The 1,147,400-nt window shown below is 43.7% G+C and overlaps 5 protein-coding genes, 1 long non-coding RNA gene, 1 other non-coding gene and 4 pseudogenes across 20 annotated transcripts; 8 read left to right on the top strand and 3 right to left on the bottom strand.

The window, feature by feature from the left end:
- The first annotated feature begins 102,185 nt into the window (after nt 1-102,185).
- LOC112321529 (arylamine N-acetyltransferase 1) lies at nt 102,186-111,870 on the top strand. Of its 2 annotated transcripts, XM_053916743.1 has the most exons (3): nt 102,186-102,248; nt 104,701-105,361; nt 109,891-111,870. In XM_053916743.1, exons 2-3 carry the CDS (start codon nt 104,707-104,709, stop codon nt 110,004-110,006), a joined length of 771 nt encoding a protein of 256 aa, XP_053772718.1. In that variant the 5' UTR covers nt 102,186-102,248; nt 104,701-104,706; the 3' UTR covers nt 110,007-111,870. The 2 variants fall into 2 exon arrangements, with proteins under 2 accessions (XP_053772718.1, XP_024434730.2); XM_024578962.3 differs by lacking the exon at nt 109,891-111,870 and having other exon boundaries at nt 104,701-109,819.
- Nucleotides 111,871-115,212: 3,342 nt separating this feature from the next.
- On the top strand, nt 115,213-125,019 carry LOC112321515 (arylamine N-acetyltransferase 1). The gene is made up of 2 exons (XM_024578940.3): nt 115,213-115,294; nt 122,879-125,019. Exon 2 carries the CDS (start codon nt 122,885-122,887, stop codon nt 123,755-123,757), a length of 873 nt encoding a protein of 290 aa, XP_024434708.2. The 5' UTR covers nt 115,213-115,294; nt 122,879-122,884; the 3' UTR covers nt 123,758-125,019.
- Nucleotides 125,020-172,447: 47,428 nt separating this feature from the next.
- LOC112321506 (elongation factor 1-alpha 1 pseudogene) lies at nt 172,448-173,873 on the bottom strand (annotated as a pseudogene).
- A 28,242-nt stretch (nt 173,874-202,115) lies between these two features.
- On the bottom strand, nt 202,116-737,213 carry PSD3 (pleckstrin and Sec7 domain containing 3). Of its 5 annotated transcripts, XM_053916638.1 has the most exons (17): nt 737,176-737,204; nt 648,670-649,557; nt 527,820-527,928; nt 483,975-485,058; nt 480,860-481,255; nt 424,173-424,376; nt 424,005-424,085; nt 422,159-422,271; nt 419,115-419,173; nt 402,895-402,984; nt 303,060-303,103; nt 287,505-287,698; nt 257,629-257,699; nt 240,647-240,804; nt 238,036-238,180; nt 226,852-226,995; nt 202,116-207,051 (listed from the first exon to the last, which is right to left on the bottom strand). In XM_053916638.1, the coding sequence occupies exons 2-17, from the start codon at nt 649,432-649,434 to the stop codon at nt 206,836-206,838; spliced, it is 3,873 nt and encodes a 1,290-aa protein (XP_053772613.1). In that variant the 5' UTR covers nt 649,435-649,557; nt 737,176-737,204; the 3' UTR covers nt 202,116-206,835. The 5 variants fall into 5 exon arrangements, with proteins under 5 accessions (XP_053772613.1, XP_053772614.1, XP_053772616.1 ...); XM_053916639.2 differs by lacking the exons at nt 648,670-649,557; nt 737,176-737,204 and adding an exon at nt 589,138-589,563; XM_053916641.2 differs by lacking the exons at nt 480,860-481,255; nt 483,975-485,058; nt 527,820-527,928; nt 648,670-649,557; nt 737,176-737,204 and adding an exon at nt 470,667-470,942.
- On the top strand, nt 390,424-390,554 carry LOC112321575 (small nucleolar RNA SNORA42/SNORA80 family). Its single transcript, XR_002976546.2, has one exon. It is a non-coding gene; the product is annotated as a small nucleolar RNA SNORA42/SNORA80 family (small nucleolar RNA).
- Nucleotides 562,739-563,502, top strand: LOC139440500 (amidophosphoribosyltransferase pseudogene; annotated as a pseudogene).
- On the top strand, nt 620,733-628,977 carry LOC123478547 (uncharacterized). Its single transcript, XR_006653765.2, has 3 exons — nt 620,733-620,849; nt 625,528-625,657; nt 626,024-628,977. It is a non-coding gene; the product is annotated as an uncharacterized lncRNA (long non-coding RNA).
- Nucleotides 737,214-785,098: 47,885 nt separating the features above from the next.
- SH2D4A (SH2 domain containing 4A) lies at nt 785,099-834,926 on the top strand. Of its 2 annotated transcripts, none has more exons than XM_053916517.2 (10): nt 785,099-785,283; nt 790,034-790,403; nt 800,233-800,389; nt 801,805-801,964; nt 816,404-816,484; nt 819,700-819,811; nt 821,522-821,723; nt 824,277-824,407; nt 832,226-832,446; nt 832,917-834,926. In XM_053916517.2, the coding sequence occupies exons 2-10, from the start codon at nt 790,223-790,225 to the stop codon at nt 833,007-833,009; spliced, it is 1,338 nt and encodes a 445-aa protein (XP_053772492.1). In that variant the 5' UTR covers nt 785,099-785,283; nt 790,034-790,222; the 3' UTR covers nt 833,010-834,926. The 2 variants fall into 2 exon arrangements, with proteins under 2 accessions (XP_053772492.1, XP_053772493.1); XM_053916518.2 differs by lacking the exon at nt 785,099-785,283 and adding an exon at nt 785,772-785,852.
- A 5,954-nt stretch (nt 834,927-840,880) lies between these two features.
- CSGALNACT1 (chondroitin sulfate N-acetylgalactosaminyltransferase 1) lies at nt 840,881-1,145,965 on the bottom strand. 8 transcript variants are annotated; one of them, XM_053916678.2, is made up of 10 exons: nt 1,145,718-1,145,965; nt 1,136,672-1,136,761; nt 1,001,500-1,001,594; nt 919,746-920,674; nt 879,505-879,721; nt 870,753-870,854; nt 855,161-855,339; nt 854,154-854,248; nt 845,432-845,513; nt 840,881-842,827 (listed from the first exon to the last, which is right to left on the bottom strand). In XM_053916678.2, the coding sequence occupies exons 4-10, from the start codon at nt 920,377-920,379 to the stop codon at nt 842,538-842,540; spliced, it is 1,599 nt and encodes a 532-aa protein (XP_053772653.1). In that variant the 5' UTR covers nt 920,380-920,674; nt 1,001,500-1,001,594; nt 1,136,672-1,136,761; nt 1,145,718-1,145,965; the 3' UTR covers nt 840,881-842,537. The 8 variants fall into 8 exon arrangements, with proteins under 8 accessions (XP_053772653.1, XP_053772652.1, XP_024434692.1 ...); XM_053916677.2 differs by lacking the exon at nt 1,136,672-1,136,761; XM_024578924.3 differs by lacking the exons at nt 1,136,672-1,136,761; nt 1,145,718-1,145,965 and adding an exon at nt 1,087,951-1,088,073.
- LOC112321540 (large ribosomal subunit protein uL18-like) lies at nt 956,244-957,118 on the top strand (annotated as a pseudogene).
- On the top strand, nt 1,060,866-1,061,021 carry LOC112321392 (small ribosomal subunit protein uS14-like; annotated as a pseudogene).
- Nucleotides 1,145,966-1,147,400: the final 1,435 nt, after the last annotated feature.

The following is a 1,147,400-nucleotide window of genomic DNA, read 5'->3' as shown; positions in this document are numbered from 1 at the left end:
ATATTCCAATTGGGAAGACAGAGTTTAGATAATACCAGGAAGGTCTTAAAGCTTCAGATCTATCATCTTGGTGAGCACGGTCAGGCAGGGAATGCCCCGAGTAGTTGGCAGTTTACACTGGACACCTCCAGAATAAGTCCAAGTTCCGGAGTTTCCTTGTAGCCCTGATGCCAGCAAGTAGGACAGGTAAGATATTTTGCGTGGTGTTCTTTCCTGGAGGCTCTAGAAGAGAATCCATTCTCTCTTGCAGCTTCTAGAAGCTACTTGCCCTGTCTTGACTTATGGCTCCCTTCCTCCATCTTTGAGCTAGCCCATAGCATCTCTTTGGGCATCCTTCTATGGTCACATCTCTTTTGCTGACTCTGTTTCCCTCTTTCACGTAGGACCCTTGTGATGACATTGGGCCACCCGGATAATCTAGGATGACCCCCCTATTTTAAAGTCAGCTAATTAACAACCTTAAATCTCCTTTGCTATGAACTACCGTTTTCACAGGGTCCAGCAACTGGGACCTGGACATCTTTGGGAGCCATTCTACCTACCATGCCTGGGTTTGCAAACGGGGTTTTGATCGCTCTGCCTGAGCGACCCTGGTTTGGTTTCTTACGCAATAAAACTGCCGTAGGGTCTCACTGGTCTAGGCCCTCACCGTGTGCACAGATGGGTGCAGTAGAGGTTGCTCATAGTTGAGCCTCCTAGCCCATCCTTGACACACCAAAAACTCAGGTCGCTACACACTGATTTTATGTTGTGTTCTCAGTACAAGATGACCCCTAGAGGTCCAGGTACTTAAGGCTTTGGCAAATGAGATACCTTAAGTAGCCTTTCCCAGCCCACCTTACTCATTGCCTTTGCTTTCCTGACCTATGATGCTTACTCTTTCCTCTAGAAGTCCTGCCCTCACTAAGCCTGGCACAATTCTCTCCACATGCCAGGACTACTCTTCCTAAACTGCTTTTCATTTTATGAGATGGGGGGGGATGACCAAATTAGCCCTCATTTATTTTTGAGTCAGTGCAGGAATGCTACTTTTTTCCCTTACAAATTCCCCAGACTGGACACTACATTCAATCCTAAAACTGAAAATACTGTTGGAAGAAAATGATGTTACAACACTTTGATTCTGATCAGTTAGTGGCTAGCTTAGGTGGTTTGAGTATAATGTTAATTAACTTTTGATTCTAACACCAGCCAGTCTCTTTAACAAATGCCACAGACCCCAAGGAGCCTTAGGTGAAATATATGGGAAACTTACTAAGTTCTTAGTTGATTTGTTTAAATTCAAGAATTACAGGTCAAGTGGACAAAAACATAACTTGAATCATGAAGAGTCATGGCTCCTCAGTCAGTGCCCAGTCTTGAAGTTTGCAGACCCAGAGCCCCTTGACCGAGGACCCCAGGACACTGCCAAAAAAGCCTGCACTGTTAACCCTTTCCCAGCCTTCCACAAAGGGAACTATGGCCGTTTACCTGAGTGACTGCTTTGGGGAAAAGGAAATAATCAGGCCCATTAGGAATCCCTGGCTTCTTGCTCTGAACTGGCACTGGCTATGGGAGACCTCGAGCATCCTGTGGCCCTCCAGTCAGAGTAGGGTCCGGAGGTCAAGTAATTAATAGTTTCAGCTTAGGTCCCTATCACAGTGGGTTCCGTGGGCCCCCAAACCATTCAGTGGTAATTCCCCCAGTTATGAGAGGTGTAATTAGACATTCTCGGGAACTGGTGACATCCCCTCATTGGTTCCCTGACCTGTGGGGTGAGGACCATTGTGGGAAAGGCTGGCTGGAAGCCACTAGAATTGCCTGTACGTTGGAAAATAGTAAATCAAAAACAATCAGGTGGTGAGAGTTATGGGAAGATGGAGGAGGAAACAGGAATCTGTCCCCCAACCTAGACAACAATTTCGTTGGCAGAATCCATTGTGACTGGTACTCTGGAGTCTGTTGAAGGCTTGCAACTTCTAGGAGAAGGCTTGGACAAGAAGTTGTTAGTTTTTCAGCTCCACACAGTGGCGGCTACCCATCCACCACCCCCAGCCATGTAAGCATCTTAACACAACTTGTGGGAGCTTGGGTGGCTAAAAAGGACCCTGTCTTCTAAATATTGGGGATCTGTGTTGGGATTGCTGATTGCTGCTTTTGGTCACAGGGATACAAAGGCAAGCGGCCATTTTTATTGCCCCTCCCCATCCCCCCACTCCCGTTGTTGCAAGCCTCCTCCCACCCCCCAGCTTAAATGACTTTCTGGACAGTTAATGACCAATGGAAATTATCAAGGCTAAGGGACAGAATTAAAAAGTGACTGAAAGTAAGGGAGCTGAACCTAAGGGAACTGTGGGACACAAAAAGTGGACCACAGTTAGGCTTTGTGGGAGTCCCAGAAAGAGGGGCAGAGAGCATATCTGAAGAAACAGTCACTGAACACATTCCAGATTTGCTCCATGTTCTATGTGGTAGGAGGTGTATGGAAAACAAATAGCACAATGCCTCATCCAGTGGGGGAGGCAGAGGCTTTCTAACTCACATCCAGCGAAACTGACCAAGCATGGCCCGAGGACCATTCATGAGTCCACCTGACAGGAGGGAGCCGGGCCTTTGCTGAAGGGAGTGGGGCCCTTCCTCTTACTCCAGGCAGAACGGGCTCTGCAGAACAACCATCTGAAGTCCACACAGCTAGCCTCGTTGAGGCAGGTGGGAACTGACAGGATCTGCTCACTCCCTGGTGCCTGGTACCTTGTGGACAATAAATAGTTGAATACACGAGTGTATGAGCTTTTCACACACGTGCAAATGTGTGAACCAGGAACTTGACACTAGCCGGGTGAATTACTGCACAGACAATGTATTGTGACAGTGTAAAGTCGAACCTCTTCTGAACAGTCGTGTTTGTTCCTGTGAAGGGTGGCAGAAGGCACTGTGCTTCAAGCAGGCTGCCCCAAGAGTGAGGGTCACCTGCTCTCACCGGCAGAATAAAGCAGGAGCGGTGAGCATAGAAACCAGCCAGGCCTTGCGTACTGTTTGTAGCTGCCGGATACTGGAGCTGCAGGAGCCCCCGATTTCTCTCCTGCCCAATGTTCTGTATGAGGTCAGGAGCCAGGCTCCCTCTCTGAGCAAGGACTTCCACCACCTGGCTGTCACCAAAACTGAGGTAAGGCACTGACAAAGCTGAAGACATGCTTTTTTGGATGTTACGGCTTTAGTGCTTGACAAGCACACACTTCCTTTCATGCTGGAAATAACAAGCACAGCGGTTGGGAGCTTGGGCTATGAAGTCAGACAAACCTACGTGTGAACCCGCCTCCTTTGCTTAGTGTGCGTGGGGTGGTGGTGAAGGTGAACTTGGGCAAGCTATTATGCTCCTATGCCAAACGGGGTAGGCTTCTAGGACCTACCTAGGTGTGTTTGGTACCGCCTAAGACAGCATAAAGCACTCAGAACACTTAGTAGAGTGCCTGATACACTGAACACACTTAATAAATGCTAGATATTGCAAGAACTTGGGCCACTGGTAGGGCAAATAAATACTGGAAGTTCGGGTTTTTAGTGGCTACTTCTTGGCAATGACACAGGGTCTTCGGGAATTTCATACTGTCGAACATCTGAGTTATGAATAGCCCACTTGTAACCATCTAGGAAATATCCATGGTGGACTCCCACCCTGTGGTTGGAGCTCCAGTGGGCAAGAAGTCCTATTTGATTTCCCAGGCACCCTTCCTGCCGCCACCACAGAGGAGAGGCCTCAGCTCCTGGTTACAACAGTGTAGGTACCACTTCCTCACCCAGATGTTCACAGTGTCACCTACTGGTAGTTTTCAAACCTGGCTACACATCAGAATCACCTACAAAGTTTAAAAACTGGTTCCTGGGCCCCACCCCAGACCAGTGAAATCTTTCTGGGTACCAGGCACAGGCCTAGAAGAGTTTTCTGGAGTCTCACATGCTTCCAAACACAGCTGAGGTTGAGAACCATGGTCATAGACCATATTGTGGGAAGAGAAACCCCCATGTGGGAAGGAGACCTGCTTCAAGTAAGGGGCACCTCACCTCTCTTCGCCTCAGCTGTTTGTCTTTGAAAAGAGTATGACACTTACTTCATGGGGCCGTTAGAAAAAAGGTGATTAAGAGAAGGTGGCTGTGCACATTGTAACCACACTGAGTCACTGATGATGGGAGCAGCAACGTCCTATCACACTGTATTTTTAGTCATAAAACTCAGCATTTAAGTGAGTGGAGAAGAGGCCACCTGAGTTCAGTTTTTTAGTTATGACCTCTCCACACTTGGGAAGGAGACGGGTTGAAACAAGGCCAGACAGTCATGTGGGTGCCAAATGCGGTTAATAGGTTGCTTCCCTTCAAGCTAATAGTCTTTAAATATTTGCTCATCGTTCTCTCAGAAGAGGCTCAGGGCCAGCTGGAGGAGGACACGGGCTCTCTGCTGTCCTAAGCGATTCAGCTCTAGTCTCACAACAAACTCAGAAGGCAGAGTTTGTTTGGCGACCATCCACTGGTCCTGCAAAAAGCCCACGGGGAACCTCACCCCCACCAAGCATTTCTACCAAATATTTCCTTCTACCACAGGGCGTTGTCTCCCCGAGAGTTTTAGTGAATAGGATTTTTACCATCTTGGTGCATCTCAAGTACAGCCAGTCCTTATTTTTATCCTGCTTTGCAAAGTGGAGGTCTGGTGATCTCCTTGGGGGCTAATTAGAGGTTGCTTGGTCAAAAAATTTGTGTTTGTCCCCAGTGGGAAACTCTACTGCCCATGTCTCACTTGTGGAGCTTCTCGTCATTTGTGAAGCCCTGTTCCTTCGCTGCAAGAGAAGCACAGAGGTGGGAACGGGCCTGCCTGGGGCTCCCAGCTGGGTGGGAAGATGGCAGCCTCCCCCCTCCTCACCCCCACTCCAAACGGAGTGTGGAATTCACACTGGACAGACTACGTATCCATCCAATTGATCTAATTAGAAAGTTTTTGTTTTTAAGGAGTCTAAATTTTCCTATATTATTGCTTTGAATGGTAAGCTGGAGGAAGGAAGGCATTTAAGGCTTGGGAGTAAATAAACAAATGGCAGAAAAAGCAGTGATTAGGAACAAGGCCTGGGGAAGACCTCCTTCTCTTACAGGTCTGCTGGTATTTGGCACCGAATGGTTTGTCACTAACACGTACCTGAGGTGATAACACCTGCTTCGTAAGTGGAATTTGAGAACACACCAGGAATAAGACTTGAAAGATGGAAAATAGTTAAGAGTGTGGGCTTGAGGGCAAAGTATGATTTCCAGGAAGCTAAAAGCAGAGGGGATACCTTTCCGAGTTAATCAGCTTGTGAGTGCAGAATGCACGCATGAGCCAGTTCGAAGAAGAACCTGGGGGCAGCGGTTTATGTAGTTGGTGAAGGCGGGCTGAGACACCTGCTGAGCTGCAGGAGGCTGGTTAATGGGGACTGCAGCCGTGCGCGCATAACAACATTTCAGTCAACGACGGACCACACACACAATCGTGGCCCCGCAAGATCTTCATGGAGCTGAAAAATTCCTGTCACCTAGTGACACCGTAGTTGTGGTAACCTCACAGCACAGCACATTACTCCTGCTTGTCATGCTGGTGTAACCAAGCGCACGGCACTGCCAGATGCGGAAGAGTGTAGCGGTACAATTACGTGCAGGACATGATACTTGATGATGATGATAAACGGCTGTGGTACTGGTTTATGTATCTACTATACTATGTCTCCTGTCCCTATTTTAGAGTGCACTGTTTCTACTTATTAAACAGACAAATTGGCTGCGAAGCACTGCGCCACGTCACACAGGCAGCAGCCTCACGCATCTTGTATAGGCTGCGGCTCTGGGTCGCAGCATTTTCTCTTGTGCGTGATTTAATCTCCTGTTGTTTTTTGAATTTAGGGTAGCCTAGGTGTCAGTGTTTATAGAGTCCACAGTAGTGTACAGCAATGTCCTAAGCCTTTAAATTCACTCTCCACTCACTCACTCACTGCCCCAGGGCAGACTTCAGTCCTGCAGGCTCCATTAGTGGAAAGTACCCTATATGGGTGTACTATTTCTTTTTTATTTTCTAACCATGTTTTCACTGTACCTTTTCTATAGGCAGCTGTGTTTAGATACGCAAATACCGTTTGTTACAACTGCCTACGGTACTCAGTCCAGCAACACGCTGCACAGGTCTGCAGCCTAGGAGCACCGTCTAGCCCAGGTGTGCGGTAAGCTAGACCGTTTGGGTTTGTGTAAGAGCACTGGACGATGTTGTCACAGAGAGGAAAGCACCGAACAATGTGTTTCTCAAAACGCATCCCCATTGTTAAAGACTATGACAGTATTTCCAAAGTACATTTTATAAAACCTATAGGGTAAAATTTTGTTATTTCTTCCTGATAAGGTATGCATATTCTTTGAGATAGTCAAAACCAGATTTTTGTAAAGTTTATTTCCCAGTTGCAGCCATTCTTCATCCAATTAAATATCTTTTATTTCTATCTCCTGTTAGTTAAAAAATACTTACATTCATATGCTAGTTGCCAGACAGAATAGTTTTTTAGCAGTATATGTTTTACTGTTATATTAAATACATATAAAATGTTTGATAATGATATACAACAAAATTAAAGGGCTTGTTTATGAGTTTTAAAATAGTCTAATTATTCCCCAAAGCCCCAAAGCTAGAGTGTGATGGGCTCATGCACACACGCATTTACTGAAGAAACAGAATTCCCATCGTCCCCTTCTTTTGCTTCACCAATAACTCGTAGTTTCAGCTACACGTTATATTACATTGTTTTAAATTAAGTAATAAGAGACAGAGTATGAGCTCCGTCTAACTTTAATCATGCCTTTAGTAATCTCTTGCACTTAGTGATCTCTTACAAGATGTATTCCTAATTTTTTAAATAAGTCCTCATTTGAGATATAAATTTCACATTTATTTGAACTAAAAAATGAAGTTCTCCTTTTCTGAGAAAATAAGCCTGATTTATCTGATTGATTTGATAATAAAGATGACTAATTGGCAAAGCTTACATAGTTATTATTTTCCACAAATTGGATTAATTTTATCTGCACTCCAAGAATTAGTAATCTCTATAAAAATATCGCACTGGTAAAAGTGTACTGACATTACTGCATTGCTTTTTAATTTCCCATGCCTTTTTGATTACATCAGATTACGCTCTTTGCCTCCAAGAATGAAATAGCAGTGGGTATCAAGTATCTGTAATTAGCAGTCACTTGATACGTCTTAGAAAAGCCTTTTCTGCCTACTTCCAAGAAACTGAGAACTAAGTGACTCTTGTGATTGAATAGCAAATCCTTTTAAAACTCAGATGGTTTCTAACTCCATAACATTGAAAAATTATTAGGTGGTAAACCATTAGAAGTAATTTTTGATTGCAGATAACTGAACATTTGGCACATAACTTGAAAACATATTTAACAAATTAAGTGGTATTACATAAAAAACTCCTCTGCTTGCTCCCTTCTATTTCAACAAGGTTTCTCTGCAATTAGATCATTACGAAGGAAAAACTGGAATAGAGTTGTCGAACATTGTCTTATTCTATTAGTAAAAAGTATTTATCCAATTCATCCATCAATATATGAACCAACTGGGAAAAAAGTCTCCATTTATCTGAGATGAATTTTCTTTTTAACACTTTATTATCAAAAAATTTAAACATAGACTAAAATAGAGAGTGTAGTAAAATGTATCCTCACCAGCTTCAACAGTTATCAATATCCTGCTGTCCCTAATTTAAGGAAGGGTGTTTCTAACCTATATTATACTTTTATGATTATGTCTTAGTCAGTTTGGGCTGCTATAGCAAACTGCCATAGACTGGGTGACTTATAAACTACAGAAATTTATGTCTCATAGTTCTTGAGGCTAAGGAGTCCAAGGTCAAGGAGCCGGCAGATTTGGGGACAGGTGAGAGCCTGTTTTCTGGTTCACAGAAGGCCTTCTTTTCTGTATTTTCACAAGGTGGAAGGGGCGGGAACTCTCTGGGATCTCTTTCCTAAGGGCACGAATCCTATCCATGAGGGCTGCACCCTCATGACCCAAGCGCCTTCCAAAGGCCCGACCTAACACCTTCACATTGGGGGTCAGGTTTCAACATAGGAATTTGGGGGTGTGCAGGCACAAACGTTCAGACCACAGCAGTTCATATATCAACTATTATAATATTGGAATAGATATGCTTAATACGTAGGACCTTATGGTAGGAAATCTTGACTAATAATGCATATTTTTGTCACAGGGAATTACATCCTCAATGGTATAAAATGATGTGAAATTAAAAATGAAAATTCTTTTAGAAAATATAGGAGCAGAAGTTTTGAGGATCACCTGTTGAGGAAACAAGAGTTGTCTAAAGTGTAAACTTTACCAGTTTCACCCCGGACGAGTCTTCCCCAGTTCCTCAGCCTTGTTTCGCGCTTTTCTGGTGCGTGCAAACCCCGCGCGTTGTTCATCAGCCTGTCTTGCAGGGGCAGGAGAAAGAGAGTCTGACATAGCTTATAAAGTATCCCTGGGGTATCTGGTAACCGCAGACTGTGACTCAGTGGGTGCAGGCTAGGGCCCGAGCAGCTTTACTCGTGGGTTAATCCCGGTGAAAAGATGCCATTGCAGGTGACCGATACACCTCCGTCCGACAGGCGCTTCCCAGGCTGGAGCTCGAGTCAGCACTCGCGGGCTGGGCAAAGGAGATGGCCCAGATCCTGTCTTTAACACGTTTACACAATAGGTACTTTGTTCATCACGGATTTTTTACATTAATTTAGATTTTTTAAAAAATTGCACTGAAGTAGTATTTGTATCAACTACTGAGGGTTTTGTTTTGTTTTGTTTGTGAATGCCTCCTTCCCCTCACCTGATTCTGGGCTTGTTTAGAGAGCTATGTCTCAAACCGCCCCCTGGTGGACAGCACCTATGCCAGTCTGTGTGTGTGCTTGTTTCTTTGGGTAGGTTATCCGGAAGTCGTGGATGGTTTCTCTCCCTCTGAAAGGAGAAACAACCCTCCCAAGAATGGCGAGGAAACCCCACGGGGATTCCTGTAAAACAAGCGGCTGCATGGTAAGTGTCAGGCTGCCGCTGGGGGGCGCTGTGATGCCGTGCCCCGCCTCCCAAACCTCCCCCAACCCTGGCCCTGCCCCTCCTTCCCACTTTAAAGAAGCCCTTTTGTTCCCGGCACTAGAGGCCTGGCTGGGGCCCTGAGGGAGCCCAGGGGCTGCTCCAGCTCAGCTGAACTCCTACAGGCAGGGGTACGAGGTTTGCAGCAGCTCAGTGCAGAGCTGAAGTGCAGCCCACCGAGCCCCTGTCTGGTGGCTGCCCAGAGGTCTTCCACAGGCCACATGGTCGCAGCTCTTGTTCTGTTCAGGAAGTGTCACCTGAGTGGAACCAATAGAGGGTACATTGATTATTTACTCAGTAGGCATTTTTACGTACCTACTATGTGTCAGGAACAGCTTTCAGCACTGGGGTAGGAAATGAATGAAACAGGTTCCTGTGATGCGCAGAAGCCGAGAGGAGCGGCACCAGAAAAACCAGTGCTATTGTTACCGGCCAGGCGCGGGCCAGGCAGGTCTGCCTCAGGCGCTCCTGTGGTGTGTGGGTTCTGGACTTCGTGCAGGAAAGATTTCACAACATGAGTCCCGGTGATTTGGAGAATACATTTATTGAGGCTGGGGACTGAGACAAAGGAAGGCCTTAGGGTAGATGAAGTAGCAGGAGAGAGCCTAGACCAGTGGTGTCACACTCATTTTCACCAGGGCTGCATCAGCCTGGCAGTTGCCTTCAAAGGGCTGAATGTAATTTTAGGACTGTTTACATGTAATCTCCTTAACTAGGGGCAAGGAGCTGTACATTCGGCCCTTTGAAGGCAACCGTGAGGCTGGTGTGGCCCCTGGTGAGAATGAGTTTGACACCACTGGCCCAGGTGGTGCTCTGCTTTGGCTCCCTAGGAAAGTTACAGGAAAGGAGTGAGCCAAGGCGAGGCTGCTGTTAGGTCACTGAAGTCAGAGAAAAAGGGGGCCCTGCAGACAGGATTGGGGGTGAGCCCAGGCAGAGCTGCCACTGCCCACTGCTCCCCTGGCTACAAGTCCCCTTGGGACCCTTAGAGTTTAGAAGGAAGCCAAAGGTTGATGCCTGGGAAGGGGCATGGGCGAGCTCTAGAGTGAGCCCACCCTGAGTCTTCCATCTGAGGGCTTTTTATCCATTTTCTGCAGGTGAGAATCTTAGGGGAGGGTTTCAGCAGAATATTCATCAGCTTTCCAAATGCATTTTTAGTATGCTGATGTGTCAAAATGAGTGCATGGGGGTTGGGGATATTCTTTGGTCTGCTATACTGTTTTATTTTGGGTGTGTCTGGCTTTTAATGAGGTTTTTGTCATTTGTTCCCCTGATTTCATCTGTCCTTGGGTTTAGCTGGCACAAAAGGCATTACCTGGGTCTCTGTTCTCTATTTTCCAGACCAGGGAGATTTAAGCCATGCATTCTCGGTTAGGGAGGAGAGGTATGAACCATCATTCTCAAGTGTCCTCAGCGGAGATAAGGTCTTGCAGCTCACCAGCTGTCTGTGTGTTGCTCAAACTGTTTGGCCTTGTTTAATTTTCTTGTCTCAGTTTCCCCATCCACTTGCCCAGGAATTTTCTTAGCTTCTTACCATCCTGTCACACTGTGAGGGGCGATGGGACACTGAACTGAGTCTATAGTGAATAGTGAGTTTCCCAGGAGGCCCTGGGCACTGGGTGCAGTGAGAAGACTGGTCCAGAGCCTCCTGCTCACACCCTCAGGTACACATGAGGCTGCGGAGCCTGTTGGGGTCAGCAAGTCAGGAGGGGGCCCAAGATGCTGCACCTCGAATAAGCTCCTGTGTGAGGAGACAAGGGAGGGGCATCTCAGTAGCTGTGAGGATGGCCAGACCCCTAGGGCACAAAGAGGTGGAGGTGGAGGCAGCCCCCACATGTTAGGGGCAGAAAGAGTGGGGAGGGAGCACCCAGGAAACATCGAACGTTCCCGAGGCACAGATCATCCCAGAGTCTCCAGGTTCACAGCAGTGCCATCCCTAAACTGGCCCCTCCTGGTCCCTCCCATACTGGTCCCTCACATCCTCTGCTGGAGAGAGTCACTCCACAGTTGCTCACCAGGTGTCAATGAACTGAGGTCCTGGCCAGCACACTGGCCTGTGCATCTCTCCGACAGAGGCACAGCCTTGCAAACATGTACAGTGTCAAGCATGTGGAGTTTTGCTAATCCAAGATAAACATCCACAGGAAGAGAAGTCATAGAACAAACTTGTAAGTTCTTACACATTTCTTCAAGGGTAGCTATCTCTCTCAATAGCCTAGGCTCTCTGGGTCTGTGAACTTACTCTAGTCTAGAAACTGGTTGAAGGGCCGTATCTTTCTGGTTGCTCAAGTCAGACCCACATTGGCGTGATCTGAAATAGGTTTTAGCTATGCACACCAGGCCGAAATCGAGTGGGTTGATCTTCCACTTCAGCCCAGGCCCTCCATAATCACTTGCCCGCAGAGATATCTGGGCCCAGAGTCACTCTGATGTTACAACCACCTTCCTAGCTTTGACTCTAGACTCCCGAATCTTCCCTTTAATTTCGGGGAGCCTGTATTAGTTTCCTACTGCTGTTGTAACAAATCACCACAAATTTAGTGGCTCAAAAGAACAGAAATTTCTTCTCTTCCGGTTCTGGCAGCCAGAAGTCTGAAATCAGTGCTGGGGCTGCACTCACTCTGGAGGCTGTGGGGGAGAATCTGTTCCCTGCCCCCTCCAGCTTCTGGTGGCTGCTGGCATTCCTTGGCTTGTGACAGCGTGTCCCTCATCTTAAGTCCACATCTTCCAACCTCGCTTCTGCTCCATCTTCAGGTCAGCTTCTCTGCGTGTGTCTGTGTGAAATCTTTCCCTGCTTCTCTCTGTAAGGACACAGGATTGAATTTCAGCCTCCCCTCGACACATCTGCAAAGTTCCTTTTTCTTTTCTTCCATCTCAAATAACTTTCACAGGTTCCAGAGATGAGGGTGTGGATGGATATCTCATGGAGGCTGTTTTCTAGTCTATGGAGCCCCTTCTAACTGTAGTCAATTATATCTTTTCAGAGACAGTGGTGTTTTCCCACCAGAGCGCTTTCAAAGTTTTCGAGAAGAGAGTATTATTGGGCCCTTGCGGGGCATAGTTAGGAGGAAGAGGGTGGGTGACACACAATCAGTTCATTCCAGCATCACTGTCCCCAGGAATCTCTGAATTCTGATGGGAATTTTGGCATCTCAACTTCACTGGACCACCCCTGAGTTAGGCTGCTATTTAACCATTTGAGTAAACAACTGGTTCTCTCTCTGATGTTTAAACCAACACACTATGCATACATTCAGCCCAACCCAGTATATTATTTTCTTCTTCAGACGCCTACATTTGTTCCCCTCATTTTTGCTGACATGACCTTGGTGTGGAGGCTGCCTCCTCCCAGTATGGACGTTATTGGGTATCTCAGGTCGGGAAACAGTGGGGGAGTGGGGGGGAGCATGGGAACATCAGCCTCCTTGGGGAGGGAATGGCATGGGAGGATCATGGTGTCTCAGTATTTGTGAGTCTGCAGTATTCAGAGTCCGAAGCCTCCTAAATGCCTTCCTTTTGATGCACACAGACCCATTCTTTTCAGATTATTGAACCAGCCTTCACGTAGATATTTTGCAGCTATTTCAACCCTGTTACTATAAAACATAAATTATTTTAGCACCTGCATAGCAAGTCCGAAGTCTTACATTTTTTTTTAAGACTTTAATTACTTACTTTTAGAGAGAGAGGAAGGGAGGGAGAAAGAGAGGGAGAGAAACATGCGAGAGATACATTGCATGCCCCCTACTGGGGACCTGGCCCACAACCCAGGCATGTGTCCTGACTGGAACCAAACTGGTGATCGATCGGTTCACAGGCTGCGCACAGTCCACTGAACCACACCAGCCAGGGCCCAAGTCTTAGGTTTTCAGAATTTTAACATTTTGTTTGCCATTTGCATTCAAGGTTAGTGCTGTTAGAAATTGCCACTCTACCCAACAATCTTGACTTCCTCTTGCCTTTTACACTGTTCTGTGGCAGTGGCAACGGAGTTCTCCCAAACCTGACCCAGAGTGAGCGGTTTATTGCAGGTGGCCACAGGTAAGTAGCCATTTCCCCATAGACTATGGCTACGAGATTCTCATTCCTGGGGATTACTGGAATTTTTATTCAGGGCAGTGTAACTTATTTTCCCACATTTCCTTGTGTTCCTGTCGCTTCTAACCCCTCCCTGCTTACCAGTTTTCCTTTGGAGTTCTTGGTTTTAAGCAACAGAAACCAATCCTAGCTGACTTAAGCAGAAAAAGGAGATTATTGGAAGGATATTAAGCAGCTCGGGAAGTCAACTCAAGAATGAGATGAGGCTCAGAATTGACAGAGAGAGGGTACGTGCAGAAAGCACACCTTAGGCTCCTCGTGAAGTCACTGTTGTCACCATGCCGGCTGCCATTATCACTACCACCACGTGCTGCTGTCAAAAATGGCCCTGAATCATCATCACCTTACCTCTGCGTCAGGGCCATGGGCGGGAGCTCCTCATTGGCTGAGCTCTGGCCTCCTGTTGCTAGAGGCAAGGGATCCCAATGTTTATTCCCAAATTTTATATCTTCAGATAGATCAGTACACTTGGTGAGAAGGTGATTGACAAAATAAAAACAACTGTATTTTCTGTCCACACCTTGTTTCAGTGTGGATAACTGACAGCCTAGTGTGTAAACATTTTACCTTGTAAAATTTGTTCTTTTGAGGATCTGATGAAAGCTAATATAGGCCATTCCATATAAAACTGTATGAAGTACTTATTTGTAATGTGGTGGTACTGATTTAGGGAACCCGTGGATGACCAGAGGAACAATGTCACCATAGCCCCCAGTGTGGATTTCAGGTTCAGGATTCCTGATGGAGAGGCTCTGGTTCTGCCATTTATGACTTGGAGACTTGAGGAAGACCGTGACCTTTTACGTGAGAGGAGGTTTGAGCCCTGTGAAGTCAGGGATGGGCTGCTTCGCTTACACTGTATGCTCGAGGCCTAGTGTAGTACCAGTCCCGCAGGGGCATTCAGTGAAAACTGGGTGGATGAATGCACGGATGTCCAAAGGTGATAAGAACTGTCTCTTCAAAGAGCGGTTGTCAGGCAAAATGTAAAGAACTTCATAAACGTGAGATTCTATTATTTTACTTAAGCTAGGATTTCTTAATGATGACCATCTTTTCAGTGGAAATATGGCTTCATTATAAAGATATGTATACTTTTCATGAAGAAGTACAGAAACTTAAAATCAAGTGGCTTTTTGGGGGAGTGGGTGGGATTGAGTTGGCCTATCATAACGTGTAAAATCACTAGTCTCTCTCTCTCTGTCTCTGTCCTTCTCTCTCTCTCTTGCACGTGCATGCTGATATTTAGAGCAGATGCCCAAAGTGTTTGGGAAACAAGTATTCAATTACTCTTTGAATCTGCATCAGGGAAAATTTGATTTCTTGGTTGCATTTTTTAAGAAGATTTTATTTATTTACTTGTAGAGAAAGGGGAAAGAAGGGAGAAAGAGAGGGAGAGAAACATCAATGTGTGGTTGCCACTTACACACCCCCTACTGGGGACCTGGCCCACAACCCAGGCATGTGCCCTGACTAGGAATCAAACCAGCAACCCTTTAGTTCACAGGCCAGCACTCAATCCACTGAGCCACACCAGCCAGGACGGAAAATTTGATTTCTTAGTTCACATGCCTGCCAACACAATCCTTCAGATCTTCTCTTTTCTTAATTTGGATGACACTGGGGAGCTATCAAAAACACGCAGAAAATTCCAAAAGGTAAGGCTTTAAAATATTTTTTTACTAGTAAATATTGCACAAACTGGGCAATAATAAAACATTTTTTACTCATGACCTAAGAAACTGATTGAGTTACTGCTCAAGAGGAAAAAAGCACAGTAGAGAAAACCACAAAGTGGTCATTGGTAAAACACAGGACTGATGAGGGACATAGGAGAGGCACTTGTAGCAAGAGGAAATCTGTCATGCTGCATTTCAAGGTAAATGGTGTTAAAAAGGACGCATATTAAAGAGAATGTTAAAAATACTCATGCATATGCAAGTATATGCTAATGTAGTTTCTACTCACTATCAGGTGGCATCTACACCAAAATACGTAACTAAAAATATTCAGCTGGTTACAAATTCTAGACAGAAACGATTTATTTGAAAGGTAAGTACTGGCTTAAAGATCAGTTCTCTTATTTAGGAACCAGAAAGTTGCAGTATGAGGTACTGTCTTTTCACTCATTCAAGCATTCAGTCAACAAATAGTTGCTGAGTCCCACTGGTTGCTGGGTAAAACATAGCACACAGCCCAGTCCTTGCCTTCAGGGAGTTATGTTCAGTGGGTGGGCCAGGGAGATAAATCTGAAGTCCCCATAAGAATAAAGAAGTGCAGCTGTTATGGGGTGCTCAGTTCAAACTGGGGACGAAGGAGGGTCTTTCTGAGGACATGACATAGAAACCAAGAACTTCACTAAAAATGATTATTATAAAGATAATGAAAACACAGTGAAAATCACTAAATCACAGCTGAACTATCACCTGTTGAAGGTCGAACCTGAGGTCAGCTTTCTCTTTTTTTAATAAGATGGCGATTTGGAAGTAAAACCTGTTGTCAGAGTCATCTATTTACCAACGTGTAAAATGAAATAGACAAAGATACAACTTAAGAGGGGCACGGTGGGGGTGTTAGTGGGAAAGCAAGCACAGGACAGCCTCTGGGGTCTGGAATAGTCTGTTTCTTTTTTCTGTTGTTAGTTACATGGGTGTGTTCACTTGTGAAAATTCATCAGGTTAAACATCTATCATGTATTCACTTTTCCTGTTATATCTTAATACAATTTACTTTCAAAAGCTATAAGAAATAAGATTTTTGTCAACTGACGGTCGTTGGCGCCAATTCAATGCCAACAGGAATCCCCAATTTGGGGCACAGTGAAGAAGAAAAGTGAAAGCGGCATGGCTCTGGAACAGCTCAACTGCGATACAGCAAGGCTGTGAAAACAGCACCGCCGGGAGGCGGCCCTGCGGGGGCGGCCCTGGGGCCGGGCCCATCTCGAGGGAAACAGCTCAGCTGTGCTTCTGCTCCTCACCGGTCTGCTCTGCTCCGTTCTCCTCTGAGCCAGTCTACCTTGACCGCCGCGGGTCTGCTCTGCTCGGTGCCAGTCTGCTCTGGCCTGCACCGGGCTGCTTCACTTGGTTCTGGGGAAGCGCTGCTCAACTGGGTAACCATAGTAACCCGGAAAAGGAAAGTGCATTCTCAGTGCCAGAAGGGAGCTGGCTTATATGGACCAGAGTCCCTGCCGCTGGTCCCTGATTGGCCTGTCCTTATGCAAATGATGACTTCCAAATCTTCTCAGTTTGATTGGCCCAAAAGGCAACGTCCTCCCTAAAGAGCAGTTCAGCGGAAAGGCCCCGTGCAGAAATGACTGTTAGGATCTGTTTTTAAAAACTTTAGCCCAGTTTGCTATCAGGAGCCCTGTTCTCTCTGTTCACAGGTTTTTGATATCCAAAATACAAAAATTAAGTAATGTGTTGTTAATTGCTGGTGCTTAGTAGAGGCACATTTCAAGTCTATTTTAGAGGCATTTAATGATCTGCCTACTTAGAAATAACGTGCAGAAGTAAAGGTCTGCGTCTGTTCTTACTGCTAAGAGGAATGCGGAATGCAGTGGGCACAGTTTGCCTCCAGTCCAGTGTCCACACCGCGGGTCATCTCCCGCCGCCACCAGGCTTCCCTGGGCTTGATCTGACCCTCGCTGAGCAGCCGTCCTCGTGCCTCCTCAGGCCCCGGTCCTCGACAGTATGGACAGCTACCACCCAGCGATAGTGAGCCCAGCGTCTCTGCCCCGGCCGGCCATCTCCACCTCCACAGACGGAAAAGATTTTTCTTCCTCTCCCAATCAGAAAAGAACTCGGTGTCTGGCGACCGCACTGCTCGGAGTAGCGCTGCCCTCGACCAGAACAACCACCCCCCCTTGCTGCTGTCCGTGGTGCTGAAAGCGGGCTCTCTCCGTTGCCCCCACCCGTGACTACAATGGATCGCACCACTCTTAGCTCCGCCCCTTGCGTCGCCATCCCACCGTTGTCCCACTCTCCCATCCGACCACTGCGCCTCTTCCTCCGCCCGCCCCTGCCTGGCTCAGACAGTCCACTTCTGCTGCGTCTAGACCGCACCACCCCGTCCTGGCCACGCCCCACCTGCCGAGGCCCTCCTCCTCCATCCAAGTCTGCCAGCCCGGCTCCGCCCACCCAGCCTCCGCGCTTTGGGATCTTACGCTCCCTCTCGCGAGGTCTGCCTGCGCCGCTCCACAACCCGAGGACGACCCCGGGGTGCGCCAACCGTGGATACCTTCCGCAGAACTGGGTGACGTGCTCCCCAGTTTCTCCCTTCCTCATGGGCCCCTGTGCGGCAGCCGCCACCCCGTGGCCGCCGGTCCCCTCCTCTGAGTATATCCGGTACCCGCCTCACATCCGCGGCCGCCTCCCTCCCCAGTCTAAATTTCGAGAGAAGTAGGACACCATCGCCCCCACTCTCCTGCCCTCATTCACGCCGTGCTCGCCTCTCCCTCATGATTCAGTCACCGCTCTTCCCCTGGTCCGTGCTGCTCCGAGACCTGCGCACCTCTCCCCGTGCGCCCCAGGTTTGCCAGCGCGGCTCCCCACCTCGCAATCTTCCATGTCGCCCCCTTTTCACCGCGCCGGAGACGCGCCAGGTCAGGGCATTTGCGGCGAGGCTGGGACCTGTAGAGTCAGGGGACCCGGCCTCCCGGGGTGGGCCGCGGACCAGCCCCTCCGACCCAGCGCCCTCGTGTGCGGTCCCCGGGAAGCGGAGGCCAGGGTAGCTGAATGTCGAGAGTGCCCGCACTCTTCTGCAGCCCGGATTTTGGAGGGTTTGGGGAGGACGGAGGATCGAAGGCCTCTCCCTTTAGCGGGTCAGGGGTCAGTGGGAAATTCGGAACTGCGAGATGTTTTGCACTCAGCGGGGCTGAATCTGATTCCCACGGAGAAGAGCTGGCGGGCCTTTGACTAAACATTGCTGAGAATTGCATACACGTGCTTATTAATAAACTTTACAAACTACTCTTGTCCAGACATATCTGAAAATTTCAACAGAGAATAGCAGTTGTATTTAAGAAAAAAAAGAATTCAAGGGATTGACAGGAATCACAAGTAGATACATGGCTTTCCTACGTGGAGTAAAATAAATGCATTGGAGTGGAGGGCGTGAACGGCTGACCCTGAAGGTCCATTTCGGCTGTCCTTAGGAGCTCGGTTGTGGACGTTGGCTACCGTCTGGATGGTGGTTCAGGCTGGAGAACAGTAACTAACAGCTCAGAACCACGACCTTCACAAAACGGGACTTAGGGTTTTCAAATGTAATTTTCACTGAACTTCTGGGCGTCTCTCAATTAATGGAACAGCAACCAAGCAAGGTTCACATTTGTTTATTTTTCGTTAACAAACATACAGTCAGTAACACTTTTGATTAGAATAATTTGTATATCGAAGTTCTTCATTTTTAAATGCTACGTTTTAAAATATTTTCTCATATTTTTCTTTATGCATGTTCGCTATACTTTTCATTCATAGCACCCTTCCCCAAGAATGTCAAGTATGAGTAAGAAAGGGAACTAGAGGATGGAGTAACTGAGGCTGTTAGGAGATGATGGCAGATACTGGAAGTAAATCTAAGCTTAACTCAATCCAGTACTTCATCCTTGAGCCACTAAATACCTGTGAACACAGTGGAAATGGGACATACTAATGGACCAAAAGGTTCAAAAAGAAGCCCCCAAACTGAGTCCTCTAAATCCCCACAAAGGGGCCAGGAGCAGTTTTCAGGCTATAATAAAAGCTAAAGAAATCCTGCTAGAAACACACCGATGGTAGAGCTGCACTCACTAGACCTACCGTTTGCTTGTCACCTCAAAATTAACTCAGAAACTTTTGCCGATCAGAGCTCTGATGGCTTTATCTGTGATAAAAAGAGGGGCATTGTGGTTGGCAGATAGAATCTTTTCATATCCAGTGGGAGTGGGAGGTAGGGCAGAGTGGGCTTATGGTGAAAAATGAGGAAACCATTCATTTGAAAAGTTTGAATGTTTCGGCAGTCTTTAACTAGAGTATATATTTGGACTACCTTAAACATAGCTTCTCAGTCTATTTGCAGGTCTTCCTGCTTTACTAAATATTATTCAGGTTAAACAATCATCTGACTTAATATTGAATATTAGCTCTGTAGTGATATTTTTAGATAAGTGTAATAAAAAGGATTCTAAATCTCACACCTCAGATCTATTCTTCTGAAGCAGTCTTGCTCCAAGGGAATTCTTTTATTACTCAACCAAAAAAAAAGCCCAAAACCCACCAGAATTATCAAATGGAGAAAAGAGATCTTGTGCTCAGCTTCTCCGTAGGCCCAGTCACACACAATGACTTAATGATGTTTCTCGTGTTCACGTTTCGCCCCAGCACTAGGGAGCCGTGGCTTATGCTACGAAGCCCTCTTGATCCAACCAAACACCCTCCCAGCCAAGGTGGCTCCATCGGAGATGCCCTAGAACCCTGGGCACAGCTCCGCACCTCCATTTGTTAGTTACTATTTACATTGTATTCAGTGCTCAAAGGCTGTGCCCTGCAACCGCAAACTGTACCCTCACCTAAGCAGGAACTATGTCTTCATTCAACTTTGTGTGCCCAGCCTGGGCCTGCACCTGGTACTTGCAGGCATTCACATGTTTATTGGATATATATTGTCAATCCAGCCAGGAAAATACCCAAATGCTTTTTTCCCCAACTAACAGATACCATTGTCATTTTTTTAAAGAAGCAACTGAAGCTTACTAGTGGGGGAAAAATACAGATGTTCCAGTTCTGTTGTGCTGACTGCATAATAGTGTGGGCCTCTGGAATGGAGCAGATTGAATTTCAGCTGCTAAGTGGATGAATTCAATATTAAACTACAGGTTAGGATTTGAGACGGTACTTTTTGGAAGCAGACACACCTGAATCTCAATCCTGACCCTGCCTCTTACTCTTACATAGAGACTATAACCTTGGACAAGTCACTTTATTTCTCTGAGACTATGCCTCATCTGAAGTAGAAGTAATAATAGCTAACTCATAGGGATATTGGGTACACTAAATTAAATGAAATATTACATGTAAATAACAGCACAGCGATGGGACTTTAACTTGTATTTTCCTTTTAAAAAAAACATTGCTCACTTTAATCACAGTCATATAGCACACAGCTTGAAAATCAAACAGCACTAAAATACACATACACCAAAACCCAGCAGCCCCTCCCCCTCTCCCTACTCTGGCCAGCCTACCCAGAGGCAGTCACTGGCAACTTGCCTCATTGTGTCTCCTGGCATTCACCTCTGAATTATGTCCAGTTTATGTATATAGCTTTCTCCTGATGCGTCACATTTAGATACTACCTATTTACTTATTATGGAGATGAAATATATTCAATTCGGTGTGACCCCAAGTTCAAACAGGATCATTAAAAAATGATGTCTGATAAACTCATACTTTTGGAAGAACAGAGAAGAAACAAGTCTCCTGCTTAGGAACCAATGAAATGATCCGAATCAGCTGTAACCTGTTGCTTCTGGGGTCTCTACCCCTCAGAGTGTAAATGTGAAACAATTTTTTCTAATAACTACGCTTAGCTCTCCAGTGTGGAGTCTCCTTTCCCGCCTGGCAAATGTGGCAGACTGATTGCATTAGTGACCCCAGTTTTTCACGCTTCCCTGTACCTTTGGCCTTCGTATCCTCCCACACTGACTCTGAGCTTGGCCCCCAGGAAAAACTCAAGTAGAGGTCCAAAAAAGTGCTTGAGTGTTTCTACTTTCTTCTCTTGGCCCCTTACCACCACCACCATGAGAACAAGCTCAGGCTAGCCTGCTGGAGCATGGCACCAAGCCAAGTCATCCCAGCTGAGGCCATCTTAGTCCAGCCAGCTCCCCGACAATCTTGGGCAGATTGCAGAGGCATAAGCAAGCCCCGCAGACACCAACTGAGCCTGTCACAGGCCAGCAGAATGGATTCCGTCCATGTGTAGACGTCTGCTGACTTGAAGGCATCCACCGCATAGTCTACAATTGGTTCTTTGGAGAAGGAAGGGAGGCTTTGGGAGGGGGGGAATCATTTCTCATTACTAACTCTGCATTTCTCTGCTGAGTCTTGTTTTCATATTGGTGGGATGGAGGACCCCAATCCTTCAGGAATGGTTCCTCAGAACAGTCTCTGCAGACAGGCTTCTGGTCCCAGTGGCTACTAGATTATTCATAGAAATCCAAATAGAGGAAATGGGTTACTTAGAGTCTCTTGTCTCCAGCTTGGGGCTTTAGCTGCAATTCTTTGAAGTTCTCCATTCCCAACCATCACCTATCTGCTGTGAATGTTAGATAAATTCTGTACAATAATGCTGGAATGTTTTTTTCTCCAAAGAACTCATCTTCTTCCATACTAAATGATAACCTCCTCCACTCCCCCTGACCCGGCCGACCAGCCCTGTACGGGCAGCCTGACGAGGCTGGGGCATTTTTTATTTTATTTTTTAAAGAGAGGGAGAGAAACACGATGTGTGAGAGAACACTCACACAGCTGCCTCCTGCACGTGCCCCACTGGGGACCGGGCCCACAACCCAGGCGTGTGCCCAGACCGGTGATGGAAACAGCAACCCTTCACTTCGCTTGCCCGCACTCAGTCCACTGAGCCACACCGGCCAGGGTTTGTCAATTTTTAAAGACCCCCCTGATTCCTTACTTTCTGTTTCACAAATAAAGTTTTGAGAAATGTTTTCAGAAATATGACAATTTTAGAATTCAGATTTGTCTGCTGAAATTATTCCTTAAATTAAACCTTATGATACAAAAATCAACATACAGTAAACAAAACACAAGTAGAGTAGCTTATGATTTTATATGAAGAAATAAGTATATCACACAGAAAGTCTGGCTTCTTACACAATGCCCAGCCTGTTAAAATGTTGGTTTTTACATACACACAGAACTATACCCAAAAGAAAGCAGTAGTAACAAATCTCCATTGTCAAAGCGAATGTATCAGGGAACTTTCGCTTTTCTTAAATGAACCCCCTGTGCGTGGATGCATGTGGTCCCGGGGTAAATGCTTGTCGTAGGAAGGGCTCCATTTACTCTGGAGCACAGGTCTAATGGGTGGGTGACAATGACTTACATTCAGCTGGTGAACACAACTCTCCCATTTTTCTTGGAAGGTGACAGCATGGTCACTTGGAAGAGGGAAATAAGGACAGCTCTTAGAAAACGACTCAGCATTATGAGCTGCTAGAGAATCGGGTAGTAACATGAAAATACGTGGCAGTACGATTACACATTACCTTTTGGACAGACTCTGAAGTCTAAACATTGGTATTAAATTGTTGATCTGAAAAGCAGCTTAGTCAAATGCCTTGAAGCTTTTGCTTTTGTCTTAAAGTACTGTCCATAAGGTAATGACTCACTACCAGGAGTTTGCTTTCCAGAAGCCTAAAAACATCACGGATAATCAATGAAGAAACTAAATGAAGAAATATCTTGGTCTGGCGGGCAAAGTAAATGTAAAAAAGTATTAATATTTTCTAGCCTCACTAAAGAGAAGGGGAGGCATAAAGAAGGCAGATGTGATGCCCAACAGAGAAGAGATAGGGAAGCCATTTAAAAAGAAAAAGGAAACACAGGACACACTTCCTGAGTCCAAAGAGCGGTGGGCACCTCATGTTCCCCAAGTGCGTCATTGCGTCGCACCGACATTCTCTGGGAGGAGCCGAGGCGAGAACCGGGCCCTGCACGCTGCATTAGTGGCCCAGATTCCTCGTCTGCAGAAAGCTTTGCTGTGGGTGGCCTCCCAAAAGCAGAGTTAGCATTTTTCTGCCTTGTGTATTATTACACATATATTTTCTTCTATCACAACTTTTGTAGTTCTACCTTTTTAAATATATGGGATACGTTTTAGGTTAAGATACTAAGCTTTTGTGTTTAAAAGAGCATTTCAAGTTTGTGAAAAATTCATTTCTATACAATACCTTGTGTGGTAATGATGCTGTGAAATAAAATGCGTTGGCAGACAGCCTTTTCTATGAAAAAGTAGCGATGTGTGCCTGCTGATGTCAGGACAGGTAGTGACGGAAAAAGAGGATTTCAGCCGATGGAATGTATCATGCTGTGTATTTCCAGGATGACCAAGGAAAGAGGCTCTGTTTCCTTTGGCAGTTACTGCCTCTGAATCACGGCAAGATTCTTCTTTGTGCCAATTTCAATGATGAGGTTAAAGATGCTTAAAGATCAGAGATTTAATACAATTTATGTATAATCTTTGAACAATATAAGTGTTTTTTAAGGCAAACATGGGACATATCTTTCACAAAACAAATCACTTGCCAATACCATATGAGAGCATTTCTTTCTTCACCCCAATAAATGTGGCATATCATTTCAATCAGCTCCTCCCCATGCTGATCCCAGATGCCTTCACTAGACAGTTACCTAGCTATGATGTATTAAAAATGGCAAGTCACTAGTGATCATCATTTACTTATTTCACGTGAACTCAGCTTTCAATCTCATCCCTACGAAAGACACGTGCAAATGATGCTGAAATGATTGAATAGAAATCGGCCAAGAGAGCTTACAACATCTACCAACAGTTAAAAGGAATATCATCAAGCGTCAGTATGTGAGAAAGTAGGTAAAACTCACTCACCTCACGTCCTACCCACAAGGGTATAGACATTATAGAGAACACTAGATCACATTTATCTCGTAGAACAAAATTATAAGTTAGTGACAAAATCTGTTCAATGTTTTTGAAAAATGTCATACAATGTACTTTCTGGTCAGTTGAGTTTGTTAACTTAAGTACTATTATGAATGTTGAATGTTGAACTAGTTTTGGTAAGTACTATAGACAATTTTCTGTGACTGCCAACATTTATCACAGTAGTAACAAAAGATCTAGCTGTAGTTTTAAACATAGGAGTGACATCACAGAAAATGGCAAAAGAAGGTAGCTCCAGAGGAACAGGTTAAGAACACATTTAATTACAATGTTTCTCAAAAGCTACTTGAAGTATGTATTCAAAAGTGTTATTTTAATTTTTTTAATCTTCACCTGAGAATGTATTTATTGACTTTTTTTAGGCAGAGAGGAAGGGGAAGAGAGAGGGAAAGACAGAGAGACAGAGACAGAGCCATTAGTATGAGAAAGAAACACCATTAGTTTGCCTCAGGTTCGTGCCCTGACCAGGAATCGAACCTGCAGCCTTTTAATGCGATGATGCTCCAATCAACTGACCCACCTGGCCAGGGCAAAGCAGTGTTATTTTAATGAATGGAAGTGATGCTCTGTAATACATGTAGTAATGTGTTAAGCATACATTTTATAAAGATGACTTAAAAATATGCATTTGCAAGGTGCATTCAGAACAGCGTTATTTCAGTGAATGCAAGTGGTAGCCGCTCTGCAATGCTGGTAGTGGGGCGTTACGGACACAGTTAGCACAGATGTTTCTGGCAAGCTGCCAGCAAGTGGTGTTCCGCACAGTGTTATTTCAGGACGTGGAAGAATCCCATGCTCTTCATTGCATGTAGTCACGTGTTTAGTAGCACATCTAATAAGATGTTTCTAACAATCTACGTGGAGGAAGGGTTCAGCATATAATTATTTCAGTGAGTGAAAGTGATACCCATCTGTAATGCATGTAGCGGATTTTTAAAGAACATGTAATATGCTTCTGACAATCCACTTCACAATGCATTTAACACAGTTACTTCAGAGAGTTGATGGAACAGACATCCTGTAACGCATGCAGTGAGGTGTTTAAGAACACTTTTTATAAAAATGTTTTTTTAACAGTCTGCTTGCTGTGTGTATTCAGTGCAGACATTTTCAGCGAATGGAAGCACGTAGTGAAGTGTTTAAAAAGACTTCCCATAATGATGTTTCTAACAAACTACTTAAAGGGGCATCCACAACACTATTGTTTTGGTGAATAAAGGTGATCCTCACTTTCTTCGCATGTAGTAAATTAAGAGCACACTTAATAAAGATATTCCTAACAAATTACTTGCAAGATGTGTCAAAAAAAAGAGCCCCTGTTATTTCATGAATGGCAGTGATAACTGCTGTGTAATGCATGTAGTAAAGTGTTACAGCTCAAATTTACTAAAGAGGTTTCTAATAAGCTGCTTAAAAGATGCATTCACCACATTGTTATCTTAGTGATTGGGATAGATACCCACCCCAAATGAATGTAGGGAATTGTTTAATAGCACTTCTTGCTAGATGTTTGTAATAAGCTACTTGAAAGACGCATTCAGGGAAGTGTTATTTCAATGAGTAAACAAGACACCCATCTGCAATGAGTCTACTGAAGTGGTTAAGAACCTTTTTCATATAGATGTTCCTACGCGCTGCTTGCAAGATGCACCCAGCCCCATGTTGTTTCAGCGTATGAAAGCGACACCCGCTCTCTAATGCATGGAGTGAAGTTTTCAAGAACTTATTTAATAAAGATGTTCTAACAAGCTAATTGAAAGACACATTAGGCACAGTGTTATTTCTCTGTCTGGAAGGTCGTAACACATGTAGCGATATGTGTAAGCACACATTTATGAAGACGTGTCTAACCAGGGCCTTGTAGTTGCATTTAGGAGTGTTATTTACAAAATGACAGTGATACCCAATCTGTAGCATGTGGAGTGAAGTTTTATATAACACTTGCTATAAAGATGTGTCTACCGAGCTATGTGGGGATGCGTTCAGCATGGTTTTAGTTCAATGTCTCTAAAGTATGACATGAAGTGTTTAAGAACAATTACTATTAAGTTGTTTCTAACAAGCAACTTACAAGATGTAATCAGCAAGTGTTGTGTCAGTCAATGGAAATGCCATGAAGTTTTTTTTATTAATCCTCACCTGAGGATACATATTTACTGATTTTAGAAAGAGGTAGAGAGAGGAAGAGAGAGAGAGAGACAAACACTGATGTGAGAGAGAAACATCACATCATTGATTCGTTGCCTCCCGTATGTGCCCTGACCAGGGGGTCAAACCTGTAACTTAGGTATGTGCCCTGCCCAGGAATCAAACCCTTGACCTTTTGGCATACGGGACAATGTTCCAACCAACTGAGTCATCCTGCCAGGGCGCCATGAAGTTTTTAAGAACACAATTAATAAAGATGTTTCTAAAAAGCTAGTTTCACAAATGTTGGAGAGGATGCGGAGAAAAGGGAACCCTAGTGCACTGTTGGTGGCAATGCAGACTGGTGAGGCCACTGTGGAAAACAATATGGAATTTCCTCACAAAACTAAAAATGGAACTGCCTTTTGACCCAGCAATTCCGCTGCTGGGATTATACCCTAAGAACCCTGAAACACCAATCCAAAAGAGCCTGTGCACCCCAATGTTCATAGCAGCACAATTTACAATAACCAAGTACTGGAAGCAACCTAAGTGCCCATCAGCAAACGAGTGGATCCAAAAACTATGGTATATTTACACAATGGAATTCTACGCAGCAGAGAGAAAGAAGGAGCTTATACCCTTTGCAACAGCATGGATGAAACTGGAGAGCATTATGCTAAGTGAAATAAGCCAGGCGGTGAGGGACAAGTACCATATGATCTCACCTTTAACTGGAACATAATCAATAGAAGAAAAAAGCAAACAAAATATAACCAGAGACATTGAAGTTAAGAACAATCTAACAATAGCCTGGGGGTGGGGGGACAGTGGGAAGAGGGGATTACAGGAACTACTATAAAGGACACATGGACAAAACCAAGGGGGAGGGTGGAGGTGGGGGAAGGAGGTGGGTTCAGATGGGGTGGGGTGGAGGGATGGGGAGAAAAGGCATACAACTGTAATTGAATAACAATAAAAATTAAATTAAAATAAAATAAAATAAAAAGCTAGTTTCAGAGGCCTTCAGCACAGTGCTGACTCAGTGAATCCAAGTAACAGACTCCAAGTAATCATTATTCAGTAATTCCTCTAATGAGGTGTTTAAGATCACATTTAATAAGGGTGTTAAACAAGTTGCTTGCAAGATGAATTCATTACAGTGTTATTTCAGGGAATGGAAGTGATACCCACGTTGTGATACTTGTAGTGAAGTGTTTAAAAACACGTTTAATAAAGATGTTTCTACTAAGCTACTTGATAGGTGCATTCAGCAGAGCTATTTCAGAGAATGGAAGTCATTTTTATAATGCATATAGTGAAGTGTTGGAGAACACATTTAATAAAGTTGCTTTCTAAACAAACTGCTTGCAAGTTGTGTTCAGCAGTGTTCTTTCATTGAATTGAGGAGATAAGCTTTCTGTGGTACGTGCAGTGAAGTTCCAAGAACACGTTAACTGTCCTTGAAAATAAATTCAGCACAGTGCAAATTCAGGATACATAAGTGATACCCATTCTGTCGTGCATGTAGTCAAGTGTTTAAAACACCTTTAATTAAGATGTTTCTAACAAACAAGTTGCAAGATCAAAACTATTTCAGTGAATGGAAGTGACACCCACTCTTTAATGCATGTGGTGAAGTGTTTAAGAACACTTCTTTTAAAGGTGTTTTTAAAAGCTATTTGCAGGATTGGTTCAGCACATATTATTTCAGTGAGTGAAAGTCATATCACTCTGAAATCATGCGGCGAAGTGTTTACAAACACATTTATAAAGAAGTTTATAATTAGCTACTTGCAAGACGTGTTTAGCATTACTCTGGTGAATGGATGTGATACCCACCCTGTAACGTAGGGTGAAGTTTTTCCTCCCTCGTTTCCTCAGGAACCCCAGTTAATTCTAAAGTTTGTCTTTCTGATCAAATCCAAGATCTCTTTTAGACGTTCTTCACTCCTTCAGAATCTTGGTTCCCTCTCTTCTTGTCAGTCTATTCTTTACGGCTTCCTAGCTACCAGGTCACTTACTCCTCCTCCCGCCTGGTCTCCCCCATCACAGACACTCTCTACTGTGCTCTCCATCGCGATGACTGAATTCTGCGGCTCCCCACTGTTTGATTCGCTTTAATAATTTTATTCTTCTTGGTAAAGAACTCCTTCTGCCCATCACTTTTATTAAATTTATTGAGTTCATTAAATTTCCCTTCTGAATTTTCTTGTAGCTCGCTGAATTTGTTCCTAACAGCTATTTTGAATTATCATTTGGATTTCAATTTTCTGTGCCTTTGAGTTTGCTGAAGAGTTGTCACTTCAAAAAATTATATTTTACTGATTTTTTTATAGTGTCTCAGTTAAGTGCTCTGCTTTTACATTTAGTAGCACACAACATACCTTAACTACGTTTTTTATGTCTTTGATTCTGATAATTTACCAGGCTGGCTTTTAGAAACTTTCCTTTATATTCCAGTAGGTGGCACTGTAGCTCCAGTGTGTGGTTTCTCCTCCGCCCACTGACCTCGGGCAATTTCCTAGCACACTCCCTACCTCTTGAGCTTGCTTTCACTTACGCGGCAGAGTAGCGGGCACACACAAGTAGTCAGCCTCAGAGCGGTGGGAGGCTGGGCTTAGCACTCCGGGCTTTGGGCCAAGTGGGTAGATCCGACTGTGGGCTTCTTCCAGAGGCTTGTGGGCAGACTTCCTGCTGCAGTTTTGAAGCAAACATCTGGAACCACATTCTTTAATACTTAATACTCTTATCTGCCTCCTTTCCTATCTCCTGTCTTCCCCCAGTCGTGGAGGCCCCTCCTCGGAAATTCAGTGCTGCCTGAGAGAAATAGGTTTCTCCACTTGCAACCTGAACAGGTGGAAGCTGGGTAGTCTCTCGCCACTTTCAGTTTCCACCTGTTCGTAAGTGGTCGCTGCTTTCCATCCGCTCTGAGCAGATGTTGCTGCTGCCACCACCAGCAGCTTGGTGTATTGCAGTGATTCGCTGGGGGGCGTGTAGCTCTGGCAAGTTTCCCACTCCTCCGTTTCCAAATTTCTGTCTATTGCACTCCCACGGCAAGATAGAATCTCCCCTCAGGCAAGCCGGACTTCTACAAACTCTCTCTCACCCCTGTGTATCAGCTAGGGTTGACACTCTCCAGGTCCCTCCCCCATCACAGCAAGTGGGGACGGGGTGGTGCACAACTCCCTTGGATTCTCGGCCCTTACTGGGTCTTGGTTCTTTCTTTTCTGATGCACGGATGTGCACAGTCCTCCCAGCTACTTCGGCGTAAGGTGTGACAGGAACTTTTGTTTGGTTATTGACATCTAATTAGTGGTTTTTAAAAATATTTTATTTATTTATTTTTAGAGAGAGGGGAAAGAGAGAAACATCAATCAGTTGGCTCTTGCGCGCCCTCTACTGGGGACCTGGCCCAGAACCCAGGCATGTGCCCTGACCAGGAATTGAACTGATGACCTTTCAGTTTGCCCGCCAGCGCTCACCAGCCACACCAGCCAGGGCTAATTAGTGGTTTAAAAAAAAAGAGAGAGAGAGAGAAAGAAAAAAGGAAAGACTTATGCCTCCATGATGCTGACATTACTTCTCTCTTTTTTCTTTTCTTTATTGATGTTTAGAGAGAGAGGAAGGGAGAAAGGGAGAGAGAAACACTGATTTATGTTCTACTTATTTATGCATTCATTGGGTGATTCTTGTATGTGTCCTGACTGAGGAGCGAACCCACAACTTTGTGGTATCTGGACGATGCTCTAACCAACTGAGCTACCTGGCCAGGGCTTCTTTTTTTCTAAATGTAGGCATTTGTAGCCACAAACTTAGAACTTAAATCTTAAAACTGCTTTTGCCACATCTAATAAGTTTTGATTAGTTGTGTTTCCACTTTCTTTTTGTAATGATGTTTTTGATTTTGATTTTGCTTCCTTTTTTGACCCTTTGGTTGTTCAGGAATATGTTTAATTGTCATGCATTTGTGCAATTTTCAGTTTCTGCCCTGTTATCGATGCCTAGTTTTATACAGTTGTGGTAAAAAAAAATGTGGTAAAAATTTATCAAGAAAATGTGCTTGGTAAATTGGTGAAGACTTGTTTTGTGACTCAACATGTGATCTATCATGGAAAATGATCTGTGTGTGCTTGAGAAGAATGTGTGTATATACAAGGAAATGCTGTGTATACAGGGTCTGTCAGGAAAAAGTGCAGCCATTGTTAATGTAATGAGAACGGGTTGTGCAATATCAGTGTAACCTGGCCGCCAAGGAGCGTGGACTGGAATGCGCATGTGTGAACGATGACAACTGCACTGGACTAGTCGGTGGGGGCGCTAGACGCTGTTGAGTGAGCATGTGTACTGTGTGGCCTTGCATTCAAAATGACTGAGCAAGCAGAGCGATGAATCTGCATCAAATTTTGTTTTAAGTTTCAACACTTCTCCACAGAAACATTCAGATGACTCAGAAGGCCGTAGCTGTGGGCGCTGGTGATTGGCAGCTTCATCACAGCAATGCCCCCACCTACACATCATGCCTCCTGCAGAGTTTTCTGGAGACACATCCAATCTCCCAGGTGACTCGGGCCCCCTACAGCCCAGATTTGGTGTCCTGCAACTTCTGGCTTCTCTCAAAACCAAAATCACCTTGGACAGGGAAGAGATTTCAGACCCTCAGTGAGATTCAGGAAAATATGACAGGGCAGCGGATGGCCATTGGGAGAACTGTGTGCGGTCCCAAGGTGCCCACTTTGAAGGGGACTGAGGCATCATTGTCCTGTGTATAGTGTTTCTTGTATCTTCTATCTTCTTCAATAAATGTCTCTATTTTTCATGTTACAAGGCTGGATGCCTTCTGGACAGCCTCATATATATATTGTTAGGTCTAGTTGGTCTGTAGCATTAAATAAGATGTGTGTTTCCTTATTGGTTTTCTGTTTTAATAATCTATCCTTTGCTCCAAGTGGGTATTGAAGTCCCCCACTACTTTTGTATCACTGTCTTTGTCCTTTGGGTTTTGTTAATATTTGTTTTTTATACTTAGGTGCTCCAATTTGGTAATGATACTTTGTCCTTGTAGGATTACTGGAACATAACAAACAGTAGCCACCCTCCTACATCCCTCCTACATGCGCACAAACACGCATAAAAGGAAGGTGAGCCGATTGATTGCACGCTTAAATCAGTCAGTCCCAAGTGGCATCATCTAATGCCATTTTCTGTTGCCCAAGTCAAGAACTTATGAAAACCTAGCATTTCAGCCATTGTTCCTGTCTAGTTCTAAATTATGGATGCACTGAGAGCTAAAATATCTTACTACTTGCAGGAGGACAAATGAAAATGTTTCCTTTTCCATTAATTTTTTGAGAATTTTTTAAGGGTGCCAGGTTGTGTGCTCTGGTTCTGGTTGCAGCGGTTATTTTTTCTTTGCTTGTTTGTTTCAAAATGCCAGCTCTGCCCTGCTTAGTCACATTGCCTTATGTAAGACCAAGTAGCTGTTGTGTTCTAGCTAAAACTGTTCTCCAAAAATCTCGGAGACTTAGCTGTGTAGTGTTGCGCTAATCTTCCTAGCTGAAATCCTCATCAATACCACCATTACCTTGCTTTGTGTCCTCCTGTCCAAATAGCCCAGCATCCAGGTCTGGTTCAAGGTCTTGGTGGTGTTTGGGAAGACACAGCTCTCTGAAGCCACTCGAAGTGTCACCATAGAAGTGACTCCGCCCACTTCTGAACACCTGCACCATTTATCATCTATTTTACTCATTGGAGCAGTTTCGTTTTCAGCCTTTTATCACTCCATGTCCATGTCTTATGTTTCAGCTACACGGAAATGTCTTAAGAGGAAGAAGCGCGGCTCATATTTACTTCTCCGTATGTTCCACAGGACTCGCTCACTGCAGAATCATCATCAATGCGTGCTACTCATTGTCTAATTGCATAGTGTATGAAGCTGAGCCTTGTGGGAAGTTTCTTCCCAACTCTGAGGCCCTCAAATGCCCGCCAGTGAAATGACTTGGTCAACACTACAGCTGTGGGTTTGGTTAGGGGCTTGGGAGGTGCAGCATTGCTAAAGGGGCAGTGGGTCCTTCGAGTGGAAGGGGAGAGACCCACCCAGCCAACCTTTACCAATTTCTCGATTGTGTTGCTTCCCCATTTCCCACCTATGCCCCAGGACTTAGAACGGCAAAGGCCACAATGAACTTGTTCCGGACACACCATAGATGCCTGCTTTAAACTGTAAACCTCCCCTGGTCACTCAACTCCTTGATCCAAGTGAGATTATGCACATGAAAACCACAAATTATAAAAGAACATGTGAGCAAATCCCGCATGTTCCTTTAAACATGTGGGATTAAAAACACAGTGTTTTTAATTCCTTTGGCTTGCAACCATCAGTCCATGAAGAAAGGTTCTCACCCAGTCTCCTGAAACATCTTGATTCTTAATTAAGATTTCATAGGAAATTGTGAGCTGCCGCTCAATGAATCTTATTAATATTTATAGAATCTGTCCTTTGCTTGTGACCTGGGTTTGAGGAGTAGAAGACCAGAGAAAGAAAAATATAGTGAGAACCTTGATGTTATTTAGAACCCTGAAGTCTCAAACCTAGAAGAATTGGGCAATTTTCCACATGGTGTTTTGGCTTCTGTTAACACTCAAAAAATTAAATCTGGCCAGGAAAAAAATCCCAGAGCATAAATGTAGAAACAACAAAAGCTTGAGCAGCAGAATAAAAATTAAAAACACATTACTAACTCCGGGGCTTACTGATCTGCACTTACTGGTGGTATTTCAAGGGCTCCTGTAAGTGCTTCCTGTGCTAACGCGCAGCATACCAATTAATTGTTCCGTAGCTGTCTTGCCCCAGGACTACTTGTGGTGAGGCAAGTCCTGTGGTGGAAAGTTACACGTGAGTTCAAGAGCACCGTGTGATTCTCAGCTTATTATGTTGCTCTTTTAATTACAGGGCTCATTTTATCCAAGGGTACCATTTCACAGGAAACACGCAGAGTCAGGAGGAGACTTGTCACAAGTCACAAGGAGGTTCGAAGCAGAGGAGAACTCGCACTGGATCTTCTTTTGATGCTTAGTTCCACCAGGAGTCATTGTTTCATTTCTGTTCAGCACCAATCAACAGACATTTATTAGCGCCTACCGTGTGCAAGCCAAAGAACTAGGTGCTTGGTGAGTCAAAGAAGAAAGAGATTCTCACTCACGCGTGCCCATGGTACAGCTGCGGTCCCTCCCTATCCTGAGCCTGATTTACAGGGACCGCCCCCCTCAATCTGGTCGTATTCTCTCCACCCGTCTTCCATCATTCCCCCTTTTGTCTTGCTGCTGGAAATCCAGCTCCAGCAATGCACCTCCGTCTTCTTTTAACTTTAGTTCATTCTTTGAGTCTTGTTTCCATTCTCATCTCTCTGAAACCTTCCCAGCCCGTCCCTGCCATCACTGAATTCCCAATTCCCTTACTCCACACGAGGCTCACTGGCACTTAAAACCCACTGTCTTATCGTTTTGCCCAATGTTTCCTTTATATGACACCTTATCAGCCTCAGCTGGTGCCACGAAGTGTCCACGGTATCACGGGCAATGCCAAGGGCTGACCCAAAGATGCAACACCAAAGGCAGAAAGAAGCTCAGAAAGGGCAAGTTTGATGCTCCAAGGAGTAGCAGAAATTAGTGTGCTTTTATTTTCAGCCACCCTTCTGTTGGTTTGCTCTGGACGTCTTAGTTTCTAAAATGAGGATTAAAGACATAAAAGCTGGGTTTTCTCTGATCGGCAAAGGAAGGGAGGTGTAAAGGGACGAGGGCGGCATCAGTCTTGCTTTGGTCTTACAGGGCCAGTACTTTCCATGGGAGTGCCGGTTTCTCTGCCTCACGAATGACATTACACAGTAATTTCCTAACTCATCCCGAGGAAAACAGAAGTCTTTTTCTAAAACTAACTGGTCCAATTCGAAGGAAAAGGGGCCCAAGTAATTGCTTCCCCTTTTAATGAGATTAGACTTTGAAGGGACACAGGAATACATTTTGCGTGTGGGAGAGATGTGACTTATGGTGGGCCGGAGGGTGAACTGTGGTAGGCAGCCTTCCAAGATATCCTGCCGGGATCCCTACCTCCCGAAATCCAGGCCCCTGTATAATCCTCTCCCCTTGAGTGTGGGCTGGACCTAGTGCATCGCTTCTAACGAATAGACAACAAGCAAAAACGACGGAACGCCTCTTCCAAGACTAGATTATAAAAGATTGGCCATCTTGCTCTTTCCCCTCTTCTCCTGCTGCTTGTTCGCACTGATGAAGCCAGCTGGGAGGCTGTGAGATGCTCTATGCACAGGCCTCTACGGCATGAAGTTGAGGGGTGCCTCCAGGGAAGGGTCCTCCTGAACTGAGGTCCTGGGTTCAACCACCTGAAAGGAACTCAGTGCTGACAACAGCCACGTGTCTGAGCTTGGGAGTGGGTCCTTCCCCAGCTGAGCCTGTGATGACTATGGCCATAGCCGCATCTCAGGTTGCAGACCGTGAGAGGCCCTGAAGCAGAGGACCCAGCCAAGCCACATTTGAATTCCTGATATACGGTTAGCTGTCAGTTAATACGTTGTTGTTTTAAGCTTAGTTCTGGGGTAACTGGTTATACAGCAAAAGATATCTAACACACCACGAAGGACAAGCTTTTCTTATGCACAGAAATTGAATAGCAAGACTCCATTTTTTCACAGCCTGATATTTTTACTTTAATAACCAACAATTTTTAAAGTAAAAGACATGATTTAGATATGTTTTTAGAATCTGTCCCAAACCCCTTCTGCCCTAGCAGCCAAGGACTGCACCGCCTGGAGTCCCTCACCAACGGGGCCTGCAGCTTGACTTTGAAAAGATAATCTTGGTTTCTTGTATTTTTATCACGGAAGTTTGGAATTGGTAAACAAAAATACACAGGGTCAATTGGCTGTAGAAACTAAAGTGGAGAGATTATGATGTGTGCGCTTGCATGAGAGAGAAAGGGAGAGAGGAAGTGGGAGGAGTGAGGGAGAGAGAGAGGGGCAATAAACATTGGTCGTTCTAATGTAGAGACAGTAAAATTGAAGGATAAATAGAAGAAACTAGCTGATATATACACAGAAGAATGTAACAGATGAGCAGAGAAGCACATGGTCCGTGAGAGGGAAGAGTTGGAATGGTAAACTGCCTTGGTTTCGGATGGCTATGGATGAGATGGATGAGATCAGCTGTACAGTAGTTGGTTATCCGTGGGCTCCCCTCCACATTTGTCTTCCTCTGTCTCTGTTACTTGGGATCTGAAGAACTGTGATTAGGGGAGGGTAGCTGCCCACATACACAAATTCCTATCCTCCTTTGGGACTGTACGTCTCTATTAAGATGCGCAAACATTAAATAAGTAAATTTAAATCTCTATTAAAATGAACAGCTAGTGAGATAAGCATCCAGAATTCAAACTTAAGCGAGGCCTAAAACGGCAGGGGTTTAATGTGAAGTACTCTGTTAATAAAAAGATGCTGGTTTAGGACCGAGGGATGCCTGCGTTCCGCCATCCATCCAGCTTCCCTAACAAAGTTCCAAGGAAGCTCAGTGTAAAGAATAGTCGCTGAGTGGGAACCAAAGTATCTTTCTATCGATAAATGGACAAGGGTCTGGTATTCTGGTAAGTGTTATGGCAAAAGCTGAAAATACAATAAAAATACAATTAAAAAACCCACGTAGTTTATGTTCAAGCCCCAAAGGCTATAGTTTTCTCCCCAAGAATCTAAATGATGGATTCAGCCGGAATAAAAAATGTCGGAAAGGAAGAAGAGGGAAGTTAATGACCAGATCCCCATGGCACCCTAGAATCGCTTACCCACAGAACTGCTTGGACTGGAAAAGGAAGAAATGGCCGTCTGCCCAAGAATCAGGTCTGGCCCAGGTTTGCTCGCCTTTGGGAGCAGGAAGTGAGAAATTGGGGGCAGAGTGGCCAGCATTGTGGGGGCACAAACCATCTCTCATCTCCCCTTTAACAACTAAAATCTGACATCCACGCACAAACAAAGTGCCCCTGCGGAAGTTGTAGAACCCAGCACTGAATGCCGGGGACCCGGGAGGAGTCCTGCTCACCTGTGCATCAGGTAACGGACAGACAGACCTTGATCCGGGGTGTGGAAAGGGCAGGAGCCTGGGCCCCAGCCTCAGGCCCTCTGCGCTGCAGCCTGGGAGCCCCTGGAGAGCACCGACTTGGACAACACCCACAGGCAAGAGAGCCTCTGTAGAAGCGCAGGCTTCCTGAGGAGCGAGTCCAACATTCTGCTGGAGCACAAAACAGAAAACCAAGCAGGTTTGGATGCACTGGAGAGGGTAAGAGGAACTTGGCCCCACCAACGCCGCAGACGTGCGGCTGAACCCTCAGAGGGAGGCCTCTGAGCGCCGGGCTTCCCCAGTGCTCAGATGCTGCAAAGAGGAACTCCTAGACTTGAGGTAAGGCAGAACTTAGTAGGAGCCCAGTTAGCTTGAGGGGAGACTCCAGTAGCCATTGGAGCATGCAAGTGCTGAGTTAGGAGGCTGAGGAGAGGAAGGAACTCCACCAGGGCCGCCCTCCCACCCGAGGCAACATCGCACGGGGCTGACGTGTCCAGCAGCAGTGACCTCTCTCACAGAGGAGGTGGAAGGTGGCGACCTCTCCTGTGGGGGCAGAAAGGAGCGAGTGAGTGCCCGACTACTCCAGTTGTGCAAGTCCTGGCGGGAGAAACTGTCCAGCATCACCCTGAGTAGTGAGGTGAGACCTCCAAGGCCTGGGGTGTGGGGGGAGAGAAAGTGAAGGGAACAGGTAAGAAAATCAAACGTGGTGCCTGCTGTCCGCTGCAGGCCTTTGGCAGGAAGTCTGCACACACGCCTGTGGGAGTAGTCACTAGTGGCCCTTGGCACCCTCAACACCCTAATGCTCACCTCCCACCTCCCGCACTCTGCAGCCAGCTCCAGTGCTCACTCACTCCGGGGCTCGGCTGTTGTAGGTCGAGCCATAGAAAAACCACAAGCTGGAGCCACAGCGCCACCTTCTGGAAAACAAGAGAAGTCCCCAGCTTCCAGCCTAGTGAGTTATAACAAGAGAACACACGAAAGCTTAAAAATTCTGCCACAAGAGGGCACAAAAAGAACGAAGTAAGCCTATTCAAAGTAAACCTAGGAAGCTCCAGAGAAAGCCCAGAGAAACAAGCTGCAGTATTCCAAGCCAAGAGGCTGCAAACGTGGTGCTGGCTGGATAGCTCGGATGGTTAGAGCCTTGTACCTCTACACCAAGGTTGAGGGTTTGACCCTGGTCAGGGCACATACAAGAAGCAACCAGTGGATGCATAAATAAGTGGAACAACAAATCTGTTTTTCTATCTTTTTTCATTCTCAAATCAATGAATAAATAAAAAATATATATACTGTGTATATGAATGTAGCAACAACAGAAACATTCAAACTTAAAATGCCAATGAAATATGCCATTTGCAAATGATAGCAATAATTCTCTAACAACTGGCTCAACCCATAAAACACAGAGATCTAGCTGATAATTCAAAATAGCTGTATTGAAGAAACTCAACGAGCTATAAGTAAACTCAAAAGAACAGCTCAGTGATATTAGGAAAAGATGAATAAACAAAATAAAACTCTTTACAAAAGAGATAAACCACAAAAAAGAGCCCAACAGAAACCTTGGAACTGAAGAATTTAATGTATGAGAGGAGAATACAGTGGGAGCCTCTGCAGAAGAGTATAGCAGATGGAAGAGAGAATAAATGATGTAGAGAATAGCAATTTTGAAATAACAGTAAAGAACAAAGAGAAAATAAAAATGACAAAGGAAGTCTACATAACCTATGGGAGTAAAAAAAAAAAACCCAACAAATCAGAATAATCCTTCAGCTATAAAGAAAAAATAGAGCCTTCCCGACAAACCCAAGCTGAGGGAGCCCATCATCACTAGACCTGCCTTGCATGAAATGCCGAAAGGAGTCTTCACAAATACAGAACATAAAATGAGGTGGGTGATATCAGCGTCACAGCAGCAAGAGTCTTTCTTCTTTTCTCTCCCCTTTGATCAAAGCTAGTGGGACATCCGTAACTGGACAAGAGCACCTCTGCACATTATACCAGACACCCGGGAGTTTCCTAACCATCTGTGCCTCTGAAAGTGGGTAGGAGGGCCTCGGTAGGAGCTGCAAACCCAAGGCAGTCTGTGAGCCTGACCCCCTGCCAATGGAAACCAAAAGAGGACAGGGGTAGCTATACTTACATCAGATAAAACTGACCAAGCCAAAGGGTAACAAGAGATAAAAAGGTCATTATATAATGATAAATGGGTCAGTAGATCACGAAGATATAGCAATTGTAGATATATTGGAGCACCTATATATATTAAGCAAATACTAACAGATCTAAAGGGAAAAACAGATGACACAGTAATAGTAGGGGACCTCAATATCCCACTGTCAACAGTGACTAGGTCAACCAGGCGGCAAGTCAACAAGGGAAGTTTGGATTGAACTGTACCTTGGCCCTCAGGGACTTCACGGGCATGTGTTGTCCAAGACATTGCATCCAGCAACAGCAGAATACACATTCTTCTCAAGTGTGCAGGGGACATTCTCCGGGGTAGAGCATATCATGAGGCACAGCATAAATCTAAGCAATTTAACAAGATAGAAAGTATGCCAACTATCTTTTCTGCACACAATTGAAGAGTTTCACGATTCTGTAAAACTAGAAATTGACAACAGAGGAGAGCTGGAAAACCCACGGATACATGGAGATTAAACAACGCACTTCCAAATGATCTTTGGGCCACAGAAGGGATCAAAGGCAAGTTTAAATATTGTCACAAGTTACTCAGCTCTCTGAGCTTCCTTCTCCTGCCCAAGAAGGAGCAAACAATAACATATCATGAGGGATTCTATGTGGCTCAAATGAATTAATATATGCAAACCTGGTAATTAAGCAAATTAGAAGAGTGTAATACATTTTAGTTGCTGTTAGAGTACAGCATGTGAGACATAGCTCGTGCCTTTTGATACAAAGTGACTCCAATCACTTATTAACATTCTGCTAGTATGACCAACCATAAACAATTCAGAAAAGAGTAGACAGATGAGGGTCTGACGGATGGGAGTGCCATGACCGCCACGGGCTGATGTAGGGTCGTGTCCAGGCTCTGAGGGCAGTGAGTGGCTGGGGGAACCGAGGGGGAGGGGACTCACGGTACTAGACCCAAAGGGAGTCTCAAAGGCACAATAGACCTGTTGGGAAATGATGATCCTCAGTAAGTCACCAAAAGGACTGTGAACCTTTTCTTGCAGGTGAACAGAAAAAGAGATTGCTGAGAAACTCAGAGAAATGTTTAAAAGTAAAAATAACATTTAAGAATTTTAGACAAATCTTGCCTCTAAAGAGAACCTTCTTTATAAATAACAGTTGTCCTTTTCCACAGCATCCTATACATCAAAACATCATGCACATTAAAGAGAACATCATCTTCTGGGTAAAAATATGCCCCACCCTCCACATTTCTCTTATTTGGGAGTGAGTGGGAAGGTCTGTTCTGGAAGAAAAACCAAAAAGAAAAACATATCCACTTCCCTTCCTAAACACACATATCATCCCAAACAGGCAGAAGTACAGCAGTCCCTACATTACTACATTCTCATGACTTCATAGAGGTGGTATAAGCAGGAATTAAAAAAAAAAAAAAGAAAACCCTACATCCTATTATACAAAAACATGGCATGGCTGACATCAGTTATGATAAAATTTCTAAGTGAAGGAATCAACAGCTTACTTTGATATTCCCCCTTTCAATTGCCATATCCCTTAGTTACGTGTTTCACTAGACACATCTCTAACCATGAAGGAGGGGTGTGTGTGTGTGTGTGTGTGTGTGTGTCCTTTGGGCTCGATTTTCCTTTGAGAATCACAGCCTGCAATGCCAAGGAGCGATCTTGATTTTTCACATAATGTTGGAGTGAGAAATGGCTCAGACCAGTATTTTTATTTTTTATAAGATTTCATGTATTTATTTTTAAAGAGAGGGGAAGGGAGGGAGGAAGGGAGGGAGAGAAACATCAATGTGTGGTTGCTGCTCATGTGGCCTGCACTGGGGACCTAGCCTGCAAGCCAGGCATGTGCCCTGACTGGGAATTGAACTGGCAACCCTTTGGTTCTCAGCCCGCCCTCAATCCACTGAGCTACACCAGCCAGGGCCAGACCAGTATTTTACAATAAATTGATATTGTAGGGTGTTTGCTTCTGTTTTATTTGTTTGCCATTGAGTTGGATTAGGGGTCAGGCCAGTCCCCTAAAGTCCTAATCTAATCTATGATATACTTTTAAATATCACTAGAAATATGTTAAAAATGAAGAAAACTACATTTACCAAAACTCTTCTCAGGGAAAGGAATATGTAATTGGAAGAGATAATTTGACATTCAGGAGAAGGGAGGGAGTTAGGGATGAGTCATAAAAAGCCTCAAAGGGCAACCCCCTTCCAAGACAGTGGTCTGGGTAATTCAAGGGCTTTTCATGATGCAGAGCAGGACATGGGTGGGAGGCCAGAGCCGCACTGCCGCTCCGTAGAGCAGCTGCTTAGAGCAGAGACTGAGCCACCCCCAGCTTCTCCTTTCCACCCTCCCCCCAGGTCTGCCTTCTAATAAAGAGTCAATAAACGTTTGAAGGAATTCAAAAATTATTAGCCTGCTCAGATGCCTATGTCTCAACTGTCCTAAAACATTTCCATCAATTTCAAGGGGTGTAGTAAAATGCCGCACAGGTCCAAACCATCAGGTTAAATTTACTTATTAAAACAAAAATGTGTGTTCTTTCACAGCACTTTTAGGAGAAGAGAGAAAATTATGAAATTTGACAAGCCATATGAATCCCTCGGGAAGTGGGCTGGGTAAGAATACAAGCTGACCTTTTCAACGTTAACAATAGAAAGAAATCTTCGCCTCCCACACATCTGTTTTCTAGAGCATTTGGATGTGTCTTCAATCAGCAGTGGAGAAAGCCAGCCTTTCAGGCAGGCACTCTCCAGAGAACTCAACGGTGAATTCGGGTGGAGCCAGCCCTTCCCAAAGGCTTACTCAACACTTCAGTCCATCAGAGAGGCGGCAGCAGCGTTTGCGCTCATTACTCGTTCCCGAACACCACCGTTTTCCTTTATAGTAACATATCAGGAAGCAATCCAACAAAGTCAATAGACTTCATGTAGAATTTGATTACGGGAAGTTTGTCAAAAATATCAAAAGGGTTTAAAACATCGGTGAGATAAGATGGTCGTCACTGTGAAACAATACTTAGTTATCCACTTGACCCCAGTGAGGAAGACTTTACAGGCAAATAGGGACAGTCTCGTAGTTGTTAGTAGAACTTAGCTCTTTTAGTGTTAGAACACACAATTTTAAGCAATCAAAGACCCGATGAAGACAGCATGAAGCACAGTTGGTAAGGTATCTTTGCTATCTAAGAAGATTAATTTAAAAGGTAAAGATATACTTTTTACAATCCATGGTCAAAAGCAGACCAAAGTACAAGAAAACTTTTTTAGCAGATAAGAGAAAATTAAGTTTTAGTTTTACGTTAGTACACCATTGGTATAAAAAGCTTATTTTTAAAACCCTTATAATAAATTCACTCTATCTAGCTTGATCATACTTAAAATTTCTTTCTTAAGATTCCTTTTTCTCCCGGGACCTGGGAGGCATCCCTTTGATGCTCACAGGAAGGGAGAGAGCCCTTTACCTCCCTGCTCCGTGGGAGAGGAGGAGCCTAACTTTAGTGGATGCCTTGCAACCAGCTGTGAAAGTGCCTCCTGTCCCAGAAAAGGTATGAGGAATTTGTTTTTTCTCTGGATAGAGCCAATTAGCTAACACAGATGGTCACCCCAATTACCAGGTGAACCGGAGATGGGCTGTGTGTGACCAATGGTGCCGCCAAGTCCTCTTACTTGAGAGCTAGTTATGGTTTATCTTGGAAACGAGTGTAAGAGATCATAAACAGAACATCCAATATTACAAGCGTATTTTTCTCAATCAAAACTTATATTTCCTAATCTCCAAAAGTGTTTACTTGACTCCTGGCACTCTGATAAACTGGTTCTCAGCATGATGGTAGAAGTAGTTATGTTTGATGTGCTGGTGTGAAAAAGTTGTGTAACCCTAAAGCTAAGTTTATGATCACTTAAACAAGAGCCATATGGCTTACCACTGTATGTTCCATGGAGTTGAAGAAAACACTGTAACACAGTATTAAAGCCTGGTGACACTTATCCTTACCAAACACCTCAGCCTGGGTATCACCAATTTAGTGGGATATCCTTTTCATGGCTGATATGAGCATTTTATGGACGGCTTTTAGACACAACTTGAACTGTTTTGTCTTTACTGCATTTCTGCCATTGGCAACCAGATAATCTGACACCTGCAGTTCAATGGTATTATTTCCAAAAGTATAAATACTGTGGCTCTTATTTATTGTCACCTCCTGAAGTTCACAGGAAGACACAGATAAAGAGCCTGTTTAATAGCAGGACCCAACAAGCACTGCTCCAATCTGGAATGTGTCCTTGAAGCAGTCCTGGCGGGGCTGTTCTAAGGAGGGTGAGGCAAGAATCCAGAAGGGGATTTAACCTCTGTTAACTAGAGGACTTCATCATCACCAAACCATTATTATATGAAATATTAAAGTGACTCATTTAAGAAAAAAAAGATCAAAACTATGAACAATAAAATGGCAATAAATACATATCTGTCAGCAACTGAATCTAAAAACAAACTAAGCAAACAAGAACAAAGACCAAATTATAGATATGGAGAGTGTTTTGATGGTTGCCAGATGGGAGGAGGGTGTGGGGGAGTGGGTGAGAGGTGAGGGGATTAGTAAGTACAAGTAGGTAGTTACAGAGTAGCCATGGGGATGTAAAGTACAGTATAGGCAATGGAGTAGCCAAAGAACTTATACACACAACCCATGGACATGAACAATGGTGGGGGGATAGCCTGAGGGATTGGGGGGTGCTGGGTGGAGGGGAGCAAAGGGGGAAAATTGGGACAGCTGTAATAGTGTAATCGATAAAGTATAATTAAAAAATAAAGAGTTTTATTGATAAATTGCAAGAAAAAGAATCCAGAAAAGGACTTAACCTCTGTTTCCTTCCTTTACACTGTAATTATGCCACATTTTGAGTTATGTCCAGATAGCAGCATATGCAAAAATTAATTATAAGCCTGATGTATGGGAATAACAGCTTAATTGGAGCTAAATATTTTCATGTAATTAGACTTCCACAAGGCAAACTGTGATATTTCTGGCATGACACATCATTGGCTGATGCAAGAACACGTGGCTGATCTTCCTAAATAAAGCTGACAGGTGGCTATGATCTGGCCCTAAGCTGAGGATCATTAATCTGGAGTCTATGAGTCCAAGGATTCTATGGATGATCATCAGGAACTGAATGGTTGTTATCCTACGGGGAGACCCACAACTTCATCAGACTATGAAGCAAACTGAGACACAATAAAACCTAAGAATCATTTCCTAGGCATTATGCAGAAACAGAGTACATGACTTACTCCCCACAATGATTTGAAGGTCATTGCATTAATCTAAGTTCTTCAGAGAAACTGAACCAATAGAAGATGTAGATTCAGATCTCAAGAGATTTATTTATATATTAAATGTATTTTATTGATTATGCTATTACAGTTGTCCCATTTTTTCTCCCCTTTCTCCCCCTCTGCCTTGTACCCACCTTCCCTCTGTCATTCCCCTTCACCCCCTTTAGTTCATGTCCATGGGTCATACATACAAGTTCTTTGCTTCTCCATTTCCTATACTATTCTTAACCTCCCCCGTCTACTTTGCACCTACCACTTATACTTCTTATTCCCTGTACCTTTCTCCCATTCTCTCCTTTTCCCCTCCCTCCATGTCATCTCCATGTTAGTGATTCTGTTTCTGTTCTAGTTGTTTGCTTAGTTTGTTTTAGTTTTAGTTCTTTTTTAGGTTCATTTGTTGATAGTTGTGTTTGTTGTCATTTTACTGTTCATATTTTTGATCGTCTTCTTTTTCTTAGATAAGTCCCTTTAACATTTCATATAAGAAGGGCTTGGTGATGATGACGTCTTTAACTTGACCTTATCTGGGACCTTTATCTGCCCTTCCATTCTAAATGATAGCTTTGCTGGATACAGTAATCTTAGATATAAGTCCTTGCCTTTCATGACTTTGAATACTTCTTTCCAGCCCCTTCTTGTCTGCAAGGTTTCTTTTGAGAAATCAGCTGATAGTCTTATGGGAACTCCTTTGAAGGTAACTCTCTTATTTTATCTTGCTGCTTGTAAGATTGTCTCCTTATGTTTAATCTTGGGTACTGTAATTATGACATGCCTTGGTGTGGCCCTCTTTGGGTCCAAGTTGTTTGGGATTCTCTGAGCTTCCTGTACTTCCTGGAAGTCTGTTTCCTTCACCAGATTGGGGAAGTTCTCCTTCATTATTTTTTCAAGTGAGTTTTCAGTTTCTTGCTCTTCCTCTTCTGCTTCTGGCACCCCTGTGATTTGGATGTTGGAATGTTTAAAGTTGTCCCAGAGGCCCCTAAGACTCTCCTCATTTTTTGTAATTCTTGTTTCTTCATTTTGTTCTGTCTGAATGTTTATTTCTTCCTTTTGTTCCAAATTGTTGATTTGAGTCCTGGTTTCCTACCCTTCACAGTTGGTTCCCTGTACATTTTCCTTTATTTCACTTTGTATAGCCTTCACTTCTTCCTTCATTTTGTATCCGTACTCATTTCTGTGAGCATCCTGATTACCAGTGTTTTGAACTCTGCATCTTCTCGTTGGTTGGCTATCTTCTCATTGTTTGGTTTATTTTCTGAAGTTTTGATCTGTCTTTTTATTTGGGCCATATTTCTTTGGCTCAGCACACCTGTTATGTTGTAAGGGCCGGAGCAATTCACTTCACTGCATTGTGGTATTGTATGTGGGGGAGGGGTCAGAGAGGGAACAATGCCATTTGCTTGGCTCTCACCCCACTTTTGGTCACTTCCCTGCTACCCACAAGCAAATTGCACCCTTCTGGTGTTGATTCCTGGGTGGGTGGGACTGTGTATATTCTAGGACCCCATAGTCCCCTCCAACAAACTCTGCTGTGGGGCTTGCAGTTCTTCCTGCTGCTGCAACAATGACAGGTTTTTACAATCAGAGGTTTTGAGGCTTTATTTCCCTGCTGGGACCCTGGGTTGTGTGGTCTGTCTCACTTCCCAGTTGTTTCTCTCAGTTCATCTGCACTTGCATGTGGGGCTGCCCAGTTCGCCAGCTGCCACCTTGCCCACCCCGTCCTCCAAGCACCACCTTGCTGCATGTCCTCTCTGCCCTGGCTGCCCATCTCCCCTCTTCCTACCAGTCTGGATGAATGTTTCTTTTTTAACTCCTTGGTTGTCAGACTTCCATACAGTTTGATTTTCTGGCAGCTCTGGTTGTTTTTTGTTTTTAAATTGGTTAGTATCCTTCTTTTGGCTGTGTGAAAAAGTGAAGTGTATCTACCTATTCCTCCATCTTGGCCAGGAACCCCCTCAGGAGATTTATTAAAAGGGAATTGGCTCATATGACTCCAGAGCCTGAGAAGACCCAAGATCTGTAGTTGGAAATCTGGACACCCATGAGAGCTGAGAGTATAGCTCTAGTCTGAGTCCAAAGGCCTGAGACCCAGGACAGGCAGTCCAAGTAAATTCCAGTCCAAGTCCACAGCAGAAGAGTGATGTCCAAGTTTAAAGAAGAAAGAAATTTATCTCACTCTCCTGTTTTATTTTCAAGTCTGCAATTTTCAATATTTTCAAGATTGGGTGAGACCCACTTACTTTGGGGAGAGCTTTTCTTAGCTCACCAATTCAAAAGTTAATCTCATCCCGAAACACATTCACAGACACAGCCATAACAGTATCTGGGCACCACATGATCCAGTCAAGTTGACCCATAAAATGAACCATCACAAGTCCGCCCCTTGTCAACTAGGCAGCCATACACCTCTACTGAAACCTTGCTTAATCCCAAATAATGCCAGCAACAAAGTCATAATTCCACTGGACATAGCAAAACTATCCTGTGTACAGAATAAAAAGAAATAACACCTTTCCCAGACAAGAAGGTAAAATACTTGAGTGATGTTTACTCTTCTCCTTAATATCCCATAACTTAAATACTATGATGTAAAGTTAACTATACTTAAATACTGTGGTATAATGTCAATACCTCTTATGAATGTGGTAAGGGAATATGAGGAGGAAGAAAACAAATATATTTGCCTAATATATATACACACGTGTTCATAACAAAGTAAAGAGGATTACTCATGACAAATACAGTTCCCATTGTTATAACTGGTCAGATGGTCAAATGGGTATCTATAACTACCTTCTTTCACTCTCCATTCTGCATTCCCTTTGCTGTGAGCAAGCGCCTCAGCTGATCATGGTTCTTCACCTGTGGGGCGGCCAAACCTTCATTCCTGAAGGCTCTGGGCCAATAGTGGCCCTGCTCAGATTGGGTTATTGTAGTTTTCTGTTGACCTTCACCACAGAGCGTGGTAATACGACAAGAAGCCCTAAAGAGTCTCCTGTTTTCAGACACACTTTTTCTTATCTCCAATGTGGAGCAGCAGCCCACTTTTCCTGTGGAAGTCAGGACCAATCACCCTCGCTAGCACCACTTCTTTGCCCATTGTTCTACAGGCACAAGGGGTCCAAAGTAGTTGGGATGAAGTTTTAACTGCTCATTCGCTAACTGGATTATTGTTGTATCTCTTGGTGGAAGAATTCCTCACTTTCGTCCTAAGACTTAGAGGCCACTAGAGCCAAAGATCATGGGAACAGAAAGAAAACATTTTGCGACTGGGTTGCAAATAATAATAGTGAGTGGTGCAACTCCCATTTTCACCCTTTGATTCCTGGACCCATACATCTTGGTTTTGGTAGAAAAACCCTCATATGATGAACACTGATTCAGACAGTATGCAGCCTGCTAGAGAGCCTTGGCCAGTCCTGCAAGGTACTGCTTTCAGCGGGCACTGTAACTAAGTCTTCGAAGGCCCAACCTACCATCCTATCAAACCAGCTGATCAGAATAAAAGAGAACATGGTAACACCAGTGAGTTTTCATAAATATAGGTCTACTGCCACACTTTGGTTTTTTTGCTGTGAAATTCCTCCATCAGAGACAACGCTACCATGATGGGTAGATACAGGATTTTGTAAGTTCACAGATGGTAGTTTTGACAGAAGCATTGTGTGCAGGGAAAGCAAACCCATATGCAGAGTAAGTGTCTCTTCCAGTAAGAACAAAATGCTGCCACTTCCAGGATGGCGGCTGTCCAGTGTAACCAACCCACCACCAGGTAGCTGGCTAATCACACTGGGGAATGGTGCCTTGTTGGTAACTCAAGTGTTGGTCTTTCTTGTGGACAAATTGGGCACTGAATAGTGGCCAGAGACAGGTTGGCCTTTGTAAGAGGAAGTCCATGTTGCTGAACTCATATATAATCTCCATCCCTGCCACGTCGGCTGCTTTGTTCACTCGCCCAGTGGGCAATGATGCGGGTGGCTAGGAAAAGACTGACTGGTACCCACAGAATGGGTCATCCCATCCCCTTGATTATTAAAATCCTCCCCTGCTGAAGTCACTCTTTGGTGAATATTCACACAGGACATAAATATAGTATTTACATTTTTTTGCCCTCTCAGAAAGTCCTATCTATATACTTCTCCCCAGACCTCCTTGTCACCAATTTTCCAATTATGTTTCTTCTATTTCCCTGACCATCCAGCCAAGCCATGGATCACAGCTCATGATTCTGTGCCTGATTGTACATCTGGCCATTTTTTCCTTTCAAGCAAGTGAATAACATGGTATATTGCTTGAAGTCTACTTACTGGGAGAACGTCCCTTTACCACTGTCCTTTGGGGACATCACGGGGGCAGGCAGTGGTGCTGCAGCTGTCCACTTTCGAGCTGTCATCTGACAACCAGGCACAAGTCTCCTCTTTGTCTGTCAACTGATCCTAGGGAACTTCCTATGAGGCCATTGGTGCAGTCTGGACGAGAGATTTGGGCCACTTCTTTACTTAACTTACTTGTGACTTCGGGACTAGTACAGGCCTGATCATGGATGTGTCACTTCCTCTGGACGATGGAGTACACAGCCAACTTCATGGCTTGGCAGGTCAGATAACACCCAGTTTATCACGGATAGCTCAGGTCACATAGCAACTTGGTCATTCATGATTAAACCTTCAGTCTCTCAAAAACGGAGTAGTTATCCCCAGAGGATGTCAGGGCTCTGCTCCAAAATCCTATGGGACTGTGCTGTGATTCACCCACAGGGGCTGCCAATGCTACAAACAGCACCCTACCTGCCTCTGACATTTCAAGCAGCAGTGGATCTGCTGGATCATGCGGCCCAAGTGACAGAGCAGCTGGCCCAGCAATGTGAGCCTGCTGCAGAGTCTTCTCTGGTTGTGGACACTGCTCAACGCCAGCAGCTCCTCCGATCACTCAATACGTGGGTCAGAGTAGGACACCAAAACGAGGAATGGGTTGCCTCCAAAATCCAGGGAAGCCCACTAGCTCTTGTGTCTCTTTATGGTAATATTAGGGGACAGATGCAACAGCTTAACCTGTACCTTATAAGGGATTTCTCAACATTCCCCTCTTCACTCAACCCCCAGAGATCATAGGTCCCTACATTTTTGTCAGGTTTATCTCATACTCTCTTGCATGCAAATGTCTTACCAATAAGTCTGGAAGAGTTGCTCCTTCTTGCTCACAAGTTTCAATCAGCATAATGCCATTCATTCAACGGAGCGGTGTGATATCTTGTGAATGGAAAGGATATCAAGATTCCTGAAAACTGAATTATGACGGGGAGTGGAAGGGTTGTTATATCCTAAGGTAGAATAGTGCAGGTGTATTTCTAGCCTTGCCACATTAAATAAAACTGCTTCTGGTAGTGAGGATCGAGAAAACGAGTCCTTAAAGTTCTGTTCCCCTGGATATGTATACAGTCATGCGATTATAAGGCAGAAAGATCCTCAGATCTGTAGTCAGCAAGCTGGAGACCTAAGAGAGCCAATGGTATTGTTCTAGTCCAAGTCCAAAGACTCGGGAGTCAGGAGGGTTGATGGTGTAAGTTCCAGTGTAAGACCAAGTCCAAAGGCAGGAGAAGATGATATCCCAGTTCATAGACAGTCAGACAGAGAGAAAATTATCTCTTACTCTGCCTTTTTGTTCTACACAAGCTTACATGAATGGGATGAGACCCTCCCACATTGGAAGGGACAGTCTGCTTTCCTCGGCCTACCAATTCAAATGTTTATCTCCGTCAGAAACACCCTCACAGAAACACTTAGAATAACGTTTAACCAAACACCTTGGCACCCTGTGGCCCAGTTAAGTTGGCACATAAAATTAACCATCACAGGCACCAAGAGAGTGGCCTGCTCAAGTCCTCTCCTTGACCAAGGGGCTTGGCACTGCCTGCTCCTGCCTCAGGCCTTAGAATCCCCACCACTGGAATAATTCTTTTTTGGTTAGCAATAGATGACACAATCTTGTATCTTGAAATACATATGGGATGAAGTAATTTAGTAATTTTCTAGGACTGCTATAAAAAGTATGACATACTGGGAGCTTAAACAACATACACTTACTGTCCCACAGTCCTGGAGGCCGGGGGTCATCTGAAATCAAGGTGTCAGCAGGACTGCCCCTTTCTGAGGCTCTGAAAAAGAGCCTGTTTCATGCCCTTCTCCTGGCTTCCGGCGATTGGCTGTTGGCTCACTGAAGCATCACCCTGATCTCTGCCTTTACCTTCACATGGCATTCACCCTGTGTCTGTCCCTAAACCTCCCGTTTTTATAAGGACACCAGGCACACAGAATTACCTCTTTAAAGGCCCTGTCTCCAAATAAGATCACCTTCCAAGGCACTAGGGACTAGGATGTCAGCACGTAAGTGGGGTGGGGCACAACGCGATCCATGACAGAGTCTCCGACATTTTTGAGTGTTAGAGGGTGTGTGTGGGAGTGCGTGTGTGCATGTGTGTGTGTTTCAGACCTCTCAGGGTCATAGGAATCTGGCGTAGAACAGAGGACAAATTAGTTTAAAATCCCAGCCAGAGAGTCCAGAGGGCAACTTTAAAAACTAAGGACTAAAGCAGCAACACATCCAGGAAACTTTAGACCTACTGGCCTGAAAATATCCTTGGCAACCACTGACCACTGTTGAAAGATTTTGCTTCTTTTGCCGATAGGGAAACTCAGCGCTCTTCTGCCTGGATACTACCATTGATTTTAAAGACCCATCACTCACTTTGACAAGACTGCCTGGGTGTTGCAGTGTAGATGGCCAGGGATGAACGAAGGGGGTCACTGTGATATTTCAAATGCCTCAAGGCTCAGTAGTTGCTCACCATTACTGTTTCCCCAAGGTTACACTTCAGTCCTACGATGAGAATGCAGTATGAGAAAGCCGTGCTTTTCCATGCAGTCTTCGTTCAGCAGACATCGAGTGCTGACATGTGCACTTTTCACTGGTCCCTCACTTAAGATGATGTCTGCTTGCTAGCCAGTTCTCACGTAGAAAAGGACAAATGAAAGGCTTGTAATCAAGGCAGACACGGGCAAAATCCCAAGAGACGTTATGCATATTATTTGTCCTTTTTGGACTCGGTAGTTTGAGTCCTACCAAATAATATCCTACCAAAAATAATCTTAGAAGCATACTTTTCTTTAGGAAGAAAGAGAGGGTGATCAAGAAAGATTTTTTTTCCAGAGATTAATACTTGGTGTTCTCCCAAGATCTGCAAATATTAGAACCCTGAAGGATTAAAAGTGTTCAAGTAGTTTTCATTTCGTTGCTCTAAGGTAGTAATTTCTCCCATCTGGTTTAGGATATTTTTTTATTATCATTATTTTCCAGTAAAAGATGTTTTGAGACAGTTTGCACCCTTTGAAATCGCTGAAACAACCGTTCAGGATATTTTGCTGCATTTAATATTGGCTAAGCATCTTTCTTATGAAATTCTGTTTTTCATCCTTAAAAAAAAAAGAACCTTAGATCTCTTTCCCATCTGCTTCTACAGAAGGAGGCAGAGTTTTTATGAGCATAGCCGATGATTGCAGCTCAAGTGGAAGAAATTAAGTGCTCCGAATTTCATTTGCTTTTGCAGTTACACTTTGCTTAGCAACCTGTCTTCAGTGCTGTGCTCCAAGATTCTCACATAAAGGAATCAAAGTGCAGCAATGATTTAGTGCTTCCGAGAGTCAGAGGCACTGACAACCCAGATCAGACCAGATTAACTACCCTAGCTTTGGCCAATCGTGGGCTGCTACGTTATACAAGGAAAAGAAGTGCAACGAGACTTTGCACACTTATGGAATCAAGTCAGGAGATTTTGGGTTTATAAGCCAAAGCAGTGCATTGTGATGTGAGGGTCCCTGGAATGACCCCCAGCTGAGATACCTACATCTTAATTTCCTTGTGAATACACAGGGAGAGTGTTGGCTGCTAAGTATCGGCTTGCACAGGAAAGGCTTGGAGCATCATTTATCTTGATTATTCTAGGAATTATTTCTCAATCTGTTGTACACAGACCACCTGAATTGACATCTCTTGGGGTGCTGATTAAAAGTGCAGACTTGGGGCCCCTCTACTACACTGGGTCAGAGTCTTTGGGGGTGGGGGCGTGAGTTTTAACAAAAACCTCAGTGGTTTTTACACTCACTGAAGTTTACAAGCCACTGACCCAGGGTCTCTCCTCTCATTGGCCAGGTCCTGGGAGAAGACCGGGTGCAAAAGCACTTAGTGAAGGCTGCGGAAGAGGACATTGCTGCTGTCAACCCTGGACCCTGGACACGCCAGCTCCCCCTAGAGCCAGGATGTCACCTCTACATCATAACCAGCAGCAGAGGTAGCCCCTTCCTTGCTTGTGTAGCCTGAGACTTTTCCTACCCAACCATCCTGTCTTTTCCCTGTTTTTCACAGGGGTTAGCACTGCGCCATGGTCTGAAGGCCTTCCCTGCTTTCTCCCGCTCCCTCTCCTCTTTTCTTTTCACAGACATTTCTTCCAATCTGCCTTAAAAGTGGATTTGACCACAGCACCTATAGCAGATACCACGTGACTCTAAAAAATGACAAGATTAGCAGAGATACTTAATCTGTTGATTTACGGGACCAATGCCAGAAACCGCCTACCTCCAGATGTCTTATGACATGGATGAAGTGCTGGAGTAAGTAAGGTCAGGAGATATCCATGCAGGAACATTCCATGTGATGGCAAAGTGCTTGCGGTCAAAGAAGATCAGAGAGACCAGTGCACAGGAGCCCTGGGCAAGGGAAGATTTCCTAAAGAAAGTGAAGTCGGAAAGGAGACACGCAGAACATCAGATTACTCACGGCCGTATAGCTCACAGTGAGAACTTTGAATTTCCACCTAAATACAATGCGAAGCCAATGAAAGGATCTGAGTAGGTGAGTGACATATTTGGAAATGTGGAGACTCAATTCAAGGGGAGCAAGAGTTGAAGTAAGCTGAAGTAAGGAGGTGAGACATAACCCGGATGAATGGTGACTCTGTGAGGTGATGGAAGTGTTAATTAACCTGATTATGGCGATCATTTCGAAATACGCAGGTGAATCAAATCATGTTGTACACTATAAATATACATAACACCCTTCATCAATTATACCTCACTAAAGTCAGAGGGAAAAAGTTAATGACTTCAAAATTCTAAATGTTACTGTTCATTTAATTTGATCACGTTCTTTTTTTTTTTAATTTTATGCTGGAATCATAGGGGCTGTGAAATACATAACTTGTTAGCTGCTGTACGCTATCCTGAAGTTGTACAGATGCAGAAATCTACTTTTATTCTCCATGCTGGGGTTCTGGGGGATTTGCACTCCTCTAAAGCAGCGGTTTTCAATTCTGTGCACACCAAAAATATGTATTTTTGATGGTCTGACAGAAGAAGTATAATTTTGATTCATTCACGCTGGACGGCTATTGTTGTGTTGGCTGCTGTTGTTTTTTTACTTGACAATCTCAGGGAAAGGAGGTCAGTGGCCCTGACTTAACAGTCAGGTATTGTATGTTTTAAAAATTCTTGTGGCACACCGGTTAAAAATCGCTGCTCTTGCAGCATGCAGATTTGACCTCAGCCATTATTTCTAGAAAGTGACGGATTAACTGGTGGTTTAATGTAATCTTAATTATTCCAAGGTCAGGAATTTGACATGAACCAATTAGTTTACTTTGTTTTGCTTTTTGCCATATCAAATTCTTTTTAAAAATAATTTACAAATCCAAAAGGTAATAATGTTCATTATATAAAACTGAGAGAATTCAGAGACATAGGTAGATACCAAATCATAATTCTATCCCTCTTATAGGCAGTTAATGTTAACATTGTGGGCATATGCAGTGGTGTGCTGAGAAATGTTAACAACCATGATTCCAATGGAATTCCAATATAAAATATGAGCAGTGGTTGATATTTTTGTTTATATTAATGTGTAAGATAAAAGCAAAACACCAAAACATATGTCAGAGTTGCTACTCATTCGTCAATGACACAAGCAACTTCTTTGTTGATTCAGATAATAGTTTTCAAATAGTGGAAGAATGTTCTCTACGTTTTTTGTGAGATGCATAATGTAAGAGCTATAAGCACAACACACTCCAAAGTTGAATCTGCATAATACACATATTTTCTCCATCGCTTTCTTTAATCTAGACAATCAATACACCAATAATTTTTTTAAAAGAAGACATACTCGGATCAGACAAGATCAGGATCTGGGGTGCTGGCCCAGTAGCTCAGCTGGTTAGAGCATCATCCTGATACACCAAGGTTGTGGGTTTGATCCCCAGTCAGGGCACATGGAGCAATAAACCAGTGAAAGCTTTGGTATGTGGAACAACAAATTGATGTTTTTTGCTCTCTCTTTCCTTTCCTCTCTCTCTCTCAAATCAACAAAAAATAGTTTTGTTTTGTTTTTTTAAAGATCTGGATGTAGAAACAGTAAAGTGTTAAAGGTCTGGATATAATTTGAAGGTAAAACCCACATGGTTTGCTGATGGTTTATAAGTGGGATGTGAGAGAGAGAAGTGAAAATGATTCCCTGGGTTTTTGGTGTAAGCAACTGAGTACATGGAGATACTAAGATGGGAAACATTGGAAGAGGAGCAAATTTGTGGGAGGAAAACAAAATGCTCTGCTTTTTGACATACGTAGTTGAAATTTCCAAGGCGAGGTAATCAGCAGGCTGTTGACTGTGTCTGCAGTTCATAGGAGAGTCTGGGGCTGGAGAAGGAATTTTGGGAGTAATCAGTTACAGACGGAACTGGAGGCCTTGACATTGGATGAGATCAACAGGAGGGTGATATAATCAGAAATGGGAAGAGATCCTAGAATGGAGATTGGGGAGATTAGGATAGGTCAGCAAAGGGTTCTGAGAAGAAGGTGCTACCGAGGCGGGAGGAGAACCAGGAGAGTGAGTTATCCCAGCAGCCGAGGGAGAGAATGCTTGTGAAGGAGAGAATATTCGGAGTGGGCCACCCACTCTCCCTCAGCTCTCACAAGCCAGGGAGACACAACAATAAATAGACATTGAGAAAGAACACGGAGCTACGGGCATGGCAATGGTCACAAAGATATTATGAGAGTGTAGTGAAAAATAATGCCAATAAATTTCAAAACTTCTTAATGACATGCATATATTCGGAACATATAAGTTATACAAATTAAGGCAAAAACAGAAAGCTTGACAATTCCTGTAACTATGTCATTGTAGTCATTAGTTGAAATCTTCTCTTGCATATAAAGCAAACGAAAAAGCCCAGATGGTTTAGCCTACCAGGGCTATTAAACTTTCAACTAGCAGATAATTTCAATCTTAAAAAAGTTTTCCAGTGAACAGAAGAAAGGAAATACTCCTCATTCTGTAAAGCTAGTGGCTCTTTCTTTCCAAAAATCAAATGAAGAGAGTGTAAGGGAGGGAAATTGTAAGAGGAGAGGGGACTGCCATCAGAGGATTAAAACAATGCATGAAAGCATCGTTGTCCTGGAAGACATTTAGGAAAGCCTGGGTCACTTGTACTCAGTCCCTATCACCTGCTGGGGTGGCCATCAGCGAAAAGGCAAGGGATTAATTTTGGCAAAGACTTGGAGAAAAGGGAACCCTGGTGCATTGCAACATGGAGACATAGAAGAGAAAGGCTGGTGACGGTATCATTCAGTCTGCGTCTAAAGGCCGGGAACCAGGCGCTCTAAAGTGAATGCAGGAAAAAGTGGACATACCAGCTTCGGAGGGGAGAGAGAGACTTCACCCTTCCTTTGGCTTCTGTGTTCCACTGGGGCTCTTAGCAGATTGGACTGTGTCTGCTCACTTTGATGAGGGCAAATCCCTTAACTCATTCTTCTGAATCAAATGCTAATTGATTTCTTCCAAAAACACCCTGGGAGACACACCTGGGGATCATGTTTTACCAGCTAACTGGGCACTCAGTCAAGCTGACACATTCAATTAACTACCACGTATCTGAACCATTTATTTGGTAATTAGCCATGTGCTTTCTTATGAAATTTATTTTAACACACATATAAATGGAAAGTTAGAAAATAAATCTATTGCTACCTCTTGTTGGACAGTCAACTTGCTTCTTTTTGAGTCTCCCACAATGCCTTGTATTCTGCTTGATTCTCAAGAAATGGCAGCATTGGCGATTATAAGAATTATTAAACAAGTTTAAGTTTAATGATAGAAATTGTCACAAGCGTTATTCAAAGAATGATGACTCACCAGTTCTTCAGAGGACTAGATAATATAAAAGCGTGTATCTTTATGTGTATATGTGCATATGTGTGTACATAGATGTGTATATATACTTATATGTATATGTATTATTGAACAAAGATTTGGAGTAGCAGATTACCTCCCACTAATCTACTGAATTTCATACTCATCTTATGTTCTTCCTTCGTGTTGCTTTTTAAAGAAAAATTACTTTCCATTGTGAACTGAAGAGAATCTTGGTTCTGCCTGAGCGATCTGATTGCATCAGAATTGAAGGTCCCAGTTCAGGCTGGTCGCCCAGCCCCCTTCGGCCTGACGCAGACCCGGAGTGACTGCGCACTCACAGCGAAGGTTGCCCTGTGAGGAACTTCCCACCCTCTCTCTGCAGGCTGTGGAACACAGTGGCCTTCGCTTTCTGTGCTGTTTATATTCTTTCAAACAGCTTCGTGCCTTTGGGTTTCATTTTTGTCAAGGGTAAGACATTGTTAGTTTACTGGACTCTTGCTTATTTCTTAGAAATCCTTATTCAAATCCCTATCAATGGCTGAAAGACCAACTTAAGAAAAGAAGAAGGTTTTTTTCAGCCTGCTAGTCAGGTTAAAAAATACAAGCTGCTCCCCAGTGCATTTCCTAGAGGCCCAATTTCACAGACTGAAGCTCTAATTTGGCAAAAACTGCTCAGTTTTACAAACTCTTGGACATACTTCTTATTCTGATATCAAGCTCATGCAGAGAGGCAGATATAATATGTAAATGTGACCACATATAATTTTAAAAGCCCTTAATGATCACTCTATCTACTTCTTGAAATACGCTTCTTTAATATTCATTGTAAGTCTCAACAGGTAATATCCAGACTACTTATCAACATTCTCAGTGTCCACTAATTCACCCTTCCCCGAAGTCCGAGAAAGGAATAAACAGGTGGCTTGTTCTACAATGATTCTTATGTCGTTCTAAAATGTGTGGTCTCATCACGCTGTGTCCTTTTTTCCCAAGTCGGTTGTGAGCAGCTCAATATCGAGGGTTGCATCGCTTTCCCGGAGGCCTGCTAGGGTAGAGCGGGGTCCCCACAAAGCTGCGGACTGACTAAAGAGAGCACTAAGGCAGCCTGGGCCCAAGTGCTGCTTGTGATTCAGTGAGGCAGAGGTTCAGCCTGGTGCACCCCAGATATTTTGAAGTGTTTGCTCAGATGGACCTGGGTAAGAAATATCTCTCCAGTATGAAGGCACATTTAATATGTTTCCCAAATTTCCATTTTCTCCCATGCAAGCAGAATGTTTATGAAGCCTGGGACACATGGCTTAAAATTCCCAAACCCTCCAACTTGCTTTGTGGCATCACAATCACAAAACACTCACCTACCCCGCCAGGAAGATGAGAGGGGAACTCAGAAAGTACTTTTGAGATTAAATTTTTGCCAGAGCCGTGAAGAATGTATCACACTGATGCTGTGAATTGATTTACTGTCTTACTTCGGGCTAGTGATAGAATTAAAATTTCCCAAGAACAGCATAATGAATTAGCTGTGAGCAAGGGACTTGAGCACAGTTCCTGCGAGAACTTGGCCAGGGTAGCGATTAATTTTGCTTTATTCATTTATTGTGCTTCAGTCCACAGAGTCCATTTCCCTTTTTGGTGTTTGGAAAATATGAAACATACATTGTAATCTCTTAATACTTATAGGATGGCTTCTCTCCTTTGTGAACCATAGCACGAGATCTGGCCAGTCCTGGGGAATACAGAGAAGTTGGCGAAGCTGTCTGCAGTGTGAAGTCTCCACATTTCTTCCTCCACCATGTAAAATATTAACCCCTGAAGGAAACCACAGTATTCATATGACCTCCCTTAGAAAGCTTAGTAGCAAAAAAGGACCTAGTGAGTTAATCCTCCCAGAGGGCAAGTAAACAATTAGTAGGGTAGAAAGAACATCGGCTTGAGTCAGGAGGCCGATTCTCCAAACCCAGCCACAGTATTTGTGAGCTGGGTCCTTTGGGGTGTGTTATTGAGATCCCTGAGCAAACTTGTTAAGGTTTCTGATCTGAATCAATTGAGATGACAAATTATGTTGCGGAAGAAAAACTGTCCAAATTCAACTCAAAATGACCTCTGTAGATTTTATGTATTGACCTGGAAAGATGTATTATACTATGTGAAAAAAAAAAAAAACCCAAGCTACAGAATAACATGTATAGTGTTATCAAATTTGTATAAGGAAGGAAGGAGAAAAGAAGAAAGTAAATTAGGAAAGAATGAAACTGTAACTTTCTACTTCATTTTTAGAAAATCCAAATAATATAGAATTATATCAATAGCATATGCTGTTGTTGTTGTTTTTACATTTCCAGACCAATGGTAAATAAACTATTTCTTCCAGTTATGCGTTTCACTTACATGGTGCATTACCCCATATCTGGCCTGAGCACCTTTCTATTTACATGGCCATATCTGTTCCAGAAAAACCTGTATTTTCCCGTGTGAGAGTCCAGGGCAACTTTCTGATTGAACAGTCATAGCATTTCATCCACTGCTCCCATGTCTATCCAGCTACAACATTACCATATAGCTTAAGTGAAGTTAATCTTTGTTTTGCCTGATCGATCTGCTGTGAACCACCCCATCTTGGGAATAATTTCCTGTCACCTCTCCATCAATTTCTCTCCATCAAAACTGTATTTTTATGCCTCCATATAGGTCTATTCCTTAAATATTAAATATACAAGTAAATATATTTATTAAGAAAATTCAGAAAATAGAGTAAAAAAATAAAAAATAACTTGTTACCATTTTCCACTAACGTTTTAGCATGAATCAGTCTTTCACCCATTTTTCCCATACTTTTCCGGTAGGAAACTTTGGGATGTAACTTTGCAGACTTTGTGTAAGATGTTTCAAACTTGAAATAACTCGGGAATCCCTTTGAAAATCTTGGATTCAAATACAGACCCTCTGTTCCATATCTTGGCAGAGGTCAGGAATACTGGTTAAGGTTCTTAATTTCCATAACAAAATGTTAACCTTGTCACCTGTTACCAGAGACTAAACTGAAGGAGGTGACTTTAATCAGCAGGATAATTGATCCACATGTCAGGCCCTCAGCAGACAGCAGAGCCTCCGGCACCGTTCTGCCGCTCATCCTAAAGGCCTGCTGGGGAAATCTGTTACCAAGGATACTGCTTTAAGGGACGTGCTATATCCCCCCTTCCACAAGTGTTCTATGTTCTACCCTTGTGTGAGTGAGTACAATATAAAAAAGTACATTCTTGGAGTATGTTGCATTTGAGCTGGAAAGTTAGACCTTGTTGGATCATGTTTTAATGCTATACCCTCACAGTTTAAAGCTAATCACAAGTGGCAACCTTATCAATTCCAAATCTCTAATGTGCTGGTAAACAGGGCTTGAGGCTATAGTCAGTGTCTCATCCGCCGTGCGTGATCTGGGCGAGATGGACAGGGCAAATGTAATTAAGTTCATTTTCCAGATGATAAAATCACTCAGTCCCTCAGCTGGAGGGACCAGGGTTGTGAGACCTGAATCCTTCCCAGGGCGAGGTGTCTAATGCCATGTTACTACTTCCTCTCTTTGTCTGTTTGGCACCCAGCCCTTCCCTTTATTTCAGTTAAAACCTATCTGAGGACCAATTTAATAATTTACCACAATTCTGTTGTTTTCTATAAAAATAAGAGATGGAATCTCTGTTTGAGTTTTATTGATGACCATCTCATAGAATCATTTCAGACAAATATATGCTACATATAATTTAGGTGGGTAATTTACAAATCATTCCTTTTTGCTCCTTTCCATTCTCTCACCCAGCTTTCTAAGCCACATACACTGGATTTGGTGAAGACTCCACAAACGTTGCCCTTGTTCAGGTTCTTTTTTTCTGGTTGCCCACGTAGCCTCAGCAAGGAATAGCAGGAAGAGGTTAGAACACTAGCGGACCCCTCACATAAGACATAGTGCCAGTGGCCCAGTCGCTGTTGGCCAGGCAGAGCTGGAGCAATGCAGAAGCTGTGGCACACGAATGGAGGGCCCCCACAAACCCAGAAAACAGCATTATCGTGAGGCCAGCTCTGTCTTTACATTACCTTTAGCCAGCATTCTGACCCTCAAAGCAACGATTTTCACAGTAAATAAATGTAGTCTCTTTCCTGGGTACAGCCGGGAAGCTACTGTTGTATTTGGTAAGTGCTGCTTCTCTGGATTGCCAGCAACAAACCATGATGAAAGGATGAAAGTAGAGGGGGAGGCAGCAGACCAGCGGGAAGAGGTCTTGTTTGTGGTGCAGAGTATGAACGACAGGGTGAATCAGAAGTGCATTTAAGAAATGGAGAAGCTTTCCTGAAAGTCAAGTGTTATAAACATGTATATGATTTTGCTTTTCTCCTTCACTGTCCTCCAGGATGTTGATTCTAGTTCAGAGATATAGTAGAATCAACTAAATAATGTATTAAAACCATAAACTGAATTAGTATTGAACTACATATCATTTATGGTGTCTTCATTTGTATGTAACCAAAAAAAAAAAAAATTCAACTGAAGTGGCTCAAATGATAAGGAAAATGTATTATCTTGTATAATAAGTCCAAAGATAAGCCAGTTCCAGGGTTGTTTATTTCAGTAGTTCAACAAAATCAGGAACCTATTTTTTCCCTATCTTTTTGTTTTTTTCTTCCTTGACAGGTTTGTCCTAAACTTCGCAGGTTAGGGTTATCTTCAGACGGCCCCTGTTCATGTCTACAAGACAATGTAGCAGTTCTAGACACTACAGCCAGGACGATGTCCTGCAGGAAAGCAAGGGGATCTCTCTCTCTTTTGTTTAATCTTCACTGGGGATCTGTTTATTGATTTGAGAGAGAGAGAGAAGAAGGAGGAGAGAGAGAGAGAGAGACATTGATGTGAAAGAGAAACATTGATTGGTTGCCTCCCATAGATGCCATGACAAGGGATCGAATCCGCAACCTTTTGGTTATGCGATGACACTCCCAACCAACTGAGCCGCTTGGCCAGGGCACCAGGAGATCTCTTTACATGTCTCTCTCTCTCTCTTTCTACCAGATATCTCTCATGTTTTATTGGCCAAAATTTATTTCACTTATGCCTAAGCTAGACACTGTTAAGAGGAATGAAGCCCCTATAATTAGTTTAGAGAAAATATGATTCACTGCCCTGAGACTGAGGATGTGATCAGCTTCCTCTTAAAAGCCCAATTACACAGAGTAGAGTGAATATCGAAACAAAATTAGGGTCTTGAAAGAAAGAAATAATCAGTGTAGTGACATATGGAGAGGATAAAATTTGGTTGGGCAATCAAGAGCCTCTGTTATAAAAAATGTTATTCATTGTCCTGGCTAGCGTGGCCCAGTGGATTGAGCATGGGCCTGTGAACCAAGGGGTTGCCGGTTCGATTCCAAGTCTGGGCCCATGCCTGGGTTGTGGGCCAGGTCCCCAGTAGAGGGCGTGTGACAGACAACCACACATTGATGTTTCTCTCCCTCTCTTTCTCTTTCCCTTCCCCTCTCTAAAAATAAATAAATAAAATCTTAAAAAAAGTAAAAATACTCATTCATATTACCTGTAAATGATTATGGTTTGAGACAGAGATGAGGAACTTCCAGAGCTGAGTAAAGTTTTAGTTGTCAAAGAAAATGGCAGGTCTCAGTGCACAAGGCAGAAGATGCCAGACCTCTTTCAACTCAGTGCCCTGAAAAGAAGAATCTCTCTGCGTCAAGGTTGAGAACAAATCTAATATTAGTGTTGGAAGCTCAGTCCTGTTTACCTGCTCAATCAAACCTTGAAGAGCTACAGATGCCCAAGACAGATCACACTGCCTTTGGACAAGTATTGTGGTATGTTTGAGAATATGCCTCAATTCAGCTGCAAGGACGGAAATTGACCCCCCCCACTTGCTGCACTCAGAAATCTACCTGAAATCCACTATGTTTTCACTGAGGTCACACTTGCCTTGGGATACCCCAAGCCCTTGAATGAACAAGGGAGGGCTGCAGAGGCAATCATATTCTTAGGAGACATCGAACTCCCCTCCAGCAACTTTATCTCGAGAACTCTCTGAAGGCCTGGCTACACTCTCCTTAGATTTCACATAGTCTAGGACACTTCTACACAACCTTCTTTCTTTTTCTCCCTCACATGGGGTCAGACTTGCATTGTGGTCTGACAGTTCTCTGTGTCTTCCAGCTTTCCTCCTATTCTCTCTCTCTAGCTTTTCCCCTAATAAAATCCTTGTACATTTAACCTCATCTTGGCATTTGCATGGATAAAGAACCTGAGTTAACACAAATACTACCAGTAGTTTGAGAACCAAAGGGTAAAATAAGGATTTGGTCACAGCTCACCCACTGCCAGTGAAGAAAATGCTTTTGTAGAGATAGATGAACCACAGATAATCCCTGGCACCCAACAGAGGCTAAATTGCTAAAGATTTCACTGGTGGTGATCTGGGAAAGCATTGAAGACGTGATGATCCAAGCATTTGGAATATGTGGATGGAACGATGCTTACAAAGAGAAGGGAGTTGGCTGGTGCCTTTCAGACACAAGCACGGGTGTCAAGGAAAATGAAGAATCAGGGAAATATGTTCCAAACAAAGGAACAAGATAAACCTTCAGAACTGACCCTAATAAAACAGAGTGATGTGATTTACTTGATGGGGAATTCCACATAACTCAAAGATTTTCGCCAAGGTCGAGACAACAATGCATGAACAAAATGAGAATTTCAACAATGATAAAAAAAAGTATTTTAAAAGTACCAATAAAGAAATAATGAAAATGAAAACCATAATAATTGAACTAAAAAAACCTCACTAAGGAGTTCAACATCAGAATAGAGCCAGCAGAAGAAAGGATCAATAAACTTGAAGAAAAGTAATAATAGTTTGGTTAGAGAGCAAAGAAGATAAAAGGATGAAAAATGTGAAGACCAAGGAATTTATGGGACACATTAAAATGCACTATCACAGGCATTATGAAATCTCAGAAGGAGAAGTGTTAGAGCAAAGATTAGAGAGCCTATTCAAGGAAGTAATGGCTAAAAAATAAAAAAAGAAAAAATTAATAAAACTAAGATGATTTTTTAAAAGACAAAGTTGGCAGGCCTTTAGCTAACTAACTATGAAGAAATGGAGGAGACTCAAATAAAATCAGAAATAAAAGTTCAGTACAATGGACAGTCTGGGGAAAAGGACAGTGAGAGACGCTGCGAATGACTGCACACTAACAGACTGGTAGTCTTGAAGAAATGGGTGAATTCCTGGAAACACAAGACCCGTCATGACTAAATCCTGAAGAAGTGTGAAGTCTGAAAGGCTTATATGTAGTATATAAGAGATTGAATCTTTACAGTATATAGGAGATTGAATCTTTAATCAAAAATCTCCCCCAAAAGAAAAGTCTAGGATCAGATAGCTCACTTGTGAATTCCTCCAAACACTTAGAAAAGAATCAATGTCAATCTTCCTCAAACTATTCCAAAAACTTGAATAGGAGAGTCATTTCCAAACTCATTTTATGAAGCCAGCAGTACCCTGAGGCCAAAGTCAGGCAAAGACACCACAGGGAAAGAACACAGCAGGCCAATATCCCTGATAAATATAGATGTAAAATCCCCTCACAAAATTCTAGCAAAGTAAATCCAATATCACATGAAAGGGAATGTAAACCATGACCAAGTGAGATATATCCCTGGGATCTCAGGGAGTGTTCTACAATAATAATAATAAAATCCCAAATCTTGGCACGTTAGCATGACCTGGATAGACCTGGACACTTGGCTGGGGGACATCAAGTGACAACACATACGGCATTTCTTGTTGTCCACAAACTAACACAATTGCATGAGCCAAGTAGCTGTCACGGCAAAGTGCTATATTTTGGATTGAGTCCCAGAAGGGCAAGAGGACATGTATAAGTAACGTGAGCAGAGAGCCTTGGTCTTTCTGCTACACACCACAACTGCGCTGGTGCCTCTCCTGGCTTGGAAATGGTTCTGAGCTTGTTACACCAGTCGTTCATCTCAGCACACCGGTGCAGGTGGAATTGGAGAAAGGCTGCATTAAAGGTTTGTTCAGGGGAGGCCTTGGAAGAGTGTAGAGGGGGAAACCTTTCCAAAGGGTGGACTCGGAAGTAGAGCATGCGGTCCTTTACTTAGTGTTGAAGGAGAAGTGGCCTGAAGTAAGAGCAGTCAGAGATTCCTGGACAGTGGCCTGGATGTCTGGTCAGGGGCCTGAAGAAAAAGGATGGAAAAATTAGAGACAAGAAGGTCATGGTAAAGCATGTGGATGAACATATGACAGTGAGCACGGAGTGTGAACATTTTGGTATCACATGTTAAAACCTACCAGCAAGCATCTGCTATCTACAGAAAAACCAAGTGGACGAAATTCCTTGGCCTGCTGACATTAGCCAGCTATTGTAACAAGCCATTCCATCACTGGCATTATGGGCTCACGAACGGAGTAGCTATAGTGGCAAAGAAGATGCGTGGGTCCGGTAGCATGAACTCCCACTTACCAAGCTGATCTAGTTATTGCTGCTTTTGAATGTCCAAATTTTCAGCAAAAGAAACCAACACTGAGTGACTGATATGACACTATTCCTAGATCAACTAGCCACTCGATGGCAAACTGGATTCCATCCTGGAAGACCCAGCAATTTGTCCTCAGAGGGATAAGTACCTTTCCTGCCCACAGAGCCTCAGTCTGCGCTACTGTCTTGGGGTTTAAAAAATGCCCGATCCATAGGCATGGACCCCACATGCATCATCTAACCAGAGGACTCACTTCAAAGTGATGGAGGCTTGGAAGGGGGACCATTTCCATAGGCCCACTGGCTGTAGTCCACAGCCCCATGTCCACAGGTCCACTGGCTGTATCAAATACACAACAGACAGAAGCAGCTAAACTCATTGAGTTCTGGAGCGGCCTACTAAAGGCCTAACTAAAGTCCCATCTTGGAGGAAACACTCTGGAATGATGAGATGTCATCCTTCAGCATGCAGCATAGTTTTTAAATTAGAGATTTTTGTATAGTGTTGTGTCCCTAGGAGGAAGGATGCAGGGCCTGAGAACCAAGGGGTGGAAGTGAGAGTGGCCCCACTTATTACCATCCTCAGTGACCCACTGGATATTTTGGAGCTTCCCGTCACCCCAGCTCTGAGCTCTGTTGGGTCCATGTTTGTGCTACGACCACAATTACTATGAGCAGTTTTCAAGCGGTGTCTACGGCAACCTTGTCCCTGTGAGACACAGGGCTCCACTGATGGGTGACTTGCCTCAAGGATTCCTCGGTGGCCTTGACACTTCCCTTAGAAAGCATGGGGTCTGGAGCACTTTCACCCAACCCTCCTAACCTCTGTTCTTCTCTTGGGATCAAACATGCTCCCTGGGCTCATGGCTCTCCCAGGCTTCCCCAGCTTTCTCACTCTTTCTCTCACAGGTATTTCTCCTAACGCAGTTCTTGCATATTTGATCATGTCTTGGCATCTGCATCTGAGAAGACCCAGACTGATATATGAAGGGGTTTTTATGAGAAAAACAACAACAGCGAAGGATCAGCTCTGGTTAACCTAAGCAGAAAAAAAAATTAATCTGAAGGCTAACAGGAAAGGTAAAGAGCCAGTCTCAGAAAATGGCAGGAACAAGAGAAGCTTTGCAGCCCAAATCGTGCCAACGGTAGAGTGTAGACGGAAAGCTGCTGCCTCCACAGTGGGCCCCGGAGGGCCTGCCAGCCCCAGATGCTGCACCCCAGCACCTCCTCCACCACCAGAATAACTTCTGAAGTGCTCCTCATTCTTTGTGTTTCTGACTCCTAATTGAAGTTCCAGGGCTGGTGCAATCAGGGGGCTGAACAGGTGACACTGCAGGGTCATTTCCCCAGAAAGCCGCTCCACAGTCGAGCTGAGTGTGCAGGAGGTTTATTAGGCAGTGCTTCGGGGGTCGATCCCTGTGACAAGGAAGTGGAGACACAGGGACTGAATAGAAGGGGAATTGAGCTGAGATGTGGTTCCAGCAGAAGAGTTAGCCAAACCCGTGGGGCGCTCTGGAGCTGGGGTGACCCTTCAGAACCATGCAAGCAGGGATGAGAGGGCCTGACCCTCAGATCCTTGTCCTTGGTCTTTCACTGGCTACATAGTCACCCAGAACAGGGAGCATGACCTTGACCAAGGCAGCTCTGTTCAGCTGAGAAAACCTGGAGGGAGACTGGCAGCGTTCTCAGTAGCTACGGTAATGGCTTTATTCCTGAAGGGGGTTGGAGCCTGCACCACGGCGGTCACCACAGGGAGAGTGTTCTTGCCTTAGCTGCGTGAGTCAAGGGAAAAAGTATCTGAACTTTGGATTTTGAGGAAGAGATGAGATCCTACTCCCACCAAGACTTGCACAGAGATGAATTCCCAGAACAGAAGGGCGTTCAGAGGCCAGACAGGTAAACGCAACAAAAGTCCACTGCACCCTTAGACGTGGTGGCAAGGAAGGTCTACCAGCCCGCGGGGAACGTGCCTGATTTTGAGCTAGAGTAGCGAGGTGGTAGCAACCAGGATTGCCTCGCGCCCCACCAACAGCTGTGTTCTAGCACCACCAGCAATAGCAACAGCAACAGGAATAAGGGAACAGTATCTTTCATTCGTAAGAGCTTTAGCTGCCTTTGACTTTGGTGTCAGGCCTAACGGAGATGCAACTGAAGAATTTTGAGTCATCTACCAGTTCTGTGGGGAAAATCTTGGTTTCAGCTGCAGGAGCAAGGTGGAGGTGACAAGAACTGACCTGGATTTGTGTTGCTACTTTGTGAAGTTTTAAGATTTATCAAGGGAAAGTTGATCCCCAGAGTGAATGAATATGCTTGCAAGATTCATCTTGAATCCAGTTTTAATTTGAATAAGTTGAAAAAATGACTTTGTATCGCAAGTGATTGTTTGAACTGTGGGTGTATTTTTAAATACACCATGAGACCCAATCATTGCCTGTAGAATGGAAGTCAGTCTAAGATAATCCATGTCAAACTCCACTTTACGAGAATGCATCTAAATTAAACAATGTTCATTATAAAGCAATTTAACTGTCGTAGGCTCCTGTGACGCGTGTAATATGCAGCGACCCTTCAAGTTCTACGTGTAACTCCCGGATACCGTCTTCCCTCCCGCTCCTTTCCCTTTGCCCACAGAATCCACTCTTCTTGCTGCATTTCTATTGAACTAGTTTTTTACAGTTTCCATGCTCTGCAGCCCTTCCGATGCCTTGTAGCAAGCCTGTCACTTCTGCTGGCATGAGCCTCCGTGAAAGATAGTCATACTGACATTTGCTTATTTGCTTCTCATAAATTCTGGCCTAAGATAGGTGCGTATGCACAAACTCAGAGGCTTCAGGATGGCCTTATAGGGCAACAATTACTTCAACCATCAATGTCTTTCCAGAAGCCTGGTCTTCTTCCCTCAGTAACTAAGCTGACGGTTTGTACGTGCTTTGGTATGATGGAGTCTAAAGCTTAGTTAGATTAGGTGGACATCAAAGACTTTCCTCCCGTGGAGTCTGAGACTAGATAATGAGCGGAGGGCCCTTGGGGGAGGCTAGAGACTGTTACCCCAGTAGAACAGTGTGAGAGTAAATGACACGTTATGGTCAGGACTACGGAAAAGAGGGCAGCAGAAGCTAAGGCTGGGCCCTGAGACAAGTGAGGCTTGCTTCCATGGGCTCTGGAGACCCATCCAAAGCCTGTCTCCTCCCCTAAAAACTCCCTAAGGGGATCACTGTCACCTCAGAGCACAGCCTGGCCCGTGGGAGCCAGGGGTGGGCGGTGCGATGCCTTGACTGATTCCGGTAGCAATGCTGAACCAGATGGTGGGTTTAGCCAGCACGTCACAGGGGGAGATTCCCCCTCATTTCAGGAAACATCGACATCATTTATTGACTCCTATTCATTCATTCATTCAATTCATTTAGCAAATATACCCAAAACCCGGATCTGAAAAATTTCCAGCTGGAGAGTAAATAAACTAAAATCTGTAAGTACCTACCCCTTACCTCGTGCAGAATCTTCTCTCCTTTCATCTCGGAATCCCGCCACAGGGACGGACGTTCACTAGTGTAGTGCTGTGCATGGTCTTCTGTGCTGAACGTGCACGGGAGGCCAGCTTCAACGGCAGACAACCGGAGACGAGCCGAGTAAGCCCTCTAAGGATGGGGTTCGGCATTGGAAACGATTTGCTACAAGTGTAAGTCACAATTTCCTTTATCAGCTAACCCTTTGCAAAGCCGATTTTGGTCTCCTTTAAAACCTAATTCTATTTCATTTCTCCACTGACTTCTGAAACTGGATGGGGAACGGATGCTGCACGGGGAGCCCGGCCAGCCACCTGACAACGGCACTGTACCGCCCGCACGTGTTTGGGACTTTCGGTCTTCCTTCGTCCCTGTCTTCACCAACACCTGCCGGGTCAGGGATCATGTTTGGTTCCCACGCTTTCTTCAGCAACCTGAAAGGTACAGTAACATTTTGTCGTGGAAAAGTTGGCGAGTAGTTTTTTTTCTCACTTCACATTATTTACAAACCAAAGATGTCTTGTCATACTCCCAAAGTTATTAAATCTGAAACACATGTGTCAACATGCTCCTAGAGACTCTTTAAGCCTCAGAAAAGCATGTAAACTTCATTCATTCACACTGGTATTTGAAAGCATTTGAATATACCACGCTGAACCTTATATTTGTTTTGGATTGCAAAACTTTATTTATAGATCGCTTAAGTCAATAATACAAGAATTATTTTAAAGAAAATAATTTATGCCTGAGAAACATTATTATGTGTAAGTATCCTTTATCAAATTAGACATACTCATTTACATTCAACCATGCTTATTTGTATTTATTAAAGTAGATTGGACTTTCTGAAGATAACAATCAACTTTATTATCAGACAGACTTCAAATTGTACTACCAATTTGATTGACATCCCCTCTGATTAGTCTGACTTAGTGAGGTTTAGTTCAGTATTTCAATTCTGAAAACTGTAATGATGGTCCAGAAAGATCATCATATAAACACAGATTCAAATTCTACTTATGTGAGTGCTATGAGCCAAGAATTACGTTTGACGTTTTCTCAAATTTTCACTCTGAAGACCCAAATCTTTTTAAAGCTTTTTAAACCTTTTAAAATCTTTTCAAAATTTGTTGTTGTTCAGTTACAGTTGTCCCTCCTTTCCCCCCATTGCTCACCCTACTGTGTCTCCCCAACTCCCACAGTCGGTCCCCCCATTGTCTGTGCCCATGAGTCCAAATCTATTTTTTAAGACAGAACTCTAATAATTAAACCTGACTGACAGCAAGTGGTGCCGGGGGGCTCAGGGGTGGTGGGATTGAGCAAAAAGGAAAATAGATTTGTGGATATGGACAACAGCATGGTGATTGCGAGGGTATTGGGGTCCAAGGGGACTAAAAGGCAATGTAAAGAAAATACAATAAAGATTAATTTAAAAAAGCAAGATAATTCACTGTGCCAGCCACATATTCAGGGTTACTGAAAATAACACATCTCTCTTAGAAGTAGTAGAAAGAGCCTCAGAAAAGATAAAGGACCTGGAATATTGAGCCCCAAATTCATTTAATAAAACTTGAGAAAGATCGCTGAGAGAAATACTGATAAGTAAAAAGAAATCTCTTCTTAGAATAGGGCATAAGTCCTACTGACATGGAGGCATAGGTGGACACACTGCACCTCCTTGCACGACCAAAAGAGGGACAACAACAATTTAAAAACAAAAAACAACCAGAACTGACAGAAAATCGAACTGTGTAGAAGTCCGACAACCACGGAGTTAAAGAAGACACATTCATCCAGGCCGTTAGGAGGGGCGGAGACATGCAGCTGGGCGGAGAGGACTCGAGGCAAGACGGTGGCTGGTAGACCCAGTGAGGTGGTGGAGTATGGAGTAGGGCAGGCCAGGCTGCAGCTGGCCGGCAGGGAGCAGTTGGCGGATCCCCTGAGGCGGTGGCTGGCAGACCCAGGGGGCCACATTCATGCACAGATAAACTGGGAGGAACAAAGGGGGAGCAAAACAGAATGCACAACCCAGGGCTCCAGCTCGGGGAAATAAAACCTCAAACCACTGATTGAAAACCCGTTGGGGGTTGAGGTGGCAGTGGGAGAAACTCCCAGCCTCACAGGAGAGTTCATTGGAGAGACCCACAGGGCCCTAGAACATACACAAACCCACCCACTCAGGAATCAGCACCAGAAGGGTCCACTTTGCTTGTGGGTAGTGGGGAAAGTGACTGAATGCCGGCACAGAATGGAGCAAGTGCCATTATTCCCTCTTGGACCCCTTCCCAACACACAACCGCACAGCGCAGGGACGTGGGTTGCCCCGTTCAGGTGAATACCTAAGGCTCTGCCCCTTTACCCAACAGGCACAAAAAGACAAAAAAGAAAAAAAGGCCCAAATGAAAGAACACTTCAAAGCTCCAGAAAAAATACAACTAAGTGAGGAAGAGATAGCCAACCTATCAGAAGCACTTTTCAAAACATTGGTAATCAGGAGACTCACACAATTGGTTGAATTTGGTCACAAATTAGATGAAAAAATGAAGGCTATGCCAAGAGAAACAAAGGAAAATGTATAGGGAACCAATAGTGACTTGAAGGAAACTGGGACTCAAATCAATGGTGTGGACCGGAAGGAAGAAAGAAACATCCAACCAGAAAAGAATGAAGAAACAAGAATTCGGAAAAATGAGGAGAGGCTTAGGAACCTCCAGGACATCTTGAAACGTTCCAACATCCGAATTATAGGGGTGCCAGAAGGAGAAGAGGAAGAGCAAGAGATTAAAATTTTATTTGAACAAATAATGAAGGAGAACTTACCCAATCTGGCAAAGGAAATAGACTTCTAGGAAGTCCAGGAAGCTCAGAGAGTCCCAAAGAAATTGGACCCAAGGAAGCACATGCCAAGGCACGTCATAATTACATTAGTCAAGATTAAAGATAAGGAGAGAATATTACAAGCAGCAAGAGAAAAAGACACAGGTACCTACAAATGAGTTCCTATAAGACTGTCAGCTGATTTCTCAAAAGAGACCTTACAGGCAAGAAGGGGCTAGAAAGAAGTATTCCAAGTCATGAAAGGCAAGGACCTACATTCAAGATTACTGTATCCAGCAAAGCTTTCATTTAGAATGGAAGGGCAGATAAAGTGCTTCTTCAGATAAGGTCAAGTTCAAGGAGTTCATCATCACTAAGTCTTTATTATATGAAATGTTAAAGGGATTTATCTAAGAAAAAGAAGATAAAAAATCTGAACAGTAAAATGACAGCAAACTCACAGTTATGAACAACCACACCTAAAACAAAAACAAAAGCAAACTAAGCAAACAACTAGAACAGGAACAGGACCACAGAAATGGAGATCACATGGAAGGTTATCATCAGGGGAGTGGGAGGGGGAGAGAGGGGGAAAAGGTACAGAGAATAAGTAGCATAAATGGTAGGTAGAAGATAGACAGGGGGAGGGTAAGAATAGTGTAGGAAATGTAGAAGCCAAAGAACTTACATGTATGACCCATGGACATGAACTAAAGGGGAGGAATGTGGGTGGGAGGGGGTGTGCAGGGTGGAGGGGAGTGAAGGGGGGAAAATGGGACAACTGTAATAGCATAATCAATAAAATATATTTTTAAAAAAGAATAGAGCACAAGTTACTACAGTTCATGGGTCAAATGTGGCTGCCGCCTGTTTTCGTACACACATCAAGCCACCAGTGGTTTTTTTAAAAAGTAAGATGACTAATCGTTCACGGAACATGAAAATTATATGAAATTCCAATTTCAGTGTTTGTAAACTTTTATTGGAAAGCAGCCATGCTCACTCATTTATGCAGTGTCTCTGCAGAGGTGAGCTGTTGCAAAAGGGACAATATGGATCTGAAAACCAAAGTATTTACTATGTAGCTTTTAATAGAAAAGTTTGCCTGCCCCATCGTCATAGAGCAAAATGGGAAAGAAATCTCATTACATAATCCTACCACTCCTACAACAGGCAGCTAAGGAATTTGAAACCCTGTGACTCTAACGTGACACATCCTTTATTTAAACAGTTTCTGGTCTTCCAAAATTAGCAAGCCCCCTCCACGACACTGAGGCAGGGAAATAAAGATGCACATGGTGTGCTCTGAAGTAAAATGTTACAGAAATGCCGTGACAATGTGTTTGCTGTTGTATATCATTTCTTTATTCTAAACGTAATGAGAATGCAGTGTATGTGGTCCACACCTCAAGAAAAAGGGAAAAATAAATTCTAGCTTTAAGAAGACCACTGGCAAAATTATTTGTGCATTCTGGAATTAAATACAGAAAACTCAGATGCTCCAAAATGACTCTTGCCCTCTTCATTTAAAACAATAAATAGTTACCTTATTTTCCTATGTCTTTATTTTTCTTTATGTGTTTTCCATGTTTATACCCTCCCTCCTGTAATTGCCGCAGTTTTGTTTTTTATCACCCTCCTATGACTTCCTCTGGAAAGGGAGATGGGACGCTGTTCTTACCCTATAGACGGGACGTCTACACTCTCATTTTCCTTGTTCTTTTTTAGCCTGTTTTCAGTCCCATCACCCCTTCCACATTCCACATTTAGACTTTCTGCTTTTCGGACTTTCCGTCAGCTCTCTTGTACCCTTCCCCAGTCCCGTTCCACCTCCACAATGTTCATTTCTGGTGGATTTCCTTCTCCATGACTCAGTCTAACTTCCCTTCCTTCAGCGCTGAGCCTCACCAGCACCTGCTCATCTGCTCTCTAGTTTCCGCCCTCAGATCCAGGATCCTGTCCAAATGCAAATTTTTCTCCCACACCCGAACACACCTGCCAACTGCTCGTCCTCGCTCCACGCCATCAGAACGCCTCTCCACTGTCCCTGCTCCAATTAAGCCGCCATCACTTCTGCGAGCATATGGTCCTACACTGAGCCCCGCGCCCTGTATCCGGGAAGATGCGCCCTGCCAAGGACACATGATGATCGGACCAGGAAAGCCTCGCGCACTGGCATTTCTGCTTCGTTTTATTTTGTGTGAAACCACAATACATTAGAAGGCAATTTAAAGAGATTCTTTTGCTTATTATTAGATTTCAACCTGCTCTAGAGCAGACAAAACTCGCCAAAAAAAAAAAATCAGATTAGTAATTGAGGCTGAAAGGCAAAGAAAAAAAGCAAGGAAGAGACTAGAAGAAGAAGTATATATATACGAGGTGGGGCAAAAGTAGGTTTATAGTTGTGGGTACACAAAACAGAATTTATTCTTTTATTATTATTTATTAATTATTGTATTATTTTCCATATGGACAACTGTAAACCTACTTTTGCCCACTCCTGCATATCACACATACACAAACATACCTCTGTGCTTATTAATATAAATATTTATATTTCATTTATCATATAATGTTTGGCATAGCCATCCCTTTTTTTAAAAAACAAGATTTTATTTATTTATTTTTTGAGAGAGGGGAAGGGAGGGAGAGAGGGAGAGAAACGTTGATCCGTTGGTTCAAGCTCGCACACCCCCACCCAGGGCCTGGCCCACAGCCCAGGCGTGTGCCCATGAGGCAGGAGGTAGGATAGAAATGAGGGAGTCCTGAGACGCTCCAGCTGTGGTCAGTCAGCATCCTGATTTCTAACAATCGCCTTGTGACATCTGGCAAGGACCCACACTTGTGAACCAGAGCTTCAGCTGCACCTTTGCCTCATTAACAAATTAGCATTGAGGTTTCCTTCCCAAGTGGGCAATTGAGGAGGATTGTGGGGAATCACATACACAGAAACTTAAGGAAAAACCCTATACAGCCTGTAACTGTTCAATTGAAGGGGTCCATTCTGTGGTTAGAAATGGCCCACTCCCGTATCTTGGGCTTAATAAATCTCACTTTGCTTCTTCGCTTATCTTTGTTTGTGTAGCCTGTTCAATTCTTTGTTCATGACCACCAAGAGGCTGGACCCTGTGTCCATCTCTGACACCCTGATGAGGAATTCCAACTGGTAACCTTTCAGCTTGCTGGATGATGTTGAACGCACCGAGCCATGCCAGTCAGCTCTAGCCATCCTTTCCTAATCACCCCAGTCTTACCATTCTTAGTTATAGCTACCTTCCTGGGCTTCACAGAAATTCAGCTAAGAATGTGGTTGCTCTGTACTTCGCTAGATCAATATTATTCCATGCACATGTGATTACCGCTATACACTTTTCAAGTTTCTTTCATAAAAATGTCTCATTTAATCATTACAGTTGTTAGTTACCAGCAGTCTCAGACCTGCCTCATTCAGTATTTGTGGCTCATTTGTTGTTGTCAACAGAATACACTTTAAAGTCAGAGACAGCCCTGGCTGGTGTGGCTCAGTGGATTGAGCACCGGCCTACAAACCAAAGGGTCGCTGGTTCGATTCCCAGTCAGGGCACACGCCTGGGTTGTGGGCCAGATCCCCAGTAGGGGGCCCACAAGAAGGCAACCACACATTGATGTTTCTCACCCTTTCTTTCTCCTTTCCTTGCCCTCTAAAATTAAATAAATAAAATCTTTAAAAAAAAAAGCCGGAGACAAAACTTGCACTATCTCAGGTAACTTCACTGTCCTTGGGAAGCTTGTCACCATAGGAGACCTCAGTGTGATATCTGAGCCCAACTCAAAGTTATCAGCCACGTCGAAAGGTGATAGTGGTTGAACACGATATACAAAAATTAATTCAAGATGAATCAAATACCTAAATGTAAAACCTGATACTACAAAACTGTCAGGAGAAAATGTAGAGGAAAAGCTTCATGACAGTGGATCTGAAAGTACAATATTTTTTAGATTTTATATGAAACCAAAAACACAGGTAACCAAAATAAAAATAGAAGAGTTGGACTTCATCAAGATGAAAAACTTCTGTGCATCTAACGGCACAATCAACAGAGAGAGAATGAGACTTAGGAAATGGGAGAAAATATTTGCAAATACTATAGCCAATAAGGATTAACATTCAAATATATCAAGAATTTCCACGTCTCAACAATAAAAAAAACCCCACATATAACCCAATTAAAAGGTGAACAAAGGATTCGAATGTGTATCTTTGCAGAGATTATATACAAATGGCCAAGAAACATATGAAAAGATGCTCAACACTACTAATCATTAGGGAAATAAAAATCAAAACTACAATGATATTACCATCTTATACCCGTGAGGATGACTACTATTAAAAAATAAGTGTTGGCAAAAACATGGAGAAATCGGAAGGCTTGAGCTCTGTTGGTGGGGATGTAACCTGTACATCTGCTATGGATAACAATATGGAGGTCCCTCAAAAAATTAGACATAAAATAAAATATCTAGCAATACTGGAATGTCTAGCAATTCCAGTTCTGGATGTATATTCAAAAGAATTGAAAGCAGGGTCTCAAAGGTATTTGCATGCCCATGTGTATAGCAGCAGCATTCCAGTGTCTCTCGATGGATGAGTGGGTAAACAAAACAGGGCAGATACCTAGAATGAATATTGTTCAGCTTTGAGAAGGAACGAAATTCTGACATGTGCTTGTACATGGATAACTCTGAGGACACTATGCTCAGTGAGATAAGTTGATCACACACACACACAAAACCAAACACGGTATGATTACCTTAAATGAGGTATCTGACGTAATAAAATCTGTAATAACGGAAGGTAGGATGGCAGGGACATGGTTTGGGGGTGAAGGGAATGGGGAGTTTTTGTTCAATGTGTACAGTCGTTCATTTTTGCAGGACGAAAAACTCCTGGAGATTTGTTGTGCAAGAACGTGAATATATTTAACACTACTGAGCCATATACTTCTGATGGTTAACATGGTAAATTTTAAGTTATGTGTATTTTAGCACAATTTTAAAAAGTTTGTAGAAGCTAAGACCTTGTGGTTTTATAATACATTTCACATTCCTCTTCCATGCAACCCTTCCTTACCTTAATACCCCTCATCATTTTACAGCAAACAGAGAGCAATTTCCATGAAAGGGAACACAGTGAGCTTTGGCATTTGCCTGGGGTGAGCTTATCCATGATTTCGGGAGGCCTTGGCTTGATAAGGTGTACAGTAAGCTCTAATCTTGATGGCTCAGAGCCATAACTGCAGTCCTCAAATATCAAGATTATAAAAATCCCACATGAGCACACTTAGGGAAGGTGTAGGACCCGGTTCTAATTATATCCCAGTCACAAGGAGAAACTGTGAAACATTGAGAAGTTCAGCTCAGGACGCAAGCTGGCATCTGGTGGAGTATTCCCACCCCCAAAGCACTTCACGGCAGTAGTAAAGACTCTTAGCCACAAAAGGACAATGAATGACTTCCACGTCCACTGCCAGACCTTTGCGCATGGAACTGAAGACTCACACAAGCTCCCAAATCTGTCTGATTGTGTCGCCTCCTCCCCTTATCCCCTGGTGGTCCCCACAACAACGATTTCCCCATATTACTAGCACATGAGCAGATAGCACTAAGTTCAAGGTCAACTAGTTACTTTCAGTGCCAGGACTGAAGGTCTCCAGGCTGAGGGAGGGTGGATGACACCACTCTAGAGGTCCTTACACAAATTCCTTGTAATCACGGGACCATGGAAAGTGTATGAAGTAAACCACCTGCCCCCAGGAGAAAGCCTAGTCAGACACGAGAATGGAGAACCGATTCTGTGGATAAGAGAACCATGCAGAACTGATGCTCACTTTGAGGAACCAGTTTCTGACCACAAAAGCTACAGCAGCTGCTACAGGGAAAATGCTGGAAACTGAAACCATGCATGGAGCAACCTCAGAGAGTCCCTGGAAATGTTAAACAGTGGTGCAGGTGGATTAGCAGACACAATGGTGTGGGACGACTGTTCTGGAGCCTCACGTCCAACAACTCTGCTCTGGAGTCCCTGATTGTCTTAGCATTCGGAGGACAGTTTGATGCTGGCTTTTTAAAAATTTTGATTCATGGGGGGTTTTTGTTGTTTTTTGTTTGTTTGTTTTGTTTTGCACAAAGAGTTTAATGACAACACTGAAATCAAGAAACTTGGGACAGTCTCTTGAATACATCTAAGGCCTTAAACATGTAACTTGCCCTGAGCTGCCTGTATGTACTTAGTGAGAGCCAACCTATGTACCAGGCATGTGACACACTGCTCACACGTGGTCAAGAAGGGCCATGAGAAAACCTACCCTAGGCATATGGATATGAAAAGTTCCGGACATTTGTGCTGCGTTTCAGCCAGATCTCATAGCAGGAGGGAGGTTTCCGCCCTGCCCCGGGGTCCTCATAGGGATGAAGGGAAGCTTGCAACCGGCTTGCAATGTGCCCTGGTCCTGGATGCAGGGAGATGTTTTAGGTCTTTTCCAATTTCTCCCCTTAGCTCCCTCCAGTCCTGCAGCAGAAGGAAGAGTGCAAACCCAGCTAGTTGGCCGGATGTTCACACTCCCCCACCCTTCCAGAGTCCTGCGTCTCACGTCTGGCTGTATAGTAAGACTTTCCAGGAGCTTTGAAAGTACATCAATGCAACCTGAAAGCAAGACGGTGGGAACAGAGCCATCATTTTAAATCCCTCTGAATCCCCTCACACTCCTTCAGCAAAAAAGAAAACTAGAAGGAACACCTAGGATAACCAAAAAGAGTTAAAAAATTGATGGACAACATCTTTAACAAAGTGCCAAGATACTCCAAATAACCCAAAACACGAGCAGGTAGGGTCAAAAAACTGGCAGCAACAATATCCACATATATGTAACTGCAGCAGGAAGAAAAGGCAAAGGAGATTCAGATGGCTCTTAGAGCTTGGAAAACAAGGAATTAAGAATAAATATTTACCCCCCAAAATATGGGGTCCAAATCAGAATATAAGGTTGGCAGTCAATTTAAAAAACAACAGCCACATTTGAGAGGAAGCCTAACAGGCTTGAATTATGGGATAAGCACAAGGGGACTTGAGGAGGGCTGGATGGAGTGAGTTGGGTCACAAGAATTCTCAAACACCATTGTCCAGGGGAACACCCAGTCACCTGGTGACAAGCTGATTACCTCATAGGAGGGGCAGCACTTTGTCCTCACTGAAGTAGATATTCTGAATAACAGATTTTTCTTCCCTTCCTGCAAAGTTTCTGATAATTCCACCCTCCACTGACTGCCTTAGCCACCTTTACGTTATTCTAGATAGAATTACTTCTTACCAAGAAACTCACTTTACAATAAGTGAAGTGCAGCTATTGGCTCACGCTCATAGAATTTACTGATGTTCTCTGTTGTCCTGAAGCGTGTTACCTGACGGGTTTGTAGAATGGCCCATTAAGGGCACAGCACCAACGGAGGGAAACACCTTCACGGTTGTGGTATACGCTCTAACCCCACGACCAATGCATGGCGCTACTGTCATTACCAGGGTCCACGGGCCCAAGAACCCAGAGGTGGCTTCCAGGACAGTGGCTCCTCTCACCACCCCTCTAGGATCCACTTTCCTGACTCCATGATCTCGGGCTCTGCATGACGACAGATTTAGTTCACAGGAGAAATGCCTCCCACAGGGGACACAGCGATGGCCATTGAGACTACCTGAAGCTCCAGGGTTTGAAACAGTCAGAAAACAGATGATTACAAACATGAGGGTTCTGAAAAGAAGAGCATTGGGCATTTAATTAGATCACGTATTCTATACCTGATGGAAGCTAGGGTCCTGAAGGGGGAGGGGCGTGACGGAGAGTAATGAACTGTCCCTATTCAGGGGGCAGAGTCTGGGAAGGGCTTGCCACAGGGGGCCTGGGCACCCTGGGACCCGATAGATGTAAGGAGTTGATTAGTGGCACTGTGACAAGATGGAGGAAGTTAAAACTACTGTAACTCTTGTGAGAGTTAAAAAGAATCACTTGATAAACTTCTTAGGAGGGTACCAGGTTGGAAACTTCCAAGGCGAATGCTCAGAAATGCGAACTTCTATTTAAGGAGGGTGGCTCTGGTGACAGCAGGAATCTTGTTTGCTGAATAGGTTTTCACGTTTGGGGCCAGAGGAGAGCAGTGAGGGACAGTGGAGGAGAGGCTTCTGGGGCCCCCGATGGCTCTCCTCACTCTTTCTGCAGCGGCACAGTATGGCTCTCCACTAAATAAACCTTGAGTGACTAGCACATGAACGCACTCGTCCACACACACACACACACACACACACGCACACACACATACCTTAAAGTGTCTGAAGTTACTGGTCTGGTCTGGGTGTGGACTTGTCCCCGTCTGATCCCATCTGGAGGAGAGGGACAGCGAAGGAGAAAGGCACAGACAAGAGAGCGATACTGGTCAATAAAACCAGTGACTTACAGAATCCCAGTTTTTGCATAAAGCTGTTATGGGTCAGTGGAATTTTCAGAGGAACCAAGAATCTCCCTGATCAGTAATTGTACAAAAATCCCTATGGATCTAAATTGCAGATAACGTCTCAATAAATGTATGAATGACTAAACAGTTGGAAGATTCCCATTAAAGAAACACCAATGCTAATTATGGAAAATATGTTATAAATTCAAGAAAATTATCCCATTGGTAGCAAAGAAAATTTAAATAGAGTTTTTAGAAAAGTCTCTAAATTGCACTTATGGGGACACAAAAGGATAAACAAAACATATGATAAGCAACTTACATTGTTTGGTAATTGCTCGATATAAAGAAATTATAAGTTCGCTCAACTATATGATCTTGGGCAAGCGACACAACATCTGCAGGCCTCCACTGCGTGAATGAGATGAGGAGTTGATTTCTGGCGTCAGCGTTGGCTGTGAAATCCGTGGAGCTGGGATTGATTCATCAGTCAAAGGTCAATTTTCAATTCACTATCACATTCTTTTTTCTCTTTGCTATTGTCTATGCTCTTTCCTGTTGTGGGTCATTTCAGCCAGAAATAGGAACTTTTGCTTCCTCATAATCTTCTCTTCTTTTACACGTTCAAGATGGTCCTGCAGTCTGGTCCCAGGCTTCCAGCCCAGTCTTGCTCCGGCCCCTGGGGCCCAGCTCAGCCCCCCACTCTCAGAAACCTGGCGCCAGTCTTGACTGCCCTCCTTCCCTTGTCACCCAATTAGGAAATTTTGTACATGTTTTCAAAATGGCTCTCTATAGCAACAGCCACCACCTACAAAACATAATTATTATCAAAGAAAAAATTATAAACAATTTTGGGAAAAATTTTACTGGCATTGTAAGGGAGCCAGGCTTTCAGAAAAAGTGGCTTCCTGAATAGAGAAAAGAAGCAACATTCACAGCTCAATTCTTATATGGTAGTCTACGATTCTGTTTGTGTAACAATTGTGTGAGTTCCAATAAGATTTACCTTGGGATGCAGAAATTCTAAGCCGTGACCCGTGGTATTCATTACCGAAAATGGGGGAGGAGGTTAGTCTAAAGGCAAGATGTCAGTTTTCCTTTTATCTTAATTTTTTGATTATAATGGTCTCCTGACTGGATTCCTGGCATCCATGTTGGCCCCTTCCAATCTGTGCTCCATTCTTCAAGCAGGATAAGTTGCACAAAATTGTGCATCAGGCCATATAATGATCCTAGAATGCCCTCTGCCTAGAATACTCCACCCTCCTCCCATTTCCTCTTTAACCCCATTCATTCTTCAGGTTGTAGCTTGGCCATTTGGCCCCTGGGGAGCCTTTCCCGACCACTGCCCTCCCGTTCACTCCGTACACTTAGATCCCCTCTTCCAGCTTCAATCACATCCTCTTATTTAACCCTTTTGTAGTTTATGCTTTTTTACTTCCATTTGACTTGCTTACTTCTTGTCTTCCCCAGTAAACTGTGAGTCCCGTGGGAGCAAGGATTAGGTCTATCTTACTCATCACCGTGTTCCCAGCAACTAGCACAGTCTCTACCGTCTCCAATGGAGATGCTGAGGCTGCAAGCGCTGAGTGGAGACATGATGCTTAGAACAGTCCTCACGGTCCTCCCACAGTCCCTGTTCTCTCCACCCCCAGGAAGCTCAGGCTCCTTCTGTCTCTCATCCCACAAGGGCCTTCTAGGTGCAACAGCATTAATATTTAGGTATTGATCATTCTTTCCTTGATGAAGGCTTCTCTTCCTCTGACACCCACGGAGCAATTTTCATCCTTCCTCCAGACTGCTTTCTCCCTGTGACTGGATGTCCCCATCTCCCAGTGTTGGGTTCACTGCCTTCCCAAAGAGCAGTCAGGGGCAGCTAAGCGCTGCCAAGGGAGCTTGGGCTTCAACAAACTGCATTCTCTCTTTTCACATGTTGTTGTTCCCGCTTTTCATTTTTAATAGAGTAATTTCTACTCATCAATATTTCAGAGATTTCATATACCTAGTGCCTGAAGACAGACATGAGGCAGGGGACCTTCCTACAGGGCAATTATCTGTTGCAGAGAGCGGCTTTTGTATGTGTGGCTCCACTGAAGACACCAGAAGAGTTATGAGGGCAGAGTTTGGGGGGCACTAGGAAATATGTAGCCCACTCCACTCACCCCAGTGTCAACAACCTGATTTAGATTGGCTTAAAGTCTAGGTAAAAGTTTACAAAGCCATTCCCCACAAGTATCAGGGGACCACACAGATAAAAAAAAACCTGCCTCCTTCTTATCCTTATTCCTTAATACTCCTGAAAGCTTCTTTATCAAATACATTTGACATTTACTTTTGCTCGGTATGGAATTTTTGATGTTCTGCCTGGCAAAGAAAAACCAGAGGTGGACAGTATTAAAGCAGTAAAAACGGATTTTATTCAGGACTATTGCAATAGGGGAAAAGAGATGTTGGTAAAGAGCCAAGCTCAATCCTGAATACAGCATGAGTAAAGTGGGAATTCGGAGTCAAGGAGCAGGGTGGGGGTCAGGACATAGGCAAGCTGTCAGAGGAAATGTCACGGGGAAGGGAGATCCTGGCTAAACTGGCCTAACAGCATCTCCGCTGAAGACAGGCACTGCAGCGGGGCGGCGGTGCAGGATGAAGAACCCAGGCAGATGCCCATATGGAGGATGGGAGACTCTGGCCAGACTGACTTAGCCGGGTTCTTGCTGAAACTGAATTTTACAAGGTGGTACACAGATGGGCCTAGGAGAAGCTTCAGGAGCCTGACTACAGCTTGGTCAAGCAAAGAACTTTTGTCACACTCTACCCCCTTCTGCCCATTCCAGGCAAGATCTTGGAATGCCTGTTAATGACTCACATGCTATTCCTCCATCTGGCCTCCGGAGCCGCCGCGGACAGAGTGGTGCTCCCTCCCTTGTCCTTCTTGCCCACTGTTTGTCCTTTACAGGAGATTATATTATTTTCATATGTTGTTGTTTCTATTTTTTGTTTTTTAATTTTGGAATTACTTGTGTGTGTAACTGGACTGACAGTCAGCAGTGGTCTTACTTACCTTTGTGCCCTTACCCACAACACAGGGCATGTAGCGGGTGCTTAGTGAGTGTTAACAAGTTCAATCTCACTGAACCCTTTCAGATTTGTGGACTAAGAGTTTATGGCATCCAAAATTTATTCTGGACCTGGCTTTCTGCTTCCTAATTCTGTATGATTCACCCATTGCCCTGCCTTTCCCTGAGAACCTGGAGTCTGTGGAGGGATGTATCTTCATTGTTGAAAGTGAGAGTACCAGAACATGTATATTTCCAAAATAAGTACCAGCATCTGGTAATAAAATAAAATACTTTATTTTATTATTATTTTTATGTTGCCCCAGAGGTCCCCCCTGTTTACATAGTTTATTTTTATTGTATTTATTCCATTACCATTTATGTCCCTTATACCAGTGTCCATTTTAAAGGATAGTTTTGTTTTTTTAAAGGAGTGTGCCTAGAGATGAGATCTAAAACTTGCAGCTACAGAAACTCTGTTTATGAATCATTTGAAGTGAATCTTTTCATTTGGAACAAATAACTTTTCCAAAACTGATGCCACCTTAATTCCACGACGTCTTCAGTACCGAGGAAAAGGGAAGGGGGGCTCGCCGACGTGCGTTCCATTAGCATGGGGGCTTGCGCGCAGTTAAGTGGCGGCGGCTCGGTGTCTGTGCCGTGACGTGCGTCCAAGAGAAAATCAGCTTAGGTTAATTCCAGCGTAATTCAGATCGTTTCACCCATGTCAGTGGAATCCATGTAAAAGTGTATGTTTTCAAAGGTTAAACGTCTGACATTGTTGTGAATCATTCTTTAAATTCAACTAAACATTTTAAGACTGAAAACAAAATTGTGTGCTTGTGTATTTGTGCTGATGATATTAATTTATGTTTTGGTGACACAGAGTCTTAGAGAAAATATTCTTACTAAAGTAAAAAAATCTGTGGAGCAGATTTATACTTACGATTGGTCATGGTGCACGTATATCTCATAGTTGTGTTCAGACAAGCTATGGTATTTTATTACTTGAAAGAGCAGTTATACTTCCCAATATTTACATAAATGCGCCCAGAGTTAGAATTACTGAAGTACAAAACGATGGTGTAAAACTGACGTTGAATGAAAGGAACCAAAACAGCAGCGTGGAACTATACATGTCCTCTATTGGCTCCCCACCAGCAGCTGTGTGTAGAAATGGCGGGCCTCCAAAGAGCAATTTTTTGTTTGAAACTAGTTGGAAATTTTAAGTTAAATGTAATTTAACAAGTTAAGCACCCCTGGGAAATTTACCTGTTAAAGCTTTTCATTAATTGCAATTTTTGAAAACAAAAACTACCAAAAGGAAGATATTGAAATGTATCTTTGCAAGAGAAAGAAAAATTAAACAAATTAAACAATGAGAACTAAAAGAACAAGATTTAATTTAAAAATTCTGTAATTGTAATATCATAACTTGTAGAAGAAAATTTGTTAATGAATATCCTATTTTAATTGAATAAATTTACATTCTGTACCAAAATAGAGTGTAATTGAGGCATATGGTTAGGCCTATGAGGCCATAGGCTGGAGGCCTATGGTCTCCAGCAGCTAAATTTGGCAAAACATTCAATAGAGTTCACTTAAATAAGCTTTAATAAAAATACTCAAATAAAAAACATAAATAGGGTACACATTTAAGTTTTTCTTTGTGAAATTATTTATTAAATATTACTCTGAGTAGAGACAAAATTACAAGACTTATAAAAATATTTGAACTCAAATAGTTATGCTCTTCAATTGAAAGAGAGAGAGGGAGAGAGAATACCCTGTACTTAGCAACATGTCAGCTTGACTTACGACTTTTAACATTTATATATAATAGACGATAGTATGTTCTAGCGCCCCCAACCCTGACTTCTTGCTGCAGCTCCTGCAAATGTTACAACAAATACTCTATCATCAGTCCAGACAGCAAGCTACAACAGATTTCCCGTAGGGCTGAGTTGTCTGGCCCTTAGTGGCTGCTTCACCTGAATTCCACTTTTATATTACGCCATGCTCTTATATGGAATGATAGTAGAAGGAGCTCCTTGAAGGAGAGGGTTGTAGTCACGGGGAAACATTAGGGAGGCTCCTGGTCACTCTGTTACACACTGCCCACTGAGTGCTGGTGTGTGGGAGGAGTTCTTACAGCCCACTAGCAACAGGAGCTACGTATCACCTGATTTCGTGCTGATAGGGATCTTATGGCCTCTAAGAGCCATGACACCGAGTTTTGCATTGGCTGCTGGTGGGTTAGAGCCTGACGCGTTGCCCACTTCCCCAAAATGTACCAGAGCTCGTTGTGTGATGTGTCTTGACCTGATGTCTCACTTTCTCTTCTCTTCTGGTCTCGGTTTGCTTTTGGCCTCTTCCTTCTCCACTCATTATTTCATTTTATTTCCTGTGTGTTCATATAAACCAAATCGAAACTCTCTTAGAACAAGTTATATGTATAAGTAAATAAATAAATACAACATATAATCTCAAATTTTTAGTGGCAAAAAAACATATAGTCTCATATATTCACCAAATGTTGAAAGTAGCTGTCCTGAATAGCAAGATTGTGGGAAATTTTTATTTTCTATTTTTTTTCTACATTGTCTACAGCAGTAAGGACATTAACTTTATAATTAAAAAAAATTTAAACCAGGTTAATAAGGAATTTGGACAATTCCTTAGCAGACATATAAATAAGATCAGCAGGAATGACATCGACATTGTGGCAGAATAAGACGTCCCTTCCTTTCCCCTCCTCAATGCTACAATTTGGTGCCCTACCACAGACAACGTGCCTTGTGGGAGCCATATGCCGAGGGACCCAGAAAGAATCTCACGCACCTGTGTGCCAGGTGACATGCAGACCTGGGTCCTGGTGGTGGCCTGAAACCAGCTCCAGTGCCTCTTGGCTGCAGCGCAGGAGCCCTGGCACACACTGCTGCAGGCCATCACCCGGCCTTGTGGAAGTCCCGGGGTTCAGGGAAGTTTCAGCACACTAATGGGGTGGGGGAAGAGAGAGACAGACACAGAGAGAAAGGACATCAGGCACGTCAGAGGGTAAAAAGACCACCTTGACTTACATCATCTCTCCCTCGAGAAACCGCACCCATCACACTGTGAGGAATACTGGTTGCAAACACACACTGTGAGAAAAATTACGGCACACTGAACACTTTATTGGTGTTGGAGAATTTTAAAAGTGATTTCTTTAACATTACGTAATGAACAGAACAGATGGGTGAAATCTGATTCTGGAGGTCTCCCGCAGGAAGTGCGGTAACCCGCTCCGAGCTCTTACGGAACCGGTGCCCGGTGCGGTAGCGCGTCTGTAAGCTTTGCACGCAGTGGCAGAGCCGCCCCAGAGAACACTCACTCCTTGTCTCTGTTTCTCATCTGTCTGCACAGGTTTACACAGACACCTTGAAAACAGAAATGCGAGACCAGTTTCGCAGCTGGGACCGGTGAACAGAGCCGTCCTGACAGCTCTCCTCTGCCAGACTGGACCGGCGCTGCCAGATTCTCCCCCGCCGCCCCGGGAGACGGCGAGGGCGTGGTCGCCTCTAAGGCCGGGCGCTCGGACTCCCTCCTTCGAAATGAAAAGCCTTTCCTTCCACGTGTCTAGAAACCTGTACAAATAAAATGATATTGTTAGTGTGTATGCATATCTTTTAAACTCACATTAATGGATCTCATTCTGTTTCATACTTTCTCACGCAACAATAGCTTTTGGATTCTAATCTGTGTGCCCGTGTGCGCCTATTCTGTTCCTGCTAACTCTGCGGTACAGTACTTACCCACCCACGCTCCTTGGTTGCTTCCTACTCCTGTCACCGCGGGCATTACTGTACATGAGTGTCTTCAGAACCCTCTTTGGAACTGGTGGGAATTTGTGAGGAACATATCTCAGATGCAGCGTCTGCAATCCATTAGAATTCGATACACTGCTCAGAAAGTCTGCCTCTGAAATGTATTAGAAAGGGATTCTCACCCAGGCCCGCGTGTGTGTATTTGTACACACACACACAGATATATTTGATCAGTGCCCCCACCTCACTTTCCAGAATGGTCGCCCAGCCAAGCCGCCCACGTTCATCAAAGGTAAAGGGATGATGACTCTTTCGGCCTTACCCAGCTTTTTCATATCTTGTGGGTCTTACGGGAGTGAGTATCCAACTGCTTTTGTGAGTAGCAATTCTCTGACTTCTGATGAATTAGAGCCTCTCTTTATTTGCTGTGGCTATTTGGAGTCTTTCTTCAGTAAACTGTCTGCTCATCTTCTTGCCTTTTTTTGCTAAGACTCCTGTCTTATTCTTGCTAATGTGAAGGAGTATCTCACATATTACACAAAACAGTCCCCTAACAATTTTGGATGTTGTAGTATTACCTCCTACTCCATCATTTCTCTGTCATCTTTGTCTGTGATGTCCTTAATTAAACAGGTATCCAGATATCTGTAATTCTAAAGGAGCCAAGTTCTTCAAATGTTTTGCTTTGTGTCATCAGGTGAGGACATTGTGGGTATAGATAAATCACCTTTAAGAGGATGTTGCCGAGAAGCCCGAGGGGTTCCCCCCAGATCTCCCAGCTAGTCCGGGCCAGCCTCCGTTCCCTGGGGCCCAACGAGCGAAGGGGAAGAAGGCCGGGCAGGACTGGGCGCACAGGTCACAGCAGTCTGAGCCAAGCCTCTGTAGAGACGGCCCACGTCCTTGAGGGGAGGTGGTCCCACTGTGAGCAGAGAGGTAGTTGTCTGAGAGCAGCTGAAACCCGTATCCTTGTGGTTCCTATTCTTTTATCCTGTGGTTTCATTTCCTCCATGTCTTGCTTCAGATACTTCATCGCTCCCTCCCCTTCTCTCTCCCATTTCCCACCTTCTCTGTTTTTTGTTTTGTTTTGTTTTGTTTTTAATTCCCTCCCTCAACATTATTCTGGAAGTCCTGGCTAATGCAAAGCCTGGGGAAAAGAAAAATAGTACAGAGATATAAACATCACAATTCCACTGTAATGAGAGATACACTTATATACATGCAGCTGTGGACAAAAAAGAGGGGCTCTGTAATAAATCTAACTGAAAGTAACCTCACGGGGTGATCTGATGCTAAACTCCGAGTGGGCAGGTCACAGCGGGTAGCTGCACCCCAGGCCTATAACTTCTCTAGTGAAAGTTTTAATCTTTGCCTTAAGCAAGCGCTGCCCGTTGTTTCTGTGCATCTAAGTTAACACACCTTGGAACAGCTCTTTTCAGGCCCCTCAGAAGTGAAAATACCCTCAAGAGAACACAGAAGCCCTACCTCAATTTCTCCCACCTTCATGTAATCTTCTTTATGTTCCCTCCTTAATTCTAAATGCACAAAATGAGCTGCAAACGGCCATTCCGAGAAGCATTTTCTCAGTCTGTTGAAATCTTGCTTCCAGGCACATCCTCTGTTTGGCCCAAATAAATTTCTATAAAAACCCTCTTCAGGTTTGGACGGTTGTACTTTGACAGAGTACAGTTAATTTTTATTACATATCCTCTAAAGGGAGAAATAAAGCGATTTTTATATAATAAACATCTGACAGAAAACTTTCCAAATATCCATTTTAGACGCTGTTTCCTGTCCCCAGTGTTCTGCACTCAAGGCAGCTAATAAAAATGTCCTCTGCTCTGTCATCTGCTGAGGTTCTGCCCCAGCACAACGCTCTCCTCATTTGGCCCCTCTTCCCTCTGCGTCTCCCCTGTCCTTTGGTGCGCCCACAGCTGCTGCCGCCTCCCAGGCACAAGTGGGCACTGGACTTCCATTCCTGTCACCTGGGTGCACCAGATTCCCTAGAGTGGTTGAGGCCCATGAGACTCCTTTTCACAAAGAAACTTTTGGAAAGAGCAGTTCTTTTCTCACTCTGAAATCACCAATAGGATGAAACCTTCAGGGAAGGTCTGTTTCTCACATCTATTAAAATTAATTGTTAGAACCTAATTTGGTATTTAACACTGTATTTCTTGTATTTCATTTTGTTTTACCCTCACTGGAGGACATTTTTTCATTGCCTTTAAGGGAGAGAGGAAGGGAGAAAGGAAGGGAGAGAGAAAAACATTGATGCAAGAGAGAAGTATCGATTGGTTGTTTCCCATACATGCCTGGACCAGGGATCCTATGTGCCCTGACTAGGGATCAAACCTGCAACCCAGGCATGTGCCCTGACCAGGAATCAAATCCACAACCTTTTGGTTACAGGACAACACTGCAGCGCACTGAGCCACACCAGCCAAGGCTGTATTTCTTGGTGTTTTATCAGGCACCTAGAGACATACACATGCTGGCTCTCCCACACACCAGCACACACGGCTTCTGTGTCCATTGCCAGCGTCCATTGCTTCTTGGTGAATAGTCTGAGAGCCCTATGCAGGTACTCAGCACACGACCGTAGATGCACGCAACTGTCCAAATCTGACAGAAGAGGCTCATGCATCACTTCGTTCAAAACACTGAACTCTCAGTACTCTTGCGATTTAGGGAGTAAAGAATATGAAATAATACCACCATCTCTTGAAGTCGTGTGTTTGTGTGCATATACATTCTTTTTTTTAAGAAATCCTCACCTGAGGATGTATTTATTGATGAGACACACACACACACACACAGATCAGTTGCTTTCCTAGGCACCACCCCCCGCCCCGGGAAATCAAACCTACAAACTTTTGGTGCCTGGCGTATGTACATTCTGACCCGCGTGTTCTATGTCCTCCCGACTGAAGTGTAAGGATAAGAAGTGACTACACACGTGGAAAGTTATTTTACAATACTCCCTGTGTCTTCCTTTATCTCACATAATTTTCCAAATAATGAATGCTAATGTCTTCCCCTTTAAAATATCTTTTACATAATAAGTTGAGGACATTAATTTTGAGACCCCATGCTACAACAGACATTGTGCCAGGTGTCTTAGCTTTGTATTTTTCAGGACACAAGAAAAGGACATGAAATGAAGGAAAAAATTCGAAGGGCATTGCAATATGGCTTATGTAATATTTGGGGCTGATTTTTATGATCTATAATTTTATCCAACTCAAATTGGCAAAAAATAGGTGATTCTGTTTGATTTCCTATGTAAAACTGAAAAGCACCAAATATGTGGAAAAGGGAAGAGCTATTTCAGGATCCATAAAGCTATTCACTTTATGACCAAGAGCCCTACTTAGCAGATATCCGGATAGATCTCAACCGTTGGTCAAATAAAAACAAGACTTTCATTTCACAAACCAATGAATACAAACTAGAACACAGAAGCCTCTGTCTGTCCTGGCTTTGAAAAAGTATATGAAATCATTTTTTCCTTTAAGATGATATATACTATTTCTCTGTCCCATGCATGTGCTTCTTGCATTTCTTATTATTCTTCGAATACCTCACATCCGTCATCCCCAGATGCTATGGTTTTGGTAGTGGGTCATTATGTAAAAAGGCTTTATAATTACTATTTATTTATTTATTTTAAATTTTTATTGTTATTCAATTACAGTTGTCTGCATTTATAATTACTGTTTAAATACCTGAATGATTAAATTGTTGGTTAGAGAATACAAGAAGAGACAAAATTGTTGGTAAACTAAAAAAATTACTTTTGAAAAATGGGTTTGAAAATAGTCTGGTGAGCTCTTCCTGAACTTGATCTTCTAGCTTATTAATGATGTTTGCTCTTCACCCGTTTAGCCTCACAACGATTGGCTTCCTTTAACACTCCAAGCTGCCGATCCGGACCCAAGAATTAATAAAACATGTAAAGCAAAACTAAAGGTATATTGTTCAGTTTAAAAGAAAAAGTAATCTTTTTAAAAAAGATTTTATTCCTTTTTTAGAGAGAGGGGAAGGGAGGGAGAAAGAGAGGAAGAGAAACATCAATGTGTGGTTGCTTCTCCCGCTCCCCGCAACCCCCCCACCCCGGGCCCACACTAGCCAGGAGAAAAAGTAATCTTTGATGAAGATCAATTTCATCATGAATAAAAGGGTAACATCAGCCAAAACCCCATCTGGAAGGGAACCTCAGCCTGACTGATGACAAGCCTCACAGCAGGTCAGCACTTTGCCTCCCTGAGGGTATCTGCCTTCTCCGATTACGAAGCAGTGTGTGTAGAGGCCAGGATGTGGGATGTGTTTGAGATGATGTATGTGTAAATAGAATTCCCTTTCACTCTATGGGAGAAACATCTTTCTCAATTTAAATATTAAAAAGGTAGCTACTTCCATTAGCTACTTCTTCCAAACCAGCAAGCTCCTGTCTACTCAGGTTTTAATAGCAATCTCCACATACAGGAGTTTGCCCTCGGCTCAATTCAGGGTGAATTATTATCACAGTTCTGTTAACTCCCAAGTGATCCACAGATCAGCAGTCTAAGCAAGGATAACAATTTGAATCACAAGTGCTGGCAATGTCCACACTGAGACTAAGATTATTACTACTACCAGAGATACTTATAAATACGCCTCGACTGTCTCGCTCAATAGAATGAGTTTGCTGGCCTCTGTTTGGGTGCTGCTTACTGAACCTGCTGCTTTCACCCTAGAAGTCCTACGGCGTTCAGAAAGTCCTTGTCCAAACATAAAAACATAAATCAAAGCTAGCCTGCCATACATTAAAACTTGTTATAAAGCTAAGTAACTAAGATAACATAGTGTCGGAGCAGGAAGAGAAACCTGTCAATGAAATACAAGAGAAATATATCCAAATACATGTAAGAATTCACAACAGAATAAAAAACACATTTCAGTTCAATGGGGAGAACACAGATGATGCAATAAATGCTATTGGGCAGTTGACTAGCTATTTGGGGAATGGGATGAGATGGGTCTCTAACAAGAGCCAAGATAAATTCCCAGACAGATTAAAAATTACTTGTAAAAATGAAATCACAAATGAATTTTTAAAACATATAAATGAATATGTTGATAATAATAAGATAAAGGAAACTTTTAAACATAAAGAGTTTATAAGTTTAAAATTCTGTGAAAAATGCCCTTGGTGACCTCTGGTCAAGATGGAGGCAAAGAGAAACACCCCTTATCTCCTTACACAACTACAATGAAAATTACAACTAAACTACAAAACAAGTATCACCCAGAATTGTCCAAAATTGAGGTGTTTGGAGGTCTGACAACCAAAGATTTAAAGGAGCCACGTTCATCCAGACAGGTAGGAGGGGCGGAGATGCACAGATGTGTGGAGACCTGACGGGGCGGTCCCACATCCACATGTGGTGGATAAAAATTGGAAGGGATACCTTGGGAGGCGAGGGATCCCAGCCTCAGACCAGACTACCCAGCCCAGAGTTCCAGCACCAAGAAGGTAAGTCTCCATAAGTTCTGGGTGTAAAAATCTGTGGGGGGTGGAGTGGTGGAAGAAACTGCAGGATTCTCAAGAGACTCTTCTTACAGGGCACACAACAGACTTTAGACTCACACAGATCCACCCACTGTGGGATTCAGCACCAGGGTAACAGCTGAAAAATCACCAGAGGCATACGGGGAGAAAGTGAAGTGAATGGCAACAGGGTGAGTAGTGGGAAACATCTTCTTCCTGGGGAATCTCCAGTGGCCAGGCAGTGACATTGCCTCCTCTCTGAGCCTTTCCCCACACAGAGCCACAGACCAGTGACAGGAGTTGACCCAGCCTGGTGATCACCTAAGGCTCCCCGCCATGCAACATACAATTATGCTTTCCTACAATAGGTCACGCTACTAAGACAGGGAGTCAAAGCAGTTCTACCTAATACACAGAAACAAACACAAGGAAGCTGCCAAAATGATGAGGCAAAGAAACATGGCCCAAATGAAAGAGGACATCAAAATTCTAGAAAAAGAACTAAAGAGAATGGAGAGAAGCAACCTATCAGAGACAGAGTTCAAAACACTGGTTATCAGGATGCTCCTGAAACTCACTGGGTACTTCAATGGCAGAAAAAAGACCCAGGCACAAATGAAGGTTACAATAGGTGACATAAAGAAAAATCTATAGGGAACCAACAGTGGAGGAGATGAAGCTGAGAATAAAATTGACAATTTGGAACACAAGGAAGAAAAAAACATTCAATCGGAACAACAAGAAGGAAAAAAATTCAAAACACTGAGGATAGGCTAAGGAGGCTCTGGGACATCTCTGAATATACCAACATCTGAATCATAGGGGTGCCAGAGGAGAAGAGGATGAAATTGAAAAGTTATTTGAAAAAATAATGAAAGGAAACTTCCCTAATTTGGTGAAGGAAATAGACATACAAGCCCAGGAAGCACAGAGATCCCCGAACAAGATGGACCCGAAGAGAACCACACCAACACACATCATAATTAAAATGCCAAAGGTTAAATATAGAGAGAGGATCTTAAAGTCAGTAAGAGAAAAGAAGAGTGTTACCCTCAAACAAGTTCCCATAAGACTGTCAGCTGATTTCTCAAAAGAAACTTTGCAGGCTAGAAGGGACTGGCAAGAAGTATTCAAAGTGATGAAAAGCAAGGACCTACAACCTAGATTGCTCTGTCCAGCAAAGCTTTCATTTAGAATGGAGGGCAGATAAAGTGCTTCCCAGACAAGGTAAAACTAAAGGAGTTCATCATCACCAAGCCATTATTATATGAAACTCTAAAGGGAATTTTATAAGAAAAATAAGAAAAAATAATGAACATTAAAATGGCAATAAACTCACAATGATCAATAATTGAACAAAATAACAAACTAAGCAGACAAGCAGAACAGGAACAGAATCATAGCTATAGAAATCATTTGGAAGGTTATCAGTTGGGAGGGAGAAGGGGGAAATGGGGAAAAAGTTGCAGGAATTAATAAGCAAAAACTTCTAGGTACAAAATAGACAGGGGGAAGTTAAGCACAGTATAGTAAATGGAGTAGCCAAAGAACTTACATGCATGAGCCATGGACATGAACTAAGGGGAGGATTGCTGGAGGGAACGGGGGTAGTGAGTGGAGGGGGGTCAAGGGGGAAAATTGGGACAACCATAATAGCATGATCAATAAAATATATTAAAGAAGAAGGAAAATGCCATTGTTATTTTGGCAGGGATTACACTATAGCTTGCTTGGAGTACTGTGGACATTTAGACAATGTCAATTCTTCCAATCCCTGAACACGGATTTTTTTCCTTCCATTTATATATATCATATGTATCTTCTTTCTTTCAGCAATCTTACAGTTTTTCGAGTACAGGTCTTTTACCTCCTCATTTAAATTTATTCCTAGGTATTTTTTTATGTAATTATACAGGAGATTGTTTTCTTAATTTCTCCTCCTGATAGTTCATTATTGCTCTATAAAATGCAACTGATTTCTGAATATTAACTTTGTATTCTGTAATTTTGTTCAATTCATTTATTAGTTCTAATGGTTTTTGGTGAAATCTTTAGGATTCTCTCTATATGGTATTGTGTCATCTGCAAAGGACAGTTTTTTTTCTTTCATTCCTATTTGGATGCCTTTTATTTATTTTTTCTTGTCTGGAAAAAGTGGTGAGAGTGGAATTTTTGTTTTGTTATTGATCTTAAAGGAAAGCTTTCACCTTTTTACTGTTGAGCATGATGCTAACTGTGTTTGTCATGTGTGCCTTTATTATGTTGAGGTATGTTGCCTCTGTGTCCACTTATCTGAGAATTTTTATCACAAATGGTTGCTGCATTTTGTCAAATGCTTTTTCCGCATCTATTGATATGATCACATGGCTTTCATCCTCATTTTGTTTATGTGGTAGATCATGTTTTTCATTTGTGAATATTGAACCAGCCTTGCATCCCAGCAGTAAATCCCATTTGGTCGTGGTGTGTGGTGTTTATAATGTAGCGTTGGATTTGGTTTGCTAATATTTTGTTGAGGATTTTTGCATCCATGCTTATCAGGAATATGGGTTTTTAATTATCTTTTTTTATAGTGTGTTTGTCTGATTTTGGCATTAGGGTAATGCTGGCCTCGTGAAAATGAGTTTGGGAGCTTCCCATGTCTTCAGTTTTTGAAATAGTTTGAGAAGGATAGGTGTTCGTTCTTCTTTGAATATTTAGTACAATTCACTTGTGAAGCCATCTGGTCCAGGATTTTGTTTGTTGGCATTTTTTTTGATTACTGACACAATTTCATTCCTAGTAATCGTTCTCTTCAGATTTTTCATTTCTCCTGCTTCAGTCTGGGAAGATAGCATGTCTTTTAATTATTGTAGTTATACCATTCACATTTAAGGGATTATTTATATAGTTGAATTAGTATCAATGATATTTTTAACTATTTTCTGTTTGTTTCATTTTTGAAATTATTATTTTCCTGTCTTCTCTGCCTTCTTAGTTTTATTTAATTTAATTTATTTTTAAAATATATTTTATTGATTATGCTATTACAGTTGTCCCATTTCTCCCCCTTCATTCCCCTCTGTGTGCACACCCTCTCCCACCTGCATTCTCCATCGCCTGACTTTGTTCATGTCCATGGGTCATACGTGTAAGTTCTTTGGCTTCTCCATTTCCTATACTATTCTTAACTTCCTCTGTCTATTTTGTCCCTGCCAATTATGCTTCTTATTCCCTGTATCTTTCCCCCAATTCTCTCCCCTCTTCCTCGGGGCTGATAACTCTCCAGGTGATCTCCATTTCTGTGATTCTGTTCCTGTTCTAGTTGTTTGCTTAGTTTGTTTTTGTTTTCTTTCTTTCTTTTTTCTTTAGGTTCAGTTGTTGATGGTTGTGAGATTGTTGTCATTTTACTGTTCCTAGTTTTTGATCTTCTTTTTCTTAGATTAGCCCCTTTAACATTTCATATAATAAAGGCTTGGTGATGATGAACTCCTTTAACTTGACTTTATCTGGGAAGTACTTTATCTGCCTTTCTAGTCTAAATGATAGCTTTGTTGGCTAGAGTAATCTGGGATGTAGGTCCTTGCCTTTCATGACTTCGAATACTACTTGCCAGTTTGCTTCTTGCTTGCTTGCAAAGTTTCTTTTGAGACATCAGCGGACAGTCTTATGGGAACTCCTTTGTAGGTAACTGTCTCCTTTTCTCTTGCTGCTTTTAAGATTCTCTCCTTATCTTTAATCTTGGATAACTTAATTATGATGTACCTTGATGTGTGCTTCCTTGGGTGCAACTCTTTGGGACTCGGCTTCCTGTACTTCCTGGAAGTCTATTTCCTTTGCCAGATTGGGTAAGTTCTCTTTCATTATTTTTTCAAATAAGTTTTCCATTTCTTGCTCTTCCTCTTCTCCTTCTGGCACCCTTATGGTTCAGTTGGTGGAAGGTTTAAAGATGTCCTGGAGATTCCTAAGACTCTCCTCATTTTTTTAATTATTGTTTTTTCATTCTGTTCTGGTTGAATGTTTATTTCTTCCTTCTGGCACACACCGTTGATTTGTGTCCCGGTGTCCTTCCTGTTATTGTTGGTTCCCTGTACTTTTTTCCTTTTTTTCACTTCTCATGGTCTTCACTTTTTCCTCTATTTTGAGGCCATACTCAGCCATTTCTGTGAGCATCCTGATTACCAGTGTTTTGAATTGTGAAGAGATAAGTTGGCTATCTCTTCATTGCTTAGTTGTATTTTTTCTGGAGCTTTGATCTGTTCTTTCATTTGGGCTGTTTTTTTGTCTCCATGCACCTGTTATGTAGTAAGGGGCAGAGCCTGAGTTACGCACCAGGTAGGGCAACCCACATCGCTGCGTTGTGCTGTAAGTGGCTGTGCTATATGTGGGGGAGGGGTCTGAGAGGGAACAGTGTCACTTGCTCTGCTCTCTGACAGTTTTCAGTCACTTCTCCTGCTACCCACAAGCAAATTGGGCCCTTCTGGTGCTGATTCCCAGGTGGGTAGTTTTGTGTACATTCTAGGACCCTGTGGGTCTCTCTAACAAACTCTCATGTGAGGCTGGGAGTTTCTCCCATTGCTGCCTCAACCCCCACTGATGTTTTCAGTCAGAGGTTTTGAGGCTGTAATTCCCTGTGCTGGAACCCTGGGTTGCACGGTCTATCTCGCTCCCCAGTTGTTCCTCCCAGTTTATCTGCATGCAAATGTGAGATCACCTACTTCACCAGCTGCTGCCTGGCTGGTCTGCCATCCGCCACCTTGCCACGAGTCCTCTCTACCCCAGATGCCCATGTCCACCCCTCCTACGGGTCTGGATGAATATTTCTTTAACTCCTTTGTTGTCAGACTTCCATATAGTTCATTTTTGTCAGTTCTGGTTGTTTTTTGTTTTTAAATTTGTTGTCCTTCTTTAGTTTGTGCGAGGAGGAACGGTATGTCTACCTATGCCTCCATCTTGGCCGGAAGTCCAATTATGCCTTCTTAGTTTTAACGGAACATCTTACAGGATTCCATGTCTCTCATCTCCCAGCATGTCAATTATACTTACTTTTCAAATGTTTGCACCACTTGACCAGGGGTTCGCAGCATACATTCCCAACTAATGTGTGTCCACTTCCAAACAACGCTGTGATGCAGGCACTTTATAACACAGTATTCCAGTCCTTCTTTCACATCCACCATCACACTTGTCATTCATGTCACTTATCTGTGAGCTGTAACCACACAACCCATTGTTGCTGTTGTTATTTTGAACAAACTATACCTATTAGATACATTAAAAATAAGAAAAGTAAAAGCCTTTTTAACCTTCCTTTATTTTTCCTCTTCTTTTTTTTTAATAGTGAATGGAACATTTTATTTTATTTTATTTTTAAGTTTACAACTTGATTTTTTAAAATTAAGGTATAGTGAACACATTATCTTAGTTCAGGTGTACAACATAGTGATTTCAGGTTTGTATATAATTACAAAATGATCATCACAGTAAGTCTAGTTAAACATCCATTACCTCATTTTTTCTTTTATTTTTCCCTTTCTTTATGTACTTTCGAGTTTCTGACCTATATCATCCTTCTCTCTGAAGAAGTTCTTTTAACATTTCTTGCAAGGCAGACCAACTGGTGAGAAATGAACTTGGTTTTTGTTAGTCTGCAGACATCTTTATTTTTCTTTCACCTTTGAGGGACAATTTTGTTGGAATTCTAAATTGGTGGGTTTATTCTTTCAACATTTTAAATATTTTACTCCTTGCTTGCATGGTTTCTGAAAAGAAATTTAATATATTACCTGTTGTTCCTCTATTGAAACATGTCTTTTTTCCTCTAGCTTTTTTCTAGATTTTCTCTTTGTTCTGCTTTTCTGCAGTTTTAGTATGATATTCCCAGGTGTCTGTTTCTGGATACTCGCCCTGGATCACGGTGTTCTCTGAGAATCCTAGATCTGCAGTTTAGTGTCTGTCATTAATTCTGGAAAATAAATATTCAGCCATTATTAATTTAAATATTTTTATGCTTCTCTCTCTTTTCCTTTGTGTATCCTATCACATGTATCCTATACCTTTTATAATTGTCCCTAAGTCATGAATATTCTCTATTTTGGGGTGTTATTTTTTTCTCTTTGCATTTCAGTTTCCTGTTGACATACCTTGAAGCACAGTCAATCATTCTTTAGCCACATTCAAGCTAATGAGGAGACGTCAAAACTTTCTTTATCCTGTTAGTTTTTGTATTTTTAACATTTCCTTTTGATTGTTTCTTAGAGTTTTAATCTCTATGCTTGCAACACTTCCAATAGCCATCTAGTCTTACATGTTGTCTATGTTTTCACTGGAGACCTTAGCATATTAATTCATTACAGGTCTTTTAAATTCCCACTCTGGTAACTCCAAAATCTCTGCCATATCTGAATCTTATTCTGATGCCTGATTTGTTTCTTCAGACGGTGTTTCCTCATATGTTACCATGCCTCACAGTTGCTATGTGGCAGCTAGACACGATGATTGAGGTAGGCAATGCTAACTGAGGGTGCAGGCCTTTAGTGTGAGGGCTTATGTTTATTTGGCTAGGCGTATGCTATGTTTACTGTTTGCTGTGGCTGTAGACGTCCCAGGTTTCCATTTCCTTTAGAGTCCTTGTTTTTGTCTCCCCTTTTATCTCTGGGATTGCCTAGAAATTCCTCATTGAATAGAATCTGAAACTTGTATTTTTTGGCTGAATTCTCTGTTATATACAGTAGACTTATCAATGTGGTTATACGGGATGAGGAGGAGAGAAGTGTTCTGCAGCTCCATACGATTAGTCTCCCACTGTAAGTCAGCCTGGGCTGGACACCGAAGCGTAACCTTCAAAAGCACTTCTCGACTTTTTCTCCCTTAGGTAAGTAATGAAGGGAAGCTACAGAAGATTGGAGCAGGGTATCTTCCTTACCTCACTGTAACTGGGCTCTGATGATTTTCCTTGAAGGAAAAGGGAGGACAGATTGCTCAGGACTTACTTCCAAATGATTGCATTTCCTCCTCCTATGAAAAGCACAAGGAGATTTTTCTGTGGTCTTCACAGTGAAAACCCGGTGGGTTTCAGGAGGGAACACTCAATAAAGGGGGGAAGCCTCCCTCAGACTGAGCCTCTGGAGTTAGTAACTGTCAAACTAGTCTACACGGAGTCTCCAGGAATATTTCAAATGAGGTTTTCAAGTGTTCTGAATTGCAAGCTTCAGCCATGGGCTTCTAATTGTGGGCATCAGTTGCCAGTAATTTGTGGCTCTGTATATGCACCCATCTCTCGACTTCAGCAGTTTGCTTCATGACCTTGAAACTCTGATGGGTCTTTTTTATTTCCATGAGTTGTTGATTTTCTGTGAAACGGTGAGAGTTGACTCCAAAAATTTTACCTGTTAGAACAGAAACCAGAAATCGTGGTAACCAATTTTAAAACCAATTTATTAAATAACAACAAAAATACCTGTTTTTAGTAAACGATTTTCTTTATTTCTAGAGAGAAGGGAAGGAAGGGATAGAAACGTCAATGTGTGGTTGCCTTTCGTGCACCCTGAACTGGGGACCTAACATGAAACCCAGGCATGTGCGCTGACTAGCAGTGGAACCAACAACCCTTTGGTTCACAGATGGGCACTCGATCCACTGAGCCACACCAGCCAGGGCCGAAAATATCTTGAATTAGGGGCCAGTGTCTTCCGTGGATTCCGAAATCAAAGGGGGAGATTTTACTTCAATCTTCCTATGTGAAAACAAAGGTCTCTTAAATGAATTTTTTTGCAAGGAGATAAAAATGCTCTAGCATGCTTTCAGATTTAAAATAAAAAGAGCACACATTAGAATTGTTATAATTTAATAACTAATTTGATTATTGTTTTAGAAAAAGAGTATGCTCTCGAAGTTCACAACTTCCTCATACTGGAATTGAGAGAGCTTACCTTCTTGTTATCATTATCACTCCTCCTAGTTTGCTTCTCCATCTGTGTCCCTTCTGGGGTGAGGAGAGTGCTCAGTGGCAGTTCAAGTATTCCCCAGTGTGCTGTCCGTCCACAGGAAGTGGTCAGCATTTAGCCTGAACGTTCGAAGGCACATTCTGTTGCAGACGGTGGTCCTCAAGCCCACTGACACCCCGGCTGTGTGATCTCAGCTCTTCCAGCCCTCAGAGGCCGGGAGCCATGACTCAGGCCTGACTGTCCCTTAACCTCAAGACTCAGGATCTCGGTCGGATTCCTGTGACAGTTTTTGCTGGAGATTCTCCTGGGCCTTTTTTCCTTTAGCTAAAATGATAGTAGTATTCTCAAAATCATGAATTTGTCATGGATTTTATTGCCAAGTATTAAATTTCCATGAATGAAGAGGACAATGCCTATATTTCATTGAACAATTCCATTCCCAAGATTTGTTCCAAAATGGTCCAGCCCCGAAGCTGCATTCTGGGATAATATCTTCTCCCTGCAATAATTTTGTAGCAAGATCTGCTCTGTGTCCAAGCTTTATCTCTGCTGTGCTCTGGTGATTATGACAGCGGAGTTCTTCCTCAACACCGTGCCATGTACTTCACAAAGAAGAAGTTGAGAGGGTCAATAGGCATGTGAAGAGCTTCTCAGACGCACCGGTCATCCGAGAAGTGCCAATTAAAACAACACTGAGCTGTATCGCCTCGGACACATGAGACGGGTGGACACTGCAGTTTGACACAGAAAGTGTCAACCACGATATGAGGAAAACAGGAATCTTTCTACACAAGACAACAGTCAGGCTCAGCGAAATCGAGCACACCTATGCCCCGTCGCCCAGCATGTCCCATCCGTGATGTGTATCCATGTAAAGCTCTCATGTCCATCGACAGGGCACCTGCAGGAAAGTATCACACTGGTGTCTGCAGCTACGGGAAGCTGAGCGTACCTAAGTGTCCTTCACCAGTGGTTCTGCCTAGTTAAATAGTCCCAGGTTGGTTTCCTCTAAAATCAGACCTTGCAATGAGGGTTTGCCTTTGTTTAAGTAGCTTATTTGGGAAGTGATTTTTGAAAGCCCAGCACGGGAGTGGGAAAGGCAGAGGCTGGGGTAGTTTGAGAGGTAGTGAGGAGTTCCTAGTGGAGTGGCAGGTGACCTCAGTGGACACTTGATGTGGACACCGGCCTGCAGTGTCCGTGACTTTGCAGCTGAGTTGAGATAAATTCACACGGACTACCGAAACCTGTGGAGGAAAAGGGACGGCACAGTCACTCTCTCAAGGGGAGAGTGCCTTGACCCTTGCCTTGACAGGCTTTTATTCTTTTCTGGGCACATTACATGGAGGATGGTCCTCATTTGCTATGCACAGATTCACTTTAGGTGGTTACCTTTTACAGACAACAACGGAGAGGATGTTGCCAAATACATCAAAAATGAAGGATATTTGCAAATGTAAAGGGAAAAGTGGGTGAATTGGTTACACTCATCCTTGGAAGGTTTAGCATAGATTTTAGGAAGTTACTTTAAAGATATGCAGTAAAAGTTTGCTGCCTCAGTTCAGGGTGAGGGAGTTTTAGCAAAAAGCAAGTCCCAAAGTGGCCTAGGTACAATGCAGGCCTGGTTCCCCACGGGAGAACCTATCCATGGGCGTGGGTCCTGTGTGCCAGACCTTGCTTTCCACTGGCCTTTCCGAGTGGGAGCTGGGCCCACGCCACGCAGAACGGTCTCCTATAGACACTGGGAGCTAAATCCCACTGGAGGACAGCGGGAGGCAGTGTCAGTGTGGTTCATGCCTCAAAGCAGTACCACCTGGGCTAGTAGAAGGTTCTGGTATTTGTCTTTCAACTCTGTCGTGCCACGCTGACCGGGGTCCCAGGGCGTAGCCTGCCTGAAAACAGGCTGAGAGAAAGCTTTCCCAAATTTGCACAGCAGCACACCAGAGCTATGAACTAGAACAGTTAGTGCCAAAGGGACAGTACAACTGTGCAATGAAGAGCGTTTTTAAAATATAGTGTAGAGGGAAATGCATAGGAAACAGCAAGAGTTATAGAGAAGTATCATTAATGTGAATTACAAACACAAGCAGAAACACCGCACATTCCTCCAGAATGTGTCACACTCCTTCCGTGTACGCAGAGTCAATTCAATAACGTTACCAAGGACCGCTGGGGCGTGGGGGTGAGTGCTACTGGTGATTGGGCATAAAAGGAAAACAAGACAGACCGAGGGGCCTCACAGAAACTGAAGAAGGAATGTCAAATCTGGGGAGAGTGATTTAAAACACCCATCTCTGCCTCCCTTAACTTAGGGGATCTGCTTTTCCTGGACTCTCTCAAAATTCTCACCTCCATGTTACACATAGGACAGCTGGCTGCAGGATCCTTAAGGCGAGGACTGTGTCAAATATGAGGTCATACCCGTCACAGTGTGCGACAACGGCTCCTCAGATAATATAGTCAGTCCCCCCTCTTCTCAGCTGAATAGATTTGAAGAAGGGGGTGCACAAGGATGACCTTAGGCCCCACAACTACATTTCCCAGAGATCCCTGGGTGATTGTAAGTGGACTCCTGGGGAGGGGCAGTGTGGAAAGCCAGTGAGGGCACTTCCTGAGTTGGCCTTGAGTGGGAGGAGTGAAGTCAGTCTAGTTCCTGGTGTGGCTGCTAGTTGAACTTGGTGAGTGACTCTTTCTGCTTTGAAATGGGGGCTTAATCCTACCTCAGATGTGAGTCCAGCAGGCCAGACCCTACAGTGTGTCTGAGTTGCAGGTGCAGAGGTGGTGCAGAAGGTGTGGCTGACTCCTGCTTTGAGTCCTTATGCTGTAGGGGCCGTGCAGTGTAGGGCGAGGGGAGCGGACCCCCGATGCACACCGTGTGGGTTAGAGTCACAGCCACACCACACCTGAACTGTGGGGACTTGGGCAGGCCACCCAGCATCTCTGAAAGTCAGTATATCTGTCAGTGTAACGGAGCTAATTAGAGGTTGTTTCAAAGGTGGTCGTGAGGATTACAGAGGTGTATAAAAACCAGCTGTGTACAGAATGTGTGTTTCAGGGAACTGGACTTCCTTGTTGGATGATGGAAACAGTAATGTCCACCTCTTCTGTCCCAACTGAGCGTGTCCCAAGGGCCCAGTCAGTCCTGGCAGCAGGGGGTTTGTAACCATCCCTGCTCCCTCCACATTAGCTGATAAGAATTTCTCCAAGAATCCCAAAGGGAGGCTGGGCACGTTGTCTGCAATGTTGGAGGGAATTCCTGGGGGAAGTTTCATGCCATGGAAGGAAGCTTAGGGGGAAGGGTGTCCAGGAGCCATAAATGACAAGAAGCAACCCCTTTACTGTCAGACAGAGCAAGGACACCACTCCCTGAGCAGAGCTGTGTACAATTCCAGAGGCGAGGGGGCCTGCAGGGGCAGACACACCCAGCAGCAAGGCCCGGAGGGCAGGTGCCAACCACAGCACCCTGGTGTGCTCTCTCTGAGAAATTGCTCTTTCCCTTCCCCAGGGCCTCACTTTAGCTTTCTGCTCACAAATCAGCTGGCTGTACCCTCTCTCACTTAAAAAAAAAAAAAAAGTAAACAACTTCCTATCAACAACCTAGTCATCTTGCCCAGAGACTTATTTTGTTGGCCCTTTATGGGTTTTAAAAGTCCAGAGACAACTGTAAATATACTCACGTATCACCTGCATGTCTGAGTTTGTCCGAGTTTCTGCTTTTCATGAGGACGGGAAAAACTGAAGTTTATGAAAGCAAAAGCCATCCAGAAATCCTCAGCAGCTGTAACAGCTGAATTCCATGCATAGGGCATGGTAGGCGGGCTCCTCAGGCCTTCAGGGCATGAAGTGCTGGTGAAGGGGGATCTGTGGGTGAGGCCTGGCTAACAGCCTCTTTCCCATCCAGAAAATCACTGGCTGACCCTTTGCCCCTGGGACTGAGCTGGGTTCTAGTGTCATTGTGGAGGTCACAGAGCCAAAAGGAAAGGAAAGGAAGGGAAGGGAAGGGAAATGAAAATAATAGCACACAGAAAGAAAAGCCACTCAGAAGCACTCCCTAAAATTCTATCTCCCTCACTCTGCTCTGATCCCCCGGGTTACATGTTAAGGCTTTTTTAAACTGTCTGTTGTTTCTGCCTGAATCGTCTTGCCCAGACGTATGGCGGTGGCTAACTCTCTCACAGCCTGCAGGTGATGCTGAGGGTTGCTTTGACCACTGTATTTGAAATTAAATCTCACTGTATCCAGTGAGATCTTCTTTCTTTGCTGTCGTTTTCTCCAGAGCACTCATAATGATCCGAGAAATAGAATGTTTCATTTATTTATCCAATCGACTATTTGTGCCATCCCAACATACACTGAAATATAAGGTTTCTGAGAGCAGGTGAGTATTAGATCACTTAAAAAACACATGATAGATTTTCCTGAACTTTTTATTGAAAGAATCAATAAATCAATGTGGGGATGAATTTAAGTGGGGAACTTTGAGTGGGTTTAGCTAAAGGTGAAGTTGAGTGGGTCAGGTACCCAGAATACAATGTACACTATAATTCTCCTATTTGCACTAGAACTATTTGTAAACCATGTTTTAATTTATTTGTTTATTTTTAGAGAGGCCAAGGGAAGAAGAAAGAGAGGGAAAGAAACATTAATATGTGGTTGCCTCTTGAGCGCCCCATATTGGGGACATGGCCTGCAACCTAGGCACATGCCCTGACTGGGAATTGAACCAGCAACTCTTTGGTTCACAGACTGACACTCAATCCACTGAGACACACTAGCGAGAATGTGAACCCTACTTACATTGACACCAATTTGAACTTCTTTTAATTTATTACCAACAAAACCACATATAAGCTGTTTATCATTTTGCTTATCCCTTAATCTGGATTTACAGCTTCTCATGTTTAAAACTTGGAACCAGTGATAATCCTCTTCTACAGGGTGACTGAGACTAGTAAGCGAACTTAAGCATGCGAAAGCAATCGATACAATGAAAGTAGTAAACAAAAGACTTCCGGTGCAGACATTTATCACCACTGTTTGCACTTAGATATTTAAAATACATGAATTGTAGTTAGAAATCCAAGTGCAAAGGAAACGTGATGTGCTCTTGCTTTATTTTCCTTGCCTTAGGGGACCATGGACATTGAAGCCTATTTTGAAAGAATTGGTTACAAGAACTGCAGGAACAAACTGGACCTGGAAACATTAACTGACATTCTTCAGCACCAGATCTGGGCCATTCCCTTCGAGAACCTTGACATCCACTGCGGGAAGCCCATGGAACTGGGCTTGGAGGCCATTTTTGACCAGGTGGTGAGGAGGAAGCGGGGTGGGTGGTGCCTCCAGGTCAATCACCTGCTGCACTGGGCTCTGACCACCATGGGTTTCGAGACTACGATGTTGGGAGGCTATGTGTACAACACTGAAGCCAACAAATACAGCAGCGCTATGATTCACCTTCTGCTGAAGGTCACCTTGGGTGGCAGACACTACATAGTTGATGCTGGGTTTGGACGCTCTTACCAGATGTGGCAGCCTATGGAGTTAATTTCTGGGAAGGATCAGCCTCAGGTGCCTTGCATCTTCCGTTTGACAGAAGAGAGAGGAACCTGGTACCTGGACCAAATCAGAAGAGAGCAGTACATTCCAAACCAAGAATTTTGTAATTCTGATCTCCTGGAAAAGATGAAGTATCGAAAGATCTACTCCTTTACCCTCGAGCCTCGAACAATTGAAGATTTCGAGTCTGTTAACGAGAACCTTCAGACGTCTCCAGCGTCTTTGTTCACAAGCAAGTCGTTTTGTTCTTTGCAGACCCCAGATGGGGTTCACTGTTTAGTGGGCTTCACCCTCAGCTTTAGAAAATTCAATTACAAGGACAATGTGGATTTGGTGGAGTTTAAGACGCTGAGTGAAGAAGAAATAGGAGAAGCGCTGAAAAGTATATTTAATATTTCCTTGGAGGGAAAGCTTGTGCCCAAACATGGTGATAAGTTTTTTACCATTTAGAGTCAGCAGTAGAAATGATCTTGAGTATTATTGTAATATTGTATTCAGTATTATATACTGAAACTTTTTATTATAAAATCAAATATATATAAAAGGAGAGAGAATAAAATAATTAACCTCTATGTATCACCCATTTTACCAACTATCAACTGGTAGCCTATTTCTCATATTTCCTCAGTGACCACATATGATATTAAAGAAAATTCTAGACATTAAATCATTTCAACCTTAAAAAAGTCAGCCTATGTATTTAGATAACTTTTTTTTCTCTTTCTGAGAACAACTCTTTCCATGACTTGCAGGTCAAGTTTAGAGACAAATTTATTGGTGACCAATGTATGAAGTCTGAAATCCCCTGCTATATTTAAGAGCTACTCTGTGATTTGTAGTTAGATAACATTTCCAACTAAACAGAACCACGCATTATTCAAAATTATTAATAATAAAGGTATTTTAAGGGTGGCCTATGGTTTTCTTGGAAGAAAATAGTGGTTTTTGCTAAAAAAACTTCCAACTGGTTGCATGTTGAATTCGTATGTTCACTCATGACTCAGGAAATGGACAACTGAGGAAACAGTTTGTATTACATTCAACCAGCATGTGTTCAATGTCCAATATCAATTGGTACAAAGAGCCCACGTGTACAACGTAGGGCTAGAATTCTGCAAAGAGGAGTGAGACGTGATATTGCTCCCCAGCGGTTCTCAGGACGAGGCTTCGCCCAGCAGGCAGTACCGGGTGGTTAAGCAGCAGGAGAGGGACACAGCTCACGGTTTCTTACTGGTTCTTTCTGCACCCACAGTTCTTTGGCTAGCGTGTGCCTTAATATAGAAATGCTGACCCTGAGAATTTTTCAAGTTCTAGAATTAAGTCATTTTGTCTAAAAGTTATCATCATTGTGAATTGTAAAATGCTACCTATAAAAACTTGATGAATCAAACGCATGTTAAAACACTGTGGGCTAATGCAGCGTCAGTAAGTGAGTATCTGGTTGGCAGAGTCAGGATACTAGGGGCCAGGCCTTCCTCACACCCTCTCTGTCATCTCCCTGTTCTTCCCTTTTACTTCCTCCCACACTTGTCCTAAGAGAAAGAGAACGAGCTGCAAGGTGTGAGGATCTGAGTTCAAATCCTGTGGAACTGGGTGTATTACTTGATCAATCTGAGGCTCTGATCCTTCAGAGGTACCATGGGGATAACATTTATACAATTCAATGCCAGACCTAGAGTAAATTCTCAGTAAGTATTTGTTATGTGGATGAATGAATGATGTCAGTGTTGTTTTGCTATTGAGTCAGCATTTGATGAAAGTTCTTCCGTCTTGCTTTATTTCCCCAGCTCAGATCCAGTCCTAACTCTGCCTGCTTCTGCTTTGGTTAAATACGAATACAATATCAGATGGCCCACATCTACTGTGGCTCTGTGCTTCCGAATTGGATTCTTTGGGTATCTAGCGCTCGCATTTTCTGTTTGTGAATCCCGGAAACAGGGCCATAATTTCAACTGCAGACTTGTTCTTACATTACTCTCCTTCTTCAACTTGTGGTGATCGTGGTGGTAATGAAAAAACCAAATAAAATGGTATAAGCATTGCTAAGAGAGGCACTTAAAGTAGAGTCAGGAGGCTGGTAAGGAAGTGGTGCCTATGCCGCCTGTGCACATCGTTAATTGTTTTGTGTGGTTTTCCGTTGCCCTTTGGCCCCCGGATCCGCCCCTCCCTGCTATCACCACACTGTTGTCCGTGTCCATGAGTCCTTTTCCTTTATTTCTCATCCCTCCACCCACGCCCACTCCAGAGCTGCCAGCCTGCTCTCTCTCCATGAGTCTCTCTCTATTTTGCTTGTTAGTTCAGTTTGTTCATTAGATTCCACATGTGAGTGAAATCATCTGGTATTTGTCTTTCTCTGACGGGCTTATTTCACTTGGCATAATGTGCCTCAGTTCTCAGAGCTGCTATTCAGTTGCTAACATGTTGCTGACCTCAGGTCAAGGCTGAGCCATAAACATCCTGGAACAACTGCTGTGTGGACAAAGGTGGACTTGCCTTCCTCTCTGTAGTTGGTGCCTCCCGATTTGCATATTGGAGCTGATCAGTTCCTGGTGACCTAGTCAGCAATCCTTCATCTGCCTGAAAGAACTACACTCTTTGTCTTTATAAACCCTGCCTTTGTTTATTCTTTCTGGAGTACAGTTTGGGTTGCTGCCTGAATTTGCATCTCTTGGATTGCAATCCTTTTGATCCATAAAAAAAAAAAAATCTTTTGTTTTGCAGCTTGAACCTCCAAGTTAGTTAGCAATCCATTTAAGAGAAGAGCAGTGGCTAGAATGGAGGGATGTTCATTAAAGGATGAGTTAGTTTGGATGGTGGGTACTTCATGCACTGATGGAACAGGTGGGAGGTCCTGCTCAGGGTGGAGGGCCTCAGGGGAGGTGGACAGGAGGCCTGGCCTGCCTGGAGGGAAGGATGAGGATGCATTTCAGTATCTGACAGCCCGCTATCTTCCTTGTCTTAAGAGATTGGCCTTGTTCAGCTCTACTGCTACCTGGCAGTAGGGTCTGGCCCCCTCTGGTGCGCTGGGGCAGAAAGGATAGTCTCACATCTGACCAAGATCATGTCCAGGTAAGAGGTGTTGTCAGGAGGCAGAGACCAGATTGAAAGGTGGCTCAAGGAAAGAGAGAACCAGAGGCACGGAAACATGGAAGAGACTGACAGCTGTAATGGGGAGCGGGGTGGGGGGGGAGGCCGGCGAGGGACTGCTTGGAAGAAGGTGAAGGGAATAGTCAAAGGAACACTAACGCTGACCCAGGGACAGGGACAAGGGTGTGGGGATTGCCTGAGGGAGTGTGGGGGGGGGCTGTGTGGAGGGGGGCAAAGGGAAAAATTGGAACAACAGCAAAAGTATAAACAATAAAATATAATTTAAAGTAAAAAATTAAGTTGCCTTAGAAAAGTAAACAATGTAAATATACTTAGAACTACTAAACTGTACACTTAAAATGGTTAAGATGATAAAATTTCTCATGTGCTTTTACCACAATTAATAAACAAATACAAATAAAAACGGCAATCAAGGAGAAATATGCAGCTTCGAACAAATGAGTGAAGGAAGTCTTCCTGTGCGGTGAGAGCTCTGAAACCCAGTGCAGCTGCTGTTCCTTGGATGCGTGTGCCACATGTGGGAAAGAGGCCCAGTGCGTTGGAAGACTCAGGGATATGCCATTTAGCTGCCAGGCTGAAGACCTGTGCCTCACTGTGCAATGCCCACTTTCCTCCAAGAAAATCTAAATGAGTGGTCACTGTGGACGGATGATTACTTATCCAGTTACTGCAGCTGCTTAACAAATTGCCCTGGAAAGTAGGGGTTTAAAACAGCCCTTTTGTTATGCTCAGAGATCCTGTGGGCCTGCCATTTAGGAAGGACCCCGTGGAACAGCTCTTCCCTGCTCTCCACTGCCCAGCCTCAACTGGAGCATCTGGGCAATGACAACTAGTAGTCCCTAGCTTTCTCAGCTCTTGGAGCTAAGAAGCAGAAGGCTGTTTTGGTTTTGGTTTTGTTCCTTATGTTGCTTTCTGCCATGACCAGGACAGAGAACAAAATGACCTTGCTGAGGAGTTGGGAGAGGCTGCATCTGTGGCAGGAGAGTGTTAGTGGTATCACCCAGTTGGTGCCAATGCTGAAGAAGGTGACAAGAGAGGAATCTGCCGTGTGGCTTCTCTTGGTTGATGCTGCTGAGACTGGAAGGGAGCTGTCCTGGAGGCTTTAGCAGAGAAACGGGCAGAATGGCCACACAGACAGCAGCAGGCAGGCAGCAGAAGCAGGTCCCTGCAGCAGTGGCCCAGGAGAAGCCAAGGTGACCTCTGCCACAGGGCAGCCCAGAGCTCAGGTCCTGACCACCCTGATTGTTCTGTTGTCCCTGCGTCACCCTTCTCCAGCCTGGCAGCCCCACAGGCAGGCCTTCTCTTTCCCTTGTTGTGTCTGCACCACTAAGCTATGAGGTCCTGCACGAAACCATATCCAGGTGCTTGATACATGTAGCCTGGTGGAGGAGTAGAGTTGGTATTTGACAAACAAAGCAAACCCTAATTGTCTATTAATTCTCCTTGGTGGTTTAGTCCATGAGCCAACTTGCAACTTCTGGAATCAGTCATCCTGGTCGGAGGTGAATTGCAGTCGCTATGAAGAAAGCTTATTATCCAACACTTTTTGATAGTAAAAGGATATTGTGCAGCCCAGATGGCTATAATAAAAATAATAATAATAACACCTTTGATCTGCCAAGGTTGTCATACATACTCCCGTTTCCTTTCCAGGTGATGTTCACCCTCAGCATTCCTCTTGCAGGAGGGAAGGATCCCAGCCTCTGACCAGACCATCCAGTGTGGAGGTCCAACACCAGGACGCTAGTCTCCATAAATTCTTGCTTTAAAATCTGTGAGGGTTGGAGTGGTGGAAGAAACTGCAGGATTCTCAAGAGACTCTTCTTACAGGGCACACAACAGACTTTGGACTCACACAGATCCACCCACTGTGGGATTCAGCAACAGGGTAACAGCTGAAAAGGCAAAAGAGGCATACGGGGAGAAAGTGAAGTGAATGACAACAGGGTGAGTAGTGGGAAACATCTTCTTTATGAACAAATCTCCAGTGGCCAGGCAGTGACATTGCCCCCTCTCTGAGCCTTCCCCCTCACAGAGCCACAGACCAGTGACAGGAGTTGACCTGGCCTGGTGATCACCTAAGGCTCTGCCCCATGCAACGTACAGGTGTGCTTTCCTACAATAGGTCAGGTTACTAAGACAGGAAGTCAAAGCAGTTCTACCTAATACACAGAATCAAACACAGGGAAGCTGCCAAAATGATGAGGCAAAGAAACATGGCCCAAATGAAAGAGGACATCAAAATTCTAGAAAAAGAACTAAACAGAATGGAGAGAAGCAACCTATCAGAGACAGAGTTCAAAACACTGGTTATCAGGATGCTCCTGAAACTCACTGGGTACTTCAATGGCAGAAAAAAGACCCAGGCACAAATGAAGGTTACAATAGGTGACATAAAGAAAAATCTATAGGGAACCAACAGTGGAGGAAATGAAGCTGAGAATAAAATTGACAATTTGGAACACAAGGCAGAAAAAATATTCAATTGGAACAACAAGAAGGAAAAAAATTCAAAACACTGAGGATAGGCTAAGGAGGCTCTGGGACATCTCTAAATATACCAAAATCTGAATCATAGGGGTGCAAGGGGAGAAGAGGATGAGAAAGAAATTGAAAAGTTACTTGAAAAAATAATGAAAGGAAACTTCCCTAATTTGGTGAAGGAAATAGACATACAAGCCCAGGAAGCACAGAGATCCCCAAACAAGATGGACCCGAAGAGAACCACACCAAGACACATCATGATTAAAATGCCAAAGGTTAAATATAGAGAGAGGATCTTAAAGTCAGTAAGAGAAAAGAAGAGTGTTACCCTCAAAGGAGTTCCCATAAGACTGTCAGCTAATTTCTCAAAAGAAACTTTGCAGGCTAGAAGGGACTGGTAAGAAGTATTCAAAGTGATGAAGAGCAAGGACCTACAACCTAGATTGCTCTGTCCAGCAAAGCTTTCATTTAGAATGGAGGGCAGATAAAGTGCTTCCCAGACAAGGTAAAACTAAAGGAGTTCATCATCACCAAGCCATTATTATATGAAACTCTAAAGGGAATTTTATAAGAAAAATAAGAAAAAATGATGAACATTAAAATGGCAATAAACTCACAATGATCAATAATTGAACAAAATAAACTAAGCAGACAAGCAGAACAGGAGCAGAATCATAGCTATAGAAATCATTTGGAAGGTTATCAGTTGGGAGGGAGAAGGGGGAAATGGGGAAAAAGTTGCAGGAATTAATAAGCAAAAACTTCTAGGTACAAAATAGACAGGGGGAAGTTAAGCACAGTATAGTAAATGGAGTAGCCAAAGAACTTACATGCATGAGCCATGGACATGAACTAAGGGGAGGATTGCTGGAGGGAATGGGGGTAGTGAGTGGAGGGGGGTCAAGGGGGAAAATTGGGACAACTGTAATAGCATGATCAATAAAATATATTAAAGAAGAAGGAAAATGCCATTGTTATTTTGGCAGGGATTACACTACAGCTTGCTTGGAGTACTGTGGACATTTAGACAATGTCAATTCTTCCAATCCCTGAACATGGATTTTTTTCCTTCCATTTATATATATCATATGTATCTTCTTTCTTTCAGCAATCTTACAGTTTTTCGAGTACAGGTCTTTTACCTCCTCATTTAAATTTATTCCTAGGCATTTTTTAATGTAATTATACAGGAGATTGTTTTCTTAATTTCTCTTCCTGATAGTTCATTATTGCTCTATAAAATGCAACTGATTTCTGAATATTAACTTTGTATTCTGTAATTTTGTTCAATTCATTTATTAGTTCTAATGGTTTTTGGTGAAATCTTTAGGATTCTCTCTATATGGTATTGTGTCATCTGCAAAGGACAGTTTTTTTTCTTTCATTCCTATTTGGATGCCTTTTATTTATTTTTTCTTGTCTGGAAAAAGTGGTGAGAGTGGAATTTTTGTTTTGTTATTGATCTTAAAGGAAAGCTTTCACCTTTTTACTGTTGAGCATGATGCTAACTGTGTTTGTCATGTGTGCCTTTATTATGTTGAGGTATGTTGCCTCTGTGTCCACTTATCTGAGAATTTTTATCACAAATGGTTGCTGCATTTTGTCAAATGCTTTTTCCGCATCTATTGATATGATCACATGGCTTTCATCCTCATTCTGTTTATGTGGTAGATCATGTTTTTCATTTGTGAATATTGAACCAGCCTTGCATCCCAGCAGTAAATCCCATTTGGTCGTGGTGTGTGGTGTTTATAATGTAGCGTTGGATTTGGTTTGCTAATATTTTGTTGAGGATTTTTGCATCCATGCTTATCAGGAATATGGGTTTTTAATTATCTTTTTTTACAGTGTCTTTGTCTGATTTTGGCATTAGGGTAATGCTGGCCTCGTGAAAATGAGTTTGGGAGCTTCCCGTGTCTTCAGTTTTTGAAATAGTTTGAGAAGGATAGGTGTTCTTTCTTCTTTGAATATTTAGTACAATTCACTTGTGAAGCCATCTGGTCCAGGATTTTGTTTGTTGGCATTTTTTTTGATTACTGACACAATTTCATTCCTAGTAATTGTTCTGTTCAGATTTTTCATTTCTCCTGCTTCAGTCTGGGAAGATAGCATGTCTTTTAATTATTGTAGTTATACCATTCACATTTAAGTGATTACTTACATAGTTGAATTAATATCTACAATATTTTTAATTGTTTTCTGTCTGTTGCATTGTTTTTTAAATTATTTTCTTCCTACCTTCTTAGTTTTAACGGAACATCATACAGGATTCCATGTCTCTCATCTCCCAGCATGTCAATTATACTTACTTTTCAAATGTTTGCACCACCTGACCAGGGGTTCGCAGCATACATTCCCAACTAATGTGTGTCCACTTCCAAACAACACTGTGATGCGGGCACTTTATAACACAGTATTCCAGTCCTTCCCTCACGTCCACCATCATACTTGTCATTCATGTCACTTATCTGTGAGCCGTAACCACACAACCCATCGTTGCTGTTGTTATTTTGAACAAACTATACCTATTAGATACATTAAAAATAAGAAAAGTAAAAGCCTTTTTAACCTTCCTTTATATTTCCTTTTCTTTTTTTAATAGTGAATGGAATATTTTTTTTTATTTTTAAGGTTTACAACTTGATTTTTTTATTAAGGTACAATTAACATATATTAGTTTCAGGTGTACAACATAGTGATTTCAGGTTTGTAGATAATTACAAAATGATCATCACAGTAAGTCTAGTTAAGCATCCATTACCTCATTTTGGTTTTCTTTTTTTCCCTTTATGTACTTTCGAGTTTCTGACCTATATCATCCTTCTCTCTGAAGAAGTTCTTTTAACATTTCTTGCAAGGCAGACCTACTGGTGACAAATGAACTTGGTTTTTGTTAGTCTGCAGACATGTTTATTTTTCCTTTACCTTTGAGGAATAATTTTGTTGGATACAGAATTCTAAATTGGTGGGTTTATTTTTTCAACATTTTAAATATTTCAGTCCTTGCTTCCATCAAAAGAAATTTAATATATTGCCTGTTGTTCCTCTGTTGAAACATGTCTTTTTTCCTCTTGTTTCCTTCTAGATTTTCTCTTTGTTCTGCTTTTCTGCAGTTTTAGTATGATATTCCCAGGTGTCTGTTTCAGGATACTGGCCCTGGGTCACGGTCACGGTCATGGTCACGGTGGTAACCAACTTTAAAACCAATTTATTAAATAACAACAAAAATACCTGTTTTTAGTAAACGATTTTCTTTATTTCTAGAGAGAAGGGAAGGAAGGGATAGAAACGTCAATGTGTGGTTGCCTCTCGTGCACCCTGAACTGGGGACCTGACCTGAAACCCAGGCATGTGCCCTGACTAGCAGTGGAACCAGCAACCCTTTGGTTCACAGATGGGCACTCGATCCACTGAGCCACACCGGCCAGGGCCGAAAATATCTTGAATTAGGGGCCAGTGTCTTCCATGGATTCCAAAATCAAAGGGGGAGATTTTACTTCAATCTTCCTATGTGAAAACAAAGGTCTCTTAAATGAATTTTTTTTGCAAGGAAATAGAAATGATCTAGGATGCTTCATATTTAAAACAGAAAGAGTTAGCACACATTAGAATTGTTATAATTTAATAACTAATTTGATTGTTTTTTATTAAAAGAGTGAGTCATGCAGTTCACAGCTTCCTCATACTGGAATTGAGAGAGTTTACCTTCTTGTTATCATTATCACTCCTAGTTTACTTCTCCATCTGTGTCCCTTCTGGGGTGAGGAGAGTGCTCAGTGGCAGTTCAATTATTCCCCAGTGTGCTGTCCGTCCACAGGAAGTGGTCAGCGTTTAGCCTGAACGTTCGAAGGCACATTCTGTTGCAGACGGTGGTCCTCAAGCCCACTGACACCCCGGCTGTGTGATCTCAGCTCTTCCAGCCCTCAGAGGCCGGGAGCCATGACTCAGGCCTGACTGTCCCTTAACCTCAAGACTCAGGATCTCGGTCGGATTCCTGTGACAGTTTTTGCTGGAGGTTCTCTTGGGCCTTTTTTCCTTTAGCTAAAATGATAGTAGTATTCTCAAAATCATGAATTTGTCATGGATTTTATTGCCAAGTATTAAATTTCCATGAATGAAGAGGACAATGCCCATATTTCATTGAACAATTCCGTTCCCATGCTTTGTTCCAAAATGGTCCAGCCCCGAGCTGCATTCTGGGATAATATCTTCTCCCTGCAATAATTTTGTAGCAAGATCTGCTCTGCAGTCCAAGCTTTATCTCTGCTGTGCTCTGGTGACTATGGTAGCGGAGTGCTTCCTCAACAAATAAAGGTCATACCCGTCACAGCCTGTGACAGTGGCTGCTCAGATAATATAGTCACCCCTGTTCTCAGCTGAATAGATTTGAAGAGGAGATGCACAAGGACGACCTTTGGCTCCACAACTACATTTCCCAGAGACCCCTGGGTGATTGTAAGTGGACTCCTGGGGAGGGGCAGTGTGGAAAGCCAGTGAGGGCACTTCCTGAGTTGGCCTTGAGTGGGAGGAGTGAAGTCAGTCTAGTTCCTGGTGTGGCTGCTAGTTGAACTTGGTGAGTGACTCTTTCTGCTTTGAAATGGGGGCTTAATCCTACCTCAGATGTGAGTCCAGCAGGCCAGACCCTACAGTGTGTCTGAGTTGCAGGTGCAGAGGTGGTGCAGAAGGTGTGGCTGACTCCTGCTTTGAGTCCTTATGCTGTAGGGGCCGTGCAGTGTAGGGCGAGGGGAGCGGACCCCCGATGCACACCGTGTGGGTTAGAGTCACAGCCACACCACACCTGAACTGTGGGAACTTGGGCAGGCCACCCAGCATCTCTGCAAGTCAGTGTATCTGTCAGTGTAACGGAGCTAATTAGAGGTTGTTTCAAAGGTGGTCGTGAGGATTACAGAGGTGTATAAAAACCAGCTGTGTACAGAATGTGTGTTTCAGGGAACTGGACTTCCTTGTTGGATGATGGAAACAGTAATGTCCACCTCTTCTGCCCCACCTGAGCGTGTCCCAAGGGCCCAGTCAGCCCTGGCAGCAGGGGGTTTGTAACCATCCCTGCTCCCTCCACATTAGCTGATAAGAATTTCTCCAAGAATCCCAAAGGGAGGCTGGGCACGTTGTCTGCAATGTTGGAGGGAATTCCTGGGGGAAGTTTCATGCCATGGAAGGAAGCTTAGGGGGAAGGGTGTCCAGGAGCCATAAATGACAAGAAGCAACCCCTTTACTGTCAGACAGAGCAAGGACACCACTCCCTGAGCAGAGCTGTGTACAATTCCAGAGGCGAGGGGGCCTGCAGGGGCAGACACACCCAGCAGCAAGGCCCCAAGGGAAGGTGCCAACCACAGCACCCTGGTGTGCTCTCTCTGAGAAATTGCTCTTTCCCTTCCCCAGGGCCTCACTTTAGCTTTCTGCTCACAAATCAGCTGGCTGCACCCTCTCTCACTTAAAAAAAGTAAACAACTTCCTATCAACAACCTAGTCATCTTGCCAGGAGACTTATTTTGTTGGCCCTTTATGGGTTTTAAAAGTTCAGAGACAACTGTAAATATACTCACGTATCACCTGCATGTCTGAGTTTGTCCGAGTTTCTGCTTTTCATGAGGACGGGAAAAACTGAAGTTTATGAAAGCAAAAGCCATCCAGAAATCCTCAGCAGCTGTAACAGCTGAATTCCATGCAAGGGGCATGGTAGGCGGGCTCCTCAGGCCTTCAGGGCATGAAGTGCTGTTGAAGGGGGATCTGTGGGTGAGGCCTGGCTGACAGCCTCTTTCCCATCCAGAAAATCACTGGGCTGACCCCTTTTCCCTGGGACTGTGCTGGGTTGTAGTGTCACTGCAGAGGGCACAGAGCCAAAAGAAAAGGAAAAGAAGGGAAGGGAAGGGAAAGGAAGGGAAAGGAAGGGAAGGGGAGGGGAGGGAATGGAAATGAAAATAACAGCACACAGAAAGAAAAGCCACTCAGAAGCACTCCCTAAATTCTTCTATTCAACTCAGCACTTCTATTACTAGGTGTCAGTGCAAAATGATTGGAAAACATACTGAGAAGTGTGCTCGGACACAAATGTTCACAGCAGCACAATTCACAACAGCCAAACGTAGGACAACCTAGACGCCATCAAGGAAGGAAGATTTAAATAACAATGGTGTCCACACCATGGAATATTATTCAGTCATAGAAAGGAATGAAGTATTGATGTGTGTCTCACAATCAATGAACTCTGAACACATTATGCTAAATGAAAGGAAGCCAGCCACAAAGGGCCCCATGCTACACGATTACATTTATATGACATGTCCTGCACAGATGAATCCTCAGAGACAGAAAGCAGAGTGGGGGTTCCCAGGGCTGAGGAAACAGGGGATCACTGCTTAACGGGCATGAGGGTGCAGTTCGTGCTAGTGTGGTGTTTTGGAACGAGATAGGAAAGGGGATGCACAGCATTGTGAGGGTACTAGGTGGCACTGAATCGTTCACTGCAACTTGATTCGTACCATGTGATGTGAAGTTCACATCCATTGTTGAAAAACCCTATTCAGGAATGCCAGAAACCCTGGACGGAGGGGTTGACAACTTCACCTCAGTCCAGCGTGTCCTACTGCTGCTTGTCACCTTGGGATGACAGCAGCCTTTCACTTCCTTCCCCAGGACCCTCATTTTAGTTCCTCAAGCACAACAGAGGGACTCAATTATCCTCTCAAAGGGAAGCTTATAGCTGCCAGCTCCCTGTTTTCCCAGGGACTTGCTTTGTCTGGCCTTCACCACCATGTGCTGAGCAGCTGTGTCCGTGGCCTGGCTCCTGGCCTGCGCTGTGGGCCAACCTGACCTCTGTGGGCATCATTCCAGGCGGGGTTCACAGTGGGTATTCCTCACACTAAGTCCTGTGGAACGATGGCCATTGAGCAGAGCTCACCTAACGGCTTCCTTTGCATCCAGAAAGTCAAACAGCTGGCCACTTGTCCCTGGGAAGGGGCTCGGTTGTAGTTTCAATCCAGTGGAATGCCATAACCTTCACTGGGACAGAGAAAAGAACAGGAAAGCGATTACAAAGAGAAAAAGCACCCACCAAGAAAGCCACTCATGGCCACTCCTCAAAATCCTTCTCCTCCGCAATGCCAGAAATCAGGCATTAGATGTAGAAGATTCCCTTTCAGTCCATGATTGTTTTTGTGCTGCCTGTAGCCTTGCGTGTGACGGCATCACCTCCTGAGCTGACTAGCTCTGGAGCAATTTATTTTTAATTCTTTTATTTGAGGCTCTCACCTACAATTCCATTTGGGGAAACACTAGGGGTTTCTTTATGGAAAAAAAAATTGAAACCAGTGTTGTCCATGAAAGATGTAGAGATCCTAGAGGAGTGGGAGCTGAGCAATGAATTCGGCATATCAATGTATTTTCCAAGGGTTCGCCCAAAAAGGTAATTTGAATTGGAGTACCTTGTTACTAAGGACAAAATGCAGCAGTCAGTTCAACAGTTGAATATTGACCCTTGAACAGAACACCAAGGGTCCGTCTGATGATCTACAGGAAAAAGCAAGCCTCCTTCACCCGACACTCCAGGCCCTCTGGATGTTGCCTGTGTATCTTCGTTCCACACAGCTCTCCGGAGGACCACTGATAGGTCTCACTTAAGTCAGGTTCCCAGAATCAGACGCTGAGACACAGATCCAGCTCCATGTGCGAGTGACTTATGCAGGAAGTGCCCCTGGGAGACACCCAGTTCAGCCTGGTTGTGACTTCTAACTCCAAGTGTGTCCAGACTCCAGGCTCGGCCACTGGACTTTCAAAACCTCCCATGAGTCAGTGATTGACTCAAAGCTGTCCTGGCAGGAGATGAGTTCCCTGGCTTGTCCAGCTCTCTGCAGAGGAAGGCAGTGCAGCTCTAGGAGCCCTCAAGGCGCCCTCCAAAGAGTCTAGGGTGTAGGTCCTTAAGCCTAAGCACACAGAAGCCAGGCCAGGGACACAGTAAAATGGTAAAAGACATCTGAAGGGATCTGGGTGGTACAGACAGCGTTCTCCCTGCAGTAGCCTTGGTCCCGAATCCCCACCAATGCCAGGTACCCTCTCTAGCATGCTCTGTTCCTTCCCTCTCTGTTCTTAGGGTGGAGGCCAATAGGTCTAATGGGTTTCATCTGAGTCACATTTTTCAAATGTTTTTTAAAACTTTACTTGTTATTCTCATACATTTTTTACTCTTTGTTCTATAATAAAAGGAGTCAATGTTGACCATGAGCCCTTTATTGCAGCCTCTCTCATTTTTTTTTCCATTTTGATTTACATCTTTACTGGCCAATTAGGAGGTAACACTTTATCAAGGTAGCTCATTGTTTATGCATTCCTCAAGTTCTTTCACGTTTGGGATTATCGTTATATTTAGCATGCCTTTGCGATTAAATGAAATACTAGCTGGGGGTAGTATTTGGAGATCAGACTTCCCTCTTAATTTGGTAGACATATTACAGTGGGGTTTTCTGATGCCAGTTTGATAGTTTCTCCCTTATGAAATATTTGCTTTTCTGCCAAATACCCAGGTAGTTTCCTTCCATTTTGAATTTCAGTACTTTAACCAGAATATATTCCATCATTGATTGTTGAATCACACTTTTCCAGAATCTTTCTGTTTTTTGGATTTAATTTTTGCTTCAGTTCAAGAAAATGTTTTTGTTATTTTATATACATTTTCTATTGGCTTCTTTCTAATTGTTTAATGGCTTTATCTTTTCATTGACTTTTACTGTGAGTATCACGTTTTTCTTCTACATATGTAATTTGATATTATGCTGCATCTCTATTGTCCCTCTCTGTTTATAATTAATTATGTATTAACTTTTTGTTTTCTTCTTAGTCTCCTAAGGTTTAAGATAAAATAATAAAACTGTATTATTTTATCACTTGATTTTTTGACTCTTTGTTATGAATCCATGTTAAATGTTCTTTGCTCCAAGTTCACGTGAAGAATTTCTTTCCATTGCTCAGTTTATTTTTCTTCTTCGGTTGGTTGTCTTTTTTTGTCTATCTTTTGCATATTATGTCCTTTAGTTCCCACTCTCATAGTGTATTTGCATCCTATGGTTTCATTATACGCATGCCTGTATAGCTGTGTCTCCACCTTTTCCTTGTTTCTTGAACCTAATGTGACCGGTGAGGTTTCTGGCTGGAGTGGGGCTGGACTCCTTACTCTCCCCAACAGAAGTGGAGGGAGACGAGGATAACAGGAGATACTCTGATGGCCGATCTTCCCCATATGGATGGTTCCTCCTTTCTGGGCACACCATACATGAAGAACACTGTGCCTTATTTTCATGCCTCTCCATCCCCAATTATGCTTTACACCTAAAGGAAGAACAGAGGCTACCATGGCATACTGATCTTCGCAGTGGTTGATAAATCTTTAAAAAAATATATATTTATTGATTATGCTATTACAGTTGTCCCATTTCCCCCCCACTCACTCCACTCCATCCTGCCCACCCCTTCCCTCCCACATTCCCCCCCTATAGTTCATGTCCATGGGTCATACTTATAAGTTCTTTGGCTTCTACATTTCCTACACCATTCTTACCCTCCCCCTGTCTATTTTCCACCTATCATCTATGCTACTTATTCTCTGTACCTTCCCCCCCTCCCCTCCCACTCCCCTATTGACAACTCTCCATGTGATCTCCATCTCTATGGTTCTGTTCCTGTTCTAGTTGTTTGCCTAGTTTGCTCTTGTTTTTGTTTTAGGTGTGGTCGTTAATAACTGTGAGTTTGCTGTCATTTTTACTGTTCATATTTTTTATCTTCTTTTTCTTAGGTAACTCCCTTTAACATTTCATATAATAAGGGCTTGGTGATGATGAACTTCTTTAACTTGACCTTATCTGAGAAGCACTTTATCTTCCCTTCCATTCTAAATAATAGCTTTGCTGGATAGAGTAATCTTGGATGTAGGTCCTTGCCTTTCATGACTTGGAATACTTCTTCGTAGCCCCTTCTTGCCTGTAAGGTCTCTTTGGAGAAATCAGCTAACAGTCTTATGGGAATTCTTTTGTAGGTAACTGTCTCCTTTTCTCTTGCTTCTTCTAAGATTCTCTTCCTCTGTTTGATCTTGGGTAATGTAATTATGATGTGCCTTGGTGTGTTCCTCCTTGGGTCCAGCTTCTTTGGGACTCTCTGAGCTTCCTGGACTTCCTGGAAGTCTATTTCCTTTGCCAGACTGGGGAAGTTCTCCTTCATTATTTGTTCAAATAAGTTTTCAAGTTTTGTTCTTCCTCTTCTCCTTCTGGCACCCCTATAATTTGGATGTTGGAACGTTTCAAGATGTCCTGGAGGTTCCTAAGCCTCTCCTCACTTTTCCGAATTCTTGTTTCTTCATTCTTTTCTGGTTGGATGTTTCTATCTTCCTTCTGGTCCACATCGTTGATTTGAGTCCCAATTTCCTTCGCATCACTATTGGTTCCCTGTACATTTTCCTTTGTTTCTCTTAGCATAGGCTTCATTTTTTCATCTGGTTTTTGAACAGATTCAACCAATTCTGTGAGCATCTTGATAACCAGTATTTTGAACTGTGCATCCGATAGGTTGGCTATCTCTTCGTTGCTTAGTTGTATTTTTTCTGGAGCTTTGAAGTGTTCTGTCATTTGGGCCATTTTCTTTTTTTTTTTTTGGTCTCGGTGCATCTGTTACTTAAAGGGGCGGAGCCTTAGGTGTTCCCCCGGGGCGGGGTAACACTGGTCGCTGTGCTGTGAGGCTGTACATGGGGGAGGGGCCGAGAGGGAGCAATGGCGTCCGCTTCACTCTCCACAGGATTTCAGTCTTTCATTCCGCTACCCACAATCAAACTGGGCCCCTCTGGTGCTGGTTCCCGAGTGGGTGGGCTTGTGCACACTCTAGGCCCCTGTGGGTCTCTCCAACGACCTCTCCTATGAGGCTGGGAGTCTCTCCTGCTGCCGCCCCAACCCCCACGGGCATTTTCACTCAGAGGTTTGAGGCTTTATTTCCCCGCGCTGGAGCCCTGTGTTGCACGGTCTGCTTCGCTCCCCGCTGTTTGTCCAGTTTATCTGTGCGCGAATGTGGGGCCATAGGGTCTGCTAGTGGTCGGACTGCCTGCCCCGTTCGTCCCACACTCTGCCAGTCTCGGTCCTGCCACGGCCACGCGAGTCCTCTCCGCCCCAGTGCCCGCCTCCACCCCTCCTACCAGTCTGGATGAATGTTTATTTTTATTTCCTTGGTGTCGGACTTCCTTGCTGTTCGATTTTCTGTCATTTCTGGTTGTGCGAGGAGGCGCAGTGTGTCTACCTACATCACCATCTTGGTTCTCCCAGAGAGCCGGTTGATAAATCTTGTAGCAATACTTTGGAGCACAGAACAAGGCTCACCCTTCTTTGCTGATTCCATGGCAACTGGTCATCTGGTTGCTAGCTTCTGAGGCCCATCCTGAAACTTATGAAAAGTTTCATAATCTTTTTATTGAAAGAATCAATAAATCAATGTGGGGATGAATTTAAGTGGGGAACTTTGAGTGGGTTTAGCTAAAGGTGAAGTTGAGTGGGTCAGGTACCCAGAATACAATGTACACTATAATTCTCCTATTTGCACTAGAACTATTTGTAAACCATGTTTTAATTTATTTGTTTATTTTTAGAGAGGCCAAGGGAAGAAGAAAGAGAGGGAAAGAAACATTAATATGTGGTTGCCTCTTGAGCGCCCCATATTGGGGACATGGCCTGCAACCTAGGCATATGCCCTGACTGGGAATTGAACCAGCAACTCTTTGGTTCACAGACTGACACTCAATCCACTGAGACACACTAGCGAGAATGTGAACCCTACTTACATTGACACCAATTTGAACTTCTTTTAATTTATTACCAACAAAACCACATATAAGCTGTTTATCATTTTGCTTATCCCTTAATCTGGATTTACAGCTTCTCATGTTTAAAACTTGGAACCAGTGATAATCCTCTTCTACAGGGTGACTGAGACTAGTAAGCGAACTTAAGCATGCGAAAGCAATCGATACAATGAAAGTAGTAAACAAAAGACTTCCGGTGCAGACATTTATCACCACTGTTTGCACTTAGATATTTAAAATACATGAATTGTAGTTAGAAATCCAAGTGCAAAGGAAACGTGATGTGCTCTTGCTTTATTTTCCTTGCCTTAGGGGACCATGGACATTGAAGCCTATTTTGAAAGAATTGGTTACAAGAACTGCAGGAACAAACTGGACCTGGAAACATTAACTGACATTCTTCAGCACCAGATCTGGGCCATTCCCTTCGAGAACCTTGACATCCACTGCGGGAAGCCCATGGAACTGGGCTTGGAGGCCATTTTTGACCAGGTGGTGAGGAGGAAGCGGGGTGGGTGGTGCCTCCAGGTCAATCACCTGCTGCACTGGGCTCTGACCACCATGGGTTTCGAGACTACGATGTTGGGAGGCTATGTGTACAACACTGAAGCCAACAAATACAGCAGCGCTATGATTCACCTTCTGCTGAAGGTCACCTTGGGTGGCAGACACTACATAGTTGATGCTGGATTTGGATGCTCTTACCAGATGTGGCAGCCTATGGAGTTAATTTCTGGGAAGGATCAGCCTCAGGTGCCTTGCATCTTCCGTTTGACAGAAGAGAGAGGAACCTGGTACCTGGACCAAATCAGAAGAGAGCAGTACATTCCAAACCAAGAATTTCGTAATTCTGAACTCCTGGAAAAGATGAAGTATCGAAAGATCTACTCCTTTACCCTCGAGCCTCGAACAATTGAAGATTTCGAGTCTGTTAACGAGAACCTTCAGACGTCTCCAGCGTCTTTGTTCACAAGCAAGTCGTTTTGTTCTTTGCAGACCCCAGATGGGGTTCACTGTTTAGTGGGCTTCACCCTCAGCTTTAGAAAATTCAATTACAAGGACAATGTGGATTTGGTGGAGTTTAAGACACTGAGTGAAGAAGAAATAGGAGAAGTGCTGAAAAGTATATTTAATATTTCCTTGGAGGGAAAGCTCGTGCCCAAATATGGTGATAAGTTTTTTACCATTTAGAGTCAGCAGTAGAAATGATCTTGAGTATTATTGTAATATTGTATTCAGTATTATATACTGAAACTTTTTATTATAAAAATCAAATATATATAAAAGGAGGGAGAATAAAATAATTAACCTCTATGTATCACCCATTTTACCAACTATCAACTGGTAGCCTATTTCTCATATTTCCTCAGTGACCACATATGATATTAAAGAAAATTCTAGACATTAAATCATTTCAACCTTAAAAAAATCAGCCTATGTATTTAGATAACCTTTTTTTTTTCTCTCTTTCTGAGAACAACTCTTTCCATGACTTGTAGGTCAAGTTTAGAGACAAATTTATTGGTGACCAATGTATGAAGTCTGAAATCCCCTGCTATATTTAAGAGCTACTCTGTGATTTGTAGTTAGATAACATTTCCAACTAAACAGAACCACGCATTATTCAAAATTATTAATAATAAAGGTATTTTAAGGGTGGCCTATGGTTTTCTTGGAAGAAAATAGTGGTTTTTGCTAAAAAAACTTCCAACTGGTTGCATGTTGAATTCGTATGTTTACTCATGACTCAGGAAATGGACAACTGAGGAAACAGTTTGTATTACATTCAACCAGCATGTGTTCAACGTCCAATATCAATTGGTACAAAGAGCCCACGTGTACAACGTAGGGTTAGAATTCTGCAGAGAGGAGTGAGACGTGATATTGCTCCCCAGTGGTTCTCAGGACGAGGCTTCGCCCAGCAGGCAGTACCGGGTGGTTAAGCAGCAGGAGACGGACACAGCTCACGGTTTCTTACTGGTTCTTTCTGCACCCACAGTTCTTTGGCTAGCGTGTGCCTTAATATAGAAATGCTGGCACTGAGAATTTTTCAAGTTCTAGAATTAAGTCATTTTGTCTAAAAGTTATCATCATTGTGAATTGTAAAATGCTACCTATAAAAACTTGATGAATCAAACGCATGTTAAAACACTGGGCTAATGCAGCGGCAGTCAGTGAGTATCTGGTTGGCAGAGTCAGGATACTAGGGGCCAGGCCTTCCTCACACCCTCTCTGTCATCTCCCTGTTCTTCCCTTTTACTTCCTCCCACACTTGTCCTAAGAGAAAGAGAACGAGCTGCAAGGTGTGAGGATCTGAGTTCAAATCCTGTGGAACTGGGTGCATTACTTGATCAATCTGAGGCTCTGATCCCTCAGAGGTACCATGGGGATAACATTTATACAATTCAATGCCAGACCTAGCATAAATTCTCAATAAATATTTGATATGTGGATGAATGAATGATGTCAGTGTTGTTATTGCTATTGAGTCAGCATTTGATGAAGTTCTTCCGTCTTGCTTTATTTCCCCAGCTCAGATCCAGTCCTAACTCTGCCTGCTTCTGCTTTGGTTAAATACGAATACGATATCAGATGGCCCACATCTACTGTGGCTCTGTGCTTCCGAATTGGATTCTTTGGATATCTAGCGCTCGCATTTTCTGTTTGTGAATCCCGGAAACAGGGCCATAATTTCAACTGCAGACTTGTTCTTACATTGTTCTCCCTCTTCAACTTGTGGTGATCGTGGTGGTAATGAAAAAACCAAATAAAATGGTATAAGCATTGCTACGAGAGGCACTTAAAATAGAGTCAGGAGGCTGTTAGGAAGTGGTGCCTATGCCGCCTGTGCACATCGTTAATTGTTTTGTGTGGTTTTCCGTTACCCTTTGGCCCCCAGATCCGCCCCTCACTGCTAGCTCCACACTGTTGTCCGTGTCCATGAGTCCTTTTCCTTTATTTCTCATCGCTCCACCCACGCCCACTCCAGAGCTGCCAGCCTGCTCTCTCTCTACGAGTCTCTCTCTATTTTGCTTGTTAATTCAGTTTGTTCATTAGATTCCACATGTGAGTGAAATCATCTGGTATTTGTCTTTCTCTGGGCTTATTTCACTTGGCATAATGTGCCTCAGTTCTCAGAGCTGCTATTCAGTTGCTAACATGTTGCTGATCTCAGGTCAAGGCTGAGCCATAAACATCCTGGAACAACTGCTGTGTGGACAAAGGTGGACTTGCCTTCCTCCCTGTAGTTGGTGCCTCCCGATTTGCATATTGGAGCTGATCAGTTCCTGGTGACCTAGTCAGCAATCCTTCATCTGCCTGAAAGAACTACACTCTTTGTCTTTATAAACCCTGCCTTTGTTTATTCTTTCTGGAGTACAGTTTGGGTTGCTGCCTGAATCTGCATCTCTTGGATTGCAATCCTTTTGATCCATAAAAAAAAAAAATCTTTTGTTTTACAGCCTGAACCTCCAATTTAGTTAGCAATCCATTTAAGAGAAGAGCAGTGGCTAGAATGGAGGAATGTTCATTAAAGAACGAGTTAGTTTGGATGGTGGGTACTTCATGCACTGATGGAACAGGTGGGAGGTCCTGCTCAGGGTGGAGGGCCTCAGGGGAGGTGGACAGGAGGCCTGGCCTGCCTGGAGGGAAGGATGAGGATGCATTTCAGTATCTGACAGTCCACTCTCTTTCTTGTCTTATGAGATTGGCCTTGCTCAGCTCTGCTGCTACCTGGCAGTAGGGTCTGGCCCCCTCTGGTGCGCTGGGGCAGAAAGGATAGTCTCACATCTGACCAAGATCATGTCCAGGGAAGAGGTGTTGTCAGGAGGCAGAGACCAGATTGAAAGGTGGCTCAAGGAAAGAGAGAACCAGATGCACGGAAACATGGAAGAGACTGACAGCTGTAAGGGGGAGCTGGTGACGGGGGGGCGAGGGGCTGGTTGGAAGAAGGTGAAGGGAATAGTCAAAGGAACACTAACGCTGACCCAGGGACAGGGACAAGGGTGTGGGGATTGCCTGAGGGAGTGTGTGGGGGGGGCTGTGTGGAGGGGGGCAAAGGGAAAAATTGGAACAACAGCAAAAGTATAAACAATAAAATATAATTTAAAGTAAAAAATTAAGTTGCCTTAGAAAAGTAAACAATGTAAATATACTTAGAACTACTAAACTGTACACTTAAAATGGTTAAGATGATAAAATTTCTCATGTGCTTTTACCACAATTAAGAAACAAATGCAAATAAAAAAGGCGATCAAGGAGAAAGATGCAGTTTCGCACAAATGAGTGAAGGAAGTCTTCCTGTGCGGTGAGAGCTCTGAAACCCAGTGCAGCTGCTGTTCCTTGGATGCGTGTGCCACATGTGGGAAAGAGGCCCAGTGCGTTGGAAGACTCAGGGATATGCAGTTTAGCTGCCAGGCTGAAGACCTGTGCCTCACTGTGCAATGCCCACTTTCCTCCAAGAAAATCTAAATGAGTGGCCACTATGGATGGATAATTACTTATCCAGTTACTGCAGCTGCTTAACAAATTGCCCTGGAAAGTAGGGGTTTAAAACAGCCCTTTTGTTATGCTCACAGATCCTGTGGGCCTGCCATTTAGGAAGGACCCCGTGGAACAGCTCTTCCCTGCTCTCCACTGCCCAGCCTCAACTGGAGCATCTGGGCAATGACAACTAGTAGTCCCTAGCTTTCTCAGCTCTTGGAGCTAAGAAGCAGAAGGCTGTTTTGGTTTTGGTTTTGTTCCTTATGTTGCTTTCTGCCATGACCAGGACAGAGAACAAAATGACCTTGCTGAGGAGTTGGGAGAGGTTGCATCTGTGGCAGGAGAGTGTTAGTGGTATCACCCAGTTGGTGCCAATGCTGAAGAAGGTGACAAGAGAGGAATCTGCCGTGTGGCTTCTCTTGGTTGATGCTGCTGAGACTGGAAGGGAGCTGTCCTGGAGGCTTTAGCAGAGAAATGGGCAGAAAGGCCACACAGACAGCAGCAGGCAGGCAGCAGAAGCAGGTCCCTGCAGCAGTGGCCCAGGAGAAGCCAGCGTGACCTCTGCCACAGGGCAGCCCAGAGCTCAGGTCCTGACCACCCTGATTGTTCTGTTGTCCCTGCGTCACCCTTCTCCAGCCTGGCAGCCCCACAGGCAGGCCTTCTCTTTCCCTTGTTGTGTCTGCACCACTAAGCTATGAGGTCCTGCAGGAAACCATATCCAGGTGCTTGATACATGTAGCCTGGTGGAGGAGTAGTGTTGGTAATTAGACAAACAAAGGAAACTCTAATTGTCTGTTAATTCTCCTTGGTGGTTTAGTCCAGGAGCCAACTTCCAACTTCTGGAATCAGTTATCCTGGTCAGAGGTGAATTTCAGTTTGCTCTGAAGTGTACTATCCAACACTTTTTGATAGTAAAAGGATATTGTGCAGCCCAGATGGCTATAATAAAAATAATAATAATGACACCTTTGATCTGCCGAAGTGTCATAGTCTAATACTCCCATTCCCCCCAGGCGATGTTCACCCTCAGCATTTCCTGTGCAACAGGATTCAAGATATATTAACAAATATCTTCTAAAAAATTCAGTTCTGATTTTTTCTCATCCAGGCAGTATTTTAGAAATGAATTGAATAGCTGTGGCTACTTGGCTCTTGTTATTTTCCTTCTTGACTCTCGTTCGGATCTCCACCAATCTGCTGATATCAACGTCCACCCAAAAACTCAGCTCTCTGCCAAGAACCCATTTATGTGCAGGGTAGGTCTCGCACCTTTCCGCAACTGCTGTCCTTTCATCGGCCTCACCTCTCACCTACAGGGAAGCCATTCACTCTGCCTCCATCAAAAATCAACATACATGTTTAAAATTCAAGTTGTTTGGAACTAAGGACCTGTAATACCATTAGAATCAAGATGCAGCAGGCTTTACATATTTTAATCCTCTTTGCCCTTAAACATGCTTTCGTTTTGGAATTTAGATATTCTGCTTTCTTCTATTCTTAGATAAAGGTAATCTTTGACAGATTTTTAGCCAGACAGGACTCTGAACCCCATGCCCCTTGCTTTGCTCACAGGCAGCCCTTTGCTCTTCCTTGGTTGGCATAGCCAGAAAAGGAATCATCTGGGCCCTTAACAATGGGCTGCATTTAGTTATATACACTGTCACTAATTTTCCTACAAACTTTGTAAATATGTTTCACTAATTCTATTTTACAGATGAGCGTATTGAGACTCAGAGACTAAGTATGCCCAAGGTTAAACAGTCACTGAATATCACAGTCACTTACATCAGTCAGTGTCACAAGTTAAGGCTAGGGTTGGGGTTAGGGTCAGGTTCAGGGCCTGCATTGCTAGGCTCACCTGTAGCGCGTCCCCCCTGGCTGTGCATGCTGCCGGCTGACTCCCTTCACTGGCCTGAACTGCCATGCATGTCCCGGTGGGGACACCCTGCAGCCACAGTAGTGCATGCCAACAGCCAGGGCCCCTGCAGCTGCTGGTGTGCCCACAGTTGTCCCTGGCCCTTGCTGCTGGCTCAGGCCCCACCATTTATGTATGTGTCTGTAACCAGCCCCTGCCACTACAGAGGCACCTGCAGCTAAGCGTGTGCACACTGCTGGCTCTGGCCACCACTTCTGCCTGCAAAATGGGAGGTGCCACTAAGGACTGCAACAGTCCCGGCAGCCACTTTGGAGTACTTGGCAATGCTAACCAATGTCTCCGCAGTGATTGGCACTGAGAACGCCAGCAGCTGGAGCCAACAAGACATCATAGCACACCTAGGCACGGAGCCGCCACATGCCTGTGCACATGGTGCCCTCTCCTCTAGATATGGGATTACAACGCACTGTAGCCCCAGCCCCTCCCTCCAGCAGATGAAGGTATTTCCCTATCAAAGTCAGTTCATTCATTCTGGAAGAGGTGACTGCCTCTTCAAATGCACAGGCATCTGTGCAAGCCCACAGGCATAACAGAGAACTGGGGAAACATGACGCCCCAAAGGAACACAGTAAACTTCTAGTCACTGAACTCGCAGAAATGGAGATACATGCATTGCTTGGGAAAAAAATTAGAAATAATTTTTCTGAAGATTCTCAGAGAGCTACAAGAGAATGTAAACAATTTAATGAGATCAGACAGACAATACATGAGCGAAATGAGAAGTTCAACAAAGAGATTCTAAAAAACATAAAGAACCCCAGAAATTTTGGAGGTGAAGAATACAAAACTGAACTAAAGAGTTCCATAGAGAACTTCAACAGCAGACTGAACCAACATAAGAGAGAATCAGCGAGCTCAAAGATAAGTCATTTGAAGTTATTTCCTCAGAGAAGGGGGAAAAAAAGGAACGAGGAAAGGAATGAGGGAAGCCCGTGGCTTCCATTAAAATAAAGAATGGACACCATTAGAAGAAACAATCTACACATCACTGGAGTCCCAGAAAGGAGAGAGGGAGAAAGGGATGGAAAGTTTACTTGAAGAGATAATGGTGGAGAATGTCCCAAACCTGAAAAGAAATTTGAACATCTAAGTTCATGAAGTTAATGGGTCGCCCTCTAATTTCAACCCCAAACAAGTTTCTCCAAGATGCATTATAATAAAATGGTCAAAAATCAAAAACAAAGAGAATTTTAAAAGGAGCAAGGGAGAAAAAAACTTATACGAAGGGACCCTCATAAAGCAATCAATGGATCTCTCAGCAGAAAGCTTGCAGGCCCGAAGAACACGGGATGATATATTGAAAGCACTGAAAGAAGAAACAATGCCAAAAAATAACCCTTTTGCCAAAAAGGGTTATTGCCAATATTTAACCAGAAATGTCCTAAAAAACAAAATAAAGAGAAGGAAATTAAAGTATACCTAAATGTAAATTCATGAGTTTACAATGGAAGGTGACAAAAGAGGAAGAAAGGAACAAAGGAACTACAAACAGCCAGAAAACAACAAAGTGGCAATAATAACTAGTTATCTTTCAATAATTACTTAAATGTAATGGGTTAAATTCTCCAACCAAAAGGTACAGAATGGCTGGATGGATACAAAAATCAAGACCCAACTATATGCTGCATATAAGAGACTCACTTCAGGCTCAAGGACACATATTGGATTAAAGTAAAGGGGTGGAGAAAATATTCTATACCAACAGAAATCAAAAGAGAAAGGGGTAGCTATACTTATATCAGGCAAAACAGACTTTAATCCAAATGGTAACAAGAGATAAGAAAGTCATTATATACTAATGAAGGGTTTATTTCATCAAGAGGATATAACAACTGTAAATATATATGCACCCAACATCATAGTACCTAAGTATATTAAGTAAATATTAACAGATCTGGAGGGAGAAACAGACACTATGCAAGAATAATAGGGGATTTCTCTACCCCATTTCAATAGTGGATAGGCCATCAAACAGAACATTAATAAGGGAACATTGAACTTCGACTCTACTCTAGAACAAATAGACCTAACAGGCACATGCAGAACAATCCATCAAACAGCTGCAGAAGACACACTCTTCTCCTGTGCATATGTAATAGGGTGTGCTGGACACAGAACGTACCCTATGCAGTTTTAAAAGATCGAAAGCGTATCAAGGGTCTTTTCAAACCACATAAAAAAATAGAGAAAGTTCTTGAATAAACAATGTAATTTTATACCTCAGGAAGTAGAAAAAGAATAAATTAAACCCAAAGTTAACAGAAGGAAGGAAAGAATATAGATCAGAAAAAAATGAAATAAAGAATAGAAAATATCAACAAAACTAAGAGTTGGTTTTTTGAAAAGAAACAAAATTGACAAACATTTAGCTGGACTTGCCAAAAAAAAAAAAAAAGGGTGAGGACTCTAATATATAAAATTGTAACTAAAAGAAGAGATATTATGATACATGTCACAGATTCCAGAAGGTCATAAAAGGCTACTGTGAACAATTATTCAGCAGCATATCAAGCAACCTAGAAAAAATGAGTATTTTTAGAAACAAAACCTACAAAGACTGAACCATGAAGAAATAAAAAATCGGAACAGGTCAATAACAAGTAAGGAGATTGGGTCAGTAATCCAAAGCCTTCAAAATAAGAAAACCCAGGACCAGACGGTTTTCTTGTGAATTCCACCAAAGATTTACTTGAGGAAGAGAGTAGACCTCCGAGCTTGTTTTAGAAGGCCAGCATAACCCTGAGACTGAAGCCAGAGAGGGATATTGTAAGAAGAGAAAACTATAAACCTATGTAACTGATGAATATAGATGCAAAAATTCTCAACAAAATATTAGCAAACCAAGCCCAGCACTGTATTAAAAGGATCATATACTATGATTGAGTGGGGTTTATCCCTGAGATACAAAGATGATTGAACATGTGCAAACCAATAAATGTGGTACACCACATTAAAGAATGAAAGACAAAAATCGTATCATCATCTCAATAGCTGCAGGAAAAGCAGTTGTTAAAATTCAATATTTTTCATGATACAAATGTTCAACAGATTGTGTATATAAAAATATACTGCAACATAATAAAGGCCATACATGACAAATCCACTCTAACATCATGCTCGATGGTGGAAATTTGAAAGATTATTTCTAAATTCAGGAACTAGGCAAGGGTCCCCACTCTCACGCCTCCTATTCAATGTAGTACTAGGAGTCCTAGCCAGATAAATAAAATAAGGAAAAGAAATAAAAGGCATCCAAATTGAAAAAGAAGTGAAATTGTCTGTCTGCTTTGACACGATCTTATGTAAAGAAAACCCTAAAGATTCCACCAAAAAAACTGTTAGAACTAATAAACATATTCAATAACAATAGAATACCTGAAAAATAAATTCATGAGAGCATCAAAAACAATAAAACACTTAGGAATAAATTTAACTAAGGAAATGAAAGCATTATACACTGAAAACTCTAAGACATGGATGAAAAATTAAAGAAGACATGCAGTAAATGAAAAGATAAACTATGTTCACGGATCAGAAGTAGTATTGTTAAAATGTCCAGGCTACTGAAGGCCATCTATAGATGCAATGGAATGCCTATAAAAATTCCAGTGGCATTTTACACAGAAATTTAAAAATTCTAGAATCTGTATGAAACCACCAAAGACCCTGAGGAACCAAAGCAATCCTGAGAAAGAATAACAAAGCTGAAGGCATCATACTTCCTGGTTTAAACTGTACTAAAAAGCTATAGTGATCAAAACAGTATGGTACTTGCATAAAAATAGACACATAGGCCAATGAAACAGAATCAAGAGCCCAGAAATAAAACCACACATGTAAGGTTGACTCGTGTTTGACAAAGCAGCCAAGAGTACTTAATGGGGAAAGGAGAGTCTCCTCAGTATATGGTGTTGGGAAAACTGGATATTCACACGCAAAAAAAAAAACAAAACAAAACTGGATCCCTCTCTTACACCCTTCACAAAAATTAACTCAAGATAAATTAAGACTTACACTTAAGACCTGAAGTCATAACACTACCAGGAGAAAACATGGGGGAAAGGCTCCTGGACTTCAGGGGCAGACCTGACACCAAAGGCACAAGCCACGAAAGCAAAACCAACGAGTGGGGCTACAGCTCCTGCAGAGCAGAAGAAGCAACCCACACAGTGAAAAGAACCCACAGAACAGGAGAAAATGTTCTCAAACCACATATTTGGTAAGAGGGTCAATATTCAAAGTACATAAAGAGCTCATACAACTCAACAGTGAAAGGACAATCGGATAAAAACATGGCAGGGGATCTGAACAGACATTTCTCCAAAGCAACGTCCAACAAAGATATGAAAGACGCTCAACATCACTCGCCATCAGGGAAATGCAAATCAAAAGCACAATGAGATGTCACCCCACACCTGTTAGAACAGCTCATCTAAAAACCACAAGAAACAACGAGTGTTGGTGAGGACGTGGACAAAAGAGAACCCTGTGCGCTGTTGGTGGGAATGTAAATTGGTGCAGCCACTGTGGAAAAACAGTGTGGAGGTTTCTAAAAACAAGAGGTTAAGAATTGAATTATCCTAAGTGTAGTAATTCCACTTCTGGGTATATACCCAAAGGCAATAAAACCACTCCCTCAAAGAGATATCTGTACTCTGACGTTCATTGAGCATCATTCACAATAGCTGAGACACGGAAACAACCTAAGTGCCTATCGACTGATGAAGAGATAAAGAAAGCGTGAGATGTATATATGCACAGTGGAATATTACTCAGCCATAAAAAGGAAGAATCCTAATATTTGTGATAAAATGAATGGACCTTCAGGGCATTATAAATGAGATGAGTCAGTCTGGGAAAGGCAAATACTCTCTGATCTGTTATATACGAAACCTAAAAATACTAAACTCACAGACGTGGAGAACAGACTGGTGGTCACCAGTGGCTGAAAGCGGGGGAAACGCAGAGCTCTTGGTCAAAGAGCTCGGACTTTCAGTTGTAAGTGAACAAGTTCTGAGGGTCTCATGGCGCGGTGCCTGTAGCTGGAGCACTGAATTGTCAGTCGCTGCGAGACTAAAGATAATGTTCTCGTCATAACAGCACTGTAACACCACCAACAAGATGGCAATTACATGAGGTAAAGAACGTGTTAACTAACCTTATGGTGGTGAACGTTTTGCAATATTTATGCGTTTTACATCATCATGCTGTACACCTGAAACTTACACAATATTGTGTCAAGTACATTGCAACAAAGCTGGAAGAAAGATACAAATTTGTTACTGATCTCCACCCATCACATTTCCATACTAGGAAGGGAAGGAAGAAGGCACAGAGAGACGCTCTTCCTAGATCAGTCAGACCAAAGAGGCTTCCCAGAAGCCCCGCTTTTGATCAGCTGACAGAGGAGAATGAGGGCCTGGCATTAGGTGGCGGCCATGGGGTACAACAAAGGGAAATGTGTGAGAGAGCTTATGGCCGTAAGGGCTAGTTGGATATAGGAGGTACGGGGAGCAAATTGGCAAGAACCCTGGTATTTGTAACGTATTGCTGCTTTGCAGTGGGGCCCATGAGGTAGGAAAACTGAGACAGGAGTGTGGGTGAAGAACACCTTGCCAGGAAAGGGGCTGCATTTACTGTTGAGCAGGGAGGGGAAAAAACTGAAATAAAAGCAAAGATAATCAAACCCAAGATAACCAGCCTGCAAATCACAAGCTGTAAGCAGGCAGTCCTAGCACTTTTTCATGGAGAACTGGGGAGCTCGAAAGGTGAAATGCACTGAAAAGGAGCCAGCACAGGTGGCTGTCACCGAAGCACATGGCCTGGGGCAGTGCTGTTCACATACCTTCCCAGCCCCTCTGCCCCCCTTAAAGAAACTGGCCCACCTGCAAAGTCAGCGAAGCTGACCCTGGGAGAGGTGTGACCTCTCAGTGCGGCCTCCAGCCCCTGCTGCTCTCACCCCTGCACTGCTGCCTGCAGACGGAGGGAGGAATGGGCAGGGCATTTGGTGCCTGGGGGATGGAAATTCGTTTGGGGGAGGGGCCAGTGACAACAGTCACTTTGAAAGGCACCAGTCACAAAGCAATTGTTGGCTGAATCCACACACAAACTTGTATAGGGGTTCATAGCAGTATTATTCATAATAGACAAAAAGTGGAAACAATGTGTATACCCATCAATTAGTGAATGGACAATAAATGTGTAATACTCGTAGTTGTCAATAAAAAGAAACAGTATCCTGGCTACCACGTGGATGAACTTCAACACAGGCCAAGTGAAAGAAACTAGACGCAAAACCACATATGATTTCATTTACGAGAAATGTTCGGAAAAGCTGAATCTATAGAGCTTTAAAGTAGCTTAGTGGTTACAGGTGCTCGAGGATGGGAACATGGAGCATCTCTTGGGGAGACAGAAATTTGTGGCACTAGTTGCACTGCTCTGTAGACAATTCTCTAAACTCATTGAATCGTGCACTTAAAACAAGTGGTAAGTTATATGTCTGTCTAAGCTATTTAAAATTTTGTAGTATACTTCTAAATAAGCTATTTTTCAGTTTTAAATTACGTCTGTTTTTAAACTTTCAAAAACTTCTCTGTGTACAGACGATAGCTACCTTACATGACGGTGCAGGTCATTTTTAACATCGGGCACTGGAGGGGCGCATACAGGGCTTACCCACAAACCGACTCTTACTGAGCGTTAGCTGGCCATTCAGTAGCCATCTAGTAGGGGGGCCGAGAAGGTTTTCACAGGGAAGGAAAGAGTTTCGGTGACCAACTAAAAAATTATGTAGTCAACCATGCCCTAAATATTTATTTTAAATATTATAATTATTAGATCACTAAGTCTATAATAGTGCAAGCGAACACTGAGCACAGCATGTCAGGAGAGAAATGGGGAGGCCGTGCTGGCTTGTGTCTGAAGGGTGTGACCTGACAGTCATGCCCGTGCAGGCAGGCGGGAGGAGCGGACCTCAGACGACTTGCTGGCGGAGCTGAGCAGTAAGTCAGAACTTTGAGCCCCGCCTGGGTGGCTCCGTTGGCTGGGTCACTGACCCTACACCAAGATGTTGTGGGTCTGATGCCCCGTCGGGGCAAGTGTGGGAGGCAGCTGACAGATGTTTCTCGCATCTCTCTCTCTTTCCCTCCCCTCTCCCTCCTTGGGTCAGGATTTAATAAAAAGTGTTTGAGTTTCCCCCTTCTGTCTGAACTTTGCTGGGTCTGAGCATGAGGTAGAAGAGGTCCGGTTTGGAGGAAACGACGCCACAGGGCCAACAGACAGCTAACGACGAGCAGCGGACTCCCCGTGATTGCGCGCAGACCCCAGGCCCTGTGTGCGCCTCTGAAGCTGCAGTACAGACGGAGCGCAAGCTGCGCGCCAAGTACCCTGGTGCGCTCCTTTCCCACTGGCGGGGCTCAGTGTTGAGTGAAAATGAATAACGTTTCATTGGCAGCATCCATTGCCTAGGAGGCATTAAAATGCATGCTGTTTTATGAGAGCTCATTCTAACAAACCAGCATTGAAAAGCAACCGTTAGCTCTAGCCAAAGCTGAAAAGCAACTAAGACCTTTGATCTAGCCACACCAGAGCCTCGCTGGACCTCACTGAGACTCTTTCCTGACCAGTAAACAGAGGAACTTGTTTGAACCATCAAGATAAAAAAACTTATGCAACTATTTGGTGCTATCCCCCCAGAAAGTGTTAAAATAGCCATGCCAAATTCCCTTCCTAGCCATACAATCTCCGGACTGTTCCTGTCTCCGCTGCCACTGGGTCGATTATTCACTCGTCGGAGTTCCTTTCTCTGGTAAGTAAATAAGCTCAGTGCTTGCCTGCTTTTACATTCTTTGGACTTTGTTCCACTTCACAGAAAATAAAGGGATGCTATATTCTTCTTGCACTCTGGACTCTGGGGGCTGAAATTTACCTGCCTCATTGCTTGGCTCATCAGGCCATGAGGTGCTCCCCCCACCGCCTCAGTGACCAAACACCTGTTCAAAACCCACACAAAGCTGCTCCTGGTGAAAGGAATTGCTTGCAGTCCTGATGCCAACTCTTAGCTGTTTTTTTGCCTCCCCACGATCTTCCTAAATGCTCATTGCAGCTCTCCCTTGGGTGAGTTTTATTCTTTGCTCTGAGAAATCCCCCAATCTCTACCTTTTAGCTTTGCAAGTGTGAGGCTAAGTTGTTTTCCAGAAAGGAGAGGCTCCAGGAACAGCAGATCCCTAAGCAAAACAGTTTGGGGGACGACAGTGGAAAAGTGGGAGGCCACCAAAGAGCACTGCCTCTCTCTTGGGAGAGAAGCAGAGATGGAAAGCTGATGGGTTATTCTCGGGAATAATTCGGACATCATCAGTAGCTCCAGGGCCCCGGTGACCACGTGAGGCCCGGAACGGAGGAGAGGCCACACCCTCTGCTTTCAAGAGCATTTCTCTGACAGTCTACAGTAACGTTAATTTTAAATGGTAGTGGCCTATTACATTTTCTAACTGGTGTATATTAGTTACTAACAATTCGCTAGGGCAGAATATTACAGACTGGGTAGCTTAGATAACAGAAATTTGTCTCACAAGTGGGGCTAAAACTTCTCACAGTTATGGAAGCTAAACATCTAAGATCAAAATGTCAGCAGGTGTGGTTTCTTCTGAGGCCTCTCTCCTTGGCTGGCAGATGGCTATCATCTTCCTGTGTCTGCACACGGCCTGTTGTGTTGTCTGTGTCCTAATCTCCTTCTCTTCTTTTTTTTTATTGTTGACAGTATTACAGATGTTCCCCCGCCCTCCTCCACCCTGCGCCGCCGTCCCCTCCACTTCACCCCATCGTTGTCTGTGTCCGTGGGCTATGCATATACGCATATATGTCCTTTGGCTAATCTTTTCCACCTCCTCCTACCTCCTCCCCTCTGAGATCTGTTAGTCTGTTCCATGTATCCATGCCTCTGGTCCTATTTTGTCTGTCACTTTGTTTTGTTCATTAGATTCCACATAAAAGCGAGATCATATGGTATTTGTCTTTCTCTGAGTGGTTTATTTTGCTTAGTGTAATGCTCTCCAGGTCTTTCTGTGCTGCCGCAAGTCTCCTCTTCTTGTAATGATAGTGTCATGTTGGGTTAGAGCCTACCCACACAACTTAATTTCACTTTGCCTCTTTAAAAGCCCTATTTCCACATGTAGTCACATTTTGAGATACTATTGCTCAAGACTTCAAAATATGAATTTTGAGGGGACACAATCCAGCCTATAACAGTCCGGAAGGATCCCCTTCCCTCCACTGTTTGCGGTCTTACCAGAAGCACTTTTAATGCCCACGTTTCTACCAAGAGTCTCTTCAAGACGACCTAGGCTTTTTCTAACATGCACCTCAAAACTTGTCCAGCCTCTACTTATTATCCCATTCCAAAGCCACTTCCACTTTTTTTCAGTATTGGAGGTTAGCACTTCCGTATGTGAATTTGGTGGGGGGGGACACGATTCAGATCCATAACACTTGTTACTACTGAAATATAAGAAAATGTTTGAATTTTTGAGATTTAATTCGGATTTAATTATTTTACTAATCTCACTTATTACTTCTAATGGTTCTTCAGGTATTTACAGGTATTTACAGGTGTTTCAGGTATATAACCATATCTGTAGTAGTACTTTTCTCCTTTATTCAAGTAATGATAATGGGTGCTAGGCAGCCTTCTAACTGCCTCACATACTCACTCACGGAACCCTTACAAAAACTTGACAAAGGCTTCAGGGAAGTATAGGACCCTTTGCCTGAAAAAAAAAGGTTAAAAAAAAACTATGAGGTAAGTACTATTAATATCCTCACCTGTCACAGGTGAGCAAATGGAGACACCAATAGGCTGAGTGCCTTGCCCAAGGTCCCAGTGAGTGAGGGTAGACCTGGGGCTCTGACAGAGTCACGGTGACAAACACGCCCTCTTCTCTTTCCTACCTCTGGTTTTCGCTCTTTTCTCTGTTGTCTGTAGTGGAGACTGTTTTATAGCAAGTCTGTGAGGAATTAAAGAAGATGGGAGAAACTTGGAGGATATGTTTCCTTACCACCTGCCAGTTATGAGATTATAACGCCTTCCACCTCTGGTTTAGGAATCTTATGGAAATGCTGTCTGTGGATATCATATTTCAACATTATAAAATGGAAGAACTTTCATAAAACAGATTCAGATTAATTCAAGTACAGACATATATATTTACTGGTATGAATTATTTAACTTAAACAGAGGGACCAAAGCTGAAAACACTCTGAAGTTGGAGCATAAACTGAGAGCTGGGATAACAGTACAGGCCTGTGAGGACCCTCAGGATATTCCGAATACAAAGACCGTCGGAGTGGGGCCCACAGGGCCGCCAAGGGTGGACAGTACAGGGCTCCCCACCCCCGGGCGGGCGGACTAGACTGTGGCACCGCTCACCGGCCTCTAGTTGGGCATCACGAGTTTCCCACTGTTCAGACAGGGGAATTGAGCACAGGCATGGCCAGGCGACAAAGTGGAGGGCTGGGACCTGAATCCCAACCGCTGTGGTACGCCGCAGCTCACGCTTCAGTAAAAATGCACCCAAATGAGCCAAGGAGTTCCCGCCGGTCTACTCACTGCAGGCTAGGAGCGTGTGAACACAACTGCACACAGTGCGGCATTACCTACAGGCGTGCCACAGGGTGACCAGCCAGCCCTCAGCCACACCCCTGGAGGATGGTGGTTAGCACACACCCTTGGCAAACCGTGCAGCGGTTCCCTTGTCACCCACAGGCATCCTGGCCCTTTCTGCTTTGACCTTCTCCGTGAGGGGCCCCCGTAAAGCCTCCCTGAGGCACAAATGCCTGTTGCTCGATCTTCCCCACACCTTAGCCGATCAGAGAGACTGATGGGAGCTCACAGCGGCAAGTATCTTTAAGGCAGTGGTTCTCTACCTAGGTTGGTTTTGCCCCCAATGGGACATTTGGCAGGAGTGCTGGACCTTAGCAATGGGGACACGTTCTGAGAAATGCATTATCAGGCGATTCCGTCCTTGTGCAAACATCACAGGGCGCCCCGATGCAAACCTAGGTGGCCTAGCCTGCTGCACCCCTGGACCACACAGGACGGCCTGCCGCTCCTGGGCTGCAAGCCTGTACAGCCGGTCGCTGCGCACACACCACCAGGTCACATCGAGCACAAGAGAAAACGACGCCGTCAGGAGACGCAGTAACCAGGAGATGAGGCTGCTGCAGCTGTGCTCGGTACAATAAGCTTTTTTTTTTTTTTAAATAAGTAGAAACAACACACTCTAAAATAACCATAAAAGTGGAGTATATGGAATACATAAGCCAGTAACGTGTCGTTTACTACTATTAGATGGTATTACGTTCTGTACATAATTGTGGTGCTGTCTTTCCATCTGACTGGCAGCACACAGGTCTGTGTAAACCAGCATCGCCACAAACACGTGAGTAATGCGACGCTAAAGTGTCACTGGGTGATGAGCATCTTTCAGCTTCATTAGAACCTTATGGGACCACCGTTGCTTCTGCGGTCCGTCATTAACTGAAGTGTTATGTGGCACATGACAGTCGCGCCGTAGTTGAGAAACTCCTCAAAAGGGGCTCTTGTGTGAAGTAAATGGTGGGACTTGGATGGCGTCGTTTTCTCCTGTGCTTGCTTTAACCTGGTGATATGTGACCGGCTGTACAGGCTTGCAGCCCGGGAGCGGCAGGCTGTCCCGCGTGGTCTAGGTGCACAGTAAACGAGGTGGGCGTGAGGGGAGGGCCTTAGACTCTACAGTTTTCTACTTCTGCTCAAATGGTGCTGTGCAGATGACCGTAGCTACGTACCTGGCTCTGAACTTGGCTTAAGTGATAAGACAGAAATGCTGTCTTGATTTTTATTTTCTTCTGAGTAAGTAGATTTTTAGAGAGGGCCCATCTAACTTTTTACAAAATTCAAATCCCTGGCATTGGTTGAGCTTTCCTTGCACATGCATAAGGGAAGGATGTGGGTGATTTCTAAAATATCACTGAGCCATATAATTACTACTTTTAATGTCAGCGTGTAAAAGTTATCTAACTTTGTATGGTTATTTGGTACAAAGTTAAGTGTGTAGAGTTCTAGCAATTACCCAGGTGTTGTTATTATTTTTAGAATCATTGTGGACCAAGGAGAACAAATATTCTTGTTCATGTTAATGTCAAATGTGAAACCGGCAGACTGTACGATCATAATTTCGTGGTGTTCAGATAAAGCCTGCACAGATACAGTGCTTCCCCGAGCCTGCCGTTCCTAGAAATAGCTTCCTTGTGCCCTGTGACAGACTTTGTATTCAACCATCTCATTCTTTCCCAGAATTTAAGCAATTGTTTCCAGGCAGATAAACCTCAAACCTATACTCAAGCCTCAGATGGTCCCCTAATTTCTGATACCTCATTTGTAACTGTCTACCAGATGTCCACACCTGAGTAAATGGCCAAGTGTCGTAAACTCAATGCGCCTAAAACCCACCTCTTTATTGTCCTGCCCTCAGCCACCTCCTCTTCCTAACGGAGCCCTTTTTCCCCAGTTACTCATGATCGGAACTCCTACAGGATCCTTTAAATTCTACCTCTCCCCCCTCACTTCCTCACTGAATCCATCACCAGGGACTGACATTCCACGGCTGCAGTGTTTCTGGCATCGCTTCCTGCCTTTCAGTCCTACCACCGCCCAAGTTCAGACCCTGTGTCTGACTACTCTGGACCACGGCAGGGGACTCCTCACTGACCCCTCTACCACAGCATCTTCCTGCTGCCTCCTGCCTCTTCGCAGGTCTGATCACATCCCTTCCCGGCCCCCAAGCCCTCCCTGACACCGGTGGCTAACTGCTTCACCCTGCTTCCCAGTGATGTGTCAGCTACGATATTAAAATGACCTTTACAAATTAAAGAATCTTTGAAAATGTAATTCACTGACAACATTGCTTATTTTTTATTGTTATAGTTTTGATAAAAATCCAGATAACCCTTTGGAGAAACAGACCTCCCAGAATCGATTCCCTGAGGGACTGTGGACTGCCCACAGGCTCCCTGGAAGCCAGGGGCACTGGGGATGGAGGACCAGCTTGCAGCCCTGGGCTGGGGGAAAAGTCCAGAAAAGGAGGAGGGTGACCAAGGCACAATCTGTAATCACGGCGAGGGGACATTGGTTTTCTGGTGCGGTGCCTGGGTGGTTTGGAGCCTGCTAAAGTTTAGGGGTCGCTCTTCCAGAACAGACCCTTAAACTGAGACTTTAGAAAGGAAGGAATTATTTGAAAACAGTGGAATCATGTTAGTGATAAATTACGTATAGCTTTACTAAAAGTTATAGTTGATATTTCAACCTATTACAATGAGCATGGATAGTCCTCCCTCAGGAGGAAACTGGAATAATAATGAAGTAAACCTGTGTGCCAGCTCGTCTCCTCCTGCTGACCCCGTCTCATCTAGCTCGACAGCTGGAAGCAATGAAGGGAGATGAGGGCTCAGCTGCTAGATACCACTGGAAGCTGCAAGGAGATCCATCCAGAAAAAGAAGCAAAGAAGATAGAGGTACAAGAAAGAGAGCAAGAGCAAGAAAAAAACTAATTTTTCCCCATCTCCTGTCTGCTAATCTACCAGTGTCTCCCACTGGTAAAACTAAATAGAAAACCCCTGGCAAAGAATCCGAGAACTACCTTTTGTTGATGCCCACCCCGGATTACCAAAGAGTATAAAGGCACAGTCGTGGGACTGACGGAGAACAGGTGGATATCCAGCACCCCTCCCCAAAGGGCCCCAAAGAAGCCACCCAATTCCCCCATCTTAATGCTTTCTTCCTTTCACACTACAAGACAATGGTCAGAGACACAACGCCACTGTCCCAGAAGAACTCCCTTTAGCTTCTCCTGCCCGTCACATTTGGATTGCCTATTATCCTATGTGCAATCAGAAATCATTTTACAAATCATAGAGGGCAGGATTTTTATACTATACAGCAAATGTGTATGTATTTGGTTTTTTATTTCTCACATTTATCAAGTATATAAGTACACAAAGAAGTAACTAGGGGAGTTGGGGGGAAAATTCTGACCCTGTCTCCACCCCACCAGCCCCATCCTCATATATATGAGAATATATATATATATATATATATGAGGAGATATATATATATAAATCTCAGCTGGGGGCACCACCATCGAGCAAGACAAAAGTCTGGTAATCATACTTAACTTCACCCTCATACCTTTTCAGGCATCAAATCCTGTGGGTTTTCCATCCTTAATATTTCCCAAACATGATTCTTTGCACACAAAGCTTTTGTCCTGTCTTGCTGAGATAAATGCAACAGTCCTCTCGGGCTGGAAGCCAACAGGAACCCGCGCTCTGTTGGGAAGACACGTGACGAGTGCCTTTACAGCGGGGACGGCCTTAATTACCTGTGTGTACTGAGCCCCTAAGACAGTGCCTGGCACCTAGGGTACCACTAAAGGGTGTTGTGAGTAAATGGATCTGTCCCCCCACTCGGGGCAGTAAGGTTTAGCTAAGTGTTTGAATTGCTGGAATAACTGTGTATTTTGCCAGCCTAGTATTCATTCTTCCTTTGTCCTTCCTAACAGAAATCTGACTTTGTTTTCTTATCTTCCTCACTCCCACTTCCAAGGGGCGCCTGATTCTTTTGATTTAGTCCGTTGAAGTAAGGCGTTTCCTCAGCCACTGTTACTGGTCTGGGGGTGAGCACCCGCCTGAAGTGAACCGGACTCTCCCCCAGGACCGCTTCACTTTCTGATGTGAACGAGACAGCATGTCGGTCCCTTTACTGCTGAAAGTAATTTTATAGTATCATGAGGCTGCCCAGCATTAGAATACAGCTAGTGATTTGGGCAGAATACTGCAGAAACAAAATAAATTGATGTCTACCTTTGAACTAGTGGCTCTATCCACCCTGAAGACTTTGCCATATCTACCTTTCCTGTTTTGTGATAGAAAATTTTCTCATTAAATGAATTAGAGTTTTCTATTACTTATAATCATGAGCTGCCTAAGTGGTTTATTTGTCATCCTCTAATATTTCCTAAATGTTTATTTCACCCCTAAAGGTTGTTTTTACTACTTCCAATCTGAAATATCTCTGCTGATGAAAAGTCCTGTCACAGTCAGTGCGGAGGATTCCAGTCTGTTCTGTGTCAGGAGGGGAAAGTGAGGTGGGGGGTGAAGGCTTCTGCCAGAATGGAAGGGTGGTGGCTGGGAGAGACTTGTCAGTGGATATATGCCTCGTACATAATGAAATCGAAATTCACACAAATGCAAACACACTAGTTAACATGATACATTGTTGGGAAAGTTTCTAGGGTTATTTTTAGCCCATAATTTTACCCGGGCCACTAGGAACTGTAGTTACGCACTGCTTAATGATGGAGGGTATGTCTGAGATGTGCATCATTAAGTGATTTCCTCCTGGTGCAAACATCACGGAGAGCACTCACACGAACCTAGATGGTGTAGCCTCCACACCCAGCCCACATGGCGTAGACTATCGCTCCCAGGTTACAAGCCAGCACAGGATGTTATTGTACAGAGCTGCCCCAGGTTAAATCAAGCGCAAGAGAAAATGATGCAATCAAGAAATTAATCAAACACGAGGTGTATGAGGCTGCCGCCCGAGTAACATGGCATAAGGTTCTACAGCGAACTTCTTACAAGTGGGAAGTGTGCAGTCTAGACAAGTGATAAAAGTACACAGAGCAGTACCATAGGCACTGTTACCATTATCAGGTATTACGAACTGTACGTAATTGGATCGCTATGGGTTTGCCCGGCTGCCAGCGCAGCAGGTCTGTTTACAGCGGCCCCACCCCCCACACGGGAGCATGCGTTGCCCCAGAGCATCAGCTCCATTAGGAGCTTATGGGGCTACTGTCGTATACGTGGTCTGTCATGACCAAAATGTCATTCTGCGGGGGTGACTGTGTAATGTCAGGGCAAATTCTGGAGTCGTAGAGCTGAGTGAAGTTAATGTGATGATGGGAAACCAGTTATTTGTCTCGTGAAACTAGTACCATCTTATGAGATACTAAGATGACTTGTCCATAACTAGAATTCTACCATTAATACAGGGTGGGGCAAGAGTAGCTTTAATGGTTGTTCATATGGAAAACAATATAGTAATTAATGAATAATAATACAAGAATAAACTCTGTGTTCTGTGTACTCACAACTGTAAACTTACTTTTGCCCCACTCTGTATAGGATTTAATCTCTGAGCCACACTCATCTCTGATCACAGGAAAGGGTTGAATAGCATAAGACAAATGAAAACATTTTAGCTCTTTTTCATCTGATTTCCACAGTCCAGTAATATTTTAACTTAGTTTTGTTTTTCCCCCTGACTATGACATGCTCGCCTTCCAGTACAGGGACATGGTTTTAGAAACGGGACTCACCCTGCGAGCCCGACTCAGTGTGACTGGGGAAGACCCTTCTACCCCTTGTTTTGAATACAGGCTAGACAAGGCGACAAGGACCTCCGGAGATTTTTTATATAACAACATGTCTCATGTGTATTCTATCACTTAGATCAATGAGCAGTCACATTTCATCCGTTAATACTCTTTGACATTTTCCCTGCAGAAAGTAATTACTCTAGAACTAAAAAAGGAAAAAATAGAGATACTTCTAAGCTCGAGGCGGCTGGCTGGAGCCCAGGCGTGACTCAAATCAGGGATGGTGCTGCCCCTCCTCCCGGCATGTCAGCAGGCCACCGGCACACCCCAGCCTTTGAGCGCTATTCCAGCGGCCCTGATCCCCAACAGTTTCCCAAAGGATTTTATATTATTTGCTCCCGATATTGGTGGATAGTTTGCAACAACTTACAGACAACTGTTTTCTTAGATGATTTAGCAATTCGATTTTTACCCTCAACTTTGTGAATCCTACACAGTCTTCATGAGAGACTAGTCACTGTCCTGGGGCGAGTGAGGCCCCGGGGGGCCAGATGGGTCTCACGCTCCCCTGTTAAACCCTGGGTCCCCCTTTGCTTATTCGTGTTCACTTTAGGGTCCCTTCACGGAATATTACAGGACACGACCGACATCACGAAGAGTTAACCCTCACCCTGCATTGGGGGTTTAAGCATCTACGGATGGGCACCTCCTGAGTCTAGTTGCCCGTCCCATGTGATCCGGGTTAGAACACAGCCCGCCAGCATTTTGGGCACGGCCATTTCGACGGGAAGAAAAGCCACAGAACCCACCGGTGGCTGGCAGTCCTTGAGACCTCCTTCCTTGAGACCTCACAGGCCTGGTACGTCTTTACCCAAAATGCATTTCTAGTTGTTTCCTCATTTTAGCCCTTTTGGGATCCTGCTCATCCATTTTTGTGACAAATCCAAAGCAACGAGAAAGCAAGTGATTTTCAAGTTTTATATTTTCATCTTCATCTTCCAAGATGGGCCTGCCTGGAGACGGGGTTTGGCCAAACAGGCATCCCTCCCACAGAGCTGCCCCACTGGAGACGCGGAGCGTTCCGGGGAGCGCCCTGCATGTGTTCATCTCAGGCCCAGCGTCGGGGCGAGAAGGTGCTATTAAAATGGAAATGGTGCAAGTGTGCATGCTCTGGTAACTTGTTTTATGAAATTAAAGATATTTCCAGAAGCAGTAAAGCACTGGGGATATGCAGTTATGGTTTAAATCTCAGGTAAAAAGATGCCCACTTTCAAAAAGGAAAGAAAGAACTCTGAACAAACCCCTGTATCTTAAAAGATGAATATGAATCAGCAGAGTGAGACAATCTCATTCCAGAGCGGGAGGAAAGGGCTTTTCCTTTCAGATCAGAGATGAAACATTTAAAAATAAGAATTCAAAGCTTCAACCCTCTGGCGGTGCGTTGTGACTCAGAATTGAATTTATTAGTCTGACAAATTGGCTTTTACAGACGCCTTGATTTGGAAATCAAACATACTGTTTGGCTGCTAACCTCACAGAGGCCACACATCTTGCTGAAATGCCCGAAGGCGATGTCCGCTGTGTGTGTCTATGCAGGCGACAGAGGGCACAGAAGGGCGCTGCCTCCCAGGTGAAGTCCATCACGAAACTCCAGCCTCACCAGTCAGGGTGGAATGGGACCGCCGCCTCTGCTGCTCTGCGCCAGGAACTTCCTGAGGGGACCGGCACCCCCAGTGGTCCCCTAACCGAAGGCAGGAACAGAAAGGAACATTACCTTCTCTATCTTTGAAATAAGAATAAAAATACTACCTCATTGTATTAGAGTTCCCCTCGGAAACAGAATCAAGAGTGTGTGTGTGTGTGTGTGTGTGTGTGTGTGTAGAGAGAGAGAGAGAGAGAGAAAGGGAAAGCGAGAGACAGAGAGACTGATTAGAAGGAACCAGCTCATGTGGTCACGGAGGCCAGCAAGTCCAAATCAGCAGCCCCAGAGCCGATGTTCCAGTTTGAGTCTGAAAGCAGTGGGCCCTAGAACTAGGAAGAGCAGGCGAAGCTGAGGTCAAAGGCAGTCTGCTGGAGACTTCCCTTCTGCTCAGGGGAGGCTGGTCTTTTTTTTTTCCTTCTTTTTCTTTTTTCTATTCAGACCTTAAACTGATTGGATGAGGCCCGCCCACATTATGTAAACAATCTGTTTTCTGCAATGACCATCCATTTAGATCTCAATCTCATCTGAAACGACCTCACAGAAACATCCAGAATAATGTCTGCCCAAATACTGGGGCCCCTGTGGCTCGGCCAAGTTGACAAGCTGGCACGCACAATGAGCCATGACACTCCTGCGGGCCCGCAGCAGCTCTCTCAAAGGAGCAGCGTGCTTGAAGCGCAGCTCCCAAACTCACACAGCCACCGTTTTTACTCCTTCACGTTCCAGTGACAAGGTTAGGTCACTGCAGCTCCCTCGTGCTGTCCAGACATTGCCAGACGAACCCCTTCTCCTCCATGTCCCTCCATGTGTACTCATTCACTGCGTCTTCCCGAGAAAGCTAAATATATTCCATCAAGGGACTTGAGAGAACATGGTATCTCACTTTCTGACAGATCTACCATGATGGTACTTCTGGGGTACAGGAAATTATAAAATGGGCACTAAATCCCTGTTCCCCAAATTTTTCTACCTTAATGATTATACTTTCCCATCCATTCCCTCCTTTGGAAGATCCCTCCTGTTTGCTGGACTGAGAAGGAGAAGAGAGGAGAGGGCAAGGTGCGGTGGAGAGAAGGGAGGGGAGGAGGGGAAGAACTTGAAAACAAAATAAATATATAATCAAGATAACTGTGTCAATAAAACAGGCAGATGAGACCATGAGTTTTCCCCGGCTTACCCTAAAACCCTGAACCAGGAGTCTGGGCCCTGGGTCACAGGCCTAGCAATTTGTTTTGAACAGCCAGGCAAACTGACTGGCTTGCAGTTGTTGGAAGAACAGACACGTGGACATTAGAAGAGCCAGAAAGAATTACACCCTCTGGTCACTGGGGAAACCACAGACAGCCAGTCTGGCCCTTCACACCCACAGCTTGCTCCGACGGTGAGGTGAGCTTGGCGATTCTCTGCAGGCTTCCTGAGGCCTGGGACTCTGGGGCTGCCCTCCCTCTGGGGTGATAAGGCCATCCAGCGGTCCTCATACGTTCCGTCCCCATGTGCGGACACTGAGATCCAATTGCCATCTGTGGCCACACCTCTGTATTCCTTCTCATCTGAGGAAGAATCTCTAGTCTTGATAAAACATTTTCATAAGCCATTTTCTACACAGGGCTTTCATTGCCTCAACACTAGAAGAAACCTCGAAGGCCTAGGAGTCCACACCTCCCTGCCGAGTGTAGAAAACCCTACTACAGAGTCCCACCCAGACAGATAACCATCGAACTCACCACCCCAGGCCCTCCTGGAGGCCGAGATCCAATCTGCTGGGCACCTCAAAGTGAAAAACCACGAGGGGCTCGGAGTAATCAGATCCTCCCCTTTGTGTAAATGAAACAGTGGTTAAGGACTTTAGATTTTCTATTGTTGAAAAGGGTCATGAAAACACTTTTGAAACTTTCACACCTGGTCTTACTCCGAATTAGGATAATCTACTCATTATTTGAAAGAAAGGAAATTCTAGACCCATCGAGATGTCTGAATTTTGGAAACAGTGAGAATCTAAGTGCTTCTTATTTGTATGGGTCTGAGTGGGCATTAGTAACAGAGATCTGGAGACCACTTCCTGTCATTTAAACGGGGGTATTTTGACTGAGTCACAGTAAGTCAGGTGGACACAGTCTCGGAGCCAGGATGTAGGAGACCCCCGGAGGAAGAAGCCACAGGAAACACACTGTACCACGTTCTCCACGCAGCTGAGCCCCAGCCGTTCTCCAACGGAATTTGTTTGCTAAGAACCCAGAAGAACTGGGTTAATGGGTGGGACACATAATAAAGAAATAAAGCTTATTACACAACAAAATGGAAATAAAGGCTGTTATGACCAACCACATTCAAAAGAAAACCTTCACTGTGCTTTGATCTATGGATTAAAAAAAGTAAAAAGCTTTCAACTTTAAGGTACAAATGTCCATTTTCAATGCTTTTCCCATGAGGTCAGAAACGCCATTGTCCCCATGTGATTGGCATTCCTTTCCCCATGCAAGTGTGGGGGGGGGGGGGTCCTGGCACAGCCAGCCAGCGGTGAGGCGGACTTACCTGAGAGATTCTTGGGCGGTAGGAGAGTCGCGCGCGCTCCAGGAAGCTTCAACACACGCTTCCATTCAGCTAATATGTTAAAGGCAGTATTTCAGATTTGTTTCTGTCCAGTGTAAAAATCAATTGCACAGGCACAAATGTTTCAGCTACCAACTTTGCCAAAGAACCAATTTTAACAGTGAGGGAATGAATGGGGAAATTGCTGCTTGTGGTTTAATTCTGATGGGGAAAAACAAAAGAGCTTTGGGCCGTATGGAGACACCGAAGAGAAAGGAATCACTTTTTGAGAGTCCCTTGTTGAATTAATCGCACCGAGCTCGTGGCTTATGAACAGGTGTGGCCCATGCAAGGCTCCTCACTTGAACATTGTTTCCTTCTTTTTGGCACCAGTTTTCTAATTCCAGTCTGAGTTAGAAAAACTCGGTTCAGTCCTCCTGTGGGTTTCTCCTTCACTCTCTCACTACTGTCCCACTTACACCATTCGGCCACCGGATGTGCGGGGGTTCCCCCACCAGGGAGGTTTTCTGTAACACTAGCTGCACCACCTACAATTTAACTCAGTTTGGACACTGCCTACCTGGAGACGCGTCAGATCCCACAGACTCAGGGTTCAGTCCCACAGACTGTCTGCACCACACTTTAGAGGCCAACCGCAAGTCCAGGTGGTCACCCGTGCCTTTGGCCTGTAAATCAGAGGTACTCATGACCTCCTCCCTGGTTTTGATTGATTTGATAGAGCTGCTCACAGAACTCAAAAAAAAAAAAGTGTATGGACTTCTGCCCAAGATGGAGGCACATGTAGACACACTGTGCCTCCTCACATAACCAAAAGAAGGACAACAACAAATTTAAAAAGAAAAAATAACCAGAACTGCCAGAAAATTGAACTGTATGGAAGTCTGATAACCAAGGAGATAAAGAAGAAACATTCATCCAGACTGGTAGGAGGGGTGGAGGCAGGTAGCCGGGCAGAGAGGACTCGGGGCAAGGCGGCAGCTGGTGGACCTGGGGAGGGGGCAGCTGGTGGACTGGGTGGTCCCACATTTCTGTGTGGACAAACCAGGAGGAACAACTGGGGAGCGAGACAGACCGTGCAACCAGAGTAACAGCACAGGGAAATGAAGTCTCAACCTCTGACCAAAAACACCTGTGGGGGTTGAGGCGGCAGCGGAAGAATCTCCCAGCCTCATAGGAGAGTTCGTTGGAGAGACCCACAGGGGCATAGAGTGTGCACAAGCCCACCCACCTGGGAATCAGCACCAGAAGGGCCCAATTTGCTTGTGGGTAGTGGGGGAGTGACTGAAATCCAGCAGAGAGCCGAACAAGCAGCACTGTTCCCTCTCGGACCCCTCCCCCACATACAGTGTCACAATGCAGTGATGTGGTTGCCCTGCCCTGGTGAATACCTAAGGCTCTGCCCCTTACTATGTAACAAGTGAGCCCAGACAAAAAATATGGCCCAGATGAAAGAACAGATCAAAGCTCCAGAAAAAATACAACTAAGTGATGAAGAGATAGCCAACCCATCAGATGCACAGTTCAAAACACCGGTATCAGGATGCTCACAGAACTGGTTGAGTATGGTCCCAAAATAGAGGAAAAAGTGAAGGCTATGCTAAGAGAAACAAAGGAAAATGTACAGGGAACTAATAGTGATGGGAAGGAAACCGGGACTTAAATCAACGGTGTGGACCAGAAGGAAAGAAAGAAAAGAATGAAGAAACAGGAATTCAAAAACATGAGGAGAGGCTTAGGAACCTCCAGGACATCTTTAAACGTTCCACCAACTGAACCATAGAGGTGCCAGAAGGACAAGAGGAAGAGCAAGAAATGGAAAACTTATTTGAACAAATAATGAAGGAGAACTTCCCCAATCTGGCAAAAGAAATAGACTTCCAGGAAGTCCAGGAAGCTCAAAGAGTCCCAAAGAAGTTGGACCCAAGGAAGCCCACACCAAGGCACATCATAATTACATTAGCCAAGATTAAAGATAAGGAGAAAATCTTAAAAGCAGCAAGAGAAAAGAACACAGTTACCTACAAAGGAGTTCCCATAAGACTATCAGCTGATTTCTAAAAAGAAACCTTGCAGGCAAGAAGGGGCTGGAAAGAAGTATTCCAAGTCATGAAAGGCAAGGGCCTACATTCAAGATTACTGTATCCAGCAAAGCTATCATTTAGAATGAAAGGGCACATGAAGTGCTTCCCAGGTAAGGTCAAGTTCAAGGAGTTCATCATCACTGATCCCTTACTATATGAAATGTTAAAGGGACTTATCTAAGAAAAAGAAGATGATCAAAAATATGAACAGTAAAATGACAACAAACTCACAACTATTAAAAACTGAACCAAAACCAAAACCAAACTAAAGCAATCAACTAGAACAGGAATAGAATCACAGAAATGGAGATCACACAGAGGGTTATCAGCGGGGAGGGAGGGAATGGGGGAAAAGATACAGGGAATAAGTAGCATAAATGGTAGGTACAAAATAGACAAGGGGAGGTTCAGAATAGTATAGGAAATGGAGAAGCAAAGAACTTATATGTATGACCCATGGACATGAACTAGGGGGGGTGGGATGTGGGTGGGAGGGGTTGTGCAGGGCTGAGGGGAATAAAGGGGAGAAAGAAATGGGACAACTATAATAGCATAATCAATAAAAAATATATATATTTAATAGTCTATGTATATTTACCACTTTATCATAAAAGGATACGGTAAAGGGTGCAAGTGAATGTCCAGACAGAAGAGAGGCTTAGCGCCAGGTGCACAGGAAGAGGCGCAGCGCCTCCAGGCCTGCCCCGGCTGCTCACCCAACATCGCGACGAGCTCACCAGCCCAGAGGCTCTCTGAACCCTCTGCTGTTGGGATTTGATGGGGCTTGGTCACATGGGCACACTCAGTCACGACTCCATGACAGCCCTTCTCTCTTCCCTACAGAATGGGGAGGGGCCTGAAAACGCCAGGCTTCTGATCATGGCTTGTTCTTTGCAGTGGCCAGCCCTCACCCAGGAGCCCACTCAGTCACCCCATTAAACACAGGACCCTCCTGCCATCCAGAAAATTGCAAGGGTTTCAGGAATCCTGTGTCTGGAATCGGGAGCAGAGACTTAAAAGTCCTGCAGTACATTCTTGGTAAGAACGTAAAATGCTACAGTCACTCCAGAATGTAGATTTTAGAAGTTTCTTATTAAACTAAACATGCAACTACTATCCAACCCAGTCATTGGACTCTTGGCTTTTATCCCAAGAAGTGAAACACACAAAAACCTGGATGTGAATGTTCTTAGAAGCTTTATTAATAATAAGCAAAAACTGGAAATAACCCAGATGTCCAAGGTGAAAATATGAAAGTGGACAAGAGAAGAAAGCTTGGTTAAACACTGGAGGATGGCAGCTAGTGAGTGGTGAAGGGCTAGGGGTGAGTGGTTCAAAAACGGATACGTCGTTACCATTTGTTACTATCCTGCAATACAAGAGAACCGAAGACTGATACACTCAACAACTTGATCAATCTTCAAGTGATTATGCTGCATGAAAAAAGCCAATCCCCAATGGTTACATACTGTATGATTCCATTTATACAAAGTTCTTGAAATGACAAAAGTAGAGAAAGGGCCCCTCAGGTCCCTCAGGACCCTGACTTCACCCAAAGCAGCTTCTCGGGCACTTTCCTAAGCACCCATAACCCACGTGTTGGCCTCCACAGGCCTCCTGTATTTCCTCTGTTACATCCGACATAGACAGACCGCTTGCATTGAGCACTTACTAATAACAAATGTTTGAAAAAAATTTTAAAGGAAATAAGGAGGATGCTCTGTGTAAACTTCAAGAATCCACACTAGACATCTCTTATTCTCTTTCCTCATCCTTACTTTCTCCAGTCTCCTCTCTTCCTCTTCCGACCAAAGCTCAGCCTGCTCTCTCTCAATCTCTGACCGTCTCTTCCTGGAGAGCAATCCCATCTTTGCCCCCATTCTCCCACCCCCCTGCCTGATCCCTTCAACATTTGGAGGATGTTGAAGAATATCAACTGCAGAATAATTTGACTTGCTTGCAGTTTCTACCTACAAACTTACAAACCTACACCACTCACCTTGCTCAGTAATAAGGGGCCTTCCTCATACCTGGACCTCATTCTCCTTAGAAAGCAGGCAGGGATTTATAAACATTTACATTTTTTTTCTTTCACACAAAATTTCTTTCCCTATGAGTAAATAACAATGCTTAAAATTTTTACATGTAAACCTTAGTTTTAAAACCCCATTTAAAATATGTTTCACTTCACCACATAAATAATCATATGTCTAAAATTCTCATGAACCAATGGGCAAGATCTGATGGACAGAGGCTACCTCAAGTGTCTCCGGATAACTGGGCAGCGTGACAGCAAGCGGAGCCCGCAGAGCAATGGGAATCCTGCCGCAGTGCACGTGCATTGCCGGACACTCCGGGCCTTTGTCCCTCACTGTAGCCGACCAGCTTTCTGGAAGACAAAGCTGACGAGTACAACTAGCACGTCAAAGAATTCAGGGATCGAAGACATTTATTCTCTTTCAAAGAAGACCTAGGAGGGGCAAAGCTATCATCAAACTCATTTTGCCCTGTTTGAGAGGAAGAATTGAATAAAAATTAGCGACAGCTGGATTTCGACCTAGTAAAGAAGATGGGCTCTCACAAACATTGCTGTCCAACAGTGGGGTCATCTACCTCTTCAGAGAGTGAGCATTCTGTCACTCAGTCTTTCACCGAAGATCGAAAGAATAGTTAAGGTGGTGGTGGGAGGATGAATTACTGCAGCAGGAAATTTCCACGGATCCGAAAAGATGATTTAAATATAACCTTGGCTTCACTGAACGAGGACAGGAGGAGGGGCATGAGAGCATCAGCTAGCATTATGAAGTGCTTACCATACGCCAAGTACAATGTTAGTGTCGTTGTCACTCGTGTTATTAAATTACTGCATGTTGAATGGGCTTCGCCAGTAGACGTGCCCCATGTATAAGTAATGCATTTCGCCAGGTGCTGCATTCTTCAGCTGGCGACACGGTGTGAATAAAGTCAGGGTAGCTGTGGGAACACACGAGAACTTTTTGGTCCTGTATCGCCAACACATTGCTGGTTATTTTGTGAGGTCCATGTCAGCTGAATTTTCAAAACAATGGTAGTGAGGATGTCAAAATTAAGAAGTGTAGATCTTATTTATAATTTTTAATTGTCCAGTGTTATTGACCTCTGAAATACAATTAGATAAAAAGGAACATCTTTTTTTATCATTTAGTTTCCTTTCAGATAATTTAGTGTCTTTAGTTTTGAGAAAGAGCCTATATGTTTTGAAACTTTCATGAGAGGAAAATATTTTGGGTTTACTAGAAATCTCTTTGTAAGAAAAGATTTGAAATGTGTCCCCCCCCCACCGCCTTGGACCCCTCCTGGCCTTCACCATGAGGGAGTATGCTTTGATCTGTCCAAGAAGGAAGGGGTCCTGAGGAGCAGATCTGGATTTAACTCATAGCCTCAACTCACAGCTGAGCCCAACCGCGTCAGTAAAATCCAGCTGCCCCACCGACGCACGAGCAAAGAAATAAATGCCCATCGTTGAATGTCATTAAAAATAATAATAAGGAAATGTATTTGTTAGGCACTGCTGCATTTAGGTCTTTGATCCACTTAATTTTTTGTACATGGTGAAAGGTAAGATTCCAGCTTCATTCTTTTGCCTGTGGATATTAAACTGGTTTTTGCTTGTTTGTTTTGGTTCAATGACTGCAGAAATTTATGTACCAATTTTAATGCCTTAAATAAATTATTTCATTTAAAATTTACAATAGAGACTGCCAGTCAAGATGGCGGCATAGGCAGACATGGCCCACCTCCTCGCACAACCACGTCAAAATTACAACTAAACTACAGAACAACATCACTCAGGACCATCACAAATCAAGTTGAATGAAGTCTGACAACTATGGAATTAAAGAAACCACATCCACCCAGACTGGTAGGAGGGGTGGAGAAGGGGAATGGACTGGTCCCACATCCATGTGTGGTGGATAAAGATTCAGGAGGGATATCTGTGGAGTGAGGAGTCCCAGCCCCACACCAGCCCCCATAGCCTAGGGTTCCAGTGTCAGGAAGATAAGTGCCTGTAACTTCTGACAGCAAAAAACAGTGGGGACTTAGTTGATGGAGGAAAATTCTGGAGTCTCAAGCAGTTCCTTTTAAAGAATCCACACACAGACTTACTCAGACTCACTCCCTCTAAGCTCCAGAACCAGGATAGCAGCTTAAAAAGCACCAGTGGCATACAGGGAGGGACTGAAGTGTCCAGCAACCACGTAAGAGCTAGAGGACAGCTTTCTCCCAGACAGAAAGGCAGGCAGAGGGCATTGTCCCTTTTCTGAACCCTCCCCCACAGAGCCACAGAGCTGGCAGGAGGGTGCCATATCTCAGATTTCATCAACCTGGCTGACACTGTTTGCCCCACCCAACTATGGGCCCACCCAAGCTGTTAACAGTGACTTTTCCATATGAATGGCTTGTCTTCTCTCATGCTTCACACTTCCTAGATCCTCTCAAATAAGCAACGGCCAGCCTTAGTGAGCCCCCAGCCCCTGTACCTCTTGCTAAGTGGCCCCAGGCCTGGCACTAGTAGCAGCCAGCCTAGATTCACAGCTTAGCTTGGCTTTGCTGGGGAACCTCCAAACCCAGCACAAGAAGCAGCCATATCAGACCGTTATAGCTCAAGCAGGTTGGCCCTGGGCGGAACACGGGTGGGGGCTAACCTTGGTCTGCACCACCAGGAAACCCTAGAGTCTGCACAGCCAGTCAATAGCTACAGACAATGTCAGAGTACCACCACCCTGCCCCTGCACAGCTGACCCTCCATGGAGGGCAGAGTTTTGTGGTCAGTGGTCACAGCCAGTCCTTGCAGCTGACTGGCCTGGGTAAATCCCTCCCATTGACTTTCCAACAGCAATCAAGACTCAACTACAAGGAGAGAGGACACTCAGCCCACATGAAGGCTATACCTCTAGTACCCAGCTCGAGTGATAGGGAAGGCTATGCCACTGTACCTGACAAGACACCTAGTACATTAGGCCATGCTACCAAGACAGGGAGCCATAGAGGCTTGACATGATATACAGAAACAAACACAGGGAAGCTACCAAAATGTGGAGACAAAAAGACATGGCCCACATGAAAAAACAGATTAAAACTCTAGGAAAAGAACTAAACAAAATGGAGATAAGCAATCTATCAGATGCAGAGTTCAAAACACTGGTTATAAGGATGCTCAAGGAACTTAATGAGGACCTCAACAGCATAAAATAAGTAAGATCCAGTCAGAAACAAAGGATACACTAATTGAAATAGAGAACAATTTATAGGGAAACAACAGTTGAGTGGATGAAGCTAAGAATCAAATCAATGATTTGTAACATAAGGAAGCAAAAAACAACCAATCACAACAACAAGAAGAAAAAAGAATCCAAAAAAACAAGGATAGTGTAAGCAGCCTCTGGGACAACTTCAAACATTTCAACATGCACATCATAGGGCTGCCAGGAGGAAAAGAGAAAGAGCAAGAAATTGGCAATCTATTTGAAAAAATAATTAAAGAAAATTTCTCTAATTTGGTGAAGGAAATAGGCATGCAAATCCAGGAAGTACAGAGATTCCCAAACAAGATGGATGCAAAGAGGACCGCTCCAAGACACATAATAATTAAAATGCCAAAGGTTAAAGATAAAGAGAGAATCTCTAAAGAAGCAAGAGAAAAGCACTTAGTTACCTACAGGGGAGTTCCCATAAGAGTGTCAGGTGATTTCCCAAAAGAAATTTTGCAGTCTAGGAGGGCAAGAAATAGTCAAAGTCATGGTAAGTGGGGACCTACAGCCAAGACTGTTCTACCAGCAAAGAAATCATTTAGAATTGAAGGGCAGATAAAGAGCTTCTAAGACAAGAAAAACTAAACGAGTTCATCATCACCAAACCATTATTATACAAAATGTTAGAGGGACTTATTTAAGAAAAGAAGATCAAAACTATGAACAATAAAATGGCAATAAATACATATCTATCAAAAAATGAGTCTAAAAAACAAACTAAGCAACCAAGAAGAACAGAGACAGAATCATGAATACGGAGAGCATTTTGATGGTTGCCAGATGGGGTGGGGGTACAGGAATGGGTGAAGAGGTGAGGGGATTAAGAAGTAGAGATAGGTAGTTACAGAATAGCCAGGGGGATGTAAAGTATAGTACAGGAAATGGAGTGGCCAAAGAACTTCTGTGCATGGCCATCCATGAACAATAGTGGGGGTATTGCCTGAGGCAGTGGGGGATGCTGTGTTGAGGGGGGCAGTGGGGGAAAAACTGGGACAATTGTAATAGCACTTTCAATAAAATATAATAAGAAGTAAAATTTACAATAAGACTTCAAGAGAGGGGTTAGAAGATCAATTAAGGAACTAGGTCGCAGAGATAGGTCCACTTGCACTAGATAGCAACACTGGCATTTGAACCCACGTTAGTTTAACAGCAAACGGATCCTCTTCCCTCGCCACTGTGCTGTCTCTCCAAGTCTTTATGGCTGCCATTGAAAGCTCTGCACTACTTATCAAAATCCTGCTTCCCACACCTCACCTTCGACTACTGCTACTTCCCTGCCTGGGTGTTTATTTCTGAATATTGCATATTGTTCCCTAAATATATGATGAAAATATTCATTTTTGAGAACTCTAGAGAATAGTGGCACAGCTTAAGCAGACAATATTTTTTCATTTATTTGAACCCTACCTATCCCACTTAACCATATTTAAGAAAGACCTCTGCACGAAAGCTGATTGCACTGATCTCTTTTGTCCCCAAACTTGTACAGCACTTGGGGTGAATAGTTATACAGACTGAGTTCCCGTGACAGAGAATGCTCCCCAACACCCGTTCTTTTGTTTCCATACATTTAGAAATTTTATTTTCCAGTCTTCCTTGCAGCTCTATAGAGCCATGTGCCTAAATTCCAGCCAATAAGATATATAATAAAATAGAGTGTGGGATCTGTAGTGATGTCTCCTTTTTCATTTCTGATAATCATTTGGGTCTTTGCTCCTTTTTTCTTATTTAGCTTGGTTGGAGGCTTATCAATTTTATTGAGTTTTCCAAATAACTAGAATTTGGGTTCATTGATTTTTTTCAGTTGATTCCCTATTTTTGATTTCATTGATTTATGCTGTAACTTAATTACTATTTCTTTTCCTCTGCTTACTTTGGATTTAATTTGCTCTTCTCTTTGTAGTTTCCTTAGATGGACAGTTAGAGTATTGATTTTAGATCTTTCTACTTTTCTAATATGTGCATTCACTACTATAAATTCCTACTAAGCACTGCTTTGGCTGCATTCTATAAATTTTGAAAAGTTTTAATTTCATTTGAGTTTAGTTCAAAATATTTTTATTTCTCTTGAATTTTTTTCTTTGGCCATGTATTATTCAGAAGAGTGTTGTTTAGACTCCATATATACGGGGATTTTCCAGCTACCATTCTGTGGTTGATTTTTAGTTTTAATTTTATTGCTGTCTGAGAGCTGACGTTGTGTGATTTCTATTGTTTTAAATTTGTTAACATGTGTCTTTTGGCCCAGAAAACAGTCTATCTTGAAGGAAGTTTTATGTAAACATGAGAAGAATGTATATTCTGCTGTTGGATAAATTAGTCTGTAGATGTCCATTTCAATCAGTTGATTGATGGTATTTATGAGTTTTTGTCTGCTGGATCCGTCCATTTGTGACAGAGGGGTGTTGAAGTCTCGAGATAGTGGATTAATCTATTTCTCCCTGCAGTTCTATCAGTTTTGCCTCACATGTTCTGATGCTCTGTTGTCAGGTGCATACATCCGAGGATCGTCACGATTCCTTTACCCTTTTGTGATGCCACTCTCTGTCCTGGACACTCTTCTTTCTCTGAAGACTCCTCTGCCTGAAAATAAGACAGCGACTACAGCTTCTTTATGGTTAGTTTTAGCATGGCATATATTTCTCCATCCACTTACTTTTAATCTATATGTGTCTATCTCTGTAAAGTGGGCTTCCTGCAGGCAACATATGCCTGGGCCTTGCTTTTCACACACCGACATTCTCTATCTTTTAATTATTGTATTTAGACCATTGACAGCGAAAGTGATATCGATATAGTTGGATTAGTATCGACCATTTTTGTTATTGTTTTCTATTCATTGCTCTTGTACTTTGTTTCTATTTTATATTCCACTCTTTGTTTGCCTTTTGTGGTTTTAAATGACCATTTTATGATTTTCATTGATTTCTTAGTAAATCAGCTATGCTTCTTTTTTCTATTTTTACTTTTGACTCTTTTAGTGGTTGCCCCAGAGTTTGCAACAAATATTTAGACCTAATCCAGGGCCACCTTTGGGACACTGTACCGTTTCCAAAACAGCACTGTACTGTTTCATGGGCAGTACAAGTACCAAGTAACAAAATGATCTAATCTCTCCCTCCCAACCCTTGTATAATTGCTGCCATTCATTTTATTTATACATAAATATACACAAGCATATGTAAGCATACTTAACTGAATACATTATTTCTATTATTATTTTAAACAAACTGTTATTTGTTAGATCTGTTGAGAATTAAAAAATATGCCCTGGCTGGTGTGGCTCAGTGGATTGAGTGCCGGCCTGCAAACCAAAGGGTTGCTGGTTCCATTCCCAGTCAGGGCACATGCCTGGGCTATGGGCCAGGTCCCCAGTAGGGGGCAGGTGGGAGGCAGCCACACATTGATGTTTCTTTCTATGTTTTTTTTTTTCCTTCCCTTCCCCTCTCTCTAAAAATAAATAAAATTTTAAAATCTTAAAAAAAAGAATTAAAAATAAACGTTTTTATTTTACTTTCACTTATTCCCTCTCTGATGTTCTTCCTTTCTATCTGGAGATCTGAGTTTCTGACCTATATAACTTTCCATCTTTCTAAAGAACTTCTGTTAACGTTTTTATAAGGCAAGTCTACCGACAAAAACCTTCCTCAGTTTTTGCTTGTCTGAAAAACTCTGAATTTCTCATGGCATTCAGAATTCTATGTTGGTGGTTTTTTTTTTTTTTTCCTCTCAACAACTTAAGTACTTCACTGTCTTCTTGCTGACGTGGTTTCTGACATGAGGAGAAATTGGTATAATTCTTCTATTTGCTTCTCTATAAGGAAGGTGTTTTTTATAAACCCTCAATAGAAGTTATTTTTAATATAACTCAGGGCTTAGTTAAGGGACGGAAACCACATCAAAGGTTGGAACAGGGAATTTTAACGTGAAGAGTCATTAACTAGCAACGGAGGAACTAACTGCTAAGGAGGGGTAAAAGAGGACTTCAAAGACCAGCCAGGTCACGATCTGACCTTAGCAGCTCATAGGCAGCACTTACAGATACGTGACCTCAGACGAGCAGTTTAGGTTGTTGGCAATGTCCCCCTGCCCAGAATGCCAGGGACACCCCCGAGTTACTGGCCTCGGGGGGGAGGCCGTGCGCCCTGCGGTTCAGTAAGAGTGCGTTGGAATAGACTCAGAGGCTTAGGGCTGGTGTTAGGTGATTCGCGAAGGGCTGAAGAGAGTGGGGCCGTCCTCTGGAGTAGGTGCTGTCAGGCTTTTGCTGGTTACGTGGCTCAGGATGCACGGAGGACAGATGAGGAGAGGCTGCACTTCTAATTGGCCACGCAGCAGCCAGCACTCAGATTAGCTGTGAGACATGTTCGGTGATTTTAAGGTGTCTGGACAATGTTCTTGTTTTTCTGGGCTCAGACATGGTGATGGGGGTCTTGATTTAGTCTTGACCCATCTTGGTTACAGAGTGGCCTGGTGTGCTACTGGCGTCTTGTGAAATTGTTTAGGTTCAGTAGGCGAGAGAGCACGAGAACATGTGAGAACATGGGGCAGCGCCTTTCTCTTTCTCACTGTCTGTGCCTGAGTTTGCTTGTCTGTAAGCCGGGGAATAAGCAAAGTTTCTGGCTGTTGGGTTGGGGGCTAGGGAAGATGCGAACATGGAAGGGGACCTCTCTCTGCAAGACTCAGCGTCAAACAGCTTTGGACAGGGTGGATGTGGGTCCGTGGACAGTGGCAAAGTTCCCTGGGTTGTGCTGGGCCAGAGCCGGTTCCGCAGCTGGAAAGTCAGAGGGAACCACAGGCCACAACTGAAAAGCACAGCGTGCTCGTGGATGAGTGCCACTGTGACACTGCAAATAAAATGAACAGCTGTGCCAAAGAGCAAGAAGGGTGGGGGCGCCTTCCTCCTGCCATGCGCCTGCAGCACCCTCCATAGACAAACCCAGGTGCATGGTGAAAAATGTGCACAGGGTTCAGCCCAGTAACACAAAGAAGGGACAAGAATGGTAGACTCGGGGCTGAAAGACAACACGTTGATGACTGCAGCAGCCAGACTCCATTCATTCCTCTTCTGACAATGGTGCCCCAGTTTTCCACGTCTACTTTATTTGTCCATATGCCCACACAGAGCACCGCATCTCCCTAACCATGACAATCAGGGCACAGATGGCATGTGACCCAGGCAGGGATTATCTATCTATCTATCTATCTATCTATCTATCTACTTACCTACCTACCTACCTATCCATCCCTCTATCCATCTCATTTATATGTTCATCTATATGCCCACCTAGGCTTATGCAGACTGGGAGTCATCTGTTTCTTCCAGCCGGTTGAACGAGGGACAATGTGAGTCTCTTGTTGCTGGGCGTGGCACGTACAGCCTTAAAACGCAGTCTGTGCAGCAGGAAGCGTTACTCAGGGATGCAGAGCCATCGGGTCCCTACGACCTCGTTCCAGCCTCGACGTCAGCCATCCTGAAAGCGTGCGGTTATTGAACAGATAAATTTCCACTCTTCTTTTCTTAAACCCAGTGAATTTAGGTTGTTATGTTTTCTGTTACGGGCAACAGAAACTGTCTTGGATGATACAGTTCTTCTGATTTCATTCTCATTGGGTATTTTTAAAAATCTTAGTGTATCTGGCTGTAGTTTTTCCCAACAATGATTGGGCATGACCTTTTAAATTGGTCTTTGCCATAGGTATAGTTATGTTAAGTCATTCCTAATTTCATAATACATCAATTAATTCAGAAAATACTTGAGTGACTGGTATGTACCACACGATCTGCTGGGCACTGAGAATTAACACATGCACAAGGTAGACACATTCCTTAGTTTCTCAGAGCTGACGGCCCAGTGAGGGCTATGGAGAAGCAAACAGCCAGGAACGACCCAGGATAAGCCTGACGCTGAGCGAGCAGCTCACGGGTAAGGCACCTGACCCACGCTTCGGGCTGAGGGTGGGAGAGAAGTTGCAAAAACACTTCCCAGAAAAGCTGATCACTACCCCACATTGCTTTAACCATGAGGAAGAGAAGTATTTAACAATTAGGGAGAGGAGCAGGGAACGAGCAGCAGCACAAAGGTCTGGTGAGAAAGGAGCGAGGACTCGGCCTAGAAATCGAGAGAAAAGCAACGAGGCTGGGTCTGGAGGGTGGCAGGAGTGTGGGGAGGGGTGAAGGTGAATTATCTGCGGTCTCGTGAGTAAAGTAAAGAGTGTGGACTTGATCTATGTGTGAGACGCCAGGAAGGAGAGCGGGGTGAGCAGACCCGTGGTGAAGGTCAGTCTCACTCGTGTGAGAGGAAAGGAAGCGCCCCGAGGAGGTAACGGGGATGATCCAGGTAGGAGGTCCTAGTGACCTGAAGGAGGGCCTCTCGGGCAATGGGGATGAGGTGGCATGGCCGTATCCGAGACACAGTTAGGAGGTAAACCTGACGGGATGCAGCAATGTGTAGCTTGATGCCTTCCCAAGGGACAGAGAGAATGAAGGCACCAAGGCTGGCTTGGCACCATTCACTGAGAAGGAACAGGGGAGGACGAGCAGTGAATGACTTCCGCTTGGGGCCTGTGGGATGTTGAGAGCCGTGAAGGAAGTTCTAGTAGGAAGGGGAGTATGTGACTCCTGAGGTTGAGAATGCCTTGGCTGGAAATAAAACCATGAGGCTGCAAACAGATGGTAACTTTATCAGTGAAAGAGCAGGAAGTCAAGTGTGAAATTACTACAGAATAAACAAAGAAAAGGGCCAAAGGCAATGATAAAAATGGTTAAGGGATGGCTCAATGCAGAGGAGCTTACAAAAGAGGCTGAACAAACAGGGAGCCAGGGTGTGAGTGAAGCGGGCGTGGACAACAGTATGGGCTCACACTGCAGCCCAGCGGACTTAGGAGTGAGGATCGGTAGTTAATTTAACACCAGGAAGGTCACCGGTGACTTCGGCAAGAGCAGTGTCAGCAACGAGTAGTGGGCAGGACTCTTGTTTGTAGAAACAGATTAAAATTTTTCAAGAAATTTCCGGTGAAACATGGAAAGAAATAGCTAACGGAAGGAGAGGTTTTATTTTCTTAAAGGTAAGTGAACTTGTTTACACGTTAACAGGAAGGAGCCAGTATAAAGGAAAGGTTGGATTTATAAGAGAAAAATGAGACAACCAATTGATAAAGGCCCTGAGAGACAGGGCCAGACGGGATCCAGAGCGGGCTGAGGGTTAACCTGGAACAGGAGACGGGATATGTCCTCCATCATAAGAGGGGAAAAAGAGGGTGAGTAGGGAAGGAAATGAGTCTGTGGTTTGGGGGACAGGAGATTGAGGACACCTGTGGCTTCTGTGTTCTCTGTGACAGTAGAGGCAAGCTCACCTGCTAGGAGTCAGGGGACAAGGACTTTGAGGCCTGCAGAGAAGCCCTGAAACGGTCCCTGTGGAAACCGGGCAAGGACTGATCAGGGAAACACAGTAGGGGCCACACGGAGGGCCTGGTTGAAGTGAGGACCACAATAATAAAGCGACGCAGGGCCTCACCTTAAATTGCTGAATTTTCCGCAGTGGCCCTTGCCCGCTTGGGGACACCTGTGGGGATAACATACAAAGTGTGGCTAGTGCCTTCGATTTCCTACTCCTTGGTCAATGGGACAATTTGTCTTCTTTCTAAAAACTCAATCATCCATTTTCAGTGAGATTTTAAAGCTTAACGAGCGTTAACTCTTCAGAGTTATTTGTTAGGAATTGACAAAGCTGTCCTTTGCAGAATTTTCATTTCCTGAAAACGAGGAGGACCTATGTATTAGTTTCCTTTGGCTGCTGTAACAAATGACCGCGAAGCTGGTGGCTTAAAACAACACAGGCTTATACATTTCTTCCAGTTATGGAGGTCAGAAAGCTGAAGTCACTCGGCAGGTGGGAGAGGGAGCTTGAGAGTTGGGAGACTGAGACCCAAGAAAACCACAGTGGCCTACACCCAGCAGAGAAAATCACACCCCAGCTTTCTGCTCCCCATGGCCTCCACCGCATCACCTGCGCCGTACCTGCCAAGGCTTTGCTCGCTATTATCTCAAACAGGAGTAAGAGATTCATTAACTTTAACAAAAGATTGTTATACTTCTACATCTCATTCCCTTTGACTTTCCCTTAGGAAAGAAGCAATTTTCTGGAACAAAGAAGGTCCTCAGCTAACGAGTGCCAGCACACGATGCCTGTAAACTAAATTCAAGTCTCTCCCGTGTCGCAGAGCCCAGCTCAGTTCTGGGGGAGTCAGGGGCATGATGGTGAAGCAGTGCCCACACAGAGCATTACCACAAATCCATTCTGGGCCTAAGGAGGGCTAGAAATGTAGGAACCCTGCTGTCATTCTTACAGAAGTATCTGATTTCTGTGAAATGATTTACGTAGCAGAGAGAACTGGAGAATTGCCGGAACTGGCATTCCTTCCTATGGGTTGCGTTCTTAGACTAAGGAAACGCCAACATCTTGAATTTATATCCCAAAATTTAAGTGGAATAATCAAGAAACATTATAATGGAGTAACTTTCACATCCCAACTAATAGCTTTCCAAAAACTATGAATGACACATGCTTATGACATATAAAGGTATAATCACGTATTTTCAGACATGTAATAAGTCATAGGAGCCAGGAGACTCGAGCTTGGGTTCGAGCTCGGCCCAAGCACTATACTTTATCATTTGACAAACTTCTTATCCTCCTCAGGGCCTCACTTTCTGCTTCTGTTGTATGATTTTATCCACAAGTCAAAAGGCATTAGATAAGGACAATGATTTAATAAGAGTCTGTAAATTTTTTAGCTGAGATTATCATAGAAAAGGTAGCTATCACTCAGATGCAGCCACCGAGAATCTGATTCATACATTTTATTCACATTCGTCAGTGTGAGCACTATAGTATCTGTGCAGCCCCTGCCTCCGCATATTCCTGTTTTACAAGTGCTTTTATATCGGAAGTCCCTAAGTCTCTGCTAGGTTTGCGACCGAGAGCATTTTGCGTGAGGTCACACCCTTTCAAAAATGCTTAAATGCTTGAGCCAAGCCAACATACCCATGAAAGCAAAGGCAATGCTGTATCTATAAATGGAATGTTTAGAATTTAAAAAGTTATCTTGAAGACAATGGCAAAAAAGAGTATGTAATATATTTAACCTTGAAAAATGTCTTTTAGGACTTCACCTCGAGGGCTGTGGAAACGTTAAAATTACTGTAGGATTTGCAAGTTTTGTCAAGGATGGAAAAATGGCTAAAATGAGAGGTTGGAAATATAGCCTGCAGATATTTTAGTTTAGCCCACACAGAATCCTAAAAATTCAAAAATTTTATTTGAAAAAATCGAATTTGGGCTGCTCTTGAAAACTGGGAAGGCCAGGCCCCCAGGCCCACCTCCCATGGCATTACTTTCCGCCACATGACTTCCTGCCCCGTCTGGATTTGAGTTTACTCCCTACACCGCGAGCAAATGAATAAAGACTAAAAATAAACACCAGTTTTAGGAAAGTGAGGGGTGGGGGAGGGAGAATACAGCAATTTCTCCGCTTCCACCATTTATGGCCAGCTCGTCTAAGCAGAGAGATGCCAAACTGACAGGAACAAACTGTAGCAAGGCCTCCCAGGCAGCGTGGGGAGGAAGGAAAACGGCAGAAAAGCCTCAGAGTGAGTAAGTGCAAAAGCCTGCACTTAGGAGAAGAATGAATGTTAACTAGGATCCTAACAGGAGCATCTCTGAGCTGCACACAGTGTAATTCAGGAGTGACTGTGATTCCTGTAGTGTCTCCAGCTGAATGGGCCACGTTCCTGATGGAGCTACTGATACCGTTTCCTCCCTCCGGGAAATTCTGGGCACGTGCTACGGGGGATACAAATAAGTCTGTGAGTGGCTACAATTCCCAAGTGGAAGTTAAAATAATTCCAGAAACATAGACTCTCATGTGTCTGAAAATACATGGTTTGAAATGAAACTTGCCCAAAATGCAAATTCGAAAGCAAGGATAAATTACATTTCCACGTTTTCTTTATAACTTGGACACCATTTGGCTTAGATGCTTTCATTTAATTTTATAAAGAGTTAATACATTTACATGATTCAAACACCAAAAACTATTTTAAAAAATGGTTATCTCCCTCCCACTCCTCAACACATGTCCCAGTTTTCTCCCCCTCCCCCTCAAACACACACAGTTCTTGTTTTTTCCTTTTAGAGAACCATCATGCATAGAGGGTCTGAGAGATGTATGTTTTCTCCCCTTTTAAAAATAATACCGTACCATATACGTTCTTGTACTTACTTCTTTTCACTTAGCAACACATTCCAGAAATTGTTCCTCATCAGTACATAAAGAGCCTGCTTGTTCCTCTTTATAGATGTAAAATAACCATTATATATACACAATTATATATATAATATATATATTATATATATATAATTTATTCAGCCAGTCTATCGCTCGACGTGTGGATTGCTTTCAATATCGTGCTACTATAAAGAAAACTTCAGCGCAAAGCCATCAATATATGTTTATGTATATTTCATGGGGTTCCCCAATATGGCCACTTGCTTCTTCAAAGCAGCAACAGGAAGAGAGAGGGAGGGAGAGAGAGACAGACAAGCGCTTCCGTCTTCTGAACATAATACATAATCCCATATATCCCACCACTTTTACTCTCTTCTATTGATTAGGAGCAAGTCAGAAGTCAGATCCACGTTCAAGGGGAGAGACTATGTAAAGGCATGACCTCCAAGAGGAGGGAATCATGGGAGTCCTTTTTAAAGCAGCCTACACCACTTGGCTTCTCTTTTGCTCTGTATTAATGTCAACATTCAGAGCCACGTCCTCTGAGAAAAGTCCAGCAATGTATGATATGATAACAAGTCCTTATATCTTCTTGCACTGGGGGAAGGGAGAACGGGTGTGGCTCCATCAAGACGATTTTGGCCGGGCGAGAGGGGGCGGTGGGGGAGTCAGTGTCTGCTACAGGAGAATGGGTCTGGTAGTACACGGGCCGTCTGCTGTTTCTGCCTGTCCTGTCCATTTCGTCTTCAGTTACCGGGTCCCCGATCTTTCTTTGGAAATCATCCTTCTCCATCCTCATCTCATGTCATTCAAGTGGGAAGATGTCAACCCACAGCCCAAGACTGACCAACTAGAGCTGTAGTGCTGGGGTTAGCAATGAGCATGTACCCCAAACCACGACCATCAGCTCTGGTCTGGGACTTTTGTAGGTCTTACTGAGAAAGGTGCTCTGAGTTCCCTGGGGTAGTTGAGCTCGAAAAATAAGACTCGACCCGCTGGCAGCCATCCTTCTCACAAGCTGGTGTGAGGGAGCACAGACAGCTGTTAGGCGGAGAGAGGGACAGTCCTGATGACATCATCTGAACACCTGGATGCGCCTCGTCTTATGTATTCCATAAACCAACAAATCTGTTACTACGTTGCTTGAGTTAATTTAATCTGGGTTTCTATCATTTGCAACCGAAATATAGAGGAGATGACTTTCTCCAGACAAAATGGCAATTTTACGGGACAAGGAGATTGTCTTACTGGAAATGCCCACTTCTCACCATTTTTGTTTGCTTCTTATAGCCTGGACCACTTTTTCATCCACCTTAGGGTGAAATCTAAGTGGCTGGTTCGGGCCAATGCGATCTTCTTTCTAAGAGTTATCACCACAGCTGTTGATGCCAGGTATTAGCACTTGTTTGGACCCAGCCTATAAGTTAAAAGTGATGGAAAACAAATTCCATGAGGCAGGAGAGGATGCAAAACCCAGAACTCAAAGGAAAAGAGTATTCTAACACTGTGAAGTGCTTCAGACAAGATAAATGAGGACTGAAACAAAATCACTCCATCCATGGTGAGTAAGAGGGAGTTTGGGAATTTTGACAGTGTATTTCCACTGGGGCAGCATGGGGTCTGCAGCAGGCGTCACGGCACAGACAAGCGGCACTAAGTGTACACTTCTCTTTTGCTTTGGCAAAAAAGGGAACAGAGAGGGAACAGTGGCTCAGGAGAAGCCAGATGAGGGAGAGGGGTTTTGCCTGAAGAAGGATGGGGGAGCTCGGATTTCAGAGGAGCAAGGTCCTCCATGAGGAAGAGTGGAAGGGCTCCCCGCAGACTGGTGTTCCCAACCCTGGATGCACATGGGCTCGCCCAGAGAGGCTACATGAAATACCAGTGTCCAAGCCTCGTTAATCGACGTAATCAGATCCTCCGCGGGGGTGACCCAGGCTTTGGGATGTTTTCGTGAGCATCCAGGGTTAAGAACCAGTCCTTTAGACAAATACTTTGTTCCCTGGATCAATGGGAATGGAGGAAGCTCGAGACATTTAGAAACTGGGAGATTTCAAGATGGCATCGATCTCTTCGATAAAGAAAAAGGTCATCTGTTAAGAACAAGTGGGATAACGGTCGGTTTGGGGCCAGAAAGAAAGTGCAGAAGGTTTCGAACAGCCATTAGGTTAAAAACAAGTGTCCAGGAAAACAAATGTCTCCTCAGTGCTTCTGCTACGTGCAGTGAGGTTGCATAATGGATAGCGCCCCGAATGAACTGCAGCCACCGCGGCTGGAAAACAGCTCAATAACTCACCAAGCACATGAAATTTAAAGCTGAAAGGCAAGGAAAGTAAAATGGTTAAATCAACTCTGGAGAATAAATCACACAGAGGGTGTCATTAGCTGTGAGGATTAAACAGTAGGAACATGTAATGTCTGCCCAAGTGGTCATTTAAATACAAGGCTTTCTTCTCTGCAGCTCTGTGGATGGAATTACATTTCTGTGTTACATCCTTATGAGAGGACTTTGATGATTTCTTTTTCCATTTATGAAGAGACTGGTGGGTGGGCGGATGGGTGCAGAAAATATAAGTTAAATTTGCCCAGGCTCAAAAGAAAGAAAAACATAATTCTGGAAATTCACTTTCAAAATCTTCAGTGCTTACAAAAAGAAGAAAGAGACACAGCACTTGGCTGTAGAAAGCATTTACTCTAGCAGAGGTTTAATTTATGAAATAGAACCTGATGAAAGCGTGAGACAGGGACAAAGCGCTATGAGAAACCCTCAAGACGAACAACTCACAAGACTCTGCGGGTTTCGTGTGCGTGATGGAAATTTGGCGAGGCCTTTACATGTGGGTATGCACCCAAGAACCCAGGTTAGGGAAACGTGGAGTGTGAAGGGAAGCGGGAGGGGGAGCCACCACTACAGAGTATGTCAGCGTGGCGTTAATTTAAGGGGGAGCTGGAGAGCCACGTCAAGGCCTCTGCACAAGGAGAGTCACTGAAGATGAGCAGACAAGTCACGAGACTGGCCTCGTGCCTCTGAAAGATTCCACCTGCAGGAATGCTAACTGGGAAATCATTATGATGTTTGGGTGAGACAAAGGAGAAAACGGGGAAATTTTTTCTATATATATTTCCTTTCAAGTTTTAAAATATTTTAATTGAAGTATTATAGACATAAAGAGAAGTGCACAGATCCTAAGTGACAGTGAACACAACCGCGTACCTACCACTGAGATTAGGGAAGAGCACACAGGAGTGTTTCAGAAATCCCTCCAGGCCTGCTGAGCGCCCTCCCAGGCACCACGCTCTCCCCCTTGAAGGGAACCACTACCCCGACCACACCACTTGGGTTTGAATTTCATATAAATGGAGTCACACAATATCGGTCTTATGTCATTGGCTTAGTTTCTCAATATCAGTGATGCGAAACCTAGCAATGGTTTTGTGTGTAATTGTAGTTTAATCATTTTCTGTTCCATGTAGTGTCGCATGATACAAATACAGCACAACTTTTTCTTCACTCCCTTATTGATGAGTATTTGTGTCCAGCCTTCGGCTGCGGTGACTAACTCAACCGTCCCTGTACGTGTCTTTAGAGCACAGGTACGTGCACTTTTCTGGTGCAGTTTCGGTGACACCGCTGCTCAGCTTCAGTAACTGCTCACGGTTTCCCAGGGCGGCTGTGCGGCTCCACGCTTTCCGCGCGGTGTGAGCACCTCATCCTTCCACATCCTTCTTAACCCCTGGGAGAGTCAGTCTTCAATTTTTTGCTGCCCTGGTAAGTCTATAGTGGTACTCACTGTGGTTCTAATTTCTATTCGATTTATTACTAATAAATAGAGCACTTTTCAAATACTTATTAGCTATTGGGTTATTCTCTTTTGTAAGTGTTCTGCTCACATCTCTGGCTATTTTTTCATTAGGCCGTCTCCTACATATTGACTTGGAGGAAATCTTTATATATTCTGGACATATGCCCATTGTCAGTTAAACATGTTGTAAAAATCTCCCACTTTTTGGATTTTTTTTTATTCTTTTCATGGTGAGGTTTTATGTTCTTTTTTTTTTTTTTTGATGAAAAGAGTATCTTGATTTTAAATGCTGTCCATTGTATTGACCTTTTCCTTTGTGCTAAGCAGTCTTTGGGTCTTGCTTAAGAAAGCTTTGCCTACCCCAAGGTTAAATTACAGTGTTCTAGAAACCTCCGATGCTGTAAAAATGAAATCATTAATCCGCCTGAGTAGGATTTCCTCTGGAAGAGCACCCCAAGCTGGTAGGTTTAGCTTCAGGCAAATGCTGACACAACCACACTAATGTTTTTATTTTTCTCCCAACTTCCAGCATCATTTATTTTTCCTAGAATCTAGATACAATTAACTGTAGCAAGACAGTGCTCAGTACTATTTAAGCCTCATTTTAAGTTCTTTAAACTAGCTCATCATTTGTAAACGTGAATTCACATTTCAGTAAAAATGGAAACTAGCTTTGACATTAACAAAATTTACTCAATATTGAGGTTAACTACAAAATTTTTATATGAAACACGTGAACTTAATATACCAGTGGACTTAATGTACCAGAATTTGGCCTTTATAAACCAGCTTACACATGAACAGTGACCTTATTGGTCCTGACCTATTCAGTGTTGCACCGGAGCCCCGCCCACGGTTTTCAGTACGTAAACAGATCTCTCCCCTTTGGACAAAATTAAAAAGTTCCCACCCAGGAAAGAAAGGCAAAAAACAAAACAAAACAAAACAAAAAACCCCTAACAGATTTATCCAATTCTGAATCATCAGCAAATATAACACCAGAAACAGGTTATGGGCCACTTTTAACCTAAATAATATAAAAGAAAGTTACAGTGTTGGCCGAAAGAACACACAGGTTTCTCATTAAACTTTGTTTTAATGTGTCTCAAAATTCTGTGACAGATTTTGGTCAGGTTGTTTCCATTAAAAAGTACTGATTTTAAAAACTAGTAACTTAAAAACTGCCACACACACACAAAAACCAAATGGTCACAAAACGTTCTCCTTTCCTTCTGAAGGTTTTCTGATGCATTGTAACCATTAACCAGTCCCTTACTACTAAACTTAAGTGGCCAATTGAGACAAACAGTTCTGGGACCGCTCTTCCACCACTGATTAAGGCTGGGGTGGCAGGTGTTGGGGATAATATTCATTTAGCCTTCTGAGCTTTCTGGGCAGACTCGGTGACTTTGCCAGCTCCAGCTGCCTTCTTGTCCACTGCTCTGATGACACCCACAGCAACTGTCTGTCTCATGTCACGAACAACAAAGCGGCCCAGAGAAGGACAGTCAGAGAAGCTCCCAACACACACGGGCTTGCCAGGAACCATATCGACAACGGCGGCATCACAAGATTTCAAAAACTTTGGGCCACCTTCCAGCTTTTTCCCAGAGCGATGATCAATCTTCTCCCTCAGCTCAGAAATCTGCAAGCAACATGAGCTGTGTGACAGTCCAGAACAGGTGCATGTCCAGCGCTGATGTGGCCTGGATGGCTGAGGATAGTCACCTGAGCTGTGAAGCCAGCAGCTTCCATTGGTGGGGCATTTTTGCTGTCACCAGCCACACTGCCATGACGAACATCTTTGACAGACACGTTCTTGACATTGAAGCCCACATTGTCCCCAGGAAGAGCTTCACTCAGAGCTTCATGGTGCATTTCAACAGACTTTACTTCAGTTGTAACATTGACTGGAGCACAGGTGACCACCACGCCAGGTTTGAGAACACCAGTCCCCACTCGGCCCACAGGGACAGCGCCAATGCTGCCAATTTTGTAGACACCCTGGAGAGGCAGACGCAGGGGCTGGTCAGTTGGACGAGTTGGTGGCAGGATGCAGTCCAGAGCTTCCAGCAGCGTGGTTCCACCGGCACTGCCATCTTTACGGGTGACTTTCCATCCCTTGAACCAAGGCACGTTAGCACTTGGCTCCAGCGTGTTGTCGCCATTCCAACCAGACATTGGCACAAAAGCTCCTGTGTCAGGGTTGTAGCCAATTTTCTTAATGAAGGTGCTGACTTCTTTAACAATTTCCTCGTATCTCTTCTGGCTGTAGGGCGGCTCAGTGGAATCCATTTTGTTAACACCAACAATCAGCTGTTTCACACCCAGTGTGTAACCCAGCAGGGCATGCTCACGGGTCTGCCCATTCTTGGAGATCCCTGCTTCAAACCCACCAACACCAGCAGCAACAATCAGGAGAGCACAGTCAGCCTGAGATGTCCCTGTAATCATGTTCTTAATAAAGTCTCCGTGTCCTGGGGCATCAATGATGGTCACATAATACTTGCTGGTTTCGAATTTCCACAGGGAGATATCAATGGTGACACCACGCTCACGTTCAGCTTCCAGTTTATCCAAGACCCAGGCGTACTTGAAGGAGCCCTTCCCCACCTCAGCAGCCTTCCTCTCAAATTTTTCGATGGTTCTTTCGTCGATCCCACCGCATTTGTAGATCAGATGGCCAGTAGTGGTGGACTTGCCGGAATCCACGTGTCTAATAACCACAGTGTTGATGGGAGTCTTTTCCTTTCCCATTTTGGCTTTGATTTAGCGGTAGTTTTCTCAACACCTGTGTTCTGGCGGCAAACCCGTCTGGCGAAAAAGCCCACACCAGTGTTTTGGTTGAGTGTTTAATGTTTCAAATAGTAACCAGAGCTAAGGAAAAAATTCCAACTGAATTTTGGCATAAACTCTGTGGGTCAAGAAAGAAATCACTTGTCTTAAGAAAATAGAGAAGGCAAAACAAAAACAATTGAAGAAAACCCTAAAAAAAAGTGCTGTAGGAGCACTCACCCTGACATCATGACCCACTGATTTTGAACTTGAACTAAGGAAGAGAAGACCATGAGTCTTTCATATGTGCTTTTCTTTTCTTGAGTTAATTTTGACCTATTACTTAAGTGATATGTCTCCAAGTATATATTTTTTCAAATGGCTTATTTTCTTACGCCTTGCATATTTGAGAATGTATTTTGATTGCCTTCACCTATCCACAAGACTAAGCAATCAATTCTAGATCACCATCGTTTCTATTCAAACTCTACAAATTGCCCTATTTTTTTTCAGGTGCTAAGTGTTGTAAAGATGTCTGAAGTTAGGCTGATCTTTTTTCATTTATTTGGAAACTATTTTTTTCTGCCTGACTGTTTATAGAATTTTTAAGTTTGACATTATAATGGAATGATTTTTGCTACACTGTGACCATATGTGGGACATTCTCTGTTGATTTTCAACTGGAACATAGTGTTAAATAACAAAAACTTCAACTGAATGAATTTTAAAGATCTAATTGGCTTTACTGAATGACTCACAAATTGGGCAGCATCCTATGTAGCAAGTAGAAAGGTGCTCGGAGGAACTGTACGAAATGGAAGGCTTTATAGGCAGAAGGGGGAAGGGAGCGGATTACCTCATCTCTCCTTGGGGGATAGAAAGGGGGTTATGGGGTAGATGACCTCACTGGTGGTGACCAGAAAACTCCAGACTGACCAGTTAAGACCTCATTCCTGGGAGAGGTTGTAACTGCAATTAGGTTAAGTATTAAGTCTTGGTTTCGGGATGTGGGGCTTAGCACAAGTGACTCCATGTGGGGCCTGCTGTCTCTTTTTAAACAACAATAATGGAAACTCTGGATCTATATATTTTTTCTTTTTTTCAACTGGAAATTTTTTCCAACTAAGCCTTAATTACTTTTTCTTTCCAATTAGTTTGGTCTTTTCATCCCGTATACCCCGTTCCTGGGTTGACCCTCTGTTACTCTCTTCATTTGTCATTATTGCTCTCATGGTCTTAATCATTGGGCCCTTTGGGTCTGTGCTCTCACCTGCAGGTATGTCCTTCGCATTATCTCAAATGCTTGCCAGTGTCAGCTCTGTAGTCTTCTGTCGTTACTGAGAACTTTTATTTGTTTTTCTGTTTCTTTACAGACTTAAATGCCAATCTTATATTTTGTCTCATCCTGGTGGTTTTTTTTTCATCTCAACCTGTTTCACACAGACTATATATTCCTATCTCTTATTAAGGATGTCAAACAATTTCTGGAAGTTTCTATTGACTCTTAAAAAGAGACTTCCTCAAGATGATTCCCCTTTTCCTGTCCTAACGGCCTTCTCACAAATTCCATGCAGTCTATTTCCTTCAGTGTGTCATCCTGGAAGATGGAGACTTTTCCTGGGTTTGACACTAAGAAAACTTTGTTCAATTTCCAGCGATATAGGCAAGCCATGGGCAGACCTAACCTCAAGAAAGTTTCAAGAGTTATAATAGAGTGGAACGAAAGTGTCTAACTTTATAAATCTGAAGAGTTATGATCTCAGAGCAATGACAGTTGAGGGGAGTAGTGTGTTACATAATTTCAGTACTAATACATAATGAAATTCTCCACCACAGTATAATTATAACTAACTTTTGCATAAGGTAGTGAGAGTGAAAAAAATTCTTTCAATATTTTGCTTAATTGCATCTTTCACACATCTTTGAGATAGATATTAGTATTTGAATTTGATGAATAAGGAAGCAGGCTCGAGGAAATATTATGATTTGCTTAATAGCACACAACTAGCAAGGCAGACAGGCAGGATTCCAATCCAGTTCTTGGGACTCCCCAAACCCTTGTCCTTTCTCACATGATACAGTTATTGCTTCAGGTATGAGATTTGCAAATTCTATGATTTTAATAAGAATGACTTATTTTTAAAATAGCAATTGGGTGAAAAGCCAGGTTGTTTAGGTCATAAGCACATAGTCTGGGCATCTTCTGGTGGAGCTTGCCTGAGCCAGCTCCCAGGCGCCAGCCCTGCAAACCCAGACGGCACAGACAGAGGGCGCTGTCCTGGAAATCAATCATTTCAGTGGCTCGAGGTTAAGACACTATTATTCATCCTGAAGGTTTGGGGTAATCAAACATCCCCATCTCTCACCCTCAATACAGTCGTCCAAAATAGCTAATCAAGAAAAATTGAGATAGCAAATAAATAGTTTACAATCCTGGAGACCCTGTTTGCCAGAAATGGTGAACAAGCAGGAAATGAGACTGGTATTTCCTAACAGTCCTCACAGATTCTTCCAGAACCCTTTCACTTGCTGCTTGTCTCTGTTCAATGCTTTATCTAAATGTTTCTGAACCAGGCAAAAGGCGCCCCACAGTCTAAGCAAGGCTCACCCAGTCCCCCCCACCCCCAGCCCTCTCTTCCATGGCATGTTGTTAGGCGGGTCAGACCCCCTTAGGGGGAGAAGGACGCTGGAGAATAGACTTAAGCATTACGCCCCAGGACAGTGAGGTTCTGACCCACAACAAATACATGCAGGCCTCAGTAGTGTTTCAGCTCCAGGCCCAGAAAAGCAGCAAAACCAGACAAGTGACACCAAGGCTGACCTCAGAACCAGATGCAGTGACTAATGACCCCTGCCCTGGCATCCACCAATCAGTGGAGACCACAAGCCTGAAAGACACACCTGGAAAGCTAATGGATAGTCTATTGCAGGGGTATCAAACTAATTTTTACTGGAGGCCACATCAGCCTCACGGTTGCCTTCAAAGGGCCGAACGTAATTTTAGGACTGTATAAATGTAACTACTCCTTCAATGTTAAGGAGTTGAAATTACATTCAGCCCTTTAAAGGCAACCATGAGGCTGATGTGGCCCCCGGTGAAAATGAATTTGACACCTCTGTTCTATTGGGATCCTCCCCGAGACCTCCAGACAGATGCCCTCCAGATGAAGGAGCTAGTGTGGCTCTCTCTGTGGAGCACACCCACGCCGTTCCCCACCCTCTTCTCCAGGTACGTTTTCCTTGTCTCTCTCTTCCTCCCAAGCTCCAAGGGCCCTTCTTTTGCTTCTGTAACTTGTTTTCTGAGCCCATTTCTTCTAGGCTCACTTCTTTACTTTCTGTGACTTTCTAAGTAAACTGTCTCATGTAGTGTGAGCCTTGGCTCTGAATTTTTTCTTAGCCGGAACTGAAGCGCCAAGGTTGCTGAGCCGAGGTCTGGTCTGACTCCACTGGTCTGACCTCGCTGCCAACAGAAGAACCATGATGTCTAAACAGAGGCATCTCTGGCATCTCTTCCTACAGGATATGAACCTTTCACTTCTATGTTCCTTTGTGATATTAGAATGATTAGAGGTCAGTTTCAATATACCATCAACAAATATACCAGAATATTGAACATATGCCATTACTGGTATACACAGTAAAAATTTTAAGGTGATAAAAATTTTAAATGTTTAATGCCCATAAGAATACATGTTGCCAGGTTTTATGTTACTGACTATTTTTCTTTAAATTCATATCTCTCCCCCACTGACAGGAACACACTGAACTATTTGTAGCTTCCCATGTGTTAAGAAGGTAGTAGGTGAAAATAGGATCTTTGTTCCAGGTGCTAATCTCAGCCAATTGAATTGCAAGATATAAACAGTCAGGCTCTGACGGCACAGCAGAAGTGCTGTTTCCAGGCAACACAGAGGCTGGCCACGCATCTCCACCGCAGTCAGCGGTCAGCGTTGTCATGTGGACGGCTGGGGCTGGCTGCAGCGGATGGTCGGTCGCGGGGGGTGGCTGTAGGGGGATTTAAGCATGGAGAACGGGCTGGGGTAGCCAGCAGCCAGCATTTACAATTGCTTTCAGGCCTGAGGTGATACGATCCCAGGGGCGTCACAGGTTCGTGTGTCCGCAGGACACGTGCTGGGTCTGCGGGCTTCACTAGCCCTGGGCTTTCCCCTCCCTGCTCTCAGGAGTCCCCTGATTGAAGGGGTCAGGTGCAGAGCTGAACGCACCTGAGCACTTTGCCTGGGCTTCTCCATGGGCAGAGGCAAGAACAAAGCGGCGTTTCCCTCCGTGTTTCTATAAGCATGTGGAGTGCTGAGACTGTGAGGTTCCCCCCTTTGGAACAGGCACCTGGACGCATGAAATGGGGAATGAGTGATAGAAGACTGAGGAATTTTGAAATGGAAAAATTAAGAGCTGGGTCTTATATAACAGGAAACCTAAATCAGGAGGTGTAGCAGGGCAGGTGGGGAAGTCCGTGTAGGTGGGGTCTCTTCCAGGCATTGCTATAGCACAGGCTCAGGACCACGCCAGAACGGAGCGTTCACTGTTACCATCTGACCTTAACTCTGACATTCACTGGCCATCTGCTCCAAGCTGGGCCTGGCTAACCCTCCCCACCATGAGTTCTCCATTCCTCACCTGCCCAAGGTCACCCAGTAAATAGTGGATTTGGCACAGGCGTGTCTGATTCCAGAGCAGACACTCTTATGCAGCTGACGCAGTAGCACGCCCCCTCCCGTACTGGAAGCACCCTCTCCTCAGGCATGGGTTACAAATGGACACTTTCCTGCAATTCCTGGATACATACCTTCCTCAGGGTACATATCACACGTCCTAGAGTGGGGACTGTCCTCTCAGTCACTTCTGTATCCCCACTGATGGGCAAAGTCCAGGAAGCGTTCAGTAATTGTGGATTCAACAGAGAGGAAGAATTAATGAGAATGTGGGAGGCTGCCAGAACCCAGCATAATGATAGAGAGGCAAGTATGGACTTCAGAAGAGGGAAGCAAGACTGATACAAACATGAGCAAGCAAATCAATTCAACAATTTAAAAACAGGATCTCAAACATAGAAACAAACCAAAAAAAACCCGTTATCAAAGAAGGGGCACTATGGCCCTGCTCACCCTGCATGCCCGTTTCTCAGCTGCTGGGGAGGATCGGAACTGCATAGCTCTGAAAGATGAATTGCTAATAAGACTAATTTTACATCGGTCTAGTTTCTTCCGTCTCCAATATCCAGAGAGGAGAAACATACGTGCTGATAGAGGTGAGAGCCACACTCCCTGACTGCCAGGACCTCTTCCTGTCAAAATGCGCACCTAGGCCGGGGGTCCCCAGACCCCAGGCCACGGACCAGTACCATGGCCTGTTAGGAACTGGGCTGCACAGCAGGAGCTGAGCGGTGGGATGGGGAGCTATGGAAGCTTCATCTGGGTGTACAGCTGCCCCCCATCACTCGCATTACCACCTGAGCTCCGCCTACTGTCAGATCAGCGCTGACATTAGATTCTCATAGGAGCACAGCCCCTCCTGTGAACTGCACGTGTGAGGGACCTGGGTTGCATACTCCTTATGAGAATTGAATGCCTGATGATCTCAGGTGGAGCTGAGGCAGTGATGCTAGTGCTGGGGACCGGCTGCAAATACAAGTTATCATTAGCAGAGAGGTTTGACTGCCCAGAGACCACAATAAATCAATCACTTGCAGACTCATATCAAAACCCTATCAGTAAATGGCAAGTGACAATTAAGCTGCATCTGGTGGCAGCCATCCACCCCCTTCCCCAGTCTGTGGAAAAATTGTCTCCATGACAGTGGTCCCTGGTACCAAAGAGGTTGGGGACCGCTGCCCGAGGCCATGGTCTCTCTGTTCTGATGGCTTCCCAGTACCACTCTGGAAAATACTAGCTGTCATTGGGTGAACTCTTCAATCACTCTAAGCTTCATTGCCCTCCCTTTACAATCACAGAAAATAGTATCACATCCTGGAATTGTTCGAGAGGTTAGAGAACGTTTGTGAGAGCACGCAGCACGCAATGCTGTCATGGATAACTTTCAATTAAAAACTGACATTGGAATTTTGTTTTAATATTGTCCTTTGGGTCCCGGGTCCCTTCTGTGGAATGGCCTTAGATAAAATAACTCTCTAATTAACAACTTATGGAATATAAAGAAGAAAGTAAATAATCTTTTAATGAAGGCAAGAAAGACTCACTCTATACCTAAGTTTACCAGCAGCACCATAGGACGACTTCCAGTTTACCGTGGTACCTGGCTGGCATTAAATAGCACTGACATAGGAGAGAGAAGAGGAGGGGAAAACCCATCACGGTACTAAAAACTAAGATGATGTATTTCCAGATTCTAGGGCGGAGATCTACTCCGAGTCAGCTAGAGGTTGACAAGTCTCCCAGAGCCTTTGTGCCATAAAGAGGCGGTTGGGGGGAGGGCACCGCTGGGGGAGCAGAAAGAAAACAGGGTTAACTGTCCCGCCAGCACCGGGCACTGCTTTCTGAGGTGGCCAAAACAGGGTTGCCCGCTCTGCCCCCACATCTGTCCACACCTTACTGACACAGCAGTGGGAGGAGAGGGATTGCGTAACACCACGCTTCACCCCAGGACGCTTGGTTCCGAAGAGCAGAGCCCGGAGGATGGGCGGAGAGACAGGAGGTGCGCCCGAGGAGGTGCCTGCAGGGAGCTGGGTCTTCTTCGGTCAGCTTATTAGAGAAACGGACAAAGGGGCAAAGAGGATGCCCGCCTTGGCACAGCAGAGACACCCAGGGTGAATGCCCCTGGAAAGGGGGACAGAAACTCACTTTAAAAGGCCACTGATGTAAAACTTCTTTAAATGCACATTGAATTTTATTCAAGAAGGGCAAGGTACATCAAAATGTTGAAAAACTCCCCAAACACCGCTGTGCTATCAAAGGTGGCAAAGCTGCTGAAACAGACATGTCTGGTTGGCAGGCGGTCTCACGGAGCAGCTCAGGTACTTGATCTACTAACACCAAAATCCAGAGAGTTCAAGGTGGTTCAAGGACATGAATGCATACAGCAAAACAGTACAAATTGTTTCAGAAAACAGGAAGACGGTGATTTTTGGTACATTTCGTAAAAATATAACTTGAAGACATGCATCAATCTATGAAATGAGAGTAAATAAGAAAATCATATAATAAATAAGCTGCTGGCGAGAACTGATGGCAGATGTACATGGAGCTGTTTAAATAATTACAAGAAATGTGGTTTCAAGACTGAAAAGCGGCATCGAATGCCCCTCAGAAGGGGTGATGTGCGGTGCAGGTGCAAAGCACATTGTTACCGGCGGGGGCTTCGTTCCCAGAGTCGCGGTCTGCGGTGAGGACTGCTGGGGTCCGCGTCACGACTGAGAGCAGCTCAGCGCAGCACCCGGCTGGAGTCTGGCTTCGGGCGCTCTGCAGAACTGCTCTTCGTCACGGGAAGTGGGTAAAACGGAGAGAAAGGGCCATCCCACCCCCGAACCCCCGCCCCAGCCCTATTTCCAACCAAGCCCATTTCCAGCCCCTATCAAAGCCCCGAAGGAAGGAAAATGCCAGCTCAGAGTCCAAAAGTCATTATGAATTCCCAGGAGAAGAAGAAAATCTGAGTGAGTGAGGAAGTTTAATTAGCTGTGGTTTTTTATGAGCTCTGATGCAGTTCACTGACATTCTGGGAGCAGCAGTTTAAATAACCTCTAATTACAGAGCAGGGAAACAGTAATGATGCAGAGGAAATGTCTGCACGCCATTTGGGACAGTTTCCTCCAGGACTCAGAGGGACAGGGCACTCGCTGGGGCCCGTCCAGGCTCTGGGGGATGAATTAAGGTATAAGAGCTGGTGTCCAAAGGGCGGAACTGTGGCCTGGTCATCGGGCAGGCGGGGTGGGAGACACGGTCACCTGGCTGCCTGTCAACAGGGACTTCAGGTCGCAGAGAGGGCGGTGAGCCCCACGGAGCCCCGGATTCGTGGGCAGAAGGAAAGTCAAGAGGTGACGAGATGGACAGGGTGGGTGTGACGGAGGACGCGGTGGCGGAGCAGCACTTCCAATGCTCTGGCGCTGCCTGGCTTTGAGGGGGGCAAGGCAGGCAGGACAAAGAGGCCGGGCAGGAAGCCGCTGAAATGACCTAAGTGAGAAACGCCTCTGAAGGGGGACCCGTGAGGACAGCAAAGGGGGAATTTGAGAAGAAATGCAGGAAGCAGAATCGACGGGACTTGGGATGCGGTAGGGAATGGAAGTGAAAAAAACAATTTTACACGACTCAACATTTCTCCCTCAGATGGCATATTACTCAGCAACACAACGGGACCACCGCCACCACCCACCCACGACAACACGGACAACTCTCAACTGTGTTCAGTGAAAGGCGCCGGGCTCCAGGGGCTCTGCTGTGTGTGACTCCATTCACACAGCGTCCTGGAAAAGGTGAAGTTACTGGCACTGAACACAGAGGAGTGGTTTCCAGGGCGGGGCGGGGGGTCCTGCTCTAGGCCCTGGTCGCAGAAGCAGCTACCCAGCTGAAGCTGGCATCGAGACCCACAGAGCAGGGGCCGAAAAGGTGAATGTCACTATCTGTAAGTCATGAGGAATCTGACCTAAAGATAAAAATCTGCTTCAGCAGTGGGGTGGGAAATGATCCTTTCAGGACAGAGGGGACACGGTTGTAGCCGTGGATGGGCGGGCAGAAGAGGATTTCTGTTTGGCTGTGTGGGTTAGGTGGTGACCTGCCAGGTGTGATGTTCAGCGTCCTTCCTCCAATTCCTTCCCTGAAACACCTCCATCCGTTGCCTGTACATCCTTAGAGCAATTCACCCTTAAACTACCCACGGGCATCTTTTAAAGTGCACGCCCTGGGAGCGGGAGCACGCAAAACAGGCTGATGCAGTGATTGCCACTCACAGCCACCACGTACACGGCTGGGGCCAGGGCCTCTCAGGAGAGCGGAGCTGGGATTTACAGTAGTGCCCTGAAATACTTCAAACGGAAATTGAGCACATTTCTCAGCTTCATCCATTTATGTGTTAATTTTCCCAAACATAGTTGAAAATAGGCCCCTTTCTCCCCAGGCCGTACTTACTAACCTTCTGCAGAGAGTTCTTCCGAACAGCAGTTTTGAAAATTCTGCCTTAGCTCAAAGGCGCTCCCAGCGGAGAAGCAGGTTCTGGGAGGGCAAGCAAGCCCGAGGACCAGTGCGCCCTTCCTGGTGCCCGGAGTTGCGTCTCTCTCAGAAACCCGGCGAAGGCTGCGGCCGCAGGGCGAAGGGGCACCCCGCTCTCTGCCGAGGGCTGGCTTTGGGCTCAGAGGAAGAGCATGCAGGTCCCCCCCCAATCCCAGCTCAGGCACAAATGAGGGGCCAGGTCACGTAACCGCCACTACTGATTCTGGAATTCCAGCACCAACCTCAAAATGTTACCATGAGAATCAAGTACAGTAACGAAGGAGACAGTGGCTGTTGTTTCTTTTCTTCCTTTCTTAGTGGATTTCTCCTGGGGGACCCAGGGGCAATGACATTGGACTGAGCTAGTGGATGCTGGTGGGGATAGTGCCACTCAGCCATTTGTCACCGTGAGGGCCACACACGCTGAAGTATACCTGTGTGAACTAACGACGATACACTCCAGTTACTTTTCACTTTTCGTTTCCAAAATAGTTATAGGCTCACAGCAAGTTGCAAAAATAATACAGAGAGAGAGTCCTGCATTTGCTTTACCACCCAGCTTCTTCTGGTGGTAACTAGGTAACTGAACTCCGTGGGATGGATACTGCTAACTAGACTGCAGACCTTACTCAGGTTTTATGTGCACTCATTCGTGGGTGTGTGTGTGGGGGGAGGTCTGCACACTTCATCCCATGTCCAGATTTGTGTGGTCACCACCACAGTCACACACAGAACCAGCCGAGTACCGGAGGGAACACCCTCCTGAGCGCCACCCCCCCCCCCCCCCCCGCCCCGAACAGTGCAGCCCGTGCCCCGACTGCCCTGTCGTGCGCAGAACGCAAAAACCAGGCACTTGGCTTGCTCGCCCCTTCTCGCTCCTTGGAAGCCACTTGATGAGGAACAGGGAGCGAGGAGAAAGGGTAGAGTGGGTTTGGGTGGGCCGAGGAAGGTTTGAGATATCAAATATTCATTCTACAGAACTAGCCTCTTCTTAGAAAATTAAAAAATGCCCCCACATTCCATTGTGGAAAGCAGCTCAGAGAAAGCGTGATGGGGCGGGGGGGGGGGGGATGCAGCGACTACGTCTGTGAAGAACAGAAATCACGTCGTGCGAACAGAGTCAAAGAGCCGTTTTTATGTGGATTGTTCAAGGCTTAGGGTGACTTGGAGAATGGCCTCTGCAAGGACCAGGGATGCAGCTCAGGAAAGCTTCAGTGAGTCACGGACTACGACGCGGGGGCCGTTAAACTTTATTATGTGCAGTGCAGGGAAAATTAAAATTTATAAAGAAGAGAACACAGCAAAGGACAAACAGAAGAGAAATGAAGCCGCTGTTCTGGAGGGTTGGGGACAGTGCAGGGAGGTGACTGAGCCACAGCGCTGGGTGCCCTTGCTTGCAAGGAACGTGCCCAGGGAGACAGAACGGTTCTCAGTCGTGTGGCCCCTACTGGGGAAAAGAGAGATGACAAGAAGTTATCTTTGAGTTATCCAGGCGCTAATGCGGTTGGCTGGATTGTGAATGATCTAGACCCTGCCTTTCCTCCTGGTTCTTCCTGCACTTTGGCAAATTTGTTGCCCGTGAGCACTTGATCCTGATGGTGAAAACCTTGCGCAAAGCACATCGGCAAGCGGTAGCCTCTTCGGTTGAGGCTCCAGAGAGCTGGGGGAGAGTATGTGAATTTCCAGCACCGCCAGGAATTTCTGCAGTTTCGCGAATTAATGGCCTACAGTGTAAATGTGCTATAGAACTCACACAACGGCTGGAGACCCGCAAAGTAGCCCCTTAGTCTGCGTTAGGGGCTTCTAACCACGTACGTGGAAGAAGATGCCCTGAAAAACACGGGGAATTAGAACTGTGCCAAGAGTGGAGGGAAAAGATAGATAGCATCTAATGACTGCAGAAGCCCTCCTTCCCAATGAGGTACCGCCCTCCCCAGGACCCAGGGGAAAAGATTTTATTTAAGAAAAAGAGTCCGTGGTGCGCACACAGAAATGATCACAGCTGCAGGAACAGGCATGAGGGTAGCTCAGTGTTTTAGTTCCCGTGACCGAGACCACAGCCGAAACAACCAGTAAGGAAGCACTGAGCACCTGGTGTGACCTGCACAGGTGTGCGGTTGAGTGAGTGAGACACAGTGGCCCTCAGAGAGTTTGGAATCTTGCTGGAGGCTGTAAAAAAGACAAACACCCAGGAAACCAGGAGCAGCCTACTCAGGACAGAAGGCCATTGGGAGCTACATTGTTTGGTCCAAATAGTCAGGTGCTGTGGCTCAGGATAGGGAGTGGCCTCTGAGGGCGTTGTAAGCAGTAAAAGCCTCCACTTTGACAGGTGGGCACGGTTAGAACAGGCCAAGGAAGGAGGACAAGACAACTGAATAGGACAGCAGGTAGGGGACAGGGCTCCTCTACTTCCAGACAAGAAGTCTTTGCCTAGCAAGGGGGAGGCTGATGCTTTTCCCATGGGCAAACAGAAATTAAGCACCCAAATGAGAGTCTCTCTCCAGAGCAATGTTCTTGGACATTGAAGATGGTGGTGGGTGGGAGAGGAGGGTAGAAAAGGAAACACCTTTCACCCTGGTCAGGCGGCTCAGTTGGTTAGAGCACTGTCCTGTGCACCAAAAGGTCACAGGTTTGATTCCCCATCAGGGCACACAGACCTAGGTCGTGGGTTCAATCCCTGGTCGGGGTGCATGCAGGGGGCTACCTATGATGTTTCTCTCTCACATTGATATTTCTCTCTCTCTTCCTTTCTCTAAAATCAATACAAATGTATCCTCAGGTGAGAATTAAAAAGAAAAAAAACCCACCTTTCTCTGGCTGCTGCAATAAAGGAATCTCAGCACTTCCAGTTTCTCCTGCAAAGACAACGATCCAGTCCGCCCACCCGTTTCCAGAGGAGGAGCACACCGCACGCCTGAGCAACGGCTGCCTAGTGGGAGTGACGACGATTCCTCCAAAGGAGGTCCGTCTGTCCCGTGCTAATGGTGACAGCACCTACTTCATGGGGTCATTGAGAGTGCTACAGGGAGTCATTCTCCTCTGAAAAGTGAGGGTGACCATCAGGAACTTACCACAAGCCAGGTGCAGGATGTCTGACAGGGGGAGGTCAGGGGTAAGCTTGTGTGTTTGCAGAGAGGCAGCGGACGCTACACGGACAGTTGTTTCACAGTTGCGCAGGTGCTCCGTGTGGCCCACACCACTCTCTAGGAGGGTGCGAGACTTGAGAGGGGACAGCCTGGTAGCAGCCCGTATCTCCCTGGAGTGGCCTCTGGCCTTCCACGGGCCTGCTGTCCCTGCTGCAGGATGGTGGCCCACTGTGAAGGGTTCTTAAGACTCTAGGGCTGTCTGAAGTGTGCTGGGTTCCTAGAGTTGGGGTGGGGATAGTTCTCCCCCAACCACAGCCCAGGCCTGGCTGACGGGACCCTCTACTTCCAGGAGGCTGCCCCCGACACAACAGGGCGCCTGCAGGAGAGCCAGAGCCAGGCCTCTGTGGCGGACTTGGTTCCGTGGGGCCCTTCGCAGCACCGGGCTATGGGCTCAACCCTCTCGACCCCGCCAGTCAACAAGGGGATTAAACGTGGAACCACAACGTCACACCACTACACACGCACCAGAATGGCTAAAACGACAAGCAAGAAAATACCCCGTATCAGCGAGGATGTGGAGGAAACAGAACTCCCACACGCTGCCTGTGAGAGTGTGACTGTAGTGGGCACAGCCGCCCTAGAAACCCTGTGGCAGCTGCTACTAGAACGGAACAAGCCCAGGCCGAGTGACCCAGAAATCCCACTCTGTTAGAAACGCGTGCAGACATTCACCAGAAACACGTGTAAGAACGCCCAGAGCAGCACTGTTCATAGTAATTCCGAGCTGGGGATGCCCATGCACAGAAAAGTGAGCAAGTTCCTGGTGGTGTTCACACAGAGGGATGTTAGAAGGCGCAAAGGACGAATGGGCTGCAACGACACAAACGGCACGGCCGAGTCCCATAAACGTAACACTGAGTGAAAGAAGCCCGGCGCAAAAGAGCAAATACTATATGCTTTCCCCTGGTAAGGTGACCTATTGTATTAGAACCCACTGCATTAGAAATCAGGCGAGTAATTACTTTTGGAGGTGGGGAATATGGAGGTTATATGGCTGGGTTCAGTTCATAGAAATTGATTTGTACATTTATGATCTGCTTCTTTGTACACAGGTTGTACTTCAAGGGGCACACAAACATATGCTTGAGGAATGCTTATAACTTGGAAGGAGCAAGGCATGAGGAGAGGGTAAGAAGGGGAGCTGAGGAGCCACAGGCGTGAGGAAGGGGCGCACAGCTGAGAGAGGATGGGTGGAGCACAGCTGAGATGCTCCCTTACTGCCAGGTGTGGCTCCCGCTAGGAAAGGGGACAACAGGCATTTGTGTGTGGAGACACACACTGCCCATCCCCAGCCCACACAGCCGTGACTTGTCGCTTCCATCTGGACCCTTCTCTGCCTCCCACCAACAGAGGCGGGGAGAGGGGCATCTCAGCAATTGCATGTGCAGGGGAGCGTAGGAGAATCAGCCTGATGGGCTCGCAGATGGCCTGTCTCAGAGATTCGAGGATAAGGCTGGATAGGTAGGTAAATGCCTGGTTCTAGAGGAAGTGCCAAGCCAAGCAGAGGCCTCCAGACGTAACCAGGAGGGAAATGACAGGAGGGTGCTCTCCAGAAACCTGGTCCTGGCCTAGGACTGCTAAGACGGAAGCTGTGGAATCAGACAGAATAGCTACCAGCGGCTGAGTGATCTCTCCAAGACTGTCCTCCGGCCGGGAGGTTATTAAAAGGCACCACACACACACCAGGATTCCAGGTTTTAAACAAGTTCCAAAATGAACTGGCCCATGACTTCAAGCCAGAGCACAAGAATTCCTAAGGTTGACAGCGAAATTCTGTTTAAAAAATACTATATTTTTTAAAAGAAAAAATATAGCTTTTTATAAACCACGCTGTAAAATAAGCTTTGAAATAAGCTTTTGGAAGACTTTTGCAGATTTAGAAAAGGAGGCCAGATTCCCTACAGCTCAGGCCAACAGAAATCTATGACAAGGTTTCAAGTCACACAGGTGAGCTTTATACAAAAAACCCTATAAATTATTTTTGTCTCATTTTTATATTTATTAAGAGTTGTTCCCATTGAGCACGTGCGCACACACACACACACACACGCACCAGCAGCCGAGCAGAGCAGCACCTGTCTTTATTGGCGATGACACCGGATGACAGCTCGGATGTGCCAGAGGTTCCAGGAGAAGACAGTTGGCTGTAACGGGGAAGGCAGTTGGGTTATAGAGCGAAATGGGAAAATAAATTCTTTGTGGGTATTTACCTGGACACCAGCCATATCGCTCATGCTAACCGGTGGCGTGGACTCACGTTGGAGATCTGTCCTCTGCGAGTCTCTGCGGCTCCCTCCCGGCGTCATAAAGCAGCCTCATCACACTGTGTGGGGGAGAAAAAAGAGCCTGGGGTTCCACAGTTGGGAGACATGGGCCCTAATACCCTAATGCCTGGGACCCTCCTGGTTATACCTGCTTCTTGATGTAATTCTTAAAGGCATTCCCTTTCACTCTCAACACTGCCCCAGTTTACGTCCTGGCTGGTGTGGCTCAGTGGTTGAGTGCCGGCCTACAAACCAAAGGGTCGCTGGTTTGATTCCCCGTCAGGGCACATGCTTGGTCTTTAGGCCAGGTCCCCAGTGGGGGGCTCTCAAGAGGCAACGACACATTGATGCTTCTCTTCCCCCCTCCCTTTCCCTCTCTCTATAAATAAATAAAATCTTTAAAAATAAAACTGTCCCAGTTTAGGACACAAATTAGATGATGAGGCACACTGAAAAATAACCATTCCTCTCTGTACCAAAATCCTTTCCAATATGACTGTTCAGCTTCTCTAACCTTATGCCTTGGAAGTGGCGTTCCACTTGCAACCCCAGGTCTCAGCAAACCTGGAATATTTTCACCATTTCTCTGGGAGCTGGGCCACAAGGACATGCGAGAGTGAGCAGGGCAGACCCCACCCACTGGGACCATCCCAGACCAGCCAAGCCCCAGATGACCTGGCAACTGACTGCAGATGCACGGATGAGCTCAGTCAACTCCAGGAAAAACACCCAGCTGGGCCTAGCTTAAATTTACGATGTGTAGAATTACTCGCTAAGTAAACGTTCATGGTTTTAGAGCACTAAGATCTGGGTGACTGTTATGCATCAAAAGCTGACTGACACGTGGTCACTCCAGTTCTAATCGACACTTCGGGTCTAAGCAACCCTGCGAGCTGGGATGAGTCCCCTAACTCCGAGGAACTGCAGAGTTAAGTAAATTTTGTAAAGAGGCAACTAACACTGCCTCTGTTAGTTTCTTATTGCTGCAGTAATGAATTGCTGAAAACGTAGTAGCTTAAAAGAACACATTTATTTTCTTGCAATTCTGAAAGCTAGAAGTCCCAAATCTGTTTCAATGGGCTAAAGTTAAGGTGTTGACAGGGCTAATCCCTTCCAGAGGCCCTGGGGGACAATCTGTCTCCTTGCCATTTCTAGCTTTTGAAGGCTACTTGTGTTCCTTGGCCTGCGACCCTTCCTCATATCACTCCAGACCTCCCGGTTCTGTCGACACAGCTCCTACCTCCCCTCTACCTCCTGCCTGCCTCCTATACGGGATCCCCGCGGTGGTTATACTGGATCCGTCCAGACATCCCAGTATAACTCCCAGTCTGCAGGCCCTAAGCTTAACCACACTTGCCAAGTCCCTCAGGACATACAGGTTGCACGCACAGGCTCCGGGATTAGGACTGGGATGTGCTTGGGGGCCATTGCTCAGCCTGCCCCCTGCCCAAGGACTTGGTGCATGTTAGGTGCTCCCTCTGGTACTGGGAGCAAAGAGATGCAAAGAACACTTTCTGTCCTAAAGCTGGAAAGTTGGTCTGGAATGATTTCCATGGATCCTGGGCAATAATAACTGAGGATTCTTTATTTCTGAGCTGCCACGATTGCCCCTGGCAAGTATTTGTCACGGCCTGAGGGGTGACAGAAGAATCAACACTGTTCATTAAAGGCTTGAGGGCAGCTGTGTCCCAGTGGCCCATCCTAAGCGGGCCATTTAGCCAGAATGCGGTGCTTGCTGTATAGTCGGCACCAGAGGCAGCGGTGGTTAGTAAAGGCAGCTGGAAAAACTGGGAACTGAGTGGGAGGGCACACGTTCCCTCCAGTCTGGGGGGCAGGTGGTCTATGTATAAGCTGTTCATTCAAGCCACACAGTGTGGAGCAGTCACCTGTTTGTGGTGGGGGGCCCGGGGAGGCTGGGGGCTACCCATGGGGACAGAGTGAGCAAGGGGGAGGAGAGTGCAACCTGGAGGAAGGGAGAAACACTGAGTTTGGAGAGGGGGGTCTTATAAAATACCAAATGGCACAGGGACCGCCTGCGAGCTGAGCAGGCAGAGTGAGGGCGGAGCGCGGCCGCCCTCCCGCTGGGACCCACGAGCCACCAGCCCTGTACCCGACCCCACTCCATCTGCTCCTGTGATTAATTGCTTTGAAGAAGCATTTATCCTCAGAGGGAAAGTATGGGAGATCAAAAAATCATTTCTAGAAATGGTAAAAATGACTCTTTGGCAAACCCACGTTGGATTTGGAAGGACAACAGGGCGAGTGTCTCGGCCTCCGAGAGAGTCATAACTAAAACTCAGCTCCTCGCTCCTGGGGATTCGGGTGGCCCCGGCGCCCCGTGAAAGCCCCGCCGCAGGGAAGACTGTGTGGATCAGAACAGCAACAACATAACAATAGTAATAACTACAACTGGCTGAGCACTCAATGTGTGCATGTCACAGAAATGACAGCGAGCGGCTAGCTCTGGGCTTCTGGTTTGAAGAAGGATCACCGGTACAGAGACCTCCCGGTTCCCATGGAATCATGACAGTATGTTCTAAGTTAGCAAATTCCACACATCCTACAAAACCACACACAGCCTCACATAATGTAGAATCCATAGAAACAGAACGCAGACTGGAGGTTTCCAGGGGCCGGGGGAGAGCACAAGGCGGACTAACTCCTTAGTGGGTGTCCAGATTCCTTTTAGGGTGGTGGAACTTTGGGGGACTAGGTAGAAGTGGTGGCTGCACATTTTAAATGTACTAAATGCCATTCAATTGTTCACGTTAAAAGGGTTCATTTTATGTTAAGTGAATTCCACCTCAATTTTAAACACAACTAAAAATAATATAAAAATGATCAAAGGCAGATCACACGGAAATAGTAAATATGTAACACCACACACACAGTAAAGGTAACTTAAATAGGACAGATCTGAGATAAAAATACTAGTCACTGAACTAATGTAAGTGGAATGGACTCGCTTAGTAAAAGAAAAATGATCTCAGAGTGGCTCACAAAGCAAAGCCAGCTCCGTGGGGCACACAGGTGGTCCCAAAACAGGGTGACACAGATGGTTGAAAATAAAGGTCAGGGCAAACGTTATACCAGGCACGTGTGAACCGTAAGGAAAAAGGGTTATGATTCCTACAGCAAACAGCAGATTTCAGAGGAAAATTACTAAGTGCTTTAAAGTGCTAATGTTCAGCTTCACAATGAAGATTCAATAGTTATCCATGTCAACATACCGATAAAACAGCAACCACGTCCACAGAAGAGGAACCACACTAATAACTCAGAAAAGCACACAAATAATAGGTTTTAATATGCTACTCACAGTCCAAGGCAGATCACGAGTGGAAAATATCTAGAACTTTAAAAGACCTCAAACAAAACAAAACAAGGCACAATCAACAAAGCAGAATGTATGGAGAGACACGAAACTTCCCATCCCAGAAACACTGGACACGCCTCCCCCCAAGGGGCACGTGGAACAGGCACGAAAACCATCCACGCTGCGCTGTTACACAGGGACGTCACGATGCATGAGTCAGATGAACTGTAAACAGCATTCTCCGATCAGAGTGCAGTCAAATTAGACACTCATAGAGCACACTTAACAGGCCCTTTATCCTGAAAATTAAAAATGTCTCTTCTTTTAAAAGAGGTTTTTTTATTGATTTTTAGAGAGAGAAAGAAGGGAAGAAAGAGACATTGATCCACTGTTCCAATTATTTTTTTTAAAGATTTTATTATGCTAAGTGAAGTAAGCCGGGCAGTGAAAAACAAATACCACATGATCTCACCTATAAGTGGAACCTAATCAACAAAACAAACAAAATAGCAAAATAGAACTAGAGACAGGGAAATAAAGAGTAAGCTGACAGTAACTACAGGGGAGAGGGGAGGGGAATAATGAGGGAAAGGAGGGACAGAGTCGTCAAGGAACATGTATAAAGGACACATGGACAAAGCCAAAGGGGAGATGGATTGAGCATGGGAGCTGCAGGTCGGGGCGGGTGGAGGAAGTGGTGGTGGGAAAATGGAGACAACTATACTTGAACAACAATAAAAAAACCTGTGGTGCATTTACACAATGGAACGCTACGCAGCAGAAAGAAAGAAGGAGCTGCTACCCTTTGTGACAGCATACATGGAACTGGAGAGCATGATGCTGAATGAAATAAGCCAGATGGTGAGACACAATGCCATATGATCTCACCTATATGACGAACCTACCGAACAAAACAAACAAACAAACAAGCAAAATAGAACCAGAGGTGTGGAAACAAGGAACAGACAAACAGTGACCAGAGGGGAGGGGGATAAGGGTGGGAAAAAGGGGAAGGGACTAGTCAAGGAACAAGTACGAATGACCCATGGACATGGACAACAGGGTGGGGATTGGCTGTGGGTGCGGGAGGCGGGTTGGGTGGAGTACAGCAAAGGGGGAAAATTGGGACAACTGTCACAGAAAAACAATAAATGTTTTTTAAAAGGATTTTATTTATTTATATTTTTAGAGAGGGGGAAGGGAGGAGGAAAGAGAGGGAGAGAAACATCCATCACTTGCCTCTCACGTGCGGCAACTGGGGACCTGACCCAGGCACCCGCCCTGACTGGGAATCGAACGGGCGACCTTCTGGTGTGCAGGACGACGCCCAACCCACTGAGCCACACCAGTCAGGGCTAAAACGATAATCTTAATTGCAAAATTTCTTCTAAACTATGATAAGGAAAACACTAAACATCACTAAATTTCACGATTATAATGTTGATCAGAGAAAAAATTAATAACATTATTTACTTAATAACAGTAAGTACTTGAGAATAAAAAATTAGATTTCAGTTCAAAAAGCTACTAATAAAAAGAAAGCAGGAGAACATAAGAAAAATTAAAGCAGAAATGAACAGAAAAACAAATATCAAAACACAAAATCCCTTGGAAAAAAACACAGAAATATACAAATCAGCATCTAAACTAATCAAGAAAATTTAAGAAAAGCATGAATACACAAAATAAATAATGTCAAGGGGGAAATAGCCCTCAAAATACAGGATATTAAAAACAACCATAAGGGCTTATTTTGCACAACTTCATGCAAACAATATTTTAAATGCAGATGGAATGTATCTTTTCCTAGGAAAACGCAGTTTAATAAAATTGAAACCAGCAGATTTGGAACACCACAGTAGAGCAGTCTCCATGAAAGAAACAGGCAGTTATTGAAGATTTATTTCGCAAAGAAGTCCTGAACCAGGTAGTTTGATAAGGAATTTTGCAAAGTCCAGATAATTCTAACGTTCTAAAACATATAAAAAAAACCTTCCAAATTCTTTTTTAAGAAGCAAAGATAACACCAATAAAAAAATAAACACAGAATAGAGATTCAAACCAATTTTACTTTGAACATTGATACAAACATTTTAAAAAGTTAGCAAATAGAATCTAGCAGCATATTTTAAAATAATGAATCATGACCAAGTGAATTACTTACCTAGATTTGACCTGGAAATGCAAAATGATCAATAATTAGGAAATCTGTCTACATAACACCTCATGTAAATAAAACTAAGAAGAAAAATCATATGATTGTCTCCATGAGTGTATGAAAGGCTTCAGCAAAATTTAACATTCCTTGCGGATAAACAAAACACTTAATGAAAAGGAATTTGCAGAAACTTCTTTAACATGATAGCAAATGCATACAAGGCGAGGGAAAAGTCAAGAATGCCCACTGTTTTCATTACTGTGTAATGTTGTACTTAAGATACTAGTAGAATTGCCAGATAAAAATATAAGATACCAATTAAATTTGAATCCCTCAAATATTGCATGGGACATATACTGAAAAATTACCTTACCTAAAATTCAAATTTGATGGGGCATCTTCTATTTTTACTTGTCCAATCTGGCAACCATAGGTATTAACCGGTGAAATAAGGCAAGAGAAAACAATTAGAAGCATAAAAACTGGAGAAGTATGTGGATTACATGATAACATACTTGGAAAACCCCAGAATCGATAACCCGAGAGAATCAATAAAAATAATACAGTTCAGGAAAGTAGCAGAATAGGAAATTTGGGGTATGCAATTGTCATGCACAATTCGATAGCTTTTTCTGTCACACACAAATCAATTTCTGGCTTCTGCTTGGGATGTAGACAGTTGAAAAGAGCATAGCTCCCACCGTTACAGTAAGAAAGGTCAGATCGCTCTTGACTTTTCTTGAACCCATCAGAGCCCTGAAGTTGCAGGGCAACCATGTACCTGCAATCTCGGTAAAGACGTCTGGGAGCAACGGGACCTGCACCCTTGCTGGCCCGTGTTAATGAGCTGGTCAAGGCCGAGTTCAGGGAGAGTAAGGAGCACCTGGGGGCTGCAAATACCAGCGGCATTTACACCCCAGGGCAGGCTCTGTCCATGGACCTCACAGAAAACACTGGCAAGTCCTAGAGAAAGCGGCCCTGGGACAGCAAGAGCAGCTGCTACAGGAAAAGCATGCCCCTCCAGATCCTTGTCTCCATGAGGCAAAAGGCACAAACTGCTGTGCGAAAAAGCAGCAAGCACTGTCCCGCTGGGATGCCTTGATAAAAACCTGTTCCAGCGGGCGAGCGGGGGCCGGAAGGAGGGTTCAAGGTCTGCAGCCTTGGGCAGGAAAACCCAGGTAGCACGTTTGACCCCCCAGAACACTCGCATCCAGAACACAGCATCGGCAGACTCAACCAACCAGATCAAAAAGCAGCATTTTCACATTCCCAACTGCGGTTTCCCAATGCGAATAGAAAACACCGTTTTCTGCCCCCGGTCAGTCGAATCTGCGGATGCGAAACTCGGATTGGAAGGGCTGACTATTGAAGACAATCTGAGTCCACGTGGGCCCACGCTTTCAAGCCTGTGTTGTTCAAGGGTCAACTGCCCTTGCAGGACCCCGAGCGACATCTAGGGAAGGGACGGGCCACTGACACCCAAGGACACACGTGCTGCCTACCACTCAGCGAGCACCTCCCGCACCCCCTTCCGGGGCTGCACACACGGCGTGAAGACAACAGGGGTGCGTCTGGGCTCGGGCTGCTGTGACAACAGGTACCGGGACGAGTGCTGGTAAAACCCCAGGCGTTGGCTCTCACCTTTCCGGGGGCCGGGAGGTCAGGCCGTGGCTGGGGTGCGCCGAGACCCTTCCCTCAGGCTGCGGCCTGCCGACTTCTCGTTTCAGCCTCGCAGGGTGGAAGGCTCTCGGGCCTCTGCTTACGAGGGGGCCACCCCCGAGGGCACCACGCTTGTGACTTAATCACCCCGAAGCCTCGGTCACCTGGGGGTGACATTTAGCCTACGAATTTGGGGGAGACGAGCATTCAGTCCATCGCAGGCCTGCGGAGCGGGCCGGAAGCTGAGCGCGGGCAGGCGTAGGGCAGCACAGCCCCGGGCACGCCCGCTCCGCCCGGTGCACGGCCAGCGAGCCGGCGGCGGGCTCGCCCTCCACGGCCCTGGGGGCGACCGTGGTGCGGCTGCACAGAACTGACAGCTGCGTCTCGGAGATCGAACGGGAGGGTCTGTGCCATGGAACTCGCAAGTTGTAGAGATTTAGAGATTTTAAATAATATCTATTAACGCTATTACAATTCAATCGCCCACGTGAAGATTCTCTTGTTCCTCACTGTGCACCCCTCCGCCTGCCAGCACAGGTGTGACCTGAGCTGTTGGCGGGGCTTGTCTGATGCTCCCCCACCCCCCACTCCCCCGGCCTCGATTGGACGGCTGTCCCTCCCACTGAGCGCTTGTGTTACTTCTCGTAGGTTCCAATAACCAACCCTGGTTAAACCCCCCCGGACTGCGACAGCACACTCCTCGCGGCCCTCCCCCACGATACTCTCTTAAAACCAGTCTCCCCTCCTTGTGTCTCGGGTCAACCATCCCTGCTGAGCGCACATATCGCCCATGTTCCTCCCATTTCCTCGTTCCTATTTTTTCCATCCTGGCTGCTGCTCTTGCGTGCTCTCCATTTGGCTTCCCGAGCCTCAAGGCCATGTATGCAGGCAGTGCCAGTAGTGAGGGGCAATGCCACGGACCTGCCCTGACTTGGAGACGTCACAGAGAGAGCTTGCCCGAGAAGGACAAGCTTGGCGGCCACATCGCCACGTTCACTGCACTTGCTGTGGATGAACGTTGGAGGCCTTCATTCCTGTGTGCTCGCTGTGCTGTGCAACACAAGGTCCTACCTTGACCTTGGTAATTGTTTTTCTTTATAACTGAAAGGAAAGATGGTACACGTTTACATTTCACATTGTTCCTTTGCCCCATTTCTCTGCCTGATGAGATTTTTTCCGAATCCTGATTCTGTCATTTAGTATAATCATTCTTTCTCAGCTTTAAGACATACACATTTTTAACAAATTCATCTCTTGTAGTTCTAGTCAAGTTATTACAAGGTTGAACAGAGGGGGAGGAAAGGTGAGCTCTGCACAGGACACCAGGAATGCCCTTCCAGGTGAATATGAACCCCTCAATGCAGGGGTGTCAAACTCATGTTCACTGGGGACCACATCAGCCTGGCGGTTGCCTTCAAAGGGCTGAATGTAATTTTAGGACTGTATACATGTAACTACTCCGTAACAGTTAAGTGAGTGCTCGGCGTTGCCGCCAGGTGGAGACAAGGTGGAGGGCCAGATAAACCAAGGTGGAGGGCCGGATTTGGCCCGCAGGCCTTGTGTTTGCCACCTGTGCCTTGTGAGTGCCCTTCAAGAGGTTACACATCCGCCAACGGCACTAACATCCAGGTGGTATTTCTCTATTGGCCCAGGCATATTTCATAAAAGACCATGTTAAATTCCTTTTTACAGCTCAGAGAGTGTCTGCTGCATTTTTCTAATCTGCCTAATCTTACAAAGTAGGAAATGAATGCAGTCTCCGATGAATTGTTCTTGGGACCCCAGGCTGGCTTCCAGGAATTGCTGATTCCCTTATAATTAACTCTAAAAGTATGCCCAGAGTTAATTTCGAGCCCACTGCTCTGCAGCATGCAGAGCTCACACTCTCCTCTAATAGGCCTGTCTCCAATATTTCCTACCGTATACGGGTTTTTATTTCAGTAACAGTTGAGTGACTCAGCAGTGTCATTTGGTAAGTCTCAGAGCACGGTGGAATAGAATCTACAGATAAGACTTTATTTAGAGCTACTAGTATTTTCATGATACTATCTTAATTCGCTCTGGGTCTGAGTTTCCTCTCCTGAGTGTTCATCTCTTACAAATGACCTACATAGTTCCTTAGGTTGTAATATTATTAGTGGTGCAACAAACAGAATGTGATAAGATACACAAAACTTGTGGCTCCAGAGGACAACTAGACATCGTAGATTCTTATTTTTTCTTTTCCTGGTCCTTTAAGATATTGACATGTAATTGACATATTATATTAGTTTCAGGTGTACAGTGATTCAATATTTGTATAAGGTTCATGTTTGAGGTTCACATGCCAAACAGGGGGTTTCTGTGCAAGCCAAGGGTGTCAGAGGACATCTCCGCTCTCCCCCTGCCCAAGCCCTTTATTTCTGTGAGGTTCACACATCATCATGGTCTTGATCTCTTCTGAGAGCGGCTTTATGTTTAGGAGGACGTCACTAGCGACCTCGTTTCAAATGCCCGGACCCCCAAACATAAAACGTGGTCTCCAATATTCAGAAGTTAATTGACCAGGGTGGATTTTTTTTCATGTTCCAAGTACAGAGATGTTATTTTAACCATTAAGTTCAGGTCTGATAATACAAATGTACACACAAGGCACCAGAAAGCGGAGATCAGCGTTCGCATTTTAGGGCAGTAGCGAACTCCTCTGCCCTTTGCCTTGATGAGGGGTATTAGGGTTAAAGGGGAATGCAGATGGATTCTTGAAATTCCTTCAGGAAGTGTTGTGCCTCCCCTCTCAAAGCCCCCCCCCCCCCATGAAGACAGCAGTTGTGTTAGGTCGCACCGACATTCTTATGCAAGCACAAACTTTCACAGAAGTCAGGAGGCGGGCTGGAGCCAGCCACTTGGCCTCGTCACCACCTCCCTCAGCCACCGTGGCCGAGTCTCTCACTGTGGGGCCCGTGGCTGTCTTCTTGTGGAAGTGGGGTGCGTTGGGTTTGGATTTTTTAAAGGTAGTATTCTAGGTGCTTAACCAAGCAAATAAAGACACGCCCCCAAATGATTGAAATTTGTCGGTTTTATTTCTTTCTAAAGTTTGGACATTTACATATATCATATACATACTTTAAATCCTTCACTATTTCGCATGATTTCTATCACATAAAAACCATTTCAATGCAATAAATTTTGTTGTTGTAAAACAACAAATTGTCCCCAACTTATAAAAACACAGGAACAGTTCCACTTGTGAACATTTACACAATAGGGAAATGTACTGTATACCCCACAGCGCCTGCGCTACCGGCGAGTGTCTGCATGGGTCAGGTGCTGCAACACAATGAACTGTAACCTGTATGTACAGCTCGCTTAATACAAAATAAAGCAACTGTAAAATGTAAACTTAATTTTCAAAATATTTTTAAACACTTTAACAATATCCACATAAATTACTGTTCCATTCAAAAGATGACCACCACAGATGCCCCCGTTTTCCAGGAGACGGCCTGTCTCACGTCTCGTGGGTGGTGACGAGGAACAGGGTTCGGTACCACTAGGTGACGCGAGTCTGCTGACGCCGACGGTTTGGCCACTGAGAAGGAGGAGGCTGCTACTTTGTCACTAATTACTTTCACGATTTGCAGGGACGTGTGGCACCAGGACTGCAATGAAACTGAAATGATTGGCGGAGAAAACTTTGAAGGTGAAGGAATGTTCCACACTGCCGGTTTGAGCCACAGTGAATGTAGTCCAGCGAGCAGGTCAGAAAGTGAAAAGCTTGCTTTAGATATATACACACGTGTTAGTTAAGGATACAGACTACCTCCCTTCTGCCTGTCCGACAGCCATCAAGGCTGACAGCATCAGCCTTGTTCTCCACCGTGTCGATTTCTGTTCCAGAAACGGGCTCCTACGACTTGAGGTAGAAGAGAATGCGGGGAGGCATTCAGGCCTTTACCCGACAGCTCTCCCCTGGACTGAGCAGAATGGCTAGGCAGTGAGCTTCGTGTTCCTTGACCCTCCCCGCAGAAATGGAAGGTTTTCCATTTCCAGAAATCTGGGTGAAAAGGCAAAGATACCATCTGTCCTTGCTTTGGGCTCAGTGTGCCAGCCTGTGTCTCACAAAGGCAAAAATATATGGTCTTGGCTTCCGTCCAAGAATTATCTTTATGCCATAGTCATGTGTCATCACCCCCAGTGACTCAGTCCCCCTCAGGGCTGATATCTGGCCTCAGCAGGGTCAGCGCATTAGGACAGCTGGATTCCTAAAGCCAGGGAAGCAGCCTGTGAAACCCAGGACGTGCCTGCTGCTCAGCAGGAGCCCAAGGGGAGCGGAAGGCCAGGTGAAGCTCCTCTTTGCAGAGAATGTGTGACTACCCTCCGTGGGCCCCGGGACTCAGGGACCCGGGCGAGGAGCCTCAGACCTGCGGTGCTGCCCTTCACTGAGCTTTGTGGCTGGGACTTTGGGTCTGGAGGCTGACCAAGGCAGGCTCACAGGGAAATAATCAGTAAAACTCCAAAATTCTCTCCATTAACCAACATTTTCAGTAATTGAAGTTAAGGTGCTTATTTTATAACACTATACATAGGAGGTTAGCTCTCTACCCTGCAAAGGGAAACATATTTTAGCTAGATTCCTTCTCATGGTTGCCGACGGAAAAGTGCTTAACTAACTGTTCAGCAACCTTCCGCCTGAGCTCTCTCTCGGCAGGGGGGCGCCGAGGGGAGAGTGGACACGCACATCGGTGCTCCCACAGAGAGTGCTCTGTCGCCTCTCCGTTTGCACACGATCTCCAGAGCAGGCAGCCATGCCAACCTGGAAACTGGTGCACACCAGCCTTCTGGAACGTCCTCCGGCTACTGGGGGACGCTGGAGAGTGGCTGCTTGTGAATGACAAGTGAGCCATCAATGTGGTGGTCCACCAGAAAGGATGTGACGTGTATCCCCTCGCTTATTTGTTAAAATGCAGCGCACCCCGAAGTCACACACTAGAGCTCAGACTCCTCGCCCCTGGGAAAACATGCCTACCAGGCCATCTCCACCCCTCTGTTCATCTCCTCTTGAGAGCACTCTGGCCTTGGTGTCTCCAGTTTGTGGAACTTAAACCACTCACTATGTGCACGTCCACATGGAGAGGCCTAGACGTGTGACCCTTTCCCCTTACACACCTACTGGGACCGAGCAGAGGCAGAGCACATGCACTTCTACCCCTAAGAAAGGTGACTAGCTCCCACACGCCCCCACCCCCACCCCCACCTTTAATTTGGTCTAATTACTCTTGTTCCTATAGCTTAAAAAAGTATGCTAATGGCATTAAAAATCAATGCGCATATACACTCTCTGCAGAGTGGATATTATTATCCATGCCAAATGGTTACTTGGCTTTATAACCTACATGGCTTTATACTGAAAGTCCAAACATTTCAAATAATTAAGGCCCAAAATGAAGCTTTTCTACTTTTGCTACTCCTGCTGTATATGATTCTTGAGTCAAATGGATGTTTTTGCAAAGCACTATAATTCTTAGAAGGAAACACAGTCTTGCAGAACAAAGACCCTGCTGATCAGTCACAGAGCCAGTTCACTGCACGTCAAGAACACACTGGGAAGTATGATATATTTGGAAAAATCGTTTGCGACTGTAGAGTTAATAAGAAAAGCTCAAGTGTAACTACCAACACACTACGGCGGCCTGGAGCCGAAGATCAGTCTCCCACTCCACACCTCCAGGTCTCCGCACCGGGATCAGATACAAGAACACGAGGCGGCGTGTTTCAGCAGACACACTGCCCTCAACCACTCACTCAGAATACACCAAACATGCTGGTTAATAAAGTTTTAATCTCTAGTCATCTATGCACATGCTGTCAGGTAAGCAGTAAGCTCAAACAACTAAGGCCAGTGGCTCTTCTTTGGGGAGAGGCAGGAAAAGAGACTTAAGTATAAAAATATTAAATAAAGTTTTAGCCTGGTCCTTAGCTTGTCCTAGAATTCTTCCACCTGTGACATTAGATGCTAGTTTGTGCAACTGCGAACCTAGAATGCAGTACCTGACCTCGGGAAGCCCTGATATGCTTTAGCGTGTGTACTGTTTCTTTAAAGGAAAGAAGGAAGGGTGCGGCATGAGGAGAGTGGTTTGATCTGCTATGAAATTGACACAGGCACATAAATGAGACGGCGGGTACTTACTTAGTTCTTCTGAGAGCTCCATTTTCCTGGGCTAATTACAACAATAAAGAACGTGTGCTTTAAAGCATCACATTTTGTAAAAAGCCCGACACTGCCAGTTTGACTTTATGTTTAAGTGCTCTTGATACTGAAGTTGCTAAGACTGCCTTTTGTTTGTTTGTTGATTTTTTCCCCTTTCTATAATCCCAAATTACAATGAGCTACCCCCCTTGGTAATGTACACAGCACACTGAAATAGTTTCACAAAGTTAGTTCAGAGTCATTTTTGCCCTGGTGATTCAAAGCTCAAAGATGAAATTTTCTAGCATAAAATCTTATTATTACAAAAATTTAATGAAAATATCATTTGAATTTAAGTTTAATAAAACAGTACCACTATATATATATTCTCAATAACTGCATTATATACTCAATCCTATGAGGTTTTTACTTGCTTTTCATATCACACTGGTTATTAAGGACAAAAAATAAATTTGATGTACATATACCATATACTGATATACAATCTACACATTGATACATATACATACATACAACCATAAATATCCACAAATACAACATTGGCAGGTGACAGGAAAGCATTTTCGTTGGTGTCTGACATACTATCTATAGGAATATTTTCCAAAGGCCTGAAATACTAGATACACACACGAATTACACAGGATGAGCCAAAGAGACGGAAGGAAACCTACTGTATGTACAGATAATTAACTTGCAATATTTTCTTGCTGTTGCATTCAAGTCGACAAACTGTCATGCAGATTCAAGTATTTACTGACATTCTTTCTGTGAAGACATTCTCTCTGCATGCACTGTCTTAAGCAGAAGGCTGCCCCCTCGGGCTTTGGATACTATAGGTACAACATGAGAATGGCAATGACTTTGGACTTCAGCCCTCCTTGTAAGAGAGACATTGAAAAGGAATCTGAGAGGAGAAGCACTTGTTGGGTGAATTTTGTGGTAAACTACTGATTTCTAAAGTCCTCTGGATGCCTTGATGGTGGAAGATGGCAAAAGGCTGGTGGAGAGATCGGCTGCCCTGGGGCGGACTGGTGGCTGGGCCTGCGACAGGAGACAGCCAGGAAGCTCTGGGGCACGGCTGGCCCAGAGGCTCACCTGCCTAGAAAGGTGACTGACCATCTTCCGTCAGAGGAAGTCAGATGCTCTGCGAGAAAAGCAGGTGGTATTTAAACCCAAAGCACACTACTACTCATAACTAGACTCTACTTTTAACAAGTCCTAGGATGCCACTCTGGTTCTTTGTTAACAGTGCTAATTTAACAACTGAGAAAAATTCTGTCATTTGAGACGTGAAGGGATTGCTCGCCGCTGAAAGAAGGACAGTGGCTCCCAACCAGCTGAAAACTTGACAGGGTCCCCGAGAACTAAACGACAGAGGTTTGCACCAAGAAGGCTAATGAACTCCCTGTGAATTCAGGCTTAGAAAAGCTTAACTGGTGGCTACGAGGAGAAATGGTGAAGGAATTCGAATTTCAAGACAACTCACTAAACCCAGGAAAGTCTTGGTAGTTCAACAGCAGAGAAACTTGTTTAAGGTCAGTTTTCTTCCAACTGTCTCCGATTAGGGCCAAAGGCAGAGCAGAGGTGCGGCTCCTGTCTCAGGCCCTGCCTCGTCTCAGAACATCTTCCAGGCTCCCTACCTGGCGGAGGCAGGGGCAGGCAAGGGCCAGCGGAAGACTCCATACCTCTGTGCTTAGGTGGCAAAGGGCCTCCTTCCCTGCTGGTTATCTGGGTTCTTTCCCAGCCTCAGAAATTCTGGGGTTTGGCCACAGGGGGAAATACAAACTCCAGTTGGCTTGGCCTTGGAAAGCCAGCCAACTTTCCTCTTGCAGAATTAACTTACTCATATCACTTTTAACTGGGAAACAGTCCCCACCTTCTGAGTTAAGGTAACAGTCGGAGTAGCACAGAGGGTCTCGTACAGCTGCTTCCTACCCAGGAACTACAGCGCCACCAGATGAATCTCCCACACGCTGGTTTTACTGAGATTAATTAAAATGCACAGAAGTATTGCTTGGCTTAATAAGCATTGCTAAGAGTTAATATGTTTTTTAAAAAGCACACTTCAATTAATATCTATGGGCTGGCAATAAAATAAGGACTCTGCATGCTAATTAAGTTTTGATTGCTAACCATGAATCCCTGACACCTCCCTGTTAAAGTCAACATGTGAGGTGGGGGAAGACTTAATACATGGGCCACCTATGGTCCACTGTGCAACAAGACTATCACCCAAGTATTTTGATGACTATCAAGATTTCCTAGGCTGGAAATTAATGTCAAGTGTATGTATGTGAAGAAGGATAATGCTTTATCATGTGGAGATAAGTCCCAAGGCTCCCGAAGCCAAGCAGTCGGTGAGGCATGGGTTGGGTGGGGCGTACCTGTGGGAGGAGGAGGAGGAGGAGGAGAGGGAGGGGGAGGAGGAGGGGGAGGACGAGAGCTCCCTGTACCGTGAACTGGCTGTAGGCGGGGCTTAGCTAGGAAAGGAATGTCTTCAATGTCTTCTGACTCGATACCATAGGAAAGAAATTACCGCAGAAGAAACCGTCGTTGGCTATGGGCAAGAGTTTCAAAGTGTAGTTGAACCGGGGGCCACTTCTTCCTACAGGATAAACCTGTGGCCCGCCAGGTGCGCTGACAACAGACAGTGACCCAGAGGATGCTGGGAGGAGGTGCCCACAGCCCCTAAAGACGGACAGCACTGTGCCAGGGTGATCTGCCATCCTGGCTCTCCAAAGAACCTTGCAGTTGTTTTTAAAGATAAACTGCAAACACAGAATACTGCAGCTTCAAAAGAGCTCTTCGCACCCACTACTCCCTTAGCATATCCAGAAGTTCCTGAAGCTGACATTAGTGAGTCATATAATGGGGATGAGGCTGCCGTGCCGATGCGAGCCAAGTGTTCCAGAGCTGCGGCACTCTGAACGTCAGACACGGCAGCACGGTACCGTTCTACGTTCATTAAGTACTCCAAGTAAAACACACAGAGACGTCCTATGTACACAGACACACTCACACTGTGGGCAGACACATTCACACCAGTCGGGGATGTTTGTCTTCCTTCAGTGACTGAAGCTCAGAGATGACAGGATCTGGGTACCCCCCACCTTCCCCAGCTCTGGATAAATATCAAGGCAGAAAACAAATGGGCTGATTACTCAGATCCCGGGAAGAAAGACAATTCCCTTGTGGACATCTTGAATCCAGTCAGAAGCTACAACAATGAATCAGGTCCACGCGCCATACTGGTTAATGGCCTGAGACATAAATGCAGTCACTGTCTTTAGCTAAACGAGACAGAGGACTAGAGTGAGTTTTTCAAAGGTGTGGCAAAATCCTTATTCGAGAGCAAGCAGCTACAACCTTAGAGAGGGGTTTCCTCTGTCTAGGCACCAGCAGAATACGAACATTTATAGAGGTGAAGGAAGGGAGGGTGAATAAATAACCCAGGTGAATAATTAAATGCCGGTACAGCAGAACAAGATACTGCTGGAAACCGCCGTGGTTTACCAGCCAGCCTCCTCTAATTCACTGGAACCATGCAATTCACACAGAGTCCCCGGTTCTTTGGTCATAGTACCTTTCACTAACACACTGAGTAGAACTAGAGCAAAGTTCTGTGGGAAGAAAAGAGTATTCAAAGTGATTCCACTAGTCCTGCAGGGGTGGAGATGACAGCTTTAAGGTTGCAAAGTTGCGAGGTTTCGTGACCAGAAAGTTCTAACTCACAGTGGGCTCAATTTTCACTCCTCTCCCTTCCTGTGCAAGAGAGGGTTCTTTTTATTGCCCCGCATTTCAAAGCGATGGGCACCGGAACACGCTCATGACTTGCAGGTCAATAGAACTATTTTGAGCAGATGGAAAGAAATGATTTAAAATAAAGTGTTTATTTTTAGGAGAAAGTTCAGTAGGAGCAGAGAGAAGTGGCTAGCAGAGAGACTAAGAATGAACTAAGTAACTCCATAAATGCAACCAGTAGATTCCTCAGCTTCCCAACCACCACTCATTCAGACTACATGTTACTTTCAGACTGATTTTAAAGAGTCAGTATTCCATCATTGGAAAACTGCAACTTCATTTTCCTCTTACTTTTTTTTTGCTTAAGACCCCACTATTCTTACAACCATGCCTTGGCAGGTATGACTCCCTGGGCGGCAGGGTGTCAACAGTAGAGATGATTCTGGATTCCTAGTCTAGACCCCGTGGGAGTGAGGTAACAATTTCTGCAGACCGCACACACGCCTGCCGCTGCAGCTCCCAAGAGCCGATTGCTGTCACGGTTCTTTAGAAAACAAAATGAACTTGTTGTCATCTTTCCTCAACTTTCAATGGCAAAAAGGTTCTGCTCTCTCTTCCCCTGCTTGGCTGAAATGGACTCCACGCTTGAAACAAGCCGACTGCTTCGACGGCCTCCAGTCTGCGATCTTCGCTCCCCATCTCCCTGCTGCCAGCAGGGTCGGGACTCACCAGAAAGTGCTACTGAGGTGCCCGCATGCACGGCCGCACCGCCTGTGGGCCACCTGGATTCCCAGAACTGTCATTCGGAATTGAACTTCTGTGAGTGCTCAACTCTACCTCTGTGACCGGTGAGATCTCACATATAAAGGTTTGTATCAACTCTGGCTAGAATTTACTAAGCTACAAAGTTTGTCCAGTTAAGTGTTTCACAATGGATTAAATTTTTTAACCTTAAAAAAAAGTGTAACAGTTGGTTTGAGAATACATAACAACCGAGCAGAGTGCAAACAAGAGAAAACCAAAGGAGAAGGGACACATAATTCCCTCTGAAATCATGGTCCCCTCTGCCTCACAAAAAGGTGCATTAGTTATCAAGTAGCAAAAACCATCAAAGCAAAGAAATCAAGAGCAAAGAGACAATCTGTACAGAAACTAACAAAAAATATACAATAGAAAAGGTTACTAATGCACCATTTAGTCACAGACTATTTTTTTTAAATATATTCACGGATTTACCAGAAGGATCTTGAAAAACTCTATTTTGCTCCATGACCAGCACTTTCCTGGTCACAGACGGATTCTAAGTAACTTTCTGCTTAATGCTGGGTGTTTCAGGTCGGTGATCTTTCCTCTCTGACACGTTACGCTTGACCTTGGCAGTGACTGGAGATGAATCTGGGTTCAGCGATGGACTCGAATGTGACTTCTTCAGTCCTGCGGCCTCACTTTCGTTGTTACTCAGGAGCTTCTTGCCTCCTTCTTTCAGAATGCTGACGTAAGTTTCATAGCGGGTTTGCTGGAGGGGAAGTCAGAGAGGAATGACAGTCAACGCACTGTTCACAAATGCATATGTGCAGCACACCTAGCGTGTTAGCTACCTGGAGGGTATGACTGGCTGCTGAAGACTTGACTTCACTGCCCAAGTGGGCAACAGCTCCAGGACACTGATGGGTTCATTCGTTTAGGTAAGAAATGAAGACAGAACTTCAGTTCTCATTTGTTCTGCATTCCGAAGGAATGCAGATGGAGGAATCATGCTTCCTGAATACCCAGGAATAAGAGGGTGTAGGTTGGGGGAGCTGTAACCTCTGGTTTTTGGGGATTGGATGGCTCTTAACGGCTCTGTGCTGCCTGTACTCGCTTGAAGGCCCCTCACAGGACCTAGGCGGCATTTGAACCTGGCTTGGGTATGGTTTTTACTCTCCTTCTTACTCCCTGGAACTCTACAAAGGAGGAATCAGTCTATGGTGATTTGACTCTAGAAGATCACAACACTTTCTAGAAGCTGCTCTGGGTTTCCTCCCAACCTTCAAAATACTTTCTGATGCTTTTCTCATTCTACATCTTTTTTCATCAATTATTTGTTGAGTATCCATTACATTTTAAACAGCTCCAGATTCTCTCGTCTCTGGGCATCTTTGTGTAAGAATAATTGAGAAGAACGTGGCAGAGAATTTTTTCTCTAAACTTAATTGGTGCTTTTTAAAAAGTTTATGAGTCCCTTTTTAGAACCATTACATGCACTGCAAATTACAGAACGGTCTCAGATTCTTGATTTGATGGATTCAAGTCAAACTAAGTCTTTCACTGTATTGCTTCAACACATTAAGAATTTACAGAAGTCCCAAAATGTTTTATTTCTAAACAAAAGAACACATCAGTTATAAACTGTCCCAACAAAGGCAAGCAAATTCTGTTATGACTATAAATCTTTAGGAACTTTTCTAGTCAGACCAAGACTTTTGTATATCTCACTTTTTAGTAATTATGAAGATGAAACTATTGGAAGCTATTCTTTCAAGTTATGTCATTCAAAGTGGGAAAAACCTTCTAATCATTAAGCTTGTTCTGGGTTTGGTCTATGTGGGGGCCCCAGGTGGGTGATGGAGATAACATGTATGGAATGCCCACATACTGGCTTCAGGTCACTCACACATAATCATATACAATTAGGACATTATATCCTTCTTTCACAGTAAAGGGAATAGAGGCAGAGAAAAGTCTAAAGTTAGAGTTAGCAAAAAAGTGAAGCTGGGATTTGAATTGAGGAAATGACTCCAAAATCCATGTTCTTAAGCCCTATCTCCTCTCTGGCGATGGGAGTACACCCAAGAATGTATGTGTTGGGATGACTACTGTAACAGACACTGTTGGTTTGGCCAATCAAAAGCCATTCTCAGTCCCCTTTTCTCCTATGTCCCTCCCACTACAAAGGTTGCCAAAACCCAAATACTTGCTTTCCCAGCCCCTCTGTAGCTAAGATGGGCCATGTGATATTGCAGCCAATGAGATGTAAGAAGAAGTCCATTGGAGGGCTTCAGGGAAAGTGACCGTGCTTCCTGATGAAAGGGATAGGCTTCAGAGGAGCAGCTGCTGGTGCTAAGGCTTCACCATTATTCCTTCCTCGACGTGGATATGATTCCTAAAGCTGCAGCCTGTGCCAGGGGCAGTGGGCATGAAGACAAACGAAAAATGCGCGAGGCCTGAGGAATGGAGAGATGGCAGGGGGCTGGGCTCTTGACGACACAGTGAGCTGGACCAACTCTAAGATTCCCTAAGACCTCTGAACGTGTATATTGTTAAGTATGTACAATAAATATCCTTGGGGATTAAGCCACTGTTCATCTTGTTATTAATTGCAGCTGAAAGTATTACTAACTGATACATATTCTAATTTTCACAAAGAAGTAATGAATAGAATAAAATACTCAGCTTATCTCAGAAAGCTACATAAGAATTTAATGAGGGCATTTGCTAACTAAAAAGATGACTCCAGTGTTACACACCCCTCTGCACATCAGTGAAATCAGGGGATGAACTAGACAGCGTTCAGAGGGCATACCACCATAGTTCCAAAGTCCTGGTCACTCTAGAAACACACTACTTAATCTCTCTCTAAACTGCCTTGAACTGGCAAAATTAAGTTGCAGGAGAGAATTATGCCCAATATGAACCAGATTTAGTAAAGTGACTCAGAGAGATTCAGAAAACCGTGAAGGCACACTATTTCACGAAGCTGGGGCTTTTATACAGTGAAAGGGGTATGAAGGCCAATTTTTTGAGATGATCTTGCAAGGAGACAAAAGCAGAGAAGGTGACAGGGCCCGTTTTCTCCGACCTAGTCTTTGAAGAAACTGATACTGCTGGAAGATTCACCTGGAAAGTACATGAAGAAAAACCACTTCGTCTGCTCATTCCACAGCTCCAGCTGCAAAGCTGTTGTCTCAAACAAACTGTATCAATGAGTCAGTCAACAAACAAAAGGCACAGCACAGAGGCATGGCAGGACTTGAGACATCAGACAGAAGGAAGGACAAAGCAAAGCAAAGCAAAGGGCACGAGGGGCCCAGAAGTGAGGGGTGCTCCGTCACTGCTAAGAGAAATAAGGAAAAGGAACCTGAAGTGGGTTCGTGAACTTCAGATGGCCGTGCTCTGTTTCTGAGTTACGAAGGCTACAGGGACAGGGCTCCGAAACCCAGTAATACAGCTCTGCTTTCCTCACTCCCTGAAAGCAAACCAAATGCCTCTGCAAAACATTGGAGCTAAACATACCTTTGATCTGAGAACCATTCAGTGGGCACTGGTTTCAACTATGTCCTTCCCAGATTACAGATGCATCTCAATAGGGAAATCCTCTATCCAGAGGCACCCCTCCCCCGTGCCCATGCCCCCGCCCCCATATTGCTTCTGAGTAAAGAAACAGCTCTGCATGCAGCCCCGAACAGCAATGGGAATGGACCTAATTTCAGAAGTTGCTTCTTCATTGATATCTCCTTTTTTTGTGGGTGGGAAAGACATCTTCTGGGAGTGTTTATTTTCTTCCTTTCAGGGAAGACAAGATTCTTATCTTTTTTTTTTAAAGACCAACTGTGAAATTTAAGTTTTAAGTGAAAGCTGGTGTGTAAGGACAAGTAAAGCAGCAGCAGGGAGTGTATTTGTAAATCACGTTTAAAGTATCTGATATACCAGTTCAGAGACTACCATCTTGCTAATCCTGTTCAAATGGTCAACCTCAGCCCAGATGCCGGTGTTCCATATCGTGGCAGCCGCTAGCGGCTTCCTAGCTGCTGGTGCTAATGAAACTGTGATCTTTTCGGAGAATGTCAGTGTGCTGCGCCCCAGGAGAGGGATCATGCTGCAAACCAGACACAATAACCCTTTCCCTCCTCTGCCGGTCGGCCTTGCAGCACACGGCCCAGATTCGGCCAATGACATGTAAGAAGTCGGCCAGGCTCCTTCTGTGAAAGCAGCTTTTGTGACCCTGATAAAAAGTGGAAGAACACAGGGTGTGAAACTAAGGAAGCCATGATGAGACCATAAACTGGTCAGCATGGAAACAAAAGAGCCCATGTGCCAAAGAGAGCAAACTGGAAACTTGGAAAGAGTATACAACCTGGATGGCAGCACTTGGCAGCCAGTAACCAAGAACTTCCAGGTTTCTTAGGTGAGATAAAGAATATTTATACTGTTTAAACACTTGGTCATGTTTTTTGTTATTTGCAGCCAAACACATTCTTAACCAATAAAATGGGCAACACTCACCTTGGTTTCATGCATTAAAAACAAAAATCACAATTGAGTTATACTTGCACTTCCTGCTTCATTTTATTTAGGAAAATACACTCATATAATTGATTAATAGGCTTTGGTGTGATGTACCTTTGTTGGGTTTTCTCTATTTAACAAATTATTGATGGACATTATCCAGTATAGGCTGTACTCTGGCCACAGAATAACTATTAAATCAATGGCTATATTATTACCTCCAGTGGTTTTATGTCAATTGCTGTATCTCTACAGATGCCAGAGTACAATTCTCTCAAGTGCTTCCCTTTAAGCTGGCAGCATGGAGGTCACCTAAGAGATTCTAAGAGTTAACCAAAATATTGGGAGTTCTATGCCAGTGTTTGGAGCTAGCTAATGACTATTCTAGCCTGAGAGAACAGGCTAGAGATACTTCTAAAACCCGGAAGACAAAAAATTTGACAATAAAAACTTTGCTCCTTGATTCTTTTCTTTCTCTAATATCCCACAACCATTCTGTTGGCAATTCCTGTCCCTCTATCTTCAGAATATTCTCAGAATCACACCATTTCTCACCACCTCCACCACTTCCACTTTGGACAAGCACCATCCTCTTGTGCCTGGTTTATTGCAACAGTTGCCTAACAGGTCTCCCCGCTCCAGCCTTGCCCAACCCCATGCACTCTATTAAAATGTAAATTAGAGCGTGCCATCTCTGCTCCAATCGCTCCAATGGCTTCTCACCCGTACAAATCCTTCCCAACACCACATCCTTCACATGGCCAAGAGAACCCCCCTCCAGCCGCCCCTCTTCTGCTTCTCTGGTCTAACCCTCAGTGCTCTCCAGTGCTCACTGTGTGCCAGCATGCCTCTCCCTGGCTGTCCCTGAGCACAGGGGACGCCCTCTTGCTCCTAGATCCCTTGGTGCTATTCTCTCTGCCCCATGAGCAGTTCCCTGAGGAATCCATGGGGCTCAGTCCCTCCCCTCCTGTGCCTCTTTCAGTCTTGACTCCAATGTCACCTGCTCACGGAGGCCTTCCCTGGCCAGCTACATCTAAAATCCTAACTTGTATTGCTGGTCACGGCTCTGTTTTTCTCCTTAGCACTTCTCACCATCAGCCTTATATTCACCAACCCCCCCCCCAAAACAAACCTTGTTTATTGTCCCCCTACAAATACTTGAATGCAATGGCATGAGGGTAGGGGCTTTGATTTTGTTTACTAATATATCCTCAGCATAAAAAACATAGTAAACTCAATAAGCATTTGTGGAATGTATGAATGGAAAGAAAAAATAAACATGAGAAAATAAAATTTCTCACATTTAGTAAAAATGTATTGTGAACTTTCAATATGGCAAATTCTAGAAAAATCAAATAGTGGGGATACAGAGAGATGTAGGGGTAGATGCCTGATGGGTTCCTAAGCCCATCACCTCTGGGGATGCCCTTCAGCCCTCAGTGCTCCACCCTCCGTGTTTCTCCCAAACGCCAGGGTCCGCACCCTCCCATGGCCACGTCCACGTCCACGTCCACCTGACTGCAACTGCCACGGCGCCGTGCGCACGCAGCAAACCCTGCGCAGTGCACTGAGGGCAGGCTCTGTGCTTCTCTCTTCGCAGAGAGAAGAAAGCAGCTGGTGCCACAGTTTTGAGGTTCATAAAAGACATGAACCTCATGTGTTTTCTGGGTATCTTTTAGGTAGCAGTAAATGAAGATCAAATTTTATTATCCACGTTCATCTTAAAAATAAAGAGAAACTGGACCACTGGATATGGACTGTGTTGGCTCTTCTTTCGGTGGCCGCTAGGTCTCATTCATACCTGAAGAACTGCCTCTGAATTTACCTTACAACAAACGCATCCACTAAAAAGGTCATCCTTATGTGTACTTTACACGTAAGGTGCCAGGATCACACTTACCTCGGGTAAATATTTCAATACTAGCCTAAGACTCTGAGGTCCCCGGTCGGAGAGTAGTCAGTCTCATCAGTATTAATTCAGAAGGAATCTGCTGCTGACACTAACAACTAATCAATAACGACACTGAAGCTTCACACTGTGTTCTGACAATAATAATCATAATCAGACTGAATGATTTAATTAATGTAACTTCATGCCACAGAGTAATCACTGTGCAAGAATTAACAAAGCTCCAGATGGGACTGAAAATGGGATGGGATGGGCGACAGCCGTCTGAGACGCATGTGGCAGTGGAGGGGCAGTCTTGGGGTCAGGCGGTTGGGTGCTGACATGGCCACTCACTACTTAAGTGTGGCATTAATTCGTTTTCCTAAATCGTTTTTCGGCCTTCACTATGGGTCCCTTTCAGGTGTGGCTTTTATTCAGAAAGGCAAAGAGGGTTTGAGAATGAGCGGTGCCTCAGGGACCATTTGTGCCTTTGGGCAGGTTACTAAAGGTTTTGTATTAGTCTCTGCTGATTCATTCTCAGATCAATTCTAAAAAATTCAGAGCTGTGTGCTCAGCCTCCTTCCTTAAGAATTCTCCAACAGTGTGAAGAGATTTCTAACAGAGTAACCGCGCTCTCAGGAAAGAACACTTGAGATGGGACTTCGCCCTCCGAGTCCGGCCGCCACTCTCTGCAGATAGGTAACTGCACACTGCTGTGTGGTTTTGCACTCAGCACACTTTCTCCCTGAATTTCCTTCTTAAGACTTGCTATTTCATGAAGTCTTCTGTGACCAAGAGCCAAAGACAATCCAAGTGTTTAATGACTTCTTTATCTACTAAAGTAAAGCCCTGTTTTTCCCCTCCATAACCTCCTTACATATTTTGCTATTGAAGTTGGTTTTCAATTACTTATAAAAATACTCCTCAAATATGTAGAAAAATATATTCCTGTACACTAGCAGCAATGCCTACTAGGGAGGAATAAAAATACCATGTTTAAGGCCAAGCTGCTGCTTAAATTGAACAAATTGTCTGCTTAAAAAAAAATCACAAATACTGGTATTATTTGAAAAGAAATTTAATCATATCCACATATAGATTTACAGGCATCTGACTGGGCAGTCTCTTTTCTCTTGAGCCCTGCACACCATTTCTTACTTTATTTAACAGAAGCCCCTCTCCTTTTGCCCTCTGCTGTGAATATGACGGTAACCACCTGCATGGAAATGGAGCTGCGGAGATTGTAACGGAGCACAGCCGTTTGCATTCAGACCTCACAGCGCTGACAATCAAACCCTGCGTACGTCCTCCCGACATTTTCCTGTCTCCAGACGGCAGGGTAAAAGGCCACTTAAAATGAAATGGGAAGAAAACTAATAATGTCATGTACATAGCAAAACACTTTTTGCTCCTAGATCTCTATGCTGGAAAACAAACAAAACACAACAAAAATAAAAAGCAAACCAAACAAGAAGGAGCTCTTGCAGTAACTGTCGTTCAAATAGAGGCTGCGTTTGCCTTCCAGGGGCAGGAGCTGTGCAGACCTCCTCCCGGTCAGCCACCATGCCCGCTAACTTAGGAAAGTAATCGCATTCAAACAGAGCTTTCTCCAAGTGCTGACCTGCAAGCTCTGCCAGGACTTACACTTCTAAAAAGAAAATTTTAAGGTCCCCCCCGCCACATTACTTCCCTATCAGGTTTCTGCATGCAGTGGTAACCCACTGCCTAAATACAAGCAAATACACACCACTTTTTGTTTGTATGGTTAGGGTTTGTGGCTTTCTGGGAAAACCTAAGGAAGTGTGGATTCAGTTCTTTTGTGTTGCTCTACCTTTTGGCTCTATTGCTCTGTAAATAAATTTTGTGACTTAAATTAAAAAAAAACCTTTAAAATAAAAAGCTTACTTTTTTATGCTAATATAAGCAGAAGAGGTCCAAAAGCCGTGATACAGACAGAAAGGACTGGGTTTGTAGGAAAAGTTTTGAGAGCTTCCGTGTGTCCACTGTTGCCCCTGCTCCCATGTCATCCAGTCTTTACCAAGTGACAAGCAGGCCAACTCCACTGCCCCAGAGAGAGAGGAGAGTGCAGTGAGCCCCCCGCCCCACTCCGGGCTCTGCTACTGCCCTACTCGGACCAGCCTGCGGGGGGGGGGGGGGGGGTGTCTTCCTGACTCCTGCTGAGAACTAATTTTTAAAACACTGCAATCTCAAAAAAAAAAAAAAATAAAACACTGCAATCTCTGCCCCGGCCAGTGGCTCAGTTGGAGTGAGCGTCCTCCCATGCACCAAAAGGCTGCAGGTCCAGTCCCTGGTCAGGGCACTTACCTAGGCTGTGGGTTTGATCCCCAGCTGGTTGGGGTAAGAGAGGGGACAGATCAATGTTTCTCTCACATTGATGTCTCTCTCTCTCTTTCCAATCAACAAAGACAGATCCTCAGGTGAGGATTAAAAATAAATAAATACAACTGCTATTTCTCATTCTTTTCTTTGTTTCTCTAGTTCTCAAAACCCTTTCCATAAACGCAGTCTGTATGAGTACCCAGGTTTTATCTTTTAAAAAAAGTAAACCCAAATTTTGAATTTAAAAGCCCACAAAGCTCACTTAGGAAAGGTATACGTTTTGTCTTCTAGGTGGAAAATTCAAGAAATTAATTGTCCAGTTCCAACCCACCAAAGGGGGGCTCCGGTTGCACCAGTTCCTGCCAGCCCCTCCCAGCTTGGCCTTATGGGACGGTTTCGTCTCGTCAACAGCCAAGTCTAAAATTGACTTAAAAAATCACCCAGATTGGATTAATTAATTAAAGTAACTGCTGTTCAGTAAAGTGGAAAAAATGTCCTTTGAAACAGGGACGTAAAGTTAAGTTTCTATATACCTGGATAAATAATTTGAGCTAGAGAAACACTGCTTATTTTGACAGAAGACTAAATATAGTTCTTATGGGATAAAAGTTTGTCCCTCACTAAATTTTTCCTTAGAGAACTCTTGTCTAAAATTTAGTTTATTATGACAACATTTTTACACAGGTCCTGCTCTTATTACTTTGGTGTATATTTTGTTTGTGCTTCTGACGGTACTGGAATGTCTAACATTACACAAATGTCCCTCGGAGGTATGCCCCGAACTTCCTCACCGCAGCCTGTCTGTCACAGACTCGCAGCTCCAAAACGGCCAATGGCAGGCATGAGGGGACAAGGTCAGTCTCTGCAGGCAATGTTTCAAGTAGGATGTCAGGAGGCTTTGAAGGACCTTTGCTCTAAGCAACCTTCCCCATTGATCTCCCATGACATTCCATGCCCAAGGTGTACTAACTGCTTTTGAGTAAAGCACTTTTACACCTTCCGTATTCCCAGTTCAAAAGCCCCTTTCCGTGGGAAGGCCCGTAAGCAACATCTTACCAGTCAAGTCCGATTCTGTCCCATGTGGTAGAGGACCTTCCAACCTGTGGAGTCAGAACAGCCAGCAACCAGATCTCAGCAAAGCCCTGCTCCCTCAAGGTCGCAGGTTCCATGTGGGAAGAATGAGGGGATGTGGCTACTCTCAGCTGTAAACTTCCCAGGATTCTCTAAGTAGGTGAGAGCTCCTTGGAAACAAGATGTGTGGAAGAAGACACACTACTGATTCTTGGGAGGGAATGGTAAGCATCAGGTGGGAACAGGGCACCGGAAGAAACTAGGAAAACCAGCCCTGGTGCACCTATTTCACTATTTTGTCGAAGGCCAGAGCAAGCTGGGGAAGAAAGCTGCTATGAGAGGGCACTGCACATTCTTCCCTGTGTGTGATCGGCGTGAGTCTTCTTCCGCGTATTTTGCTTCCAAGTGCGTGCCTTAAGGAGGAACACAAGCAGATGAGCTGTCCAGCGCTCCTCCAAGAGTCTCTGTGTGGCTCGAGTGGAACCAATTTCTAGCCCTCCAATGAATGCTGTGCCGAGAATTCTTACAGCAAACGCCTCTTGGCTTGCATATGATTTCTTTCAGAGAAAATATTTTTGAAAACAGTTAAACTTTCATTGTAAGTCCATTGAGTAATTTTGAACTAGATACACCTGAAGAACCTCAACAGTCTGCTCCCCACAAAAAGCCTCTTCATCTCAGATCAGGTACTTCAGCAAGCAAGTTTTTAAACCCTTACATCAAAAGCATACGGACTCCTCTGGAAAATAAGAAGAAGAAACCTAATCTAGTTTACAGAGAAATAAAGTACTCTGGGTGAAAATAAAAACAAAACAAAACAAAACCAAAAAGCCTACCCCGTTCATTGCTCTGATTCCAGAGCAGCAACGGCAAACTAACAGATGGGCAGGTCATTTACCAAAACGTGTAAGGGGGCTGGGAGGGAGGCTGTTCCCATGGCTTACAGGAGAACTTTCTTTGTGAGGAAAAAGGATTAGGTTTTCTCCTATCACCCACGTTGCTGATAGGAAAAAGCTACAAGGCTACAGGTGAGTGTACCACTCGCACCAGGTGGGTCTCCTCTCTGCTCGGAAGTAATAACTGCAGTTCTAACCAATAGCACAGCACAGGCACTGCTGACCCAGCACGGGTACCATCCGCAAACCACTGCAGAGCCTGGTTGGCGCTCAGCCTCCACCTCTTGGACTAAGTGTGGAACCTGCACATGGGCTGCTCCCAGGTGTCCCCAGCCCCGACCCACGTGGAAGCGGGTTGCACGGTGAGCACAAATGCTGCCCACCACAGCAGCTGCGAGTCTCGTGCAGCCGCACGGGCCCTGATCGGCACAGAGATGTGCCACGAGTGTGAAAAGGATGCTAAATTTTGAAGATGTAGTCAGAAAAAAAATGAATGTAAGGTATTTAATATACTAATTACATGTTGGGATGACAACATGCTGGATATGTTGTATTAAATTTATTTATTTTTCTTTTTTTAAAAAAAATCCTTACTGGAGGATGTGTTTACGGATCTTAGAGAGGAAGGGAGAGAGAGGAGAGACAGAAGGAGAGAGAGAAACATCGATGTAAGAAACATCTGTCGGTTGCCTACTGTACACACCTTGACCGGGGATTGAACCCACAACACAGGTATGTGCCCTGACCAGGGACTGAAACTTTTGGTGTACAGGATGATGCTCAAACCGACTGAGCCACTGGCCTCAGCTCTGCTGTGTTAAATTTAAATATCTTCTTATAATTAATTCCCCAAGTATTAAGGTTTTAGAAGTAGCTACTAGAAAATTTAAAATTACGTATGTGGTTTGCATTCTCTCCCTACTGGATAGTGCTGGTCTAGACCCCCTGACATCCCCAAATGGAAATATTCTTGTTCTGTTGGCATGAGAGCGAGTTACTCTAATACACTAACTGGTGTTAAAATGTCATTCTTCTCAAAAATGCATATAGAGTTGGAAGGGACCTTATAGGTTAGTTCACCCAATACAATCTCAATTTGATACCCAAGACTGAGTGAGGCCCAGCGAGGATAATTATGTGATAGACATACCAAGGATGCCTCTTAACTCCTGTTCTAGTCATTCCCCCAATTTCACTAATTTAGTACGTAAGTATTTGACCTTCATCACAGCAGACATTTCAGGCATAAGGAGGGAGTTAGGGACAGGGAGTCATTTCCAGTCACACAACTGGCTGTTTATTCTGTCTTTTCAATCATTTATTTAAAATGCAATTCAAAGGATCCAGTTGCTAAGCTTCTCCTCCTCTCAAAGCACACCATCATCTCCAGATTAAAATTCAGAGTGTCTTAGCCTTCTTTCATCGTGCCATACAAAACGCAACCCCAGACGGCAGTACGAGTGTTATGTCTCTTACTAACCGGACTTGAGAGCTTAGATAACTGCTGATCGTAGGTCTCTAGCTTTGGATCTATAATTATACCACTTAGCATCCGACTGAAATTTTTAAAAAAAACTCTCCTAAGAATTCGATTAACCTGCAATATCTTAGCTTCTCAGACCCAGACATGTAATTACCTCTGTGCTGTTTTCTGTACAGGGTGGGGGCAGGGGGGACACTGCTTTCCAGGCTAGACTCGGTTGCTAAGACCAAGACACGCTGGCAATCTTCTTTAAGGAAGTTAATAGAATTTCTCCCTTGCTTTCATCTTTGTACTATTATGATCAAGGCCACTTACAAATTAATAGCTGGATCATTTTGTTTCAGAGGTGGATTTGCCTTGTGACAGGTGGCACTGGCCCTTGCACCACCCAGGAGAGGAGAAGTGGTCCAGGGTGAAAATCACTTATCACGCGGACAAACAAAAAAATGAGCAATCTGAGGAAACAGGGCTGAGGTCACAACCAGAGCATTTGCTCAAAAAGAAATACATCAGACCACCCACCCACCCACCCAGCAGCAAACAACCCAACAGTGAAACGGAGGGTGTGCAACTAGAAATTTCTGTTGTGGGCGCTTCTAGACAGGAGCGGTCTCGAGTTTCCTTAATGACGTTGCATGGAATGTGCTCTCATTCTCCAGTGTATGCGTTTCAGAAGGAATCACGCCACTTTACATGCCACCAAAAATTAGAAATGCAGAAAAAGATCCATCATGCCTCACTAATGTCCTAGATTTTCCAGATTTAAAATATTCAGCCCCACAGACATTGGCATGTTTTGTTACAGCGGACATTTGCTGTTTCTAAAATTGCGTCTCCTAGCCATGTGGTCGGGTGGGTCCTGATTGTCTTAAGCCATAACAAGCATATGATACTCTAGGTTGCAATTCAGGAGTGACACTCAGCTGGATTCCAGCCCATGAAGCCCAGAGGACTTTCCTTTGCATCTGGGCTGAGCCATCAGGGAAGTGCCCTTTTTTTCTGCTAGACTGGAACCTGCAAATGCAAATACCAAACAGTATGTACTTGATAACTATGGAGGGACACTGATTCCAAAGCCCAAGTTCAAAGATCTAAGACAAGGAGCTTATGCAACTGGCTCAGCCCCTGCACAGGGATGGACAGGCAGATGCCTTTGGGGCCAGGCCAACAACACAATGTGAGAACCTACCCGATGAGCTATGATGCGGTGGGGAGGAGACTGCTCGCCTTCTGTAAATGCGTTCAGGTTACAGTGAAGACAAATACAGCACTGTGGTGGCAAACAAATATGTTCACATTTGGTCTGATGACCATGTCAAATCCACTGGTATTGTGCCGGCCACCAGGTTTCCACCCAGTTCTACCATGGACCTTGGGAGCCTCTGTGAACTTGACCCTCCGTGATCCCTCTTCAGTAAATGTTTTATAGCACTGCCAGCTTTTTCAAAGGTAAGGTATGTACAGTACATTGTTTTTAGACATAAGGCTATATTACACCCTTAACAGACCACAGCATAGTGTAAACATAACTTTTACATGCACTGGGAAACCAAAAGAATTGTGCGACTCGCTTTATCGCAATGTTCTCTTTATTGCGGTGGTCTGGAACTGCACCCGCGGTTTGTCCGGGGTAGTCATGTTTTTATCTCCGGCTTGTTTCTAACAGGTTTGGGCTGCTACACAGCCTCCCTTTCCGTACTCTGGTCTAAGAACTAATTACATTAGCCACTGAAAACACCTTACATGTTACACGAAAATCATCCTGGAGTAAACAGTATCTTCACTTTCTAATTGCTGTTGTTTTTAAAGCTCAAGAAACATAAAGCTGAATTTCTGTGGCCAACTACAGTGCTACCCCGGGAATCTCTGTGGCCCAGGACTTTCCCAGACTTTTTATGTCCCATACAAACCACCCATCTGTTCCACATCTGGATACACTTCCAAATGCACCAGAAGCATGGAGATCAACTCCAACATTTTTATGTGAAGTGGGAACTGAATAAAGTAGAAATACGTTAATGTAAAGAAATGAGGCTATTTCAGATACTTTGTTTTTAGAAATTGGGAAAGGATGGTGAGTTTACCTTAGACTTGTGGTGCCTAACAACTCTTTAAAAAGTTACATTAGATTCCAAGTGGACTCTTCTAAAAAAGTACCAGCCACAGCCTGGGGGGCACCGGTGCAGTCACACGCTACACAAGCCCTGTAACTCCCAGTCCGCAGAGAGAGAAGCATGCATGCAGTCAGCTGCAGCCCACGGCTGCTTTTGAATGTCTTTCTGACAGGCTCAGGCTGAGACAGACAGAAGCCTCTGGCCCTCTGCAGACTTCGTGTAGACTTAAAAAAACCCTGAACCCAGCTATTTAGCAGAATTTCTAATTACTGGCTGTCAGTCAGGGGTTGGAGAATTTCTGAGGCATAGAAAGAGCTGTGAATTGGGCCACCATGAAGAACTGTCTGTACAAAGCAATTTGGGAAATCAGCAACCAAAATGCAAAAAGTCAGGAGCAACTCCCAGCATTATTACCGACAGCTTAATGTTCTAACAAAGTGAGAGCAGTTTTCCGTACGAGAACGTGCAAACGGCAGAACCGCGCTGAAGTCCCAGGGTAGCCCCGAGTCAGTAACAGGTGAGAGAACTAATTCCTGCCTGTGGGTCTCTGTTGGCGACAAGGACACACACAGACTGAGGTTCCCCTCCTGCGATGGCCCATGAGAGGTTCTCACTGACTGGTAGACACTGCCATCGGTCCCCACCTGCCCATGGGGTTACAGGGGAGCTACTAAGTGTTCTCAGAAAATTACTTCGAGTGATGTTATCTTTTACGCGTAATAAATAACACAGCCCCACTCCTTCACTCACCAAGTATGTACTGAGACTCATTCTGTGTTCGAGAAGCTGAGGGTAAAGCAGCGAACAAGTGCACAAAACGGTCAATAGCTCCCATGCCCCCTGTTTAGGGGATGAAGCGGCCTGCTCAGGGACGGTGCTTATAAAGCGAAGTACTTGATGCCACACGAAAGATCTCACCAGCAAACACCCAGGACAAAATCTGGTGGCTGAAAGAACAGCAAAGGGGGCCCCCACAAGATACACTACTTCAATTGTACATGAGTGAAAAATAATGATGCACTTAAAAAAAACAATGACTTGTATCAAAACCTTTTTAGATTACATCTATAAAGCAGGCACCCTTCTGCCTTCCCGGGAGACACAGGCTAACACAGCCTGACAGACAATCCAGCGACCCTGACTATCAGCACAGGAGTCTGCCTTTAATGAGCGGAGAGCCCTGGAATGCAATCTTCAGGCTCACGGAGGCAAGAATTTGATGAAAGCAAGACTTGTCCCCACAGAGCTTGGGGATGAGTTCATGTTGGGAGATGAAAATGCTGGCCCTTGCTGGGCCACCTTTGCCGAGAAGGGGCCCCAGAGTAGATTCACAAGCAGGAAGTGCTTCTAGCAGTGGCAACCTATCCTTGGTCTCCCCACGTCCCCACCTCCTGGGGACAGGCCCTCAGCCTTAGAATCAAGGGCACAAAGCAAGGTGTTGAGCGCTGGATGCCGGGGACTGAGGTGTTGGGAGATTTAATTAGCACGTGTGAAACTAAAAAGGCCTGGAGCTGAGAGCCATTCTGGAAGTGTGAAGAATTATGATTGCTTTTTGAGAACTCCCATTTCCCAGGAATGAACAAGCCCAGGGAAAGGTGAGGGGCCTAGGTTTTTTTGTTTTAATTTGTTCAAGCCTTCTGTTGGTAAGTCTTCTATAGTTTGCGCTAATCAATTACGTTTACTAAAAAGAAGGTTTACCTTCATCTGCCCACATCAAGGACTTGCCTGACCGTGGAGAAAATTACTACATAGATCTGCAGTGGATCTAATGCCACATTTTATAACAGACATTTTATAACTGAGGGAGACTTTTTAAAGCTTCCATAAAATCCTGTTCAATTCACCAAGCAAGCAAAGAGCGAGATTAGAAACGAACTTGAGGTCCCTGCACTCCAAAGGCGCATAGGCGTGGGCCAGGGAGGTGATACGGAATCCACTATAAATACAAAGTGAAAGAATCTGAACATAAAGCAACTGTGTAGGACCGTTACAGAGCAAACCCAGCCAGCGAGCTATAGAGCAGGCTTTTCACAGGAGGGATTTGGGCTGCATCTTGGAAGATAAAGAGACATTCAGAAATGAAGGTGAGGGGAAGAACATTTAGGAAGAAGAAAGCAGGTAAACAGGCATAAAAGTGTGTTTGGAGTGAGTGGGCAGAAATGCCACGAACACACGTGGAGGCTGCTGTGGAAAGACCCCTGTTGTGGAAGGACAAAAGGAACCCAAACCTTCTCAGATTAAGAACGGGGACTCTGTACACAACACTGAAGAAAGAAATTAAGGAAGACACAAACAAATGGAAGCATGTACCATGCTCATGGATTGGAAGAATTAACATCATCAAAATGGCCGTACTACCCAAAGCAATTTATAGATTCAATGCAATCCCTATTAGAGTACCCATGACATATTTCACAGATATAGAACAAACATTTCAGAAATTCATATGGAACCATAAATGACCCCGAATAGCTGCAGCAATTTTGAGAAAGAAGAACAAAGCAGGAGGGATCACAATACCTGATATCAAACTGTATTACAAGGCCACTGTCATCAAAATAGCCTGGTACTGGCCTAAAAACAGGCACATAGACCAATGGAACAGAACAGGGAGCCCAGAAATAAACTCAAGCCTTTACGGTCAATTAATATTTGACAGAGGAGGCAGGAGCATAAAATGGAGCAAAAACAGCCTCTTCAACAGATGGTGTTGGGAGATCTGGACAGCTACGTGCAAAAAAATGAAACTCGATCACCAACTTACGCCATACACAAAAATAAACTCAAGATGGATAAAAGACTTAAATATAAGTCGTAACACCATAAAAGTCCTTGAGGAAAACATTGGCAGGAAAATCTCAGACATTCCACGCAGCAACATCCTCACAGACATGTCCCTTAAAGCAAGGGACATAAAGGAAAGAATAAACAAATGGGACCTCATCAAAATAAAAAGCTTCTGCAAGGCTAAAGAAAACAGCACCAAATTACAAAGAGAACCAACAGTATGGGAAAACATATTTGCTAATGATACCTCAGACAAGGGCCTGATCTCCAAAATATATAAAGAACTCACACGACTGCACTCCAGGAAGACAAACAACCCAATTAAAAAACGGGCAAAGGACTTGAACAGACACTTCTCCAAGGAAGACATACAGAGGGCCCAGAGACATATGAAAAGATGCTCAGCATCACTAGCCATCAGAGAGATGCAAATTAAAATCACAATGAGGTACCATCTCACACCAGTCAGAGTGGCCAACATAAACAAATCCACAAACAAATGTTGGAGAGGATGCAGAGAAAAGGGAACCCTAGTGCACTGTTGGTGGGAATGCAGACTGGTGAGGCCACTGTGGAAAACAGTATGGAATTTCCTCACAAAACTAACAATGGAACTGCCTTTTGACCCAGCAATTCCACTGCTGGGATTATACCCTAAGAACCCTGAAACACCAATCCAAAAGAACCTGTGCACCCCAATGTTCATAGCAGCACAATTTACAATATCCAAGTACTGGAAGCAACCGAAGTGCCCATCAGCAAACGAGCGGATCCAAAAACTATGGTATATTTACACAATGGAATTCTATGCAGCAGAGAGAAAGAAGGAGCTTATACCCTTTGCAACAGCATGGATGGAACTGGAGAGCATTATGCTAAGTGAAATAAGCCAGGTGGTGAGGGACAAATACCATATGATCTCACCTTTAACTGGAACATAATCAATAGAAGAAAAAAGGAAACAAAATATAACCAGAGACATTGAAGTTAAGAACAATCTAACAATAGCCAGGGGGGAGTGGGGAGAGGGGATTATAGGAACTACTATAAAGGACACATGGACAAAATCAAGGGGGAGGGTGGAGGTGGGGGAGGGAGGTGGGTTCAGCTGGGGTGGGGTGGAGGGATGGGGAGAAAAGGCATACAACTGTAATTGAATAACAATAAAAATTTTAAAAAATCTGTATTTTTTCAACTTGCATCTTGAGATAAGTAGCCATGTCTTTTTCAAAATGTGTGTGTATTCAAGGCTTAAACACTATGCTTGCAATGTGTAATCTGTAGAAGTATTATGACATTAGAGATAAATGGTGATAACAAATATAGGACAGTCATCCACACTGAAATACTGGAAACTCTGTAAATTACCAAACTCCGTAAATTAGTCTCTGAAAATATTTAGTGAGTATGACCTCTTCTTAAGGGTATGTGAGTGAACACTGGATTTAGATTATGTATTCTTCAATGCAAATACTAAACATGGTCCTGTATGTGACAAAGTCTGGTATTTTAGTCACAGTTTCTCTACTGACCTATTCTGTAACTTTGGTTAAGTCTTTGAAATATAATTATAGTTAATACATTTTTTCAACATCAAGTATATTAAAATTGAAGTACATAAAAAAAAAAAGAACGGGGACTCTGAAGTCCACAAACAAGTGTTGGTGAGGATGGCGGGGGGGAAGGGAGCCCTTGTGTACTGTTGGAAGGATTGTAAATTGGTGCAGCCACTACAGAAAACAGCATGGAGATTACTCAAAAAATTAAAAATAGAATTTCCATATGATCCAGCAATTCCCTCCTCGGTATTTATCTGAAGAAATGGAAAATACTAATTCAAAAAGATATATTTACAGCATTACTTACAATAGCCAAGGAATGAAAGTAACCTACGTGTCCATCAATAGACGAGTGGATAAAGAAGCTGAGATACATACAAACAGCGGAACATTACTACTCGGCCAGAGAAAAAGAATGAAATCTTGCCATCTGTGACAGCATGGATGAACCTAAGGGGCATTATGCTAAGTGACATAAGTCAGAGAAAGACAAATACTGCATGACTGCACTTATACGTGGAATCTAAAAAGCAAAATAAATAAACAAAATAAACTCACAGATACAGAGAACAGACTGATGGGAGGGAGGCTGGGGCACAGGCGGAAAAGGTGAAGGGCTTAAGAAATATAAATTGCCAGTTATAAAAATAGTCACAGGGACATAAAGTACAGCACAGGGAACACAGTCAATAATATTGTCAAAAGTATGTATGATGTCAGGTGGGTACTAGGCTTATTGGGGGTGATCACGTCATAAGTTATGCAAATGTCTCACCACTAATACAACGCTGTATGTCAACTATAATTGAAAAGTAAATTACAAACAAAAAGGACTGAGACTTTCTTGAGAAGGCAAATGCTGAAGGGAGGTGTAGGGGAAAATCAGGGGCAGTGGTGGACCAGAGGAATGCCATAATTTGGGTTGAGCTTTGGGGGGAAAAAACTATCGGAAGTATGTAGGGTAAACTGAAGAGAGACAGTTCGGAGCAGCTGCCAGGTTCAAGGGGGAGACAAACGCCCAGGGCCTGAGCTGAGGACGTGTAAAAGCAACAGCGAGGAAACAAACGACGGTGTGAGGTGCTGCAGAGGCCGAGCCAGCCCTGGCTCAGGATTCGACCGTGGGGAACTGCAAGGGCCAGAAGGATTCTAAGTTTCGAGCCTGGGGAGGAAACAGGACGATACGACGGATCCAGGAGATGAATGATGCGAAGTAAAACGGACTAGAGCTACGATGAAAAAGAAGAGCTAAAGATGGATTCAGCACACCCACGAGGAGAAAAAAAAGTGAAATGCTGAGAAGCGCCACCCACCCTGAGGGGGGAAGAGTCAGAGGACCGATCGTGCATCACCCTGACGCTGTCTAACTTGGGGGGAAATTTAGCCAAAGGTAACATTCACTACTACACAGATTGCTTTCGGTTTGTGTTTATGTTTTCCACCCTTCCAGAGTTTATGTATCCCCCCCAATCTTTTTAATAACTGGATTTGCTACAGTGTATGGATGTGCCACAATTTCCCAGTGTCCTTCCGAAGGGCATTAGAGGTAAGAGGAAGAATGCACTGGCTGCCAACAGCAGGGAAGATAGATGCTTCGTGTCATGTACTGAAGCCAGCAGCTGCCCGCCTGGGCACGTCCATCTATTTTTGGTGTTTCTTCACACTGGCCATTCCAACCAGGCAGGCTATGTGCTTTGAAGCACATACATTGACAGCTATCTTTGATGCTACTTTGATGCTTAAATGAGATCATAAACATAAGGGGCCACCGTGACCTAGACCAGGCCCGGAGCTCCCAAGTTAGAACCAGGGGCAAGGCACACTTCCCACAGTTTCAGTAACTGCAAAAAAATCACCTTGTGGAAAAATCATCAAATAACTCAGTATAGGCTTTTATTACACTTAGTCCAGCATACCTCGAACTCCAGGTAGTGATCTTTCAGTTTGTACTCATCTATCTCCTTGGCCTTCACCTTCTTGTCTGGGGGATATGAGCGATGCTCAGCCAGCTCCGTGGTAATCTGCTTCAGCTTGCTTTCGTGAGATTTCAGCTGTTCCTCCTGCAGGAAATATTAAGCCATTTAATGTCCGAACATAAATCAATAAAAATCCCTTATGATGAATGACTTTAATTCACTGAAATAGTCCAGTGTGCCTTGGCTGCCATATCCTACCAGCTTTCTCAAGCCTGGTCATACGAACCTGGCAAAATGGCAACTAAGGCCAGCCTCTGTCCCCAGCCCACTGCTTTCAGAGCCCTTTATCCGGCGTAACTGCCACGGAGTTGAGACAAAGTGTCCTACGATATCCAGTGGGCGAGGTGCCTGCTGAGCAGTTGACACCTGTCCTGAGTGCCACCCAGTTTGGCTTCTCCATTTCACGGCCACTCCACAGTGCTGCTGGTTTCTGTCCATCACAATGACTGAAGAGCCTGTCTGCGTATTTTCTCCCTTTTAAAATAAGCAATGCCACTAAAAAGTAATTCTCTGAGAGCTGTCAGATAATATTCTAAACAACGTGGCAATCTGTGCTCTTTCCCTCCGAAGTAGCGCAGGTTCTGACTCCCTCCAACTTTACTGACCCCCGGCAGTCCCTCAGTTAAAACGCAGCTACAGAGAGGCTGCTGCCTGGGTGGGGTTGCTCCGGCATCCCGCACCAATGTGGCACACTGACCCATGTCACAGAATTGCGTTCCAGGGGGCCACTCATGTCACCGTGGTAATAAGCTACCTAACAAGAGACAGTATCAAACCCTCTGGCAGTATTTTAAAAAACGAAACAAAGAGATTGGCATTCTTTTGCATTCCTAAAATTCCATACCTACTTTGCCTACTATTCCACTTTCACGTGTAATTATGCAAATCCTTGTTGGGTATAAATTTCACATGTATAAAAAGAAGTGGATGAAAACAAATGAAAGGGAACTGTTCAAACTAGGTGAACAATACATTTTGTATAATACCAATGTAAGATCAAAATATAAACAGTTTATTTTAGGTGGGTGAAATAATTAAAAAGACTACCATAAAGGAATAATTCCAGACACTAGTTAAGATTATATAACATTAATGTACATTTCAAGAAAAGGTGTTTGGGAATTATGAGTCGTGTATATCTTCAGGATTTGTTATAACGCACATCCTAAAAGCCAAACAAGGAAAACACATCCAAGTCTAAAGCCATCAAAATAGAACAGAATAATGAACATTTTTAAAAGCAGAGTACATGATTGGAAAAAGGAGCAACGGAGGTGGCAGGAATAGGCACAGGCATCAAAGAGGACAACACAGTCATTTAAAAATACCAACTGAAACAAGCGGAAACAACAACGCAGAACACCCAAAGAAGTCCCAGGGAAGTACAGGGGGAAGGGAAACTCATCCTGAGTTTCAGAGAGGGGCCCATGGCTCCACGCCTACTGTCTGTACCCTGACCACTCCGAACACAGGGACACACGCTGCAGGGGGCTTCTGTTTCCCACTTTTCACTCCCCTTCTCTTTTCTTCTCCAAGGAGACCAAAGACTATGTTATGAACTGAACTGAATGTTTGTGCCCCTCCAAAATTCATGTGTTGAAGCCTAGTGCGACTATCTTTGGAGGTGGGGCTTCTAAGGGCGTCACTAAGGTCAGATGAGGTCATAAGGGCAAGGCCCTGATGCAGCACGATTAGTGTCCTTGCAAGAAGGGACACCAAGAACACACACTCTCTCTGGGTGCAAACACCAAAGAAAGGCCCTTTGAGGACAGAAGGAAAAAGGGGGGCCAAGTGTGACCCACAGGGAGATCCCCTACCAGGCCCCAGTCCTGCTGGCAGCTTGACCTGGGACTTCTATTCTCCAGAACTGTGACAAAAACAAAACTCTGTCACTTAAGGCACCCAGTCCGTGGTACGTTGTTCTGGCAGCCAGAGCTGACGAAAAGAATGTATGAACAGCTATCTTCATTCAACGTGATATTCCTTTGTACGTTTACTGCAACATGTAAATTATTTAATAGGATTTCTGGCAAAAGATATTTGGTGACTAGATCATTTTGAAAAATAAAAGTTATTTTCTCTGTTTAATAAAATGTTTCAAGTATATTAAAAAGTCATACTGAATGATATATGAAAAAGACTAATGTATCTAGCACCCAGTTGAATAAAAATTATAAAAATCAGTTGAAACTCCCTGTATATCTACTGTTCTTATTCCTTTTTTATACTATTCCTATACCAAAGAAAGAGTAGTATGTTCTCTAGGTTTTTATATTTAACAAGCTTCTTTTATAACTTGTTTTATCATTCAACATGTTTTTAAAATTTGTTCACATGTAAGCTCTGTAGTTCCTTCCTGTTGACCACTGCGTAGTATTCCACCGTAGGACATACTACAATTTCACGGAAGGATGTTTAGGCTGTTTTCAGGTTTCTTTGCGTTATTGTAAGTGACCCTGCATCGGACATGTTGCCTAGGGACACAGGCAAGAATTTCCCTACAGTATAATCACCATGAGGTGGAATTTCTGGATTTCAGAATACGCGCACCCTTAACATGACTAAACTGTGTTCCAAGCACTGCCCCCAGTTTGTGATTCCACAGTAGGCTTGAGAGTTCCCACTGAGCTACATTCTTGCAACATTGTATATATCACACTTCCAAGTGTTTACTAATTTCATGGGTATGAAATAATTACCCATTATAACTTGAATTCACACTTTTTTGATTACAGGAAGAACATGTTTTTATGTTTACTGGGCTTCCTCTTCTTTAAACTGGCTGCTAAATATTGGACCCATTTTTCCACTGTAAAGTATATTGACTTATAGTTCATTTTAAGAAAATGAATTCTTTTTTGGTTAATGAAATGATTTGAATCCAAATACTAGCTTCTTTTCAAAACAGATTTTACATAATTTGATAAAAGAATTTACAAAATTCTCTGTATTTTTGGATTTTGCCTCTGTGTAAATATTCCAATATTCATCTTGAGCATTCATATCTCTTTCTTGTGGAATAAATCCCAATTTATACTCATGTTAAGGAGGAATTTATGCCAGGACAGACCTATGCAAAGCATATTGTATTTGTCTCTGTCCTACCCAAACCACAGTTTACTACAATTTACTCACTGCTATTAAGCTACGGTTTAGAAGCGTGACTATTTCTATGGCAGCATGAAGGGTTAGTCATTTGGGCTGTATTTTTATGAAGAAACTAGAGGCAGGAATGTTGACATTCAGTGTACAAGGCTTAACTCCTACTGCACTTCCCTCATGAGGCAAGAATCAGGAAATAATCTCAAAACAAAAGGATTTTAAAATCACTTTCCTAGTCTGTCCATTTTAACCAGTGACAGCAAAATACCACGTGGCTCTTATGGGCCTAGACTGGTATAGGCCACGCAGAGTATTCCAATGCTGAAGCTCCCCCGGTAAAGCAGGCACGCAGACTTTCCCAGCAAAAACCAACGGGAAGCATGGAGGAGAGGCAGCAGCCCCCAAGGAGGGTTGTGTCCCCAGGCTCAGGACGACTGAATTTGTAATAGACAAGGGCGGGCCCTGCTGGGTTCCTCCCTTTAGTCTTTGCTCCCACAATGCATTGGGGGATCAAATACACTGTTCTTATGAGACAATATGAACAAATGGGATTTCAGAGAAGGCAAAGAAACAGAAACACAGCTGACAGTTTAAAGAAAGGGAACAGAGACAGGAAGTGGTATGTACCCCTGGAAACTTTTAGGTTAGGAAGTGGTAACTTAAGGAGTGGCATTAAAATCATAGATGCAAGAAAAATCACCGTGGTTATATGTCAATACATGTAATTGGTAGAACCTTTGATAATATATACAGTGAAATTTTATGTAAACGGCAAAGATCAGATGACATCACCTAAGATTTCTTTTTTTCCCCCACTTATATAGTACTTAGATGAAAATCTCCTATTTTGTTTCAAAATACTGAACCCTAATTCCATTTCCATGAATAAAGGGTTTCTAACTGGTGAGGCAGTGGGGCCAGGCAAGCGGATGTTCAAAGTCTCGAAGTGAGTCGAGGTTGGGCCTTTATTCTATGCTCGGCCCCGTTGCCCATCCACCCCTGGCAAGACTCAGAAATCAGCTCTTCCGCCTTTTACACCAAGCCTAAGGCTTACTTATTAGTTCTCATGGGGGAAAGGTTGAAGGAACACACATGGGAAATAAGAGGGAATGACAATGTAGAGATGCAGATGTAAAAGGAAAGGAGTAGGGATAGCGAGGACTGGAGAGAGGCAGCAGAATGCTCCTGGGGGGCGGGGGGGGGGGCGGAGGGGGAGAAAAGCCACCCACCCACAACTCTCACTGAACACCTACTATGTGACAGGCACTGTGCTGGGAGCTGGAGAAGCCACGGCTCCTGCCATCAACACCCACCACCCCCACCCGTGCCCCAATTGTGGAGTACAGAATCCTTGGAACTCTAAGGTGGATGAGAACCTGGCCATCGTCCCTTCTCACCTACTCCTCTTACAGGTGATGGAGATCCAGCAGGTCCCGGCTTAAGGCCACACAGAGGTAAGGACAGTGGGTAGCACCCCCTTCTCCCAACTCCTAGTCAGAAACTTGCCTTGGAACAACCTTCTAAAATCCAAAGGGCTGCTGAAAACAAGCTTCGATACATTCCATTTCTTCATGTTTCAAGGCTGACCTCAGCTCTCAAAGCTTGGAAAACTCCGTCAGTGCGGATGCGCCCTCTCCCGTGGTTCTCGAACACGCAGGGTGTGCCCAGGCCCTTCCTTGGAATCCCACTCCAGACCACACACTGTCTTCCTCTCCTGCACATGAACGCCTGTACCACATGCTTATCACAAGACGGCCTCTGACTCACGTGTGACTTTTATCTCCGCTAAAGGTTACAAGCTCTTTAAAGGCTGAAAAGGGTTCTTTTCCTCAAGTCTCTTTCTCAAATCCTCCAGCATCTAGTCAGTGTTGAGCAGAGGCCATTGTCTGTAGCATAGTTTTTGGCTCCAGGTATCACCTGCCTAACATTAATTAACACACCCCTTAAGCTCTCATGAGCTGACAGTCAAGACCGCTGCCCTAGCTGTTTTTGTAAGGCCCACACAGTTCATACCCGATACAGAGGTTCCTCGGTAAACAGGGGCTGAGTAAATGAAGACTTTTTTTAAAGGGAAGAAGGTAAAGATGGGAGGGCTCACACTGTTTCCTTTGTGTTGTTTTAAAGTAGGCAGATGACTCAGAAGGTAATGACATTTCCAGGAATCTGCAAGGCAGTTTATAAGTCAGACTGCTAAGCACTGCAACCTTATCAAACCCAGGCGGCCTGGAACTCACACTAAAGAACATCTGTTCCTGAGTCGGTGTGAGGGTGGCTACTGCCGAGAGCACTGCGAGAAAGACTCTGCTCCATCATTTCATGTTTAAACCATTTTAAAGACCTTAAATGGTGTTCAGTGAGCTTCGGCACAACATCGATGTGATGTAATTAATTGTTTCATTAAGTACTTAACATATGTTAAATACAGACCTCTAAGACAAGTAGACAACATTTACCCATTCTGGAGAAGTGTAGCCATGATTTAAGGCCACGGCAGAGTCTGGGCTGCATCTTATTGGCAAAAGTGAGCCAGGTAAGGTTAGGTGACATAGTACGAAACGTGTTTTAGCCAGAACCAAGAAGGAAGGACTGGAAAGAAGCCAGACTGGAGGAAGAGGGTTGGGCAGTTACAGGAACGGTCTGCCAGTTTCCCAAAGTGGGGTGTGTGCACCCTAGACAAGATGATCCCTTGGGAAGAATTTTTAAGGTCGGCATTGAGATATAATCTCATTCCACATAGTTCACCCGTTCAAAGTGTACAATTCACTTTTTTTTAGTATATTCACAGGGTTGTGCGACCATCACCTCAATTCAGTTTTACGACATTTTACTTCCCCTAAAGAGACTCTTTGGGGATGGAATCTCACAGTGCGTTCCTTTTGTGACTGGCTTCTTTCACTTAAGCATAATGTTTTCAAGGTTCGTCCATATCACATTTTATCACCCAGTATCAGCTGATGGCCATTTCCACCTTTGGTATTATGAATAATGCTGCTATGAACACCTGTGGACGAGTTTTTGTGTGGGTGTATGTTTTCATCCTCTTGACATCTAAGTGGGAGTGAAATTGCTGGCTCACATGTTACCTCTATGTTGAATCATTTACTGAACCACCAAACTGCTTTCCCAAGTAGCTGTGTCATTTTTACATTCCAGCCAGCAGTGTACCAGAGTTCTACCTTCTCCACATCCACACCGACACATTCTCCTTCTTAAATACAAAGATTTTTAAAAATCACAGCCATCCTAATGAGAGTGCAGTGGGATCTCGTGGCCTTGACTTGCACTGTATTTCCCTTATGACTACTGATGTTTAGCGCTCGTTTGTGTTGTGTTGACAGCAGGGCATGCGGTACATGCCACATAGATGCGTATACTGGAGGATATCTGCTCAGGTATTTGCTGTTGATAAAGCAAGTGATTAAAGCAGTCAGGAGACAATGACCTAGGTAAAAGATGACGAAAGTCTGAATTAAGGGATGTGTGTAGGATATGAAAGACGTTTAAGAAGTGACAAGACTTGTGACGGAAAGGATGAAGCTGGATGGGCAGGGAAGGGAATGGTGCTGGCCGGTGAGGGGCAGCACCGCAAGAATGGCTTCCTCCTCTGAAATCCCACCAAATGTCCGCCTGCTCGAGGGGGTCACCGAGACGATGGGACCGCCGGTTGGCCCTCAAGCTCTGTAGGCAACCAGAGGCTCCTCATGCTCTGCCCTGTCCTTGGCTCAGCCTGTCTTCCACACACTGGAAACCGCCCCAAGGACACGGTCTGGGGGAGCCAGGTGTTGTGGAGGCCACATGCGGGGTGTGCGTGACCGAACCCCGTTAAGGCCTCTGTGTTAACTATTAAGACGCTGGTGGGTGGGTGCAAAGATCTGCTTACATACATCCTGTGCACACTGAGGTTTGAAGATGACTCCTGTGCGGAGCAGAAAGGGCAGTCCTGAATGGATTCTGGAGAGGGCCAAGAAATCTGGCCGGAAGTGCTCCACCAGAAGGAGAAACAAAACTTAACATTTCAAACCAGGCTCTCTACCCCCCGCAGAAGAAAACTCTGCTCTGGCAACACTGCCTTGAAAAACCACTAAGGCAGGCGACTCCTCCTACACAGCAGAGTTGTTCAGAAAGAGCCACGCCACGCTGACAATGATCAATTTTAATAATGAAGGCTAAAATGTTTTGGATAGAAGACAAGAATCAATTAAAGACAAGCTTGCAAATGACAGGGTGATGAACAGTGTGTCTTTAAAAGCACCAAACAATCTTAATTGAATGTTTAGTTTTTTCCTAACACTATTTAATTTTTTTCCTGGCAGGGTACTCGCAATGTTATACATGTAGTTTGCAAATGGAAATTATCGCAGTGGTTCTGGCATTTAGGGGAATCTTAGGCAGGCTGTGGGCGTGTGGGGAAAAAGGCAGCTGGGCGAAAGCAGGGGTTCTCCACACTGGAGGAGGGAGTGGGGGAAGGGATACTTTGACCCTACAGGGCCTTTGGCGAGGTCTGAAGACATTTTTGGTTGTCACAGCTGGGGGGATGATACTGGCATCCAGGGGTGCAGGCTGGGGCTATTGCTAAACATCCTATTATTTGTCCTACAGCAAAGAACTCTCCAGGCCAAAATGTTGGTCTAGTGCTGAGGTCAAGGATGCCTGGGCTGTAGGACGAGGACCAGTCTCCAAGGCACTGAAGCACTTGTGGGTGTCCAGACACAATCCAGGACCCATGGGACCCACGGAAAGTGCACCGTGACTCCAGCAGAAACAGCTGCTGGGAGCAGAGGGAGCCCCGACACCTGCCCCAGGCTGTGTGCAACCTAACTCCTCTTTCCCGCTTTCCGCCCTGTTCTTTATCACATGCTTGTTTTCACTTGTTTCTAAACTGTCCTTTTACTCTCAAAGATAAAACATCTTTTTCATTTTGAGTAAATAAACATGATGACCTGGGCAAAAATAAAACAAAACAGAGCTAGTGGGAGAATCTTAAAAATGTTCTAGAATGATCTCCTTGCTTTCCAGATGGAAAACTGAGGCCCACCAAGACTTGCTGATTTCTTGGTAGGGAAGGAAATCATCTTATTATTTTACAAAGAAATTAAATCCTGGAAAGGGCTTGTTTATCTTGTCTTATGTGGCACAAGAGGATACTTCTTTCTGGTTATTGCTTTCTTACTTAAAATCTTGAATTCATCATTTTGATCACATCACATATGCACTTTTTGCATTTCTCTGGATTTATGTTCAAAATAAGGAAATACATAAAAATTTTATGCAACCTATTTTTAGTTCTAATATAATATTTATTTAAATTAGGGATTCTGCCTTGATAAAGGTGCTTGCTTGCCTGGTCTCATGGTAAAAATACCCAAGTAGATGAACATATTTGTTTTCATGTACAAGCGACATGGTAATACAGCCCACACATAACAGGGCAATAGTACATAGAAATGTAGATTTTACAGTGAGGTAAGAACAAGGGAAAACTCTTACACAGCTCTATGCTTATTAATGTTCCTCCTCAACTTCAGCTTACCTTTTCCCTGAATCTTTCATAGGAGTAATTACGAGAAAGACCATTCTGTTGAAAAATAAAAACTGGGAAATCCCTAATGAAATTAATAGAACAAAACCCAACTTCTGACGGTATTTTTTGCCTCTAGTTGTTCAACTGTTTTTTCCTCCACTTACCTTATGTAACATGGTTTACTATTTATGTTAAACACCCAAAATAAAGTGGGGAACCAGCTGCGTTTGCTTCAAGCATTGCTATTTCAGTTGGGGAGATGGAGAATTCTGCCAACATATTTTCTGGTCATCAGTCCGAGGTAAAGCCTTCCTTTTTTTCTTAAAGTGAAAATTAAATGCCATTCTGTCTTGTAAAGTGAGCTGGCTTGGCCCTTTTTATTTTTGCCAGCTTTCTTGGTAGTCCATGAACGACATACGTAAGATTAGCAATGGCTCACATGGGGAGCATGCAATTCATGTTAATAATAATTATGAATTGATAAAAACCAAAGAATCTTTCCTGAAATCATGTCTCCCCTGTTCTTCCTTCTAGCCTGTTTTTTAAAAATAAACTTTTGGTGAGACTTACGCACATGCCCCTCACCCACCTCCTCGCTGCCTGTCATTTCTCCCTCAGAATGACCAGCGTGGCTCCCCCCCATCAGTCCATTCCTGCTCTCACCGAGGGTCCCAATGACCTGCCCGCCACTTCACAGGAGATGGTTTTGGTCCTAATTTTACATGACTTTTCTAACTTTTCTTGGCATAACATCCTCCCTGTTTTTTTCCTCAACTAACTTAAAAAAAAATTGTCAAGTGTCTGCTTGGATCTGCTTCTGAGCACCAGGCACTACAATATTGGGAGTCAGAAAAAGGAAAAGGACCCAGGAAAGAAGCAACAGGTGGGAAGGCAGGAGAATATGAGGTCCCAAAGGCCAGGCCAGACACCACAGTCCTCAGCTGCTCAAGGCCAAATGACAGCCCTCATTCCTCCACTTCAGCGAGCCACTGAGATGACCCATTCCAGACCCTCGCGATCTCTCAGTGCATCTCTTCCCAACTAACTTAGTTATCTGTGTTCTGCATTGTTGACACTGACTTCAAAGTTAGCCTTTCTGCTTCTAGCAGTTTCCTTCTCTAATACTTTCTCCCTATTCTAACAAGAATGATTGTTAAAGCACAAATTTAATCACATTGCTTTGCTGCTTTCCCATTATCATTCTAAGGATGCTAGGTAATTAGTGAAGCACCCAAATCCCATACAGGACAAAGACCTTTCACTGTTTGGCCTTTGCTCTCCTCTAGAGGCACATCTCTTGCCTTTTCTCAACATTGTGCTCACATCACATTTGGTAACTTTTGTGTGGTTCCTGCATCCCGGGCTTTCTCCTCTGGACCTTTTTGGTCCTCTCTTCTCTCTCCCCACTCCCACACCTAACCACGGCTCAGCCTTTAAGCTGCATAATAGCTATCACGCTGCCTCCTTCCCCTCCAAGGCCAGCAGAGATGTCCCTTTCATGCACCCCCACAGCACACTGGACTTAGCCTTCCTGTACCTCTAACCCAGCTGTGTTGTTACAATTATTCCTAATTCATATCTGCCAATCTATGTCAGCATCTGGGTTTCATTGGCCTTTCTATCTCCAGCCTAAAATAGTCTCTGAAGTACAAGAGGCACATAATATATATTTATTAAATAAATGTATCATTGGTAATTATGACATTGAATTTGTAGAGGAGCCAGTAAATATCAAGACCTGGCTGATGAGAGCCAGGTGAAACTATTTCCACGGTTGCACCAATAAGAAACTCACAGCAGACATCAAAGTAGCTTCCGAAATCCCTAACTAGTCAACAGTGACAGGGTGTTGCAGACAGGTTTAAAGTTGGCAAACCTGGGTGCAGTCGAGTTTGAAGTAGGAAAGGGACATAATGACACATGATCTTTACAAGAGCAGTCTGCCAACAGGAGAGGAGCGTGTGCGAACGCACCTGGGAGGAACTTCTGGCACCTTGTCTGGGTTAAGCTGGGAAAATCCACGTGGTGCACTTAGCTCTCCCTGAGGGGCAAGGGAGGCTCTGCCCCATTCAACTGTGAGCAGTGGATCCCTGGGAATATGTTTATGCACTTGACATCAAATACAGTCTTGGATATGGGAAAATTTCAATTAAAAAAAAACAAAATGGAAAGAATGTATAAAAAGCTTGTTTCCAAGCCAGGACATCTAACGTTAGCTAATTTGTTAAAAAATATGAGCTGCTAGTACAAACAAAAATAACAAAAAATACCAGATCTGTATGAATGAGTGAGTAGTAAGCTAATATAAATTTTAGAAGCTAATTCTAAGTGTGTGTCCTCCTAACCTTGACTCAACTGTATCAGCTTCCTGTAGGAAGTGTAAGACCCAGTTTACTTCCTTCTGGCCCATTTAAACAACATGCCCTTCCAGGGCAAGGTCTCACCCCTGAATCTGCAAATAGAAACATTTCCAAGGTCAAAGCACTATCAGAAGGACTTACCTGAGACAACTTTGTGGTAGTGGCAGGCAGAAGGGGGCGACTGAACTTCTTCTGAGACCCAATGGCTGCCGGAAACGGTGGTGCAGAAAACACAGCTGCCACGCAGTTGATCTTGTTTATCCACCCTTGCATTTCCTCCGGACTCCTGCGAGAAATGGAAGTACTGACGTCAGGGTTCTCTGTATCTAAGGGCATCACACCTTGCCCATTCCTCACTGCTGACTTCAAATGGCACTAAAGTCATTTATTCAGGCTGTGACTACCCCTTAGGGACACAGAGGGAAGAAAAAAGTGACATCACTCGATAATAAATATTAAACCCCGCTTTCCGCTTGATACTAGGCTACATAAAAATTAATTAAAGAACTAACTCATCTCCTCCAACCCCATATTTGATTTTAAAATCCAACTGAGGGATAAATTGACAGAGGGAATGAAAAAAGGTACACCCACTTTGGAAAGCAGTTTTGACAGTTTATTAAAAAGATGTCTACAGATTACCATACATCCCAGCAATGTGACTCCTAGGTAGAGACCCAAGAGAAATAAAAACATAGGCACAAAAAGATTTGTGCGTGAATGTTCACAGCAGCATTCTTTATAAGAGCCATAAGAAAAAAAAAAACACTCCAAATGTCCGTCAGCTAGTGAATGAATAAACCAAATGTGGTCCATCCACGCGCAACTACCACTCAGCGACGCAGGAGTGAGTGAAGCGCTGTGACACGGTGGGCCCCACTCGCTTTATGCTCATGAGAGCAGCCAGACACAAAAGACCACATGCTCTGTGGCTGCACTGGTATGAAATGACCAGAAAAGGCAATGCCAGGGAGACAGAAAGGAGGTTGGTGTCTGGGGTTGGGGTGGAAAATGGGGGGTGAATGCAAAATGGGTACCGGGGGACCTCTTTGGGGTGATGGAAGTGCTCCAAACCAGAACTGTGGTGATGGTTGCACAATTCTGTAAATTTGCTAAAAATCACCTAATTGAACACTTAAAACAGGTGAAATTAAATGGTATATAAAGTATGTGTGTATGTACATATACATACATACATACATATGATGTTAAAAAATCTACCTGAGAGGATGCAGACATCATCTGATGTCATTATCACACTTTAACTTACACGTCACATACTCGCAGAGTCGAGGACTGACGAACATTTCTGAATCCATGAGTGGTAGAAATAGTTGTGAACCAGAAGAGACCATCCGCCATGCATACAATCATAAACAGAAGATGGACAAAATGCCAGCCAATCTAACATCGTCCCTGTACCGATTTCTTAGAGAGAAACCGCACTAACCTGAGGCCACATGAGTATCTCGGCCTACTGAGCCTGTCTAATCTGATTTTGCCAGCTCTGTTCTTTCAGTCGACTGATTTCGGCATCAGTTCTATCTGAACTAACGACATCTCCTCAGTCATTACATCCAGAAGTGTAGACTGAAAATAAAATAATGCTGGGGAGTAGAATAACTTGAAGGAGTTTATTACTAATAGCTGTAATTACACATCTGGCTCTGGCTCCCTTTGTGGTGGTAAAACTGTCCTATTCCCACACTACAAAAATCCCGTGTAGCTCAGATTTCCTTACACCTTCCTCCCCTCTGGATGTCCACAATTTTATACCTTTGCAAGTTCAGCATCCACAACTCACCAGAGTACCTATTCTTGTTCTTATTTCGTTTTTGGATCTTACATTGTTTTGGTCAGCAAGCATGGAGATACTTGTGTTCACTATTTTGACAGCCAATTTTAACCCCAGTGCCAAATGCGGTCCGTTGGTAGTATTGTACCAAGAGTGACTCTGACGTCAAGTCCAGGATGTGAAGGGTTTGCTGTGAATAGGTGACATCGTCCACCATGAACACTGACGCTATGCATGGTCCTATGGAAATTCCTGTTCTAGAGGCTCAGTTCTGAAAATCCAGTTTCTCACTTCACGAATCCACAATTCTCCATGTGGAATGTTCTACCTCTAACCCAAGAGCTGTTGTGGACCCCTCATTAAACCTGGAATCCATCCTACTTCCTTACCCACGATATGACTTTATCTTTTCCTCCCAGTTTAATCACAAATTAGAACTCAGAAGGAGAGAAAAGAGAGAAAGACTAGAAATCCACACTTACAATTGAATAGCTTCAATGTGCCAGGCACTATGTGAGGTACTTTCTGTACTTGATCTGACTCGATTCTTGTAAGAACCCCATGAGATTCACATGATGACCTCCACTCGTGACAAGCTGGGGTTCCAAGAGGTTAAATTACACGCTGGAACAAAGAGCTGGGAAATGGGGATTTGAACCCCGGTTTATTTTACTCATTGTGTGTAAAGCCCTGGTATTTTATTCACGAGGATACAAAGTTCTAGAGATGGCAAATGGCTGAGTAAAAGTCACAGGGCTCCTTTGCAGAAACAAGAACTTGGACCCAGGGTTTCTATTTCTCACTCTAGTTTTCCTAGGCAGCTAGCTGTCTCTCTAATGTAACCAATGATTTTGACCCCAACTCAAAACATTTCCTCTGCAGACCCCGATTCTCTCTCTCGGAACACGGTGATGCTTTGCAACCGAATAAATAAGAAACCAAACCCACAAAACATACTGGGCTTGAAAAAGCAAGACCCTCCAGTCGGCAGTCTTCAGTTTGAGCACATTCGGCTTCTTCTCGTAGTCCGTGGCCTTGGACGCCAGTGCGTGGTGCACGCTCACTGCATTCTTCAAATCCTCTTCAGACAGCGACTTCTCTGGCTTATATTCATCCTGTAGGCGGACACAAAAGAAACAAAGACGAGATCGTGTTTAGATTTCACCTCTTGAAAAAACATAAAAATACAAGGAAAAGTTTTAGAACGTTCACGATGGTGTGTGAAAAATGTGAAATGAAGGGCCAGTGAAGATAGCCCCTCATTTATTTGTAAATGAATTATTGTATTTGCTACCTCACAAATGCCATGAAACATCCTGCTGCTTGAAAAGAATGCTCGGCATGAGAAAGTGCACTTTACTCAGGGGCACTTCGGAAGAAGTTGATCGTAAGGAAGGCAAATAGCTAAGGTAGGCCAAAGATGAAACACCTGTCACCCAGGTTCTGCAGCGGTTTGCAACGAAGCTAGGTACACAGTTAGGGTGCTGTGGTTTCAGGGGTAAGTAGATAAATGCAAAAGCTTCCAGACACCCATTAACAGAATTACATGAACGGCGAAAACCAGGCCCCTGTTTTCTTTGCTCTAAAGGCAGTACGCTGTCCTGCTACTTTCTTTCAAGGCTAGCATTATCAAAAGAAAAATGCACAGCAAAATGAAATGACTTTTCTCAGCTGTTTTCTGAGAGGACAACCAGTTTCATAATCAGGATAAAGCTTAGCTGTATTATCATAAATTTGAAAAAGGGGTAAAATTATGTAAAAAGGAAGGTGTCATAGATAGATGCAATTTTATCTTTGGGCATGATCTATATACACAGTTCATAGCATTTATAAAGGTTATTTTATGTGGCACCCTCTAAACATGCCTTAAAAAAATCCCAACCAGTAGAATAATAAAGATTTAAAACAAATTTGTGTCTATTATTATTACTACTACTATTATTATTTTAGCTAGTAGTTTTACTGGGTGGTGGTGATTATTATTCTATCCAGCAGGTTTCCTGGGTCCATCAGAATAAAAAGGCCTCTGAACCCACGTAAATTAGTAAACATTACAAACTGTTGTCAGAGCTGTTTTCTAGCGTGTAAAGTCCTCTCTCCCTCCTGCACATATTTCATCAGGTACGATGCTGAACTTGACCTTCTGTAAAGAGGACATGCATGTGCATGCACACACAGACACGTCCACACACATGTGCATGCACTTCACTTCCTAATTAGCAGTAAAAGGCTAAGGGAAGGCATTCCTATTACCACAGAACAGTTTTATAAGTTTTCAAAAAAACTGCAATCAGACTCTCCCATACCCCCCCCCCCACCACATCCTCTCCACAGAACAAGCAGTAATTCTAGTGTCCTCCTGCCACCACTTCAAACTGGGTCGGAAACAAGCAGCAGCTGTCTGTCCCTAACGCGCACCGTCAGGACAGGACAGCGCTAAGAGCCAAAGGCGGGATGCTCCCAAACACCCGGGAGGCACGGCCTGCACTATGAGGACTGCCCACGCGTATTATGTCAAATGATGACATTTCCATTTTAAGATGGCAACGAATCTATTTTACAAAGCCTGCAGATAAAGAACTGCTGTTGACAATAAGTTTTCTGGAGACATATGATGAGTAAAGGAGAATAAAAAGAAATCTTAAAAAATAAAATAAAACATATTTCCATGTATCTGTTTTTCTGTGATTACCTTTAATGCAGAAAACTATAATATACTTTTGTTTTGGGGTTTTGTCTTTTTCAAATGAGATTTTTCTTAGTGACTTAGCATTCCACAGATTTGCAAACCTCTACGAAACCCCTCCAGCCTTACGACTAAGCTGTAACAGAACCCTGCTGAGCTGGTCCCCACTCAACCACTTGATTCCAGACGGGAATCTGAGGAGAAATGACTTGGGCCCAAACTGTCTTCACGGAACTGGCAGGCCACTTCCATTTCCATGCGTGCGGACCTCTGACACACCTGATCTGCGGGTTTGCACACAGACCAGCCCGGAAATTTTGAATGCACCATTTTTGATGTTCTTAGTCAGTAATTTGGGCTTTTATCTTAATTCCTTCTCATTAGTTTCTTTTGGTTAATTTCTCTTGTGGTTTGAACTTAAGATGATTACTTAGTTCTTTTGCTTTTCATATTTCTTCTTTAATTAAGAAAATTTAAGGCTGTAATTTTTTTCTCTGAGTACAGGTTACATGCAGTTTGAGAATGAAGAGTACGTTTTTATTATTTTCTAGATAGGTTGTAGTTTTATTTTTTGATCTTTTCTTTGATCTTTGTGTTTCTCAAACTTAAAGTACCTGAAGTTTTAGTTATTTATCATTATGTATTTCTAATTGTATTGGCTTGTGACCAGAGAATGTGGTTTGTAAAATCTATTTTATTACCTTGAAATTTGTTAAGGTTAATTTGTGAAGGCTTTCCAGCTACATTTTTGATTTTTGTTAATGTTCCACAAACATACAAAGTAAGTTTATTCTTTGAGGGATAGTTATATTCAAGTTTATTGATTCAATTCCTCTGTTACATTAATTTTTTCTACTGCTTCATCCTCTTGAGACAAGTATTGGTGTACATAATCTCTTTCTTCCGCTATATCATATTTTATATGCATTTCTAATAGTTTTGTTTTCCATTTTAGTTGCTATGTTGTTCGTATATTTAGTTTATGACTATTATCTCCCTTATAACTACGTGCTAGTTATTATGTTAAAATGTTCTTACCTATTTGATGCTCGGTTACACAAGATAGAAACTTCAAAGGTTCCTTCCCATCAAGGCTCTCCACTGCAAGTTAAAACTTTTAAAGTGATTTCAATTCCCTCCTGCCCCGTCCCATTCATCCTAAATTTTGCTGAAATGGTTCAGAATGTTTTATTCTGGGATCTTATTAAAGTTATCTTGTATTATGAATTTTCTACCAGAAGAAACCTTATTTTGCACTTACCTTACACATTAGGTTTAACTGCGTCTGTGTTTCACTGCTCACCTACTCTCTCTCTTTTTTCTCCATCCTGCATTCCTTCCCACTCACCGGTCTGTCAGTGCTATTCTACTGTCTCCTACCTTCCAGTTTTACAAAAGTCTAAAGCCGTTTGGGTTCTAATTTCCTTTTCTTATCTTTTCTGTTAAGAATCTCATCGGGGTTTCTTTTTATCCTTAGAACGCAGGAATTTTTGCTAGGATATGCCTTAATATTCTCATCCATCCAGTCTGGAACTAAAAAATTTCCACCCCAACTCCCTCTTATATAATCATTTCTTGGGCTGCTAACTGCTGCCAGACATACCTGGTCATGCAGACAGGTGCCCACACAGATTTGTGGTCTCCAGCTATGGCTGCACCCAGTGCCAACCCACCACACTCTTGCCTGTCCACAATAATCTTCCTGTTCCATTTGACCAAATGCCCACCATTCTCGTCAACACCCCTAGTTCCCCATGACTGTGGTTAAGAACATCGGTGCCTGGAATTAGAACTGTCTAGCTTCACGTGACTGGTTCTGATATGATCCTTAAGGTTTCCGTGACCTTGGACCAGTTAATTAAACTCGTTAAGCCTTGCTTTCCCCGTGATTAAGTCATGATGATGCCTTCCTCATAGAGTTGTAGGATGAAATTAAATGAGGTTTTTCTAAACTCAGTGTTTCATAGCATACAGCAAGCACTCAAATGCTAGGTGGTATAATGTTTAGTAGTAATTTCGTAGTAGCATATGGCTTGACCTAGTATTTTATATGAGGTTAATCTTGTAAATATCAAACTTTCTGCTCACATAACCTATCAACACCTGTATTTTGTGACCACCTTTATCTTTTCTCCTCCTAAAACAGTGAAATCCTGATCAAGGCTAATCGTGCTCTCAAATCTACCTCCATCAACCTTCCCTAGGATTTTATTTAATTGGTTATAATATCTTCTATCTCTTTACATTGTTCTCTATCCAATGGCTTTCCCCCTATAGCCTGTAAATACACTCAAGGTCTCACTTATCTCTGTAACTTCACGGTCCCTCCTGAGCACTGCTTTCTCTGCCAGCTGCCAGCGCTCCCTGCGCCTCTCTGCGGGACGAGTCAGTAGTGCACACTGGCTGTCTTCATCCATTAACTGCCAGCTTACTCTTGAACCCACTGAGACCTGGAGTCCACGTCTGCACTTCACTGAAGCCGCTCTGGCACAGGTCAGCAGGGGCCCCCTAATGACAAAACTCAACAGATTTCTTTCAGTTCTCATCTCATAGCGCCCGAGGGAGTCAACAATATTCTTGAAATTCTTTTTAGCTTGTTGTTAGAAATAATCTCCAGGTGTCTGTCCTACCTCTGCTGACCATGACTTTGCTATCTCCTCTTTAGCCCATCCTTCAGATGTCAGTTCTGCCATTGGCCTTCATCCCTTCTCATTCTGTAAGTTCCCCCTGGGACGATGACAACTACTGTCAATAAACTCCCACACAGGTCATGAGTCTAACACACTGCCACGGGTGAGCGAGAAAAACAAGACCAAGTGACGACCTAGACCTTCATACTTGGAGTATACGCTCTCTGCTGATATTTTCTTTCAAAATCAAGCTTAACGGACGATATCCTCAGAATTCTCTAAAAGTGCAAAGAATTTTAAAGTGCAGCATCTGTTCTAGCCCTAAGTAAAAGCTGACTAACTTGTCGACATGGAAGAACTGTGCCATTGCTTTGGACTCTAAGGAATTTCCTGAGCTGTAAGACCCTGACAGCTCACCGTACACTGAGTGGAAAATAATGCAAGGACAGAGGAGGAAGGCAAGCGCTATTTAATTAGGATGAGACCAAAGTCTAGGAATTTTAAGTTTAACAAGCTTCTGCTTTTCTGGTTGACAATGATATTATTTTACCATTAAAAAAGGCAAAGTACTACCAAAATACATTTGGAATTCTGAATTCCCGTGTATAAATGAAACTCCAAATCCATAAAAAAATGAGCAAAACCCAGGGCAGATTGGAAAGATCAGGGTTGATAGCTGGATGAAAAGAAGTGATTTTATCCTACAGAGTTCATTCTTACATCTTTATTTTTCACTGCATATAGTAGAAGATAGTGTTTCAATGATAAAATTGGGAAGGAAGAAATAAGGGGTAAATTATTATAATCGAACCACTTCAAACCTAAGATTCTTGGCAGTGCAAACTGAATGTGAAACAGAGAGCAAGATAAGTTCAATCACAAAATCTTCTGTAAGAAAAGAAAATGCTCCATGGTATCTAATTACTATCCATTCTCTCCAACAAATGAAGGGTGAAAATGACACCTAAAACCATGTTACTCCCCTCAGTGTTCACCTCCGATCTATATCTTTTTAGCTATTATGATTCATTAGGGCATTCCATCATTCTAATAAGCACAAAGAATGTGATTTCACAAAGCTATTTTAAATTCATTGAGAGCATGAAATAAAAAGCTCCCCCCCTAAAAAGTTTGTTAGTTACATCTCCTGTGAAACTGAGTCGCTGCACACCAACACAATCACTACACATGTGCAAATAATTGTCATCAGCCTGAAAATTGTGCTCTCGGGTGAGTATCAAGTCCAATTTGGAAAGTACCCAAATCTCAACGAAATCCATCACCATCATTGAGAACATGCTGTGATTTCAGTTTTCAAAGTATTATTTACTTCTAGACTTACCAAGCAGGCAAAATTGCTATACCTAATGAAAACAATTTAAAACAAAGTTGAAATGGTCTTCATTTCCCTGAGCACACCCACTGAGAGAATAGACAGGAAAACCGAGAACACATTCTTGCTTGAAGTTATGAGGCTACTTATAAAAATGTCAGCAGTTCAAGTAAACTGGACCCTAAATTGTCTATTAATTCCTGATTTTAAAAAGGCATTAAAAGTATTTTCATAATTTTAATATTTTTAAACATTTAAAAAAAGTATTTCTGGTTAGATATCTTTCTAAGAATAATTCAGCTTCATTTTTCTTTTACTTGGGAGCAAAGAAAGTGGTAGATTTCCACAAATCTGGAAGCAGAGAGTATAGCGAATCAAAGAGAGGCACGTTTTGCCCATCACTGAACTCACCATATCCGTACCTGAAAATCATTTATTTACAGAATTTTAAAACTCAAGGGAACCTAAAAGAGCATTTCATCTAATAGGTAAGCAATTTTAGAGCCAGAAAAGTATGTCCTATATTACTGTACTGAGGACAATTAAGAGAGAACAAGAAAGTTAAAATCAAAAGATTCAAAATATTTATATTATTTTGTTCAATTAGCATGTATATGGTGCCTTTCTTCCACGTTACAGCAGCGTGGAGCTGTGGTAGGACCTTTGTCCGCACTGAAACCCTCTGCAACACCCCCCACCCCGCCGACTCACACAGAGGGGAGCCCTCCCTCACAGACACTGTGCAGCATGAGGCCCTGGGCCTGCTGTCTCAGTAAGGCCCCAGACTTCAGTGAGGCACAGGAAATTTTCTAAGATGACTCTGGTGATTTGTCTTTTCAGTGACTACTCAGCTGAACTGGAAGAGAGTTAGAGCAGATAACTATCAGCAGCCCTCAGAAAGGTTAGAGAATTCCTTGACTCAGCATCTGAAGAAAGTGAAGTCTTAAAGTGTTTAAGCAGAAAACACACCTCTGCCCCCTTCCATACTTCTGCATTTCCAACTAAGACAGCGATGAGTGTTTATGGGTGAAAGCCTACTTTGTGCCTTCCTCTCGGATGCGGTGTTCTCTAACCTCCTGTCAAAGGCGGCCCTTGTCACTGCCGGTCACCGTGAGGTTGTGTCTGTCCATCAGCCGCCCTCCCACCACTCAGTTCTGAGCCCTATGAGCCCAAACCGGTGTCTCCTTCATGCTGCCCTCTACAACTTGCACACGGCTGGTGTGGGTATAATGTCTGCTCCAAGGAAGGTGGGGAGTGAGAGCCAGAGGGAGAGGAAGCACTATTGAGGGACCTGAGCAGCAAATGGAAACAGAGGCTTGATCCCTGGACCTACCTCACACCCAGGTAACTTGGAGGAAGCCGCGAAGCTCTGCATCCTTTCCTTATGTGGGGGCAGAAAGCCCTTCAGGAATTAACCAGCTTGGTTTGCTAAGCACGAGAACTGGAGCTGTGTTTTTAAACAGGAGCCAGCACAGTCTATATGTCTTAAACCCCAGAGACAAGGGTATGTTTTCAGTGATAATGTCTTTTTATAAATTTATAGTTCCTTATAATTGTGATTACATCTAAATGTCCTTTATATAATGCTCGTACTCCTCTGTTGCACTGGGTCATCCACCTAATTAATGACTATTGAAAACTTGGATATGATCATTATTCTCCTAAGAGAACATGACTTCAAAGCCTAATCGACTTTTTCTCTCATGAATTTTCCATTGTGGTAGAGACTGACAGAGGGTCCATATGGCCTTTCCAAAGTGTGAAAGGGCACAGAGCCAGTGGTCTCACAAAAGGAAATCGAAATGCCCTGGACACACAGGAAAGCTTTTTGCTGTCGGGCAGCAGGCCAGCCATCGGCATGCTCCTGGCACCACGCTACCTGGCACATCGAGACGTCAGGCTGGGCGGCGGCGGCCGGGCTCGGGGCCTTGAACCTTTAGGATCTTCCTCCTGCCTGGCCCAGCTCACATTCCTGATGTCGCCTACACTTCAAACAGTGCAAAAACAAAACCAAATGTCTCTTCCCAATCAGACTTTTAAAAAAACTTTACAGGCAGTTAGGAAAAAAAAACCCAAAAAACAACCCTTCCCAGTAATGCAAGGTATCGAGAGATGATTTGGCCTCAAGGACAGGGTTTTCCCAGAACATTGTGACAACAACCTAAATGTTAGGTAACAAACTGATGGTTTACTGTCGAAAGACATGGTAAAGGCAAATATATTCTGGTTTGAATAGTTGTTTTTCTAGGTCCTAGAGATAAAAGACATCAGAAGAGTCTCGAGAACCTGGCCTGGAGAATAATACAATAATCAAGTAATTCCCTCCCATGCACAAAGCAGCCACCTACACCCATTATTCTGACCCATTAGACCAACCACCCGACGATTTCTTTTAAGGCAGCATCCGCTCAGCTTTGTCATTACCAGACCTGTAACAAGAATAGCATCATAAAGCTTACAATAAAATAGTTTCAAGAAAAAAGAAGAGACTAGCAGGGTCAGACACAAAGCCCGCAACAGAAATTGACGGAGAATTTCTGAAGCTAGGCGGTGGCAGGGACTTGGTGAAGCATTTGGATAGCAGATGACTCACTCTCAGTTCACAGATACAAAGTTAATATCCAATATCAGAAATGATGGATCGTCAGCACCAATAGGAATTTAATCATTTTATTATCAACTCATAGCAATTTCAAAATTTTAAAGCACATATGAACTGTGTTACATTAAAATGATAATATCAGGTGTCTCTGCCACAAACACTTACTGTTCCAATAATAACAATTATCAGTAGGGCAGAAATTTCTTATACATGAGCCTGGGCTCAGGGGACTGCAGGAAAGAAAGGACCAGGTAAGGAGAGGAGAGCATTCTTAGTTGGCTGGAAGACAGACAAAACCACTCTATGATAAATGCCCTGTTGTGCTCTACCTAAGAGAGTTCTAAAAACCAGAATCAGTTATTCGCCCAACTTTATTCCATTCACCCTATGTTTTTGCCAATCTGCACCAACGCATTTGGTTTAAATCATGCCACTAACATTCACTGCATAGGACCGGTCTCCTCATCTACACAGTGACCCAAAGGTCGTTTAGGGGCTGGCACCATGTTACTTCCCACGTAGTTCCCACAGTGACCTTTTGTAAATGGCTCTGACATTACTGTTGTGCCGCTCTGTGGAGGTGCTGTTTGCCTGAAAGTCAAAGGCAAACGTGACTAAGCAACACAAGCCAGGGGGCCAGAAAGAGCAACGAGGTGGTCGTGGGAAGAGTGTAACCTGCAGAGCGAAACAAGGGCTCGGATAATGTCAGAAACTGTCCCGGGGAAAGGAAGAAAGAAGAGGGCTTATTTCACGTTAGAGAGAAATCAATAGCAGGAAAGGAAAGAGGTTCAGAAGAAATGAGACGGACCCTGTGGATCTGTTATTTGCAAAAGTCACACAAAGCGGGGCAGCGACAAGGGGGAACGGAGGGAAGATCCAAGTGGGAACTACAGGTCAAGCCTTTGAGAGCAGTTGTCTGTATTCTCCGCCTGTGTGTCCTGAACTCCCATTCCACCCTGGCTTCCATGCCCGGCATTTCACTGTGGCTGCTTTATCAATATTGTCTTTGTTGCTGAAATCAAGGGGCATTTTCCAATTCCTATCTTAAGCTTTCCACAACATGGCAACATCCTGCCATCTCTCGGCATCTGTAGTGTCTCGTCTGTTCTTCTGTCCTCCCCGCTCTCCCTCTGGTTTCTTCCTGGCTCTGTACTCGCTGCTCAGGCTCCTTCACCATCTAGTCCTCTTCTGGCACAAATGAAGTGTCTGTGTTCCACTGGATCTCTCCTCCGTCTTCTCCTCACTCTGCAAACTCTGAGAGATACCATCTACTCCCACGGCTGACATTACCAACTATTTTTTAAAAGATTTTATTTACTTATTTTTTAGAGAGCGGGGGAGGGAGGGAGGGAGGGAGAGAAACATCAAATGTGGGAAGAGTTCCCACCCAGATGGCGGACTGAACCTGAAACCCAGGCACACGCCCCAACCAGGAACTGAACCAGCGAAGTTTTGATTTGTGGGATGATGCCCCATGAACTGAGCCACACCAGCCAGGGCTGCAATTACCAACCACTTTCTGAGGACTCCCCAGATCTGTGTTTCTAGGCTCCCTCCTCAGCTCCAGATCTGAATATTCATAATTGTTGGTTGGACAGATCCATTTACTATTACTCCACAGACACCATGACCTGAATGCTGCAAACTGAGCTCTCCTCTGAGACCCTTCCTCCCTTCCTGCTACCCCTACCATAGCCGAGCTAACCTGGTCTCTATGCCCCTGATGGAATTTGCCTCCATCCTATTCTCTATCCTGTAACCAGACTGATCTTTCCAGAATATAAATCTGATTATGTCGCAGCCCATTAAAAACATTTCGATAGCTCCACATTGCTTCAAGATGAAATCTCAGCTTCTGAACAGGCTTTCTAGGCTCTTCATAATCTGCCTGGGACGCCCTTCACCTCTGCTGAACCAGCAGCTCCCCGAACGGGCTGTGGTTTCCCCCACCTCAGCCACTACACAGACTGCTCCCTGAATCCTCCATGTGACTAACTTCTACTTGTCCTTTCAGGGTAGGTTTATATATTTTCTTCACAAATTCTTTCACGATCTTCCCTTCTTTTCCGAGGCTCAGTTACGTGTCCTCCCAAATGCGTTTCCACAGCACACTGCCCCCTTTGGAGCTCACAAACTGCACTGAAATGGGTTTTATTTGTTGATCTCTGCAGATGGAGCATAAGCTCCTCCAGGGACTGTGTCTGGCTCACAGTCACGCCTCCGGCGTAACTGTTCTGAAAATCTGGCAGAGTTCTACTCTGACCCATGCATTCACTGATTTGCTTCCTCTGAGGGCCTTTATCAGAAGAGTAGTTTGTTACAGTTCAGCTGAGAATGGATGCTTTGGGTCACTTTTAAGTGTCAATCTGGGAGCCATCAAAGGCTGGAATGGTGGCAGAACGTAAGTGTTCTAGGGAGACCTTTAAGAACAGGTGCTGGATCCTATTGTCTTCGTAGCCCCACACCTGGCACGGTCCCTAGCCGTAGTCCGCTGACTGACGTCTTTGCCAAACTGAATTCAATTAGTCTTGGGCTAGAGGAAAAGTGGGTCCTTTTCTCATTACCCCTGACCCTAATAAGAGAGAACTGGCTAAAGGGGGAAGAAAAAAGGGAGGTGACTACTTTTTCTCATAGCTACATCCGAATCCCAGGAATGTTAACAGCGGCATTCAAGGGTGCGGAGGGAAGGGTGATGTGGGGCACGCACCTCACCTAGCAGGTTCTGTGAGAGCGGCTGCCTAGCATGGAGTGCGCTGCTGTCTGAACCTACCGGGTACTTGGCTGGCAGTGGGAGCAGCGCGCAACCGACACGAAAAAGAATCGGAAATTCCTTCAGGGAAGAAAACTGCTTCTTTTGTAAAGTGGACAGTTCATGACACTGTGACACCATCTCTTTCGTTTTCACAATACACTATTTATTTGAAATGTAATTTTTCAGCATTTTCTACCACTTGCTCTCCCCCATTCATACTATAATCCAAAAGAAAAAAGCTATTTTGCCATTCTTTGAACATGTCATAGTCTCTCAAATCTGTTCCTCCTCCTGTCTCTGGCTAAGTGCTTTTCATCACCTAGCCTGCCTGCAGCCTCTGCCGTGGGTGCTGACAGGCTAGGACTCCAGCAAGGCCAATGGTTAGCCAGCAACGGGGCGTGGGAAGCCCTCTGCGGACACAACCCGCACCAACACCGAGCCCCCTGCACACGCTGGAACTGAGAGGCACTGCCAAGAAGAAGAAGTCTAAATGCCCATGACTGCTGTTTCTGGGGAGCAGCCCAGTGTCGCCGAGGTCCCTCTGAGGCACGAGTCTGCGTAGCAGCAGACAGCACTCTGTTAACTGTAACTTCTCAGTTGTATCCATCTTCCTGTATGTACTGTCTCTCTGCCTTTATGCATTTTAAATTACAAACCAGGAAGAGGCTAATTAAAAACCCAGAGTAGACATATCCTTACGAGAACCTGGCCTGCTACGATTAAGCTTTCACTGACTGACGAGCTAGTCTCCAGGATCCCTGTGAAGTTTGGGGAACAGATATTGGTTGATTATGATGATAAGATTTCAAGCACTTGATGCACTTTTTCCAACCTCTCCTTTTTCTTTTCTTTTAGAGGCATTAACGGCCATAACAATACAGACTGGACACAAAGCATGGCTGCCCTTTTCCAGACTTACTCTCATCCTAAGTAGGTATTTCTCAGCAGTGCTTACATTCCTAACTGATTCAAATGAAACAGCACCTGGACACAGAGCCCACAGCTCCAGCTTGCCCTGTCCTATGCAAAAGTATCCACTGTGTCCTATGCTTCGCTGGGTACAAGGAATTCACTCAACTTCCCTAACTCCGCATTCATCTCACTCCAGAGGTGCCATAAGTATGGACATGCGGTCTAATTTTGGAGCTCTAATCCAAACTGAGGTTAAGGCTTCAAAGTTCAATTCTCTCGCCCATATTTAGTTCTTTCTCTTCTGTATCTGGATGAATCCAACTCAATTCACTTCTCTTACCTGAGAGAGAGCACAAGGAAGTAGGAAAAGCTGGTGAGCTGGAAACAGCGTCTCTCTTTGCATCACTTCTGTCAAATGTTTGACGCAAGAGTATTCTTCTCTCTGCCCAGGCTCACCCTGGGATGGAGTGGGTGGAAATCCTGCAGCTAGGTATTCAATGGAATGGTTTTGCCAAAGACGGCCATGCCCCAAATAGAGATTTTAGAGAAAATAAAAATGTAAGCCAAAAGAATAGGACTTATGCTGGGGAAACAGCTGTGACATTTGAAATTTAATTTCAAAGGCTGTTCCCACAGAGACAAAGCGAGCTGAAAGGACTAATGTGGACCCAGCATGTACACGCACGCTGCTTTGGAGGAGGCCAAAGTGCTGCTGGTTCCACAGGGAAATAAAGACAACAGCAGCTATCTGGCCATCTAAAAGCAGGGGTATCTCCTAATATCAACAACCATCTCCACTTTTCCCATTGTTCTGTCCCTCCAAGTAATGTGTGCATTTAGCAGGATGCCACAAGTCATTCGTTGTTGTTGTAAATCTTTGGGTTTCAACTAACACCACACCTTTCCCTGCAAAGGTTATTTACCCACAAAAAGAGCCCTGGTCCAAGGAATCATGTCATGCTCTACTATTCCTTACCTAATCTATTTCAAAAGAAATTTTTAAAAAAAGGGGGTTTGTGTTAAATATGCTCCTTCCCAGTCTAGACATCTGAATCAAGTTCTGGTAGAAAAATAAGAACAAAAGGGAATTACAGAAGTATTCCTTACAAAGCTGCCTGGTAAAAATACGCAAAATGTTGAAAAAGGATGTAATATAGTGCATTCAAGGTCCTTTAAAATATTGATCTGGGTGGATTCCTAAGCAGGGTTGTTTTTTTTAAAGAGAATAATTCTTTCAATTTTATTACATATGGCATTAATATTTTAAAAATGAATCATATATACTTCCCTCCAATAGTTGTACCTCCATTCCAAAGCAGTTCGTTCTCTGAGTGGTTCAGGCTGAGGGGCCAGCTGACTCAGCGTAGCAGGAGTTACCGCTCAGGGAAGGGCTCCCGCAGACGCGCAGTGTGGGAAGGCAGTTAGGGAAGTGTGTAAAGTATGTCAGGGCACGTGTTTGGGCTCCGGAAACAAAAAGCTCAAAACTGAATGAGGCAGTTTTCTTGGTTGCGGTGAGACAGACATTGTCATAAACTGCTCTTGGGACTCAAAGACCTCGTTCGATCTTCCCAGGGGTAATCTGTGAATGTGTGTTAATACAGGCACTCCCTGTTTTATTGTTCTTTGCTTTATTGTGCTTCCAAGATACTGTGTTTTCACAAATTGAAAGCTTGTGGCAACCCTGCACAGAGCAAGTCTGTCGGTGCCGTTTTTCCACAGAATTTGCTCACTTCGTGTCTCTGAGTCACGTTTTGATAATTCTTAAAATATTTGAACTTTTTCATTATTATTGTATTAGTTGCAGTGACCTGTGTCAGTGATCTTTGATGGTACCTGGGCGAGATCCTCCACCAGCAAAAAGATTACACCTCGCTAAAGACTCAGATGATGGCTAGCATTTTTTAGCAATAAAGTATTTTTTAATTAAGGTGCTTTCTTACATAATGCCATTTTACATTTAACAGACCATAATGTAAACATAACTTTTATATGCGTTGGGAAACCAAAACCCTTGGGTGATTTGCCTTATCACAGTGCTCTGGACCAAACCGGAAGCACCCGAGGCGTGCCTACGGTGTTAAACAGCGCCTGCCCTGTCCCCATGACCCGCGACAGGCAGCACTCTGCCTTCAGGAAATAAACAGATCTGTGCACAAATACGTATACTGTTATTTGTTACTATGCAAAAGTGAAAGTGGGGATGACTAAAAATGGCAAAAGATTAGATTTGGTAAGTCTATTCAATGGAAACCATTATAAGCAATTAACACGAATGCTTTTATAAGATCTATTAAGAAAAGGGGGTAAAATAAAATCATGACTTACTATTTCACAGTCACCAACTACTGGAATGACCAAAAAACATGCTTCTACACATCTTTTAATTTAAATATATTTGTGATAATAAGTAGAGTAAAAAGAAAAAGGTGCCCAGACTGTATCACAGTCCACGTAGATTTTAAACTCTTTTCCTAAGAATGGCATCAGCAAGATGGCGGAACAGGAAGTTCTCAGTTCGGGTTCCCCCACAGAAACACCGATTTAACAACGAGATACTGGTCAAAATACCTTTACAAGAATGACAGAATGCAGTTAAGAAGCTGCAGTATGTCAGGTGAGCAAAAACCCAAGAACAGCTGCACTGAAATGCGTGAGGAACAGAGATTGGGAGAAAGGTGCCTAACCGAAGGCTCCTCTCCTGGGAAGGGGGAAGGGGAGCGGAGTGTGTCCCTCATTCTGGCTCATCAGGGGGCTGCCCAAGAGAAAGGGCGTCTGTGTTGCCTGACTCAGGACACCAGTGGGGATCTGGAATACTCTGGATCCTGGCTGCAACTAAGAACAAGGGAGAGCTGGGTGGCTTGCTGCTGCAGAACCAAAAACTTCCCAAACCTGGGGAAGGACATGGACAGCCAGATCAAGCCACATGATACTCAATGTCAGAAATCAAGGATGAAGAGAGAATTTTGAAAGCAGCAAGAGAAGAGCGACTTGTCATATACAAGGAAAACCCTTAAGACTATCATCATCGGATTTCTCAGCAGAAATCTTGCAGGTCAGGAGAGAGTAGAATGATATATTTAAAATGCTGGAAGCCCCCACCCCCTGCAAAAGAAGAATAGAATACCCAGCAAATTAGTCTTTTAAACACAAAGGAGAGACAAAGACTTTCCCAGAAAAGCAATAACTGATGGACTTTGTCACTGCTAGACCTGCCTTACAGTAAATGCAATAAAAAGAAGATGAAAGGAAAGGAAATGGAACAGCAACATGAAAATACTTGAAGTATAAGTCTCACCGGTAAAAGTAAATACAAGAACAAATACAGAATAATGAAATACTGTACCAATCACTTTTAACCCTCTATAAATGTTAAAAGAGTAAGTACCAAGAACACCTATAAACCCCCAAATCTGTTAATGAGTCTACAAAAAGAAGTAAAAGTGAAGAGTTTCTGTGCGATTGAAATTAAGTTACCAGCTTAAAATAGACTGTTAGAACCATAACATGTTTCATGTAAGCCTCATGGTAACCACAAAGAAAATCCTATAGAAAGTATACAAAAGTGAGTGAGAAAGTAATCAAAAAATGTTTCTACAAAATACCACCAAAACACAAAGGAAGACAGCAGCCGAGAAAAGAGGGTCAAAAAGCTACAACAGAGAAAACTTATAAAATGCTACTAGTAAGTCCTTCTCTATCAATAATTACTTGAAGTATAAACAGAATAAACTCTCCAATCAAAACACAGAGTATCTTCGCCAGCTGTGGTCTTCTCATATACGGCATCTGTTACAGTAAGGTGAATTCCATTTATTCCTAACTTGTTGTGATTTTTTTAAACCATGAAAGGTGTTGAATTTTCACTAAATGTTTTTCTGCATCTATGGAGACGACCATGCGATTTATAACTTTTGTTGTGTAGTGAGGTTTATTTACCATAGTAACTGATGTTCACACGTTGAACCATCCTTGCACCGCAGGAATAAACTGTGCTTGGTCAAGGTGTATGCGCTCCTTTTCATACGATGTTGAGTTTTTTTGCATCTATATTCATCAGGGGTATTGAGCTGTATTTTTCCTGTAGTATTTTTTCTCTGGTTTTGGTATCAGGGTAATGCTGGTCTCATAAGATGAGCTTGGAAGTGCTCCTCCCACCCCCTTCAATTTTTCAGAAGATTTTGAGAAGCATTAATTCTTCTATACAAGTTTTATGACTTTACTGGTGAACTGGAGATTACTGATTCTATCTCCTGAGTAGGTATAGGTCTGTCCTGATTTTTATTTATTCATGATTCAGTCTTGGCAGATTGTATGTTTTAGAAATTTATCCACTTTTTCTAGGTTGTCGGTGTAACTGTTTCTTTTAATTTCTGGGGTATCAGTTGTACCCTCCCTTCTTTCGTTTCTGATTTTGAGTCTTCTCTTTTTTTTTTCTTAGTAGCCTAGCTAAAGTTTTGTCAATTTAATTGATCTTTTCAAAAAATCAATTCCTAGTTTCACTGATGTTTTTTCTTGTTGTTTTTCTGGTCTCAATTTCATTTATTTCTGCTCTAACCTTAATGTTTCCTTCCTTCTACTAACTTAGGGCTTCGTTCCTCTTCTAGCTACTTGAGGTATAAACTTAGGTTGTTTATTTGATGTTTACTTTTTTAATTGTATGTGTTTTTCTCTATAAACTCCCCGGCTAGGACTGCTTTTGCTGTATTTTGTAAGTTTTGGCATGCCGTGTTTCTAGATTTAGGGAGGCTCTAAATGCAGGTAAATAACTCAATAAAGACATATTGTTAAATAATGATAAATAAATGATAACTAATTTATAGTATAAATATCCATTGGAGTAAGTGCTGCATAGACATTAGGAAGTTTAACTTACTAACATATATTTGAAATTTCTAATTGAATGTAAAAAGAGTTTAGATATCAATTAAACAGTCTTCTGGGTGTTTGTACAAACTGAATGTCTTTGGGGTAACTTATCTGTCATTGCATAGTTTTGATAAATAAATTAATTAACTTATTTTTACCTTTTGCAAGTAAAGAACTGTTCCCTTTAGTACAGCATAAAAGGTTTTCCATCCCCGCTTTCCTCTTGGAGCTGGAAAGGAGAAAAATAAGAGTTTTATTAGGCAAAAATGAGCATTTCAGGAGAACCTACACGAACAACACGGGGATTGTGCTGCAGCATTCTTGGTTTACCAGCTATCAGAACTAGTAACGAGAACTACGGTTTTCTCAAGTTTTCCTGTGTAGCAGGCAGTGTTCTAAAAATGTTCTCCATGAAGTAGCTCATGTAATCATCACGATAATCCTGAGAGCCAGGTCTATTCCTCCTGCTTTTTACAAACCCGAAGCACAGACAAGTAATCTCTCAGGGTCACACAGCTAGAGGAGGAAGGAGGAACCCGGACCCAGCCAGCGGGGCTCCACAGTCTGCCGCGGGGGCTTCGGGCTTCGGAACTGGGACAGCAAAGGAGGCATAGGGGAAGCACGCATTAATTCAAGAGAAGGTTTAAAACGCTCATGTACCACTGCCTTTATGGCTTTGCCATAGTTTCTAGGAGTCATAAAAGAAAGTCTCAGAATATAAAAGGACTCCGCTTGGCATTTCTGCCACTCCCCCACCAGATAACTTCGATTATTATTACTTACGTGACCACCTGTGATACCTCTGCTCAGAACCTGCTGCACTGTAACATAATTTTTTGTCTAAATTTCTCTTTCAGGAGATTGTGAGTGACCTGAGAGCAGGTAGAGACCTTCATCTTTAGAATTCACAGAACCTGGCGCAGTGCAAGGCAGACATCCGCTACCCTCTTAGAATTCCTCTAAATGAATATACTTTCAGAAGCCCTTACATCCCCTTTCTTCCTATTTTGGTGGACCAAAAAGTGCATAGAATTTCTCTATTGACTTATATAAACTTTTACAGATTGTCCTAAAGCAAAAACACAGATTAGCAAAAACAGTTTAACTATGAATTCTTAATCTTAATAAAATGAACTCTGTAAATGGAAAATGCTATTTTAGAAAAATGATTGGCATTTTTCTAAACATGTCTATCCCAATAGGTAGGGAGGGCTAGTTATACTTATTCCTCTGTCAACTCTGGGACTGCCTGCAGACTGTCTTTGAGTTGGACACCTGATTAAACTAGGAAGTTCATTATTCTTAAGATTTAAATCCTTTAAATCTCCTTTGACTGAAGACTCGAGAATTCTCAGGCTTGGAAACTGGGTGGACACCCACCCACAGAACCCGGGCGCTCCTGCCAACACCACGCTGAGCTGTCCACCTGGCAGAAGAGGACTCAAAACATCCGCTCTGCAGGTTTGCAGGGGAAATTTGAAAAAAATTGTCCCATCTGTTTCTACTACGTAAGGTTTAAAAGTGTGTATTCAAAAATAAATGGTCAGAAAAGTACGCCATAACCTTTATAAAGGAAAGAGGGACTACTATAAACAGAATCTTAGATCATATATATATGATACATATATAAAAACACATATTGACTATTTTCAATAGCTATCAAACACTGACTTGGTTCACATTAGAACAGTGCACATGGAAGTGACCTCGGGCAGCAGGTGCTGGTGCGGAGCGGGACCACGGGGTGGCGGAGGCGTCAGACTGGAGCACGGACCAGCTGGTATCTGGACCTGGCTTTAAACCTATCCTCTCAGGCACCGACCCTTAAGTGGGTAACTCCTGACCAGTCCCTCGAGCCCTCGGGACTTTAGCTGCTTCATTTTAAAGTACGGATAATCCACATAACGTAAGGCAAAGCACTGGCTCATGCTGGAAAGGAATTTAGGGAAAAACTCTTTTGTTTTCTATAGGAGAAATACAGGTCCTAGGTTTTAAAGGTTTTCCTCACGGTCCTAAAACTAGTTTAGCGGCACCTTGAGATTCCTTCAGTTGCCAGATCTACAAATCTATTTTTCTGCTTTTCAAGTAGAAATCTCTTTATGAATCCATGTACACGTTCACAAAAATTTTTAACAGCCCTTTTTGATCACCACACTAAACTTATTAGAAACAAATCCCAAAGACCTCTCCAACTGAAACGTGATCTTAAGTCACCCATGGGTCACTAATGCTAAGGCAGTGGGCTTTAAAACCCTGTGTTGCATTCTCTACTTGTCCACCTCACACAGGAGTGTGAGACTGGATCTTGTTTTTGGTCAATTAATCATTCAGTTGTTGAAACCTACATGAAGCAACCAAGTCTCCTAACGAGATAAATTAGAAGCAAGCGCTCAACAGTGTACAGCCTGTGTGCTACAAAAGCGCTGTCCTAGGTGCTTTCACATGTGATAACCCACTGAACCCACACCACGACTTTAAAAATAAGGTACTGTTACTACCTCCACTTTACACACGAGGTGGTGTGGGTGCCAACGAGTGGAATTCGGGGAAGAAGGGGACCAAGTGCACTAGGGCAGGCTGGGAAGGCTCCCTAGAGGCAGGCTCAACTGCCCTGATTTTAAACACCACACACACACACACACACACACAGAGACACTGCTCCTCTGGCTTTTGCACTGTTGGTGAGGCTCCTGGTGTGAAACGCATGGGCCAGCCACCAATGAATGAGGGGCAATGTTCCTTGTAATGGTGACTAAAGAGTAGGTAAAACTGACTTCAGAGCACGTATTAGGCGTATACAACTAAGGAAAGAGTTGTAAAGTAAGTTCCATAATGGACAGGATGGGAGGAATGAGGGAGATGATTGATTGGAATCCCAATGCGTCCTAGTCAAAGGCTTTACTTACAAAGTGGTAGGGAAGTTGGTCGGTGAATGTATTTTAACAAATCTGATTGTCTACTGTGAAAAAGTGTTACTTTAGTTTTTTAATAGTGCTAAAATAGACATTATTTTTCTATCAACTGCCATTACCTTTAGATTACACTACGTTTACTACCACCTTTACTCATTACTGCCTTCGGGGCTCAGACAGATTTTTTCCCACTACTTCTTGAAATCTATACTTAATACGTTTCTTTAAAAATTTTTTTCAATTATTTTTATTGTTCACCTTATTACAAGTATCCCCATTTTGAAAGTCTTTTGGTGATCAATCTTTTTCTACTTTTGTTTATATAAAAATGTCTTTATTTCATTAAAAATCCTAGGATGACAAGTCCTTTTCCTTATGAAGGTATCACTTTGTATCTTTTTGCTCCCATTATTGTTGGGATGTCTATCTTGAGTGTAAATGTCATGTCTAAGTTTCTAGAAACTTATATATGACATTTAGAAATAGGTTTAACTTTATCCAACTTGGTTTTCTCTAGGCCTCCTCTCTCATTTCCATATACTTGTGGTCATCATACCCTTGAACACTGTCTCTCCTCCACTGGGTCCACTACTGTAACCTCTGATACTCTGGCTTCTCAATCCGCTCCGTGCTCCCTCGTATTCTCCATCTTTTTCTCCTCCTGTGCCCAAAGCTGGGTAATTCCGTCTCCAGTGCTGCTCTTTGGGCACCCGGATCCAGAGATGCCCTGAGGGGTTTTAGCTGCCCCAGGATTAGCTTACCTCCCTAGATTTGAAAACATCTTATCATTTTCAGATGGTTTATAATGGGAGAGTTTCGAAATTCCCAGGCCATCATATTGCCAGAAATAGTCTCTAGTTCTTTTTTTTCCTTTAAAAAAAAATTACTCACAAACTTTGTAACCCAGTGAGCATTCATTCAGAGTAGGACATAGGAGGTGGAGGCTAAGGCGAGAACAAGAGAAATCAGAACAAGGAACACAGTAAGGAGATGACAATTTCCCAGATGAGAGAAAAAGCCCAAAATATGAATAGAGGTGCAAAATAAATTAAGATAAAGAAATGGAAGGTAAGGGGAAGGCACTGGGCTAGATGTGTAAACATCCACTCTATTCGAGCCAAACCATCCATTTAGTCAGGTACTGATTACTCTATTCTACATCAATGTTTCCGTTATTACTGACACTGCAGCTCTAAGAGGCAGAGTAAGCCGCTGAGGAGCCTTCCTATCTAAGGGTTCCAGAGCCACTGCACAGGGCAATTCAGTGAGGAAACGTGTTCTAAGGGTGCATCAGGAAGGACAAACATTCCAGGTGACAATCCTTTGCAATGGTCAGGCCCGGCGCTGGATCGAGGTGGATGTGGGTGCAGGGAAAGGAGAAAATGAGACAGGAGAGGAACGCAGGTCAGGTGTGTTCTCTCATCTCACTGAACTCCAGGACTTTCAAAGGTATCCCTGCTCACAGCCACGACTTCAGAATGAACGCACGGTGCCTGTGCCGGCCTCTCAGATGCTGCGGGCCCAGCTTTTCTGCAGAGTAGTGTCGCTAATAGCACTGATAATGACAGCAGAAGCAGCAGCCGCAGCTAACCCTGACTGAGCACGCACTGTTCTAAGCGCTGCTCCATAACTTGGTGCGTATTAACTAATGCCCACAACTCTCTGAGCCCACCTGTACAAACTCAATTTTACAGATGCAGAGCCCAAGGCCCCCCTAACGTGCAACACTTGGTTCCCACAGCACTGACCACTTTTACGTTGCAGGTGCTGGGGCCCAGGGTGGCTGGCCCCAAGTATCCCACAGTGGCACACTGATTACTTTGATTTAAAGATATTGGATAAGCAGCCAGTGCAAAAGGGCATGTTGACCCTTTCTTGTCTCCTTGAGTGCAGGGAATAAACCTCCCTGTGAAGGGTGCCCTCCTTGCTCCTGCAGGGCTGAGAGAGACGCCCTTATCACTGGAGCTGCGGAACCCAGGGTCAAAAAGCTTACACAAACACCGCTTGTCACTCCTTTATTAATATACCACTCCGGCTCAACCTTGGTTTAGATTCCTCACTAACGGGCACCAAAACCTAAGTATCTTTGTCCTGTCATTTCTTCAAAAATTTGTTTTTGTTTAAAAGGCTGGCTGGTTCATCATTTCTGAGGACATCATTTATAATCTCTTGTGTGCGTGTATTAAATTGTTTTTTTTCCTCCATGTAATCTGGTCTTTCATCACTTTCCTAATTAGCCCAGCCATAGGAACTCATGAAGGGTAGAGGGGGAATCCTGCCCTCCCTGATGCAGGGAAAGAAGAGGGGAGAAATTTCAAATTACTTAACAGCTGATTCAGCATGGACCCTGACCTATCAGAAAAAACACTGCCCAATCAGGACTGAAGGGATGCCCTGGCAAACTGTCTGCACAAATGAGCCAGTACTCACTCCAGGTAAAAATCAGAAACAGACAAAAAAGGCGAGCAGGTTTCTGTGATTATTATTCTATGTTACACACACATTCAGAATATATATTTTTGCAAAAGAGAAGTTGGGATTTATTCCAAAGATGAGTGATATTGGCAATACCATTAAATCTTCAATATTACACAGCAGTTCTTACTAATTTTCTCATCTCATCTTTATTATACATTTGAAGAAATCTTTTTGGAAATAAAAAGTAGAATGGATAATATTTTGGCTTCAATTATTATCACTGATCTTTGTAAAATAGTTAAATGCATAACTAGGAATAAAAACAACTGTCATCCTTCTTTTGTATAAAATATGCCTGAGTAATAAAATATTAAATAAAGAGTAATAATGGATATCTGCCAGAAATAAAGGTTTTTTTTAATCCACCAAAAGGTATAAACTTCAGGCAAAAGTTCCTATTAGCTTGCTGTACAATTTTCATTTCTTCTGAGCTGAACGGTGAACAGATTGTGTTTAAGATCTTACTGTTCCAGTTTTTTATTTTATTCAAAGGGAAGAGAATTTCTTCCTACATGAAGATCTCATCATGTTTTTGACCTTCACTCTGGGTTCTGATCATCTACTTCTCCCTTTTCTTCAAGTTTAATATCAGAAGACTTAATAGGCACAGAAAGACACAGTATGTGCGTTGTTTTTTAAATATACTAACCTTCCTGTCTGTTGGCTTGAAGAACATCCTTCCCTTAACAACATTACCATTTCCCCCCACCCGCAAAGAGTACAGAAGGCCGGGAAGCCAGGCCGTACCCACACTAATGAGAAAGAAAGCTTGAGTCATGCATGGCTGACGCCTAACAATGCAGGCCCCGAGAGCCTAGAAAACAAGGGAAAGGTGAGGATGTGATAGTTCTGTGCAAAACACCTTCAGTTTCTTCATATTAATAGACAAAGACACTTAAAATATAAGGCAATACCAAGGAGGGCATTCCAAAATAAATCCAACACCTGGCTGCACCTGGACACAAAGATGTACGTGCTCAGCTGAAGCTCTTCGACACTAGTACAATGGGGCACATCTATGTTAGATTTGTAGAAGGCACTGTTTTTTTTAAATTTTTATTTACATGCATTATTTCATTTTAGTATTCAAAACAGCTTTATGGCCAGCTATACTCCTTAATCCCATGTTAGTGATAAGCAAACGTAGATAGGGCTTGAGGTCAGGGAGTATAAGCACTGAGACTCCAATCTCGGACTGCCCAGGTCCCGCACATTCACAGCCCTTGGGTAACTCTCCATGGGAACCCCCGGACTGCTAGGTGAGTGCGGAATCATAAACACGAGCACGATGGACTAAATGTAAAGTGGTATCTGATGCAGAAAATGTAGGCAGTTATTTCATCCTGTATGTGCTGAATGGTCTGATAGGAAGAGTACCGAACACAACACATCAAGGGCGACCGAATCGGTTCCGGTAGGAGCCAGGATGATAACGCTGAATCCTGAAGGGACACTGTAATACATGATTAGCCAATCCTGGAGAGCGGAGCATGCGCACCTCTGTCTGTCTAAAGTCTCACTGAACGATCACACTGGAAAATAAAACCAAACCATTCTGATTTTTCATGGGGGGGGGTAAAAAAAAGGAGGATGGTTATGGGAAATATTTTATTTTTTAAAAGATTTTATTTATTTATTTTTAGAGAGAAAGGAAGGGAGGGAAAAAGAGAGGGAGAGAAACATCAATGTGTGGTTGCCTCTTACATGCCCCCTACTGGGGACCTGGCCCATAACCCAGGCCTGTGCCCTAGACTGGGAATTGAACTGGCCACCTTTTGGTTTGCAGGCCGGTACTCATTCCACTGAGCCACACCAGCCAGGACAATATTTTATTTTTTTTAAATGTTGGTAACTGTGGGCCAAATAAGACCTGCCAGCAATGACCTGAAAAAGACATTTTTAAAGTTGCTATATTTCCCTAGTGACAGTAACCCAAATTTGGGCAAAATTCTTAGTCTCTGTCTCACAGGGTGAGGAGATACGGTACTCTGGTAGGAAGCGAGCTCTGAAGTTCCACCTCACTGAGGCAGCTGAAGGTACAGCTCCAGCAGGCGCAGTCTGCTGTCCGGGGTGGTCTGCAAAGGAGTTAGATAAATTCCTGGATGGGAGCCCTACAAATCAGCGAGTGAAGTTAAGGGTAATCTCTGCATACTTATCCCTAACTTTCTTTCTGAAAATATCCTCAGGCACCACCATGAAGCACTATTGAATCTTAATTAATAGAGTAACTCAGATACCTTCAGATTCTGCTTGAGGTGGTGAAGTCCAAGCTGAGCCTAACAGAGGTTACCATGAGAGAGGGCCGCCCCACAGGAAGCAGCTGGCAGCACGGATTACCCCAGGTTTATAACAGAGTGGTAGGGATAAACCAGCACTAGTACCACCTTATTTTAATAAATAATATCTCTGAAACACTTAAGACAATTTACACATTTTTGAAAAATCTGTTAATCCTTGCAATCTTTCTCTTTAAGATTAGGAGCTATTACATGTAGTCAACTCTACTTCATAAAAGGAAAAACTGGGGCAGCCTTAAAGGAACCAGAAGTACAACCTATAGGTATTATTTTTCCCAGAAAAAGATTTCCTTCTTTTATGTGAAAGGAATACATCTATATTATCCATAGAGAAGAGAACATGAAACAGGAGAATTGTAGAACATCCTCCCCAAGATGTCCCCTGAGGGGTATTGTTCACTCTGGATATAGTACTAGTCCTTTAAGAAGTTCAGACTCTTACCCTAAATCAATCTTTCTAGAATCTTAAAAAGTACCCTGGACTGGGAGCCAGGAGACCTGGATTTTATTCACAAGCTGACATCCACTATTTCTCTGATTTTGGGTAAGTAACCTAACATCTCTGGTGACAGATTTATAAAATATGCTACAAGTTATCAATTATTTTACAGTATTGTTACAATGTTTGTTACATAAAGGTTATAAGGACACAGTCCCTACCCCTAGAGTTCGCCTATTGAAGCAGGCACATTAACAACCTAACTTAATACATGATAAGCTGTATACACCAAATGATAGTGTGTCACTAACCTAAGAAAAATCACAATGGATTTCAAGTGTGTAAAGAGAAATCATTCCATTACTGAGTAAAAGCTGGAAGACAGAGAAGATTTTAAATGAGGGTCTAGTTTAGTTTTCAGCAGGACTTTGAAGGGGGAAAAAAGGGTGTTCTTTTGACCTCCAGCATCTCTGCCAGATATTTGGACTGAGACATTGAATCAAAATGTGAATCCCAATTATGGAAATCTCATAACATTGCCATTTACCACCATCCTTTATCAAGGTGGCCTCTGGACAGAAGCCAACACAGTATTTTTTTACAGAGAGCACCTGGTTTGAAATTCTGCCTTTACCTGAGTGACCTTGGGCAAGTCACGTGGCCTCTCCATGCTTCACCTCCTTTCTCTGTAAAATAGAAATAAAACAGTACCTACTTCATAGGGTTATTCTGAAAGTTAGAGGAGTTAATATACATGAATCCTTCAGAAATGGTTTTTGTTTTTTAAGTTAAGGATGCTGTCTCCTAAAAGAAAATGCATCCAGTTTTCATGGTAGAACACAAAAACTTTTAAAATTTCATTCATGTATTCAGGATTTTTTCTTTGTTAAAGTCAATGTTTTGAGGAAAAAAACCTTTTGACATTACTGATGAATTTTTAACAGAAAGGAGGTACACCTTTCACCCTTAATTTAAGGGAGGGTGGATGCAACCCACTAATTAACATATTTATTGTTTCTACTTTGTCCTGGACCCTGTCTTGACATCGGATAGGTCAAAGGTGAATATAAACAATAAAAAGAAAGCATGGGAGAAGAGACAAAAGCTGGCACAGAACTTTTTATTCCTGAGTAGTAAGCTACAAAATCACAAACTTAACTAACAAACAAGTATCTTTCTCCACTTCGTTAGGAGCTGGCATCGTCGTTGGGGGCGCAGACGCACAGGAACGTAACAAAAACGTGTCATCATAAGCTAAGGATGCAGGGGAAAAGCGTGCAGGCAGAAAGAAACACAAAAATGACTCTATATAATTACCTTTTCAGGAAAAACTGAAGTCATATACTACTAATACTAGCGTCATGTAAATTTGTTTAGAATTTTGACAAATGAACTATATACCTCAGCTAGAATGTGCCCCCACAAATATCATCCCGACTTGCCCCTTCATTTCAACTCAGTCCCTCATCTGAATGTCCCCTCATCCAGCGGTCTCCTGGGTCACTCTACCCAACACGGCGCCTGCCCGCTTCCTTCACAATCTCCTCACCTGGGCTTCATTGTTTCTCTGATCATCCATACCTGTCTGAAATATTACATATAAATTCTTCACTGACCTCCCTCTACGCTAAAATGGAACCTCCAAGGATGGACTTCGTTTGGTTTGTTGCAGTGTCCAGAGAGATTAAAACATGAAAAAATCAGATATTCTAAATAGGCATGTAAATTATATGACTCAACAAAAACTAAAGAGATTTAAAAAAATATTTTCTTTGTCACTTAGGGGAAACACATTAGAAAATTCAGGCTACACAAAGAGACGAGAAAGTAGGATACAATTTTGGTACAGAATATTTCAACAAGACGTTGGGTATGGAATGAAGATCATCAGTGGAAACTCAGGCTTGTAAGGAACAAATACAGCCTGCCAAATCACTGGAGGTTTTCAGGGTGGGTAAAGAATGAGCTTCTGTGGTAAGGGAATTCCAAATTCTAGGAAACAAACATGACCTCATAATTTTTTTAAAAATAATTTTAATTTTTTATTGTTATTCAATTAAGTTGTGTGCCTTTTCTCCCCATCCCTCCACCCCACCCCAGCCAAACGCCCCTCCCTGCCCCACCTCTACCCTCCCCCTTGATTTTGTCCATTTGTCCTTTATAGTAGTTCCTGTAATCCCCTCTTCTCACTGTCCCCACCCCACTCCCCCCTGGCTATTGTTAGATTGTTCTTAACTTCAATCTCTCTGGTTATATTTTGTTTCCTTTTTTCTTCTACTGCTTATGTTCCAGTTAAAGGTGAGATCATATGGTATTTGTCCCTCACCGTCTGGCTTATTTCACTTAGCATAATGCTCTCCAGTTCCATCCATGCTGTTGCAAAGGGTATAAGCTCCTTCTTTCTCTCTGATGCATAGAATTCCATTGTGTAAATATACCATAGTTTTTGGATCCACTCGTTTGCTGATGGGCACTTCGGTTGCTTCCAGTACTTGGCTATTATAAATTGTGCTGCTATGAACATTGGGGTGCACAGGTTCTTTGGATTGGTGTTTCAGGCTTCTTAGGGTATAATCCCAGCAGTGGAATTGCTGGGTCAAAGGGCAGTTCCATTTTTAGTTTTGTGAGGAAATTCCATACTGTTTTCCACAGTGGCCTCACCAGTCTGCATTCCCACCAACAGTGCACTAGGGTTCCCTTTTCTCTGCATCCTCTCCAACATTTGTTTGTGAATTTGTTTATGTTGGCCACTCTGACTGGTGTGAGATGGTACCTCATTGTGATTTTAATTTGCATCTCTCTGATGGCTAGTGATGCTGAGCATCTTTTCATATGTCTCTGGGCCCTCTGTATGTCTTCCTTGGAGAAGTGTCTGTTCAAGTCCTTTGCCCATTTTTTAATTGGGTTGTTTGTCTTCCTGGAGTGCAGTCGTGTGAGTTCTTTATATATTTTGGAGATCAGGCCCTTGTCTGAGGTATCATTGGCAAATATGTTTTCCCATACTGTTGGTTCTCTTTGTAATTTGGTGCTGTTTTCTTTAGCCATGCAGAAGCTTTTTATTTTGATGAGGTCCCATTTGTTTATTCTTTCCTTTATGTCCCTTGCTTTAGGGGACATGTCTGTGAAGATGTTGCTGCATGGAATGTCTGAGATTTTCCTGCCAATGTTTTCCTCGAGGACTTTTATGGTGTTACGACTTATATTTAGTCTTTTATTCATCTTGAGTTTATTTTTGTGTATGGCGTTAAGTTGGTGATTGAGTTTCATTTTTTTGCACATAGCTGTCCAGATCTCCCAACACCATCTGTTGAAGAGGCTGTTTTTGCTCCATTTTATGCTCCTGCCTCCTTTGTCAAATATTAATTGACCGTAAAGACTTGAGTTTATTTCTGGGCTCTCTGTTCTGTTCCATTGGTCTATGTGCCTGTTTTTATGCCAGTACCAGGTTGTTTTGATTACAGTGGCCTTGTAATACAGTTTGATATCAGGTATTGTGATCCCTCCTGCCTTGTTCTTCTTTCTCAAAATTGCTGCAGCTATTCAGGGTCGTTTATGGTTCCATATGAATTTCTGAAATGTTTGTTCTATATCTGTGAAATATGTCATGGGTACTCTAATAGGGATTGCATTGAATCTATAAATTGCTTCGGGTAGTATGGCCATTTTGATGATGTTAATTCTTCCAGTCCATGAGCATGGTACATGCTTCCATTTGTTTGTGTCTTCCTTAATTTCTTTCTTCAGTGTTGTGTAGTTTTCTGAGTACAGGTCTTTTACCTCCTTAGTTAGGTTTATTCCTAGGTACTTTATTTTTCTTGTTGCTATATCAAATGGGACTTTTTCCTGATTTCTGTTTCTGCAGTTTCGTTGTTGGTGTACAGGAATGCCTTTCATTTCTGAGTATTGACCTTGTATCCAGCTGTTTTGCCAAATTCATTTATTAGGTCGAGTAGTTTTTTGGTGGAGTCTATAGGATTTTCCATGTACACTATCATGTCATCTGCAAACAGTGACAGTTTCAGTGCCTCCTTTCCAATTTGGATGCCTTTGATTTCTTTTTCTTGTCTGATTGCTGTGGCTAGGACTTCCAATACTATGTTGAATAGGAGTGGTGAGAGAGGGCATCCTTGTTTTGTTCCTGATCTTAGTGGGAAAGCTCTAAGTTTTTGTCCATTGAGTATGATGTTGGCTGTAGGTCTCTCATATATGGCCTTTATTATGTTGAGGAATGCTCCCTTTATTCCAACTTTGCTGAGTGTTTTTATAAAAAACGGGTGCTGTATCTTATCAAATGCTTTTTCCGCATTTATTGATATGATCATGTGATTTTTGTCTTTGCTGTTGTTTATGTGATGTATTATGTTTATTGATTTGCAAATATTGTACCATCCTTGCATCCCTGGGATGAATCCCACTTGGTCATGGTGTATGATCTTTTTAATGTATTGCTGGATGCGGTTTGCCAATATTTTGTTGAGAATGTTAGAGTCTATGTTCATCGGCGATATTGTCCTGAAGTTTTCTTTCTTCGTTGTGTCTTTATCTGGTTTTGGGATTAGGATGATGCTGGCTTCATAAAAAGAGTTTGGGAGTCTTCCATTAGTTTGGATTTTTTCGAATAGTCTGTGAAGGATAGGGGTTAGCTCTTCCTTAAATGCTTTGTAGAATTCTCCTGTGAAACCACCTGGTCCAGGGCTTTTGTATGTTGGGAGTTTTTTGATGACTGCTTCAATTTCCTCTGCTGTTATTGGTCTGTTCAGGCTTTCTGCTTTTCTTCATTCAGTTTTGGAAGATTATATTTTTCTAGAACTGTGCCCTTTTGACCTAGGTTTTCAAATTTCTTGGCATATGGTTCGTCGTAATTTCTTACAATCCTTTGTGTTTCTGTGGTATCAGGTGTAATCTCTCCTCTTTCATTTCTAATTGTGTTTATTTGGATCCTCTCTTTTTCTTGATGAGCCTACTTAAAGGCTTGTCGATTTTGTTTATCTTTTCAAAGAACCAGCTCCTGGATTCACTGATCCTTAGAATTGTGCTTTTAGTCTCTATGTCATTTAACTCTGCTCTGATCTTGGTGATTTCCTTCCTTCTGCTTGCTCTGGGCTGTCTTTGTTGTTGTTCCTCAAGTTCTTGTAGGCGTAGGGCTAAGTTGTTTGTTTGAAATGTTTCTATCTTTTTAAGGTAGGCCTGTATTGCTACGAACTTCCCTCTCAGGACTGCCTTTGCTGTGTCCCATAGGTTTTGGGTTGTTGTGAGTTCATTTTCATTTGTTTCCAGAAAGTTTTTGATTTCTTCCCTAACTCATTCTTGACCCATTCATTGTTTAATAGCATGCTATTCAGTCTCCATGATTTTGAGTGTTTTGGATTTTTTCCTTTGGGGTTGGTTTCTAGTTTCAGTCCCTTGTGGTCAGAGAAAATGCTTGATATGATTTCAATTTTCTTGAATTTGTTGAGGCTTCCTTTGTGTCCTATCATGTGGTCTATCTTTGAAAATGTTCCATGTACACTTGAAAAGAATGTGTATTTCGCTTCTTTGGGATGAAAAGCTCTATCTATATCAGTTAAGTCCATTTCATCTAGGGTATTGTTAAGTGACACAATATCCTTCTTGATATTTTGTTTGGAAGATCTGTCCATTTTTGACAGTGGGGTGTTAAAGTCCCATACTATAATTGTGTTGCTGTCAATATCTTTCTTGAAGTCCTCCAAGATTTCCTTTATGTATTTGGGCGCTCCTATGTTGGGTGCATATATATTTACAATGTTTATGTCTTCTTGGTGGATTCTTCCTTTGAGTATTATGAAGTGACCTTCTGGGTCTCTCTTTATGGCCCTTCTTTGGAAGTCTCTTTTGTCTGATATGAGTATTGCTACCCCTGCTTTTTTTTCCTGTCCGTTTGCTTGGAAAAGTTGTTCCCAGACCTTCACTTTCAGTCTGTGTAGGTCTTTTGTCCTGAGATGGGTCTCTTGTAGGCAGCATATGTGTGGGTCATGTTTTCTTATCCATTCAGCTATTCTATGTCTTTTGATTGGAGCATTTAATCCATTTACATTTAAGGTTATTATCGATAGGTAGTTATTCATTGACATTTTTTCCTACCTGTGTTCCTCTGTCTTTCTTTTTTCCTTCCTTTCCTTAAAGCAGTCCCTTTAGCATCTCTTGCAGAGCTGGTTTGGTGGAAGTGTATTCTTTTAGACTTCTTTTGTCTGGGAAACTCTTTATTTGGCCTTCTATCTTGATTGAGAGCCTTGCTGGGTAAAGTAGTCTTGGTTGCAGGCCTCTGGTTCTCATTACTTGGAATATTTTTTGCCATTCTCTTCTGGCTTGGAGCGTTTCCATTGAGAAGTCAGTTGCTAACCTTATTGGGGCTCCCTTGTATGTTACTTCTTATTTCTCCCTTGCTGCCTTTAAGATCCTTTCTTTGTCTTGGAATTTTGCCATTTTAATTATGATGTGTCTTGCAGTGGGCCTCTTTGGGTTCATCTGGTTTGGGACTCTCTGTGTTTCCTGGATTTGGGTGACTTTTTCTCTCATCAGATTAGGGAAATTTTCCATCATTACTTTTTCAAACAGGTTTTCTATCCCTTGCTCTTCTTCTTCTCCTTCTTGTATTCCTATTATACGTATATTGTTACGTTTCATGTTGTCCTGCATTTCCCTTAATCCCTCTTCATTCTTTCTGAGCCTCTTTTCCTTTTCTTGCTCTTTCTGGATGTTTTTTTCTACTTTGTCCTCCAGCTTGCTGATCCGATCCTCTGCTTCATCAAGTCTGCTTTTCATTCCTTCTACTGTGTTCTTCAATTCAGAAATTGTATTCTTCATTTCCTCTTGGCTCCTGCCGATAGTTTCTATTTCCTTTTTCATGTTAATATAGTTTACAGTGACTTCATTGTAGTTTCCCTGTAGTTTCTGGTAGTTTTCTTTGAGCTCAGTGAGCTTCCTGATAACCATTGCTTGGAACTCAGTATCTGATAGTTGACTTGCCTCTTTTTCAGTTAGCATTCTTTCTGAGGCTTCCTCCTTTCCTTTCATTTGGGGATTGTTTCTTTGTCTTCCCATTGTTTGTGAGACTCTTCTTGTTAGCCTCTGCTTCTTATATTGATCTATTCTGACTCCCTGGGTTTATGGTATGAACTTCTATGGTAGAATGCCAATGGGATTCAGTGGTGCTGTCTCCTTAATCTCCTGTGCTCACTGGTCTTGAGCTGACATTTATGGGTCTAATACAGTCTAACTGTGGTCTTTTCAGCACTCCAGGTTTTACTGTCTCACCTGTGGGAAAAAGAGAATGGGGGGGGAGAAAAAAAATGGAGAAGGGAAGGAGGGAAAAATGGAATGGAAAAGGAAAGGAAGGAAGAAGAAGGGATAAAGAAAGATCACAGGCAAGATAAGAAGGAATTTTAACAAAAATTAAAACAAAAGAATAAATAAAAGGCAGGAAGAAAGAATAAAAAAGGTAACGGATGGAAGGAATAAGGAATAAAAAAAGAAAGAAGGACAGAAAGGAAGGAGGAATTCAGGGAGAAAGGAGGAAAGAAAAAAAAAAAGTGTTCTGCTGGCTTTAAACTGGTCAGGTTAGTTCTGTTGGTCTTCCTGTCTGTGAAACGGGAGGGGGTGGTTGGAAGGATTGGTCTCACTTTTCCACCTTCCTGAACCACACTCTTTGCTGTTGTTCAGCCTGCAGTCCAGTTCCTCAGGGTCCTTCTGGTCCCCACTAGGCCTTTAGTACACCAGTTGTGGTGTCCTTGAGTTGCACCAATTAGGGGCAACTCACACTCTCCCTTCTTGCTCTTTGCTGTCTTAGATGCTAGGGGCTCTCGGTGCTGCTATGGGGTAGTTCAGCTCCCTACTGGGTCAAGTCTTTCCGGGGAATGCAGTCTCCCCTAGCCCTGCAGCTCCCCTCTGCTGGGCGTTCTGCCTTCCTCCTAGAGAGCCAGTAGGCCCTGCAGGGCTCTGTGCGCAGGGGCTAGGTAGGAGTTGTTCAGAACCGATGCCTTTAGGTGTGGTCGCTTGCAGGCAGCCAGGCTGTTGATCAGCGGATCTGCTGCTTTGGGCCTGGGTCGCGCATGGCCTGCCAGTCCAGCCGCTTTGGGCCTGTGCGTGGGGCAGCTAGCCTCTGCTCCTGTTGTGCACCCACCTGAGGTTTCAGGTGTGGGCCCCCAGTCCGCTAATCTGGGTGCGCACAACCGGGCTTCAGGTGAGTGCCGGGGCTGCTTATCCCGCGTTCACAGTCCAGGGGCTGAGGTGGGGACGGGCGCCAGAGGCCGCGGCTGCTGCAGAGAGTTCTCTAATTAGCCGCTGAGTGCCTCTATTTTCTTTTTCTTTTTGAGAAATTCTTCCTATTCAAGCCCCCCTGGTCCAAACAAGCACCTGGCTGCTCATACAGCCCAGCCTGGCTCTCTCCCAAGAATCCTGCCGCAAACCCTGTGCCCAGGCTGGGGCTTCAGCTGCCCTGGTCCACGCACAGGTCCCAGGGACCTTATTGTCCTTAAGCACTCTTCTTACGGTCAGATCTTTCAATGTCCTCTATCTTTGGTCTCTGATCTTCATATATGCTGGAATACTGTTGGCTGTTCACTCTGTTCCTCAGATCAGCTAGGTGTTTCACTGGTGCCAAGGGGAAGTGGACTCCGCTCCCACCTATCTCGCCGCCATCTTACCTCTTAATTTTTTTAAATTGAGGTATAATTGACCTCTAACATTATGTTGGTTTCAGGAGTACCAAATGATCGGATATTTGTACATACTGTGAAATAATCCCCACAATAAGTCTAGTTAACATCTGTCACCACACAGGGTTGCAATTTTATCATTTAAGGTCTACTCTTCTAGCAACTTTCAAATACGCAATTCAGAATTATTGACTCTAGTCAGTGCTCTCATAATTCTCATAAACTAAAGGAAGAAGCTGTTTTTAATAGCCTTCTTAAAAAGCTGGACATGGCAAAATGTTACTGAAATTCAGTAACTTTATTTTATCTGAAAGGTATGAAACTAAACGCCAAGAAAATCAAGCATACTAAGGTTTTTTCATAATTTCTTGAGTAATTTATAGAGCTCACTATAAAAAATTGGAGGAACATGCTACAGTAAAATGTACGGCTAGGTTATTACGTCTGTCTGAGAAGTGCAGGCAGCTGCTGAGTCAGACCAGCAGGTTTACCTAGTCGGACTCCTTCAGCTTCACCAGCACCTCTGACCAAGCCCAGCAGAGTCCAGGGCCCCGCTGAGCACGCATTTCTGCAAACAGCAACTCAAGGAAGCCATTGTAATTACAAAAACAGCCCAAGGCCCACGAGGACCTGTGAAATATGTCAAGAGAAGTAATTCCTAGGGGCATGAGGAACCATCAGACAAAACCTGCCCTCCTGAGGATGTGACAGCAGTCTGACTACTTTTCCCAAGCGTAGTGGCTTCAGAGAGACTTCCAGCCCCTCCCTCCTAGACGTGGTTCCTCACTCCACTCGGCTCAGGCACAGGTGTCAGAAGCAGCCCGCTGTGGGAGGCTGCACCTGCAGGGCCGCCGCCACGTGTTTACTGTTGCTCTTCCACGTCAGTGCTCCGGGGTCCACTGCCAACCGTGTGGCCACTGGAAGCCTTTCTATGAATTTCTAAGTGCTGCTGAAACAACAGGAAACCCCGTCTGTGGAGACCCCAGTCACCCCCAGCCCCAATTTCTTTACGGTAAGGACAATCCCAGGACCATCATTAAGCAAATTTTTAAAACAGGGGAAACACCCACCCATCCTGCCCTAAGTCATTATTATTTTTTAATTGTTATTCATGCTATAGTAGACATTTGTTACACCTTTCTGCATTTGTCATTATTTGGAAACATTTTTATATATTTTATAAATAACAAGTGTTTAACTTAAAATATTGATTTTCCCTGGTAAGTTATATTTGTCCAGTGTCAATGGCAAAAATAAATTTAAAAATAAGGAAAAAATAGCAGAACAAACACAGAAAACAATATAAAATCACCAGTCTAATCACAAAAGACAAGCATGATTAACATTTTGGTACATGACCTCCTCATCATTTTACTATGCACACATCTGCCACACAGTTGGGATATTACAGTGGTGTCTTTTAAACACTTCTACGTATATATGTGTGTATGTTTCATATGTCATTTTTAAAATGACTGTGAACAGTGATACTGTATTGCTCTACCACATTTAACTCAGTGAAACTTGCATGGGCCGTTAAGCTGTTTCCAAGGTGATGATTACCGTGAGATGATGACATTCTGTACCTAAAATAATGATCAGGTTCTTTTTTGCATGGCTGTTCTAAACACCCCAACAGGCATCAGCCTCATTAGATCCTTCCCACCTTAGGGCTTTGGATTACCTGTTCCCTGGCTGCAGTCATCTTATCCTCGATCTCTGTGTCCAAAGATTTCATGGACTCCTTCAGTGATTCAGCTCTAAGTGGCATGATGCCCGCTTTATTCCCCTGGCACACATCTACTGCTCAAAAGCTGTTTTCTTTCTTTCTTTTTTTTTTAAATATTATGGATGGAGAGCAGGATGACAGCTAGTGGGGGAGGGGGAGTGGTAGAGGGACTGAGCAAAAAGGAAAAGGACTCGTGGACCACAGGGTGGTGATTGCTGGGGGGAGGGGATATATAAGGGGACTAAATGGTCATGGACAAAAATACACCACAGATTAAATAAAAAAATGAATCAATGACCTATTTCATTTCAAAGTTCAAATTCTTAAGTCTAAACAATCCAGTGGTAATTTTTTTGTACATAAATTCTATCACCATCATTATTTCCTTTGGTAGACCAGTACTGTATTTTTAATTTCAAATTTTCATCAGATTACAGAAGGATTTGAAGCACTGCATTACATAACCAATCATACAAAGGCATCAAGATTATCTTCTTCTTTCTCCTGCGTGTTAACAAAACCGAAAATGCAAACAAAGTGAGTCAACAGTCCAAAGAGAATAATCAGATGCAGTGAAAATTGCATTTCCTTTTCAGAAAGAAGTGTGTCAAAGACTCTGAACGCAGATTTGTGTGCGTGTGCGTGTGCGTGCGTGCTAAAAGACTGTGGCTGCTACTCCCGGCCTAGGTCCTCGTCAAGCAGCGCTTCTGTGGGGAATGACGTGTGGCCCCCTGTAACCAACTCCACTCCACAGCAGGAAAGGGTGGGTTTTATAGACATGAGTCATCAAATGGAACTTAAATCCTAAAACTTATTTTTTTAGTGTAAATGTAGAATTGTGAAGAGGCACTCCCCATTGGAAACAGATGAAACGCCACCAAAATTGGCCTGTCAAGGGACAAACTGCTACTCGTGAGCTCACTGGGCTGCCTTCTGGTGCCGGTCTGACCTCGCAGCAGTGGTGCCAGTCGCCTCACCAGAGCCCCGCTGCCACAGAGCCACGGTGGGAAGGAGGAAGACCTGGCCTGGCTATGAAATAATTGCGTTGCCTCCATTCAAAGAATCCTTCTCTAGTGGGAGGAGACAACTGTCTTCTGGGGGGAAAACCCATTCCACTTCGATTAATTATAATGTCACTGTTCCCAGTGTTACACAATAGCAAAGAGTTCTGCCTGCACTGCTTTTAGAAATGCTATTTTCAGTACGTGTGTGACTCAAGGCAACATCTACTCTCTCAAATTTGACATGTGGGACCAAATTTGTAAAACTTGCACTGACAGCAAGTATGTACACCCCTCCGAAGTGAGTGAACCTCCCTAACCTTCTCAAGACGCTGCTACACAACACTACTTACATCCAGAGTATTTAAATTAGATTGAAAACATGAACCAAACATGGTCCTCACATCCTTAAAAAGCAATGAACATTTCGATATTTCAAATTAGAAACAAATCTCAGCTGGGCAAACTCACTGAAGGAACTATGCTAGAAATGCAATGCGATTAAAATATTTCAAAATTATTAAAGTGATCTGTCCACGCAATTAACTTTGATTCACTTCCTCCCAAACCCCCATTTCCATTTTCCAAAAGAAAACCCTAACATTTGAGCTGTTTCTGTGGGTAGTTTAATTTCCATCAAATCAATAAACAAGGTGCTGTATTATTAATAGATTGTAAAGTTTTCTAGTGGTTTTCTGCTGTGAAACATGAGGAGTTAGCAATAACCACTCCATTCCATCTTCCTCGTACATCGGTACGTTTTTCATTTGGTCTCTCGGCTGCCTCAGCAGAGCGCGCTGACATGCCTTTGTTTCCTTGGCCTGGCGGTCCCTCTCCACTTCCTCTCCGTAAGGGTAGCAGAGCCGCACGCCCTCCCTGCTGTCCTCCATTTCTCTCTCCAGTTTTACCTCCCCATATTTAAATCTTTCACATTTTTAAATGAAAAACAACCAAAATTCTGTTATTGTGGTGAAGTTTTAAAATATTACACTGTAGTGTGGTAACTACTAACTTGTGTTTTTCAGGTTTTTTGTTATTACTCTTGCACAGATTTCAAAAAAGATTCCTCAATTGTTTCTAAATTTCCTATGCAATCAGGCATTCTATCAAGTTTCTAAAAGTTTATTATGAAACATGGAGACATCAAAAGGTTAATCAAGAACAATAAAGTAAACATACACATACCATCACCTGAGTAAAAAATTATCAGTACCGGTTAGGGCAAAAGTAGGTTTACAGTTGTTCATGTGGGAAATACTGTAATTAATAATGAATAACATAAGAACAAACTCTGTTTTGCATACTACAGTTGTAAACCCACTTTTGCCCGCGCTGTGTAGCTGAACTGCTGGGTACTCATCGCCGACTGCATGTTCCCCCCCTGCTAGAGGTAACCACTACTCACAGTTACAGATTTCTTTATGCAAATGTATTCCTACTAAAAGCAGTTTCGCATGCTTTAGAATGTTGTCATTTGTGCAAATTCTGCTGCAAGCTGATGTTTTTCATTCAATGTTAGGTTTGTGAGATTCTTTCATGTGATTCATGGACCTCTAGCTTCCTTGCTTTTCATTGTTACATAGTTTTCTATTATATGACATATAAAATCCCTCTTATTTCTTATTAAGGGCCATTTAGGTTGTTTTATTTTGAGTTACTACAACATTGCTATGAACAGTCCCCCTCTGGTAAAACTGTAAAGAGTTTCTGTAGATACTCACCTAAGATTGGATTAACTGGGACATAAATGTAGTATTGTCAACTTCGCTGATGGTTGTCAACTGTCTTCCCAAGTGGTGACATGACAGATACACCCACAGGGCAGAAGAGTGATGATGGCTCTAAAGCCTCGCCGACATTCGCTGTTACCATTCTTCCCAATTCTGGCTAATGTGACATTTGGGATATGATATCTTGCTGTATGTTTTATTTGATTATCCTTGATTGTTGGTAAGATGGAGATACATAAATTTATGTATCTTCGTAAATTTATTGATCAGCTCAATTTCTTTTTCTGTGAATTGCGCAAATTATTGCCCTTTTTTCTATGGGATTGTCTTTTCTAACAAATATAAGATTTTTAATATTGTGGATATTAATCCTTTATTAGTAATATGCTACAAGTATCTTCTCCCAATATTTGGATTGATTTTTAACTTTTTAAAGAGGCTTTTAATATATAGTAGGCTTTACTTTTAATGTAATCATATGTATCAATACATTCTTTTTCTGATTTTGTTTTTTCTAAATCTTGAGAAATCCTTCTCTATCTAAAGGTAACCAAGATATTGTTCCACATTTTCTTCTAAAAATTTTAGATTTTGCCTCCCAAATGTTTACCTGTAATCTATGATTACATGAAACCAATTCTTCTGGTTGGACTGGTGTGGGGAACCACCCCTCCCCAAAGCACCCCCCAAATACTCCACCCACCCCATACCGCACATAGCTGCAGCACCACTTACTGAAGCATTTCTGTTGTCCCTAATTGTCTGAATTACTTCCTACGTCACATATCAAGTTATCATAAACACGGAACACCACTGTCCTACTGATGTCTTGTTATCGGGGAGAATGTCAGCGTGGTCCCAACGGCACTTTTTCTGCTCCGTTTTGAACATTTTATGTGGTACCTTAGCAAACAGTGTATGTGCTGTGGTAATTCTAGATGGTGATTACTCCCTGCACAGAGTAACTAAATGTAAGCTCCACAGAAGAGGGAGGCTGTGTTTAACACGTCTTTGTACAGTCTTTGCAGTCTTTGGTACTTGAGGAGTGCTTACTTCACATAGGAAAAAAAAATCCATTACTTGCACCTCAGCTTATAAACCATGGTAACAAAAACTAGACAAGCAGCTCATTTAGCGATACCACTAAAGTAAAAATATGGCATTATGTATGGTCTTGTCCATTTGTCTGTCTCCATCCCACATGCTCTGTCAGTCTAAATGGGGGAGGCAAGTCACAATTTCAGAAGACTCAAGGGAGGGAGGGGGGCTTGGCTGGGGTGGGGAGAAAATGCAGACAACTGTAACTGAACAACAATAAAGTAATTAAAGAATAAAATAAAATAAAATAATTTAAAAATTAAAAAAATTAAAGAGCTTAATTTAAAAACAAAACACAACAAACAAAGACAACAACAAAAGACTCAGGAGCCAGAACAGCAGCAGCGATTGTGCAAGGGGGCCGGGTGGGGCACTCCAGGGAGCCGTGGAAGCTGTGGGCAACAGGAACATGCCTAACTAGGTTCGTGCAATTCCATTCACAACACGCACTGCGGCGGCCAAGCCAAAGAACTGTTCATGCCCACCGGCCCTAATTGGAGACCCACAGTCATCTAAATACACACGCTACGTAGTGATGGACTGTCCTGACCACACAAAAAGTGCTGAATTAAGCGTCTTCTAAGCATTTATTTCCTCATGGACACTGGTTTTAACAATATGCTACAATTAATTTGCTATCATCAGACTTTAGTTTCACCAGAAGTCCTGTTATGCTATACTACAGCTTTGGATAAGACATTTAAGACTAATTTCCTCCTCAATAAACTGGGGAAGATGATGATGATGATGACGACGACGACGATGATGATGATGGTGGTGGTGGTGGTGGTGGTACCTGTTTCACAGGGTGAAGATGAAATGGGGTGGTGCACGCAGTGCTAGAATACAGCTCTACTGACTGGGCAGTCACTTAACTGTGACTGTCACTATCCCCAGTCAGAACATTACTTTCTTAGTGTTTTGTTTCCCGTCACTTTAATTTCCCCAAGTATCTTCCACCAGACTGATACAACCAAGAGCTTATATTGAATTTTGTTTTTCATTCTGCTTGAGAAAATCCAGAACACACATTTTGTTTTCTAAATTTGACTGTTCAAAGCTCTCCCCCTTAGTATCAGCTTTAATGGGTTCAGTAAACATACTTTTATGAGAGATACGACATTTGCTTTTAATCATGATTTGTCTCCTGGAGGCAGAAATTCTTAGCCAGGCATATCTTCAAAATGCTAAATGAATAAGTAAATAAAATGAAGTAAAGAAAACCTCTAAGGTTTTTAAAATGTTAATACGAGCAATTGCAGATGCCATCTAACAAGCTGAGTTTAGAGCTAATTAAAAAAATGAGAGATACTGAATCTTAAGTCAGACAACCAGTCATTTAGACACACGTTAATCAGGTTTTTAATTTCTCCATAGAGCTATGACACAAATCTTCCCCTATTAAAACCGTTTAGTAATATCTGTCATCAGAGAACCTGGTCACGCTTACCTATGTGGACAAATGCCAAAACAGCTCCACTGACAGTGAACATGACAAACCCAAGTCAATGACTATGGACTTAGCAGCATCAATACGCCCAAAAGGTATCATTATACAGACTTCTCAAACATTAGCCGAAGCCCATGTTCCATGAAAGCTCCACTGTTGTTTTATTTTTTAATGTATTGCAAATAAAAAGTGCTGAATTTCAGAGCACATTAAACATGAGTATTATAAAGCATATTTCAAATTTGCTTATAGTGACTACCTTTCAAAAGAGAAAGCAGATGCCTTCAGAAGCAGGTCAGGCACGCTGGCGGATTTCCAGGAAGCCGCAGCAAAGTAACACTGACATAAACCAGTTCAACCGTACGTGATTGAAAGTCCAAAAAACTGGGGTGGGGGAACATGGGGAAGGTTAGCTGGGAAGAAAATGTATCCCTTTCTGGTTCTTCAAATACATATCTAAAGAGTTTGTACTCAAAGACTTAGATTTCCTTATCACTTTCTGTTTTTAAAATTTTTTTCTTTCCTTTTTAAAATTACCATTTAGTCCCCATATACCATCTCATCTCCTTATATTTCCTCATTTCATAGCTCAGTAAATTTAGGTCTCTTGAGGTCTGAGGCAACAAGAAAGAAATTTCTCAACAAAAGGGATCAGTAACCAGTTTAGTTCTATTTATGCCCATAAAAGATTAACTGCGACAGAAACTACCCTCCTATCATAACTGGAAACAGGGCAATATATAAAACAAATGTTTTCAGACCTTGTACAGTGGCAATTTTGGATGTGACTCCGAAGAGAAAGGGACAAATGAGCCCCTAGATTACTGCCTGGAGGAAATGCCTAGGACCCAGTAGAGAAGAGAGTTCCTCAACAGAGTCTGAAAGGCATGCTGAATTCAAGAGCTCAAGGGGGAGTTTGGTGAGGCTGAAGTGGCTAGAATTTGTAGAGGAGATCAAAAGAGAGGAGAAACATACACAAAAAGACAGCTCGGGGGCTTGCAGAGAAATCCCCATATCTTGGCTGCAGAACTGATCTGAGTTCACCTAAAAGCAAACTATCGAGTGCGTGGGGGGGACCCACCAAAAGTAGTGGAATGACAAATTTCAAGGGCTCACATAGAGCTAGCAATAGTTTGTGTTCTTATCAGAGTAGAAAGACTCCATAATACCAGGGACTGGACGGAGTCTAAAGAAGAGTAATAATACTTTAGTAATGGAGCTAAATAATGCCAGAATAAAGGCTGCTCTCAATCTACCATGTAACAAAGAGTAAGGCAAGTCTCTAAAGGATTCCGTTGACCTACAAGTTACTTATCTGCACAGTAGAGTAAAATCCAATGTCCTTTAGAGAAATATAACTAAATCCAGCCCTGAAAAGTGTCACAATATCTGACATTCAAATAACAATTATTAAGAGTGCAAAAAAAAAAAAAAGAGGAAAGTATGACTTATAGCTAGTACAAAAATCAATGTAACATCCCAGAAATGAAAGGGAAAAGAATTCTAAGAGAAGGACCTTAAAATAGCTATTATAAGTGTGATAAAAATGCTCAAGGACATTACGAAAAATACAAACTTGAGAAGGGGAGAAGTAGAGAATATAAAAGATTCACAATTCAGTTTCAAAGGTAAAAAATACTACATATGAAATGAAAAACATTACAATAGACCTGAAGACACAGGAATAAAAATTTATTATAATAAAGTACTGAAAATACAAAAAGGAGTTAGAAAGAAACTGAACAATGCTTCAGTGAACCTTAGTGGAATATCGAGTGGTCTACCAGAGGAAACCAGAGTCTCAGAAAGAGGAATGGGTGTTAAAGAAATAATGGCTAAAAAATTCCCCAAGCTGGTGAAAAGTATAGACCGATGAATGCAAGCACAACAAACAGCAGATAAGGAAAACATTAGAAAACACATTAAGGTATCTCATAATAAATCAAATTATGAAAATCAAAGATAAAGAGAAAAATCTTGAAAGCAGCCAGAGAGGGGGAAACACACTAGGTACAGAGGAACAAAGAATGGCATCAGACTTTCTGTCTGAAACCATGCAGGGCAGGGAACAATGGAACAACGTTTTAAAATTACTGAGAGAAAAAGGAAACACTGCTAAAGAATTGAACATAAATTTCTATCATTAAGATGCAATATAAATTGTTTAAAAATCAATAAAACATGAGAACAGTTCTTACCAGCAGGAGTTTACTATAAGACATATAAGAGGAAATTGTTCGAGCAAAAAATAAAACCACCAAAAAATGATACTAAACAGAATTTTGGAACTGCAAAAAGAAATCCAGTACCCCAGGAATGGTCAGTATGTATCAAAGTAAAAAACACTTCTGTTTCAAGCAAAAGTAGTAACAATGTCCTATGAGTTTTATAACATATATATAATTAAAATGTATGACAATAGCATACATGATAGGAAAAGAGAAAGGTAAGTAACATGTTATAAGGATCTCAAACTACATGTGAAGTAGTAAAATTTGGATAGACTGTGACAAATTAAAGGTTTTATTGTACACACTACAGCAATCACGGACATTATGAAACAAAAGAGGCACAGCTAATACGTCAATGGTGAACACAGAAACACACACCATCCTAAACAAGGCAAGGAGAGAGGAAAAACTGAAAGATGAATTAAGTAGAAAACAAATAACAAGATGGTAGATCTGAAGTCAACAGCATCAGTAATGACCACAAACGTACACTGCCTAAACAATTCAATTAAAGGACAGATTGTCAGCTGAGTAAAAAGCAAGACCCATCATTATAATACTAAAAATTTTGAAGACTTCACAGATAAAAATTGAGAACTTAGAAAAAATTTTTATGTATCATGCAAAAACTAAAAAGAAAGCTAGAATCATTATATTAACATTAGACAAAGTAGACTTTGAAATAAAGAATGTGACCACAAGGATCATCTCATGGCAAAGGGGTCGTTTTATCAAGAGGACAAAACATACATATCTGGCAGGAATGCAAAATGGTACAGACAGTTTAGAAAAGAGTTTGGAGGTTTCTTATAAAGTTAACTATATACTTAACATACACACCAGCAATCTCACTCCCTTACTCCTAGGTAACTTCTAAAAACATACATACATGCAAAGACTTCTGTGTGAATGTCTAAAGCAGATGTACTTGTAAGAGCCAAACATGGAAAACACCCAAATGTCCAGCCGGTGAAGTGGGGGGTATCCAAACTATGGAATGAACGTGCCACTCAGCAATAAGAGAGACAATCTACGAATTCACACGGCACACGACAAAATGGATGAATCTGCAAAGAACACTGCTAAGTCAAAGTCTGAATTCCATTTACTAAAATTCTAGAAAGGTAAAGTATAGTGCTCGTGGACAGATAACTGCATGCCATGGGCTGGGAGGAAAGGGAGACAAAAGTTAACTGCAAAAGTACATAAAACTTTTCCAGGTAAAGAAAACATTACGTATCTTGATTGTGAGGTGGGTACACAACTGTACCTATTTCTCAAAACTCAAACTATACACTTGGTGAGTTCCAGTGTATGTAAATTATCACTAGAAATTACTCACTTTCTGCACTGGAAAAGTACATTATCTGTCCACACTGAAGTTAATGGAGAACAGATGACAGCTAGCTGGGGGGTTTAGGGGGTGGAAGGATTGGGCAAAAAGGAAAAAGGACTCATGGGCACAGAAATCAGGGTGGTGATTGCTGGAGAAGTGGGGTATAAAGGGACTAAATGGTAATGGAAAAAACATAATAAAGATTATACATTAAAAAATATGGAAAATTGGAATGAGAATACACAGGAAGAGCCTGAAGAATTAAAGACAGCTAAAACTTCGAGATTGCTTCCAATACCCTTCTCTCAAAGGCAGAGGGGAAAAAGCACCGCCCCACCCCATGATAAAGCAACTGACAGGAATGAAGCCCAGAGACAGGGGCCCAATCAGCCCCCGATGACTAGATCCCTCTGTTTTTCCATCCATGTCTGTATTCTGAGGCAGAAACAGACAGAAGCAGGGGCAGGTTAAGTCCAATGAATGGCAGGTAAAACTCTTACAGTTGCTAAAAAGACAAAAGCCCTGTGACACTTAAAACTGCCCTAATCAACCATACGTTCTCAAAGGAGTTAGCTAAAGGTTTAAAGGTGTGTGACCAGCAGGAGAAGCTCTGATCTGGTACAGGAGGTCTCTGATGGCTCAGCTGCTGAGAAACTCCCAGGCTTCATACCCACACTCACATGCCGTGCACTGCCAAGGGAACAGAGCTCCCAGCTGGGCAGTTCTCTCAAGGGACCCTTGGTGGTGGCCCAGGAAAACACGGACAAAGAAAAATTTCAGAAATAGGCTAAATCCAGGGACACACTGGAATAACTTAAACAAGGATGTCAATCCATTTCTAGGGAAGTGAGTCAATGAAATGATGCTCACTGATGAGTCTCCTGGTCTGGCAGGATGTAGTGACAGTGTCTGAATCCATGATAGCTGTTTTGCTTCCTTTTTTGCCTTTTCTTGAATTGGTATTTTAAACCACCATTATTCTGTTTTCCTTTTTTGCCTCTAGTGCTTTGCATGAAGTATGTCAGTTATTTCTGCATTTTTCCATTTAGCTCACAGAGTGAAGCTACATCCCAACCTGAGGAGGATGGACACCAACCGGCAAACTGTAGGCCTGGGGATGGGAGCCACAGCCAGACACAGCATGTGGGACAGACGTGAGTATGTTTGCGTTTGCGGTTATAAATGAAAAGATTGTACTGCATTTGGTACAAGCATTGCTTGAACTCAGCGCATGGAGGAAGGGTGTGTGTGCAGGCTGGGAACAAAGAAATGAATGTCTGCTGCTTGGTCTACCAAGAACTCTCTCTCTCTCTGAGAACTGTGTATTACTCCTTGCGGAGAAAATTCCCCTGTTGGCATTACAATCGCGTGGGTGCTGTCAGTCAAAGTATCCCATCCCCTCAGCCACACAAAACAGAGTCCTGCCCCAGAATCAGACAAAACCAGAAGTTCGGGATGAAAAAGAATCCTTCTGGTGACAAAACTGAACACATGCTCTGTAGTGCTGGCCATAATCACACACCGGCCATGTGAGAGAGTGCTGCTTCAGAGAATAAAGCTGACATGCAAAGTAATGCAGAGACAGAAATGGTTCGGGTGTCCTAGTGACAACCCTTCTCCTTCAGGTGTGTCCTTGCCCTTTTCTCCTAAGCTAGTTGGACCTATTGTCACCAGGTCCTGAGCCATGCTGTTAGAGAAAATTAAATAGCCTAGCAGGCTGGTGTGGAGATGTACTGGAAATACGGTGGGGCAATCCTGAAGAATTTGGAAATACTAAGAAACTTTCCCAGCATCATAAGTCAGTGTCAAAGCCACTCTACTACGTTTCCCTGGCTGTAACCTAACAGAATATGCTGGCACACGAAGGACAAGTGTCCAGTCACACATGGAAATGGCGGCATGTTTGTCCCAGCATGGCACACTGGTGTCTGTGGCGGGCAGGGAGGCCCTAGAGGCCGAGCCCACCGGTTTTGGCACGCACACCAGCTTAGCTTAGCCTGTTTGAGGACACCAAACTGCCGTTTCACGCTGCAAAGTGTGCTCCAGCTCTCGCGACTCCCAAACACCAGGTCTGGCAGTAGACGTTCATATCGCACACTTCCCGGAGCCGTCAGATGGGACTCCTTCGATTTCCCAGCTATGCCACGTTCGCCTACGTCACAGCTGCCCATCTTCCGCGAAGGCCGATTCTCCCGCGTGTGCTTGGATCTCTCCATTCTTTCGAGCCCTGCGTTGTCTCCTGGGTTTTATTCCAATGATCATTCTGTGTGCTATAAGTTCAACTTTCCCCTTTCCGACCAGAAAATGTAAGTGAGGCCCCTGGCATGAAGACAGGAACCTCATCCGCCCTCTTCGCTACTACACTCTTTGATGCCTGGCACTAGCAGATACTCAGAAGTGTTTGTCGAAAGCAGTAACAAGTGAATAAAAAGTTGGAAGTGAATAATCTGTAAGAAGACTTCCATTTCTGAAGTTCTGCAACTGTACGTCAAGAAGATCAGGTGGTGGATTTCTGCCTTAGGGTTAGAGGTTAAATCAAACTTTAATAATTCTTTTCTAGATCAACATAACTTTCCCTCATCTTTGACTTTACTTCATAAAAAATCACTTTAAATTTTGAGCCTAAAGATGAAATAAATGACAACAAATGATGCTTACTTTTCTTTCCATCCATATCTGCGTGAATCTTCCGACCCAGGAACCCACTTTTGTACACGGCAGCATTTGGGTCGTGGGGAATGTCCAAGAATGGGTTGGTAGTACTCCCAATGCGGCTGATGGTCTTCGGATGTGTTCCGTTAGCCTTTTCGTCAGTGCCTTCTGATGGAGACTTTTTTTTCTCTTCATCATCTCTAAAGGGAGAAAACACAAAAATTGAGCACCTACCGCAATATTCAGCGAACCAAGTTTTTTAGTGTAATAAACCACTGTGCTCCCCAATGGCCTAGCAGCCTTAATAAAAACCATGGTAACAGCAGCTACCATTCACTAAACATCTCCTATGTGCCAGGTATTAACGATCATGACAATCTTGTCAGACGACAATAGTAGCCGCCTATACTGAGATAAGGAAACAGACTCAGACTCGAAATAAGTACTGAAGTTGAGATCTAGTAATTAAAGGAAGAAATGGTGAGAATAAGATGTCCAATCTCTAAAGCCTCTGCTCTTCCCACCCACTATAGTGCCTTCACATTCACCTTCTTTCAAATGCGAGGATGTTCTTTGGTGGAGATCATGAGTTTGATGCTGATTTTTGGTATCCACATGGTCTAGCATAATGCCAAGCATACAGAACACAACAAATAATTACAGGTTCAGTCCACTGAGTAGCACTGAATTACATCTACCAAATAACCAGGGTAACCTCGAATATCAAAACCACAGGTAAAGCAACCAATGGGTTAGGATGGTTTGCCAGGCACAGTGCTTTGGCATCTAACAGCTACTATTTTCCGAACCACCACGAAAGTGGGGGGCACCCTATCAGCCATGCTTGAGATTGTAACGGGCACGAAGTACAAGGAGAAAATGGGAGTGTAGAAGGAAGTCAATAAGCTCTGATACACTGCTGGAAAACAAAGCACCATAAAAATAAGAGCATTTGTCTTAGCTCCTGTTTTAATTTTCTGAATTAACCTCTGGTTTCACTGTTTATTAAACTTTGGTTATTGAATCTTTTTGTTAAAACTGCCAAAATAACCACCAATAAAATATATTTTAAACAAACCACAAAATTAACAATCATCAAAAGTGTTTATTTGGTGATTGAGAAAAATTGCCTTTTTTCTCCACTGGTATTTGGTAAGTCTTTGTGAGATACATGAAAATACCAGTGGACTCTGAGACACCTATATGGTACTTTTGAGATAATTTTGGATGTCCAAAGATAGTACACAGGTTCCCACATGCCCAGCACCCAGTTTCCACAATGGTAACAGCTTATATAACTACAGTAAAAGTTCAAAACAAAGAAATCAACACTATGAAATGAGGAATTAAACTTGAGTTTATTCAGATTTTACAAGTTTTTTTGCTAATATTTTTTTCTGTCCCAGGATCCTCCCCATGATCCCGCGGTGCCTTGAGTTCTCACGTCTCCCCCAGTCAGTGACAGTCCCTCAGCCTCTCCTTGTCCTTCATGGCCCTGACACTGAAGCGGACTGGTCAGGTATTCTGTAGACTGTCCCCGATTTAGGTTTGTTTCATGTCTTCTCACATTTAGGTTAAGGTTATATATTTTGGGGGAAGGATGCCGTAGCTGGTGCACCTTCCGAGCGCCTCAGATTGTTTACGGCCAGGCATATTAACCTCGATCGCTTAGTAAGGTGGTATCTAGCAAGTTCCTATACTGGGAAGTTACTATTTTTCTTTGAAAATGATTTTGGGGAGATATTTTATGACCATGAAAATATCCCCTTTCTTAAAACGCTCATTTTAGCATTGATCAGTGACTCCTACCTGTGTCAATTATTGCTGCGGTGATGTAATAATGGTGATTTTATTCCCCTCATTTCTCCCACCTTACTAATTGCAACTCCGCTCTAAGTATGGACAATGGATTTTAAATTTTTCTTTGGGTTATAATAAAACAGTATTATTATTTAATTTTTGCTCAAATTTTTCCAGCTTTGGCCATTGGAAGTTATATCAAGTAGGCTGGCCACATAAGGCTACTGAGAACGTAAAATGTACATAGTCCAAATCCAGATGCGCAGTAAGTGAAAAAATACGGAGATTTCAAAAGACAGAAAATAGTTCAATTATTTTTATACTGATTACACACTGAAATGATAATATTCTGAATACAATGGGTTAAATTAAAAAATACATTATAAAACTTTTCTTGTTACTTTTTACTTTTATAACGTGCCTACTAAAACTTTTAAATTACATATGTGGCATGGATTACATTTCTCTTAAACAGGGCTGTTGTGAGAAAGGCCTGCATGTCCTATGACGTTGGAATACTAAAGGCTGGGTACAACATTGGGGCCATAATTGGAGAAATGTTCAACGTACAGATCAGTAAGGCTCTGTGACAGTAAGTGAAAATATTCAATCCTGCAAAACAAGTGTTCTTGATACTGTGAAGGTTAATGAAATGACCTTTCAGACTCTTGAGAGTAAGAATCTGTCGTGGCCAGAGATGCAGGTTGGCACCATCTGGTGATGGCTGTCTTCTGGGCTTAAATACACATGGGTGTGTGATGGCTGGGACTTCCAGGACAGAAGTGACATCAGAAATAATACTGTGAGGACCTTTTCCTTTGCTGCTAGCACTCCCCACCACCGCCTTGCACTCCCTTCTCTTTTATTCCTGCCCTTCCTCCTCCATCTCCTCAGTCCCTAGAACTTTTGCCGGTTCCATTTGAGACAGGAAGTGGCAGAGAATAGGAACTGATCACGAAATCCCTGAAGTCACATTATTGCTGCTGGCATCATTGTGGGGGGCTTTGTTTTTATAGATATCATAAATGCAAGTGCCTCCCCATAAGGGAGGCTGTTTCCATCATATGTAAAAGCAGATATAAATTAGCACAATATATTCATAAAAGTGATTCTATAAATCAACTTAACTCATTTCTATAGAAAACAGTCCCTTAACTAGGGCTTTCCCGCGTAGCCTGACCCACTGAGGCATTTTCAGAGTGATTTTACAAAAGATTTTGCTGGAGTAAAACAGAGAAGACCCAAAGGGCTCTCTGTCTTGATTGTGAAAAGAATGAGCTGTAGATGAATATCTTGTACATTTCAAAGATTCGTAGCCTACTGAGATTCCAGCCGTCGCACACCTTACAACCTACAAAAATCCCTCGAACGTTCCCCACACCAACCTGTTCTCTCGGTGATCAGGTGTATCATTCGCTGGGTAGGCCAAGCCCACTACATCGTGATGCAGTGGACTTCCATAACAACAAAAGCTCTAGTGCCGGCCGTGGGTAACTTCTCTACCTCTCTTTTTTTTCTAAAGGGCAATTATAAATCACGAATTTTCCATATTCTGCCTTACTCATGACAGGTGCTTTTGTTTTTAAACAAAAAATTAGATAAGGAATCATACAAATCCCCTGGAGTCTTGTATTTCACTGAAATTCCACAAAAATGAAAAACAACTGCTTCCTAAAATTTACAATAGTTGAATACTGTTACAGCGACCCAGCCACTAAGCAGACTATGAAACTCACCATTTGGCAAGTCTCATTAAAGTGGGGTTTCAGCTAGCAACACATGCGAAAATTAAGTTATCTTGAAGGGCCTGTTATGTGGCATTCAAAATACTGTAAAAACAAATTGGTGGGGCTTTTGTGCGTGAGGGGTGTCAGGGTGGGAAATGACAGTTAAAAAGAAACACTGTGTCGATCTGAGCTGAGATATTACCCGACCTGCAAAATCCTCACTAAGAATGTGATATTGGAGTTGGGCAATGAAGAGAAGTTCAAGTTCAGCAGGCAAACGAAGTGGAGAGGGCACTCCCAAGTGTTCACATTTTTGTGTGCATTTCCTTTTTTTATTGTAGCAAAACATTTAAAATTTATCATTTTTAATTTTTAAACAGCACAGTTCTGTGGCAATAAGTACATTCGCTTTGCTGTGAAACCAGCACTACCCACTACCAACCATCTCCAGAATTGTTCATCATCCCAAACTGAAATGCTGTACCCACTAAGTAACGACTCCTTATTCCCTCCTCCCTCAACCACTGGCAATAACTACCCCACTCTGTTTCTGTGCATTTGGCTTCTCTGGGTAGCTTGTATAAACAGAATCCTACATTACCTGACTGACTCATTTCACTTAGCACAGTGTCCTGAAGGTTCACCCATTCATCCGTTAAGGAACACTTGCGTCGCTTCCACTTTTTGGCTACTGTGACTAATGCTGCTATAAACATAGGTATACAGATCTTTCTGAGTTTTTGCTTTCAATTCTTTTGGGGATACACCCAGAACTGGAATTGCTAGAACATATGCTAATTCTTTTAAAATTTTTTTGAGGAAGCACCAAATTGTTCTCCACAGTGGCTGCACCATTTTACATTCCCACCAACAGTGCACAGGAATAACCTTTACTCCACATGCTTGCTAACACATTTTCTGGCGCTTTGCTAGTAGCCATCCTAATGGGTATAAGGTAGTAGTATCTCATTGCGGTATTGATTTACATTTCCCTAACGATCAGTGATGTTGAGCAGCTTTTCACTTACCTGTTGGCCTTTCATATATCTTCTTAGGAAAAAGGTCAGTTCAAGTCTTGCCCATCTTTAAACTGCATTACAGCCACATTCTGCTTAATAACAGGGATATGTTCTGAGGCACTGGGTACTATACACGCAGCAGTAGGTGGGGCTATGAATTAGCTTCCCTGACCTGGGGAGGCAGCAGGATGAGACCAGGGCCTACATGGCTCACTGTTTGGGGCCCCGCATCAGGTAGTAGTAGCGTGCACCGAATATCCCGGTCAGACACAGCCAGCTGTTTTGCTCGGCAGGCAGGAAAAGCCATGGGCTGCGCTCCCTGTTCAAGTGCTGCGATAATCAGGCTGTTGGATGGGTTCTGAAGCTTCCTGTGTGCTGTCTGGTAAGGTTCCCTGGTTGGGTGGGCTGAAGACTATATTCAGTAGTACGTGGGGCTATGACTCAGCTCTTCTGCCTGGATGTGGGCAGACCAGGCTCCAGGGCCAGCAGAACTCCTTGAGTAGGAAACCAAATTAGGCAGACCCGCACCCTGCCAACAGCCCTGGTCAGACTACTGAAACGTCGACGTGGTTCCACAGATGAGCAAAGCCACTGGGCGGGACCACTATTTGGGCTCTGCAGTCAAGAACTCAGACTGCCAAGTGTTGGTTATTAAAAATCCCTCCCTGCCTTCTCTGTCTCACTGAGATCCCCATGGGGCAAAACCAGAGTAGGGGCTCCCACGAAGCAACCCACAATGCTGGGGGCGTGGACATCACCTTGAGCTCTCTTCTCATTGGCGGAACTGTAGGCATAGGGGACACCTCTCAGTGTGGTGCTGCACTGGCCTGGGGGAGGGGCAATACAGCCGACAGCCATTCCTCTCACCCTTCTAATGCAGTCTGTCTTGGCCTCAGTGGTATGGGGTCGGGGTGGGGGGGTCCTTCAGCCTCACTCCGAAGTTCTAGGATTGTCCCAGCGATGTCCTGGCCATGAACAGCTGTTAGTTGTTCTCCTTGTGAGGCGGAGCAAAGCCTAAAATGACCTATGTCACCATCCTGGCAATGTCTCCTTTTTACTTTTGAAAAATAATTTTGTAGAGTATAGAATTTTAGGCTGGTGAGTTTGTTGAGTTTTTTTTTTCTCTTGATACTTTAAATATTTCATTACAATCTTTTCTTGCTTGCACGATTTCTGAAAAGTTGAATGTAATTCTCATCTTTGTTACTCTATAGGTAAGATGTTTTTCTCCTCTGGCTACTTTCAAAATTTTTTTCTTTTCTTTGATTTTTTTGCAGTTTGTATATAATCTGCCTAGGTGTAGTTTTTTTTTGTTTTACACCTGTAGTTTTTATCCTGCTCAGTGATCTGAGTTTCATGGATCTGTGGTATGATATCTAACATTAACTTGGGGGAAATTCTCAGTCATTGTTGCTTCAAAATTTTTCTTTCCCACTTCCTGATATTCTCATTATATGTATGTGGGACAACTACACCTTTTGTAGTTGTCCCACAGTTCTCTGGCATTTCATTCCAAATCCTCACACCCAGCATTTTTCTTTTTGTTTTTCCACTTTTGGAATTTCCACAGATATATTCTTTAAATTTAAAAAAATTTTCAATTACAGTTGATATTAAATACTATGTTGTATTAGTTTTAGGAGTACAGGACTGTGGTTAGACAATTGTATACTTTACAAGTGTACCCCCATCCCGATATTTCCAGTACGCACCTGGCACTGTACATACTTTATTACAATATCATTGACTATGTTGCCTACACTGTAGTTTACATCCCCTTGAGTATTTTGTAACTATCAATTTGTACTTCTTAATCTCTTCACCCCTCTCACCCTGACCTCAAGCCCCTTCCCCTCAGGCAACCACCAGTCTGTTCTCTGTATTTATGAGTGTATTTTGATTTGATTTATTCACTTATTTTTTCTTTAGATTTCACATATAAGTGAAACCATATGGTATTTGTCTTTCTCTAAGTTATTTCACTTAGTATAATCCCCTCATGGCCCATCCATGCTGTCCCAAATGGTAAGATTCCATTCTTTTTCATGGCTGAGTAATATTCCACTGTAGATATGTATCACCGTTTTTTTATCCACTTGTCTACTGATGGATACCTGGGTTGCTTCTATAGCTTGGTTATTGTAAATAATGCTGCAATAAACATAGGAGTGCATTTAGTATTCTTTCAAATTAGCGTTTTGGGTTTCTTTGGATGTTTACCCAGCTCTATTTTTAATTTTTTGAGGGCCCACCATACTGTTTTCCGCAGTGGCTGTACCAGTCTGCATTCCTACCAATGGTGTATGAGGGTTCCCTTTTCTCCACGCCCTCGCCAGTACCTGTTTGTTGGTTTACTGATGACAGTCGTTGTGACGGGTGTCAAGTGATAACTCATGTGGTTTTAATTTGCATTTCTCAGATGATTAGTGAAGTTGAGCATCTTTTCATGTGTCTATTGACACATTCTTAAGCTCAAAGATTCTCTTCTCAGATGTGTCCAGTCTACTAATGAGGCCATCAAAAGCATCCTTCACTTCTGTTACAGCGTTTTTGATCTCCCGCATTTCTTTTTAAATTCTTTCTTAGAATCTCCATTTGCCTGCTCACATTGCCCATCTGTTCTTTCATGCTGTCTACTGTATTCATTAGTGTCCTTGGCACATTAATCATAGTTGTTTTACATTTCTGGTCTGATAATTCCAAATCCCTGCTATATATGAGTCTCGTTCTGATGCTTGCTCTGTCTCTCTCCAAACCGTGTTTATTACCTTTTAGTATCCTTATACTTTTCTCTTGATAGTTAGAGACAACGTACTGAGCAGAAGGAATTGCCGTAAGTAGGCCTTCAGTAATGTGGTAATGAGGTCGGGGAAGGGAACCATTCCACAGTTCTGTGATTTGCACTCAGTCTTTAGTGAGCGTGAGCTACTGAACTGTGAACCTCACATAAACTTCTCCGTCCCCGACTCCCCCTCTCTCCCACCGTGGCATCAAGAAGAGTATCTCTCCCTTCTGCCTCACTGTGGCAAAGCCAGTGGGTCAGGCTTCTCTCTGCTTCTTTAATTCTGGTTTCTCAGACCATATTCAAGTCAGGTGGGCTGAGCTCAGCAGACTTGGCAGTCACTCAGGTCCCCATCACATTCCCCAATCGAACTTTCCTAGGGCACCTTGTACTTCGGCTACAGAGCAAATATTGGACTCCATTTGATTCAGTACTCCTCTAGCCAGAATACTAAAGATGGGAATAGGGGTATGAATCAGACACCAAACTTCACCCTGAACCTGAAAAGATGGCCATGATCATCATCCTAAGTTAATGTCTTTACGACCACCCTACAAAGGCAGATGTCGCAATCTCAACGAAAACCCAAGGCTCAGACAGGTGAGCCTCTCGTGGTAAGTGGGTAACGGGCCTTTTTTAATTCACAGAGCAGTTCACAGTGATGCTGATTCACGGGCGCAACACATCTTTATGGAATGACGGTAATGGCTGATGGACTGTGGTGATCGTTACGCAGCTCTTGAAACTGACCCAACCCTTGAAACTGTACACTGATGTGGGTAAATTTTATGGTAAGTAAATTATGCCTCAATAAACCTGTTTTTTAGAAAATAAACATAGTGGTTGAGTGTAGGAACAGAACGTTAACTTGAATATCATTACAATACTGTGATCAGGTGATTACTGGAAAACAAAGTGAATACACTTATTAAAAATGTGCTCACTTGTCATGGGGTTTTTATTATATCATGTCATATAATGCCAAAAGGCAGAATGATTTTAAAAAGAATCTGCCTTTTACACTTACCAAAAATAAAAAATAAAAAGGCACGTATATTTAAAAATTCTGATGAAAACAGGAAATACATTTTACTTTCTAAAAATACCCTATTCTGACACAGGCATCTTAACTGTAAAGAAGAAAATATGCTTTTATGAGAAGTGTTGAGCTCCATCCTTAGCCGTTTAACACCAAGAAGGGTGCTGCCGGAGGCGAGGAAGAAACAGACTAGGACCTCGGCTTTCTCAAAGAAAGGATCGGACTGTCTGTGTGTGACGGTAGCACACTTTCCAAACTAAGAAAAACTTAACTGTAGATGTTAAGATTTATTTTTAGTTGTTGGGAGTACACTGGTATCGAGCTAGACATTACACGTTTCCAAAAGATCTACTAGGGAATTTTTAATGGGCAACTAAAAATAATTTCCTCCAGTATTATTGATAGGAGGTGAAATTTTCTCACCCCTAAAAATGCACATATGTGTGTATATCACAACGTACACATACAAAATGCTCAATGAAATCCAAACTACTGCTGTCTAAAATATTCAAGGCACTACATTAGCCACATAATATGCATGCATATTATGCTTCACTTAGAAATTACATTTACTATATTTTCTTCTTGTGTCATTCTTTTACAAAAATCAAAGGCTTAACAAGCTAACATATAAAATTCGAAATCATCAGCATATTAGAGGGAAAAAACCACCTCTCTTATAGCCCAGCCTCCATAATTTATTGCACCTCAGTGATTCTAAAATTGCTCTGGGGCCGGACTGGTGTGGCTCAGTAGGTTGGGCATTGTCCTGCAGACCAAGAACTTGCAGGTTTCATTTCCCGGACAGGGCACATGCTTGCGTTGTAGGTTTGGTCCCTGATTTGGGGGCTTGCTAGAGGCAGCCAACTGATTTTTCTCTCACACACTGATGTTTTCTCTCCCTCTCTTTCTCCCTTTCTTCCCCTCTCTGTAAAAATAAACAAAATGTTTTTAAAAATTGCTTTGGGACAAGTAGGCTACTAACATTATAATCACATTCCATCTGCGCACCAACCTGTCTGCTGTGCATATTTTGAAGTTAAAGATAATGTGAAGCAAAGATACAATATCTATATATTATACCACTTTGATCCTCATCTTTGTAGATATGAAAACTGTAGTAACAATGAAGTCCTGAAAAATTCTAAGTATTCGTCGCAATCGCAGCTTTGAGGTGCCAATGACATGGAAAGCAGGCTTTTTACAAAACTTATCCTGCTAAAGCTAAGAACTGGACGGCATGTTCTTTCCAGTTACTTACATACTGAGTTCAGCATATTTGAGATGGCTGAGAAAAATAGGTACTTAGAGATTAAATGTTAAGTGTGAGGTATGATTCAGATTTTTTTTTAAACCCTCACCCAGGGCATGATTGTGATTCTTAATAAAATTATATTTCATTGAGCTATGTGAGACAATCTCCCCTAATTCTAAACCCTGACATCTTTTCCTCCTCTAACACCCAAATCCGGGAGACTGGCCCATGTTCGGTGTCACTTTTAGCTAACACACTTTTAAGTGATTTGAATTCTTTAGCTCAAAATCTCCTTCAAGTTAGTGATCATTTTTCCATAATTAGAGAATTTTTCTCTTTTTCTTTCCTAATCTAGTATTCAATGCATTTCACTCAATTTAAAAACAGAACAATAAAACTAATAATATCCTTTACACATCCATTATATATTTAGATTTACCCTGACTTAATATTCACACAGACTATCTCCTAAATCTGTCTTCTACATTTGTGAGTTCCATCTCATATTAACACTACAGTTATTTTACCAAGACCTGACATATGAGTATAGCAATGATGGTGGGAATGTTAAATATTGCTCTATTTTTTAAGTGTTTCAATGATGCACAATGCATATCTAGAAAATATTTAATAATATGAACATCTCAAGTAAATATGGAGTTTTATTAATTCCTTATAGATAAATATCTTAGTTTTATTAATTTTTTCCATGGTTAGTTCTCTTTTTACCAATAACTCCTAATGCCAACCCTGCTACCTCTTTGCCCACACACTCAGGCTTTTCTTTATATATTGAATATATTCACTATGTCTACAACCATTGTCCGACTTACTAGCAATTTCTTTTCGTCTCATTTTTTTTTTATTGTTGTTCAAGTACAGTTTTCTGCCTTTCCCCCCACCCCAGTCCAATACTCCGGCCCTCCCCCCTCCCATCCCCCCCCCCCAGTTAATTGTCCATGTGTCCTTTATAATTGTCCCTGCAGACCCTTCACCCTATTCCCCTAAACTCCCTCCTGTCTCCCCTCTGGGCACATCAGCCTGTTCTCCATTTCAGTGTCTTTGGTTCTATTTTGCTTGTTTGTTTTGTTTTGTTGATTAGGTTCCTGTTAAAGGTGAGATCATAGGGTATCTGTCTTTCACCGCCTGGCTTATTTCACTTAGCTTAATGCTCTCCAGTTCCAGTTTTCTCAGTAGTAATTACCAACCTACAGGTGGCTATCTGGAGGATTCAAATAAGAATTACTTTTGAACTTCTTAGATCAAAATACCACATGAGTATCTTGACCCAAAAGGACCTGAGGAAGAAGGTTATTGCCGATCTACATCTGCTACTAGAAACCCTGTCCCGACGAACCATCTCCTGCATTTGGAGTCACCAGGGCATCAGGGTCCTAAAGTTATGTAACAGAACAACTCACTGTAAAAATGAGTCACCATGATTCATCTTCTTCCGTGAAAATAAAATAATTTCAGCTCAAGGTAAAAAAATATTTCAAAATAAGACAGAGCAGCACCCTTTTCTTTAGGATACAAGTTCAAATATAAAAAGTTTAGATAGGGAATATCAATTTTTCTTCCTGGAGAGTTCTGATGTTGGCAAATAAAAAATCAGGGAGAATTATAGCAAAGAGGAAGATGATACAGAAAACATAAATGCAAAGCAGTAAATTACATTCATAGCTAAAGGTGGCTCATCTAAATAAATCAGTCCAAGGTAAAAGAAAAACTCTTGATTGGAACTAAAACTATCTTTTGAGATGGCCATTCTCTACAGAGCAACAATTGAAACTACATTTCAATTGACATGTATTACTACCTAAAACAAAATTAGAGTCAACACTGAGTTATGTAAAATACGCAAAGGGACTAAGTAACGAAAGTAAGTTCTAACTCGCAGGGGTGTCCAACCTGTGGGCCGCATGCAGCCTAGAATGGCTATGAATGCGGCCTAACACAAAATCGTACATTTACTTAAAACCTTTTTTTTGCTCGTCAGTTTTTGTTAGTGTTTGTGTATTTACGGTGTGGCCCAAGACAACTCTTCTTGTTGTAGTGTGGCCCAGAGATGTCAAAGGTTCTATTTTTGAAAAAAAAAATATTTCAGAGACTGCCTAGCAAAGGGACTCTGGAAACAGTTGTCAATTTCAGATCCAGACCCTTGGCTTGGACAAAGAATTAAAGTGCCACGTGAAATAATAAGCACCAGTTATTCCATTGCCTTTAACTATCATTCTCCAACAACACACACAGACTTAAACATAGGTACGCACTCTCCCTCACAGGCAGCAATATGCAAAATAATGATAACGAAGAGGGCAGAAATACTCGGGAGAGCTTCTCTACCCCCTAAAATCAGCCAGTAAATGGACAGCATTGGTTTCCTGAAAAGACCAGCCATAATGAAAGTTCGAAACAGGAAAAAAGATAAAGAAACCAAACAATGGACTGCTGTCATTTAAAACCACATTTGTTTTAAAGCTCTGGGCTTTCATAACACCTGCTCTGAAAGACAAAGATCCCCAAGTTCCGCCACCTCACCTAATGAACCAGGACAGTTTGATCAGCAAGGGCAGACAGAGAACAATTTAATTTAGGAGCAAAGGTGATAAAGATTTTAAACTGCTCCTGTGGAATGAGTTACAGGGTAATATAAAATAGCAACGATTATTCCACGGTGCTTACTCGGAGTTAAAGAGAACAGCTGTGTAGTATGAGAAGCAGAGCAAGTGCTGCTGCGACCCAGACGGTGAGGAAGTGGGGAGGAGCCTGGAAGCGCATGATTTAGAACTGTTTTTATTGAGTCTTAATTAAAGTGAGGCTGGATATATACATTTTTAATATTTTTAAAAATCAGGGAAAGAAAGATTTACTGCAATTCCTAAACACTGTTGTATAGTAACGGCAATAAATAAGAGAAGACCGTTAATTTTCGTAACAAGTAATACGGCACTCATTTCCCCTTTTCTTTGTTATATTCTCTGGAGATCCTCATGCAGCTACATTTTAAACAATTCCAACGTAAGTCAGAAGCTCCTATGTCTACTGCCACTCACCTCACCCCATTCTATCCCCATCAGAGACAAACTGCTCCTAACCTTTTATTTCATCATTTGTATTAAACTGTAAAATTTCTCAGGCCAGGGAAAATGCCTTAATGCCTCATGTACTTTTGTTCTCTCCAAATTTCCAGCACAAAGTAGTTCAACAAAGAGATGCTTTATGAATAATGAATGACTGAGCAAAGGGTCTGGGGAAGAAACGGCAGTTGTCCTGCACGAGGGGGCTGAGACCTTCTGCAAGGCGGTTTAGCTAACGGCACCCTTCACTACAATTTTTATGTGTGTGTTTTCTCCTTTGTACAGTCCACCCCTTCCCACCCACCCCACGCTGTGTCTCCTTAGGCAGAGAGCCTGTCTTTTTCCTATTTGTATCTAGGGGAGAGCTTCTCTACCCCCTAAGATCAGCCAATAAATGGACAGCATTGGTTTCCTGAAAAGACCAGCCATAATGAAAGTTCGCAACAGGAAAAAAGATAAAGAAACCAAACAATGGACTGCTGTTATTTAGTTCTAATTAAAAAACAGCACTGGGCCAGGCACAGAAGCAGCTGCTGAAGACTGGAATAGATGAATGAATGATCTTAGTTACCTAACTTGCCTGGGGGAAGAATACTAGTAATTCTACAACATTTAATGAGACTCAAAATGTAACATAAAACTCTCTTCCTTCACACTGTATCAAAAGCTGGCATAGACTTGCAGGCATGGTTATTGCCCAGCACAGACCTTGAGAATGGGGCTACAGAGACGCGAGGCAGCGTGTGCTGCCGTGGGGAGCCAGGGCACCAGGGGACAAACCCTGGCTTTGCCACTGCACTCACTGTAGCTTCTGACTTGTTAATGAAGGCTTCTTGAGTTCATTTCTTTCATATAGGAAATGAGAACACTGGGTTGAAGTAGTACTTTTCAAAACAAATTTTTAAGTACAGGTACCTTTAAAAAGAGAAATACTGCATAGAACTCCAAATACGTATTATAAAAAGACAGCAGTGGGGCTGCTTTGGTCAGCTGAAGGAGGCAGGATGGTTGTGGGAGGCAGAACTGGGTCCCAATCACTCTCCCCTTCCCCGTCTTTCCCCTCGCTCACATGGATGCCCCTGGCCACGGGTCCCTAGGGCTCCACGGAACACAGAAAACTGATGAACTAAAACCTCTGAGGTCCCTCCAGATATACTGCTCCATGATTCTCTAATTTGATTTCTTCCAAGGTTCTAAATCAACATCAAGATACCTCCCTTGCAAGTACGCATTATCCCACGAATTTTGTAGCAGCATCCTGTAGCTGAGCTGGCATTTGAACCCAAATCGGACTCTGGGATCCGGCCTTCGGCACACGATGCTCTGCTGACTTCACGAGATTGCAGCAGAAGATCCCAGCTCTCGGGTGAACTCCCACTCCCCACACACGGGCAGGGCCCAAGACCAAGCTTTCTTGTACCAAACTGCCATTGCATGTAACTCTATATAAAGCCGACTGTAACAAATTCAACAGTGTGAATAGGCTTATAATATTTCACTTTTATTAATTTTCTCTAGAGTGTATTCTGTATAGCCCAGGAAATGCTTTTACTATTTCAGCAAGATTCTAAGTATATTATTCAATATTTATGGAATTTTTCTAGGAAACTCACCTTCACTAAAAAGAGATAAGTCCAGAAATAATCACTTTGGATCTCAGACCATTAATTTATATTCATCTTAATGCGTTTCCCGTGAAATGATACATTGTCTTGCAGTGGATTTCATGTTATCTATGTATACATACAGACGCCTAAGCCGTCACATACACTTGCAGATATTACAGTCTCAACTTACTCTTTGAGTCCCTAATTTAACACAGTACCATATGACTTTACAATTAGTGGAAACAATTCAAGTGGTATCAATATTTCCTGTTCTCTCTAGCATATTACATGTGAGATGGAGTCAATTGCTAAACCACTTTTTCCCAGCGTGCATATGAAAGAATAAGATTTACTCCCTATGTTATGATTCTGTAAACGAGTCCATTGCTGATTGCTATGTTAGGCCACACAGTAGGAAAGCATTTATGAGTGCTTAATATGAGTGAAAATCAAAACAAAATTCACATGTAGTTCTAATTAAAAAACATATTTGACCCAACTTCTGACAACTTCATAAAACATTTAGTAAAGATTCTTCCTTAATAATATTTTAAAGATTAAATTCTTAACTGCTACATTGATCAGTGAAAATTTAACAAGAATGGTATTGTTGGTCTACACAGAGTTATGCATAATTAATCTGGAATAGCATCTCCCACAGTGTGTACCTTGATACGCTGTATTTTACTGTCAGGCAGGTTCAGAAACATTTCGATACACTCCTCTTTTGGAGACAGACAATACAAACTGGCATTGTACAGCCTCTAGAAGTTGGACAGTTAAAAACATTTTTGTAGCTTATTTTAATCTATCATTTCTCAGGCATATCTATCAATATCCCAGTGTATCTGGAATGATAGGAAAATAGGGTTGGAAACCTTGATCTATGATGATAGGGCAGAGAACTAAAGTGGATGGTACCAAAGTCATTTGTATTGGACTTTGGAGTGTATGAGATTTTATCAGATTTCCTTTTAAAATGCTATTTTTAAAAGGGCACACTAAAAAGAAAATTAATTGCCTACAAGCATAACAACCAGATAAAAAGGAAGAAAAAGAACATGCTGGGTACCAGGAAAGAGACACGGGATACTTAAGGTTTTGTACAAAGTAGCTGAGACACTCATGCCAAACGAGAAGTGTGCATGCACATTTAGTCCTGCTCCGGCATCGCCTCTCAGGCACACAGGGGGAGTAAGAAAGAGCAAGCCGATCATTCATTTATTAAAAGGCTGACATCCAGCATACTTACGCGGCCCATTCCAGCTTCTCATTCTTGATTGAGTTGTACAGAGCCTGAAAAGAGAGAAAATAAGATGGAATTATTCTCTTCATTCCATTCCACATTTTGCATTCAGACAATGACCAAAGCCAAAAGGCTTGAGGGATTCAGCAGGCGACTTCCAAGCCTCTGGGCTGGTCTTCCTTCACGGAGATGAGGGTACACGGGTATGGCAAGCGGGCACAGGGCAAGCAGCATTTTGTGAGAGAGCATTTTCACAAAGTAAAAAAAAAGTCTTTTATAAGTAAAACACACACTACTGTATTTTCCCACAGTTAAACATTACTATAATATTTATATCCTATTTAGGATATGATTAAAACTAGACCATATACTCTACTTTTCTTATGGCCTCATGGTTTCACTAGTTTAGATATTGGTGTACTCACCTTTTTCATTAATGAAGTAAACACAACTATTTTCACAACTTAATGAGCAAGATATATAGAAAGAAGACAAGAGACAGACCACAAAAAAAAATCTGAGAATAATTTCAGAGTTTCTGTACCAACGCCTGAAGCGGCTTTCACTGGCCTACCTTTATGACCCTGCTTTACAGTTAGTGTGACACCGGCGTGTGTGAGGTGGCGGAGGGGGGCAGAAATCCCCTGTAGAGCCTTGGTCACAGCAAGGACAGGGGCAATATAAGGCTGTCCCCGAGTCTCCCAGCTCTGGCATTACATGTAAGATACTTGCAGTCACCTTGTTCCACTATGACAATGGTCCAAGAAACTGCCACTCCACATCTCGATTTCTTAATTTTGAGTAAGGTATTAGAAAGAAACACACAAATGCATATCTAAGATATAAAATCACAACAGCAAATTACACTGAAGGAAAGGATAGCTCGGGGACATAATAACATCATAATGAAGTTGGAACATTTGTCTTCCAAGAAGGACGTGGCCCATTAGACTCAGCAAAGACTTCCTTTACTTTGAGGTGGGAAAAGGGGGGGATCAGGTGCCATCCAATCCCTTATCTCTGGCAAAGGAAATGGCAGGGTCAGGCAGTTTCCCAGGTAGCAGAGCAGAGGGAGAAATGCCTTGTGCTCTTATGTCTGCCTGCCCAAGCGAAGGAGACGGTCTGCGTGTGTCAACAAGAGACTGCACGCCAGCAGTGAATCCCCTTTTCAGCAAAAGCACTCCCCAATTTAGTTCAAATCTATGTAGGTTACAGACTGTGTATTATTTGAGGTTCAGTACATGCATCCTTAGCCAGCATCCTGACAGACTCTGGGAACTGTTCAGTGTGGCGCAGCAGTCAATTGAACTACTGGGTAATTATGGGAGCAATAAAAATTAGGACTCATTTCATCGTTATCAGGACACAGTGATGCATGTCCTCAAATACAAAAATGATAAAGCAGCAGATTAAAGTAAGGGGTAAATCAAGGCACAAAAACCATGCTGTAAACTGCATATTCTTTTTGAAGGACTCAAACTTCCTGAAGAACTGTAACCACCTGTTGCAGAGCTAATGTCTCACGAGGCAGCAGTTAGAGGAATGCAGGGAGAGTAACTCCAGACTCAGGAGACTCTAGCTGGACAAATGCCTTTTGAATGGATTCTAGGACTTGTATGAGCCATTTTGAACCCACGAGTAATAATGGGCCGAGAAACTACAACTGAAGAGAGACAGATCATTAAAGGTTCTTTATAAACTATCATATTTAATACTACCCAGAGTAATTTAACAATGTGGTAAAGATTAAAAAAATGTGTTCATAAAGGTAGTTGAAAATGATAGCTAAGTTCTAACATTTTTCTCATGCATTCAATTCTGTCTTAGAATATTTTTTTTACTCATGAGAATATTTTGCTTAAAGAGGCGGAGTTCCAAATTAGAAAATTCTTGTTACTCAATCAGCTGCATACGGTACAATAAAAATCGATTATAAATTATCCTGTAAAATTCAGCAAACTTGCCGAATTGTAAGTCAAGTCCTCTGTGTACATAAGAGGACAAATATAAAAGGTAGATATTATCCTTAACCTTTTCAATCACAAAATTACAAATAGATTTTTATGAATCATTTTAGAGCTTTATGGTGATCCATTTTCTTTCTTTTTTTCTTTTCTTAAGAAATCAAAATTTGTTTTGCAAATGCATCCAACACTCTTACATGCTCCTCACAACTTCTGATCTTTTTATCCACTTAGTTAAGAACTGAACTCCCTGGGTTCCTCTGTGTCACGGGAATCACTTCCTGTCCTGTGCGGTGTAGACCCCGTGCTCCGTCACCGCATGGCCAGTCCGGCCAGTCCAGTTAGTATCTCCTGTGGTACGTGTAGCTCTTGGATGAACCCATTCTGACTTCTCCACATTCATACACCATATTTTAGCTAAGGTTTCTTTGGTTTCAAATACAAATACCTAAGCTCTATCTTAAGGGTAAGGGGGGTCTACTAGTTTATGTAGCCAAATCATGGAGAGAAATGGATGAAGCTGGGCTCAGGGACACAGGAATTTAAAGCTCTCCCCCCTTCCTCTTAATTCACCTCCTCTTTCCACCCTGACCATCTTTATTCCTCATTTCTTTATTAAACAACAAATGTGTCCACAATGAGCAACACCCATTTACATCTTCGTCTCTCTCAACAAGAGAAAAGCAACAGTTCTTTCTCCTAGTTCCAGTCTGAAAAGAGACCAATTGGTGTGATTTAGGTCACCCGTGTTCTCCGTGGACTAATCCACATGGCTGGGAGATAAGAGTCTACGGGTGGGCCCACCCCTGGGGTACCTAAAAAAGAGACACTAGCACTGACCTAGTCACCAGTGTAATGCCCCGGAACCTCGCAGCCTTCCCTATTGTATGTGACCAATTCCACACTAATAGATGAACCAATAGTACACATTAATGCCACCGAAGATTCATTATCCCTGGAGACTCAGCAGAGCCTTTACTCAAAAGTTAAAGAGCCTTCTTTAACTTCTTGCCACCTTCCCTAAAGTGGAAGGAGTGTCCCATCTCTGCAAGGCTAAGCCTCTGGCACTGGTTCTGATACCTTCCCTTTCTGTGGTAACGTCTCCTTTCTAACTGGTTTCAAACATGTGCATCTCTCCCAATGCCACTTCCACCACTCAGTTCTCACCTTTGTTTCTCAGCCTCATTCTCTCTCTCTCTCTCTTTAATCCTTACCCAAGGACTTTTTATTTATTTTTTATTGCTTTTTTTAGGGAGGAAGGGAGGGAGAAAGAAAAAAAGAACCATCAATGTGAAAGAGAAACATCATCCTTCCTTCCTTTTTTAAAAAAAAAAAAAATCTTGGTATTTTTTCTATTACAGTTGTCCCAATTTTTCCTTTGCCCTCCTTCGCCCTGCTCCCATAGTCCATCCCCACCCCATTGTCCATGGGCCATTCATACATGTTCTTTAAATACTACTCCCTTCCCCTTCTTTCCACCATTCCTCCCACCCCCTTTCCTCTGGTAGCTGTCAGTCTCTTCACTGTTTCATGTCTCCGGTTCTGTTCTGCTCATCAGTTTATGTTGTTCATTAGATTTCTCTTATAACTGGTATCATATGGGATCTGCCCCTCACCAACTGGCTTATTTCACTTAGCATAATAGTCTCCAGTTCCACCCGTGCTGTTGCAAAGGGTAGGAATTCCTTCTTCTTTCTCTCTGCTGCATAATATTCCACTGTGTAGATGAACCACAGATGGGCACTTAGGCTGTTTCCAACACTTGACTATTGTAAATAGTGCTGCTATGAACATAGGGGTGCCTAAGTTCTTTTGAACTGGTGGTTTGGGATTCTTAGGGTATAATCCCAGGAGTGGAATCTCTGAGTCATAAGGCAGTTCCATTTTTAATTTTTTTTTTTTTTAGGAAATTTCAACTGTTTTCCACAGTGGCTGCACCTGTCTGCATTCCCACCAACAGTGTACTAGGGTTCCCTTTTCTCCACATCCTCTCCAACACTTGTTGTTTGTTGATTTATTAATGATGGCCATTCTATCAGGGGTGAGGTGGTATCTCAGTGTGGTTTTCATTTGTATCTCTCCGACAGCTAGTGATGCTGAGCATTTTTACCTAAGTCTATGGGCCCTCTGGATGTCCTCCTTGGAGAACTGTCTATTCAGATCCTCTGTCCACTTTTTTATAAATGCATCATTTTATTACTAAATTTTCAAGAACCTACTGAGTACAATTCTTAGAAAGTTATGGCTCCATTACAAGCACAGTCGACTTCAAACATCAAGTACAGTAATTGAAGTTGTAACACTAAAAGGTCACTTCTTAAATAATATTTTCTTTATTAGTTGCTCTGACCCGAAGTATACTAAAATGTTTCCCCAAAGCTAACATCGTTGAAAATCTTATCTATGACACCCGCGGAGCCCACCATCTCCTGCACCCCGGCGCTATTTTTTGATTGGATTGTTTGTTCCCTCTGGTGTTGAATCATGTGAGTTCTTTATATATTTTGGAGATTAAATCCTTCTCCAATGTATCATTGGCAAATATGTCTCCCATACAAGTTGGTTCCCTTTCCATTTTGCTGATGGTTTCTTTAGCTGTGCAAAAGCTTTGTAATTTGATGTAGCCCCACTCGTTTATTTTGTCCTTTATTTCCCTTGCCCTAGGAGATGTATCATAACAAATATTGCTGTGTGGGATATCTGAAATTTTACTGCCTATGTTCTCCTCTTGGACTTTTATGGTATCACAACTTACATTTAAGTCTTTTATCTATCTTGAGTTTATTCTGGTATATTCTTGAGTTGGTGGTCGAGTTTCATGTTTTTTGTATGTACCATTCCAATTCTCCCAACATGACTGACTGAAGAGGCTATTTTTACTCCATCGTATATTTGTAACCCCTTTGTCAAATATTAATTGAACGTAGGGACGTGGCTTTATTTCTGTTCCATTGATTTATGAGTCTGTTTTTATACCAGTACCAGGCTGTTTTTATAACAGTGGACTTGTAGTTTGATATCAAGTATTGTGATCTCTCTAACTTTGTTCTTCTTTCTCAAGATTGCTGTGGCTTTTGAGGCCTTTTTTGGTTCCATATAAATTTTTGAAGTATTTGTTCTAGATCTTCAAAATATGCCATTGGTATTTTAACAGGCATTGTGTTGAATCTATAGATTGGTTTGGGTAGTACAGACATTTTAATGATGTTAATTCTTCCAATACATGAACAGAGTATGTGCTTCCAGTTATTTGAATATTCCTCAATTTCTTTCTTCAGTGTTCCACAGTTTTCTGAGTAAAGATCTTTTACCTTCTTGGTTAAGTTTATTCCTAGGTACTTTATTTATTTACTTATTTTTGTTGCTACAGTATATGGGATTTTTTCTTAGATTTTCTTTCTGATAGTTCATTGTTGGTGTACAAAAATGCCAATGATTTCTGAATATTGGCTTTGTATCTCGCTACTTTGCCAAATTCACTTATTAGGTCGAGCAGTTTTTTGGTGGAGCCTGTAGGGTTTTCCATGTACACTATCATGTCGTCTGCAAATAATGACAGTTTTCCTTCCTCTTTTCCAATGTGGATGCCCTTTATTACTTCTTCTTGTCTGATCACTGCAGCTGTAACTCCCAGCACTATGTTGAATAAGAGGGATGAGATCAGAGTCTTGTCATGTTCCTGATCTTAAGGGGAACACTTAGTTTTTGCCCATTGAGTATGACGTTGGCAGGAGGTTTTTCATATATGGCCTTTATTATGTTGAGGTATGCTCCCTCTAGTCCCACTTTGCTCAGTGTTTTTATCATAAATGGGTGCTGGGTTTATCAAATGCTTTTTCTACATCTATTGACATGATCATGTAATTTTGGTCTTTCATTTTGTCCATGGGATGCATAACATTTATTGATTTGTGAATATGGTGCAATCCTTGCATCCCTGGAATAAGCCCCTTCATCATGGTGTACGATCTTTTTAACGTATTGTTGGGTCTGGTTTGCTAGTATTTTGTTGAGGATTTTCACATCTATGTTCATTAGAGACACTGGCCTGTAATTTTCTTTCTTTGTTGTATGTTTACCTGGTTTTAGGGTTAGGATAATACTGGGCTCGTAAAAAGAGTTTGGGAATCTTCCCTCTTCTTGAATTTTTTGGAATAGTTTGTGAAGGATTGGTGTTAGTTCTTCTTTGAATGTTTGGTAAAATTTGCCTGTCAAGCCATCTGGTTCAGGGGTTCTGTGTGTCGGTAGTTTTTGATTTCTGCTCCAATTTTGCTAGTTGTTATCAGGTTTTCTGCTTCCTCCTGGTTCAGTTTTGGAAGACTGTGTGTTTCTAGAAATTCGTCCATTTTGCCTAGGTTGTCCAATTTCTTGGCCGATAGTTATTCTTAGTAATTTCTTACAATCCTTTGTATTTCTGTGGTATCAGCTGTTACCTCTCCTCTTTCATTCCTGATTTTATTTGGGTTCTCTCTTTTTTTGTTGATGAACCTGGTGAATGATTTGTCAGTTTTGTTTATCTTTTCACAGAACTAGCTCCTATATTCATTGATCCTTCAAGTTGTTCTTTTCATCTCTATGTCATTGAATTGTGCTCTGATTTTGATTATTTCCTCCTCCTTCTTGCACTGGGCTTTGTTTGTTGCTGTTCCTCTAGTTCTTGTAGATGTAGGGTTAGGTTATTTATTTGATATTTTTCTATCTTCTTTAGGTAGGCATATATTGCTATGAACTTCCCTCATAGGTTTGGGGTTGTAGTGTGTTCATTTTCATTTGTTTCCAGATACTTTTTGATTTCTTCCTGAACTCACTGTTGGCCATTCATTGTTTAAAGATTTTATTTATTTATTTTTAGAGAGAGTGGAAGGGAAGGAGAGAGGGAGAGAAACATGTGGTTGTCTCTAGAGCATCCCCTACTGGAGGCCTGGCCTGCAACCCAGGCATGTACACTGAATGGGAATTGAACTGGCAACCCTTTGGTTCACAGGCCTGTGATCAATCCACTGAGCTACAAGAGCCAGGGCCCATTCATTATTTAATAACCTGTTATTCAGCCTCCAAGTACTTGAATGTTTTGGGGTTTTTTCCCTTAAGGTTGGGTTCTAGTTTCAAGCTATTGTGATCCGAGAAGGTGTTTGACATGATTTCAATTTTCTTGAATTTGTTAAGGCTTGTTTTGTGCCCTACCATGTGGTCTATCTTTCAGAATGATCCATGTGAGTTTGACAAGAATGTGTATTTTGCTTCCTTGGGGTGAAATGTTCTATAAACATCAATTAAATCCATTTGATCTAGGGAGCTATTCAACTCTGCAATATTTTTGTTGCTTTTTTTTGTTTGTTTGGAAGATCTACCCATTGTTGACAGTGGAGTGTTAAAATCCCCTACAATGTCTGTATTGCTATCTATCTCTTTCTCAAAGTCCTCGGATATTTTCTTTATATATTTAGGTGCACCTACACTGGGTTCATATATGTTTACAAGGGTTATATATTCCTGTTGGACTACTCCCCTAAGTATTATGCAGTGACCTTCCTTGTCTCTTATTACTACCTTTGTTTTGAAGTCTATTTTGTAAGCTGTAAGTATTGTTACCCCAGTTTTTTTTTTCATGTCTATTTGCAGGAACATTTTTTTCCATCCCTTTACTTTCAGCCTGTGTATATCTTTTCTTCTGAGGTGGGTCTCTTGTAGGCAGCATATATGTGGGTCATGTTTTCTTATCCATTCACCTACCCTATGTCTTTTGATTGGAGTGTTTAATCCATTTACGTTTAAGGTTATTATTGATAGGCATTTATTGCCATTTTCCCCCTTTGTACCTGTGTTCCTCTCTCACTCTCTCTCTTCATTTCTTTTTCTTCTTAAAACAGTCCCTTTAGCATCTCTTGCAGGGTTGGCATGGTGGAGATAAACTCTTTCAGTCTCCTTTTGTCTGGGAAGTTCTTTATTTCATCTTCCATTTAAATGAGACCCTTGCTGGATAGGGTAGTCTTGGTTGCAGGTCTTTGCTCTTCATTACCTGGAATACTTCCTGCCAATTGCTTCTGGTGTATAGTGTTTCAATTGAGAAATCAGCAGATAACCTTATTGGAGCTTCCTTGTATGTTACTAGCTGTGTCTCCGTTGCTGCCTTTAAGTTTCTTTGTCTTCAAATTTTGCCATTTTAATTGTAATTGGGACCCTCTGTGTTTCTTGGACTTGTGTGACTTTTTTCCTCACCAAGTTAGGGAAGTTTTCTGTCATTATTTTTTCAAACAGGTTTTCTATCCCTTGTTCCTTTTCTTCTCCTTTCGGTATCCCTAAGATGCAAATATTATGTTTCATCTTGCCCCCAAACTCCCTTAGGACTATTCTTGTTCTTTTTGAGTCTTTTCTCATTTTGTTGCTCTGTGTGTATTTTTCACCTTGTCTTCCAACTCACTGATTCAATTCTCTGCTTTGTCTAGCCTGCTCTTAATTTCTTCTAGTGTGTTCTTCATTTCAGATATTGAATTCTTCATTTCCATCTAGTTCTTGTTCAAGGTTTCTATGTCCTTTTTCATGCTGATGTAGGTCCCACTAAGTTCCTTATAGTTCTCACTAAGTTTCTTGAGCATCCTTATAACTATTACTTTGAACTCTATGATACGTTGCTTGCCTCAATTTGCTTAGCTCTTTTTCTGGATATTCCTCCTTTTCTTTCATTTGGGGTTGTTTCTATGTATTCACATTTTAGTTGTCTCTTTGTGTTTGTTTCTATGTATTGGATTGATTTGCTTTGACTCTGTCTTGTGAAGTGGCCTTGTGTGTCTGATCTGGATGCTCTAGGAATGAGCTCTGTGTGGGTCATATAGACTCTCCTGTTGTATTTGGGTCCTGATTATTATTGGCCCATTTGTTGGTGGGAGCTCCCCTCCATCTGGCTGGCTAAGAGGCTCAACCCCCACCACCTGTTGTATGCTGTTGCATAGGTGCTGGCAGAACAAAGCAAAACAACACAAAACATCACCAAAACAAGCAACCCCCCACCCCTGCCCACCACAGCAATATTAACAAGAGAATAAAGAATAGTAAAAGCGAAGAGAGAGATGAAATAGTAGGGAAAGGGAAAAAGAATATAAGAAGACCAAAGAAAATAAAAGTGATTAGGAGAGAAGAAAGGGGAAGAGAGATACTACTCATAATGAATTGAAAGAGGAAAATGGGGAAAAGGAACATAGTAAAGGTAACAAAAAGAGTAAATAGAGAGAAGAAGAACAGTGGAGTACTCTAAGAGAAGAGTGGAATAGGAGATAGGAAAGAAAAATTAGAGCACAAAAATAAAGGAAAAAGAAAAATAGATAAAAAGTCTAAGTAAAATGGCTATGAAAAAGAAAAAATAGCTAAGATAATTAAAAAAGAACCAAGTGGATTTGTTTCAGCACAGTTTAGATCTTGCTTTCTGTTTTCTCCCTTTGGATGCAGCTCTTATGCCTGGGTCTGGTGTGAGCCAATGTCAGGTGCTGTCCATGTCCGGCCCTCAGCTGCCTTTTCGAAACTACAGGTGATCCACAGTTTGTGGCTGATTCCTCTGGGCTTGGCTGTTCCCTGGTGGAACCAGGCTACTCTGAAAAGCTGATTTTTACCAGCACTGGGTGCAAGGGTGTGTCAGCAAATGTCCCAAGTCATCACAGGATCTACCTTTGCCAGTCTCTGCCTGCTGGCCTGCTGTCAATCTCAGCCTGGTCATAGACCAGACTATTTCTGGGTGGGATTCTGGCAAAAACAAGGGGTTGTGATTCCTGGATCTACTGCGGCAGGTGCCTTTCAGACTTCAGGGAAGAAGGTGTGTGTGTTCCCCCTTCCCTGAGCCACTAGTCTGAGTCTGTCTGGGATTATCTCCCTGTACTCAGCAGAGCGGAGCTCCTATTAGGGTTCCTGAGCCCAGATTTTGGGTCTGCCAGATGCTGGAAGGGTGTTTCTGTGACTCTACCATGAGGGGGAGTACCAGTCTGCTTCCCAGTATAGTGTATGGATTGGCTGCACCCTCCTGCCAGTCTCTGATGACCCCTGAGTCTGTTTATGGTGCTGTCTCCTCGGCAAGGGTTAAGATGCAGGATGGGAGAGAACGCAGGGGGAAAAAGGAAAAAAATAAACCAAATAGAACACCAAGACAGAGCAAAACTGACAACAGAGCAAAAAAAAGGAAAAAAAAGGATGTGCTGAGTGAACAGCTTTACAGAGGTTGTGGTGAGGGGATCTCCAGAGGGTGGGGGGAGTGGTATTTTACAGGGTAAGGGGATTGACTTTCCCCTGGGAGAGGCCAGCTCTTCTCAAGGAAGACGGTTGTTGTGCAGCCCAGGTATATCGGGACCTTGAAAATCCCAGCGCTGCTCCCCCAAGGCTCTCCCCAGTGCCTCCTGCTCCAGACTCTCCTCACCCGACTCCAGACTTCACCACCCATGCTTCACTGGGGCCCAAGGTGGGTAGCTGCACACACAAAATTTGTGCTTTGAACCTTTAAGGGAGGACACAGAAAGATGGTGGGTTGTCTCCAGCGACTTTTGTCTCTCCCCAAAGCAGAGAGCCCATTTATTGGTGGGAGCTTTCCATCTGGCTCAGGGGCTCCACCTCTACCACGACCTCCTCTGCGTTGCGAGGGCTTCTGGGTGTGCACTGAATCCCCAGTTGGGATATGTATAGGAGGCCACCTATCCACACTTGTGTCTCACACTCATGCCTCTTGCCCTCTACCCCAAATTAATAGGTTATATCTTCTATGCACCATCTTCTTTCAGGCTTCATACCATCCTGATAGGGTGGGGGAAAGAAGGGACGAGTCCAGCAGCTATACTACAACATGGGGCTGTGGCAGGGGGGTGGGAGGTGCTCACACTACTTCCCTCCAGTGAGTCAGCCTTGGGCTCCCCGCACTGAACTGCCACAACTGTGGCCCTGAGTTCCCAGGGTGGCCTCTGCCACCAGGCTCCTCAGTCAGACTCTGCCCGTTCGTGGTTCCCATGGTTCCCTGGAGTGGGGAGGCAACAGCTCCCCCTCCCCCGTAAGTTCTATAGTCTTCGGACCCTGGCTCTTGGTGGGGTGCATGGCCCTGCCCAGGGTGGAGGGCACTGAGACAAGTCTGGGCGCCCAGGTGCGGGCTCTCCGGAGGCTTCTTCCTGGGTAGGATGTTTTAAACTTCTCAAAATGGCGCCCACCCCAAATCTGCGCTGCCAGAGGCACCGGGCTGGGCAGCGGCAGCAGCAGTGGCTCCACCAGGAGAGCCCAGGCTACCCTTTCACAGGAGCCCACACACTCGCCTGCACACACACCCACTCACACATGCTCTCACTCACGCTCGGCTGGATTTTTGAGTTGATTGCTCTGTGGTTTAGCTGCAAGTCTGGTGTGGGCCTGGGAGCTAGTGATACTCTGCAGCCACCTTGGAGCCCTAAGCCAAGTTTCTGGGGTGTGTTTCTGCAATTCTTATTTCCACTTAATCTGTTCTCTTCAATTCAGGCAATCTAGATTTCATCCTCTACTAAAACTGATCACAATAAATTCATCAGCTTCTTTCAGGGCTAAATTCAAAGCTACTTTTCAGTGTTCCTGCATCTCTTCACCTTTTAGCAGCACTCAAAATACTCTCAAGTATTTTCTTCCTTATTTTCTGTGACACATAACACAGTCTTCTGAATTTTCTCCTGTCTCCTTTGGGAATTCCTTCTTATTACTCCTATCTTTCTCATTTTATCTCTTAAGTATGAGTGACCTTATGGGTTTATCTTCAGCCCACGTGAACTCTTGTGAACTTCAGATCCAGAGTCAGCTGTACTTGGGTGTTCCCAATGCGTCCCAAACTCAGTGAAGAGGAACTACAGCATGAGGACCTAGTGGAGAAAGTGTCCTTTCAATCTTGGTAAACGGCATCAGTATAAAGTATTTAATTTCTGAGTGCAGGAACACGGCATATAAAGCACAAGGTAGTTTCTGGTAACATAAAATACTCGAGTCAGAATCCTAGAATGGCTAGAAGTTTTCTAGCAGTTGTTCCATCTTGTACCTGTCTTCTAATGGCAGAACAACAACCTTTTTAGTAACAATGTTTGCCAAAGTGTTAAAACTCTCTAATTTCTGCTCAAGAAACAAAATAGAATTTCAGGGCTGAAAGGGCTTTAAGGCTCATGAAACAAATTCTTCCTTTTGTGGATAAGGAAAATGAAGCCCAGTATGTTAATTAACTTCTTTCAGGGTCCTATAGCTGGTTTTCACAAACTTTGACTCGGGAATCACATTTCTTCTAGAAATCAACCAACTAAGTTAACTAACTCCAACTAACTATATTGTTTCCTCCTAAAACCAAACTTTACAGCATTGTAAATACATGGCTTAAGGCCTGTATGAAAAGGTAAATGAGTCTTGTACCTCTTAGAATAGATTCAAATAATGCTGGTCACTGTAATAGTCTATTCTAAAAGATGAGCTTTCAACAAGAGCCACTGTTGCTAGGACACAGGCTTGAAATGCCTCTGCTGGTGCGGATGACGGGTTTGCTGCGCGGACCCTTACTCTCAGTGCACTTATGACCAGAGGTATTTGCCATATAAATGGCTGAAAGTGGAGGTGTAGTCTACATCTCAGGAAAGTAATTTATCTCTAGCTATGGGAGGGGTTATCCGAGCTAGCTCTAAGAGAACAAGGATTGCGGGTAAACACTGTCATGGAAGGCTGCCACTTCCCTGGAGCCAGAATTGGTAGTGGGGTCACATGGAGAAAGGAACTAACATCAACCTTGATGGGCCACAGCAGCCCATATAAATTACGTGCACTGAGATGATAACCAGCTGCGACAGGCTAAATAATAAATCCCCCAAAGATGGCCAGGTTCTTAAACCTGGGAACCTGTGAATGTTTCTGCATATAGCATACAGTTTGCAAATGTGATGAAGTTAATGATCTCGAGACAGGGAGAGTATCTGGGCTGATGTGGTGTCTATGTAAGAAGGAGGGCAGAGGGAGATTTAAGACAGAGAGAAGGGAATATGAAGATGAACTTGGAAACTAGAGTGATAAGACGCAGGCCGAGATATTCCGGCAACCACCAGAATGTGGAAGAGGCAGAACAGACTCTCTCCTAGATACCTTGATTTCAGACTTTTGGCCTCCAGAATTGTAAATGAACACCTTTCTGTGGTTTTAAGATGCCACATTTGTGGTAATTCTGTTACAGCAGCTGGAGAAACTAATACACCAAGGTATGAATAAAGAATGACCATACCCACAAGTTGATTTTCAGAAATATTTCCAGAGTCAGTCCTTAGGTAAAACATACTCTTTTACTATAGTGGTTTCAACTGAAGGTATGTGGACACACACCAGAATCAACCAAGAAATTTTTAAAATATTGATGACTAAGCTCCATCCAGATCTACTGAATCATATTCCCAGATGAGGAACCTATACCTGAATATTTCCAAATGCTACATGAGCCACTGATATAAACCCTTGGTTCAAAATTCCCATTTTACGAGTTTACTGATCTTTCCTCTAACTGAAATTCTTGCCACTTAACCAGGAGCTAGACAATTGAGACTAAACAGGACAGAAGGAGTCTTCAAATTCAAATGAGAAAGCACAGTAAATTGCTTAAATTACAGAGATCAAGGTATCTTGGTCTACACTTACTTTTAACTCTTTGTTCCTCACTTTTGATTGCTTCTCGAGATGATAAAATGCAATTTTATTCAAGGCTTAGCTACGCCATTGACAGCCCACGCGTGGTTCTCTGAAGTTTCCCCCATTACCATGTATTGTGTAATCATGAGTCTCTCTCTCTCTCTCAGCACATTCTGCAGTCTATGAAATTCATGCATTTTAGTTCAATCATCTGTAAACTCTAATGATTTTTGGCCTCTGTGCTCCTTGAATTTTTATGAAGAGCATAGAGGATAGCATAGCTCCCAGTTTCCCTCAGTGGAGACTCACGGTGACCGCTGACTGACGGTGAAATTTTACACAGCAAATTTATAACACCATTAGCACCCTGGCTGTCTTTTCCAAGTGCGGTGCTGTTTCATGCAGATACTCAGATCAAGCAGACTTTTAAGTATGTGCCACTCTGGAAGTGTTAGTAGAGAAAGACTGTGTTTGAAAATGATATTGATTAAAAGTTAATGGTAAAACCATATGAATTTCAAGTTGGCTAGAAAAACTCAAAATATCTTAAAGCAATGGGCCTCAACTTTTATGTTCTTCTCTATTCCTTAAAATAATATTGAAAAACTGCATTACCCCCTCATTAAAGAAGGGTTCTCTAACACCAGTATTTATAATTAACTCTTCATTTGCCCCCTCTAATCCCGCTCACCATCAAAAAAGGTTATGGGTGAGATTTACGCTTTTTTTTTTTTAAGTGACAGAAGGCAATGATTAAACAGAAGGCAATGATTAAACAGAGTTAAAAAGGATAAACAGCCTGAAGCTTTGACCACAAGGGTATTCATTCATAGGTGGATCCATTGTAGGGAGAAGGACACACTACAGATGAGCTTCTGGAAACCGATTCTCTTTAAAACATCCGCGTTCCTATGTCTGCTGGACAGTTTTCAGTGCCCACATTCCAAGAGGAACGTTGAATCCTGACATATTCACAAGCAACCTCGTAGACATCCAACCTTTTAGCTCTCCTCCAGGGTGACAGAAGCATGCTTAAGATAAAGTAACTTATTTGGAGTTTTCTCCCCCAAATATAGTCAGGTCTATTTCTTGGATGTAAACAGTGTCAAAATTGGTGTCCTGGACAAAATTAACTTAACCTTGTGTTGTGCCGCAGGTACAGACCCAGCCAGGAACGGCAGACACATCTAACCGTGAAGGGTCTGACTCCACCGAGTAGAGGCACCAGCACACATCCACAACAGGCACTACAAAATTAATTACAAAGCCCCTACCTTATGGAAAGGGACCCTGAGGTATAGTTAGCAGGTATGAAGCCTCTCGTAACAAACATTTTTGAGGACATTCTCTAAGCTAGAGTGGCAGCACGCTAGGTGCAGGTGCATCTGCCCCGCCTTCAGGGGCCTCTTACGTAAGGATAACAAAATGTGCTGCTTCGCTTACAGGAGCATTAGTCAGCTAACAGAACTGTCTTACTAAATCGTCTTCACTTACTAAACATGCAAGTGAATAAACATGCGACTGCTACTTACCCTCTGTACTAAGGCAATACTCCAAACTGTTAGTAATATGTACACGCCCATTCCCTCGTTCCCCTTGGGGGTGGGCTTGGACAATAAGCTGTCATGCATATTTACACAGAGCACAAGACTCCAAAGTGCCTTTTCTCCACCTTATGCTTGCCTTCCACTGGACTGGTTGCTGTGTGTTAGAAAAAGTTTTTAAATATGCTAGTGCAAATGACATTATTCTAAATGTAAGCCAAACTTAAAATGCTAAATAGCCACTAAGTTCCTTTCTCTTTATTGAAATGTAATTGACATATATTAGTTTCAGGTGTACAACATAATGATCCAATATTTGTACTAAGTTCCTGCTTAAGGAAAAATTTTAAGTAGAAAGGATTTTTCCCTTTAAAACTGAAAATATATCCCTCAATGTAATAAAAGCCAGATATGACAAGCACATAGTTAACATCATACTCAACAGTGAAAAGTAAAAGCTTTTCTTCTAAGATCAGGAACGAGACAACGATGCCCACTCTTGCCATTTCTTTTCAACGTAGTACTGGAAGCCCTAGCCAGAGCAATCAGCTAAGAAAAAGAAAAAAACGCATCCAAATCAAAAAGGTAAAAGTCACTATTTTCAGATGATATAAAATTACATGTAGAAAACCCTAAAGACTCCTTCAAAAAACAGAACTAATAAAAAATTCAGTAAATTTGCAGAATGAGATTACAAAATCAATAAAACTTTGTTGGGTTTCTATACACTAATAACAAACTATCAGAAAGAGAAATTAAGAAAACAATCCCATTTACAATTCTATCAAAAGGAATAAAGTAAATTTAACCAAGGAAGAGAAAGGCTTGCACGCTGAAAACTGCAAGACATTAACGAAAGAACCTGAAGACAATACAAACAAATGCAAAGCTGTTCAGTGCTAACGGGTCAGAAGCATCAGTATTGTTAGAACAGCTGCAGAACCAAAGCAATCTGCAGATTCAGTGCAATCCCCATCAAAGTTCCAATGGCATTTTTTCACACTAGTGTGACAATCGACTCTAAAATTTGCATGGAACCACAAAAACCCTGGGTAGCCAAAGTAACTCTGAGATAGAAGACAAAGCTAGAAGCATCACGCTCTCTGATTTCAAACTATAGTACAAAGTTATATTAATCAAAACAATATGTTACTCCCATAAAAAAGAGAAACAAATCAGTGGAACATAATAAAGAGCCCAGACATAAACCCATTGCATATACAGTCAAATTAATTTATGACAAAGTTATCAAGAATACACAGTGGGGAAAGAACAGTCTCTTCAATAAATGGTGCTGGGAAAACTGAACAGCCACATACAAAAGGATGACACTTGACCGATATCTTACACTACACCCCAAATAAACTCAAAACAGATTAAGGACTTTAATATAAGACCTGAAACTATAAAACTCCAAGAAGAAAACATAGGTAGTAAGTAAGCTCCTTGACATTAGTCTTGGCAATAATTTTCTAGATTTGACACCAAAAGCAAAGGCAACAAAAGCAAAAATAAATAAGTGGGACTGCATTAAACTAAAAAGTGTCTTCATAGCAAAAGAAACCATCAACAAAATAAAAAGCCAACCTACTGAGAGGGAGAAAATATTTATAAATCATATATCTGATCAGGGTTATAATCCAAAATAAATAAAGCAGTTACATAATTCAATAGAAAAAATACAAACAATCTGATTTTAAAATGGGCAGAGGAACTGAAGAGATATTTTCCTAAAGAGGATGTGAATTGACACTTTCCCAAAGACATCCAAGCGGCCAACAGGCACATGAAGATGCTTGACTGGCATCACTCAAGATGAGGAAAATGCAAATGAAAACCAGCATGAGGCAGCACCTCACGCCTGGCAGAATGGCTGTTCTCAGTAAGAGGAGAGATAAGAAATGCTGGTGAAAAGGGAATCCTTGGGCACCGCTGGTGGGAGTGTAAATTGGCGCAGCTCCTATAGAAAACAGTATGGAGGTTCCTCAAAAGATTTAAAATTGAACTACCATATATCATCATCCAGCAATTCTATTTTGGGGTATTTATATGGAGAAAATGAAAACACTAACTTGAAAATTAGGTATGTTCATTGCGGCATTATTTATTGTAGCCAAGATATGTAACTTACGATCACAGTGTACATGAGTCAATAGTCAGTAGTTCCAATTCCCCTTTGATACATCACCAAACCTTTATAATCTGTCTGTTCCTACATGGGATACTTTGCTGAATTCATATTTATTGTATTAGTCTAACATATAACAACCACGACAGATATTTTCTCATACCATGTGCTGACATGTGAAGGGACAGTATTTTTGTAACTACTAGACAATAATAAAAATGCATTTTCTATAATAATATAGTACATATTACACTATAAATATTTATATAGAATAGTATATTTTTATAGCTAGTATAAGACTATAATTCATGTTTATAACAAGAATAGTTTAACAGTTGTAACACAACAGTAACAGTATAAATATATCTCTTAAAACTATTTACTTATTCATTCATTTATTCGGTCAACAAATATTTACTGCATCTGTACCATCAGATTGTCAGGTTGTCAGCTATCGGTAGAGGGTATAGGCTCTAAAAGGCCCGCGATGACACACAAATTCATAGAACTTAGGTTTAGTAGAGGTAGGAACAGACAATAAAGGAATGAGAAAACAATCAGATAAACATCTTTGTCTGTCATTTTCTGGTGGGCTGCTGGATACCTGTTATAAGGTCATTAAAATAAGCTAACTAAAGAGTAGCTTTAAACTGGACAGTCCAGAAAGACTCACTACAAGGAAATTTGGGGACGAGTGACAAGGTATAGCCAGGTAACAATAAAGGAAAAGAGCAGTGAGCAGCCCCTTGGCCTACCTGAGCTTGGGGTGTCTGAGAAACCGAACTCGGCCAGTGTGGCTAGAGTGTGGTGGGCCTGGGGTGTGGTGTCCTCAGGGCAAAAAGGGAAGCAGGTCAGGTAGGGCTTTTTTGACCAGAAAAGGAGGGTTTATTCTGGGTGTGTTGGGCAACCACTGGAGGATTTTAAGCAGGAGAGTGACCTAATAGATGTTCTTGCAGGTGGCCCTGGCTGCTGTGTGAAGCAATGACTGGAAGACAGCAAGGGAAGCAGCAGCAAGACTGGGGGTATCTAGGTGGAGATAAGGTGATGGCAGTGGAAGATTCGGGGTATATTAGGCTATCTCCTAAACTATGGAAGAACGGTGGCCCATTTTCACAAAACTCAAGCACAAATTAAAAACTGGGTAAGAAAGTCTCAATAGCAGCACCAGAGATACATCGCTGTCTATTAGTATTTATAGTCACTTAAGCTAAAAATGAGGTAGATGTATTAGAATACATTGTTAAAAGAAAAAGTAAGGTGCAAAACAGTGTGTTTGGCACGCGCCCATGCGTGTTTGCATGTACTTACACAGACAGTTCTGAAGGGACACAGAAAAACCCACTGACCGCAACTGCTTTGGACAGGGCAACTGGGAGGATGGGGTGGGAAAGGGAATTGTCGATGCATAATCTTCTCTGTACTATTGGGATGTTAACCACACCATGCGTATATTACTTTTTCAACTAAAAATCTAGGTGATACTAGATTGTTAACTCCTTGCACACGTCATGGAGTCTTCTGCTTCCCTCTACTTCCCACAGTGTCTCATAAATTACCTTGATCACAGCATGTGTTTTAAAAATGCACTGGCTGAGAAGACGAGAACCTCAGTGACAATGACCCTCATACCACAATTATAATGACAGGCAGCAAATGCAGGAAAAAGCCAACGGACTGGAAATCAACAGACTTGTATCGAACCCGCCGCTTCCATCAGCTGTGTGACGTTAGGTCACTAACACTAACCTGTGATTCTTCCTCCGTAAAGATGGTATCACAACGCCTGCCGCACAGAATCATGAAGACGAACGTAAGCATCAATATGAAAACCTTTCTACTCCGTAGAACAAATGTAAATGAGAGGTACCCCTGTTGTCATACGCAGTCTACTCCTGTCCTCCTCAGACTTCACAGAACCTTGAATTTAAACATCCAGAATCTGTCCGCTCTACGCCCTCAGCCAATCAATACCTCATGCCAGACATATGCCAGGTGTGCGGAGAATCACCTATTTTGAATCAAACTGGCAGTTTGGCATCACGGACAAAGTGGGTCAACAACCAACGTTTATTGAGGAGTTAACACGTGCCAGGCCCTATTCCTAGGGTTGTACACGCATCACACCGTTTACTCTTCACCACAACCCACACGCATCATCCCCACTTTAGGGATGCGGAAGATGGGGTGCAGAGGTTCAAGGTTATTAAGTGGCAGATCTCAAAAAGGAATCACAGGGCGGTTTGATGGCAAAGCTTTTAAATTTTTTTCCTAGACTTTTCATTTTCCCTAAAAAAACCCTTTCACTTCTTGGGCACACAAAGCTAGCCTCTGCTATCTAATGCTCCCCCGGCAATTCAGAAGGACAGGAGCACACCGTCCCTGTATACTAAACAGAGTAAGTACACTGTGCATGCTTCAACCAGCATGGTACTCTCCCAAGGATCTCCGAATTTGGCACAAAACTCCAACCTGGACACCTGTTTTTTTTTGGTTTTTTTTTTTTTTGTTTTTTTTTTTAATAGCTCGAGTCCTATTTCAGAAGAGGCCAGGCTCAGTGTCTGGCAGTGTCAGGGGGAGGGCCAGCCTCCATACAGCTCACATTTATTGAGTGCTACCACATACTACATGCTGGACTCTGGGCTAAGCATGTGTGTGCCTTTTACATTTTAACCTCGTACAACCTGTGAAGTATGATTTTCTCCACTGATGTCAAAGCTGGGGATTAGGCAGATTGTCACCTGCCGCAGGTTGTAGGCTGCCAGATCAAATGCAGGATGCCTAGTTCCATGTGTGAAAAGAAATGGCCACAGCGACTTCATCTTGTTGGACAAATTGCGCTGAACTTGCTGACTTGCCAAAAGAAGGTATTTGTTAGAAAGAACTCTTCAAGGACTATACAAAATAGCTGTGCTTTTCAAGGACTACACTAAAAAAAAAATGTTTCTTTCACGGTAATGGAACGAGATGTTCATGAGAAACCAATGGCTTATAGAAGATAAATTTCCCTCCACTCACAACTCTTGGTAAACAACTAATGTAACCTGAATGTTCTTTTTTCCCTTTTTCTTTTGAAAGTCTCTGCACCTAATCCCCAGAGGGGACACTTTTCTGGTTGCTGTCAGAATCTATGTTCCCGAATGACAACTCAAGACCCTGAATACATGCTCTTTTTTTGCCTTGCATACCAGCCTTTTTCTCTCGGTACACAAATGTGAACCTCAGATAAATCATGAGTAACTTTTTTAAAAGCATAAGTATACCCCAAATTTTCCAAGAGACATATTTGTCCTAAACAGTATTTATTATTTCACTGGGTGCTCTATATTTTTATTTGCTAATTCTGGCAAAACCCTAGCCTGGTGGTAGGGCTGTCGGTGGCAGCCCTGCACCTCAAACACAGGGCTAGCCGACTCGAGAGCCCACATTCTCACTCACCAGGTTATACTTTCTTCTTTGTCCTTCCCACAGTGAGCTTGCTATGACAACGACAAAACCCTCCTGGGACGAAGATATGTATCCCAGGTAAAGAGGTATTTTCCGTGCAGTACAGATGGAAGGATTGCAACATATATCATGAAAGGATCCTCACCTTCACACTGATGCGGACATTGAAAACTGGTGTCCAAATGATGTAGGTGTGATTTAATGCGGCAATCCTGAGTCTGAGAGCCCGGACAAAGTTAATGTAATCAGGCCTTAGTGAATCACCACCTTCTTCCACATGCATTAAGATGAACGTCCAAAGTAGTCTGCAGCATATGTAACGATTCTCTGGCGTGTACAAGCATGGTGACTTTCAAATTCATTGCCTTCATAATCACCTCCTGATTATGCTTTTATTCTTATACCCTAATCCTCTGGAACTGTCATTTATTGATCAAAACCTGTCTGGATTTGGACAGCTGAGCCATGCTTTTGAAAGATGTAACAATAACCAATATTTTCAAAGAAGATTTGGGGTTGTACTTGCCCTAATCTGTAGTCCCTCTTGCTGGTAAACTGTACTTATTGGGATGTGACAGGTATGACACCATAATAAAGGATGCTTCACGATTTTACAACATAAGGAAAACAAATTCAAAGTGACCTTGTAAATTACATGCAGTATTTTTTAAATACCCAAGAAAAATGATCAACTATATTTAATGATTATGGAGACATGATGATAAAGTTAATGTACACTGTTAAAAATTGTTTGCTGGGCAACATGCAGAGTTCTTTTTATAAATGGCTTGTAGAAACTGATCCCTGGGGGACTTTGACATTTAGAGAGATCACCAGACACGGCATTTGTTCTCAGTCATTTCCATGCATTAGACAAAGCAATGAAGACAAACCAAACGGGAACAGATTTTATCTAAGGCAATCAATACAGCCAAATTAAATAATCTAATCCAGTGGCTACTGGGCTTTTGAAGTTCATAAAATGGAAAATTTTCAAAAGAGGTTTTAGGAACCTATACAGAATTGTCAGTTTTTCATTTTGCCAAGTGAGAAAATAAATTTAAATAAAACAAATACTATCTACTACCGCCATCATTCCACAAAAATGAGTAATAAAAACAATCTCAAAATAAAGGAATGTTTCCCAAGAAAGGACCAGTCTTACCCTCACATCTTCACTACAGCCTGAAAGCTCTCACAGCAACCAGCAGCAGAACACAGTCTAGTCCCGTAACTGCCAGCACACAGTGTTTTAGAAAAGATGTAACTTCTAAAAAGACGTCTTCTCTGTTATTTGGTATTTGCTAAACAAACTTAAGATGCACAAACCAGTCTAGTTATTCAGTTTCATATGTACCTATATATGCTATTTACCTTGCTATTCATTTCTTATTTTTTATCAAAGCAACACATACGTGTCATTTTACAATAAAAATTACTAAAAGGCTTATAATTAACATGACAGTCCCTTGATTTACCTGATTCTTGCTGCCCAGAGATAACCTCTTTCAACTCCCTTTGGGTTTTTCTATTTCACTATGAACTATTGCCTCTCAATGTGAAACTGGAAAAATAGCAGTCAGTTCTCTTAACACACTCGTGTGCACACACACATGCACACACACACACCCGACCACCCCTGCTCTCTCTTTCCTCTCCTCCACCCCCAATCCTTCCACTAAAATTATATTGCAATCACAATTTGGAGGTACATCATTTTTAAGTGCTCACATTACGATGCTCCCGAGCTGTGGGCGCATTCTGCTGCATTTGCTTTTCGTGAACTTTCTGTTTTCCCTGGGGCTGACCATCGCCTTGGTTTGCTGTTGTTTACTTCATTTTCTAAGGGTCTGTCTCTGATTCATCTCCACACTGTCCACCAGAACTGGAAATCTCTCCGTATGGCCCAGCACATCTCTTATTCTCTCAGTGGCATTGTTGGAAGCATCCTTGCAGCCCTCTATTCTCCCACTGTCTCCTGCAGAGCTGCTGTCCTAGGGCTTCCCTTCACCATCACCCTGGGGATTCCCTCTGGCTCTGACTACTCCATTTCCTGTTTCTGCGTATTATGCTTTCTCCAAGCAACTGAGGAAAGGCACCTGGGTAAGGACAGAGGGAAGAGGCTGCCTATTGTGAAAAGCATGTATGTGTCACTCAGTCCTGTTATTTTCAATGTGGGAATCTCACCAGAGCCTGGACTGAACCTGATTTGCTAAATCAAAAGTTTCTGAGGCGATCTCCCCAGAGAGGAGCTACATGAGACATGGGGAATATGGTCTCTTGGAAGTACAAAGTAAGAGAGGCCATGGGGAGGGCCCAGTTACTAATTTTAGAAGTGTTAAGGGATCTTCCTGTTTTGACCCACTGCCCTCAGAGGCAGCTGGTACCTCCAGTTCCTAGGCCCTACTTGTGCTCTGTCGGGGGAAACCAGTCCCTTCTTTCCTTGGCTTTGAGGTCTGCAGACACTCGGGTTTCAGCTTTCTCTGGGGTGCTGAAATAGCTAACAAATCTATGTGATTTCCATCTTTCAAATTTTTTTAGACATCTTGAGGGCATCCGATCTTGTTCCCTGTGTTCTTCAGTATCTATGCGTTCTACTGTTGTTTGAGTGTGTTTTCGTAGGCATGGAGATAAAAGTGTACCGTTACCTTAACCTTTGAGGGTTATGCTTTAGCAGCATATAAATATCACTTAATCATGGTCTCAGAGATCATAGCAGAGGGTTGATGAGGCATACAAAAATGCCCTAAAACCACTGCCCAATCTAACAGACGTGTTCTGGAGAGCCTTTCTCTTACCTGTTTTTTTTTTTTTTTTTTTAAGTGTTTTGAGGAAGAGAACTGTCATAAACCAGCACACTGCTGGTACTTCATCATCCCTTTAATTGACAATAAAAAGCTTTTTTTCTCTCTAAGCAATTTTCTTTGTCTTTCTGCCTATAAGGTCTAGTTAGTTAACCACATAGCTGGATGGAAATTAACCCCCCTGTCATGAGCTGCTGGGGCTCCAGGGGCTGGAGAAGGCCCTAATGTTTGCTCTAAACCCCTGGCGTGCCCCCGAGGGCTTCTCGGTTGTAGACATAAAGCCGACCCTACCAAATTGTACCTCGGAGCAAGAAGGGGATGATTATGTCTGGGTTGGATTTATAAACTCATCTGATTTACAGGCATACCTCTGAGATATTGCAGGTGCCGCTCCAGGCCACCACATGAAAGCAAGTTGTAATTTTTTTTTTTTTTTGCTAGTGGTGGGTCTTGCCTTCAGTTTCTAAAAACTCAACATCTATAAAGTGCAACAAAGTGAAGTGCAAGAAAACGAGGTGCCCCTGTAGTGGGATCATAGAAAAACCTGGCTCCTCAGATTTGAGTCTGCTGACGACAAGTACACTGACGTCCCTACCTGCCCGGGGTACTGCCTCACGTGCTAAGGTTTAACTGCAGGCTACAGCCAGCATGGTGTCAAAGGATGAGTCAGGCTGTAAAGACAGGCCTCTCAGCCAGTACTGGCTTAAAAATTTGGACATGACGCCTTCTAAGTAATCTAATCTAGAAAAACACATTCCGCTGAAATCAGATGATCTGTGCATACAAACAATACGTTAAATGTTGTACCATCAACTGTGGTAGACTAGATTTTTAAAATGTAATGAAAAGTAACCTACTTAAAGAATAAGATAATGCTTGAAAATAATAATTAAAACCAAAGCTAGAAGAGTAACTCCCATGATAAATACTGAGGAGCCACCTTACCCAGCTGTTCACGATTTCTGCACCACTACAGATGAGTAAGTAAAAAAAAATCTCCAGAAATTTCCTATTAGTCCCTAAACTGAACGCAATGCCTGCAACCCTAAACCAGGCAAGCAGACACGATCTAAAACAGATTGCAGTTGAGGAAAAGCTTCATCCTGGAAAATGCAAGACATCTGGCCGCCATGCCTATTTCCAACCAGGAGTTCCAGATGGTTAAACCTCAGGTCATCATGACGTGAACCTCCCCCGATCTGCAACAACAACAAAAGTTGTACTACTTTTTCCTCCCTTACCTGTCACGGATTTTTCTTCTTTTCTTTCCTTCATTCTGACAAGGATCTTATACTAGCTCGTCAGGAATGATGGCATGGACCAGCATTTTCTTCGCCATGTTCAAATACTGTGTGGAAGCTCAGAAACACCTGCTCGAATGTGTTCCTATAGAAAGGCATGAGTGCAGCAGAGCAAAAGCGCAGCATTGACTGATCTTGGGAGTTACCCTTGAGACGCTCAAACCACACACACCATCACCGGCATTTTAATCAAGCGGAAATGGGCAAATAGCCCGCTATAGAGCTACCTTCCAGAAGGGGCCGGATCTCTTAAGACCTCCTTGGGCTAAAGATTATACTAAAACATCAAAATGTGTTAATCTGGCAGAATCACACCTGAGGGAAAAGCATAACTTTGATAAAATATGGCAGAGATTTTAGCCTGGACACACGAGAGGGTCTCTGGGAGGAGTCAGGGCTCACTGGAGGAGGTCTTGCACTGTAAGTCATGGTGAGAACACTACAGAAAGAATCCTGCTCACACCGGAGCTCCATGGTTGTTAACAGCCCCTCCCCTTAGTTTCCTCCTCCCCATCAGCTTGCATGCCCCGGACTGCGATCCTTCCATTTTCCTAGATACTCCTTCCCGTGATGAGATATCTACTTGATCCTGTTTTTCTCATCAACAACTTCTTGGAACACAATAAATAACTCCAGTGGAAAGATAGTAGAATCAATAAAAGGAAAATAAGAGTTTTGGAGATAAAATTGTTTTTATCTTTGTATTACCAGATTTATTTTGTGAAAGATGCCTCCTCTCTGCTTGTCTCACCTGCCAGGGTTATAACCAGTACGGAGAGAAGTTCTTGATATTTTGACACCAACAGTTTTAATCTACTGCCCTTCTGAAAGGATCCATCTAATGGGTGAATGTATGAGGTTAACAGATGTTCTACTTCAATTTAAGAATAAAAATATGTAAAAAGAAATCTGTAGGAAAATTTTCACATTATGGCTAAGGATTTTCCCCATATTCTATGGAATAGACATTTTGAAGAGGCAGATATAAAAGACTCATTCAACCGGAATCTCCTTTCCAGGCTCCAGACTTAGTCTAAAGATTAAAAGGGGTCTAGCAAGGAAATGGCAACAATCTGCAAATCGCTCTTGGAAAACTTCAGGTTGTAAAAGGGTATTGTAATGATTCCTTCAAGATTCCTTTGTGTATAGATTTGATTCACAGGCGGAGGAATGATTAATATTTACCTAACCATGCTAAAGAAATAATAAGCAAAGCCTACACAGGACGGAGAGAACGGAGTTGGAGATACCTTTGAACACTACTGCAACAGGTTTGGCAGAACCATGAATTAGGCACTCCCATTTTCCTTCACCATGGTTATGGTTAACATCTCCGAGCACGGGAAGGGGCTTGTTCAAACTACATATGAAAGTCACCTTTCCTGAATCTTGCTCAGTCTTTAGGTTCCTTTCACAGAAGAAATACCCCACGAACCTCCACCAGATTGCTAAAATTAACATTGCTCAGAACCAAAAAGATACCATTTTGTCAACCCCTGCATTTTACGGATGAGTTTCAGAGAGAAGTGACCCACCTAGATGCTCACTGCCAATGAGTGAGCAAAACCCAGACCAGACCACCAGGACGCGGCACCAGGGCACAGGGAGGGCGAGGCCCATGCTGTCACCCAAAGGAGCACCCGGGGTTTCACTCTGACACTTCACTGTTGGAGGAATTGATTTCTTTGAATATAGCTTTAAACAGTTCATTTGAATCCAAATGATAATTAGAAAATTCTTAGTGTAATTTCTATTCTCATGATGTTCCTAAGAAAATGCCTCCATACTACGTTCCACCACCACAACATAAAGAAACAAAAGCACTGAGCTGAGATTTCCCCATTCCATAATGTATAGTGTAGTTTGGCAAGAGACCGGGAAGGAAAAAGGGATATTATCAACGCGAACTTTTACAGATTTATGTTTTGAACCTATAGTGGACTTACTCAAGTTTAAAATGAAGCCACACCAAAATAATTTATATTTGAGGTTTACCTAGATCCAGAGAAGTGTGAAAATGTCTCACAGAACTGAGGCTTAATCATCATCTTGTACCACACACACCAAGTTCCAGAGTATTCACCTTTTAAGAAACCGATTTCAAAATATTCCATCCATCAAAGGAAGAGAGACCAGCCGGCCCTGCTGAAGAGAGACAGCAGGGAGGTCTGCACTGCCCCCTCATGGTCAGGAGCCTCACTGGCACCTCTTCCTGTATCAGGCCCATCACTGATAAATAACTTACTGAGTAGATCCGAGTCAGACTTGACTGAGACATTTTAATAATGAATGCCTTCTCCACAAAATGCATAAACATTCTTCTAAAACATCTTGACATTTACGTCCAGCCCAATGTATCTGCTTCAGAGTTTGATGTAAACAACGCTATCTAGAAAGGAACAAAGCCACACTCTCCAGAGGTCTAAAGCATACAATTTTAAATACCTTAAAGAAAAAACGGAAAGGCCACACAACGGATGGAGTTGAAAAGAAAATAACCTATAGACTGTGTTTCAGTAGTTTAAATACTATTCAACACGAACCGCAAAGGATTAGAAAATTCCATTTTCTGAATTTAAAATGAGAACAAGGAAAGCTTTTAAGATATTTTTGCTAAAATCAAAGACAAGAGTATCAATCCTGTGAGAAGTCCTTTAACACTTGCTTCAAATGAAGAAGAAGAACAACAAAAAGGAATAAACCAGTTAAAAAGGGAGGACTACAATGAATCGATCTTTAAACAAATCATTAGTTTTTAATGAACATAAAACAGAAGTTAGAAACGCAAAAAAAAAAAAGAAAGCTTTCAAGGACTACAAAACACGTTCTAACTCCAGTTCTCTCACAATGATCAACAATTATTATACTCATTCTAGAGAAAGCCAGAGTTCGAAGGAGACAAAATTAAAACCCAGGAGCATATTGCAAGTTAAAGGGACCTTCCCCTTTCTTTGGGGAGGGAGGTGAGGGGTAATTTCTTCTAATCATTAAATTAGACATCTGATACTCAAAAAGTGTTATTTGCATGATTAGCCAGAGGAAACACCATAAATTGGTTTTAAGTGCTAAAAAGTACTACTAGATCTAAGGAAGTGAATGAGAACTCCGATTATTAACCTCTGGGGTATGATGTGTATATGTGGATAGGAAGAAGTGTTGATACGTATTTACACACATCTGTAACACAGTTCAGTTCCCTACATTCAGGGACAAGCCTGTGTGTTACTCAGTTTACTTCATTTAGGGAACAAAAACAGCTAGTGAAAGATTAAGTTCAATTTATCTCATCTCTGAAAAATTAATAATAATGGCATAATCTAATGATTTTCTATTAGCTACTTCTGGGGTTCAATTTTAAAAGACTATATAATCCTATAAAAATATCTCTTGTGAGATATTGGGAACTTTCATATACATTTGTCAATACACATTCCAGAACTTAGAGACCACATATGCTGAAAAATGTAATTAAAAAAATTGACTATAATCTCCAAAGTACTGTGTGATGACATATTAGCTACAGTTTTACCAGGGGCCTTTTACACTGTCGGCACCTTACAACGTTTGCAATATGCCCCCAAAGGCTTGGCTTTCTCTTGCACAGACATGCATCAGAAAAGAGAACCTGTTCTGTGTAACAGAGCAGAGAGTAGGGAGTCTTCGTTGTGCATGTATGTTAGACCCCAACATTAAAGCACACAAACCACCATAATTCTGGGTGAATAAACTGATATTACAGGCTTCAATTATCAGAGTGACTGGTGACAGTTGAGAACGGTCTGTCAGTCCCCCAAAGGCTCTGACTGCATACTGTGGGTATCATCCAGACTACAACAAAACCTAAAGATGCTTCTTAGCACGCTTCACAGAAGCCCATTTTAGAGACACGTTGAGAATCACTGCCTCCCTGAACTTGGTTATTTAACGATGTAATGAGCCATCCAGGTCCATCTCGGCAGGAGACATCAGCCGTCATACCACAGGACGTCTCGTCACAATTTCAGGAGAAACCAGTACATCCCCAGGCAGGTCACATTCACAGAACTGTGGAGACACGTTTCTCCCTGAAGGTACAGCTTTTAAAAAATACTAAGGACGACAGAGCTACAGCTGAAGGGATTCCAGCTGGAAAATGTGCTAATGATTGATGGGTTAGATCCCACTGTGTCATCATCTGAGGGGGTGGATAGGAAGCCACATGTTTCTTCAAGTCACGCCAAGGTATTTTGCCCCCTTCTCCCCCTCCCCCGCCATGTTTTGAGGGGAACCTATTATTAGCAAAGTCTTTTAATAATGTAAATGTCATAGAAGAGGACTGGGAGGGTTAAAAGCCTAAAGTCACTTTCGGTGGATCTGGAGATATAAGCCACAAGAAGACTGATATGACACCGAGATCCACCTCCCGAAGCTTTTTTTGTGCATTATCAAGCCTCTGAATCTCCATCATAATCATCTATATCCCAGCCACAGAGTTCTGTGATCCTATGATTCTATTATTCCATTTTTAAACCTGTGGAGTGGGAGTGTTTCTGAGTGCCCTGCTCACACAGATGGTGGTGGGAAGCATCTCAAGAATATGTTGCATGTAGTAACTGCCCATCTCACTATGTAATCACTCCCTTCGCATTTCATATGAACAGAGATGATATTATCCTACAGACGGTCTCCTAAAAACAATGGGTGGCAACACGGCATCAGCACGTCTACATGTAAGGAACACGGAAGAAGAAATTCTTCCCAGTGGCATGTGCCTGAGTGCGAGGGCTCTGAACAAGACAAGAATGTAGTATAGCAGGACCAGGTCACCACTGTGTATCAGCTCCACGTATTGGGAGGAGAGCAGGAAAGGAAAGCAAGAGGAACTAACTGAACGATAAAATCACAGGCGATGTCTCTGTATTCCCGTTCTAAAAATACACTGCACTGACAAATCATCTGTCAAGGCAGCCCTCCGAGACTGAGAGCGAGATCACTGTGCCAACCACCACTTTCCCACATCACCTCATTCCGAGCATTGCTTCGCCCTTTTCTTCTGCAAACTGGCCCTTTCCCAAACTGACCCAGGCCACAACAACCTTTCACCTGGAGTTCACATAGCATCCCTCTCCCCGAATCCCACCTGCTTCTCTTAGAGCCATTTTATACACCTTACTTTCTCAGTCCGTCACTGAACATTAGACACTGCCAAAGACTCTATCGGATTTTGTTACCCTAACATACAGTTGTCAAGACGGTTTAACGTGGTATTTCTTTACCTTGGTCTCCTTAGCAGAAAACTCTGAGGAGTTGGAAATTTTCATAGACTTTGACCGGTGGGACTGCCGCCGGATAGAATCCTCCCGGGAGTACTTCACGGAACCTGAGGTCCTCACCCGCACCTTGCTGGCACTCTGAACACTGTTCACGCCAATCATTTCGAAGGTTGACTGGGGCAGGGGTTTGGAGAAATAAAAAGGCACTTTCCAAACGCTGCAAGGCTCTAATGCTGGAGGAGCTCTGTCGGGTTCTGCCTGAGCAGCTCGGAGTGCTGTGATCTGCGTTAGCTTAACGAACACCAGCCTGCCTCCCCCAGCATCTTCAACTACCCTGTTTGCAGCCAGTCTGATTGTTCCAGGCACCGCTCACGTCACTGGCTGCGAAGAGGAAAAAAAAATGCAATCCCACCCCTGCTACTCGGTTCTCCTGTACACGCACACTCACACACTCACACACACACAAACACACACACTGCATTCGCACACTGGAACAAATGGCAATTGGCCAGGCGAGCAATTCATTAACATTCTAAACAGCAACACTGTTTCTCTGGTGATACTGTGCTATAAGCTCATTAATGTCAACAACAAAATAGAGATACCACAAATAAAAGTCTCAAGTAATCTGTTAGGCACCATGCGTGGTGGGACCAGCGATAAATTTCCAAAAGGGAAAAGAAATTACCCAGGGACATCAAAAGGCTCAGTCAATTGCAGGCTAGTAACAGATGGTAGCCACAAAGGCATCTCAATGATCATTTATTTTCCTTTCTTTCCTGTTCCAGGCCATACATTGTTTAACAGTAATCCAAATTGTATTGCTTTCTGAAGAATGAAATGTTTCATACTGCCTTAGACTACTATAGTCAGATATTTAAACAGGAATTATGTCAGTCTGTATGAGAAATCCAGAATAAAAAGGTTATGCTACCTCCCTGACATATTGAAAAGTTAGAAAGAAAATTGGTTGGTTAGCACGTGCTAACTTTAAATACAGCTTAGAGTGAGACCTATAAAACCAATGGCGATCAATAAGGAGCAAGAGGCTTTTCCAAGCGCTGTAAATGCTGTCAGTGCACAAGAACACACGCAACCTTCTGAGAAAGACTTACAAAGTGGGGATTATGAGAAGCCCAGGTAATTCCAGTTCCTGACGCAGGCAGTTGGCTCGCAGCGTTAAGACTCAGGATTGCAGTGCCTCACTCACCCAACATCCCAGGGGCGGACAGCGTCAGCCAGATAAGTCTCCAGGCAAGGGAGGTTTTAGTGATTACATAAATCACAGCATTTCAAAGTGGTCTGCAAATGCTACTCTGGGAAGAGCGTGCCAATCCCACTCCTCAAACAGGGATTACAAGTTTTGTACAGTGGTGGCAGAATGCTGGGAACTCTTCAAGGAGCCGGGCACGCGGGGCTGGCTCCCCACTGTCAGCGAGCCGGGCCCCGCGACACCCTCACACCACGGGCTTCCTCCCACCTCCTCTAGCCTTCTTCACCCTCCATCTCTTTCGAGTACTTGGTGCTTCAACTTTGCTATAAGCACAACAAAGACATGAACTAATTTTGGTAGAATTTTGTCTAAAATAACAGAGAAAAGGTTCTGGAAGATCTTGGGGAATCTCCGCTTCTGGAGGAACGCACTGAGCTGAGAGTCTATGACATTAGATTAGCTATTTTGAGGTAAATTTGCCTCTCTCAACAGGTCATTTGAAGGAAGGGAATAACTGTCCTTTAAAGTAAACTTAAAATTTCTGTAGTGACTTTATACTTTACAAAGCATGTAACAAAGACATAAAAAGTGGTGGAACTATAGAAAATCATGATAAAAGTGATCATGGAGAATATGCATAATTCTGTCTTAAGCATATGATGCTTCCATAGGCACATATCTCCATTTAACACAAGTAAGCCTGAAGCAAAACCCATGAAGGAACGAACAGCTGAGCCAAGATAAAAATTTAGAAAGGATTATGTAAAAGACACGAGAGACCCTGCCTCCGTGTGGTTATAAATACAGAGCACTGGTTTAAAAGAGACGCATCTTTCGGTTGTCAGTCACCATAATGAGGAGTTGGGCTCTGTCTCCTGACGAACTTCATTTCCTTCTCCCCACCCCAAGGAACGAAAACCATGTGCCGGCATGCACAGAAATGGAATGTGATGTACAGCTTGCTTTCCGAGGAGTTTAGCAGGAATATGCTATCTTTACCCAAATACAGCAGGTCCTCAGATAACATCGTTTCATTATGATGTTAATGAGATGCTGTAGGAATTTAACTCCTGTTTATATGAATTAGCCGGTGGTAAAACTGGTTTCGTTGTACATCATTTTGCCTCAAATGGCAGAAACTACTGACAACATTCAGGGAGGACCTACCGTAGGTTACCTTCACGCAAAGACTGCACGCAAAGCTGGCATCGTTATTCCCGCGGTGTCACTACTAATAATAAAACTTCCATCTACTTAATTAACCCTCCACTTTACGGGACTAGCATGTTTGATAACACGATGGTTTTGTGAGGTGCGCCAGGTGATGTTACGGATGACAAGTCAGCTGAGGCAGCTGTGACAGACCCCACCGTCAGGTCCTCGCTGTAAGCCATACCACAGACCACCCTGTCTCCCACACTGTGTGCTGTTCACATTGCCCGTTCCTTTTGAAACCAGGAAGGAACCTTTTGGCAAGTCAGGGAGAGAAGAGCCTCCCCCTGCTGCTCCCCTGCAGACCCTGTTGCAACCCAGTGTGCACCTGGGCGGGGTGAGCAGAACAGCTGCAGTGCCTCTGCCAGCCTCGGCCAGGCCAGACCACCGTTGAGTGTGTCCTCCAGGCACACAAAGGAGGGGCAGGGCCTGGCTTCCTCCTGCTGCCCCACACTCAATTCCCAATTCCCACGGCTCCCCAGGACGCCGTCTCCTTCAGTCAGGCCCGCCACTTCGTCCCAGGTAACAACATATTTTGCCACGTACAACGTGCCCCGGTGTGTGATGCACATCCACGTGTTTGATCCGAACTTTCAGGGGGAAAAATTATTTCATTTTAACTTACTTCAATTATTTATTTATTTATATTTAGAAATAAAACCAATTATCATATTCCAGGTTATTATTTTGCATACAGACATCATTATGTGCTTTTCAGAGTTAAACTTTTAACACATAACTGTAAATAAAAGAATTAAAAACATTTACATAGATGCGGAATTAGTACTACCCATGTAAAATCTGTGTCCTTATTTTTCCCTCAAAAATTTGGGCAACAAAGCGCACATTGTACATGGCAAAATACGGGACACTGGACGGCAGCCCCCACTCGGTCCACACAGGAAACGGGAGCTCTCGCCCTTTCTGCGCCTTTCTGACGTCGGTCCATCTGCCGTCCTCCCACCTGGGACTCCTGCTGCACCCTGACTGTCCACACAGCTGGCCTCTCAGCATTCGCAGTTCAGCTCAAATGTTACCTTTTCGAGGGACTTTCCCCAGTCACCCTTTCTAAAAGAGCCTGGACTCTGTGCCCCAGTCACCCTCCACCATTACTGCCACCTCCTGTCTTCACAGCACCCGCTGCTGTCTGAGTTCATCCGCATCGCGGAGCCTACAGCCTGGCAGCCTAGCTCTGCCTGGCAGAGAGCAGGAGCTCAAGGACTATCTGTCGGATAGACACGTTCCTTAAATACATGGTACGCTTTCCTGCCCTTCTCTATTGTCACTCGTGTCACTAATCTTTCTTTTTAAAACAGTTCAGCCTATTTTTTCTGAAAAATAAATAGTTCATACACAATGAATTTCTTTTCATACAAGACAGTATATGAGGTCTGTCTAGAAGGCATCCAGCCATGTTTCTATAAAAAATAGAAACATTTATTGAAGAAGATACAAGAAACATTGTACATAGGACAATGACACTTCAGTCCCCTTCAGAGTAGGCACCTTGGGACCTCACACAGTTCTCCCAGTCACCTTCAGCTGCCCTATCGTATTTTCTTGAATCTCATTGATGGTCTGAAATTTCTTCCCTTTCAAAGGTGATTTTAGTTTTGGGACAAGCCAGAAGTCGCAGGGTGCCAAATCTGGGGTGTAAGGTACTGAGTCACCTGGGTTATTTGACGTTTCACCAAAAAATTCTGCACCAGACATGATGCATGAGCAGGTGTGTTGTGATGAAGATGGCAATCATCAGCTGCGGCCTGAGTGATCCAAATAGTTTCTGCGGAGGAATGTTGAAGCTTAATGCAAAATGTGATGCAGATTCGTTGCTCTACTCGCTCAGTCATTCTGAATGCAACGGCCACACACATGCTCACTCAACAGCATCTACCACCCCAGCTGACTAGCACAGTGAAGTCGTCATTGTTCACACATGCGCATTCCAGTCCACTCTCCTTAGCTGCCAGGTTACATCAATGTTGCGTAAACCATTGTGTTAACAATGGGGGACTTCTTCCAGACAGGCCTCGTACAGTGAAACTTTTCTTTTCATACCAGCTTCCCAGTCCCTCTGCCCAGACACCAGCACTGTTGCCAGTTTCCCATTCATCCTTCCGGAGATAATCTGGCCATGTGTGTGTGTGTGTGAGTGAGTGTACTACTTCTTCTTATGGACTTTAGGTGAAAGCATGATATATATTCTTCATTTCTTACATCAGCACACATAAAGCTGCCTCAACTCTCCTCAATAGCTGCATAGAGCATTCCAGGGTACAGATGTAACATGTTATCAGGGTGTTACTATTGGATACCTAGTTTATAGTCCTGTTCCCATAACTAAGGGTGCAGTGAATATGCCTGTAATATATCACATCTTAAATAACATTTGGCTTTCCAATTGTTCTCAGAACAAGTCTTATTTTCCTCCTCCTCCATTTATTTCGAATCACTCACAGTCGTGGTGTTAGGTATGTATGGGGTTTGCAACCTGATTTGAGATGAAAAAATCCCTTCGAAGACATCCTGGATGGCCCTGGCCTGCCCCATCCTGCTCTGGGAGGGCTCGAGTGTAGATGTCGGCCAGCCTGTACATAGAAAGCCTGCTGGCTATAAAACAAAGGCAGGCCTCCTGGAGAGTAGCAGCTGTTTAAAAGTACAAAAATAACATTCCATAAAAACTTCAGCAGCAAATAAAGGTGACTTCCATGTCAAATAAAAATTGTGGGAGAATTTCATTATGCAGATTAATTACCTGTAAGGCATTACCTTCTGACGCTTTCTGACTGAGGACACTATCTAGTACGTAAGCCCTGAACGGCTTCTAAAAATCGTCCCAGTCAATAGGAAAACTCCCTAACCTATCAACAGGCAGAGTCCCAGAGAAATCAGCTCAACTGAATACACCCCGTGTGCCTGTGAGGCATTACAAGCTGGGGATCCATACACCACGGACAGGATGAGGGCCCTCATTTTAGGCTGCTCACATTCAGGTGGGGGTTGGAGGTAGAAAGGACAAGACATTCTATTGCCATAATTATAATAGTGAATGCCTTCAGGATATCAGTGAAGTGAGGACTTGCAGCCCCCAAATGGGAAAGCCAGGAGAATATCAATGGTATCCAGACAGATGCTGCCTTCCTCTGAGAAAATGTCATGGAACCATTAAGCAGAAAAAGCTTCTGAGGACTGGAGAGAAGCCAAGGTAATAATGAATTCTAAATACCAAGTGTCCAGAGGTACAGTTAACACCACACATAGAAGGGCTGGGGGAGGGGAGAGGCCGGAGGCGGGAGGTAGGGGGGAGGAAACCAGCTGCAGTTTATTTTCAGAACAGAATGGTGGATGTAACATTCACTTAACTTAAAAGGATCTCACGGGTCTCCCTGGGTTCTTTAGGTCACACTGGGTGGATGAAAAGGAAAGTGACAGAACTCTGATCTCAAAGTCAGAGGTCAGGTGCTTACCCACGCTTTCTGGCGATGGCTGTCACATGGCCCAGCATCTCAAGAATCTAACACTAATGTCATAAAGGCACTAATGAATGATTTTTCTTCTAGACTGTTCACTTGGACTTAATCTCATTGGTAGAGCTAGAAGGGTCCTTAGAAATAACTGCCTTCAACCTCTTCATTTTACAGACGAAGATTCCTTGAGACCCAGAAACGAGATTTCATATCTAGTAAGTGCCAGAACTGAGACTTGTGTCCAGGTTTTCTAATTTCCAATAGAAGTTGTTTTTCTCCTACGTTCTCTGCTTCTTGGAGGCCAAACAGTGCATGCCCACACATCTTTTCAGACTGCAATAAGGCTTGGAATGGTCGCCTCGAAATGGAAAATTCAATACGAAGAGACCGACTCCAGACATGAAGCGGAGGCCAGCCACTGGTACAATTAACTGCAGAAAGGAGACTGGAACAACCAGCTCTACCAATAGCTTAGGAACTAGCGTCAGGTCCAGCAAAATGTGTGACTGCTTCCTGACCTGACACGGCGGGAGGGAGGTCCGTATCCTTTCGTTTTCTGGGTGCCGTTGCTTTTCATACAGCAACACGATCGCAAGATTACTTAACCTTTTAGAGAACAATGTCTACTATAGTCACTGAGAGAACATAAAAGCAACAAATAATTTCAAATGTTAAAACTAGATAAATTAGATAAAAACTTACTCCCTGCTTCACTTTTCTTGTCCTCCTCCAGGCTTCCCTGGCTGATACTTTTCTAATCTGGGGGACTCCTTTTGAACCAGCACGTGGTGGCAGCCTGGCTTCATCCCCTGCTCACAGCCTCGGACTACCTCCTGACCCCCTGGCGGTGCAGCCACGAGAGGCCTCCTGCTGCCTCCCACACTGGCCGCTGTGTTAAGAGTCTGAACTAGAACCTGTTGCCCGTGTCCCCAGTCTACCACTTGAAGGGAGTGGACACACTTCAAGGACTACTTTCCAAAACAGGACTCAGACCAGAACCGATGCTGGGCCAGCTCTCTGGACTCTTTATCCTTTAACTGCAGTCTCAGGAGCTAATTCCCCCGTCCCGCCCCTTTGTCCACTGACCCTTTTGGTAAAGGACTGATCATGCTTATCTTTATCCATCTCAGCAAGAAACCGAAGTGACAGGCTTTGTCTAGCAGTGGGACTATGGATTTCCTTGGTTCATAAGTCATTATCTGGAATGTAAACCAAGCCCCATTTTAATGAACAATCACTGTCTTCAGTAATTGGCAGTTAGAAGTCAAAATCCTTATGACGTGTTCAACCCGGGAGGGCACGTTGCCTCACTCGAACAGCCCTCTGTCTTCCCTGTATCATCACATGCTTAAGTTCCATCTGTTCCTCAAACATACAAAGCAACAGGATGGGGAAGAAATCTTTAAATAGAACCTTCTTACATTTAAAATTAAATAACATTCTTGAGGGGGAAAAAACACACTCTGTAAGCGTGAAATAGTTCCACACTTGAAAAAACATTATTTTCCCCTCAAACACCAAAGCCAGTCATGTAAGATGCTTCGACAGGGGCCGTACATAAGCTGTGCCACGCAGAAGCACAGGAACGTAGAGGAGGGAGGCTGCATCCGTGTGTGTGTTCACAAGACCATTCTTTATAACCGACACTGTCACTTTCAGCTCCGACCTTTCCAAACGATCACAGGCAAAAACACACAGACCCTTGTCTTGAAGCTACTAGGCTTTCTGGAGGTGCAGAAGAGCCTGCCATGTGTACCTGAGACACCACAGATTCTCCTCTGTGCTGAAAGAAGGCACTCTTCTTTCCACCCCCAAATACGTACAAAATGCAAACACAGAAATGGCATCATTTCAGAGGCCCCCAAGCTGTTCTTCCAGGGAGTAAACCAATAATTACAGATGGAATGGTTAAGTGCTGAGAAAATATTCTGTTGCATAAGCCCGCCCATATAATAATCCCTTTATAACATTTCATGTCAGTTCAACAAAATTTCCTAAGTACTTCACACATGCTGGGCACCATAAATGGTCAGAGATGGCAGCCCTTGAGGAGCTCACACCAAAGACAAATTATTATCTAAGTAAGAAACTGCCAATCAAAATACATGACTCTGCTAGCAATTTTTTCCAAAAAAAAAAAAGATGACCTGTGCAGACAGCGTGTCAATTTGCTGCCTCACTTTCGTTTATCAGAAAGTCACCTGAAAGCACAAAATTTCATTTTCCATTTCTTTGCTTCGTTCACTTGGTAGTTTGGGTCCCTTCCTTATCAGTTTCCATCAGTCCTTAATAATTTCAAGTCATTTCACCAAAAAATTGCCACCACTGTTGCTACGTAAGAGTAACTGTAAGCTGTACAGTGCAAATGACTAACACCTGTTTCTGGTCACCATTGTGATTTCCCTCAATTACTCTGTTAGGCATTCAGAGCAGAATAAACAAAACCAAATGGATTGCTGCTCCCACTGAACTTATATTAAGATAGACATTAATCAAACAATCATTAATTAGTAAATAATCAAACAATCCACAGCAAATATGAAACAGGAAATCTGGCCCTGCTATGAGGAGAAGCACAAGGTCTGACCAGGGTGTGTGTGCAAGAAGGCGTCCCTGAGGAAAGTAGGCAATGGGGCTGGGGTGGTATAATTTTGATTCATTCACACCAAATGGCTATTGTGTTGGCTGTTGTCATTTTCAATCTGATAATCTAAGGGAAAAAGAGGTCAGTGACCCTGACTAAATACAAGGGGGACCCAAAAAACCCAGAATTACTTCTGGAGGGCTGGTGCCTTGTAGTACACAGGCTTCCCCCGCTAGGTGAGTGCTCCAGGAACCCATCTGTATCAGTACGCCGGCCAGCATTGTTGTGAGAGGCTGCGTTCGGCTCCAGTGAATTTTTTTTTTTTTTGAAGACTCTTTCAACACATTTCATGATGGGTGATTTATGAGTACACCTGCCCACACCATGCTGAGTGTTTGGCAGTTTTTAACCAAAAATGGCAGGACCTCCATGCCCCATCCACCCTACTCACCCAATCTTGACCTGAGCAACCTTTTTTATGTTTCCCCACATGAAAAAAGTCCTCAAAGGGAAATGTTTTGCCCATGTGGAAGAGGTAAAACGAAAAACAGCAGAAGCACTAAAAAGGCATCAAAATTGATGAGTTCCAAAACTGTGTTGAGAAGTGGAAAAAATGTCTCAATAGGTGTATTGCATCAAATGGAGAGTACTTTGAAGGTGACTGAAGTTTGAACATGTAAGAATAAATAAACAATTTTTTATAAATAAGTTTTTGGGGGGTCCCACTCGTGGTCAGGTGTTGAATGCTTTAGAAATTCTTGTGGCACACCTGTGGGAAATCACTAGTCTAAGCAATTGTAACACAATAGCAGTAGCTATATGGTTACATGAAAAGCTGCAAATTTGGTAATTTGGGGATAATTTCTGTTTCCAAAGTTATCCTTGGCTTTTATTCTCAAAAAGACAGTACACTAAACTGCCCATACTACATAGGTGTTATTTTATATTCTCAGTCAGCCAGGTCTCCCCAGAGCTCCAACGACAGAAAAGAATGACACACAGAGAGTTAGGGACAATTTAAATTCCCATAACACCAAAGCTGTGCTCCGGGACTCAGGTCACTTTCAGGGGAAATGGTGCGCCTGGGTTTGGGCTGACACCAGCTCACCCTCCAGTGAACTCCTGAAGGGTTTAAAGAAACCTTGGAGCAAATTCAGGAGTCTAGTCCACTGTGAAATAGGTAGAGGTTAGACTCTACACATCACAAGGTATCAGATGATCAACTTCCCAAACTGAGCCAGACTTGGCCAAGTTTGTAGGATACAGGGCCGTTTCCAATACACTTTCGCCCAACCTGTTGGTTACAGTACTGCTACCCCCTGAGTGAGTCCTTAGCAACACCTGTAGGATTTCTATGGAACCGGACTAGCTAGAAACGTGCAACCTTCACACAAAACAAAACAACAGACTTCGGTGTGACGCTTTGTGCCTCACCCAAATTCCAATGTGGCTATGTGCATTAACTGTGGCTTCCGCCAGGTTAACAGCCCTCAAGTGCAACGGTTATGAGCCAACCAGACATATATTCAGATTCTGGTTTCATCACTCAGTGACTGGATGTATCACTTCCAAGGAAGGCACCTAAATTCTCTAAATCTCAATGAAAAAGGGGGAAAAACATGACTCAATGGTCATTGATTTTAGGCTACTCACAAGGACTTCCTACTTTAGAGGAAACCCACACTGTGTGCCAAAGGTTGGGGGATGAACGGGGCAGCTGTAAGCTGAAAGCAAAGGGCATGTGACCTCAGCTTGGCCACTTCATGCTCCCAAGGGAGTGACACGAAGACACAGGGTCAGTGACAGAGCAGCCCTGTTGTAGTAGTGGTGGCAGCTACAAGGTCATGACCGCATCTTTCCCATGGGAAACTTGGCATTTTCCTCTGCTGTTAGCCTCCCTTGGTTAGAACCTGTTTTCCTACTTGATTCTCAACAGCCTCCCCATCCATTTTGTGAGCTACCTGGTAACTTTCCAATACGTGCCTTTTACCCTTAAGTTACTGAGGGTCAGTTTCCTTTTTTTTTTTAGTATCCAAGAATTCTGGCTATTACAAATGACATTATGGGAGATGGTGGAGAGGAAACACAGATGAAGCACTTAGCACAGCACCTGATACGTAAGTGGTACATTTGTGGGAAGTGGGTAGTATAGATGCTGAGCTCCAAAAGTCCTGTGATTTTGAGATCTGCTTATATTGCCGTCTGAGTTTTATGGAACAAACAATAAAGTAGGTGAAGCCAGAGCTTCGCTTCAGTAACAAAGATTATTATCTACGCCCAAGCCACCAAACAGCAAATCATCATCAATAAAACATCCCTGTTCCTAAAAGGTGTTTAGGGCATCCCTGTGCCCTAAACACCTATCCACCGCTACCACCCCATCCCCCAACCCATGCCAGGCAACTCGGGAGCAAGTAGTGGGAAGTAGCAGAGAAAAACATGCTACAGACCTCAAATTAACTAATGAAAAAGTAAGGTGACTTCTCCAGATGAAAGCTTCTTTCACTTCTTACCTAGATAATCAATTAAAATTATTACTTATAATAGTCAAGCTATGGAAGCAATCAAAGTGTCCATCAATAGAGAAATGGATAAAGATATGGTACATATAAGCAATGAAGTATTATTCAGCCATAGAAAAGAATGAAATCTTGCCGTTTGTGACACCATGGATGGACTCAGAGGGTATTATACTAAGTAAAATAAGTCAGACAAAAAAAGACAAATGTCATACAATTTCACTTATATGTGGAATCTAAAAAACAAAATGAACAAACAATACAGAAACAAACTCATACATAAAGAGAACAAACTGATGGCTGCCAGACAGGAGGCGGTAGGGGGATGGGTGAAAAAGGGGAAGGGATTAAGATGCACAAATTGCCAAATATAAAAAGTCACGGGGATGTAAAGTACAGCATAGGGTATACTGTCAATGATATTGTGATAACTATGTATGGTATCAGATGGGTACCAGACTTACTGAGGTGATCACTTCCTAAGTTATATGAATGTCTAATCACTGTTATACACCTGAAACTAACATACAGGGTGGGGCAAAAGTAGGTTCACAGTTGTTCTTATGGAAAGAAAATAACACCATAATTGAGATATAACAATACAAGGATAAAGTCTGTGTTTCACATACAACTGGAAACCTACTTTTGCCCCACCCTGTAATATTGTATGTCAACTATAATTCAAAATAAAAATATTTTAAAAAATTATTCTGATAAATAAAATGGTTTTCAAGATAGTGGTGCTCATTGAGGGAAGCCATAGAGGTGACCAAGTGTGTGGTAGAAATTTATAGCATCCTCCTTAAAAATAGTAACTCTTAGATATTAAAAAAATCCAGTATACATTTTTATGTAAGAGGAGCCAATAAGTGGAAACAGAATCTGAGACAAATCACATTAAGAAGGGACCGGAGCGAGGCTGCGCAATTCCCAAATCCTCTGCGGGCTGAACTAATCTACGAAGACAGAAGACCTGTAGCAGAAGGAGAAAGCTTCTTTACAAAGAACAGCAACAACAACGGGCTAATGAGGGCTAATCTTACAGTGATGGTGAGTTCACATCTTGGGCTGATCAGGTGAAGGCTGACAATCTAAATGAAATCTTAGTATCTCTCAGAGGAAGAGGAAGCTGCAGACACAACAGTCACTGACATCTGACAGGCCCCAACGAGCCCCGCAGACGGCAAAGTGCGAGCGGAGGTGGAAGAGTAACCAGTTAACAGCATCCCTCGTGCCTCCTGTCATAATATGTTAGAAGCAACTGTAGAAGATGTCAGATACTTTAGAATCAAACAATTACTTCCACGTACTTTAGGAGACCTCTGAAGTATTTCATAGAACTAGAGACAACTTCTTTCGATTCTCTCTTACGGGGCATTTTTATGTAATAATTGGTAAACACAAAATAAACATGTAATGTTTACACAAGATACAAAACATAATAAAAATAATCACCCTTCAAACCCCCAATATTTGAAATAGAATTTCAAATTCTAACCATCATCACTAAAATTTCTTGGGGTTCCATCCCATCTGTTTTGCTCTCTGACTATATAAACACTTGGGAAAATAACTTGGCATTATCTTATAAAGTTGAGTTTGTCTTCCTTATGAGCTGGAAATTCTTCCCCCAAGACTATCTTCTAGAAAAACCCTTACACATATGCTCCAGGAGATGAGTACAAAGTTGTCACTGTTTGTAAGAGGAAACAGTTCCAATAGTCAAGTTAGCTACGCTAACTTCAGACAACATGACAGCCTGTTTTCCTGTGTACGGCAAGCTTTGTACTAGGAGGAAAGGGTCATGGACATTCCTGGGTGGACACTGCTGGGCTGCCCAGATGCACCTTCAGCAAAGAGGGACTCATCCAGCTTCACCTGTCAGCCCTCTTGGAGAACTGCCCGGGGCTGAAGAAAGCTGCCTGGCCCACGTTCACAGTTCCTGGCGCGGGATCACCTGCATCTGATGATGAGCCAGTGGCTGCCTGGCTCCTTCATCCCCCAGTAGGACAGCTCTGAAGAGCCACCTCTAGGTTTCAGAGCCCCACGAGGGATGGCTGTGGTCTTTGTTGAGGCTTCGTCACAGCCCAACTTCTTTTCCTTTCTCCTCCACAGACCACCTGCCTCTGGTTAGATCTGGAGACTAATCCCTAATAAACTTCCCACAAGTTAATCTTTCAATCAGTAGGCTTCCCAGGGAACTTCACATAAGCCAGAAACTTCACTTACAGTATTATTTCACTTAATCCTTTAATCCTTATGACAAAGCCTATTAGGTAATATTATTAATCTCACTTTAGAGATGAGTTTCAGAGAAGTTGGCTATATTTATACAAGTTCTTCAGCTAAAATAAGGACTCGAATTCAGTGTTGAATCTACTAGGACCCTAAACGCTATGCTCTTTCTATTATTCTCTGTGGCCTATTTTACTAAGCAGCCCTTTGCTTAGCTTGTCTTAGTATATGTTCCTAGGAGCAAAGAGAAGTGCGTTTCTTTGAAAATATTATATAACTGAGACACTAATGATAATTTGCCCCCAGAATTATCAAGGCTTTACTATATTAAAATAATATAGTATCACAATCACTCAAGGCATGATGAGTTTTCTGGTTTGTGAATATAAGTTTAATTAAGACATTTAATATTTATTGAGCTAGTTCTAAGAAGTCTGGCTCCACCACTTTTACTCATTCCGACTAGGTGTTCAGAATCAAATCACACTATCATTAATTTGGGGGGAAGTTTGGGGCAGTACTGTTCAACAGAAATACAACGAATAAAATTCAAAATGTTCTAATAGCCTCATTACAATAAGTAAAAAGAAAGCAGGTGAAATTAAACAATAAATTTTACTTAACCCAGTGTATCTAAAACATTATCATTTCAACATATAATCAATATAAAAATCAGTAAGATATTTTGCATCCCTTTCTCTGCACTGAGTCTTCAAAATCTGCTGTGTGTCTTACCCTCAGAGAGCATTTCAGTTTGGACTAGTCACAGGGTCCAGTGGCTACCGCGTTGGGTAACACAGGTGAAGAGGGAAGGGTGGGGAATGAACGGCTCATTACGAGACTTGAGAATTTCCAGTACTTCTACTCTCCACTCCCTTTCTAGCCAGCAACAAAAGTACTTGACAGTGACAGCGCTCATCATAAAAGATGTTCTCAGATATGAAGCCTGTTTCCTCGATGATCTATTTAAACAAGAGCAGCTTACAGAACACTCTGAGGGAATATTTCTTTTATTTGTAGTTATTGAGGTCCACGATGCGCTGAAACATCATTTCTTTGCTATCGGAAGTAGATTGGGAAACATTCTGTCTTCTTTGAGTATTGGTATTATTATTTTTTTAAAGCCTTAAATTGAGTTCCGAGAAAGGAACAAGGTACCTCTCTCTTCCTTTATATTAAACTCTCCACAGGGTGTCCAAGCTCTGCCCTGGTGACCTGAACGACCTCCAGCACAAGTGCCTCAAGTTTTAGGGACCTGCATTCCTCATCTATGAAGTGTGAGTATTGGATGAGATAATCTGTACAGTTTCTTCTAGAATCAGCATTTTGTGACTGTTGAACAAACTGTCTTCTGAAAAGCATCAAAAATTCATTTCATTGTTGTATTGCTTTTGCCTGCGAGAAGGCTGCACATTATTTATCTCGTGTGTTTAACTCAGTACTGGTCCCCCAAAGATGCACACATCCTATTCCCTGGATCAGGATATTTTTGTTACTCTATGAATATGTTACCCCACTCAGCAAAAGGGACTTTTACGATGGAGATTAAGGCTCTGGAGGCCGGGGGATTACCCTGGGTTATCTCAGTGAGCACAACGGGGCCACGCGGGTTCTTCTAAGAGAGAAGCAAGAGGGTCAGAGGAAACGTGAGGACAGACGCAGAGCTTTCTACATTTGTGCTGTTTTCAGACTATGAACTGTATGGTCATTTGTTTTCATACTAACGAGAAACCAGTACCTGTATATCATACAAACACCACCCCAGATGGTATGCGCATCTTCCTTCTTTGTCAGAAGTAGGGGTACTCACTTCTGACGAATGTTCCCATTTCATTAGGAATGACAGATTTTACGTTGGTTCTTATAAAAGAGAACAATAGCAATATGTAAGTTGCTTCTAAAAAAATAGAAGGTGGAAGGGATTAAAGTACAAATTGCCAGTTATAAAAATAGTCATGGGGGTATAAAGTACAGCATAGGAATATATTTAATAATATTGTAATAACTATGTATGGTGCCAGATAGGTTCTGGAGACTTACTGGGGCGATCACTTTGCAGGGAACATAAATGTCCCATCACTACACTGCACACCTGACATTATTACAATATTGCATGTCAACTGTAACTGAAAAATAAATTTTAAAATATCACTAGCTCTCACAAGAAAATATGTAGAAATATTTAAACTTAAAATTACTATTAATGAAGACAGGATGTCTATATTATAACCAATGCATCTGAGAGCATCTGAAGACCCAAAGGAGAAACCCCACTCTAGCAGGCTCATCAGGAATGGATGGGAAGATGATCTGGTGGGACACAGACATCCTTTCCTCAGCCCAAACCCCTCTCCTCCTCCAGGGTACTGGAGAACACCCAGGGAACACACAGGGACTGTTTCTCAGCCCCCCCCCCCCAGCTGGACTCCTACCAAAGGACCGTGAATAGAAGGAATGTGCCACGTCCAGGCCAACCTCTTCGAGAACCAGTGTCCCTCCTGCTCTCTTTCCCCTTTACAAGCCGGAGACAGAAAAGTTGGGATGTCTGCGGGGTGATGAAGCCACACAATGGAAAGGGGCTGCGATGTTTCTGCACAGAAGAAAGCTACCTGCTCAGCAGGAACATCTGCCTTGGACAAGTGGATAAGCAATAAACAAACCTCGACTGTGTTTGAGACATTATACGATTTGGGAGCATTAACTAGAACAAGTTAGCCTACCCAGGCTATACCTATTTACAGTTAAGAAAGAGGAGCAACATTTGGTTCTTCAGTTTGCTTCCATGGTGACAATTCATAATATGTGATAAAAACTGCAGCTTTAAAAATTTAGTGAGTTAACTAATCTTCTATTCACTTGGCCAATTATTCTATATGGAGAAAATTTTTGCTAGGATGTTTGTAATTCCTGGTAAAGATTTCAGGTAGTGGAACAAATACTGGAAGATATATAATGATAAAAGAAAAATAAAAGGAATTCAAGTGGTATAAAAAATAAATAATATGAAGCTTTTGGATAGACATACTGAGATATAGAATGGTGTGTGATAAGACAGGAAAATGCAATATGTGAAGCTTTTAATTATTTCCATTATTTAAACCAAAGCTCATGGCCGTTCTTCCCAGTACATGGCACAGATTGCAATGAGGCCTTAAAGAAGAAAAAACCAAGCTATAGATTCTGCTCTTATTTTTTTCTTTTCTTAACTAGGCCCACTGGAAATAGTTAAATTTTAAAAATTATTTCCAAGTATAAAATTTTCACCGTAGTAGTTAATCAATAATAAAATTCCTGGAGACTTTTGATAATGTGGGGCTTTCTCACATGCAAGGGAAGTCGATGGGATCTCTCTTTAGTCAAACTCTGTATCATTTTCCTAGGCAAGAGTTATTTGAGATATAGGAACTGAAATTAAAAACCATCTTTCGGGGCTCTCATATTAATATCAAGCATAATGTACCTTTTAAAAACAAGAACAAGATAATAATGCAGCATTTCTTCCACTTCCCTTTGGATACTGACTTCTTAATTTAATCATTTAATTAGATATAATTGAAAAGGTACATAAAGTCCAAGACTTTATTATACATGCTGTTAAAAGTATGAATACTTTACAGGTTCTCATGAATGAGTTATCAAAAGGGTACGTAGTTGTATTAGTAATAGGAAATGTGATGTACTTTCTAGAGTATGGTTATTTTCCTTTGGACCAAGTTCTCAAAGACATAAGGCACCACTTACACAGTGTAAACATTGCTTAGAGTCTGTCATCTTAACCCTTTCTGCTACACTTCTAATGACCTGAAAACCATCTTCGATGAAATCAACAATTTGCTTTGGGAGCTAAGAATAAGCAGAAACATAACTTGGTCACTGGCCCGCAGAATGGAATAACAGCTTCTAGGCAGCTGTAGGGTCTATAATTGTATAATTAAACATAGTTACCTGTTTATAAATTGAACTCTGGAGAATAAAGACTTAAAGAAATGTCACTGTATACAAAATTCTTTAAAGGCACATTTCCCCACCAAAAAACAAACTAAAAACCAAATCATGCCAGTGGGCCAGCTATATAAAATAATGCAGAAAAGACAGTTTTTACTTAAGAGGAAAATGATGCCAAAAAGTTAAACAATTTTCCCAAGACACCAAAACAAGGGCAAAAACAGGGACAGAAGCCAAGGCCTCCAGACTTCAAAACCAATGGATTTTGCAAAATAACAGCCGAGACCAATCCACAGAATATTGCGCCCTCCTCTCCTGTCAGTCCTTTTTCCCTTTCCTTCTGGCTCGGTCTAAAGAAACAGCGGCAGAGAAAGGGTGCAGGACTGAGACCGAAAGTCCCTGAGCGAGGCGAAGCACTGCCTCCCTCCTGCACACAACTGGGAAGGGTCCCTTCATGGCTCCAGGCCGCTGTTTACTCTGCGGTACAGAAAGTATGATTGCTAAGGTCCTTGCAGATTTAAAGTTCTACAATTTTATAAAATAATATTAATCCTAAATACTACAAATAAAAAGGCTATTTTGGTCACAGGAAACGATATACATTTTGAATTGGTACAATTTCAGTGATAGAACAAGTTTACTTTAACTTGCTACAAATTTTAGCCCTATATATAGGAACCTATTTTACCAAGCCCCCGTGTGAAGACTGCACAACCTGAAACCCAGCACACAGACAGCCAGGGGCCTCTGGTACAGGACAGAACAGAACCACGCTGACTACCAGCAGAGCGCAGCTGACCACTGTAGGGCAGCCAGGTTAGACCAAACGTGTGCGCGCCAATGGTGCCTAAGTTACGTCCTTTACTGGAGAAAGAAAAAAAGTGGCTTCCTAATGGCGTACAACAAATAAATTCCAAAATGTCTAATAGAATATACACACATATCTGTCAAGGTGAATTTTCTTCAAATGCACTGAGTTTATTTGGTAATATTTAGCATTTTCATCTTTAAGTGATATTTACTTTTAAAATGTAGTTATTTACCCATTGTAAGAGCTTTACAATGGTATAGCCATCAGCTTTCCCGAGGGTGTAAAACAAAGCAGAAACTTATGAACAATATTTTTAAATTACTTTTCATCCTTACTGGAGGACATGCTTATTGATTTTAGAGAGAGGGGAAGTGGGCGAGATAAGGGGAGGAACATTTATGTGAGAGAGAAATATGAACAATTGCCTCTTATATGCGTCTCACACAGGGACTAAACCCACAATCTAGGTATGTGCCCTGACCTGGAATTGAACCCACGACCTTTCTGTTTACGGGACGATACTCTAGCCAACTGAGCCACACTGGCCAGGGCCTTAGGGACAGTTTTTCATCTCAATCTTTTTCAATCTGACAAAACAAATCATGAAAAAGTCTTTGGTGTGAAATACTATGTTCATAGGACCATTTACAGCCCTTGGCAAAAATTATGTGAAAGAACTACAAATAAAAGCCAAAACAAAAAAAATCAAGATCCCATTAGTTTTAGCATTTTACTTGTCAGGGCAGAATGTTCCCCCAGGAATCGCAAGGTTGACTACAGACACTCTCGAGTGATTTCACTGATGCCAGGTCTTACACTGACAACTCATCCATCTGCGGGGGAAGGCTGAAATGACCCATTTGCAACTAACAGTTCTTTCTACATGTTTAAGATCATCTGGCAACAGATGAAACTGTAACTCTAAGTGTCATATCTACACTCTCCCCAGTGGCGTCAAAACATGGCCTGATCAGTGAAATAAATTATACTGAGGCAACAGAGTGCAGTGGTGAAGACGGATGGGGAGGGGAGGCGTGCCATTGACTACAGAGGAAAACCTTGGCTGCTTGTGATCTCTAAGCTTCAGTTTTCAATTCCATTAAGTAGGGAAATGTTATGCGTGTAAGTGTATACATGTACCCTACTTATGGGTTGTTCTCAGGGTTATACATGGGAATCACTGAAAATGTCAGCTTATTTGTAAAACATCTGCACCTTAAGTGATACTCTTTACAAGAGGCACTTCATTGTTTTGCGCACTGCTAGCCGGGGCCATTTTCATGTTCTCCTAAAATGTCTTTCTGTCTCTTTTCTGGTGCTGTCTCGATTTTTGTGTTTTTGTGAGGATGGGAACGGTGAGAAATCCTAGCAGGAGAAACTCTTCTTACTTGCCAGGGTCAAGAGCTGCGTGAAGTGTCCTTTAATTTTGTGCTGCCGGCACTGCACTCAAAAGAAGGCGGTGCCCCCAGCAGGGCCTGAGCTGTTCTTTGGGTGTGTGTGGGGAGGGTTCTTTTCTCCTTGATGAATTCGTAGTCTAGGAACCATAGCAGAGATTTCTCTCGTGCATATTCTATGGCTATAAAAGACAGGGAAGCCCCCCGCCTAGCTCAGGAAGGGCTTACCCAGAGTTATGCAGAGTCATTGTCTTCTCCAAGGCACCCAAAAGTGTTTAAACAGACTCTTGGGAGGTTCAAATCAACTTTGCTTTCTTTCAATTCTTCAGTATCACAAGACCTGAACTGAGGGGATCAAGCATTTACTTTTCAAGAAACAGTTTAAAACAAACTTTAAGAATAAAAACAATGTGCCATTTTTGTTGGTGTAAATAAGCACATACAGAAAACAGACTCCCACACACAGAATTCCCTTGGAAGTGGGATTTGTAGCTAAAATATATAACAAGGAAATGACTTCCACAAAGACTGGGTGATTATAGAACAATGGATGCTATTTCTAAAAGGCTAGTTGCTAATCTTCAGTTTCTTCAAATATAAAGTGAAATAGCATGAATTTGTTTGTAACGAGAATATATAACACTAAGCCTGACAATTAGTAAGTAACCTGCCATTTGCAAAGCACAGGAATAGAAATGAATGCAGGTGAAACTCCAAGCAATCATTTTCAGAATTTGGCCTGAAGTATACTGATGAATTTCACTTTAATCAAAATGCTTTTAACCCTGAAAATACTGCAACATCATTGGTTTGTTCCTAAAATTGTGCCACTGATTTCAAAAAGCAGCTGACTCATCAAAAAGGAAACTTCCTGGCAGATAAGATCTAAAACAAAGATGCCAAAAAGATGAAAAAGCAAAAACCAAAGCAAAGCATAATGTACCAAAATGTTGCTACCCAATTGAAAACAGATATATTTTGCCTTCTCTTCAAACACAGGCTTTACTGTCACTCAAATAAAGATCAATGGCTTTATTCTGAACATTTTTCTCTTGCAAGACTAGAAATGAAGAGTGCCCCTTTATGAGAGGGCCAGAAGATGAGCTTCAACAGCGGGAACTGTGGACACTGAGGGCAAAGAAAAAGAGGAGAGTCTTTTCCCTTTCCCTCTCCTACCTCTCCCCAGCCCCCCTTTCCCTCTGGTGAGAACAACAAGAGAATCTTGATGCTTCCTCCTCTTTCTTGAGTTCCCATCTCAGTCCTGACCAGTTACTGGGAGACCTCCTATCTAGTGCTATTGCTTTCATTTCCTCTGTGTGTTTCATTCTAACTTCATACCATGTAATGTCTTTGCCCAGCTTAAGACTTAAAAACTGAAAGTTAAAAAAATATTACAGTCAAAAGGCAAGCTAGAAAAATATAAGCAACATATATGACAGATAAGGGTAAAAAGAAATCCCTAAGAATGTAATTTTTGAGATAAATTAGAAAAAGATGAAAATCTCAATTTTAAAAAAGATTGAAAAAAGTGATAAACAGGTAATTCAAAAATAAAGAAGTACTAATAGTTTCCATTTATCCTTTGACTCACTAATTCCTAAGGAAATGCTGAGCTGAAGAAATATTTTAAAAGTTTAAACAGTTGTTTAAAATGGCAAACACTAAAACCAATCCCCGTGTTTACTAATGGAGGCCTGGTTAAATAACTTACAGCAATATACTGTAATAAAATTCAGTGCAAGCATTAAAATTCCATTGAAATACATGTTGATATATCCAGTTTTAAGATATGAGTTGAAAGAGAGCGGACCACGACCACTGACATTTCTGTTCATTTACAGCTACATTGTAAAAGTTCTAAAGAACGCAACATATGTTGCTGGCATGACTCATCTTTGGGGTGGAGGTGAGTGTGTTTTGCCTGTGGATGGAACAGAATATTCATGAACGGGAAAGTGGAATATGGTTTTTGAATTATTGTACACATGGTTATTTTATGTGTGAAGAAAGGGAATATTTGTAACCAAAATTATCATAAATTGTATTACTTTTCACAAATATCTCCTATACACCCTACTCCCAAGGTTTCCCAAGGAAACCTTCCTACTTCACTGACTTGCTTTGGCCAACAGAATCTGAGCGAATGTGAGCCACGTCACATCCCAGTGGGAGCCCTGAATGCATCGTGCAGTTGCGCTCAGGCGCTCCTGTTCTTTCTGCCACAAGAACGGGCTTGTACGCGGAGGGATGGCTCCTTCAGGCTGGGTCTCCAAATGAGAAGACATTTGGGCAGGGCAGGGAAGGGCAGAGCTTGGAGATAGCCACCCCAGAACCACCAATACATGATCGGAGAGGAAAATTAATACCTGATTTAAGACTCTGAAATCTTGGGGTTATCTGTTAACATAGCAAAGCTATTTAATAAATATACAATGCAATGCTATGCTGCAAAATGTTGTTATGGATTGTTTCCTCTTGCTTACTGTATTTTCTAATTTTTGTATTGTAGCTGTCTATTACATAATCACACAATAGTTCGAAGAAAAAGGAGAGCTCAACGAACTAGAAGGACTCACTTTAACTTCATTGAATATGAAGTTGTCTAAACAATATCTACAGAAATACTAGTTGTCAGCTGTTGTCAGCCAGAGAAGAACAGCAGCGCCATCCGTGCACAGGCCAGGGGAGAAGGGGCCTTAGCTAATGGGCGTGGATACGTTTTTGGTACAATTGACAATCTCCCAGCGTGGAGATGGGTACATAAGCTGCGGTTAGGGAACTCCAAGGTTTGCAGAGGTTTGTGGTCCGCTGGCAAGCTCATCCCCACTGGAAACAGCCACATCGAGCTGCCTTAGCTCAATGACATTAAATATTCGATTCTTCTAACTTCCTTTGTCCTGAGGCCACACCAGTTAAACAATCTTCTGTGTATTATATAGTTTCTTAGTAGTTTTACCTATTGGGAAAGAATCTGCTGATAAAATGGGTTCAGATAAAATGGATTTTCATTAATAAACTGGCATTTTAGATTCCATTTTTGAGAGAGAGAGTGAACAGCAAGGAATCGTTAAAAAAAACCAACCAAACAAAAACACTTCAAAGCTCACCCTCCTGCACTGCCTCTCTTTCTAACTCAGAAAGGCATGCCAGTTATGCTGCTCTGCCCAGGGGTCCAGTGCATGAGCCTTTTCCCCTACAGAGGACTATAAGCTCCCTGACAGCTTTTCCTACACGCCCCATAGCATCAGGGGAGTAGCAGATCCTTGACAAATATTTGTGCGACTGATTTTTGACCACAATGATCTGGCAGTTTGGGGGCAGGGAGGCTTATAATTTATGGGCAGCAGCCCCACAGCAAGTGCATTTACTAGGGTCCCATGTTCCAGATGAGACAGCGAGGCCCAGACGTCTGATAACATTCCCAAGGGAAGGAGGGGTACAGCCGGGATTCGGAGCCCACAGCTGAGTCTTCTGTGTACTGCCTCCTGCTAAGTCCAGCTCATTATAATGCTGTGAGACTCAGTGGAAATGATCACACTCCTCCCCCAAAGGGTGCCCTCTGAGATCGGAACATTTCGGATGGGCCTCATGGAGGTTTGGATGAACACAGATAGACACCAGCCTGCCTCCCATGGAGGGCAGTGGCTGCCTGCAGTTTTTGTTTGGTTGAGTAGGAAGTTTGGGCTACATCTGAATTTCTAAGGACAACAGAGGACAGATGGGGCTTTGCCAGCGACAGTCTCCTTGGTTCATGGCCCAGGTAACAAACAACCTTCCTGTTGTAACAACAATTCTGTAAAGAACATTTAGGACAATCTTGGCAAAGTGCCCGCCTCACCCTGGAGGTAGGGAAAGAAACCCAGGACAGTGTCTAGCTTACAGCTTAATGTGACTCAGGTTAATCCTCAGAATTGCTTTCTTCCTCCTTTATACTGAAGGCAGTAAGAAGATAATTATAAAAATCATAGTAAGACTCCTTTTCTCTATTTGTGAAGCAGGGATGATGTAACAGCGATTCCTCCAAGTTGCACTGAAAAGCCTGAAGAGGAGACTGTGGCGGAGCATTTAGTACAAGCCCACACGGGGCGCCCACTGCCCTGGCCTCCCTTCCCACCCCCGTGAACGCTGAGCGAGCGTCAGGTGTCAGCTCCAGGCCCGGGGACTGGGAAGACAAGACATGAAGTCTCTCCACAGACGACGCTCTAACTTTCAGTCTTAGCAGTACTTGTGTGTAGAGTTGTAGATCATAGAGTTTTCTCTCCGTATCTTCCAAGGAGTTTTTACTCCAATCTTCAGGAAGAGACACCACTTTCATCATGACCCAGGGTATACAACCCACACACAGCCCTGAACTAAAGTTTCAGGAACACTTACCATTCCTGCGTGCACTACATTCGGTTCTATTCCAGTTTAATAGAAGAAATGCTAGCTACATTGGACTAGATTAAGCTGATCTAAAGAAAAAGCAATTTTAGGACACACATTTTTATTAATGTATTCATGTATGTATTTTTGGGTATTGGCCGTCTACAAATCTAACACTTTAAGGAAAAATGATATTTTGCTATTCTTTGAATTACCCTAATTCAGAGTGTTCCAGAACGTAAGTGCTCTACAAACTCTAAATTACCCAGCTTGTAAAATTAACAATTTTTACTTATTTTTTATTGTATTTCTCCATTACCATTTATCCCCCTTATGCCCCTTCCCCTGCAGTCCCCACACTGTGGTCAGCGTCCACGGGTTCAATCCCTCCTCCCCAGAGCTGTCAGCCTGCTTCTGTGAGTCTGTCCCTGTTTTGCTTGTCTGTCTTCAGTTTGTTCATTAGATTCCACATACGCATGAGATCATGTGGTACTTGCCTTTCTCTGACTGACTTATTTCACTTAGTATAATGCTCTCCAGGTCCATCCATGTTGTCACAAAGAGTAAAATTTTTTTTTATAACTGAGTAGTAGTCCATCATGTAAAATTTTAAATGACTTTCTAGAGACTAGAAACTGTCAGACTAGTCACATATGCTAAATGTAACAGACTTTTTTAACAAGGAGAATCCCCTGGAAGGATTTCCCAGGCACAGGTATGGATGCTCTGCCTCGACCACAACCTACGGCAGGCATGGCAAACACGGGCCCTGCTGCTCTGCCGCCCAGCACCAATGCCAGTTGTTAACGATACCGCTCTCCCATTGAACCCCACTGCGGTCTTCGGTTTCCATCTCCATTCTCCAGGCAGGCGCCCAAACACTGGAGTTGGCACATAAGCCCATTCAACAAATACTGACTGAGACCTAGTGTGTGCCAGGCATTGTTCTGGGTATGAATAAGCAAAGTGGAAAAATACAAACACCTACCCTCAGAAAACATGGATTCCAGTGAGGGAGGTAGTGGCACATGAGAAGGAGATACATTCACTGTTCTGGACTGTGTACGTGCTAGGAAGGACATCAGCAGGGTACTGGGCGGAGCGCATCGGCAGGGTCGGTAAGGGCTACCTGAGAAGGTAGACGCAGCACAGTGTTGGTTAGGGTGCGATGGGACAGAACAGAATCACGTTGCTAGTCTAAGACTGTGATTTGTCAGACTGTGACTGCTGGGAAGGCTGGAGAAAAAGTCCAGACTGAGTGTCCAGGCAATACTCCCCATGCTGTACTACGGAAATGAGCTGCTCCAGGAGCCACGGCCCGGCCACGAACCACCAGCCTCTAACACGATGGGTACCCCACATCCTGCCCCTGGAGACGCACATAAGCGACAGACGTCTGAACACCCACCATGGAAGCCAGAGAGTAATGAAACCCCAGCAGAAACAGCCCACATTCACCTCTCACACTTCACATCCTGTGTCTGGTGGCCAGACCTGAATCACACATTGGAATCCTAGCAGCAGGGGTGAGGGAAATGTAGTTTTTACCTTTCTAGGCACTGCACTGCCATGGGATGGACAGATGCCTGTATGAGAATGCAATATTTGAGCAGGCCCCTGGTCAACAAGGAAGAGCCAACTAAAGGAAGAACGTTCCAGTTGAGTGAAACCATAAAAAGGCCGAGAGTGGGAATGGGCTTGGGTGTCTTCACACAGCAAGTGTGGCTGAGGCTTGGGCAGGAAGAGAAAAACTGGGAAGATATGAGGTGGGAGTAGAGTAGGGGGTGTCAGGAGCCAGGTCATGTGACCCTTGTAGGCCTTGATAAGGAATCTAAATTTATTTTTCCAAGTGTGGAGGACAGGTATAGGATGAAGGACTTTAAGCAGGGGAATAACATGATCTGATTGACCTTGATACTAGACCACTCTAGTTCTATAAACTATTCTCCATGTCTGATGTAAGTCAATGGCTTAAAAACACACAGTTTTAAAATGGCTAACTAGGTCTTGCACAGAATGAGAATTTTATAAATCAGAAGGCAGGCCTACAAGGCAGCATTTCTCAATCTCTGTCTGTTGCAGAGACAGTATGTGCGTCGGCACGGTCGTCTGCACCTGCTCCAGGACCAGGAGGTGGCCCAACAGCGTCGGCCCCACCCCGGGCACACACCGCCTGCCAGACTCCAGGGAGACGTGGTTGACCAAGGACGATCTTCTTTTAAAAAAAAATGTCCAAACTTCTGAACTTAGAAAACTTGAGATTCTTTAAATGTGAAAAAAATATTAGAAAAGAAAATGGAAATTAGCCAGCAGCCCTAAAAATCAGCCTTTTTAAAAGGGGTTCATTCCAATATTAAGGAAGGTTTTTTGTTTTCTTGTCCAATGTACAATTCAAAACCAAGACAACAGGATAAAATAAATCACCAAAGTAAATAAAGTTTTTCCTGAATTTTTTCCAGAGAGTATGTATTTCCCTCTAACATTCCATTTACAATAGACCCAGATTTTGTAAGGAGTGGAGCCATTTAAAAGAAAATGTCTATTTAAAAAATGTTCCAAGGACATATGCACTCCTATGTTCACTGCAGCATTATTTACAATCGCCAAGATTTGAAAGCAGCCCAAGTGCCCATGAGCGGATGAGTGGATAAAAAAGCCGTGGTGCATTTACACGGTGGAATACTACTTGGCTGTAAAATGGGGAAATCTTACCCTTTCCGACAGCACGGACGGACCCAGAGAACATTACGCTAAGTGCAATAAGCCAGTCAGAGAAAGACAAGTACCGCCTGATTTTACTCACATATGGAATCTAATGAACAAAATGCATTAACAAGCAAAGTAAAGACAGACTCATAGATAGAGAGCAGGCTGACAGCTCTGGAGAGGGTTGGAGGGCTAGGCAGGGGATGGAGGGATTGAGCAAAAAAAGAAGAAAAAAGGAGAAAAAAACCCCCTGGACATGGACCACAGTGTGGTGGTTATCACGGGAGGTGGGGGATGGGGGTGGAAGAGGGTACAGGGGGGTAAATGGTGACAGAGGGAGACTTGACTTGGGGTGGTGAACACACAATACAGTGTACACATGATCTGTTGTGGAATTTACACCTGAAACCTGTGTAATTTTGTTAACCAGTGTCACCCTAGTAAATTCAGCCAAAAGGAAAACCAGTGTTCCATAAAGGGAGTGAGGCGAACTTGCTGTAAGTATATACACAGTTTAGCAATGGTTATGCTTCTGCCAGCAGCACCCCTTACTGTTTTGAGGTCATGCATCATAACTGTGGTCTAAATGTTCCAATTTGCTTTTCATTTTACAATATTAATGTTTTAAGCTTGTGAGTCTAAACATACTTTACTCCAATTTTGAAAGAAAACATGAAACAAATTTGCAGAAAGGAAGTTAGTTTCAAATACATTCAATATATTATCTATTTTATGTATTTGTATATTAGTTATCGATAATTTATCTTTTCCTCCAAAGCATCCATAACACTGCCCCTGCCAAATTCCTGCCGTTCTGACTGAACCAGAAAGATAAACGACCATTACTTCCTTCTCTCTCTTTCCATACAGAACCTGCCTTGGTGATTGTTTTCACACATAAATGAAATCTGAGCCAATCATTCTCTTTCCACTTCAGTGCTCCAGCCCCACCACGTAAACTAAATTAGCTGAGGGGAGGCCCGGGAAATGCAGCAATACAGAAAATGTTCCACAGGGTCAGACTAAATGCCAACGATGACTCAGAAGGGCTCGCGGTAGCCAGCCTTCAAGAAGGCACCCACGCTCTTGTGCATCCTTTCCCACTTCTGTATCAGGGTTTAATACGCTTTTTTCCAAGTATATCTGGTAGCAAGGGGATTTGTTTTAAATGTGCTCCAGTGAGAGCCCTTGACGTACCTTCCACTGGGAGCTGGGTTTGCCGTCCCCTCCCGCCTGCTGCTGCTCCCAGGCAGGCACGCACCCACCTCCACTTCCTAGAAGAATACCCTCACGAGGTGGCAGTGTACAGTCTTTTACCCTCGCATTCTTTATTTGACTCATTCCTTCCTCCACTCACTCGTGCTCCTTTCTCCAGAATCAGAGCAACATTTACCTGTTTTCGCATGTCATCTCTTACCTGCTCACATGACCTTGCCTCCCCCACAATAAGGAACTGTAAGAGGAGGTGGCTGACTTCAGCATACTGGTGTATGCATATTTCGTTTTTGTTTTTGGGACGAAGTAGGTAGGCAGAGGCAGGGATTACAAAGAGGTTGGATCGTTTAGCTTCACAGATAAAAAAAGACTAGAAGGGAAGAGTCGAAAACATTAATTATCTCTGGGCTATAGAAATACTGAAAGCATTTTTAATACTTAAAGATTTCCCATAGCAAGTATTTAATTTTATAATCAGAAAATTAACATAAAGAAAACACGACTACTGTATGTATTCATGTCTTAACTGTGTCCTGGGGCATATGCTCTTCCAAGACCCGTCATACCATCGGGAATAAAACTCTAAAAAAGCATGCAGGGGATGAAATATGGTGCTAAGAAAAAAAAGCAGGGCATGAGGGTAGGAAAACAATTAGGGAGCCAGGGAAATTATCTAATTTAGAGACGTAATGAGTTTGAAAGTAAACAGGTATGGTGCCCCCCCCACCACCTAAATTAAAATGGAAAAAAACAGGTTTTAAAAAAAGGAGGCAAGTGAAGAGAGCAGAGTTTAGCACAAATGCCTAGAGAATGTGCAAAATCAGACATCACAGAATTGCAGACTCCACCCAGCTGCCACAGGCATCTGTAAAACTGTCAGGCAGCTGATGTAGAGAGCCTGTGCGAATAAAGGATTAAGGAATGTCAGTGATAATAGAGTTACCCTAGATCAGCAGGATGAGGCTCAAAGGAAAGAATAAAGACAGTGATTGAATTAGGTGGCTAGGACTTCCAATAGTCAAGCAGCCTGCTTCAGAAGCACTCTGCCCAAATCTCGCTGATAAATAAGTCATAGAAAGCACCATGGAAGAGCTATGAGTGGACTCCATCGAGACCGTCAAAGTAACAAGTTCTATTTGGAACATACATAAAGTTCCTCTTAACCAGATTATACTGATATTTACCAAAAGACAAAGTCCTTAGGAAAGTTTTAAAAATCTGAAATTAAGTGTCTGGCCTAAGGAAATGACCGAATCCAGGCTTATTCCTAATTCTGTGTTTTAGAGGACTCCAAAGAAAAAGAACTTTCTCAAGCCACACTGGCAACTTTGGCAGGAGCTGAAGACAGTATGCGTTACTGGTCATCCTGATCTAAAACATTCAGATCTGTATTAAACTGCAACAACACACACACCTTGAATATCATTCGAACAAGACTTTAAAAGCCATTTAGTCCAAATATTCTTTTAGCTGAACCCTGTCGTCAATACCCCGCCTAGCTGCCCAGTCTACGCTTGAACACCTTCAGGTCCAAGAAGCCACCGCTGACCAAGGCAGTGCATTTTGTCTATGGGCTCGTCCACTCCACGGAAGACGGCTTTGTGTGTTCTAGGATATTTTATTTTTTATTCCTAAAATTGCCAACGCTACTATTTAGAGTCAATTGGCCAGTGTCTACTATTTTATAGTCAACTGGTTGCATTTTAACCAAATAGCTCTTTAGGAAAACAGCACACAAATGTAGGCCAAATTCAGTATTTTATCTTTTGTTTTGCCAAAGGTCTTTTGAGGTAGTAGTTAAGAAAGCATTTTGTATACCACAAACTATATATAACACACAGGACCAGAAAGTACAAATCATCTTTCTTCTCTTCAAGGTGTTGTAAGTATTCTGTTTCTCTCAATAAAACACAGAAAAGTAAAGATATGTAAGTTGTATTATCCTTAATTAGCTAAAGTATAAAACAGGCAGTTATGACTGTCCCATTCCGACCCACCCCATTAAGTACTTCTGCCACACCCACTACGGCAGAACTCACACGCACAGAGCAAATCCGCAGAGGTATCCCCTGCGTGGAGGGGCAAGATGAAAAATGCAAACTAGGTCAAAGCCCCGGCATATTCCAATCTTTGCTACCTGCCTGAACGACCAGATGCTTACTGGATTATACATTTTGGCACAACTGTATTCTCTGAGCCTCTTTAGAACATCCTTTGAATTGACAACATATTTTGATAAAATCTCTGGAAAACAGGGCAATTTTTAAAAAGTGAAGGCCAAGCAATGTAGGAACCCAAAAAAACTTTTAAACAACCCCATCCATAGTCTCAAACTTCCTAAATTATGTGTGTTTATAGCTATTAACAACTGGCAAAAAGTAAAAATTATTAGAAGCTCTTGATTGGAATAGAAATATAAAATGTTATATGCAAACTGACCAAAAAATTGAAAAAGTGAAAGATTCTTAAAGAAGTACATATTGAATCTGCCAAAAAATCTGAAAGAGAAATCCAGTCTTCAGTACAAAACCCGCCTCCCTGCCTGACACCCCCACAGCGCTCTGCAGATGGTGTACGACGCCCATAACGCAGAGTGCAGATGTACTCACGTAACGTGCTTTAAATACACAGATGATTGCCACCCAAGTCTTCAGGACAAGAGGGTTCAAAGGTTACTTTCTAAACAGTAATTTATTGTTAGTAGTAGTGGTTTTAATTTTTCCTATTTGACATCACTCTTCCCTAGAATTTGGGGAAATAAAAATAAGACTTCATTTTAAAAGAAAGCATGAAGATACAATTCTATTCATATTAAGGAGAAAGGCTCATTAGCCAATGTGAACAAAGAGATTAAATCAGAGCATTCTCCTGGTTTAGGGCAAGAACCTTTGTCCACTGTGCATCCTTGTCCCTGTGGGAACAAAGCCCTTCTTGCCTCTAGAGCCCAAATGAGTCCTGTCATTGCCAAATGCCCCCAGGACACCCCCTCGGAACACTCGCTTCCGAACAGCAAACAGGGGGAATGCAAGTCCTGATACGGTTTTTTCAAGTAATCTTATGGTTTCCTTTAAAGGATCGATTATTTCTGAATAAAATCCGCCAAGTTCTCATGAGGCTCCCAGTGAAGTGGAGGAGGCAACAGTGCTGTTTGATACAAGATTTTGAGATCTGCCTACAAATGTCTACCTGGATGAAATCAACTGTGCCCCAGGTAACGAGGACCAAGTACCTGAGCCACCTGAGACCAAGGATTTATCCTGTATTTACCCTTTTTATTCCTCTGAGGTTCTGTAGCACAATCAGGGCCACCTAAACTTTAGATGTCAGAAGACTGACATGTAGTGAGATGATAATGCCATGTCTCACTTCCTACATGGAGAAAGAGAGGCTGTGTAACCTGCCCAAGGCCACGGGGCGGTGCGCCAGCAGGGCACGGGTTGGGTTTGGGTCTCTTGACTGCTGCTCCGGGAGTGGCTCCACGTAACAGACAGTCACTCTGGAAAATGTGTCAAACTGTAACACAGAGTCGCCTCAACAAAGAGCAGGGGGAGCCATTTAATTATTACACTATTGACTAAGCGGTCCCCTAGACAAAGATTCGTCACACTTCTTCACCCCAAAAATCCAGCCCATAGAGATTCACAGTCTACTTGTGTATTTATTTAACCTCTTGATGTTCAAAATATGGTTGCAATCAAAAGACAGTTTCATTTACTTATTTTAGACAGAGGGGAAAGGAGGGAGAAAGAGAGGGAGAGAAACATCAATGTGTGGTTGCCTCTCGCACGCCCCCACTGGGGATCTGACCCGGGGTGACCCTTCCATTCACAGGCCGACGCTCAATCCACTGAGCCACAGCAGCCAGGGCAAAAGACGGTTTTTAAAAAAAGCCTTCAAGTCGACCAGTGTGTGCACACATACTGTTCCCACTGCAGGGGCAACCATTTTAAGTAGGTCACCAATAGTAACGCCATGTAATTTAAAGTGAGATGACTAACAACACATTCTAAAACGGAAGCCGATTTATTGTTATAATTTCTAAGCTAGTGCAGACATAGAGTCTTTGCCTTTTGAGACTTAAAAAAAATAAGTATAAATTATATTTCAATTTCCCTTTCTCCCAGCTGCAGTATTGAACTTAAATGTCTACTAGATCAGTGGGTGGAAAAAATCAAAGAACACTTAAAAATTTTTAACTTTACTACCCACAAGGATGTGGGAGTAATATGTCAGTGGGACTAAAATGTATGTGACACAGCCTTAGAGAGTTCCCTAATTCGACAAGGAGCAGGTTGTTCCCGCTTTTAAAAAAGCAACCCTTGCCCTTCCTTTGCTTGGTCTACTTTACAGAGCTGATAAATACAATATAAACGTTAAACCACAATCTAAAAATGTACATGTTCTTATATGTCCTCTTGTAGCACAGTAAAAACACTAATCACAGCTGATAATCTAAAGTGCCTCCCACCTAAATGGCCTTGCAAAGCTTTGCCTTTGGCTGGGTAACACAGAACTCTGCCCTAAGAATAAACTCAATCTTTAAGAAATGAGCAAACAGGAACCCTTTCTCTCCATTTCCTCCCCCTTCATTCCCACTTTAAGGGAGTACAGATGTGAATAAATGTATCTAAATCTAATCAGGAGAGAAAAGATGTCAATCTCACTTCCAAAAGCCTGAAGCCAAGAAGAAGGAAGATGCCGCAGTAACTGTAGATGGGGCCAGGACAGCACATCGACCCCCTTGGTCCCCGGGATGCTGTTCTAGTGTCTCCGGCGAGTCCGATGGCACATCCTCTCAGTAACTGTGGGACCTGTGCAGCCTGACCTCAGGGAGGCCACCTTCACTGCCATCCAACTCTAATGCTGTGCTCCCTCCTATCACCCAGGTCCTGGTCTCCCCTAACCCCAGGATGTTCTTTCCTCCTCGCCACAGGCACCCTTTGCATCCAACTACATCCCACCTATCTACAAGGGCCACTCAAGTTTCATCACCCCCACAGAGCTCCCCTGGAGTGTCAAGTACCAAACAAGCTCTCATTTTCAGAGCTCTTACAGCACTATTACATGAACCCCATAATTTGCACCGATTACAGAATGTCTTATGTCCTTTGCTAGCCGTTGCATGTACGTTACCAGTTTTGTTTCCCCACTTAACCTGTAATATTAAGGTCGTACACAGGAAGCCATACTTTGAAAGTGTTTTTCCACAGCACTAGCACGCAAGTGGACAAGGTGTTCAGGGAAAAACCCTCCTGCACTGAATTAACACAGTCAGGCTCGGACCTCTCAGCAGTGACCCACAATGTTCCTCCCTGTGGCCGTGCGTGAACTCGGGCACGAGTGAAAGGCGGATGGCTGCAGCTCCCACCCACGCTCCAGCTCTTCTGAAAGGACCAGACGTAATCACCAACACTGGTGCTGTTGTTCACCTTCAGAGGAGGCTGCGTGCCCTAAGTCACACGCAGGCATATTTGGTCATGCAAGTTCCTCAGATGCCTCTGTGCATATATGAATGTAATTTTTCCTTCCTTTTCAGAGGTCTCATCTCCTAGCAAGTCATTAAAAGGATAGTTCAGCCGCTACTTTAATGTAATCCAAATTAGTTCCGTAGGCGCTCCTCTACTGAGGGTCTACTGAATGCCTAGTGCCAAGCAACACCCTGAAGGAAATACAAAGAGGACCTATGACCGTTTTGTGAATTCTCAAATGCAAAAAGCACATGTATACATACACCTAAACATACACACACAGAGTCCCCAAGGGAAGAACAGAAACCTGCTCCTCTGCATCTCTGACACCGCTTCTCCCAGTGCTGCGCACAGCAGTAGTCCAGTGGCGCTGTGTTGTTTATGAAATAGTGAAATCTATAGGTAGCAAAGCACAGCAGCCCTTTATAAAGAACCCAATAAGAGCCACATACACAGAAACAAATTAATATATTTTAAGAACTTTTTTCTTTTGACTTAATTTATAGAGTTGATTCTCCCACATACTGTCACTGAAAAACCAGTTATTAATTTTAAATCACCTCTCAGTTCCCTGAAGCAGAAATGAATTTGAGAGGCAACTTCTGTATCTTTACACTTCCGAGTGGCTGCGGGAGCCTGCTGTTGCCATATTAATACAGTACCGGCCCGCAAGTACACACACACAAAGCAAGTTACACGGCAAGTTATCTTTTTGAGGGTTAATCACAACAGACATAAAAAGAACAGATATACGAAAAAGAAAACAAAGATGAGCCCAGTTTGGGTCACTTACTAGCAGGAGAGGGTGGAAGTGTCAGGGGATGGGAGACCCTGGCGTCAGAGCAAACAGAGGGGCCGCCTGTTATCGAGGCCTATGACAGGGGCTGGTTCCCTGACAAAAACTGAGGCAACAACCGAGTGGGCACCGAAACAAACGGCGGTGATACTAAGGATAGAAACCTCTTCATAATTCTTTCTGGAGGGTGCACAGAAGTTAACGTGGCCACGCAACGTTTAATGTGAGAAAGGTAAGTGCTGCTGAACGAATGATTCCAGAACAAAGGAACGTGTGAATAAATGGAGGAAGGAATAAACGAATGCACGAATAAAATAACGAGTGAGGGGATGGTGAGTAGCTTGAGCTCCTGGACACAAGTGGGGAGGAAACAGACAAAGGACAGTCCTAATCATTAGACAAGGGCGACCTGGAAGACCTGGTGTGGGCAGGTGCGCGTGGGCGAAGCCGCCAGTTCGGAGGGAGACAAGAAAACTTAGGTATGAGAGATTGTAAGATAAAGTGATATCCCATGTAGGAGATCATTGAGCAAATCCTAATTTCCTTCTTCTTGTTGTTTTTTTCTGCCAAAGAACCTTTCATTAAGCCTTCAATGCAGAAACATGTTCTATTTACTGACTCCCCACCCCATCCTACCCCACCCCAACTCTACCCTACCCGTTCTTTAAGGTCTAACACAACACAAGCTCCAAGAACTTGCTCTTCTTTAGGAAACCCAGAAAACAGCTTCGGGAAGATAGGCTGCAAACAGATAAAGGGCGGAAAAGGATGAAGGGGGAGATGGAAGTAGGATCAGAGCTCGAAGAGACTGACATTCCAGACTTCCTCGGCTGCTGCCGACTGAAGGATGGTGAAAACCAGGTCTCTCAATCACACTTTGCCCCAAGGGAGTAAAAAACCTCTACACTTCCTTCAAGGGGACTAGCCTTTAATTTCTGGAATCACACAAGGCAATGGGGTTGGCACCCCACCCCTCCCACCTGATGTCCCATATCCCCCTCCTTTTGGTGCCTTGAGGCATCTAGTGTACAGGGGACCCTTGAACAAACACTGGTTTGAACTACATGGACATCTGCCTGCACAGTTCAAACCCGTGCTGTTTAAGGATCAGCTCTGCTGTCGGGGTGCTGGTATGCAGACATAACCTGTAGTTACACGTGGGTTTTCAACATCACGGGAGGTCAGTGCCCCAACCCTTGTGTTCTGTTCAAGGGCCCACAGTCAAACTGTTTTTGGGATATGCTCCAAAGGGAAAGACAACAGAGAGAGGAAGTGGAAGATCCAGTGAGAGGGACTTTTAAGTGGATTCTTTTAAGAATTCCTCTGGCATTAACCCTGCCGGATGGGATGAATAATGTCTCCTAGGCTATTGCTGGAGAACACTGCCACAACTCCAAAGAAAATCGAATGCTGAGACACTGAGCTACTCCCAAAGACACAGGGTGGGGAAGGAAAGTAAAATTAGTGGCACCAGTGGCAATGACGCAAAGAGAAAGAAAAAAGGAAGAAATGCCAAGCTGTCTCCAGGCAATGCAATGCAAACCATTGCTTCATGTCCCGTCCCACTTCCACACCCACTGAGAGTGCTGTTCTCGGGGATGGAAAATAAAAAAAAACAGCTTGAGAGAGCAACAGAAGAATCGATGCCAAACCATCTCAGCTCTGAGCCAAGCAAGAGGCTAACTTCCCCAGTTCAGGGCCATTATTGAAAGAAGACAAAGACCAGGGGCGAAGCTGTGACTGTGGGTCCCTTCTTACTGGCCCACGGCTCTCCTAAACCCAGAAAGGCACTCATGCTAAATCCATTTAAAATATCATATGAATTACTGACCTCTATTTCTTTCATGCATTTGGTGGAGAGCAGCCTCAATTGATATCTGTGAGCTAGTGAGATATTGCCAAGTAATAAGCAGGCAGAGACATTAAGTTACTGAACTTTAATAAAATGACAGCTTAGAATTTAAAGACAAAGAAATGTCTTTTTTCTTCCATTTTTGGAAAAGGAATAAAGCTGGTTAAAAGATGCACAGTAATTCCCTGATTTTTCTGATCGCCTTATTTTGCTAGCAATTGCTATATAACTATTATGCTCATTATATTATATCAAACCTTAGATATAAAATTAAAACAATTACAGGATCTTCTGCTACCTAGATCCAAATCCCCACCTACGCCCAAGACTTCAAGTCATACTTCTATCAACAGAAGGTCTTGCAAACACTGACCAACAACTGCACCCTCGCAGCTGGGAGTCCAGTAGAATGCAAACTCTGTGACAGCAAAGGCCTCGCTTGTCTGTGTACTTTATGACACCCAGAGCGTGATGAAGAGAGGGAATTTAATAAACCTCAATGAATGGACCTAAGTCTGTCGACATCTAAGATTCAAATTATGCAAACACCTTCCTTCCATCCCAAACCGCCGCCCTGTCTTTCTCAGTGTTCCCACTGCTTCTCCGGGCTCTAAATTTATAGTTGTAATTTATCATTGTCCTTTAGCTCCTCTATCCAGATAGTTCGCCATTAAGGAAATTTTCTTTAGAAACTATACTCCTGAATTAACTAGAAATCCAAATACATACAGTCCCCCTGCCCTGCCAAAGAAAAAAGTCTCTTCCGTTCATCTCTACCTCTCTGCCACTACTCTGTGCCAAACTGGGTATTATTAACCCCTATTTTGGCAATCTTGTCTAAGTTGGCCTTTTTACTTTCAGTTTCTGCATACTAATTACAGACTAAAAACCTCCTTTGCTCAAAAGCTATATATACTTCTCCATTACCCACCTACTTTCCAAAGTAAAATTATCCTCTTAAGGGAACCATTCAAAATCTGACTTTGCAACATACCCTACCCAACCAACTGGCCTCCTCAAAACCCTGCCAGCCTGCTAAAGTAATTTCTATATTCATATTTAACTCACTTTGATCCATTAGTTCATTGGAATTTAAATTCCACGAGGGCAGGGATTTTTCACTGTTCTATCTTCAGCACCCAGAACAATGCTGAAACACATTAGACCCTCAGAAAAATATTTGCTGGGTGAATGAATGAATTACAAGAAAAAGAGAAAAGAGGGAGGAAGGAAGTAGGAAAGAGGGGGTCAAACTCCTTCCAGGGAGGAGCTTATCATTCAGGTCAAGGGCCCTTTTTCGCTGATCACTTCTATCTTCACTGGTTTCTCTCTTCATACAATTTATCACTTGAACACTCATTAAATAAGCATTCAGTGAATGGCTGGGAGCCTGCTCTGTGTCAGGCTCCACAGTTGGCACTGGTGATAGATACAACAAGGACCACAACCAACAAGGCCTTCGCCGTCTCCAAACTTTCATGTGGTGTAAACATTACAGCCAATTAAAACACCAGATGTTACAGATGTGCCTAAAAAAATAAACCACTTAACTTGGACTTCAATAACAGGGAAGACTTCTCAGAGGAAGGGACAGCTAAGGGAAGACTCGAAGAATGAGTATGACTTAGCCACAAAAAAAATAGGGGGGGGGGTGTTTGAGGCAGAGGGAGCTGAGTGGATGGATGAAGACCTGGAAACGAGAGAGTGGAAAAGCGTTTGGGAATTGAAAGGCGCTCAGTGGGTCTACAGTTCCGAGCACAAACTGGACAGGAAAAGGGCTGAAGCCGCAGAGTTGGCAGGGGCCAGAGTTTGAAGGGTCTTGAAATCACCTTCAGCTGCCCCTTTCTCACCAAAAGAAAGAGAAAAAACAGGATGAGCTTTCAAAATGAATTATGAAAAGAAAGCTGGGCTGGGGCAAAGGAAAGGGAGAGGCCTTGGGTGTCAGATCTACCTCTCAGTCTAGAGAATGAATTCCTTGTGGGAAAACCACAGCATAATTCCCTGTGGTCTTGTGTTTACTCTGCATCTCAAAATGCCTGTTCAAAAAATGCAGTATTCAAAAGGTTGATTGAAAACTTTGATTCTTCCTTCCCCTTTCCCATCCAAGGGGGGGAGGGGATAACTTTTAAAATGTAACAACTGAACAAAGAGACTAATATGTTTAAATGAAGGACATTTCATCAACTATATGAACCTTGTCTCTAATCTTATTTTTCCTTTGAGACTCCGGACTTCCTTGGCTAGTCGGCAGAGATTTGTGAACTGGACTCCCCTCAGAATCCACAATCCTATAAAATCTTATAATTACCAGGCAATTTGTAAAAGCTTAAGCAATGAGCTAAGGAAACAGCTCAAACTGGCTTTGATTCCTTTTTTACTTTTGCTTCAAATTAATTGGTTCCTTTAATCCACGGCAGTTCTTAACATCAGTCCATTGTCAATACAGAGTTCCGTCCGAATGTGGTGTCTTGTTTGGGACGAGATGGAGGCCGTATCTAGGGGCATTAGTGCTCCTGACAACATGTCATCCCATCAAGCATGCAACAGAGAAGAGGTATACGCAGAACGCAAAGCACCCAAGTTTTCTAAGTATGCATTAGAAAAGGTATGGAAATGAAACTAAGGAAAGAGAATTTGCTCCTAAAAACCACTCCCTGCTGTCCTCTCTAGAAAATTACCCACCCTCCCACTGTAAAACCCTCTTCACACAGCAGAACATTATGCTAACTACCAACTACCAATCTCTTGGAATCGGTGTTATTAAATAGCCCCCAACGTGTGTGAAACGATAAACAAATCACTAAGGTGGGCTCCATGTGACTTTGTCAGTTAAAAAAGGCAACTTAGATCCTCTAGCCCAGCCTCTTCCATCCATTTGATACTAAACCTCACTGTCCTGGAAGAAACGTGATCCCGGTGATTGGTTTTAATCAACTGTTTAGAAGAGTTTGAGGAAAGGAATTGCTAGGCAGAAAGACGACAGGAAAAACGATAAATCTTTAATTAAAGTACAAAAAACTGACAACAAAATGAGAAAAATACTACCTTGAGCTTTCAAAGGAAATTGCTTGTAGAAGCTGATACAAGAACAAGCATTTATTCTACTCAGGAAATTAAAAGTTGTACTTTTAAAAATGGTTTCAGACTTTCTGAGGAGTTCCAGTCAAGATGGAGGCGTAGGTAGAAACACTTTACTTCCTCGCACAACCAAAAGAAAGGTAAAAAAACAATTTAAAAACAAGAACAACCAGAATGGCCAGAAAATCAAACTGCATGGAACTTGAGAACCAAGGAGATAAAGAAACATAAACCCAGTCTGGTAGGAAGGGCGGAGACAGGCAGCTGGGCGGAGAGGACTCGGGGCAAGGTGGTGGAGCAGGCGGCCCCACATTTGCATGTGGACAAACCAGGAGGAACAACTGGGGAGCAAGACAGACCGCACAACCCAGGGTTCCAGCTTGGGGAAATAAAGCCTCAAACGTCTGACTGAAAACACCTGTGGGGGTTGAGACAGCAGGAGAAACTCCCAGCCTCACAGGAGAGTTCATTGGAGAGACCCAGAGGGTTCTAGAATGTACACAAACCCATCCACCCGGGAATCAGCACCAGAAGGACCCAATTTTCTTGTGGGAAGTGAGGGAAGTGACAGAAACCGGAGTGAGAGCCAAGCAAGCAGCATTGTTCCCTCTTGGACCCCTCCCCCACATACGCAACAAAGAGGGTTGCCCGCCCCTGGCAAATAACTAAGGCTCTGCCTCTTACAACATAACAAGTGCACCGAGACAAAAAGTATGGCCCAAATAAAAGAACAGATCAAAGCTCCAGAAAAAGAACTAAGTGACAAGGACATAGACAACTTATCAGACGTGGAGTTCAAAACACTGGTAATCAGGATGCTCACAGAAATGGTTGAGTATGGTCACAAAATAGAGGAAAAAGTAGAGGAAAAAATAGAAGAAGGCTATGCAAAGTGAAATTAAGAAAAATGTACAGGGAACCAACAGCGAAAGGAAGGAAACCGGGACTCAAATCAACGATTTGGAACAAAAGCAAGAAATAAACATCCAACTGGAACAGAATGAAGAAACATGAATTCAAAAAAATGAGGAGAAGCTAGGAACCTCCAAGACAACTTTAAACATTACAACATCCATATCATAGAAGTGCCAGAAGAAGAGGAAGAACAAGCAATGGAAAACTTATCTGAACAAATAATGAAGGAAAACTCCCCCAATCTGGTGAATAAACTAGACTTCCAGGAAATCCAGGAAGCTCAGAGAGTCCCAAAGAAGTTGGACCCAAGGAAGCACACACCAAGGCATATCATAATTAAGTTACCCCTGATGAAAGATAAGGAGAGAATCTTAAAAGCAGCAAGAGGGAAGGAGATAGTTACCTACAAAGGAGTTCCCATAAGACTATCAGCTGATTTCTCAAAAGAAACCCTGCCAAAAAGAAGGGGCTGGAAAAAAGTATTCAAAGTCATGAAAGGCAAGGACCTACATTCAAGATTACTCTATCCAGCAAAGCTATCATTTAGAATGGAAGGGCTTCCTAGATAAGGTCAACTTAAAGGAGTTCATCATCACCAAGGCCTTATTACATGAAATGTTAAAGGGATTTATTTAAGAAATGGAAGATCAAAACCTATGAACAGTAAAATGACAACCAACTCACAACTATCAACAACTGAACCTAAAAAAAAAAAACTAAGCAAACAACTAGAACAGGAACAGAATCACAAAAATGGAGATCAGATGGAGGGTTATCAGTGGGAATGGGAAGGGGAAAAGTGGGGGGAAAAGGTACAGGGAATAAGAAGCATAAATGGTAGGTATAAAATAGACAAGGGGATGTTAAGAATAGTATAGGAAATGGAGAAGCCAAAGAAATTATATGTATAACCGATGGACATGAACTAAGGGAGGGGAATGCTAGAAGGTGGTGGGGTGCAGGGTGGAGGGGGATAAAGGGGAGAAAAAATTGGGACAGCTGTAATAGCATAATCAATAAAATATACTTTCAAAAAAGACTGACTTTAATATGTAACCTATTTGCGGCTTGTGTAGCATCAGCCCTTTTAGAAGAATACAATTTAATAAAAACAAAACATGATCAGAAAAAGAAATAGTTTCAGGTCCTTCCAGAAATCTAAGTTTTCCTGGGAATACTTATAATTTGAACAGAAAATGTACACTGCAAACTCTCCCTGGATTGCCTTGGCCTTTGCTTCATTTTTTAATTCTAGATCCTTCTCTTTTGTTGTTTATCCACCAACGAATAGAACAGTCAGCCATTCATGGAGTCTGAGAGGTGAGTGTGCTCTAATCCAGTAGCAGGAAACACTCTTTAGAGAAAATAAGACATCTTTTTTTTCCTCTTCACTGTTTTTCTTTTGAGAGAGAGAAGTAATTTTTTCTCTGCCATAAACAGCTGTAAAAAATTGGTGTCACTGTGTGCCCCAGAGAAATGACCTCTCAGGGCATGACAGGTGATACATCTGCTCCCAGTGAGGACAAATACAAAGCTAGTAAAAAGCAAAATGAGAAACAGCCACCAGTGAATGCTCAACAAATTTTACCACCACAAACGAAATCCTCACCAGTTAGCAGGTCCCTCAGAAATGCAGGGTCATGGACATACTGGGACAAAGAGTAACCAGATCTGCGAAAGACAGGGAAGATTTAGAAAATGTAAGAACCCTCTGTCAGTTATTCACTCTGCAATAAGCTACCCTGAGAGTCAATGGCTTGTCACAAGTACTATTTTATTTCCTGGCAATTCTGTGGATGTGCCGTTTGGGGCAGAGCTCAGAGAAGACTGCTCATCCCTGCCTCACAGGGTGTCGGCCAGGCTCCCCTGGGGCTGGAGGATCCAAGGTGCCTGAGCGCCACGTGTGGGAGTGGTGCTGGCTGCAGACTGCCGAACCTTTGTGTTCCTGCGACCAGCATGCTTCCCGCTCTCCAGCAGGGCAGCTTGGACTGACTTCCTTACATGGTGGCTCAGAAACTGCCCCTTCTTAAAGTCTACAATTGTCACAGCATCACTTCTGCCACATTCTGTCCTGCTCGGTTGGCCCAGACTTCAAGGGGAGGGGACAGAGACTCTGCCTCTTGATGGGTAGGACAGCAGGTGCACGCAGACGTGGGGAAAAAACTCCAGGTAACCATGTTTGCAAATAATCCACCACAAATCCCAGTGCTGGAAACCGGAATAACACGAAAGAAATCAACAGAAAGAAAATGAAAGAAGACCAGAATTAAGCGCCTTTTCTTGCCAACACACCCCATCTCCTGCCCTTGACTGTTCAGCCAAAAAAGAATGAACAGATGGAAGACGCAGTGCAGACTGTATCTTTGTAGACAGCAACCTTGATTACAAACAGCTAATTAGGATTCTTCAAAAATACAGAAAGAGAACACAAAAGAATGAGGAGGCAGAACCACCAGCGCGCCTCTTAGTACCTTTGGCTAAATGTACATTTTATGCAAAAAGGTATAAGGGTTTGGTACCAGGTAAATACTGTAAAAAGTTAGGGAAAAATAAAATGTTCTTTTTAAAGAATGAGAAGCTCTACTTCTTAGGGTCATGATTTTAAAAGACCAATGTTTCTAACCCATTGTCCTAACAGAAATAAGCGCTGGGATACCCACAGTTGAGAAATAAAACAAATAAGCGAAGGTAGTAATACAGTCAATCCTATGCACAGGCAGCTGCCTCTCCCCTGCATCAGACTGCAATGCTGCAGCGAGCCATCCCCCCTGAAATCTCCAATTCTGAGTATAGGAAACAGTGGTGTTATTCACGCACCATCTTTGCCAAAAAGTGGCTGGCAGACGAGTTCACATACCAAAGAGGAGATGTGAGGAGAATATACTGAGTCCCAAGGAACTAGTCCAATGGCGCCTGGACAAAAATTCCATTGGGTAAGAAGAGGTTTATCGCTTTGGAAGAATGGGAGCCACTGTGCCATGTTACAGTGGCCTCGTGTTCATGTTTGTCCTCATTCATCTCCATTCCCCTTAATAAACACAAAGAAAGGCAAGTCTTTCTTCCAGCAAAGTTTTAATACCACTCCATCTCAGGGATGTCTGTACTTTAGTAGGGAAAGCCTCGAAAGCTGAAAATTGTTTAGGACCAAAAATGAGGAAATTCAAGCCCAATTACGGGAAAATGAGAAAAAGATAAGGGAGCAGAAAAGCCTTTCAAATTAGATCACACAGGAGGCCGAGACTGATTACACAGATGAAAGACTCGGAAGCAATGCTTCTTTTACTGCCTTTTAAGTAAAGGTCTCTAAGCTAAACTAGCACTTGTACTTAATACGATTCTATAAGTACTAAGGTCTGCAGCACAGTTAGCACCTGCTAAATAATTTCAGTTGCTATTACTTACGGGCCTGGATAATTTTTCACATTGACAAACATTGATCACCACGTAAAAGGCAAAAGTAGAAAGATCACTCAACTTGGAGGCAGAAAAAAGATTTGAATCCTAGTTCTAACTCTATATAAATTAATCTGTCAAAGTCCAAATCACCTATGAAAATATGGGCAAAAATTCCTTTAATCAGTGAATTTTACTACGTGGTTCAATGAACTAAGTAGTTTATATACCTGAAAAATAGTATCCAATAAATGTAAACTGTATCTTTAATACAGATTAAGGCACCCAAATAATTTAGACTCCCAAATCAAAGTCTTTTTTTTTTTTTTTAATCATGGAAAAGTCACAAAATTTGTAGTCAGAAGATGAAGTTTCTAGGTCAACTTTTGCTATTTACAGGCTGGACAGTCTTGGGCAAGTCTGTTCTCTTCCCAACTCCTGGGTTCTCTCTTTGCTCAGCAAACCTGAACTGAACACCTACGGGGGCTCTGGGACCCAGCAGTGAACCAAGTGAATCGGGTCCTTGCCCTCATGCAGCTTCCATGTCATGGAGAGACATAAAGGAAACAAGTGCACAGTGCGGCGCAGTGTCACCTATAAAATGAGGTGACTGGGTTAGACCATCTTCTCGCCCCCCCGCCCCCGCCCCCATCTGTCTACGAGACTGTAACAGGAAAGTCAACAAAAAGGAAGGAAGATCTCAACTTCCCATCCTGTGCTTCACAAGGTGTTAAATCATTCTTTCTACAGATAAAATCAAAAGCTTCCAAAGAACAGCAGCACCCTTAACAAAGCCTTTCTGTGCTATAAAAGCAACAGTCCTCATGTGAGATGAAAACTTAACATCCTGCTGTTAAAGGGAAACCTTTGCTGTTCAATGGACAATCAGATCTACACATCAGAGAGTATGCTTTTCTTTATGCCCCTAACACCAATGATTTAGAGGGTAATACTGGTACATATACACAAGAACAGCCAAGCCTTAGCATACACAGTCACAACTGATGGCTGAGATGCTCACAAGACTAATTCAGAAAAATATAGTGAGCTGGCACATGGTCTGCAAATTGAACAGAAGCAGACCCAGTAGCCTCCAGGCTAAGATTCCCAGTGAATAGAAATGTGTATTTGCAGCCTTTATATTCTGTTATCAATCACACAAACATATCTGAAGCTAAAATAAAGCAATCACATGGAGAGAATGGGTTCTACAAGGTCAGTTTTTTCCCGAAATATTTCTATTCCCCACAGCATGTTTTTTTATTGGCAAAACTCAAGTGTATATGCCTTACACAGAAAGATTGAGCTTTCAGAATGAATCAGACAAGGCCTAAGAAATAATATTCATAAACAGTCAGAATCAATACAAATTTCTCAGGCTGGTGAAACTGTGAAAACACAAAGGATTATTGGATATCAACAAGGGTTCTTTAAATGATTTTTCAATGATAGAGTCAGAAACCTTCTATTTGAGTCAACTGAAGAAACACTCATCTGAGTAATAAAATTATGTTTTAGGAAATTTATTAGGAAAAGTTGAACAAAGATTGCCTAGCAGAACTCATTAAAAATCTCCTTTAAGAATAAAAATAACATAATTAGCATACAAATTGTTTTTATGGAAAGTAGCTTCTGAAGTACCTAAAGTTTCTTAAGAACAACATGTGATTATAACAAATCTGGGCACATCTCCTATAATCTAGTTTACCTAATTAGGTGTGCGTTATAAACCTTACATCTCCATATAATTTCTTCAACCCACATCTTCCGCACTTACAAACTAAGTGTAACTGACTTCATGAGTCACAATACCTGAAACTCCAGGGCTGGAGAATTCTATGGATATATCAGGTTTGGAAAAGGCTCTCCCCATTCTTGCAGGTGCTAGATGAATGAACAGAAGCTAAATTCCTTTACGTTATATATGCACGCATGCACATGTGTACACATGTATGTAGTAGTACTATAAGTAAAAAGAGTGGTTCGTTGTGCAAATTCAGGCAATGATATCTATGATTTAGAATAAAATAAACGAGAAACTCTTGGTTTGTTACTTTAGGTAGACCTAAGGGGCTAGAGAGTGTTTTATTTGAATATACTAAGTTAAACTGATTGGTACAAACATACTACTATTAATTCCCATAGAAACTTAAGAACTTGAAGGCGGAAAGGTCCTAAGAAACCAATGTTCTTATATTACAGATGAGGAGACCTCTACTGAAGGGCTAACGGGTTACAGGTTCTGCAGTAAGACGCCTGATTTAATCACATTCCAGCTCTGCCACTTACTGAGAAGTCAGAGGCAAGCTACTTACCTTCCGTACTCCTTGACTTATTGCTTCTTTTAATCCATAAAATGAAGATAATAATGGTACCTACTCATAGGGTTATTGCAAGAACCAAATGTATATTTATTTATTTTTAATTATTTCATTGCTGTTCAAGTACGGTTGTATTTAAACACTAGAACCAAGCCTGGTACATGCATATAAGAATTCAAAAATACCAGGAATTATATCATCTACTTTATTTATTGGTGGCTGCACCTGTAGACCAGTGAGTGTTGTTGATAACGAACTACTTACTAAAACCAGGGACTTTGCTTGACCCTCTCTATGCTCAGGCAAGAGTTTCAGAGGAGGATGATCACCACAGCCCCTGGGCTCCCTCGTCTGACCTTCAAGGGATTAGGTTTGACTCTAGGAAGACACTTCACGGGATGCCACAAACCAGGTCAGCTGCAGAGCGGGACGAGCAGGGTGTCAGGGTATGGAAGTAATGTCACATGAACGAGAGGTAAAAAATGGAGAGTATTCTGCCTTAAAAGCTAAATATGTGAATCATAAAAGTATCTTCAAATATCAGAAAGATCATCAAATAAATAGAGAATTAGATCTATTATCTGCTTTTCCAAAAGCAAATTTGGCTTAAAAAGTTTATATCAGGAAAAACTTTTTAAGAATCTGAGATTTCTGATAATACAATAAGCATCCTTTCAACAGGAATGTTAACATAAAAACAAGATGCCGCCTTTCAAATAAGGAGGGTTGATTGTGTGTGGTTGGGCTAGAAGACACTTAAAAAATCTCAAACTGCAGAATATTAGAACCTGAAAGGGACTTCAGAGTCATCTGGTCCTGCGGCTTATTGTCCATTAGAATCAGCTGGGGAGCTTTAACAACAATCCCAGTCAAACACCAGGCTGATTAAACTCACAGCTTTCTGGGGGTGGAGGCTGGACATACCCATTTGCTTTGGGCAGTCTTTCCAACTCCTTCCAGATGGTTCTGACATGTAGCCGTTGCATGGAAACACGGCCTTAGTTCACAAACGCGGGAATTAGGGCTCACTGTTACAAAACGATGGAACTAGCGTTTGAACCCAGGCACTCTGCTGTGTTATTTTCAGTACACTGCATTACTCAGAAAGTCTTACACGTGTAAGACTATAAATCAGTCTTGTAGCTAGAGGTTTGAAAAGGAAAAAAGTATGTGCCTTTAAATTCCCCCAGGGTACAGATGATTCTCTAGTCCACACCTTTTCTAGTCTTACAGCCATGATATCATTAAACTTTAGTAAAACAGATGCACAAAACTAACCTTGTCAAATGGGGGTGACTTTTCATTTTGACGCTGGCCTACCTGGATCTGCTCTCATTCCCATTGCTTGAGTGAGTGTTCTCTGCTGAGATCCTCAGCACAACGTGTTACTGGTACTGGCTCCTCCCATTCAGTTCGCGACCAAGAGCAATTGCTTGTAAAGCCTTTTCTGCTTACATGTGAGAAAGATGAAAAATGAAGTCTTAACTGCCATGAGACTGTGAGAAAGGCAATGGAAGCAGCAATCAGAAAACCTGAGTCGCTGACACAGGCCACGGGCAAAGAACAGTAAACCCAGCACCGAGCGGTAATTCTGCACTGCAGCCTCCGCGTCGCAGACTGTTAGCACAACTTTCCAGGAGCCGGCTCTGCACGTCATTCCACGTCGGAGGCATCCTGGCAGGTGGGAAACCATGGCCGTGGGGAGAAGAATTGGCTTTACGCGCCCCTGTTCTCTTTTGCCTGTCCACACTAACTAGGGCCTTGAACCAGTCACAGTAGCTCCCTGAGCCCCATTTCTCACTCGTCAAATGTGAGGGGTCAGCAGGCCCATCTGAAGGGTGACTTCCAATTCTCATGATCTACGATTAGAAAACATCCACGCTGTGAAGACCAACGGGGCTCACCTGTCGTGCTTTACTGTACATACTGCTGCTTCTGGGGGCCCCATCCCCCAAATGGCACATCTAACTCCACGTGGTAACCCATGTTGTAAAGGGGGTCCGCCACACATGCACATTAAATTTGAAAACTAATCATTATTGGAAATGTAAATTCCATCACAGGTTAACACACAGCATGAGGAGGTGTGAATGGCAAACGGGCCCTTAACTCTCAGCACCAAAAAGAAGACTCGTACTATCCCCCAAACAACGGCTCCATGGGAGAGGTACGACCGCCACGCAGGAAGAAGGGCTTATGATACCTTCACTGAACTAATCATTTTCCAGAAATGGGTTCTTGGGTTGCTAAAAAGTAGACAAAATTAAGCTGTACTCAAACCACCTCCCCCCTCAAAAAAGTGTTCTATAAAAATATTCTCACTTTTTTCCCTAAAATTATATCTTTTAAACATACTTACAAAACAAAAACTAGCATACAAAAGGTGTTTTTCCTTATAGGAAGAACCTTAGGGTACTGCAGCATAACAGGTTGCTCGGAACTCACACTAAGGACAGATTTTGAATTAATTAATAGGTAAGTTCAATGCCGAAAAATCCCTGTGGAAGGCGCATACGGAAAACTAGGAAAAATTCAAATGGATCAAAATTCAGCAATAAATATCATTAAGAAAATATTCAGCAACTGAAAAACTCATTTAGGTTGAACACTTCGCTCAGTTATAATTGATAAGGAGACATGTAATTCTCCCAGCAGAAATAAAGACTTTAGGCAATAATCAAATCTTTGTGGAAGAAAGAGGACTAGGATATGTAAGGGAAAAAATGGATGTTCTCAGGCTTAGTTATTCATCACAGGCTCTCTGCTGAAATGCCATGAGTATTTCACGGAACAAAGGGCTGGGAAAACTTAGAAAACATCAAATGTAAATACGCAGCATTTATTTGAACTCTATGATGAATCATAAAGTGTTCTAAACCTGTTTTATTATAGGGTTGGAAATGAAGAAGAGGATTATACGCTTCAATATGTTTTTTAAACTTTCATTTTCCAAGTCTCTCATAATCTATAGACTAAAAAGTCCATTTTATAAACCCTGTTATTTATTAATGAATGTGGTTACAGGACTCTAATTTATGCTATTTTTAGTAGCAAAACATATAAAGCAAATATTTTTAAAGACAATAAGAGACCATATGAAATTAACACTATTAGCTATTTTCAGAACATAAGTTCTCCAGAAAAGAAAATTTCATGTGACCCCAAATAATGTAAGATCAAATCAGGGATGAAATACGGCTTGGTAACTTTCTTCTTCATGAAAAAGCTCAGAGAAACTAAACTGAAAGACATCAGCCAAACAATGAAGAGCAACAGAGTCGGGCCCGCCAGCAGGAGGGGTGTCAGGCCACCTCAACAGCTGCTGTCTGTGGAACTGCTCTGGACCAATTCCACATCCACACTGGCTTTGCTTCCTCGTCCTCTGTTCCCAGCTCTGACCTGGGGCCGGCCCACAGAACTGGACACTGCCTAGGGCTCCACGCTGATGGCTCTGCCGTGGACACTGGGTCTGGGTCACCCCACACTGCTTCGACCAGCACTAGGTTTTGGCAACCTACTCTCACCTCCGAATCTGACCTCAGATGACTGCCCTCCGCCCCTTCACTCCTCCTCCTCAATTCTGACAGCCTGCAGTGACCTTCTCTTGCTACAAAGACAGAGATGCCTTGGTGTCTCATGTGTAAAACTCTCAAGCAGAACACATCAAACTCTCAGCCTCGTTCTTTAGGGTTGTCCCTTTTAACAATCAAATGATTACGCTCCTATTAAAGCACAAGGAGTGTGAGAGGCCTTTAATAACTCTCAACTCCTCTTTGAGCCTACCCTTTATAGTTCCTTAGTTTCCACATCTGAAAATTCAGTGCTATCAGACTAGATAGCCTTTTATGATCACCTCCAGCTCTAATAAAAATGCTCTCGCATTCCTAATCTCAGTGAAATGGCTCCACCAGGCACCTCACTCCCAGGTGTCACCTAGAAATCCTCTGTCATCCAACTGCAAATCCAAAGGAACTAGCTATTCCCTCCCTCCATGCCACTATCTCCTATTCCTCCTGATTTTGCTTAAATATCACTTCCCTCTCCTCTGTGAGGCCACCCCAACCCTCCCTCACCTCCCTGCTCGCAGGGTGCAGGCAGCCCTGCTGCCTCAGGTCTCCCCCAATGGCCCGTTTCTCCCGAGTGTGCAGCAGTTCAAGTGCCTCTCAAGGAGCAGAGGACTGATCTTGTCCCTGCCACACAGTCTACAATAAACGGAGGAATGAAAGGAAGAAAGAAAACTAAGGATTTTTAGACCCAGTATTAAAAGAAGCTTTGTATTTCCTGTTGTCTGTTTTTTAAAATCTTAGACAACAAAACATTGAGCCAGAGGATTAGAACGAGTGGGTGGGGAAGGGGCTTGTTGGTACTAGTCATTAGCCAGAGGATGCGCTGGACGTTTTGACACATAATCTAATGTGATTCTTATGACAACTCTGTTTGAACGAAGGAATGTCATCTCCATTGTACAGCTGGAGCAAGGAGCCTCAGAAAGCTTCGATAACTTGTCACACAAAGCCAGTTAAGTGGCAGGGTCAGAACTATTCTCAAAATGATGTAACTCCAAGAGAATGTGGCTCTTTCCCTCGGGCCTGTTGCTGTCTTCCCCACTGCGCAGCAGTGGCTCCTGGGAGCAGTGCTCACTACGGCCTGCCAATTTTGTCTGACATGAAAATCCCAGCATCTAAATACATAAATAAATAAAAAATAAAAAATAAAAATATATAAAAAACAAACCAAAAAATAAAATAAAATCCTAGCATCTAAAAAATTTTTTAATTAAAAAAATTAAAAACAGCAAACCAAATAAAATAAAATAAAATAAAATAAAATAAAATAAAATAAAATAAAATCCTAGCATCTAAAAACCCACAGTATTTGGAAGACATGGAATATTCTACAAACACTGCAGCTGCGCTATTATTCGAGCATGAACTCTACAATTATATGCTGGCACTAGCTATATAAACCAGTACCTTTAAAATGTAATGTTCTAAAACCCACCCTCATGTTAAAATTATTCACCGGAATCAACGGCACACTGCATTCTGGGATGCCATCTCTGTCCAGAGACTGCAATACCACAGCATGGGCTTCGTTGCTTTGCATCTAATTTTATCATGAGAGAAACACACTCTGCCATCCAGTTACCAGGGATGAAACTGTGACTGTTGGAAACTGAAGAAAAACACGGGTGGAGCCCTGAGGGAGAAAGTGGAACCTAAATGAAATCTAAATGACCTTAAAGTAGCACGTCAACCAGTGGTTAGTGTTTATTTAAACAAACATTTAAGAAAACCAGGGGGAAAGATGTGTAAAAACATTACCAAAAGTCAGATGAGGAAAATTACGCTTTTAACAATTTTTCCTTTTCCCTTGGAAAGCTTTGGTGATTTGAACTTGAGAAGTGTATTTATTAGAGGGGCAGAGAAAAAGGAATTACAAATGCAAGAGAAGAGCAGAGCGTTTTACCGTTTATTCTAATTTCTTGGACTGGTCTTCTCATACTCCTGCAATATGCCACTTTTTGACACTTCACCCTACCTCCAGCCTGGGGTCTTTTTAGAAACCCAGTGCAGCCCAAACCAGGAAGACAGGCGGGCTGTAATCTGTCGCGCAGACCTGCGCATTCTTAAAGCACGGCCGTCAGGCTTAGTGCCCTAGCACTAGAAACGACTTCAGGACGGGCAACAAAGGAAGCATGGGAAAACCCCCCAAAACCTTTATAATCATAAAAAGTGAGGTCATATCCAAAATATGAGCATATTCTCTGAAAATACGCCCTGTGTAGGCTGTACACAGACGGCTGTTGTCAAGGTGTTAGTGAGCCCTGGCCTGCACTGTAACTTGGGCCTCCACCACCCGGGAATAAACAGCAGTTGACATCTATCCTATTTTAATGACAGGCCTGGATATGACATCGTTTTGGTGCTACACTCCAGAGTTTCATCATTCTAATGAAAATTACCGGACTTACTTATTTCTGGCTCAACTCTACAATTTAGGCCTTTGGTTTACTTCCCATGAAGACAAAGGGCTGGTCACAACCATCCTCAACGATAACCTTTCACAGCCTAGAATTAGAGGCGAAAGCCATTAACTTGTTCACGTTCCAAGTTAAGAACCACCTTCCAGGGGATTCTAGAGACTGACAGGTTTTGAGTTTACGAGGCTGAGAGCAGAGTCAGGCCTCTACACTTTCCACGTGACAGATGACAAGTCACATGATCAGGGAGACTTACCTAGAAGGACTACCCAATTCCCTTAGCATCAGAGTAGAGTTTTTGTTTCTTAATGATTTCTATTTAATAATTGCTAGCCCATTCTTTTAAAAGCTGCTATGCATACTTCTCTAACTATATACTTGATGTAAAATAAAATGTTAAATGTTTAACTTAGTGGAAGTTCCCCTACCTTCTGCCCTCTGCCCCCCAAACACCACCACCAGTAACACATTCATATCTAACCTTTGAGAGTCATACACACGAATTTTTTAAAAAACAGAAATGCCACCTTTTGATATCTACTGTTATGTTGGGGTTATTCCCCCATTTATTCTTAGAAAACAATAAAGCACTAGTATTTTATCAATATTATGTGCTAAGTCTCAACCTGAGTGCTTTGCATGGGTTTTTACATTTACTCCCCAGAGCCATATGTGGATACTATTATTATTATTATTCCCAACTTAGAGATGAGGAAACTGATGAACAGAGAGAAGAGGAACCCTTTGCCCGAGGTCGCAGAGTTAGTTCTAAGTACTGGGGATGGGACGAGCGTCCAGGCAGCCTGAACAGCAGTACACACCCTCAGCCTCTTCCTTCACTACCACATTCCCATCAGTACAAAGCTCTCTGCGGTTCTTCTTAATAACTCTTAATTATATGAATATAAACATTTAGCTAATCCCTGAATGATGGACTTTGTGCTATTTTCCAATTTTTTTGTTATTGGGAATAATACTGCAACTAATGTCTTTTTACACATATTTCTGTACATTTAAGTATCCAGCATCTTTTTTTCTTTTGAAATAATTTTAGACTTTTAAAAGCATCCCTATGTTCATTGCAGTGTTTATTTACAATCGCCAAGATACAGAAGCAGCCCAAGTGTCCATCAGTTAGATGAGTGGATAAAATAATTATGGGACATTTACACAATGCAATACTACTTGGCTGTAAAAAAAGGAGAAAATTTCACCCTTTGTGACTGCATGGATGGACCTGAAGAACATTAGGCTAAATGAAGTAAGCCAGTTGGAGAAAGACAAAGACCATGTGATCTCTCTCATATGTGGAATCTAATGAACACACTGAACTAACAAGCAAAACAGAGACAGACTCAGAGAGAGAGCAGGCTGACAGCTGTGGGGTGGAGCGATCAAACAAAAAGGAAAAAGGACTCATGGACGCGGACAGCAGTGTGGTGACTGTGGTGGGGGAAGTGGGGTATAAGGGAGTTAAATGGTAATACAAAAAAATACAATAAAATTTTTTAAAAAGTTGAATAAATAACACAGGGAGTTACTGTACACCCTTCACCCGCCTCTTGCTAATGTTAACGTCTTACATGACCACACTATAATCACCAAACCAGGAAATGAACATTGGCATGGCATGAACTGAAGTACAGACCTTCCAATTTTACCAGTTTTTCTACTATTGTCCTATTTCTACTCCAGGACCACACTCTCCATTTAGTAGTTGCGGTTTCCTGTTCTCCTCCAATCGGTGACGGTTTCTCAAGTCTTTCATAACCTCGACACTTCTAAAGGGCAGGTCAGTTATTCTACGGTGGACTCCTCGGTTTGAATTTGCTTGGTGTTTTCTCATGTTTACACTTAGGGCAGGCATTCGGGGAAGGATATCACAGAAGGGACGCCGTGTCCTTCCTAGTGTGTATATCAGACACTTTGGTTTACGACATCCATATGCCTTATCATTGTTGGCGTTGACCTTGATCACTTGGTTGAGGTGGTATGAGCTGGGTGTTTACACAGTAAATTTACTATTTTTCCCTTTGTAATTAGTATTTTGGGAGAGACACTTTCAGACTATGCAAATATCCTGTTTCTCCTCAAACTTCCACCAATTTTATTTTATTTTTTTATTAAATTTATTGGTCAATAGGGTCATTCAGGTTTTGAGTGTACATGTCTACGACACTGGATCTGTACGGTGCACTGTGTGCCCGCCACCCAAAGTCAAATCATCTTCTGTCACCATGTATTTGCCCCCCTTTACTCTCTACTACCCTCCTCCCCTCTTGCCTCTGTCTGTGTCTAGGAGTTTCAGTTTTATATCCTCCATGAGTGAATCCGTAGGGTGCTCAGCTTCCTCTGACTGGTTTACTTCATTGGGCACAATACTCTCAGGCCCACCCACACAGCACTCCCCAGTGAATCTGTGTGCAATTACTGGGGTACCTGCCTCCTGGTGATTTTCTAGTTTCCTCCCTACTCTTATGTTTATTAATTAAAATTCTTCTGTTAGAAAAGCCTGTCCCTTCCCCACCATTTATCCAGTTATTCTATGGAAAATTATTTTGTTCTATGGGGTATAATCTAATACTGTCATTTTCTTGCTCAAATTGTTCCAGCCTTGGCCATTAGGAGCTCCTCCGAGGTTGGCCAGGCCGGCCTTTTGGCATGCCTCCCTCCTTTTTGAGCTCTTCCTTAATTTTCTGGCACCACAAGATGTTCTCGCCTCCTCTTGTATTTTCCCTGCCCCAGGTCTAGAACCAAACATTTCTCTCCAAGGAGCCCCAGTTGCTTTTACTGATAAATGGTGTTTAGAAACCGAGGTGCAGATGCTGGGCTGGTCACTGCTACCATGTGCCCCTGCTGCTGGATCCTCTCAGCAGGCCGAGTTAGGAAATGTCAGTGCACCTTCTAACCCAGAAACACACACCCAGCTACACTCCGCACCGGTCTATACAGCAACAACTATGAATTCACACCGGTAACTGCAATTCCAATCTAACACGGCAGGGTGCATTTTAGCTTTCCCTCTTTTCCTAATTGGTAGTTTCTTTCTCCCATAGAGAGAAAGTGGCTCTTGCCATCTGAAGTGTATTTGCTTACTTGTTTAATCGTAGTGTATACATAAAGCAATAGTTTCAGAATTACTGGCTTATAGCCTCCTTTGCTCAGAGGAAATAATGTGAAATTTAGAAACCTATTGATTTTTTTAAGGTTGCAAAGGGTTTCTCGAATACAAACATCGAAAAATAATCCTCTGTGTTTAATTATGACGTAAAAACACACCATAAATTGGAGTTGGGCCTCTTCATGAAAATACACCACTTACTGCATGTTAACAGCATTGGTGGCCTCTAGAACCTGACAGTGACCCCTAGCTAACAGCCAACAAGGAAATGGGACCTCAGTCCTACAACCACATGGAACGGATCTCTGCCAACAACCTGAGTAAGCTTGGCAGTGGATTTACCCTCAGAATTTCCAGAAAGAAACGTAAGCCTGCCTACCCCTTGATTTTGTCTTATAAAACCTGGGGCAGGAAAAGAATCCAGGCAACCCAAGCCTCTGGCCTACACAATGGTGAGGTAATCAGTCTGTGCTGTTTTAAGTCACTGAGTTTGTGGTAGTTTGTTACAACAGCAATAGAAAACTAATAGGCTTTCTTTTGTACTTTCTTCTGTTTGATAGTTCAAATCTCAGTGGATATCAGATTCACTTGAGGAGCTTTTTAAAATGTACATGGGTCCCATCCCAGAGATCTGAAATTGATGAGGGGGAGGAGAGCAGAGCAGGAAGAAGATCTCGAGTTTTTGCTTACAGCTCCGACAGCGACATTTCCCCAACATTTAAAAATATTCGATGATCTGACTTTGGGTGGTGCGCATACAATGTGACATAATAATAGATCGTGTATCATAGAAATGTACACGTAAAGCCTATGCACTCTTAATAATGTCACCCCAAGCAACTTAATGAAAGGTAAAGGCCAGGTCTGGGCTCTCGGGGCACCTGAGCCAGTGATGGAAGCATGTGTGTGTGTGTGTGTGTGTGTGTGTGTGTGGCGCATTCCTAGGAAATTCCAATCCTCGCATCCTCAGAGTAAACCACTGTTGACTTTCCCCGCATCGCAGCGTAGTTCTGCCTATACCAGCACTTCATGTAAGGAACTCATGCGTTGCACAGATTTGTATAAAGCTTCTTTCATTCTTGATGTTGGGTGTACTGGCAGTCTGTTCCTTTTTATTAAGTATCACATTGTATGAATATACCATAGTTTACCCCTTCATCTGCAGGTGGCCATTTGGGTTCTTTCCAGTTTTGATCTATTATGAATAAAGCTGTTAGGAATATTCTTGTAACATATGTTTTCATTTTTCTTGAATTGCTGGATCACAGCTTAAGTACATGTTTAATTTTATAAGAAAGTTCAAGACCTTTCTCTGAAGTGTCTGTGCCACTTCAGCAGTTTCCATCTGAGCGAGAATATGGCAGTCGCCTCCTTTTCCTCTTCTCACCTCGAATGATTTTAATGTGTAGCCCGAGTAGAGAACCACTACACTAGATTAACAACCCCTTCAGGGCAGGGTGCAAGCCTTACTCATCTTTACTTTCCCCAGTAGGTTTAGCACAGTCTTTACCAAAACAAGAAGCATGAATCCTAGCGGATTTCATCCTGCTCCACCTTCTGACTTTGCCACACCCGGCAAATCTGTAGAGTATGCCTTCTACACCTGGGCACAATTAGCATATAATTTTGAATAAAGCATTTCACAGTCTGTATCATCATGGGTCCAATATTTGTTTTCCCTGCCAAATTCTGGGCTCCCTGAGGGCATGGCCTGTACCTGTCTTACTGGGGGCCGCACCCCTGAATCCAGCACAGAGTCTAGCATATAGCAAGGCCTCAGTGAATGAAAGTGTTCTGGCGAAAGAAAAATCCTTTCTCCTAAGTCTTCTGTTCATTGTAATTGAAACAACAAAGTACAAGGCTCCACTCTGGGAGAGTCCTAGGTGTATAGCTTTCAATATTTTGAGGACACAGATTCGTCTGAAAATCTGATTAAAGCTATGGATCCCTCTCTCTCTCTCTCTCTCTCTCCGCTCCCCTCCCCCTTGGAAGGGAGGATATATACATTCTCACACATTCACAATTCTACATATAATATCAAGTTGTTCACGTGAGCTCACAAAGCCTATCCAATGGTCAGAAATCACTGCACTGTGTTTTATATAAAACTACAATCACTTCTCTCACAAGTATTTACGGAACCCTTGATTTGTCTTGGAATTGCACTCGGTGTAAGGGATACTGTGACCAGCAAGACACAGTGTCTGCCCTTAAGAATAGGGGCGGGGAGGAGACACATGCACAAGTGACAAGCAACACCATTTAATCAAAAATTCACAGAGCAGAGTCTCAAAATCCGTAACTTTTTTCTTTCTTTTTTAAGTAATCAGGTATTTAATAAGGGGTATGTCTACAAAAACAGAAGAAAAAAGGTTAATGATCAGAGGAATTATAAACCAGTTTGATTCCGTGAGGCTGTCGTCGAGATTTCTGGATGTGAGGCTCAAAGTGCCTTTTGCTGGAATGAAGCGGGCAGGGACTATCTGGCAGGCCCTGTGTGTCTGCCGTGTGAGTGTCCCTGATGACGCCATCAGGTGCTCGGGTGAATTCTGCATGGCTCACGATCCATCAGCGAGATGGGTTCGTAAGTATGAGCTGTTGTGGTGATTTTTCTGAAGTTCATAGCACATCCTTTGGCTGTAATCTGCAATCGCATGGCTCCAGAAAGTTTAAGTTCTTAGTAATCCCAAATCAAAGGGTGGGAGAAACGCATGGGCTTGGATTCACAGCAGGCCCGCCCCCTGGGTCTCTCATAGTGCCCCATGCCAGAGCACCCCGGCCCGGAACTAACCCCCGGCCCCTGCCCGTGGGCTGCAGGCACTGAAGTGGGCCGCACAGTGGTGGTAGGGGGTGGGGGTGGGGGTGGGGAGAGGGCGCGAGAGAAATGAAGCATTAATTCAGACAGTTATAGCCAAGTATTTAAGGACACTAGAAAAGTTCGAGATCCAGTCCAGTTTACAAGTGAAAACCAGAATTTGCAGACAAGTAACTGAACGACAGTTTAATAGCCACAGCCATGCATTACAGACTCTATGGAAACACAATCTCTCTCCCCATAATTGTCCTCGGTTTCCTCAAAGATAATCAAACTATTGATTGCCTAAGTCTAGTTTCAATAAGTTTCACTTGATTATGCACAAATACAATACAAATAACAAGTGATCGTGTAGGCACTCTTAAATCTGCTTTACTGGAATCTCATAAGGAATCTCCAAATTGAACTTTAAAGAACCTCTCAGGGTGAAGCAGCCGAGCTACACAGTTACCACTAGATTTTGCCTGCAATATCCACAGATTTGGGCTAATTCCTCAAGTTCTCAGGGTTCCCCCCAAATGTCTGGATGGTTCTTTCTTCGCCATCTCCCAGGAAAGCAACCTTTATTCCTTACCTGGAAAGACTGCCGTGAACCGTGTAAATAAGCCAGGTACCAGGCGGTTTTCCAAGGGGCTTTTACTGGTTTCCAAAGTCAATCTTAATTTCTTAAAGCTTTCTGGTAACATGAGAGTCTATGCATGTCTCTCACACACGACATGCCGCTCAAAGTCTTGCTTAATAAACCAGTTTCCAATTGTGTCCTGTTATAGAGAGAACAGACTCTCACTGAATTCACGCAAACAGCCATATTGCCACGAAAATTAAATAATAATCACTAAGTTTCCAAATTCTAGAGGGATCAGGTAGAGAGAAAAATATAAATGCTTCAATGTTGCTTACAAAGGTATAATTTACCAAACTGCTCTAAGAAAAAAAACAAATTTCCTTATATTTGGGAAACAAAAAATGTTTTAAAGTCAGCAATATGTTGAAAAACGTAATAAAAATAATAATTATCCTCCGTTCATTCAGTCCCATATGATCAGTTCTTTATCCAGATCACCTGCCTGTATTACCATAAATCCAGTTATTCCTTAGAGTTCTGTAAATCTGCATCCAGTTTAAGGGTGTGATCTGAAAATTTATTCTCCGAAAACTCTTTTAGAGTAAGTCAGAGTCCTTTCCATGGATCTTTAAGATGAAACCTACTTGCAAACACATCGGAGTGAAACAATGTCTGAAAATGACAGAACTATACACAACATGGTCATGGATCTGCCGATAATGTGGCTGACAAGGAACTTGGCTTTTTAGTCTTGATGTGGCTTCTTCACATCCCTAGTCGTAGGACTGCCATTCAGGTGGTTTCAGGTGGATCTCAATGATGGCTGCTTTGCAGTCTTGTTGTAATTCTGATGTGCTTGTAGGAGGATGTGGGTACCGCGCTGACCTATCCATAACTTATTCCAAAGGTGTCTTTTTTGCCTAAGTCCACAACATAGGATTGGCAACTGGAGATGCGAAGAATAACCCTCTAAGGTTATATGTTGGGTACACAGATTTACCTCTGATTTATGTTTCTGGAAATGAAATAAAAAGAGAAGAGTAACAACTTATCTATGTTGTGTTCTCAAGGAATAATTGCTTCTAGAATTAAGAATCTCCTGGTGAAATTACTTGCGCCAGGAGTAAGCACGGACGTCCTTTGGTGGCCTTCAAACGGCAGTGTGCTGAAATGAACAAAGAGGTTTCTTTGAAAATCTGGTCAGGGGTGTGAAGGTAGAGGGACTCTCCACAGGTGGTCTGGAGAGATGCCGAGGAAGAACCACAGGAACGTCTACGCTGACCAGGAGGCTCAGTGTCAAAAGGAAGGTTCAGGCACCTACAGCAGCCTTGTGATGTCAGGTTTCCTGGTGTTTCTGAGAAAGTAACGCGACAGCACAGCACCCCACTGCTGTCTGTGGAAGGTCTGAGGGAGGGCAGAGGTTAAAACAACGAAAAGAAATGGAAATCTCTAAGATAACAACAAAACAACACTGACAGGGAACAGAGGTCGAGAATGACTTGGGGTATAGAGATGAATTATTCCATATCAGTTTCTAATTGAAGCTAATTTCTCTATATGCCAAAATCTGTATAAAACAGCTTGTTGGCAATCTTTCCAAATCTTTTTCACACTCCTGAATCCGACTAAGTAAACATAATGAAGCATTTCTGATGACTCACTAGGTACACCCATTGCTGTGCTGTGCGACAATGCAGCCGTTCTCCGAAAAGCTACTGACTACACAGACCTGCCTGCCCTTTGTCAGAACAACTCCGCCTGTTAGGTTTGGGGACCCGTGTCTTTTAAGGATCATTCTCTCTACATTCCACGATCAAATCACTTCCGGTCACAGAGCGGACTAACAGGACTCCCCCAGCTTCCTCCTTCTAATTCATGACTAAGTGGGAAAAGAATGGTTTCTTCAAAATAATTGATGTAAAAGTTAGATTTAGACATTTAGTAACAATCTAAATGCTGGTTTTTAATTAAATTGTTTTAGAACAATCAATCGGATATGGCTGTTGCCTTGTTAATGAAGACCTGGCTCAGAGAGGATCGGCGGCAGGTGCCTGCCCCTGTCCCCAGGTTTTAGAAGTTGCTTGTATACTGGTATTCCCCTGTGTCTCTATGGCCATTTGGCTAGGGTACGCCAGGAAAAAAGAGTGGGCCAGAATTCTACGTAAAAATTGCAGTTATTATTACAAATAGGCCATAAAGGAGGGTCAGAATGAAGTTTGCGAGATTCATTGTACAAACTCGGTAATACCCTTTCATTCTCGCTGTTCAGAGCTGTTTTTATTCTTGTGTGTTTTCAGCTTTTCCACTGTTTTAGACAGCTGACCTCTACAAAAGGAAAGCACTAATACAACCACAGAGCCCATTGTTTTATTTTATGGATTTTTTTACTGCATAAGCTGTAGATGAATGCCCGTAAATTAAAATTTGTTTCTGTGTATCTTTAATCAATAGGTGAACACTGTTTAGGAAGGGACATTCTCTATGAGAGCTCATTTGCCATTGGACTGCAGGCCGGTTAAAAGCAGGCTCCTGAGGACGCCCGCCCGCCGTTCTCACTGGTGTAACCTACCTAAAAGGAGGATGGCTTAAACTCACGATGTGACCCATTCATTAGATTCACTTCAATGCTGTGTGTTCATGCTTGAGGGAGAGCAGCAGCAACCTTGACGGGCTAGATTGTGACATTTAAACAATGGTGCAGACACACAAACATTCTACCTGCTAAGGATGCATCTGAGTATGAAATCCCGTAGCACTTCTCCATGGCCAAATCAAAAGTAGAACCCATCTAGGAATTATTAATACTCCATCACATTACCTTTAATGATTATTACCTCCCCATGCCAAATGCTTTTCTTTTGGTTGAAAATCTGTTTGTACTTGTTAAGTAGCATCTGTTCTGTCAAAATGTTCTAACAGACTTCATTTTGATAGTTTTTTTTTAAAAGCATGAACATGATTTGTGGATCTTCAGCTACTTCAAAGTATTATCTTCATTATCATCGCCGTGTTTCATTCAGGGTCAGAACCAAACTGAAGGGAGCATCATTATTCTGTCCACGACGAGCGCGTCACTGGAAGCAGCAGCGTGCTCCCAGATCTCCACGGGGAAAGCAGAAGCAGAAACACACCAGGAACCTTTCATCACCACTCAGCTTGATCCACTTCACCAAAAAAAGCAACCTTCCATATTCCAGGCCAGACCCTTTAAAGCTTTTCTCTTAAAAAGCTTGCTAACACAGCTTTTCTCTTTAAAGGCTCTCCTGCTTATATTAGGATAAGCATCCAAGCCCTTTCCTCCCTAGATACTGTTGCTACCAGGTTTCCATGACCTTCTCGGAGAGCTCACCTACTCTAGGCAACGGCTGATGCTCTTTTTTTTTTAGCTACACTTAAATACCACCCATAAGTTCCTATTTTCAACTACATATTCCGAATATAACTCAGATCAAGTATTTTTGAGAATTCACTGAAGCCTTTCATTTCAGGGCATATTATTGCCCTGGCCGGTAGCTCAGTTGGTTAGAGTGTCATTCCGATATGCCCAGGTTGCAGGTTCGAGCCCCAGTCAAGGCACATACTGAAATCAACCAATGAATGCTTAAATAAGTGGAACAACAAACTGATGTTTCTCTCTCTCCCCCCCACCCTCTCAAATCAATAAAATAATAATAATAATAATAATAATAAAGTTCAGACTTTTTTCCAGGCTGGGTCTGCTTCTCCCTCACACAATTCTTTAGGAGTAACCCTCTGAGAATACTGCTACAACCAAGGTAATTTTATTGAACTTTAAGCTGAACTTTCACTATTAAGTATGCATTCTTTGTTTAAACCAATATGTAAAATATAAAAGGTAAAACTTGAGAGATATGACTTGAGTTTACGAAGAAATAAATGACGCTCAGAGTGCTCCCAGTACTTAGGTTGAAAAGATCCTTAAAGATCATGTATAGAGTTTTTGCAACTTATTCTTTGCCTTGGAATATTTTGCTCAAAAAACGTAGGTTTGAGCACAACAGAGAAACCAGCAAGCAGCACTGTCCAGGTGGGGAATGCCGACAAGGGACGGGTGCCGGTCCCGTGGACCACAGAAGCTGGAACTGAAAACCCGAGAGTTACAGGCATGGCCCAGGTAGCTTATTTTACAATGAAACTAAGGCACCAAGAGGTGGGATTGTCACCCTGGGCCTCTATGACCTGTCATGAGCAGCACCAAGGCAGCCCCAGGGCCCCGACACAGAAACGAGCGGCACTGAGAAAACAAAGACGCTAACATCAGGTGCATGTGAATGCGTTCTAGATGACACAGTGCTGGCCACTGAGCACACATCCTCGTACTAATCGTCATGGTCACTCTTGGAGGAAGGTCTTATTAATCATGTCACACCCGAGAACACTGAAAAAAGTTAAGTTGACTGGCCAAGGTCAAATATTGGGCTGGCTCTCCAACTCTGACACTACACACTTCACACCACCACGAAGTCTTCCATTACATTTGGCCTCACAGATCAGACATTAACTTCTAAAAAACAATTGGGTTTTTCTACTTTTTATGGCTCTTCCACTCCACATAGTTTAGCATACAGGTGATAGAGAGGAGGGGACAGAGGGGCAATCTGGGAAAACAATTTTGCAATGGAACTTTAATAACAAGCACGAAATAATTCCATAGGGAATATATTTCCCTCAGTGAGGTCGCCACCCACATCCAAGTAACCATTACTTTTCCTGTGGACAGTTGCAACCATTCCCTTACTGTCTTTCCATCTCCACTCCCACTTCCTTCCAGACAATTCTCCACAACATCTGGAGTAACAGGAATAATTTTTTTAAAAAATAGATTCATGTGACTTTCCAAATTTCATCTCTTGAAAATAATCCCCATTGCCTTTTTCTCAATACCATCGTCTTTACTGCTGCTACACATTCAGCACTCTGAAAGAAAGGCCAAGGGCAGGAAAATTGCATTATGCTAACTTTCACATTATACTTAAGTCCCTGGCTGAATGGAAAGAAACTGTCCCATTTGCCTTGTTTTAGTGGACCTGTTTTTTCATTGACAGTTTTATTGAGATAATTGTAGATCTACCTGCAGTTTGTCAGACCAGAGTTCTGGCACCTTTTACCCAGTTTCCTCCAGCAATAACATTTGCAAACCTACAGTACAATGTCACAACCGAAATACCGCTATCACTAAAACCCACTCTTACTCGGCTTTCTTCTTATACTTGTCCTCACTAAATTACTGGAAGCAAAAATGAAAGAAGAGAGAGCAAAAATAGAGGAGAATGTTGCTTCAGGTCATCCTTTTGGTAGAAAGAAAAGCAGGGGAGATACTGTCGTTGTTAACTTCCCATTCTTCTCCCTTGCTGAAGGGGTCAATCACATAGGTAAACAACTTGTCAGAGAGCTGGGCTGGCACTGCTCTCTCTTTTTTAGGAAAATCCTTATGGCTCCTGCTGTCACCGTGGAAACAAGTCTGTTTTGGAGATGGAGCTTATAAAAAACTGCTTATCTCTAAATCTTTAATGGCTGATTGATATTTTTTTTTGCTTACCCTTATGTTCATCTGTAATACATTTAAAATGACTAATCGTTATGAACCTGCATAGTAAAATGTTGTATTTTCTACTTATGTTCTTCCTTGTCCAACAAGACACATTAATCTTTATTTAAAATATGTTTTCCTTTGTTGACCTTTTTGAGTCTGTTTAAATGCTACCATCCTGGCGAAGGTCTCTATTGTTTCCACAAATTATTTTTCCCTAAAAATGCCAAATGCAAAAACTGCATCTCAAACAAAACATACAATACTTCCAGCCAAGTGTGTCTATTAAGGAACATATGCAAGTAATCTATATATTCTTAGAGGCTTCTTTTAAAAGAGCATCACCTAAATTCTGGGTTTTTTTGGAAAAGCAAAGGCAAACACACACATCTGAATAAGGACTTTTACTGAGATTCTACCCAATAGAATAGGTAACAATTTAATCATTGTTATTTATCATTCCATTAATAGAATGAAGCAGGCACATTCCACTAAGCCAGGCATACTGATTTATGTTTTTTCACTTTATTTGCCACTCTCCCCGTCCCTCCCCACCCCCCCATGGGTGCGCTCTTTCTTTCTTCCCCCACCCAACATTAACTACAAACCTGAGAGTGAAAAAAAAAAAGATTTTCCCTTGACTGCAAGCTAATTTCAAAGTTAATAAACTCCCAAGTAAAGGAGATAGAAGCAAACAATTTCTACCAAAAAATTAAATTTATGAAGAGTATCATAAAGTCAAACATCTAATCATAGGCCTGAAAGGGTGGCATGTTATTGACTTGCGCAAGCAAGATGTTTTTGCTTTGCTCTTTAATGATTTCTAGCGAGACCGCACTTTAACTGGGATCACGCTCAAAGCTATTTGTGTACTCACACAGATTTAGGAGGAGGTATGTTTTCAAACACTCTGCACCTTGCATTCGGGTTTGTTTTTCAGTTACGTTAGGATCATTTTTGAAAGACTTGGTTGTTTTGTTGTTTCTGTCCTCTCTATCATTAAGGTGACATAAATATTCTTAAATTAGCGATTATTTTAGCCATTTCTTTTCTAGTTCCCCTTGGCACCTACTGAATTAAACTGCTGCTCAAGAAAAAAAAAATTAAAGACCTAACTATGAGTAGGATGAAAATATTACGGAGGACATTAATTGAGCATGAAATGGTAGGTGGCAGTAAGAAAACGGGGATCATGAATAGCTAGGGTTCCTGTTTCATGGTCAAAATCTTCAGTGAGGATGTCTCCTCAAAATGTAACTGTTGTGCGGCCAGTACCTGGCCTTCCACCCTTTATGTCGCTATGCCACTTCTCACTGGCTCCTTTTCTCTTATTTCATACCGTTTCTTCCCTTCTTTCATGGAAGTATATTTTGAAATGGCTATTGCACCCCTACATACCTAAATAACTGGTGGCCATTACCTGAAGTCCCTGAGTCTCTCGCTGTATGTAATAAGAGATGGAGGATTATCAACCACCAGAGTTAGACATGGAAAGCAGACTGGACTGAAGATAAAAATGTAGCTTTTCTTTCAAAACCAAGGACAGAGGTGCATAGGAAACTGAGAAGAAATAAAACCTATGGAACAGGAAGGCGAAGCAGCAAGGTGCCACATTTTGAGCACGAACCTTTAGGACAATTTTTAAAGCTCATTCTGCAAAGATCTTCCGAAACATCCATACGATGACATGCCAACACTCTCACGAGTCCTTGGTATCGGCCCCTGACAGGACTGGGAAGAAGAGACCAGCAGACCACCGCGGTCAAGACTCTGTGAAAACGGCGGAGGCCAGGCTGAAACACCAACAACCCGGCGTGCGGAGCTTTCTGACCTCGGGCTCTCCTTCTGGAGAAAACACAGGAGAGCAGGTAGACATCTGGCAACGCTTCTCTTACTCAGGCATTTTTAGTCACTTCAAGCAATTCACATCTCCAATAAGATCCCAGGATCATCTTGGGGTCTCTAAAGAGTACAAGAACCAAAGTTCCTCTTCAAAGGTTCTTCAAGAGTCCAAGTCTACTTTAAAACCGAACTCTCCATGGTACCTCCACTTTTGCAACATCAAAGACCCACATCAAATATGTGATATAAAAACATAGGAAGAGAGAGAGACTCAGGAGAAAGAGACTGCTGTTAACAAGGTGAAAGGCAAGGGAAATAGAGGGATGGCCAAGGTCCATTCTCAGGTGCCTATGCAGTATTGAGACAGACCTTACAAAACAAACATCTCTCCTGGGGATTTTGATGGCCATTCTTTGGAACCAACCAGTTTTTGGGAAAAAAGGAAGCATAAATGATGAGAATTTAAAATCTTAGTAGAATAAGAGGAAATGCTCGGTGGTTCCTTTTGACGAGCAAGAGAATGTGTGTGCACAGGCTAAATACAGATGGGGGACAGACGTCTTGTCTACTGACATGAATCGCACTTGACCCCAGGAATTGTAAAACGTCTTAGGTTCACATACTTCCAAGAAGGGATGCCCCTTTCCAGTCCACTTTGTGCAAGGTAAAGAATAAAATAGTATTAAGTAAAAAGTTGTAATTATTAAAACAACTAGGTGGGGTAAGAACTAATAAAATATCCCATTTCACAGATGGGGAAATCAAGACACAAAGTTTAAATGCATCTGCTCACATCCCTCAGTTAATAAGAGAAGGGGGTGGAATTAGAACCCAGTGAATACAGCTCCCAAATACACAAGCACACCCAGCCATCTTTCGGAAAGTTCGGCCTCCCACCCAGAACTGGCCCACATGTTGCATTCCCATCCCTCTACATTCATGTCCTTAAGAATTTTACTATATGTGAGAGAGTCTTAGGAGTGTCTTATTAAATCTGTCCTAATCAAAAGCTGAACATCCTCTTTCCCCTTCTTCTCCAGTGCTGCTTGAAGGTAAACTACATCCACGTATTGGGATGGGCAGGCCCTACAGAGCCACGGGGCAGGCCAGGTGCTTTGGCATATTTTATTGAATGAGTGACTGTCTTGATGTGGCAAGGTCATGGAGGGTACTTATGAGAAAGAGAGAACGCTAGTGTTTATGGTGGGAGATGAAATGGAGTAATAACCTAAATGAAAGTCAAAATAAGTCTCATGCTGAAGTTGTACCCACACTTCAAAGGTCTGTATCAAACATCACATCCCCCCGCGAGACTTTGGATGTAAAGAACCTGAATAATATCCCCTCGGTGGTTGTCCTTGACACCCAACTTACCCCATTTTTCACTAAGATGTCAATAACTTATACTTTAAACGACTTGTGGGGAAAAATTCTTACTCGCACAAAGCACTCTAGTGTCTCTTTAGGTCATTCAAGTGAAAGGGGAAACTGATGGAACTGCAAATTGAAAAAGGGCTCAGCACATCCATCCCTTAGGTGTAGTCTACGCAAAGTGAAAGCAAAATATCAACCCTGGTCTCCCGAATTGAAGGTTCAAACAAGTTGCTCATTTAAGTTTTTTCTATAACCAATTCTTTTGAGAACAAGCAGAATTCGGTTTATACTTTCATTTTAATGTGGAGTCATTGTTTGTTTTAAGGGAGAAAGAGCCCTCTGTCTTTCTCAGTAGTTTGTGATCCCTGAGGACAGGGACCTGTTTGGTTCCAGTGTCTTCTCCAAGTCCAAAACACGCGATGAACCTAGTGGACCTCCAATAAATATCACGGGGCACACACACACAATGAACAACAGACACGAGTTGAAATGCTACTTCCAATCCAAGGAAATCTAAAAGTAATAAGGTCAATATGTAACAATAAAAGCCTCAGTTCAATCTATGTACCAGTAAGCATCTTACCTCATAAATTAAACTAATGCACATGTAGGTAAGTTTTTAAGTTGGAGAGGGGGCACTGTGAGATTGTAAGATGGTACCACTTTTGTGGTTTTCTGTATGCATGTCTGTGTCTGTGTGGCATATGCATCATGTCCCCCAAATCCAAATTAATATTCCACCCAGGAATTAATCTCAGCGAGGGGAGAAGGGAGAGGGAGAGAGAGAGAGAAACGTGAGGGAGAGGAGAAATATAGAGAAACAAGGGGGGAGAGGAGGGAAGGGGAGAATGAGGGATGGGAAGGGAAGGGAAAAGGAATAGCCACAGAAGAGTGAAACAAAACAAAAATGGTTTTGAGAAAACCTTTTCTTGCTGAAATCTGCAGTAAAATCCAGATTCCTACTGAAATGAAAACCTCATGTTGGGACGGTGATTGGCTGAGCCCTGCTGTGAAAGAAAATCGATATTTTATTTGATAATTTCCATGCTAAACACCACTGGCACTTTTCAGTGCCATTTCACTGTCAGCTTCCCGCAGGAAATAAAGAGTATAATACATATTTTCTCCCCCGAGGTTTGTGAACATGATCTCAGTTGTACAACTGCAGCAAATCAGCCATCAGGGTCTCGGCAGAGTAACTCAAACAACACGTGTTTACTCCAGGTGAGCGGCAGCCCCTGGCCTGGGCGGTAACTACCTTTGGTTCCAGACAGCTCCATCCAACATGCGCTAACGCTGCCCAATGATTTACTCACAGTCACACAGGCTACCATAAGTTTACCACTGAAATCTAAACGCTTCACCATGAAAAATGTGCCTGTCAATTTTCATTTCTGATAACTGGATAAAAGCCCCACAAATCCTCTCATAAAAGACTCCATTATTGCCCACGCAGACACAGCTAGACTGAAGACAGACTCGTTAACCTGTATCGACAGGATAGCTCCAAGGAATGTACAGAACGTATTTAACACGTCACCATCCAAGACCTTTTACTGCCCATTCCCATTTGGAATTGCAGCCTCACAAGGGACAGCATTCGCTCTGTAAAGAAACAACTTAGAAATTGGTGGTTGCCAGTGGCAGGGGGTGGGGGAGTGGGCGAAACAGGCAAAGGGAGTCAAAATTACAAATGTCCAGCCAGAGGGATGTGCGGTACAGCACGGTGAGCACAGCTAATAACACTGTGGTGCACATTTAAAGGTTGCTGAGAGAGTGCATCTTAAAGTCCTCAGCACAGGAAAAAGAATCCTGTCACTCTGCCTGGCGACAGATGTTTAAGTGGACTTACTGTGACTGCTGCACAATATATAGTAAGTCATTCTGTCGTACACCGAGACCAGTACAATGTGGCATGTCCATTATACCTCACTAAAAATCATATTAAAATTATAGAATTACACAATTATAAAAATTGTATAATAAAGTTATATAATTATACCTTATATAGTAGGCTGAAGCTATTTTTCTTCCTTTTTTTCATAATGCAATTTTTCAACAAGCTGCAATTAAAGTCAGAAAGACTAACAATCTCATTGTACCCTATTTTAATAACTTTTTTCATTTCCCACAGTATATATGTCTTTCCAAATTTTGCAGAACTCTATTCTACATATTTTATATAGTTTAACCGTCACATAAAACTTATAGGACTTATCTTTTAACTGGTACATTTCCACATTATGCATGATTCAAATATGTCATCTTTTTTAGCAATTCATTCAAAGGAACTGTTTTCAAAAGAAATCTACACATGTACAAAGGTTTTAAAAAGAAGGCTAGAAACAAACAGAACTCTGTAAAAATCACATTCTCAACATACACATCTTACCCTAAACTTCTAAGATAGTCACATCCATTGTCAGTCGCTATTTTGTACTTGATCCCACACACCTCATTTATGCCACTGTAGAATGTTACGAGTTTCAAACTATTTCCTTGAAAACAACCCGATGGTAAGAAAAATCATGCTGTTACCAATAAAAAAGCCGAGTGCAAACAATTTAGGAATTCTACAATGACTCAGATTTAATTCATTCTATTTTCCAGGGACAACCTGAGTGGCTGTGATTAGTGCCTGAATATAGTCCGAACTGCTTCCAGTATCAGTCTGCAAATGCTTTCTTGTTTCCATAGTGAATATACCACCTTTGTGACGGCTCTCAAATTCTGACAGTCTGCCTACAAATGAACAAAAACTGCCTACCAACCACTTGTATCAGCAATTACTCCAAATGTCCTCATTATCTCCGTATTATTCATCATAATGTAGGCTTTTAGGAGCAGCTACCTGAAGGGGCCTGTGCGGTCTGATGCATCGAGGACAAGGCCCAATCAAAACACCAATGACAGAACCAAAAGCAGCAAACCAAATACCCACGTGATCCTGAGCCTGCCTATCCTAGCTAGGAATATATGCAGAAGAAAACATAAACATAAGTATATTTTAGAAACCAGTATTTCAATGCTTACTTTCAGGAGATCCTTGGGGAAATCACCACCCTCATTAACACCTTGGAGGTTTGCAATGAACTCCTGGCAGGTCATCTTCTTCCCAATATTCTGGAATAGAGACAAATAATACATCCTAATGACACATAGGGAATTAAGATTAATTCTTAAAAAATTGGTTTGTTTTTTCAGAAACATGAATATACACACATACCCCAATATATGTGTGTATATATAACACATACATATCTACAATACAAATTTATGTGCATAAGAAAAACAGATGGGTTTTATACTTTAAAAATTGTCATTAAAATGAATAGCAAAATTCTGCCAAACCTTTAGTTTAACCCTAAGGAAAAAAATCCGCGCTACATTTACATAAATAATATATAATTCAGTTTTTAATGAAAAACATGGATAAAAATGACATTTCTGGGTGGAACTCTGATAGCTATTTATTTGCCTTTTTAATTGTATTTCCTATGTATTGTCCAGAAGTGTGAAGGTTCAGAGATTTTTAGCCTGTCAAAAGCTCATGAATGCTGGCAGACTCCTGGGTCAAAGGCAGGGGAATTTGCTCCAACAGGAGTAGAATTTTCTTGCTCCAGGGCAACTGGAGGAGAGCCGGCAGACAGCTGCACCTGTGCTGGGGGGAGATACAGGAAAGGATCCCCGAGCTCTGGGAACCTGAATCTTTGTAATGGGCAGAAAGCAAGTCTACCCCTTGGCTTAAAGGGAGACACCAGCCCTTATCTTCCAAAGCTAAACACAAACTTATCCACTGGCTCTGGAGTCACTACATCCTCCACAGCTACTCACTACAGATCAAGATCAAGACGCGATCTTGAAAAAAAACAGACCAGAACAAAGGCAACCAAAGCTTCTGTGCACAAAATGAAAAGAGAAGCAAGAGCCTCATGGATAACTGCCTGTAAACACATATTTAAGGATCAGTTTAGCAACAACAACAACAAAGCCCACATTAATAAACAAAACATAATTAGAAAGTATAAACTATAAAAAGAGAAAAGATACAAATAAGCTGACTGAGGAAACTAATAAAAAAGCCAGGTACAACAGAGAATCACCCCCTATACCAGCTCCAGTCAGCCAGCAAAGCTGCCAGGTGTGGAAGGTTCGGAGGCCCTAATCCGGAGGCCCAGAGAAACTGTCGGGAGCACAGGAGCGGGATGGGGAGTACGAACCAGCAGCACAGGCGTGGGCTCTCTGCAAAGGGTGGTCCAAGGGAACCTGAGGGCACCGACATCGGAGCAACCCAGCACACAACACGTGTACAGATAAAATGCATGTGAGGCAAGCCTATTTTATTCATAAAGGACTCAGAGTAGGGGACAGGAATAGTCCTCAAGCTGGGCAGCACATTCCTGAAGATAAAAGACTTTAAAAGGGATACAAAGCCATGGATGGTCTAATGGGAGTATGTAAACAGAACCTTGACTTCAAAAACACACACATCTGCCTGAGAACAGACACACTTATGTGTCTTTTTTTGTAAAAATTATATATTCTTTTTTATTTGTATATTTTCAGTATTTTATTTCATTTTTTTTATTGTTCAGGTACAGTTGTCTCCATTTTCCCACTACTACTTTCCCCCGCCCCACCCATCCCCACCTCCCACCCTGAATCCTTCCACCCTTTGGCTTTCTTTGTCCATGGGTCCTTTATATACGTTCCTTGACTACCCTTCCCCTTCTTTTCCCCGTTATCCCTCTTCCCCCTCCCCTCTGGTTACTGTCAGGTTTTTCTTTATTTCAATGTCTCTGGTTATATTTTGCTTGTTTGTTTGTTTTGCTGATTAAGTTCCATCTATAGGTGAGATCATATGGTATTTGTCTTTCACCACCTGGCTTATTTCACTTAGCATAATGCTCTCCAGTTCCATCCATGCTGTCGTGAAGGTTAGGAGTTTTTTTTCTTTTTGCTGCATAGTATTCCATTGTGTAAATGTACCACAGTTTTTTGATCCACTCATTTACTGATGGGCACTTAGGCTGTCTCCAGCACTTGGCTATTGTAAATTGTACAACTATGAACACTGGGGTCCACAGGTTCTTTTGGATTGGTGTTTCAGGATTCTTAGGGTCTAATCCCAGCAGTGGAATTGCTGGGTCAAAAGGCAGTTCCACTTTTAGTTTTTTGAGGAAATTCCATACTGTTTTCCACAGAGGCTACACCAGTCTGCATTCCCACCAACAGTGTACTAGGGTTCCCTTTTCTCCACATCCTCTCCAACACTTGCTGTGTGTTGATTTGTGAATGGTGGCCATTCTCAGGTATGAACTGGTACCTCATTGTGGTTTTAATTTGCATTGCTCTCATGGCTAGTGATGCTGAGACTCCTTTCATGTGTCTATGGGATTCTGTGTGTCTTAAAAGCAATCGTTTTCCACTTCCCCTTTCACAACAGCCCTTCTAATTTATAAATGGGATGGAACAGCTCGTCCATCCCATTCAATCTAATTAATTACAGTGAAGGTGCAAAATAACAGTAGTTTAAAAACCTTATCTCTTCCATCAGCAGAAAGGACCCAGTCAGACTTCACATGAAAAATGGATGAATGTTTTAACAATGAGAACTGGCTTTGCCAATTAACTTATTTGGCAGGTATTTCCCATTATTTGAATAGCTAAATATGCAGTTTTAAATTCTCATGAAAATTCATTTAAAGCATAGAAAGAAACTTTAATGAAAAAGACTGTTTCACAACATTATATTAAAAGACATTCTCAATTTTCCCAATCTTTATCAAGTGTATCAGATCAAATTAGGTGCTTCAGGGTGGCTATTCTAGGTCATTTGCATTTCAACATGAATTTCAGTATTGGTGTGTCAATTTCCGGTGTGTGTGTGTGTGGTGGGGGGGCAGCTGGGATTGTGACAATGAATGTGATGAATCAGAAGGTCACGTGGAGAGCATGCCACTCTGTGTTCCAGTCCATGACCGTGGGATACCTTCCCACTTGTTTCTTTCAATAATGTTTTGTAGTTTTCAATGTTAATGACTTTGCCTAATTTTCTTAAACTCATTCTTAAGTAGCTTGGTATTTCTGATGCTCTTGTAAATGATTTTAATTTCATTTTCATACCGTCCATTGTTTGTTAGTACAAAAATACAACTGATCTTGTATGTTCAATTCTATAGCCTTGCTGAATTTGCTTTTTAGATGCTAGTAGGTTTTTTCCTTTTGTAAATTCCTTAGGGTTTTCTATGTACAAAATCAGGTCTTCTGCAAACAGAGATCATTTTGCTTATTCCTTTCTGATCTTGGTATGTTTTCTTTCTTCTTCTTTGCTAATTGCCCTGGCTGAAATCTTCAATAATGATGCAAAGGTAGCAAGAGCAGACGTTTTTGTCCCGTCCCTAATCTAGGGGACAGTTTTCTGTTCATCACGACCAATTACTGCACGTTAGCCCTGAGCTTTTCATAAATGCTCATCTTCAGATTAAGGAAATTCCTTTTTAGTCCTAGCTTATTTTTGCTTTTTAAATTGTAAAATGGCACTGAACTTTGGAAAATGCTCTACCTATGTCTACTGAGACAACCACATGGCTTTTCTCTCTTATTCCACTAATATAGTATATTAGATTGATTTTCACCTGTTGAACCAATCGTGCATTCCTTAAATGAATCCCAAATGGTTATAATGTATTGTATAATCTTTTATACATGTTGCTGTATTAGGTATGTACTTAAAACCTTTGGTGTCGCTATTCATAAGGGATGTTAGTTTTGCGACAGCTTCATCTAGTTTTGTAGTCAAGGTAATATTGTCCTCAGAATGTTTTTTGAAGTATTTCCTCTACCTTTTTTTCCTGAATGTTCTGAGAAGGATTTATATTAAAACTTCTTTAAATGTTTGAGGCCTTCTGGTCTTGGGACTTTCTTTGTGGGAAGTTTTTTAAAATTACTAATTCAATCACTTTATTTGTTATAGGTCTATTCAGAATTTACACAGGGGTTGGCAAAAGTAGGTTTACAGCTGTAATACAAATAAACAATGTGATAATTAATAAACAATACAAGAATAAATTGTTTCATGAACTCACAACTGTAAGCCTACGTTTGCCCACCCTATATTTCTTCTTGAGAAAGCTTTCTTCTTAGTTTCAGTAGTTTCTTTCTAGAAATTTGTTCATTGCACATAGGTGATCTAATCTGCTAACATACAATTGTTGATGCTATTCAGTTACAGTCCTTTTTGTTTTTGTAAGGTAATAGTAAAGTACTCTCTTTCATCACTAATGTTAGTAATTCTGATCTTTTTTCCCTAAGCAGGCTAGCTAGACATGGGTCAACGTTGTTGGTCTTTTCAAAGAATAAACTTTTGGGTTCATTAAAATGTTTATTGTTTTTCAATTTTTTAGTCTCTGCTCTACATTATTTCTTTCCTTCTGTTTTCTTTGGGTTTGGTTTGCTGCAATTTTGTTTCTCATACTGAAAGGTTAGCTTGTTGCCAACCTTTCCGTGTGAGAAAAGAAGAATGTTAAGATATTCTTTTATAATATAGCCATTATCAGCAACAAATCTGCCGCTTAGCACAGCCTCAGCTGCATCTTAAGCATTTTATGTTGTGTTTTTGTTTTCACTTATCTCAAAGTATTTCTTAATTTTCTTTGTGAATTTCATCTTTGACCCCTGGGTGATTTAGAAATGTGTTTATTTCCACAAACTTCATTCTGCTAATGATTTCTAATCTCATTTCATTTTGATCAGTGAACATATTTAATGTATTTTCCCACCTTTGCAATTTAGTAAGACTTGTTCTATGCCCTGTCCTGGAGAATACTCCATTTGCGCTCGAGAAGAGTACAAACTCTGCTGTTATTGGCTGGTGTGTGTGCTCTGGATGTCGCTGTCAGATCCAGGTGATCGATAGTGTTATTCAAACCTTCTATTACTTTGTCGATACGCCGCTAGTTATTCTAAACATAACTGGAAGTGGGCTATTGACGTCTCAAACTATTATTGTTGAATTGTCTTATTTTTCCCTTCAACTCACAAAAGCTCTGATCTGCGGGCTCCAGTGGATGCTAGGCTTCTGGTCTGCAGAGTGACAGTGACTGTGACTGGGTGGTTGTTAGTTTCATCATCGTTGTGGAGCTGGAGGGGGATGGTGGGTAACAGGGCAAGTGACAACACCGCAAAGCTTACGTTCTTAGGGAAATTCAGCTCTTTGGTTCTTTTTTTCCTTCAATAAATACCCTTTAGAGTGTTGTAAGCCTCAGGTTAATTCCCAGTCTGACCAATGCAAGGAATAAAGATAACCAAGATGCATGACTTTCTATGGGTCAAAGATGCCCAACAACTTCTTGAATAGTTTATTAACTGAGGATGTTCACACCTGCCATTTAGTATCCTTCTCTGACTCACTGGTAATTTCTCTAGGTAAGGTTTAGGAGCAAAAGAGCAAAGGGTCAGATTAGTCCATTTTGTGTCTTACTGACATACATGTTGAAATGCTCCCTGAATTTTTATATCACTTTTATCAGAGCAAAACTAAAATGAAGTAGTCTTTGTCATTAACAAACACTCCTTATGACAGCTGGGTTGTTTTCTGCTGGTATACTAAACTGCATCAGTTATTATGAAATGCTATTATTCCAACAAATATTATTCACTGAACAAAGCTAACGCTAATCATTGACTTTGCATTTCAGTGACTTGTAAGTAACACAGAGAAGCTCAGCCACTGACTGTCAGGGTTCTGTTCATTCTTTGCCCAAACAGATCCATGACTTGAGGGGAGAAGGCCTGCGCTGAAATAAATGCTGGACGGCTGCCGCCAAGGCAGTGCCTTTGTAGCACCTTCCTCTATTCTGAGCTCCTTCCCGTTGACAGAGTCCAGCGTGCAGATTCAAAAAGGCCGTCCTGTGCATCGAGAGGCACAGAGATGGTCCCTTAAAGTCACTGCAGCATTTCTAACCAATTCTCAGATGCTCAATGAAAATGGATCTCTGGATCGTTACCTTTAAAATCAAACCTAAAAAGGTAATACATAAAATGGAAAATCCACAAGAAGAATTTTATTTGAAATCACAAAATACTAGTCAGGCCCAAGTCTTGAATAGTTAGCCAAGTAAGGTATCATCTTTAATGAGTAAAAATATTAATTAAAATGTTAAAAAAAAAAACAAAACAAAAAACAACTGAGACTGGGAGTTCACATCCCCAAATTTAAAACTATTCTCCAAAATAATTATATTGCCATTATCAAACATATTTTCAATACAAAAGAAAGAGCTGTTTTCTCCATGTGTTTTCTTTTAAAGATACATTAAATGTCTTTTAGAGAGAAACTCTTTGATGAATCTATCATTTCTGAAAAACTTAACTCAAGATGTTTTTAACATGTTCCCATTTTGAATGTCAAGTAAAAGGATCATCCTCAACCATACCCTACCATGTTTGTGGAAGGAATGGAAGGCTTTGCGGACTAAGGGCCGGAGTCTGGAAAGGACCAATTCTATACATCTCTGTGATGACCAGATAGGAAATATTTTAGGTTTCACAGGCCACAAGGTCCCTGTTACAACTACTCAACACTGTCGTTTTCGCATGAACGTGTAAACAAAGAGGTGTGGCTGTGTTCCAACAGAACTTGACTTGCTAGATTTTGCCTGTGGGTCACACTTAACAGAGCCCTGTCTAAAGGAACACTGGAAGGAAGGGGCATTGTTCTGGAGGACATCACGGGCAAGCACGCACACAGAAGAGGCATCCTGATGCACTCTGTGCCCAACTGCAGGTTTCTCCTTTGTTAAAGTCAGGGCATCTTTCCCCACCCCAGCAGATAAGCACTCCCAACGTTAGTGGTGACAATGAGAGCAAAGTGAGGGTCACCTAGAAATCCTACAAGCTACCATCCAAAATCAGCCAGTGAGCCCAAGTCTCTGCTTTGAGCAGGCCTTCCCTGACAACTGGGGGAATGGAACCCTCTACAAAGCTGCCGTCAAGACCCACCCTAACCTCAGTCCAAAGGGGGAGACTGCTAATAGGCCAGCTGCCCAGTATCCACCAGGAAAGCAGACCACAGCATATATTCTGATCTAGAGGTTAAAGAATTAGACAAAATGATCCTAGAATTTCTCATTTTTAATAGTATCAAGGCCAGAAGCTTTATGGAAAAGATGCTTTGGGAGAAACTGAAAGCTCTCATGATCCATCAGTAAAATCTGGCTCCTTCAGTCGTGGGATATTAAAAACACAGCAGGCCTTCTCTCCCACATGACAATTCCACCTCCTCCAACATGTTACAGTAAATGGTGAAAAGGCGCACTACTGATCTGGTAATTAAGTTCCGAAGCTCTGCTGAAGCTCATATTTTTCTTTTGGAGGCTTCCCTTACAAGCTGAGTAGTGTGATGCTGCCCTCAGGTGTCCACTTTTTTACATGCAGGACCAGCAGGTAAAGCAGGATGCTTGTAAATTTCCAAAACGGAAGCTGTAGCTGTTATATTCATAGTACTCTTTCAGAGACCCCAATCAGAGCTGATGTAAGTTAAAAATACAACCTTTGGGGATATCTGAAATATTACTGGGATTTTTCCTGCCACTTGAATAACACATTGCCATTGAAAAAAGAACCGGAACTGGTATCAAGAAAAATGTGGCAACTGAAAGTAATACTGCGATACAGTGGTTCTCCAAGTATGGTTCAGGGGTCCTGTTTGGGTGTCCATGAGGTCAAGCTTATTCTTATAATGATACTAACGGCATCTTTCTCTCTCTCATATACAAGTTAAAGTGAAGTTTCCTAGAAGCTACATAACTTGGGCTATATTGTAAGACGAAATGCAGAAGCAGAAAATCATTAAATAAAAGAGATTTGCAAAAAATTTTAAGTGGCATTCTCTTCACTAAATTTCTTGTTCTTATAATTATTGTTCACAAAAAATGTTATTCACTTAATGGACTTATTAAATGCTACTTTAAAATATTTATTAGTTATTAATTTAATAAATATTTAAAAATTACCTATGTTAGTTTGATAAGTATGATAAATATTTTTAAAATATTAAACAAAGCTTTTTGGGGTCCTCAAAATATTTTAAGAGTGGAAAGGAACGCTGATATCATGAAGTTTGAGAAGCATGCTGGCAGCAGATCCTATCACTGCTTCATAGGAAGTATTTCCTGTAACATTTGGGAAGATAAAGGAAAAGACACCGACCTCATTATCAAATTACGGACTGACTAAACTCGTATTTTTTATTGAATTTATTGGGGTGATATTGGTTAGTAAAATTATACAGGCTTTAGGTGTACAATTCTACAACACCTCATCTGTATACTGTATTGTGTGATTACCACCTCCATTCAAATCACCACTTATCCTGGTGTATCTTCTATCTTCCCCCAGCCCCCTTTCCCTCTGGCAATTACCATATTGTCTGGGTCTGTGAGCCTTTTTTTTCTTTGCTTAATCCCTTCACCCTTCTCACTGTTGGGCCTGAGTCGCCCAAAAAACCAGACAGACACATCGAGAGCTAAGGAGCAGGGTTTATTAGTGGGGAATAAGAAGGAAAGTGGAGCCAACCAAGGGAGGTTAAGACTCGGGGGAAAGTGTGGCCAACCTAGGGAGGTTAGGACCTGCTCGGTTGTTCTCAGGACAGGGTTTTTAAGCGCAAAAACCTGCGAAAGGCAACTGGTTGGGGTGTCAGAGTCTGACTGGCTAGAGCTGGTTGCTGGGTGCCGTTCCTGCTGACCAGTGTTCTTGATACATCTTGTCAGGCTCAAGTTAAAGCTGAATTCTGTTATGCTGGATAGGCCAACCCCAGACCCCAATCTTAGCCGGGCATCTGTCTGTTCTGGGTAGGGTCAGCAGGCAGTTTCCCAGGCAGGCATTTTCCTAGGTTACAGTTTCACACGGCACAGTTTTCCCGCCTGGTGATTTTCCATTCCTCCTAGGTCTGTCTAGGTCTGTCACTCACCCAGGCCCCAAATACCTCCCCTCGGAAAGCTGTTAGTCTGCTCTCTGTATTCGTAAGTCTGTCTCCACTTTGTCCACTTTCAGGTGAAATCATATGGTACTTGTCTTTCTCTGACTGGCTTTCTTCACTCAGCATAATACTCTCCAGGTCCATCCCCGCTGTCACAAAAGGTTAAGATGTCCTTCTTTTTTATGGCTCAGTAGCATTCCATTGAGTAAATGCACCACAGCTTTTTTATCCACTTACCTACTGATGGGCACTGGGTCTGCTTTCATATCTTGGCTATTACAAACAATGCTGCAGTGAGCATAGAGGCACAAATGTTCTTTCAAATTAGTGTTTCAGGTTTCTTTGGATAAATTCCCATAAGTGGAATTGCTGGGTCATAAGGCAGGTCCATTTTTAATTTTTTAAGTAACTCCATTCTGCTTTCCACAGTGGCTGCACCGATCTGCATTCTCACCAACAGTGCAAAAGGGTTCTCTTTTCTCCACATCCTCGCCAGCACTTGCTTGTTGATTTACTGATGACAGCTGTTCAGACATGAGTGAGATGGTATCTCATTGCGGTTTTAATTTCCATTTCTCTGATGATTAGTGACAATGAACACCTTTTCATACATCTATTTGGCCATCTGTGTGTCCTCTTTGGAGAACTGTCTATTCAGATTCCTATTTAAAAGCATTTTGCAGTGATGGTTAGGTTCTCAGGTTCTTAGATTCTGAATTGAATCTTTTTGGGTGTTGAGTTTTTAAGTTTCTTATATATTTTGGATATTAACCCTTACCAGATGTATTATGATTATGTTCTCCCACTCAGTGGGTTGTCTTTTCATTTTGTTGAGAGATTCCTTTGCTGTGCAAAAACTTTCTATTTTGATGTAGACACGTTTTTCTTTTGTTTACTTTGCCTGAGGCGATATTTCAGAAAAAAATATTTCTATGAGAAATATCTGAGATTTTACTGCCTATGTGTTTGAATCAACATTTAAGTCTTTAATACATTTTGAACTAAACTCTACTTGTAACTTGACTGCCTTAGAAGAACAGGCATTCAATTAAGCAATGGAATTAGAGGTGAAAGTTTTCTATCATCTTCTTCATCCTCGCTCCTTCCCCCCAAATGTTTGAAGAACTAAAGGAGAGCAAAACTGACTCAACAGAGTTTCACCTGCTATCCTTTATCTCCTCCTACTAATTAGCTGTCACGTGCAAAACATTTGTGACGGTCAGAAGGAGACAGGGACGTACTAAGTAATGTATAAATTAGATATTCCTAATGAGCACCATTGACTCAGCTGATAAAAGCTATCAGTGTTGTTATTTTCCATCACATATACACCTATTCTAAGAAAAGCAGACTACCAAAAGAAAAGTAAAGAAAGAAAGAGCTACAGAGAGAAGGGAGAGAAGGGAGAGAGAAAAGAGAGGAGGAAGAGGGAGGTAACACAGGGAGGCAGGAATGGAGGAAGGGAAGAAGGAAAAAAGGCTTCCATTTGGAGGAGTCACAGAAGCCAAGAAAATCCACCAGTGCATGAGGAATTCTGACATGCTTAAATAAAGATTCCTATTTAAAATCGAGGTAGTTGCCAATTTGATAGTACATTATAAAGCTCATTTTTAAATTGAAAAATTTGAAGCCATAACATTTTTCTATTTCCCAGTGGTGGTTAGGATCTCAGGTTATCCCATAAATGCTCATTCTGGCCACAGAAATAGTAACAGTGAACTGAACTCCATGCTTCCCTAGGAAACCCTTAGCAACTCCGAGATCTAGATCTGATGCTTCCGTAAACCATCAGTATCTCTGAGAAGCTCCATGGGGTGAGAGCCTGGAGGAAGCCCCTCTGGCTGGGGAGTCCCAATCAGGTGAGAAGACAGACTTGGACAAGGAGATGGAAAAGAGGACTCCAAGGGAAGGACGCGGCGCTGGCTCAATGAAAATTAAGACCAAGGCTGGAATCGACAACAGGGAGGTAAAGCCCAGAGAGAAAAAGAAATGAATCCCAGGGATGGCTTTAATGGCAGAGGGTATCAAGGAGGTGAATAGCACAGACAGGAAGAGGGATCCACAGAGAAGACAGCTCTGCAGGAGGAAGGGGAGGCAGCAGGCAAAACGCATTTAAGGCAGCTGCCAGTTACAATAACAATAATCACAGATGCAGAGATATCCTGAGGATATTAATTATTTATCAACCTCATGGAGGTCTGCGGTACTTTCAAGGGTGGAACTATAAAATATGAAAAGCAAAAGAATGAAAATCCTTTAATAACAGGATTAAATAACAGGATTCTTCTAATACTCATTTTCCACTTCTGATAATAAACCAAATATTTTACCCATTATTTAAAATTCTAGGCTCCTAGAGAATCTAAAAATAAACTCTCAATCATCAATGCAGTTTGCAGATTTAAAATAATGAATTCCTATGACCTATCTCAGACTGAACTGTGCATATCTTTTAACATTGTTCTGTTACAAAACCTACAAAAAAAAGTCATTCCTTGACTTTGTCCCCTCCTCCTGCCACAAGAATGATGTACTAGCCTTGGTTTTACCCTCATCCAACCTATAACCCAAAACACAAAAAGTGCCAGGAAGGTCCTGCCTCCTACATTAAACTCAGAACACTGAGTTTAACAAACACAGGACATTCAGCCTCTCTGAGCATCCCCGAGACAAAGCATCTGCAGGACACCCAGCCTGGGGCAGAGAGAGCCGCCACTCCAGAAAACCCACACTCCGACCCCCTTACATCCATTGCACAGCGTGGGCTGGCTCCTGCCAACACCGAAAAGCAGAGAGTGTCTTCAGATAGAAGAGCTACTAAAAGTCCCAAGCCACAATATTAAAGGGTAGATTTTGTCACAAATCTTGATTAAAAACAACGTCCTGGCTACTGCCTCCGACCATGGCCTGACCTTGGGCAGCCACAGTCTTGTGGGTATCTTTCAATTTTTAGTTGTGAAATTGGCCAATTGACCGCGCGCCTGTCTACCCCACTCTTCAGTGCAACCCAGTTCTATCTCTAAAACTTCCTTCCCTCTCCCTGGTGAGAAATCCCTGCCCGTTGGCCTGACCTGCCACCTGTCTTCCGCCTCCGCAATAATCCTGCCGGGAAGGCTGGAGCGAAGTAGACAGAGCTAGCTGTAGGCAAGAGTGAGTGCATTTGAGGATTAATCCAGAAAAGGATAGGTTTGAATTTATTCTAACGTGACAGATTCTTTTGTTTACATCATTTCTAATACAATACAAATAAAAAGATTTTTAACTCTTTCCTTATTGACAGTTCAAACAAAATTCAATATAACTTAGTTCCATTATAGCAAAAGAAAAACAAACTTTAGAGTTAGTTTGAATAGAAATCTACCTGTGTGTGCAAGCTTAATTTACATATATATTTCACAATGAAGAAGCATTTTAAAAATAAGAGATTACTTACCAAATTAGGCATGTGGCCACAATTATAAAATAGTTATGAAAATAAACCACTTGCAGACAAGTAAAAGCAAGTCAAGACTATTGCTAAGATGATAAATTATTCACATTTTTCAAAAATAGGTACTGGAGGAAATTGCCATTCTTAGTTCCAATGAAAGAATTATAACAGCTGAATGAATTTCTCTCCAAAATATTGTATACACTTCAGATTGGTTTTTTCCTAGCCTTCTTAGTGACGTTTAACTCTGCTCCAATGTATAATGAAAATCTCTCTCCAGTGCTTTTCCACCACAGCACCTCAGCCACTTGCTACCATTTCTTCGGTTAAACCTGACCATGGAGGTCAGCCTAGCCACCGCTACTGGAGATGAGATCTGACTTCCATGAACATGACTCATTCATTTCTGATCCTTACCCAAATGGCAGAGAACTTGAAATGGAGTAGACACACTCTAAGTATTTGTTGAATGAGAGAATAAATTAGAAAAAGAAAGATACAAAGGCATTCAACATGTAACGCTATTAGATATATTAGTATACATTCCACTATTTTATTAGTAAGAAAATTAGCAGGAAGAACAAAAGGCCGATACTAATGCATCATTCCTTTGAGTAAATGAAACCCATGTGAAAGATCCACAAAGAACAGCCCGAGGAAGTTAACCTCCCCAGGTACGCCTCCCCCACCGAAAGCACGAGGACCGTCTCAGCACCTGTAAGAAAGGTCATGCTGGCGTGTCCCTATGATGACACAATGCAGGGAAGAAAGCAAAGTGGCTTATTAGTCCGCCCCCCACCAAGGACCACTATGTCCCTGGAGTAAGTAATGAGAGATGATGGCCTAGGCAGTACAAAACAAGGAGACGGGTGAACAGGACAGAGGTTAGGAATAATGTGCTTTGCATTCTGGGTGATTCATTTTCATGGGGGTCATGCGACTGAGTCAGACGGACACTCTAATAGTAAACCAGGCACTCGTGATGCAAGAGAAGCTACATCCAGAGGGATGGACAGAAACTTACCACCTAGAAGGAAAATTTATTTTTAAAATGAATCCAGGAGAGGAAGTTAAGAGAAACATATTTTCAGATAGTTAGTTCTTATGATAGTTACTATACATTCAACAGACTTGTAACAGTATGCATTATAAATAAGGATTTAAAAACATTGATTAAAAAACCTAAATAGATGATCTGAAGCATACAGAACACATTTATGAAAACATAACTGAGAACTAATAATCGCCCAAAACGAGATTTCGAAGATGGCACAGAGAGATTTACTTGTATTTATAATTTTCTCCCTCTTATATGTAATTCTGCCACTTCAGCCAATTGTTAATTATGTATGATTGGCATAACTCAAGCTAATATTTAAATGTTCATTTAAAGTAACTGTCTCTTATATTGTAGTTGCCAAAAAGAAGTGTGATGCCACCTTTAGTCTCCTTTCAATTCCTAAACAAAGTGGTCTGAAGAGAAAGCTGGAGCACATTGGAGATGTGCGGGTCTGGCCCTGGGGCGCCCACGGTTTGTCCCAGCATCGAGCACTGAGTGACCTGAATAACTAATTAACCTCACACCTTCATTTCCTGCTGTTTCAAGTTATTGTGATTAATAAGATACATGTTTATTTGAAAGTATTATTAAAGCAATCCACTTTTAATATAACAAATCTCCCCAAATCTAGCAACTTCCATAGAATTTCTATTAGATCCTCAACCTTTAAGAAAGAATTGAACTGTTACTGATTTCTTTTCTTCATTACACATTTTCTCAGTCAACAGACACTAAGTGCACAATATTGACGGGTCGATGAGACCTCAAAATATCTGATGTGAGAAAGTTTCCTCACTCTGGGAATTGTTAATGTTACATGTGGTCAGGCCCAGCAGGCCCCAACCTTCTTGGCACCAGGGACCGCTTTCATGGAAGACAATTTTTCCACGGACTGGGGGAGGGGGGGATGGCTTTATAAGCTGCCACCAGATGCGGCCTAATTGCCACTTGCCATTTACTGATAGGGTTTTGATATGAATCTGCAAGTTAATTGATTTATTATGGTCTCTATGTAATCAAACCTCCATGCTAATGATAACCTGCATTTGCATCTGCTCTCCAGCACTAGCATCACTGCCTCAGCTCCACCTCAGATCACCAGGCATTAGATTCTTCTCGTAAGGAGTGTGCGACCCAGATGTCTCACACGTGCAGTTCACTGTAGGGTTCTCACTCCTATGAGAATCTAATAGCAGCGCTGATCTGACAGGAGGTGGAGCTCAGGTGGTAATGTGAGTGATGGGGAGCAGCTGTACATACAGATGAAGCTTAGATAGCTCGCTGGTCCACCGCTCATCTCCTGCTGTGCAGCCCGATTCCTAACCAGGCCATAGACCACTACTGGTCCATGGCCCAGGGGTTGGACACCCCTGTCAAGCCTACTCAAAGTTGTTTCCTTTGGCCGAACGTTAGTTTGAGAAATTGAGTGGGAGGGAAAGAAGGAAACAGAGTTGCAAGTGTTGTCATTAGACAGCAGAAAGCAGGGAAAACTTGCTGCACCGGTAACGAGAACAGAGGTCATGGCAGTCCACTGCCTGGTCACCCCTCCAACAAGTTGGCTATGTATTAGATTCCGACTCTTACTGAAGGCTCGAATGGCCGGAATCCCAGTACTTTCATTTCAACAAGACGTATTACCACTCTATGCCCAGGAACGTCCCCTCGAAGTATCAGGGTATCTACACTTTTAGTCTGGATAACCTCTGCACACGTTACATGTGTCTCCAAGCCACTAAGCTGTTCTAAATCCACCACTTGCAAACTACAAGGGGAACTTCCTGGTGAAGTACTGTGAGATTTGTGAAGACAGTGTTAAAATTATGATTCTATCGCTATATTCTTTATTTTTTGGTGGTAGAAGCCTCCCCCAACCCCAGTCCACCTTCAGGCCCCATACAGTTCCTTTCTGCCTTTCTTAAAGAGGAGCACCGTGGTTCTAAGTAAGGGGATTACACGTCCTCTGGAACAGGAGAACACATTTGGACTAATATTTAAGTTTCAGTTCCTTTAAAGTGATTTTTTAAGTTGTAAGGTAAATCATACAGCAAATCAAGGGATGAAGTTGACTCTTTAATTACAAGAAACTTGATTTTCTCTTCAAAATAAATGAGCTTGGGACGATGAAATAATTATTGTGCTATGTAAGTACACATTGATTTATATTGAACTAAAACACTCTCATTTTCTCTAATATAAAGAGTTTAAGTAAATGGTAAAATTTCACATCTATGAAAGGTGAAAGTTTATACATATATTTATAGATTTAAGTTCATCCTATATTTTAAATAGAAGATGAGACGGTAATTATGTTATTTTGATATTTCAACCAGTAAAACATCAGGTGAGCTGAGTGCAGAAAGTGTAGAAGGGACTGAGTTCTTAAGACTTACTACTGTTTTTAGTGAAAACATACTGAACAGTTTCAGATATGACTTATATCCTCTCTTCCCATCATAAAACATCAACCCTAATAACGAAATGAAAAACAAAACAAAAAATCAGAGTAAAAGCTCTGCCTCTGCCATCTAGTGGAGAAAGAAGGTAGAGAACACACACAGTACAGATACAACTCCAGACATGTGACAATATGGCATTCACTTAAAATGATGCTCTATGTTAGGTGCGAAATAAGTTATTTATTTTTCCGAAGACTTATGTTTACTTACCTGCCATGAAGAGAATGAGGGGAAGGAGGGCAGACAATAAATGTGTATGAACATAAAAGCAAAGACAAGCCCGAGACACTTTGGGTTTCTATGGCCAGTTCACAACCGTGCACTTACATGGCCGTGGAGATCTGTGTTGAGCAGCATCATCGCACAGGTGAGGCAGTGGACTCCGTCTACGGAAAGACAAGGCCAGAGGGCGCTCACTCACTATCTCCTGTTAGACTCCCATTATCATTAAAAGAGCCTACATTAAGAACTTATGAAAGCACAATATTGCAGCTAGGCGCAATTCATCCTATTGGTTTGGGGAGACAGAAATTAGATCAGAATAAATCATTAAAGACCTCAGAGTTGGACTCTGCTGGATAAAGTAAATTATTACCACCTCTTAGGAGGACAGCCTGGGAGTACATATCTACAAACTTTGAGACAATGTCTTTGACATAGCAAATCTACTTCTAGGGCTTTATACTAAGGAACTAAAAACTACACAAAATACAAGGATATTCAAAGAAACATTGCTTATAATAGGAAACAAGTAAATATGACCCCCTCAAAACATAATTCTTTTATGCTTAATTAAAAATGTTGTCCAAGTATACATACAGAAGTGGAAAGGATACATATAGAAGTGTGAATAATTTAATCACAATAAATTATTACATGAAAAACATCTGCACTATGATTCCTTTTAAATATAAATACATCTACACTACTGTGCAAGGTAATATTTAAAAAGATTATTATCTCTGGAAAGTGAAACTTTAATTTTTATTCTTTTATTTATGTCTTCTCAATTTTTTTTAACATAAGACATGAAACTAATAAATTAGTTAATATTGTTACTTGTTTCACTTTCTGGGAGGAGAGTGAATTAGGAAAGAAGCAAAAGTTAAGGAAAGCCACAGTCTGCATCTTCCACAGTTTACTGTTTGGATTCCAGTTCTCTGGCTAAAAACATATAGGCAGGAACAGTTATCTCCTCTTTCTTGCTGTTCTTCTTCTTCTTCTTTTTTTTTTAATGAATCTTACCATTCTTTAAAGAAAACATTTAGACTGAATGGTCCAAGATACTATGAATCAGACAAAAGTGGAATACTGAAATAATCTGTGAGAATTAAGAAATTAAATATTCAGGGGAAAAGAGTTCCTCGAATCAGAAGGATTCACACATATACGGAAACATCACTCTTCTTATTTTATACAAAACAAGAAAAAGCACTGAGTTAAGCTTCTCATTCCCAGGCTTCAGAATTAGTTTGCCTCCGTACTCTCTCTCTGCAGTTCTCAACCCAAGGGCTAGACCACAGCAGCTGCAGACTTGGAAAAGCCTTATTAATTATGCTAACTGTACAGAAAGGCCTGTCCAATTACTGAATTCAAGAATTAAAGACAGCTTATTTTTCAAAAGTGTGCCTTTAAAAATAGTAGGAGATTTCTGTTATTAATGTCTCTTGGTAGATGCTACTAAATGCCTGAAAGTATATTTATTCCAGTTTCAGCTGATTATCACACATTCTAAATATGTTTAAAGCAAATTCCTGAAAGTATATGTTAAACTCAGCAGCCAACTCTCAAGTTTCCTTATCAACAGCTCATTGAATGCACAATCCATATTCTTTATTTCATTCAGGAGTGTCAACATCTTAGATCTGAAGAAGGTTCTAGTAAAAACAGCCCTCTTATATCCCTTGCCTTTGCTACTCAACGTTGACAGTGATAGAGACAGTGAATAAATGGTCTAAACACAGTCCCAGAAAGGAACAGAGAAAGGTAAGTTTCCATCTTACAGATAAGAATGTGGCTTTAATAATCAGACGGTTCCAGCCTGCAGGACAGAGGGGTGGGGGCACTCACTCCACTCTGTATCAAGACCCTGTATTTTTTAGTTAATTGGTAGTACTAAAGCTAAGGGGTCATTACTGTTTCTAGGGCATCTAGTCTCAGTGATTTATTCCAGAGTTCGCCTCTTTATGGAAGATTCTCCAATTGTAAGTAAATGCGCTTAACTTTAAACCCTGAAAATTTTGCTTTATTGTGAGAATTGAAACGGAGAAGAAATCACTCTTCAGAGGGTATATCAATAATTAAAGTTGCTTTTCAAAAACAGCCAAAGAACTTATATGCATGACCCACGGACATGAACAAAGGTGGGGGACTGTCTAAGGGAGTGGGGGGTGCTGGTGGGAGGGGCAAACAGGGAAAAATTGGGACAACTGTAACAGCATAATCAAAATATATTTTAAAAATTAAAAAATAAAAATAGTACAATAAACATAAACTCATGGTTCATTAAAATCATAAGCCAAAGTCAGTGGTCAGTGTTGTTTTGATGAATATCAAACAAAAGCACCAGACAACCATAAACTCCAGTGAGATCTGTAAGTATTTCCAAAAGTAACCCGAAACTGAGCACACACGCACTTCATCAAGAAATTTAGAGATCTGATGTTTAGGAAAAGAAAATAGGAAAACTGGAATTTCGTTTATTACAATCCATTTTGCACATAAAATCTCCGAGTGACAAAGTGTAAGCAATGTGAAGAATACCGTGGAATGGAAAGTAGAGAAAAATAACTGAAAGGGGAGTAAAGAATATCAGGCATGATAAATATGCTGTTTAAAGAAGATGGGACGGCACGAGAAATGCTCACAATGAAAGGGAAAGACAGTAGGAAACACCTCTAACGATGACAGTCCGACCGGACATTAAATAAATATTGGACTGATAGACTACAAAGGAGTAAACCTGACTATTTATAATAGTTATCTCTAGATAGAAATATTTACATTATTTTAATTTTCTTTTGTATAATTTTCTGTATTTTCCACCAAAATGTAATTTTCGTAATGAGAAAAATAACCCTTATTACAAAAAAGAAATTCAAGCCCTGGCTGGTGTGGCTCAGTGGGCTGGAGCATGGCCCCGTAAACTGAAATTCATGGCTCAATTCCCGGTCAGGGCACAAGCCTCCTGGGTTGTGGGTTTGGTCCCAGTTGAGATGCATACGAGAGGCAACCAATCAATGTTTCTCTCTCACATTGATGTTCCGTGCTCGTGTGCTCTCCCCCCTTCTCCCACCTTCCCCTTCTCCCTACAATCAGTAAGGGTGTCTTTATTGAGGATTAAAAAAAATCAAGCACTTCCATCAGATTACCTTGTGAAGCAATGGTCTCCGGGTTACAGTGAAAGTATCTACTGGAGAAGTGTATTAAAACTCTCTCTCGTTCTTGAGTCTCTCCCACAAGAGAAAACGCTTTAAAGAAATACCTAAAAAAAGAATGAGGGGGAAAAAAGTAAAATTTTAGAAAATGTTACCATACTCTTTATGTATGACAGTTAAAGTTAATTCATAGAGACATAATAAATATTTTATTTATGTCTATATGAATGAGTATTTTACACAAAGTAAAATATTCTGCAGTTACTTAAAAAAAAAATCACTTACTACATGGCCATTCAGTATAAATTTGTACTGACATTTAAATTCTCCTAAAGGTTCGGGTAAAAGATGACAGGGCTGTAACACCAAGGAGAGCCTAGGAAAGGTAGGTGACCTCCCCCGACAACTAAGCGTCAGGTGGCCAGTTAAGAAGAGCAGCTGGATGAAAACCAAAGCACACCAGACTGACCGCGTGACCATGCAGGCTGCGTCTGACAGCTCCACATGGGTCTCAGTTGTTCCGTCGTTTTGTTACATGACTGCAATCACCACTGACTTAGTGTTAAAATCACAATTTTATCTTGTGTGCAGATTTCTGTTAATTTTACTTTGCCTATATCTCCACATTATTAAATTGTTACATGAGGAGGAAATTGAAAGATGAAACTCAATTTATTCCATAAATTAGGAATAAATCAATTTGTGTATAAAACTTCTTTAACAATAGAAAATATGCCCAGAACCACACACTTTTCTAAATCAGAGTCACTGAGAGTACTGTCTTTTATACATAAATCCAGACGTTCCCCACTGACAAAGTAGATATATTCTCCAAAACACGAGATGGGAAGAAAAAAAAATCATTTAAAATGCTCTAAGAAATTTTATTGAAAGAAATATACAATAAATCTTATTTCTAAGATGAAAATATTGCTGTTTTCCTTATAGTTTGTTAATCTAAGTTACACTGCCCAAATTTTAATTTTTTTCAACTTTTTAAAAATAAAACACATAGGAGAGCAAAACAAAAATACAGAGCTCTCCTCCACCCTCAGCTGCTTTCACTGCAAAACCTGTGAGTACCCTGGGTTCATGCAAAGAGCCACAGAAGAAGCCACTGTGTGCATCACAATCAAACGCCCTCACTTCACCTCCCAGGCCTCGGTCGCTGATTGGTAAAACTAGACAGCTACGCAGACGACCTCAGAATTCCTCCAGGCTCTGACAGGTTATAAACTTCATAAGATTAAATGCTGACGGGGTTTTGCCTTCAGCTGCTCTTAGAAATGCATAGTACGATATGGTGTGAAAAGTGAGGATTAGTGAAGGTGTTTAAGACACCTTCATGTGAACAGGTCAGCAGAAAGTGTTACTGCCTGACCACTTTTGTAGATACTTTCTGCTGCTAATTATGTTGATACTCATTTTTATTCCATTCGTGAGTTAATTCTAAAGTACTGTCTTAAAAGTCTAATTGGTATGGTAAACAAATGCTTAGAAAAAGTATCTAAAATTCTACAGTCTGTAAACTGTCTTTTTAAAAATAATTAATCATTGAAAAAGCCAAATTCCCACAGATTCCATTTCTCCTCAAGACCTCCGCTGCCACCATTCCTTACCACGTCATGCAGACCATGAGTTCCTGGGATTTCCTAACCCCATATGTATTTCCTCACTTTATGGTGCATTTAATATCTTTAGCACAATCTGGGCTAACCTCATAAAGTAACAGGGGGTTTAAAAACCCTAAAAATCAGAGTTTAGCTTCAGCACATTACTTTCTCTTCTTTGGAGAAATCCTATGGAGGCAAAAACGAACATAAGTGATGTCGAATCCTACCTGAGAGACTGATCCAGCGTCATTCCTGTGAAATCAAAAAACTTCAGATATTCTTCTGCAACTAGTTTGCTAAATTCATTGCTGTAAGAAAACAGAATAGACTTGGTTATTAGTATCGGAGCTGATACTAACACAAACACAGACAACTGGCCTCGGGGCAGGACATACTTCTTGCCTAGGTGCTTTGCGACATCCGATCTTTTGAATCTGTCCAGTTGATAAAGGCGTTTGGCCAGCCTTTTGGCAGCTTCTACGTTGCTGCTGGTGCCATTGCTGAGATTCTCTGAGGGCTCCCTTTCCAGAATTTCAGTGTTCCCCATTTCAGAATGAGCCTCTAGCAGGGCTGTTTTCACCCGAGCATGGCTGTGAGAACTGAAAAAGAGGGAAAAAAGAATTGAAAAGATTTTTCTTGTGTGGTAAAAAGGAAAAGAGCTGATGAAATTATCATGATGATGTAGAACCAACTAAACAAAAAATTATTTTAAATGAGATTGTTGTATGCTTAATTATTCATAAAAGTATGTTCAATTACTATATGTGGATGTGCTAATAAAGTGATTGCTTCAACCCTGGATAGCAGTCCTCAAACCTTCTGGTCTCGGGACCTTTACATTTTTAAAAGTGTGGAACGCTCCAAAGACCTTTGTTTACGTGGGTTATATCCACTGATATCCACTCTATTACTAATTAAAATGGGAAAGTTTCAAATATTAACTCATTTAAAAGTAATCCATTCCATGAATATAAGTAACATATTTTATTAAAGATAACTATATTTTCCAAAACAATATGAAGTTTAGTGAGACAAGCAACCGTGATTGACATTTTTTACAAATTTCTCTAATGGCTGCCTTACTAGAGGACAGCTGGATTCCCATAACCACTTCAATATTTAATTTGTAAAAATCTATTGTTTTGGTTAAAAAAGATTAAGAAAATCCAGCATCACAGAGATATTTAGTTAACTTTAATTTCCTTTTCAGAGAATTATTCTATTCTGATTATGACATCAAAATAAAACACGTGGTAATTTCTTAAAGGTTGGTTGCAATACGGACTCTAAAATTGCATCAACGAACTTTTTGTACTCATATTAAAATCTGTCTTACATTTTGAATGAATCTTTTACCCAGGCATGATTCTGTGCCATGCAATGGTCATTTGAAAAACAGCTTGACACATTTCAGTACGCTATATTTAAAAAATCACACTCATTAATGTCACCACTAATATCTTCAGAAAAGTCTGAGAACTGGGAAGCTCTCAAACTCTTGGTACAGATATAATTTTTCCAAACTTCTGATTTTTGATAGGAAGCTCACATTTTAACATTAACAACAGAAATTGTCAGTTGTTTTCCTTAAAGTAACAGGCTCACTCTATTAATTTCTGAGAGAATGTCTGCCACTAACCACAGTTTTCCAGTCATACTTTGAAGGAAAAGTAGCATTCCATGAAAAAAGGTAGGAGTGTTTTCCAGCTCACAAACCTGGTTACACACAAGTGCTTTTCCTGAGGCAACCACCAGGAGCAGAGGTGGTTTATGCATATTTTCATCACGTGAGAAATTAAAAAGGCATGTAGTCAAGGGCATAGAAATGTAATTAGTTTGCACTGCTTTATCAAGGCCATTGTCTTCATTTCAAGTGCAGGGCAGTACAGTGCAACACAGTAACAACTAGAACAGTCTGGTGCCGCTCCCTTGATTTGTGCTAAGATCCCCCACTGTGCCCCCATTCTTTTACACCATCAGTGCAAATATCAGCACAGAGAAACAGGAAAATAATGCTGTCCTGTTATAAAATAATCCTGACCTCACGAGCGTACTGAAAGGGTCTCGGGAAGCCCTCAGACCGCACTGTGAGGCCTCTGGTCCAGAAAGGGGTCACACACTGCAGCCTGTGGCTGGCTGTGCAGTGCTCCATCACACACTTAAGCACCAGAACCAATGAGAGCACAGTGATTTCCAAGTCTTCACTTTAACTCGGTTACAAAACAAAACTGTTCATGATAAACTGCCGTGCGTGAGTAGCCTTCCAGCACACGCACCACAGAGTCCAGACAGTCAGAATGCTTCTGTCCTGGACCCGACAGTAAATGTTTCGGACTTGGCAGGCCACAGAAGGCTGCTGCTGCACATGCTTCTTTGCTTCTGTTCTGCTTTTGTTTTTTTTTTACATTTAAAAACATAAAATCCACTCCAGGCCAGGCTGAATGGGGCCCCCAGGCTAGGCTGAGTGTCCTTGCTCTATCCCTTACTTCCTTGACTCGGCCTGAACTGTAAGTACAGTGACCATTCACTGTCTAACCAGGGCACTCTGAAGAGGGAACAGGGATGATCAAATCATTAAATATGTAATCATAATTGTTACAAGTAAAATAAAAAAGCATTACCAATAAGAAAAAATTAGTTGTGAATTCATTCTGTAATAAATAATAAAAATCATTTTAGCAAAAATGAGTATTTTAAAAACTGCTCAATCTCTATTTTGTCACTTACTCCATCTAAATTACAATTTTCCATTTTCTACTCATCCACCAGCTAAGTGTTAGCCTGGCAGCTTCACCATCACCCAATGCAGGTGGGCTACCGCACAACCAGCTGGTGATCCCCGGGACTCCTGGGGGCTGCCGAGCCCCAGACTTCCCACTGCTCCCTGACCTGAGTTGTTAACTGTCCCCAGTGCCCTCCCCTAGCTCCCAGTATCAGCAAGTACTCCACCTGTCCCTGAAAGGAGGCTGTCAGGAGGGGAAAAGGAAAGGTTACCCCACATTGTCTTTGAGACTCATCAACTATGTGAAAATTCCGCTCAATGCACGTGTCAACTCACACCTTCCAGGACAGACTGCAGACACGTGAAAATACAAACCCCGCTTGACTTATTTTACTGCAACTATTAATGATATTACTTCATTCTCTCTTTTTTATTGTTGGCACTTATTACAGATGTCCTCCACTTCCCCCTCTCTACCCCTTTCCTCCCCCAGCCGCCCCCCACCCGTCTTTCCCACATTGCTATCTGTGTCCGTAGGGAATACAAAGTCAAAGTCAAAATCAAATGCTGAAGTGTAGTCACTTCCAGTACAACAGACAACCTGGAAATGACCCAGGGAAACCAGGATGTTTGGTAACCCTCCTTAAACAGCCAGCCACCTTAAACAACTTTCCAGCAGAAACACAGCAGAATTCCAATCACAATACTTTGCTTCGTCGTGATGAAATTTTCACACAAATAACATTCAAATAGTTTTTCATCCTAAACCTTCCTTTACAGAGTTCACATAACCAGCCAGTTTTGTGAAATTTATCCTATTGGAAAACTGAGTAATTATTATATGTGGCAAATCTATAATAAGTAAACGCATATAAGAAATTTCTTTTAAAGGCAACTCAACTTTGTGTTTTCTCACGTAAGCAACACAAATGTAAAATATTTACTCCAATAACTGGTTTAGTTAAATCAAATAATGTTTATAAATTAAAAAAAAATCCCTGGAGTTGTGTTCCCATGCATTCTTACTCTGTAGATTAGCTATCATGCCAAAAAAAAAAAAAAGGCCAAGAAAGGATTTTCTTCTCAGTTAAACTAGTACTTATTGTTCACTTCTCAGGTCAGATTCATACACTTAATTACTCCAGGCAAACATATAATTATACCATATACATTGTACTGCAAAGATTTTATTCAAATACAGGAGACTTACCCTAATGAGTGTGTATTTTTTAAATGTAGTGGCCCAAATCGTTCCTATTGTTCAGGTTTCCCCCTCCTCACATCTGCCTCCTCTTTCTACTATCTTGCCCAGCCCAGTCTATTTCTTCTTTTCCTCACATACACCAGAAGGAGGTAATAATAAACCCTATAGACACCAGACTTCTCAGGATTCCCAGTAAAAAAGAAAATTAGGAATAAAGTGAGGTTAAATATCTCCATTCCTAGACGGCTTCATTCTGTCCTATTTCACAATCTATGAGATTCCTTGAATAAGAACAGAGGTTGTTCCTTTTACATCAGAAAGTCTGTGAAATACGGCAATGCAAACTCACCAGCAATCAGACAGACACCAGGACAAGCTCATCATGGAGCCCAGGGCGCGCCTGGGCCATCCTTCCTCTCCTAAGCCCCTTCCCAGTACCCATTCGCCCCACATCTCCGGTGGCTGCTGGTCTTCTAGGGATTCCAAAGAACCGGCTCCCAGTGAGGTCACATTACTATGACCTCACATTCTCAGCAGAGTGCTTATTGTTGGGGTTTTGTAATGTTTTTACACTACAATAACAGCCTCAACAACAGCGGGAGCCAGAACACAGGGGCCACTGTACAGCATGAGCATAACCAACAACGGCACCCAGCCCCGTTCACAGCTGACCCAGCAACGTGGATGACCCCTCCTAGCAAGGAAGGCGCCCCGTTTTGTGTCCTGGAATACACAGGACACTGTCTATCCGGTCTGCTGAATATGAGATGCTTTCAATGGTTTGAATTTTCCCTTTTCTCTAGTTCCATTTTTCTTCTTAACAGTCTCATAAGGTGAAATCCCTTAAATGTAGAAAACACTTCCCAAAAGACTGTCCCTGTTCTATCGAACGCCTCACCGGGGCCTGTATCTCAAACCTCCACATGAATGTGGTTAACACTTCCATTAAAAAAAATCACTGAGTCTGACCACCAGGCCTTTTCATGGCCCTTTTCTAAAAATCACACTAGGATTACCGGAGTTTCCAAATAAAAATAACAGGACACCCAGTTAAATCTGAATTTCAGATTAACAAAAAAAGTGTTTAGTATATTCCAAATGTTGCCTGGGCATACTTAACACTAAAAAATTATTCCTTGTTTATCTAGAAATTCAAATTTAGCTGGGCATCCTGTATTTTTTCTGGTAACACTGTCTCCTGAAATGTTTGTTCTGAACTTTATTTGGAGAATTCCAATAATGGGGTCCCCTGACTGTGAACTGGGGGTGCGTTTCTAATCATGCTACCTTCTGGGTTTGTTTTGACTTGCTTCTGTGATTAAATTTTATTCCTACTGTTTTTCTGTAGTTTTAGCAAGAGCTTCTCTCAGTTGCCTAGGACCCACTGTTTTTTCTCTAAATACACAAGGAAACCCCTCTTTTCTCTGTGTGCTCACCCTTTTCCCAGCCTGCACACTGTCATCACACATGTGATAACATGCCTCCTTTACAGAAATCCATACACGATAAAAATGCATATGCCACAATGTGTCACAAAAGCTGCCCCCTACTGCTATTTCAGATTTGTCATCTACCATCGTCCTCACGCTTGGGAAAAACACACAACTATTACTCCTTCACGTGTTGTTCACTTTGCCACTCTTGCTACCCAAACCCAAGAGTTCTGGGGTAACAAAATTCTGCAAGTTCTCACTGATCCTACAAGGTCAAGTGAAATAGCTACTTTTCTAAGAACCATACCCCAACTCTCATCCCATTGCCGCTGCATTTTCAGAGCACAAAACATATACTTTCATTATAGCTCTCCCTTTTACAAATCTCGTCTCGCATCTACCACTATCTTGAATTTCATTGTGTATCCATGTCATTAGAGTAGATTGAAGCTATTCAATCAATATCTGTCAAAAGAATGCAAGAACTGAGCCATGAGCTGCCTCCACGTCCCCTCTGTCCTCTGCTCTGCTATCAGTGACACGCAGCACAAACTTTCTGACTCATTATAACTACCCCTGGGAAAGTTCTACAGTGACCAACTTCAGCAGAGGGTACGAGATATATCGTCTTATTTCATATGTAATTTAAATTTTGAAAAAAAAATCTTTAAATTTTAATTAAATTGTGCTGCTAAAACTAGAAGCTCCTCCTGCATTTCTAAAATTTCCCCTGGGACCACTTCTGGGAATTTATCCAAAGAAATCTAAAATACAACCAAATTCAAAAGAACATAAGCACCCCTATGTTCATTGCAGTGTTGTTTACAATCGCCAAGATATGGAAGCAGCCTGAGTGTCCATCAGTGGATAAGTGGATAAAACAACTGTGGGACATTTACACAATGGAATACTACTCGGCTGTAAAAAAGAAGAAAATTTCACTCTTTGTGACAGCATAGATGGATATGAAGAACATTACATTAAGGGAAATAAACCAGTCAGAGAAAGACAAATATCATGTGGTTTAACTCGAAGGTGGAATCTAATGAACAAACTGAACTGACAAGCAAAACAGAGAGACTCACAGATAGAGAGCAGGCTGAGAGCTCGGAGGGGGAGTGGTTAGGGGTGGAAGGCTCGAGCAAAAAGGAAAAAGGACTCATGGACATGGACAACAGTGTGGTGATCACAGAAGACAGGGGAGTATAAGGGAGACAAATGGTGATAAAAAATACAATAAAAAATAAATTTAAAAGGAAAAATAAAATATGTCCTGGGCGTTGTGCACGGAGGACAACAACAACCAGCGCCTCGTTCAGTTTTATACACTGGGTATGTAGTAGGGCAAACATAGGTTTACAGGTGAGTATGCAAAACTGAGTTTTTATTCCTGTATCTATTGTTTATTAATTATCGTATTGTTTTCCATACAAACGACTGTAAACTTACTTTTTCTCCACCTGGTGTAAGCTAGGCAAAGGCAATTCAGAGGGATCTGAAGAGTGGGAAGAAGGGACTCCAGCTGCAAGGGGAATAAAAGGACCAGAGGGAGCAACAGGACCCCGTTGTCGTCCTTCAGGCTGAAGGTACAGACACAGAGCCTGAAACCAACAGACCCAGAAAAGCCGGAACAAATGCACAGCGTTCGTGACCAGAGTGCAAGTCAGTCAGGAACAGGTCTCAGTACATCGTGAGACACACTTAAAACCTCAAAGCACAGCTTGTCGCTTAGAAAGGAAATCTCGTTGGCCGTCATCTGTGGCGGGCACCTCTCGGGCACTGCGGAGATGGTACGTCATCTAACCTGGAAGGAAATGCCAGTGAGAAACGACTCAGAACCACCACAGCACCCCCGGTGGTACGGTTCGCCTGACAGCGAGTGACATAATTCGGTCACTACGCGCTAGCCCCGGATGCGTGCTTCCTCGACACTGTCTCATCTGGTCTGCAATCTTACGAAGTGGGTGGTGGCATACCCATTTCACAGGTGGAAGCGGAGGCACAGGGCTGGACACAGACAGTGGGACTCCCGTGCCCAAGTCCTTTACACCTTCTACTACTTTCGTTTTGCTATTGCTGGTCATTTTCTGGTCTGTATTTGCTGACACAACAAATATTAACAAACTCCCTACCATGTGCCGGGCAGTGCTTTAGGTATCTGGAATATTTCAGTGACGAAACAGAACAAGAAAGGAAAACTCTTCTATCTGGGGGAGCTAAAAATAAACCACAAACATAATAAATGGGTATATGATATGCTAGAAGGTGATAATTGCTACAAATAGAACAAAGAAGGGAGAGATCTGAAACCCCAGTTTTGAGATGGGCATACACATATTTTTACATGAAGTGGCCGTGGAAGGTCTGAGCAAACTGAAGGGCAGAGCTGCCGTCGACTCAGATGGGGAAGGTCAAGGTTGGCACAGGTTCTGAGGGGGAAATTCCCATTTTAAACACGTTAACTCTCAGATGACTATTATATATCCCAGTAGACAGGCTGATATGAAGACACGTGAACCTTCCAGAAAAGACACATGCCAGGGCCCCACTCCAGGGAATTCTCACTCTGTTGGCCTGAAGTGGCCTCAGCACTTTTCTTTTCTTTCTTTTTTCCTCACCCGAGGACGTGCTTATCGATTTCAGAGAGTGGGGGGGGGGGGGCGCGGAGAGAGAGAGAAACATGGATGTGAGAGAGAAACATTGATCAGTTACCTCTCCTACATGCCCTGACCAGGGACCAAACCTGCAACCTAGACATGTGCCCTGACTGGGAATCAAACCCGCAACCTTTCAGTTTACCGGACAATGCTTCAACCAACTGAGCCACCCCAGCCAGGGCAGCACTTTTCTCTTTAAGGTCCAAGATGATTCTGATGTGATGTCAGGACGTCGGGCCACCACCGCAACCCATAAGGAACCACTACAGGTCTTTGCTGGGGCTGAGGTAATGAGTCAGGCTTGGACTTTGGTAAATCACTTCTGCTTGTAGCATGGAGGGAAAACGGCAGGGAGACAAAATTGAAAGCAGAGATATCAGCTAGGAATGCTCTCAGAATAGTCTGATCAAGAGTCAAGAATCTGAGTTGAAAGATAGTTCATGCAAATATAAAGGAAAAGCCTGCTCTGAAAGATACTCAGAAAGTAAGATGAAAGAACGTAAGAGCTGGTTTGGGATGTGTGGGGAGCAGCGTTTACAGAGAGGGGAGGCGAACTCTGACTTAGGAGCTGGGTAGAACGTGATGCCCGCCAAGACAACGAGTACAAGAAGAGAGGAGTGTGTAACAGGATGTGTGTGTGCTTCTGGAGAGAAACAGGAGACAGAAGGAGAAAAGACCGAGCTTAGTTCAAAGATGTGGTAGGTGTAAGATGTCCACAGGATACCCAGGCAAGCTATCTGGTGGCCACACCAACCATTCCCTACCTGTGGGAACTCAGTGCAGGAACAGCAGTCACCCCAAATCAGGGGATGAATCACCCGAGAGAAAGGATGCAATACGACCGAGGAACCCTGGAATGCGCCGGCACAAAAGTATGTCTGGCAGTTCAAACATGAACACGACTGCATTACAGCAAGAGTTAGGGCTGTCATTTATTAGTGGGGTTCTACGTGCAAGTGCTCAGTTTGCCAACAATTAACAATTATTAATTTAGAAAATGCTAAAAGCAAGTTCCATCCAGGTAAACTGTCAAGATTCAAACACTGGTTCCACAGTTGCCTACTGTGGAACTTCGGGTCAGTTCCATTCTTCATAAGTATCCGTTCGTTTTCCTATAAAATGGATCTGGCAGACCAACTTCCCAGGCTGTTGTAAGATTAGGTGAGAAGACCCACGAGGATGCCTAGGGCACAGCTCCCATCACTCACCCATTTTCAGCACTACTCCTACCCTGTCTCATTAAGATTCAAATTGCTTGGTTATGTGCACGATCACACGAGATAATTACGTATGACAGTATCTTAGTAAATGTAAATTGCTATTTGTATAGTAAACAAATGTTAGCTAACTCTCAATAGAAATTAATACTGACTTAAATTGTCCCAAGGGAACCCACTTTGACACCCATAGAGAATACATTTTCTCTAGAAGGGATGTCATCTTTCTTATAAATGATTTCAGGGCCTTTAAAAGAGGACCATAAACAAAACCAAATGGTCAAAACTCCTAATAACTGTTTCTCTGTGTAGCACACAGTCCAAAATTCAGTCCTTGCTGATGAAGAATTTTCACAAGTGTCAGCTGGAGGTCGGGCCTCCTCTGCACCCTCTAGCCCTCCGGTGGCTCAGTCCTGCTCTCAGTGTCCAGCAGAGGGCACCTGCGTGCAGGCAGTGGTACAGCAACTGACCGGGCTCACCGAGCGAAGGAAGTGGGCTGCATCTGCCTTAGAAGCGCGGATTTCCGATAAATAAGCAGACTCTTCACTCTTCTAGAGGTTCATACGCCTCTGGACGCATGATCCAGAGGATGCAAGTCTCCACTCTTTTGCTTTTGGGGCGGGGAGGGGCGGGGGGAGGCAGGGTTTGTTTGTTTTTCTATACTAAGCTGCAGCTTTTCTGGGCCAGCTCTCAAATGAGAATGTGATAACTGCAATATTACCAAGTCAACTTCAGCATGACATCATAAAAATTTCAGATGAATCTTTTGCAAAGAAAGTATTCCTAGATGTCCCCTTGCAAAATAAAGAGGAAAATGATGCAAAAACATGTACATGTTCGCTGTTCGCACAGAAGCATCTGTGTGCAAACTGGGATCACTGAATTCCAATTCAGTGGACAAGAAAGGAAGAGTGAATCGTTCGCACGGACTAACTTGTTTTCCTGAAATGCTCTTAAAATGCCAGTGGATATTCTGAGTTCATGTCTCCCATGGGAAACAACTTTTTGGCTGTGCTACTTCACTGCCTTTACATAGTATTAAAAATCTCTAATGACACCGTAACAGTCTCCACCTTGGCAAAAGGAAATAAAGCCGGGGGCAACCGCATGCTGTGTCCTCGTAAATTAATGAGCAGGCAGTCTGAAGCTGGCCGTGCCCTTCAGGGACCATGACCAAGACACACCATCCACACTGCTGGAGACCGAGCGGCTGGGTTTAGACAACACACCCACATCTCTACACAGAAAACTCAGCTTGTCCAGCTCAAGGTATCCCATCCCTTCCTGTTTCTCTAAACTCAAATGATCTCATTTTTAAAAAATCATTTCAATAAAAGTTATTAACAGTCTCAATAAATAAATACATCATAAACATTACCCACCCCCCAAAAAACCCCAAACAAACCAGAAAACTCCCTCCTCTGAAGGAGGAAGACGGTGCCACTGGGGCCAGTGACACAGGAGAAAAGTGAAGGGACTGTCTAAATTGCCAGAGCCCAGTACCTTCCCTCCCAGGCCTTGGTCAAAATGCTCTCACTGTCTAACCTCACACACTTATAAACAAGAACGTTTAATACCCTTAGGCAGAATATTTACTACAACAGAGTGAATCACGTCTATCATTCTAAAGAAAATTTATGAAAAGAAATGTCAAAATTTTAAGTCAGAAACTGCCTGGACTAGCTCGTCTTTGCTTTTTTTCTCTCTGAAGTTCTTACCAACTAAAAAAAGTAAGACAGACAGAGAATAGTCACATACACTTCCTCTACAATAAAAAAATTAATGACAGTGGCTGTTTCTGTGTAATGCTTAAAACACTGTTCCTTAGTGTGTCCCTCCATGGGAGCCCATTCAATGCCGCCATCATTACACAGGAGTCGATCCAAAAGCAACAGATTCCCAAACAGCCGTCTGAACACCCAATGTATGCTTGATTATTAGTTAAGTTATAACTCTCTAAATTTCTCCTGGTTTCTCTTTTTTCATATCATTACCTGACGCTTCAATGATTAGTTTTCTATCACTGATTGGTTGTATATTAAGGAAAGTTCTGACTGAAAAATGGTTTTAAGGTGCCATATTCTGCCCCTTCCTCCTCCCTTAAGGGGGCGGGGGGGGGCGGGGAATGGTCAATTTCAATTTAAAAAATATGAAGTAATGAACTACTTTCAACTGGATCTTAAACCACCTTCTAATTATTTATATCAATGGATGTTCCACACATTTTAGAATGCAATGAATAATTTATGCAAAACTTTCTCTCCTGCGCACATTTTCGCTGAGTTGAATTAGTAGCAGTATATACTCACTGGCCATCGGAAGCTGGGCAGAGAAAGAAAACATGAAGAGAGCGGGCAACAGAAGGAGGTTCAGGATTGGCCAGTGAGGGAACATATGCGCTCTGACCAACCTAACAAGCAATCGATTCTCTACAAATTCGATGACACACGGTTAATGACTATGATTTTAATACTGTACAGTTTGTTAAATAGTCTCCCAAGAGTTGTCCCGTGAATTCCTCTTTCCTGCTGAGCACACGGCTCAAGACGCCAGGCAGGGGTGGAACAGCCTGTCTACCTTGCGAGCAGTGGCCGGAGTGTCCGAAGATGTGCCCTAATTCAACTCGAGTGGGTTTCTTTAGTCCAGCCCTGCTAGGGGTCTCAATGTAGAACTGAATTCTTCTTAATGTAATTTAAAACGTAAGGGATAAGCAAGTAAAAATTAGCTTGTGACACATAAGTACAGTACCCCTGAATGGAACACTACAACCATTCAACAGTGTACTTGTAAACATGAATTTCACTTGATCAAATACCGGCCCTCGCACATCGAGGTACTAAATTAGTATTATCTAGCCAGATGACAGTGGATTGGTTATGCTCTCATCTGTTCTCTCTTCCTGTTCTAACTCTTCCATCTCCTAAAGAGCGAGAGGCTTTATGGATACTTTATGGCTATTATCCAATTTTACTATCCCTATTAGTGCTTTCTGCCCTCGCTCCAGATTCTTACAGATCCCTGTTTTTCACTGTCCTGTACCAGGGCTCTTCCTCACTTCTCTGATGCGCTCGGAACTGCACATCTGCCAGTAGGGCCCCTCTCTGCTGCCACGTTCGCTACACGGCTGTGCAGGCTCACCTTGCAAATACCTTCTGCGGTCTGCACGCCCCCGGCAGCAATTCCTACAGCGGCTGTCGGCATACCCTCTCCACCCTCAGTTTCCCCGAGGTGCTACTTACTGCAGTTAACACTGAAAGCCATTGTCATCTGACACATGGAAGGTTTCTCAGATTCACTTAACAAATTTTGTGTGCAATTTTAAAGAGAAAGAATTAGCTCCCTGACTAGAGTGCACAGAGGTCAGTAGGAAGAAGTCAGGAAGGTAATCCCAAAGGAAATAAAATGCTACCTGTCACTTCCTGCTTTCATCCATTTACCAGGAACCCGCACATCTGGGGACAGATCAAAGGGGCCACCCTCATCTGGGGCTATGGGAATAATGAGGCTCTTTCCCACTCTTTACTGCCTATAATGAATGAAGTAGCAGGAATATCCACACACACTTTGGTTTTAACACATTTTTTAAATGCATCTAGAATGATTACTGTGCTCTACACACTTTAAATTAATCAACTAATCACTTTAACAACCTTGCGACATTTTACACACATGGAGACATTAAGTAACTTTACTGCTAATAAATGGCAAAGCCAGGACTGGACCGCAAGCTGGGCAGTTTTACTTGGAGAGTTCAAGGTCTTCACCAACAGGCTGTGTAGCCTTTCTTCTGTGCCATATTACAGGTTATGCTTCAGGTATGACGCTGGAATAAAGGAACAAAAGTGGCTACTTTTTAAAGGACAGCCATATGACTAAACTAATGAGCTTATAGTATAGTATAGTAATGTAATTAAATATACACAAATGAATTTGCATAAATTCTTTTTGTAATTAGTTCCTAAAGCACATAGTATCCACTGGGCATACTTCTAGGTGCTAGGAGTAAAGCAATGACCATCACAAAGCCTTGTCCTTGTGCAGTTTTACCTTCTAATACAAGGAGACAGACGATACACCAAATGAAGGTCGTAGCCCTCTCTTCCCCCCACTTTCCTTTCACAAGTACTTGCTAAATACCCGTTGTGAGCCACACACTGTTCTAAGTAAATACTAGGTGGACAGAGGGAGGCCTTGCTTTCATGGAGCCACATTCAGACAGTGATAGCAGTTAGCGCCTCACAGATAAACACAGCCCATAAAGGAACAGGAAGGTTGGAGTTGCTATTTTATTCATGCCACTAAGTACATTAACTCCATATATAGTTCATCTTTCTTCTAAAATAAAAAATACATGTCAGAGAACCAAGTTCAGATATTTTAGAAGTTCAGGGAACAAGAACATTCGCTTGCCCACCTTCTCCAAGACCCTGGCACCGCTGAACTCCTATCCTAGCACATATACGCGCTCAAAAATGAGGAATCGACCCAGTCAATCGGCTCTACGAAGTTTTTACTTAAGCTTTATTCTTTAATTTTATTTCTGAAAGGTATTATAAGTTGTATCGCTCTGGTTTTATAAAGCAGTAAGGAAAGGAGACAAGAGGAGGAAGAGAGAGCAATAAAAAGAAAAAATCTAACTAAGCCAATAGCTAGAAAAACACCCAAAAAGACAAAAAAGAAAAACCTACCGATCTGGGACTTCCACTCGGAGGATATACTCCTTCCTTCGGGGTCTGCAGAAAACAGATTGCACTTTGCCACTGTTCTTAAAATCCATTTTCAAATTTCTCCTTCAACTACAGTCAAATCACCAGTCTTTCTTTCACAATCTGAATTCCTATCTGTAGAGCTGGAGCTAATCAAATAAGATGTAAATATACTTTTACATCAATTTCACTAGTCCTATCAAAAGATCTTTACCCCAGTCACTTAAAATAAAAAGAAGACCTATGACACCAGCAAGTAGCAATTATAGCAAAGGTGTGAATTCTCCCCTCCCCTTTATCCACCAGAGGTGCTAAAAGTCCTGTCCTCCTGAACCTCAGGCTGGCATGAGATTCTAAATTCTACAATTTGCTGTAATGCCACCGGCTCCGAGTCACCCAAGAGATGACGTTTCTGCACCTTGTCACAGTGTTGTCACATGCTAGTACTTCACAGCAACCAAAATACTTGCAGAAATAACTCCCATTGATACCATTTAAAAATTGCCAAAGTTTGGGGGAAGCTCATTATTACAAATGAGCACACCACTATGTGCTCTCTCTCCTTGTGTTTACAGGTGATGCTTTATACTGAATACACTCCCAGGCCCATGTCCACAAATGTCCACTAACACTCCTGGGGTAAGGCCTGGAAAGCATTATAAACGTAATGGAAGAAAAAGCGTGAGGCTCTGAGAGACTGACTTTCCCACAGACGCAAAGCTATTTAGATACAAAGCTGGAATTGAACCACGTCTGTCTTCAATCCTAGAGGACTTCCCATAGTAAACAGTTCCCTGCACTAATAGAGACCTCAAATGAAACTGAAAGGCAAAAATTGCTAGAAAAAAAAAAAGTGTCGGTTAGGAGACTCAAACAGACCTAGGCTCAGGTCTCAGCCTCACCAAGTTACATCACTGCTCTTTCTCAGGCTCCTCACCTGAAAATAGTAGCTGTGATGTGCCTGAAAGGGTTACTGTGAAGATTAGATAAAATTAGCAATTCAAAGATATTGATTACTATTAACATTTTTTAAACTACTTAACATTTTACAAAGTTAAAATAGGGAAAAAAATGTTCTCTGACAACTGCCCAGAATAAACCCAGGGTCCATGTACCAATGCCCAAAACGCACACTTCATGGAGGTGTAAAGACACATGCTTGTTCAAAGCAGTGCAAGAGGCCTGTGCAACCGGATTGTGGGGTGCAGAAGAACGGGCTGAGGAGTGTGAATACTCAGGCAAGGGAGCCAAAGAGAGACTTCAAGCAGGTACGAAAAGTGGCCAGAATTCAGAGAAATCACTAGGTGGCATTATGGAAGGTGATGGAATTAAATGGATAGATTAAATGAATTGGAATTTATGAAGTGCTTAAAACAGCCCCTGGACAATAATTAAGTGCTGTCTAGGTGTTTGTTAGGAATGAGAGACTGAAGATAGGGGTCCCATGAGCAAATACTGCCAAAGGTCCAGGTGACAGAGCTGATGAGCAGAATTGAGAGAAAAGTAGTAAAACGAATAGAATGTTAGGGCCCATTACATATAGGAAGTGAACGAACAAGGACTGAGATAGACTCTAGGCTTCTGACTTGGACCACGTAAGGGTGTGGGGTGAATCACAGAGCATTTGGCCAGTCTTTAGCCAAGAAAAGAAATACCAGTCAGGCTGTTTTAGGAAGGGTGTAGACAATGCATTTGATTTTTTATATTGGAAATAAAACCTGATGTTTGTCATACTTAAATCCCTTGGGTCTCATAAGCTCCTGTAATAGTTTATACTTATTTTATTAAAAAAAAAAAAAAAGACTCTGAGAGGTTAACCAGACATTTCCTGAGTTATACAGTTTTAAAGCTGCAGGAAGCTGAACTATATAAGCAAGTCCCCTGGCTCCTTGGTTCAGGGCATTTCCACTTCACAAATTCCTCCAGAGGCAAGACATCACCCTGACACACTAGCTTTCCACTTTCCCCTAGACTAATTGTAGAAAGCAGCCAATATCACCAAAATAATTGACTCCACTCTATAGCTACTGATTTTCCATTGAAGGCTTTGTGATATCTACTTAGTAATGAGAAATGCCAACCACTTAAAATTAATATTAAAGACTCAAGTCTTTACAAGTTACAGCAAAAACCAAGTTACCACATTCAAGCTTCAAGAACAAAAAAGAACTGTCTTATTCATGATACATGTTTTCTTAGTCTCTTGACAAAGGTGGCTTTTCTTTATAATGAAAAGGCAAGGTACTTAACATTTAAATTTTTAAAAATCAGCACATACCCTATACTAGAGAAAAGCTGAAAATTTATTCAAAAATACGTAAGCCAAAAAAAGTTGTGAGGTTAAATAGTAACCTGGGAATCGTTTGATACTCTCAATCACCAACAGGTCTTTATTCTTCTTTCTTCTAATCAACCTCCATTCTTCCAGAGTTCTGCTACACTTACAGCTGGAATTTATTCTCTTTCTCAAAAACATTCCAATGCCTACAGAATAATGTCCCATCTGCCAGCACAGGGCTCACCTCACTGCCCCAGCATGCTGTTCTTAATATCGGCTGGTCAAGTCTCCAGCCTCACGTGCACTGCGTCGTTCTCTGTCCACCACGCATCCCTTCTGCTCAGCTTATTGCTCCCTTCGACTCAAGTGCCCTCCTCCTTTCCGGCACATGGAAATCCACTCATTCCTCCAGGCCCATTTCACACGCCGCTATGTGGCCTCCCTAAACCCACGACTGACTCAACTTTATAGTCCCTCTGCACTTTTGCTATCCCTCTAACAGGATACTTCCTTAATTCTGTCTTGAAATAAAATAATGCATGTGAGATGAGTTAAAAGATGCTCTAAAGTCTGAGAGAAATGTTTATTATAATTCTGAAATAAGTTTTAAAGACTACAATCTCATGGGACCTGATGGGCAAAAAAGTACCACTATTTCCCCCTCGCGAGAGCTCTAGAGATACCAAACCCTAGTAATTTTCTGCTGGATGAAGGGGCTCTCTGGATCCAATGAACTCTGGATTCCACAAGTGCTGCAAGTGAAAAAAAAATGTGTTCAAGTTCTGCTTGGTCTCCCAGTTAGTTATAAACTCCAAGGGATCCTATCTGAAACATCTATTTTGGGTGAATCTAGCCTCGAAGCTCCTGGGATTTCTTCTAGCTATTTCCCAGGGGAACCCAGACAATGTATATAGCACCACACTTAGAAGAAGAAGAATAGAATTTATCTTTTGTGATCAATGCCAGAGAAACAGATATTTAATAAGTATCAAAGTATATTTGGCCATGATAGCATCAACCAATTTCATTTGTTGGTTTTTGAGCCAACTTAAAAAAAGAAACCACTTCTCAACCGTGGTTGAGAATGGGAATGAAAGACTACAGCATAATCCAGACTACGCCCTTGCCGGGGAAGGAGCTGTCTTGCAGGTAACGGCTCCCACTGATCACAGGCCTGAGGTACGTTTCCTGTTTCATGGTTCCTTACTCCCAGACTAGATGAATCCAATCTGACCCATCTCTGAAGCCAGAGCATGATACACTGGGGGCAAAGCAAACACCATTTTCATGAATGGAAAACACCTGCAGAAGCCACCTGCTGGGGAGGCAGCAATGCTGACACTGTTCCAGGTGACAGCAAGGTAACAGGCAGAGAATACTGGACTGGGGGAGAAGCAGAACAACTTGCTGGTTCAAAAGCAAGCACTTGAGGCCCAGACCTCAGTTCACGTCCTGGCTCTGATATGTGCCAGCTGTGTGAAGCTGGGCAAGCTACTTCTCTGTGCCTCAGTTTCCTCATCTGTAAAATAGGTAAGAGAGTTATCTGCATCAAGTGTATACAATAGAGCAACTATTACTGTTAGTCTGGCCCTGAAGCTAAAATGCTGCGTGACCTCGGGGAGTCACTTAACGTCTCGGGTTCCCCATCCATAAAGGGAAAGGGTCAAATTGGAGCCCTTGCGCAGCTCTAGCATTGCTGTCCCCTTAAATACAGCACCTCCCCAACCCAACCTGCCAAACAGGCAGTCTCACCTTGCTTCATTTCGTTAGTCATTTAGTAATTTCACACAAAAGCAGCTCAATCACTGTGTGTGTGTTTTGACATTATGTCAACTGGCAGGTCCCATCAGGAAGACACAGTACAAATAAATGAGATATAGAAAATAACAAAAAATAGCATCTTTTCATCTCCAATTTATATTCAATTCTGAGTTCACAGTTTCTAATTAATAATACATAGGATTAACATAAGATAAAAATAGAAGTATAGGGAGATAAGTTTAACCTGAGGAACACTAAAACTATATGCTAATATTTTATTCACTGCTGGAACGATTTTCATACACTGTCGCCGTCTGGGCTCACAAAAACAAACCTTCCTTTCTTCGCCAATGAAAGAGAAACAAACACTACTTTTGTACACACCCCTGGTTTTTCCCCCCTGCTGCCTTTTTTCACTCTAGCTTTTCAAACATGGTCTTTATTGTAGGTGGGGTTCCTGAACTTCACGAGCTAGCCTACCATTTTGCGTGCTGCAAATGCCCAGTCAGTGGCTGCCTTCTGCAACCCTGAAGAGCAAGAAATTAAAGGGAAAAGCATAGTAAGTACAGGGTTTTATTTTCCTTTGTGTCCAAGAGTGCAGAGTTCATCCATGTACGAAATGACTTTTCAGACCCTTCACAACTCTTTGTTCAGCTCCAGTAACAGAAGGCAAGCCGTGCCTTCAGTCCCCTCTCGGTTCAGACCCACGCAGAACTAAATGGCTCCAGCACAGGCACACTGTGTCCCTACCCCTTTCAACTCCTCACCTTGCCTCTTGCTAGCCACACTCTGTGCTTATCAAGGCAGCTCCCTCACTCAGACTCACTAACGCGTATCCTCCGTTCCCGGTAGTCACAACTTAGGAAGCATTTACTGAGTGACTCCGCCTGTGTCAGGCACAATGGTCAAAAGGGCAGAAATACCCCCTGGCAGTGTGTTGTTTGAGTTTATAGGTGAACAGCTGTAACAATTTTTAAAAGAATTTTAAAAAGCAATTATAAAAATATTATTTTAAAAGCATCAAAAATATTTCATAAAAGTGGAACAGCTAGTTATTAAATTGTTTTATGTGTACTTTTTATGATATATGCCCAGTTTATTTTTATAATAGCTACACTGAGATATAGTTCACATATCGTAGAACTCACCAATTGAAAATGATCCACTCAGCCCTGACCGGAGTGGCTCACTTGGTCGGGTATCATCCCACAAAGCGAGAGCTGGTGGTTTGATTACCGGTCAGGGAACATGCCTGGGCTGCAGGTTCGGTCCCCGGTCAAGGTGTGTACCAGAGGCAACTGGTCAGTGTTTCTCACAATGATGTTCCTCTCCCTCTCTTTCTCCCTCCCTACCCCTCTCTCTAAAAATAAATACTTTAAAAAAAGAATATTATTTTAAAGAAAATACAAGGTGCAGCAGAAGAACATGAGGGGACAGAACCTAGACTAAGGAAATCAGCCTTCCTAGAGCAAGTGGCACTGAAGTTGACCTTGAGCCTCAGGATGCTCGCAGTGGGAGTAAGCATAGGAAAGCCCAGGCAAGAGAACAAGATCTACTTCAAAAAAGCAAAAGAAGTTCTCCACAGCTGAAGTTTAGGGATGGAGGTGGGAGGTGTGCAGAATGCAGGGCGGGCAAAAGATGCAGCTGTCACCTTAGGAAGGCTCCTGTTGACAACACCTTCAAAACACATGCTATTCCATTTGCTTAAGGTCCATTTCTCAAGTTTCCATAACAGTTGGCCACTGTCGATTAACAGAAAATCAAAAAACTGTATCTGTGACATGCTGTATTAGCAAGCACAATGTTAATGGGCGAGATCACATGTGCGTATTAACGGGGACTTCCTAGAGGCAATGATTTGACCAGAAGGAGTGTAACAAGTGTCATGTTCAGGTTCCAAGGCAAGCCAGTGGAGGAAATCTTTTGAGTCAAGACCTGTTTCTCACTGCTTTTGTTTACCTATATGTTCCCAAAGCATTCTGACTATCTAATCAGAAAAATTATCCCTAACAAAATATTGTACAACAGTATAAGATATGCCTCGTATTCCATTACAATTATTATCTTCATTCTCAAAGATCTACCAGAATAAAATCAGAGTAAGAAATAAAGAGACAGAGGAAGCTAGAAATAGTTGCAGATGTTGGAAAACTGTCTACTTGTAAAGCCCAAAAGTCATCAAGTAAAAAAAGCTATTAGCATAGAACTAGTAAGGGGCAAGTTACAAAATAAAAATATAAAAACAATAGCTTTAATAAACCATGAAGGGCCCCTTAGAAAACACAACTGGGAAAAAAAATCTCCTCAGAATAAAATTTATAAAGTATAAACATTTAAAAAATATAAAACTAAAACATAGCAAGCCACAAAATTTTGCTGAAATAACTTAGTACTAAATGAACACAATGCTTCTGGAATAAATATAGCAAAGATATTCTCTCTCAAATTCCTCTAAAATGTATCCCAATTCAAGGGACACTTAAAAGTAAAACCACAAAGAACTAGAAGAAAATATAGCTGAATGTGGAATTCCCTCACGGCGAAGGTATTTCTAAACTTTACACTAGCAGAAGTCATGGTTTAATGAACAGATCTGATTACACGGCAAAAGCACCAAGCAAATTAAAACGGTAAATGGACAGAAAAACACCCATGAAACAAAAGGCAACACCAACCTTCGTCTGTGAAGGACTTCTGTGTACCCACGAGAGAAAGATGAATACACCGAATCAAAAAATGGGCAAAAGGCACTTTACTGAACATTCATTCCAGTCGCTGTGTCCTTCCGACAGAAGCTGCTTCCTCCACAGCCCCTGCTGCCTGAATCCCCTATGCTGATCTCAGCTGACCGAACCAGGAGGGGCCGCCCAATGAAGCCAATGGATTGCTCACTCCTAGAAATCTGGGACACAGAGACCCATGGCACTTTGATGATGATGGGTACCTGAACTGAAAGGTCATGTTAAAGTAGGGCCAAACTATGTGACATGGCAAGCCAAACACAGGTGGGTTACGGAGTTACAGGAGGGCAGAGAGACCTCCAGAAAAGGAAGCAAAGGGAATTCCGTCCAGTCTGCACAGAGAAGCAGGAGAGTGAAGCTGACAAAGGGAAGCAGACGCTCCAGTTCTAGCCTCTGGGAGGGCTGGCTGTCCCCTGAATTCTGCTGTTGGCTATAAACCAGAGGGCCTGCGATACCCATCCAACAAAACCAGTTCAGGCAGTTGTCGGTCCACTGCCAGGAGCCCCAGGCCAACACAAACACCAGCAAGCAGTTCACAAAAAAGGGTAAAAAGGTCAGAATTAAACATGTGAAAAAGAATAGTCATACATGTAAAGTCATCAGAGAAGCTGACAAGTTAAGGCACTCGGAATTTTCAGCTATCAAGTGGGCAAAGATAAAGAGGCACCGAGAGAACAGTAATAGTGGGCTAGGGAAGAGAAACAGGCGCTCATAATGGAGAGGAGTGTAAACTGATCAATTTTCTAGCTTCAATGAGTCAGGTCCTGAGTACCAGCAATTATGCTTTAAGAAAATAATCATAAATATACAAAAGAAATTACTTAAGACTATTTGCTGCGGTGCTATTTATTCACAAGAACATAAACTCAAAGATTACTTAAGTCGGTGCGTGTCAAACGTCATTCATGCATCACTCCATGCCGTGTGCACACTCCTGTACCACGTGTACTGATTTACTTCACACCGTTCTTTAAATCAGCCCGTGCTTTTATTTAACTCTTCCAGCAAGGTTTTCCTAGGGCCTACTGAGTGCCCGAGGCAAAGTGCCCTAGGTGCTGGAGATTTAGCCATGACTAAAACAGAAATCCCTACCGTGGTGGGGTTTACATTTCAGGGGGAAGACAAATAATAAGTAAAATATATGGCATGTTAATGACTTAGTTAGGAAGGAAAATTAAAGCAGGCAATGGGAATATGAAGTTTTAGGGAGAAAGGAGTTAGAATTTTAGACGAGGTAGTCGGGAAACTTTAGAGTCTTGAAGTGGGGGAGCTGGCCGTGGGACTCTCTGGGGATGAGTATTCCAGGAGGATGAAAGAGCAAGGGCAAAGGACCAAGGTGGAAGTATGCCAGGTATGTTCAAAGAAAGGCAGAGAAGACAATGGGACTAAAGCAGAGTGAGCAAGAAGAGTGGGAGGAGATGAGGTCAGAGAGGTATGGGGCGTAGACGGGGCAGATTGAGTAGGGACTTGCAGGGATGGTAAGGGCTCTGGCTTTCACTCTGAGATGGAAAGTGAACAGAGATTGAGAAAAGACTGAGGTGGGACACCAGTGAAAAGGATACAGTCTAAACCAGGTGATGTGGTGGCAGTAAGAGTGGTGAAAGAGCTGAATTATGACTACACTTTGAAGGTAGAGCTGACCAGGTTGCTGATATGCTGGACACTGAAGACCCAGTGAGGTCGAGCAACGAATGAGGTGCTGAAAAGATCCTAAGGACTCCTAGCATCTAAAGGTCTTCCACAGCAACTAACCATGAAATCGTAGGTTTGATTCACTAGCTGTAACTTTATAATACATGTTAGAGCATAGAGCTATTAACTACACATGCTTATTCATGTATTTCCCACAATCACCTTATACCACCAATAGTGTCTGCACCAGACTTTGGAAGCACTCATTTAAATACATTCTGTGTACACACACACTCAAATACACACACACGTGAGCAATGCATATGCCAAAAGGGCAACAGTACTAATTTCTCGGAGGTGGAATAATAGTAGGTATTTTTCTTTGCACTTCTGAAATCATCTTCAACAAATATGTACTTTGCTTTTTAAAAGAAAATACATGCAAGTCGTGTTCAAACCAAGTTCTCTGTTTCTGGTTTGACATGATGAGAAGGCTTTTAACAAACATTCACAAGGAAAGAAAAGAGACCTACCAGCAGGAGTAAGAAATGTCAGAAACTAAAAGGAGAATCCCAGATAGGGGTGACACTGGTAACACATATAATCTTAACAGCTCAGTGGATGGCATACTGCACGCAAAACATCAAGATCCAGAAAGCAGAGAACCAATGGGAGATAGTCTTGAACCAGCCCTGGGCAAGATCTTGGGCACTCCCTGGCCGGGGGCCAGCATCCAGAGACCTCACTGCTTTGTGCTCCACAAGTCTTCCTGGCACATGCAAACATCATTACATTTTAATACACTGCTCCAACGCTTGTATGTAAACGTCACCTGAAACATTACCAAGGAAAAATAAACGTCAGTGTGCATAGACAGAGCTCAAGAGGAGTAAGAGCAAGTTCAATGCAAATCAGAGTGGGCTCTAAAAGAAACAGATTGTTTCTCCTCTCTGCCCTAATGGTGTAATTTTCCTAGGTAACTAGGATTAAGTGGAGGTTTTTAGGTCAACCACTTAGGTTATCAAAATGTCACTGTTCTTGATGCTTTTTAGTAACTGACAAACACCATAAAATGTATAGTAAATGAAATGAGATACTAAATACTAAAAGCACTCTGGTCAGCTCTGAGGTTTTCAAGTAATTCACCTCACTTAAGAACTAGGATGACTCTTCTAACTTCAATCAGATCAACAACTCATTTTATCTTCAAGAGATCGTGTTGCACAACAGGCAGACAGCTACTGGGTAATGGAGAGCCTCTCTGGGAATGAAATGATAGAGGACTGTTCTAAAAGCCTGTTGTGTATAGACAGCTCTCCGATCTCTCTAATAAATAACACGATTATGAATGGTTTTAAGTTGTCTCATTTATCAAATGAACCATATGGCTTACCTATTGCTTGATCATGCAATGCCATCTGACAAAGTTTATCCCTGAATTCGTCTTTTTTAAAACAGTATATTTTTATTGATTATACTATTAGAGTTGCCCCAATTTTCCTCCTTTCCCCCACTCCACCCAGAACCCCCAACTCCCTCAGGCAATGCCCCCATCATCATTCATGTCCATGGGTCATGCATGTAAGTTCTTTGGCCACTCCATTTCTTATACTGTACTTTACATCCCCATGGCTATTCTGTAACTACCAATTTGTACTTCTTAATCCCCTCACCTCTTCACCTATTCCCCCATACCACCCTTCCATCTGGCAACCATCAAAATGCTCTCTGTATCCATGATTCTGTCTCTGTTCTTCTTGTTTGCTTAGTTTGTTCTTTAGATTCGATTGTTGATAGATTTGTATTTTTGTCATTTTATTGTTCATAGTTTCGATCTTCTTTTTCTTAAATAAGTTCCTTTAACATTCCATATAATAATGGTTTGGTGATGATGAAGTCCTTTAATTTTTTCTTGTCTACAAAGCTCTTTATCTGCCTTTGAATTCTAAATGATAGCTTTGCTGGGTAAGGCAATCTTGGCTGTAGGTTCCTGCTTTTCATGACTTTGAATATTTCTTGCCAATTCCTTCTAGCCTGCAAAGTTTCTTTAGGGAAATCAGCTGACAGTCTTATGAGAACTTCCTGTAGGTAACTAACTGCTTTTCTCTTGCTGCTTCTAAGATTTTTTCTTTATCTTTAACCTTTTGCATTTTAGTTATGATGCATCTTGGTGTGGGCCTCTTTGCATCCCTCTTGTTTGGGACTCTCTGTGCTTCCTGGACTTGCATGTCTATTTCCTTCACCAAATTAGAAAAGTTTTCTTTCATTATTTTTTCAAATAGATTTCCAATTTCTTTCTCTTTCTCTTCTCCTTCTGGCACTTATATTGGACCTCTTGAATTTGTCCCAGAAGCTGCTTACACTATCCTCATATTTTTGGATTATTTTTCCTTCTTGTTGTTTCTGATTGGTTGTTTTTTGCTTCCTTATGTTCCAAATTGTTGATTTGATTCTCGGCTTCATCCACTCTACTGTTGTTTCCCTGCAAATTGTTCTGTATTTCAGTAAATGCATCCTTTGTTTCTGACTGGACCTTTTTTATGGGGCCGAGGGGTCCTCACTAAGTTCCTTGAGCATCCTTATAAAACAGTGTTTTGAACTCTGCATCTGATAGGTTGCTTATCTCCATTTTGTTTAGGTCTTTTTCTGCAGTTTTGATCTGTACTTTCATTTGAGCCAGGTTTCTTTGTCTCCTCATTTTGGCAGCCTCCCTGTGTTTGTTTCTATGTATTAGGTAGAGCTGGTTTGACTCCATGTCTTGGTAATGTGGCCTCATGTAGTAGGTGTCCTGTAGGGTCCAGTGGTACAGCCTCCCCTATCACCCCAGCTGGGTATTTGAGGTGCACCCTTTGTGTGGGATGAGTATACCCTCCTCTTATAGTTTGGCCTTGTTTGCTACTGGCATACCAATGGGAGGGAATTACCCAGGCCAGTCAATAGCAAGGATTGGCTGTGACCACTTACCATCAACCTCCATCCTCTGTGGAGGATCAGCTGTGCAGGGGCAGGGTGGTGGGGCTCTGACATGGTCTGTAGCTGTCCACTGGGTGTGCTGGCTCTGGGATTTCCTGGGTGGCACAGGCCAAGGTGAGCCCCCACCCATGTTTTCACCTGGGCTACCCTGCCTGAGCTATAAAGCTATCTGAGATGGCTGCTACTTGTGCTGGGCTTGGAGATTTCCAGGTGAAGCCAAGCTGTGAATCTAAGCTGGCTGCTGCTAGTGACAGGCCTGGGGCTCACTGAGGCAAGCTGTGGCTTGTTTGAGAGGATTTAGGAAGTTGTGAAGCATGAGCCAAGATCAGTCATTCATATGGAAAAGCAGTGTGGGTGGTCCTGTAAATTGGATGGGGAAGATTCTCTGGGGATCTCCAAGCCAGGTCAAATAGAGTTAATCAGGTTGATGGAGTCTCAGATATGGCAGCAGCTTGCCAGCCCTGTGGCTCCATGCCAGGAGGGTTTAGAAAAGGGACAATGGCCTCTGCTCGCCTCAAGGTGAGACACTTCAGCCTCTCCCAATATGTCACTGGTGCCCTTCAAGCTGCCACCCATCGCCAGAGCTCAGAGGAAGTGAGTCTGAGTACGTGAGTCAATGTGTGGGTTCTTTAAGAGGAATTGCTTGGGGCTCCAGAAGTTTCTTCCACCAACTCAATCCTCCCCTGGTTTTTGCTGCCAGAAGTTGTGGGCACTTATCTTCCTGCCGCTGGAACCCTGGGCTGTGGGGCCTGGTGTGGGGCCGGGACTCCTTGTTCCTGAAATGTCCCTCCCGAATCTTTATCCACCTCACGTGGGTGTGGGACCAGCCTAATTTCACGTCTCCACCCCTCCTACCAGTCTGGATGGATGTGGTTTCTTTAATTCTGCAGTTGTCAGACTTCATTCAACTCGATTTCTGATGGTTCCTAGTGCTGGCTGTTCTAGATTTTAATTTCAATTTTGAGGTGGTTGAGCAAAGCAGCGAGCCATGTCTGCCTGTGCCACCATCTTGCCTGGAAGATTGCTCCCTCGATTCGTCCTGCAGCCCTGACCTAAAACGATCTTCCGCCAATAACACCAGATGTTCAGTTTTGATTCCACGTAGGGCTATGGATTCGTGGCATGATCAAGAAACATTAAGTATAAAAAATTACCGAAAGGTCAGCACTGTCTCACCACTGGACAAGTGAAAGAACATGGGTTTCCTGGAAAGGAAATAGCTGACCCTCCCTTCCTCATCTCCTCTGCTCCAAAAGCACTTCAGTCATGAGTATATCATTCTTCATTAAATGTGTCCTGTCCTCTTAAAAAAAAAATTAAAAATTAAAAAAAGGAAATGGAGTTGGGGAAACTAAGTATGTGCAAACCAAAGTTCAATTTTTTTTTTTGAAATAATGTTCAATAAGACAAATGTAAGCCTTCAGTGGCTGACAACTTATTTCAGTTAACTGCATTTCAAAAATGTTTTGTTAACTATGGCTGTTTGTTTCTCAGGAATCTCAATGGGTCTCTGAATACTCTATAAATGACCCGAAGGAAATGGGCTTATCATACAAATAAAAGTGGCAGACAACTCAAAACCAATGTTAAAACAAACAGAAGGGAGAGGCCCTGAAAAGGAACTAAATCTCAAAACACCACTTCCTGAACGCAGCTCTCTCACAGAGTCAGGCAACTGCTCCGCATTTCAACCAGAAGAACCACAAAGGCGTGCCAGTGCACTAACTGGAAGGAGACCATTTACAAGTGTTCTGATTGGTTAGTTCATGGGTATCTGGCATTATTTCATCAGATCACAGACAGAAAAGGTAACCCTAATCCAAATACATTTTCTCCACTGAACTTTTAGACACAAACCTAACTGTACTTTTAAAGGGAAATCTTTTCCTGAGCACGAAAGAAGAAAAAGACCAAAAACAGTGGAGCAAAGCTTTCCCTTGAAAAGATCCTTGTCAAAAAGTAAATTTCCCTGGTTGGTCTAGCCCCACACTCACAGAATTCTCTCTCCACCAAAGCACCTTGGGTTTGCTTCTCCTCCTGTGACTCCTGGCCCTTAAAGGTGGAACCTGTGTCCAGTACAGCAAAGGGAAGAGAGTGACAGGCTCCGGCCAGCTACGGTGGAGGCCTCCCAATGAGGAGGAACACTTCTGCAAATGTAAGCAGGAACCAGGATTACTCACCCAGAGAAAAACAAGTTTCCTAGGAAGGTTCTGCAGCTCCAAGGGTTCTAGACACACCCCTCTCCACAGGTATCACCACTCTAGCCAAGGCAACACTGAGCCTGAAGTACCAACGGAGTTGGCCTCCGAGTATCGCAGCACATGAAGCAAGACTTGAGTGTGGCTGTAGTTCTCCCGGAACACAGTGATGACATGCCGAGCTCCACACGGCATCCCTACCTCCCACACAGCCCATGGCAGTGGGCTGACAGATGTGGCAGTTACTCAGCAATGCTTTGTGGTTATCGCGCCCACGTCATTCACAGAGACAGACAAAGCAGTGCCATCCTTCACAAAAACTTTTCTCTCTCTCTGTCCACCTCCTGCTACACTCCACATTATACACGGAGCACCAAAATACTGGCTCTTGCTCAGTAGAAAGTAGTCATCCCGTGGGCCTTTGATCATCCTGCTGCTGATCCCTTTGTTCTCTGAGTTGAACAAAATTGCTCTGCAGTATTTCAAAGGAATGTGACTGCCAAGGGAATAAGCCGGAAGAGGTTAGGAGACCCATCTTCTGCCTGACAATGTCCCACATGTCATGCTAAGCAGCTCAGCTGCCTGTCCACAATCAAGTACTGGGCTGGCCTAAAAGTCTGTATGTTTTTTCCATAAAATAAAAGACACATTTTTCATTTTCACCAATAACTTTATTGATTTGGATATTTTGAGTATGTCAGCTATCTCCCATACGGTATAGCATAGACTGTTCTCAATTAACATCTCAATTTGATCCCTATCAACTTAAACTGGCCTACCTGACTGTGGAGCATCCTCCAGTGAGACATCTCCAGCTCAAAACTTCCCAAACCACTTTTGACACATTCCATCAGTCACAGCACCTTCTCCACACACTGCACAAATCTTTTTATGCATTTCAGTTCCATTTTTACCTCTCTTGAAATAATAATGTATAATATGCCAAAAATGTTGCATATTCCATCTTCAGTATTAAAATGGCTACACAAAAATTCACCAATTTTATGTGTTGTTTTTCAATGCACATTGATATGACAGCTGTTTCAATACAATCTAACAAAATTGTTTCAAATGAAGATAAAGACATTTAAGCATTTACTAGAGCCATCTTATGGAAAATAACGAACTTTTTGGCCTGCCCAATAATAGGTGAGTGTTGGAGGGGACACCTGAGCCCTGATGTCTCAAAACACTTATGACAAACATGGGGGACTGGCATATATTTTGCTAATGCTAAAGGTACTCAACGAACTCTAGGTGGTCTGCCCAGGCTGAGGTCAACGTGTCAGTGGCATCCAATGGGCTCTACTCAACCTCTCTCCACTGCCACTCAAAGTGTTCAGGCGAAAACGAGGGTTCATGCGCATTAAGTACTTTTCAATGTTCCAGGCACTGTTCTGAGACTTTTACAGGCATTCGCACATTTAATCCTCACAGAGTATATGCATTTGTCAGATGGGGAAACTGAGGCACGAGTGATCAGTATGGCAGGGCTGCGATGTGTCCCCAGGCCGTCTGACTTCAGACACCACACTGTGAGCTGTTCATCTCACCTCCCTGGGAGAGGTCTGTGGTGGCAGTGCCATACGGCGATCACACACAGTGGTCAGTGTGGAAGGCACAGGGCAATGACATTCTGGAACAGCGGGGCGTCTGTGGGAGTCAAGAGAGCTGAGTTATCGTTTCAGCTCCTTCATTCACTGTGAGACTTGAGACAAGTTACACCTCAGTTCCCTGGCCCCCGTGTGTTCATTCATCTGCACAACTCGTGTGTGTGTGTGTGTGTGTGTGCGCGCGCACAGAGGGACGTGATGAATGTCCCTTCTAAACTTCTATGACACTGTCCTATGCCTGGTAAGGTTGTTTAAAAACTATATACTATTTAAAAATTACTAAAACCAGAACCTTACAGGGACAGAAAGCAAAAAAGTCTCCTGATTTCTGTTGGATAAAACTCAAGTTTACAACCTAAACTGCCCGGCGAACCACTGACCAGCAGTGACAACTCATGCCTAAGGCAGGTAGGCAGTGCCCCCACTATCGGATGGCTTAGTGCCTTGTCCTGCTTGTTACGGTTTGCTAATGTGTGTACCTGTGTCTATGCATGCTCATGTACAGCATGGAAAAGGGGAGAGAATACGTTGTGTATTCTTAGTGAGGACGACTCAGTGAAGCAGCGCCTTCGGAGTGTTAGGGATGCCCAGAGTACAGCTCAGTATCTCCCATTCAAGCTTCTCACAAAGCAGCTCCACTTTCAACCATCTGACAAAACAGAGTTCTTTGTAATGTTTTATTTTTTAAAAAATGTCTATTTAAACAAACACACAGAGTTTTAGAACCCACTAGTGTGGAGGAATCGCACTCGCTTTCCGTGAAGAGAGAGGGCCCCCCACTCCCATGTGGAAATGCAGAGAGGCAGTGCCAACACTGTTTGAACTGTGTAAGAGGAAGGATGCTGGTGAGTGGGTGGCCCTTTCTGGGTTGTACCCAGCCAGCTGGTATCAACCAGTTATCCTGGTGACTCAGCAGTGATGAAGACAGCCAAAATCTTTGAGGTTTTCAAGGGACCCTTGCCTGTTGCTAACAGGAATGAACCGCTCAGGAAGTGTCAGAAGGGGCAGGGTAGGAAGACTCTTCTACACTGAACCATACCACCTAGAGAGGAGCCCTGCCTGCCTCAGTATGCGAGGGTAACAGGATGAATTTAAAAGCACAAACTAATAAAGGGTACCTGGTCTGTTCCTTTGTTGAATGAGAACCTACCCTATTTGTAAGCAGAATAGTCAGGACCAACGGAGGTGTGGGGAAGGTAGAGCTGACGAAGAAACCTACCTACTAGTCATAGGAGCAGAAAGATGGCAGAGGGTAGACAACCACCCTCCGCTGTTCTCAAGGCCAACAATTAGATATCACCATCCGCCCACTTTAGCCAGTATTTCAAATGTCTTAGAATCCCAGGAAGGAAAAGTACCCAGAGCCTTCTGCTGGGTACACAATGAGACCCGAGTCCACTGACCGAAGATCACACCAACCTGCATTTAGCCCACAACCAGAGCTCCCTGGACCAAACCACAGCGACTCTATGCAGCATCACTGTGAATTCCCACAAACCCAACGCAGCTCAAGACCTCATGGTTCCAAAGTGTACTTGCCCCTGTAGGACCCTTCTATGTTACAGAAACTGCTTAGGGGCAGTTCATTTCTGACATAAAACTGTTCCCCCCAGGGGCTTACGTGGAAACAACTTCTTTGGTTCTCCTTCACAGCACTCTGGATGTTTTATTGAGTTTTCAGATGAGTCAGATCTCACAAATATTGCATGGCTTTACTACCACTCACTCAACGGGAGCTCCTCGGGAAGGTTTCAGGCGTGCGCAGTGTCAGAGAAGGAGCGCGTGGAGGGACGACAGTCTGGCCTGGCACGCCGGGCGGGCGGAGGAGCCTGCCCCGGCAGTCCCCTGTGGTCAGGCATGGGGAAACAGGAGCGGGTTTTTCTGGAGCAGAGACCTATACATTTTCCTCTCGTTGTCACTTTTGTAAAAGGAGATACTCGATTTCCATCTAGTTTTTCCCACTCTCGATGCACCACTCTAGCAGACCATGTCTCTGCTGTGGTTGTCAATAAAACAATAAAATCATCAGAAGGACTACAGGGACCCGTTACTGAAAGCTGTTCAGATAGACCAGTGCCAGCATGAGGAATCAGAACCGCATGCCTGAAAATATGAGCAAGAGGTCCGGTGTTATCTGAATGTATTCCTCTTCTTTTCCCTCTGTGAAACAAAGTAGTGTAAGAGGCAACGGCGAATTCTTTCCCCCTGGGAAGATACCCCCAGAGAACTCTGGGTCCTAGATGGGCAGTTCCTTCCGCTCTTCTAAAATAGCTTTGAGATGTACTTTGGTCCTCACCTAGGCCCCTGCCTGAAGGTACAGGGTATAGAGGAGAAGTGGAAAGAGATGTCCCTTGTTGCTAATCTGAGCTTTACGATTAGTGGAAATAATAGGAAAAGCATGGGGAAATAGGCAAATTCCAGTATATGGAATGACCTGATGATGAGGACAGTGAAGACGGCAATAACAGCCAGCATTTCCTGTGCACTTACTAGTTCTAGGCACGGTGTTAAGCTCGTCACAGGCGTCATCTCAACTGATGCCGGTAATACCGCTAGGAAGTAGATATTACTATGACCGGTTTAGAAATGACAGAAGGGAGGTTATTTGCCCAAGGTAATACTGTCAGGAAATGCCAGGTTGGGCCATGAAGACAAATCCCCTGGTGAAGAACCAGGTGCCTAGCCCTGCACACGATCCCACCCACTGCATAGAGTTCTGGCCCTGAAAGAGGCCCAGCAGTCAGCTTGATGTGATTACAAATTTTAACATAATTATGGGACGACTTGCGTCAATACCCTCTACACCACAGAAATGGTCCATAATAGTCCAAGAGCTGTATCTTCCCAGGCAAAAAAAATACAAGAGTTCTGAAAATTATTTTTAAAAAATGAAGATATCATAGAAAGTTCCCCCTTTTAGTCTCCTTAGAGTTCTAAAGAGGGTGGAATTTTCTACAAAGTCAATCTCTCCTCTATTCTTTTTCATGCACATATACATACTTTGAGGTACAGACACCTCTTTCACCGAAACTTGAAAATTATATTAATGACTCCTAGGGGATCTAACATAGTTCCTCTAATTCAAGGCCTTACATGTAAACAACTTAAGTACACCCTTATATTGGCTAAATATAATAATGATCCTTCTTTCCACCATATTTATAGCTCTTACTATTCTGTACCCTTGAACCCAAAGCACACTGAGATTGAATCACTTCCGGTGAAAAGACACTCTGAAGCTAGAAAATCAAAACAGAACATACTGGATGTTGGCAATTTCAACCACAACCCCTATTCCACCTTAAATAGAATAAACGATCTTTTCATGGAAAAATAAGATTACCAGAAAAGTTCTAAGCACAAAAACAATAACTTATAAGGATACTGTTCACTAGCAGAGCTCTTCTGCCACAGGAGATTTTAATCAGGAGAAAACAGAGCAGTCAAATTCCAGCATCATCCAGTCTGCTTAGCATTTACTTTGGGTATGAAGAAAATGACGTCATTACAGGGTTGGGATCAGAAACAACTGTTCCACACAGAACTGGTGACAATGAGCAGTTCATTCCCAGTCAGTAGGGAAGCTGCACTCAAATCCAGGAATGTACAGCCATGCATGGCTCACAGCGTATCACATGAGTGAGTTCACACACTGGCCTGGGTTTTCTCAAATCGTGTCATTTACACAGAATGAAGTTTTAACTTGAGGGTATGTTTGTTCTAAAGGGAAAAAATTCATGAGATAAAAATATGACATTTAGTAAGGTAGACTATTTCCTCAAAAGAGCATATTTTACTATTACCACTCTGATGTGAGATTGTATTACTCGTTGAAGCTTGGCACATCCACACAGATACTATATTGAAGAGGACAGGGACAAAGAGACTGTCACCTCAATAGTGAGATGGAGGAAGCTTGTGATCTCCTGGAGGAACTGCCCCCTGGGCCTTTGGTAGCTGCACCGCCCCAATGACAATGACATAGCCTTGTTTGTGGTCCCAGAGTCCAGAGTTAGTGACATAAACAGGGTGGCCACTCCCTCTTCATTTGTCACTTCCAGGGATACAGGACAGGGTGTTAAGAGACCGGCACTTCTGTTACTTTACTGGACAGAGGACTTGGCCTGGAGCAGGTCTGCCAAGGCCCAGCCTGGAGTGTGTGGGTTCTTGACTTGGTGCAGCAACACTTTCACATGAGTCCGGGTGACTTGGAGGGTATGTTTATTAAAGCTGGGATAGTAAAACAAGGAAGGGCTTAGCACAGAAGAAGCAACGGGAGAGCCCAGGCAGGGCTGCCTCAGCTCACTGGGAAGTCAGAGAAAAGCCAGAGGGGACCGTGGAGACAGACTCAGGTGGTTAGCTTAGGATGAGCTGCTGCTGCCCACTGCTCCCCTAGTTATAAGTCTCCTAGGGTCCCTTAGAGTTTGGGAGATGCGTGCCTGACTAGAAGAAGAGGGGGAAGGGAAGGGTGTGGGCGTGCTCCCCAGAAGCTCTTACCTCTCTCTTGAGGGTGGGAATCTTAGGGGAGGTCTTTGAGGAAGGGTTCAGAATAATATTCATCAGTTTTTCAGATGTGCTCTTTTAGGGTTGTGGTCCCCACTGATTGGTCAGTGACAGGGCAGGGGGTCATTTAGTCATTGTAGCTGGTTCTGGCATCGCCCACCTGGTGTTGCTGTTTTTCTGGGCCTGGAGCTGAAATACAACTGAGGCCTGGATGCTCTCCCCAGGGAGGTGACCTTCTGCAGCTGGCTATAAATTGCTCAACCAGTTTGTTCAGCTTTCTGTCTCAGTTTCCCCATTCCATTTGTCAAAAAATTTTTCTAGCTTTTTACTATCTTGCCTCACTTCCCAACTGACAGTGTTCCGGATCCACCAGAGTGACACCCAATCATATAGGTGGGGCTACCTGAGCCCTCTCTCCCCTCTCCCTCTCTGCTGCCCACAGGTGACGTTTCCCAGATCTCCTAACTACATCATGTGGCTGAAGAGAGAAACTCGAATGCAACTGTAACAGTCAGCACTGTATTTAACCCTGCATGAAAGCCAGCGGGACAAATTAAACAAAAGCCTTCTCCAGCCTGAGCGGAGTGGTATCCTTCACTGAGATGGGGTGTATCTTAAAACTCAAGGCCATTTGCCAACTCTGAAGTCATCCTGTAGCACCAAAAGAAGTAAGGATAGAAACAGGAGCTTTTCAGATCCGATCAGGACCAGAAAGCATTCTCAATAAGCCATCAATGCATGTACTTCACCTTATTGGTCGGAATAAAAACGTGATTGGCACTATTATGAAAAATGCAAAGGTGAGTAATTCCCTGGAAAATCACTGGCGGTCCCTGCTAATCCTCACCTCAAGGTACAAAAGCGTCATTAGGTCCTTCAACCCAAATTCCAAGAGACATTTCACACAGGCTGGGGAAAAACAAAACATCCTTGAAGATACAATGAAGAAAAAAACCAGAGAAACAGAAAGAGGGAGATGGATAGAAAAGTTCCTCCTTCCCCCTGGAGGGAGACATTTGCCTTGTGAAGGTGCAGCCAGTTCCAAAGTTCTGCCCCCGCCATGGGAAAAATTCTTCCACTAAAGTTTCTGGGAGGTGGCGCCCGTAACAGAGAGTGCCTCAGACTGCTGACGCCTTGATAAATAAATGCCAAAATCAGTACACTGCCCACAAGGAACAATAAATTTTAAGATGTTCTGTGGTAAGATGGACTTAGTGCTGTACAAAAATTTAAAAACAGCCTCTCCCTTCTAGAACAGTGCAGGGTCTACACCAGGCATCAGCAGAACCAGGCTGCTCTGGTTCTTTCCTCCTCCCTCGCTCCTCTCTCCCGGTCTTGCAAAAGAGGAGGGAAACCACAGGTTCTTGGCATGGTGGCCCTGGAAAAAAAACCCCTAAATTTTGCCCAGCCCAACTGCCTCATTTTACAGATAAGATCAGCTCAGAAATGGGTAAGTGGCACGCCCAGTACCACGGAGTTAATGTAACGTACCCCAGCCCGCCAATTCCACACTTCAACTCTGGCAGGGGTGTAGGTTTCTTCTGCTCGTAGGGCTGCAATATCCATACACTGGACAGCTAAGAATCAAGAAAGAATCACGTGGGCCCATACCTCCTATGTCCTGGTTTCACTTCAGTGGCTGTGGCTCCCACTTCTGCTTTGAAGTGAGAAACACAGACACAATGAAAAGGGATGGAGAAGACGCAACCATCAGTCACTCACCTCAGCCAAGAGAAGGAGAACTGCAATCTCCTACTGTCTCTGTGCCCGCCGGCCTCGAAGAGGTGCATTTGGGGTTTCAAAATGTGTTTCTTATCAGTCAACTCAGACTGAGGACAGGTAACCAGTGGAGGCTGCTTCCATGAGAGAATAATACAAAGAGGGAAGCTGTGCAAGCAGCCCCAGAAAGATAGCCCAAGACCCAAAAGGGCTCCCCGCCACTTGCTCTCCATCCTATCGTTGGTCAATCTGTGAGCATTGCTGCTAAGTGTTCGCATTATTCTACCTGCTCCAATTCCAGTTCCCTCATTGCTTTTCAAGTTGTTCGTATTCAGAAGATTCTAAATGGTCACAAAGATCTAGTGGAAGGAGCCAGAATTAGTATGATTTCAGAGTCAAGTAATGGGACTTTCAGAATGGGAAATATACGTTGTGAATTATTTAATCTAATCTCATTTTCCAGATGAGTAAATGAAGGCTTCAGAGAGAGCTTAACAATTTAGAGAGAGACAGACCTGCAGCGAGAGCCCAAGACTCCCAACTCCCAGCACAGTGCTCTTCCCATGAGAGACCACTCGCTGGCCAGCAGGCCCCGCACGACAGCAGACACGGCCTTCCACAGCAGGGTGTGCAGGCAGCGCCTGGGCTTAGTCCCGCTGGCCTGAGACATGCAATGGCTACAACCACCGCCACTGAAAGTCCCGGTCGGCCAGCCGCTGCGGAGGCTCGTAGGGTAGGATGTGGATAAACAAAGGAGGGACACGAGCAGGAGGAATATTCAGGGGGAAGGAAAAGATTCCTCACAACTTGAATAACTGAAGACCGGACAGGAAAGGCCCGGGAAGGAGAGCAGGAAGGAGAAAACGTGCCATCAGTTAAGCAAGTGAAAAGAGTGCCTTTAGAGGACAGAGAGAATAGCTTATCTTAAGGGGGAAAAAAAATCCCTAAATCTTGTTTGTTCCTTCACAGCGACACTTTCTCTAAAAATTCTTCAGGAAGGCATAATTAATGCAATTTTTAACCAAGTTGGTGTACAGTTACAGCCGACTGCTGTCTTCAGCTATGTTTTCATACAACTGAGTGCAACACAAGATAAGTATTACTTCCACGCGAGCCAACCAAGGGTGGGTTTTGATACGTAACATATACTGGGTGGGGCAACTCCACCCTTGGCCCACAGTCTAGCTTCAGCAAATGACTCGCTCAGCCTCTTGCCAAAGCAGGCCTCAGGGCCACACAGCCCTGAGGCCTCCCAAGGAGAGCTGGGTGCCACAGAAAGAGAGACTGCTGACACAGGAGGTGGCCAGCTCCCACGCTGAGGCAGCCGAGTGGAGCCGGCGTGGAACTGAGAAGCGGCATGAGTCGTGTTGACATTTCAAATGCTTTCCTGACTGGTTCAAATGTTAGTGCTGTGAGTTCTCATCTTGCAATGCTTCTGGAAATAGCCATGTGTGCGTGTGTGTGTGTGTGTGTGTGTGTGTGTGTGTGTGTAGTGGCAATGCCTGTTTTGTTCACCTCGATTTACTTTCAAAGGACTGGGATGTGAAATCCATATTATTTATCAACTGGAGAGCCCCGGAACGACCAGCAAATTTACCAGGATCTCACACAGAAGGTGAGGCCTATGGACTAGGCAGTTTATTGTTACAGTAAAATGTGGCAACTAACATTCTTTGGCTGTGTTTCAGGTAGATTCGTCTTGGTTCCCGCATTTTCAAGCTGTACAAAATGCTCAGCTATGTGATTTCCATCATGAATCCAAAGTCATAGCCAAGGATGAGATATAGCAGCTTCCCAAAGTCAAGATGCCAAAAAAATGCAATTAATCTACTCCTTAGGTTCACTCTTAATTACCTTCTAAACCTGTCAGCCATATCCCCAAGTCCAATTCAGAAGCAACACTTATACACCTGGCATTTTACTAGATACTGGCGTACTAGTTTCAAAGTTTGTGCAAAACAAATACCTGAGACCTGACCCTTTGGCACTAGCAAGTATAAAATTTATAGAGCAACTCAAGAGTAGGAAGATTTTAGCTGTATTTACAGTTGATAGGCTTAAGTGATTAACGCATGTGGAAAGGTGTCATTTGAGGAACTGGAATACACAGCCTATGTAATTCCAGGAGGTCGATGGGCCATTCAACCTTTGTGCCCCAGGGGGGTCTGCAGGCAAGAAAGATGGTATCTGAGCCACTGTGTTCCTGGGGGAAATGTGGTGACACAGATAAAGAATTGTTGATCAACAGGCAAAGAAATACTAGGGCCCCGACTGGCGTGGCTCAGTTTGTTGACTGTCATCCTGCAAAGCAAAAGGTCACCGGTTCGATTCCCGGTAGGGCACATGCCTGGGATGAGGGCCAGTCCCAGGTTGGGGTGTGTGCGAGTGGCAACAGATCAACGTTTGTCTCACACGTTGATGTTTCTTTCCCTCTCTTTCTCCCTCCCTTCCCCTTTATCTAAAAATAAATAAATAAAATCTTAATTAAAAAAAAGAAATACTAGGAAAAGTGCCACTGAACCACAACTCTTATCTGATTAACCTTTTTCTCAAACCCCTTACCTACCCTTTTCTTCTCCTTATACAAAGGTCAGCTTGAGATGAGATGTTCACACAGATTTTAGGGTACATAATCCACTGTCTTCCCAAATCGCTGGCATCTGAATAAAGAGCCCATAAAGATTCAACCCTTGTCTCTCCTTATTGGTTCTGGTAGTGACAGGCAGCATGAACAATGACTTTTTTTGTTTCATTTTTCTGGTGACTCTGGTGTGATACCTTTGGGACTCTCCAATAACTTTGGATATTTGGCAGAGAGTCCTGTTGGCTACCAGGACTGGGTGCCCTGGGTTATGGATTTTGAGACTCCCTAGCAGCTGCCAAGTGGTTTCACTTGGGGACTTACCTTCTCCAATTCTCAGCTCTCCCTAACACCTTTACTTTTGATTAAATCACTGTGCTTTCTGGTTCAGGACTACAGTCCCGGGTTATGGCTTAGAATGAGCGCCAGGAATTAAGGTGCTTTCTGGTTTGTATGACGTTACAGAGCTCTGTCTGGTAGAATGGGCAGGGTGGCCTCCATTCGGAGAAACAGCCCTTTGGGGTGAATTCCGGCTAATTGGTCACCTATGCTTATGCAATTAAGAAAATTGTTTATATTGCAATACTGCTTGGCTTATGTATAATCTGACTCAGGAGAACAATGGCAGCTGGATGAGTCTTTAAATTATTATACTAACTGCAATTAGAGTTGTTTTGTCAAAGATCAGGGAAATAGGGCAAAACACCTTACGTACTGGCTTTTATGACTTTATTTAATAAAGGTGCAGAATTAAAAGGAAATAAGTTAATGGTCCGGAGGAAAGGGAATTTGCTGGTGGCAGATGGCAGAATCTCAGAAGAGAGGGACCAGGAAGATCAGGATGGCAGCTGTGAGCATGGTCAGGGCTCCCACAGCTGCTCTACCCATGGGGGATCCTCCTTTTACTGAGTTGAGGGAGATGAAGGAGGTGAGCCTGAACTGGTCTCTCCAACCCAAACCCACCAAGGAACCAAATTCAGTGGAGAAAAATCCCCTACTGGGACAGGGCAATCATATTGCAAGGGAAAAGGGCACTGGAAAAATGAAGTGCCCTAAACAAGGGAAAGGGATATCAGAGTCTGTGAACCCAAGAGTTATGTTGGGGAAAGAAACAGTTCTGATGATGAATGACAACCTATAAAGTCACCCCAGGAAGCTCGGGTAAAACTAGCAGTGGGGGACAAACCTTAGGCCTTTTTGATTGATACCAGAGCGACATATTCTGTGGTCAACAGACCTCTAACTGAACTGCAACTGAAATTTCTGGAAGCCCTGAAAGTCAGTTTTTCATGAAACCATCAGAATGTGCTGTGGAAGATATGATTTTCCTCTTTTGGGAAAGGATTTGTTGTCAAAACTCCATGCTCAAATCACTTTTCTCTCCAGAACAGCTCCACTTACAGGTCCCTCCAGAGCATGCCCAGCAGTTCCTTATGAAACCATGGGAAGAAGAAGAAAAGCGACCCTCGCCCGACGAAACTAAGGATCAGGTAAACCCCGTAGTGCAGGCTGCTGGAAGGCCGCGGAGGGCTAAGTGAGCCTCCCTTGTTAAAGCTGACCTCAAACCAGGGGCGGGGACTCCCAATAGGAATATGCCCAATAATTCAGAAGTTTCAGGAATATGGACTCATTTGGTCCTGATGCTCCCCACACAACGCAAGGTTTAAGGGCCACAGATGATATTGTACAGAACAGTATACCCAGAGACAGCCTCTGGTATTCAGTATTGGACTTAAAAGATGCTTTCTTTTGCATTCTAGTTGACCAAGACTCTCAACCGTTGTTTGCTTTTGAATGGCAGGACCCAGAATCTCGGGTCAAGACAGACTCAGTACTGTTGGACAGTCTTACCACAAGGGCTCAAGAACTCACCTGCGATTTTTGGGGAGACCCTGAGCCAGGACTGAAATATTTACCTTGACGCATTTGGCACCTTGTGGCTATAAGTATCAGCACAGAAGGCCCATATTTGTCAACAGCAGTAAGGTTTCTTGAATTCCTACTTGAACCTGGCAAAAGGACTTGTCAAAGAAACCAGATCACCATGTCCAGGGGTGGCCAGCCTGCTTGAGAGCTGTGGCAGCCACCTGAGAGCTTTTATAGGAAGCTGAAGTTTTCCTTGGGGCAGCCTATCACCACTGATGCACCTCACCACGTGTTGAGCCTGCTAGAGAAAAAAGGAAATCTGTGGCTCCCTGATGGAAGAATGAGCAGGTACCAAGCAATTCAAAGTGTGAGTAAGTTATATCTTACCTCCCTTCTCCTGGAACCTGACGCGGCCATGCTAATGCATGACTGTACTGAAATAATCGATAAAGTCTATTCAACAGAATTTATTTAAAAGAGACTAAATGTGTATCTGGACGGCAAGAGGACTATTAACCTCCAATAAAAAGGAAATTAAGCGTGCAACGTAAGTTTTAAATTATTCGAGACTGTTCAGGTACCTTTGTGGGTGGCAGTTATGTACTGCCCGGAGCATCAGAAAGAGGACACTGAAGTAGCTGAAGGAAAAAACCTAGCCGATCAAGCAGTGAAGAGGCTGCTAAACGAATATTTATAATGGCTTTGGTGCCTGTTCTAGACTTGTCACAATTTGACCCTGAATATTTGACTGCAAACTTAGAGAAAGCTAAGAGCTGGGGTTTTGAACCTCCTATATTCAACTATGGTTCAGAGGTCCTGAAATTTCTAAAGCCATGCGCGCTAGGAGAACAACCCTAAGACAGATCCCCAGCAGAACAAAGAAGGGGAACAACACCAAGGACTGTGAGTGTTTGAAGACTGGCACACAGACCGAGGATGCGGGGGATCTGAGGACACTGAGGGCCTGAGGATGGACATGTTTGTTAGTCCCTCTGACACCTTTCCGGATGGGTGGAGGCCTATACTACCAGAACTGAGAAATCCTCAGAGGTAATTAACTACTGAAGGAAATAATCCCTCACTGTTGCCTACCCAGCAGCATCCAGAGTGATGATGGACCTGCTTTTGTTTCAGAAATTACACAGAAGGTTAGTAAATTTTTAGGAATCAAGTGGGTACTCCATACAGCATGGAGACCTCAGGCTTCTGGGAAGGTAGAGAAGATGAATCACACGTTGAAGAAAAATGTAGCCAAACTGTGCCAAGAAACTCATCTCCACTGGGACTAAGTTTTACCTACTGCCTTGCTCAGGATAAGGGTGGCTCCTCGAAATGGAATTCAGTTGAGTCTCTATGAAACTGTGTACAGGCAACCATTTCAGGCTATGACTGGGATGGGAGACATGCATGTAGATCAAGAAGTGAGGGTAAACAACTGTGTACTGTATCTAAGTCAGACCTTAGCTGTGAGTAATGACCTCCCTTGTATTAGAGATCTCTCCCCCACAGGTTCACTACAGTCCTGTGAGCCTGGAGATAAGGTGCTACTCAAGACTGGGAGGACAGGATTCCCAGAAAGCCAACTAGAAGAAAAGTGTACTGGACCTTGGGACATCTGATACTTATAACTGGGGTCCTACAGTAACTCAAAGGACAGGGAAATGGTTTAAAAATTGCTAATGTAGCCCCAGCTAGAGAGTGCGCAACTTTTGTCAACTGCATTGAAAACTGTTTTATTATTTTCAGCAGACATGGGGATGCATTGCAACACCCCCACTAGCGTATCTTATGCCTTCAGTCACGTCAGATTGTCTGAAGGATGGTTTCTCATGTGTGTAAGGACTGTTTATTCGACAAAATGATCACTTCCATATGAAACTAATCTCAAAGAAATGAGATAATTAAAAACTGACAGTGGGAAATGACAGGGGAACTCGAGAGTTAAAGATTTCAGCTGCAGTTATAGTTGATAGGCTTGCCTGACTGATTAATGTATGTAGAAAGCTGTCACTCCAGGAACTAGAATACAGGACCTATGGAACTCCAGGTGGTCAACAAACAATTCAACCTTTGTGCCCCAGGGGGCTCTGCAAGCCAGAGAGATAGTATCTGAGCTATTGCATTCCAGGGAGGGACACTTCAGTGAGGCAGATGAAGAATTATTGATTAGCAGATAAAGAAATAGTAGGAAAATTGCTGTGAGGCTACAACTCTTATCTGATTAACCTTTTTTCCAAATCCCTTACCTACCCTTCTCTTGTCCTTAAAAAAGGCTGACTTGGGATGAGATGTTAAGACGGACTGTAGGGCACACAACCTGCCATCTTCTCAGATCACTGGCATCTGAATAAAGGTCCATATTCTATCCTTGTCTCGACTTACTGGTTCTGGTAGTGACAGGCAGCGCGAATCCTGACTTCTCTGCTTTCAAAATCTTGATCAATACAATCTCCATTTACATTGCTCCTGGAAGGGTCTACAACAGAGAGAACTCCTACAACACATGGCCATACACTTGGGCTACTCAGTCACACACAAACCTGCGTTCCTCTCACCAACCATTGCCTTTTGAGGCCGTTAAGTCCTGGTTCTTCAGGTGAAATTGTTTCAATGAGAAGGACGTCATCTTCCACAGGTCTCTAACAGCTGGCTGAGCTGGTGAGTACCCCAAGGTACTCACTAGACACACAAGCTCCAACAGCCAGAGACTCTCTCATAACTCAGGCCAGTCCTGAGCCTTCTGATTTGCAAGCTGCAGAGGCAGTTTTTTAACTGTTTTTGTTTAACTTTTAGCAGCCAAAACCTGAAAAAATACAAATGTTTCCCTGCCATTTTGTCACCTAGAAATGCAGTCGAGCCTGGGAAAGCCAGAGGGAACCGGCCACACAAGATACACGTGCTCCTCTCGTCAGCAAGGTTTAGATAAAGAACTTAAGAAAGCAGAATGGATGACCAGTGACCAGTACAGAGAGCCAAACCACAGCGACGCAAACACCTCCCGCACAGCCCGGAAAAAGCCCCCACCCCTGCCCTGCAGGGATGATTGCCTCCAGCTAGAATATTCATTCTCCATTTCTTCTCAGGACGGCACCTCCAGCTGCCACGCACCCTTTCTTCCCTCCGTTCAGGTACTCACAGCTCCCAGAGCTGGGCTGAGACCTGAAGCCCTGATCAAAGACGATTAGTTCTGGCTGACTACAAAACAGAGCAATGTTGAGGTCAGTAGATCACAGGCAGGACAATTTGATACTCACCCTAACACTCTGCCATCCTTGAAAGGTTTTTTATTATTTTTATTACATTTAGGTCTCAGAAGTCAATGCAGCAGCCCTTAACCTGATGTTCAGCCTGACTCACTTGTCTTATTTTATTCAGATAACTGTCCTAAGTTGTTTAAAAGGGGAAGGGGACATTGGTCCTTAAGATGAAAAAGCATGACAGTCGCCATCAACACCCGCATACAAAAAGGTCTTTTAGTCCAATCCTTCTGTGGTACAGATGAGGAAACTGAGGGATCCCAGGCCTCACAATCAGTAGCAGAGCTGGGCCCCTGGGGTGGCTCAGGGCTTCGGTTCTCAGTGCCACCCCTGCTGAAGAGCAGGGCCTCAATAAGGGACCAGCTGAATCAACAAGAGGGAGTGAAGAGTATTCTGAGGCCAGAAATTAGACTGCCCTCCGCCCTTCTGCATGCAGGCTGCGGGCATGCTGCGAGCGTTCAAGAGCAGAGGGGCCGAAATGCCTGCACAGAGAAGTGGGATAAGGTCCAACGACACCAAACACCAGACAGCTACACTGTTCCTCCTCCTCCTCCTCCAAAGCACAAGTATTTCAATCTACCTAAGCCACTTCAGAGGAATCAGCCAGTCCTTTAAGAAAAACTAATTTAAAAAACCCATAGAGCACTCTGCAGTCTTTCTAGCACTTTTACATGCATTCTATATTGTACTGTTAGGTTTACTAGGGTAACACTGGTTAAAGACATTGTATAAGCTGCAGGCGTAAACTCTGTAATACAACATCTGTATGTTCTATTATGTGCTCCCCACCCAAAGTCCATTCTTCTCCTTCCGTCACCTTGTATTTGACCCTTTCATCCTTCCCCCACCCCTTCTCCATTCTGTCATCTGTATCTATGAGTTTGGGGTTTATTTCACCCTCACCATGGTCCCATTTTCCAAGTAAAGAAACTGAGGACCAAAGAAGCCTTGCGCAAGCTCACAGCTGGTAAACAGTAAGGCTGGAAGTTGGACCCGCATCTTCCAGCTCCACAGTCAGTGGCCCTTCTCCTACACCTCCGCCCAGCGTTACTGATGACCAAAAGCCAAACACGGCAGGAGACCAAAGGGCTGACCGAACTACACCCTCAGGCCAGCTAAACAATGACTAAAATCTTTGCTGGAAGCCAGCACAGAATCTGTGCTCTGCCTCCCCCCTATGTCAGAACTGAGCACTTTGGAGTCGATTCACCCCTGGGCACCTGAGAGAAACCCTGTGCCTCGCTATCCTGAACGGCTCTGGCCTGATCACATGAGCAACAGTGTGGCTGAAGCTGGACCAGTCAAGTGTATTTGGCTCCTGGTGACACACCCAGCTGTGCGGCATATTCCCTCCAAGGGAGCTCGCAAGCACTCCACACACGCGGTGGAATGGCAGGGAGGCGGGGCTGCAGGGAAGCTGGCCCGTCTGACAGCACTCTCCCTGCCACGCCTGTCCCTTTGCACCAGTGAGGAGTTTATAACCAGGTCCCAGTGAGCTGCCTGGACCACGCCTTGCAGATACACCAGAAGACATCAGGAGGTTCCTTCTAGAAAGGGACCCCAAAAGGACTTCCATATGAATTTTTTAGCATTGGCACATACTCCCTTCACATTTTTGAAAACTTGTTCAAAATTAAATTGAAAAGCTTAAGGATTATAGACGGCTCTAGAAAGTCACAGAAGCAAACAGAAACTGACACTAGATGAAGTAAACTCATAACATAGGCAACTTGTTTTAAAGTAAAAGCTTTAGAAACACTGCTGTAGACATGAGTCCCTTATAAAGCAAAACAAGGAGAGACTCATTACAAATTGTGTAAAATTTCCCTTCATAGTAACAGAAGAAATGGAGCAATTTTGGGAGGAGCAAAATGTTTGTTAGTAATTCTCTGTGCCTGGCATTTTCACATATTTTATCTGCTCAATAACCATGGAAAAAAGACATTATCCATAAGTTATAGTCCAGGAAACAGAAGCTAAGCAGCTTCACACAGCTGCACAGCTACTAACTCCTGGAACATAAAGACAGAAAGGGCCATGCTAGCAATACAGACAGACTCTCCGAGAGCAGCCACCACTGCGTGGCAGAGCGGACTCTGCACCTGGGGAAGGAACCCAGAAGGATGGCCTGACCATCGTTCTTCTTCCTAGTGTGGGTCACGTGTCACCGAGGAGGTACATGTGTGGCAATGCCGTTCTCCACATTCAAAGTTGATGAAACCGACACACTGTTGACAGGACAGGAGAGGGCATGAGCCTAAAGGTATTTCCACAAAGTGCTGATGGATTTGCACTATCCAGCCCCTTTGCCCTCTCAGCCCCCCTTGCCCCGAAGGCTATGCCTGATGAGCAATTTGAGCAGTGACTGATGGCTAGGAAGAGGGGACCCCTGTGGGTACACTATAAAGGTGCCACCTAGAACCCTGCTACAAAGAAATCTGACATGTTTCCAGGGTCAACATGCCCGCAACTCCAAGTTCATGACCCCTTTGCTCTAAGGTTTAAGTCCTCCTCACGTGCCCCATGTAAGGAAGAACAATTTAAACAGAACAGTAGCCATGGTTTATTAATATGTATCTAGCTTTTATTAATGCGGGAGAAATTTTGCTAAATGCTTCCAATGCACTGTACTTCAATTAATCCTCACACCACACACCACACAGCATCTCTACTTGACACATGAAGAAGCCAATCAAGTGTAATTAAGTAACTTACTAGAGGTCAAACTGTAAGAAGTAGAGGTAAAACTTAAACCAATGGGCCTATAACTGGAGGGAAGTCCACTATGCTTTATGCCTCTCACAAAACACGTCTTCGGTCCTTTTTTTCCCCCAAGCACTCTCTTTGTCCTTTATTATCAAAGCTTTGAAACAAAATATCCAATTGGAAGGAGGCAAACATTTTATACTGATGGGCTATGTAAGACAAATGGAACTGTGAACTTAAAATTATGAACTTAAAACCTGTAATCAAGGCAAGAAATACCAAGTTAACCAATCCATACCCACAAACACTCCTGTTATAATCAGCTGACTACCCTGGATGGTCTGGCATTGGGGTTCTCACAGGCTCCTGGTAGTTCACCTTTAACCCCAAGCATCTCAAGAATGGATGTAATGTGAATGCACTGGGCTGGCGCTCTCTTCTTTTACCATCACTGACCCAGTTGCTGCCCTACACTTGTCTGTACCTGCTGAACACAAAAACAGTGACCTTCCCGGAGAAAAACTGTGGATCTGAAGTTCCCTCAGCTCCAGGGGAAAAAAACCCAAAAATACTATGACATTTTTCTTTAGATGACTGGCTAGGCTTTGAAGTTTCAAACCAAATGCCGAATTCTAAGACAAATCATGTTCCTACCCCAACAGCACAGTCCCTTCAGAGCAGTGGCACGCCAGAGTAAGAATGACAGCCTTGTGCTGTGGTCAGAATGGCCCCCACTGAACGACCAGGCTCAAATTGGTGACCTTCCAATGCCTGAATGAAGTTCCACAAAAGGCAGCTGAAAGCTCACCGCAGTGGAGGAGCAAGCGCCGAGCTACGTCTAACCGCTTCAAAGACAGCACACACCTAGAAAGGGGAAAACCTCATCTGGACCAGACATCAGAAACCCTGGAACAAATACACCCTTTTCATTTTTGTCACCCTGATTTCGAACACAATCCATATGAACAATCAACCATTCTCCTAACTTTCTAAGACTTTCTTATAATGATTTTCATTGGAAAGAAACCAGCTTCAAATCCAAGGCATTTTCTGTAACTACCAGCACACATAAACCAGCACTGTCTAGGACCAAAGGAAGAAAAGATACTGGATTCCAGTTACCCAGTCTGCCCATGATTTTGTCCCGGATACAAGGAGCATTCTCCCGGTCCATCTGTTCAGCAACCCTGCGTCTTCTGCACGGACGCGCTTAGTGGACATCCACAGCTGCTTCTGTTGTGCATGCACACGGCCACACACCGACTGTGCAGTGACATGCCTCCGGAATGCCGCTACATCCCTCCAGGGGCTGAGGGATGAGAACTGGAGAAAAGTTGAAGTACTTCCCCCTCTGCCCAGCCTCCCCTCTCACACAAACAGGCAGCTTCCCTCCAAGAGATCTGCTTCAAAAGTCCAGATCCAGTGAAGTCACACATGACCTCACAGACCTGACGCTTAACTCTTTAGGAGCCAGGCAGCAAGCTGAGAACAGAGAGAAAGAACCACCGACCACCTGAGTTTATTCAGAGCGGTTGCAGCTTAAGGGAGAAAGTGAACTTTGTCCAACACTATTAAAAAAAGAAAGTAAATTCAGCATTGTTTTCCTTTTATAGCACTAAAGTTTCTGAAGTGCTATTTTTAAAGACTGCAATTTCCCACAGCACACGCATTCCTGGCCCTAGAGGAATGACTGAGATAGGCAACAAGACGGATCTAATTCATGGAAACTATAGGAAACTCAGCTGCGTTACATTCACACTTAATCATATGTGATTTGTTCAACTTCCATTTCTAGTTTTGTGCCTGTTTCTCTGCGGTGGTCGATGTGAAAATATGCCTGTGTCCTGCTGTTCAAGTCCTGTTTCAGACAACCAGAGTGGACAGACAACACGCACAGCTGTCAGACAGGGGCAACAGCTGCCACCGCCCTGGGGGAGGATCGGGGAGCTCCTGGAGCGGGGCGACCAGATCCGCAGGACCGCCACCAGACCTAACTAATGGATAGCAGAGTCCGCACCAGTGCCCCTACAGGGAAGGAGACTGGTTTCGCTGCATTCTTCTTTCCCAGGCTTTTTCTCTGGGCTCCTGCTATTTTTGTTGGGATAGGGGAATACTGAGGATCAGGAGGCAAAATAACTCAAAATTATTTTATAGACAGAAGTAGATAAAATTACATACTCTCAAAAAAAATGTAGTATGCCCCTTCAGCAATGCCTTGGTTCACCCAGAAAATGATTATAACTTACAGTCCAGCAATTTATTTCTAAATATATACCTAGCCTGGAGAAACTCCCGCATATATATGCACAGGAGGCTACGAATTAGAATATTCACTGGCATGCCATTTGAGATAACAAAAATACAAGATAGCCAAAACATTCACAAACAGGAAAGTTATAGTGTATGTTCATGTAATGAATTCTACACAGCAAATAAATTTATAAATTTGGGTTTTATGAAGCAGTAGGAATAGGTTTAAAATGTAGAGCAAAAAAAAAGCAAGTTACAAAAGGAAACAAGAAGATAGCTTTACATGAAGTTCAAGAATATGTGAAAGAATACTGTATGGAAGAGTAAACCCTCACAGGCAACAGGTACCTTTAGGAAAAGAAAGGGAGGAATGGGACCGGGGAGGCATCCACAGGAGCTTGCAATTCACCCGCAATGTTTTCTTTCTGACACTGGCCAGTGAGAGCACAGGTCTGGGTTATTTTCTACCCTTCTGGCACGCCTAAAATGTTTCGGGCGTTGTAAAATGTCAACTGCACAATGGCTACCTTTTTGAGAAGAGCTGCATGTGTTCGGTCCAGCAGATTAACAGAACAGCAGGCAAAGAGGTTAGTAATCCCCTCTACTCCTAACTCTCAGGCCCCCAATCCAAGCAGCTGTGAATATTTCTGCCTCAGTTTGGCTCTGTACCGAAAGTCACCCTGCCTCACTTCCCCACCGCCATTTACACATGCCCCCTTGTGCTTCAAAGCCCACCACGGAAAAGCAGGCCTTCCAGGAGGGCCTGGCGGCACTTCATGCTGCGCAGCCCCAGCCCGGGAGCCCTGCCATCTGGCTCTCTGGACCCTCCCGCACCAGAGTTATTTGTGACGTTATCTGCCTCCTCTCTGGGAGATATCTAGTACCTAGTATAACACAGCTGCTAATTAAGTTCTTCATCCAATAAAATCTGAGCGTCCAGTACATGCTGGACCCTGTCATAGGATCTCTGAGTCTCAAGACTAAAGACCTGGGCAGTTCACTGCCTAATAGGACAGGCCCAGACCTGACTAAGTATAACATTATACTAAGGATCCAAAAATAGTGGTTAAATGAATGCTGAGTGTGATAATGAACTTTTATTATTTTGTTTCATGATGGTATTTATTCAATACCTCTTATTTTCTCTATACTAAAGTCTTTATAGTACTACTCTTGACTAGAAAATGACAGCTTCCTTGTGTTGAGGAGCTGCTAAATAGAGTAATTATAAGCACAATAAAATGAACAATCATTAAATCTCCTCACCTTCAAGTAACCTAAGGCTCTTCGGATTATTATGACAGATACACAACATCCTAAGTCAATCCGACCACAGTCCAGTCATACCAGATGACTCTGAAAAAGTTCTGAATATTTCAGGTGGTGCTGTTACTGGTAACAACAGCCAACATTTACTGAGTAATCATCCAATGGTGTAAATTATGATCCCTTTTCCCAGATACAGACATTGAGGTTTAGAGAGATGCTTCACCAAAAATTGAACAGAGGCAGAGTGACTTAAGACTGGGAATTGAACCGGCCGCCTGTTTCACTTTGCAGGACGACGCCCACCCAACTGAGGCACAAGGGTCAGGGCTGCAAACTGTGGACCTGCGGGTAACTTCCTCATCCAGTATTGCAAATCTTGTGCTAAGTAGCCTCTGCTGGGAGAAAGGTTACTGCTTCCTTTAAAAGCGAAATATTGCACTGATCCATGAATAAAAAGATTGCTGTATCATCCTGACTAGTTAAAATATTAACTGCAAATCCAGTTTTTATTTAGAGCTATGATTCTCCTTGTAGTAACACAGCACCAAGTCCTTCACCCTTTGAGGTCTTTCAGCACATGCTATGATAGAAGATCATCCACTTAACCAGCAACCCACAGCACTGTTCACACCAATACCCCCCACTATCTAGGGCACTAACATGTTTGTTTTAAGGTTTAAACTACAGAATTAGAATGCTTCTGGGAAACCCTATTTCCAATCCAGGGCGACTTCCTGAAGTCATCCCCAATTTATAGGAAAGGCACCCAACAATCAGGGAGAGCCCAAAACACCAGAACCAAGGCCAGGCCCACCTGATAGGAACCCAAAGAACAGCAATGACCAGAGCACACACGGCTTCCACGCTGCACTCCCTGACAGCCGCGCCAGTACTAGACGAGGGAGGCAAGCCCAGAAGAGCTACCAGGAAACTCACCTTAGAGAGCACATTTTCTACGAGGATGGGATCGGAAAGACACACAAGCAGCACGCAAGCCTTCCTGCAGTGCACCTCTCGGGCCTCAGCCACTCCTAACCCTCCAGGAGCTCGCTCACACCCACAGCTGCAAGCCTCACCTCTAAATGAGGACTTCAAGGCTCTCCAGCTGACCTTCAATCTCACACTCCCACTAGTGGGTACACATGGAGGACCCTCGCTCTCCTCAGGTTTAACTGCTCCAACTGCCCCACTGGTGGGCACTCTCCGACAGACCCTGCTGCTCTCCCCAACTCCTGCTGATCTTTGCTTGATTTCACGTCGTCCACGCTTGAAATCTCTCAATCTTTTTGACTCAGCCCACATGCCCCGTATTCAAACATCCACCAAATCTTTATGGTTTTCATCTTTATCAGGCTTTTTCTTATCTGTTTCTTATATTCCTATTATTCAGACTACTGCAAAACTCATGGTAAGTTTTAAATGAATATCCACAAAATAGAACTTAGCAAATTCTTAAAACAAAATTGTAAGATGAGCCCTGGCTGATGTGGCCCAGTGGATTCAGTGCCAGACTGGGAACCAAAAGGTTCCTGGTTCGACTCCCTTTCACGGCATATACCTGGGTACTGGGCCAGGTCCCCAGTCAGGGGTGTGTGACAGGCAACTGATGGATGTTTCTCTCATACATCGATGTTCTTTCCTCTCCCTCTCTTTCTCCCACCCTTTCTCCCTTCCTACCCCCCCTCTCTAAAAAAAATAATAAATCTTAAAAAAAAAAAAACCCTGTCAATTGAGTGGTAGGCTATCTGCACTTTACCAGTAAGGAATAAGGGGTGCCCTGAAGTAAAACAACCTACCCCAAATCAGGCAGCCAGTAAAGAGGATGCCTTGACCTCCTGTTGTCTGATACCCAGACCCTTTATTTTTGCCACCCTACCACGGTGCATTGTACTCTTATGAAAAACGTGGTATTTCAGGAAACCTGGTAATCAGGGTTTTAAATAAGCTTAGAGTTTGGAGGATGGTCCTGGCAGCTCAGAAGCTGGGACAGACCCCGAATCCACGGTAGAGTGGCATGGTGACAGTTCTCAGGTACTACTGCTGTCAGCATTATTATTAATTCTCATTTATTTCTCTCCTACTGTGTACCGGCCTTGTTAAGCCGCTTGATCTTCTTTCTTGATTTTCCCCCCACTTGATTACAATCTCATCTGCTTTTCCCTCCTACACCAGATACGCATTACTCATTCGGATTTACCCTGGGAAGGGTTCCCAAATTGTAATTTACTCAAGATTGCACGTCTAGTAGGTAACTGAGGCAGGATGGGAACCCCGGTATGACTGGATCTGACACCTAGTAGAGGCCCAACCCCTCATCACTGAGCAAGAAATCCTTTGTGCCCCCCCCCAAAAAAAATCACCATTGCAACTGCTTCAGGAAGGTAGAAAGGGAAATAAGAGAACCTATTTTCTACAGAACAAGGTTTAAAATGTAAAGGAAAAAGACTGAAGAGACTGGGAGAGTCATAGCAGCCCAATAATGCACCCACCGGGCAGAGAGCTTCCGGCTCCTAAGGACCAAAGAGCTGAGAGCATCATGGTCCATCTGCTCTCTAAAGGCAATTTTTCAGCATCAAAATCTGTTCCTCTGTCACCAGCTTAACTAGTATCACATTATATTAATATTTACACAGTCTATCAAAATGCCTGCAGGTTTTCAATTGGGATGTCAAAACAATGTTTAAATCACATGTCCACAAATTTCTGTATTAATCTTGTTTCATGTGACTTTTTTCCTAGACAGAAAGACACTAGAGAGAGAGACTAGCTGGTGAAGAAAGAAGATACTTCTATATGCCGGCATTCCATCTGAGAAGGGGGGAAAACAAGAGGAAGGCACAAAACCACAACTATCAAATTCAGAGCCACCCAAGTCCGACTGAAGCACTCTTCTCAGGCTTATCAGTTGCACAGAGATGTAATTCACCTCCTCTGCTCTACTCGGTATCCTGAGCACTCCGTATCCTGAGCCATATCTGAAAGAAAAACTAGGAAGCTGAGACACGAAATATACCTACTACACTAAAAGGGTAATTTGAAAAAGGAGTTTTACATATTTCAGAGAATCAGAAGAGAAGCTCCTGCCATATTACTGTATTTGCTATCTCTCTTCTTCTCTCTGTCCAAACCTAAGCTCAATAGAAATGGACAATATTCAGCTCTGCTCACGGCCACAATGACAACACTTGTGCCGTACAATCTCCAGGTCAGAACTTACTGATTGGAGTTGCAGTCATCAGCTGATGGGCCGGCGAGGGAGAAGCACCCAGACACAAAGGAACCCATGGGAACATGCATTACTGTAAGTCTCTAATTATCCTTTCTAATTTTGGAGCCATGTGACTGGACTTCACACAGCACCGCTGACCCACTAGCCTGAGTGCTCTGGAGCTGGACCACAAAGGGAGGGGATGCTACCCTTTGCTCCTTCATTAAAATATTGTGTTACATTCACAGGGAGAGCTACTTCCTGATGGACATGCGGTTCCCTGGTTAACACTCAGTGTTCAGAACGCTCACAGCACCTGGGAGAATTTAGCTCTTCCTGTCTAAATTTACTCCAGGATCCTAAAAGACTTTTTGAAAGGCTTTTTTTTAATTGTTATTCTCTTACAGTTTTCCCAGCTTCTCCCCCTTTGCCCTCCTCTGCCCAGCCTACCCCTGCTCCCACAGTCCATCCCCACACCGTTGTCCATGTCCATGGGTCATTCATACATGTTCTTTGACTAGTCCCTTCCCCTTCTTTCTGTCATTATCCCCGCCACCTCCCCCCCCCCGCCACTGTCAGCCTGTTAAAAGACATTTTCACCTTATAAAGAGTAATTCATTTGGTATCACAAAAATAAGGTATATATAATCCTTTAAAAGGCAAATAGTGAGCACGTATACTCTCTAAAAATGTCCTTTCTAACCTGATACGAGGCTACAACAGACTTGAAATCATCTCCTTCTGTGACTTAAGTGGAGGCAGTAACATGGATGAACAATGCCCCTCTAGCCACCAAAGCAGGCTAACTCCCGGACTGGAAGGCATTCCTGGGAGGGAGTTGGATTTGCTCAAGTGCTGCAACATCCTCATCGCCTTTCCCTGCCCCTTCTGCCCTCCCTTAAAGCAGCAGCATTGGAGATCAAATACTGCCACTGAAATAATTCCAACAACTAACTAAAGGTACATATTGAAACCGAAAAGGATTTAAAAAACTTCATATATATACATATATATATATATATATATATATGTATATATATAGGCAATGCCAAACAAATATATTTTTGTTTTGAAACCCAAAATGTATTTGGAGCCTGACTGCCTGGGTTCAAATCCTGGGCATGTCGCAGACTATCTATGTGGCTTTGAGCAAGTTACTCAACTGCTCTCAGTCGCCTTCTCTGGAAAGTGAAAATACAAATAGTTCCTTTCTCCCAGCTTATTATGAGAATTAAGCACAATGTATTTAATAAATTATAAACCCTACTGGACGCATATGATATAAAACTGTGTTTAGAGACTACCTAAAGTAATCTTACCATATTTTCTACTGGCTGTCAGCTAACATTAAAGTCGATGCCTCAACAGGGACGGGCTTGACGTTCGTGCTTCATGTCTAGTTAGAATGACAGGAGCGTTATCAGGGGGACAGACATCATCCCCTTTGCTGTTCATCCTTCCCAGACTTCACTTTATCCAACACAGTCAGGACCGCTCCCCTGCCCCCGGCCAGTACACTTCCAAGGAAACAGGAAAGCTGGTGAATGGATATGGAATGCCAGGCATGTGTACTTGTTTTATTTATTGTTTTCCTTGTGTAAATACCTCACTTATTAATACAGTTGAAAAGAACTGCTTTCTTGAATCCCAACACTTCAGCCTGGAGAGCTTGGCTGCGGCCAGTCAGCTGTGCCGGCTGCTGTGCGCTCAGCACTCTTGTCTGGTTTCCCTCGTGGGCTTGGTACCTGGGTCTGCTTCCTCACCTCTGCAGAGGAATGCTTTAATGCCGAAGAAATTTTTAAAAGCCTGCTCATTGATTCCTTAAAATATTTATGGAGACAAGTTTATTAACAATTTGGTAAATTTTCTCCTCAAACTGAAAACACACCACTACCACCAACAAGCAACTCTGCAATAACCAGCGCAGATTCTGACTCTCCAGACACATGGCACTGAGAAATTAGATAAGAGAAAGAGTCAATATGTGAGATCAGACAGCCCAGAATAGTGACTGTTCCTGGTATAGGAGTCGGGCAATTTGGATCCTGGTACAGAATCTGTCATCAGGCAAATCCATCCCACCAAACTGGGACTCCGATTCGTTACTGTAAAGCGAGGCTATCTAAGGCACCACTTCAAGTGGGAAAGTGACATAATTCTTCAACCTACAGGTCCTTTGGTGCTGCAACTTCCCCAAAGCACCAAGAGGTGGGGGTGGGGGGAAAGAAAATGCATGAAAATTATATCAGTTTCTTTAAAAGTTCTTAGGATCACTGAGATTGCCCTTTTCAAATATTTTATTTATTTTTTTAGAGAGAAGGGAAGGGAGGGAGAGGAACATCTATATGAGAGAGAAACATCAATCAGTTGCCTCTCACATGCCCCCAACCAGGGACCTTGCTTGCAACCCAGACATGTGCCCTGACTAGGCACTGAACCTGCAACCTTTTGGTTCACAGGCTAGCACTCAACACACTGAGCCACACCAGCCAGGGCTGCCCTATTTTTTTTAAACCCCGAATTGACACATACACACATGGGAAAAGTGCCCAGAGCTGAGTGAGAAGTTCGGCTGGCTCATCTCTAAGACGTTTCTCATCCAGTATTAGAATTCAGTCTTATCGTAGAGCAAGATCTCAGGGTTCAACAATGCAGGTGACGCAGCTGAAACCTTATCTCCAGAAGGCCTGAAGCATGCCAGTGTCCCGGTCTGAGGTGCTCAAATACTATAACCTGCCCCAGTACTCTCTCTTAACTGCCTAACTCTGCCCTACTAATGTCTGGCCCTCAAGCTGCCCCAGAGATGACGACTTTCTATTCTATTCTATGGGAGCAGACCATACATTCGATAAACCTTTCACCCAATTCCTTCCTGTTCTGACTCAGTGATGCTTTTCTCCTCTTTATTGGCTTACCCTCCCTGTGGCTTCTGCAGCAAAGCCTCTCAACGCAAAGGCTCAGCTCCCCAGAAAGTTGTACTAGAATTTTAATGAAAATTTCTGCATTACCTGTGTGACAGTATTTTACCGCAATTTACAGTTACCGAAGATACTGATGGAAAAAAAGGATGGAAGCAGCACCCTCCACTCAGAGCCGCCCCCTCTCCTCTCGGAGCTGCCCGCTCTCTGGACCCTGCCCCAGAGACACCCTCCCTCTCAGAAACACTCCCCTCTCTGGGATGCCCGCTCTCAGGAGCCCCCTCTTCTCAGGGGCACACCCCTGTCAGGGAGGCAGGAAGTCCGAATGGGGGCTTATCAGCCGTCCAATTCTTACTCACACATTTACTCAAGCTCTTACTTTGTACCAGCACTTCGCTAGGTACTTTAACTCTTTAAATTGCAGTCACACATGTACTGGGTATCATTAACCCTATTTTGCAAATATATAAAGCAGGTTTCAGAGGGGATAATTGGTTTGCCCAAGTAATTCAGACCAAGGTGTTATGCTTTTGAAATCTGTGTTCATTATTTCACTGAGACCCAAGAAGGCAACCAACATCCACGGTCCATTTCACATGGAAACGCACAGCTACAATGTTATAATGTCCCAGTCAAGTCTTGAATATGGCTCATCCAATGAATTATAAACCTATAAACAAACTGGTTATAGAAAATGCTTAATATAGGATGAACTGCTCATTAAAAGAGGTTCTTTGGAAAACTGTACTATGAATACTGATTTTAAAAACAAGCACTGACATTCTTCATTTAGCTTTAAAAGTTTTTCCCCATTTAACCTCCCCGCCACCTCCACCCACACACACTGACACACTGTAATCAAGGAAAACTATATCAAAACTAAATTTATAACATCTTTAGGAAGTTTATCAGGCTCTGCCCCCTGATGGAGATGTTAAAGAACAGGTAAATGGCCCAACGGTGATGAGCAAGAGGAAATGGAATGCTGGGTAATCCACAGATAGGGAATTACTGAATGACAGGTATGGCGCACACAACCTACAGAATTTGTCACTTTATCTCCCAGGAGAAAAAACCCTAAAACAGAGAGAGTAAGTATGTATAGTCTCGACCAAGGTATCAGCTCCATCATGCTCCCAGATAACCAGATCCTTCCCCTGCCACTGCAGGAACGGGAAGGCTGCCTGCCAACGGGACCTGACAGAGCAAAGGGCTGGGAGGGACTCTGGTGACCATCTAACCCATACCCTCAACTTATGATTAAGGAACCTCTGGCCCAATCAAACCACCTGCTCCACATCATCAACTGATGTCGGTGTCAGCAGGAAAGCCTAGGCCCGTCAGCCCCCTTTTCACGGCACCATGCTGCTGCTACCGAAGCTGTACCATCCCAGCTAATACCTGCTCATAGCTCACAGGTATGTGGCCAATTTCTACATGGGCATCCAAGAAATACCACCAAATAGAGTGACCACAGCTTGCCAATGCGGCAAACCACTAACGTGTTCCCAACCTCTCCCTAAAACCCACATTACATTTTACTCACATCATTCACATATATCCATAGAAACTGGCCAAATGCTTTTCAAATATATTCCACACTCGGATTTCCCAAAGAGAAAACACTACAAATCCCACCAGCACAAAATCAATGAGAACAGGACTAGTACCTTCCCCAGAAGGCAATCTCCGGGGCACCTTTCGCATAGCTGGCGTTCCCGGTGTCACTGAGTCCGTTGGCAATCCCACCAGAGTAGCCCATCACTATTCCGCCATCCGCTGAGACACTCAGGAGGTCCTGCTGGCCTCCCACTGCTGTCCTCTCCAGGAACTGACTGCCTTCTTTAATGCGCTGCTGTATCATCGGAGTGAGGGGCATCTCGAAGCTGAAATAGCTATCGGGCTCGGAGTACAGTGTCTCCAAGGACTCAGCACTGTAGTACAGGGAGGTGTTGTCCAGAATGGTTTCAAACTGGGAGCTGTACACATCCGTGGAGTCCTCTGTGTACCCGGGCCCAAGGGTATCATCCTCTCCGCCCGTAAGGTGCTCCTCGTGTTCAAGAATCCTGGAAAGGAAGTAAGAGTGAAGAAATTCAATAGTAGGTTAATTTTCTTCTTTTTCTTTTTTCCCCTTCAACCACATAAGAAAGATAATATTCTGCAGAGCTAACACTTATATTCACTGGGCTTATGTCTTAATATACTTGGGAAGGAAGGTAACACAGACACAGGCTCAGGCTGAAAAAAGACTCTCAGCATTCATGTGCTGCGCTGCCCTCAGAATAATTCAGCATCATTTCAAACTAGTTTCCTTGTATGTGAATACATCTAGTCCAGTGAATATTTGAATAAAATATTCTCGTTTTAGCCAACTAAACTCCAAATTCAAAGTATTAACAGCTACCGTCATGCTTAATTTTAACAGAAGCAGATAAATATATTGTGTAAGCTTAATGGAGTAAAAATACACTAAGCTTTCAGCAGTCTATTAATACTTTCTGATTTAAAGAAAACCAAACACCTTCCAGCAGATGACTACATTAGAATCCAAGGGCTGCCCCCTGCTGACAATAAGGCAGCATTGCAGAGAGATTTCAGGTCCATAATTAGTAAAGGATTTAAAAAATAAAATAAAATAAAAGCCAACAGACATGTTTATTACAAGGTTAAGCAAAACAGTGAAAACATAGAAACAACTTATAACTGAATACACAGGGGTGGGCATTAATTAATATGTAGCATGTTCTTCAAATATTAAATACAAACAGTAGGATAACTAAGTCAAATTTTAAACACTCAGTTAAGTGCAAGAGGTTGAGAGTTACAAAAACCTGGAGCTGAACTCTGGATGTGCTCATTACTAGCTATGTCACTTTGGCAACTTTACGTAACCTCTCTGAGCCTCAGTTCCTATAAACAGAAAGAAAATAGGAATAGGAATACAAATACCTCATAAGTAACCTACATTCAGCCTTCTTACGTATTACCAGAATTCGCCTTCAACAAGACCGCTGTTTTGCTTGTTTTTAAATTACTGAAGGCCTACCACATGCCAAACACGATTCTGGGTTTATACCTCTTAATGGCTTCTCACTAGACTTGGAATAAAATGAAAAGTTCCTGTAATGAGGCTCCTCCCTGCATGCTGACGTCCCATCACTCTCCCCAGCTCCTTAATGCTCCAGTCACGCTGGTGGAGTGTCAAATCTTCAGACTCGTCAAACTTCACACAACTCCTGGCAATCCAGCAGCCCTCCTTGGTACACGCTGTTCCCTCTGCCTGGAACAGTCTTTCTGCCTGGAACAGTCTTCCTGCCCGTTCTCAGCCTGGCTAACTCATAGTCACTCCTCAAGCCTTCACCTACCAATCATTTCCAAAGAGAGGCCCTGCCCAAGTCATCAAATGAATTAGCCTCTCCTGCATTCAAATGATTATTTCTAGTATGTCCCTCCTTTTCCTTCATGGAACCTAGCACAATTTATGATCCTATAATTGTCAATGTGTTTCTGTGGTCAGTGTTTATCTGCAGCAGTGAACTGCATGAAGGCAGGGGCATGGGCCATGTCTATTTTAAACATCCCTTTACGGCCAGCATCTAGCAGCGTCAAGGACACAGAAGACAGTCAAGGAATACTGGTGGAAGAAAAAGAAGAGAAGGAGAGAAGGAGAGAAGGAGGGAAGGAGGAAAGGAGAAATGAATAAATAATCTACACAACAGCAAAAGTACATATTCCAGTGGGGATCTAATTACTGCGCCACGTCCCACACACACACCAGGCAGCTTTGGAGGGAAGTCTGGAGGTTTTGTGTGTTGGGGGGCCGGGCAGGAGGGTGGGGAGGAGGAGCCCTGACAGCCATCCTAAAGGAGCAGCCCTCCGTGGATTTGTTAATTAATTATAAGAGGAAAAGGCATCTCCTTATACGAACCCAACGAACAAGGAGCCCTTGAGCCTTGACACTGATGTTCTCCCATAAAAACTATGAAACGTGGCGTCAGGAAGACAGAGGGAAGAAGATGGTACAAATCTGAAAGGATACAACAAAGGGCGGCCAAAAGGAGCACTGTGCGGTCAGACGCTGAAGAGTGAAGAGAGATGGGTCACGCCTTCCACTCACCCGGGCTGTGCGCTGGTGTGGGTGTGATGTCAGAAATGAATGGAAAGGCCAGGAAATATCACATCATGCTCAGTTTACTTGTCAGGGACATAATCCAAACATACTGTTCCTGTGAGAAGGGACTCCCATGTGAATGCCACGGAACAACGGAATTATACAGTCTGCTGCTGACCTCTGGACCGCCTCTCTACCCCTCAACACTGAGTCAGCCCGAACCCTGTGTTCATACATGTATGTGGGCTGGGTGTAGGCACTGGTGTCGCACCAGAAAAACATGCCAAAGTTAGGATGTAATGACTACAGGCTATGTCAAGGGTCCAAATCTTTTCATATTATGAAAGATAACTGTGGGAGTTGTAGTTACCCTAATATTGGAAAACCTGAAGCCTGTCAAATATAACACAATGTCAGAAGTGGAGTCTCATAGTTTCGGGTTCACCGTCTCTCCACCGTTCTGCTTCCCTGGCCTGTGGCTAATGGACAACATTGTAACAAGGTCACCTGAATAGCTCAGACACATAGACGGAATCTAGCTTACAGTCACTTCTCTTCCGTTCTATGATAAAAAGGACCCAGGATACTGTGAGTTGAGCTGTCACTGCCCAGCAAGGTAACAGTTTCCTAGTATGCGTCCCAGGCATCACAAACGCAGGGCTACGGGTGCTTACCTCTCCTTGTCTCTCTCTAGGTCAGGTCTCTTCTCAAGATGTTCTTTGTTTTCCTTTAGGAAGACTTCATCCTCTCCACTCTCAACAAGAGGCACAGGGGAAAATGTCCCGGACCTAGAGGCGGGCCTCCCTGAGGGACCTCTCCAGGTTTCGCCCCCACCACTCTGAGTGACACCGGCTGAATTGTACAAACCAGCAGAGGAGAGAATGTGGCTTGGCACTTTGGAAAGCCCCTTGCCTTCAGGAGAGGTAGATTTTGTCTCCAAATCCACAGGTTGCCGCGTATCTCTTTTCTCCCCTCCTGTCCACAATACGTCCACCCCTTCAAATTCCACGTGTTTGACCCGGCCTGGGCGGCCTGTGGAGCTGCCTCGATCACATCCCCCCAGGTGCTCTCTCCCCAGATCAGACCTCCACTCTCGCAAAACACCCACACTGCCCACAGAGTTGTAGGGCACTGCTGGGCTCCCCACGGAGGCCGCTGGACAAGCTGGCTCCTGCACACGGACAGCCCCTTTCCTCCCAGGATTCGCCTGAGTCTCTGCAGCTAATAGCACTGTCAGATCCCTCTGGATGCTCAAGTGAAAATGGTCCTCCGTCGTAACTTCGGCTGAGAGAGGTATATAAGGTGGTTTTTCTTGGCCAGCGGGGAACAGTGTGCTGCTGGCTCTCTGTGTTTGATGACTGGCAGCGCCTGGCTCTCTTTCCACCCGCTGAACCGGAAAACGAGAAACAGCATCTCTGTCCAGTACCGTCGTCGCCTGTAGTGTTCCTGAAGCTATTCTGGCTTCCGTCTCTTTCAGAGCTGAAATCAAAGAGTCTAGGGGCTGTAAACATTGCTCCGTGGGGTGGCTGTGAGAGGGCGCCTCTCCAGCACCTTTTGGTCCTGCTGTAACACTGTTGAGCCCGGAGCGGGGGCCAGCCAGAAGCTGGACGCCCTCCTGCCCCTGCGGGCAGCATGGCAGAGACTCTGCATCAAACTCAAGAGAGGTTCTTAGGCCTTCTCCACTTTCCTCCATGGTCCCATATTCTGGAAATTCATTGGTGACATTCGGTGGGAGTAAAGTGCTTCCTCCATGATCACCTGTGAGTAGAACAGAATGGACACATGACTTGCTTTGAACAGCAGGTTCCAATGTGCATTAATGAATCTCCACACCTATTAGGCACCCAATAGTCTGTATTTGGTTCTTTTGCTGTCTCCTTCTGCTCGCCACTTCTTAGAAACTTGCCAGTGGTTGCTTCCACTTAGCTTACATGAGGGTCATCGCCCAGGTCTGGGAGAGAAGGAGACAGTCTAATGACACAGGCCATATTCAACCCGGCCTCTGACAAAGTCCCACACAGGCAACTCAGTTGCTGCCTATGCAAAAAGAGATTCAAATAAGGATACCTATCACTTTCCAAATACCATTCATGGAACAGCAACTAAAATATTTATATTGGGCATAACAACAATAGCCTTATGGTCCAGCCAATAAAATCTGTGCAGTGCAATCTCTGAGATGGAGCCTCAGAAAAAAGACGTGAGCTATTTAAAGTCAGTAAATATTTTTTCAGCAGGAAGCCTCCCTGTTTCACTGTTTGATTTCTGTGGGGAGGAGGGAAAGCTTTCAGAACATCCCTGAAAAAAAGAGTGAAGTAAAAATGGAAAAGGAAACCTTTAATATGTTGAGAAAAATTTCTGGGATCCCAATGCATAAAATTGAAATGTTTTATTTCATATTTTATGCAGAATCCCATTATATGAAAACAACAATTAATATATATTGAATATACTGGATCAGAAATACATTTTCTTATTCAAATGGCAGTTAGTGAGAACAAGACAGACATTCTCATGAGCAAAAACTTAAATTGGGGTTTACGGTTAACAGTTACAGTCACATTATCCCAGTATCCTATTTCCTTCCGAACTTGGTTCTGGTTACTTTGTATCAAGAAAATCCTAGTACACTAGAAATTGCAGTGCATTTACTTTGACAACTTATGAAACAAGGGCATCTATTATTTTTAAAGCACGGTGAACTACACCCTTCCTTTGGAGTGCAGTATTTGACAAATGCCTGATAATATAATTGGAACAACATGGAAGACTTGATTCCAAGGCATACACAGAATGAGGTAACTTGGAAACATGAGATAACATACATTATCCAGCAACATGCAAAATGCGATGAACAGCAATACATCTGAGAGTATATACTGTTTCATATTCCATTTTTTAAATAATCTGAAATAGGTTTTTAACATTCAATTTGAATCAAGTGTTCGTGGAATCCAAGAAACAGTTCTCTGTGACGGCAGTATTTAAAATACTTCCATGAGACAGAGCCAAGAAGGCTTGCTGGAATCTGAAAAGGAAGCACCTTTTCAAACTCTGATTTTCAAAAGGAAGACAGTGAAAAACAATAAAGGTACCTCTTCCTTTTACTGTGTTCGCTTTTTAAGATTCAGTGGTTTTTAATATACTCACAAATTGTGCAGCCATCACCACTAATTCCAAAAGTGTTCATCACCACCTCCCCCCGCAAAAAACACATATCCATTAGCTGTCACTCCCCACTGCCCTGTCTTCTCAGTCACTGGTTACTGCCAATCCACTTTCTGTCTCCATTGATTTGCATATTCAGAACATTTCACAGAAATGGAGTCGCACAATGTGGCATTTTGTGTCTGTCTTTTTTCACTACACAATGTTTTTTTGTTCTTTTCTGTTTTGTTTTTAGAGAGAGAGAGAAAGGGGAGAAGGAAAAGATAGAGAAACACCCATGTGAGAGAGGTACGTCGATTGGCTGTCTCCCACAGGCACTCCAACCGGGGACTGAACCTGCGACCCAGGCGTCGGCCTGATGGGGAATCCAACCCACAACTTTTCACTTTGTGAATGATGCCCAACCGACTGAGCCACACGGGTCAGGGCAACACGAAGTTTTCAAGACTTACCACACTGGAGCACGTATCGGAACTTCATTCCTTTTTACCGCCAAATAACACTCCATTGTGTGGATTTACCACTTTCTGTAGCCATTCATCAGCTGATAAATATCTGTGTTGTTTCCATCTTTTGGCTATTATGAATAATGAACACTGGTATACAAGTTTTTACACCTACATTTATTTTCAATTCTCTTGGGTATACACCTATGAGTGAAATTCCTGGGTTATGTCTCATGTTTTGAGATACGGCCAGTTTCCCAAAGACGCTCCACCATTTTACATCCCCACCAGCAACATCCGAGGGGCCCATTACTGGCCATCTTTTCCATTACAGCCATCCTAGTGGGTGTGAAACGGTACGTCACTGTGGTTTTCATTTGCATTTGTTCCCCTAGTGACTAAACTTATTCTAAGTATTTTATTCTTTGTGATACTATGACAAGTGGAACTGTTTTTTAATTTCATTTCAGGTTATTCATTGCTACCACATAGAAATAGAACTGGTTACTGTATATAGAACTTATATCCTACAGTCTTGCTGAATTTATTAGCTTACAGTTTGTTGGTAGACTCCTTAAAATTTCCTTCTATATATATGTCATCTGTGAATATAGTGTTGCTTTTTTCTTTCCTATCTGGATACTTTTTATTTCTTCTCGCCTAACTTCCCTAGCTAGACTGTCTAGCAGGATACTGAACAGAAGCATTAAGAGCAGAAATCCTTGTCTTGTGTCTGATCTGAGGAGAAAGCTTTTAATCTTTCAGCACTGAGTATGATGTTAGCTGCGGGTTTTTCACAAATGCCCTGTATCAGGATGAAGAGGGTCCCTTCTACTTCTGGTTTGTCAAGTGCTTTTATAGTGAAAGTGTCGAATTTTATCAAATGCTTTTTCTCTGTTATTTGAAATGGTCATGTGGGTTTAGTCATTTATTCTAGTAACATGATGTATTACATTCACTGATCTTTATATACTGAACCAACTTTGCATTCCTGGAATAAATCCCACTTGGCCATGGTGTGTAATGCTTCTTATATGTTGCTAGACTCAGCTTTCTAGTATTTTTGCATCTATGTTCATAAACAGCATGGGTCTGCAGTTGTATTACCTTTTTCTGGTTTTGGTATTAGGGTGCTGCTGACTTCCCAAAATGAATTGGGAAGTATTCTATATGGCCTTTGTTTACACCTTTTTACTCTTTCTTAAGCTTTTAACAGTTTTTTTCTCCCTTAATCACTGAGGACTTTAATTTCTTTAGCACATTCAAGCTATAAATTTATTTATTTTTTAATTAATTCACCACTTTATTCACTTTAAATGATATAATTACACGGGTTTTCATATTTTCAATGTTATACAACCATCACCACTACCAAATTCCAGCACATTTCCGTCACCCCGCAAAGAAAACCATCGATTACCCGTCAGTCATGACTCTCCCCACCTGCATCCCCTGGCAACCGCTAACCTACTTTTTGTCTCTATGGATTGCCCGTTCTGGCTGTGTCGTGTAAATCAAATCATACACAATGTGCTTTTGGGGCGGGGGTTCTGGCTCCTTTTATTTGGCACACTGTGTTCAAGGTCCTCCATGTTGCAGCCTATGTCAATACTTCACTTCTCTTTATGGCTGAGTCAGAATTTCATTGGACGGCTATACCACATTTTGTTTTTCTGTAAATTTATTGTTAATAAGCAATGAGAGGGAAAAAAATGAACAATGCAAAAACATGTTTTCTTTCTTTAACACAGTTAAATAGCTTTAAGTGATCAGAGAAGTACTTAGTTCATAGTGGGAAATATTTCCTCTGGATTTTATAATGCTTTTCATTATTTCACTACGCTACAGTATACCTTTACAAAAACATGAGGTTTACAGTATAAAAGTCCAAAGGTGGAAGGAATGTAAGAACTCACAGACCTAAGGAAGTTAAGTGAGAAAGCAGGCTCAGAGGAACAGTGTACTCACCAACAGGACACAGGACTCAAAGCCAGAGCCAGTTTACCCCAGCTTGCTCTGCTTGCATCCCGCCCCTCCCCTCCCCCTTTATTGGTGGGGAGATACTCGAGGGTATGTCTTCAATCTTTTCCCTGAAGTTAAACGAATACCTTCAGAAATGGTTGTCCAAAGTCCAGCCTCCCTTTTCCACTTCATCTTATATACCACGATCTGCCTAAAACAAACATCTAGGCTGCTTTCAGGAGTTCCCCTTTGCCTACAGAACAGAGTCGGAAGTCCAAACTCCGTGATCCACGATCCAGCCCCAACCCATCTTTTCCAACCTACTTGCTCTTCCTCTGGCTTGACCCCCTTTTCAAACGCTGTGTTCTTGCTTCTCTAACTGAAGGACGGGGGCAGCACAGGACCACTTCGGAAAGGTGCTCTCCAGTACACACCGAAAAGAAAGTTGACTGTATGCACACTCTGAGCTCTGTACTCCTTTGCCTGTGTACTCCTTTACACTCTTTTCTCCACGTGGCATAATTGTTCCTTCTGTCTCTACAGGATCAGATTATTTTCACCCTTCAACACCCAGTCAAATTCCCTCTTCTGAATTCAGCCTTCCCATAACCACCAGCCTTGCAAGAAGTCACCTCTCCTACGAATGTCAAGAAAACTTTAGCAGAATTATACGTACATTGCATATAGTACATATACTTGAAATAACCATGGTACCTTACATTTTAAAGCTTCAAAAGGCCACAATTTTTAACCTATCATGAAGTGCTTTAATGAAACTGTCCATAGTGACCATTGAAGCCGTATGTAAATTTAACAGTGAAATCCATTCAATGAAATGAAGCAAAGTGCAACGCTGTCATTTAGAAGCCCCCTCTGTCCTAACAGCTTACATTGCCGTCTGGACAACCACCCGGAGACACTGGCACACCGGCTCAAAGAAGACTGGCCACACAGCAGTCAGGAAAAAGGGCCTCAAGAAATTAATTAATCGCTCCAGCCCGCTTTTAATACTCTTCGTTAACATGTAACAACTTCTAAAGGACACAGCAAATGCATCAATTGTGGGAGAATGCTTGTGATGTCTTGATGTAACAACTTGGCAACTGGTCAAAGGAAGGAGATAAAAGGATGAAGGGCAAAAGCAAAGCCCCATACGACAATCAGCTGCTCTACTATTCCAATCAGCCCTCCTGTTCTGACTTTACTGTTCTGCAAGTTTTAGTTACCATTTAACTAAGTAAGGACTGGCACAGACCTGGGGAATAAACATTCCAAGAAGCTGGCCCTGGCTGGTGTGGTTCAGTGGATTGGGTGCCAGCCTGCAAACCAAAGGGTCACTGGTTTGATTCCCAGTCAAGGCACATGGCTGTGTTGTGGGCCAGGTTCCCAGTAGGGGGCGCTCAAGAGGCAATCATGCACTGATGTTTCTCTCTCCCTCCCATCCCCTCTCTAAAAATAAATAAAATCTTAAAAAAAAAAAAAAAAAGCTAAATGACTCAAATTAAGTCAGGACTAGATTCCTGATTTCTCAGGAGTAAATGCCCAGGAAAAACTAGGAGGCCTCTTCATTTCTAAGAACAATACTGTAACGTTACCAAACATAATGAAGAATGAAAAAAGTCTTCTACTTGCAGCTTCTGGATAGAAATAGCCATAAACCCCATGAGATTCTGGGTCAGAGCACCATCACCCACCTCAGCATAACATCTAGTCCTTCCCTGCAAATAAGGCACCTTTGTTAGAAGGCAAGAGAGGTTTATTTTTGCTGTTTGCTCTTCCTGTCAAGACCTGAACTGGCTTTAACAACAAACAAAACTTCCTAAGATCTTAATCCTGACCTTTTTATTTAGAATTTCTGATTTGTTCCTTTATGTTTAAAAATCAGGACTATTTATGTCAGGGTGATTTAAAAAGAAAACAAAACAGATTCTTCTTTTTTAAGGTTTTAGTTCTGCTCCCTTTTAAAACAGGGCCATCCCTTCTGTTAAATGACCATCATTTCCAAAACACATTCATTCAGCAAACATTTATTAATAACCTGCTCTGTATTGAACATAGGGGATTCAAAGCTGAATATTGTCAAGATATGAAAAGTCTGCTTTGCATGTTAGAAAGTTCACCTGCAGCATGTGAAGGAAGCACAGAGGAGAAAGTTCAAGGGTAAGCGGACTCAGGAGTAACAACACGGGCTGCTGGCAGTAGTGCAGGTGAGATGGTGAGTGAGCCAGGACGGAGGTAAAATGGATCGTGCAAAGGTGCAAGAGCTACCCACCCTCCCACTCCAGCTAGTATCCACCCCCACTATCACCCCTATCCCGGTCCTCTCTCACTGCATGTGTGCCCACAGAGCCCCTGCCCAGCCCGTGCCGACTCCTGTGGGCTCTGATGTCTAACTTGCTAGGGCTCTGCCTTGCCCCGTCAGTCTGCAACTGTCACTAATGTAAGAACGCAGCTGAAGACTGAAATAGCTGTTACTCCTCCAGAAAGTCTTACTGAATTAGTCCTGACCAAATTTGGTCTGATATATGTGACAAAGAGATTTGCTAAGAATAAAAAGAAGAACTTTAGCACTTACCTAAATATAACCACACACTAGTAGAATCTGAATTAGTAAGAGTTCATAGCTTTACTGCATTTATTTTTCCCCTTTAAGGAATAAAAATGTAGTATAGAAAATGTGTAGGAGGGAAGGGAGAAGAAAGGAAGAGAGCTCTTCACCCTCACGTGCAACGTATACATTTTTCGGGGTGTCTATTTACATTCCTTCAGGAGTCACCCTCCCCTAACAGGAATCTTACCCATGGCTTTGTGTGCTTGGTCAGACTCCTAACAAATTATTCCCTGTTGTTTAGTAAAAATGCTTTTTCCTATGAGGAACTAAATCCACTGACTTAATTTTTGTTCGTTTGTTTAATATACTGAGAAAAAATAGGATACTTTTGAATGTTAACAGGCCCACGTTAGGAGGGCTTAGGGTTGTTTGTGTACTAGCCAATCATCCACTTCCGGATCACGGGGACAGGACTGTAATACAATAGAATGGACCAGAAAACCTTCTTCAATAGCAACCTAAAAAGCTCTGTACAGCAAAGAAAATGATCAAATGAGAGGCAACATACTGAATGAAAAATATTGTAAATTCTATATCTGATAAGGAGCTAATATCTAAAACACATAAAGAACTCATACAATTCTATATCCAAAAAAGCAAACAATCTGGGCAAAAGATCTGAAGAGGTATTTTTCCAAAGAAGACACCCAGATGGGCAACGAGCACAACTGACCCTTGAACAGCACAGGTTTGGACTGCGCAGTCCGCTCCAAAGCAATTTTTAAAAAAATGAATACTGTAAACGTGTCTTCTCTTCCTCATGATTTTCTTAATAACGTTTTCTTTTCTCTAGCTTACTTTACTGAAAGAAGAGAGTATACAATACATGCACCATGACGCATTAATTGAAGTTTTTGTTTTCGGTAAGGCTTCTGATCAACGGTAGGCTGTTAGAATTGGGGGGGAATCAAAAATTACATGCAGATTTCGATTGTGCAGGTGTCCCGAACCCCCACTTGTTCAAGGGTCAACTGTGAATGAAAAGACGCTCAACATCACTAGTCGTCATCAGAGCCACAATGAGCTGTCACCGCACACCTGTTAGGGTGGCTACTGTCAAACACACAAGAAATGACAAGTGTAGGTGAGGTTGCGCAGAAAGGGGACCCTTGTGCACTGCTGGTGGAAATGTAAGTTAGTGCAGCCACTGTAAAAAATAGTTGGAGGTTCCTCAAAAAATGAAAACTAGAACTACCACATGACCCAGAACTCCTCTTGTGTGTGTATATCCAAAGAAAACGAAAACAGTAACTCCGAAGGATACAGGCACTCCCACGGTCATCGAGGCAGCATTTAGAACAGACAAGATATGAAAGGAACACACGTGTCCGTCGATGGATGAATGGATAAAGGAAACGTGCTATGTTTGTACAAGAGAACATTATAAAATAGGAAATCTTACCACTTGCCACAACATGGATGACCTTGAGGCCGTTATGCTGAGTGAAACAAGGCAGAGAAAGACGAATACCGCACCGTACAATCTCACTCATCTGTGGACTGGAACCCACACGAGCGCACAGACACGCAGAACCCGGTGGTGGGTGCCACAGGCTGAGGGCGGAGCGGGCAAATGGGTGGAGCGTCAAAAGGTACAAATTTCCGGATGTCAAGTAACTAAGTCACAGAAAGGCGATGCGCAGCATGGCGACTGTGACTAATGGTACTGTATGGCATCTCCGAAAGCTGCTAGGAGTAGATCTTCAAAGTCCCCATCACGAGAAAAAAAATTTTATAACTACACACAGTAACAGATGTTAACTAGACTTATTGGGGTGACCATTTCATAGTATAAACAAATATGGAATCATTATGTTGTACACCTGAAACTAATGCAATTTGTATGTGAATTATATCTCAATTTTTTAAAAATTCTTCAGATCATGGAGAAATGAACTTGCTCCATAAGATGGGCTTCAGAAAGAGAGTGCCCTTCTAAGAATAATCCTGTTTGAGGACCAGTAAATGAAATGGATTTTCTTCCACTCTGGCTAGCAAACTCCTTAAAAGAAAGTGGTTGAAGAAAATAATAATAATACTCAGCCCTGACTGGTGTGGCTCAGTTGGCTGGGCATCGTGCCACAAAGTGAAAGGTTGCCAGTTTGCTCCCGGGTCAGGGCACACGCCTCGGCTGCAGGTTCAGTCCACGCTTGGGGCATGTACGAGAGGCAGCTGATCGATGTCTACCTCTCACACATCAATGTTTCCCTCCCTCTCCTCCTCCCTCCCTTCCCCTCTCTCTAAAATGAATAAATAAAATCTTTCAAAAAATAGTATTCCTCACAAGAACTATTTGGCAAGTCTACTACATACTCTGGGTCACAGGAAGCTGAAATGTAGAGCAAGTAAAAAAGTTTATTGTGAGAGATTCTGAGCAACGGGATGCAGGTTTTCCAAGGGAATGTGACGGTCACGTCTACACCTAGAACGTTCAGGAGAACCACAATCATGCACTCTCGCACACACACACTCCCTAGAAATTGGGTCCCACCATTTTTAGGCAAAGGCTAATTTGCTTGTTTTGTTACCATTATAATAGAAACTCTAAAAGGCAAGAACTTTGTCTACTTTCTTCACCATTCGGTCCCCGGAGCCTGGAATAACAATACCAAGCAAAGTGAACATATTTGTTGAATCACTGAATAAGTGGAGAATGTCCTATAATCAACAGGACACCAATTATAGAAACGAAACACACACAAGCTTCCCAAATACAGGCAAAATACCCCATGTCCATGCCACCCAAGTTCTGTCCCTCCTCCCAAGCACAGGCTTGAACAGAATGCTGGAAACCTGGGGGTCCTTCCTAACTTTAGAGTTAGCTAATTCGTCCATCTGCTCAGCGCATTCATTGAACATCAAACCAAAAATGTATCAAGCACTGGGAAACAGGGCAACAAGCAAGGTCAGCATGGCTCTCGCCATCAGGGAGTTTGCAGCCAGCAACTCACTCCATCTGCATCACCTGCCTACTGCAGGCGGACTGGGCAACGGTAAAGTGGATACCACCTCAGCCACAGTTCTAGAATTCAACATGATCTCACATGGGCTTTTACCATTAGGCACAATTTTTTTCAATTGATTATCTTAGTCCCCAAATGCTATGCTGTACAATGTGGTAGCTGCAGGCACATATGGCTGTGTAAATTTCAATTCATTAAAATGAGAGAAAATTGAAAGTCCAGTGCTCAATACCTATGTAGCTAGGGACCACGACATTGCACCACACAGAATGTAATGTTTTTCCACGATCACAGAAAAGTCTATTTGAAAGTGCTGCCCTAGAACCTTCCTACTCAGAGTGTGGCCTTGGGACAGTAGCACAGGTGTCACCCAGGCGTTTGTTAAAAACGCAGACTCAGGTACCATCCAGGCCTTCCTAATCAGACCCTGTATTTCTAAAAAGACCCCAGAAAATGTGTCTACACGTTCAAGTATGAGAAGCGCTTCTCCAAAGAGCTACAATATCTAGAAGTGGTTCTGACCACATTTAAGTGGCTGTTTTTATTCTAAAAGATAATCTCAGGAGTTCCTACCTCCTAACGGAATGGTCCAACTATTTAAATCAGACAGACACGTCCTAAAGAAAGCAGTCTCCCCGTCCTACCCAGAGAAAGGCTGGGTCAATCTGGTCTGCTCTGCCCTCCGCTCACCTGGGCTCATTCTCAGGGGAGGGAGTGACTGCCCCTACAGCAATGGGCCTCTTCTTTATTTCGCAGCTCACAGCTAATTTCCGTCACAATGAATGGTCCACGACGCTTTGCAAAAACCCGTAAAGTCCTAAAATAACTGCAGATGTAAACCTGAGCATCAGCAAACACAAAGCCTTAGAGAAATGACATGGGAGGCCCTGGCTGGGAAGCTCCGTTGGTTGGAGCATCGTCCTGATACACCAAAATTGCAGGTTCGATCTCCAGCAGGGTACATGCAAAAAAAATTACATTGGTGCTTCAAGAAAAAGGGCTGAGGGAAAGGTTAAGGTTTTTCAATTTTCAAAAACTGGGATATTTTCCCAGACTTTAATATTCATGTCATTGGATGTTACTTGTAAAATAAAAATTCATGGGCAAATTCCCTCTGATGAGGCACTTTCAAGCATGAACTAAGGGTCTATGATCTATTGTCTATGAGTATAATTCAACAGACTTTCAGTCCTTTACATGATGGCTAGCCCAGCTGCTAAAAGGCTCTGTTCCCTCCTTTCCATGCAGGTTGTTCATAAATGCATGCTGTGCTTGGCATTCTCTGTTCCCTCATGCCTACCAGTCAGCAAACACACTAAAACTTACATAATCAGTTAACAAAATAAAAGAACTATAAGTTCTTAAGTTATTTTAACACTGGAAAATTTGCAAAAACAAGCTGACAGACACACTCTCCTTGACATGTCAGGAAGGAATTCAATCCCATAGACAGAAGGGTGACCGCTTGTCCCCTTTAGTCTGAAATTTCATAAAATCAATACAATTTTGGAAGACAAAGGTCCAATTTACCAAGCAAATATAAAAAGTAAGCTTTGCAGAGCTAAAAAAAAATCTCAAATGCTTTTCACTTATAAGTAACTATAATCCTTAACTGTGAATAATGATGATAAATGTTTGTATGTGTAATTATTGAGAAGCCCCCCACCCCTAGTACCACAATGATCATTCATGCTCCAGACTGGCAATCAATAGAAAAAGTTGTATTAAAACACACACACACACACACACACACACACACACACACAAGAATAATCTAAACCATTTTTTCCTAAGCAACAGACAATATATTTAGTATGATCAAATTAACAGAAAATGAAGATGAGTAATAAGAATTCACTAAATGAGTAATCTAAGGACATTATATTTTGGCACATGCTCTTTACCCTAACAAAAGTCAATTTTTGGAGAAGGCTACAGTATATAGTGAAGGATGCTGGCTAGCTACTGTCTGGTCACTAATAATTCTCCAAAAGCACCGGTATTTAAGGTATTTATATGCTGCAAAACCAGGAAAGGGCCTGCCAACCACTCCACAAGCTATTAGCTTGTGCACACAAACAGAGTGGTTCCATCGAATGGATGCTCTTTCCCGAGTGATTAATGGGTAGAGCTGTGCTTTCCTCAAACCAGATTTCACGTGCTAATGATTCAGAGCCCATTTTTCCCCCTCACTCAGTTCCAATCCCTGGGGAAATGACACTAGCTTACCATTCCAGTCAAGTTCAGAGGACGCTCTGTAAGGTGAGGAGCAGGCAGCACCACACGCAGCACAGAGAAGGTAAAATGAGCGAGACAAGGAACAGCCCACTGATTTTAAACCAAGTCTCTGCAGTGTGCTCTGTTACTCACCACCGAGAAGAAACACTCGGCTGCAGGAGCTGACTTAAGCCTATCTCTAAAATCACTGGCTTTTAAAGCTGGTTTCCTTGTTTTCAAACAATAGGTTTTTTCACTTCTACCTATCATCCACTTCTCTGCATTTTTTTTTTATCTCTACACCTTGTGCTTCTGTTTCCAGCTTTATTGCTTCTGATCAGAGTTGCTCCTCTGATTTCACACATTCCATCCATTTTCTACTACTTCTTCCTGTTTAGGAATCCACGCTTTTAAAAACCCAATTTGTTTCTAGCTTTATTGAGATATAACTGACATACAGAGTAGTATAAGTTTAAAGTTTACAGTATGTTCATTTTATACTTATATATTGCAAAATGATTACCACTACAGCTTTAGCTAACATCTCCATTATGTTACATAATTACTGTGTGTGTGTGTGTGTGTGTGTGTGTGTGTGTGTGAGAAGAGAACATTTAAAATCAACTCTCTCAGCAGCTAGGAAGTACATAATACAATATCACTAATTGTAATCACTATGCTGTACTTTAAAACCCCAGAACGTATCCATCTTGTAACTGGAAGCTTGTGCCCTCTGATCGACAGAAACAACTCCCTATTTCCTGCTCCCCCAGGCCCTGCTAACCACCACTCTACTCTCTGAAAAACCCCATTTTGAAATTTCTCTCATCTTCTAACTTTTTGTTTTTATTTTATTTGAGAAAGCAAAAAAAAATTGTGAACCCTTAAACAACTCCACAATCTTGTTTATAGTAGGCTCTCCTGCTAAAGTTAACATGGACACAGTGGTATTAACATAAGTTCTTATATAAAATTTTGTATTTTAATATTCTAAAAAATGAAATTGATGTGAAAACACTATATAATCTTTTCAAAATCATGAATGCCAAACAGCTGGCGTTGCTGGCAGTGATGATTGACTACAGCGGTGGACTTCCCTAAGTTGCCGTGTGTCGAAAGAGATGTCCGGTGCCGTGGGAAACCACCACCCCACTCGGCCTCCAGTCTGCCACAGCCTCAGCTGATCCGTATTTGCCCTCACTAGTTTTCATGTTCAATAGGCAACCCACACTTTGGCTAAGGAGTCAGGCTGCAACCTGACAAGAGCAATCATTTCAAGGATATCTGAAAATGCAAATTTTACAGAAAGTTTAAAGTCAAGTTGCCTGGTGGGAGAAATAAATCTGGAATTACTCTAAAAATGACACTTTCAATAGACAGGAAACACATACCCTATGTGTAAAGCGAGCAGTTAAAATACCTATCACAAACTTCCAATAGAGACCACCTCGGGCCACATGTTCACAGGACATTTTTGGTGCTACCCTACAGCTAACCTGTTGTCTTCCAGGTTGCTCAGGCAGAGCCGTACTCCAGGCATGCAGATGGAAAAGAGTTTGAGCTCTTTAAGAGAAACTCCCCCCAGTTCCCATCAAGCTCCACAGTATTATGTCTTTCTAAAACTACACGGGTAGCCTGTTTTCCTCTTCCTTTCTATGTAATGCCAAAAACAGGGAGCAGAAATGGTACGATGGAGCCCTGAATTCCCAGGAAAGCTGGTTGGGAAAAAAAAAAACACAAAAGCAATGAAAGGAGATAAAATCACAGGTAAGAATAATATTCTGCTTTCTATTTAAAAATACAAATTTGGGAAAATCCAATGTCAGATGCTGAAATAAACATTCCAGGTTAAAGCCCGAAGAGGCACTGGGCAAGAGCACTCAGAGGGCAGGTGGCATCGGTCTGACGACTGGGGAATTAAAAGAACAGTTGGCGTGGGCAGCCCTGAACAAATGCAGTACGCTCTTCTCTGTGTCTGGATTCAGCAAAACCTGGTGTAGCCCCAGGAGCCTCCTACTGGGACGGTCAAAAGACAAGACTAGTAAGCAAAAGCAGTCAATAAAACAGACGGATCATTTCACAGCAGCATTGTACAAGAGATAGATATATAAAAATAGATTTGCCTGCATAGACCTACAAAGAGGTTACTCACAGAGATTACTGTAGCTCCAGCAGTTACCCATTGATCATAGAAAATGCCCAGTTCATCAGCTTAACGCTTGAGAAAAGTTAGCTAGGAAAAGCAGCCAGCTAATTCAAAATCTGCTGTTCTAGTCAACTGGAAGCAAATTAGTTTCAAATTTCCTGGCAGCCCCTTTAGCCCTGCACTGCACGCGGTGATGTCAGTGGAAGCACTTTGAGCCCCGGCAGCCCGGGAGAGGAGCTGCCGCTTCAGTCCCTCTCACAAAGGCTAAGCAGCCCGTCTTGCTCGCCCTCTCTGCCTCGTCGCTGCTCTCTACCTTGGTCGCTTACCGAAAAAACCACCGTGGGGCTTTTCTATATTTGTGAAAACTACTTCCAAGGAGATAATTGAGATGATGGGAGTGAGCTTTAATGTAACCATTTCCCAGTGCAGCAGCAGGAACCCCAGCAAAGGCTCCAAGAGGACTGTACCATCCTGGGTGACATCAGAGGTGGGGCTGTCATCTAAGGATTATGCAGCATTTTCTGCGACGCGAGAATGACCCACGTGAAAGGAGATGGATGGTTTCCCTTTAAAAGCATTTAACTCTCAGGTTACTTTAGCAGAAAAGGCAAAAGTAAATATAATGTTGCAAAACTGCCATAGGAAGATAAAAATCCTGCTTTGCCCGTCCTTATCCCACTGCTGAATGATGCTGCCATCGAAAGTCACTTCAGCGATTATTACATTGCCGTTCCTGTCATTAGATTAATATTTAATGGGTGACTGATGTTACTTGGAAAATGTGTCATGAAAAGACTCACAGTCATTAATGTCTACTTTAAAATATGATGGCATAAACTTTTATATTACTAATAGTACCTTGGATGTATGTAGTACCTTTCAACACAATCTCAATAAAAATACTAAATGCAAAAACTAATGGTTTTGTAGATGAGAAAAGTGAGGTGAAGAATAGCATAAGATGACGAGCATAATGTAATATTGGTCCTTAGTCTTGGTAATGGAGATTAATACAAGCATTAAAAGTAACTCATCTTCTATAACCTAAATATTCTAACCAGCATAAAAAGCAGAGGCCAACAACACAAATCAACTGATGTTTATTTTCATTCATTCCATATACATTTACGAAGTGCTTAATAGGAGCTAGAACATGTACTGAGTTTAATTTAAAGCACACATTTCTGATACATAATATAACCAGAATATGAAATTATTTATATAATGCTTATTATGGGCCAGGCACTGCACTAAGCAACTTCATTGTATTAACTTGTTATTTCTACCTGCAGCCCTCTGGGATAGCTACCCCAACTAACCCATTTTAAAGACGGGACCCTAAAACGCGAGAGATACGCAACTTGTCTGAGGTCATGTGGCTAACACTGGCACAGACAGGATTCAAACACAGGCACTAAGGCTACAAAGTCCACCCTCTGGGCCACTAAGCTATATTGCTTTTTAGGCCTTCCTTGTGAAGTAGAAGAATTCTAAAGGAAAATAATTTTCAGGATTTAGAACCACAGCAAGCCAAAAATAGCCACCTCTGCAGAAGATACGCCCAAATGGAAGAGGATCGAGGTAGAGCGCACTGAGAGAAAGCACGCAAGACAGCAAAACTAGTACCCAGGAACAGAAGCTTACTGCTCCCTGCTCCAGCGACCCGGGGCCAACAGCTTAAAATCTTTCAGCTTTGGTTTCCTTATTTTTGAGCTTTTAAAACTACAGACAGTATAAAAATGTGCCTAAAGCACACGATCTGGACTTGTCATCGGGGCTGTATCGCTTTCCAATTTTGTCACCACAAGCAAGTTATTTAACCTCTGAGGGGCTCAGTTTCCTCATCTGAAAAAACAAAGACAACAATGGCGTTGTTCTCAGGGTTAAATGAACGATGAAAATAAATATGTAAAGCACTCAGACTAGCAACTAGTATATAATAAAAGCTCAAACAGAAACACATTTTATTATTGTTAATATAATCATTACTTTTAGTATTGTCATGACTACCTAGTATTACTTTTAAACTAAAACTGCCAGCGTCCGCCCTTTTCAAACACCTGTCCAAGAAGAACTGCTATTTGCCAGAGTCGGTAGGAAAGCACAAAGGACAATGTCTGCTGGCTTCATACAAACATTCACCAACCCATGCACCACCAATTCCCTAGGAGATGTACGCTGAAGTTGCTGGGCATGCCTTCCAAGAAAGCTCCTCACAAGGGGAAAAACAGGGACACAGAATGGACCCTTTTGCCAACGCCAACCTCTCCCTTCCTCTGCCTGGAATATGGACAGGGGTGAGAGCTGACACAGCCGTCCTTAACTGTGGTATCCCATCAGGCAGGGAGGCAGAACAGGAAGAGTCCCAAACCCACCACAGACCTCCTGCCCCTATTAAGTTGCAGTATTTAATTCAAGTTTTCTAGTATATGCAACTACTCACGATCCTGATACACAAAGGTGCAATTTCCCTATAATTTCAAAGGCGAATTTGATGGATGGGTTACTTAGCACGACTTCTCTGTTAAGTCCTAGGTGCCTGCATCCTGTCCAATGCCAAGTCAGAGTCAATGGATGACCCCACGGGAAACAAGAAAAAGCAAAACACACTGCTTCCCAACACTTGGTAGCTCTGTTCTCTTATTATAAGCAGAGCAATGAAGGATCAAGTGGGTGGTAGACCGGCATGTGAAATGTTCCTCCTCCATCTGACTTTCTTCCAATCTCTGAATGGATTCAGATAGCCAATCTGCATGCTCTTAGGTTAATGTTAAAAGGAGAAAAAGACCCTCAAACACATGAGTAAGGATGTTTAATAAAATTAGGGTTATTATATAGGCTATGTACCTAAGACGGTCCCCTAAACTGCCAACTACTAGTGACCCTCAGGAAATAAGTATGTCTCAACTACACAAATGTCTCATTTTCAAATGTCTATAGCAAGTCACATTAGATTTTAATTAACACTGTTTTTGAATGATACCCTAAAACTCACCATTTCAAAAAGTGAGGCTTGAAAATAAAGTTGTTACAAACTTTCTAATCTCTCATGTGCGCTACCTCTAAAAAGCATGCGTACAGAAACAGCACGTGAGTCCATAACTGGGTTGGCAGTGCCATCCTGAGGCTCTTGGTTATTTTGTGTTTTGTTTCTGAAACGTACTCTAATAAAGCAGCCTTTATCCTTGACAGGTAATATCAATAATATTCAGAGGACAAAACTATTAAAATATTAACAAACCAATATTCTGTTTACACTTCTTCTGTAATACATAATAAATTATTTTCCTAGAAATATCACTGACCGATTGAAATAATCAAAAGAAGCTAGATTTATAAAATGTACTTTTTATTAAAATTTAACCCTTTGTGACAGCACGGATGGACCTGGAGAATATTGTGCTAAGTGAAATAAGCCAGTCACAGAAAGACAAATACCATATGATCTCACTTATATGTAGAATCTAATGAACAAACTGAACAAGCGAAATAGAAACAGACTCATAGATAAGAGAGCAGGCTGACAGCTACTAGGGTTAGGGGGTGAAGGGATCGGGCAAAGAGGAAAAAGAACTCACGAACACAGACAACAGTGTGGTGATTGTAGGGGCGGGTGGAGTGGGGAGAGAGTATAAGGGGAATAAATGATAATGGGATAAATACAGTAAAAACCTATTAAAAACATTTAAAGAAAAGTTTTTAAAGATTTTCTTTATTTATTTTTAGAGAGAGGGAAAAGGAAAGAGAGAGGGAGAGAAACATCGATCAGTTGCCACTGCATGCCCCCTAATAGGGACCTGGCCCAGACTTGTGCCCCAACCAGAAATTGAACCAGCAACCCTTCGGCTCTCAAGCTGGCACTCAATCCACTGACCCACACAGCCAGGGCTAAAGAAATATTTTACAAATAAAAGTATGCCCACCGACTGCAACCAATGATTTTCAATAAAGTGTATGAAATTTAAACTATGAAATATGTTGAATGTTAACATATATTGACTATATCTGTATTGACTATATCTTCTTATTTTCTGTAGTGATGCTCTGGCATTTGGGGCCTTGATCTTGAAGAAGCAGCCCCTTCTACGGCTAGCAATTTCCTGGAGGTAGCAAAGGACTTCCCTGAGGGCACACTTTTGATATACCAACCAACCAGTCCAGAGCCACACCCCACCACCCCTTTCATCAATCTCTCTCACACTGAACCAATATAGTCTGGAGCTCTAAATCACCCCGGGGCCTGGCACTGGACAACTAGGGACCACCCCAATACACCAGAACCCATGAAATTATTCAAACTATCCAATCCTAAATTTACTCAGGTATCCCCCCGCCTTACCCATTCCTTCCCACAAAAATGCCACTGAATGCCAGGCCGTGCTCTGCCCCGCCCCTCTGCCTTATGCTCAGTGGCCCTGCAGGTGCGCCTGCCTCCTCCTTGTAGGGATCCGTGGGGACAAACTTCTTCCTTTGTGACAATTTTTTCTGTGTCTGTGGGTCTTACTGTACCTGATTAAAACAAATCTCAGGTACAAATTTTGTGAAGTCTTAAGATAAATGAAAAATTATTCATTAAGAACAAAATTTCAAATCAGTAATGTATTTCTAGACTTCAGTGTCACTAGTACTGTCTCTTTAGTTCAGAAATGACAAGCTGTAGGTAATAAATTGTTATTTGACGTAATGTGTTATTTCTCAAAAAAGTCAAAGTAATACAAACAGGCAATTTAGTATGAGATGTTAGATTTAAAAAAATTTTAAATACATACCTTTTTAGGATGTAGGTCAAATAATCCAATAGCTTATAATATTTTCTTTATTATGTTAATTTGCACATGCATAAAATCACACACTGCGTAAAACAATGAAAAGCACTTGCTGTGATGCACTTACATTTCAGGGACTTACTTCATTCAAGCTTCTCATGAGCAAGTTGTCATCAGGATCTTTGCTACCACTAGAGTCTCGTTCTGAGTTACACTACAACTTCACCGTGGTCTTACGTTGAGATACAGCAGTTTTTCAATCTGCACGATGCTGTAACTGAGAATTCTATCCTAACCCACGGTACCCGCCCACTTCAGGTGATTTCCACAATGTAACCACCTGTTGTGTGACCTTTAAGTCATCTTTAAAAAGATGGTTTACAGCTCCCACTCCCACATCACTTACAACTCTAGGATCATTTCCCCAGGAATAATTACTAAATGTGTGTTAAATTCGTTCTCTTCCTCCCTTTTTAGCCCATTTTAGTGATTGCTATAAACATCCCAACTGGCACTGTCTGTAGTTAGTTCAAATTAACGTGTCTTCTCCAAAAAGTTCTTGGTTATTCAAAATAATCAAAACATCCCTAATATAGAATCAGTTAAGAACTTGAACACCAGACCAAGCCTCCTTTTCTGATAACTTTCTGAGGAAAACATCCTTGCCCTACTTTGAGGGTACAGAACACAGGTGCAAACACAAGGCCCGCGGGCCAAATCCGGCCCTCCCACCTTGTTTTATCTGGCCTGGCACCTTGTTTCTACCCGGTGGCAGCACCGAGCTCCTTGCCTCTAGTTAAGGAGTAGTTACATTCATACAGTCCGAAAATTACATTTGGCCCTCTGAAGGCAACTGCGAGGCTCATGTGGCCCCCGGTGAAGATGAGTTTGACACCCCTGTTCTAGAGGTTATTCATTCCTTTTCACAGGTAAAGAGCATAGAGTTTAAGTCCCCCGGCCAACACACAACTAGAAGATAAGGAGAGCAAGAAACATCCCTCAGACCAAAGTTGAAGGAGAAGAAAAGAGAGAAGATGGAATGTACTGGCTGCCCAATGTGAGAACACGGAAGAACGACAGGAACCAACAGAACCGGCACTGTACACGGGGCTGCGCTTCACTCCCGTCTGTTACACTAGCTCAGTTCGGGAACTTTATTAACTTAGTTACAGTAGTACTCATTTTTATTAATAGGAACCATGTAAATATCATTTTTAACAAATACATAACATGCCATTTAGTAAAAGAATTTTTTAAATTATTGAATAGTCTGGTTATTTCCAATAGTATCCTAGGTAGATTCTTAAAATGACAACTGGCTAATTAGTATTATACAGAACACAATCAAAATATAAGCCCCACTGACCCCAATAAAACCTGTGATTTGCATCTGCTCTGTTCACTGCTGTGTCCTCTCGTCACTGAGATACCCAGGAAGCAGAAACCTCAGCGTGCAAGGAGATCGTTTATGGTCAGTGGGAAACTGTCTTCCTACGTGTGGGGCCCAGGACGGAACCAGAACCCACGGGCACCAGGACAGCACAGGAGCAGAAGGAAAGCAGAGTCGTGGGCTAATGGGGTAACTGTGGGGGTCCCTTATCCATACCCAAAGGTGAAACTTGAAAGCCAATTCTCGGTGGAACTGACCCCTCCTCAAAGTAGACAAGTCAGTAGGTCTCCAAAGGCATTTAACTGAAGTCAGCCAGAAGGGCCATCAAGCTGGTTCCTGGCTCAACTTTAAACTAGGATTAGAGTTCTCTACTCTATAAACTCTTCTATTCATTTGCTGTTTCTGTTTTTTTTCTTTCAGTAAGAGATTCTGTTCAGAAACTCTCATCCTGTAGCAACTACATGAGAGAACAACGTAATGGCCGCCTCTCTGCGGGGGTGAATACCGCATCGCGTGCCCGGTGGCAGGGAAGCAGGCCCAGGGCGACTCCCGACCCAGCCCAACAGCAGAGCACAGTCCAGGATGGGAGCGTGAGGACGTCTCCAGCAGCCCTCTCCCCTGCGACAACGTGCTGTCCTGTCGTGTGTCTCCCCTTCTGTCATTCTGCTGCTTCCCTGGCTTGTGGTGCTTCTTTGCCCTTTAATTACAAGTAGTACCAGGAATAATTAATTCTCAACCCATTGTTCTTCTCACTTAGTATTCTTGGCCTTTTAAAATGCAAGCTTAGAAGAACTATCTATCATCCAACAGACAGACTGGTGCAGTGGCAAATGTATCCTAAAAGAGTTAATACACAGAAAGCATTTAAAATGATGCTCAGCACAGAGGAAATGTTTAGAAAGAACTGCCTGATACACTTTTCTGATGGCATTGCTGTCCGCTCTGTGCCTCCCTCCTCCCAGTGAAATCAGCCTTTGCTGGGTTACTTACCACGCAATTTGGGCAAGTAATTTTGCCTCTCTGAGCCTCGGCTTTCACCTACTACTTTTAAAATCCCCTTAAAAGTCAACTTTGTGCATCCTTTTGTACTCACCAAAATAACAACTTGGAATTAATTTTGATTCATGATTCAAACAATTGTAACTGTAGGCAAACAAGATGCTTCTCTCACAGGTTGTTAAGATTAAAATCAGAAAGGTCCCATGAAAAAGTAACTGAAAGCTACCAAATGGTATTTGAAAGCAAGGTCGCACACTGACAATTCCAGACACCCAGACCCGGCACCTCCCCCGAGGGTCAGTCCGCCTCACACTCCTATTGAGTGGGAAGCACTCACGGGGAGGAGACTACTCTACGTGAAAAGGGCTGGACGTGGACTGCTATGAACAGAACAAGGAAAGAAAGCCAGAAAACTCCAGACCAGCTTACGTCCTTTAATTACAAGAGTGAAGGAAGCCAAATAAACACACACACAAATTCTCAGCAGGTATAGTTAAAGGTCTCAAGGCTACATTCCTACCAGTCTTGGCAAAAGGGCCACTCCATTTATGATAATGGCAACTTAGGATAATAACAACATAATGAGTAACTTACGTAATGACAACATAATGAGAAAAAATACAAAGTAAACCCGAGCTAGAAGCAGCTCACATATAATGTAGTTAGCAGGCACGGGGAGAGGACTCAGAGGAGTCTGGGAGGCGTGTGTGTCTCTGCTGAGAATGGCAGGGAAGAATCTGCATTTCCCGTGACAGGCTAACTTGACCTTGCGTTACACACCCACACTATTTCACTGTGCCACCCATGGCCTTCACTCTCTGAAAGGCACTACCAGGTGAAGAAAATGCAGACTGAAGCAGCAGATTCTCTCGTTCCTGGAATCGTGTTCAGGGTCCAACCACTGCAGGCCTCTCTGAACTGTGCCCACCGTCCCTAAAAGGCGGGCCTGTCCAGAGAAGCAGAGAAAAAGCAGAGTCAGCACTGTCTAACTACCTCACAGATGTCTCATGCTACACATTCAACATGTCAAAACCACACTGATTAACTTCCCTGGAATCTAGCTCCTGGGAGAGAATCCGTATTTCAGAGGCACCGTTAACCTCTCCCGTCACTTTAGTGACATGTTTCAGAGTCCCCACACCTCACCATATCTTTAGTCTCCAAGACTATTATTATTCTCTTAAAGTCATGCACCTATTCCTTCATTTATATTTTTATTACTCTCTCTTCTCTAGAGCAGGTACTATTGCTACAGAAATTACCTACTGGTCCTAAACGGCCTGCCCATCTCAACACGCACTCATATCCTCCAACATGCTCTAAGTACAGTGTGAGATTTTTCCTCCTAACACGCTTTTCTGATGGCACTGTTGCTAGGCAGTCCACTACGTGCTTCCCCTCCTCCCAAAAGAAACAAAAAAGAAATTTTAAATGGATCCCCAATGTAACTAAATCAAAGCTGTAATTCTTTAATTCAGGAGTCAGCAAAGTTTTTCTGTAAAAAAAATAAACATTTTTAGCTTTGTGGGCCCAAAAGGTCTCGGTGCAAAATTGCAAAAACGGCCACCAACAACAGTAATTTATTCCACGGCTGTGTTCCAATAGAATATTACCTACAAGACGTGAGGAGGATTTGGCCCTAGGGCCACTGTTTGCCAACCCCTGCTTCAGCTCATCACTCGAGACCCTTAACAATCTAGCCACTAAGTCTCACCTCAATGGCCCTGTGCATTAGGGTTTTCTTTTTAAATGTAACAAACACATACCATGTAAGAGAATGCTATAAGAAAAGTACTAGGTTTACAAATTAAAAAACTGAAGACAGAGTGGTTAAGTAGCTTCTAGCCAGGACTGGGAGCCAGGGGAAAAGCTACCACCCAATGCCGCCTCTCCACTGGTCAACTCAGTGTCCACCTAAGTGACATGATCCCCTTTGGACCTTTGTTCATGTTTATTTGCTCCTTTCCAACCACGTCTTAGTCACCTCTGATGTCTGCACTCAAATGCCCTTCTCATGGAGTCCTTCATGCCCAACCCAACTCAGAGTGACTTCTCCCTCCCTTTTACTCTCAAAATAGAGGGTCTGGCACAAATAATGCCCCTTTTGTTACAAAATCTTTTATTATGAAATTATAAGCATGCAATTCTGTAACACAACAATATCACACTCAAGCACACCATATGGCATTTTAGGTGAAATGTTCAAATTAAAACTATGTATCATTACACCCCTACTATTACCCTACCAAATGTACTCAAGCAGGCCTTGCTTCTGCTGGACCCTATATATATTGTCTGTGCTTTTCTTTGGGTCCTTATATATATAGTCACGATTTCAGACTGTCTTCCCTACTTACTTTCTAGTTCATATCATATTTCCTATGTCCTCAGTAACCACCACGGTGTTCAGAAATTAAAAGGTACTCATCAATTCTTTATCGGGAGGATTCGGTTCACTTACAAGGCAATCCATGGATACATGGATTCAAAACGATTCCCACCACTCTCCATGTTTATACAGATTATAGCGAGAGGTCTCTGTACAGTAAACACAGCCGTTCTTTAAATGGACAAAAAAGAAACTAAGAGCACAAATCGATTCCTTTGGCCTTTCCAGGCTGAGGTACATCTTACAAAAACAATTATGACACTATAGATTCAGTAATTGAACTACACAATTATTTTATCACGAACATCTTATTAGTGTATTTGATTCAGAGTAATAGTTGTATTTGTAGGACTAGGCAAATATCCTTAAACTGATTTTCTGTTGCCCAGGTCTAAGAGAAGTGTGCCTTAATTTTTCTGGCACCATGGACCTCTATGAGAAAGCTATGGACTCTCCCAGTCAGAACATCCACACAGACATTTATGCAAACCTTGCATGAGATTTCTGGGGGCTCACGGACCCTGTAAAGTTAAAAACCCTGCCACAGAGGGTCTCCTGTTACACACTTGCAGGTCTCACTCACCGAAGACATTTTCTTTTTCATTCAGGTCATTCAAGGAAATTTCAATCTACCAAAAGTATCCGGCAGTAATTTAACATTTTCATAGAACAAACTATTACACCGAAATCAGATGTCAAAGATCATAAAGAGTGGAAATGGAGTTAAGAGTCAATGAGTGGGAGGGGAGGGGAGAAGTGTCACCGGTGACTGACAGCGTTCAATTTCACATCACCGCTTCACATGAAAGCCCAGGTGCCCCAGACACACGCCCACATGTGAGCAGCACAGGTTTCCTACGGGCAACACGTTATTATTGAACCTCGAACATCAGAAGTAGCAGCTTCATATCCTAAAAACAACAACTCAAGCTAAGAAAAATCAGCAGGAGCAACTAATTGTAAAATCTCCCTTTAAAACTCAAATTTGGAGATAAAAATAATTTCCCAAGCTGAATACCCGTGGACTAAACACACTGTGACTACAACAGTCGATAAATGACAAACAATAATATTAATGATACATAGTTGTGGAATTTTCTTTTCTTTTCATTCAATCCTTTTTATAAGATTTATTTGTTCATAAATAGAATTTAATTTTATGTCTTTTGTAGTCAGCATGAGAATGAGAGCAAGCAATCACAAAAATCTAAATTTTAAGACTCAACATAAAATGGTTAAAATCAGCCCTGGCCAGTGTGACTCGGTTGGAGTGTCACCCAGTAAAACCAAAAGGCAGCAGGTTCAAAAGGCCCCCATTTGGGGCGCATGCGAAAGGCAACCAATCGATGTTTCTCTCTCACATCAATGTCTCTCCCCCTCCTTCCCTACCCCTTCTCTCTAAAATCAATAAGCACGCCCTCAGGTGAGGATAAAAATAAAATAAAATAAAATAAAATAAAATAAAATAAAATAACATGGTTAAAATCAAACTATCTGTAGACATAACCCACCCTGAACATAATAGGTGAACTGGTGAATGTGGAATTGCAAAAACAGCCAAATTCTAATCAAGATACGGGGTATAAACTTAGTCTAATTTAGTGAAACAAAAACCTATAAATAAATGAGTGCCTTTCAAAGTGACTGGTTCAGTACCAGAGGCAGGCTCCAAGGTACAGCGGGGACCATCAAAGACAGGGAGTAGTCAATCAAATTGAGAGGCATTAAATAAAGCTTCTCAGGACATACACTTCAAATCGTAACTTTCCAAACTGATATTTAAGGCTTTCCATGATGACACCTTAAAGTGCACTTCTCCGCCTGAGTCAGTACTGTGCTGTCCTCCACATCACTCACCTCTTCCCCCAGAAAAGAATCTTCTCCCCACTCTTCCCACACATTCAACACTAGCTGTTCCTTCACGGCACAGCACAGGTCGCCAGCATCCCTCTAGAAGCCCCTGATGGCTCCCTCACACCCTGCTGTGTCCTCTCCTCGGCTGTGTATGGGATGATGACCACGAAGCCCGATTTCCCTGCTCCTATTCCAACTGTCTGTCTCCTTGGGAGAGCAGATGTCTGTCTCTATGCCGGACCTTTAACATGAAATCCGTCATCTGTTCGTGAGATTGGTTCCAATTATCTGGCACTTAATTATATATCATCTTCTATTTAATGGCTCCTGGTAGGAATGTTGTCTTGCTTGTAAGTTTATTAGCTTCTTATAGTGATTAGAAGTATTGGGTACATAGCAAATACTTGTAAATAAATATTTGTAGAAACTAAATGCATTAAACAAACAAAGAAACATTTCCTGCCCCGCTTTTTAAATTTTTCCCTAATAGTTTTATGGCTTTATAATTAAATTTATTGGGGTGACATTGGTTAATAAGACTATACAGATTTCAAGTGTACGTTTCAATGATACATGGTTTGTATGTTGCACTGTGTGCTCATCCACCGTCAGACCACCCTCCCTCACCATCCAGCTGACCCCCTTTACCCCCTTTAAAAAGATACTATCTAGATACAAGAACCAAAACTAGACAAATCTTAGTTCCAACAAATTCTGGGGAACCTGCTACCACCCCCCCCAAAAAAAAGAAAGAAAAAGAGTCTCTGGTCATTTTTCCTTTAAATTGAAAATCAGAACAAGGCCTCAATCTTCTTTTTTAAATTCTTTTCATTTTAACCAGTACTAACTCAAAGTTCACTGGTTCCAAGGACAACCAAAGGGGCCCTATTTTAGATATCTAGCGATCTGTCATTTGGGGTGAGCTCTCTAAATTACTCTTCCTAGTAGAGCCAGGTTTGAACTGAGCCATCCCTACTCATTTGTTGGGGCCCCCCTTTAACCAACAGAAACATTTTTCTAAAATAGCTTGCAAAGTTTCTGAGGCACTGAAATAAAAGTTATCTACACCTTACAAACTGACCCGGACGTATTAACACCCCCGCCTTATCAAGTGAACATGGACTGGACACTGCAACATATGAACAGCACAGGCAGGCTCAACACGGAAAAGGAGTTGTGGGGGGAAGGCGGGACAACATAGCTGTAGATGGCGGGGTGCTTGGTCTTGCTCTCTGCTCCTCTGTGTCTCGCCAAGAAATCTCTACTTCTACAGTGTTGAAACAAATACAAATTTTAATTTATGTTTCAGCCTTTTAATGTTCTCCTTTACTACTGTCATATTCCTGGCGTTATAATTTCCCTCTGCTGGGATATGGAGGGCTGGGCTGTTGGAATTTATACTGCAAAGAAAAAGGGGCAGCTGGATGCCCCAATTAAATGGATAAGGAACTCAAGACTTCTCAGTATCCTAAGACAGGGGGACTCCCCAACGTGGGCAGACCTCTTTAATTCAGTGGCCCTGTCATCACACCCTAATGATAGCAGGGAAGGGAAGCTGCACTTAATCTGATGCCTCGGGCCATGCTTTCTTCCCCTTCCAAAGGAAAAATACAAGGAGCTATTGTGCTGCATCAACATCCCTCGAGAAATAATGAGCTGGAAGGAACCTAGGAAATCACACAGACCAAGCTGAAATTTCTGAGCCAAGAAGTTGTGCCTTCACGTGATGTCTGACACAGAAGTCCAACGTGTGAAAGGGAACGGGTGCCTGTGGCTGAGTCGGGCTGGGGCAAGGACTGCTCTTCCCACTACCAGTCAATGACACAGTCAGGGTTACAGTCCACTCTCACGTGACGTTAGGAGATGGCAAGTGGGTACAGTGGTACCTCTCTCGGGTTCTCAGTAAGGCTGTAGGATACAGCGGGAAGCCAGGCTCTGAAGTTGAGCTGGCATGCCAGCTCCATGGCTTACTTGCTGTGTAACCTGAGGTTACATTTTTTAAAGCCCAGTGAGTCCCATCTATGAAGTAAAAGGGGGAAAATATCACAGAATTCTTCTGAGATTTAAAGAATAACTAATATAAAAATTTCCTAGCAGAGTATCTGTTACATAAGTGTTTAACAGTATTCTCTTCGGTTTGCATTATCTGATAGAAAAGGGAATCTTTATCCTTGCTTTCCAAATCGCATTTTAATTTTTTTTTACAATTCACATATCAAGGAACAGAGAGAGATAGATACAAATACACGTGTGTGTGCGCATGCACATATGTGTACATACATATGTGTGTGCGCGTATGTGCATATGCATATATATATGTATATATGCGCATGTCGCTAGTCAATATCATTAAAATTAAGCACAGAACCCAGGATTAAACCAAAAAAATTAAGAAAAATAGCCTACTCACTCTGTCACCATAATTTAATATAGAGCAAAACAAATGCAACAACTAAAAAACTATCGGTTAAGAAACAGCCAATTAGTCTTTCAATGATTACATCTCTGATAATACTGATTTTTTCACAAATGTTTGAAGAATTTATAAATGGGAAGAAATACTCCATACTAGGTTTCATATATTATTTTAATGCATGCTGTATTCAAGTATTATTATTGTCAGGCCTACCAAAATTTCCATCTGAGAATATCATTAGTTAATATTTCAATTTCAAAAACTTAAGTGTTTTGTCATGAAAATTCCAAATCTTAAATTTCATAACAGCATGAGATTAAGATACAACCGATTTAAGGCATATTTGTACACCACTGAAACGTTCACAAACTCCCAGATTAGATTAAACAGAAAGAACAAAAGCAAATCAGCTGACCTCCAAAACCAACCTGCAAGAAACCTGCCTGCAGAAAAGCAAACAGCACCGGACCGGTTGAGATCTGCTGAGTGTTCTTCCTCCGTCCACCAGAGGGAAGTGTTGTGTAACTAGTGACAAATGAGTACTTTAAAACTCAGGAATAAAATTTTGTACTTTTAAAAGAAAACACACACATTGAAGGAAAACCTAGAAATATGCCATTAGATACCTGTAATTAGGTTAAAATATCATAAAAGGTGGTCCGTTTTCAAAATCATTTTGTGCCCGTGTGGGGTTATCCTCAGAGGAAGAGAGGCTCAGAATGTTAGGTTTCACGGGACCAAGGCAGCTGCAGTTCTGACCTGGCCTCATCCTCACTCGCAGCCTGATGCTAAAGCTCGGGGCGGTGGCTGGTGTGGCTCAGCTGGTCGAGCGCGTCCCGCAAAGTGAAAGGTCACCAGTTGGATTCCCCATAAGGGCACGTGCCCGGGTCGCACTCCAGTCCTTGGTTGGGGTGCCTGCGAGATGCAACGATGTTTCTCTCACATATGGATTTTTCTCTCCCTCTCTTTTGCCCTCTCCTCCCCGCTCTCTAAAAATAAATAAATAAAATCTTTAAAAGTATATAACATAGAGCTCAAAGAAGGCAGTAGACAGTGGCAGTTGGAATCCTAACTTTTTATTACATATTTAAAACCATTTGATGATGCTTAGGGCATGCTTGTATTAAATACCACCCCACTCTGCCTGTAAAAACATTCTCACTTAGCAGTAAAATACCCAGAATTTCAGCTTGAACGATTTAGTCACTATCCTGTCACACTGACGAAGTGCAAAATATCAAGGGGGGAGGGGACAGGGTGTGTAGGCTCCACCCCTAGACACCACTTCAGGGAAACAGCAACCATCTACCCGATCTGCAGTCATACGATCATATTTAGATTTAATCTGAACTTTACACACACACACTTCTCTCTTTTATTACATTCAATTACCTCCTAACTGCCAGGCGCTTTGGGCTTTATCTCACTGGACTCATCTATGGCGTGTCTCTGCACTTCCTCTCTTCTTCAAATGCTTCTCTCATTTCCCAAGTATCTTTCTGTTCGGACTTTCCTCCTGCCTGTCTGGCTGATCCTGATGAATTTCTTCAATCACTTCCCTTTCGGTCTGCCCTTTAAACATTTTTCTTCTTCCAGCGCCATCATAGTCCTCTTTTTCATTTTGCACATGCTTCCGGGGCAATCACAGCCACTTGCAAAATCTCTTCTCTCTGGCCCAGACCTGTATGCCCACCTGCCACTGGATATCTCCTTCTGAATGTGCCACAGGCATCTCCAACGCAACAGGTCCAACATGCCATTCTTCTTCTTCCTACCCCCACCCCTGCTCTTCCTTCAGGCCTGTACCCTGTTGAAAGGCATCACCATCCCCCCAGCTGCCCAAGGCCAACACCACCCTTAGCCTCCCCACCCTCCTTCCACATCCATTCAGGGGCCCAGGGCAACACCTCAGTCTCCGCAGTAGGCTCTTCCCACCTCTGCCGACGCAGCCCCATCCTCATTACTCTGTGGCAGAGACACAGGTGGTTTAACCCCGCTGCCGACGACTCCTCTCTCAGTCACAGAACACCCAATTCTTAGCTGGGAACAAGGCCACTCAGAATAAGGATGACATTTCCGGCATTTCCCTTGCAGCTAACTGTGGCCATGGCGCCATGTTCTAAATGATAGGGAGTAACTGAAAGTGCTCTGCGGTAATTTCTCCAAGAACGTCCTTAACTTACGGGCAGCACAAGCCCCTCTGCCCTCTGATCCTCCCCTGCTCTCAGGAATGTGGCCAGAGCCCCAGCAGAAAGACCAGAGGAGGAGAAACGGTCAGAGGCCGGCAGACCACACTGCCCAGAGGGGCAGGACTGCCCAGCACCGCGGGGCCACCGCTGAGCTCGGAATCACCGGGACTCCTTCCAGGGAAGGAAAGAGGGAACTTTTATTTTGTTTAAATCACTGCTGTGTGTGTGTACCTTCCCAACAAGGTACACTGCCTCCAATCTCATTTTCTGGAACTTCACCCTGCTTCCAGACTGATTTCCTAAATCCCAAACGTGGAGTCAACTTATTATTATTTTTTAAATCACTAAAATGCGTACTCCTTAGCATGGCATATAAGACAGCAATCTGGCCCCTGCCTGGCTTGACCCTCCTCCCTCATTCCTGTCCCGGTGACACCAGCTGCTCAGAACAAGCCATGGTTTTCATGGCACCACATCTTTACCTGCCGCTTCCTAGCACCCATCCACCTTACCCTTGAAAATGCTGCTCAGGTCATCACCTCTTCCAGGAAGCCTTCCCTCCTGCCTAACTTAGCTGTGCCTTCAGTAGCCTCCCAAAGCTCCCTACCCTCCCATCCACTACTGCAGGCATCGTATCGTGCTGGAATCATCACATTACTTGGCTGCTTCCCCAACCAGACTCCACAGTCAGACTGAGTGCTTTAGCTGTCCATCTCCAGCCCAGCAACTATTGATCTCCCTGAATCCTGAAAAAGCAAACACCCCCAGGAGTGCCTTCACTTGTCCTGAAGGAAGCTTTTGGCATCTGATACCTGACATAAATGAAAACCTGGGCCTCTGGATTCTTTGCCCGGGCCTGTTTCCAGTCCAGGAGCGTTTACCAACAGTGTTCCAATAACATCCGTTTAGGGAAAGTTAATAATGTTAGTGATGTGTGGGTTTCCAGCCATCCCAGACAGCTTCCAGTCCACTAACCTGTCACACTCCCTCCACCCTCCAAGTACGCCACCCCCATCCTGTTGGGCATCTTCCACTTCAGCCTCTGGTTGCCACCGTCTCTCCTTTAGAGCTCAGTGCCAGCTCATACCTGGGGCGGACTCCCTACTCTCCCACACTTGCAATAATCCTGTCGAATGTGGCTGACGATGATCTTAAACTCACCAGTCTCTACAATCGGCTTTATTCTCCTTTCTAAAACTAGGTTTTGCCTCTCAAAATTTTTTAGCACTTGTCTCTTTCTTCATGATTTTCAAAGAATACCTAGAGTGTGGATCTATACCTTAACTGTAAATGTGCTCAGCTTCTTAGGACAGAATCCGTCAGAGGTCAAGTTCATGTAACAGGAGCAAGGTGAGCTCTTCTTGAGCTTCAGTTTTTCAGCAGCGTTTCCTCTACCAATACCAACAAGACAACAGCTCTCCCTCCGTGAAGAGAAAACCCAACCAAGCAGGAGTTGCAAGCCTCCACTCTATCTCAGAAATCTCTTAACATTACCTCACCCACCCTTAGGAAGGAGCCTGACCTTTCCTGGTTGAACGTCTCTGTCAGACACCATGTGGTCCCTGCCCATGACCCCGAGGAGAAGGGCTGACTGCTCAGTGCTGTCCAAGAACTGCCTGGCTCTGAGTCACCAGGGTGCTCACTACGGTAGTAGCTTTTTGGATCACACGCCAAAATCAGAATTACTGCGGTGAGGGTCAAGAATCGGCCTGCTTTTCAACTATATTGAGGTACAAATGACAAGTAAAATTGTAAGCTGTTAGAGTGCACAGGGCAATGATCTGATATACGTACACATGGGAAAGAAGAACCCAAGTGTGCGTCCCTGGCATGTGCCGGTACTGCACTCACTCCCAACAAGGCAGGGCGGGGGCTGCCAGAGCCCCGGGGACTGTCGCCTGCAGCCTGTGCAGCCGCCCCATCACCCCAGCTGTGCCACACGGAGAACATCATTTTCTCAGCACGCCACGGAGTGGAGAAGGTCCCGGAGCTCCTCGAAGTTCCGAGAACACTATTAATCAGTATTTCTAAGGGAGGTTCACAGCAATCGTTTTTAAAATTTCCACAGGTCAATCTAATGTGCTTTAAAATATCAACTTTCAACTCTTTAAGAGCAAAAGTACCCTTTTATGGCAAGTATTTGGCAATGCCTCCTTTATTATTCTGAAGTGACATTCATAACATAACCTGCCTAAATATAAAATTCAAAACAATCAACATAATGATTTACTATATGTGGTACATTCAGCAGTTTACTAACACGAAATGCTCAAGTCAGTCAGATACCTACTTGTACTTAAACGGAGAGTCCCCCCCGAAAGCCAGGTTCAAGTGCAGCCTGACCCCGGTGTGTTGAGTCGATGACGCAACAGCAGGAGCACTGTCTTGTGGCACATGGAATTTAGAAACAGTGAACGAGGTTTAGGAAATTTCCAAACACAACAAAGTACAGGAGTCCTGCCTCCTCAGCAGTTTCCCCCTGTGTGGTTTTAGTTACCCACAGTCAGCAACGATCTGGAAATATTAAATGGAAAATTCCAGAAACACACAACCCCTAAGTGTTAAGTGTGCGCTGTTCTGAGCAGCACGACGAAATCCTGCTCTGTCCCACTTCGCGCTGCCCAGGACGTGGACCGTCCTTTACCAGCGTGCCCACGCTCTACACGCTGCCTGCCCACTAGTCACTGGGTAGGCATCCTCTCGGTTGTCAGATTGGTTGTGACGGCATCACAGCGCGTGTGTTTTCCAGTTAACGACGTCTCCTTCACCTGCTTTATCTCGTCACACAGGAATTTTATCATCTCATGTCATCAGGACAACGAAGGGTAAGCACTGTACGGTAAGATATTTTGAGAGAGACCACATTCGCATTAAGTTTCATTACAATGTATTGTTATAATGTTCTTTTTCATTATTAGTAATTGTTGTTAACCTCTGGCTGTACCTAATTTATACAAACTGCCACAGACACGTACGTGTAGGAAAAAACAGTACACACAGGATTCAGTATGTCTGCGGTTTCAGGCATCCTCTGAAGGTCATGGAAAGTATCCACTGTGGATAACAGGGCACTGTGGATAAGCGGGTACGACTATAACATCTTCCCTGGACTCACATGGCAGTTATAGTCCTTAAAAACTCACTAATGGAAAAAATCATGCAAAAAATTTTGTTTCTCTATCCTAAGTCCAGATTATTGGAAGCATGCATTTCCCCTGCGTAAGTGTCCGGTGGACAAAGACAAGCAGCACGTGAAATAACTCTTCCAGCACAGCACCACCCTCGCACTCCTAGCATCCCTGGCCTTGCCCATGTAAAGCCAGTAGCCAACCCTCACCCCCAATCATTGTGACATTTTAAAATATCCGAAAACACTGCTTTAAAACAACGATTCAGCGTCCGGAAGCAATCAGGACAGGGGCACGTGTATCGGGCTGCGATATTACTTCTGCCCCGTGCTGCTGTCTCATGTTACATTGACTCCAGAAGTTCTGCCCGATTCCACCTACACAAAAACTTTCCAAAGTCAATATACACATGAACTCGAGCATAACAGAAATGGCTGGTAAAATTCCACATGAATGCACAACCATCGCAGATATGAGACCCTCTTCACAGATTCCTGAAAAACTAACGCACACTCTTCCTCTACAATCAAAGCACGTTTTCCTACTGACACTACATTTCAATTTCAGAGACATCCTCTCACCAGACTGCTCTTCAACTGGCAGTGGTACCCAAGCATGTCAGCTCTGAATGTCACACAACAGTTCAAAGGTATTAAAGAACTCCACAATGAGTCCTTTCAGTACTCAGACGGTTTATAAACAGCTCAAGTAATTTTTAAATACAGTAGTTCTTAAGCCTGTGTGTCCATCACATTCACCACCTGGAGCTGCCTGAAACTGAGAGATGCCTGGGTCCTTGCCTGCTGGGTCCCCTGACCACAGATTCTAACTGCACAGCCCTGGAGAGGACGGGGACCAAGAATCTTACTCTTTTTCAAAGGTCTATAAACTCTTTGGCGGGCAGGCTTAGATCCAGTTTTGTGGCTCCTGAATGTTATACGATTTGGATGCTCTTTTTAAAAGACAGAAGAAAAATTGCTAGGTCTCCCAAAGTCTTGGTGGGTGCTGTTCCGGGTTGCAAAACATGGCATAAAGAGAATCACAACTGGGAACCATGACTGGAAGTGTAAAGTCACAGGCTAGCATGACTTTAAAGCAGAGACCAGAAGCCCAAGCGCCTGCAAGTGTTGGGAGGAACATAAATGTAAAAGCAGGAGACAACACAGGAGGGGAGCCGACTGCAAACGGGTGGGGGAGGGGGCACCTGAGCTCCCAAGGCTCCAGCTGCTGTTCTGCACCAGTGATAATGCCCACAAAGTGCTGAGGTCCCAGATTTTTCAACAGAAGTTCAAAATCTGGGATTTTACACACAATCTCCCAATTTTTAAAAGTTAGCTCAATTTTTTCACGACACACTGGCTAGACCAAATAAAACATGAAAGACGCCTTTCATGGGACCTCTGCTTTACAAAATAAAAGGGAAAAGATACCTCCCTCCTAAAAACAAGCGGAACTGAAGATCATATGGTAGACCTAAGGAATAATGAAGGAAGACACTGCTAAAAGCTTACTTTCTAAAGCAGTTTGTACACCTGACAAGACAAAATTTTACTCAGGGACCCAACTCAAGAACACAAATATATTCTAGAACACCCTAATAGCGCCCAAAGAGTTCTGTAAGTCAAGAGAAGACTAGCTCTCCCATATAAAACACACAAGAGGAAAATCTTTAAAAACGAATCCTTAATGGCTAATAAGTGCATGTACAAACTTTGACCTCAATTACATTTGGTGCCACACATTTTCGGAGATAAAAGCTTTCTGTTCTAGTAGAGAGGTGCTGTTCCAATGCTGTACCAAAGTTGATCTGATCCCACTCTCAAAAAAGTCAAATCCTGCTCCTCGGTTTTTCAATAGCTGCTTAAAAAAAACTACAGTGAACTCTGGCTCAAAAAATAATGAATCTCCTAGACAAAATTACAGTATGTTCTGAATAGACAATAGGAATAAGCTTTTCTACATGCCCTCCAGACCGATCTTTGCACTCCTCAGCTGTCTCGGTATATGAAACGCCAGGCTGTTCCAATGAGGGCGCTTGGCGTGCAAAGGTGGGAGCCAAGGTGGGATTAGGTGAAATCACTGACTTACTACAGCCAGAGGAAACGTTTACAGTCCCTCCCTGGCCCGCTCTGCCAAGCCAGCACTCACCACTAAAAACTACTGCTGATCAAGCAGAGTCTACAGAATAGCTAAAATAACGGAGGACATCTGGCCAACTTAATAAAGGCCAAAGAATGGTGAGCTAGTCTAATATCTACTTGTGTATCGTACTGTATAATCATTTTTTTGCTTTCCATAGTGGGGGGAAAGGAGGCTGGGAAGTAGAAAGGAAGGCGCAAACTAAGAAATATATGCCAAAAACAGGGCATTTACTAAAAGGATAGACATAAAATTATAAACCAACTTGATCTGAGGTGGAGACAAGAAAATAACTGAACAGAAGGCCCTAGAAGTAGTGGATATGCCCTTGTTGCTTTGTACACTCGGAGTTTTCTACACCAACCCACACTTTTCCAAGGCAATGACTCCTCACTTTCCTGGGTCCTCTGGCCCTTTCCAAGATTAGCGCAGGAGCGTGAGTAAGGCTGAGCAGCTAAGCTACTGCTTTTGCATCTTGCTCTCCAGGAATTCTGTGTGTATGGAGAGGTGTCCACCCAAATCAATAAGAGGCTCTACATTTACCCAACACATTCTATCATTAAGAATTAGTCAGCTTCTTCACACCATAAGCAAAAAGTAACTCAAAAATGGATCCCAAACCTAAATGTAAGAGTCAGAACTATAAAACTTAGAAGAAACTATGGGAGTAAGCCTTGACCTTAGACTAGGCAATAATTTCATCAAGATGTCACCAAAGGGAGACACCACTTCAGGTCCACTAGGATGGCTATAACTGTTGATAATAAAAATGACAGTAAGTGTTCGTGGGAATGTGGAGACACAGGAACCCACACAGACTACAGGTGGGAATGTAAAATGGCACAGCCACTGTGAAAAACAATTTAGAGGCTCCTCAAAAGGTTTAAAATACAATCACTCTATGATCCAATAATTGATCATAATAGCCAAAAAGTGGACACAATCAAATGTCCATCAAATGATGAATAGATAACTAAATGGAGACTACCCATATAAAGGAATATTACCCCACAACTTTTTACTGTGGGATAAAGTAGTGATACATGCTACAGCATGGATGAAACAATACAGGAAGTGAAAACGCTGGTCACAGAGACCACATACTACACGACTCCATTTATATGAAATGTCCAGAAGAAGCAACCCCATAGGCACAAAAATAAGTTAACAGTTGCCCAGTGGAAGGAGGAGACGGACAGTGACTGCCAGTGAGTGCAGGCTTGTCTTTCTGGCGTGATGAGAACGCCCTATAGTTCACTGTGGCGATGGATGTGCAACTCTGGGACCACACTAACAACCCCTATGTTTACACTCTACATGGGTTAACTGTATCGTATATAAATTTATCTCAATAAAGCTATTAAAAAGCAATCTCACTGCTGGGTACCTATCTAGAGGAAATGAAATCAGTACACAGAAATGATGTCTGCCTCTTCATGTTCATTGCAGAATTATTTACAGTAGCCAGGACGTGAAAAGGACCGAAGTGTCCACTGACAGGTGGATGAATAAGTAAGATCGGCGGGGGTGCGCGTGTGTTTACATAACGGAACATTGTTCAGCCATAAGAAAGAGGAAATAGCTGCCATTTGCAACGGCACGGATGTGCTTTGGGGGCATTATGCTAAGTTAAGATAAGTGACACAGAGAAAGACAAATACCAGATGATCTCCCTTACACGTGGAATCTGAAAACGACACACTCGAAGAAACACAGGACACTGGTGGTTAGCAGGGGCTGGGAAGAGGGGGAAGCAGGGAGGTGCTGGTCAAAGGGTATGAGCTCCAGTTACAAGATGAATACAGTCTGGAGATATGGGGTACAGCATGCTGGCTAGAGTTAAAAATACCGTACTGTATACTTGAAATCTGTTAAGAGAGTAGGTCTCAAATGTGCTCAGAAATGGACTTTTGTGTGGTATCTTCAGAATGATGTTATCTTCTAAATGTGTTCACCACAAAAAAAAAAGGAAAAAAAGGAAAAAAAAAGGTGACCCCGTGAAGTGATGGATATGCTAACTGACCTTAATACGGTAATCATTTCACAACCTATATCGTATTTTTCGGACCATAGACACACCGGACCATAAGACGCACCTAGGTTTCAGAGGACGAAAATAGGAAAAAAACCCCGCTCCACCACCCCCTCCCCTGCCCCTCGAACGAGGTAAGCTACATTCAGACTATAAGACACACCCTCATTTTCACCCCAAATTGGGGGGGGGGGGGGGGAGTATGTCTTATAGTCCGAAAAATACGGTACATGTATTAAATCAGTACACTGTACGCCTCAAACTTACACAATGTTGTTTGTCAATTACAATAAAACTGAAGAAAATAAAGAATTATTCAGGCTTCTGGGTCCCTATGGCAGTGGGCCAGAAGTTTGCCCCCTCTAAGTCCTATTTCAAATTTCAAAAGTAAATAAATTCGTAACAGTGCTGACAGAAAGAGAAACATGATTAAAGCTAGAGATTTTAATGAGTCTGTCATATTAAAAGGGATAGGACTATAACCACAGACAAAATACAGCAGAAGTCACAACCCAGACTAACCCAGAAAGCCTCAGTCATCCTAACAGCACAGCCACAGAGAAGCTAAAAGCCCAGAGTTGGCAGGTGTCCATACCTGGAATGGGAAGAAGAACAGATGTCAACTGTAATTAACTGAAGAATTATCCAGAGAACAGCTTCCCACATTGGCCCCCTCCCTCTTCCTCTCTTACCCAGAAGCTTGCTGGCACCAGACACTTGGCCTGGGTATAATCCAGCAGGCAGCACAGCCACCTGCCCCTGCACAGCTCACCTGACCTCACTCGGAGTCTGCTCAGCTCTCCTCCGCATACAGGGAAGAGGCCTGCTGGGGGCACCTAGTCCACACATACAGAGAAACCCCAGCTCTCTGTATCTGGGAGCTCAGTTTTTCATTCATGCATAGGAATGGAAAAACGAACTCCAACAGACATTTGAGGAAAAGCGGTGGCTTTCAAGAGAATTTCCAAGACTTAATGAAACAGAACTGACACTGGATGAAGCAGAACTGCGGAAACAGAAGGTAGACTTAGAAAACAAATTCTAATTAATTCTTTAGAGATATTCAAGACTGTAATGAATCCATAAAACAGAGTGTGATGAAAACTGAGTGATCACAGAATAGGAATGAGCTCTTGAAATTATAAATATGATTATCAAAATAAAAATGTTCCTAGAAACAACAGGAGATGATATTTTATTTTATTTTTTTAAGATTTTATGTATTTATTTTTAGAGAGAGGGGAAGGGAGGGAGAAAGAGAGGGAGAGAATATCAATGTGTGGTTGCCTCTCACATGCCCCCTACTGGGGACCTGACCTGCAACCCAGGCATGTGCCATGACTGCGAATGGAACCAGTGACCCTTCGGTTCACAGGCTGGCACTCAATCCACTGAGCTACACCAGCCAGGGCAGAAGGTGATATTTTAAAACAGGAGAAAAAAATTAAGAGACACATAAACTTAATCTAATCCAGGAGAACCAACATCAATCTATAGGAATTTCTGAAGAACCATGAAAAAATAGAGGGGGAATAATTAAAAAAAAATAGAACAAATGTTTCCAGATGTCACACCTCCTGACATGTCAGAGGGCTGGGTAAAGAGAACCCTTCAGAGTGTCCAGAGAGAAGGAGCAGAGTGTGCACAGAGGAGCGAGCAGCAGTCCCGGGCCAATGGGTGCCCACAGAGAGCAAAACAATGCTCCGGAGTTCTGAAGGGAAACGAGCTGAACCTGGCCTTCAATTCCAAAGAGATGAGCAATGAAGCATAAAAACAAAACAGTCACTTTCAGACATACAAAGCTGTAAGAATGTTACCCATCCCAGAACCTCTCTGAAAATATTACTAAGTGATACACTCCAGGAAAAAAAAAAATTCTAAGAATGCAGCGTGGAATCCAAGGAGCAGTACATCCAGTTCAGAATGCAATAAAGAATTCTGCCAGAGCGCAAGGAGAACAGTGGTACACAGGCCTAGAAAACGTACGGCACAATCTAGAACAAGTTGTCAGAGGTTCTAAGAAGAATGTCCTCAAGATGAAGATGCAGTTACAAATAATACAGTTATACACCTAGTGATAAAGTGAAGACCCAACAATCAAACAACACATCTGCTGCGTCCTCCCCGTGCTCCTTCTCCTCTCTGCTCAGGCTGGCTGGACTGTCCCTTGAGCAGAAGAGGTTAGGGACACAAGATCTACTTCTTCACTTGAGGTCCAACTACACTATGTGGATGCCGCATCTTGTACATCTGATGCTAGATTTTAAACGGTTTGAGTGAACCTGTAGAGACTAAGCACAAAAAAGATTTCGTTATAGTTACAGAACAGAACATAAATGCTGTAAGCCCTGTACAAGGAAAGGTAAGACAAACCCGGGACGGCTAGTTCAGTCGGCTAGAGCATGATGCAAGGTTGCAGGTTCAATTCCCGCTCAGGGTACATCTAAGAATCAACCAATGAAAGCATAAATAAGGGGAACGACAAATTGATGCCTCTCTCCCTCTCTCAAGAAAAAAAAATCAATAAAAAAGTTTAAAAGTCAACAGAGAACACAGGAGTGAGACTTTGTAAACTTCCTAGAGTTACTATAAGAAGTTAGTTGATCCTCCCCAGAGGCCTCGTCACTTCCTCACACACCTCGGTCAGCCACTTGTTCTCCCTACAGCTGAGGAAGTCTTAGTCTTCTTCGGAGGCTCTCTCAAGTATTTCTTCCTCCTGCTCTTTGACCAAGAGAGAGAGACTGGTGACCTGGCCATTTGACACTGCCTTAGGAACACTTCAAAGACGTCCTTTCCCACAACGAAGCCACGCCCCTGTTCCATGGACTCCACCTGAACAGTTCAGAAAAGCCATGCTGGCCACCAAGTGCAGCAGCTCCGAGGGGAAGGGCGTGCGTGGGAGTGGCAAGTGCCGGAGGCACTAGCCCATCTGCTAGTGGATACAGGCCCTGGTGGTTAGCCCCAGGTGAGGCTCCCACGGCCCCTCTTTTTTGCTTTGCAGCTCCCAGAATATTGGAGGGGAAGAGGTGAACCTACCACTAGTGACTCGCCACTTCCTCATTAAGTCACAGCACAACTGATGTCACAGACAGCCCAGAGCCTCTCGACAATTACCGACTATTACTCTGGGCCTTGAACAGCTCCTGAGCACTGCGACAGCTCCCAGAGAGGAGCAGAGAGCAGAGAAACAGAGAAGCATGGTCCCCTCTTTCCTTTCGCCATGTTGATGAACAGATAATGAGAATCCAGATTTTGAATCCTAGCCTCGGGATTAAACACTGGTCACTGATTCAAGATCCTTGAAATAAGCAACAGCTTGCAAACAACCTTGACTTGTCTTTCCTAGAACCTCCCACCTGCAGCCCACGTTAAGTCCCCACTCAGCGGTCAAGTCTAAGCCTCCCTTCCTAGAGGAGCGACACTTTCCTTGGGCCTAACTGGGGATCATGACCCCGCTGACCTCACTGGTCTCAGGCGAAGGCCCTGCCTATCACTGCAGATGCATTCAGAAGTCACTGCCAGCGTCTCCATTTCCCAGCAGGCTGTTTCTGGAGCACTAAGACTGTTAAAGTCACTTCTTTAATCCACTTTTGAAAAGTCCTGGGTGGGAAGAGGCAAGTCTATCAATCAAATTCAAATGGAAACACGATCCTACTCTCTCTACTACCTCTGCTCACGGTCCTCTGAGTCTGGGCAGTGTTCCGATGACAGATGAATGGTCTATAAAAATAAGCTTCAAGGGTATTTTTGAAATGATAAAAATATGCCATCATTTATTTGTGAAAACAGGAAAAGAGGACTTTTCCAAAAATTGATAAAAACTTGCCTTTTACCTTCCTATGGTAAGAAACAGCTTCTGTTGCCCGTTCCAATTTCCTGATCAATCCACCTTGATTTATCTGTCCAACACAGAACTTGGCACTTCCTTTTTACATGCCTGGGTAAAGTGCAAATTCTCTACCCTGCCTTAGAAGGCCCTGCAAGATTCTGCCCCTTTGGTAATGGTTATCTTCCTAAACCTCTCTCTCACTGACAGGCTTTACAAACCAACCAGGTTGGTCCCCTCCGTGGTCATCAAACAGTTGATATTTTCTGCTACCACACCCTTGCTCATAACCTGCCCTGTCCCAAAACTATTAAGCAGAATCCTCATTATTACGAACAAGTTCAACTTCCCCCTCCTCCACGAAGTCACCACTGCACAGCTGAAAATGATCCTTCCCTTCCTACAGTCACTTACAGACACATTTCTGCCTGACCAAAGAATAAGCTGCTAAATGTTGAGAACTGCTTCTACTTCTTTGTGCCCTTACAGTGCCCAGCACATAGTCAATGCCCATTAAATACATCTGTTCAGTAAATGCACGCATAAATTCACACCTGCAGAGTAACGTCACACTGAACAAGTAATAACACCCATTTCTTACCAAGGCAAATAATGAACAAGTTTAAAATATCATTTTGATTTGCCTCAGGTACACAGGGAAAACAACTCAAAACCTATGAGTAAAGATGAACCAAACTCACTCATCAGTAAGTCAGACGACTATGCAGACATTTGATTTATAAAGCAAAGTAAAAATCATGTGTTATCAAAGCCAAAAAATGCTCAATCAGCACAAAATCACAATGTGGTATTCAAAGTGAAGGCTATGTCCAGGAGTTTTAAACAGTATTGGGGTGGCTATAATCAGTATTCCCTCTCTGAAAACAGTGAATAGATGACTAAGTGCTCCAAACCCAGGGCCCAGAAGAGTTAGGTATTCATGCTACATGATAAACAGCAAATTACGGCCTGTTAAAAAGGCAGAAAGATGTTTTAAAAGTAACTTAGCTGTTTTAAGCTTTATTAACCGTACCCAACTATTAAAATATCTAGTAAGTATTCATTATTAAGGTAAAAGGAATTATTAAATGGCTGCATATTCACTGCATTCTTAATATACCCAAGTATCATGGGGTCCACTAAATAATCCCACCTAACATGTCAAAAGTGTATAGTTATTATTTGACTTTTTCAACTGAACAACAACTACATTAGGTCAGATTCCTTCTCTACCCAAAACAGAAATCAAGTCTCAGGTAGTGAAGAAAGTCAGGTCTGTTCTTCCAAATGTCAGCTCCAAGGCCAGGGACACACCCAGGACGATGATGAAGATGATGATGCTAACAGCAGCACACGCTTTTACAGCAGTTAGCACAAGCAGAGCACGGTCCTGAGATCCTTACATTTGTCAGTTTCCTTAGTCCTCAAAAGAATTCTGACGCGTGTATCACTATAATCTCAGTTTCCAGGTAGGAAACTAAGTCACAACCAGATTAGATAATTGACTCCAGGTCATACACCTGACAAGGTTCAGGGCCGGACTTCAAAGTCAGAAAGAATCTGACCCAGAGCCCAGGCTCCTCCTGCCCACATGCAACGTCCCTTTCCCAATTCCCCACACATGCTAATATTCCCTTTCTCATCTTTTCCTCCCACATTTCATCCGCATTGCTGCCTTTCTACTTCCGTGAAACATTTCTGCTTTAATTACACATCAAAACAGTCTTCCTAAGATGTAGAATTCAGAAATATAGGATGTGATTCTCGTAGGTGATTTCAAGTAGCTTCGTAGTTTGAAGAATTCTCAGTTCCCGAGATTGAAATTTCAGTAGGGCTTCATATCTGTGACCTGAAGGGGAAGGGTAGGGACACACTTACTAGTATCTGGAGTTTTCTCTTCAGATCTGCCAAATAAAAATTCATATTTGGCCTTGGCAACACTCTGGGAATGTGCTGATGCATTGTTACCCCAAACAAATGTCTCTGCCTGCAAAATCAGAACAAAACAAAGGTATAATTAAAAATACATCACACGGCAAACCAGCCAAGATGTTGGCTAAGTAACTATGACTCGATAGAGTGCTATGCAGCCACTAAAAAAGAAACTAGAAAAACATACCCTGACAGAAATCAGAAGCCAAGATGACTACAAGATTACAGCTGTACAGGGTCCGGTCCCTTTTTATTACAAAATCTTTTACTACAAAATCCTAAGCATGCAATTCTGTAACACAACAATATCACACTCAAGCACACCATATGACATTTTAGGTGAAATGTTCAAATTAAAACTATAAATCATTACACCCATATTATTACCCTACCAACCATACCCAAGCAGGCATTACTTCTGCTGAACCCTGTATTTAAAAAGATAAACACATGAACATGTGTAGGGGGATAAGAAAAATATGAAGAGTTTGGCTGGACTGGAAGGCTAAATTATGGTAGAATTTTTTTAAATTAGGTTTACATAACCTTTTTACAATGAGAAAATTATATTTAGACACATCATTTTCCAAATAATTACCATGACCCACAGCCCACAGAAGGAACGTTTCTGCCATGGGTAGGGGTCTGCTGAAGTGTGCCAACAAAAAGGAATCTTTCCCCAAAAGCCATCACGTTTTTATTCAATCAGGAACCCCGTTCAGCCAAACAAGGCATAGAAGAGCCAGGTATCCCATTTGTACTAGTTGTCCTAAATTTGAGTGCCTGTCCCAGTGCCCGCTGGAATTCTTAAAAGTCCCTTATTTGAAAGAAAAACCATGAAGGGGACTGTAAAAGTGGTTCACATCGTGACTCTGAATTCCTACCACCTTCTTCTTCGTGGCTTTAGGCAACTGACAAAAATCAGGAGCTCCTCCCTTCTCCAGCCTAGGATTAATTAAAAATAAGTAATGAAGTAGAAATCCCAAAACGCGAAGCTGACCTCGTCCCATGAAGGACTCATTCAGATCCAGACATTACCCAACTGGTCCCCACCCTCTAATTTAATGAGACATCTTCCCTTCCCATGTCTGAGCAGCAGATGATCCCGTTCACTTTGGGAGAGAGGAAGATGAAGGGTTTCATCAGCAACCAGACAACCACCTCAAAAAGGGAAACTTTCTGACACCTTCTCTATCCTTTGGAACAGAAACGACTGGCGGCAGTAAGAAGGCCCGTGGCTGGGTTACGATGAACTCCATCACCCCACTGCAGACAGGCTCAGTGGGCAGGCCTCTCTTTCTTCTCGTATACCGGTATCAGACCTACCTTGTACAACTGTGAGATTAGCAATTTCTTGAAATAGCTCTACAATCACTTCATGTCCCTAATGTGTAAACTTTATCTTTCTGGAGAAGGTGCACATTCCTCCTGGAGCTACATGCTTGATAATCACAGGTCGTTAATTATCCTTTTCCCCAATAGAGAAGCATGTTAATTTTTTGATGTGTTTAGGGAGCTTCAGGCTGGTAGAAGAGGAACTCGGTGCCCTAATTTAGGTAGGGTAGGGAAGGCTCTCTGAGGAACTTTTACCCACAGAGCCGAGAAGGATGAGAGGCTGGGGAAGGACAGAAACACCCATCTAAGCAGAAGGAGGGTCACATGCAACGGCCTCAAAGTATGAAAGAACTAGGCTACTCTAGTAACTGAGAGAAGGCCAATGGGGCCACGGAACAGCGGGCGAACGGGCAAGTGTGAGGCTGAGCACAGCACAGCACGGCAGGCTGTGACCCTGGAGGGCAGGCGGGGGCCAAACACACAGGGTCTACAGGTCAAGGAAAGGTCTGATGCAAAGACCCAAAGGGTTGTAAACAACAGTGGTTCCTTAACATTTTTTAAAGATCATTTATACTTTAAAAGTTTACAAGATTGTTATAGGGGGAAAGGGCTGGAGCGAATCAAGAGGAAGCAGTTTCCAAATGAGAGAGCGTGTGGAAGCTCAGAGCAGGATAATGGCCATGGAAACAGAAGTGGGTGAATTTGAAATATATTTTGTAGGGAGGATCTACATTAATGTTCTGATAAAGTGAACTTAAGGAATGAAGGAAAGGAAGAAATGAAGGACAATTATAATAAATAATAATTACTAACCACCTGCTCCAGCCCAGGCGCTGTTCTAATGCGATTCACGGGATCTCTCATTTCACACCTAGAACAATCCTCTTGGGTGGGCACTACTAACATCCCGGGCTCACCGGTGGAGAAAAGGAGACAACACGCAGGCAAACCATTTATCCAAGGTTACACAGACAGTAAATTGTGGATCCCAGATTCGTATCCTGAATCCAGAACCCACGACCCAGAGAATGACTCCCAGGAACCTGGCTTGAGCAGCTCGGAACATGGGTTAAGAAAGGGGACAGAGAGAAGGAAAATTAGCAATAGCATGAATTCGGACTTCCAGGTGATTTCCCAATGGCTCAGTAAAAGAGAAAAAAAAATTCTAAAGAAAAATCCATTACTACAGTGCTGGGGGCGGAAAAAGATGCCATTGACGAAGCACCAGTTTTAAGAAATTTCAGGAAGATAATTTACTGGTGTATAGTCTCAACCTAAAGCCTGAGGAGTATTCCCTAAAGGAAGGTTCCCCTTGAGCAAAGGTTTTTAACCTCAGTTCCATGGGGGTCTGTCAACAGAACTCTGGAATTCTTAAGTTAGATGGGGAAAAACAATTCATCTTCACTTTCACTCACCTTAAGCTGAAACTTAGTATTTTTTTCAAATATAAATGTATGCAATAAACCACAGTATTATCATGAGTAACTCTAACTTTGTCACCAACAGAAATCACAGCCACTCCCACATCACATACAGTTACTGCAGGTGTTTTGAACTATCATTTACACTCATAGCTACTTTGCAATGATAGTAGTTACCAGACCCACCAGTAAACCTTATTATTGAATAAAAAAACACAATATATTACCACATCACAAATTCATGAAATATTTTGGTAGCCAACGTAGTTTGTTTCTTTTGCAGCTCCACGTATATTATTGTATGCACTTAAGAAGCATTATTCTGACGAGAGGTCCAGAGCTGTACCAGGCTAACAGAAGGGGCCGAGGCACAACAGAAGATTAAGAGACTATTCAAGAGCATCGGGCCTCAAACCGCAGGTCGTGGCCTGTTAGTCGTTTGTGTATCAGCTGTGCAGGTCATGACCAGATTTTTACATAAGTTTACACACATGCACACATAACAGAATAAAACTGAAAAGACCAGAATAGCACATAGCAAGATACGCATTGTTTTATAAAACTGTTTGTGTGTGTTCGTGTGTGTATTAGGTCATGACATAAAATGTACTTCTCCCCATGAGTCGTGATCCAAACTGTTGGAAAGCCACTGCTCCAGAGCGGTCCTCAAAGTTTGGAACCACCCGTAGGGCCTGTTAAAACACACGCAGGGGGCTGACCCAGAGTTTCTGACTCGTGGGTATGGGAGGTTTGGGCTGAGAATTTGCATCTTCTAGCAATTTTGCAGGTGATGCTGATGCTGCTGGTTTGGAGACCAAAATCTGTGCCCCACTGCTCTAGACCAATGTTTTCCATACTTTACTGTATATGTGAGTCACCTGGGAATCTTGTTAAAATATAGACTGCGCAGGCCTGGGCTGGGCCAGAGACTCTGCATTCCTAAAAAGTTCCCAGGTGATAGTGGTCCACAGAGCATCCCTGGTGCCGAGGCTTGAAAGGGAAGCAGCGCCCAAAGCATATTCAGACTCTCGGAAAAGAGAAACTTTTAGAGGAAGGTCTAACCAGGAGTAAAATATACTAAAGGGTTCCACTCTAATAAGTATTCCATACTATGAAAATTGTGGGGGACCCTAATTGTGATTCAGGACCACTCAAAGCATTAACATTCTCTGACTTGCCTAGTGAAAGAAAATGTGTTCCGCTCAAGAGAATTATTCTTAAAGCTGAGAGCCCCACTGATGTACCGTCTCCTCATGCCAAGGGTTATAAATCTACACCCATCTTTATGATTTTTGCAGGTCTTTGCAAAATCCTATTTGAAATAGCTTAACAGAAGACCCATATAATTCAGCACTACTTTTTCCTTCTGTATTACTAATTGAACAAAATATGTTCTTTGGTTTTATTGCAGTCATTTTAGAAACATAAATATCATTAATAAATACAGGATATGAAGTAACATTAGCAAATGGACTGTCAGATGATCCAGATTTAAATCCCAGCTGGGACTTCCACTCCATCACACACTAATGTTTCGCCTTTGGACATTAGCTTCCCTTTTGATAAACAATGCTATTTAAATTTATCATAAGGTCCCTTCTAACTCGGAAGTAAGAAGACTCTTCACACTTCTGAGCCATCTGCACAGACATTTCATTAAGGAGGAATAACACAAATCTTTTCCTGTGGTAAAGTTACAATGACATGATCACCAAAACATGCCTGCCCCGAAAGAGCAAGTCGACCATGACACGAACAGGAGAGCCCCAGCCAGACAGCTCAGTGGTTGGACCACCATCCTGTACACCAAGGTTGCAGGTTCAATTCCCAGTCAGGGCACATACTTAGGCTGTGGTTTTGATCCCTGAATAGGGCATATATGGGAGGCAACTGATCAATGTTTCTGTCTCACATCGATGTTTCTCTCTCTCTCCCTTCCTCTTTCTCCAAAATCAATAAATATATCCTTGGGTGAGGATTAAAAGAATGGACAGGACATATAAAATCTCGCTCTTACATTTTACATGAATTTGCACTTGCATTATCCACTCTCAACATGTTACTGATTATAATTACCCACTGTCAGAGAAACAGAAAATGCCATTGATGTAAAATAATTCTTTTTAGCTACAAAAAATAAAGAGAAAGAAGAAAGCTGCAAGCAAACATTAAAAGAAATACAGTAGGTTTGGGAGGGGAACAACAGGGTCAGAGGAAGGTGAGGTGGAGATGGGGCTTGAGAGTGGAGTCTGAGGAGGGTCGCATGCTCCCTCGTTTCCTTTTCATATCCATTTCGGCACGATGGTCAGAGGACCTGAGAGCCTCCTACTCAGTCAGAGTTGGGCAGGTGCTTCAGGACAGGGAAGATTAAGCTAAAGGAAAGACTATAGAAATGCTTCGCAACTCACTCAAAACCAACACCAGATTCCAGCATTCACATGCCATGTCCTGTTAACCGCATCCTACTCTAGGGCCTGGAAACAGGGACCGCACAGGCCACCTTAAGTGCAGGCAGGGACTAGCAGCTTAGTGCTAAGGCTACAAAAGGCCTGGTGTTACGGGCTGAAATGTGTCTCCAAAGTTTGTATGTTGAAGCAGTAACCCCCAGCACCTTCGATGTGACTCGCTATTGGGAGACAGGGTCTATCCGTTTGTTCATTAGGATGGACCCTAATGCAGGAGGACTGGTGTCCTTATAAGAAAAGGAGATTAGGACAGACACACAGAAGGAAGACCAGGTGGAGCAACGGGAAGAAGGTGACCATCTGCAAGCCAAGGAGAGAAGCTTCGGAAGAAACAAGCCCTGCTGACACCTTGATCCGGGACTTCTGGCCTCCAGATCTGAGAGAAAGTTATTTTTGCTCTGGCTAAGTTACCTGCCTAGCGGTAGTTTACTGTAGCAGTCTAGCAAAGCAACATGTTGGGGAAGGCTGAAAGAGTTAGGCACAAACAGGAAGTTGGTTAAGATGATAGGTAATTCAAGTCCTGTTAAAAGGTAACAGAACCAATCCAAGTCACACCACAGAATACTCCAAGGCCAGGAAAGGGGGAGAGGAGTGGCTAAAACAAGTAGCATTGGTGAAAAGGAAGGGTTATCGAGCAGTTAGATCCCTAGATCCCTGCCTCTACTTCATTAGGTAACTGTGCCTCCCCCACCCAGGCCCAAGAATGAAGCTTTATTCACTGGGGAGACTTTCCAAAGAACATCTGTGGCCTGGGGGACACCAGGCCCAATTGACACAGGATGCCTTAGTGGACACGGGATCTGCTGGCTGGAGGCTGAGAGGCTCAGACTTCCCTGGCCTGACCTATGGAATGCACCCTAGACTACACCTTGCCGGCAGGAGATCTGAAGAGCTTGCCCTGCAGAAAGCAACCAGCCCAAGAAGACCTAAATAATTAACTCAGGGACACACTAATAACCAGCCTAATCAGATCCTCCTACAGTGAAGCTCAGAACTTCCAACTGGTATTTAGACCCCACTATTACATTATATCCATTAACTTTCATGACTATGATGTGTTTTAAAAATTGCAGAGCAGTTACTTAGTAGAATGTTCTTCAACTTGGGTTTGCCATCAACATTTCCTCGCGAGTAAATTCAGACTATGAATCTTTGACGGGAATATCACAGAAGTGACGCTGTTCTCTTTAGAGGCACAGGACTGCAATCTGTCCCACTGCTGATCACAGTCACTTCGATTTGCCAGGCTTCTGCGGTGTCGACCTCAACTGTCTCTCTTTGTCGTTAACTAGTCCGCTGCAAACATCCTGCTCCTCATCAAACTTTCGGATTACACGTTTATTTTATCGATGTGGGCCAAATTTACTACTTCATCCAATGGGCTGTAATCCACTACTTTTATTATTCACTTTAATGTCCAAAATACCCAGTTTTGCTTTGGCCAGTGCGAGCTCTTTCTAGCTGGCGTTTGTGTCTTTCTGATATGTCCCCATTATTCTCTGAGCACGTCTTTACTTTCTGGCACAGTAAGATGTTCAGGCCGCTTCTCTCTGGCATCAGCCATTTCTTTAAAATAAAATATAAAAATAAAATAAAACAAAATAAAGTCTTGGTCCCTTTTAGTGAGTAACATCATTTAGGATTTAGATACAAAAACTAGATGTTGGGTGGTCAAGTGTGCTCATTTTTATTTGTAGGGGGGAGGAGGGGCCGTAACTGCTCGTGGACCAACTCATGGGACAGGGCGGGAGAATTTAAAACAGATACACCCGCGCGCATACACACACACTCCTGTGAGTGGAACGAGGGCCTCCCCAGATGTCCACATCCTAATCACTGAAACCTGTGCATGTTGTTTTATGTGGCAGATTTTGAAGATGTGATTAAGTTTCTTGATAAGAGATTATCCTGATTACCTGGGTGGGACAAAATCTGAGACAGAAAGAAAGAAAGTCAGAGGGAAGCAGAGTGAGAGAAGAGACGCGACTGCTGGTGGATGGGGAAAGGGGCCCGGAGCCGAGGGATGCAAGGGGTCGCAGCTCTAGGGGCTGGTTCTCCCCTAGAGCCCAGAGGCAGCACTGCCCCACCGTGACTTTAGCCTCCAACACCCATGTGGACAGCTGGCCTCCAGGACCATAGGGAGTAATACACTTCTGTTGTTTCAATCCACCAACTGTGTGGTACTTGGTTATAGCAGCCCTGGGAAACTAATACACACACACAGACATTTATATTCAAATTTATATGCACTTCTGTATCTAAGTTTACTTCTACATCTATCTACTAAGAACTCCATGAGTTCACAGGAATGTCTTCTCCATAGGGATGCTTCTGCTGCTCTCAAGCATAAACGAGTGAGTTTTTAGTGAAATAATCACAAGGTTCAATGATTAGTTGTTATTCCACCTGTACTATTCCTTGTTATGCAGTTCATCCAAATATACTTTGCTCTAAAAAAATTTTTTTTAAAAAATACACTTTGCTCTTCCACTATAATTTAAAAGACTGAATTGCTAAGAAACAAGCAAAACCATCGATTCCTTCAGGCTATGCAGAGAGAGGCTCAAATCCTGTCATGTGCAGCATTTTTCCCTCCAAAAATATATCTGACCCGCGCCTGCAAATAAACAAGTGGAAAGAACGCCGGTATCTGGGAAGAGGGGTCAGCCCGTGTAATTTACAGTCCCCTCCAAGCAGCCCCTTCTCCCTTGACAGGCTAACTGGATAGGTATTTCAAAAGCTAGTAACCGCACCATGTACAACCGGGACAGAGAGCCTCAAGAGTAGAAAGAGGTCAAAAACAGCCAGAAGGCAAATGGGGTAGCAGAAAGACCAAATCTTTGACTTTTAAAGGTTAGAAACAGCCCGGAAACCAAAGGGCAGAGCAGGCAGTGGGATGACAAGGCCAAGGAAAAGGCAGAGGGAAACAGACTCCACGAGTCAGCTCCTCTCTGTTCACTATCCAGCCCCGCTGCCAGCCTGTTTCAACTGTGTGAGCACAGAGACAAGAGCTGAATTCACGGCCTTTTTAAAAGCCCCTGGAGGTCCATTCTCATCTTCCTACCAGATGCTGTCTATTCACTGGGCCCATTTCCTGAAAGCGCACTCCCCTGGGACAGGGCAAGTGAGGGCTCTGCGGCTGCTCCAGGCGCGGGGTTGAGTCAGGGAGCCAGCCTCATGGGGGTGGCAGGGGCTCCAGAGCAGAGACCCAGGTACCAGCTGCCTCCCAGTGCCATGCATGTGAAATGAGAGGGAAGGACATACACGCAAGTCTTTGGCTGACTCCAAGGCAATCTGCATCTTGGAGACATTTTCGTTGTCTTCTGATCAAATGGGAAGATTTTATCTCCCTTCTAGGAACTGTGCCTGCCCTGGGCAAGGCTTTGAATTCACAATACAATATGACTAATTATAAATGGTGAGAGTGGCTTTATTTTTTTTGGAGACTGATGCAGAAAGTTAGGGGGTCGGAAACTAGGACAATAAACATTCCTTTGTAACAAAGCCTCCCATAAAACAAAGGGATTCAGTTTTCCTCAAAGCTCCTTCACTATGGCACTAAGTCACTAAAATGTTGGAGAGCTTCAAAGAAAGCATTTAAAAGAAAATTAACAACCAGCTCTGACCGGTGTGGCTCAGTGGGTTGGGCTTCATCCTGCAATGCAAAAGGCTGCAGGTTCGATTCCTGGTCAGGGCATAAGCCTGGGTTGTGGGTTTGGTCCCTGGTCAGAGTGAGTATCAGAGGCAACTGTTCGATGTTTCTCTCTCACATCGATGTTTCTCTCCCTTTCTCCCTCCCTTCTCTCTAAATATAAATAAAATCTTTAAAAAATAAATAAATAAAAAGAAAATTACCATTCAAATAGTATTAGTTCACAACATCCTCAGCCTTCCCCCCATTTGACAATCGGCAATGACAGATGGGGGGGCTGTGGCAGCGACTGCACAGGCCCAGGGATTGAGGTCTGGTTTGAGTCTGTCTACGACCTGCCTTTCGCCGTCCTCAGGCTTTGGATCTATGTGCTTCTGATAATGTTAAACTCATACATGAAGTGGACAACATAAAGACCCTGATTTTTAAAAGAAAACACACATTTTTAATCCTTTAGACACATCTTCCTTGCTGCAGATGCTGGGGTCTTACTCGGGGGGCTGGAGCTCTCCACACGCAGGGCGCCCTGAGGATTTACGTCAGGCAGCACGAAGGAAGACAAAGGCCACAGAGAACTCGGAAAGTCAGCCCAGCATAATCAGGGTCCCTCTGAGGAAATCAACGGGACTCTGAATCAGTGACATGCACAGATGCTCCTCTGTGGACTCGGAAAAGAGGTGGAAGGTTAGGTACGAAGACAACTTCACAACAAGTACCACGCAAAGCAGAGATGACGGGCTCATAGAAAGTGTTCGAACAAATTTTTGCTGAGTACTTATAAACTCAGCAACCTCAAAAGGGCCTTGAAACCTTGGCAGGAATACCACAAAGAAATTACATAAACGAAATATTAGCCTGATTCATCTAAATCGACGCTTTGCAAAATACAGAAGCATCTTTAGTTATTTCAAAGGTTCCAGTAACTTCTGAAATAAAATTAAATCCACTCTCATTTTTTAAAACGTCCTTTGGCACTCTGACATGAAGAAAAAAATAGGTGTGAAAAGTGAGTGCAAGGTGGGTATCGTGAGAGGTAAGTGTCTTCTTAACTTAGTCTGCTGCATCTTTATTTTCCTTACCGTGAAAGTCAGTTCCACGCGGCGATGTATTTTAGTGGCATATGTAATACAAGGGCTAGATCTCACAAATAAGACGTGCTAAAGATTTTTCTTGATCACGGTTAAGAAAATCACCCTTAATTTTCTTCTCCTCCAAGGAGGTATGTGAATAATTAAATAAATTAACCCAACATTCTTTTCTAGTCACAAAGCATTTAGCCAACCTGCCTGAAGGGAGAAAAAAGTGCCTCTGGACAAGCACAAACATTCTGAAAGTCATAAAATCCAGGCTATAATTCAAGCTAAAATAGCACATGAAATATGAGAAATAATATAATCATTGTACTCATTTCTACAAGAAAATACACCATCCACCTAAATGTCACCAAAGTAAAATATCTCCACCCAAGCACGTGCCCCTCTGAAAAACACCACGTGATCGTGAGTTTGTACCACAAGGAAAACCAGGAAAGCCCGGTCGCCCCCTGGGAAGCATCTGGTTCCACCCACAGGACATAAATCCTGCCCGGACAACACCGAGCTCCTCGGGCCTGGCTGGCGGCAGACGCCCATTATGAAGAAATGTGCACACGCTGAGGCAGGAGGACCCATAAAACACACATCTGTCACGTGAAGGCAAAAAAGGACACCAAAGAGAGCATACGGTCCTGGAAACAGGAATCTAACAAAAGATTCCAAGTCAATTCTCAGACAAGTAACACTATCTGTGGTCATGATGAAATTTCTCATTTTAATTTAAAATGATAGAGAAAAGAGAAATATATTATGTGGCTCCTTAATACACGTTATTAACCCGTAAAGTCATTTCTTCAAAATGGCTGACAAGGCAAGATGTTTTAATTGCCCGATTTTTCACTGACAATTTCTCAGCGTTCAGCTTCAGCAAAGTCTTCAAGGAAGGTCTATAGGTGAAAGACATACACGAACTGACAGAGAGTCTGGATTTTGATTTTCCAAAGATCTCCATCCTTTAAACAGAAGCCGTTAGGATGCTCACACAGCTGCAATACTAAAAGGTTCCCATTTCACACAAACTATTCACTTGTAAGCCAAAATGAGTAAACTTCTTGGAAACAAACTGCTTACATAAGCATGTTAAAAGTAAATAATGCTTTCAGGACTTTTAGGTCCTATTTGGTCAACTGCCTCATCAGGGACCCTCAGGTCATTGGCTGGTGCCTGACAGAGTCGTCAGCCTCACCCACAGAAGCAGGTGACCCAAGAATTGTCTCCTTCTGACTCATACTTGAGAAAGGTAACATAGGAGTGAAACATTCTAGAGCAGTATTTCCTTTTTTAATCCTCAGCTGTGGATGCTTTTTCATTGCTTTTAGAGGGAAAGAAAGGAAGGGAGAGAGAGAGAAACATCAATTGGTTGCCTTCTTGTACATGCCCCCACCGGGCAATCGAACCTGCGACCTGGGCATGTGCCCTGACTGGGAATCAAACCTGTGACCCTTCGGTCTACGGGACGATGCTCCAACCCACTGAGTCACAGGGGCCAGGGCTAGAGCAGTGTTTCTGCTGGTCCAGGCACAACCTGCAACAGAGTACCCAGGATGCTTGTGCATAAGCTACAGCTTGCTGACCTACTCAGGTCCACTGAACCCAGTTCCTAGAAGTGGTGCAGGAGAATCTGCCTTTTTACCCAATGCCTCGAGCTGATCCTTAGGAAGCTACTATCCTGGAGCTCTGTGGGGGATACCACTGAGTCCTCAAAAAGCACTACGGAACAGCAGGACAGCTGGCAGCAAGGAATAAGCCCGCTCCTCTCAGGCCACCGCCACCATCCCTACAACACAAACTGCAACCACAGAGCACCCGTGAAAATGTACTGGTAGGCTTTCTGGCTTTCTGTGGATATTTTACAACTGATATTAAAGTTGTTAGTTGCTATTGACGATGGCCTTGTATCTCTGCAGTGAGTGAGACAATGCTATTAGCCTCAAAGTTGCTTTTGAACCCAAGCAATGCAAGAACTATGGGGAAGCTCTCCTTGCTACACAGGGCAAGTCACCCCCCAGACGCTGGATTCCAACAGACAATGCACAAGCTAAAGAATAATGAGTGAATGCAAATTACCTTTGTTCTTGAATACAGAACACTGAGAATAAATAATTCACGAGATTTCTTCACTCCCATAGTTTTAATGACATTTACACACATCTAATCTACATACCACTCAGTCTCTGAGCACCAGAGCTGTGAGGATTAGAGGCTGGTTCTATTTTTACATCTATACTTGGAATATAAAAATAGTATGATGAACTATATTTTAGGTTGAGTTCAAATCACTCTCAGTGCTTTACTAAGTATTATTAATAGTTAATTGTAGGAATGCTTGTTTGGGCTTGCTGGAAACCTAGACACTGACTTTGTTTCTGTGGAAAAATAAAAGCAGAGTTCCAAATAATGAAATTTCAAATCAATGTCTGAGATTCACATATGAAAGGCAGAGGTTGCATATACATTCTGTTTAAACACATGGTAAAACCTGGTTAACCGAGGCTGATAACTCACATCAATTCATGAGCCAAGACCGCCGATGTGAGTCTGATTACAGATCCCTAATTTTCCTCGGGGGGAAGGAGAGCAAATCACTTATACAAGAAAAACATGAACTAAAGATATAAGGAGGTGGTGGTATTATCAGTGTAACACTCCCCTTATTTGGAACACAAATCCAACAAGTACATATTCAGAACAGAGGGAATAGATTTTCAGAGTGACCAAAGTAGGCAATTTTAAAAGTTCATGCAATTGAATATAAATATTTTGTTCAGGAGAGCCTCTTGGAGTTCTTACATATGGAGAATTTTGGTAAATATCGTTATTTTCTAACACTCGTTAAGACTCCAGTTTCTTAGGGAGAAGGGCCAAGGGGAAAAGGACACTCCCAAAAACCAGTAATGACAACCGCAAGTCTAACGATGTGGACATTTTAATGGTAAAAGACGACATAAACAAGGACAAAAGACAAGCACAGATGCGGAGTGTTTGCCACATATTTAAGTATCGAGCATATAGCAAATTCCAACAGATCAGTGAGAAGAAGACAAACCAAAAGAAAAACAATCTGAGAAATGTCAATACAAATGACCAACAGGCTTCGATGTTCAACCTTACTGACCATCAGTTTTTGCTTTAATACGCATTAAAACAAAAGTTACCATTTTTACCCCATCATATTGGCAAAGATTAAAGTGTATGAAAATAATATAATTTCTTCATCTGGAAGAAACAACAGTCTGACTTCCAAAGGCTTTTGAAAGGATAAGAGAAGGTAAGAGAGCCCAGAACAGAACAAATGTCCAACAGACGTTAGCTGCAGCTGTCATCAGAGTCACGTCAGCGTCCTCCTCATCATGGTCATCCTCGTCACCGCTACATTTGTATTTCTCCAGGGGTGGGGTTGTTACAAAAAATAATACAATTAATAAATAATAACACCAGAATAAACTGTGTTTCGCATACCCACAACTGCAACCCTACTTTCGCTCACCCTGTATATTATTTCATTTACACCTCTCATTCAAAGTACAGGAATGAGTGTGTATTTTTAGGTACATCTTACTCAATAATATTATTGACATTTTCAGTTCAGTAGTATATATAACAGTCTACTATATGAATGTAAAATAATTTAAATTTATCAATTTCTTACTATTACAAATAACATTGTAGTGATTAACTTTCTACGCATTTCTTTACATTCTTTTCAGACTACTGGTTTAGAAAAATCTCCTAGAAGTGGGATTTGGGGGCGAAGGCAATGTGCACTTAGAAGTCTGGGCAGGTGCTGCTGAGCTGTCCTCAGACAGCCGGCGGGGCAAGAACTACCTTTCCAATCGTGTCTGACCCCACCCAAATCGCCGTCCTCGGCACAATGGGGACACGTAATAAATCGGACGAATGGGAGAAAGGACAGAAGGAGGAAGGAAATGCAGAACAGGCCAGAAAACAGCAGCTGGCCCCACTAAGCTGAGGGCAGGACGTAGGGGAGGCTGAGAAGAGTGGAACAGATGAGGGCTTCGCACGCTGCAGTGGGCACACCAAGTGCTTGGGGATCTCACTGAACTCTAGTTCATGTTCAACAGAGCTGGGGTGGGGCCTGAGACTCTGCATTTCGAAAGATAAGCTCCCAGGTGATGCCGATGATGTTGGTCCACGGGCTGTCGTTTAAACAGTATGGAAGCAGATGTTTACAGAAGAGGCAGATTAGCCCTGAGGAGTTTCAAATGTCAGGCTAAAGTTTGAACTTTGGTACTCAGTTATTTTAGTGGTCAGTGTAACGCAGGGGTCTATGAGAAGTTTCTAGGCAAGGGAGACCTGATGGCTAGAGAAAAAGCCAGCTAAGAAAAACTATATGCCACATCAGCAACCACGTCTCTCTCAGGGGATGGATAGTTTTGTTTGCCACCCCAGTCTTTTCCCAGCTGCGGTCATTAATACTGGTCAGGAGCGTGAGGCTGTTTTGGCAAAGCACCAGTGCTTTACACATATCCCGCTCTAGACTAAATATGACTGTCAATAATGGAAGAGACAATTAACGGATTAAAAGCAAAAGGATTAAAAGTGTCGCACTTCCATACTGCCCCACCCTCGAGCTCCTTGGGCCCATTCAGCTGAGGCCATACCCCACAGCTCCTGGTCACTGCTTTGTCACTCTTGTGGTGGCAGCCAGGGGTCCAGTTAGAAGTCCTGTGAATAAAAATGACACAGGAGTAACCAAATGCTAGGCCTCCCCCACCACGCTCCCCTCCCCCACGTCAACTACAGCGACGACTACTTCAGATGCAGCAGGACAGGACAGGAGCGGCAGTTCTAGGAGCACCTGTCAATCACCTCAGTACGCCTAAGCTTCCAACTCGGGAAGTGAATCCAGCTCAGGGAAGGACAGTCCAAGGTCAGAAGGGCCTAGCCAGAGTCCTCGTCCCCAAGAGCTAACTCCATGTCATCCATTCATCTCTGTCCTCGCCATTCGTCATCAGCACTGGAAAGCTGACAGAGACAGAAGGCAGCATGCGCTGCATTTCTTTCTGCTACTCCATTCCGGCCTGGAGCGGGAGGGATGTAGGGAAGGGGCAGGTATACGTCAGGCAGGCTGCACTCAGTACCGACCTTGGCCATTTCTGCGAACATCCTCTCAGCCGTACAGTCCTGTTTCAGCACGCAGCTGTTTCCAAGGCTCTCGTGAGGCTCTCTGGCAGGAAATCACTGCTTGCCCAAGCTTATGAGATAGATCACCGAGTCAATAAGGATGCACTCACGTGTGGGGAGCAGTGTGGGTGCAACCAGCACGACCGAGAAACCTGTGCTGAGTCTTAGATGGATGAGTCTTATGCCAAGACACTCAGATGTTTGCCACGGCCCAGCACACTCACGCGGTGTTGGAGTGCAGAGATGCAACCCAACTGGAAAACAGCTGGGCTGTTTTTATTAAAATGTGAAAGGTGCATACCCTTTTAACAACTCTACTTGCAGGGATTTATTACAAAAACACGACATGCCAAAGAGGGCGGTAAAATGATGTTCAACAAAATATGAGAAACAGCTTAAATGTCTATCATCAGGGGTCTAGTTAACTGTACTGGCATATACTACAGTACAATAGAGATGTTAAGAAAAGAATGAGGAGAGAACCAAGATGGCGGCGTAGGTAGACACACTGCGCCTCCTCGCACAACCAGAACTGACAGAGAATCGAACGGCAAGGGGGTCCAACACCAAGGAAATAAAAAATAATCATTCATCCAGACCGGTAGGAGGGGCGGAGACAGGCACCAGGGTGGAGAGGACTCGCGTGGCTGTGGCAGGACCGAGACTGGCGGAGTGTGGGACGAACGGGGCAGGCAGTCCCAGCACTAGCAGACCCTGCGGCCACACATTCGCACAGATAAACCTAGAGGGCCGGACTCAGAGTGGCGGAGAGCTGGGCAGGCAGAGTGCGGGTAGCACACCGCAGCCCCACATTCGAACATAGATAAACCGGACGAACGGAGGGGAGAGGGGAGCGAAGCAAACCGCGCAACCCAGGGCTCCAGCTCGGGGAAATAAAGCCTCAAACCTTTGATTGAAAACGCCCGTGGGGGTTGGGGCAGCAGCAGGAGAGACTCCCAGCCTCAGGGGAGAGGTCGTTGGAGAGACCCACAGGGGCCTAGAGTGTGCACAAGCCCACCCACTCGGGAACCAGCACCAGAGGGCCCAGTTTGACTGTGGGTATCGGAGTGAAAGATTGAAATCCGGAGGAGAGTGAACCGGGCGCCATTGCTCCCTCTCGGCCCCTCCCCCACGTACAGCATCACAGCACAGCGACCAGCGTTACCCCACCCCGGTGAACACCTAAGGCTCCGCCCCTTAAAGTAACAGAAGTGCCAAGACAAACAAAAAAAAAAATGGCCCAAATGACAGAACACTTCAAAGCTCCAGAAAAAATACAATTAAGCGAGGAAGAGATAGCCAACCTATCGGATGCACAGTTCAAAGCACTGGTTATTAATATGCTCACAGAATTGGTTGAATCTGTTCGAGAACCAGATGAAAAAATGAAGCCTATACTAAGAGAAACAAAGGAAAATGTACAGGGAACCAATAGTGATGAGAAGGAAACTGGGACTCAAATCAATGGTGTGGACCAGAAGGAAGAAAGGAACATCCAACCAGAAAAGAATGAAGAAACAAGAATTCGGAAAAATGAGGAGAGGCCTAGGAACCTCCAGGACATCTTGAAACGTTCCAATATCCGAATTATAGGGGTGCCAGGAGAAGAGGAAGAACAAAAAATTGAAAACTTATTTGAACAAATAATGAAGGAGAACTTCCCTAATCTGGCAAAGGAAATAGACTTCCAGGAAGTCCAGGAAGCTCAGAGAGTCCCAAAGAAGCTGGACCCAAGGAGGAACACACCAAGGCACATCATAATTACATTACCCAATATTAAACGCAAGGAGCTACATCCAAGATTACTGTATCCAGCAAAGCTATCATTTAGAATGGAAGGGAAGATAAAGTGCTTCTCAGATAAGGTCAAGTTAAAGAAGTTCATCATCACCAAGCCCTTATTATATGAAATATCAAAGGGAGTTACCTAAGAAAAAGAAGAAAAAAAATATGAACAGTGGGAATGACAGCAAACTCACAATTATTAACGACCACACCTGAAACCAAAACAAAAGAAAACTAAGCAAACAACTAGAACAGAAACAGAACCACAGAAATGGAGATCACATGGAGGGTTGTCAATAGGGGAGTGGGAGGGGGAGAGGGGGGAAAGGTACAGAGAATAAGTAGCATAAATGGTAGGTAGAAAATAGACAGGGGGAGGGTAAGAATAGTGTAGGAAATGTAGAAGCCAAAGAACTTATATACATGACCCATGGACATGAACTATAGGGGGGGAATGTGGGAGGGAGGGGGTGGGCAGGATGGAGTGGAGTTGGGGGGGGAATGGGACAACTGTAATAGCATAATCAATAAATATATTTAAAAAAAAAAAAAGAAAAGAATGAGGAAGACTTCATGTGCTGTGCTAGAACTGTCTCCAAGCTATACTGGTAAGTAGAAAGTGGAAGGTGGAAACAGAACGTAGAATACGCAATGACTGATGGAAGAGGCGGAATGGGACAGACTATCTCTGGTAACAGACTGCCACGGGAACTGGGTTTCTGAGATTGGAGAAAGACTTCCGTTTTATAGCTCCTACCCTTTTGTTCGCTTGCATGTATGTTTGTATCACACACCGTGTATTATTAGTATTTCCAATTCTGGGGTGATTTGGTTTTATTTTTTAAAGGTTTCCCAGTGCATGAGCATTCAAGAAGTTATAGAAAACATTTACACACTTTTCCATGAAGGGAAATTGCAGGGCAATCTCAAAAAAGTAAATGTAAAAATCCTGAATAAGAAATTAGCAAAGTGAACTCAACAATATATTAAAAAGACAATCCATCATGACCAAGCTGGCTTTATCCCAAGAACGCAAAGCTGTTTTAATTTTAGAACTCAATTCATGGAATTTACCACACTGACAAATGCAAGGAATAAACCTATGTGATTATCAGAATATATGCAGAAAAATATTTGATAAAATTCGACATCAATTTATTATTTTTAAAAGAAGCCTTAGTAAGCTAGGTATAGACAGAAACTTCTAGAATCTGACAAAGTCTTAACGGTGAAGTTCTCCTACATGTCCTATAAACAAACAATACAAAGGAGTGCAGTGGTAGCTTTTGTCCCTTTTATGAAAGGTAAACCCTAAAATATCCTATATCCATATGATTTCAGGATATTTCAAAACATAATACATTTCAGAACTTCCAAGCCAGGAGTTTCATGAATCCCAAGGGAAGCCCTGGGGTAAGCACTATATATGTTGATAGAACTCTATTCTATAGTACTATCAGATTCACAGTACTAAAATAAGACTCTATACACTTAGCGTTCAAAAAAACTCCAATGGACCCTCCGCCTACAAAATAAAGTCCACACTCTGCAGCCCTGAACGATGTGGTTCCAATCTCCTATCCCAGCTTTTCTCTCTCGTTGTTCCACTAAACCAAACAACAGCATTCCTCTACTCAGTGTTTAATGCCGATGACACCACCGGCCTTGTCCTCCACCCTCTTCTCCAAGCTCACAAGCAACCAAGAGAGAAATGAGAGTCAAGTCTCACCTTTATGACTGACAGAGTTGCTTAGAAAAAATGGCTACAGATCTATGCCAAGAACTGACAGACTTCCCCGGCCACTCAGTGGCACAACAAGACAACCCCAGGCCACCCTGGCAGGGCCTGACTCCAAACAGGGGCCCAGGGGGCAATGAGCTGAAGATTATCACTCTGCCTCCCCAGTTCACCATTGCACAGGTCGTTCCTCTTCCCATGGCGGTGCCTCTGACCGGGAAGGTGAGGCCAGGCAAATGGAGGCTGCCTCACTAACAGTCGACTCTTTTATCCTCAAGACACAGTGTAAGTCCCAGCCCTGACCTGACACCATCCCACCCCAGACAACATTTACCACATTACCCTTTCCTCGGAATTCCCACTGCCCTGGATGCTGTGCTACAGAAGTATCCCTTGTACATACTGATGGGCAGCCCATCGAGATAAAATAGACGCTAGGTCCTCTGATCCTAGGGCTGTTTCATCTTCCTTTGAATTTTCATCGTTTAGATGCATGCCCTGAAAAAAGACAACACCCAGCTATCCATTGATTTTTGAGAAATTATTAATGTCAGAATGTGGAGTGTAGTCTTTGATAGGTAAGAAGGAATCCTAATGAAGGGGGAAATATGACCAAGAGATGTTTTCTGAAGATTAATAGTAAATGGCATATCTGGTTGGAATATAAGATACACGAAGACACAAGGGAAAAGATAAAAGAGAAAAGAGAAAACTACAGTTATTAGATGTGATTTGGAAAAGAGTTCTTTGAATGTCAGAATAATAAACTAAAGAAGAAATCATTAAAAATAAAGGAAAGCTGTCCAGCAAAGACAACTGAATAAAATCAAGAAAACATATTAGGAAATGCATAAGGGTCGCCATAGGTCACCAGGTGATGAGAAGCTGGTACTTCCGTGATATTGCTGACACAACAGGGCTGTTACAAACAGGAGGTACTAAGGCATTTCTGGACTCTTTCTATGTGTAACCAGCAGATCCCAATCAGGTCCTCATGAGAGTTCCGAACCTCCCTCAAAAGAATGATGATGATGACTCAAGGAGCTGAAAAGGAGACTTCTGGAGGGAGTGGAAAAGTTTAGGGCAGATATAAAAATTGTTTTCTGAGGGATAAGCATACTCTTGAAAGACTAGAAGTTAAAGAGAATATAGCAGACATTTTACAACTCCATTGAAAAATGGAGAAATTCAGCAACAGAGAAATTTTAGCTAAACATGAAGGAGAAACTCTCTAAACATAAGCATTGTTAATGCAGCAATAGCAGAAAAAAATATTATTTTTTTAACTAGTTAACAAAGTACTTGGGAGTCCACACAAGTGTAAGCACAGTGGGACAGCAATACAGAACATAGAAAAGGTTACAATTTGAGCCACCTAAAGACGACAAAGACAACAACAAAAGAAGAGCCACAAAAATTAAATATACACACAAGGTATTTGTGAATATAAATATTCCTTTAGAGAGGTCTTTAAAATTGCCATCGAGGTATTTTATTTGTCCTGAGGCAAACAGCATGATAAGGCAGGTATCTGTCTAGCAAGAGCATCTCTAAGCCGTGGTGCAGACAGCGTCCGCTGCCTCCAGCGCCCAGGGCTCACTCCTTCAAGCCCATGCAGACCTCACCTGCATTCCTGATGAAACCATGGACATCTACACCACCTGCATCTTGCAGAAATTTTATATTAGTCTCAAAATGAAGATATTGTCAACTATGATTCTCAAAACTATGTAATGCCTATCGGGAATGCCCTTAAAATTTTTTCTCCAACATTAAAAAGTTTAGAAACCTTTGGTTTGCTTTAAAGTTAGGAATATATGACAGTACAGACACAAAGGAAAAAAATGGGGGGTGGCGGGTGGGGATAATGTTAATGTGGGAAAAACGACAAACCACATTGTTAACGCATCTGCAGTGAGATGTCTTCTTTTACTGGGTAAAAAGACCTGTTTTAGGTTGAGACTGGAGCACGTTGGAGTTATTCCAGTTTTCCAGCTGATGCCCGAACCCTTGCTCAGCGCCCACAAACACCCCCAAATGCTGAAGAACTGATGAGCCTAGACAGATCCTGACAGTTTCTTCTAAATTTTTTCTTAATGTTGTATGATTACAAACTATGAGCCAGTTATATATCTTATCACCTTTTTCTTTCCAAGCACTTGAGATCTAGGTTCCATTGTCGCTCGTAGCTGGAAGATAAGGAGACTGCAGAAAGACACGGTCACATCAAGTGACCAATGGAGCCAAGATTTGCCATGATTTTTGGATGAATTCTGCTTGGATATCATACACATTCCTACACATTAAAAACCACAAAGAACTTGACCTTCTTAACTTCCACTTCTAAAGTGAAAAATGTCTTTCAAAACTTTCCTCACACCTATACCAGATTCTCTAAGGTCTCTGTGTCTATAGATTCCCAGTTTACGGACTTTAGGGTTTCCCCCCCTTACTTTACACACATCTAACTAGCATCAAACTTCAAAGCATCAAGACAAATTCAATTCTCTTTTTTCAAAATTACTCAGAAGGGCAGGTTGAAACCATCAAAATGTTTAAAAATTAGAACCAATGATTAGTTCCTCGTATTTATCTTGCCCAGGAATCTCTGTTATACACATAGCTAGGAGCGAATAAGAATGGGGGGGAGAGAAAATGAGTGAACAGTAACAGTGTTTCAGGTTGAAACAGGTATTAGTAGTGCTACGGATTTAATGAAATAGCAATATGTTAAGGCTTTGCTTAAATTGCTAAAATAAAGAGGCCACATTATTGCAACACGAAGCAAATACATCACTGGAAAAAGTAGAAGGTATTGAGCTGGCCCACGAGATGAGCCCATACATCCTAAGTGTTCCACACACACACCATTTGCATGTTACCTCTCTGTGAATGTTAGTACCTGCTTCTCATGATTTAACCTCAATAAGCAGGCCCACTTCACATGTAGAGAAAAGTTACAAAAAATAAGGAATTTATGCATTTCAGCACTTTCTACAAAAAATGTAATAACTCAGTAAGAAGACAGCACATATGTGCATAGTTTCTACCTGTATGTGCCTGTGTTTACAGGCAAAATAGCTCAATTAAAATAAGTCCTAAGAAATAGAATTTTCTAATTCAAATAAATAACTCCTGTTACACTGCACAAGACTAATGCTTTCCTCCTTAAAACCTGAAGCACTTTTTTATTTCAAGGACTGGGTGGCCTCAGAACTAATTCAGAGTCCAGGCACTGACTGTCCCCTTATACTGGTACCTTGTGAGCAACCAACCACCCCTAACTTCTCGGTGTGTGGCACGGTCTCCTTGATCTCAAAGCAGCCCGACGGCCCAGTGGTTCAGGACTGGCTGTTTTTGCCCAGAGAGGCACAAAAGGCTCCTGTGTCTACAAACACCCTCCACTCAGTGCCAGTGGTCTCCATTTTGCATCCAAGACATCCCTTTTGCACATTTTGAAACTCAAAGAAAACATAACATTATAAACAGAGTGGCACAGATTTCTACATTGGGCCACAGGACAGAACTATTGTTATAACTCGTGTGGCTTTTAGGTAATTTTTTTCAGCCCTAAAATGTTGTTTAAAAATCCCAGCCCTAAAGTGTTTAAAACAGACCACTAAAAACCAATTTGCATGACCAACTTATTCTTCATTGAAGCTCAGCTCATAAAAAGGTTCATTCATGTCAAAAAGCTATTTTTAAGTGTGCCTAACTCACTGCTTAATATCCACTAACAAGTAAGCATTATACTTCAGTGGAATTTTAAAAGTTTAAAAGAATATTTCTCCCAGCTCATTTCTACCTCCCCCAACTCTGCCATCCTGAATATCAACATTATTTTAAACTTTGCTGTTTCTATTAACAGTAGCTTCATTTATTGGCCACTGCAATAAGCCTTCTGAACGCTCTGACATGTGACTTGCAGCTCAGTTACACCAGTCAGGTTTTGGCTGCCTCAAGAAGTACGATCACATCCTGCCACAGCCCGAGGGAAGCTTCTCCAACTGAAATCGGAGGGAGACTGACCCATGGACGGGAGGCCGTGCCCTCCAGGAGCTGGCATTCCTCGCGGGCCATTCACGAAGGGACGGCAGAGTCCCCTGCCCGGGCTCTGTTCTCTCTCACCCCACCGCCCCTCCTTGGAGGGTGACAGCATGAGCCATACCCCTGGTGAACATGCACGTCAGGTTGCCAGGATGACAATTTAGCACTCGAGTAGGGCATGAGGTTTAAACTATGCTCCTGAAACTTACAGTCGTGTGTTATCTGCAGCCTCGAGGCTGCAAATGCAGTTAAGAGATCTACAGAACAGGTGTCCGATCCGACAGGCAGCGGTCAATTTGCGGGATTCCTGAGATGGATGGTAACTCAAACATGTGAGGCCAACAGGACGACTCTTCATTTGGAAGGACGTCATCACACCTACTAAATGGACCTCAAGCTTAATAAGGCACTTTACTGTTTAAAGCAGCATGTGACCCAAATAAATGGAAGCCTCATAGCAGAGTAAAAGCCTTGCCTGGGTGAAACTCCTGGTAATATACTGTATTATGCCGTGTATAACGCACACGTCTTTGCCCAAATTGAGGGAAAGATAAGGATGCACACTGTACATGGGTAGTACCTGAAATACCTTGTGTCTGTTCTTGTGTTTTGTAATTACTTGTTACATAAAATTTCTTGTACCATAGTATGTTCAAAAATAAATGCTAAAATTCCTTTATAATACAAAAAACAAGTATCTAAATAAATAAATAAATAATTGAATTAAATTAAAATGAAAGATTTTGTTTCCTGAAAGTTTGGGCCAAAAACGTGGGTGCTCATTACACACTACAAAATATGGTAACACTTGGTGTCTTCCGTGCCCATTTCCTCCAGTGAACTGAAGGCATATTAGTAGCATGATCTCATTAATCCTCACAAAACTTGTGAGGAAAGTAAGCAGCAAGTATTTTAACCTCCCTTTTTGAAATGAAAAAAAACGTGCTGCACAACTTTTCGCAGGGTTACAGCTGGCACACAGTCCCACCGTCGGGGAAACAGCTGACCGAGTGAAGAGTGGAACACTCTGGGCAATTTTAAAGGAAGTCTTCTCACTGAGATAAGATGGATTGAATTAAGCGGCTGTATATTATGTACTTTCCAAATGGACTGCCAGTCTACTTCTCACAAAGTTTTCCCACTCTCTACTAGACCGTCAAAGTAACTACTTTAAAAAGGCGTACTTCCCTAGACATCTCAACTTCCCATAATGCCCTACAACTGTGCTTCTCAGATGGGGGGATCCCCAAATCCTCAGGGTCCCTCAGCACTGCACCAAGGGGTACACCAAGTCTCAGAACCAATGGGCACATTTTTTGGAGCTCAGTTTGAACAGATCATAAAAGCCTGATTTTTATATTAAAATATATTTTTTGAAATGGAATGCAAAATTGGCATGAAGTTTTCAAAGGAGTAATAAAAGAAATAAGTCCAACACAGCATGCTGTCCAGGGTATGCACACACGCCCTCAAATAGGACTGGGAAGGGGTAGAAGAGATGTTACTGGTATTTTGCTTTTAGGTGGTTCAGAAAAAATGTTTGAGAAGCTCCGAGAAACAGAACTAAGATGTTAAGAGAAAAAAATCATTCCAATCTACTTTCCTGGCAGATGGACATACATCTTTCCATGAAGGCTTTCCACTTACTCTGAAAACTCAAGAGTGGGATTCCACTTCTGATCTTCTACAAACCTCTCGTACGATTACCCATGGTAAAATGTCATATTCACGTTAAACCTAGACAACATCAAAAGCTACTCAATTTGCTCATTTAACCATTTCTGAATGCCTAACACACACCGGGCTCACCCAGCTGACATCCTTTAATAACGGGCACAGTTCTCCTCTGACCCCCAGGACAGCGTTCCTTTTACTATTTCAACTGGAAAATTAGGAAACAAAGGCAAGGCGAGTAACCACATATGTTGGGAGTGATTCCTTCACACTTACTAAAAATATCCACACACATGATCAAGTCAGTAAGCAAAGTTGACGGCACATAAAACTAACAGGCATGTTATCACGAAAACCAGATCACTAGGCAAACACCAGCTTCTCCCAGCGCTTCCTTCCAAATGAACACAACTAGGGTTAGGTATCGAGGGTCCATTCATATATCCCTGGGAGCTATGAGGGAAATTGCCTCCAACATCCAGGGAGTTCGGCAAGAGGCTAGTGAAAGATCTGAACCTAAAGTACCGAAACTAAACGGGTGACCCCACTGAGCAACTAACCAAGCATCTATGACCACGGAGACATTCCCTCCCACTCCTTGGGACAGCTCTCGATTTATTAAAGAACCAGGGTGCAGAAATGCAGTCCACGTTCCTGTAGTTCCTGAAATTGCCAGAGAAGCGAAATCTTCTCGATTCTCAATTGCTTCAGGGCCCCAGACCCCTGAAGTTGTGAACACACTGTATGTACCCTTTCCTCCAGGGGAAGCGAAAGCACTTGTGCACACCCACACAGCTCTGCACACTACTTCAGGGCAGCTGTCTATTTCCACCCAGCAACTGACCTTTCCCAGCTTAGAAACGGTTCCCCAATCCAATTCTGACTAATGAGGACACTCAGACATTGAGGAAGGTTTCACAAGGAGATCATAAAGTATGCTAAACTTTATTTTTTAATTGTATTTATTTATTTTTATTGTTGTTCAGGTACAGTTGTCTTCATTTTCCCACCACCACTTTCCCCTGCCCCGCCCTCAATCCTTCCCCCCTTTGGCTTTGTCCATGGGTCCTTTATACACGTTCCTTGACGACACTTCCCTTTTCCCCCGTGGTCCCCCTATTAAACTTGATTTTTAAGAACAGAACTTGCATGTCTAAATCAATTGTCCTCATTCAAAGAGTTACCCTAGGAAATCACACATGTTATTTCAAGGAACCCTAAACAGATCTTTTAAACTCCTAGTCTGAAATAACCTCCAAAACCAGTTTTCACGTCACACAAAACAGGTTTCACCGAAGAAAAAAACTATTCCCAGTTTGCTATCAGCCGGCTAACAGAGCAAGCTTGCAAAGTTGTGGCCTGACTCAAAAATAAAAGCTACCCATAAAAAATAAAGGTCCATTACCACTGAGGATAATTTTTAAGATGAAAAGGAGGATATAAATGCCATTCCAAAGAAGACCCAACAACATGCTGAGCTGCTGTAACGTCACAGAAATAACTGTATAGCTTTCAAAGTATCTACTCCGAAAAGTAACATTCTTTTAAATCTGTAAGTTTGATAAAAAATTCATTTATTTAATAAACGTGAGGGGCTGGCTAATGTTCAGCAATGCCTTCCAGAATGATTTCTCTTACTGGGATCCATTTTAATAACAGCTCTAAGGTGCCAAGTTACATCATAGTCATACAATCTTAAAAATCCTTTTCCCTCAAATATTCTTGGACTGTTTCAAGTGTCCCACAAAGTACACTACGTATCTTAATTAGCCCTAAAGACAAACAGCTGAATTTAGATACAAAAGACAGGGGAAAAATGACTCCTGTATTATTATCTTGGCTTTCACCTGTATAGAAATCCACAGTACAATGTGAATCTGTGGAATGACCAGGCAGCATTACCAATTCCTGGTGGGGGCAGCAGACGCTGTAATGAAATATGAAGTATATACATCTTTTAGGCCTTGTCAAAAAATATTTTACACAGATGGCCTTTTATTAGTGGCCACTTCTAAACAAAGACCCCACTATACCTTAATTTTTCAAGGCATGGTATTCACAGAAATGTACTAACAAACAAAAAAATTATCCCTGAGGGTTTTCAGCAAGATGATGTAATATCACATTAATCAAATGCCCTTGATAATTTGAATGTTCACCTTCATGAAAATTCAAACTATTACTCACTACTCATTACTATTAGCCTTGGCTATCATACTCTTAGGTAAATGGGTGTAATTTAAAGTAAACCCCAGGACCTTTCAAAATCTGAAAATTCTAGTCACAAGGCATGAATATTCAGGGGAAAAGAATGGATTATTATTATGAATCTGACACGGTCTGCACATGAATGGCCCACAGGTTTATTTAAACCCTCCAAATTAATACAACTTTAAGAATGAAAAAAGTTTATTCCTGCTAATAATGTATACATACATTATTGTATCTTATATAATGTTATACATGCATGATAACATTCTTTCTTTAACTATTTAGCTTTCTGAAATGAGAAATACATGTTTGAAAGAAAGAAAAGACAGACAATTCATTTACCTCAATATATCCAATCACTGATAAACAAACTTGCCTCATTTTCTTATATTTTCAATTAGAGCCCTTCCATGGAGCTCGATTAAAACCTTCAGGGTTCCTAATTAGATTGTAACCTTTCTATAAGCCAATCAGACATAGCTTTACCTTTTCATAGCACTTTCCACATCCTAAATTCCAACATCCTGGCCTGTTCCTTGCCTGACCTCTTCTTAACAGTACCTGCTTTGAAAGGGTCAAAAAATTAAATCTTTCCTAGAAGACTACAAAATTAATCAGTTAGGGGTGAGAAGAAATAACTCCCAATTGCCACATGAATAGCAATTATCTGCCCTAGGAAGTACATTCCTTCACCAGCACACGAAAACCTCAGAGGTGCTTAGGCAGGGATGATTAAACACCAGGATCCTACACCGTGACTTAAAAAGTCAAGTACGTACGTGCCTGTCTAGTTCCTGGTTAAAAACAAACTGACTCAGATCAGGTCGGGCAAAAAAAGTATTTGTTTATTGGCAGGGTTTTGGGTGGCTCGCAATCAGTAGGAGGGCCGCAGACTCAGACTGGGGCTGGGACCAAGTGGCACGAAGCACAGCCAAAGTCCTACCACAGAACAGACTTCCCAGTTGGAGCCACTGCTTCTCCACAAGGAGTCACCTCCCTTCACCGGGGTTCTGGACCTTTGATACTGTCAGCAGGACACTGGCCCACAACCCCATGTCTTCACAGGCAAGAGGAGCCCAAAGCCACTCTCCTGAGATGCAAACTCAATGCCAGAGGAGTGCCATGCCCACCAAGATGACCAGAGACAGGCCCAGGGAGGTCTGCCTGCCACAGGCTTTGGGACAGGGAGGCTGAGCCGGGCCCTCCATCCGCTTCTGATTCCCACAGAAAAAGGAAGAGAACCAGGCACAAAAGAGATATTGGGTTGGCCAAAAAGTCCGTTTAGTTTTTTCTATAAAATAAAAGACACATTTTTCATTTTCAGCAATAACTTTATATAGATTCGGATATTTTGAGTATGTTGGCTATCTCCCATTATTGGCTTCTAGTGGGCAGAGGCCAGGGGTGCTGCTGAACATCTTCCAACGCATAAGACAGCCCCACAGCAAAGAATTATTTGGCCAAAATGTGAACAGTACCAAGAAACCTCGCAAGCCACTTTTGACAAGTTTGATCAGTTACAGCACCTCCTCCATACATTGCGCAAAGATTTTTTTTTTTGCATTTCAGTTTTTACCCTTCTTGAAACAATAAAGTGCAATATGCCAAAAACATTGCTTATTTTCTTCCATCTTCAATATTAAAGTGCCTACAAAAAAAACACCAATTTTGATAAGTTTTTTTTTAAGCCCGCTGATGTGACAGCTGTCACAATACAATCTAACAAAATTGTTTCAAACGATGTTAAAGACAACTAAGCACTACTAGAGCCATTGTATGGAAAAAAACAAAATAAACTTTTTGGCCAACCCAATAAATGTCTGCCCCAGAAGAGTCTAGGAGAAATGATTTGTAAGGTACCTTCCAGTTCTAAAATACCATGAAGAGTTCAGATAAAGATTTAATGTTTATCACACTAAACAGAGAAGGCATGAATCTTGCTGATTCACATAATAAGGAATGACTAGCCTACATCCTCGATCTATTTTGATAATGATCTGGTTGAAGCTACTCCTTAAAACAAACCAAATACAGTATCTCTCTGTATTTATCTATTTATAGATTCATTTATCTATTTAACTTCGGCTTGTGAAAACGAAATGGAATTGATTTCCCCCAATGATTCGTAGTGAAATACTGTTGTAATGTTTAGAGCAAATAACAGAAGAGGTGAAGAGAGTCTATGAGAAGCTGTCATGTGCAGGAAGAAGAAATTTTCCGCCACTGTAGAGAACACAAGTGTGATTAAAGATAGAAGCTTCAGAGGACTGGGGAGACTGAACAAACTTCTAATATTTAACATATCAAGTTAAAAAACAAAATCCAGTGAAGGGGCAGGGAGCAGGACGCAATGGGAGCTATTTTAGAACAGGTGGTCAGGCGACACCGGAGTGTGAACTGAGGCAAAGGAGCCCGGCAGGCCAGTGGGCTACTCCACCCAGCAGGTCCTGCAGCCCTGACTACAGTCAGGTACTGCCCTGCTATTTACTGGAGAAAAGGCTGCACCTCAGTGCTAATTGCAAACAACAGCTCAAAGAGAAAGCATGCAGCCTTCTTCCTTGACCGCCAGGAGAGCAGCTGCCACGTCCTGTTGCCATGGCGCTGGGGAACTAGAGAAAGCAGCATGCCAACGCCGGGTATGAAGAGGAACACTAGTGAGAATAGGACAAAAGGGAGCGGAGGTTTCAGTCCCTGGGAGTTCTGACGCCGCCTGGGAGGCAGGCAGGAAGGGAAGCTTTCAAAAGTGGCGAGAGCAGGCGTAGGAAAGGGGAGGAGGTCAGAGCTGTTAGGGAAAAGGTTTTTGCCTAATACAACTGAAAACACACCAAGTTTCTGAAGTACTCTATATTAAATTGGATATTCTCCAAAAATTTCACCTTTTTGGTCAAAATGTATCTCAGAGTTCAACCAGTCTACTTACCACCTAACGCGAATGACAGCCCGGGAGTGGAAGGCTGTGTCCGTGGGAGAGCAGAAGGAACTGGCAGAAGGGGACTCATATCCTATTTCTTCCACTTACAACTGTAGGACCTTGGAAAAATGACTTGACCTAAAGAGGTAACAGGTATAAAGGCTGACTTATACTTGTAAATTAATGAAAATTCACTCTGTGGCCATAAACAGTCCCAGTATCTTTAACGGGAGTAACAACACTATGGACCTCACAGGGCTACTTTGCAGACTAAAATCTTAGCACAGCGTGGCACAGAGCATTAATGGTAACGGCACTAACAGTCTTACCATGTACATGTAGCAGGCACTGTTTTATGAAACTTTACATACAGTACCCGATTTTAGCACCTAGTAAGTATTTGTATTAGTATGAGAATATTACTGCTGCATTGCTTGTAATTGCAAATATCGGGAGACAAAAACAGTGTGCGCTGCAGTGAACTAGGTAGCCAACCAAGGTACACAAAGGGTGCCCCGGCGCTGTCACGGAGAACAAGAGAGCGCTGCGCATGCCCATACAGATCTCCACATTTATCCTCTTTAACGATGTAGAAAAATGTGTATGTTCCTGTCTGTATAAACAGAGGTGGATGGATGGTGAATGAATGGGTGCTAAAATTGACATATCGGCATATTTTATTTCTTTGTCTTTAAAGGTTCACAGTAGTTAAGAAATGGGCTCTGGATCCACACTGCCTGGGGCCTAATGCATCCTCATGTTTTTTTCTTTCATGGAATTTATTGGGGTGTCATGGGTTAATAAAATTACATAGGCTTCAGGCATGCAATTTTAAAATAACTCATCTGCACATTGTATTGTTTGTTCACCACCAAACTGTTGTATCTATGAGGTTTTTCTGTTCTCTGTTTTTGCTTTGGGTTTTCTTTTTTGTTTGTTTGTTTAATTGCCCTCACCTTTTTCACGCAGCCCTGCAATCCCCCTCCCCTCTGACGGCTGTCAGCCTGTTCTCTATCTACAAGTCTGTTTCTATTTAGTTTGTTTATTTCGTTCATTGGATTCCACATATGCATGAAATCACATGGTACTTATCTTTCTCTGACTGGCTTATTTCACTTAGCATAATGCTCTCCAGGCCTATCCATGCTGTTGCAAAGGGTAAGATTTCCTTCTTTTTCATGGCTGAGTAGTAATTTTTCAACTCATTCACTGATGAACACTTGGACTGCATCTAAATCTTGGATACTGTAAAAAATGATGCTCATTTCTTAGCCTCAGTATCCTCATTTGTTAAACAGGATTAATAATAGTACTTACTTCTAAAAGCTTTTGTGAGATTTAAAGAAACTAACAGCTGAAACAGCCCCTGTCATATAGTAGCAACCAGTTAAAGTTAGTTATTTTACTAATCATAAAATATGTCAACATGGGTTGTGAGATTATGGGCCTGTTTTGCACTTACCCAGATTTGTCTATTGAAAACACAATTATATTTAAGGACACGAGAGACACACAGAATATGGCGAATGAACAATGCTAGTACAAAGCAGGATGTACAGCAAAACTCATTTTCATTCAAATATATTTAATATTATGCAAATAAACATACAAAGGAAAACATTTAGAATTGTACCAAAATGTTACCAGTGGTTTCTCTAAGAGGTAGATTATAGATTATTTCTATTTTCCTCTTTTTGTTTTCCTTATTTTCTGATTTCCCTAAAATGAACTACGTTACTTACGTAATAAGAGAATTTTACCTATCAGACGTTATTCCCGACTATGGAACCTACCAAGGAAGAAGTTGTATTAATACACTTCCAATGATGTAACCAGAAATGGACTTTTAGAGTTAGAACACATGAACAGCACATGTTTTCCTGAGATATCATGACGATACCGAAGAAACCAATTGATAATCAATAGCTAAGACTGCTTGTCCTTGATTGGGCCAGGCTCCATCCTGACTTCAGGGAGGAATGCTGGGACTTAAGAACCTGCAGCTGGCTCCAGGTAAACGCCACAGGCTTGAGGAAAGTCCAGAGGGTGCCCTGGGCAACGTTAAAAAGCAGCACCGCACGCCCAGCACTGCTGTTCAGACAGCAGCAAATCCGCAACAGGCCCCGAGTGACTGGGGAAGGACCACTTAAATATGCAATGCACCTTTTGAAAATTAGTTTGCATCATGACTTCTCCTAAAAAGTTAAACCCTGACTAAGCAAGGAGGGTCATGGAATTTTGCTCAGATTTCAAGTAGAAAGGGAAATGTGAGGTTATATTCTTAAGATTTGAAAAAATCTGAAAACTGACAAATTGTCAGCCACGCAAATTTCAATATGCCTCTTCTCTCAACATCTCTACATAACCTGAGACAGCGAGCTGTACTGGTCGGACTGAATCATACAGCCAACAAGCCTACAGACACAGTAAACCCAAGATGGGGTTTACACTGCAAGTAAGTACAGGATGTTCCTAGACGGAGTCCGAATGCCTAGATCCTTCTAGATTAGCTATGTGACCTCCATTCAATCCCCTCACCACTGTCATATTCCATGACAGTAAATAAGGTCACTAAGCAGGAGAACCACCGGGACGCTGGAGGGAAGCAGCATTTCACTAACTTTAATCTCACTAGGCAGCACACTTGGTCAACAAGTAACTTTAGGTGTTTGGAGTAATAGAACCAAAAAAAAAAAAAAAAAAAGTTGCTATTTTGGTATGCTCTGCCTAATATTTCTTCCAAGAAAAATACTTTTTATTATTTTACTACTAAGATTTTATCACAGCTTTTGTATGAGTAGGGCATTTGTTTTGATGTTAAATAAATCATGCTTTTCAAAGTACAAAAGAATAATCTTCCAGCTATAAGATGTATTTATGAAAAAGTAGGTCCCTTATTGTATACAAAAGTGTTTTTGGTTTTTTCTCTGCTGTGAAAACAAACCTCCAAGGCATAGAGAGGTGGAATAGTACCCTTACGCATGTCAGATTTTTTCCCTAAAAACCAATTAAATTTTTCCTAATTAGTTTAATGTTAATAGAAATCTTGTGACTCTGAATAACACTATATTATCATCATATTTTATCAAGCTTTGCTGTTGATAATCTAATTTACTTTATTCCCCAAGGTTTTACTTAAAGACTAAGATTCCAGTTGTGCCTGAAACTCCTAACATGTAGGGTACCACGGCAAAGGAGTCTGAAAATACTCAAATGGTAAATGTAATGAAGGCTCCTTAATTCAGACTGTGAAAGGTCATACCAAATCGGGAAGTTTATTTATTTAATAATGTTCTTATTTTCCAAGTCCAGTTGACACCCACGGTTGTATTAGGTTCAGGTGTGCGTCCCGGTGACTAGACATCACGTAACGGACTAAATGATCACTCTGATCAATCTTACACTCGTCTGACCCCATACATGGTTATCAGAATACTGACTATACGCCCTGTGCTGCACCTTACCTCCCTGTGACTGTTCTGTAACAACCTACGTGTACTCCCTAATCTCTTCACCTTTTTCACTCATCCTCCCAACACCCCCCATTTTCTTTTTACTTTAAAAAGGAAATAATTTTGATCCTTTCATATACATGGAATAATTGAAATTAGGACCACAATAGAGGTCCTTGGAGAACCTACATTAATAAGTAGATAAATATCATCGTGATTAGAAACTGAATTGTAAAATATACACAAGCACCTGAAAATAGTTCATTTCCCCCACGGTGTTTAGGTTTTCATTTGTCATTGTCTTATTCTGCTTTTGCGATCAGTCATTGAGTACCTCTTATGAGTACCACTAGGCTTCCATGGTACGTCACTTAATCCTCAGAACACTCCTGCGAGGTTGGTACTATGGCCCAGTTATACATCACAGAACACACGCAGGGGCCCACGCATTCAAAAAGGCCTGTCTGGCTCTTTACTCACCACACACTTTCATGAAGCCCATCAGCTCTTACCGGAGATAAGGAGAGTGGTCGAACCGGCACAAATTGTTCGATGTTTGAAACGGTCTCACAAGCATGTTTTAATAGTGCTACACTTCGCTTATCTGATGAGTATGTATGTTCCTAATGCTGTTTCTGAAGAGTGGGACACTTCACCTACCACTGAATGCCCCTAACGGCTCCTGTGAACGAGCCATTTGCGAGCGGGGGACAGGAGAGGGCTCTCTGGGAGACGGGACTGAAAGGAGCCGGGGCCAGAGGGCGAGGGGCTGCCCTGTCTCTGTCACGTGCTAGCTGCGTGCCCCTGAGGGAAGTCCCCTAGCTTCCGTGAACCCCACACTGTGTGGCCACTCTGAAGGCGCCATCGCAGGGACAGCGGTGCTCACCTTGCCTCCCACAGAGCTGAGGAGGAAACTGCAAGGTCGAACAGCACAGCATGTGTAAAAGGACTTGGTAAATTATACCTAGGACCACATTAAAATCTGGCAAAACTTTCTCCCCTCATAGTTTCATTCTTAAAAGAGCTACAGCATTCCTGCTGTTGTTTTTTAGAAGCAAATTCTTTGAAGAGATTGAGCCTAAATCTTGAAACTACAGGGAACTAAATGGGATTACATTTATAAAAAATGTTTTAAATGTCTTACAAAATGAGCCACAATTGCATGAGCTAATTCTGAGCATATACCCAAAATACAAAACAAGGGCCTAACCTTTAACTCTCTGTTTCAAAAAATATTTACATAGTGTCTACCATGTTCCAAGCGGTAGGGCAATAACACTGAACAAAACAGTCTTTACCTGCCAGCTATCTTGGTATCCCTTACATCTAATAGCCCTGGAACACCACAGGCACCGCGGACTGTCAGGTAAGTAAATAAGCACGTAAAAATTTACTGTGTGCAAATGGCCAGAGGTCAATGACCCCCACTGCTAAGGCATACTGGGCTGGCTGTGTGGGCAGCTGGCTGGAGCTCAGACCCCTGCCGCAGCGGCGGGTCCCTCCACATGCTTTCTGCGGGGACATGGAGCTAGAGGAGTGGGGACCGAGAGGAATGTGGAGCGTTCAGGTGCATCTGCTTGGGAGAATGGCCGCATGGGATCACTCTGGGACTTGGGGGGCTGCAGCCCCAGCGTCAGGAGAGCGCTGGTCATGTCCGCAGAGATGGAAACTCAGCACCAACACTCAGAACAGCCTGGGGAATGGGGCTTACAAATCATGTCTTCACTGGAGTCAGCGTGAAGAGATGATGTAGTTCAAATCGTAGAACTGGACACCCAGGGCCCACCGCTACAGGAAGCTGTGCCTTAGAAAACGGCGGGCTCTTTGTTGTCGAAACACTCCACAGGAAAACACACGTGGCACAGAGTGGAGCACTGGTAAACGCTGCTCCGTTAAAGAAAGAGCTTCTTGGTGTCAGCAAGTTCTGAGAGCGAAATGATTACCCAGTTACTTGGTATTACGCCAAGGTCTGAAGGAAACCCGATGGCTTTTTGTGTCTTTGAATATGTTTATTTTGCAAAACCAGACGGTCTATTTGAAGACCAAACGGTTGACACCTAAGATCCCAGTATGGTCAGCAGCTGGCACCTGAAGCCCCCGTGGATGCAGATTTGGTTAGCACTGATCCAGAATCCGCTGCACACCCACTGTGCGTGGTTACACACGAAAGTGTGGCTTCTGATGCATAGGTGCTGTGTAAAAACCAGTATATAGAAAGAACCTTCATTCAGCCAAGAGTGAGGTTAACACAACTTGGGGTTGCAAAAGAAATTGGGGTATTGTCAGGCAACTTTAAAGGCATAAGAACTGTTCTATAGATGATTCAGTTATGAGAGGCAATACCATCTCACCCAAAATCAAGATTCACTCAAAGAATCTGGTGCGGAACAGATACGTACACATTCAGGTAGCTTCACCAACAATTAGATATCCTTGCTTCATACCAACGAAAAGAGAGCGCATGCCACTAAACCAGACTTGGAGCATCTTGCACAATATCTAGGAGCAAACTGTGTGTATCTGTCAGGAGGACTGGTTTCCACTGGACAAGAAGGGGTAATATTTAAAAAACAAAATGTAAAAAAAGCAAGACACTATGATTCAAGAAAATGGAACTGTTCCGGAAGGTTGTGAAAAGAACAGTCGTGGTATAGACAGCTTGTCTCACTGGAAAGTACCCCGTGGAATCAGACTGGTAGCTGGTAGGGGCAGATAACGATGTTTCAAGATATAAAGTTGGTCAACAAGGTATAGTGGGTACACCCTGTCCATTTCCCATTACTCAGCTGGTACAATGTAAAATGCCACATGCTTATGTTTACCTTAGTAAGTTTTGATTTTTTTTTTTCTGAAAATGGTACCCAAGGGCTATGTTTTCTTTAACAACCCTAGATAAATATTTTGGTATTATCTAGGAACTTGGATCATCCTTTCAGTTTTATTTAGTAGTTTAGTACTTTGATGCTACCAATTATGAGACTGTCAACAGTAACGCAAAGGATAGGTAAATCTCCTGTTTTAGAGGGGACTGCCAGAACTTTCTGGATGTTTCTTGAGAGTTACTGAAATTCAGTTACACAATATTTTCACAACTGCACCTTGCAAACTGCACATTAAACAATAATACGGGTAACCTGTGTTTACACAAGCAATGGGTAGCCTTTCCCATGTGATCAGAGCAGGCAGGTAGCAGGCGGCACTTGCCAGGTCCATGCTTTAGAGACTTTGCAAGAAGTTAGACTAAAATGGAGTGAGGCAAACAGGAAAGACGAGTTAAATACAACATTTCGTGCAAATCTTGAATCCATTACATCCCAGAGGTGCCAAGCCCCTAGAGTTCTGACTGTAGTTATGACTGTGACTTTGTCAACTTTAGAAAAACCTTTTTAAAAAATGCGTTTTCGTGCCTCTCTTTCCCCACCTGTGCACTGGGGTACTTATATTACTAAATTAAATAATTAATAGGAATGTGAAGACCTTCCTATTCAGGTCATTCTGTTTTGGTGGTTAAAGTCATCACTTCACCCCTCAGTTTTCTGAAATGCTGGCTGTCCACCCGCAACTGAGACTTCATGACGATGGACAGAGACACCGTGCTTTGCCACCTGTCTCTGAGATGCCCTGAGAATGGCTGCAGCAACATGTCTGTGGAAAGTTTTCCTACATTTGACTAGGAAGCGTGACCCACACCACTTAGTACCTTTGTGGTGTAAGCCCAGTGAGTAACCTAGTACACTTGAAGTAAAAAATAATCTTAGATTCTAATGAACCTTTGATCCTACATGGAACGGAATGACAGCTGTCAGGGGGAGGGAGCTGGGGGACTGGATGAAAGAGGTGAAAGGATTAAGCAAAAAAACATACACATACATAACACAAAGACACCAACGACAGTGTGGTGATGGAGGGGAGCAGGGCAAAGGGGGGGAAATGGGGACAGAAAGAGACTTTGATGGGGCCGATGGGTGCACGATGCAGTGTGCTGATGATGTTTTATTGAGTTGTACACTTGAAACCTGTATGGTTTTGCAAACCAATGTCACCCCAATAAATTCGATTAAAAATATATAAAAATAAAATCAAATCTCCAGCTCTAAAAATAAATAAATTGATACACTGTTTTAATTAAAAATAAGCTTTTTATCCTTAATTTGATGAGTAAAGTGATCACTTGCAAGCATATATACATACACATGTATACACACACGTATTACAATTAATGATCGAGTAACTCCTCAAACAATTAACTCCTCAAACACTGTAGGAGTTGATTTTACTGAAGGATCAAGGAGACAACTCTATTTTTGGAATCAGCAAACCCATCTAATTCCAAGCATTAACTTATACTTTTTCTACTTAGCTATATTGGGACTGAACAGTTCAATTTTTTTTTGAAGTTTTTTTCTGGTTAACATCTGAGATTTAAGATTTTCAAGACAACTCTCCCCCAATTCCTGATAATGTAAGATTTTTAAAACTTAAAAGCGTGTGTTTCTGTGTTATTAACATAAGCTCATGTATATACTTTCAAAATCCATTTTGAAATTTAGTATTTATTAATAACTGAAATCTTTTGTCTTCATTTGGTATGTAGTCTCACCTGTTTATTAGGGCAGGCCAAGATGAAATCCTGATAGCTCTTTAAGCCCAGGCATTAGGGGCCAGATGTGACAAGCAAACTGGCATTTGCATAAAACCCTGGGACCATCTGAGTGTATAACCTCTTGTCTCAAATGTACTTCTCATAGCAGCGTGGAGGAGGCAAGACTTATCAGTCCATCTTGAAGGGCCTCTCTGGCATCTGACTTTTAAAAACAAGAGAATCAGGGAAAGTACTAAACCAAATTTCTTGTTTTCCATAGGTTTTATTTTTTTCAGTTTTTATTTTGTTTCATGGAAATGCTTTTATAAAGGAAATATGGTATTGTAGCAGTTTGGTAATTGTACAAATTTCTTAATGTTTCTCCATCATGACCTTTTATTTCACAAGTTTCTGAATTATGAATTTTTTTTACCAATTTAATCTGAAATGTTGAAGTACTTTAAATTTATACATAAGTAGAGCATGGTGAACCACAGAGAAAGTGAAAAAGTGTGTTTTCACACAATTTACATTGTTGTGAACTAAACTAAGCCCACTTTTTTGTGACTTCACTGTGATGTGTTGGTGACAAGTACACGTAATTAAGTGTTTTGTAAAATGACTAGAAAGAGACCTGTCAAGTCGCCTGTGCGCTGACCAAATAAAACACTCAGGTTCTCTGCAAAGACTTGACGCAAAGCGCCCCATTCAATCTGCTCCACTGAGCCGTGCGGTGAGGGAGCCAGAAACACAAGCAGGGAAGCCCTACCCCCAAACTCCAAAATAAGACATGTCTGTCTCTCTGTTATCAGAGAAATAAAACTGAAACAGATGAAAACCAGAGCCATAAATCCCTAATTTTAAAAATAAGTACACCCCCAAGTGTAAAACCTGTTTTTCATCAATCAAACAAACCAGGTAAGGTGGCATTTCTAGGCCATTACCCCTGGGTCCACGGCACTTACAAAATGGCTTAACTAATTAGTCTAATCATCGCTTCTGCTCCACAAGGTTGTAGCTGCCTAATCACCCAACTCAAAACTGCTCCCCCAGCCCCGCGTGCCAAGCCCCTCCACAGCTCCACTTCCTCACACAGTTGTTCCGCCGCATGTTAAAAACCAGTCCTGACGTGCAGGTATGGAAGAGACCCCAAAGTTCCGGGGCATATTTTTCTTCCAAACACTTAAGGAAAAGAACTAAAAATTCTTTTAGTCCTCAGGAATATGCAAATAAGAGTACAGAAAATAACTTTGGTTTCTAAAATGCTCTTAATCATCAGTTTAAAAATCTGTAGCAAATAGAGAAATGACAGAACAAAAAGCATGTTTTCACCCCAGAAGGTGACCACATGTTGGACTGCAGCCTGGCATTTGGCCTGAAGGCCTCAGAAGGGACTGCACGCCTGGGTCAGGTGACCCTCAGGACCATTGCCAAAGTCTACGTGAACACGCCTGCGCAGCCAGGACTCCGGGCCACGGTGCCTGGGGTTCCGGAGGCATTTTTCTTTTCAGACTGCCTCCATTCAAGACCTCCTGTGTTAAACTTTCTCTTGGGTGGAAATAAAAAGCATGCCAGAAACAGCAACAGCCATGAATAAAACAAACCAAAGCCAGACTAGGAAGGAGAACTTCCCCAATCTGGCAAAGGAAAGAGACTTCCAGGAAGTCCAGGAAGTTCAGGGAGTCCCAAAGAAGTTGGACCCAAGGAGGAACACACCAAGGCACATCATAATTACATTACCCAAGATTAAAGATGAGGAGAGAATCATAAAAGCACCAAGAAAAAAGGAGACAGTTACCTACAAAGGAGTGCCCATAAGACTGTCAACTGATTTCTCAAAAGAGACCTTGCAGGCAAGAAGGGGCTGGAAAGAAGTATTCAAAGTCATGAAAGGCAAGGACCTTCATCCAAGATTACTCTATCCAGCAAAGCTATCATTTAGAATGGAAGGGCAGATAAAGTGCTTCCCAGATAAGGTCAAGTTAAAGGAGTTCATCATCACCAAGCTCTTATTATATGACATATGAAAAGGACTTAGAAAAAGAAGATGATGAAAACTATGAACAGTAAAGTGAAAAAAACTCACAACTATTAACAACTGAACGTAAAAAAACCACAAAAACAAAAATAAACTAAGCAAACAACTAGAACAAGAACAGAATCACATAAATGGAGATCACCTGGAGGGTTATCAGTGGGGAGGGAGAGGGAGGGGAAAGAATGGGGGAAAAGGTACAGGGAGTAAATAGCATAAATGGTAGGCACAAAATAGACAGGGGGAGGTTAAGAATAGTATAGGAAATGGAAAAGCGAAAGACCTTATATGTACGACCCATGGACATGAACTAAGGGGTGGGGGGAATGTTGGTAGGAGGGGGATTACAGGGTGGAGGGGGAGAAAGAGGGGGAAAATGGGACAACTGTAATAGCATAATCAAGAAAATATATTTTTTAAATAATAAAAAATAAAAAAATTTAAAACAAATATCTTAACAAACAGGATTTGGTTTTAGTCCTTTAAGCTTCCATTCCAGACCCATCTAGGAATGGGGTTTAAGATGAACTACCCACCGGATATATTATATGCTTATTATTTGCCTGCCCCAGAAATGTGCAAGAATCGATGATGAAGAAAGAGGGGACGATAGCTAGTCCTTGTTCTCAAGAAGTTTTCAGTCTGAGTGGAAGGAACTGAGTAGCACACACAAAACATCCAAGAACGCTACACCTCAGTAATGCCAAGTCCACCCATTTGTTCATCAAGCCAGAAATCTATGTCATTTTCCCTTTCCTTACATCCCATCAATCATTAAGTTCCACCAATCCACATAAAATGTGGGGCATTTATCTTCCCCCTTGTCTGTTATCACAACCACCTTCCCGGTCCAAGAAACCTCATCTCTCACCTGCAAACACCTCCTAACTGCTCTGCCTGCTTCCTTTCCGCAGTGTGAACAATGGAACAGAGAGTGATCTTTTTAAAAGGCTGACCTGCTGAAACCTCTTCATGACTGCTCATTTTCAAAGACCCGATCCAACCACCCTACTTTAACTATAAGGTCCTGCCCGATCTGGCTTCCGCTCACCTTTCCAATTCCCTTCTCTGCATTACCCCCTTCCCTACCCCAACACCTCCTTCCTCACTTGGTTAGGCCCCTGGCCTTCTTTCAGTTCTTCCTAGGCTAGGCCTCGCTGCCCCTGGCCTCTCTGCTTGCTATTCCTCTGTATGGCATATGCTTCCTCTGGCCAGCTCCATTTCATCTGCCATGGACATCTGTCGTGTCTGCCTGCCCGGCACGCTTCCTTCTGATAACACAGTACCTCTTCTCTTCTTTAAATCATTTCTCTCCTATTCTCACTCCATGTAGTTAGGCTTGGGTTGGCAGCTTCCCCTCATCTCCACCCAGGGCCATGCAATGTTGGTGTGTAGCCCAGGCTTCCTCTGCTCTTGGCCACAGGCATAGACACACAACTCAAGCCAGGCCTGTCAAAGTTAAGCCCAGGGGGTTCGCTGAAAATACAGGCAAGCCATAGGGCCAGATGACGGGTAAGGGTACTGTACACCAGGCAGAGGCTATGCCATGGCGAAAAAAAAAAGGCTTGGCCACAGGTTCACAGGTTCTACTCCCCTCCAATTCAGCCCCGGGGGACAAGTGTCTCTAGTGCATCGGGATCAAGACGCAGAAGGTGCAGGCCAAGGAGCGAAGTCTCCAACGCTGGCTGAGCCGATTACTCGTTACACAGTCTTGGGGAAATCAACTAATTAACTGCTGTAGTTCCCAGTTTCCTCATCTGTAAAATATCAGGTAGGACTAGATCTTCTTCAGATCTTAAAGGGTTTAGTTCTGTCATTCGACAACCTCCTTTTAAAGGTGTCAACTTAGATAATGGCTACAACGAAGCCAACCCTAACCTATGCCACTTAAAAACTACAGATGTTTCCTTGTGACTCTACCAAAGTGGAGAACGTAAATGTAAACGGCACCACCTTTCCGGAGAGGAATGTGGATTTGGGGGCCTTAAAAACTTCATACCTTTGATTCTCAAAGTCCTCTCACAGGGAAAATATTCCATGGAATAATCAGAGACACAGACAAAAGGTTTTACATATAAAGTGTTTATATATAAAGTATACATACACACACGTATGTATGTATGTAATCACAATGAAAAACCAGAAATACCCTAAAAACCCAACAATAGGGAACTGGTTCAATGAGTTACAGAAAAGCCCTAAGACTAAATAGTAGGTGGCCATTTAAACATATTTGCAAATAGTTTTAGTGACATAGGGAAGCGTTTACAATATAATGTTAAGCGAAGTAAAATAACATGTGAAACTGTATATTCTGTATGAACACACACACACGCTCAGAATTAGAGAAGAAACAGAAATGCTGCAAAGAAGTCGGCAGTGTTTTATCTCTGAGCAAAGGGGTAACAGCTGACTTTGTTTTCTTCTTTAAATATCTCTATATATCCCAATCTAATTACCAGGCCTTTTTCATAATCAGAAAAAAAGGTTAAAATTTAAAATTTCATTTTTCGATACGGAATTTAAAAAATTACACAATCCAGGAAAAGGTTGCATAAGCCCCTTATCTTCACCAGAGACCTGCCACGCACGCACCTTCTCCATGATCACATCCACGGATGGATCAGCCAAAGATAATGCTGGAATGTCCCCGGTCTTAGTTTTGCCAAAGACTTTCAGGTAACTGAAGGAAGAGGGAAGCAAAATACTGCCCCCAAAACAAGACGTCCACAGGGCCCTCCAGCCCTCTCCCTCTGACCCCGACGGATTTATTAGCTCAGCTCGGGGACATCCACAGCCCTGGAAAATAAGTGCACAGCTGGGCAGAAGCTGCAAATAGTAAGGCGCCACGAACACAGGTTTTGCAGAGGTCGGACTCGGTTTTACATGGCACTCTCTCTGGTATCACTCGGAGGCTGGCCGTCAACGAGGCAGTGCTTTTAACCAGACACTGCTATAGATACAACAGCGAACAGAAGTCAGACTAAATTTCTAGGTGTAAAAATATGCAAACAAAAAAACACTACTACCTACAAAATTTTATTAACCATGTCACCCCCCAAAATTTAATAAAAATAAAAAACATCACAGAGGCGAGTTTGTCCATAGAATCCTAAGGTGCTGTGTTTACTCTCTGGGGGAACACAGACCCCAGGTAGCAGAGTGCACATGTATACATGTACACACACACCTGAAACCCACAGTGAACCACTTCCCTTGGCTAGAGGTCAGATGTGACCTACAGGCAAGACCTCCTCTTCCTGCTTTAATCAATAGCCAAACCTCCAGAATTGGTCCCAAACTGATAATCGCCTGCGCAATGGGGAAGACAGTTCTAGAATTTGCCAAATCGCAACACCACAAAAACAGCTAGTGACACTTAAAAGGATTAATTCTATACATAATTCTATGTACAACAAACAAACGGTGTTAAGTTACAGGTATTATTTTAAGCATTGTTTCGATGTTGGGACTTTTCGACAAAGGCATTTAAGACAGTCTAAACTAAAAATAAATTAAGGCTCTAAGTCAGCACCCTATCCTATCTTTCAAATAACTTTTACCTATTCTTAAAATTCCCTTGACTAAACAATCAAAATAGCTTTGCTTTCATTAAATGCTTACCATGTACCATGCAGTGAGCTTTTAGCATTTGACATAGGGAATCATTTCATCATCGAAAAGGCCTCATGAAACAGGTTTCAGCCCATTTTACCAAAGAGGAAACTGAAGTACAGAGAATTAATGCGTTTGCTCAAATTAGATCACCACCGAGAGGTGGGAGTCAGACCCAGCTCTGTCAGATTCCGTCATGAAGTTACGATGTTTTTCAAACTGGCATACGGTAGAATATTTTCGAGTGCTTTATACTTGTTCTATTGTTAATTTATTTATGTAACTAAGAAGGATCAAAGCTCTAACTGCACTAATTCCAATTCCAATCCTGTGCCAACTGGTCAAAAGGTGTGTCTCACTAAATCAAGGCACCACTACACCTGGCAGGAACTCCCAAGGAATCCTTTTAAACTGTTAGTGATACCTTAGAGGGTGGGGCATGTTGGGGTGAAAATGGAGACAACTGTACTTGAACAACAATAAAAAAAAAATTTTTTTAAGAATTTGAAAGAAAAAAAAACTGTTAGTGATATATATTTTTTAAGATTTTATTTATTTATTTTTAGACAGAGAGGAAGGGAGGGAGAAAGAGAGGAAGAGAAACATCAATGTGTGGTTGCCTCTCGGGCACCCAGAACAGAGGACCTGGCCTGCAACCCAGACATGTGCCCTGACTGGGAATCAAACCAGTGACCCTTTGCTTCTCAGGCTAGTGCTCAATCCACTGAGCCACACCAGCCAGGGCTGTTAGTGACACTTTAAAAAAGAAAGCAGATCTCATGTTCTGTTCAAAAAAAGAAAGAAAACAAAACAAAAAAAACCATGTGGTCCTGCCCAGCTAGCTGAGTTGGTTGGAGTGTTATCCCAACACGCCAAGGTTATGGGTGTGATCCCCAGGCAGGGCACAGACAAGAATCAACCAACAAATGCACAGAGAAGTGGAACAACAAATCAATGTCTGTCTCTCTGTCTGTCTGTCTCTTCCCCCTGTCAGCCTTCCAACTTCCTCCTTCCTCTTCCTTTCCTCTCTAAAATTAATAAATAAAAATTTTTTTAAATTATGTAAGGGCGTCCCATCTCAGAGTAAAAGCCAAGGACACTACAGTTGCCTGCAACCGTGCTTGGAAAGTGTTTGGCACAGAGGAGGCCCTCGACAAATATTTGTTGAGTAATAAATTATCAGGACCACGGTAGCCTTTCTGCTTTCAAAGTGAAGATGCTTATGTTTTCAGGGAAATAAAACACTGTGGCATTAAATAAATTGAAGAAACAGAAAGCTTGTCTTCAGAAAAATCCCTGACTCCAAGCTCAGATGGGATTTTTTAAAAAGGGACTGAAGTGTGCCCCAATTAGAACAAAATGAACTAAAACTGCTTCATTGTGTTAGCTCTGGAGAACATTAAAAAGGACCTTTAAAAATGTGCTGTAAGTGGTTTAGTCTATTTCCCCTACACATTAGTAATTGTAATACTAAAAAAAAGAAAAAAGCTGTTGAGCTGAGGTGGATACCTGAATACCTGTCCAACTGGGTCTTTATTTTCTGTTTCTCCGTTTCCTCATTTGCAAAATGAGGTTAGACTGCAAGATTTCTAAAGTCCTTCTCAGCTCTGACATTCTATTATTAAAGCACAATCTCCAACTTAATTTACAAAAGCACTGAGATAGTATCTGTATTAGAAGAAGAATGTGATTTTAGAACACAACTTACGACAAAACCCCAAGACTGGAAAGCACTTGAAACGGTCCTTCGCTCGGACAGTTACACACCACTGCCTGCTGGCCACTTCCTGTGGTCAGATCATCCAAACACAAGCATTTCACCTGAGATGCCCAAGTAGAGACCTAGTCCCTGTCCAAACACATCCAAAAGAAAGTCGGTTTAGTTTCTGAAACAACTCTGTAAGAAAGTACTTTCTTATTTTTAAATAAAAATCTGCTATTCTGTAAATTTCTTTTCCACATTCTCTGGAGAAAAAATAAATGTGACCCTTTGCCACAGTCAGGTCTCCCTTTAGATCATATTTCTTCTTCCAAATACTTAGAAAGAACTATCCCACACACTAAGTCTTCTTTCCTTAGGGCAAAGGTTACTTTCTACAACGTCTCCGCACACCGCACAACTTTCTTACCACTTGCTGCCTAACTGCCCTTTTACTGTATTAAAATGCCTCTCTTAAAATGTGACACCCTGAATTAAGTACAGTAATTCTCACAGAATCTAGCTGTTTCAGACAACGGTGGTGCTGCTTCTGGCACTTACGTAAAATCAACCTTACAGCATCATTTTAACGATTAAGTACGAGAATGAGTGCAGTCTAGGCGCAATGCTAGGCATAGAGCACTCACTTGACAAATGGCTGTACCTGATGTGTCTGCAATTAACAGTAAGTTAAAGTAACAGTTCATCAGTATTAGTGCCTTATCTCCCTAATCCAGCTTACGCTAGTTCTCTATGACACTGCAGGTCTGCCTTATTAACTGTTTTTTTCCCCAAGTCGGGGTTAGGCAGAGAAATAAAGTGTTGAGGCCCAATTTAAATAAAAATCAGTCAGAAATCAGGATAAAGCAGCTGTGAAAGTAAGGAAAATTAATGGCAGGATGTGATTTATTTAAAGAGTTAATTTATACTCAAGTTCCCAAGACACAGAATCTGTGCCCCTTACTCCTTCGTCAAATGATGCAGAGACGCATGGCTGAGCCCCGCTGAGATCAGTCTGGCACAGACCGTGGAGAGAAAGCTCTGGAATCCGAGTGTCTAGAGTTCAAATCCTAGATCCACAGTTTACCCACAGCGGGACCTGGGACAAATTACTAAACCTCTCTGGTCTCTCAGGTCCCCCATCGGTAAAATGTGAGCCACGACACTACCCCGCTCCGTTACGGGAGTTTGTGGGAATCAAAGGAAACCGATGTGAAGTGCATTTGGGATGGTGCTTCTCACCTTTCAGAACTCTTAGTAAAGTTACAGTTATAACTACCACACAGCAGAAGTTATCTAAAGAGCAAGTTATCATAAATAATTTTGCTACAACTTATTACTTGAAAGTCTCAGCCATTTTTAATTTATGTAGACAGTCACCCCTGAGAGCCATTGCTAAAGTCAATAATCAGCAGCTTATTGTGCCTTTTATATATTTATAATTGTCTGTTTTCCATACATTCATCTATTCATTTTTAGGGTAAATTTTTAAATTAACCCCAAAAATTCTATCCTAATTTTAGTATTTAACTAACCATAAATGCTATCTCTAAAGCAAATAGTGTATTGATACTCACAGACAATAATGAAATAAAGGTACAAACTGTGCTTCTTATACCCACAATTGTTTGCGTGTGGATCTGCACTGTCCAATAGGGCAGCCACACGGGGCCCTCTGGCACCTGAAATACGGCAGATGTGCTGAGAGTTTAAAATACACGCCAGATTTCTGAGACTCAGCATGAAAAAAATACACATAACCTCATTAATAATGTTTATACCAACTATATATTGAAATGACAGTACCTTGGATATATTCGGTTAAATAAAATATTATTTAAATTAATTTCACCTGTTTCTTTTTACCTTTTTAAAATGGCTTCTAGGAACTTTAAAACGCTATCTATAGCTCATCGATTTCTATTGGACAGAACTGATATAAGGGATCCTAAAAACTGTGCCTCATGAAAATTAAATTCAGGACAAGAGATATGATCTAAGTTAGACCAGAAACTAAGCGAATAACTGAAATGATTTTCGGAGTTCATATATACAACGTGGATTCATCCACTGTAACGCATGTCCCTCTCTGACAGGGGTGCTGATGATGGGGAGGCTGTGCGCGTGTGAGGACAGGGAGTAAGGGGAAATCTCTATACCTTCTCAGTTTTGCTGTGAACCTAAATCTGCTCTAAAAAATAAAGTCCTTAAAAAAAATCATCAATTATTGTACGTTCATATTGGTGTAGAACTAAGGATTGCCGTAAGCTGAATAAAGTGAACAGAAATTATCCATACCAAATAATAATTTATTTAAAAGCTCATACAAAAGAAATGGTTTTGATTTTTTGATGGAGATGGGAAGATAAAAACATTGTTGAAAATATAGAACGCATTAATAAAAAACTTAGTGTTAATAGTAAGCTCAATGATTTTAGCTGTTGAAAACTAAACCAGATTTCTTCTAAGTGGGAATTATGCTACCACACGAAGGATCATTTCTTTTCTCCTCTTTACTGTCTTTCCCACCAGCAAACGTGCTGCTACGTTCCCCACTTTAAAACTCCTCTCAACCTCACCTTCCCTTTACAGAGAGAATCCTCCAAATACAGGGTCTGGCACAAATAACACCCCTCTTTATTACAAAATCATAAGCATGTAACTCTGTAATATAACACTATCACACTCAAGCACACCGTATGACATTTTAGGTGAAATGTCCAAACTGCTGTCCATCTCATGCGGGATATTCACGTTCCCTACCAAACACACTCAAGCAGGAGTTATTTCTGCTGGACTCTGTATTTGTCCACATTGGCTGTTTTCATTTCTCTACTCCTGTTCTCTCTTGAGTCCTCACCAGTATATTTTTGGTCCCCACTACTCCACCAAAACCGTTGTTGCCAAGCTTACCAATGACCTCCCCATTGCTAAATCGCTACGTGAATTCTTGACCATTGGCTCCCAAGACATGGCATTCCTGGTTTTCCTCCTCCCTCATTAGCTGCTTTTTCTCATTGTCCTCTACTGGCTCCATCTCATCTGCCCGACCTCGGTGTGGAAGGAGCCCAGGGTCTTGGTCCTGAACCTCTTTTTTCCATGTGCGCTCACTCCCTTCTGGATGTCATCCAGTCTCTCTCTGTATTTGGACAACTCCCAAATGTTTATCTACAGCCAGACCTCTCCTCTGAAATCCAGACTAGTATATCCAACTGCCTACTGGATATCTCCAAACTGAGCTCCTGACCTTCCCCCCAAAATCAACTTTTCCCTATATTACCAGTAGTTAATGCAACTCCATCCTTCAAGGGGCATGAGCCGAAACCCTTGCAATTCACCACTGACCTCCCCCATTCCATCTCAAACTTGGTCAATCAGGAAATCCTTCCCACTCTTCCTCCATAAAATGCCACTCTGGCTCAGGCCACCACTGCTTACTTAGGTTTCTACAGCAGTCCCCTGACCGGTTGCCTATTTCTGCCCTTCCCCACTAAAGTCTAGTCTCATGAGACACAGTAGTAATGTGTCCTCTGAAAACATGAGCAGGGTCATGTCAGATCTTCTTTTAAAATTCTCCATCCCTGGCTGGTGCAGCTCACTTGGTTGGACATCGTCCTGCAAAGTGAAAGCTTGCTGGTTCAATTCCCGGTCAGGGCATGTGCCTGGGTTGTAGGTTTGGCCCTGACGGGCCACATAAGAGAAACACCTGATCAATGTTTCTCTCTCACATCAATGTCTCTCTCTTTCTCCCTCCCTTCCCCTCTCTCTAAAAATAAATAAAATCTTTAAAAAACAAAAAACCTCTCCATCTGCTTCTCTGCTCACTCTACAAAGCCCCTGCAATGGCCTACAAGACCAGGGGCCTTACAGGAACGGGTGCCTGCTCAGGGCAGTCCAGTCACCCTGGTCGGGTGGTCCCTGGAAGGCAGGAAGCCTGCCTCAGCCTCAGGACTTTGCACCTGCTGCGCCCACTTCTTGCAGCGCTCTTCCCAACACGGACACCTTCTTCAGGTCTTTCGTCACAAGTCACCTCAGTGAGGCCACCCTCGACCACCCTATTCATAACTGCAGCCCCCATTCCTAACCTCCCCTCTCCCTCCTCTGCTTTATTTTTCCCCAAAGTATTTCACACACAAAAACACACACAGTCTGTCTTACCTTCCAAGAGTAAGAATTTTTTTTTTGCCAATTTTGTTGACCACTGTATCCCCGATACCTGAAATAATGCCTGGTACACAGAGGCGTTGTGAGTAAATGAGAGAGGACAGTGACACACAGCTGCACGTGATCTATGACAGTATATCATGTAGTCTTTTTAAAGGGTTATATTTTCCCAGGGCACTCTGCATGCGCATATATATTCAGATATTGCAAAGAAAAAAAGCTGCTCCCATTTGATAATTAACATCACGCAAACCTGAATAATTATCAAGAAATAGTTCTCTAAACTGAGAGATGCTCCAAAACACTCCACAGTACTAGGATTTCTTAAACGCGTGGACCTTGCTTCACCAGAGCACATCAAAGGACGGTGTCAATATGCCCACCCTACCCGGAGCAGGAGAGAGGTGCCAGGCCAATGTTATGGACTGTGATCCCCTCGAATAATAGAGAAATTATGGCACCAAGTGCGGAGCACTTGATGCTTTAATGATGTATAAATTCTGGGTATAACCTACTTTCAGGGAACCTCCGGTCTCAAGTACGAGAGGAAAACGTGGAGTGGTTGTTAGGCTGTAGCAATGCATCCGCTCAATGGGTAAACATGGGTGGCTCCGATTTTTATAAACCACATTTTAAGAGAACTTAAAATTATCTTGTAGGTAAGAGCCAAATGATTTCAAAAGAACATTTAGATGCAAAAATAAATTATTCAGGAGGGAAGTAACTCTGTACACAAACAGACGTGATGTGAGGCAGAGAAAAGCCAAATGTGATTTTAAATAAAAAATGTAAGCGTGCCATAGTTTCTCTACTTGGTAACATTGCTTTTGTTTCCGAAGTTACACACAGTAGAAGCGCTTACCCAGCCTCCAATCAGCGGACTCCAGGGTGAACAGGTCCCCTGTGAAACAGCCTGGCGAATGCCCATTGCCACTCGGTGCTCACAGCTAGTAATCAAGACCCTGGCAAACTCACGGAATTCCACTCCTATCACTGAGCTGATAGTTACCAAGAATCAGCTGAGTTTGCTCCCATGCTCATTTGTGCCAGTTGTTTGCTACTGAAATTACGTAATGTCATTAAATATTATGTAAAATAATGATGTACAGGTATAATAAGAAAGAGTTGTTACCAAGAAAGCTTAGTGTAATGCTTGAGACACAAGACATTAAATGGTCATCAGAGAATTCTACCAACAGTGGTTTGTTTTTACATCGTCTTTACTAAATAGAGGCAAATGTAAATTATAAATTATTTATCACATATAAAGATTCGTGATGTATATCCCTATACAAATCAAGACATTACCACGACCCTTTTAACTTCCCTGTGAACCTTCTTGTTATGTAATGATTTTATAAATTAAAATATTGTCTCACTGAATCACAGATACATTTGTTTTAGCAGTGCTTCTAAAACTTTGGCTTTAATTACTCTGAGCCTATCTAGCTCTTTTAAATAAATAAACTGTTTGATACATAAATAAAATAAAAATATATTTGCAGTTAATATGCCTTTAGTGCTCCGGATTTAGAATATGATGCTGTGTTTATTAGACTTTTTACCCTGAAACAGGACCCATCAGGACAAGAGACAATCAACTGACGTACAAACCACACAAGGAAGGCAGGAAGAAATGAATCAGGAAACAAGTTAAGGTAAAATGAAAGGGAATGAACGAAACAGTTCTGTAAAACCGTTACATCTGGCACACTAGCCCAAGCCTTTATCTGCTCTATCAGACACCTCTGCCAGAAGGGAGAGACCTGTGTGAGGAAACTCGCAGGAATACATTACTCTTATCTTTTGTGCCCTAGGTTGTCATTTGCAAGAAAGCTCTAATGAAAGTCACACACCTGAAGCTCCACAAGCAACCCATGAACACTACTGCAAGGCAAGGAAAATTCCACTTTGCCAAAACAGGAGATGCAAGAAACCCCACAGCGAAGCCGATAGCAAAAAATGATTAGGCTAGGAATCCTGCTGACTCCGGAAATTCTGTGCCCCCTGAGGACAAGGCCAAATGTCAGAGCACCTACTCTGTCCACACATTGGTAGAAGGGTTCCTGGGCTGAGCTACAAAATAGCCTGGGATCTTTAACTCATTCACTGAATAAACATTTACTGTGCCACTGCACCACATAAAATAATAGAATTTTCCTCTTGGCTTCCACACTGCATACCTACAGGCAATCACAGTACAGGGTACAAGACCAGTTTTGCCATTCAAGCAGCTGTGTGACTTTAAGGAAGGAAATAATTCTGCCTCCTTCTCAGGTAAGTATAAGCTACCACCCAGGTCCCATTCACTGTTCACTTACTAGGTTACTGCTTCTTTTCTGTAGGCACTGTTCTAAGCCCTTCGCAGCTGTTAAGCATCAGCGAGGCATTCTGTGGGGTAACGAGGCAGCGCAGTAGAGAGACATCAAATGCCTTACCCAAGGTGCCCCGATGCCAATCAGACTGTCAGGTCCAAGGCCACACTCCAACCACTACCTGCACTGCTGCTCCTTGCTGACACAGAGTATCCTTTCAGAGAAGGACAGGCAAATGAGTCTCTGCCTCCCCCATTAGAGAACTCACCCAAATTCATATTTATCAAGTCCTTTAGGAGATCCTGCCAAACAACCTTCACCAAGAAATGTAAGGATTACATAAAATGCCACCTATTCTGCTTTCCATGCCTTCTTCTCCCCATAGGCGTTCGTGGGGATCTGTGTGGCTACGGGAGACCTCCGAGGATTCAACAACGGTAAAAACAATACCACCAACCAAAAAACACGAACACACCTTAAAAGGGAGAAAAACAGAGAAGAGAAATACTCTCAAGAGGGTGCTGGCAACCTTATGACTTGAAAATGTTTATGAACCTGGTTTAATTTTTTTAATGTTCATGTTTCAATTACAGTTTACTTTCAGTGTTACTCTGTATTGCTTTCACGTGCACAGCACAGCAGTCAGACATTTATATAACTTGTGGGTGATTCCCCGTAAGTCTAGTACCCATCTGGCACCACATATAATTACCATATTAATACCGACTATACCCCCTATGCTGTACTTCACATCCCCGTGACTGTTCTGTAACTACCAATTTGTAATTCTTAATCTCTTCTCCTCTTTCTCTCTGAATGTGCCCGCTCTCGTCTGGTTTAAATTTTTTTAGGGGAACCACCTCTACTATGTGAGGGGTCAGGAAGAGCACCGGGTTGCCTGACATAAAGATCAGTAGCTGCAGTGAGCAAAGTGGCCAGATTGGCTGGATCGGCTCTCTCTAACCACCATCAGTGAAGGCGTTTGTCACCTGGGACCGCACCCACTAAAGGGGTCTAATTAAGTTCTGGGGGGCAACCGCAAAAAGGTCATTATTATCACCAGTTTAAATCAGAGTTTCTCAGGCGTTCCTGACCTGAATTCAGTAGGGGCAATTATGAAAAGTGTCACTGCAGAACTTCTGAACCTGAACCGTCCTGCAGCCCTGGAAATCTAAAACCAGGGGGTCCCTGTAATTGACAAGTTGGGAAACACTATTTACGTCATAAAACTATGGGACCTAAAAAGTTCAAGAGGGGTGTTCTGAGTGGGTGTCCTCTTCTTTCTAAGCAGTCCGCTGTTTATAATCCAGGAGGAAGGCACTGTTTCCTGTACATAAAAGTCTCTAGAGAAACGACTTTGCAAGTTTCCTTTCAATACACATGACCGTCTGGAATCCTCAGAGTTCTGGAATCCTCCCAGGTAGCTTAGTTTAGGCCAGGGGTGTCACATTCATTTTCACCAGGGGCCACATCAGCCTTGTGGTTGCCTTCAAAGCGCCAAATATAATTTTAGGACTGTACAAATGTAACTACTCCTTAACTAGGGGCAAGGAGCTCTACATTCGGCCCTTTGAAGGCAACCGTGAGGCTGATGTGGCCCCCAGTGAAAATGAGTTTGACACCCCTGGTCTAGGCAAAGGTTAAATCCACCCTTTTGTCCAACCAAAACCAAAAAGAATGATATCCATTACACAAATCACTCTGTTGACTGACGTCAGCAAATATGTGAGGCCCTAGAAAGTGTGTTAAGACCTCTCATGTTTTGCTTAAGATAAAGAACCTCACTTCCTCAAAGGACAGGAACAAGAAAGTGACAATACAACCCACAGAACAGAGGTGTCTGCAAAGCACATGTCTGATAACAGACTTGTATCCAGAATATATAAAGAACCTTTACAATTCAATGATAAGAAGAGGACCCAATTTTTTAAAAGGGTGAAGGATCTGAAAGGATTCCTGCAAAGAAGATACACAAATGGCCAACGAGCATATGAAGAGAAGTTGAACGTCATTAGGAAAATGCAAAACCACAGTGAGATATCACTTCACATCCACTGAGACGGCTAAAATCAAGAAGAGAGAAAGTAACAAGTGTTGACAAGGTGGAGTAATGAGAACTCTCACACATTGCTGATGGAAATGTAAAATGGTGCAGCCCCTGTGTAAAAGTTTGGCGATTCATCCACGTGTTAAACATAGTTACAATTATGACCCAGCAATTCTACTTCTGGTATATACCCAAGACAAATGAAAGCACACGTCCCACAAAAACTTGTACACGAATGTTCATAGCAGCATTATTCCTAGTAGCCAAAAAGTACAAACAACCCATCATCTGACGAATGAGTAAATAAAATGGGGTCTGTCTATTCAATTGAGCACCACTCAGCAATAAAAAGGAGGGAAGTACTAACACATGCTACAGCGTGGCTGAGCATTGGAAACGTGCTAAGTGGAAGAAGCCAGTCATAAAAGGCCACATACTGTATGATTCCATTTATAGGATATGTGCAGAATAGGCAAATCCGTAGAGACAGGAAGCAGATGAGGGGTTGCCTGGGTCAGAGGGTGGGAGCAACAGTGGGACTAGAGGATGACAACTAATGTGTCCGGACTTCGTTTCGGGGCGATGAGTGTGCTCGGAAGCTGACTGTGATGATGAAAGCACGACTCTGTGCACACACACGAGTCACCGAATGTAGACTTTAAATGGATGAGTTGTGCGGTATATAAATTTTAGCTCAATAAAGTTGTTTTAAAAAAGAATCCCCCCCAAAAGAATCCCATTAAACCTCCATGAGCCTCAATGTCATCCTCTGAAAATAAGGATACCACCTATCCTACAATATTGTAAAGAACATGTAAGAAGATAGAAATTTATATATGAACAATGCTTCATGTAGAGTGTCTGGCACATAATGAATACAGAATTCATGTTATTCTTTCAGCTCTTCCTATCCCCACATTTTTGCATTGCTACGTTTTGATATCATTGTGTCTTCACAAGTTACAAAACTCAACACTGGAATGTATTCCAATGGAGGCCCAAACATGAGAAATCTCTCGTGACTTCACACATGCTAAACTTAAGGCTATTCCTGTACACCTGACCCTGAAAACACCCTGGAGGCTGCAAATGTGACTGTCTACCTCCAAGACTTGTCACTAAAAAGTTTTTGGAGATAAAGAATAAGTTTTTTTTCCTCCGCGCCTCGATCTTTGTGCATCCCCTATCTCTAACTGTGGAGCAGAAGCACGTCTACAAGCAGGTAGTTTTAAAACCTGGCACACCCCTTGCCAAAATTTAACCTACTCGGGCATCTTTCCCAGTCAGCTTCACCGACACTGAAAATCTGCTGGGCCTCCAAGACAGCTTTGCAGGGGCCCCAGGAAAGACCTCAGCCCTTAGATACCCAGCATTACCCACCCGGATACTGTCTGTGACGCTATGCAGAGTCACAGGGGCTTGATGCTCTGGAACTATTATCCACAGGCTGCAACAGAAAGGGTCAACTACAGCATTCTCTCCATCTCCCCAAGGTCTCAAACAATTCACAGCCGTCTGTTGCTACCTGTTTCAATTTTTTTTCAGAAGAGTTCCTACTATTGAATACATTTCATTTATTTATTTTTAATTGATTTTAGAGAGAGGAAGGGAGACGGAGAGAAAAAAAATCAATCTGTTGTTCCATCTATCTATGCATTCATTGGTTGATTCTTGTATGTGCTCTGATCGGGGATGGAACCCTCAACCTTGGCGTATTGGGACGAAGCTCTAACCGCCTGAACTACTGGGTCAAGGCAAATACATTTTATTTTTCTCTTCACTTTCAATGATTTTACCTGCACGTTTATTTCCATGAAAACCCCATGCCTCCCTTCACTGTCACTGCTTATCAGATATCATGGAGTAAATGTATGCAAAACTCAAAGCTTAGCAGAGCTCGGTTGGTAAACACACTAAGCAACCAGATAGTCAAGTGAGAAATGACGGCCCAGGACAGCCAGTGCTATCTACTAAAGCATTTCTGCTCTAGGGCTGTGCTGTGCAATATATTAGCTACTGACCACAGGACCCTACTGAAATTCACTGAAATGAACTAAAATTTAGAACTCAGTTCCTAAATCTCCCTCCCCACTAAGTGTACTTCAGTAGCTACCTGAGCCTACTGACTACCAGATAAGGGGATACAGCACAGATAAGAGAATAATTCCAGCAGAGCAGGAAGTTCCACTGAATAATGCTGACTTAAGAGAGTACCTTCATTGATTCTGTGAAAGTTTGTAAGTTCAGAGTTCTTAGATGCAGTAGTTTTAGTACTTACAGATCGTGAGATTTGTCTCTCAGATGTACGATCCAAGTGCCTCTGAACATTCTTGGCAGATTTTCTTAGCGGTTAGTGGACAAGATTTTTTGGAGCTTAACACAGAGCTTGGCACATGGTAAGCACGTAATATTTGCTGAACAAATGAATAAAGAGCATGTTAATCTCTGTGTTTCAGCTTCTGCATCAGCAGGAAGGTAGGAAGCTCACGGACCCTTTAGAGCCACAAGAAGTGAAGCGGAAAACATAACCATCTGCCCCAAAGGAACTTATATCCAAATGAAAAGTTTCGGGCCCATGGATACATCTTGCTTCTTCAAACACCCACTACTTGTAGCTTTTAGAGACAAGGGAAGGTCGGAAGAGGCTACTACAGGAGATCACAGAGCTGCTGCCATTTCTCAGTATTTCCCTGAATAACTTTTGCTAGAGAATCACAAAATCACACAGAGGCAGCAATCATCCACTCACACTGCCTTACACCTAGCTCTCCCCTCCCCTCAGTACCCTATGACTCAGTCTGCATTGTGCCTGTCAAATAATTTCTTGGAAAATAAGTATTGTTGAAACGGAAATTCAAAAAAGGGTGTCAGTTTTCATATACAGAGACAAGCAGTTCTATGAGCCCTTAACCAACAATCTCCTGGAGGCCCAACAAAAGAAGCCACAGCTGCTTCTATTGAAAGGTTTCTATATCCCTTGTTCACAGCCCAAACAGCCATAGGAAGAACCAAGCTGCTCCGTTTCTATAACTGACGTTTCCTTAGCAAAGTCTGGGGCCAGAAGGCAGGAGAAATAGGGAGCAGCTGCCGCCTGATCTTCTCATGAATGCTCCCCAGGCTCATTCCCCATTCTCCTCCTTATTGTTCCAGAGGCCTTTTCTCAACAACCAAAAGTCACAGCTCTTGGGTGGGAAACACACACACACACACACACACACACACACACACAGAAGCAGCCTTCTTTGTGTCAACAACCACAGTTGCAGCAAAGTCGAAATCACGTCTATGAGGTGATGGAACTAGAAGTTAAAATAGGTGAGCCTTACCTTCAATTTTAAATTGTTAATCTGCTCTATTCTGAGTTCCAATTACTTATAACTGTATGGAAGTCCTTACATGTGGCCTTACAGGGATCCCTTTAGACACTATGTGTGTTTTTAAAAGAAAAGCATACAATTTCTATTTCTTGAGCCAAACAACAATACTTGCGCCACGATTTAAGCCAACAGATACATCGAGTAATGGTTTGATGAATTAGTCATTCAATTTCAGATTCCAAGACCCACAGAATCTAAATATTAGAACCAAAAGCTGTTTCTACAACATACAATGCTAACTTTGAGGACTGGGAAACAGAATAGTGGTTAAGGAAACTCAGTGCCTGAGTTCAAATCTCAGCTCTGCCATTTATTAGCTATATTCCTTAACCTCTCCAGACTTCAGAATGGAAACTGACTTCATGGGGTTGTCACAGGTAATCTGTGTTAAAGCACATAATAAGATCTCAAAAAATATTAGCAGTGATTGGGCCCCGGCTGGTGTGGCTCAGTGGATTAAGCACTGGCCTGCAAACCAAAAAGTCGCTGTTCTGATTCCCAGTCAAGGAACATGCCTGGGTTGCGGACCAGGTCCCCAGTGGGGGGCATGTGAGAGGCAACCACACATCGATGCTTCTCTCCCTCTCTTCCTCCCTCCCTTGCCCTCTCTAAAAATAAATAAATAAATAAATTTTTTAAAAAAGAATCTTTACCATATATATGCAGTGATTGTAACAATGCCTCATGCCTGAAAACATCACTTCAACATTTTCCAAAAGCTAGGACTTAACATGAAACTTAAAGGAAAATGCTTCCCGGAAAACCCACATGAAAAGTCTGTAAAAAAAAGAGCCCCAGGCTCAGGTCAAAATGTTCACCTTCCTACTAAACCCAAATTCCAATAATGAACTTTTAAAAATATCCATGAACATGTACAAATTCTTCATCTCACTCATTTGTGGCGGAGGAAAGGAGTTTCAGACTAGAGAGCAGTTCATGGTTACGCAAGTCCCAAGAAGTGGGCGCTGGGCCCTGGTCAAGACCTGGCCCTCCTGTGGACAAGGGGGAGAGGAGCTGCTGGCTCCCTCACACCACCGCTGTCCTCAAGAGAGGAAATGCTCCACATCGCTGTGCCCTGAAGTGTTAACAAAGTCCCCGGCCAGTGGGCACCAACGGGCCCCAGTGTGTTGACCTTCTGGGCCCAGTGGAAAACAAAGGCGGCAGGGACATGCGCTATTTTTATATAAATAAGCTAGCATAAGCAAAGACTCTTTATTAACGATATGAGTATCACCTTTTTTTTGAACAAGGCATAGAAATTTGTTTCTATGGATTTAAGAGTAACTTGTTCACTGCAAGCTGCAAATTATCCTTTTTCAACCTGCAACTGCAGCTGGCACTGCCACTTAGCACTACCACTAACACCAGGCAATTTGGGGCATGTGAAAACGTCCTTGGAAGATGGTCTTGTACCTCAGAAACACGGGAAAGGTACAAAGGGACACGCTCTCAAAAAAACGATGCCACCGCTGAAATTCTCTCCAGCGAATCTCTTAGTCTGCATACACCACCATGAGCGATACAAGCTGCGCAGTCCGAGACACAGCGAGCAAACGCTCTGGAGAGCTTCAGCTGGACCCTGTACTCCCCTACAGTAAGGGCAGGCTGGTTTAACTGTAAAAAGAGCTCAGGAAGAACTGAGGGGCAGTATTCAACGGGAAAACACCTCCACTCACAGCAAAGGGAAGCCAAGGACAGCTCTGCTTGGCCCAGCCTGCAGGGGAACCCTTGAATGTGGGGAACCCTCGAAGCGGCAACGATTTGAAGTTAGACTGAATGCCTGCCTTCTGTGAACCTGAGTCACATCCTCAGGTAAATAGATTTGGGTCACCTACTGATCACCAGATTATTTTTCACGACTGGCTGCTTAAACCTCAATCATGTCTGAATTCATTTCTAAAAACTGGGAAGGATCACCATCCATTACTCACCTTCTAATCCAACCCAAGCCCAGAGAAATGCTCTTTTCGTAATTGCCAAACGACAACATTACCTCAGGTAAACCTTAAACAAACCAGTGTCGAGATCAAAGCCTTAAACCTTAAACCAACCAGTGTCGAGACCAAAGCGTACACACTAATAATGCTCACACGGCTTTTGCCTCAGCACTTCCTAACCAAGCCTGAGATCACCCCTTGCCACACCGGGGTCTTAGTTTATGATTAATACACGACAGATGACTCCAGAATTTCTAAAACAAAAATAAATCACCTCTAAGAGTAACAAGTCTCCGATGTATTTTTTAACGTAATGCCAGGCTAAATCCCACTCACATATTTTTCCATCAGGGCTAACAAACATATCAAGGCTTTATAAAGCAAGTGGAGCCATTCATGGAAAGTGTCTCTAAATTTTCCTTTTTCAATGAGCTGATTTTCTGTCTTATTTCACTTTTATTTCCAAATCCCCAAGATTTACTAGCCTATAAGGATTTCCAGGGTATCCTGTGTTTTTAATTGCTAGTATTTAAGCGAAATTGAACCTCTTGAGTACACTGCGCATCATAAAGTATGTATTATTCTTTGGCCACGAATGAAATGAATGGGGCCAACAAAATTTTTCTTAAAGCCAACACACATTCAGATTTGCAAATCTACCTTCTTACGCTTGCATTTTTTAAAAAACACTCAACTGTGGAATTTCACCTTAAAATAAGGTTATTTTAAGTTTGCAGCTCTAATCACTCTCCCACATTCAATGGCCAGGAAGAGAGCACTGATCTGTTCACAGAACATACAGAGATATTCAAAATGTGGCGTTAAGAGTCAATCACTGAGTTAAGTAATGCAGATACATGTTGAGGCATGAAACCATAAAATGCCAGAGCTGGAAGGCTCTGAGAGAGCATCAACCCAATGCCCTCATCCTGCAGGGAAGAAGAACAGGTTAGCTACAGAGGTTAAATGATTTGCCCAGGACAAAGGCAAAAACTCACCCAGGGACAAAACCTATAAGCCAGGTGTCCTACTTACTAGTCCAAGAGCTTTCCATGGTACCACTGTGCTCCTTTTAGCACAAAAGTATATGTTAATGAAATATCTAACATATAAGACAAAATCATACAGGGTGGGGCAAAAGTAGGTTTACAGTTGTTCTTACGTAAAACAATAATTAATAAATGCCAATACAAGAAGAAACTGTTTAACGTACTCACACCTGTAAAGCTACTTTTGCCCCACCCTGTATGTCCGTAACATGACTTGCGGATGAATATAAGAAAGGTGTAGAAGAACATGCACCAAGCCACTAAAAATTGGTTGGGAAGGTGTAAATTTATTTTGCATTGTTTTGCTGATTCTGTTGATACGCTGCATTGTTGCGTGCCAAAAAGGAATTTACTGACTTCTAAAGAGTATCTCTTGATTTGTAAACACTCAAAGAAAAGACGACCCCTCACTCCCCAAAAGCCACCCAAAACCTCCCCTTCAAGGTCTAGCTCAACTGCCAGCTCCTCACAGAGGACTCCCAAGCCCTTAGGCCAGAACCTCTCCTTTTCTGGGTTCCTCCATCATAATCTTCGCAGAAGTCTCTCCTACTAGAAAGCAAGCTCCCTGACGACAGAAATCCTGTCTTACTCACCTGGCAAGTGGGCTTTGCAAAGACCTTTGCATATACTGCATTCATCACAGTTAATGAACTGCAGCATTTGTTCCCAGAATCCCACTTAGAGTAATTTTCCAGACCTCCCTCTTCCCCACACCAACACCTGGACCTACTCAAGAGTTATTCCGGAGTGGAAATCCTGGATCCCCTGCGCTGTCGGGCAAACCAGTCTCTGGAAAATGAAATCGTAATGCCCATTACATCCCCTGCCTACTTACCGAGTGTTTAACATCTTTCAACATCAGGGAAGGTAAAATTACACATTTATTATTTAGGTTTCCGACAACATTCTGAAGCCACGTTCTCTAAGTGGTAATCTTATTTTTTTTTTTTAAATCTCAGAACATCACTTACTAGAACGTATAGCTGAAAACAGAGGATAACACTTAAATGCATGTGAAACAGAATGAAACGTCTTTAAAAGCTACTGTGAGTATTAAACCAAATAATCTTCTCTTGTCGCTCACCGCAAGTTTGCGGATTTTTTTTTTTTCTTTCTGACAGAGAAACGTGATAGTCCCTAAATACAAGAGCGGACCTGGCAGAGTGAAATCGGCACATCGGGTCCTCTTTAACGCTATCCTCCTTTTGATCATTAAACAAGAATGAGTACTCCGGCTTCTCGTCCAAGTCTCAGGTTTTCAAAGCGGAGGGCTGAATTAAAACCCCAAAATCTTAACACCACAAAGTTGACCCTTCTGGGCTCCTAACACACACAAAGAAAGAGCGAGCTAAAGGAAAATCGCTACCAGATGCTGATGCTAAGGCACAAACACAAGTGGCCCAGGGAACCTGGAGAACTGACGGGCGACAAAGCCAACCAAACCCCAACCCCGACCGGACGGTGAGCACCGGCGCGCCCCACACGCCCTCGGCCCCGCGCGTCCCGAGCCTCACCGCGGCACTTCTTCCTTCCATCTTCCATCGCCCGCTCCGAGCCCGCCACCGCGCGGGGAGCCTCAGGGCGGGCGGCCGGCGCAGCGCGCTCCGGGTCGGGCTCCCGGGACTGCCGAGGGGCGGCGGCGGCGGCGCGCACCCTAGCGGAGGCTGCCCGCGCGGCCCCCAGCGGTGTCCAAGCGCTGGCTGCGGGCGGGCGTGGGCCGGTCGGCGCCCGGGGGCGTGGAGAGGGCGGGGTGGCTGGGGGCGGGGCCCCGGCGGGGTCGGGGGGGTGGAGGAGGGTAGGAGAAGGGGAAGGGTCTGGAGAGCAGGGGAGGGAGGGGGAAGGGGAGAGGGAGGGCTAGTGGGGAGGGAGACTGAAGGGGAGAAATGGGGTGAGAGGCAGCTCGGGGGACGGCGGAGCGGGTGCTCGAGGGTGGGGGCAAGAGTGCAGAGGGGGGTAGGGAGGCGGAGGGACAGCGAGGGTAGGAAGGGTTGGGATAGGGGAGAAGAGGGAGGAGCCCCGAGGGGGAGGGGGCGAAGGTGAGAGGGTGGAGGGGGCGGTGCCGCGGGGGGAGGGGACGGAGGGGAGTGGGAGGGGGAAGGAAGGGGCTGGAAGAGGTGGAGAGGGCGGAGGCCGGCGGCTGGGGGGCCAGGATCCTGCGGGGTAGGGGGAAGGGGGCAGCGTGCCGGGAAGGGGTGGAGAGGGCAGAGTAGGCAGAGGGGCCCGGCTGCCGCCTCCCGGCGCCGCGCACTCACCCTCCGCCCGGCGGAAATCTGCCTGTTGCTTTGTCTCGTTCCCTAACAGTTTTCCCACCCCAAGAAAAGTGAGAGGCGCTTTGGCCGGTGTTTCTTCTAAGGAAAGGCCAAGGGAGGGAAGCCGCGAGTTGGGCGCCGTCCCGCTGGGTCCCGCGAGGAGCGCCCAGGCGTCCCCTCGGGGTCTGGGGGGATGAGGAGGGGTAACCCTCCCGGGTCCGTGTTGTGCTTTGCCTCTTTGAGGGAGCTCCACGGGCGACCCATTTAAGATCTATTGCCCTTCGGGACGGGACTCGCCTGGATCCTGCAGTCTTGTCTCGAGGCTGTCCTAACCGAATATGTGTACCGGGGCATAATTCACTTCAAAAGTGCACTTTCAATCGAAAGTGCCGAAAACCCGTGCCTTTTTTTCCCTGTTCCCCTGGACTGTGTGCGGCGGTGGCAGTCTGCAAGGGCGCCCTCCCCTGGCAAAGGGATCAGGAGACCTAAAAACCACCGTCTGTAAGGTTTATTATACTGAAAGAGTGGTTTACCTTAAAGTTCAATGTTTGCCAGATTCAAGCACCTGGAGGTCGAACCCCATGCGGCCAGAAGCGTGGGGCTTGCGGTATGTTTGTGTTAACAGCTTTAATGCCACGAAGACTAGTCTTACTTCTTGTGACCAGTAGAAGATGCGCAAATAAAGGGAAGTGGCCACCAAGGCCAAGCTTTGAGTGGGGATGAAGGGTCAAGTTCCTTCAGGGCCCAAGGAACCAGCCCACTAGGACAGGACGCAGCCAGGCACCTGATTCCCCGACTTTTGCTTTGACTGCCCGGTTTATATCTATCAGTCAGCCAGTGGCACCCACCGGAGGAGCCAGAAGGAGAGTGTGGGTGCCTTTACAGGAATCCATTCCCGCTTCTCAGAAGGGATCCCAATCCATGCTCCCCTGCGGGCACAGCAGTTTGGTCAGATGTGTGGGTTTTAAAGCACCCAGTTATTTGGGTGTATTTCTCCTTTATGGATCCTACCTTCACCCTTACAGAAATACCCCAAGAAGTCAATCCCTGTGTGCCCATTTCCAATAAACTTCAGCTTCTTTGAACCTCAGGGTCTCATGATTTTGTTGGCAAGGAATCAGGAATATGTAGGAAATATAGTTGCTACCTGGGGCCTGACCACTGGCCCAGTGACCTTTAACTGGAAAAGTAACCAATATTTTATAAAGGGAGGAAGGTAAGGGATTTTAAGCTGAATCTAAAACTATACCAACTATTCCCACACATAACTATTTATACAGGAGACAGGGTGGACCTAGAGTTACATGAGTTTACTAGTTAAGGGGCCTGGGAATAGATACTTGTAATCTGAGCCTGTGTCCTTAATCACGAAATGAGGACAATGGTACCTTGCAGAATTGTTATTAGCGTGATAGATTATGTAGTGCTCCTGGCCCACAGGAAAGCTTCAATGAAGGGACGTTTCAAAAATGAAGCAAGCAACAGAATATGTTTCCCATTTGCATCACTAAGAAATTATTTTCTCCCTAAATCCAAAAATGCTTCAAGGTCTTACTTACAAAGGTGATTACATCTATTAAATAATCATTCATTTTTCCCACTTTAAATAATCAAAGTTATAAACAATGGAAATTCTGATGAACATAAATTAACCCGTGTTACCACTTCTGAGTTGATAAAACACAAAGAAAACCAAATAAAGATTGATATTTCATTTTGCCAGCAATATTTTGTGTGTAAATATTTTGTTAGGTGTTTTAAAATCATTGAAAATAGAGGAAGGATCCCCATTTCTGCTATTCTAGCCCCCAGGGATGCCAGGCACCCAGCTCAAATATTCACGACTGTGCTCAAGTTCAGTTTCAGAATACACAAACATCCACCTTGGTAAAAGCAGGGAGGGGGCACACAGGCCAGCTGAGCAGTAGCCTCTCAAAGAGGCCCGGGCTAGTCAATATTTATCCGTATAGCACTGTATTCCTCCCCCGCACTCTGCGCATGAGCCTGGTATACATGGTGTGGGAAAAAGAGAGGAACCATGAAGTAGGCAAGATGTTAGATACTGGAGGTCAAAACAAGAAATGAAAACGAAGTTGAAATCCTCTCATGTATTAGTCATTCACACAGTCAATCCTTACTATTTCTGAAGGCCAGTTTAAAATACCACATTGTGCATTTGGGTGACGGGGAGTGCAAAACTGAATATTTATTTAGAATGGGAAAAAATTTCAAATACAAATTCATAAAAGCTGACAAATTCCACACACATTACCAACTCCAGAAAAACCACACATTTGTATTAACTGTCTTCATAATATTTTTATTAATTAAGCTCCTAAAACATCTCTATAATACTTTCCCTCATGTGTTTTGGCTGCATACTCTTGACCATTCCTTTTACTTTTTTAAAACAACTCCATTGAGATATAATTCACATGTTATGCAACTCACCCATTTGAAGGGAACAAGTCAATGGTTTTTGAGCACTATTACTGCAGTCAGTTCTCGAAAATTTTTATTACCCCCCAAAAGAAACCCTGTACTCCTAGCAGTCATGCCTCTTTCCCCTCCAACCCTCTCAGCCCCTGGCAACCACTAATCTACTTTCTGTCTTCACGGATTTGTTCATTCTGCACATTTCATAGAAATGGAACCATACAATGTATGGTCTTTTTTGTGCCTGGTTTCCTTTATTTAACATAATGTTTTCAATGCTCATTCACGTGTAGCATGTAACACAACCTTATTTTTTTAATTGACAAATAATGTGTTACCATATGGACAGGCTACATTTTATTGATCTGTTCATCAGTGGGTGGACATTGGGTTCTTTCCATGTTGGGAACCGCCCTGCCTGGTTTCAGAGGCTGTAACCCCCCATGGTTAAGGCTGAGTCAGAGTTGGGACCATAAGCCACTAAGGAGACAAAGCTTATCTCCCTGGCAGGTGTGCCACCTCTGCCCACTTCACCCTGCTTGGCCCTGAGCTTGGCCAGTTAGCCAATGACGGGTAAGAATCCTCAAGGGAGGATCAACCTAAGATAGGCATGGTCACGGAAGAGGCCCGCAGGGAAGGACTCGGGGGGCTACAGAAAAAGGGGGTGATGGACCCTTGCCCCTCGGCTTTGACATAGCCTGAGTCCTCATTCTGTCTGCAAGAAGTCTACTAATCTCTTGGCAGCCCTACTTCCCTTGCCTGACTTAAGCCTGAAGCAATAACAGAGGGCAGTGCAGTCCTGTGCTGGGAGGGGCGGATTCCCTGGGGAATCAGGCCTAAGAAAAATACATACATTCCTGTGAAACCTACTTAATTTGTACCCTCAGTTTAAAAGATAAGGGTCCAGACCTGAGATGAGTCTGGCGCCTAAAGTTTTATGGCCCTCTAACTAATTGGCTGTAACTCAGAATAAGCCCTCAAAGTTCTCTGTAAATCATGTATTGTTTAACCCTTACTGGCTGACAATGATTGATGAGCTTTATCCGTATTCCTATGCGAATGAACCTAATAAAAGCCCCTGGAGAGAGAGGCTCTGGGCCCTTCTCCTTTGAGAGAAGCAGCCACCTTTCCTCCCCAAGCAGATCATGTCTTGGTAGTCTTTTTCTTCATCCGTGGCAGACCGGGGGACTGCGTTAAAGCCCCCCGACATTTCCACTTTTTGGCGTTTATGAATAATGCTGCTATAAATGTTCGTGTACCAGCTTTTACATGGATGTTATATTTCCATTTCTCTATAGTAACATTTGTGGGTCATAAGTAACTCTATTTAACTTCACTGTCGAACTGTGTTCCACTAGGGCTGTACCATTTCATGTTCCCATCAACACTAGGTTTCAGTTTCTCCACATGATAACCCACACTTCTTATTGTCTATATCTTTTATTATAGCCATCCTAGTGGGTGTAACACAGTAGAATGATTCTGTGATATAATTTCCTGTGGGTACAACAGAAACAGAGTCCAGTCTTTCCTCTAGCAGAGTTGATCAAAGGTTATTTTTTATTATTATTGACATTTTAGAAAGTTCCTGCCTCACAATCATTATTGAAAATAGCTTGTACAATTTCAGTGTGCTGTCAAATTTCAGGAGACTTCTTAAGTTTCTTTCATTTGTGAACTGTAGGATTTCAAGACATTTCAAGGCTTTCTATGCAACGATTACTACTCAATGCTCAAAACTGAAACTTATTAATTCATTTTTATTACTATTGTGAGTTTTGTCCTTTCATAGATGTCAGTTAATTCATGTCAAAATAACAGAGAAAATATTTTTTTCATTTTGTTTTATGGTTCACACTCCATTATTTACATTCTCAGACAATCTAAGAATCTTAAAACATGAATTTTAAAATTTTTTATTTGAAATACACAAAGAACTCTAAACTTTACAGTATTTCAATTAGAAGGGCTCTTATGTGTGCTTCAGTGCATAAATAGGATGCCTTATAAATCATATTCCAACTGCATACAAACAATTAATCTACTAGAGGACATTAATTCTTCTTGTTGTACTCCTTGGTTCTAGCACTATGCCTGGCTTACAGTAGGGGCTCAATAAATAATTTTTGGATTGAAAATTGCTATTATTTAAGGTAGAAATATTCAACTTAAATATCCAACATATTTTCAGCTCATACATACAGCAATCTGAAATCAGGTTGTACTTGAATTTCAGTAGCCCAAAGTCAATCTCAGAGGACACGTGGAAGACAAAATTGACCATGGCACCTGGCTCTGCTGAATACTGAGCGAATGCTAGATAAATATGAGGACTGGGAGATAAAAGCAAAGACACAAATGTGGTTAATGTGCTTACGCTACTGAAAGGAGCGGAGAAGTTGGCAAAGACAGGGGAGGAAGTAGATACCGCCTGCCTTGAAGCAAGTGCACAGGAAAATTTCGATCAGAGGATGGTCTGTGGCATAGAGCGGACTCAGCTCACCTTTTCCCCATGACCCAAATAAGTTAGGCTAAGTCTGGTATGAAAGATAAGAATAATACATACAAATAATAAAGGTTTCACCTTATTTTTTATTATTTTTCTCTTTTTTCATTCATTCTTGGGACAAATATTTATTGAACATTTGCTATGTGCTTGGTATGGTTTATTGACTGCATCAGTAAACAAAACATCGCAGTCCTCATGGAGCTTAGAGTCTGATGAACTTGGGGAGACAGAAAATAAGCAACATAATGTATATGTTTTATGGTAATAGGCTTTTTAGAGAATAAAAAAAGAGGATAAGGAATAAGGAGTATGGGGTGGGTGGGAGTAGATGGTTTCAAAGGATACTCAGAAAAGGCTGCACTGAGAAGGTGAAATTTGAGCAAAGACCTAAAGAATGGGAAGGAGGTAAGTCGTGCAGATCTGTGAGGAACTGGAAGTGCAAAGGCCCTGAGGCCTTGCCTGGAGGGTTCTGGCCAAGCAAAGAGGTCTTGTGCCTAAGACTGAGTGGGTGCATCTCCTACCCAGTAGGAGATGTGATGAGTGGGGTCTGAGAAGCTATTGCAAGGATCTGAGCCTTTAACTGACTTTGGAAGATTTTGAACAAAGAAATTATACGATCTGATTTGTATTTCACCAGGGTCACCCTGTAAAATGCACCAGAGAAAGGGAAGTGTATCAGGAGGCTGAAGCAACAATCCAAGCAGGAAATGATAGTGGTTTAGACAAGGGGGCAGCAAAGGAAGTGGTAAGAAATGTTCAGATTCTGGTTATATTTTGAAGGGTGAGCTGACAGGCTTTGCCAATGGATATTTGGGGTAAAGTATTAGAAAGATGGAGTTGCATTGACTGATCAGGGGAAAGCAATGGAAGGAGCAGGATCAGGCTGGGAGATGAGGTCCTCAGTTTTGGATGTGTTTGGTTACAGCTGCATTTCACATATCCTGCTGAAGTGTCGAGTGAACAGTTGGATACATGAGATCAGAATTCAGGGAAGAGGCTGGTGCTGAAGCTATAAATTTAGGAGTCAGAGTAGAGATGGTATTTATACCAATGAAGCTAAATGAGATCACCAAGGGAGTGATGGTAAAGAGAAAAGAGAAGAGTCCAACACACTCCAACGCAACGCTGAGAAGTTAGGGAGATGAGTAAGAGCCAGCACAGGAGACTAAAAAGGAACAGCCAGGAAAGTAGGAGGAAAACAAATAGATGTTCTTTAATGGAATATTTTCAGGTTATCCTTACATGAAACTGTTTCCTCTCTAAAGTTTTCAATTACTGGTCTCTCCCTACATCGTGCAATCATCACTTCTCTTTTCATCCACATATTCCATTATTTTCAAGACAAATGGAAGAGAGTGTGGAATGCCTGTATCTCTGGCAATTTTTCACTTTGTCTCAACCTGTTTTTATGCCTGACCTAGTTATTCATATTTGTTCACTAACACTTTGCAAAAGTAGTTACTTCTAGAATTAACTAAAAAGATACCTAATTAATATATGTTTCCAGGATGATGTAAATTAACTGTTTACTAATTAATTTATAATTAATTGTTTTTTGTGTTACCAAAGAAAGTAACTATGAGACATAGCATCTTCAATTTTAACAAGAAAAATCTAATGAAATCAATATTTGTATTGAAATCAGGATGTTGAGTAAATTCTATTCCTGGTGTAACCAAAACTGTCTTCATGATCACTTCTTTCAGTGGAGAAACTTTTCCCTGACATTAAATGACAATTTGACAGGCCCGGAAGCTGTTTGGCTCACTCATGGGTCCTTTCGACATAGGGTCTATTCAGTAATTAAATTAGCCAGTCCAAACTTGACCTAGCATTAAATCTTCTTCCACGCTCAGCTGGAAGTGCGCAGAAAGAGGATGAAGGAAGTGCTCTGCTCTTGTTCCTCAGTCCTGTGTATCCTGTAGGACACCTCCTCCTCCTGCTGTCTCTCTCTCCAGTCCATCCTGTTGGATGGACCCCAGAAAGCAGACTGTAGTCCTGCTCTCTGCTCTCTGGCACAGGGCCCACAACTAGTCCGCAAGAAACACTCACGTGTCACTTGCTTCAGGCACTCAGGAAGTGCAGGCTAATCCCAACCACACAGCAGAAGCTCCCCCCACAACCCCGCCTTCCCCAGCAGTACCGAGGACTCTCAGAGGGAGTTTCCTGGAAAGGAGAGTCTCCATTAGCTTTCTGGGGCAGGAGTGAGGCCACCAGCCTCAGTGTTTTCCAGCTACAGGGAACAATTTCGAAGTTCTCTAAGTGGTCACAGGCTTGGGGTTGGACAGTAACACTGCACCTCCCCCTAATGGGGCATGGAGCCGGGCAACAGCTCTCATCACCCTCCCCTCCCACTCTCCTCATATTCTCACTTCTTTTTATAGCTTTGATCTGACTCTGGGATCCAAGATTGCAGAACAGGGTCTCAGGACCATTTCCTTAAAAATCTGTGCGTGGGATGGAGGTCTGTCCCACATTCACCTCGATATCCTTTAATATCTATCGCACTGACACCTTAGTAGAACCTGAGACAGAAAGATCCCCTTTCTAACATCCTCTTACATTTCCTAGTGTGAGTTGTAGCGTTTTGTTTTCTCTCTATAAATGCACGTGTACATGGATTTACAAGGACATTTAGGTATATATGTTATATATTGTACCTCTGCGTATAGACTTAATCACCTCCATGTAGATTTATGTGTTTGGAGTTGAAGATTCTGAATGTTTGGTACCCTTGTGGACAGATATCACTGAAAAAAACCCTACTTCTACATCTACCCAATCCGCCACAGCCACATTATGGATACTGAGACCTTTCATGCCTGTTTCTCATACCTGTCCCATCCAATTCGATAACTTCTAGTCATATATAGCCATTTAAATTTAAAGTTAAATGGAATAAAACAAAATTCAATAAAAAATTCAGTGTCCCAGTCTCACTCTGCACACTTCAAAGATGGCCGGTGACTACTGTGTTTAGATAGTGGGATGATGAACATTAGCATCATCGTGGAGTTCTGTCGGACAGCACTACCTCACGGGAGCTTTGGCACATGGGAGGCACTGAAAAAATGACGAATGAAAAGTTTCCTCCAAAGATACCATGTGATTGCACTGGTTTGTTTTTTCTGAGAATATAAAGGTATTTAGTACAGGGCTACGTACTGACAACCATTTAAGACCAAACCCCGAAGTTTTACATACGCGTAGACACACAGATTGCTACAGGTGCTTTCCCATTTCACACTTGAAAGCCGACGTGCATTCTCCTACTGCACCAGAACATTCTTCACCATCAAAATAATTGTTGAAAATATTTTAGAAAAAGCCCCCATTTCCCTCAAAAAACAAATCACTTTTTCAACAAATGAAAAGGAATTGTTTCAAAAGCGGTATCGAAGGGGGATTCCATATAAAAACATTTCTTTGCTGATATAAGCATTTCACTTCTAATATCTTTTCCAGAGTAGAAAGGACCTATGGAAATTACCGATGACTGGGTGTGTTTGAATTGTAAGTGTACCCTGGCTTCTCTCCAAGAGGACACTCTAGCATAGTGACAGCGCGGCTCTGCAGTGAGTGATGATTGGAGACAATGAAGAGGGTCCCAGGGGCTGCCTGAATGTTGACCAGGAGTCAGGAGACAGGTTGAGCCCCAACTCGTTCAGTCTAACCACGAAATGGGACCTGCTTGTTCTTAGGCCTCCATTCCCTTTTCTGTGAATGGGAAAACCGGCCTTCCCACTAGAGGAATTCCAGTATTCTGTGATTTAAAAAACATTCCATTAAAAGCAGTCTTCATTATCATAATCCTCATAGTTTTTCTGACAAGTCTTTAGTGATGAGGCAACTCCCAGAAGCTGAATCTCTCAATGTTCTGAATTGGGACCCCAAGAAACTCAGATTAGTCAGCGCACCCCAGAGGACAAAGACCACACCTTATTTGTTTATTTACTTTCTGTCTCTAGCACAGGGTGTATTGCCCAACACAGAGGAGGCACTCAAGGGATGTTCGCTGAATGCATGAATGAATGAATGAGTGAATGAATGAATGAATTCTCTTTATTTTTTGGGGGGGGGAATAGCATGTTGTTTAAGAATTCCTTGGATTTCAGTGGCTTTACAGGGAGAAATGTTGGTAAACATTGTCAACAAAGTAGGTAGGAGGACTTGAATAGAACTCTCATTACAAAATACATGTGTTATGAACATTTACACTTGAAAATATCTGTAGTTCTCTCCCCATTTCCCATTGCGCTCTCATTCCGAACAGAACTACTGAATTACCTGCAGGAGGTGACAAGTTCCTAGGGCTGAATTCTGACAGTGACTCCTTTTTAGTTCCTTCCCTTCTAAGTTCTGTGAACACAGGTATTTTGGTCTATTGATTCATATATATCCACCTTAAGGACCCTGGAGACAAGGATTTCCTTTTCCTTCTAAATCAGATTTACATACTGTTAAACTCCCCAAGTTTAAGTGTTATAATATTGTGATTTATAATAAGAAATATATATTTGGTCTTTGTCCCCATTTCTGGCACAGAGCTCTTAAACCCTTGACATTTCCTGAAAGATGAGAGCATAAAGTTGCCTTTTGTTATGTTAATGAGGGGGCTTTTGGACAGCACCTGAAGATGCAGGCTAGTTGCCAGGAAAGGGTTGGAACTTTCAGTATCACCCCCAGGACCTCCAGGAAGGGGAGAAGGGCTAAGGCCAACGGCTTAATCAGTTGTCCCTGTGTAATGACACCTCCATAAAACCCTAAAAGGGCAGGGTCCAGAGTGCTTCTGGTCCAGAGACAAGGGAAGATTCAGGGAGACTGGCATGCTCAGAGAGGGCATGGAAGGTTCTTGCCCTGTCCTGTGCATCTCTTCCATCTGGCTGTCCCTGAGTTAATCCTTTTAAAATAAACCAATAATCTAGTAAGTAAACTGTTTGAGTTCTGAGAGCTGCTCTTACAAATTAATTGAACCTGACAAGGGGGTTGTGGAAATGACAATATTATAACCTGTCAGTTAGAAGCGTAGGTGACAACCTGGACTTGTGATTTCGGAAGTGGGTGGATTGGGGGTGGGATGATCTTGCCCTTAATCCCTTAAGGACTGAGTCCATAACCTAGGGGTGTCAAACTCATTTTCACCGGGGGCCACATCAGCCTCACAATTGCCTTTAAAGGGCCAAATATAATTTCAACTCCTTAACAACTAAGGAGTAGTTACATTCCTAAAATTATTTCAGCCCTTTGAAGGCAACCTGGAGGCTGATGTGGCCCCCGGTAAAAATGAGTTTGACACCACTGCCTTAACTTGTGGAATCTGATGCTACCTCCAGGCAGATGAAGTCAGAATTGATTTGACTTGTAGGACATCTAGCTGGTGTCAAATGCTTTTTCTGCATCTACTGAGATATTTATATGATTTTTCTTTCTTATGCTATAATTGTAGTTTGTGTGGGGGGGTTTATCATGATAACTATTTCAGTTTATTTCTGTATTATATTTTGGATTTCCTTTTTTCTTTTTCTTTTTTTATTTGTTTTTTTATTGTTGTTCGATTACACTTGTCTGCATTTTCTCCCCACCCCCCACCCCACCCCAGCCAAACTATAATTGTGGTTAATACACTGATTGCTTTTCAAACATTCAATCTTATATTCCAAAAAAACTCATTTGATCATGATATATTATTGCATTAATTTGATAAAGCAGCCATAACAGAATACTACAGACTTCGTGACTTAAACAAAAAGAATTTATTTTCTCAAGTTTTGGAGGCTAGACATCCATCCAGGTGCCAGTAGGGTGGTTTCTAATGAGACCTCTCTTCCTGACTCGCCGTCACTGTCTTCCTGTGACCTCATGTGGCCTTTCCTCAGTGTGCGCACAGCCCTAGTGTCTCTTCCTCTCTCATAAGGACACCCACCAGCCCTACTGGAATAGGGCCCCACCCTTAGGACCTCATTTAACCTTCATTACCTCCTTACAATCCCTATATCCAAATATAGACACATGGGGGTTTAGGGCTTCAAGAAAGGTTTTTTGAGGGGGACAAAATTCAGTTCACAAAATCTGTACCTTTTATATGTTGCTGGATTCAATGTGCTAATTCTTTTCATTATTATTGCGTCTATGTTTATGAAGGATACTGGTCTATAGTTTTCTTTCTCATAATGTATCTTTCTGGTTTGAGTATCAAAGGAATGCTGGCCTCACAAAATGAGTTGGGAAGTGTTTTCTCCTTCCTGCCTTCTGAAAGAGTCTGTGTAGAGTCAGAATTATTTCGTAAGTGTTTGGTATAATTTACCTGTGATGCCTTCTGGACTTGGAGTTTTCTTCTGAGAACATTTTTAATTACAAATTCAACGTATTTTAAAAACTTATTATATGTAATAATAACATAAGTATATACATATATATATAATTATTCAGGTTATCTATTTCCCCTTGGGTGAGCTCCTAAAGAATTTGTTCATTTCATCTGTGTTGTCAAAATTGTTGGGATAAAGTTTTTCATATTATTTTCTTATTGGCCTTTTAGTGTCTTTATGATCTCTAATGATGTTCTCTCTTTCATTCTTAATATTGGTCACTTTTGTCTTCTATTTGTTTCCTCATTAATTTAGCTACAGGCTTGCCAATTTTATTGATCGCAAAGAATCAACTTTTTGTTTCATTGATTGTCTATAATTATTTTTATTTCCTGTTTTATTGATTTGTTTTTATTGTTTCCATCCTTCTTTCTACTATAGATTTAATTTGCTTTTATTTTTCTAGCTTCTTAAGGTTGCAGCTTAGAAAGAGTTTAAGCTTAAACCAATAGCAAAGGAAATAGGGTAGATTATAAGCAAGTGTAGACTGTAGAAAGGTAGGAGGTAGGCACCCAAACAAGGATATGAAGCCACCATGTGACAGAGAATATCTCTAGATTCTGTAAATATTCCCCAGCACACATACACTCACACACACTCACATACTCACACACACGCACTCATGCACATACTACAGACCGATGCACTTTCTCCTCGTCAGCATGTATCCTCTCCACCCCCATTTCAACTTAGTTTCATTTTTAAATTTATTTATTGATTTGAGAGAGAGGTAGAGAGAGAGAGACATTGGTTTGTGGTTCCACTTATTACGCATTCATTAGCTGATTCTTGTATGTGACCTGACCAGGTATCAAACCCACAACCTTGGTGTATCAGGAGGACACTCTAACCAACTGAGCTACCAGAGCTCAACTTAGTTTCTAAGCTCCCACCGCTCTTTCATTTCCAAATCACCCCCAAGAGAAGAAACTCAGCATGATGATTGTCACAGCCGCCAAGGACCACTCTAATTTTGGTTATGGAAAGTGTACTTGGATAAGCTGCTTTCTCCTTCAGGTCCCTTTTCTTCAACTCATTGCTAAATATGGCTCGCCGCTGTAGATACTACAGCATAAACAATCCTATGTGTTTACCATACCCTTCCAATTTCCTTCTGGGCACATTAGGAAGACTACATTTCCTAGATCCATTCCATCTACGTGGGGCCGTGTTTCTGGTTCTGGTCAGGGGAATGTCACTGGAAATGGTGCATGCCACTTCAAGGCCCGACACCTAAAATCCCCAAGACATCCTTCATGTCCTCTTTTCTGTTCCTGGAGAATTGCCAGTGCCCAGAGCGAGCAGAACATTCACCAACACACATTCTGTGAAGCAAGCGAAACATAAACTTCTATTTATGTGTTTTTCTATTAGAGCAAGAACATCACATCATTAACTAATACCTATCGTCAGCTACAGACAATCAAGTACTAATGCTAAGCATACTATTGTGAAAGCTGTAAGACAATTCCGTTGTTCAAAAATGTGTGAATCATGTATCCTTATTATCATTATCAGTTTAGGCACATTTGCCACACCACTTTTTGAGGAAGAATCACAGCAGGGAACAGAATAGTAATATAACAAATTTAAAGTCACTCTTTTATCTACTCTGCTGAATTGACCTTTGTTTTTTGACACATTGAAGTCAAGAACAATCTGAAAAACTACTAAATGCATATGAAGGTGAGGGTTGTCCCCTCCACCCCTCAACAAATGGACTACAAAGCTCTCCTATAAGGAGACTTAGGATAAAGGTTTATACTTTTATAACAAGTATATTATCCACATCACAGTACGTGGGTGCCACTGGTGAGGAAAGGAGGTGACATTCTGATGATAGATTTGTTTCTATCTGGTACCTAAATAGGGGTGGAAAAATAAAACTAGGAGCGAAAGATTCAACTTTGTAGACAGAACTCAAAGGCACATTAGAGATTACCTAACTCAATCTCTTTCTTTTGCAGATGAAAAAACCCTTGTGTAGACTCTTGGCACAGGCTGTGAGATAACTGAGTAAAGTCATCATAACATTTTGCTTTAAGAGGGTTCTAGTTGGACACATCCCATGGCCTGATTGATTTTGGAGAAGTGATCGCCTTCCTAGAGGAGCCCCTCCTGCCACTCAGCCCAGGCAATGGATGCTCAGGCCACTGGGTACCTGGAGGGCGGGACCAACAGAGGATGCCAACCTGAAGCAAACATCTTTCTGCTCCTTTTACTCGAATCACTGTCTTCATTGGTGAAATGAGTTACAAATAAAAATGCTTTTACCTTTTATAAAAGACATTAAGATTTGTGGAGCAATTTTTATTTTTTAAAAATCAACATTTAATTCTCTTAGACTGGCCCCAAACACATACACACACATACAATTATAAGTGAGATGTGGTTTATCCATCCCTTTTGTTTCTATGTTATTACAATATTTAGAAACAAAATTGAAAACAAGTTAGCTTAATCTTCTAATGTAAGCTGTATTGATCTGATACTGACTTTTTTCAGATAAGAATTTTTCCATGAAAGTATTAATAATGTTCAGTTGATAGATAGTCAACATTAATGTCAGAGTATAAAACTAGCCTCTCCTTTTGTTGTGAATATAAGTTGAATATGCCCAAATTTTCTAAAGAATGTCAGAAACTATTAACACTAAGAAGGGGGCTGCTTAATGCTCTAAAATTTGTCATTTGGTGAAAAGGTCACACAGATGTCACATACACACACAAAAGGAAACAATAGTTCCATATCTTTAAATCTATTTTGGTCCCCCCTCAAAAGACATTTGATGTGATTTTAAGAATTATTTAATACTAGAGATACACAATCTTCCTACTTTTGGGTATGAGATCGTTTTCTCCTTTCCTTTTTTCCATTCGTGGTTTACTATGGAAAGTGCCCATACCGGACATACTGGTTCATACTGCCTATGCTGTTACGGTGTTTCTAGTAAATGATTGATTTCAGAACGGCTACCTGAGAAAGGACACTTTTCTTTGCTCTTGTACTGCCTGTTTTGTTCTGAAAACTTTAATTTTTATCCTCTCTAAAGAATAGTATTTCTGTTGCAGTTGAAGCATCGCTGTTCACATAAGGCTTAAAAGTAAAAATAAGGACAGATTGTAAACCTCCCTTCTTTCTTTCTCCACTTAGTGCTCTCCCTTGACTTCCGTTTCCTTTACGCCTTGTACTGTTTACATCCAGCCCTCTACCCTCACCTTGGTTACCTCCCTGGGATTCATTTTCTCATTTCCTTTTCCCTGGGCTCCCTCTCAGCCTCCTTCAAGGTTCTTAGTCAGTCCCCTGTTATTCTCAGACTATTGTCATAGTGACAGCCACCCTCCCAGAAGTAGCTGTTGGGATGGACCTGACACCAGTGCCACAAACTGGCCTGTTAGTGCGCGAATTTCAGCAGCTCTGCACAGACACTGAGCAACTGGGCCAGGGCTGTCACCCTACAGTGCGGTCAGGGAGAAAGAAACAAAAATGAGTCAAAGGTTTATTTTTCTCATGAGAAGGAAGTCCACGGTATTTAAATCCTGGACTTGTTCATTGCTCACTGACAGAAAAGTTAAGTGACAAGGTAAAGATAGATGTAAATATTGAGGGAAGTGTGATGACAGACAGAAAACACTCAGGATATTAAGGGAAAAATTTGTAATTTTAGAACACAGTGAGCCACAGACTTAGGGAAACCAGTTGGAAAAAATCCCCATTTGTAAAGGATCTAAGTGGTCTTAGGGGAACACCTGGCAGAGACTGGACAGTCAAACGTTGTGGATGTTTTCCCCTGGTTAAGGTGAGTTCAGGGCAAAGCTCTCAAAGAGAAAAGTTTGCTCCATCTGATAAAATTTAACCAATAAAACTACGTCATAAACATAGGTCCCCCAAATGTTACCTTAATAGCAAGACTCCAGTGTAGAAAAGGTTGCAGAATGAAAACAGAAGTCCTTCCTCCTCTCCCCCACCAAAAAAAAAAAATTATGGAATCATATAGACCTGGAAATTATCTATTTAAACCTCACCATCAAAGTAGGAAGTCCTTATACAATATTTTTAATAGGTGACCGTCCAGTTCCTGCTTCGTTATTCTGGTGACAGAGCTGTGAGTCATTGCCTCACAAAACAGTGCATTCCACTTTTAACAAGCTTTTTAAGGAAAACCCTCCACTAATAGAGAACTAATAGTCATGCACTATTTACTGTTCCAGGCGTAGGCCTGTGTACCTTCTCAGTGCCCTCGTTTGGTCATCCCCACACGACCCTATGGAACAGGCTCAGAGGAGGGAGCCCGACCTACAGAAGGGACAGAGTCTGAATTCGGGCCCTGTCTGTTTGACTGCAGAGCAGTCCCCATAACTGACATGTCATAAGGCCTCACCACTCTTGCCTCCTCCTTGTGGCTTCCTCCACCTTTCACTCTGGTCTGGACCCCAGAGGACAAACCACTCCCATTCCTTCTCCAATCCCAAATCCCTTCAGACACTTAAAGACGGTAACTGTGTCATCCCCATGCGCCCTCCCCCACAACTCCTCTCCTCACTGCTCAGTCAATGGAAACCTCTCTAATTCTGATGACCTTCTTCTCAGGTGGGGTGCCCAGGGACAAACACAATAAATAGGTAAGATACAAACAGAGTAATAATTACTGATGAAATTCTCGTATCAGATTCAATAGAGGAAAATATTTTATGGGTAACAAACATAAAAATTATACAAATATTTGCTATTGCATGCATATATTTGCATGTACTTGCAAATCTTTTCATTACTAACATAGTAATTATTATTCTGAATACATTATAGTACCACATAATGATGATTTATTGCCCAAACTGAATTATGTTTCAGGAGCTAAGAACAAATTTAATGGATGCAACCATTTCTGTTTATCTCTATTTACTACCATGGCAACCAATTAAAATAGGGTTGTTTGATTAATTAGTTTTCGGTAAAGCGGTATGAAAGTGAAAACTGCTATTAATAGATATGCAGTGTTTAGTACTACTGCTCATGTTATTCTCATAATTGGTAAAGTGTTTATGGCCAGAAGAGAACAATTCATTTTCCATTAGCAGTAATAATTTCATTATTGAATTAGGAAAAGGATTTTTAAAAACTTTTATGCCTTTAAAAAATTGTCTAGTCTTTCTTTTATGCTTCTCTTGGCCAAATCTCTACCAACTCACAATATATACTCAGGCAGAAGAGAAAATTAATGCATATAATAATGAAGAGTACCTTCTGATGGTCAAATACCACCAAGCCTCTTCATTTCTTAGAGCCGAACAAAGACGCGGAGATTGCCAAGAGTGTAAAGCTGGAGGAATTACTGCACCATATACCAGGAACTATTTCCAGAAATGGCACAAAAGTTTGCTTGTGGGGAACTTTGGATCCCCCTAAATCTTAGTAACCTCCCCTAACTCTCCTAGTGCTTAGGCAATCAAAGAAAAACAGTTGCTTGCCAGGCACACGCAGCTCCGGGACAAGCCCCTTAGACTTTCCCTCCAAACAGATGGGCCCCAAGTCTGTCCCAGGTTGATATTCTGGAGCTGTCACTGCTCACTTCCTATCTGTCTCCAGCCATGACCTCTCAAGTCTACAGGAAGATCTTATAGCTGAGCTTCTACCGTGGAATTTGGAAGTGGGAAAACTCCCCAAAGGTCCCCTAATCCAGCTCCCTGTGTATAGGGAACCTATCTGCGTGGCAGTGGCAAATGTAGCCCAGCCCCTAATTCAGAAAACCAGAGGGGAGTGAGTTGGCACACAGGAACTGAGTCCACGGATTGGTTTTCCCGTGGGGAATCAGGCCTGCATTGTACCTAGGCTGCTCTGAGGCTTGCTTTTTGCTAAAACTCCCTCACCCTGAATTGAGGCAGCAAATGTTTACTGCATATCTTTAAAGTAACTTCCTAAAGTCTGTGCTAAACCTCCTAAGTATGGAGTGTAACCAGTTCAACCACCTTTCCCCTTGCATTTGCAAATATCCTTTTTCTTTGAAGTAATTAGCAACATCTTCTCCTTTGTTATCTGTAAAAGGTAACCACCTAGAGCGGTCCTGTGCATAGTAAATAAGGACCATCCTCTGCATAGTAAATAAGGACCATCCTCGATGTAATGTACCCAGAAAAGCAATAAAAGCCTGTCCAGGCAGGGGTCTGGGCCCTCTCTCATTCAGAGAGTGGCCATGACAGCCCTTTTTCTCCACAGGACTTCTGCAGTCCCCGTGAATTTGTTCATCGCAGCCACAACACACGGACCCTACTGGCCAGAGTCCGCATCACCTGTGTTCTCACAGGTAAAATATTTTACAAAGTTCAGAGGTGGCTGAACTCAGAGAGTGCTGGGCTGGGCTGAACTGGGCTGGGCTGGACTCTGTCTGAACTGTGTGGTAAGGTTGTGTGGCTGGAGTTGGAAGTCTTATCCAGGTGGACTAAGAATACCTTTTGCTATCCTCTCAGACCAGATCTATGAACCTCTGGCTGGGTTCATTTAAATGGGTTAAACAGAGGAACTCATTGCCAGTAATTGAATATCTTCCCTTACATAATGGTGGTGAGTGAATGCCAGGCCCTGGCTCCTCCTTAATTTTTTAAAAATTTGTTGATTTTATAGAGAGAGAGAGAAAGAAACATTGATTTGTTGTTCCACTTATTTATGCATTCATTGGTTGATTCTTGTATGTGCCCCGACCAGAGATCGAACCCCCAACCTTGGTGTATCAGAACAATGCTCTAACCAACTGAGCTATCCTGCCAGGGCCTGGCTCCTCTTTAGGTAGCACACTGGCTCACCAAGAGTGTAGAGCTGGAGGAATTACTACACAATATACCAGGAACTATTTCCAGAAATGGTACAAAAGTTTGCCTAGGGCCAGAACAGACCAATGGTGTGAAGGAGGCTGAATATGACTTTAATAATCCCCTTCCTCTAAACACCCCATGTTTCCAGGTTATGTCTCTAGGCCTGACCCTTTTAGCAGCATCTTATGCCCTTTAACTTTCCCTGTGCTCTGCTCCTTCCCACTCCATACTAGAATTTACCTGTCCTGTGGCCTTCCTATGTGACTACCAAAGGACCCTATGGATGAGGCACTACCAGTGTGTCCATTCCCAGATTACGTATTCTTGTTTAAAAGAATCCTTTAGTCCCATAACCCAAGGAGTGATTTAAAGTGGAAATTTCAAAGCCTATGGTGAATCTGTGGGACAAGTTTCTGTGCTGAAGAATCTAACCTGAGAAAAAGATGTCTGGCTTGAAAGATACCAAATGGGAGGCTTTTCAAATACAGTTTATGTACAACTTCCTGCTGGAGATGCTGTAGAAGAAAGTCAGGTGTCCTTGGTGGACCTGATGGCTTTCGGATGCCTTCCTGTCCTGAGATTCTAAAAAGATTGTGTCGAATCAATGGCAACTTGGGGAGGCTGTCGCACGGCATGCTGTAGGAATCTAACCTTAGCCCTGTGCCATGCTCACCAAACTACAGTACTTCAGAATGTTGGAATTATCAGCCAACCCATGGCATTGTAAGAAAGGGACTGAAAAGCTCTCACCAAGCGGGGCTGTGGATCTAACAAGGTGACCTCACTGTGCCTAAATTTGTGATTCTTTTTTCTGTCTTTACAAGATTTTATCACTCAAGAGAAGTCTTCCTTTGACCCTGTTAATCCCCCAAATTTGTATCTTTTCCTTTCTCATCCTATACATTCCAAACTTTTGCCAAGAGAAATAATACCTAAATTTATCGAGCAGTTCTTATGTGTCAGGTACTAGGCTAAGCAACTTAAATGAAGTATTTCATTTATTTCTCATTACACTTTTATGTGATAGATATTAATTCTACCCCTATTTAATATATGAAGCAATAAGACTTAGAGAGATTAAACATCTTGCCCAAGAACATACAAGAAATGCTGAAGCCTGGACTCACATCCAGGCAGTTTCATTCCAGAGCTCTTAACCACAAAGTGCCTCACCCCCAAAGTCTCAGTCCCAGCAATTTGACCTTCTATCCCACACTGCCGGGTCTGCCTCTCCGCCTGCCTAGTTTTTACCCCACTGGGTCTTTCCTCAGCTGACTTTCTTTCTTTCTTGACTTTATGACACTGTGTGTGTATCCTTTTTTCTCTGCAAACTTCTTCCATATGCAAAGGTTGTGGCCTTTGCCTCCCCCACCTTTTTTTCTCTTCCTTTTCTTATGTTTTGCTCTTTATCTGCCCTGAGCAATCTCATCCTTTTTCACAGTTTGTTATAAAATCAGCACAGGTACTTGGGCTCATTTCTGAGTTTTACACTGAAATAATACGCGGCATCTGAATCTGAGTTTCCAGTGACACCTCCGCTCAGCACGTCCAAAGCTGAATCTGTCATCTTTCCTTTCCCATTTCCTCTACGCCCAACCTCATCTCCTTCTGCTGACTCCAGTGAGATGGGGCGATGTCATGGCAAGAACACAAGACGGGAAAATCAGAAGATATGATTCTAGTCCTTGACACACTGGCTGTATGACCTTGAGATCATTATCACTCGACCCTATCTCCAGAGTAAGTGGGTGGGCTGAATGACATTAGATGACTTCCAAGTCTGTATTTCTAAACTCCTGACATCCCCATCATTCTCCTCATTTCCATCATTCTTTCACATACCCACAAATGAAATCTTAGCGTCATCTTTCCCTCCACAGTAATTCAGTCTAGAAGTGGAAAGGAAATGTTTCCAACAATAATTTAATCATCCATAAACATATTTGTAGAATACCTACTATGTGACAACACTGGAAAGCTTAGTAGAGAATGAAAGAGACAAAGTCCCTACCTCATGGAGTTGATAGTCTAATGGGAGAGACCCACAATAAACATCTGCACAAAACACATATTCAGTAATAGAAAGGAGCAATAAGAACTACGAAGAAAAAAATCAAGCAGGTCAAAGATTTGTGAGTGACTTGGTGGGGAGATCTACTTTAGGGTGGTTTGTGGAGGCGACATTTGAGCATTGATCTGACTGAATGAGGGAACGTGCCGCGCCAACTGCAGGGGAAGAGCCTTTCAGGCACAGGTCGCGGCATGCAGAGCCATGACATAAAAACAGCAAGAAGACCACATGTTCAGTAGAGCACTTGAGGGGCAGGAGATGAGGGCAAGAAGCCGGGTCATTGGACCTCAAGGCCATGGTAAGAGTTTGATTTAAATCTCAAGTATGATAGGAATACCTTAGAGGATTTTAAGCTTAAGAATAACTGGGCCTGATTACATTCTTAAAAGATCACTTGCTGCTGAGTGGGGAACAGATCATGGAGGCTGGGGCAGGATAGGAGTTAAGGCCCAGTTGGCCTGGTAAGAGATTATACGGTGGCTTGGACTAGAATATTGATGCAGATGACGAGCTGGCTGAATAAGCTGCCTTGTGACGGGCTGTGTCCCTTAAGCTTGGAAACATCCTAGAAAAAGGGGGGAAATCAGGGCAGTTGCCTGTGAGTTGTGCTTTGACCACATGATTTATAAGGTTTCTGTAATGTTCTAAACACTATGAGACTTTATCCTATTTTATGTAGAACCTACCTCATACATCTTTTATATATCCCTCTACATCCTGTAAGTCAGAAGCCACGTGGGAAAGGCATTGACTCAGGGAAGGACCAAGCTTACTGGAGCTCGCCTCGCTGGTTATCCTGCCCTCGGCAGCTCCCGTGACCCTGGTGTGGGTGGGTGCACTGCCACGGTGAGTGGGCCTCACTGCATAACATTCATCTTAGTTGTCTACGAAGAGTCAGAATCCCCTAAACCTTATATTCATGGTAAAAAGAATAGCAGTTTATGAAGATTAAAAGAGAATGTATGTGAAAACCATAAAGCTATAAAGTTTGATAGAAATCTAAGTTACTATCTTTATGTAAATGAATTTCAGTGCAAAGGGTGCAATCAAGTGTTTCTTAATGTGCCATGTCACTTTGTCAAGTGTGATTGCTGGAAATGCTGCACCTCTTGAGCGTCCCTGGGCCATGCACAGAGAGAACCAGAAGTGGAGCGTCCACACGTGTCAGATAAACGCACTGGACCGCATGGCCAGACAGCTTTCACACGGGTGAGACAGGAGGACGGGTGTGTCCCAAAGTGTTCTCACGACCGTATTCTCTCTGTTTTGATCTTGTCCACAAAAGCTTTCTGCCATTTTATCTTTTCTCATTATAAAAAAGAAAGCCTCAAAACCTTGATTGCTAATAATATTTCAAAATTGTGCTTTTCCTGTGTGTTGTATAGAGAGTTAAAAAGAGTAAAGGCATGTATTTGAAAAGGGGAGACAAGACAAAAGAGACCATCAAAACTATATTTTCTTTTAAATTCTCTTTTAGATTCTTTAGCTTGTACATTCTTGTCATGAAAAGCTTCATGTGAATTCCATCATCAAAGAAACTTTAAAGGAAAAAGAGAGTTACTCTTTTCATTAAAACTGTTTTATTTTATATGTATGTGTTTATATGGGAACAAAACAGAACTGATGAGAAACAGCTGGATGAGCATGTGGTTTTAAAAACGTTACATAACAAAAGAGAAGAAAAAGATTCAGATTCCCACACTGCACCTAACATATGGTATTTCATCTCTGTAGGCTTTTTGTTTTTTAGGAAAAGGGTATCAAACTCCAGAGTGATTTCTCAGGTGACCCAGCTTCTAGCATCACATTCTGCAAAGCATTTCTCTTCCATACAGTTAGTGAAATGTGGAGTGAAGCTCCCGTATAAGTCCCCAGCATGTTCTCCAGGAAAACCCAGGCACATATTGAAAAGCAAAATATCAGGCAAGATAAAGCTAGGTCTAAAACATTAAAAAGTGAAGAAAATCATATGTAACAGCAGAACATCAGTGATAGAAATATCAAAAAACTTCAATCCTGTGCCAGCAGAGCAGGTACCTATAAAGTTGACCACGTCTAGACACCAACGGAACCTCTGCAGTTTTCTTTAAAAAAAAAAAAAAAAAGGCTGAGACATAACCAAAAAGTGCCTCATGAAAGTGCTTTTTTCATGGTTGCTAAAACTCAAAATAACTGAATTCATGAGAGCTGAAAGGAGTGTCATAAACCTACATAATGCCCTGGAGCACAGGCTCGGGCATTTTAATTTCATTCATAATGCTGGAGTTTGTCGCCAAAAGTTCAAATTTTCTCTCTTTTTTAATTGAATTAAATAACTATGAAAGAATCATACTTTCTTAAAAAGAAGCACAACTTTACAAGAATGCTCAGTCTCACTTCCAGTTAAACACAGCCCCATCTTGGTGGGAGTGAATGAAGGAGCGTTCTACCTGTGAGCGGGCCGACAGTGCACACGGGGGAACTCGCTCACAAACAGATGTGTTCTGTAGCTTGTCCTCCTTCCTCTCCCCCAAACCTGGTTTCCGTCCATAAACCACTCTGACCTTACAGAAACAAAAAGTCTATTAAAAAAACAAATGTACACTTGAAATCTATGTGATCTCATTAGCCAAAGCTACCCCAATAAATTTAACTTAAAAAATGGGTAGAACAGAAAAAAAAATAGAAAAGAGTGAAGACCCAAGACTTGGAGCCTATTAACCAGGAGGTCAGTTCTGTATTCAGCGTCAGACCACAGGTTTTTTTCAAATAGTATAGACCAGCAAATAGCATTTTTGGCCAAAGTGGCTGTGGTAAAAATTCATATGTGTGGAATCATGCTACATAAACAAGATTTCAAAACAGTTTTAGTGGTAGTTCAGGGTCAAAAAGCTTTCCACATACCGTGACATTCAGCCAAAGAGAGCTCACAATCTCTCACCTGTGAGTGCTTTCGCGGGGCTGAAGCACCGTACTTTCTGTGCAGTGCCCGACATTCCCTGTGGACGTGACAACTCCTGGCTGGGAGGAACATGGGATCCAATCCATTACTTTCGCAGGCTACTTTTTGGTTCCCACTTGAGGGTAAAATACCATGACAACGTATTGTGACAAATCTCAAATACTCTCACAGGCATTCACCACATCCCGATTTTTCTGCAGGACCTGAATCTTTTTTGTTTCCTGCTCCTCAGGGACTGGAGCAGCTGCCTCTGGGGACTGGGGCTCAGGACACGATCAGCCCCTAACCACAGACCCAACCCCGCTCCCCTCCTCCATTTGGGAACAGGTTTGATGCTGGGCGGCACTGCTGATCTCTGAAACTCTGCTTTTCATTCATGGTTCTTGACTGGCTCTTTCTTGTCAATGCCTATCGCATTCATTGATTACTCTCTATGTATTACTCTTATCCAGGCCATCATTACTTCATAATGGAATTATTCAACTAGTCTTCTAGTTGCTTTCCATCCCCTCTCAAATCCACACTGCTTACTAATGCCAGCCTATAGCCGTGACCACAGCATTTCCCTTCTCTGAGCCAGCCTGGGGTAACATAATGTGATGCTTTGGAGCATCACATGGGATTCAAATATAGGCTCCATCCTTAAGTAAGCTAAACAAGTCACTCTATCCTTAAACCAATTTACTAATCTGTAAATGTGTTAATCCCTACATGGTTGTTGACCAGATTAAATAAGATTATATCAATCATATCCTACAAAGCATCTAGCACAGTACCTAGCTTATAACAGATATTAAATGAATGTAAATTATCACCTGGTTTTTTTCACTATACTTACTGTTCTTTATTAACTCATTCCACCACTCTTAATCTAGTCCTCAAGATAATACCTAGGTCTTGGTTTTTAGGAATTTGCAGTCTAGTGAAGGCAGGACATAGAAATAACTATAATAAAATGTGAAAAGTACTAAGAGATCGGAAGAATTATGAAGGTATTATGAGAACCCTGCTCTGTGGTGTACCACAGAGCTTCGCAAAAGAGATTCTTCAAAGATAAATAAAAGTTTGGTGGAGAAATAGGGAAGGCAACATAGGAAAACGTGAAGGCTTAGGTATGTTCGGGGGAGAGACAGAGATGAGATGTTTTAGAATGTTAATGTTTGAATGTGAAAATCCCTGAATGTCTTATAAGAGGTTTGGACCTTGTTTCTTACAGGCAGTAGGGAGAACATTTTAAGCAGAGGATGATATGAAACCAAAAGATTCACTGTTTGTGGAAAACGTTGACCAAAGGGCTTGGATATTCCCTTTACTTCTTTTATTTTGAATGTATCAGAAGTGTTAAGAGAGTTGAGCCTGACAGTAGCCAAACACCCTTGAACACAGCCAAGCATCTTTCCTGGAAAAATGATGAGCATTTTTAGCAGCAACATGGAGCTCTTGAAATAGCAGTTCCTCGTAACTGTTTTCTAGGACTGATTCTACAAAGTTCACCCAAGTGGCTAGAAAACTCTCTGTTCTTGCAATGCTGAGGTCTTTTTATAGAATTAGAGAAAGGTAATAATTCCTTACCTTGGTAACATCTTTCCCATTAAAAGAAGAAGGAAATCTTAGAAAAGTAAAAGAACCTAGCCATCCAATTTAGCCAAGAATCAGCTAGTGTCTGGGAGGGTTGAGAAGAAGCTATTAACAACTACTGGGCACCCCCTAGACGCCAGCATTATGCTAGATGCTTTATATACATTATCTCATTTAATCCTCACAATAACCTGCCAGGCATGTGTTTTTATCCCTGGCTGAACTCCAGGCTTTGCATCAGTCTAATCATCACTAGATTCTTAAATCATTGCCTTTAAATCCTTCTGGCCATAACCATCATCCCTTATGCTCTGTCTTTGATAGATGGTTACCAAGGACATTTGATCTCAATGTCAAGTTTAGTTTGGGGAACCGAACTTTTACTGGGATTATCCAATAGGAGACAAGAGAATATTGTGTAGAACAAGGATGAAATAACTACATTTTACCTGATGGGGGTTCTGATCTCTATCACTTTAGCATTGAGCAATTTCCTTTCTTGGGCCACCACTTATTCGTTTAACAAAAATGAGCTAAGTTCTCAGGCCCACACATCTGACTGAAGTCAGACTTAGCAAAGGCCATGCCTACTCTTTTTCACTAGGTCCTGGCCATGCACCCTTATCACTTCCTCTGCCTCTTGAAATGCCCAAGTGTATGTAACCTTGCCTTGGATTTCAAAGGCAAGCTAAATCTCTTTTTTCTTCTAAGTGTGATGCAATGTTGGATTACTCAAATAAAACTCCAGATGCTAATTCTTTTAGTAAGATCTGATGAGGTTTTGTTAAAGCTGACAAAACAAGTGTCAGAGAAATACTGTTGACACCGCCGAACAGTATTTAACACTGAAGCTTAGCATCATTCGAGTTTTGGCAAGGGAAATGGTTGGTTAGTCCTGTAATAGAAGAAAAGGCACTAAACTGGGTAGGGATGGGGACACGTTCTCAGGCGTGAGCTTCAGTTGTCTTTGATCAAGAGTGGTTTTTACCTAACTTCAGCTCACATAGTACCTGGAGAGTTAGGGGTTAACTCTTGTAGCTGGCAGTCCTGGGACCAACAGCTGCCAGCAATTACATTTGTCAGCATATTCTCTGCAAACCCCACTACCTCCTTGGGGCTCACAGCCAGCAGGCCTCTTATTCCTGTGCATGTGGGGACATAAATCTGTTTGCAGGAAGCAGGAACTAAGCTAGGTGCTTGAGTAGATGAATTACTTAAGAGCCTCAGCAGAGAAATGCAGTGCCACTCAGCTGTTTATTTGCTAATGACAAAACGCTCTGCGGATTTGCAAGCCTGGAGGTCTTTAACTGCAGTTCTTGGCACTCTGGGGCAGCCCCCATGTGCCTCCATGTGGCCCCCAGGCTATAGCAGTATGAGCGCTTTGTGCAGATTACATCACAAGCGAGGGATTCAGAATCATGTATTTGGAGGGGCCACAAGATGCTCATCATAAAATATCTCTGAGCCAGATGATAAAATCCTGCCCTTAGGGATCCACGCCCTGGGATAAGCACCACTCTTCCTGTGGTGCAAACCTCTGGAATTAGGAGTGTGCATGGCATAGGCAATTAGAAGAAAGGACAGAGAAGAGGGAGATAGAGAGTGTGGGAGGGGGAAGGAAACACAACCGTTGCTTCCCCCGCACAACTACACTGTGGAGCCCAAAGGACAGATGTGGGGCCACATCTGTCTATTCACTGCTGTTCTCCCACATCTTGTGTAATACCTGCCATAAAGCAGGCAGTCAATAGGGATGTGTTGAATGATGTGAATTAACAAGGCAGAGATCCAGCCCTTTCTTTCCTAGGAATAGGAACCCATTAGAACAAGGACCCCAAGGTGCCCCTGCTCCAAGCAGAAGCTGAAGTTTCTGCTGTCAGATGACACCTACTCACAGTGTGGTTCAGCCACTGTCTTTTTTTTTTTTTTTAAGAGAGAAAGAGAGGGCAGGGGGAGGGAGGGAGAAAAGGAGGCAGAGAAGCACCAGCGTGAGAGAGAAACAGCTATTGGTTGCCTCTTGTACATGCCCTCACCAGGGACCGAACCTGCAACCCAGGCATGTGCCCTGACTGGGAATCGAACCTGCAACCTTTCGATTTATGAAACTATTTATGTGGTCTAAACAACTGAGCCACACTGTCCAGGGCACCAATGAATGTCCTGAGGTTAGATTTTTGTGGGTTTTTTCTTAATGAAGCCTCATTCAAAACCACCTTCCCCCCTTGGTTATGTGGCAACTCCACTGACTGGCCTGCCAGCACCCTCGGCTTGCCCAACCAGAAACCAGCCTGTATGTGAACATCCAAAGACTTCAGAGAACAGGGAGAACAACTTCTAGTTCATTCTCCTGAAGCCTCTGCCAGAGCACCAGTCAGCTGCAGTGAGAGCAGACTTAATGGCTGCCCCGGGGACGGAAATTAACCAAAACGCCAGTGAGTCTGGTGAGAAAATGGAGCCAACCTCTTTGGCTCTTCAAAGAGAAGTGGCCCCACCCTCTCCTGCAGGCCACAGACTCCTGACACACCTACCACCTGGGAGGCAAGAGCAGCTAGAGAGGTGTTTTATGGGATCCATTTATGAAGGCAGGGTGTACTTTGCCTCCCCATTCACAGCCCACACCTTTGAAAGTCAGTCCTGAAGAAATGGTTTACAGCCTTCAGCGTGGCAGAAGTCGTTTAGCTCACAAAGATATGTGGGTAAGACAGTGAAAGGTGCTCAGCTGCTGAATTAATATTTTATGTAGTTCAAGTATTTAAATGCCAAAGAGCTAGCTTCTACATCCTTACAAGAGAAATGACAGAGAATAAACAGAGGAGACTCCGAATCGTCAACGTGGCCAATAAACACAAGACCTGTGAAGTGCTGAGTTGAAAGCTTAGAGATGTAATTGTCTTATGCATCAGCAAGCAGCTTCACTGACAAGCTAGAGAAGACTGTCACTGTAGAGTCTGCTTCATTCTATACGGGCAGGGAGGCAGGGAAACCTCATCAGTTTTTCTCATTCTTCATAGGTTTGGTAGCGCTACGTTAGGCCCTGTATTGGTTTCCTGGGGCTGCTATACCAACATACCACAGACTGGGGAGCTTAAATAACAGAAATTTATTTTTCACAGCTCTGGAGGCTGGAAGTGCAAGATCAAGGTGCCAGCAGGTTTGGTTTCTGCTGAGGCCTCTCTTCCTTAGCTTACAGAGGGCCACCTTCTTCTCATCCTCACATAGTCTGTGTGTTGTCTACGTTCTACTCACTTCTTACAAGGACACCAGTCATACTGGATTACGGACCACCCATATGATCTCAGTTTACCTTAATTACCTCTTTTAAGGTCCTATTCCAAATATAGTCACATTCTGAAGTACTGGGAGTTATGACTTCAATATATGAATTTGGTGTCAGGGGACACAGTTCTTCCCATAATAGTCTTAGGAACTATTCAAGGAAGAGAGAGGAGAATATCTCCCATCATTTGGTCCTGCACACACAGGAGGCCAGGGATCCCTTACACCTAAATCGCATGTGTGGATGAGTTTCCTGTGCCTCTCAGATCTGAGAGAGAACGATGATGAAAATGGCTTCATTTTCTCACCTAATTAAAAAGTGAAAAACTGGGTATTTTCTCTCCTTGGCTCCTGAGGCTGCATGGACTAGTGAGACAGCAGAGCAGCCTGGCAAAATCCACAGACTGAAGCCAAACTCCCTGCAGTTGAATCCTATCCCTGCCACTTATTAGCCTAACCTCTTCCTTGACTAACTCAGTAATCACAGGGGGAAAAATCATGATAGGGGAAGGAACGGAATAATTAAAGTTCTTAGTTCTAGCTAGTATCTAGCAGAAAGCTAAAAGTCTTGGAGAAGTCAGGGTTTTGAAAACATAACACCATTGTTCAAACACACCAGCCAAGTTATGATGGAGATTGCAATAATTCTTAGATCAAGAGTTCATTACTTATAATACAGGTCAAGGAGGCCACATCAGCCCGGCTAAGTGAGTCTTTGAGGTCTGCAATTTGCAAATTAGAAAAAAGAAAATCTCATAATTTAAGAGCCTCCACCACTCCTGGGGCTGTGCAGTGTGCCTGAATATGCTCCTCGAACTAGCCACAAAAATGCAGCAGATTCCACAGTCTATACCCACCACCCACATGCCTTCCTGTCAGGCAAATAATGGCTATGAGGTTCAGGAAAAAAATGAAAAAGATACAGGACTGAACAAGCGGGCTGAGAACTTTTTGTGGGCCAGGACCTAGTCATATGCCCCCTCCCAGAGGAGAAAACCAAGCCTCACGAAGAAAAGAGAGTTTACCCAAGGTCTTTGGGCTCATAAGACGTGGAGGCAGAACCTATGATTCCCAATTCCAAACCCATTGCTCTTCCAGTTTTACCAGAGCTGTCCCCAAACCCCTCCACACTGTCCTCCCACACTTCAGCTAGAGCGTTCATTTATTCACCTGATCATGTCCCACGTTTGCTTAAAGACCTTCTACAGCTCATGGCTCTTCAAGTAAACATACAGCTTGTCCTGCTTGGTGAGACCCTCCCCACCGGTGTCTCTTCACCTTACATGCATGCACTCCAGCCTTCTATGGCATCCCCACCCCAACCCACGCACCCTCACACATGCACACACTCCTTTCCCCCTGGCAGAAAGCATGGGAGAACACAAGGTCCGTAGAAGAGAGAACACTGGGACAGTTATTTAGAGAAAGGGAAGTGTCTTATAAAATGAGGAGATAAAAAAGGATATAGAGAGATTTACAATGAAATGGCAAACATGCAAAGCACAATCAGGAAAGCATATAACCCACGATGAGGCCATCCTACTAAGAAGCACCTTGGACTAAAGATCATCTTAGCCCATTCTAGTCTGGAGCCGGAGCCAGTGAGTCGGTGTTTGCCCACAAATTTACCTTGGGCCACCTGGCTTGTGTGCTTGTGTTGTCCTAGGCTCAAGGAGAAGGGCTCATCGTTCTAGCGGTGAGCACAGTTATATGATAGAGATCAGGGAGGCAAACTTGTGCAGTTAAAAGTGCTTTGCTGATACAGGAATTAGCCTGCTCAAGGTGACTCAGGTGGCCCAGCAAGGTGACTCAGATGGCCCCGCATCTGCCCAGAGGAAAGATACACTATTCCAAGGGGCCGAGCATGGAGAAATGAAGTCCTAGCACAGGCACTGCTACTCTTAAAGTCGCAAAGGTTGAGTTTGTTGAATTCTCCTGAAAATAATAAAATTAGGGGGTTTCTCCCATTGGAAGAGCTGTTGGAGCAACCAGGGTGCTGGATTCTGGATGACAGATGAATCAAAGACCTTTGGGTTGCAGACTTTGCGAAGACAGACAGGCGACATGAACTGCCGTGGCCCTGTTTCTACCTACCACACCCTCCTCACTTGGAAGTCTAACACCTGTGCCCTGCTCCTCCTCCCTCCCCACAGCAGCCTGTCTGCACCACGTCATCTGCATCGCCTAAGAACTAGGGGGGAAAATTGTCTCTCCTTGTCAGGACCAATAGTTGAGGTATTAGTTGGGGGTATGTGGGATGTCTGGGGAGGGGGCAATACGGGAATGGAGTAGGAGGAAATGAGTCTAGTTAAAAGGGTGTGGAAAAGAGTTCAAACATAATGACAAAAATAGATAGTGATATGTTGAACACTCATGCTTAATGTCCAGCTTTATCCAGTCTAAACATTATGCCATGTTTGCTTCAGACTTTTCTAAAAGCAATTACACTTTATGAATAGATACACCTGAGGCCCTCAGTTTCACCTAGCTTAACTAGTACAACAGCCCAAGAGGCCATTCATACATACGACACCTTACCTCCTAAATGACCTGTAGTGTTTTTCATTGACATCACTAGTCCCGGGGTAAAAAGACTGTTATGTATTTCAATCTCAAGATAGCAAAAAAAAGGCAAGGGTTCAGAAAGGTTAAGTGTAGTTGGTGCTCAGGATGAAGGGCATCGACAACACAAAACAACCCAATCAGGACCAGTGTGTTGAAATCCTAGACACGATGGAATCCACACCCCGTTCTGTGACCTGTGCCACAGAGATTTAATCTTCTCAGTGGTTCCTTTTCCTGTACTCAGATTACATTAAACATGACTGGAACGCCAGTCCATTAAACAAAGATAGGAACAGAATTCAGTGCAATTCAGCCTCAGTCCCCGTGCATATGCACATGGCAAGAGAACACGCTGCTCCTTGGAATTACCCCCTCTCCTACTACACCCACCGCTACACACCGCATTACAGACACATCCTACTGAAAGGTAATGGCATTATCTTTAAAATCTGTGTTTCTTGGTCTGATATTTTCCCTCCACATTCCATGCTGCGCCCTTGTTGCTCTTCTTTGAGTTTTAACCTCATTTAAATGTGATCATTTATAGCAACTTTCTCCTGGGATAACTTCCTTCCCTTTCATCTTTTTCAAATACAAGTAGACAAGAGATAATGTTTTAATGCAAATGAGCGTTCAGAAGCTGCAAAAGAAATATATTGTGGCCTCTGGGCACTTTATTATGGTATAGCTTTGCAAATAAAGCAAGTTGACCCTCTTATACCCTAATTACTTAGGCCAGGCAGAATCTGGATGTTTGAATATTTGTGTTAGTTATAAGATGTGTCTTGGAACTATTCCTCTCAGCAGAAGAGAAGCCAGCCAGATTTTTGACTCACTGTACAATTACAAGGTAAGGAAAAGGCTCCCAATGGAAAGATTGGACAGATGCCACGTATGCAGTCTCACAGCACAGAAAAATTCACAGGCAAACCAAGATATGGCTACGTGGGGTCCACGTTAGCAAGGCAGTTGCTATCATTTTCAAATTTCGACAGAAAGCAAACATTCCACTCGGACTCCAAAATACATGTCATGTATGTATACTTTTCCCATTGGCAGTCTGGCTTTCCAAACCCCTTCCCTTGTTTTCTGGTTTCCATATTCTAAAGCTAATTGAACACTGACCTATCTGGTACAAATATACCTGGATATCCCTTGCTAACACCTTCCTTACTTGCACACGTTCGAAATCAATGAACAAAGACAAAAATAAAACAAAACAGAAATGTAACAATGTACTGAAGAGACTCGCTGTCTGAAAATTCACAAAAGGCAGTTGGGTAGAAGCTTATTTTGCTCCCCAGATTCCACCTGGTCTCCCAGGCTGGTGGTGATGACCACTGGCACATGTTCTGACTGGCCAGTGTCTGTGCCTGACGCTTGTGACTCTTCTGCTGCCTGGTCTCTAAATGTCTCCCAGACCCAATGCTTTGTCCTGAAATTGAGGTTCTTCACCCCTAACATTCTGTCCCTGAGCCAGCTCCCTATTATCTGTTGATTCAAATCTCTCTACTGTGCTGATGATTCCTACACTTTTATCTCCAGTGCCAATCTCTCCCCAGAGCTCAATATCTTCCCTGATATTTCCTTTTGGATGAACTCAGAGACATCTCAGACTTCACACATCCCAATGGAGCTATAAGTCACCACCCCGGGCCCCACACACCAGCTTGTTGGAAAGTGGTCTTTGCCGCAGCCCAATTGCTCAGGATTCCTCCTTCGCCCTCATTCAAATCTTCCATTTTGTTTCCATCTTCTGTCAGTTCTAGTACCCAATGTATTTCATGTTCATTTCCTATTATTTCCCTGCTCAACCACCGAATATCCTCTAAACTGTTCCCTGCTTCCATTCTCATATCCAGTCTGCTGTCCTCCCAGGGTTCAGGGTGATCTAAAAATACATATCCTGTTATAGTATTCCCCTGCCCTAAACTCTTCAATGACTTCCCATAGCACTTGGAATAAAACGAAATACCTAAGCGATAAGTAAGCATATTGCTGCTTGTTTTATTGCTGGGACACCATTACACTGGCCTTCTTTCAGTTCCTTATACTCCCCAAGCCTCTTCCCACCTCAGGACCTTTGCATCTGTATATGAAATGCTCCTTGTTTCTACTCTTTTGGTGAAATTCTTCCCAACTGTCAGATCTCAGCCATAAATCTTTTCACTTCAGGGTGACCTTTCCTAGATACTGAATGTGAAATATTACCTCCTACCTCCTCCTGTTATTTTCACCCACAGTTCTCTGTTCTTTTCTTTTCTTTTTTTTTTACGCTCACCCAAGGACATGCTCATTGATTTTAGAGAGAGGGGAAGGGAGGGAGAGAGAGAGACATCAATGTGAGAAAGAAACATCGATTGGTTGCCTCTCAAATACACCCTGACCAGGGACTGAACCTGCAGCTTAAGTATGTGCCCTGACCAAGAATTGAACCTGTGACCTTCCAAGTTTATAGAACAATGCTCCAACCAACTGAGCCAAACTGGCCAGGGCCTCTATTCTTTATCTTTATAGTACTTTCCTCAATTTGTCATTCCATTTTTGTTTGTTTATTTGTGGTCTTTCTCTCTCATTGGACCACGAACCGTAAGAGGATAGAAAGCTGGTCTCTTTCCTTCACTGCTACATACAAAGAGGCTGCTGCCAGCACAGAGACAAAAGCTTTCCTTGGATCTCCTGGCCAGCAGAACTCTGGGGGAGACAGGGTTGCACCATGTTGATGTTATAGAGATACAAAATGAATTAAAGAATGATGTCGATGGCCAAGCTAAAGGATGGCCAGTGTTCTGCTGGTGGCAGCAGTGATAACAGTGCCCAAAATATGAAACCTACAACTATAAAAATTTCAGAAGGAAACAAGTGAAAATCCTGTGATGTAGGATTAGGTAAATAAATAGTTGTTTTTGCGTGATATTCTATAAGCATGTTCTATGAAAAAGTGATAAATTGTAGTTCATCAAAAATTAACAAACTCAAGGACTGGGTTCAGGGAGCATTTGGGTTGGTGAACACATGGAGATTTGGGGAGAGGTGTACGTGGAGAGGGCATGGAAACTCGGTCCCCTTTCCCGTACCTACGCACCCCCTCCACCTAGCTATGCCTGAGTTACATCTCTTTATAATAAACTTGTAATCCAGCTGACGGCTGCGGCAGGGCTTCGCTCCCAGAGTGTCCCCAGCACCTACTATAGGTCCTAGAACAGCGCAGCCCCCAAACGTGCATCAGCTGCATGAATTGAGAGTGAGTGACTGGAAGAGTTCTTTCAGCCACAGGCACAGAGGATTTCTAACCGTAGGGTCAGAAGCTACCAGTGTCTGAGCTGAAGCTGAGACACGTGGCTGTGTGCGACGACCCTCTCCCCTCCTGCAGGAAAGCTCTGGAGTTGCACCCAGTGTGCTGGGATCTACCTTATACAGCTGCCAGGGAGGGATGGAAAGGCAAATAGAGCACAGGCCCATCTTTGAGGAGCTCGAAACCTGGTGGTGGAGGCAGCCATGATGTACACAGAGAAACTGCAGTTCAGAACGGAACACAAGTCACCGCCCTGATGGGCCCATCTGCCATCTGTCTGAGTAACTGCCAAAAACCAGGGGCCGAAGCTCTTAGCAGAGTGGGGACGCTCTAGGCTTGGCAGTTGGCTTAAGCCTCCTCATGTAGAGCACAGCAATTAAGGGGACTATTAAGCTTCCATTAGATCCCAGTGGGATTCATTAGAAGAAATCTTGTAGACTAGTTCATCCCAGAACACTAGTATTTGGATAACCCAGAGGAGTGATTTAATTATAGGATTAAAAGCTCATTTAAGTAGAAAACAATTAAAATATATATATATATATATTTAAAAACTTTTGCTCTCCTGGCTGGTATAGCTCAGTGGATTGAGCTCAGGGTGCGAATCAAAGGATCGCCGGTTTGATTCCTAGTCAGGGCACATGCCAGGGTTGCGGACCAGGTCCCCAGTGGGGGCCACGTGAGAGGCAACCACACATTGACATTTCTCTCCCTTTCTCCCTCCCTTCCCCTCTCTCTAAAATTAAATAAATAAAATCTTTTAAAATAAATAAATAAATAAAAATTTTGTTCTGTGAAAGATACTGTTAAGGAAATGAAAAAGACAATCTATTCTACAGACTGATAAAATGTTTACAAACCACATATCAGAGAAAAAGACTTGTATCTAGAATAACATGCAGAACTGAACATACAGGAAAAAAAACAGAAATGGCAAAGAAAAAAGGCAGGCAAAGGACTCGAACAAGTACTTCACTGGCGAGGACAGCCGTCAGGGAGGCACGAACTGAAACCACGAGGATGCCACTATGCACGCACTGGAATGGCGGACGCAAACAGCAGGGAAGCACCAGTGCTGGCAGGGACGGGGAGAAACACCACCTCACACGCTGCTGGCAGGCCTGCAGGAGGGCAGAGCCATGCTGGAAAAACTATTCGGCAGTTTTTTAAATAACATTAAACATACACTTATCATATGACCTAGTAATCTTCCTCTTGAGTATTTTCCCTAAGAAGTGAAAACTTAGGTCCACACAAAAGCTGGATATGAATGTCCACAGCAGCTCCATTCATAACCAAAACTTTTACCAAAACTTTGACATAATTCAAGTGTCTTTCAAAGAGTAAGTGGATAAAAAGGATCTATGGAACATCCATCTCCAGTGAAATATTCAGTGATAAAAGAAACAAACTCTTCATACGTGCAGTAACTACTAAGTTGGTTTTATCTCAAAACCATTGAGATTTGCTGGGTGGAAAGAAGCCAGTCTCAAAAGATTATATACTTTATGATTTGATTTTAACAACACTCCTGAAGAGACAAAGCTATTCTGTTGAAGAACAACAGATCGGGAGTTTCCAGGGAGTGTGGGGCGGGGGGGGGGGGGGGGGGGGGGGGGAGGTGTAACTACAGGGCTGACACAGTGACCTTGTTGGCGCGATGTAAGTAATGTATTTTCTGGTTATGGTGGTGGCTGGCTGGACAAATGTGTGTGTGTGTTAAAATTCACAGAACTCCGTGCATACACACAAAAGTCGGTTTTACTTGACGGTAATTTTTTTTTTAAGTGTCATCTACTCTACCTACCAGCTAGGCCCAACTGAAATACCAAGAGTATCCCTTCCCTTTCCCTGAATTGGAGTGATTAAACACATTGCACCAAAGTCCGCTGAAGTTTGGAGATGTTTCTGGAATTTAGGGGACTGTACCAGCTCCTTATGTAAGTATTTCTGATGGCAAATGGCTCATCAGTACCTAGGCCAGTGGGTGAGAGGGGACCCTCGGGGGGAGCACACCTGAAAGAAAGGGAGGACATTGCCATCTCAGTTCTCCATGGCTTTGGGGATCAAGGCAGAAACTCAGCTGGTTCCGTTACCCGAGTGAGGCTAAGTGAGGGATGGGAGCCAATAGCTTGCCCTGAGATCACTCTGCAAAGCAGAGCTGCCCAGCCCGCAGGGATACAGCGGGTACTGCTGGCAAGGGCCACAGGAAAGTCTGACCACCCTCCAATGATCTTTTGGGCTGGTTAGCTGTACTGGAGCTCAACACAGACCATGAAAATTCTGTACATATGTGTCACCTACAGGAAATCTCCATTTTGGCGGAGATCGTGAAAAACAGAATGACGGAAGTCTAAGTCACCGGCACTTCTCCCCACCCAAATAGCACCCAGCTGTGGCTGAATCTGCACCACCGCACCAGGAACCAGACCAGGGAACGGCACCGCGGCAGAGGCCAGGGAAGCAGTGACTATATCCAGGCTTCTGCATCTGGCAGGCTGCCTTCACCCTTCTGGGAAGATTGCCCCCCTACTTTCCAGCTCTGCTGCTGCTTCTACAGAGGCTGAAGCTTGAAGGAAAAAAGTGGGGAGATAACAGGAAAACAGGGCATGCCAGGCTCTACAACTCAGTATTTCCAACAGCAGCAGTAGCAGCGGCTCCTGAAGAAAGCCTAGCCTGAGCAGGCAGTGAGAGATGTAAGCTTTCAGAAAAATCTAAGATTTAGACCAGTATCAGATAGGACTGAGATATCTTATTTTATGAGATCAAATAGATCCCTCTTCCTCCTCCTACCCCAGTACCTGGGTAGGGGAATTATGGGAGCAAGTTTATTATCGGTTATTTTTTTTAAAGTAAAAAACTTTCTATGTGCATAGAGTGATGAGTTGAGACCTTTAAAAACTCTCATAACAGAAAGAAGAAAGGTTAGGGAATAGATTATGGAGATAACAAATGGAGAGAGATTGACAAGAAATAACAATTCATAGAGAGTTTGAGGCTTTACTTTCTCTTGGATCATTTTCCCTTTTGCTAGCCTGCCAGAGTCCCCTTCAACCATCTGTGGCTGGCCTCCCGTCCAGCAGACCTGCACGACCCGACTTCTGTCTCCTACATCCCCAAGAACTTTGGTTTTGCTCTGTGCCCAGCGCTGCCTCCCAAGCAACTGCCTTGAGAGCCAGCGGATCAGCAAGTCTGCACGGGTTGCTTCAAATTCATGCTTGAGATGTGTGCTTCTGACCCAGGGCAGCCCCAAATGTCCCTCACATTTTAAATGACAGACACTATATTGTGTTATGACATTTAGAGGGTCCTAACTCCCTAAAATACCAGGTTTTGTTGAGATGGGGTTTGTTTCCTTCCTTATTTGTGAATACTATCAGCTGAAGGGATTAAGTGCATTTTGAAGTTTGGGGATTTAAGCAGCATATGGTTTCAGGTGACTAGAGGAAACTTAAAAAAAACCACACTTCTAAAATTTAATCAAGTTTCCAAGAAGTACCTTTGAGTGTCTATATAGAGATTTTGCTATCAGCATCTCTTATTTTTCAAAATACAGATATCTACAGCTTCACTATTAGGATTATTGATTTCCTTAGATCTAGTCGCAGAGATCTATAAATCTTATACGCGGTTCAACGTTAACATATTAATATGGCAGTAGAGCTCATGAGTACACAACATGCTTCCACGATGAAGCCCAACTGATAAGCGTTTCACTGCTACACCTATTTTTCATTGATATGGTAGAATTTTTCTTTCTGATTCCCTCCGTTATAAAGTTAACTAAAGGATGAAAGACGGAAATGAAAGATGATACATGGGAACAACCAGTCATGCAAGTGCATGAGGCTTAAGAATGGCGAGAGGCACAGAAAGACCTATCCCTGGTTATCTAGATACCTTCCTTGGCAAGGTAACAACAGCCCCTTGTTAAAGGCTCCTGGCTTCTACCTACTGTGACTGGCCCTTTCTTCGGCCCCTTTCAACCACCCACAAAACACAGTGGGGCACATTCATTAGCCCGGGCTTCCTTCATAGCCTGGCACACTCTGCAGGCCTCAGACAGGTGCCAGCCTCCATCAGCAGCATCACGCCTCCTTTATCCTCACCCGTTCCCATTTTCCTATAACAGCAGAGGATTTCTTAAAAAAGAAAACCAAGTGAAATCATACTTGGCAATCCTTATAAACACACACACACACACACACACACACACCCATACTTATGAAACAAACAAGCAAAAGAGATAAAGTAATCTAGTTGGTCAAGTTCCTTATAGTTAGAGAATATTTTGGGAAATAAAATAGAAAACATGGTTAATAATTTAATCATTGGTGACTAGAGAAAATTAACAAAATGACTCAACCAACAAGTATGTTACATTGTTACATTGTTTCAAGCTACATCCTGTGCTTGAAACAGGAGTAGACAGGTATTACTATTTTTCTTGTTTGCCAATGCATTTGTTAAATTATGCATTCAAAAACATCACTTCCCAGACATTACATGCATGGCTAACCCAGCTTAGAATGTTCGCTTTTCCTCCCATCTTATTTTGTACTCCTCTTCCTTCAAGGTCACATCCCATCTTCTCCCCAAACTGTTGACAACTTTCCCATCCTCACTCTGGGAAAAATTTGGCACATCTAATTATATTTGCTTGTGCAAATACCTAATTTGCCCTCTAAGTGTCTTCCCAATGGACCTGTATACTCCTCGAGGACCGTGACCACTTCTGACACTTCTCGCACTTCCTTTGTTGCACCTTGCATGTTGGGGGCACAAATGAACTCAATCAATTGTTTAAATATTCAAGCTTGTGGCTACACAATGTATCTCAGTAGGTGGGCAACTGTAAAAAACACTACTTGCTATAGACTGAGAGGGCCCCACAAATGGTAGAACTGGAGGGGTGACAGTTACTTGATGGAAACTCACAGTCAGACACTGAGCCTCACTGGGGTGCTCCTCTCCCTGTGCTGGGGGTTGGGAGAGAAAGGTGCATGAAATGTGATCTGTAAGCTCAGGATGCCCACTGCGACCTCTAGGTCCTCTCCCTGTTGCGTAGATGAGGAAACTGAGGCTTAAAAAAGTGAAGTGACTTGCCGAGTCATGCAGTGATAGGCAGCTGTATACACCGTTTCTCCGGCTTCACCCCCAGCATCACCTGCCCAATTTTTGTTGCATATGAGTAGTATCTGCTCAATTCCTGATTTTTTACGTAACTGAGGAATCTTTAGAATTATAAATTACAAATAAATGTCAAGCCAGTATCATTTTCTACAAGTAGAAGGTATATACAAATACTCTTTAAAATATGTAACTTTTAAAGTAAAAATAATAAAAGTTGTGTTACTACCTAAAGTCTACTTTTCGAGGAAACATTACATTACAGCAAAATCCATATTGACCAATCAGATAGATTAGTGTGTATTTCACATAGATGTTACTACATACATATGTTATGATCCGCATGCAAAAAACAAAAAAAAAATTCAGAACCATTTAAAACCAGTCAAGAAAAAAAGTCTGTCAGCCATCCAAAAGTGAAGGTGCTAAAGGGTATTCAGCAAAAAACAAAACAAAAAGAAATTAATTATAATGCATGTGTGAGACAGTGAGGCGTGGATAATTCAGAATTAGCTTAAAAAGGCAGAGGGAAAGCGGCACTCATTTCTATCTAGCAGTTTATTTAAACTTTGCTAAAATCAGAGTTGACAATCTTGTTGACTCTGAAACATTTTTCTATTTCTCTGTAGATAAAACAGTACAGTCTGAATATAGGAAAGCTCAAGTCTCTATTAAGCTGCATATTTTCTAAATGGATCATTCTAGTTAGCTAATTTTAATTAGAGTTTGCTAAGGGGTTAACAAGAAAACATTTTAACTGTCATTATTAAAAATAACTTTTGAAAAACTGAACGCATAATTTTCTGTCAGAGTTAGTACAGGATACCAAATGTAAGAAAAAAGTGGGTTTTTAGCAGAATTCATTGGGGTGACATTGATTGATACAATTATATAGGTTTCGGGCATCCAATTCCTCAGCAACGTCATGGGGCTCATTTGTAATAGTGCTACGGCTCAGGCTAAGCCTTGATCGTGAATGATTCCATCACCTGCACACCCGTCGAGAGCGGGCACTCTGCTTTATTTATGCAATCCCACGTGACCCTCCCCACCTCTCAGCGGGACAGGTGTTAGCATCTCTTTTGTGCAGATGAGTGAACTGAGCTGCCAAGAAATTAAGTAACTTGTCTGAAGGCAAATGGTGAGTATAACAAGGACTTTCAGCCAGGTCCGTCTGAGTTCCAAGTTTATGCTTTTAATGCCAGTGTAGCAGAATCGAGGTGCATGGCCAGCGTGGCAGTGCTTACTCTTAAAATATGAGTTGGGCTGTTTTTTTTAAAACACTTTATAATCTGGCAATTTCCCTTTAACCTTAGATACAATACAAAAAGAAACTCAAGTTAATTGAAAACTCCAGGTAGCTGAATTCTGGTTCATTAAGTTTGAATAGCATGTAATTCTTAATAATTAAAGATGCTTTTGGTGCACATCTATGTAAAGTAATAATGCATATGGGCATGCTTACATTGCTCCTCTTGAAGTTAAGGTGAAAACATTCTAATAAGACAAAAAAAATCTAAATGCTGCCCAGCAAAGCCATCTCCTCATTGTCATGTCATCCCTAGCCAAGAAAGGTTCAAGTTAAACCTCTTAGAGCTCTGCTTAAAATATGGGCATAAAATTCCTCCCTCCCACCATTATATTTCCTTATTTTTCCTACATTTCCCCTAAGCATGTCATTCCAAGAACTGAGAAAAAGAACTTTTAGAAGCAATGCCTTTCTGACTTTAGCTGGGATTGTCCTACTATTAAAACAGTGAATATCGAGTACTGTTTCCACCTGATAGATACAAGGTGGAATTTCACTAAAATCATTATACAATTTTATTATTCAAGGCTTATTAGAAGATTAGATTACGCATAGATTCATTTGAGAAATTTTTACTTTAAGGAAATTTTACTTCTCACAAAGCCTAATACCTCTGGCTGCATATAAACCATCCCATCTCCCTCTTTTCTGACTTAGAAAGCAGCTGGGTTTTCTTTCACAAATACACTACCACCCTAACGAACAGGAGGACAACAAGAAAGCTCCCTTTCAAGTTCATGGGCAACCAGCTGAAGCTTTCTTCCAGTGTAATTTCATACAGTCTGTCGAGCCCTGCAGGGTCTGACCCTGCTTTGCCTGCCGGCTTGTGCAGCTCCCCTTCCCCCCCAGAGTCAGTGCAGAGCCTGGGGTACGACTACCCACACTCACTCACATGCAGCTGTTACCCCCAACTGGCCGTGAACCTCGGCATGGTTTTCACCTCTTGTTCTTGGTATCTTTTGTCTGTAAGTAGAAACAGTAACAGACCCTACCTGATGGGGTTCTTGTGAAGATTAAATGACATAATGCACATAACCCGAGGAGAGATAATTGCTCAGTAAGTGTTAGCATCATTAACCTGGATAGTTACTCCTGGCAGGAAGCTTTCTCTTCAATGTAAACCAGACCAGGTACCACCCTCCCGCAACCATTACACAGTTCTATAGCACCTTGACCTTGCTTGTAACACTCATCATGCTTTTAATTACGTATTCAACGCCTGCCTTCTCAGCTATACTATACACACTTCAAGAAAAGGTCTTTTTAAAAAAAAAAAAAAAAACAGTATCACTAGTGTTTAGCACTGGGCCCGAAAAAGGGTATCTGTGAAATGAGTGAAAGTTAACTGAGGAGGCTGTAAGACAGATAGATGAGTTCTTCGGACATACATTCAGTTATCATTTTTCAAAACCGGTCAATTTCCAGGAATTATGAGTTGAGAGAAATCAGTATTGTGATATGCCTTAGTTTGTGATGTAGCTCAGAAGAAAACCTAATAGTAATAATGACGGTAGTGCTTACCTGAGGTCGCCTTACCCTCTTGTGCCGTATAGTGTGTTCCCAACTGTCATTCTCTCCCAGGGGCTCAGGGAATGACAGTTGGAAGAAACTCCAGAGTTGCCTCATCCGGAGATGAGGAAACTGAAGGCTTGCCTGCGTTCTCCACGTGCCTCCCACAGAAAGGGCCAGAGAAAAGCCCTGGGCTCCAACCACGTGATCTACAGCCCCCGCAGTCGCAGTCGGAATCCTAACTTTCCCCGAGCACAACTCAGATAGCTGGTGAAAGGATAGGAAATCCTACAAAAACGGGCAGACAGAACTGCGCCCTGCTGGCGTGGACAGAGTCTTCCCAAGGGTCTCATAGGCCAGCAGCAAGGGGGACACTCAAGGCCCAGGGTGGGTGCTTACTTACGAGCTGAAGTGGCTCCCAGCAGGGCTTAGGCAAGACAGGCAGGGGCTGCTCCTGAGAGACCCCCAGGAGTTGTCCCCGCCCTCCGCTCTGGCTGACAAACGCGGCCCTCTGTTTTCCGGCCAGCTGGGAGAAAGGTCTCCCAGTCCCTGGCCTCTGCCTCTGCCTTCTGTCCTTAGTGCCGACTGCCAGTATCTCCTTTGAGCTTTCTAACGTGGGACACCTGGAGTCTGCAGGAAAGCCCCTCCATCAGGTAGGCATATGGGAAATGCTTTCTGTTAGTGATGGAGAAGAGAACGATCTTCCATGTGCACATAGGTTCAATTAAGTTCATCCCTTCATGTTTCAGGCCCTTTTGGGACCATGGGACTGACGGCCCAGGTCCCTGATTTCGGCTCCTCTGCAGCCTGCATACAGGAGATACCTGTCAGAGCCCCCAGCACACCTGCGAGAGTGGGCGGCCCAGGGGGATACCTAGCAACAGCAGAGCTGATGCGGGGGGGGGGGGGGGGGGAGCTAAAGTCAGATACTTTCTGTTACACAGAGTCAGATTCAGATAGTCTTTAATTCTCACGTTAATGTTCCTTCCATTTTTAATTTTGAAAATGAATTTCATTGAAAGGAAGAGAGAAACATCGACTTGTTCTACTTATTTATGCATTCACTGGTTGATTCTTGCATGTGCCCTGATTGGGGATCAAACCCACAACCTTGGTGTATCAGGACGCCGCCCTAACCAACTGAGCTACCCGGCGAGGACTAATCTTCCTTCTTGACAGCAAGTAGGGTTGGGACAAATAGATGACACGGAGGAAGGGCACAGTGCCCGGTGCGGTGACATACAGACCACCTGGAGGCGGGCTCGCTGTGACTGTGAGCAACGCTCACTCCTCGGCACCTTTGCTTCCTTCTCAAGGGTGGTCTGGGCAGCTGAGCGAGCGTTCCAGCAAGTCCTTCCCACCACCCCTCCACTGTCCTTGGAGTCCCTCACCCAAAGCCTTGTTACGCTTCATAAAAATGTCTACGGTCCCATCATACTCAGCCCTGAGTCCTGACGGGGACTGATCACACACCCTGAGTTAATGCCAAGAGAACGCAGAGCCAGTTCTTTACAGCTGTCCGAACTCAAAGGAAGAAGAGCCACCCAGCATTGTAATTATTTTCTTTCAGCAGCTTGAATGCAAATGTCATTAAATCTTTACAACAGTTCAAAGAATTACACAGGGGAGCTTTTCTCTTTAATATGAATGATAAATCTTATATGTGCTGTGGAATCTACTGGCCTATAAAAACGGAGTGAAGCAGTTTCCACAAGGGCTTAGTTTGCTTGAAATAACTTAAGAACAAAGCTTCATTCTTCCTGTGGGGGAAGGGAAATGATTTGGAAGAGGGGCCAGCAAAGTGGCCAGCCAACTAGACTCAACAGAAGTGCTTGGGCAGAAGCTGGACTTCTGCAAAATTCAACAAACAACGCACCGTTGTTACGTGCGAGTCTGCGCAGATGGGGGTCCTGCCTTCCAGTGGAGGGGAACCAAGTGGAGATAAAGGTCGGTTGTCCCCCCACCCAGAAAAAAGGCTCAGACACTGGAATGAACCAAGCAAACCTGAATCCAGGACACTGAATCTAGAGACCTAATAAGTTTACCAAACATCTTTGTAAAATCCACATTTTCTTTAACTCTTCCCTTCACTTGGGCTAGGCATACCTGGACTGGGTGTTTTATTTGTAGAATGTGATCTAATGACTAGAAACCTCTCCAAATCATCCTTGAGAGGCAGGATGATTTATTAACATGATCTTGCGGCTTTCCCCCTGATTCTTTTTCAGCCTCCCACCCTTTAAGCCAAGCCCTTTGCTGTGTCTTGGGGAAGCTTATGTGTCAAGAGCGAAAGGTCCCCTCAAGACATTTTCCTTCTGTTAGAAGATACAGAAAATACTATAGCTAGTGTCTGGGGAGAGGAGGGTATTGGCTTGAGCCTGGAAGGGGGTAGAAAGTGAAGTTGTAAGCAGGGGAACGGCAGAAATAAGGGAAGGGTGGGTGTGTTTGTGAAATGACTTGCAGACAGCCAGGATTTTACAGGCTTCAAAATTGCTGCCTCCCAATTTCTAACCTTGTCTTAGGGCTCGGGGGCCCAGGCCTTTCCTCTTCCAGCTACAGCGAGCCTCTTTTGTCCTCCCGAAGATTTCTAAGCTTCCATAGTTTTCTTCCTCTCAAGGACCCATCAGTCCGAACTGCAGTGGATGATGACTTCATAGAGAAATCAGATGTGAGGTACATATAACACAGAATTTATGATGAGATGAAGAAAATAATAACTTTTGTCTCTGCATTTGGAGATGGGGAGGGGAAGAAGAAGTCATCTCTTCTCAGGCATGGAGAAGAGAGAGAAGACCCTTGACCACACCTCCGTCACCCCTGGCTTGTATGCCTCTTATGTGCTGCTCTTCCAGAAGCACATAGGCAGTCCAGACCCAGGATCCGGGCAGCTGTCAGACCAGAAAGCACCGGCCGAGGGTGGGAGGCCGTCTGGCAAAGGGTAGGGCGGGGCAGGACAGACTGATGACCAAGGCAGGAGGCTTCCCCAGCCTCTGCATTCCCTGTGCCAGGCACGGCTCCACACACTTTACCTATTAGGACTCGTTCGATCCTGATTTTCTGTCAGGTGGGTGCTCATCTAATCTGTTTTACAGATGAGGAAACTGAGGTCCAGAGAGATAAAGAAACTGGCCGCAGGCTGCCCAGCCAGGAAGGGGCAGGCAGAGCCAGGACTGGCTCCAGGGCCCCTGCTCTTTAACACGGTGCTGTGTGGACACGCAGCGGAGGAACAAGTGAATTCAGAAATTCATGGGTGCTCTCCTATCGTGGAAGTTTCTAGACCCTCAGCCCACACTAGTGGGCAGGGAGCCCTGAGAATAGCTGAAACTACATTTCTTGCTAGTCCAGTCGGATGGGAGTTTGGAGCTAGATTTTAATGTGATTTCATTACAAACAATAAAATGGCTTTCTCTGAGCACGCTGATGGCTTTTGATACCTGCTACATAGTTCATGAATAACTTATTTTGTCCTTCTTCCTATTCTTAATAAATAAGAACCCATTTTTTGATAAGGCCAAGACTCTCCCACCTGCAGTATAGGCCAGGCCAGCCTGCAAAGGGAAGTGAATTATGTTAAAAGTTCTTTGGCCAGTCTCTGTGACTACGAGGCTTAACAATCATGCTGTCTGAAAGGGAAAGAGGCAGAAAAGTCAATCTATACATTGCTGTTACTGAACTCAAGGGGTTCGCTACTTGGGGAGCTCTATTCAAAAATGAGACGCCGTTGTTTTTAGGTAGTCTTATCTATTGTAATTGCAGCCAGTAAAATAGACAGGGGATTCACATGCAAAGCTCTGTCTCCTGCAAGGGAGGCTTACCCATTGCTTATATACACTATTCACTTAATTACATGTTGATTTGCAGTTGGCTACACTTACCCAGCTGGGTTCCCATCAAGATCATCTTGTTTACAGCTGTGCCGGTAAACTGGGCTCCATTTTAATAGTTAGCAAGAACAGCATTTGGAAAGAACTGCCCAGACCTTGAGACCCTTTTCCTATCTAACATCACTGCCATGAACTGATGCATTGTTAGAGTGTCACAAATTAGTAAACCTCATTTTTGTTCAGGGGTCACACTCTACCTGCTCCCAACCTGGATTACCTGCTTTGATTTACTGTTCAAGCAGCAGAATCCTTCCTGGGCAATGGTAAAATCTCACAAGGAGCCTCATTCAAAAAAGTCCCAAACCCAGCCTCCCCTCCCCCCCTCCCTGCACTCTCTGACCAGGAAATAGCTTCAGATTCACCAACTTTGATCAAGCTTACAGGACCCATTCCTGGGTTTCTGCTGTCTCTTAGCAACGCCTTAGAGTGTGGCTTTATTCAGGTGCCACCACTGCCTGCCGCCTGCAAAAGGAAATCTTCCAGGATAAGGAAAAATTTTCCAGGGCTAGTAGGTTGCTACCACTGTAATGCACGGACATGGCATGCGGTCCAGATTTTCTGGGCCTGATTTCAAATTCTCCAATGTTGCATTAAATGATGCTTTTTTTTAAACTGAAAGATGTGCTTTTTAGTGATATTTTATTCTTTCTAATAAGTGTAATTGACTTTTTAACTTTTTAAAATGCTTTTGAATAAAAGCTATAAATTTATAAGCCAGAAATCTTAATTTTCACATTGCAAAACATTCACTCTCTGTGTATATGATCACATAGTTGATATGTTCCTTCATAATAACGTAATTCACATATGATGGCGGGAGAAACCCCAAACTGAAACCCTCTTTACATTCTGTTAATCCACCAAGCTTTCCTTCCTTCACTCGCATGGCCTCTGAAGCTCATCCCCATTAAGAACCCTCTCCTAACCAAATGAAACAGAGACAGTGACTTCTCTCAAACTAGGATGCACGGATAGTAACTTGAGCGCCTTGCCTATTCAGCCATCACTCCACTGTGGGTCTACTCCGATTATCGCACCAACTGGTAAACCCTTGTCCTCATTCTGCTGGTATTTTTTGCATCTGTCTAAAAATGCCTCTTTGCATACACGGGTGCCTGCCTCAGACTTCAAGCTTATAGAAAGCACAGAAAGAATCCTCCATCTGTCTTGTGTTTCATAAAGGACCTACAGAAACATTTGATACATTATTTTAATAATGCTTACAGTAAATTACAGGTAGTCAATAGCATAATTCCTGTAATCACTTATTGGAGTTAGGCTACAAACCATAAGACAACATAATAAATGAACAAATACCAGCCAGTCATAAGTGTTTCACCAACAGCCTGAAAAGGTGACGGAAGGGCAATTTGCAGAGAATTATAAGAAAACAATCACTTACTAAAACAGATTAAGGATGAGAAAGGATTTTGCCATTAGCTTTTTTAAATGGCATGAAAAGTAGGAGTGATTTAAGTGGCAAACATTTATTGGATAAGTAGTTGAAGGCATGGGATAAGCTGGTCCTTTAGGAGAATAGTTATTCCTGTTGGACATGACTCACAAGAATTATTCACAGAGTAGATCTAGAAAACTAGGTCAACAAGCTCAGCCAAAGAGAAATATTACTGTAATTCCTTGGCCACAGGCCCACTCAAGAACTCCTTAAACATTAGTCACACAAGAGAAATACGCTTTCATAAAACACCACTACTTATGATCTCAAAGATAGCTGGAAGTTTTATTCTGCTTTGGATTGACTCCAACAGTGCCAGCCACCCCTTGCTTGACAAGTGACCAGCCTGGGTGGCCTCACCGCTCACCGCCATATGAGTGTGAAATGGAGGGACTAAAGGCTGCGAGGAAAGAACTGAAGGCATTAGTAGAAGAGGAGGTCGTTTCGAGTGGCTTTGCCATAAGCGATCTAGAAGGTAAGAAATATTTATGGAACACATATTATATATAATGCATTTGTTGTTGTTTTACTTTGAGAGTACATTTATTAAAGCCAGGGACAGCAGAACAAGGAAGGGCTTAGCACAGAAGCAGCAACAGGAGAGCCCAGGCAGTGCTGCCTTAGCTTACTGGGAAGTCAGAGAAAAGGGAGCCAGGTTCACAGGGTTAGCCAGGGACGAGCTGCCACTGCCCATTGCTTCCCTGGTTGCGAGTCCCATGGGGACCCTTAGAGTTTAAGAGATGAATGCCTGAGAGGGAAGAAAGGTATAGTTATAAATATTGAAAGGATCTGCTCTACTGTCTGTCATTAGAGTGAAGGTTCATTTGGGGAAATCTCAAATCCTTGAGTAACTGGAGTTTCCTTCCTCCTTCACCTGTCTTAATCCTTCATGAATTTATCATACCTTTATTTCAGAACTAAAGGACTTCTGGGAAAAAAATTAGAGCTCTATACTGCTCAGAGGGACTTAGGTGGTGTGCCTGAAGCGTTCTTCAATAGGATTAGGAAGTGGGAGGCAAAGATATTAAATGTTTTAATCAGCAGAATAACTTTAGGGAAGTCACTTCATAAATGCATCCACCCTTTCCTTAATTTCTGTGTTTCTCTCGTGCTTAAAACTCTCCAAAGGCTCCCCTTTGTACTTACAATAAAATTCATACTCCTCATCTGAGACTCTGAGGCCCCAAGTGATTTGGCTATACTACGGCCCTGACTTTTCCAGTAATTTATGCTTACTAACAATCCCGCAGGCACACGGGACTCTTCTGCTAACCCCTACCAGGACCCTTCCACTCCCTCATCGTGGATGGCTGTTGGCCAGGCATTCGTCTCATTCAGCTCAGGTACCTTCTTCGTGAGGCCTTCCCTCATTGCATAAACTAAACTATTCACTCTAGCACCCCTCACCTCATCATTTCCTCTGGTTTTATTTTCTTCTAAGCACTCGTCACAATTTGAAGTTTGACGTCCATGCTGTATTTACTTGTTTATCATTCCCTGCTCCTACCAGAATGCATGAGCAGGGCCTTCATTCGTCCCACTCACTGATGAATCCCCAGGGCCTAGGACAGTGCCCACCTCACAGCTGGCAGTCAAGAAATATTCAGGGACTGAATGAATCCAGAAGTTATTTGTCCAGCAACTTTTTTCATCCATAGTGTGACCATCACCATGAAAGCAAAAGCGTCCTCCCTGGACACACAAAATCAGAAGATAAAACTATAATAAACCTCAGGATATTTTATCCTAGATGAGCCACTTAACCCTTTTTTACTTTTACTTACATAATTAACAAGTTTGCCTTACAACTTGAACAAACTTGTTGTCTAGTTTCCTGGCCTGTGGTGGATTAAAAGAAATACATTAGAGGTAGGGATGCTAATAGAAGCAAGAAAGGAGAGGCTGGCATGGAGGGAACTAAAAAGTTACTACAAACCAAAAAGAACTCAGAGGGCTGAATATTTGGAGGCATTAAGTACAGAAGCAAAGAGTGTCCCTGATCTAGGTTACCAGAAAACAATACCAGTATTACAGTGGTTACTTCAATTATCCAGAGATCAAAGCATGTTGTATGTATGTCTAAGGAAACAGGCAAATAGTAAATATGAACTGTTTCTTAGAAAAAGTTTTTATCCAATATGCTATTTTGTATTGTTATTTTCGAGGGCAAGCAAAATTCAGGGTTTTTTTTTAAGAAAATTAATTTCTGTGGAACATGTTAAAGGAAATCCTTTCCTTTCTTCCTACCCTCCTTTCATCCCTCCCTCCCTTTCTGCTTTCCTTTCTCCACCCATCCTTCCTCCACCCCCTCCTTTACTTCTCTCAATCAGAAATCTACAGCTAACCTTGCCTCTTTAAGCTCGGGCAGCTAGAAAGCACAAGGCCAACTTTGACTTTCAAACATACCAGCTCTGTAGGCTTTCAGGGCATGTTCTTGGGGGCTCTTTTCCTGTCTTGACCAGATCTTTTCTTCATCTTGACCCTTATTTTTATTTTCTTAGAACTGATTCTTTATTACTACTGCAGTAGCCTTTAGCATTATTTTAATTCATTATTTGCACTATAGTTGTGAACACTGGAAATCTTTTATGGAGAAAGAGTAAGTGTATACAAACAAACTCTCCTGAGATCTCTCTGCAGATGGTATGGAATAAATAGGGTGACATTTTAATCGCTTCTTCATCATACAATCAGGTTGACCACTCATGGAAGAGGAACCGAGCTCCTTGCAGGTAAAATAGGATTTTCAAATGATAAACACTTTAATGGAGCCCTGGAGTGTGATCTGGACCTGGTAATGGAAAGGTTAATGCAAAAATCACACATCCTGAAAATTGAAAGTTAAATTCCAAAAAGTTAACATTGACTAAATATAATCACAGGAAATATGCACAACACAAAGGGCAGCCAAAAAAGAGTCACAGCTGCTGATTCCTTTGGAAAGGAGGAAAGTGGGCTTCCTAGACAAGCAGGCTTGCTGCGGCCCAGTGACGTGAGCTGCGTGGAGCTGCCACTCTCTCTTCTGTCCGCGTTTTGTTTTTTGTTGACATGGTTTAGTTTAAGGAATCAGTGTAAGCCAGCTTGAGGAGCGTGGCTTATCTAACTGCTTTGTTGTTGTTCTGGCCTGCAGGACTGGGTCAGGAGTCCCAGTGAGTGGCTATAACGTTGAAAAGATCACAGGCAGAATCCAAGATGGCAATGTGCTTACTATAGAACCCCACTTTCACTGACAGACTTATACTTGTGTCAATCTTGTAGCATTTATAGTCTGTAAATATTTGAAAAAACATTTGAAAGAGAAAATTTACCATATCATAACCAGTAGCAGATTCTGCGAGTAAATCTATTTATAAACCACATAGGCAATAATTTGATTCTAATATGTTGCTTAGTTTAGGGATGATCTTTTTTAAAATCTCCCCAAAGACTATTAAAAACTGGCTCCCTTAAAATCTGAGAGGTCTCAGGCCATTTAAACAAAGCAATCATCTCATACATTTTAGTTGACCACTCTCTGAAAGTGTTTTTAGCCATTTATCGGGTTGGCTGCCCATACTTGCTCCTGTCTGCTCCACGTCCCACCAGTTTCTAAGATTTACACGGTTATAACCATCTTTGGGTTCTCAGCAGGCCGGATAGTACCATGTGAGCACACCCAGCCCTGGCCCCACCATAGAATATTGGGCGGACTCCCAACCCACACTGGCCACCCCCAAGTGTGGTGATGGAGACACCACCAGAGAGCCTCTTCCCAGGGATCGGGAAGTGTGCCTAAGGGACTCCGGTCTTAGTCTGAACTGTCTCTAAGGAGAGGAGATAATAAATGTGGGAGTTGCAGGTGGCCATGTTCCCTGTGGAGTAGGGAGTGGAGGGAGCTGATGTGCAGAGAGAAAGAATGGTTCAGAGAAGACTGCAGAGAAAGGCGAAGGGCAATAGAAAAAAGAGATGAAAAGAGACACCTAAATGACCTGGAGCCCTGGATCCAGGAGGTCCTGAGGCCCATCTGCATGTCTGCCCTTGGGTTCTGCAAGACCCTACATGTACACACATGTGTTCTCCTTCTAACAAGTCCCTCTCATCTGGGGTTAGATAGAGTTGAGGGTCTCTATTACACATAACCAAGAATCCTAACTAAATCTACCAGTGATAGAAGACACTTTTGTTTAAGGGTACAAAACTTCAAAGTTGAAGTGAGGCAATTTGTTGGAACTGATTGAAACTACCTGAGTGGAACAGATTTTCAATATTCCCTTTGCTGAATAATTAATTCATGAGACTGAAAACACAGGACCACCCCTTTGAGCAAATTCATTTCCTTTTGCTGTGGGAGAGTAACAAACACAACTTTTTGTGTTGTGCATAGTTATAAAAAACTCAAGTTAGTCTTTTTGTCCAAATCTCTCAGACAAAGCTTAACCCTTGACTAACACTACCAATATTTTGTAATAAATAAATAAATAAATAAATAACACTCGAGATTAGAAAATTGGGTATATATTAGCATAAATGCTTTAAAGTGTATTTTAGCTCCTAGTTATCCTCTGGATACTGGAGGAGGCTCTAATTTTATGAATAAGGGAGTTTCATAACAGTGGTGACCTCTACATAGTGTGGACTTCTGGAGATTTGTCACCAAAAATTGTCGTTTCAGTTGAGTTCTTAGAAATACAGGCACAAATGAATTGGCAAGACTTCAGAATCATGGCGCCCTAAGCGAGGAAACCACAGCCTAACCCTTTCCCACTGCAGACGAGGAATAAGACCCAGAATATAGACTTGCCCTCAGCTAACTTGAACCAGAGAAAGGGCTAGGACCTCTGTGTCCCAGCTCCCAGTCTGACTGCCTGTCACACGGCACAGGGACACACAACCTAGAGTGGTCCGTGTGCTGGCGTTCTGCTGTCTTCTGCCCATCGAGATGCTGAGGTGCGTGCAGCTCCAGGAGGGCTGCACCTGTACAAGGATCCGGAAGACTTGTGTGTGCGAATGTCAAAGGAAACGGTAAGGAGAGAAAAACGCTGAGGGTGTTGTCATGGGAACACCACGGCAAATCACAAGATGAAAAAGAACTGAAACCCATTCTGCTATCTCAGGCTTTATTTACTCAAGTAGTAAGAAGACATCTGAGTCAAAACCAATGCAGTGTAAAATAGACTAAAGATAAGCTTTTCAATTTAATCAACACGAAATACCAAAATCTTTTACAGAGACACCACTGCACAGTGATTTATCTATATTGCTATTAAAATTATATAAGCATTTGTGCTCTCTCTGTGTTCTAGGGTTTTTTTTTTTAATGCTAAATTGCTCACCAAGAAGGATTGATATAAAGCTAGAATTACGTAGAACACCATTTTATAAGCGGAACAGTTTCTAAACGTATGACAGGCCTGAAAAGTCAAACAGGCTTGGTCTTATAATCATTTGCCCTAATTAAAATAAATGACCTCTTCCTGGGGGTTCAGTGTATCCAGGGATCAGTCTTCCACTGTAGAAGGGAACTGGATGAAACTAGAATCTGGTCGGAGAAGGAGATACCAATCATTAGAGGACAGACAGGTAGGAATTCCGGCCCTAAAATTCTGTGGTGGGGCTTTTGTGTTATTGATCAAAGAAGGTACTTTTTTGTATCACTGAATGTTAATCACCTTTCAAAGGTTCATTCATTCGTTTATGATGCCCTTCACGTGGGGGACTACCCTAGCTCCCACTGAAATCCCAGATCTCCCTGAGAGAGTCGAGCCCATTGTACAGGGTGGGACAAAAGTGACTTTAGAGTTGTTCATATGGAAAATGATATAATAATTAATAAAAAATAATACAAGAATAGAATCTGTGTTTCACATACTCATAACTGTAAACCTACTTTTGCCCCACCCTGAAAGTAGCTTCCTTGCAAAGAAGTCAGTTGGCAAAATAATTGATCTTTAGAAACAAGCTAAGGTAGATAAGATTATTTTAGTGTTTTTATTTCATTAAACAACTTTATTTCCTTTCTGGATTCCTAGACTCGTACTTAATCATAGTGCGGCAGAACTGCAAAGACCCGAGAGAACAAGGAAGACAGTCTAGCTCTACTCAGAGAGTTGTAGGGGCCACTTCGCTTGTTGGTTGGAAGAAGCAGAACTTCATTTTTTTCTCTTCAATCCCAGTGCTAGTGACCTTTACTCTAGATAAAGACTTTGTATCAAAAATTTAACATACTTTATAGACATAGCTCCTTTTAAGACAAAACAAGCCAAGATGCAGTGAGTTAAAACTCTTTTCTGTAGTCTGTTCGACAGGGCCTGTTTTTAAGAAAACAAACTACACTGCATTCGCATGCCTCATCTAAGGCGGCGATTTTCAACCATGTGCTGCAAGAATGTTTAAAACACACGGTACCTGACTGTTTAGTGGTGGGCACAGACCTCTTTTCCCTTAGATTTTTCAAATAAAAAATGACAGCAGCCAACACAACAATAGCTGTCCAGTGTGAATGAATCAAAATTATACCTATTTTTTTGTCAGATTGGCAAAAAATATAGTATATTTTTGGTGTGCTGCAGAATTTCAGTAATTAGGTTATGTGTGCCAGGAGAGCAAAAGGTTGAAAATCGCTGCCTTAAGGATAACGTTCCCAGCGCCGTCTCCCTCCCACCCCAACCCCCCTACAGGCCCCTCGTTTGTCTCACTCACTTGTACCCTAACTTCTAAACCCTGAACACACCTAGAAGCTGGTGACGAAAACTCACAAAATTCACTGTTTCAGACAAGAGGAAGAAAAAAAGTAAGACCAAAACAGAGGTAAAATTTTTTGGAAATTGAAAGCTACAGGTGAAAATTTTGTGGGGTTTGTAAAAATGGCATTTGGAGGGAAATTTTTAAAATATTTTTCTGCTAATTTTCTCATGCCATTTACACACTGAAAGTCATTGTTATTTCACAACATAAAATATGTTAAGATATGAAGACCCAGTAAAGAAAAAGTTGTACACTTCCCAAAATGACTGTAGGGAAAGCCTTTTTCCTCTCTTTCAAGTTGCACCTGTTTTCTGTGTCTTCATTTGGGCTTCTTACCTTTAGCCCCAAACTCAAGTCACACATGGTCAGTTCCTTGCATTCCCACAGAGAGGCAGCAGAACGTGGCACCCAAGAAATCATGAAGGCAGGCTCTGGCCCCAGACCATGGAACACTCTCTGATTCACACTGACAGACTGACCCCAGAAACGACACCACCCTCAGCAGGCATTGCCCAGAGCTGGAGCTCCACGGCCCCCAACCCCAGGCCTCCAGTGCTGCTAGCAAGCAGTGCTTGTCCACGCAAGGCCAGGTCCTCCCGAGGGTCTTTCTCCCACCCTCCCCACCAGAGAAAGCAGGAGTGCAGTGGAGACAACTTCCTACCAGGAGGGGAAATGGTGGATTGTCTCAGAAGACCATGAGAAAAGGCTGAAAGAACTCCGTCTCCAGCTGCCACGTCAGTGTCAGGCCAGTGTCAGGCCAGTGCCAGGCCAGCAAGTCACTGACCGTCCTCAAGTATCTGTCTCCTCATCCGTGAAGTGGGGATGATAACCATGTACATCCTCACAAAGTTTTGAGGTATTTGAAGCCTTCTGTAGGTCACAGAGGGCTATAGTTGTTTTAACTAAACCCTAGTCAATAGTATAAATTAAGAACCAAGTGATTTAATTCACAGCAATCACTCCTTAAGCTATTTGGAAGGATGTAAGTCAACAATTTTCACTTAGGAGTCAATTTGTTTCAACAGTGAAAGTATAAATTTAGCCATTTGGAGAAGAGAATTTACACTTCTTAAGATCCAGATTTTTCTGCTAGGAAAGTATCAATCCTATGATACACGTGTAGAAACAGATTTGCTTCCATGTAACCAACATTTCACTTTCATAAATATAATTGATCACATTATTCCTGAGTATATCAAGTGGAAGATCCCACTATGGGTAATCAAGGGTCTCACCGTTCATAGCTGACCTAAAGACATTTTTAATCAGCCCCCTCCCACTTTGTGGTGACTCATAAATCTAAATTCCAAAATATGAGAGGTGTGGGTAATTCTCATACACTAATCTATCAAATCCAGAGGACAACTGCATCTGTTCAGAGCTAGGCAGATGGAAAAAACGATCTCTGTTGATTTTGTTAATTTCTCTGACACCCAGGACTAGGCGGGGGTCACCTGGTTAATAATAGCCATGGGCATTTAAAGGACTTGTGGTCCTGAAGGTACTATTTCCACCTCCCCTCCTCGGCAGAAGGAATCACAACATCTGGCCGGCAAGGTTACAAGTAAGTTTTTGCATTCCCATCAACAGTGCAAAAGCATTCCCATTTCTCCACATCCTCACCAGCACTTGTTTTTTTGATTTACTGATGTTAGCTGTTCTGATAGATGTGAGATGATATCTCATTGTGGTTTTAATTTGCATCTCTCTGATGATTAGTGATGTTGAGCATCTTTTCATATGTCTATTGGCCATCTGTGTGTCCTCTTTGGAGAAGTGTCTATCCTGGTCCTTTGCCTATTTTTTAATTAGGTGGTTTGTTTTTTTGGTGTTGAGTATTGTATAAGTTCTTTATAAATTTTGGATTTTAACCCCTGATCAGATATATTGGCAGATATGTTCTCCCATTCTGTGAGTTGTTTTTTTATTTTGTTGATGGTTTCCTTTGCTGTGCAAAAACTTTTTGGTTTGATGTAGTCCCATTTGTTTATTTTTTCTTTTATTTCCCTTGCCTAGGGAGATATATATGATAAAATATTGCTATGAGCAATGTCTGAGATTTTGCTGCCTATGTCTTCTTCTGGAATTTTTATGGTTTAGTGTCTTACATTTAAGTCCTTAATTCATTTTGAATGTATTCTTATGTGTTGTTTAAGAAGGTGATCTAGTTTCATTTTTCTGCATGTATCTGTCCAATTTTCCCAACATCATTTATTAAACAAACTATCTGCACCCCATTGTATGTGCTTGCTTCCTCTGTCTAATATTAATTGACTATGAAGATGCAGGTTTATTTCTGGGCTCTCTATTCTGTTCCCTTGATCTATGTGTCTGTTTTTATACCAGTACCATGCTGTTTTGATTACTGTGGCCTTGTAGTATAGTTTGATATTAGGCAGCATGATTCCCCCAACTTTGTTCTTTTGCAGATTGGTACAGCCACTGTGGAAAGCAGTATGGATATACCTCATAAAATTAAAAATGGATCTGGCTTTTGACCCAGCAATCCCTCTTCTAGGAATATATCCAAAGAAATCCAAAACACTAATTCAAGAGAACATAAGCACCCCTATGTTCATTACAGCATTATTTACAATCGCTAAGATAAGGAAGCAATTCAAGTGCCCATCAGAAGATGAGTGGGTAAAACAACGATGGGACATTTAAACAATGGAATACTACTAGGCTGTAAAAAAGAAGAAAATTTTACCCTTTGAGATAGTATGGATGGACCTGGAGAACATTATGCTAAGTGAAATAAGCCAGTCAGAGAAAGACAAGTACCATATGATTTTACTCATATGTGGAATCTAATGAACAAACTGAACTAATGAGGAAAATGGAGACAAACTCATAGATGGAGAGCAGGATGACAGCTGGGGGTAGCAGAGGTGAGGGGGTGGAGGGACTGAGCAAAAAGGAAAAAGGACTCATGGACATGGACAACAGTGTGGTTATTGAGGGGGGAGGAAAGTATAAGGGGACTAAATGGTAATGGAAAAAATACAATACAAAACTAAAACAAAAAAAGAGTAAGTTTTTGTAGCTCTGCTTCCTAAGTAGACCCACCCTACATTTATACCTCTAACTTCCTGGCTTTCCTGGTCCTACCTGGTATCCCAGTAATTTTTCTTCTCCTCTTCTCTCCCTTAAGACAGGGCTGCTGAGGGTTTGTTTCAATTGCTCAACCCTCTATCTCCATAGCAATTGTGAGGCAGCTTTTCCAGATGAGAAAACTGAGGGCTCTGGAGGGTTGCTCAAGATTAAACTTGAACCTGGGGTTTCTAAGATTTTAGCAAGGAATTTTGTAATCCTTACTTATAGATGTCTGGGGGCCTATTAGATTTCTGCAGACAAGGCAAAAATCTACCCAACTGAACCAACTCCCCAAGCACTTCCCTGCAGAGAAATGGCAACCTGAGGCTTGGCCTATACTCAGTAAGCAGGAAGGGAGAGAGTGGGTAAAGATAGTGTTTTCAAGTCATCAGAGCAGCTTTGAAGTACACAAACAACTACCATGTGACCCCACAGACAGAGACTGGTCTCTGACGCATGGGTATGTCATGTGTCCTAAATTCCTTTAGGAAGTGAATGATAGAAGAACCGGGATGGAATGTAAACTGTAAACAGTTTCTTAAGCATCTCTCTTTTTCCAAGAATTCCCTTCTGAAGAAAACTCAGGCTCATCCTTTCTGCCTGATTCTTAACTGTAGCTGTATGGGCTCCCTGTTGAAGGGAGAAAGAGGATGGAGTGACGGTATGAAGAAACACATAGGGGAGCCACAGAATCCAGATTCGACAGCATCACTTCCAAGCACAGGGAAGGCCTCTTTCCAGTGCTGTGAATTTCCTCCATTTCTCCTGTGACTTCCCTGAGAGTGCCCTCCATGCCCACCTCCCACACACTCCAACAACAGTCCCCCATCCTGTCTCACCCCCCAACCCCAGTACACACACTCTTCCTCACTCTTACCCCCATCATCTAGAGATGCGCAAAGTATAGCAAGATGTCCATGCTATCGGGAAGGGAAAATAAAAGTATCCTTTTTAATTGTGCCCACCTATTTTGGGAGCGGTGCACCTGAGCTGGGTGGAGAAGGCAGGCTGGGCTCAGGCATTAGCATGACGAGGAGGCTCGGTCAGAGAATCAGATGCTAATAACGAGGAGCAGGCATGGCCATGCTCGCAGATAGGGCCCCTATGAGCTGGAAGAGACCCTGGAGACCACACAGCATTTCTCTTTTCCTTCCTGATGGAAAATGGGAAGGAGGCTGATGAATGGCTACACACCCATGGCGGGGGGGAGCGGCCAGGAGGTAGAGGTCATCCTTAGAAGGTCAAGGATGCAAGGATGTGGCTGAGTTCTAAGCTGTGCTCCAGTTCTGGAATCCTCCACAAAACATCCCCAAAGTCCCAAGTGCCCTTTCTGGAGTGCCTTTTTGGAAGGATGGAGAAGAGTTTTGCCTAACCACTTCTCAATTCCCTCATCTGAAATTGGGGATGTGAGCCTCTATTTTTCAGGTGGTCACGAGGATAAATGAGAAGAAACCACCTGGCCTAATGGCTGCCACGCCATGGGGCTCAATAATTGTCTGTGCACCTTCTTTGTCTTTTCCTCTGGTCTCCCCTACAAAGTACGCATTTCTTTGCCTGCATTTCCTTCTGCCTTTGGCAGAAATCTTGGGCAACGGTTATTCATTCTCTGTTTCCAAACCAAATGTTGCTAGTGGCTGGGTGGGTGTCAGAGCACAGAGGAGAGCAGGGCCCAGGAGGACCGTGGCCGGCAGCACCTCTGCTGTTGAGGGATAGCCCATCCGGCATGGAGGGAAACCCAAGTGTGAGGCGCTGGGAGCCCTCATGGGCGCCTCTGTCCCTTCTCTCCATTCCCTCTTCCAGTGGGGACAGCTGGGGTCTGGGGGATTCAGCCACGCACTTTCTTACCTTGAGAGGCAGAGCGGTAGGCAGGGCCGGGTAGCTCCTGCTGGTCTGAATGGGCGGACAGTATCTGCAGAGCTTCGCCCTCCTGGCCTGCACAGTGGTACCTGGGCCCTCTTTACAGCTCTTTGGAAGTACCTGGCAGGTGGCAGCACCTCTCTTCAGCACGGCCCTTTCACCCTGGTCAGCAGCGTGGGCCAGGGCGGCCTGTGGAATTGAGCATTTCAAAGCATTCCAAGACTGAGGGTCCGTGCCCCCGGGGTCCTGGGGGACAGTAACAACTGGCCATTGCTTCCAGCGTGTGGAGGGACTGCTGCTTCCATTGCTCATGATGACATCGGGGCTAGGAGGTCTGCATGATGAGGGCTGGAGCTGGCCAAGTTTCCTGGAGGCAGGGGCCAGGGACAGCCTGCAACGTGGGGATCCGCAGAGGCTGCCCCTCCGTACATCCAGCTCCTGAGGTTTTTCCTCTCCCTCCTTCTCCTTCCGAGCGAAGCAACTGAAAGCAGCTGGCTGCTCTGTCCCACGGCCCTCCTTCGGCAGCAGGCGCGAGGGAGGAGCAGCCCAGCCCTGAGTGCGCCTGAGGTCCTGGCCTGCCAAGAAGCCTGTCCTGGGACTTGGGAAAACGTGTCCCTCCTCTGGGCCCCGTGGGGCTGCTGTCCAGGCAGTAGCTGCTGGAGACAGGGCGGGGAGAGCTCGGGCAGGGGGGGCCTGCAGCTGGATGAAGAGGAAGGAAGTTTTCATCTGCTGTTGCTTAGGTTGCTCAGCCATTTCCTCCAAGGGGGTAGGGCTGGTCCTTGCCAGGGTCGCGGTTCAGACCTCAGTGCCCAGGCATGCGAATGCCAGCAGCTGTGGGCAGATGTGACTCGGCAGCCCCATGGTTCCACCAAGAGCCTGAGGAAGCAAATGGCACATATTCAGCACTCAGGGGGAGTCTTTAAGAAGCAAGGATCAGGGGGTGATCTTGGGAAGCCACAGAACTGGACTCTACACTCCCTTCACAGAATCACAAGAGACAGACTGGTGGGAATAATCTTGGACCAAGGGTGGGCAGGGACAGCCAGGACTTGGCTTCTCTACCTTGGTGTGTCCCATGGAATTCCTTTTTAACTGTTCCCTTCCCCATATTTGAAAGGAAAACACTAAAGTTACTTGTTTCATTGTTTAATCCTAAACTGTCTATCAGCTACACCTGCTGGGTGCCTGGCCTGTGAGACACTGTGATTTGTGGAAGCCTCCGGCACACTTCAAAGCGTACTTGGCATTCACCTCGCTTGCCCTGATAACACGCCGCTGTAAACAGCGTTAGTGTTTTCATGAACTTCCACTTTAAATCCGGTGGTTGTTCAGGAGTTCCCAAGGGGTGGTCCTGCAGTCCTACATCAAAATGCTTGTCACCACACATGCGTGAAAAACAAATTTTAAAAAGGAGACAAAAGTGAAAAAGAAAAAAAAAAAGAGGGAAAGAAGAAATAAAAAAGAAATCCAGATAACAAATTATGGGTTTATTTAGGAGGGTTTTCTGTTTGTTTTAAAAAATTTCTCCTGCCTTCTTGGGAGAACGATAGCAAGTCACCTGAAAACTGGTTGAGCAGCTCACACTGTCACCAGGGGCTCACCAGCTCTCACAATGGAAAAGGCGCTTTTGAGCCCTGCTGATCTTGTTCCTGGGGAGGAAGAGGATGGGAGGGGTGAGAGAGCTTTTTTTTTTAAATCAATTTGAACTTGACTGAAAGGGAACCATCCTCTGAGATAAATGGAGCATGTGGCCCTGAAAGGTGGCTACTCTGCAGCACAGGAGCTTGGGCTGTCACTCTCCCTGATACCTGGGTGTTACCTCAAGTTGGCAGCGCCCATAAAGTAACTGAGGACCTCAGCCCTGGCTGTCCACTGCTGGCCAGGGTGTGTCTTAGGAAATTCTCAGGATGGGTGGTTGGGGCCCTGGGTTGGTTTTCCTTTCTAAACATCTTCATACAGATTTTCACCCAAGGTTATGACAGCTTCACCCACATTTCCAGACAGGTGACATCTTACAGGCCACAACAGTCCCTTTATAACAAACACCACTACAGAGGAAAATTCAGCAAAACAGTATTATGCCATCTCTTAGAGTCATTCATTGAAACAATGATGATCATCTGATTACACTAATTTTCAACAGTCCTGTGTGAGTGATATCTAGTCCTCCTTTTGTAATTCCCCCCCCCATAGGAGAGCTTGTTTGAACTGGGTAATGACTTGACAAATACTACTTTGTTGACTGATTAACTGCTAGTAAGGTGAGTAGCTGTGTCTTCATACAGAACAGGGGCTCTCCCTCCTGGGCGTACTCCCAAGCCCTTGTTTCCTGTCAGGAGTGCATCTCCTGAACTCTGATGGACCCCACAAGGTGTGCAACCAGGGGAACAGTGGGCAGCATCAGCTTATCCCAGGCTAACACCCTGAACCTGTCTCCAGGGCTCCTTTGTTCTGACTTTCCAGTGAGCTGACAGCAGCCCCACCCTGGTTCACTTCTGTCACCCACTTTTATTTCTCAGTGAGCCAAAGCAGCCCCGCCTAGACTCTCTCCTCTTGCTTCTTCTACCCTAAGCCCTTCCTTGTTTCACAGTCCCCAGCTTTAATAAACCTACCCTTAAAAAAAAACAAACAATGAACAGGGATTCAGATGAGAAGGAACCATCTTTTTGTTTTGGCTTCTACAGGCATCAAGCCTTACACTGGGTGCTTCATATGCCTCATGTTATTCAAGGCGTATGCAATCCTGTGGGCCAGCTGAGGAGTGTGGAGCCCAGAGAAGTGAAGTAATTGCCCAATGCCTTTCTTCCAAAACTGCCCCTGGTGGGCAGGGGCTTCACAGGGCTATTGGATGAGAAGTTTCACTTCAACTCCGGTCTCCAAAGAAAACAATGTACAAAAACAAAACAACAAAACCATGTGGTATGTTCACAGCATGTTTCTAACTTTTGACCTGCAAGCCTCTCACAGAGGTGATTCCTGCCAAATGCCTCACTTCGACATTGTGCGGGCTGAAGTAGGACAGGGGTGAGGAGAGGGTGAGTGCCACTGGAGACTTGATGGGAGGGTTGACTTGCACGACACAGGTAAGACAACTCCTCGAGTATTGGGGGCACCTTTAGATGGCCAAGGTTCTGTATGAGAAGTAGGGGTGAGTGCCAGAGAAACATGGGTTTCTGTTGTGATGTAAGAGGCACAGCTCTGAGTCCACTGTGTGACCCTGAGCAAGTTACCACACCTCTCTGACAATGAGTTTCCTCTTCTCTGGGATGAAGGAGCAACACCTAACTCACAGGGTTGTTGAGAGGCTTGAATGGAAGTGTATGCGCAAGGCTGTCACAGTACCTGACACGCAATGGTTTCTTAGTAAATGTTAGCAACCTTAGAATCTAGGTAAGAGTCCTCTGCAAGCACAAAATGTATACATTAATTCGTTAAGTCAGGATGGGTGTTGTTATGATCATTAATAGTTACTCTAAATCGTTGCATCTGATGTCTCTGAAGACTCAGGGTCCTTTGTACGGAAGGGTTCTAAGCTGACTTCATATTTCTCCACTACCTCTGATCTTCAAGATCCATAAGGTCTGAATGCAAACAACAGATAATTTAAACTTTACTCCATTCTGCTAATGATGTCTTCTTATGCCAGCTAAAGAGAAAAAGAACTTTCTAGAATCTTAACAAGGGTGGAGAAGGGATTGGGCACTGAGGACGGGTACCAGAACACTCACTTCTCTCAGACCTATGACAACCTGATACGGTAGGCAGCTCAATACCCCTTTAGAATGGTGGAAAGAGAGGACAGGGGAGATAAAGTAACTTGCTTAAGCAACACTGAGGGAGGGCAGAGGGGGAGATTTTCATCCAGTCTGACTCCTCCCCCCGCTCTCTACAGCTGGAGGACCTAAACCACACATCCTGTCCAGCCTATGTTTCCTATCTCCCAAACCTGGATTCCCAGGAAAGGTGCCCCCCACCCACCCACACACATGTTGCCTTTGCTACCCAGGAAGCTCCACCCTCCTACAGTTGTTTTTAACAGTGTAAATGATTCAAGAGTATACAGAAATGGCACCTTATCAAGATCTGTTGTCTGCGTTATAGAAAGTAATTCTCCCTAGAGTGGCAATTCCAGAGAACAAGTGCCAGAGGCCTGTGTCCCAGGAAATCCCAAAGAATATTCCATTCATAGTTTTCAGTCAAAGAAGTCACAATCTGCTCCTCAAAACTCATTCATCCTCTCAGAAGGTGAAGTCCACCGCAGTCTGTCCCTGGCAATTAAACTGGGAGCCTTCTGGAGGCACTGTGCCCGATTCGGCTGTGGCCTGTGGGCCTCACAGCCTGACGAGAGGAAAACAAAGTATGCTCTCCTTTAGTAACTGTATGCTCTCCTCCTCTAAGGCTATGTTTGGAAAGTGCGTTCCCAGGGCAAGAGAGAATGAGAGACAAGGCTGAGGTGCGGGTGGGGCATGGGACTGAGGGAGAGCGTGGCAGAAATGAAACCAGAATGGTTGGGGAGGCATGAAGAGGTTAGGAGAGGGAATGTCAAGGCCATGGGCAAGGGGGCCAAACTGAAGGAAATGGCCTGGAAAGTCAGGGCAATGTCAAGAATAAGCACCTGGACAGGGAAATATACTAAATGTTATCTGACCTTATTGGATTCTAGATTTCTCCCTTCTTGTTGCATAAGGGATCACATCACGCCTTTCTTGGGACAGAACTTGTGTTTGACGCTGATCCTGGTGACTGGTTCTTGCCTTCTAGATCATTCTGCCCTTGCAGGAATTAGGGAATAGAGCAAAAGATCGAACTCCCCAAGAAGGACTGGGGATCACAGTGATTAATTTACCTTTGAAGCCTCATTCAGGGCCATTACTGGAGGATAGCCCCACTGCAGGGTAAAAAGTCGGTACTCAATCACTATGTTTAAACATTGTTTCTATTAAGACCTGATAAAAACCTATTTTACTTCTATTTAAACGGTACCTCATTGTGCAAGTCAGTGTATCATGCACATAGCTTTCCAAACTCACTGCTGAAGAGTCATATTTTGATTGTGTTTTAGTGAATTTTGTTGTCTGGCATATAGTTAAAAATTACCAATATGTAGTTCTGATCTGAGTTCACAGTTGAGCCAAATGTTTCACCTATGGGAAAAGAGTTGCAACACGGAAATAGTTTGAATGGCTTTTGAAACTGACCCTAAATCCTTTTGAAAACTTCTTTCTCTTCTGTGTTTTCTTTCTTTCACCATAAGGAACAACATGTGATTGGTATCAGAATAAATGCTATTGGTAGAAAGTATTACCAGTAGGCAGAGTGTCTGGCAAAGATGGGAGCATGCTGGTGGAATCTAGAGAAGACCTGGGAGGCAGTAACATTTGAGTGGGTGGGGAAGACAGAAGAGAAAGGGCTCTGGCAAGGGTCTGAGTGAGGCTCTGCTGGGAGGGCCAGGGGAGCACCTCCTGTCTGAGGGGAACCACAGGGGAGCGTGGGAGGAAAGTCAAACCTACTGGCTGAGGAGCTGATCTTTATGTTGGAGACACTGGCAACCACAGGCCCTAGACATGGCCAACGTGGGGCTTACCAACCAGTGCAGTGGCAGCTCCTAAATGGTTGGAGGGGTGGAGCATGCACTGGGAGGGCTCACTGGGGTGGGCTGGGAATGGGGACAGGTGGTTGCTTCTTCTCTCTGGGCCTTGGTGTTTTACCCTTATGGCCTCTTGAGGACAAAATGGGAAAGCAAATGAAAAGGGATTGGTACATGGGGCAGGAGATAAAATTACAACCATTACCAAGTTTAATAGAAACAGGCCATGGTGTCTGATTGCCTACGAAATATGCACTTAGAAATAATCCCTATTTGGCTAAGAGAGCTTTTTCAAAGGCTGCTTCCAGTAAACTCACAACACTAAGAGGATGGCTTCACTGAGGACCAGCCTGGAGCAATTAGGAACTAAGTGTAGGAGGCACAGCCTCTGGCTCTGGCCTGAGCCTCAATCACAAACACCTCAAATGACCCCCACCCTGTCCCTGCTCCCTCCCCTATGTGAAGTGACACCTGACCCCTGCCTGGCTGTGAGGACCCCCACCTCTATCTTTCCAGAACTTCCTAGTGGAAAGGGCTTTAGAAACCATGAATGCGACAAGGGCCATGGACAGCGGGGCATGACACAAGGCAGAGCATTTAAATTCCCCATGGCCAGTGCTCTGGTCTGTTCAAGAACATTTTTCCATTTACTTCAAAAGCAGTCAGCCTGTGTGATCAGATGCCAGCATAGGCACGTCCCAACTGAAAGTACAAAGAATGCTTCAAAACACGCCCGTGTGTGTATGGGGTAGGGGTGGCGGGCAGCAAAGAAAATAGAAACAGGACGGAAGCAAAGGACTTTCTAATTAGAATATTTTTCAAGTGTTCCCATCTGGTTCTTCCATAAATAATCATCACAAGGGGAACTATCTGACACAGTGTCATCTCCTGAAAAAATAAGCTGGACTTGTGTTTTGGGGAAGAGGCAAAAAATGGCCACAGGAGAGTTAGTTTGGAGAACGTAAGAGGTGGAGGAATTGCGAGTACCATGTATCCCTGGTTCTTGGAGACAGTGCAAGAAAAGTTTTCTTTTTATCACAAGTCCTTGACTACAAAATAGTAGATAAAGTTGCCCCTAAATATGTGCACTGGGAAGCAGGGTAGCATCACGCAAGAGCATAGACTTTGGAGCCTGAAAGATCTGGCTCTGTGCCCACTTAATTGCTATTTGCTTTGGGAAAACAGTTTCACTCATGCAGACTTCAGTGTCCATGTCTTTCTGAGGATCAGCAGTAATACACAAAAAATGCTTGTGGCGGTGTCGGGCACATACTAGATGTCCAGTAGCTCTTCCTTATCGTTACCATCAAGTTCACTAGCACACAAATCTTCTCACAGGAATGGAGGAAACTACACTACTGCTGTGAAGCTATCTTCCCAACCCGGAGACAGAATATCCTGGACAACCTGGAAGCGCATTTGATGTGTCATGAGTAGCGGTGCTCAGACTGGGGAGAGTCAACAGAATACTGCCATTTTGGGCGGAGTGTTTGGCTGCCCCCAAGATTCACATATTGAAACCAGTCTTAGCAGGATGGTATCTGGAGGTGGGGCCTTTGGAAGGTGATCTGGTCATGGGAGTGAAGCCCGTTTGGTAGGATTAGTGTCCTTATAAGAAGAGACCAGGGAAGAGTTCACTGTCTTTCTGCCACGTGAGGACACAGCAAGAAGTCAGCACCGCAACCAGGAAGAGGGCTCTTGTTAGACACCGAATTGGCGAGCACGTTGATCTTGCATTTCCCCGCCCTCAGAACTGTGAGAAACGTTCCTGTTGCTGATAAGTCACCCAGTTTGTGGACTTCTGTGGTAGCAGCCCAAACTAAGACAAAAATTGCTACCAAGAAATGGAGTGCTGCTATAACAAATACCTAAACATGTGAAGCAGCTTGGAAACTGGGTAATGGGTAGAAGCTGGAAGACATTTATGTGCGTGCTGGAAGAAATTGAGATTATTATAAAAGGACTTTTAAAGGCAATTCTGGTAAGGGCTCAGAAAGGAAAGAAGAGAAAGTTTCCATCTTAGAAAATATACAAATAATCACATACAGAATGCTGGTAGAAATATGGACGGTAAAGGCCATTCTGATGAGGTCTCAGGTGGAAATAAGGAACATGTTATTGGACCATGGAGAAAAAGCAATCCTTTGTTATAAAGTGGCTGGGAACTTAGCTGAATTGGATTTTGTGGAAGGTAGCAGTTGGCCAGCGATGAAACTGAATATTTAGCTGAGAAAATTTCTAAGCAGTGTTGAAGGAGTGGCTGAGTTCCTTCTGACTTCCTATAGTAAAATATGAGAAAAGAGAAATGGCTTAAAAATGCAACTATTAGGCAAAAAGGAGCTAGAATGGAAAGATGTGGAAAATGCTCATATTGCAAAAATGAGGACGCATGCTTGGAGGAGAACACTTAGGGTGTAGGCAAGGGACCGTTTGATAAGGAGATTAGTAACGGTGTGAACTGCCATATAAGAAGTACCATAAATATTTTACTTCTGAAGATCAAACTAAGATGAGAGTAGGGGAGAGAGGGCAATTTAGCCAACATTTGCTTACTTATGGGTGAGTCTGTGCAATAGAAAGGTTTCATCGCCCATATCACAGTGAGTCATTACGGGGTTATTCACTCGCTGAAGTGTTTGAAGTCCGCTTCCCCTAACACAAAGGCAGGCACTGTGTGATTCTGTTGTCCACTCTATATTCAGTCCCTAGCATGGAGCTAAGCAAAGAGTAGGCTCTCAATAAACGTTCGTTAAGTGAAAAAAATGGTGTATAAATGGACAGGTTCTTGCCTTTAATAAGCTTGTAATTTAATGGGGAAGACAGAGAACATACAGCTTTAATACAAGATAAAATGTAATAAATGCTGAGTAGAGGGTACAAGGAGAGAGAGATTAATTGTGACGGACCTGTCAGGGAAGACTCATGGAAGAGATGCCCTATGAAGTGGGTTTTATAGGTCAGTCTTTGAACAGGTGAGGACTGGGGAGTAGCGCATTCAAGGCTGAGGAAACTAGAGGAAAGGCACAGAAGCGGGAAAATACACAGCAAGTTTAGGGCATGGCATGTGGCCCAGAGCGATGGGACACCTGCAGAAAGCATGGGGGGCTTACAATGGAAACAAGGCTGGAGGAGGTCATTCCAGATCACAGCGGGTGTTTAAAACCAAGGCAAGGGGGATAGGTGTCTCGTAAGACTTCTCAGGAGGAAGTGACTTCAAGTCTGCGAAAGACAGCTCATCAGTATATTCAATTCAGTTCTTCATCCCAACAAACCTTACTCGGATGTCTGGCCAAAGCTAATTTCTCCACACTGCTGGGCGTGAGGGAAGTGGATTGATGGTGGCTACGAACCCGCCATGTGACAACACCTCCTAGACTGCATTCCCAAGTCCCCACACCAACCACTGGCACCCCCAGTTTCAGCTAAGTAACCAGAGGCTGTGGGGTCAATTGACCGAGCAGCAGCCTCAGTAAGTGGTGGGATCTGCGGGACTTCAAAGCTGTTCTCTGCAGCGCTCAAGCTGTCCCTGTCAGGAGGCTGCCCCTGAAACACAGTGTATCCTTTTTGCTGGAAAAGGATGGAGCCAGTGTGGAGCTCTGAGGCTTACAGGCACACAGGCATGCCAAGCAGCCTGCAGCAGACAGACACGGGCCTGCCGATCCATTCACCTTTGCCAGGCAGGCTGGGCAGTGGCGACAACATGGACGGGAGATGAGCGGAAGCACTCCTCACACATGCTCTGCACCTTTCAGAAGGGAATCTTGCAAAAGCAGAAAAAAAGGCCTTATTTATCTTGAAAGGCCATATCAAGGAAAAGAAGAGGGGCAGAGGGCAGAAAGCAACACTTGAAAGTGCAACTGTTTGGAAACAGAATGCTCTTCATCAGGTCTGTGCAGCTGCTTACATCATGGAAGATGACTTTACTGCATTTAACACACATATGCATCGGGCATCTTTTTCAATGCAGCATCACTTATCCCCCCTCATAATCAGGATGGCCTTGTAAGTGGGAGAGGGAAAGTTTCTTTCCCATGAGGCAACTTGAAAATGCCAAGAAGGCCTACTTGCCTGAAAGATACGCTTATCAGAATGACAAAGACCCCAAAGTTCTACCCTTACAGATTAATTTCTCTGGGTTCATCATTGCTTTGGGTGTGAGGATGGGTTCTCTTTTAAAATATTAATTACCCTGGGAGGAGCAAACCCACCACATCACCAAGATCTTGGTGACAGTGGTTTTCTTCGGCTGCGTCCTTATAGATTGCCCAGGTTCTTTAGCTCCTGGAGATGGGCGAGGGGTGGCAGGAGGAGAGAATGGGTTGTAATCAGGCTGGGGATGAACCTAGCAGCACCCACCATCCCAAGCGAACTCCACACAAGTCAAGGGCGCGGGGCAGCTAATGAAGGCCAAGTCCTACAACAACACAGATTTATTGGGTTCAGTGTTTACAACTATAGTTGGAGAATTCTTTTCTAGTCCTTTCTACTTTTAAACTATGGTAAATTATGTAAATATTTTTCAAAGCTATATTTTATTCTTTCTAGCTCCTGTTATTACAAACATTTGCTTTTAAAGGAAATGCACACGAGCATGTGTTGCACACGTGACTGTGCTTTTCATTTGTCTTGCATTTAGCAGTCGGAAAAAACAAGTTAATACTCTAGCAAATAATCCAGCCGAGCAGAACACTGGGGGGAGCAGCAGCTGTAAGTAGAATAAGGAGAGATGTGTGCACGGCGCACGAATCAGTTTCCCTCCACCCCAGACTCTTCCCCCTGCCTGGTCAGCAGAGGCCCATCAGAGAGGCAGACACCATGGTGCTGGCAGCGACGGTGGTAGAGAGAGACGGGAGGGAGAAGAAGTTAGGTGATTTGCTTGAGAGGGAACTCCTCGAACGCTTTGAGTCTTCCTGTTCATAGTGACTCACATACCCTCTACACGGGCAGGCCTGGGCTTTGAAGTGAGAGCGCCCTGCCTCTCCCGTTTCCTGACCCGTGATCTTGGGCAAGTCACTTGGGCTTTCTGATCCTCATTGCCTCACCTGTAAATGACAACAATACAGTGTCTCCCTTGCAGAATAGAAGCAAGGACTCGATGGGATAATATTTCAAAAATCAACTTATAGAATGGATATTGCTGTGTACAGGTGAGCTATTTTTCTGAAAAGATGGTTCTACTCAAGGTTATAAAATATCTCTGACAAACATGGCCTCCTGGATGATTCTAACACGAATCTGAAAAAATGAATAGGAATTAGCCAGTCAGAGACGGGGGAGAGCCTTTGTGAGCAAAGAGAGCATTCGCGTTCAGTGAGCGTGAGGCGTGCAGTTGGCAGGACAGGCCAGGGCGTGCAGCCGGTGGCAGGGCAGAGGCGGGCAGAGACTAGCCGGGGCGTTGGGCTCGGTAGCACTAAACCTGAGGGCGGAGGCAGGCGGTGGCAGGAGCTCGATCCTGTAGGGCATTATATGCCTTGTTAGGAAGCTTGGATTTTACACCCTAGAACAATGTTGTATCTACTGTGTTCAGTGACATTTTGACAAGCATATTTTTACAGTTTCTATAGCCAAACAAGTTCAAGATTAAATAGTTAATCCTATTTCTTTACTGCAGGACTTCTCAGAGCCTTTAATATGCTAATATGTCATGAATTTTCAATAAGGGAATGTACTCTGCAGTTTGTCTTCACACTTGAACTTTTTCTGACCCTCAAGCTCTCTTATACTTTCACTGCCCCAGGATTCCCATCTTCTAGCTCTAGCCTCGGGGAGATGCTACCACCCCACTGTAAGGAGCCTTGTCAGGTTCAGTACACATCTATGCTGTCAGCGTGACTGTGGCTTTGCCAGCTTTTTCCGATCTCTGTCTGCTCACCCAGACACCCCTCCAAACCTTCTCTTCCTAGGAGCTCCTGCTTCTCCCCCTGGGGGTGAACTCACTTCCTACTCCCCAGAAAGGATGAAGTCCAAGCTAGAGGCTGGCCTTCCACTCCACCCTTTTAACACGCCCACATCTACAGACTGCCCTAGCTACTCCCAGAGATGTCATGCCTCCTTCTGAATGTGGGTGGCAGCATTTTAGTCTAAGAAGAGACAAGAATTGTCAGAGAAGGGAGGCTGCTCTTCCAGGTCAGAGAGTTTGACAGAGGCAGGGATCTGGTTAGAAGTCCCCTGATGCCCAGGTGAGAGCCCTTTCCCCAAGCCATGCTGCCATCTAAATGCCTCCCAGGAGGGAGTCCTCGTCCCAGAGACACACATAGGACAGACACATGCCATTAATACGTTGCTTAGATGGCGTAAAATTACCTAGTCATATTGTGAGTGTGTATTGGTAGTATCCTGTCAAGTTTCTTTTACTAGAACTATTTTGTTTCTTTCCTGTTCTTTTGAAAAAAATTTTACTTTAAATTTAGTTTTTAGATAGAAAGCATAGGGAATGTAGTTAATGATATTCATGGTGCCAGGTGGGCACTTGAATTATCGGAGGGAACACTTCGTAACCCCTATGCATGTCTATCCGCTGTGCGGTAAACTTGAAACTAACAAAAACAGTGTTAAATGTAAACTGTAACCAAAACAGAAAACTGACCTGTAAATGTATTTTCATACTATAGGTGACAACATTACACTAGTTTCAGTTGCACGACGTAGTGATATTGATGGACCTCACAAAGTGGTCACCACAGTGAGGCTGGCACCCACCTGACACCACGCACAGTTATTACAGTATTATTGACTGTATTCCCGAGGCTGTGCTTTACATCCTTGAGACTTATTTTATAACTGGCAGTTTATACTTGTTTCCTTCCTTTTTCGCTGCACTGTCTCTTCAAGATAAACCATTCTAGTCCTAAACCTTCCCAGGGATTAATATAGTGCTTTCTGTCCTAACAATCGGAGCTAAAACTAATTTATTCAGCTGCCTTTCAGAGGAGCTCCATCTTTTCCCCAGCACTTTCTCCGGTTCCCGCTGGGCTGAGGATGCCCGGTGAGGTGAGCACAGGGGGACCCTCACCTGCAGGGCCCCTGAAGGTGGGCACTTTAGCCGGACCTTCACTTCAGCAGGGAGCAAACTCACTGCCGTCATCATATCCCCTCCCGCATCACCGCCACAGAAGCAAACACGTCCAGGGTGGTGGTTCCACTGCAACATTTTGAATTTAGAGACCACATGTGAGTAAATAGTCACAGAGAGCCTGTTGCCAGAGGCGATCCGCTCGGCTTCAACTCACCACCTTCCTTTCTGCACTGTTCATCTCTCTTGGTATTTGGAGTGGCGCTGTTCTTGACCTCTTCCTTTTTCCAGGCACTTTGGGTAGAATTAGTTTTTGTGTATTTATTTCTAAACTTATCTTTAAAATCTGACTGTGTTTGAAGTTTTCAAAACTCATAGCTTCTTTGGTCACGTTTTCCAGGCACCATATCAGTCCAGATGCCCCAAAGGAGTGGGGCATACCACCCCAGAGCTGGCACACATGTCCTGGGTGAGAGCTCCTGCTGTCTGAGTTTAAAGCAATCTGATTTGGAAGGAGTGCAAGGTCGCTTGTGTCTAAAAATAGCCATCTAACTACAGGAGGCTTTTTCTGATTACTGTGGAAAGATGCTTCTGGGCTTGATTAGCCCCCCACACCACAAACTATGTCTTATAGCTGGTGGGAATAAGTATATTCTGTGATAATCTGGGACATCCATTCTAAAACTATTTGATCAAGTCAAATATTGTGGATTCTTAATGAAGAATATAATTATGTGTGACAATAACATTTATACAGTTCATTTACTTTTTCAAGGAATACATACAAGTATATATCTCCCAAATCATTTTATCTTCCAGGAAGCATTGCCTTCAATTTCTCCCTAATTTAATCCAGCCCTCAAACTGCTGCTAGGATATCTGCCCACAACACACCCATGAGGCTGTGATAGGTAAAGAAATGTATGGCATGGGTACAAATCATTAGTATGTCAGGGTGAGGACTGAACCTTGGCACAAAAGGAGGCACTTAGGAGGATACTGATGGACAGCGAGAAAGCAGGAGGAACAATGCGGGGTAAGCCATGAGGAGATTGAAGGACTTTTCTAGCAGAAATACTTGAATACTTGAGCAGAAGGACGTGGGTAGTCTGGGATGTTGATGTTGGCATTTGAGATTTTAGAGGTGGCACAATGGCTCAGGGTGCAATTGTTGGGGTGGATGACTGAAGTGGAAAGGAGGGAAGGATCATTTGAGGCGAGGAAGTGAAGAAACTAAGATGCCAGAAAATTAAAGTCTTCTTTCCTGGGAATGTAGACCGGCAGACCCGGAGTGCCGGGGAGGACTGGGGGCCAGTGAATGAAGAGGAGTGACTAGGAGATGGCAGAAACAAAGGAGGTGGTGTGTCCAAGTCACATGTCACATGAATGTCAAAGAGCAAAGGTTTTGCAGAGAAAGGGGAAACAATGGTCTGAAGGTGACGGAGGGAAGCAAGGAGGACACCCACCCTACCTCTGGGCCCCCAGTCACATGGAGCAGAGAAGAAAAACGGCCTCTGATGGCCATGGGAGAAGGGTCTTCAGAGAACCTCCGTACTTCAGAGGAGAGGCAGTGATACGGAAAAGCTTCAGGAGGTAAGAGCAGGTGGGCTGGGCAGGTAGGAGAAGTGAGGGTGAGAAGTGACAATGGATGCTGGGGATGCCGGGGTCTCTGGGGGGATTTCGAAACAAATGGGATGTTTTAAGGCAATTTTTTCCTCTCAGTAGAAAAGCTTTTAACCTGTGTATTATTGAGGGAGGGTGATGTGTTTTAAAGGGAGGTCCCTGGACTTCCTTTCCAGGAAGAGAAACACATTTTGTGTTACCCAGGGTTGGGGATGGAACTTGGTGGACTACAGAGCCCCTGCTTAGGGAAAGCAGAGAATGAAACTTTGGTGAAGGAGGGCAAAGAAGGATGTGGTGGAAGTTATGGAGGGAGCCTGGGGAGAAAGGACAAGGTGGATCCCGCCCAGCTCAGATCCCTGGGTCCACCTGGGGACCGTGGGACCCTCCTGCAACACAGTGCTAGGTTACCGGGGACGGGGCAGGGACTGTACAGAAGCAGAGCCGGGACTGTGGCCTGACTCAAGTCCCCTTCTGAGTGAGAGCATGGGCTCATCTGTAACAGAGCACTCACCTGTTCCCTACCCAGGTAGCTGCAGTTGCTGGCACAGTCCCTAGTAAGGGACCTTGCACATGTGTGGTAGGTGCTCAGTGTCTGTTTACAGAGTCAATAGGATACCCTGTGAGTTAGGTGGAATAAGTATCATCTTCCGTTCTTTACTCTGGGCGATTGTGGGGCATAACAAGGTGAGGACAATGTCCGTAACATAACTTAAACAGTAAGAGACAGAGGGGGAGCAAGAATCCAGGCTGCTGGTGGACTGGCATCATCGCCATCTATTTAAGCTCAGCTGTACATCTTCCCCGAATAAACAGAATGGGGAATGCCAGAAGAGAAAGGCAGAATTTTCTGATTCTGAATTAAAACGATCCTTTTGGTAAAGACTCAATTTTATGTAAACCTAATCCCTTTGGCTTGTATGAACAAAAGTCCACCTAAAAGATAATTCCCCGATGCAAACACTAGAATAACAACAGCATCAAACTGGAGTGGACAGCACCTCAGGGGTGGCGTGCAGAATTGAAGTAGGCGTAGAGTTAGGTTAGGGTTCTAAGTCGCACACCCTGACTTTTCTTCAATATTTCATTTGCTATTTTTATGTTATATTTTCAGTAGAGATGCTCAAGAAAACTTCAGCTTTACAACAAGGCAACAACTGATAGCATTTATTGAATTGCTGTTAAGAAGAATCAGAGATGAAAAAGTATTTTCTTGTCTTTGCTCCTAGAAGACAGGAAGAATGGTCTTTAGGTCAGAGTGGAAAAAGGCCACTTGGGTATTAGCTGGGCACTCTATGGGTTGAATGCCACAGCTGTAGGGGCCTTTTGTGACTTTGTTCATAGAAATGCAACTGAGTGGGAAGCAGAAGAAAGCAAGGAGCTAGGATAGGGAAAATGGGAGGGTGGCCAAGCTGCATACGATAGTAGCTTCAAGTCACTATCTTTGAACACTACACACTGCCATGGCTCCCTGCCCAACTTGAATCAGCTGTCACCCTGGCGTCTCCAGCTGACAGTTCCTGAGTGAATTCTGATGAAGGCAGATGATATCTAAGGACATTCAGTTCCATCAGTGGAGGGGCTCAAATTAGACTTGTTGCCATTGGCTGCAAGGCCCGGGGGCCCAAGGCATCCTCATGCCCCGCAAGTCAGTGTCTTCCCCAGAGTCCTGCGTGGAGGAGGAAGTTAGTAAAAGTTGTGCCTGACCAAATTAATTTCTGCTCATAGAAGGTGGAGGAGTGGTCACCTTCGGGGCATGCCAATAGTGTCTGGAAGGGAGCAAGAAGGAATTTCTGGGTGCCAGTCTGGTTCCCTTTCTTAATCTGGGTGTTACCTGGGTGTGTGCAGTTTGTGAAAAATCCACTGAGCTATTGTACACTATGCACTCTTCTGTATGCGTATTATAATTCAATAAAAAGTCAAAAGGAAAGAAGAAAAGAAGGGGGGGTGGGACGGAGGAAAAGAAGGGAAGGAAGAAAGGAGGAGGAAAGGGAAGAGTGTGAAGCCAGATTGAGCAGCTTGATCCTGGTTCAACAGGCAGTTGTGTGCCTCTCTAGGTGGCTCAGACATGGCACAACGTGACAAGAGCATCATTACAGGAAGATTAGTTTGACTGTGGAGAGCAGTTAGAAAGGGATGAGGCTAAGGAAAGAATAGGAGGAAAGAGTCAAGAGTGACCTCAGACAGGGAGGTGATGACTTGGGTTAGATCGGTGTTGACAGTGGTGACATTTAAGAGAGGAGTGGGGCTTTTTCAAGGAGCCAGTTTCAAGGTGAGCTATTACATATATGAACCAATATGTGGCATGTGTGATATTGCAGAATATGAAAACTGGCTTTGTTTAAATAGTAATCAAAATTCTTACAGGGCCCAAAACAGTAGCTCACTTAGCTGTGCTCATTTTCACAGCGAGCCCCAGAGCACCAGGCCTGGCCAGCCCCTATTCCCAGACACGTGCCATTTGTCAGGTAGTTCTGAGCGAGGACCAACAAGGGACACTAGCACAGACCAGTCGTGTGACAAACAGCATGGGCTTTGGTTTTTTTGTTGTGTTTTGTTTGGGTTTCTTTTAAAATACATGATGATAGATAAAACTACTAATTTTTTAGGACCTATTCTAAAGAGTAATTTAATAGCTGAATATTTGAGATTGAAAAGAATATTGCCCTCCAAAGTACAATATATAATGAAGATTTTGAAGATTAGCTTGTACAAATCAAAGCTTGTCCTTCCGAAAAATAATATAAAGAACATGTTAGCACAGGGTCTTTAGCGGAATTTAGATTTATGCAAATCTTCAATTTTCCATAATCCAAAATTAACAAACTCAGAATGACACCAATTTGTTGAAATGTAATGCAAACTAAACATTTTAGTGCATCTTCCTAGAGTTTAACAGAATGGTGACATCTACTTTCACATTATGCATCTCATTTACTTTCTGCGTGATGAACTAACAGGCAGAAATAGATGAATCACTGAACATTGGCTTTTTCCAAGTCCCAGAAGAAAAACGAAGGCTCCCAGTCAGAGATGAGGGAGAAGTTCATTTGGTTCATTAGTTTGCATAAATCCATAATTACGTACACAACTAATTTATATGTACTGCACTAACTGAATTATTGTTATTTAGCTTTTTGTGATGCCAGTCATTGAAACATAATCTAATTTGATTAAGTTCCTCAAAGCCTTGGAGAGTCTTAGTTATAAGCTGGTTCTCTACTCATTAGCATTGACATGTATGGTTTGTTTATGTGGATTTGTTTTGGCCTCCTGCCCCCAAGTTAACACCCCTTTGTTTCATAATCCACACTGTCATTGTGCCCTCTTGACCCAGAAGAGAGGCGGATGAATGAAAGCATTGATGCCAACTTTACAGCTTCTGGGAGCAGGAAAGAGGCCTGAATGCCTAGTCACTTGGCTCTGATTTCTTTGGAAACAAAGAAGGGAAGGGAAGAACTGAACAAGTATCCAAGGCCTTCATGGACTCACCATTAAGCGCTGTAGTATGTTATGTGATTAAACAGTGCATGGCACATAGTATTCAGATGGTGACGTCTGCCAGCAGAGAATGGCATGCAATTCTTAGCGTGAACCCGGTGTATTTCATTAATTTACTGGGGACTACTAGAAATTATTTCCACTAGTCGATGGTCTTCATTTTTGTTTCTAATAAACAGCTGAACAAATGTGAAAGAAAAGTCCAAGTAGGAGCCATGTGTTTTCCGCAGAAGAATCACAAATTGCTGAGGGTCTGAGCGCCAGCCTGGCTTTCTAAACTTGCACATTCACCGCACTGTCCCAGCATGGCCACTGCTGGTCCCATGTGGCTACTAAGTACTTGAAACGTGGCTAGTGCAAATTGAGATGTTTGTTACATATAAAATATACACAAGATTTCAAAGACTTCATGTGAAAAAGAAAGTAAAATAGCTCATGTTTAATTTTTATATTGATTACATATCAAAACATATTAATGTTTTGAATATATTGGCTTAAATGAAATATATTCTTGAAATTAATTTCACTCATTTCTTTTCACTGTTTTACACGCTAGAAAATTTTACAGGACAAGCGAGGCTCACATTATATTTCTATTGGACAGCAGCGGTCTGCATAGACGCAGTGGATCCTTCCGGACCCAGCCCTGCGTCCTGCCAGCTAAGACTCTTCCTTCATTGCTCACCATCACTGAGGAGAGATGGCATTTTCAGTTCCTAAGCTGACAGCTCTGCCAGTTGCAACTCGGCTTCCGGCCAGAAAGATGGCCTTGCTTCACACTGACTGTATCTGCTATGCTCGTGAACAAGGTGCTAGTTATCTCAACACCCACCATAAGGCTTTTCAGAACTTACTTACTTTTAATTCCATTTAACTTGGCTTGGGGGAAGAGGGTTCAGTGTGGGAGAAAAGGGAGCAGATAGAAGGAGAACAGACAGGGATACCTGAAGTATTTAAATTCACTAGGAAACAAAACTGTTCTTTTAAATCACCTGACTATCTTGGAGTGCTTAGACAGGTGACACACATAATTTAAGTAAAGGCGAATGATGGAGTGAAAGATTCCTCAAGGTAATTACTTGGATACTCACTGACTTACCACAATTCACCAAATCCAGCGATTACAAAATCTTTTTCCTGGGAGTATGGCTAACAAGGATCTGTGACTTAGACTGAATGTCAGATTCACCTCTTACAAGACACACTGACAGGCGAGAGCCAGGGCCACACACTAGGGTGAGTCTATTGTGAAGGGTCAAGGAGAGACAGAGGGCAATGAAGACACTGATTTCCCACCAACAACCCAGGAAAAGATTTTCCTTCGTGCAGGAAAAAGATGGTACAGTCTTGTATATTTAATTAGGGACTCACAGTCTTATATTCACAATTTTTAAAAAATTTTCTGAAAACTAACAATTTTTAAGAACTGATTTGAAGGCAAAACCTGACCCGAATGGGTGTGAGGCTATCCACAGTCCCACTTAGTCTAAAGTTCATACATTGAACTACAGACATGCTGATAGGTTTGGTTTTGAGCTGCCTCCCAGGCCACCTGGGCTGTCACGTCATAGGCAACATGACTGGAGGAGTTCACCTTCAAATTCCAAAACTTTTGGAATTTTGAAGCACATCTAACCCTACAAATTTCAGGTAAGGAAACTACTTATGGGATATCACAGCTCGGAAGGCTAGGGAGTAACAGCTTTGCACCTACTCACGTTTATTCCTAACTCAGCCGATGCCCTACAAGTTACTGTCCCTCCTGTGCTCTCTCTCATTCCTTATTCACACAAGCCTGCCCTGACTCAAAGGTACTTGAGTGGATGATTTAGTGGTTGCCAGCTTATGCTTCAGACACACTGTGATAATGTGCCTGCTGTCCCTTTATGATGTGGGCTAGTCATTGTTGGCAAACCTACATGAAATCACAGTAAATTCACCTTCTCTACACTTGCTAAAACAGAAGAAGGTTATATAAGATCTTTTTATTTAACTACAAAAGAAAAGGATGCCATGAGTTATGAGAAGGGAGTAAAGTGTGAAAATGTATTCTTATTAAGATTATAGCAGCCAAGATGGAGGCGTAGGCAGACACACTATGCCTCCTTGCACAACCAAAAGAAGGACAACAAATTTAAAAACAAAAAACAACCAGAACTGACATGAAATAGAACTGTATGGAAGTCCGACAACCAAGGAGTTAAAGAAGAAACATTGATCCAGACCAGTAGGAGGGGCGGAGACAGGCAGCTGGGTAGAGAGGACTCCCGGAAAGGTGGATGCTGGAGGACCCAGGCGAGGCAGTGGCTGGTGGAGTAGGAGGCCCCCCATTCATGTGGGGATAAACCAGGAGGAACAACTGGGGAGCGAGACAGATAGCACAACCCAGAGTTCCAGTGCAGGGAAATAAAGCCTCAAACTTCTGATTGAAAACACCCGGGAGGGGGGGGCAGGGTTGAGGCGGCAGCAGGAGAAACTCCCAGCCTCACAGGAGAGTTCGTTGGAGAGACCCACAGGGTCCTAGAGCGTGCACAAGCCCACCCACTCAGAAATCAGCACCAGAAAGGCCCAATTTGCTTGTGGGAATCAAGGGAAGTGACTGAAAACCAGCAGAGAGCACAACGAGCAGCACTGTCCCCTCTTGGCCCCCTCCCCCACAGACAGCATCACAACACAGCAATGTGGATTGCTCTGCCTGGTGAATATCTAAGGCTCTGCCCCTTACATGTAACAGGTGCACCAAGATAAAAAAATATGGCCCAAATGAAGGAATAGATCAAAGCTCCAGAAAAAATACAACTAAACAATGAAGAGATAGCCAACCTGTCAGATGCACAGTTCAAAACACTGGTATCAGGATGCTCACAGAATTGGTTGAGTATGGTCGCAAAACAGAGGAAAAAGTGAAGGCTATGCTGAGTGAAATAAAGTAAAATGCACCGGGAACCAACAGTGACAGGAAGGAAACCAGGACTCAAATCAACAGGTTGGAGCAGAAGGAAGAAAGAAACTTTCAACCAGGACAGAATGAAGAAACAAGAATTCAAAAACATGAGGAGAGGCTTAGGGACCTCTGGGACAACTTTAAACATTCCAACACCTGAATTACAGGGGTGCCAGAGGAGAAGAGGAAGAGCAAGAAATGGAAAATTTATTTGAACAAATAATGAAGGAGAACTTCCCTGATCTGACAAAGGAAATAGACTTCTAGGAAGTCCAGGAAGTTCAGAGAGTCCCAAAGAAGACACAAAGAAACACATACCAAGGCACATCGTAATTACATTACCCAAGATTAAAGATAAGGAAAGAACCTTAAAAGCAGCAAGAGAAAAGGAGACAGTTACCTACAAGGAAATCCCATAAGACTACCACCTGATTTCTCAAAACAAGCCTTAGAAGCAAGAATGGGCTGGAAAGAAGTATTCCAAGTCATGAAAGGCAAGGACCTACATCCAAGATTGCTCTATCCAGCAAAGCTATCATTTAGAATGGAAGGGCAGATAAAGTGCTTTCCAGATAAGGTCAAGTTAAAGGAGTTCATTATCACCAAGCCCTTATTATATGAAATGTAAAAGGGACTTATCTAAGAAAAAGAAGAAGATAAAAAAATATGAACAGTAAAATGACAACAAACTCACAACTATCAACAACTGAACCTAAAAAAACCCAAAAAACAAAGCAAAAAGCAAACAACTAGAACATGAAGAAAATCACAGAAATGGAGATCACATGGAGTGTTATCAGCAGGGAAGGAGGGGCGGGATAGGGGAAAGGTAGAGGGAATAAGAAGCATAAATGGTAGGTAGAAAATACAGAGGGAGGTTAAGAATAGTATAGGAAATGTAGGAGCCAAAGAACTTATATGTATGATCCATGGACATGAACTAAGGGGGGTGGGGGATACGGGTGGGAGGGGGTATGCAGGGCAGAGGGGAATAAAGGGGGGAAAATAGGACAACCGTAATAGTATGATCAATAAAATACATTTTTAAAAAAAGAATCAACCAATGAATGCATAAGTGGAACAAAAACTATTTCTCTCCTCTTTCCTCTCTATCTAAAAATCAATAAATAAAAATATTTTTTAAAATTATAAATTATTTTGAGAAACTAGGCAACATTCTACTCTATTGAGAGTTTGATTGTTCTCCAACTTCCACCTTCCTATTAAGAATTATAGTTTTCATTCATTTTCATAAAAGATTTCAAGGACAACTGAAATATAATTAGATCTGATTTACCTTAACTAGGAAGTTAAAAAAATATCCTACACTGTTTCTTTAAGAGCACTTCTAATTATCTGCCTTTGGTGAAAGCATTTATGGTTTCTTTCTTGGAAACGTTTCCTTAGTGACTATTCATACACCATTCCAGATGGATGCTGCATATTTGTTACTGCTTACTGCCCTTTGGACTTAAATTTCATTTTGTATGATGATAGCACATGAGAAAACTAATGAAAAGAATGTATGCCTTTTTGTCTTTAAAAAAAACAACAACTTTCCATCTGTCTCTCTCCCTGAGAGTGAGTTAAATATATTACTCTCTATATAGCTTACTATATGCAGTCATTATAGTCAAATATCTGTCAAATTACTATTTGTTTGCTTTGAGTACTAGTGCTTTAGTATGAATTCAGAACTCTAGTATAGTCAGCCTACATAACACATCAGACATAATGCACCTTTCAGCCTTGTGCGCTACACAGCATTCCGACATGCCAAGTTACTTGGAACCTCCTCATCCCTGCTGCCTGGGTGGGATAATTTTAGTCATGACTTGAAAATCCAAAAAATTACATCTTTATATATTGTTTCTTCATTAATATACATTTAGAGTTATTTTTATGCTTTTGTCTTTTACATTTTGTAGAATATACAACATGAAACTATCACACACGTGCTACCGCCCCGCAAAAAAAACGAAAGAAAGAAAAAAGGAAATGTAGACCAGGTTACCTACTGATCAGGGCCCCTCTGCCACCTCAGGTCCCCTGAGAAAGCCAACACCTGAAGACTGTCTCACTTAGAGCAGGTCATATCCCATTGCTTGGCACGTTGAGAACCCTTGGACAGCCTTGTCTGGTTGTCCCCTGACACCACCACCTGGAGGCGGAGTCCTGCCCTGCTTCTCCCATCTCTCCTCTGGGTCTTACTCCAGCTGTAACTCAGGTGGCGGCTCCAAGGTAAGGGTCGTCAGACCATTGCCTCTCAAGATTTATACAACCTTACACTATCACTTGTGTTTCTGGGTAATGGGCTTTTAACTGGCTCATATTCATTAAAACATTTGTGTCTTTTGCCATTAAACTCAATCCTCATACCTCTGAGTTCTTTTGGGAATGAGTTTAAATGACTATCATTTGATTGGGTCACCTACTCTAAACTCCACAGATGATCAGAGAAAAGGCGCTCCCTGCATAGAGAGATTATCTTCCCGTGATATATGAGACCCGTGTACTTTTACGGTTAGGGTGGTGTTTTTATTGTTTCCTTCTTTCTAAGAGTTTTATTTCTGCCTGAGTTCTATAAGAACATGTGAAAGTTGTGCCCTCATCCCGGTTGAAGGCCTGAATGTAAGCAGCCCTTAACCTATCTGCACTTTCTTGTGAGTGTTCACGTGCCCCAGCAGCGTGGGTTCACTGGGCTGGAACAACAGCGTTTGGGAACTCTGGGCACCGCAAGCAGTTGCCCTGGGAGCGCGGCGCCCGGAGAACGCGGCCACGCTCTGCAGACCTGAGCGGCTCTCTCCATCCGACAGCGAGCGCTCCCCGCACGCTCCTCTTCAGCGCACATCTACCGCAGTCTCCTTTAGCCGCGGGCTTGCTTTCCGTATCACAGAGTCGTCTCTAAAGCTCCAGGTAATAATTTCTGGAGGACATCGGTTGTTGTTTTTTTGCTGTTTATTTGCAATATAATTCATATAACATAAAATTCACCATTGAAACTCGTGTGTTCAGTATATTCACAAGGCTGTGCCACTGTGACCACTGTGTAATTCCAGAACATTTCATTACCCCAAACAACCCCGTACCTGTTAGTCTCTCTCCCCTTCTCCTAGCGGCCACTAATCTACTTTCTCTATGAATTTGTTTATTCTGGAATTTTTCATATAAACAGAGTCATATACTACTTGACCTTTTGTGTCTGGCGTTTTCACTTAGCATAATGTTTTGAAGGTTCGGCCATGTTTATTTCATTATAAGGCGGAATAATATTCCATTGTATGGATATACCATTTATTGTTTGTCCATTTACCAGTTGATGGACGTTTGGGTTGTTTCCCTTTTGGGTTATTGTGAAATATTGTGCTATAAACATTTGCATGCAAGTTTTTCTGTGAACATGTTCTGAATTCTCTTAGCTATAATATCTAGAAGTCAAATTGCTCAATCATGTGGTAATGGTATGTTTAACTTTGTGAACAAGTGCAAAACCGTTTCCACAGCTGCACCATTTTATAATACCACCAGCAGTGTGTAAGGGTTCCACCCTCTCCACAGCCTCATCAACATTGTCATTGCCTCTCTTTTTAATTATAGCCATCCTAGTGGGTGTGAAGTGGTATCTCACTGTGGTTTTGATTTGCATTTCTCTAGTGACTAATTATGTAGAGCATCTTTTTATGTTCTGTTAGCCATTTGTATATCTTTTTTTGGAGAAATGTCTATTTAAATCCTTTGTCCATTTTTAACATTGAATTATTTATCTTTTTATTATTGAGTTGATGAGTTCTTTACATATTCTGGATTCTAGATTCTTATCAGATATATGATTTGCAAATATTTTCTTCTGTTCAATTCTTGATTGTGTCTTTTGATCCACAAAAGGTTTTAATTTTGATGAGGTTCAATTTATATACATATTCGGTTGCTTATGCTTGGAGGAACCTTTTTTAAAAATTAAACCTATGAGAAACCCCACTCTATAAAATGGACAAAAAGTAAAGGGGCTCTGGTGGAGCAAAAGTGGGAATCCCATACCTCTGATGACTATAGGGAGCATCAGGATTCTATGGCAGGATTCTCTGAAATGGGCTGATTCTAACTATGTTTTTCACTCCTAATCTTCCTGGTGTCCTACATAAAATGTGATTTACTCCATTGTAAATCATTTGGAAAGAAAATAAGTCAATGAATGCAGGAGAGTGTTTTGTGACCTTAAAGGGGCAGATAAAATGGAAATCAGAGATCACAGGCCATCAGTAAAAAGAATATTAAAGATTGTCTAGTCCAATGCCATATTATGGAGACGCAGAAACTGCAGTCCTGAAGAGCAATTTTCAAAGTGCTGTCTCTTAAAGATCACTAGGGATCCTCAAGACTCAGGGATTCTCTGAGGTTAAAACAATTTTCCCAATAATTTTCAGACATTTTTCGCCTTTTTTACCTTCCTTCTCTCACCAGTATACAATAGGTTTCCATGATGTTATAATTCTAATGGCTAATGTGTGCTTGTGTATTCTCATGCTTTATAACTTTCTCAGATTTAATTTATAATACATATCTAATATACATCTATCTGTCTATCTTCCCACCTACCCACCTACCTCTCACATAAACCCCAGTGTTATCATTGATTCAAGGAGAGCTGGAGAAAAACACTTTACATGGTCTCAAAGAATCACTTTACAAATTAATTACAAAGGAAAAATGTACCTTTTATAGAGACTTCTGATGGTTACCACCTTAATCAAGTTATTGAAAATTAGCATCATTAATAATGCGGGATCCTGACATTATGTGCCTCCTGATGCAATGCCATAAGAAGCACACATTACCCACATAGTATGATTAGAAAAACTTAACCTGAATCTGATCGTGAGGAAATAGGAAAAAGAAATCTATACTATGGAACATTTTGAAAACAAATTGATTATACTCTTCAAGAAAGTTAATCTATGAAAAACAAAACAAATGAAAACTGAACCAAAGTAATTTACTAAATATGAATGTTGATTGAATTATAATTTTTTAAAAGGACAGATATAAAAGACATTTTTGAAACATCGGAGAAACTTGAATATGGGTCAAATATTAGATGGGTTAATGTTAATTTTGTTAGCTGTCTTAATGGTGTTGTGGTTGGGTAGGGGAATGATGACCTTATGCTGAGTATTTAGGGAATAAATGTCAGAATATCTGCAACAAATCATTTGTTTAAAAAAAGTTAATTAAAAATATATAGGGAGAAAAATAAAGCATGCAGTAATATATTAACCCCTGGTGAATATAGGTAAAGATTATATGGGTGTTCACATTCAGAAAAAATAATCTTTAAAAATGTTAAGGGAGAGAAATAAAATATGGAAATATATCTCTAATTAATCTAGGTGAAGATGGTGTGATGTTTATTTTACTATTCTTTTAACTTTTCTGTAGGTTTGAAATTTTTTTAATGAAACATTAAGGGAAAAGTTAATCACCTGGACCTGAGAGATCAGAGGGTAAAATAGGTGCAAACATTTCTGGCTGCTTCTGGGCACCCGGGCCTCACAGTCCCTTTGTAAGAAAACCAATAGGCCCGTTTAGGAGAAAGAAGTCACAAGTGACTGTTGACACAGGCGCTCACTGGCCTCCTGAACAGAGACAAAAACGGATCCCTCTAGAGGCACAAAGTGACTTTTAACTGTTTCCGCTGGGAAAATTAAAGAGAAATAAGATGAATAGGAACTAGATGGAATTTTTTCATTTGAAGTATCTTAAATACATAGAAAAGTAAGAACATAATATAACCAATACCTATTACTCATTACCCAGCTTTAACAAAGCTTAATATTTGGTCAGATTCCCTATAGCTTTTTTAAAATTTATATTTATCATAATATGCATACCATTTTGCAATTTGTTTTTCTCAGGATAATTTTATGGATGTATTCATGCTGATATCTATAGCTCCCTTTCTAAAATAGTCTCTATTGTGTGATATTTTATTGTGAATATAACCCAATTTATCTGTGCTTTGCCTTACTGATGAACATTTAGGCTGTTCATCAGCCTATTCTTTTTATTATTGCAAAAAATGTTTCAATAAACATCCTTGTCCATGCTTTCTTGTGCTTGTGTGTAAAAGTTTCTCTATAGGCGAAAATTAAGTATAAGGCTGTATTAAATGTATGCCTTCACTGGTATAGGAGAGGTTCCTTTTCTTAGGCGATCTTGTCGGTAGTGCACTGGGCAGCTTCACTGACTACGAGAACCGATGGCTAATATTTCAGAAGTCCGCAAGCCACTTGTTTAACATAGCCATTATTAAAAATCCAATTATAGAAATTTATAACTAAATAAATTACATTAAAAATAGAGAGAAACTCAGTATCTATCACCTTCTGCTTATTTTACAGCAGTTTACCATCATCTATACTCTTGAGGTTGCTCACATCCATTGTCTTTCAATGGTGTCTTTCAATGGTGAAAGTGCTATATGGAGAATGGCCTGCTATTTCACACATCACTTCACAACTCCGTGTTCACTGACATCCTGTTGGTAGTATTAAATCAGCCAAGAAAATTGGCAAACACTAGTAACCAGTGCTTGATTTATTGTTTTGTTGATCGCCTAGACTTAAGAAAACAAATGGTGAAAACGTTAATAATGTGGACTAAACTTAATGTGCACCATTTCTGTAGTTGTTACACTATGAATAGCACAAAATATTGAGGAAATGCTTCTCCAGTATTCAAAAGCTACTATCTAATGCAGCAAAGAATCAGCTCACATGAATGACAAGTAAGTGCAGTTATTACATACGTATTTATCATTTCACTTTGCCTTACTCATCAACATAAATTACGTATCAACTAACATTTATGTCAGAACTATGCTCATTTGTCAGTTGTAACTCTGGATTGGGTATGGATTCAGGAATTTAGCAAAAATCAGCAGAAAGCTGTTTTTTTTTTGGTTATATTGATCATAAAAAATACGGCATATTTTATTATTTCTAAATTTTGTGCTATGTGTCTTTTATGTCAATAAAGTTTAAAATAACACATTTACACATACACACCTACAAACATCTTTTCTTCAGAGCTTGGTGCTAAACATTTACTGGCATACTACTGCTTGTGAGGGGATTATCAGACATGAAATTTTCCAATTAAAAAGTTTGGTGGACATATGCATAATAACTGCTATATCTTTGTGATTTTAATCTACACTTCTATGTTTCTTTTGGCTTTTGTAATGAAATGCCACAAACTGTGTGGCTTGAAACAATAGAAATTCATCGTTTCACCCTTCTGGAGGTTAGAAGTTCGAGATCAAAGTTCGGCAAGGCTATGCTCCCTTAGAGACTGCAGCTGGAATCATTCTCTACCTCTTCCGGGCTTCTGGAGGTGACTGTTGATTCTCGGCATTCCTTAGCTCACAGCTGCACCTCTCTGTCCTTGCCTCTGTCACTGCATGGTATTCTCTCCTCCTGTCTTTGTGTCCACTTGTTTTGAGGACACTAATCATATTGGGTTAAGGGTCCATCCCACTGCAGTATGACTTCATCTTAATTCATTGGATCTGCAATGACCCTACTCCAATAAGGTCATATACTGGGGGCCAGGACTTCAACACATCTTTTTCAGGGGACACAATTCAACTCATAACAATCACTAACAAAGAATGGATTTTTGTAAGATCTTAAGGAAATCTGTTTACCTTTGATTTTACTTAGAAAAAAACATAGGAAACATTAGCTACACTCCCTTTCCCTTCTATCTTTCCTGTCTTTCCTAGTGCAATGCGATTTTTAGAGCATTGAAGTGATCATTGCATGATAATTTTTTTCATTCACAATTCCATCCAAGGGCAAAAGTGCTTCCAGTGTGGATACTGGAATAGAGGTTGTGTGCAGGCTTTGTGACCAGATTTGAATTCAGGTTCTAGATCCAATTAACTTTGTGACCTTGAGAATATTACTTCAATTTCTTAAAACTTCAGTTTTCTCATTTGAAAAATGGGGATACTAATAATCTATTTAATACTGTTGTAAAGATTTTATGAGATAATAGACTATAACTGACATGTAGTAAGGACTCTTTTAATGTAGCCATATCATTCCTATTGGTTTTTGTTGTGTTCTATTGTTGTTTGATAAATTTTATTATTCATGATTTGAAAAATTTATTAAAATTTGATAAATTTTGTTATTTGATAAAGCCCAGCTCAAGAATTGTAACTGTTTTAAATATTTGTTTTTCACATGTTGTAGCATGTCTGCTGCAGGTCAGTTACCCTGGAAACCAACACGTAAAATTCACATGCAGGACACTTCCTGAGATTACCCTCTGAATTATCACCACAGGGAAGCAGGAGCAGCAGGACCAGACCCAGGGAGCACCATGCAGTTGCAGCTGAAGTCTCACCGATCCTGCAGGGACTCTGGAGCTAGTGTCATCCACATTGGAGCAAGGAGGCTGGACCTTTACAGTCCCACATCAACGGTCATTGGATGTGGGCTGCCCCTGGGCAGGGGGTGTGAACTTGGACAAAACTGTTCCCTTCAGTGGCTGGCAATCCAGTAGAGGGACTCAGGTGAGAGCTGCCAGCCTGCAAGCACTTCCAGCAACTGAAAGAATGAGTTTTTCATTCCAAAAGGGTGGGGTGGGCAGGGATTGTGGGGTGGTAATCTGGGTAGTGTACCACAGTGCCCCGGACAGTATCCAACAGATTCAGGATTTTATACCTGTCTCCAGTGGAGCAGCCTTCTTCAATAATTTTCAGTCACATCTATTCATCACTCTCCATAAACCCAAGGTAGTGAATTCTCAGTTCCTTTCTCCACACTTGTTCGCTTTAGGTAAACAAGCTTTTATGGAAGACTGACCTTGTCATAGAGCAGCTAGGCTTATCTCACTAGTCATCAATGTGCCAAAGTCTCACCAATTGGGGCCCCGAGTAGAGAGCAGAGGCCTGAACCACCTCCTCCTCCACATGAAGGCTGTAATTGCGGATGTGATGTGTTCTGCCTGGATACAAGACGCAGGAACAATCATATGAACTCAGCAGTTCCACTCCCTTCCATTCTGTAATTCCACTGATCCTTGACCCATTCCTTCATCCGGAAAGTTTCAGCTCCCAAGTTTGCCATGATCACTTTAGTTTACACCCTCCATACTAAAATACATAAATAATAAATAAATAAATAACAATAAAAGACCTGAGAGGAAACCAGCCTTGTCCTGATCCAGCCCCTGACTCACCCTGGCCTTCTCACTGCTAGCACCGTGGGTCAGCTCACCACCTGGCATCCATCTGGCCATTTTTCTTTCTTGCCTGATGATACATGGCGGTCTCCTTTCTTAGCATGACCCTCTTCTTTCTTGATCTGTGGGCAGCTCATGGCTGGCGATTCCAAAGACCTCCATCCTTAGCTTGGAACTCTTGGTTTCCAGTGTCTGTCTGGTTTTGATTATTGTTAACCCAGTGTTTTTCGTTGCTGCCTTATTCTTTTGGATCATAGTTACTTAGATCTCTTCTGACCTGTAGCAGCAGTTGGAGAAGCTGCTGCCTGACTGTCCTGACCCAATAGCTACTCATGTTTAGGGCAGCGCCTCTGTTCGGTCAGAAATACCCCAGTTCTCCCAAGGGAGTAAGAGCCTGTCAGATTAGAGCATGGAAGGCAGGGTGGCGTGGTGGAAAGAGTGCTGCACTAGGAGTCAGAGGGACTGGTCACTGAACCCTGCAGGAACTTAAAGATAATACAGTTAAAACCCATTATTTCATTTAAAAGGGGGAGTAATACCCGGAGAAATGTGTCTTGCTTACATCACAGAGCTATGTAGTGACCGAGTTTGTGTGAAAATCTGATCCTTGATACTAATGTCTTGGTCTCTACTCATGAACAGTATGACTTTCAGCAAATAGATCTTTTCATGTCTCTGAGCTACAATTTCCTCATCTCCCGTAAGTTGTTATAAGAATCAAATAGGATCACATATGTAGGAAGGATTTATAAAGGCTTATTTTATTAAGGTATAATTAACATATAACTATAAAATCTTAAATGCTGTATAAATGCAATGTAATACAAATTCTCTCAGTAGCATTCTTGACAGGTTATAGGTATTTATAGATCTTATTTTTCTTGCGCTTATTTTTGGGATATAGTATCTACATGTTAAAAGAAGAAACAATCACATGACCCAGCTAAAGTCAGACTTAAGTTATGTAAGATTTTGATGAATAGTAAACTTTGCTGTGTTTTTCATGATTACCCTAGCTTTTCCTCCTCATCTATAAGGTAAGTTCAATGAAATTACATATATATAATTAATTTGTGTATATTTACTTTGATCTCAAATAATTTGTGTAATTTGAAGGAAAAAGAAAGTAACCAGAATCTAAAAGTTTGTCTCAATCTTCTGTTTTAAAAACAACAACATGGCATAGAGGGAATGGCATAAGATTTGGATTAAGAGGCTTAGCCTAGCAAGGACTTGGATTAATGTGATTTGGGCAGGCCTCTCATCCTCTCTCAGGTCCCTACCATATCAGAACAGGAGAATGATAACATTCCTCTCTCATGGGGTTGTTAGGAAGTCAAGAGAGAGAATGTCCCTGAAGAGTTTCGTAGGCTCTAGAACAGAGTTCAAATTTCTACTTGAGCTAGCAGAGGTTTAGTTTTTGTGTATACTGTTGGCCCACACGGTGCTTTAACATTTTTCTACTTGCTTGCTAACCTTTTTAAAAGGGAGATTCCATATGAAAGGCTGGATATCTGTTCCCTCTTGTCTGCCCTGGACTGACATTCCTGGGAACACAACTAACAGGATTACCTACCTGCCATGGAGGCCAGGTGACAGCTGAGAGTGACCCCTGGGCCTGCCTCATTTCGACTGCACTGGAATTTTTCTTGTAATAGAGTGAAGAGGAATGTGAAACATTTCCTAGATTCATATCTTTATCCAAAGTTAGATCATGAAAGCTAGACTAAGAGGATCACATGTAGCTCAGAAAAAAACAGTAGAAAGCATGTTTCTTTGCAGAAGCTAAGAATATGCTCACATATTCAATATGCAAATAAAGTATATCTGTGTTCAAGGCATATCCTAAGATGCCTTTATTAAAAAAAAAAAAAAACCCAGCCTAAATACTTCTGATGCCTATTCTAATATGTTATACAATGTTAGCAAGTATTTTGTCAGCATCCACTTAGGTACCTACTATTTATTTCTCCTCTTCTATTTAGCAAAATATGAATTGTTTTACGGTGTTTAAATTCCTCTGTGACCCTGAAGCACTCTATATCATAAAATTTTGCAGTATTATCTAATACATTTCAAATGTCTACAAGCTCAGTATGAATTGCTTATTTTAAATATCCTCCTATTTCCAGCCTTAGGTTCAAATTCATATTAGAAAATATGAATTTAAAGAACAGAAAGACAGACCATAGCTTAGTAGGTTCACCATCTGCTGCAGGAAATCACTTGCGCAATGTACAAATGGACTCATAGCATGAGATTGTTTGTGAAGTCCAGAAGCCAGCCAGTTTGCATTTCCTCTGGGAAGACACTGCTATTGGACTGTATAAACTTCCTTGTGGGTCATTCTAACTTTATTTAATGGCATTTAAACACATATCCAAACCCCCACACTAGAACCTCAGAGTTACATTTGGATGATCCGAATGGTATGCCCACCTCTCTTGTTCCAGTGGTCTTCTATTATCTGCTGAGGCTCAGAGTTCTTAATCTTACCACGACACCTTCAAGGATTGGATTTTCGTGCAACCCTTTAATGTTGACTTTGATCATTTTATACCCCTAATTCATTCAAGAATTTCACATATATTTTTGAATGTCTATAATATTCTGAGTGTTATTCTGGGTTCTAAGGATTCAGCAGGAATAAAACAGACAAAAATCTGTACCCTCTGGAGCTCGTATTTTGGGGATGGTTGTAGGTAAATATAGCGTGTGTTTGATAGTTAAATGTGACATGAAAAAATAAAAAAGAAGAGGATAGGGTCTAACAGGAGAGACTACAATTTTATGAAGGGGATTAGGAAAACTTGCTGAGAAGGGCCATTGAATAAAAACTGCAGGGGCAGAGCAAGCGTGTCTGCCAGAGCCTGGAGGACGCGCTAGGATCCTTTGGGTGAAGAAGAGTGAACCAGAAGTGGGAGAAGATGGAGGGTCGGCGGGATGAGGGGAGGGGAAGCGTCAGGTCACTGAGGGCCTTGGTTGGCCACAGTGAGGACTTGAGCTTTTACACACAGTGAAATAGGGGTCACTGGGGGTTTTGAGCTGGAGAAGCACATGACCTGTCTTACCATATAAAGAGATCACTCTGTCTGCTCTGCTGAGAATAGGTGGCAGTGGGACAACCCTATGAGAGATGATGGTGGCTCGGACCAGGGTGGAAGCAAAAGCACTGGGGAGACATGATCAAGTTCTGGGTCCTTTCAGCGGAGCCCAAAAGATTTCCCAACACTCTGGATATGGAGTATAGAAAGGATCAATAGTGAGTCCTAGGCATTTGGCTTGGCAACTGAATGATGGGGTTGCCATGGACTAAGAAGAAGACCACAAAGAAGCTGATGAAGGCTGTGTGTGTGTGAATAAGCAGCTCAGTTTGGGGTGTATTTAGTTTGAGATGCTTACTAGATAGCCAGGTGGACATGGTGAGAAGGCCACTTGAGAGGCAGTCTGAGATAGGTATCCTTCACACCCAGGAACAAATGCATTCTAGTCTTTCTCTCAATACCACCTTCTTTCAGGTTTACAGGCCCTTTGAACTTGCTTCAATGTACCTGTTCTTGGCCTATTTTACCACTTACTGCACTGCACTGTAATTACTATTTTAACTCATCTGTTCCTTTCACTACACTGTTCTCCTATTCGCCCTCAGCATGATGTCTGACACAAAATAAATAATATTTAATAGTTTATCGAACACTTGAAATCTATGAGGGCCACAATCTCCTATATTCATTTGTTAGATTTCTTGATAGATGTTACTACTTTTTCTCTCCAAAAAGAGCTGTTTAGCACATATTGTTTTAATCAATGCGAATTAAATTCTGTTTTTGTTGATGTGCTTTTTTTCATATTCCCTTGAGCATGCAATTTATCAAGCATGAGTAATATCTGGCACACAGAGTCTCTAATAGCTTTCTTTTATTATTAGATCAATGATTGTCTGAATTATTGAGAAAGGAATTATCTAGAAAGAGAATGCCCTGATTCCTTGAAAATGGTGCTAAAGAGAAGACATGGCATTATAAAACCATTAACAATGAAACTGTTTTGGGGACACGTGAATCCTTCCTTTTGGTAACTTGGAATCATTTATAAAGTACATTTTCAGCCAATGACTTAGTAGTGATAGTGTAGCTTCTGAATACTTGATGCATTTAGTGTATCTTTCTTTATTTAAATGTTTAGCCCGACTGGTGTTTCTCAGTTGGTTGGGTGTTGTCCTGCATGAGGTGAAGTGTTGCCAGTTTGATTCCCGGGTAGGGCACATGCCTGGGTTGTGGGCACATGCAGGGAGGCAGCCAATCGATCTTTCTCTTGTACATTGATGTTTCTATCCCTCTCTGTCTCCCTCCTTTCTCTTCTCTCTAAAAATAAATAAATAAAATCTTTAAAAATAAATAAATGTTTGGCATATTTTAAAAGACACATTAAGAAAAAAACCTTTATTTTAACAAATTTTCCCTCTTACCTCTCTACCTTTCCCAGCCCTCTCCACAGCCTAAGCCAGTTCATGGCTATTTCCCCATTTTTTCATAGACTGCCCAAGCCTTAATATATATTTATACTTACGTCTATCCTTTTTTCCTACATAAATAGAACTCTACTGCATAGTTTTTTCTATCACATAGTTTCATTTCACTTAACATATCTTCATCATTTAAAAAATAATAGGATGTAATAACAGCACATGTGCCAATACTACCGATATACTTTGTTCTTGTCCATAGCTCTATAACATCCCACTGGATAGATGGGCCATAATCTAATTAAAATACCTTACTATTGGGCATTGAATGTTAGATGTTTATTGTTACAACCAAAAATGCTACACAGAACAACTTTCTGTATACATACACATATATACCTATATACATAGATACAGGTACATAGCATTAAGTACCTATAACATATATGTGGGCACATGTGTATGTAAGAATATATGTGTACATTTATACCAAGTTGTTCGTATGTATATTTAATGAAAATTATCTGTGGGATCCTTTTTAAAAGGGTATTTTCTGTTATAATTGTTGACATATAACTGACAACCCTGAGAAACCCAACAAGGTGGACACCCTTTTTCCACAAGCACATGCTGCGCAAAGTTCCATCGGGACCCCATCTCTATTACAGAAGCCTCATTAACCAAGCCATCTACACTTACTTTCGAGACTGCCAGCTGGCCAAAAAGCAAGTAGCAGATGTTGACCTTGCAAAGGTTAACTTAACAGAGTTGAATTTGATTCAGATTCAATCACTGCTTGCACAGCCGTGCTGTGGGCCCGCAGAGGTGACGCCATGGTGCAGCGCTGCACGGGCTAGTGCTCCAGCATGACTCACACCTGTGCCCTGAAAGGCTCTGTTGTCGTCTCCCTCCTGGGTGGAGCAGGGATTTGACTCACTCACTGACTCAGTCCACCAGCAACCCTCCAATATGCCGAAGGAACTTCCACGTGGGGGCGTTAACTCCATCACACCCTCCTCTCCAGCAAGTAGGTATAGCTACAGGGAGCCCCAATCTGGGATGGTTTTTGCTGTGCAGAATGCAGGGTTTTTTTTTTAAAAAAAAGAGTTTATTTATTCATTTAATAAGTTATTTATTTATTTATTTATTTTTAGAGAAAGGGGGATGGAGGGAGAAAGAAAGGGCGGGAAATATTTGCCCTGACTGGGAATCGAACCGGGGACCCTTTGGTTAAGAGGCCAGCACTCAATCCACTGGGCCACTCTAGCCCGGGCAGTTTATTTATTTTTTAGTGAAGGTAAGGGAGGGAGACAGAGAGGAGGAGAAACTTTGATGTGCCAAGAGAAATCTGTTGCCTCTCACCCTCCCCAAACTGGGGACCTTGCTTGCAACCCAGGTATGTGCCCTGACCAGGAAGCGAACCACTGACCTGGTCTGCAGGACAGCTCCCAACCCACTGAGCTACACCAGTCAGGGCAGAATGCAGCTTATCTTGAGGTTCTCCATCATCTCCTTCCTCCTCCCCTACCCCACACTCCCACTATGCAGCTCCCTAATGGCACTGTAAATGCAAAAGAGTAACTTAAGTTCAATTCAACAGGCCTGGTATAAATAATATTGTGACTAAATATTTCAGTTAAATCTATGTGCTCAATTATAGCTATATAACTTATCTGTAAAGAAATTCATCCCAGGGAAGGTGCAGTTTGAACCCCAATCTCTCCTTACTAGGGAGATGCTAGGTGCACAGCTGGGTGAGCAGACTTCATGTTTTGGTTGGGTTCCTGATCTTCTACTAAAGCTCCATGTTTTCCTTATTGCTTCCAGAGTCCCTTCTTTGCATGCTCTGGTTGACATGGTAATGAATGTTACAAGATAAATTCCTATAAGTCATTCCTTTCTCCTTCGAGAGATCCTTCTGCTTCTTCCCAAATATTCTTTTTTCTCCTCATTTTTCTTGTATGCATTAAATCAATGTCTTGTCTATGTTTGTTCAGATCTTCCTGTCTCACCAGAGATTTTGGGGGTGGCCAGCTCTTTAACTAACAGGAGAGGCTATTGCTCTGCCATTTAGGATATCTCATTAGTGGGTTAGAGAAACTGGCTCTCAGGGAAGAGTCATCAGGAAGACTGCTCCCTCCCCGACAAACACACACACACACACACACACACAGGCTTCTGTATTATGAAAACCACTTGAAACTGGCAGAAAGGTCCTTCAGCATCTTCCCTCTTTAATCCTGCACTGCATCCTCAGCTGCCCTGAGGTTTGGGATGTTAGCAGATGGGAGGGATGGAGCGGACGTGCTTGAGGAGGAGAAGTGAAGCAGGAAGGCAGTGTATTTGTTTCATTATCTGGTAGAATGTTATTATAGGTGGGACTGGCTAAGAAGGCTCTGATTCTCTTTCTTGTGGGGTGCTTATTCTGAGCCACATTTTTTAGTTTTCAGCTTCTTTTCCTAATTTCTTCCAAAGTGGTGAGTTAGAAGCACAATATACCACCTGCAGGAACCATTTTTCATTCCACCCTCACCTCTTCATTCTGTGCTCTGAAAGCGCAACTTGCCAGGCAGAAACAATGGGACAGATGTGCTACGTCTCAACACTCACTGACACACTCGCACACAGAAGCTCAGTGTGGGGGAAGGAGATCTTAACAGGAGACAGGATCTTAATAGGAGACCTGGACTGTGGCATCGGTTCTCCCATTTTCTAGCTAGATGGCCTTGAGGAGGTGATTGAACACCTCTTGCTCTCCTGTGCATAACTGTCTGAAGGCAGAAGGCTAGCTCGGGCCTCGCAAGCTGCCTTCTATCTCTAATGTCTATGAACCAAGCACTTAGTTTAATTTGTTACTGGCCTCATCCTCCCAAGATAAAAAAGGGAAGTTCAAATAAGTGATTACCCAAGTCCCACGAGGTAAAGAAGATTACATTAATGGAAAAGCTGCTGCAAGTCAGACCAGATGACCCTTCAAACCTCGTGATTTCTTAAGTATATTATTTTTACTTAGAAGTGATGGCATAATCAAGGGGATATGAGATCAGGTAGCAGGTGCGCAGCATGTGCCTGGAACACAGGTACCAGGAAACAAGTGCTTCTCGTGAAAATAATAATGGTTTTGTTGTTAACGTCTACAGAAACTTTCTCATGTGATATATATAGCCAGGTAGATTATCTATTTATATAGTTTCCACCTAGCAGGCAGACACATGCATTTTAACTTAATATTATATAGTATCTCTCTGTGAAATGTGCCTTATTTCAATTCCTCATAATTATGGACTAATTTTACTACAACAAATAAAAAGTATAGGGACACGTTTATTCAGGAGACAAGATGATCTAGTAAGAAAAGTATGGGCTTTGGGGTGGTCTGGAGATTTTCCTGGCCACAAAAATTAAGGACCATGGTGCCCCCTTTGAAGCAGGGACCTTTTCTGCTGTCCTGAGATGTTACTGGCACTTGAAGCCTCAACTTGTGCCTGGCCTGCTCCAGGATATATCTGCCTGCAGAATGCACAGTCAAGTCTCACTCACAGTGAACTCTCACGCTGTTCCTTTACCAGGTGGTTGGTTAGCTCACAATGACAAAAAACGTGAAAGGTCTGGCTTCAGTGGTGCCCAGACTCAAAGGGACAGGATGCTGAATTTGATCGAAAAAGCAAGATTCTGTCCCTCTTGGTTGTCACTCTCAGTCTGCTCCAGCACGGTTTATATACTGCCTCCTCCCTCTGGAACGACCTGTCCACTGCAGGCTCAGCCCAGGTGAGCATCCTGCAGCACCTTTAGAGCTCCCACACACTAGCACGTGGGTGCAGGAGCTCGCTTCATGCCTCAGGTCTGTGATATGGGATGTGAGGGGCTGAACAAATGCTTATGTGAGGTCCACCTGAGTTGAGGGCCTCATTATATGCCCACTGCATGTTCACCTGGAGAGTCTGTCTGTTGGTCTTACCTCATTCTGGGGTTTTACTTTCATCAGCTTAGATCATCACCAGCTCACGCAGTACCTGCTAGTCTATTCCTCCCAGTGGGATACCATTTCCCTAATGGCCCCTGTCTCCCAGTGTCTGCTCTTTACCCCCAAAGACTGGTCTTCGTGCCAACCCAGAGACACTCTCTGGACCTGGAAGTTGCCCAACTCTGAGAACCATGGCTTCCGCATTGCCCCAGAAGCTCCCCAAGGTGGACTGCATTCTGGACTAAACCCTGGACTTGTGAATTGGCCCTGCCTGGCAGCCTCATGTGATCTGGCCCCAGCCGAGCTCTGCCCAGGAGCCTCCCTGTCATCCGCACTCACCACCCCACTGGTCCTTCTTCCTTGTCTCTCGAACCTGTTAATCTTGGTCCTACTTTTGGTCCTTTGCACTAGCTAAGCCCTCTGTCCTATGTGTTTTCCCACCTAATTGTATATGATTTGTTCCTTCTTACCCTTTATTCCTCAACTTATATGGCACTTTTTCAGAAAGACCTTCCCTGATGTCCCCAATCCTTTTCACATCACTGTTTTTGAAATATTTCCATATCATTTACCACTGACTGACATGTTTATATTTACTGTAATTATCATGTGTCTCTCTGTCGATCTCTTGCCCCTAACCTCCTCTGTATACTACCGATTGAAGCTCCATGAGTGCAGGACCTCACCTGCTTCAGCCTCTGCTATATCCCGCAACCTAGGATATCTTGCAGCATACAGGAGGTGCTCAATAAAATTTATTAAGTGAAGGAATGTTAGCCCCATCTTGGGTAAAAGGGAGGACAGAGACCCTCGCTCTGCTAATTCCCCCATCTTGGCCAGTACACATCACCTCAGCTCACACCTCTTCCCACCAGGCATACCTAACATCTGCAGGTTTAGTCCACACTGCATAAAATAATGGTCCTGCATTTGTCACAAGAACACTGCTGTTTTCCCTTTCAAAATGAAATTCAAGTATAGCAATGAACTAATAGAAATTTTACTATATACTCACTTCTTCAACACATTGTTAAAATTTTCCTTTCTAACTTTTTTCAAGCTTGTTTATCACTAACAAAGCCCAAATCACATTCCAGGGCATTTTTGTCTCCCCTGGTCTCTGCCCCCAGCAGCCCTCTCTTCCCTTGGCCAAGCCTGAGGACCGCCATGCATGGTGGTGCTGCAGCAGAGACACTGGGGAGAGGAGTTGATGGGCTGAGGCAGAGAGGCACCATTCACACACTGCCCTTCTAACTCCAATGGGTGTTCATCCAAGCCAGATGCAGAATTCCAGTACACTGAGAATTGTCCGTAGTGAGGGCAGCGATGAATGACAAGTTGAGCCGGCCTGACTCAGTGATGGAAAGAAACTCCGAGGCACAACTTGAGAGGATGAAGCTCAGCTGAAAACTGCTTGAAAACAGGCTGAAAAGCATCTCACAGGTTGCCATAAGGAAAAGAGCAGCTCTGAATAAAAGCAAGTCATGGGACAGTCTGATCTCACACAGCTGTGGCTGCGCACACGGCTTCTACTCCACCCACACCTACACAGTGTGCTCGGTGCCTGTCCGAAGCCAGACGCTGATGTGGGGTATGGAGTATCTGTGTAGATGGCATACAGAGTGTGTCAGTGGAACTGATAACCAGATTTAGGAGATTTCAAATGAAATCTAATGCACGCTATGAAATCCTATTTGTGATTCTGATTCCTAACAATTACGTGAACTTTGAATTCTATAGACTATTTTCCCTACATCGTCTCACTTGATCTTTATTACAATTTCATATAGTAGGCAGTGCAAACAATATTATCCTTACAGTTGAGAAAATAGAAACTCAAAGTGGTTAAAAGGGTGGGAAGTGGGGATGGGTGGGGTGGGGAGGAGTGGAGAGGGGAAAATGGAGACAACTATACTTGAACAACAATAAAAAAAAGTGGGAAAAAATAATAAAATTAAATTAAATTAAATTAAATTAAAAACCTACCACAATGTCCTACATATTTTCAGATTCCCTTCTAGGTTCAGTAGTTTCAATTGAACCTAAGAAACCCCATTTTTCTAAGTTTTAACTTGAGTAACTTATATTGGCCTGAAGAATTTCCATAAAACTATAATTTTTAAGAAGTCAATAGAGCATATAGGTCTATCTTATTTTAATTAAACTGAATAAGAAAGATTGTATATTTCCAGTAAAGAGAAAACTGGGTTTGGTGTTAATTATTCATTTTATAAAAGGAATCTTAATTTATAAAAAGAATATGGACTTGTTTAAAAAAGAAACTCCTTTAAATAAAACTAAAATATTTTAAATGTTTTCAGTGATGCATGTGCAGTGGTACCTTTTAAATGGACCTATTTATTGTATAAATTAGGTGGGCAAACTAGATCATACAAAGAATTCTTATAACTTGATAAGAAAAAACAAACAAAATAAAAGGGGACAGAACTGATTACCAGCTGAGTAATAGAAAAGGAAGCCCAGAAGGCTGACAAACACTTGCATAAGAAGGGATGCTAGTCTCCTGCCCCCCTTCCCTTCCTCCCGGACACACAGTTGTCCGGCCAGAGACTGTATTTCCCAGCCTCCTCCTAAGGATGCGCCTATGTATCCATAAGACCAAGTTTTACCAGTGGAATGTGAGTGGAAGAGATGTGTGTAACTATGCCTTATTACCTATAAAAAGACTGCTTTGTTAGAAGTTTTCTCATCTTTTTTCAGAACTTGGTATGTGGCAAAAATCCAAGACTGCGACCATGATGACTAGGACAATGACCTAAGGGATGGCAATTTAACAAATGGAAGGATCCCTGAGACACTGTGTGAAGCAGAGCCACCTTACCAGTCTAGACTATCCGACATAGCCTTGTAATGCAAGACATTTCTTCCATTTAAAATACTCTATCTGGGGGTCTGTTTGTTGTAGCAGCAAACCCAACTAACACAACCTAACTAAGAAGTCTGAGAAATGCAAGTTAAAACTAGATACCATTTCATGCCCTAAGGTTGGAGACATTTTAAAAATCTGATGATACCAAGAATTTGGGAAACTCTCATATACTTCTGCCAGAAGCATAAATTGGCACAACCACTGGAGAAAATTTGTCAAAATTACTCAAGTAGAAAATAAGCAACCTCTATAGCCCACTCATTTCACTTCTAGGTATAGTAACTTTACATACTGAGATACACCTACAGGGTAGTTATAACATCACTTGTATTAGCAAAAATTGGTAACAACCTGAAAGACCATTAATAAGAGGATGGATAAATTGTGATTATTTTCATATAATTGAGCACAAAATGGGTGAACTGAATTTATATATATCAATATGAATAAATTTCAAAAACATGATTTTGAAGAGAACAAGAAGGTGAAGAATATGTATACTATGATAGCATAATGTAAAATTCAAAGTATACAAAGTATAACTGTATTTTTTTATTACATGTATGTGTGGGAAAAGTATAAAAATGTAGTCTGGAAGGACACCTACCAAATTCTTGATAGTAGTTGTCTCTGGGGACGGAAGGTAAAGAGAAAGATCTGTGGAGAGAAATGAGGAGGACTTCAATATTATTCATAATGTTTTATTTCTCTTGTGAGAAATGTCATTAATATTTGTTCATTATGGTCACTGGGTGCCATCAGTGGTGTGCTGGACTGCATCACCTGGGGAGAGTGGATTGTGCAGATCTCTTCCCATTTGATGATGTCACCGTGACAACTTGAAATCAATGGTGAAAGTACTTACACCACAGAGAACAGCAAATGCTACAAATCAGGGCCTTTTTTTCCTCTGGAGAGTACGTTGTTCACACTGATGGGTACAATGTATCTATTAAATTAATCTTCATACTTTGTAATGATGTTTAAACTTTTCAAAAGAAAAAAAATAACATTTTATCTTAATTTCTCAGAATGATGCATTTTGCACAAAGCATCGGCATGCGTGCCTTGCTGGTGATGAGGAAAAATAAAGCGTCTCTCTGCAAGATCTAAGCAAAGGTCAGGCTGCAGTTGGCTTTTGAGAAAACTTGGCTCATCTGGGTTGGGTAAACCATTTGGACCTCCTACTTATTATGCAGTTCAGCATCAAGTGCTTCAAATTATATATGACACCTCTATACGACAAGGGGCTTCCTGCATCTCGTCAAAGAAGATAACATCTTTCATAATTGCTGGAATAAGCCTAGATTTACCTTACTGAATTCCAGTTGTTGAACCGTAATTTGCATTCCTACTCGTACAAAAATAAACCAGGAATAAAAGTGCTTATGACGCGGCCCTGAGAGTCCTGGTGATTTGAGCGGTCATCTGCAGCCAGGACCTAGGGTGTGGTGTCCACATTTTCTGAACCCCCAGCCAGGACATGCACCCACGTGAGGATGGAGGACTGTGGGGAAGGACGTTTGCCTTCCGTCCTGTCCTGTCATGATTCGTTTTCACAGAGCTCAAAACATCCAACATAACACCATACACTACTGACGGATACATTCATAGGTCATACAAAAAGTCATGAGGATGATAAAAAACATATTTATGGTATGAATTCTTTCTGTAAAAGAAAGGAGCGGAATGGAGACAGTAATAATGTGAAAGGATTTTTTTTAACTGTTTAAGTTTTTTAAGTAAAGTATCTGAAGCAAATACAACAAAATGCTAAGACTTCTTCAAGTTGAGTGGTTTGAGCACTTGGGTGTTAAATTATTCTCCATAGTTTTATGTATGTTTGAGTATTTCACAATTTTTTTAAACAGAAAGAAAATAAACAAAATCATATGTACTTCCATAGCTTGATGACTTTGGGCATTTTTTCCTGAATATTACTTTTCTCTAAAATAATATTAATACCCAAGTCACAGTGATAGCAGCAGCATTTTCTAACGCCTTAAGGGTTTCCTGCTGTATGTTCGAACTGTCCCCATCAGCTCCTGGCCCCGCCTCACCGCCTGAGCCCTTGTCCTATAACTAGGGTTAAGCTCCAGCATCCAGATGCTGAGAATACACTACGAGCCTACACCCCTCACTCTCTTACAGAAGTGGGTCCTGAGAGCACTCCCCATAAACCTCCTGGAAGTCAATCACTGTCTCAGGACCTGTTCCTGGAAATCCTGCCGAAGACAGTAAGTGTTGTCATCACCCCATGGAGTCTGGCTATTTGCATACAGCTTCACATTTTTAAATGTTCTAATGTACTTAAAAAGACAGGAAGCAGGGGTGGTGAAACTACTATCCATAAATCTAACCACAGCAGATCCAATAGCTCTGAGAGCTCTATAAAGGCCTCAGGTCTCTGCGCTTCCAGTTTCATTAATGAATTTAGGATCATATGACCTGTAATAGTTCCATGTAAGTTTACAATTTGCTAATTGAAAGACTGCCTGAGACTCAAAGCAAGCTTTAAACGTACCAAAGTCTGTTTGCATTTCGGATACAAAGAGCTCTCGAGAGATCTCAGGTTTACAAAAACACCTTCATACGTGGAAGTTTATGGATGTAGCATATTCATTTAGGTCATTTCATATCTTTAGGGTTCAGACCTGCGGGCTAAGAATGCACAGGAATAGTCATGGAACATTAACTGGAAATGATGAAGCTATCTCAGGTACCTCTGAACCATTCCAAAGGAGACACTTGATTTAAAGCTCATACAATGTGCACTGTACCTTCCCCAATTAGATTATTTGGGACTAAATGTGAAGAGTTAAATAATTTCTTAACATGATAGAAAACAAATTCTCATGGTGATGTGACCCAGAGGACAACTAGCAGTGATACTTATATTTTAGGCTGAAAGGCTCTGGTGACATTGAACTCCAATTAAGGCAGAAAGGGCTCCACCTAAGTGGGAGCAGACATTGCTCCTTGGGCTGCTGGTCAAGCCACAGATGAGCTGGCTGATTGTTCAGGGATCCTCCAGTGTAGCTGGTGCTGTTGAGATCCTCACTAAGCTCCTTGAGCATCCTTATAATTAGTGTTTTGAACTCTGCATCTCATAGATCGCTTTACTCCATTTTGTTTAGTTCTTTTCCTGGAATTTTATTCTGTTCTTTCATTTGGGCCATGCTTCTTTGTTTCCTCATTTTGGCAGCCTCCCTGTGTTTGCTTTTACATACTACGTAGAGTTAGTATGTCTCCCAGGCTTGATAGAGTGGTTTAAAGTAGTAGGTATCCTGTAGGTCCCGTGGCACAGCTTCCCCTATTACCCAAGCTCAGTACTCAAGGTGTGCCCACTGTGTGGGCTGAGTATACCCTCCTCTTGTAGTTGAGTCTTGATTGCTATCGGCATGTCCAAAGTCAGCCAACATCTGTGTTCTATCAGGAGTCACACAGCATTAGCTACAAAGTGATCTGCAGATGGCTACTACTTGTGCTGGGTTTGGAGATGCTCTGGAGAGGCCAAGCTGTGAACGAAGGCCAGCTGCTGCTACTGCCAGACCTGGGTCAATTTAGCAAGAAGTATGGGGCATGCTGAAGCAAGACACTGCTTGTTTGAGAGAATTTAGGAAAATCTGAAGCATGGACCAAGATAGGCTGTTCATATGGAAAAGCCATTGGGAACAGCTTAGGTGAGCCTGAAACTTAGGTGGGGCAGGGCCTCAGGGAATCATCAGGGTGAAGCAGACAGTGTGAGCTAGATTGATGGAGTCTCAGATACGACACCCACCTATGGGCTCTTTTGGGGAATGTCTCAGAAAAGGAGCAACAGTCTCTGCCAGAATTTCTGTCTGGGAGAAAGCTGCCCCCCAGCTCTCACCTTGATGCTGGACAATTCAGTTCCTCCCCATATGTCTCTGATGTCTTTCAATCTGCTGCTCCAGCACTGGAGCTCAGAGGGAGTGAGTCCGAGTAAATCTGTGCACAGGCCCTGTAAAAGGAACTGCCTGGGATTCCAGCAGTCTGTCTTCCACAGTCTCAATCCCTGCTGGTTTTTACAGCTAGAAGTTATGGAGACATCTTCCTGGCACTGGAACCCTGGGCTAGGGGACCTGGTATGGGGCTGAGACCCCTCACTCCTGAGATATCCCTCCCAATTTTTATCTGCCACACATGGGTGTGGGACCAGCCCATTCCATGTCTATGCCCCTCCTACTAATCTCGATGTGGTTTCTTCTTTAACTCTGTAGTTTAGCACTTCCATTCAGCTCGATTTCTGATGATTCTGAGCGATGGTTGTTCTCTATTTTAGTTGCAATTTTGACATAGTTGTGCAAGGACACGAGCTGTGTTACCTGTGCTGCCATCTGACTGGACCAACGTGACTTTTTTTGGTGCATATTTTCCATGCAGGCTAGACCTATATGTATGACAGCTCCCCATTCAGAAAATGTATAAGGATGGAAAATTAAAGTGAAAGAGCTTTTTCAGGGCAGTTACTTAGTTTGGTGGCACCTTTGCTACAGCACTCAAGCTCCCCTGTGGATCTGCTTCTTTGCCATCCATATTCTTCATTGCTTCTATATTGCTTCTATTCTCTGCTTCTACATTCTTCATTGTCCTTGTGTGGATTATATTATTTTCCAGCAAATGTTCCCTCACACCTCTGAACTTGTATGAGCTCACCCCTCACCCACCCCCAGGAGAGAAGACCATTTCCCAATGAAGTTGGGTTTGGCTGGGTGACTTGCTTTGGCTGAGTAGTGAGGGAAGTAGTGACTCCACTTAGTTCCAAATGGACTCCTAAAGAACCTTTGGGATTCCCTGCCAACCTTCTCATAACTATCACTGTGGGACGTGAGCAGTTCAGACAGGAATGTCTCCCTCAGCCTGAGTCCCAGACAGAAGGCATGTGGAGCAGCACTGAACTGAACATTGGCCTGGAGAAGAGCTGTGCCAGGCTGTCCATGATCTTCAAGGAAAAGCTATGTGTTTAGAAGACACAGATTTTTTTATACAGCATTACCATAGTGAAAACTGACTAATACAATCATCATTTTATTCATTCAGAGAACATATTTTGAGCACTACCATGCATTAGTCTGTGGCTATTCTTTAATAAGCAAGACTTAATCTCTGCTGTTCTCAGGTACCTTACAATCTAGAAGGTAAACTAGAAAAGGATACAAATAAACAAAATACAAAATATGTGGTGAGTAACATGAGAGATATAACGTGTAATAAGAAGTTTAGAGGAGAAAGAGATTATTTCTGACTCAGAGGAACCATAGAGCTTCTTGAAAGAGGTGGCATTTCCATAATCAATTATTTCAGGAGATGAAAACCCAATTGTATATGGATTGAAAGCAAAATATATAATTTAACATAATATATCCAGTTATTAGCATGGAATAGTATAAAGGTACAATACAATGTAGAATAAGATGGGAATAGAGGGAACAGTGTAGATTGAAAAACACAGAAATGGGAACATGTACTTAGAGAAAAACTGGTGGTCTGATCTGTGGAAACCTGAAGAGTGTCCCTTGGCCAAGGTAAGGGGGTGCATCTTACAGCCCGCGAGAAGCTGGGGATGCATTTTCCCCATCAGGGACCAGCATGCAGGGAAGCCCACACCCAAGGCCAAGGCAGGATTGCTTCCCTCACTGGACGCCTCTGTAGAATGCAGAACAGCCAGAGGTCTTGTGTTTTCTCACGTGCCACCTCTGCCCTGGCTGCGATGCTTGACAAGCCTCTGGAGATTACAGCATCTGTCTGAGCAGAAGAAAGCCAGGAAAAATCCAAAAATGTCTGAAAAAGCCTTGTGGTAATAGTTTCATTGGAACTGACTATATTTCCTACCTTCAGGAAGCATGGGGGCTTAAGATAGACCTCAGGGTTCATTATAGGACAACACAGGCAGTCAGATTTCTGGACACTTGAGTCTGTACCTATGAAAGTCGTACTCACTGCTCACACAGGAAGGGGGCCATTCCAAATGAGGCTGTGTGTCTTAGAAGGCCAGGTGCTTGGGCCCTTGCCCAGATATCTTGTTCCTTCAGATAACTATTCCATTTTATTCCATTCACTAACATAAAGTCCTATGAGTTTTCCATATATTGTGCTATGACTACGACCTACACAGAAACATCAAATCCCAAAGAAAAATAAACACATTTGCTTTTTTCCTGAATTGAAGATATGCTTTGGAAATGTGGAATTTCCTCCCCAGTGTTCCTTTTAAAACATCCCTACCTGCAAACTCCAGCTTGTTTAAAAATACATTTACAATAAGAGAAACTGAATGTACCTTTACTGCAACAAACTAGAGCAGACCGCAAGTACACTGAAAAGACTCAAAACTGTAGTACAATTATGCAAACATTTTTGACAGTCTGAATTTAATGTTCACTTAAGTACACTTTCATGGAGGCAAAACAATAGGAAAATATATCCTCCAACTTCTTTCAGTGAATTTTAGGATAATCACTAGGTCTCTAGAAGGATTTAGTACAATCAATTGCAGCAATGGCTTTTAAGAGACTGATTTTGGCGTCTCCAACCAACTCCAGTGGGGGCATTGGAGTGTGCCTGGTTCTACCCCTGGCCCTACCAGTAGCTCCCCGTGGGGCTCGGGCAAGTCCCGTCCTGCCGCTGAATCTCATTTCCTTGTCCCCAAAATGAGTGGGCCCTTTGGTGATCTCTAGGCCTTTTTCAACCATTACTTTCTTTGATTCTACTTTTTTTTTTCATGCAACATTTAGATCGACAGCTTAACAGCTGAATCTTTTAGGACTTAATATTTTTCTCCTAATAACATGTTTTGATCAAAGTCCATTGGAACTACTTTTATTCACCTTCCCAAAGGTTTATACTGAGACAGGTGAAGAAGGTGTTGATGCTGAAGGAAATGTACTATCCTATGCAGGCTTCCCCTCAGACCAATGAACCTTCCCTTGTTGATTGCAAGTGATGGCATGCACAGCACTCAGTTAGAAAAAGTATTATCCCACGAAAATAGAAGGTTATGTTGATTGTCCATTAGGAAGAGAAGCAGGAATATTCCAGCAGAGACTGTGCAGAACAACTACCTAATCCCTGTATTCCCATACAGCTTTATTGGCTGATTTAAAGGTAGCATTGCATTTGGGGGGAAGTTAACAGTATTTGTAGTTTGCTTTCAAGCATAATTTTGCTAAATATAAAGCTCAGAAACAATCGCAATGAGTGTTACTCTGTAAAAAGTGTGAAATGCCAGGAAGTAGCTCCATAAGATTACAGAGAAGAAAGGGAGAACCAGGAAGAAAAGTAAGATGATTTTTTAAAAAATATTTTTTAAAGAAACTTAATAGCATGTAATGTCTGAATGGTGAAAAGTATTCAATTAGCAGTAGACTATGACATAAAACCAAGAAGTAAATAGAAAATAAGAAGAAAGGGTAATTTGGAGAAGTGGAAGTAAACAAAAGAAAGTGAAACGTTTCTAGTCTGCAGGAAGCACTAGTATTCCCTAAGAGTAAAGTGGAAATAATTTGTGAGTTCTAATATTCTTCTCATCAGTGTAGTTGACTTATGTCTATATTACTATGTTGTTTTTCATCTTGGGGGTTATTTAACCGATGACTATGTTTTTACAGGTTATTTAAATATGTTGTTAATATACACTTAAATGGAAGACAGGTAAATAAATGAATGGCCATTAGAAAATATATATGTGTAAATTAATTAGCAGAAGATTGAGATAATTGAAGTGAAACTAAAGACAACTCTTTGACTTTTCTCCAAAATATTATTTTTCTTAGGACCATTCAAAAACAGTATACAAATTGAACATAAACAATTTCTTATGCACATAGTATCACAGTTTAGCCATCAGCATTTATAGTTATAGAATGCTTTTAAAGTGATAGTTAGTTATACCAAGATTCTTATAGCATTACAACACAGGCTACACTAAATATTTTGAAGCAAACGTGAGAAGCATAACCAGAAATATCTTCATGATGACAGACAGGTAAAATGAGTAACAGAAATAAACCCAAGGAGAGGAGCACGCTCCCCTCACGCAGGTGGGAAACCGGCGTTTAGAGAGAGGGGTACTTGTGCAGCGATGTCCAGTACATGGAGCTGGACTCGGGCACCACTCCGCCTGGGCGCTTGTCAGTCATACCCACCCACATGGAACGTTGCCATTCTATCCCTTTAGAGGATACATCCTGCTAGTGTTTTAGTTGTGATGTTTGCAGCTATCATCAAACGTTCTTGTGTTGTGTAGTTTTCCTTGCAGACGTGTTTCCTAATTCGGGTGTTTAAACTACCTCTTGGCTCTGGCTGGTCTCCAGAGCCTCTGATGTCTCCTGAGGTCTCAGCTATCATATTCGACTAGTCCATTTCAAACACACCGCTGAATACCGGAGCTTGGCACACAGTCCCTCTAGCAGGACGTACAAAGGACAGGGGGCCAGAGAGGATAGAGAAGATTTTCTGCGTAATTACTAGCTTTTGGCATGGTTTTTTTTTTCCTTTCTGTATGGAATGAAATCAATGTGCTATATGCAGGTGATAGGATGATTCCACTCCCCCAGTGTTGCTTGAAGCAAGAACTGTCTGCAAATGGTGTGGGTTCAGTTCAGAGTATATTTTGAAGTTTTTGTTTCATCAGAAACAGCTGATTAGAAACAGCTGGGAAATCAGAACAACCATCTAACCTCTCCAGTGACGCGCAGAGGGACAGAGCGTTCAGTGACAACACCGCCAGTTACCATCCTGGCTTGATTCAGAAAGTAATTTGCATTAGTTCAATTAGAAGCTCCAAACTTCTTGTCCAGTCAGCATCTATCTTTATGTCTGTTCGAATTACCAGCGCCCCTGTGCTGCTAATGCCTGTCACGGTGTTAATCAGCACATCCTTTCTGTCTTTACAAGGATTTGTTAAGTATTCATATTAATACAAGATTCTTAACAATCAAAAGTGATTATTTTCATTATTCAGTCAGGGGCAGAGAGGAGAGAAATTTCTAAACCTAGACTTAGATATTGACCGAACCCTCAGACCGCAAGCCTGGAATGACAGACCCTGGCTCTGTCCCTCACCACTCAGCCTCTGTCCTCACTGCTGTGAGTGGGCCAGAGCCCCTGTGCCCAAGGCCAGGCTCCATCCCCTTCCCTGGAGACCCTCTTCCCAGGCAGTGGTCCACACTCTGTCGTCAGATCCCTGATCTAGTCTACTACTTCTTTCCCAGAGAAGTTGAGAAAAATCTTTGCTAATCTTTTCTATTCTTTACTTGAATACTGTAAATCAATATCCTGAGTCATCCTTACAGAGCTATTGTCAGAATAAGCACTAAACTTTCCATATTGTTATTTTTTATTTATATATTTTTAATCTTCAACTAAGGACATGCTCATTGATTTGAGAGAGAGGGGAAGAGAGAGGAACATGGACCTCAGAGAGAAATATCAATCAGTTGCCTCTTGCACCTCGACGGAGGACTGAACCCACAACCTAGGCTTGTGCCCTGACCGGGAATTGAACCCATGACCTTTCAGTTTACGGGACAACACTTCTATCAACTGAGCCACACTGGCCAGGGCCATATTGTGTTTTAAATAAAACAAGTTGCCTTGTAGCGATGAAAACTAGCAATATTTAGTTTTAAAATGTGAAAACACAGAAAAGAAAGGAGGTAAAAGAAAAGGCAATCCATAATCTCACTACCTCCAAATAACCACAGTTAACATGTGGTTATGTTTTCTCCCCAGTATAAGGTGTCTTGTTCTTTTGCTCTTTCCCCCGTCTCTGTCCCTTTCTTTCACCCTCTCATCCAGAGGTTGCCTAGTTTATTTCCCCTCACGGACGGTTCAGAGAGGTGAGAAAGGAAATGGATGCGATGGCATCCGCACTCCTGAGAAGCTGCTGGGGTTGATAACTCACTGTGGCCTTGGGTCTTCACACACCAGGTCCTCCCAGCCCTGACTAGATCTAGACTCCTCATTGGCCTACTCCTTGAACACCCACAACTATCTCAGTGGAGGTTAGCCGACAATCATCTGTGAGCAGGGCTGGATACAGAGAAGAAACATGCAGGCAGGCTACAGGAGGACCATTTTTTCCACGGCTAGTTGGCCCTGGCTGAGTGCTACGAGCTAGGTGCTACACCTAGCCCCGCTCTCACCCGTCCAATGGCACTCGTGTGCCCTACCTAGAGAGTTTTAAAATTCTTTTTCTACTGGCATGGCAGAGACTCCCCAAACAGGGGTTCACTAAACATTCTGCTGGCTCATAAGAACCTAGGCAAGGCTGGGTGACTGACTCTCTCTCCTTGCCCCAAATTGTGCAACTAACTGCAAGATGGAATATCGAGGGATTATGTGTTGCAAAATCCTTGCTGGTCCATGTGGAACCTGTCATGTGGGAGACAGAAATCAATAAATGTTTTAAGCCTTTAAAGTTTATTTACTTTTTTAAAAAACAAAAACCTACTGCAGCATCATCTAGCATATTCTGACTAACGCGATGGGAGAGGCTGTCTCAGTTGGCACTACACTTTGATCTTTTTACATCCTGAAAATGAGGATTCAATCATAGACTTTCTTTGTTTACAAATTACCAGGAGCTTGCCATTACCTCAATGATGGGGTCCAAATGCCCTCCCCGGGCAGACTACCTGGTCCAGCGTATCCTGGGGCTAATTAATCTGGTAGTCTACCCCGCACCCAGATCCTACATTGCAGCCTGCTGCCTAGACCTTCCTCCAGTTGCCATTTGCTGAATATCCTGGTTCTTTAAGTGCTATCAGGCCCTTACTCATGCCATTTTCTTTGCTTAGCTGGCTCTTGCATTTCTCCACTTGGAATGTTGTTATGCATCCTACAAGACCCAGCTCAAATGTGAAATCTGTGACATTGAACCCAACTCCACAAAGCATTGTTAGCTCCCACCTCAAAGCTGCCACAGTGTTTGGTAAGGTCTCTCCTTCAGAAAGTCTCTTACCATGTCATTTATTTACACGTCTACTTGTTCAACCAGATGGTTAGGTTCTTAAAGGTGGTGTTATACCATGTTCTTCTCTAGCACAAAGGCAGGGACGGAGAAACATATATGCACTCTCTATAGAACCTACAGCTGCGGCCTCAAGGGGTGGTGAGAAGCACATAAGCCCCTCCATGGTTCTGTCAGTCTACCCTGCCTAGTAGTTGCTATGTAAAACTGATGTTTCTCAAGCAGAATGTTATGTAAAGCAGCTTTAATACCAGTTCCCTGCCAAGTCTTTTCCCTCTAACCAGAATGCTACCCCTGACCCTCTCCTACATCAAAATTTTAGAGCCAACACTGAGTACGACTGGACATCCATAATAGGTGCTCAACAAAATGTGTTGATGATGAAAAGAATAATACCTAAAAGTTACAGAACACTAACTATGTACTAGGCAATAAGCTAAATATTTACATCCACTATTTTACTCATTATGTCCAAGTTAATGTCGCTGGTAAGTGGCAGAGCAAACACTTGAACCCTGGTTCTCCAACTCCACAGCCTTCATATTGATTAGTTAAAGAGTGCTCAGAGTTGATTCTTGTTACCCCAAACAATGGCAGTTGAGTATGAAAATCACCTCCTGCTGAAAAGTCTACCTGAGAGTCAGGTCTGCACGGATGGAGAGATAATTTGAGCGTTTGACTCCTCACACCTGCAGCGCAATCTCCAGAATACCGTTCTTCCTGACAGGGCTCACAGCACAGTGTGGAATGCAGAGGCTTTGAAGCAACACAGGCCTGTATGCAAATTCTGATTCCACTCCCTACTGTGCGATGGCAGACAAATGGCTCACCCGACTCAGCTTCCCTGGTGTTGGCTGTTAATTCAGGAGAATAATGCCTAACTGTGTATTGCTCTGAGACTCAGCGAGTTGTCCTACCAATACAAAGCATCCAGGGCCCTGGCACACCCTCACTAGTTAATCAGAAGGTTAGTCATCGGTTATTCTACCAGGGTCCCCTCCTCTCCCCCGTGAGCTTTGGGCATCTTCTCCATGGCCTTGTACACTTGGCCCAGGGTGCCCCTCTGAGGACCAGTGGTTCAGCTGCTTAGTCACCAGCTCTTGCTGGTGGCCCCACTGTTGCTGTCCTTGCCTAGCTACTCCTCCAAGGGCCCCACTGATCTGTGCTTTTTTATTTTCATCACCATGGAGAGGCCCAGCCCCAGCCTTGCAGTGAATTTAGCTTGTTAATTAACTTGCACCCCTGTTGCAAACACTTGAACACTTTGTAATGGGCACATTGTTTCATTGCACATAGATCCTTTAAAGAAAAATCTGCATTTGTCTGTGTGTTCAAAATATGCCAACTACAATACACGCTGCCCAATACGGTAACCACGAGCCACCTGTGGCTACGGGACACCGGAAATGTGGCTCGGCAGATTGAGTGTGCTGTGAAGTAAGCTGCACTCCAGACTTCGAAGACTAAGTAAAAAATAAAATATTTTTAAAAGTTTAAATCTTCTCATTGATTAGAGGTTAAGATCCATGAGGTTAAATAAAATATATCATTAAGATAGTTAACTGTTTCTTTTTACTTGTTTTAATGTAACTCTGAGAAAATTTTAACATGGCTTGCCTTTTATTTCTGTTAGGAAACATTGGACTAGACAAACCTGAGAGCAGGCATACCGACAACTGCAGAAAGATTGCAGTAACCATCAACCTCAACACAACGGGGCCGCTTTTTGTCTGAAGAGATTAGGGAACAAGCTGTGTTTGTCATATACTCTAAATAACTTAATATTTTCAAAGAATGCTTGCAGCCCTTTTTAGTCACCTTTCATGTGTTGTCACATGACTGACCATTTCCTTTACTTTATTGAATAAAGTCACAGATAAATGCTTTTCAATTGGCAAAAAAAAAGTTAAAAATCATGCTTAGAGTTTTCTGTTATAAGAAGAATGTGTAACAATCACCACTGATGGAGCGTTTGCCAGAGCCAATGGAGATTCACACTAATAGGGCCATGTTTATTTTCTGGTTTATTTATTTGATTGTCTAACTCACATTGTATACATTTTCCAGTTATTTTGATTAATATTTTGTGAACTATTTTGGATAAGCAAGTCTCTTTTTTTTCCAATTTTTAAATTATTTTATTGTTGTTCAATTACAGTTGTCTGTATTTTCCCCCCACCCCAGCCAAACCCACCTCCCTCCCTTGCTTCCACCCTCCCCCTTGGTTTTGTCCATGTGTCCTTTATAGCAGTTCCTGAAAACCCTTCTCCCCGCTGTCCCCTCCCCACTCCCCTCTGGCTATTGTTAGATTGTTCTTAACTTCAATGTCTCTGGTTATATTTTGTTTGCTTTTTTCTTCTGTTGATTATGTTCCAGTTAAAGGTGAGATCATATGGCAAGTCTCTTTTTAAAACTTGCCAATTGTTCACTCAAAAATGAATTGAATTTAGGAATTAGCTCAACGATTCCCATGAAACTTACATTATTTGAAGAAAGCCACTCTTCACTGCAACCTCAGGAGAACAAAGTTCTCATTAGGAAAAAAACACAACTCTTTTTAACGATCAAAATAATACTGTATTTCTTTGCCTGCTCTTTGAGACATAGTACATTTTTATTTGATCCATATGTGATCCAACTAAACATAGCCTTCTAGTGCTTTGTAGAATCCTTATGACTTCTGAAGCTTCTCAACATGTCCATCCGTTCTAAAAACTCATCTGGTACAAGGACTGGCTGTCTCTGGGAACAGTTTACAAGCAAAATGACACACGCAGTTTTGGAATAGGCCAACCAGAATCTCGTGACAGTTTTGATCATTTAAATTTTTTCCAGAATGTCTATTTTCAAAACATCATTTTCTCTGTGAGCACCATTTGGTTTTCTATAAAAGTTACTGGGATGACAGTTTTGGGGAAAAAAGAAATAAAGTGATGATATATTCCCATTAAACGGTGTTGAGTAAAGTCATTGGTCATAGTAACAAGTCATAAAGAGAGGCCGCAGTATAGAAGTCAGCGAATTCACAAAAAGCAGCTGTGTTTTACTTCTTTCTTATTTTAATCTTCCTGTTTTTTCTTTCTCATTTAAAAGTGGCCTGGCCTTCATTATCTTTTAAAATTCTTCTATGTGATTTTCATTCTCTACATTTTCTTGGCCTTCATTAACTCATTTTATCCCTATCTTCATGGGCGTTAACCATCAGGGTTTCTTTTTAAGTTTCCATTGTGCTATGTAGATTTTTTTGCCACTTTAGATGCTGCCAGTCTTTCTTTCAGCTTGCAATTTGGGCTTCCACTAGGTTACTTCTTTCTTATTGCATTTGAACTTTATATGAAAAATAAATCTGAAGAAAAAATAAATCCAAATTAATTACAGACTAGGGCATCACTAGAGCAGCTCAAAGGCGACTTCGAATGGCTCTGAGGCTGCTTTGTGTGTTGAGCCGCAGTGTTTAACCAGATCTCTCTTCTGCTGCACACGTTGGCTTACCAGTGATGGAGTGCAGGAGTTTTTCCCTGGATCGCTAGTGTCGGCGACTCTTCTGCACGTTGTTTCTTCCAGAACTACCAGACTGTGTTAGGGCAAGACGTATTAAGATGCTGTTCACATGGTGCAGTATATTAAGATGCATAAAGCACATAACTTCACACAGACATTTCCCTGGATGTAGGGCTGGTATAGCCCTTCAAGCACAAGAAAGCTGATCAGTTCATTTCATTGCTTCCCATCAACAAAGGAAAACATTGTACAGGAATTCTACTGTTCTGTACATTAGATTACTGAGTCTACTCCTAAGAGGAGATCATTTTTATTTTTACCAGGTGCTACTGAAAACAGAATCCTCCACCTATCATTCTCCATGTCTGATCACCAAAAGTGTTCCATAGACCCATTCCTGCCTCCACCTGTTTAAACCCTAGGGTCTCCTCCACTATTCAGCTGTACCAGTGTGGGTGACACAGGACATATCATTATCACAGTGCGACCTCTGGTCCTGTCCCATCGCACCGCAGCAGCCAAGTTGGTGTGAGGGCATGGCACCCCCCACACTGGGATAGCTTGCAGCCATTGACTGCGAAAAGTGACTGTGAACCTCATAAATACATCCCACTACCCAACTAAATGTACCCTCAGTTCAACTTCCCCTGAGATGGAGCCTTGAAACTCCACGAGCACTCAACACACTCACATGAGAGAAAAAAGGACAGGGGCAAAGTGAGAGTGGACAGAGACAGAAGGCTTGACAGACGGTGCTTAAAATATTTTTTTCCTTTTTTTTGGAGGCATAGTTTATAAGAACATCTGACCACGTGGACACATTTCTGAGGCCCCTGCAGGGGTCTTGGAAGAGGTCCATTCAAGGGAGGGGCCCTGAAGCCTGAGCTCTATTAGCTTCACAGTAGGTCAGCCTGTACCCTTCCTTATGTCGGGACATGGCCTGGGCACCTCAGCTCTCTGCTGTCAAGGTACACTCCGTGCCCATGCCCTGTGCTCTTTGTCCAGACATGGGCACCTTCTGCCTCCCTTTTATTCAGGAGCATCAGTCAGAGTGGAGAAGCCCTACGATCAAGCCCTTCGGCGTTCTCAATTTCTCCCAGGTCTTCCGTTGTGTCTCAATGCAAACATGTCTCCTGGCTTCTTCTGATGACCCAGGCTGCCTCAGCTGAGCTCCTGGTCCTCACTACGAGTTATGGCAGAAACGGTCACTGAGTGAGTGAAGAATATAAAAAGCGAAACACAAGTTCTATCAGACAAAATTCAAAGAACATGAACATACTTTGTATGGTAACAATGAGAAAAGAAAAATGTTCCCAAGTAGCTGATGTTATTGGTCATAATGCAGATAACTGAGAAATGATTCTGGGAAGGAGCAGATCCTATAGTACAAGCCCAAAAGAATTTTTAACCCTGTTGTGACATTTGGGAAGGGACATGATAGCTGCCTTCCGATAATTGCTGTGTGTATTTATAAAGAAAGGGATGGATGGATAACTTAGCTTGGTGCAAAGCAGTCTAAATTAAATCAAGTGAACTAAATTAATTTAACGATAATTAGAGTCAAATGTTGTGAAACTGCATTAGGTTACAGAACTCTCCCAAAGGAGTTGCAAGTAACACCATTACTCAGAACTGAGAAAAAATCATCACTGAATGTTATGAGTAACTGCACTGTGTCTCTTCCAGGGACGAAAAGGCCATCCAGGCACATGGTCACTGTTTCTCTTTTCCACATGCCATGATTCTGTGGCGACTGCATCTTTGTTTCCAGTGCTAAACAGTGAGAACACATTTATTCATTTATATAATATTTTAAATACACAACCCGTTACCTAAAGAGTCCAATTACTTAAAGCCCTAATGAAAATGTGGCAATCTCATGCCACAGCTGAGTTTTCCATCCAAGTCAATTCATCTTGATGTTACTCAGTAAAGAATGTTCAGCTGGAGAGGAAGGGAGGGGAGCAGGGATGACAAATATGTTTTACCTAGCAAGCCTGCCCTAATTCACTACTGGTGTGTGCTTGAAGCTCCAGACTGAAAACAGTTTTGGGAAAACAATTTGATCCATTAGTGACGTCTGCCACAGCCTAGGGTAAGCTAGTGACAGCCTGTCTGCCATTTGCAAAGTTCTCTTAGACCACAGCTAGAGGTCAGAATCCCAGGCACCCCCGGCAGCATGGACATCCTGAGCCTCTCTGCTCCTCCCTCAAAGGATTCCAGCAGCAACAGAGAGGCCAGAAACCCGTGTTTTAGGTGCCACTACCTTGGGCTCTGGAAGTCATGTGTGCATATTGAACTATACCTCCTACAGGGAAAGTTTTTAGAAGCCTGAATTGCACAACTGTATCATTTTAACTATGAGGATGCTGAGGCCAGAGAAGCTATTTCACCATGAGACATAAGACAAGTTAGAGGCTGAGTTGGGACCAGAGCCCAAGATCCCTGGCTCCCACACCTCTGACCTGAAGCTCTGCGAAAACAGAAAGCCCCTCTCCTGCTCCCGCCCATGGTGCTGGTCCAAGGTCCTGGGGAGCCATATCAGATTAATCTCCAAGCTCTGTGTCCACTTGTAAGCTCCGGGCTATGGGCCAGTGGCATTCACAGCTTCTGTTCCTGTTTCATTTTGATGTCACAGGATTGACTTTCTCTTGTTCCTCAGGATCCAGTGGCCCACTGGGCACTTCAATCCAGGACAGAGCAATAATGGTGGCTTCTAATGTGCCCAGTCAGAACTCAAGCTGTAATATAGCGTCCTTTGTTAATAAGGAACCATTTGAGAGCAACAAAACTGGGTGTTCTTGATCTGCATCTGGAGACCCCTGAACAAGCCCCCACGGTCCTCTCCAGTCTCAGGTGGCAAGAGCCAGCTGAAGGCATAGGAGCCAGACTTGGTGTCAGGCTGACCTTCAACATGCATAGGAGAGGCCTGGTGACAGGGAGGAGGAGCTTTTCCTGCCTTGCCGTGGACATACCACTTTGTACAGAATGACCTGATCCACTGCTCTTAGCGTCCTCTCACTTAGGCTTTTTCTCTTCCTATCAAGGGACCCAAGGATATCTGACGGCATGATGACTGCCACCCTCCTTCTTCCAGCGGTGGGCAAGACACAGCTCGAGCAGGCACCAATAGCACTTCACAGCAGTAGATAGCCGAGTGCCTCCTCTCTCCTTTCCAGGGTGGCAAATGTTTAAGGATATGCTCTTCTGAGCAGTTTTCTTTGTTTCACTCACTTCTTAGGTTTGGCCAGGGGCCTCTACCCGTATGTCAGGACATGGCCCAGGTACCTCAGCTCTGAGAGACAACCACGCGAGACAATCAACAAGGCACCCAAGTGGAAGGAGCTTCTCTCCTCCTGCAAGGACTTAAAGCAGCCTGGGGCAGGGCTTTGGGCATTTGTTTTGTTTACTCATGAAGTGGCTTTGGCTTGACCACGAGGCCAGTATTGCTCTGGGAGTAACTGAGGTTGCACTGAATGAATGCCGAAAACCCAAAATGGCAGCTACTCAACCCTTAGAGCCGCCTATTTTCAGAGCACCTGAGCAGACTGCAGTTCCTCCTCCAAAAGCCTGCTGGATTTGCACATACACACCTAACTCTCTGTGAAGGGGTCTACGTTTCTGCCTCATTATCTAGTATTTTTTAAAAATTTCTCTTCTAAAGCAATTAGCATAGTGTCTGATACAGGGTAAGTGCTAGGTACCATTAACTATTAATATAATTATTATAATTCTGTTTCTTTCCTACACCTCCAATGCCCTGAAGGTGGTAATATCTCCCTTTGTTATTAGTCTTTGGGAGCCTGAACAACCTTTGCTGATCCCTTTAACTAGCACACACCCCTATATATAATCCATCAGTCAAGTCTCTTCATTAGAACCTTTTGGGGCAAATGTTGTTTCCTCCAATGGTCCTATTACAGTGGTATTCATCTTTCCCTCCATTTTATGATCATAATAAAACTATATGTTCACTATTGAAATTTTAGAAAATAAAGAGGAAAATAAAAGCTAACCAGGATTCTGCCAAAAAGAGATAATCATTATTGATTTATGGTTAATTTACTATTGGTATATGTGAGGAGTGGAGCATTAGTTTGTTATTGTGTGTCTCCTTTATTTAAATATTCTTCAATTATAATTATAATTTTTAATGGCCTATTATTCTATGGCATTTATCTTTCTTGTGGTACTTGGATTATAAATTACTTTCTGCATGCAACAGAAACTCATAAAGGTCAATTCATTCTGTCATTCAAATAACTTGGTGCCTTGCACATTAATGCTATTCATTCATTGACACATCATTCACCCAACCCTATCAAAGATGCAAAATCCTTTACAGAGATAAAATATAGCAAGAGAAGGCATGTGTTAAACATATGAGACTGAAAGAGAAAATAAGCATAGTAAAATAAGATGAAGTCAGAGTGAGGTTAGAATCCAATAATGCATGCCGAGAATCTTACACTGTTATTAGAATTTGGCCACAAACTTGGCTCTAAACTTTCTACTGGTCCATTCAAAGAGAAGGAATAGCAGTTACTCAATTCAGCATTTTCATAAAAGAAAAACAATCCAGCTACTCAGCAGTAGTACTGACAGAAAGGCATGATGTGGTCTTCAACAAGATCTTAACAGTAAAGGTAGTGAGGGGTTTCATAAAGTTGTTTCTTATAAAAACTATCCCTTCTACAAACACATAAACTGTAACAAAAAGTTGTAAACACTCAGCCGAGACTGGATGAACAAGTGGACTTTTCTCCAGTTATCGGCAAGAGCGAGAAAGGCCAGGCAGAGTGGTGGTCCTACCAGCTGCCTCTGGTGGTCCCGGGAGACTTCCAACCCAAGAACAAGGGTGAGGTTTTCATGCCCTGAGAGGATCATTTTGATAGGTGTTAGGTCCCTGCAAAGTAGGGAGCTAAAACTGGGAAATACGTTATATAGCTAAGTCTCTGGAAAGAAATTCTAGAAAAACTCTACTACTAGTTTGTTTCTGGAGAGGGCTTTGACTTAAAAATGAAAATCAAATAAATGAAAAAAATCCTCCTTGGAGAAATGAAATCCCACCCTAAGCCAAATGCAAGTACAGAGTCTATATTTATGGGATCATAAATTGCACACTTAACACAAAAATGGTTTCCAGACCAGCGAAATCCATGGAGCACTTGGCGGAAGAAAACGCCAAACAAGTCTGCAGGGACCATTCCCTCCCAAGGCTCATGGGACGCCCACAGAAATAAACAACTTCCGTCAAAGATGAGCTCACAGTAAGATTTACAAACCACAGAAGAAAATGAGTCACCATAAGGGAAAGTCAGCAGATCTAAATATACAGGAAATATGTGCTCTCCGCCAAACTGAAATATTAGGAAGGGTGTATCTAATAACTATGTTTAAACAATTAAAAAATTAAAAGCCATAATAGAAACCATATGACAATCAGGACACTATCTCTACTTATTTTTGTTTTTTAAATATGTACTTCTATTATTTGGTAAAAGGTAACAAAATATACAGAAAGGACACTACCTTTAAAAAGGAGAACCTAAATAGAACTAAAAATTAAATATATAGTTACTGAAGTTAAAAACTCAAAATATGGGTTAAATGTCAAATCAGATATAATTAAAGAGAAGGAAGACCTAAGAAAATACTCCCAGAATTCAGACCTAAAACAATTCTATGATATTAAATGACAGTGAGTTTAACATCATATTTAACTTTACAGTTACATGGCGCTTACTTTGAGCAGGCACAGTACTATGTTGTTTAAATATAGTATAGTTTATATAGATATTTAACTATATATAGTATAGTTAATATAGATATTTAACTATAAATATCATCTCACTTAATCCTTGTAACAATCCTGTTTTTCAAATAAGGTAACTGAAGTGCAAAGAATTTGACTGACTTACCGACGCCACATGGCTAGGGAGTGGCAGAGCGGGGCCTGGCACCCAGCGAGCCGTGCTTTCTGGCTGGAGCACAACCCTCCTCAGAGCCTGCTCGGCTTCTGTTCACCCCTCCTGCTGCAGCATCCCCACCACCATATAATAGTGTCCTTATAGTTCCCAACATTAAAATAGTTCTTTCCTGACCTTATATTCCCTGTCAGCTACCAAACCTATTATTTGCTCTTGCTCACACCAACATTTACAAAAGATTTCTACAAAGGCTCTTGACTTGCTCTTCAGTCCACTGCACCTATCATCTACATTGTACCACACTCACTATCTTAGAACACTACTCTACGCTCCGTATTCATACATGTGACTGCCTGTTTGATATCCGAGATTTAACCGACCTAAAACTGAACTCTTGATTCCTCGTTTTTATTATAAAAATGTAAAAAAATATGAACACAAATTATCTCCCCACAAGATGCTTATTCATGACAAAGAGTAAATGTTACTTTTGTGGCATAAATTACCTTAACCAAGTGAAGTTACACACCAGTAATGGGACAAACACATGTGGTGTGACTCGATATGATGCACTGAGAAGAACCCAGCTTCTATGACACTTCTGCCAAAACTGTATAATCTGAACCTAATCATAGGGAAACATTGGGCAAGCCTAGATTGAGAGACATTTTACAAAATAAATGGCCTGTGTATTTTTTAAAGGTGAAGTCATAAGAGATGAGGAAAGACTTAGAAACTGTCCCAGTTTTAAGGCAATTAAAGAGATCAAACAACTACTAAGTGCAATCTGTGGTCCTGGACTGGATTCTGGACCAGAAAGAAAATATTTTTTTAGCAATAAAGGATGTTAGTAAGACATCTGGTGACATTTGAGTAAGCTATGTAGATTAGATATTGTAGTCATACTGTATCAGTGTTAATTTCCTGAATGTGATCATTGTACTATGGGCATGTAAGGGAATGAATTTGTTTGCGGGAATGATAGAGGTAAAGGACACCATGTCTACAACATTCTCAAATTGTTCATCAGAGTAACAAACAATCCACGTACACACACAAATGCATCCAAATACATACATAGAACATGACAAGGCAGAAGTGGTGTTATCGACATTTGAGGAATCTAAGTAAAAGGTGCACAGGAATTTTTTGCACTTTTGCAACTTCTCTGTGAGTCAGTTGTTTCAAACATTTTGCATGTATACACACACACCCCCCTCCCCCAAGTAGAGCAAACAGTGTAATGAAGTCTCATGCACCTATCGCCGAGCTTCAGTTACTATCAACCCATGGCTAATCTCATTTCATATTTCCCTACATCTGCATGCTCCACATTGGTACAGTGGTTTAGTCCTGTAATATTTTTACAAACACTATTTCATTTTCAGCCTCACAGAAATCCTCTAAGGGAAAGGGTAGGGATTATCCTCTCCATTAGGCAGACGAGGCTCAGCAAGGTTAGGAAACTTGCCCATGTCCACACAGACAGTTAGAGACAACTTTAGGACTCAAACAGCTTTCTAACTCGGGTTCATTGCTCATTTCACCACGTAACATTATTCTGAAATAGTGTTAGGGGCCTTTAGGAGTTTCCTCTCTCTTCCTGAGCCGGCGCCACCATCTTCACCCAACCAGCCCAAGGTCTCCGAGGTTGAGGTCTTAAGGTCTCTAAAGATGCAAGGGACTTCCGCACCCCGGAATCCCCAGCAGTCCAGATGCTATCTCTGGGTGAAGACTACCCTGTCTCTCTGCACCTCTGCCTTCTGGGGAAGATTTCATCATTCTTTCCTTAGGTGCTCCTACAACCCTTTCAGAGGCCTTTAGTAAACTTTATGTTACTAGTGAGAACTTTATGTTACAGTTAGCTGCTTATATGTCTGTCTCTCCAGCTAAAATGTGACTTCCTTGATGGTGAGTCTGTATCTTCATCTATTTGGGTCCAAGCCCCTCAAATTAGTCATTTTGATCAAGTTTAACAAAGGGACTATTTACAAAGATGTGAGCAGGGTTTAGGAAAATGAATGAAATCATATAGTATCCTCCCTCCCCTTCTCTCGCTCTCCCTTACCCACCCCCCCGCCGCCATATTTATCACCTCTAGACCTGATCAATTACTGACACCCTCCTGGAATCAGAGAAAGCTGTATCAACAAAGCTGCTGACAGCTTTCATGGGCATAGCTGACCCTAATGAGAAGCTGGAAGACAAGGGAGCTACAGTGGAGGTCAGACCCCCAAGGCCCAGAGCAGGGAGGAGTGGGCAGAAAGTGGACAGATGGAGAACGTGCTCACATCTTTGTACCCACAGCACTAACAGAGTGCCCAGCACACAGTCAGTGCACAGAAATATTTTTAATTGAATTGCTGAGTCTTAAATATTCCTCACTGATAAACCATAGAAATACCAGAAACAATTTTTAGCATTGCTATAGCAATTTAGCACCATTTAAACCAGATAAATATAAAAATTTAAAGTGTTATGTTGTCATGATGAACTTAGATGTCTAAACCAAAACATAAAACTAATTGTTCTGTTTAACAATGTCATAGTTACACAGTATAACAACACAAGTATATGGGATATTGTATGATTATGATGTTACAATTCTTTCCTACCAAATGGATGGAGACAAGGATCTTGTATACTCCACAGGATTAGAAAATATATTTTTGTTCTACTTCTCTTGCCCAAATGCCAAAGCTCCTAAGGCTATTTAATAATTAAAACACCATGAGACTTAGACAGAATGGCAAATGTCGCCGCTAATGACAAACACGCACAAATGTATCAGTTACACCACGTTTGAAGAAACTGGCGAGTTGGCCCAGGACCTTTCTGCAGTGCCTGCCAAAGTTCCAAAACAGGCCCTGCTGGTGCTCTGGGCTTCCAGAGTTCTTCCTCCCCAGCAGTCAGTCTCTGCTTTTTGTAAATGTCTGCTTGGTGACTTCTGCAACACAAATCCTTGCTTCAAAGGCTATAGCATTCATTTCTCTAATTGATCTGTTTAACAGAAACGCCCTGAGGCACTTCCATCACACACTCAAATTCCTTGAACAGCTATTACTAATAAATACACTGAGATTGTGGCTCCAATACCAGACTCACCAGTGACCACCAATTTTCTGGAAATTAATAGCTTAAGCCATAATCACACAGGTCACTTGGCCCAGGATTTATGCCAGTTGTCCAGATGTAACCACTGGCAGTACCCCCTTCTCTCACAAAAAGTGTTCTGATTTGGTCACTGAATGATACAATCACCCGACTTATGGCCCACTGTCAGTGCAAGCTTCAAGACTTTTTAGTGTATAGATGATAACACTCCTCAAGTAGCCCCTTTACTAACATGAAAATCTCGGTATCTGTGCTATTATTTGTCAATTCATTGCCATGTTGCATTTAATTTCCTGGGGCTGCTGTAACAAATTACCACAAACTTGGTGGCTTAACACAGGAGAAATGTATTTGCTCACAGTTCAGAGTCTAGAAGTCCAAAATCAAGGTGCAAGTCAGTCTGTGCTCCTTGTAAGGCTCTGGGGGAAAATATTCTCCCAGTTTCTGTTGGCTGGTGGCATTCCCCAGTGCTTCCTGGTGGCAGCCACAGCACTCCAGTCTCTCTGCCTCTTCTCCTCATGGCCTTTTCTTCTGTCTGTGAAATCTACCGCATTTCACCTTTGTGAGGCCACTTGTCATTGGACTTAGGTCCCACCAGGATAATACAAGATGATCTCTTCATCTCAAAATCCTTAGCTTAATTACTGAAAGACTTTTTTTCCTTTTCAAATAAGGTCACATTCCCAGGTTCCAGGGATTAGGACATGGACACATCTCTTGGAGGCCACTGCGCGATCTACTACACATGATGAAGTTAGGCTTACATTTTCTAACCACCTTTCTGGAAGTATGGGATTTCTGCACTACATTCTCAAAGATTCTGTCGAGTCACTTATTCTGGACATAATTATATCCCAGATGCCCCCATTCTGAACTAAAACCCAACTGAGACAGCCTCCCTAGCCCCTGGCCTGAGAACTCTGCTTTCTAGAACCCTGTTTACAGCAGATTAATTCAATTCTTTAGAGAGTCCATCAAAGGGAATAGGGCAAGGGGATTAAGGCACTTGCTTAGGGCACAAAATGTAAGGGGGTATCAATTTTGACACCCCCTGAAAGTCTGCACCCAAGATGAGAGCCTCACTCGCCTCCCTCTAGGGTCCACGTCATCTGCTACTCCCTTTTCCAGGCGTCCCTGAGTCTACGTTTGTGGCATTCTCCAACAACGAGCACACCAAATATGCTCCTTCCTTTCCATCCTCAGCATTTCTCAGGATCATACTCCGCATCTTCAGTAGATAAAAATAGATGTAAATGTTTCAAAGGTTTAAGCTTCCCTCAGTCTCTTCCCTGCCCCCATACCATGGGCCTGCCCCACACTTTCTTCCTATCCTAGAATCCAGAGGAAAAAACAACAGACTTTCTCATTCTTCTTTTTGGAGTGGTCATCAGACCAGCGAACACCAGAGTTTTGTCTTGATTGAAAAGGTACATATAAATCAATCAATAAGTAGCTGTTGAGTGTCTTCAAATGCCCCCTCACTCCCAAAAAAACCACTCAAGATCTCATGCTGCTCTTGTTTTTCTTCCTATTGGAAAACCTGCATGTGTGTATACACACGCGCACACATGCACACACATCCACCATTCTATCACGTTCTGACAAGTCATATTCAAAGCTGTGACTATCACAAGCCACCATTCCAAAAGCCTAAGATGACAGGGAATATCTTCCAAGTTAAGCCAGCAGGGTCTGAGAGAGTCTGGCCCCTGAGTCCTCACCTGAAGCCAATTCTCCAAAGTATTTCTTCTACAGAATTCCAGCCTATTCCAGCATTGCCCACCTTTACCTTTGAGAATTCTCAAGATTTATGGGATCTTCGCCCAGAGTCTTGATCTGAATCTCTGTGCCTAAATCAGAGCCCTTTGCCCACAAAAGTGCAAGTACTTTCCTTTCGAAGTGGGGACTGCATGGTATGGATCTCAGCAGCCCCCCGAGGGGAGCCCCACACAGCTCCACAGTGAGTCTCAGGAGGGACATTCTCTTCCTCAGGTTTGCTCCACTTCATTTTCAGAACAGGACGGAACGCCATGGCTGGGATCCTTCCTGAGCAATTACTTCTTCAAAGTCGCTGTTGAGGCATGATGTCAAGCCAGAACAAGGTAATAAATTATGTGGAGACAAGTTGAAGCTGTTATGGGATGTTTATGTGATACTTAAGAAGGAGCAAATTTCTTGCCTTGTCTTTTTAACCTTACGTCCAAATTATATGAGTCTGGTGGCTATTAACTACCCAATAACAGTTTATTAGCAGACTGAATCCATGTTATTTTTTTGTTTTCAGCTTGATCTGTTTACTGGTATTTAGTCTTAGCACTCTCAAAGGACCTTGTTTTTAAATAACTAAAGAAAAATAATTTATCTTTGGTCAAGCTCAAGAAATTCTGTTTTAATGTGGTTTACTAAATAAGCCACTGGGTTGAGAATAATCATAAAAATACACTCGCAATCATTCACTTTTTACATCATTTATTAAACTAGTAGGATAGATGGACAGTCAATCAATAATTTAATGCCTAAGCACAGCCAGATGGTGGTGGAGTAGATGAAAGTCACACTCACCTCCTCCCAGGACCAAACCAGAATTACAGCTAGCCAGAGCCAGGGAGAAGGGCCCACATAGCATCTGGCATCTGACTGTGAAAATCAGCAGAGATTCTGTCCACCAGGGAGAGTTAGGAGTCTGCTAGAATTCCAGGTGCCCTCTTAAAGAGCCAACACACAAAATCTCATTCACAGCCACTCACCCTGGGCTCCAGCAGAGGGAAGGTGGCTCAGAGTGAACTAGAGTCTTACAGGGGGAGACGGTGTTGTGTGGCTTCAGAAGGAGGGCTGAAGGGATAGCTGCCAGGTTCCCTAGGCTGAGTCCCTTTCCCATACCATCCACAGATGCCATCTTTCCTGGGCTGAGCACTCCCCTCCCTAGGGCTTCACCTGGGGGACTGTACTAGTCCACTAGCCCCACCCTTCTGACTCCCAGTGGCCCCACCCTGCCAAGCTTGCACCCTGTTGAGGAATCTGCTTGCTGTGGCCAGCCTAGGCCCACAATACAGACTTTCTTGAAGGATCCCTGAGGAGGTCTGGGAAGACTCAGGTCTCAGGTGTTATCAGACACACAGAGAGAAAACTGAATTGTGTGGCTCTAGAGCAAGAGCCATTTTCCTCCCACATGCCTGCTGGTGCTGTCCTCTCATGAGAATCTACTAGCCCACCCTCCCAACTCCCAGTGGCCCTGCCCTGCCAAGGTTACACCCTGCAGAGGAGACAGCTGGCTGCAGCCAGCCTGGACCTGTGGTGCAGACTTTCTCAGAAGGCTCTCCAAGGCTCTAGGCAGACTTGGGGGTTGGCAGAGATGCACAGGGAAAGACTAACTTGTGTGGTATTAGGGTGAAGGCCATTTTTCTCTCTCTCATCACCTGATTGGTGCCACTGTGGCTGCACAGAGCCCTCCTTCCACACAGCCAAACCATGGTCTGTTTTAGCCTAATGAACTCTATTGGCCTCTCCCTGATAACTCCCTGAAATGCTACCTCACAACAAAAATCTGTAGGCCCAGGCTGGGGGTGCTTGTCCTTGGAGTACACTGAGACTTTTGCTGAGTGGCCTCAGGCCAAGCATTGCCACTGAGTTTGAATCTGTATAAACCTGGTGAACACCACCTGCCCTACCTGGTAACTCACTGAGAACCTACCTCATGAAACTCATGTACCACCAGAGGCTTTTTCAGTGACTGAGCCTAACAGGCAGCCAACAGACAGAGGCAGATCTCAGGGTGAACTTGGGCCTTTTCTTGACCTGCCCCTGGGCTTGGTGCTGGTAGAAGCCAGCCTTAGTACACAGCTTGGCCCCTCCCACACTCACCAAGACCTAGCAGATGCAGCTAAAAACTGTGGATTACTTTATACCTCCTAACAGGTAGCCCTGGATGGTCACAGGCAGTGTCTGACACTGACCTTCACTGGAGTGCCTCCAAGAGGCCCCACAAACAACACATGTAGTGGAAGACTTCAGACCACATCACAGAATGACCCAGTTAGTTCCACAAGTGGAAACCCCAGCAAAAGATCTAGGCCAGGGGTGTCAAACTCATTTTCACCAGGGGCCACATCAGCCTCAAGGTTGCCTTCAAAGGGCCAAATGTAATTTCAACTCCTTAACAGTTAAGGAGTAGTTACATTTATACAGTCCTAAAATTATTTCGGCACTTTGAAGGCAACCACAAGGCTGATGAAGCCCCCAGTGGAAATGAGTTTGACATCCCTGATCTAGGCAGTCACCAGACCCTGCAGGGGGTTAATTCTGCTTCACAGGGTCAGCCCCCAACCCCACCCAACAGCTTGTATACTGTGGTCAGAGGCAGTCCTCACAGTCAGCCAGCCTGAGGGTCAACCCTACCAATAGACAGGCCAACAGCAAACAAGACTCAACTACAACAAGAGGGCTCACATCACCCACACAAGGCACAAGCCTATACACCTAGCTCAGGTGATTAGGGAAACTGTGCTACTGACCCCATAGGACACCAACTACATAAGGTCACTATATCAAGACTGTGAGACATATCAGGTCCACCTAATACACAGAAACAAATGCAGAGAAGCAGCCAAAATGGGGAGGCAAAGAAACATGTCCCAAATAAAAGAACAGGAGAAAAAGAACTAAATAAAACGTAGGCAAGCAATCTACCAGATACAGAGTTCAAAACAATGGTTACAAGGATGTTCAAGGAACTTAAGGGAAAAATGAATGAACTCAGTGAGAACTTCAACAAAGAAGTAGCAAGCATAAATAAGGACATAGAAACCATAAAAAAGAATCATTCAGAAATAAGAAACACAATATCTGAAATGAAGAGTACACTAAAAAGAATCAACAGCAGATTAGATGAAACAGAAGATCAAATCAGTGATTTGGGAGACAAGGCAGTAGAAAACACTCAATCATGGCAGCAAAAATGAAAAGAATTCTTTTTAATGAGAATATTTTAAGGGACCTCTGGGATGATATTAAGCACAAGATTGGCATTGTAGGAGTACCAGAAGGAGAAAAAATAGAGCAAGGGACTGAGGACCTATTTGAAGAAATAATGACGGAAAACTTTCCTAACCTGGTGAAGGAAAAAATCACACAAGTCCAGGAAGTACAGAGTCTCACATAAGATGAACTCAAAGAGATCCACATCACAATTAAAATTCCAAAGGTTAAAGACAAAGACAAAATCTAAAAACCAGCAAGAGAACCAACAAGAAAGCTCCCATAAGACTGTTAGCTGATTTCTCAGCAAAAAACATTCCAGGTCAGAGAAATTGGCATGCAATATTCAAAATGATAAAAAAAACAAGGACCTATATCGAAACTACTCTACTCAGCAAGTCTATCATTTAAAATTGAAGGAGAAATAAAGAGCTTCCAGGACAAGAGAAAGCTAAAGGAGTTCATTACCATGAAACTAGTATTGCAGGAAATGTTAAAGGGACATTTTAAATAATAAAGATAAAAAGAGAAATATTGTTATAAAAATGAAATTGCAATAAATACATACCAATAATCACTTTAAATGTAACTGGCTTAAATGCTCCAATCAAAAGACATAGGGTAGCTGAATGGATAAAAAAATTAAGACGCATATATGTGCTGTCTGCAAGAGACCCACTTCAAGATGAAAGACATACACAGATTAAAAGTAAAGGGATGGAAAAAATATTCATGCAAATTGAAACAAGAAAATCTGGGGTAGCAATACTTATATCAGACAAAATAGACCTGAAAACAAAGGCTATAAATAGAATCAAAGAAGGACATTACATAATGATAAAAGCATCAATCCAACAAGAGAATATAACCCTTGTAAACACTTATACACCCAATATAGGAACACCTAAATATATAAAGCAAATCTTGATGACATAAAAGGAGAGATCTAAAATAATATAGTCATAGTAAGGGACTCTAACACCCCATTGACATCAATAGATAGATCTTCCAGAAACAAAATTAACAAGGAAAGAGTGGCCTTAAATGACACTTTACACCAGCAGGATTTAATTGATATTGTCAGAGAATTTCAGCCCAAAGTGGCAGAATATACATTCTTTTCAAGTGCACATGGGACATTTTCCAGGATAGACCGTATGTTAAGATACAAAACAAATCTTAATAAATTTAAGAAGATTAAAATTATATCAAGCATCTTTTCTGAGCACAATGGTATGAAACAAGAAATCAATTACAAGAAAACTCTGAAAAACACACAAACATTTCAGCAAGGAGACTAAATAATATGTTACCGAAAAATGAGAGGGTTAACAATGAGCTCAAGGAAGAAATCAAAAGATACTTTGAAACAAACGAAAATGGAAACACAACAACCCAAAAGCTACGGGACATAGCAAAAGCAGTCTTAAGAGGAAAATTCATAGCATTACAGGATTATCTCAAGAAACAAGAAAAAAATCTCAAACCATCTAACTTTACACCTAGAGGAACTAGATAAAGAACAAGAAAAAGACCAATATGAGTGAAAAAAAGGGAATAATAAAGATCAGAGCAGAAATAAAGAGTCTAAAAATACAAAAAAATCAATGAAACAAAGAGCTGGCTCTTTGAAAAGATAAACAAAATTGATAAGCCTTTAACCTGACTCATCAAGGAAAAAGAGAGAGGACCCAAATAAATAAAATTACAAATGAAATAGGAAAAGTAGCAATGACACCACAGAAATACAAAGGGTTATAAAAAATATTATGATCTAGTATATGTCAAAAATTAGACAATCTAGAAGAAATGGATAAATTCCTAGAAACATACAATTTTCCAGAACTGAATCAAGAAAAAAACAAAAGATCTGAACAAACCAATTACAACCAACAAAATCAAGAGTAATAAAAAAACTTCCAACAACAACAAAAAAGTCCTTGACCAGATGGCCTCACAGGTGATTTTTACAAAAAATCAGAGAAGAACCAACACCTACCTTTCTCAAAGTATTCTGAAAAATTCAAGAGGAAGACTTCCAAACTCAATTCATGAGGCTAGTATTATCCTGACTCTAAAACCAGATAAGGACACTACAAGAAAGAAAATTATAGGCCAGTGTTCCTAATGAACATAGATGCAAAAATCCTCAACAAAATGTTAGCAAACCCAAATTTAGCAATACATTAAAAAGATCATATGCTATGAATAAGTGGGACTTATTCCTGGGATGCAAGGCTGGCACAATGCCCACCAATAAATTAGCATGATACACCAAATAAACAAAATAAAAGATAAAAAAATACATGATTATATCGATACAGAAAAAGCATTTGACAAAATCTAGCACCTATTTATGATAAAACATCTCAGCAAAATGTGAATAAACATAACTTCAACACCATAAAGTCTATACATGGCAAACCCCCAGCCAACATCACACCCAACAAGGAAAAACTAAAGCCTTTCTCTTAACATCACAAACAAGACAAGGATGTCCACTTTCACCACTCTTATTCAATATACTATTGGAAGTCCTAGACACTGTAATAAAACAAACAAACAAACAAAATAGAAGGCATCCAAATTGGAAAGAAAGTAGTAAAAGTGTCATTTTTTGCTGATGACATGATGCTGTATAGAGAGAATTCCAAAGATTCCACAAAAAAATTCCTAAAACTGATGAAATCAGTAAAGTAGCAGGCCACAAGATAAATATTCAGAAATTGGTTGCATTTTTACATACTAATAATGAACTATCAGAAAGGAAAACTAAGAAAATAATCCCATTTACAATTGCTTCAAAAATACCTAAAAATAAATTTAACTGAGGAGGTAAAAAACCTGTACTCAAAAAATTATAAGGCACTGTAGAAAGAAATTGAAAATACAAATAAATAGAAGTAATACCATGGATGGGAAGAATTAACATTATTTAAATGTCCATACTACTTAAAGCAATCTATAGATTCAACACAATTCCTATCAAGATACCAATGGCATATTTTACAGAATTAGTACAATTATTCCCAAAATGTATATGGAACCACAGAAGACCCTGAATAGCCACAGCAATCTTGTGAAAGAAGGACAAAGTTGGAGTAACCATGCTACCTGATAACAAATTATACTATAAGGCCATAGTAATCAAAACAACATGATACTGGCATAAAAACAGCCATATAGGTCAATGGAACAGAACAGAGAGCCCAGAAATAAACCCTCATCTATATGATCAATTAATATTTGACAAAGAGGCGAGAACATACCGTGGGGTAAAGACAGTCTATTCAATAAGTGGTGTTGGAAAATTGGACAGATACATGCAAAAGAATGAAATTAAACCATGTGCTTACATCACATATAAGAATAAATTCAAGGAGAACCAAGATGGCGGCGTAGGTAGACACACTGCGCCTCCTCGCACAACCAGAACTGACAGAAAATCGAATGGCAAGGGGGTCTGACACCAAGGAAATACAAAATAAACATTCATCCAGACAGGTAGGAGGGGCGGAGATGGCACCGGGGTGGAGAGGACTCACGTTGCCGTGGCAGGACTGAGACTGGCGGAGTGTGGGACAAATGGCGCAGGCAGTCCGAGCACTAGCAGACCCTGCAACCCGACATTTGCGCAGAGAAACCGAGAGGGCCCGACTCAGAGTGGCGGAGAGTGGGGCAGGCAGAGCAGTGGGTAGCACCCCGGGGCCCCACCTTCGCGCACAGATAAACCGGGCGAATGGCGGGGAGCGAAGCAGACTGCGCAACCGAGGGCTCCAGCTCCGGGAAATAAAGCCTCAAACCTCTGATTGAAAGCGCCTGTAGGGGTTGGGGCAGCAGCAGGAGAGACTCCCAGCCTCACAGGAGAGGTCGTTGGAGAGACCCACAGGGGCCTAGAGAGTGTACAAGCCCACCCACTGGGGAACCAGCACCAGAGGGGCCCAGTTTGATTGTGGGTACCAGAGTGAAAGACTGAAAGCCGGAAGAGAGTGAGGCGGGCACCATTGCTCCCTCTCGGCCCCTCCCCCACGTACAGCGTCACAGTGCAGCCACCAGCATTACCCTGCCCCGGTGAACACCTAAGGCCCCGCCCCTTAAAGTAACAGAAGCGCCAAGACAAAAAAAAAAAAAAAAAAAAAAGCCCAAATGACAGAACACTTCAAAGCTCCAGAAAAAATACAACTAAGTGACGAAGAGATAGCCAACCTATCGGATGCACAGTTCAAAGCACTGGTTATCAAGATGCTCACAGAATTGGTTGAATCTGTTCGAAAAACAGATGAAAAAATGAAGCCTATGCTAAGAGAAACAAAGGAAAATGTACAGGGAACCAATAGTGATGAGAAGGAAACTGGGACTCAAATCAATGGTGTGGACCAGAAGGAAGAAAGAAACATCCAACCAGAAAAGAATAAAGAAACAAGAACTCAGAAAAATGAGGAGAGGCTTAGGAACCTCCGGACATCTCGAAACGTTCCAACATCCGAATTATAGGGGTGCCAGAAGGAGAAGAGGAAGAACAAAAAATTGAAAACTTATTTGAACAAATAATGAGAAGGAGAACTTCCCTAATCTGGCAAAGGAAATAGACTTCCGGGAAGTCCAGGAAGCTCAGAGAGTCCCAAAGAAGCTAGACCCAAGGAGGAACACACCAAGGCACATCATAATTACATTATACAACTAGAACAGGAACAGAACCATAGAGATGGAGATCACATGAAGGGTTGTCAATAGGGGAGTGGGGGGGGGGGTAAAGGTACAGAGAATAAGTAGCATAGATGATAGGTGGAAAATAGACAGGGGGAGGGTAAAAATAGTGTAGGAAATGTAGAAGCCAAAGAACTTATAAGTATAACCCATGGACATGAACTATAGGGGGGACTGTGGGAGGGAGGGGGTGGGCAGGATGGAGTGGAGTGGGGGGGAAATGGGACAACTGTAATAGCATAATCAATAAATACATTTAAAAAAAGAATAAATTCAAAATGGATTGAGAACATAAATATAATGCTCACACCATAAAACTCCTAGAAGCAAAAACATAGTTGGTAAAATCTCTGACATTTTTATTAGCAATATTTTTTTCTGATATATCTCCTTGGGCAAGGGAAACAAAATAAAAAATAAACAAATGGGACTACATTGAACTAAAAATGTTTTGCAGAGCAAAGGAAACCATCAACAAAACAAAAATATAACCTACTGAATAGAAGACATTTGCCAATGATACATCTAATAAGGGATTAATATCCAAAAATTATAAAGAACTTATCTAGCTCAACATCCAAAAAACCCCAAAACAATCCAATTTAAAAATGAGCAGAGGACCTGAATAAACACTTCTCCAAAGAGGACAAACAGTTGGCCAAAATGCATATGAAAAGATGTTCAACGTCACTAATCATCAGAGAGGTGAAAATTGAAACCACAATGAGATATCACCTCACATCTGTCAGAATGGCCACCATCAATAAATCAACAAACAAGTGTTGGCAAGGATATGGAGAAAAGGGAACTGTTGTTGAGAACGTAGATTGGTGCAGCCACTATGAAAAACAGTGTGGAGGGTCCTCAAAAAATTAAAAAGGAGGACTTCTGGCCAAGGTGGAGGTGTAGGTAGAGACACTGGGCCTCCTTGCACAACCAAAAGAAGGACAACAACAAATTTAAAAACAAAAAACAACCAGAACTGACAGAAAATCAAACTGCATTTAAGTCCAACAACCAAGGAGTTAAAGAAAAAACATTCATCCAGACTGGCAGGAGGGGCAAGACAGGCAGCCAGGGCAGAGAGGACTCACAGCAAGGTGGCAGTTGGAGGACTGGGGCAGGCAGCAGCTGGTGGGGCAGGCAGTCTCACATTTGCGTGCAGATAAACTGGGAGGAACTAGTGGGGAGTGAGACAGATAGCGCAACCTGGGACTCTAGTGCGGGGAAATAAAACCTCAAAACTTCTAACTGAAAATATCTGTGCGGGTTGAGGTAGCAGAAGAAACTCCCAGCCTCACAGGAGAGTTCATTGGAGAGACCCCCAGGGTACTAGAATGTACAAACCCCCCCACCCAGGAATCAGCGCCAGCTGGGCCCAATTTGCTTGTGGGAAGCGGAGGAAATGACTGAAAGCCGGCAGAGAGCCAAGCAAGCAGCACTGTTCCCTCTCAGACCGCTCCCCAACAGACAGCATCACAATGCAGACACGTAGGTTTTCCCACCTGGCGAATACCTAGGGCTCCACCCCTTACTACACAACAGGTGCTCCGAGACAAAAAAGTGGCCCAAATGGAGGAACAGATCAAAAATCCAGAAAAAATACAACTAAGCAATGAAGAGATAGCCAACCTGTCAGATGCACAGTTCAAAACACTGGTAATCAGAATGCTCACAGAATTGGTTGAGTATGGTCACAAAATAGAGGAAAAAGTGAAGGCTATGAAAAGTGGAATAAAGTAAAATGCACTGGGAAACAACAGTGACGGAAGGAAACCAGGACTCAAATAAACAGTTTGGACCATACTGAAGAAAGAAACATTCAACCAGTACAGAATGAAGAAACAAGAATTCAAAAACATGAGGAGAGGCTTAGGAACCTCTGGGACAACTTTAAATGTTTCAATATCCGAATCATAGGGGTGCCAGAAGGAGAAGAGGAAGAGCAAGAAATGGAAAACTTATTTGAAAAAATAATGAAAGAGAACTTCCCCAGTATGACAAAGGAAATACACTTCCAGGAAGTCCAGGAAGCTCGGAGAGTCCCAAAGAAGTTGGACCCCAAGGAAGTATACACCTAGGCACATCATAATTACATTACCCAAAATTAAAGAGAAGGAGAGAACCTTAAAAGCAGGAAGAGAAAAGAACACAGTTACCTACAAGGAATTCCCATAGCACTATCAGATGATTTCTCAAAAGAAACCATACAGGCAAGAATGCTGGAAAGAAGTATTCCAAGTCATGAAAGGCAAGGACCTACATCCAAGATTACTCTACCCAGCAGAGCTATGATTTAGAATGGAAGGGCAGATAAAGTGCTTCCTGGATAAGGTCAAGTTAAAGGAGTTCATCATTACCAAACCCTTACTACATGAAATGTTAAAGGGACTTATCTAAGAAAAAGATGATCAAAACTATGAACAGTAAAATGATAACAAACTCAAAACTATGAACAACCAAACCTAAAAAAACAAAAACAAACTAAACAAACAACTAGAACAGGAACAGAATCACAGAAATGGAGATCGCATGGATGGTTATCAACAGGGGAGTGGGAGGGGGAGAGAGGGGGGAAGATACAGAAAATAAGTAGCATAAATGGTAGGTACAAAGTAGACAGAGGGAGGTTAAGAATAGCATGGGAAATGGAGAAGCCAAAGAACCTACATGTATGACTCATGGACAGGAAAGGGGAGGGGGGAGTGCAGGTGGGAGGGGTTGCAGGGCAGAGGGGAGTAAAGGGGGGAAAATGGGACAGCTGTAATAGCATAATCAATGTATTTAAAAACAAAAAAAATTAAAAAGAACAGCCATATGACTCAGCAATTCCACTTCTGGATATATATGCATAGAAACCCAAAACACTAATTTGAAAGAATATATGCATCCCTATGCTCATTGCAGCATTATTTACAATAGCCACGATACAGAAGCAATCTGTGTGGATAAAAATTGTGGTACATATATGTAATGGAATATTACTTGACCATAAAAAAGAATGAAATCTTACCATTTGCCACAGTATGGATAGATCTATAGTGTATTCAGCTATGTGAAATAACCTAGAGAAAGACAAATACCACATATTTCACTTACATGTAGAATCTAAATAGTAAAAAGAATAAAGATTAGATTCTAATCTTCTAATAATTAGAAGAAGGGGATGCTATAAGGGAGAATTAGGAGGTAGAACCAAAGAGACTAAAAATGAAGAGAAGGAAAGAGGCAAAGGCTGAAAGGACTTCCTTGGCTTTCTTTGTCTTCCTGGTGATAATTGTTACCTTTCCTCTCAATTCCTATTTGAAAAGTGAAAGGAAGCATTCCGGATGAGGCAAGGCAAGGGAAACACATGTTTGGCGATCATAACCCAATGTAATATTGTTGGTTTGTTCCCCCAAGTTTTCTCTGCTATTACTTTGCCAGCATACCCATAGACCCAGGTCTAAATAAGAGGGATTGCACACTTCTATTAAAATCAGGACACCAAACATTTGGATTAAAAAATATGGAAGCACTTCTGCTGCTATGAGTATTTAATGCTCAAACCAGTTTCAGCGTTTTTCATCAGCCCCTGCAGAGCAAGTGCCAGAGCAATGGTCCCATAAGAGCACAGTCCTCGTGGGCCATGGGGGTCCACTTCCTCCGGTAGCCCGAGTCTGTGAGCCTCTGCTAGCTGGATACCCATAGCCACACCCACGGCTCAGTTATGATGGCACCGTCTTGGCTCACTGTTACAGTGTTTAAGCTTGAGCTCAGACAGCACCCCTATCTCTTATCTCTTTTAACACATGAAATTTTTAAAAAGTTGAAATACAATGTGGAGAATATGAAAGAGGAAACCGGTGTCCTAAGAGTGCTTCAAAAGGCATAAACACCTAAAACATAAAAACTAAATAAATAAATAAAGTGAGGTCAAACCAAGGAAAACACATCTAGGGTACTCTTGCACCATTTCTTTGAATAATGACGCAGGGAATTTGGGTTGTGTTTGAATTCCAAAGGTAAAATTTCCAGAGAGACTCCCAGTGTCCTATGACTTGGTTGTAGGAGCATGTCCTGATTCAATCCTGTCACCTGGGTGGATGACAGATAATTAAATATTCTGGGTCAAATAGGCCAACCAGATTAAAGATGCAACTGAACTGCTGATTGGATGGGTCTTGTATATGAATGGATCCAGCAATAGCCATCCGACACCAGATCCTAGGAGCCAACTGCAAAGGCAAAACCAGAGACAGGTGTCCCACAGCCGCCAATCACTGAGAAAAAGATGGTTTGGCCTCTTCATCTCAGGTATTTTCCATACGCTGTGTTACACTTTTGAGATCATAGGAGATAGCAGGGTTTTTTTAATACAATTTTTCTCAATATGTGATCTTCATCAAAAATGCCCACATTAATTTTGTAGTTTCTCTTCCATACACAGAGGGTGGAAACAGAAACTGATTCAAGTCCCACGAGCACTGATCATGCCGTAACGTTGCCGTTAGAGCCACAGTTCTCAGAGCACATTCTCTGAGCCAGCAGATCTGCCTGGCCCTGCAAATTGTCGGCTTCCCCAGAACCACTGAATCAAAAACTCGGGAGGTGAGCTCCGGCAACCTGTGTGTGTAACGAGCCCTCCAGCCGATTCCGATGCAAGGCCAAGTTCGAGAAAAACACTATCATTATTTTTTACTGATCACAGGGACGCATTATAATAAATTAAGCAAAAGGAAATGACTGAGTTGCTCAGTTTGGGGTCTGTTCTCACATCTGCTATTGAGCAAGATAGATAATTTTGGAATTCCTGTGTTCTCATGTATCTAAAACATAAATCCACTGAAAACAGAATTATGAAAGAATAGCTTCCTTGTTGTTTGCCATTCAATTTCTGAAGAAATATTAGATCCTAAAAAAAAAACAACTTTGCAGCTGAGTTGCTGACATTGCAGATTATTCTAAAAGATGCAATGATGTTGCAAAGTTTCACACTCTGGGTAGCATCTGATTAGACTGGGCAACTTAAATTCCCAGTGTAATTAGTGAGCACTCTGACTCCAAAAAGAACTGTGATGGAAATCTAAACACAAAGGAATAAACAACTTTTTGTTTAGATGTGAGTGGATGGAAAGATCTGGGAGACCAAAGGAAAGAACAAACAATATATATCATCAGCATGACCAACTCCTTCCCACCCAGATCACTTCCATTTTAAATAAAGATGTTTTATTCCCATGTAAACCCTTGAAAACATCTAGAATATACAAAAGCAGAAAAGCAAGTAAAGGAAGGTTCTTCTTATGAATCTTTGCAACTTAAAAGCATGACTGTAAATAAATGCTCCTTGGAAAATTATTGAGGGTTCACATTCCTCTAAAAATTAAGTCTAAAAAAAGGAAAACCAAGGGACCATTTGTGTCTGATAAAATCAGTATCTTTACTTCCTCAAAAAAACAAAACAAAACAAAAAACTGTACATTAGGCTTTTAATGAGTGTTGGAAATAAACTTTCCTAAGGCGTGGAAGAGTGCAACATTAAGTGAATTTTGGATCTCTAAAGCTCAGCTACCTCCCCGGGGGATCAGGTTTCCTTCTTTGCTGATACTGTGGGGACAGGAAGGGCCTTGGAATTCCTGAAGCTCCTCTGACAGGTTTTCTGATTTCCTTCTCCCTCGGAGTCACAAGATGTACACAAGTCTCACATCTTACTTCAGGCTTCTTTGCTACAGTACTTTTCAAGAAGTCTTTCCCTTCCAGTTTAGTATTTGCTCAACTTCTGCCATCTGTGTCTTCTGTTCTTTAGAAGAAAGTTGGAAGTGCAATTTTTCAGGGGTTATTAATGGTTTCCCGCAAAATAGTCCCATGAACAAAAAGGAAGGAAGGGAAGAAAAGAAAAAAAGTGGAAGAGGAAGGAAGACTTAGTTAAAATGAGAAGTAGGCAAGCAACTACAGTCTTTACACGTAAATCTGCGGCATAACTGAATGACCTGACTTTGGAGAAGCCTCTAAGGGAACGCACTCAGAAACTGCAGGAAGGCTTCCCTGGCCGATTTCCTGGATGTTTCTCAATGCTGTGGTGAAGAGGTGCCATGTACCTCGTAATAAGCACCGCAGTTTTCTAAATAAAAGATACAGTAGTTGTGCCTCAAAAATATTTTATGCGATGACTCCTCACGTAGAATGGAAAGCGCTGCCGCGTCTTCTGCTGGGAGACAGGGCTCGTGAGGGCTCGAAGACTCAGTGTAGGAAAATGGCATGCCGATATTCATTCTGAGTTATTCTAAAGGGCTCAGAGGCAAAAACTGCTCCAAGGTTTTACATATCCTCATAAAACCCTCTTTTGTTCTGATCCTTTGCAACAGCCAGCACATTACAAAGGCCTTTCTCACCAAAAGTAACTTCCTTCCTCTGTTAGGGCAGGGCAAGAAGGGAAACAAAAATGTCAACGTCTAGATTTGTGTGTCAGATATTTCGAAGCATTCTAATTTCTGTAATACCCTAGGGAAGAAGTGAAAACGGAAACCATGGGAGGATCCGTGCCTAGAAGTGTTGCTAGAAAGAACACGGTAGGAGCCAAGCCAAGTCCATCTCCTCGGCCCCAATTAAAACTGACCCCAGGAGAGAACCATGGGAGACATTAAAGGTGAAATTAGGTGGAGAAGGAGGGGAAGTGAGCTGCTTCACAGACCCAAGGGAGGAGTTTTCAGAAGGGAGGTTGTAGTGAGGTCCAGGAACTTGACCACTCAAAAGGACACTGCACTTGAGATCATGGGTGACCTTTGCTATGTCAATTTCAGTCGAGTGGGGAGGACAGGAACCAGGTTTCAAGGAAGTGAGAGGTACACCAGAGAAGAGAAACCAGTGACTCAAGAAAATGCTACCAAGAAGCTTGACTGTGAAACAAAGGCAAGGGAAAGGGAGGTAACTGGACGGGACAGTGTGACATTAGGGAAGGAAAATGCTTGTACACATTTATAGGCAGGGACAAAGGAATAAATAGAAGAGAGAAATACAGTTGGAAAACTAATGAAATAAATCTCCACACATGGTGGGAAAAGAGAACGATCACCAGCAAAGATGAAAAACTTGGTTTTGGGAAGAAAGGAAAGACTTTTTTTCCTTCAAAGTTAGGAGGGAGAATAAGATGGGTAAATTTGGAAGTGGGCAAGAGGGAAACTGAGGCATGAAAGGCCTCATAGCTTCTTTTCTGAATAACCTTGGGAGCCAGGCTCTCTGTTGAGAGCAGACATAGCTAACGGAAGTAGGAATAGGAGTAAACTGAGTTTGTGTAGAGATGTATGGACACTCCTCTCAAAAAACCATTTATTTAAAGCTTCTTCCTCCACTCACTACATTTTCTGGTAAAAGGATACTTTAATTTTTTTAATTTTTTAATTGAATATTTTGGGGTGATATCAGTTAATAAAATCATATAGGTTTCAGGTGTGCAATTCTATACTACAGCATCTGTATATTGTACTGTGTGCTCACCACCTAAAATGAGAAGAAAAGTGGGGCTCAGTATGATGAGGAGGCAGGGGCAGAAGTAGCACTGACTGGCACCACTTTTGTCTGAAAGAAAATCCACAGTCGGTCGTGACCTCAGAACTGAATGGGACACATATGGTTGTTGCCGCAGTTGCTCTCACCAGGGACACAAACACCATCAACCCCAGGCACGCTGAGGACTGGCTTCACTCTTGGACTCTTGGCCATCTTGGGCTGAGAACTCTTGTCATGTCCTCACTTTGGCTGTCCCTGGCCTGCTTGCTTGGCTCAAAACTGGGAAGCAGAGTGCAGCCCCAAGTCTGCATTTACATCCCCTTGGAGGTCCTCATGTCCGGCTTCCGCCAAGCTCAGAGGAACACAACACCAAACTCAGCGCAGAGCTGAAGGAAGGAAGTCTCAGCACAGCACCAGGTAATACTGCTTTCTGGCTGCTTTCTATAAAACTCAGAAAACAGTGAACTCTAAGAAGCTAGGTTTTATTAGAAATGGGAAAATATTCAGCTTACCATGTAGACACTGAGGTAATATGTGTAATAATCCTTTATAAAATATTAAACCTGAAATATGTGCGATCACAAAACGTTTGAGTGTACCAATACTCAATACTCTACAGCCTAGAACACTGATCATGTTTCCTACAGATAAACTACCACCAGATAAAGACTGGTGTTTTGAACTTTGGATACGCAGATGAGCTGTGTATATTTTCCAGCTAAGAAGTAATATACTTAGTCACCATTCACCCAATTACTCTTTCCTAAAAATATATTAAGAGAGGAAAAGCATTTACTAACTCTTGCATAACCAACATAAGCCAATACAGAACAAGATTTAAAGAAACTCAAACACCCAGGTATATTTCGGTACTGAATAAACTAGAATTCAAGTTTAATACTTCTGACTTTAATACTCACTGAGCCTTATCTTCACATCGGAAATTACCTAAGACTTCTATGTTATGTATACAGAACAAACTTACTTGACAAGAAAACATATTGCTTTAGCTATCAGGACTTTAATTACTTCCTTATTTTAATTACTAAGAATTTATCTACATTTTTCTCCTAATTATAGGAATCTGAATTCTCTGAATCTTCTTTTCTAAGAGAAAGTTACTTCCCCTCTGCTCCAAAACCCTGAGTATTTTCTTCCTTACCACTGGCAGAAGGAAAAAGAAAAAGGAAAAACCCCATGGCACATACTGTATTTTCCTGTGCCTTCCTCTATTCTGTCATGAAAGAGTTCCCTGGCAATTAAGTTACTAACTTTCTTTGAATGACTCCCTTCTTTATCTTCAAGTTTTATGTTGCATTGAATAATTTCTTTGCTTGAGACTCTTAGTCTGAAGAGACTTCTTGTATTCTTTTCTAGTTGTATTGAGATATAACTGACACACAGCATTGTACAAGTTTAAGGTGAACAGCAGCATAGTGATTTCACTTAAATATATTGTGAAATGATTAAGACACTTTTTAGTGGGTCAAACCATTTTTTCTAAACATTTGAAGATCAAACCACACCCCAAAATGTGTTTTTAGCCAAGCTCTTCAGTAGTTTCTTAAAATATCTGTTTAGAAAAAATAATTTAAACCATTTCATTACATCTTCCATTATTTTCCCATCATCAAATTTGTTGACTGGTATCCATCTTACACATTAGTATATTAAGGCAAATTTATTTACTTATTGAGGCATTTTTATTCTTATCTCCAATCATTGAAGTCTTTACCTTATGTGGTAGTTCTGAAAATTATGATTAATATAAATTAATTACATGTAATATAAAACACTTAGGAAAGTGCCTATAAGGAAGCAAGTGTTAAAAAATGTTAGCTGCATGGATGGAACTGGAGAGCATTATGCTAAGTGAAATAAGCCAGGCGGTAAGGGACAAATACCATATGATCTCACCTTTAACTGGAACCTAATCAACAAAACAAACAAGCAAGCAAAATATAACCAGAGACATTGAAATTAAGAACAATCTAACAGTAACCAGAGGAGAGGTGGGAGGGGATAATGGGGGGAAGGGCAGAAGGGTTTTCAGGAACAACTATAAAGGACACATGGACAAAACCAAGGTGGGGGTGGAAGCAAGGGAGGGAGGTGGAGATGGCTGGGGTGAGGGGGGAGTGGTAGGGGAAAATGCAGACAACTGTAATTGAACAACAATAAAATTTTAAAAAATCATACGTGATAGTGAAAGAAAAATAAAAATATTTTTATACTAAAAATGTTAGCTGCTATTATCATTTCAGGATTAAGAAAATATTGATTATCTATTCTGATAGTTGGTCTGTATTTTCTGCCTACAAAATCTGTGAGTTTTTTTCTCTGAGAAGTCACTCGAACATCAAATTTTTTAAAGATATTAAACTCCTTGTTTAAAAGTGAGCAGGCATTGTGGTTAATCAAAAGTCCCCTATCATAACTTCAGACGTATGTATAGAATAGAACAAACTGCAAGGCTAAACGTGAGATGTAAACTATAATGAAAGTTTATGTTTGTTATCATTCCCTAAGCAGAGCTCTCGAACTCTAAATTATCAACTTCTGCTGATGCTTTGTCCAACAAAATACTGGTGAGGTCATATTATGCATGAATTTTCCTGAAGTGTGGCTCCAGGAAAACTGTGTGAGTCATAGTCTGCTCTTTTGTAACTGTTACAAGATATGAAATATTTAAAAATTACAAAAAAATATTGCAGCATTTTACCATACTGTGCTAGATTGTAGAGTCTTCGGAATGTGGAGAGTGAGGAATGAAACCTTCTGTAAATGGGGATTGAATGTTTCAGTGTAAAAGTACACGTTTCAGTCAAACTACAGGCTATTTCAAGGGCACATCTAGAAAGAAACCAAACAGGTTACAGAAACCCAAGTACACAGTCTGTCACTTTAACGGTGAGAAATTATTTTTTTCCTATGAAGGTCTACTGACTATACTCAACTAAAGACTTCATGTAAGTTCAAAGCAATTTAATTTTTGAGAGAAGAGTAAAATAATTCAATCGCTTTGCTAATTAAGAACAGACGATGTTGAACCTTAACTAAAAACAGCAATAATCTAAAATATATTTAGAAAGGCAGAGAGGATGAAGGAAGGACAAAGGAGACAGAAGGGGAGGCTCAAGAAAGAGAAGGAAAAAGAAGAGAGAACAAGTAGTATTCAAATACAGATATTTCACATAAAAAGAAAGAAAAACTTTAGGCAAACTTTAGGCATAACAGAGGCAAAGTGATACAGGAGAACAATGGAAAGAGCTCCTTTTGCATTCAAGGAAAAGAAGACGACGACTTAGCCAGCTATTACAAAACGCCCCTCGGGGGCGTTTCCCAGTTTGCGTGCACACTAGCATCGCACAGGAGCGCCGCTTTCCCCGCTGCCTTTGGTAGAGGCTAGATTGTCTAACTGGGGGATGTGGCCTATCTGATACGGGAGATGGAGTATCTTGGTATAGTTTGCTTTTTAACTTCTTATTTAAGTGTAATACACATACAGAAAAGTGTACATGTCATAAGTACATAGATGGTGAATTTCCGCAAACTAAACATACCAATGTAACCACCACACTGACGAGGAACAGAAAGTTCCTGGCACTCTAGAAGCCTCCTTGAATTCTCTTGGTGAATTTTAATTTGCATTTCTCTTACATTAAGCAAGGGTAAGCTTCTTTTCATAGGTGTAAGAGCCATGTGCATTTTTGTGATTTTCTATTTCAATATTTTGCCATTTTTCTACTGAATGAACCACAGTATGAATTGTAGGAAAGCCATAAGGTTTTGGGGGAGAATTCTACTAGTAGAAACAACATCAACTGGGACAGAAAAGGATAAAAACATTATAAAATAAAAAGAACTCTAGACATCAAAACTTCCACAGACAGAAAGCAAAATAGGAAAAGTACTCAGCTACATACACGGGCTACATTTTATTCACAGCGAGGAATTAAGAGCTCGGAGGGCAGAGTCAAGAACCATTCCTAGAGTGGGAGGCCTGAGCCCTCGTCAAGACCCTGGCAATGGGTGCCTGACAGGTTTTTAGAATTACTATGTCCTTCCTGTTTTCCCCCTTTTTAAATGAGAGCATCCATAGCAGTTAGTTAAATAGTTTGCAAGGCTTTAGAGGAAAGTTATTGAAGTAGCTGCACATAAAACACTGCACTTGAGAGGCCTTAGCTGCACCCATACTTGACTTAAATAACTTGAACATGAAGTTTAAGCCAAAGCCTGGCGCCTTCATGCACAGCATTTTGGAGTCTTACAAGAAGGAATGAGTGCATTTTGCTTATGGTTGGGATGTGGATTATTGTAGCCATAGAACAAACTGTAGAATATTGTATTTTCCAAAAATGGACAACATTCCTGACCCCATAGACTCTCTTGAGAACTTTTTAATTCTCCCATTAAGAGATAGAGTCCGTCACCTCCCCTTGAACTTGACTGTGATTTGATGACTGTCTCAGTGAACAGAATATGGCAGAAGTGACAAATGTCTTCCAAGGCAAGGTCATTAAAAGGAATACAATTTCGTCCTGGCTCCCTCTCTCTCAAGACACTAGCCTTTGGAGCCCTGAACCGCCACCATGTAAGAAGTCTGAGGCTGCTGTGCCGTGAGGGAGCACAGACCAGTCATGAGGAGAGATCTCACGCACAGAGAGGTGCCTGGCCAGTCCCCCGACTTCCCCGCAAACTACTGATCCCGCAGCAGCCACCATCAGACTGCACCACGTTAGACACTGTGAGCCAGGGCTGCTCAGCCAAGCCACTCCCAAGTCCCCGTCCACAAAAATCATGAGAAATAACAGATGAGTCGTTATTCTGAGACATTAAGTTTCGGGGTTATTTGTTATGCAGCACTGGATAACTCAAACAGATGCTGATCCTCGCTCACAAAATAAGCTTAATTCCAATTCTCTACTGAATTTAAACTCAACAAGGAACTCAGGAGTGGTGTGTGAAAAACAGCTCAAGTTTTGAAATTCATTCTGGAATGCAAGAGATGTTGGTTAATTTCATACACATCATCTATAATTTAGTTATCTGAGTGCCTTATACTCTAATTTGCAAGAATAAAATATAATGCCTGAATTTTCTAGCCAACATTTACTTAATTAGTGTAAAATTTTAATTTTTACCATAGAACTAAGTAAAAGAATTTAGTCAGCACAAACTAGAATAATAAATAAGAAGAACGATACCACCAAAAGCTCACATATGCTAGGAATAACACTGGAGATACTGTTCTCAGATCTTCAGCAGTCATTATAAGCTTTGCTCTGAATGAAAATGTTAATGAAGCCATTTGATAGAAATTATTCCTCGAGTAAAAATAATATTCCTTTTAAGCATAGCTGGCCAATTAAATTTATCTAAAGAAAGTTGGAGCTTGATAGCTTTGAAAACACTAATTTCATCATTTGATATTACCAGAGGCCCAAACACAGTCACTGGATATAATTTCCAATAATTTTATTCTATCATACTTAAAAATAGCACCAAACTCTTTCCTTGACTAATGTAGTAAGCACCAATAACAATATTGGTTTATATAATCTTGATACAGGAAAAATATCTGAGCTGACTTGCGAGCACAGAAATGGATTAAATTACTGAGGCAGTAAGGTGTCACTGGTGCTGTAATTCAATTACAGAAAAATCAGTGTTTGACTAACTTTTTAAGAGATGGATGTGGTTTTCTTCTGAAATCCTTTGGAGTCTCAGCACATTTTATGATATTCAATGTGGGTTTCCTCTTCCTCATTAGTGGTTTTTATTAATTTTAAGAGGAGATTGGGATGTGACTTGTTTTGTTTCAGTTTTCCCCCAAAGACTGAAAAATAATAGGTTCCAGGTACTGCCGAATTTCAAAGACCACCCAGACAAGGCCTGTAAGAAGTAAAAACCACTTTATATAACACTTAAGCCACCGCCATTGAAGCTGTGAAAAGACTGGGTGTGAAGAGGCAGAGAGCGATTTCTTCCGGTCAAGTTGTGGTGTACTGTGCTTCCTCCAGCAGCCTCACCCTATCGTGGGGAAGGGGAGGAGGAGGCTCTGCCCAACCCTAGTCCCAGCGGGAGAGGAGCTTCAGTAGGACCACGAGGAGAGCTCAGCACAAGCTTAAAGGGTGGCTGAGATGTGCTGCTAGATCTGCCTGCCGTGGCGGAGAAGAGAAAAGGCTGCATTGGGAGTCCACCACCCTCAGGCAATGAATGGCCAGACACAGGTGCACATGTCTTCCCTTGGGTCAGTGGGGCATCCCAGAGACGAGAGCCAGACAGCATCATTTACACAAGGGGATGTTTCCCCAAGGACTTCTGCTGGGGACAAGCCTACCTCACTGCAGCAGAATGAAACTGGAGGCATGCCTTAGTCAAAGGGGCGGAGGGTTAGAAGTAGATAATGACCAGCCAGGTGAGTCAAGATCCACCTCACTGGAATTCAGTCAGAAGGACCCAGAGGGATTCTTTAAGAACTCCTGAAAGCTCCCTCATGCCCCCGAACATGAACCGGCTGTGGCAATTCCAGGAGCACTCACAACATACCGGCTCAGAGACGGACCATCTAGAGCTTTCATGAGCCTCATCTCCCCTTCCTGGGTGGGTCCGACGAGCTGTTTATGGTGGTAGTCCAGGTAGAGATCAGGCAAGAGAGAAAGCTGAGAACAGAGAGCGGAAGTGCATTAATCATGCATTTTTATTTTCTTTATTCCTCGTGCTTTGACATCTGGGATCTTGCTGACCCTAGAGACACTGCCCCTCCCAAGGCTAGGTAATTCCTAGAGACTTGCCTGGGAGTGTACCTTTCATAGGCAAACCAGCCAGTCCAAAGCCCATACCCATCACACTCTGAGCCATTATCCCCCTGTCCTAATCGCCCCAGGACCAAGTACCAGAAAGCTAGAGACAGCCCTTATACCCCAGAGTCTGCTGAAGTTATTCAAAGCAGCCAATCCTAAACCCATTTGCCTGCCTTGCCCATTCCCATGGAAACCACAATAGGAGCACTTGCCCAATATTTCCTTCATTCCTTCTACCTCCGACCAACGTGGTGCTTCTGCATGTGCCTCTTTGTGCCATGTGACACCTCTTACTTCTAGGAAACTGAATAAACACGTCTCCCTTCGTGACAGTCATTTCTTTGTCTGCATGACCTATCACACCTGAGTAAAATAACATTCCGGCACTCTGCAAACAGGAAGCCACCCCATTGGAGGCATGAAACAGGCCTTAGGGAGGGAGAAGCCTCTCTTCTGAATGAAGCTGGACACTCGATTATTTCACTAGATTGCACAGTTAAATACAGACACAAGACTCTTCTTGAAACTAATAGTAACAGAAGATGCTTTGTCCTCAAGGGGTAAGATGGCCCGGCAAAGCTATGAGACCCACCTGAGAGAACGCAAGCTTCTGGGAAGAAACGGAGTTTGTTACAAAAGATTTCTTAAGGTAACCTTTAGTCTGTAATAGAAGATTTTAGCCAGAGCTTGCCTAGCCACAGGACTCAGAAAACAGTGTGCCTCATCCATTGCAGCACCTTTCGGCCACCTTGGCCGCCCGTGCCCAGCTCAGCCAGCATATCTGTGTACACTCCTAGTTAACAGAAACAATTCAGAATCATTCATCATGATTCCTTCCTTTCAACCCGCCCCATTCTGCTCTTAACTCATCACCAGCTTTAGCTTCCAACATTTCTCCTTGCCTTGGTCCTCAGATCCACATACCTCTCCTCCTTGCTCTGGTCTTAATGCTCCAGTGTTCTGATTCTCCACTTGAGTCTTCATCTCACCCCTCCAGGATCAAGTTCAGAGCTGCCCCTGTAAGCCTCAGTTTCTTTCATGGCCAAGACAACCACTGCTTGGGCAAGACTAACCCAACTACAGTCATGTGCCACACGATGACGAGGATACGTTCTGAGAAATGCACCGTAGGTGGTTCATCACCACACGAATGTCAGACTGCACGTGCACAAATCACTGAACTAGGTGGTAGAGCCTACAACCAACTAGGCTCTAGGGCGTGGCCACTGCTCCTAGGCTGCAGACCTGCATAGCGCGTTATTGTACTGAACACTGTAAGCAACTGTAACACAATAGCAGGTTTTTGTGTATCTAAACATACCAAAACATAGCAAGGATGCAGCCAAAACACAGTATGAAAGATAAGAAATGGCACACTGTATACACAGGGCATATGCCACGAACAGAACTGGCAGGAATTGCAATTGCTCTGGGTGAGCCACTGAGTGAGTCGTGAGTGATTAGTGTGCACTGTTGTAAACTTTAAACACTTAGGCCACACTAAATTTATAAAACAACACTAGATTAAATCAGACACAAGAGAAAATTATGCAACCAAAAGACACAGTAGACATGAGATGTATGAGGCTGCTGCTGGTATAACAGCATACTATTTTACAGAAAACCTTTTTTGTATAAGTAGAAAGAATACACTCTAAAGTAACAATATAAACTATGGTACAGTAAATACATAAGTCAATAGCACAGTCGTTTGTGTCCTTATAAAGTATTATGTACTGTACACAATCATACTGCTACACTCTTGTATGTCCAGCAGTGCAGTGGGTTTACACCGGAATCACCACAAACATGTGAGCAATGCGTTGCACTAGGATGTTATGATGGCTACAATGTCACAAGGCCATAGGAACTGTCAGCTCCATTAAAATCTTATAGGACCACCGTCATATACGTGATCCACCATTGACCAGAACATCATTACGTGGCAATGACTATACAGTGTCCTTAAATGTCGCTGGTTGACCTGAGTTTGGCCAAGAGTGGGAAGCCTGTCCTCTTCTCTCTCCATACACAGCAATTCTGCGTGGATTGCAGGGGGTTCAGAGGCCTCTCAGGTTCACCCAAGGATGAACCATCTAGAATCCCACAGACCCCGTCAGGGTTTCTCTAACTTGGTCAGGATCTCTTTCTGAAAATTTCATTTCCTCCTTTTTGAAGACAAAGAGAGAGCATCTAGAAAAGAGACTGAGAAGGCTCCTTTCCTTCCCTCAACTCAGGAAAGCAAAACTCCCAGGACAGAGAGGGGGGACATCACATCTCATGACTGAAAGAGTTCTTCCTGAGAAACGTGTCTTTTCAGCACATACTGCAAAGTACATCCCCGGACACTCCTCTCCTCCCCAACACCTGTCCCCAAAATCTTACTCCTATGCTTATAGCCTGCTCATTTACCTAATTGAAATTATGAAATTCTTTTCCACAGATTCTAACACAATGATACTTAATCAGTATTATTAATGACACTAATTATAATATATGCTCTTCTTAGGAACACCCAGCATAACACAAGTGGCATGCTTTCCAATAATATTCTAATTATTTACAAACTATGAATTTCGTGTAGTCATCATTTATCTTTAAAGGGAACTCTGACATTTCCTGTGCTTGGAAACTGCCCTGCTTGGCAGTGGGTTATCGGATACATCAGGTGAACGAGTTTCTCTCTGACATGTAACAAACTGCACTGATTGCACGTTTAGGTATTTCTCCACTTGCTTGATGACGGCAAAGGACCATATAAAGGCCAGTGTAGTGGGTCTGATTACAAAAATAAAGGCAATTTTTATGGATAAGCAGAAAGTTAAAAGTTCTCTTTTCTACCTCTGTTCTTTTCTAAGTTTAAATGTCGAGGTTTTCTTTGGCAATACAATAAATATTATCCTAGTATCATTACTGTTCACAGATTTCCTTTATGATGCACTTGTCATCAACTTAATGCTTTGGTTAGAGTTTTGACTATTTAACACCAAAGATATTAAATAAAAGGCAAAAAGCAACATTTAAAAAATGGAACCACATCTCCTTAAATCAGGATAGAATAACTTGAGTTTTCCAATAAAGTCATCCCTCAGCTACGTTTATGAAAATTCTACATACCAAACCAGTCAATATTTCAGAATACATTGAAAGAAAAGCATAACTCACAGGTCATCAACCTGCCTGGATCTTCAAATACCAAGCCACTGACCATTTGATTTTATGCTACAGTAGATTTAGATGGTAAAATAAGAATATTCTTCTTAGCCCAGCAAAATACCCCAAATGGTTTCTGTTACCATGTATGAATTCTTATCTTTACACGGTCACGATTATACAAAGGGTAGTATTTTTTAGGACTTAAACATCTCTTCCTAAAATATATTCTCTCTAGAATTTTTCTTCACACGAACATTTCAATGCCAAGCAGTGACTTACCAGGCTTGCATCTGGTCAAGTTCTTGGAGAGGTTCCTCTTTGCTTTGAGGCTGTGTCTGAACTTGAAATGTGAAATGCACTCAGTTAAGCTGCCTGATGTCAGTGGCTGCTTATCCCAGAGGACTCCACAACAGAGTAAAAATGCCCATCTCTTCTTTCTGTAAAATCTTCAAATGATGTTCTTCCTCATTCTCTCTCTTCTACACTTCGGGCCACAATGGAAAACCACTCAATCTTGGTTGACTTGTCAAGGAAAAGGTGTAAACGGTATATATTTCAAGCAAATTAAGAATCATCAATTGCAAAATGATGTACAAGTTTCTTCAAATAGTTGTAACTAACCCCATTAGCTCTCTGCTTGTATTTGTCAAAAGAGAAAGTCTTTTTTCAGTGCTGGAATGATCTCAGTGCAGCAAGGGATACTTCTGCTAGCCAGGAGTGAAAGGGAGAGTGATTCTAAAACAAGCTGGAGGGTAACCGGACCCTTTGGCTTTGATAATTAATCCAAAGCCAGTTACAGGAAGTGTACTGGTTAGCTAAAGTTAGAGAAACAGTGGCCTCTTATGGAGTCCCAGATGCCACACTGATTGCATTCGGTGTGGTAGCTTGTAGTCTCTTTGACACAAAGAGAAAATACAGGATAAGAGGGCTACCATAGGAAAGCCCTCTTAGGCCTAATTATTTCATTTTTAGAAATAACATCAAAAAGCTCCCAATCTGTTATTATCCCACATCCCTTCTTCCCAGCAGTGCTCACCTTCCTCCTCCTGGCATTTTAAAGATGCAAACATATGCTAATGAGGCTCAACTTTTAAAATGTTAGTACCAACCTGTGAATTTTGAGTTTCCTAATGTTTCTGGCAGCCTCTGCAGTGATATCATAAGCAAACAATCTTACAGTGTTTATTTTAACAACCTAAGATATTGAAAAATATTGTGCAACCAGGAAAAATCTTCTATTTCTCTATGGAGCAGTTTTGCCCACTTTACCTATAAAATACAGGCAAGGATCACAAACACTGGGGGATGGCGAGCTATAGTGAGAAATTCATAATTTTCTTTTATGCCGTTTTACTAATGCAAGCACAGCCAAGAAAATTAGCGCATGTGGGTCTCTCCAAAGTCTAATAACAAGCTGATCTTAAAGTAAACCAGACAGACAGGCTGCATGCTGACCTTTTGCAGATTTGGTATTTACTGAGGTTTGGGGAACTCAGTGTTTAGGCAACTCCGAAGCTCTGCCAGGCAGACCCTAGTGTCTCACCTGGGAAATGGTGGGGGACATCCAGAACAGACAGGGACGGTAAATATGAGCAAGGCCAGTGAATTTACTCTGGGAGGAGACAAAATATTTGCAGAGCGCTCCCTGAACTTTGAGCAGCATGTATTTGGTGGAAAACAACGCCCAGGTGAAAGTAAAATAAATGCAAAGAAGGAGTCCATTTATCAGAAACTTATCTGTCAGAGATCATTCCCATGGCTTTCCATTTAAATGACAGCACAAGGTTATGTGAAATGACATAGTTAGCAAAAATCTTGGACGCAGGCCATTTTGCCACTCCATGCTGCCTCAAAGATGAGGCCCTGCCATATTGTATTTTCTGATTACTAAGCACAAAGCCAGGAATTATCATAGATCAATATCAAGATTCTAAAATAAATTATTTTTTATTGGTTTTCCATTATTATTTTCTTCAAGGGCACACTGTGGTCTTATATCCTAGAAATACTTTATTTGGTTAAATATAAATTCATAAAGAATTCTCAACACGTAAATGTTTCATAATGTCACTGGATGGTCAATTTTCATTATTCCTGAATGCCCATTTATTGAAAACAATGTTGCAGTCCTAGCAGCAAACCAAGAGAAATTGTGGCAAAGGTCTCCTTAAAGCGAGCAAAGCTAATGAAATACATTGTACAACAACGCCTTGTTTGCCATTGTGACGTAACTGCATTCTTATCTACTTCCGGAGTTACTTTTGTATTTCTCCGAGCTGTAAACAGCTTCCAAAGGCCGGGCGGGCGGCCTGACAGAGGGGCGTCCCGATTTCCTTTCCGCCAGGCCTACGGCCCTGCTCTGTTCTGGGGGCATTTTGTCCCCTTCAGCTCCAGCCCCTTTCCCTTGTGGACGTCACCTCTGCCTCGGCGCCAGGTCTCCGTGTCCACTCCCCTCCGCGGGTGTTTTCTAAGGCAGACAGAGGAGGATGCTCTCTCTCTGCCTATTACATACTATTTCATTTTGAAACGGTTAGAAGGCACACATCTAAAGATTTTAAACAGTAGTAATTCGTCTCATTGCTTTTTCTGTTGCTAAATATTTTTTCTTATTCTAAAAGTAATAAAGGTTCATTATAAAAAATTAGTAAATTCTAGAAAAGTACAAGTGATTAAAAAAAAAATCAGTCACATAGCATTAGCCAGAGATAATCACTCTGAAAGTGTTCTTCCAGTCCCTTTTTCAATTCATATATTTATTTTAAACATTTAGATAGCACTGTAACCTGTTTTCTCCATCTACCTTTATATTTTGAATATGTCCCAACGATCTTCAAATATGATTTTAATTTCTACAAACTTTTCATAATTTATTTACTTCTTCCCCTATGGTAGAGCATTTAGATAGGTACCAATTTTTTATTATTTTAAATAATATTACTTAGAATATCTTTCCAGATACTTTTAAATGGCCTCTCTTCATTAAAACAGCATCCGTAGGTAACAAGTTCAGCCGCCTGTGAGGTGAGGGCTGCTCTCGAATTTTCTCTACAGGAAGGCCCAGGGAGAGTCTACAGCTCACCCGAGGCCACAAAACCGGTTCGCTTCCGGGCCGCAGAAAGACGTTTTGCTGAAGGACGGGCCGCACGTAGGAAGGGGGTCCAGCACGGTTACACGTGGCTGGAAAATGCCTATCGCCTAGAGGCGTCGTGGCTGTCGTAAAGTTGTGTCGTAATTCAAGTGTCGTAACTCGTAACGTCGTAGTGCCTCATCGCATTACTCACGTGTAGGTGGTGGCGCCGGTGTGGTCGGGCCTGCCGCGCCGCCCTGCACGTGGGAGCGCAGCCCTGTCCCGGTAGTCGCTGTACCTGCTTGGCGTGTGCGAGCGCGCTCCGGGATGTGTCCCCGGGATGACGGGACCGCCCGACACACTTTTCAGATGTATCCCATCATTAAATAGAGCATGACAGTATTTGAAATTTGGAATTCTTTGCTGCTTTTTCACTTTCTCCGTCTCCCATGCTTAATCAAACACTTAGATATTCATTTGAATTGCCTTTTTTAAAACCGTTTATTTCTGTTTTACACAATTGCCACCTCATTCCAGGCCCTCGCTTGTAGCCACACCCCGAAGCCCTTTAGGGGGCCTTCCTGCCCCTGGGACCTCCCGGTTCGGTTCCTTCCTGCGCACTACTATCACATGCGTCTGTCTTTACGCCCCTGTCCTGTTCAAAAACTTCACTGACTTCTCAGCAAAACCCAGATGAAATATAAACACTTGTGTCTGACTCTCAAAGCCCCGTGTTTCCCACCCAGTCTTACCTCATCCACTCCCCTTTCTGTCTGCTCACTATCCCATTCCTGGCTTCCTGCCTTCTCCTTACAGTATTTCCCATGTTCAGAATACTCTTCCTTCTGTTTCACTCATCTCTTCGAATTGTACTAAGTCCTCCAAGGCCCAATTCAAGTCTCATTTACTCCTTGAAGTAGAGTGAGCTTTCCATTGCATTTGGAGGTGACCAGCTTGAGTTCAAAGCTCTGCTTTTCTTGTGCTTGGGAGGGTTAGGGAGAAATAATTAATTCCTCTGAGCCTATTTCTGCATATGCAAATATAAATGATTTTACTTATATCTGCCCTATATCAACCTCCCAACATCCCAGGAAGGATTGGATGTATCTTACAAAACTTCGATAAGCTGCTAAGTGCTGGACAAATGAGGGAAAATATTTCCCACACCTTGAACCACTTCAGCATCCCAGTCTGTACCACGTAATATAGCGCTGAGTTACGTTCTGTGCTGTCATAGACTCTTGTGTTTTATGTATGTTAGTCATTTTCCTCAGCTGGGCTGTAAAGTCTCCGAATACAATACAGTATCCTATACGACTTCTATAATCCCAGAGCCTGACGCGGCACGTTGTCTTCATGAGTGCTAGTCTAACCTGGATGAGTTCGAGTTGGCAAGGTCTGGACTTGGGTCGCTTGGGATTTAGATGTAAATGGGAGAGCCCCAGCCTACTGCGTGTCTTCTGGAGCAGGAAGCTCTTGTACTTTGGAGAATCCTAGAAGTCTAGGATCGAGGGTAGCTTACACCCTTATGAAGTCTATGAAAACGTAGCCTCAGTTTGGGTCTTGCCTCTTGGACACACTCACTCAATTTTCACAGCAACCCTCACTGGACACACTTACTGAGATCCGAGAACAGAAGCAGGGGTGTCCTGTAGACACGCAGGCGCAATACCCAGACCTTTGGCTAGCTTGCTCAGAAGGGTCAGGCTCCCTAATCATGATCTGCTGATGTCTTCTTATAAGTTACCCACTTCGTCTGAATATCATTTCTCAGTTTTGTTTATCTAGTAAAAAGAGACCTAATGAACATTTTCCCCCTAATAGGTATACCCCTAAAAAAGCCAGTTCTAGGGTTAAGATTAGCGTTAGTGACAAAGAATAGGGTTAAGGCTAGAGTTAGGGTTAGTGCTACATTTAAGTTTAGAGGTAGGGCTACAGTTAGATTTGTGATGACTGTCAGAGTTAAAACATGGTGTAGATTTGGATGTGTAAATGTAGGTTTATGGCAGAATTAGTGTTAGTGTTGTACTTCGGTTTCAGGTTGGTGCTGGAGTCAGGGGTAGAAGGCTACAGTTTAGGCTCAGAATTAAGGTTGGGGTTAGGTTAGATTTCTGGTTACAAAGGACACTTTTACAAAAAATCGTATTTTTAAAAATGCTCTTAAAAATTCCACTTTATATATAATAAAAGACAACAGGCCTTTCACATTTTTGCCAACCTCCCCAGAACTACTACGGCGCTGTTGGGAAAGAACTTTCATCTACAGCTTCCCAAGGTTAAATGCAACTGTACAGTTTCCCAGAGTTTATCTGAGTGTCTTGTAAACCTCTAATTCTGAACTGGCAAGTAACACTTTCTACGCTGGTGTTAGCGCCCTAGAGTTTAAATTGTAGATTGTTTTCAGTTTGCACTTCTCCCTTCCCTTCCTGATATGCCCAGCGCTCCACATAAGAGCTGACACCATTAAAGAAACAAACCACGATCTGAGTCCCACTTACATTTTACCTGAAAACTATGTTTTAAAATAAACACTATATCCTTTGGAAGCACTGGTCATTTGTCAAGCACCATAGACAGAAAACAATCTGTTTGAATAGAATCGTACTTCCAAATTGTTAGATATTGCTCACACCTGTATTTCCAGTCCACGCCTCTTTCTCAAACCACAAACTTGGATTTTCAATGAACAAATGATGTCCCCACGTAGCACTTGAACTTCAACAGGTCCAACAGTGAACCCATTACCTCCATAGGCCTCACCCAACGTACCTGCTTCTCCTTCTATTCCATTCTCTCTAATGGTCGCACCGTTTACTGAACGCTCCAAAACAAAAACCTTCACTCAACTCTCTCTCTCCCTCACCTCCCACGGTCCCATCTTATTGTAAACCCCACCATCTTCAATCGGGCCCTCATCATCTCTTGCCTAAAACATTGCAACAGCCTCTTAAATAACCTTGAAATAATTTTCCTGCTTTCAAGCTCTTCATATTCCATCTGTCCCCCTACATTGTCACCACACTGTGGCATCTTTGTCAAGTCATCCACCCACTGAAAACCTTTCCTCAATTCCCTGCCAGAGCCTCTTCTGTGAACCTTTCTCCCTCCTCTCTTCCCCTAGAACTTTCCAGTTCCTCCTTTTCATCCTGTCACACCCTGTACATCAGTGGTTGCACTTACCACACTTTATTACCCTGGTGTCCCTGGAGGAGATAGGAAACTTGTGGACGCTGAGACTCTCATTCATTCCCACACCGCTGGTGCACTGAGCAGCACCTGCCACGTACTGAGTGCCCACAGAATTTTGCTGGGGAAAAAAAAGCTATGTACAGAACTAACTAACTCTCAAAGATCCTCTTTATATATTAGTACACCCAGTCCCAAAATAAAACTTAATGCTGTGTAAGGTTTCTTTAAAAAGCACACCCTGCAACTTAACAGGAAGTTTCAGATTAATAAACAGCTGGCAGGACAAACTAAATAGTATCCAGTGAATCACCAGCTGACCGCCGCTGCTGCTGACTAGATGCAGGGAGAGTATCGATGGAGACAAAATGTTATTCTTCACCGAGGGAAGATTTTTCAAGATGCTCGAAAGCTCTGGGTGTCAGGGTGTTGCATATTTCCCTGCACCAGGGTTACGCTTCAGGCACAGAAAAAGACTGTAACAAAAATGAATACAGAAACTGGATCAACACCAAATTTGTGGCCTCAGAATGTCCACCACCTCCTTTGTCCACTTGTGTAACATAGAGCTTTGCACATGGTGTATGCTGTTTTTACTTGCTATTCATGAAAATATAGACAATATATATTTTTTGTAACCTGGCTATCTGCATTGCAACCAAACTAAGTTGGGGGCGGGGGTGGTGTCCCAATTTTAAAACCAAATAGCTCAACTGCGCATCTGCATCACAGAGCTGAAGGCCTCACAGCCACAGCCGTGGCCACAGGCTGCCTGTACCAGATGCCAGCACTTGAAGCCTTTTCTCTCAGGAAAAAAAAAAAAAGGTAAATCCCAGCATGCTGAGAGGTTAGATCATGCTGAGAACTTGGAAAGGTGCATGTGGTCAGAGGAACTGGAGGGAATGAGGGGTGGGGATGTGGGATCATGGCCAGACGGTGCATAAAAACAGAACTCAGACCCACAATCTCTGTAGCAACCAGTCCAAACAGCCAAAATGTGATGAATAAATGCAAGCTTTCTTCATGTTTGCCCTGCCACCCACTGTGCTTCCAACTCAGGACCAGCCAGAGAAGGCCAGGTAGACTCTCCAAATCCATCACACAGGATGCTCGCCTCCAGTTTCCCCAGGTCGACAGCCTCCAGGAGGCCAATCCAACGCCTTCTTCCTGGTTTTCTAGGTTTTCTAGTATAAAGCTTTCCCATTCCCTGCCAACCTCGGAGTCTCTGCCCAACGCAAGTGCTATTGGCTGAACCCTGTGCACTGGTTAAGCTCTGAATAAATAGCCTCTACTGATTCTCATTTGGGCGGTCTTCCTGGATTTCCACCCTGGGTGTCTTTGAAACTTTCTGAGAGCCTGCTGTGTGTGATAAAAGGGGGACTCGGCTTTCGGGGAAGACTGGAGAGGTGGGATCCGGAACTGGAAGGGGGGCACTTCCGAGTTCCGTGGGAGTAGCTGGGGGTACAGGTAAAAGGCACAGGGTGATCCCTGTGGCTGGGGTCTGGGAACCACAGGAGAAGAGGGGAGGAAAGGAGGAAATGCGCTCAGTAGAGGGCCAGTGGTGACGCGTTTAGGCAGAGGGGTGCATGTGGCTTGTGCTAGGCCCCCAGGCAGTGGCGGTGGTGGCTGCAGCAGCTGCAGCGGTGTTGACACGGAAGCCGACTAGCTGGGCAGCAAGGAGGCCTCGCAGGGAAGTGGGGCCAGCCTCAGGTGCAGTGCATGCTATTCTCTTGGGAAGACCCACCATTCAAGCCCACCACTGTCCTGGAGCTGGAATGGTGGCTTGTCATCCTAGAGGTGGCCCCCGTCTGCCGGTGACAGCTTCAATGACCAGAGCAAGAGAAGCAGCTCTGCAGCCTAGAGAAGCTCATCAACAAGGTCTTCAGGTGAAGGAGGTACCCGAGATGGACCTGGTGGCAGGCAACAAGGTGCAATCCCCCGGGGCAATATGCTGTGGGTGGCACTGTGGCTCCTCTGTCACCACCTGAGAACGGATGACAGCATCCGCCCCAGGCAGTCTGAGACGGTGAAGAAGGCGCTGACCCTCGACCCCATTCTCCTTTCTGGATCTTAGGTGACCGATGACCACATTTGGCCTTCACTGGCAAGCGAGCCTCATCGTGTCTTTGCTGACTTCTGAAACAAAGAGCAAGGACAGTGTAAAGAAAAGAGATTGTCATAGGACTAGAGGGGACAAAAGAGCCTGAGAGTGAAAGCAAGATGTGGCTGATTCAGACATTATTAAAGCCAAAAAATGGCAGGTTCTACAGGACACAGTTATCCTGAATGGTGGCAAGTGTAATTTGCTAATGGCTCTCCTTGCTGGTCTTCTTGACAAACCCTTCCCACGCTGTATCCACTAACTCATCAGTCGTTGGTTCAGGGCTGATCCCCTGAGGCAGTAACTCCTCCAACATTTAGGCCTGACCTCATGCAGGTCAGCTGTGCTCCAGCCAGAGAAGGCCTAGGCTTGCTGTTTGAAGCCCTCCAGTGATGGCAAATCCAGGCAGTGAATGCCTAGGAGATATGAGTGGATCAGCCACAGGGTCTGTTATAGTGCATTCCTTGTGCCTCTCAGGTCCACTCATGCCTAGATTAAGTTCACTCTGTTCTGTCATTGCAGTGGGCAGCCACAATATTTAAATACCTAAATGAATAGATTTTCTTCAAAGTACAATGGGAAGGTCCCTGGGACATGCTACGGAAGTTGGTGCTAAAGCCATAACTGTATTTGAATCTTTCCTCCGACACCCACTCTAGACTCTCATTCTCAGCCAGCAGTTCCTCTAGGTTGCCCTGGGTCTCGGCTGCTTGCCCGACAGGATGACCCGGACCTCCATCCTGAGTGTCTGAGACCTTGGCTACCAGGCCATTGTCATGGTGTGGCTGCTGCTGTTGCCCATTATTTGTCTAGAACACTAGGCATACAGGAATCTATATGCATCCAGCTTAATGCTCGAGTTCAAATGTACTTCTTCTTGCCCCATGACACAGCAGCCGTTCTAGCTCCTCGTGATTATCACTGCGTAATTCTTTGCTTTGCCAGATGGTCTACCAGCACGAGGATCTGAAATGATTGGGTTTACATTATGGCTTAGGTCTAAAGAAGCTTCACAATGCCCCATGTTAGAATAACTCACCATCCCCCATCTCACCATACACCTCCTTTCAGGCAACAAGGACTTCTAGCCCAGCAGAGGTAAATGTTTTAGGGACACGAGCACAAATGTCCCAAGCTGGTCACTAGGAGTGATGGCGAGAGGGGCCATGCCTACTCCGACCTCTTGGTTCTCAGACCCACACATTCTAGCTGACTATGAAGAAATAGCACATTACAATGGCTTGTGGTTCAAAATCTATCATACCTCATCTAGGAGGACAGCTCTCCAGCCCCAAGCTATTGCCTTTGGTACAGCTTTACATTCTAATACTCTATTGGGCCGGCAGCTTCCAAGTGCTGTGGTGTATGACGAACCCAGCAGATCCCATGTCTTGCACACGTTGTCACATAAAGTGGGCCCCGTGGTCTGAGGCAATGTTAGGTGGGACCTATTGTACGATATCAGGCCCTCTGTGAGAACTCTGCGAGTGGTGCTGGCCAAAATACTGATGTATTCCTGTTTTGCTCTTATTTCTGAGGGATCACTCCTTTTCTTAGAATGTATTCCTTACTCCAGGAAAAGGAAACCCATCGGTGGAAAACATGTCAATGTCAATAAGGATGAATTAAGGAGGATGAGAGAGTCCGATACAATCGCCCGCCATCGATGGCTGATTAATCACCATGAGGGATGAAAGTGTACACTGTATGCGCTCGGCATGAGCATATTGAGTATGTAACTGCTGCATCAGCACTTGAGCAGCAGTGGTAGCTGGATCAGCCTGGATGAGAGGGACTCCACGCTGTTGGGCTCATGCAGAGCCTTCATCTCTGAGACTATGCCTGCGGCTTATGGGACAAGTTCATTAGTATATATTCATTCACAACAATCTTTAAAACATTTTTGTGTCTAAAGTTATTTCCCCTTTTTGTTTCATATATTATACATTTACTGCTTCTCTCTTTTTCCTTTCATATACTTTTCTTACTAATCTTTTCCCCCCCACAAACCGGCTGCTGGTTTTGTTCATCTCTGTTGCTAGTTTTCCTCTTGTATCTCATTAGTTTCTGTCCTTAGTTTTGTTTCCTTTCCTGATGTTTCTCTGTGTTTGTTCCATTGCTCTTTCTCCAAACTCTTGAGATGGACAGTTAGCACATGATTTTTAATGTTTTTTATTTCCTTTTAAACATATTCAAGGCTATAATTTTACCTAAAAGTACTTCTTCAGCTTTTCCACACATCTGAACATGTAGTATTTTCATTCTGCTATAATTATAAGCATTTATTAATTTTTTAAAAATTGTGTATTCTTTTTTAAAGGTTTTATTTATTTTTAGAGAGAGGGGAAGGGAAGGAGAAAGAGAGGTGGAGAAACGTCAATGTGTGCTTGTTTCTTGTGTGCCCCCTACTGGGGACCTGGCCTACAACCCAGGCCTGTACCCTGACTGGGAATCGAACTGGTGACCCTTTGGTTCGCAGGCCTCCACTCAATCCACTGAACCGCACCAGCCAGGGTGCATTTATTATTATTTTTATTTCCTCTTAAACCAAAGCTAACTTAGTAAATTTTCAAACATAATTTTTTAGTTATAATTTTGCTATTAACTTCTAAGTCTGCTGAACAAACTACAATTTCTACTTCAATAAATCCTAAGTTGCAAGTCCTCAGGGACACGTCCTATCCCGATGCGCGGCAGACATGGCAGCATTTCCTTGTTCTCTTCCCGTGTGGGTTCAGCCCTCCTGGCCGGGCATGTGTGAGGGACTCCCTCAGGCCTCGGCAGGCTGTGGGGCAAAAGCTCCATGCCCTGTCTCCAGGGCTCCAGTGGCCTCCAGCAAACCCCTCTCATTCTTAGCATCTGAGCATTGCCCTTTCTTTTCTGCAAGCTCCATCCTGTTATAAAAGGCTCGTTTGCTGTACAGCATTGTAAAGAGTTGGGGGGAGGAGGGTTTCAGGCTGTTTAGTCTTCTGTGTTGCTTATAGCTGGAACAAGTTCAAACAATACAGATGGGTATAAAATAAGGGTCCGAGTTGGTAGTCTCAGTCTCTACAGCTAACTTTTTCTCTAAGCGGAGACAGCCTTCCGTGTTCGGGAGAACGAAGACAGAGAGCCCGGATTCCTAGGCTCGGCTCTGCAACAAACGCACTACCTGTGTGACTTTGAGAAAAACCATTAACGTCCACAGATCTGGTGTTCTCCTTTGGGAAGCGAAGGGGCCAAGGAGATGCTCAGATGTGTTAGTAAGCTCGTTTCTTCTCTGACTTCTTCCTTAGTCTGTCCTGTTTTGGGTTTCTGTATTTTTTCCATGGAAGTAGACTGTTAGTAATGTGTAACTTCTCTGTAGTTAAAAAGGAAAGAATAAGAGGATCCATGCTCAGGTCCTCCAAGCTCACACACACACAAAACCCTCTGTGCTTATCTGTGTGACCAGTCCTAACAACCTAGACAGATAACAGTCCCCCAACCTGCTGTGCATCTGGAAGCATCGGCTAAAAGTGCAGATTCATGTTAAAAATATTGTCCCTTGGTTTTGAAGAAGAGCCCCGGAGAATTCCAAGAATTCCAAGGAATGCAGAGCACAGCCCTGGCATTGAGACTGTGTCCTCGCCGGCAGCACCAGGGACAACACAAGGGCACTGCTTGCGTCACCACTGAAACTGTCATGTGGACGTGAGGGCCCCATGCTGACCTTGGACAAGGTCCTTTCCCTCCCTGGGCCTCAGCGGCTGCTTCTGTGAAATAAAGGTTTGGCTTCTCTTCTAACGTGGACATTCCACTCTTTCATAATCCACCTGTGATTCTCCCTTGTAGCAGTACATGTCCTTCATAGCAGGACACCCCTTTGTCCAGAGCTGGTCCTCTGTACAATCCTGAGGTGACACTTGTCTCTCAAACGCTGTGCTCTGGGGCCGTGGTTCCATGGGCCACCCTGAACGCTTCCCCCTGCTTGAGAGGAAGAGATTTTGTAACCACACTTATTCCAAGGAGGTGGGCTCTCCTTCCAAGGGATACTTATATTTTCAAAGAAGTCTTCAGGCATGGGCAAAGTTTAACCCAAAGAAATAAATTGTTTGTGAACTTAAATACTTGCTCAGCTAATATACGGGATACTGGAAGTTGGAGTGTTGTTTCTCTTTATTCCAGGCATACCCCTTAAATGACCACTCATACATCCTGCAGATAAGGAAAAGCTCCTTGTCTATTAATCTTGCATCATTAATTAATTCATTTCACTTTGAATGAGTCACAGACTCCGCTCTCAGCACATTGAAGGTAGGCTATACTAAGCTATGTTGTTCTGTAGGTTAGGTGTATTAAGTGCATTTTCAGCTTACAATGGCTTCATCAGGATGACACCCAATCAAAAGTCAAGGAGCATCTGTATTACTTTCTTCCTACTGTGAACAGATTTAATTATTCCTTTGAGGAGTCCCTGAGACCCAAATCATTAAATAATTAGTGACCTGAATGAGCAATGTTTTAAGATTCATTTTCCACCTCTTAGACTAGAAAATGAAAGAGACTCAATTTCCTAATATTTACCAGCCTTAGGGGAAGGACCAAGTTAATCCTGTTAATGACATCACTATAATCCACTATGGAAGAAGGCAAGAATCTCAGCAGTGATTGAGGTCTCTCCATTCAGCATACCCCCAGTGCTTTTTTGTGGGGGTCAGGGGGTGCTGGTGGGAAGGGGCCTGGGCACCTGATCATAGCTGAAGTCCGGACTCTGGGTTTGAGGGAACTGGTCCATTTTACAGATGAGCAAACTGCTTCAGGAAAGTGAAAGCTCACTAGGTGTGACCTTTCCTTCCCACCACATCACAGTAACTGTAGGGTCAAGAATAATGCAATGGCCTTTGAAGTGTTGTCCTGCATGCTAGGAGTATGCATTAAAATCGTCTATGGGACTCCAGAACACACACGTGCCCGGATACCCCCCCTACTTGTCCATCAGAGCATTCAGGGGTACAATCAAGGAATGTTTGTTTTGTTTCAAGCCCTAAGGGTGCTTCAGATGAGTGTCTTTGATTAAGAACCGTCGCATTATCATGTGCTTTATTCAGACTTCAGTTGCTTGGTTTGCTTGGTTCGTGTGTTTGCTTCCCCCTCGAAGTCAGTCCAGTTTCTGTTAACACCGCAGGTCTGACGCCAGCACTTTTCTGCTTCCCCGGGATTATTCTCAATGCTTACTCTGGCCAACTCACCCTCTGTTTCTTCAGCATGGCAGCGTTAGGAAGGCCGCATGCACTGATTTCCCCATGGCCTCTATTGATTGCTTTGTCTGTAAAAGGATCACGTGGCAGTGCTGCTGGATTCCAGGATGAAATCCTGGGCATGCAACTCTGTCCTTGAACAAACTCAGAAAGTACCGTTTCTTTTCAGACTACAGGATAAGCACCCTGAGCCCACGCAGCGGCCAGAGCCTCTGTAAGCCTACAGTGCCACCTGCTGGAAGCACTTTTTATTTCATTCAATTTTAGTAAACTGTGGTTAACCTGGAAAAACACAAAAATACAAAAGCAGTCAGCCAATCCCGTTCATGTAGGCAAACAGAGGGTCAGTCTGAAAGGAAAATTCTGCGCAAGGGTATAAGGATGAGAGGGGTGGAGAGAGGGCGGTAGGAAGCAAGGAAAATGGATTGTTGCACTCCAGTTAGGCAATCACTATGTTAACTATCCTCCACATGCTATCTCAAAAGCCAATGCGCAGCTAGACAGCTTTATGAGATGCCTAGGAGTAGCAGTGGCGATATCAAACAGAAAATATGTGCCCATGAAACAAAAACAGGAAAAGCAAGATATTAAAACCCGCGGATCTGTTTCACAATCAATAAATGCTATATTTTATGTCAAAAGAGGCTCTACGCCATTCAAAACAGCTCTGTGCTCAATAAGTCTTGCTTAAAATAACTACAAGGAAATTATACAGCCGTAGGAGCTACTCCAGCTAGAAGCAAAAATGATGGGTTCTGACAGGTTGGAGGAGGGAAAAGGGCACTATTTCAAGAGGAGTCATCTGGCAAGCAATGAAAACAGCTATTCTACACCTAGGAAAATTTTCATCTTGGGATGAGCCAGGAAGCTTAAATAAGACACAAACAAAGGTCCTGGGGGGTTTAATCTGGGATTTTTCAGTTCTATGACTGTAAGTGGTCGATGCAGTCCCTCGGGAGGGTGCCATCATACCCGTTGTCAAGGATTTGGGTATAGGAATGTAAAACCTGGCTTGGAAAAAGGTTTTACTTCCTCATTCCACACCCAGTAAAGTCACTCGTTCTGTTTATTCTTATCGGTAGCCTAGATTTCCTAAGTACAGCAATAACAACAGTACTACTAAAGACAAGTCCCATAACGCCCTTGAGAACAGAGTGGGTTGGGGAGGGAGAAATGTCAGGATTTTTTTATAAAGATTTTTTGGCTCTTTAATGCACACCAGGAAAGTCTAAAGTCTTTCAATGGTTATTTTGAGTTTCTACAGAGCCTGAGATTCCGTGAAGCCCCTCTTCTCTCTATGGCTTTCCCTGCTTCTCAGGCTGGGCCACGTCAGTTTTTCAGAAGGATCTGGGACCCTCCTCAGGTTCTTCAGCATCACTTAATACCCTGTGTGCTATTGCTAGTGGCCTAGCACTTCTAACCTTGCAAGAAAAGACAAGTCCAGACTGTTGGAAATAACTTTAAAGGTTGAATCAATGTATAGTTGCAGGTTTTTTTCTTCATCTGCCACTCACAGCCTAAATAGTTCTAAATGCCAGTGAGAAGTAACATAAAGAACATGAGCTCAGAAGTCAGGGAGACTTGGGTCCAAATCCCAGCTCTGTCACTTATAGCTGGGTGACTTAGGCAAATGTAGTCCATCTTTCTGAACATACTTGTTCCTCCTAGGTACAGTGGGAGTGACATGGTGTCTACCTCATGGGGTGTGCCTAACAAGTTGTGAAAAGTGAACCAGAAAATATGTGATATGCTTCGCCTGGTGCCAGGCTCATAGACGGGGCCCAAAGAATGAGGATGGCAAGGGTCCTGAGGACAAGGAGAGAGGGGAGGAGATTGACAATGCTCTTCCACTGAGTGGCAGGGCCAGTGTGGCCAAAGGACCAAGAGAGGACAGAGGGACTTGCTGGGGTCAGAGGACCTACACAGACCTAAGGCACCAATGGCTCTTGAAAGCTGCTGGAAAGAGATCAGGCAGTGTGGCTCTTTTGTCATGGGCATTGTCTTCTCCAGTTCTGACCCTGAGCCTCCTCAGAGTGCTTCACTGGAGGCGACAGCTTTGCATCTTGCCCTGACGCAGGAGGTGGAAGGAAAAACTGAAGTTCCCAAAATAAGTCTTGAAAGGCCCAGGATGAGGATGCAGGTTGGGGCCTCAGCCACCTGCATGGGGCCACCTGCTTCCTTGCAGTCCTTTCAGGCACCCCCGACAATGTCTGGGGCATTGTGGACACTCAGTGTATATTTGTAAAGATAGATTCTCTGGTCCAGGGCCCAAGAGTGGGCAGAGAGCCAGGCCCTGGGCAGCTCTGATGCTTCCTTTTGGTTTGGCTACTCAGGATGGTGACTCAAGATGGCATTGGCTTCCGAGGCAGACAATCAGTGTCCTGACCCCGCCACCTACCAGCCCTGGGACTCTAGGCATCTACCTTCACCCGCTGAGGCTGTTTGCTCACCTGTAAAGTGGGAATGACACTATACACACACACAGAGCAAGAAGACCAAGATTCTTTCCAGGCGCTGTGTGACACGCTCACTTGGGACCCGCCACACTTCTCACCACCACACAATGTGCTGTGAGTCTGAAGCTCCCGCCACATAATTGAAGGTGTGACCTAATCAACACGTGTGTGACTGATCCATTACTTGGCCTTTAGCATAGACCTTTACCTTGCCTGCTGGCAATAGGTATCTCTGCCATTGGATTATCGAGTTTCAGTTATTGCTTTTGTGAAGTGTTATGACACTGTGTTGATGTGCATGCAGAGGAGGTATGGAAGGTGTGCTGGGCACAAAGAAGACAAGGATAGGAAGGGAGCATACAGAAGGCAAGGAGAAAGCAAAGAGTGCTTGGCCCAAGGTACCCCCTTATTGCCTCCATCTGATTATACATGTTTGTCTAGGGGGAAGGTCCCAGCCCCGATCAAACAGGGCAAGAGGGACTGTAGCCAGATTGAACTCCATGAACTTGTGCAGTGCAACCCAGCACACAGTCTCCCTGGGATCTGCCCCGAGTCTGGGCAGAGATAAGCCAGGTGACGGGCAGGGGGAATCTGGGGAACACGTCACACTGCCAAGGTCCAGCCTGCTCCAAAACAGAGATGCCTATTCCCTGGAATGTGCATTTTGCAGGAGCTTGAGCCATTCTGTGTCATGCCAGCAAGAGAGGTGAGTCAGCACGGGATTCCAGGAAGGCCTTGCTATTAGAATGACCCCAGGTCCCCACCAGTGAGCAGGGCCATGCGTGGGCTGGCTGGAAGACCCGTTCTGTGCTCTGCATCAGGAGTTCCATGTGGGGAGCCCTGGCCCCAAGAAGGTGACCTGCTAGGCAGTGACCCTTGTCCCTGCGGTTCTAGAGGTCCAGGCTACCTGAGGGCAGGAGGCGCACAGAAAGCAAACAGTGCGTGTGCCAATGACTGTGACTCAGGATACAGGCTCCCTGGGATCAGTCCCCAAATCTGAACCACAGGTGGGGACTTATGGGGGTCACACCATGCTGCCAGGGTCCACTTTGCTCTCAACAGAGTAGCTAATCCTCCTGATGTCAGATCTTGAGATATTTCCAAACCAGATCTCCCAAGATCTAAGAAACCATTCTGGGCCTGACCAGGGCCACCTGGAAATCATGCTTGCCAGACAGGCCCCTAGTCCTGGTAGGACAGCAGGGACAGACAGGGTTTGACAATAATCACCCTTCAGATGTCCTCGTCAGTGGTGCAGCTCTCCCTCACTAAACTGAGCAAAGCGAATGAGGAGGCTTCACAGGAATTGAATGGTGAAGTTTTATGCAAGGGTCTTAAGGTATGCCAATCAAAATGCTACCCGCTAACACCCACAGTGTTCTGAAGGAAGCAGGAAAGCTGAGAGTTCTTACAGTGAAAAAGGACACTCTTCAGAAGAATCAGCCCTGCATTGTTAGCCTCTGGATCGGTCTGAGATGGTGATCTCCCAGGTGTCCAGTGGTCTGGATAATGGAGGTCAGGTGGTCTGGACACACGAACATTCTTCCTTAAGGTCTTCTCAGGGTTATCCATGTCTCCCAGCATTGATGCATAACTGAAAATTTCAGGAGTTTAAGTCCTGAGGCTAGTTAAAGTAAAAATAAAACCTATTCCTCATGTTTCTGCCCATTCTGATTTAAATAATTCCTTTACCTTGGTTAAGTGAATCAGCAACCAAGTGGTAAATCCATTTTGTCTCTTCATTCTTTCCTCAGGTCGATTCCTGGTGGGAGAGGGCGGGCCCCATCCAAAAGGCTGAGGGGGCCTGATGCCTGGGGGCAGGTGTGAGGGAGCAAACCTCAGGTGGGACCCTCTGTGACAGCCTCCAGGCATCCTGGGATCTGTCCCCTGGTTGGCACTTGAGGGGATGGACGGGCTGGTAAGGACTTCTGGGGGACTCACAGTGATGCCAAAGTCCACCCTGGTTCCCAAACAGTGGCCTGTTGCCTCAGAGCCAAGTGTCAGGGGGAGCTCCTTAGCACTGACATCCTAGGCATTGTTTGCTGATGAGGGACACCTGGGAGACACAACAGAGACCCTATTGCCCCTCCACGGGTCCACGGGGGGGCTGCCTCAAACGGCCTGCCCCTCACCCTCAGAGTGCGTGCAGGGAAGCCCTGGCTGCAGGAAGACAGCCTGCAGGACAGGGTAGCCCCTGTTCACACAGGCCTAAAGGTCCTGGGTCCCGGCAAGGGTAGCGAGAGACTGGACCACAGTGGGGAACTTGCAGGGGACGCACCTGGCTGCCAGGGTCCAAAACAGAGTACCTAATGCCCCTGATGCCAGATGAATGTAGCACACACATGTACCATACATGTATATATGCAGCTGACCCTTGAACAACGTGGGGGGTGAGGGGTGCCAACCCCGTGCAGTCAAAAATCAAGGATAACTTTTATTTGTCCCTCGGTATCTGCAGGGGTTGGTTCCTGGACCCTCATGTCATAATTCAGCGCATCTGCAGACTCCTATCGATGATCAAAAACAGAACAGGCACTTATCGAAAAAAAATCTGTGTATAAGTGGACCACAGTTCACACCTGTGTTGTTCAAAGGTTGACTGTCTGTGGAAATAAGAAGTGCGCAATACCAAATATAGCAATAGATGTACTTCTTACTTACAACACAATTTAATAACATATTTTTCTCCCCTAGTTAATTTACAGATTAAGTACCTATATTCCAGGGCTGGCAGAGTGCTACGAAGCCGACTGGCTCCTATATCAATGGTGGCTTTGTAAAGCGGTACAATCCTTTGGAAAGCAATTTGGCAATATGTGTAAAGAGTCATAAAACATATTAAAGCTCTTTGGCCCATAATTCTACCTCTGGGAATGTATCCTAAGGAAATAATCCAAACGATAAGCAAAACCATATGCTCATAGATGCTCACTGCAGTACTTACAGTGAAAAATTGGAAGAAATTTAAATGCTAACTAATGGAGAATGACTGTGGTACACCATAGAAGGAATACTATGCAGATATTAAAATTATTGCACAGGAAATAATGTGAAGGGACATTGCCCAATGCATGCTCTATTGTTACAACTAGTAAAAAGCTTAGAAGCAGATGTTCAAAAAATTACACTCTATGCGGTAAGAGACTAACTTTCTCCTTACTAAATGTTCTGTCATGTTCCTGCTATAATAGAAGAGAAGTAAAATTAGAGCATAACTGAGTTAGAAGAGTACTTTGTTCTTTGTGATTCAACTAACCACATCAAAATGAAAGAAAGCAAGACGTTTTGGCCTGCCAGGCATCACTGGTTGGGGTTTGGTTTGGTTTTGTTTTCCTTAACTGCAGACACAGTGCCAAAGAATAGAAAACATTTTGAATGTCTCTGCAATATCTTGGAAACCAGACTGATTACAAACATCCTATCTCCAAGTGGCCACTGCAAAGAGCAGGCAGGCCGCACACCCGCCCCTCCTCTGTGAGGCTGCAGAGCTGTGTGTCTCCCGACCTGGGGTGGGCTCGGAATGGGGAGGTATTCAGGAGACCTGTCTTATGGGATCTGGGCCTCTGTTGTATCACAAGAGCTATGGAAAGGACCCAAAGAAGAATCATAAAGGGATAAAGATCAGTGTTTTCAATCTCACTACAATGTCCTCATCAGAAAATACCACGCTGAATGGTGCACATTGCTATAAGCCATTTCACATTTCTACTGGAATAGGATGATTATCTACATAAATAAGACATTTAGATTTAAAAAAATAAAAAACAAGATAACAACAAGAATTTACTCTATGTCCAGCACTATCAAAAACATTCTGGTAGCGGGCTAAGTGGTAGAACCCTTAAGCAAGGTGCCTGTCTTCACAGGGGCCTAACATCTGGGAGAGCAGGTGGGGCCGTGGAGAAGGTGTATAGAGTGGGGATGTGACAGTAAACCAAGACATGGACAAATGAAGACCAAAGTTCTCCCAGATGAAGGGTGAGAGAAGAGAAGGGGCAGGAAACTGCAGGACTGCAGAGATACTGAAATGAAAAAATATATACTGGGAAGCATCTGCCTGTGGACCACAGAGCGCACGAGACATGAAAGTACCATTATAAAATAAATGGAGTTTTGGTTTGGCTTCATATTCCTGCTTTCTATTTGAGGTACTAGGAAACTCCATTTCGATCAAGTGCAAACACATCTTTTTCATTTTGATGTATCTGAGCAATTTCAGTCAAGTGTCTTAGCACAGCACAGTACTCAGGTTGTCATGTCTAGGGAAGAGATAGATGATGGATGAGCACAGCCGACTCAAGTCTTCCGCATGCTGAGTTCTCGGCCACCCTGCCAGCGCACAAGCCCATCAATCTCGTGTGGCATTGGCTGGCACACCCAGCCTCTGTTGTTAGGTTGCCGAATATGGCTATGGTCCCAGTCAAAAGATTATCTGAAAGGTTAACCAGTTGCTGAAATTATTCTGCTGTTTTATTGCTTGAATGATGAACTAAGATATCATTCCTGAAGGATAAGGCCTGGGTTTTTATTACTATGCAGATAAGATAAGGTTACTTCATTCTGCTGTCAAATTTTAAAACTCGGCTCTCTTTTCCAAGAGTTCATATGATGCTCGGACAAGGACATCACTGAATTTTTTTGCATCAAATTGAAAACCATGTGGGAATTTCTGCATCAGTCAATCAGCATCTGGTGGGCATCAGTGTGATGCAAGGCACTATGCTGGACAAAGCACGTAAAATGGTTATTTATATGACAGAAGCCCTGCTTTCAGAATGTTCAGATTGAGCATCTTCAATCAGACAGAATGTTAAGTAAAAAAGAAGAATCCAGTAACAGTGAAGTTGCTGCTAGATTGATTGCAAGGCCCACACTGATGCTCTGCCTATAGGGGACCGTTCTGAGTGGCATGGGGAATGTAGCCCAGCCCCTACTCGGAAAGGCCAATGGGGAGCAAGGTCCAGCACATAGTACCCACGCTCACGGATAGGTTTTCCCGTGGGGAATCAGGCCTGCATTGTACCTAGGCTGCTTTGAGGCTTGCTTTTTGCCAAAACTCCCTCATCCTGAATTGAGGCAGCAAATGTTTACTGCATATCATTAAAGTAACTTCCTAAAATCTATGCTAAACCTCCCAAGGACAACTGTAACCAGTTCAAGCACTCTTCCCTTTGCATTTGCAAATATTCTTCTTCTTTGATGTAATTAGCACCATCCTCTCCTTTGTTTTCTATAAAAGGTAACCACCTAAAGTGAATCTGTGCATAGCAAATGAGGACCATCCTCCATGTAATGTGCCCAGAAAAGCAATAAAAGCCTGTCTAGGCAAGGGTCAAGGCCCTCTCTTTCACTGAGAGTGTGGCTGTGCGTCCCTTTTCTCCACAGAACCTCTGTAGTCCTTGTGGATTTGCTCGTCGCAGCCACAGCACATGGACCCCCCTGGCCGGAGTCTTCATCAGAGCATCTTCGATCAGACAGAACGTTAAGTAAAAACAGAAGAGTCCAGTAACAGTGAAAGTCGCTACTAAAGATTGATTGCAAGGGGCACACTGATGCTCTACCCACTCCCACCACCAACCCTCCCCAGGTATCCCTCTCCCTCCCTCTGCCTGGATCATTCTGGCCACCTCCCTGTTTCCTGAGCATGTCAGGGGGCCCTCCCACCTAATGGCCTCTAGACAGGCTCTCTTTCAGCCCCGAGATGCTCTTCCCGATGTCTATATGGTTTCTTCTTCACGTTCTTTCAGCTTCACCCACGTTTCACACTCTGAGGAAGGCCTTCCCTGACATTCTATCTATATTCACAAACCCTCTTCTTATATTCCTGACTCCTTACTTTACTTTTGTCCTTAGCACTTACTACAGTCTAACATAATACATGTTTTTTTTAAATAAAATCTATATTGCTTATTACCTTCTCCTCCACTAAAATGTATGTTCCATGAGGGCAGGAAATTTTGTCTCTTTTGTTAACTGCCACACCCCCTAGAGACTAAAACTATGGCCACTGCATGCCAGGCATTCATAAATAGGATCACATATTCATGTGAATGAACAAACGGCCCCTTGTGTTCCTTGCTCTGCATGAATCATGAAGTGAAAGCCTCTCAGCAACACTATGTGGCAGATGTTATTTGCAGGAATCAGAATGCTTGTCCTCAAGCCCGTGGCAATGTTTTGGAGTCCTCCCGAAAGGCTTCACAGGGCAGTGTGAAATTTGTGTGGCTCTCAGGCCTTCGGCCTTTCAGGCTCAGAAATACTTACCCAAGTTTTCCAAACTTCTAGTATATTCACGTACAGGGAGAGAGAAAACTGCCCCCTGAACAGGCCTGTGCACCACGCATGGTGGATATTCTTTCCTCTGCAGCCAGGCCCACACAGGAACCAAACCATCTCCCCATGACCACATCCACCCACATCTAACTCCACTTAGGACAGCCCCACCCAAAGCCCCACCCGAAGCCCCACCTGAAGCTTGCACCCTCTCAGCCAGGGCAAAGTTCCATCTGCCCTGGACAGCTCTTGAGGGAGGGCTGATCCCTTTCCTTTACCCCTCTGGGCAGTCTGCCTCCCGGGCTCTCTTGCCCTCTGGCTTCCAGTCTGATGCCAATGACAGTCACCAGCAAGACCACTGGAGGTCAGGAGGAGAATGAGCCAGGGTATTTCCTGAAATTGCCCACAGAAAGGCCATCGATTGGGCAGTGGCCATGAAGCCCGCTGATGTCACTCTTCCCTCCAGCCTTCCACTACCGGCTGGTGATAGCTCCCCACTATGCAAAGTCTCCAGATGCTACACCATCTCCTGTTGGTTCACTTAGCCCTGGCCACACCTTTATAAATAATCTGTTTATTAAATTATCTTCAATTTACCCCCTTAAGTGTGCCATCTGTTTTCTCCTAGGATCCAGTCTGATGCTCACTGCCAAGGTTTGACATGTCTGAACTTCAGAGTTTCATCAACTGACCAGCTCTTCTACCAATGAACAGGAGGAGCTTTGCCAGATCAGCACTGTCCAGTCGAGCGTCCTGTGATGATGGGAATGACCTCAGTGTGCACCATCCAACATAAAAGGCACCACATTGTCTACTGAGCTCTTGAAATGTGACTAGGGGGGAACTGAATTGTAATTACTGTATCTTATTTTAATTAATTTAAATTTAAACAACTTTGTGTAGCACAAGATCTAGCCTTTTGTCAATAACTGCTGGCCTGGAAGTTAGTTACATGTCCTTCAAATGACATGTCTGTGCCTCATCTCTTATGGTAGCGATCTTCCTAATCTCCAAGTTTTCGGTGGAAAACTCACCATAGCTCCCAGGACTTACAACAATCCTATCTACAGAGGTTAGACAACACGCCCAAGTGGGTTGTGCACTAGCAGTTATAGGAGGGAGCCCTGGACTTCTTGCAGTCTGGGGGAAATGTAAGTGTGAATCGTTTCATGGGGTCTCTGCCTCCGCTCTGTTTCTGTTGGACAAGTGGAACAAAAATTTCCCCCTTTATCTACAGAGAAAAAATTCAGCAAATAGACAGCAATGTATATACAAAAAGAAGTGACTTCCTGACTGAACCGGGGAGAGGCACTGGACATGCACAGGCTGGGCTCTCTCCTCTTGGGAATTAGCAGCCTGTAGGAAGGACTCATTCTGCTCTTGCTCCATCTGGAAACCACACGGGGCAGGACCAGATGGAGATGCTGAACTGACCCACCGGGCATGGGTATCTAATTCAGGAGCTTGGTCTCAGAAAGCCTTCTTTACAGCAGCTAGAAATCATGCCCTAGCATTTACCAGTAATGAAGGAGCCATTTGGGTCTCCCATCTGCCCTACTCCTGTCTTGTTTCCTAAGTGGTTCAGAACTTAAAGAAGAAAGAGCAGTGTTATTAATGAGACTCTTCAAATGCTCCAGTTTAAGAGTCTGGTAAATGTTTCGTGATGACGACAAGCCATCTGACGTGGCAAGGAGAGCTAGCAGAGGAATGACGTAGCCCCAAGAAGGAGCTCCGGGGAAGAAAGTGTGCACAGGAAACGCAGCAGCAATAAGACAAGGCAGGACTTATCATCACTGTGTGTCTGAACGAGGCACTGCTTTGATTGTGGTTTTACCAGTTACTCATGTAGCTTCGTGAGGGAAGGCACTTTGTTTTGTTCATTGTTGGATCTTCAGCACTTCTGCCCGGTACATAGTAGTTGCTCAATAAATGTTTTCTGAATGAATACATAAAGCACAATCTCCCGTGGTAGAATCACAGACTTCCTTTGCAGCTGAATATACTAAGGCCAAGGGAACGTGGTTACCCAAGGAGCAACTGCTCATTCCTGGCGAACCCAGGCTCCCAGGCTCCAGTGTTCTTTCCCTGACGTCATGGTGTCTTCTTCTCCTCCGAGCGGCCTCCCAGCTCCGGGCTCTTGATGAAATTATCTCACTTTTAACTTGATGTACTTTAATGCTGTTTAATCGCTGACCTTATTTTGGGGGCTAGTCAAGCAAAGCAATTCCTCTCCCCCAAACATGGCTTGTTTACTCTTGTCCCTGGGCCTCTGGGCAGGCTCTGTGCACTGTCTGAAACAGGGTGGCCTCGCCAGACCAGGTCCCTTTAAACCCCTGCACAATGAGACCTCCACCCCTCTGAGAACTCCTTTCTCATCAACCTTACCTGGTTTCAGTTATACCATTAAAGCATTTGTTTTACCTACTGATAGAAATACTCTTCTGAGCTGTGTTATTTAAGGAGAATTTTAGGTAGAACTGGGAGATATTAGGGTGGTCATCAAGTGCTCATATATGGGAATAGGAAGTGTCCTCTTTATGAAAGTAATAAAATAAAATTAGATAAAATAAAAACCCCTACTCATTTATTTATTTGAAAGTCTGCTGTGAGAAAGGCTAGTATATTTGTTTATGACATTTAATGTCTTTCTTAAATTCACATTGTTCTTTGATTTTTTAAAAAGATGCTTTTTTACAATAACTATTCACAAAGATGGACCATTTAATTCTAACTTGAAACAGAAATGAAAAAGAGGATTTGTGGTCACTTGGGGAATAAAGGGGAATCTTTGTTTTCAAAATTAATTTTGAAGTTGTGCTTATCATGTAAGTCTTAGTCTTTGGTACATAATAATAATCTAGTACCTGTGTATTTTCTATTCAGTTTTGCAATAGTATTTATTAGTACTGCACGTACTGTGTCCCCAGCTGTCTTCATGTGTCCTTGAGGAATTTAAAATCTGGCGTAGAGGCTAGACTTACACATATGAAACAACTAAGGGCCAACCTAAGACGGACTGAACTCACATCCCATGCAGATTAGGGGATGGTTACATAAACACGTTTGTGGTTTTCAGAGAATGGTTTCCCTTTCGAAAGCATTACGCTGGTGGACTGTTCACAAGCCAAATCGTAAAGCACACTCAGTGAGGCAACACATTGTGCACTGACCCTAAAACCTGATGGGCCTCATTAACTGTAACTTTTTGACCGGGGGTGCTATTAAATTTTGTCACTTGCCAGGTCTTTTATTCCCTTGACTCTTTGATTTTTTTTAAATTTATTTTTCAGTGATAGTTGACATACAATATTATATTAGTTTTATGTGTACAACATAGTGATTAGACATTTATAATCCTTACAAAGTGATTACCTCAGTCAGTCTAGTAACCACCTGGCATCATACGTATTTACCCCTTATAATATTATTGATTATATTCTCTGTGCTGTACTTTACATATGCACAACTGTTTGTATAACTGAATTTGTACTTCTTGATCTCTTTCACTTTTTTTGCTCACCACCCAACCCCCTTCTCATCTGGCAACCCTCAGTGTGTTCTCTGCATCTATGAGTTTGTTGGCTTATTTTGTTCTTTAGATTCCCAATATAAGTAAAATCATACAATACTTATCTTCTTCTACTTGACTTATTTCACTTAGCATAACACCCTGTTGTTACAAGTGGCAAGATTTCATTCTTACAACTGAGTAATATTCCTGCCATGAGTAATGCATTTTTACCCATTTATTTATTGATGAGTACCTAGGTTGCCTCCTTATCTTGGCTATTATAAATGATGCTGCAAGAACACTGGGGTGCATATCTCTTTTCAAATTAGTGTTTTGGATTTCTCTGAATATGTACCCAGAATTAGAATTGCTGGGTCATATGGTAGTTTTGTCCTTAATTTTTCGAGAAATCTTTGTACTGTTTCATCTATTTTTTTAATCCTCATCTGAGGATATGTTCATTCATTTTAGAGAAAGGAAGGGAGAGACAGAGAGACAGAGAGAGGGAGAGGGGGAAAGAGAGAGAGAGAGAGACATTAATGTGAGAGAGAAACATGGATTCGCTGCCTCCCATACGCGCCCTGACTACAGATCAAACCACAACCTAGGTATGTGCGCTGACTGGGAATTGAACCTGCAACCTTTTGGTGCAGGACAACACTCCAACCAACTGAGCCACCAGGCTAGGGTCCTCCATACTGTTTCCGTAGTGGTTGTACCAATTTACAATCCCACCGACAGTGTACAAGGATTCCCTTTTCTCCACATCTTTGCCAACACTTGTTGTTTGTTGAATTTTTTATAATAACCATTCTGGCAGGTGTGAGCTGACATCTCATCATGGTTTGGATTTGTAAATCAATTATATCTTTAAGTATTTAAATCAAAAAGAATAACTTTCAAGCTCTGTTTCACAACCACTTAAAGACGACCATCATTCAAGGAAGTTAGAGAAGTACAGAGATGCCTTAAAAAATTATTTCCCTGTGTGATGTCAGTTGAAAAGCCAGTTAAACAGCTTCACTTCCAGACAGGCAAGCTGCCACGGAAGGGGGAGCTCCAGCCAGACGCTCACATCGTGAGTGACTCAGGGGATGCTTGTCGTTTCACGGCAGGAAGGTCAGCTCTGGAGACAGACCGGCGTCAGTGGGTGCTGGGCATACTTTGGAATTGCGTCTTGGTTGACACAAATTCCAGAGGAATGTGAAACATGACAAAGAAGATTCCCCACCTACTTTTCACTCCAGGATGGAAGACTGTGTAATGGTTAAGGACACAAACTTGGGAATCCAATGGCCCGGGTTGATACCCTAGCTCTACCACTCTTTAGCTCTGTGCTCTCAGGCAAGTAACTTCTCTGCCTCTGTCTCCTCATCTGTAACACAGGGATAACGAAAGGGTTACCATGACGGTTAAATAAATGAGACATGTAAGACGTGTGCTGCCTGGTACCCAGTAACCATTTGGTCAATGTAAGCTAGTTTTTCACTGAAGGCCATGTGAATTGGTTCTTAAAGGAGACACCAGTCTACACAGGGCAGTGGTCTCTGGTCCCTTCCCTCAGGACTACATCCAGCTCTATAAATCGGCAACAGAAAAGAAGAGGTGAGAAATGACAGACTTCACGGGACTCTTGGCTGCACCCTCCATACCCATCAGTTTACACAGACCTACACTGTTGTCTCTCCAAGCTGTGAGCGACAGCCACGTGACTCACAAGGTAGATGACCTCCAGGTGCCCCCCGGAAGTTGGTAGATGACATCCAGGATGAAACTGTAGTTATTTAGTCAGTTTTTTCTATTTCAAAGTACGTGGTAAGCATAGGACAAAACTAGAGCCAGATAAGGAAAATAGTGGGGCAGAGCAGGGAGGTGGCACATAGAAGCCCGAGTGAGATGAGGATCTTAGCTGAGGAAAGATACTACCTCATCAGAGTTCTGAGTCCTTAAGTCAGTCCTGTGACATTTCTGTGGTCAATGGGCCTTTGAGGAAAGTAGGTGATCAGGACATTTAAAGTGTGAGTGATCTTTTTGCCCAAATAATCCTGGTTTCCTGTTATGGGGACCTAGTAGAAATCTACTTGAAATCTTTGCTCTGTCAACCTGAGGAAGCCTTGCCTAACTTGCTTTTTGCATATTCCCCTACCTACTACTGCGCTGAGGACACACTGACACTTCATATGTATTTTTTGACAGCTAGATCAGAACCTGGAAACTTGCAACTGAGAATAACTCAGATGCTTCTGCTTCACATGGGTGTCCATGCATTTGTACTGCTCCCTTTGGAAGGGCGGGGGACAAGCGGGGGAGTGCGCAATGGATTTGGGAGTGCTGGAAACCTACCAAGCATTTTAGTCTCCAGAGCCTCATACAGCACCAGCCTCTGGCTAATCACCACTGCATGGTGGGAGCTGGATCTGACGTCCTTGGAGCTTTGGCAGACGGCAGAGTGGTTCTGAAATTCATCTAGGTGCATCACGCTGAGAAACACCAAGAGGACCTCTGCGTACTCCTAGACCCTCGCTCTTAGCGAAGCTCCAGCAAACCGCTGTCCCTGACTGATGTATATTCGACACACGAATGCTAAATGTAACTGGCTTGCCTTTGAATTTTAGACTGATCCTTATGAATGGAAAACAAAAGTCCGTCCTACTGACACAACCAGAATTTCTAGTCTTGAATCATCTCACACTAAAACCTCCAACGTTAGGTACCTGGTTTATGAAAGGAAAGAGAAATAGATTGACAACTGGATAAATCTTGCCATGGGCTGGAAACTATAGACTACTGGCATTTTCAAAGTCTTCCCCATTTATTCTTTTGTACACATAGGTCTAAAATAGTTGTTGGAACCTGGAAATTTATTGCATATGACTTTAATTACATTTAACTCACAACCTCAGGTTAATTCGTTGTCTGTTTCTCAAGATGCATGAGACTAGAATTTTACAGCTCTAGTGTCCTTTCCTTTTGAGTCTTTAATTGTACAGATGAGGAAAATGGGACTGGAGAAAGGAGACTGAGGCCCGGTCCCTGGTTTGTTCTGTCAGAGCCAAGATAAGCCTCCCGGTGTCCCCTCTCCTCTTTCCATTCTCCAGCTGGTCTTTATTCTGTTCCAAACTGTCATCTCTTTCAGTCATGGGCCACTTCTAGAAGAGAGTAGCATTAAGCTGGCAAGGACTCATTTCCGGAAGCATAAGTGTTTTAGTAAATTTAGTAAAATGTAGTTAATGACTAACTCACCGTTTCCAAAAGTGGAGCTACAAGAAGGTTCTTTTGTCCTCTAGAGAAGTTAGTCCCCTGCCAAAGAACACAGCCACCCCAGATGAGGGAGAACAGATGTGGCCCCAGGGCTGCTGGCTGTCACACTGAGATCTATTCGGGGAGGAAGGGGAGACTCCTAGCCACAAGGAATACAGCTCCCGCCATGCTGGGCAGAGGGCAGCACATGGTGACAGGGCAGGAGGGAGGGGATGGTGGCCTCATGCCAACAGCTGTCATGTCCCCAGGGAGGAAAAGGAAGCATTTCCATTGGGGATTCCAATGAGTCTGACAGAATAGGGGGAGCCCGAGGGTACCTCATTCTACAGGCCGAGAACCGAAGGGCTCCCGCAATCATGGGGCTGACGGTCACGACTTCTGCTGAGAGAGGCCAGTGAAGCATGAACGAGACTGCTCACAGATAAAGCTGACCTACCCATTCTTTCAAGTTACCTTAGTATAAGCCAATGAGTTACATGCTTGCAATTCAAACATGAAATGTGTGCTCCCAATTTTTATGTTATGACACTACAGTACATGTTTGTCATCTTTATTACACTATAATATCTACAGGCCGTAGCCTGCAGAATAGGACAATTTATTAAATAAAGAGTAACAGTCTTTTTACCTGGCATGTTTGCTCTGAGAGCCCAGGTTGTACCAATAGAGGGTTTCCTATAGGGACTCGTACCAATCAGATGTTTAATGGGAATGAAGAACTTCTTCATAGAGTTGCTGGACTCAGAGGGGTCATGGACTTGGGAACCCCAGCACTGGAAGAGCAAGTGGGAGAAGAGCCTGTGAAGGACCAGAGAGGGACTGATTTGACAGTAAAAGGGCCAGGAGAGTGGGCATTCACAGAAGCCAAGGAGGTAGCAAGTTTCAAGAAGGAGACATCTCCAGGGTCAAAAGCAGCAGCGAGGTCCTGTAAGTTAGGGACTAACCTGTGCTCACTAGATTTGACAAGTCCATCGAGGACATTCATTTGGCAGAATGAGAGCAGTTTCAGTGGGAAGACGGCATTGTGAGCGTTGAGGAGCGAGCCAGAGCCTGGCAGCAATAGGTTCAGGTGAACAGTTGAAGAAATGCAAGTGATTAATTTACTTTATTATTTCAGGAAGTTAGCTTGAGCTCTGGCCAAGTGGCTCAGTTGGTTGGAGTATTGTCCTGTACACCAAAATGTCACAGGTTCAATTCCCAGTCAGGGCACACACCTAGGTTGCGGGTCTGATCCACAGTTGGGCTGTGTATGGGAGACAACTAATGGGTAGCTCTCTCTCTCTTTCTCCCTTCCTCTCTCTCTGAAATCGGTAAACATATCCTTGAGTGAGGATTTTTTTTTAAAGCTAGTTTGAGAAGCAGGGGAGAGCAAATTGAGGGAATCTAACAAGGGATGTTTAGGGCAGGAGAAAGTTGAATGTATTAATTGACTGAGGATAATTGTCAAAATAGAGAAAGACTCAGGATATAGAAAGGAGAGGCTGTGATAGATAGAGGACATAGAAGAAGCAGAAAGGGAGGAGTTAAGTGTAGAATAAAGAAGATGACCTTCAAAAGTAGAAGGTCCTGGGACTGGAAGAAAAGAGACGTGATGGGTATGGAGGCAGACACATTTTTAGGTAGAGGGATGAGACACTGAAAACAGATTACAGGAGCTGTTCACCTTATGTGGAACTGCCAGGTGTCTTTGGGTCATGTTATGAATTGTCCACATACGAATCCTGCCTCCACAAGGTAGGAACCAGACTTCATGCTCCTGGCATCCCTCGTGGTAAAGGTGCAGGCACGTGATCCAGCTTCCACCAGTCAGATGTTTCTGCAAGAGATACTGACTTGGAAGGAGCAAGGTGAGGAGCTAGGTACATGCAGACTCTATAGTCTGGCAAGTGAGGTGAAGTTTCTCTCTTCAAACATAATAGGCGCAAAACTTCTGTTGCCCAGATCTGAGAATCATCAGAGCCTGGTGCAAGCTGAGCGTGGATTCTGACACGGAATCCACAACAGCCCCCGTGGCATGGTTGCGGCCGGGTAGTTTCTAAGATGGTTCCCTGGTCCTTCTGCAGAGTCTCTGAACTACAAAATAACTTTTAACAAAAGTGGCATTTAACCAGGAGACTGGATTCTGTCGTTTGTAACAAAGCACCTTGATTAGTACACCCCGCATGTCCAAAAGCATCAATTTTCCCAAGAGAGGAAGCAAGGTCATTTGCTGAAATTGAGAGGTGAGGGCTTGAAGAGTTGGATAATGGTTTAGAGCAGTTGATGAAAAACCTGGAGAAGAAGCTGATTCGAGACTTGTGGAGGAACTGATGGGAAGCCCGAGGGTCCAGCTAACGTTAGGCCCATGGGTCATGGCGGCCCTTATCTCCACTGCTGTGTCATTTTCTTTCTCTGGCAGAATAGGGGAGAAAATGAGGGAATCGAAAGCCTGGGGACAGAAGGAAAGGGCAGAAGGAGGCTGATAAACCAATTAAGTTGGGGAAATTAAGGGAATTCAAGTTCCTTTGAGCCAAAAGAGCAGTATAAAGTGACTTCATGGGAACACTGCAAAAATAGTAGGTTGGAGCCAGAAGTTGCAATGGTCAAATACCAGATTTTAGAGCCAGAGGAGAGCCGGGTCATGGACAGACCCAAAGGAGCAGAGGATGTCTCTGGGATTAAAGAGACCCGGAACATGGGAGCTATGCTGAAGAATGGGTCACCTACCTATGTGGATGGAAAAATTTCCTAGGAAAATGGCAGCATAGGAAGCAAAGAGAAAAACTTTGTATCACGTCGCAAAGTCTTTGCGTGAGGGGCAGTGCTGAGAAGCTATGAGGGTGACGTTGGTCCGAGGGATGAGATGGTAGAGCCTAAGGGAATCTAAAACTGTGGAGTGAGCTTTAGCAGAAGCAACGTCATAGACTAGAAACAGCATGGGGGTGGGAGGTGAAAATATTTAGAAAGGAGACACAGCCAGAACTGAGGATTATGAAACTGAAAAGTTGACATAAGAGCAACCGTTTTAAAATGGAGCGAGGGCAGCTATTCCAGAGGAACTGCCTGCAGGCCTTGCTCCTTGACCCCTTGGAATGTTTGAACTGGGAAAAATAACCTTTGGGCTGGGCCAAAGCAACAAAGTAACTTGCCTTACAACAGGTAGGGAGACTCTTTCTGAAGACAGAATCAGCAATCAGCCATGTATAGGTGAAGAATTATTCAACTTGTTAGCATCAATAGAAATGTCTTTCTCCTATTTAGGTAATCATTTCCCTTTGTTTTCTTATAAAACCCCTTGCCTTTACCCTGTAATTGGGACACAGTTTGGGTTTCTGCCTGAATCTGTGCCCCTGAATTGTATTTCTGTGATTGCAGATAAATACTTGTTGCCTCTCACTTTGGCTTTTTGTTTTTAGGCTAAAAAACCCCAGCATAGCAATAAATAATAAAATGGAACAGAAAAGGTTGGAGGTGGTGGTAAGGTTCTGGTGGTCCATTTGCTAAGTGATAGTACCAGAGAGATGAGAGGTATGGAGAGTATTAACTGATTTCAATTTTCAAATATCCTAGTTTTGTCCAAGGCATTTCTAGGACCAGCACCAACTAAGCACCCCTGAGATCCCGTGACATGCCTTCAGATACTTGAAGATGTTCCCACATACCCTCAAGCCTTCTTTGCTCAGGCCATCCATCCCGAATTCCTTCCACTATCCTTCCCTTAACCTGTCCACTCTTTGGAAAAACTGCACTTGGTTGTGATAGATGTCATCTTAACACAAGGCACAGAAAAATCACACAAAGTATTGACTGAGGGAGAATACGGTAGAATCATGTCAGCTTTCCTTCCTACAGACTGAAATTGCTTCATGGGGCCCAAACAAAGGCCCTGACTCCATCTCCTGTGATGTCCCTCTTCTCCTCTCCACTTCCTTCAAATGTACCTGAACAATAATGTGCTCATTGATGACAAGTGAGAACAACACGAGTGGTGACAGTGATGATAATGATGACGCCGATGATGATGGTGAGGCTCAAAGCAATCCATGGGTGACTAATATCTCACAAGATTCCCATAAGCATTCATGAGTTAGGTCATGAATACTCAGGTTTTGTTTGTTTATTTAACCTGAACCTTACACATAAAACAAGGAAAATGTGATTTCTCAGGGACCTGTTATGCTAATGCCCAAGTCACTTCCTGGTTTAAATCAGGTTGGGCAAGCTGAGAACATTGATGTGGCTTCTTCAAAAAGCCTAACTTCCCCACTCCCCTCTGGCTATTGTTACATTGTTCTTAATTTCAATGTCTCTGGCTATATTTTGTTTGCTTTTTTCTTTTGTTGATTATGTTCCAGTTAAAGGTGAGATCATATGGGGAGGGGGACAGTGGGGAGAAGGGTCTACAGGAGCTACTATAAAGGACACAAGGACAAAATCAAGGGGGAGGGTAGAGGTGGAGGCGGGAGGTGGGATTGGCTGGGGTGGGGTGGAGGGATGGGGAGAAAATGCAGACAATTGTAACTGAATAAAAATTTTTTAAAAATTAAAAAAAAAACCTTACTTAACCTCCACAGAGTAGCTGACATACCAGGGAATTCTGATTCGGGCAAAAGACACAACAGAAAGAAGCATTCAGCATCCTGCTCCTGTGTGGTGCTCTATTGTTTGTTAAATCACACCCTTAGGCTTAGTGAAAAAATCTGCTAAACAGGTACTTTGAATTCACTTACAGTTACAAGGTAAAGTTTGTTTGATGTGGAATGATCACCTCTTTTCTAAAAAAGAACCCAAGTTATCATATATCAGAACTTAGTCTCATAGAATACCAACTAAAACAAGGTAAATCGAAGTTAATAATAAACAAGAGGAAGCATAGTTTTGGGAATGTAAGTTCAGTGCTGCAAGATCTGTTTGGGGGCCATTCCTCTTTAGTGTCTCTATTAGTTAATGTCAAGCATAATGAAAAGGAAATCAATGAGAAATTCTAAAATATGGGGGGGTCATTCATAGCCTTGAAAAGTAAAGGAAATATTAAATAAGCTGATTATAAACATTAAACATCACATGAAGTATTAGCTGAAAAGCCCTCAAATGCATAGTTTAAAACATATCCACAAGGGATGGAGAGAGAAGTTGTTTGTGCAAAGATCATTACATTGAGATCTGAATTCTAGTCTTTAATGCTCTCTAAGTTAGCATGGGTAAGGCACTGTCCCTCTTGGAAGGAAGGCAAGGAGGGAGGGAGGAAGAGAGGAAGGAAGGAAGGGGAGAGAAAGAAAGAGGGAAAGAGAAAGAAAGAGAGAGAGAAAGAGAGAGAGAGAGAGAGAAAGGAAGGCCCTTGTAAGAAGCACCACAGTGGTCTGTCCTAATTTATGAGTTGTCCAGACCCTCGACATGAGTCATCTGCAGAAACAAGCCACCCCAGGACACCAAGGAATAAATTCCTATACAAATCTGAGCTTCCTTGGGCACACTGTTCCCATCCTAGAGCGTTTTGTATTAGACCGTGGGGCAGACTGTTACGCTAATGGTTCCCAGTGAGTCACACCTCCCAGTATCCATGTCACTGTGTGGTCCCTCCTACTTTGACTCTGGACTCAGCCAGGTGGCTTGCCTTGGCCAACAGAACATGAGCACACGAGCAGCAACACATTGGGACTTGTTCTCTTGGGACGCCACTACTGCTCTGTGGTCTAGACAACTTTAGAGTGGAAGGCCACGTGCAGGGAGGGGCCCAGCTATTCCAGCCGGTCCCAGGTTCCAGCTAACCCACAGGATGAGTCCAGGCAAGACCAGCAGAATAACCACCCAGCTGACCCACAGACTCAGAAATATTAAAGTGCAACTGTTTAATGTCTCTAAGTTCTAGGGTCTTTGTTATGCAGCAAAAGATAACTGATACAAGTGGGAAAGATCAGGCCAGAGGACTAAAAATGTCTAATTAAGAAAATGCTCCTAAAATCCTAGAGTCTAATGTCTAATTAAGAAAAAGCCTTAAAATCCTATTATGTTTCCAGCCTCACTGACAACCCCAGCTGCCTCTGTGACTGTCCCCATGAATTTGCACCATTTCCTTACCAAAGCTCCAGGAAGAAGGGGGGAAAGTGAGGTACATTTTGTCACAATCATTGCAGCTTGTCACAATCACTGCAAGATGGTGCGCTGTATCTTCTCCTGAACGCTCTCAGCTTTGTCTGGGGCCTTCGCGGTACTCACACTTTCTACCCCTTTATTAAAATTATTACCATGGTTTTTACTTATGACATTTCCCCCTTTTAGATAATATGCTTATCGCCATCAAGAACTGTTTCTTTCTGTTACCCGCCCCCCCCCCCCCAGCAATAACAGACGTTTACTGCATGTCTGATGAACAGGCAGAAGCAATCATTCACTTCCCTCTCACTTTAACAATGGGAATCACACTGTAGATTTTAAACACGTTGCTTCAGTAGGAAGAGAAGGGAAGCAGGAAGAGGAGGAAGAGGGGAGCCACGTGTGGCTTCTCTTCTTAACTCAAATATGCTAGAAATAGCTCCCTTAATTCTGTCTGTATTTTTTGCCCTACCAACAAAAAGTTTTACAATAAAAATATATAATTCTTATGAAATACTATGAGAAGTTTAATAAAACAGAATTCCATTCCAACTACAATATGTTCAAGTGGGATCAAGATGAAAATTTAACAAACAAATATTCTCACGACCACAGAGACCCACCAAGGGAGCGCCTCAGTCTGTGCCTAGATCTGCCTCTCAGATACCTGTTGCTGTGCGGTGAGCCCTTCACTGTGCATGAGGCGGGTATAAAATAAATAGAACGCACAAGGCGACTGAAGGAATTTATAATCTGGTTGAAGAACCTAGAACAGAGAAACTGTTGAATTATAATTCATGATGACATTATTAAAATCGCAAGACCAGTCATGTAAGTGGTAATCCTGTGTCAGAGTTCTAGAAATGCTATGTATTTCTAAACAATAGTTACCTAGGGTGTGTCATTCACATTCTAGGGATAAAAGATTTATATCATTGCACATAATGAATGATAATTTAAAAAATAATAAAACTTCAAGGGAACATAAAAATAGAAGCACATCATTCTGTGGCAAGATAAGAATACAAATCCCCATGAGACTCCCCCACGCTTTCATTCAGAACAGCTTCCCATTTCAGCACATTCAAGCTACATGAGCCATTCCCAAGGTTGAGATAATTCCACAAAGCACACTGATAATTTCTTAGATTACAAAGCTACTTGACCTTAATTTCCAAAAATGAGTTTACCCACAGTATTCAGGCAGGCACTGATTCTCTCTGGGCAAGCCCAAATTTAGATGAATTTATTTCTTCAACAAACATGCATTAAGTACCTATTCTGTATCAGGCACTGGACTAGGCTCTGGGGATGCAAACATAATGAGACAAAGTTCCAGATTTCCTGTGGAAGCAGGGCCAATGACAGAGTGCCAGCAGCCGGGTGGGTGAGGGCGGTGGAGGCGGGGAGGCATGGACTGGATGTCAGAACCCCCAAGGCCCAGCCCTAGTCCCACCACTACCCAAGCAATTATGCAATCTAGGCCGAGTCCTCACTTGTTGGTTAAGATCAAAAGGCCTATCTCACCAGATATGCAAGAGCCCTGACTGAAATAGCAGCTTAAAAGCGCTCTGAAATGTTAATCTGCACAGACCTGTGGTGTCGTCATCACGTACAGCGCACTCAGAGGACTAGAAACTGTGTCCGCCTGACCATCCAGTGTTACCTCGTTAGTGACATACTCCACTTTCATGGAGTCTAACTGGGAAATAGTATTTTTAAAACAACAGTAAGATTTGAGTCTTTTGTTCCTAGATTTTCTGTTTAGCCAATCTAGAAGGGCTGTTCCTTCACCATGTAGCAAAGCTAACCATAAAGTGTACACTTTTAAGCCAGTATTGACCAGAGAAATTCCTCCTCTTTCAATTCAAAATCATTTCCAGACGCCAGGTGCGTTCTTCCTTCCTCTCCTGCGTGCACAGCTCTCCTACAGGAAAGGAGGGTGGATTTGAGGCTTCGGAGGACAGAAAAGCTCACTTAAGGAAGCAACTGGATTATGGATTCATTTTAAAAATCACCTCCAGCCCTGACCAGGGTGGCTCGGTTGATTGGGCATCTTCCTGCGAAGTGAAAGGCCGCCAGTTCAGTTCCTGGTTGGGACCCACGCCTGGGTCGCAGCCCAGTCCCCGGTAGGGGCGTGTGCAAGACGCAACAGATCATCACGTTTCTCCCCCTCCCTTCTCCTCTCTCTAAAAATAAATACAGTCTTTTAAACAAATAAATAAGTAAAAATCACCTCCAGTCTCATTACACTTCTGCTGTTGATTCCTCTTTTCCTTCTGATTCCCCACTTTCTTCTCCATGTGCTTCCTGTTTTTGTTAGAATTTGACCTAAGGAAACAGTTGGAACTGATTGATTGTTCTATCAAGACCTGCTTGTTATACTTAAGAGGCTCATAGCCTCAGCTGTTCCCCAGAGTGGGCTCCACAGCTTGATGTGGTCCCTGCGGTCATCTACTGTGAGCCCAGCACTGTGAGGAAACTGGTAGAGGAGAGGGGAGTCCTGTACACCCCACAGCTGGCCTTGAACTAGCACAGCCCTGAAGGCCACTCCAGTCTGCCTCTTCATCAAGAGACAGAGGGGCTTTATGTTAGGAGAGAAATGCACTTCCCTTCACCCTTCCTCCTGAAGTCAGTAGCGATCTAGTTCACTTAAGGTAGTGTCATACCTGGGAGGGTCATGGGTCATAAACTCGTTGTTTTAATTCTGGACATGCCACTAGCTAGTTCTGTGCCAGTTAAACCTGCTCCCCTTGTCCCTTTTTTCAGCTGCAGCTGAGGTCCGAATAATGTTCAGATTCCTTCTAAATGATGTATAATTTATTGTCTTTTAATGAGGACTTCTAACATGCAGCACTCATTCCCAATGAGGGGCAAGTGTGGTTATATCGATTCTACATGGATACTGATTTCTTTCTCCAAAGGGACTCTACCCTTATTCATAGTTCGCTATTTGTGTAGCATGATCTATCATTTATTGGCCATAACTTTCACTAGACTGGATGCCATACAAGTTTCTCTGTCATTAAAACACTAAAATGCCAATAAACTCTCTGTCTCGAACTTAAACAATAGCATGCAGTGTTGAGGTCATGGGTTGGTTCTTATTTAAGCATACGCTTAGAGGAAGAGGTAAAGTGCCTTACTTTGCCCACGGGTAGAATGAACTTCAACTTCCCGTTAGAGGCAGTCTTCAGGCACACAGAATATAATGGAGGGAAATGGTTCAGTGGGGAGAACAGTTCTAGGGAGCAGAATTAAAGCCACGTCCAGGAAAGACAACGAAGTGACTGAGAACACCCAGGGCCATGGAGTGCGGGTAAGGAGTCCTTGGGCCACAGAGGGAAGTACTTTCCTCAACTAAAAGGCCAGGGGGAGCATCTGAGTTTCATAACCAGGCAACAGTAAAAGGAACGAATATGCAAGTCTTAGATACGTGGGGCAGCCGTGGCAAGCCGGACACTGTCATCTCATGCATTGCATGGAATTCCCACCTTATTAAATGATGCCCATCCCCGGACAAGATTATGAGACTTACTTCAAGGCCAGAACCAAGAAGATGAACATCTGGTTTCATGTGTATTTTAGTAACGTCTAGGGGCTACCATTACTATGCCTTCAAAATCTCCCCTAATCAATTAGCTGTGTTTCCATATATTTTAGTGGTTCCTAACCTTGGCCACCCATTAGAACCTCCTAGGATGCTCTGAAAAAATTGTGATGTCTGTGCTCCATCCTATCCCAATCGAGAACCCCTTGAAGCGGGGAGACAAAGGGCCAAACATTGCATCTCTCTAGGTTATTGTCACATGTGCTTGAGAACTACTTCTGTACTCACTGGCAGTAAACCCGCATAAAACTAAAATGAATTTGTGTACTTTTTGCAAAGATTGTACACCAGAGCAAAGTTAGGAAATCAAAACCTGCTTCTGAATCTGGTCTAAGGAAGAGATGAGACCTTGGTTTTATTAGCATTAGGAGACCTACTAGAAGCTGCCTGGGAAAGATCCAAGGAATGCCGTCACGCTAACAAGAGCTTGCCTCTGCTCCTTTTCTGGAAAGGTCAGCCAGATGCATCGAGTACCTCCAGCTCTTCACAGACGTCCCTTATCTTGGGGGAGAAGCTATTCAATTCCATGCGCGAGCCTCAGGTCAGCAGTTCCTCTGGGCCACAGGCTGCGTACCGCTGTGATATAGAAACACGGATAATAAGGACGCCTTCTCAGAAACAAGCCCATAAAGGTAATACAGGGAAAAGATTAAAAATTAGAGTAATCTAATGAATTCAAAGATGAATAAAAAGGCCAGCAGTTTATCTTGATATTTATAAAGATGAAAAACAAAGCCCAAATAGAGTTGTAAACCGATGAAAATAGTTCATAATCAAATCTAACTGCTGGCAGAAAACTAAACATACAGAAGACCTTCAATAACATTTTCATGATCGGTGACTTGACTGGGATGTATTTTGAAATTTGATCAATTTTTAATAAAGTTGAAATGTTTAGTCTTTTTCTTTCACATCTACTTCATATTCACCGTGGGACAAAGGCAGAACTTACTCCTTTAAGAATTAAAAAAAGTGGTTGCAGATGATAAAACATGACAGGGAAAATATTGTTTATCCTATTTTTTCCCCTAAAGAAAAGAAGTGAAGGTAACTTCCACTTTCTGTGGAACTCAAACGCAAACTGGCCTCAGGGAAGCGAGTAGTGGCCCTCGAGCCTTTCTGGCAGCAGCGTGGCCGCTGTCCCGCTCCGCCCCGGGGTGGGGGGGGGCCTCGGGCTCTGTGGGCCCTGCTTGGCACCCCTCCAGCAGACAGTGCCACGACCGGTGGCTGTCCCCCCAGCCCTGGGCAGCAGGGTTCTTTAGCAACCTTCCAAAAGGAATGCCAGAGGACTTGTCGATTAAAATGCGGGCTATTTGGGTTTTGGTCTCCATTACTGGAAATAAATGACCATTTTTAAAAATTAGTATATACCATAGTAAATAGATATTAGCTTTTCCCTTGAACCACTGGCCCTGGATGGGCATTGGGGCACTCCTGAACATGTGTCCTGGTGACACCCACCATGTATGTCTCTAACTAGCCAGTGGACAGCCAGCAGTAGCTGCCCCACTGGTGGCCCAGACCTCACACTCGATCAGGAGTATTGCCGGCAGGTGAAGGCAGCAGTCCTCCACACACACGCTGGTGGGGGAGGGTTCACTGGTGGGGGAGGGTTCCCTACTGAGAACCCTGGCCCAAAGGGAGGGAGGGAGTAATCCAGGGCCTCATAAATAAGTAACAGCTGTTTGACTTTTTTTAAAGCAATAGAAAACATTTTGTCTAGTTTTAAAGTGGAGAAGAAGTATATTTTTGGTTCTAGATTATGCCAGTTGGTAAAGGAAACCCCATGGGGAAGAGGAAGCAGAAAGGGCAGGTGGTAGAGGAGGGGGGAGACAGGGTGAAGAGGATGGAGAAAGAACTACAGAGATTAAAAGGAGGAGAGATATTTACAAATATAGGAAAGAGACACATGGCAAGAAGAGCAGAAAGGAGACAAGGAGAGAAAAGGAAGGAGGCACTGGGCTCCACGCTGAGTGGAGGACTGAACTATGTGTGTATGGCCGGCACTCATGTGGGCCGTTAACATCCATTCAACCAACCTGCACTGCACACCTGTCGTGTGCCTGGGTGTCGGGAAGGATTCAGATTTGCATAGGCTAGTTCTTGCTGTCATAACATTTGCACTTTGAAAGCGGTAGAAACATACACACAGCTACTGCACAGGGCAGAGCTGCAGCGAAGTGGCAGCAGGGGCCCTGGCCGGCTGCTCTCTGCTGGCCCCCAGTGTCACCACTGGGCCTGGCACCTAGTGAGTTTTCATTCAATGGTTCTTGATGTGTTAAGTGCTAACTTGTGATACGAATATAAGCATGGAAGAGGCACGGACTGTTTCCGGCTGGGGGGAGGGTAGGCAAGAAAGGTTTCCTAAAGACTGATGCTCGAAGGACAGGTAGGATATTCATAAGCCAAGTTGTGGGACAAGACTTTTTAGACAAGCTCCGTGGTGTGAAGCTGCAGAGCCTGTATAGGTTTGGGGCCTGAAAATGCCAGGTTATCTGAGTGCAGGGTTTGCATTAGGAAGATGATACAGTTGAAAGACATTAGTGTTAGGTTGTTCTGGGTTTTGAAGGTTGGTGAGAGGTTAAGTCTTCCTTTGGGCAAGAAGGAGGGCTGGGCGTCAAAGATGTTTTAGCAACCAAATGAAGGATTAGAAGTAAGTTTATCAAGTTAAGTTTGACAACTGCTCTCAGAAATGTACGGCCTGGAGTACCTAGAGCGGACTTTCTGACAGCAGGGCCGGTAATCCCACCTTTGACCCAATGCTAGGAGTGCTTGCTCAAAACACAGATGCCTGGCCCTTGCAGATATTATATTCCTTAGCTCTGGGGTGAGGTCAAAGATCTGTGTTTAATTAAGCTATCCAGTACATGAAATTTCCTATACATAAAGCTAGCTAAAACTGCCTTAGAAACTAGACCAGACCAGTGTGGAGTTGTATTAGTTATCTACTGCTGTGTAACAAGTGTCCCCCAATTGTTTCTTAATACAACACAAATTTAACACCTCAATGTTGCAGGTCAGGAATTGAAGAGTGGCTTGACTGGGTGATCTCATGAATTTGCATTGAAGCTATAGGCCAATGCTGCAGTCAGCTGAAGGTTTGACCGAGGCTATAGAATCCATGTCCAAGTTCATTCTGTGGCTATTGGCAGGAGCCCTCAGTTCCTCTCCACGTGGGCCTCTCCATAGGGTTGGTCATAACATATCAGTTGGCTTTCCAAGGAGTAAATGATCCGAGAAGGAGACAGACATACACCAGGACAAGCTACAACGGCTTTTATAAGCAACATAATGTAGTACCCCCACTTATCTGTGGCTGGTCAACAGTGCTCTGAAAATATTAAATGGTAAATTCCAGGAAAAAAACTCATAATATTTTCTTCTTCTTTTTTTAAAGATTTATATTTATTTATGCTTAAAGAGAGAAGAGAGGGAGAGAAACAACGATGTGTGAGAGAAACATTGATCCATTGCCTCTCACACACCCCCAACCGGGGACCTGGCCTGCAACCCAGGCATGTGCCCTGACTGGGAATCGAACCAGCAACCTTCCAGCTCACAGGCCAGCACTTAATCTACTGAGCCACAGTAGCCAGGGCCCTTCTTTTTTATTTAATTTATTGGGGTGACATTGGTTAATAAAATTACATAGGTTGCAGGTGTTCAGTTCTTTAGTACCTCATCTGTATATTATATTATGTGTTCAGCACTCCCTTCCATCAAGAAGTCAAGTCTCCTTCCATCTCCATTAAGCAAGCCCCATACCCTCTTCTACTCCCCCACCCCCTTTCTCTCTGGTAATCACCATACTGTTGTCTGTGTCCACGCAACTCGCTAGTTTTAAATTGTGTGCCACCCCAGTGAAACCTTCCCTGCTCTGCCCTGCCCTCGACACAAACCATCCTTTGTCAGCACATTCCCACCATATACTCTATGCACACCTTAGTGTGCATAGCCACCTAGTAGCCTAGGTGATCAGATCGGCTGTCACAGCATCGTGGTGCTTTTGCTCAAGTCACCCTAATTTTACTTAATAATGGCCCAAAGCCATTCACATAACTTTCATTACAGTATGTTGTTGTAATTCTTCCATTTTATGATTAGTTATTATTATTAATCTCTTACTGTTCCTAATTTATAAATTAAACTTTATCATAGCAGATATAGGAAAAAACATAGTATATATAGAGTTTGGTACTACCCGTGGTTTTAATCAACCACTGGTGGTCTTGGAATGTGGTCCCCACAGTCAAGGAAAGGACTCCTGCACTACACGGGGGGGTCACGAGGCTGCCTTGGAGTCCAGGTACCCTAGGAGGCAAAATCCATAACCTAGGTAGGAAGCGATAACTTAGAATTATAGTATGTGATGTGGAATAACAGGAGCTAATGTGTCTGAACTCTTACCACTTTCAGAAACTGTTGTAAGCATTTTACATGCTTTACCTCATTTAACCCTTGTAACAACTTAATGAGTTAGGTAGGCACTGCTGTTATTCAGAGGGCGAAACCAAAGGACAGAGACGTTAGTAGCACTGTGGGAGCGCTGTGATAAAGGACCTGGAGAGAGGTGGAATGTGGTGGAAGGTAATTGGTTGTTACAAGTGTCGCATGGAATTTTTACTGCCTAATGCACCACCCTTCATGGCTCATCAGCTGTTCACTCCACAGTGTTAGGATTCCCTGTGAACTGGCCACAGCTCACCAGGGGCAAATGACGCTCCAGCCAAAAAACACCCCACAGGCCATTCATTTAATAAGCAGAGGGAACCGAAACTAAACCAGAAATTTCCCCATGTCAGGATGCCTGGGATGGTTCCTAAATAGCTAGGTCTGGGGTGGATCTCTGCCCCGAGGCTCTTTCTAACCTTGAATACCTTCTGCAGTTTGGAGAGGCTGGAGGTGAGACAGTTTCATGCTTGAATAGAGCAAGCCAGGCTCCTGAATTTGCTAGACAGGCTGTGGAGAGGTGGGCTGTTGTATTACATCTTTCCCCAACAGGAGCCCTCTGGGGTTCCCCAAATCCAGCGGATCTCCTCCAGTTTTGTGTGTTTCTCTTCAGGGGAACATACCCTCCAATGTCTCTGCTTCTGCTCCAATTTCCTCCGAGAGTTCCTCTTCCTGTCCTCAATCAGCGCCTCCCTTCATGCACCACCCCAGCCAGTTCTCGCTGAAATTCACAGGATTCTTGACCTTCAGGTTTCTTTTACTTTTCTGTCGGTGTCACTGCTGTTTTCCGTCTTCATCTTTCCAGCCTTTCTCCTTCTTGACCCTGTCCTACAAAGCCACACCGGTACTGGCAAGTGCCTGAGAGTTTTGATCATTTAGTTAAAGACAACAAAAGTAGGGGGGTGGGGGGAAGCTCCTAGAGACGCAGGAGCAGAACCCGAGAGGTGAGCCGACTCTGCCCGTGGGACTCAGTGTAACTGAGAAAGGCCTGCCGGCCCCCGCTGGCTCCACCTTGCAAGAAACCCTGAGCTCTAGGGTGGAGAAGCGGCCGGGCCGCTGATACGAATAAGTTACGCAGAGACCCGAGATGGCGGGACGAGCCAGGAACCGTCGGAGACTGCGGGTGGACGGGGTGGCCTGGGCCTGGACCACCGCTGCGACGGCCAGGGGGCCCCTGGGACAGCGGGCCTGGCGTGCAGCCGGCCGCCTGCCCCGCCGCCGCGCGGCCCTGGAGCGTGTCCAGGAGCCCGGGCGGGGCCGCCAGCGCCCAGCCAGTCACCCCGGCATGCGGGCTGTGGGTGGGGCAGCGCGGGCGGGCCGGGGCTGAGGGACGCTGTTTGCCAGCCTCTCGCTGGAGTGTTTGTCCAGCCAGCCAGTGCCGCTCGCGGGTGCCTCTGCCTGTCCGTCCCTCCCGTCCCCGACAGCTTTGGCCGCCCCAGCTGGACGTGGCGGGTGCGCGGGGCGCCGGGCCAGGTGAGCCCCAGGCGCTGCAGGTGGGTGCCGTGCTGGGGGCAGGGGCCGAGAAGGGGAGGTCGGGAGAAGACCGGGGACCGGGCGGTGGGAGGTGGGGGGGGGGGGTCCTGGGGGAGAAGCGGGAGGGCGCAGGGCTGGGGAGCGGCTAGGCCTGGGTGCCACGGCCCCTCCGCCGCGCCGGGCAGGCTCAGGTGCGCGGCCGGGCGGCGAGCCGGGCCACGGCGGGCGGGCGTCCGGTGTCCGGTGTCCGGTGTCCGGTGTCTGGAGCGCCGGCGGGTGAGCCAGGGGGCCGGGGCTCGCGGTCGCACTTAGGGGGACCCCGGAGGGGGCGGGCACAGGGCACGTGGGAGCGACTCCGGGCAGCTCTGGGCTGCGGGCGGGGCTGGTGTGCCCGAGGGGCGTGTGCACACTCGTCCGGCCCGGCCCCGCCCGGGAGGGTCTGGGCTGCTCGAAGGTTTCTGGACTCCAGTCCAGCAGCCCCAGCGCCCCGCCGTCTCCCCCGCCCGCCCCCGCCTCCCGAGGCCCCGCGACCTGCGCCCCACGCCGGTGCGGCCGCCCCGACTCGCCGTGGACGAGCACACGCACACACGTGGGTAGAGCCGTGGGGTCCCCTTCGGGGACACGGTGTCAGCCCGCCAGCACCGGGGAGCCCTGCGGGCCCCGAGCGCGGGGGACCGGGGCCTGCTGCAGACTGGGACCAGGGCCCCCAGTCAGCTCCGCCGCGTTGGCCTTTTTTCCCCAGCGGGCGCCCGAAGCGGGTGGGCGTGGGGACGCAGTGGGAAGTCGCAACTGGTCTCTCCCCTCCCCGGGGTCACGGGGAAGAAGCAAGTGCGGCAGATCTCTCTAAACGTCGTCTCCTCACCTCCGAGACGGCTTTTATTTGATTGCCTGTTTCATGGAGACGACTTAGATGCAATATTTTTTAAGTGAGCAAATAAATGGAAAGCATATGTGGCCATAGATCTGGCATGGGAGTGGAATTTTCTAGAGAAGTTTGTGTGTACAGTAATTTCAAATTTCTAAAGACTGGTATATATTTACGAAACTTACCAAATTGCTGTCAGCTGTGGTACTTTATCTTCAAAATGGCCCCTGTACAGATAGATTAATAAGATAAAATTGAATAAGATAACTGCAAATCTGAAAATAGAGCAGGCTATTTTTAAATAATTCAAATTCAAACTATATTCTTAATATTAAAGTTATAGTGTCCGTATTGTAATTTTTTGTGATTTCTGCTGCGTCTCAGGTTGGTTTTTGTTTGTTTGCTGGCTTTGGTTTTGGTGTTCTCTCAGCATCATTGGGGCACACCTGCTGTTCTGGAGAGCAGGGCTGTGGGAGTGTGAGAGGCGGGAGCTGCCGATATCCTGGAAAGCGCCTGACCCTATGGCCCTTGAGAAATGTATTTTTGGAATAAATAGCACATGTGGGCTTGTGGCTTGTCATCACTGTCTTTTAAGAAAAGTGGCGTAGAAGAAGAAAACCAAGTGAGCTGAGCATTTTCTTTTTATTGGGTCCTACACTCGGTAAGTCAGGGGAAGTCATTCGAGTTTGAGTCAGTGTGACAGTGACTGTCCCGTCAGAGAGTGAAAGTGGGGTGAACCCTGGGTGGTTAATTTCCTCATTCCTATTCCCGCTACCCGGGCCGACTCTGCTCAGCCCTGTACCTTCGCACAGATTGTCTGGCATAGTCCTCCAAGGAGTGACAGTGCAGGCCTTCATTTCAGATGCAGAAACTGAGTCCAGCGAAGTGAAGTCACAGCCCAAAGTCCCACAGCTCATGAGTGGCAGAGCTGGGAGCCGGGGGGTGGGGGGGCCTTTGCCCATTGTTCTCTGAGCACCCTGTGCTGGGTTTGACTTTTCCATCTGAAAGCATGGGGGAGGAAAGAGTTTGTTCACACCTATAGGAATCAACAGCCTTAGAATGGCGTATGTGTCATTAGCTGCCTGACCACAGGACTGTTGTCAGTTGAGTCCCCAAGTATATCCTCTGAGGACACAGGGAAGCCAGTGTCTTTCCTTCAAGATCCACTAGTCAACTTTCATGCCAAAAATCCACGTTTGCTACAAAAGGCAAAACAAAAAGTTAAAACTGTGGGCGAGCTTCAGCATCTCCTCACCCAGCTGCTGTGGCTGAGGCGTCTGCCCGAGAGGCACCCGGTCACACACCTTCAGTTCAGCATTCCTGTGCTTGCCAGAATTTCTGGTCTTCATTCAGATATCTCACATGTGATATCACATCCCGATGATGTTCTGATTCTGGGCTCACAAAGAAACTCCACGATACTGGTGGAGTCCAGTCGAGCTGGCTCAGAGCCAGGCTGCCCCAGCTCCACCACCCTCCGTCTCCGCATCTGAGACATGGGGCGAGTGGGAGGCTGAGCTCCAAGGGCTGCGTGCTGCAGGCAGTGGCTGCAACAGTGAGTGGAAGCTCTGATTCCCAGGGCCGCTCTGCGTGGGGGGGAGGGGAAGGAGTGGATGTGGCACTTCCGGGGGTTTATTTAGCTTTTAGGCTCACTCTACGCTCGCTGTCACTGTTGCTGGGATGCACCCCTTTCAAAATGGGGAACAGAGAAGCAGCCTCAGGTTTCACTGGGCTCCTCATTTTCTACCACGTTTTATTTGTGAAAGACAGCGACTGGAGGCTTGGAAGGGCCAACAGAAGGACATTCTCACTGGAATGTTAAGGAGTCGTCCACCTTGATTTCTTAGGACTCCATCTCAGCCAAATTCTTCGTCCGGTTCTTTTCATTTACAGACAAGAGGTCGGTTGGCCTCTGGAGACCTCTCCATTAGTGCGAATTTAGTGAGCCCTGCCCCTTGGGAAGCTGTTGGAGGCCCAAAGTCAAGAAAATATCACAGGACATCAATTTTGTGGCTGTTATAGCCTTTGAGGGTCACCTCAAAGCAAAGTACAAAGGTAGATCCTGGGATAGACATGCTTCGCTGACTTGGAGCCAGACACTGCTTTTAAGTTATTTTAATTTTCTCTTAATGTTGTGTTCCATTTGAGTTCCGGTAGTTGAATGTTGCAGAATATAGATTATAGGATGCAGTTAGCAAGAATAGTTGTAACCTGCTACACAATGAATGAATAGTGAATCTAAGTGCTATGTTATGCAAACCACTTTGGCTCTGAGTGCTAGTCTCCAAAGACTGGTGCAGATGGAGAAGCAGTTTGCAAGAGGAGGAAGAGAGGAAGCTCCAGGACATTTCCAGAGGGTGGGAGGAGCACCACAGTCTGGCATGTGGATGGCAACAGGGGGCGGGACTGGGAGGCTCAGGGACTGGAGTGAAGTCTAAGAGGCTTTGAACTTCGTTTGGAGAAATGACAGTTGAAAGGGCATGGCTACATAATGAGATTATTGAGGCATTATAAGCACCAAATTATTAGTCAGTTTCTTAGAATTTTGATGAGCCTATTATATTGGAACAAATGAAAGTCTTGTTTTTCCAGAATGGAAATGTAATATAATTTCCTTCTTGTTAAAAAAGTATGATTGGCTTTTCTGTTTAATTTTTGAATTTTATTTATTTATTCTTAGAGATAAGGGGAAGGAGGGAGAAAGGGAGAGAAACATTGATGTGTGAGAGATACATCTCGGTTGCTTCTCACACAGCCTTAGCTGGGGACCTGGCCCACAACCCAGGTATGTGCCCTGACAGGGAATCAAACCGGCGACCTTTTGGTTTGCAGGCCGGCACTCAATCCACTGAGCCACACCAGCCAGGGCGTTTTTTGTTTTGTTTTGTTTTGTTTTAAAATCAACCAAACAGAAATGCGTAAAGTGGAATGAAACGTCAGTGCCCCCCTATCAGCCCCCTTCCAGTAGAGCCACTGTGAGACCGCTTGTGAATATACTAGTCCATGCCGCACTTGGGTAAGAAATCAAAGTAGATGACTCCTTGACCTTCCAGTAAACGTCCTCCTGTTGGCCCTTCCGTGCCTCCAATTGCTGGCTTTCATAGCCTTTTTAAAGGAGCTTCTAATAAACTCTTTTTTAAAGCAAGGATCCTTTGTAATGAACCTAGTCACCTCTCCGTTCCCCCAGTTTATCTGATCTGTAGATTTAGATTTTATTAAATTAGGTTATCTGGAGGAGGTACACCTAAAACCTGGTGACCTTCCAGAATGTCCGTGAAGGTTCTCTCCTGCACTCACACTGTTTTCATGGTTCTAGCAGGTTGTCTGGAACTGCATTGTCCTTCTGTGAAGGCGAGAGAACGTGTGTGTTTACTCAGGGCTACTTTTAAGGGGGAAATAGGAAAGTGGCATTGTGGTCTAATTTTTATTTCTTCTTTTTCCTTCCTGAGCATGGTTCTGTTTTGGTTTGGTTTGAGGTAGGCCATTCTGTGAAGTCTCAAAAACAGTATTTTTTTTAAATAAGTAGTTTGCAAAGAGCCTTTAATTTCTTCCTATCTTTTTATTTTCTCTAATTCTTTTCTGAGCCATACAGTTGGTTTGTTAGGCTCTGAGGTAGTAATGTGTTTGCTTGGTTGGAACAAGGCCAAACCTCTGCTAAATTTTCTGTTACCCTGAGGTTGACCTGTAAAAAAGCTAGGGTTTGCTTTTTTTTTTTTTTTTGATAAAGTATCTTTGGAAATTATGGGTAGAGGTTACACAAGCTCAACAGAGCGTGCCTCGGCTTTTCTTTTCCTCATAAATGAAAAACAATACCGCATTTCCGCCAAGCTTTATTCGTAAGCCCGTCCTTGCCCGGCATCTACACATTTTAATAGTGCCTGCTTTTTGGCTGTCGCTCCTGGCAGGTTCGTGAACGGCATTTCGGGCAGGATGTTGGGTGCCAGAAACCAAGAGCCAGTTTGCTGAATTTTTATCCGCACCACTCGGCATTGCCGTGAGTCTCCAGGAAGGACGTGCCTTGCAAGTGCCAGCCCAGGTGGAGGCCATTTTCAAGAACTTCTGCCACAGGTGTAAAAGACTCCAGCCCTGCGAAGATGCTGAAACAGATACTGTCGGAGATGTACATAGATCCCGATCTGCTGGCAGAGCTCAGCGAAGAACAGAAACAGATCCTGTTCTTCAAGATGAGGGAGGAACAGATCCGCCGGTGGAAAGAAAGAGAAGCAGCAATGGAAAAAAAGGAGTCCTTGCCAGTGAAATCCAGACCAAAGAAAGGTAAACTTAGCTACGTTTCTTCTGTGAGTGTGCTAGGAGGACGGGTCCTGGCTCGTGTGAACATTTCACACTAGTCAGAAGCAAGCCCGGTGTGAGTTCCAGTTTAGTGGATGGACCCTAAGTGTGATTGAGATTCTAATAGAGCAATTTATCAACTTGAAGTCTACACTCAGCGGCACATACACACACACAGCAATTACCCTGGAGTTGTGTAAGCAGATTGCTTGCTTGAAACCAGACTGACCTTGAGCGGAAGTAAAAAGTCACCCGTGAGTTTGATGTGAGGGGTGTGAAGGAAGGTTTCTATCCCCCCTATTGTCACAGATGCCTAGTGATCTACTTACCAGCATACAAAGTCCTTGTATCTGCATCTTTATACAATCGGGTTTGCATTTTTTAGACTTTAAGAGAGTTTTTCTTTGAGTTATCACTTTAAGAGATTTTCCTCTTAAAATACAAATACTGCTACAAGGGAAAAAGTAATAATACTTTTTAGTATTATATATATACTTTTTTAGTGTGAATTCACTTTTCAGATGTATTTCTTCCTGAGCCAGGGAATTTCTCGGTAGCTTTCGAGGCCTTCTGAAACTGTGGGGGAGGGGTACACCCAGACTTAAGAGTGTGTACGCACAGTCAGAGAAAAGCACGCGCTAAGCGCCCTCCCAAGCCAGCACCCTACCCCCCCCCCCCCCGTCCCGTCAAATTTTGTTATGGATGAATAACTAAGTTGTTTTTTAAAAAACACACAGTGTTCAAGGTCACTTACACAGGCATTCAAGACCAATTTCTCCTCGTTTTTTGTGAAGCTAGGGAAAATAAAATTTGATAAAACCATTCGGGGCTTCAGAGATTGAGAGCATGAATCTGACTTGAATGCTGGTATGTGCAACTTAAAAAGGAAGTTAGTTTAGTGACCTTTGCCTTATACTGCTTTGTATCAAAAACTTTTTCCAATTAAGCCTTTATCATGACATAGCAATAAATGAGTATCTCATTTATTAGTGTTATTGTTATTATCAATGGTAATTTGTCAGGTATTTTGTCAGACACTATGCAAAGCACATTTACATACATGATATCTCACCTTCACAAAACTTCTGCAAAGTCAGGATTAATTTTCCTATTTTACAAATGAAGAAACCAGGATGGGAGGAGTGATACATGCAAGGCCACGCCTCCAGGAGGCGCCCAGTTCTGCTGGCTACCACAGTACTCTCCACTATCCAAAACAGAACTTTTCCTTCCACAAGGAACACGTCCAAACTGCAGCAACACCCTTTTACCTTTCTGAACTGGTTCATGCCTCCCCTTGAGTTCTTTATCAGAGTTGACCAGATACAGCGGGGCCTCTCTGGGCACCGTGCTCATTGTGGATATAACATACCGATGCGGAGGGTGACTTCAGGGACTGTTGAGAGCTGAAAGGTTCTGGCCCCTGGAGTCGATGGCCCAGCTTTTTGTTAGACTCTGGGCTTCTTACATGTGCTGAATTGATCTCCCTGTGGTGACTTAAGAAACAGTTTCAGTTTCTCTGCTTAAATTCTTCCTTTGCAGAGTTTTGATTCTACCTCTCAGAAAACCTGTAGACTGTATGAGCTAAGTGATCGTGAAAAAATATATTAATATACACAATGAAAGTTTTATCGGTATTTCCTGTAGAAGTTTATTATTCCCTTAAATTTCACACTTGGAAAAATATATTTTGCATTAAGCTAGTTCCTCTTCCGGTTACAGAAAAGGCACATTTTTGAGATTCTTTTCCTGCTTCCCACTAAAAAGACAGTAGTTCTCTGTCTTTCCTATTGTTCTGCCTCTGAAGCCGAGGCCACAGATAAAGGCAGTATTGTTAGGGCCGGTGATTTCCAGAGGTGTGTTTCTGCCGCAGACCTTCTAGCCCCTGGCCAGTGTTTGTTGAGAGGCCTCACCTTGGGCTCTGCTCCTTCCAGGCCTAAGCTCCCTGCCTTCCTGCCTCCCCCACCTCCACCCCCTCCCCACCTACCCAGCGTGTACCCGGCTGATTCGAGTTCTCTTTTTTTCTCAGCAGTTGTTAGCCAGGCTGCGGCATTGGAGATTGGCCTTTTCTTGGCTCTTTAAATACATCATTGAGTTTGTCTGGTTTGTTTTGTGAGTTTGTTACCCCAATACATTTAATTTTAAAAATGTAAATAAATATATCTTAGGCCCACCTCCCACTACTTGACCCCATTCCAGCCCATCATGTGGCCGTGCTTTCATTGTCATCCGGGCGTTGTTTTGTCTGCACAGCTGCTCTGGTGAGGTTTGAGGGAGCATCAATGAACTGGGACACCACGCATCCTGGGCACCTGCCCACCTTTCAGTCACCAGAAAGCTAAAGTAGGAGGGGCTAAAGTAAGTAAAACAACAGGAAGTAAGGATTTAATGCAGTAATAGATTAGAAAGTCATTTCAAGATGTGGTGGGGAAATGTGATTCCTAGAGAGCGGGGAACGCACGGACCTCCTCTGCCTGCGGGGGCTGCTGTCCTGGCGGTAGCCGCGAGGCGCACGTGGCTCTGGAGCCCTGGAATGAGGCTCCCCACACTGAGGCGCGCTTGCAGTGTAGATGATCGATTTCAAAGACTTGGTAAGAAGGAGCTAATGTAAAATACCACATTAATAACTTTACATCCATTCTCTATTGTCCTAGTATTTTGGATATCTTGGGTAAAATAAAACATTAAAATTAATTCACCTGTTGTTTGACTTTGTAATGGAGCTACTCGAGAATGTGTGATTACAGATTCAGCCCACATTTGGACCGCGCTGCTCTTGTCTCTAAAAGTAGCCCCAGCCGGTGTTTATTGAGCTGACAGTGTATCAGGCCCTGAACTCAGTGAGTAAATAAATATATTATCACATGAATACTCACAGCCAAACCTGCAGCTCAATTAATTAATGTTCACACTTTTGAGGCTGAGGGATGTTAACTAACTTGCGTGGGGCAACAACGAAGAAGTCAGTCACAGAGCTGAAATGGACCTTGAGTCTCTCTCTCCCAAAGCTGGTCCTATGCTACATGCGGAGCTTACCTGGAGCTTGATAACGTATGCTGACATCGGGGCCTTGCCACGGAGCCTTCATTCTGCATGGTTTTTTCTGGTAGCACAAACAGAGGAGGCCTTTGCTCCCTCTTTAGCAGTGGGCTGCCCAGCACTAGTTCACCGGGTCTCTCTGGAGTTGACGGAAACCTAATGCAACAGGCTGGGATCTGGTCACAGTGTGTGTGCCCTTGGAAGGGACTTGGGGTCCTGGAACTTCACTTGCTGGATTCTCATCGTTACCAAAAGGGCAAGTTCTTTATGCAGAGCCTTCCCTTTTTGTTGAAACAATGATCTAGCCCTTGGCTTGTGCCCCCTGCAAAGTCCAGTTCTTTCTCTCTCCTCACTCTCAACCCCACTGTGGTGTCCTCCACCACTGGATTTAGTTCTTATCTCAGCCGGTTCTTCAGCCCTGCGTCTGATGCTGTTGAGCTGCTGCTGAGTCTCTCTCCTGGTGTCATGGGTCTCCTGCCTTAGTCTGTTCCCCTAACTCTGACCTTGATAGTAGACCTGAGCTTGGCTTCTTACGAGGTGAGCATCCGTGTGTAGGTAATAGCAGCGCCTCTTCCTGTTCACCTCCTGAGCTCGTGGATGCTGCTGGTCTCCTCTCCTGACCGAAGTTCTCACCTCACCACCACCTGCTTTCCCGGATGCAGCATTCCCCAGCTTCCCTCTCTCTTTTTCTTTCTAAAATAAGCATAAAAATTTATTAAAGTTTTAAAAGATGGACTTTAGTGTTAGTAACTACAGGATTACTACCCAGGTTAATAAATCTAGCAAACAGTGGGGAAAGCAGCAGTCTTAAGTAATTTCTGGAAGTCCTATAGGGCTCGCCCTGGTCCTCGTTAAAATGCACCTGGGCTGGATTGAGCCTTCTCCTGGCCCATCCTGCTGTGTGAAGCCCAGAGGGAATGTGACAGTAACCGTCGCCCCTCCGCCAGCTTGTCCAGCAGAGTCCTGTTTGTGTTCGTTTTTCTGGCATCCCTTTTGGGGGGTTCACTGTTTGCTCTCAAAGTGTTTCAGTTTGGACAATACAGTATGAGGCTGCCCCAAACACACCACAGGCATTGTGGTCACGCATACCAGTTTTGAATTCTAGTTTCAATTTCACTAGGTCTATGATCTCGGGCAAGTTACTTACCCTGCCTAAGCCTTAATTTCCTCGTGGTAAAATAGGGTTAGTAATAGCCTGGGGGTTACTCTAAATATTTAATGGCAAACACAGCACAAGCATCCACCAGAAGGGACATGGGGCCTCGGCTGTGTAGCTTAGTTGGTTACAGTATTGTCTCAATACGCCAAGGTTGTAGGTTTGATCACGAGTCAGGGCCCATACAAGAATCAACCAATGAATGTATAAATAAATGGAGCAATAAAATTGATCTCTCTCTCTCTCTCTCATCAATAAATAAAAAAACAAAGAAAAAGAAGGGATATAGCCAGAGTAGCCCTTGCCAGCGAGGCGTTCGTCTTTCGGTTTGCTTTCTGGATCAGGGGTGAGTTATCCTAGAAGGGAGCCAGAGTGGTGGGGGATACTTAGAATGTTCAGAGTTTAGGGAAGTATATCGATATTTTAACAACCTGGGTATAGGTGGGTGCCCTGCTTTTATCAGCCCCGATGATCCCCCCATTGTATTTAAATTTGGTAGGAGGCCCCTGGTGTGGATGCTCTTCTGTCTTCCATGAATCCAGTCCTTGGCCAGTCCTCCCTTTGTGGGGATGGGGTGTACAGTAGTCCCCCTTATCCACAGTTTTGCTTTCCACAGTTTTAGTTACCCACTGTCAACTGTGGTCAGAAATATTAAATGGAAAATTCCTGAAGTAAACCACTCGTAAGTTTTAAGCTGCACCGTGTGGGGCAGCGTGATGAAATCCGATACCGTCCTGCCGCGTGTCTTACCTCTGGACGTGCTTCTGCCCCGTCCAGCACGTCCGTGCTGTAGGCGCTCCCTGCCTGCCGCTGAGCCGAGGTCTCAGCGCTCAGATCCACTGCGGCAGGGTCACCCTGCTTGTGCTCAAGTGACCCTTATTCTACTTAATAATGTCCCCAAGGCCGCTCACATAACTTTTGGTACGTTATATTGTTATAATCCTTCTATTTCATTACTATCGTTGTTAACCTCTCACTGTGCATAATTTATACTATCATAGGGATGTGCATATAGGAATAAATATAGTGTATATAGGGCTTGGTACTATTCACAGCTTCAGAGGGTCTTGGAACATATGCCCCGTGGATAAAGGGGGGGGACTGTATAATTCTCCTCCCTTCCTCTCACACCCTCACCTGTTCCCATGGTTGGTTGTCCTAAGCTGGGTTGGGTCGCAGTGGAGGCCACGTGGTGACTCTCTGAATCCCAGTCTCGGAGCCGGGAGGGCCCTGGTGTTGCGTGGACCTGCACATGAGGAGACCATCCACACTGACACCTCCAGTCTCCCCCTCCTGGCCCGTGCAGGGCAGTCAGACACAGTGATGACCTGAACATGTCATGCTGAAATATAAGCCTGGAATAAGCCTGGCCACCTCCTCGCCAAGGACGTGTGTCGCCTGCTTTCTGCAATACTTTACAACACTGCCTATTTAGAAGTTACACATGGGCAATGAGGTGTGGGCGTGAGTCTCTGCCCAGCAATTCTTTGTGCTGTGGTACCAAGCAGACCTGACCCACTCTTCTAGAAAGTCTGTTTTTAGAAGAAATTCTTAAGCATCCCCAAGATAGCAAACGTGAACAGCACTGTAATATATAAACATGATTCAAGGACTGGGAGAAAAACTTGTAATTAAATGGAAGTGCCATATAAAGTCCCCTCTCTCTCTGTCCTCTGATTGAAGTGTTTGTAATTTCAAGGTGAAGTAGACAGAAAATCCAGAATGCCTGGATATATATAATACACACACATATAATTTTAACTTAGAATAAAGAATTATATTTTTAAATTTTGTTTATTACTTTTTATCTTCACCCAAGGGCATTTTTTTTCATTGCTTTTAGAGAGAGAGAAACATTGATGTGTGAGAGAAGCGTCCATTTGTTGCTTCTCATTTCTGGGTGGGGATTGGCACCCAGACCAGAAATCAAACCCACAACCTATGTGTGTTCCCTGACTGAAAACTAAACCCACAACCTTTTGGTTACAGGACAGCGTACCAACTAACAGAGCCACGCTGGCCAGGGCTTAATTTTTGATTTTAAAATATTTCTCAATTACAGTTTACACTCAACATTATATGAGTTTCAGGTGTACAGCATAGGGGTTAGACGTTTATATAACGTACAAAGTGATGCCCCCATAAGTCCAGTAACCACCTGGCACCACGTAGTTATTACAATACTATTGACTATGTTCCCCATGCTGTGCTTTACATTCCCGTATCGATTCTGTAACTGCCAATTTGTACCTCTTATTCCCCTTACCTTTCCAACTAACTCCCCTCCCATCTAACCATCCGTTTGTTCTCTGTATCCAGGAGTCTGTTTCTGTTTTGTTTATTTATTTATTTTTTTACATTCCACATATAAGTGAAATCACAGGGTGTGGCTGCTCCCTTCGGAGCCCTTAAATTTGTACCTTAAAGGAAGTATTTGGGGGTGAAATGTGGTTCTGTGCCTACCAGTTTTCAGCTCTTGCCAGACTGGAATTTCTCTGCTCTCCTTGTCAACACTTTCTTGTTTATCTGTTCTCTGCATGTTGAAACCCTCCAGCCGGGTGCCTAGGACCTGTGCCACGTGGGCCTCTGACCCCAGGCGGCCCGCACCCCATGGCCAGGTGACTTCCAATCCTTTCCCAGCTCTGGTTGAGACCCTCTTCCCCAAAACCCACCCACCGATCCCCCGCTGTGACCTTTGATAGTGCTGTTCTTTGTATCGGGCACCAAACCCTCTCCTGCTCCCTGTCTAAATTCTATATCCCGCCACCAAAATTCAGCGCAAAGAACTTCTCTTCTTATTTCTTTTCTGTCCTTCCAAAGCAATTTCTCCATCCTTTGAACCCTCATTGGACTTAAAGTCTAAGGTGGCCTTTCACACTGGTTAGTTCATCTTCCTAAGCATTCCCTTAGCACCTTTAATACCACCCTCCCCCAATGTGTTACTTTTATAATTAATTAATTGTTCAATGCCCACCTCCTCCAACTGGAACGTAAGTTCCCGGAGGGCAGGAGTGGTTGCTGTTGTTCATGTGTATGCTCGCATCTACCTGAGTACCTGCACAGAGCAGACACGCAATAAAGCTTATATCAAATACACAACCTAATGCCTCGCTCCTTCTCTCGCAGACTCTAGGTGACTTGCAGGGAGGGGCCACATCTGTTTTATCCGTGTACCCCCTGCAGCATCTAGCTCTGCGTCGTGCTCAGAGTTGGAAACTCCCAAGTCATTGCGGAATGAACTAAACAGAGGCCTTAATGGTCTGCCTTCACATTGGTATGAAGCTGGGGGTATCAGAGCTTCCCCCTCCCCTAAGGTTTTAGTGCGTTGCGTGGAACCCTTGAAACCTCTCCAGTCTCTTTACTTTCAGGCCCCGTGTAAGAGCTCCTGAGGGTGAGGAGTGGTCAGGACAGAGATTATCGTCAATGCCACTCCGTCAAGAGCCCCCCTGCCCTTTTTTTTGGCACCTGGCTAAATCTGACATTTTGTGTCTAATTCTCTTTCTTCTTGCCCCAAACCACATTCTTTTTTAACTTCACCATACTCTCACTGCCCACATCCTTTTAAAACACCAAGACTCTGTCGGGCCCTCTCCTTCGGTTCTCTTCTCTAGTCTTGATTTCTAAGGACCCTACTCTGCTCCCAGGCAGCTCCAGGATTTCTCTCGCCCACTCTCCAGGGCAGTGCCTTCTGCCCCTGCCTGCAACTTGTGGGCATTTCTGGAGACAGTTTGGGGAAAGTGTGTGCTGCGTGGTACTGAGCAGAGCTGCTGGGATTCCTGGGTCCTCCCGCTGTGTCCCCCGCCCCAGCACTCTGCTAGTTTCCTCTCAGGACATCTCCCTCCTGCTGTCAAAAAATATGGTAGAGCGTGACTTAGGTGAAGGTTGGGAGATGGACATAGTGGAAAATATTAGTTGCCCTGAGACAGTGTGATAAAGGGAGTTTTATGAGGTGTGACAATTTTCTAAAGTTAATGAGCCATTTGGCATTTCTCCAAACAGAGCCCAGCTGGCCAGGGCTTGTCCCCAGGAGGGCGCATTCGAGATTGATCTCCCTTCATCCCGGGGTAGCCCTTCCCTATTTCTCCGCTAGTGAAACAGTGTGAGGTCAGCTTCCTCCCGAAGGACATAGTTACTCCTTTCATAGTGAAGACTGTGATTCATTCCCCCCACCCCTACCCAGTGTCTTATTCAGCGTCCTGCAGAAAGTCTCCACTGTGCTGAGCAGAGGGGAAGCACCTACGTAACGCACAGATCTGACTGGGCAGCCTGCTTCTTTAGCGAATTCTCAGGCAACAGTAGGAAGTAGGTCAACAATACATTGGACAGAAGATGCTTTAATTGCAAACCTTCTTCTACTTAATGTAAGGAGACAAGACAGTCCCAGTGTGGATTTCCAACCTAGAAGCGTGGCCTGGCCTGTGTTCCAGTTGGGTGCCCTTTACACGTACCCAGCACCTCGGCTGGATTGAGATCCTCCGGGGCCCAGGGATTTTGACCAGAACCAACTGTGGGCCGGGATGGCCCTGGGTAGTTCTCTGCCGGGGCCTTCAGATTTAGCTGCAGCACTTGGCCTCTCCCAGCTATGCTCCACTTTCCCCAGGTTTCAGGGAGCGTGACCTGTGCGGCCAGTCTCAGGAGTAGGGCACTAGAATGTAACAGAACCCTTGTGACCAATTGTAAACAAGGGTTATTTAAGTAGCTTCACCACGTATCACACTACCGGTAGTAGTATCTTCTCACGAGCGGGTGTGAATCTCTGAGCAGCCCTATAAGGAGAGTGATGATAGCAGTTAACCTCTCTTGAACTCCTAGTACAAGGCAGGCACTAGGGCACAGGTGGCAAACACAAGGCCTGCGGGCGGAATCCGGCCCGCCACCTTGTTTTATCTGGCCCGGCACCTCGTTCCTAGCCAGTGGCAGTGCTGAGCTCTTGCTTACCTCTTAAGAATTTTGGGACATTTATACTGTCCCCAAATTACATTCAGCCCTTTGAAGGCAACCACGAGGCTGATGTGGCCCCCGGTGAAAACGAGTTTGACACCCCTGCCCTAGGGGAAGTGCCTGGTGTACCTAGCCTGCCCACTCCCACGCCAGTCCTACATAGTAGGTATTAGTATTCCCACATTGCAGGTTAAGTAATTTGTCCAAGTCACAAAGCTAGTAAATGGCAGGGCTAAGATTTAACTCTAAAATGTATGCTTTTTAACCAGCAGCGGAGCCTAGAAAGATACTGGGAACACCAACCCCTGAGGCAGCTGTTAATTCTGGGTCACAGGGAGATGCTTAGACTCCAGGGGTTCAGGTAGCCGACTTAGCCCTGCTACCCTAAAGGCCGATGCAAATAATGCATGCTTTCTTCCCACCTCGCCTTCCTCATTTATAAAATGGACACACTCAAAAACCATATTTATCTTATTTTAAAACAAACATTGCTGCAGCTGCCACCCCACTGCCACCACGTCCACTGCTGCCCAGAAAAGCTGCTCGTTCTGGGCAAGTGGGGGGGGCTTTGCTTCATCTAATTATTTTTTCCTCCAAAGACCCTAAATCCTTTAATGATGGGAAACAGACTAACCCTTGCTAAAGATTTTGGTTGATCTGAAGTTTGCTTTCTTGCAGAGAACAGCAAATCTGTTCACTGGAAACTGGGAGCTGATAAGGAGGTCTGGGTCTGGGTGATGGGCGAGCACCACCTGGACAAACCCTATGACGTGCTCTGTGATGAGATTGTCGCCGAGAGGGCCCGGAAAGCACAGCAGGAAGCAGAAGAGCTCAGGTATGAGATCTGCAAGGCCACAGGAGATGAGGCCAGGGTGCCACTTGCTCACCGTATCTCCTGGGAGAGTCGGGTGGGATTTCGGGGTCGCTAACTTAGATCTCTCTGGGAAGTCTCTTTAGACTTCTGGTAATCCCCTTACTTCCCACAGTACTATCCAATCAGCTGTGTCATTTTCCCACTTGTCATTCTCATTTTGATCTGGATGTGGTTTTCCCAGTGATCCCTGGCTTCACCAGAAGCATGCTAGAGCAACGCAGGCCGATACAGCTGGACAGCAGTGATGTAAGTCACTGTTCATGCTTCAGGCCTACAAAGAAGATGTCTTAGACATGGGCAGCTGAGTATGCAGGCTTGTGAGGTGCTTGCGCTGTGCTAGGCACTGGGGATTCAAAAATGAATAAGGAGCTTCCACTGGAGAAGGACAAACAGGCAGCTGCCAGCAGCCAAAACCGGCTATCATGGGTGCTACAGTAAGTTATAATCAGGGCATTAACTGAGCCTGTCATTCTGACCCACAGAAGAGGGGCATCTGAATTGTACCTGGAAGGAAAAGTAGCATCTTCTAGCTACGGAAGGTCGGGAAGGAAATTGCAGGTAGAGGGTATAATCAAGACTCCTGGACTTGACACGTGGTTCTTTGGGTAACATGGAGCTCTTCTGAGTGTTAGGGGCTCACGGGCACACAGTAAGGGATGGGGACCATGCTCCGAAGTGCCTGAAGGCCAGGTTTAGAAGTTCAGACCTCATTCTGTGGACAGCGAAGAGGTTTTTAAATAAGGAAGTGACATGATCAGCTGGAGATGTAGGAAGGCGACTGGGTGGTGGCAGTGAGAGAGATGATGGCTCCCCTCTGCTTGGTGCCCAGGGTGGCCTCTGTGAAGCCTGCTGCCCCTCGAGTGCTGACAGTCCTCTCTGAGCTGGTGACATAGATCCAGGCACATGGACTTCCATGCAGATCCCAAGGGCTGATGATGCTGCCCACCAACTTCCATAACTTAGAACTATGAATGGGCCTAGAGATAAAGGCATTATTCGCAGCTGATCATAGGAAGGTGGGGTACCCTAGCAGTTTACTTCTGAACGAGCAGCCGGGCAGATGTGAGTTCAAATCCTGGCTCTCCACTATGTGGCCTTGGATAAAGTATATAATTATTTTGAGCCTCTTATAAAAAGTAAAGGTAACTTTTACTTTTTATAAAAAGCGAAAGTAAGTGAAGGACTTTCTCACAGGGTTGTTATGGGGGTTAAGTTAATGTCTTTCCAATACTGAGCGAAGAGCTCAGCATATTATAAGCACTCAGTAAATCGTATCTGTTACTGTTTTTCACGTAATTCGAACGTAGACATCTGCTTTGGAAAAGCTGTCCATGCTGAAGAATGTTTTTGATGATCCCACATTTGCTTCCCTTCAGCAAAGCTCAGTCCAAAGAACTCACCAACAGCTTCACCTCAAAGTCACACTACTGTGACCTGCAGACACCCCGCACCTGGGAGTCTCAGAACCTCTGTCAGAAAGCGGCGGGAGAGGAGGAATCAGGACCAGCACCACCCCTTAAAGAAGAGAAAATCCCAGTGAGTCTTTCCTGTCTGTAAATGTGCAGAATTTCATCACGGTGGGAGACAAAGATATTGGGACCATGAGGTCAGTGCAGCTGAGTGCCAGGGTCTTTACTTGCAGGCCCTGCTATTCATATGGGGGGACTTTGGTTCACCTGTTACTTCCCCAAAAGGTAAAGCACCCCTTCTTCGTGGGACTGAAGTGTGAAAAAAAGGACTCTAGGAATAAGATTTTGTTTTTGAAGATATTTTCAAGGTTTATTCTTCCATGTTCTATATCTTGTGTAACAGAGGCCGGCAGTTTTTTCAGAGAAGGGCCAGAGAGTAAACACTTGAGACTTTGTGGGCGCCGTGGTCTCTGTTAGGATGAAGGGCATGACTACGTTCCTTTTAAAGCCTGTGTTTACCAAGACAGGCAGAGGGCGGGTCGGTCTGCAGGCTGTAGTTGGCTGACCCCTGTCCTGTAATGCGGGCCTAGGTGTGCTCTAGATTTTGTTCTGTTGAGTCTTCCCCTGTTTGTCGAGGACAAACATCAGTTCCTCTTTGGTCAGGGGTTCCAGCCTGTGATTGGGGGACAGCTGTCCCTCAACACAGCAGAAGTTTCTACTCAGAACTGGTAGGAATTCTCTTACGTTCCAGGTAGTTTAAGAAGTTTGAATGTAATTTGTTGCTTGGATTATAGTTTGGAAGAACAATCCTACTATATTATAACGTACCTCCTTCAGCTAGGGATTTCGTTACACTGAGAATTAGCAGGGGATTTGCAGGTGTTCAACTTCTGTTCAGGTCCTTGGCTCTATGACACGGGCTGCGTGTCCTCTTGACCTCTTTGAGGCTGTCTAAAAGGGTGACAATTGTCTGTCTTGCCTACTTCACTGGCTCGCCACATGGCGAAGCACACCGCTGAGTGTCTCATCTAAATTCTCCCAATGACATCGTGACCTGGGATCTGTTTGCATTCGTCCATCTTACAGGTGAGGAAGCTGTGGATAGTTGCAGCTACTCCACCTGCCTAGGGTCTTATAGTCGATGAGAGACGGAACCAGGATCCAAACCTAGGTCTGCAGAACCCCTCCCTAGGTCACTCCATAACTGCTGTGCTCGATTGCCTTAGTAATATGAGGAATGTGAAAAGGCTTCGTAAAGGGCTGAAACTATGAGGTTTGAAATATTCAGAGCTACAAAATTCTGAAGTCTGGTTTATGCCCTGGGTCAGCCCTGGGTACTTTCCTCACGGCTGCAGATTTTCTTTCCCAGGCCTGCTTTGCACTCAACCCATTTAATGCCAGACTCCCTCAGCGCCGCTGGCCCCCTTTCCACGTCCCTAACATTGAGAACAGCAGCAACAACAGAACAGCTCCTTCAAGAGCATCAGGTCTCAGGCTTCTCTTTGTGCTTGAATTACAGTACTTTCCTAGACAACAGATTTCACAAGAAAGATGAAAGATTAAAATAAAAATTAGATACCATGGTTCTTCTGCTTTTCCTGGGTCATAAACATTCCAGGGAGAGCGGCGGCTGCCCGACCATCGTATGGAACGCCGCTGGGGCGGGGGTGAGGAAGCTTGGAGGGACAGGCATACAGAAAACACAGGTAGAAGTTTTTTCCAGTCTTGCTTTTCATCTTTCCCTGCATCAGAGAAAATGCTTTCAGGGTCTTAGAAAAAAATATGTAGACAGTGAGGAGAAGGCCCAAGCTCGGTGGATTTACTCATTTATCTAAAAAGTACCCATTATGTGCAAGGCACCGACATGACAACATAGGAGTGACACAGGCACTACTGTCACAAACTTCATAGTTGAGGAAGCGGGGCAGAGACTTCAAGTAACGTATCATTTCAAAAGGGAATAAGCGCCCCTGCTCCCAGGGAAAGGGCCCATTTCCACGCGCCCCCATCACATGAGCCCCGGAGTAATACCAGGGATCGCAGGACGGCTTGGCAGAGGACACGCAGCTGCAGAGGGGGACACAGGTCGCCTGCAGCCGGCAGTTCCAGCAAAGGGCCAGTGTGGGCAATGGCTGTATCCCTGGAGGGAATGGGGGCTTTGGAGACACGGAAGAAGGCTGTGTGGCTGGGGTGTAGATGGGAAGGAGGAGAGTTCATTATTGAGCAAGAGGGCGGGTGGGAAAGGGCCGGGCAGGACAGGGTCTTGGGAACAACTTAAGTGTTTTGACCCTTGTTTTCGAGAATAGGAAATTGTCAGTGATTTTGAAGCAAGGGCTTGACCTGATCAATTTATATTTTGAAAGGAACTGATCGTTTGTGATCAGAGTGGGTGGGAGGAGCAAGGTTTCTAGCACAACCCAAGTCTCTAAGCTTGGGTGCCTGGGAGAATTGGGGGGACCATAAGCATAAATAGGGACAACTGGAGAGGAGCTGCTTTTAAAGCGGATCATGAGTCTGGTTTAGAGACAGCAAGGGTTTCTCACGCTACTCGAGGTGGCAGTGGTGGGTATAAAACGATTTTATGCATAATAGTAAAATACGTACAATTTGACTTAAACTTCGCGAAGCCTTTTCTCATACATTTATTTCATTTCATAAAACTCCTGTGAAGTAGGCCATGCAAGTATTATTTCTTTTGTGCAGATAAAGAAACTAATGCTCAAAGATGAAATGAGTTGCCTCCAAATAACAGAAAGCCCTTGTTTTTATGCATCTACTCTAATTCACTCTCTAAAACCCTTGATGTGTCTAAAGCAGAATTCATCACCCGCTGTTTTAGACAAGAACTCTGGTGAGAAAGCAAGGCTAGCGCTTTGGGAGCCGTCCAGTATGCATTTCCAAAAAGCAACTCAGGCTCGCACAGTAAAGATTCTCATGTTCTAGCCACAGTTTAACTATAATATCTACAAGGATATTGTCGTGTCTTCAAAATTTAATTGCTTACACCAGGCCTAAAATTTATAACAAACAGAAAAATTACATAGACTTACTATGTAAAATGGTCGTGTTAGATGTGCAATGTATTTTCACATGACAAATCATTACCGGTGTCCCCAGTTAAATTCAACCCAAGTGTTGACCAGCACTGTAGAAATCCTTGTGCCAGAGTCACTTACATATAGGAGGCAGTGCTTCTAGTTGATAAAGCCCCCATATATCTGCAGTGAGGAAGAAGAGAGGCCTGGATTTTTGCGTTCGTATCAGCCAGTGCCCCCCCAGCAGGGTTTGGAGTGGTGCTCTGTAATCAGTGCTATCAATACTGTAAGTAGCCCCATGCCATTTCAAGCCGGGTTTTCCCCTCAGTATATATATATAAGCTACATATTTTCGGAGCTTTTTGGATTTCAGAATTGTTAGTAAGGGACTGTGGACCTGTAGCAGGTTTTTGAGCTATGGTAATATAATGAGACCAAGTATGGTAAAATGTAGTCAGAAGCATGGGGTTTTCATTCGGACTCTGTCTCTGCAGGATTTCATTTTCCTTGTCTGTAAAATGAGGGACTTTTGTAGCCACGGAGCATAAGTGCATTACCTTCCGTGCCTGCACCCAGGGCAGACATCACCGATCGATGGCAGCACTGCTCCCTGCAGAGCCAGGCTTGCCCTCACATCCTTGTCCACAGGCTGCCCTGGGCAGCCACGCTTGGTCATGGAAGCTGGCTGTAGAGATGGGATCTGTTTGCTGAGATCATTCCTCATAGGTTTCCGTCTAGCTCTAAACTTTCATGATCCTAAATAAGCAACACCCATGCCTGCATGACCTGAAGTAAGACATTCTCTCATATCACTTTGGCTGTCAAGGAGAGCTTTTATAGTTTCAGTGGAAGAGCCATACCATCAGGTCCAGACTTTTCACATTCAAGCAGAAGTTAGACAAGGGTGTGAGATCTATGGCCAGAGGTACAGGGCCAGAGTTAACTCAGTCTTATATCTGGAAATAAGGCACAAATTATGTCTTCCTCAGGCAATTAGCAGCCTTATCCCGAGCTTTTCACCACAGCCCTCCACTCCTAGACTCAAAACTGAAACTCTTCGCCCAGCTGGGACATAGCTCGTCTTCACACACTAAAAATGAGAGAGCTGTACCTTTCCCTCCAGGGAATGAGAGCACTAAGAAGCCTAATCCATAGGGCTGCCTTGGATTATTTTGTACCGTGATTCATTTTATTCAGGTACCTGCATTAGGAGGTAGCTTCACCCAAGGAGATCTCTCCTGGAACAATGAGAGATTTGCCCCATCCCAAAGGCCCTCAGAACCACAAGAAGCAAATCTGGGGGCTTTGAGAGGAGTTGTTTGACCCCTGCTTCAGGGTCTAGAGAACACTGGGTCCGTCCTCAGAACATCTTTCTACACACGATTATCCTTACAAAAAACTTTTAAGAACATACTTATGTTTCTTTAAAATTTTTAACGTAACAAAGAGCCCCGTTAAGAACCAGATACCTTGATGCCGGAGTGCTCACCCAGCAGGTACCCTCTAGTCTGGGAGTGGATGCGTCAGTCCTGAGAGGCAGCTCTGTGGCTTGCGACAGTGTACTGGAAGGAATTAATTTCCATTATAAAACAGGGATTAAGTTAGCAACACTGTTTCTTTACAAAGAAGCTGAGACACTGTACAAACATGAGGATGCTTGCCCGTATCATCCGATGACAGCAGCAAGAATTGTCCCCTCAGTCCTTCAACTAGAAGATGCTACTCTTACTAGCATGAGCCCAGCGTTGGTCTTTCAGAGGAAGAGCTGGAGGCAAAGGGAGGCCGGATGGTTTGTGCAACCTGAGGAGGCGGCTGAGATAATGCCTAGATTAGAGCTGAGTGTGTGGTTTTCATTTTGAAAAGCTTTTGCCCTCTACAAAATACCTGCCCTGGCCTCGTTTTCGGCAGTGGCGACGGCACTTGGGAAACTCCGAAGTGATGCTCTGCTCAGGACCTAGTGAGAGCGTTGTGGTTCACAGGGGGTCACGGCAAACACTCAGTGTGCCTGGGTACCTGTGCCTGTCACCGAACTGGAGGTGGTGGTACATGTCGGGGCTCAGCTGTCGCTCCACCAGGTTCTGAGACCTGCAGGTTGGGAAGCAGATGCCATTTGCAGGCAAAGATGAGTCTGATGGGGAGTTAATAGGAGCCAGAGGAGATGACAGGTGATGCGCTCTGTGAGCAGACTCACCCTGCCCCCGACCCTGGGGGGAGTTGGGGTAAGAACTTGGGGCACCATAGCTGATTGGATATCGTTCAGGACCCCCAGCGTGGACAGCCCTCCAGATGCAGCCGGTGTTTTTTCTCCTCTCCTGCAACAGAATTTGAGAGAGAACAGAGCAGTTCTGAGTGTGTTTGGGAGAAAGGTAGAGAATGCTAATTCAAAGGTAAACCCCTCTGTGTTTTTCTGTGATATGTAATTTGTAGGCTGGGGACTTAATAATCAGTGGGCTGACTGTCCTTGCCCCAAAGGGGACCTTGAATAAAACTGTATCTGCTCACTTGTAGATTTTATCTCCAGAGAATTAGTCGTTATTTTTACAGAAATGGCCTTCAGTGTGGACCACACTGCAAAACAGGAGATTAAAAAAAAATTAGAACACAAACATGTAGGATTCAAAGCACTAAAAAAAAAAAAAGACCTTGAAACTAGCAGAAGGAAAAGCCTTGAGCAAGATTCTTTCCTTTAGTATCTTCTTTAACCAAATGGAGTTAGAGGGGAGACCTTTCTACCCCTACTATGCGCGCGCGCACACACACACACACACTTCCCACAATGCCACAAGGCTCTGACACCAGCTTTTAAGTCTGTCATGTCACTATAACAAATGGTCACAAAAACTTGCCACTAACATGCACAGTTTGATTGTAAATTTGACATTGAAACCATGGTGGTTTTCAGTGATATTTTTACATGTTTTTCTAATTCATAGCCATATTTTCCATCAGTAGGTAACAGTGAAGGAGCAACCTATGAAATGATTTTCAGACATAATGAGAGACTTCCCTGTAGGTTTTCCTTCCTCCATGCATCCCTCTGAGACCACAGTGAGGCTTCTGTCTACTCAGAAACCGGTGCTTCTCTAAAACCAGATTTCAGTTGTCTGCCCCTGTAAACGAGGGATTCGGAAACAAGAGACTAAGATCAGACCCCTTCTTTGAAAAAATAGAAAATAATATGCATTTTATGGATATTGAACTGCATTTTTTGGACCCTTATTCGTCTCCAGGTACTCCTGCATAGCAACCAAAGTTTGGGGTTTTGCGTGGCTTGGACTTTCTGTAAAGGGTGGAAAGCAGTATTAGGGCGCAGCTCCTTAGGTGAGTTAATCGGAAGTGAGTGCTAAGCCTGGTGAGTAGGCGATGTGGAGGAGCCTGCCCCTACACCAGAGAGATGCCCCATGCCTGAACTTGTGGAACCATCTTGGGGTGACCTCCGTCTTGTCTACAGACAGCCATATTGCCAACCCCTGAAAGGGAGTTGGATTCACACTTATGGTAAGGAAGCCCACTGTAAACAGGAGGAAAAATGTGCTCCTGAAATGCAAACTAGAATTTTGAGTTGGATGTGAAAAAAAAGGGATCATCCCAACCAGTAACAGCTTCCAGTTTGTAATATCCTCCCTTCTAGCATACATGCAGGAGGCATTCCAATATTATTTTTGTGAGAGATAAGTACTGGGTATACCAGAGTGAGGAATTAGTTGTACACATTTTGTTAATTCAGGAGAAGGGTCTTAATCAGAGAGTTACACAATTACCCCAAAATTCTTTGTAACTATAATAGAAATTTGGGGTAGTGTGTAGGATAAAATTTATATCAGATAGATTCATAAATCCTGGACCTCAAAAGCTGTTTAAGTTGTTGTGTTTTTTAAAAAACAGTATGCTACATGAAAAGCTTAACAGAAAGTAAATTACAGAAGGGGAAAATATTTCTAGTCTCGAGAGTTGTATGTTATGAAGTTGGTGACCCAACTTTATTTTGTATGACTGCAAGTGATATTTGCAATAATGCACTTTCCCAGCTCACTGGAGGCCGGGTGTGGGGAAGAAAGGAGGGGGTCCTGAGGTAGGAGATGGGCGGTCCTTCTGACCATGAAGAGTCCGTCATCAAATCTCTCTGGGACTCGGTTTTGTTCTCTAAAAAATCGAGGGTACAGTAACTACATATCACTTATTTGGATGTGAGGACAAAATGAAATAATATGCATAAAATTGTTATGTGAAGTTTTATGTATGTATGAATGTTTTTCTATCATTATTTGTAGTTAGTCTCCTACTTTCCACTGTGTCAAGGCTTCCCAAATCAATCCCGTTTTTAAGACTCCTTGTCTATTGTCTTAACAATCCTTTATTACTTTGTACTTACACTTTATATCTAATAATTACTTTATTTCCCTTGCTCTTCTTCTTTTTATTTTTTGTGGATCACATGTCTGACATCTCCCTGGTGAGAACGTAAGGGTGGCCTTTGAATCTCTCTCCTACCCGGAATGCTTTGCGCTAACAACCCTTACCAGTTTTGCATCACTGCATTTTTGGGGGGGGCTGTTACTGCCCAGCTCCACTGTTCGCACATTGCTTTGAGGGGCTAGAGGGTGACGGTGTGATGAAAGTGGACAGATGTCCATCGGGTGTGGGAGTTCTGTCCTTTAGTATGCCAAAATCCACTCAGACTATATCGTCTAAAGGTGTGCCATAGAATTACACGTCACGTTAGAGTCTGCTGTCCTTCTCATCAGGCTATCCAGTAGTCTCAGCGCATAGATTTTGCCAGGGAAAAGACTCCCTCTGGTCTCCGTTGTCCTAATTCATGTTGCAATAAAATCGTTCCACAGGGGCTATGTGCTATACTTTCAGCAGTAAAATTGATTGTCCTGTTTTTAATCTTGTTAGTCTAGTTGGCCGTAGGAAAATATCTCCACTCTCTCTATATTGTTATTCTCTGTAACTTTATTACAGCACGAGCCTATTGTTCTGACTCTCCCAGTATTTTATAAAGGAAAAACTAACTCCCAGTTGTTCAACAGCTGAAGGTGGGAGTCATCATTGGGAAATCCCTTCTGCACTTACAGCGGCTGGGAACAGGAGGGTCTGATCGGTTCGGTGGCTAGTGCAGCACAGTGAGTGAGTGACAAGCCGCCAGTGTTCACAGAATTTAAATTCAGCCGATCTTGATTAAAATTAAAACTAGACTGGAATACCTTTTGGTGACTGAGAAAGTGTTCGATGAATTTAAAATGTGCTCATTCACCAAGTGCTTATTGAGGCTTCCCTAAATGCCAGTTCCTGTTATGTTTGCCGAGACTCCAGGTATCTGTGAATTAAGCTGACTTGGGCTTGGCCCGCAGGGAGCTTGTTATTCTGACCATCAGTCTGTTAAGGAACCATGGATTTAAGAGGTGTAAGAACAGGGTGAGTAAATACCGGTGCTTAACCTAGCAGTTTGTTTTCAAAAGTAAACTCTTGATTTTAGCCCGTTAATTCATGAATTTCATCTTCACCATAAAAATTGAGTGCTAATAATGTTCTATTTATGGGAACTTTCTGGTTTACTTGGTGCTTGGCATTTATTTGAGTGCATAGCCCTGCTTTTAAGCAGAGTAAATATTAACTTAGTGGCCAGAGTGAACTGTTTTTCAAACCAGCTTTAAAAGTGTGATTAGACTAAATCCTCATATTACACATAGTTTCTGGGGATAATATAATTTGTAAACATACCATATCGATGTTGCTAGCAGCATCTTTTGATAACCCAACTGCTTCTGTAGATCTGAATTGCCATACTTCTATGTTTAATGGTGTATATATATATATTATATATATTATACATGTTATGTACATATATATGTAATATATATTCCGTCCTTCGGTCAGTATGGATGGGCTCTGTTCCCGCTGGTTAGCGAGGACCATAACCACATTCTGACTTGGTGTCTGGAGGATGTCCACTAGCCCCCGATGTCATTGGCTATCAAGTTTTCCCTTTATTTTGGGGGGAACTTTTGCATAAATATTACATGGCAGTTTTATTTTATTATTAAATTAATTGGTTAGTAACATCATGTAAATTCCAGGTGTACAACTTTATCATATGACGTCTGTACACTCTACTGCGTGCTCACCACCCTAAGCTTAATCTCCTTCCACCACCATATGTTTGATCTCCTTCCACCACCATACGTTTGATCTCCTTCCCCCTCCTCCCCCTCCCCCCACCCTCTTCCCCTCTGGTAATCACCACTCTGTTGTCTGTATCTGTTTGTTTTTTGTTTGTTTGCATTTTGTTGTTTGTTGGTTTTTGTTTTATATCTCACATGTGAATAAAATCATACGGTTCTTATCCTTTTCTATCTGACTCATTTCAGATCCACCCATGCCATCACAGATGACAATATTTCATCTTTTTTATGGGGGAGTAGTAGTCCATTGTATATACATGCAACATCTTCTTTATCCAGTCATCCCTCGAAGGACACTTATGATACTTTCATGTCTTGGCTATTGTGAATAATGCCTATGTTCACTGCAGCAATACAGTTTTTATTTTTAAATAAAGCAAATACGAAGCAGATAAGACTGCTTTCACGCTGCCCACAGAGTTTCAGCAGTTGCAGAGGTGAGCAGGTGGCGGTGACTGCAGCGGTTTGCATCCAGGGGAGCAGACATATGTTCTCTGGGACACCCCACAGAATGAGCAAGCAGACATGGAGAGGACATAGGGTTTAGTCTCTGCTCTTCTACCTATTAATAAGTCACCTTACCTTTTTGACACCCTTATGAGGTTGATATGAAAATCAAATGATTTTTGGACGTGAAAGTACTTTGTAAGCAAATACGATGTAGGTAGATGGGTAGTTTTCCTCCCTTTTGTGTGTTCCAAATAGGAATAACTAAAGAGCATATTCCCTGGGACACAGCATGGTGTGGAAGCTTCGGAGATGGCGTGGTGCCCTCCCCAAGAAGCCCCTTCACCTGCTCTGGGAATGCTCAGAGGCAACGGTGTTTCTGAGGCCATCTCCCTTCGCTGTTGGTGTCATAAGTGATCGTTTTTGAGCCACTGATATGACTGATTTTTAATAAGGGAAATTTATTCTGTATCACATTTTCTTTTTTAAAATGTTTTATTGATTATGCTATTACAGTTGTCCCAATTTTTCCCCTTTTGCTCCCAGCCACCCAGTAACCCCCTTCCCTCCAGCATTCCCCCCCTTACTTCCCCCCCTTACTTAAAATGTGCTCCTTCATTCACCAAGTGCTTATTGAGACTTCCCTAAATGCCAGTTCCTGTTATGTCCATGGGTCACGCATGTAAGTTTTGGCTTCTCCATTTCCTATACTATTCTTGACATCTCCCTCTCTATTTTGTACCTGCCAATTATGCTTATTATTCCCTGTACCTTTTCCCCTTTCCCCCTCCTAGCTGATAACCCTCCAAATGATCTCCATATCTATGATTCTGTTCCTGTTCTGCTTGTTTGCTTAGTTAATGTTTTTTTAGATTCAGTTGTTGATAATTGTAAATTTGTCACCCTTTTAATGTTCATAGTTTTGATCTTCTTCTTTTTCTTAAGTAAGTCCCTTTAGCATTTCATATAATAAGGGCTTGGTGATGATGAGCTCCTTTAGCTTTACCTTGTCTAGGAAGCCCTTTATCTGCCCTTCCATTCTAAAAGATAGCTTTGTTGGATAGAGTAGTCTGGGTTGTAGGTTCTTTTCATCACTTTGAATACTTCTTGCCAGTCCCTTCTTGCCTGCAAAGTTTCTTTTGCTGCTTTTAAGATTCTCTCTTTAACCTTTGGCATTTTAATTATGACATGTCTTCATGTGGTCCTCTTTGGGTCCAACTTGTTTGGGACGCTCTGTGCTTCCTGCACTTGTATGTCTATTTCCTTCACCAAATTAGGGAAGTTTTCTTCATGTTTTTTTTCAAATAAGTTCTTCATTTCCTGCTCTTCCTCTTCTCCTTCTGGCATCCCTATGATCCAGATATTGGTATGTTTAAAGTTGTCCCAGAAGTTCCTAAGCCTATCCTTGTTTTTTTTTTTAATTCTTTTTTCTACCTGCTGTTCTGATTGAATGCTTTTTCCTTCCTTGTGTTCCAAATCATTAGTTTGATTCTCGGCTTCATCCTCTCCACTGTTGGTTCCCTGTAGGTTTTTCTTTATTTCACTCAACGTAACCTTCGTTCCTTCCCCTATGTTGTTGCCATACTCAGTGAGTTCTTTGAACGTCCCGATCACCAGTGCTTTGAGCTCTGCATCTGATAGGTTGGTTACCTCTGTTTCATTTAGTTCTTTTTCTGGGCTTTTGTTCTGTTCTTTCATTTGGGCCATATTTCTTTGTCTCCTCAATTCAGCAGCCTCCCTGTGTTTGTGTGTTAGGTTTTGTGTGTACAGGCTTTGACTTCCTGTAAAAGGCACCTGTCAATTGCGTGGGGCAGAGCCTTAGGTAATCACCTGGTCACACTATTCTCAGCTTATTCCATCCTACTTAGTGTATTCCCTGGATTTGTAGAACTTGTAAGTATACCTGAATGAACCTGCTCTACACAAGCCTTGTTTAAGTTCTTCATATTGTTTTAACACTTTGGAATAATGGCAAATCTTCTTTCACCTTGAAAATTAGTATTTGTATAATTTTATAAATGTGGTTCTTAGCATGCGTGAATAGTTTTAGAGTTTACAATATGTTTTAGCCATATGGAAATCCTTGAACAGAAGTATCGATCTCTGGGTTGGTTGTTAAACTCATCAATTATTTAGGCTAAAACTCTTCTATAAGAACCAGCTTTGGTAACTCAAACCAAAACCTCCAACTTCAAAGGAAGGATGCCAACCCTGAGTGGCACCAGTAGATGGTGCTGACAGTCACAGCGGTCCCTTCAGTCCCCAGCACCATGTCCTTTCCATTGTCTGCTTCACATATCTGTGCTTAGCTTTGAGTTATTTTGAGAATATTAATAGCCCATCATATCTGACAGGTGCAAAAGCAGTGAGTATGTGGGAAGTGCTAGTGAGAAAAGGAATATGATGATGAAAGAAAAATTAACCATAAGAAAAAAGCAAGTGGTGAGAAAACAATGCTGTGCGTGTATATAGATGAATAGCCCAGGTGAAGGATTATTCCTAAGGGACAAAGAATAACTCACACGGTATGTTTAAAGTGTTGTACCCGTGCAGGTGACACTATTAGGCCAGTGATCGGGAAGAAATATTTGGTGAGACAGACATCACTTTGGAATATATGAGTTAGAAGAGCAGAGCCAGATGCCTCTTAGCCTGGTGCTAATTCAGGAAACACCTGACAGTTTGGTTTGCTCAACAACATAAAGGCTGAGCACCGTGGAGGTGTGGCTGGCTGACAAAACCTCCGTCCACGGCTCTGCTGGGTGCACGGGCCCAGGGCCTTCTGAAGCCAACAAGTGGAGAGGCTCCGAGTGCAGCTGGAGTGGTTGGAGCCTGTCTACAGTGCTTGAGGAGATTGCCTGTCTCCTAGTTTTCAACAAAGAAGAAACCGATCCTTTTTGCAAAATGATGGTGCCCCACAGAACTTCTGTCATTGAGGAAAGGGAGCGTGAGCCTGGTTTTAAAGCTCACATTCCTTAGAGTGGGAAGTGTATTCAGAGACTGCAAGAGCAAGCCCTTCAAAGTTATCTTGGCCTTTTGAACAGACTTAGACAAAGCCTGGTGGAGCAGTTCTAACCTGTTCATAAAGAGAGGAACTGGTTACTGTACCCTCCTGCTATAGATGCGGAGCAGCTCTGTGTGTTACTATAACACTGAAATAAGAAACAAGTGGGACAGAGTATGTCAGTAGCAATTGTGAAACCTGTAGGATTCATTACTTTGCCAGGTAATAAGCATGAGAAATCTTTGACCTGCAACCTTATTTTCCTATCATTACAATGTTGACTGTGGAAAAAGCATACATTCTGGCACCAGCCAGCCCTGTGATCTCAGCAAGCGGTGCAGCTCCCCTGAGGGTCACTTTCTTCACCCGAAGACTGGGTGTAGTGCTGCCCACAAACCAGAGATGTTGCGAAAAATAAAAATAATACTCACTAGCGCAGTGCCGGGTCATAGCGGGCCTCCAGTGCATAGGAGCCATTAGTGGAATCAGCCTCAACAGCAGCGCGCATGATTAGCAGAAACGCAGCAGACAGCTTGACGAGTGTGCTGCCAGCAACTGTGGTGGCCAGTTCGATCAGCTAAGATAGACCACACTTTTGTGACAGACCAGAAAGACAATGGTTAGAACACAATAGAAGTTCACCTTTCTCCCTTATAATATCCAGGGCCAGGGTCTGGTGTGGGAGGGCGCGGTCAGGCAGGGACTCGGGCTTTGGTGGCTCTGCCGCCTGCAGTAGTACTAGCATGACTGCTACCGCCATTCCTGCCCAAAGGAAGGAGAAGTGGCCGGGATGCTGTCTGAAGGAGGTTTTAGGCCCCAAACGGAAGTGGAAAATGCCACTTATCACCTGCATTATATTGGAGATCACTATTCGCAGGGCACACCTAACAGCTAGGGCTACCTAGGCCCCAGCACGCATGCCCAGTTACTGTGAAATAAGAGGCAAAATTGAGGTAGCCATGCTGGTTTATCACATAGCATGCAAGTACCTTGTTGCTCCACGCTGAATCTTGATACCAACCTTTTCCTGAAAATAGGCAGATCATTTCTGATCTGTGCCAAAGGTCAGGGATGAGGCCTCAGGCACAAGCACAAGTCATGGTAATATGGGTGGGGGGTGGCTGTCTCGGGTCGTGCAGCCCCTGCTGGGACTTGGCCCAGATTCTGCACTCAAGCCAGGGACAGGGTGATGAGGGCCTGTGTAACTGACCTGGTTTTAAGAGGCTCCTGGTGTGATATGCCAGCTCGGTCACAGTGCCAGAGAGGTTGGCACATGGCTGATAGGAATAGCACTGGGTGATCCAGGCAGTGCATCTGGGAACCCCACTAGCAGGAGTTACCTCTTGGGAAATCCATCTAGAGTAGCAGAAACCCAGATACCAGGCTGGGTAACGGGGTCAGAGGAAGGAGAGGGGAGGAATGTGATCAGGCAGGAAAGTGGGCAGGCGCCCAGGCACCAAGCTGGTATTCCAGGCATGCCCTCGGTCCTAGGTGGAGAGCAAGGCTATGTAGTTCAACGGCAGAGACTGAGCACTTCCCTGGTGTGACCTAAAACAGCATGTGTAGGGCAGGGATTCGGTGAGGAAGCAGAGGATTTAGATAAGAACTACTGTGGACATCTAGAAGTCATCTCCAGGGCACTGGGGCCTGCTGGGAGCAAGACACACAAACCTGCTTGTCACGAGCAGAGAACCAGCTCCTGGCTCTCGGTGCCCCTGCTGCCTCAGTCAGGATGTGCCCAGGAGCTCAGGGGCTGGTGGGAAATTCAGGGATCCGGTGGTGAGGGTGGGGGTGGCATTAGAGAACGTTGAAAGGAGGAAAATATTAACAGATTATTTTCTGAAACTGCACTGCATCTCTAAATGGTATAAAAATGTGTTTCATTTAATTTTTAGTCACCCTCCAATTCCTCAAGAAATATTCAACAAATGTTGGCAGATTCTATCAATCGTATGAAGGCGTATGGATTTCACCAGGTACAAGATTTACGCTTTGTCTTTGGGGGCTAAATGCATAGCCATTTCCACTAATGTTTCATAAATTGGTCTGTTAGTCTCATGCAGCAGTGAAATTAAGCAGCAGAATGTGAAATCTGTTTCTAAAAGCGTGTGAACATAGCTGTTCATCTTTGCCTGTTCAGCGGGGTTGAAAAAGTATTGAGTATCATGGAAAGAACAGATGCCAAGGTGTATCTGCTAGACTCCTCAGTGAAGATCTAAACCGGAGACGATATCCCGGGCTGCTGCGAACACTCGGGAAGGCTGATTTCGGAGAGTGATAAATGAGGCACTGACTTGCCAGAAATAGTGCATTCAGACAAAGTCCCTTACGTGTTCATTTTTTCTATGAGCCTGGCCCTGTATGGTGACCAGTGTCTTGTACTGCCCACATCTACTGTGCCAAGCGTCTCCGGGCACTCTGATCTCCCCGCATCCAGCCAGACAGGAGACCCCCTGCACAGGCCGAGCCCACTTCCTCCATTGTGCGAGACTGGTGCCACATCATGCGTTGCTCGCGATCAATGAGGCATAGACTGGCTCGTGGAAACTGTAGTAGGATTTGACCTGCAGAGAGTCTGAAAAAGCAGGCTCAGAATCGAGGCTGTGAGGGAAGGGCCCGAGTGACCGACCACAGGCCTGAGATGGGGACTGCGGCGGAGGCCGGCTCCGGAGTCTGAGTTCATGTGGACGGTACAATCGGTTCCCTGATTTCTCTGTGGGGACTTATATGAACTTCAATAATTTGCATGTTGGAGACTTCAGGAAATCCTGGTGAAGTTTTGGAGCTGTAGTCCTGCAGGTATAATGTGTACCTTTTTCTAAAAGAGCAGCAATAGAGTAACTAAAGGGAATTTTCAGTAAAATTCAGTAAATACCCGGGGTCCGTGGTATCACTTTAAATGAGGACAGGGGAGAAAGACAAAGGCTTCGTGTCCACTCGACCAACATTAATGAGTGTCTCCCATGTGCAAGGCACTGTATGGACACTGGAGGAAAGGATATTTTTTTTTATATTTTCTTTTTAAGATTTTATTTACTTATATTTAGAGAAAGGGAGGAAGAAAGAGAGGGAGAGAAACATCAGTGTGTGGTTGCCTCTCGTGCAACCCCAAATGGGGACCTGGCCCACAACCCAGGCATGTTCCCTGACTGGGAATTGAACTGGCAACCCTTTGGTTTTCAGGTCAGCACTCAGTCCACTGAGCCACGCCAGCCAGGGGGAGACTATTACTGTTTAAATAGAGAAAGTAAAGATCAGCTTGTAAAGACTTGCTAAAAGAAAATATTCTGGAGGAATCCTTAGAGAAATTCAGGATAAGCTCTTAACTTTTCTGGCTGCTTTGAATAAATACAGTGATCAGGGCTAGATTTCATCTGCTGTTACTCTGTGAAACTCATTAATTTTGTCTCCTTTCCCACCGCGTCCATATATATTACACTGTAGATTAAAAATGAGTATGATTTACTAAGTATCACACTCTCGGTCTGCAATATTATTAACTTAATATTTTTCCTTAGGTGGACTCACTTTGTAAACTTTTTACTTTTTCTAAGCAATAATATCCATGATGTCCTAGTCTAATAACTTATGTTTTTTCTAGTCATCTTAAATAATTTCAAAATACGCGTGTGGAAGACAAAGCTTTGTTTTTGAAAAATTTTATCTTTCAATTGCAGTTCACATTCAATATGATTTTGCTTCAGTTCCAGGTGAGCAGCACCGTGGTCGGACAGTCACGTCCTCCACAAAGTGCTCCCCAGATATCTGGAGCACCCACCTGGCCCCACACACAGTTATTACATTGTTATTGATGACAAAGCTCCACTTTCATGTGTCAAGTCCCCCCCCCCCCCCGCCCCATTTAAGCTTAGAAATTGCTGGGAGCACTGTATTTGTATTTCAGGCTCGCAAAGACTTTCCGTAAGGGGATCACAAAACTGTGCACTCATTTCAAACACCGAAAGTTGCTCTTTGGTTCTTCTAATACTGACAAACCAAGGGAACTTACTTCTAGGCAGGAAAAGAATGTACAAAAAAACCCCGAAAACGGTCAAAAATGAAAGTTTAGTTCTATCTGAAGTGTAGTTTATGAATTGTCACCTTTGACATTAACTGATTTCTGACTTCCCACAATATTGAAAAATAAGTTTCACAACATCGAGGTTTCTGTTTTAATTCTGGTAGAATAGTTGAACAGTGAGAAAATCATTATCTTTCGAGAGGAAAACACCAAAGGAAAAAAGAACTGTCGTTTTTGTGACAGAGAAAGCAGCACAGTCAGTCTCCTGCCCCTCAGCTCGTCCCACCGCTGGGCTAACCTTTGCTTTTCCTCGGTGCGCCAGGCTGTGTGTTCAGTCTTCACACCAGTGCGGGGCACCGAAGCCAAATAAACAAGAATGCTTTAGGTCCCAGTGATTGGATGTGCTGGCTTCTCTTTAGTTAAAAACTAATTCCCTTGAGCGTTCTTAATGCTATAGAGCTGTACACTTAAAAACGGTTAAGATGGCAAATTTTATGTTATGTATATTTTACTACAAAAAAACCCAAATTCCTCTTTAAAGGAAGTCTTGTGTTTCTTATTTTACATTTTCCACGTTTCTTCTTTAAAAAAATATTTTTTATTTTTTAAAACAAAAGAATTCCTTTTGGAGCCCCGTAAAGCCACCTGTAAGGAGCGCAGTTTCCGACGCACGGTTCCAGGGCGCACAGGCTGAGATGCTGCCGAGATGCCGCCGGAATGCACCCCCGTTCTGGGGACCCCTCAGGAACTGTAGTGTTTCTGCGGCTCCCATGAAGCAGTGTTTACACACCACTTAGGGGACTCAGTTTAAAGCAGATGAATGCTAAGTCTGAGAAAAATGAATATTTATTGAGTGCTTACTACATGCTGCGCTAAGCACTTTATAAAAATTACTTAGCCCTTATTATAACCCTACGAAACATTCTTGACTTTCTAATTTGACTTAGGGGGAGCAGCCTGAGAGAGGTTCAGGCACCGCCTGGGGGTTGCACAGTGAGGGGCCAGCTGCAGCTGTGCTCACACCGTGCTCTCCCCACAGCGCCCCATCGCCCCCCAAGCCCAGGCCGGGCCCAGAGCGGGTCAGAGAGAAATCAGGCGTGCCCACCGCCCTGCTCCTCCAGGAAAACTGCCATGGGTGCTCACTGCTGTCTGTTTCTGGTTTTTAAACAGAAGAAAGAATCCTTGAAGAAAACACAAGATGAAGAAATAAAACACATAGGGGAAGAGAGAACCAAGCAGATTTATAAGAGCTGGAAAGAGGATTCGGAGTGGCAGGCGTCTTGTGAGTACCCCCCAGAGGCCTCTGGAAGCCGACTGGCTCCCACAATAAAATGGCCAATCCAGAAAGCATTCAAGGAGGTCATGGAGAGATCGGTGTTTTATCACCGAATTATCCCCGAAAGGCTTAAGAGCCACTTGTTGAATAGCAGAAAGGTTCTCAATTCATCTTGTACCATCCAAATTATGATGTGTTTATGTGATAGAGTGGTATACAGCTATTAAAAAAAAAAATGTTTCCAAAGAGTAATTTTATGACCCTGGCATAGGTTTATATCTTTTTAGCTTGGAGAAGAAAAGATGTTATAAAATAGTATGCAAATCCTCTTTATTTTCAAGTGTCTAAGTATATAGAGGAAAAGGACTGGGAGGCTATTAACATGTTAACACTCAAGAGGTGGGATTCAAGATTGCTTCTTTGAGTTCTTGTTGTTATTCTGTAATTTCCTACATTTTCAACAGTGAATACATCTTAACTTTGTAATCAGAAGAGCACAGGAAAAACAGGCTGGACATCCCAGTGTCCCTCCCATGCCTGTGGCCAGCCCTGACCCTTTTTCAATGAGCACCGTCAGAGATAAACCCCTTGGGAAGGGTCGGTGCAGGTGAAGGCAGAGCAGGGCATGCTCCAGGATGCTCGGCCAGTTGGAGTTTGACGTGGGACTAGGGTTTACATCGGTCTCAGACAGGGACGCCGTCACTGCCAGCTCAGCCCTGAGGCTGCTCGGAGAGGAGTGGCAATGTTTGCAAGATGTTGAGAATCCCAAATTGATCTTCAGTTCCATTGCAAGGAACACCATTAAAATGACAGTTTTTGTGAAATGAAAATATTTGCAAGATCCAATCACTTTTCTGCAGTGGAATCCTAGCATAATAGAAATCTTTGGCATCTCTTTGAAGTCACATATAACAGGATTTGACTAATGATGCCTGAAGTGTAAATACACTCAAGAAAAATTATCCTTACATCCTGCATTAGAGTCCTTTAATACTGTGTTGCTAAAACAAAAGCAAAATAAAACAATAAGCCCTCTATTTACAAAGCAATATGAAGAGGTAGCCTCAGGGTGCTTTCATGTGTACCGACCAGTTCTATGATTATCAAGGGTGAGGATCACTTTACTTTTTGGTCTGATAGGCTGAGTTAGAGTAGGTTCAGTTCACAGCAGGCTCTGACCCCCATGGGCCCCCATGGGCTTCCATGGGCCTCACTGCCTGGTGTCTCCCCCTCCCCCCACGCGGTGCACAGCCTGAGCCTCTGAACAGTTCCTGACAGCCTGATCTTTGCCCCTGACTCAGGGCAGGTGACATCCGAACTCCTGTTGGTGGGAAGGATTGATCATCACCTTTTATTATTCAAAGACCCGCCCCCTCCCCCCATCTGCCACCTGGAATCCTCACTCAGGCTGTGACTCCTCACTTAGTCTTGCTAACTGCAGGGACGTCTCTGAAAAATGGTTCTACATCTGTCCTGTCCCTTCTTCCTCCTCTTCCTTCTCTCTGCCTCTCAGAAAGTCCCCAGACTCCCGTCTAAAGAGGAATTCCGCAGTGAACGCTGGGCTCTGGTGAACGTGCAGGCCCTAATTACCTGAGTAACAGGCATCGAGAGTGAGTGTTCGTTATTATCAGCAGATGCCAGACTCTGTTCTCCAGGTGCGGTGCTGATTCTTCTAACGGTCTCTGGGGGCCTTCCTCAAACCTTTTGTTTCTCCAGTGCGAAAATCCAAAGCAGCTGATGAGAAGAGACGCTCCTTGGCTAAACAAGCGCGGGAAGACTATAAGAGGTTATCCCAAAAAGCAAGAAGCAGTGAGGGACTGCAGAGCCCCCCAAGTGTTCCACAGAAACCAAAGAGACCCCCCCTTCCACCCAAGCCTAAATTCCTACACCCAGCAGAGTACCCCCGAAAGCCTTTTAGGTAAGCAGCCGTGCAGATGGCTTTAAGAGCAAGGGTTGAAATGAGCTGAGTGAGGACGAGTTGCCTAACGGGCCACGGGAAGTGGAGGATGGGCTGGGTAAATAATTCAGCCTCTCCTCTAGGCCTGTCTTCCTGAGATGCCTGGTCTGGCATTCACCCCCTTCTTGTCTGTACAACATCTGCAGTGGTGCACCTCAATACTTAACATGCCCAGTGACTCAGTGGGCACACACCCAGGGTTCACCAACTTCCTGTGCCGCTAGCCTGTCCGCACCTGGCGGCAGCAGGTGAGCTGATGAAGGGGCAAGAGGAGACAACTATGGTTCCCTGATTCCCAGTGTGGCTCTTAGTGGTGAAAACATCAGAGTAGGAACCTAAGGGCTTGCTGACTTCCACGTCATTGGGAGAGCTACGTCTCCATGGCTCAGGACTGCAGGCTTGGTGGTAGTGCTTACTCTGGGTCACGTGGTGAGGAGTTGAAAATGTTCATTTTGCGTGAGCTCTTTGGTTGTTGACAGTGGTGCTTTTGTGGAAGAATTAGGCAGAACAATTCCCAAAGACAAAGCACCATAATGTTACAGCAGAACCCAATTATAAAATTATTCTCCCCTGGTTATCGATATATGATTGTTTCATATTCTAATGGGTAGAAAGACAATATATAAAATAACCAGGAGAAATGAAATATCGACTGACTGAAACAGTACTCTTTATAAAGGCCTGCCTTCTGAAATAAACACTAAAAATAGTTCTCTGTTATGGAATGGAGAAATGAAAACAAACAAAAATCTCCCTCTGCTCGGAGTCAGTAGTTACCTTCAAGGTCTCTCCTAAAGGGGATGATGACCTCAGAGGAAACGTGAAGGTGGGCCTTTTCCTCTGCTGTGATTATTTCTACTTACTCAGTGGAAAGGTTCCACTTTGGGACTAAATGACCGTGTTCCACAAAGGGACTGTTTGGGAAATGACTTTTCCCTTGTGCTCAACAAAACAAGGAAGGTAATCAGGAAGCAGGTCTCCTTGCGGTTTTGTGACCACGCACCCGAGCCTGTCTGGGAGCAGTGGCCACGGCCCGGCAGGCCAGGGTAGGTGCCTGCTGCTGTTCCCCAGGCCCTTCCAAGGGTGGGAGAGCAACTTGTGCCCTCGCCCACACCATTTTTAGAGCACCATGTCTGCGATGGACAACTGTGAAGGTGGCCTCTACTGAGGGTGATTCTTGTTTTAAGCTGCGCTCATTTTGCTCATTCTTTCAGCAGAAGACACTTGCTTTAAGTGCTTCGTGTGAGGCAGTCAGACTGGCTGGCTCTAAGGCTGGCACTTTAAACGGGGATGGTCAAGGTCACCTAGGGTCCAGCCCAGGAGAACACAGAGGCTGGCTGTCCTTGGACTTTTCCCTTGGCCTCCAAAGACTTCTCAAGGAAAAATATACCTAATTTGAAAACTAGCGAAAAAAACTTACCATGTGATCTCACGTGTATGTAGTGCCCACTCCCAAGGAAAGTTAAATATTACAGGCTATTTTCTCCAAAATGCTGTGTACATGTGTATATGCATATGTACATGTATACATGTCCATCTAACATATATATTGCATGTAACTCATGGTAGCATATGTTACCATAAAAAGCATAAAGAGTCGTAATGTTAATTTCATGACAGGACATTCCGGTAGCTCATCCACACTCGTTTTTACACTGAATTATGCTCAGAATAGTGAGCGTTTCATGAGACTTGGGAATATATTTGTTACACTGCAATGGTGCTTTTTGTCATGGAAACTGACTGACATTCCAGAACTTCAGTTCTGCTACGGAATTGATTTCCAAAGGCTTCTGCTGCCTATGTCTTTTTCTTCCCAATCTCAAAACACTCTTCTTTCTTTAACTTTGTATTTCTCAGACTGTTCTTTAACAGAACTAAACCTCTTCAAAGTGTGGGAGAGAAGAAACCAAGTCAGGGAGGTGAGTGGATGGAGAAAGAAGGGAGAAGGCTAGGGAAGAAGTTTATTTTGTTACATTTGATTTGTTGCATTTGCAAGTTCATGTTCTTCAGGAAAGTAGTGCTGGGGGGTGTTTTTCACTTTTTAATGCTTATTTCCTCAAGTTTTAATCAGGAGTTAATGGAGCTTCTAGTTCATACTAAAAATAAATTAAAATCTATGCATTAACACAGCAGTAGCTTAATTCCAGGACTAGCCCTGTAGGACTGGAAGGACAAGTGACAGATTTACGTTCCTTCCTATTTTCTGCTCATGAGGGGTGGTGGCAGTGTGTGTGCCCAACCTCTCATTAGCTCAGCCCGTGCAGTTAGATTTTTTAATGTTTATAGTTCTCATTTCTCTCTCTCTCTCTGAGGCAACAGTTGTTTTACACTTGTTAGTATGAAAAACAATACAATAATTAGTAAATACTAATACAAGAATGAACTGTGTTTCACATACAACTAGAAACCTACTTTGCCCCACCCTGTGCATGTATGGACATATACAATTTTTGAAGGCATTGTTTTCAAAATAGTTAAACCTAACTTGATAAATGGTCTTACAAATGACAGAAATCAGGGAGTGACAAGGACAGCCTCCGGCTGTGCCCTGGAGGACATCATCCGATGGTTCAAAGAGGAGCAGCTACCTCTGCGAGCAGGCTACGAGAAAACGGCCGACACCATCGCTCCCTGGTTCCACGGTGAGTGCAGAGGGTCCTTCACCGGAGCCTCTTCTCATGGCGGATAAATGGCTGATCCCCCAGGGAGGCACAAAGAATAAAGGCTTCCTTTTATTTGGGCTGCCCCAGAAGAGCCTTGGAAGTTATTTTCACAAAGCAGTTTTTCAAAGGTTTTCTCCGTGAGCCCCATTTCCATGACATATTTAGAAAAAGCAGTCAGCAGCCACGGTCGCTGCACGCACGGTGGGTTAATGTATCACCACAAGTAAAACACCACGGGTGGGTGGGGAAGGCAGTGCCAGGGCTCTTGACTGACCGCACCGCCTGCGGGCCCCAGGCCCCTGAGGGGTCAGACCTGGCCCCTGGGCATGGGGGGCTGGGCGTCGGTGTGGCATTCACAGAGTGGCCTGTCCAATACCTCATTGAGTGACCTGGAGCAAGTCATCTTCTTTCTCTGCAGCAGGTCAGCTTACCCGAGCCTCGTTTTCCTCATCTGCTGAATGCAGGAGTGGAACTTGTGATCTTTAACAATTCTGTGCTTTTGATCTTTGTTTCTAGTCCATAGTGAAGGCTGCAGGTGGAGCTTGAGCAGATATTAGCTAAATAAGCTACATATTATTTCGGCACAAATAATGCCCCCTTTTTTTATTACAAAATCTTTTATTACCAAATCCTAAGCATGTAATTCTGTAACATAACAATATCACACTCAAGCACACCATGTGACATTTTAGGTGAAATGTTCAAATTAAAACTATAAATTATTACTCCCATGTTATTACCCTACCAACCACATGCAAGCAGGCCTTGCTTCTGCTGGGCCCTGTACTTCTTTATTTGACCCTAGAAACTTGATTAATTCAAGCCCCCGTGTACCCAGCTCACATTTCACTGAGCTCTCAGTTTCTTGGACTTCAAGAAAATGAAGTGGTTTTCCTTGTTTTTTGTTTTGCCTCAGTTGGCTTCTTAAGTCTGTGGTTAAATTGGACTAATTGGCTGTAAGTACAACAAAAGCACTTTGCTCTCTCACGGGGTGCGCTTGTCCTGAAGGGTACCTTGGTTTGAGTGATGTTTGAGGCTTCTCTCCTTTAGGTGGTATCACTCACGCATACCGAGATCTACAGAATAAGCTCTCAATCATAATTCATGGCAAACTCTTCTAAAAAGAACACGATTATTTGTGGTAGGCTTTCTGCTAAAGGGCTGCTTTAGCAGTTAGAATGGGTCAGCAGAACTGGCTGGTTGTCCCGGAAAATGCTTGTTCTTTGGCAATCCAGGCTTTCGTAAGTGTCCACTTTCAGGGGTGGTCCCCTCCTTCCTAGGGCCAGGTGGTAAACCTCCTTCCTTCCCATTTTGCTTAAAGACACTGGAAGAAAGAGTGACAACAATGTCGAAAGAGAACGCGGGTCAGTGACATGTTTGTCATGGCAATCATGGCTTGTCTCCTTCCTGCCTTTTTTATTCTCCTTTTTGAGACAAGAACTGAGGAAATCACCACTTTGTCGTCTCTGTGTCATTGGGCAGGAGATACTGTCATCCCGGAGGACTAGGGTGGTAGTGTAACAGCAGGGAGTGAGAAATTGAAAGTGTCGGTTGATGTTACTAGAAAGCCTGGTACTTTTAACATGCAGTTCAATTTGAAACAGTTGCCTAAAGCTACGAGGAGACAGCTGGACTACAGTTCCAGCTGGTGCCTGGGTTTAAAAATAAGATCCTTGAGTTTTACATAGAAAAACTTACTAACTGCTTTGTTATTTATTGTCATTTATACAAATATTTAACATAGGCCTAAGCAAAATAAATAACCTACAGTAAAACAACATCAGAGATACGCAGCCGTATAGTCAATATAAATAATTGTCTTCAGTTTTAGGAAGACGAATTTCACATATTTCTATGATAAAGAGGGATCACATCTTATCCTTTCGACGTACAATTATTTATCAGGAACCCTGCTTTGAAACGTGGTGTGGAAGCTCTTCTTCACTGATTGACCATCTTGCTCTCATTGCCATAAATTTTCCTTCCGCAGTTATTGCTTTCGTCACCTGGCTTTTCGCCCCACTGAGGTTTATCCTTGCACCCTTTTCTCTTAATTAGATTTGCTAAGGATGGGCATGGACTGGGGGCGGTAGGGAAATGAAGGTACTGGGTCTCGGGGCTTGTGGGGCTGGGTGGGAGGTGCCTGCTGTCAGTTCAAAGAAGGGACAGAGGAGGGTGAGGAAACGTAGGGAAGGAGAGAAGAGGGCAGAGAATGAGCTCGTTTGGGATGAGTTTGCAATGTTGTTGGGAGTCGTGTGGGAATATCCACTTGACAGTCAGATTGCTGGGTCCGTGTTAGAGGGAACAGGTTGGTGTTGTCAGCTGACTAAAAGGGGACGAGATGTTCCAGGAGTGGGCTGAGAAGAATGACAGGAGAAGACCCAGGACAAAAGCCAGGGGAGCCCCAACATTCAGTGTGAAGGCAGAGAGCCCAGAACTCTGCCTCAGGTCTCCTGTCCCACTGGGGGTCATAATGAAGAGACATGCCCTGTGATGCCCCTTTTGTAAACAGGGAAATAGGTATTGCCTCTGAGCTCCTAGATGTAGGAGCTTGATGAAAAACCCCACGTGCAGGAGAGATCCTGAAATGCAAGGCTGAACTCTGCTTCCTGAGCATCTTTTCATGATCTCAGGCAAATCTAGGTAAGCAGAGTCTCCCCACGTCTACTTCTCCCTCAGCAAGACCATGGGTCCCAACTTTCCCTGGACTTTTGGTCCCACTGGTTATGTGGGATGTGTGGGAGAACACTGGAAAGATTCTCAAGTTCTTTTCCATGTTTTGTTAGTTTTCCTCGGTGCCAAAGCACATTTCTAGCTTTCACAGGCTTCAGTTTGGTGGTGCGACCCAGAGGGAGTAATGCAGAGACTTGCCGGCCATCTCTCGGCTGCTTCCCGTAGCAGGCTGGAGACCAGGAACCTAATTCCGGGTCATACATACTCACTCCGTCCCTGGACACTTTCCACCTGCCCCGTGGGAAGGACCTCCCTGCACATCCCTAGCTCGGCTTACTGCACTGTGCCACCACGGAGGCATGTAGGACACGTGGAAGCCCCAACAGTTTTGGCAGAAAGCTTTGTGAAGGGATTTGGTAGGGTTTGGTTTTTTTTTTTTTTTTTAGTACTCTGTTTTGAATTGTTAAATAAATTCCCCATACAGGACATGTGCATTAAAAAAAAACCAACTAGATTAGTCCTATGTACTTACAATTATTTCTATTTTGAATGGGATTTTTAAAAATAATTGATAGTTGGTTGGTGTAAGGAAATTACGTTTTTTAATAAGATTTTATTATTTATTTTTAGAGGGGGGGAGGGAGAATGAGAGGGAGAGAAACATCAATGGGTTACCTCTCCTACATACCCTAACTGGGGACCGAACCCGCAACCCAGACGGGTGCCTCGCCTGGGACTTGAAACAGCGACCTTTCCCTTTGCAGAACAATGTCCAACCAATGGAGCCTCACCGGTCAGGTCAGGCAGTTATGTTTTTATATATTTATCTCAAGTCCATAAACACTAAAGTCTATTAGTAATTCTCATTGTCTGTCAGAAGATTCTGTTGCAGCTGTAATTTTTTGAGATCTTAATATGTGCCAAGCATTATATTGAGCACTTTAAAGATAATTGTTATTCTCACTTTACAGACTATGAACCTAGGAATTAAGGGGTTAAGTTCTTTTCTAGGCTTCTGCCACTAGTGGTGGCAGAGTCCATGTTCAGGCCCAGATCTGTTTAAGTTCAAGGCCACAGGGTTTCTGAGTTATTTCAGGCCTCTCAGGGTCTGTTTACCCTCCTCTGTGCCAAAGAAACGCCTCTCCGGAGCCTGTTGTGGAGCCTCCTCCACTCCAGGTGGGTGAGAGCTGTGCTGTCCAATACGGCAGCCATTAGCCATGCATAGCTCTTTATAGCAAAATGAACTAAAATTCAATAAAGTAAAAAGTTAAGTCCCCCAGTCACACTGGCCACATCTCCCAGGGGCTCAATGGCTACCCCGTGGGCTGCACAGACCGCATTCCATCAGCACAGAAAATCCTGTGAATGGCACTGCTCCAGAAGGCACCTGGGCATCATGCAGAGAGAGGAGTGGAGCGCTTCTCTCTGCTCCGCCTCGGCCCCAGCGGTACAAGCCTCTGAGCTGGGTGTTCAGCTCTTGGGAGTTTTAGCCCAGCTGTGCCACGGGCTCTTCAGAGCCAGGAGCTGTCCGGTAAACCCTCGTGTGGAGAGACAGCTGCGTTGTTCTGCCGTAGTTCTGCCACGTCCTCCCTGGGTTCAGCTCTACAATACACTGTTGCTGGGAGATCTGGTTCATTTCAGAAACTGGTGAAGTAAGCCCTGGCCAGGTGGCTCAGTTGGTGGGAGCATCGTCCCATACACCAAAAAGCTGCAGGTTCGATCCCCAGGCAGGGTGCGGCTGATCTATATTTCTCTCTTGCATCGATGTTTCTCTCTCCCCAACCCCCTACCTCTAAAGTCAATAGACATGTTCCTGGGTGAGATAAAGAAAGGATAAAAATAACTGATGAAGTAAAAAAGCTTTTTTGAATTACCCCTGTTCACCATCACAGAAATCCTCCTATGACCTCAGATAGGTTGGGCTTCTGTAAGCTGCGTGGAGGGCGCTGGTCAGAAGGAGGTGGCCTGGCGGCATCATGGCCTTTATGGCTGGATGAGGGCCACTGCTTCAGGATCCTCAGGTGTGTGTGGGCAAATCGGGGCGTGAAAAACACCATAAGGAGACTGCTCGAGTCCATGGCGATTAGTATCTGACACTGGATTTGGTTTGGCGTTCAAGGCCTCCCTTCGGGGGCGGACAAAGCTCACTGCTTGGCAGTGATCAGAGCCAGGCCTCCCAGCACGCAGCCGCTGCCCTTGCTGCAGTCATGACAAACTGCACATCGGCTTGTGCCATCAGATGCACCGAGAGACTGTGCCTTTCAGGAATGAGAATCCTGTTTGAAGCAAAAGGAACAAAGCCTCGTTCCAACAGCGCTTACCTTCCGAACCCGCCATCAGTACCACTGTGAGCAAGGGGTCTCATGAGGGCCTCTGATTTGCCACAGAATCATTTTATCGTGTTCTGGTGTCTCTGGAGATTAGACGGCGCCAAGGTCTGTGCATAGTGGGTAATAATTACAGATGGAGAGGCTTTGAGCATTTGGGTTACAGCTACTGTATGACCTGATTTTAGGAGCAATTTGACCTTAACCAAGGTTTGGTTATAATGTCCCAGAATAGTTTCATTTTAGGGATCCAAACCCATCTGGATCACATCCAGATGTTATGAGTTACAACATCTGCCCCATCTGTTGAAGTCATTTGGGGTTTCGGAGTTAGCCTGTCGGTCAGTCTGGGAGGGGAGAGAATCTCTCTCTGGAGTGCTGCGTCTCCTTCACTCGCGGGAGTTTCAGCGTTGGGGAGAGCTATCCGTGCTTTCATACAGTCAGATCAGAGTCTTCAGACCTCAGTCCTGCACAGTCCCTGGGCAGGCCGGTTCCCTGTTGCCGCGTTTCAGCTTACGGCAGTCCTCTGCCGCTTATCAGTGGGACCAGGTGTGTTTAGAAAGGTAAAGGGGCCAACGGAAGCAGCAGGCCAGACCTGTCCGAGCTTGCACAGGGGTCATTTAAGCACCTACAACAGACAGTGCCACCACCGACCCAAGAGGCTTGCTCGGTGTCTGTAGTGTCTGCGGTTTCCAGTGGCTCAGTCCTATCGGGGACAGGACAGGCAGGCGACCAGATGTGCTGGCGATCACCCCCAGCATCACTAACCCCGCCGGGCAGGAACATGCTGGAGGTGGGGCCCTTGGATGAGGGACCTTAATCTTCCGTTTCAGGGTCATTCCCTACCTGTGAGTGGACGGTGGGGGTGGAGGGGAGCGGGGGTGCCACGCCTTTTCATCACCCACAGTTCTTACCCCTGCATCTCACTGGGGTGGAGCCTCATGAACTGCAACTTTGGGGTTGGGCCCCCTGAAGGGTGCAGGGCAGAGAAGGAACCAGAAGGGCTGGCTGGTTGGTCTCAGCTGGGAAACAACGGGTGATTTTTTAGATCCTCCCTTAATTAAAGGGCTACTTAAAAAAAAAAAAAAGAAAGAAAGAAAATAGAACTGTTTTTATTCTATGCTTTTCTATGGGTAATTAGGGTTCAGTCCTCAATTAACTTTACCAACGACAAGACAGAAGGGCTGTGATTGCCTTTTCATCAGGTGGTTTTTCTCCCTAATGATACGTTACTGAGTATCAGTTGCAGAACAGGAGGAGACAGGAGCTTCTGTCGGCTAAAATGGAAAAGAACACGAGGGCAGGGGCCCCCAACCCATGGGCCCTGAACTGGTACTGGTCCGTGGTCTGTTAGGAACCGGGCTGCACAGTAGGAGGTGAGTGGCGGCGAGCGAGCGAGCTTTGCTCCCGTCACTGCCTGAGCTCTGCCTCCTGTCTCTCTGCCACCCCAACCCAGTCCGTGGAACATTGTCTTCCACTAACTAGTCCCTGGTGCCAAAGAGGTTGGGGCCGCTGCACTAAGAGAACACTGTTCCTCCCTCCCAAACCAGAGCTCACTGAGTAATTCGACCTCACCCTCCTTCCAAGATACGTCTGTGTACTTTCTGTATATTTGAACATTCCTGATTCATCCGAAGAATTACAGTAGGAATAAGGGAAACTGGGCTATGAGTCACACCTCATGAGTTTGAACTAATTGGAGAAAAGTCTGGTCTGAATTAGTGTGAACTCATGAGGCATCTAAACTATATATATATGAAAATGTATACATATATAAAGATATACATATATATATATATATATGAAGATACATACACGCATACACATGTGCTGGGTATAGATCCGTCTGTCTGTCTCTTTATACATACGAAGAGTTTCATTCCTTTGGGTGTATGTGAAGACATACACACACCCACACACACACACACGTTTATCACAAAATCGTAAGAATGTAATTCTGTAACATAACAATATCACACTCAAGCACACCATTTGACATTTTAGGTGAAATTTTCAAAATAAAACTATAAGTGATTACACCCATATTATTACCCTACCAACCACACTCAAGCAGGCATTATGGTTCTGCTGGACTACTTATATGTACACATATACATACATATGTGTGTGTGTGTATTTCCTTCATGCCAATGGCCATCATTTCGGAGTAGCTGCAGCAGAGGGCACTTTGTGGACCGGGTCTGTCCCAGATCTGTCACTAACTCGCTGACCCGTAGGGCGGGGTGTCTCAGCTTCAGCACTGCCGACATTCGGGTTGGAGAATGGACTGTAGTGTGGAGCTCTCCTGTGCAGTCTGGGATGTTCAGCAGTGTCCTTGGCCTCTACGTACTGGATGCCACCGGCACACACACCCCCTGCCCATAACCGAAAAGGTCTCGGAAATTTCCAGACATCGCCCTGCTTGAGAAGCACTGCTGTAGACCAGACAGGATCATTCCCCAGGAAACAGAGTCCTCATCAGTACGCTGAGGAGGGCCATCTTCAAGGCGCCTCCCAGGATGACTGTCACGGATCCTACCAGCCTCAGTATGAGTGGAAATTTGTTCTTCTGACTGTTAAACATTTACAATCTTATTTATACTCTCCATTGGCTGATGTAACCCACCCTGCCCAGTTTCCAAGTTCTAGACGATGAATATTTTACTGTAGTCGTTAGATGCCCAAAATGGACTTAAAAGCATGCTTATTTTTACCAAACTTTGTCCACACAGCTGTGTTTCACAGAGGAGCGTTTCGGACGTGATTTGGCTGAAATACCTGCTTTTCTCGCCCACAGGAATCCTCACACTGAAGAGAGCAAACGAACTTCTGAGCACCTGCGTGCCCGGCAGCTTTCTGATCCGCGTCAGTGAAAGGATCAGAGGCTACGCCCTCTCCTACCTGTCTGAGGACGGCTGCAAGCATTTCCTCATCGACGCCTCCACCGACTCCTACAGCTTCCTGGGCGTGGACCAGCTGCAGCACGCCACCCTGGCCGAGCTGGTGGAGTATCACAAGGTAAGACCTCGGCTGCCCTGTGAGTTACTGCTCTGCAGCAACTGGAACAATGAAAGGCAATTACCAGAAAACTGATTGAGACGATTAATGGGGGATTAGTCTTTGATAATTCCTCCTGATAATCGGGATTCTTAATTGCATTGCCTTTATCATTGAGCCTAGTTCCTCCTCAAATATGCAGGGAGACCCCACTTTGGCAGAAAACATAGGAGAGGCTAAAAAATGTGTGCCTCCCCTAATCACATCTGGGGATACTCTTAAGTTAGAATTCGAGCCCAGGAGGGAAAGAGTGTAGGGTGGTGTGCGGATGAGAAAAATCTCTTTTTAAATTGTCGTAAACCATAACACCTTGTGTAAACCAAGGGTCGGGAGGAAGGTCTGTACTCTGAGGAGGTGGGAACGGCACGCCATGCTTGTTTATACTGTCTTAACCGGCCCAGCCTGACCTGTGCCTTCGGATGGATTCACAGGTGGAACCCATCACCTCCCTGGGGAAGGAGCTCCTCCTGTACCCCTGCGGCCAGCAGGACCAGCCCCCCGACTACCTGGAGCTCTTTGAGTGACAGCCCCCAACGCGTCACCTTGCAGCCTCCAGCTGGACTTTCCTCGGGACAGACACCACTGAAATGGATGTTTGCGTGTGAAGCCAAAATGACCCTGTGGCAGAGCCAATACTGACCAACTGAAAGTGTCCTACAGAAACCTGTCCGCTGCACGAATGCTGGCGTCTCATGTTAAGAGGAAGTTCCCCGGGCACCATATGTGCTCAGAAATTGAGGAGAGATTCCCCATTTCAGTGACTGCCCAGCAGGAGGGCAACCGCCTTAATGATGCACGCGAGATAAAGTGAACAAAGACGACATTGAAACCTTTTAGGAATGAAGGTGTTCTTTCAAAACCAGTAGCTGGTGGGAACTATTTCACAGCATCTACACTCTCTCTTTGCATTGTCTCAGGAGGTCTCACGGTCCCGTCTATGTGAAGTTACATTCTGGCTTCAGGGAGCTAGCAAAAAAAACTCTTGATGGCTGGTGACCCTCCAAACACACTTCGGTTATTGTGCATGTAGGAGCCAGGATGTAAGAGATATAGCAAACCACAGTTGGGAATGGAAACTGAATGTGTTTTAAAATACAGGGTGGGAGGCTTAACATGTACAAAACCGCTGTGGACCAGGAGAGCGAGCAGACATCTACAAGCGCACTTGCGCACTCTGGACAGCCAGGACAGCAGCGCCTGCCCGTGTACTGGGGCTCTACCCAGGGGCGCACCAAGGATGGGGCACGTGTGCGTGTGAGGTGCTACTTACTGGTGGTGACTGACGGAATAGTGAGAGGTATGGGCACTACCTGCAAGTTTAACTGTGTGCCCCAAAAGATAGGTTGAAGTCCTAGCCCCTGTACCTGTGAATGTGGCCTTATTTGGACACAGGGTCTTTGCAGATGGAATTGAGTTAGGATGAGGTCATACTGAATTAGGGTGGCCCCCATAATCAGTGACTGGCATCCTTATAAGGAAAGAGGGATCTGGAAACAGGGACATGTGCAGAGGGAAGAAGTTCACGAGATGACAGAGCAGAGATTGGAATGATGCCGTTACAAGGCAGGACTGCCAAGGACTGGTGGCGGCCACAGGAGCTAGGAGAGCAGAGCGGCATGGAAGCGCCTCTCCCAGGGCCTTAAAGGGAACGTCGCCCTGCCGACACCTTGACTGCAGACTCTAGCCTCTATACCTATGGGAGAATAAGTTTCTGTTTTAAGCCAGTGCGTTTCTGGCAGTGTTACGGCAGCCCTAGGAAACGAATACAGAAGTTTATACAATTACAGAACCTGATGTACATTGCCTACCCTTTGTTGATGTCCAGTCTGCCCTCCTCATAATGAAGGAGAAATGGGAGAGGGGGAGGACCTCCCCTAGCTGTATTCAGCTCGGGGACGAAGAGTTGCTCAATCAGGAATCTTCCGCTCCGCCGCACCCCACCTCCAGCCTCAGCAGGTGGATGGTCGGACCGAGGCGGCTCGGAGACACGAGACCGTCTTTCCAGGAAGATGGAGATTTACTCACACATTACGCCTAACTCCCTCTGGGGGCATTGTTTTAATGGAAGCAGGAGGTGGTAGCAACCTGTTCGGGAGGTTGTTGGCTGTGTAAAGCGCTCATTGACAGTGTAAAATGGGCCCTGAAAGAGGGCAGGGTGTGTGTCTGTGCATATATGTGTACGAGTGTGCGTGAGTGGCTGTGTGAGAAAGTGTTTACACACGGATAGTTATGTGTTTCTGGAACCATTCAGTGTGATTTCTACGGTCTGAGACACTGTCAATCAGACAACGGTCTAAGAGAACCTGCCTCTCAGCTTTTGTTTCTGTGATTCAGCAGTCACGGCACGGAAGAACGGCAGAGACAGCACGGGGCTAGGAGTCCAGAACCTCCCTTAACCTCAGTTTTCACTTCTAATAAAACAAGGTATTTTAACTAGGTAATCTGTGTTATTTACATTCAGCTATGAAATCTTACAGTTCTGGAATGAATAGAAAAGTACCCTGTAGTCACTAATAATTATGAAGACATATAAGATTCCAGCATCACCCTCCACCTAAAATTATTTTTGGAGGAAGTGCATATAGTCATATCCAGATATAACTACACTAAGGGACATCCTACTTGGGGAAGATTTAGAAAGCAGGAAGTGACCTGACTGAGTTCTGTACTATTTTACCCTGCTGGTTACTGACACTCAGAAGGATAGACTGCCCATCGTTTGATGACATGATGGTGAGAAGTAGTACCTGAAACTCTGAGGGAAGGAGAATACTTTATAGAATTCAGGAATTGATTACAACTAAGTGGGGTTGAAGAGACCTGAGTTCTTATCCCAGCTCTGCTGTCAGACTCTCCCTCTTTCTGACCATAGTTATGGCCCAAGGGGAGGCTGTCCAAAGCCGGTCCTGGTCCCCTCCTACTGCTGCCTCAACAAGCCCAGCACCCGGACCTGCCTGCCCAAGGTTTCTTGGTTGAGATGTTGTCCCCACGTCCCAACATGTACCCCAACCCCTGGTACTACAACTTGCCTGCCTCTTCAGGACTGTGAGCAAATGCCCCTCCCTGACCCTGTTGACATTCCTCTCCCTCAACCCCCTCAATAAGATTCTGGAATCTCCTCTTACACTCATCTCAAGACTCTCTGGCTGCCACCTCCCCACTGCCAGATCTGCACGTGCCTGTAAGTGCCCTGGTGCTGGTCACCCACCCTGCACTGCTGCAGGGGGATGCGCAAGAAAGGTACTTTGTCCCTCAGTGTCACCAGCAATGCTAAGCAATGCCAGAGAGTGTTAGTTGGCTCAAACCTTACACTGAGAAGAGGAAAAACACAGGGACAGTCAAGAAGAAACAGGACAAAGGAGAAAAAGGGAAAACGGGGCACGCACAGGCCACTAAAAATATATCAAGGGCATTGACGCGAAAAATTGCCTACAAGAGCTAATGCTTTGGATTAACCACCCTGTCCTCCCCAAACAAACACACCTAGCACCTTATCTCTGGGGGTGCTCTCAGGGTGAGGGGGTGGCGGAGCTCCAGGCTTCCCAGCCAGGCCCCTCCCTACCACTCCTGACAGCCCACGTGCTGCAGGTGTGGTTTTACTTGGCTCCATGTGAGGCTAATAATTAGAGTAAGTAGTTACATTTTTCCTTCAGCATTTCTTTGAATGTAACTTGAGGGTTTTATGGTTTGTTTTTAATTTTTTTTAATTTTTATTTATTTTTCTTAACCTTTTCAAATGGGGTTTAACATCCTAGCAGGCCAGGTGACACTTATTGTTCTCGTCCTTTGTCCATGAGTTGGAAGGTGGTTTGGGGGTGGGCCGGTGGTGGAGTTAGAAACTGGGAGTAATGGCAGCAGGACTCAATTCCACTGATTTCAAGCTGAGGTGTCTGACTCTCAGGTGGATGAAGAGTCAGTTCAGCTTACCAAGCATCCCACCTGGGGACTGCCTGTAGCCACAGGCCACCGACACAGCCAGCTGCCAGATGTAGGACATTTGGTGAGCCCTGGGCAGAGGCCACAGAAGGTGGCCAGGCCTTCCCTGAACATCTGGGTGACTGTGGGCAGTGTTGGCCCCGAGGCGGCACAGCACTGGCTTCTCTGTCCAGACTGCCCCTTGCACCCCGTCCCTTAGAAGAGTGGACAAGGCAGGCACAGCCCACGAGCACTGGGGCTCACTACTCCACAGGGTGTCTGTGAAGGATGGGCCACGCAGGAACATTTTGAAAGGCACCTCTGCCGAGAGAATATGTTCTGGGTTGAAACCGACACCCAAAGCCCCCAACCAACTGGCATAAATCCCCATAGACTTTGGCAGCAACAGTAAAGCACTGAGCCCGCCAAGAAAAGCAGCTTTGAGTTCAAATATGAAGCTAATCAGCGTGGATCACACAAGCTGCCGGTTATTCCATGGGTGTTGGCCGTAAAACACGCCCATCCAAGGGGCTGCCCAAGGGCTTTATCAATTCTCAGAAATAATGTCAAGTCTTTTTCAAAAAGCGAAAACTCCCACCTGCTCTCCCCTCCTACTGAAGGCAGTCTTTACGTCTAGCGCCTTGGGCTTCCCAGGCTTTGGAGCGCTAACTGGCAGGTAACTACACAGCAGCTGGAGGGAGGTGCGGCCAGCTTTTCCCTTGATCACTGTGTTTACAAGTCTCCGTTCACTGTCAGGATTCTGTAGGTGAGGCTGGAAAACGGAGAACCCATGGGAAACCCAGGATCCAGAGGACAGGCCCTGGACTCACCCCAGGCCAAAGCTTCCCCACCCCCACCCCCACCCCTGAGACCTTCCAGCCCTATGGAGCTGGGACCATGGTGTGGGCCACTTTCTGGCTGGGCCTCTGGGTGAGTTCTTTACCCTGTCTGAGCCTTGGTTTTCTGCACCTGTAAAATGGAAGGAATGATTTTTCCCTCCCTCAGAAGGTTGGCATTATGTCCAGAAGGTGCCCGGCTGCGCTCCTCACTTCAAAATCCTGTAATGCCCAGAGGGTCATCAGCTCCGAATACTGAACGTTGAATTCAAGGGAGAAATTATCCATTATATTTCTATTTTATGCTCCTAGTAACCTTTCTTCAGATAGACTGAAATTGTTCCCAGAATGACAGCAACAAAGGGCAGCCATGCACACACGGTGGGTTCAGGATCTGTGAGGTGTGACCCACAATGGCCCTCTGTCACGAGGGACCGGGCACGGGAATTGGTATCGACTACCAGCTGAACAGGAGCACCTGCCACGTGCCTGACATGTCCTAAGGCCATTGTACAGTTGACTCACTCAATCTTCACAATAACCACATGACATGACATGACTGCATCCATCACCCTGAATGAGGAAACTGGGGTACGGAGACGCTGACTGGCTGGTTTAAGGTCATACAGGCTGCAGGTGAAGGAAGTGGAGTTTGAACCCAGCAGTCCGGTTGGGGAAGCCATGATATTAACTATCACACCGAACAGAACGCTGGTAAGGTCAGATGGCATTGGAAGATTCTCCCGGAAACCAAATGTATTAAAAATAGGTTCTGGGTAGGTACTTTCTTACTCTTCAGGGTTGTGTATTCTGTCTACCTGGTTCAGGCAAAACCTTTAAAACAGTGCCATCTGACATTTTTCTTACCTGTTGAAAATCCCTAGGCCCGATTCTCTCTTCATCCCGATGTGTGTGGAGAGAAGCAAGTCGGCCACGTTTATGAATACAGAGGAGGAGCCAGAAAGTAGATGATTGGAGGCAGCGGTGTGGGGGTAAATAGTTAACAACTGGCTGTGGTTGGGGGTAAAGGTTGGGGCTCAGGGGGAGTCCTGATGGGTACGTAGCCTTTGCTAATTGCCAATTTCCATGGTGTAAATACTCCCACCGTGGTTGATTTCAAACTCCCAGGCTGCCATTCCTGAGTGAGGAGTGGGAAGAGGTGCTAACAATCAGCATCAGCACTCTGCTCCGGGGAGACCTGAGTTTCATATCAGAGGCCCCAGCTCAAGAGGGATGAGTGGGGCTAGTTACTAGGCAACTCATATCCAGTATTGTGTTGGCCAAAAAGCCCGTCACTTTTTTCCAATCGATGGCCCTAAGGTGTGCTTAGTTGTTTTTAACTCCATTCGAAACAATGTTGTTAGATTGTTAGGTGACACCTGTCATATCAGTGTGCATTTAAAAAAATTATCAAAATTGGTGAATTTTTGTGCAGCCTTTTTAATATTGAAGATGGAAGATACACAACACTTTGGGCATATTATGCTTTATTAATTCAAGAAAGGTAAAAACGCAGCTGAAGCACAGAAAAAAGATTTGTGCAGTGCATGGAGAAGGCGCTGTGACTGATCATGTCAAAAGTGGTTTGTGAAGTTTCTTGGTACTATTGACATTTTGGCCAAATAATGGTTTGCTATGGGGCTGTCTTATATACTGGAAGATGTTTAGCAGCACCCCTGGCCTCTACCCACTAGAAGCCAATAGCGGGAGATAGCCAACATCTTCAAAATATCCAAATCAATAAAGTTATGGTGAAAATGAAAAATGTGTCTTTTATCTTATGGAAAAAACTAAACAGACTTTTTGGCCAACCCAGTAAAAATAGAGGGAGGATGCAGAAGGTGGAAAGGGACCTCACGCAAACACAGGATTTGGGGCTTCCTTGACAGCATCCTTCCTTCCGAAGATGTAATGTGACTGGGTCCTTCAAGCCACAGGCTCATTACTGCTTTCCTTTGCTGTCTCAGGTTAAATTCCAAGCCCCTAATCATAACATTTCAGTGGGGCCTTTGCTAGTCCTTCTCTTGGTGAAGGACTAGGGAGAGGTCCTGCTGTGGACTGCACGTCCCCCACAAAATGTAGGTGTTCCATCTCCAATGTGCTGGTATTGGAGGTGGGGCCTTCAGGAGGTAATTAGGTCACAAGGGTGGGGCCCCACGATGGGATTCATGTCCTTTATAAGAACAGGAGGAGGGCTCTCGGCCACGTGAGGACACAGGGAGAACAGCCCTCACCAGACACTGTATCTGCCTTGAACTTGCATTTCCCAGCTTCCAAACCATGGGAAATTAACACTTGTTGTGTATGCCAGTCTATGCCATTTTTGGTGAAGCAGCCCAAACTAAGACAGATTCCCTCTTGTCTGTGCATTAAGAGGGCTCCTACCTTTTGATAAAACTGTTTTACCTGACTAAGCTTTAAAAAGAGAAAAATAGTTTAATGTTATGCTGTTTCCTCTTTTTGCTGTTTTCCACTGCTACTTTCAGCAACTTTAAAACCCAATTGCATTGTCTCAGGCATCTGTGATTCGCAATCTAAACAAGCACCCACAGCTGGCCGGCCCACCATGCAGCCTGGGACCGCATCACCTGCAGGATGCTCAGACCTGCCGAGCTCTCCGTTCAAATATTTGCTCCCTGCCACCAGCCTTGCTGGACATGCAGCCTCCCGACACTGGGAGAATACCGGCAGTGTGTGGTCAGTCCCACTAATCCGTCAGAACCACTGGGGAGACAGGCCAGACTCGTGACCCGAACCTCCAGTATCACCACTGTGTGTAAAAATATAAAACACAGTTAGAGTCGAAAGGGGGCTTGGAAATCATTTCTCAACTTCTTCTAATAAAAAGAACAAATAAATTGTGTTAACAGCCAGGTTTATCATTTTATGGTTCTCTCCTTCCTCTAGAGCAGCAATTTTCAACCACCTTCATCTCATGGTGCACATAACCTAATTATTGAAATTCTGCAGCACACCAAAAAAATACATTTTTTGCCCACCTGACCAAAAAAAATAGGCATAATTTTGATTCATTTGCCCTGGATGGCTATTGTGTTGGCTATTGTCATTTTTTTATTTGACAATCTAAGGCAGCAGTCCCCGAACTTTGTGGCACAAGGGACTGGTTTCATGGAAGACAATTTTTCCAGGGGCCGGGGTAGGGGAGATGGTTTGGGGAGGATTCCAGTGCATTGCATTCAAGTTCCCCTCCTGCTATGCGGCACGGTTCTTCCCAACAGGCTACGGTCTGGTACTGGTCCATGGCCCGGGGGTTGGGGACCCCTGATCTAGGGGAAAAGAGGCCAGTTCCCCTAAGTAGTCAGGTATTGCATGTTTTACAAATGCTTGCAGCACACCGATTAAAAATCGCTGCTCTCGATCTGGTGATTCTCAACCAGGGGTGGTTTGGCCTCCCCAGGCCCTTCAGCAACAACGCACTGGTTGTCAGCCTGGGTGAGAGACGCTCAGGCGGCTAGCGGCTAGAGGCCAGGGATGCCGCCAGATGCCCTGCGGCGCTCAGGCAGCCCCACGGTGCAGAGTGCGTTAGCCCCAGGCGGCCACAGTGCCAAGGCTGAAACCCTGGTCCATGCACAAAGAAACTCTTGCAAGCACTAAAGACATGGCATCCTTACTCCAAAGGAAGTCATATCTACAAATCATATTTTATTAGCTGTCCAATGCCACCTTCCATCCATGTCCTGTGTTTTAATTAAATTTTATGAACTACCAGCACACATCAATACAATGTTTTTTTTTTTAACATACCAACAGCTTGAATGCTCTTGAAGCTTTTAAACAAGGACTGGACTGTGGGCAAACAGAAGATAAGGAATCCGATAATTAGCTCATGCATCTGGTGCTGGCTAATAAATAAATAATTTTCACATGAATGTAGAAACCACTCAATGTTAACTGCATTTATTTTTTTTAAATAGCTGGAAACTGTGATAAAATGCAATATTCAGAAGCGACTCAGTGACTTGAGTAGAACTGCTTCATTTAAAAAGTAACAAAGTTACATCCCCCTGGACTGGGGTGGGTGAACATGTAGCAAAATCTTCCGTCCCACGAGACTACGGAAGATGGAGTGATCTTTCACAAATACATTTTCCTGCAATTCTTCTCATGGCAGCCACACGCCAGGAAGAGCACCCTGCTTTGAAAAGAGATTGTTTGGTTCACACAGTATATACTTTGGTTTGTTGAAACAAGTAAGAAAGTGAGCCCCAGTTCTCCTGAGGACAAATTGTGTGTTCTGACTTTTGAACAAATCAAGGTACTACCAGTTTGAAAGGGTTTCCTTTTCTGTCAAGGTAAAAAAAAAAGTATATTTTTCTTTCCCTCCAGTGTTCAGTGGCTCCTCTTCAGAAACGCTCGTCCGGTAAAGTGTGTTTGTGTCTTTGATGCGGCTGCGGCCCTGCCCCACGCCCTCCCCACAACGAAGGTCCGACACCAGAGCCTGGCGGGGCCAGCGCTCGGCCTGGCCTCGGAGGTTGGGTATCATCCGCTGCTCTGAACGGGAAGTTCCCATAATGCATCCGAGAGGATCTTCTTAAAGAACATAAAAGTGTATGCTAACTTGTGCTCTTGAGTAAGGCTCCCAAATTGGTCATTAAATAAGCGAAACATAACTCTTGAGCAAAAGGAAAGTGCATTTTTTAAATAAAATTAACAAATGGACATAGTTAAAACTACAACAAAAGAGATGAGCGGATTATTTTTGGTTAATCCTGGGGCGAAATGACACACAGTTCTTCTTCCTTTTCTAGTCCATTTGGTTTTCCTTAGTATACTCCCAAGATCGCAATGAGGGTATCTTTGAATTTCACGTCGTCTTCTCGGCTGCCTTCTGATTTTAGCATTCCGAGTCACCCCAGCCCTACTGATACAGTCATTCAGATGGAGAGAAATCTGTTTGCCTTTCATTCTAATGGACTTTTTCAAAACTGGTCTTAATTCATGAATATTTCCATGAGCATAGAAAACAGAGATCTCACTTTGCTGCAAACACAATCAAAACGTCCACATCATCAAGCTTCTAGTCTCACAATCACTCTCCTTTGTCAGACACTGCAGAGGACGCATTTGGGCTACTGATGCAGGCAAAGTCGGGGGTGTGTGTGTCAATTCCTGCTGCATGAAACCACACAGGCAGAAACTGGAGGCGCTCTCCTCTCGTCTGTTACTCCTCAGTCAAATTCTTTTTTGCCCTTTACGAAAAACTTTTCCCTGTTGCAGCCACTTGTCAGGTTAACTGCAAAAGGAAAAATGAAACATCTCCCCAAATTTTTCCCTGGGAGTTCATGTTTTTTTGCTGCTTGTCTTCTGTTTCTGTTTGCGAAGGTGAGCCTCTATCTCGTGCCTAAAGACCAGCATGCCCAGCTGCCCGTGGGAGGCCTCGTTCATGGCCTTGGACTGCATGCACATCTTGTACTGCTCGGGAGTCAGCTCATCCACACAGCGCTTCTCGTGCCAGAGGTGGAAGAGCCCCCGCACAGGCGTCCGCACCACTATGAGGTTGCTGTGGAGGTACTTGCGGTACAGGTGCACGTCCTCTCCGCCCCAGCCTTTGATGTCCAAATCAAACCCACCTGCCGGGAGAGAACACACTGCTGAGTCATCTGCGCCCCCATCTCCTGGTCTACAGTTGCTTTCCCGAGCCGCACAAGCACAGAACTTTGCAGGAGGAGAGGAAGCGTTTAGGGGAGATGTGTCCCACCGCCCCTCCAAATTACAAGTGTCCATCCGCGTCAGAGAACCGAGAATTCGCGAACAGAGGGGAGCTTGATGGCAGCCCGCACCAAGTCCTGGAGATGACAAGACTGCAAACAGAATCCCCAGCGTTTGCCTGCGTTCAAGAGGTATCAGCAGTGCTAATGAACGATCAGCCTCTGATTAAGGGCTGCAGCAGCACCCTACCTTCAACCCGAAACCCCCAAATGACAATCCGTGTGCTTCTCTTTGAAGGTGGCCTGCTCCTGCCATTCAAATGGAGCAGCCCAGAGGCGAGCAGCAGCATCTCAGTGTGTAGGAAAATCACATCCCACAGAAGCACTCTTCCGTTCGGGGACGAAAGTGGCCCCAAAAAGCCGTGTGTCTACTACAAGCTGCTGAGATGACTCATGTTAAAGGGCCAGCCTCAGTCGGTTCTGCAGCTCTACTCAGAAAACCTTGTTTCACGCGGGAATGGACTCCTTCTCGATGTGTGTAATGGTCCCCTGAACTCTCACCTTTGCACATCGAGAGGCCCCAGGTTGTTCCTTAACCTAAAGCCCCCCCGTGCCTCCAGTAGAACCAAAGAAAAACTGGCCTCTTTGTCATTGTTCCTTTCCCACCTGGGAGACTTATCCAGCTCTTACAAGAGACAGGGAAGTGATTCTCCACACCATTCCACAGTCAGCACATAGCCCTCTGCCCCCACAGCCCCTACACCATGCTGCTCGGATCAAGGCTACCCCTGGATGGAAGGGAAAACCACACCCCCCGCCCTGGGCCAGGTATTCGAGTGATCTGCGGCCCCTCAGACGCGCCTGCCGGCAAAGACCGTGCTGAGTCAAGGGTCTGGAATTTGAGTCTCTGTTCTCACCCAAGCTTCCACTTCACCTGTCTTGGACTTTGGTTTCTTTATCCTGAAATGAAGTAGATGTCATCACCCAAAGAGACAGCAGTGTAAGGGGCAGCGTTCGGTCCACTGTAACGGGTCTATATTCCCACCGGTCTCACCCGGCTTATTGAATAGATGGTGCGTGAGTACACGGCACTCGCGAGTTAACACAAGATTGCACGGGATGACTGGGGGACAGGTGTGACCCCAAGATTCAATCTGTGGCTTACTGAGAGAGAGCAGTCTTCCCAGCCTGCCATTCCTGTGTTTTTCAACTACGGCTATGTCCTATCTTTAGGGAGAAGAATGTGTTATAAGCCCAAATTTGATAAACATACATCATCACAAAATAACGTTTCCCTGTACATAGAGCAAGGAAACAGTTTCTTCAAATGGAAATCTCCTTTAGAAATTTTTTTTAAATATGTCATTTTAGGACATAGACTTGCACAGAATCATTTAGGATCATTTCTTAAAGAAATCAGAGGACACCTGTGGTTCACTGCTGGTCACCTGAGGACACCTGCCACTCAGACACCAGCACCCTGGATTCTGTGCTTCTCCCAGGACCTGACTTCATGTTGTTTGGGGTTGTTTTTCTTTCTAACTGGTGATTTCTGCGAGTGTTCAGTGGTCTTTCTAGACCTCCTCACCTCAGAACACACACCTGGGCTGCTCAGAGACACTCACTGACCTCAGAAAGAGAAGCTTCCGGCCTCGGGCCACAGGGGAGCAGACAGGGAGAGGAGCAGGCTCTGGGAGGCCCGCGGGGACTCGGTGGAGCTGGGCTTCTCTACACTGTGGGAGGAACTGGACCCCCCCAGCTCCAGCCTGGCCCCAGGGCCACCCTGAGCCCGAGCCCAGGACAGGTTTCTGACCTGTGTGTTCATTCCTAATCATGTGAGTCTGCATCCCTATGGGGAGACAGTGTGGAATTTCCAGGGGGACAGCAGACTCTCTGTTCTCATCCCGGCCTTGCCACTTACTTGCTTTGTGGTCTCTTTGCCTCTGAGAGCCTTGGGGTCCCCAGCTGAGCGTGAGGGCCTTCCCTGTCTGTGCCCTGCCACCCTGTGTGTGCAGGTGTGTGAGCAGTGACAGCGCCCTCAGTCGGAGACTCAGAGACCAGGCGACATCTGGAATCTTCACAGGTGCAGCAGAGAGAAATCGGGATCTTTTCTGGTGTGTAATTTCCCAAAATTCTCCATGTCACCCTGCTTTTTAATGGGTTCCCCTATGGCAGAGGCCCAGGAAGTTCTACATGGCGGGGCGCAGGGGCCATACTGGGCTGGAAGGAGGCACTGGGGGAACCGTTTCGAAGCTGCTTTTACTCCTCAGATGTGAACCTTACCTGGGTTGGCTGACAGGTGCTGATGGAGATTAGAGGCGCGAAAGTGCCACACACTCGTAGGCCCCCTCCTGGTCTAGCCCCAAGTCCATGACAAGAGGAATGAACTTGAATGGCCTTTCCTTAAGAAGTGGCACTACCTGTGCCCCTAGACTCTTTGGAAGCTGCCCCGATTCCCTTGCGGCCATTCTCTGGCCTCTAGGTGGCAGTAGAGATGCAGACTTGTTGCCGGTTGGCTTGTCTTACCTATATTGATGAAGTCTGACCGGTACTGACATGTCATCCCAAATCCAAAGTCTCTCCAAAATCCGGTTTCCTTCTTTATGACCTGCAGGGAAAACACTGTCATTTGAGGGGGAAGGACAGAGTGGATAATAAGAAAGAGAGATCATTCACAAACTCGTCTAAGTAATGTTCAACAGGGAGCCCATCCCAGCCCGGATAAATCACCACAACTCTGTGTGGGAAAGGCAGATGGAGTCGATGCCTTGCGGATGGCTAGGAACAGTCAGCTCACCAGTTCCAAAACAGGGCCTTGTGATTTTTGGCGCCTCCAGCTGGAATGTGTTTAGGGCATGAAAATGCATGCGCACACACACACACAGACACACACTCAAAAACCAACCAGAGAGCAAAGTTTTGAGCAGCGCCATGGAAAAGCCACCTACGTGTCTGGCCCGACACCAGTGCCAGTGAGAATTGGAGGCCTCGGCCCCTCACACGGAGCTGGGCAGGGAGCCAGCAAAGGGCTCAGGAAGTTGAGCAAAGGGAGAGAGAACAACTCGGAATTGAGCTGTGCTGGCACAGCACGCACACAGGGCTCCCTGGGGAAGGAAAGGGAAACCCGAGACTCTGGCGGGTGACTCCGGCTCTGCTCTTCTGCTTGAGGAAAAGGGCACTGAGAGTCCAGGTTATGAAGACAGACTCTGTCCATTCATCTGTAAACTGGTTTAAAACCAAACTGCTCCAGAGCCCATGCGCGAGTGTGGCCAGGCTGCAGGGCTGCCGAGAGGCCATCCAAGCGGCGCCTGTCTTGAAGAAGCGAGGCCTGGCCCTGCCCCATCTCTTACTTCATGAGTAAATTTCCAATGTACTCGCCGAAGCTGCAAGACTTTGAAAACACTGCTCTCTATATTTTTGGCTGAGGTAATTCTGGGAATGGTTCTGGGACCTATTTTAATAGTTATTTTTCATGATTCACTCTTGTAGTTAACACAGGTGACTCCATGAAAGGAAGCTCCCTGGGGGGAGAGGGGAGGGGAGGCTGCAGCAGGGCCCTCCCCTCGGATTTCTGCATTTTCCATCTGGGACATCTGGTGCTATTCACAGCCAATGGGAAACAGGGTGTGTCTTGTCCCAGCTTGACCACTGGCTGGCTTTTTCGCTCAGGCAGGTCCCGCACTTCTTCCAGCCTCTAGGTCCTTCCCTATGACTGAGGAAGTTCAGCTAAATCACCCCGAAGGCCTCTTCCAGCTCTAAGATCCAGTTATCCGATTACTGCCGTTTCACCTCCCTGCAGTTTCCCTCTGTCTACACCACAGGCTAAACAGTTTTCGACAAATGGCTTGCAGGGCTGTTGGTGAACTTGAAAACAATCTTATTTTCACTCCAGCCTCCACAGAGACTGTCGCCTGCAGCAGCGCTAGCATGCGTCAGGACGGTCTAAGAAAATCAAGACCGAAAGAGGTTTGTCGGTTCGTGTGGTCCCCAGCACAGGCTCTCCAGTTCTTCCTCAGAACAGAAAGGCCTGTGGTACCATATCTCCAAGCGACAAGACAATTTCAGCAGTATCAACTAGAAAGATTTTTCAGGGCAGGAAAGTCTGGGAGAGTTTCCAGTGAGTCGTTTTTTACAAACGGTTTCTGTTTCGTCCCTGTCATAGCAGGTACACCATTTCTGCTGCAGCTAATGGCTTCATAGCCTTCCTGCCGACCTGGACACAGCCAAGCCCTCTACGCCTCTGGGTGAAAATGCAGCCACAGAGAAATGCCAGGGTCCAAACTTCAAATATTTGGCTGAGGTCTATATGGAACGTAAAAGAGAAAGCTCCAAACAGAGAAAACAGTGGGTCAGGGCTTGGGAAGAGAGACGGGGGACTGCAAGATGTGGCCCTCCCAGGCCCAGGGGGAGTGGACACAGTGCCTCACTAGCTGATCAAAGGGAAGAAGAGTGACCCTCAGCTGGGGCCAGTGTGACAGAAACAACTGCATCTGTGAGCTGGGGAATGAGCTATATGAATACTTACTAACATTGGCTTTAAAGTTGGCAAGCCACGAAAAGCCACTGTCTGAAGAGCTCGTTGGAATTTAGCCCTTGGTGGGGCAGCTGTGAAAGCGCCCACAGCACAGAACGTCAGGCAAGATGGAGTGCACTTATGAGAGTTCCCTTACTGGGGCTCACCACCCCCAGCTGTGCCGAGTCTCCACTGGAGTGGCGCCCCGCCGGCAGCCTAGCTGGGAGTGAGTGTTCTCAAGTGGTCGTCAGATCACAGCAAGCTCCCACTTAAAGTCCTGCAGTGGTTTTAACTGCATTCTCTCTAATGCAATTAGAATAAAAACCATGAGGGAAGCTCCAGCCTGCAAAGGCCCCACGTGACCTGGCCCCTGCCTGCCTTGCCTATCCCGTGTGCCCCTTATATACAGACCCCCTTCTATTTTGCTCCTTGAGCACACCCAGCTCACAGGTCTCCACAGCTGGGTACTTGCAGGCCCCCGTCCCTGGGACACCCTTTGCCAGCTCACTCCTGGGCTCTTTCCAATGTCATTGCTCAGAGTCGTCATCCTGGCCCTCCCAGCCACTGTCAACCCCTCCCACTCATGTCACCCTCTACACCATCCCCAGGCTTATTTTCTCTATAAGCCAGGCTCTCTGGATGTATTTGTTTCTCTGTTAGCTTCACCCACCCCCACGGGTGAATGCAAGCTCAGGGCCCAGGCTCGTTCAAGGCTGTGTCTGCAGCCCCTAGGCCACTGTCTCGCATATAGGAGGCACTCAGTAAATACAGTAAGTCATCAGTTAACATCACAGATAGATCCTACGACTTCAAGCGAAACAACATATAACAAAACCAGTTTTCCCACAGGCTGACTGATACAAGCAGGAGTTGAGTCCCTACGGCATCTCATCAACCTCATACAGAAACAACTCTGAACCAAACGATGTTATTTAAGGATCTGCTGTACTTCTCCAATGAATAAATGGGGGGCAGTCCTAGGGCAGGGACAACATCAAGCCAGTGGAAATAGATGTGGTTCACACCAGGAATCTTGTCAGGGGGTGAATGGTTCAGCAAAGGCCTAGGAATTCCAGCGGGAAAATGCTCAGAAGTGGGTGGCTCTGGACTCACAGACAAAACCATTTTCACCTTCCTGGGGTCTAAGCAGAGGGCTTAACTTCGCAGAACCTTTGCCCCGAGTGTAAGGAGCTCCACTGTTCTGGACCAGCATTGAAAAGATACACACCAATGACGTCTAGAGGAGAAAGAAATCCTAACATGAAGATTAGACTTTCAAAGAGAAACATCTCGCCCTGACTGGTGTGGCTCAGTTGGTTGGGCATCTTCCCGCAAAGAAAAAGGTCTCTGGTTCAATTCCGGGTCAGGGCACATGTCTGGGTTGCGAGTTTGATCCCCAACTGGGGTGCATAAGAGAGGCAACCGATCAATGTTTCTCACATCGATGTTTCTCTCCCTCTCTTTCTCCCTCCCTTCCCTTCTCTCTAAAAAAAAATAAAGATTTAAAAAAAATAAAGTAGAAGAGAAACATCTCCTCTTTCCGTCCTGAATTTCCCAATCTGTTTTCAAGTATTATCTTCATTTAAAAAAAATGTCTTTCCAGGGATGGCCTCCTCTGAACTCTCTGAAGCACCCCTTCTTCCCCCCACCTTGACCTTGGCAGAGCACTGCAGGACATGAATACACCAAAAAGGACAGTTGTCAAGCCTGCTCTCCCAGACCGGCAGCTCTGCGGGTGATTTATGTGGCAGGGGTGATTACTTTCTATTAGGACCAAAACAACAGGCACAAATCAGCATCTCTCTGCAAAGACATGGGGAGGTGACCAGCCTGCAGCTGCAGGGGTTGGGAGCAGGGGAGGCCAGCAGCGCCTGTCAGGTTCGTGGTGCTGACTTGGAAAACTGGCTGTGAAGTAATCTGGGCCCTAAAATAAAATAAATAACATACACTCAGGCGGAGTAGTTCCTCTAAATCAAAGAGTCTCCCAAGAACCAAAGTTGGGCCTGAGCAGCCCTACGGTCACCAGAAACACCCTGGGCACGTGTGCACCCGTGCGGCCCCCAGGCCCCGTGCTGAGAAGGCTTCAGGCCCTGTTTAATGCTCTGCTGTTGCCACCCTGAATTCCTAGTAATTTCTGAACACGGGTCCTGAGCCTTCATCGTGCGCTGGGCCCTGCCAAGTAGGTAGCGAACTCTGACCATGAGCAGCAGATACCTTGAGCTTCAGGGTCTTCCGTGGCTGGGTCAGGTGCCCCTGACCCCACACTACCCCTTCCTCATCATCTGGGCCCGGGGGCTTAGTGAGCGCCCTGCGCCGGATTCCAGGGGCTGCGTGTGATGTGCATGCACCCCGTGGGTAAGGCACAGTGCCGTGACAGTTTCTGTTTCTTGAGAAATAAAGTGTTCTGGAGCCACAGCTTTCAAAGATTTGGTTTAAGAATGACTCAAATGCCATCTCCTCCAAGACTTGTACTAAACCACATTTTCGACAAGTCGTCTTTGTAAAAAAAGAAGTGTCTTCTGAAGCGTATTGTGCTGGACAGGGAATGGCCCAGGTTCCCCCTGTTCTGGCGGTCTGTAACCGAAGACCAGACTCCACGCTCTCCTGGAAGCGCTCTGAGGCCAAAGGGTAAGTCCACTCGGCATCCCCACCTGTCTCCATCACACGGGTGGCCCGTGCTTCCCGATCCTGCCACTCAGCGGTCTGGGCAAGAGACTTCTGCCTTAAGCTTCAAGTTTCTCATCTGAAAATGAGCATGATAACCCCCCTCCGCCTACTGAGCACCACATGAGAAAACGCAGGCACGGCGCCGGCTTACAAAAGACTGCAGAGGTCGCATCTGTTAATGCTGCTTGTGGCACTCAGTGTCCGCTTCAGGAATAAAGAACAACAGCCTATGCCTGGGCAGCAATTTGTGTGAGTTTAATCTGAAATGCAGTTTAGTGGTAAATACTTTTTTTGGCAAGTAGAGAGGTAAGGGTTTAATCAGAAAGAGGGTGAGGACAAGGGCCAGCGTACCACCCGCGCACTGAACAGAGTGGCAGTCACCAGAGTTAAAGGATGGGTGGGCGCGCGCAGGCTGAGATTCGCACACAGGCTGAGATTCGGGCCGTGGGCAGCAGACGTGGTGAGGGGACGGCCCTGAGTCGGAGGGAGACAAGGAGACCGGGGGCAGGGTGTGCACCTGGCAGAGTCTATGGAGCCGGGACCGGAGCTGGGCTCTGGGGTTTGCGAACATTTTCTCCCTGATCGGTTTTAGAGTCAGTTTCTGGAGGAGAGTCGATCCCAACCAGGAATCAGGGCTGCAGTGCCGGAGCCGCGGGGAAGCTGCGGATCTCCTGCCAGCTCTGTGTGGGGTGATGTGGTATCGGTGGCCTGAAACAGGCCTGGGCAGGAACACTGACACCGCGGGAAAAGGCAAGCACTACGAGTGAGGGTTTCGCTGCCCCTTTCAGAGAGGGGGTTATTAAACATTTACCAGCGCGCCGCTGGCTTTCTGCCATAACAGATTTTTTAATGGAATTATCTGCACTTTGGAAATGTCCCTGGCAGCGGGGAAGGAAAGACTGGTGCAGAAGAGGGAAGGAGTGCGAAGACAGCAGCGGTGAGAGGCTCCCGCCATGGCCCCCGCTGGAACTGACAAGGCTTTGACCGGAAAAGTGAGTGCTGATAATTGTGGAAATTACATTCTTTCTCCGAGAGCTGTTTCTACATTAAAGCATCAGCAAGTTTCATTTCAGGTGTGAACTCTTCCTGCATTTCCAATTAAATATTAGTATAAAATCCCATGAGTTCACTTACTACCGCATTTTTCGGACTATAAGACGCACCCCCCCACCCCGCCCACATTTGGGAGGAAAATGGGGGTGCATCTTATAGTCCAAATGTAGCTTACTTGGCTTGCTGGGGGCGGGGGTGGCGGTGGAGCGGGTTATTTTTTTTTCGTATTTTCCTCCTCTAAAACCTAGGTGTGTCTTATGGTCTGGTGCATCTTATAGTCCGAAAAATACAGTACGTATTACTATTGGTCTGCACTCAAAAGTAAAGAAACAAGTAGTCTGAACACACACGAAAGTCCGAAGTTCGGTTTCTTGCTTTTGTCTGCAGACAAAATATTGCCCAATGACAGTGGCGACAGTCAGGAGAAGTAACAACTAGAACATTGACTATGAGGTCATACCGGCAGGGCTGCTGGAAAAAAATGCCTTTGATTTGCATTCATAAGAAACTTCTGTTACAGCGATATTCGGGGTCTGTGTTCTCCCTTCGCCTTTGATACCGACGCGTTCCAGGATGCAGTATCGAGAATGTGTTAATGCAGTATATGCATCATGTCATTCTAGGCTGAGCCCAAATGAACCCTTAGTAGGAAGGCTTTCCTGAGTTATCCCTCTCTAATTATTACCTTTACTTTATACCCTCTTGGCTCCTACACATTGTAGCCCCAGTACATTAATTTCTGTAGTTTCATGTCTCCCTTGGAACTTTGTCAGGTCATTTCCTTTGTGTTTAAGCCCTCATCTAGGTCCTCGGCAAATCTGTTTCCACTGCACTTGAGTAAGGAAATCCTAGTTTTGGCCTGAGCTCTGCTACTAGCTGGCTGTGTGATCTTGGGCAAGTTGAAGAAAAGAGAGGGGAAGTCGAAATGCTCCCACAACCACTCTGAGTACACAACCCCCCCTCCAGTTTTCTGACTCCTAGACCGGCACCTGGGCCTGCTCTCTGTGGCAGCAAGTCTCACGAAGCGGCTCACCCAGTAATGGCCATGATCACTACTTTCCTTTTTCGGGTGGAGACCCCGCAACCCACAGCCAACTGCTGTGCTGCTCGGGACTGAACCGTCAGAAACTTTCAACCCCAAAAGATCAGACTTATGTGGTCTGGGAAAGGTCGAAGGTACATTTAGAAGTAAATGGTAAAGGTTGCAGGATGACTCAGAGGTCCCAGCTGTGGACACGGCCATCTGAGTTCTGTTTCAGGGTTGACCGCTAATGCTGAGGGTCTGAGACCTGGCTTCACCACGCCATCCCTTGTTCCCGCTCCTCTGCGGGAACGGTAATAACGAAACACAACTTCTCACCACCTGTGAAATGAAAAAAGTCCTTGCAAGCAAATAAGGTCTTTAGGAGTTTAAAGTTAAAACCTTAATCACACTTGATGTCAAATGTAACACTGCACTTTATCTAAAATCAAAGGAACTTTTATTCTGATTGGTTGAAAGAAAATAAATCCTATATCCCATTTCCCCCTCAAACCCTATTAGGAGCTTAGAGCTCTTACAGAATGGAAATAAGAAGTTTTTTCTGTCTCAACAAGGGTGGATAAAAATTGGTTTGGGGGGAGTGAAAACTTCTTCCTGTGTGTATGTATAAAGTCTGTGTGCACATAAAGTACATAAACAGACATTCAGCATCTCTATGGCACTAGAATTTCATTGGGGGAAGGGAAAACCATATTATTACTATACTGTATGGCTTGGGTCCCAAGTGCTGGGACCATGCTGGAACCACGCTGGGACATGCGCCTTGTCCAACCAGAGAGAACTCAAGCTGAACCTTTCTACAACAGGTCATGGCATCACCTGCCACAGGTTAATTGGAGGGGAGCACCGGAAATGGCTGGAGAAAACATGTTTCGCTACTTCTGGAAGCTTAAACACACAATCCACCTTACAAAAGAATCTCATAAAACGTATTTTCAATGCAAAGCAGTTTACTCTCCCATTGCACACAAGCACGAGAGATGCGGTCCTATCACTTTTCATTTTCACACAGCAGATTTCCTTTCCACAGCCGAGGAGGTACTCGACGGGCAGAAGCACGGCTTTGCCTCAGCAGGAGACAAAGCAAGGCGATGAAGAGCAGACAGCCCCCAGGCCAGACGGTCCCCTGAGATTCAGCCTGAGCTAGCACGCAGCTTCAGAGAAGCCCAGTGGACCTCTCTGCAAGAAAAGATCACAGCCCACGTTGGGGAACAACAAGAACGGGAAATTGGCTCTCAGAGGGGCAAGCCCGTGTGCGGTGCAGACACGCTCTTCCTGCTTGTCTCTTCTCCCTGTTGTCTGTCCTGCTTCTCTGCCAAATGGACCGCCTCATGCCACCACCAGCGGAGCCGACTCAGCTCACAGAGCTCCTCGGGGGCTATGTGGTCCCACTCCACTATCCATCACCTATGCAGCTAGGATCTTAGCAGAGAAGCCACCTTGCAAGTGACACTGCCAATGCCAATGTTCCCCCCCTGCCCCTGGGCACCATGATACGTGGGAATGACAGCATGATGGGAGGGCGCTGGTTCTAGTCCCGAGTGCTCCCCCGCCAACTCGCTCACTGTGTGCTGGGGTGAACCACCCCTTTCTGACTTCCGGCTCCCACCTGTCAAATGGGACACGAATCTCACCTTTCTTACCTTGCAGGATTTGGTGATAATAAAGAGAAAATGTCCTGCATCCATAATGCAATAATACTAGTTTCCAAAAATCATAGATAGAAGAAAACTAGGAAGGTGTGAAATTACCTTTCTGTAAGGTACTGTTCCTATTTATTTTCCACTTTCAAATATTGCAAGCACGTTCAATCAACAAGGCACTGGGAGCAAAGGCCAGAACGTCCGTCAAACTTAAAAATTAGTACACGAATCAATCCAGATTTCCACTTACCTCTACCATGGTCAGGTGCACCTGGAAATGAAAGACAGGACACAGAGTCACACAAAGGAACCAGCGGTGTAATTACTCACCAGCTGCTGTTCCAAGGGAGGGACCGCATCGTGATGGCCGTATATTATGCCGGGATTGTACTGACTGAAAAGGACGGGATAAAATACTTTCCTCCCTGCAAACCAGAAAACAAACACTCGCTGAAAGCAACAGATTAAACTGTTAGGTTTGTTCATGTATATTCAGCCCCCTGAAACACCCTAGATATTTGCATTCACTCTTCCTCTTCCCTCCACTCAAGTCTGAAACAGGCCTTAGAAGTTCTGAGCCACGTAGACCAGGTGAACAGACTCTCAAATATTTCTGGCCTCTCAGCCCAAGAGTTGTATTCAAAATATTGACAGTTGGTGGCTCTGGCCCTGGGCAGCAACCAATGGGAAGCAGTGTGAAAGACAGCTGTGATGCCCTCTGTCCTGCCAGGCATTAACCCTTTCTTGCTGGCTCGTGGGGCAGTCCGAGGGGTTGCCAGAGGCTGCGGTGACTTCAGGCAGCAGAAGTAGATTTAGGGAGCCCAGGGCAGTTACTCTTCACCAGTCTACATGCAGAGTTTCAAGATTTTAACAACTGACATGCCGGTTCCAGTAGTAGCCAGCTGAGGATCGGTCCTGTCTATGAGTCAGACTCCATGAAAATAACTTCCACCGTGTGGGTGACTTCTGCTCAGAGTGCTTCCTCCCTTCGTAACTGCCCACAGCTACTCCTTTCCCTTTGGTTGCAGGGTGCTTCTCCAGGTCACGTCCTCCCCACCCCACTTTCTCCCGTGGATGTTCACCAAAGCCAACTCCGCAGGTGGAAGTGGAAAAGAGGTTATAAATATGAACTTGGGACAAAGAGTCCCAAAGTTATGCTGGCCGACGGGCCCATGCTGTGACACCAGAGGATTTTCATTGCCTTTGTCACTGGGATTTTAAAAAAAGCTGACTCAGTAGCAGGACATAGAGTGACCTGTGAAGACGATGACGCATGAGTGTGAGAGAGCTAAGTGCCACCCTGAGGCAGAGAAGGAGCCAACTCCCCGGACCCTTACCTGGCTGTGTATTCAGCCGACAGGTATTGAGGAATTCAGAGGTAAAGTAGATGTCAACGTCACAGAAAAAGAGAAGGACGTTGCTACCCTTCCAGAAGCGGGCTCCAATGTCAAGTCCCTTTCCCCGGGAAAATTCTCCATTCAGCTGGATGAAGGTGAAGTTCCTGAAGTTGGCAGCTCTAAACGGAAAGATGGACACGGTCACCGGGGGCTGACGCTTCCCAGGCCAATGGAATCCCCTGGAACACGCATGAGCATGGCCCATCCACACCTGGCCACGTTTCCTTTGTGACCCCGAGGGCACTGAGACAACCAGACAGTCACAAAATGCTCCAGACTCACCGGGAACTCATTGGCATTGAAGGCACCAAGAGCAAACATCTAGTGAAGTTTCAATACCAATTTATCTCTTGTTTCTCAGTAATTTTCCCAAATTGAAAACTGTACTGTCATGATTAATAAATATTTTTGTGTGATGGAGAAAACTTGAACCCCTGAAGACTAGGCCACCAAAACCCAGGAAAATCTCCATGCCTCTGAGTCACCCCAGTGAAGCCACCGGGCCAGGGAAATGAAATCCCATTGGAATGGCCCCACCTAGCCTCTTTTCATCTCTGTTCAGCGCCAGGAGCCAGGCTCAATGGTCTCGATTCATGCCGGTCCCCAAACAGATTTACACCTGACTCCTTCCCCACGCGGAGGTGAAGCGGCAGAGTGAGCAAGGCAAGGAAAATGACAGACGTGGGTTCAGAAGACTGCCTCAGACACGGCTCTCCCATAGCTTAACTCTGAGAGCTAGGCAAGCCCATTAATCCCCCACAACCTCAGTTGTCTCATCTGCAAAACAGGAATAATAACACCTTCCTGAACTGTCTCACACAGTTATTAGTTAGATAAGCTCTGCCAAGCATGTAAAGCACCAGGTAAGCCCGGCTATTGCTGTCGTTAGCACGGGCGAGGTTCCCAGGCCTGTGGCAGGAAGCCCAGAGGTTCCTTGTGGCTGTTCTTTCCCAGGAACAGCAGCACCTTCTGAAATGTCCTGAGCACAAGTTCCGTAAATTCATTCAGTACCTTGTGGGACGGGGATCGCCTTCTCCCAGGCAGAACCAGAGAACCGCGTTTGGTCCTACTCCAGCTCCTAACTCTACCTGTGCAGGCACCTGGCACGCAGCAAACTCCCCCTTTCCTGCTGACAGCACCCTTCTTTTCATACTCTGAGTCCCCCCTGCTATTTGGCCTGCCCCCCTCCCCCAACTTCTCTCTAATCTGATGTAGTCAAAACAAGCACAGAACCCGATTTCCATTTTTTACAGTAATTTGTGTATTCCAAGGAAGTATCTTTGGTAAAGTTCAACACAAATATAGAGTGATAAACTTTTCAAATGCTACACTGTGCTTGTATCCAGTGATTGAATCAGTGGAACAGGTTCTGCTACCCCTTCCTTTACTTACCATCCTTCAGATCTGGGAATTAGCTTGGTGTTTTATCTCGGGGATCTGGGGGCCCAATCCTGTCTGCCTCGGAGGCCAGCCAGGCTTTTCAGGCTTAGATCTCGGCAGGAGGCCTGGTGGTGGGAAGGGCCCTGGTGGAAGAGTCAGGAAACCCGGATCCAGGGCCTAGAACCGCGCCTGGCCCCTGCGGGTCCTCAACGGATGCTTGTGAAGAAACATGTGAATAGAGGAATGATTCCAATCCTAGCTCTGCCTCTAATCTACTGGGGGCGATCCCTTCATTTCACTGGCCCCAGTTTCCTCACTGTAAAATCGGACGGTTACGGAACTCGAAGGCCCCTTTGCACTCTAAAATTCTATTTTTCTGCATTCTGCACCCTGTTCAGCACGGCTCCACATTTAGAGGCATTTTCCTCCTCTTTCAGGACTTGACCTTCATTCTTTACTCTGGCTGGGGGGCCGCGCTCACATTTTCTGTGAGCAGCCCAGAGGTGCTGCTCCATGGCCTCTTTAGGCCTTGGTCTGGCCCTGGTTACAGACAGCTACCTCCTGTCTCCAGAGCTGGTCGGGTGTGGTCCTCCTTGTCTCCCTAGAGGTTTCTGTAGCCCAGTTCCTGAATGTTGGGCCGAACTCCCTTCTCCCTGATCTATTTGTTCCATTTTATGAAAATTACCCGGATGCCTGTCTGTTCATCTAATGGAGTCTCCGACCAGGTCTCACAGCTCTCAGCCACCATCCCGTGACCGTCTTTCTCTCGCAGCCAGTACCAGGTCTCTGTCTTTGCTCTTTGAGGCCCTGCCAGACCATGGGGAGAGCTGTAGCTACTCTGCAGGGCAGGGAGGACTGGCATGCCCACACACAGGGGAGCAGCACGGCATCCCCACTCAGGCTGTGTCTGACTCATAGCTCAGGGTCCTCCTGCAAGAGGTCTTCCAGAGGCCACCACTTGAGAGCTCAAATATAAAAATGCTTCATAGTCAACAGCAAGCAATCTTTGCCAAGGGAAGAGGAATGCAGTTTCCTAATACTCATTAAAGGAACTGCCGATTTTCCTCCCTGAACAGCCTATAGTCCATTTGTATAGACAGACCAAATATTTACAAAAGTCGCCCTGGCTGGTGTGGCTGCTGTCACCCAAAGGGTCACCAGTTCGATTCCCAGGGCACAGGCCTCAGTTGCGGGCCAGGTCCCCAGCTGGGGGTGCATGAGAGGAAGCCACACATTGATGTTTCTCTCTCTCTTTCTCCTTCCTTTCCTCTCTCTCTAAAAATAAATAAATAAAATCTTTTAAAAATATATTTACAAAACTCATGTTGGATACTCAAGCAAGGCAGCATCAGAAACCGAGGTAACAGTAGTAAGGATATGACAGGCCTGGAGGTGGCCAACCTTGAAGTGCACGCTAGGAGGCAATAAAGTGGTCATTTGGGGTGTGCACTTACCCAACACATACGTTAATCTAGTTTGTTCTGTCCCCAAATTCTCCAAACCCTGGTTCGAGCTGCTCTCCTCTGCTCTGCTGCAGCAGGGCGTGGGGAGGGAGCGGGGCTTGCTTGTTAGTCAAAGTCACAGGGGAAAGGGGTGGGGAGGACATTGTTCCAGTGTTTGAGATGACCTTAACTTGGAACAACTTTTTAAAAAGTCTTAAAAACATCTACCTCTACGCTTCAATGTGTTGCCTTTAGGGAAAGAGAATTCAGGGAAACTGATGCTGGGGGACCCTCCCACCTCTCTCCAAGGATGAGGCAGTCCACGTTGTTTCTATGGCAATACCCAATCTGCGCCTGCATTTCACATCCCATCTCCACCTGTCTGCAGGCTGCACAGGAAGCCCCGGACACAGCACCCAGCTCTGTCCGGCCATTGCCCACACAGAAGCCTGTGAGCCCCACGGGCCAGTGCACATGTGGCACCAGCAGCCTCTACTTCCCCCCAAATTCCTGCACCCTCCCCTCGCCCATACATAACCCCACCCAGCCCAGCACTGCCTGACTCCCTCACCCACCCTGAGCAGAGCGGCCAGCAGGAGCCACGCATCATTACTGCTGCCTGGCAGCATGCGTACATGATGGCTCTGTGCCGAAGGCCTAACTAGGAGCCGGACATCAGTGCACGCAGAGGCGAGGGCGGGGTGGTTGGGAACAGTCATCACTGGCCTGGGAAGCACCACCAGCCAGTCTGGGGCACTGCAGGAGGCCAAGGGCTAACTTTAAGTTGTCACCCACCTGTGGTTCTGAGTGTGGCTGCCAGACCACTGAGCTGAACTAGGAGTCTCTCTGCGGATGGGTAATGGCACTAACCTTCCTCCTGACCACTCAACCCCAGCACTTCTGGGGTTGATCAACCATTAGCTTGGAGAGGCCCTCCCTGTCCTCTCTTGCCATCAGGAAGGGTCTCTGATCATTAACAAGGGTTCTCTACAAAGAAAGAGTGCGGGGCTGGAAACACCAGAAAAAGAATCAGAACGACTTCACTTCCCCTCTTTTCCAGAACAGAGAGACTAATGTGCTGTCAAACACCTGCACCTGGAAGTGGGGCCCCGTCCTCTCCTCTCAAACTCATCAGCACCAGCTCCAGAACACAGGACACAACGGGGCAATCAGATTCTGCAAGACAGCCGGGCCCCTTCCCTCAACACGTTCCACGTCTTCACTCGGAAGCACCGCTCGCTGGGCAGGGGACTCACTCACTAGGCCAGAGCACTCCCTGCTCCACAGTATTTGAAACAGTGTATTAAGAGGCAGCTAAGCCACTGAGAAGCGAGGACACATTTCAGTGCGAAACACTAATGTGCCCCAATGCGGTCTGGCCATGGTGGGTTTAAACCGTGTACAGCATGGCCACAGGCTCTAACGCCGAAGTGTAGACCACAGAGGGGCACAGACAGGGGCCCTGTGTTGTCCTCTGTCTGCCCCCCACCCCACAGTGGGCAGCCAGAAGACAGCTACTGATGGCATGCACATGGCTGGGACCTCCTGTCTCTGCTCGATTGTCCCTCCTTGGAGTGTGCTTTCTGCACCCACTCCACGGACAGTCCCACTTCATCTCAGGGCCCATGTCAGGTGTCACTGCCCCTTGTGCCTGCTGCAAACTGAAGCCCCTCTCTGGGCTCCCTGCCCAGTCCTGCCTCTGACCTCCTGTGTCCAGTCCGTTCCTCCGCCTTTGCTTGTGCAGAGAAGCACAGGATGACCTCACGGGCTTTCGACCTTGGAGGACAGGGACTGCTCCTGCAGGTGGGCTCTGGAGAAACCCCGGCACCCGGTCCACCTCCCACATCAGACAGAGTCTTGACCAACAGATTCCAAAGGACAGGCACAAACCCAAGCTTTTAATAAGAAGACAAATACATCAGTAACAGAAAAAGGGAGAGCTGAGGAAAATACGATGCAATCTTGTTTGAAAAATGTCATTTACCCATACAAAGAAATGTAATATTTCGTGGCATGTCTCATAAGGCATGGGTATTTTTTATGGTAGGACGAGAGCACTACTTCTTCTTGTACTCTGTGATTTCCTGTTACAAATCAGAGTCTGCAGTTTCAAAGGCCACATGATTACTCATAATTATCTCTTCTTTTCTTCTTGACTTATTGGCTGATGAACTCTTGAGCTTCTCCTTCAATTCCTGTCTTATGGAATACGTCTGGTGTATGGGGACTCCTCCCAGTTACATACAACCATTCTGATAGAGGTTATAATGACCCGGGAAAGCACAGTTTCTACTAGACATTTAATTTCTCTAACTGACTTGCATTTCCCAGAACTGCTGGATTAAAAATGATAAAAGATCTTGCTGTCCAATATGATTTATTCTAACACAGACTTCTTCCCATCATTGCAAGGAAATTGTGTTAATGTGGGACTTCCCACAATAGCCCTTCATTTTAAAAAAGCACTTCAAATTTACATACAAACCAGTATTATATTCAATATGTAATTTATAATTTTAAATCTAACAGCCCTAAATATTGAACTCGCTTATGAGTTCTATTTACTGAAGACATTTGAATACAGTAAAGAATTAAAAGTAGGCACTTTAAACAATCAATTTGGAATTTTCTAGATTGTGAGCTTATATAAGCCTGCTTATACAACTGTTTTAACAAGTTTCTTTTGAAAAGATAAACAACCAACCAACCATTAGCTGGACTAACTAAGTAAGGAAATGAGAACTCACATTAATAAAATTATAAACAAAAGAGGAGACATCGTAACTGGTAACACAGCAACACAAAGTATCATGAAAGACTACTATGTATAATTATATGGTAACAAATTATATAACTTATTAAAAAATGAACAAATTCATGAAACAGACAAGTTACCAAGACTGAATCATGAATAGAGAAATCTGAATACATCAATAATGGGCAAGCAGATTAAATCAGTAATCAAAAATCTCCTAAAAAATAAAAGCCCAGGATCAGTGGCTTCACTGGTGAATCCCACCAAACTTTTAAAGATAAATTAATCCCAATCCTTCTCAAACTCTTGCAAAATATTGAAGAGGGAAGATCACTTCCAAACTCATTTTACAAGGCCAGCCTTATACCAAAGCCAGACAAGGAAATTACAAGAAAAGAAAATTACAGGCCAATATCCCTGGTGAATACAGATGCAAAAGTCTTCAACAAAAGAGAGCAAACTGAATTCAAGAGCACGTTAAAAGGATCATACACCGGTGTGGCTCAGTGGGTTGAGCGCGGGCTTCGAAATTGCCAGTTAGATTCCCAGTCAGGGCACATGCCTGGGTTGCAGCCAGGTCCCCAGTGGGGGCCATGTGACAGGCAACCACACACTGATGTTTCTCTCCTTCTCTTTCTCCCTCCCTTCCTCTCTCTCTAAAAATAAATAAATAAAATCCTAAAAAAAAAAAAAAGGATCATACATCACGATCAAGTGGGATTCACCCCTGAGAGGCAAGGATGACTCAGTAATCTGCATGTTAACAACTATAATATACCACATTAACAGAATGAAGAATAAAATCATGTGATCATTTTAACAGGTGCAGATAAAGCATTTGAAAAATTCAACATCTTTCATGACAAAAACTCTCAAAATATTAGGTATATAAGGAATGTACCTCAACATCAGGCCAGGTATGACAAGCCCACAGCTAACATCACTCTCAGTGTGAGAAGTTAAAGCCTTTCCTCTAAAATCAGGACCAAGACAAGGGTGCCCACTCTCACCACTCCCATTCAGCATAGTCCTGAAAGTCCCAGCCAGAGCAGTCAGGCAATAAAAATCAATAAAAGGTACCCAAATAGAAAAGGATTGTAAAATTGTCTTTGTTTGCAGATGACATGATCCCATATATTGAAAATCCTAAAGACTCCATGAAAACTGCTAGAACTAATCAGCAAATTTAGCAAAATTGCAGGATAAAAAAATAACACGAACATCAATTGCGTTTCTCCACACAATGAGCTATCTGAAAGAGAAAGTAAGAGAGGGCCCCACTTACGATGACACGGAGAACAACAGAATGAAAAGGAGTGACGTGCTGATAGATGGTGCCACGTGGACGAACCTCAAAACATTGAGCTGAGAGGAAGCCAGATGCCGAAGGTCACATGTGATACGATTCCATTTATATGAAATGCGTAGAATAGGGTAAATCCATATTTTTTAAATGCTTTTTCTGTGTGTATGAAGACGGCCATGTGGTTTTGTGTATTACGCTGATTGATTTTTGTTGAGTCAATCTGGCTTTCCTAGGATAAATCTCACTTGACCTTGGAGTGTGATCCTTTTTCTCTGTGGCTGGATTCAGTTTGCTAATGTTTTGTTGCAGATTTTGCATCTAATATTTATGAGAGATACTGGCCTGCAGTTTTTTCCTTGTTATGTCTTTTTTCATTTGGTTTTTCATTAGGGCTGACATACAATGTTGTATCAGTTTCATGGAGTGAGATGGGAAGTGTTCCCTCTTCTATACTTTGACAGTTTGTCAAGCGTTGGCATTAATTCATCTTTAATGATTGGTAGAAATCAGCAGTGGAGTGATTTTAGCTGGGCTTTTCTTTGTGGGAAGTTTTTTATTACTATTTCATTCTACTCATTTGTTATCTTATTAAAATTATATCTTTATAGCCTTATCCAGGTGGCTCAGTTGGTTGGAGTGTTGTCCCATACACCAAAAGGTTGCAGGTTCAATCCCTAGTCAGGGCACATACCTAGGTTGTGGGTTTGATCCCCAGTTGGGGCACGTACAGGAGGCAACCAATCGATGTTTTTCTCACATCAATGTTTCTGTTTCTCTCTCTCTCTCTCTCTCTCTCTCTCTCTCTCCCCACCCCACCCCCTCTCTAAAATCAATAAACATAGCTTCAGGTGAGTATTAAAAAATAAAAATAAAAAACAAAGTGATATCTTTATACATGTGTGTATCGATATAGATTTATTGCTTTATGCAGTTAGCTTTTAAATCATGTAGGAAAAAATACCATATTTTATATTCCCCAATGTCGTTACTTTTACTTCCAGTCTTTATTTCTTCACGTGGATTTTAGTTTGTGTTTAGTGTCTTTTCATTTCAGACTCAAGGACCCCTTTTCATAGCATGTTCACTAGTGCTGAAGTCTTGGTACTTACTTCTCTGAGGATGTCTTAATTTCTCTTTTAAGTTTGATGGATGGTTTTGCTGCATGCAGATTTCTTGGTTGAGTTGTTCGTCTTTCAGCATTTTGAATACGCCATCCATCCGCTCTTGGCCTCCACTGTTTCTGAGGAGAAGTCAGCTATTAATCTTATTAAGGATCCTTTTGTTAAATTGGAGGAGTTTGGGGCCATTACTCTTAAATATTTTTTCTGCCCCTTTCTCTCTCTCCTCTCTCTGGGAGTCCCGTTATGTCTTTGCTGGCATTCTTGATGATATTCTACCAGTCTCTAAGGTTTGTTGATTTTCTTCATAGGTATTTTTTTAATTTTTGTTTCTCAAACTAGATCATATCATGGACCCATTTTAAAGTTCCTTGATTCTTACTCTTGCCTGTTCAAACCTGAAATAAGCACCCTCCCCACCAATTACATTTTTTATGTTAGTTATTTTAGTTCTCAACTCCAGAATTTCTATTTGGCTTAAAAAAAAAAAAACAAAAAACTTCTAGGTCTTTATTTGGTGACACATGGTTCTATTTGGTGAGATGTGGTTCTCATAATTTTCTTTAAATAGTTCTCTAAATATGGTCTCTTTTAATTCTTTGAACATTTTTAATACAGTGATTTAAAGTCTTTGTCTAGTCCGTCTAAAACCTGGGTTGCCTCAGAGACAATTTCTAGTGATCAGTTTTTTTCCTGTGCGTGAATCATATGTTTTGTTTCTTTGTATGCCTCATAATTATTAAAAACTGAACATCTTAAATAATGTAACGTGGCAACCCCGGAAATCAGAATCTCCCCAGGGTTTGTTGTTGCAGTTTTTTATTTGTTTCGTGACTTTCATAAATAATGCTATTATGTGTGACCACTTAGTATTAAACTAATGATTAGAAAGAGATTTCCTTTAATGCCTGGAACCAGTAAGCCTTTAAGTCTTTGCTGAGGGACTCTGTATGCGTGTTGGGATATGCCATGAACACTCCACCAGGCAGGTGACGACTTAACCTTAGTCTTCCTTCCTTCGTGTACAGAGCCCCAGGGTCATCCAGAGGTGAAACGTAAGGGCCTGCTCAGGTCTTTCCTAAGTAAGAGCACAGCCCTGGACCTGTGTCTGCCCTTCCAGGTCCCCGGAAATGTACTGGAGCACTTTAAGCCCCTGCAAAGATCTCACTCCCCAGCTTCACCTTTTAAGCTTTTTGATTAGTCTGTTGTTTGCCCCAACTCTTACCTACCACTGCAGGCAGCCACAAAGTTACAGGCTCTCTCTATTTTTTTTTTTTTTTTTTACAAATAGCCCCCAGAGAAAAGGCTCTTTCTACTGGAGAGCTCTGAATCAAGTGAAATAAAGACAACCTTGTAAGTGGAGTCTTCAAGAGACCCCAGACAGGTCTAATAATGACAGTTCTTGGGAATAATGCCTGAAAGGAGCTTTAGCCCGTTCTGGCCCCTGGTGGCTGCCAGGCTGTGGCTCTTGCTGTGCTTGAGGGCTGTTGGATTCCAAGGCTACCGAAGAGCAGAAGCGAGTGGGGGAACAGGGCAAGTTAAAGCTCCACAGAGCCCCCTGTTCACAACAAAATTGGACAAGCTTTTCATTTTCCTAGGATAAACACTTTACAGATTATTGCAAGCTTTGTTTAATTTCCAGAGTTCTTAGAAAGCTGACCCCGACCATTTTAAAGAAGTTTCTCATTGCTTATACGGAGGAGAGTGTTTGCATAGGCCTTTAATTCACCGTTTCATTGACGTCACATTTCTTTCTTTTAACTGTTGCTTTATATTCTATTGCATGAACTTCATATCATTTAATTTTTTTCATAATATACTTTCACAATATATTTATATGGGAAATTGTTGAATCTTCGGAAATGTAAGAATAGTGCAAGTACCCACACACCCCTCACCTAGCTAGATTCGCCAGGTGTTAACGACAGCCACATGTCCTTCCTCTGAACCATCTGAGAGTTGGGTGCAGAGGTCAGGGCAGCTTTACTCTCAAAGACGAGTTATCTCTCAAGAACCCTGACACTCTCCTATATGACCTTATAATGATCACACTCAGGCTAGTTAACATGGCCACAAAACTTTAATCTGTGTGCCGCATTCAAATCCCCCAGAGAAGTGAGAATGCCTGAAAACACAGGCACAGCTCCGTAAAGAGCCGGAACGCCATGCGGAATCATGCCAAGCGTCGTCTCTAGCCAGCGCTGGAGGAGGCGGCCACAGGCCTGCGTGCTGCTGCTGTCGTGTGTGAGTAGCTTCCGAGGGTGCGAGATGCCTCATCTGCTGGGGAGGGGTTCGCTGTGTTGCTTTCTTCATGTTAGCAGGTGGGATTATCTAAAAGTTCCTCATTCAGGAACAGATTCAATGAAGCAACAATTCTGCCAAATTTCAGAAACAAATCAAAACCAAACAGAATAAAACCTTCCCCCCAAATTTCCTTCTGGGATGTCCTGATAAAAAGTTCCTGAGGGTACATGTCAAACAATACCTTCGAAGAGGCGTGGCATGCTGACACACCCATGGCAAGGCAGGTACCACACACACACACACACACACACCCATGTGCGTGCACACACACAAACCCTCTCTGATGTCCCACAATTGCGATGGCAGGACAGTGCCTCATTTCTAGTGCCTCAGTCTCAGCATGAGTCCTCTAAAAGATGCCTTTGTGACCTCGTGACTGAATAAAGGTGAACTCGCAATGTGGTAAATGTCAGCTCATGCCAACTCATTCACCAGTCACAATTTTTAAAATATAATTTCCTAATACAGCAGGTCCCCATATAACGTTATGGTCCATGTCATTTTGTTATAAAGTTGATGAAATGCTGTGGGAACTTACCTCTTGTTTGTATCAATTAGCCTATGGTAAAAGTGGTTTCATTATACACTGTTTCACTTAAAGTCACAAAACCTCTCAATGACATTAAATGAGGAGTTATTGTTGGGAACCGCCCTGCCTGGTTTCACAAGCTGTAAACCCCCATGGCTAAGGCTGAGTCAGAGACCTTGGGGCCATAAGCCACTAAGGAGACAAAGCTTATCTCCCTGGCAGGGGCGCCACCTCTGCCCACTTTACTTTACCCTGCTTGGCCCTGAGTTTGACCAGTTAGCCAATGACGGGTAAGATTACTCAAGGGAGGGACGACCTAAGACAGGCATGGTCACAAAGAGGCCCACAGGGAAGGACTTGGGGGGCTATAGAAAAAGGGGTGATGGACCCTCCCCCCTCAGCTTTGACATAGCCCGAGTCCTCATTCTGTCTGCAAGAAGTCTCCTAATCTCTTGGCTGCCTTACTTCCCCTGCCTGATTTAAGCTTGAAACAATGCCAGAAGTAGGTGGGGCCCTGTGCTGGAAAGGGCAGACTCCCCGGGGGCAATCAGGCCTAAGAAAGAATGCATAAAATCCTGTGAAACCTGCTTTGCTAATACCCTCAATTTAAATGATAAGGGTCCAAGCCTGAAATGAGTTTGTTTCCCTAAGTCTTATAGTCCTTTAGCTAACTGATCCTGACTCAGAATAAGCCCTCAGAGTTCTTTGTTATCTATTGTTTGATCCTTACTGCCTATGACTGATGAGCTTTACCTGTATTCCTGTGCAAACTGAACCCAATACAAGCCCATTGAGGAAAAGGCTCTTGGCCCTTCTCCTTTGAGAGATCAGCCACCTTTTCTCCCCAAGCAGATCATGTCTTGGTAGACTTATTCTCATCCGTGGTGGCTGGGGGGAGGGGGGCCCTGCGGGCAGAGCCCCCCCCACAAGTTACTGTACACGGCTCCAAGCAAATGTCTACCTAAGCCAGCATTTCTCAGAGTGGGAGCCATGGACCACCCACTTCAACATGTGGAACTCATTCTGAGTGTTGGCTCCCAAGGTTCATCTCAGCCCATTGACTCAGGATTTCTGGGGTCGGATCCCAGGAACGTGCATTTTAAAAAGCATCCCAGGTTACACAAAGCACATTTATATTTGAGAACCACTGAGCGAGGCTTTAACCTGAGATTAACTGAAGCTTCATGGGGAAAATTCTGTGGAATATGAATCAGCTATTGCAAACTGGTCTGTACTGTTTTCCATGGCAGCGGCTTTTAAACATTTTGACCAAAGCCCTTACAACGGAATGTATTATATATTATGAACAGAACACAAACAGAAATTAAAATTTCATGAAACAATATTTATCCTTACATACTTGTGATGCATTCTGATATATTTTATCCACTCTCGTTCAATTTTTAAAAACACTGAACATAACTCCCTGAATCTATTTCACAATCCTCTAATGAATCACAAACTACAGTTTGCAAAGCACTGATCTCCAGCAAGCCACTGAAAAGCAAAGCTCAACTGAGGGGGCACAAACCAAGGGAGTGAAATATCACACATAGTCATCAAATGAGATTTGTAAAAGATACTCTTAAAATATGTACATTTAGCTGGATTTAGAACAGTTTAATCATGATACTGATATCCAAACAAAAAAAATTTCATTTAGCCGGATTTCAAATCTTATTACTGCCAACTAACAATTAAGGGTTTTAGGATGGAGCACACTGGAGTGGAAACTGGGTGCAATCTTAAGACCGGGAGTCCTGGTAAATTCACAGACGAGGCTGAGAACCTGGCTCTGCCGTGTGGCAGAGACGGCAGCCTGAGGAACAACCTTGCTAAGCCCCAGTTGTTTTTATCTATGAAATGGGGCCCGTGACAGCACCTATCGCGTGAGGTTGCTATGCATATTAAATAAGACCATCCACATAAATCATAATTGATGTTCAAAGATAAGATGCATTTGAACAGGAGTTATACTATCTTAAAATAATGATAAAATGATTAAATGGAGCTCCTTATCTAAGTTTTCATTTAGATTTGTACCATGTGTACAAATTTACTGGATACCTGGTATTATATTTCTCTGGATAAACACTGAACAGTTTCCGGATAAGGCACTCTGCTAAGTGCCGGAGTCACGAAGGAGCATGTGATATGGTACCACTTATTAAGCAGCTTGTCACCTAGTTAGGGCAATCGTAAGAAATGTGAATACCAAATCATATGCCAAGTGCCAAATAGAACAGGTGCTTAAAGGGACTATAGTTCAGAGAGTAGAGGACTGGAGGTCAGGAAGAGCTCTAGAAGTTGGGCCCCAGGTAGGGATGGAAGGGTGGGGGGGCGTTGAGTAAGTAGAAAGGAGGGTGAAGAAAACATCAAGTGGAAGAGAATAATGGGAGCAAAGACAAGGGGGCCAACTATGCCCCCAGTTTGGATGGGCACAGTAAGTCACCAAGACTGAGTTAGAAGTAAGAGCCAGTTTGGGTACCAGGCCCAGGCAATGGGAATTTGATTCAGTCCAGCTGCAGAGGTGGGGCATTCCTAGGAGAGGTGGCCTGATCAAAACGACACAATGGAGGGGGTAGGACATGTCTCAAGGCAGCAGTGACATCGACGCTGCCGTTATCACTAGTTAACAGAATGAGGACACCAACGCAAAAGATGGGGTTCCAATAAATGTTGCCAAAGTTGCTGTGGTGCCTCTTTAGGGCGCTGATCTCTAGCACAGAGTTCTCCATGCGAAGTTTTAAGTAAGTGCTCCCTATCCTCAAGTGATTTTCTTGTTCAGATTCTAGTCATTCTTTGCTTATAAACCAACCTCTGATTGAGAATCAGCTAGCCGGGTAATTTGATATGGAAAAGCATGCCTTGATAATGAGAGTCCTAGAGCATTCTAGTCACTACAAAGGGTATTTCCCGTAACGATGACTAAACCGGCTACTCATCCACCAGACTTGTGTAAACTTGGTTCTATGTATGTATCAGCAAATGTCTGGCCATCCTTTAATGTCGTGGGAAAGTGCCAGACCCAACAGGACTGAGCTTCTCGATCCTGGCTGAACTTTAGGGACACCTGGATAGCTACTTAAAAATACCTCGGAATGGGCAGCCAGCTGCAGTCAAGGCCTCTCGTGGGCAGCCCCTGGGGTGGACCGCCACTTTCTCAGACAATGGCTTTCGATTCTGGCTGCGTGTTGGAATCACCTGGGAAACTTTAAAAAGATCCGTGCCCAGGGATGGGCACCTCCAGAGAGGTTAGAAAGTATCCTCTACGCAGAGGACGTGAATTCTGACAACGCATGCGCCTCATCCGCAAGCGGAGATGAAGAGGACATCGCAATGCATCGTAGTCGAGAGGGTTCTACTTCACTTACATTTAGGATACTCAACTATTTTACTCTTTGATTTCCCGTCAACAAAGGCCATAGCTTTAAGCTGTCACTAGTTTTAAACTCTTAAGTCCTAACTGATTGAAAACAGAGGTCAGCCAACTTTCTCCGGGAAGGACAAGAGAGTAGAGAGCTTAGGCTGCAAGTCACACAGTCTCTGTCCCAACCACTGAACTCCGCAGGTGTGCCGCAAAGCCACCCTAAATAACACGCAAACAAACGAGCATGCCTGCATTCCAATCAACACGTCTTCACCAAAAGAAGCGGTGGACGGAATTTGGCTAGTGGACTGCCTCAGAATGTTTGAATGATTATAATTAGCATTCTGATCTTATGCCCATTGATACAAAATTAGTAACAAAGCATGAAAATAAACGCCAAAAGTGCGTTCCATCTTGGAATCTTAGCCTTTGACTATCTTATTACCATTTACCGGAAGTTCAACAGAAGCCCTGTTTGTATCTAGACCTTATGTACCTCTTCAGACTCTCTGCCACTGAGGACTACTGACCCCCCTCCAAGCTTCACTTATGGAGGGGCTACCACCCCCACACCCCCAACCCCGATCACTCAACCAAAATTCTGCAAACCTCCTTGGCAAACCCCAGGGGAGCATGGCAGCACCATCCCAGCTTCCTCCCTAGTAGAAAATGCCTCAGATATTTATCAAATACTTGTGTGTTTGTTGTAGTAGGAAAAAATCCATCTCTGCTGGCTGTGGATGCATTTCTTTCCCCATACAACTCATCAGTGGGGTATAAATATACAACCCTGAGTCTAACCTTTTGGTTAAGTCATTTCTGTTCCACCGGGTAGATTTAACTAAGTGTCCTGCCATCACTTCTGACTTCCTCCAATCTCTCAAAACGGATAGTGAATGAAAGTCAGGGGGAGGCCATTTGCTGAGTGGATATCACTCTTAGCCTGACAAGCTGTGGCCGAGACAGAGCCACCGCACAGCGGCGCTGGTCCTGGTTTCCGCTCTGGCACAAAGGCCCCAAACTTGCAGTGTTAAGAGTGAAGACGTCCAGTGATGCAGAAGCCTGGAGTGGCCTGTCCCCTACCCTTGTGCTCAGGGCAGTTTATCCAAAAGTCACTATGGACACCATGCCCACTGAGGACCAGCATCAGGCAGCAGGTCTCCTGGGGAGAGAGGGGGCAGAATTCTCCCTACACATGCTCAGCAGCAAGCCAATCTCGCAGCTGACCCACAGCGTTAAGGAAAAAACAAAGAAACTACAGCAGGAGTCTCAGCCGGGGATGAGCTTAGGTGCCAGGATGCCGGGTCACGGCTCCACATCGTACTTACTTGGAAGTGTTTTCAAGTATTCCCTTGACCTCATTCATGTCTTCTTTCCCAAAGTAAACAACGGTGAGATGAATTCTCCCATCCTGCTGGATGCACGTCTCCCTAGAAAGCAGAGCACATGTACGTCTGGACCTGTTTTCCCAACAACGGGAAAGGCCCAAACAAATACCGATTTTGTAGAGGGTACAAGGGTTTGAAGCTAACTGAGTGACTTGCCAGGAGGGCCGAAATGGGGTAAATACAAATTACCTGTATTTGCATTTATCTTACCAAGAAACAGTGAAATTTAAATGGGCGGACCTAGAAAATGAAAACTCAGAGACCACACTTCCAATCTGCCGTAGGCGGCACACATCGGGACCACCCAGTGTCAGGAGAAGGGCACTGATCGGGCCCCCTTTGCCGATTGAAGTCTATGATGTAAAGAACACACACGTTCTATTGTACAGATGAGCAAGCTAAAGTCCAGAGAGGGCAAGACTAGAATCCTTGTCTGTGACTTTTCTCGTGTGCCAAACTGTCTTACAGACCGGATGCGTAAAGGTAGAGAGACATTCTTTCCTGTAAGACTGTAGAAACCCTTGGTGACACCGGGGCGAGGCGTGATAAAGCAGAAACACAGCTGCTGTCTCTCACCCTCCCCAAGCAGACACGGTTACCTTCGGTACGTCCCCACATCTCCTCTCTGCGACTCTGATTGTCCCAGGCACCTGACACTTCATGCTGCAGGGTCCCAACAGCCCTCCCAGCTCTGGCCTTGGATTGGTCTACACCTACTTTCCCCAGCAAAGCTGATGTTAATTAGCCATGTCCTGTGCTCTCAACAGTAACCCCTAGCTAGTGTGGTACGATCCGCTGCTGTGTGTGTGATATGTGTGTGCACATATATGCAGACATGTGTATGTGCGTATATATGTAAATATATGCAATAAACGTGTTTATGTGCATGTATCTGTGTATAAATACGTATATGTATGTGTGTGCATAATTTTTATAGGTGTTTTCTGGAAGCCTATTAATGGAAATATTCTACTGGTGAGATGACATTTTGTGATGTTTTGATAGTTTGCATGTCCTTCCATTTTATTGCTTTTGTCACTACGTTAGCTACTTTCCTTAGCCCCCCCAAAATGATCCACATCATAGCTTTCCGGAAAGCCCTGAGCTCTGACTGCAGAGGCCAGTTCATTCAAAGCGCTTTATAATTACATCAAAAGGAGTGATTGTCTAGCCAGGATAGCTGGGAGAAGTCCAAAGAAATAGATGATATAGTTCCCGACCTCAGAAAACTTACACAAGAAATAAAACGAGCTCAGATAAAGGAAGGACACCTCATGGCACTGATACAAATTAAAGAGAATTCAGAAAGCACAGGAAATTTGTTGGGTGGGGGCCTTGAAGGATGGGCAGGATTGAAAAAGGTAGAGGGGAGGACAAGGAGAGTCCATGGGGAAGAAATATGAGGGAAGATTACATTGACTCCGGGCAGGGGGCATGCAGGGCTCTCCCTGCTCACAGGCTTGGTTCTGAGAGTTCTGTTTATTTCCTGCTGGAGAAAGGTAAGAGCCACCTCTGAAATTTAGACTGATGGCAGAGCTCTTAAAAGCAGATAAGGGACCAAAAACAAATGCCCGGGATGTGACAATGTGCTTCAAACTGAGAGCTCCTTCAGAGCCCCAGTCCCTGCAGACTGAATTGTCACCTACCGACAATAAAATTCTCTGTGCATAAACGATCCCTTTTGCGCACTTGCCAGGTAGAATAAAAGAAAACACACAGCACCAAGCTCCTGAAAAACTGCTTTCAAATGATGTGTGCAATTGCAAAAAATCCACCCCAGAATCATTACAGGCGTCACCCACTGAGCCTGAATAAAAAAGTATTCTTGGTTTTTTTTTTCCCTAGGAATATCTTTGCTGGCATTTTAAAATTCATTCAAGCACTTCCTGTTTTCAAGGAATGAAATAGATACATTGGACCTTGACTCTGCATTCACCAGCTGAGGCTTCCCCAAAAGCAGAGCAGAATTTGCTCAGAGGTCCAGTCCAGGGTTCCATTCCATTCATTCATTTCTTCCTTCCTTCATTCAACAAACAATAACCAAACAAACAACATACCATGTGCTAAATACTCTACCAGGGTACCAGCTTAAAAAATAAGAATTTCTGCCCTTGAGAATTTCTCCATATTATGCGTGACTGAAACTGTCTGTAATATAATAAACAAATACTCAATGAGAGAATGAGCGGCGTGCTATGGAAACATCCCTATCTGTCTGAATGGTCTTGTAATGCTTGTATTTTTCAAGGGAGTTCTCCCTAGACTCCATCCCAACGACGTGAATGAGAAGGAGTGTGTATGTGGGTTACTGTGTACATGAAGCTATCTGTGTTTTGCTCTAATTATTTGCACCTGGACACAGCCTGCCTGGATCCCTCAAGCGAACTTTGTTGTGCAAAGCATTAGTCTAGCTGCATCAGCTTTAAAAAGAGTAATAATGTACAGTCCCTGTTGGGGAGCCAACCATCCAGTTCGCCTGGGGCTCTCCAGGTTTTAGCGCTGAAAGTCCACATCCCGGGAAGCTCCTCAGTCCCAGGCAACCTGGGACAACCGGTCACCCTGCCTGCCTCAGGGACTTCTCAGTGTATTGGAAGACATGGACAGTTGAAGCGCTATCTTACAAGGCAGGATGGAATAACTTCAATGACAGTAGGGAGGTCTATACAGGGTATTTACCTTTTAAAATATAATGTTTTCAAAAATTAATTTCAAACAGTGATCATTGCAAATCATGTATCAAAAATGTGGAAAAGAGCAAAAGTCTTGTTACCAATAAATGAATCAGGAAAGGGACATACTCTTCTGCCTTAAACGTCACAAAAAAGAGGCCAAGAAAAGAAATGGAAGATCCTGTTTTAGCGGCATGTGGCTCCCAGAGGAGCTAGAAAAGCAGGGTTGGAAGAAGGCAGCCTGGGGGAACGGCTGGTCTGGGGAGAGACAGGAGTCCCAGCTCCCACTGCAGGGTCTCGGCACAGGAAGAGCCACAGTGGACATTTGGTCTCTCCACATCACATGGAAAGTTGAGAAGGAAGGAAGAACTAACCTGATTATGCTGTGTGAAGTAACCACTGCATAAAAGGTAGACTTGGCAGAACCAAAGGACAACAGACCATCACACTGAGTCAAGATCTCTCCTAAGAGCAGGAAGAGAAGAAGGGATGAGAGATGCTAATAGTCAGATGAAGTATCTTAGTCATGTTGTCTGCCCTTGACACACTCGACGAACCTCTAAGGGAGCCAAACCCTTACCATTTCTCTTCTTTTTGACTCGTGGGAGTTTTCCAGAGAGCTGCTGAAGACAACAGTAAATGAGATGAGAAGGAAGCAAGTGGGGCTGATTCTCTCTGATGTTCCAGGCCTCAGTCCTTACCTGAGGGCGCCTTCTGAGGGCCCAATAAGCTACCTCTCAGGGAAAAGATCCCTCCGCTATCAGGCAGAGCGAGCCTGGGGCCGCTCACGGGTCCATCCCGGGACTTGGAAGAGCCACAGGAACAGGAAACCTCCAAGGAGGGCTGCACAAAGCCTCAGCCAAGTTCCTGCTCTCCTCTACTTGATCTCTCAAACTACAAATGGAGTAAACAGAGCGATGAATACCCTGTCCTCAGAATATAGGTAGGAGTGGGGCGCAAACAGTTCTGTCAAGACACAGAGGTAGCCGAGAAGAATCCACCCCTACGTCAGAGCAAACGCTCTGGGTGGCCTCTGTGTGCGATAAGAAGATGGATGAAGACAAACATCACAGCTACCACATTTCAAAAATAACAACCAAATTAAAGGGAGAAAGAGAAAGAGAATTAAGAAAGCAATAGTGTTCAAAAACCCAATGAAAAACCTAGTCTGAAGGAAAATACAACTCGAACAGAAGAAAATGTCTCACAAATGTTTCACACTTTCTTAATAAAATGTGAGGTCAATTTTTAAAAGTTCAAACAAGAGCACTAGCTGGTGTAGGTCAGTTGATTAGGCATCATCCAGCAAACCAGAAGGTCACTGGTTCAATTCCTGGTCAGGGCACATGCCTGGGTTGCAGGTTCGGTCCCCAGTCAGGGTGCACATGAGAGACAACTTATCAATATTTCTCTCTCACATAGAATTTCTCTCCTCCTCTCCTTCCCTTCCCCTATCTATAAAATAAAAAAAATAAAATTTAAAATGTTCAAAGAGGTCCTGACTGGTGTAGCTCAGTGGATTGAGCATGGGCCTGTGAACCAAAAGGTCACCAGTTCAATTACCACTCAGGGCACATGCCTGGGTTGCAGGCCAGGTCCTCAGTAGGGGGCGCACGAGAAGCAACCACACATAGATGTTTCTCTCCCTCTTTCTCCCTCCCTTCTCTTCTCTCTAAAAATAAATAAATAGAATCTTTTAAAAAAATGTTCAAAGAAGAAATGACAAAAACAACAGATTACGCTTCACAGGCACATTCTATGCCCAGAAAATACACTGATAAACAAAACAAACAGAAGTAATAATTTAAAATACTAGGGTACAGAATAGATATATCTGAAAACCAAATTCCTCACATAAAAGAAAGGCTTATGTGAAATCAGATAAAAGACAACGGAACTAAAAATAGAGAGTAGCTAAAAAATTTGAGAAGACCTGAGAATATACAATTGTGTCTATGAAACAGAGAATCCAACAACAACAAAAACAAAAAAACAGGAGAAGTACTCAAAATTAGAACAGCAAAAATAGTTCCCTAAAATGAAAATACCACCAAGCAAAAAACGGTAACTGAATTACAGGAAAATCTGAGAGAGAACAATAGGCGCTGAGATGAGCCATATCCTGATTGAGGTACTATTGTATGATTCAAGACAAAAGAAGGAATTCTTTGGGCATGCAGGCACATGTAAGTCACTTTCAGGAGAGACAAAATGAAGTTGTCCGAGCACTTCTCCTTGGTACCAGCAGGTGCCAGAAGAATGTTTGCAAACTCCTGAGGAAAGAAAGTGTCCCCCAAGAATTGTAAGTACTGCCAAGTTATACTTAAACTACCAAGACAATAAGTAGACCTTCTACTCTCAAGAACTTATGATCCAGCCCTGGCTGGTGTGGCTCAGTGGATTGAGCGCCAGCCCGCGAACCAAAGGGTCGCCAGTTCGATTCCCAGTCAGGGCACATGCCTGGGTTGTGGGCCGGGTCCCCAGTAGGGGATGTGCAAAACACTTTGATGTTTCCCTCCATCTCTATCTCCCTCCATTTCCCTCTCTCTAAAAATAAATAGATAAGTAAATTCTTTTTAAAAAAGAAAAGAACTTACGATTCTTCTTGAAAAAATTTCTTGACCATGAAATATAGCCAACCAAGGCCTCAGAAATGAGGAAGCTGTTGTCAGAGGGCTGATAATAAATACACTAAATCCACTGAAGTGTCAGAATGGTGGTGATAAAACAGAATGCAATGTTTGCAAACCCTGACAAGGTAAAAATAACAGATAACTAACAAAATTGGAAAACGGGACATAGGGAAGGGAGAAAGTAAAACTGTGCTAATTTCCTCTTCTTATTGTAATTTTCCAATCAATCCAGTCTAATATTAAAATGCGTGGTAAAACAACACATAATAATTCCAACTTTCTGTCTTACAAAATCACTTTTTTAACTTTAGAGGTATCTCTCAGGACCTAATATTTCTTATAGTTGAGGAACATTTTTTTAAAGATCAGCAATTTCTCCTGTTATCCTTCAGATTCTCTTCTACAAATTTAAGTAAGGTAAAATTCAATTCTTAAATTGAAAATAGAATACACAGTATATCTCTTGTTGTATTAAAGTATCCCTAGCCAGTTCTTATATCTGCAAATATACAAAGAAAGATTCCTAGAACAGCATTCAATTATTAACAATGATTCATTTTAGGAGGCGGGGTCAGGAGTGAATTTTTAAATAACTTAACCCTTATTGTGTTCTCTATTGCTGAAACGCCTTATAATAGCCACGTATCACTTTTAAAAACTACAAAGTCAGGTTTAAATTATAAAAGCCAAAAACTCCTGTCATTGAATTTTTAAACGAAACATATAGTAACTATATAAACATTTATAAAACAGAGAATCCAAAAGAAGGGAATAAATTACCCATCATGCCATCTTCAGTGCCTAGCAGTTAATAATTTCCAGTCTTGGGATGGAAAGGACTTCATCAAGACAACATCAAATATTTAATAAATAGTCCCTTATATTCTCTCCCAATACTTTTTATGGTCATATTAATTGCATTTAAATACTTAATTGACCCGAGTTTACTTTGGGTTTTGGTGTGAAGTAAGAATTATTTTTTTTCTGTGTTTAATTAGCAGCGCTAAAGCCATGCCCTGAACGATCCATTCTCGCTGGCTAATTCGAAATGCCACCTTTACTGACGTAGAATTAAACAGCCTCAGGGGTGAGTACCATCTCTCATCTCACTTTTTCAGAAACCTCCATACCTCAGAAACGCCTGGACTACAGAGCAAACTCCCCACTCAGGCTTCTGCTCAAGTGTCCTCTGTCCTGGGAAGCCCTTGAGCCCCACTGTCCCCTGTGGCTGTCTCTGCTGCCGCTTCCAGCTTCCTGTGAGTAGATCTACCTCCGTGAAGGCAGGCGCTGCATCTCCAGTTCGTCTTCTCGGCCCTACCCTGGGTCGAATGCCCAGCACATACACACAGGCCTCCAAGCATCCCACCCACGTAACAAGTCTTCCCGCCGCCCTCTCTGGCCTCCCCGCAGTGATGGGCATCTCAAGGGTGGCAGTCGAGGAAAAAGTCCCTAGGATGTTTGCTTGTTTTTAAAACATTAACTAGAAGTATATTTCACTTCACCATCTCAATACTGGTGACTTGTGAGCTACTGACTTTTACTTTCTTCAACAATATTTCCCTTCTAGGTTTATTTCCATTGTTGATGACTTGCAATCCTCACGACACTAAGGCAGTGTGTGTCTTACATATACATGCCAGTCTCGGGTATCTTGCTATTTCAAGCCCCGGAGTCCTACACAGAGGACTTGGCCCTTCCCCAAGCAGACATTCCTTTAGCACAAGCACTACCTTACCAAGCCCAGCATGCCCAGAGACTGGCTGGCCTGTATGCTGAAGCAAATCTCAGGGCTCTTAATCTGACCAGCTCTAGGCAGCTTCCTAGCTAATGGAACTGGTCCTCGAAATGGACACGTCAGCTGCTGGGAGTAATGATTTGACTTACCGCCTAGTACCAGCCACAGGTTCAGTCCTTCTAAGGATGCGGTGCTTAACCAACCGGCAGCACTCTGCCATCCCAAAGAGAACACAGAGGCAGAACATAGAAACACCACAGGAAGACTGAGAGAAGCCAACGCTACACAGACACTTCAGCACTGGAGCCGGAAGAACACGGCCAACAGTCAAGTGAACACGGTCACAGGGGTGTTCTCCAAACTGGGAACAGATGGCAAGATTGGTCCCATATGATATCACAGAACAAACAAAGAGAGTTATGATAGCTTTCTTTGCGTATTTGCAAGGCTATGATGTTTAAGAGGAAATGGAGTGTTCAGTTATTTCTTCAGAGGCTAGCACCGGGCCCCTGGGAGAAATTACAGGGAGGCGGACTTCAGGTCCTGATAAATGTGAGCTTTCCATCGGGAGCTGGTCAACACAGAGGCAGGTAGTTTACCTGGGACGCACGCACACTGCATAGAAAAACTGCCTGTCCGGATGCTATCAACAGATTCGGCGCTAAGGGAGGATTAGACCAAATGATCTCCAAAGGTCTCTTCTAAGACTACTGGATTCTGACCTTAAAATTTAATTAGAAAAAGGTTACTCTTCAAATGTAAAAATTAAAAAAAGAGTGCATTCGTTATCCAGAATTTTAGCAAGTATGAACCATACCCTTATACTCAGCATTACTGGCTTTTAATACTGTGAATTTAATGATAAAAGATTAAAAATGAGTTTGATCTTCTAAGATTTATAATTAGACACATATGACTTCCTGTCTTTAAGACAAGCTGGCTGTAGTAAGTTAGCTGATTAACCTCGACCAGTAAGTGAATGTTAGTCGCTCCAGCTTATAAAATCCAACATTGCGCAAGGCCTTGGAGACACACATGTAAAAACTACTTTCCTGCATCTGAAAATAAAGCCCCACTCAGTCTTCTTGAGTAGCTACCAAAATGAGTATCTGGAAACTTCTTGGCATAATTCTAAATTTGATCTCTGGAGAGACATAGGTTGGAATAAAAAATAGACTCCGATTCAATCCGCTCCAGCCGCTGCTAGAGCAGGAGAGCAAATGAAGCCAGCCTGTAGCCGCTCACGCACAGCCTCTAGTACAAGTCCACTGCCACGAGGCGCTCGCCTTTGAGAGCCTGGGAGAGGGCCCACTCTACGGATGGAATAGCATGGGCCCTGCTGTCCCAAACCTGAGCCCGAAGTCAAGTTAGAGCTGCACACAGCGGGCAGGAGGCCATCTCTGCAGATCCCGAGGAAAACCCAGGCCTTCCTACCTTCCCCTTCTGAAGGTAAATCTGCTTATCTGGAAGCTTTTTTAGTTGCTTTAGGGAAAGGCAAACACAAATGATAACGTTGATGTGAAGAAAACAGAAGTGAACAAGAAAAGAAAGAAGCCTTTGTACTTGGCAGGGGAAATGAGGGAGATGACGGGAAATGATATCAGCGTTTAACACGCTCCACAGGGAGGAAGGTAAACAGGTGCAAACAAACAAACCTGAAATTCTGCATGAACTGTCGAAACTTGTCCACCCTCCTTGCCAGGGGCACGATCACGTTGATAAGTGTGTTGGCCATGTTGAGTTTTTCTTTTTTCACTTTCATGATAGGGCCAAACGGTCGAAACAAGACAAGTCGTCTGAATTCGTGCTTGTGGTCCCCTTTGAACGTGAGCTCGTACAGAGTGCCTTTATCCCTTTCCGTGCGGTAGATCCCTGTTAACAGAAACACAGGACCAGATGATGCTTTTATAGCTGAGATCTAGCACAAAATGCCTTTAAAAAAACAAATTAAAAAATAAAATCAAATCTCTACATCTAATAATTATTAAAGAAAACTCAAAATGCTCCCACTTTAAAAAATCCCCAAAGACATCAAAATACCATTAATTTAAAATTAGAGTTATGAAGACTTCATAAAAACATGGGGGAAGTTTGTAACGTTGGATACGAAACTATATTTAGCAGCATTAAAGAAAGGACTGTAAGGAAATACGTCAAAATAAGACTATGATATGGAGTAGGGTTATGTGTTTTTTCTTTTCTGCTACTTTCTGCATTTTCTGCAATATGATTAGATAAAATAATTAAATTTATTTAATTCAAACACTGCATTAATTTTATCTCTTAAAAATTATAGCCATTTCAGATGAACTGACCATAGTGATCTATTCAAGGTAATATGGATCTGTCCTATGGGTCACATGGCCCTCTGGAAGCATCAAAACAGAAAACACTGAAAATACCCAGCACTGTGACAGGCACACATCTTCATTTCATGTTGTCCTTCCTACCTCTGGGAAGCAGCAGAGCTCAGTGTTCCAGCGCAAGTCTGCTTATGGACCCCCCCACCCCCCCCATCCCACCGCAAACTGTGTTCTGCCCCGTGTCACTGTTACTGAAACTCCACACCGTGTCCCTTCTCAGGCTGAAGATGTGACCTAGAATCTCAGCTCAGCTCCCAGGGTGAGCCTCCCAAGGCCAGGCCCGGCGGAACTTCCCTACCTAACGAGTGCCTGAGCCCTGGCGCCTATGCTCCATGCCTTGCCAAAGTCACCAGTATTGTGGGCATTTTTCCGACAGTAAAAATAATAAATGAAGGTAAAATTCAACAAATCACTGGATAAGCTTCCTCATCTGTTATCTTTGGTTCGCCATGTTTTCTACTCCACGTCCCTTCCTTCCCCTTAACCCCGTGATGGCTAGAAAGCACCCTGGTCTTCGAGTAGCTACGGAAGCACATTTCCAGGGGAATGTCAGCCAGGGTCAGTTCAGTTCTCGAGGCCTCTCCCAAACCGCTTCTCTTTTCTTCCTCACTCTCCCTCCTCTTTTCTTCAGTGGGAACTACAGGTCTCCTTCCCAAACACTACCAAGTCCGTCTCCGTTCTTTGCCTGGTAAGAGCCTTTCAAACTACAACCCCGTTTTACAACCGCGTTGATCCCGTTCTGAGTTGGGGTCCCCTTTAGGTGTGACAGAGAGGACTTGGGGGATTTTATAATGCCATTTCTCACAGCTGGCTCACGCCTGTCCAGAGACACAAAATGTGCAATCCCCTGGCAGTGACAGTTGAGCACAGGTGACCAAAGGGCCTGATGCAGAGTTGCAAGGACTCAGTCCTCTTCTGAAGCCTTCTTCACTTCCTTGGGTGACTAGGAAGTCAGTGAAGCCGAGGAAGTTTGCTGAGCTCATGACGAAACAGAATTCAGAGCCCCTCCCGGGGCCATTCATGGAAGAAAGAAAGAGGTTCATTTCTTAGGAAGCTCAAAGGACCTCTGTGAAAATGTGAACTGGTTCCCTTCAAAGGCTATTAATTCTCTCAGGCAACTAGTACTCATTAAGGAATCAGGCTCTTTCCCCACCACTAATATGTCTACACAGCTGGGTAAGCCACCAACTCCAGGGCCCAAGTAGGGATTGGGCTGAGTCCCATTCGCTAACAGCGTGTCTACACAACTCAACAGGCCTGCCGGGGTCGGTAGCTGAGTCTTGTTAAGCGTCCGCTGTTCGTGTCGGCAAGCGGACCCTCTCCACACAGCAGCAAGTGTGGGAAAGGCTGCTGACAGTTTAACATGCAGATAAAAACGTACGTGGGCCGGGGATTGTTTTTTTGTTTTTTTTTTTTAAACTGAGTCACTTTCTTTCTCAGCCTCAGAATAAGAATCATTAATCTTTAAAATCTAAATCCACAGATTTGAAAATACAGGTAGAGATACACACAAACCCGTCTCAAGAGACAGACATCTATTTATAAAGAACCCAGAGAATGTGGTGTCTTATTAATAAGGATCCTCAGAACCAGGTCAGACAGCTGCCTGTGCGGAGCATGCACACCCAGCCCGGAGTGACAGGCAGCAGCCGCGTGAGCAGCTTCCAGGAAGGCCAGGGCACCCAGGCCAACTCGCAGCCACCGTCCCAGCTGCTTTCTCATTGTCTTCTGCATCCTCTGCCCTGAAACAGTTATTACATCAACTCGATTGCATATTTCCCCGTACTCTGTCTAATCAAATTGATTATGGCTTATAAACCTAATTTTAGATCCCTTTAGTCTACCTATTTTAAATAAGTTATTTAAAACTCTTGCAACCTACGTCCACTAAAACCCATGGCCAGCCACCGGGCCCCTTACACCCGGAGGCACACGCTCCCACATGGGCACACAGGCAGCTCTCTCAGGCTTCCTGTGACACCAAGGCAGCACCTAACTGGACCCTTGTGCCTTCTATAAATCTTGACTGGCGGAAACACAAAGGGACTGGGAGAAAAGGGGACAGAAGCATTCTTAGGCAGGAATGGTTTTAACCAATAAGCTGGCACATGCACTGACCAGTGAGTGGTTCGTGTAAACCGGTCACACACACACATTCCTTGTGATATTTTATAGGATAGCATCATTTTTATGCCCTATGCAAACTGAAGATCAAAATAAGAACTTGGGAGCTAGCTTAAATTTTGGTTTAGACACCCTAACTGGCACCCTCTTTTCCCTTCTTTCTCTCCATACTTACTTTGAGTTTGGTGTTTCTGCTCCCTGCACAAGCATCCTAATGCTCACCTTACCCTGCTCCAGGGGACCGAGCCCTAGAATGGCCAGCTAGGTGGGGACACCTCCCGGTATCCAAGAGACCGCTCTGTGGCCTGCTGCGAATGTCTATGCCTTCAGCAGACAAGGAGCTAACTAGACGCAGGCCCCCTCTCTACATCCTGTCTTCAGCGGAGGACCTCAGAAATCATGAGGTCAGGCCCTGGCTGGGGTGGCTCAATGGCTGGAGCGTCATCCCATAAACTGAGAAACGTTGCTTGCAAGTTTGATTCCCCGTCAGGGCACATGACTGGGTTGCAGGTTTGAACCTCAGTCAAGGTGTGTGTGAGAGCCAACCAATTGATGTTTCTCTCTCACATCAATGTTTCTCTCCCTTTCTTCCCCTCTCTCTAAAATCAATATGCCTGTCCTTGGGTAACGATGAAAAAATAAAGAAGAAATCGTGAGGTCAAGGAAGTACCACTCCTTATACTCACACCCTCACCTTCACTCAACCTGAGTGTGCGCAGGCCATGGCCAGTGCTGCGCTGCTGAGGCCAGAAGTGTCTCCACTTTCATCCCTGCCTCTGCTACCTTCCCACATGGAGCCTCGGTCTCCCAGCAGGATTGCTGCCACCTTCTGCACACCCATGTCCCACGTCCAGGACCCAATACCTCCTGCACGTATCCGTCGACCCTTAGCCCTCCTACAGCACCGCTGTCATCCCGCTTTCCCCCTAGCTCCGGAGCCCTCACCAGCTTCCCGAAGCCCAGAGAAGGAAGTACCGATGCCACGGCAAGCTGTAAAGACCCTCCACATCTGGCCCCAATCCACTGTCCTAACTGGAGGTCCTGCCCCTGCTTCATGTAAAATCTGGGCTCCCGTCAAGCGGGTCGATACTGAGCACGTACAACTACTCTCCCCCCAGGAGAAACTGGAACCCGCCTACAACGCTGGTGGGAACATAAATGGTACAGCTTCTGTCTGTGGAAAACAGTTGGGCGGTTCCTCAGAAAGCGAGACACAGAATTATCACATGATGCAGCAATTCCACTTCTGGGTAAACACCCAGAAGAAACGAAAACAGAGACTTGAACAGATAACCTGTGCACACACGTTCACAGGAGCATCTGCCCGACAGCCAAGAGATGGAAACAAGCCAGACTTCCATCAACAGATACGTGGATAAACAGGACATGGTGTATACATACAATGGAATACTAGTCTTTAAAGGAATGAAAAGCTGATATGCACTACAACACGATGAACCTTGAAAACATAAGTGACGTAAAACAAACTAGTCACAAAAGGATAAATATTGTAGGATTCCACTTACATGAGGTACTTAGAATAGTCAAGTTCATAGAGACAGAGAGTAGACTGGTGGGTACCAGGGGCTGGGCAGGGGGCGGAGGGCGGGGGCAGGGAATGGGAAGTTCATGTTTAATGGGCACAGAGTTCCTGCTTGACATGATGAAAAGTTCTAGAAATGGCACTGGTGATGGTTATATAACAACGTACATGTACTTAATGCTGTGGAACTCTACACTTAAAAATGGTGAAAGTGGTAAATTTTATGTTATGTGTGTTTTGCCACAGTAACTGCTCTCCTCTGACGGGGCTTTGCACTTTCGCAAGCCACACTCTCCCACCAGTCTACCCTTCCCCTCCCACCCGCCTAAATCGGACCCTCTTCCTCCAGGAAGACTCCATGGCAGTCTCAGTCCCAAGTGATCCCTCAGTCCTCCAGGCACTTGAGCCTAAGGGCTTTCAAACTCGTCTTTGCTGAACTACCTTTCTGGCACAGGGGAACGTGAAACGGTATCAACTGCCCCAGCCTTTCCATTTTACAGATGAGCACCCTGAGGCCCCGAGAAGTTGTGGTTTGCCTGCGTTTACCACACGCATTAAGGACTGATGGAACAGACCCCTGCATGTGGGTTCACACCCTAGAGGTCACTTTTCAAACATGACCTGAGTAACTCAGAGTGTAGAACAGCTGGAGCGTAAAAACCAGGAGTCAGAATAAACAATCGCAAGTCTGAGGTAAAGTCTTAGTCCACTTACCCACAGGTAATCTTCACATCCAGCCTTAAGGCTCTCGTTTTCCTTTACCGCCCAATAGCAACACAGTTGCTAAACAGCCATCACCTGAATTCGTAGTCTATTACACACTCAGAGCAGTGCATTTTGAAAGGAGGTGTTTTCATGAAAAAGTATGGCTAAGAAGAAAAAAAAGCGTACATAGAACGGAAGATCTGTAACAGGCAGAAATGCTGACTGTAGTAAGCAGTGATAGGTCACCTCCTGGCAGCAGACGAGGAGGCAGACCATTACTCTAAAAAGAAATTTAAATGTCTGCGGTCATTTAATATAAAGGAAAAACACTACGCCCATGTAAATTGCCCCGAACTACCACTAAGAGCATGTACCTACTTCCTCTGTTACTGTAGGAGCGAGAGCACATCATTCTGACTCTGTTCAGGAAGCAAAACGTGGAAACACTTGAGAGAGATTTTACTCCAAAATGACGTTTCAGTTACCTAGAAAACTCTGCGTGGATGGAATATCTCAGTCCCAGACCACACGAGGTAAATGAGGCACCGTACAGTGCCATCTGTGGTCAGCTCTACTTTCTTAGAGAAAGTAGCTGACACTTGACATCTGTGCAAAGTTGTCCCAAGACTGCCAAATGCTCAGATACTTTCACATAAATACTTTCTCCCTACAAACACACACACATACACACACACAGTAGCCACTTTAATGCTTTTCCTTATCTGCAGGGTTATGGAAATGTCTGTAGGCGCCTTGCTTTTTCCGGCATCACAGGGCATCTGTTCATAGCAGCCTCTGGACAGATTCTGGTTCCAGTTTATCACTGTTTTCAACTTCCACTGAACGTGTCTTTCGTTTGGTAAGAAGTAGTTGCACAGACTGGTGTCTTCACTGCAACAATTCATAAAATGCGTTTCCTATTTCTGTTTATTGCATTTAGTGCGCAGTCATGTCACAGATCCAAGCAGACAAACTCAACACCTGGTTCGTAGTCGGAATTTCTAAGACCTTCACCTACTCAGAGCTCCTCCCTACTTCATCACCAGTACTGGCATGTACTAGCATCTTTCTAGAGCCAGTTTCCCCCCACAAAACTACAACCCACCTATCACTCCATGAAACCTATCGGTATCTGGCAGTAAGTAGGAAGCAAATTGATTCCTGCGCAGCGGCGAGCGGGGCTCCTCACCAGGTGACCCACCAGCCTCACACGGCTCCTATTCGCTTGACATGGCTATTTTTATCTTTATCGATCTTTCTTAGGGCTGTTATTTACCACGGATTGTGCTCTGTATTAGATATAAAGGTGAACATGATGAAAATCACTGTGCTTTCAGAACTCACATTCCAGAGAAGGCAGGCAGGTAAACAAGACAGGCGTGAATAACAGGAGAAGGGCCTGCGAGAGTCTGCCCGCGGTGCAAGGGAAGAGAAAGGAGGGCGTCTCCACCTGCTGGAGGGTGGGGGCAGTTTGACTCGGAGGGCATTTCAGCAGAACTGAAGACTGACTGCGTGTCTGCCAAGGCTACAAAGTCAGAGTGCATTCTGCGGAAGATAACAGCATAAGCAAATCTACTGAGCAAATGGGACAAACAAAAACCACCTTGTTATGTTTGGTAAACTTCAGTGAGGCTAGGGAGCAAAAGGTAGGAGTGGGAGAGAGGAGGGAGATGAGGCTGGCAAGTCAGCGAGGGCACACCCCGCCAGTGCAGCAGGTTGTCCGCACAGTGCTGGAGCTCAGGAGCGCGCCAGGTCTTCAACTGGAAGGAGATGAGAGATCCTTCCAGTAGTACCATCTCACAGCAGTGTGGAGTGGGAATGGATGATGGGGAATGAGACCAGAGAGCAACAAGGAAAGAACCGCAACCATTTAGCAAGAAATGGCAAGGCAGGAGAGGTGATGAGAAGCAGAAAGAGCTGGGGAGAAGTAGGTTAGAACTGGGATGGCAGGTGAGGGCAGGAGAAGGCAGCGTGACTCCAGTTACAGGTGAGAAAAGGAGTTCAGCTCTGGATATGCTGACTTGAGGAGCTCCACGGGGGGCTCTGATGCGCAGTGGACAGGCCTTTTTCAGGCAGAGTTAGGTGGCCCAGCACATCAGGTAAAGCTGTGAGTGTGGGTCGGATCACACAGCAAGTCTGCAGAATGAGAAGAGGGAGCCGAGGCCGCAGGCCTGGGGTAGCCCAACAGTGCAGGTGGAGAGTGTGCAGGCCCACGGAAGAGGTCCGTGAACATGAGAGACGTACAGAGAGAGGCAGGACAGGGCAGCGGGAGGCCACCCCACAGGTGAGGAAGGGGCGCTCCACAGTGCAGCTGCTACATCAAGGTTAAGTATGCTGAGGACAAAATGGGCCCCTGGATGGCAGGCAGGAGATCACTGGTGACCTTATCAACAATGGTTTCAGGTGAGTGACAGGGATGAAGCCAGAGTTGAAAGTTGAGGAAGTATGAGTATTTTTCTTTGAACTTGACTCAACAAGTGTATTCCTGCCTCAGAACCTTTGCTTTACCCATCCTTTGCCCTCTTCCTGAGATGCTTGTCTCCCAGGGTCCTAGCATGACTGACTCTTCTACCCTTTCAAGTCTCTACCCAAATGCCACCTCCTCAAAGAGGCCTTCCAGGTTTCACCGTCTGAAGTGTCCCCCTCCCTAGTCTCTCTCTCTGTCACCTCTTTCACATGACTCTTTTTTCATTGCACATTATCTGAATGTGTTTACTTCCCCACCTATTTATTACTGTTCCTTCCACCAGAAGGTCAGCTCTATGAAAACTAGAAATATTTTTCTGGAAACGTAATGAATATCTGTTGCACAGAACAGAAGGAAGGGAGGGAAGCAAGGCGCTCGGGTGAGAAGGGAATGAATGCAATGGAGTGGTAGCCAGAGGAACTTAGAGAGTTAACAGACCCTTTTTTTAAGGACGGGGGGGGGAGGGGAGAAACAACTCCAAATGCTGAGAAGAAGGAACAAATAGAAATAGATAATGAGGCTACAGGATGGAATGAGGACAGGAGAGGTGGGTGGTACCCACCGCCCAGCGAAGGACTGGGTCTTGGACAGAGAAGGGTAAGGAGGAGAGCAGGGTACGGGTGGTGCAGGTTTGGGGCAAGGAGCCAAAGGAACTCGTGAGAATGGACGTCAGTAATTTCTCAGTGAAGGAGGGGGAAGGGGGAAGGCAACACTGGGAGTGAACGGATTCAGGGTGGGGCACAGACTCTGAGAGGAGTAATGGAGGGTCGGGTGGGTGACTAGGGAGGCCGATGGAGTAAGGACAAGGAAAGGGTTCCAAACAGCACGAGAGGGAGGCTGGGCTGGAGATGGCACACTAGCACCTTCATCAGCACGTCCATTCAGTGACCCTCCCAGTGGCATGAAGGATGGGGAAAGGCGGTGAAAAGACAGGGACTCACTGATTTAGGACTGGGCTCTGCAGGACAGGTGTGAAGGGCATGGAAGTCAGGTGCTGGGGAGAAAGTGGGAAAGTGCTACGGGGTCCAGGAGAGGGCGGAGGAAAGGCAGGGTCAAAGGACATGAAATGGGTCGAAGTGAGAATAAACAACGAAGAGACTGAAGTCTCAAGTACTGACCGAATGCACGGGATTTCTGAGGATGTTTAAGGTTAAGGAAAAAGTGGGGCTCTTCCAGGACACGAACAGCCCCAGGCTATGGCTGCGCTGGGAGTCAGGCCTCTGCACTTTCTCTCCCTCAGGCACACACATTGGCCAGAGCAGGCAAGGTGCTGCTCAGGACCCCCATACACAGACCTCTTTTTCACCCCAAGTTCCTACTCTTTGAGGGTTCTTGGCTTCTTATGAAGAAATGGAAGCTCCTCCTCCTTCCATAGCCTTACTTTAAGAAACCAACGGTGAAAATGTACACAGCCCACCTGGACTAACTGGAGTTTAAGAGGCTAAATCACAGCGGTGTGGGGGCTAAGGTAGTGCAGAGTTCGGCAGGGATTCCAGAACAAACACCCGAGGAAGGGAAGTCAGAGCAGCCACTATCAGGGTACGTTTCCGAACAGCTGTGGCGCTTCCTCTCAAAACGCTGTGAGATGGTGTATCCAGGATGTGGTTGAAAAGCAGCAAATTTAAGATAGAGGCAGCAGCAATGAGCAAGGTCAAAGAGCAAGGAAGGTGTGTCCACACTATTGTCTCTGGCTGAGCATCGGGCTTGTCTGTGAGGACAAACAGCCCAACTGTATTTACATCACCCTAATGTGTCTCAAACCACACTCACAAATGTCATCTTAATTCTAAAAAGTCTTCAGAGAGGTAGGCCATCTACCCCCTCCCTTTCACAGATGGGTGAATTGGGGCCTTTACAGAAGTTAAATAAGTAACTTGTTCAAGGTTACAAATGATAAACTCGCAGAGAGGTGGCAAAATGACTGAATTTAAGAGCGTGGTATGGCAAAGCTTTTTAAAGGTTAATCAACTTCACAATCAAAAGAATGTTCACAACTCTTCTTTCCTTTCTGGTTTTTTCTTTTTTCCTTTCTGAGACTGACTTTTGAAGGCAGAAAACATCAATAAAGATACTTCAAAAAGCTAATCAACTTTTGAGGTATACCAGAAAAGTCAGTCTTAAAACTTGCCTTTGAAGATTAAGATAATACATTATTGATTGAATCACAGACATCAATTTCCTCAACTTTGAAAAGTGGGATTAAGAATAATGCAAGTATTAAATAAATTAATACATGTAAACATGCAAGCCTGGTAATGGGAGGGACTCAGTGATTCAGCAACAGCAATGACAACTGTCACTACATGATTATTTTGTCATCCTGTTTTGCTTCATTAGCCATTTAATGCATTACTGCTCTTGGTCACACAGGTCAGCTCAGGGACAAGCCCCCCTCTTGCTGGGCTGTGCACTGATATTAAATATGCTTGGAAGGTGAACCTAACCACTTATTTTTCTAGTTGTCGCTGTGGATCCAGAGATGGAAGATTCTTGGTATTCCGGTGAAAAAGCCCAGTGATAATATGAATTAGCATTTATAATATTTGAGTCTAGGTAATTTTTTAGCAATATTGCAATGGGATTTTTTAGCTGTTGCTTGAGAAACCCATTTCTAATGTATAAGATCAATGGGAGTTTCCAATCTTTGACCCCACAGTCCGGAATCAGGTACCACGACATTTTCTCTCTCTACACTGCCCCTCGTACCAGTCTGCACAACTCACGCCATCTCGCACCTACAGCCCCCACCCCCAATCAGTAACATAACAGAACAGCCTCCTTCCTGATGCCAGACACTCCCAGTCTCCTGGCTGCTCCTCATGCCTCTGATGCTAGGCCAACACCTGTGTCAGAGGCTCTGGTCTAACCCTGACTTGGCCCCTGACTTTGTACCACCTTAAACAAAATACTGAATGACTCTGGGTCCTATGTCCTAACCTTAAAAATCAAGTACATTGAATGCAACAAGGAAAATAATAACTTGCATCACTTAAAGGCATTTATTTTATTTGAATAACTCATCTAATCAGTCAGTGGTAAGAATCCACTTTAACAACTCAGACAGACAAATACCATAGGATTTCACTTATATGTGGAATCTAAAGAACAAAATGAACAACACAGAAACAGACTCATAGATACAGAGAACAGACTGACGGTTGCCAGAGGGGAGTGGGGTAGGGGATGGGTGAAAAAGGTGAAGGGATTAAGACGTAGAGATTGGGAGTTACGGCGTCATCACAGGCGTGTCAGGTGCGGCACAGTCGGTAGTACCGTAGTAACTCCGCGTGGTGTCAGGCAGGCACTACACTTACGGGGCATCACTTTGCAAACTATTTAAATGTCTAACCACTATGCCCTACACCTGAAACTAATACAAAATAATTTTGAAGGTCAACTGTAATTGAAAAAATTTAAAGAATTCATTTAATTTACCAAATAGGCTATAAGTTTGAATTACTGGATATCTGGGGGGAAATATGTGTATTTTTGTGGAACTTCTGAACTGCAGATAAACCACAACAAACTGAAGAGCAAGAAAGGAATCCGAAGGCCTAGACATATCACAATTTTCTACCACAGCAGACACCAGCTAACCTGTATTTGCCTATGCCAGTAGGAACTGCCCAGCTTTAGAAAAGACAGAGGTAGGGACCTCACACCGGATGTATTAAACTGGGTCTGAGGGCTAGCTTTTGGAAACCACTGCTTTACCTCAAACCGGTACAAAGGATAGCAAAAATGAAAAACTGGCCGTTGTAGTAAGTAGTAACAGTCCAGGTCTATCGAGTTTCTGGTAAGAGATGAGCTGTGACCAAACGCCCACTAAGCGCACACTATGACAAGGCCGGACCTGCTGACCCTGTTGCATCTATGCTGGTCGCAGAAAGGAAGAGGAACTCACGCCCACACCAACCTGCAAAACCAACATGAAAAGTAAGCTTGTACACCCTAAACTTTTTTAACACATGTCATAGTATTGGAGAGTTTGAAGCTATGCCCATACGTGGGCAGTATTTTAAATGAAATCTGAATGATGTGTCACTTCTTGCAAACATTCTAGGCCCAAAAGAGCAGTAGGTAAAAGCAGGATGATAGTGAATGATGGGATATGTTTGTGTTAACCCACGAATCCAGTCCCTCATTCACTCAACAATTCTCAGTAAGCACCCTCCATTATTGGTAATAGACTTGAGTAAATAAAGATGAGTAAAACAGGCCTGTCCCGGAAGGCACATAAACAGTAAAGAGTGGCTACGGCACTGTGGTCCGGGCCAGCGGTGCTGGTGAGAAACCCCTCACTCTGCTTGGAAGACGGAGAAACAGCCACCCAAGAGATGAGATGATGATGAGGAGCTGGGTGGCAGGCAAGCTTACCATGGGCAGGCGGGAAGGACCCTGTAGGCAGCGTGGCCACCACGTACCACAGTGTACACTGGAACGGAGGGAGAACACGGTGCACTCAGAAAACAACAGAAGTTCCAGAAGGCTGAAAGAGGGGCCAGGTCAGGAACATGGTCGGACACGAGGCTGAAGGGTCAGGCAGGCTCCGCGTCACGAAAGGCCTCATGAATCACACCACGGAGGCCTTATTTCCACGTGCCACCGTGTAGGCGTTCGGTTTTGTTTGGACATTGGTTTGTGGATTTTCTTTTATTTTGGGGGCAAATCGCTGTAGCTAAAAATACAGCTATCTGAATCTTAAACTGTAAAAAAATATGTTCCAACCACTGTAAAGTTCTAAAGAAAAACTGCTGGAGATCAGCTTTCAATGGGAAAAATGAATCCAATGTTCCACTTTCCTCCGGGTCCTAGAGACGCAGACTCGGGCACGGACACGCACCTCGACTTGGCCACCACGGGAAAACACGGCACATAGGAAGGGGTAAAGACCATTCTTCCTTTGGAGTGAAAAGCACACTAGAAAACAACCTTAATACCGACTAACGGGAGCTACGAGGTTTTTCAGCCCAACGGGAACATTCTTTTTAATAGAATAACCTGCTTTGGGCTCATTCTAAAACCCTGTGAGGTGGCAAATCCTAACATAACACCTTAGGTAACAAAGCAAAGGAAAGTTCTTGGAGGGACAATCTGGCCCAGGAGAAAGAGAGACCTGAATTTTCACTCCATTCGACCAAAAACTTGCTCTGTGACTTTGGACAAAGTTCTCAAAGCTTCAGTTTTCCGAGCTGTGTAACATAGGAATTAAACATACATGACTCATACATGATCATGTCCATGAAATAACAATAAGCCAAAAGAAATACAATTGTAATCTTAGGATTAAGAGAGCCACTGCCTCTACGAAACTCTTGCAGTAACTTCAGTGACATAGCATAAGACTGATGTATGTGGTCCGTTAGACACGCAGTTTTCATGATAGTTAAACATAAGGAATTTTCTTTTAACTCAGAGGGGATTATAACAATAGGTAATATTTAACCTATTTAGGTACTAACTCCCTAAATACTGTTTTTCTCAAGTAAGTCATGACCACCAAGTTCTTTGACAATGTTCCTGCCAAGGGAAGAGGTCTACATCCCCTAACCCTGAATCTGAGTGGGCTTGTGACTGCCTCGCCTATAAAAGGACAGCTGAGTGATGCAGCTTCCACCTTGTTTGCTGGAACATTTTCTCCGGGAGCCCAGAATGCCCTGTAAGAAGTTCAGCTACTCTGAGACTGCCTTGCCGCGAAGGAGCCCCACCCCAGGGACAGGCCACGCCCATTAGCAGTCCAGAGCCTCCTGCGCTCACATCCCAGCTGCAGATCTGTGAGGGAACGGGCATTCAGATGATTCTAGACCCCAGCTGTCCAGTCAGCCGCAGCCTTCCAACATTCCCAGATGAGGCCCCAGACATGCTGGAACAGGGACAAGCCGTCCCCACTGCGTCCTTTCTGAATTCCTGGCCATCAGCATATAACAATGGTGATCTCAAGACCTAAATTCTGGGATGATTTGTAATGCAGTAGTAACTGGGGCATGAGTAACTGGCAATGACATGCAAATATGTAAATATGCTATGCTGCTCAAACTGCTCACTCGCTACCAGTTTCTGTGCTCGTGGCATGGTTGGCATCCTCTTATGGCACACTCATTAGAAATGTGCCAGAACACAAGGCCATCCAACCTCCGCATGGAGCTGGGCAAGGAGAATTCCCCAATAAGGACTAAAATTTTCAAGTTCTGGCCAAGATGGAGGCGTAGGTAGAATGCTTCGCTTCCTTGCACAACCAAAAGAAGGATAACAACTAATTTAAAAACAAAAAAACAACCAGAACTATGAGAAAATCAAACTGCGTGGAAATCCGACAACCAGCGAGTTAAAGAAACATTCATCCGGTCTGGTAGGAGGGGCTGAGATGGGCAGCTGGGGCAGAGAGGACACACAGCAAGGCGGCGGACTGGACAGTCCCACATTTGGGTGTGGATAAGCCGGGAGGAACGACTGGGGAGCAAGACAGACTGCAAAACCCAGGGTTCCAATGCAGGAAACTAAACACTCAACACCTCTGGTTGTAAAATCCTGTGGGGGTTGTGACAGGGGAGAAACTCCCCATCTCACAGGAGAGCTCATTGGAGAGACCCACAGGGTCCTAAAACGTACACAAACCCACCTACGTGGGAATCAGCACCTGAAAAGGCACAATGCACTTGTGGGAAGCAAGGGAAGTGACGAGCAGTAGGGCAAGAGCCAAGCAAGCCGCATTGTTCCCTCTCTGACCCCTCCACTACAGATAACGCCACAATGCAGCAAAGAGGGTTGACCTGCCCTGGCAAATACCTAAGGCTCCGCCCCTTACTAGGTAACAGGTGCACCAACACAAAGAAATATGGCCCAAACAAAAGAACTCCAGAAATAAAACTAAGCAACAAGAAGGTAGAAGACAACCTATCAGATGCAGAGTTCAAAACACTGGCAATCAAGATGCTCACAGAATTGACTGAGCTCGATTGCAAAATGAAGGAACAAATGAAGGCCACTCAAAGTGAAATAAAGGAAAATGTACCAACAGTGACAGGAAGGAAACTGGGGCTCACATCAATGATTTGGAAAAAAAGGAAAAAAATAAACATCCAACCAGAACAGAATGAAGAAACAAGAATTTAAAAACATGAGGAGAGGCTTAGGAACCTACGGGACATCTTTAAATGTTCCAACATCTGAATTATAGGGGTACCAGAAGGAGAAGAGGAAGAGCAAGAAGTTGAAAACTTATTTGAAAAACTTATGAACGAGAACTTCCCAAATCCGGCAAAGAAAATGTACTTCCAGGAAGTCCAGGAAGCTCAGAGAGTCCTGAAGAAGTTGGATCCAAGGAAGCACACACCAAGGCACATTATAATTACAGTACCCAAGATTAAAGATAAGGAGATAATCTTAAAAGCAGTAAGAGAAAAGGAGACAGTTACCTACAAAGGAGTTCCCATAAGACTATCAGCTGATTTCTCAAAAGAAGCTGTACAGGCAAGAAGGGGCTGGAAGTATTTGAAATTATGAAAGGCAAGGACCTGTATCCAAGATTTCTCTATGTAGCAAAGTTATCATTTAGAATGGAAGGGCAGATAAAGTGCTTCCCAGATAAGGTCAAATTAAAGGAGTTCATCATCCCCAAGCCCTTATTATATGAAATGTTAAAGGGATTTATCTAAGAAATAGAAGATCAAAAACTATGAGCAGTAAAATGACAACAAACTCACAACTGTCAACAACTGAACCTAAAAAACAAAAACAAAAACTAAGCAAACAACTAGAACAGAAAGAAAATCACAGAAATGAAGATCACATGGAGGGTTATTAGTGGGGAGGGGAAGGGTGAATGGTGTAAAAAGATACAGGGAATAAGAAGCATAAATGGTAGGTACAAAATAGACAGGGGGAGGTTAAGAATAGTATAGGAAATGGAGAAGCCAAAGACCTCATATGTACAATCCATGGACATGAACTAAGGTGGGGGGTACAGAGCAGAGGGCGATAAAGGGGAGAAAAAAATTGGGACAACTGTAATAGAATAATGAATAAAATATATTTTAAAATATTTTTCTTCAGAAAAACGGTCTAGGCCTACTAAACACATGGACAAACAGGCAGCTGAGACCCCAAAACTCCATGCAACTAAGCATGGCTACAATAAATTTAGCCTAGAAAACTTTTCAAGTGGATATCAAACTCTTACTCTGGCGATAAAATCACACAAATAAACAAAGACCCCTTGGTCAAGCACCCACTGATAGCTATTTTAATTTGATTCAGTCTCTAAAATAAAAATGTATTCTGGTTATGTAAATAGTTAACTTGGGAGACATAAACTTTAACATATCAATAATTACCTGAAGTCTAAATATATCAATTAAAAGGAAGACATTGGCAGAGCAGATTAACACACACACAACACAACTGTAGGCTGTTCACAAAAAACTCTCTTCAACGAATGGCAGAGGGATGTTGAAAGAAACAGGATGGAGAAGCCCATACCATGCAAACATTTATAAAAAGAGAATTGGCTATATAAGATAGAGTAGACTTAGAATTTAGAACAAAGGAAATTACTAGAGACAAAGAGGTACATTATAAAATGACAAAAGGATCGATCCACCAGGAAGACATAATGAACTTAAAAGGTTATGCACCAAACACCTGAGCTTCAAAACACATAGAACAAAAAGTGATGAAGCTGAAAGGAGAAACAGACAATCCCACAACCATAGCTGGGGACTTCAATCCCCTTACTAGCAACTGGAAGAACTAGTGGACACAAAACCATGAAGGAGAGGTAAGATGTGAACAACACAATCAGCCAACAGAATCTAGTAGACACATATAGAACATTCTACCCAACAATAGCATAATACACACATTTTTTCAAGCACCCATGGAACATTCAACAAGACAGACTGTATTTGGGGCCATAAAACAAACTAAAAAATTTTAAAAGAATTGAAACTATACCGAGTGTATTCTCTCATCATAATAAATTCAAAGCAGAAATCAGTAACAGAAAGACGAGGAAATCTCTAAACACTTGGAAGTTAAACAACATACTTCTTAATAAGTCACAGGTCAAAGAGGGAATCTCAAGAAAATTTTAAAAATACATTTAGTTAAATAGTTAACATGCTGTGTAAGGTTAGATACAGAAGAGTTGGTATTACAGGATATCTAACCAAGAATAATTATTCTGAAACCACTGATTTTAAGTCACAGGTCTGCTATCTGTTCAGCTATTGATAACAATAGAAGCAGGAGTCGGTGTGCTTGACCATTCTAGAGAAGGGCCTGGCACATTACAGGAGCTCAGGCCACACATCTTTGTCGAAGGAACCAACGTTTGACTTCTGTGTGGACGGACGGGCAGTAGATGGGAGCGCGGCATCTAGAGCCAGGGGGCACGGGTTTAAGTTCCTGCTGTGGAATCTCGGGCGAGCCACAGAATCTTTGCCATCGTGTCCTTAGTCATGAAATAAGATTGATCATCATAAAAGACCTGTGTCGGAAGATCGTTGCAAGGGTGAAGTGCACACGATACACAAAGTATTTTAAGCTCTCAGTAAGTGTTAGCTAGCATATTATTAGGGGTTGTGGGGAGAAAATGTTCTCCCCTCACCCCCCAAAGGCAGCCAAGTACTCGTTAGAGAGAGAAAAGCAAATATATTTCACTACGTTTCACAAAGAATATCACAATTTCCAGGGAGCAGCCCCTGGACAGGCACAGAACTATCACCCATAAGGCTCTCAGTTCTAGATCTCGTGACACCTTTAAAGCAACGGCTCACAACCATGACTGAACACTGGAGTCACTTGGAGAGCTTTAAAAATCATGAGGCCCTGCTCCCACCCCCAGAGGTTCTGATTTCATTCATCTGTAGTGCAGCCCGGACTGCCCCCAAGAGACTGCCATGGGCAGCCAAGGTTAGAAAGCACTGCGTCCAGGAACGTAATTTCACCGCTGCCACCATCTAGGGATTCCCAAATGGAGGCAAAGTCATTCCCCGGCAGTCACGGGGCACTGGGACTCTTCAGTATGATTCCAGAAGTTAAGTAATGACGAAAGTAATGCCTTCCCTTTTCCACCACCGAACTGCTCCATTACTCTAAATTACATCGGTAAAGGAACGTTCATGTTGCAGGGGTCTAATGTAATAGAAGTTTTCATCCCTGAAGGCCTAATAATCAAATAAAACTGGAGTGAGCAACACTGAAATCAGAAGAGCTTTCAGCCCTCTGCACTTGTTCCCCTCGTTAAAAGGACCTTTCAGTACATGCGTGTAACAGCAATGATCTTGGTAAGCCCTGGGTTTTGCATGTTGCATAACATCCACTTTAGGTTAGTGTTCGGATGGTGGACGTTTCCATAAGAACATGGAGATGAAATAGCGGCGGCACAAGGAAACCGTGAGTGCCTGGAGAATGGCTTATCTGACGGTGATATAGACATGAAATCCAAAGAGAAAAACCCAAATGGTAAATGGCCTTGTGAATGACTGCAGTTATGACATATTGTTCCGATGTGAAGAGACAGAATTGGGAAGCGATATGAGAAAATGCTGCACTTAGGGACGGGGATCGATCTGTAAACCTTTTGTGAAAGTTGTCTTCTGGCCTCAGGGCCTCATCCATTCCAATAAAGATGGCAGTCATCAAGCTGTCACCGACACAGAGTAAGACAACTCAAAGGCCACAGCTACAAAGAAAAACACCCCAGACTCCGTCCGTCCTCCTCTGTATGATGGTTTATTCTCAAAGTGGACCGTGGGGACAGGTCTCAGGGGACTGGAAGACCATGGTGAGTACAAGGGTTCTCAAAGTGTCGTTTGTGGGGCTGGGGTCCAAATGCCCTGCAGGCTGGCCTTCGGTTTTATCCCTGTCAATAACTGGACACAGCTGAATTTCTGCTTTTCCTCCCACTACCACATGCAAAATCTGGATACTTCATACCTTCTCACTAATTCTCTTCATATAAGCTTATGGCGCCTTCACTGTAGTGGTTGGGGCTTATGAAGGAACCTGGTCCCACACGGAAGGAACACAGATCAAAGGGTCTGAGAAGGGCTGTTATAAACAGGCACGTACCGAGAATCACGGGGCAGTCCTGCAGCTGCAGATGCAGAAAGTCTGGACAGGTAGGATTCCCCATCAAGTGCCCTCAGAAGCTATGAGATACCAAGGACTGAGGGAGAGCCACATTTCTTGACTTAGGCAGAAAAGATACCTGCCCGCGAATCCCACTAGCACCTGTCTTCAGGAAAGACCGTTTACCTGAATAGTGGGTCTCATAAAGAAGCAGGTGAGGTAGAAACGGTGGGCTGACAGATACCTCTTTGTAGCAGAGCCCTAAAAGAATAATTCTCGTGTGGTGAATAGTCTTATTTTCAGTTTAAATTATAAATAACTACATCAGTACATATTTCAGTTGCCTCCTTCTTAAATTCCAACTAGTAAACAAGCAGTGTATTTTATGCAAATCTAGTAAAGCACACAGATGCTGAAGCATCGCCAGGAATCTCTGATTCTCTGAGTAATGCAGTGAGGAGGAGCGTGTAGTGCTGGGGAGTAAAATGTGAATTTACCCAGAGGGGCTCATTTCTCACTGTTTCCCCTCCCGCCCAAGCCTACCTCAGCAGTGCGTTACGTGTGAGATTAGAAGCAACATGGCAGTATTGGGAGGAGAAAGGAGGAGTCTGTTCCTCTTAAAAAGCGACACTGACATTTTCTCACAGTGCCAGGCACAGGCAAGGACAGTGCATCCCACCCCTGCTCTCTGCAACTCTGGTCTCACACGCTAGTGAGGGACGCCAGGTTCGTGCACTTAGCAAGTTCCCCCTGCGCCAGGCCATTTCCCTGCACAAGTACCAGTCATGCTCCTCATTGCGGGAAACAAAGTGAAAATTCTTCTCCCAAGTTTTAAAGGCTGTCATGAATCAGACACCAGCCTTATAATGCAGCAGACTCTCATGTGTGGCTAATAAAATCACAATTACTGCTCTTTCCTGTCACATCTTACTCCAATGCAGCCTCAGTGACCCGGCTGGGCCCCCAGTGCCCAAGATGTTTGCCCTCCCATCGCCCCACGCTCCCAGGCGGCACCTCCCTAGTCACTGTCCTGTTCCATCTTCACGCATTTATGATGCCTCTTACTGCATGTCCAATGTCTCTTATTCCCAGCTAGAGTAGGGATTTCATCTTATTTTGAAATCTTTGTTACGCTCTACGGCCTAACAAATGGGTAGGACTTTAGCAGAAGCTCACTAAAGACATGTGGACAGTTGCGACTCTAGGGGCTGCAGTGTAGCCGGGGATATAAAATGTCACAGCTCTCTAGCTAACGACCCTGTCTGAGGACTTCGGCAAGGCTACCCAAGCTCCCCTTGACCCCCAAATCACAGCACAGGGAAACTCCCAAATAGGCCTGAGAACTGCCCTGGGTTTGGAAGAGAGTGCAAACCACGGACACAAATACATTCTTGTAGCCAAAATGCACTTCTGTGTCCTCAAGATGCGGCACAGCAGCCGGGGCACAGGAAGTGCTCAGCATGTTTGCTACGCGACCATGTATGTACTCCATCACTGGCACACCGGTGCCCCAAGAGCCGTTCAGTTTCAATCAACAAACATTTGTCAACCCCTTTTTATGCGCAAAGCTACAAATTATAGACACAGGGATAAAAGACTATCTTGTCTTCCTAAGTAAACACACACACCCCTGAATACACGCACACGTACAGTCCCCTCCGTGATCCACGTGGGACTCCCCTCTGTGACCTCACGTCCGCCTGTCCTGTCCCTCACCCATTCCACATGCCTGCAACAGTGTTTGAGTGGGCACTTGACGATGTTGAAGGCGTAGGAACTAAAAAGGCCATCTACTCTTTAATGCCTGTGTGAACACGTGTCCTCTGAGGAAAACAAGGTGAAGAGAAATCCTTTACCCATTATTTTTAGGGAAGACAGTTAACCTACATTCCGATGCCAACGCACGCTTTTACATGCTGCTTCTCCTCTGAAGAATTAGCTCCATTTTTTTCTCAAGCTGACAACTCTAAAGAGCTTACGTTTTATCCCCGAGAGCTTGTGCTTCAACACTTACTCATGTTCTGCCCCAGGGACTCATCTATCATGTTAACATTTAAAAAGCTCTATGAACTCTGTCCTGCCACACAGTCTTGCTTTAAAAAGACAAACAATTTCACAAAAGACAACCGACACCCAGAGGAGATGACCAGTCCACCGCCAGCAGCACCTGTGGTGATGGAAATGAAAGAAGAGCTTCTTTTACTGCTGCTCTCGCTTAGTCAAACAGGGGCTGGGTCCAAAGAGCGCCGACGCCCTGTCTCCGTGACAGGGAGGTCCCAGTCACGGCCCACCCTGGTGGAAGGGCCAGCTCGGTCAAGACCACAGCAGAGTCTGCACTGAGCACAAAGGGCAAAATAGATGAGCCCTGGGCCAGAGAAGCGAGAGCTTAACAGCAATTAACGTGATGAATGGAAAGTCAATAAGGGTAAAGGGTAGAATTCCAGACGAGAATAACGGTCAGGCTGTGAAAGACTCAGCTGTTCATAAACTCCAACAGGCGAGGACCCACAGCCTTAACGAACTGGCCTGCGGCCTCTGCTCAGGGGCTCGGTGCATGCCTGCTGCCCGCAGTGCTTCTCAGCCCAGAAGCGTCTCTCCGCATGCCAGCCGCACCACCCGGCCCGTGCCATCCAACTCCTAATAGGGTTCTACCTAGGGAAACACTGTAGGCTCATCCAGTCACGGCGCTCTCTCTAGCCAAAGGCGGCCTCGGGCTTCAGAATGGAACCCAGCAGCCCACAGAAAGAAATGAGGAAGAACAAAAACTCACCTTCCAAGGTGTGCTGGAATAAATGTGAGTTACTACTGACATTCATCCTACATCCAAAATTCTCCACATCATACAGTTCCCAAGAGACACCCTCTCACTTCACCAGACACCGTATGCACAAAAACTATGATTAATATACTACAGACATTTCAAATATGGCCACTGGTAACCAAAATATTAACAATGGGTTAGATCGCAATTCTAACTTTGTAAATAACACTTCTCACACACCTGCTTCACTGAGAAACTTGTAATTTTGCTTACATTAAGTGATATTTTGGAGATGAGTCAACAAAGGGCAATGAACCTACCACTAGCTCAATGGTATCTTAGAGAAAATCAGCTGTATTGGCAGAGGGTATGAGGATCCAGGAAAGGAATCTAAAGCATTTCTGGGGCATTAAAATGCTTTCTCCCAGCCTACCAACAAGTACCAACAGTGGTAACAACCATTAACACCTGTTGAGCCAGGCACTGCTATGAAAACATTCTGTGCAGTAGCCCTCATATTCCTTGGAAAAAACTCAAGAGGCATTTTCAATGTTCATTTAGGGGGGTTAGGCACCCCATCCACATAACACAATTAGTTAAATGGTTCAACTGAGGCTTAAATCCAGGCAGCCTGCCTCCGAAGCCAGACTTATGAAAGAAGACAGTATAGGGAAGGGCCTGTCTAGTAAGTGGTCCCCAATGTGAGAGAACAGAAAATGCATATTGGTCTCCTTCCCTAGTTCCTGGCACAGGGCTCCTTTGTATAATTTCCCAAGTGATAAGAGCATTAGGAGCATCTTTTGTTTTAGTATTTGGCCTTTGAACCCAGTTCTTCACCTAGGCCTCTTGAAACCCTTCTAGTTTCCTTGGGTGATAGGGCTGTCTTTTGTTTTGATGAGGTGACTCTGAGTGGGCTCCTGGATGGCTCCTGGGTGAGGACTGGTCACCAGAGAGACCAAGTCACGATTAGAAGCTTGGAGTTGTCAGCCCCACCCCCGGTTCTCTAGAGAAGAGAGAAGTGTTGAAAATGAAGCCGATGATTGGCCATGCCTGCATGATGAGACCTCCACAAAATCCCAAACATATGGGGTTCAGGGAGCTTTCAGGATGACAAACAGGTGGAAGTGCAGCTCCTGGTGGAGCTGGAGAGGGCGTGGAAGCTCCGCGCCCCTCCTGTCCTACGCATCTCTTCCATCTGGATGTTCATCCGTATCCTTTATCACATCCGTCTCTAAGAAACCAGGTATCTAGTAAGTAAAATGTCTCTCTGAGTGCTATGAGCTTCTCTAGCATCTAAAATAGGCGTTCGGGGCAGGGAAGGTCTTGTGGGACTGAGCCCTTACCCTGTGGATCCCAGTGCTGTCTCCAAGGAGATAGTGTTGGAACTGCGTTGAACTGTAGGACACCCAGCTGGTGTAAGAGAATTAACTGCCTGTTGGCCGTGTGGGGAACAACCCCTCCCCACACACACACATTGGAGTTGGGTGTAGAATCCTTTTACCTGCTTATGAGTCACAGTAGAATTGAAGGGTTTTCATTTTCCGTAGAGCCAAGATTGTTGAAAATTAATTATATGCAATTATAATTGTGTGTAAATATGGCCAAGAAGAAACAATGGCCCCCACTGGGAGGGTAGAAGATGTACCTCCTACAGGTACAGAGATTGGGGGATGGGATCCCTGAGACAAGTTAATAGGAAAGAGAGGGGTGTGAATCGCAGTGGGAAATGGTGTCCTTGGAAGAGATGGAAGATGGACCAAGTGAGAGAACCAGAATGATTACTAAAACACCAAGTGCACAATTAAATCAGCTTTCTACTTCAAAGACTCAAATTAAAATACAGAGGCATGGAGGAACAAAAGTGTCATATGAAATCATCACTGTTAAATATTTACTGAATAGTACAGTGGTTACTTTTATGTGTTTAGGCCTTAAATTCCCAGCCTTTGTCTCGGAGGAAAAATCAAATAAGCGAAAACTTACTCATCACTCTGCAGAGCCATCAAAGGAAGTGTTTTGCTCCTGGGCTCTTATTCCTACCCCCTCTGTGAGTTCATTTCATTCACTCAACAAACATTTGTCAGCGTCTGTGTGTTGGGGCTTAATGGTTGGCCTATTCAGTGGTAAGAGGAATGGCTCATCTCAGTCTAGTGGGGGGCCCAGAAAGCGTAGCAACCACAGGACACAGACTCTATGAAAGAGAAGTGAATGGGGTCCGCACCATCGAGTGTCCCGTCTTCTATTGTCACTGGCTGTCTGGACAATAACATCTTTCTTTTACCGTATAAAACAGAGTTGAGTATGTATCTGCAATTTTAAATTTGAAAAAAAAGCCCTCCTTCCATCCTTCCACCTTTTTGCTAGGAGCCTTTTACTCAGGAAGCCAAGCTGAGCTGCTATCAGCTGTGATGGTTCATTTACATACACTTCTTTGCGCTGTGTGTTCTCACTGAAGCCTATGTCCACAACTTGAGTGGTACAAGCAGAAGCCAAATTTTGCTCCAGGCTTAGAAAATGAGCGATTGCCCCCATGGACTAATTACCACATGGACCAGCTGCCTTCACAGATCATCTGTTCTCTCAATGTCCCCCAAAATGTCTCTAACTTCTGGGACCGAGCCTAAGAGCCAACACTGCCCAGAAGCCAATGCTGATCAATAGCCTTGCTCCTGCAGCCGACTTTCCAGCTCCTCTGCAAATAGCACATGGAACACTACTAATTTAGGCATTCTAAATATATGGCGCATAATACAGACCAAGCTGCAGATGGCAGGCCGCATATGAGAGGCTGCTGCAGCTCACACTGGTTTCCACAAACCGACTGCAAAACATATTTTTGGGAAAGAAGGGAAAAGGGAGAGACAGCCTAAAAAAGAAAAGGCACTGTTGACAGTGGGGTCTTTTTCTGAGGGAAGGAAGAAGAGTTGTTTTCTTCTTTCCTATTGCCATTTAAAATTCCTGTCCTGCTCCTAGGAGTATTAGGAGGCTTTTGTTTAAGAAAGTTAGAAAGCAGTGTAAGATGCCAGGAGGAAAAGACTCAGACAGAGAGCAGCAGAGCCGCAGGCAATGTCAGCGGAACACAGGTTCTGCCGATCGGTCGTTTGGGCCTGTGAGGTCCGAGAGCCGCTGTCCTCCAGAGCTAATTTGCGAGGGTAAACCTGCCTCCATGTAGAGCTTTATGTTGAGTTGTTCCCTCCAGAGTGGATACCTGCAGTCAACCACACTGAAGGCAGAGACGGAACTCAGGGCACAAAAACCCTGTGTTCAAACTTCTTCCAAGACACTGATAATGTGAACCCTGAGGACTGAGAAGGGCTCCTGGTGGCTGCCTGGCAGCAGGGGGTTGGGAAGAAGGCGGAGCCTAGCATCCGTGTCTGCACAGGGCCTCTCATGCAAACTGTGCTTCATGGAAAAGCCACCAGACTGTCTGCCTGCACTGTGCTCCTGCCATGGGGCCAGCCCTAACAAAGGAGTTCCTGGAGTCCTATTACAACCCATAGGACTGAGGCTTTTCCCCTCTACTTGGAGCTGCACAGCTCTGACCAATCAGGGTGGCTCCATTCTGACCAATCAGGGACCAGGGCAGGGTCTTCTGTCTATACAAACCAGCTCCCCTCTGGCTAAGGAGCACACTTTCTACCGGAAACTATGTGACTCTGCTTTAAGCAGCTAGAGTGGACCATTGCAGAGTGGACCTGCCTCCCAACCGTGCTGTTTCCACAGAAGCAATGGTGGAGCACCACAGAGCTGTCCCTGTGGGTCTGAACTAAGATGGCGTCAGTCCTGTCAACTGAGACGGCATTGAGGGAAGCCATGTTTAGAGCGTGCACAGAAGAGCAATGACTCAGAGGGATGCTGCAACCTGTCTGCGCAGTACCACGTAGTAGACAACAGGTGCTCATCTGAAGGGTACCACTACCCTCTCAAAACATGTGCAGCAGAGTGGCATAATCAACCTGTGCTTATTGAGGTGGCACAAAGAAAATGTGTTAATCAGGCCAATGCAACACTGCCATCATACAAGAGTACGAAAGCCAAAGCCTTCAAACAGATAGCTGAGACAGCCAAGAGACGCTCCGCTGTTCCAATTGACCCTGCTGTAGCTGACGCTGAAGCTGCCACCGGCTCTACCTTGCAAGACGCTGCCTAGCCTCCCAGACCTGGACCTGATCTGGACCCTTGGTACTCAGGTTCATTATCCTCAATTCTCTTGTGTGATGTTATTGCTGATTGTTCCTGAGTGATTATTATTGTTATTGGGTTACTATAGATTTGGACTAAACCTACGTTAATAGAAGCTGAGTGAATAGCACAGTCACACGAGTTGACTTACTGTTATTTCTTGGTGCCAGAGTTGCCCATAGGGCTGGTGGCCATATAGGAGGCCCTGCACCTCCTGTCCATGACAAAGGCCAGACGATGAATTACAGGACAGACTCTATCACAAAACATTTGGTTGGGACCTGAGCCATTGCACGGGAGTGCTGTATCACAGCCTGCTATATTATCTGGAGCTGTTTGCACTAAATAAAGTTTCCTCACCACACCCAAAATGAGGGATTCTTGTTGGCATCGAATTAGTGCCAATGGCCATCGGTTGACAATAATCACCTTCCTAAAAACAACCTTCACCTTCGCAGGCTGACTGCTTCCTCCAGTCTTGGTATTTAGGGTAAAGATCAGTCAAGATTGCAAATGTGACCTACAATTTTTTTTTTCCTTCTGGATTCTTCAGACGGACCAGGAAGCAGGAAGAAGTGCACTAATACCACCACCTGGAATTCTGTGTCTGTTTCAACCACCGGATTCTGTCACTATGAGGAGGTCAAATATAGTTCCTTTTTTTAGTCATGTCAACACAACTCAAGCATTGTTATATATCTTTTTGCAAAGTATAAGAGCAACAAATATTCCAAGTAGAATACCCAGAAAACAGCATCACCTGTAATTCCACCATTGAGGACTAAAACCATAAATGCTTTGATATAATATTTTCACCCTCTCAATCTTTTTTCTTTACACAGATAGATGTAATCTTTATAATTATTTTCACAATTAAAATTATAGTTTTTCTCATGGCCTAGGCTTTGACCCATTTTACTTAACGGTTACCGAATAAATGATTTTAGTTGCTACACAGTATTCCACTACATCAATCCACATGATTTTTCCACTCTCCCATTGTCAGACATTTGGGTCATTTCTACTTACTCGCTATTAAAAATAATTCCACGATGAACATTCCTGATATAAAGATTTATGGGCATTTCTGAGAATAACTTCTCAGAAATAAAAATACTGGGAAAAGGTATACACATTTCAAAGGCTCTTGATATGAACTGCCTTACGCAATGGTTGAATCAATGTGTAGCGTCATTACTCAGTATGATTGTTCCTTTAACCTCACCAGTGCCATGCACTGCCATTTGTTTAAGGATGGCAATTTAACATTCTACCTTTGCTTTAACTTTTATCCATTGCTCACTTTTTCATATGTATATCAGACCCTCGGATCTCTTCTTTTGTGATCTGTTTATATCTTTTGCCCATTTATCTTTCACGATATTTATCTGGACTTAAGGTTAGGCAAGAACTTGTATCGTGCGCAGGTGGTTCTTGAACCAAATAAAACAAGGTCTTTTTAGATTTCACGCTCAGCATTTCGTGTGTGTCTCTCTGTGTCTCCCTCCAAAAGACGTGACTGGTTCTGAATAACTTTGGTGCCTAACTGAAGGGCACTAAGCCATACTTTCATACGCGCTCACTTTGTACAGGGCTGTGCAGTCTGCTGTTTTCATGAATTCCAGTGCAATTTAGTTTGTGGGTAGAGGTTACAGAGATTAATGGTTTCATTAAACACGGAGGAAAGGCCAAAGTACACTTTGTACTATTAATAAACTCTATTTACTTATCGACCATAATCATAATTTGAGGAGGTTCAGCCATGAACTTGAAAATGAATAACACGTTTATGAACTATATAGCCTTATAGGAACATTGGCACCTTTTGAGAATCCTTTAGAAAGTGGTGTCCAGAAATTTAGAGGATTCAAGTAACAAAATATTAAATCCATGAAATCATGAAGGCTCCTTTTCCGAGAAGCACAAGGCCCTCATCCTGAGATGGACCAACACACCCTTGGGCCATGCCTGATGTACAGTAAACATTCAGTGAGTGCTGGGCAGCAAATTCACTAGCCTCTTCGGCTCTGGCACCCTCCTCCTGATGTCCCGCTTCAGATCTATCTCCTGCCTGTTTCCTGGTGTCTACTTGAGCCCAGACCTCCATCAGTGTCCAGCCCCTTGAACTCTGTGCCATCTGCTTGGGCCGCCCTGCCAACTGGTGCCAGCCAAGCCTTGCTCCTGCCCCCATCTCACTTGGTTTCACCCTACAGGCTTTCCTGGGAATGGCATATTCCTCCTCAGCACCAGCTGGAGGCCCGGCTGTGTTTGGTCTCGCAACCACCCCTGCCAGCCCGGCTTCTGGGCCCTGCTCCGACAGCCACCGCCCAGCAATGGCACACGTGCTCTCAGTTCTCATGCTTGAACGTTCAGCTTCAAACTAATGAAGCCATGTTTGGAAAATCAGTTCCAAACTGGAAATTCGTTTTTAAGGCAGTCAGTGGACTCCATGGTCAAAAACATGGAAACAGAGATTCTTCATGTTTCTGTCTGTTGAATTAATCTTAGAGTAAAAGCAAATTTAGCTCTTCCTTCTTTCAGCCTCTGCGTCGGCCCTCTGCCCCCGCCCTCTGCCCCCTTATGTAAGGAGGATGTGATTTAGCACTTACACAAGAGGGAAAGAGATTTGACATCAATAAATATCACAGCAGCCTTAAATTCTTTTGTGACAAAGCCATGATATAAATGTGTTCATAGTAGCTGATTCATTAAACACTCTCGAGAAATGCCTATGGAAAACCCTAGGAGCCCACGGTTAGATGTAAAGAATTCCCACCTCCTGAACAAATTTAGCCTCCCTCCTATCCTACATCACTGCCACAGCCTCAGTTCCAGGGCCTTCGGCACCTATTTGTCAATTCTTTTCCATCAGTCTCCTAGCATTCCCCCCCCCTTTTGAGAACAAAGATCATGTCATATTTATTTTTATTTATTTGTAAGTGGCTTTACTGAGATATAATTCACAAAGCAAACACTTTACTATTTAAAGCATACAAGTCACATTTTTTTTTTTTTTACTATATCCACACAGCTGTGCAACCACAATCTAATTTGAGAGCACTCATCTCCCTACAAAGAAGCCCTGGACCTATCAGCAGTCACTCCTCACTCCCCGCCCCCGCCCCGCCCCACCCCGCCAGGCAACAATCCTCTGCTTTCCGTCTCTATAGCTTGACCTGTTCTGGACACTTCACATAAATGGAATTACAAAATGGGTCATCTTCTGTATCTAGAGTCTTTCACTTGACATATTTTCAAGAAACATCTATGTTGTAATGTGTATCATTTCTTTCTATGACAAATAATTCTCTATTGTATGGATATGTCACATTTTGTTTATTAATCTACGTACTGATGCATATTTGGGGTGTTCCACTATTTTGGCTATTATGAACAATCCTACTACAAACATTTGTATACAAGTTTTTGTGTAAATATATGTCCTCATTTCTCGAGTAGAATTGTTGGGTCATGTAGTAACTATATGTTTAACATTTTAACATTTTGTCCTATAGGGTAAACTAGTGTACAAACCCTTGGATAGCATGCAAAACCCTTGATAACATCTGACCATGACACCTTGTGGCTAATTCTCTCTCCCTCGTACCGCTTATTTAAGGTATGACTCTGCTCTTACTGCGTGTACACATGGGTGCCCCTCCCACGGGCTGTGGGGCTCATGACGGGGACTGTGTATGGAATCTCGCCCCTACACAGCTCTGACAATGCCTGTCCCATAGAGCATGTCTAATGAGTGAACAGACCACTTAATATCTGAGCCTTTAAAACTCTCAGAGCAGAAGTCTCGCTCGCTCCCATTACCCATCTATTCCTGCATTAACAAGCCCTAAAGTTTCAAGTAGTGCTTAACCTAATTATTTCCTCCTGCAACTTAATTTCCTCTCGGCTCTGCTCTCTACCATCGGTATTCCCCTACAAAAACCTCCACATGAAGTCACCTCTCAGAATTGTATTTAACAACCCAAAGCGCACTCTCCAAGGGTTGGAGAGGTCTATTCCTTCACTTCATCTGTGGTCAGAGTAAAAACCGCAGGCTGGGGGCAGAAGGAGAGCCAGGTAAGATTCAGGTAAGTATTTCCAAGACAGAGGCACTCTTTGGTGTTTGTCCTTCTCCCACCTCAGCTCCTGGAGGTCCTCTAATGAGAATGAAGCCATCTGGCCAAAGGCTCAGCAGACCTATCACTTTGAAGAACGAGCCCACCTCACTCTGTGCACATAGAGTTCTGACCAGCAACCTGATGGAATCAGATGGAGAGAGAGGAGAGGGGCCTCGCAGCCCCTGTCTGTTGCTTACAGCCAAGACGTCCCAGCACTGCCATCCGTCTGCTCCCGTTCCCCGTAAGTCGGACAGGCTCTGACTTGCGCAGAGAAACGCTGGCTGCTCTGCAGAGACACTTGCAATGCAGAGGAAATGGGGGTGGGGGGAGAGGAATAGTCCTTTCTGTACAAACGGGTGTGTTATCTGGAAGTCACTCAGAAGTCACAGAAGCAACGTGACCTGTGTGGCGCAGTCCCTAGACCAGCCCGCAGAAACCTCCGTAACCCACAGTGTGCCATATAACTCGGCCCAAGCCCTAACAGTGAAATCCATTCAGCTAGGGCTTCCAAAGTTAGAGTAACATTTTGAATGGGAAAAGGGACTGCCCTTCTCCCACCAGACAGGTGGCAGGCTGGGTACTAGGGAACTCTAAGTCACTGGCGTCGGCCCCAATGGATGGCTCGATGGCTCCTAGGGAGTGGGCTCCAGACCATGAGGATGGGCATGAGGGCGGGGGTGGGGGGGATAGGGAAGTGGAGGTGACTGCCTGGGACAGGGACCCACAGGAAGAAGAGGATTAGAAGGGGGTGCACAGCCCCCCGGGGTGGTCAAGTCTTGGCTTTATTTCCTAACCAAGGGTTTGTGCAGGGTGCAGATAAAGAGGTGGGCAGCAGGTGTTGACCCTTCACCCCCAATGTGTCCCAGACCCGCAGGGGGAGGGGCATGCAGGAAAGGGTGGATATTTGAGGGGGGACAAGCTATTACCTTTTCCCTTTCCTCTCCTACAGGTTTACCTCCCCCAGCCCGGCTGACGTAGGACTTGTGCCAACACTGGCGTGAGGAAACCAGGGACCCTAGGAATAGACCAAGGTGAACAGCAGCCAGGGATGGGAAATAATAACCCCAAATCCTGGCAGCGAGGAGGGAGATGGCTCAACCCCTGTTTGGGGTGTTTGGGGCGTTTGGGGAAGTGTGCTTGTAAAGGATATCTCATCACAATAGGAATAAGTTTGCTTTTATGATGACACGGCATCTGAGAGATGAAATGCAAGTGCCCATCACTTCAACATTAAAAACTCAAGCAAACGATAGATACACGGTTACAAGGTAGGGTTGTAGGCAACAATGTCATTTCTTTGATTCATGGCCACAGGAACGAGGTCATGGGATTTGACGTTTCCATTAAAGTAAATCAAGTGGCCGACTTCCGGGTTGGGGGTGTGACCACAACACTCCCATTCATGAGCAAAATCAGTGCAAGTCGGTTCTGTTAAACTGCTGGACTGTGTGTGGTGCCTGAAGCCAGACTGTGAGAAGAGATTATTGATTTCTATGGAAATGGAAGTAGACAAAGGAATCAATAGGTTTTAAATTATTACTTTAAAAAGTGGTTTCGCACTTCTGCTTCCACTCCAGGATGTAATGAGCATGAAGAAGCATCACTTACAACAAAAAAAGAGCCAGACTATTTTCAAATACAAACCTTTTTTGAACTTAATGGAGTGCTGAGGTCACAGAACAAACAGCTGGCCCCAACTCTGAGGATAGACAGGGGCCTGCAGGGAGAGAAGAGGCAACTGGACACTGCTAAGAAGAACTGAACAAAACGATGAAGGCCAAGTGCAGGCTGGCAGGCCAGGGAAGCCCCTGGGGTTCCAGGAAGCAGAGAGGTCTGGGCTCCTCTGCAGGCTCTATCTCCGGGAACCTCACCGGGTACTCGCAGAGAAACTAGAAAGAGCCCGTGCAGTGCAGGCCCAGGTGCGGGGAGCAGCAGCCACTCCGGGGGAGGCAAGAAACTTCTCCCAAACCCTTCTCTACTGTCTCCCCCGAGGGAACAAGCACTTTATGGGTGGGGAAAGGGCAACAAACGCTGTCACCTCAGGGAACTGGTGAAACCTCAACAGATCAACAGAGTTGGGGGAAAGGAGGAGTAAAAAAGGCGTCGTTACTGGCAGTGGGACGGCAGAACACCTCACGACCCAGTGACGTGGTGCCTGTCTAGGATTGAGGTTGAATCAGAACCTCAGAGATGGCTCCATCCCCCACTGCGCTGCACAGCTAAGCCAACAAGCCCGAATAACGAGTCACAGTGGAACTGCTGCGAAGGGACAGGAGAGAAGCACAAGGAGAAGCCCTTGAAGGTGCAGGGCAGAGGGACTCCCTAACCTGCAGGACTGAGCAGCCAGCCTCAGGCAAAAACACTTCCCTTCTGCAGACACAAAGTATCACTAACAGAATTTAAAGCTTGGGGTGCCCTGAGGGTAACGGTGACAACAACAAAACTCACACCCAGCCCAAGTCCTGACTAGATTAACTCACCCCCATATCCACACAACACACTAACAACCCAGGAAAAAGAAAAGAGTGCCATTTCCAGGCATAAACACTATTTATCTCAGTTTCCACTAGTTGCACATGATGTCTGGTTTTCAACAAAAATTATGAGGCCTAAGAAAAGGCAAGAAAAGAAGAAAGCAAGACTTAGAACTGCAAAGCAATGAGACCCGAGCATGCCAAAGATGTTAGAGTTATATGGTAGGAAATTTAAAATAACTATGATTAATATGTTAAAAGATCTAATGGGGAAAAAAAGGAAAACATGTGTGATCAGATGGGGAACTCCAGCAGAGAGATGGAAACTATAAGGATCAAATGGAAATGCTAGAAATTAAAAATACAGTAAAAGAGACAAAGAATGCCTGGGAGGGACTCATCAGTGGCCTTCTCTCTGCTGAGGAAAGAATTGGTGAATTTGAGGAGGGTCACTAAGAGTCACCCAGACTGAAACACAACAAGAAAATAGTGGAAGCACACACAAGAACATTGTCTGTGAGCGAATGCGGAGCAGTGCGACGCACATGTGGGTGGAACTCCAGCAAAGACAGAAAGAACGGAGCACAGAAATGTGGGAAGAAATACTGGCTCAGAATTTCCAAACATGAATGGCAGACATCAAACTACAGATCTAAGGCGTGCAGACAACAGCCAGTGGGAGACACACAAAACCACGCAAGACCAAACCTAGGCATCCTTTGGTGCACAGTGGTGCACCGATGCTACCGCCCTAGTTTGCATAATCGCACGACTATGCAAAACGCTGGCACCGAGGGAAGCAGGGTGAGCTCCACAGGGCCCCATGTGCTATGTTTGCAACTCCTCTATAACCCTAAAGTATTTCAAAATGAAGAGGCTTCAAAGGTGGTTTTAGTGCTAGGTACTACATTGAGAACGTACTAGTGAAACCTGGGAGAGAAAAGAAAAATAACTTGCTAAAGAAGCCACGCTCCACACCTGCTTATCCCCTGGCAGGGGATCTTGAGTTTCGAGCGAATCAGCTCTGCAATCTGTTCCAGGAACCTAGCACGACGGAGTGGATTACTTCTCAGGAAAATACCCTCCAATCCAAACAGGAATTTACAAGGGAACTTTAAGAGCAGAGTGGATTTGACAGGTGAGTGCTGCGCATACCTTAGATTTTATATAAACTTTTCTTCCAAAGGCTTAAAGCTATTTCTTTTACACACGGTGATTGTGCAGTGTGTGCAAGTAAGGGGTATGGGAGTTGGAAGCTGAATTAGACATGGACCGGCCCTCTGGGATTGCACCACATACAAGGGGCAATAAGATGGGGGTTGGGTGGGGGTGAGGCCAGGGACCTCCAGGTACAGGCAGCAGGACCTTGGTGGGGTGAGACTTCCCCAAGGCTCATCTAGCTGGTTCCCAAGTGGGAAAAATGGCTGTGAAGGCTGTGCAATTGATGAAAAAACCTATCGAGTACCAATTACTGCTGCTGGAAGTTGTCAGTAAAGACTGGCTGAGTGTAAATGGAGAGCTACAAACCTAGGTGGGGAAAGAGGAGTGCCCTGGAGCACAATGTACTACTTCGGGGAATATGAGAGAGCGCTTCTTGCTGGGAGAATCAGAACAGATCTCAGGGAGGGATGTCTTACAGAACGTCCGTCCAACGCTGTGGCCAGAGGGTGGGAGCCCAGCTTTTCCAGCAGAGGAGTGCGCACAGGGCAGAGCGCACAGAAAACAGGAAGGACTCGGTGGCAGGAGGGGAGGGCAGGAAGGAGCAGCAGGAAATGAAGAGGGAAGTTGGGGTCATATCTTAGAGTCCTCCAGCATTGCCTACACCATAAATTCATGTAAAATCCAATTCTAGGGAAGTTGTGTATTTTGGAGAATAGAACAGAAACGTAAGCCTTATTTCTTCCCTTAAGGAACAGACAACACACCAAACAACTCCTTAGGGGATCTCAACTAGTCCTGAATTCAACATTCTCTCCTGACTCTTTCAACTCCCTGCTCCTTTCCAAAAATCTGAGAAGAAACACATGTCTGGGCCGTTTAAATGAAGCTTTTCGTGCTGAAGGCCCCTGGGCGCCGCACACTCTTCCCTTGGTGAAGTGAACCATTTGTCCCCTGCAGCTTCTTCCTATGTCTCTGCTTGTCTCCCCCAGGAGCTCGTGTTCTCCTTCTCTTCCTATAAAAACTTCTTCCTAAGAAAACTTATACAACTCAGCTAGGTAGGACCCTCTCCCAAGGGGCTTTGCAAGCCTTGAATGTGTTTTTAAAATATTTTTGCACATCGCTGCGGGACCAGAGATGCATGTACATTGTATCCGAGACCCGGGGAGGTGACAGGCCACACAGGGAGGAGCTAAGACAGAAAGTTTGGAATCCTGGCCCTGTTGCTCTCCAGCAGAGTGACCTCAAGGATGTTACTCAACCTCTTTGGGTTTTGGATTCAACATTGACAAAATGCAGATAATGAGAGTGTCCACCTCACTAGTGGAAGAGGGGATACAATTAGTGTTTGCGAAAGGTCAGAAGCAGTACCTGGTACAGACATGAGGTCAGTGAGAAAAATGAAGGCGGCCCCATCTCTGACCCCCAGGACCCCTACGATGCTGCCATTGTTTGAGCACTTGTGAACCGCACACAGCACGCAAGTGGGGCTGGTGGGCCATGTGGGACTCAGAGCTGAGCTCCCCGCCACCGCCCCCCCCAAATAGCTGGGGATGGTCTGTACACGTAGCAGATGCCCACCCACACGTACTGACCAAGCCTTCAGGCGGGACCTCATCCGTGCTCCCCACAGAGAACCAACTAGTGGTCTGGTTAAAAACTACAGACCCTCTCTGTAAGCACCAGTCCCTACCCAACCTGGCTGAACAGGCTGAAGTCTGAGCAGCAGCCCCTGCCACACCAGCGGGGCTGCACGTTCACATGAGGGTGGCCTGGCCGCCTGCCGCCCTACCTTCCCCCACCCCTCCCACTCCCACAGAGCACGTGTCCTTCCCATCTGCGTGAGGCCCTGGTCTGGCCCACTCTCCACCGAGCCTTTGCTCTCGCCACTGCGGCTGAAGCCAAGCCCCTCCCTCTTGCACACCCAGAGCATCACAACGCTCTCTTGATAACACAAAACAGGATGCTTAAAGAAAGTGGTATCTCAAGTTTTTAAAAAAATCCCAATAACAAAATTGCTTTGAATGAGTATGATAGAAATACTAACAAAATCATCATAAAACAAAGTCTGACTTGCCAGCTTCTGCAGTCTTGCAACAAAATGCTCGGTACACGTAGGGTGTCTGTCAAACACGGTCCATGTGCCCCTCCCACTGAGGCCCACGCAGCTGCTGCTCCACACAGACTTCACAGTTAATCTCCTCATTCTGCCTTCCTCTCTCTTTACCTTTCCTTCCTGTTCTCCCAACCTCGGATGGAGGATCTAGAAAGCAGGGCTCAGGGCAAAATGAAAATGCAGGGTCCCTCGTTCAAAACATATTGAGAATTTCAAAATACTCTGTGACAGCAAAGCATGTACTCTAGTGTGGGGCTCTTCTGCTCAGGGCAGGGGGGCTGGGCTCCTCCCAGTGGCAAAAACCCGGGCTGGGCCACTCCTTCTCACCCTCACCAAGGGAAGAGTTCACGCTCTAAACTGTAGCCTCAAACCATGTATTTGCATTTAAGCTTCATATCTCTGATTTCAGAATAAGGAACAGTTCTCCCTCTGTAAAGGAACTTAAAGCAATTAGAAACAAATGAGGAGATGTGTGGGAGCAAGTGGAATAGAGGGGACAGGGTGAGGTGGCAGGGGAACGCAGGTCAGCTCAGACCTTGACAGTAGACCAGTGCGGCAGGTCCAGTGTACAGGGACATGAGGGGCTCAGGAGGGCCATCCTGCCCTGGAGACGCCGGCTGAGAACTGAGGCAACTCAAGACCTGAAGTCCCCTCACTATCCTGCCTGCCAGCTGGTCTCCCCGCACCACACTCTCTTCCAAACACAGGCCAGGCCCCCGCACTGTGCAGAATCCCTGCTCTCGAGTATTTCCGCACCCCACCGCTCCCCAGGAGCCCCCAAATGCATCTGAAAGCCCACCTCCCTCTCTCTGCAAGTCACAGAGCTGCTGACAAAGACGCACATCACCAAAATGCACGCTGAGGAAAGGGCCCGTTTCCTATTCTCACACATCCTCACAGTCCCAAGTACCTCGTTCTCCAAGCACCCAGGACCTGGAACTGGATTTGACTTGTCTAAAAAAGCTTTAGCAAAGTGATCGCAGGGTGTCCCCTTGAGGTTATGATGAGACAGACAATGGAAGTCAAGAGCTCAGGATCTCTATGCCTTGCCTTAGCTCCCTAGAAAGCATGAGGGCTTGGCTGCAGAGCGCAGAGTGTTGAGATTACTGTGCAGGCAGCTACTAAGGTTGTATAGTTATTTCTATACCCGTTTTAAAATACATCATAGGGTGCCCTCAAAACCGTCACTTTCTAGTGGGTCACAGCTTGGCTCCACACTGCCCCAAATCAAGTCTTCTAGTGTCTGACCCTCTCTTGCCACCACTAACCCTGCAAAAGCTGCAGGAGGGTGGGCTGCACAGGCTGGTGACAGAGGGCGACCCCGTGGGGTCAGTAGCATTCACATTAGCAGATGTTTGGATTGTAAAAGTGGAGTAACTCCAAAGCCAAACTGTTCTGTGGAATGACGTCCAGTTTACATCTGAGAGCTCTGTTTAAAAATACAAAATCAAAGCCCAGAGTTGCGCAGCTCGGAGTGTGTACATCCCACACCGAAGGAGCAACGGAACCACACGCACGGGGATGGGGTTTCCGCTGCCTTGAGAAGATGAATGGTTAGGCGTCCAGAGACACAGGGTCTGGTCTCGATTTTCTACTTGGACTTCTTTTCCCAGACAGTTGTAAAAAAAATTCATGTAATCCAACACAAAACTCAGTGCCAATGAAACATCTGGGGAAAGGGAAAGGAGGCAAATACTGCACCCTCTGTGTTTTAGAGATACGTAAGAGTTAAATCAATATAGATAATAAATTCGATAGTCATCAAGGTGGTATTCTCCCTTCGCAAGCGTCACAGAATTGTAGAAAGTGGCCACAGCCAGACCAAACTAGGAATAATCTATTTGAATTCCTCCTTTTATGGAGGAAGGTCCCAAAGGGGAGGTAGCGTGTCGTCGGTCAACAAGCAGAGCGGGTGGCAGAGCATCTTAGGGACGGTTGCCTGGCAAAGCTGAGAAGAACAGAGGTAGAAGCAGCGCTTTGCATTTTGCAGAAGGCTGGGGCTGGGTAGGGCCTTGGAGGACCTCCAGGTCCGGTCTCTTATTGACAGATGTAGAAACCGAGGCTCAAGGAGCTTCAGCGTGTGGTCAAAGTCACACAGCTTCCCACACTCATGTCGTCATGCCACCTGCCTCACAGTTGGTCTTCGGTTTTATGTACCTATTATCATCTGGAAGCACTCCAGGCCTTTGATTATGTTTCTGTAAGCACAAAGAGTCCCCGTGTTTATTGGACTAGTTCAGGGTTCAGCAAATCTGTCGCCTTTGTTTAAAGCTCTGAGAGTCTGGAACATCCCGCTAGTAACCTCAAATGTTCCCACGGACTCCTAAATTGCCCCGACTTTTGGCCCACTAACTCCCAAACACAAAATCTCTCTCTCTAAGGTTATGCTTAGAAACCCAAATACGTTATTTCAAGGATGTATTGTACTGCACCTTTATAAGATCCTGTCACTTGCTCTAACTCATTACAGAAAGCAGATTTCAAAGGAGACCCTTTCCATCCCTTTCTCTCTCCTTAACTATGTATAGATCAAAGAATCATAAATCAGGGTTGAAAGGTCCTCAAACGTAATTCAGCCCAACCGCCTCGCTGATGCTAGAAGCACGAATTCCAGCCCCCTGGCCAAGTAGCCCTCAGACAATCCTTGTAGTCACGGGAGTCCCACTTCATTCTGAAACGTCACTGTTTCAAAGTTCCTCCTTATGCTGAATTTATCTCTGCCTTCCTGCAACTTCCTCTGACCAGGGGCATCTCTCATAATGCCCCGTTTCCCGAGACTATGAAACGCTGCCTCCACAAAGTTTTGAGACAAGAGCGAAAAAATGAAAGAAAGTGCTTCTTATGACAGTCAAATATGTGTAATACAGGGATGGGCAACAGTAGGTTTACAGTTATTTGTATGGAAAATAAATACTAAATAAGGACACAAAAATAAACTCCATTCCATTCGCTCACAGCAGTAAACCTACTTTGACCCACCCCTGTATATTTAAAGCACTTGTGCCCATTCACTCATCATATGAAGGGCGCTGACTGGACTTCCACCACATTTGGGAAGCACGCGTGGATTGCTCTGCTCTGCAACACAGGCCGTGTGCTGCCCGTGAGACCAACACGGCGCAGCTGCGATTGCAGCGCCTCTGATAGGAAGTCGGCCTTATCGCAGGGCAAATAAGCTCGGGCACGAGAGGCCTACGTCACCACTGATCGAGAACAACAGTCCTTATGTATTAAGATGCGTAAGAAAAGCAAGTGGAGATTTCAAATACGAACACGGGTTAAAAATCACAAGGGTAAACGTTCCAAATTGTAGACGTGACTTGTAATTGAGTTCTTTTGGAATTGCTTTGTATGCGGACAGCTTTTGTAGCATAATTCAGGGCCAGTGGCGACCAGGATTCATTTTTAAGGATGGTTAATGATTTCCCTGGGGGTCAGCTAGTAAGATAATATATGTGGAAATGTTCCATAAATTCTGGAACACTATGAAATCTGAGGCTGCATCATCATGGTATTTCAGCATCTGAGTGCTCGCCATGAATTTATACTTGCAGCTGCTGAATGTGCCAGGCATTTTTAATACCTCATTTAAGTGAGTAACAAAAAAAAAATCCTGACACCAAAAGCTCGGTCTTGTAAAAGATTTCTTGACCTCGCTCTACATCTATGAAAAATGACACTATAGCAAAAATGCACGAATTTATAGTTCACATATAAAGGGGGAAAAATCATAAGGCAGGAAAATGTCCAAAGAGAACAGGCATACACGGCAGTGGAAGGATTTCTGCCACAGTTGCAGAGAGGCCGGGTTGCCTGCAGGCTGATGAGAGATGGTAAGCAGAGAGCTTAAGCAGCGAGGGGGCATTTGGACACAGCTATTGTACACGTCAGGGAAATTGGACTGGATTCTATCAAGAAACAGGGGAAAGAGCTGGATGCCTTTGAAGGCACTTCCTCTCCCAGATTATTAGCTGATTTTGAACCAGTAACAATGGGTAAGTTGATAAGAAAATACAAATGAGTCTTCCAAGAAACTAGACGAGCTGCTTCCTTCTGAAGTCAGACAAAATCAAACACAAATTAATAGGACGTTGTTCTGTGCCTATAAAAAAAAGTTCAGTCGTTCATCGCACTAGCTTCCATATGCTCCCTAGGCTCCATCTATACAATACAACCCACCGGTTACAGGCTTGGGCTGTGAAATCAGACTTCCCTGGATCAAATCCTGGCTCTGTCACTTACTAACTGAGCAACCTTAGGTAAGTTACTGACTCAGTTGGAACCTCTATTCCCTTACCCCCTAGTGGGGTCATTACCAGGACAAAGGGAATTAGTGAGTGTCAAGTCCCTAGCACAGCGTGTGGCAAACCTAAGAGCTATATAGCACGTTTGCTGCCCTTCTCCTGTTCTTGGGCCTCGCGACCAGGCCCAGCGTCTAGGAGAGAAATGCCTATGAAAAGGGATAAATTAAAACTGCCTATCACAGTCCTCTTGGGTTTCAAAGTTTTATGTTTACATTTTGTTTTACTTTATTTCTTTATTTTTTTAAAAGAAAGCTAGTTCTACTTTCCTCTGCCAAGGAACAACGAATCTGTCCACTCAATGATTGCGGTTTCCATGAGAAAGTAAGTGGAAACAGATGTTTCTGAGAAATAAAAACCACACTATATACCTTTGGTGTCGCTCACGAAGAACTTCCCACCAGCCATCCCCAGAACCAACTGCCAGCCTCCCACAGCTGTGACCCGCCTGGGGGACTGGACCCAGATGCCTTTTCTTCTGCGTCCTACCCCGATCCACAAACTTGCCAACCTTCTATGAAATCCGAGGCTGTGTAAGGATGCTGATTTGGTCTGCTCTCCGAAGGGCTGTTCAGGGTCTCCAAGGCTGACTCGATAGCTTCTACCAACTCATCCCGCTTGTCTTTCCTCACGGGTTTCTCCTCCGGGTGGCGGGTCAGGCCAGTCTCCAACTGGTACACTTTCTGCAGGGTAAAACTGTCGAAAGGCACTGCGGCGTACTCGGTGGCCAGCTTGACGCCGGTGTGCACCTCCGCCTTGTCCACCTGCGAGTGCAGGAAGGCCAGCAGGTCAGCCTGTGTTTTCTCGGGGGCGCCCTGCTCAGGGCCCAGGCCCGCAGCATCGCTGGCGTGGTACTGTGCGTTCTTGAGCTGCTCGCTCCTCTCCTGCAGCTCCTCCTTGAGCTGTGCGATCTGCCTCTTGAGACTGCTGATGTAGTTGCGGTGCTGCTCCTCCCACTCCTGCAGGACAGCCTGGTACCCTTCCTTGCCCGTGGGGCTGTTGGCCCGGGGCAGCCCCAGCTGCTCCTCATTGCCTTTGGGAGTGCAGGCCAACATGTAGAGGACGGAGATGGCACAGCAGAGAAGCACCAGCAGAACCACCACCCGAGAGATCCACGCAAGCAGTCCCCGGCGAACCATCGTCATTCAGGAATCAGCCATGCGTCCAGCACTGGTGACATCCCAGAACGTCGGGGCCCCGCGGAAAGGCTTCCCTGGACTAGACCGCAGGGAGCATGTGTTTGGGGCCCCCTGAGCTGCCTTCATCCATTTCCTTCTAAAACACTTCTCGTCTCTTGGAATCAACTGGCACAAGAAGCACTTTTCCTACTTCTAAAGGATAGTCTTCCAGGCAGCAGCAACAAGTTAGCTGAAACCTCCAAATTTTCACATTCATGCCCATCATAGCCTTCCAAATCTGCAGCAGATGACAGTAGGGGACCTGGGAAGAGACCAAATGACAGGAACACTTAATCAAGGTAAGAGCACCCTTATGTTCACGATGGCAATCGATATTCAATAGGCTGCCCTTGAGGTTTATGGAAAATGCTTATGACAGGTAGTTAAATCCTGTTAAGTGTCTGTAAATCAGGATGCAAACATGCACTGGCAGAGTAATGTGTACAGAAAACAGGATACAGAACGAGATTGGAAGAAAGCATGGATGGCAAAATGTGAATTCTCTCTGGGTGGAAGGATTACCCACGATTTTTCTGTATCTCTACACCTCTCTCTGTATCTTGTAAATTTTCCCCAATGGCACAAACTATTTTGATGGTAAAAAGGGGAAAAGCAAGACTTTAATGACACTGAAAATTGCAGGCAGGGGCTTCTCTGACCAGGGTTTGCCAGCAAGCGTGGCTGCAAAAGGTAAGGCCTGCAGTGGGTACCCATTCAGGGCAGGCCTCAAAGCTCAAAATGGGCTTCAGGCTAACTGGTGAGGAGGTGGGGAAGGCCCTGGAGGTTCCGACATGCAACAGGAAGTGTGGCCGATAGCATTCGGAAGGAGGTAGGGGACAGTTGTTGCAGCTGCCTCTCCCATCCTGCTTGTGGACAGGGGACGATGAGTTCACCATAGAAAGGGATGAAGTTGGGAGAAGAGCAGGGAGCAGAAGCGCTGTCCTGTCAGGACCCAAACCCCAGGCTGGCCTCTGCTCCAGCCTCTAGGAGGAATTCTGTGTCCTGACCACTCATCAGAGACACCCGGACGGATCACCAGGCCTTTCATCTGAATACACGCTCTGCCCCTCAGCTCCAAACCCCCGTAACGTGCGAGTCAACCGGACTTGCCATTTCCCCAGGCGTCCCTCCTCCATCCCCCACCCATCATGCCCATCGCTCCTTCTGTGCTCTCCCTTCCTTAACACCGGTCTGAGCCAGAAGAAACAGAGAATAATCAGTGGAAAATAGATCGAGTAACATTTCTTGTGTAGAGAGGTTTTTAAAAAATCTTCCTAGATGCATTTTTTTCTATCCCTTCTCTTTAAAAAAAAAGCTCTCTGAGGGGACCCTGGGCTGGCCTTTTTATAAAATTTGACATTTTCAATAAGCCACATAATAACTAAATTATTACTTCGTCTTCACCCAACCAGAATCTGGGCCAAAATCGTCTCTTTTACTGGCAGCCTGACCCATTTACTGCAGTGAATTAAGAACCTCAGGACCCCGGGGAGAAGACAGAGATGTTCCTTCCAGCCTTCTCTCTGTGCTGGCCATGTCGTAAACAACAAAGGCTCATTGACCACCTAAGCATCCCCCGCCATGTACCACGGTCACACATGAGAGTCCCCCTTCGATTCCCCTGGTGATGTGACTCTTACAGATATCATTATGTTATCAAAGTAGTTTATTTCTTAATTGTCCTTAAACATTGAACGCATAACATTCTCTCCAGTACTTCCGCTCCCTGGCCCGAGGATTCTCTTTCCTATAATTGAGAACAATACACAGTCATTAGTGCTAAGTTTAACGTGCCTGTTTAGCCCTGGGAGCCTTTGCTGTCTGATGAAAATCTTGGGATTTGTATAATTACTATAATTCTGTGATTAAAAACATCTCAGCTTTGGTATTCAGGCACCTTGCTGTTTTTAATGAAATCTCTTGGATAAACACATTATATCCAAGTATTAAATTACTAGTGAAGACATATTATCACATTATTCTGCCATTTTAAAGACTTTTACTTCAAATGAGTTGGCATTAAAAACAAAATAAGCAAATCAAAAAGCAAAAATGAAATTCTCAACACAATTTATTGTGCTGCAGAAACAAAGCATGCCATCCTTCTAACAGATTTTTAATGGAATAATTGTCACATTTGCATAATACATGAAGTCATGTTGGTGAACTGAAGCAATGTGCTAAAGCGAAAGAAACTTAACGCTGCTCGATAATTACTTTGTTCTGTTCCATAAGTCTCTTTAAAGTCTCGTTTAGCTTTTGAAATTCACTAGTATAAATTTCAAAGTTATTTAATATTCCATTCTTCCAGACGTAAAAGGAAAAAAAAACAGATTTTAGAAATAAATGACTTATTTATTAAAAGGAATGATAAAAAGCCATAAAAATTACTACCAAAGAAGCAGTAATGAATTTCTCCTTTTAAATGTCAGAGGCAGAAACTATATGTCAGAAACGAAATTCTGGGTCCTTTCCTAGATAAGCATTTTCCAACAATTCTGGCAATCTAATCCATAATCAAAATAGCAACAACTAGCCAGACTGTAGAGGCTGGGAGTACCTGCCTGATGAAGTCAGAAGCCTTTCAGATCCTTGCTTCTACGGAAAGTTCAAGTGTTTCATGTGGCAGCACAGAACGTCGTTCTTAAGAGCAGATGGCACTTTGCCAGCTCTGCCACATCTCAGAAAGAACACCTCGGTGAGGTGTAGCCAGACCAAACGAACAGCTAAGCCACAAAGGCCCTGTGCCATCTCTCCCTCTCTCTGCAGAGGTGTTGTGGGAATTAAAGAGTTAACATTTATAATGTGTTTACAGACTTGCAGATGGAAAGAACCGTGTAATTACCAAGCACTATTACAAGTCAGAGATGACAGTGAAAATATAGCTTTAGGGGACCACAGCAGCATGTGCTATTTCTGAAACTTAGAAAAGGCACCCGGATTTTAGACTAGCCCGGTCTTTGGGGGTGGGTGGGGACAGGGGAGGAGCGGTGAGCAAGAAGAATCCCCCATCAGTAGTCATTTTAGGGCATTTGGAGAAGAGAGATGCCTATTCCTTTTTTTTAATTATAGAAAATCCTTGTTACTGATCTGGTTCCTTGCCACTTGCATTTTTAAATGTCCATCCTTATTAATTGATTTTCCCACTTTCTGTCCCTGGCCAAATCCAAGGGTGGTTCTTGTCCAAAACAATGGATTCATTGATTAGGCTGAAGGGACCATCCAATCACAACGGCATTGCTGCCAATCTTACAATCTAGGTGAAGGGCTGCTTAGGGGAGTTTCGGCACTTTGGGAGCACTAAGGCAGGGAGTCTGAAAGACAAGCGGCCCATGCCCAGGGGCCCAGCCATGGAACGGGCTCCTCAGACTCCAGGTGCAGCTGTCTGACAGCCCTGACACCCTGCCCAGGCCAGGGAGTATCCCGGACACCCCCCCCATCTCCAAATAGCACAGCAATGGCACCACAGTGGGTCCAAGTCGCAGTCTACTCCCCCTAGGACACTGTCATTATCCACCCTTGTAACAAATGTTTATGAAACACCTACTATGTTCCATGCACTGCATAAGAAGGTACAAGAGACAAAAAGATGAGTCAAGCACAAGTTCCAACATCAGCAAGGTTATACGCTTAATGAGGAATTAATTAAGGCCTTCTCCAATAACTATAACATGAGCCCAAAGAGACAAATGCCATTAAAATAGATACAAAAGGCTAATGCCATGCTCCTACCTGCTAAATATATGTGTATTGAGGGAGGAGTGGGTTGAGAAGTATGAACAGATTAACTTTTCATAGTTTTTAATTATTGATTTGAGGAGAGAGAGAGAAACATCGATTTCCTAGTCCACTTATTTATGCATTCATTGGTTGATTCTTTTATGTGCCCTGACTGGGGATCAAACCCTCAACCTTGCATATCAAGATGATGCTCTGACCAACAGAGATACCCAGCCAGGGTAAAATAAATAAATTTTAAAGTGACAAAAGCTTAAAATAAATGTTAGGCATCAACAACACTTGTTACAATAAGAGAAGCAAGTGGCTATAGATAAAGTTTATCATTTCATCTTAGAGTGGAAGGTCTCAGCAGTGAAACTAAGACAGAGCTAAGTGTGGTCCAGAGCCTAACACTGCCCCAGAACAGGGACGTGGAAATCAGAATTTCTATGGCCAGGACAGAAGTAGCCATTAGGGGGGTACATGCACTTTACTCTATAGCCCTGGTGAACATCCAGATCACAAGAGCTGCACGTGACGACAGAGAGCTGGCAAGACATGTCTCCTAATGTCCACAAGACGCTCAAAGACCCAAAGGACTCCCGGGCAAGCCTGGCTGGTGAAACGCTGCCGGGTCAGCGGCAGTCAAGAGGAACGGTGGCTTCGTGGCGAGGCCAGGCCAGCCAGCCCTGCGTAGGTGCGACTGGTCTCATGACTGATAAAGAAAACTATTCAAGGAGTGGCAATAAAATCCACAGGACACCTCCACCTGGTGTTCTGGCACAGCCAAAAAAGGCTGATGGGGAAAAAAACAAGCAGTGTCTACTGGGCCAGGAAGGGGCAGACCAAAGCCCACGCCGCCATGGGAGTCTGTCCCACTTGGGCACACACAATGGGCTCTTTGAGGGCAAGGGCACGAGCTAACCTTCCGTCAAGGGTAAGCTGTACTAACAGAACATAAATTGAGGTCGTATCTCCTGAGTAAACACACCATCCGAAGTGTGTGTGGAAAAGGCATTGGGCAAGGATTCTTATTCGGAGTTTTTAAATGCTCTCAAAAATGCACATAAAGTGAACACTGTAAACTTAACTCCAACGTGTGGCTCCATTTAGAATTCCCTGCACCACAGTTTAGCCCCCGTGTGCAGGGTGGGAGCCAGCTTCCAGGATGGCCCGCAGGACCCTTGCGTCCTTGTTTCCACACCGCAGTGTGTTTCTCTCCCACCCACGCTGACCAGGGACCGATCCGAGCGGCAGAAGGGAAGAAAGTGCTGTGAAATTCAACGGAAGACGATAAAAAGCCACCGTGAGAGTTGAAAGATCCCGGACTTCTCAGCCCAATTCCCAGTATACGTTACGTTTGCAGACTTTTCTTCCCCATCTTCCCCCAAGGAAACGAGTACACGCAATCAACTCCTGCAACTGCTTTGTGGAGTCACAACAGCCTGCCTCTTGCACACACTTAAGTAGTCGCTGAGGGCTGAGCACTCGCAGAGAAATTGAAATAGCCCGAAAATGAGCGTGAGAAGAGCTCATCATCTCCCTAAGCCACGTCCACCTGGACCCTTTAGAGCAGGGTTCTCCGATGTTGCAGGTCTTTCTAGAACTTAGTTTCTTTCTTTTTATTATTACTTTACTACATTGGTCGCGGTACCACTGGTTCATAACGTTGTATACATTTCAGGGGTTTATACAAACAGAAATATCTGCATACTCTATGGTCAGGTTTCTTTCTTCCGCTGAGTCTTTAGGCAGCACATACTCCCATGCCAAGTGCTTTTGCCTCAAGTGTGCTCCTGGGAGCAACTGAAAAGTTGAAGCAAGGAGGTTAGCAGGTCAGGGTCAGTCTGTACAGGAAGAGGTGCTAAAGCCACATCCCAGAGAGGGGACAGGGCTGCCACGCAAAGTCAGCAATCCAACATCCAGAGTGTGGCACCGGCTGGGAGGAGTCCAAGGTGCTCCTCCCTGGCCTCCTCCAGTGCTGACGCCAGGCTACTTGGCTGGGACTGGAGGCTCTGCCCTCACACAGGAAGGATTCACATGGGTGGGGGTGGCCCAGGTCAGACCCAGCAGTCCTGCCGACTCTGGCACTCAGCATCAGCTGCCTTCAAATATAGGAAACACAAATAGTGCATTCTGGGCAGTAAATAGCTTTAAGCAAGTACATATATGGAACTTATTCATTTATAAGTTATATACAGTGTTACAGTGTTGTTATATCATGTATTCACAAAACAATACCCTATAATAAGGAAGTGTAAATGTTGTAAGTATTTTCTCACCCTGATGGACCATCCTGGGCACCCCGGGAGCCCTGCTCTAGGTTCCCATAAATCTGACTTCCTGATTGCACTGCAAGTTTCCATGGGTCAGAGCTCCAGCCACTGCTGATTCCAGAGCCCTGGCGCCAGGCTCCTGCCTCACTGCCCTGCTCCCTGGGGTGACTTCACTGCGTCTGGACCCCACCGACTCCATGCCAGGATCCCCAACACCTGCTGCCAGGCCTCTGCAGGAATACGCTTCCCTCCCTTTCTAAACCGGAGGACTTGGACTGGCTTTCAAAACGGCCCTCGAGGGTCTTCTCTGTGAGGTCCTTCCTATAACCCAGCTCTGAGCTCCAGGGACCAACAGGGAGCAACCCCCCAAAACCAGCCTGATCACTTCCCAGTCGGGAATTCCCTAGTTGAGAGGTGCCCCTCCAGCACCTGGACTCCACACTGGCCTCCCGGAAGCTTCGTTCTGATCCCTTTTCCTCTACTTTGAAGCAGGAAAAGGGAAATGTGCCTAAAGGAAATGGGGCCCGCTAATCAGAAAATGAAGACACAGGTTTTAACAACAGCCTCGTATGCCAAAAAGGGAGAAACAGCCCAAACCCCTTCTGGTACTCTCCTTTGTTTTTATTTTGGTTTTTATTGTTGGTGAACCTCTGGAGGAAAGACTTGATAGAGAGGGACTTCCTGAGTAGGCATAGGTTTTCCATTCCCCCTCTACACCCCTCTGCTACCTCCACCTCCAACACTGTTTCAGAAAGGCCCTCGGGCAGTCAGTCGGCCTAGGAGACGGCCATGGAGCTGGAGTGAAAAGAGAAGGCACAAGAAGGCACTACGAGAGCCTTAGAATAAGCAGCATAAAGAACCCTTTCCCGCAGGAAGGTATCTCAGGCGCACATGCAGGGCTGAGTCGGCTGCCAAAAGTCCACAGAGAGACCGGGCGTCCGGTCCTACAGGGCCCTCTGTGGTCGGTGGCACTGCCCTGCCCCTCCAAGTGAGAACCCCTTGAAACCAGGCTTCCAATGCCCTCCTACGGCCCATAATTACAAGCCCTTCATGAGCTTTTACTTTAGGCCAGACATTGTAGGAAGCACTTTACAAACATTATCTCATTTAATCCTTAAACCAATCCCATGGGCTAAGTCTCATTATCCCCATTAAAGATAAGGAAACTGAGGCTTAGGGCAGTGCAGTAACTTGCCCAGGACTCACGATGGGCAGGCAGCCAAGCCCGGTTTTAAATCCAGCTCAGTCTGATGCTAAAGCCCTGCTCTTACCCGCTAGGCTATACTACTCACCACCCTCAATAATAAAGCTGATGTGTCCGATTTTCCTTGCTTCTGAACTCATCTTGAGCCTTCCTACTTATGAGTCTGCCTGGCCCCTTAGATGTGCCACTGTTTCCCACTTTGTAAGTTTTTCCTCCCCAGCTAGCTGGGATTTGCATTTCCAAACCCTTACCAGCTACGCAAACTCACACTATTCCCGGAAATGACGCCCGGCCCGCTATGCCCGGCACAAGCCTCGCTCGGGCCCACAGTTGGGGCCCAGACAGAATTCCTCAGCAGCAGTCCTGTGCTTCTGAGCAGGTGCCCGGAGCTCATACCCACACATCAGGGTCAGGGCAGCTCAACTAAAAAGCAACCTGGCAAATGAAATTTTTAATCGACTAAGAGATTTTCTTCTTTGAAGGGAGAAAAAAAGAGAGCATCTCTAGGTCATTTAAGATGCTGGCTGGCGTCACCACGGACTTCTCTCCTGCCAAACGCCGAGTCCTCGCTTCTTCCCCCCAGAGTGCGGCAAATCAGATGCCATGCAATGGCTCACACCATGTGTCAACTAGCACGCTCGGGTGCAGGCGGAAGTCAGCCCTGACATCGTGGAGCCTCAGGGAAGCACACCCCCCGGGGGACTGGGTCCCAAGTCAGCCAGCACAGCTTCCACAGAAATGCACACAGTTAATTAACAAGAAGAGGACTAGTTAAAAGTGAGCAATGCTCCGCAGCTAAGTATCTCTGACTGAGCAATAAGCACATGGCCCAGGGCAGATGCCAGGCGGAGTGGCTGAGCGGTAAATACCAGCTCTAAGGTGAGGGCAGAGGTGTGAATCATAACACACTGTGCTGTGAAGGCTGCGGTGGCTCCAGGTGAGAGGGGCTCAATTTTATTTTTATTTTTAATTTATTGATTTGAGAGAGAGGAGAGGGGGAGGAAGGGGAAGAGCGGAAGAGAGAGAGAGAGAGAGAGAGAGAAGCACGCAACATCGACTTGCTGTTCCACTCATCAATACATTCATCCCTTGACTCTTGTATGTGCCCTGACCAGGGGTCGAACCTGCAACCTTGATGCATTGGGATGCTGCTCCAACCAACTAAGCTCCCCAACCAGCGCCAAGATGGGTTTGACTTTAGTTACTGTGAAGCAGCACAGGGAGGAAAAAAGGGGCCCCCTCCTTCCTTATCAGCAGACAGAAGGGAAGGGGAAGATGAGAAATAAAGTATACAAAATGTCACTACCACGTACCAAGCAGTGGTTTTAAAACGTTTCTAGACACAGAACTCCCAGAACAAAGCACTATGAAAAGCCTAATTCATTAACAGCTAAAGGTAAAAATGCTCGCTTTGGGTCAAAGGCAGTCACCTTCAGGCAGAGCACCCCAAAGAGGGTACTCCCCCAAGGACCCTCAGGGAATCACCACACCTGCATTACCCGCTGCCTCACCTAATCTCACCGGAGTCATTGACCCCTGTTCTCCAGGGTTTGGGGAGGCTGGGTGATGTGCCCACACAGGCAGTGGGCCTTCACATCCCAAAACACTACTAAGTCTCAACTTCAACTAACACTACTTGACTGAAGTAGTTCAATCAACCCGGCCTTGCAGAGTATAGACAGAGCTACAAACACGTGCGAATTCAACCCAGCAAAGGGGGGCAGTGCCCACAAGTGGGGCCACAGAAAAGCAGCTGCAAAGCTGAGAACACAAGCAGCAGGGAAAGCCCTAGCCACAGGGCGAAAGAGAGCCTCTGAAGAGACTGCAGGATGCAGTCTGTGAAAGTACAAAGTGGGGCTTTGACTTGAAGGTGAGAGAACTGGGGAATGCAGTAGGCACCCTCACCCTTCTCCATCTTGGGTCCCCCTCGGTGAGACTCTGCTTTGGTGCAAATAGTGATGGCCCACGGAACCGGCCAAAGCTGTCGTCCCCTCATGGCTGGCGTGTGCTGCCCTCTCCCAGAGGTGTCACGCTATCGCCCTCACCCCCAACCTGGGGCATCAGTCAGCAAGACTCACGAGTTCTGCCCAGATCTCGTGGAAGAAGAGAGTGAGCACAGCTAAGTCTCCATACCCAGCGGCGAGGCCCAGAGGAACCTCCCCTGGAAACATGTGGAATTGAGAGGGGCTGACCCCCACCCTCATGAGGCCTTCGATGTGTTTTGCGGGTGCGTTGAAGTGAGAAGGGTTAAGAAGGAAACTGCTCCTTTGAGTCAAGACAAAATACACAGCACAGCCCCTCCCGGTTCCCCTTTCCTTCCCCACCTACAAGGAGCACAACGGCACACAAACAAGGGCCTCTCCTCAGAAAGTGGTTACTGTACGACGGGGCTAGAGAAAGCATGGCTTGTGCAGAATTACGTCAGAAACCCCACGACGCTAGATCAGCAGACCCTTTGCTCCTTGGGCCATCTCTCTGAGTACGGAAATAGAACCAGTACCATAGAAAAATTACCAGGAGGATGCCCACTATTGTATATTATTTTTCATACACACAAAAAAACCTCAAGCTGATAGCAGACCCTATCGTGTAGGTTCAGGTTCCAATTCACCACACCTCCAGCACCCCTTCCGGGGCTCCTTACCTTTTCCTCAGGTCCCGCCCCCAGCGCCCAGGGCCAAATCTACCTTGTCGTCTCCTGTCCCTGTTAGGAGGTTCACTGATTATTGAGGGATTCACTAAAAACATTTTAAGATATTTACTCCTATAAAGAAATATATCTACAACAGACATTGTCCCATTTCTACACAAGATAGATGTCACAAAGCCCTTATTCAATCCAAGTTTGTTTTATAGTTTAATACTACTTAACAGTCCACTAACATGTTCCCTCTGCATCACTCTTAAACTATTCCATGTTCTTCTGTAAATGTTCACCTTCCTATCTTTGACCCACTCCATCTGCATCTTCCTCCTACTTCTCCGTTGTCTCCTCGCAGGCAGGTTCTATTAATGATATACCCATTTTGCAGATAAGAACATGGAGGCAGATATTAGTCACTTGCCCAAGTTAACCAGCAACAAAATGGCAAAACTGGTTTTCTAACCCAGGCAGTGACCCTCTCTTGTCTGTGCCCTTGGTGACTGTGCCACACTGTTTCTCTGCAATTCCCTATGAGCTTTACCAGGGGTGTGCTTGTCGTGAAGCGAAGGCAGAGAGAGAGCGAAGGCTGACCTGGGAATGCACAGGTCGGAGTGGAAGGGGGCAGGAGAGAGGCGGGGACAGGCTGTCCAGCAAAGAGTCCTGGAGGGACAGCGCGCTCACCAGAGTCCGACCGTGCTGGCACCGCGATCTCAGACTTCCAGCTCCCGGAACCACGCACAGCAGATGTTTGTTACCTAAGCTAGCAGTCGATGTTACTTTGTATTAGCAGCCTGCGCTGACTACCACAGGCCCTTATGCCATGACAGGGAATTTAAACTGTATTCTCTAGGGTGGTTAGCCAGCCAGCTAGGTTTTGAAACTAGAAAGTCATGTGACCAGAAGGTAATTTTAGCAATGGGCAGTGCTGAGATGGGCTGGAGAGGGAAAGGTCAGCAGCAGGGAGACCAGGTGTGAGGCCGCTGTGTCACCACGGTGCTCTGAATAAGGGACACGGAGGCACAGCACTAAATGCAGGGGGTGGGGTGGGTTCGGGAATTATTTCTTGGTACCATCTCCAGGACCTGGAGAATGAGGCCCAGGATTTGTCTTGTGTGACTCAGAGGATGGAGCTACCGTTGAAAAAGAACACACACAAGAGAAGATTAGCAGAAAGACGAGTTTGGTTTCAGACGTGCTAACTTGGCTCTGCCTGTGGGAATAACAGGTGGAGCAGGAGGACTTCGGAGGGAGGCCCTGCCTGCATTCTCCCATCTGCACAGGCAAGCGCCTGCCCTGCCGACCCCTGCCGACCCCGCACCTTGCTAAGACTTCACGTTTAGACTTGCTGGACTCTCCGAAGGGCTTTCCTGTCTCCCATCGCCTGCGTCCTACCAGTGTAGTTCGGAGGCTGAGAGCACAGGCTCTGGGGTGCTCCCCGTTGAAGTCCTGCAGCTACGTGGCTTGCCTTAGCACTTGCACTGCGAACACAGGGAGCACAGAAGGCCTGTCTTACAGATCCCTGTGAAGATGAAACGAGACAGCGTGTGCGAGGCGCTAGGCCCAGCACCGGCACAAAGCTCCTACGCAACAACACAAGAATACGGCCAAGCATATCAGAGAGACAAGCCTGGCCTTCACATCATTTCACTGATGAGAAAACGTAACACGAAGAAGTAGCTGATGTTCAGACGAAGTTACAAAGCTGGTTTAAAGCACAGTCAGAACCAGAACCCAGAACTCTAGACTCCCAGTCTCTTGCCTCTAATATTAAATCAAAGTAACTGTCTCATATCCTTATCATCTCACAAAGCCCAGTTTACTTTTTAAAAGGAAACAGTAGTGTATTGAAAAGTTCTCCCCAAGCTGCCCTTTAAACAAAGCTGGACGGACCTCATGCAGGTCGCTGGGAGATTTTTAAAAGATGATTGCATGTAAAAGGCTCAGTTCGTGACCCCAAAGCAGTGCAGGGGCACAGGGGAGGGTTTCTTTATGTTTCTTCACCATCTGGGTCTCAGGACGATGTATTTCACAGCTGCAGACATGAGACTGCAAGCAGTAAGCAAACTTTTGTGACCAAAGGACTGACCCCTGGGGCCCTGGGCACAGCGCCACTAGTGGAGACCTCCAAGTCACTAGTGAACGGACAGCAGGTACTTACTATTTGGGAGAAATCTCAGAACCTCCTAAGGTATTTTTGAAATGCAATTTCCAGTAGCTCAAAATGAGGTGACTCAATACACCCGTGTTCTAATTTTAGCTACTGGGACTAGGGGCATTCCTAGGGTTCCAAAGAAAATTTAAAGCAACAATAAAAGCTGCTTCCAAAAATAAGGCTTCATGACATCTCCAGTGAGAGGAGATTCTTGACACCGTCTTTTGACAGCGCACGATTATCCTGATATGTAACAGCTCTCAGTTCAGAGCTGTCCAGGACAGGCAGAAGATGTCTCTTCTGGAAAGATAAATTGGAATAGCATCCTTTTGAGTACCCCAAATTGAACCTGCAATGATTGCTAAAATGATTACAACGGTACTTACTACATAGTCTCCAAGGAGCGAAACTGACACAGGCTTCCACCCTGCGCTACGCGTGCCCCCACTGCAGCAGGCACCTGTGGACGATGAGCAGTGGCTCCCAAACCGCCCCACACTGCTCCACCCCACCTGCTTCCCTGCAAAGGTGGTGTATGGGCCCTGGCTGGTGAGGCTCAATTGGATGGAGCATCGTCCTGTAACCAAAAAATTACGGGTTTGATTCCTGGTCAGGGCACACACCTAAGCTGCAGGTTCGATTCCCGGACCAGTCCAGGTGCATATGATCCCCGGTCCCAGCACGTGCAAGAGGTGACCAATCAATGCTTCTCTCTCGCAGCAATGTTTCTCTCTCTCCCTCCCCCTCTCCCTAAAACCAATCAAAATATGTCCTCAGATGAGGATTAAAAACAATTTTTTTTAAGGTGGCGTATGGGACTCCTCTAAAAAGCATGTACTCCAGAGAAACAACATGAACGCAGAAAATAACTTTTCTGAATTCAGCAAAAATATTACAATAATGTGAATTTTATCCACCCAGCCATCGAATATGTACTGCACACTTATGTCTGAAAGGAACCGTGTCAACTATGGTAGGGGACACAGAGGAGGGTCAAAGTCCCTGCTCTCACAAAGCAACGGGCAGCGGGAGGGACAGGTATAACAATGACTACGACATCCGAGGAACGCGACTGGTCGTTAGCGACATAAACGAATGCTGCTCTAGTTCAGAGGAGAAAAAGACCATTCCGGCTGGAAAGATCGCAGCAGTTTCAGATGAACTTTTCGAGGTCCGTATTATTTCTTCATAGAGATGGGGACCCTGGGAGAAGCAGTAAATGATCACGGATAGAAAATATGCAGATCTAATTAAGGTTATTCCACTCCTACTCCAACTCCACTATTAAGGATGCATATTGCCTTAATAAAAAAGGAAAAAATAAAGAACTCTAAAAATCCACCATTTTATTGGCAGTGTTTTTTTTTTTTCCCCCCCTAGATATTTTTCTGGTCTAATTGTGTCTGTTGCTGTTCAAGCCTGTTTCACGTGCCCCAGGGCCAGATGAAGATGCAATGGACCTTGTCACAGTCCTTATTTATTATTTTAATATTGGCTCTTCTATGTAGAAAGAGTTGGAATTCTTTTTTCCTTGAAACCAAACTAATGGGGCTCGAGATCAATGAAAATGCAATTTTCCTGTGGAGTAGTGAGTCTGAGGAGGCCCAGCCTTTGATGAGCATTGCTTTATCTCTATTAAAAGCCCATCATGAGATAAGATTTTTAAGAAGTTGCCTTAGCTATGGAGGGCTAACACTGTTGCTTTGCCGACACTTAGCAGATGCTTATTTCCGACTCCCTGGCTCAGTCATGGGACTGACATGAGCCCAAACATAACAAAACAAAGCGAAGGGTACCTGTGTCAAATAGTCCTCAACCTCAGCTTAGGGATCAGACCAAAGACGCTGACAAGAAGAGGCCTTCTCTACTGCGGTCACTTAGAAACCAACTCTGAGAAGCAACCAGGGAGATCCGCAAACAGTGCGAAACACAGATGACCACCTCCCCAGGCCTCTCAGCACTGCCCGAAACGTATCTGCTCTGTCGCCCTTTTTTCCCCCGCAAGCCAGAAAGATGAGCAAGGACCTTCCGTGCAGAAAGCGTATGTTGTCTGTCTAATTTATCTGCCAGACCAGGGTTTCCAGGGCACACGATCCCGGTTACAAAGGTGATCAAAAAGTGATGTTAATTTTCTTTAAACAAATGTGAAAATGCTTAGCAGAGTATAAACGAAGGCACTCACAATGGGTGGTATTATTACCGCCTTTATCTTCATTATGACTGGCACTAAGAACTTACAGAAATTTCAAAGGGATATCACTTGAGGAAACCAAATTAGTAGGCGAGAATCAGGGAAAATAAATCCTTGTTTACGCAGCAACTGCAGGTCAAGCCTGAGTTGACTCTCAGATCACTGGCGCCCGCCACTCTCCCTCCAGCTCTGTCCTCCTGCCCGCTCCCCCAGCAGCGCCCTGCACACACTGCCCACCCCTGCCTGGCACCAGCTACAGTTAGCAGGGCCTTCCCTGCAGAGCCCTGCCCAGGCAGCTGCGCTCAGCCTCCCCACCCCTCAGACACAGGCGGGCAGCTGGCAGAGACTGCTCAGAGTGGGGTCTGACTTAGACAGGTGAGCAGAGACCCCTCAGAAGGCTCGCTCACGAAGGTGCAGTACATGACCCAGAGGGAAGTCGCCAGGTGGGGGCAGGGCGAGAGCAGCTGGCGCTGGGAGCCGAGTGGAGTCACAGCAATGCCCAGAGCCACAGGTCCGCAGGCTGAGCGCCTGGTCAGCGCCGGACGGGCGAGGCCAGAGGTGCCTCCTCGCTGCTGCCCACGGAGGGACTCCTGTTAGGGCCCACTGGTGCTGCTCGCTGTCCCATTCCACCTCCCACCTACCCACCTGTCCCCAAATCCAAGAGGTTCTAGGGAAAAGAACATGGTCCTGGGAGGCAGGAGCCCGGGTTCCACCTCCAAGTCTTGCAAGCCCGAACTAGGAGGGTAGGAGAGCCATCATTTAAGGGGCTTTAACTTTAAACTTGTAGATGAATTTAAGATATATAGATTAAAATGATAGAAAAAACAAAAATACTGATCTGACTGATAAAGATATTACTTATACCCAGTAGCTGTCAATCAGAAATGAAAATAAACTATTTCTGAAAATATCATGTAATTTAATAGAAAAAAAGCTGTGTGCTTTACAAAGTTCAGTCTATATACTACTCTTCTGAACTACATCCTGCGTAAAGTAAAATATAACCAGATTTTAAAAATACTTGGATTACTCTTTTCAACACTAGAATTACCGGAGCTGTGGCCATTCTAGGACTGGGGAAAATGCTAACAGTCTTTAGACACCAAGCAGGTTAACAAACATGTACTGAAGACTCATGAAGTGCCAGGTCGAGTTCAAGGTATTAGATCTCTGTATCTACCTGGATGTAGGTATAGATCTGTATCTATATGATGATACTTAGGTAGGCTAAGCTCACGACATAAAGATGCATAAGACAGAAGTCCCGCCCTCAAGGAGTGTAAAGTGTAGCGAAGGAGAGTCACGTGAACAGATAAGTCAGTGGTTAACTGCTATGATCCAGGAGCAGAAGGCAACAAGGAATTGACGTAGAAGAGGGGCATTCAATCCAACCTCGAGAGTTCAGGAGAGGCTTTCTGCAGGACCTGGCACCTGACTTAGGTCTTATAAGAGTTTAGCAAGGAAGAGAAAGAAATAACCAAATTTATTTTTTTCCCGGCAGGTCTCGGAGGCATGAAGCAGCACCGCGCAGGCAGATAGGATGGCTGGAGTGTGGGGCGAGGCTGTAGCATAGAACCCGGGACACTGAATTTAGGGAGAAGACTATGAACGTTGGCCTTGAACATGTTAAGTTGAAGTGCCTCTGAAACATCCAGATGGAGGCGGTGAACAAGTGCAACAGAGAGGAAGTCCAGCCTCGAGACAGAAATTCAGGCTCATCGGCCCATAGGGGTCATCAGACCACAGGACAGAATGGGACAACTTAGGGAGAGCCCAGCGTGAGAAGAAATTCTGGTTCCGAGTCTGCAGGAACTCCAACACCGAATGGCCAGGGAACGGAGATGAGCCGCGAACGAGACAAAGACCTCAAGTGGGTCTCAGCTTAAGCATTTCCAGTGCTATCTGTGACTGAGTAGGGAAGTCTGCCTGTTCTAAGTTCAATGTTAGGAAGTCCATTTTGCCACATACCCAAACCATGCTCTCCAAACTAAACTTGCAACAAAGCTGGTGTTTTGGCCCCCTCTGCCTGAATAGTTTCTCAGTCTTGTTCAGAACTGTGAAGCGGGGCGGGGGGGAAAGAAAGGAAGAAAGCAACCCCTGACGTTCAGAAGCTGTGTGACATCCACGGCAAGAACACGTGTTCTACTGGACATACACCGTCTGAAAGAACGCCAGCCTCAGCCAAGGTCACCATGAGACCACGATAAAAAGAAACAGAGTAAGTCCATGTCATAACTTTGTGTCGCCCACAAAATACCGCACACTCCTTGGCCAAAACGACTGGCTGCTACTTCTTCACCAGTTACGACCTTATCCCATTCTAGCCCCCCCACCCCCGCCCCGGTACAGAAGATGTGTGGAGACACCTAATCAGAGAGTGGCCCCTGCTTCTGACGGCCTCCAATCTAGAGCAAATCTCCCCTTCCTTAGACCCTCCTGCACATCCAGCTAAAGCCCAAATCCAAACGACAGGTTCTCTATAACACCCTCTTACTGAGACACCCCACATTTCTCCCAGGTGGGTGTTCTCCCTCGCTGCAGTGAGTAGTAAGCCCACATGTCACGTGCAGCATGTCACGTACTGTGGTCCTGATGGCTTGTGACTGGAGGGAACCGACAGAACTCAGAAGTGGAAGATAAATACATTGAGTCCCTAAGGCCCCACAAACACCAAGGTCAGGACAATAGTTACCTCTCAGGAGGGGAGAAGTTGAATGTGACTGGGAAGGGTATTTGGAAACTCTGTAAGGTAATAGGTATTAACATTGCTAAGATTTTATTTCTTAAACTGAGTGGTGGGTATATGGGGTTGTCTATTCTTCATAAAATGTTTAAGCCTGGAAATTTTAACAATATATTTTAAGAAGGATCCGAAATGAACAATAATGTCAGATGCTGCTGAGAAATCAAATAAGCCACGAACTGAGAAAATGCCACTGAGGTGAACAACATGGAGGTCATTGGTAATTTAGCAAAAAACTCTGTTAGTGAGTTGATGGGTGCAGATGACAGGTTAGAATGGATTAAAGAGCGGGAAGGCTCTGGCCGTGTGGCTAGGTTGGTTGGAGCGTCGTCCTGTATACTTAAAGGTCTCAGGTTTGATTCCCTACCAGGGCACATGCCTGGGTTGCAGGTTCAGTCACTGGTCAGAGCACATACAAGAGGCAGCTGATCGATGCTTCTCTAACACACCCATGTTTCTCTGCCTCCCTCTCTTCCTCCCTCCATCCTCTCTAAAATCAATAAGCATGTCCTAGGGTGAGGATAAAAAAAAAAAAAAGAGTGGAAAGCAAATTGTGGAAAGCAAATTGAGACAACAGAAAATTTTTTCAAAAAGTTTAGTTGCAAGGAAGAAGAATGAGAGAGTGGGCAACAGTTGGAAAGGTAAGCACCAGGGGAGAAGCCCACGACATCCTCGGAAGTGGTGAGACCTGCGGGCTTCGGCCCTGGACAGGTGACAAGTGGGCGGGAGCTAATTCAAGAATGGGACCCTGTCTCCTGCTGTTTCATTGGACCTATGGATTTGGGCCCTGAAGAACATTTAATTGATCACCACTGCAACCTCCCTTCCCCATTATGGACTAATAACCATCAGGAATCAATGAAAAGATGGTAAAGGAAAATAGTGCTTATGCACTAAAGTCCCAAACCCAAACTCACATCTGCAACTCCTTCCTTAACAGACACAGATAAGTAACAGACTTTGCATGTATAGTTTAGTCTCTACTTTCATAAATTATAATATTGCAATATATAAACTTCACTATAATCCAAATACTAAACTTTGGCTTCAAAAAACTGTGGAAGCAACAGCAAAGTGGTAAACGTGATTGTCCACAAAGCTTTCAAGACTTTACACCTGGCGCTGTAAGCATTCTAATGAGAAACGGGTTAGCGAAAAGAAGAGCCGCACAAAACGGACGCCAGGTGTGGTGTTGTTCGACACACACGTGTCACTGTAATGGGGCACCTGTGCAGCCCCTGCTTCCAGCACAGCTGGACTGAGGCCGAAGCCCTGTTCTCTGCCGGTCTCCACCGCAGCTCAGCTCACCAGCCGAGGCCAGGTGAGCTCCAGCTCAAGCCTGAGACCTTAGCTGCGCTCTGCGTTCTAAGACCCCACATCAGTGGTTACTCAGCAAAGCTGCCCTTTCCTGTTAAATGAAAACACGATTATGATAAATGAAAAACTTAGACTAATTCCAGAGGGCTCAAAACTCCTCACAGATAAGATTATGTTCCAAATCCTCTTGATGTGCTACCAAAGGATCAGATAACTATCTTTTATTTTTTTAAGAGATGGAAAAACTGAAATCCCAACAGCACCACCTTTCTAGATGAATGTAAAATAATTAATCCGTCTGCCAGAATGTCCACTCCTACTACATGTAATTAAGAAAGAAATGTGTGTCAAATAAAGTAGATAATAACTTTTCGATGTTGATTAGACGTACACCGGACTGGTGAAGAAACTCCAGAATGCCCACCTCAGCCCTAACTGAACACACAGCTTTGAGGGGATCACTTCATTTATTGAAGTTCCCTTATTTGAAAAACTTCTAGAGTTGGACTGATCTCTGATGTCCCTTCGGCTTACAATCAAAATTCATGATTCAGTGGAATCTCCACATCCCCTTCCCACCACCTCCTACCAACGAAATAACCTTGGCGAATCGCTGGCCTTCTCTGGGTCTAAGTTTCTCAGGTGTAAAATAGAGGTTAGAACCTTACCCAGCCCTGGGCGGCAGACCTGAACGTCTCAGTTCTTCAGAGTGGGGCCAAGGTGAAATTGTGTATCAACTGTGACTTCTTTGAAAGCAAAGAACTTTATCTCCTATGACTGAATTCAACCTTGCTTTCACACACCCAGACTGCATGGGGCAGATGGCCTACCCTATCCCATTGTGGCGTTCTCACTGCAGTACAGGGATTCTTTGCTGTTAGATTCAAATATTATTGTTATCCATCTGAAGCTCGGTCCCTCTCCAGAAAATAGTGCCCGAGGTTTCTGCTGCCCTTGCCCTTCTCCCTGGATGCACAAACTCCTGGGAGGGACTGGAAGAGCCCGTCTCCTTGGAATCTCTCTACTTCCTGCCTGCTGCCTGTGTTTTTCTTTTCCATTCTGAAGACGACAGCCTTGGGGTCACATCCTGCATCAATAATAGGGTTTACAGTAAATTCGATGCTGAGACTGTCAGCTCTGGCTCACAGGAAAGCACAGATCTTTTTGGGTTATTGTGTAGTTTCCTTCTTTCTCTCTCCCAACAAAGCCTAGCTTTTGGAAATGGAAACTGCCTGCTTTCAGATCATTGTCTCAAGATGGGCTTTAAAGCAAACTCTCCTCTGGATCCCGGAGGCCGAGCCTGGCCGTAGCCACCCTCCTCCAGAAACAACGCAGGTCCCAGTTTCAGTGGAAGGAAAGCTGCAGGGCAATGAGGAGTAATTAGGGCTTACTGGGGACAGGAACACAGGAGTTTGGAGTTGTCGAAGACGTATCCATGTTACAAAAACCTTTCGTGTATGTCTTCTCTTTTCGATCCCCTTAAACACTGCCTGCGTGGGGTTCTGATTGCGGCAAAGGGCTCCCTAACCGGTCGCCCCACTGTGCACCCGCCTCCACAGCTGCCATTATAGTTTCACTAAGCTCGCAACTTCAATGGTGACTTTTAAAAATAAACAGCTGACCTTCCGAGCCTCTCTAATTTGACCCTCTCCCCAGTTTCAGCCTTGCCTTCTCCGCAGTCTAACGGGGTGGGGGGGGCGCTCAGGTGATGAGTGGTGCCTGAAGAGGGAGTGAGCTCCCCAGCTCCATGTTGTGCACCTTTGGGTTGGCTAACCCCTTGGCAGAGATGGTGCAGAGAGCTAGGTCTCGGCTAACCTGCCTAGATTGGGAGCCATCTAGCCCTGGGGAAAACATTTGCACGCACCCCCACCTCTCCGTGCTACAGTTCAGCTGGTACTCAGTGCTTTCCTACTGCCGCAGCTTCCTTCGCAGTCATCGTTGTCTGTGAGTCTTCTTTCAATTTAGCCCTTTCCAAATCCTGCTCCTTCTTCGAGTCTAATCTTAAAAGTCTAGTTGTTCATGAAGCTTTTCTTTTCTTGTGAACCCAGAGAAAGACACCTACTAAGAAAGGTTCCTGGTGGTTAACTGGGCTTAAAAAAAGAAGACAGACAGAGCCTAGCAGCCATCGGTACACAGGGCCCTCTCGCACAAACTGCCCTTCGCGGGGAAGCCTCTGAGCTACACCCCTTGCCTCCACGCTGAACTGCTCGAATGCACTGTGTTTTCGCCATCTGAGCCAGCCCTTTTTTTTTGTAAGACTTTATTTGTTTATTTTTAGAGAGGGGGAGGGAGGAAGAAAAAGGGAGAGAAACATCCACGTGAAAGAGGTCCATCTGTCAGTTGCCTCTCACACAGCCCCAGCTGGGGACCTGGCCCGCAACCCAGGCATGTGCCCTGACTGGGAATCAAACCGGCAGCCTTTCGGTTTGCAGGCCAGCACTCCATCCACCGAGCCACACCAGCCAGGGCTGAGCAGGCCCTTATAAAGAAGTTTCTAAGATCTTATTTCAACCAATAGGACTGAGGGTGCCCCATTCAGCTGGAGCTGTGCAGCCCTGACCTGCCAGAGAGGCTCTATTCTAACCAATCAGGACAGTGTCTTTTGGATCGGTCAACCCGTGAGGATTTGGAGTACTCATTTGCATGAGGACAGACCAACCAGGGACCAGGGGCTGAGACTTATGTCCATATCAGCCAGCTCCCCTCTGGCTGTGAGAGCACACTTCCCCTTCCCACCAGAGACTGCAGACTGCACCTCCCTGGCCGAGCTGACACACCAAAGACATCTCACCAGGGCAGAGTGGAGCAGATGACGGCAGCACAAAGCAGACCTGCGCAAGCCCGGCAGACTATCCCGGAGCAGAGCTGTCTAGCCAGAGCGGTGCCCAGCCCCAGAGCTGTCCCACAGCCGAGCTGTATCACAGTTAGGCTGTTTTGCAGGGAGTAAAGAAACCCTCTTCACTGCACCCCAAACTGAGGATTCCTGTAGGAGGTGAGTTGGTGCCAATGATCGCTGGTTGGCAACTGTCACATACTCTATCCTGCTTAGTCTCCAAACACTTTGATTGCATCTCTCTCGTGACTCATATCGTACCTGTCCTCAGATCGTGCATGTTTATACTTCACATCCTCCTAACAGACTGGGAGCCCGCTGAGAGCAAAGATTAGCTCTTGCCCATTTTGTGTACGAACGGCAGAGGGACAGATTAACACACCGTTTGAATTTGTGGAGCACCTAGAATATATTTATCATGCTTGTTGCTGTGGGAATATAGGAGACATTTGTAAAGATTCTTCAAGAATATGTAATCTATTAAGGAGCAAAAATAGACATAGGAAAAACAATGCTTAAACAGAACTCTTATAACAAGATGCCTAAATCCATGAGGGCAGGAAGAGAACAATTTTTAGTGCTAGGTAACACTTTCCGGCAAGTCTCCCCTCGCTCTCTTCCAGCACCAAATCAATGGCTTCGAGGCGCTCCGATCCAGCATTTGGGTTTCTTTCCTATTGGTCTAAACTTAAAGTAAGTTTAACGAGGAAACTATATCCTGTTCAGTGATGTTGAAAAATAGAATAAAGTTAGGAAAAAAACCCACTTGATACTAGCACACTCACATTTGTATATAACATTCAGCTGCACCAGAGCAGTTATATCATAAAGAAGCAAACTGCAGGGAAATCAAATGCCTATCCCTCGCTCTGCTGGAGACGGTGGTGTGTAAGCGGGAAAAACCGATCATGACCCTGAAGAAGCCATTAAGCCAGGGGCCAGAGGAGATGAAATGAAATCCACCAAGAACTATTTCTTGGCAGAACTAAAGGCAAAAGGACTAGAAAATTGAATCAGAAATGGAATAGCCCCAAGTGACCTCAGCTCACTCACGTGTATTTAAAATGCACAGGGAATGACAGTTTAAAGAGGCATTAAAAAAATGCCTGGAAGCAATCAAATAATACTAACAGAGAGCTTATTAAAACCCATCTTGCACGTGGCAATATTTGTTTCCTCTTCAAGTCAAGTGGGGATTTTGTAATCCAGACAGTTTGGTGATTACAACAACATATTTTGTGTATATCCATCACACTTCACAATAGTTCCTTCCAGGAGAAGCTTCAAATCCCAGAGAGCTGCCCAAATGTCCGTGGTGACTCACACAGCCAATGGCGTTGCTGGGTTGAAGTGGGGGAGGGCACAGAGTCAGCAGTGAGGACCAGAAGCGTGTTCAGAGAGGACAGCAAAGGTTTAAAACCATCCGCGACGAGGGAAAGATTGTCTAAAGAGATGGGTTTCTGATAGATTAAAAATTTTTAAACCTATTTCCAAATTATAAGCCCCATGCCTATTATCCACAAGTAGCCTGCATCACACAATAAATAAGAAACATTTGCTTACTTATTTAATTTTATGGAATAATTAGGGAAGCTTTACAGCTCTCGAAAGGCCTGCTGAAATTTTTAAGAGAGTTCTCCCAGCGTCTGAAGAAAGGGTTCATCATCCAAGCTGCTCCTTAAAGTATTTTCTAAACGGATGGTCTAAGATAACTTAGTAATTTATATCTTCTGTTCCAATGACGGTGGTAAAAAATGAGAAAAAGGTTGATGGCTATTTAAAATAGACCTCCTAGTAGCGAATGATTCATCAACTGAACTCTCCTGATTAGAAGGTTTAGAAAAATATATGCACTCAATCTCAAAATCACCAGTTCAATTAAATGTCCATTAATAATAACAACAACAACATTTTACGCACTTGCAATCATTAAGCACTGATTAATGGCCCCAGATATACCACTGAAAATTAAGATTTTGTTTCTTATTACTGAGCTAAACACAATGTTCCAATTCAATTTCTGGAAAATTAAAAACTCTGCATGATTCTGTTTGCAAGATGGTGACATGAGCCCAGGCACTTAAGCTAATGTAATACACTGTATCAACACACTGGAGAAGAAAACTCACATGACCTCATCAAACCGGTGCAGAAAGGCACTTAAAAAATTCAACATCTGTTCATGATAAAAACTCTCAGACAACTTAGACTAGAGGGAACTTCCTCAACTTGATTAAGAGTAACTACAAAATAATTATAACTAACATTCTATTTAATGCTGAAATAGTGAATTGAGGACAAAGCAAGGACGCCCATTTTCGCAGCTTTTGCTGAGATGCAGTACTGAGCGTTCTCGCGGGTGCCGCAGCCAGCAGAGGAAAACAACGGCCCCCAGACTGGATGTGAAGAAACGAAACTGCCTTTATCTGCAGGGGACACGACTGTCGACGCAGAAAATACAAACATCAGTTCTATTTCCGCAGACTACCCATGAGCACGTGGACACTGAAATTAAAAATGTAGCAATGGCCATAATCACTCAAGAAACTGAAATACTTGGGCATACATAAATCTAAGAAAACACCCATGACCTAGGTTCTGAAAACTACAAAACAGTGATAAAAATTCAAAGATCTAAATAAATGAATTCAGGGATCAGAAAACATAGTCATGGATTAGAAGACTCAACATAGGAAAGATATACATTCTCCCCAAATTGATATACAGATTTAATGCAACCCCTATTTAAAAATCTCAGCAAAATTGTCTTATACTTACACACAAGATTATTCTACACATGGAACAGGCTGACTGATCTCAGGAGGGGTGGGGGGAACTGGAATAGATTAGCCAAAGGCCATACGTGCGTATATGCACAGACCAACCATGTGGTGAAAGCCAGATGAGGGGGTGCTGGGCGCAGGGGGCCCAGGGAGGGGGGCATCTGTAATAGTGTCGACAATAAAAAAATAAATAAGATACAATAAAATGTATACAAGAAGGTGAAGGATAAGAAGAATAAAATGAGAGTAATCAGTCTGCCCATTTCAAGAATGATTATATAGCTACAGTGAATCAAGGCTGTGATACTGTCAGAGGGACAGACACACAGACCAAGAAAGGAAACAGAGAAACTGAAACAGACCCGACTGATAGGCCCAACTGATGTTTCATGAAGGTGCAAGAGCAACTCAGTGGAGGATGAACTGCCTTTTCAACAAATGGTGCTGAAGCAATTCAACATCCATAGCTCCCACTTCCCCAAACGACCGCAACCTAAATATGACACCTTACACAAATTAACTCAAAATACATCACGGATTTAAACTGAAGACATTAAAACATAGAGCTTTCAGAAGAAGAAAAAAACATGGCACAAAATCTTTGGGATCTAAGGCTAGACAAAGAGGTCTTTGATTCAGCACCAGCAGTATGATGAATAAAAGGAAAAACTGATAAATTGGGCTTCATCAAAATTAAAAACTTTTGCTCTGCCAAAGACTTTGTTAAAAGGATGAAAAGCAAGCTACAGACTGGGGGAAATATTTGCAAGCTACATATCCAAAAAAGGACTATTATCTAAACTATATAAAGAACTCTCAAAATTCAACGATAAGAAACACAAAGAATCCAATTAGAAAATGGGCAAAATGGCACAGACACTTTACCCCAGTGGAAATAACCTCGGAGGCCAAGACAACAATCCAAGCAAAAGATTACAATAGTTTGAATGAGGATCAGGGGAACGGGCATGAGCAGAAGTGAATGAATGTGAGCTGTCTGTCGGGTGTAGAATTGAAGGATGGGCTGATCTGGATGGGCAACAAGGAGGAGGTAGCATGGAGAACACAAGCCACAGGTTTGATCTCCTGAACGACAGGGGACTGGAAAAGGCACAGGCGAGGAGGAGAAACCAACCAGTTGTACTTTGGGCAGGAGAAGCTGAGGATGACTATGAGAACATGGTGGAAAGGGCACATTTTGTATAATTCCCCCGGTGCACTTGGGCCAGGGTTACAATATAAGTCTTCTACCCTTGGCCCCTTGGTCCCATAATGCCCCACAATCTCTTCTCTGAGCCCACTAAGCTCACTCTTGCCCCTATGTTGTACACACCTCTTCTCTCTGCCTGGAACATTCCTCCTGAGACTTCGGCCCTAGGGGCTCCATGTCGTCTGTGAGGTCTCAGCTGTCAGGTCTCAGCTGGGACATTTTCTTGACTTCCAGTCACTCTTTAGCACATTTTGTTTCATTTTCTTCATAGAAGAAGCTATCAGAAATTATGTTATTATTGTCTTACATATTATGTGCCATCCCCCCACCCCAAGAAAGTTATGTCAGTTAGACTAGGGATCTTTGGTGTATTATTCTAAGTGTTTACAACAGGGCCTGGCGTATAGGAGGTGCTGAATAAATACTTTTTGACTGAAAGGGAGGGAGGGAGGGAATTTAGACCAAGGTTTCTATAAATTGTGAATATCAGAAGGACTGTTAAGTAGGAAAATGTCCTCTTAAAAAATGCCAATCACCCTGGCCAGTGTGGCTCAGTTAGTTGGAGCATCATCCGTAGACTGAAGGGTCACAGGTTCGATTCCTGGTCAGGGCACATACCCAGGCTGCAGGTTGGATCCCCAGTCAGGGCATGTACGAGAAGGCAACCAATTGATATTTCTCTTTCACACCAATGTTTCTCATTCTTTCTCTATCTCCCTTCCTCAGTCTCTAAAAGAATGAGAAAAAAAATGTCCTTGGGTGAGAATTTAAAAAATGCCAATCAACATATTGCAAACAAGACTGTCTGATAAATATATGCTTTCCAGACCAAAGGCGGTGGTAGTCCTGCGTGCTGCACTAACCTGACCATACCAGGAACGTGCATAGTGAGGTGTAACACAGCAGTATTTACCCTTGAGGAAAAAATCGAAATGACTGACCCTAGAAATACTAGCCATGGTCACTGTGGTTCCCCTGGCCCATTCGATAAACGTGATGCACCTCCTTCACCCCTACTGAGAGGATGGTCTTGGGCTGTTGAACTCAGATAGCCAGTGGGATGACCTCAAGAGGAGGGAGAGGAGTGGGGTAGGAGGTAGCCTGGAAAGAAGTTCTGTGTCAAAGTCGTGGTGAGTAGCTCGACCCATCAGATTCCTCCCTCTTAAATGAAGAAGGATTGAGAGAATTAGTCAACTGGTTGGCGGAAGTTAGAGATGCAGGGAGAGGAGCAGAGCCGCAAAACACGAAAGATCATAAATTCCTGATACTAAACGGATAATAAGCCAACTATAATTGTCCCAGATCCTGAAAAATGACCATTCCTGGTTCCCATGAGTTCCTGCCTCCCTCGTGTGTTTCTTGACAATGTCTCAGCTTCATGCATTATTTGGGAGTTTGTTCCTTGCTACCAAAATAGTTTAACAACCTACATATGCAGCCAGAAAATCAGGCCCTATCCAGTTAATTATGGTCCTTCCATCTGTCAGATTATTCTACGGATGCTAAAAATGATCGTTAAAAGGGCTGTGTGGTGACATGGACAGAACAGTGATGCGGTCATGTCACCTGGGCCAGGGATTTAACATAGGTCTACCACCCCGCCCTCTCCGCTTGCTCCCTGGGTTCCCACGACACCGGCTCACTGCGCAGATACAAAAATTATTCAATTTGAGTTCAAGTTTCTGGCACATAGTCAATCAATGCTTAGAAATCTCTGGAAGTGAATAAATGTTTCCATTGTGATTGTAACTAGGGAAAGACTGTGATGCATAAGATGCCGGAAGGAAAAACACCACAGTGATCATCGCCAAACTTTGGGAACTGATCCCCACTTACCTCTCCTGTCTCAACCCTCAGCCCTCACCACTGGGATTCCATGCTTCAGCCACACTGACTGACGGCGCAGATTTCTCAGTGTATCTATCACACTGTCTCCTCGCCTGTAGAGCTTTGTCACTCCTATTCCCTTTGTCTGGGAAGTCTTTCCTCTCCGTCCACCACCTCTGCCTGAATAATCCCCATGCATCCTTCAGCATCAGCTTAAAAGGCTGCCTTCCAGGAAGCCTCATGTGACCTCTAGTTAAATGCCCCCCCACCCCCCGCCAAGCACTCACCTGGAACAGCACAGCCCACACTGTGCTGTAGCCACCCGTTCCCTCAGCCCTCTCCACCCAACCCTGTGCCCACACACTAGGTCATTTAAAGAAAGAGATGTGTCTCACTCATTGTTCCCTCCACTGCAAGTCACGCCTGTATCCGTACATACGAAACAATCATACATGTTTTCTCCGAGTAATCAGGTAATAAAGAATCTTTACTGTTGTTAGTTTGGCCTTCAGAGGTCTTCAATATTTATTTTCATAAATATACGTTCTGTAGTAGGAAATAAATATAATTCTTGAATGTTTCCATTCTCCCGTTCCTTAAAATGAGTGTCTGGAATGGAAGAATGAAGGGCCGCTTCTAAGTGAAGTCCCTTTAGGCTTGTGTCAAATATTGCTCTTAGCGGCTCTCACTGAATCTCACAGCATTGGACAGAAACGGTCTTCAGTTATCAACAAACACCGGAATGGGGACAAGATACATTTATAAAAACGGAGAGGAAACTTTGGCATGGGTAGACCTTATTATGGAAAACATTTCCTATCCAAAAGGACTGTCCAGTGTTTGATGGAGATAAAAGTATTTAAACGAAAAGGCATCATTCTCTGAATGTACCCCGGAAAGAAGAGAGAAGGCACAAGGAGACACACACACAGTTTCATTGTTCACTGACGTCTGTTAGGTGAGCCCCAAGGAAAGCCGTTTAAATTCCCTATGAAGAAAACACTGCCAGTCCAACCAGAGCTGTGCCACGTAAGCCGTAACAAGAAGGGAAGAATGTTCATCTCACAGAAGACTGAGACTGTGTAAGTGATGAAGGGATCATTAAATATTTTAAACAGCAGGCTCGGTGGCACGGTTCCTTATGACAGTCCCCCAAGTCCCGTATCTCTCAACTTGTGTTGCCCTTTCCCCCCGCCCCAGGCGCTTTCCGCCCTCCCGCTTTTCACCCTCCTCGGGGTCTGGAGGGTGAAACTTGTGAAACCCTAACGGCATGGCAGAGACGGGATGATGATTGATTTGCACAGGGGAGTCTCAGGAATCTGCACGGAGCAGCAAAACACCTTCCTGTCTTCAGTATAAAGACAAATGGGCAGCCTCTTCCACTAGCCATTTCTAGTTACTTACCTGCCTAAAACCTCTCAAATCATGTGATTTCTTTAGAGTAGTTGTTATTCACAACAAAATCAAAAAAGAAGAAAACAATTTCTTAATTGTTTCCATTGCCTAAATGGCTCTAAAACTATTGGGTTCATTTTATAAAAATAACGTTGTAAGCACTTTATGAAGCCCTTCCCTAGATTCCAATTCTGTGTCCTGATAAATCCAATTTAGTTTTCATACTTCAATAACGAGATCAAAGAGGTAAGAGCTATTCCTAGAACATTCACCCACTGGTGTAATTGTTTAGCAGCGAGCAGAGCGCGCAGTCTCAGAAAAGCTACTGGCAATAAAATCAATTTAAACTGTGTGACGCCCGAGTCCGGGAATTTGAGAAGCCGTCACCTGCATATGCGAATTGTAACCCAGATTATGAGTGAATTGTAATTTTAAAATATTAGGCTCACGAGATTTCTAAAAATAGAAGTATATTGTACAAAGAATTCTCACATTTTCTCATCTTTGGCTCCAGATAGCTTTATCAAATGCGAAGTCTGATCTTGCTGACAGTTCAGAGAGGCAATCGGGTTGCCTTCCCCATCACTATCCCTTAATTCATAGTGTTTTATAAACTGTTTTACCAAAAATGAAACACAGGCCTGCCCAGGGAAAGGACTAACACAGCAGGCTGGAGGCCGCTGTCCTTAGAAGGGCCTGCTCGCAAGGCTGGCCCCTGACTGGCATCTGGGAGCGCAGCTTGCAGAAGCTGCCCTGTGCCCATGCGAAGAGTTCCGTACCTGACACGGGTGTTCAGCTGTGCCCGGGCCGTGCGTATACACAAACAATATGATGTACAGTGAACACCTGCTTTTCACTCGGAGACTTTCAGTAGGGGCTGTTAGGCAGAAAATGCCTACACGACCCCAATAAAAACCCCAAACTCAGTTTCAAATGGGCTCCCCTGAGCAGGAACACTGGCGACAGTAAGACGCGTTTTTCGCTGTTAGGGAGACACACTCTGGGGACCTTCCACAGAGACAGCTGAGTGGGAAGACTGCACGGGGGTGCCTCCAGGCGCCACCTGTGTCATCTCCCCTCACACTGGCTGTGTGTCCTTGCTGTCACTGCGACCTTCTTAGCCATAGTCTGACTCTGTGCTGACCCTGCCTGTCCTTCTAGTAAGTCACCAAATGTGCGGATGGTTTGGGGACCCCCCCAAACAAGGCTTAAAACAAAACATGAGCTCTTCCTGGGTAAATATTTTGTTTGTTAATTTTTCTAATGGGGAAAAGATTGCCGTCATTAAATCTGGCCTGCATTATAACCTGGTGCTGCGAATGTAAGGGGTTTCTATTAAGGAGACACGATTAACTTTTTGCAGGTTTGCTGCTATTTAGTTTACGGAAAAAAAGAGTAGCTTGGTGACCACAAGGACACACATGACCACAAGGACACACAGGGACACACTGCAGATTCAGACAGAGCCCAGATAATAAATTGCGCCTGGCCAGAGGCAACAACGTAACCCAGAGCAGACAGCTGGAACGTGTGCTAGCACCGGGGACTAAGGTTTTATTTCCCTAACTCCATCGTAAGACAATTATAATTTAATAGGAATCATCTCCACTAGTTTTTAAATATACATTTAAAAGACACAGGATACAATTATCACCGAGTAACTTTTATTACTGAAATGCCGGACATGACAAACATGATTAAAATAAGAATACAAAACTTTACTTTTTTTCTCCAGTGGTGAAGAAAAAAACTACAGAGCTTCCTGATAATTCTGAAAAAAGAAAACTCTGTTTTTCACTGTTTTAGAAATAAAACTAAGCCCAAGCTGGCCCCCAAATAAATATGCACCTGCTTAAATGACCTTTATTTTCTAACCACTCTGATGTGACAAATCCTAGAGAGGATCTAAACGTGGCTTATCCAAATACTTGATACATTTCCAGAGAGTATCGAGTATGTCCCCATAATTATGCAGGGAGAAAACCGGGGGTGGATTAATAAACCCCTGTCAGCTAAAAGTTCACACCACTCCTGCACAGAGTTCTGATTCACACAGCGGGTCTGATCTTCACCCACCAGCTAGAAAACTAGACACAACCTTGAACTCCAAATGGAGCCTGTGTATCTAAGAAACAAGAAAAGCCCTCTGAGGAGACAACAAACAAATAAACTACAGTTTGCAGAAGAGACATTAGGCCTTTTTCCTTTCAAAAAGAGAAGCTTTTTGAGAAGGTACAAACAGTGGAAGCCATGAGAGAAGCCAGCCCATTCTTTCAGAAGCTTTCTATTTTCAATAACTTAGCTCCTAGGACAACGGGGAAACCACAGCTGCCCAGCAGTCCCCAGGGGTGGGACTGCAGCACAGCAAGGCCACTGCCCCATTATTCCTGAGGCTAGAGACACACTGTTTTCCAATGACCCTACTGAAGTCAAATTTCTGGACTTGACGGAACAGAGGCTGGGTCTCACCCGTGCAGAGAAGCCCGTTCACAGCGGTGAACCGGCCACCGTGCTCAGTACCTCCTCTGCTCTAGCAGGATGTAGGAATGCAGGAAATGAAAACAATCTCCTAAAGGTTTTTCTACAGAACAATTAACATGTGATTGAACATTTAAATTCATAGATAAGGCTTTTGTGGAAGATGAGATTTTGAGAATTTTCTCACAGACTTATCCTGGAAAAGCAACCCTTTGCCTATGACTATTTGTTTAAAATAATAACTAATGCTGAGAAAGTAGAAAATGCCATCGTTGGTTTACCAGATGAGTCAGTGGATGGCCAATATAGTGACGGCCAGGACGTCGCCGATGCCCAGGAGAGAATTCAAACATAACAGGCCGTCAATCAATGTCTCTGGTCGAATGAAATTAGTATGTAAAGTAGTTAAAAAATAAAAATAAAAAAACTCTGAAGAACTAAATGAGTCAAATTACCAGACAAAACCCCAATATGCCGTTCCTCCCAAAGTGTCCAGGCAGCCCAGGATGGAAGATTCTGAGAGGAGCTGATGAGGACCAGCTCTGGCAACCCCACTTTTCTAAAACCACAAAACACACCACACACACAGAGCGAACAAGCAAAGCACGTAGTGTGTAAATTGCAAGTATAGTTACGGGTGTAATAACGTTCGAAATCCAAATAACCCAGAAAAATTGAGGACACGCAGTTGCCACAGGATTGAATCAAATCACTGTAGTACTTTTCATTTAACAGAGGGGAAAAATAGTTTTTACAAGGAAACAAGGAACGCCTCAAAATGTTTTACATATGTAATGCAATTAGACAAATAGATGTATGTACATAAATTCAGTAGAGTAAAAGACCTACTCTTTAGTATTTTCACCCAGTTTCTGTATTCTTGAGACCTAGTGACCAATGGCAATCACTTTCAACTCTTTTAGCTCTTTCTTTTAGTATTTAATTCATATTTTAACAAAGATTCTTAACTTGTTATTCCTTATCAGTTTCTAATGTCTACTGGCTTCCTGCTGTGGAAGATGAGAATTTAGCCCTCTTCCACACTTAGTTCCCTGCACGCCACCCGAAAATTCTCTCAATTCAACTATATCACAATTTTGGTTACAATAATAGTTAATATTTGCATTACATTATTTGTTTGTTTAAATATTATTATTCATAACTGAGCCCCACAGTATTTCTTTTCTTGTACAATCATTTGTTATTCCTAACATGAGTAATTACCTCAATTTTCCATTTGCTTGATTTCTTTCTTAGGCATCTAACTAATTTTCCCCACACTCTAGCACCGAGCTAGAAAACTCATCTCAACAAAGATGAACACATTAGATGATCTTTCTGATTTGTTGTTTGTTTCCTTACTTCCTGGCCTCTCTCTCCTCCAGTCTGACCTGGAAAGATTGTTCTCCAGCCCTGACACAGGTGATATCCAGGTGGCACCCAGAACTTCTCTTCATTTCCCATCAGGGATCCTCCTTCACTTTGCCCTACTTGCTGCATCATTTTTGGCTTATTCTCTCACCTTCATAGAGTACCTCCTCCAAGACTAACCAAGAAAGAGTGCATGGGAGGCCAATTTTTGGGACCTTTCATGTCTGTCTGGAAATAGCATTATTCTGCCCTTGCTTTTGATTGACAGTTTGACCAGGTACAAGATTCCAAACTGGAAATTATTTCCCCTCAGATTTGGAAGGTATAGTTCCATTTCTTCTAAATTCATTATTACAGTTGAGAAGTCAGACACCAGCCTGCTTCCTGAGTCTTTGTATGTGACCTACTTTTTTCTCTGTTAAAACTTTTAGGAAATTTTTATTTTATTCACAGACTTTATCAGATGTGTCTTGGAATTGGCCTTCTTTTCATTCATTGAGCTGGGAACTCAATGCACCCTTTCCATATGGAAATTGATATCTTTCATTTTTGCAAAACTATTCTATATCATTCTTCCATAATTTCTCCCCTGCAGTTTCTTTATTTTCTTTCTAAAACTCTTATTAATCAGATTTTGAACTTCCTAAACAGAGCTTATTTCCTCATGTTTGCTGTCTCTGTCTTTTCATCCTATTTTCAGGACAATGCCATCAACATTGCAATTCTTTGCCAAATTTTTAATTTCTGCTATTATACTTTTAATTTCCAAGCCCAGTTTCGTGAATGCAGTATCTTCTCTAATCTGTCAAAGGTGATCAGTTATAATTTTGGGAAGTTCTGTCCTCCCTGCTTTTCCCTCTGCTTCTTCTGAGTCTTCTGTCCCAATGATTTGTTCTGATCCCATTCATTCATGACCTTCAGAATGGTGGTGATCCTTGGCAGTGCAGTGTGAGACCTAAACCGCTGAACTTGCGTGGTACGAACGGGTGGGAGACCCAGCCATTTTATGGGAGATCTCCAAATGTCTTTTCTCCCCAGCCAGTCAGTTTCCCAGACAAGAATCTTCTAATCCTCTCATCCAGGGATAGAGGAATATAAACCTGGTTGTCAGAGTTCTGGATGCCCAAAAGGTGTCTTACCCATACTTTCATCTGTACCTTTTTTCCAAGTCCAAAGCCTCTCTGATCTGATTTCTCTAGAAAATGTATCTACGAGGGGTGTCTGTCCAGCCGCCTGGAGCAGGAGGGGTCTAACTAACGTCGCCAGTTTTCAGCGTCACCCTTTTACCTGTCTTCTAGCACAGCTGTGGTTCCAAGCACAGAGCCTTCACGTCCTGACCACGAATCCTTCGCTTCAGGCTGACTTCCCTCTCTGTGGACATGAGGCTTTCAATGTCCCACCTCATCTCCCATGTCCTTTGTCCATGTGGATTTACACCTTTTTATTTATTACCTGTCATTTTGGGTAGTCTCAGAAAGCGGAGATAAACAAGTGTGTTCAAACTTCCAGGTACAGCTGTACATGCAAAAATCTTTTATCATGAAAAAAAAATTCAGATTAGAAGTCTTAGAGAACTCTCTAGAATATCATCCCTATTGATTAACTAGCATTTGTTCATACCTTAGCAAAAGCATTATGTTCAATTTTTGAGCCTATAAATCATAATTTATAGATGACACAGGAAGAATTCAGATGGAATAAAAGAACATTAAATAGATGATTTGGAAACTGGCTAAAAAGAAAGTACTAAGCAAACATAATAGAGTATACTCTGAAGAGAAGGCTGAGGGATTTAGTAATGACCATCAAGTAAAAGAAGAATTATTACAGACACAGATGGTTGGCCCGATTTCTATGTTTCCATTTCAGATAGAATAAGAAAACGGACTTAAGACATAGCATAAGGAAAATGATCTGACAGTGAAGTATATTAAATAGTACTAGGAAAGAGTGTGGAATTTTCTTCTCTGCAATTATATTAAAAGTGAGAATAGTCCACTTCTTAGAGGTAAAATCCTGCACTGGATGACTTTTAAATTCCTTCCAGCTGTATGTTTCTTTTCTTTCCAATAGACCTGTTATGCAGAAAATAATCACTGCTATTCCCAGCTTGCTTCTTTCTTTCTCTTTTCTTCCTTCCTTCCTTCCTTTCTCTCTTTTTCTTTCCTTTCTTTTCTTTCTTTCTCTCTCTCCCTCTCTCTCTCTCTCTATCTCTCTCTCTCTCTTTCTTTCCTTCTTTATTTTTCCAAAGAGTAACATTATTTTCTAGGCTTTTAGACTAGTCTTTCATTTTTTTTTCATTCTTTTAGACTATTTCTAAAATAAGTTTGGTTTAATTCCAATATTCACACTTGCAAGTTCCAATAATTTTTTAGTGAAATTAAAGATCTACATGTTAAGAGCATGACTTACATTCAAAATATGGGTAGCACTTCAATATTGAAACAAAAATAGGCATCGCTCAAGTTTTAGGTTTTGCTTTATAATAAGTTACACTTTAAAAAAGTATTAGTTTCCTGGTATAAAACGACTCATGCAAATAAAGTCAAACTACAGCTAAATAGAATGTTTATGAGATCAGAAGGTAACGTATTTTTCCTTTCCATTCACCTTCAAGAATGCACTGACCAAGAGCAGGATGATGGCTGATAAGGGGCTACTAGGAGGGACAGAGGCAGCAGAGCATGTGCTGAGGACAGATGGAAGACACACCGTGAGGACATGCAAAGGCTCAACCGTGCAGGGTCCTGCCTCTATCACATCCTTGATATTTATGCTGTTGTTAAAGAAACCCAGGTTTGCCGTCTCTGCTTTTTGTACGGAAATCTGAGCCTGACCTCCTACCGCACACAAAAACTACTCCAGGTTGGCTGAAGACCCAGATGTGAGAGACAAAACAAAGCTTTTGGGAAAAAAATGATTCAAATTAACACCTTTGTGACCTCTGATTAGGAAAAGATCTCTTAAATAAGAAAGAAAAAGTGCTAACCACACATACTGATCAATTGGACCACAGTAAAATTTTAAAAATCTGTTTATTAAAAGATATCCAAAAGGAAGTAGAAAGGTAGGACACAGAATGGAAAATGATGTTTGTAACACATATAACTGATAGACAATTTAAATCTAAAACACATTTTGTAAAAAGTCCTGGAAATGATGAAATAACCCAACAGAAAAGAAGAAACCCAAATGTCCAACTGACATGTAAAAACGAGTTCATCAGTCATCAGCAAAAATGTAAATAAAAACAACAATAAGATGCCGCCCTGTGCCCACCAGAACGACAATGTTTTTAAACCTGACAATATGATGCATAAATTGGTGTAGCCCCTACAGAAAACTATTTGGCAATATGCAGTAAATTTGAAGAAATGTATGTTTTATGATAAGCAATTAAACTCCTCAACATATATTTAGCAGAACTATGAGTACACATTTATTAGGATAGCAGCATTGTTTACAATAGTGTAAAATGGGAAATAGCAGTATTATTTATGAGTGTATTAGTGTAAAACTGGAAACACGTATCCATGAGTAGTAGACTGGCTAAACAAATTATCCTATATTCATGTCATGGAATATTTTGCAGCAATTAAAAAATGAATGGAGAGCTTCCCCCCACCAGAGCTGTGCTGGGCCTGTAGGTCTGCGGCCAGCTGCGGACATGGGTCTTTCGTCTGCAGGATGGGGTTTGTGAAAGTTGTCAACGATAAGGCCTACTTCAAGAGATTCCAAGTGAAATTTAGAAGACGACAAGAGGGTAAAACTGATTACTATGCCCAGAAACACTTGGTAATCCTAGATAAAAATAAGTACAACACACCCAGACACAGGGTGATAGTTCAAGTAGCCAACAGAGGTGTCATTTGTCAGATTGACTATGCCCGTGGAGAAGGAGATACGACAGCCTGTGCAGCTTACGCTCACGAACTCCCTGAGCACGGTGAGAAGGTCGGGCTGACAAATTATGCTGCAGCACACTGTACTGGCCTGCTGCTGGCCCGCAGCTTCCCAACAGGTTTGGCATGGACAGGATCCGTGAAGGCCAAGTGCAGGTGACTGGAGATGAATACGATGTGGAAAGCACGGATGGTGAGCCTGGTGCCTTCACCGGCTATTTGGTTGCAGGGCTTGCCAGAACTACTACTGGAAACAGTGTTTGGGGCCCTGAAGGGAGCTGTGGATGGAGGCTTGTCTATCCCTCACAGCCAAACGATTCCTTGGTTATGATCCAGGAAGCAAGGAATTCAATGCAGAAGTGCATCGAAAGCACATCATGGGTCAGCACGTGGTAGAGTATATGCGCTACCTAATGGAAGAAGATGCAGATGCTTACAAGAAACAGTTCTCTCGATACATAAAGAACAATGTAACTCCAGTCATGACGGAGAATATGTATAAGAAAGCTCATGCTGCTATAGGAGAGAATCCAGTCTATAAGAAGCAGCCTAAGAAAAAAAGTAAAAAGAAGAGGTGGAATCATCCCCAAGTGGAAAGATCGGGCAGCTCAGAAGAAAGCAAGCTTCCCCAGAGGTCAGGAACAGGCTGCTGAGAGCTAATAAACCACAATTTTCTATGAAGATGCTTCAGATAAACACAATAAACTTACTGAACAGCAGCTAAAAAAATGAATGGAGAAATTTCAGAACCCAAAGTGGAAAAAAATTTTTTTGCAGTTTTCAAAAAAAAAAAAATGTACAGATCACTTGAAATTACATTAGTATAAGACTTATCAGCAACACTGGAGACCAAAAGGAAGTAATGTCTCTAAGATCTGAGAAAATCAGTTGACTAATTTATCAACTAAACAGGATCAATTTTGATAACTGGGAAGTCAGTGCCCATAACACGAGGGGAATGAGGAAAAGGAAAGAAGGAGCTAAAGGGAAGGGTACAGCTGCAAGATCCTCACTCGCTAAGTCAAGGACCAAGCGATCCCACCTAAAGGTGATTAAGCAAGATAGAAGACATAACTATATTACTTAAATTACTTCAGTAGAGAAACTAAAAATTGTGATACAACTATGCTGGGCAGAGAGGGGAGGCGAGACAGAAAAGTGTGGCAGGACACCAGTAGACATGCCCGCAATGACAAATGAGGATATAACAGCGTAAGTGTAGTGCTTACATACATAACAGTAACTATCAGAAGAAGCAGTGACAGGAGTTAAAAGTGGGCCTTTTGGCAAGAAGGAATGGGCGTGGGGTGGGGAGGCAAAGAAACCATTGTTTTTTTATTCTAAGCCATTCTGCACTATTTGACTTTGTAACCATGGGCATGAGTTACTTGGGTAAAAAAACATTTAAATGAAGCTTTCGTATAAAAGGTCTTGATAACTTGGTTATTGATCTGTTGTTGCAAGTGACGTTGTGAGTGACTGAGGAGTAGACGGTGGGGCCACCCATGAAGATGGCATTCAGACAGAAGGCCAGACCGTGGGCAAAGTGAAGAACCTGGCTGCGAAGCTGCAGCAGAGTTCGAGGCGCCTACGCCACACACAGAAAGCAATGACTCACTAGACTTGGAAGGGCAGATCAAAAGTGTAAGGGAAGGGTTTTGGGCCGGAGATGACAGTTTGACAGTCATCTGGCTACAGGCTAGGTAAAGCCAAGACTGTGAGTGAGACTCTCCAGGAAGAACATGTGGTGGGATTAAAGGAGAGGGCCCAGGATGAAACCCTAGAGAACGTCAATGTCAAATGGAGGGAGAAGCCTGCAAAAGAGAACCAGGAATGTTTGGTGTTCCGGAAGCCAAAGGGGTGCATTTTGAAGAAGGAGGGTAACGAACTACCAGATGCACTAGAGAGGCCCATCTGAAACAGCCCTAACTCCCAAACTTTTCAAGATTTCACATGCTTCCCATAAGTACTCTGACCTAAGTATTTGAAATCTGTCCAGTAGACTGAGGCATAATTCCCATGTATCTAATAAGGAACTAAAGCAAGACCTTGCACTGGCCCAGCTGGAAACATCTGTAAGCATTCAAATGCATCTCCGTAGTTAAGGTGCCGTTTAGTGCTCCAAACCATACACTTTCGGGCATCACTTGGCATGTTCCAGGTGATTGGAGCCCAGGGGAATTAAGAGATCCATTTCTACTTGTGTTTCCTTACATAATGAAATATATTGTCACCCTTATAGACTCTGCCTAAAAACATGGTATACCTGCTTTGTGGTAAATGTTCAACCTGGTATGTAAACTACTGAAAACACAGCTTTGTGCAAACACACCCACACCACACAGTCCTCCCCTTGGGAACACAGCCATGGGGGCGACTCACAGAAACTGAGGAAGTAAAACACTAATCTTCACTGTGCCTCTGGAGCCCCGTTTCTAAGACAGCCATCTGGAACCTGTGTATTTTTCCCTCAGAGATAAGAATGACAATAACACTGGAAGTTGTGCTGAGAAGCACGGGCAATATCCTGCGTTAACAAACTACAGGAAAAGGAGCATTTTATTAGTGGGTGAAATCCTGACTTAACCTGTGTTCTCTTTGTTTTGCGGGGTGCTGGGGCAGGCAGATAACAATCAGTATTCACAAATCCCATGGATCTGCCTTTGGCATCAATTCAGGGTCAAGTCCAGTGTCACTGCACCACAGCAAAGGAGACTGCTCTCCCACACTGCTGTCCTCCAGGCCATGTAATGAGCTGGCACTACTGGAAGTCTGCATTATTAGGACTGTTCTGCATGCAAGCTCTTATCTGCGGCAAGCAGGCACAAGCTAATAGATTCTCTCTTTTTTTCCCAGGATAATTTCTTTAGTGCCAATACACAGAGCCACAGTAGTCATATTAATGCACCATCTATCTTGAAGCAAATCTAACCTCAAAAAGACTCTGCAATTTTTAGGTCAATGCAGAGATTAAAGTAGAATATTATTAAGTTTCCAAATGTAAACTAAAATGGAACCAGGTGCAGACATTTATGTAAATCAGATACAAAGTCACTGACACCTGTAGGCAGATGTGCTGTAAACAAACATTACACCATATGCAAATGAGAAGGATCATCCGCCCAGCAAACAGTCTTAAACCTGAACTTGCACATGCTTCAGAGCAAAAGGACAAAATTAAATCCGGGAAAAGCATTCTAACATGGCCTAGTGAGGGGAAAGGGAATGGGCAAAACTGTTGAGGGTCCTGGGTATCCCTTACATCCCACATTCAATTCTTCTGCAAAGCTTGTTGCTCTACCTTTAAGATGGATCAAGACGTCATCAAGCTGTGACTCCCTCCCTCCTCCTAATTCCCCCTCTTTTCGGTCTCTCACTATAAAACGCCCACCTCCGTGTCTCTTCCATTCTTGTCTCTCTGCAGACTATTCTACAGCAGCCAGAAGGGACCTTTCAAAACTGAAGTCAGATTGTGCTACTTCCCTGCACGAGACTCTCCCATGTCTTCCCTGCACACTGGGGATAAATCCCAAAGTACCCCTGACTCTTGAACAACACGGGGGTTAAGAGAGGCCCACCTCCAAGCAGTTGAAAAATCACATATAACTTTTGACCCCCAAATAGCCTACTGTTGACTGGAAGTCTTACCCATAACACAGATGTCAAATAACACATATTTTGTATGTTATATGAGTTATGTTCTGTATTCTTAAAATAAAGTAAGCTATGAAAAGAAAATATTATTTAAAAAAATCAGAAAGAAGAGACAATATATTTGCAGTACTATACAAATTTCTTGAAAATCTTCATATAAATGGACCCACGCAGTTCAAACCATTTTTTAATTGATTTGAGAGAGACAGACAAAGAGACATCTGTTTGTTGTTCCACTTATTTATGCATTCAGTGATTGCTTCTTGTATGTGCCCTGACCAGGGATCAAACCTGCAACCTTGATGTATCAGGACGATGCTCTAACCAACTGAGCTACCTCACCGGGGCTCAAACCCCACTGTTAAAGGGTCCACTGTACTCACCATGGCCACGAGGTCCCTAGATGATCTGGCACCCGGCCTCCTCCCCTCCCCATGACCCACCACTCACCCCCTGGCTTACCTGCTTGAGCCACACTGACCCCCTTGCTGTTCTAGGAACACGCTAAGCATCTGCACTTTTGGTTTTCTTTTCCTAGAACATTCTTCCTCAAGATTATCACTCAGGTTTCGCTCACAGGTCTCTGCTTCAGTGAGACTTTTTGACCATCCTACCCAAAACAGCATCCCTTGTCACCTCCGTTCCTTCCCTTGCTTTGTCTCTCCTCCTGCCACTTTTCAACGCCTGTCATTTTATTACATAGCTCTTTGATTACTGCCCGCCTCTCCCACTTTGGAATATAAACCCCATGAGGGAAAAACTTCGCTTGTTTAGCCCTATTGCCCCACTATGTAGGACAAGTTCTCACAGTAACAGGTTCTTGGTAAATCGGGGTTGAAAAGAGGAATAAAGAAAGAAAGCAATTTAGTCTCAACTCTAATCATCCATACCTGTCTGATTTTAGGCAAATCACTGGTCTAATCTCTGGGATAAGAAAATTAGACTGCAGGGTTGCTAATGTCTCTTTACATTCTAAAACTCTCTTATTCCCTTATCAGCTTATCACCCCCACAGAAAGGGACGCTGTCATGTGACCAGCATATGGGGTGGGGCAAAGCAGGCGTACAGTTGAGAGTCTGTGCAACACAGCTTTTATTCTGGTAGTACGTAGTAATTGTTGTATCACTTTCCATATGAACAACTGTACACCTACTTTTGCCCCACCCTGTATATCAGGTTTGCTATAAATTATATTATAGCTCACATTCATCCAAACTACGTCTTAGCACACTTCAACTTTCCTTTTTTACGGATTCATGGTTCTTTAACAGATCCAATTTGTTCCAATTGTCAGTAGTATCATTTTTTACATAGACATACACTCAAATCCATAGCCGCTCCTGGCAGGTGGGAACCCTTTTCTCAGGCTGGCTCCTTGGCTCTCTGTTCTTCCCAACACTAGCTCAGAATTTTTTTTTGTAGTAAGTAGGAATCCAAGGGTCCCTATAGCTGAGCAAGTGATACCATCAGGGTTTCCAGGTGGTTTCTGAACACACTTGTAAAATAATATGTGAATGCAGAAAAAGAAATTCAAATGATCTGGAAAGTTAATTGACATCATTCAAAATTATGTCATATATTTTACATCATGTAGCTTTTATCTAGATTTTACTCTTTTAACTTACAACACTTGTCTTTTGCTTCCAAAAGTGAAAGCTGTTTATAGAATATACACTATTCAAGTACTGACTCAATACTCAAATTATTAGTGTCGTGAGTTAGCCAAGAGAAGAAAAATTCTTTCCATGCTGACATTTAATTTAGAAGTTGAAATGGAATAATGAACAAGTTTTAAATCTAATTATCTTTTAAAAATGTTTATCAAAGGATAAGTCCATGAAACAATTTATATAAAGGAATTTTTTCATTATCAGTCAAACTGAAACATTCTGAGCATGATTTGAAATTTTCCAAAGGAAACCGGTTTCCAAATACTTGACATTCCCTGAACTACACGTTGGGATAAATAGTTCTATTTCAATGCAACTGTGCCTTTCGCATGAAAAACATAATTTTTATTCCTCAAACCTCAGAAGGAAATGAAATATTTCAATGCTTTATTTTAACAATAAAGATGGTATGAGAAAGAAAAATCACAAACTAGTATCTCTCATGAACACAGATACAAACCCCCCCACTCAAAATTTTAGCAAACTGAACCCAGTCAGGTGTAAACTCTCAAGTTGACTTTTATCCCAGGTGCTAAGTTGGTTTCACATGCTGAGGTCAGGAATTTAATTTCTCATCTTAACAGTCTAATGCAGAAAAATCGTATAGTGCCAATAAATGCAGAAAATATGTAAAATAAAATGCAATATTCATGATTTAAAACGCTTAGAAAGGTCACGTCTTTCTTTCCTATAGCAATCATCATACATAATTCTTAAATGTAGAAGATTTCTCATTGCGATTAAAGGAGGAACAATGTCCCCCACCAGAACGTACAGTCAGCAGTAAGCTGCGGGCCTAATGAGTCTGGTAAGCATAAGCAAATATGCTTTAAAAAAGCACATTTGGTTAAAAGCATCGTTTAAAAAAGATTGGAAAAGAAGAAACAAAGATGTCATTATTCACAAGTGATATGGTTATGTGTGTAGAATATCAAAAGTATTTACAGATAAGCTGACAGGAGAATTTAGCAATGTAGGAAAGCAATTAGCAGTGTAGGAAAACTAAATTTCTATGTAACAGCAAACAGGAAATTAAATCCTAAAAAAGAACATTTAAAACAATATAAAAATATGTAAGACTTGTGGAAAAAAACAATAAAACATTATTAAGACATTTTAAAAGACAAATAGAGGAAGACTCTATATTGTAAAGATATTAGTTTTCTCCAAATTAGTTCACAGGTTCAATGCAATCCCACTCTAAATCCCAAAACTGTATCTGAGGGATCTAAAACTTAAACAAGTTGATTCTAAAATTTTATATGGAAATGTAAGGGGCCAAGACAGGTCAAGTCTCTCTTGAAGATCAAGAATGTCTTCTCAAATATCAAGACTTTTCAAAAAAACATTAAACCAATGTGGTTTAGGCACCAAATAGACCAACCAATAGAACAGACCGAAATGCTCAGAATCACATACCACTCATAATGGTATGTGATGCACCACAGAGGTAGAAAAGATAGTCTTTTCAATGAACATCTAGAGAGAATAAATTAATTTGGATCTTTACCACACACCACACATAAAAATTAATTTCAGATGAACTTCACACCTAAACGCGAGAGGTTAAATTTAATACAGAAAATGACTTATTGTAGAAAATGCATTACATTTATATATTAAATTTTATATAGAAAATACATTAAATACAGAATATAATATAGAAAATACTATATTATCATGAGCTTGGGGTAGAGAAGGATCTCTTAAACAAGACGCAGAAAGCACAACCCAGAAAAGCAATGACTTATAAATTTGACTACATCAAATTTAAAGTTGTCTGCTTGCCAAGAAACACCACACGAAGAGTCAGCACAGAGTGGGAGAGGCGATTAGCTGTGTGTACAGCTAAGAGAAGAGCAGGATCCAGAATGTACGAGGAATTCTGCAAACAATTCAAAGGAGGCAGACAACACAACACAAAACTGATCACTTCACGAAAGAGGAAATTCATATGACCGTAAACATACAAAAAAGTCATCGAACTGTAATTGAATGACAATAAAAAATTTTTTTCAAAAAAGTCGTCAACCTCACTAGGAACAGAGTGAAGCAAAGCAAACATACACAGAGCTGTGAATGCACACGCTCATTTAACAAAACAAACAAGCCAGCCAGCCGCAGACAATACTGAGTGTTGGCACGGTCCCAGGATCTCGGGCAGGACAGCAGAGATAGAGAGAGGCACCTCCACCGGCCCGAGACTCCTCTTCCAGGCTGACGGGGAAACTCATACTAGCGTGCACCGGAATGCAGGCATAAGAACAGTCACAGCTGCGTCGTTTGAATGTCCCAAATGTTAACAACTCTAAGAGGTAGACAAACTCGTCATGTTTTCATTCAAGGAAATACTATATGGTAGCAAAATTTAACAAACTATAGCTACATACAGCAAAAGAAATACAGCTTATAAAACTAATTAAAACAAAGAAGACAGGAAAGATTATAATCTGACTCCATTTCCATATAATCCCAAAACAAGCAAAACCAACTGATATTATTTAAAGAGTGATGAGACTTCTTTTAGAGCAATTCATTTATATATATATAAATATATATTATATATAAGTATATATTATATATAATATATATAATCACAATATATAATATAATATATATCATATAACATAAACCATATAACGATTATATAATATATAACATATACACATATTATAAATCATGTAATTATTATATATTACATATATTGTATACACATATATAATATAAATCATATAACCATTACATATATATATATAAAATCATAAAAATGACAGGAGTGGTTATCAGTGGGAGGGACAAAGACAGTCATTAGGCAAGGACCGTGGAAGGCCTAGGACAGGCCGGCAGTGTTCTGGGTCACACAGGTGTTTGCCTTCTAATTATTTATTAACCTATACCATTTCGGTCTATGGACTTTTTTGTACATCTATTATATTTTATGATGAAAACGAAAGAAAATATGTAAACTTTAGAGCTTGATTTGGGGCTATATTGGATAAATGTTCATTAGCATAAACAAGTACAATAAGATAGGAGAATGACAAGAAATAGACTGAAAATAAGAGTGGAGGCTAGTCCCTATTTATTAGGCCCTCTTAGCCCCACTGAGCCCTTCAATTGGAAGCCCTCCACGGTATCAGAGAGCCCCTAAAAACTTTCACATCCAAGTGCTGCTTTCATGCTGGAGCTCACTCTCCTCCATTGTGCTCTGGTCCGGTGATCAGACACATTGCCAGCCTTGTCTTCCTGCACAAGGGCCAAGGGAGAAGTGGAGGAGGGGCAGGGAGCCCCCCAAAGAGGACTCTATTGACCCCATTTGCCATGTTACTAGAAACTATCACAAATCCAAGAGCACAAAGTACATGCTGTGAAGCTATTTCTACGTGTAGTAAACCAATAGTGAGGAAGGCCAGTGGAAGCAACAGGGGCTGCAGCAAGAGGGGAAGCCAGCAGGGACCCAGGAGGCCAGAAGTCTGGAAGACATGAGCCCGAACAGGGCCCAGACGGGTCAGAGGGCACTCACTGCTGTCTCAGCAGGAGGCCCCCGTCTCCCCAATTTCTCAGTCCAGAGGCCTAGCGGCTCTTGGCCTTCCCTCCTCCTCCACCCCAAGGCCTAAGCTCCTGCCCACAGGGGACCACGCTGAGGCCTCCAGGACACGTGAGGGCTGTGGAGTGGACAGCTGCTGGGGCCCCCCATCTGCGCACTGCCATCCCACCACAGCCCCAGTCTTCCCAGGGCCCAGTTAGAAGCTGGGAGCCCCGTGAGCTGTGTTCAACTTTATAAAGGCCATTCCTGGTCACTTAAAGTATGTTTTCTTATTAGGCGGATTTGCTCACTTCACAAAAATTCTTTAGGCTGACATACACCAAAACAAAATATTTTGAAGCTCTGTTTTATACAGCAATGACTTACGAACCAAAAAAAAAAGCAATATCATGTTCAGCATACAGAAGCAACAAGCAAGTCACAGATGATCACTTTTCACTACTCCCAGGCTATGAAAGCCTGTCCCCCACCCTCCACATCCATCACCCAAACTGCCTGGTCCAACCGTCTCCATCATCTCCCTTAACTTATCTGCTCTTGGCTTGTCCCCCAGCCACTGACCACTTCAGGTCCTCATTCGTGGGCTCTCCCATAACTTTCACAGGAGCCTCTGAAGTGCTCTCCCTACCTCCGTTCATTTCTTTAATCCACCCTTCAGGGCCACTGGACCAAGCCCCCTAACCACAACCTGCTCAGACCCCTCTAAGCCTCAGACATACTCACCGACTCCCAAGGGCTCATAGGGACTGTTAAGCTGCCTTGCATAACTAACACTCAAAGGCCTCCAACCTACCGTCCCAGCCTCAGCTGGCTACACCGCTCTCCACACCAGCTCCTCTCCCCACCTCCAAGCCTGACAGGAGTGACTCTACCAGCCTACTCACTATACTTCAAATCACATTTCTCCCACTGAGAATTTCCCTGTCCTGATTTGATCCTTCTGTGTTCTGGGCACCCACAAGACCTTGCTTTAACTTCAGGTGAAGTACTTGTTTCCCTTGACATGTCCACAGCCAAACTCGTACTTCTCTGTAAACTTGCTCCTCCTTGGGCTTCCCCATCTCAGTACATGGAGCTCCCCTCCACCGGTCACTCAGACTAAAGAGCTAGGACTCGTCCATAGTGCATTTCTTTCTCTCCCCTCATGTGCAGCTCCCATCTGAAAATATAAGATTAAAATTCTTGATTTCCTCAGGATTGAAGGGATAATGTAAAAAAGGATGATGACGGCTACCCCTCGAAGATGCTGCTAAAACAGCCCTTGAGGAATATTTAATGCTAACCCTCACTCCAGGGAAGGGAACGAACACAGAGACTCCCAAGGGCAAGGCCCTCACCGGGAGCGAGCCGGGAAGACATGGGGTGACATCTTGATTCTGGCCCAGAGCCCTTTGCACAGCGATGTACTGCTGTGCAGGGCACTGGAAGAATGAAGATGACATTCCCAACTCAAACCTATTCTGCTTTCTTTCTCCAGGACCAGGGGTGAGTTTTCTCTGATCCCATGCAAACACCTGGTCACCTTTAGGGCTTATGGCAAAGTGTGAGGTTGGGATACAGGTTGTTTTAACTGAGAAGACTCAAGCCTAGGCTTGATGGAAGAGAAAAAATGACAAAACAAAAACCCATAATGTACTATGATGATAATGAGCCAGTCCTTGCTCAGAACCAGATTTCTACCAGTGCAAGAAAAGAAGCCTTAGGCCACTGTAAACATCAATTCTTCCAGCATCAGTTAGCCAAGAGAGTGAAAGGATCTGCTTGGAACCCATCCCAGGTATTAACAACCAACCTAAAAGACTCACATCTTAAGGAGTATAAGCCAAGGTGGCCATCTTCCCATGAAAGAGACAGTGTGATGGACAAAGGCAAAGCGTGTGATAAAGTTTATCATCTGATCAGGATAAAATCCCTTAACATCTGGGACTAGGAGGCAACTTTTTTAATCTGATGAAGATTATTTACATGAAACCCACAACAGGCATCATGCTTATTGATGAAATGTTAAAAATTTTCCCTTCAAAAGACATATGCATTGATATGTTTATTGCAGCATTATTTACAATAGCCAAGATATGAAAGCAACCTGAGTAGCCATCAATAGCTGAATGGATAAAGAAGTGGGGGAGATGATATAGATATAGATAGAAAGATATAATGGAATATTACTCGGCCGTGAAAAAGAATAAACTCTTGCTGCAACAACACGGATGGATCTAGAGGGTATTGTACTGAGTGAAATAAGTCAGACAGAAAAAGACAAATGCTATATGAAATCAACTGTATTTAAATGTATCAGCATGAAGAGTTAGGAAATAAAATATTTTTAAAAGATACCATTGACAATATCATCAAAAATATAAAGTATCTAGAAATGGATTTAACAAAAGATGTGCAAAACTTATATTAGGAAAATTATACAACTTTACTGAGTTTTCTAAAAGCAACTTGGGTGTGTGCATAGGTTTTAGCTGCAACCAATGAAAGAAAAATAAACTGAACATAATCAGTAGCGTATCTTCTCAAACACTGGTTTCTGAAATATAGCGGCCTCTGGATGTGCTGTGTAGGAATTCTGATCAGGCAGGTGTGACGTGTGTTTGATGGGGGGCCAGAATTCTTATCATCAGTCCATATTGTAATTAAACAATGAAGAAACATTTGAATTTCCACATTAAATATTATAGTAACTGTAAAAAAAGACGACTTTGTAAGTCCTTTAATTTTACAATTAGTATAAAGAAAAGTTCATTGGAATATAAGATATAAAGTGGCATTTTATGGATATATAAAAAACTTGAACACATCCAAGATTCTACTCAGCAAATCCATTTAGAATAAGTGGCCCTAAACAATGGATATATATCCAGGCCAATTCGTCCTTGCATGGGAATTATTGGAAACTTCTGCCTTATTTTTTAGTCATCCTTTATGAGATCTGTCTTTGAATACAGGTGGAATGAACAGCTTCCCTTAATGTGGTATTTATAAAGTAGACCTCAAAATTCTCCATTAGCCTAAAAACATAAAAATTCCAAGCATCAATGGTTAATTCTTTTGAGCTAAGACACTAAGTCTCCTGAAATCCATTTTTAAAAGAAAAATACTTCTTGGAGGAGGTAACATAAGTGAGTCACTATCCAATTTTAATAGCAAACCTAATTTACTCAGAAGCAAGATTCTGGGGAATCAGGTCTGACAATGTAGAAGGAAAAAGCAGAGCATTTTAGGGGCAGATCTGGAATACCTAGTGCTTCCCTTAGGCAGCGGGGTTGGCACAGGCAGTATCCTGGAGAGCACAAAGTTCATGACATTGCAGTGCTCACGGACGAGTGGAAAGATGCTAGAGACAAGCATAATGTCCTTGACCATTGAGCTGAAGAAGCAACCCTGCTGTCGAGACGTGTTTCAGAGACTGTTGATCACGGCACTCGATCGTTCCTGACTGCTCTGCTGATGGCCTGCGCTCTGCAGCGCCCTGGTGGGAGACGCAGAACCAGGAAAGCAGGGCTTGTGTTCTATTCTCTCATGGGTGCCACAGCACAGGGAAGCACTCTGAACCCAGTAGGTACTCAATAATACCACCTGATGAATTTAAATTTCATTTAAAAGCAAGAAACTGGGTTCTGGGGGTATAAAATTTGTACTTTTAAATTAGAGCTAGCATTTTTAACGTTAAAGGTTGGTTGCTGACAATACCAAGCGTTGACAAAGATGTGTAACAACTGGAACTTGCATAAATTACTGACAGCAGTCTAAATTGACACAATCAATTTGGAAAACTGTTTATTTGGGTGTTCTAAAGATAAACCAGAAAATCAAGAACAGATATGTCCACCAGAAAACATGTACAAGGATATTCAGAGCACCTTTATTCATAACAACCCAAAGCCAAAAAATACAAATTGCCCATCAGCAGTAGAATGGATACATAGAGTATTCATTCAATGGAATACTACACGGCAACAAAAAGAACGAACTTCCGCTCTATGCAGCACCATAGACCAATCTCTCAGACGCAGTGAAAGAAGCCACACCCAAAGGAGTCCATATCTTATGATATCATTGATATGAAGTTCAAAAACGAGCAGAAACAGTCTGAGGTGTTGAGTTAGAGGTCAGAGTAGTGGTTGTCTTTGGGAGGGGATCCTACGTGTGAGAGAGGGGTGGTCAGGGAGCCTTTTTTTGAAACTAGATGTGTTCTAATCCTTGATTTCTGTGGTGATTACAACAGGTATATTCACACGCAAAACTTCATTGAGCTGTACGCTTAAGATTCGTGTATTTATATAAATTATACCTCATTAAAAAGGCGAGAAAAAAATGTTGGCTGTTTTCCAATGAGTAATATTTGTTTTAATCACCTTAATTATGGGAAGCCAATTTTTTTTAAAACGTATTTTTGCTGTTGGGTATAATTTGAGTGTCTCAACACTTGATAGGACCTTTTAGCCAATCATATAAAGAGTAATATTTTCTCGCCTACACAGATAAGAGATATAAGCTGTTCTCTCAATAGTTTGCTCTTCATTAACATATAAAAAGAGCCCTAATCAAAATCCAGACACAAACAGACAGCAAAAGGTAATGAGGACAGGCACAGAAATGAGCAGCACCACCCATTTCCTGACCGAAGGGCCCTGCAGGGTCAAAGGCAGTGGCTTGGGGTAGCCCTGAGGGTTCTGCTAATTCAGACAGGTCCTGAGATGTCTCTGATTCAGCAAGCTCTGCGCTTGATATGCATGAAACACCCCTTGCTAAACCCTCTGCCTTGTATGAGCCCCTCCCAGCTAAGACCTGTTATTCAGGAAGTCATAGAAATCTAGAGTGGGAGGCACTTGAGAATCATCAGTGACACAGTCTGGAAGCACGGGACAGGCACCTGAGAGCAGTCAGAAACCACAGCCAGGAAGGGTCGCTGTCCGCTGCCCCCTCCTTCTCTGTCAACTGATGCGGCAAGGTGGCATTTGCACTAAAAAGGTGCCAAACATATTTTAAGTTAATGATTAAGACAGATGGGAGTTTTTTGAAATTAACTCCAGATGAAAATGATCAATAATTGAAAAATTCCTTAGAAAAGCCACAGAGAAGGGTGTTTCCTTCACCTCTCACAGCCAAAGCCCATGGAAGGTGCCCTCAGCTATGTCAGCTGCTTTTCAGAGGACTTTAAAGTGAACTTCAGCCGATCAGTACAATGCAAATAGGAACCTTCTGCCCTTTTTGCTACCAGACAGTGGCCACCTGAAAAGCCAATATGTGATATTTCTGAAATTCTTAGAAGATACTATAAGTTTTCTGTGGGGCCTAGATAGATAAGTTAGATTCCTTTGAAAATCGTTAGATTAAAACTGTGTGCCTCATTTTCACCAACAAACAAGTTACTACATTATTTTTCCCTTTGGCTGACTTCCCGCATGAATGAAACCCACTCATCATGTGTCACACCATCATTTGTTTTTCAAATGACTTCATAAGGCCATCCGCCACCAAGTGTCTTTCTCATGCTGAAAAAAGTGAAATCAGCCAGCCGACTGGAAAAACCTCCTCAACAACAGAGAAATGTAAACACTTCCTTAAAATAATCATCGTTTTCATGGTTTTTTAATTTTAAAACTCCATCTCCCCACCCCATAGCATGAAGAACCACCTCCCCAGAAGACTTAAATGTTTATCTATAAACTCATCTCCTCTGATGAAAGGGACAAAAATGTTCAAAGTCATGCCATTGACTTTCTCCTTTCTTATCATTCTTCATGGATATAATGCAGTTAAAACAAAAAAGACTAGTGTCTCAGGGTTAACACTGATTCTTTTTTTTTAATATATTTATTGATTATGCTATTACAGTTGTCCCATTTGCCCCCCCACTCCACTCCATCCTGCCCATCCCCTCCCTCCCACATTCCCCCCCTATAGTTCATGTCCATGGGTCATACTTATAAGTTCTTTGGCTTCTACATTTCCTATACTATTTTTACCCTCCCCCTGTCTATTTTCCACCTATCATCTATGCTACTTATTCTCTGTACCTTCCCCCCCCCCCACTCCCCTATTGACAACCCTCCATTGTGATCTCCATCTCTATGGTTCTGTTCCTGTTCTAGTTGTTTGCCTAGTTTGCTCTTGTTTTTGTTTTAGGTGTGGTCGTTAATAACTGTGAGTTTGCTGTCATTTTTACTGTTCCTATTTTTGATCTTCTTTTTCTTAGGTAACTCCCTTTAACATTTCATATAATAAGGGCTTGGTGATGATGAACTTCTTTAACTTGACCTTATCTGAGAAGCACTTTATCTTCCCTTCCATTCTAAATGATCACTTTGCTGGATACAGTAATCTTGGATGTAGGTCCTTGAGTTTAATCTTGGGTAATGTAATGATGATGTGCCTTGGTGTGTTCTTCCTTGGGTCCAGCTTCTTTGGGACTCTCTGAGCTTCCTGGACTTCCTGGAAGTCTATTTCCTTTGCCAGATTAGGGAAGTTCTCCTTCATTATTTGTTCAAATAAGTTTTCAATTTTTTGTTCTTCCTCTTCTCCTTCTGGCACCCCTATAATTTGGATGTTGGAACGTTTCAGGATGTCCTGGAGGTTCCTAAGCCTTTCCTCATTTTTCCAAATTCTTGTTTCTTCGTTCTTTTCTGGTTGGATGTTTCTTTCTTCCTTCTGGTCCACACCATTGATTTGAATCCCAGTTTCCTTCGCATCACTATTGGTTCCCTGTACATTTTCCTTTGTTTCTCTTAGCATAGGCTTCATTTTTTCATCTGGTTTTCGAACAGATTCAACCAATTCTGTGAGCATCTTGATAACCAGTGTTTTGAACTATGCATCCGATAGGTTGGCTATCTCTTCCTCGCTTAGTTGTATTTTTTCTGGAGCTTTGAAGTGTTCTGTCATTTGGGCCATTTTTTTTTTTTTTTTGTCTTGGCGCATCTGTTACTTTAAGGGGCGGAGCCTTAGGTGTTCACCAGGGCGGGGTAACGCTGGTCGCTGTGCTGTGATGCTGTACGTGGGGGAGGGGCCTAGAGGGAGCAATGGCGCCCGCTCCACTCTCCTCCGGACCCCAATCTTTCACTCCACTACCCACAATCAAACTGGGCCCCTCTGGCCCTGGTTCCCGGGTGGGTGGGCCCGTTCACACTCTAGGCCCCTGTGGATCTCTCCAACGACCTCTCCTGTGAGGCTGGGAGTCTCTCCTGCTGCTGCCCCAACCCCCAGGGGCACTTTCAATCAGAGGTTTGAGGCTTTATTTCCCCACGCTGGAGCCCTGGGTTGTGCGGTCTGCTTTGCTCCCCGTCGTCCGGTTTATCTATGCGTGAATGTGGGGCCGCAGGGTGCTACCCACCGTTCTGCCTGCCCCGTTCTCCGCCACTCTGAGTCCGGCCCTCTTGGTTTATCTGTGCGCGAATGTGGGGCTGCAGGGTCTGCTAGTGGTCGGACTGCGTGCGCCGTTAGTCCCACACTCCGCCAGTCTCGGTCCCGCCACAGCCACGCGAGTCCTCTCCACCCTGGTGCCCGTCTCCGCCCCTCCTACCAGTCTGGATGAGTGTTTATTTTTTATTTCCTTGGTGTCGGACCCCCTTGCCGTTCGATTCTCTGTCAGTTCTGGTTGTGCAAGGAGGCGCAGTGTGTCTACCTACACTGCCATCTTGGTTCTACCTAACACTGATTCTATGAAAAAAATCACAATAATTTGCAGAACAAGGTAACACAGCAAGTCAAGAGAGCCAAAAGCAACAAGATTCAAGAGTTCCTTCCAGGGCGGGTACTTGAATTATCAGCAGATCAATTTGTAAACTACATAATTATCTACCCACTGTGCTGTACTCTTGAAACTAATGTAAAATAATACTGAAAAAGGAAAAAAGAGTCCCTTCTGGGAAACTAGCTTTACTGATATAAAGGCCCAAATACCAATAAATGGACAAAGTCCTCTTTGGACAGCAAAAGAAACATTTTATATGTATGTATCACTCACAAATAAAAAGTTAAATTCAGCAATATAATAAATCATTGCAATAGTTCACACTAACTCTTCTTACCAACTACAGTTTTACCCTTTGGTGGACAATGCTGCAAGGCATACTTCCAGTGCAAAAGGAAGGCACAGAATAGTAAATACTAAAAATGGCATTTTATAGGGACTAGTGAATGTTTACACAACTTCATGTTTTACTATTCGGAGCCACTTATGACAATTCATATTTAAGTTTTTCATAGTAGTCCAAAAAAGACAAAATATATTATTTTTCCTTCTGTCCTAGTGAAGATAAACAACAGAAATGAGATGTTCAGGTCATTAGGCACTTTCTCTAGAAAACGACCATAGCCCTAAAAGTCATGTTTAGAAACAAGAAAACAATACGAAGGATTTGGAGTCAAACTGTACGTGTTATGACCCACGGAAAGGACACGAAATGAGAAATACAGAGACCAAAGCTTGGAATAGGTAAAGAGTGGGCCTGAACCTCCCACCAGCAAACCATTCCAAAGGATGCACTCCCACAGCTGAAGCAGTGTGAGGTTTTGCTTTGATTTGAGGACGTGAGGAAGATGAAGTCAATTTGGTCCATCCTCTCCTCACCTAGCCCCACCCAGCAAATGAACCCTAGCCCCTTGCTCCACTCACGCACTGACTGTCTGAGCAGCCAGCACGCTGAAGGAGCACCGCTAGAGAATATGCTCGAAACAGGACCTCTCCTTCCGCCTTTTTAAAAATCCATCAGTGGGAAGTGGCCTTCCCTTGCTCCAGAGGAAAATTTGGGCAGATACTGGGTCCCTTCTGTTCACTCTTAGGTAATAAAATTCACTTAAAGTCATAAAACAATCTTAATTTGGAGATTACTTCCCAGTCCCTTTTAATAAAATCAGTACTCCAAATCTGGTTTTGCATTCCCATCTCCCCTCCAGAACCAGGCTGGTTTCAGACCCCTGTTCTCGGGAGGACGTGCATCAGGGTTTCCTCCTTACAGATGCCGGCCCCTCAGGTGTGGGGATGAAAGGAAGGAGAAGGGCAAAGGGATAAGAAAGTTTTTACAAACCTGATTCTGCTGTAAGCTGGCATCCTGTTCTCTGGGCCTGGCAAATACCTAAGGCTCATTCTTCCTCGTGTGAGCTGCTTTAATGGGTTCCTAGGAGATCTCACTGCCAGAATCCTCTCTCCTCCCGGTCCCCTGAGCTGGACAAGCATAACTCAGCGCTGTCAAGCTCCACAAGCCTTGGAATGTGGCATCTATTGCCAGCCTCTTGCTCCTGGGGGCCCTCTGCGTGGCCCAGCCTACCAGACAGAGCCCAAGCAGACACACCGCTGTCTTGTGTGTGGCCCACCTCTGGTGCACAGACCACAATCCCTTAGCTTCGCTTGGCTCCAGTAAGGTTGCTGAGGCAGGCGGTCGAGATGCCAGAGACCAACATTACAGCCAGCCCGCTCCTGGCTACCTGAGGTTTAGGAGCCCCACCACTCAGTACCCTCCAGCGGTCCAGCCACAGAACTGCTGCTCCAAGGAGCCCTGCCCCCATCCCACGAGGTGGGAGTAAAAGGGCGGGCTGTGTCTCCAGCCCTTTCTCCTCTCCACAGTCTGACACGTTTAGAGCTGTGGGGCTGGTTTTCAAACCGCCTTGTCTGCCAACTCACATGTCTACTGAGTTTGGATCCCTAGTGAAAAAAGGAATTTTAAAATTCCATTACACCTCTCCTTCATAATCAGAGTGGCCAAAGAGGCTCAACTTATTGAGTAATAAAGCCAGTGATTCTGTTTTTTCCAATAACTGCTACCACTAGATTCACGCAGTGTCTTTCCTTCCCCTGCAAAGTCGAGTGGCTTTTATTCTCAGTCTATCTCAAACGTTTTAGTCACTTTTGGTCATTAAAGTAGTCTAGTATATACAGCACCGTCTGGGAAGTATTCTTGTCTAAAAATAACTGAGCCTGTATCTAATCAAGTTTCCAAGTCTACCTACTAGCTTGAAGGTAAGACCGGGGACAGTGACACAAGTTAAATGTCACCACTAGGAAGCAATTGGTCAAGAAGGTGAAACTTTCTTTAGGACAAATGAATGCTTCTCCATCAAATACATCATGAAATTAAAAAAAGAATGAAAATAGGGGAACTACATAATAAAAGAGACTTACAAAACATAGTAACCAAAATGCAAAATGTGTGCTTTGATTACATACAAACTTGAAAAGTAATTGTGAAAAGATACTTTTGAAACAATTGAGGAAATCTGACCTGGTGGTGTGGCTCAGTGGATTGAGCGCCAGCCTGTGAACTAAAGAGTCACTGGTTGAATTCCCAGTCAGGGCACAAGCTTGGGTTGCAGGCCAGGTCCCCAGTAGGGGCTCCGTGAGAGGCAACCACACACTGATGTTTCTCTCCCTCTCTTTCTCCTTCCCTTTCTCTAAAAATAAATAAATAAATAAAATCTTTAAAAGAAGAAACAAGGCAATCTGAAGGTGGATTAGGTGCTCTGAGATATTAAGGAATTAACATGAATTTTGTCAGAAACAATTATGGTTTTGAAAAATAATTCCTTACATGTTAGAAATATACACAACAGTATTTACATGTGAAATGACATTATGGCTAGGATTTGCTTTAAAATATTCCCATAAAAATGTTAATAAAATAAAAGTTGGAGGACAGATGAGGTAAGATTGGCAAAAAGTTGGTCGTTGTTGAGGTTGAGTGATGAGCTCGCGGGAGTTCACTGTGTTCTACTTTTGTGCATACTTGAAGATTTTCATAATAAAATTTCTTTAAGTTCATGCAGCATTTCAAACCCATGTTCAATCCTAAGACCCCCTCCTCTCCTCAGAGCAGGCCAAGCTGGTGGTTCTGAGGGCTCAGAAGAGAAGGAAGGGGAAGGGCAGAGGCAAAGGAAGGGGGTGCTGTCTGCTCTCCCTGGCGTCTACCCCTCTGACAGCAACACAGAGAAAGGCTGGAGGAGGCCTTTCCTTCAGTCATTTCTTGTCATTTTCTTTGTTGGTATCCTCCTGTTTTACAGGACTGACACCCATTGCAGCCAGCAGTGATGGACGGATGGGGGCCCCAACAAGCCCTGCTGTTAGGGGTCTCAATCCTGAGCAGCAATGGTGGTCTCTCATTAGACCTGATCGCATCCTCCGGCTGACCCCCAGCTGGCAGTTTCATGCCACCTTGCATGGACCCGAGAGCCTTTTTATCCCACCTGGTGATCACCAAGCCAGGCTTCCCCATGCAGGCCAAGGCCAGTACTCAGGCCTGCTCATGAGTGGAATCCCACCTACATCTCACTCAGAGACCATGGATTTCAGGAAACCGTCTTGTTTCCTCTGCAACTGGCTACACCGCAACACCTGCTCTCACCAATGCTCTCCGCAACCCATTAGCACCGGGGCAGCGCGGTGAGTCCTGCAGCTCAGCAGACATCCAATAAGAGAGCACAAAAGTACTCTTCACTTCTTGGAGACCCCGAGAACTTTGTGAGCAAACCTCTTGCCCCCTCCCACCTCAGCTCAGCAGCATGGTAACCTCAGCACCCTCTTAGCCTCTCTGTCCACCTTTGGGAACGAGAGAAAAGTAACTATTATTCACAAAGGTTATATTCAGAAACACCCCTCCATCTCTATCCTACGTCTCAGCTTGTGACTGGTAAAAGCTTTACAAATTAGTGCCCCTCCTTGCATCTGGAAATCAACTGGGGGTTGTACTGGGCCTTGGAAAACTTAGAGTTTTGTTCTTAATAGGATATTAGCTCTACTGTTGGACGGGGGAAGTGGCATAAAATAGCTCAGCTAGCACCTCCCACTGCCCCGCTGCACCTATTACATATCAGGTTACTATGCCAGGTACTGAAAATATGAAAGCAAATAAGACACACTCCCACTGGCTTTGAAATCACAAGGAATGAATTCGGATTCAGGATCTGCCACTTCCCAGCTGTCTGACTCATGTAAGCAACTGGAGCTGACGGTGTCTCTAACCAGAAAATGAGAGAGGTGCCTGAGATGACTCCCAGACCCTGGAGTCCTCTCAGCCAGTGACTGAACAACACTGGCAACATGCGAGTCCAGCCTTCTGTCACGCTTAATTTGAAAGTGAAATAAAGAACCAGTTGCCATGCAAAATAAGTGGATCCCGTAGGTGTGGCTGCACTGAATGGAGTGGTGGAAAAAATTACGCCATGAGCACAGCCTGCTTTCACGTGGCGAAGAGCTGGTGCAGGTCCACGTCAGCCACAGCAGTCCCGGTGTGGGTGCAGCTGGGGTGCACCGGCACCCTGAGGCACAAGGCAGCACACAGGCCGCCGCCTCCACCTTAAATCCCGCTCCCCCAGCTAGTCACTCTGCCACTGGCATCTAGGATAGTAGTTTATCATAACTTCTAACATCATCTCTCTCAAAAACCCAGCCCTATTATGTGAGTTATGCCGGCACCCGGCCAGCTGACAGGACTTTGGGATCACCTACCACTCTCAACTGCAGGCATCTGTCCTGCTCTGGGACCTCGTGTGCCCTTCCTTTCCGTAGGAATCAGCTGCCCGTGAACCTGCTGCTCCAAGAGGGAAGACATTTATGTTCCCAGCCTCTCTTGCATTTCGGGGGAAACATTTCCTCTGACTTTAAGTGAAAAATAGCTTTTATTTAAGTCGCTCTGTCTGGGGGTAGCTTAGCCCATACTCTACTACACAAGCAAAATGGAGACTTTCTGTTCTACGGGACTGCAGACCCTATCATCTCTGTATTATTTATAACCTCACATGAGAGAGAAAGAGGAAGAGAGAAACAGAGAGAGACACACTGACTTAAAACTGGGCTACACATCCTCCTCCAGGCCTGCGAAGCCACGTTTCCAAGACCGTGTCAGCCCTCGTTGTCATCACTTTCTCACCTCTCAGTTCCTCAGTCTGACTTCCACCTCCATCACTCCACTGAACTGCTCTTCCTGAAGTCACCCCTGATTTCTATCCCAGAGCCCCGACTGTCCAATGCCTTGGGAGTCAGGTAAACAGAAATACACCAGCCTGAAACTCCACACCAATTATTACAATCCTTGACTGTATCTAGAAGAATAGCTTTATTCCACTACCCACCAGAAAAACATTAAGCCTTCTCTGGAGGAAAATAACAATATCCAGAGGTCCTGGAAATTTTCCTACAGAATGTCAGGTAGTTAATTAAAAATTACAAAGCACGAGAAGAAACAAAAACAAATGACCAAAATCTAAGAGAAAAAATGGACAATATACAAACTCTAGGTGTAATAACTAGGTGACTTAGACCTTGCAATTGTCAAAAAGGAATTTCAATGTAAGTATAATTACTGTGTTCACCAACATAGATTGAAGATGGAGAATTTTATCAGATAACTGGAATCTATGTAAAAGAACCAAATGGAAATTTAACAATTGAAATAAAAAATCCAACAGATGAGTTTAACAGCAGATTCGAAATAGTGCAAGGGGGGGTTTCCTGAAGTGAAAAAGTTGTCACAGAAAGTATCCAAATAGAAGCACAGAAAGAAAAAAAAACCGAAAAATACAGCGAACAGTTCAGTGGCACATTAGAGACATGGACAAGAGAACTAACATACATGTAGTTGGAATCCCAAATGGAGAAAGGAGAAGAAAAAACCAATGGCTATGGAAATAGTCACAAAGAGTTTTCCAAATCTGATTAAAGATATCGAGCCACAGATCCAAGAAGCTGCAGGAACCACAATTGAGGTAAATATAAAGAAAACACACTCAAATCCCGTCACAGCGAAACTGCTGAAAACCAAGTACACGCACGAAGTCTTAGAAGCACCCATGACTGGGGCAAGTGTGGAGAGGCAGTGATGGCAGACAGAAACAGCTTAGTCCCGACTCATAGCTCCGTGCTCAGTTTTGGATGCTGATAGTCGCTCTCATCCAGTTTGCTCTCAAGTGAAACTCAGGACAAAAGTCAGATAATTCCCTCTTAACATCTCAAAGCTACAAAGTTTTAATTAATTTGGAGCACAATTCTGAAAGATATAATTATGACATATAAACCCATTTCTTTCTTCCTTTATTTAGTTTCAAAAACCTGTCATTTACTCTATAAAGATAAAAGATTGGAACTGAAGTGTGATGCTTCTCTAAGTCCTAAAGTGAATATAAAAATACATCACCAGCTGAGTATCATCAGTATACTAATATATTCTCATAATGTGACTTTGCAAGAAACCAAGGCCCATAAAGTAGAGAATAAAAATGAGTTATTATGTTGGTGAGGTGAGTGTGATCTCTTAATATGGAGACAGAGAGCTGCTGGCAAGCTCATCATAATTTCAGAAGATTCAGAAATTTATTCTGATTTCTCCAACAACTTAGAGAATTATTCATCTTTGTTAATAGGGAAAAAACCAGATGCAAAACCTTAAAATACTTTTATGACAATACTCTACCAGCCCAGACTCTGTTTGAGCTATGTGACTTACCCAAATGAGTCCTAGAAACGCTGGGACAGAAAAATGAGGCGTGACACACAAGTGTCTTATCACTTTGCCCTTCCTCAAGAAGGTCACCATTGTCACTAGGCACTACAGCTGACTACATGTCCCATTTGCCGAGATTTTAGAGATTGGCTTGGTAAATGATAGCATAATGGAAGAATATGACTACTTAGAACATTCAAACCTGTAATGCACACAAATGACTGTAGCGTGCAGGTTGGGAAAAGAACCCGTTACTCATCTTCCCTTAAAATCCCGACATTTTTACTTAAAGAGCCTGAGAGCATCTACTAAAATCAACATTTTCTCTAGCTCATGTGTGAAGGAAGTCATCTGGCTCCCAGAGTAATACACCTGACCAAAACCTGGTCAACTGAGTAATTCAATATCCCCCACCACCACCCCGGGCCCACAGTGATTGGTTTAGAGATGGACACATGACCCAATCAAAGCCAATGATAGTCATTCTTGGTATTTTCTGGGAAGGCTGAGAGAGAAGCATGCTCACTGTTCAGCAAGACTTAGATCTAGAGATGCCGTAACCGTTTGCTACTACCTAAAAATGAAGCTAACACAGAGAGCAGAGCCAAAAGATTTGAGTTCCCGAAGCAAGGAATCCCAGAAGCCAGCTGCCCCTGTGTGTTCATATAAACCAATACATGCCCTTAACTGACAAGGACGCAAAGACTTTGAAAGGAAAAAGATTCTAAGCTGCGCTGAACCCAATGCAAAACTCTGGGGTACATATGACATCAGGCCAGCCTCTAACATTAAAACAGAAGTTAGGTCATTTGGTTCCATGCTAAGTGACCTTTTCTCAAAACTTATCAGGCTACTGAATGTCTCAGTCCATTCTGATAAGAAGCAGCAGGTATAATTCAGAACACATAACAACAGAGATCTACATTCAGTGTTCATTAAAATTATCAATCACTATGAATCCAGTTACTTTGACTACAGCTCATGCTTCGGATCACATTCACTTGCAGGCATTCGGTTTCAGCTTATTTAAATTCTCCAGTCATCTTCCTGCCACCTTGCACTAGACAAGCCACAGAGACTCCATATTCAGGTTGGAACTGCCAACCAAAAAAAAACAATGATTGCTCCGCAACTGAGCAACTGGAATAAAATTCCAAAGGTTTCCAAATTCTGTTGGCCACCTGTTCTTACTCTGGGTTTGAGAGACACAAACCAATGAGGCTGAACATTGACAACTGTCACTCTATGCAGGCTGCAGCTTTTGGGACATGTTTATGTCGCTGGGTTATGACTCAATGACACATTAGAAGCACGAAGTGGGCCAAGCCTACTAGTCTGTTACATTAGCAGAGTTGGCCGTAGTGTTTCTTAAAAACACTCCAGTTAAGGCAACACTATCTAAGGTGACAGCAGCCTCAGGACTTTTGAAAGATCACTCACCTCTTTACTTTTTCACCTGTAGAACATAAAAGTCAAACGAAATGGTCACCAGCCAGACCTGTATTTGAGAAATCTAGGATCCCTAAACCGGAAAGCTTACAGTCATGTGCCTCCCAGGCAATGGTATTTGCTATTCTGTAATTAAATTATGGAGACAGTTAATATTACTCACACTGCATTTTTACAAGTCTATGGTGATTTCCATATCAGAATTTCAAACTGAGCTGTAATAAAGTATTTTTTTAACAGGGTATGGCTTAGCTTGGATTTTGAATTAAGAGAGAGCTTAAGCCAACAGTTGACCTTGGATTGATACTTATTTGGCTAATGTTAGCTTTACATCACATGGGGATATTCTGTTTCCTCCAGGAAAATGTTTATGTCATTTTACAGATCTAGCTAATGCCACTAAATTCTAGACACAAGACACACTGCTAGTGAACACTATTTAATCACTTACTCAAAAACCAAATGCTTATTTCTAAAGTCAAAAGAAGTATAATCTAAATATACTCAGCAGAGAGGATCCTCCGCAACCATATTCTTTTCTTCCAGAGTCTGTCCCAGAAAGACTGGCAACAGGAAGCAGTTGAGGTCATGACTATAGCTCTACAGACTAAGCAATAACGCATTGCAGGCCATCTCTTTATTTTTTTATTAGGAGCTTGTTATTCTGCTCAACTGCAAAAAAGACATTCAGATGCAAGAATGATGGCACCACTGCCACGGGTGCCAGCGACACGCAGCAGGATGGAGGCGGGAACACCAAGATGGACTTTGGACTTGAATAGATTTCCACGTGAATCCTAGCCCCATCCCTCTAGCCATGTACCCTTTGGACAAGTTCTCTCTCCGAGCCTCCATGTCTCATCTCTACTTAAAGAACTAATAAGGAGCACTCCCCAGGGCTGCTGGAGAGAATAAATAAAGGAATTATGCATGTGTACATATGTAAATAAGGGAATTATAGGTGTGTATATATACATATATATGTAGAATGAATTACCTAGTGCTCGGAACACTGTGCAGAATTCAGTTCCCCTTCTTTTCCTCTGGCCCACTCTTAGGCAAATCACTTCAGAGCTCTGCAGAGAGAACGCAGGCCAGTAAATGTTCTCTCTTCCAACCATAAATCAACAGGAAGGGGCTGCTTTCTGTTTGAGTTTATACTCTTTAGTAACCTTTGGCACAATGTCTGTGGCAAGACCGGTGACCACACATAACAGAAGAAGCAAAGGCACAAAGGATCCTTATCAAGGGGCCTCCTCAACCACATGAAGATAAGCTCGATTTTCTTGCTCCTGATCGAACACTTAGCTGCTGGGGCCTTTCCCACAAGCTATCGCACAACCTTCGCAGCGCAGGTAGATTTGGTAGATTCTGACCTCGTGTCGGTGCCTTCCGTTCTCATCCAGGCTCTGTCTTAGACAAATCACCCGAGCAACAACTTCTCTACCCTGCGTGCATTCCCTGAGTGGTCACTATTAAACCACTAGTCTCGCTGAGCTGTTTCCTGCCTGGCTGCTCACGGCACGATGGTGGAGGAACAGAGATCCTAGAAGCTGTTAGGCCATGAGGGACAAGATGAGGAGAACTGTAACAGAGAATGTGCCTCCAGGAGCATCAGATCAACCTCCACGTTACCAAATCGTCAGCTTACTGACAATCCAGAGCCGCAGGTCTCCGCAGCACCCACCACGAGGAGCAACAGCAGCCCCCCTCTTTACCACTTCCTTATGCCCTTCCAGGAAGCTCAGGGGACCACACCTGCAAAGAAACAGTGCCAGGGCCCAGGCATGCAACCATAGGGACAGGCTTAGAGGCTGAGCACCTCTGAGCCATAGTAACACGCCCATTTTCTTCAAACACGAAGCCCATTCCCTTTGGGAAACGCACTCAGCGTCATAAAGAATTATGAAGTGGAGACACCTACCGTGGCATTAGAGGAAAGAGATGGAACTTAGAAGCCTTTTCCAAATACAGTGATTTTCTCTGCCTCTAGAACATGTAAGACCACTTACAGAGCTTCTCAAAAACCATGGTAGGTAGCTTGGCATCAACCCAGGCACACAGGATCAGAACCTCTGGGGACAGGCCTGGGCATCTGTGGTTTTTTCAAAGCTCCAAATTAAAGGCTGAGAAACGCTGGCTTCATCTATGACTACTAGTAGGTGCAAGTCACACTCAGAATCCAGTTTTCCATCGTGGGCTGTGCCTTTCAAGGCTGCTTGGGGCCACACTGTTCTTAAAAAGACTAAGAAATGTCATGCTGGAAAGGGATTCTGTGAGGCAAAAAGCTGGGAACCATGAGGTTAAACCAACATTCATCATTACTTTAGAACTCACAGACCTTTAGTAGGCCGAGGTGCCTTGTACTGTACAAGAGAGGAGTGCCTTTCCCAAACTTACCTCAAAAATCTCCCTTTGAAAAGTATCCCACCCAGAGCACTAGTAATCTCTGAGAAACCCTTTGGGAACCACTGGTCAGATGTGATTGTCCCCCATTAACTGTTTCTAGGGGGTTCCTGAAAGGATACTGTGGTGAAAATATTCATTTCCAAACACGTCTGCCTTCCCACCCTAGGCTGGAGTGCGAGGCAGAGCCGTGGTTGAAAACTGGCTCCAGTTGCAGATGAGCTTAGACTCAGGTGAGGAGGTTCCTGCTTCTCACTTCTCGCCACCTGCGATGCTAAACAACTCAACACTTTTCTAACTCAGTCTGAACATAAGGAAAAATAAAAGCTACAAAGTTGTGAATGAAACTGACCGTGTGTACACATCATCCTATTTCTTGGAATAAAGTTGCCAAGTGTATTCACATTCCCAGTAAACCTCCTTCTGTGAAGATGATGCCATAGAAGCCCCATATGCTGTTATTCTAGGAGCTGGTACTAAGGGCATAAATACCTCTGCATGACAAAAGAAATCCTTAAAAGAGAGGTACCTTCCAACTTGGGGTTAGAAAATGCCACAGTTATCAAAAGGCACGGCTTTCTTCTCTGTTTTTCCTTCTTGAGGAGTCAGAAATTTCAACCCTCATCACAAACAACAGACTTCCAACTTGGGCTCTCGTTTGTGAAATGACTGGCATTTCAAATACACAACAACAAAAAAAGCCACACAGAGGGCCCTGGACAGGTGGCTCAGTTGGTTGGAGCATCGTTCCATACATCTACGGGCTGCAGGTTCAATTCCCGGTCAGCACGCATACCTAGGTGGCTGGTTTGATCCTTGGTCAGGGCATGGATGGGAGGCAACCAATTGATGCTTCTCTCACATTGATGTTTCTCTCTCTCTCTCCCTGCCCCTTCCTCTCTCTCTAAAATCAATAAATATATTCTCAGGGGAGGATTTAAAAAAAAGCCATACACAGGACATTCAATTAATGATGACAAAGATGCTAATATCATAATACTATCCTCAACATCATCTTCTAGCCAGTGAGAATTCATCACAGACATTATTATTTGTGTAGATCATTATTTGAGTAACATGAAATATAAGTATTACCCATAAAGTACACCCAGGCACTCAATCCACAAATTCGCTGAGCATCCCCTGTGCACCAGGCAGTATTCTACTCTAGGAGTTAGAAGCACAGCAGCGAACAGGGGATAAAACCCCGGCCCTCGTACAGCTTTTATTTTAGATCTAGGAATCCCATTTTTTAGCACATTAACTGTATTTTTGTCATTGCCATTTTCTTTCAAGGTCTATTCATGATTATAACTATTATCTCTCTTGGATCTAAAAAAGTCTGGATTGTTAGAGCTGAAAGAAGTTCTGTGCATGACATGAATTCCAGGCAGGTGGGCAGGGGACCTAGATCCTATCTGTGCTTGTATGTCTGACCTCAGATGCAACATCTGGCTGACGCAATGGCTGAGCAGGCCCAGGAATGCCAAACATCCCGCATGTCCCAGGACAAGCCTGACCCAGGGCACGGGGCTTGTGACAGCTGAGCCGGGAGCAGGACCAAGATCTGCTACACTCAGTCTGGGGCCCTTTACAAGACACCGTGCCATTCCATTCTTTTCAGGATTATTTTGGGTGACATGATCCCTGATTTCCATCCATTTTGAAGGCCAGACAAAACAGTGAAGGTAACTTTGATGGGAAAGTCACTGGCCAAGATCCTCTGCTTTGAAATCCTCCAACTGGGTAGAGCAGGTCATGTCTAGTTATTGTTCTAAAACTACCTAGATTTTTAAAACATCCCCTACTTCTTATCAGGAAAGTCTTTTCATAGCTAAAGCTCAAATACATAGCTGAAGCTCATAAAAATTAAAATTATTATGTCACCTAGATCTAATTTCTACTAGGATCTAGCTAATTTGCACAGCGATTGTATCTTGGTACACAAAGATATAAACCTTATCACCACCCTGGTTTTGAGAAGATTTAGAGCATTCTTCCAAAGCCTGAGTGGGATAATGCTAACATATTTTACAAGAAAATTATCAATCCACAGGAAATAAGCAGCTTGTGGGGAGAATAATAAGTGTGCCAAAGAAAAAACTTAAGTAAAAATCTTATCAAATAAACAATGTACTTAAACAGCGAATCTTTTATTCACTGGTAAGCACAGGGCAATGCAGCACTGTCTGAGAGGTAAAAATCAGACCTCTCTCTCTACTTGCAATGTATCGTAAATGAAAGAAGGAGTTTCCATCTTTTGCCAGTTAGGTTGAAATGCCATCTCTGCCTCCTGTCCATGTGTGGTGAAGTTACAATCCGGCTCCTTACAGTTATTTAACCCCTAACCTGCCCTTAATGCATATACTTGGGTAGCTGAAGGCTACAGAAGGATTGCAAAACATCCCCAGAAAGGCTCTCATACCTAAATCAACAGTTCTCAAACTGTGCACTGAGAGGCACTCCAGGACACCAAAGGGAGCTCACAGTGTGCTTCAAAAGATTTTAAATTTGCAAGCAAAGCATCGCAATACTAGACATCTGTTGGACATCATGCAAACTACTAGCTCAGGAGAGTTCACATTTCAACGTTAGCTTGAGCTACATTCCTTCTGATGATATCACATCTTTGCAAAACTACATTTTCAGCAGTTACTATGATAAAAAGCAACTGCTACACAGAATGCAGTGGCGGTGTCTGATCTGATTCCAAAGTTTTAGAAGCTGTGCAGTGCCCGAGATGCACACGTCCCATTATTAATTGGGCTTACAAATGAGGTAAAACTGTTTTTCTTTCAATTTACTGTATTTTTTTCAAGCAGGTGCTAAGTTGTTAGGACACACTCATAAACTAGTGGACCTAACTACTTGATGAAAAACTGTTAGCCATTGCTTTTAGTCAAGGGGTGTTGGAAAAATTAAGGAGATGCCAATGGCATCATGAATGGAGAAAGTTAAACCTCTGACCTAAACATTTTGGTCAAGCTCCAAACTGCGGCGGGAATAGGAAAGTTTTGTTTTCGATGAGCACATATTTGGAGAAAGAGACCCGCTCCCGGGCCACCTCTGGAGGAGTCGCAGTGGCAGCAACAGCTGCAGTGGCCCTACGGAAGGGTCAGGGACGCCGGGTCATCAGCCCCTCGCATCGTACTGGCCACTGCCACCCTTCTGAGGTGCCCGCCTCTGGAAACAGATTGGAAGGAAGAGGACTGGGCTGGTGACTGAGGTGAGAGCTCAACTGGGGACATGAGTGGAGGCTGCTGGTGGGACATGCGGTAGAGATGACCAGGTTTCTGCAACAGGAGAGTAGAGTGAGCGAGGGGAACAAATTTGGAAATCGGCAGTAAATGGATGAAAGGTCACCATTTCCCATCTACATATCAGAGGAAACTATATAGATGATACAGAATGAGAAGACAGGAGCATGGAATGCTAAGGGAGCATCAGTATGTAAGAACTGGAACAGGCAGAGAACTAGAGAAAGAACTAGAAGAGCTTACTGTCACCTTCTATGAACCAAAGGAAGTGAGTTTCAAGGAGAGCGGTCAAATTGTCAAATGCTGAGGAGAAGTCAGGTCACATCTGATATTCACAATCTGGCTCTCTAAGTACTAAAAATAAGATTGATGATGCCTTGTACCAAATGGCAGTGAGCTGAACAATTACACTGGGACTGAAACACACAATGAGGACTTCGGGGGAAGAAAAGTTGGGTGATCATGTAACATAAAACAAAACGCAACCAGCCCACATGTAATTGGCTAGCCTGCACCCAGGCACAGCTCTCATTCAGCTTTGGGTCAGGACTCAAATGAGGGCGAGGCTATGAGTAAGTGCTTTATTTCACTTTGCTACAATAAACTAGCATAAAGGTCACATGTTATAAATCAGATGATGGTACATAATTTAATCCTTTTCCCTCCCTCAAGACCACTATTTTTTCATATATATCTCATGGACCTAGGACAAGGTTGGCTATTCACATATTTTATAAACTTAGAAAACACATTTAATGATACAAGTAGCTCTAGCTGTAAGTTTATATTATACTGTGTATGAGATTTTGGTTCTCCTATCAATTCTGTGGGAAATCCTTCTAATAGGTTCCTTTCCTGTTAAAGCTGATTTCTGTTTCTTAGAGCCAAAAATCCTATTAAATGATACCCAACATCTTAATTTGCCAACAAATAGAATTTTAAACATTAACTATCATTATAGTCTAAAAATAAATATTTTAAATTTAATACATAAGAAAAAAGACCAGAACTTCAAAGGAAAGGTTATTCCTTTAAAGTGAATGTTACCTCTTTGAAAACATCACCGTATTTTTCTCATTTCCCTGCAGATGACTGACACCTTCACCAGAGACTGGATTTCAATCCAAGGACTGGCACTTGGTAACCACAAAGTGCATTTAAAGTCTAACACATAGTAAGTCTCAGTATATGAGATCTGTCAGGAAAAAGTCCAACCATTGTTAATGTAATGGGAATGGTTTGCACGACATCAACGTAACCTGGCAGCCAAAAAAGAGTGGACTGGAATGCGCATGTGTGAATGATGACAATTTCACCATACTAGTCAGTGGGGGCAGTAGATGCTGTTGAGTGAGCGTGTGTAGTGTGTGGCCATAGCATTCAAAATGACCAAGCAAGTAGAGCAATGAATCTGCATCAAATTTTGCATTAAGCTTGAACATCCCTCTGCGGAAACTATTCGGGTGATTTAGGAGGCCACAGCTATGGATTGGCAGCTTCATCATGACAATGTGCCCACTCATGCATCACATCTTGTGCAGAGTTTTTTTAGTGAAGTATCAAATCACCCAGGCGACTTAGCCCCCCTACAGCCCAGATTTGGCACCCTGCAACTTCTGGCTTTTTCCAAAACTAAAATCACCTTTGAAAGGGAAGAGATTTCAGACCATCAGTGAGATTCAGGAAAATATGACGGGGAAGCTGATGGCGACTGGCAAAACTGTGTGAGATCCTACTTTGAAAGGGACTGAGTCATCACTGTCCTATGTACAATGTTTCTTGTATCTTGTATCTTCTTCAATAAATGTCTCGATTTTTCATAGCGTGTAGCTGGATACTTTGTGGACAGACCTCACATATTTGTTGAACTGAAAATATGCAACTCGTTATTAAAACACTTAAATGTAAACATTAACTAATATTTCAAATTACCATATATATTTTTTAAACTTCAGACAAAATTAAAATAGCAAGTGGGATTGAATTTTGTTTTTTTCTGGTGTCCTTGACCATAGGCCATGTTTGTTATGTTATAAAAATCTAAGTCACAACTGAGAGGCAAGTTTCCAGAGAGTTAAAATTACTTCATCTGTCCACCCTCCATCTCTAATTTTCATCCCCACTTTTTCCTCAAACTTTTATACCAGCTCCACCAGGTCCTTGCGTTCCCTGCTCAGCAAATGTGTCCCCAGGCTGACGGGATTCAAGTTTCGCTTTAAATTCTTCAGGAAAGCTATTACATAGTGGGTCAGAACCTTTGAGAAAAAAGAGAACTACTTCCTAAGTGTCAGCTAAGCATTTTGAGATTGTGCTCTTTCAAGCACCAGAGTGTAATTTACAGTTTTAAAGTCATGATTTTCCACATGAAAGGTCCATTAGTGTGATTTAAAAAAAAATGACTAAAGTAGCTGGCTCCTAACCATCAAATCGAACCCTGGAGTTTGTCATGCCCTCTGCCCGTGAAAGAACAAACATTTTTGCTCTTAATCACAAAAATAATTTTTAAGTGTCATACAAGTATTTCTGGATAAGCAATGAGACCCTACTTGTTGAAGAAAAACAGGTAAGGAAGTGGGTAATTTTGAAGCAGATTTTAACTGCAAGTACAGGCAAAATAATAAAAGAACAAGATCTAAAGTTAAATTCCAAAGATCTTATCAATGTAAGTAGTGTTTGTTTTATTACATAATGCATTTTCAAATTAAACGTGATTTTAAAAATCGAGCAAATGAAAAATAAAGCTCAGGGAAAGAAAAGTCCCCAAATCAAAGAAATTCCTTTTGATTTTTAATACATTTTTTAATTGTTATATTACAGTTGTCCCAATTTTTCCCCCTTTGCCCTCCTCCACCAAGCCCACCCCCTGCTCCCACAGTCCATCCCCACCCTGTTGTCCATGTCCATGGGTCATTCATACATGTTCTTTGACTAGTCCCTTCCCCTTCTTCCCACCATTATCCCCTCTGGCACTGTCAGTCTACTCCATGTTTCCGTGCCTCTGGTTCTATTTTGCTCATTAGTTGATTATGCTCGTTAGATTCCTCTTATAGATGAGATCGTGTGGTATTTGTCTTTCACCGGCTGGCTTATTTCACTTAGCATAATATTCTCCAGGTCCATCCATTTATTTATTTTTTTTTCACTTTTAAAAGTGTGAACACTGGGGGGCGGCTCCAAGACAGCAGTGGAGTAGGAGGATAGATCACGCACCTCCTCCCAAAACCAGACTAGAAATAAAATGAAAGAGAACGATCACCCGAGTTAAACTGAAGACTACCTAAAAAAGAGACTTTTAACCAAGGATGGCCACAAAATCACCCCAAGACTGGTAGGAAGTGTGGGGACATCTTAAAAGGTCTGGCCCCATTCACACGAGTGGCCGCCAAGACTGCAGCGGGGCTGTGGGAGGTTCCCCTTGAGAGGAGTGAAGCCAGGACCAGGGCCCCACGCATGGAAAGCCAGTGCCAAGATCAGCCCATCACATAGCAAAATCAGCAGTGAAAGGCCACAGGGTCTTTCTCTGCTGGGGAGAGACAAACACCACTGGAGACAAACCCATCATCTTTTTCTGTCCTTAAAGGGGCAAAGCACGGGGTTTGTGCTCAAGGCTGCTAATCTTGGACCCCAGCAAAGGAAGGGCAGTGCAGACTGGAGGCCAGTCTAGAGCAGGAGGCACTGGGGAGAGACTTGGGGGTACGGCTATGGGATTGTCAGGGCCAGGATATACCTGGGCTCCACAGCAGCAGCCTTTTCAGAGAAGAGCTAGTCTCTCCCAGGGGAAAATCAATTACCTTACTCTGCAGGATACTGCTACCCCAACCTTCAGAAATTCCACTCACCACACCCTCTGGAATCCTGTTCACTCCCTCCACCCTGCACCTTTTCTGATCTTCTTTCAGTTTGGCTCTGTCTTGGCATTTTGTTTTGTTTGGGTTTTTTTCTTTCTTTTCTCCCATTCTGCATCTTAACCCCTGCTGAGAAGACAGCAATGTAAACAGACTCAGGGGGTGTCAGAGACTGCCTGTAGGGCACATACACTTTCACTTACACTTTCCCAGGAAACAGACTGGCACTTCCCCCTCACAGGACAGCCATAGAAACATGCTCCCAACACCCAGCAGACCCAAAAGCTGGGCTATGGAGGCCCTAATAGGGCCCCCACCCTGCTGAGTATAGGGAAATAATCCTGGACAGACTGAGACTAGTGGCTTGGGGGAGGGGCAACACACCCACCATCTTCCCTAAAGTCTGAAAAGCACCTGCCATGGGAGATCCAGGAATCACAGCCCCCCTGTTTCCCCCCAGAAGCCCTCTCAGAAATAGCTGGGTCTGTGACTAGTCTAAGATTGACAGCAGGCCACTGGGCAGAGACAGGCAGAAGCAGATCCTGCAGTGACATGGGACATTTGCTGACACACCCACTGGACCCACTGCTGATAAAAACCAACTTTGCAGAGCAGCTCGGCCCATCCTGGGAGCAGCCAAGCCCAGGGGAATCATCCCCAAACTGGATCACTTGTAGTTTCAAAAAGGCAGCTGAGGGCCAGACATGGACAGCACCGGACATTGACTCACACCAGACCCAGACATCAGAGCCACATCCAAAGGGAGAAAACAGCAAGCAAGCACTAAACGCTGCTGAGGAGAATCCACTTGGTTCTTTTTTCATTATTTTTGCTATTTTTTCTTTTTCATAGCCTTTTTATTATTTTTTATCTTTTTATTTCTATTTTTAGTATTCTATTTTTTCTTTCATATCTCTTATTTTACTCTTACTTTTGCTTGCTCCATTGCTCCCTTCTTTCCTTTTATTATTTTTCTTACTTTTTCTCTTTCTGTATTCCTTTTCTCCATTTTCCTCTTTCAGCTCATTACTAGTATTAGTTCTCTTCCCTTTTCTCCTCTCATAATCACTCTTCTTTCCTTTGGTCTACTCATATTTTTTTTCCTTTTCACTTTCCCTACTATTCCATTTCTTTCTGTTTGTATTATTCTTTGTTCTTTTGTCATGGATATTGTTGTTGTGGGTGGGGGAGTTGCTTGTCTTGGTGATGTTTTGCTTTGCTCTTCCAGCACCGATACAATAGCATATGAGATGGGGTGGGGGTTGGGCCTCAGAGACAGCCAGTTGTAGGGGAGTCCCCACCAATGAACACATCAGTAACAATCAGGACCCAAATACAACAGGAGAGTCCGCATAACCCACACAAAGGATACTTTGTGTAGAGCATCCAGATCAGGAGATCAAGGAGTCTGTACCACTGGGTTCCACAGGATCCCTAGCACATAAGGCCACTCCACACTACAGGGAGTCAAAGCAGATCATAATAGAAACAAACACAAAGTGACAACTAAAATGGGGAGACAAAGGAACAACCCCCAAATGAAAGAAAAGGAGGAATCTCCAGAAAAAGACCTAAATGAAATCCAGACAAGCAATTTATCGACAGAGTTCAAAGTAATGGTTATAAGGATGCGCAAGGAACTTACTGGGAACTATATCAGCATGAAAAAGGACATAAAAACTATGAATAAGAACCAGGTGGACATGAAGACTACAATATCTGAAATAAAGAATACACTAGAAGGAATTAAAAGGAGGCCAGATGAAACAGAGGATCAAATCAGCGAGTTGGAAGACAAGGTAGAAAAAAATACACTATCAGGACAACAAAGTGAAAAAAGACTTAAAAAGAATGAGGGTATTTCATGGGAGCTTTGGGAACATTAAACATAAAATATTTGCATCATAGGGATACCAGAAAGAGAAGAACGGGAGCAAGGGCTAGAAAACCTGTTTGAAAAAATAATGCCAGAAAACTTCCTTAACTTGGTGAAGGAAAAAATCGCACAAGTTCAGGAAGCACAGAGGGTCCCTTTCAAGATGACCCCAAAGTGGCCCACTCCCAGACACATCGTAACTAAAATGGCAAAATTTGAAGACAAACAGTGAATCTTAAAGGCAGCCAAGGGGAAAACAGCTAGTAACATATAAGGGAGCTCCAATAGGTATCAGCTGATTTCTCAACAGAAACTTTGCAGGCAAGAAGGGGCTCCAAAGAAGTATTTGAAGTCATGAAAGGCAAGGACCTGCAACCAAGACTACTCTCTCCAACAAAGCTATCATTTATAATAGAAGGGCAGATAAAGTTCTTCCTAGTAAGGTAAAGCTAAAGGAGTTCATCACCACCAAGCCTTTATTATATGAGATGTTAAAGGGACTTATTTAAGAAAAAGAAGAAGATAAAAACTATGAATAGTAAAATGACAATACACTCACAACTATCAACAACTGAATCTAAAAAACAAAAACAAACTAAACAAACAACTAGAACAGGAACAGAATCGTAGATATGGAGATCATTTGGAGGTTTATCAATGGGGAGGGGGAAAGGGGAGAGTGAGGGGAAAGGCACAGGGAATAAGAAGCATAATTGGTAGATACAAAATAAACAGGGGGAGGTTAAGAAAAGTATAGGAAATGGAGAAGCCAAAGAACTTATATGCATGGCCCATGGACATGAACTAAGCAGGGGGCATTACTGGAACAAAGGAAAATACCGGGCAGAGGGGAGAAAGTGGGAAAAATTGTGACAACTGTAATAGCATAATCAATAAAATATACTTTAAAAAATGAAACTAGACCATCAACTTACACCATACACCAGAACACACTCAAAATGGATAAAAGACTTAAATATAAGTCATGATACCATAAAATCCTAGTGTAAAACATAGTAAAATTTCAATATCTCATATAGCAATATTTTTGCTGATGTACCTCCTAGGGCAAGGGAAATAAAGGAAAAAAATAAGTAAATGGGACTACATCAAAGTAAAAAGCTTCTGTGCCGCTAAAGAAACCATCATCAAAATGAAAAGGGAATTGACTATATGGGAGGACATATTTGCCAACGATACATTGGATAAGGGTTTAATGTCCAAAAATATATCGTATAAAAAACTCATCTGACCAGGAACACAAACAATCCAATTAAAAATGGGAAAAGGACCGGAACACACACTTCTCCAAGGAGGACATACAGAGGGTCCAGAGACATATGAAAGGATGTTCAGCATCACTAGCCATCAGAGAGATGCAAATTAAAACCACAATGAGACTTCTGGCCAAGATGGAGATGTAGGTAGACACACCATGCCTCCTCTTACAACCAAAAGAAGAACAACAACAAATTTAAAAACAAAGAACAACCAGAACTGACAGAAACTCGAACTGTATGGAAGTGTAACAACCAAGGAGTTAAAGAAGAAACATTCATCCAGACTAGTAGGAGGGGCAAAGATGGGCAGCTGGGTGGAGAGGACTCCCAGCAAGGCAGCTGCTGGAGGACCAGGGTAATCCCACATTCTCATGCAGATGAACCGGGAGGAACAACTGGAGAGCAAGATAGACCACACAACCAGGGTTCCAGCACAGGGAAATAAAGCCTCAAACTTCTGACTGAAAATATCTGTGGGAGTTGAGGCAGTAAGAGAAACTTCTAACCTCACAGGAAAGTTCATTGGAGAGACCCACCAGGTCCTAGAATGTATACAAACCCACCACCCCCCCCCACCAGGAATCAGCACCAGAAGGGCCCAATTTGATTGTGGGTAGCAGGGAAGTGACTGAAAACCGGCAGAGAGTGGAGCAAGTGGCACTGCTCCCTCCCAGACACCTCCCCCACATACAGAGTAACAACAAAGCGACGGGAGTTGCCCCACCCTGGTGAACACCTAAGGCTCTGCCTCTTACTATGTAACAGGCCCAACAAGACAAAAAAAATAAGGCCCAAATGAAAGAACAGATCAAAGCTCCAGAAAAAATACAACTAAGTGACAAAGAGATAGCCAACCTATCAGATACATAGTTCAAAACACTGGTAATCAGGATCCTCCCAGAGTTGGTTGAATATAGTTGCAAATTAGAGGAAAAAATGAAGGCTATGCTAAGTGAAATAAAGGAAAATGTACAAGGAACCAACAGTGAAGGGAAGGAAACTGGGACTCAAATCAATGGTTTAGAGCAGAAGGAAGAAAGAAACACCCAACCAGAAAAGAATGAATAAACAAGAATGCAAAAAAATGAGAGGCTTAGGCACCTCTGGGACAACTTTAAACATTCCAACATTCGAATCATAAGGGTGCCAGAAGGAGAAGAGGAAGAACAAAAAATTGAAAACTTATTTGAAAAAAAATAATGATGGAAAACTTCCTCAATCTGGCAAAGACAATAGACTTCCAGGAAGTCCAGGAAGCTCAGAGAGTCCCAAAGAAGCTGTACCCAAGGAGGAACACACCAAGGCACATCATAATTACTTTACTCAAGATTAAAGATATGAAGAGAATCTTAAAAGTAACAAAAGAAAAGGAGAGAGTTACCTACAAAGGAGTTCCCATAAGACTGCCAGCTGATTTCTCAAAAGAAACTTTGCAGGAAAGAAGGGGCTGGAAATAAGTATTCAAAGTCATGAAAGGCAAGGACCTACATCCCTGATTATCCAGCAAAGCTATCATTTATAATAGAAGGCCAGATAAAGTGCTTCCCAGATAAGGTCAAGTTAAAGGAGTTCATTATCACCCAGCCCTTATTATATGAAATGTTAAAGGTACTTATATAAGAAAAAGAAGTAAAATGACAACAAACTCACAGCTATTAACATCCAAACCTAAAAAAAAAAAAAAAAAAAAAAAAAAAAAAAAACCAAAAAAACTAAGCACACAACTACAACAGGAACAGAATCAAAGAAATGTAGATCACATAGAGGCTTATCAGTGGGGGAATAAGAAGGGGAGAGAGGGGGAAAGGTACAGAGAATAAGTAGCATAAATGTTAGGTAGAAATAGATGGGGGAGGGGGTTAAGAATAGTATAGGAAATGTAGAAGCCAAAGAACTTATATGTACGACCCATAACATGAACTAAAGCAGGGGAATGCGGGTGGGAGGGGGTATGAAGGTCAGAGGGGAATAAAGGGAGGAAAATGGGACAACTGTAATAGCATAATCAATAAAATATATTTAAAAACAAAAAATTAAAAAAAATAAAACCACAATAAGATATCACCTCACACCTACCAAAACAGCTATCATTAAAAATCAACAAATAAATAAGTGCTGGCGAGGGTGTGGAGAAAAGGCAACCCTAGTGCACTGTTGGTGGGAATGTAGACTGGTGCAGCCACTGTGGAAAACAGTATGGAATTTCTCCAAAAAATTAAAAATGGAACTACCCTTGACCCAGTGATTCCACTGCTGGGAATACACCCTAAAAATCTTGAAATACCAATTCAAAATAATTTATGTACCCCTATGTTCATAGCAGCACTATTTACAACAGCCAAAAAAACTGTGGTACATTTACACCATGGAACACTACACATCAGGGGAAAAGAAGGAATTCCTACCTTTTGTAACAGCCTGGATGAATCTGGAGACTATTATGTTAAGTGAAATGTGCCAGTCAGTGAAAGACAAATACCATATGATCTGACTTATAAGGGGAATCTAATGAACAAAATAAACTAATGAGCAAAATAGAACCAGAGGCATAGAATCATGGAACAGACTGACAGCTATAAGAGGAAAGAGGGGGAGGTGGGAACTGATTTAAAGAAGGTGAATGGATTAGTCAAAGGACATATAAGTAGGACCCATGGACAAAAACAACAGTGTGGGGACTGACTATGGAAGTTGGAGGAGGACTGGGTGGGGGAGGCAAAGGGGGAAAAATGGAAACAACTGTAATAGCATAAACAATAAAACATTAAAATCCACACACAAAAAAAGTGTGAACATTGAGAAAGAAGACACCTACTAAGAAGGATTTCTGATGTCTAACTAGGCTCAAATTCAAAGAGAGAGTGAGCCTAGCAGCCATTTCTATACAGGGGCTTCTCACACAACTGAACTTCATGGAGAGGCCTGCACTGAACTGCCTGCCTGCACTGTTTCTGCCAGCTGAGCCAGCCCTTATAAAGGAGTTCCAGGGATTCTAGTTCAACCAATAAAACTGAGGCTTTTCCCATCTAATGGAAGCTTCACAGCTCCAACCAACCAGAGAGGCCCTATTCTGACCAACCATGGCAGTGCCTTTTGGACCAATCAAACTGTTGGGATTTGGAGTCCTTATTTGCATGAGGAGAGACCAATCAGGCACCAGGTGTAGGGACTTCTGTCCATATAAGCCAGCTCCCCTCTGACTCTGAGATCACACTTCCTCTTCCCACCATAGACTGAAGACTGAGTCTCCCTGGCTGAGCTGAAACACCAAAGGTGTCTTGCCAGAACAGAGCAGAGTAGACCAGCACAGTGCCAAGTGGACTGGGAAGTAGCACAGCAGGCCACCGAGGAGCAAAGCAGAGCTATCCAGCCAAGCGAGGGGCCCGGTCCTGGGGCTGCAGCATAGCTGCGCAGTTTTCACAGCCCTGCTGTATCACAATTGAGCTGTTTTGCACTGAATAAAGTTTTCTTTTTCACCACACCCCAAATTGGAGTTTCCTGTTGGTGTTGAATTGGCCTTAATGACCATCAGTTAACAAAAGGATTAATTATATTTTTCAAAGCAAGGTCTTACTTTTTGTTATTTTTAACTATGGTAAAATACACACAACATAAAATTTACCATCTTAACAATTTTTAAATATACAGTTCAGTGGGGTTATGAACATTCACACTGTTGTGCAACCAATCTCCAGAACTTCTTCATCTTGCAAAACTGCAATTCTTTACCAGCTAAACAACACTCCATCCTCCCCTCAGTCCTGGGCAGCCACCATTGTACTCCGTCTTTATGAAAGTGACTAGTACCTCGTATAAATGGAATCACACGGTCTTTTGTTTTTTTGTGACTGGCTTATTTCACTTAGCGCAATGTCAAGGCTCATCTTACGTTGTAGCACATGTCAGCAGTTCATTCCTGTTTAAGGTGGAATACTATTGTCTTGCATTCACACACTGCATTTTGTTTATCCATGCATCTGTCAATGGACACTTGGCTTGCTTCCAACCTTCTGTGACTTACTTTTTAAACAATTTATTTAACTGAGCAGGCACCGGTGCTGGAGTCAGACCATCTGGGTTCAACTCCCTCCCCTCCACAGTAGTCGAGAAAATACATGTTAAAAAGAAAGAGGGTAGAGGAAAGATAGGTATACCATGAAGCACTCAGCAAGTAAAAATACTGACCTCTCTACGTTTCGATGAGGGTTTTCAGATACCAGAAATTCATTCAAACATTTGTTTTTCAATGTGAATATGAACAAACATATGCCAGATGCGGAAAATGCAGAGACAGTGCCTCCTTTGAGGGCAATGATGGCCAAAGGACACACATCTGACAGGTCAGCAGCTGTAAATAATGAGGGAAGTAAGGTGAGAGAGGGGTACACGGCCAAGCCTCACCCTCGGGCAGGGCTCTGGAAAGGCTTTCCAGAGCAGAGTCCTGGAGAAGGAAGAGTCAGGAGAGCACAGCGGAAGGAGAAGGCTCTGCAGAGAGGGGACAGCAGAACAAGATGTGGACGTGAGAGGGGGAAGCACAGGCTCAGAGGCAAGACGCTAACTTGATGAAAGGGGATCCCAATGAGGAGAGCCCCCAAACAGAACAGAAAAGGAAAAAAGAAAAAGAGAGGCCTAATGAAGTGTCAGTCAATAGGAGGAGATGAAACCCACTAGAGGTCAGGCATCACCAGACAACCATTTCGGTGCCAGTGGGAATCTCCTGGCCCTTGGCTGGAGTACCCTCGAGTGTGAAAACAGAGTATGGCCCAGGAGTACACATTAAAACTGTAGCAGCGGAAGCTGAAAATCATTACAAGATTACTGACCCGCAATGCCACACCTCATTCCATTATGTGGAAATATTTGTAAAGTCTAAACATGCCCCAAAGAAGGCCACTTCATAAAATACGAAGTGATCTGCTTGAGTCTCTGCTTTTCCAAATACGAGCAACTTGTCAAGTTACTACACTATAGTTTTATATTAGTATTTACTTTCAATACCTGCTTCATTCCAAATTTAAAAAAATAGATTGAATCATCTACTTTTATGTTATCTAGTAATCATATCTCAGGGGCTCACAGAACTGCAAGACCTACAAGGTTATTGTTTGCAAATTGAGTTTCTATTCCCCAAAAACTACGCAAGGAACTAACTAGACCATGAAAATGAGGAGAGATCTGCACCCTGCTCAGGTACGAGACCAGGAGGCCGTCAACAAACAGTGACGATACTACGAAGACATGTGCCAGTACAGAAGAATGTGGAAGGGATAAGAACAGGCACCTTCAGGTCCGGGACATCCCTTTATTCACTTTTCCACTCATTCTTCTCTTCAAGGCCTCACAGGCGCCAGGAGCTGGTTCCAAGTGATGGAGATGCCTGTACAGGAATGCTCCGTAGATGGCTACTGAAGGATGAATGAAAGTGCTTTGGGTGGAGGTGGGAAGGAAGAAAGTGTTCCAGGTAGAAAGAAGAGTGTGGAGACCAACACAGCTACCAGCAGTCACAGTGAGCGGAGGAGGGACAGACAGGAGAGGCGTGGAAGGTGGGAGACCCCAAAGGGTGTGACCAGGAGCATGAGTTGCGAGACAGCAGCACACCTTTCCCTTGACCGGAGAAAAGGGATGAAGGATGTGTGGAAACAGGAATACATTTGAGGACAGGGAGAGACCAGAAATACGCCAACAGGGCACAGAGTGGGGTAAAACATGGTGAGCAGCAATTCACTGAGAAGAAACCGTCGTGTGTAGGACACCAGGATATCCGTATTGCAAGCCTTTTATGGCCTAATGCTATTAAATATTTCACTCGAACAATCAGACCTCTCCCTGTTTGCACTCCATGACCACCGTGCACTGGTATGGATTTTCTGCCCGCCAGAGGCAGAAACAACCCTGTCACTTTTTCACAATTTATCATTTGTTTCTTGCAGATCTGGTGAACACTGCTGAAGGTCCACACTGTGAGTCCATAAAGGACTCAGTCAGGAAGGAGTAATTCCTGGAAAACTGACTTTCCCATGCTAATACTGCCCAGTTGGAGACTCGGCTCCCTGGCAACATCCTGCATCTCTGCCCAGGGATCTCTGCCCCAGCATTGTGATTGCCACTAAAACCCACCTCTGGATGTCCTGCTCTGCCCTTTTGCCACCCCCACCCATAACATTCCGTGTCTTAGTACTCTAATAGCTTCATATTAGAGCGTAAACACCCTATTGCTTTGCATGGGCCCGAGGAGACCTCAATCAGCTTTTGATTGCTTCTCTGTTTTGTAAAGTTTACTTTGGCTCTTTCCTTTGGTTATCTCAAGGTTGTAATAATTACAGTCTACATTGTGTTTTAATGACACTGTTCTCTTCTACACTTCCAGCCACTCACAAAAACGTTAAGCATCACAAGAACTAAGATTAGACAGACAATTCCATATGTCTCTCGGGTTGGGCCTGAATTACTCCAGCAGCCTCTTAGCGCCTTGAAAAGAATTTGAAAAATTATTCTTTGGTTGTTTTTATTTATATTATTAACTTTTGGCCAATGTTGTTTTTATTTTTCTATTATTAGTAACTCAGACACAATCCCTTTTAAACTCCTCGTACTCTATTGTTTCAGTACAAAGTAGTTCATTAACACAAAATCAAATGTTTTCACGTCCATTCTTTAACCTTAACCAGTGTAACAAAAGTAAAAACAAAAAATACAAAATCATGAACAAAACCTCTATAGAAATTTGTTAAATGAAGGGGAAGGGCATAGGGAGTTTTCTTGATGATATATATGTATTGTGAGTACAGTTTACCTATTTTCATTAAGATATCTCTAATTTCTGAAGAAAACTAAAAACGGTTTGCTCTGCTGAAGACAGGAACCATATATATAACTTCCCATTTCATACTGCTGCATTTCAACATTAATGACATCTCTAAGGTTCTTGGGTTGTTTTTTAAGTTTAGTCTTGCCAGATGTAATAAAATATCTTATTGCAGAGAAACACAAAATGACTGGTTACAAGAGCAGAACTAAAACAACGTTCCAGAGATTTACATTTGCCCCCAGACTAAAACCAACCATAAACCCATTAAGGTGCTATTCTCCAACACTCCAGAAAGTATACCCTTAAGATGTTATAAGTCGGAAAGGAAGATCATCCTTCAATTTCCTAAGCCATTTTATTTAAGTACGTATTTTGTAGCATGGTCAAAATTATGGTGCCCATCTGATTATGGGCTACATATTTGAGAAAGCTTAATATTCTGTCACAACTTCCCAAAGGAGAACAAATTTTCCTTTTCAAGTGAACAGTTTTAAAAAAGAATCATGTAGTTCTTTTAGCTACATTATTGATTTAAGTCATTTGCCACTATGGGAAGCGAGAAATTCTGAAGAAGTTGGTAAAGTCAAATGTAGATTACAGGCTTTACAAAATGAATAAAAGGATTCGAAGCAGCCAAGTAATTGTATTACTTTGAAAAAGTATTCATATCTTAAAATAGTACTTTGCTATTAATCAAACGATTGAAAGTGAAATGAAATTAACATATTTCAAACACAGCCAGAATACTGAGTTCAAGTCAAACCATCAAATCTTCATTTCTTAAGTAACTCAAATTAACAGACTCACTTACCTGGAAGTGTGAGAAGAGAAGGTTACGGATGGAACTACATCATTCCTCCAGGAGGTAAAAATACCTTGGCATCTCTCCTTGAAATGGAAAGGATTCTAAAATACAAAATAAATAAATAAAATAAAAATAGGAAGTAGTCCCTGTGAATTTCCATGTCTTAAATGTAGATGGTATTACAAGATGGTAAAATTTTAAATCATTTAGTATATAAAATAAAATTCCTCCAAAGTATCGCCCCAAAAAGCAGAATGGTATTTTCTCTTCCCTATTTTAACTGGTAATATACAAAACGTTTGTTTAAAAAAAAAACAACTCATAAAGGTTTAATAAATGGTGAAGCCACAAAGATGTGTGTGTTAAAGCAAAGCACAGTCATATTTACTTGATAAAGAACCAAAACAAACAAAACCCAAACCTCGCAAGTAAGAAACGTGCCTGCTGCCCACGCGCTGCGTCCTAACTCCCTGCTGCTCGGCTTTGGGGCCGGAGCAGCACTGAGGCCACTGGGCTGCCAGGTTGGGGCCCGGAGTTGAAATGCTGCCCCCCTCTGAAAGGACCGTGCTCGGCGCCACCACTTATTTTTTTAATGGTTCTATGGAATGAAATGTTAAAATAATAATAATGATAATAACAAATCCTCCCGGAAATTTTCCCCGGGGGGAAGGGAAGGGTTCACACGTTCTGAAGAATCGGAAGATGGCAGGAAAGCCCCGGCCCCCCGACCTCCCGCGGCGCGGCGCAGCGCCGCCCCACCGGGAGCGCAGCCGCTGCTGCCTCCACGCCCGCTGCGAGGAGCTCGAGCTCCCCGCAGGGTGGGCGCGCGCTCGGCCCCCGCGGGACAGCGGCCCCAACGCCGCCGGCCCTCGGCTGCGCTCGCGTCGCCCTCGCTGTCTTCCCAGCCGAGCGAGGCAGCTTCTGCCACGCGCCCCCACACCATCCTTTCCTGGAAGGAATTCCACTGGAGGACACAGATGTGTCAAGGAAGATAAGAGCAGATGGAAAAGGGATCACAAGCAAAACACTCTGGAAGCAAGAGCCAGGAAGCTATCTGCAAAGGGACTAAACCCTCCTGTTGGATAAGTGTTAATAATGCTATCTTCAATTAATTAAGGCAGTCATCTTTCCCAAGAGTTTTCATGATTTTATCTCATCTTTGTATTTCAAGTAACAGCAGAAAGTAAAAGGTACTATTGTTCCCGTTTGACGTTTTACATGCAAGAATAAAAAAGGTGCCGAATGGAGACACAAGGCCACAGGAAAGTTTTAACCCGTTCCTGTCTGCATCCACTAGCCCCTTTCTCCAAGGGACAGCCTCCTGGGGACTAAAGCTGATCAGCCACATTTTTGTGTCTTCCTTCACCTCAGTTTGAGGTTTTCTGTGAGGCACTGGCATGAACAAAGTCAGTAGAAGAATGATGTGTGTCACTACAGAAGTTTGGAGCCCGTTTGCATACACACACTGTCACCAGCACTCTGTGGGTTGCATGTGACAGTGGGCTGGGCCAGGCGGCTCTGCAGGCTCCACAGGCTCCACGGCAGTGCCCTCTGCAGGTTGCAGCCCTGCCTCCCTCGGCTTTGTTCTCACAGCGCACTTCCGTCTCTGCCTGCCTAATTAATCTATGTCTAAATGGAATTGCAGTTGGCAGAAAGGCGGCAATGCCAAAGTGGAATAATCACTTGGGCCGGAGTCTGAGTTGTTTTCCATCCTTGACAACGAGGAATGTTATTCCAGAGCCTGCAGGCCAAGAGTTGAAATGAGTTTATAATTTGGCTTTTCATCTCATATTCTTATTCTCTTAAATTTTCTTCTCTGTCTTTTAGCACGCAGGGGGCAGCTTCGGAGGCTAGATCACCAATGTGGTCTTTATTGATACCCTTAATAAATTTTCTTTGCCATCTAAATAAAAAGGGGAAAAAATCCCCATTATTCAAAACCACTCTTGTTTTAATAATGAAACCAAGTAGACTGTCAGCTCATACCTCCATATCATCATTAATAATCTAATGTGTTCTTCTCACTCCAGCAACTTGAAGAGAACTGTTGAGCATTTTCTTCTACACACATTCATCCAGCCTCTACGAGTCTGGTCCTAGGACTGCCGAACTGCAGGATGGCTCGGCTCCTTCCTCTTTTCCTAATAAAGAACTTACTACAACCCTGATCTTTGGCTCTGGGAAGCATATTGTCTCCTTAGCAGCTACACATATCATGTTCCCCAAGAAGGTAGTCATCTCAAGCTAGTAACGGAAAAGGAAAGAGACAGGGGTACAGAACCTGGGCAAGACTCCCTTAGTGAACACTGGGAAAGGGGAATCAGCGTCATGAAGAATTACTGAAGGTGGACCACAGGTATGCTAAGGAGAAGGGGTGGGTTCCGCTGGACACATCCCCCATTGGGAGAAAGGGAAGGAACCTCAACTGCACATCTGTAATATTCCGTACGCTGAGCTAGCTGCAAGACGTATACATTCATTTGACCCCCACAGCAATGCTGGGATACCTGCATTAATATCCCCATTGTACATATGGGGGAAACGAGGCTGCAAGGTGTTAGGAAACCTTCCCAACTAGTACACAGAAAAACTGGGGTTTTTCTCACTTCAGAACCGAAGCTCTAAAAAGAAAAAGAAAAGCAAGCCTTTAGTTTTTCTATTATGCAACATTGCCTTATCTGCAAGACTCTCTAGCAGAGGCGGGTGCTAGCTACCCTAAAGTGGTAACCTGGCAGATTTGCTCTTGGCTGCCAAACACTGCCACAGAGGCCTGGAAACACAGACCCTCCTCAGCCTCCTGCATCCCTCATCCTTCGTAAGAAATCACAGAGACAAAAGCACACTCTTGGACAAGTCTTCCCGAGTGCCAAAGAAATAAACAATAAGAATGTGCTAAAAATGAAAGCTAAATCCAGGAAAGCAACTGCAGGTACACAGAGAAGATACAGTACCTTGCTTGGTCCGATTCCGAAAATAATTGTCAATTAAAATCCCTCAGTCTTACACTTGTATCCGCAGCTGATGTCCCCTTTCCTGTCATCTGATGCCCAGTGTGTTCTTGACAGTTAGGCACAGAGAGTGAGGATTACAGAGGAGCTTCTGTGGTGGCTTCTTGAGTTTTAATTGTGGTAACAAGTGGACAAGAGAAAGCAAGAGGTGCATGAGAGTGGCCGGGAAGATGTCCATGGAGGCATCAGACACGTGGGTTTTGGAAATGTCCCAGTTGGGATTCTGAAGGTTGGGAGGTCCGTCCCACTCCACCCCCAGGAATAGAGTTGGACATACATCCATTAGCAGGACTCCATAAATAAGTTAGCTTTTCACCATGCTGAACGAAGGCTACCAAAAAGCAACTATTGAAAAAAGCAGTTGAAAATGGGGACACTGAGATCAAGAATATTTTAACAATCTAGGAACCGATTCTATCCAATGTATAATTAATCAGGGAAAGTTCCAGCGTTTTCATTTCCGAAGAACTTCAAAAACACTATTGGTCCAGTGGTATGACAATATCCATCGCTGTGCCTTGTAGGTTCCAACGCTTCCTCACACTCACAAATGGAAATCTTCAAATCTTTATTTCCCCTAAACTATATGTCAGATACACTGATTCCTGAATAACAAATGAAAAGTACCAAGAGACTACATATGTGTCTGCCAGCTAAAGCTGTCTGGTGAGATTTTCTTTGTGCATATGCAGATAATAACATATGTTTTAAAATTATGGTAATGTTTTTTGGAGTCCTCTGTGTCAGCAGTCCCCAAACTTTTTGGCACAAGGGACCGGTTTCGTGGAAGGCAATTTTTCCACAGTCCAGGGTGGGGGAGGGAGGGATGGTTTCGGGATGATTCAAGCCCATAGATTCTCCTAGGAGAATCTAGGCTGATCTGACAGGAGGCGGAGTCCAGGCAGTCATGTGGGCCATGGGGAATAGCTGTAAATACAGACGGAGCTTCGCTCACTAGCCCACCACTCACTTCCTGCTGTGCGGCTCAGTACAGGTCCATGGCCGGGGAGGTTGGGGACCCCTGCTCTATGCTACGGTAATGTTTTTCATGTGTATAAGTCAATGAGTTCTCTATGTTATGGTACTAGAAGACAGCTCGGATAGGGTCCAGAACTATGCGGTCAACTTCTAAAATTATCATCTCAAAAATATGTTTCAGAAAAGAAGGTGCCCTAGGATGCTACACATTACAAATTGCATGTTACTATATTCTTGACCACTTTCCTTCCACATTAAATAGTTTTACTTAAAATAGTAGGTTTTAAGGCACAACGGAGTCTAAACGTCATGAGTTCTTCCCCCAAAATGTTGTTTTCTGTTATTCTGTGTAATGGAAAACAGGATCTCTGTGTCCTGGTCTCCTGTGCACAGACTAAATGAGGAGAGGTCCCCTTCTTATGCCTAATCCTTCCAGGGCAGGTCACTGTTATCTTCTTCACTTCAATTTTTCCCCTTTGATAAACGGGGATAATCTCAGATACTATTAGCAGAACTACCGAGACTATGAATAAAATCATCTCACTAAATTGTTTGAAGTCTCTTTTTAAATGTATGGGCTTATTATCACCTTCAAGGGTATCCAATAATATTTTCCTTATACTCCAAATATTTACCCAGCACCTCCCAAGCTAGGCGATGGGGGGCCTGTGAGTTCCTTTTCTGAACCATCTTCACATCCTCAACACCGGAACCACCAACGTGATGAAGAATGAAATGACTCACAGGCTAAACAGAGACACAAATAATATGCTATTGGAGCACAAAGAGGGGCAGTCTAATTTGGATTAGAGAGAATCAGGGCAATAGCTAGCCTCTTGGAAAGAAATTAAATTGCTCTGTTTGCCAATCTTTCTCCTCAATCAGTTAAGACACAGACAGATGGTTGATGGACCTTCACAAAAGAGAGCTGTTCCCCAGTACACAGACTTCAGTGTCAGTTACACTCACACGCAGTGGCTCATTTTATGAGACACCCTCTCCCAGCAAATCCTTCTGGGCCGGCCCTGCCCCGATTAGACACTGCAGCTGCTCAACACATGTTAGGTACCATCACAGATGCTAATGAGGCGTGAACATTATTTCAGAGAGATCTGCTACACTCAGTCCTGTGCCGAACAAGAGATTGGGTTTTCATCTGTCGTGGACTGGCCATGTCACCTCAAAATTCTTACGTTGACATTCTAGACCCAATGTGATGATATTGGGAGGTAAGGTCTTTGGGATTTAATTAGGTCATAAGGGTGTGGCCCCCATGAGTGGGATTAGTGCCCTTATAAGAAGAGGCCAGAGGGCTAGCTAGTTCTTTTTTCACCATGTGAGGATTCAGAGAGATGTCAGCTGTCCACAACCCCAAAGAGGGCTCTCACCAGAACCCGACCCTGCTGGCACCATGATCTCAGACTTCCAGTCTCCAGACCTGTGAGAAATAAATCTGTGCTGTTGATGAGCCACCCAGTTTATGGTGTTTTGTTATAGCAGCCTGAGCTGACTAATACATCATCTTAAATGTTTTACTGCGAGACTTTAGACAAGTCTATAACTTCTGAGTCTTCATCCCCAGATCTGAAAAGTAAAGGGGTTGGACTTAATCAGTGATTTCAGTGAAAGAGGATGATCTTTATTTGTTGCCTCCCCTTATCCACTGAGAATCCCTGTGTACTAAAAAAATATATATGTTACTGATGGGAACAAGCTACATGGAGAAATGATGAAGATGCAACATAGCATTTAGACTTAGATGTTAAGACTAGAGAAGGGGAGCTTAAAACAGTACAGGCTTTTATGAGAATTAAAATTATGGCTTTCCGGAAGAGAAAGATTTTACCAGACTACTTCATAATAGGTCATTTGATAATCAAAACCATGAATTTATCCATTAAGTAATTGTTACATCTTGTGGTAGCCTTTCTAACACACAGCTGGCTGGTACAATCACGCAAGCACAACTCTCCACTCAGCAAAGTAAGCTCGCCCCCAAGGAAGGCACAATATTCAAGAAGAACAGCTCAAGAATACCATGTCCCAGGCAACAGGGACCTTGACACGGGGCAGCTCAACAAGAACAACCATATATTCCAACACCCTACACACCAAGAGACCAGCCCCAACAGAACAGAAGCCACAACGTGGAGAGGGCACAAGTGTGTGGTTCATAAGTACCAGGTCTAGTGCCAGTTCTGCCAGTGAGTTATTGTTTGACCTTGGTCAACTCACCTGCAACATAAAATTGTAGACCAAATAATGTCTGCATTAATGTCTCCAAGTTACCTTCCCGTGCAGAAGCTGCACTTACTTTTTATTGTTCTCCATAAAAATCTGCTACTAGAATCCTTGTAGCATCTCTAAGGTCAATATATACATCTCCATTGCAAGCTCAGTTTTTCAGTTCCTGTATCCCCAGGCTTCTCAGGCAGACTGCGCCCAGGACAACTGCCTGGAACACAAGTTTCAAATGCAGAACAGGTAACGCTTGCTTTCTCTGGCTTCGCTATGATTCCCTCTGGCTAACTGCCGCCCTCCTACACTGCCAAGCTCCCGCACTTCTGGCACTGAGGCTTGATCTACAGTATCCACGGGGCTGGTGACACTGTGACACATGAAGAAATTAAGTCTTCTGCCAAACTTGAACGTGCATTTTGAATGGAAATTTTTATCTCCTTCCTTCCTAAACACAGGAATGTTCATTGTTGAGAGATACTATGATGTAGGTAAAAGTCATTACAAAAATGGACTTGCCTCCCAAATGGTCTCTCATTATCTTGCAAATGTATTACTTTTGCTGCATCAATTTATTTTAGTTTATTTCATGTTATGCTCCAGCTGCAAGGGAATTGAAAACATATTGTCTACATTTTCCAAAAAAGACTGTAACATTCACAGAATAAATATTTCACCATGAAAATAAAAACTATGTGTAAATATTTACAGAATTGAATTTCTTAAGTAAATTCATTGGGTTGGGCCAATAGATGGATGCTTTCTTTATACTGAGCCAATGAGAAAGGAGGAATGTTAACTTCAACATTCAAATAAATAAGTAATTGCTTACAGCCACCGTTTTAAAAACATGCATGCAGAATGTAAGTGGGTATTATTCTCGGTTAACCTACAAGTGCTGTATTTACTATGTACGCTGCATAACAATGAAATGGGGCAGGAGGAGAACAGAAAACACAGATATTTCATCAATAAATATTTTTAAAGATTTAAAATTTATTTTCACTCCCAACCATGACCAGTTAAGCAAGAACAGGGTAAAGAGTGAACAAAGAAAATATCATCAGAGTACTCAGTAATGAAAGGAAATGAACTATTTATACACACGACATGGATGAGAATTATGCTGAGTGAAAGAAGTCAGACAAATAGAAAATATACTGTATGATTCTATTTATATAAAATTCTACCAGATCACTTTTGCCTAGGAATGGGGGTGGAGGGTTTGGAGGGGCCAGGAGGGGCCAGAAGGGGTAGGATGGTGAGATTACCACATGAAAACTTTCCCGGTGATACATAAGCTCATTATCTTGATTTTGGTGATGGTTTCATGTGTATATCAAAACTAATCAATTGTATATTGAGTTTACTGTATATTAATTATACCTCAATAAAGCTATAAAGATTATTGAGACAAAAATCGAAGAAAAAATTTAAAAAGAAATAATAGTTAAAATTTGGGCGCAATTAAAATAGCTGTTGGATATAAAACTCCAGGAAAAAAGCTACAATAGGCCCATAAAAGACACCAGAGAAAGATTTTTGATTGTTGGAAGTTCAGGAGGTTTTACGATCCCAGGGAAGTCTTTCTGAGTCCCCATCTCTCCCTTAAAAATTATTTTTCTTATTTCCTTAAGATTTTTGACAGAAATAGTTCTAACTACCCTCAGAGTAGAAATAACAACAGCTAGCATTTGTTGGGGACTTACTGTAAACCAGGCCAAATCTAATTGATTACCCAATTTCATCCTCACCCGAGGAAACTAGGAGATGGATACTGTTATGATCCTCCTTTTTAAAGATGATGATATTGAAGTTCAAAGAGGTTAAATGTCATCCACCGGCCCAGTGGTGGACCTGGGATATGAACCTAAGCGGAGCTCTTGAAATTAAACTTCTCTTCCTCCGCTACACAACCGGGATCCTGAAAGGATGCTGTAGATCACAATTTGCTGACTCACGCCTCTGATGGCTTAAAGAAACTCTGTGCGTCAAACAGCTACATTTCTAAGTCTGAGGGCTCACCTTTTCCAGGGCAGCAGCAGAAAAGGCCATTAATAAAGTGATGGTGGAAGGTAGGGGGGATCACAGCAAGGCGGCGCAGGAACAGTAATGGCTGGAAATCGACAGACTTGGTTTTGCCTGTTTCTGTAAACTTGGGAAAGCCATTTCTCCCTGACTCTGTTTTCTCTTAGGTAAAATTAAGGATTTGGACTAGTCAAATTCTAAGACTCCTTCCAACTCGGTGATTCTGCCAGTCCACCTTTGGCAAGTACTCCTTATATTTTGTAACTTGGATCAAGTATTTTCCACGACACCAGACACATTTCAGATACAAAGCTTCCTCCATCCCCAGAAACATCTGGATGCCTCCCACACCTAGCAAATTCCTTCATTACTTCCCTAAGGTATTCTATCCCCAAGGGCCAGGCCTGAAAGAAGGTCAAGGCAAAGGAGGAAGGTTTCTCAACCAGGGCCCGCCACTCTCTGCTGTGCTCTCTGGCAATCTTTTTCACTTTAATACACTGAAGAGTTCATTTGGACTTGCAGGTGGTGAAAGGGAGGCCCCCCCCCACCGCCCAACATCCCCTCGCATTTTCCCTGGGAAGCCTCTGACATCTGAGACAATCCAAAGCACTTAGTATGTTGTGGCTGTAGGTACCAGACTCTATTCCATTCGTGTTGGTTCTCAAAAGTGGCTATTCTCTCCTTGCACTAAAAACGCACCATTTTTCTCTTTTTAAATGATGACCGTTGTGACCCTTTGGGGAGACATAAAAATAAGAGCAACTAAATAAGGTAACTGTAAACCATTTCAGCATCCATAAAATCTTCTCCTTTATCACAGAAGAAAAGGGGGGAAATGCAGCTGGAGAGGGGTGGGGGCGGCCGCGGAAAAGTGTAGCCAAAGGGGGACTTGATATCTTTAAGGACTTCTCCCTTCACCTTTGGGAAAAAAACAAACAAACCCTCAGACACCAACAACAGTATGGTGATTACCAGAGGGAAAGGGGGTGGGGGAGGTAGAGGAGGGTAAAGGGGGAATAAGTGGCCACGGAAGAAGACTTGGGTGGTGAACACACAATACAATATACAGATGATATATTGTAGAATTGCACACCCAAAACCTATATAATTTTATTAACCAATGTCACCCTAATAAATTCAATAAATAAAAATGTTTTAGTTTTAAAATAAATTTTTTTACAAGACAACCACTTCTCCCATGAATTTTCATCTCCACATTTTGGGGTTTCAGCTGACTTAATTATTTCTGGGATATGCATTTCTCAAGTGCAATAACTACTTTCAAAATGCACTGGTGAGGCAAACTTTTAAAAATATGTACAAGGAATATAATATCTATTTTTCTGTAACTCTCCCTATATGTCTGCTCTACATTTTTAGTCTGTATTTTGTACACTGTTTTCATAGATCCCCTGTTCTACCTCAGAGCATGTGACTTTCGTTTTACTGACTGACTTAGCAATCATTTCGCTACAGTAGGTCTCCCTTATCTGTGGTTTGGCTTTCCTCAGTTTCAGTTTCCCACGATCAACCTCGGTCTACAAATTCTAAATGGAAAATTCCAGAAATAAACAATTGATAAGATTTAAACTGTGTACCCTCTGGGCAGCATAATGAGATCTCATGCTGTCCTGCTCCGTGCCACCCGGGACGCGAACACCCCTCACCCGGCACCTATGCTCCCTGTCTCCCTTACGGGGTAATAGCCAGCTCGGTTATCAGACTGACACTGGTGACATCAAGCGTCACCAAGCGCTTGTGACCAAGTAACCCTTACCTTACTAAATAATGGCGTAAAGCCATCCACATGCCTTTTATTACAGTATATTGTCATAACTGCTCTATTTTTATCATTGTTGTTGTTAACCTGTTATTGTGCCTAATTTATAAATCAAACTTTTTCATGGGTATGTATGTATAGGAAAAAAGTGTATGTATGTATGTATGTATATACGCTACATATAGCATATATAGGTTCTATGTTACCCATAATTTTAGGCAACTGGATGCCTAAGGTATTCCCTGTGGGTAAGGGCAGACTACTGGATACTAAACGCAAAATTAAAATACAGATCAGCCCTTTCCCACATAAAGCCAGAGATTTACGGCGCTCATTTCCAGCTTTGTCACTGCACAGACAGGTTTTATGTGGGTGTGCTCACTGTGAGCGCACCGGTTTCTCATTTTTCGCTCAAACTCTCCATATATCTACTCGGTCCGTACACGTGTCGTTGTAAATGGAGCAATTTCAGCTGGTTGTTTCCACACATTATTATGACCCAGTCGGCCACTTTTTCTTTTTTAGTAATTTATTGGGGTGACACTGATTAATAAAATTATAAAGGTTTCAGGTGTACAATTTTATAAGACATCATCTACATATTGTATTATGTGTTCACCACCCCAAGTCAAGTCTCCTTCCATCACATTTATCCCCCCTCTTTCCCTCTGGTAATCACCATACTGTGGTCTGTGTCTACGAGATTTTTTTTGTTGCTAAATCCCTCCACCTTTTCCACACAGCCCTGCACCCCCACTTCCTTCTGACAGCTGTCTGTTCTCTATCTGTAAGTCTATTTCTATTTTGTTTCTTAGTTTATTTTGTTCATTAGACTCCACATGTGAGTGAGATCATATGGTCTTTGTCTTTCTCTGACTGGCTTATTTCACTTGGCATAATGCTCTCCAGGTCCATCCATGCTGTTAGAAAGCATTTTTAAATACATAAATTTTGTTTTTTCCTTTTGGAGCCATTTCCTCAAGCTATAATCTGAAAAATGGGATTAACAGCTTAAAGACCATAATCAGCTAGGTGATTTTTATTATAAATTGCCAGGTGGCTCTCCAAAATAGGTATTGCTAATTTGTAATGTCACCAGAAAAATATGAGCCTAGCTTTTTCTTCATAGTCTGACAATGGGCTTTCTGGGTTCTATTTATTTTGGGGTGATTTCACAAAAATGAGGTAAGGTCCCTTAGTTCTTTGAATCTGTCATATGCTTGTTTAATACCCTCTTACTGCCTCTTTTGAAAAATATGTATTGATCACCTACCACATGCTGGGTGCTTTATGTACCTTATAACTCATTTAATACCTCTGACAGCCCCACAAAGTAGAAACTACACATTTTATTTTTATTAAGGAAACTGAGTCTCAAAATGTTAAATAATGTGCATAAGATTCCAAGGCACTAGTATTTGATGTTGTCAGGGTTCCGACTCACTGTCTACTTCCTGTGGATTCTCCATTACACCATCCTGCTTCATAATCACAACCTTTGAACATCTTGCTAGTTTTTCTTTACTTCTTAAACATCTCAACAGTTTTTATTTTCTTTCTTTTTCCTTTTTTGGGGGTTTAGTTTTCTTATTTATTGAGGTATAAAATACACAAGTGATTAAAGCACCCTCATCTTAAAGGTACAGCCCAGTGAATTTTTATATTCTATACACAATGTAAGCACCACACGATCAAGATACAGAATCTTTCATCAGCTTAGGATCTTTTCTTTTTTGTTTCTATATTTTTTAACATAGATAAGCTTTGTGCTTCTCATTCCATATAGGGCCAGGTAGAGAAGCTATACAAATAGGTCCTTAATAAACTTGGTTTAATTATTGAAGGTAAAAAGTAAGAGTGGCCTCAAAGATGAGGTGTTCCCACCTATAATATTAAAATTCCTCCCAAGGTGGAAACTGAAACCCAAAAGGACAGTGACTTATCCAGGTCCTAAAAATTCAGAATTCTGCCACGTGCTGTCCTCAGCTGCCACTCACTAGTTGCGCTCCACGTCTTACACTAAAGACACAGTGAAGGTTGACAAAGAAGGCAGCGTACATAACAGAGAAAGAGGGCCTAGTTAAAGATGTTTTTACTGTTATCACTCTCTTCATTTTAAATCAGTCTTGAAGTAACCAAAGGGTCAGATTGGTGGAGAAAGGCTCATTAAACTGACCTTACTATAAAGCTCTATTTTTTTAACCTAAAAGTATTACACCTGAAATAAAATGAGCTTTGTCCTTCAGCACAGTCTACTTAAGAGAGGAGACACTTATTCCAATAATGCACCATTACTTGTGACCTCTTTTGAATGCCTCCTTCTAAATGAACGTTCAGAACTAATTTGAGTGAAACAAATAAATCAATTTTACTTATAAAAACTAAAAAATTAACAGAATAAAAACTGGATGTGTGCCTTTTAAATCACTAGGAAAAAAAACCAAAAATAACATTCCATGTAACAAAATCACAGAGAATGTGATTTCGTTGAGAGTCTATCAAATGTGACAAATGTGAATGGGTTAAACATCTCCAGCAAAGACAAAGATTCTCAACATCCAATAATATGCTGTTTATAAGTCAGCCTAAAATGAAATGACTCAGAAAACTAAAGTAAAAGAAAGGGTAAAATGCATCTAGAAAACATAAATGAGAGGAAAGTTTGGATGGCCGTATTTATATCAAACGAAGTAGAATCTGAGGCAAAAGAACATTGAAGACAAAGAATACGTGAAAAATTTCAACCTCACTAAAAATCCCACTACGAAGAGACAGTTTAACTTACCAAACTGACAAATATATTTTAACTGCAATTTTTTTTATCACCAAATAGGGTATAGCCAAATACACACAAACATACACTCCTATTAAGAAGACAATAGGAAAATGGTCAACACAGTGTGGAGCATAAAGTGCAATAAACATGTAACCACTAAAACCCATGTTTTAAGAAACACTTAATGAATGGCAATGTACAATGTACAATACAATACTAAGTAAAAGAGGCAAGACGCAAGGCATATACAGTCAGACCTCAATTTATCTTACATAAAGTATAGATGTGAGATATTTTTGTTTTAATCCTCACTCAAGGATATATTTAGAGAGAGGAAGAGGGGAGACAAAGAAACATCCATCAATTGCCTCCTGCATGCACCCCAACTGGGAATCAAACCCACCACTTAGGCATATGTGCCTTGACCAGGGATCGAACACACAACCTTTTTGGTGATTGGGACAATGTTCCAATCACCAACTGCTTTCAGGCCACCCAAGCTGTTTCCAGTGGCTTTTCCATACAAATGGTTTGTCCTGGCTCATGCTTCAGGTTTCCCTAAATTCTCTCAAACAAGCAGCATGTGGCCTCAGCAACTCCTGTACCTCTCTCAGGGGTGTCCAACCTTTTGGCATCTCTGGGCCACAGTGGAAGAAGAAGAAGAGTTGTCTTGGGCCACAAATTAAATACATAAACACCAATGAAAAATTTTTTTAATTATTCGTTTTTTAAAAGATTTTATTTATTTATTTTTAGGGAGAGAGGAAGGGAAGGAGAAAGAGAGGGAGAGAAACATCAATGTGTGGTTGCCTCTCACTTGCCCCCTACTGGGGACCTGGTCCACAGCCCAGGCATGTGCCTGACTGGGAATCGAACAGGGGACCCTTTTGTTCGCAGGCCCATGCTCAATCCACTGAGCTACACCAGCCAGGGCCTAACAAAAATGTTTTAAGTAAATTTACGATTTTGTGTTGGGCTGCCTTCATAGCCATCCTGGGCTGCATGTGGTCTGTGGGCCATGGGTTGGACACCCCTGCACTAAGTGGCCCCAGGACCAGAACTAGCAGCAGCTGGCCTTGGTTCACAGCTTGGCCTCACTTGGCACCTCCAAGCCCAGCACAAGTAGCCGTCAAAGCGGTCTGCAGATCACTTTGTAGCTTATTCCAGGGGTCCCTGGACAGAATGCAGGTGGTGGCTGACCTTGGTCAGGTGGAGGCCCCAGAGCCTGTGCACCTAGTAGACAGCTAGAGAACACGTCAAAGCACCACCACCTAACCACCTCCACAAGCAACACACTCAAGGGGCAGACTCAGTGGGCACCAGAGCCCTGCTAACATAAGTCCTGTTCTGTGGAGTGGGCCCCTGCATGGCTGATCCTCCACTGTAGTCAGAGGTTGATGGTCAGTGGTCACGGCCAGTCCTTGCAGCTGATCAGCCTGGGTAAATTCCTCCCATTGACCTGCCAACAGCAATCAACACTCATCTACAAGTATATTTTATGTGAGATAAACTGAGGGTGTACACAACCCACCCAGTAGCCACACCTTAAGTACCCTGCTTGGGTGATAGGGGAGGCTGTGTCACTGGACCCTATAGGACACCTACTACATCAGGCCATGCTACCAAGACACAGAGTCATAGCAGCTCTACCTAATACATAAAAACAAACACAGGGAGGCTGCCAAAACGAGGAGACAAACAAACATGGCCCAAATGAAAGAACAGATCAAAACTCCAGAAAAAGAACTAAATGAAATGGGTGCAAGCAATCGATCAGATGCAGAGTTCAAAACACTGGCAATAAAGATGCTCAGTGAACTTAGGGGAAGAGTAGATGAACTCAAAAGAATGTCATAAAAAAGGCCATGGAAACCATAAAAAAGAATCAGTCAGAAATGCAGGATACACTAACTGAAATGAGTAACAATTTACAGGGAATCAACAGTAGAGTAGCCAAGAATCAAATCAGCAATTTGGAATATAAGGAAGGAAAAAATATGCAATCAGAACAGCAAGAAAAAAAAAAGAATCCGAAAAATGAGGACAGTGTAAGGAGCCTCTGGGACAACATTCGTGTTGTGGGGGTGTCAGAAGACAGACAGCAAGAAGTTGAAAACCTATTTGAAAAAAAAAAATGACAGGAAGCTTCCCTAACTTGGTGAAGGAAATAAACATACAAGTCCACGAAGGACAGAGAGTCTCAAACAAGATGGACCCAAAGAGGCCCACACCAAGACACATCATCATTAACTCTAAAGACAAAGAGAGAATCTTAAAAGCAGCAAGAGAAAAGCAGTCTATTACCTGTAAGGGAGCTCCCATAAGACTATGAGCTGATTTCTCAAGAGAAACTTTGAAGGCTAGAAGGGATTGGCAAGAAATATTCAAAGTGATGAAAAGCAAGGGCCTACAACCAAGATTATCCTACCCAGCAAAGCTATCATTTAGAATCAAAGGACAGAATAAGAGCTTCTCAGACAAGAAAAATCTAAAGGAGCTCATCACTACCAAACCAGTATTATATGAAACGTTAAAGGGTCTTCTTTAAGAAGACAGTCAAAAATATGAGCAATAAAATGACAATAGATACATATCTATCAATAATTGAATCTAAAAAACCAAAATAAACAAAAAAGTAGAACAGAAACAGAATTACCGATACAGAGAATGTTTTGATGGTTGCCAGATGGGAGGGGAGTGGGGGGACGGGCTTAAGAGGTAAAGAGATTAAGTAGTACAAATTAGTAGTTTCAGAATAATCATAAGGATATAAATAAAGTACAGCATAGGGAATACAGTAGCTAAAGAATACATATGCATGACCCAAGGACATGGACAATGGTGTGGGGATTGCCTGAGGGAGTGGGGCGTTCTGAGTAGAGAGGGAGAAAAGGTGAAAAACTGGGACCACTGTAATAGCATAAACAATAAAATAGTAAAATAAATAAATAATTAGAAAAAATATACCACAATAATGCTCCAGCTAAATCAGAGGAGATTTTTGGTTACTTCTTTATGATATTTTTTCCTATTAGGAAAAACAAGGGGACCCCAAGGTCCAAGATAAATGAAAAGACAGCGTGAGAAGACTTGCTTCTTTAAATGACTCGGGCGTCCAGGCTTCCTGACACAGACGGACTCCACCCCAGGGCACAGACAAGGGAGTCAGAGAAAAGATTTTTGTGCTGCATGAAAATTCCGAACCTCCTATCACCTGCAGGCTCTAAAGCCCCATGGTTTTTAGTGTTTTCTTCCAAAGACTGATTCATGTTTTACAGAGCTCTAGTGAATTTTCTTTTTTATTTTATGCTCTCTAAATGAACATATGCTAGTTTCTTGAGCAGAGTAAGTAAACAAATAAATAAATAAAACAATAACACAGTTCAATCACCCACTTTGTTCATAAATCTGTCCCATAAAGACATGGATTTACTAATGTTTAAAAAAAAAAACAGAATGTGCAAGTTCTTGAGAATAATTCTGAGTAAGAAGTTCCAAAATATTTTAATGAAGCCAGTCTCATGGGAATAGGCTCCCAAAATATCTTCATTGAATCACATTGCATCCATTTTGATATATATGTTTTGACATGTTAGGGCACCTTAAAATAAAATTCTATTGATTCATGTTAACATACCATTTATTTAACAATTTGAAGAAAGAGTAGATAAGCTTTTAAAAGAGAGAACCAAGAGACACTGTAATCCTACATACTTAACATGAGATTTGTACTAGCTATCACGACTAGGAAATAATCACATTCCACATCTCTTCGGAGTTCTCTATCTCTGCACAATATATACCAACAAAAGTTCTAATACTAAGGGCTATCAAGTGTGACTGTAAGATTAGTCTTCACGGACCTAAAAAGAACCTTAGCAATCACGGTGTTCCACTTCCCATTCTCGTAGAAACCTCAATACAGAGAAGTGAGCTGACTGGCCCAAGTTTTCAGCTGGCCCTCCTCCCCAGCTGCATCTCTAATCTCTTCTGAATTTCTCCCTCATGCTGGATTTAGATCATGTAATTATCACCACCATCCATTTTCGTCCACACTGAACTTTTCACCTCAGAAGAGAAAAGAAAGAAATTTTTAATAGAGTGGAGCACAGATGATTGAACAGGCAAATCTCTCATCTCTCATTCACTCAACAGAAACGTCCCGAGTGCCTCCCAAGTATCGAGTTCTGTGATGGGGCTGCAGTCCCTGCCCTCAGGGAGCTCGCAGATCACCTGCTCTGCGGCCATCCACTATTTGGACGGTGATGGGGTATGAGGAAGCATGTGCAGGGTTCTGTGGGGACAGAGGGAAAGAGCATCTAATCGGATTAGGCTAATCAGACTCACACCTGAAATGCAGGTAGGGGTGCAGATGAGGGACAGAAATGGGAGGCAGGGAAACAGCATTCTCAGCAGGGTGACCCACAGAAGAAGCAGACGTGAAAGTATGGCAGAGTTTGGGACCTGCCAGGAGCTCACCATGGCTGGAATGCCAGATGTGTGTGGGAAAGTGCAAGCAGTAGGTGAGGTGATAGAGAAGGCTGGGACCTCCAGTAAGTGAAGGAATCATGTCTGAAAGGCAACAAAGTCACTAAAGGAATTTACGTGAGAAACTGAAATGGTCCTATTTGTGTTTTCAAATGCTCATTGTGGGGCCATGACACGGCTGACCTGGAGAGGTGAAGCCCCAAGGTGCGGAACCAAGCAGAAGGCTCCAGCAGTTACCCAGCTGCGGACGGTGCCAGAGGAGGGACAGGTTTGAGAAACGTCTAGATGGGTAATCCAGAATCAGTGACCATTTCACACGGGGTGAGGGAATGGGAAGGATCTACTCAAAGTTTCAAGTTGCTTCTTTTTCAGAAAACATTTTGAATCAGTTACACATTCATGTCATAACAACATGGCACTTGCCCTCGGACTTTCAATTTCAAGAAATACTGACTAAATTCTGCCAATCGGAAGGGAGGCACAGGCACTGAGTTATTTGAGAAACAAAGAAGAAAGAGAACAGACCTGTTGACAAGTCACAGAATTTCTAATACAGTAGTTGTGATGCCAGCTGAACTTGGGTTCAAATCCCAGTCTGACTAACTGAAATCCTGGGCAAGTTATCTTTTTTAAACCTCACGTTTCTCATTCCTAAAATGAGGATAATGATGAGACCTACCTAAGTAAGTGAATCAGGAAGTGGAAAGAGCAAAATGCAGCATCTGATACAAGGAATACTCATTGAATGTGAACCATTATTATATAGCACAGAGGATTTCCTGGGGCTGGAAAAGAATAATCTTGGAATTTAAAATACTAGCTTTTATTGTTAAGATACCCTGAGTTCCGGGTATTGGGCAAGAAAGAGAGCTTGAATACCCTGCTGGGTAGCAGTTGATTTAAAGCTGTTGTCAGATGCGCCTTCTTGGTTTCAGGCAGGTCATCAGAAGCAGAGCGCTTCGCATGTGGAGATGCTCCCACAACCAAACTCTATCTGAAGAACTCTGGGAATTAAAGCTTAAAAGATGATGACACAGTAACAAAAACCTTTTAGGCAAAAGCAGAGGAATTAACTATCTTGTATTCTGAATTGATAAGCAGAGAAACTCAATACTATGAAAAAACAGTTGTAAAAATATTGTGAAAACCTTGTGGCCTTGGTGGCCTCTTAGTGATGAGAGGAAAACTAGTCCAGGCTCTGGGAAGACCGTAGTAGGGTAAGGAATGCATAAAGAAGCAATTGCTCTATTTAAGTCAGTAACATCGGTTTGCTTCCATCCTAGGATTCTTCCGGAACTCAGTAGATACAGTAACAATGCTTTTTACTGCAGTCTTGGAGGGATGAGGTCGGTGGAATTCTGGCAAATGGTTAACAACCAGCTCCCCCAGGGAAACATCGCATCGATATCTGTATCTTGTACATAGTTAGTTATAAACTTAACTAATATAAAGTATTAATTACTGCACAATTTTACAAATAAGAATAAAATTTACACTATTACTTATTATAACTTCCATGTAGCTGACTCATTCATTAATTTTTGCCAAATTCCTGTATCTGTAGAAAACCTACAGCTACAATTGACCAATGAGTACATTTCCAGCACAAATGCTTGATGTTTTATTTTACATTAAGAGTAAGACAACAAATCACGTGCTTATCAATGGCAAGAATGATTTTTTTGCTGAGTAAGATCATTGTTTTTGAATATTAGAAGAATATTCCCACAGTTTTTTGTGCTACTCATGTTCTAATGCTACAGACAGGAAACACTATTAAGTTCAATTGGCAATTGTCTTCATTTTCTTAGATCTACAGAACAAAACAATAAATCTCGTGCTGACGTATAGTCAACACTCCCACAAAGTACACAGTCCAACGCAGCCAATTTCAAGCCCCAGCGTGACCACCATCGAACATGGTGTTTGGAAGACGTACGCACTAGCACATCGTTCCCCTGTACCTGTCTCCCCCATACAGATACTTTGCTGCTGCACATCCACGAACTTCTCGGTTCCTTCATCCGGGTCATCAGTACAAATGTGCCCCTTTCGATGCACTTGGCAAAACACGGTGGTTGGCTGGCTGTTTAGGAATCATAGATATCCACGGTTGGATGCTGAGATGTCTGCAATTCCTTGGATCACCTGTACTATGCTTGGCTCCCATTCTAAGACATGACCTCCCTTAGTAGTGTTCTTGAGCCAACTCATATTGGCTCACAAGAGATAATTATTAAATGTTCAGTAATTTTGCTGGTTGTTAAATATACAACCATTAGTAAAAGTGAATTACAGAAATGTATAGTTAAATTTTAAGAATAAAAATATTCAAGATTCAAGATTCATCACTTCCTATTGATTTTATTACTATCTACATTCTTAGTTATTCAAAAATACGTGAGAATAGTAGCCTATAAATGTGGGAGGGGTGTGAAGAAAACTAGAGTAGTCTAGGGTCTTTGTATGGTTCAGGAAATGGTAAAAGTATAATTTGTATTCGTCTTTAATAAGTCAAACATGAATGTTGTACCCTTTCTCGGGTAACTACTAAAAGAATGTGTAATAACAACCCAATGGAAAAGGGGAAAAATGACAGTTTTAAGATATTTAATTGAAACTAAGGGAAGAAAGGAGAGAAAATACACAAGAACAGGTGGGATAAAGAGAAACCAAACAGTAAGGTGGCAGATTGAAACCCAAATAGGTTTCATTAAAGATAAACAGACTAAATGATCCAATTAAAAGACAAAGACTGACAAACTAGACACACAGTAAAATTTAACTACACTGATTCTAAGATATATACAAGGTCTGTCCAGAAAGTATCCAGCCATGCGCTATGAAAAATAAAGACATTTATTGAAGGAGATACAAGAAACATTGTGCATAGGACAATGACGCCTCAGTCCCCTTCAAAGTAGGTACCATGGGACTTCACATGATTCTCCCAGAATCTCTTCCACTGTTCAAAACACTCTGCAAAATCCTTTGTCGGAATTGCCATCAGCTGCCCCATTGTATTTTCCTGAATCTCATTAACGGTCTGAAATCTCTTCCGTTTCAAATGTGACTTTAGTTTTTGGAAAAGCCAGTGGTTGCAGGGCGCCAAATCTGGGCTGTAGCAGGGCTGAGTCACCTGGGTGAATTGATGTTTCACCAAAAAACTGTGCACAAGACGTGATACATGAGGGGCGCATTGGTGCGATGAAGTTGCTAATCACCAGTTGCCCATAGCTATGGCTGTTTTCATCCTACTGCATCTCCCAACTGATGGAGAACATTGAGGTAGTACTCCGCATTAATTGTTAGGCCTGGAGGGCGTACTCGTGTTGGACACCACATTCCCAATCAAAAAACACAGTTAACATGGTCTAGATCTTGCTGCACTTTCTTTGGGTGTGGAGAAACAGGCAAATTCCATTGGGACAACTGGGCCTTTGTTTCCAGGTCATAGCCATAGACCCATGATTCACCTCCGGTCATGGCCTTCTTGGCAGCAGTTTGAATCAAGTCATTAGCAACGGCAGCATGATGTTCCTTCTGCTCTGGTAGCAGAAGCCACATTACGAATTTTGCCACAATACATTTCATGCCAAGATCCTGTGTCAAAATCTCAGATACCGTAGTTTTTGGAATTCCCGGATCAGCTTCTAGTTCTTGCACTGTCAGTCGCCAATCTTTGTTGAATGCAGCCTGTGCATGTTCAACATCCTCAGGTGTTCTGCTTATTGCACATATTCCAGAATGTGGATCACTTTCAACAGATTATCAACCATCTCTGAAGCATTTGCGCCACACTTATTTGCACTGCACTCATTGTATCGTCCCCTTTTAAAGCCTTCTGAATCATCTGAATAGTTTCCAAGGCGGAATGTTCAAGCTTACTGCAAAATCTGATGCAGATTTGTTACTCTGCTCGTTCAGTCATTTTGAATGGGACAGCCACACAGTACATATGTTCACTCCACAGTGTGTACCACCGTCTTCACTGTACTTGGCTAGTACAGTGAAGTCATCATTGTTCACACATGCGCATTCCAGTCCACTCTCTTTAGCTGCCAGGTTACATCAGTGTCATGCAAACTGTTCTCATATTAACAATGGCTGGACTTTTTCCCGACAGACCTCATACTTTAAACATAAAGATACAGAATATGTGACAGTAATAGGATTTTTTTTTAAAGATATACCGTGCAAACACTAAGAGCTGTAAAGAGCTATGTTAATCAAAGTAGACTTTAAGGGAAAAACCATAATCACCAACTAATACAGCAATTCTTCTGTATTTCGTATGTATATAATATGGCTTTGAAATAGATAAAGCAAAAAGTGAAGAAGCTAAAGGGAGAAATAATCATGAGCTATAATCCATAATCATAATGAGATTTTAACACACCTCTCTCAGGAGTTAATAGAATAAACAGAAGGAAAAAATCATTTTTCCTATGATTTTACTTGTAACCTCTTCATAGCTTTAATTTAAGAAATGTCTATAATAAGCAGCATAAAGTTGGTCTTATACATTTTTAATTGAATATTATTAACACTGTTAAATACTATACTCAACAACTATAGAATATGCGTCATTTTCAGGAGTAAATAGAATGTTTATAGCAATTGACCACATGCTGTGCCAGAAAGTATGTCTCGACAAATCTATAAAGATTAAAATTACATTGAGTGGATCCACTAATCACAGTAACCAGAAACCAATAATAGAAAGAACTGCAAAATCCTCAGGTGTTTGGATATTAACCAATAAACTTTTAAATAATTCATGAGTAAAAAGCTACTTAGAACTAAATGGTAATGAAAAGATAAATCCTTCTAGAGGGAAACCTCTAAGCCAAGAAGGGTCTTTTGATCCACCCACTGAAAGTGGGGGATGTCTGCCCCCCTTCAATAATGCGCTGACCAAAGATATCTGCCATTCTTGTTAATGGACCATATATTGAGCCTATGCTTAAGAAGGGGCCTCCACCCTGTCCTAGATCTAGGAGGTCATTCGAGGCAAATGGTTAAATACCTTGGATCTGGACCCTGGGTGGCCACCCCAGGGAGCACAAGAATGCTCTTCTGCTTCACAGTGAGATGATGTAGTTATGCGCTAAAGACCCTTTGTCTTTCCTTCCAGTGCCCAGCATTACTCTCCCATTGGGAGAATGGCTCCCCCTTCCAGACTACTTGAACCACCTCTCCAACAGTGCTGAGGTTCTGTAAATGCCATTCTGGTTCCTGATCTTCCTAATATGCCAACGGGACTATTATCTCGACAAGGGACCTGCCTTGTGATGTTGGGAATTACATCCATACACAAATCATACATAAAAACCAAAAGTACACCAGAGCCACAAAAATATTCTGGCTTGAAAAAAAAAATTTTATTCACCACAAATGAAGATCTCCTCATGCTAGAGCCTCCTACTGAATTGTTTGCATGCTTTATAATGTGCTTCCTGTAGCTAAATCATAAAGTATTTAGAATATTATAACAAATATATTCAAAACATGATTTTAAGTTTTTAAAATCCAACAATATATTAACTGGAATAATTAACACTAAGTGCTATAAGCCATTCCCCAAATCTCAACAAAGACTGAGCTCTCTTTTGAACTAATCACCATCTAATGTAGTTAAAGGGGGTATTCTCCCCCAAACGGTGACTCAGGCAATCAGGCAGCTAGCACCTTCTTGCTTCAGTGTCATCTGGTATCAGCAGCTAGCAGTAGAAGAGGAGCACAAAGGAAGGTCAAATCAGATCTGTGACCTCTCAGCCTGAAAGTGACACACATGGGTTATGCTCACATTCCATTGGCCAGAACTAGTCACATGACCTTACCTAGCTGCAAAAGAGGCTGACAAGTACAGTCTTCCCAGTGATCAGGAGGAAAGTGAAATGGTTTGTTAAACACATAACACTGTCTCTGCCTCAAAAAGATATGAAACCTCAGAGTCTATTAAGGAGGAAGGAAAGAAAGGAAGCAGCATCACTGATTCAGGGTAACAAGTTTAATGCTAAGAACTTTATACACACTGTGTTTAAACAGAAAAAAAACTTATGAACTAGACATTATGATCCCCATTTTATACACGAAGAAACTAAAGCATAGAGTTATTCAACAAATAACTAAGGCATTAAACCCAGGTCTGTCTGACTCCAAGACCCACAATTGTTTCTTGCTCGTCTCAGTTTGCTCCGACTGCGGCCTATAGCCCTCTGCAAGTGCCTCTTCAAACGGGGTTCCTGAGTCCCACACCACACTTACGGAACAGGAGTCTCCAGGGCATAGGAACCCACATTTTTAACACGTTTCCAAGGGGACCTTCTACTATACTTGATCATGCTCCCTTTGGACAACAGTGAAATTCTAAATAATCCCTATTGAGAAAGTAGAAAAATGTAAGAAAAGCAGATAAGATTCAGTAGATTTAAAGAGCGGGGCATTGTGGCAAACTGAAAGTCCTACAGACCAAGGAGCTAGATGCCATGAAATTGGTCCTAGACCGGATTAACCTCCTGAGTGACCTCTGGAAGTCACGTACCCTCTCTGAATCTGTTTCAAAGAGAGATTAAATTTTCTCCACTGACAAATGTTAAAATCAGGCTAAATGATCTCTAAATCCCCTTTGGCTCTACGATAACATGAGAACTGTAAGGTGAAACAATAAAACAAACACAAAATGAAGAAAAGTAGTAATAGTAACATTCAAAATAATAGCTAATCCCAGCAAGGTTTTTGTAGGTATAGACAAGCTTCTTCTAAAATTTATATGGAAAAGGAAAAGAACTAAAATAGCTGAAAACAATTTTGAAAAAGAAGAATCAAGTTAGAGGAATCACAAAACCCAAATTTAAGACTTACTGTATAACCACAGTAATCAAGACAGTGTGCTATTGCCATAGGACTGATCAATAGAACAGATTTTTAAGACCCATAAATAGCTCTACGTAGATACAGCCAGCAGAAAGCAACTGAATGGAAGAAGGATAGGGTTTTTAACAAATGATGCTGGAATTATCTATATGCAAAAAAAAATTTCAATCTAAACCTTACACCTTAAACAAAAACTAAATATAAAATGGATCCATTTTTACATCTCAATGTAAAAATATAAACTTTTTAGGGAAAAACAGGAGAAAATCTTTGTGACAGGGTGAGGCAAAGAAATCTTAGACATAACACCAAAAGCATGATTAATAAGAGGGGAAAAAATCAATAAATTGAATTTATTGATTTGCAAAAGACCATGTGAAAAAGACAAAAAGACAAGCCACAAGAAGGGAGAAAATATGTGTAAATCACATATCTAACAAAGGACATGTATTCTACATATATACAGAACCTTCTAAAGTCAACTGGAAGAATACAAAGAATCTAATTTTTAAAATGGGCAAAAGACTCAAACAGATCTTCACCAAAGAGAACGAATGGATTGCCAATAAGTACATGAAGAGATGCTCAACATCATTAGCCATTAGGAAAATTAAAGCCACCGTAAGATGCCACTTCACATCTATTAGAACAGCAAACATTTTAAAAAGAGTGATAACACCAAATTCCGGCCAGGGTGCAGAGCAACTGGCTCTCTCTTCCATTCCTGGTGGAAATGTGAAGTGGTAGAGCCACTAGAAAAAAACAGTTTGACAGGGTTTTTTTAAAGTAAAATATACAATTAACACGACTCCACAATCATATTTTTAGATATTTACACTTGAACATGAAAACATGCTCACACAAAATGTGTGTGAATTTTCATAGCCGCTCTATTTGTAAGACCCAAAAAATTGACACCAACCCAATGTCTTTCAAGGAGTAAATGGATAAACAAACTTGTAAGCCCATACAATGAAATAATAATCAGTAATAAAAAAGAAAGAAGGGGGGAGAGAGAGAGAGAGGGAGAGAGAGAGAGAGGGAGGGAGGGAGGGAGGGAGGGAGGGAGGGAGGGAGGGAGGAAGGAAGGAAGGAAGGAAGGAAGGAAGGAAGGAAGGAAGGAAGGAAAGAAGGAAGGAAGGAAGGAGGGGTAAACCAGTAATACACTCCCAACCTGGATGGAACTCAAGGTCATTATACTGAATGAAAAAGACAATCTCAAACAGTGTGATTCCAATGGTATGACACTCTCAAAATGAAATGGGCAACAAATCAGTGGTTGCCAGAGGGTAGGGATGGAGGGAGGGTGTAACTAAAATGGAACAGCCTTTGTAAAAGTGGAAACATTCTGTATCCTAACCATGGTAGTGGTTACACAGACCTGAACAAGTAGTAAAATTTTGTAGAACTATACACACAGAGACATGAACATACAAAAGAAAGCACAAAAAGCTGGTATCTGAATAAGCTTTGTAGTTCAGTTAATAGTGCTGTACCAATACCAATTTCCTGGTTTTGAAAAAGGATTATAATTCTGGAAGATGTTTTCTTTGGAGAGAGCTGGAGAAAGGGTACATGGGAACTTACTGCACTGCTTTTTTAACTTCAAGATAAAAAGTTAAAAATAGCTAATACTTGTTGAGTGTACCCTAGGTAGCCATGTTGTTCTGAGAATTATATATGTATATTTCAACATATTACATACTTAAATCTTGCACAGATAATGCATTCATCATATTCTACAGATGAGAAAACTGAGTTTCAGAAAAGTTAAGTAATTTGGGCATTTAGGTAATTAACTTATCTATCCCTCAGCCCAGTTGGTAAGTAATAGAGATGGGACTCGAACCCAGGAAGTCCAGTTCCAGAGCCCTCGATCTTATCTAATAGGCAATACTTTTGAGGGGCAAGGGGAGCGGGGAAAGGCAGGACAAAGAAAAGGTAAGGATAAAAGTTAATACTATGGAGGAAAAGAAAAAGAACACAAAAATACAAAGTGAAATGAGCAAGGCATGCAAAGGCCCCCGGAGTAATCTTTAGGAAAATACGCTGATCAGACCTTCCGTTTTGATCAGCGTATGGCTAAAGGACAGGAGGAGCTGCAGAGAGGTAGGAAGTTTTTCAAAGGAATGTTAAACAGCTCCTATTAGAACAGTCAGAGCAATTGGGGTTATTTAATCTAGAGGAAATCAAGTAGTGGTTTAATTACCAATTATGAAGACTTTTGAGAGAGAGTGCAAAGGATATAGGACAAATGAAAGGAGACTTAAATTGTAAAAAAGAAGAAAAAGGGGGGTTGACATTAACAAATCTTTTCCTAGCAGTATGGTGGTTCCTCAGAAAATTAAGAATAGAGTTACCATATGACCCAGCAATCCCACTGCTGGGGTATCTACCCCAAAAACTTACAGACATTTATTCACAAAGATACACGCAACATAGGTTCGCTGCAGCATATTCACAGTGGCCAAGACGGGAGACAACCAGTGTCTCGGACAAAGTAAAGGATAAAGGAGATGTGATAACGTATACACAATGGAACACTACTCGGCCGTAAGAAAAGATGAAGCACTGCCATTTGCCATGACGAGGACAAACCTTGAGAGCATCATGCTTAGCGAAATAAGTCGGTCAGAAAAAGCTAAAAAATTATATGATTTCACTCATATGGGGGATATAAAACTGGAACTCAGAGACACATACAACTGTACGGTGGTTACCAGAGCGAAGGAGGTGAGAGAGAGTAAAGAGTAAAGGGAGCCAAATACATGGAGATGGGAGATGGTTTGACTTTGGGTGGGTGGCGGGCACACAGTGCAATACACAGACCATGTATCACTGAAATGTACGCTTGAAACGTATATGACCCTATTAACCAATGTCACCCCAATAAATTGAATAAAAAACAAATAAATAAGAAAATTTAAAAATAAAGTCTTTTCCTGACCACCTGAGGAGGGATAAAGCTAAAACAGATTAAAGGGAAGGTGTCTTCCCTGAGACCTTCAAGAAGGAAAAATGAAACTGACAGTTCATTGTACTGAAAATTAAACCTGTGTGGACGGTGTAGCCTGCCTTGTGCCAGGCTGAATAGAAGGCACATCATACATACTATTTGTCTTAACCAGCTAATTATAAAGGAGGTGTGGTCATTCATTCCCATGTTACAGACATGGAACCTGAGCTTCAGAGAGGCCCTTCCGGTTGCCCAGGGATGCACACGTGAGATTCAAACCCAGGGTTCTCTGCCTTCCCAGCCCAGACCTTTCCACGACATTGCACATACTGCTAAACTTAGAGACTTAACGGACTTGGGAGTCCCTGACTGCCAGCGTAAAAGTGAATCAAATCATCAATTATGGTCCCTTTCAGCTGCAAAAATATCTATCGCTCAAAATGTGACTCTCCGGATTTTACATCAGCTTTATCTCTGTCAGGCTCTTCTTCTCAAAACTCAATTTTGTCTGGTAAGTTACCCTGCATCTCTAATTAGCATTCTCCTCACAACATCCCTGTGGGGTGTGACAGATTGAATTAGGAGGAACTAAAGAGAAGGAGTAAGCACAACGACTCCTGTCCTACAGACGAGACACCGTGCTGCCCAGTAAGGCAGGGGTGGAATCAAAATTGTGTATGGATGGGAAGAGACTGGAGGATTAGGGAGTGCAAACTGCTGAATTGCAAAATAGAATCAGTGCCGCCCAGTGGAAGCGTGCTCAGAGCAAGGGCCCAGCTGGAAGGGCTCTTCTGATGCGGCCCACAGGGGCCCACTGGCAGTCACCGGCTCCCCAGCCTCCGCCCTGCACAGCCAGCTACACTAGCCATGGTTAGGACGTCAGAAACGGGACGCCACCAAAGTTCCCCAATATGTGTGTCCCAATAAAACTTTATTTATGGACGCTGACATTTAAATTTCCTATTATTTTTTAAAAAATTAATGGACTTTATTGTGTAGAGAAGCTTTAGGTTTACAAAAACATTGAAAAGGAAGTACAAAGTTCCCATGTTCCCAACCATCCCCTCAGCTCCCCCTGCTATTGACATCTTACCCTGCGTGGTACGGTCATTACAAATGACGGCCCAGTGTGGGTACATCACTATAAACCTCGTTCACCTCACCGCACACATGAACTGATTGCTAAAACCCTGCAGCAGGTCAAAAAATGCATAGTTTTGCCAATCTGACAAAAAATATTGTTGTGTTGGCTGTTGTCATTTTTCATTTGACAATCTCAGGGAAAAGAGGTCAGTGCCCCTGACTAAATAGTCAGGTACTGCACATTTTAAACATTCTTGCAGCACACCAATGGAAAGTCGGCGTTATAAACTAGACAGTCCTGGGGTTCTAACAAAGCATAATGACATGTGTCCACCGTCATAGTATCACATGCAACAGTTTCGCTTTGAAAAATCCCCAAAAGTCCTGTATGTTCCTCCCTCCCCACCCCTGGCAACCACTGATATTTTTACTGTCTCCAGAATATCATATAGTTGGAATCACATAGGATGTCACTTTTTCAGACTGGTTTCCTTCATGCAACATGTTTTTAACTTCCTCCACATCTTTTCGTGGCTTGATAGATCTTTATTTTTTTAATTAAGAAACTTTTTTCTTCTAGGGCAGTCTCAGGTTTACAGAAAAATGAATCCGGAAGTACAGAGAGTTCCCACGTACTACCTCTCCCCACACATGCACGAGTTACCCTGTCCTTTACAGCTTGTATCAGTGTGGTGCACTTATTACGACTGAACCGATATTAATGCATCATTATTAACTGAAAGGATGCTTTAGCAGTAAGGTTCACTGGGTCTTCACAGATACATCGTGGCATGTATCCATCATTAACTTTAACATCCATCTGAGCTTTAACACGGTGCCGCTCAGACTTAAACAGTGTGCGCTCCGAAATTGCTTTGTACTACTTCTAAGACACTAGAAGTGCTGGGTAGGTTAGAGAAGCAGGTCTGGGTTTTTTCCTTCTTCTATAGCTTATCCAGATGTTCTCTCGCAGTTTTTATCACGGAGTAATATTCAATAATGTGGACATACCACAGTTTACCCATTAACTATGGAAGGATATTTTGGTCATTCCCAGTTTTTGGCAATTATAAATAAAAACGCTATAAATATTTATGTGCAGGTTTTTGTATGGAGATAGTTTTCAATTCATTTAATTAAATACCTAGGGCTACAACTGCTGGGTCATATGGTAAGAATATGTTTAGCTTTGTAAGAAACTGCAAACTGTCTTTCAAAGTAGCTGCAAAGTAGCTACTTTGTATTTTGCATTCCCACCAGCAATGAGTGAGCATTTCTGTTGCTCCACGTCCTTGCCAACATTTGGTGCTGTCAGTTTTAGATTTCGTCCACTCTAACAGCTGTGTAGTGGTAGCTCATTGTTGTTTTAACCCAAGTGGACATTTTTTTAAAGCACGCTGTTCAGCCCTCCAAAGTAAAAAGCAAGTCATACTGAAGGCCATAATACATTGCCAGGATTCAGCCCACGATTATGATTCTCAGCAATTCCAATCAACAAGAAGACTTTGTTGAGGGAAAAAATATTTTTTCAAACAATTCCTATTGCTGAAGGCAGGGCTGGTATTACTTGGTACCTGAAATATACTGAGCTTGAAAATGCCAAAGGAAAAAGTGTCCCTTCATCACTAACATACTAAAATAAACTTTCAAAGGCATGAGGACACCTGAAGAAGAGAGATAAAAATTGTCTTCCATTGATCACTAGCCACAGAAAGGCATTTCATTTGATATTTATGGATTTGCTTTCTTTAGCACAGTGCCGCTCAGACTTAAACAGTGTGAGCTCCGAAATTGCTTTGTACTATTTCTAAGACACTAAAAGTTCTGGATAGGGTAGAGTAGTAGGTCTGGGCTTTTTCCTTCTTCTATAGCTTATCCAGATGTTCTCTCACAGTTTTTATGGAAACTGGAGCAACAGAATAATGGGAAGAAAGTTTTTACTGTGTATTATTACACCTATTATGGCTTGAATTTTCAAACAGTGAATGTTATTTTCTTACTATGTTTATTTCAAAGTAGCATTTCACACCTGCATACTCTTATCTCTACGAAGAATAAGGCAATAAAGTGCAAAAGAAATTCTTGAAGGAAGAGAAGTCATTCAATTTCACATTTTTTGCAAACAAGTGAGCTTGCCATACTTACAGCTTTATGATTATGAAACTTAACATAATCAAAAATCACATAATACATCTACCTTGAAAATTATTGGTGAACATCTTAAATGTTTAAATAGCCCATTTTGCGGTCTCATTCTTAACAAGCAAGATATAACCATATAAAACAGGTGCTTTTTCCTCAACTAGGGATCTGCTGTTTATGGCAGCTCCTCAAAAGCCCTGGAAAAAGTCCATAATTAGGTGGCAAAGATGCCTGAAAACTTCTCCAAACCAAATGGCAGAACATTTAAGAGAAGTACCAAACAAAAAAAGCATTTGCCAGGAATAAGAATAAAATTCGTAATACCTTTTTCTTTGTGTTTTTATCACTGCATTTGGGAGGGTGCATCCAAATACTTCTGTGCTCAACCACTGGCTACATACCAGAATTGGTGCTAGGAGTCCCCATATCTTTTTAAAGATTTTAAGTATTTATTTTTAGACAGAGGGGAGGGGAGGGGGAGAGAGGGAGAGAAACATCAATGTGTGATTGCCTCTCATGCCCCCCTACTGGGAGCCTGCCCCACAATCCAGGCATGTGCCCGAGACTGGGAATCGAACCACTGACCCTTTGGTTCACAGGCCTGAGCTAAACCCACTGAGCTATATACCAGCCAGAGCAGGAGCCCCCATATTTTACATGGCAACATCCTCTAGTGTAAAAAACTTCAAATAAAAAGCTGAGACACCCACACTTCAGTAGTGCTAAGAAAGTTCTCCCCATTATTTTGCGGTCAACCTGAGCAAAGTGACTATGCATTCTGCTGAGAGCTTTTTTAAAGGTAATTTGGGGACTAGTAAAACTCAAATATTATAACTTTTTAAAATTTTCCAGTGAGGTGCTTCTGGCCCAGAGAATACTTCATTATCATTGCTGCATTGAAGGTACCTTCACCAGCTCAACCATATATCCTTACTTATTGTGTTGTAAAGTTTCCAGGAGAGGAGAGCTGCAGATGTTTAATATAGGACAAGTAACTGGAAAATTTTTGTAATCCATTTCTTTCCTTTTCCACCCTACAGCTCAATAAATATACCACTCCCATCCACACCAAAGATGAAAATTTTTCTAGCATACTTTTATGAGTAGAAATGTGTGCCCCTAAAAGATATGTTGAAGTCCAAACTCTTAATGCCTAAGAATGACCTTATTGGGAAATAGTATCTTTGAAGATGCAATTAGGTCATACTGGAGTAGCTGGGTCCCTATTCAATAAGGCTGGAGTCCTTATAAGAAGATGATGTGAGGACCTAGGGAGAGGACATAAATACAAAGACAGAGGTTAGAGAGATGCAGCTACAAGCCAAGAAAGGCCTAGATTCAACAGCCACCACCAAAAGCTAGGAAGCGAGAAGGAAGAAGCCCCTTCACCTTCCAGAGGGAGCATGGTCCTGCTGACACCTTTCAGACTTACAGATCTCAGATTTTTAACCTCCAGTTTTGTGAGACAATACATTTCTGTTGTCTTAAGTCACTCAGTTTGTAGTAATTTGTTGTGGCAGCCTTAGAAAACTAATACCCACCATGATCAAGTATCCCTGGGATGCAAGGATTGCTCAACATTCATGAAACAATCCAGGTGATACACCACATTAATATAATGAAAAATGAGAATCATATGTTCATCTCAAAAGACACAGAAATAGCATTCAACAAAATACAACATCTTTTCATGATAAAAAATACCTAACAAATTGGGTATAAAAAGAACATACCTCAACATAGTAAAGGTAATATATGAGAAACCCACAGCCAACACCATTCTCACTAGTAAAAGATTGAAAGCTTTTCCTTTAAGATCAGGAACAAGAAAAGGGTGCCTACTCTCACCACTCCTAGTCAACATAGTACTGAAAGTCCCAGCCAGAGCAATCAGGTAAGAGAAAGAAATACAAGGCATCCAATTAGGAAAGGAAGGAGTAAAACTGTCTTTGATTACAGAAGACATAATCTTATATATAGAAAATCCTAAAGAACCTCAAAAAAAAACCTGCTAGAAATAATCAGCAAATTTAGTAAAGTTGCAGGATACAAAATCAACATATAGAAAACAGTTGTGTTTTTATATACTAGCAACAAAATATCTGAAAAAAGAAATAAAGAAAACAATCCCATTCACAACGGTATTAAAACAACAAAACACTTAGGAATAAATTTAACCAAGGGGGTGAGAGATCTACACACTGAAAACTAAAAAGACATTGATTAAAAAAAAATGAAGACATGAACAAATGGAAAAATATCCCATGTTCATGTATCAGAAAAGTTAATATTGTTAAAATGTCCCTATTACCCAAAGTCATGTATAGATTCAATAGACTCCCTATCAAAATTCCAATGGCATTTTTCATAGAATAAGAAAAAAACTATCCTAAAATTTATATGGAGCCAGGAGCCAAAAACAACCCCAAATGGCTAAAGTAACCCTGAAAAAGAAGAACAAAGCTGGAGGCATCATGATTCATGATTTCAAACCATACTACAAAGCTATAGTAATCAAAACAGTACAGTACTGGCATTAAAATAGACGCATAAACCAATGGGATGGATTTGAGAGCACAGAAATAAACCCACAAATAAACAGCCATCTAATACTTGTCAAAGGCACCAGGACACACAGTGGGGAAAGGATAGTCTCTTCGATGAATGGTGTTGGGAAAACTGGACAACCACATGCAAAGGCATTAAACTGAACACTTATCTTACCACTCACAAAAATGAACTACAATGGATTAAAGACTTAAAATTAAGATGTGAAACTGTAAAACTTCTAGAGAAAACAGAAGAGAAAGCTCCTTGACGTTGGTCTTGGCAGCAATTTCCTGGATACGACACCAAAAGCACAAGCAACCAAGGCAAAAATAAACAAGTGGGGCTACGTTAGACCAAAGGCTCTGTGCAGCAAAGGGAGCCAACGAAATGAAGCGGCAGCCTACTGAGTGGGAGAAAATATTTGCAAGTCTTATCTGATAAGGGCTTAATATCCAAAGGATATCAAGTATATAAAGAAAAGAAAACAAATCAGTTTGCTTTGACAAAAAAAAAAAAAGTGGGCAACTGAATAGACAGTTTTCCAAAGAAGATATCCAAACTGCTAACAGTAAGTGAAAAGGTCCATGACATCACTAATCATCAGGGAAATGCAAGACAAAGCCATAATGAAATACCACCTCACACCAGTTCTCGCACCAGTCAGAGTGGGTGTCATCAAAAACACAAGGCACAAGTGCTGAGGAGAATGCAAAGGGAACCCTAGTGCATTGTTGGTAGAAATGCGAGTTGATACACCTGCTGTGGAAAACAGCATGGAGATTCCTCAAAGATTAAAAATAGAACTACCACATGATCCAGCAATCCCACCTCTGGTTATATCCAAAGGAATTGAAATGAGGATCTCATAGAGATACCGGCATCCCCATGTTCATGGCAACGTTCTTTGCAATACCCACGATATGGAAACAATCTAACTGTCCATCAACAGATGAATGGATAAAGAATACGTGGTATATATACACAATGAAATACTATTCAGCCATGAGAAATAAGGAAAGCCTGCCTTTTGTGACAACTTCAATGGAACTTAAGGGCCTTATGCTAAGCCAAAGAAGTCAGACACAGAAAGATGCATACTATATGATATCCCTTATGTGTTAAATCCAAAAAAGCCAAACACAGAGAAACAGAGGAGAGTGGTGGTTATCAGGGGTTACAGACAGACATGGAGAAACATTGGCCAAAGCTATAAACTTCTAGTTACAAGATGAACAAATTCTGGGGCTCCAATGTACAACAGCATGGTGATTACAGCTAATAATACTGAATCATATACGTAAATATTGCAAAGCAGATAGGGCTTAAATATTCTCACACAAAAAAGTAATGTTTGCAATGAGATGGAAGTGCTAGCTAATGCTATGGTAGTAATCATCTCACAGTATAGAAATATATCAATAAATATATCAAATCAACATGCTGTATACATCACACGTATACAATATGTTGACTATATCTCTGTAAAGCTGAGGGGAAATAAAAATAAAATTAACCATAAAGAAGGAGAAAAACCCAATACACGGACCCCGTGATGCCCTGTGAAAAATGGGTCCTCCAGTCAGGCAGGTGCATGCTCTGCTGTCTGGACAAACACACATGCCACTCAAAGCCCCTGCGGGGTGTCTTGCAGCAGTCACCCCATCCCCAGGGGTCAGAATCCTGCCCAGACCCAGAATCGGTGTCTTGATCCCACGGGACTCTTAGCCGGGACATAGCCTCCAGTGATCCTGCCCAAAGGTCTATGGGCAGAACCCATGAACTTGTGAGCTTGTTTTTCATTTGTCTGATACTGAATAAACACAAAATATGCTTGGAAATTCATAATTTCACCTTAAAATTAAAATGTACCTAGGATGTTTTATGTCATATTTATTAATCCTAAAAATACACTTAATTGCTTTTATGCATATAAAATAGCTTTGGCTTAAAAGTTGTTGGTGTGGATTGAAATGTGCTCACCCAAAATCCATATGTTGCAGCCCTAACCTCCAGCATAATGGTATTTGGAGGTGGGGCCTTTGCAGGTAATAAGGGTAGATGAGGTCACGAGGGTGGGGCCTTCAGAATGGGATTAGTGCCCTTATAGGAAGAGACACCAGGCAGCATTCCATCTGTCTGTCTCTCTCCCTCTCTCCCATGTGAGGGCACCATAAGAAGGCAGAAGTGTATAAACCAGGAAGAGTCCTGACCAGAAACCTACCGTGCTTGCACTTGGACTTCCAGCCTCCAGAACTGGGAGAAAATCAACGGTTGTTATTTAAGCCTCCCAGTCTATGGCACTTGTTACGGCAGCATGTGTTGACTAAGAGTCGTCACATAAATGAGAACACAGTTTAATGAAATGATGAGAACACCTCAGACACACAGTAGTGGTGATCAGGTATTAATGGTATATCCCCTTCACTGGAAACTTTAGGCACTTTAAGTAAAAAAATGTTGAAATAATTGTGTTTAAGTTTCTGTGTTCCTTTTCTCTCAATAATAAATAAGAGCTGTTATCTCCTGTTTCACAGCACTGCCCTGTGCCCTGGGGTTGGCTGTCAGAAGGAGTGGAGGGGGGAGGAGAGGGCTCCAGAGCACGCGCTGGGTAAAAGGTTCTGGCCTGTGGCTGGCACCGGCCAGTCAGCGGTGACCGTGCAAGGCCATGCGTGTTAGAGTCAAGGCTTGAGTGAACAAGGTGGCTTCGCTGTCCATCTTCCCTGATGATACTTCTTGTCTACGGTAGCCAACTGCCTACTGCTCCTCCCCTCACCTGCCCCCACGCATCTCCACCTGCCTCCTGGGCCAACTGGGGTCACTTCATAAAGGCATGGGGAGAAGGAACATGTGAGGCGCCCGGAGCGGGGCATTTCGGCAGTCCCCCCACTCTCCTCTTCATCTTTTCACTTCCCTGCTCCTTTCAAGCTTTTTTGCAGAAAGTTTCTCACACAATTTCTCCAATTTCATGGTAGTATTCCTGGAAGTGATATATAAGAGAAGCCAGAGTCCCAGAAAAAATAGTACTTCTGAAATCAGTACTATTGTTGCATAGTTGGGGTCACTTCTTCGAGAAGGGCTGACTTCTGTCTTCATTCTATGTTTGTCTCCGAACAGTACTGACAGGTCCCGCGGAGGGACGATTGGTTTACTGCTTTTGTATACGCCTGGACAACACAACCCATCGAGCCCAAACCAGCATTCACAGCAGTTCAGGGTCACTGGTGCCACGTACACACAGCCAACAGTGCTTTTCCCAATTTTAGGGAGATCTTTATACCATCCTTCTAGAATTTTCTATCCAACAGAAATAGCTGAGAGTCTTTCTCCTCAGAGGTTTTATGAAGTGTTTTAAACTGATTACGTAATGCATCATTTTATGCCATTTAAATATGGATGCTTTCATACGCTAATCAGAATACTTGAGACAATGGTTTCGAATGCATCACTCATTAAAGAAAGCAGTGACTTAGGCTGTGTCATCTATTTTCATTAAAATGTCTTAAGGAAATTGTTCTGCCTTCAAAGGCTCTCTCTGTCCTACCTGACATGTAGCCAAATCACCCTGTTCTTTTCCATGAGAAGCCTTTATTTTTCTCAAGTTCAAGTTGGTGATTTTAGTATTTAGATTTGATAGCAGCAATGACTCTTTTTTATTTACCATATGCAGTTGGTAAGATTTTTATTTTACTGTTTTTCTTTCCACTTTAGAGTTAATGTGCTTTTTTTGTATGATAATGTCATAAGCCTAATTTTCCCTTCTGTTAGGTCTTGATTATTCCCCCCAAAGGCTGATTTTTACAACGAAAGCATTTAAAACTTAATGTTAGCGGAATGATTATGTGGTCACATGCATATATTGGGAAAAAGCCTACAGATACTGTTAATATTATTCCATGCAAATTAAAGTCTAATGCAGCACATGGAGTAAGCAACTTCCCTTCAGGGCGGATCTGATTGTAAAGCTGGGGCTGGAGTTTTTAAAAGGCAATAACTAAGAGGAAGGGCACATAACAAGGAGTCAGTTTGTCACTGCTGTTGCAGGACTGAGTGGCTTCTGACTACCATTTTCATCTGACGTGGAAAATAGCAGCCTGAGAAGTATACCCATTTTATGAGCGTCCACTCTAAATTCACCTGACCAGTTTTTTGTTGCTAGTCTTTAACAAACACACCAAAACTGGTGGCTCTTACACACGTTAGCTAAAGTTAGCTGTCGGGATCGGTTAAGGAGCCCCCTGTAAGGTTATCTGGAGTCAACTTGCGGGTTGAAAGAGAAAAATGCCTTTAACTGAAACCAGAGGTTACAGGATGAGCCGGTTTCAGGAAGGCAGGAAGTGGCAGTGGACCACGCTTAGAGCTTGACAACCAAACCATCAGTTCCTCGACCAGGCACTAAGATTTATTTATCCCTGGCGTACGCTGCTGAGACGTTCTCTCCACCTGAAATTCCCTTCCTGCCTTTCAGCATAGACGGTCCACCTCACCCTTCAGGTCTCAGCTCGACCCTGACCAGCCCCCTCCCTGACTGTGTTTACTGCTACAGAAGGCAGAGCAGAAAATGAGAAAGAGACAAGGCCAACCTTCAGGGAAGAAGTGAGCAGAAGGCTGCCTGAGAGTAAGGGCCACGCCCCATCAACGCCTACTTGTCTTTAGGCTCCACCTAAGCCAGGACCAACCCCTCTTCTTTCTGCCTTGTAAGATTTTTCATCTCCCTTGGCTCTGTTCTAATTAATTACAGTTCCCGGCAGCATCAAATAGGTTGTCACAAAGTACAGTAAAAGAAACTGGGGGAATTGGAAAGGCAACAATAGGAAAAAAGAATAACACAGAAGAAAAGGGTATTTGAAATGTATTATAATTGAATGAAATCTAAATGCACAGAAGACTGACCCATCTGGAATTTTAAACAGTTTTTAGGAGATTTTTGCAAGAAGTGATTATGCAAATGGATTGAAAAGAACAGGAACAGAAAGGAACACCACTGAGTGGCTACTTCCTGAAGCTAAGAAATGCAGGATCAGTTCACTGCGCACGGCCAGGAACCAGCTGAACTAGGCCTCTGGGGAGGTATTTTGTAAATTCGGGAGAGGATCACCGTTTTTATAGGCTACATTCTGATCTAAAAGCACATACAAAGACTTACATAACTTCCAAGGTCGGTTAAAACCACCACATACATCCCTTGCCGAAGGCTTTTAATACGCTAAATGTCTACTTCCTGCGTTCTTTTCTGATCTTTCATGCCTCACAAATACATAGATGTGCCCTAATGATCTACTTGCTAATGAAGCCTCCCGGTCTCTTAAGCACTCTGAAAAGGGAAAACTGGGAGTAAATGTAAATGTTTTCCTAAGCCCTCTATAAGAACAAAATTAAAGATACCCGTTACCCTGTAATTAAAATGTTCTACTCAAATGAAATCTCATTTTCAAGTGATCCAACTGCAGAACAGTCAACAATAACGGGCATTATGTCCAAATGGGAGCAAAGGAGAAAGGCATAGCATGCTTGCCCTGGGTTAAGGAGGGTTATATTTAAACAATGAGGGATAAACATGTCTATAAGATAGGGTCTGAGAAAATATGCTGAGTATTTCCTTTTTAATTAATGGAAATTTTGCTCCCAAATTTCCACAGAAAGCTTTTTCTTCTCTAATCTGATTATTCCCGGCACTGTGAACCACTGCCAGGAATAAGTCAAAGAATTGTAGAAGCCCACTAAGCACATCTGAAGCGAGGTGGGGCGGGACTGGCAGAGAACCAGGGTACCCACTGCCCCACGTGTTCTGACGTAACCGGGCTGCCAGGGGCACTGGGAGGAGGGACGCACAGAAAAAGCCAAGCTTGGGGGATACTCAAAACAGGAGACGAATCCGCACTGAGAACTACAACGTTACCCCAGTTCCCAGAGACAGGAAGCTCAGTCAAGTCACTTGACACATTTTGACAAAAAAGATTCCCTCTCCTTCCACACCTGCAAGGGAAGAGGGCTGCTTTTCTGAACTAGGCCACAGACAACATGTAGCTGCTGTGACCTACTCCATGCCACTGTAAACACATGGCAAGATATTAAAGAGTTTCCTGAATTTACAGAGACACATCCATTTGCGTTACCTGGGAGTGTTCTCTGGGATACTCACTTTTAAAAGAATAGTTTTTAGAAACATATAATAAAAACATAGGGGTGGGGGGTGATTAGAAGGTGAAAACTAATCAGCTGAGTTGAAACTGAACATCATTTCAATCTAATGACATGTCTGAAGGATTAGGCCCATAAAGTTAAGTTTTATATTGTAACATACATTATTTGGTAAGGAAAGCAACTAAATGTACCAAGACATGCAAAGGGTTTATCTTCTTGCAACAGCCATGACGCTTGTCACCTGTGGACAGACCTGCACAAGACCATGCACGAAGCAGGGGTCAGCAGTAACACCCTCGCACCTTACACGGTACCTCACGCCCCTCCGGGAGCGCGTTATGCGTTACTCTACGTTACTGCCAAACCGGTCGTTATTTCCGTGTGAAGAAATCCTCCCAGAGAAGTGGCTTAGCTGCCTGTAAAGAGAGTCAGTGACGGAATCCGTCTAGAAAAGCCCCCAAACCCAATACTTTTATTATTCTCCCCCTCATCGAGGGCAAGTTTTCTTTAGGAGAAAATTAATTTCCTTAATAAAAGCAGTATTGCATGGTGGCTGAGTACGGGCTTTGAAAACAAACAAACCTCAGTTCCAGGCCTTGCTCTGCCATAGATCAGCTGTTAACTTTAGACAAGTAACCTACCCTCTCTGGCCTCCGTTTTATCATCTGTGATATGGGGATAACTGTATAACGGACCTGCAAGAGCTGTTATCATTATACACCAGTTTCTGGTTTTCCTCCCCTTCCCAGTGTACAGAACACGGCAATTCTCACGCCCTGCTGTTAGATGGTGCCGTGTGACTGGTTCTGACCAATGAAACATGAACAGCTTGTATGGCATGCCCCGTCCAGGTCTGGACAACGCATGATGCCGCAGCCTCTCTCTTACCCAGCCCCGGGCTGAGATGAAAGCAGCCCGGGTCACAGAGTCACCTCATGGAGTGCTGATGTCCAGACTGAGTGGACTTTGCCCTGCTGGTTGAGGCCACTGAAACTGCGGGGTTGTGCCCGCAGAATTTAACATATGGTGATTAATGCATTCCTCATGGTTTGTGGTGAAAATCAAACGAAATTTGGAGGAAGTTCTTGATACAATGCCTTGTCCAGTCACCAGTTAATGAAGTCAGCCCCATCATTATAATTATACAGTGGCAAAATGAGAGAACTAGGATCGGAATCTCAAGATGCCTAATTTATAGCCCATTAAGTCCCTCAGCAGGTGTTTACTGAGTATCTACCATGTGCAAGGCATGAAAAGGAGCTGAATGAACAGTGACGGACAAGACAGGCACTGGGGCTCATACAGCCCCAAGGAAAATGTACGTTTTTATAAATTATCTAGACACCCCTTCTGAGGCAGTTTGGGCACAATTCTCCGTAAATACGAGTGGACTGTTCCAGTGACTTGGAGAGGAATGAAGGCCTGCCCTGGCAAGGACTTGACGTATGATAGCACCTGCCTAGGGAGCTCCCACGGCCCCAACCCGGCCCACGAGCAGCACTCACTAAACCATTCCGTCCACTGGTGAGAACGGTAAATGTCCGACGCACCTGGCGCAAGTGGAAATGACAAAGAGACACCAGGGAAAGAGTTCTGATTTCCAGCAAACATACCCTAGTGAGCAAACACGGGGTGGGGCACCAGTAGGTTTACAGTCGTGAGTGTGCGAAACACAAAGTCTATTCTTGAATTATTATTGTTGCATTGTCCATTGTTTCATTATGTAAATTAATAATAAACATTAATATATTAATAATTATAAATTAAATGACAATGTACTGATTATTACAGCAATTTCCATGCAGACAACTGTAAACCTACTTTTGCCCCACCCTGTGTCTTATCAGCATAAACATCCCATATCATATCCAGGACACGCCAGACATGGAGTCACTGTAACAAGAAATATTGTATACCCAGCTCACTTTATGAAGTATATATTTGTATTTATAAATACACATATAAACCTCCCAATATTTTAATCTTATTGTTTTCTCCTTAACTCTTAAAACTACACTTTTCTGAAGCAGGAATTTCTCCAAAGACTCCCTGGAGTTCAGCTGCTAGAATACTCTTGACGAAACACCATACTGCTGCTACGTGTTCTCGACGCAATAGCTTCTAGTCCCTCAGGCAGCCATGCTTTCATTGACTTGGGTGCAATAATTACATGTGGAAAATGTACATACCTGGACTTCAAACTCAAAATGAGAACCCCCCCACAACAGCAAAAACAACACTATTAATTCTCGGCAGATTCATGTAGAATTGAACAATAAGGCACTATAACATTTCTCCACAGTCGATCTGTCACACTCAAATCTAATTTAAATTCCCAACGACTTTGCTTTAGGAGTTTCTCCATGGAAGTTGGTCTTGGCCTGACTTGCCTGCTGCAAATTCTATTAACCAAAATCTGCAGGGCCTTACATTACTCTTGAATAATTCTACACTTGGTGGGGGAAAAAAGATATGAAACCTCTAGCAAACACCTTCCTTATTTCAAAAGTAAACTTATGGGCTTAAGGCTTACAGTTTGGTTGTTTTTCCTTTTGGATTATCCAAAAGGCTGGATTCAATGCCTGAACAATTATATTGTCTAGGAAACAGAAGGGAAACCCTCACGAAACCCCTTAGCTTGGACGGCGAGACTCAAGCTGCTTAAACAAAAAGCCAGCCTCACTTCATCCTCTCCTGCCCTTTTCTCAGCAACAGTGGAAGCATCTGGAACAGAGGCAGTATCAGTGTCATTTTCCTGGCTCATCTCTCTGAAGTCTCTCCTTCCTCGATGTTTTCACGCCTCCCTTCAACATACAATCTACTCGCATTACCAGTAACTGCGGATCGTCTCCAGCTCTTTTTCTAACAATCACTCGTCTCCTCCCAAGACCTTGCAAATGTCTTCAAGCTCTTTGAGGAAACCCACTGGACTGATCCTCAAGTCAGCCTGCTAGACACACACTCCATGCCCATCCCCAGGGGAGTCTGGACTTGCTCCAGTGAAAACAAACGGGAGTGTGAAAAATGACCTAAGAGCAGCCATTTCTAAAGGGAGCCAGAGCAGCCATCCAGGAGAACCGCTTGCACCATCTTGCTGCTGGAACCTTTGGAATGTTTGGATGGGCAAAATAACCTTGGCCTGGGCCACAGCACTAGTGTGTTACAAAGAGCTCTTTGCAAAGCCAACAGGAAAGCAGACGTCTTGACCACTAGGACTGATGATTATAGACTCTTTCAGATGATAGAATCAATAACCAGCCACACATATAGCTAAAGAAAATAATTCAACCTGTTAGCACCAATAGAAATGTTCTTCTTCTCCTCATGTAATCATTTCCCTTCGTTTACTCATAAAAACTCCTTGCCTTCGCCCTGTAATCCGGACGTAATTTGAGTTTCTGCCTAAATCGGTACTCCCCAAGTTGCAATTCTTTTTGATCCCAAATAAAGACGTGTGGCCTCTCATTTTGGCTTTTTATTTTTAGGTTAACAGGAGTCAAGCAAATAGTAGACCAGATTACCACAGGTTAACAAAATGCTGTAATCTATTAAGAGCTACAAAATAGTAGCGCTGCTGGGGTTTGCAGCATCGGAGCCAAGCTGGGGACTCTCCCCGGAGTCTTTCAGTGTTCCTGACGGGCAGTCGCTGACCTCACCTGCCCTGCTCCAGGGCTAGGTCATTAAAATGAGATGTTCCCACAAGCAGACATGATCTCTCAAAAAGAAGTACCTGGTTTCAAGGTTCACAAGACACATTCAAAGCATTTTTTTAAATGTATTTAAAAAAAACATTTTAAGATATAGGGAGAAAAGAAGGGAAGAAAGAAACAACACCCGTAAGCATTCAGTCACATCCTCACATAAGGTTATCTTAAAGGCATTAAAAAAGAGAAAAAAAAAACTAACCTCCCAGTCAATGAGGACGTAGCAAGTGAATGAAAGCTATGACTCAGAATTAACCTGTGAACTCCGCATGCTTCCTGTTTGTTGCCAGTGTTTTGCTGTGTGGCGCCCCCAGCAAATTTTATCTGTGAAGAGCCAGGTAGTAAATATGTTAAGCTGTGTGGGCCACATAGGTTTTCATCGAATATTTTTGTTTGGTTTATTTTACGACCCTGTAAAAGCATAAAAGACATTCCAGCTGGAGAGACGTTATCTGGCCGCATTTGGCACATGGCCGAGTGCAGGCTGCAGCCGCAGAGACCTGCCTTGGAAGGTCTTTGGCGCCTCCACAGCGATGCATGATAACCACCTCTGACCGGACACAATGACTAATCAGGCAAAATACAGAAAATTAAAAAGCTTTAGCTTAAAAGGAAAGTGTCTTTCTAGATAGCTACTAAAAGAGTACAGTTCTGCCTAAATCATTTTATTGGTTTTACACAACTACAGCGGAACTCCCAGAGCCGTCTGCTTCCTGTTGGTTTTTATTTTGTTGGTTTTGCTTCAGGGCAGGAGGGAGGTCAGAAAGGTAGAGGATAAAGAATTTGGCAAAATGACTCATGTAATTTATATTTTAAAAATTAAAAGGCTGAAATAGGTAAGTTCCAGACAATGACTGTAAGAAGGAAAAATACAACCTCGCAAATAATAAAAGATTACAAAGCTACAGTAATTAAGAGTGTGATTCTAGAGTAAACGAGAAAGAGATAAATAAAATAACAGAAGCAGACCCTAAGACGGTAAAACATAAACCCATGATGAAGCAGTGACAAACGTCTGTGGTGGCTTCTTCAACAGAAAATACTGCCGGCTCAACTGCTTGTCTCTGGGGGAGTCCAACTAGGTTTTTTTAAGTCTGCAAATATACTCCAAAATCAATTCCAAGTAAACCATAGAGGAGCTAGAAAAATACATAGTTAAATATATTTACCCTCTTTCTGTATGGGGAAAGGCTTCCTAAAATTACAGCAGAAATCACATATACACACATAAGAGATACAATTAAAAGCTCAAAAATTAAAAACAGTAAATTAAATTAGTACATTTATTTTTAGATAGAAAACTACATATCATAAATTATTTACTAAATAATTTTAAATATTATAAATTATTTACCAAATTAAAATGCTAAATAAAATTAGTAAATTAAACACAAGTAAACATCAAAAGTTATTAAAAAATAAAAGCCAACAACTAATTAGGAAAATATTTTCCACAAACATAAGGGAGAAAGCATTAATATCTTTAATATATAAAGACCCCTTATAAACTGTAAGAAATATACACGACTTCAAGAGATGAAAAGTCGAGAGTTTAAGGAGTAAAAAAGTTAATATACAGATTTTTAAAAGTTCAACCTCATTCATAATAAAAGAAATGCAAACTGAAAAAGTATCATTAGTTTCTGTTCACCAATTTGGCCACATTAGCACGCAACATCAGTTGGGAGTAACGAGTCCCAGGTTCCCCCCCACTGCTGGCTGGACTAGAAAGTCACTCTGGTAAATAAGTGGGCAAGTATTCTGGATCAAGTATCTTTAGAGTGGTCACTTTTGGACCTAGTAATTTCACTTTGAAGAATCAGTCTAAATGAAATTATTATAAATCTGGACAAAGCTGCACGCACTAAGATATACACCTGGAAACAGTTTAAATGCCTAACACTGGGGAGTGATTAGTAAGTTGTGGCATATTCATACTGTGAAATATTATATTGCCATTAAAATTAGGCTCCTGAAAACTTTGTAATGATGGAGAATTTATCATGACCTACATTAAATGAGAAAGGAGAATACATAATTAGGGATGCATTGGGATTTCAGGATTGTTATGATAAAATGCACACACAAATAGACACATCCACACTCACAAACTGAAAAAAAATATGCCAAAATGGTCAATAGTGTTTATCACTAGAAAATGGGACTATAGAAAGTTACTTTATTCTTTATACATTTCTACATTTTCCACAAGTAATATATTTTTATTTCTTAATCAGAAAAAATACATAACTTGAAGACAGCGCTTGACCCCTCCAGTAAAAGACGGGGAGAAAGGAAGTGTTGATCCTCATCAAGCCGGAGCCTGTTCTAAACCACACTACAGAACGGAAGATGACCTCAGGCATCTGATCTAGGAGCTGGCAGATTAGAAATAACTAAAACTAGTTTATAAAACTAAGACATATCCCAGATTTATCAAGGTCCCACCCCAACCTGCAGTCAGCCCAGTATTAACAATATTCCCTTGTGAACGTCAGCAGAACGCCCTGTACAGGCAACACACGGGTCTGGGAGTGAAAACACCAGCAGCAATAAAAGAAAAGGATGCATCTAAAAACCCTGTAAGCAGCAAAGTTGAATTCATTAAAAGGGAAATAACAGTCAATAACCTTGATTTTATATTATTAGATTATCAGAACAATATGTTATAATTAATTTAGGCCTGCTCTCACTGTGGCAGGAAGCTGGGAAACAAGACTACCGTTCCCTTGATTCTGATACAATGAACAAAGGAAACAATGTCCTGGGATTATTAATGAATCACATGGGGAGAAATGAATAACTCTAGGGAGCATGACGCACTGGTATCAAGATACAACAGTAGGGAACACCTAAGACACCCCCTAATGAGGACAGGAAGGATGTAATCCAAATGCTCAAGCATCAAGTTCATTTTGGCAGAGAGAGATATGCTGGGACAGAAACAGTGCAGACTGTGGGGTCACACAGACAGGAGTTGGCATCCCAGCACACCCATTCACAAACTGTGCTCTTTAACAAGGCTCTTAACCTCTCAGAGCATCCGTTTCCTCTGCCATCAGACATAAATAGTAAGTAACCTTGCAGGGTGGATGTAGGGTCTGAGACAGTAACTACTAGATGCCTAGTTCAAGTCCAGTATGTCTATCGATGAATGCAGCCCTTTACTCTCTCATGAAACCAGGGGCCACAGAGGCCAACCATGCACCCCTGATGCTGTGGGCCCTGCTTTTCCCCTTCCTGGCTGACTTGCAGGCTCTGGGGAAAAGCCTGGCGTGGACCTGGCAGGGGGCGCTGAGACAGGTAGGGAGAGGATGACACAGCACTAACCCTGAGCGGTTATATAAACCCAGGCCCTGTCAGTCCCTGTGGGTTTCCCCAGGCAACTGGCCTGGGCTCTGCTCCACCATACCTCAGCCCAGACTCCAAACAGTCTGGAGCAGAGCTGGGGACAAAGAGATGGAAAAACACAGCAAAATAATCCCCCGAGAAGGTACAAAATAACTGCAGGAGCGGGGAGGAAAGGGATGCACATTCTAGAAAGCACAAGTTTTATAATTACAAGAAAAATAACAAGAAATGAGCTAAGAATGAGAAATCAATAATTCTAGAGTAAGCTTATTGAATGACATTTTTAAAAAGACGTTGAACAAAGGATGAAGAAACCTGGCCGTGATGGAAAGAATTATGAAGACAAAAATCAATAGTACTCAGTAGACAGATAAGAGAAATATACTAGAAATACACAGTAAGCATGTGTACAATAAGAATGCTGCCTGGTGTGCATAAGAGAAGCAGACACTGACCTAGCAGAGAGAGACAGACAGACAGACAGACAGACTTGCAAAGCTCCAGCCATCACCAGAAGCTGATGAAAGATCCCAGGTGGTACAGCTGATAACGAAAGTGAAAGGGCAATTCTAACAACCTGCGGATGGAGTAGGGCCTCAGTTTTCAGAGAAGTAATCTGAGGAGATACTGCAAATCATTAGCAACATTAAAATTGATTGTAACTACATTACAGGTAGTTGAATAATGACATAACAAGCCCTTACTTAGAAAAAAAAACTGTCAGACAAATGTGACAGCTCCTTACACTGGTATAGGCACTTCTATTTTCAGCTGGCAGAAGAGCATATCGGAAAGATATGGGTGTGAATCTCAGCTCTGTCTCCTCACTAGTTTGCACATGTTAGTGAAACTCTGGAAGCCTTAATCTTTCATCTTTTTCATTGACGTTTAACAATTAATTGACAAAAAGACCTAGCACATAGTAAGAGCCACATAAATCGTACCTATTGCCAAGCTTCCCAGCATCTCTCGTGTTGAGCTATATTCAAAAGACACACGTTCACATGCATCCTCAGTGTGAAGAGCTTGTCAGGCCTCTAGGAGAAAAGGATGGCCGCCCCGTTGACAAACAGTCTGGTGCCCGGCTCCTCGGAGAACACAAGCATTATCTAGATGGCTGAGTGATTCAGCTCAGCCCAGAGCATCTCGGAGCCCTACCTGTCTGCTGGTCCCCTCAACAAGAGCAAACCTTCTGTGGTCCCCACGACATCCCCTGCAGTGGGCCTCACAAATCCACAGCACCCAACCAGAGGCATCAAAGGCCACCCTGAAGGTCATTTCCAAAGGTCCCACAGCAACAGGGGCATTCCTACCAGGTTGGGAGAGGCCCACTGAGTGCCCGCACGCCCTGCATCACCTCAACTAGGTGCCATGTTTGACACACTTGTTATGCAGCCAGCATTCCCTGATTGGTGCCAGTGACTAAAACGGCCTTGTGCTTACATGCCTCTTGGAATGTAAAATTATGTTTGCTTCTCTTTCAATTCTTCATCTCAGCTGACTATTCACAAAGAACCTAGCTAGCGCTCAACTGCTAAATGAGTTAAAAATGTGTATCTCAGTACTAATCATGATTCTCACCACAGACTAGAATTATATTTCGGGAGAACAGATCACTCCATAGAATTCAATGGCTGAACTGTTTCCAAAATGTCCAATAGATAAGAAGCAAATTACAAATATTTTGGATTGCTCAAAAATTACTAACTGAAGGTCCCATGTTATAGGATACTAGATTCTGGTCCTATTTACTTCACAGATCATGTTAATATTTAAAAGTCTTTAGAAGAAATTGTTTTGCCTACACCCTAAATAAAAGCTGTATGGTCAGCTCAGTTGGCAGCAAGAATTTGTATAATGAGATGTCTGAGTAAAGAAAGAGGCTCTCTGTGTGGTGGCAACTCAGAAAACAAACCAGCACGGCCCAGCCAAGACATTTCAGGGAGCACTGGAGAGGCCGGCCCGGCACGGACGCGAACTGAAACAGGAATAATACACTGTAAACAGCTCACTATTCCACTTTGTTGCTCCTTCACAGACTTAAGAATCAAGCAATCTTAATCAAATTCCAAGTATGTATGGGTTTTTAATATGTCCATGAACAAACCTGTTATCTTGAAAATTAAAGTTAAAAGTTGACTGTCAAAACAAGTATGAGAACCCTCTGCTGGCAGGGACACATCGTTCTGTGGAGGGCAGCCTAGCAAAACCAAAACCTATCCTTTGACCATTTCTAGATTTCATTTCTACAAATTTACCCTCCAGACTCACCACCATGGGGACACATGCCATTTCCCCAAAACCTTTTGTAATAGTATAAGAATGGAAACAACCTAAATATACACCAATAGGGGCCTGGATAAATAAACTATATCCATAAAACAGAATAATGTGGACTCACTAAAAAGAATGAGGCAGCTCGATGCATAATAAATGAACCAATATCTACATGGTTAGGTGAAAATCTCACATTGTTAGTATTTTTTTTTAAAAAAGCAAAGTGTGAAAGTATATAGGGTATGCCACTGCTTATATAGAAATGATAAAGACAAAGACATGCTCACATAATATTAGTAGTTAATATTTGTTGAATGTGTTCTGCATGCCAAGAATTGCTCTTAGCACTTTACATGAAATACCTCATTAGTTCTTCTCAGCAACTCTGTATGTACCATTAATATACCCATTTTACAGATAAGAACACTGAGGCACAGTGAGGTTAAGGTCACCAAGCCAGTGGCCGAGGTTCACACTCTGTCTGGCACCAGAGCTCACCCCCTTGGCCATGACTATATTGAACTTTCTAGTCCACATACTATCTCTGAAAGTGCTCGTAAGAAACTGGTATGAACAGTCGTCCCCAAGGAGAGAACTGCCTGGCCAGAGGGTGGGGTAGGAAGGAGTGTAGCTTTTCACTGAACCTTGTGAATTCTGTACATGTGCATGACCTATCCAAAAATATACAAACATACACAATAACTTTTTACTCTGCCCGCTTGGATGAACGGGCAAGAAGGATGACATGAATTACTGTCACGAATGAAATACAGGGTCCAGCAGAAGTAACACCATTGAGTGTGGTTGGTAGGGGACGTGAATGTCTCGCATGAGATGGACAGCAATTTGAACCTTTCCCCTAAAATGTCATATGGTGTGCTTGAGTGTGACATTGTTATGTTACAGAATTACACGCTCATGACTCAGTAACAAAAGGTTTGGTATAGATTACCAGCTCATAAAAAAGGGGCGTTATTTGTGCTGGACCCTGTATATACAATGTTTTTGAAGAAATGTAGTTTTAGTCATATATTTCCTTGTTTTCAAGGACTTGAAAAAATGGGAAGTAAAACTGCAGTACAGAATTCACAGTTATGCATACGAGCAATTTCCAAGATCATCAAAGGGGAACGATAAAATACACGAAAAAAATAGCATTGTCTACTGCTACCCCGAGGGCTGAGGTTGCTCACTCCCCACAGACCACCCCCGATTCGCAGCGGACGCCGTTGCTAGGCTTTGTTATTTCTACATAAAGAGAGAAATTAACGCGCTCCAGGTAGCGGGAAGAGCAAAAGCAAACTTGATCTATCTCTTAATTATGATCAATTTCTAACAACAACAGAGAAAAACAGCATTTTTTTCTGATAGAGCAAATATTCATCATAAAACATAAAACCACACCATCATAACATAGAAAAGGTAGAAAAGGTCTGCGAGGTAGGGCCCTAGGTTTTGTGTGCTTATCCGAAATACAAGGAGCCGTGCTTCTCAAACTTTAATGCGTAATACATCACAGGGATCTTGTTAAAATGCAGCTTCCGGTTCGGTGAGTCTGGGGTGGGGCCCAAGACTCTGCCTTTCTAACGCTGGCTGCACCGCTGGCGGGCAGGCTACAGTTTGCCAGCAGGGTGCTAGCCAGTACATGTGAATACAACCACAATCTGGTAAGTTAAGGCGTAGACCTAAACCACAACTATCAAAAGCTTAACCCTTTCGGAAACATTTGAAAGTTGGGCAAAGAAATGGATTTGAACAGACTTGCATTTTCTCTTGAAAACTGGGCAGTGTGACGAGAGGAAAAATGCACCTGTAAATACAGGTGCATTTAAGTTTGTCGCTTTAAGTTTGGTCCGTACTTCAAAGTGGATTTCAAAACATTCAGGAGAGGACCTGCTTTCAGGAACGGATGAGAGGGCTGGTAACTAGCACACCATTTTTTACGTAAGTGAGCAACTGCAAAGCACGTACATTTTTTCAACTTAATGAAAATTCACCCGATGAGCACCAAGAACTCTCAGCAGTGGCGGGACACAGGTGCTGACGATGGCAGCAGTGCGGTCCCTGTCCTCCGGGGGTTAGACGTGGACACAGTACAGAAGCCCCCAGCACAGGAAGGGTCTTTTACAGGAGATGAACGAGAATGTAAAATGTGTGTTGGGGATGCAAACAACACACTCAATTGCTAACGAAATTCAAAGCAAAGAAGCAAAACCACTGGGATAAGGAATATATATGTGGTAGTTTGGGCTACGATTTCAGAGAGGAAGTGAGTCTTGGCTTCTTAGACAAGGTGAAGAAAAAACTGGCTGGTGTGGCTCAGTAGATTGAGCGCCAGCCTTCGAACCAAAGGGTTACTGATTCGCTGCGCAGTCGGGGCACATGCCTGGGTTGCAGGACAGGTCCCCAGTAGGGGGTATGCGAGAGGCAACCACACATTGATGTTTCTCTCCCTCTCTTTCTCCCTCCCTTTCCCTCTCTAAAAATAAATAAATTAAATCTTAAAAAAAAATAAAGATGAAGAAAACCAATCCAATACAGCAGAACAAAGCAGCACATCCTAGGTCATGGAAAGCACAGGGCGCAGGCAGAGCCATGATGTGCTCCCCCGGCCAGCACATTCCTCTTTAGGAAGAGCTGAGACAAAGTAGTATGCTAGGGTGGGGCCAGGACAGGTTTAAATTTGATCTCTTTACAGTGGTAACTGTTGAAAGTTCCTGGTTCGGGAGTTACCAGATAATTCTAAGAGTGTGCAGCATCTGGACAACACCAAGTAACGCAGAAGAAAAAGTGGCCTCAGAGATGGATGGCGAGGCATGGGTCCTCTCAAGTCAACATTCTCTCTGGACCTCCGTTTTATCAACTGTACAAGCGGGCAGCAAACTTTTCTGAAAAGGGCCAGACAGTGAATATTTTAGGGTTTGCTGGTACGTGCAAAAGCAGCCATAGGCAATATGTAAACGAATGAGCTGGAACAGGGCCATGTTTCCGTAAAACTAGTCTACGGAACACACAGCAGGTGGGCTGGACGTGCCAACGCCCTGAATAGTAAAATGGGGGTGATAATAACTTTCCCAAAGCTAAATATTTCTGGACCAAGATCCGGAGCAGAAGTTGATAAAACTGACCAGTGACACTGATACTAATTCAAATATTCATTGACTGTAAGTATCTCTGTATATCTAGAAATATCTGCTCCCTCTCATCTTTACCTCCAGTCCTCCTAACTCACAGGTTGAAGTGTCTCCTCCCTTCCACCTATCTCCTCTGGTACCTGACTGCTTAAATGTTCTCCTGTCTGGGATCTTCAGACTCCCTCTCTATACTGCCTGTCTCCATCAGCAGACAAATGGCACAAATCTATCCCATCCCCCCAAATAATAACCCCCCACTCCTTTGGCCATACCCCTTTATATCTACCACTCCACCGTCAGCCAATCTCAGGAAACGGCAAACTGGACCGGCTTTCCCCACTTCTCAGCATACCCACTTAAACTCCCTTTAAAATCCCTGTGTGAATTGGATTTTGTCCCTGCTACACTTCTGCAGAGTCTGCCCTAATCAATAGTCACTTCTCAGTCGTTAACTCACTTGATCCCTCTCTAGCAACGGAAACTGCTGACCGTCATCCCTTCCTTCAAACTCCCTCCCTCCCCGCTCGGCTGAAGAGGTGACACCAGCTTCTATTGCCTGCGGGCTCTCTGGCCTTCGGCCTTCTCCACGTTCTCCTCCTCTTCCTTCAAGTACCTCCATTCACCAGGCGTCTGCTTTCAGCCTCCGCTCTGTCTATGCAACAATTTATGGAATATAGTTGTAAGTGTCATGAAACTACTACTTTAATGAAAGGCTTGGAAGTGAATTATGAACTGATGAAAACTGAATCTATCCCCTTCTCTTCAGACCTGCTCCTCCCTCCCAGATTTGCTGACCCCGAAAAGGAACCGGCGACCCCCTGGTGACCCATCCCAGATCACCTCTGTTCTCCTCTACTTCTCTTCCCCTTCAACCCACCTTCCCAACAGACGGTGATCTCCTGTCAGTTTTAATTTCTCATAGTTTGTTGCCAAATGCCTCCAGTGGGGACTTTCCCACGTCATTACGACCCGAGGTCGGTGGTGGGGACACTGCAGAGCGCTCCCTCAGAGGGCCAGCCCCTCCCTGACTGCGGAGGTCCTGCACTCCCGCCTCTTTGGACACTTGTATCGCCACCACCCGGAGGCTCCTGTCTCATGGGCTGTTGTGTGCCTCGGGACCCAGCCCCTGGTTCTGGTCCAACTGTGTGGCTTTAAGTCCCATCTCTCTGTATGCCTTCAGTACGCAGTCCGAATCTTTAGCCATATGCTCCTCCCAAGCATCAGGCCCCACATCCAACTACTTACCTCACATCCACTTAGTTGTCCCAAGTGCACGAGCAGCTGCAGTTCTTGACTGCGCAGCCTTCCTCCACGCCCCACTTCCTCTGTGACGGAACTGTCTTCCTTGTAAGGAAGTCTTCGTAGGGGATATCCCACCAGAAGCAGGGTCCGTCTGGCCAGAGCCCTGCACCCCTCTCGGGGCGCCCATTGCACAAAAGTGCCTTGTCCACAGTCACAAAATACACACCTCCTGACTACTTTGGGGGGCTAAACCTCCACACTAGGCTGTAAACACTAGTCAGCAGGTCAGTCATAGCCACTGAACATAACACTTCCCAGCTGCTTCTCCAAATACGAAAAACAAGAACAGAAATAATCACTTTCCTATAGGGTCATATCCTGTTACTGTCACGATGAACTTTACATTTCAAATGGGAGGGGAAGAAGTTTAAACACGTTTAACGTTTAAAATTTAAAAACCGACCAAATCATCCTAGGAAGCCAAGTCTGTGAGTGTGTGGTGTCCAGAGCTCTGCCTCCCGGGGAACCCAACACACAGCAGCCCCACCCCTTACTGGCTGAGTGACCGGCACAAGCCGTTCTGGCCTACGTTTCCCACCTTTAAAATGAAAATCCTGTGGAATCTTTAAAGATTTAGATCAGGGAATTTATAAAAAGTGTCCAAGACAAAGGAAATTTCCAGAAGTATCAGAGCAAAGTTGAGATTTAAAAGAAGGCATCTTTCCACTTCCACGAAAATATAATTTTTTAAAAGTTCAAAACTCACCTCATAATGGAAAAGAATTGGAAAGCAACAGCAGTTGTGACGTGCGTTCACTCACTTAACAAACTGAGTATTGATCAAATAGGTTTTAGAGCAGTAATTTTTGCAGAACAGTATGGCCTAATCTCTCTGAATAAAACAGTGATTGGTGAAACTCATTTTCCTGGCAGAGCGCAAAGACTTTCCTCAGTGACAGACGTCTCTGACGCCATTAGAAACAGCCAGAAGTTTCGTCAAACCACTCCAAACGTCAAACATTGAGACAATGCAAAAAGAAAAAACAAAAAATCATAAGCTCTTTATAACATAGGACGCCATTTCCCAGAGGAGACCTCTACCCCCTTTGACAGCCTTACTGAACTATGCATGCGAGATTCAAAGAATCTTTATGCACCATCCAAATTGCTAGCCTTTTGTAATCCTTTGTTTAGTAGGTTTGCATCCTGTTATTCAATTAAATTCTTTCCTTTAATTATTGAAGAAAAATATTCCAACTATGTGCGTAAGGCCTTCCACTGAGTGCTATTGAACATGGAAATATGAATAAAACATGCAGCTCTCAGTCTGGTAATGGAGATAAGATTGAAAAAGTGTAAGTAACAAAAAGTAGTACATTTATGAAAAATGCACCACTGCTACTATGCTAATTCAGGAGAGAAGATGCTGTTCAGATGAGAGTAAGGAAATTAGGGGCTCAGGGGATGGGCTGAGTAAGGCACTGAAGGCTGGGCAGGACTTGATGGGCAGAATGGGGTGCGGGTGCACTACAAGCAGAAGCGAGGGCAGCTTGTGAGTCACGCAACTCCAAGGATGTCATCCACTTCACAGTCACTTTAGATTTTAATGTTACGAAAATTTTCTAACCAATAGAAAAAAAGTGGCTTTTTCTAATTTACACCATGTCACAATATCTACAAGCATTATGGCTGCGTCCCAGGGATTACAAGAATATTTGTCTCAGACCCTACAAATATGTGAAGAAAAAAAAAACTCCCCTAAAAATCTGTCACCAAAATCTAGTCATCGCACAGGATCTCCAGTCCAAATTCACAGCGCCTGGGTGGCCTGGAAAACCTCAAGCCAAAAATTTGTTTTAAGGTGGTCCCAGGTTAGTAGAAACCCAAGAAATCTGACAGCAGCAAACAAAAATTCTCCAGAGAAACCCACTTTCAATATAGATCTCCAAGAAGCCCCGCAGATAAATATTCAAAAAACTGAATATACCTTTAAAAGTCACAATACACAGGAGCAAGAACCAGCAGAACCCCCACCCCCAAAAATAGGTCAGCAAAGACTTCAGATACTGGAATTACCAAACATAAAATATAAAACAATTATGCTTAAAGAAATAAAAATAGCACTTGATGAGTATGAAACAAGAAACTATTAAAAGTAAGCAGATTTTTAAAATAACTAAATAGAACCTTTAGAATTAAAAGCATGTAAGATGAATGACATTTAAAACGAAAAGGATATGTTTATTAGCAGACTGGGCACTCGTGAAGAGGCATTTCGTGAACCTGAAGATAAAGCTGAATAAATTATTGAGAGTAAAGCGGAGAAGGACATAAATGGCATATTAAGTGAGAGTTAAAAAGACATGAGGATACTGGAGGTGTCTGACAGACCCAGTTAGATTTCCATGAGAAAAGAAAGATAATGGGTTAGAGACAATATATCACAGGTGGCAAACACAAGGCCCCGTGGGCTGAATCCGGCCCCCCACCTTGTTTTATCCAGCCTGGCACCTTGTTTCTACCCGGCGGCAGTGCCGAGCTCCTTGCCCCTAGTTAAGGAGTAGTTACATGTATACAGTCCTAAAATTACATTCGGCCTTTTGAAGGCAACTGCGAGGCTGACGTGGCCCCTGGTGAAAATGAGTTTGACACCCCTGCAATATATGAAGAGACGATGGCTGGGCATTTGCTAGAAGTGATGAAAAACATCCACGCAAAGATACAGAAGACCCAATACATCCAGGACAGATTCTTCAAACGACCTCCATACCTAACACAGCATAGCGACACTACAGAACGCTACAGACGATGGGGCCTGGGAAGCAGCCAGAGTAAAGAGACAGACTGCCTTCAAAAGAACAACAATTAGCTGATTTCTCAGGAGGTGTAATGCAAGTCAAAAACCAATGGAACAGTATTTTCGTGTGATGAGAGAAAAATAAATGTCGATCTATCATTCACAAAGACTAAGAAAACATCTTAGTAAGGAGGGCAAAATAAATACATTGCGGAACGAGTATTCCAGACAGAGGGAACAGAAAGTACTAACACCTGGAGGTAGCACTTGCTTGGGAGATTTGGGAGAGGACAGTACAACAAAGGCAGAGTCAATGAAGGGGAGTGCCGGGAGACGGGGCAGAAGATACCGTGGGGGCGGGTGACACGGGCCTTTAAAGCTAACTTTGAAAACCTGCCCTTCTCCACTGGGGAAGTCAGGGGCAGGGCCGATAGGCCACATCGACTGAGCCCCTTATCGCTGAGTGTCCAGACATGAGACGCCTGATGCAGAGAAGCCTCGGGCGTCAGCTTTGTATTCTAACTAGCTGTCTGTCATTAAGGCATCTTTCAACTTTGAAATCTTATTCAGGCAGAACAGTGATAGAAGAATTACGGTTAATTATCATCCAACCAACCATCCTTTATTAAGATATGTTTCAAGAGAGTAACCACCAAGAAGAGTCACGAGGAATTCCACAGTCAAAGCAAGTCCTATGCTCCACCGGATTTTTATCAGCCATGCTATTTCAGCAGACTTCAACTCCTTTAAGGGAATTTGGGGGCTAAAATGTACTACATACTATTCACCTTCTAATCTACAAAACTGTGTGTTAAATAGGTCCTTGGGGTGTGATGTTCAAAAGCCAGTATCTGATGGCCAGTTACATTTGCTGAAGTTGTAACTAGCTTCACAAATGGCTTTTCTATTAACCTAAGTAATACAATGACTTGTTCAATTCTCACTGATAATACAAAGGGTTTTGTTTTGGGTTTTTTTTACAATGTACATGTCTTTATCACGTACATTTTCTGCAGGATCGCTTTGGCACTTCAATGTCGAGTTCTCCTTTACGGAAATACATACTGTATTCTGGGCGAGTCGATCAAGGAGTCTCCCAGAAGAGAGTGTGCAATGGTATTTCCTTGCTCATCATCTTAAGTTCGTGCTGGAAAGCAGAACTCTACAACCCAGCCCCACTTGCCTATGTCTTCCATCATTTCCCATCTATAACTCTCAACGCTAAGCAGCCCTTTCTTTGCCCCAGCTACATTGTAACTTTTCACTAGGGCTCGCTCCCTTACCCCAGATGCACCCCCCCCTCTCTCTCTGCATCCACCCAAAACATGAACTTTCACTGCCACTTCAAACACTTCCACAAAGCCCTCTGCAAGTAATTGTGTGTTTCCCACAAGAGGGAATGTTTCTCGGGAGCAGACAATTAGTCAGAGGAATCCCTCAGAACATGCATCTCTGCACTGGCTGTGAAGTATTCAGGCGGAATCTGTCCAGACCTCATAAATTACCATGAAAGAGATCGTCATCAAAATCAGTTATCAGCTTAAATTCTCATTTCCTTTTTTGCGTAATACAAGTACAGAACACACACCCTGTGCATCGCGGCCTAGACCGGTGGATGAAGACGGGCAAGCAGGTCATCATCCCACTTTGCGTCACGTGTTGCCCAGGACATTGTCGGCCCAGACCTCGGCCATCGGAGCGCGTAACCCCCAGCAAGGCACCGGCCAAGGGGACAAAGCTGTGCTCCCTGCCAACCACAAAGTGCCCACCTTTTCTCTTGTCTGAAGAAATGGGAGTGATTTATGGCAAAAATAATAAAGGCTCACATTTATCAGAGGCTTATCATATGTTAGACTCTGTCTTAAGTGCTTTACGGGTAGTCGTTCATTTAAAATTCTAACGACTTACAAGGTAGGTACTGTCACTGTCCCTGGCTTATAGATGGGGAAACTGAGGCACAGTGAAGTTCAGTAACTTGCCCAGTCTCACAGCTAGGATGTGGCCAGGTCTTGACTGAAACCTTGTCCATCTGTTGGGCTCTGGAGTTCACATTGTTAATCCCAATTTCATACACCCAACTATAAAGGCCTACTGTAACTATCCTATCCATTCCACCATGGCACCAGGGGAGATAAAAATGTTCTTCTCCACAATTTTTTAAAAAGAAGAAGAAAAAGATGAGAGAGTATAGCAGATTTAAGAGTTCAGTCCAGGGGGCCAGACAAGCCTGAGTTATTGTCCCGGCTCTTTTAACTATGCAACCTCAGGCGAATTACTTAATCTCCCGAAGCCTCAATTTCCTCATCTGTAAATTGGAGATAATTACACCTTCTATCACTGCTGATGAGTAGCAGAAGTCAGATTCAACCCCATAATCTTTCCATAACACCACACCGCCACATCCTCCAAAAGATTATAATCTTGCAAAACGGTGGGAAATACCAGTGCTTCCCTGCTGCTGGCTGGTTTGGAGGCAAGAGCACCTCCGACCAGAACCTCCTGACCCCATTACAGCTACAAACTCTGGGGTTCTGCGTTAATCAGCGTGCCGTCACACAAGACACACGAGGTAACAAAGAAGGGCGTTCTCGTCCTCACAAACAGCTCCACCAGCTAAAGGGATGTTCTCAGAGCCACTCCCGCGCAGTCCCCTGTATCAAAGGCGATGTTCTCGTCCGTGAGAATTACCAGCAACAAGAGCACCCACGTCTCCTTTGCTCAGAACACTCTCCCTTCTACACATAACAAAACACCACATTCTTAAATAGAGTGCGCGTCCCCAAACCTCCTAGAGTGACCTCATTCTATAGGGATAGGGCCTTTCAGGCTCCCACCCTGGAGCTGCAGAGTGCTTGCTGGGCGCCTCCTTCCCCATTCCTGGGAACCGGGCAGAGGCTCGGCTCAGGTGAAGATGAGTCACCGCCCGGGAAGCAGCTCCAGCTCTCATCACCCCGCGAGGTTCCTTGGTGGAATGCTGCGAAGTCCCTTCGTACGCTCACTGGGCAGCACCGAGTGACCCTGTTTACACAACGAAGGTCAAAAATTAAAATGAAAAACACTCTCTAGAATCCAAGGAGTGTATCGAACCAACAATGCCTATGTGCGGGATCCGACATCATGGCTCATACTTTGAGACTTTTCAAATGTTCTGTAATATAGTACTACTATTGCTATATAGTTTTTTTGTTTTTTTTCTTAAGTAACACAGGCAACATGTAGTCTGGATTGGAAGAGACACAAAGTCCTTCATTCCTGATCTATTTCATGATCATCTGGATTATGCCCCCAATGAAAATAAATGCGACAGACACCTAGAATATTCTGTTATTGTGGGAGGACAGGGGCAGCCCTTTCCATGAGCCCGAAGGGTCAGGTACATCTTGTCTCCTAGCAGATGTCCTTACGGATCTCCCGCTGACACAGAAAGTCACGGATACGCCCTGCCTTTGCACTCCTCAGCAATAAATGTCATCTGTGCATTGTGTCTCCTCTTAAACTCATTTTGATCAAAGAGTACCCCTTCATCCTAGCGTTTCAAGGTTCGGCAAGCAGCCCATATTCCATATCCACTCTTCCCCTTCCTAACGTTCACTATTCTCTGATTAGGAGGTTGGATATTTTTAGAGTCTGGCAGCTACTCCTTTTCCACCTATCATTTGAAGTTGTTCCTCTCTGCCTTTTCTCCTGCTCTTTATTGAAACTCAGTAACTAAAACAAGTACAACATAAATTTATGTTCCCAACACTCCTACTGATTTTTAAAAATCCAAGTTAAAATGTTAAGGTGAGCCTTTTTGCCTTCTTGTACTCGAGAGAGCAAGATGGGTCACCGGCAGCTCTCCTGGAGACATCGGAGGAAATCTGGCTGAGGCTTGCTTTCTTGCCACATCTGCTCAAACCGGAAACACGGCCTCAACATGGGCCGCCAGTGTTTCCAGCAGCACGGGAAAGACACAGGCTTCGTTAAGCTGGACTAAAATCACTTCCTTGAATGGGTCATTTAAGGCACCTACCTCATCACAGAAACAATGCTAGCTAACTAGCTAGCTCTTTGTACATAAGATAAAATTTCAATTCTGAAAAAAAAAGTTAGTGATGTTTTCGTTAAAAAGGTTTGTATGGCATCAAACCAGTTAATGATTGCATGTTACTAGTAAACAGTATTTCCTCCTCAGGAAAAGCCTCCTATTATTTATGATTTCCTCTTTCCCGATCAGAAACCTTTCAGTCCTGAAGTGAAACACAGCAACGGGCCCCAGGCTTTCCGATGTGTAGGAAACACAGCAGAAAGAGACGATACTGTTCAGTTTCGCTCCGCTGGTAACAGTGCCCGACACCGGTAATAGCTTCGCAGGGCTCCTTCACTACCATCCACTGCGAGTGACGGGGCAACGGCAAGACCGTCTGCTGTGGCATCAGCAGAGCTGCCGTCTCCCTCCCATCAGGAGGCTGCCCTGCGCATCCAGCCTCTCCGAGCCTTCGGCCACTCCCAAGAGAGAGAAAATGCCTCTGCCTGCAGCTCACCACCCCATGGACACCCCAAGTGTCGAAGCCCACACATTCCCTGTCTACAGTGCCAAGCACATCTGCAACCACCCAGGGAAAAGCCAGCCAGGGTCACACATGGCCAGTAGTCCCCGTTATCTGCCGCTGCACCTCCCACGGCTTGCCAACCGCAGTCTGAAAACAGTAACTGGAAGATTCCAGAAACAGACAGTTCGTCAGTTTCAAATGGATGAAATCCCTTCCCATCGCTCTCTGCCCCATGTGGGACATCATCCCTCTGTCCATCATGTCCGCACTGTGCATGCTCCCCACCCTGCAATCCCTTAGTAGCCACCTAGCTCGCAGGTCCACTATCGCATTATCGCGGTGCTCGTGTTCAAGTCACACTTATTTTACTTAATAATGGCCCCAAAGCACAAGAGTAGGGATGCTGGCAATTCAGAAAACCCAAAGGGAAGCAGTGAGGTGCTTCCTTTAAGTGAAAAGGGCGTATGTACAGGAAAAAATGCAGCATGTATAGGGTTCAGTACTGTGCGTGGTTTTGGGCATCCACTCCCGCAGACGAGGGGACCCACTGCACGTTTTCTGTCTGTGGACCTATTACGTTTCTCATCAGTCACGACCACTCTGCTCTACGACGCCACAAGTCCCCCAAACGGTTGTGAAAGCACTTCCCTGGAACAGCATCAACATATTTAAAAATAACCGCAGTCCTGAAGATGAATTTTTCCATCTTCCATGACGGAAGATCAGGTCTGAACTTACAGTATGTTTTTTATCTCCTACCATGGCTTAAGGACAAAATACTATGAAAACTCTGTTTTCTTTGGATGATTATTTTGCTTTTAAACTTCTCTCCCACACCACCCCCCCCCGAAAAATCTAAAAGCAAAAGGTGTTGAAAATCACTTCCTATGACTAATTGTACCCGGAGCAAATCATACATTTAAAACAACCAACGACCAACACCCCAATTTGCCTTTCCTCCTAGGATGTGGGGTTCCTACAATGGGCTCCCTTCCAAACGGCACAGTGTGCATGCTTTCAGGAGCTGGGAACAGACCATCCTGGAGGCTACAAAGAAGGCCTTATTGACATGCCAGGCAAGCGTGGCCAGGGGTGGCAGCACTTCCTTAGGCTTCAATCCTGGACGAAGAAGGAAGGTATAAAGAATGATTACCAACTGGGGATAAGGGAGGGGGACTAGGGGAGACTCTGTACTGTATGATACTTAGAGAGACGAGTGCACTACCTGAAGCAACCTGGCGAAATGCAATACCACATTTCTGTCGTGCAAAAAGTTTCAACTCATCGAGAGGGAATCTTAGGAATGAGAGCTGAGAAGAGCCAAGCAGATAACAGTCCTCTCCTCCCCGGCACTACGGTTCTCTCCCCTTGGTGTTCCATGTGGCCCTGAAAGGACCTTCGGATCTGGCTTTGAAGAGACTCTGGCAATTGTTTTACAGTTTTATTTATTGATTCGAGAGAGAGGGTGAGAGAGAGACATCGATTTGTTATTCCACTCATTTATGCATTCATTGGTTGCTTGTTACCCTGGCCAGGGGTCGAACCCACAACCTCTGTGTATCGGGACAACGCTCTAACCCACTGAGCTACCTGGCCAGGTCCAAGACTCTGGCAGTTTTAAAACAACGGATAAATGGCACTTTCTACACGAAACCAGAAACTCTCCTCACAGCAAAGACTTCTCCAGTCACCAGCAAGGGGCTCCCGCACCCTTGGAGGGCCCACGCAAGGGCTTGGGATAGGCCCTTGGAAATAAAGCGGTTTTGTTCTCATGCCCTCTTAGTTCTGGTATATTCTTCCCAAATGTTCCTCAGACTCACATTTGCACTGGAAACATTTTTCAAAGCTGTAAATCTAAGAGAGGAGTGAAGACATTACTGGTTTTATTGGGTTGCTGGGTACAGAAATGGCATTTTTTTACTCAGCTTCAAACTATCCTAATTGATAAACTTGGAATTTATGAAAATAAAGTAAAAATTTGTTTGTAAAAGTACTCACCACAGATTTGTGTTAAATACCATGGCTTCTTCAGGCTTTTAACGCAGTGTTTAAAACAGTTACAAAATTGTTAGCTTCCCTCCTAAGACAGTAAGTACAGAGGGGTCAGAACTCAGAAGGAAAGATCGAGAAAAGGCGGGTGTCTCGAAGGTGCCCAGGCTCTGAGTGGACTTTTGATGGAATGAATGCTCCTGTTCACAGCCTGTGTCAATGACTCACCCCTCCTCTTCCCGGCATCCAGCTGGAGGGCCAGGGCCTTCACACAGTCCTCGCTGACTTGCAGCCCCAGAGCAAAACCACAATCCACCCAGCACAGCATTTGGTTCTGTCATTGCGACCAAGGCAGACTGGTAGCATCAGAAGACAGGGTCCTCTCCCCTGTTAATCTCCCAAAGGACACTGATTTTCCCCCATACTTCACACATTATGTGAGTGAGTGGGTTAGTTACAATTGGGATAATGAATAACTAAAAATATATTATCCCCTAGAAAAAACAGCACATCCTCTACTCATTAAAAACTGATTTCAACTTCCAAGAGGTAACGTCCTGGTCGCTTCTCCCTGGATAAGGTCAAGGGCCCACGTTTATCTGCCCACATACTGGTGATGTTCCAGATTTAGCTTCATCTTGCATTTTTCCATTCAAAATTTCTTCATTGTTTGCCCTGGCTGGTGTGGCTCAGTGGATTGAGCACTGACCAAACTGAAAAGTCACCGGTTCGATTCCCAGTCAGGGCACATGCCTGGGTTGTGGGCCAGGTCCCCAGTTGGGGGCGTGTGAGAGGCAACCTGTCAGTGTTTGTCTCCCTCCCATCCCTTCTCTCTAAAAGTAAATAAATAAATCTTTAAAAAGTGTTTCCTCATCTTTTTACATTTTCTCAATGACAGCTTTCCCATAGTGGCCCAGATTTAGCTTATTTGATTCCTTTAGGAATCATTCCCAATTGCCTGTATAGTTTAAGTCCAGGCAACATACGAGATGCTTCTCTTTCCTGATGCGAAATGTACAGTAAGAGGAGGGTGTTCTACGCTCTGTGAAAGCTCAATCCACGAGCTAGAGGAAAACGAGAAGAATATTCTATCAGTGTTCTTCCTGCAGCCCCAAAGCCCAAGTTATTGGCCTTTTGCAGTCGGGCTATAAAGTGTCAGTGCCGTAGGGAAATAAACAGTATCCAATCCGTTGCCCTCCCTTTACAACTAATTGAACCGAGGCCCAGAGAAATCCAATAGCTTGCCCCAGGCCTAAGAAGAAAACCCCATCTCTTTTACTTCTTCCTGTTCTAGTTAGCTAGTTCCGCCAGTCACTTATCATTTTCTCCTCAAAACACACAATTTCCACTCTGTCCGAGTACTTACAGCGTGAAGTGACTTAAGTGTTACTCCACGTAAGCACGAGGGAACAGGGCACGCCACGCACGCCCGCTGAACAAGCCTGACTGGAGTGCGGGCAGGTCAGGATCCTGAGTGCATCGTGACCACGAAACGACAGGAAGGAAAACAGTATGTGTGACTCAAAGCCCCATGTCTCTCCCCCAAGCGAGGAACACTTTCAAAACGCCGAGAAGGTCACTGCTGCTCTGTGAGGGAGAATGTGAAGATCACAGGCTGTCACAGATCACTACAAATGACACCGCAGAGAACGGGCTATGAGGTTATGCCATCCACACGATTTCATTATAAAAGTATTACATATTCGTAAGAATTCAAACACTTGATAAAGCATATGAAAAGGTGTTAAACTCTATGAATGACCATTGAATTTCCTTCCACTTAATATTTTAGAAGGAATATAATTAAAGCACAGATTAGAATTGCAGTGAAAATAAGGACAGTAAAGTTAGACAAATCCACACAAGTCAGACACGAGGAGAAGCTGGCAGTGCGCTAAGAAAGGAGAAACGGGAGCAGCACATACCGTGCCCTTTACCGTTTCCAGGGACAAGAGAACACGGGCCCCGAAACGTGAGACATGGTAATCTACACAGTGGGGAATAGTTCTGACACGTACTTTTTCTACTTTTCTTTCAAAAATGCAAAAAGAAAGGTAAAATCACACATGCTCTCACTATTTCTTTTAAAATTACGTAAAGTAAGTAGTGACTGTCCCTTCCTCCAGCCCTTCAATCCACCCTCGTCCTGGCAGCCAGCTCAGGAATGCAGTTTGGGAACAGATGCTCCTCAGCCTGCTGCTCCACTCCCAGGAGCTGCAGCTCACACGTGTGCATGCACACATGTGTGTGCACATGTACATAGTACGCAGGTGCACAAACATATGTGGTACCTATGCACGCACGTGCACACACACTCTCACACATTCAAATACACTCACACGCACATGTACATGCATGCATTCACACACTCACAATGCCCATACATCCACGCACCATGTGTGTGCACGCACATACATGCACACACATACACACACCACACACAAACACATAAACACATACACAACACACCCATACATCCACACACCATGTGCGTACACATTCACACACACTCACATACACATTTGTACACACCACACACCACACACATTCACACATACTCTCACACACACATTCACATGTACACAACACACCCATACATCCACACACCATGCACACACATTCACGCACACATGCACACACATACACACATACAGAACACACCCATACATCCACATACCATATGTGTGTGTTCACGTACACTCATGCACACACATACGTACACAGACTCTCACACACAACACACCTGTACATCCACACACCGTACACGGACACACATATACACTCGCATGCACACACACGTGGACACACATCACAACATACATGCATTTGCACATTCACATGTACACAACACACCCATACGTGCATACACCATGCACACATATTTGCATCACATGCACACATATATACATACACAAAATAGAGGAAAATTTAGTTTTTATGAAAATAGACAAACATTCCACATATGAGTCAATTGGCTTTCTTTGAATATATTTCAGAATCTAAAAACTAAACAAGGAACAAATTGAATTTTTTTAAGTAATAGAAAAACATTCTTAAGTCATTGATCAATTACTTCCTAAGTAAAGTCAAACCCAGAGATTCTCAGCTATATACTTCTAAACTGCTAATCTATTTAAATAAGAAAACAGATAGCTCACGTAGGGTTAGGAACACATACTTGTGAAACCTCTTTGAATGCTCTGAGAAATACTTTGTGAATTTCCAGTAACCGTGGTCCGGGGCCAGTCACAGGCAGGGTCTGACTCGGGCGTGTGCCAGCCTTGCAGGTCTGCTCCACACACAGAAACAAACACAGAGAGGCAGCCAAAATGGGAGGCGGGAATCATGGTTTGGATTCCTCCCCCAAACACTTTTTTAAAAAACTGGGTGTAGATGACTGTGTTTTGACTCTGAATCAAATTCTTCACAAAGCAACAGAAAGAGCATTGATATCAAAACACTCATTGGGTATACGTGGCACCAATCTTATTGATAACATTCTGAAAATCATCACAAAGCTTTTAGCAGGCTTCTTAGAGTCCAGACACATGGATCTTATTCAAAAGTACAGTATTTTAATAATTGGTTATATTGGCTTTGAGAAAATAATTTAACTATGTGAAATTTGCTTTCATTTCCTCAAGAGTAGTCTGAGTAAATTTGCCAATTTGAGCTCTAGTCCAATCCAGTGGCGATGCAACTACAGGGCAAAGAAGAAGAAAAAACCCATGTTTCTGGAAGCAAACAATTCTCTCTTTGATTTTATGTGTTCTCACTGAATAAATTTCATTATGAGATGAAAGGCTAATTACCATAAATATCACAGATATCAAAAGCATATGATCACTCTTCTATTTATCAAACTGTATAAAAACTGTAAGCCTTTTCTTTCAAAACCCATTTCTAATGTAAAATATCCAGAGGCCTCTTGGGAGGCTGATAGCAGAGCTTCTCAATCCAGCACAAAGGCTCTCCACGTTGCCCAAACCTCCCTGCTGGCTTCATCGCCCACAACCCTCACCTCGTGTTCCCTACGGTCCTGCCCAGGAGTAACCCACTCTTCTCCCACATGACCTCACCCCCACCCCTCTTCGATTTTGTTACCTCCCCCTGGAATCCTTTATTTCCCCCTGTCTACAACGTCCCACCTAACACAATTCCTCACTCTGGGCTCGTCACAGTGGGCCCTACTCCACGCATGCTCTCCTTTCCCAGATCCCATGTAGTCGCTGCCTGACCTCGACATTCCCTTCAGTGCCGACTGCACCACCTTAGAAGTAGTAGAATCTCAATAAATATTTACTGAATTGAGTCATCTGTTGTCTAGTACCTCGCTGCCAAAAAATCAATCTGTATTCCATGAATAAAAATGGTACAAGTCTAAGGCAGAATGTTACTGCAGCCAAGTTATATCTTGAACATTTCGCTTCAGTTTATTAGCTTTTTAAATTATTAATAACAAAATGTCATTAAATATATATGTGCATACATATATAATACCTTCTAAGGCGCTCGAATCACTGCCCTTATATTATTCTTATGCCATCTCTGAAAGGTCAGAAACATTTATTTTATATATGGGAAACCAAGGACCAACCAACAAGTATGCGATATCAACTTGGAGACCAGAACTGTTTATGTGCTAGCGAAGGCAAGAAAAGTGGAAAATAGAAACCTTTTTCTCAAGCAGCTTGTCATTTACTTGCAGAGAAAAGATAATATGAGACGAGTGGAGCATATGTGCTTAAATTATTTCTATGGTTTCTGTCTTAAAATAGATTCCACTTGACTCCCAGCAATGGTAGCTTCAGCCTCCTTGGCGGATGGCCACCGCAAACATGGCTCCCCTGAGGGCCAGCTGTGAGAGCCAGGGACTAAGAATGGCGGGCAGGGTCTCCCCGAGCACTGTGCCTGGCACACTCGGCAAGTGCCATGGGAAGTCCAAGGACAATGTACCAGAGCAGTCACGGGAGGCCATAAAAAGAAAGCATGACTCGAGCTGGCAGTTGAAGGAGGCACAAAATTTGAAACGCTGACCAGGAAAAATAGGAAGGAGAACGCAGGACCGTATAGAGGCAGCCATAGCATGGGACGCAACCGGTGAAAAGACACCAAACCCAGCTGCCAGTCAAGTGGCCGTCAGGTCCTGAGATCCCACCAGACAGCGTTCCCTGCACACACTGGGAGGCTTTGGCTCCACCCTCTACCATTGTCCCTGCAGCCATTTCCCCAGATAAACTAGTTAGGTCTCCAGGAGGAATGCAAATGTAGCAGGATCTGTTTAAAGCTTAATCCCGGTTTACTATGAAAATATGTGAAATTCAGAAAAGTAAAAAGAAAAAATTTAACAACCATCTACATTACAGTCCAACCACATTTCCTTCAACATTTACTCAACAATTACAGTATTTACTAGGGCCTGCCACGTACCAGACACTTCTCTGGGCTTTTTGGAGACATCCGTGGGCAAACGAAACCAAAAAAACATTTCTGCTCTTCTACAACTTCTATTCCATCAGTAGAGAAAGACAACAAGCAATGATATGAACAAGTAAATTGTATGCATTTGTTACAAAGCGGTGAGTACGGAGTAGCAAGGAGCAGAGCAGGGTAAGACCATTGGAAGTACAGGGGGGTAGGGGGTGGGAATGGCTGCATTTTCAACTGGGCAGTCCAGGTGGGCTTGACTGAGAGTGTAGCGTTACCAAATTGAGATCGTACTGCTTTGTAGGCTTCCCCGCCACACGTATTAGATGGTATTCCCCATGCCAGTAAATATGCTTTTGCAACACGGTATTTAATGACTGCAGAGAAGTCCATCCCATGAAGGTACCATAATTAATTTCATCCTTCTGGTCTACGGGTCAATTAGACTCTCTCCCTTTTTTAGCCATTGTAAATGGCTATTGCTTCTCTTTCCTCCAAAGAAACACAAAGAAGTGAAAAGACACAGAACTGGGTACAAACAAGGCTGAGGCTCGTGGTGTACACTTTAACAGCACAGGACAGCAATATCTTAAGGCCATATGCTCAGACTCTTCTTCCTCTGTTCCTGTCAAGGTTCCTGCCACCCACACCTGACCATCTTTCCATTAGGCTCACAGAAGTGCTCTGGCCTCCCCATCGCTCCACCATCGGCAACTCCGTGTATCAGAGAGGAACTCTTCCCTAGACGCCTACCTAGCACAGTGGCTGACATAGATAGAGCAGAGCAACAAGTATCTACTTGATTAATAAACGAACAAAAAAATGAATGACTACTCAGAAGACTCTCTGGCTTTCATACAGCTGGGAGATGCTTGGAAATGTTCCCTCCCCCTACGGCTTCCTTCCACCAAGAGAAGAGAGTCACGTCTCAGACACAGTCAGCATCTTCCTAACAGGACCCCTGTAACAATGTCTTCAGGATGCTGGAAACTGCCATATGCCCTGGACAGCTAAAGAATACCATTAACTACCTAAATAAAATGCTGAACAGCACACAGAGACTATGCAGAAAACACGTCTATTATTTCCCCCTTCCCAGTTACTTAAAGGGGACAATTATAGAATTTCTTACTCTCAAAACACAAATGAGAAGTCTATCTTTTAATAGTGCATAAACCACTATTCATCCTAAATTCTAACCGTGGCATTATTAAACTGCTACTCTCATAAAAATAGAAATAAGACACTTACCCTGTCACATAAAGAAGGAAAAAAAGCCTTAAATAACATGCATAAACTCGACAAACAAGAAAATACTGCACTCGGAAAAGCAGAGAAAAAACAAAACACATCAGTTATTTACCACTTAAGCTGGTACATTACGCGATCACGCCATTGAGCAATAACAGTTTCGTTGTTGAGGCAGTGCGAGCTGAGATGTCAGCACTGTATTTCACTGTTAGAATTACATCCTCAAAATCCTCCTTCTGAAAGTCCGCTTTCAGAAGTTGAAAGTGAATCTAGAAAGCCATCTCAAAATACTTCCTAATTTATAATGTAGCCTTAGAAAGAACAAGAGGCAAATGTCCTCTTATACTCACCAGCAGTGAGAACACACACCGTGGAGTGTCACCTTGGAGTGACCACTGTCCTTTCTGTGAATAACCCACATGGCCACCCATTCACTGCACTAAACGGGGCCGTAGATGCAAAGAACAAAGGTGAGATGGATTTCAGAGTCTTCGATGGATTTCTGGGTGTAAGTATGTGAGCTACACAATTACTGTATCTTCACAACCAACCTGGCTGTGCTTCACAGATGCTGAAAATAGAGAGGGTGAGGATGCTAACCTCAGCAAACAACTATATATGAAGAAGTTGGGTTTAGGTGAGAGGGACAGGCAAGGGATAAGGATCTGGGTGTTGCCAATAAGACATTTCAAGTCACAGATCTATCTTACTGGTGAACGCCTGTGATAGTCATCCTCCCTCTGACTGCAACTGGAAACTCTGGAAAAACTACAAAAAGCTCAGAACTGTGGAAAGGAAACAAAAGCAGGCAGATTGTGCCTACAGGAGTTAAAACAGTATGTACCTGCATAAGGACAGATACACGAATAAATGGAATAAAATAAAGAGCCCAGGAATAAACCCTCGCATATACAGTCAAATGATTTTTGACTAGAGCGCCAAGAGCATTCAATGGGGAGAAGGACAGTCTTTTCAGCAGATGGGGCTGGGAAAACTGGATGGTCGTGTGCAGAAGAATGAAGCTGCACCCTTACTTAACTCCCTATACAACAATTAACCCAAAATGGATCAAAGACCTAAAACTGCAAAATTCTTAGAAAACACAGGGCAAAGCTTCGTGATATTGGATATGGCAATGATTCCTTAGGTGGGATACCAAAGGTACAGGCAACAAAAGAAAATATAGAAAAACTTGACTTCATGACAAATTAAAGCTTGGTTCACCAAAAGACAGTATCAACAGCAGTAAAAGGCACCCATAGAATAGGAGAAAATATTTGCAAGTCATATATCTGGTAAGAAATTAATATCTTGAATATACAGAAAACTCCTAAAACTCAACAATAACAACAATGAAAACCTGATCCAAAAATGGGCTAAGAACTTGAATAGATACGTCTCTAAGCAAGGCGTGTGAAGGCAAATAAGCTCATGAAAGATGCTCAACATCACGGATCATTAGGGAAATACAAATCAAAACTACAATAAGATACCACCTTACATCCGTTAGGATGGCTGCTATCAAAAAAAAAAAAAAAAAAAAAACCCGACTGGAAAATAACAAGCGTTGGTGAGGTTGTGGAGACATTGAAACCCTTGTGCACGGTTAGTGGAACATAAAATGGTGTGCCTGGAAAATAGTGTGTTGGTTTCTCAGAAAACTAAAATACAATAGAACTCCCACATGATCCAGCATTTCCACTCATGAATATATACATAAAAGAACTGAAATCAGGGTCTCAAGGAGGTATTTGTATGCCCATGTTCATAGCAGCATTATCCTCAGTACCTAAAATGTGGAAGCAGCCCAAGCGTCCATAGAGAGAGAACAGATCAACAAAATGTGGTATGTACATATGATGAAATATTATTCAGCCTGAAAAAAAGGAAGTCTATTCTGATATATGGGAGAACATGAATGAACCTGGAAAACATTATCCTAAGCAAAATAGGCCAGTCACTAAAAAAGACAGCTACTGTATGATTCCACTTATATAAGACACTTGGAGTAGTTAAAACCATAGAGGCAGCAAGTCGAATGGTGGTTTCCAGGGACTGGGGGCAATGAGGAGACATTGGGTAAAGAGTTCCAGTTTTGTCAGATAAAAAGGTTTCAATCTTGCAAAATGAAAAGAGCGATGCAGACGGACGGTGGCGATGGCCACACAGCATTATTACTGCATTGAGTACTACTGAATTATACACTTAAAATGGATAAGATGGTAAATGTTGTTATGTGCCTTTTACAGCAATAAAACAAATTGGGGGGAAAAGTAGAGTGTAGAAAGGGGGCAAAAGTTGGAAAAGTGACCTGCAAATGGTTAATTCTCCTCTCCTTCTTCCTCGCCCGCTCCCTCTCCCTCTCCCTCTTCCACTCCCTCTCTCTCGGCTTTGCTCCAGGGGTAGGCCCCATTCACAGAAGTGCACAGTCAGACAGATCTCCAAAAGAAAACCCAACTATCTCTCTCCTGTGAATCAAAAAGTGTGAGTGAACCACAGAGAGGAGAGAGCTAGAGAAGGGGATCCGCTACTTCTGTGTGTGAACCCAGCCAAGTCTCAAGTTCACCCCTGGGTTGCACGTGTCAGGACAGACCTAGAACAGAAAGCAAAGCCTTTGGAAAACTCAATTGTGTTAAAACCTCCACTCAGAGAGGGTGAGACAGAGGGGGGCCGATCCCCAGCCATGTGGATTGCTAACACAAAAAACACCAACACTCTCCAGGATTGCAAAAGGACCCAGAGTTTACACAACATAACATTCAGGACTATGCAAAATTACTCAATGTAGAAAGAACTAGGGAAACGTGAACAGCTCCCAAGGGAAAAGATAATCAATAGATGCCAACTCAACATGACTAAGATGACAGAACATTCAAGCAAAGGCTTTAAAGCAGCTATTATAGTTATGTTCCGGGAGGTAAATGCTCTTAAAATCAATGGAAAGCTGGGTGCTCCCAGCAGGGAAACAGAAACTATAAATAAGAACCAAATGGAAATTATAGAACTGAAAACTAGAATACCTATAATCAAAAACTCATGGGGTTCCTGCAAAGGCAGAATGGAGATAAAAGAGGAAAACTCAGTAAACTTGAAGATCAACAGACATTACCAAATAGGAAGAAGACAGAGAACAATATAAGAGAGTAATAAAAAAATACAGCCTCAGGAAACTGCGGGACAATATTAAAGATATAATAGATATCATTGTTGTATTAAAAGGAGCAAATAATGAAATTAAGACCAAAAATAAATACCTGAAGAACTAAAATCATGAAGCTAGATAAGAACACGCATCAGGTAAGTGAAGAGAGAAAAGAAGGGGCACAGCAACCACGTCCGGGGTGTCCGGTGTGAGACGCTGGTAAGAGGAAGAGAAGCCACCAACAGTAACGGGAATAAAGAGAGAGCGAGAACTGAGAAGCTGGGTCCTGGAATCAGGGGAGAAAATCAAGAAGAAAAGAGTAGAGGATTGTGTCAAATGTTGCTAATGAACCAAGTGTGATAAAGGATTGAGAACCGACCTTCAGATTTGACAGTAGTAAAAGTTACCAGTGATCTTGGTGAGAACTGTTTGGCAAAGTGGTGGCAAAAGCCAAAGTGACAAAAGCCAAACTAATTAAGAAGGGAGGAAGGAATGAGGGGAGGGAGGCAGGGAGGAGTATACATATTCTTTTGAAAGTTTTATAGTAAAGGGGAGGAGAAAGGAGTGGTAGCTACAGCCAAGTGAGTTCAAGAGTACATTTTTTAAGATAGAAGGTATTGCTGGACACTGCTATTACTGACCCAGGAAAGAGGATAACTCAATGATGCAGGAAAAAAAGATGAACTTTAAAGGCCACCCTTGAGCAGTAAGAGGAGATAGAATCCAGAGCAAGAAGAAGCACAGACCTTGGACGGGGCCTGGCTGAATACGATGGTTTCTTGGGGCAAAATCAGAGTCCAGAAGTACAGATGGGATGCGCTCGTAGTTTCTGCATTGAAAGGATATAGTCATTGTCTTCGAAGTGTTTTCTCTTCATCAGTGAAAGCAGAGGCAAGATCACCAATGACAGTAAGGAAGGGTGAGGAGATGTTGCAGGTTAGAGGAGAAAAGGTGTAAAAGGTCATTTTGAAGTATGAGAATATGTGGATGGGGGAAAGCGCTCTGCAGAATTCAGCACGGAAGCAGGTAGGATTCCTCTGTGGGGAATGTTATGGTACAGAGGACTGGAATTTTCAAATTGTCCGAAAAACATTATACCCCACTAAAGGCTGCTCAGCTACAATACAAACACATTTCCCAAGTCATTTCCTCTGGGACTAATCCCAAATGTTAGACAATCACTTTAACCTAAAAACCCAGCGATCAGGGGCACAGGGATGGACAGGAGGTAGAAAGAGGTCTGCATATATTTGCTTTGTGGCCTGACTGAGATCAGATGGTGAGAATTAGTGTGAAATAGTGAAGCCTAGCCAACAGATAAAGGTCAGAAGAGGGAGAGGGAAACTCCTGCCTGGCACTGGTTATTGTTCGGATAACCAGTCACAGCAAGAACTATTCTAGGAGAAGCCACAGAAAAGGGTAGCTCAGCTTCAGAAAGTCTTGTCTTATGTTGTCCCCAGAGCTGAGTGGTCACTATTGATGCTTGACATGTGTGCAAATTGGCTCCCAACAGAGAAGGTAAATAAGCTTAAGGAATATTCCTATGTCCCCAGCTTATTAAGAAAACGAGATCCAAGACTAAAGGCGCACAGGGAAAGGTCAAGAAAAAAAGCCGTAACTGAAAGGACTCCAAGGTAGCCGAGAGGAATAAAAGGGGATTCCTGGAATGTAACAAATCACAAATCTTAAAAACGTTGTTTAAAAAGGAGGAAATTCTGTTATCTCTTGATCCATGAAAAAGAGCTCTTCCGAATATGAAGATATTATATATTGTACATGGCAAACAGCCTCATGGACGTTATACAATCAGTACCACAGAAAATAAATTTCATCAGGTCCTGAAAGACAGTAGTTGTTATTCTAGGTACTAGAACTCTGAAAGGTAAGGAAATTCAAGACCGCTGCAAAGCCATAAAAACATGTCCAACGATGTACTCCACACACAGACCAATCTCCCCCTAAAGTATGGAGGGGGACACTGTCTGAGAATGTTGATCGAACGACCCCGTGGCCATCTTTAAACTCTAAAAAGCTACGATTTTTGCTTCTTCTCTTCAAATATGGTCTCGTTGTAGCGAGATCACGTGTCTGAAATCTAACGAGCTCTAGGGGGACTGAGGTTCCTGTGCACACACGTGGGCGTCGGCAGCACCCACTGTGCTCCAGGGCCCTCATGCGCCCCTGCACACCCTCCCTGAGCTCCCTACCCCCAGACAGACTCTGGGGCCAGGTCCTCTGCTAAGCAGAGGGCACACTTGTATCCTGATAGTGATAGAAGACGGCAGCAAGGTGGGGTTGGAGGCCTGGCTCCACACAGGCCTTTGTGTTTCGATTTCTATAATCGCTTCGCAGTGCCTGAAAGCAGTTTCCTCACCTACCAAAACGAGGGAGATGGACAAAAATCACTGACACTTCAGAAATGGAAGGGGCCCCACACAGCAGTTTAGATTTAACTGAATTCACTTCCTGAGGTACACTGAGCACCTTTTAGATCCAAACTTCTAAAAACAGCCACAACGACAAGCAAGTTTCGTTCTGAAAGTTCATTTGCAGATCAGTTATTTGAAACTTGGAAGGTACTTCTCCATAGAAATAACGTTATTAGAGATACTTGCGTTTCCATGTCAGCCCACAAAACCTTATTTAACTTGTAAAATCCCTGAATACAGTACAATGACAATGACATCCCAGCCCACTGGGATGCAAGAGAAGCATCTCTCCCCTCCCTATAAAGCCCCCACTGCCCCTGCCCAGCCACCACCATCAGGAGGAAAGAGACTCTCAGACAAAGAGAAGGAACCAAGAGTGAAAACAGAAATGAAATGGAAAGACAGATATTGGGTGGGTGTGGGGAGCTGAGGCAAAGAATGAGGATCAGCCCCGCAGACCTGTAAGAACAGAGCGAGGGGAGGGGAGCAGAGAGAAGCCATTTGCCCCCCACACGTCCCCAACCCCACTAGCGGCTCCTTTCATCACCACAGACCCGTTGCCCCCAACGCCACAGCCACGTTATACAGAAACACTGGGCCCTGGGGAGGGGAGGGGTCAGAGTCGGGGCAGGACACATCCCCTGAGCCTCCATCGGATGCACGGTGATTCTGTTCAGGAATCACCCACAACCCAGAAGTTAAAAGGGCATTCCTAAGAACACAGTTTGGCACTTCCCATTGCCCCTGTGCCTGGGGTGCCCAATCTCACCCCTCCTTACAGTACCTCACCTGCCCTGGATGGGGTTTCAAGCTCCCGTCTGCTCCATCCACTCCTCCCATCTCCATCCCCCACCCAACCGATCTTAGGCTGGGCAAGAGGCTCAGCCTAAGTGCTAGACACCGTGCTTAGAGGGCCCTGCACACACCTCCTCCAGCCACATGTGCCCAGGGGCCAGGAGCTCACAGAGCCCCGGGATGCACCTACCCAGACCCTGCCCCATCTTCCAGACCACGCCACAGGTCCCTGGGGCCTGCTCCAGCACCTGCCTGGTTCAGTCTCTCAAAGGCAGAACACACCTCCAGTTTGTACAAGGGAGGCTGTTGCAGAGGGTGCGGCCAGACTTGGGACCTGGGGCCAGGGATGTCTATACATACCACAGGGAGATTCTAGACAAGAAGCTTGAGAAGTCTGGGAATTCTAAATTTGAATCTGGCTGTCCAGGATGATAGGAAGGTACATTTTTCAAGACAGGAGGCTAGAACTGGGTTTACGCAAAGGTTGACTTATAACTTTGAAATATTTATTTAGTTTTGGGGGGTATTACGCTAAGTGAAATAAGCCAGACAGAAGAGGACAAATACCATAGGATTTTACTATATGTGGGATCCGAAGAACAAAATAAATAAAGCGGACAAAACAGAAACAGACTCACAGATACACAAAACAGACTGATGGTTCACAGAGGGGAGGAGGGCTGGCAGATGGGTGAAAAAGGTGAAGGGACTGAGAAGCACAGACTGGTAGTTACAGAGTAGCCATGGGGAAGTGAAGTACGGCACAGGGAATTCAGTCAGGAACACTGTAATAACTGTGTGGGGCCGAGTGGGTCCCTGAAATAACCACTACGCTGTACGCCTGAAAGTGATACAGAATAATATCAAATGTACACTGTAGCTGAAACAAACTTATAATAAAGTATTTATTTAGAAACATGGTGTGGAAGCCTCCGTGTGTATTCCTGCCCCAGGCCCAGCACCTGTTAGGGGCGGGATGTCCTTCCTCTCCCTGCGTTTGGCCACCAGGCCACGTGCGGGGAGGTCTACCCAGCAAGTCTGCTAATGAGCAGGCAAGCTGCCTTCCCTTCCTAGGGGCTCTTCTTAATTAGAAATAAAATGGCTCCCAGCACTCCCCAAACAGAAGGTTCCCCAAATTTCCCTCCCACTGGGGACACTTCCCCTTGCCACACAGAGCACCTGTAAGGTCCAAGATGACCCTGTCACTGGCACACCCCTGGGACTGGCAGCCTGCCCCCTGCTGGTTCTCCTAAAGAACAGCACGCACTAACGCACAGGGGTGTAAAGCCCACAGATTATGGTGTTTCCATGTGAAACAATGTTCAAAAAAAATCCGTCTAAACCACAAGTAAGATGATACTGGTCTCAGGTTACTCACCTCCATGCGAGCCGGGGCCGTGACACAGCACAGCTTGAGCCAAGCTGCTGATCTGGGACAGGCCTGTCTGCCCACGCTGGAGGCCTGGGTGCAAGCAGCCTTTCCAGCAGGCACAGATAAGGAATAACACAGCCCTGGGGTGCATCTGAAGGCAGGGTGCTGCAGCGGGAGCCCCACCAGTGCTGCAACCCAGTAACACACAAATGTTCAGGAAGTCCCTAAAATCTGTGCTCATCGCCGCCTGGCTCAGTGTGCTGCAGCCCTTTATTCAGCCAAGAGCAGGTAGGCCAAGTTCACCTACGTGCTGAGCACAGCATCCCTTTAAGCAACCCTGGGGAAACCGACTTGCCATGAGAGACAGGCCGGATGGGGTAACTAACAAACAGCCGGGTTCTGTCGCAGGACCGTAACCGAGCTACATGTCAGATCGGGGTCTGTGATTGGAGCTCTGCCACAGTTCAACCTCTGCCATGTGATTCACACTTGGTCAGGCCTTCAATGATGTATGATAAATTCTGCCAGCTCTTTGCATCCTAACCTTTACCCTACTTTAGTCGATCGCAATCATTCTGATCGGTAATCCTGCCTGATCAGGTCATGAAGATTAGGTCACCAAGTCCTGGCCGCCTCCCACGGCCGAGGCGCCTGTCATTTTAGCATTTTACTGATCAGACCGTGCTCCAAAAATGAGTTTCAAAAAGTAGAAACAAGATAAAAAGGCCTGACAATTGAAAAACTATTAGAATTACTAAGATTTTGGTGATATGTCAAATTCTTTTTTTTTAGGCCTTTCTACATACCAACAACAGCCAGTTAAAAAAGAGTCTGGGGGAGGATATAAGATCCTTTTATATAAAAAGTAAAAATAACTACCTAGAACTGAACATGAAAAAATTGCAAATAGTATTGAAGCAACTGGTTAAGATTTAGGGGGAAATATAATAAATAAGATCTAACAAAGATAAGACATGGAACCATAAAACTATGAGAAGAAAATGCTGGCAAATATTTATAGCATCTTGAAACCAGACAAGAATTCTGTGTCACCCCTACTGGGGTGACGCTCCACAGCCCCCATGGCTCTCAGCTCAGAAGAGGTGCCTCCTCCCCTTGCCACAGCCCTGGCACCTGGGGTCTCCCTGGCGCACTGTCTCCTGATAAGCCTGGGAAGACAATGAGGCTTAAGCAGCAGGGCCCCTCCCTGCCACCAGCCCTGGGAGGGCAGAGCGCCCTGGGCCGGAGGAAAGGCCAGGTTCCCGTCCGGAAGCCTTACCCAGGTTAGCTTTTCTGGTCAACTTCAGAAGGAGAGCTCACAAGGAAAAAGGGGGCTTGACTCTCCAAAGTGTCAGTGATTTCTTGTGATTGCTTTTCTCATTATAAATATGCGCTTTTGTACGTAATTCTATAATTCAAAATGGTATGGCTTTTTTTCTTAAAAAGAAAACCAAAATTGCGGAAGCGTCAGGCCCGACCAAACCTGGGCCCATCCCTGCTCGCACGCTTCAGCTGCAGCCCAGCACTCAAACGAGCAAACTGGAGGAGGGGCTCAGTAAGTACTCATCTCCTAACCACACGCTTATAACACGCACATTTATTTCAAAGCACAGCCTTTGAAATCAGACAGACCCCTTTAAGCCGAAGTTCCCTTTTCTGTAAAATGAGGATTACAACACCTTGCAAATTGGGAAGAACTTGATGAGATTAGGTTTGAAAAATGCTAAGAACTTCACCTGATACAAGGTAGTAAAAATTTAAACAGAAAGAAGATCTAGAAAATATATGTTTGAAGTGGTTATTTCCAGGTGGCAAGATGAGAGTTTTTCTTTATTTTCTTTTGCTCATGTGTATTTCCTAATCTATCTGCAATAAGCATATATTATTTGAGAAAAAAGGGGAAAAAAGTTATTTTGGGATGCTCCTAATTAGTATCAACTAGTTCTTGGTGTTAAATAGCTCTATAAAAAGAGCAGTTTCAAAGTAAACTACCCAGACTTGGGAGCTGACCCTTCATGCTGTCCCCTGGGGCTGAACGAGCTGCCGATGGGTTGGGACCAGAGGCTCGGGCCTGGGCATAGATCCTGGCTGGTGCTTGACCGTCACCATTGCAGAGCCCAGTGTCGTGTCAAATGGAGAAGAGAGGGAGAAAGTGTTCAGCCTACCAACCCCTCACCCTCCCAGGCAACGGGACCCAACACGAACCACATGCCCCCGGGGAAGTCAGAACAAGACTGTTTGTGGTGATGACATCAGCTGGTAACTCTTCTGACTCAAATGTTCCTCATCCGCAATTCTCAGTAGCTGAGATTTCTGAATCTGATAGGTGTGATCTTTTGGTGAAGGACGTTTCGTGACAAGGCTAACTTTGACGTATTTGAGAGACATGTCAGGACTCAAGTCCTATTTCTGCCAGTTGATAGCTCTACAACCAAATCACTGAGCGTCACTGAAGCTGTTTGGTCCCCTGCACTACTTGGACAGCAGGATCTACCTGTACTCAGACATTAAAAGGATCAGGTGTATACACGCTCTAGCAAAGCGTCCCACAAAGGTAGAAACCACAGTGATGACACCCGCTAGCCATGCACAGCAAAGGCAAGAGGACCCCAGTTCTCCTCCTCAGGTAAACCAACCTTGGCTAACAGAGGATGGGACCGTCAGCGCTGTTTCATGCTCCACCCAGGCCAGGAGAAGACACAAGAAGGGCACAAGAATGCCCCCGAAATGAAGGGCCAAAAAGAGAGTGTGAAACCAATGGCAACCCGGAGACCGCCCAGGGGAGGGGCTCTCTATGTCAGTCAGGGCCCTTGATAACAGGGCTAAATCTGACACTTGCCAGTTAAAGAGAAAAAAATCAGACTAACAAAAGCTCACTCTCTACAGGCTTTAGAGAAAAAGCTTTATCCACAGGAGGGGCCTGCTGGGCATGGAGGCAGCCCACAGGAGTGCTGCCGCCACGGCCACACAGATCCACTCCTCTCTCCTCTGTGAACTGCTCACTCCAGAGCCAAGGTCCCTGCCCTGACCACTGTAGCTCAGTGGTTTGGGTGTTGTTCTACAAAGCAAAAGGTCACCAGTTCAATTCCCGATCAGAGCACGTGCCCCGGGGTGCAGGCTCAGTCCCCAGCTGGGACGTGTGTGTGATGTTTTTCTCTCAAGTGATGTTTCTCTTTCTCTCTTTCTCCCTCCCTTCCCCTCTCTCTAAAAATAAATAAGTAAAACCTAAATTTTTTTTTAAAGTTTCAAAGTTCCAGGGGAAGAGAGTCCAGTTGGCTGTGCCAGGAGGTGTGCTTGTGATCAACCAGGGTGAATGCCTGCCTGCCACCAAGACCACACACAGAAGGGGCATCCCCAAAATGGACGTGATAGCGAAAGCCCAAACAAATGTGCACGCTTCTGAATGCTCGGTTCCCATGGAGATATGGGCCACACAGAGCTCAGGCTCCTGTGCAGGCGGGGGCTGCTCACCACCTCTCCCTCACCCCTAGTGAGCACAGAGAAGACAAGCTGGCCTGGGCAAGGACACTGGGGAAGTGGCAATCCCCGAGAGGGACAGCATCGGGCCACTAACCCCCTAGGTAAATAACAGGGGTCACTGTGGTGGCAGGACTAGAGATGGGCCCGTGGTTGGTCCCGTCACTTCCAGCTTGGCCACAGACATCTACCTCTCATGCCTGGCACAGAAATTCCTGTCAGGGACAAAATCGTATAGAACACAGAGGCACACACACTAGGAAATGCAAACACCAAACACAGGTTTTCCAAACGCTCTCTGCTATTTAAGGGCCTCTGTTGGTGTAAAGAACTGCAGCGATGCGCACAGTAGGACTGTACTTGTGCCTTTCACTCTGCCAGAACAGAGCAGACATCGCTGAGGCCTCAGCCCACCCGTGAGCGTGGCGCCAAACATTTCAGCATCGATCTCTACCTGTGATCGTTTCAACCCATGCTCTTCCTCTGCCGAGCAGAAAAACTTAGGAAATAAACGCACAACTCATGTCTCACCGTTTGTCCCCACCAGAAGGTTTGGTTTGGAAGAGTGTAATTGATCTGAAAGAGATGCCTTACTGAAAGCGTTACACATACACACATCGCAACAATGCTCTCGGTGTGTCGTGCTGTACAGGTGTGCCAGCTGCTGGAAAGTGAAATTACCTAAAGCTGAAGTTCTTTTCACCTAGCAGTTAATTAGCACAAATTATAAACTGGAATGTATTACTCTCTACATGGTGTGCGCCCCGGACCATTACCACGCTATAGGAGTGACTTCGGAAGTGGCTTCAACCGATTCGCACGTGTCAGAGAAAATCTGGCGTCTAAAGACATGCGGTCCCACCGATGTAGCACCACTCTCCCGTTATTTACTCCAGTCGCTGGTTTTTAGTCCTTAGAGAAAAGAGGAAAAGACTACACACAGAGAGTGCTGTTATTACTGTGTCCGCTACAACTGTAGATCATGAAGTGAAAAACCACTGCAATTTTTTCAATTGCTGACATTTCCATGCCAATTTCTTCTAGACGTCAAAAAGTGGAAAACTGACTGAAGCAGATGCTCTGTGACCCTCAGAGAAAAAGTCAGATTTCTAACAAATGGAAACACCCACAGTGGCCTCCAGGAATACAAACAATCAGTTCCTCACATTAGTACAGGCTCTGCAGATCACCAGTTTCACCGTTTAGAAGCGCGTGCACAGAAGTGAGCAATCCCTCCCCACTCACAACAACCCTCTGAGGCAGGTGCTCACACTGCATTTTATAGATGACCAGTTGACACCCTGAGAGAAAATGATGCTCCAACAGATCCTGATTTGGTCCCTGGGGGCTTCCTGGAGCCCCCAAACTGTGGGTCTGCCTAAGGGTCGTTTTATTTCAATGAATAATTTGGGGAAATACCGTATTTTCATACTATAAGATGCACCGGACCATAAATGCACCTAGGTTTTAGAGGAGGAAAATAGGGGGGGAAAAAACCCTGCTCCACCACAGCAACCCCCCCAACCAGTGAACCAGGTAAGCTACATTTAGACTATAAGACGCACCCTGCTTTTCCTCCCAAATTTCGGGGGGAGTGCATCTTATAGTCCGAAAAATACAGTAGGTAGTTTCTTGTTGAAGCGTTTGAGGTCAGGGTAAGAGAAGAACTCACTATGAATTCCAGTGAAAGTCACTGGGGGTGACCACCTGTTGGGAAACATTCTTCCTGGTTTCAGAAGCTGTAACCCCCCCATGGCTAAGGCTGAGTGAGAGACCTTGGGACCATAAGCCACTAAGGAGACAAAGCTTATCTCCCTGGCAGGGGCACTGCCTCTGCCCACCTTACTTCACCCTGCTTGGCCCCCAGTGCATGACCATTAGCCAATGACAGGTAAGATTCCTCAAGGGAGGGATGACCTAAGCTAGGCACGGTCATGAGGGGGTCCTTAGGGAAGGACTTGGGGGGCTATAGAAAAAGGAGGTGATGGACCCTCACCCCTCGGCTTTGACATAGCCTGAGTCCTCATTCTGTCTGCAAGAAGTATCCTAATCTCTTGGCTGCCTTACTTCCCCTGCCTGACTTAAGCCTGAAACAATGACAGAGGGCGCTGCAGTCCTGTGTTGGAAAGGGTGGGTTCCCCGGGGTGATCAGGCATAAGAAAGAATACATAAAACACTGTGAAACCTGCTTAGCTAAGGATGCCCTCAGTTTTCTGATAAGGGTCCAAGCATGAAATGAGTTTGTTCCCCAGAGTTTTATAGACCTTTAGCTAACTGACCCTGACTCAGAATAAGCCCTCATAGTACTTTCTATGTTATCTATCGTTTGATCCTTACTGCCTGACAATGACTGATGAGCTTTACCTGTATTCCTGTGAAAACTGAACCCAATAAAAGCCCATTGAGGAAAGGCTCTTGGCCCTTCTCCTTTGAGAGATCGGCCACCTTTACTCCACAAGCAGATCATGTCTTGGTTGACTTATTCTCATCCGTGGCAGATGGAGGGCCCTGCAGGCAGAGCCCCCCCACAACCACCACATCCAACAGTGTGGGAGATTTTTATTTAAAATCTTCATGGTCTCTTGTGAAACAAAATGACAGGCAGAGGGCCACACCCTGGAGGGGAAGGAGGGAAGGTGGCACAGGTGGTGAGCAATCCCCAAGCACCATGCTCTTCTACAGGTGGAATTCCTTTGTTCTGCAGCAGATTTTCAATATGCCCATTGTGTACGAAACTGGGCCATGATCCCTGCACTTAAGAAAATCTAGAAGAAAAATTAAGTCACACAAGTGAATGGGGAAAACACCGCCTTACATTTTGTATTGGCTATTTTCCTTCACCCTAGGAATTCTCCCATTCTTGCAAAAGAAAAAAGAAAATGCTCGATGGCTGGATGGCTGGCGCCCTCTTGTTATTGCCCTTCCTCTCTTCGCACCTCCGCTAAGCGTTTTGAAAGCATGTCCGTACCTACTGTCTCCACCTCATCATCATCATTATAAAGTTTTCCTGGTGGCCCTGCAGCCTGACTCCCTCCCTACCGTTCCAACAGAACTGTCCTCGCCCAGCTCATTCGAGCCCACTGCTCTGCAGACCTCAGGAACACCGTTCCACTCAGCACACACCTAGTGGATGGGCCGAGACAGACTCCATGGGCCATGTAATTTCTGGGGAGCCGTGCAGCCTCACCCTGTCAATCAGTGATCAAGTCTTTCATTTGGAAGCCACTGTTAAAAGTTCATCAGAGGCTCCTATTAGGGTGAGGCAGTTCTAAAACACGTCAAATTCTTTGGCATTTCTGTCATCAACGGGGAGGGTCTACAGCCCCTAGCCCTCAGCATTGGCCCACCAACAGGGCCCAGCAGAAGTAGTGCCATGAGACTTCCGAGGCTCTCATGAAGACCACATCTGTTTCTCTTGGGATGTGCACTCTTAGAGCCCAGCTGCGTGGTCCGAGGAAGCACAGGCACCTCATGGGGTATCTTAAGTGAAGAGGAACCAAGGCTCCTGGCCCTCAGCCCCAGCTGAGCTCCCAGTCTACAGCTAGAGCCAACTCCCCAGCCACGTGAGTGGCCATGTGGGAAGAGGACTCTCAAGCCCTTCCCCCCTGTCCCCCCCATCCCCCCGACCCTTCCATCCTTCTGTTGAACCCCTCGGCAAATGTGCAGAATGTGCAAGCCTTCCACGCCAAGCTCTGCCCAGACTTCCTATTTGTGAATTCAGTAAGTGGCTGTTGCCGTTTTGAAACACTGCGGGGAAGGTTTGCTGTGCAGCAATAAACAACTGGTACAGAAGACTATAGAAGACTCTAGCTTCTACATAAAAATTCTAGAAGAAATACGGTGAGAATTTCCTATTTTTTTAAATCCATTATATAAAATACAAAACTATATTTTAGAGTCCTACAGGTACAAACTTACCAGAGCCTGAAAACTGTGTTTTAAAAAAAGGTCACAAGCGGTTGTTTTCTAATAGATTGCCTAATATTGATTGCATAATTAATATATGAGTACTTTGGGGATCGATTTGTAAACTAACAGAAAATATGATTTTACATCTTTTCTTTCCATATGGCAGCATCAACTCCATCTATAGCCAAGTAACACTGTTTTTAAATCTTTATTATCCAGATTATCTATATTATTATAAATGCATCCATTTTTCTAAACTAATCTGGGGCCCAGGACACAGATTTCTCTACTTTGGGTCTGAACTCACCATTTCTGCGAAGGAGACATGATGGGAGCCACTGCAAGTGTGATAAAAAGAACTATTCAATAGCAAGCGGCTCACATTTCTCCTAACTCAGGATTTGGCTACAGTTTACCAAGATGAAAAAATAGAAACCATATGTAAAACAGCTTTTTCCTTTACAAGCAAAGCCCACTTGTAATAACCTACATGAGATATTCAAATTTGCTTGATCAGAATGGCTGTTTAAAAATACATGGCTGGAGTTCATATTCGCAGTGTGCAGATAAAAAAATAAAGACACTCGGAATTAATAATTAATATGTGACTGAAATCCAGAAGGGAAGGAGGTGGCGTGTTGTGCATACTGCCGCACCCTTTTTATCAAGCCCTGGGTCCTCCTGCGGGCTGTTTTGTTCAGTGGATGACTTGGGAAATGAGGTGAGTTTGCTGGTGAGCTGCCTGAGAGCAGGGCTCAGGGATCCATGACTCTGCGAAGGTCACTGGGGAAGGCCACACATCCATCAGCGTGGGAGGCCGATTTTATTCAATGTATCCTTGGTTTACTGTGAAACAAAATGCAGCCGACAGGCCACGCACCGGGGTAGCAGGAGAGGTCTGAGCGTGGTGGCAAATGCCCCATAGTGCAGGTGGTGGGTCCCAGGTGTCCCACCAAACCCCTGGGGAGTCCCAGCACAGCAGTTAGCTGGTCCTGCGGAGGCTCCCTCTCCGAATGCCCAGAGTGGGGCTTCACTGCCTCAGACAACACACCAGCCTCAGCCAGCAGGGGCATTTGTGCCAAAAGGGGAACATCCTCTAAACAATCTAAACAGGACCCAATTAAAAAAAAAAAAAAGTAACCCACCAATTTACTTTCACCAGAGAATAAAATTCAAGAAAGAAACGTGTAAGGCCACAAATTCCAATGGCCTGGCTCCCTGAGAATGGCAGCCATCGGTCCTGCAGAGCCAAGGCCCTAAGGGATGGTCCAGGCCTGGCCAAGACTGTCAGGCTGGGAAGGACACAGCTGACTCACCCGTGACTTCCCACCACTGCTCTCAGCCATGTGCCTGTAACTAGTTCAGTGACCTCATTAAGCCTCAGCTCCCTCGGCTGTGGGATGGAGACAGGAATCCCTGCCTCTGTGAAGAGCCAAGGCACCGATGCAGAGGTTCCCGAAGTGGGGCCTGGGGCCAGCAGCTTCAGGACAACCGGAGACTGGTGAGAAGTGCAAATTATCAGGCCCTACTCCACACCTGCTGCATCAGAAACGGAGTGGGAGGCCACAAGTGGAAGAAGCTATCTGCATTTTAGCAAGCCCCGGAGGTGACTCTGGGTCACACTGAGAACCCCTGCATAACTCTGCCTAAAGCTCAGCGCCTGCGTACATTAATGGTCCCATAAATGACAGTTACCACAGTGACAAACAGCTGAATTCAGCTGACCTCACCCCTGCGCCACCACGCAGATAATACAGTGTTCTGCTTACAGGGGATTCAAGGTCTGGAATGATGACAATGGAGATGGTCACAGTGATGACAGGGATGATGACAAATGACAATCTTTCTAAATAGAGTGACTGGAAAGGCGACAGAGACCAGAAGATGCCCTAATTCACGGTTGAGAATTTATATGACTAACTCAGAGAAGTGCTGCTTCTGTAGCTATCCAGGGCAGAAAGGCATGAAAGAACCCTTTCTATACAGAACTTTCCTTTACATTAGTACCCATGGTCATGGAACTCTTTGTCACTCATCCAGAGAGTTTCAACCACTTACAGGGTGGCTTCTGGGAGCTTTGGTCAAGGGCCAGCCGCTGAGCCCTCACATGGGGTAGGAATCTAACAGAGTGCCCCTACCCTGAAAGGATGCCTCCTCCCCCAGGTGTGCCAGAGGGTCCAGAGGGCCAGAGAACAGTCACCCCACACACACGCAGGGCTCTCGGGCACCACCTTGGAAACCCAGAGAAGGCCAACATTCCAGGCTCTCCACCCCTCTGTGAAGTCTTGCTCTGCACTGGCCCTCCCGTCAGGTCCATTAGCCTATGGCCTCCTGTCAGAGCAACTGAGTCTCCCCCAACCCGGCCCCAGGTTTGTGCCCCCATGCTGGTGGTTTGCCTGTGTGCAATCTGATCCACTCCCTGCCCTTCCCCCACACTGCCCCAGCCCCCCACCCCCCAGGCAAAGTACCTTTCCAGACACACTTGCCAACTGGCTCTAGCTAGGTTTAGCTGGAAGACAGAAAGAAAAGGAGAAAGGAGGCAGAGCATCTCTTCCCTTTGCGCTCTCTGCTTTGGATAGTACCTCCAGCACTGGCTTTGCCTTCCACAGGGTTCCACTCCCACCAGACAGGCCTTCCCTGATGGTCCCAGCTGCTTCTGGGAGCTTCTGTGTAGACTCAGCTCTTGGCCTCTGGTAGCAACACCCCACCCTCCTTCTCTTTTTTTCCATCAGCCTCAGAGGTGTTAGTGGTTTCCTGCTATTGGTAAATCGCTGGGTGACCTCATCGTCCCCTATTTGGCTTTCAAATCTTCCAAAGACTTTCGTAACTAAGTCCTTGCATTAAAGGTTTTCTGTTTGACTCCGTGGGCGATGACTAATGTAGTCTCCTCTCACATCTTCAGTCTTGATCATGCCTTACCTGATGCCTATTGTGTCAGCTCCCTGTCCAGTGCTTTCCTTGAGGCTGTTTTCTCCTATGGGGAGTCCCTGTTCTCATTTAGGCCTTCAGTTCTTACCTGTCTGTGATCACCAGTTTTGATACCAGCCCCTGCAACTGTGCCCTAACACCAGTCCCAGCCCTGACCACCCAGACTTGATACCCATCTAACCCCAAGCTCTATGGGAGACTGGCCAGTCTTGACAGGCATTTGCCACCTGCATCTCCTTGAACTCCGTAACTAAGTTAACTTGAACACTCAATAAATATTTTACACCGTAAACTTTTTCCAAGAACAACCATACTCCATTAATGGGTAAGTTAATCGGGCAAAAGTAAATCTGTCATTTGAAATAACTATACAACTGGCTCCCAAACTCACCTGATAGTTTCACAACATTCCACTACCTTTTGGCTAGAAAGACACCACTGATGAACCAACTAGAGTCAGAACACAGTGTTCCAGAAAATGATGATGCTATTGGCAACTACTCATAAGTGCAGTAAATACAGTATTAATGACTATACTTGTGTGATGCTTCTTGTTTTGCAGAGGGAGCTGCTGCCACTTCAAGTCTTGCATTCCAGAAGAAATCACTGAACTATCTTTAATGGCCAATCTTAGAAAGCTCATCTCTCTTAATTAATTTTTCAGAAAGTTAAAAAAACAAAACAGAGACAACTGCATATAAAGAAGATGGTGGCGTTGATGACTCGGGACTGGAGCCAGGACTGGCAAACGCAGCAAGTCCCCTGGGCAGACAAGCACTATATTTATGCGTGTCGCGTGCTGCACTACAGCTCTTGGAGCATCCAAGAAGCCTTCTAGAACGGGAAAGGGACGGGTTTCCTTAAAGGTTAAATAAGCTGCCAGAAGGGATCACTGCCTTTGTCTGTGCTTTTGAGCCCTTCTGTAGTTGCTCAGCTATTCCCAGTTTGCCTTAAGCAAGTGCAGGCAACTGTCTTTTTAAAAAGCACATTAATAAAAAGAAGAAAGAAAAGAAAGAGGCACTGACTTGCAGGATTTTTTTCTAAAACAATCCATGCACAAACCCACCAAGTCCCCAAGAGTTTGTGCATGATGCCTGTGCAGCAAATACGGAGCCCAGAGGCACCAGGCCCCCAAACAGCCCAAGCCCCTCCCACCTGCCAAGCCCCGGAGACCAGACACCGCGAGAAGCTGGAGAAACTCGTGGGCCCAAATAGTCCCCCAACTCACTTTGCAGTTGAGTGCCTACAGTCTAGCATGTTAACATCACCGGCATGGTGAACAATGACGGAAAGCCCAAGAAAGCCTAGCTATAGAAACACTGATTCAGCACACTTCCCAAGTACACTGTTGCTTCTTTTGCCTAAAACCATTGACTTAATTTCAAGTTTCTACAGAATTGGAAATAATTTAAATCCGAATAACTTAATGTCAAAAATAAGAATTTAGACTTCTATTATTTTTCCCCACTCAAGTTTCTGGACAATTTCATCCCTGAACATTTACAAAAGGGGAAAAAATTCAACAAGGAAATTTTAGCATAGGGGTCTCACCTGCTTCTTGCCTTTGCCACTATCTAGTTGTGTGACCGTCAGTGTATTTCATAATCTCTCTCCTGGCCTCCCTCTCGTCCTTGTGAACAGGTGGTTGGCCCCTCTCAGGCCTAAAATGTTCCTATTAAAATGACCACACAACTACTTCAAAACGATACGCACACCTATGTTCATTGCTGCATTATTTACAATAGCCAAGATATGGGAACAGAGCGCGTGTCTGCCAATGGAATAACAGATGAAGAAGATGTGATACATATACACAGACACACACACAGTGGATATGACTCGGCAATGAAAAGGCGAAATCCTTCCGTTTGCAACAATGTGGACGGACCTTGAGGACGTTGTGCTAAGTGAAATAAGTCAAGATGAAAGAGACAAACAGCATAGTACAAATTCACTAACATGTGGAATATTAAAGAATGAAAACAAAAAAGAGCTCACAGAGGCAGACAACAGATCAGTGGTTACCAGAGAGGCCAAGGGGTCGAGGGAGGGCAAAACAGGCAAAGGGGGTCAGCCAGTTGTGTGTTAGCCAGTTGTGTGGTGACAGGCGGAAACCAAACCTTTGGGGGGAGCACGCGGAAGTGTACACAGACGTCAAGTTGTGATGTTGCACACGTGAAACATAGAGTGTTATAAACCAATGTTACCTCAATAGAAAGAAACTAGAAATAAATTAGATGGCTATACAATTGGCTCCAGAATAATAACCTAAGAAATCCAGACTTTAATTCGAGGTAAATATGAAGCATCTAAATAAAAACACTGGCTCTTAGATTTCTAAAATAGTTTGGAGGCTGCCTTCCAGCTTAGGCAGAGACTGGAATATAAGAGAAACAACAATGTAAAGACAAAGGAACACGTGTGATTTCGAGTAGCTTCCAGAAGTCACTAAGGCTTCCCAGGATGTAATGCACAGGCTTTTTTAAAAATATGGAGTCAAAAGCCCTTCTTCAGTACAGAAGATTTCGTAATATTGCTAAGTGATCCAGCTTGGCAGCATTTGAGGAAGAAAAAAGTCAAACGTTACACTACATGGGCTTTCACCCTGTCACACAGCCATTAGCGTCAGTGAAAAATGATGGCATTGTTCAGTGTTAGTCATAGCTCCTTCTTAATAAAATAAAAAGTGAGACAGAAACACACTCTGAATATAAATTTTTTAAGGCTTTAAAGATCCAAGACTAGTAGCAAAACACACACACACACACACACACACACGTATACATAAGCGTATAGTCTGTTTTTTAACGTGAACAAAGTATTGCCATGGCTCCTACGGAGTTGTGCCTTTTTCCAAGCCATTATGAATAATTAATTAGGTATCCTGCAGTCCAGGTCATTGTCCTCAGGAATTTGGGGACCTGCAAATGTAAAAAAGACTCTGTCTCCAACTTACATGGTGTACAATCTGTCCTAGACACCACTCCCCAACCTCCAGTATAGCCTAGTGACGCAAGGCATTGTGCATCCTATTTCTTGTCACCCACCCTCAAACCAGCCAGTGAAGCGCTTCCCTAACTTAGGTGTAGAAACAAGAGAAAAAACAACACTTTTAGCACCCGCTGCCCAGTGCTTCACAAACTTTATCCCATTTAATCAGACAAGAATGCCCCAAACCTCTTACATTTTTTAATATCGCCCCCATCATAATGCATACCAATAACAGTAACAGTTTTAGGGTATTTTTAATGTTTTATCAAATACTTCAGACATAAGAATAATATAACAACCAAAAATAAAGTTACACTGCTATTTAAAGAGCACTCTGAGCAGAGGCCAGCAAACTTTGTTAGTAAAAGGCCGAGACGTAACTATTTTAGTTACTTACAAAGAGTAAGGACTTTTAGGCCAAGAGAAACAATTGCAGATATTATGTAGATACTTATACACCCAGAGAGCACACACATTTCCTCAAATTTGTTGTTGACAAAATTCAAAAGACAGTAATAACAATTGAGCTAATAGCACAGATCCACTAATGGGGAAGAGCAGAGCTCTTTGGGGGGCGGGGTAACATCTCACTTAATCAAGGTCCAGAGCCACTGCTCCCTCCCGTCGGATGGACTGCAAAGGTCCGTCTGCAGAAGCCCTTATGAACTCGTGAGCAGCGCACAAAAAAGGCAGCGAGTGGGCCAGGTCTGCCTAGAGTCGGCCGACCCCTGCTTTACACCTTACAAACTATTTCACTAACCATTTATCCAACTAATAATACTTATTATATGCCTTCAGTTATCCTTTCCAAAAATATTTGTTGAGTAGGAACCATGTGCCAGGTGCTTCACTAGAACACGGGGGTACAGAAATGGGCCAGTCGGGGTCCCTGCACCAGGGATACAGTATGACTTACAGACAGGCCTGCCCCCAAGGGGGTGTGTACTCGGGGGCGTGGGTACTCAATGCAGTGAGAGAGATGGTTATGACTCCGGTGAGGGCAGGCAGCACAGGGAGGAAGTGGCAGCCTTTGTCACCGCTGGTGGTTAAGCACCCACAGGCCAGAATGAGAACTCCTGCCTCAAACACAGTGCATCCCTTGCAAGCTGTGTAACTCTAGTGAGACACTGAACCGCTTCATGCCACCATTTCTCAGTTGTGAGATGAGAGGGATACTAATGGTGCCTCCCTACAGGCACCACAAGAGGGTTGTGAGAACTCAGCAGATCGATTCACGTAGAGCACCCCGAACAGCGACGGGTACACAGGAAGTGCGTGCCAGTGTTAGCTGCTCTCGTTATGACGGAGAGGGTTGTGAGTGAACTGAATCTTAACTGGTAAGTGGGAATTTCCCAGGAACACAGGTGGAAAGAGAAACTTCCAGGCAGAAACCAGGGCAGGCAAATGAAGACAAGCATCAGAAGCCACCCGGAGTGGTCTGGGGTAGCGTGCAAGTGAAGGAGGCTGCGAGGCAGGAGATGAAGATGAGGAGAAGAGATCTCAGAGGGCTTGTGTGTGCCATTCATAGGACTTGGCCCTTGATGCCACAAACAGGGGGACACTGAGTTTTAAGCAGCTGAGAACATGAACAACATGTGACCTAGTGACAGAGTGAAGGATGGTCAGGAGGAGGCAAAGATGAGAATGAAACGACTAGGTGAGAGGCTTCAAGGACAGATGACCACAGCCCCGGAAAAAGAAAAATGGTGGTGAAGATGTGGAGGAGGTGAGGACTTGGAAGCCACAGAGAAACACTTCCAGAGTCATAGCAGCCCTTAGCTGTGGGTCACAGAGGACCAAGGAAGAGTCGGGAATGACACACAGATCTCTGGCCTTGTCCAGGGGCACTGACCCTCCATGATGGGAACCCAGGCAGGGGAGCAGTAATGAACGCGGAGGGGGTCCAGACGGAACAGTGAGCCAGGCCAGCCCTGGGAGCATCTGGCCATAACCCCGCAACATAATGAGGCACAAAACCACAGGGCCAGGCAGAAGTAGGACCGAAGGTTAACAGTCAGGAAAATCTAGAGACAGGACCAAGTGCGGCTGGGTTGGGCATCAGCGAGTGGGTGGCACCTTCCCTCCCAGGAATGAAGTGCCAGCAAGCACCACACTGTGGGCCCTGCTGCTTCAAGGCCCTCAGTGGGGCGGAGTGGAACAGGAGGCGAGCTCACTTCGGGACACGCTGGCTTCACGGAGCTCAGAAGGAGGTTGTAAGGAGTCTGGAGTTCAGAAAAGGGGGTCTGGAAATACAAATTCTAGGGTCATCACAGAAAGTGTGCGGCGGGTGTCCCTCCCGGAGAGAGTAAGGAGGGTCAGAGGAAGGGGAGAAGGTGGATGCTGAGAGAACTATCTGAAGAGGAAGGGCAATCAGAAGGATATGGCGTCCCAGGAACCAAACAGGAAGGTCAAGAACTGGCACAGCCACTACGGAAAATAGCACGGTGGTTCCTCAGAAAATTCAAAACAGAGTTACCATATGACCCAGCAGTCCCTCTGCTGGGTATCTACCCAAAAACTTGAAGGCATTTATTCTCAAAGACATACACACCCCTATGTTCACTGCAGCATATTCACAGCGGCCAAGGCATGGAAACCACCCGAGGGTCCCTCGGTAGATGATTGGATAAAGACGACATGGGAAACACATACTATGGGACACTCCTCAGCAGAGGATGAAATACTGCCACTAGCGACAACACAGATGGACCCTGAAAATATTATGCTAAGTGAAATAAGTCGGTCAGAAAAAGCTAAGAAGCATATGATTTCACTCATATGTGGGATATAAAACTGGACCTCATAGACACAGACAACTGTATGGGAGTAACCAGAGGGAGGGGAGGTGGGTAGTAAGGAGTAAAGGGGGTGAAATATATGGCAATGGAAGATGATTTGACTTCGGGTGGCAGGCACACAGTGCAATGTACAGACCATGTATCATAGACACGTACACTCGAAACCTATATCATCTTGCAGTATAGAGTGAGCTTATATGATACAATGCAATACAAATCTCAGATCAAGCAAATCTATAGCATTAGTTACGTTAACAAATTGCTTCAAAAATGATAGCATCTGTTATTCGCACTTTCTATACGGTCGAGAAAAAGTGGTTTGCTAGGTGATTCCGTCTTAGGGTCTGTCCTGAGCTGCGGAGGCCTGCGTCTAAGGCGGCTCATTGAAATGGCCGGCGGTGCCACTGGCTGTCAACAGGACGCCTCAGCGCCTCGCCCCACAGACCTCTCCACCGGGCTGCTTGAGTGTCTTCAGAACGTAGCGGCCGGACTCCCCCAGGGCAAGTGAGCGAAGGGAGCACATTGGAGGCGTCGATGTTTTTCATAACGCAGTCTGGTAAGTCCATCGTCTTCACCAGCTTCTCCTGCATCACACATACCGTGCAGGAGGGGCCTCGGCAAGGGCGTGCGCTTTGGAGAGTGAGGACAAGCAGGTCTGTCTACACAACTTCAGGCGTGTGTGCAGGTCCCACATGCACGAAATACACCTGCTCGTCGTTGCAAAAGAAGATCATTAAAAGTGTGATAAGACCCTTTTTAATCTTATTAACCAATGTCACCCTAATAAATCTAATAAAGTCCTAAAAATCAATTAAAAAAACAAAACAAAGCAAGAATGGGGATACTGTTAAATGCTGCAAGAAAGTCAAGGAAGACGGAGGCCCAAAGCACCTCCGATTTGCTAATTAGAAAGTCAGGGTGAGGGGGTCGGAGAAGTTTTCAGGGAGGCTTGGGCTGCAGGGGATAGAAAGTGGATGGAACGTTATATGGTGGCAGCAAAAAGTAGGCTATTGGAACCCCACTTCTGAGCACGTCCAGAGGAAATGAAAACACTGTCTCAGAAAGATACCTGCACCCCATGTTCGCTACAGCACAATTCACAATAGCCAAGCCTCGGGAAGAACCTGAGTGCCCGTCAGCGATGAATGGATAAAGTCAGGCAGAGAAAGACAAATACCTGATGTTCTCACTTATATGTGAATCTAAAAACGCCGGACTCATAGAAACAGCAGGTAGAATGGGGTTGCCAGGAGCTGGGTTAGGGGAACGGGAGCTGTTTGTTGCTCCAAGGTTAAGAACTTCCAGTTATTAGATGAGTAAGTGCTGGGAGTCTCTCGTAGAACAGGGTGACTGTGGCCAACAACACTGTATTATATAATTAAAAGTTGCTAAGACAATGGATCTTCAATCTTATAACCACACACACATACAAAATTGTAATTAGGTGAGGGGATGAAAGTCGTTTTGCAATATATATGTGCATCAAATGATCACCTTGTCTACCTTCAACATACATACGTTATACATCTACAACACCTCAATGAAGCTGTAGAAGAAAAGCTAGCCTGCGGGAGGGTGGCCCCACGCAGTGCCCACTGCTATGCCTTTTTTACAGGCAACGGAGTAAGACCCAAGAGTTTGCCCGCGGTCCCTCAACTAGAAAGTAGGAAAGCTAGAATTCAGTTCCATGACTTCTGGCTCCAAGATCAATGCTCCATAACACTTGGAAATATCATGCTTTGGGTTAGGATATGGGAGGAAACCTACCACCACAAACAACAGGAATATTAACAATAATGTACATTGGTTAGTGTTTTTAGCTTTTCCAGGACAATAAAATTAATACTCGAGGGGGCACATAGCACAGGGCATTATCCCATCAACATCCATACAGCCCTTCCATAAAGACATTTACATTGTACAGAAAATAAAACTGAGGCTCACAGGCTATGTAACCTGCAGGAGGCACCGGGATTAAGCAGAGGAACAGGGATTCAAAAAGAAGGTGATCTGGAGGCACTGCTGATACGACTTTAAAAGTTAGGGAGGCACCGCACACCTTTCGAGATGGCTACTGTCAGAAAAACAGAAACGGAACATAACAACTGGTGGCGAGGATGCGGAGAAACTAGAACCCTTGGGCATTGTCGGTACCGTTACCATGGAAAACAGTGTGGCAGTTCCTCAAAAATTAAAAATAGAATTACTGTATGATCCAGCGATTCTACTTCTGGATATATATCCCCCAAAATTGAAAGCAGGCTTTCAAAGAAATACTGTTTGTACATCTGTTCATAGCAGCATTATTTGTAACAGCCAACAGGTAGAAGCAACCCAGCATTCATTGGCACATGAATAGGTAAACAAAATGTGGCCCATCCTTACTATGAAACGCTATTCGGCCTAAAAGGGAAGGAAATTCTGACGCATGCTATAACATGGGTGAATCGGGAAAATGTTATGCTAAGTGACATAAGCCAGTCACGAAGGGACAAACACTGCATAACTCCACTTCCAGGAGGTATCTACAGTAGAAATTCATAGAGCCAAAACAGAATGGTGGTTGCCAGGGGTTGAGGGTGGGGGGATGAGGGGTTATTGTTTAATAGCTACAGAGTTTCAGTTCTGCAAGATGAAGGGCTCCGGGGATGCATTGTGGTGATAATTGCACAATGTGAATGTACTTAAAGCCACTGAACTGTACACAAAATGGTTCAAGATGGTAAATTCTACGTTACGTGTATTTCACCACAATTAAACCAAAAACTTAGGTAGGCATTACTTCTCATTTTAAAATGAGAAATAAGGCACAAAAAGGATAAGGCATCTTTTCTTCTTTTTATTTTCTAATTGAATTTATTAGGGTGACATTGGCTAATAAAATTAGATAGGTTTTAGGTGTCCAATCCTCTAATACTCCATCTGTATATTGTATTGTGTGTTCATCACCCCAAGTCAACTCTCCTTCCACCACCATCTGTCCCTGCTTTTTCCTCTTCTCCCTCCCCTCACCCGCCTTTCTCTCTGGCAATCACCATATTGTTGTCTGTGACTATGCGTTTTGTTTTTGTCTTTGTTTTTTTTGTTTTGGGGTTTTGGGGGGGGTGTGCGTAATCCCTTCACCTTTTCACCCCACATTATAGAAACCGTTGACTGCTGATCTGGGCCGAGAACCTAACCGTCCTGCTTCCAGGTGTGTGATCGCATTAGACAGCACACATGGGTTTCCCTTCAACTTTGACTCGAACTTGAGGTTAAACAGGTCTTTATAACGTGTTGCCATGGTTCTTCCTCATGTATGAACCTTGCTTGATCATCTTTCTTATCCGCAGAATCACACTAGCTTCCTTCCTTCTCTACGTTGCATGAAGATATCGATAGTGCCTTTTACATTACTGCCGACCTGGAGTAATGATGGAGATGTGATAGGCAGGCTGTGGACCATACAACAAAGCCGTCCTCACCATTACTCACGGAGCACCTGCTACGTGACCCACAAGGCGTAACTTCGGTTAGAAACTCAGAACCCCTCCTACACCTTATGCTGACAATAACTAAGCTTAAACCATCCTATGTTCCCATCTTTTCCTGTAATTGTCTTTTATTTCTTGAACAAACTTTTTACAGGCAAAAATTTAACAAAGGCCAAAAAACGTAAATGACTGGACTACCAGAAGCTGTCAATCTGGAGAAGGCAATCATTCGCTGCCTTAGAAACAGACACAACTTCCTTGAAGCCCCAGAGGTGGCACCCCTGAAGTGAGGTCCCACTGTGGCAGAGACCACTCGCCGCCCACCAATACCCCTCCTTCCCGTTTTCCTTAGTAACAGATCACCTGTATTTTTTATAGAATTTATTAGCATGACACTGGTTAATAAAAGCATACAGGTTTCAAGTGTACAAGTCAATAAAACATCATCTGCACACTGCATCGTGCGCTCACTACCCCAAATCAGGTCTCTTTCTGTCCCCATTTATCCCCCTTTTGTGCACTTCCACCTCCCCCACCCCCCTTCCCTGTCTCTGTACCGTTGTCCAGGACTATGTGTCATATACATACTGCTTTGCTTAATGCCTTCACCTTTTTTCATCAGTTCCCCCACTCCCTCCCCTGTGATAGCCGTCAATCTTTCCTATGTATCAATGCTTCTGTTTCTATTTTGTTTGCTAAATTATTTTGTTGATTAAATTCTACATATAAGTGAAACGATATGGTATTTGTCTCTCTCTGCCTGGCTTATTTCACATAGCATAATAATTTCCAGGTCCATTCACAAGAATAAACTCAAAGTGGATAAAAGACTTAAATGTAAATCGCGAAACCATAAAAATCCCAGAAGAAAACATAGGCAGTAAAATCTCAGACATCTCTCTTTGCAATATTTTTGCCAATATATCTCCTCAGGCAAGGGAAACAAATGAAAAAATAAACAAATGGGACTACATCAAACTAAAAAGCTTTTGCACAACAAAAGAAACCATCAACAAAATGAAAAGGCAACCCACTGCATGGGTGAACATATACGCCAACAATCCATCTGATAAGGGGTTAATTTCCAAAATGTAAAAGAACTTACACAACTCAAAGCCAGAAAGAAAAACAACCCTATTAAAAGATCATCTGTATTTTTAAGCAGGGCAAAATGCCCAGGGAAAATTACCTTTCCCAACATCCCTTGAAGATAGAGATGGTCCATATTACAAGTCCTTAGGTGGGATTTGTAGGAAGAAATTTTAAAGTGAGCTTATCCATCAATTTGCAGGTACCCTTTTTACATATATTTTATTGATTATGCTATTATAGTTGTCCTAATTTCCCCCCTTTACCCCTCCCTCCCATCCTTCATTCTTCTCCCTTCAGTGATCCAGATATGATGGCTGGAGTGGCAGCAGCCATGTAGAGCCCATGAAGAAAGAAAAAAATCAAGCAAGAGAATCTCAGCTACCCTCAAATTGTTAAGATACCAAAACTATGCCAGCAATTGTCTAACTCTAGTCTCCTCATTATGTTAAGGAAATAAACCTTTAGGAGTTTAAGACCATGTAGCGGGGTGGGGTGGGGTTAGGCAGCATCTGTTACTGGCAACCAACTGCAATTTCTAAGAGGGTATATATAGGATACTGAAAAGATACTGTATCTCTGTGAAGTAAGACATTTAATTTGCTATAAATATTAATAAATGTTACTGGATGGTGATGACTATGATGATGACGTTAACCTTATGAAGCATATCCTCGCTGGCAGGCACTGAAGTGTGGAACGGTTAAGTAATTTCCCCAAGATCTCACAGCTACTAAGTGGTGAGGCTGGGCTTTGAATCCAGGCAGTCTGGCTCCGCAGTGCATGCTTTAACGACAAGACAATTATATCAAACACAACAAACTAATATACACAGCACAAGCTAATCTCCACAGATACACTAGTCTTAAAATAAGTTTTATTGATTCATTAAAGAAAATCCTCAGTATAGGTCATTGCTACATTGCTCTTCTGTTTGAGAAATGATTTCTCGAAGGTCTGGCAAACACCTGACTGGTCTCATAACTGCCTTGCATATTACATAAAAAACTGCTTGGACCATTCCCATAGTCTCTTGATAGAAGCTCTTCCTTCCCACCATCCACCAATGGAAGATTAATCTCCAAAAATGGAGCTTTGACCACAAATGAGCCCTTCACAGAAGTCTTCGGTGGATGCCTGTTGCCTGAATAAAGTCCAAACTCTTTAGCCTGCACCCACGCCAACCTTTCTCACCTTCCCCACCTTCCCCAACCTGCCCCACCTTCCAACCACTTTCCGTCACCCTCCAAATCCTGCAGCCAAACTAAGCCACTGATGAGCCCTGTATTCATGAGGTATTCTCCACCTCAGACCTTGACACACACTGCCCAGCCCATCGGGATGCACATCCTTTCCCATCGCTTCCCCGGCTCCATGTGTCCACACGTCATCCTCAAACCCACATCAAATGCCTCACGTGCCACACCAATGGCTCCTTCTAGTCTGGGCTGCGCTGCGTGGATCTGGTGTTGGAGGGAAAGCACTGGGTTTCAGAGTCTCCCCTACAGAGAGGGCAAGGGTCATCCAGCCATGCAGCATCCCCCACGAAGACCAGGGCCAAGGAATCGGGCCCTCTTCTCCACTACTCACCTTCCTCAGCCTCCCTCCAAGTGTGCTTTCACCTCCCGCCACATTTTATCTGATCAAAATCAACACCGTGGGCAGACAGTCTTCTAGCTAAAGACACCTCACGAAAGGGAAACTTGTAACCCTAAGGATTTGTGAGAAAGTAGAAAGAGGAAGGCCATGGCAAAGCTCATCCTGGGGCTGAGGGGCCCAGCCAACATGAAGCCTTTCCCATCTAGTGACCGAAGTCACACAAGTCATGAAAATCCAGGAGGTAGCTTGCTCCAGGTTGTTACATCATAAGAAGGGGCCTACTTCTCCTAAGACACTCAGGTAACTTGGAGGACTAACTACTATGGATTGGGCACAGGGAAACGAAGTTTAACCAAATACAAAGAATCCCCTTGCCGCTTGGGAAGTCTCACTGACTGATACAAAGTTATGGGACTCATTTACTTAACACAACATAATCTAAACCAAGTTATGCACAATGCCCTAATCTAAACCAAGTTATGCACAATGCCCAAATCTGGAGCTTATAGGTATGACTAAATTCAGTTCTCCTCAAGGTAAATTATAATCGATGGTGTTCTCTAGGAGACTGCCCGTTCACAGGCTTCATCTCACGTCACTCTCCACCGCCTCAGATACCATCCATCCTCCTAGCTGTCAGCTCCTGACTATTTTGAGTTGCTTTGATTTTTTTTTAAATCCTCACCCAAGGATATATCTTTTTATTGATTTTTGAGAGAGAGAGAGAGAAGTAGGGGGAGGGGAGAAACATTAATTTGTTGTTCCGCTTACTTATGCATTCATTGGTTGAGTCTTCTATGTGCCCTGACTGGGGATCGAACCTGCAACCTTTTGGTGCATAGGACAGCACTCCAAGTAACTGAGCCACCCAGCTGGGGCTGTTTTCCTTTTTTTAATTTGATTATTCTGATCTGCTTTTCTAGCCCCGAGTCAAGAATACCATAAGACACTGCAGGCGGGAGAGTTATTTAAAGTTTTGAATGAATGAAAGCACAAGGATGCTCCAAATTTAATGGTTAATTGAGCAATTCCATTGGTCTTCCTCTCTCTCCCCTCTCTCCCTTTCCACCCCCCTCACCTCCTCCAACCTCTGGAGAAATGAGGCAAGGAATGAATGTGCTGCCAAAGAGGAGAAAAGAAAAGTAACTGGGCATTTGAATCACATGCCCTTCTGGTCCCCTGGTAATTGGAGGTTAGGTGGGTTTTTCCAAAGCACCACAAAGACTGTTTTTTTTTTATTTTATTTAAAAATAGATTTCTGATCCCTGTCCGCCCCCCACTCATACAGGGCCCTTACAAAGTAAACCACAGTATGGAGGAGACTGGCTTACAGCTCTCCTTGATTGTCTGTCAGTGAACTCACCAAACTCCCCCCCAATTTAATATTTAATTCACTGAAATTGGGATAATTCGGTTCCTGGCTCTAAGGGGATTCACAACAGGGCAGAAAGCATTGTCCCTGTGGCGTGTGAACCAAAGCCCAGCTCAGTGCGTATGTGTGTTGTGGGGAACGGAATTTCCTCAACATCCTCAAAGGAAACGTTGCTTCCTGAAAGGAAAACTGCTGTGGAGGCTGACGGCCACCTCTGGGAGCAGTCAGGCCGCTGTCACGCAAGCCACCAGGAATGTGAAGGACGCGAGCACTAAAATTGGACGCTAGGATGCACCGAACCAGGTTTGGAGGAGCGCCTCTTCCGAGTCTGAAGTCCACAAACACCCACAAGGGAAGAATAGGAGTGACTTCAAGGGGGGAAGAATAAATAGCGATAGCAAATGTGGCTGCACCCCAGGGCACCTGGCGGCCGGGTCCCCCACCTCCAGACCTTGACGCCCAGCACTGGCCTTGTGCGGTGGGCCCTCACTTCCCTCCACCTCCGACCTGAGCGAACCAACACCGTGGACAGTTGTTGAGTTAAAAATACTTCACCACTTGGAAACTCGTAACCCAAAGGATGTGTGAGAGTGAGGCAGAAGGGAGATCCTGCGGAAGCTCTTCCCAGCACCAGGGGTGCCGCCAACAGGAGGCTGCTGCCTCTCTGATCTACTGACTGAAATCACCCAAGTTGCAAAACTCCAGACAAAAACAGCAGGAGGTCAGGCCTGGCCATGTGGCTCAGGAGGTTGGAGCACCGTCCCATACACCAAAAGGTTGTGGGTTTGATCCCCAGTCGGGGCATATGGGAGGCAACCGAACGTTGTTTCTCACACTGATCTCCCCCCCCCCTTTACTCCTCTCTAAAATCAATGAACATATCCGCGGGCAAAGATTTAAAAAAAATAAAAGTAGCATGAGGTTAAACAGGATCTGTGAATACCAACAGTGTGGCTGGAAATACTGCTGCCGGAGCCAGGAAATTCTTTGTTTGTTGAAAGATCAAGGAGTTCCGAGTCCAAAAGCACTGTATAATTAAGCATAGCCGATTACAAGGTTTAAATCCCAATTAACAGCTCTGTGAACTAAGAAGCCAAATAACACAACAGTCACCAATTTACTGATTATGTCCTTTAAAGCTGCTTAATTTAAAATAACGACATACGTGTGGGATAGGCCAGCAGCCAGACCTCTGCGAGCCTGCATATAAGTAATAGAGTATACACTAACTTTGGTAAGCAATGCCAAAGATGGGGACCGTTTTCTTTAAAGTGCCATGGGTCGAAAATGGGAAGTTGGGGAGAAGATCATGCTGGAGTGGGTGACCTCTGTAGTTTATCATCCAAAGCAGAACACTTCTAAGAGCAAAGGTGTCACTATTAATAATTGTGCTGGGACAACAGACATAAACTGGACTGTCGCAAGCAAACCACAGTGCAGAGCCACCCTGCTCAGGGGTCACATACAAACAAATCAATAACGGAGGACTCACGTTTAACAAGATTTTAAAGTCCACCCCCAAACACCCTTAAAACCACGTTAAATATAAACCACAAAAATACGCTGGAGATCCACGCTGGGAAAAGCAGAAGGGCAAGCAGGGGTGGTGACAAAGGTGAGCCCTGAGGAGGGGGAGGGAAGCAGCTGCTTTTGTCCTGAGGTCAAGGTAAGCAATCACATCATCCTGCTTTATTTCTCAGGTTACGATGGTTGAATAATGCAATATTCCCTGCATGCGAAGGAACGTAAGTGACGAAGACTCCACGTAAGCTCAGCACCCATGAGCCCAGCACCCGTCGCAGAGCCAGAGCAGCACCGGTCCCATCACAAGGCATGGGAGGCCAGGCTAGGTGACGCACTTTCATCTCTGTTAGTCGGGCCCTTGGAGACTGACCCGCAGACTAGCAGCTCCAGATTGCAGGGTCTTTTCCTGAGATCATGGTCCATCGTGATTAGGGTGCCCCCAGCAGTGCCCTGAGGAGGGGAGGCTTCCTTCACAAGCCAACCAAGTGAAATAGAGCCAAGTAGCTCCAACTCCTCGTCTAAAAACTCCTGCTGCCAGCATTCACAGAGAGTTAGGAGGGTCATGTCCCTAAGGTGTGCGTGAATCATTACAGTGAAGGAAGCCAGCAAAGATTCAGCGCTGCGCCCAGAAAGAAGAAGGGACAGAGGCTTCCTTCTCCACACCTCTCCAGCCTTTCTCCATTCCCACTCCCTGTCCTATCTACTCCCCGCGAGTTTTTAAACCAGGAGAGCACGAACATCGGGGGCAGTAGCTGTCGGTGCTGAGCAAAGGGGCAGTGAGTAACCACCAATCCTGGAGGAGTCGGACGCCCTGTCTCACCCCTCTCGTGGTGTCCCGAAATAGGTGTGCACTCCAACGCCTTCGCTCTCCCCGTCTGTGGCCTGGACACACTGTGTGACTGCCCTCGGCCTGGCCCATTGTCTGTGCGTGACATGCCCACCCACAGGAAAGGACCAGATCGTGTAAAGTATGTGGGCGCTCCTTAAAGCGCATTGTTACCGCATACCTGTCTGCATCTGAGTTATTTGTTGTTATTATTCATAGAGGCGACGAGGGCCAGACCTGGAAGCAGGGTCAGGGCGGGGTTCAGGGATATGCTGCCCTACGTTCTGATCAGATGCCTACAGAGAGACAGAGACATCCTCTCATCCTCTCAGAAAAGAAGTTAACCCTCCTTCAGGTCTTGGAAAAAAGACCTAGACTAATGTTCAGTGGCCCTTCAACGCATTTTGATACTAGAATTCACTGTCATTTAATGATTATTTTATATGTACATGTTATGCCAGCACCATGCTGGACCCCAGGAATACAGTGATAAATGGGAAAGCAAGGTTCTGCGCTGAAGGTCTAGTGGGGAGAGGGGACACGAGGCAAGTGACAAATCAACAATTTCAGATGACTCTAGTGCTAGGAAGGAAAATAAACAGGGGCCATACTTTGGTGCAGCTGGTCAGGGGTGGGGGCCTGTTTGAGATAGAATGGTCAAGGACAGTCTGAAGAGGTACAATGTGAACGAAGACACTAGCTCTGACAGAGGGACCAGCGAGTGCCGCTGGGACTAGGAAAGCTCGCGGCAAGTTCAAGGCGCTTGGAGGAGCCCAGGGCAGCTCAATGTTTTCAAGCAGCGCTTCTCAACTTGGTCAGTGCTAGAATCCCCAGGAGGGCCTTAGACCACTCTGACAGGGGAGCCCACCCCCAAGGCCCCCCACCGGCCAGATTCCTGTGATTATCTAGGTGAGCTGGGGCACAGGGTGTTCACCCAGCTCCCCGAGTTCTCTGAGGCACTGCCCGAGTTGAGAACCACAGCAGGTAAGCAGCCTAGGACCGAGCCCCCGGGCCCTCGGGGCGGAGGCCTTCCTATTTAAGGACTTTTGCTCAGAGCTTTCCCTCCGGTCAGCGGTCAGCAATATGCCAAACGTGGAGCTGAGGCCAGGTGAGGGGGCATGTCCACAGTAGGTGCCAATGAGTGACCCTTATTTTTACCTCACAGCCTGGAAGAGGCAAGACAGTGTGTGTGAGTATTTAGTCCCTGAAGGCTAGGGTTTTTTTTTTTTCCTCCTGAGGAATACTTCTAGGAAAACATTGCAACTAAATCAGTTTAACCCACATTCCTGGAAATTACCTGTGCCTTTTGACCTAAAGTGTTAAAAATATATATAATAAAAAAGCATAATTATAATTGTCAGTCTATAAAATGCAAAATTAAACATTAACCCAGCCTGACTGTGTGTGGGGAGTAAATATGGTTTATAATCCAAGTGTCATGACATGGCGACCCGTGGAGAGTCAGCCGGCGAGGGGGCTGCGTCTCCTGGCTGACTTTAGGGCACATGTCAGGAAGCAGGCACCTCATCTGTGACAAGGACGTTTCCTGCAGAAGACGTAGATCCTGAAAAAGAAGTGGTGGAAAGCACGCCAAATTCACCATCATGGTTTCTTCTGGGGAGGGAGTGAGGAGAACAGAGTACATTTATCAGATGTATTTAACTTCTCTCATGTTTAAAAAATCAGAAGCAAATATGGCGCAATGTTAATATTTATTAATTCTAGGGAATGACCTGTGAGTGCTTGTTATATTACTCTCTGTACTTTTCTGTATATAAAAAAAGGAAAGAGAACATGTTTGAAGGGTAAAAATTCTTCATTTAACACTTCTTGCATAATGTGTTAAATTGGGCTGAAACCCTGTAATTATTTCTTACCAGCACTGGCTGCCAGTTTCAGAGGCAATGGTCCTGAATCCATCATTAGCGTTTGTGCTGCTGTTATATTTCTACACGGGGGCTGAGGGGCGTGCCATTAACTACCTGGTAGATTGTCTATTTCGCATTCTCTTCTTTTATTCAACTGAGTCACTGCCTTAAGCATCTCTTTGACACTTTTCCTATAAATACTGCGGAAAGAAGGATGAATAAGACAGTCTCCGTGTTCACCAAGGAAGATGGCTGATCCAGCAGAACCCCGCCGCTGTCTTACAGCCCAGAATGTTCTCTTTCCCCATAGTCTTCCAACGCAGCATTCCACCTCTTTCAGGAAAGCTTGCCTGATGTGTTTCCATCCTCTCTGTAGCCCCTTTATCCCAAACTCCCAAATTCTCCCTTATCTCTGAATCCCCAAGTAATGATTTGTGCAGGCTCATAAGACCCTAAGCCACAAGTGGCGAACACAAGGCCTGTGGGCCAAATCCGGACCTCCACCTTGTTTTATCCGGCCCAGCACCTTGTTTCTACCTGGCGGCAGCGCCGAGCTCTCGCTTAACAGTTAAGGAGTAGTTACATTTACACAGTCCTAAAATTACATTCGGCCCTTTGAAGGCAACCGCGAGGCTGATGTGGTCCCCGGTGAAAATGAGTTTGACACCCCTGGCCTAAGCCATTTCATGAAGGCGAGCCGCTGGGCCGTGTGAACGCAGGGAGGCAGCTGGACGCGTTCTGCTGTCAGGAAGGGGGGCCACGCTGAACAGACAGAGATGATGAGCCACATAAGAGATATAATTTATTTGGGGATCACGAAAAAGAGAGCAGCAGGGAAGGGAGTTCGTGAAAGGCTGCAGGTAAGAGGTGACATTTCAATGGGCCTTAGACACTGAGGTAAATATGCCCAGAAGAAAATTTTGTAAAGAGGGACGAAGACTTGGTAGGTATATGAATTGAACTGTGACCCCCAAGAAAAGATATGTTGAAGCCCTAACACACAGTACCTCCGAATGTAGCCTCATTTGGCAATAGGATCGTTGCAGAAGAAAGTATGGAAAGGAGGTAGGGTGGGCCTAAAGGAGGGTGGGCCCTCAGTTCAATATGAATGGTGCCCTGTAGGCAGATGACCTGTGAAGACAGAGACATACAGGGGGAAGGCCACGTGACAACAGTCAGAGGTTGAAAGGCTGCAGCTGTAAACGGAGAAACACCAAGGAGTGCTGGCAAACCACCAGAGACTGGGAGGCGGTAAGGAAGGGCTCCCCCTACAGGTCTAGAGGGAGCATGGCCCTGCCCACACCTTCATTTTGAACGTCTAGTCTCCAGAACTGAGGAAATAAAATTTTTTAAATCACCCAGTGCTTGGTACTTTGTAGTAGCAGCCCTAAAAAAGTAATGCGGTAGGGGATCTGAAGAAAGAGAGAAAAACAAGATGTGGTGAAAGGACACCACAGAACATTCAGAAAATGCCTCTAAGCTGCAGAAGACCTGCATCCTCCTGGCCTTCGCCTGACGCAGAATGAGCTCACCCCACACCCTGCCCTCTGTACCCAGAGGGCTCTCACTTCACCTCCCTTTCTTCTAGCCTGTCTTTGAAGTGAGCTCTGTCTCCCTTCACAGGCTAACTCTGCCTCCTCTCACCTTCACCCAGTGACCTTCGCTTATTCCACCATCTTGCTCCAACAGTTTTACACTATTGTTGTTACACTTTTGTTGTCCGCTGGGTGAACCACAGACACTTCCCACAATTCCCCTTCCTCCCCGCCAGCTCCCCAACTGCGGCCCTCTCATCGTTTCCTTTTAAAAGCAGCCTATGTCAGATTCTTCTACTTTCCACATGCGTGACTCAACCTTTGGTTGCAATGACCTCTCCTGACCCTTTATTAAAGCTACACTGGCGGGGTGCTGATTACAACACCTGATCGCTGACTCTTTAACGGACACTTTCCTTTGCATTCTCTGCAAATCCTCTGCATTACTCAACACTAACGTGCGATTTCTCCCTACTTAAAACGCTCTCCTCTTTGACGCCTACAGGAACACACTCCACTCATTTCCTGGATCACTCCTTTTCTGTTTCCTGCATTAGCTCAAGATAATTTAGGTGCTCCTTTCATATGTTACTGCTGTACTTTGTACAAACCTCTGTTAGAGCAATTATTTTTAGTATTTGCCTGGGGGTTTACAATATGCATCCTCACTTAACCTGACTTTACTTCTGGATATTACACTACTCCACGTAGAATGAGAGCCTTACCATGGCGTGTTCTGAACTCCCCGCTCCCATTATTTGTGCTATTGGAGATTAGAAATAGACAATGCATGGCAACTATTTTTACTTTGGACAAATGTTCTCTTTCAGAGCAAATAAAAGTAGGCAAAATTGAATTTTCTTTTACCTGCAAGTCATGCCATTGTGTTCTAACTTCCATAGTTTCTAAGGAGGGCTCTGCTGTCATTCTTATTTGTGTTCCTCTGTTGCGTCTTTTTCTCTGGCTGCCTTTATGATGCTCGCTTTTTCCTTTGTTTACAGCTGTTTGAATGTAATATACCTACACGTGTTCTGTTTTGTTGTATTCTCTGAGGTGCTTTGAGCAGAGATTTGGTGTCATCAATTTTGGGAATTTCTCAGCCATTATTTCTTCAACTATTTTTTTCTTCCCCATTTTCGCTCTCGCATCTCCTTCGGACATTCCAGTGATGTGCATGCTTGACAGCTCTTGAATGTTCTGTGCTTGTTTTGTTTTGTGCTTGTTGATTTTACTTTTTATTCTCTTTGTTTCGGTTTGGGTAATTTCTATTGACCCATCCGGTCTTACACATTGTCCACATGTTCTATTAGAGTCTTGCTAATCCTAGTCATTTTAAACTCCCGTCAGCTACTTCCACGATCTGTGAGATCTCTCAGCCTGGTTCTAATGATTGCTTTGTCCCCTGGGAGCCAGGGGTTCTTACCTTTTCATATGTCTGCTAATTGCTTATTGAAAGTTGGACATCTTGGGTAGAATAGACTAAGGCAAATATTTTCTTGATGCCTGTAAATGGGAACACCTTCCTTCTGTTACGACTTCGTGTGAAGGTGTGAGCTCATGTAATTAGGAGTTGGGCTGGCTTTGAGGTTTGTTGTTGCTATCTCAGGTCATCCTTGGTCCCCCACAGGCCAATAATACCCTGTGTTCGGGTTGAGGGTCAAATGCCAGTCTGTTCTTTTTCCGATGACTGCAGTATCCTTGCCCTTAAGTGTATCCTTTGCATCCTGCCTCAGAGAAAGTCTGCCTCTTGCAATTCTCCATGCGTGTTGGACGGATGGGGGTGCAGTGGGAGTGGAGGGCATCCTCTGTGGTTCTGATGAAGCCTCAGTCCTACGCTGACACTGGACCCCTGGGTCTCTGGGGGACGGATTACGCAGTGACCCTGCCCGTCCTGCAGAGATCCTGCCCCTCCCTGCACCCGTGGTCCCAAATCCAACCTGTAATCTTGCCCCTCCCCCAGGGGTTGAGATTTTCTTTTCTGTTTTCCTCCCCCAGCTACAGTGAGATTTCAGAGCCATAGAGACGACAGTCTCCCAAAGTGCAGCTTCAGCTCTGGAGGGGAGATAAAGGAGAAGCCTCTAGGCAAATGTTCCTGCCCTTTCCACAGCAGTGTCTGTTTTCTCCCCCACTTCTGCCCGTCAAGGAAGACTTTCTCTGGACTGTCTCAATATTTTCTGTGAACAACTGATGTGATTCATGGGTGAAAAAAACTTGCAGGCAGGTGAAAATCCGCTCCCCAGTTTTGCATCCTGCAGGGGCCCTGCTCACTTTCACCAGTACACACTCAGCCAGCCCCCACCGATTCCCCAGTCACCCCGCTGAACAACACTTGCCAGGGTCAAGCGCCATCTTGCTCAGGTAAGTTAGTGCTTGTGTCTCTCTCTCTAGAGGCCCGTCTCTCCTTACACTCTGACCCTTGCACTCTCAGCGCTCCCGTGGGTTCAAGAGCAGTCATTAAGTAGCTGTTTGTCCAGCTTTTACTCCTCGTAAGGCTGAGAGTGACACTCTTCCCCGGTCTTTCTATGCTCCTATATCTCCCACCAGAAACTGAACACCTCTGTGCATTTTCATCCTATTCCCTCCACCAAGAATGACCTTCCTACTGACCTCTAAATACCAAAACCCATCTCCAGTATTTCAGACCCATCAGAAGCACTCCTCACTGCTCCCGTCCATCAGCCGCTCCCCTTCCTCTGAGCTCCAGAGCCCTGCATTTGTACCTCTTTTGCACTTAGCACATGCCATCTGATAGGTAGTAGGTCTTACCCCACGTTACAGAGCACGAGGTGTTCCTGGGTGTCCATCTTGTCTTATCACTGCAAGTTAGTCTATACGTGCTTGTCCTGTGTCTTAAGCAAAGCCACCTGTTCTTTAATAATACAGTACAAACATTTTTCCTTTTTTAAAAATTAGTATTTCCCTTTTACACTACTTTATACCCTCTTCCAGCCTTCAAATACATAAAGAGCACAGAAGTTAAGATTCACCTGATTCTTTTCTGCCAGTTATTACAATATAGTAGTAATTATACATGATTAGGGGTCAGCAGTTTTATTTTATTTTATTTTAAATATGTTTATTGATTTTAGAGAGAGGGAGGGGAAGTGAGAAAGAGAGAAAGAAACATCAGTGTGAGAGAGAAACATCAGTTGGTTGCTGCCCATATGCGCCCCAGACGGGGATCAAGCCCACAACCGAGGTATGAGCCCTGACTGGGAATTGAACCCCCAGCCTTCTGGTGTGTGCTCCAACCAACTGAGCCACCCAGCCAGGGCAAGGGTCAGCAGTTTTATATTAGAGCCACGGTTCTCCTCTCAGCAACTGTGTGGCTTTAGGCAAACGACTTACACCACTAAGCCTCAGTGGGGATAAGTAGGGGGGAAGTTAATACTAAGTTCACAGAATGGTGAAGATTAAAAGAGAAAATGCATGTGATAAGCATTATACAGCTATTAGGGGAATTTGTTTCATGTAGTTATCATTTAAGAAATTATCACTTCTGGCAGAGGAGAAATGGAATGAGCTTCTACTGAGTTCCAAGCATGGTGCTCCGTGCTTCTCAGTCTCTGTCCCATGGAAGCCTCCCAGCTTCAGAGGTACGTGTATCACCACGCAAATTTTGACATGAGGAAACTGAAGCTCAGGGCTTGTTGAAGGTCACATAACCGACAAGAGGCAAAGTCAAGATTCAAGTCTAGCTGTTCAAAGGCTGTTCCCACACCCAGCACTGCCCCACCGGCCCACTGGGCCTGGTGATTTATGTGGTGATTTCTCAGCAATTCTGTTCCTAGTGGACCTGAGGCCTTGAAGAACCACACAGCACTGGCCACTTGGCACAAACCCTTGTGGCCGTAAGGGTGAGTTTCACGAGGCCCTGGTGGGAGGGGAGGGGGCTGCCCGGTGAAATGCCCGTATCCATTCAGAAAAGGCCACGGCAGGGACAGAAGGTGTACTCCAAACCCCCGGACCCACTGTCTCCAGGCCTTGGCCCAGGTGGCCTCCCAGGCAGCGGGGAGGGAGCCCAGCACACCACACGCAGGCCCACAGCGGAAATCTGTGCAGGGCTGATCTCCCCTTTACCTCCTCGCAAGTCGCCCCACCAGGCTCACTGAGCAACTTTAATCTCCTTGGAGAAAGCCACTGTCATTGTGTCTCATTCAATGCAGGTTCCAGAGAGTGCCACCTCGAGTGACAGAAGCGAGTCACAAATTACTGTGTCGCTGCTGAAAGGGCCTGCATAACAGTGGGTCGCTGCCTCCTTCTTACGACTGCAGAAAATCTCTTGGGGGTCAGAGAGACACTAGGGTTATGCACCAGGAGGTGGCAGCGCAGTGACCTGTCATGCCTCAAGGCCATGAGTTCACTGCCAGGCCCGCAGACTCCGTGTGTGCACAGCTACGTGGGTTTCGACACACGAACAGACGTAATCGCCGCCACAGAACAGTGCCACTCCTCCAAAAACTCCATCCCGCTGCCCTGTCTGTGGCTTGGGGATCAGGGTAACACCAAAAGCTAGCATGCCAGGCTTGGGTCCCTGCTTCCCAGAATCCGGTTTCCCAAGATTCTGATAGGAACCGAGTTAGCCACCACCCCAGCTGGGCGGTCCAGGGACCGCAAGCCCATGTCTTCTTTCTGCAGGCTGTTTTCTTCACAGCTAGAGATCATTCCTAGTTTCTCACACTTTAGCCCCCAAAGTGTCCCCTAGGACAGCCTTGGGCACTGCTACATGGCAGGCACCGAGTATCCGGGTGGCCAAGGAGCCCTACAATGGTCCCTGCCTCATCCTCCTGGCCACACACTGGAGCACAGTGGGCAGGGCCTCAGTGGCCTCTCTCCCTGGAGTCCCAGAGCTCGGGGCTGACAGTCCCCCTTTGTGATGCCCGAACGGTCCAGCACATACAGCAGGCTCTCATTTCTTATCCATCTTCCTGTTTACAGAGAAGCCGGAGACAGGTGTTGAAATAAATGTGCACAATTCCTATGTTACTGACAGAAATGCACGGTCACAGGAAATACATTTTTAAGTGACCTCACTGAACACATTCTCTTTTCTTTTCCCTTGCCGTCAACGTACTGACTTCATTGTACATGAACTCATCACTGTGTGCAGTGTTCTCTCATCATGAGCACTTAGTAATGTTTTTAAAACACTGCTGTGGTCAGGTCGTCTCCTCGCCCCAGAACACTTCACTGTTCGCTGCTGTTTACCCAACAAGTCCAAACCACTCTGCCATCCCTAAATCTGGCCACGTTGCCTCCCACAGCGCCTCCATGAGGAGCTCTGCTCTGGCCAAACAGGACATATTTCCGCTCTCCCCCTGCCCCTTCTGCCAGTGTTGCTACCCCCGTGCAGACCTCTCAGACCACCATGAATGGGGACAAGTTTCCTCCCTCACCTGGGTTTCTGAGCCAACCTCCTCACCACCCTAAGCTACCTTGATGTGTGAGGCTGTTGACAGATCTCCTCTCTGCCCTGCGAGATCTCTGCAAGGATCACAAAGAGTCAAGCTTCTGCCCTGGCCAGCATGGCTCAGTTGGTTGGTGCACTGTGTCATGCACCAAAAGGTTGCTAGTTCAATTCCCGGTCAGGGCACATACCTAGGTTGCAGAATTTGATCCCCAGTCAGAATATGTATGGGAGGCAGCCAATAGATGTGTCTCTCTCCCATTGATGTTTCTCTCTCTCCCTCAAAAACAAGTAAATGTGTTTCTTTTTTCTTTTTTTTTTTTTTAAAGAATCAAGCTTCTCCCGAGGAACTGTCTTTCTTGGCCTCACAGACACTGTGAACTGGATAACGGATTCTTTCCCTCTATCTGCTGACTGCTAAAAACCTCAGAGCTAAATCTGTGTCCTACTTCTAGCAAGTATATAGGACTTTACGGCACACATTTTGTATAGTAACCAGGGCTTCAGCCCTGGCTCAAATCATAGATCCCTACCCTTATTTTCTCTTTGACTCCTTTGTCTTCTGACTTGTAACTGATTTTTCTTGCTACATGTATGCATTTCTCTGGAGGGAAGATGAAAATGCGTGAAAGACAGACTCTCCCTGACGTGACTGGCACACACATCCTGTACTCTGCATGATGCAAAGTTGTCATCAGCGATCTTAACTTGCTGGTATTGTCACCATAGAAAGATGGGTCTGCAGGTAAGCACAAGTTCTTCAGGCTGCCACCGCTGTGACCCACCAGGACCCACGTGGCACAGAAAACCACAAAGGAGGCCCTGACCCGCCCTGAAGACATTTCCTAGTCCTTCAAAATATTTTTAGAAAAACTGACAAGAATGTCCATACTACCCCAAACAAGCTACAGATTAAGTGCAATCCTTATAAAAATTCCAATGGCATTATTAACTGAAATAGGAAAAAAAAAATCTCAAAATTTGTATGGGACCAGAAAAGACGCCAAGTAGCTAAAGCAATCTTGAGCAAGAACAAGGCCAGAGGCATCACACTTTCGGATTCCAAACTGTATTACAGAGACATCAACAGAATATGGTGTCAGCATAAACACAGACCACGGAATGGAACAGAGGGCCCAGAAAGAAACCCATGCATGCACAGTCAACTAACGTTTTAGAAAGTTGCCAAGAATAAACAATGGAGAAGGGGCAGTCTCTTTGATACGTGGTGCTGGAATAATTGATAGCCACATGCAGAACAATGAAATGACGGCATACAGAAAGATCTTCTCAGAATGAATCGAACACTAAAATGTGAGACCAGAAACTGTAAAACTCCTAGAAGAAAACATAGGGGGAAAGTTCCTTGACATTGGTGTTGGCAGTGATTTTTTTGGATCTGACACAAAAACAAAGGCAACAAGAGCAAAAATAAACAAGTGGGACCACATCAAACTTGGAAGTGTCTGCATAGCCCAGGAGACCATGATCAAGTGAAAAGGCAACTGTGTGAGAGGGGAATATTCGCAAACCGCATGTCTGCTAAGGGATTAATATCCAAAATGTACCAGAAACTCTTACAACACAATACAGAAAACAACCTCAAATAACCTGATTTAGAAAAGGGCAGAGGAACTGAATGACGACATTTTTCCAAAGAAGATGGCCAATAGGAATATGAAAAGATGCTCAACACCACTAATCATCAGGGAAATGTAAACCAAAACCACAAGGAGATATCATCTCGCATCTGTTAAGATGTCTGTTACCAAAAAGACAACAGATGAAAAGTACTGGTGAGGATGCAGATAAAAGGGAACCCCTGTGCACGCTTGGTGGGAATGCACATTGGTACAGCCACTGTGGAAAACAGTACGGGGCTTCCTCAAAAAGTCAAAAATAGAGCTATAACATGATCCAACAAGCCCGTATCTGGGTGTTTACCCAGAGGAAAGGGAATCACTATTTTGCAGAGATATTTGCAATCCCACGTTCATTGCAGCATTATTCACAATAGTCAGTATATGTAAGCAACTAGTGTCCATCCACAAATGAATGAGTAAAGAAAATGTATCATGTATCATATATATAAAATACACACAGACACAATGGACTATGATTCAGGCATAGCCAGGAATAAAATCCTACCATTTGCAACACCATGGATGGCACTGGTGGGCTTTGTGCTAAGCAAAATAAGCCAAGCAGAGAAAGACAAATACTGTACGGTGTCACTTGTGCATGGAATCTTAAGGAAAAAAAAAATACTCGAACTCACACAAAAGGAGAGTAGAGTGGTGGTTGCCAGGGGCTGGAAGTGTGGGAAATGGGGGGATGTTAGTGAAATGGCCCAAACTTCAGTCACAGGGGGAGTAAGTTCTGAGGACACGGCATCCTGCCTCGTTAATAATACTGTCTTAGACACTTGAATCTGCTAAGAGAACAGATCTTAAGCATTCTCACCAAAAAGAAAAAAAGTAACTATATCAGATGACAAATGTTAATTTGATTGTAATGATCATTTCATAATGTATATATAAAATAGGTCATTGTACACTTTAAATGTATCACAAATTTATTTGTCAATTATACCTCAGTAAAGCTAGGGGAGAAGAAAAACTACAAGAAGATAATGAATACCAAAAGCTAAATGCTCAAAATAGTCTTCTGATGATAGGAGGAGCAGCCTGCAAAACATCCCTGTTATTCCTGGGTCTGGACCTTGATCTTCCCTCCTGCTGTGTAGCTTCCTGTCCAGCTTAACAGCCGCTCATTTGGCAAGTGGTTGTTTGAGTCGTTTCTATATGGGAGTGCGCCTGACGACGCCACCTGCCTACATTCTCCTTTCTCCTTTACCAGCAGAATACCAATTTTGCTCCAGACAGCAAAGTACCCTCCTTTAAAAAAAAATACTCATTTCCCCAACTGTCTTGCAACTAAGGATGGCGTACTTCTGGCCAGGGAGATGTCAGCAGAAGCCTACTGGTTGGGCCTTCCAGGAAAGCTGCCATTTTCCTAATGAAAGCAGCACACCCGGCTGGCCCGGGGCCTTCTGACCTCGTCGTTCCCGTTCTCACAACTTGCAAGGCAGATGTAAAGACAGAGGCACCAGAGTCATTTTGTATACCTGAGAATGACAGAAAAGCAGAACAGAGAGCTAAAGGGCCCTGGGACACTGTGACGTAGAGGAGCTGCCACCCCAGTCCTGGACACAACCTCCACACATCTTGCTGCAGGAGAAAAACGAACCCCTACCTTTCAAGCCAGAGTTGTAGGTTTTCCATAACATGCAGCCAAACTCAGTCCCCAAGTGATACAGGGAAGCCATGTGCTTAACAATGAAAGAGAAATAAGATCTGGCCCCAGCCGTTGAACAGGAGTGAACTATCGGGGGGGGGGGGGGGGGGAGATAAGAAAGAAGAACAGTCATTATACCACATGGAACGCGACAAGTTCATGAGCCAGAGCTGCAGCCCTAAAGAGAGTTCACAGGAAAGGGAATGGAATCTAGCTTAAAAGCACTTAAATCGGGCCACTTCACACTAAAATAATCACATTTATCCCTCCTAAAGAGACACTGTTCAAGCCAAGAGAATAAATCTCTGCTGGTGGAACTGGGTGCCTCCGAGCATCTTCAGGCAGCGGCGCTCCTCCCTGGCCAAGGCTGAAGAGTGTGGCCGCACCAGGCCTGGACATGCAGAGGCCTCCCTCGGATTCTCTCTCCACTTTCCCTCCCCTTCTCCCTTCCATTACCCACTTTTTCTCAGAGTCCTAAATGTGTGTTGTCAGGGCCCAAGGGGGGAAAACTTTCCTCCATTCCTCTCTAGCTGATTCTGGTGCTGTTGGCTCACACCCACGGAAGCCCCAGCCGAGAGCTCCCTGAAGAGGGGCTTGGGTCGCAGGTTTTAAACCATAACAAATGGCTTGATGGGGGATCTGAGCCTGACGTTGGCCCTGCCGAGGCTGTAACAACAGCCATGGGCAGAGGTCTTGAGACTCTCTGAGCTCACCTTCTGCAGGAGTGGCACAGGCAGGACGTCCAAGAAAACACACCCAGAGGGCTGCAGCGCTGTTTCCCAGATGACAAGAGGCCCAGGGAATCAATAAGGCGTCTCAAGGAACAGTCACCAAACGTGCAGCCGGCCCTCTCCATCCCTGTGGGTACTTGGTCACCCTGAAACGTTCCCACCTGGGTTGTCCATTCGAGGCCAGTATCCACGAACCACATGGGGGATATGTCATGTCTCCCTCTTTGTGAGCCCTCTGTGGCAGGCAGTCTCCACCACCTACCGCTGGTGCACTCAACCAGACGGTGCTGGCCTGTCCCTCGCTCTTTCCCTCCAAGTCTCTGACATACTCCCAACCAGGACACCACCCTTCATCCCGCCACATTCTCCATGCAAGCCATAAACAACACTGCCCTGTGCTTTCGGCCTCCCACCAGATGCCGGTCAGTGTTCACACGCCTTGTTGTACTTTGCTTTGAAAAGCACCACTATCCACCAGGAATCGGGCCAGGCCAGGCACGATGACGCAATGTGCTGGGTGTAAACCCCAGGTTCCCCTCCAAAGCTGACCATGGCCACTGACCCTCAGGGCCATCTTGCCTGGTCTGCACCCTTTCTCCTGACGTCTCCTGGTCCTCCCTGTAAGCAATACCCTGGAGACGATGAAACTGGTCCTCCAGACACACTGAACAAGCCCGAATTCCCCAGCCAAGACCTCAAGCTCTCCGCCTCTGCCTACCCCTCCCCACACACGTAGAGGGAGTCTGATCAAAAAGCATGGAAAACACTGTTGTCACTGTGAAACCAGCAACTACAGAAATGCTTTACACGGGATCAACAAGTCAACAGAATTCTGGTTGTCGTCCTAAAAGGTTAAATTTGAAAAGGCGGCGATAAGTCTTCTCACTGTATCACACAATTGAAAATATGCATTACATCGAAAACACACTTGCAACGGATGACTACATATGCAAATTAATCCATGCTAATTGGCTTTGGCTGTTTCTTTTACGCAAAGTCAATATTTCTATGGATCATTAAATGTCTCCCTTAGCATATTAACGTCAAAAGAGAAGTCAATCGCTATAAAAACAAATCCCCGGTTGAAGGCAATGTAAAGATTTAAAACTAAAATGTTACTACAGTAGAGTGTTTTAACACGCTGGCAGCCAATGCCTAGTGAGTCTTCAATGCAAGCCAAAAATTCATTTTATATTGAATTCTTGTATTCTGGGATTTAAAGCTGACAGGTTAATGCTGGGTGGGTCAAGTGTTTACCTTGAAATGCTTACATTCCAAATGGTTTCAATTAAGTATTTACTAGTTTATTTATTTAGTTTCTAATTAGACGATGAAAAAGAAACATAAAAACCATTATGGCAGCAAAAGGAATCAGGCTTTGAGGCTACCCACAAACTCCCACCACCTCCTGCACGGCTTCTCTGTCCTCGCGCCCGTGGGTGGTTACTGGGGAGCGTGTGGACAGGAGCGTGTGACCAGCAGACAGCATCCGGCCAGCCGCCCCAGCCAGAGGCCTCGCAGCCGCAGCCGCGCCTCGCACCCCTGGCGCGTGCAGGCTGCATCTAACACGCGCAGACTAACTAAGCCCGCAGTGCCGGGCAGGACTGGAGCACCGGTTCCTCTGCGATAGGAAATGACATCGCAGAGCGCTGTGTTTCTCCGTGTCTCCAGGAGGAGCATGGTCTGCGAGGAGAGAAGCCACGGAACCCTGCGCAGGTTGCTGGGGGAACCTGACAAGGGTGGGTACGGTCACTGGCAAGTCTTTCCAGAGCAGCCGGACTATGGATTTCACTGGCTGTCACTACTTGTCCCCCGTCTCTGCTCTAGGGACAGAGTGTAGAGAGGCAATCCCAATGCCTGTGGAAAGATTCTCCCTTTCCAAAGCCCCCACCTTGGAGCAAGCCTCCTCCGTTCACATGTGCTAATTCACTCAGGTTATGCTGCTGGCTGAAGTCCCAGAACTCTTCTCTTTAAAGAGACAAGGCATTCTGACCTGAAGACCCCACAAACTGATGTCAAAATGTGAGGGCAATCCTTATTTCCCTTACCTCCAAGTCCTTATAGTTGGGAGGACTTTGGTATAAACCTGAAGGACCAAAAACAGTATCATACATGGGTGAGTTTAAGATTTTATTTAATCCTCACCCAAGGATACTCGTATGTTTATTGATTTTAGAGAGAGAGGAAGGGGGAAAGAGAGAGAAACATCGATGTGAGAGAGAAACATCAATCAGCTGCCTCTTGTACACATCCCGACTAGGGATCAAATCCAATATCTAGGTATGTGCCCTGACCGGGAATCAAACCGGAGACCTTTCGGTTTAGGGGACGACGTTCTAACCAACTGAGCCACCTGGCCAGGGCGTGAGTTTAATATTTTTAACATGCTAATAAAAGACGTATGCCGATAACAACAAAAATCGGACCATCAGCACTCTATATTAACATTATATGCTAGCTCGATATGTATCAGCATTAGATCAGTGAAAACATTATTTTCATGCTACCCAAATACTAGGTACTATTCTGAAAAAGAATCAGTGTTCACCTTAAACCCATAGACTAGCTGATTTTGTTGGGTCTCAGGTTACCGAGGGTAAAAAGAAAAAGGAAATGGAATTTATGAAACTAACCACCAACCAGTAGATGTTGCTGGGATAAAAGGAGAAGATGAAGGCAGGGTGAGGAAGGTAAGCCGACAGGTTTATTTTCTAGTTCAAGAGTACAGATCATGCGTAGTTCCTCCCACACTGTGTGACTTTCTTTTGGAAAAAGTGCCTCCTATGAGAAGTTCATAATTAAGCTTAATGATATCCCTCTACTATGTAATGGTACTGTTCGTGAGGAAATTCTATAAACACTTTGGAAAATTCAAACGGCTGCATTACAATCTGTAAATAGGCCTGGTCCCAAACGCAAACTCAGTGAAAATAAAAACGGCTGGTTTGAAATGGGGCTCTCACCTATAGTTCTACTTTTAAGCAAAGAGTCTAACTTTAAAGGGTAGGAGACTTTTTTCTATCAATGGAAGTAGTACTATATTATCATTTATTTTGAGGAGGGGGACTTCAAATATCCCACTTCTAAAATCTTACGATTTCTGGCTCTTGGGTCTATTTGTGCCCATAAATTCCCCCCATAAAATGGGGTTTCTGCATCAAACCTCCCTACCAGCCTCCCAGTTTCCAACACCAGGGCGAGGCTTAGCCGGGGGAGCAAGACCCAGCCAGCCGCGCATTCTCACTCAGTCCTGTGGCCGCTGCGACACACTGTCACCACATGTTTATTCTCACGGTTCTGGAGGTCAGAGGTCCGAAATGGGCCTCACTGGGCTAAGTCACGGTGTCGGCAGGGCTGTGCTCCTTCTGGAACGCAGGGGAGAGCCTTCGGAGGGGGGAGAACCCATTTCTTGACCTTTCCCAGTTTCCTGAAGCCACCTGCATTCTTTGGTGGTGGCTCCTTCCTCCGTCTTCAAAGCCAGCAATGGCTGGTTGAGTTTTGCTCACACTGCATCATTCTGGTTCTCTGTTTTCTTCACTACATCTCCCTCTCTGACTCCTGTAAGGTGTATAATTACATTGGACCCACCCAGACAATCCTGAATAATCTCCCCATCTCAAGGTGATTAATCCTAATCACAGCTGTAAGGCCCTTTTTGCCTCGTCAGGTAACACACGCACGGATTTCAAAGACGCGGGTGTGGCCACCATGGGGAGGCCACTGTTTGGCGGGCCACCACACTCTCGACTAGTAAGTAAGGACTGAGGAATTGCAGTGACGCTGCAGAGTTCAAAACAAGGCACAAACATAAGACTATTCCGCTCAATATCTTAGGTCCCGCGGCCTCACAGGCTGCACGTGTGTCCATGTTATGAGCTCTGTGTGTCGGGCCTTTGTGTCACGCCCTCTCAGAGGGTTAGAGGGCTGGCATGGGGGGTCAGCCAGGTGGAAAGGGGAGAGCACTGCGTGTGCGCGATGTGCCCGCATGCCCTCCCTTGGCAGGCGGTAGTTACCGCTCTCCTGAACGCGCAGACCTGACCCACAGCCTGTCCCTGACCCCCGCCGCCTCTGGCGGGCTCCACGGTGGTGGTCTGCCACACACACTCCAACCTTGCTTTTTCCCATGCCTCCATCCACCCACAACATTGCTGTTTAACTTGACCCTGACTTTATCCTTGTGCAGTAAGCTACGTCACATCAGAAATAGGCACAGAGTCTTCCGCTGCAAGCATAACTGGCCATTTTCAGAAGGATGGAGAATTCTAACGCACTAATCTTTGGCAAGCCCCTTGCCAGTACAGCCTACCCTGCACTCTAATTAAAGAGCTGGCTGAGTTCTGGGATGCGCGGTGATCCGAATCATTACCTGCTGGCTGCCCAAGGCACTGGGGAGCACACAACGTGGCTCTGGAAGGCAGCTCAGCAAGATACAGCCCCAGACAATGCAATGCCAGGCCTGAATTTTTGCAAATACTCTGTGGCCATATGACCTGGGGAAAGTCGTAGGGCCTCGAATTCCCTCCCAAACACTGGCACTTCTGCCTGGACTGCCTGTGTGTCAGAAACTACATAAGCTCCATGTATTTAGATATTTTTAAAGGATATAGTTACAAACTTTAAGTGAAAATTAAATTTTAATGCAACAAAATTCGGGGCCATTAGTAAATGGAATAGCCCTGTGGCCCTAACATGGTGCACAATTTAAAAATGTTTATCTTAGACACAAAGAATTGTTAGCTACGTTAATAAAAGTGGCACATCCAATCTAATATTACACAACTACTTTTGTGAAATAGAAAAAAAGATACTTATTTTTAGAATGGGTATAAAACTTTAGAATATAGCATCAACTATGTAAAAATGTATCAGGACACAGGAGAAGGAAAACACATCAAATGGGGGCAGAGGTCCCCGGCACAGCACTTGTATCTTATCCGTCAACCAGCTTTAGCTGCAAACAACAGGGACCGCTTCTGAGTAGCTTGCACAACAGGGCTCTCACTACAAAGCTCAGGGCGTGAAGGCGGGGCGGGGGGGGGGGGGGGGGGGCGGGGGGGGCGGGGAGAGGGTGCACTGTGCGCTGGTCAGTAAGTGAGGACTAGGCTGCTCTTCCAGTGACAGCTAAAGGAGTGTCCTCGGACAGGAGTGCTGGCCAGTGTGCTAGCACCAGGAGTAAATGAGCTCCAGCATTTTCAACCTCTTTGTCACTGACCTCAAACACACGCCGGGGGTCAGGCGAGAGCGAGGCACCTGCTTGTCCATCCCACCAGACTCCACTGTAGGGGGAGAGATGTCATCCCCCAAAAGGAAGTCAAAGGGCCCAGGGGAAGGAGAGGGTGGTGGGCAATTTAAAATAAAGTCTGCTTTGGTAGAATTAGGAGTGACTTTTTTCTCTTCTTTAAATATATTTTTTATTTGCCAGGTTTCTTACCATGATGACATGCTCTTTATATCAAGATAAGTATGTTCTTTTCTTATACTGTACATGGTGGAGACTGCTACTTGCCCGTCAAAACCTGCTCTCCCCTTCGTCCTAAACCACAGCTAGATTACATTTCCCGCCTTTTTCTGCAGACAGGTGTGGCCACATGACCAAGGCAGGTGTGGCTAAGCTCTCTCCAGTGGAAGATGAGCAGAAGTACCGCACGCCATGCCTGGACCAGGAGGCCTTAGAACAGGGGATTTGCAACCTCCACGCTTTCTTCCCCTTCCCAACAGTGGGGGAATCGGCATGTGGCCACCCCCGGCTCCCATCATTTGAATGACAACAGTTCCTCCAAGACGATGAAGCCGTGACTTGCAAGGAACCTCGACCAAGGAAAGATGCCATGCGGCAAAACTGCCCTGCTCACCTGGAATGTCCCCAAAACTTATATTTCCTTAAGCCACTAAAATTATTGTTGAGACTCTTTATTGTAACCTCCTGGCCTTATCTCAATGAACACAACAGAAGTGAGACTTTACAAGGCTGACAGTAGTGCTCCTGGCTACGCTCTGAGAGGCCGGGTCAAGTGTGAGTAGGAGTCCGCACTCAGGAGCAGACGGCCAGGGCTTAAACCTGGGCTCCACCCCTTACTAGAGGCCTGCCTCGGCCAAGTTATGGAGCCGGTCAGTGCCTCAGTTTCCCCACCTATAAAATGGAGCTAATGGCAGTACCCACCTCATAGGATTGTTGTGAAGATGAAAACACAAGAGTGATCAGCACAGACAAATCACTTTTAGAATTTCTACTTTTAAAAAGATGCTCTCAATTTTACAATCATACTTCACCTATTTGACTTGGAAAAAATTAACACATCTACAAGTCGGCCCTCAAATTAAAAAGTGAGCAAGGATGAAAGTTTAGTATCATATGGAGCATTCTCTGTTTCTGCAGCAGGAATTAGCACTGAGCTGTTTGAGGAGCCCAAAGCAATGCTTAAACTCATGGGTGTGAGCTGAAGATAGAGTTTTATTCCAAATGCTCGTTTCTGATTTCTGTGAGTTTAGGGCAGGCTTTTAATCTTGTTTGCACACACTTGTTCTAATCTGAGTGTGCGTGCACATGCACACACACACCCTCATTGATTTAGAGGCCACAGGCTCCCTCCACGTTCAGCCCACGATTTATGCAGTTGTGGAATAAAGTGCTATTCATTCGATGAAGAGGCACATTGCTGCCTCATAAAAAGGTGGCTTGTTAATTCATTTCTCCAGTTTTAATACTTCGTTACAGTTTCTCCCAAAATTTCTAGAATGTTTTTGGTGTGCATTACTGCTCTGTGGAAAGAAATTAACTCTTTCCTTGATCCCAGGAGACTTAACTCACCTTAAGCCCGGGTCTTTCAAGAAGGTGAAATGAAGAATTAAAGTACAAGCAGTTATTCGGGCAAGCGGCCTGATCTCTAAGGAGCTATATATACGTGGGTTTACAGGTGTCAGATTACTAAGTGAGATTACTAAGGGAAGAATATTAACTTTTTTTAAGCTGAATTTATTTTCCCAAGACAATTTTAACACAAATTTCCTCTTATTTCTTCTCATGAAATAATCCATGGATATTTCCATAACAGTTTAAACCAGGTAAACCAGAGACATCAGATTCAACTAAGTGTGTGTTGAAAAGTACCCCCGTGGCAAGGAAGGAAAGAAATACCCTTTGAAAAATCAATGCCCACATTCACTTTCTTCTCCCCAGTGGCTTCAGCTCCGGAGGGTAGAAGGCACTCGGGTGAGCTCCCAGGAGGGGAAGTCGGGATGTGAGCAGGCCCCGGCAACGCTGAGGTCTGCTGCCGGCCCCTGGGTGCAGAGGGGGAGACCCCAGGTGGGGGCTCCAGCAGAGCCCAGTGGACTGGAGACCTCCTAGGTAAATCCTTTCAAATCTTTCTGAAAAGTGATGGGATTAAGAAGTGCTAATGGGTAATTACAAAATAGTCATGGGGATGTACGGTAAAGCAGGGGGAATAGTCAGCAACACTGTAATAACTGTCCATGGTGCCAGGTGGGCACTTGAATTATCGGAGGACACTTTGTAACCTATATGAATGTCTGTCTGCTGTGCTGTACACCTGGACCCAATACAAAACAGTGTTGAATGCAAACCATCATCGAAAAACAAATTGTATAATCCCGTACACCAAAAGTTTCTGGGTTCAATTCTTGGTCAGGGCACATACATAGGCTGCGGTTCTATTCCCAGTAAGGGCACATACAGGAGGCAACCAGTCGATGTTTCTTTCTCTCTTTCTCTCTCTTCCTCTCTCTAATATCAATAAATAACATATTCTTGAGTGAGGATTTTTTTTAAAAAATTCCTTCTGATGGTGCCCGTGAAACATTCAGAGATCCCTAGTGTACAATCTCAACTCTCATCTGCTTGGGTCACAGAAAAACAGAAAGCTCATCCTTGAGGAATGCAAAGCGAACGCTGCATTAAAAGTCATCAGAGTCCCTTCTGGAGACTCTCGAGAGCACCACTCCCATGTCCTCATGCCCCAGCCAAAGGCTCATGAAGACAGAGACGGAACAACCACGGGGAAAGGGGGCACGTGTCTCCCAGCACAGCTTCCGGCTGGCTGTGGAGAGGTTTAAAATGCAGTCACTAAGAGAATTTGCTTACGGGAGGACTTCCTATGAAATACTAATAGAGAAACTAATTACGCTAGATGACCAGAAATGTTCTGCGTAGTTAAACTTGTGTTATGTGCAGGCTGAGGTCAGAATGGCAACGCTTGGGTAGACTGCTCTTCTGAATGGACTTTATCCAAGACAGGTGGGGAGAGGGGGAGGGTACCAAAAAGTTAAATGTATAAGGTGAACCCACAGGAGGGAGTAAGAAGGTCATTTCTCTGAGCTGATTGCTGGCTGTCCTGGCATGCACAGCGGAGGACATCGGTCCACCTGGCAGCTGTCCCTCCCAGTTCCAGTCCTATCGAACGACTAGAGGAGCTTGAACTCCTGAGTAGGAGCGACAGCCCACATGACCTTTCCAATGGTCCCTGTTCATCCCTCTGACTGTACTGTAAAGAGCAGTGTGCCCTTTAAGTCACTGGTGTTTGTCAGTAACGCTGGAATAATTCTTGTGTTCTGTCATTCTAATCATCTTGCAAACTACACTCCAACTGCCACTGGCCAGCACTTCCTCACTCACCCAGAACCATGGCTCCCAGGCAGCCTGAAAGCAGGTCTCACACAACCCAGCTGGGATGACTGCAGTCTTTACGCCACCGAGACATGTTCTGGAGCTTTCAGGGACTTCGAACAGATAGATACCCCTGGGAGAAAGCGTGGGAGAACTCATCAAAGCACCAGGGAGAACTAGCCTTGCAGGGTTCCCCTCTGGGAGTGTGGAAAAGTGCAAGGACTCCTTTAAAGAAAGGAAATGAGGAGCCCCCGAGAGTTGGGTGTTTTGTGACACATCATCTTACAACTTCAAGACCAGAGAAACTTGGGATGCCACATTTCCATAATGAAATTCCATCAGGCTAGCTAGAACATAGAGCCTCAGAATAACTAGGAATGGAAATAACGTCCTCTGCCCTGGGCCGACGTGGCTGAGTGGGTTGGGCGTCGTCCTGCAAACCGAAAGGTTGCTGGTTTGATTCCCAGTCAGGGCACATGCCTGGGTTGTGGGTCAGGTCCCCCAGTTGGGGGTGTGTGGGAGGCAACCAACTGATGTTTCTCTCCCTCTCTTTCGCCCTCCCTTCCCCTCTCTCTAAAAGTAAATAAATAAAATATTTTTTTAAAAAAGAAAGAAAAGAAGATCCTCAAAGAGCTCTGGAGGTGGGTGGTGGCCAGGATTGTACAACAATATGAGAGTATTTAATGCTGCTGAACTGCATGCTTGAAAATGGTTAAGATGGTAAATTTTGTGTTATGTCCATTTTACCACGAGGTATATAATTAATGTCACCGTCTTTTTTAAAAAGCTCTTGCTTAGACTTTCTTTTCTTTTTTTTTAAGAGAGAGAGGGGAAAGGAAGACGAAAGAGAGGGAGAGAAACATCAATGTGTGAGAGAAACATCGATCGGTTACCTCTCGTACCAGCCCTGACCAGGGACCAAACCTGCAACCTAGGCACGTGCCCTGACCGGGGAATCGAAACGGCGACCTTTCTGTCTGCAGGACCACTCTCCCGCCAGCCAGGGCTCAACTTTAATTCCTGACCAACATCCTCTATAATGTTATATGAAGAACCTCTTTTAAACTGTTGCAATGGTTAATAATTTGGAAAATAAGTAAAATGCCGAATCAAATAATAACTAAGGTGTCAGGCCACCCTGCAACTCTGCCTTGGGTTTTGATGTCCATAAGGCATTGAGAGTGCGCAGAAAACAAGGCCGTTTCTTCGAAGAATGTCATTTGAAAAACTCTTTCTTACAATCAGTTCGAAATCTTTCACCTTAACAGAATTAGGTAACATTGCAATCTGGACCAACCTGGCCTTAATTACATCTCCTCTTTTTCTAAAAATTAGTCTGATCAAAATGGCATGTTTTCAAATAAATGAACACAATGGTAAATTGGGTTCCTCCTACCGTCTTTGATGGATATTAATAACAAGAAAAATCTGCAATCAAAAACACTATTTTAGATTTCCTGAAATACAGAAGTTAAAAAGAGTTTTTAAACATATTTCTACAACAAGATACACCAATTTAAGGTCAATAAATAAATATCTATTGTGGTTAACTCTATTTACCAGCTGCCATAAAGCATGTACCAGAATTAGTGTTCAAGGACAATCTCTTGAGAACCAGAACATGAAAACAAATTCTGACTTGCCAGTACTTGACCCTTCACTCAGATATTAAATTTCCACAATCCTGAAATTAGAATAAAAGCTGCTGTGTCTTCGTGTGACTTTCCCCCAGCACCAACACAATGGCCAGGCATATAGCAGGGGCTCAGTGAACATGTGCTAAAAGAATAAACAAAAAAATTAATATCAGCCCTAGCTGTTGTAGCTCAGTAGATTGAACGCCAGCCTGCAAACCAAAGGGTCGCTGGTTCGATTCCCAGTCAGGGCACATGCCTCGGTTGCAGGCCAGCTCCCTGGTAGGGGGTGCACGAGAGGCAACCACACATTGGTGTTTCTCTCCCTCTCTTTCTCCCTCTCTTCCCCTCTGTCTAAAAATAAGTAAATAAAATCTTTTTAATTTTTTAAAAAGAAAATAATATCAAGGGTTTACAGTATATACCAAAGGTAGGAAGTATTCACAGACACCTTACCTTTCACAACATCAAGTTGCAAAGAGTTACATATGTGGATCTTCATAAATTACTCCATTTCCAAATTCACAGTCCTGCTATATGAATTGCTACCTGTATTACTCTGCATTAGTGCATCCTCTGAGGGAAAGTTTGGTGGGTTTTTTTTTTAAGAATGTGGATAGTTTCCTAATTTATCTATATTGTAACTGATGATATTGGATTCGTTGTTGTTGATGATGATTTGTTCTTTTTAAAAGTAGAACATCTCCAAATCATTTTGGAAGTATGAAGAGGATAAAATATAAATAACTAAAAAGTGGACTATCTGTACTTACACACGATACTTCTTACCTAGCCCTTTATGCTGGCATGTTGGGGAATGGGATGGTGCTGAAGAAGGGTGTCTGCAGGTCATAACTAGCCTGACAAGGAGCAGAACATCTGGACAGAAGTGGAAGGAACAGGCAACATCAACCTAACCAAAACCATTGTTTCCTATTGCTTTACCCAGCTGTGCTTTACCTGGAAGGTATCCAGCAAACTCAGGTTAAATATAAGCAAAATCTTATCATATATTCTAAACACACAATGTTATAAAGCCCTCTCGTTGATGTAGAACGTGCTGCCTGAGGTGCATTGCATGACAGGATCACATCCAAAGCCCACGCTCTACCAACTGACAACAGGAAGTTCTATTTAAGTGTAAAATAGATTCCATTACTTCCCACTTCAAACACCTGTCCTTACCATTAGCAAGAATAAATCAATTCTGTCTAGGAGAACCACCTAGTTAAACTCCACTGTCTCAAGCCTCCTGATGCAGGAGTCAGCAGCTGTGTGACGTGTGCAGTTTTATGCCAATACGGATTATCGCCAACCTCCTCCACAGGCCCTAAGACAGAACTTGAATCAAAGGGTGACAGAGGCAACCCACCAGGCACCCTGTGCACTGAAAGGTCTGGGCCCTCCTGCTGACAGGGAATGCCGGTGCCTGCCACACGCTGACCTTTGCAGTGAGATTCAAACAAACAGAAAGAGATACTTCTTGAAATAAATCAAGGAATGGGTACTAGGCGGTTTTAAAGGATGATTATAAATTTTTTAGGTGTGAAAAACACATGATGGTTACATAGAATAGAGACCTCATCAAGTTGAAGTATGTTTCCCCCTGCTACTCAAGGGACATTCTAGTACGTCCTATAACTCCCCAGCCACTTGTAGGTAACAGGAAGTCCTAAAGTTACATCAGGTCACAAACACAATTGTGTTCAGAAAACAGAATGTTCAGGTCAATACATTAACTAACTGACCCTTTAAGTAAGGCCAAAGAGTAAGCTGTTTGCTCCACCCCGCACTCCCACCAAGGATGTTGGCCTCTGCCTTTCCTGTCCATCACCTCCCCCACTTGCTTGCTGCTGTTACTCTGCCCTCCAACGGAGAAATGGAACAAATGGAGAAAGACCACGGACTGCTACTGCCACAAAATTGGAGTGACAGAGACTGCTGGCTGCCTCCCACCATCTATTAGCCCCTTACTCTTTACAAAAAGAGTCCCAGTTGTGCCCCGGCCAGGTGGCTCAGTTAACTGGAGTGTCATCCTGTGCACCAAAGTCTGCAGGTTCAATTCCTGGTCAGGGCACATACCTAGATTGAGGGTTCAGTCCCTGGTCCGGGCACGTATGGGAGGCAATTGATCAATGTTTCTCTCATATCAATGTCTCTCTCTCTCTCTTTCAAAAAAAGAATCCCAATTTTAAGCTGGGCCCATTGCTATCCAGCCACAAGGTTCTATTTCCCAGCCTCTCCCCAGCCGCATGTGACCCTATGACTGAATTCTCTCTAATGAGGTATAAGCAAAAATAACTGGGTGCAATATCCTGAATGTATCCTTAAAAAGGAGGAAAGAGACCCTTCCTCTGCCTTTCCTTTCCTCCTGCTGCCTGGAACATAATGTGATGGCTGGAGCTTCAGCAGCTCTCTCTGACCATGGACGTGAAGCCCACATTCATGGGCATGGGAGCCACTTTATTCTGTGTAAGATAGAAATAAACTTCTATTTTGTGTTACCATTGTTCTTTCATCCATATGTGGGCAAACTTACTCCTCACTACTATAGATGGCTTCACGCTCTCTGGACCAGCTGATATTTAAACCCAACTCCCTGTCTCTCATGGGTACTTTTGTGGGTTCTCCAGGAGTTCCCCTCAAAATCCTTGTGATATGGGTAATGCATTCAAGTCTTCTATTTGTCACTCCCCACCACGACTCAGCCCCTGAAATTCACTCCACAAGCTCTGTGGGCTGTGCCTCTTACAGTCAACCAGTTCCAGGCCGGCTCGCCATCCCTGCAGGAACCACGTCTGGTCCCTGCAAAGCACCCACAGGAGCTCCAACAAACTTGCCAGCTGCTCTCCACTCAGTCCTGCCACCAGAATGTCTCCGCAGGGGCAGAGCCAGCCCACCACACTCCCAGCTGGAGGGGACACACAGCCTGCTCTCCATGCAGCCTCGCTCGAGGCTTGGGGTGAGGGGGCAGCACCCCCATCTCACACTTCCTCCAGGAGGAGGGTTTGATGTGGGCTCACAGCAGAGGCTTCTCCGAAGAAATCCCCGTACAAATCCTGCTTCGATGCTTCTCATCCCCTCAGAGGGAGGAGGATTTTCAAGAGCTGTGAACCTGGTGTTCAGCTATTTTCTTTGAAAATCCCCATCGTGGTCTTTCTCACAACTTATTTTAGCAAGTGCTAGCTAGTATATCTTGAGGCATTAGTCAAATTTTCCAATTCAACAGCCTGTCACAAAAATAATAAATTATGTGGGAATGCACATTCACGTTAAAACTATAAAGAAAAGCAAGGAGACCATTAATACAATATTTGGAAAAGCAGTTACTCCTGGGGTAGGGGTGGGGGTAGAGGAAGGAAGGAAATATGACCAGTAAGCACACATGAGGGGCTTCAAAGAGAATGTTCTGGATGCTTATTTGGATAGTTATTCACTTTATTAGTGTACGTTAAAATGTACACACATGTTACGTACACATATATTTATTCATAATTTATGAATTTAAATGTAAACAAAAGACCAGACAGAAGACAGCATCTACACTCCACAGCAAAACAATTTGAAATAAAACTGCACTCTGAGAATTAGCTTATGAACTCAACACAAAATGGAGAAAGCTGGTCAAAAAATGATTTTTACGAGTGGAAAAAGGATTCCCTCAAAAGATCGGTGCTGCTCTCAGGGACTTCTGCAGTGTCCATTAGTTCTGTGGCAGACGATGCCCGCAGCACAGCCACGCTCCTTTACCATCTGGATGGGAGGTTGGGGGGAGCACTGCAGAGGTGACCTGGCACCCCAGAGCCATCTGTGGTGCAAGAAGTCTGCAAACGCTCTGAGCTGAAGAGGAGGAGTCTTGGCCAAAACCTCAAACGAGCTGATCCTGCTGGCCAACTCTTTCAAGGCTCCCCCAAGGCTGCCCGAGCAGTAGGGACATTTAATAAAGTCTTCTGATTCTCTCTGCATTACTTCTGTAATTGCCAACCCAACTTACTGATTATGATCTGGTTTCTACGGCGCTCGTCTGTGGGGAAAGGAGCTGCTGACCATGTTGGCTTTATCATTGTTGTTAAGGCAGTGTTAGCTCTATTACCACTAACAATGACAGCTAATATTGCTTAGCCCGCTCGATCCTCACCGCAATCTGAACCCTACTGAGAGGCAGCATGGGACAGTGATAAAGGGCAACAGGCGGCCAGGATTCCAAAGCTGGCCTCACCCTCAGTAGCTGTATAACCTTGAGCAACACATTAAGCCTCGTTGGGCCTCAGTTTCCCCATCTGTGAGGTGGAATGATGGGAATACCTATCTGACAGGGTTGTTGTGAGGATTAAATGAGTTCCTGTTCCTAAAGCACTGAGACAGTAGCTGTCACACAGGGAGTGCAATACAAATGTTTGCTATTATTCCCATCTATTCGAGTAGTAAAGCAACTTGCCTAAATTCCATGGGCTGCAGATGCCATGTGCTTAACCACCATGCTTGCTATTAACCACCATCACAGTTATTGTCAAGGTAAATTAACACCTGTGCCTTTGGGGTCCTCCTTGACCTTGGGGCATGTTGGTTCAATGGCTTACTCAAGGACTGATGGCGACCACCGCAGGCTGAAGAAAGCCAGACTCTGGGCCTTCAAAACAGAGACCAGACTCTCCCCTGCTGAGCCTTGCTTGGTCTGGGCCAAGAACAGCGAACCTAACCTTGAATAATCCCAGGACAGCTGTCGGCCATCCTGCCTGACACCCTCCTGAACTTGGAAATTCTCAGAGACAGGCCCCAGACTCTGAGTTCTCAGTTTCTAGCAATATGCCAATCCGCAAATATAAAATATGAACTCTTCTGTAACCCCAGATAGATTCAGATTACATCAACTCTGTCTTCAGCTGGTTGTAAAGCAGCAATCTTCCTGCAAAACCTTTCTCACCTGTGCAGACTAAGGTCTACTCTACCTGTGAAGGGCCTGCGAAATGGGAACTGGTCCAAACATCATCACCTGCCAAGGCAGCGACCTGAAGGCAAGGTGCAGCGAACGTGCAGAGCTCCAGTTCCATTCCTGCTGCTGACACCCAGGTGAACTTGGCTGAGCCCCTTGGCTCTCCGAGCTTCAGCAGCTTCCCCATTTGAGAAGCAGAGAAATTAGACCAGATGATCTGTAAGTTCTCTTCCATTCTTTGATCTTTATATTCATGTTTTAATTCAGAGCCAGAGCTCATTTTGATTTGATCATATTCAAAAACAACTCAAAAGAACTCACTCTAAGGAGATGCTCTGCTTTCCGCAATGCATAAGTAGAAAGCAATGCTGTTGCTATTTGCAGCTCTGAAGGGACAAAGGCACTTGCAAAACCTCCCACCAGAGCTGCTGCTGGGTCCACTGAGAGGAAAAATCCTATTGGCCTGATAACCATAGTTACGTGAAACTTAGGGCTTTAAAGCTTTTCTCCTGAGACTAATAAGCAATACACTGGGCTTACTCCTCATCTGGTTCATGTCAATCAATGTGGGCACACGCGTGTGCCTGTGTTTGTGTACGCTCACAGCACACTGCAGGATTTTAGAAACGTAAATAATAGATGAGAAAGTACTGGACAACATCCATTACAGTGGCTGTCTCGAAATGATGCTTTATCCGAGATACTAGAGTGATTCATAATCTGCAAAGTGACGAGCACTCCTGGCTGGAGCCCCAAAGAGGCACATGTGTGCGTGTGTGTGTTGTGTATCTGTCCTGGTCTGTGCATGCATGATCTTACTTTTTTGGCCCTGTACTAACGAAATGCTTACTATGAAGTCAATGATGCAAATACATTTTTGAATTAGACTGCAGAGAAGAAGTGGAAAAAGTAAGAATGAACCACCGCCTGGGTTTTCGGGCGATAGTGGTTTTATACCTAAAATTATTCTTTTTATCAGGAGCATGTATAAAATGCCACTCCTTACTGATTGGTTTTCTTTTCTTCCAACATCATTATAACTTGCATTCCTGTCCTTTGAAGCTGTTTTAAAATTCTTTAATTTAGTAAAATTAATGTTCTCAGATATATCTATTCAGAAGGCTGATTTCATGGAAAAATGCAAACTATAGAACACAAATTTCTGCACTCGTTTTTCGAAGGTCTCATAACCTCGGTGGCATGGCCCTTCTTAATGACACAACAGTGCCGAACCCTTCATCAAACTTTCATGACCTGCGTTGGATGCACTGGACTCTGGGAGAGGATGGGGGTGGGGGAGGGAGGGGGAAGATAAATGACCCGGGAAGCTGAGGTATGTCACAGGTAATGACCAGGCTATTATTCTGAATGATAATGCCAGGCTTGAACAGAACACTTTGCCTAATTAGACTCTACACAAGGGGAAAAATGCTTTAATATTTAACAAGTATAATGGTGTAATCAATGTACACAAATCAGACCTGATAAGGAATAGTGCTTATTAGAGAGAGAGACAGATGGCTACGGGAAAGGTATAGGCATTAGATGTGAAGCCTCACAGGCTCCAGCTGTGAACAGCAGCCACATACCTTCAAATTGCCACTCCAACCCAAACACCCCGTGCGTCATTTGGTCCTGTCGTCCTGCTCAGCGGGCCACAGATACGCCCACACCGCAGATCTAACAAAAGAGCTGGGTTCCAAGAGATCATCTTCACTGCTTCTCAGAGCCGTCTTCTCCGAACCACTTGTGCTGCTGTCAGAAGCCCCGTGAGTCAAGATGTCCAACGCCTCCCATAATCAGTTCAGTTAGATAATTCATCCTCCTTTTTATTACCTTCAAGAACCCTTAATGTGTTGGAAGCCTTCCTGACTCTATTAAATCCACCTAGGCCGCCACAAGATTATGAATATATAATTTGTTTATAGGTGTCTTTCAAGAAAACACAAAGAAGACAGTATAAATGAATATAGTTAAATACAGGCTTGCTTATGAACTAAAAGTTAGAGCAAAAGAGACTTCTAAGGGTGGACTACCTGTTCAGGTTCTCCAGGGGCAGAACGACACTCAGTACAGGGACCCCGAAGGCAGTTTGCACGTTTGCGAACAGCCTCCCACCAACCCTGCTGACTACTAAGCCGCCGCATTCATTCATCCTGCACATATTCATCGGGAACCCACTGCGCCTACTACACTCCGGGCAATACATCAGAAAGTGTGTATCATCGGGAACCCACCGTGCCCACACACTACTACCGCGCCTACTACACTCCGGGCAATACATCAGAAAGTGTGTATCATCGGGAACCCACCGTGCCCACACACTACTACCGCGCCTACTACACTCCGGGCAATACATCAGAAAGTGTGTATCATCGGGAACCCACCGTGCCCACACACTACTACCGTGCCTACTACACTCCGGGCAATACATCAGAAAGTGTGTAAACTGGCCCCTATGCTCTTGGAGTCCATGGTCTTGTCCAACCATGACATAAAAGCAACTACGATGCCCATCGCCATGTAATGCTTGCTTACACGGGTACCCACGGAGGTCCCATGGTGGTCGTGGGAGTAGGAGCTTGAATGGCAAACACACCTGCATTGAAATGCCAGCTCTTGCCTCTACCTGAATCTCAGTTCTTCAAGTAGTTTTATATGGGTTCTGTTCTTAATTCCACAAATAAAGTGCTGCAACTAGTGTTCAGCCCATAGCAGATTTTCTTCCTAACCTCTGCCATTTGTGTATGTATTCCCAGGAGAAAAAAATGAGCCTCCTTTTCATTGAAAAACCAAGTATTCAAGCTGCATTGATAACCATATCTAATGAAACCCAGGTAAGATGTGAATCTTATCTCTCCTCCACACAATCCCATTTTTGACTTGTGTCCCCAACCAAACTCCTCCAAAACTATTCTTACCACGTATTTCCAGATAGATCGTGGTTTTGACACGCAGAGAACAAAGGATTTCAAGTTTTCATTTACTAGCTGTATGTTTACAGATGGAGCTGAAATCATTTAGAGTTGATTTGATTCATGAAACTTATTGCCATTGTTTCCATTTATGATGCTATAAAATCAACAGGAAATAAAATCCCCTTGGCCTTGAAGTAGGTACTGAAAGCTCGCCATTCCCAGGGAAGATGTTCCACATGTCATTAAGCCATAACTCAATAAGTGCCTTCTACTCTGTATTGCACTCTACGGTGAGTTCCTTGAGGTCAGAAACTCCTGTATTTTCCTCTAATACTGAGCACAGGGCCAAGCACATGGTAGGAGCTTCTTAACTACGTTCTCAGCAGATTCTGAGAGCAGATGGCTGTGTAGGTGGTATCACTGAAGAGGAACCTGAAATGACCTGCCAGTGGCTACGGTACTAAGGATGCCGTGTGGCCCATCCAGAGCATCACGGAACACACGGGACCTGGGTTCCATCCCCAACAATGTCGTTCCACTAAGTAGCTGGGTCCTCTTCATTAGGGCCCATCTCTCTGGGCTTCTTTCTGTTCATTCGCAAAAAACACGAAGATAATTGATTACAAAGACCACCGAAATGATCTCAAACACGCTATTATTTCTGCAGAAGGTTACTGCTAGACCTACTGACCTCAGAGACAACATTGTTTTCCTGGATGTAATCGTGCTAACCCACGGGCCTCCCGTTACTTCCAACTCCAACGAGTCATCGTCCAAACTCCTCCCTGGGCCTGCAAACCCTCCAGGACCCAAGCGTCCCTTTCGAATGCACAGTATTGCCTTTCCAAAGATTTCTAATGTACAGAAATAAAACAAGTCAACTTTGCCAGCTTTATTCAAAGCTTCTCCATTTATCCTTTGACCCTCATTCCTAGTGATTAATAGTAGCAGTAATACTTGTCCATTTCACACCTGCATGACAGTTGCCCCCCAAATAATTAAACAGTCACTTGTGCAGAGCAGGGAAAGGAGTTTAAAGAAGCTGGACCATCACAAGCAGAACAAGCACCTCCTCAGGCACCCAGGGGCTTCTATAAAGGACCCACACCCACCTCCCACCTGCGCAAGCCCAGTGAAAAGTTCCAGCGCCCACTGGCTACCCGGTGGTCAGCAACAAAACTCGCCATTTTGGGAGGATGGGAAAGAAATCGCAGTCCTGGTCATCAGTGAGCAAATCATTTCTACGGTTGGTTTCTGAGGTCACTGTCTTGAGTGGGAGAGAAACCAAGAAGCCTACAGTTCCTGCATCTCCTCCTAACTCATTCCCATCAGAACACGAGCTCAAAGTCACCCTCTCTGCCAGGAGGGTCTACAAAGGTGTTCCCATGGTCTCTGCTGTCCACACTACCCTCAGCCCAGACTCATTCCGACCCAGACTCACTCTCAGAAGAAGACGAAAAGGTAATTCCAGTAAAGCCAGATAAGTTCCCCTGAGCACCCAAGGATATTCATGGAAAAAATGCTCAGGATGTTTAATTACTTAAGTGAATAAAACACTCTCTACAAAGAAAAAACACTTTCAGACAATCCAAGACCCAAGATGTTGAATCAGATCCAACGAAGTAACGCATTTTATGCTCAGATTTTGGCTTCAGCCACTATTTGGATTGATGAATTCATTCACAGTCCATAAATTTCATTTATTTGCATTCAAATGGCCCCTGAGTCGAAATGATTAAATTCCTACTTTAAGAACTTACTTATGCCCACAGAGTGAGTCAGCTTTGGAATCCTTCATTCAACTTTGGACTCAGCTAGTCACCTTCCATGGCAATTGTCTGCACCTCCACCTGGAGGAGACATTGAAAATAAAAAATCCTCAGACTCAGCTCTCTCTTGTTATCCAGGCCCAGAAATCTATGGGCCCCAGAAATCTAAAGGCCAGAGTTTAGAGAAAAAAACAAAAGGAATCTCCCCACCAAAGAACATATTTTAGATAGAAACCAGAGCTTGTAGGTCAAAGGCACATCCAAAGAAATATCTGCCCAAAACACAAGTCTCCTCCCGTGTTTCCCCATTACGCAGCCGCAAACATATTAAATCAATCTTATTTCTATATAAATAATATATCCAAAAATACCCTGGGCATTTTGAGTTACTTATGTCTATGGAAGCCCAAGAAGAAGTATTTATTTCCTCTCCATGTGTATATAGAGTGAATGAGAAATAGAAGAAGAGCTACTATCCTTTGGACAGCTAATTAAAATAGCCAAGGGGCGTTAGGAATTCGTTCTTTAACATCAAGTCCCACTCACTGCTGCACTCCCCTCAGCCAGGGACTGTAAGCTACATAAGGATACCAAGGGTGGTTTTCTGGGTTCGTTTCCAAGCCAAGGGACCTTCTCAAGTGACATGTACACAGTGGATGTTCAAGACGTACTTTATTATAATCACCTAGAATTTAATACATTAAAAAACTATCCAGGAACAGAATTAGAAGATTTAAGGTCCAGGGCCAACAAATATAGACCATTCCTCCTAGTCTTCCCAATGTGTCTGGGTCCTTGTTTTCTCTTCCACACGTTCTTCCCGTGACCATGTGCTAAGCAGTTTATGTACATTATCTAAATCCATCAGCAAACTGCCCAATAAGATAGGCCCTATTGCCCTCATTTTACAGATGAGAAAACTGAGATCTCAAGAATTACCGTATTTTACTGTGTATAATGCACTCTTGTATATAATGAGCACCCAGGTTTTTGGCCCAAACTTTCAGGAAAAAAAATCTTTTGTTTTAATTTTTAAATTCAATTATTTATTTATTTATACTTAGATACTTGCTTTTTGTGTAATAAAGGAATTTTAGCATTTATTTTTGAACATATATTATGGTACAAGAAATTTTATGTAACAAATAATTCCAAAACACAAGAAAGATACAAAGTATTTCAGGTACTACCCATGTATAATGTGTGTCCTTATTTTCCCCTCAAAAATTTGAGCAAAAAAGTGGGCATTATACACAGCAAAATATGGTAAGTAACTTGCCTGAGATCACAGTTAAGAGAGAGGGGAGTTGTGAAACTGGGTGAACTGCCTTTAACTCCCAAGCCCACTCACAACAGGGTGCTTCCTCATTTGGTTTCTTGTTCCCCTATTTTCTCACTTTTTACAGTGCTCAGCATGAGTTCATTCTGCTGACCTCCCCAAAAACCATACAAACTAGCTTGGATTTCATTTCAAGGGCTATTCCTCTTCCTACAAAGCTCTCTTTGTGTTGTTTTCTTCAAGTTTGCTTGCTCATTTCACTTTCAGGCACTCTATGAAGTCTATAAAATGGGCTGTTGAAAATTACAGTAACTTGCTTTAAACTATCCCCAATTCAAGAATGTTTTTGAACTTTTTGCGTTTCTTACAAAACCCTGAATCAACCTTCTCTTGCACCTGGGCAGGTTCTGTTTGCTTATTCACAGAACGGCTGGTGTGTGCCTATGTGCCCAGGCACAGTAAACAATGAATCAAGGTCTCCTGCTCCCTGGCTGAGGCAGAGAGCCCTGAACTATAATGATCTGATAAAGCCCCCATTCCCTCCCTACCACCCACGGCATCTACCCTGGACACCAAACAAGGCGGCTCATTATCACAAAACCACTAGGAACATCTCTCTAAAAACATCCTTTGATCTCACAACCCAGCCCACTCCACAGAAATGCCAGCAGGACCCCCTGCAGCGGCCCCTTGGACCTGGCTCTCTGCCTCACTGTGTATTTAACCAAATCTCCAACTGGAAAAAAAAATTTTAAAGGCTTATTTTCCTGACACCAGCTACCCCTTGAAGATCTGGAGTGGGAACTGGCAACAGCTAATAATTCTGACTTAGCTCCTCGCTGAGAGAGGATGCATTGCTTTTGGCAGAACCCTGCGGCAGGAGACTAGGGAGCTAGAAGCACACAGCAAGCACCCCTGGGGGATGCAGACCTCTTCTTGACCTTCAGCAGAGCCCACCCTGCCTGGAGCTGCACATGTGAGCCACTTGACCCTCACCTCATGCCCTGAAAAATACCCAAGTTTTTGGCCCAAACTTTCAGAAAAAAAAATCTTTTGTTTTAATTTTTTAATTCAATTAAAAATTTTTAAGCTGCTCATATTCTCACCTTGCTCTCCACCTGGATCCCAAACCCTTTCCGTTTGACCCACCTCAACCTCCGTTTCTGGCTTGTTCCAGTTATCACGAGACCTGAGTTCTTGGCCACTCCCCCAAATAGCCTCACCGTCACCCCTTGGACCCAAACCTTATTCATCACCCCAGGCACTTGGTTGGGCTCCAAGATGCTGTTGCCTCCTGGAATCCCTCTGCTTCTGGCCAGCCTGGGTAACAGCCCAGTGGGATGGGAACCCTACACTGGCACCAGCTCACATATCGCTCAGCACCACTCCAGTGCTGTCACAGTCCCAAGAGGAAGGATTAGAACTAACGTTTTAAATGAATTCGTCGCAGTCTAGCTTGGATTTTAGATATCTTTATCTCTACCACCCCAAAAGTGTGGGAGCAGGAGGGGGAGAGAGATGATGGGAACAAGTGAGAAGAGACAGACGAAAAGGAAGAACAGGAAAGGCGCCACCACCACCTCCTACCTCTGGTGGCCTGGTGCTTTCCTATGCATCTCATTCAACTCTTGCAACAGCCTTAAGGTATCATTTTCTCCTCTATGCGCACAAGGACACTAAGCCTCAAGATGATCAGTGATGGGACCAGAACTCCCAGTCAGCAAGTGGTAGAGTTGGGGTTCAAACCCCAGGACTGCCCGGCTCCAAAGGCTTGAATGCCTTCCTGTCTACCGCAGTCTTCCCCAGCTTTGAAATCTCTGTAGTGTCTAGCAGAGTGCCTTACTATAGGGGGTAAGCGATAAATACAGGGTGCGCAAACATAGGTTTATGGTTGTGAGTATGCAGAACACACGATTTATTCTTGTGTTATTATTATTGTATTATTTTCCATACAAACAACTGTAAACCTATATTTGCCGCACCCTGTATTTGTTAAGTGAATGCATAAATGGTTGACTCCAGCCTTCATACCTTAATATTTTGCAACCCACACACCTGACTTTATTCATATATTCTGCTTGTAACTTGCCTGCAAAGTGCCTTGATAAGAAGTTAAATGTTGTATGTAAATAAATTGTACTACACTGTATTGTATTTTGAGCTGCTAAGAAAAGCTACATATAAAAACCTACAAATAAAAAGTGCTGAAGCAGACCCACTGATAAAAATTCACTTGTCATCTTACTCCATCATGTCCAAAAATAGATACAAATACAATATTCTAAGGAAAATCAATGTCTTCACATTTTGTTAACCCTTAGAACTCTACAGCATTTTCTGGGATGCCAGTCCAATGAGGATCGGTGCTGGAAAAGACAGCACAGAGGTTCTGAGCCCCAGTGCTGGAGCCAGGCAGCCGGAGATTCAAGGGCCTGGTCCACCGCTTGTGAGCTGACCTTGAGCAAGCGACTCACCTCTCTAAACCTGGGCTTTCTCGTCTGTAAAATGCAGAGAGTAGCAGTGCCGCTGCCTACACTGGCTGTAGGGATTAAATGGCCCACACTTGGCAGGGCGGCTGCCAGGTGGTTAAGTGCTCCATAGGTGTTAGCCACCTTTCCCACGTGAGCAGAACTGCAATGGAAGTGCAACGAGAAACCTGAAATGACTCACTTGCTTTTGCAAACATTATTAAAAGCACTACATTCACCTGAATCCTCTGGTCTAGGTCACTGTGATTACTAGAAAGACCTGCCCTGAAAGCAATGTCACCACTAATAATGATGACGATATCCGGCAGTGATAACGTTTCTCACTGACTACGTGCGAAGCACTGTTCTAACCACTTTTGCAGACCAGAGCATCACACAGGTTGTGCAGACTGTGCCACACAAGAGTGACCAGTGAGAGGTGAGTGGGACTGAAGTCCAGTCCACGCGCTGCTTACCACGCCACGCACCCTAGCACGGGACAGTCCACCAAGAAGGGCACTTTGTGGGCCAGCAGTGCCCTGCTTCCATGTGAACTGATACATTAACTTCAACAAGTTTCTTACAAATGGAAGACGGAAGTAGAAAGTCACTTCTGAAAGTACCTAGGACCTAAGTGGAAGAACATCATTTTAGGAAATCATGTACCACTTAACGACGGGGATGCGGTGTGAGAGATTTTCGTTAGGAGATTCTGTCATTGTGCGAACATCACAGGGCTCTTACACAACCCTAGATGGCAGAGCCTACTACTGTAAGTGTACCACTATACCTCCATACGCCTGACAGCCCAGCAGGTTTGCTCTCACCAGCATCACCACAAACACGTGAGTAGTGCGTTACACGAGGATGTTGCTACAGCTAGATATCACTGGGCGGCAGGAATTCTTCAGCTCCATTACAATCTTAAAGGACCACCGTCATATATTCGGTCCGTCACTGACCGAAACCTTATGTGGCACATGACTGCAATTTCATTACCAGAGTAGACGAGCATATCCCCAAATCACCAGTGCACACCACCTATTATTAAGCTTCACAGTGTGTGCCTAAGTGCTATGGGAACCCAGAAATTAGCAGGCCCTCCTGTTCAGTATAAATACACAATTCCTGTCCACCTCCTCCCTGCTTCCTGCTTCCCTTTTCCTCCAGCAACTCAAATGTCCCTGTGTGTGAAAATAAAACAAAGTATCAGACATGACGCCAGGATAACCAAATGTTATATTTTGCATTGTCTAAAAACAACAACAAAAATTACCGTGCAGCAAAGTGATATTTTCACTAAGTGAGAGGGTCAACATTTCATTGCAAATTCTAGTGAGCAGACTGTTTGGGATGCGCCTCCCAGGTGCAGGTCCCTAAAAATGACTCCTATGTATGTAAGGACCTGTTCATTCCCAGCCACCTAGGGCATCGTAATCTTAGTCAGCTCAAGGGCTCTCGTCCCTGCTGGAACGCCCTGTTCTGCATACAGCTTTACACATCTCCTTTTGGCTTGGACTCGGCTTCTTTCTGGGAAGAAGAGAGAAGCAGGGAGTTGCCTTGGCCTTCACTAGTGGATGTCTAAGGACAAAAGCAATACGTTTTCAGTTCTAGAGAAGCATTACTTTATGCAAACAGGTCTGTATAATCTTCAATATGTTAAGAATCCTAAAAATAATCCCCCAAAGTTACCTTAATTAGAGGGAAGTGATAAAAATTATCTGTGACCTTCACACAAAAGTTATTTCTCTTACCCAGTTCCCTGAAGGGTACTGATCTAGACTGGGATAGAAAAACAGCAAAAATCAGATTGCCTTGTTTTAAGATCCCACCATGTGAAAAGCAAAACTGGAGCTCTGGTCAGTTTCTGAGCTCAGAGGTGGTCTGCTGAGAGAGGAAACCCCTTGGCAAGATTGGGGGCCTGGATGCACTGAACTTTCTCTAACTGTTGTTAATTTTGCTTTAGAGATTCAGTGTTCAGTGTGGCACTGGAATTAAATATCACTGAAAGCCTGAAAATACATAGTATTCTCTTACTCATTGGCAAACAATATGGCAGCATTTTCGGTAATAATGTTTGCTTGCGTACATTGTCGGTACTTTTTCCACCGAACAGCAAGTTACTGCTGACAAATAAAAACACCAACACACCTTCAAGTTGTTCCATAGTCTCAAGCCTGAGACTATGGAACATTTTTTTAATTACTTTATTGTTGTTCAATTACAGTTGTCTGCATTTTCTCCCCACCCTTCCCCGTCCCAGCCAAACCCACCTCCCTCCCTTGCTTCCACCCACCCTCTTCGTTTTGTCCATGTGTTCCTGAAAACCCTTCATTCAAAGTAAAATTTAAAAATAAGAGATCTTTTTGCATCTTGGAGTGTAATAAAAGTGGAGTTTAATGTGGTCCCCTATTAGAAAAAGAAAAGATACTGGGAGTTTTCACTGACCAGATAAAATTCCTTTTTCTCTACAACAAAATTCACCTTGTTGTTAGTGCTACAAGCACCTGTCTAGGAAACAAAGCGATTCTAAAAGATAAAAAGAAGCACCCTGACCGGTGTGGCGTCGCTGGGCACTGTCCCTCAAAGTGAAAGGTCACTGGTTTGATTCCTGGTTGCCAGTTTGGTCCCCGGCTACAAGAGACAACCGATTGATGTTTGTCTCCCACTCTTTCTCCCTCCCTTCCCCTTTCTCTAAAATAAAAAATAAAAATAAGATCCATGAAAGGCATAAAAAAACTTTGAAAATACTAGATCAAAATCCCATATTTGATTTGTAGCATGTTTTTCAATCATATATTTGAATATAAGGATGTGCAAAGTAAAAAAGCCCAATTCTTCAATCTCCTTTAAGCCTTTAAGTCGAAAGTTATTCCAAAAGGGTACCTAATCTGTCATTTAAGACCACTTTCATTTATTTTTAGGCCTTTGGTAAGGCTTTTCACACAAGGTTGCTCTTTTCTAATAAAGCATTCCATGTCGAGAACCCAGGAAGTTAAATTCCTTCACTACCTTAAAGAACAGAATAACGGCAATAAATGCCAGCCTGGGGTGATACACGAGGCAGAGGAGGCCCCTAGTGGTGAGGCCATCGCTCCAGCTTGGCTTTATCCCTTTTATAAGACTGCTTCACCACAAGGGCAAAATCAATAGGTAATAAAGTCTACCTGAGTTTGCTTCTTTAATAACCTCTATTAGCCCTGAAATATAGTAGGGCTATCATTTAGAATCCCAAGGTTCTTTCATCAGGAATATTACCAAAAAAAAAAAAAAAGAACAAGAAGAAAAATGGGACCTGAAGAATAACTCCATTACATTCTGTATTTCAAAGCAACAAATATTTATTAAGCCCGACACCCTGCCAGGCCCTGAGCTGGACGTGGAGAGATGAGCACCCTCACACAGCGTCCGGGGACTTCTTTCAGTGGAATAACATCACAGTAAGGACAGAGCTAGGACAAGATGAAGACCAGGACATCCAATTTATCATCACAGGACCCTATGATGGATTCTTACCAACAGGAAAAGCCTCAAGTATCGCCCCCCACAACCTGCAAGTGTCAGCTCCTCATATTCAAACGCCTCTAGAGGGCAGCATCTGCGGTTCTTCAACAAACCATAATTGGATAAATGGATGACAAGTAAGATTGCAGAGAAGAAGCAATCTTAAATTTTAAAACAATGTTGAAAGAGGCCAGAGTGGAGGACTCCTAAAAATAAAGGAAGGCAAAAGACAAGAGGCAACGCGGACAAAGCTGCCATTGGGCTGCAGACACTGGACTGGGTTCCTGGAGGCCGTTCCCTTCTGCCTCGCGTCTGTGCGAGGTGAGGAAGATGACTGGCGTCCCAGCACGCAGGAAACCAAGGCCGGGAGAGAAGAGACTCCCACCTGGTCACACAGTTGACAAAGGGGAGAGGCCGCATGGAACCCAGCTATGTGGGGTGGCTCTTTGCTTTGAGCCCATCCACACAGCTTGCAAACAGATGTAGGAGAGGTGGGGCGCGCCACGAGCCACACTGCGTCATGTAGAGTGCACGTGGCAAGGCACTTCCACGCAGAGGAATGAGACTGTGAAACAGCTACTGGGTTCCGACGGTGGGCACGGCCCACCCTTGCTGTCCAGGAGCTGCCCTCCTCTGGGTACACAGTAGGAGACCCCACATCCTGTTCTGCACGCCTACACGTTTCAGGTCCCTTGTTGTGACTAAGGCTTTCGTCTTTGCTTTATTCTCTTTGCAGTGGAAAGACTTTTCTCCTTCCAATTAGCAGCTGACAGCACCGCACAGGGCTCATTAATGCTCATTGTTACAAGCAACATTAAGATAATTATGACTTTCTTGTGTGAACACTGTTAACAAAATCCAAGAAATCTGGTAGCCTTACATTTAAATTTCTAGTAAAAAGAGGTGAAAGAACAGTTAATTATCTTTATCATCTAGACCCATCTAATGACATTTAAGTTAAAACTACTCTGAGGGTTTGAAATCAGAATAAAAGCGGGGGTTGCGAAATAGCCGCTCTATCATTTATTAGTGTTCACCAGGGCTCGCTGTCCCAGCAGGCACAGTTCCGTTCAAATCGTGTCCTCTCCCGTCTTCTCTCTTTGCTCATCGATGGAAAGATAACTTCAAACACCACTGCCGGTAGGGCAGGTGCAGGAAGTGCCGCGGAAACAACAACTTTGCCTTCTCTCCGCACCGCTTTCCTCCTCCCCCCGCCGGGCAAACCCGGGGCCCCCAGGCCGTGCCCTCGAACAGCTTCCCTCCGCCGACCTCACAAAAGCACTTCCTCGGGGCATCCTCGGGCGCGACGACCGTGGTCGGGGGCCGAGGCAGGGGGGCGTGCTGCCCACCCGCCACCCTCGGCACGCCCCCTCCACCCTCTCCATAGCAGCAAAAATAACACCACTACCCGCAAAGTAGCCCCGCGGTCGTGTACCGAGCACACTTTTTGGTAGGTGTAGGAGAAACTCATTACACTGCTAGAGGCCACGAGAAGGACTGGTGGAGCCCAGTAACACCCGGCGCGCTGCTGCCGGGACCTTCCCTGCGAGCCCTCCGCGCGCCCCTGAAGGCGCCGCGCCCTCCCGGGGCCGAGCCGCCCCGAGCCCCCACCCCGCACCTTAGCCCGCAGCCCGGCGCGCAGGACGCCGGCAGGCCGGGCGCCGCACCGTTCTCCCCGGCTGCACGAGCCTCCCCGAGGTCGCGGGCTGGAGACAGCGGGGAAGCCGCACCAACGCCCCCGCGCGGCGCGCCACGCCCGGCCGGCCTGGAAGGGGACCCCACTCACCCCGAGGCGCCCCCGCGGCTGCCCGCCGGCTCCTGCTGCTCCTGCGCCGCCGAACTTTCCCTCCTGCGCGGCCAGCGGGGGCTCGGCTCCACCTCCGGCTCCGGCAGCCGCGGAGCCTCCGGGGACCCGGAGGGGCGGGGAGCGGCGGCGGCGGGCGGGCTGAACCGCGGCTGAGCCTCAGCGCTCGCCGCCGGGTGGGGGCCGCGGGGCCGCGAGCCGGCGCTGCGGCGGCCGGCGGGGGTCGTGCTTGACTGCGCCCACCTGCTTCCCCAGCGCCCCTCTGCAGTGCGTCCCTCTGCCGGTTCGGAGCGGGGCGCCCTGGCCGAAGCCTGTCTGCCCTCTGAATGGGGCACTCCCGCAGACCCGGGGTCCCCTGCAGGTGGGCGGTTTTGCACGTGGCTGGACACTGAGGTCCGGAAAAGTTGAGGGAAGGGCCTAAGACACTGGCGCGCGGCCGGTGCCCTGGGAGAGGGGCGATCAGGTGCCTATTCCACGAGTATGTGGTCTTCCCTCTTTTAAGAACGAGTTCCCCAGGCCCCCATCGTCCCCCTCCAGCCCTTTTCTTTTGCCCTCATTGGGCTGCTCTCCCTCCTGTGGGCCGACTTGCTCACAGAAACTTTGTAAATTGGACCTTGGAGAATTTATGCTGTAGTGGGTGTCTTTGCAACGCTGGTTAGTTATAACGCTTTCACGGGGGAGCTTTTATTTACGGGGAAGGTCAGACCCGCTTTAGCCCTGAGACTCCACCACCGTGGAGGAGTGCTGTCTGCAGAGACCCCCGACGGCCACTGGGAGGCCAGGAGAGGAAGCGGGTAAGGATGGAAAACGGGTAAGTGGGGTGTTAACTGAGTACTAAAAGCCACACACACAGACGCACAGGCACAAGCGCGCACCCTTGGATGCCTTTCATTTGTAAGTGCTCCAGCACTTTTTTGAGGAAGAGGGAGTTTGGGACTATTATCCCTAATTCTCAGTGTAATGAAGGAAACCCAAGAGGAATCAATGTTAGGTTAGACGAGGTCAGCTCTCCTGCCCTACAGATGCAACTTGCAGGGGCCCCTCCGCTGAGCCATCATAGCAGAACCAGAGGTAGAAACCGGCAGCACGATTCCTGGTGCGGTGCTCCTTCTACTGCCTGACCATCAGAATGCGCAAAGTCCCCATCTGGGAGATTTGGGGGCGTCCGACTTTAGATGAGCATGGGGTAAGAGTCCTAGAGGCAAAAAGCAGTCCTGAAGCATCCAGTAAGCAGTTATTTACCTGTGGTAGCATCCTGGAAACATTTCTTGCTTCCTACCAACTCCTCAGCCTACCTGGGTCTATCCTCCTTCCAACCCAGGCTGCCCTGGGAACTCGGGGCTCTGTCCCCACCCCTACAGCCCTGATTGAGTCAGTCATCATTGGGGCATGAAATCCTCACAGCAACTCAATTGGGATTTAGGAGCGAGGAAAGAAGCACCCACATACACGTAGGTACAAGTCATTGGCCAAGCATCCTCCATGCACGGTTTCACAGCAGCCCGGGGAGGCAAATCATGTAACAACACCATGGTGAGGATGAGACGGAAGGGCCACATGGAGGGTGGTGTTAGTGACGAGTTGCATACAGGTTTGAGTCTACACAGTGGAGCCCACTTTGGATAAACAAGTAACCTCCTCAAAGACTTCCAGCTGTCACCAAGC

This window comes from Desmodus rotundus, chromosome 13 (assembly GCF_022682495.2).
Source record: "Desmodus rotundus isolate HL8 chromosome 13, HLdesRot8A.1, whole genome shotgun sequence".
Lineage (NCBI taxonomy): Eukaryota > Metazoa > Chordata > Mammalia > Chiroptera > Phyllostomidae > Desmodus > Desmodus rotundus.
Note: the sequence above shows the minus strand (reverse complement) of the source record. Positions and strands in the feature narration are given on the sequence as shown.

Coding starts and splice junctions, on each gene's coding strand:
- LOC112321529 (XM_024578962.3), top strand. CDS start 104,707: ATGGACATTGAAGCCTATTTTGAAAGAATTGGTTACAAGAACTGCAGG.
- LOC112321515 (XM_024578940.3), top strand. CDS start 122,885: ATGGACATTGAAGCCTATTTTGAAAGAATTGGTTACAAGAACTGCAGG.
- PSD3 (XM_053916638.1), bottom strand. CDS start 649,434: ATGGCTGAGCAACCTAAGCAACAGCAGATGAAAACTTCCTTCCTCTTC. Junction 402,985..419,114: donor ACACAGATCTCCACGGCCAT/GTAAGTGCACGG, acceptor TCTCTATTCCAG/AATATTGGGAAGAAGATGAC. Junction 226,996..238,035: donor CTACCACAAAGTTGTCTCAG/GTAAGTCCTTCT, acceptor TATTTCCTGCAG/GAGGAACAGCTGAAATCTCA.
- SH2D4A (XM_053916517.2), top strand. CDS start 790,223: ATGCTGAAACAGATACTGTCGGAGATGTACATAGATCCCGATCTGCTG. Junction 800,390..801,804: donor CAGGAAGCAGAAGAGCTCAG/GTATGAGATCTG, acceptor GCTTCCCTTCAG/CAAAGCTCAGTCCAAAGAAC. Junction 821,724..824,276: donor TACCCCCGAAAGCCTTTTAG/GTAAGCAGCCGT, acceptor TACAAATGACAG/AAATCAGGGAGTGACAAGGA.
- CSGALNACT1 (XM_053916678.2), bottom strand. CDS start 920,379: ATGACGATGGTTCGCCGGGGACTGCTTGCGTGGATCTCTCGGGTGGTG. Junction 879,722..919,745: donor AGCCTCGGATTTCATAGAAG/GTTGGCAAGTTT, acceptor TTCTGTTAACAG/GGATCTACCGCACGGAAAGG. Junction 854,249..855,160: donor TCGGCTGAATACACAGCCAG/GTAAGGGTCCGG, acceptor TCTGGTTTGCAG/GGAGGAAAGTATTTTATCCC.